The following is a 1,140,903-nucleotide window of genomic DNA, read 5'->3' as shown; positions in this document are numbered from 1 at the left end:
ATAGTTAATAAATGATTCCTCTTTCCTCCTCTGTTCTAAGATGCCATCTTTATTTTATGCCAAAATTCCCATGTAACATAGTACGAAAATTCTGATAGGTTTATTAAATTCTGATTGTATGTATTTATCTTTTGTCTTTTAACCTAGATTTATGGAAAGCCATGGGTGTGCTGATTGCTAGGACTGAAGTAGTGGACAAGGTGGATATGAATTTTCTCTTCCTAGAACAGACAGTCAAGTGGAGGAACCATAATTAGCAGGATGCTGTGATAGCAGCTAACGTGTGTGTGTGTGTGTGTGTGTGTGTGTGTGTGTGTGTGTGTGTGTGTATGATTTACTTTAAATAGAGGCAGTGCTCTTCAAGGAGCTAACATTTAAGCTGTTAGGATGAGAAGGAGCCCATCATTTGAAAAAGAGAAGTATTCTAGATCAAGCGCTCTTAGTTTGTACTAAGGCTCAGTAACAGGAAAGAGCTTTGCAAATGAGAAGAAATGAAAGATGGTCAAAGAGGTTGGCATCTGTGTGCCAGGCAGGATGATGGGGGCTAGAAATACGGTGGTAAACAAGACTAAACTCATCTCCAGGAATTGACAGTGGAGTGGGGAAGAAGACAAGAAGATGGAAGCTAGCACCTAATGCTTTGACCCTTAATTAGTCTTTTGTCTTTAGTGTTTAATTTGTGCTCTGTAGTTCACTGTCACCTTTTCACAGCCCTGGACTTCTCAGGGCGAAGTCCTTCCTGCCCCACCTTGGTGCTGGCTTTGGAGCCGACCTCTGCGTCATTAACCCCTCCTAGAACCCTCAATCAGTGATGTCTCCCTCCCTCCCTTCCTCTCCTACTCTAGGCTGTTGAAGCTCAAAGTTCAGGAGGAACTGAGCAATTTGATGTACTGTGTTCAATGCGGAGATAAGTCCTGTTCCAGGATGCTGAGTTACTGAGCACAGGAACTGTGTAACGAAGAGATATGTAGAGTTTAGGGCTCCAGGGAGGTGAAAGATACAAAGTGTAGAGGCCAAGTAAGAACCTGACACACGTTTTTATTTTTCTAGATCACCACCACTATAGCCAGCTCTTGATTATTTAAATTTGTCCATAGTCAAGTTTGGATTTGACTGAAACACAACTCTGTCTAGTGTCATCTCCTCCTTTTCTCCTTCCCCAGTTGGATGGGTATGTAGGAAGGTGGCTGGGATAATTCTAAGCAACAGCAGGGATAGGAAGGGGAATTCCTATTAGCCTAGGCCATTTCTGGTAGGATGTCATGGCTGGAGACCGAGAGGGGAGAAGAAGTACTGCCTGGGAAAGAAGAGTGAGAAGCTATGATGGGGGAAGAGAAGGCTTAAGAAGAGTGATGGGAGCGGTTTAGGGTTTTGTTTTGTTTTTTTATCATTGTAAATATTTATTGATTCTAAATTACACAGGTGCTGTGTAATACCTTCCTTTACTAGACTGGGCCTATTTATTTACACCTCTTGGGTTTTGGTGGTCCTCAACGTGGGGAGGCTAGCCAAAGTTCTCCTTTCCTTCTAACCTTACGAGTCTTGATAGCAAGTCATCAAAGCAATCTTGCCAAAGAGAGTCTTTCCTTCTGTACTGCCCACCAAGGTTAAGTTTTTAACACTTCTTAAAAATGTTACATATATATCTGTTAGGGTTTAAATTATATCCACCCCCTTAAAAGACACATTGAGGTCCTAGTCCTCGATACCCATGAATGTGGAAATAGGGTCTTTACAGACGCTATTATTAAATAGGGTGGACTTGATTTGGAAATAGGGTCCTTACAGATGTAACCAAGTTAAGAGGAGGTCATTAGGGTGGTCCTGAACCCATTAAAAGTGGTTTCTTTGTAAGAAGAAGAAAATGCCACATGAAGATACAGACACACAGGAGAAGGCCGTGTGATGACAAAGGCAGAGACCGGAATGATTCAGCTGCAAGTCAAGGAACGCCATCACACACCAGGAAGAGGCAGAGAAGGATCTTCCTCTACAGGTTTCAGAGGAAGAATTGTCCTGCCGACACGTTCTTCTTGGACTTCTGGCCTCCAGGAATGTGAGATGATACATTTTTGTTGTTTTCATCCACCCAATTTGTGGCACTTTGTTATAGCAGCCCGAGGAAACATCAAAACCAAACACACAGACAAAGAACTGAAAAACCCTCACCAGCTGGTATGATTCTCACAGCAAATACATTATGCTGTATACCTTGTATTTAATAAAACTTCTATTTAGAAATACGTTGGGAAAGTCTCATGTTATATAAGACCACAAGTATTTCAGATTATTTTGTTGCCGTACAGTATTCAAAATAACAAAAGTGCATAGATGCTAATTTTCTAAATAGAACAGTCAAGTCAGACACATGCCTAATCTTTCTGCAAGGAGAATTGATAGTATTTTATTTATTTAGTGTAACTTAGAATCGAAAAATTATAGTTGATTTTTGGATTGATATTTTCCTCTTGTATAAACAAAAGCAAACATGTTAATATTTTGTCATGTTTATCATTTTCCCCCTCCGCATTATTCAATAAATTCCCAAGAGCAGAGACAGGTCTATTGCTTGACAAATCCCCACAATGTTTATGCAATGGCTGCTTAACAAAAGTCATTGTTTGACTAAGACAAAATGACTGAAATCTGCAGGAAATTATCTTCGCTGAAAACAACTCTATTTCTATACTCCTATACTTTCCAGTGGTAAAAAGCTTGAAAGTAACACATTTCATCTTGTAAGCCTAAAAACAAAAATCTCATTTGGTTAGAGCATGAGCTCTCAACAACAAGGTTGCCGGTTCAATTCCCACATGGGATGGTGGGCTGCGCCCCCTGCAACTAAGATTGAAAACTGCGACTGGATTTGGAGCTGACCTGCGCCTTCCACAACTGAGCCACCCAGCCGCCCCTCCGGCAGCTCAGCGACAGCTCAGTGGCAGCTTGTTGTCTTCAATCTAGTTGTGGAGGGCACAGCTCACTGGCCCATGTGGGAATAGAACTGGCAACCCTGTTGTTCAGAGCTTGTGCTCTAACCAACTGAGCCATCCAGCCACTCTTAAAATGTACTTGTGGGGGATAAGATACTAAAAAGTACATTGGAAGCCAGGGTAGCACTGAGATGCTAAACGGCATTGAAGAGAAGGCATGTTTCGGAAGCAATGCTGGCATGAGGGAGGCATGAGGAAAACTGTGTGGCGATGTGAGCCTTCCTCTGGGAGTCGTGGGGTGGCAAGAATTTGAAAGGGCTGTGGGAAGGGCATCGCGTTAGAGGAGATGGCATTGGAAGTGGTGAACACCACTCAGGGGATGATCAGGAGGCAACCACGAGTGGGGTGTGTTGAGGGCTGAGGGAGAGTTGGGGAGACTTGGGAAGCTCATCTAGGTGCGAATGCCTGCACTTGAATGTGGTGACGGGGAAATCAACCAGGAAGCCGGGGTTTCAAACGGGAGTGACTTTAGCCACGGGGCAATCAAGACAGGAGCTGCTCTAGGAGGGGACAGTGGACGCTGAGGTGCCAGAAGGTCTGCAAAGGGAAGAGCTCAGAGGGCAGGAGGAGGAAGGGAACTGGGATTGATTGGCTGGGAAGTCAGAAGTAGAGCCAGATCAGGGAGCCATCCACGCAGCGGGTGTTTGAGGCTTGAGGTGTGCAGAGTGCACAGAAGGAGAATGGAAGGCAAAGAATGGAGCTGGGAAAGCCTCTTTGGAGGGTGGTAAGAAGAAAGAGTCTGTCCAAAAAGTCGGAAGGTTCATTAGAGAAAGTAATGAATCAAAAGCAAGAGAAAACCAATGAATATGTAGCATTGTGGATGCAGGCTTCCTCCCCCAGGTCAGCCCTTACCCACTGTATTCTTTTTATTGTTTCCCTGTTTACATGTTCTGACCATGGAATAGGACATCCCAGGGCAGTGAATCTCTCTCCTCTTCACCTTTCTATAGCCAGAGGCTTGTACGGCACTTGTCACAGGGAAATAAATAGCATCACCTGACTTACTACAGGTATTTTTTGAGTAACTGAGAGCAATGAATTCTTCAGAAAACCCTCTGTCATTGGCCAGATTTTGTTATGATGAACTCCAAGGGATATAAACATTTCTTGAGCAGGAATTTAACTCATGCATATATTCCTTAAATAAATGGGTAATTTGGCTGGGAAAAGTGTGTGTGTATGTGTGTGTACACAGGTTTTCCTCACTTTAAACAAATGCAGGTTAGGAAGACTAGAATTCTCACCTATACACCCAAGAATTAATGAGTATGTGTATGTGAGTGATCCTGTAATTCTTAAATTGTTTTCCATTAAAGGAGATTCATGAGTGCATTCTAGTCCACTGCTTACTTAATGAATTAGATGAATTAAACAGTTAATTTAGTGAGTGTCTACTGTAGGCCAGGTGCTCTGCTAGACACTGGGGATTAGCAGTGACAGGACAAAGTCGGGCCCTGGTGGAACTTACATTCTGTTGGGGGAAACATAAAGAAGCAAACAAAGACACAAAAACATAGGTACAGATTGGGATAGGTGTGAGGCCGTGATGGAAATAAACAGGGTGATATGAAGGTGAGCAATTGGGGGGCCAACCGTAAGAGGGGCAGGAAGAAGAGGCCGGTCTGAGGGGTGGGCTGGGGGCCGAGACCTGAAGCACAGACTCAGCATTGGAAGAGCTAGGTAGGGTGATTTCTGGCTGGAAAAAGGAGACCTTGAGGTCACAAGGCTTTGGTACATTTGCATAATAGAAAAGTTGTCACAGTGGCAGCCTGAGGTGGGGAGAGGGGGATGAAAGAGGAGACGAGAGGGCAGATCAGCAAGGCATTGCAGGCAACTGGTGAGGAATTTGGATTTTACCTGTAGAGAATTGCGAAATCACCTAAGAATTTCAGATAAGAGAGCTGCACATTCTGATTTAGTTTTTAGGAGATTGCCCTAGGTGTGTGTGTACGTGATGGGTCAGACGGTGTCAGGGCAGGAGAAAAGAGGCTTCTGCATTGGAGCAGGTGAGAGATGCAGGTGACCTGGATGCAGAGGTGGGGTTTAGTGATACACATAGATTTGAAAGTGGAGCCAAGAGGACTTGCAGTTGGGACCGGATGTGGGGACAGAGGACAGAGGAAAATTAAGGGTATCTCTCCCAGATGTGATGCTCAAGACTCCTGGTCAGGAGGTCGTACCACTAATGAGGTGAGGAAGACAGGGGTGTAGGGAAGAAGTCTCGGAGCCGAGGGATCAAGATTTTTGGCTTTGAGCATATTACCTGTGAGATATTTATTAGACGTCTAAGTGGTAATATCACAGTGGCAGTTGGTTTTGAAAGAGGCCTGGGTTGTATATACCTTTGGGAGTCATCGGCGTATATGTAAGTCGTAAAGTGGGTGGAGATCACCGATGGAGAGAGTTAGGATAGAGAAGAGCAGAGAAGAGAAGAGGGCCCAGGACTGAGGCTTAGGTGTGCCAACGCTTACCTGCTGGACCCAGGAAGAGGAGGAGCAGCGAATAACAGCAGAGGCAGATTGGAAGAATGCGGTGTCTAGAAAGGCAAGCGAGTATTTCAAGATGGAAGGTAGTTAAGTATTATATGCTGAATGTACTATATAAAGCAAGTGTCTGAAATATATTTTATTTTTACAAATTAAGCTTATAGGTTTTTAGGAATATACGTATCCCACGGATGAAGCAATTGTTTCTCAAAGAGCTTTAATTTTTAATTACTAATTAGTAACAAATGTTTGCTTAATGAAGTTTTTTAAAAATTAGAAAATTTCATTGAATTTGTGTAAAGAGATTTGATGACAGTCAGAATCCGCCTGCTTGGGATGAGGTAGAACTGCTCACAAAGTTACTCCAAGGCCAGGTCTCCCTGGCACCTCACTCACAAGCAGTCTGCACCTTCCTGCTGCTCTGTAATTAGCTGAGGACCATGAGCAGGTTCTGTTCTCTCTGTGGGCTTCCATTTTTATGACTCTAAAGCGAGGCGAGTCTGACCAGCGCCCAGTAAAGTATCTCCCATCTTAACACTATTTAAGATTCCAACTAGCACCATTTGTCCAGCCCTTTCTCATTAAAATATATTCACACCAATTAAACAAACAAACAAACAAACATTTCTTTGTTGTCGGTCCAACAATTTGCCTAAGGTTAACATTGCCTGTGCTAATTGTGCAAAAGAGTATGTTTATTTCTGACTTTTCATTTCATGATTCTGGGCTAAGCGGTAGCAAAATGCAAGAGGCCATTTTCAGACTCCTATTACTTTTACGGGATCTGAAAGCCTGTTTGTGTTACAAATAATTCAATTTTACTTTGCAAGGGTACACGATGCCTAAGATGCCTAAGATAAGAGTTCCTTGCCTTTTGATCTTCTCCATATTTTGGCTCTGTATTCCTGGCTGACTGCAAGACCTGAACTTTCTATAAAGAAGATCCATGTTGAAAGTGATTTGTTCTGAGGTCCTTGGCTCTTCCAAGGACCACAGCATGTGTGGGCTCCACTGAGGAGGCTGATAAGTTTTATTTGATGATCTACACATGGCAAGAGGTAGACTAAGGCATGCCGTTCCATGAAAATCTTTTTTCAGCCTGCATTTCAGATGTCACGACTATTCCCGAGCTACCTTTAAATAAAAGCTGTGGAAAATTATAATATAACTCATGCATAGTGATAACAGATAAACCATTAATAGAACAACAAGCTAATAAACCACCTGCTGACGAATACGCCATAGAAAATGCCAAAAGGTAAAGTGATGAAGGTTACACATCACTTTTTCAGAAATAACTAAGGCTTTCTAACCTTTCCTGATAGTCAAGACTTCTTTCAGAGATAGAATTCTTAAAGTAACAAATGGAATTAAGCGTTACTAGGAATTTAATTAGTAGTTGAGATCCACTTTTATGTTCCAAAATTTATTTTTTTAAATACTCACTTTTAATTCCACTCTTATATTTATCAGCCCCCTGAGAAGAACAAGTTGAAAGTTTTGGGGTGCATGTTAAGTAGCTAGAACAGCCTGAAGCCTCTTTTCTTATCTGGGTGTGAAGCTATCTAGCTGGGTGCTTTGTACCCGGAAGATGTTTAGTAGATGGCTGAGAAAACAAACAAACACAAAGACAAAAAGTAATTATTGCCAAGTGGATGCATAAAATGCACAGCAATAAGAATTACAAAAGCCACGTTTTTCCCTGTAGCAAATATAAAAATCCCATAGGGATGGGGAACTCCTTTTCTATATAAAAATATTCGTTTGTTGTTGATTCAGTGTCATCAGAGGAATTCTGGGGGTGAGGGGGTCCCTATGGGGGCAAGTGTTTAAAATTAATTAGTATACCAAAAGACCATTAAAAGGAACATGGTTGTTTGGTTGGAAGATACACAAAAACTGTCTTGTAGAAAAATCAATTGCATTGCCTAAGGCATGTGAACATCACTGAACAATAATAGTAAAATTCAAGATATTATAGACACTGTAGGATTTTTAATTTGGTAGAATTTTCTCTGGAGCAATCACCCAAAGGAGGATTGTCCTGTGGTCCCTGAAGAGAATCTAAGTGCCCGAGAGGCCAGAGGCGGGGTTGGAATGAAGAGGAAGGCCAGGAGTCAGTGTACCTCGAGTTGGTAAGTGTGCTAGTTACTTTTATGTGCCAGCGTCACTGGTCTTAGGGATGCCCAGAAGCTGGTAAAACATCATTTCTGGGTGTGTCTGTGAGGGTATTTCCAGAAGAGATTGGCATCTGATTCAAGTAGACTTGAGTAAAGAAGGTTCACTCTCATTGATGTGGGCGGGCATCATTCAAACTGTTGAACCAGAAAGAAGGAAGGGCTAATTCCTGTTCTGCTTTCCTGAGTCAGGACATCCATCTTCTCTTGCCCTTGGGCATTGGAGTTCCTGGTTCTCAGGCCTTCAGACTCAGACTGAATTATAACCACCATCTTTCCTGGTTCTCCAGCTTGCAGCGGCACCCTGTAGGACATCTGGGCCTCCATAACTGTGTGACCAAATTCATATAGTATGTATGTATTCGTCATATATGTATCTGTGTGTGTGTGTGTGTGTGTGTGTGTGTGTGTAAAAATATATCCTATTGGTTTTTTCTTTGGAGAACCCAGACTGTACAGAAAGGGTTGTTAAACCTGTGGTATTAAGTTGAAAGATGGTTTGGTATTTCAAGGTTATTATCACCCACCCCTGTGTTTCATTCCACTTGACAACGGCAGATGTTTCACAAATGTGTGCTGAGCTAAACCAAACTCACCTATCTCACTACTAGGTGCTGAGAACTCTGTAAATGCTAAAGAGATCAGTGATAAAGATGTTATTAGTGCCATTGATTGCAGAAGTGTTGAAAAGACATGTGCACCTCATTGCATACAATGTGGAAGGTTCTGTGATGGAGGCAGGCCTGCTGTTAGACCCGTGTGCATCAGGACACTCATTCCGGTATGGGGGCGTCATTACCCCGTTGCTCAGATACAGACCAATAGCAGGCTGGTCAAACACAGAAAAGAGCCAGCAGATTCCTCACTCCTCTTCCCCTAAATAATTGTTTTGAGGTGTAGTGGTTTCCTACTGTCTCTGGAGAGGTGTCACACAGGACCAACTGCGTTTTCTTGAGAAGCTGTGGCCTGCTTGGGAACAGAATATCCTTTATTTGCTTTCTGTTCTTTCTTGATTCATATTGTTTCCCCTTCACTTTTGCTGCCCTGGGATTATACCCCCTGGTAAGAATTGTTAGCACGTACGCTTTATCCATCTGCTTTCTAGAGAATTGGAGTTAAAACATTGTTTTTTTAAATGTTTGGAATATAATTCCTGGGTACTACGGAGTACTTAACCTAAGGTGGATGAGTAGGGAAGGACAGAGAGGAAATCATGGAAGTCTTTCAGAAGCAGGTGACCTTTGAATAGGGCTTAGAAGGAAAAGTAATTGGGCAAAGTGGGGTTGACAAAGATGAAACAACATGAGCATACGTACAAAGACATGGAACAACTATGTTATATTCAGGGACTAACACTAGCCTTCTACTTGGAAGCCTAGTAGAAAATGTGGAAGTCTTGAAATCTTGCTAAGATTTCAGTTACTTATTATTTTACTACTTAATAATATTAAGTAATGTTGTTGCTGAATAATATTAATATTATTACTAATGATATGAGTTACATGAAGACTTGTGAATACTACAAGGGTAGAGAGAGGCTACTTTAATTTTTCTCTCAACTAAACCTTCCACTGAGGAGCAGGTAAGAGGTGAGAGGACTAACGATACCCTAACAATACCTTGCACGTACGTGGCCTGAGGACTGAAGGCGTGTGTCCCTCAATATTGCCCCTCACAATAGGTTTTTGTTTGTTTGGTTGATTTGGTGGCTCATCAGTTTCACATAAAACTGAGAATTCCTGTTTCTCTTGAAAAATCAGACCTGGTAGTTCAGGGCTTATGGCCCCACATGAAGACAGAAGATATGAACTGAGCAGTAGATGCCCACTTTAGATGACGTGCGACTGTTCACACTGCCCGAGGCCCCACTATCCCCTCAGCTGGATCATGTTACTCATTTACATAACTTGCCTAGTCCCTCTAGCATTTGAGTTTGTAGTTCTGGGAAGTCCCTCAATATTGGGTGATCTTGGACCAGTGAGAAAATCTCTGCCAGCTCAGCTTCTCAAGGGAGCCTACCTTGTTGAGATTGATACGATTGACGCAGCACCTGATTTGACTCAGGCACAAACATCACTGATTGGCGAAGCTGAGGTTACGTGTTCGTGCCTTAGCTGCAATGGCAGCTGGGAAAGCGAATATTTGGCATCTATAGTTTCTTTGACGGGAGATGGACTCTGCCTCCAGCAGGATTAATACAGTCTTTAGATGTTGAGCAGCCAAATGAATGACGAAAGTCCACCACAAAGGGGTTGGCTATCTAATTGTGGCATGTCTACCAATGGGGCACATAAGATGGTTTTATGTGGGACACACAGAAATTTTACTTTGATAGCATTGCATTATTTTGTGTGTATTAGGAAAATACAAATAAGATACTGAATCTGTGAAGGACACAAGTTTATAAAGAGTGTGAAGTGTGACAATTCAAAGAAAAATCTTGAGTAAATAGTAATTTAGATGATGCTTAGACATAAAATGATTCAAATAACTGAACTTTTAGAAATTGGTCTAGATAAATGAAAATCTTTAAATTTCACTTTGTGCCCAGTAATAATAATAATAATAGTAATACCAAGGTTGACATTTATTTAGTGCTATGGGCCAGACAGACCCTATTCTAAGGACTTTGCATTTGTTTGTTTGCTTCAACATCACATCAACTTTATGAAATGGTCACTGTTATTTTCCCAATTGCACAGATGGGGAACCTAAGATACAAAGTGGTTCAGCAACCAGAAGTCCCTCAGGAAATAGTCAAATGAGGATTGCATTCAGGCCACTGCTCTCTTACCTGACAACTGCGTAATTAGGGTGGATGTGGAATCTTGGACAAGATTGTACCTAAAATCTTCAGAACTGATTTGGGACTTGAAGTCAGAAATTTGGAGGTGAATGCATGCTTTTAGCATACTTTGTCATGCCACTTGGTTTGTAGTCTAGAGGAGAGTTCTCAACCTCGGCACTACGGATATGTTGGGCCAGATAATTCTTTGTGTATGTGGTGGGGGTGGGGGGCTGTCCTATGTGTTTTAGGAGAGCTTTCCTGGCCTCTACCTACTAGATGCTGGTTATACCTTCTCCAGTTGTGATAATCAAAGCTGTCCCCACACATTGCCAAATGTCCCTTGGGGACAAAATTGCTCCCTGTTGAGAAATCCTGATCTAGAGAATTTTGAATTATCTCAGTGAGGAGCCCAGAAATAATTACCAGCGTGATGAAATGATATGACTAGGCATTTCTGGTATGTTTTCCCGGGTGGTATGACTAAGCATCTCGGGTATGTTTTCCAGGGTGTTCTTTCACAGTATCATGTCATTATTTGCTAATAGCAGGTGTGTCTAGTTTCTCATATCAGAAATAAATACACGGTACTGGCTTGTACCAGCTATTGGTTTTTAATGCAATATGTGGTGAATGTTTAACTTTGTGGTTTACTTATAAAATGAGCAACCAGCTTCTCATTTTTCTAGAATCCAGTGGCCGTACACTTGGCAAGAGACTACAAATTACCTCAATCTCTTTGAATATTTAAGCCAGTCCACATGTTTTTCCTTGACTTGGTGTTTGGTCATATCCGGAATTTTTTTGAGGGGGGGAAAGGGTCTATGTAAAATAAACTTGGTCCATTCTCTCTATTCAAATATGTTTGTTAGGATTTTAATAACAAAGATAAATATTACGATCATGATATATTAATGTATCACAGAACATTGAAGAGCTGCAAAAGGACAAGTCATCTCTCAGGTGGGGCTTTGTGGTCATGAAATTGCTGACATCTGACTCTAGCAAGAGGGTTAGCGAACACTTTTTATTTTAGTATGCCCTGGCCTCCGTGGGCACCCATACACCATTCTCTGCTCGTCAAAACACCTTCCTCTCCAATCCCTTTGGATATATCCAATGTTAAAGCCCCGCAAAAAGCCACCTCCTCCATGATTGCTTCCAGAATCCTTAATCAGAAGAGCCACTTCCTTCCACTGGACCCATGTGTCATCTTGTATCTATCATTGTATTCTACTTTATGCTCCATTGAATTTAGTACCTCAACCCTACTAGACTGTAAATTAGTTAAGGGTAAGGATCATGCTTTCTTCGACTCTGTATCCCCAAATTCTTAGTACCTTGCACTTAGAAATCACTTAGCACATTCTTGTTGAAAGGATGTATCCTTTTGTTAAATTAATCCTTCTCTAGAATCAGAAATCAATATTTGGCAGCAAGACAAAATCAGTTGCTATCTCTGTCTTTGTTGTTGGACTGCAAGATCCCCTGTCCTGACAGTGGATCCAGGTATTGAGTCTTTCCATCCTCTTCCCCTATTTACAGAGAGATTTTCCTCTGGGACTGTCCTTAATCCCAAATGTTACCTGCTTTGTGTTTCTTACAGTTTTGGGAGTTAATTGCAATCTTTTGTGTTAATTCCATTGATGGCGTCCATGAACCAATCTTGCCCACTATACTCTTTGTAGCCCAGGTCAGGGTTATTGGACTAAAAGAATCCCATAGGAATGTTAGTCCTTTGAAGGACTCAGTTTCCTTTCCACACAGGCCCTTGGTAAATCGCAGTTTGGGTCCTCTTAGTTATTCCTCTTTCTCAGTGGCCCATGGAATCTGCTTTGCTTCCCCTCTTAATAGGCCCTGTTATCGTTTGCTATGCAAGGATCCTACCGTGTGCGTACTAATGCTGTCTTAGAAGGCACCACCCTCCATGTCATTCTTGCTCCTGAGCTCCTATGTGCAGAATATGTCTTAGCTCAGATTAAAGCTGGCTGTTGTTTGGGGGTTGAAGATGTTCACACATGACTATTCACATAGACAAAGAAACTTGCAGCTGCTTTATATTTAAAGGTGGACCTTTTTTCTTTTTTTTTTAAAAAAAGGTGGACCAATTATTTTGAAGGTGGACACTCTTCCCCCTGCTGGGTAGTCTCTGTGTGTGTGTGTGGGGGGGCAGTGGGGCCTTAAATCTAACAATTAAGATACTCTTAATTTAGTCCCTTCCTATTTAAATACAGTCATCTCATCAGGTCAATGGTTTCTATTTAGCAAATGCTCCACCTTGAAGACTCTTTCTTCTTCTTCCCCCTTTTCTTCCCAAGATATGCCAATGGGAGCTAAAATAACTCAGAAAACCCTTTGTCAATAAAGCCTGCCTTTCAAGACTACTGTTTTGCTCAGACAGACTATGAAAATCCTACTTTTTATTCCAAAAGATAAACCTTGACTTTCTCTTTGCCTTTCTTTTTAATGATTGTTATCTTCTCAAAGGCATAATGGATGATGGTGGCTTTTAATTAATTTTTTTCATGACTTTGGCTTTTCTGGGCCTACCTTTTACCAGATACACAGTTCAGTTGGCTACACAATTCAGTTGCCTTTCTATATTCTTTAAAAAAGAAAAAAGAAAGAAAGAAAAAATTTACTATGCATTAAGGCTATACAAATTCTAAAAAGATATGGTTACTAATGACATTTAACTAAATCTTCACAAATTCTAAAAGAAAGAGGATTTCACATTTCTATAAAGCAAGGGAATAAATGCTTATACAGACTTGAGCAAAGAAATAGCTGAATTACACTTTCCTGGGATCAGTGGTAGTTAAAGCCAAGAAAGTATCCACTCTCTTACTTATCTCATTTATAGAGGTCATGAAACAGTCCTACTATACATGACTTTAATCTTGGATCACATTTACACTAGTAGACAAACTCGTATTTCTTGTTAGACACTTAAGAGATTACGTGTTGTGAAAGGTATAAAGTTTGAATGACGTGATGTAGAAAGAAACAAAAATATTTCCTTTCAGCCAAGTTCTAAGCCACTATGATAATGCACCCAAATAAGTAAAAAAGATCTGCGACGGAGCAATGCCATATTTGTAACACAAACTCAGATAATTTCCATATTAGTCCAATAATGTGTAATTATTTATCTCATGGATCTCCCAATGGTTATCAAGTGGTAGAAAAATTATTTCCGTGGTCTACAGGAATGTTGAACAGATGCCTGCTTTATTCTCGAATGGAAAAGCCTAGAGTGGGGGAATTATTTTGCATATGCAAAAAAGTGTTACAATAGGTCATGGAATTACTGAGTTGTGGCGTTAGTATGGACATTAGAAATCATCTTTGTTCAATCTCCTCATTTTACAAATTCATTTCAACAAATGCGTACTGAGTACCTCAGGCCCAAAGACGCCTGAATAAGTGGTGGTCAACCAGTTGGTGTACGTTGAATGACCTAGGAATATTTTAAAAATAGGCCTCTCTGGGTCCCAACTGAAGAATTCTGTCTGATATAATTGCTCTGGTGTGAAGCCTGGACATTGGTAGTTTAAACTTCTCAGGTGGTTCTCATGCTCCAAGCACTACCCTCTCCCTCAATTTTTTTAAAAAAAATACTGACCTGACAAATTTTTATTCTGTATCTATCCACTCATTAAATTAACTAATTTGATGAAATAATGGGGGGGGGGGGGGATTTAGAGGAACCCTCCAGATGCCTCCTCCCTTCTATAGGCTTTCCTTTTTCCTCTTTATTTTTCCAGCTAGTCCCACCTCTTTTTAAAAATAGAATTGACTATCTACTGTGGAATTCACAAACCCCACTCAAATATAATTGTGTTCCTCCTCATAGATACTGTTAAAATATTTTCAATTAAGTGGAAATCATGCTTTGTAGCTGGCTGACTTACCTTACCTGCCTGGGCTACCAAGGGGCACAAAACTTCAGGCTCAATGGTGACTCTGAGGTTATACAAGCTTCAGCTGGACACACTGCCCACCAGCCCTGAATGCATCAATATCCAAGGAAGAATCAACAGTATTTGGGGCTATCAGATACTGGAGAAAAAGTAGAGAAAGAATTTCAAAGACTTCAAGGCCTGAGAGAATGGTTTGGATAAAAGTCCAAATAGTCAGAAATGAGGAAATAAAGAGCTTGCGAGTTTTAGGTATAGAAATGTTGAGTGAGATCAACCCCTAGTGGGCACGTGAACTATTACAGTTGTTCAGCGTTTGTGTGGGGGTGACGTGGCTTGATATCGGAGAAGCTCATTTCCACATCGGGCCACAAATGTTCTCTACACACTGACTTCAAACGGCGGAAGTATAACATGCTCCATGTTGTACATAAATGTACAACATTAATATTTCCCAGGCTCTATGGCAGAGGATCTCTCTGCCTCTCTCTGAAACATACTTGGAACTCTTCGCTTGTTTTCCATCCTTTGCAGAAGACAATCCTAGAAACTCCATTATGTAGGAAAAAAACGGTCCCAGGTGATCTGGCCCCTTCTCATGTCTCCATCCTCACCTCCTGATTCTTTAGAGTTGCATTCACCCTGTCAGGATGAGAAGTTTTCCAGGTAGAAAAGGAGGGGAAAGCATTCCAGAGAGGGGTATTCTACATGCAAAGACCTGAAGGGATTACACAGTATGGCATATTTAGGGAATTGCCAATGGTGTAGTATTTCAGGCAGAGACAAGGATACAGAAACATTTCTTTCCTTCCAAATAAACGAAGTGTGAGAGGGTTGATTTTCACAACCAACATCCTCCGTGACAGAGGCAGTGGAGGTAGTGGAGAACATGGCCTGTGAGAGAGCGTGTGTTCTGTCTGAGCCAGGCAGCCTGTCCTCAGCTTCCCTGACTGGCGTGGGGAAGGGGATCTAATGCTATGGGATTGTTCGTATTTTCAAGAGAATCCTCAAATCTGGATTTTTATGAGAATTTTGCTCCCTGCAACATCTATTCATTTATTATTTATCAAGTGCCAACGATGTGTTGTTCTAGGCCTGAGGACACAGCAGAGGACAAAACAGACAAAAGCCCTTACTTCTGGGGCACTTCCAGTCTAATGGGAGAAATTAATAATTTTTAAAACTATGTTAAATATATTAGATGGCAATAAGTGCTCCGGAGAAAAATAATCCAGGGGAGGCAGCTGAGGAGGACCGGAGATGTGTTACAATTTTGAATAAGGTGGTCAGAGAAGACTTTAACTGAGGAGGTGACATTTGAGAGCTCAGGTGTCACATAACTAGTTAACTCCTTCAAGACGTTCAGTGATAGTTATTGAGTACTTATGGGCAAGGCGTGATTCTATACGCTGGAGTTAGACTGATGAACAAGATTCTTGCTGAGAAGACAGACAATGAACCAAATAGGATAATGTCAGACCGTGATTTCTTGCAACCCAAGAAATAAACCAAGGTAATGTGTTAGAGAGAGGAGGGGGAGAAGTGGCTAGGTTGGACAAAGCAGTTGGAGAACGCCACTCTAAGTGCAAGTGGGTAGAATGAAGGAAGCCTGCTATGGAAAGTTCTGAGGAAAAGCATACATGTAAGGCCCAGGGAACAGCAAGGGCCAAAGCCATTATGTGGGGACAAGGTAGACCGTGGTGTCAAGCATCACGGGTTGATGAATTGCTATTATGGAGCAGAGCAAAGAAATATGACAGGGAAACCCATGGCCAAGGTCAGGCCCAAGCAGTATTGCGAAATAGAAAATGTTTCCAATGGCTCTGTCCCCTTTCTTTTATCTACACACATTTTCCTCCTCTATAGGTACTTTTATAGTGTCATTTAATCCCTGCGCTCTTCCTCTTTCAAACTTGTCCTCAGAAAAGGATGTCATAGTTCATGTATACTTAAAAAAAAAAGAAAAGAAAAATGAGGCTAAAAAACTCTTATTCCTCCTAAGGGTATTTACATTTAAATTACAATGATTTAATTATGAAATTTAATGCATCAGCTGTTTGGATTTTGGAGTACTGTTGGGGGAGCATATTATTTTCCTGCGGCTGCTGTAACAAATGACTGTAAATTTAGTGGTTTAAAACAATGCAGACTTATTATCTTAGAGTTCTGGAGATCACAAGTCCAAAATGAGTTGGCAGGGCTGTGATCCTTTTGGAGGCTCTGGGGAAGAATCTGTTTCCTTCTCCAGTTCCGAGAAGCTGCCCACATTCCTTGCCCTGTGGTCCTAAGTCACTGTGACCTCTGCTTCATTGTCATATCTCTCTCTGGCTCTCACTCTCCTGCCTCCCTTTTATGAAGAGCCTGTGAGTATATCAAGCCCACTTGGATAATCCAGGATAATCTCCCCATCTCAAGATCCTTAAATTAATCACATCTGCAAAGTCTCCTTTTCCGTGTGAGGTACCATATTCTCAGGTTCCAGGAATTGAAACATGGACATCTTTGGGGCCATTATTACATACCACACATAGAATAATATTCTGGAGTCTGAAATTAGATCACCAGACATCTCCTTACTTTCATGTTGTTTCTGCTCATTATTTTTGTTGGAATTTCAGGAATGAAATAGTTCTGTAGTACTTCTGAAGGGCAGCTTGCCCAAGCCAACTGGGTAATTTTCCTTAGTCTGAGTTGGTAAAGCCAGGTAAGATTGAATCTCATTGCACTTGTATTTTTGAACACATTGTTTACCCACAAGGATAATTTGGATGGCAGCTTCTGAGACGCGGATTCTAACACTGCAGTTTCTGACCTCTCTGGAATTTGAAAAGCAAAGGTCTACTGAAGCAGCAATAACAGGGGTCTGAGTCAAGGACCTAAAAGGATGGAATTATCGTTTACCAAAAAGGCGCGATGATGTAATGAGTGCTATATGCAGAGCCCAGTGAGCAGTTGTTCCTGGTGTTTGAGGGGGCAGTCCTGTTCCTGAACTGCCCACTGGAGGAAGACTTTGAGCCCTGTGGGTTAACCTATGGTCTCTGAACTACTTTGTTTCCAGTCTGTCAAAGACTGGCGGTCATCTTGGGGGAAATGAGGCATATCTGCACTTGAATTAGCACCTATATTTCATAAGCCAAACTCTGTCACCAGTTTCTACTCTGAAGGGCTTGTCGTTTGGATTCTTCCCATACATAGCTTTGACACATTGCCATTTCCTCCCTTAAACTTCTGCCTTTCTCAGCTACCTACTGAATTAGAATCTTTTCTTTTCATGGTCAAATTTTCAAAGATCTGTGTCTTATTGATTCAGTGGGTGTCCATCTCCACCATCCCATCTACTTTCGTAGTTTTTGATGTGTCCACACTATATCCAATATTTTTTGATAAACAAAAAAGATGAATTCAGCAGGTGTTCGCCCGTTTAACTTATAATTAGCTAAAATAATTGTTTACAGGGATTTAAAAATGATGTTGAATTTAATTTTCATTGTTACATTGCATTACATCAGAGTTAGACTTTGGAAGAATGTGAGTTCTTCTACTCTCAGAAATATTAAAAATTATTTTTGAGGGAGATTTATGTTGTTGACTTTAAGTGAACATGATCTGAATTGGAAGAGGAGACAGAACAACAGTTCAGTGAGTGAGAGTCTGAATCGAGGAATTGAAAAGATGCCTCTGGCATAAGAGCTTTGGGCTTCAGTCTGGCTCTGTCACTACCACCTGTGTGAATTTGTGAGCTAGTCAGGCAGCCCTGCCAAGTCTGTTTCCTCTATTAAATCGGGATAGTCATAGTCTTTCATAAGGTTGTGAGGAATAAGAACCTATTGCAAGTAAAGGGCTTACTATATAGTGGGCAGGTAATCAATATTTGTTGAATAAATGTCTCATGGTCAGAGTTCTGTTAAATTTAGTTATGATGACGAAGATCTGTAAACACAGGATCCAAAGCACTTAGTTATGGGCTCTTACAATTGGATAACCTGAGATTAATACATCTATGCTAGGGCAATGTGGACCGCATTTATTTCAAATCATCAGACATAGTGGGGTTCCTGCTATGCCTAGACTGCCAGTTGCTAAGGTGTGGTCTGGGCGCTTATAAACATTTCTACATATATTAAAGTGTCAGTGTATAAAAACCAGTGTTTAAAACTGAGAAGTAGTTGCAAAAATACTGAACTTGTCTCTGGTTGCTTGCCAGTAACAATGGTCATGGATTTGCTAGTAAGCCAGTGTAACAAATTCTGGAAGGAATTGTTTCCAAAGATCCTCTCACTAGAACTGAAATTAAGGTAGGCTGATTTCTGCCTCTGAAAAGTGACTCTGGAGGCATTTGTATGGCGCAGAGGAAAACAGTAACCAGAAGTTGCATGCAAGGGTCTTTCTGTCTCCTGGATTCCCTTTGGGTCTCCCCCCACTTGTCAGCACCAGCTATTTAAAATTTCAGCTCCCTGAATCTCTGCATTTTAAGAATTTGGACCTTCCAAGGAGAGCCCAAGGTTTCTTTTCCACAAGATGCAGCAACTACCTACAAGGGATGAAGGAACACCACTCCCTCGGCTTCTCGCTCAATTGAGAAAGCTCTGACTTAGAAACTCTTTCATGAGCCTGGACCCCATCCACCTGGCCCGGGTTCAGGGTTGGCCATGGAGAGATCCCAGGGGACTCACTGCTCTTGAACTATTAAGCCAGCTATGGGCTCCTTCTCAAGTCGTTCTTTCTCACACAACTGACCCTAGAGCCTGTCATCGCCTGCTCTTGGGACCACCTGGGTTCACATTTTGGGGAAAGTGGATCATCCAACAATGGCCATGCAGACCCAAGCTCCTATCTTAATTCATCCAGAGACTGACAGCGGGAGGCGAGGAGAGTGGGGGTGGGGGGGGAGCGGTTACCTGGGTACCTCCGGGCACCACCTGGTTGCCCCGCCCCTCAGTGTAAAGGGCAGGGCAGGAGGCCAGCCTGACGCCCCGCCCCCCAGCCTCGCTTCAGTGCGCGGAAGTGACGCAAATCCAAAGCCATTTCCGGCGGGCCGAAACTAGGAAGAAACTTGGAGCTCCCCGGGCCCCCCTACCACCTCTCTCCGCTGCTCCTGTGCCCCGTGGCCCGGGCGGCGCCGAGCTGTCGGAAGCCCTGGCCATGGGGCAGCCTGGGCCTTGCGCTGTGTGAGGCGCGGGGCCTCCCGCGAGCTCCCCCGACAGGCCGAGGGCGGGCAGGCGGGAGGCGGCGTTCCTGCAGCGGTCGGGGCCGCAGCCGCCGGCCTGACCTCCGGGCATCATGAACATAGACGTGGAGTTCCACATTCGGCACAACTACCCTTGGAGCAAGTTGCCGGCCAACGTGAAACAGGTACGGCCGCAGCCTGGGGCCGAGGCCCCGCCCCGCCGTCACCTGCTCGCTTCGCCCACCGGGCTCGGGGCTGATTCCCGCCGGGTGACTCCCGCCCTTCCCCCCAGCAGGGTCTCGGGAAAACCGACCCGCAGCCCGGGGGTGAGGAGGTGGCGGCTCTGGGGCCACAGAAGCAGGATGGGGCCGTTGCTAAAAAGGATGGAATGGTATCCACTGGACTCGCCTGGCGCCTTTGCCCGAAGCCTCCATTCAACCAGGCACTGGGCTGGGCGCCTGCGAAACATTTGAAATAGCCCCAGAACTTCAGGATGGTGGGAAACAGGAATGCTTACAGGTGACGGCAGCTCATACGTACCTGTGTTACAGTATATGTGGGCACACAGAGGAGGGACGAAGACATCGTCCAGGGAGTGTTGGGAGGACGTGTGGAGGAGACATTTAAATTGGGCCTTACAGGTCGAATAAGAGATAAGAGGGGATAACGATTTTCCAGGGAGAGGGTCATCTTAAAAAGCTTGGAAGAGCAATGTTTCGACAGTAGCAAGCGACTTAATGTCACCCGAGTTTGGAGGTGTAGATGTATTGATCTGTTTGGAGGTGCGATTTTCTGAGCGTGTCCGGTGGTAGCAGAGGAGGCTGGAAAAACAGGGCCAGATTTTGAAGAAACTTTGTACTTTATTTTGTTTGACCTTATCCTCTAGACAAGATGGGTTTGTGAAAGATGTTTCATTAAGAGAGTGACTTCAGGTTTTTGTCTGAGAGTTAATTCTCAAATGCTTGAGTTTAATTTATACAAAGCTGTTTAACAAATATTTATTGAACACCTACTGCGTTCTATGCCTTGTTCTAGGTGTAATTTGCAGCCGTCAACAAGACAAAGACCCTGCCTTCATGGAGCTTACATTTTAGGAAAGAAAGATAGTAAATGAATTACTACGTAACATGGCAGGTGGTGTAAAAATCTTATGAAGGTAGTGATGCGTTTGCTACATATGAGGCAGTGTTTCGCTCATCATAGATTGACCTTAAAGTTCCTCCCATTCTGCGTGGCTGAGAGTGAACTTCTCTTTTCCATTGGTGCTGGGCAGTTATATTTGGAAAATTTGGCCTGGTGGTGGTGATGGTGTAAGGTTATTACTTTGCCACCTCTCTCAGCTTGGGGGCTTAGTTCTGGGAAATGAATAAGGTTTGGCAGTGCATCAAATTGCAGAGAAAATGCTTTTGCTTTAAGATATCAAGGAGACAGGGAAGTAGAAAGATACATTTAAGGGACTCAGAAATCTTGGCTGCCCATGTAGCATTTAGCTTGACCCGGAAGAACAAAACTCTAAACCTGAAGGAGTAAGTTTCTCTTGTTAAGCTTCAGCGAAGGCTTTGGTGGACACTTTTGTTCTTTAGGGTTTTGTTGGCATATCCAAAGACGACTGGAAAAACCAACAGTTGTTCTTTTCTTTGTTTCCATCTTTTGTCCACTCTTCCTTTCACAAAAATAAATGTAGCATAAGGGAAGAAAGATGGATGGTTCAATTATGTCCAACATGAATAATTGACCTTAATTAGTATTGGCAAAAATTTTTTTAAACCTTAGTCATGATTATTAAAAATAATCACAGAACCGTGTTCAAATTAGATGTAAACGTGACATCAAATTGAAATTTTTTGGGGGGTAAGATCTCTTAAAAGAATAGCTGTTTTAGCTGAGGATAAGTTTCCACTTGTAGAAGGTGTTGCCAAGCCCATCTGTATAAGTTACTTACTTCTTTAGTCTTTCTCTAGCCTTGCCACTGTTTCCCTAAGTTACTGGGTCAGCTTTTATCTCTGGTCTCTTGCCCTTAGAATAGGACCCTCCCACCCATTCTTCACACTACACTGGGATCAGGTTTCTAAAATGCAAACCCAGTCCTGTCACTACCCATCTCCTATAGATTACTTGCAGCTTCTTTTTGAATCTCAGATATTAACTCCTCCAGGAAAGTTTCCCTGACCTAAATCTGGATCAGTTGTCTCGGATATATTACCACTGCGCTGTATTTCTCATCTGTAGCACTTATCCCACTATGTTGCATTTTCCAGTTACATTACTTGTTTCGCTTTCGTATTATAAGCACCTATCACATTTAGCTTAGTAAATATTTTTGGAGTGAATGAGTGATGGCATCAGTAAGAGATTTTTTTCCAGGTGATAAGTTAAAGCTCAGGTATTTTATAAGTGGGGAATATTCCTTGTATGGAAAGAACTGCTTTTTGGCATTAGAGATCCTAAGTACTTTGATTGAGTTTACATTAACTTTTTTGTTTTCAAATCTTCAAAACAGTCTTTCTACATTTTTAGTATAAAAAAATCCACAAGTGCACCACAGTATAGAGACATATGACACTGAACTTTCATAACAGCCAATGGTACAGTCAAACATCACATGTACAGAACACAAAATTTAGATGAACTGAAATTATAGGATAAAATAAAATAAAACCCAGTTGCCGAAACACAAAAATCAAAATATTAAGGATCCCTGAAATACTCTTAACCCTAATGAGATTTCACTGGACTCAAGTCATTTTGTAGTGAGACATTCATAATATGACATCATTAACCCAGCGTAGGAATTCTGGGGAGCCATGAGTGGCTGCATCAGACACTCGGACAGTAAATGGTAACCAATTTTTTATCTGAAAATTTCCCTTAATTTGTCTCTAAAGTCATCAGGCTTATGAAATGCATCCTCCTCCTTGCCTCCCCCCCACATTTTAAAAAAACACCTGCTGTTTACAATAGACTTTGTTCAAACAAGATCAGTATTTCTGGCACCAAAACAAATTGGGGTTTGATTCATGTATGAAAAGACAACCTTTGGGGTGGACGGGTGGCTCAGTTGGTTAGATCGCGAGCTCTGGGCAACAGGACTGCTGGTTCGATTCCCGCATGGGCCAGCGAGCTGCACCCTCCGCAACTAGAGTGAAGTCAGTGAGCTGCCCCTGAGCTCCTGGGTGGCCAGACGGCTCAGTTGGTTGGAGCGTGGGCTCTCAACCACAAGGTTGCCGGTTCAACTCCCTCAAGGGATGGTGGGCTGCGCCCCCTGCGACTAACGACCACTGGACCTGGAGCTGAGCTGCGCCCTCCGTAACCAAGACTGAAAGGACAACAACTTGACTTGGATGGAGCTCGATGAGTCCTGGGAAAAAACACACTACTGTTCCCAATAAAATGTCCTGGAAATACACACTGTTCCCCAATAAAGTCCTGTTCCTCTTCCCCAATAAAAAAAAAAAAAAAATTAAAAATCTTAAAAAAAAAAGAAAAGAAAAGACAACCTTTGAGAAGAGTCCAAAAGGCACCCTCCACTTTTGGCTGAGGAGATGCAAAAGCAGAAGTCCTGGGTTGTTTAGGGCAGAGGGGGGGTTCAGAGGATCCTTGTGAAAGACGAGATAAAAGATGATAAGGGGGGAGGAGTGTAAGGTTCTGACTGTCTTTTGTCCTGCACCATTGATTCAGTGGAGATGGGAGGGAAAGGCTAGGGTTGAGGGTGGGATGTGGAACAAAGGAAACGAAAAGGCAGACAAGTAATATAAAGCAGAGACTTAAAGGAGACTAAAGACCAATCAGAATATGTAATTTGGCCACTTTAATTCTTAGGAAGATCAAAGTTCCCTCCAAACTTAATTTGATGTGTATCACGAAAAGCAAAGGCCAGTATGGTACAGTATTACGCCAGACGGATTAAAGGAGGATCCTTAGGGCTGCTTCACCCACATTCATTCTATGAATGAATACCTCCCCTTCCTCACAAAGCTTTAGGGAGGTACAGCTACCATTACGTGGTTCCTTATTAAGTTTGAAAAGTGCCTGAAAGTTTGGGCACCAGAAAAACACCCCAACATGTGTCTAAGCTGCACCTTCAGGCTAATAGGACTAAAGCAGTGACGTTGTGAGAAGTGCTGAAGGTTGCAGTGTCTTTCCCGGCACCGAGGTGGCCTTGGTGCTTTACCAGATGTAGCCACCATCTGTGCCACCCATGAAGACGTTTCCCTTCCTTTGAGTGACGAGGACCTTGGCTCCCTGAGTGACTGCAAGCTGAGCAGCATTGGAGGGCATCCAGGGGGTGAAGAGGAGCCAGGAGTAGCCCCAGCTCCCAATCTGGCACCTGCGTCATACCCTCCTTCCACCAGCACTGTGGTACCAGGTGGGTGGATGGGGCCAACTGGATAATAAGCCACAGAAATGGTGGAACCTAAAGGTCCAACAGCCACAGACTGGGCCATGGGAAGCTACAGTGAGGTTCCAGGAAATGCAGCTGACATGTGGCGACTGTGACAGCCCCTGGGTGCACAAAGCTCTGAGGAGAGAGCTCTGAGTAGGCAGGTGGTGCATCAGCATAGGGTGGAGGCCCAGGAAGATGCAAGGTCTGAGGGTCACGGGATCCCAGGAGCCTGCACAGCGCAGGTGGGCGTTAGATGCTGACCTTTGCTATTCATGGTGGCTGCGGGTCCGGTTTGGCTCCGCGTCATGGACGGGTTTTGTGTGTGTTTTTTTTGTCCTCTTCCTGTTTGAAGTCACATCCCAGTAACTTTTGATGAGTTTTTAATTTGGAAGTTAGTTGTATTTCCTAGTTCTCAAAATTGGGGGAAGGTGATTCAGATTTTCTTTTAAAAATGTATTTGAAACTAGTGTTCAAAACTATTGCTTTTCTATGGGTGAGATGAAATATTTTTATGTGATACGGGCTGTACTGGACTTTAAAAAATTAAGAAGTTGTGCTTTGGGCCATTAGTTCAGTATTTTTTTTTCTTTTTTTTATAGTTTGCCAGTATCTTGTATTCATTGTTCAAAGCAATTTATAGTTTTATTTTAAATCTTATGGTGAGGTTCTTACCTTAAAACAGAAGAGCAAATCCTCAAGTTTGGAAGTTGCAAAGATTTTAGCAGATTGCTTTGTGTGTGTGTGTGTGTGTGTGTGTGTGTGTTTTGTGTTCCTGAGAAAGAGACTTTTTTTTGGCATTAGAGCTAGAGGAAACCCTTTGAAAGTTTTACAGAAAGCCTAATATTTTGAGTCCCCTAAATGTCTTCATTACTGAGCCTGGCTTTGGTGCTACACAGAGGATGGTAGAATAGTTTCTCTACAAATAAACTTTATTCCTAACTATTTGTAATGTTAAAATGGATGAAAATAATATAAGCATATGCATTCCAGCATAGTGTGAGTTATGGTTTAACCTGTGATAAAACTAATTAATCTAGTTGCAGGAAGAAAGATTTTAATTTTTCTCACATCATGTCCCTTTTTTCTTAAATTACTTCGCCCCAGTGGTTCCAGTTACATGACAGTTTATTTAGTTGTGAGTTCCATCTGTTTTGTGAAGATTGCCTTAAGTGAAAGTATGTGTATGGACATTTACCTGGGCTTTCAAAAACCTACGAGTAAGAAGTATAACTGGACCCTCTGATCTTTCTGTCTTTAGTCCCCTGAGATGTCTAATTTTATTTTATAGCATACTGGAAAGATCTTACCTAGTAATTAGAAGGAGGATAGCAGTCACATATTAAATTAAGTTTATGGTTGCACATTGAATATAATGTTGACTATAATTAGGCAAACATATTCTTTGCTTTCTTGAGAACCCAACTTTGAGCTTAAAACACTTAAGTGCACAGCTAGAAAGTGTTTTGATCATTTAAAATCTATATTGGAATTCTAAAATTGTGTGAATGTTTGCTAATGAGACGATAAGGAGGTGATGTTTTTAAGAAACAGTCTTATTTAGAGGTGCATTTGAAATGTGCATTCTCTAGAAATCTTAATTTTTAATAAGCATAGCCCTAAGCTCCAAATAATTATCAGACAGGGATCTGTCCTTAGTTGCCATTCTTAAGTTTAAATGAATGTAGGTGCAGGAAACCATCTATCCAGTCATCCATCCAACACACACGAATTGGAGACAGTCAGGAAGGATACCTATAAGTTATGCTCTCAAACTGATCTTTTATGTGATATTAAATACTTGAGATGCTTTCATGAAATCCTTTTAGAATGACAGACTGAAAATTAACATTGAATTTTTGCTCTAAATCTGTAGCAGAAACTTAGTACTATAATATTTAAGAAAGTCTTGTTTTATTCAGTTCTGGAAATAGGAGATTCTGGGATGAAATTAGGGGCCATGGTTTTGAAATTTTATGGGAAGAATGTACTGTTGTTTAGTTTAGAAGCTATTTTACATCCATTTGAATGTTTTTTTTAGAGTCTTGGGAATTCACAGCGAGAATATGAAAAGCAGGTTGTCCTGTACAGCATCCGCAATCAGTTACGATACAGAAATAACTTAGGTAAGTAGACATTTTTATGCTGAGGTGGAAGTGACTGTTGCTGAATTATCATTCCCATGTATCTGTCCTATCCTTTCAGTACATATTTCACTTGACTGAAATGATTACGTGTACGGACCTTAAGATAAACTCTACACCGACCCATCCCACCTAACCACAGTTTGCATTAATTAGCAAATAGATCTTTCTAGTTCTGATTAAAATTACTTTTTAGAGTGTTGTTGAAAGGTTTACTTTACCTATACAGTATTAATCTTGAGTCGAATGTCCTCTTTTTACTTTAGATGATAAAATATGCCAGAAAAGAAGTACATTAGTTCTTAATAATTTTAGACTTTGAGTTTTGTTTTTGTCTCCATAAATTTTCCAAATAATATAACTTTAATAAAAACTCTTTTTATAATAATTGGAACAAATTCTAAACAGTTACTTCCTTCTATGTTTTTTTAAACTCCTTTTATTTTAAATGTTTTTATTTGTCCGATTACTTTGGTCAGTCTATTCTCTTGCCCTGCTATTTTTCCCTCCCAAGTGCTACGCTTATTTTAAGCATAGTATTTCAGAGATAGATTTTCTATGTATTCTAAGAAAGTCAGGGGTATTTGTACATTTAAAAAACAAAAAACAGTTTTTAAAAATTGGCTTGATTTTATAGAAAAACTACCATTTAGGTTGGCTATCTTACAAAGTGATATAGTAAGAAATTATATAATATATATATATATATATATATATATATATATATATATATATATATACATACACACACACACACACACCATATATATATGGTAAGGGATGAATTATAGCCTATATTTTGTACCTTTTGGAGTGACAGTCCATGCTTGCTTTCTTTGCTTTTTGATTTGGTAAGAATTGTTTCCCTACTTAACTGTCCTATTACACACTTATATATTCTTAAGTGTTTCTTGTGGTATAATTCTTTGTTCCAACTTCGAGTAGATGCATTCTCTTCCAGTTTACATACTCTTCTTGTTAATTAGTATTGGTTTGTAAAGTAGTTCTCGTTGGATTTATACTTCGATGTAAGTATAAGACACCTGATAAAAACTGGAGAATTTCCTTCTTTCTCCAGTTAAACATGTCAAGAAAGATGAACGTAAATACTATGAGGAACTACTGAAATACAGTCGAGATCACCTCATGCTGTACCCTTACCACTTGTCGGACATTATGGTAAAGGGCCTGAGGATAACACCATTTTCATATTATACTGGGATTATGGAGGTGAGTTTCCAGTGTATATGAACCATTAGGAATGGGTGGGACTATGTGGCAGAGATACTTTGCACGTGATGGCCAGCTCTGCAGGTCTCAGCTACAGTGGACATTGTTTCTGAGAGTAGAATATAAGAAAGTCTGATGGATATAAGGTAACTGTTTTAGCCACATTTATGTTATCAGTGTTTTCATAGTGGAAAAATATCTGTGTTTATTCTGTGTTCTTGAAAGCCTTGCCAGCTCTGCTATTGTAACATTAATCAGTCTTTTATGTTAATAGAGTTTGTATAAAATTTATTGCTTTTGATACATGATTAAGGTTGAAAAATGTGAGTGACAGGATTGAACATTAAGCTCAGAGAAACTTAATGTGTTTAGCTATTTACTAACTGTAGCAAGAATAATGGTGATATAGACCTAGTGTTATACACGTGTCAGAGAAAGAGAAATATATTAGTAGCCCTGGCTGTTAATCTTTCTATAATTAACTTTGAGATGTTAGTCTTTTTCCAAGGGCAGTTTTAAGGCCTGTGTTGAATAACTTTAAATACCAGTTAGTTATATGCTGTGTTTAAGTGAGCTTTATGTAAAGATCGGCAATATTTGCTACTTAATTACATTTGAATGCTACTGTTTTGTGCTCACTAGCTCTCTAAGAGCAGAGAGAAGCCTAGAACTAGAGGAGTTGGGAACCGGTAGTAACAGTGAGGCTAGCTCCTGTATGATGTGGCTTCCTTTACAAGCGCTCCCGCTGCTTAGATCTTTACCCTCCTCTTCATGGGCACTTCTGTAGTCCCCCGGCTCCTGTGTCCCTTTTGGAGGAAATGTACAGTACAGCGTGGGGCCTGACAGCCTAGGTTTCTGTCAGGCCCTTTCCTGAGAACCAGAGTAGCATAACGAAGGTGGCCCGTAATCAGTGAGTAGAATAGTTGGTTGTTGCTGTCTCTTTGATTATTTTTCTGGTGTTGTCACACATTTGGGGGAGATCACAGTGGGAGGTTTTGTCCCATTGACCAGGTTTGAGTTGTGTCCACGTGCTTACTGCTGTCCGGTTTCTGTTCTTACACCATTGGGTATAGCTTCTGGGTTGAAAGTCGGCCTTATCTGCACAGCGAACATTTGGTTTATTATTGGAAAAACGCATGGGGGTTGGAAGAAGCTGGATACTGAGGGTAACTCTGCTGCCGATTGGCACTCCTAGGAGCAAAGATGACTAAGGTTAAAAGCTTTGTTGGTAGTGCGTGTCTTAGGTGTGTGTTGATGGAGCTGGGACACGTTGTTTGGCCTTTTCTCAGGGTGGGAGTCTAGGATTAGGTATGATGTGTGAAGAGACTGGACCTCTGAGCTCTAGCAGGTAGGTATTCCTTGCATAACTTCCACAGGGCACAAGTTACAGGGCAACTGTCTGGGATTCTAGCGTGCTATGAGAAACCCAGACCTGAAAGTCTGATCTGTAGTTACTAGGTTGAGACAGGGTGGTAAGTGCCACAATGTGGCATACGCGCCTGAGGTTGCCGAACTCTAATCTCAGTGTTTCATGTAATAATTGTTGTTACTCTGATTGGCTATGGAAATATATATTTATATATGTTGTTTTCTTTAATTTTTTTCTTTTCAAAAGGACATTATGAACAGTGAGAAAAGTTACGATTCTTTGCCCAATTTTACTGCTGCTGACTGTGAGTATCTAATCACGCTGAAGGAGGTAATGTTTAGAGTGTGTCTTTGTGCATGCATGCTATCGTCGCAGTGTCGTAATGTGTGTTTTAAACTGGAAATACTTGAAGGATGAGACCAGCAAGCAACACGATTGATGGGAGTTTTATCAGGATACAAATCAAGTGTAAGATTTAGTCTGAATATCTGAGAAGAGTATTTTGGAGAGGTAGAATAAAAAAAAATGGCACTAGTCTATATATTTCTAGAGAATGAAGTTCTTTTTGATGTTTGGGTTGTGTTGTGTACCAAATGAGGGAAGAAAACTTGTATACAGTATTTTTACAGCGTGATTCACAGTTGTTAGTAACATAACTTGCTGATGTTCTGTTATGCTTATTTTAATGAAGTGTATATTTGGAATGTAACATAGTTCTGTTGTGTAAGACGAGACTTCTGCTGAGAAGTGCATTTTGACGCTCGAAATTGGGAGGACTTCTGCTTTTAAAAAATGTTCTCATTTAACATTGTCAAAAACCTTTATTCAGCTTGAATTCATCTCCTTCAGTTTCGTTTTATGTTTCGTTTGAAGAATTCCTTTTAATTTGATACTGATTGTCAACCAATGATCAAAAGACGAACAAAAGCCAAAGGTTTTTTCCTAAAAGACTTGTGAGTGTACTGACATTTCAAGATGTAGTAAATGTTTTTAATGTCTTCCTTTCAGGTCTAAGGCTTCTTGGCATAGGAAGAAACCAGTACATCGATCTGATGAATCAGTGTAGATCATCAAAAGTAAGTTAATCATTTCCCTTTCTCTCTCATTTTTTTGTCCTTCTTATCACAGTCTGATTAATTTCTTTAAGTGGTAGAAAAAATGAATTGTAATTTCTCTGATCAAATAAAATATGCTTGATACAGAAACAATACAAAAACAGCTCCTCAGTATTCTCTAGGTTATATAGCTTAAGTGATTATTGAATTAAAACTATTGAAGACATAAAACAGTTTATTTTTAAAAATTAATTTTGCTCTGCTGGTCTTTTTACTTGGTCATTCCACTCCCACGTTTCACTTAATGGATGAGATGAGGACACACTTTCCAAATGCATTTTCATATCCTGGTTTTCATTTTAATTTCTGGATTTACATCCAGATCTAATGACTAGTGTTTTGAAGTAATTTATTTTGAAATAATTTGAGTATGACTTTCTCCATTCACTGTATCTAGAATAACAGATTTTAAAACATGAGAATTTAAAAAGCTGTTTATTTAGCCTGTTAGAAACAGTCTTATTATATGATTTATAAGAACAAAAGTAGTAATTTTAGATTGATTGCAGATTGTACTGTTGCAGAAATTTTTCAGAAGGAAAACGGCCCGTGATCTTCTGCCAATAAAGCCGGTGGAAATTGCCATAGAGGCATGGTGGGTGGTCCAGGCTGCGTATATCACAGAAGATGACATAAAGGTAGTTATCTTGAAAAGCTAAACGTAGGATTTTTATTTTAAAAATTATTTTTATTTATTTTTTTAAATAACACGCTTTGGTTTTCCTGAAGAAAAGGAAACAAATTAAAAAGTTTTAGTGATCTTAGGCTAGAAGATTGGTGGGTTCCCAAGATACTCTTTAATAATGAGGGATACTTGGCTTGGCTCATGTATAATAATCTAGAGATTTTAACTAGATAGAGATAGCAGTTTTATGTAAATTGATGGGATACTGCAGCTATCAATAATACTGGCTAATGCTTTTTGAGCACTTGCTGTGTGCTAGATGTGCCAGCTATTCCAAGTGCTTTTTATGTTTTCTCATTTAATTCTCATAACCCCAGAGGTATGGATTATTTGTACCCCATTTCACATTTGAGGAGAGTTGAGCACAGAGAAATGAAGTGATGGCTCAAGGTCCAGGATTTTAACCGATAGTTTGCTATGGAACCTGCAGTCTCAATTACTGTGCTGAATTGCTCAGGGGTAGGTGCTTTGGCAGGGCGAGAGTGTCAAGGTTAAGGGAAACGATGCTCCCAGTGGTCAGACCACATTTGATACAAGCCTTATACATCTTAGAAGAGCTGCTGACTTACAGGAAAGGGGTGGGGTAACGGACAGGGGCCTGAGAGACCAGATCGTATCTCTGGTGATTACAGAAATGTAAGTGAGCATGTGGGCTTTGTTTGTTTGTTTGCGTTCTATTTTACCCCAGAGGACAGATTAATTCCAATGAGTGAAAAGCTCAGAAGTTTTGCTTTAACGTAAGCACTTCCCAGCAGAGCTGTCAAACTGAGTCATAAAATGGTGAACTTCTTGTTACTGATAATAATGTGGAGTTTGAATAAACTTCATTTTTGAGAGGTTCAGAATCACAAATGGATCAGCTACCAATTCAAAGAAGCTGAGTAAATATTGGTGCTTATTAGTGAAGACTTGCAGCTTACCAGCAAGTATTGATATTTGTAGTTACTTTGTTCTCTGAATTTTGTTGCTATAGTAGCATCTTGTGGCACCTTACTTGATGGTTCTGGGCATAGCTTTGATGTTCAAAATGTAGAGCGATAAATGGAAAAAATCTATAGCTCATTCAACAAATGACATAATCATTGGTTTAAACATGAGTAGATTTGAGGAGTCATAAATGGGTTAATTTGGACAAACCTTAATTGAAAATATGTTGCTTTTCTTAGATATGCACTTTGCCTGAGAGATGCGCTGTTGATAAGATCATCGATGCAGGCCCTCAGCTGGCTGGATCACTAGATTACAATGTAGTACATAGTAAGTGGTTAGTAGAAATGGTCTTTTGTCAACGTAAAAGCTTGTTTTAAGCCATGGACAATAAACAGCAATTATTTATCAATTAGGTAAAAGTAGCAATATTTCCTAAAGTATGTTATTGTTTGAAATGTGACCTTAGTCCACTGTTTTCCAGTGTGACTATAATTAGTCACATGCACTAGAAATTAATACAAATGAATCATAAGAAAAACTTTATTGTTTTGAGCATATCAGGGAAACCTCGATTTATAAACTTTGATATAATTCTTTTCTAATTCTGTTTTACTTTTTTCTTTTTCTCATAGCCTTCAGTTATAAGAATCTTTACAGAAAATCAGAAATCTTTTTTTTTAATTACTAATGTTTAATGTTCTGTCTAAAACCAGGTACTTTTGCTTCTGTAGGTTTATATAACAAAGGATTCATTTATCTGGATGTACCAATATCTGATGACAGTTGTATAGCAGGTAAGTATGTGCTAATGTCTTTCAAGGTTCTTAGAATGACTACTAGTTTCTCGGCACTGCATATCACCCTTCTAAAGTTAGACACAAATGATTCTAGGATCTTCGATGTTAGAAGTTTTTATTAAAGAAAAACATTTCTTCTCTTTACATTGTAACACATTATGGTGGTTTTACTTAAATTTCTTATTTTCATTTTTATGTTATTTTGACATATACACTATATTAAAATAATAGAATCTGAGGTAAAGGTCTCACTATCCTAAATCAAATTATTGTTTTTCTAAATGCATGTACCTTTTAGTCCTTGTTCAGTGCATCAGTTTTTATAGATAGTCAGTAATATAGAATTGTATATTCTCCATTTTCACTTATTTGTACCTTATATTTTCATATCACTACCATCTTTTTTGTCTTTGTCTCCTCCTTCCTTCCTACTTCATCTGCCCTCCCTAAGTAAAATCAATATTAAGGCCCTTGTATATTTCCTTCTACACTTAAGGATGTATCGATTTATTAAACAATTCCTCTATTGCTGGTCATTTAGATTATGTCCATTTTTTTTTTTTTTTCTATAATAGTGATATGATTGACATCCTTGAACACAAGTGGAACTTTTTTTCTATTTACATTGCTTACCAATTTATAGAAGTACTCATTATATTTCGGTTGTGTGTCACAAATATGTTTTCCAGCATATATTTTAACTATTGTTTCTGTTTGTGGTATCTTTTACTATACTAAGATAATTTAGTATTTGTGTAGTCAAATATAAAGTGTCAGAAAACTCCAGGGAATAACCCTACTATTAACAAGTGATGAGAGGGCGTATTAAAAAAATGCTCCCTCATCAGTTTTGAATCTTGACAGGTTATCATGTTCTAGTGTGTCCTGACCTTTATTTTTATTACATGTGTTTATAATTCTTTAATAACACATTTTGAACCATGTACAGATATGAATTCTGTTTTAAACATGGAGGACAGCTGAAAAAGTAAATGCCATAACAAATGAAATACTAGTTTTAAAGTTTCAAAGGTTTTGGCGAAGAGGTTTCTGAAAGACAATCTCTTGTCTTTCAGGTGGTAGTGGTTTTCTGTCACCACTGGAAAATATGAAAGTATTACTCAAGTTTCTACTCTCATCTGATAAACTAATGTTGACTCATTTGAGATCCACCTAAAAAAGATTGGTCTTTGATTAGTTTATTTCATGGAGATTAAATCACTCTTAGGATTTATTTATGCTCAACCATCAGAGTCCTCTCTGTGTAGACAGGGTTTATATGGCCTTAACTTTGGGAGTTTTAGAAAACTTACTGTGGAGTAGATAAAATAAATCAAAAGTTGATTTTAGTTTTTTCAAGTTAGAGGTTTCTCTTTTTAAGTAGATACTTGAATTATACTTTCTTGTTTTATAAAATTGTATCACTGAGAAAGTCTATTTTGTTTATTTTAGTTCCTCCTCTTGAAGGTTTTGTAATGAATCGAGTGCAAGGTGATTATTTTGAAACTCTACTCTATAAGATATTTGTTTCAATAGACGAGCATACTAATGTTGCAGAGGTAAGTGTGCCAAATGTCTTGTGAAAGAATTTAACCTCAAGATTGTAACGTAAGTTTATGTTAAAGTAGGCCAAATGTTTAGTGATATGGTTAAAAAGTTTTAAAAATCTATACATGGGTAGATCACAGAATTTCAGTACACTTTAATATAATTTAATGTGCAAAATTTTAATTTTAATAAGTAACTGTTCTTCAGTTACTTTCTTTCTGAATATGTATTTTAAATTTGGTAAACAACTTTTTATCTGACTTTAGTCTTGTGCCGCATCACCACCTGAGGGACCACATATCCATGACAGTGGTCACATGAGAGATAATGGAGCTGAAAAATTCCTATGACCTAGTGGCACGGTAGCCTTCCTAAGGTCATAGCACACTTGATGACTGCTTTCTGTCAGTTTCAGTCTAGAGATACTAATGCCATCAGCGTGGGTGCACTCACCTTCCCCCTGGTGAGCCTCTCACTTCTCCTCTTTCTAAACCAGTTTTACTATTGGACCTACCTTTGTGGTTCTTACTGGGATTGCAAGATGCCATTTGGCAATAACCATTAGGAAACAGGTTTCCTAATGAAAGAAAACAGGTTTCTTACCGTGTTTCCCCGAAAATAAGAGCTAGCCAGACCATCAGTTCTAAGGCGTGTTTTGGAGCAAAAATTAATACAAGACCCGGTCTTATTTTACTATAATATAAGACTGGGTATAATATAATGTAATGTATAATAAATTAATATAATATCTAATAAATTAATGTAATATAATATAAAAGACTAGGTATAATATAATATAATATGATATAATATAAGACCGGGTCTTATATTAATTTTTGCTCAAAAGGACACATTAGAGCTGATGGTCAGGCTAGGTCTTATTTTTGGGGAAACACGGTACTTATAGGCCCTGGAACATACAAGGCACACAGCGAGGTCCAGGAAAAAACAAGTAGGCCAAATGATCAGTTCCAGAAATCAAGATCTCTGAAACAAAGGAACCTCAGTGGGGGAGGCAGCCTGGCTCTTTAGCTGGTCCTGTAGCTAGAGAGAGCCTTCCTTGAGGTGGGTGCCTCTTTAAAATGGACGCCTAACTCAGGCACTTGCATTACAAAAAGAGAAACCAACTGTCGGGCTTACACAACAGTTACTCATATGTTTGCCGTGATGCAGGTGTAAACAAACCTCCTGTGCTGCCCTGTGTATACAAGCGTAGCACCTCCAGTTACAGAAGTAGGCCCGACCTTGGAGGGTTTTGCAAGTGCATTCACTCAGTGCATTCACACAAAGACCAAACCGCCTAGTGTTGCATTTCTTAGGGTGTATCCCTGCCTTTAAGTGTCACATGACTATTGTAAAAGGACTGTGGACTATTGATTGCTCTAGGAATTTTCTTATTTTAAATGAGACAAAGTTAAAGAGTAAGGAGTCTTCACTTGTTAAGGTCACTACCTGGATTTATACTACTCTGAGTGTCTTCGAGATATGGCAAGAGCAAAGTTCTGATTTCAACATTTATTCAGTCTTTCAGTTATTCATAATTTAAAATTTTGTTGATTATGGTTGACATGTCTACTGTACCCATAATATGCTAATAATTATAAGAATGTAAAACAATTTTCTATTTTATTTTCCAGCTTGCAAATGTCCTTGAGATAGACTTATCCCTGGTTAAGGTATGTAATTTTTATAGTCTTTTTACTTACAGTGTAATCACTGAGTGGATTTTATTACAGGTTTTGGTCTGGATAAGGTACTGAGAAACGGAGGCAGTGAGGTTCTCTTTCGCTCTCAGAGGAGGTGTGCACAGTGCAGGGGGTGCTCACAAGATAGAAAAGCACAGGACACGGGCCCTCCGTCAGTATTGCATCCCACGGAGTGACAGGGTCACTCACGTCCGTGGAGAGCTGCAAGCAGGCTGATGGGTGTCTTGTAATGAGGTCAGTTAGAGCAACAACTCCTGCTTCGCCGGGGGCCGATCTCGGGAGGGCCGGGCAGAGAAGCAGGAGCATTCCCTGTCCTACACGTATGAGACCTCAGAGGAAGACTAGGCCCACTGAAAATTCTTTTGTCTCCTTAAGGGATGACAATGTTTGAGGATCACTGCAGGCAGAGTCTGTGATAATGTTTTATCTCTACAAGGATTCTGACGTCTAGTTTATTTTATTTTAAACACTCATTTCCTTTATATTCCTTTCAGAATGCTGTTTCAATGTATTGCCGATTGGGCTTTGCCCATAAGAAAGGACAAGTAATAAATTTGGATCAACTTCATTCATCGTGGAGAAATGTTCCATCGATAAACAGATTAAAGTAACTCATTTATTTAGTATGAGATATTAGAGTTTCTTTTTGAAAAAACGTAGTTTTACATACAACACATGTACTTATTCACTCTGTCATTTGAGCTGAACCCGATATATTGGTTTTTAAGCTTGTGTGTGATGAATCTTTTTTAGAATCTGATGAAAGCTAAGAACCCTCTCCCCAGAAAACAGCATATACAATATTTCACATATAATTGTAAAAGTTTCTCGAATTCCCTGAAGCCCATAGGTCTTGGTTAAGGACCTTGCTGTATGTGGGCAGAGCATTTCTGGGCTGCATCTCAATTTCAGGCTTGAGTATGCCGGGATTTCATCATCTTCCAGTCGTATTCATGACTGGATGTTCATAATTTAAGTGCTGACTTCAGTAGCTACTTTTATATAAGATCATGTATACGATTTTTAAGAAGTGAATGATTTCTTCATTAATAGGAGCACTTTAGATCCACAAAAGATGCTCCTATCATGGGATGGCGGGGAGAGTAGGAGTCCTGTACAAGAAGCTTCTTCGGCCACTGACACTGACACAAACAGTCAAGAAGACCCAGGTTAGCAGTTACTCAGTTAAATTTGGAGTTTCTTTATAGATACGGCATGTGTCTGCACATAGACTCAGAGTGAACTCTCTCCACTTAGTTACTTTATAGTTCTCTTCTAGATTTCATTCATTCAACATGCAGGCTTTGAGTACTTACCAGGATGTTGGGCACCACGCTCGGTCGTAAGGGTGGAAAATTGATAAGAATGTGTACTTTCCTTTGAAGAATTAAGTCTAGGGTGAGAAAAGGCGGTATGACCACAAAAACCACAGCAATGTGAAAAGTTCACAAGTGCTTGTGGAGAGCAAAGAGGAAAAACCCCCTAACTGCCTAGGGAGGTTCGAGGACCCTTGATGGAGAAGATGCTGTTTGGGCTAAGAGTGAGTAAGAGCTGGCTAGCTGGTGACTGAGGGAAGTCCGCAGCACCGGCTAAGCACAGCAGGAGGCAAAGCACAGAGGACGACGTAGTGGCCTGTGGTTTTGTGTTGGGGGAGGAGAGGGGTACAATGGCGGCTCCCATTCCTACCCCAGGTTACCTGAGCCAGGTGACTTGTCTGAAGAGGGTAGGCTAGTTAGTCTTATTGACCTGACAGTTATCAAGTCTTGATTTATTACTAGTTTTCAAGAAATTTACTATAAAGTGAGTGCCTTAAAATTTTTTTTTCAACTTTCTCTGTGTTGGAGCTAGATAGGACTTGGAACCTCTTCTAATGTCACTATTGCTTATATTTAATTATGTACTTTCTGGTTATTAAATAAAGCCAAAATGAAATAGTTTCTCATTCCAAATGATAGACGAAGACTAATTTTCATTCACTTGACTTAAAGTATGATTTTTCTTTCCAGCTGATACAGCCAGTGTAAGCAGTTTGAGTTTGTCTACAGGGTATACAAAGCGTATCGCGTTCCTGTTTGACTCAACTCTCACTGCCTTTTTAATGATGGGAAATCTTTCACCAGTAAGTCACATCCTTGTTTAAATATCCAAATGTTTAAATAAAGCTTAGCTAGAAAATAATTCACTGCTCTTCTGTCCTTTTAAGTCCTTGATTTATCCCTGAAAACTCAGCTGCTTTTGTTTTATATTCCTTAGAGGCATGTAGTCACTTTTTAGTGAGGGCTGCTTTTGCAGTTAGAAGAATCAGCCCCTCACCCCACTCACCCTTCAGTTTAAATATATTAGAAAGAATAACATAAGATGCCGTGCTCAGTGTAAAGACGGAAAACTAGAATTGTAATGACTTGTATCAGTATTAAGATACATTTCAGTTTTTTTGTTTTTCTTTATTGCAGAACTTGAAAAGCCATGCAGTCACAATGTTCGAAGTTGGCAAACTCTCAGATGAGTCCCTGGACAGCTTTCTTATAGAACTGGAAAAGGTAAATCTAGATTACTGTTAATATTATTTGGTATCAGGGCATTTGAAACCTTTTCTTGCTTGATAAAACATCAGTTACTGATTATGTAGATTAGTGGTATATTCTTGCTCATTCCTCCATTATTCCCCATCTGAATACTGTTGCAGTCATTTAGACTTAAACATATTGAGTGGATGAGTGAATTCTGTGATTTTAAAAATGACTTGTATATCTCATCTAACTCAGCATAACTTGATAGGATGAAGAAATTGGGTATAGAAATCTTAGTCTAGTGTAATTTTTTAAATTGCTTTTTCTGAAATAGCCTTTAATTTTTATTTTATTTTATACTTTTTGGTCTGACTCTAAGATCTCCTCTTAAACAGTTTTATTAGAAGTTTTTGTTCCATCTTTCTTACATCTGGAACAATGTTCCAGGTACCATGTTTACGTCCACTCTTCACTATCCCTTTTAGTGTCGTGAAGACTTGAACCATATTTTTGCTCTTAACCACATTTCCCCCTGTGGGTACAAAAGCAGTTTCCCTTAGCTCTACATCTTGGTATGTTTCATTCCCTAGCTAGTCTGTTCTCTGCTCTTCTTTATGCAAACAGTTTGTGTGCCTAATATGTCCCTTGACTAATAGTTTTGGTACCTTTTATACTTAAGTGGTGAGCTCTGTATATTAAATGTGCTATTTAGAGACCTTTTGATGATTTTTGTAATTTCTTTATATCTAAAAAAAACTCCCATGACATTTTTTTCATTGGTCCTTCTCCATGGGAGTTTTACTTTTTTAGGGTGGAAATATATTTGAGGTAATCCTTGTTATTAATTGGTCTCTTTTACTTTTAAATTTCCATTCCCTCAATACTTTTAATACCTTGTTAACCCCATTTCTTACTGTGTGTCATCCATTGCCGGTAATTTTTTTATTATGTTCTAGTACACTTTTTTCTTTTCTAGCACATTTAAGTTGTTTTCCTGATTTTTATTTTTCTCACCCCAACAAGGCTTTTATCAAATACAGCAAGTGGGACGATCACTTCTACTGTTTATATAGCTGTACTCTTTTTTTTTTTTTTTTTTTTTTTACCACATAGTTGTTCTGGGGAAGCCTCTGAGTCTGAAGTGTAGTTTTTAAAAACAATTTCTTAGCTACTTTTTAAGAAGCTTCATGTTGATTAAACTTAGTTGGTTGATCTTATTAATTTAATGCAAATCTGATTTAGTTATTTCCCCCCTGTAGACCTCTCCTTCCATTCTCTGTGTTGTTTTTGGGATGGATGTATGTGTGTTTATATATTAAACAGGTGACTGACAGGGTCAGAAGAGCATGTGTTAAAATATAAGATCAAGGAAGGCAGGGGTTTTGTTCCAGTACTTTATCCTCACATCCTAGACAGATTATAGCGTAATAGGGATTCAGTGAATCCTTGTTGAGTGAATTCAAGCTGTATGTTTAGCAGTGGTGAATAGCTTGATGAGAATTAGAGGCATAAAGGTAACCATGGATTGAAGTACTTTTCTGGATGAAGCGGACTATGTAGATCTTAGAGTATTTTAAGCATCCTATTTAAATCATACATGGGACATGTAACTTAGATAATGGTGTGATTTAGCATTATTTGGTTGCTAAAATTGTTAGTTTTCTTTGTCAGGGTAATTTCTATTATCTTTAAAGATGTAGTCAAGTGGAAACTCAACCGAGATTGAGGTTAATAATTTATTTCAGTATTGCCTGGGCAAATTTTTGACTTACTGATTTTATTTTTTTATATCTTAATAAATCTACTGTATGGTTATATATTAGGATAAATGTCATGATGACAATATTTGTTGCAAAGTTTATTTTCTTTTGGTTTAGGTTCAGAGCACTGGTGAAGGAGAAGCACAGAGATATTTTGACCACGCACTTACTCTGAGAAACACGATCCTGTTTCTTCGTCATAATAAAGATCTGGTTGCACAAACCGCACAGCCAGACCAACCCAATTACGGTATGAGAAATATACTTGATTCTGAAGACATGATCCTATGGAACTTTTTTCTAGGAAATTAAACAGGTCATGCTCACTTATTTAATCCTCACGTATTTAATACCTTTTGTATAGACAGCATATTGAATTTTTAACTAGAGCTTCTTTTGTGAATTTCTTTGCTCATCAACTGTTTCTTACCTTATTTTACTTCTCCTCTCTTAGATGTTACTGACATTTATAGTATTTAAATCTGATTAGTACCTCTAAAAAGGGTTGGCGTGTTAATTTGTTTAAATAGCTGGGTGGAATTGAGAATATGTATCAGTTCAGAGGGGTGAACGAATGCCAAAATTTAGGTAATTTAGGAAGCATAAAATTTCAAGAATGAAGTATTCCATTGTATAAACATAATAAATAGCTTCCTATTCAAATGCCGCTGGAATATTTACTGAAGTATTTTACTTTATAAAGTAAAACGAGTAAAAGAAAGTAGTAGCCATTTTAATCTGTCGGTGTACTCCAACGTGGCTGTGCCTTAGTATGCATTCTCAGTTTGGGGATAGCTAGGGAGTTTCCAAACATTAGTTGAACTGATGGTATCATTAACGTTTCAGGTTCTGACTCAGCAGGTTCTCAGTTGTGGGATGGCACCCAGGACTGTGTGTTTTTAAAAAGGTGCAGTGTCTTGGGCACCAGTGTAAGAGCATTTGGCTCAAGTCCTTGGACATTCACAAGAGCTGCGTCTTGGGATGTCATGAATTTTTAGCACCACTATAACATTAATTCCACTCATTCTTTTCATTTACCAGAACGTTCTATTTTCTAGCCCAAAATCATCAGTGTCTTAGTCATAACCATTTTTATTCCACTTCTTTCACCAGCATCTGGCTTTCTTCTCAGCTCAATTAAAAAAAAAGAAAAAAGAAGGACAGAGTCAAATGTCACTTTATAAGAATTGTATAGGTGAGAATGAAGATGCTGGGTAGTTTAGCAAATTGAGGCAGGACACACTCAATATCTAATGACTCACTTTTGCAGCCTGAACATGTCTGGTTCAGAATTGTAAATCACTATATGCTGGGGCTCTTTCTGAGAGTATTCATAAATAGTTAAAACTGAGAACATTCTATTACCAAATTCCAAGCAAGAGCCTGAAGCATTTATTAATCAGCATTTGTTGATAGTAACCACTTTTTGGCCACCAAGTATTATTAGATCAAGTTACCTAACAGCAAGTGGCACAGTCTTGAAGATGTCTTTGGATGATTTTTACATCCAAAGACATTGTCAAGGCTGTGCCACTTGGGGCACGGTTTCTGGGACTTTTAGTGACTTATGGAGATAATAAGTTAGAATATTTGAAATACTCTGTTATAGCCATCTTGAAATATATTGTCCTTTTGTGCCCATCATAACTCTGAAAATGTCAGAGCGTGCTAGTGAGCAGCCAAGTGTAATTTGTTTACAGGTAAGGAAATTGGAGCTTATCTTGGTTAAATTTCCTTCCCATGTAGTCATTAAAGCCTACATGATTAGTAAATGGAAGGGCTGGGACTTCAATCCATGTCTCTTGAGTTTTTTCCTTTCTTGTGTCCCATATATTATCTTCTCTGGAACACTAAGCTTTTTACTGATTTATTCATAAACAATCTGTTACTTAATAGTCTGGACTAAACTTTGTTTTTTTAATCACAAATCGTCTAAATAACTTAACTGACCATCACATACGTTAAATGGAAAACCTAAACCTATTGTATATGAATGTAATTAAATAAAATGCTAACCTTTCAGGTAGGTTTAAATAGTTGACTGTTTCTGGCACTAGTTGGAGCTTTCATTGTTTAGAATAATTGGTGACGCTCTGAAGTTAAAATGTGATTGACTCCTCCCCGTAAGACCAAATCTGCAAATATTTGTGAAGTTTCATTCTTTTAACCAGCCTTTCTTAACTGGGGTGCCTCGTTAGAACCACAGAACCTCATTAGAAACACAGAAAATGATTTGGCTATTTCTCAATTGTTCTAATGGTGGTGTATAACTAGTACAATTCTAGATGCTTAGAAAAGAAGGCTATTCATTCCAGGCAGAGAATAACAGGGCATTGGGGGTTAATACTCTCCATGATGAGAAAGGTTTCTTTCTCTAGGTGCTGGATGTGATAACTTAATCTTACTCTTTTTAAAAAATAAATTCTGGAGTATTGGTGTTTTTAGCATCTTTTTTGAGTAGAAAGGATTTTCTTTTAAAATCACTAATTGTAGTGTGTTTCATGTAGTACTTGTTATTCACGGTAAAGCAAAAGCCTTAAGATACAGAAGCAAGCCTCTGATATATGTGGAAAGGACCGGTTTCATAGTAATCATTTGGTTTTAGAAAGCGTGAGGTACTGCTTCAAAATAAAAACAATGTGTAGTCTAACTTTTTTCATTTAATAAGCATAATTTTTTTCAGATATCTTTGATTTTAAAAAGACGTCTTTCTGCTAGGATCAATACAAGTCAGACACAAAAGCCACTCTTTGTAATTTGGGCATCTAGTGCTGTGGAGCATTTAGAAATTAAACCGCATTTGTAGAAAAGCAGTCACGGTTGTAAAATCTTGTTCTAACCACCACCAGCTCTTTAGACCTCCTTGCTTATCCTTGTATTCATTAAATATTTTCTATACTTGATATTGACAATGTTGACTTTTACCTGAAGGTTAAAAAATCCCCTCACCCTTTTGTGTTTTGGAAAAGGGCTTACTGCAAGGACGCACGCTTTCCCCATATAACTTAGATCTAAGTCTCCATGTGCTCCCCTTCCTTCCCTATGACGGGGCCAGACAACTGTCCAGATTCCCTCTGCCTCATAAACAATGAGCTGGACTGCTGGGCTCCGCTGATCAAGCAGAACAAAATGCTTGGTGAAGGTCAACTTTGGTTAAGTTTCTCTGCTTGTTTCAGGCCACTGAACTAGGACCCTATCCTCAGCCTGAGCCAGCACACAGCCCTTCCTGTAAAATAGGCTGACTTAATAGCATAAAACTTTCTCGTATCTTTTATTCTGTACCCAGTCCTTCCATCCTGCTTCCCTGCACCTGATTCTTTCTAGCTCCTGAAGACGTTATAAGCATGATGTTCTTTTTCTATTGCAGTCGTCCCTTCTAATAATAGTTCCTTAAAATGATCGTTGAATAAAGTCTCTCCTCACTAAGGTTTTTTTATCTGACAACATTTTTCCACTCATGACTGTTTTATCATTTCTGTTTCATTCTTAAAGTAAATGTGTTTGTACTGGATTTCTTTGTACTTAATCAAACATGGATTTCTCTAATGTTTATGGAATTTGTTCCCTTCTCTCCTTTTCCTAAGCTCCATGCTGATCTCTCATTTTACTCCAGGCTACACCCTCTGCTCCAACCAGACTTGTCTTTCAACCATTTCTCACTGTCCTGTCTCCACATTGTTTTCCAGGTGTGGGCCAGGTGCTCTGCCTGACGTCTGCACGACTCTTTCCTCTATTAAATCACAGACTCTGGATTTTTTTTAAACATGTTATTTGGAAATATTTTAAATTTATAGAACATTTGTAAGAATAAGAACAGTGTAATTACTTGTACTCCCAAAATTTTGGAGTGATTTGCATATAATTTAATTCAGGGTATATTTCTTAATAATGGGGCTAGTCCTTTCCATCAACTCCAGGAGATTTAATATTGATACAGTAATCTACCATTTGTATTCCAGTATATCATTCGACCCAGTAATGTCCTTTATAACATTTCCCCCCTCAGGTACAGGATGTAGTTTAAGATCAGATAACTGCATTTCACTGTCATCACTCCTTTATCTCCTTTATTCTGGAACAAATCCATAACCATTTTTTTGTCTTTTATGATATTCTTATTTTTTAAGAATATGGTCCCTTTTTGTTGGTTTTATAGAAAGTTTCTCACCTTGGGTGTGTGTGATGTTTCCTCATGATTAGATTCAGGTTAAGTCACGTCCAGAACATTACATAAGTAATGCTGGGTCCTAAGGGCATGGCACCTGCAGGCATGTGATTCCCACTGCTTCCCACTGGTGATGTTAATTTTGATCACCCAGGCAATGCGTTTTTTGATTTCTTTAGTGTGTAGTAAACTATTTTCCCCCCACAACTAATAAGCAATACTTTAAGATGATGCAAATGTCCTACTCCTCATCAATGTTTCCTCCTAGATTTATATAGCTTCCATTGATGATTCTTGCCTGAAGCATTCTTTACTGTGATGGTTGCAAATTGATCATTTTTTCCAATTCTAGCACTTTTTCCATATTGTTGACAGTTGGGACTAGGCATTCTTTTATAGTCTCCGTGTGGATTTATGAATTCCTATTTTTTTTGTGATTTATACTTATTCCTGCCTTTTATTTTAGTGCTCCAGTTACCCCAGATTTTGCCAGTGAGATTTCCTTCAAGCTGGCTCTTGTCTCCTTGTGCCATGTCTCCATCTTTAAAAAAAAAAAGAAAACTTTTTTAGAGCAATTTTTTTTACTTTCTGGCAAAATGGTCTGACCTTGTACTTCTGCCCCAGCCCTGGACAGGCTCTTCTGCTAGGAGCCTGGTTTCTTTTACTGGAGTCAGGTATTAAAGACCAAGATTTTGGCACTAGCTATGCTCAAGGCTTCTAGGCCCTTTCAGCAGACCACATATTTTTTTAGATTCATTCTTGCTTGATATGGGAGGTGGGCTAACTTGATCTTCTGAAGTTTCTCTCAACTTTAAATATCTCTTTTTAGAGAGTAAGTAGGATTGGTATTTTCCAAAAGGATTAAGAATGGGAAAGTTGGGGTTAAAATCCGTTGTATGCTGAGTGAATTCATGGTTTATGGACCAGCAGTCTAGAGCACATATTTCTAAAGGAGGAACTCTTGTTCCTATGATACATTCAGAATAGGGCTGTGGTGCTCTTTGTAAGGACTGATAATTGGGGGAGGGAAGGACACAGCTTTCCTGTGGCACTTTAGACTTTCATAATTTGCCATTGCCCTGGTGTGGCTGGGATTGGAGAGGAAGGAAGATAAAGCCAGCACTCTTAGTACTAGGAGGCAGCCTAAAGAAACACCAGTAGACAGTTATCTTTTTTAGACCAGGGAATAAAGACCAATAGTTTTAAATCTTTAAAGTGTTTTCTTAGTAGTGCCTTAGGAAATTTGGCACTTGTAGTAGAGATATTCTAAAGTTTTTTTTGTGTGTGGTTTTTTTAATCTAAAGGCAGTTGGTTATCAAGATTTCATCTTAGATGTTTTTGTTTCACATTGTCAGTCTTTCATTTTATGTGTGTGCTTGATCATAATTCAGGTTTTCCTCTGGATCTCTTACGCTGTGAAAGCCTTCTTGGTTTGGACCCTGCAACTTGCAGCAGAGTTCTAAACAAAAATTACACACTACTTGTTTCCATGGCTCCTCTCACCAATGAAATTCGGCCTGTCAGCAGCTGCACGCCTCAGGTAAAGACCCACTTGGAAGATGGCTGCTGCTGTCGTTGCATTCTCCCTCGTGGTGGCTTGAGGAAGAGGTTTAACAGTCTTATTCTGTTGATTCTTAATTTGTAGATACCAAATAATAAAACCACTAACTCAGATGGCAGTTATGTATTTTATGCTGTTATGTTCAATTTGTGAGGTATAATTGGTACATTTTATTTATCTAGTAATTTGTGACATAGTAGATTAAAATTTGCTTCATGAATGCAGTATTTTAAAGAAAATGTTTTTGGATGCTCTAAGAAGGAAGTCTGGATTGCCTTGAGGGTTAAGGTAAATTTAATTTGGAAAAATGAAATGTTTTAGAAATGGGGTTCTGATGCTAAATAAACTGAAAAGACAAGACTGTACTGGAAAGCTAGAACTCCGATTATCTTTAAAATTTACTTGGGAAAATGACTTCCAGTTTTTTACTTTTTAAAAATAAATCAGTTGTGTTGATTTGTGTACTTGGAAAGGACATTGTGGCGTGTACCATTTTCAAAGAGTTGGGGTTATGTTGCTCGTTTTCAGTGTTATCTCCTGCCTGGTTTCCTAGATGTGCAAGGTTTAATGGTGTAGAAGAAAGGAAGGGATTCTTGTACAAGGTTGATTTTGTTGCCTGTGCTGATCTAGCTGCCTCAGTGAGCACCCCCTTGCCCCCAAATTTGTCCCGTGTTCAACAAGAGTGGTTGTATGTTTGCATTTACCAACCTTTTTTAAAAAAATAATTCTTTGTGTGCCCCTTCCAAACCTACCCCACTACACACTTCTTTCTGTTACTCTTTAACACAACCTCTAGGCGTAGTAGGAATTCAGGAACTGCAAATGAATGGAAAGAATCCCTTTTGTGAGAAATTGGATGTGATTAATAGTAATAAAGAACATTTTGATATGGGGCTTACTTTATGCCAGGTACGATTTTAAACTTTTTTGAGCAACCTTACAATGTCCCTGTGCGGTAGAGATTTTATTGCCCACTGTATTACAAAAGAGCAAAACGAGGCATAGAGAGCCTAAGTAACCTTAAAGCTGAGGGAATGAAGCCAAGTTCAAACCTTGGTTGTGTACTTCAGAGGCCATTCTCCTAATTGCCATGATAAGACGTGCTTTCTCGGTTCTAATATAAAATTTATTTTCATAAGGCTAATAGCAACATTTATATGAGGCATTAGCTGCTTGTAGGACTATACTTGGTCACTTGAGAAATTTGGCTTTCTTAAGTAAGTATTGCAACTTTACCTTATCTGTTTTATGATTATAGCATATTGGACCAGCTATCCCAGAAGTCAGTTCTGTCTGGTTTAAACTGTACATTTACCATATCACTGGGCAGGGACCACCATCTCTTCTACTGTCCAAAGGTACAAGACTTCGAAAACTGCCAGAGATATTCCAGGTATGTTATGTCAGGTTTTTATTGTTTGTTTAATTATTTTTGAGGAGGGTAGAAATTGGTAAGCAGTATTAGAGATAACTTTATTCTTTTCTTTTTTCTAAATGCCGTTTAATATTTTATTCATTTCTTTCCCATAGGGTTATGATCGACTGCTAATAACATCTTGGGGTCATGACCCTGGGGTTGTTCCTACATCAAATGTGCTCACGATGTTGAATGATGCTTTAACACATTCGGCAGTTTTGATTCAGGTACAGATACTTTATTTCAAATGGTCAATTTTGGATTTTTATTTTAAAGATCATAATTTGTCTAGCTTTCTGCTAAATTCCAATCAGATGTCTAGCTTTCTGCTAAGTTTCAATCAATTTGAAATGTGTAAAGCTGAAAGCAAGGAGTCAGATATGGGTTTTAGTCCTGGCCTTTGTTTGCAGTATTGAGTGGGGAGATACAATTCACAAAGCATACAATTCAACAATTTAAATTATACAATTTGGTGATTTTTAGTATAGTCACAGATATCTACAGTCATCACCGTATTCCATTTTAGATCATTTTCATCATCTCAAAAAGAAATCCTGCAGTGTTAGGTCTCGGTCCCCTAAGCCCCCCAACCCCAAACAATACTAATCTACTTGCCATCTCTCTAGAATGCCTGTTCTGGGAATTTCATACACATAGAATAATATAATATGTGGTCTTTTGTGTCTGGCCTCTTTTACATAGCAGAACGTTTTCAAGATTCATCATGTTATAGCTTATATCAGTACTGCATTCCTTTTTATGGCAAAATGGTCCCTTGTATGAATACACTACCTTGTATTTATCGAGTCATCATCGATGCACATTTTGAGCAGTTTCCACCTTTGGCTATTATGAATAATAGTAATTGCAGTTATAAACATTCATATACTGGTTTTGTGTGGACGTGTTATCAGTAATCTTGGATATGTGGCTAGGAGTGGAAATGCTGGGTCATGTGATAACGCTGTGTTTAACTCTTTAAGGAACTTCCAGGCTGTTTGCAAAGTGCCTGCACCATTTACAGTCCCATCAGCATTTGGTATTGGCTGGCTTTTTTATTAGAGCCGCCCTAGAGGGTGTGGAGTGGTATCTCCCTGTGGTTTTGATTTGTATATTCCTAAGGACTAATGATGTTGAGCCTCTTTTCATGTGCTTGTTGAGCTGTGAGACATTTTGGAGATACTCCTCTTCTGTTTAGTTTCCCATCTGTTAAGTGGAGTTGGCAACATCTGCTGTGTAATAGAAAATAATAGTAACAATAGCTGATGGTGAGGTAAGAAACTTGCAGGATTATTGAGGGAATGAAGTGAGAATGCACGTGTGAAGTGTGCAGCATACTTTCTGGTACATAGTAGGTGCTCAGTAAAGGTTTCATTCATTCATTTAACTAACATCATATGTGCCATATTCTATGCTAATTAACGTGGATATACAAATGAGACATGTTCCTTGCATTCAAGGAACTTAAGTCTGGTGGGAAAAGTTGCATAAGTAGTCAGTTTCAGGTTTTTTTGCTGAGTGCTGAATAGAATTGTATCCAGTGGAAGCACTAAAGAGAAGTACTCAGGGGAAAGGCTTAGGGGCAGCTCCTTAGAGAACACAAGACCCGGCTGAGTTATAATGATTTAGAAGAGAGCCAGGCCAGGCAGAGGGGTCAGCATGAATAAATCTCTGGACAGAGGTTTTTTTTCCTTTTTCTTCATGGCTGTTTCCCTGGTGCCTAGAGCAGAGCCTGGCCTACAGTACTTGCCTGTTGGCCCTGGAGTGTGGTGCCCTGAACCATCTAGCCATAGAGCTTAGATGTTACCCTACAGATTGATGGCAGCCAGTAACCAGTGCCGAGCAGGGCATTACTGTGGTCAGTTGTGTTTTGGGAAGATCACCCTGGAGACTTCATTGAGAACGGTTGGGTGAGGGAAGATGCCTGAAGCAAGAGGACCGATCAGGTTCCGTGCAGGACTCCAGATAAGGGATGAGGGCAGCCTCGGTCTGCGAAGTGGTCATAAGAATTGAAGGGAGGAAATGGATTTAAGAGTGACTACAAATATAAAATTAATAGAATTGATCAGATGTCTAAGAAGGATATGGGAAGAGGAAGAGAATGATACCTGGGGTATTTGGCTCGTGAAGGTGGGAGAATGGTGATATCACCACTTGAGAGAATACAGGAGGAAGAGCCAGTTCATGGCGGCTGGTGGAGTGTTGTGCTGTGGGCATGTTGGGTGTGAAGGTTCCTGTGGTACATTTAGGTGGTAGAGAAACCCAGTAGGTAATTGAAAATATTCTGAAATTCAAGTGAGACGTTGCAGAGGAGACACGGACTTGAGTTTCAGCCTATAATGGTAGTTGAAACCATGAGAGAGGATACGTTAGCCCCCAGGGACAGCATGGAGGAGGGGCAGTGGTGGGAGACACTGTCATAGAATGGGTTAGACGCGGACTTAAGTCACACTTCTTAGTAATCTTGGGCAAGTTAAATAACCATCTTGAACTTCAACGACCTCACCTGCAAACCGGAGACAATAAAAGTTCCTATCTTTTATAAGGTTGCTGAAAAGCATGACTGAGATGGATAATCTACACACAATACTTAGTCCTGTGTTTAGTACATAGGATCTCAAAAATTGTTAACTCTGATGGTAGTGGTAGTAGAAACAGGGAGTAGAGGAGAGAGAGGGAGAGAGAATTTTAAAGTGTTCGTTAAGGAGTTTTGCTTTTGCTAAGAAAGAGTGCCTCCTTTATTAAATTCTATGGAAAAAATTCACCCTCCTGGAACTTAAAATATAACAGAATTAAGATTTTGATGCAAACCATGCTTTTATTATAACCATCTTGTTTAGGGTTTAAATCATAAATGTGTCAGTGGAATAGAAGCAGGTGTCAGAAATATACAAGTTGTTATATGAATGAACTATTAATAAATGAGTGATTTTTCTCTGAAATTATTATTTTTTCTTTTATATAACAGTATCTTGACTTTGAATGATGTGTGAGTCTCTTTTAAAAGGAAAAAAATGTATAGGTTCCCAATGTTAACTTAAATTTCTATCATAATGAAACTACATATAAATATAAAATTAAATTGTGTATGTTTATTATTCTTACACAACCATAAAACCAAAACAAATTTAGGGATTGAATACAAAAAAAACTTTAAAACTAACAAAATTCAGATGAACAACATGAATTGAATGTAATGGATGAAACTAAATTATTTGTAGCATAGGAGTGGGGTGGTTATACTCAGATTTTTTTAATTTAATTTTTGAATTGATGTGTATTCATATAATTAAAAAATAAATCGCTAATAAATGATGCACAGAGAAACACTGCCCTCTAACACAGTCTACCCAGTTCCCTCACCCCATCTCTCTCCAAATCAGATAACCAGTTATTAGTTCCCACTGTGCCTTTCTAGAGTTTCTTTATGCATGTGCAGGCAATTACACACTGACATGCCCTGTGCTTTTTTCAATTAGCAATGGGAGATCTTTCCATCTCCGTTCAAAGGAGCTTCTTTCTTATTTGCAGCTGCATTGAAAATACATACATTAATTTTTTTAACCAGTTCCCCTAGTGACAGGCACTTTGGTTGCCTGCGATTATATATAATGTTGCAGCAAGTAATTTTGAATGTATGTCATTCACTACAGATTTTTGAGTTTCACGCCCCTAGTCCATGGTATGCCAGGTGTCTATGGGACTCTGCCAGCACTTTCCCCTCCGAACTACAGCTACCCCTGTGCCCGTTCACTTGATCTCATTCAGTGGCCACTTGACTAACTCCTGATTTGCCTGCTAAATCAGCCTCCTTATTTTTCATTAGCCCAGACACTCAATTTGAGACAGATTGCCTCATAGTTTAATATGCACTTAAGATTGTCTTTGTGTGCGGGAGAAAAATAGAAAATTGTTGAAAGCATTTTGATGGAGTATTAATGCGGGATATGCCATCATGTGGCACAATCTTTTTTATTGTTTGAATATCTGTTATTAGAAATGTAGGTTCTCATGTACCTCTCAACTTGTGTTTCTTCATGTTTAGGGACATGGTTTGCATGGGACAGGAGAAACTGTCCACATACCGTTTCCATTTGATGAGACAGAACTACAAGGAGGTACCTCACTTCTGATTTGTTCTATCAGTTTGACCTCTTTATCATTAATCTTTGTCAACAATTTGGGGAAAAACATAGCAAGAAGTAGATGCTTAAAATTTTGAAGTTGTAGGGTCTTACCATTCTGCTTTTAAAGAGTATTGGCAAAAGGCAGTTTCCTGTCACGTGCCTTTTCCCCCAAAGAACTAAGAGCTAAGACTCCCTTAGGGCCTGTGAAGGAATACTTGTGTGTCTCGGAGATGAGGAGAATAAGTCGGTATCTGTCTAGGTGGAAAACTAGGTTTTCATTTCCTTTTATTTACTTATTTGGAGGTTGGAGGAGAAGACAAGTCATGGGGAAGGTTTTATGCTTAGAAAGTTGATTTTTTTTTACCCCCCAGTGTTACATAGTGGTTTTCTTTCAGAGGCTTTTAAAAGTAATTTAGAAATGGATGCTAATGAAAGTTTGTATACTACTTCACAGTTTACAGAGCACTTGCATGTGTTTCCTGTTTCAGCATTTATTTTTGCTGTTGGGATTTGAGTGGACTGCAGAGTCTGAGCTAAATTAAGCAGGTTAGAATCAAGGGGGGAAAGCGCTACAGTGTTCGATGAAAGATGCTCAGAGAATTTCTGTAAAAGCGAATTCATCCTTCCTTTTGTCTGATATGGAAGATATCTTTCCTCTGTTGAATATTAAGAAAGTGTATATATTCAGAAGAAAAATACTATCTGATTAAAACTTAACATATATTTATATAGCACTTGTATTTCCTGTTCTATGCAAAACTGCTGTTCTGTGATCTGTTTCTCTGGTGTTTAGAGCCATATTGCTTAGATTTCAAGAGAGCAGTGAATGGTTCAAGAAATTGAACTTGTGTTAACTCATATAAGAATTTACTGCTCTTTCAAAATGTTGGTCACCACTGCCCTGCCCCCAAAGTAGGGAAAAGGAAGATTTTCATAAGTGTCTTTTTCCTTTTCACATGGCTAGACTGCAGAAGAAACCCATTTGAAATTAAGTGTTCTGCTTTGGCTGTTGTGCGTACATATGTACAATATTTGGAGAAGAGAGTTTTCTCAACCAAAAAATAGCCACATTTCAGAAATAAGTATTTCTCTGCAACTGAACGTTGCTGTTTAATCGTCTGATAACTTTATATATTCTGTGGAAAAAATAATTGTTCACCTGAAGATACAATGTAGTGACAACAGGATCTTAGACATCTCAAGAACTGATTGACAGATCTCTTGCCTTAAGAGATTATTTTTTGAATTATAAAACAGAAATCTTCATACTTGGGTATAGAGCATCTTTCCCTTTTTTAATAAGTTCACATATTTTTGAGAATTTGAGCTAGTAATACTGAAATAATTTATTAGAAATATAATTTCAGGTATATTGTTAGCTTCAGTTTCAATAAGAGTAAATTTACTTTTCTTAAATTAAAAAATACATAATGTGTATATAATACATTTCCTGGTAGAAGCCCACCAGGTAGGTATTTGAAGCAGAATAGAACCACAAAGAGAAGCACAGAGAATCTGCTTCTAACTGGCTATGTTTGCTTACTTAGCAGGTAATTTGTTCTGATACAACAAATACCTCCTGAAGGCTAAACATACGTTGTATGTGTACAGCTTCCTTTTACATTGACAGATATTTGGTCATTGGAATCAGTCTTGATAGAGTAAAGGTAGTTCTAGGAATTGTTTAATAAAAGTAAGTATATTTCAGTTTTTCATGTCGTGTTATTTTATAAAACTGTTCGCTCATAATTTGATGTCAATTCTTTGTTCGTAGAGTTTACTCGTGTCAATATGGGTGTTCATAAAGCATTGCAAACATTAAGGAACAAAGTGGACTTGCAGCATTTTTGTGGATATATCACCATGTTGAATGCCTCGAGCCAACTTGCAAACAGAAAACTCAGTGATGCTTCTGATGAGAGAGGTTAGCCAATAGTTGGGTTCTTTGAATGAAGATAATTGGTATTGAGTTTATCACAATCTTAATATTTAAAAAGCAGGGAAACCTTTGTAGGGCTGTTGAATTATTTAATACTTAATGTTTTTTCACTGAAGAATGAGAAAATATTCTGTGACATCATTTGGACAAATACCAGTTGTTCAGTGGAGGAAATACTAAGTGCATAACTAAAGAAGTGATGACCTGGGGTTGGAATACGTAATGCTTATTAGGTTTTAGCCCTTTGTTGTCTTATCTATGTGTATAGACTTTATATTAAGTTCCTTTATGGGGTGATGGTTTCACAGTTTTAGTTTCTTTGTAAAAATGTTTCCAAAATAGAATAAACAGTTTTTCCCTTTTATCCTTTTTCTTTCTGTCAAAGATGCCATTGTCTCAGTTACCAGGCTTACAGTTGTATCTTTGTCTCATCCTCCCTTTTCCACGCTGTCTAGCGAGTTTCCAAGTTCTGTGAAACAGTCTTTAGAAATGTTTCTCATATCAATTTCTTCTCTCTTTCTCTCTCTCTTTTTCTTTCTCTCTTTTTTAGTTCTCTGTAACTGCCATTCTAGTTAGAATGTCGGTTCTTTAAACATGTATTATTGTAGTCATTTCCTGCTTAGCCTTCTGGCTTCATTCTTCTTCTTTCTGTCTCTAATCTGTCCTGCATGTTGATAACAGCTAATTTTCCTTAGATATATTTTTCTTTCTTTTGAATTAAATTTTTGTTTTTTTCAAATCACTGTTTCATGCTTACTAATTGTTTCTGCTCTGACATAATTTTGGCTTGAATGTGGCTTTGGTTGCCGTGGTGCCAGCTCTGGTCCATAACTCTAAGAAACCTTTCAGTTTCAAGTGTTGATTAACTGTATTCCCTGAGCCTCTTAGTTTGAAATCCTGAGAAAATACTGATTGCTAGCCATCCACTGATTGAATTGGCTCTCTTTGAGTTAGGTGTCCACTGCTGGTCCATTTACCTTTGGCCAGAGAATTTGTGTAACTTTTAACAGTTGAGTGCCAAGTATAACAGGGGCATTTTCCAGAGAAGAGGGCTATGGGTTGGGCAGTCATTTCAAAGCATGTGTGCCACAGCTGTCATTTTATTTCATTCATTCCACAAACCTTTATGGAATATCTGCTTAGGTGCTGGAGATATTTAAAATTTTAAGACCTAAGGAATAAATACCCTGGTCAGGGAGATAAGTTTAAGTGAATCAGCCTACTGTGCAGTGTTAAAAGACTGAGATAGGGTCTGCTTCAGCTTAAAGGGCTGAAGTAGGACAGAGAAGGCATATCTCAGCCCAACTGAGCTATGAGAGAAAGCCTGTTAGAGACGGTAAGGTTTGAACTGAATTTTGAGATGAGGCGTTACCTACACAAAAGGTGACTGTTGTTTATTTGGAGGTACAGGGAATAGAGTAGTTTGTGTTGGCCAAAAGAAAGGATTTATTGGGCGGTAGTAGCAGACGAGAGTAGAGAAATAGGTAAGATCTAAGAGGCTCTAATGTGCTGAAAGATACAGGAAGTCAGTAAAGAATTTTGAAGAGGAATGATATAATCAGATTGCATATTTCCATGGTGATAGAAATGACTTTAGTAATCATCTAACTGAAAGTCTATATTTGTGTTCTGCCTTTAGAATACTTATTTCTTAGGCCAGGGTTTTACCAGCCCAGCACTATATTTGAGCTGGATAGTTCTTTGTCCTGTGCCTTGCGGCATGGTTACCATCCCTGTTCATCAGTAGCACCCCTGTCCCTGTTCATGACAGCCAGACCTGTCTCCAGACATTGCCTAATGTCCCTTGGGGGACAAAATTGTCCCCCAGTTGAGAACCACTGCTTTAGGCTAAAGGCTATTCATTGTTTTCCATTGTAATTTCTGTTGTATAAAGTCCTCTTTCATGTTAGAACTGATTTATTGACAATTTATACCAACTACTAGAATCCTGATAATGTGTATGTCCTTTAATTATAAGGAGAACCTGATTTGGCTTCTGGCTCAGATGTAAATGGGAGTACAGAGTCATTTGAAATGGTCATTGAGGAAGCAACTATAGATTCAGCAACTAAGCAAAACTCGGGTATGGTTTTAAAAATTATTTGCAATTTTAGACAATTTCTGAGGTTTCACTCTTTTGTTAATCCATTTGGATGTCATTTGTCTGCTCTTACTATCCATAATGGACCTTTTGATAAGTATTTTCTAGGAAACATTTTTATGTATTTAGAATAATAATTAAAGTATACAAATAGGACCTGAGAATAAGACTTAAGTTTCATTTTCCTGTTTTAAATATTTTGGTTAATTCCCTCATCTTATAGACATCTTGCAATTTTGGTAAAAGACCACTTTGAGCACCTGATGAAAACTACTGCTTTCTCCTCAGAAGCATGGACATGCTAAAACACATTCTTTCCTATTTCAGAGATTCACTGACACCCGCCCCCCCCCCCCCCCCCCCCCCCACACACACACCCGAGTCCTCTCCCCTGCTAAGCCCATTGGTGGAGGAATCTGTGAAAATCTCTGGACCTCAGTTAAGAAACCCTGATCAGTCATTGTATATATAAATATATATACATGTGATTAATAAGCTTATATATTCTTTTGTAGTTCCCACAGCAGAAGCAGATTGGGTTCCTCTCGAGCTGTGCTTTGGAATTCCACTGTTTAGTTCTGAATTAAACCAGAAAGTTTGTAGAAAAATTGCTACACATGGCCTTTGCAGGAAAGAGAGGTGAGGGTTTATATTCATTGTCATCTTTGCATCTATGAGACTTTTAATCTCTCAGTAATAGTTGCTGTATCTTACTTTTATTCCACATGTGAACATAGTAATTGCCTGTGTATATTTGTTTGCTGAATAAAGGTTGCTAGTTTAAGGGTTTTGCTGTTTCAAAATTAAATTCCAATACCTCAGAAATCAGGCACATGCAAACATTTTGGGCACATATTTTGGTTAATTATGGTTATATTAGTTACCCAGGTTTGATGAAGGTGTGGTAAAATAGGAATGCTTATATGAGAGCCTGAACCTAGTTTTTTGTTTGTTTGTTTTTTTGTATAGAGAATTTCTCGTGTGGACTTCTCTTACTCTTAACATACATACACCCGAGTTAAGTTATGTTAATAGTGGTTTATCTTGTGGTGGAATTATGGCTGCCTTTCTCAATTTTCCTCAGTTTCCACATTTTCTAAAATGAGCATGTTTTACTTATCAGAGATGATGTAGGTTTTATCTCATATGCCAACTCTGATCCCTTGGTAGTGGCTGACGAGAGGCAGTATTGTAAAAGTACTGAGACTATCTGGGTTAAAAAAGAATATCATTGAATCTGATTGTTATAGTGGGTGGCTTGGAGAAGTGATATCTGCAGATCTCCCTAACTTATTTATTTAGGAATAAAGAGTTGGATAATAAATAATTCATTTAATTGGCTTAATGTAGCTTATATCAGAAGATTAAAAGTACTCAATTGACAAGTAATTTTAACAACTATCCTCTGAAAATAAAATAACAGACATGAATAAAAATACTGTACAGCTTTAAAGATTGCTCCCATAATTGTTAACAATTTACATATTTGAAAAATATTTAATTTGGTGGGTTGATATATGTTAAATCTGTCAGATTTTTTTATTGGAATGTATTTTAAAATTAATTTGAGTATTTGAAGTGTCTATTATAATTGCCATCCCTCAAAGTGAATACATTTTCATTTAAAAAGTTTTCTTTTTTTTTAAGCTTGACATTTATATTCACTAATAGTGTAAACTTTTTTTTAACAATAATTTTTCTATTTGGTTGTACATGATGTTTTATTTCAGAATGGTCTTTTTATGCACTATTACTTCCTATCATTAGAAGAGGCAGAAATTTCATTGATGAGAACAATTTAAATTGTCTTTAAAAAATTTTTATGTGTTTATTTAGGATGTATATGCATATATAAATGCATTTAAATTGGTAAAATTAAACTATTGTGAGATATTAGTTTATGTCATATTTGTCTTAAACTCCCTGTCTTTTTTTTCAGCCTTCAAAACCTCTTACATTCCAGTAGAAAACTCTCTCTACAAGTCCTTAACTTTGTTCACTCATTCCAGGTAACAAAAACCAAAAGATCAAAATGGTATTTGTATAGAGCTTTACAGTGTGACAAACACTCACATGTTTGTTTTGAGTCCCCACGGCAGTAAAACATGAAATAAGCATTAATTTAAATGTATAAAGGCAGACGCTGAGATTCAGGCGGTTAATGGACTTGCACATGGTTTCACCGGCAGGTGTTCAGGGTCTAAAGCTTGGACTCTTTGTTCTTTGCCAGTGCTTCATCCAGCAGTAACGTGCTGAGTATCTCATGCATCATACTTGGTGCTGCTTCTCGGGCCTGGTCCACTGCAATTGTAACTGCAGTGAGTCTCCACTGCTGAGAGCGATTGTCTGTGGTGGTCATGGAAGCCAGTGCTCTAGACCTTTTGTCCCCCCATCTGTCTGTTTGTCTTCCCACCCCCCAACCCCACCAAGCAAAGAAAGGATACCCTTGATTTATAGATAAACTTTTAGAATGGAATGTTTCTGTTCAGAATATCTGATCCAACATTATGAAATCAATATTTTGGAGTTTTGTTTCATTCATTCTTTCAATAAATACTCATGTCTACTCTATGCCAAACCCTGTAGCAGGTGCTGGGGAAACAGTGATGTCTGAGACACTAATGGAGCTTATAGTGTCGTGTGAGACACTAGGCAAGTTAACGCTGAAACACATAAGTAAATACAGATTTCAGTAAGTACTTCGCAGGAACCAGAGTCCTCCAAATCTGATAGAATCCAAAGGTAGACCTACTTTAAATAGGTAGAGATGATATATAAGCTGAAACCGAAAGGATGGAAAAGAGTATTCCAGGCAGAGCTTAGTAGGTAAAAAGGTCCTGTGACAGGAAAGCACTTGGTGTGCAAGAAAACAGAAGTTCGGTGTGGCAGAAGCCTCGTGGAAAGGGTAGTGGCAGAGGGGAGGGCCTTCTCTAGTATATTAAAGAATTTGTATTTTGTGCTAATTGCAAAAAGAAACTATTAACGGCTTTCAAAGAGGGAATGACATTATTTCTGGTTAACTGTTTTGAAAGATTAGTTACTGTTTAGAGACTAGATTAAAAACGGTCAAGCCTAGAAGCAAGATTGTTTTGGAGACTATTGTAAATAACCCAAGTGAAAGATGTTGGTAACTGAGCACCCTTTTTCATTTAAAAACACACAAATTTTGCTTGTATCTATAATAAAAGGTTTGTTTATTACACATGCATGCTATTATACCAATAAATTATGTATATTATAAAATACACAAAAATAGAAATTTTAAAAGGATGCACTAAATAGAGGATTTCTGAAATTTTTGTAGTACCATACCCCGCTTTGGAGTGAGTGCCCCACTTTGGAGACCATGGCTTAGACTATGGTGGTGGCTGTGGTGAACGAGTGCGTTAAACTAATCTGGGATCCACGTGGGCAGTAGATTGACACAACTGGGTGATTATTTCAATGTGAGGAAAAGATTGTGGGTGTGGCACGGAAGGGAAGAATCCAGAATGATTCTTGCATTTCTGACCAGCTGGATGCGGGGAGTAGGGACGGCTGGGGAAGAACAGGTGTGGGAAAGGACAAGAGTTTCGTTGCGGACGTGGTACATGGGGAACGAATGGTGCGGCATCCAAGAGCAGATGGCAGGTGGATGTTTGCGCCCGGGGTTCTGGGGAGAGGTCTGTGCTGAACATGAGTCTGAGAGCCCTGGGGGCGGACAGATTGTTCTGGTGCTTCGTGTTGGGTGAGGGTTTTTAGAGATTGTCTAAGAGTTAACTTTTTCTTATCCCATAGGCTCATGGCCTATTATTTCTATTTATTCCACAGCACTCATAATACAAGTCTGACTTGTGTTAGTTGTTTTGCATATATTGATACCTGTCATTCCTTATTTTGGGTTTTTTGAGGTGGGTCTTTGCGTGTCCTGTAGTGCTTTGCATTCCACAAACATTTCTCAGGTAGTCAAAGCCTATATTTCAGTTGTATTAAGTGGTTTGGTACAGTGTGGGCTATAGAATGTTTCTCTTGTTTCTTCATCTTCTAGGAAGGTGCTTCAACACTGGATATTCACACAGAGGCCAGTTTTTCAAGTTTGCTTTCACAATCGTCCTGTGCCGATTTGGGAGTGCCACTTCCCGCCAAGAACTTAATATTTAAAGATGGCATCTTGTCAGAGTGGAGTGGACGGTCACCTTCCTCACTTCTTATTGCTAACCTCCATTTGCAATAATTTGGTTACACCGTTTGTTGCTCACACTTTCTGCCTTTTTTTCTTCCTTAAAGTTAGCTTTACATAGAGCCAGCCACTCAAAAGCATTCTGCTGCTTCCGTGCAAGTAATGCTTAACTGGTGTTAAAAGTTTGGGGAGTATGTTCATGGTTGTGAAGTTTTCCTCATCATTGCACCTCCTAATGCAACAAAGAGCTTTTTAGCAGTCTGCGCTGTATTTTTTACCTTGAGACAATCTGCATTTCTTTTATAAAACCGACGATATACTTTATAGGCTTTATGATGACTGTTATGTTTATAAGCAGTCCCTATGAATATTGCAATGGTAATTTTATATGTTAGTTTATCAAACATAAATCTTGTTTAATTTTATATTTTGTTACCTACTCTTTAGGGGATCATGGGAAGAGGTGGAGCTCTTCCTCTGCAAAGGCTCCTGGGTACTTAACGTAGCAAAACGATAAAATAGTGAACATCCACAGATGATGTGATGGGCATTAGGAATTCCTGTGGATGTCTGTAAATTATGTATATCAGTGAACATTGTTGAAGGAATGTAAATCAGCACACTTATGTATAAACTTAACCTTGATTTATAAGGTCTTAACTCAGACTCTGACATCTCACGAGAAGCTTTGGAAAACATTCTATTTTTAAACAACATTTCTATGTGGACTTCTGTTGTCACTCACTTTGGGCTTTATATTTTCATAGAGTCTTTATAGAAAAATAGAATTTATTTTCCACTCTCGTAGCTGTGGCTGCTGCACGTTTTCACCACGATTTGATTTTTGTTTAGTGGCTTTACCAATGAATTGTTAGAAAATTGAATTTGATGTGTTCAAACCAAGGATTGTGATTTTAGGTGACAATGATGTAATAGAAGCATTAGGCTATGTTTTGATCAAAATACTTGAGCGAAAAATCTACTTTGAAGACATATTCTTAGGCAATTTGGATCTTAAATTTATGTGAATAATTTTGGAGAAAATGATAAAAATTGAGTAATTTCAAAATGTTTCTTGAGTCATTGATTCTTTTAGTGTCTCAAATGTTAATTAGAATAACTGGAATCACTTTTTACATTTTTCAAGTTACCTTGGGAAGTTTGTGCAGTGTTATAGTTTAGTTTAGCTCTACTGATAGGATAATGGTTTGCTAGTTTAAAACTATTAACCAAACTAACTGTTCAAGCAACATATATCTAAAACACTTAAAGCATTAGAAAATTTGGGAATGTTATAACCTAAACATTTTTGCTGATAATTTTTGTTATTTATAGAACTGATATTTGTGGATTTAACATACTTCTGGACTGTATGCCTTTTTAAAAAATACTGTTCACATAACCATGCATCCAATCCCATGGCCTGCCTATAGAATTGGATATTTTGAAGCAGGTTACCCGTGCCACAGCCAGTGGCTGTGTTTGGGGCAAGTGCAGTAATGTTTAGTTTTTTACTTTCTCTCATATGGGGTAGAAACCAGTGTATGTTATGTTTGTCTACAAAAAGAAAAATACATACTAATACTAAAATAATTTCTTATGACTGTGAACCACTCATTTATTTTTCCAATAACTGATACTGTACATTCCTAGTGCTATTAGGTACGTATGTAATTTTGACAGGTTTTCAACTGGAAGTTGTAAGTATTTCATTTGATCAGGACTCTTTAATCTCATTTTCATTTGCTTTGTTTGAATTGACTGTAGTTATTTTATTTATTCCTGTATTAATGTCAGTCTACATTAATGTAAGCCTACTAATGTAGTGACGTGTACACTAATAAAGAATCAAATACTTGTAGTTGTTGGCAGTGAACTTGGTGGTGAATTTAAAACTTAAAATATGGGAGTGATTTGCTGCTCCGTTTCCTTGAAGAGATAGTAGAGGGAGAAACAGAACCTAATAATGATCATGAATTTTAGGGAAAATCCTGAAAAAACATGTGGCCAGCTCTGGTTTATCCTGTGCGTGAGGAAAGATTCTTATTCCCAGCAGAAGACCTCATACTTTCAAGGAGGGATAACCTGCGTTTTTAGAGCTGTTAGCAAAATGTGAAGGCTGCCTTTTGCTTCGCTTTATGAATTTGATTGTTTCATTCATACATTAACTCGTGTAAAAATGCATCAACAAAAAGGTAAATTTAAAATACAGACTTTATTATTTGCCAAAGAAGACTTGTGAAAGAATTTTTATCCCGTTATTTGAAGTAATTTCATTGGCTTTTGTTTGAAGTAATTTCGATGGCTTTTGCTACCTCCCTTTCTTCCCCCCCTTATTGCGTAACTTAAACCATGGCAAACATTCCTTAGAAACCAAGAGAAAAAAGAAATATCAAAAAGGACACAGAACTGAGTATCATACAATTTCACCTCTTAAGTGGGTCTAAATAAATGTAACTTGATGTTATTAAAAAACATGATCATCTGATTTCCTGGATTTCTTTCTTTTTAAATATGTAATCAGATGATTTTGTGGTGGTTTTTTTTTTTTGAATATCAGTTTCTTTTATTTGATGTTTTTAGTGTTCTCTGCCTTTCATCTTTTTCTTTTATGTTCAGTGTTTCAAAGACCGTTTGTATTTAAAGATTTTAAAGTACCAAAACTGTTAAGTACAGTGGATTGTTTTCTGGTATGTTGTTAATATTATACAATGAAATGTATAAAGTGTTGTCAATTTGATTATTGACACATATAATATGTTTACAAATAAACTGTGGTGTTGATCAAATGACTGAGAAAATGTGTATAATCTTCTGTAAGTCTCTTTCTTAATTTTAAATCAAGCCATGCTGCTGCAGCTTTCATATACATTTTTTTAAACAACTTTTTTATTTTATAATAATTTCACATTTACAGAAAAGTTACAATTATAGTACAGGGATGTTACGTTCCCTATACCCTTTCCAAGCTTCCCCTACTGTTAACACTTTAGGTAAACTATGGCACATCTGTCAAAATTCAGAGATTAACATTGATACAATACTGTTTACTAAACAACAGACTTTCTTTGGTGTTCGCTGGTTTTCCATTAAGGATGCAGCTCAGGATATCACATGGCATCTGTTTACTCATTAATGCTTCTTAGTCGTCTCCAACCTGCCAGTTACTCAGTCTCTCATGACCTTGACACTAGGAAGGGTACTGCTTGGTTATTTTGTAGGCTGTCCCTCAAGGTGGGTTTGTCTGACATTCTCTCGTGATTAGATTTGAGGCGATGGAAGGACAGCACAGAGGTGACAGTGCCCTTCCACGTTGGGGGGTACATGATGTCAGGAAGCATTACTGGTGATGTTCTTTCATTGGTTTAAGGAGGTGGCTACTAGGTTTTCCCACTGTAAAGTTACCATTTTCCAATTTATATACTCTTTTTTTCTTTGGATTTGAATCGTTAAGTCTAACCCACACTCCAGAGGAGGGGTATATTTATAAGTGTAGTTGAGAATTTTTCTTACAGATTTGTTCCTTTCTCCTATTTATTAATTCGATCATTTATTTACATTAGTATCTGATCCTGGCTATCTGTTTTATACTTTGGGTTCAAATCCAATACAGTTGTTATTTTGTGCATGTTGTTTCAGCTTTGGCTATTGGGAGCGCTTCGAGGTTGGCTCCTAAATCCTTTTGACATGCCGTCATCTTTTCCTGTTTTTCTTTTTTTCCTTTAAGACTTTGTAGCACTACAGGAGGCAGGCCCAGGAATGATCTATTTCTCCCAGGAGCCCTGGTTCCTTTTACTGGAGAATGGTATGTAGAAAACAAGACCTGGGGGTTGAGGGCGCTTGTAGCTACTGCTTCTACGTCTTTCCAGTGGAACGAGCTAAGGGACATAATTATGTATATTAACCAGGATAGGTGCACGTCTCTATAATTTCAGGTCTATCTGAGAAATTAAACGTTAAGTTAAACTGACTCATCCAGTATAACAAGGTTCATTCCAGTTTTGCCTCTGCGTATTTGTAACTTCTTTCTCTGAGAGTGAGAAACCTGGCTTTTTTTTATCTACAATTTGTTTGCTTATTTGTTCAGCCCTAGAATATTTTATAAAGTGGTTTCAGAGTAGTTAAGTTATACCCCTGTGAAAAACAACTTGACCAGTGGGAGTATAGTGTTTAAGTATTTTGTCTTTAACCTTATAGTATCTACTCAAAATACCCTTTTCCAAAGTAACTTATTAGTTCAGCTCCATTTATTCCCTACTCCCTTCATTGCGGTTACGTCCTACATTTGTAAAACAGATTTGTTTGTCACACTCTACGTTCCATCCGCGATCTCTTGACAGCGCAGCTGATTTTTTTCATACAGTGAAATTCACTCTGTATGGATGTTGACTAATGCGTAGTCATGTGTTCACCATCTCAGTGCTCTACACAACAGTTCCATCACCCCGAAAATTCCCCTTTGTACTCAGCCCCCTACCCTACACCTGGCAACCACTTACCTGTTTTTCATTCCTATAATTTTGCTTTTTCCTAGACTGTCATGTAAAGGGTGGAATTGTACAATTTGTAGCCTTTTGAGTCTGGCCTCTTTTTTGATTCCAAAATTCATGTTGTGTGAATCGATAGTTTGTTCCTTTCCATTGCTGAATACTTCATTGTATGGATGTATTAAGGTTTGGCTATCATTTAACATTCATATACAGGTTTTTAATGTAAACATCATCAGTTTTGCTTGGGTAAATAGCTAGGAGTGGGATGGCTGAGTAATTTGGTCAGGATATATTTTATAAGACACTCCCAAACGGTCTTCCAAAGTGACTGTGCCATTTTTTCACTCCCACCAGCCATGAAGGAGCGTTCCTATTACAGTGCTATTGCATAATGGTTGGAATATTCATTTCCCTAATGAAAAATGATGTTGGCCATCTTTTCATCTGCTTGTTTGCCATCCATTTGTCAACAAATCTGTTCACATTTGTTGCCCATATTTTACAAATTAGGTTTTATTGTTTGGTTTCAAGAGTTCCGTATACTGAATACAAGTCCTTTATCAGATAAGTGGTTTGCAAATATTTTCTCCCATTCTAGCTTTCTTTTCATTCTCTTAATACTGTCTTTTAAAGATCAAACGTTTTTAATTTTGGTCAAGTCTACTTTATTAGGTTTTTGTTTAATGGATTGTACTTTTGATGCTGTTATCTAAAAACTCATCACCAAACCCAAGGTCATGCAGAGTTTTCCTATTTTCTTCCGAAAAGTGTTATAGTTTTATGTTTAAGTCTTTGACCTATTTTGAGCTAACTTTAATATATGGTGTGAGATATGTATTGGGGTTTATTTTTGCATATGAGCATCCAGTTTGCTAAAGCACCATTTCTTTCTTGAAAAGCCTATCCTATCTTCATTGAGTTGTCATTACACTTTTGTCAAAAGTCAGTTGATGACAGAGAAGATTGGTGGTTGGCTGGGGTGTAAGTGAGGAGTGACTGCAAGTGGGCATAAAGCATCTTTTTGGAGTGCTGGAAATGTTCTAAAATTGGATACAACTCTTGAGTTTACAAAAAAAAATAGCATTGGGTTGTATACTTAAACCAAACGAATTTAATCACATGTAAATTTTACTTCAATAAGGCTGTTTGTAAAAAACTCAGTTGACATTTGTATAGGTCTATTTCTGGCTTTGTTCTGTTCCATCGATTAATGTGTCTGTCCTTTTAATGGTACACTGAAATTAGATAGTGTGAGTTCTCCAACTTTTGTGTTTTTTTAGAATTTATTTTGACTCTGAGTTCCTTTGTCTTTTCATACATATTTTAGAATAAGCTTGTCAATATCTGCAGACAGGCTTTTGCAGGGATTTTAATCAAAGCATATTGAATCTAGAGATCAGACGGAGGAGAATTGACATCCTAACAAATACCCCTCCATTGGTTCATCACCTCTTGTGACTTGTGCTGTAGGTGTTTTCTCTGGGTCTGAACAATGTTAAATGTCAGTAATGGTACAGTGACGATACTTGGGTGCAAGGAGAGGACCCAGAGAAGGAACCTTCAATTTCTTGCTCAGGCATAACCAGTGGTACTGGATTCTGGGCACTGGGAAGGGAGGTGGCATCAAGCTGTCACTTAACCACTCTCTTTCAGTCCTGTGCCTCACTCCACCTCAGCCTTTCTGACTCACTTTCTCCTTAGTGTCCTCGCTGAATGAGGAAGAGGTGACTTTGGGGGATTTAATACTCTTTCTTTTCCTCTTCCATCTATCCCCCTGCCCCCTACCCCAGTCCCTTTTGGCAACCATTAGCTTGTATTCTGTATCCGTGAGTGTGTTTCCATTTTGTTTATTCATTTGTTTTGTCATTCTTTTTTATGGCTGAGTAATATTCCATTGTATATATGGACCACTTCTTTATCCATTTATCTATTGACGGACACTTAGGTTGCTTCTTATCTTGGCTATTGTAAATAACGTTGCAGTGACCATAGAGGGGCATGTATCTTTTCCAATTGGTGTTTTGGTTTTCTTCAGGTAAATACCCAGAAGTGGTATTGGTGGGTCATGAGGTAGTTCTAGTTTTAATTTTTTGAAGCATCTCCATACTGTTTTCCATAAAGGCTGCACCAGTTTATAGCCCCACCAACAGTGTACGAGGGTTCCCTTTTCTTCACATCCTTGTCAACACTTGTTTGTTGATTTTTTGATGATAACCATTCTGACAGGTGTGAGGTGACATCTTGTGGTTTTAATTTGCATTTTCATGATGATTAGTGATGTTGAGCAACTTTTCATGTCTATTGGCCTATTGGTCATCTGTATGTTTTCTTTGGAGAAATGTCTGTTTAGGTCCTCTGCCCGTTTTTCAATTGGATTTTTTGGGGGGTGTTAAGTTATATGAATTTACATACTTTGGATATTTACTCCTTATTGGGGATGTCATTTGAGACTATCTCCCGTTTAGTAGGTTGTCTTTTGATTTTATTGATGATTTCCTTTGTCGTGCAAAAACTTTTTAGTTTGATGTAGTCCCATTTTTTTAATTTTTGCTTTTCCTTTTGTTTCCCTTGCCCGAGGAGACAGATCCAAAAAGATATTGCTAAGACTGACGTCAAAGAGTTTACTGCCTCTGTTTTCTTGTAGAAGTTGTGTGGTTTCAGGTCTTACATCTTTTACTGTCTTGAATTCATTCTGGGTTTATTTCTGTATGTGGTGTACGAAAGTGGTTCAATTTCATGTTCAGTGCTCTATGATGAACCCGATTTGCTGCTGATTTCCCTTTCGTCTGCTCTGCAGGGCCTTCTTCCTCTTCTGCCTCTCCGCTTTCCATCTTCAGGTACTGCGGTTTGGTGACGAATCTCTTAGTTTTATCGATTGTTCTGTTTCTCATTCTTGTGGTTTTAATGGGTGGTTACCAAGTGGAGAAAGATGGAGCTTAACTGGGGACCAGGAGCCCCACCCTCAAAGGAAGCCACGATGTGGTAGGTAGAGTAATGGAGCTGTTGCAGTTTAGAAGGTCAGCATGAAGGGGGTCACGTCCGTGTCTGTTTCTTCCTTCCTCTCGACTGGAGTGACCAGATATTCTTTCTTGCTCAGTGTTGGCTGGGGACTGCCCTGAGAAGACTGTGGCCAAAGCTGGAGAGTGGAGGCTGACCCTGCAGAAACTAACAGCTGGAGGCTGCAGATAACCACCCTCTGCAAGCTAGACTGCAAGTCCTTTCTTCCAGCAGAATCTGTGGGCTTCATCTGTGTGCCTGCCACATTTACTATACAAAAACCTCTTATGTGAAGAAAAGACAAGCCAGTGTTTTTACTGCTAGTGTTTGAAAGGTCACCATCCGGGTCCCTGGAGTGTTGGCATTAGGACGCAGGCAAAGCGCTCATGTTTCATGTTTAAAGTCCAGTGTCCGGGCTGCTGAGGGCCTGAGCCGCTTGAGGAGCTTCAGTCTCCTTTGCTGGCTCTTCTCTTCCAGTGGGTGGCAGTATTTCACTTTTTAATCCTCCTTTCTCAGAGAATTCTCCCCTTGCTTGAGGACAGCACAGATTTCCATTTCAAAAGAGTAAACACGTCCCCCCTCTCTTCACCTACCACCCCTAGTTCTGTTAACGGTTGGTCAAGTTCACTTGGAAAACTACTTTGAGAATATCGGGACTCACTACTATAGGTTGATTATGAATGGAGAGAAGGGCCATAGGGAGTGGAGAGAGGAGAGGGAGATAGATATTGAGCGTCCTGACATCGGTTTTATTACTGGTTCCTGTCCCCAAGGTCCCTGGACTTGCCCTCCTGGTTCCTACAGCGCTTCTTCAGTTTTCTGAGCTACTCCAGTGTCTATCCCATGCAGCCCCGTGGTGGCGTACCCTTCTGAATTGGGTCCACCTCTCTTGTGACTGAGACGATTCTCCTTAATGCCCTCCAGGTATCAAAGGGAAAAGGAAAAGAGGAAACGGAGACTCCTCGGCCACAGCTCCTGTCCCTGCACCACCCTAATTCAGCATGCTTTCCTTGAACCTAGTGTAGGGTCATCAGAATCCTTCGTAACACGGTGCTCCAGACAACTGGGGTTCGCAGTGACTGAAATGTGTTTGTCATCCCGGATGGGGACGATACTTTGGGACTAACCTTAGGTTTTCAGATGTGTTCCTTGCAACCGCCCTGTTGTGGTGGCATCCTAACACCACAAAGGAGGTGAGTGAGTCCCCTCAGGTCACACAGCTGGTACATGCCCAGCTGATCTGTGTGATCATCAAACCCAGGCCCCTCCCACCATGCCCCACTGTTGCCATGTGGAATGTCACAGAACCACGGCTCCAAGCCAGGGCTTCAGACTAGGGTGGGACTCCATTTCCCTCTCAGGGAAAGAGGTTATTCCGAGGGAAGTAGCTCTGGAAAGTCAACTGTCACAAAGTCCCAGTTTGAAGAAGGCCGAGAAAGGCAATTTGGTGACTGGTCCATAGGAAGCTGCACAGTGGGCAAATGCAGGGTTGGTACCAGTCACAAATGCAGTCTGTCTGCAAATATCTGTCTAGAATTCTCAATTCCATGTAGGCACAGTGAGATGTATATTCCTGTGGATGTTGATCTGTTACACAGCTTTAATGCCGTTTGGGTATTTTTGTGGTTAAAATTAAGGTGTTCTCTTCCCTCCCTCCCCCACTAAAAAAAATGTAAAGGAGTTAAACCGATGATTTCATTTTGCTTGGGAACAAATGTGCCAAATATACTCTGAGTAGTCATTGTTTCTTTTTTAAATCCAAGTGAAAATCCAAGCTAATGAATATCTGCAAAGCAAAAATGACTTTACATATTTTTGCAGATTTGGGGGATTATTTTATAAAGACAGGCAACATATCCCATAGGGGTTGGTTTTGGAAAACAGGCTGCATTAGAACCAGAGTTTGAGTGACAGATCTTTGGAGCAATGTATTAGTGATCCTCATAGCAGCCTACGACCAAATTTGTAAGTCATGTCGTGGGGCTAATTTGCATGTAGTCTGGATGGGAGGACCCAAGTAATAGAATCTTTCTTGGTCTCTATTTCTTTTGTCTCCAAACTGGTTTAACTGACAAAGAGGAGAGAGGAAGAGCAGAGAGTGTGGATGCAGGAGTCCTGGCTTCAGATGGTGGACCCACCGAAGTGGAGGGTGGCCTCCAATGTCCCATTTCTCTTCTGGCCCATGGCCAACTGTACTTCCCACCAGCTTCAAGTCAGACCCAGCCCATGACTTGCTTTGGCCAGTGAGATGTGAGCAGAAGGGATGCATGTCGTTACCGGGGAGAAGTCTCTAAGAGCCAGGACCCAGTTTGCTCATGCCTTTCCCTCTGTCACTGTCACAAAAGAGGTTGCATGGGCAGAGGACCTGTCAGCATGGGTCCCCAGGTGAGGGCACTATGGAGCAGAGCCCCCTGCCAAGTTGTGATGCAGGGACGGTAGCATGAGTGAGGAACCTTTGTTTTACCCACAGATTTGGGAAATGCTTGTCACCAGTGCATATCCTAGTCTACCTGACTGATTCACCATGGGACCCTGGGCCAAGTTCTTAACCTCTCATTTGTCAGTTTCTCCTGCATCTGGCGCCATCCTCCGCAATGGAGTCCATGCGGTCCCCGTTCTCTCCCTTCACAAGTTTCTATAGAGAAAGGGGCTCCACCTCATAGGGTGGGCGTTGCCTCCTTCCTTCCCCCTTTTATCCTTTCCTTCCCCCCTCCTCCCCTCCTTCCCTCCCTCCCTCCTTCCTTCCTTCCAAACTCCCTAATCCGAGGCGCCTACCTTGCCAGGAGCCAGATCTAGCCCTTGTAGTCCCCCGCCTGTGAATTCCTGCATCGTGTCTTGCAGTCGGGATACACTGCAGGTACCTGTGCACTGTGATCACCTGTTGCTGTGCCTTTGCACGTGCGGTCTGAAGCCTCGTTCCTCCCATCACCTGCTTACGCATCCAGCTTGCCCAGTCAGGGGCAGGAACTCTACCTGTGGGCTCCTAACACCACCTGCCGTGCATTCGCCTGTGTCCCTGTCCAGGCTCCTCACCAGCCCATGAGTCCTTGGAAATAGGCTTGTCTGGTTCACCCCGTGTGTCCCACGTCCTGGCTTAGTTCCTGGTGCATCGCGAGGCTCACTCGAGAGATGGTGAAGGAAATAGAGAGGATGCAGGCTGGCTGCTTACTTTATGCTCTTGGAGAAAGCTCAGCTTTGCTTCTGGCAGGAACACAGTGGGACAGTTTGAGGGTGAGCAGCTTCCTTTGTCCGTGATGCCCCTCTCATAGGTCTGGGCCCCCCTCTCATCTCAGAGCCTTTCCTTGCATCATTAGCTTGGGGTGTGTGATGATTCTTGACATAATACGAGATCTTCCTAGAAACTATGGTTTCAGCCCAAATTGCCTCTTAGAGTAACGCGGTCCTTGTATGAGTTTCCTGGGGCTGCTGTAACGAATGAGCACAGTTTGGGAGGCGGGAAGGTGTCAGGAGGGCCATGCTCCCCGCAAAATCTCAGGGAGGGTCCTTCCTGCCTCTGGTAGATGCTGGTGACTGGGCACTCCTGCGGCTGTATCACTCCAGGCTCGGCTTCCATCTTCTCATCACCTTCTCCTCTCCTCCCTTTCTCTTCTCTTCTAAGGAAACTTATTATTGGATTTAGGGCCCATCCTAACTTGGGATAATCCCATCTCGAGATTTTCAACTACCGTATTCACTGTTATTCGCAGTTTCTCTTGCCGCAGTTTTAGTTACTGAGGTCCACTGAGGTCTGAAAATATTACATGGAAAATTCCAGAAATAAACAATTCATAAGTTTTTAAATTGCGTGCTGTTCTGAGTAGTGGGATGAAATCTCGCGTGGCCCGGCATGTGAATCAGCCCTTTGTCCAGTATCTCCATGCTGTAGACGCTCCCCTGACCCGTTAGTCACTTAGTAGCCATCTTGGTTATGAGGTTGACTATCTTGTGTTCAAGTCCCCCTGATTTTACTTAATAATGGCCCCAAAACACAAGAGTCTTGATGCTGGCACTTCGGTTATGCCACAGAGAAGCCAGAAAGTGCTTGTTATGTATCGTCAGAAGGTTAACAACCTAACTACAGTCACAACACCTGCCACTCACCTCCATCCCATCACGTGGGCATTTCATCACCTCACATTACAAGAAGGGTGAGTACATTTTGGCAGCAAGAGAAAGAAACCACATTCATATAACTTACAGTATATTGTTATAATTGTTCTATTATTATTGTTAATCTCTTACTATGCCTAGTTTATAAAGTAAACTTTATCAGAGGTATGTATGTATAGAAAAAAACATAGCATATATAGCGTCCAGCTCTATCTGCTTTCTGGCATCCACTGGGGCTCTTGGAGTGCATCCCCCACGATTAAGGGGACGACTGTACATCTGTAAAGACGTTTTTTCCAAATAAGGTCACATTCCCAGGTTCTGAGGGGACATGTGTTTTGGGGACTACTGTTCAACCCCCTACGTCCTCACAGTCACTCTGACGGGTCACATAGAAAGGGTGACCTAGAAAGGCCCAGGATGTGTATGGAAGTTTCCTCTCAAGCCATGTGGGAGGAAGGTCCACCGAGCAAGCTCGTCTTCCCTCTCTGTGCCCTTGTGGATTTGCGGGGTCCTGCGCACCCCGCCTCCATCCTCTTGTGCAGCTCCATCACCCCTGCAGACTGCCGCCCGGGATTTCCCTAGTCCAAGGCAACTCTGCAGCCTCTCGGGCCTGTCACAGATCTGGTGACCAGGCCTCCATACAGTATTCCTGGACCAGACCCTTGGATGAAACTGACACCCTCGGAGAGGCAGACCCTGTCCAGAGCCTGCGGTCTCCTCTTTGACAACAGAATGCCAATTTGTTTGTGGTGGCACTTGGGGAAGGGATCTCAGCATGAGCTGGCCTCTACTGCAGCCCCAGGGAGTGGGTCGTGACTGATGGAATTTGGTTTGGTAATCTTGTCCTTTAACTGGTCTAAGAGTAGCCATGTGATCCAGTGCTGGCTGATGAGATAGAAAGGGGAGTCTGCTGGGGTGGGCTTTCCTTACCAAAGGAAAAGACAAAGCCTTGAGAGGAGAGAGTTTTTTTACATCTCCGTGACAAATTTGCTGGTCTGTATCCTTAGCTAGAGAGGAAGCTCCATGAAGATAGGAACTGTTTTGTTCATCAGAGCTTGCCCAGTGCCCACTATGTAGTAAACGTTTGTGGAATGAGTGTGAAAGCTCCACTCGCCATGACTCTTCTCATACACAGTTCTTTCTCTAGAGAACTCGGAATATCCCAACACACAGAGCCACCGCTCTCTTCCCTGTGAATGGGCACCTTTGTATAAGCCCATGAGTTCAGTTTTTCTATATCATGTTTCCCCGAAAATAAGACCTAGCCGGACCATCAGCTCTAATGCGTCTTTTGGAGCAGAAATTAATATAAGAACCAGTATTGTTTTTGTATTTGTACTGTACTGTGCTGTATATATTGCATTCCCAGTCTTATATTATAGTAAAATAAGACCAGGTCTTATATTAATTTTTGCTCCAAAAGATGCATTCGAGCTGATGATCTGGCTAGGTCTTATTTTCAGGGAAACACGGTGGTTACATTAAAGCTCCTCAGACATTTGGGAGAGGCTGGGTAAAGGCTCCCCAAACCCACTTCTTTCCAGGAAAGTCACTGGACTAAATTTCTCAGCCCCTTTGCACCTGGGTGAGGCCATCTTGCTGATGAAATGTGAGCAGAAGAGATGGGTGGTGCCTCCAGGCCAAGGAGGTTAAGGGCAGGGGAGCCTTCTCCATGTTCTGTCTCCCTCCCCTCACCTACCAGCCAGATGTGGCAAGAACCCCAAGACTGCAGGGACCAGTAGAGCCACTAAGTGTAAGGAGTTTGAGTCACCCAATGACTGGGGCAGGGTCTTCTCATCACCTGCACTGGGCTGTCACTGTGCCACTGAGATTCTGGGGTTGTTTGTCACAGCAGTGACATATCCTGACAAAACAGATCCTGGTTCCCTTCCCAAGAGTAACCTGCTTTGAGTCACTCTCACTCTTTTTTACTTATTATTTACGGCTGGAGGAAATGCATGTCTATAGTCACTTGATTTATACTTCATTTTGGGGACACTGGAGAACTGTAGATGGTTCTGCATGGACCTGTGTGGTTCTTAGGATTAAATTATTGGCTCCAATCTGGATAGTTACATAAAAAAGAGAAAGGAAAAAAAAAAAGCTTTCTGTGTGATTTAAGCCACTGTTATTTTGGGTTTTTGTTTACAGCAGCTGAACCGGCTCTAGCTGATATACTCATCCAAACATGGTGCTGGGCAGAGAGGGGCTTGAAGACGAGGTAAAAGGTGGGATTCAGTGAGGGTCAAATGTGTCTGTTGAAAACTTTACTTGGCAATAAAAAGCCATCACCCCATCTTCTGGGGCAGTATTGTCATGATTGCTTCTCTTTTGGAAACAGCAGTTCTGCTGCAGGGCCCATCTGCAGACAAGTTTATGAAGGTCATTGGAGAGAAAAATTGTCTTAACAGAAAGGTTCTAAAAGTTCTCTGCATGAATGATCGACACGTCAGCCTCCTGCTGGCCTGGATGTGAAACCCAAGAAATCCGGGGCAGTCATGTCAATCAACCCACTGAAATTTCTCCTTCCCTTTTCCAAATGAATCATTCTTTCAGTTCTTGCTGCAGGAAATGATGATGATAGCAACATCAGCAGTAGAAACAACCAGAGCCTAAAGACAGTAATAGCTACAGTCTGGTGAGACATACAAGGTGCATTTCTTTAACTAAAGCTTCATAACAGTTTTATGATGTATTATCTCCATGTTAGAGTAGATTCACAGAGGTTAAGTGACTTGGCGAAGTATTTGTTACTCTTTCCTCAGGTTGCCTTTATATGAGACAAAGGGGAAAATGGAAAATTCATGTAGTGTATTTCCTAGTCTTGTGCAGTATGCCCCACCGTTTTTGACTCACAAACTGCTTTCACAATAATATATAATCTCACGATATACCTTATGAATTTAAAAAGCATTGCACTTCTCTGTATGCAATGTATGGAGTCTAGATAGGCTTTATTCCCAGTAAATGAAGAGCCACGTTAGATAAAATGACCATGAGGTTTCCTCTTTTTCAACAGTGGTTCTTGAGAGCCCAGAGACAGTTCAACGTACCAAATGAAATGCTGATGAGATGATTGTGAGTACAGCTTTTGTGCCAAGATTTTGAGGGTAGCAATTGAAATTATGATCTTCTGCTTCTTGTTAACTTCTTATATTTCAACATCAGAGTTCCTCATGCTTCCTGTCTGTAATTACTAATCCTTTAGAGTAGAAATGAAACAATACTTGACTCAAAAAAAAAAAATTAAAACTGCGATGATCAAAACCAAATGGTAACCAGCAGTGTTGAGTACATTGAGTCCTCGGCACATTCGTCTCCTCTTCTTATTGTGGTGTTTGCTCACATGATTCACTTACAAAAGAACTCCAATATTTTCTGTATTAAGGGAAAAGCTTTTTGATAATTATTTTATTGATTAACATTAGAAACAAAAAGGTGGTGGTATTGTTGCCTTCAACAATCCCTTGGAGAAGCTTCATGAATCTTTGGGAATCCTCAAACGGACCATGGTATAATGGGCAGAAAAAAACACTTGGACAGTGGATGCAAACAGACCTGTGATCAAATTCTGGCTCCACTACTTCCTGGATGTGCAAACTAAGTTACCTAATTATCTGAGCTTTGGTTTTGTTTTGTTTTTTCATTTTAAAAATGAGTTGATGAGAATAGGGAGGATAAGAGTTAAGTCATTGGTCTTCCCTTAGGGCCTGGTGTGGGTTTCATACTTTGCAGTGGGTGGGACCAGGGCCAAATGTCAAGGTTATAAAAATGTTATCATCTTTGATGTGACTCCTTGATGATAGAGAGAAGGATCAAGGTTTACGTAGGACATTTGTGCTTCTAGACATGGGTGTTTCTGTTAAGTTCCATGCTAGCATGAGGCACCTCATGTTTCCATAGAAACATAGACTTCACTGGTATTTCCTGCTTCATCTGAGCTGGGAAAACTTCTAGTCAGGTGGACATCAGAATGATCTGGAGCAACACCCCTTGGAGGTGTTTTTCTCCAAGGTATTAAGGAGGTATTATGCCTACTTTATGCCCTGGTCCATTAAAACTTAGGAAATTTTAGGGATGGGAAAAAAAACCAAACTCTTATTATACTCCATTATAGAGTAGATTCAAAGAGGTTAAGTGACTTGGCTAAGGTCGTACAGAAATTTAGCAGGACTGGAATTTGAATCCTGGATGATCTGACTTCAAAGCTTAATTTCTTTCCACAGTGTTGTGTTGCTTTGGAAATTTTAGGGATGGAAAAACTTAGGAAATTTTAGGGATGGAAAAAATAAACTTTTATTTTGCATTTATTCAGTCAACAAATATTGTGTACCTTGTCTATAGGAACTGTGTCAAGCATTGGATAGAGACACAGCCTCTTCCCTCCATGGGCATACAGTCTAGTGGAGGAAACATAGTAATCAGTGATTACACAAATAAAAGTAAAATTAAAATTGTGTAAAGCTATGAACAGGAAGTATACAAATAATGTGAGCTCATGATGGGAGCCAGCTGACTTAAAGATGAGGCAACTGAGGCCTAGAAAGTGGAAATGATTAGCTAAGGCCATGCAGTAACTCCACATCCATTAGCCAAATACTAACTGAATTTATGTTTACTACCAAAATCTTCTAAAACAAACCAACAAATCCAAGCCTCAACAAATAGCTAGAAAAATGGAATCAAATGAGATAGTTTATCTGGGAATAAATCTAAAAAAAGATGTAATGAAAAAAGCTACAAAATAATTACAATATAATTATTATTGGGTAAAATTAAAGAAAATTCTATATAAATAGAGGGATATACCATGTTTATGGATTGGAAGGTTTAATGTTGTAGTTTAAGTCTCCTTAAATTGTTCTGTTTATGTAATTCTAATCAGAGTCCCAGAAGGTTTTTTGTTTTGTTTTGTTTTAAGGGGTTGGTAGTGGAAACTTCCAAACTGACTCTAAAAATTTATATGGAAAAGGAAAAGACCAAACATAAGAAAGATGATCTTTAAGAAAAACAAAGTTAAGTGAGTTTCCTAATTTTCAAACCAGACCTGTCTGGTTCCAAAGTCCATGCTGTAATTTTAAAAAATCTTTTTTTGAATACAAATCTGATGAGAACTATCTTAGTTTTCATTGATCTGAAAAGGTTATTTTTTCCCCTTCATCCTTGCAGGGTATTTTTGCTAAATATAGAATTCTGGATTGACAGATTTTTCTTTCTTAAAAGTATTGCCCTTGTGGTCAAATTGTTTTTCCCTTGTGTGTATGTAAATTTTATCTCTGGCGGCTTTTAAAGTTTTGTCCTTATCTTCAGCTTTCAGCAGTTTGACTACAATGTAAGTGGTGGAATTTTCTTTGCATTTATCCTGTATGTTATTTGCTGAGCTTCTTGAATCTCTAAATATATGTCTTTTACCAAATGTGGAAAAATTTCAGCCATTATTTCTTCAAATATTTTTTTCTACCTCATTGTTTTCTCTCTCCTCATCGGATTCCAACAACATGTGTGCTATGTGCCTTTTGATATTGTCTATAAGTCCCTGGGACTGTGTTCTTTTTTAAAACTTTATTCTCTCTCTTTTTCAGATTAGATCATTTCTGTTGCTCTTTCTTCAAGTTCCTGACTTTTCCTGTTATTGCCAATTTGTGATTAAGCCCAGTTAGTGAATTTTTATTTCAGATATTATACATTTCAGTTCTACAATGTTGTTATTTTTCTATAGTTTTCATTTCCTATATTGTTCATTCATATTTATACCAGGCATATTTTCCTTTTGTCTTGTTTAAGATCTTTATCTGGGTATTCTCAGGGTTGGTCTTTTCTGTTAATTGTCTTTTCTGTTAATATGGGTGATCTTTTCCTGTTTCTTCATATGTTGACTAACTTTGAATTATACCCCGGGCATTGTTAATGATAAGTCGTAGAGACTCTGGATTCTGTTATTGTTGTCTGGAGAGTATTGGTTTGTTTTGTTTTAACAGTCAACTTGCCAAACTCGAACTGCAGATTCCCTGTGGTGGGACAGCTGAAATTTCAGTTTGGATTGTTTAGCTTTGGCTGGACTGGTTGGAGTCTGTCCCCACATATATTGTTCAGGTGGTTGGCAGGGATTTGGGCAGCATTTATGCACAGATTTTAGGGCAATTCCTCTCTTGCTTTCTTCCTTTTGGGAATTCCTCCCCCACTTTCTAGCAGTGGTTGTTGTTCTGAAGCCTGTCCTCCAGCTCTTCAAGCCAGTAAAACTGTGGATTTTCGGTCTGACTTGTAGCTCCCTTTTGCAGAGCATGATGGGGACATGTCCTCAGGTAAAAAGCCCTGAAAATTCACCCAGTGCTTTTCCTTCTCCTGAGTTTCAACTCCTCTCCACTTTCTGCCTGTTATTTGTCACTTATCAGTGATCCAACTTATTTTTTAAAACATTTTGTCTGGGAGTGACACATGGGATAGGTGTTAGGAACTACTGCACAATTAACAGAAGTGGAACCTGATCCTGTCTTATTGCTTCTAAAATTTAGTTGTGGAGTTATGGTGGCATGTATACATCTTAGAGATAGGTTAGTTTGGTAGATAAAAGTGAGGCTTCATAAGCGTTTCAGAAGAAGGGAGCAAAGTGATGGGAAGAACTCAGTGAAGCTTGGGAGAGAATGTGGGAGAAATCACTTAGCTCGGAGCAGAAGAGGAAAGAATGAAGCAGCTGCAGAAAAGCCCATGGTCCTGGAAGGATGGAATAAGTAGGGAAGATGAAAACAAGCTGTTAGCTTCTAATAGGCAAATATGAGCAGATTAGATTGGAGCCAGGGGACATCTGACACGGAGGACTGTGAACAAGTGGGAACAAGGCTAATTATGGTCTTCTCAGGTGTCGGGAATAGCAGTTATTACTCCTATTGTGCATGAGTGGTTTCCAATTTTTTTTTTTTGTATCCTCTTAGACACTGTGAAAGCACTCAAAGAATTCTTGTTAAATGAATTATCCTCTTATTAGCCCTGTTAAACCAGGACTTTTCTGAAGACAGATAAAAATACAGGTATAATATTTCCAGAAATTGAGCAATGATCCTCCAATTTGGTGTCCAATATTGTACAAGACCCAGTTCTTAAATGTCAAGAGATATATAGAGTTACATAAATTCAACATCACCAACAAAAACTAGTGTTTGTGTGTGGCATGAGCTGAGGACACTAAGATGAAGGGGCTTCTTTGATCTCAAAGATATTCAGCCAAGCTGGCAAAGCAGACGCAGAAATGGCCGTCATGCAGCGAGAAGGGTAGTATAACAGATACTTACAAAGAGCTCTGGAATACAGGCGAGGGAGTTGTGCTGGAAGGAAGAGAGAAGAGAGTCAGGAAAGGGCTTATGATAGTTGGGCTGGTGTTAAAAATAAATAGGAATCTACCAGATGGGGAGTACAAGAGTGTGTATGATGCTGAGAGAGATTAGCATGAACACACACGGCAGCGGCCGTGTGCAGCATTTTAAGGAAATGACAAGTTATCTGGATTTGGAGAGCATAATCATGGCTGATGCTATAACAAAAAGAAAGAGACATTGCTTTCTGCAGTTAGGATGCTGAATGCCTCTGGTCTTATATCTGAAAAATAAGAGTCACTTACATATTCTGAATGTCTCTAGAATTTTTTTTGCTGTTATGTTCACGTCATTTATACAAGTAGGTGGAAACTTTAAGGGTAGAACTCATGCCTTATACATCTTGGCATACCATAGGATAGCCAGAAATAGAGTGGGCACATACAGTAGTAGTTCAAACGTCTCTGTTGACGAACATTTCGGTTTATGAACGCCGGAAACCCGGAAGTAAATGCTTTGGTTTTCAAACACTCCTAGGAAGTCAAACATGTTATGCGGCTTCCACTGAGTGCAAGATCCTGAGGCCTAGCTGTCAGCTGTTTTCCAACATTGCAGAACTCAAACAGTCTTCCAGAATGGATTACGTTCGAAAACCAAGCTACCACTGTCCTTCTCTGAGCTCTTGGAGGGTAAGTATGAGTCTTACTCGTTGTAAGGTTGCACAGTTTTGCTGAGGGTCTGACTCACTGTTGGTGGTCCAAATAATATACGTGTTGAGTTGATGTGAGCACTACAGCGTGTTATGAAAGCAAAAGAGACTATAAGCCCCACCTTTGAAAAGGGAAAATATGAAATGAGAGGTCTGAGTCTTTTGGAGAAGGGAATTGCCTTTAATTACAGGGAAAACACTTTGATCTAAAAGTACTTTGTTTCTTGATGTTCTATGTGGTATATCCTTTCTCTGCCTTTCAAAACCACTGAAGGGACCCAGGGAGCTACACAAAGAACTTACTTGATAAATAAATCAAGTTGAGACAAAATTCTTGGAATTAAACTCAACCAGGGTCTGTTTTTCATTTTCTCTTTTATGTTTTCTGACATATTATGTAAAGAGATAAGGATTCTCTTGGGAAATTGTTTCCGTCAGAGACCATCTCTTATTCCTCTGAAGTATAAACGTCTATGCGTGCTGGATGTCTGGGTTTGTGGAGGATAATTCAGATGTTAACCATCATAAAGCATGTCTAGTGTGAGATGATGACAGCAGATATTTTCTACTTATTGTTAATCACTTCAGCTGTATCTAAACAATAAATTTTCTGTTTTGCATGTTTTTTTTCCTGTTTAGAGAGTCAAGTGATTTTTTTTGTTCGTTTGCTTAATACAACCTGTGGTGTTTAACAGGAATTTATAATTGCTGTCTCATGCTGTGGAGGTTTTCAACAAATTTAAATTATATAAAAGTATTTTGCGAAGTTTCAAAGTTTAAACATATTGCCAAGTGTCATTCATCTACAGTACTCAAAAAATTCTTCTGACTTTTTATTGGTCTGGATTCTCTCAGAAGAGCTATGAGAAAGAACATGAAAAGCCTGATGCTTGTGGTTCGACCATAGCTGACCAGAATGATACAAAGTAGCCAACGAAAAAGAAAGTCAGGCATTCTTTTCCTAAGACTGGGTTTTTCTCACAAAGAAAACAAAGCGGCAATACCAGTGCAGCCTCTGGTTGTCATGGTGATGATCTGGCCAATCTTTTCAAATCTGAAACAGAGGCATATAAGACATACTTCATTAGACACATGATCCAAGGACTCCACACTCTCTGCAGCAGTAAAGTCGTGTTTAGAAATTTTGGTTCAAGCGGGACAAGTCCTGTTTCTATGCATCACTCTTCCCAAATCTCCCACCAGAAAGAGCCCATCCTTTTTGGTTTTTATGGAGGCTTCATTACACAGGCATGACTGATTAAATCATTGGTCATTGGTGATTGATTCACTCTCCAGCTCCTCTCTTCTCCCTGGAGGTGGTGGTGGGACTGAAAGTTCCAGCCCTCCAATCACATGGTTGCTTCTTGTGGCCACCAGCCCACATCCTTAGGTGACCTGGGGGCTTTCCCAGTCACCTCAATAACGTAACAGAAGACATTTTTATTGTTCTCATGGGAAATTCCAAGGATTTTAGGAGCTTTGTGCCAGGAACAGAATGAAAACCAAATATATATTTCTTATTATAAATCACAATATCACAAGCCTAAACTGATATTTAAACATATCGGGATATGTTTGATGAGCTGGGAGAGCAGGTACAGGTGAGTTGAAATGCATACAGGGGAAAGGGATTTTTTTTTTTTTGGCATAAAGAGGACAGAGTGGGTTTTTAGGCTGGCACTAGTGGGTGAAGATGTGGAGTGGAGACTGGCAGCTTGCATGCTCTGGTAGAACAAAACCCTTCATATGGACATTCTCAGGATCAATGCAGGAGAATTAATGATGAGATATTCTTGGGCTGAGTTCATTGATGAGGGCTGCTGGAGACAAAGGGAGACTTTGAGAGGTGGGATGTGTATGTCTTAGTTTGGGTTGTTAATAACAAAGTACCATAGACTGGGTGGCTTATCAACAACAGAAATTTATGTTTCACAGTTCTGGAGGCTGGAAATTCTGAGATCAGGGTGCCAGTGTTGGCAGGGTTCTAGGGAGAACCCTCTTCGGAATCGCAGATGGTTGTCTTGTATCTTCGCATGGCACTCTAGGTTACAAGGGTACTAATCCCATTCATGAGGGCACCACCCTCATGACCATCATCCCCCCAAAGGCCCCACCTCCTAATACCATCACATTGAGGGTTAGGATTTCAACATAAGAATTCAAACATTCAAACCACCGCAATGTATTTGACAGATGGATTCAAGAGCACAATGCAAGATGCCTCTAGGATATAACTTTGCTTGAGAAAATTACTGTACATTTCACCACCTTGTAAGAATTATAACACATGTAATATTTTGATTTGTTTTCCTCTGCTTGCCTCAGGCTTAAATTGCTCTTATTTCTTTCGTTTCCTGAAGTATAATCTTCGGTTATCGATTTTAAATCTTTCTTCTTTTATAATATAGCACTCTGTGCTATAAATCAACCTCTTACTGTATCCAAATTTGGTAAGTTGTATTTTCATTTCATTTAGTTCAAAATATTTTAGAAATTTATCTTGAGACTTATTCTTTGATCCACTGTTATTTAAAAGTATTAATATTTGGGATTTTCCAGCTATCTTTCTGTTACTGATTTCAAGCTCAACTCCATTGCAATCTGAGAACATACTCTGTATAATTTCTGTTAACATGTTTTCTTAAAGATGTGGTCAATCTTAGTGAATGTTCCACTTGAGCTTGAGAAGAATGTGTAGTTTGCTGTTGTTTGATGAGATAGTTTGTAAATGTCAATTTGACCAAATTGATTGATAGAGCTGTTCAGGTCATCTGTGTCCTTACTGATTTTCTGACTGCTTGATCTATCAGTTACTGAAAGATGGGTGTTGAAGTCTCCATCTGTAATAGTGGATTTGTTTATTTCTCCTTCAGTTCTATTAGTTTTGCCTCATGTATTTTGATGCTCTTTTGTTAGGTACATACATATTTACAAGTACTATTGTTATGTCTTCTTGGAGGATTAACTTTTATCATTATGTAATGGCACTCGTTTTGTCCCTGATAATTTCCATTGTTCCAAAGTTTCCTTTATCTGAAATAATATAGTTACTCCAGTTTCCTTTTGATTAGTGTTGTTCGCATGGTATGTCTTTGTCCATCTCTTTACTTCTAACCTATCTGAGTCTTTACGTTTAAAATGGATTTCCTGTAGACATCATATAGTTAGGTCTTTTTTTTTTTTCCCCACTCTGACAATCTCTGTCTTTTAATTAGTTTTAGTTAGACTATTCACATTTAAAGTGATTATTGTTGTAGTTGGGTTGATATGTATCATGTTTGAAACTACTTTCTATTCATTACATTTTTTTGTTTCTTTTTTCTGCCATTTTATTTAGTTTTCTCTGAAGCATTTTATACGATTCTGTTTAGTCTCCTCTCTCAACACATCAATTATACTTATGTAAAAAATTTTGGTGGTTGCACTAGAGTTGGCAATTTTTAACTAATAGAAATATGTTTTCAAATAAAACTAGACCACTTCCTGTGTAGTTCAGGTACCTTATAACAGAGCATCCCAATTCCTCCCTCACCCTTGATGTCATTGCTGGCATTTATTTCACATATCCATATGGTATAATCACCCAATACATTGTTTCTCTGATTTCTTTTAGACAGTTATCTTTTTGATCAATTAACAAGAAAACTGAAAGATTTTATTTTACACATATTATTTTCAAAACCTCAATATTGTTCTTGAAAATGATTTATTTCAAGAGAAATAGCTAAACTCATTTCAAAGAAAACCTATTATTGTTGGTGAAATAAAGATTATCTTGGGATTGAGATCAGAATGAAGAAAGAACAGAGATAATCTACAAAAGACTCTAGTTGTACATCCGTCCTCCTCCACACCCCCACATTTTAACTTTGTGTTTTTATAAAAGCCCTGCCATCCTTTTCACCATCTTACAGAAGATGGAATTTTACTCCCCATCCATTTTTCTCCTCTTTAATCTTCTTGAAAACTCTAGAAGTAGGTTTATCAGATTTAGCAAATAAAATACAAGGTGTCCAGTTAAATTTGAATTTTAGATAAATAAAATGTTTTTTATATAAAATATGTTCCGTTTACCTGAAACTCAAATATATCTGAAACTCACAAATTTAAGTGTGTGTCCTGGCACCTATTTTACCTGGCACCTTTATCTAGAAGACACTCATGTTACGCTACCCAATAGGCTTCTTTTTTGATTGACCTGACCTTGTTTGGGAATCTACCACTCCCTATGTGGATTCACTTCAGGAGTAAACCCTGATTGGTTAAGTGAACCATAGTAGTCTTCTTCTCTTCAACAGTGATTGGTTTACACACGGGTATGTGACTCAATTTTTTACAATGGGATATGAGAACAATCCCTATTGGCATAAGGATTCTGGGAAAGGCTTCTTTGCTAATTGAAAGAAACACGTAAGATGAATTGGCCACTCCTATTCCTCGGAGTATTTTCCTGTCTGAATGTGACACCTGGAATTATGGCAGCCATCTTGGGACCATGAGGGCAGCTAGACTGTGGGCCAAACCTGACATTCTGAGGTTGGCAGAGCAGAGCATTGGGAAGAACCTGGCTCTCTAATGATGTCATTGATCCACTGAATTAATTAAGCCTGAAGATACCTGACCTTGGAACTTCTTACTTGGTGAGATAGTAACCTTTCCTTATTGTTTAAACCATTTTGAGTTGAGTTTTCTATTACATGTAACCCAACACATCCTAAATAATAAATTATTTATTAGACCAGAAAACTAAAGCTCAGATCATTAAGAAGTTATCCAATGTCACTGGACAAGGAATTACTGAGGTTGATTTGCTCTCCAGGCTGTCTGACTTCAATGCTCTGTTATACAAATTCAATCATTTCCTTACAGTATAGTATCATTCTACCACTTCTCTGAACTCTGACTTCCTTCTCTGTAAAGTAGGGATATACCTCTTCCCTCACCGTCATATACTAAAAAGATTTTAGGAAACAGTGTGAATAGAAAAGTCAGCATGAAGATGCCTAGTCAGTTTACTCCTTTCTTGGTCTCTTTGTGCTTCTGTTGTTAGGAATTTTCATTGACTCTTTGCTGGGAAAGGAAATGAGTAGTCCTCTCATTTTAAAAGGGCTGGCATATTATAAGGAAACAAGTAGAGTTTCTTGTTCCATGGTATTACTTATACCCTTGAATGTTTCAGTGTTTATCTGACTGACTGAAGCTCGTCAATTTAATGAGTTCTTCAGACTGTGGGGCTCACTCACAATTATATCTACATGCTGGAGCATTTCCTTCCGTCTTGTTACTGTTCTTCAGTCCAGCCATCACCCATCTCTAGTTTTCACTCCATGGATAACAATCACATTGGGGAATTGCCCCCACTAGTAGCCAAGGTGTCATGGTTCTCTGAGCTATGCTTTCTAAAAACTGCGACAGGGACATCCGTTGTGAGAATACTGGCTAAATGACCTTGGACAAGTAGTTTAATCATTCTGACCTTCATTTTTCTTATCAGGAAAATGGACATAATAAAATTTACCTCACAGATTGATGCAGATTAAATAAGGTCAAGTGAGAACATCAGATGCATAGAAGGTGAACAGAACAGTGTCACCTGTAGTTAAGTCCTGCCAAATACAGCTCAACATCCTGTTACTATCATCTCTGCAGTTGCTGAGTCACCTACCAAAATGTTCCCTTTTATAAAAAAAGAAACAAACAGAGGGTGCCAGAAAAATGTATACATATTTTAAGAAAGGAAAAAACCATTAAAATTATAATACTCAATATATACCGATAACAAAAGATGAGTACAAGTCACGTTTGACTTCTGCAATTACAAGAGGTGCTCCAAGTGGTTACCATCAGCATCCAGACACTTCTGATGACGGCAAACTACTGCTTGAGCAACGCTGACCAAAGTGTCCACTTGTATCACTGCACATGTCCTTTCAATTTCTTCCTGAAGTACCACCCGTGTAGCCAGTTTTCTGCGGTACACCACATCCTTTAAGGTCCCCCAAGTCAGGAGGTGTGAAGTTGGAGGTTCTGTTGCACACTCACACCTCCATTGTCATCGTACTTCCACAATGTTCTTGAATTTCAAATACCACTTCAAAATGGTCTTGTGCTTCTGGAACGACAACCTTGCTTCCGCCATTTTCTTTGACGGCCCTGCCTGTCGCATGGTGATGCTAGCATTCATTTGGTTAATGCCATCTTTTGAGCAAACGTCATACTACACATTGCTACCATAATTTAATTCAACTTCAAAAAGTAATACATAGATAATATCTCCTAAAATGTGCATACATTTTTTTGGCACCCCTGATAATAGATTCATGAAAAAGTGCGTCAGCCTTTCAGTCATGCATTATTTCTCTTTAGAGAGTGAGCAACAATCAAATGTCCAGAGCTAGTGGGTCCTGCAGGGGGCGTGAATTGGTCACAGCTCAGTCAGAAGTCCTCCTCCCCACCGTCTCTGAATACAAACAGGAAAACCTGTGAGACTCTCAGAAGGCTCATGTTTGGGGTTCGAGCAACTTGAAACCTGGGCAGATAATTACATTCCCTCCAATATAGCTCTCTAAATTAACTTGTACCAAATGAGATCACACAATCCACTTCAAATGTTAAGAAAAATGATGAAATAAATTAAGTTTTTCTTAGAATCAAAATAAAATGGGTTTCTAATGAGAAGTTACAGAGAAGATAGACTAAAAGGACCCTGGCTCTTCACTCAGGCTGTACTCTTTCACCCTCAAATCATTGATCCAGCTGGGCTGTATTTATGGAACAACCCCTCTCAACCCTTTCCTCTCTCTGACCTCTTCGTGAAATTGGAAGACTCAAATGCTGTGTGTGTGTGTGTGTGTGTGTGTGTGTGTGTGTGTGTGCACGCGTGTGCACTTACAGATATCTGAGATGAACATTTCCAACACTCCAGGAAGCTCTCGTGCTCCTTCCTGATTAATGCTCCCCTCCAGAGGTAACTACTGCTGACCTTTATCACCTTACTCTTATGTATCTTTGAATTTCACATACGTGGAGTCATATAGTTTGTGCTCTGTTGTATCTGGCTTCTTTTGCTCATCAATATGTTAGACTGCTCCATATTGCTGCTTGTAGTCATGGTTTCTTTTTAGTAGAATTTATTTTTTTAGAGCAGTTTTAGGCTCACAGAAATACTGAGTAGATGGTACGGAGATTTCCCGTATAACCACTGTCCCCCACATATGCACCGCCTCTCCCATTATCAACATCCCCACCAGCGTGGGACATTTGTTATACTTGATGAACCCACATGGGCCCATCTTTAATCACGGAAAGTCCAGAGTTTACATTAGGGTTCACTCTTGGTGTTGAACATTCTATGGGTTTGGACAGATGTATAATAATATGTATCCATCATTATGGTATTATCCAGAATATTTTCATTGCCTTAAAGATCCTCCGTGCGCCTCCTATTTATCCTTTTCTCGCCCCAACCCCTGGGAATCACTGTGGCTGTCGCCATAGTCTTGCCTTTCCAGAATGTCTTATTGTTAGAATCATACAGTGTGTAGCCTTTTTAGATTGGCTTCTTTCCATTAATAATGTGTATTTAAGTTTCCCACATGTCTCTTTTTAGTGCTGAATAAAATTCCATTGTCTGGATATACCGCATTTTATGTATCCATTCACCTACAGAAGGACATCCTGGTGGCTTCCAAGTTTTAGCCGTTAATAAAGCTTCCATCGACATCTATATGCAGGTTCTTATGTGATATCAATGTTCAGCTTCTTTGAGTAAATACCAAACAGCACAATTGCATAATTTGCTTTTTATTTCTGTTTGGTCTTCTATTGTGTGACTATACCACAATTCTGGTATCCGTTCTATTGCTGATGGTTATTTAGGTTGTCTCCAATTTTTACATATGATGAATATAGCTGCTATGAACATTCTTGTATTAACAGCTGGCCCTAGAATTTCTCTCTGCTTCTTTGCTAAGGTACTGTTTCTTTGCTGCTGCTGGTGTGCTGTACACTGCATATCCATTTGGTGGAATGCCAGCCAAACCTGTGAATTTCTTGAGTCATGAAAAGCTCCATGTGAGGTTTTCAGTTTTTTCACCTGTAAAACAGAGACCTGCCAAGTGCTCAGAGCAGGGCCTAGTACATGGGGAGCACTCCTTAAATGTTGTGTGTTATTATTTCCCTCTATATTTGCATCTGCTTGTTTTCATGAAGAGGGATGGTATTTTTTCCTTATTTTTTAAAGTTTTGTTTTTTTTAATTTTTTTTTTTAATTTTTATTGGGGAATATTGGGGAACAGTGTGTTTTTCTAGGACCCATCAGCTCCAAGTCAAGTCATTGTTTTTGGTTGTTTTTTTTTCAATCTAGTTGTGGAGGGTGCAGCTCACTGGCCCACATGGGAATCGAACTGGCGACCTTGGTGTTATGAGCACTGCACTCTAACCAACTGAGACAACCAGCCACCCGTTTTTTAAAGTTTTAGTGAAGTGTAATGTACTTATAGGAAAGTCCACATGTAAGTGTGCAGATTAGAGAATTTCTGCCAACTGGATGGACCCTCCTAACCAGTATCCAGATCAATGTATGAACCATCACCGATACCCACGAAGCCCTCTCGTGCTCCTTAGCAGTCACTGTCCCCCCCAAAGAGTAAACCGTTATTCTAAATTCTAACAGCGTAGACTCTTTTATATCCATTTTTGTACTTTATATACATGGAACCATATAATATGCACTTTTTTGTGTGTCTGGCTACTTTCACTCAAGATGACATTTGTGAGTTCTCTCTCTCTCATCTCATCCTCCCTGCTCCCCCTTGTTTACTGGAAGGGAATAACGTGCCAGTACAGAGGGAAAATATACGAGTGGATGATTTAATGGGAACTTTTAAAAAGGAAAATTTATCATTTAGATTAATTAAAAGGATTTGTTGAACTTTTGCTGTCTGATTCAAATCCTGACACTTAAGAATCCCGAGTATGGTAAGAAGGTTTGAATTAGTCATTTGGGCTTTGAGAAAGGGATCAAAGAAAGAGAGTAGTAATAAAACAAAGCAAAACAAAAAAAAAAAACATACTTGAGTCTTTTCTAGGCCAACAACTCAAAGCAAGCCTGTGTCTGGATGAGATAAACGGAGCTCTTTCATCTGTCTCGGCAGTTTTTGTCCTGATAATTTTATTTATCATAACCGAGGTTCATTTCTTTATATAATGAAAACATACTCTAAGTACAAAATGTTCTCCGTTCCAGAAAAATTATCTCTGCTGCCTACACACATTTTGTGATGTGGCCCCAAGCAACCCCGCTGCGTTTTTCCCCAAGCACACCTTCCTGTGGACCTGTTGGTATGTTTGTGCAAAAAACAAAAAAAGGTCTGTTGATTGATATTCATCTTTTTTCTTTTCTTTTCTTTTTTTTTTTTTTTTTTTTGAGTAATTTACCTTTTTATTTTTTTTCATTTTTTTTTAAGGGGAACAGGACTTTATTGGGGAACAACAGTGTATACTTCCAGGACTTTTTTCCAAGTCAAGTCGCCGTCCTTTCAGTCTTAGTTGTGGAGGGCGCAGCTCAGCTCCAGGTCCAGTTGCCGTTGCTAGTTGCAGGGGGCACAGCCCACCATCCCCTGTGGGAGTTGAGGAATTGAACTGGCAACCTTGTGGTTGAGAGCCCACGCTCCAACCAACTGAGCCATCCGGGAGGCAGCTCAGCTCAAGGTGCCATGTCCAATCTTAGTTGCAGGGGGCGAGCCCACCATCCTTGGCAGGACTTGAGGAATTGAACTGGCAGCCTTGTGGTTGAGAGCTCACTGGCCCATGTGGGAATCGAACCAGCAGCCTTCGGAGTTAGGATCATGGAGCTCCAACAGCCTGAGCCACCAGGCCGGCCCTCATCTGTATTTTTATACTTCAGTAGGAGTCACTGCTTAATTTCAGGACATAGAGGTAATACTTTTTCTTTGTTTTTCACCCTAGCTGCAAAACAAATTCTGAGCTAATGGTTCAACAAAGCAGAAAGTGACCAAAGAGTTGCCAGACATTTCAAGAGAGGTATAATATAAAGAAAACACAGAGCACAGCTCTACAGAGAGATTCATAAATGATCTAATCAACAATTCAGACATGGAGGGAGAGTTATGGGCTGTGTACTTGTCAAGTTAGTCCAAGTTCTGCAGCTATAACTGGATCCAATTTGTGGCTGAGTGTGGGATTGCTGTTAGGCGAGACTGAATGGTTATTCAAGGGGACCAAGATAAAATACTAGGCAGGAGTATTTTTCCTAAAAAAACAATGAAGGAAGTTGCTGTAGGATCAGGTCTGAAAGTAGAAAAAAAGCGAAGGATTGGAGTAGTTTCTTTTTCACTTTTACAAGAATTAACTTTTTACTGCCATATCTCATTGTAGAGTTAGACATTTTTAGAATTCTTAATAATTGCTTATATAGTGTCTCCCTTGTTTCCTTGTCCACATTCATGGCTTCAACCGTCACCTTGCATAGGTGACTCTCAAATCTGTATCTCCAGCACATCTCGCCCCCTGTGCTCTGTATCTGTATTTCCAAATGCTGGTTGGGAATCTCCATCTGGATGTCCTGTCGTATTCTCATAGGTAATATGTCCAAAGGTGCAATTTCTACCCCTTTCCTATCAAATCCATTTTTTTCTGTATTATCTGATTTGATAAATTGTAGTACATACTTGCTTAAGCTCAAGATGCAAACCTAGAACTCAACTTGCTCTCCTCTTTCTCTTCCCACATATTCCATTATTGCCAAATCTTGCCAATTCTACTTTCTAAATACTTCTTAAGTCCAACCCTTAATCCTTTCCATTCTCATCACCGCAAGAGAAATTTGATTCCTTTCTATTTCTTAGCCAGATTACTGCGGTCGTCTTCCTACTAGTCATCTCGTCTCTGATTTCCCATTTGTCTATCTCCCCTGAACACTGATGCCGTAACGATGAACAGCAAAAGCATATCAGAATCTAACAAACGGTAAAGAGGATTATACGCAATGACCAGGTGGCATTTATTCCAGGTATGTAAAACTAATTCATAAATCAAACATCCATCAGTATAACCCATCATATTAATAGGCTAAAGAAGAAAAATCGTATCATCATATCAAATTGAAAAATCCTATCATATCAAATTGAGAAAAAGAATTTGACGAAATCCAAGATGGGAATAGGGTTAAATAGATGAAACACAGGAGAATTTTTTAGGGTGGTGAAACTTTTCTGTATATTGCTGTAATGGTGAATACATGACTCTACACATTTGTCAAACCCATGGCATTTTACAGCAGAAAAAGTAGACCTTAATATACGCAAATTTGAAAAAGTCATTTAAGAGACTGGAGGATCCCAGATAGAATGTAGAACCTGATAAAATAAATAGTTGTTTTCAAAGTATCAAACAACTTCACTGAAGGCTGGGGAGGAAAGGTGCTGGGGTAAGTTACTTTGGAAATGAGTGGGGTCTCTAAGACTGAAGGCAAAAGAAACTGTACACAGACAGTGTACTTTAGTTGATAATGTTTCACCGGGGGATGCGTTAGCAATTTTGAAACCACTATACATGTATATGGGAATTAAACAGTTTAAGTAAAGGGATGACTGATGGTAGGAACCATTTTCTCACATTTGGAGTAAGTCTTGGTCACTGGGATCTCTTTCGGTGGATCTTTTGTCCTATTGACAAACCCTTAAATATTGTGGGGTTTTTTGGATGTGTGTGTAATTTTCTGGCATTACAAAGTGTTCCAGGCTCATCTTGTATATTTTCTGCACCCAGCCTGAAACCGGTCATTTTCCAAAGCTCTGGTCCCTTTTATTGGAGAATGGTTTTAGAAACTAAGATCTGAATGCTAGATGTGCTCGTTACTACTGCGGTGTTACTGTTTCTAGGTTCTTTCGGCAGACAGAGCAAGGAAATATATTTATGTATAGTAACCCACGTGTATACACATATTTATAGATATTTTTGTATGTAATCTTTTGTATCTACATTAAGTTTACATGTGAGTTCATTCTGATATCTCCAACTTTAATTCATAGCACATGACAAGCTCTTACAGCTAAAAGGAGCCTAAGGCGACATGACAACTAAATGTAATATGATATCCTCCTGGGTAGGATTCTGGAGCAAAAACAAACAAACAAAAGGATATTAGAAAAGATCTAAGGAAATCTTAGTAAAGTATGGATTTTAATTATGAATAATATATCAACATTGGTTCCTTAATTGTGATAAATGTAATATACTAACGTAAGATATTAATAGAGGAGTCTGGGTATGGGGAATATGGAAACACGCTATACTAACTTGGCAATTTTTCTGTAAGTCTAAAACTATCCTAAAATTAAAAAAATATATTTCCAAAAAGCGTATCTGATAGGGTCATCCTCTTGCTTAGTATACTTCAATGGTTCCCCTTGTCTACTGGAAATCTTCCAGTTTTGAAACTTATGTCATCAGATTAAAGTACCTGCAGGCATTCTTTGTTGAAATCACCTCCCCCAACCCAGGTCACTCTGCTTCATTCATTGAAGATTTAGGTGCTGGCTCACCATTTCTCTCTCCAACCCTACTTCTCATAAGGCCTGGTCATTTCAATGTCCACATGGATGATTCTGCAACATCCTGACCTCTCAGTTCCTTGCTCGCTTCTCCTCCAATGATCTTGTCCTCTGCTCTGCCTCAGCTTCCATCCCCAAGGTCATATCCTGATCTTGTCAGTATCCATAACTGCATCCCTTCTGAATCTCGTTCCATTCAGACCACACTCTCTGATCCGTCTACTTTTGTCTTTGAATGCCCAGAATCCAACAATCACTGGGACCTATAATATCTTGGTCTGGGCATCTTTTCACTGCTCATATTGTCAGCTTCTTTTTAAATCATTTTTTATTCTGTAGATCATCTTATAATTGCTACCTTGCACATACCCTTGGTTCTTTTGCTCCTGTTATTGTATTCATCTGGCCAAATTCCAACCATGGTTCATCACAACTTTCCATCTACCCTTTGCTTGCTCCCAGACAGCTAAATGAGGCTAGAGAAGAGCATCCAAACATATTGATTGGTTTTCCTTTATCTCTAGGACTACTAATCTCAAGTGAGCCCTTACTGGTTTATTTTCCTAATCCACTCTTTCTCCCACTCTCCTAGAAGTTTATTTTCTACTTCCTTTTCTCCCAGCTTAGAATCTAGAATCAGACTGCCTCAGAGGACATCCAGGCTTTGCCACATACTAGCTGTGGCATGTCCCTTACCCTCTTCATGCCTCAGATTCCTCATCTGCAAGATGGGAACACAAGTAACTACTTCACACAGTTCTGATTAAGTGAGCCATGCATTGCACTGCTAAGAACAGGCCTGGCTGATAGTAAGTGCTAAAGAAATGGTGGCTTCCTATTTCATGGCGAGAAAAGCACTTTCCCCTGCTTCTGCCACCTCACATACCCACACATCCGTAATGACGCCACACACACTCCCTTTTCTCCTCTGTGTTTGAACAAATTAAATGACTGGTACGTGTTCTCTTCTAAATGCATCCCTCCCACTTGTGTATTGGTTGCTATGCTCTCTCCCCTACCTCAGGTCATCCCGCTTGCAGTTTTATCTCCTCTCACCTGCATCATCAAACATTCCCTTGCCAGTGGCTCGTCCCCAAGGATATACAAACATGTAGTAGTATCTTCCATCTTCAAGGACCTTTTTAAAAAATACTTTATGCTCCCCCCCAGCTACTGTCCCATTGCTCTGCTTTCCTTTAAACAAATCTCAAATATTCCCTAGACTCACTATCATCGCTTTCTATTTTCCAATTCTCTCTTGAATCCGCTCTGCTGAAACAGGTTCCCAGTGACCTCCACATTACCAAATTCACAGCAATTCTCATTTCACTCTTCACTTGGCTTCTGGGACACCGCTGGACGCGTTTCCCTAGCGCAGCGTCATTTTTTCTCATTCTCCTTTGTGCATTTCTTCCTTTTGTTTTCCACCTCGAAATGTTGGACCACCCAGGACTTCAGTCACATTCCTTCCTCTTCTTTCTCTCTCCTACTTCTTCTAAATTAACATTTATCCTTTAAGGACCTGGCCTGGGTTCATGACTTTAAATACCACCTTCCAATTGGTCACACCTGCAGCCTGGATCTCGCTCCTGCCTCCCAACTGCCTCCACAAAATCTCCTTGTCGTTGCCTAAAAGTCATCTCAAACTTTAACATCTTCACAACAGCCTCCAGCTTCCCACCTATTTCACTCACATCTGCTCTTGTAAATGTCTTCCCCATATTCGTAAATGGCAGCTCCATTTCTTAAATTTCTCAGGCCAGAAAGCTTGGGGTCATCCTCGACTCCCCTCTTTCTTGCATACCTCATCCAATCTGCAAATCCTGCAGGCTGTACCTTCAGAATATATCCAGAAGCTACTCACGTTCACCACCTCTGTTTCTACCGTTCTGGCCCAAGCCACTTGTCTTTTTAACAGGTGTCACTGCTGTCCCCACACTTTCTCTTCTATAGTCTATTCTCCATTCAGAATCCAGATGATCTTTAACAAATGTTGGTCAAAACATGTCATTCTGCTTCTCAGAGAGCACCCCTCACCCCCGAAATAGACTGGTTCTCTGTTTTACCCAGTGTAAAAACCAAACTCTGCTCAGCGTTCTACAAGGCTGTCCATAGTCTGGCCCCTGTCAGCCCTTGGACTCCCTGGCCTGCCACCCTTCCCTGTCTCGACATTCTAGCCACACTTCCCTCCTTGCTCTTTATCAAACATACCGAGCTAGCCCCCACCTCAGGGCCTTTGCACTCGCTGATTCCTCTTCCTGGCATAGCTTCCTCTCTATTTCCTAGATGTCTGTATATGGCTTGCTTCCTTCCTTCCTCAGGTTTATTCCAACATCATTTTTTCAGACAGTCTTTCCTTAACCAGCTTATAGAAACTACTAATCCCTTGTATACTTTCTCTCCATCACTCTCTTCCCTTTATCCTGATTTTTTCCCCATAGTGCTTAGCGGCACCTGACGTATGATATATGTATGTGTTTACAACAACTCTTCCCTCTAACTACATAGAAGCTGCATGAGAGCAGGGACTTTGTTTTGTTTACTGATACAGCCTTAGAATCTAGAATAGTTCTTGTCCGTATTTGTATGGACAAAAGTTCTGTGTATCTTTCAAGACTCGGATTCCATGTCACTTCCTGAGGGAAGACTGTTAGGTCCCTAGGATGGGTGGGCCATTCCCTTCTCTCTGTCCCCCTGTGCTCATAACTTTGTAACTGCATGGAATCCGTCTGTCTGTCCCAGCGCCTCTCGACTCCCACCCCACACAGGTCTGTAAGACTTTCTAGGCATGGACCAGGCCTCCCTCCCCTCACCCTGGTACCCACCCACCACAGCAGTTGCCACATGGCAATGCTTACTGATGAGACAAAATGATGTAATTTATGTGAAAGCACTTGGCATATATCCACCCAAGAGTTATTCTTTCATTTATTTTCTAATTATAGTTGATTGATTGGACATGTCTGGAATTGCTAGCCTTCTTTTTGTTCACTGCCATGGTTTTATCCAACCCCTGTCCTTTTGGCATAGTTTTTTCCATATCCCATTTCCTCTGTGCTCCCAAAATAGCAATTTAATTTTCTCTGATTGATGCTGTTTCTCTGTATAAGATGGCAGAAGTCTTGCTCTCGCACACCTGAGTTCTCTGGGCTCAGGTGGGGTTTAAAGGCTACTTGGGGGGTCAGCCACCAGCAGCTGGATGGACTTGGCATCAAGTGACTTGAAGTGGGGGAAATGGCAAAGCACTTTACAACTATCTGCATAATAAGGGCTTCACCTCTATGGGCATTTCCTCTTCTCCCACCAGCTCCCAGTTCCTAACTTGGCCTTGCTCTCCTTAGCTTGTCTCCTCATCAAACCAACTAACCAACCCACCCATCCTTTTTCTGACTTCCACTGTATGAGATTCCTCCCTCTTTTCATGACATTTAACTGGCTGTCTCTGTAGGGGTTGGTTTTATCCCAGGCCCTGTTGATGTCCTCTGCCCACAACAGCCATTTTTTTTCAAGTCTGTTATTTAGTTGCGGTTACCATCTTTGGGGGCTCCCATAGGACACTCGGTGATAGAATTTGATCTCCAGGTTCTGTAGATCAGGAGACTTGGCTGCTCTAATTCCCACAGAGTGGTGCCAACCCCCAGTGCCCACTGAATGTTGGGGCAAGGAAAGATAAATCAGAGAAGCTGACCCAGGGGCTTTATGGCCGGACAACCTGAAAGTGGCTTCCATCACCTCAACCCACATTCTACTGGCCAGCAATCGGTCACAAAGCTCATGTGCTTTTGGAATGCCATGGAGCAGCCTCTGCCTGGGTACTCCATGATGTCACTCACCCAGAATACAGTGTCTGTGCTGTCCTAGAGGTGAGCAGTGGTGTGTCCTGGGTGAGTGTGTCAGGGAAGACAAAACATACTATCCCTTTAAGTGGTCCTTCAGTCTTGAGGTGGAGGCGTGATTGTCTGCACTGTATGGGTTAGCACCGATGATATGCTAGGTGAATACAGCTATTGAACAAGGTAGGCAAAGTGTCTTCATGATGTAGGGCATCCCGACATCAAATCTTGTTGCTCCTGACAACAAATCTAATCACAAGGAAAGGTCAGAGCAACCAAAATTAAGTGACTACAGCATAAGTGACTTATACTCTTCAAAAGTGTACTGAGATCATGAAAATCAAGGCAAGACTGGGGAACTGTTCCTGACCGAAGGCGAACTGAGAGTCTTGATGACAAAAAAGCAGTACATGACCCTTTGGTTATCAAGGACAACACAGTTGGTGAAACTTGAATGGCGTCTAAGGAGTAGGTTGTGGTGATTCCCTTTCTATGTGTCCTTTATATATGTTTTACACATGTTAACTCATTCAGTCTTCACAAAAACTCCATGAGGTAGGAACTGTTGATATACTGAGGAGGCGGCTGTGGCTCAGAGAGGTTAAGTAACTTGTCTAAGATCACACAGCCAGTAGGTAGCACAGCTGGGATTGTCTAGGTTCTAGAGTTTGGGATTTTACCACTGCAGTATACTGCCTCTCAATAAACAAACAGATGAGCTAAATACATTGTGAGTTAGAGGGTGACTTATAATAATGGGAAAGACTAAAGCAGGGAGTGCAGGGGGCTGGGTTTCAATTGATGACCTTACTGAGCAAGTGAGGATTTGAGCAGAGGCCTAAAGGGGCTGAGGGTTGAGCTTTGAAAAATCATTCATCCCGCTCATGAAATCAACCTTAGAAAAATTAGAGGATGTGTTAGCTGTGTTCTTGCCCATTGCTCAGCTCCATGTAATAAGATACGCAGTCAAATTTACCAAGAACATTATTGATATAAGAATGAGAGGCTCAGGACAAACAGATGGAGAATTCAGGATGGATTCTTAGCCTCCTTGATGTCTGGTTCAAAGTGAGGGCAGGATTAGACCACACACAGCCCAGGCTGCCAGCGAGGGCAGTTCAGAGAGTCAGGCTTCCTGGGGCCAAAGAAAAAGAGAACTTATTTGCTCTGGAGGCAGCAACTCTAGAAAGAGGAAGTAAGTGCTGTCCTGGGAGGGAGAAAGCCAGGTGGGTCCCAAGGCATTGTCCCAGGAGGTGGGGAAATGAGTGAAGCCGAGCAAGGGTACAGCTGAGAGCTGTGTGGGCTTGTGGGTAATGAGCATGCTCAGTCCAAAGCCTTCCAGACTCCAGCTCTAACAACACACTCACCTCTATGTGTTAGTTATTCCAAGTAGAATTTTAAGTCCTTTTTGGAGGAAAGGTGTTGTATTTGCTGCCTATTTGTACAACTGAGAAAGCCTGGCTTCTTCCTTGTTTCTGCTCTGCAGCACGATAGAATCAGGCAGAGCATGTGGAATTTTTTTTTCTTTTTTCTCATTACGGTGTTTGCATGGTGTGCTGTTCAGGAGAACTCTGAAACTGTTCTCATTGGACTGTTTTGCAAGGAGTCCTCTTTTCTGCTTCGAATCTGGAAAGATTTTTTTTGGAAGGATGTGTCTTGGCAGTTACTTGTAACTTTTCTTTTTGCCTGAAAGGCCGTGAGTCTCCCATTTGGAAATTTCTATTTTTTCCCCCTTTGATCTTGATATTTTCCCTTTCATCTTGTTTGTTTTCTTTCTTAAAGACATACAAGCCACGTTCATGGTTATCACTGTGTAAAAATAGTATCTGAACTAGGTAGAAAACAATGATTTTAAACACCAGCTCTAGGCTGATGCACACACTTCCTCTTCTAAAACCCCCACATCTCTTCTCTGTTCAGACGGTTTGAGTTTTCCTCTCTGAAAAATGGGGTCAGTCTTTTCTACCTCATGGTTCTGTTAGTGAAGTGAGGCAACATGTGGAAAGTACTAGACCTGCCAGTAATATCTCTGGGGTTTGGGGTCAGTTGACAAATGAAGACTGGCATCCCACATGGCTAAAGGTTTAAAGGTTATAAATCAAGCTACATACCGCTCAGTAAAATATGTTCTATCTTCATACCTGGAGACACTTGCCTTCATCACGACAGCAGCGAAGTATCTGGGTGAAGCCATTGTTGTTACAGGACTGAAAGTTGGCGCAGTATCAATACAGCTGAATTTAATGCTGACTTTACATGTCCAGCTATTTTGTTGACAGACCAGCCATGTTTGCATGAATAATTAGTGTAAGAATATGTAACGCACAGCAAGCTAGTCATTTCCTCAATTACATTGAGCTTTCTTGGCTTCCTGTCAGCAAACTCACTAGCTATTGTTATAATCAAGAGTTTCACATAATTTGTGTTCTGGTGACAGTAAAAGAGGACTTGGCAAACTTTCTGTGAAGGGTCAGATAATAAATATTTTAGGCTGTATGAGCCAATTGTCTTACCTTCTCTGCTGTTGGAGCAGGAAAGGAACCGTAGACACACATAAACCAAGGGCCGACTCTGTTCCAGTGAAACTTTCTTTACAAAAGCGGGTAGAGGGCTGGATTCAGCCTGCAGGTCATTATTTGTAGATGCCTGAGCTAAAAGATAAAAAAGAAATAACTTGCATTTGTGTTCAAAATATACAGATTTGAATATATTTTAATGAAAATACCATTTCAAGTAGGCATAAAAATAAAAACCAATGTTTTCATAGTAATTTTTCTTATAGAATATCCAAAACTATTTTAAAAAGCAGAATACAAGTACAATGAATGATTATCCAAATTTGAAGTCAAAATTAGTCAAGTAAAGCTGAAAATGTTAGTGTTTTGAAAATGTAATTATATCTTATTATTAAATATTTCTACAGAAAAGGAAACTGTTGGCAATGTTTCAATGTCCATCTAGTTGCCAATGAAAGGAATCAGCATAATACGTCAAGTATATTGAGTCTACGCTCAGATTTATACAAATGTAAGGGCATTGTGGATCATTTCCCATTGAGGAATGTTCCCTAGTTCCCTAGGAGCTACGTGCTGCTGTTGGTAATATTGCACTCATCAGCGAGCATCCCTGAAAATTGTAGCCCAAAGAGCAAGACAAGCGATACTGGGCACTACTGGGAAATGATACATTGTTATGGATAGAGCTGGATCTCCCCAGACCTGAACACTGCACACTCTGAAGGAGTTCAGACCTTACTGTGTGGGCAGTGAGGAACCTGTGATCGTGGAGATGATTTGTTGAAAACTCTGATTCAGAAAGAATTCTCCGGCTGCATACGGAGGAAGGAACAGAAACGGTTGTTGAGTGAGGGTAGGGAGGTGAGTTAGGAGGGTGCTGTAGCGAGCCAGGGTGAGAGCTGATGAGGGACTGAACTAAGGCTGAACGAGTTTGGTGAGGTATAACAACAGTCAGAAAAAATCCGTGGTTGACTAAAAGTAAGGGCTGCTTTTTATTTCTTGATTTAGGAGATGTTGATTTAGGAGACTGAAGTCTAAGGCTCAGACTGACCACTAACTAGTTTTGCAGCCTAGGGCAAATGATTTCTCTTAAACTGTAGCTTTTCTTCTGTCAAATAGTGACAATGATAAATGTCCTGTCAACTGGGGATGCAGTAGCAATCAAGAAAAGCAGAGGGCATGGAAGAGCAGCCACCACTATCAAGGAATGTATCTATGCAAGTGATTTTTATTTGTGTTACTATAGCCAGCTCGGGGATTTCACATCAATTAGGACTTTAGAAACATATGGAGACATGAAAAATTATTTATAAAAAAATGACATATTTTTTTTTTAGACTTATATGAGTCAATAACAGCATCTGGAAAGGAAAAATTTACTCTGGTGATGTTAACAGTGACACTCATGGCACATGCTGTGCCTCAGAGCCCCTCCTAATAAAATGGATCCACCTACTACACTCGCTGAGGGCTCAACCCAAGGCAGCCATGTTTGATGCCTCAAGCCACGTCTGACCCAGTTACCTGAGGAGTCATTTGCTGATCAGTGGTCTAGAATGTGCCTTGGTATCAAAACGACTCTTCCAAATGGGAATAACGGTAACTTGCTGAGTCAGAATGTAACTTGTACGGAGAATTTGAGTGAGGAACTAAAGAGTAAGGCATCCGGTCAACGGCACAAGGGACAAATGAGTAGCATGGCAGACCACAAGGCCAATGGTAGATGGTAAAAGAAAGATGGTAAGATGGTAGACCACTAGATCCAGGACGTTTTGCATCCAGCATTGCTGGGGTTACTTTAGGTCAAGAACCGGCTTTCAGACCTGTTCTCTATGAGGCCATGACAACTTTTGTTATTTTGTTCAATATCATTCCCTTAAGTGGGAATCCTTAAAATAATCTTTACCACTCACTTGAGTTGGCTCTTTCTGATCACCAAAAGACTACTAAAACACTGCTTCTATTCACCTGAAATAAGAATACATTTGTGTGAAGTGTTAGCATTTAAAACGGAGGCCATCTAAAATTCCCTTAAATGTCTTCTAGTGGGGAAAAAAGGGGGTTGAGTTAGCTGGCACACAATTGGATAGACTCAGGCGTTTCGATTAAATATGTTTAAAATGCTGTGTTTTTCAATTTCCACGTACATAGAAGGGCCATGGCTTTAAAAAAAGGAAGATGTTATATGACTAGTCGAGTCGATGACAGTGAGAAAACAGTTGAATTCATTCATGAAGTTGATGATGAAGTGGAATAATCGTGGGCTTCAGAGGCAGAAGCTTTAACCTGAAGTGGAGACCCTGTGACTTCCCGGTTGGATGGGCAATGAGGTCTCAGGTGAGACACTCGGCCCTGCAGAGCCCCAGGTATTGAAAGATGGAGATGTGATGGTGACGATGGCAATGATGAAAAGAGTTCCATGAGGTAATAATATATGTGAAGTTCCTCAGACTAAACTACTCTATACTGTTTGTTGTTAAATAATTAAAATGTTAGAAATGAAAAGTTTAAGGTGACCGCGTTGCAAAGCAATAGCAATCATACGTAGGAGAAGGAAATTGACTAGTTCTAGACAAATCACTAGTGAAAAGTTGGTATTCCTGTTGGACTGCCTATGATAGTTATGCAATAAAGTGGTTTGGGGCCTTAACTTCTTAAAAGAAACATAACACTATTAATAATTATCATGATGGCAGTGATAACGACAGTAATAATAGTCACAGCTGCCACCGCTCACTGTACTCTCCAGTGGTCCAGGTGCAGTGTTGTAGTTGGTATTCACAATCTCATATCTTCCAACAGCCGTGTTTTTATCCCCATTTTACTCATGAGAAAACCAAGGTTCAGAGAGATTAAGAAGCGTGATCAAAGTCAAACAGCTAGGGATTCAAACCCAGGCCTTTCTGGCTCTACATTCTGTGCCCATCTTCCCGTTGGCCTAATTAGCTCATCCTAGGACGCTGAAACAGGGACGGCAATGATCCGCGGACATTGTTTAGTCTAGGCCCTTTTCTGTTGAGAGGAAAGGAAACTGAGGCCCAGAGCAGTCGCGTGGCCTGCCCACGGGCACACAGCTAGTCAGGTGAGATCAAATTCTCAAACTCAGTGCTCTGACTCTCAGAGCCGTGGCTTGTGTCTCCACTAGGCTGCGTCTCTGGCGTGTAGCTGTTTTCATTCCCATGCACTCCTGCAAATAGGCAGGAGTTCGTTCTAGAGAATTACAGGACAAATTTACCCTTCTTGAGGGAACAGCTGGCATGTGTGCTGTGACATCTGCTTTGCAGCACACCCTGATTTTATGGTGGTTTGCCTCTGGCTTCTATTGACAGTGGGGAAGCTGTTTGGCATGAGGTGGACAAATAAGGGAGTTCACTGAAAATCAATCCCCAGAGTCGAGTTTATCAGCCACTTCTAGCATGAATGTTACACGGTACGTCACCTAGGTGGGAGCTGGGATGACACATTAATATGCTCACAACATCCAGCCTTTATGGAGTGCTTATCATATAGGTCCAGTTCCTTAATTTGCACAAACTACAAGTTAATGGAATAAACCCATTTAACAGATGAGGAAATGGAGACCCAAGGACATCAAGAAATGTGTTAATTAAAAAAAAAGAAGCTTAATAAATACTGGAGCCAGGTGATAACCTTCCTCTCTGGTATGTTTGATGTCAAAGCTGACATTTGTAACCACCACACACACCTGTGCAGCACCTATAGAGCTTTGCACCTATGGGGTATGAGGTGGTTGTGCAACAAAGGCAAAATCTTTGCCCTCACAAAGTTTATAGTCTACCATAAGACACACACATGTACAAGGATGATTAATTGCAATACTCTCTATCTCAGAGATAGCATTGACTTTTTTCTACCAGCTCTCTTCTAAAAGATTTATGAGAATCATTTTTAATTTCTCAATGTGGCTATGCAGTGAATTTTTATCCCCATTTTACAGGTGAGGGAACTGGGACTGAGAGAAGTGAAGCAAATTGCCAAGCTTTCTGTACTTATTAATTATTAGCGTCTTGATTTAGTCCAGGGTTGCAGTTTCTGTGGTCAAGTTTAAAAAAAAAAAAAAAAGCTATGGCGATCCAAAGGGAGAAAGAAGCCTGTAAAGTTGAGAGCTTGATTACACTAAATCCTTAGAACTAACTACAGTAAATTTTCCTGCCAACCCCAGTGATCTAGAAGAGCCAGGCATGCACGATATTGGAGGCAGGGTGGCATAATCAAAATAGGAAGAAAATGGGAGTCAGAGCCCCAGGTTGGAGACCCCGCTCTTCCTCCAGGTGAACCTGGTGGCCGTTGTAACTGAAGAGAACACCTTCGTTCTTCTGTATCCTGCTCGCTGTCACTGAAAGTCGCTCATGCACCTGGTTTATTTTTTAATTTTTAATTTTTATTTTTTTCTATTAAGTTGGATATTATATATATTTGTAAAAATTTAAAAACACTGTAATGCACCTCACTAATTATTATTTTCGTTTGTTTGTTTGTTTCAGGTGTACTACACAATATAATAGTTAGGCATTTACACCCCTCACAAAGTGATAACCCCTTTCCCCAACCTCCTACCCCTCTGACATCGTATATACCTGTTACAATTCCATTGACTCTATTCCCTATGCTGTGCTCCACATCCTGTGACTATATATATTAAATTATAGTTGACATTCATTGTTATTCAGCTTCAGCTTCAGGTGTAGACTGCAGTGGTCAGACATCTACATCATCCCTGAGCTGGTCTCCCTAATGGGACACGTGTCCGTTGGATACCCTACAAAATCTTTACAACATTATTGATTATATTCCCCAAACTGTCTTTCATATCCTGTGGCAATATTGTGGGTACCAATTTGTGCTTGCTAATCCCCTCACCTTCTCCCTCATCCCTACCGCCCTCCCGCCTAGCACCCATCAGTTTTTTCTCTATATCCCTGGTTTATTTTTAAGAGATGCTTTTTTGTTCTTTTGCTTGTCTCTAGAAGGATATCCACAGATATTAACAAACCCCATAAAGATTAGGGAAGTTATGAAAGCTTCAGAGAAATCTCAAAATTATTGACTTTCAGTGAAATACGAATAGAGCTAGTTCTATTTTTCTCTTACCCCCATCATAGGCATAGTTATGTAATTATTTATTCATCAGTAAATTTATTTATTTTAAACTGAAAAAAATTTTCAGTTACAGTTGACATACAATATTATATTAATTTCAGATATATAACATAGTGGTTAGACATTTATATAACTTACAAAGTGAATTAATTTTGATATTACGAAAGTCTACTCCTTTTATTCCTCAAAGTCCCCAAGAGAGGGAAAAGCAGAGACATATTGTAAATTTAGCCCGCTGTGTCTCCCTTGTGAGTTTCCAGTTCTGTGTCTTTTCTTCCAGGCTTCGTGGCAGAGTGAAACGAACACTGGTCTGGCTGCCAGGCCGACTCCACTGTTTATCACCTATGTGATTTGGGTAGGTCTCCTTTTCTGGACTCCATTTTTCTCTCTCTCAAACCAGAAGTTGGACTAAGCTGTTGGTTTCCACACTGAGCTGTGCACTCGTTGAAATGGCGATGGGAGATATGAAGTGATTGGAAAGGACGTGGGATTCCATATGTCAGACAAGTCTGCAGACTGACAGAAATCTTACCTCACACACGTCTAGTATATATGTGTACGAGGATGCTGTTGTAAGTCATAAAACACAATTTAAAGTGTTATTGGATTTTTACTAATTTTAATTATCATGATTTTCTTAATTAAAATGTTATTGATTTTTTGCTAATTTTCGTCATTATGATATTCTTAACCAACAGATACTAAACATGCTGTTAATATGAGAAAGGTCTGAATACATCTTTGATGTTAACAATGGATTTCACAATTGCAAAGGTTGAAAATCACAAGTTCAGATGATTTATTGGGTCCTCTCTAGGTTAACATTTTGGGATTCTAAACTGCAGTGTTCAAAATATCAGCCATTAGCCACATGTGGCCATTTAGATTTAAATTAGTTTTTAATAATTCATTCAGTTGCATTTGTTACATTTCAAATATGTTCAATAGTCACATGAGTTAGTAGCTACCGTATTGATTATGTGTAGATCATAGAACATTTTCATCATCTATTGACAGGCCTGTTCTAGAACCGAATGATCTTATTAGTGTGTTTTCCTTTTGATGAAATGGCCCTTATCACTTAATTCTCAGAAGACTATGAGTTTGAGGCTTGAAGGCATTTAGCCTTTAATTCTGTGGTTGAAGGGAGTAAAGGTACATACTTCTGGGTGGGAGCGGTTAAGAAGCCTGACAGATTAATCCACTCTTCGCCGGACAGTTTGCTTTTGCATGTTTGATTGCTCTGGGAAATATGATGCTTGTGAATAACCATGCACACCAATGAGTGTTGTTTCAGCCACTCCCCCGAATAGCCTCACCCACCAGATTACACTGGCACCCAGAAGCCGGTGCCCAGGATCTGGATAAAGCCAGACACCAGGATTTTGCTGGTTCCTAATCCAGAGGAGCCACTAAGAAGAGGAAGAATGGAGAACCCATCCAAAGCCAAGTAACATATTTCCTTCTCCTAACAGGAGGCTGGGAGCTGGGGGGAGGGTCTCCCTGCAAAATCCTTAAGGGTTAACTGAGACCTAAAGCTTAGGAGATTAAGGACATGTGCCAGGAGGAATAATTGGGCCTGATCAGGCACTTCAAAGACCCTTCTGATAAAAAAAACATAAGTCAGTAACATGCATTGTAGAAAATTTGGAAACTGAAGAAGCTATGAGGATTTTAAAAATCACTCATGATATCACTAGATATAACCATTGTTAATATTTTGAACACCTTAAAAGGTTTTTTTTCTTTTAATTCCTTGAACTGGCCTATAAAGAGTTAATATTAAATGTGTTTATTCTATGAAACCAGGGCCTTTCCTTATTTAAATGCACTAACCTGTACAGCCGACGTAAGCTTGTGGTTTCTTTTTTCCTTCTGGTCATCTCCTACCTCAATGTCTCTGTCCTCAGTTTGTAAAGATAGGTGAGGTCTTTCCAGTCCTTTGGCAAGAGGGATGTCCACTGGCCTCGTTCACAGGCTTGCTAAGGGAGCTCTGCTGGGGCTCAGTCGGGACCTTTGTAGCCATAATGGCCTTGGATAGGTTAGTCGTATGGTTCAGAGCAGGCGTTGGCTTTTCATTTTGTTTGGGCCTGAATAAAAGGGGTCTGGGCATATTTGTATCTTTCGTCTGCAAGGTGACTTGGTGGAATTACGTGGGTACATCATCAGCCCAAACTGGGGACAGGATTGGGGTTCTGGTACAGAATTGGGGTGCTGAATCATTTTTTTAAATTATAATTATATTAAATATATTAAATATATTTGTTATGAGTACAGCATGTTACCAGGCACTGGGTCCACAAAAAATAAATCAGACCAGATGTTTCTCTCAGAGTGTTTATGGATAAGTGGTATTGATCAGTAGTAACAAAATAGATGATTATGATTTGGGTGTTGTAAGCTCACTCGGGGGACTGTGGGAGCCTGGCTCAGGAGAGATACAAGTATTTCATCCATTCTGGAAGGTGAGAAAACATGCTGTATTTGGGAATGTCAAGTTCAGTAGAGTACATACGATGTCCATTTTGCATATTTTGCTGGTATACACCTTGAACGGTAATGTTTGCTTCGACACTGGCCTGTGTTGATCTCTGATGGCACGTTTCCTTTCCTCCCCAAGTATAAATGCCACTGTTTCTAGAAGACCCTCCTGGTTAAGGCCACCTTTGTCAGGCAGCCTTCCTAGATTTCCTCTCCTGGAAATAAACTCTCCATCCTGTGAATCTGCATAGCGCTCCTGTCCTCTCTGAACTTTACGCTTTAGACAGCATCATTTATGAATGTCTCTCCTTCTGCTTTCCTGGACTGTGGGCACGCTGAGGTCAGGGACAGTCTTACTGCCAGAACCTTACCTGGTGCCCAGGAGAAAGATGCATTTTGCAAGCGTGTGTTCAGAGAATAGCAGGTTCATGACAAGAACTGGTCTTTTGTGCTGCTGTCTCGTATTTTTGCTATTTCAGTGCATTCTTTCTCTCTCATGGCGGGTATGTTTTTCTCCAGGTGCCTGCCCTGATTCCCTGCCACAATCAGGCTCAGGATAATTAGGAGAAGAGGATAATGCATTTGATTTTATTCATTCATGCAGATTAAATTCATTAGGATGAAGATTTAAGTGGCATGATAGATAATTCCTGGAGTAAGGGCTCCGCTATGAGTGGAGAGAGCAGAACTTCCCATGTGGGTAGCAATGTTTTCAGTGTTGTGAAGGGGTTTTAGCTGGGCTTATAGCTAGCCATTATGTACTTGTACGGCTCTATTAGTTGAGAAAATAATGAAACAGCTCCATACCAGGGGGAGAGTAGGCCCTGTCTTGAGCCTACTGTGTGCCCTTCTGACAACCAGGACCCACTTACATCTAGCAATTAATGGGTTAATGCCTGGCATAGCAGGAGGTCTCCAGGATGCACTCCTGCCATTGCTGGTGGCATTTTGATAGGTTAATATCCATGCCATTGATGTTGTGACTGTCACCTCTGATTAGCAAGTATATGTCTGTCAGTGATATTGAACTATGTCTTCTTAAAGAAAACAGATTTGGGGGTGCATTTTGGATAAACTAGAGCTGACTAAGGAACCATGTACAGCCATGATTCCCACCATTGATTTTATCGTTTACTAACTCACCTCAGGCATGTTGCTGCACCTTTGCTTCTCAGTTTTATTGTCTATAAAAGAGGGAAAAGAATTCATGCATGCATGCATGCATCCATCCATCCATCCATCCACTCCTCCATCTACCTACCCATCCATTTATCCATCCAACAAACAACTATGCCAACATCAATCTGGAAATGTCGCCTACTGGTGACCAAAAAAGCATTTAGGGAATTCAGTTTGGAGAATTAGTCATGAATCTGGTTTTGAAGGTCAAATGAGACGTTGAAAGCCATAGCCTTTCAAAACCGTAAAGGACTTCACCATGTTGGGGTCGTCACCACGTCAAAAGCAGCATCAGCTTCTTGGGAACAGGCTGGACATTTTTGTGCAATATGACATTCAGCTCTTCTTTTATTCATGACTTGCGCAAATCCTGCATAATTCCAAAAGGACTATGAGTCAATTTTCATTTCACTACTATTTGATGAGAGCCTCCTTGTTCCAGATGCCTTTTTTCCCCCAAACAAGAAGAGCTTTAAGCTTTTGCTGAATGTGAAAATAATGCACAACCTTTATAAAAATGTAAAACAATACGGAAAAAGGCATAAAGACAAAAGTAAAATTAATCCCAAATCCCACCTTTCAGAGATTATTGCTCATCTTTTTGATGAAAAATCCCTTCAGGACTCTTTTAATGCATTTAGACATTTTTCACAAAACTGCATCATATTATACATGCTGTTCTGTAACCTACTTTTCCTCTGAACATTATCAACATACACTGAAAGTTCTATTATGAGCTGGGTGATGGAAAAGAAGTATTTAACATTAAAAAGGGGCTGTGATCACTATAGTTTCTTTCATCGCAGTATTTTATGATTCTGTGAGTTGAATCCTTTTCTAGCATTTCCCCCTTAAACTAATCAAGTTTGTTTTTAAGTCTGGTATGGTGGCACATTTTAAATTTAATAAATACATACCTGTACTGCTATTGTTAATGATTATGTGGTATTCCATTGTATATAAACATTTTTTTATTTAATTAGTCTCCAGTTGCTGGATATTTGGGGTATTTCCCATTTTTGGCTAATGTAATAATTCCATAATAAACATCCTTGTATATTCAACTTTGCCCATTTGCAAAGTTGTGTAATTACATCCTCAGGAGAAATTCCTAGAAATGAAAAGGCTGAGATCAAAGGTTTTTAAAATCTGATTCATGTTTCTATCAGAGGCTATTAAGGCACAAAAGAAGTTGTGGAAGCTGGAGGTATAGCTGGGGTTCCAGGACTTAAATCTCATGGCACACTGGTAGGACAGTGCAGAACGTGTTTAGTGGAGAGCTGAAACGTGACTATTGTTAGGTGACAGGGTCACTGAGTATTGGGAGAAGTTTCAGAGAACATGGGTGAAGTGACCTTGCTTTGGAGTCCTGACAAGTAGCCTGGACCCTCATCCATGAGGGTGTCTCTTAGAGAGCCCTGCCTCAATGCAGAGGGAAGGACTAGATTCTTTTCAGCTCAACAGATATTTCGTGAGTCCTCCTTCAGTGCAAGGCCGGGCCATCAATGGGCTCTCAGTCCAGGTGGAACACACAGGGGTCAACAGGAGTGGCAGTTCAGAGGGGACGTGCTCCAGGGGAACCCTGCTCAAAGAGCCGACAGCTCGATGACTCTGGGTGGATGGACGGGGTGAGCAGGTGGAGAGAACACTTCTCACTTGAGATGGGGGTTAGAGGATGAGCAGGAACTCCTCAGGCAGCTGGGGAGGGGTCCTGAAAGTCTCAGTAGTGCAGAGGCTGGAGGCTGGAGAGTGTGTCATGTGCTGTGGTCCAGCATGGCTGGAGCAACAAGCAGAGAAAGGGAGGTTGGTCCTCAGAGACCATCCGCCTGGGCTCACTCTCTGGACTTCCTCTTTCCTTTACTAGTCCAGGCTGGGCTTTTCTGGAGGAGAGAACTTGCTCTGCCTCCACTCTTCACGTAAAGTAGAAATGTCCAGGAGGCATCTGATGAAGGTCCATTGTAGAACCTGGCCTCTGCTTCAAGGGCAGTTGAGCAGAATCTCCACCTGACGTGTCCATTTGTCTTGCCTTTTAAAATGTATAAACCTGCCCTACAAGGAGATGCATCTCTGGGAAACTGCACTACCATTATGCAGTTTAGCCTTCATGTACATAAAATATGCCATTAATCGTATTGGGGGAGAAATTCCTTCCAAAATTGTTGCCTACAGCTCTAAGTTAAGAGTGTCTGTACAGTGTGTATTTATTTTCTAAAATCACAGAGAGGGTGTGTATATGAACTTAAAATATATAAATAACAATTTTGTATAAACAGTTTTGTAGTTGATGGCAAAATCTGGCTCTGTGGTTGACTAATAAGTACACTCCTTGTGAAGGAATGTTTGTGGCTCATGTCAGTGTGTGAATGCATAGGCAATTTGAAGTTTTTCGTGTATTCGTGATATTTATCTTGAGCACTGAGCGTTCACTCCGCAAGGGAATGCAATGGGGATGTTTATCGTGACTTTGTCCTCTGCTGCATTTTAAAGACTTTATTTCCTATAATTTATTTTTAGTACATAATTTAAAATCATATATATATATGATTAAAATCATAATTAAAAATCATAAATATGATTAAAAACCATAATTAAAAATCATATCTCTCTCTCCATATATCTATCTATCTATCTATCTATCTATCTATCTATCTATCTATCTATCTATCTATCTATCTATCTTCCTGCGGGTATAGCCAATACCCCACAGCTGCCATGCAGATACTTACTTTCAAGGGGGCCTGCCATAGCAAGGTGATGGCTGGGGGAGCCATCTGAGCTCGGGGTCCAGAAACTAGGGAACACTCTACCCCATGTCCTTGGGCAGGACCAGCTGCATAATTTGCAGGGCCCAGGGCAAGATGAAAATGTAGGTCTTCTTGTTCAAAAAGCAGGAAGCAAGTTCTTCCTGTCTTCTGTGGTCTCTCTCTGGACCTGCCATGGTGGTTTTTTATTTGTTATTCAGTATCATGCTCTCTCGACATAGGGGTCATCGTAGACCCTCACAGGCTGCTGGGGCTTCGTCTGTCCCCTGGAGGGGGAGCAGGTGACCAAAAGTCTGTTGTGGGGAGGCAGGGATGAGACAGTGGGAGGGACACATGTGAGTGGAAGCGCTAAGCCCCTGGCACGTGTCATGTTGTCCCATTGGACACTTACAAAGCACAAACTTAAAGACAAAATTAGGACGACTATCAAGATAGTGACCACAGAGTATTAAACCCCACATGCAGGTCCCTTTCTGAGCCTGGGTCCCTGCGTGACTGCACTGGTTGCAGGTCCCGTTCTTGGGGTCCACAGATATCATTTTCACTTACTACCAGCCCCGAGGCCCCCCCAATTCCACTTGAGTAAGGACCCTTTGGGACTCTTGCAAGGCAGCATAGTGGGGGACAGAGCAGGCAACCGGGGGGTTGGTGCTGGTACCGACTGGTGTGAGACTGCCAGGCAGTCCTTGGATCCTCCTGTGACTCTTCTGCTTCCTGTAAATCGATGGCCGCACCGTCTAGCCCCCTGGGGTTGTAGTCCAGATTAAATGAGAAATTGAGTTTCCTGAGAGTTGTTCGGGATTGTCATGAAGAACCGAGATTACACTGGTTCTGGGCCCCAAGAGTCAGAACTGGGCCGGGAGCATCCATGGTGAGCCTGGGTGACCCCTTAGCAGGGTTCCTGCTGTGTCAGTGAAGAGAATATTCAGCTTTGTATAGGTAGATACACTGATTGACCTTGGGGGTCTTTCCTTGCTGTGGGACTGTGATTTCATGACAAAGTTTTAGGCAAGGTAATCTTCATTCATGTATTCATTCAGCAAACTCAAAAGCCAGCTGCTCTTCCAGGTACTGGGCACAAAAGACAGATTGGGTGAGGTGTCTGCTGTCAAGAGCTTGTACTCTTTCTTCAAATTAATTGTGGCAGAAAACGCATAACATAAAATTCATGATCTTAACGATGTTTAAGTGTCCCGTTCAGTCATGCAGATGCACATTGTTGTGCAACAGAGCTCCAGAACCTTTTCCTCTTGTGAGATGAAACTCTGTACCCATGAAACAAGTCCCCATGTCCTGCTCCCTCCAGCAGCTGGCAACTCCCCTTCTACTTTCTGTTTCTATGAGTTTGATTACTACAGATACCTTGTATGCGTGGAATTATTTAGTATTTGCTTTTTGTGTGACTGGATAATTTCTTGTAGCGTAAGTTCTCAATGTTCATCTATGTTGTAGTGTGTAACAGGATTGCCTTCTTTTGTAAGGCTGCATAATATTCCATTGTGTGTCTAGACCACATTTTATTCATCCATGTTTCTATTAATGGGCATGTGGGTTGCTTCCACCTCTTGGCTATTGTGAGTAAGGCTGCTATGAACATGCGTGTGCAAATATCTCTTAGAGATTCTGCTTTACTTTTTTGGATCTATACCCCGAAGTGGGATGGCTGGATCATATGCTAATTCTGTTTTTAAATATTTAAGGAAGTTCCATACTGTTTTCTGTAGCAGCTGCACCATGTTACAATCCTACCAAGAGTGCACAAGCGTTCCAATTTCTTCATATGTTCGCCACACTTGTTATTTTCTGTTTTGCTTTGTTTTTAGTAGTGGCCATCCTCATGGATTATACTCTTTTAGGGGGCAGGCATGTCATCACATGCAAGCAGTGGGGTGAATTTGGGGTGGGTAGACGGCATGAGATGGCCCTGTGGGACACACAGGGGCAGGGGTCAGATCTAACTGATGATGCTGCTGCCAGGAAAGGCTTCATTCACCATGGAGCTGAGACCTGAAAGACGAATGCACTCAGGTCTCTTGCAGCATGTTGCTGATCTGCTGAGAGGGCCTGGGCAAGTCAATTCATCTGTTAGGGATTTGTTTCTTCATTTCTAGCAAGATGGGCTGGGCCAGGCAGCAGAATGAGGAAGGCATGGAATCGTGAAATGGTCTAGCCAGTTTATGTATCTCCCTGTGCCTCCGGTATCATGACTTCTTGGTAAAGTTGGGGTGTTTCCAAAGTAAATCCCTCAGAACTGGTGCCTCCAGGTTGCTTGCATGGAGGCTTTTTCACGGCTGACATGGAATAGCCACCCGCTTCCTGCCACCTCCCTGGCCTTTGCTCCCAGAAGTTGTCACCTGCATGCAATGGCTGGTGACTCATATTACATCCCCACAGGTGTGGGAAGCTACGGGATCTATTGCTCTCAGGGCTGGCTGTCCAATGGGGGCAGGGCCCTTGTTCCACATGACAGAAGGTGGCATCGGTGACTGCAGGGAATAGCAGGGATTCTGTCCGAGTCACTGGAGGGCAGATGGGCTTGAAGGAAACAGGAAAAAGAGGAAAACCTCTGACTAAGAAAAGCATCTCTGGTTTCAGTGAGTGCTGGTGTGCTGTGTTTCCGGCGTGAACCTGTTGGAAACAGCTTAGGGTCTCTGAATATTGATGGCACACCTTCCTGTTTCCTACTTGATCACGCTGACTCTCACAGCTCCCGGTGAAGTAGGTATTCATGGATGTTGGTGAAGATTCTGTAGCTAGTAAGTGATGGAGCCAGAATTTGAACCCAGACTGACTGCTCCCCTTTTCCCCTTCCTACTAAGTCCCATTGCCTGGGCGTGGTTTCCAAAAACACAATAGCTGAGATTTCCATGGAGTCCAACATTCTGTCTTGCCCTCGCTGCTCTCCACCTGGCCACATCTTATCCTGTCCCATGGAGGGGTTGTTGCTTTGCGTGTTTCTGCCCTCTAAGTGAAGAATGATGATGGAGGAAAAGTTATCTGAGCCAGAGGCCCAAGCAAATGTTTTTTGCCAGGGTTCCATAGCTGGACCCCTGTTTTTAAGGATGAAGCTGGAAGTTACAACAATACATTCACTAACATCCTATTGGCTAAAAGTTAGTACATAGCCGTATCCAACTGCAAATCATCAGCCTGCAAGAAATGCTGGGAAATGCAATTTTGTAATGTTTGTGCCTATGTGCCCAGCTGAAAACTGGCGATTCTGTTACTATGAGCTAGAAGAAAAAAATGAAAAGCAAGGGACAGCAATCAAAAATAGAGGTGAACAATGATGAAATAAAAATATATAACAGAAGCTTTAGTATTTCCTTTCGGTACTGCAATGGATGGTCTTTCCCAGGCTGCAAAGCGTATCTACCTTTCTTTAGAGACAGTTTCCGGATAGGGTTGTCTGGTCTTTCCCAGACACATTTGAATGGCCCCTCTGAAAATAGTAGAGTCCTTTGCTTAGAAACATTAGCTCCAGGAACAGCTACATTGTTTGTGGAGCCCAGTGCAAAAGGAAATGTGAGACCCCTTGTTCAGCAATTGCTAGGACTTTCAAGATGGCAACAGCAGAGCAATAAGGCAAGCGTGGGGCTTGTCTGAGCACCTAGGTCATGTGTCCATGCTGACGCTGACCCTGCTCAGGTCTCACTGCGGGATGACAGGAAAGGCATTAAAGTTCCCAGCGACTTCTCATGGTCGCCCCATAAGTTATAGCAGTCAGCACTTATAAAACAATACAGTGTAAATCTACACCCAGAGTAGAACTTCAATAGCTAAGCATGACAGTTTGGCGGAGAGGTGGGGGTGATCCACAGGTAGATGCTTCAGGAATGTTTCTCAGACTTGGGATGCTCGTCATACATTCCTGGACGTTAGAGAGAATCTGTGTTGTGACTTCATTACTCATTCTTTGCATGACTACCCTGGGAGGGTAGGTTAGGACTATGTTTAGTAATCCAGATGGTTTGCTTTCCTCTGGATTCTGGGACAAAGGTTATGTCCATATGCCCTGAAAATAGTTGGCCCATTCAGTTTTCCAAGCCAAAGTGTCTGGTTCAGTGCATGGTGACCAGAGTGTACACCGGGGGAATGGTGAGTGGGCTCAGCTCTGGAAGGTCCTCAGAGGGAGGGCTAGACTGGGCAGGATGTAAGGTCAGGTTATAGTAGCGGAGGGGACTCTTATCAAAGTTAAGGTCAAGGCTGTAAAAAGGCAACACAGTGCTAGGTCAGCAACCCGGGAGATGTGAAAGACTGCAAGGAACAGACAAGATATGCAATGAGGAAATGGTACAGAATACAATCTGTGAATAGCCACACTTGGACCACAAGCCCCTACTCATAATTCCTAAATCCATAAACCCTGAAAACTGGATGTTTTCTCTAATTTTGGTTCATGTGCTTTTGTTGTTGAACGTGACATGAGGCTACTTATTGTCTTTTTCCCAGTTAATGTGAATATTCACATATTTTATAGAAATATTAATATATTTGATTATGGAATGCTGGCTCAGACTCTAATGGGAGATTATTTAATACTCTCTTTCTAAAATCAGAAAGATTTTGAATTTTCATAACACATTGGGCTCCAAAGATTTGGGGCTTGTCATATACAACATTTGTTGAATGTTTATTCTGTGCCAGGTGCTATTCTAAGCACTTTATGCATATGAAATGATTTAATACTCATGATACTCTAGGGGATATGTTCCAATATTGGCCCCATTTGACTGGTAAGAAAACAGGAGCTCAGAGAAGTTTTATAATTTGCTTAGGGTCACAGAAAATCAGTAAGTGTCAGGAGCCTAGTTTTCCTCGTATACATGGAGGGGAATCAGCTCAAGAGGTATGTACAACCAATCTCATTTGAGGGCAAAACAATTATTCAAACCCATGACTTGTCTGAAACGATTGGACAAGTCAGTCATAGTGAATCGAGTTGTTGAGTGAGGAAGGAGGCTTCATGAAAAAACATTTTTGTTCTACATTCTACATCTCTAGTGAAACTGTTTAGCAGTGGTAGAATCTGTACTAATCTTTTGGGAAAACCAAGTGACCTTTGAGTTGTAAGGATTCATGGATAGAAGGCACATTTCTTTACTTATGTATCCAAGGGCAGACTAATTTTGATTTATTAATTTGACTTTTGGGGCTTTGATTGTAATACATATACTATATTTTGAGACTCTTCGCAGTGGCTTTTGGGGAAGCACATTTATCTTAGTAGAAATCTTACTTAGATGCTTTTCTCAAAAGTTATACTTCGGGTTAATAGCGGGTGGGCTGGCTGATGTTATCTTACTTTATTGATGCCCGCATTATTCAAGGTAGAATTCCAAACTCTAATGAAAGAAAAATAGATCACATTTATTGCTTCTTCTCTGTGTTCTTTGCTTGCCTTGTTAGAGAGCTGAATTAGATTAGTTTGACAGGCTCTGTTCTTTATGGGGCTTTCCTGATTGCCACCTTGCATGTCTCTATATCACTATATATTTTAAACTTGTTGTCTGATGACTTCTTTTCACTGTTCTTTTTTTCTTTCTTGAAATGGATGCAATGTGTGAATCATGAATAATGGATGATGTTATTTATATACTTGTTACAAATGATGATAAAGGTTATACAGGAATATTAATTTCTCTGTTAATACTTGACTTTGAATCAAGGATTTTGTTGATTTATAAATTACCCATTAATGAAATTTGGAAAACAGTTTCCTCATCATATCTTCTCTACAAATTTTTGGTAAATGCTTACCTTTGCATACATATTTGCCATAGATGAATATCCTATGCATCCAACTTTTTGGAGCAAAAAGTGTTACTTAGATTAACTAATACCACAGCAGGCTGGTGGTGAGTTAGTTGTTGAAGTTGTTTATTGCTGGTAGAATGGACCTTTGTTTTCTTTTTTGACTGCTCTCTACCTTTAAACTTCCTTTACCATTTGTAAGTTCTTCCCAAGGTAAAAGCCATGAACTTGCATTCACAGCTTCCCTTGCAGCTAGGATGTAGGTATGTGACCCAAGCTGCACCAATCAGATGCTTGCATTTGAGATTTTTAAATTGACAGCTAGTGAAACAAAAAGCAGGTGCAGCATAGAACCATTCTAGTGAGGAGAAGGGCAAATAGGTCTTTTTTCTGAGAGAGGGAAATATGAGTGGCTCTGGCAGTACCCTCTGATTTTCAGTGTGGTGATTGAGCTGAACTATCTGTATCCAGAGGTGGGGTTTACTCAGGGGCCATCTGTGGTGTGAGATGGGCATTGTGCCTGGCTTTGTTATCCTCAAGCCTGGTTTTCTGGGCCTCCTGAATACAATCTGATATTCTTTGATGTATTCCTTTTCCATTTAATCTATCCAGAAAGGTTTTCTGTAGTTTGCAACTAAGAAGTCCAATTGCTACAACTGGAATATGAGGATAATGACAAAGAAACAGGATCATTTTATATGTTTATCCTTTCAGCTGTTAAAAGATATCAGTAGAACAAGACTATTTGCCAGGTTACTCTTAAAGCAGTCATCATTTACTTAAGCTGATTCACTATTGAGAACAGCAATCTAGAAAGAGTAATACACACCCAGGGAAGGTGTTCCTAAGGAAAGTGAAGGGTGACTTAATACAGACACAATGATTAATTATGAGGTTGGAATTTACCAGTGGCCTTAGGAAAGGGGGTTCAAAGATGAGCCCTGAAGAAGTCCTGGATAGAGATCTTCTGGAAGATTCCACATTCTTGGCTTGAGAGGTATTAAGAGCTGATTGGAACAAAGAATACAGTTTCACTAGAGGCTCACGATTTAATTCTTCCACTCACTCTTCAGCACATGTATGAAGTACCTACTCTGCGCCATGCACAGGCAGTGGTGAACTGTGCAGGGCTATAGAGATCTTCATTTGGGGTTTCAAAGAGTTTCCACGTACATGAGAGGGAAGCGTAATGAGTTTCATAGCTGTTTGTACATTGGAGAGATTGGAGAGATGAAGTGATTTATCCACTGAACGTTGGAGAAATTAAGTGATTTATCCACAGTCACATAACCAGTAAGTAGCAGCTTTGAGAATCCAACTCAATTCTTCTGGTTCCAGTGTCTTATATTCTTTCCAGGACACCAGCTCTTTTTACCTGCCAGAGCTCATATCAACCCTGAAGTAGGTGTCAAAGTATTACTAGTTCTTCTCTTTTCTGGGAAGGAAGCCAGAGTCAAGGAAAAATTAAATTGGTAAATAGAGAGGCAGATCTCCACTTTCTAGGGCTTGTGGTCTTCTACTACCCTGCAATTCTACTACCCCAGGCGGCCTCTGTCATTTATAACGTGACAGAAAACATGATGTTGGGAGCTGCCCTTGATGGATAATATGCAGGGAAGAGAAAACACGCTAGTGGTGCATTAGACAACTTTGGATGGTCAGTACCATGGAATACAGTCAAGTGGGGGAACTGGAAAGAGGGAGAACAAGAAAGGGAACTCTACCTGCTTAGTCATTTTCTCCCTAGGGTAGTGGCATTATAAGAGACACGGCCCCCGCCCTTACTGATACCACAGTCAGGTAGGCCAGATACGCAGGTAAACACCTGAGTCAGTCCTCCCCCTGGGGCTGTGCCTCCCATGTTACATTTATTTTACTAGATGGCATCGGTTTCTTTCTTTTTCTTTTCATTGAAATTTGTATGGAGATAATTGCAGATTATTGAGATATGTACATCACACACAGTTGTAAGAAATACTACAGAGAGGTCTCATGTATCCTTTACCAAGTTTCTTGCAAAACTCTACTGTAAGATCACACCGGGATATAGGCATGGGTTGAACCCACTGATCTTCCGATTTCCCAAATTTGACTTGTAGTCATTTGTGTCTGTGCGTATATGTGTGTATATTCAGTTCTACGCAGTTTTATCACCCGTGTTCGTTTGTGAATCCAACACCACAGTTAAGATACACAGCAGTTCTATCACCACAAGGATCCCTTGTGTTGACCTTTTATATTTTTATAACTACATCTCCCTCCCTCCCTGATTTCATCTTTTTTGTCTCATATGTCATTGATGTCTATAAAGATACTTAATAAATTGTGGTATATGAATACATCAACTAACAATGCCATAAGAGCTTATTGGTGTTTATAGTCATATTTACAGCTCTATTCATACCTATACCTACATCAATAGTTACATAAATGCCCTCTGGAGGGCAGAGGAAGGAGCCATTCATTTGCTCTTGGCCTTAAAGATAGAGAATGAGAAGCAGAGCCTAACCGTGAGTAAGTGGTCCTAAGCAAGTGGTCCTCAGTTTTCTCATCTTTAAATAGGGCCGACGCTAGCACCCACTTCAGGGCCTGCCTTGAGATGAGATGCGATGGTTCATGCACAACACCTGGCAGAGAGCCTGGCACATGGTGGCACTTAGCTCAATAAGTACATGCTGCTCTGACTAGTCTTGGTTTTAGCTATTTGAGAAAGGCCTCGTCAGAAGTCGTTTACAAGAGTCCCTTCCTTTTCCTCCTCTTCCTGTTCACGGGATTGGGGGAGGGGTGGCTACTGAGAATATGACCTAGGATTTGTGTGTCTGGACCTCTCTTGATTTCACTGAAATTCCCTCACTGTGCACATGCCTGTTGTGAGAAAATAAATCTCCTTGGGTCACAAAGACAAAAGTAGTGAGTAGAGCAGGATCCGGGTTAAGAACCCCTTACAAATCCCCCTACCGACGGTCAAACCTGCTGGTAGGGAGTTGCAGAGACAATTTGTTTCTTTTTCAAGATTGAGGTTGAACAGGGGGAAACCTGTCCTCTCTGCCCCACATCGCTGCTGTGACACATAGCTGCCCGTGGAAGTTCTTTGTAATCCATGAAGCGTTCTAGAAATAGAGATTATTATTATGAGTTGGCTGAAGCCTTTCCGAGTGTCTTAGCGGCCAGAATGCCATTGTGTTCTTTGACTACAGGGCACTGTCATTTCTGTCCCTGCCTTGGATATCCCACAGGCCCTTCCACAGTACGGGGCATCCAGTAGGTGCTCAGGAGATGTTTGTTGCATTATGATAGCAACTGTTGTGACTTCTCCAAGGAAACACTCCATGGCTAAGGCTGTACATGGGGTAAAGATTGTAGACACATAAAATGAAGTTACAAATTATGTGGCAGGAGGCAAAGCAAGGGGAGGTGGAGAGGATTTCTGGGGCTATGATCTGTCCTTGTATCTGGAACCAATGCCGCGGCTTCATGGTAAAAGGTATTATTCTTCCCAGAGTGGGGAGGGCTGGGGAAAGTTTCACAACCTTCTTGTTTGCAATATTCTCTCTTTTGCATTCCTAAAATAATTGTAAAGCTAATCGAATTGTAAAGACAATTCCCAAACTTCATTCTAGATAACTGTACAGCATCACACCCTGAGGTATATTTTCCAGAGTTATTTACCGGATACATTGTTGATGACCTTGAGTTTTACCGAATCATCCTCTCCCCACTTTGGGGAAGTCCTAGTCAGGGGACAAGCGCAGCAAGAGGGTCAGTGAAGTCGTAAAGGTGATGTGTAGCTGGGTCACTTCTTGAAGGATCAACTGTAGCTCCTTTATTTGGTGGTTCTGTCTATTCCTTCTTCCTACATTTCTTTGCACCAGCTCATCATTTTGCTCACAAATGTTTGTGGAATGAACCAACAAATGAATTACTCGTGTCTACCATGTGCTAGGTGCTGGGAGACGATGGTGAATCAGCTCGACAGACTTCCCACCCCACTGGAACTTTTTGTCTAAGGATGGAAGTGAACACTGATGAAAGTGAACATTAATGAAAAATGTCACATAAAATGAAGTTACAAATTATGATAAATGATGAAAGGGAAAAGTACTGGGCACCTGGGGTGCTGCTGAGCCCGAGGGTGAGGGTCAAGGAAGGTCTTTCTGAAAATGAGATGTTCAATGACCCCTAAAGGATGGGGCAGTGTTACCTGGGCAAGGAGGCGCGTGAGGGCATGTGGATTCCAGGTCCACAGAAGAGCAGAGACCCAGAGGGAGGGGCGTATTCGGTCAAGTGGTGTGTGGTCAGAGCAGAGAGAGTGAGCAGCGTGAGATGAAGCAGGGAAATGAGGCTGGGAGGTTGTCTGTTCAGTATTTCCACGGAATGAATAACCAACAAACGTGTATTATTGAACGTCTACTGCGTAGCCAGGTGAGTTCTGTTAGATGTGTGCTGCATCTGAATCGGACAGGACAACCTCATGGTAAGGGCACCATTCTGCAAATGGAGAAATTAACTTAGATTGAATTAATTTAGATTAAACTGAAATTCTAAGAGGATGGATTTATACTCTAGCTAGAGCACACTTTGGGTCCCCTGGGTCCCCTGGGTCCCCTGGGGCTGACATCTTTGAAATAGCACAGAACGCAAGTCTCACAGGATCTTCTTTTTTAAAGAACAGATTAAACAAGGGGAGGAGCTTTGGTTCCCTTGAAAGGGCACTAGGTTAGGGGACAGGAGCTAAGGGTCCAGCGCTGACAGTGCCATGACTCGCTGTGCGACCTCAGATCGCTTCACGACCGTAGTAATCACTTTGCCCATTTGTCGCGTTGGGACTCAGTGGTCTCTGGCGATCTTTGCTCTGATTGGGATCAAATCTACCATGACCAAACATGGGAGGAGCGATGCACTCTGAGACCTGCTCTCCATCTGTGAACCCCTGAGCCGAGGCCCATTTCTTTGGGGATAATGAGGGCTCCGTTGGGGGTCTTGAAGGAGGCTACCTCATGAACTACTGTCTAACCTGCTCAGTCCTCACCTGTAAAACCTTCTCCCCTACCCCCTGCCCCACACTGGGGATCAGCCTTCCTCCCTCGGTGTTTTGCACACCTCGGCCTGGCCTGCAGGTGTTAATGTCCCAGCCTTCCCCAGGAAGCAGTCTCGTCTCAGGCCTCCTTTCGCGCCCAGCATCTTGTCTGAAATACAAAGGTGCTTAGTAGAGTAAACCGAACCTTCTTTCCTTTCCTGTGGTGCCATCAAGAAGTGCAAAAGGAAGGGACCAAGGGCAGTATGTCAGTTTCCTAGGGCAGCCATAACAAATTACTGCAAACTTGGCAGCATAAAACAATAGAAACGTACCCTCTCATCGTCTTGGAGGCCAGAAATCTGAAATCAAAGTGCTGACAAGACCACGCTCCCTCCGGAGGCTCTAGGGGAAAAGCCTTCCTGCCTCGTCCTGCTTATGGTGGCCCCGGGCGTTCCTGGGCTGTGGCCACATCACTCCAGTCTCTGCCTCTGTCTCCACATGGCCCCTCTGTGTGTCTTATCCTTTTATTTTTCTTATTAGGGCACTTGTCATTGGATTTATGGCCCACTTGGGTAATCCAAAATGATCTCATCTTGAGATCTTTAACTTAATTACATCTGCAAAGACTCTCTGTTTTTTTGTTTTGTTTTGTTTTGTTTTGTTTTGCAAATAAGGGCACATTCAGTTTCCAGAACATGGGTATGTCTTTTTGGGGGGGCCACCATTCAACCCCCTATGGGCAGTGATTTCGGAGGCAAAATGCCTTCTTGTAATTTTATTCATCTTTCTTCTTTATCAACTTGATATCTTTGAAGCAGCATCAGAACACAAGTTCCAGTGAAATGTCACAGAGTGGAGGCAGCAGGCTAGATGGCCTGAGAGTACAGGCTCTGAGGTAACATGGCCTTGATTCAAATCCCAGCACGTACCAGCCCCTCTGTGGCTCAGTTTTGCCATCCGTACATTGGGCACAATAACAGTGCCTACCTCTGAGAGCTGTTGTTGGACTTAAATAGAATTCTTGTGAGAGCATCTAGAACTGGCCCCAAGTAAAATACTTAATGCATGTTTATTATTATTATTATTGGTATAGGTATTAGTATTAGTGAACAATGAACACTCAGTACAAATGGGCTGGGGATGGTGAAAATGAGTGGATGGCTGGATGATGGCTAGAAAGCTCCCCAGGCTTTGGCACTGTCTGGAGCTGGGGCTCTTTTGCCTCTTGCCCTACCTGTGGCCACCTGACATGGAATAAAACACATTGGTGGCCCCTCCTCTCAGGACCTATTCTGAACTGCTGTGTTTACTGATTAGAGTCTTGGGCTCTGGTGGCCACGCCAAGCTGAGGGCGCAGAATTTCAGAGACAGGGAGCTGCCGGGTAGACACACGCAGAAAGGGCATTTCCTAAGAGGCACCGCCCCTCGGGATGGGGCAGCCTGCCACCCGCTTCACGGGGCCACTGCACTCTAGACAGGAGCCTTTCTCCTCCCAAGACTTGTGCCGGATTCTGCGCCTCCTGCCCTGCTGACCTGCCTCGGGTCCAAGAAATTAGTGAGTACCTGTGCTTCTGGGCACAAGCCGGAGCCCTTGCTGGTTAAGGTGAGGCCCATGCTCTGTTTCTTGGTGCTGAGCTCCACCCGCGCCTTCTGTTGCAGTCTGAGCCCTTGGAAGCCCTTGTCGATGCTCTCCTCTGCTTGTTTTTAGAGACCTGGGCCATCAGGGGGGAGGTCCCAAACAGAGCACAACGACACTGGATTTCAGCAACAGATTGCTGTGTGGCTGTAGGCAAGTTTCTTAGCCTCTCTGAGCTGCGGTGTTCAGCATCTGGGAAGTGAGGCTTGCACAGTACTTGACTCTTATTAGGTGCTTGAAAAAGTGTGACTCTGATGGACATTTGCAAAGTAGCATAGAGTGGAGGTCTGACAGGCCCGAGTCTGATTGCACCTTACGGCTATGGAACCTTAGTCAGGTGACTTAACCTTTTAGACTTCTATTTCCACGTCTGTAAAAGAGGTCGAACACTTCAGTGGTTGTCGGGATGATTAAATGAAAAACATGTATTAAAATCTTTAGCCCAACGCCTGGCTCATCCTACATGCATAATGAACAATAGCTGTTATGACTTTGAATACTGATACTAAATCATACAATGAATAAATACATTGAATAAGTTATACATTGACCCATGGATAACTATACAGGCTCAGTCCCACGTGGTCTAGGAGGGAAAGCACTCAGCTAGTGGTAAGGAGACCTGGCTCTGTCCTCAGCTTGGCCAATTTGTAGCTGAGTGGCTTTGAGCAAATTGCTTAATCTCTCTGAGCCTCAATTTTCTTGTCTTAAATAAGAATAATAGGAGCTATTTTCTTTCACTTGCCAGGAGCTCTTCTAAGTGCTTTACATATATAAACTCACTTAATCCTTGTCACTCTATGAGTTACCTATTATTTGGTGCCCAATCTACAGATGAAGAAATGGAGGCACAGAGAGGTTATGTAGTTTGCGGCAGTTCACACAGATTACAAGCCATAGAGGCCAAAGTTAGGCCTGAGCCTTTGTCTTAGCCAGTGTTATGGAAATACCACCAGTCTGCGTTCCTTCAAAGAGCTTCTGTGCTCATGTATGGCTAAGTGCTTGGGGGAGGGTAAAATATGTTACAGATAGAACATGCAGTCACTATGTATCTCCTTGGGCTTTGTCTCCATCCCTCTCTGTTTAATGTATGTGTCATTTGTCACTGTATAAATTGGGTTTTTAAGCAGGTTTTTATGATGTTTATACGTCAGTTCAATATATAGACTTCCCCAGTTCTGATTTTGCTGCTCTAGTAGACTGGGGATCAGTGAGAACGTCCTCACTGTTTGTGTGGAACCATCTTTACTGAGAGTCTCCTGAGTTTGGGGCCCAGGATTAGGTGTGACTTTAGACCCCTTCTCTTTGGCGTTTCCAAATTGAGACTGAGAGGGACAGACCTGGGACAGCTCTGCATGTTTGGGACTCCACACATTTGAACCCTAAAGGTCCAAGGACAGTTGCTCCCGGACCGAGAGTGCTTCCCATCTGAGAGCCCCAAACTCCAGCTTTTGCAAAAGTAATTTCACAGGAAACTGAGTAGAGCCCTCAAGAATATCCTGGTTGAGTGAGGGAGAGACAGTTTGATGGGATTCTGTTGTTTCTGACATCCTGGAAGTCTCACACAGAAGCTTCCCTTGAGACAAGCTGTTCTCTGAAGCCTCTCCAAAATGCCTTCAGAATGGTTTGATTGCAAGTGTCGGTAGATGAGCCTTCAGATTTCGTTTCCTTCTATGCAGGTCATCAGTGAAAACTAAAGCAATGAATTTCTGCTGGGAATTTTCTTTTATTTTTTCTTTCTTTTTTCTTTCTTTTTTTTTTTTTTTTTATATCATGTCTGCGGTATGGCTGACTGGAAGCTATTTGTGATTGAATTGAGTTGCCTCATTCTATTTCAAGTTTTGACTGATTCGAGGGCTTCGTTCGACTGCACTAATTAAAGTTTGTGCTCTTAGAACTCATCAGCTCGAGTGAAGTAGATTTTCCCTCCTCTTGGTTGCAGAAGCCATTAAGGAACTCAACCAAAGGATAAAATCCTTTGCAGGTCGTATTTAAAATATCGTAGTCTTTCACTTTAAGCTTCTAACAGATGTGAATTTCATTTTTCCTTTCTAAGTATGCAGAGAAAAGTAGTTAGGCGATCATATTTAACCCCTTGGAGCATTTTACGTAATGTGCAGGAGTTCTGAAGGAAAGCCCCGTGGAAGGAGAAAGTTCGTTTCGGGATGAATGGATGCAGGGTATATCTGTTATCAGAGTGAGCCTGGCCAGGGTTTGGACGGGAGGTGTGTAGGAGTCCATGTTTGCTGAGGTCTTAGCGTTCCTGGAGGGTAAACAATGGACAAATGGACACCTGGAAGTCACAGCAATTTCAATAAACAGATACATGACATTGATCTGGTTCCTACATTTTTCTGGGTCTCAGTTTCCCTCTCTGTTGAATGAGTAAGTTGATCTTAATTAGTGATTTTCAAACGTGAAAAATTCATTCATTAATTACATGAATTCCTCAATATATAAACAGATAAAAATGGATGCCCTCAGGTTGAAGGGGTCGGGCAGGGTGGTGCAGGCAGATGGGGCCATCTTGTCACCTACTTCCTCCCACCCCTGAACCCACGGGCAGACACCTGGACTTGAAATCGTTGATAATCCCTCCTGTCAAGTTTCTAGAATTTTTTTTCCAACCCCTACTGTCGCTCAAAGTCTTTTCCCTAGTTGTTCTGCCCAAGTATAGATATGGAAATGGTTTCATATTTATTATTTCACCTCTTCCTAACCAAAATTACATTGGTTCTATCATGATTCACTTGGAACTGTTTTGTCTTGGAGGAACTAATATAAATTCTCGTTTCCCCTTGTTGCATGTTTTGGGAATGTTTGTGGTCACCAGTCTACTGAGTGGTAAGGTAGTGAGCTGGCTTGTCAGTTGACAGTGTTTTATTTATTTTATTAAACAAACACCTCTTGAGTACCTGCTATGTGCAAAACACTAAAGATATGCCACACCTTGCCTAATGGGAGGAGAGACAGACACAGAAGCAATATATGAGACAACGGGCTTCACTGGCTTAGGTTACAAATAAGTCACATTGTCTTTTACCATTCAAAGTAATTACTGGAGCAAGTTAGAAGAACGTTCAGCTTGTCTTTCGTGACAGTATGCCTTCCTATTCTTAAGTTTCTCTGGAAGCACACAAAGCAGTTTTGCTTTCAAATATTAGACAAAGAGACAAGATCGGGCCATTTGTAATCACAGGTTTTGCTCCTGTCACTCAAAACTATATTTTTATTGAAAAGGAATCCTTCTTTGGTAAAGAATGGTCCTAGGGGTTCCTCAGGCGATAACACCCTGGTTTGTACTTGGATGCTCAGCCATTTCAGTACCAAGACCATCGAGCTGGGAGGGGCTTCCAGACTCATTCACACCCTGGACTGGCACTAGCTTTCCCCAAGACCACCTAGTCTTGGTATTGGGCACTGGTCACCAATCCAGACTCATTTATCCTCATGGTGAATCTCCCTCCCTGTCCCCCATCCTGGGGTTCTTTGTGTTTTTTTTCCTGCCAGTGAACCTTAGTCAGTGACAAACATAGTCCATCAGAATATTTCTAATAACATTGGACTTCAAAAGAGTCTCCGTCCCTTTCCTCCAGGTAACTCCCAGGCGCGAGGTTTCACCTGACTAAATACCCAGCCCCAACTACAAGGGAGTGGTCCAAGGTGTGGGGAGAGGAGAAGATCAGATCCCTAGGCAGGGAGAGCATGAAGTACCCCTGTTGAACCCTTCAATGTCTTCCTATTGCTTTTAGGACAAAATCTAAGTCACTTCCCCAGGGCTCGAGTTCCTGCTTGCTCTGCCTCCTGCCCACCTCTCTGGCCTCGTTGCTCTCCTCTCTTTCCATCCATTCTTTGCTCCAGGCATGCAGAGAGGGGTATTTTTTAATACTGCATTCACTTTTGCCTTCAGGCTTTCACCCTTGCTGTTCCTTCTTTCTAGAACTCTGACAGAATGGAGAGGGATATTTTTAAATGCCATCTCTGGGGTTGGGCAGTAGAAGCGTGTTTTCCACCACCTGTGGAGAGAACAGAATGGTGAAGTCCCCTGTGGACCTCCTGTCTCAGCATGGTGCCACAAAGCAGACACCTTCCAGAACACAGCCAGGTGCCATTTGGAATGCTGCCAACCCTGAGTTTCACCACGCCCCTGCCAAGCCTGTCACCCACTGCTGCTCCAAGGCTTCGTGTCCCTCTACTTCCCACTGTCAGCGCTTTGCTGAAAGAATATCCTCTATCCTCTTGCAACTTCAGGTAGCTGTTAAAGCATTCAAGTTTTCTTTTGGTTGAGTGTCAAACACCCAACCAAAGTTACACCTGAACCTCTATATACTTTGAAAAAAATTGTGACTGAAATAGTTGGGTAGTTAGGAAACTGGTGAATTCCTCATCCCCAGAGATATTCAAGTGATATAGTAGGTTAAAGTTAATGGAGATGGGTGTCAAGGAATTCATGCATCAGACGGAGCGATGGATGATTTTTAAGAAACTTTATAGCTTTGAGATGTTATGGATTTCCAGAAGATTAGGCAGAGTGTATAGATTTTTCATCATTCTTTCCTGTTTTGGAAGCTCAGAGAAACCTGACAGATATGGGAAAAAACAAAACAAAAACCACTCCTTAGAATAAGGCAGTAGGGTGTCTACTGTAGCCTGAGGGGTTATTTTCTCATCTGATTTTGTATCTCTCGATAGGAGGTTTGTTGGGATTTTTCATTCTTGGAAAGACCCTTAATACCTCTAGGTATTCAGAGGGAGGTTTCATGAGTATCTGTGTACATACTAGTCCCTTTGTCAGCTTATCCAGTCTGAACTCTGTCTATATCCCCAAGTGACCTGTCTTAGTCAATTTGGGCTGCTGTGATAAAAATACCATAGGCTAGGTGGCTCAGACAATAAACATTTATTTCTCACAGTTCTGGAAGCTGGGAAGTCCAGTGTCTAATGAGAACACTGTCTGATGAGTGTCTGAGAGCACATGGCAGAGAGAGAGAGAGAGAACCAGTCCTTTATTTCCCTTATCAAGGCACCAATCTCATCCCGAGGGCTCCACCTCCATGACCTCGTCCAAACCCAGTTACCTCCCAAAGCCAAACACCATCACACCTGTAATTAGGACGTCAACATATAGATGCTGGGGGGACCCAAACGTTTAGTCCGTATCACTGCCTAATCTCTCCAAGTCGGTTTCTCCTCTTTAAACTGAGACTAATATCATCTCCTCTCAAGTTTGTTGTGGTCAGTCAATGAATTGTCACATGTAAAGAAATCTGACACATAGTAGGTACTGAATACACATTCATCATTTCCACTTATCTCTTCTCCACCGCCCGGGATCTTACTCCTCTTTTAAGACCAAATTAGAGTGTCACCTCCTCTGGATGCCTTCCTTGAGTCTCCTCGGCCCGTGTCAGTCATTCTTTCCTCCATGTCAGTCATTCTTTCCTCCATGTCAGTCATTCTTTCCTCCATTCTCTTCCAAGAGCACCTGGTACTAACCCATGGAAGTATTGCTCATTTGTGCTTATCTCAGTGCACCCACATTGTAAGTGTCTCTAAGACTAAGGACGCTGTTGGCTTTATTTCTGTTTACCAGGCCTAGCACAGTGCTGGGGACAAAATCCTTAGGCTCCATATCCTTTTGTTGAATTGGCACCTAAGGGACGGGTGGTAGAGAAAAAAAACCAAACAATAAAAGCTATTTAGACATGATGAGGAAAAAAAAAAGGGATACATTAGAAAAGGAAGTGATTTTAAGAAATGGATGGAGACCAAGGCTGGGTGACAGCCAGAGATGAAGCACCATTCGATAGAATCCAAATGGTTTATCAAGCCTCAGAAAATAATTTCCTCTCTCTCCACCGCTCTAAGGCAAGTATTAGGGCAAGGCTTGGCAACTGACATTTTATTCTCTCTCTAATTATGCTCTCAGTCTTGAAATTGCCTAAACTGTTGTTTCTCTGCTATGATGCATTTTTGAAGAGAGCCCAAGAACTTCCAGTGAATTCTTGTGCAGCTTTATATATGCATGCTCTACCTGTCCATCTATCTACTCGCGTGTCCGATAGTCACTGAGCGCTGCTACGTACCAGGCGTTATGCTAGATACTGAAGTTGTAGATGTAAATAGGCATCATTACTGCCATCAAAAGCTCAGCATCTAATAAAGGAGAATGATCTTTTAAATGTAACTGTTCTGATCCATGTGATAAATGCTATAATAGAGATAAGAACAAAGTGCTGATGGAATCCAGAAGAATGTTCCTCCTTGCAAAACTGGAGAAACCATCACATAAAAGGACATAGTTTAACTGGGCCTAGAAGATAGATTTGGGTGTTGACAGATGGAGATGGGAGAGCTTGGCGTGAGAAGGATTGAGGAGGAGCTGTCCATTGGGCTGGAGTACGGAGTTTGGGGGTGTCAAGTGCTTGCCTGGTGAGCTGAGGCTGTATTGTGGAGAGCCCTAAGGGGCGTTCATGGAAGGTTGATCCTGATTTTTCATTTAATTAACATGTACAAGATGTAGGACTTTAGTGTTTTCAAACAGAATGTTGCATCTTTTATCTCATTTGATCTTCACAACAGCCCTCTAATAGAGGCATAACTTAGCCTTCCTTTTAGAGGTGAAGAAACCGAGGCACAGAAAAGTTAAGGACTTGCTCAAGGTTATGTAATTAGCAGGTAGCTGAGCTGATACTCAAAGCCAGGACTTTGGATCCCAAAATCTATACTTTTAAAAAATTAAACATTTTGTTGAATCATGGCATATACACAGAAATCATAAACGTATAACTTGAAAATTTTTCACAAAGTGGATATAACAAATAATAATCTCTAAATCAAGTTGGGGAAGTTCAACTTCTTCCCAATATTACATATTCTCATTCATGAGCATGGAATATCACTCCATTTATTTTATTTTGTAATTTCCAATGTAGCGGTCTTGCTCATACTTCTTAGATTGATTCCTAAGTTTTTGAATTTTTGATGCTGTTATAATACCTTTTATTTATAATCTCAGTTTATAATTCTTTGTGTTTGGTACATAAAGGTACAATTGATTTTTGTATATTGACCTTGTTTCTAGATGTCCTGCTACATTTACTTATTAATTCAGATAGTCAAACTTTATTGAACTAGTACAGTGTTGAATAGAAGAGGTGATAGTGAACATTTTGTCTCATTTTTTTTTTATCTTAAGGGGCAGTCTTTCAATATTTACTATTGTTATGATAGTAACTCTAGGATTTTCATAGATATTCTTTATCATATTAAGGAAGTGCCCTGCTCTTCTAGTTTGCAAAGATGGCTGCAGATTGGAGAATAGCTTGCAGGAAGGAGCGAGGATGGAAGCAGAAAGACCAGTTAGATGTGACGTAGGACAGGAGCAGTGTGGATACAGAGATGGAATGCATGGGAGTCATGTCCTAGGTTCTCTGTATCCTGAGTGGTTCTTACTTGATCACAGCTCACCTCACAAAAGTTTTAAAAAAGAAAAGGACATGAAAAGTTGCCAGGGTTCTCTTTCTTTCGGTATCCCACAAAGTGTTCTTTTAGATGTTACTTGAAGTTTGTGATAAAGGTGTGGTCCAATTCATTTGGGAAAATCTGAGCACTGCATTACCCTCTTAGAGAATCACAATGAACATCAACATATTAAAGACTCTGAGAATCCTATAGCAAAGGTAGTTATTTAATTGAATACAGGAGCTGTTGTTCAATGTCCATGACACCAAAATGTGAGGTTTAGAAGGAACTTCATAGACCTTCTCTTTTCCCATTATAGAATTTAATGATTCTCGCTTGTGACAAAATCTGTTGTATGTCATTGTATTGGTGTCCTTCAGGCGATAACCATACCCTTCTCTTTCTCCCTTATGTTCAAAACTCATTGAGAAACAGACCTAGGCATCAAACAGAGGTCGAAACATCCCCTTTATTGCTGGCAAAGCTAGATTGGAGTCCATATTGGTTTTTAAATACTTCACTGTGGAGCTGATGGACTCACCCACCCAGTTGTATGGTGGAGAAGCCCTGCCTCAGTAACTTACTTCCATTTGGCAGTGGGAGCAGAAAGTAGAATATAAATGTTCTATGGAAAAGTAGGCTCCATCAAGGGAAGATGGCGTGGGAATAGGAACCTTAGACTTTAATCCTGCCCAGGAGGAATGTCAACCAATGAATGCCATACTCTTATCATTGTGCCAAAAGATAATCCATGAATATATGGGAAGAGGAAGGTTTGAGGGGTAAAGAAAAGCAGAATACCTAAAAGGGTGGGAGTTTGAGGCTTGCTTATGCTGGGATATAGGGGGAGAGCTGCTTGTTTCAATGCTGGGAAGCTGCCTATAGTCTATTTTTGGCTTAGAGGTTGATTTTTCTGTCTTTAGGAGATCAGAGGTCAGGGTTCTAATCAGCTTGGATATAAAGAGGGTGGAATAGGAAAAATGAACATTTTCTTAGGGGCTCAGGCAAGAGAAAGTTTGGGTTTGGGGAGGATCCAGCATTCCTAATGGTCCTGAGTCATTGGCACCACCTGCCAATATTTGTTTCTCTATTTTTCTTGCACTCTAACCAACCTAGTCATGTGCTGGTCTTAGCTACAGAGGAGGAGGAATAAGAGAGGATGGAGGCCAGTGGCCAGAGGTTGAAAAAGGCTTTCTCAACCCTTGGAAGATGGCATCAGTGGTAGGCGCTTTCGGGGTGCTGCAGGGTGGGCAAGATGCGTGGGAGTAGAATGTCTCCATTTCCCCGGGGCAGTCCTAGAGCAGCACCTTCCTACTCTCTTGCCCTTGAACATTTGGCAAGCATCTCGGAAGGGCTGTGCCTTAACCTGGGCTGGCTCTACACGATGTGGCTCTGAATTGTTCCTGAGACTTGCTTGATTCAGAGAAACCACAGGAGCATGGATTCTTTAGCAGCCTTGGAGGTACGTTTCCTAGACTCAGCTGACTCTCTCAGGTGAAATATCAAGGTGCTCAATGACAGTCTGTTGAGTTGGTGACATTTGAATCTCATTATGATGGCCAGTGGGGCTGGAATGTAGAAAATGAGGACCTAATAGAGAAACATCCACTTACCTCAATGAGGTAAGAGCTTCCGAATTGCACTGGGCAAGTGCGAACTGGATGCCCATGCGATCGGGAGTCAATGCCCCATCTACTCAGGCCATTGCTTGGGACACTTTGGACTGAGTTCAGCCAATATTTGGCTGATCCTATGAATAAGTCAAGTAATTCTGTGGGCTCTTTGCCAGGATGGGGATTGAATGGAAGAGGAGTTGGGGTTGGACGATAAAATTCATTCAGCTGACTGAAATATGTCCACCAAGTATTCTGAATTTCCTGTTTCATTGTTCCTTTTGGTTAAAAACTTATCTTTAGAACTTTCTTTAAAAAATAAAACCTTCTCTTTGAGAAGACAGCTCGTTGGCACTAATTACTTAACCACCAGTGTCTGCAACCCTGCCGCACATTGGAATCACTTCGGTAACTTTGAAAACTACTGGTCCTTGGCCCCACTGCTGACCAATGAAATCAGATTCTTGAGATGGGATCTGATCATAGCGTGAGGGATGGTTTTAGAAAGATCTCCCATATGAGTCTACTGTGCAGCCAAAGTTGAGCATCATTGCCCTAAAGAAATAGGATATTAAACAGGTAAGTTGTGATCATGGGGAGAGAGGAAAAAGAATTTCAGAGTCTTGACAAGGTAGGATGTCACATAGATTGATATTTGAACAATTTTCCGGCAAAACCCAAGTTATAGCTGTTTCTGTTTGGTGGTTTGCTTTTCATGAATATATCCCAGTCTTATAAAGAAGATGAGTACACAGATGGAATAGTCCCAAAAAGGTATTTCCCAGAAGGCAACTGGGAATTTATCCAAGGCTCTTTAGATAACCCCAGATAAAACTGGTGATATCCCAGATAAGAATGGTGATAAAACCCCAGATAAGAATGGTGATAAAACTTGGTTTTGCTTAGTTTTTAAAATAGACCTGATTATATGCAAATTTATTTTTTGGCTAAAGAGATTTTATTAAATATATAAACAATTTATCTTTTTAGTTCATAGGAGTTTTCACATAAAGAAATTCACATATCAGCCAAATTTTGAAAAGGTACTGGGTATTAAGACTCTGGGTGTGGAGGGAGAGGTGCACAGGTAACCTATATCCTGTGTCTTCTTAGGTGGGGAGGAGGGCAGCGGGGGCCAGGACTGGTCATGCCCATCAACGCAGTTAACTTAGTGTTTGTCTGCCTGGCCTGAGCGGCTTCTAATCTACACTGAAGGTAGAAAAGGTGTTTCAGCAGGGGAATCTGGTGACACATGGAGACCCCGACTGAGAGCCATTTCCTAATCCTGGCTCCACTGAGCCGTGGACGTGACATTGTATGAGCTATTTGCAGGTCCTACCAGTTCAGCATGAGGGCTCAATGAGGTCGTATATACGAGGTCTGACAACTAAGACTGTGAACTTGTTGCCATGAGGTCATATACACGAGGTCTGACAACTAAGACTGTGAACTTGTTGCCATGGGGTCGCTCACCTTTTTTGATGTCAGAGGGATTATTCATTATGAATTTGCACCAACTGGACAAACACTTAACCAAGTTTACTATTTGGAAGTGCTGAAAAGGCTGCATGAAAAAGTTAGATGACCTGAACTTTTCACCAACAATTCATGGTTCTTGCATCACGACAATGCACCAGCTCCCACGGCACTGCCTGTGAGGGAGTTTTTAGCCAGTAAACAAATAACTGTATTGGAACACCCTCCTTACTCACCTGATCTGGCCCCCAATGACTTCTTTCTTTATCCGAAGATAAATAAAATATTGAAAGGAAGATATTTTGATGATATTCAGGACATCAAGGGTAATACAATGACAACTCTCATGGTCGTTCCAGAAAAAGAGTTCCAAAATTGCTTTGAAGGGTGGACTAGGTGCTGGCATCAGTGCATAGCTTCCCAAGGGGAATCCTTCAAAGGTGACCATAGTGACATTCAGCAATGAGGTATGTAGCACTTTTTCTAGGATGAGTTTGCGAACTTAATTGTCTGACCTCCTATAACACCCCGGGGTGAAAAGCAGAGTTAACTTTATTGCCAATTTCCACAGAAGAGGAACCAGGAGCTCAGAGAAGTCCCATGGCCAGCCCCAGTGACACAATTAGAAAGTATATAGATGAAACCCAAACTCCACTGCCAGGCGGCTGTGTCCCGGTGGTGCGGGCCCTGGGGTTCCACGTGGACTGAGGCCACCTCAGACAGATGTGCTGCAGCAAGTCTGACACATGCCCTGTTTAATACTCTTGTTGTTTGGATACAGATATCGGAGTCATGGTAGCTTTCAGCCTGAGGAGACCAGGTTGGTATGGGGGTTTCTGTGTTTCTCAATGTATCTTGGGGTGGCCCTGGGAGGAGATTCAGTAGATTCTAAATCTGACAACCCCATCCATTTCATGGAGTGGGAGGATTCCCATGCTGGAATCCTGGGCAAATGGAGAGAGGGGGGTGTGATGACAATTGCCCTGGAGACTTACCAGGTAAGGCTTCCTGATTTACTGGCTGATCCAATCTATTGGCCTAACAACCTCTCGTTTGTAAAAATGGATCATGAAACATGTACCTGGTGGTATTTTGTGGAATCCTACAAGATAATGTGTGTAAAATGGTGTTCCTGGCACACAGTGAATGTCAATACATGTGTAAAAATTTTAAGCTCACTCAGGGAAATATTACAGGACGTTCCCTTGTCACCAATGTTGCAGTCATTTGTAGCATGTTTCGCAATTCACAAGCATTGTTTCCTATTTTAACGTCACCTGTGAATTAGGTTAGAAGTGTCCTTGTGGCCCATGTGACTGAAGCATCCTGATCTGGGTGAAGCGTCCAGCCCCAAATGCTAGCGCTAACGAGTTGATTTAAACTGGCCCCTGAGCTGAGTCTCGTGTCACCCATTACTCTCTACTGCCCAACCTATCAGTGGCATGATGGTTCTGGCTGGCGAGTTGTGTATCCTCTCTACTGCAGATGTCATGGGGCTGAGGAGGAGAAATCAATTTTCATCAGGAAGGCTTTTCATGCTCAGAGTCAGGCTGGGAGTGCCCTTGATGACTGACTCAGGGTTTCGGGCAAACAACCTTGTGTGTTTGTGAAACAAACATCAACCCACCCCAGAGAGCTGAACTGGTTGTAAATCCTTCAGGCAATTCCTCTGCAGGGGATCTGAGCTGTGCCTGCACAGGCTTTCTCAGCACTGGTTCTTCTCCAAAGCAATGAAAACTCTCTGACAGTGACTCTAGGTATCAGACTCGTTTACATTTTCTTAGTTGCCTCTAGGGGACGGCAGGGCCAAGAGCTCTTGGTTTCAGAGGGCCAAGGGTGCCCATCTGTAAGAGGGCATATCCCAGTGCCCTCAGTGGGAGATCCGGAATGCTAAGGCCACTGGTGATGAGTCTGTTCCTAAAGGAACCTCATGTCTCCCTCTGGTAGGTACTGTCATTTATTAGCAGCGACTTCCTATTTGCAGAAGGAAGACACTCAGCCTTTTCAAGTAGTCTGCAGAGCCCACTGGCCAGGTTCCCGGGAACGTCAGATTCTGCCTCTGAAATGAGCACAGCAGTGAGGCGTTGGCGTCCCCGTGGCAATTCAGAGTTTGGACTGTACTGGTCTTGGGCTCTCTGCTCGGTAACTCCCCGTTGAACGCAGGATAGCAAGAACTGATACTGGAAGTTTCCTTTAAGACATTTCAGACAAAGGCAATCTCCCTTGTGCATGTTTTCCTGAGATTCCTGGGAGACTTGGAATGATGTTCTTATCACAGGATGATGGCAAATCAAAGAGGAAACTATGCTACCTCTGAAGAGGGTATTTTTTTTTTTTTCTTTTGCAGCCCTTTTTATATACTAGGCACTGTCCTGGGCACTTTGCTTACTTTGCCTCATTTTATTCTGACAACAGTCCTATAAAGCAATCACTTTATTATTACCTCCCTTGTACTCATGGGGAAACTGAGGCTCAGAGAGGTATGGCGACTTGGCCAATCCATCCATGTCTGGGTGGTTCAAGAACCCATTTTTTTCCCTTCTACTGTATCTCAGGGCCTCAAAGGGCCCCTCAGGTTGCTCCCCCCGCCCTTTCTGATGTTTGTCCATCCTTGATCAGTGGTCCTCAGACCTTTTCCTTGTATATCTCTAGGGACAGGGAACTCACCCCTGCTTAGTGCAGTCCATTCCACGGTCAGTCAGCATTAATATGGAGGGGTTCTTAATTGTTCATCTGGCTCAAAGCAGGACATAAACAGAACAAACAGATGAATGAATGAGTGGAAATGTGTCTCCTAGTAGCTTCTGCTCATTGGTCTGATCCAATCCCCTAGAATAATAAGAAAAACAAACGTTTATTGAGCAACCAGTATGTTCCAGGGACCATGCTAAATGCTTTACATTTGCTATCTCATTTTACCCATGAAGACCCGGAAGTGTAGAAAGGTTAAGTGACCTCTGCCAGGTTGCCAGTTTAGAATCCAGGCAAGTGTGGAGTCCCTGATTTTAGCCAGTGCACTCCACCCCTGCATAAGTCATAACTATGTGAGCAAAATGGAACCCTTTGATGGCCCTGCCACTTTTGTTGCATTGCTGTGGAACTGCAAACACTCATCGAGAGGGTTTGAGTCTTTGTTACTCTCTCTTCCCTCCTCCTCCAGTCTTTTCTTGTTCCTCATCCCGTTTCCTCTACCGGCTGCCCCACCAGACTTCCAGCCTGAAGGCCAGGACTCTCCTCCGCCCTTTGGTCTTCCATTTTTCCACACACAGACAACTGTTCTTCAGTCCTTTAACTCCAGAAGGGGATTCTCTCGGGACGGTGGTAAAGTGTCGGGATACTCCTGTTGTCTGTTAGAGACAGCAGACTCGGGAAGAGAAGGAGGCCCCTAGATGGCTTCCCGCTCACGGCCAATAATAACAATAATAACAGTAGCTGACATTTGGGTCACATACCACGTATCAGCTTAGCTGTGCCCTTGTGGTGTGACCTCAGTAAGTCCCAGGGCTTCTTGACCTTAGAAATGGTCTGACAGCCTGTTTCTGGATAGGTGTTCACTCTACCCAGGGGAACCGGGAGGCTCAGGGCCAAGATGTGGTTAGGGCCTGGGCTCTGACATCACACAGACCTGGGTTCCTGGTCGCTGGGACACTTAGGAGATGTGTGACCTTCGAAACATTACCTACCCTCTCTGGGCCTTGGCCACTCATCTGTAAGACGGATAGGAGAGGGTTGCTATATTGACATTATGATTGAATGATGTCATTTGTTTTGCATGCCTGGCACAGGTGAGTGAGGAGAATTGGAGAAATGCCAGCTAGTGCTGTAGGTATTAGGATTATGCCTCATGTAAGTGCACTTGCAGGTGGACCTCATGAGCTCTTTTATTTTCCCACATGATTTTTGTTCAGGTGGGGTTTTCATGCTTTCTGCCTAAGGAGAGCTGTCTGGATCACTCGTTGGGTCCTCCTGACCCTTGTCTTTTGATTCCCATCCTAAGTGGATGAGGAGGCTGCTTGGTTTCCAGAGCTGTGTGTGTGTGTGTGTGTGTGTGTGTGTGTGTGTGTTCCTAACATGTCTGAAGGACGCAAAATTACTATTACTGTGTTGTTTAATGTTTTCTTCTTTTTTTCAGAAAGGGGATGTTTGGGCTGAAGCTGAAGAAGAAGAAGAAGAAAGCAGAGAAGGGGTTAATCCTAGCCAACAAGGGTGCCGAAGGTGAGGCTTTTGGGTGGGGGAGGAGCTGACCGCTACCATGGGGCTCTGGGGTCAGTTGGCCTCCCAGAGTGGACCCCTCCTTGGCTGAGAACGGGGTTCACTCTCCATAGGAGTGAGGTGGGAAACGTGCTGCCTGCTGGGTCTTCCAGACCCTGCTGATTACAGGTGTGGCCCAAGGCCACCTGCCCAGAGTGGCTGATCCATCTAATCATTGGAGCAAACAGAGGCGGGTGGGCACCAGCTGGGCTGTGGAAGGGGAAGAAGCAGAGACTGGCCTCGGGTTCCCATTTCTGTTCTAATTTGTCTGTGGCCCAAAATAAGTCACTCAGCGACTCTGAATCTCAATTTCTCCCTTTATCAAATGGACATGACATGGGTTGCAGGGCTGACCTGACATGGCTGTTGCAAGCATCAAGTGAGACTTTGAAAATAGTGAGCATAGCAGCTGCTATGGGGGAGGCTTTGCATATATTGTCTCATTTAACCCCTCCATCATCTGCCCAGAAGGTGTTGTCCTACTTTTATAAATGAGGTTACAGAGATGCAGAGATGGTGTAGTGAGGGAAAGACCAGATGCCCGAATTTGCAGGGCCCAGTGAAAAATGAAAATGCAAAGCCATTGTTAAGAAATTATAAAGATTTTCTAGATGGTGATAAGAGAACATTAAGTCACGTGTGCCAAGTTCCTTTTTATCACAGGAGCCCGTGTGGCTGCTCAGACCCTTGAAGCCTGACCTCCGTGGCAGGCACAGAGCCAGGAAGCAAACACTTTGGGAGGTAAATCCAGGCTGTCTGACTTTCTGCCCTCAGAATGAGCTACTTCCTTTACCAAAAGAACAAAGCCCGAGTGTCAGCATGAACCGTGCCCTCAGAGGCCAGGCTGGCATCCAGTAGACATTTACGTGTGTTGAATCAGATGGGATCAGCTGCTTCCCATGGACGGGTCTGGCATGGTCCCCCAGGGACTTCTGCTGGGTGGCCCTGACAACAGCCAGTTCTAGGCTAGCTTTCTGGACATTTCTAACTCCAAATGGTGGAGTGTATATTTATTTTTACCCCTCCTCTCTCCTTGTGTGGGGCTCCTTCGCCTTTCACTGCTGTCCGCTGCAGGCGTCCTGTAGCCTTGTGCCCCACTTAACTCCACTCCTTGCCCTCAGGTAAAACCTAATTTTACAATAGTAAACTGTGGAAACCCAATCATATTAAAGTGTTGACAATAAAAGTGTTGATTCAGAGTCATCTGGGATGCAATGGGAGAGACATTACATTTTAAATGGGAACAAGGCTTAAAGCTAAATAGAAGTACTTGTCTATTTAGTCAAATTGAAGGTATCAGGGAGTGGGTGGAAAAGGCTTGGGGTCTTTCCTGATGTCCTCGAAATTATGACACTGGGGACACACACTTGAATAAGGCACAGTCCTTTCCTTCAAGGACCTTATGAAAAATGAAAAATAATAATATCTATGACACATTTTATAAGCCCTGGCTGCTTTCTACTTGACAGACATCATTTGTTACTCTACAATGCAGATTCCTTTGTCCCTGTCTTACAACAGAGGTTCAGAGAGGGTGAGGGGCTTGCCCACTGTTACACAGCTTGTAAGTGGAGAAGCTGGCTCCTGATCCTCAGTCCGTCTCACACCAGAACCTGGGCTTTACTACTGCATGGGTTGGCCTTCAGTTAGGAGCTTGTACTCACAGCACAGGGGAGGAAAGAACAAGCTGGCAGAGGTGCAGGGCAGCTAACCACAGGCATTTCAGAGGGGCTGGCTCCTGGGTCTCCTTCTAATTAGTCTTCAACCCACAAAGCAAACAGGGCGGAGGGAATCAGGCCCCTCCTAGAAAGTAAATAGCTCCCATCCTGCTGGCCAGGGGCTGACAAAACAAAGTCCATAGAACGGAATACATGGTTGGTCTTTCTAGGCCTGGCCTGAAAGTTAGGACTTTTCTGGGTGAAATGTGTCAAGATTCTCAAAGTCGGTGTATATTTTGAGGCATACTGGCTGTGCCTTAATTTTCTAAAACTCCAGTTATCTTAACTCCTCCATTAATTTAGTTACCCAACAAATAGTTATCGGATACCTCCCGTGATTATCTAGTCATTTATCTACTCAACAAATAGTAATAAAAATGTTTGGATGTGTAATGATGAACACTGGATAGTCTAAAACGGGGCAGCTCTGTGCAGAACTCTTCCGTTTGCGCCTCCAGACCTATTATTCTGTACCCTTCTCCATCTGTTCTCTGTGCCAGGAGGCTGACTTCTATGGACGCATGCCCCAGGTCCCTTCCCCAATGGGGTGCCCCAGCAGGAGGTCTGAGAGAAGGAGGAGAGTGAGGTCTGGATCTGTGGTTTGATGTGTCCTTCGATGGAAGGATGGCTGCTGCTGCTGCTTGTAGGGACCGGATTTCTTCTAGGCTCTGGTAACGGCTCTTTCTCCTCATTTTGGGGGACTCCAAATACTATCAGATTGGCTGCTGTGAGCCCCAGACAGCTGCACAAACTTTTGTGGTTTTCCTAAACCCATGCCTTTGTAAAAAAAAGAAAATGGTCCTGTTCTGGATGGTCCATCTGTTATCTGTTGGGGCCCTGATGAGGTAACTGCATTACAAGTTGAGAAAATTGGCATAACGAAAATAGACAGCATGCAGAAATGGAGACTACCGGGAAATCTGTTTCAGTGCAGTCAGAGAGGGGTACTCTGGGGAGGTACCAGTTAAGCTGGAACTTCAAGGAAGTGAAGGAGCCCACCAGGAGGTGGGCAGGGAGAGCAGCTGAGGCAGAGGCATGTGAAGACAGATTCCAAGCAGGAGAGCCTGTTAGGGTAAAAGAAACTGAAATAGGCTTGTATGACAAGAAAACAGCGGCAGCAGGGACAGAGGGACAGGTGAGCCAGGAGGAGGAGACGGAAGCCAGGTAAAGCAGCACATCAAAGTCATGAGTGGACTAAGTACAGTGGCAAGCCAAGAAGGGGTTTTAAGAAGAGAAGCAAGAGGATGTGAGTTGTTTTTAGGAGGTCACTCTGGATGCTCCATGGTGAATGGAATGGACAGAACTCAATGAATGAATGAATGAATGAATGAATGAATGAATGAATGAATGATGAATGAATGAATAAATGAAAGAAAACTATAGAAGAAGCTTTAGTTGACTGCCTTTCTACCTCCGGGCCTGTCTCACCCTGGAGAATGCAATGTAGAGGGAGGGGCCCATGTTTGTTATTTTCTCCTTCCATCGTTGGCGTCTAACCTAGCAGTTTCTGGCATATGGAAGGTACCTAAGAATGTTCACTGGAAACTTGAATCTATACCATTTGGTCCTCATCCTCGAGGTTTTTTAGTCAAGTAGGGGAAAGGCCTAATTTTATCCGGGTGCTTCAAGGAGCGCCATCAGGTCCTGGCATTCCTTCTGATGTCTCGGCGGCTGTCTTTGTTTTGGTTTCCAGAGTGAGAGAAGAGTCAGAGGTGACTGCATGCATTCAATCATCCTTTCTCTAACTACCGAACACCTACAAGGCCTGGGTCCACCAGCTCCTGTGACTCTGGGATGCATTATGCCATCTGTCTTCTGACTCGGCCCTGTTTTGCTTGGTTGCTGATTAAAATCAGAGAACGAAAATACATTAAAGCTAGAAGGTGTTTAGAGATTATTAAGTTGACAAATTTACCAGTTGGGTCCCCTGGAGCCTGGAGTTCTGAGAAATGGCTTCAGGGTTGCCTGAAGAGGGTGGTGCCCATGCCCTATGGGAGGGTCCCTGCCTGGAATTCTACCCCATGGCATGTAGAATAGCGTGGTATAAATGGACTTGTGTTATATAAACTTAGCATAACATTACATTTATGAAAGGGTTATGTTGCTTTTAAAAGCGTTAAAACCATTTTTTTTTTTTTTTTTTTTTTGGTCCAGTTCTTTCATTTGATAAGCAAGGGGAAAAAATGCCAAGATATTCTGAGTAACTTGCCGAAGTCACCCAACTTGGAATCCACACAGCTGAACACCCACCGTGTACCAAGCAGGCACTGTGCTAGGGGCTATCCATGTTTTGTTTGCTTTTCCTATCAGCCCTGCGGGGTAGATAACACTAGCCTTGCCTTGCTTTCTAGATGATGTAACCAGGGCTGAAAGAAGCTAAGTAACTTGCCCCAAATCTTAGAGCAAGAAAGTGGCAGAGCTGGGATTCGAACCCAAACTTTTTGGATTCAGGTCTTTGAACGACACCATGTGGTCTATTTGTATAGGAGAGGGTTCTATCCACTCTTTAGGTTTTACCAAAAACCTGGTTGAGAAGTGGTCCTCAGGATTTGCTACATAACAGAGTCACCTGGGGAATTTAAAAAATCTTTACATCCAGGCAACATTCCAGATAGATTAAATCAGAATCCTTCCAGTGGGGAAGGAGGAGGTGAAAGGAGTATGTTTGGTAGCTAGCTATTCATGGAAATTTTCTAAATAATTGTGTATCAGTTTCCTATGGCTGGTGTAACAATCACGTTTTCCTGAAAATAAGACCTAGCTGGACAATCAGCTCTAATGCGTCTTTTGGAACAAAAATTAATATAAGACCCGGTATATATTATATTATGTTATGTTATGTTATGTTATGTTATGTTATGTTATAGTATATTACATTATATATTATAATATTATACCTGGTATTATATTATATTATATTATATTATATTATATTATATTATATTATATTATATTATATTATATTATATTATATTATATTATATTATAATATTACACCCGGTCTTATATAAAAGTAAAATAAGACCGGGTCTTATACTAATTTTTGCTCCGAAAGACGCATTAGAGCTGATTGTCCGGCTAGGTCTTATTTTCAGGGAAACACGGAAGTACCACAGACTGGATGGCTTAAAACAACCCGCATTTATTTTCTCACAGTAAGAGAGCCCAGAAGTCCACCATCAGTATCCCTGGGCCGATATCAAGATATCGGCAGGGCCCCAGTCTTTCAGGGGAATCTGTTTCTTGCTCACCTAGCCTCTGGTGGCTGCAGCATTCCTTGGTTTGTGACAGCATCTGTCCAATCTCTGCCTCACGGTCACGTTGTAGTCTTCTTTCCTCCCTCTTTCTCACCCTTGAGGGAAAAGGTGACTGCAGTTAGGACCCCACTTTACAATCCAGGATAATCTCCTCACCTCAAAAGCTTAATTTTATCACATCTGCAAAGACCTTTTTCCAAATAAGGTCACATTTACAGGTTCCAGGGACTAAGACCCTATATCTTCGGGGAACATTATTTAACCTGCCTCACCGGGCTACTCGAAATTGACCCTCAGACACGGGAATGGCCTTACCTGTGACCTTGCTCTTAGAAACCCCAGACCTATTAAATTGGAATCCATTTTAACAGCTTCCCAGGTGATTCTTATGGACTTTAATGTTGGTAATGAGGTTCAGGAGGAATAAATTACAAGGTTATGACTTGAAAACATGCCTTTCAATTCACAAACAAGTTTTCTTTCCACAATATATGCACATCAATATGCTCTTCTTTGGAAACAGAATATGCCTATTTTTAAAAAGTAAGATATGTGTCTGGTTTTTCTGCCAATCACATGTTAAATTTGACACTGGCAAGGACTGTCTTATGGTCTCCTGGTACCCCTGGCATAGTGCTGGATACAGACTGGGGGCTCAGGTGGCTCCTGTGTGTCCTATTGAACAGGGTTTTCTTTCTTTTATCTTCTCTAGATGGTCAAGGTGATGCAGAAGCACCACAGGAGGGGACTTCTCACCAGGAAGGACCAGGAGGAGATTTGATTTACGATGATGCTTCTATCACTCCCGTCCCCTCAGCTCCTCCAAAGAGAAGGTACAATGCAGATGCAGACAGTGAGCACACATTTGCTGATCACCTCTCGTGCCAGGTTCCCCCGCAGGCTCTGGGAGAACAGAGAATAGCACCCAGTCACGTCTACGAAGAAGCACAGGTCTAAGGCAGAGAGCTGTGTCTTCATGTCCAGCTTTCTCTACAGCAGTGCTAGACTCTTGAAACTGGTCAGCCTTCAGCAGGCCAGGGTCCTGGCTCTACCAGCTTTTAGCCTTAAATACCCTGAGGTAAGGTGCTCATGTCCCTCTTAGTTCAGGAATGACAGCAGCAACAGGAGAGAGATTCAAGAGCTGTCCCTGACCTACTCTTTAATTCATCAAAGTGCTAGACGTCTTAGCTTTGTATTTGTCCCGAATGAAAAGGTGGTTCTTATACTACCCAACAAAAAGTCAGAACAAACTGGTCTTCTGCCTGTGATTTGTGGTATCAGTTAGCTATTGACGTGTAACAAATAACCCCCAAATTCCGAGGCTTAATATAATATTCATTATTGCTCATGAGTCTACAGGTTAGTTGGGTACTTTTACTGATTCCAAATAGTCCCAGATACATCACTCATGTGTCTGGGGTCATGTGGCAGTTCTGCTGATTTCAGTCTGAGGGTTAACTGGGGGTGCAATAGTCTAGGATTACTTCAGCTGGTACCACTGGGCTCGCCTCCATATGGTATCAGGGCCTCCACTTTCAGGGGAGGAAATTAAGGCTAGCATCACAAAATTGGGGAGAACAAATTTTCTAATTCTGATCAGTCCAACTCCAAAGCCTTGACATTTCTGCTAGTTTCCTCTGTTCTCTACTGGATTCAATTATTGTCAGCAGAAATGGAATGAGGCCAGAGGCAAGATGGTATTGTTAGAAGGCAAGAGAATAAAACTCAGTAGGAACTCAAGCGCAGCTCATTTCCCACCCGTTGCTGCTTCTATGATTATAAGACTCTTTCTACTATTATCCAATGTCTAAATTCCAGGTGTTGCACAGCTGTTTTCAATTATTTATGACTGTCCAGATGAATGAAATCTTCTGGAATGTGAAAGCTCACTGAAATGGCATCTTGGTTGTTCCTAATGTTCTCTTTTACCAATTCTCTCAGAAGCAATCACGACACCCAGAATGGTTATAGCTCCCAAAAATGGCAAAGTGGTCCCATAGAAGGGTCAGACTGGAGGCAAGGGAAGTCCTATTCATGCTCAGTTCTGCCACTGACTTGCTAAAGAATCTCAGTTTTTCATTCTATAAAACCTAAATAACACTGGTCATCACATTCACAAGAAGAGTACAAATTTATCCTCGTCAGGCCCTGGGTTAAACCTTTACATGCATTATATTATTGAATTGTAGCAATCACCTCACGTGGGAAGTGCTGTTATTAGCTCCGTTTTTAGGATGGGGAAACTGAGTCATAGAGAGGTTGAGTCCCTGGTTCATTTGTACTTACCTCCCCCAGAGATATAAAGAGATTATGCAATAGGATAGAAATAAAAGCACTTAGAAGTACCTGGGAAAATATTACCATGGCTTCTGGATCTAATGTACATTCTTATTTGATGAAATAAATGCATTAAACTTTCTTTTCATAGATCAAAACTGGTGACGAAGATCCATGACGGCGAGGTCAGGTCCCTAAATTATCAAGTAAGTGATGGACTCTTCCTACACAGCCTCCCCCACTGCTTGTGTGAAGGAACGGCCAGGGCCAGAGTGCGTCTGTGCTGCTTTATGTTGTAGATTGCCATAACCGTCACCGAGGCCCGCCAGCTGGTGGGGGAGAACATCGACCCGATTGTGATCATTGAAGTTGGCGATGAGAAGAGGCAAAGCACAGTGAAGGAGGGAACCAACAGCCCATTTTACAATGAGGTAAGTCGTGGAGTGGAAGTCACCTCCATTCTCTCACCAACACTCTCTTCACTGCCGCTCTTGTTGTATTCTTCAGCCGAATAGAAAACCGGTGCCCTTCACTCATCTTAAATGATTGCTTCCCATCACTCATTTCTCTGAGCCTCCTTACAAACAGCCCTATACATGTTAACAAAAAGATAATGGAAAGGAGAGGTAAGGAAGTCCTCCTAATTTTAAATACATTCCTATGTTTTCAGTAAGACCCGTTTTCTTGTTTCTTATGAGCTCATCTTCAGCCATGATAAGCTCTGGGTTGATAGTCAAAAAATGTGTTGCATCTTGGTTAGTGAGAAGATATACATTCTTCCGCATGGCAGAAACATTGGGAATGGAATTAATTAATACTTTTGGAACAGGCATGCTGCATTGGGAAGTGAAAAAAGTTGTACTTTTTTAATCAGCGTAAAAATTGTAAAGGAAAACATTAAAGAGAGACACGAAGCTTCTAAATATTAAACACACCGAATTCTTTTTTTTTTTTAAGGGGAACAGGACTTTATTGGGGAAGAGTGTGTACTTCAAGGGCTTTTTTTCCAAGTCAAGTTGTTGTCCCTTCAATCTTAGTTGTGGAGGACGCAGCTCAGCTCCAGGTCCAGTTGCTGTTTTCTAGTTGCAGGGGGCACAGCCCACCATTTCTTGCGGGAGTCGAACCAGCAACCTTGTGGTTGAGAGGACGCGCTCCAACCAACTGAGCCATCTGGGAGCTCAGCGGCAGCTCAGCTCAAGGTGCCATGTTCAATCTTAGTTGCAGGGGGCGCTGCCCACCATCCCTTGCGGGAGTTGAGGAATTGAACTGGCAACCCGGTTGAGAGCCCACTGGCCCATGTGGGAATCGAACGGGCAGCCTTCGGAGTTAGGAGCATGGAGCTCCAACTGCCTGAGCCACTGGGCCAGCCCCCAAATTTTCTTTTTAAAATAAAAAGATTATACAGTAAAACAATGGTAAAAGATGCAAAGAGTATAAAATGATATGTGGTGAAAAATATGTGCCCCACTGATCTTTGATCCCTAATCTCTTAGTTCCCCTCCTTAGAGGCATCCATTCTCACCAAGTGTTTTTAAATCCTTCCAGAGATATTCCAGGCGCGTACAAGACTACAAATAAACATTGCAACCAAATGGTAGCATTTATACACACTGTCCTGGACCTTGCTCTTTTCACAAACCAATGTGTCTTGGAGATTAGTCTATACCAGGACACAGTTCAGTCTCATTTTCGCTACTTGCTGTAGCATTTCCCATTGCAGCGACACACTGTAATTTACTAAACCAATCAATTTCTCATCGATGGATATTAAAATTATTTCCAGTCTTTGGGTACTTCTTAAATAATATTTATGTGGCATAACTAGAGCAGAGTATATGCATTTAAAAATTTGATATCACCCAACTGCCCTCCAAAGAGGTAACAATTTATACTCTAACGATATACAAGAGTGCTTGTTCTCTCTTACATACTTCGACACCAGGAGTTATCAAAAAATGCAGTAAACCCTTAATTATTTTCCTAATGAGAGTGGTAATTGAAAAGGAAGGCAGGGAGAGCATGGATAATGAAACCAGTAGAAAATACCCAAATCCCATTTCAGCCGTTAACGCTGTTCCTCTTTGTCACTCTTGCCTTTGATCCTTTTACCATGAGTTAAAGTGGCAGTTGTTTCCTTCCTGTTCCACTCCCCACATCCATAACACCTTTTGGCATGGATGTGATATGAAATAATGTGCATGAAAATGCTTTAGTGCAAAGCTCTACAAATTTAGTATAATTAGTATTTGCTTTATGCATAACAATCCTGGAACTAAATGACATTAAATTCTACCCAGCTGTAATCAGTAACACAAATTGAAGTAAAAGCCTTTGTTACAATTGAATTAAAAACCTTTGTTACAGCTTTTGACTTTAATTTTCAAGTCCAAAGTTCATCAAATATTGCAGGAACTGGTTAGTAGTGGCTTGGGACTATTTCCCAGCTAGAAAAATGTGTGTGAGCTCAGAGGTCTAGGGAACCGGTGTCAGGCAATTGAGTCTGAAATATGAAACTGAGCAGAAGGCAATAAACATTAGAACTAATTTATTGGTCCAGAGGAACCCACGGCATCTCGTATATCAGAGAGAGAACATTTTCATGTAAGTGAATTTCACACATAAAAGAAATTCTGTGCACCAAACTCTTAAAAAGTTTGAACATATATGTGAAAAACTTCCTGAAATGTTACACGTTTTCCTGTTTTCTTAAACAGAATACCCTGGATATACTCTAACGTTTCATTGCTACCTAAGGACTGACGTTCTGAAGGTCTCATTATAATATATGATGACGTCTTTCAGTTGCCACATTTTGATTTTTCTGTTTTGCCCATAAAAACAGGCTCACAGCAGTCACTTCACCCTTTGCTACTGCTGCCATGTGCAGCTCCATCCTGCAGCCCAAAAACAAAATAAATGATGCACAAAGCAACTTCCCAGTTCCATCTCCCCCAATCCCCATCAGTCCCCAAAACACACAACCCACAGCAAAGCACCATTCCAGTTTTCTGCACCTTAGGATCGTATGTACAAGCTCACATGTGGGAGGGACTTGATAAAGTTCACATGATGAAACATCTAGTACCGAGACCCTTGAGCAATATCTTCAGGAGAACCCAGCTTTGGTCCCAGGCCCCGCACTAACTAGCTAGGACTCTGGGCATGTCTCTTAAATTCTTTGGTCTTCAGTCCTCTTAGCTGTAGAATAGGTAGACCAGTCTAGATAAACTTCTTCAACTCTAAAATACAATCACCTTCTTAAAATCAGAAATCTCCCTTGTCCGTAATTTCTTTTCATTCTCTCACTGGTGCATGTCAGCAATTTCACAGGGATGTTGGAAACTGAAAACTCCTGAGAAAATCAAGTTTACATCAGCTCACTACAAATTAAAACCACACGGAGATACTATTTTCACCCATCATTGTATATAGGATAAAATAAAAGTAAAGTAAAGTAAAGTAAAGTAAAGTAAAGTAAAGTAAAGTAAAGTAAAGTAAAGTAAAAGATTTGACAGTATCAAGGATTGGCAAGGGTGTGGAGAAATGACTATTTTTCATACGCTGTCATTCCTCCATCCTGTCGGTATGGAAAATGCTTAGCTCGCTTGGAAAGAAATCTCATGTTAGCTACTAAAAATTTACATGCACAGAAACCATGACCCAACAATTCCACGTTTCATGTCTATTTTAGAGGAAAACTCACATGGATCCTGTGCAAAGATGCTGTTGGTAACGTTCTTTTTTATTTTTTGTATTTGAAAAAAACAAAAAAACTTAAAACAATTTTAATGACCTTCAATAAGGGATGGCCAGTCGATTGATGATATAAATTTTCATGCCCTTAAGGACCACGCCACAATCAGTTAGACCAATACAAATGTAAATCTACTCCAGGAACAGAGTTCTTCAATGCAAGCCTGGGATTCACAGTCAGAATGAACTTTATGTTTTACAGCACTTTGTCTTCGACTTCACTGGGCCCCAAGTTCATCTATTTGACAAGATCATCAAATTCTCAGTAAGTACATCATTGCTGGTGGGAGTGGGGGCAGGTGGGAGAGATTGGCATCGGGAACTCTCTAGGACAGCTCAGCCGGTTTAGGGCAGAATAGGATTCAGGACTGTGAGTGTGAGCTGGTGAGTTTGAAACCAACAGGCTAGGGCTTGAAATAACCAAGGTAGAGGAGTTTGGGAATGAAAACCTTCTCAAGAAAATGTTTGCTTTTTGGAAGCAAGTTGCAATCTTCTATCAAGCCATCACAAATTGAATTGTGTAGCTTGCTAATGTGGGAATGTGAAAAATATGCTTCAAATGACGTCTTAATGGATTGGCATTTTTGAGCTGGTTTCTTTCTATGAAACAAATGTGTTTCCCTCTTGGAGTGATAGCCACACTAATGATAATTAATCACACCTTTTCCCCTCCTCATTAGTAATAAACAGAAATTAACAACAACAAAAAAGAATCAGGAAGGTACCAAATATGTCAGGAATGCTGAATCAGAGAATGTGATTTGGAGCACAAGTTGTTACCATTTGGCTTCTTCATAGTTAGTTGCCTTTGAGTGTAGACATCCAGAACTGCCAGTGGTAGTGGTGGGGTGTTGGTTCTGCTGTATAGACCCTTCCTTAGCCCTATTGGGTGAATTCCTACTGCCACAGATCAAGACTGAAGAGTAGAGACAGAGAGCTTCCTGGTCTACCCAGGTGACTTATCCAGGTTGGCCCGCCACATGGTACACAGGAATGGGGAGGGAAAGGGCCACATGGAAGCAGTAAGAGTCCACATGAGAAGACAAATGGGGTCATTACCATCTTCACAAGGAAAGGACAGAGGCCAGTGGATGACAGACTGCATCGAACTCACCAGTTTGAGAGACCGCTGCTTCTCCCATGGAGAGGGTAACAAGGGGGTACATGCCTGAAAGTGGCGGGGTGGGGTGGGGGGTGGAAGGGTAAGTGCTGTCTTCCAATAGTTCTCAAAGGACTTTATGTGCCAACATAAGAGGTGTGGAAAATGAGGAAATGTTTTCTTAACAGTGACACCAATTCTAATGAGAGCTGTGAAGATGATAAAACTTGATTTGGAGACTTCCTTGCCTGTCTTTACCATCCACTCATCTCTATTTTAGTATTTTGTTCATATACATAGTAATACATATAACATTATATAGACGTCCTGCATGAGGCTTAGGCAATAATGAAAGTAGGATATTGACTTTCCAAGGGGCACTTGAAGAATGTGACTCTTGAAGAATGAAAAGTCATCACAAGCCAAACATCCTTCATGTTTGAATTTCAGGCATGGTGACAAGAAGATATTTCAGGACCTGGAGGATTTCCCAGGACTTTGTTATATTGCATAGCTCAGGAAACGACCTGTTTGTGAGATCGGCGTTATAGCAGCTCCTAAAGGACTGTCTAGATTGCAGATAACAGTTAATGGCTAGACTTTTATACTGTATTATAGACAAGGTTCATGATTCTCTGTGGGCAAGTGGATTTTTAGACAGAGGATCAAAGCTGGTACTACCTATTTCTGTTCCTCTAACTTGGAAGAAGAGAACACTTTGTTCTCCCCAAATGACCCTTAGGAACAGAGGCCAAAGAGTTTTAAAGGGGAAATTCCCCTTGAGAGGGACGTGTTGAATGCGAGTTTCCTGCCAGTCCCTGAACTACAAGTTAGCACGCCCAGAATAAATTCAACATGGCAGAAGAAGGGGGGGGAGTGCTGTAAGCAGCTGCTATAGGGGCAGCCCGGCTGTGGCAGACTCTGGTGGTAACAAAGACCATCTCCCCTTGACAATGGCCCCAGGCACGCAGGGTCCCCAACCCTCTGTGTGGGAGATGCCCCAGAGTTCTGGTGTTCTAATGCTTGATTGATCATGCCAGGGTTTCCTGGCATTCACACTGGGTGGATGATTTGAGAGGCCTCTTGTGTTATTTAAAGATCCGTTCGGGGCTCTGGCCTCCCGTTGTGCCCACAGGGACCCAGATGCCTTTGACCTAAGAAGAGTGGAGTCAAGCTCGTGTTCTTGCTTGGACCTTGGGGAAGCCACATTAACAGCTGTGAGCTTTGTGTGCATGGACTTAAGTAACTCTTCCGTTCAAGCCAAGCTGTCCTTGCTTCCCCCCAGTTCTCTAACACCCTTGCAAGGGTTGGGCAAGGGAGAAAGAGTGGAAAGGAAGACGGGAAGGGCTGTTGTGTCTTCTTTCTTGAAGTCAATTGAATTTCTTATTTCTTATGGCCTCTACCAAAAGGACCTGTTAAGAAGCTACAAAATTCTCCCATTCATCCACCATTCTATCAGACCTTGATTCATTAATTCATTCAATGTTTATTGAATACCTATTATGAACAAGGACATGTGGTGGGTAGAAGAGAGTAGGAAGCGATCCTTGATTCAAGGGACTCATAAGATATTATAATTAGAAGAAAATTTAGAGGTGATCTAGTTTAACTTTCAGTTGGTGCAAGAATCTTTCTCCACCACCTCCCTGACATAGGGTTCTTGGGCCTTACTTGGTTATATTCAGTGATGGGGAGGTCACCACTTCTAGGAAAGCCCATTCCATTGCTGGGAAGCTCTGTTATAAAAATTGTCCTTATGGTGAACTGAAATCTCTCTTCCTGTGTTACTTGGGAACCACACGGAGAACATAGCCCCTCTTTCAGGTGGCAATGTCGCCAAGATTTGAAGACTCTTAAGTCACCATTACCCTTCCCCCACATCTCCAGTTTTGTCTTTTCTGGGTTAAAGGTTAAAGTTTAAGCTCCTTCTGATTCTTCAGCTGTTTCTCATACAATGTTGTTTCTGGACCCAGGCCCAGTTCTGCCACCTTCCTTTAAAACGTCCTTATTGTGAAAGCATCAGCATTAAAATGTGCTGCTGTAATCAACCAGGCACTCTGCTGGCTTCTGACTAGACAAAATATTGAGGATGACTATTTCCCCTGTTCTGACTATTGCATGTGTTCAAAACTTCTCAAGGCAGTATGTGACGAGTTCTCTGAGAACATGTTGTGGGGGTTTAAGGAAGGCAGGGAACACTTTAAGCTGTGGGGCATCAGGGAGGGCTGCTTGGAGGAAGTGACGTTTGCTCTAAGCACTGAAGGATGGGTGTTGGAGGGTGGGCTGCACAGAAGTTCATTTTGATTTAAAAAAAAGAACAAAAAACAAAAAAACCAAAACCAAAAAACCCTTTCAGACAGGCTGTTAGGCATCCTTCAATAGACAATGAGCTGAAAACCTGCTGTGAAGAAGAGGTTCTTCTGGATGTCCTTTACAGCTTGCTTTGGGGTTTGGTGAACAAATGTCACTCTGCTCCAGATGAGAAGGCCAGACAAGGGTCAAGGCCTAGAATCCTCTTTGAGGTGTCAGGATCTTACTTCACAGATTTACGATCAAAGAGAAATTTCATTCTGGCGGACTCACTCCTCCATCTCTCCTCAGGTCTTTCACCACAAGCTGATAGGAAGCATACTGATTGGCTCCTTCAAAGTGGACCTGGGCACAGTGTACAACCAACCTGGTAAGAAAGCATCTCTTCCCAATATCTCTCTTGACCTGGAGATCAACTCATTTATTCATTCATCCATTTAACCATTCATTCAATAGCACTGAGCTCCAATTATAGAAAGTTGAGCAAGACATGGCTCTTTTCCTCAAAGTGTACAATCTAATGGTAATATTATCTTATATGTCCATACTTCTGAGCAAGTTTTTTTATTATTATTATTATTCTCACAAATTCTGTCTAATTTAATGCTGTGAGACACAAGCAGGAAAGGCAGGAGAGTATAGAAGTTAAGAATATGGAAGCTGGGGGCCGGCCTGGTGGCTCAGGTGGTTGGAGCGCTGTGCTCCTAATGCCGATGTCGCGGGTTCAATTCCCACATGGGCCAGTGAGTTGCGCCCTCTATAGCTAAGATTGTGAACAATGACTCTCCCTGGAGCTGGGCTGCTGTGGGCTACTATGTGCTGCCCTGAGCAGCCGTGTGCCGCCGGCAGCCGGCAGCCTCAGCTGGAGGGGCGGGGGGAACGCAAGGCTCGTAACACCAGCATGGGCCAGGGAGCTGTGTCCTACACAATTAGACTGAGAAACAACGGCTTGAACCGGAGTGTGTGGGGGGGAGGCAGAAGAAGAGGAGGGGGGGAAGAATATGGACTCTGAATCCAGATTACCTGGGTTCAAATTCCACTCTGCTCTTTCCTCATTGCATAACCTTTGGCAAATGAGCTGACTTCTCCATGCTTCAGTTTCCATGTTTAAAAATGGGGATAAAATACTACCCCCTTCATAGAGTCGTTGGAGGATTAAGTTAATAAATATACATCAGGTGCTTAGCTTGGAACCCAGCACAGAATAATGACTGCAGCATGCCATATACGGGTTTGCTATAATAAGAATTATTATCTCTGATTTATAAGAAAATGAAACTTAGAGTAGCTAGGTAATTTTCCAAGGTCAAGAGCTAATAAGTAACAGAGTCAACAACAAAGATCTTCTCATGAAAGAGAATCACAGTGATTGCAGCTCACGTGACTGGTGGGGGACAGTCAGTGAGCACCAGTGAGTGCAGTGGGCTGGGTTTAATGCATTAAGGCGTAATGGAAGCTGTCGGTGCTGGGAAGGCTCATGACCTGTAGGGAAGAAGTAGCATCTGCTTAGCTCCTTGACCACTTGCTGTCATGTAGAAATGTGTACTCTGTATTGCCAGATTTAATGATTTTTTTTAGAAAAGATAAGGCAATAGTCTAGATATTTTAAGAGATTTTGAAGTTTGGACTTACAGTGGAGGCCAAACAAAAAGATCCATGGAGCCGTAGTCACAGCCTGTGAAACAATGGGTGACTCTATACTCCATTGATGTCCTAATATGCCGCCAAAGCTAGAATCCTGTCGAGGCAATTCCACGAGGGTGAGGGCTTCCGACATACCTGTGGCTGGCTGGAGACAAAGATGGAGAAGAGGGTGGGAAGCAAAGAATAGGAGGGGAGGGAGGAAAGGGAGGCAGCTACCCCCTTGGTAGAGTGTCCGAGGCCTTGGATGTGCGAGAGAATTGGGTGGAGCAGCTGGGTCCATCTGTGCAGTATATGTGAGCTATCGTATCAGGATGTTTTTTACAGGTCATCAATTCTGTGACAAGTGGGCCCTGCTCACAGACCCTGGCGACATCAGGACTGGCACGAAGGGGTACCTGAAGTGTGATATCAGCGTGACTGGAAAAGGCGATGTCTTAAAGACCAACCCCAAGATCTCTGATGCTGAGGAACAAATAGAAAAGTGAGATAGGTCCATCCAGGGCCATGCAATGGAAAATGATATGTCCCAATTTCCATGTCTCTTTCCTTCCTTCCCTTTCCTTATGGGTCCATGAGAACAAACGGCCAAGTTCATTGCTTGTCCACCTGGGATTCTGCATCAAGATGTGTCTTATCAAAGGTGTGACTATCCTTTGGGAGGTCAGCTTCTAGAATAAGAAAAAGCTGTCTTCCTATAATAACCCATAATAGACAAGCTATTGCTGAGGTCATCTGATTTATTTGAATTTAGTTGATTTTTCTGTGGATTATAATTTCAACGACTGATTTGTTAAATGGGAAGACTTAGTACACCTTTTTTAGGTGCAGAGTGGGAGACAGTGTTTATTCTGTAATTCCAGGACCTGAACGAGTTTGCAGTCACTCTTATCGTACCCTTAGCTGTCATTTACACCAGGAAGAAAGCTCATTTTAAGAACGAATCCTAATCTTTTCAGATTTATCTTATATATCAGGACCCTTCTTTCTGCTTCCAAATTGCTTCTAGCTTTTCTCTCTTCTTCAAGTCAGGGCGTTGTTTTTTATTTTTTGTTTTTGTCCCCCTCTAAGGAACCTTTTGATCCCCCAGGGGTTTCCATCAGAGAGACCCTGGGCCAGATTCTATGTGAGACTCTACAAAGCGGAAGGGTTGCCCAAAATGAACTCCAGCATCATGGCAAATGTCACCAAAGCATTTGTGGGTGACAGTAAGGACCTCGTGGATCCCTTCGTGGAGGTCTCCTTCGCCGGACAGATGGTGAGGAACCATTGTCACCAACAATGGCAGACCTGAGCCAGAACCCAGCTCTTTCCCCAACATATTTCTAGTTAAATGAAATTAAATTAAAATCAAAATTAGGTAGTGCCTTGAGAGAGAAAGCTTGCCACAAAGAGGCACTGCGGCACCTGGCAGGGAAAAAGGGGAGGGTTAGCCACTCACTGACCCCCCGGCAATCACAGAGAGAAGCCACGGGGAATCACAGGCAGACAGGACCCAGGCAGACAGGCCTCCTTCCTCATCTCTGGCTGCTTCTCAGAGCTGTTTCCCTGTAAAATTACCTCCCCCCTCCCAGGTAGTCCTTGTCTTGTGGAAGCCTACACATTCTTGTTCCTGCTCACGAACCATTGGACGTACCAGGGCTTGGGCACATGGTTGGAGCTTAACCCTGGGTGGCCGGACTTTGAAGCTTCCGCTGACATGCATGTTGTCTCTACCCTTAAAATATAGGTATATCCTATCCTCTCCACCTGGCAGGGTGAACCCTGAGTATTTTTGAGTTAGACCACGTTGGCGGTTAGATTAGGGCATCACCTACATTTTATGACAAGGAACCTGAGGTCCAGACTGGGGAAGTGATTTGCACGAAGTCTTACTTTTACAAAACATGAGCTCAGGGCCGAACTCTGTCTGCTGCTTTCTTGGAGATGCATGGAACAGCTGTTCATCGCACAGCTGTTAGTTTCACCCCAATCCCAGTATGACGAGGAGAACTTCCCGAGGCAGGACGATGACTCATTCACCTTTGTCCCCGATGCCTGGCGTGGTGTCTGGCGCAGAGTAGGCCATCAGTGATGCTCACTGGGTGTCCCTGATTCTCACAAGTGTGAGGTGGAAGCAGGTTCATGACTTTTAGCAATGAACTTTGTATTTCCAGCTCGTTTGAAGAGTTTTCTTGGGTCCAGTCAAGGGCCCCTTTCATTTCTTTCCATGACTCCCATCCTCCTGGCTTTGTTTTCAGGGGCGAACCACAGTGCAGAAGAACTGTGCCGATCCTGTGTGGCATGAGCAGGTGGTCTTCAAGGAAATGTTCCCTCCTTTGTGTCGGAGGGTGAAAATCCAGGTGTGGGATGAAGGCAGCATGAATGATGTAGCACTTGCCACCCACTTCATCGACCTGAAGAAAATCTCCAATGAGCAGGACGGAGATAAAGGTGAAGCCTATGTCTGACTTGGAATAGGGTCTCCAAAGGACTGATTTAGAGCCCTCATCTTTGAAAGGAGAGGCTTGGAGTGGGCGCTATGTCAGGTCCCTTCCATGCTCTGTGCATTCTGGGATTTGGCTGGGTTCAGGGCAGTGGACGGAGCTAGGCTCTGGGAGCCAGGAGGCTTGGTCCTGGTCCCATGTCTATCATGAATGTCACTGTGTGTCTTTGAGACAGGTATTCCTTCTCGTTGAGCCATAGGTTTCTGAATTGAAAAATGAAGCATTTAGATTTGACCGGAATTGGCAAACTCTAATCCATGGGCCACATCTGACCTGCCACATATTTGTGCGTGGCTCACAAGCTACGAATGGTGTTGACATGTTTAAATGATCCTCCAAAATTGTGCCCCCAACTCACGGATGGGAGCACGAGAGCATGAGTCACGCAGGGAGTGCAGCTGACTGTACTCGGAGAACCCGGGGCGGGGGGAGTGGAGCGTCTTAGCGGATCCACTGAGTCCGTCAAAGAGCTCCCACCCAGGAGAAAGCCCCCGATTTGCAAAATCTAAATTAGTGGGTGACAGCTCTCTAAATATCCCAACAAATCCTCCCTCCTTTAAATCCCAAGGCAATTTTTCTCTGCACTACAAATTTGTGCTAATTGATGTATATATTTGGGCATATATGTGTGTGAGGGTGTATAGATACACATGCGTATGTACTGAAAGTTTGGCGTTAACAGAGATTGAAATGTGTGCTTTTTTGTGTCCTTAACCGAGTGACACTATTGAAAGATCTTGATAACTATCTATCATTTAACCCTTCATACTATGGAAGTCTTTGCCACAGGATTGCTTTGTGCAGAAAGAGCACTCTGCCCACCCACAGGATTTCTCAACTAGATGGACTCGAGTTTTACCCACCGCTTTTCAGGAACCTCTTGATGGAGTTCAGGCAGATGTGTAACAGCATTTAAAAAGGAGACATCAGGGGCCATAACATCTTTCTATTCCTTGTAACACAATACTTCTGCTTCTTAAAATTTACTCAAAGGAAGGATACAACCTGGTTCACAGGGTGGGTGGGGGCAGGGAGAAGAAACATTATGCATAAAATTATTGGTAACAGTAAAACAGAGGGAAACAGCTACTTGTCAACAGTGGGGGAACTATTAAGCAAATTATGATAAATATATTAAGAGTAATGGCTAATAGTCTTGCGTGAAGAGCCTGTGTGAAGCACTTAATAGATATTATCTATTTTAATCCTGTGAAGTGAGAGAGGCACTATTAGCGTCTCCATTTCACAGATGAGGAAACTGAGGCACAGGGAAGTTATAAAACCTGCCCACGGTCACACAGCTTGAAAATGGCAGAGGTGAGATTGAGACCTGAACCCAGGCAATTAAGCATCAGGATGGCCATGTTTCACTTCCTGGCAAAACAGAACATTCTGTTGCCAAAGAGATGTTTACATAGATGCCGTGTATTTTCTCAGACGCTACGTATTGAGAAAGGAAAGTACTTATGCTAACAGTAAGTTAAAATCACCAGGTCTTCTCAGTTCTACATTTCGAACATATCTCAGAACATTGACTTTTCTCAGTCTCCATTATCATCACCTTAGAAGCCACCCGTGTCTTCAGTTTTGGTGGTGATGTGGTCCCCGTACCTGTTTGCCCACGTCCATTCTTACAACCATTGACACAGCAGCCAGAGCCGTCTTAAAACGCACTTCTGGCTATGTCATATCTTTACTAAAATCCCTCTAAAATCTTCCCATCTTTTCTAGGATAAAGACCAAAATCCTTGTCAAGGCTCCCAAGGCCTGCCCATCTTTGCAAACTCTTCTCACACAGTTTGTTCTCTGGACTCCAGCCACACTGGCTTTCTCTTTCCACTCCTCTATCTCCAAGCTCCTTTCCGACTGCCATGGGCTGTTCCCTCTGCCCAGAACTCTCTCTCCTCTGTCTCTCTCTCTCTGGCTAACTCCTCTCCACATCACATCAGCCTGTTATTTGTTCTTGCAGCACAGGTATATCTCCTTTATAGCATCTATAATATAAATATTTATTTGTTTAATGTTTGTATTTGTTTTATTCTCCACTGGGCTCAATGTATAGTGTCTAGTATGGTGCCTGATACATATTAGGAGTCAATAAACTTTTGACGAATGAATGAACAGACAAAGATGCACAGCGGCACATAGTACTATTACAACTATGAACAGATGTAAACATCTGCATGGAAGAAAGGCTAGAAATAAAATACAACAAAATGGTAATTATGGCTCTCTTTTGGTGATGGGATATCCTGCAAATATTTTCTCTTGGCTTTTCTGTATATTCGACATTTCTAAAGGAACGTGCACAACTTGCATAAAGCAAAAAATAATCAATTTGTAAGCATAACAAGGCAACTAAAGCTTGGGATCTTTCTAGGCTTTCTACCTACCTTCGGACCCGCCTGGATTAACTTGTATGGCTCACCTAGGAACCACAGTCTGATGGACGACTACCAGGAAATGAATGAAGGCTTTGGAGAAGGCGTGTCATTCAGGGGCAGAATCTTGGTAGAAATTGCTGTGGAAATCCTCTCGGGAGGGGCACAGGAGTCTAAATTTTCCAAGGCACTCAAGGACCTCAAGTTATCTTCGAAGGACAAAGACTCCAAATCTTCTAAAGGCTCAAGTAAAGACAAGGGTGATAAAACAGACGATGGAAAACCCCAGCAGGCTTCAGACAAAACCAACTCAACAGAAGTCGAGGTGGAACCGTTTGATGTACCCCCAGAGGTAGGTCTGAGCACTGCTCCACTGCACCTGTGAGGTGAGCCCGGAGCCGAGAGCGCACCTGCCACAGGCTCCCAAAGATTCACAAAGGCCTGCACAGGTCTCAATCTCCCTGCAAAAGGTGTGTTGGCTCAGCCCCATTTTCTGGGGCGGATCCTCTACCCCTTCCTGAGCACCTCACAGCCATCTGTCGATGATAAATTCCTTCAGCACCCCCCCACCCCCCGCCCCAACACGATTCCCATGGAAACCAAGGTAAAAGACAGATAAAAGTGCTCTAGGGAACCTGGTGGGAGTGTGTGGTGGGGCGATCAACGGAACTACATCTGTGGCCCCATTTTGTTTAGTTTTGTTATTAGCTTAGCATATGCTCTGGATGTGAGGTAATGTGGGACGAAGGACGAACAGGAGGAAGAGTGGATGACAAATGGGGGTATAAGACACTGAGAAACCTGCTCCCCGGCCCCAAGCCTGTGGGGAATCACAACAAGGGAATGCTTATCTTTGCTTATTACTCGATGGAAAGCATATTAGCATTTTCCAGCCTAGTTTTATTATGGGAAAGAGATCAAGTCTCCAAGATAAATACAAACTGTGAATATCCTCTCAACTGTTTAGCAATAGTACTTTGCATTTAAGCAAATGAAAAAAAAATCCTGTTTTGTTAGTAGCAGAGGTGGGTGGATTCCAGCTCTCACCTTGGACGATTCTGCCTCTGGGAGTGTGTTTCTATGGTCAGACAGACAATCATCTCAGGTGGGGAAGGAAGGTGATGGCTGGTCTCCCAGAGCTGTCCATTCCTAGGGGAGACTAGACAGACTGAAGGATTGTAGCGTGTGGGTCACCTTAGCCTTGGAATGGCCGTTTGTTTTTACTGCTGAGATCTAATAAATCTTAAGAAACAGAGTTGGGGAGAGGTTGGAGCACAGGGTTGGAAACGTTGGGGGTTGGTTCTATTCATGGCTCTGATACTAACACCATGTTTCAGTTTGCTCATCAATAAAATCGGGTAGTAATATTACTTCTGTCATAGGCATTTCTGGGGGATAAATGAGTGAATGCCTGTAAAATGGTCAGCAGAGCTGTCAGCACATACTTGGTAGGCAGGCAACACATTGCTGTTGTTATTACCGAAGTTACTGGGGTTTACTCCCATCACCAGTGGGCAGCTCTTCAGAGCACTTCCCCCAGTTGTTTGTGACTTACTTTGAGTATTTTAGCAACCACCCCAGCTCTCCACTCTGAACTTATATGTTGGGAAATATTCTCTGGAAATGTGTATGTTAGCTTGTTGTTAGAATTGCCATGGCCTTGGTGTGATTGTGTTTATGTGTGTTTCTTCGGTATATGTGCCAACTTGGGAAACTTGACTTTTTTTGGACTTTGCCTGCTTAATAGCCACCTAGACTGGTAGCCCTTTTATCTATCCTGTGGCCATCTTTCCTGCTGTCAAGACTGGCCATTCTTTTCTCAACAGGAATTGCCAAGTAGAATGGGGCTAGTAGAAGACTTTCTTAACTCAAGTCAATATCTTTAAGATATTTTGCTGAGGCCATCTGAAAATTAAATTCTAGCTGAAAACAAGGATGGCTGGGAACTTATGCAGAGTTAGTGTATATTTTTCTAGAAGGCCAGGGATCCATCTTAGCTATTATATAGAAAGTGGTAGGAAAGGGGGGAAATTCAGGTATCCTTCAAACCCTTATGTCTCCTCCCTCCTCTATTCATCCTGACTTTTTTGTTGTTGTTGTTGTAGTCAGTTTCTTGCTGAGTTTATTAGTTATTTATTGCTGTAAAACAAATTATCCCCAAATTTAGCAGCTTAAAACAACAAACATTTATTTTCTCGGTGGGTGAGGAATTTGGGAATATCTCGGTTTGGTGCTTCTGGCTCAGAATTTCTCATAAGTTTCAATGTAGGTGTTGGTAGTGGCTGCCGTCATCAGAAGGCTGGACTGGAGCTGCAGGACACACTTCCAACATGGCACACTCACTATTGGCAGGAAGGCTGGTTCTTTGTTGGCTGTTGGCAAGAGGCCTCAGTGCCTCACTGCATGGACCCCTCCATAAGCTGCGTGAATGTCCTCATGGCAGCTGGCTTCCCCTGGGGGGGTGATCCAAGAAAGAGCAAGGCAGAAACTGCAATGTCTTTTATGACGAAACCTGTAGAAGTCACATATTGACATTTATGCCACATTCTAATTGTTAGAAACCAGTCATGAAGTCCAGCCCACACTCAAAGGGAGGGGAATTAGGCTTCACCTTTTGAGGGGAAGATTTTCCAATAATTTGTAGACATTTTTAAACCACCACCGTGGGCTTCTACCTTCCTCAAAGCCTCAACAGCTCAGAGCTCATCCTCACCAACATGGTGATGTGTTTTCTGGCAGCATTTTGTTTTTTTCAGCTGTCCAGGGTCTTCAAGCTCCAGTCTGCCTTGCTGCAGCCATGCTTTCATTGCATATCTGGACAAACGAGATCCCATGAGGCTGGTTTTTCCCCACTTACCCTCATTGCCACCATCAAAGCTTATCCCCCCATGCCAAACTTTCACAGAACATAACTAATCTAATAGATGTGTATTTTTCAATTCTGTGGACATTTATTAAGTAGCCTCTTATTTACGCATCGTCTTCAACATTGGTAGAAATAAAAATAGTGACTCCATGGAAATTATGTCATAGAAGGATACGTACGACATGCAAAATAAATGTATAGGAAGTAGAAAGTGGTAAGTGTAATAAGGAGGTATAGATAACGTGCTCTTATTTCCTGGAATGAGTGAAGTATAATGATTAAAATGTTGGGCTCCCAAGTAAGACAGCTAGATTTAAGACGTGACAGTATGGTACAGTGGTTACTGCCCAGCCTCTGGAGAAAACCCTGCCTCTGTTTGAATCTTAGGGCAAGTGACTTAAGCTTCTTATGCTCATTTCTAATAATAACCTCTGCTTCATAGGCTCATAGTGAGAATTGGATGAATTAATATATGCAAAGTGCTTAGAACAGAGCCTGGTACATAGTAGGTGCTCAATAAATATTATACATGTTTAGTAGCTTTGGACAGATACCTTAATTTTTCCTGGGACAGCAGTGTCCTCATCTTTAAGTGGGTATAATAAATATATTTCTCCTAGGGTAGTTAAGAGAATTACACTAGATAATGTAGGTAAAATTCTTAATACTTCATCTGTCATATAATAGGAGCTCAGTAAACATTACTATTGTCACTTTTCCAGCTCAAGGAGTCAAGGTGTGCTTCCAGAAGGAAGAGGCATTTGAGTTGGACATTGAAGGATGGGTAGGATTAAGACGTGAATTCTAACCTGTTGAAATACTTACCGTGATTACCACCTGTGGCGTTTACATGGCTAGGCTTTAGAATAGGTACTCCACATGGATGATCTGATTTCTCTCCACCATAGGCCCTGTTGTGATGTTTATTTCATGGACAAGGAAAATGACCCCCAGAGAGTGGACATGACTTGCCCAAAGTCCACCAGCTAGGAAGTAGCAGCATCGGGATTTGAAGAAGCGTTTCTCTGGCTACGGAGCGTTCTGTCCCTCTTTAGGCTGCACGGCCTACATTCCCTCCAGGTCCCTGCGTAATTTTTAACCTCCTCCCAGAAAGTAAACTTGGCTTCAGGAAGGCAAGATAAGTGACTGGTTTACAGCCAGTGGATACAGTGGCAACAGGTGGGAGGGGTGTGTGCTCTGTGACTAAGGTCCAGCACCTGGCCCCCCACCCTGTCCAGTGTTTTCTGGTGAACAGAGACATTTCCTGCTGATTCTGAGAGCACAGGAGTCTCCTGTGTGAAGGAAGGGGTGACATTTCACCTAATGATGTGATAACTCTTTGGTTTAGGGTTCTTGATTGAATGGGGCTCTTAACCTCTGAGGCCACAACTGCTTTAATCCTTAAATGAACCATATTGCTTTTTCCATTGAGTTTAACAAATCCAACCACAAAACCAGGAAGCACAGACTGTATGATTCCAGTTCATTCAGCCTCTTTGCTCAGAAATGTGATGCTGTGTCACCGTGTTCCAGCTACATCTGTTCCCTGAAGCATCCATGCCTGTTCCTTGTCAATAAGCGTCATTGCAAATAGTTGTGTATTATCTTGATATGGCTCCTGTTTTGTGACCTGTGTGAAAAGGTGGTATAAGTGGAGCCATTTTTAAAATGTAGTCAGGGCAACCATTCCAAAGGAACTGACTCGTGCATCTTACTCTTTGGAATGTCTGAACTGGGAAAAATAACCTTTAGACTGGGCCAGAGAAGCATTGTCTTCCAAACATCTGTTTGTAGAGTTAACAGGAAAAGAGGTATCCAGACCACAGGGACTGAAAATTTTAAATGTTCTTTAGATCAGTAAATAGCCATGTATAGTTAAAGGATAACTTAGGTTATTAACACCAATAAAAATTCCTTCCTTCTATTCATGTTATTATTTTCCTTTTCTTTCTCTTAAAAAAACCCTCGCCTTCACCCATAATTGAAGCACTATTTTGGTTTCTGCCTGAATCTGTTATTCCCAGGATTGCAATTCTTTTGGATCTCAAATAAATGCATATTGCCTCTCACTTTGGCTTTTTATTTTAAGGTTAACACCTGTCACTGTCCCATCCTCCAGAAGGCAGACTCCTGGAGAAGGCAGTCTCAGTGGAGACCAGGCCTCAAATCTTGGCAGTTTCAACTTACTTTGTGACCTTTCTCTCTCTGAGCTTTAGTTAATTCAGGTAAAAGGTGGAGGTTGGAACAGATGAACTCTAAGGCCCTTTTCAATGTTGGGTTTCTGGTCAAGATGACAAAGTAGGTAAATGCTGTGCTTGCCTTCTCTCATGACCACATAAAAATTACAACTAAACTAGAGAACAACCATCATTGAGAATCACCTGAAGCCTAGCTGAACCAATGTCCCATAACTAAGGATACAAAGAAGAAGCCATGTTGAGACTGGTAGGAGGGGCAGATGTGAAACGGGCTGTTCCCACACTCATGTGTGGCAGTTAAAAATCAGGAGAGATGTCTCAGCTGTGGAGGTCCCCCCTGAGGAGTGAGGGGGCTCAGCCCCACACAGGCTCCCCAGCCCAGGGTTCTAGGGCTGGGATGAGAAGTTCTCATAACTTCTGACTATGAAAACCAAAGGAAATTGTGGCTGAGTGAGACTAGGGTGGCTGCAGTTCCAGGTGCTCCTCTTGAAGGGCCTACACATGGATTTACTCGCTGATGGACTCACTCGCTCTGAGCTCCAGAGCTGGGGCAGCAGCTTGAAAGGCACCAGGGACATGCAAGGAGGAACTGAATTATCTGGCTTCAGGGTGAGGGCTGGAGGGGCAGTTTTCTCCCAGACAGAAGCGCTGACAGAGGTCATTGTTCCTTTGTTGAGCTCTCCCCATCCCCCAGCATGCAGATGTAGGCGGCCACCATATCTGAGTCTACACCAAACTAACACAATTCACCTGTCCCTGGTGATTTCCTGACACCCCGCCCCACCCAACTTGTGGGCCCACCCAAGCCGCTTTGAGTGGCTTTTCTGTGGAAATGTCCTGTCTTGGCTCATGCTGTGGACTTTCCTAAAATCTCTCAAAGGTTCACAAACCCCAAACAAGCAGCACAAGCAGCATCTGTCTTCAGCTTGCCCCATCCCTCTTGCTAAGCAGCCCCAAGCCTGGCACTAGTGACAGCCAGCATCGGTTCTCAGCTTAGCCTCTCCCAGGAACCTCCAAGTCTAGCACGAGTGGCAACCATCTGCAGATCATTTTGTAGCCCATAACAAGTGGCTCAAGGCAGGGTACAAACAGTGGCTGAACTTGGCCTGCAACAGAGCCCCTCCCAAGAGGCCCTAGAACCAACACAGCCATTGCCCAGCTTCAGACCACACCAGCGCACCACCCAACCACCTCCACAAATGACACACCCAAAAGTCAGACTAGGCAGGCACCAGAGCCCTGCTAAAGTGAATCCTGCTCCGTAGGGTCAGTCCCTGCACAACAGCTCCTCCACCGTAGTCATGAGAGAACAATTTGATGGTTGTGAGATGGGAGGGATTTGGGGGGAATGGATGAAAAAGGGGACGGGATTAAGAAGTACAAATTTGTAGTTACAAAGTAGTCATGGGGATATAAATTACACCATAAAGAATATAGTCAATAATATAATAAATATGTGTGGTGTCAGATGGGTACTCAATTTATCAGGGTGATCACTCCATAACTTATATAAATACCTAATCACCATGTTGTACACCTGAAACTAATATAATATTATATGTCAACTATAATTGAAAAATTAAAAAAAATTATTTTAAAACAAAGCATTTACATTGTTACACTTCTGGGACCTGTGCACAGTACATATAACCCACCCTGGATGCACTTGACTGGCTGATGCTCATGCAGGTGCCTAACCCTCCACCCCTTTTATTTGGCCTTGTGTTATTTTTGGGAGCAAAGTCTGACTTTGAATTATTACCTAAGGCACTGGGTTAACACATGTTAGAGTTCAAAGAGCACTGGATCCGTGGTCAGAATACTTGGGAAAGTTATTAATTCTATCTCAAGTTTTAGTGTCCTCAGTTTCCTTATCTGTACAATGGGAATGATCCAAATTTTGACCTCTCAATATTGTCAAGAGGAACAATATAATGCAAGTGACCATGCTGAACGAGCCGTAAAACTATGCTGAAATGTAAGGGTTTCATCCTATGACTCTGAGTATCTCATCTTTGGTTTTATGCCTTCTAAATGCCTGTTCACCAGAAGGTAATACCATGCCTGTTTCACAACAGTGTCTCAGAAAGATATACATGCCACGTTTCTCCTTTAATACAAAAGGAGATTTTATTATAAGGTAGAAGCTCAGGAGGTTGAGACTACATTGTTCTGGGTAAATGGCTGAATTTGGATGTGCAATTTGCAGGTCCCGGTTCCTGCCTGTCTGATTAGTGGGGAAATAATGTGCCATTTCAGGCCAACACCAAGGCTCAAATGCCTATAAATTAACCTGGACCTGGTTACCGCCAGCTTCCTGGTGATCCCCCACCCCCCACCCCCCAAAAGCCAGGCCTGTCTAATATACATATTTTTTTCTTTTTTCTTTCTGTAGATCGTACCAGAAAAATATGAGGAATTTTTACTCTTTGGAGCATTTTTCGAAGCTACCATGATTGACCGGAAGATTGGCGATAAACCCATTAGCTTTGAAGTTTCTATTGGTAAGTGCAGACCAGTACCGTGCCTGGCACGTGGGGTGGACTTGGTACCCATTTCTTGAATAAGTAAATTAGAGCTTACATGCACATAATAGCACTCTGGTGGAGGTTCGCACCTCAGAAAACAATAAATAATTCTTTGTCCTCGTGTGTCACTATACAAGGGACAGATTTATTTTCATACCTCAAAAAATGGAGTAAGAGTATAGTTTGGATTCAACCAGATGTGGGTTACTAATTCTGATTCCATTATCCTAGGGTCCCTTAATTTCTCTGGGTCTCAATTTCTTCATTTATAAAATAAGAACACTGATAACTTCTCATAGAGCTGTTGCAGGGGCTTATTTATTGAGTTAGTGCAGGCAAGGTGCCGTGCGTATAGTAGGTGCTGTTATTGTCACTCCCAGGGATTTTCCTGGGTTGATGTACTTCTGGAAAAATCATTCCAAGAAAGGACATTCCTTCAGAGAAGGTCTTGATTCACATTCTAGAGGCTCTCCTTCAAAGAAAGAAATAGAGATGGAATCCAGTTAATTTGTAGCTTACGTAGTTTTTACCAAAGAGAACATAACGTGGTTGCAGACGATGGCTCATTGTTATTGCCAGTCTTATTTCTTTGGTCTGCCCGTTGCTCTTTCCACCTTCATACTGAGATCGTATTTCCCTGCCCTGAGAGGACGTCAACTTGGATCATTCATGCCAGGCAGCCTGATTCTGCTTGTGGACACCTGGCCTCTATCCTCTTGCTACTGTCTCTGCAGGTAATTTTGGAAACTTGATTGATGGAGGGTCCCATCACGGGAGTAAGAAGAAGTCAGCTGAATCAGCTGGAGAAGATACCGTCCCGCTGCTGCACGAAGGAGAAAGGGACGAGGTTGCCATCCCTATGGTCTCCACCACTCACCCAGAGAAGCCACTCGTGACAGAGGGGAACAGGTAGGAGACACAGCAGAAGCAACAGTTTCTGACAGTGGGAGTCTGACCAATATCTGGGACTGTTTGATTCAGTTCTTCCCTAAAACCAGAAACATCATTTGTTAAAATCTCAGTTATGGGAGCAAATGCAAACGGGCAACGTGGTAAGTGCCATGCTATTAAATCCTTTGGTGATGTATCGACAACCCTCCAAATGACACATGCAGGTAATTCATTTAAAGAGAGAGCAATGATGGTGGCTATTAGCCCTCTTTATTCTATAACTTTGAGGCATAATAAGGTAGGAAGGTCAGAATTTGAAATTTCAATCCAAACCCTACTAATAGTTGTTATATTCATCTGAGTTCTGTGCTAGTATGTAAACTCAATTTAGTGGAATTAATGAAGACATCATTTTTTATTATATTTTGCTACAGCCAAAATAAAGAACTCAAAAAACTATTGTCAGCCCCAGAAAAGACTTTCAGAAAATAGCTGGGGGACTCATGTGTACCCTCACTGATCTTTAATCCGTGTGAAATTTCAACGTGCGAAGAGAAGTAAAATGATAGAATTCTGTTTTAAGAAAGTGGCATCAAGCGCCAACCACGTGATTTAGGAGAAGGGCAAGCCATACCTAGTGAGAACACTCTGTGTTCTGAGCCCTGTGCTAAGCGTAGAATCTTTATGATCTCTATGGATTCTCACAACACAACAGTGTTCTCCCCATTTACATGCAAGGAGGTGGGAACCACGTAATCAGTGCTCTTCACTCTCTCTGCTCTTCATCAAGACTCTCTCTCTCTGGGCATGGACCCACGGCTTACTGGCCACTGTTAGGAAAACAACGACTCACAATCGATTTCCCCAGACAGCGCTCTTTCCTGCGCAGCAGATCCAAACCCCTCTACTCGGGAGTCTCATAAATGATTCACCAGGCTCATTGCACAGACAACTTTGCTCTCCTTCCTATCTCTCCTGTCTCATAGACTGGCCCTACCGTCTTCTGAGTCCTTCTAGCCATAAATCAGAAAGTTGTCAATTGTTCTCTTTTTTCCTGCCCATCCACTTCCATCCGTGATAAAGTCTGGTCATTTCTATTTCTTAAGTATTTCTAATATCTATTGCCATTCCTTTCATTCTGGAAGTCGGCATCTTCACCTGGATTATTTCAAAAACCTTCTACCTGGCTTGGATGTTCTTCAAGAAATTTACCAAATTATCTGAACCAGTTGCTCCCCTAATTAACCTCATCCCTTGGCTCCCTCAGGATTCAGTTCAGAGACCATGGTTTATTATTTACTCCCTACATACTTCTCTACCATCATCTCCAGAATGGCCCTGGCCGTTCCCCAAATGCATCCTGGTCTCAGCTGCTTCTGGGCCTTTTCAACATGCTCTTCCCTTTGCCAGGCAACTCGTGTCCTCAGACCCACTGGCTCTCATTACACTTTCAGGACGAAGCCCGAGGTCCCTTCCCTGAAACCCAAGTCTGATTTGGTCTCTATACTCACCTCCTTCAAGCGCTAATCACACTGCATTAAGATGTTTGTACTTGTCTGTCTCCCTGTTAGATGGTGAGCACTCTAAAGGCAGGGCCTGTGTGTCAGTCACCTGTGTGTCTGTGTATCACGTAGAGCAACTGGGTTGGGCACAGGGTGCAACGGGAGACAGGAGGTGAGTGACTTACTCTGCCTAGGGAGGAGGTAAAGATTCGGGAAAAGTCACAGCAAAAGTGACATCCTCAAGGACGAGAAGGGGCTTAAGGGCTGGAGAAAGAGTGTGTGGGACAAAGTAGGAAGGAGTCAGTAAAAACAATCTTAGCAGCGGTCCTCTCAGTTTTCACTGTGCCCTACGTTTGCTAAATCGTGTCCCTCGCTTGGACTACCTTCCACCTCCCCGGGACCACCTTCTTTGGGGTCTTTTTTGACTCCCTGACAGACATGTTTGGTTGTCTGTCCTTCTTTTGCACACGTCAAAAAGAACCCCAAATGTCCCAGTCTCTTAATGGCTTCTCCATCAGTTTTCCAAAATTGAGGACATCAAAGAGTGGGGGCTGTAACTGGATCTGCAGCTCTGGGGGCTTCTGAGACCACTCGGAAGGACTCTGTAGCCTTTCCCTGGGACGGGGCAGCGAGCACAATCCCTACCTTGTTGGACTAGCCTATTGTTAACTGCTGCTGAGAATGTCAGGGGATACAGTGTGGGAAAGGCCTGGGGAGAGAGGAGAGGTCTCAAGCACCCTCGGATGGATTTCATAGCAGTGCTGGCCAGCGGGCTCAAGGAGACCAAAATAAGTCATGCTGGTGTGTTTTGGACTTTCTGTATATTTCTCAGTCACTATATTGAGGCTCTGTCCACATAACGGCACGCATGCACACACGCACACATATACACGCACATGCACACACAGTGACCATACACATACACACATACACACACACACACACATTCTATTTGTTGCTTCCATTAAAATACCACCTTGTCAGGGGTGGTTTAGCATGCCACTTAAAATACCATCTTATGTTTGTTCTGGGCTTTCCAGTTTTACAAAGCGCATTCATTCACATACAATTTATGTATTGGGCTGGAGCTCAGGAATGAAATTAGAGCACAAGACATCTAGTGATGGGTCACCATTTGATTCTCAGGATTCCAGGCCTGTGCTTGCCCAAAGTCACAAGGCCAGTCGTGTGTCACTGAAGCCATTCACACTGGCAGTCTTGTCTTTTCACTGGCAACCCCGTGCCCTCCCATCTGCTGTCCTCCATCTGTACTGTAATTTGCCTGAGAAACCACAGCATCTTGGCCCAGCCAGACTCAGTAAGACCAGGAGGACCCTGGGAACCAAAGAGACAAAGGCCTTGAACATCATTAGCACAAAATAATTCAAACCAAAGAAACCTTGGGAGGGACTTTATTTAGATGTAGGATTCTGAGTGTAATAATTTTGAAAGGAGATGAAAGAAAGAGCAGTTTAGTTTCTAACCTTTTTTATATTCTTCTTTTGTTCTCCTGCTGTAATAACAACCTCAGTTTCTGCCAAGAATTTATTTGGCTTCTCTTCTGAATGGACACCTGCTGGTTTATTTTCTGCAGAACAGACCATGGGGCAGCTTTGCTAATTTTACAGTCTCCAAAAGAAGTCCGGGTTAGAGAGCTATAAAAAACAAGGACATATCTTTCAGGCTAAAGTTCTCTTTAGCTTTTCGGAATGCAAACAAAACTTTCTCTTTCTCTTTCTGTCTCTTTTATTCATGTTCTCTCTCTCTCTCTCTCTCTCTCTCTCTCTCTCTCTCTCTCTCTCTCTCCCTCTCTCCCTCTCTCCCTCTCTCCCTCTCTCCCTCTCTCCCTCTTTCCCCACCTTTCTACTCCTATACACGTGTGACTCTCAAAATACTGTCCACATTTATCAGGGCTACCTGTCCTACCATGCCCATTCCAAGAAATTTACTTTGGCCTTCCGGGTGTTTGTGGGAAAATGATGGGGGGTGGGCTGGGTGGGTGGGCATGGATGGGGGGAAATCTAGTTCAAAACATAGCTGTCGTGGGGCAGGGAACTTCAGCATTTTGCAGCCCTTCTCCCACGTTACCTGCCTTTGCACCCATCCCTTTCCTCCTTGGGAACTGAAATTTACAAATTAATTCCTTCTTTCCTGTTTTCAATCTCATCCTATTAGCCGTCTTTTTCTCATCAGCATGTAATCACATCCAACAATCACTCACAAAATTCTCTTTGGCTCCACATCTCCCCTTCTAGCTACTTTGCCATCCTTTTTGTCTCTCTTTAGCCAAGGGAGTCACTATATTATTATCACTAATGCCTGACAACAGTAAATATTGGATGAACGGATGGATGGATGGATGGATGGATGGATGGATGGATGGATGGATGGATGGGTGGATGGATGGAAGGACGGGTGGATGGGTAGATAGATAGATGGGTGGATGGTAAGCCATGGATTCCTGAAGTTTAGTGTGAGACACATGCCTTCATTCTTATTAATAATTTACTCTCTTAAATTACCTAGCAATTTCAGCTACAAATGCATTCACATCTATTATAGTTTATAGTCATTAAAGAAAAAAAAATGTTAGTTTTTCTCCCTTCTTTCCTGTCTCAGTTTAAAATCTTTCTCCTTGAAGAAGGCTTGCCTGATAAATCCTGCCCTCTGGTGATCATTTCTAAGCTTTGGGCCTGAGCTTGGTGGCTGTCAGTACCTCTCCACTGCAGCCTCATAACTGTTCATTGTTTATTGCTCATGAGTCCCCAGTTATCGACTAAGGATGAAGTCACTCGTTTGATAGTTTTATCATCATTCCTCCCCCACCCCACATAGAACGTACAAAACATAAATATATGGTTGGAATTGCCTGGAAAACACTGATTATCAACTAACTTCCAGACCTAACATGTTTTAACAGGAATTATAACTACTTGCCCTTTGAAGCCAAGAAGCCCTGTGTGTTTTTCATCAGTTCTTGGGGAGACCAGACGTTTAGGCTGCATTGGTCCAACATGCTGGAGAAAATGGCGGACCTGCTGGTAGGTGGTTCTCACAGGGGATAGATTTGAACATTGGGAGGCAAAAGGATTTTTTTTATCCTCCCAGTAGAGGGTCTTGACCTCAGTTTAAATACAAATAAGTTGAGGCTGATGTGTTCAGAGGACACAGGACTCCTACCATGTGGACCTCGGGGGATGAGAATACATTTTGCAAAATCCTTGGACTTTAAATCAAACCATCCACACTGAAATGCCTGCTCTGCTTCTTACTGGTAGAGGACCTAGGGCAGGTTGTTTTCCTAATCTCCGAAAGGCAGGGGATTGACAATTTCTCACAAAATCGATAAATCCTGGCTTTAACTAATTTAAAATCCTAAGTCCCCAACATGGAGGGCAGTTTCCTACAAGATCAGGCCCTGCCACCTCTCCCATCCAATGTCTCACACGTTCTTCCTCCTGTCTTTATTCCAAGCACAGTGGTGTCCTTTCAGCTTCTCGAAGAAACCAAGTGCCTTTACGTCTCATAGCATCCCCTCTCCCTGGGCTGCTTTCCCCTTGTCACTTCTCCTGTGTAATACAGGCAACCTCCATGGCTCAGGTTCAAGCATTTCCTCAGAGAAGGCTTCTGACCCCCTCCCTCTCAGGCTCTCCCATAATGCCCTGTTCTTATCCTTCACAGTTCTTACCACGATTTACAATTTATTGGTGTGTTTGTTTTTCATTTTCCATTGTTCTATGGCATCTAGCATAACACTTGCACCTGAGAGGGGCTAAAGAATTCTTTGAGGAATTGAATGTGTGAAACTATTTGAAACAGTGTCAAATATGCACTAAATGGTAGGTGGCTCCCCCCACCCCAGGGAGGAAACACAGCCTGGGAAACTCTGCCTCTTTGGTATCTCGCACCTTCCCTTTGTGACTCCTTTGCCCTGCTCTCACATTGCTCTTTCCACCTCACACATCTCATGGGTGTTGTCCTCTACTCTCCGTCCCATGATGCCTCACCAGATCACCAGATGATTCTTGTTTGATCCCTCTCATTTCATGAAAACCTACCCTAACAAAGAACAGATTTCGCTCCCCCATTTGTATTATAATCCTGTTTCTAATTGTGTAAAACAAATTATTGCCGCTGGCCATGGGGCGTCATGAAGGTAGAGTCTGAAAGCTGTTATGGGGCCCTGGTTTGGTGTCACCCCAGGCAGAGGCCACAGACTCACTTTGTAAGGCTGGTCTTGCTTCTCCTTCAGGCAAAATAGATAGCGTACTTCTAAAAGGCTTGACAGAACAAAACCAGAATTTAGTCCTCGTGGCTACAGTAGCCATTAGCACTTGTTTCTCATAACGTTCTCAGTGCCAGGATCCCTGCCATGCTTGGCATCTCATGGCTAACCTGGTTGAATGTTTACTAAGCACCAAGCACTGTTTGAAGAAATTCACACCTTCCTATGGTGCTATAGGTGGGTACTATTATTATCCAATTTTATAGATGAGGAAACTGGGTATTTTATAGATGAGGTTAGGTCACCCAATAGAGCCCAAATTTGAATAGAGGTAGTCTGACCCAAGCCTAAATCTTTAATCACTCCCTCATGTTACCTATTCCTATAGTGAAGGGGGAAAAAAGGAAACATATCCCCAGGCGTGTGATAGAGGACGTCACTTTTATAAATTCTAGCAAAACTCACAATGTGTATAATGTCCCTTGGGTGCAATTTCCCTCCAAGCCACTGAATGTAATCCTAGAATTTAGGCCCCAAAGGAAAAGTACAATTATTAAGTATACAAACAACACAGCCATTGCCATATACAACCTGTTCTCCGTTTCCCGAACCCCTCACCCCCAACAAAAACCCCTATCATCAGAAGAATCAATAGCCTTTTAAGTTCAGGGATTATTCAATATGATTATATTCCTATATGACAAACTCACATGAACATTGCTTTGGACATTTTTGATCATTATATTTAACTTACTCTGCCTTGTCAGATGTTTCCCATGACATTAGGTTTCCACATGGGGTACATTCTGAATAAATGGTACCCAGGTAGGGAATGGATCTGGGACAGAAACAATGAGTTTGAGCAACACAGGAGAAGACTTCAATATGAACCAATTCTAGTTAAAAAAAGGAAGGCTCTAAGTTAGCACGCAGTAACATTTCCCAGTTCAGGCACAAGACAATGAAGGCACTCTTCCTTCATTTCTAAAACAAAACAATAGCTGAGTATTATTTCTCGGATGTTACAATGAGTATCTCCAGTACAATGTCTCATTCCCACCTCTCATCCCTCCACCTCGGGGGTTTGTCTTCAGGAAGAAAGTATAGAAGAAGTGAAAGAATTGATCAAGATTTCCGAGGAAGCACCGGAAGAGAAAATGAAGGTGGCGCTTAATGACTTCATCAGTCAAAGCAGGTACCAGCTGGCATATGGGGCCTGAGCTTATACAGAATCAGCTTTTAATTATCTTAGAAAATTGTTTATTTGACGTGCATTCAGATGGGCATTTTGTAGTGTTATGCCTATCTTTTTTTTTTTTTCCGTAATTTAGCTGGCACCTGTGGGCTGACTCTTGCTTCCTGACACATAAACAACTAAAACACAAAGCAAAGGGAGAAAAGAAGAGAAACAAGGAAAAAAAAAAAGACTGCTGAGACTCTTTATGAAACAAGAAAAATGCTAGCAGTGTTAGTGGTTCTTTGCATTTGGTAGATAGATACTCAACAACTATTTGACAATGAGATGGATAAGTTATATCCAACACTATTTAATAGAATTTGTCATGTAACACATTAATAAGAACTAATTAATGACTCTTTTTCCAGGAGGTGGACAATGTAATAAAATATCCAAAAATAGGCTATTACCTACCTATTCCTAAGTAACAACCCTCAAATTTCATGGCTTAACACAATATTTATTATCTCACAGTTTTCATGGGTCGTGAGTCCAGGGGTGGCCCTGCTGGGTCCTTTGCTCAGAGCCTCTCACAGATGGCACTCAAGGCTTTGACTGAGGCTGCAGTTATCCCAAAACTCCACTGGGAAGGATTCGCGTCCAGGATCACTCGTGTAGCTACTTGCAGAATTCAGTTCTTCATGGACTGTTGGATTGAGGACTTCAGTTCCTGTGTAGTGGTTGGTTGGAAGTCAGCCTCCACTCCTTGCCACGTGGGCCTCTCCAAGCCACCTCTCACAGTATGACAGCTAACTTCCTCAGAGTGAGCAAGTGTGGAGAGTCAGAGAGAACATGCTAGCAAGATGGAAGTCACAGATCTTAGAAGTGACATCCCATCACTGTTGATGTTGTCTGTCATGAATAAGTGACTTGCTCAGTGCACATTCGAAGGGAGGAATTACACAATAACAAGAATAGCAGGAGGTGGGCGTCACTGTAGAGCCTGTCTACCACATCGCGAAACACTTGGACCAACTCTTGAAATTAACTAGGTCAAGAGTGGAACAAAACTGAGAATTTGTCATCATGGAGTTAATGCAAAAAGGGTGGAGATTCATTCAATGGAAGGCAATAACGAGTAGGTCAAGGATAGTGAAATTCTGGTGTTTTGTTTTATAAGTTCTGGCTTTCCTAATCTCTCAACCACCCAAGCATTTTCCCTTTAAAAAAAGTAGGAAAGCAAAGACATAAATATGTAGTTTTGTCTTTCCATCTTGATTTCTTTCTTGTTTTTCATTGTAGAAGCAATAGGTATCAGGGCTACTCCTGCTGTGAGCGAATTACCACCTGCAATTGCTTTTAACCATCTTTAAAAAGCTTCATGATCTCATATTTTTAGAAACTGTTTGTGGGTAAAATTAATAGCTCAATAACTTTTCTATATTTGAGGGTTACTTGCGGTGATAGTCATTCCCCTTTCAAGTTTACAATCAACTGAAAAAATATTCATGAGGTTCAGACAGAGATGCAAATGTTAGTTTTATATTTGGTAAATCTGGATTTGAGAAAGGTCATGGCGGGCTTCCTGGTCTCCCCGGCCCATGGCTGAGCATCTTGGATTTTGGGGACCCCCCTCAGAAGGAACAGACCATTTGTCACATGGAGGGAGGAGGCAGCCCACAGCCAGCAGAAGGTTTTCGAACCACTTATATTTCTTCTTCCATTCCGTTCATAACCTTTACCATAAACAATGCCTCAGTAAACATTACTGTATAAACAGTCATACAAAATTTCTAGTTGTTTTTGAAGGATAGGATTCTAGGTGAATTTTGCATCAAATTATGTAGACATTGACGTTTTGGCAGGCGCTGTCAAATTGCCTAAAATAAAAGAGGGGAGAGACCATTTCCCCACATCTTCACCAACCTTGACTATTATCACATTTTTTATCAGATGAAAACGGTATTGATTTTCATTTGCATTTACGTTATCCCTAATTAGGACACTATCTTATTTCTCCAAGTTTTCCAGTCATTTATATTTCTTCTTCCATTGCATTCATCACTTTCACCATTTTCCCATTGAACATATTTTAAACTTCATTCCTCAAAATGTAACTATTCATGTCCTTTGTGCAGTGTTAAAAATGGGAAGGCATATTCCAGTACTGAGTCTCAAATATTTGCTTCACAAATTTGGAGGAACCTTTTAGCATATGTTAAATTTGTAAGACGGAGGAAAACTGCGTTAATTAGTGTTTGTGGTTGTGAACTTGGACAGCACTCATGATCGACATGTACTGAAAGAAATGGGAAAAACACACCTCTATCCCCCATGTAGAATCTGGGCATCATTTTGCCCAGATGAGAACAAATTTCTCGTTTCGTCTCTTAGAAAAATTAGGGCATCATTGCTTAATCCTAAATGAAAAATCTTGGTCCTGTGGCTTCATCAACTTTTCCATTGTATTGCAGAAAGTACATTAGCAAATCTCTGGAATTATGTAAATGGATTTGTCACTAAGTAGGCTTCAAAATTGTTATTCTTCTCTCCTAGTGCCTTTATCTCGGAAGCAGGAAAAAAGCCCAAGATGTTGAACCAAACCACTTTAGATAAGAAACGACTTACCCTCTGTTGGCAAGAGTTGGTATGTGAAAATCTATTTATACTTTGAACAGAATTAAAACATGTGCTTCAAAAATAAACCTCATGGATGAGGCAAAGGTCATACACTACATGAGGGTCAGGTTCTCAAGGTTATACGTTTGTGTGATTCGAAGCAGGAATGAGAAGGAAGCAAATGGGTGAGTTGGGAAGGAACTAGCGTTTAACGAATGCTTACAAGAGTGAGTGAGAAGCCCACCCGTCCTACACCCTATTACGATGGATTTTGCCTTGTTCTTTTTCTTGATACTTGTATTTTGTCAAAGGCCGTAGACTCTTTCACTTGACCTTTTGCCTCACAAGCTGAAAGATAAAACAAAACAAACAAACAAAAAAAAACCGAACCCAAACAATTCTTCCTCTTCTTGGTTTCTTCCCATGAAGAACTGTGTGAAAAGTTGTGAACACTTCTTGAGAGCAGGGTAGGTGATACCTCTCTGTGTCCTGGAGACCCTGCACAGCTTTGGGTGCTTTATAGGTGCTCCGTCCTTCTTGAGTGAGTGATGACTGAAAAATGCCAGACCAAGTCAGACCCTGGATTATCTCACCTCAAAACCTCAATTCCAGCAACGGTACCAAGGGCATTTTATATGAGACCATGATAATTCTGCAAAGAAAAAATCACTGTGTGTAACTAGCCAGGGACATCTTAACGATGTGAGTGGGGTTCAGAGAAATTAAATAATTTTTACAAAGTCACAGCTCGTTAATTACAGTCTCGAGACTAAAACCCAAGTCTCCAAACTCCTGGTTCATCTTTCTTTCCAGAATAATAAATGAAGGTTTGCGTACTCATTTTCCATACTTCAAGGGAGGCCAATTTCCGCCACATATAAGATCTTCCTGCCCCAGTTCTTCAGCGCCTCTGACTGCCCTTGCTTTTTCTCTGCAACGTCCATTCACCTCCTCTTGCCAACAGAGCTCTGTTGGCTTCTCAGCGTTCAACTGTTCTTAGCCTGAACAAGACCATGATTTCAACATCTCCGTAGTGGCCCAGCTCTCCCTCCTCATCTCCAGACCTGTATTTCCAACCTCCCAGTAGACATGTCACCTGCCTGTCTCACAACACCTGAGACTTAATACATATATCCTGCCCCACCCATCACCTTCCCACCTAAACGTGCTCTGCATCCTGTATTGGCACCACCAGCTGCACTTGTTACTCCAATCAGAAGCCTAAGAATCAACTTGGGATCTTTATCCCTCACCCAAAACAGTCAGTTCCACCCCAGGCCCTGCTGAGTCTGCCCCTTAAAGACTCTGGAACGTCACTTCTTCATCCCCAAATCGCTGCCCACACCGAGTGCCTTAGTGTCCGTGGCCTAGACGATTGTAGTTATCTTTCCCCAAACATCTTCCCTACCACAACCAGAGAGGGCTTTCTAGAACGCAAACCTGACTAGGTCACTACTGTTTAAAAAAAAATCTCTCAAGTCCCTCAGCCACTCACAGGACAAAGTTCCAATTTCTTTCGTATGATGTGCAGGCTGTGCACCATCAGGCTCCTGCCTGGCACCCCAGCCTTAGCTCCCTTCCCATGTGTCTACGCTCCAGCAGTTTTGAACCACATAAATGTGGGCTGAGGGACTGAATCAAAATAAACACTTTTGGATGTTTCGATCACTCATACTAAGCTCCTTGGCAGCATTTCTCAAATGATGCCAACTTGATTTGGGAGCATCTACCAGGCCTCGAAGAAGAGGTGGTGAGAGAGGCGATTACGGACATGGACTCCAGACTCAGCTGGAGGTCAGCTCAGGCCTGCCTCGCAGTGTCTGCACAACTCTATTTCCCCAGCTGTGCAATGGGAATAATAAGTACCTACCCCAGTTGCTATGAGGAGTAATGAGCATTAACACAGCAGTTAGAACATTGCCTGGAACAGAGAAGGAACTCAATGCATTTTAGCTGCGATTATTAGAGTTGTTAAGTATCAGAAAGCCTAGATTCAGGTCTTATCTACCAGAGCTATGGGATTTTGACAAACTTCTGACTGTTCTGGGCCTCAGCTTCTCCTCTATCAAAGAAAAGTGAGATGATAGTCTCTGCCTCCATAGTCCTGTGAAATTTCTATTAAATGGGCAACGTGCATAGTGGCGGGTCTTGAAACAGCCCTTATGAGTGGCTCAGTGTGGAGCTTACAAATACCTTCAGAATTTTCCAGCAACAGGACAGTTCTTGTTGTCTAGGTTTCTGGAAAGATCTGACCCTGACTCTTGTCTTGTTTTAGGAGGCGATGGCCAAGAAGGCCCAGGGGATCATTCAGCCGCAGAATAAAAAGTTATCTCTCAACGAAATGATTACCGAAGCCCAAAATTTTGTGGAAAAAATCCGCTTTCTTGTGGATGAGGTAATCAACTCTAATGGCAAATTTCATTTGGAAGAGAGGACCGGATGGGATGTCTTCCCAATGAGGTCTGAATGTTTGATAAGGATGAAAGATGGAGCGATGTTTTCTCCCAAGCCCTGCTGAGCTAAGCCGGCATTATTAGTTTAGGGGTGAGAAAGCAGCTTTTAAAATTAAGCCAAACATCTACAGCTTTATTGATTTTTTAAATGAAACCTGAGTATTCAGCAGAAATAAAAAGCATATTCCTTAATGGACTCAAGAAAAGTCAAAATCAGCATGGAACCTTTGATAAGTTTTCAACTGTAAGAAAATTTAAATTCATGTCCAGTAAAAGTCAAATCAGCTTCTTATTTTTAAGTTTGTTGTAACCAGTATCTTCTGATGATCTCTAGAATGGTCTAAAAAGGCCCTTATATTTGCTTCTGCCAGATCCTGGGTTTTATGTTGGGAAGGTTGTAGAAGGATGTACAGATTTACTGCTTCTGTTCTCAAAAGTTGTATTTCTTGCTGTGAATCCATTATTCCCTGAAGGCATAATAACCAGTGAGACAGGCAGTCATTTTAGTAGATGTGGGGATTTTAATAAACACCCAGAAATTACAAACCAGGCCTCAGGGCCTCAGGTGTGTGACCTATGACCCCTGTGGTACGGAAAACCTCCACAAGGATGTCTCTGTTTCCATATCAACGGAGAAGGGTGCCCTCGAGGGTACCAATTACACTAGAGTGTTCTGGGTTTGAAATCCAGACTATCTGCTTCCAGCCCCGGATGGTGAAGCCAGTTTATGACAATATACTTACCCTTCGTTTTGGTAGCTTTGTGGGCTCTACAATGTGCACTTTAGACCCTCGCAACAGAATGGGCCTCTAGGCAGGGAATTCTGCAGTTCCTGTCTTGACTAGCTCAACTCTGAAGTCTCATTTTCTGTGCAATTTAGTCAAGTTTCTCCTGAATCAACACCTAAAACAGAGCTAAAATACTTGCAATCATATTTTAGGTAGAACATCCCTCTAGAATTGTTTTTACTTCCTTAAGAGCAGCTGGAAAGACATTCATGGATATTTGTTTTTGCTTTTTTATTTGACTGTTCTGGAAATGTTACCTGGTTCTTAGGCAGTCCAATGCTTGAAGTTATATCATTATTACAAGATTCTCACAACAACAACAACAATAAGAAACCCACGGGAAGGTGTAGGAAGATGTTTGTTCTACAGATGGAGAAATGTAGGCCACCAGAAATGAATGCCCCATCCTAGGTCCAGTTTGCATATCCTCAAAGCACAATGAGCAGCTTGGCAAGTGAGGCTACAGGCACTGCGAATTCATGACCTAAAACTTTTTCTCTTTTCAAAGAAGCTACCCTTAGCTTGCTTCATTGCATAGATATTTTAAGTACCTGGATGGTTTAAGCCACAGACTTTGTTTGGCAGAAAGGGGACTGTTTAAGGAAAGGAGAACTCTGGACGTGCACTTGTTAAACACCAGCCTATCCCACCTGCTCCCCTCTGTCCCTGCAGCCACAGCACACCATCCCTGACGTCTTTCTTTGGATGCTCAGCAACAACAAGAGAGTGGCATATGCCCGCATCGCCTCCAAAGACCTGCTCTACTCCCCCGTCAGGGAGCAGATGGGGAAACAATGCGGAACCATCAAAACACATTTCCTCAAAGTAAGTCTGCACTATTTTGACTTAAAGATGGGAAATCTCTGTTTTTCCGGGGTTGCCTAGCTTTCTTAGTGGGTGTCCCTATCTATGACTCTACCCAAAGCCTTTCAAAGTTCTGAGGATACCTGGCATACCTCGCCCTCTCCTGACTCAAATTGGGATTCCATAGACTGACTTGAGGCTGAACAGTTTCCAATTTTCCAATTACTATGTCACCAGACACACAGAAGTTTTTCTGTAATCTAGTGGGTGCACCAGGTTACTTTCATTTTTACTTCTTTGATTACTAGGGAGAGGGAACATTTTTCTATTAGTTTCCTCTCAACCTTTTCTCTTGTGTAATTTGTGGCATCTTTTCACATAAGCTCATCTCTATTTTAAAAATAGATTTCAGAGAAAATTACATGAGGAGTAGTTTACATACCACAGAACTGCTATTTCAGGATTGCTAGTGGCTTTGAATTGTAAAAACATGATAGTCTTTTCAACTTGGTTCCCTGCACCTTTCATAAAGCCAGGGTCCCCCGATGTCTCATAAGTAGACACTTATAGGTATAATCCCTGGATGGATTCTACTGTCTCTAACTCAAGATTTGGGCCTGTCTTGGAGACTCTGGGTATTTTCCCTTTACTACAAAGAAGTTTCTACCCCAGAAGTAGAATTGAGCAAATATGGAGAAAGAGTGGTCCAAAGGCTGAACACTCACCAATGACTGCCAATAAGAGTATATGGTTCGACTGATTAACTTTTCCCAGCCCATCGTAAGTAGACTGTTCTCCTGATTTCAGTTCAGATTTCTTGCTATAAAATAATTCTTCTTCTACTGCCTCAGAAGGAGGGTGAGAAGGCTCAACAACCATGCTATATGAAGGATGGATGAAGAGATAGCAATGCTTAACTGAGAAGATTTGACAGCCTGATTGAGACTTAAAGTGTTTGTAGGGCTACTACATGGATGATAGGCTGTGTGTGTGTGTGTGTGTGTGTGTGTGTGTGTGTGTGTGTCCAGAGGACAGAATGGGGATACAACCCCATGATAGCCATTATAGGGTAATTTTTCCCTAAATGGAGGTCCATAATGTGTTCTTCAGCCATCAAGGTGTCAACAGTGTCTGGACAACTGCTTGATGTAATATGGCAGTCAGCAGCTAGATTAGGTATCCTCTAAGTGCCATCCAGTTGCTAGAGTCTACTGAAGATGTGATGGTTAAATGTCGCAGACAGAAGAGGCAATGTGGGGTAATGGTTTCATGCATGGGCTTTGAAATCAGGTGAACCTGAGTTGGGATTTGTATTTGTTTGCTAGGGGTGTTGTAACAAAATACCACTGAGTGGCTTAAACAACAAAGATGTGTTACCTCACAGTTCTGAAGGCTGGAAGTCTGAGATTAAGATGTCGGCAGGGCCATGTTCCCTCTGAAAGTGACAGGGAAGGATCTGTTCCAGGCTTCTCTTCCAGCTTCAACGAGTTCCTTGGCTTGTGGCAGCATAACCCCAATCTTCACATAATGTTCTCCCTGTGTATCTCTACTCACATTATGTTCTTTTCATAAGAACCCTACTCCAGTTCAACTTTATTAAACTATATCTGCAAAGACCCTGTTTTCAAAAGGTCTCAGGTTTGGGGGTTCAAATAATGTTCTCAGGTATTGGGGTTAGGACTTCAGCATATGAATTTTGAAGAACTACAATTTAACCCATAAGAGAATTGCAGGGCTAATATTTATTAGCTGTGTGACCTTGGGTAAGTTACTAACCATCTCTGTGTCTCCTATTCTTCATGAGCCAAATGGAGGTGGTGTTGAGGATTAAGTCAATGAATGCATATAAAGAACACAGAGTATGTTCGGCCACCTTTTCACTTCCTGCCATGCAGAAAAAAACAAAACAAAACAAAAAACCCAGAGTGTGCATCACCCAGAGTAATCCCCCAGTAGACGCTGGCATTCAAACAAATGGGCATCCAACATCTAGAGGATGTTTCTGGAATTGTGTAACCCTTTTATGTCCAGTGAAGTGTTTGTGGCTCTGTATGTTATTTTCTGTCATGTGTGTAAATGATTTTTAAACCCACCCCTGTAGAACTGTAACTGAAAAAGGAAATTTTCACCCAAGTTATTCACCACCAGTATCAGGATTTTTCTTCAGCTTTCTCCATCCAAGGAATCCTGGGGTCACAGTAAATATTTGTCTTAGAAATAGCATATCATTTCAGAAGGCCCTGCGCCAAAAATACTATAATAAAAAAATATCAGTGGAGTGTTGCTCACTCCTAAATATTTTGATGTATCCTGGCATTATTTAAAATTAGAACAGAGGACAACTGTCAAATAAAGCCAGAGGGTAGACATAACTGAGAATCGAGAACCTTGGATTACTTCTCCATCTGTATTTTCCTTTTGCCGTTGGGATTACTTTGGGTGATGGCTTTTGAAATTTCATCGCATTCAATTGTACAGACTCGAAACATCTGGGTAAGATGATTCAGCAAAAAACTATTTTTACTCCTGTTTGGATTGTCACCCTTGCTTTTTAACTCCCTCCCTCCACCTCCCTTTATGCCCTTCTCCTCACTGAGTCGGTAAATCTGAAAAAAGCAGTAGCTGCCCCAGGTCCTCACACACCTGCCACTCAGTCTGGTATCTAAACTGGGAATTAGGAAGTTCAGTAAGGCAAAGAAGAGAACGTGAATCTCTAAAATCTCCAGGCCAGAGTTTCCTCAGAGCCCCGTCTATGGAACAGCTGTCCTTGGAGTGGCTCCACAAGTGCCCCATGTTCAAACACATGTGGAGGTTGCAGTTGAATCCCTCTCTTAGAGTGTCAGAGGGCTCATTAACCAATAGAAGGCTCTGAGAAGTCCTGCCGTCAGGAAGCATCTTTAACTTTTACAGCCCACGCTTGCCAGTCTTACTCATCTAGAATAGCTATTGATAAATCTTAGGAAACTACCATTCTTAGGGTCCCAGCTTGGGGAATATTAATCTAGAGGAAACTAAGGTGCTTCATCTGAAGTCACATGGCTAAGTAACGGGAAATCTGTGACAAACAGCAACCGGGGTTTCATGGTCCCGGGCTCCATGATCTTCCTTTTCCTCTACTTGAAATATATTCGCAATGCTGCTGAAAATACTGGAACAGAGTTTGTAGAGCTCAGCCCAATCCACCATCCAAAAAAGCAGTGTTCTCCCCCTTCAGTCCCATCTCCACTATGCCTCTAGTGGCGGAAGAGTGGAAAAGGTCATTCATTTATTACCGTAGGGAAACGCTTCCTATGGGAGCAGCTGGATGTACTTAGAGCCCGGCCAGCAGGTGGCGCTCAACCTTCCTTTTCTTTTCTCCTTGAGTCACCTTCTCCTCGCTAGGCCACCGCGTGTTAACTCTACAGAGCTCTTATTCTGGTCCCCATCGCTATCCTATCTTCTGCCCCAAACTGCTGGGAGCAGTCTCTTCTTTTCAGGACTTAGGCTTTCCATCCAGCTTTCCATAGGATGCAGCTGAAAGTGGTAGCTGACAGACATCCTTCTGGGTCCTGCCACAGAGTGAAACCTCTACAAGGCAAACAAACCTTTCTCTTACAAATACTGATGGGCTAACTTCGACGCAGTTCATGTGAATTGCCATCTTTCTCTCCTTTTTCTCACTTGCCAAGATTTCCCTCCCTTTTAAGCCAGCTAGCCTTCTCCAGGACCCTAGAGGGAGGTGGGTGGGTGGGGCCTGGGAGAGGTGAAGACTTTTAGCATTCTCTCTCATGCTATTTTTATGCTTTCGTGATCACAGCTTTTTAATGCACTTTTGTATTCTTTGTTTTTCTCTGTGTCTTTCCCCCCCTGCCTTTCCATGCTAATCTCAAAAGGAAAGAAATTGCTGTGGTTGGTCAGGCGACAGGGGCACAGGAGAGAGAAAGGAGAGTGGGGAGGAGGGGAGGCAGGGGAAGACACACGCAGGCTGGACGTGCCTGTTAACAATGGGACACTGTTTCTGACAGCACCTGGGACGATGCTCAATCATGCTGCATGTTCCACCTCGGATACTTCAGTGAGAGGCTGCATTGTCTTGCAAGCAATTTCAATTTGTGTATTTTTAAAAAGATGTATAAACTGCCAACTTAGGAGGGCAACAGTAGTCCTGGTGTAACCTTTTCATATGACATTAGCCGAGTGTTTGGTTCTAACCATGAATTCACACACACATTGTTTTCACAGCAGTGGAAATGAATGATCTCTTTTGTTGTTTTTGTTTTACTTTAAGAAGCACAGTATCTCAGACCCGCTGGAGGCAATGCAACATAGTAAGTTAAGAGTCTTACTACTTAAACACTTAAAACTATGGTCTGTAGACCAGCAGGATCCACACCAACAGGGAGAATCGCAGAATCTCAAATTCTACCCCAGACCCACTGAATCAGAATTCACATTTCAAACAGATGCCCAGGTACTTCTCATGCACGGATACACATCAGTGTGTGAGGAGCCCTGCCTCTGGAGCCAGGTGGAGTTTTGGCTCTACCCCTGCCTTGCTCTGTGACATTGGACAATTGTCTTAACCTCTCTGAACCTCTATTTAGTCATCTTTAAAACATACAAAATAAAAGTATCTACTGTGTAGTCAACATGCAGATGAATGATTGTCTATGACTTTTTAAAAGTATGAAGGACATAGGACATTCTGTTTATATGGAGCAATGTTAGAGCATCGTCCCAGGGCCTGGGACGATGTAAGTGTTCAATGCATGTAAAATATTATTATTATTATTAATATTAGAAAAATAAATAACTCAACAAATATTTATCCAGTGCTTCCTGGGTGCCAAGCCGTCTTTTCAGCATTAGGGGGATCACCGTGAACAGCTAGATAAAAACCCCTGTGCTATCTACAAATGGCAGAGGGATTGCTTTTATCACAACAAAATAACCTTAGGTTCTCAATAAGTAGTTGTTTTATTGAACTAGTGCTCAATACATTTTAGCTATTACTATTATTATAGAAGTGATGAATAGAAGCTTATTTGTCTTGTTACAAATTTTAGAATTATGAGTTGCAGAGTGGTTGTCTTTACCAGCAACAAAATGACCTATTTTGCTTTTTGCAAGCTGAATAAATAACACATCCCACTCGCTAAGGCATCCATTCCAAACTCCTCAGCATAACCGGCAGCATTCTTCAGCCTTATCTGTGTCATTCTCTGCCCCAGCTTTTTCCTTTCCGAAAGCTCTCAGCAAACCATTCCTGGCACAGAGTAAGCACTCACTAAACGTTAGCTCCTATTACCACTGTTGATTGCTGTCCCCTTATCTTGGTTCATGCACTTCCTTCTTCCTGGGGTTCCATCTCTACTGGTCCAACTTCAAAGTCCTGATTAAAGCCCAACGAAAAATTTGCATCTTCGAGAAAGGAAGGAAGTGCCTACTGCTACTTCTCTGTCCCCTTAGCTTTTCCTTTCTTACATTTAACTTTGCATTTGAGTAAGTGAATGCAACTTGGCCTCCTTGTCCAGACTGAGCTCTTGGAGGGTGCAGGGCTGCGTCTTGGTCACTGTGATGCCCTCCTGACCCCACTCCCTCAGCAATTCCTAGTGGCACCTGTAATAATTGTTGAATTGGGTTGCTCAGAATCCGTGTAGGGAGCTCACAGAGCACGACAAGAAGGTGAACCCAGGCTCAATTTGGGATTCAGGGGCTCTCCATGGGTGCCTTGGAAATAGTCAGTCAGATGTAGCCTCTCATAGTAAAATTGTATGATTCTCTATGGAAAAGAAGTGGTGCAGAAGAAAGAGGGAGATACTAAGAAGGGGCATTTAGAAGAGTCAACAAAATATGGAGATGTAGCTGCTCTCAGAATGAAGGCCTTGCCAGCAATTCTAAACGCAGCCAAGTCTGGGGCCTGGGACTCCTTAGATGGGGATAAGGGGTCCCCTAATTCTGGTGATGGAGAAGTAAAGGAGCCACAGTGCACTGAGCTGTGTCTTCACATCTTGGGAACATGCGTACACTCCTCCCCACACATTTGTACATGCACACACTCACACATATGTACATGCACACACACACCACCACACACATAAACACACAAATTCAAACAGGCATAAATGTAACTACAAATCCGAGTACATTCAAAGGAGAGAATGCACGGTAGTAAGGCAACTGGAAACCACCCTGCATGAGGAAAGAATGAGAGGTGTTTAGCCAGGAAGAAAGAAGATGGCAGAGCAGGTAGGTTCCTTCAAGCACATGGAGGCCTGACCTTCTGAATGAAACGAAGAGGTAGCGTCTGTGGCTGGAACTGCAGGCACTTGGAAGTCCTGGGAAGGGAGATTTCAGTGCAGGAAGAAGCAGCCAGTGGGTTTTCAGAGTCCAGAGCCTAGATCTGGAATCATCTTTCCTGGGTTCGAGTCCTGGCCTGTCATGTAAAAGCTGAGTGTTCTTTAGGACTTTATCTAACCTCTCAGAGTCTGAGTTTTCTCATCTGTAAAATGGGGGCAATAGCCATACCTATTTGTTAGATTGACATTACCCAGGGATCAGAAGTGCTGAATCCACAGTGCCTGTTTAAGCATCAGGCTCCACTACATCTGGATGGTCCCGTGCAATTGTGCATCGTGGCAAGTGAAGTCATTGGTCTCACTCTGGCATAAGATGAACTCCTGAGAACTGCTCTCTGAGCACCCCCTGTGTGTCCGCAGGGCCCCAGGACCTCTTTCCTCAAAGAGTGAGGCCCACAATGCCTCCTACTAACAAGGTGGTCTTCCTCATGCCCTTCCCCCAGCTTCCTGGGAAACGTCCGGCTGGCTGGTCGGTGCAAGCAAAGGTCGACGTGTACCTGTGGCTGGGCTCCACCAGACACTCCAGTGCCATTTTGGACAACTTGCCAGCAGGCTATGAAGCAGAAGTGTCATCCAAAGTGGCTGGTGCCATTCAGCCCCCAGCCAACCTGCTCTACCAAGGTACGGTGCCCACTGGGCAAAGAGGGTCATTCGGTGCCTGGCGGGCTTCTGAGAAAACAGTGATGAGGGTGGCGTGCGTGAGTTGTTTGTGCAGTATTTTAGGATCAACGTATTTTCCTTCTTTTACTACAGTTTCCACGTTTTCTTCCTTACCTTCCAATGTGCCATCTAAAAAGGATAAAGTGAAGTCGTTAAACACATCTGGAATAAAAATTTACATTTTTCTGTTAATGGAGAGAAAGCCATTTGAGTTTCTTTGTAGGCAAACTGTATCGCTTGCGTTTGTATTTTAAGTGAAACATATCTTTTATTTTTTTAATTTATTTTTTTAATTAGTTTCAGGTGCACAAAACAGTGTAATAGTTAGACATTTATCATTTATACCCCTCAAACGGTGACAACCCCCCTCCCCCCGTCCACTACCCCTCTGACATCGTACACAGCCATTACATTTCCACTGTCTCTATTCTTAATGCTGTACTCCACTTCTTGTAAATATATATATATATATATATATATATATATATATATATATATATATATATATATATATCAACTTGTAGTTGACATTCATTATTGTTCAACTTCAGCTTCAGGTGTACAGTGCAGTGATCAGGCATCTACACCATCCCTGAAGTGGTCTCCCTAATGAGACAAGCATCTATTGGATACCCTACAAAATCTTTACAACATTATTGATTACATTCCCCAAACTGACTTTCGTTTCCCCGTGGCAATCTTGTGGTTACCGACTGTGCTTTCTAATCCCCTCACCTTCCCCATACCCACCCACCCCCATCTAGCAACCCTCAGTTTTTCCTCTATGCCTCTGAGACTGTGAAACATATCTTTTAAATAAATATCAGTAAGTTCTTCTGTTGATATGACCTGTGGAATTCAAGCAGATGTTTTAGTTTTCCATGGCTTTGAGGGTTTGACCTCTAAGCAGCAAGCATTTCCGTTTCCCAACAAGTCCCCAATGGAAATTGGTACCCGTGCGGTCACTCATGTTTCTCTAGCTTGCTTCTGGACTTGGCTACTTTTAGAAATTAAGCATGCTTTATGTAATCCTGTCTCCTATGTAGCTATTTTCTATGAATGCCTTCATATTTACCTTTTCATATAATTTTAATTTTTGTTATAAATGTGAATGCCTTGCTACAGTTGCCTTTTGCTCTCTGTTTCCAATGTCTTCAATTTGCAGGACCTCTTGCTGCTGAATTCAGAGAGAGTAGACTGCAGATTGACCTTCACTTTGACTGAGGTTGGGTTTTGAACTGAGCCAGTATTGGAAACCCTGGAGAATTATCTGTACACCTGGGTTTCCTCCTCTAATGTTGGTTGACCTTGACCGCCAGTGGAATCTGAGAAGACGAGTTTCAGGAAATAGCGCCTACCATGTGCCAAGCATTGTGCTTTCTACTTATTATAGATTTATTTTATTTCTCGTATCAACCCTTGGTGGTTTCTTCATTTTACAGATGGACATAGAATGTATCAGAGATGCTTAGAAATTGTCCAAGGTCACACAGCTAGTAAATGATGGAGCAAGTGATCTCCAAACTCTGCTTTATTTCCATTGCTTTCCATCCTGTCTTTAGAGAGTTTGGTCTTTGGGTAAAAAACACCCACACTATCTCTAGAGACCCAAGTTACCTGGAAATATTTGCTGTCCCAGCTATTAACGATTCAGAGAAGAGGAAAAAGTTTTCCCAAAGTGTTTTGATCCTCTGCAGCATGTTCTCTTCATGGAATGACCTAATACACTTTCTTTGTTGTGAACTACTCAACTCTTACTTGGGGTTGCCCCACTGGACCCTGGTCTGCTCCCGCCTGTGGCCTTCTCTCTGCCACCCATCCTGTCAAACTGGTGTCCTCACTCCCGCCTTTAAGTTCCCATGTCCTCTGCCTGTATCTCCCCTGGCCTCCTGGCCTTTGTCCGTCTATGGAAACACCCACAGACACATCGCACCCTGACATCCGTGTGCACTTAATATCCCTAAAAGCCCACTAATGCCTGCCCCTTTCCATTGTGTATCCACAGACCGGCACGTCTTTCAGCTGAGAGCACACATGTATCAAGCCCGCGGCCTCATTGCGGCTGACAGCAACGGACTTTCAGACCCCTTTGCCAAGGTCACGTTCCTCTCCCACTGCCAGACCACCAAGGTAACCAAAGAAGCCCACCTGCCTCTCCCTGCAGCCCACAGCCAATCCGCAGCAGCTCCCCCCCACCCCCGGCCAGAAAAGAAAACACGGCACATTGCGAATTCTCATGTCTCTGGGTATGTAGGGGTTTCAGACTCATAGCACAGGTGCAAGGAAGAACGGACAGAGTCTGTTGTTGCATTGTGACCCATTGTCCTGAAGCCAAGAGAGCAAGTTCCAGAGGCAAAAGGAGGGCGGGAAGAAAAGAGGAGTGAGGAGGAAAAGCAGAATCTGGCCCCTAAGTGCCCGCTGACATGCCGGGAATCAGGCCTCGTTCGGTGGGGAATCGACAAACGAGAAAACAGCACACAGACAACCCGCACCAGGCCAGGGATCCTATCTTGGCTGACAGGTCGTGGTGGGGAAGAAGGTTTTCCAGCTTTGTGGTCAGGAAGCCTAAACTGGGCACTGGCGCTTTGTACTTAGCGGCTGGGGGACTTTGCACACTTTTAACACCTCTGCAGTTCAGTGTCTCTGTCCTCTGCAAAGTACGACTTCCTAAAGGATGCAGTGAGGACCAGTGGAGATGGATCTATCCCTGTTTCCTCTGCGCTTTCTCCCTTGTCTGTACACTGAACACTGAAATGGGGAAAGGTTTCCTAATCAGCGCAAGTCCACTAAGCTGCTTTTCTCATTCGATCGTTCATATTTGCTAAGGATGAATTCTGTTCTCTGAGGATTCACTGTTCTGAAAAAGGGAAGCTCCAGAAAGGATTTGCCCATCTCTGGGAGTTAAGACAGAGACCTGACGTTACAGTCTAGCTTATTTACTTTCTAGCTGCATTTACTCACTACACCTTGGTCTGTCGTCCTAAAATAGGGCTATTGTGAAAAAGCAAAGATGTAAGTGTATAAGTGATTGATGAATGGCAGCCATTACATGGGTGGATGTTAAGACGGCTGACAGTTCATTCCAAAGTGAGGGCTGTGAGCCGGGTAATGAATGAGATTGCATTTTGATGTATGACACACAGACCGAGATCATAATGTGAACCAGGGTTGCGTTTATTTCACCAGCACCTGTCAAGTGCTGGCTCCGTGCCAGGCCCCATGCTGGGCTCAGGGGAGACGGGGGGACCAGACCCTGCTCCTCGTCATATGTGATCTGGGTATGGAGATAGGCAGTCTGGACAGACGAGTCAGCTACACGGTGATAAATCCCACAGTTCTGGGCCTCCAGGAGCCACTGGAGAGAGGGCTGAGCTCTGAATGGGAGGGGACTCGAGCGAGACCCCAGAAGGAAGGTGACTCCACTCTCACTGAGTGAATGAGCATGAAAACGAGAAAACTGCAGCCTGCTTTCTCCTTTCTGATTTGAGAGTTCGTACAGCGGGCAGTGATGAAGAGTCTAGACTCTCTAGTCATATTGCCTGGGTTCAAATCCAAGCTCTTCCGTGAATTGGCGATGGGACCTTAGGCAAAACTGGCTTTGTCCTCCTTCTCTTTATCTGTAACATAGAGAGGATGACATCGCTTATGATTCTCAGAGGGCAAAACACCCAGGATAGTGCCTTGTTTCTCACAACTTTTATGTGACTGCTTGTCTTTATTGTCACTGAGGCTTTTCACTGGAAGCAAGAGGGATTCTCCAAGGGTGGTCCCCTGGGGCCATCGCCCACCTGCCACACTGTGTAATCCAGGCCCTCAGGGGTGATCTCAGGCCCAGAATGGGGCCCCCCGGATGGAGTGAGCTCTCTGGGCTGCCATGTGATTACCCTTCTATTTTGTATCTTCATACATTAGCTTCCTTGGATTTAGACCCATGTCTCAAAGCAACAGATAGCATTTGTTTATCAGATAATCATTTGAAACGGAAAATAGGTTCTGTGGAGCCCTGGACTTGGCTTCCACACTTTGAACCAATTACCTAATTCTTGTTACTAATAAAAGCCCCTATGTGCCAGCCATAATGCAAAGCATTTTATATGTATTATTTGCTACATCTCACTGCAGCCCAAAGGTGTTATCCGTGTTCCCATTCTGGTAATGAGGATGCTAAGGCTTAGAGATCACACAGGTAGAAGGTGCCTGAGCCAAGGTGGATACCCAGGTTGGTCCAATTCCGAAGTCAGTTTCCCTCTCCTGTGTCAGTGTTGTGCTGCCTTGGAGGGGACTGGTCTGTGTGTGACATGCCCGCCTCCCGCACTCTTTATGGCCGGGAAAGCTGAGCCTGGGGTCCCTGCAGGCATAGCTGAGCTCCACTGGTCACCTGGTAGCTCTTGTCTGAACTGACCACATGGAACTCAGGGAGAACAGTCTCTGAAGGGCTGGTACTGCAAACCCATCCTCTACAAAGTGACTTAATGATACAATCTATTTCAGAAGGCAATCCGATGATTCCAGATGTGCCTGAGGACATGGGACTTAGAAATCTTGTGTTGACAGAAGGACAAAGGGAAAGGGAGAGAGCTCTCAGAGAGAAAGCCTTTGGAGATAACAAGGGGGAGGGACTAAGTGGCTAAGAGGAAGAGTCTTAGAGGAGAGGGCAGCTTAGAGGGTGGAGGGTATGGAGGATTTCAGACAAGCAGATTAATGCCGAGTCCTGAGGACACGGATGGTATCTTGTTAGACACGAGTACCCCAGTGCCCCAAAACTGGCACATGGTAGGTGTTCAGTAATTGTTTACACAGTAAAAGAATGGGTGGGGTAGAGTGGGGTGGGCCACAGACACCTACTGAGAGCCTACTGTGTGCTAGGTACTTACCATGCTTTATCTCAGACAATGGACATAACAGCTCTATAAGGTAGGTTCTAATCTCATTTAAATGAGGAAAAGTGGGGTTCAGAGAGTTTATATCACCTGCCCAAGTTGAAAGGAAGGCACCCATGAAACTAGGGTTGCATTCCAGGGATACCAGATGCTAAAGCCATGCTCCATTCATGGTATCTCACTCTTCTTCCAAGTATTAGCTAAGTGGTACCATAATCTCCCAAATAATGGCATTGAACATGGCTATAATGCCTAACTGCTTAAGAAAGCTCTGAAGAAATGAAGCTCGTGGTGGGCACCGTGGCAGAGAAGTGGGAGAATGCATTTTTGGTTGGGTGAACCTTTCAGTACCTCTCAAAGGTAGCCATGTTCCTTTTACTCATGGGAACCACTCTGAGGCCAGGCTAATACCCACTCAGTCATTCATGTAAATAGCTGTGGAACACCTGCCACGCACAGGATACTGCGTTAGTACCTAATACTGTGCCTAGCACATCATAGGTCTTACCTAAATATGTATGCTGAATGAATGAATGAAGAATGAATGAATGAATACTGGCATATTCACCTGCAGTCTTATCAAGTAATATATATAGCCCAAAATGCCAAGGAAGACATAAAAATATTTCTGTAGGAAAGGCACTATAAGGGTCATAAATTGCTTTGGTATCATGTAATTGGGTGCATGCTTCAAAAGAGATCACATTGAAAAAAAAACCACATAAAAACACGTGGTTCTTTGTGATGTCAGTTACCAACACAGGCTAACTTTCCATTGCAACTCCCTAACTCCTATTTATAGATTTGTTGAGATCTTTCTTTTCCTCTCCACAAAGTTAAGATTTTCTCTAAAGTGTTATGTCAAAAACCTTACTATGTTTGATGTATGATATACTCTAAAAGCAAAGCAGCAAGAAAGGAAGAAAATTGTGGAATGCATGCTATTTTTATGACTCAAAGAAGAGCAATAAAAAATTATTTCGTGACTACAGTGACAATGATTTAATACTGTGACTAGAGATGACTCTTGGTGTGAAACTCGAAGATGACAGTTTTATCTGGGCTTTGGAGCCTGGCCAGTAAGCCCAGGCCAGATCACTCTCTGATCATCCTAGAGTGAACAAGTGAGGGTGCCGTTCAGAGGTGGTGTGGACATTTCCCCAGGACCCAGCAGCTGCTGTGCAGTGTCCATCTGCAGTGAAATCAAATGCAGTGAAATCACCCATTTGCCTGCATAGCCTGAAATAGAGGGAAATGTGGCTGTGGCCTCTTTCTAGGACCAGCCTCACGTATTCATGGGGCAGTTTCTGCCCAGGTGCAGAGTCTACCCTGCAAACAATATCAGCCCTTAGTTCTGGGAAACTGGCCTGTTTCCAAACATCCATGTAATCAGAGTAGAGGATACAAGCTCAACTACACCGTCCCTTCTGAAGGTACCGCTTGAGTGCCCTGGCAGGGGTGCTGGGAGCCACTTCTAGGTGAGACACTCATGGTTCTGAACCAATTATGCAGGTTGTGGCCCTTCTCTGTCCTTTGGTTTCTCCATCTGTATAATGTGTGTAGCCAACTCCCAAGATCAGTTTGTTGTGGTAGAAAGAACGATGTCATACAAAATGGTGAGGGTTATTTTGAAGACCCTGGTCAGTTCAATGTAGTCAAATAAATATCCGCAAAACAGTAGAACTCCATAGAAGGAATGTAAGATTTAAACCCCACTTTAGCATATCTGACGACAAAATTTTATTTGCTCCCAAGTGAAGACTCACCAGATCTCCCCCATCCTCAGTTTGCCCTTCCATAGAATGGGAATAATATTAGCATCTACTTGGTGAGGGTGAATAAGGTTCGCAGCCTGGTCTTTGGTGCCAAAGTTCCAGGTTGAATCCCAGTTCTGCCACTTGCTGGCTCTGGACAAGTGCGCCTCAGTTTTCTGGCCCATAAAATGTGAGTAGATAACTGTATCCACTTCCCAGAACTGTTGTGAAGTTTGACTGAGGCAGTGCATGTCCAGTACAGCAGCCGGCAGATAGTAAGTGCTCAATAAAAGGTAGTCTTACCACAGTACTACCGAGAGGACTGAGTTGAAATGATGTGTGTCCAGAGGGTGTTATTGTAGGGGCTTCATGAAACCTATGTCAGCTCCTCCAGGCCAGGGAATCTTTTTATCCCCAACAATTTAGTACTTAGCTGTACATCCATTTACTTTGTCACTTGACTGTTGCATGAGAGAGCTATGATGACGAGGACGTGTTCTCTTTGCCATCCGTAAGTGTCTGTCGAATGCACCTCAGAACCCCTACCCCCCCACACACTTGAATGACCTTTTGCTTTTCTTTCGGCCCCACCTTCCAGGTCATCTCCCAGACCCTCTCCCCCACATGGAACCAGATGCTGCTATTCAATGACTTGGTGTTGCACGGAGACCACAAGGAGCTGGCGGAGTCCCCGCCTTTGGTGGTGGTGGAGCTGTATGACAGCGACGCAGTGGTGAGTGTCCCAGGGAGGTGACGGCTGTGCCTTGCTGAAAAGGCTGTGTCCCACTGATTGACTTTATTTAACGAGCTTGTGATTGCACAGGACTCCAACTGTGTTTTCCTGACCTGGGAAAACAATGAATTACAGAACCAGGAAAATTGATGATGGTCATTTGCTTTATTAAAGGGTTTTTCACTTTGAGTTCCCTTTAGATTGCAATTAAAATAGCACCGGGTTCACAGAACTTCAGTAGACACACACTTCTTCAGGAATAGGATACTTGTATAAAGTAACCCTCACTTGTAGCCCGTGCCCAGCTAGTTTCATATCCTATTGTTGCCTAATACAATGTCCGTGCCTTGTGGAATCAGGAGATGGTTATTGATCTTGCCCGGCTAGAAGGCAATGGATGGGTATTGTCACCAATTCAGCCTTTGTGTAGTTGGGTCTTTCTTTTGTTTTTCATGCTTGTTACTTCCAAATCCTGCGACAGCACGTTCATCTCTATTCCATTTCTCTTAGGATGTTAACCAAACCTCTTCCTCTCCAAAGATGTGTGCATTGGTAGATTCAAAAGCTTACTGGAGGTTTTTTTTTGTTTTTGTTTTTCAAAAAATTACAGATCAAATCTTATTTTTTAAATTAAGTCTAAAATGAAAGGCAAAGGTTTATTTATTTTCTTTGCTGTCTCTACCTCCTCGGGAAGTTGCAGAAGCACAAGTGCATTGAGTACAACAGTTGTTCCTGGAAGCCTTCCTAAAGCCTCCTCACCTCCTTACCTCAGAGCATCCTGGAAGCTCTGACCTTGATGCAAGGTCAGGAGGAAATTAGAATAGGAGAATTGTAGAAGGTGAACAGGGACCTTGGATAGCATGAATTTTGCTTCCTAGAAAAGGGATCAGAGACCCAGAAAGGTCAAATGACTTGCTCAAGGTCACAGCTAGTAGGAGGAAGAGCTAGAACATGAACCTAGCCTCCTGTGTTCACTCTTTCCTGCACATGTGGGAGTGGCTGGTGTGTCTGTATCCCTTTAGAAACTCAACATCTATACTAAATGTCCAATAGTAAAGCTCATATTCCATAAATATATACATCTAGCTCCAACTTACAGCTGGGGGAATTGGGGAGAGAGAAAGAGGGTGGGGGGGCATAGAGAAGCAGAATGTGTGTTTGGGGAAGAGGCAGGAGATAGTGCCATCAAAAAGTTCTTAAACTGATGGCCCAGATCCATTCATACACAGACACGTATTTTAATACCCGCTTTTACTACCGAGAAAAATAGGCAGGCTGCTCTCTCACTCCTACCTACCGATTTTCATCATCAATCATCACCACCATCATCGTGTTACCAGGTACTGAGCCCTCACTGTCTACCGGGCACTGTGCAAAGCCTACACATCCTTATGTCAATCCTCACGCCCCCATTAACAGGCATTATTTTTAACCCCTTTTTAGGCATGAAGTTCGAAAAAGATTGTGTAAAGGGCCCAAGGCCATAGATCTGGAAAGGAGCAGATTTGGGAACCCAAACGAGGGTGCCTGGACTCCAGAGCTCATGTTCATGACCACAGTGACCCTGGGGAGTTTTCGGAATGTTTGGTGTCACCTTATTTCTCCTTTTTCCCTTCACGTCTACCTCAGACAATTACTTTAACTTTACTGAACTTGATATGCTGAGGACAGAGATAACCCCTAAGTGAACCTTGGGCCAGGAAGCCCCTAAGATGGACCTCGGAGAATTTATCCCAGGAGTCTGAATGGATTCCACTACTCCCCAAGCCTTGGAAAGGGATAAGAGGACAGTAGCAAGAGGGAGACCCTGAGGCTGACAGTTTTGTGACGATTAATTACAAAATTGCATCGATGCAAGTCGGAGCCAGGTGGGTGACCACCAAAGACAAAAATTCATTTCTTTTCTGCTTTAGGGGAAACCAGAATATTTGGGTGCCACAGTGGCTGGTCCTGTTGTGAAGCTGGCTGAGCAGGACTATGAGGCCCCCAGGCTGTGCTATCACCCCATCTTTTGTGGGAACCTCTCTGGAGGGGACCTCCTCGCGGTATTTGAGCTGCTGCAGGTAAGTGAACTAGAAATGTCATCTGTACTCGTCATCGTCTCTCTAGTACCTGGCCAGAGAGCGGCCTGACTTGACGTATGCTTCAGGGAAGCGGTGTCTGGTCCCTCCCTGCTGTCCACTCTTGGAAGACTTTTTCAGAAAGCAAAGGCAGGAGACGTGGAGAGGAAAGCTGAGACTCTTGAGTCTGGCTGTCCAGTAGAGGACCATACGGGACGTGGAGAGGACCTGAAAGGGAATTGACCAGGTGTGGCTCTCTCAGAGATATTTCTCTCCCTGACCATTCCATTCACCGCGGATAGGGGGCACTTTACCTGTGGGTCAGACCATTCCCTTTATAGAAAACCTTGTTTTTCAGAAAAAAATAGAAAAAACAAACAAACAAAAAAACAACAACAATAGCAGCAAAACACTCACTTGGTAGAGAAACTGGAAGATAAGCATTCCTAACACACAGAGAAATAGCTAAGAGTGAAGGGGCTAGAATGGATCCTATGGTTATAGATCTCATTTCCATCACTTATTAGAGTGAGATGTTGGGTAAGCTACTTAATCTCTGTATTTCACCTGCAAAGTAAATGATGGCCATCTACCTAAAGTGCCTGGCATGGAATACACACTCAATAAATACTACTTGTTTTATTAGTAGTAATATTATTAGGAGATGGAACATCAAAGCAAAATATAGTGAAAAAAGGAAGTCTAAGCAATGCTCCCCATCACATATTCCAACAGCATGTTTTGGTTTCATTTTTTAAGTTACGCTCCATTAATAGCAAGTGGTACTTGTTTTGTTTGACAACATGAAGTTTCTTTTTAAACACAAAACTATATCTAATGACAATGTTTATAGATGGTAAATATAGTAGAGGAATGGCTGACTCAGGGAAACCAGATCCAGTGCAAGGCTCCCATTTTACACATCAGAAAGCAGTCTCCTTTTGCTAGTTTGTTACCTTTTATTTTATGTTCCACATATGAGTGAAATCATATGGTTTTTTTTGTCCTTTTCCATCTGACTTACATCACTTAGCATAATGCTCTCAAGATCTATCCATATTGTCGCAAATGGCAACAGTTCATTGTTTTTATGACCGAGTAATATTCCATTGTATATATTCCATTGTGTGTGTGTATATGTATATGTATATATATATGTATATATTTATATATATGATATATACCACATCTTTATCCATTGAAGGACACTCAGGTTGTTTTCATCTCTTAGCTATTGTAAATAATGCTGCAGTGAAGCTGAAGCAAATAATACTGAATGTCAACTATAATTTAATATATATATAGTCACAGGATGTGGAGTACAGCACAGGGAATAGAGCCAATGGAATTGTAACGGCTGTATGTGATGTCAGATGGGCAGTAGATTGGGGGAGGGGGTTATCACTTTGTGAGGGGATAAATGTCTATTACATTGTTTTGTACACCTGAAACTAATAAAAAATAATGCTGCAGTGAACCCTAGGGGTACATATATCTTTATGGTGTTTTCATATTTTTTGAGTAAATACCCAGGAGAGGAATTGCTGGATTATATAGTAGTTCTATAAAATGTGTGGTTACAGAAAGAAACTAGACTTCAGGTGGGGAACGCTCCGTAGAGTACACAGATGTCAAATTACAATCTTGTACACCTGAAAATTATATAATGTTATTAACCAAGATTACCCCAATACATGTAATTAAAAAGAAAAATAAAGCTGAGGCTCAAGGTTAACTGAATTGGATTCGTTCCACTGCTCTTTTCACTACCCAAGGCTTCCTGAAGTGCTTTGAGCCTGACTCCTCCAATCCAATTATTTGTGGGCCTGGACTGACTGACCCCTGCAGGCCCTCAGGGCTCAGCTCTCCGTTCCAGGGTTCCACCTTGCATCCTTCCTCACTGGCTCCATGCTGAGCATGCGAGGGGAGACCCTGCTGCTCCCTGACAGCTAAGTTAATAGACGAAGCACTGTCAGAGGCAAGCAGCCTAAGAGATAGAATTCATTAGGGTTCCATTAGGACTTCTCATTTGATTACTTGTTCAAAAAGTAATTTGATCATCAGTGCAGCTGTCTTAGCATGTGGGTCTTGTACATGCTGAGAGACAGAGGCTGGAAAATGCCTGCATTTGTCCCCAGATGCTCTTCCGTTTCCTCTGCAGATGGTTTGTTCAGCCTCTCCATCTCCTTTACTGAAACTTCCCTGTCTCAGAAGAAGGATTTGGTTCTTCAGGCCCCAGACTGAATTATTATCTGCATCTCCTTCCCCTCCCCAAGTTAGTTACACACACACCCTCCCAGTCTCCCCAATCCTGGCTGTATAGCCCCTCTATTTTCCCAGACTCTTTGCCTTGAAAAGTCAGACAGCTTTAATTCTTCACTCTGTACCTAGAGCCATAGCCAGGCCAGGGCTCTTCCTTAACCAGTTTCCATCTTCCCTCTTTCCATAGACTCTATTTCTTATCAGGATTGTTGCATTGGCCTCTTTCCTGGTATTTTAGCTTCCTACCCTTTTCCTGTTCACTTTATCTTCCATGTTCTTTCCACAACACAAGTTGGACCATACCACTCTCCTCTTCAGAAACCATCAACAGCTTCTGCTTCTTACCTCCAGAAGTGTTTCCTAAAGTCTGTTGCTTTGGAACGCCAAACCTCTGAGAACTGATTCATATTATATCCTTCTCGGGGATTTGAAATGCCCATTACCACGGGGTGAAGACTCTGAGAAGATTTCATGTTTCCCCAATGTTTTTGACTACGAAACTTTTTTCTTTGCATGATAACTCTTTATAGCTCATAAAAAGAAAATCTGGCCCCTAAGCGAATGTCAAATTTCCATAGGTTGACATTTAAACTCTCCCAAAATTTGTCTTCAAACTTCTTTTTCATCCTCACATTTCATCATATTACTCCCCACACACTGTGGCCTCTGAGTGCCCTGTCCTCACCATACAAATGTGCTCCGCTGCTTTTAGTCACACTGTTAGCCCATCCGGAAGTGTCTCCTTACTCTGCCCACCCCAACCTCTGAGCTCCATTTACCCATTTAGGAAAAAGATCGTCATCAAAGTTCAGAACAGGAGATGCCTCCTCCAGGAAGCTTTGTCCACCCCCACCTCCGTCAAATTAAATATTCTCTCTTCTTCCATCTGACAGCAAGTCACCTCCTTTTCTAGTTAATTCAGGCTATGGTAAGGTCAGTTGTTCACAGCTTGTTATGCATGACTCTGAGAGTGGCATCTCCTTAAATTTTGCATCCTTTCCTGGCCCTGAAATTGGATGTCCTTTGAGGTCCTGATATTAGGTCTCCACTAGGACATTAGAGCAATGTGGCTTTTGACCCAGCTAATCCTGCCCACCCCTGATTCTTACCATGTTGCCTTCGTAACTAACAATTCTTCATCTTCCCCTGGCCCCACTGAGTATACACCACGTAGTTTTATAAGCCAGTGGCTGACCCATCTCACTGTGAAAACATTTATTCTCAGCTGGGAGCAAAGTCATTCAATCTCCACCATGTAGTGAAATCCTCCAGGCCTATTTGTGTTGAACTCTTAAGGGCATCTTTCAGGTATTTGTGGAACAAGCTTTGTAGGGGTATTTTCCAGGCCGACATTTTAGCAGCCCCAGGATGAGCAAACATGGGTACTTTTTAAAAATCACATCCAGAGGCATCTATGCACATCCTATGCCACTATCCGAGCTACTCTGCAGCTTTACTTTTGGAGCTAGAGGAGCATTTAGCTTTCTCAGTGAGGTGATGTTTTGCAGGCTAAATTGCTCACCTCTTCTCCGCCAGGCAGTATGGGGCACGCATTCTCATCATTTCCCAGCTCCTCTATCTGGTCTGGTTCACTTTGCATCTTTATTGTCTCAAGCCTGTTTGGCATTTGCAGTTTCCGCTGTCTGCTCTTTCTTCTGAGCTTTCCTATAATTAGATGAACCACATTTGCCACTGCCAATTACAATATGTCTGTGAAAAAGAAATGGTGATATGTTTGTGCTTTGCAGGTTTTGATGAGCAATTAGGCTTTTTCGAGCATATGGAGCTGATGTGTCAGTCAGCCAATAAACATTTATCAAGAACTCACTGTATATGGCACACTGCTTGAGGGGCTTGGAGAATGGAATGAAGTAAACAAACACTTCCTCTTGGCCAACTCAGACACACACCCCCAGTGAGGAGAACCTTCTGTTCCAAAGCAATGTTTAATAGCACATCTGACTCCCAAGGGGCTTGAAGGGTCATCTGGTCCAATCTCTGAGGCCCAGAGAGGGAAAGAGACTCATGCAGGGTCACACAGCAGAGCCTGGTTTCGGGCTCAGTCCATGCATTTCTGCACTAAGCTTCCACAGAGGACAAGCCTTTTTCCAAGGACTGAAGGGTAGGAGAATGGCCACAGCAGCCGGGATCAAATCAGGGACAGCTTCTTGAAAGATGTATGTGTTGAGCCAGGTCGTGAAGGCAGTGCAGGGTGGGCTACACAGTGAGCAAGACCCTTACCTTAGCAGACTTTCTAAGCCCTTTGTGTGAGATTTCAATAAAGCACAACTGTTCTCCTGCAGTTTTGTTAATTCCACATGCACAGGAAAGGACTGACACCTTTTCGTCTTGGACGTCTGCCTTCAAAATACTTCATTTTCTGTTCACTGATAAAGACATGGTGTCCATTTGATTAAATAGGAATCTGTCATTGTAGTCGTGCAAAACGGGGGATAATTACATCTCAGAGGGCCAGCATCTGATCAGAGCCTCTCCTCTATTCCACTGCTGTATTTCTGGTGTCATTTTATAAGGCTGTGAGGATCTATTTACCTGTCTTTCTGCATCCGCCCCTCTATATTGTGAGCTTACGGAAATCTTGTTAACCCGTTCACTTTGTGGCACATCGTAAACGCACACTAAATGTGGGTTATCCTTGTGAATGGATGGATGTGTCATTTAATAAATAATGAAGTGTGGTAAAGTGCATCATCTTGGTTGCATTGTAAGCTGGAAATGTTGCTTTTGTTAAAATAACGACTTTTTTATGGAGAAAAGGGTTTTAATCAGTTACGTAATTTGGCTGATGGTGATACTAGGTTGAATGAGGGAAAACATTCTTTTAAAAAAGCAACTCAGATTCACCACTGAGCCGCATGTATCTCACTGGGGTGGTTGAGGCCCAGGCATCTCCTCTCTTTCCCTCATTCCCCACTTTCCTTCAACTACCACGTCCAGCTATACATGAAACACGGTGCCCTCCCTTTGCATTCCCACTCTCACATCCTGGTTCAAGCATTCGTCATCTCCTGCCTAGACTGTTATCTAGTCTGTCGGTATTCCAACTGCTCCAAGGAATTAAGGTAGTTTAATTATGAGAATGTCTTTCTGCTGAAATGAAATCTGTCTGCCTAGACTTACCTTCTATTCGTGGGTCATTTTTTTTCCTTTTTCAATTGCAGCTGACATATAATATTATATTAGTTGTACAGCATCGTGGTTAGACATGTATATAATTTATGAAGTGATTCCCCCGATAAGTCTAGTACCCCCTGACATCATGCCTTGTTATTACAACAGCATTGACTATATTCCCTCTGCTGTACTTCACATCCCTGAATATATTTATAACTGCCAATTTATACTTCTTAAAATCCCTTCAGAGAAAGACAAACACCATATGATTTCATTATATGTGGAATATAAAAAAAAAAAAAAAATCAACGAACAAATCAGAAACAAACGGGGGGCAGCCGGATGGCTCAGTTAGTTGGAGCACAGGCTCTTGGCAACAAGATGGCCGGTTCGATTCCTGCATGGGATGGTGGGCTGTGCCCCCTGCAGCTAAGATTGAGAGCGGTGACTGGACCTGGAGCTGCACTGTGCTCTCCATAACTGGACTGAAGGACAATGACTTGGAGCTGATGGGCCCTGGAGAAACACACTGTTCCCCAATATTCCCCAATAAAAAAAAATTTTTTTTAATGAAAAAAAACACACAAAAGAAAAACAGAAACAAACTCAGATACAGAGAACAAATTGATGATGGCTGCTAGACAGGAGGGGTGTTGGGGGGATGGGTGAATAATGACTGTCTTACAGATGAGGTAATTGTGTGGCATTGTCAGTCTTCCTTGCCTCTCCTCCTCCTTCTAACCAGCACTTGTTCTGTGTGTGGTAGGTCCCTTCATCTGGGCTGCAAGGGCTCCCTCCCATTGACCCGCCGGATGTCACCCAGATCTACTCGGTTCCTGCCAGCATTCGGCCAGTGCTGAGTAAATACCGAGTGGAGGTATGGTGCCCGAAAGGATTGAATTAATCTTTGAGACTAAAGGGCAGTATGGTGCATTGTATGAGGGAATTGTGGGGTGGAAAGGAGATATAGGTGGTCAGACAGAGCCCTCACGTTACTGCCCAGTCCTTTCCTGGAAGGACAGACGGTGGTTCTGGGGCAGCATGTCTGGCTTTCCTGCTGGCTCCTCCCTTGGTCTTTGATGGCCCCTCTGCTGGTCCTCTCCACAGGTTCTCTTCTGGGGAGTCCGAGAGATGAAGAAGGTGCAGCTGCTGTCGGTGGATCGTCCTCAGGTTGTCATTGAGTGTGGGGGACGAGGCGTCAGGTCCTGTGTGATCCAGAGCTACAAGAACAACCCAAACTTCAACGTCCAGGCAGACGCTTTTGAAGTGGTGCGAGCCCCCCGTCCTCCCACGTGCTCACCCCTTCATTCTCACTCATGGGATCCGCTCCTTCATTAACTGGCTTCGGGAGATGTTTTCAAGTTCGGGGAGCCCACTACCTGCAAGGAAGAACAGTCTAATTTAGTGAAAAACCACAATTGCAGAATGGGATACAATAGATGTTTGTTGTTTTGTTTTGAAAGGTTCCAGCTTAGATCACACAGTTCAGTCAAATCAGGTTTACCATGGTTCCCCAAGCGTAGCCCCCATTCATCAGCACCAATGTTACCTGGGAATTTGTCAGACATGCAAATTCGCAGGCCCTACTGCAGACCTACTGAATCAGAAAGTGTAGGGGGCAGGGGCCCAGGCATCTCTGGTTTAACAAGCGCCCCCACGCTACCCTATGCAGGCTAAAGTTCGAGAACCCCTAGCTTAGAAGATACCCTCACAAAACATATTTTAATGGTTAAATGTTTTTTAAAAAATGATTTGTATAGACCCTGTTTCCCCAAAAATAAGACCTAGCTGGACAATCAGCTCTGATGTGTCTTTTGGAGCAAAAATTAATATAAGACCTGATAGTATATATTATATTACATTACATTACATTATAAGACCCGGTCTTATATTATAGTAAAATAACACCAGGTCTTATATTAATTTTTGCTCCAAAAGACACATTGGAGCTGATGGTCTGGCTAGGTCTTATTTTTGGGGAAACACGGTAGCTTGTCAGTAGTTTGTTTATATGTGAACTTACGCTTCTAAAGTGATGTGGGGGCTTTTTGGTTGTTTTTTTTTCTTTTTGGCATCTGTGCTTTTGTTTATTTCAATATTTCAACATACTTTTTTGTGTGCTCTGATTTGGAACTAACTGTGAAGAAAGTGTTTGCTTTATCCAACCCAGTCAGTCAGTGCCAATGGACACATTTGCTAACTCTGCAAAGAGTGGAATTCAAGAATGTGCACGGCGTTTGCAAACCTTTCACACCAAGCTTTGTTGAGCTTCGGGGGGCTTCCAGGGAAACAAGTGGGCAGGGCACTGGCCCCTCACCCTCAGCTGCATTTTAAATGGCTCACCTTTCCACTGATTGATTATCTTGGGCCTGTGCTCAAACATTCATTGGACATGAGAGTGCGCCTGGTAAATAATGACAAAATAAGAAGTTTGACAACTACCGCCATTTGGAAGTTTGTGATTTTTTGCAATTGAAACGTGGGATGAACTTTTAGTGCCACTCCTCATGTTTTGGGTGATTAGTCCCTGGCCGGGGAAGGCAATACTCCAGGTTTCTGGCAAGTGGCAGGGGTGGCCTGGGAGGACAGAATGACAAGGCGGGGACAGAGGGAGGATGGGTGCCCAGCTTGCTTTGGTCCTGCCCCTACGTAGGTCAGCAGGGCGTCAGCAGCCAGGCTGAGCCCAGGTGCCCTCCCCCCTCCCCCACTTCATTGCGGCCTCTCCTCCCAGGAGCTGCCTGAGAATGAGCTACTGCACCCACCCCTGAGCATCTGCGTGGTGGACTGGAGAGCTTTCGGGAGAAGCACGCTGGTGGGCACCTACACCATCAACTGCTTGAAGCAGTTTTTGTGTCAATCCAGGGAGCCCCTGGCCCTCACCTCCCAGGTGGATGGAACCCACGCTGAGCAAGGTAGGAAGCGCCTCCTAGATGCTGGAGCCGCGGACTGCAAGGCCGGCTGTGGTGCCTGCAGGTGGCCCCACACGAAAGTGCCCCACGGTCAAGTGGATCTTTCTGAAGAATTTGCTCCTTATGTCCCCTCTTCTTCTTTAGTGGCCAGATTCTGGCTTTAAGACTGACACCAGGGTCAACCGCTCCAAGAAGGCTTCCTTGTCTATTACGCATGTTCCCTCCTGCCTCCACTCCCTGACATTTGTCTTTGCTTGATGGGACTTCAGTTTGTTCTGCTTGGGATCTCAGGGGCACAGAGTTGAGTTCCTTGCGCTTCTCGGTTCGTGCTGAATGATTATCACTGGTCTGGTCAAAGCTTCCCCTATATCCACCCCATCCAGTGCCTCGCCCCACTGTGGGCTCCACAAGGCCAATCCTTACAAAATACAAATCTGTTTTATTTGCGTTTCTGAAACAGTGCTGTAACCTTCCTCTGGTTTCCTACTCTTTTCACTCCAAGCTGTTTTAAGATCTACCCATACAGCTGTGTTAGCTTGTTACCACCACTGCCTGCTGCATCTACCCCAGTTTGCTTTTCGTTTTCCTTTGTATTGGACCCCTAGGCTGCCCCCAACTCCCCACTTCCGCAAACAATGCTGTGATAAATGACCACAGCTCATTAACATTACCGTGAGGGATCAATAACAAACACGACCATTTATCGATTACCTATTATGCACCAGAAGCCTTACATCCTGATCTCGTTTATCTCTCCCCCACCCCCGTGAGATGGGTCTTTTCACTGGCATTTTATAAATAAGGAAAATGAGGTTCAGAGATGTTAGGAACTTGCCATATTTGCATGCAGATCTGTCTGATTCCCAGTATTGGGTCCCTGAAATGACCACCCTGGATTGTAGCCCAGTTGCCTGACCCGATGTGCTTCCATTTCAGCTATTTCAGACTCGCTAATAGTCACTGAGCCCTCTGGGACCCTCAGGTCCTCCCAGGAACCCCCAGCAGATCACGTCTATGTGGATATTGAACCGCCTACCACAGTGGTGCCTGACTCTGCACAGGGTCCACAGGCCAGTGTGACAGACATCCCAGATTCATCCCCTATGCTGGAGCCTGAACACAAACCAGCAGCCCAGGAGCCACCCACAGGGGGAAAAGCTAAGGTCAGAATATGATCCCTCTTTCCATTAATCGGCTCGTTAGAGTTTGTATTAGAGGTTCTACATACTAATCCTCCCACCTACTAGCTGTGGGACCATGGGCAAGTGACTTCACCTTTCTGAGCATCAGTTTCCTCATCTGTAAAATGGGGATATCGACACACACTTCACAGCACTGTTATAGAATTAAATAAGTCAATGTATATGAAATGATAGTGCCAGTCAAATGGGACAGTAATATTTATTTGAACAGAAACGCTTCTGAATTCATTAGCTTGAAATGACAATGGTTTCTTTATCTAGGCCTAATCCACAGATCTTTAGAACCTACCTTGTACAAGGTCATGTGGGATGAAAAGATGTATCTTCTGGATTCTAAAAAGATGTGAGACTTCTCATCCCCATCCAGCTGAGAGTCTGGCATGGGAGATGGACAAGTACACAAAGAACCATAACACAAGGATGTGATTCATTCATCTAAGTCATAAATCTGTGTGCAAAAATCCTGACGTATCAATTGACTTAGAGAAGAAAGCCGTTTTTAGAAAGTCCCGAGAAATTGCCTGCCCAGCAAATGGTAAAGGCTGAAATAGAAAGCAGAGGCGGATAGATGAATGGGTGTTTGCTCAGGCTGTTCCCATCTCACCCAGGTTCAGAGTGACCCCCTATGACACCCAAGGGGTCCTCTTCATCCCACCAGCGTTGCGCCTGCCACTATATGTTAGACTTCCCAGTTTAAGTGTTTGTGGCCACGATAGAACTGTGGGCCCCACCAAGCTAGAGATGGTTTTTGTTTTTTAAACATCTCTGTATTTCCTGTACTTGATAGACAGGCTGGCACATAATAGCTCTGTACTCAAGAGACGTCTGAGAGGGAATGGATGAAGGGTTCATGCTGTGTCTTGCATAGATATAGCCTCCTCCACGGGGAAACTGTCTCCCCCCACAAATGCCTCCTTTCCGCCATATACGTATCACTGCCTCTCCCATCCCATCACTTACGTTGTAGGTGTCATTTATTTGTACCACTTCGAATCAGAAATAATGCTAAAGGAGACCTGTCTATATTATGTCACTTAATCCTCACAACAGTGACGTGGGCAGGTGTTATTGTCACTCGTTGAGGAAACTGAGCCTCAGCAAGTCCATATTAATTGCTTAATGATTTATAACCCAGGTCTGTCTGAAGCTAATGTCCTTTCTACGATACCACGTTGTATCATATGCCTGTCTCCTCTCCTGAACACTAAGCCTCCCAATGCAGGGATTGTGTCTAATTGTCCTTATATCCCCTCTGTCCAGCACAGTATCTCACTTCTACTTAATAAGTGTTTGCTGAATAAACAAATGAATGGATGACCAAATTATTAAACATTCATTTACTGAAGTGGGACAGAGAACTGCAACCATAAAACCTGTCAATACCTCCATCCACCTTGCAGAGGGTACCAGGAAGCCAGTCAGCCACCAGCATGCAGATCCATGAGGCCTCACTAACCATCCATCTTCATACCTTGCCAGGATGCCAGGAAACCTTCCCAGAGGTCCAGCAAAAGGAGAAAGAGAACCATAGCAGATGAATCTGCTGAGAACGTCATTGACTGGTGGTCCAAATACTATGCTTCCCTGAAGAAAGCACAGACGGTAGAGTCTCCCCTGGCTGTGACAGTGACAGGACTCAATAGGAAAGCACAGCACCCTCTACTCTCCCCCCAAATCCCACATTATCCCCTCTTTTAAGTTCCACTATTGGTAAGCCTGACTCAGGTGTGATTCTGTTAACTGTAGAAGGTTCAAAATCTGAGAGGACAGGGATCCAGAATTGCTATATCCCCACCCTCTGGCTAGAGCGGGCCCTAGGACCACAGGTTCTGATGTAAATGCTGGAAGGACGTGCAGTCCAGCCTGACACCTGGAGAATCTGCCCAGCAGTCAGACCCGGAGAGGTCCAGCCAGGAGGAATGGGGTCTCTGGACAGGTGGGCATCAGCAATGGGGGCTTCAACTACACCTGGACATACCCAGGTAACAGGGCCCTAGGTCTTCGGCAGGACTCTAAATTCATATGGGGGACTATCAAGGTAAAGGCAGAGATCTTGGCTTTAGCAAATGGGAATAATCAGCAGCTTGCCAGAGCCGGGCCTCATGCACATGGAACAAGAAAGGGATCGAGTTATAAAGCTGGAGAACCAGTGGGGAGTGGGTCTGGGGATTCAGGCCAAAGCTCAGTGGCTGAATTAGGTAAGATGTCACTTCCCCGAGTAAGAAAAGAAAGGAATATTTATCAGGTATTATCATCGTACCTATGAATTGAATAGAAAGTTTTCTGATTCTTTAGTTTGGAAAGACCATAGTTGCTTCATCTAGGACCATCCATGAAGATTGATATATAGTTAAATAAATAAACCAAATGTGAGTCCCTGCCTCTAACCTCCTTCCTTTTTTTAAGCCCCTCCCCCTTTCTCTGCTAACCTCCTCAGTCTGTAGGATCAACCCAATGACCCAACAGGCCAATAGGTAAAACTCATAGCTCCAGACTCAGGTGATGCTGCAGGGAGATGAAAAAATACTGCGAGAGAGTTTGCTTTCCCACAGGCTGAGAGGAGGTTGTCCATGGAGGCCAAGGGCGTCTGCAGCCCAAAGCTCTTTTCTTGGTTGTGTGGGTCCCTCTTCTCTAGGGCACACATCTCACTGCACTAAGTTCTAGGTCTTAGCAGTGAGGCTTCATCTGGGGCTAGTTAGACACTGTTCGAATACTCTTTAATAATGGCGTCCCTGAGAGTGGAGAAGGCTACGATAATTGGAACTCTTAGCAGTCAGGATTAATGAAGGAGGAATGCCAGTGTCTGTAATCTTGTTTCTCTCTTTTCTCAAAGGAAAAAGAGAGAGATCTCAAAGAGAAAAAAGGCAATACAGGTAAGTATAAGTAGCTGTTCTGGGGACAGCTGATCAGAGAATAAAGCCATTCAGGTGAGAAAAATTATAAAATGGAATCCATGGGAGGTATATTAGAGCACTACCCCCTTATTTCCCAAGTGAGGAAACCATCTCAGGAAGACGACAACTCTTTAAAAAGTCATGTTGCTGATTTGAGCTGGACTGGAACCAGATTCCAGGCTCCTGAATCCAGTTCAGTGCTGAAATCAACCCTTTGGCTCACGTCCCTACATTGACAGTCTTAATATAGAAACAACAGAGTGAAAATAGAACTGAGCTGAGATAACAGGCCAAAACCAACATGAAAAACTTTACTAGAGGTGACCTGGATTTAGGTTCCCAAACTCAGTTTACAAGGGTTGCATGGATCTGGTTTGGCAGAAATTAAATGAAAGAAGCCTCTGGGATTAGAAATGACCGCAAACTGGATTCAAGCCAATGGTAGGTCTTGACCTAAAAATCAACAGGAACACACACTGGCCAGCACTGTTTCAGGTGACACTGGTGGAAGTAAGAAAATCAGAGTCAGGCTCAGTGCCTCAGCCCACTCCTAGTTAGCTTATTTCATTCTAAGGCCAATCTCATGACATAAGCAATATTATCTTCATTTTGCAAATGATGAAACCAAGGTATGAGGAGGTTGAACAGCTCAAGTTTCCATAGCTAGAAAATAGCAGAACTAGAAGTCTGTCTCAGATTTCTAGAGGCTGCTCCTAAAAAATTAACGAATAATCTCTCTAACTACATTTGTCACTTTGTGCAAGACCCTTAGCATATTTGAGCCTCAGTTTGATGAACTAAATGACTCCCAAATTTCTAAACAGATCTGAGAAGGGATGTAAAAGCTTTGGAGTGAGTCTGTTCTGGGTCTCTTCTCTGCTAGTTGGATGACTGGGCAAAGTACTTACCCCTCTTTGCGTAGTTTACAGAATTCTTACGTCTACCAGGACAGGCCAGCACATTGTGTGGCCCCAGGCAATCTGTTGACATTGCATTGCTGTGTGAGTAACACTTCTGGCTGTCCTGCAGTGCACAGACTGCATGGCTATATGTATCAATCCTACAGCAAAATAGTGCTATTTCTTTTTGCAAACAAGGGTCATGACCCATACCAGAGCAAAGGGGAAGAGGGAGCTTGACTTAGTTTCTTCTCATCTCAACAGCCATGAGAAGTCTAACAATTTCCACTAAATATCTACAGAGGTAACATCAGATGAGGTCGTGGTGAATATAGATGGCCCGAAGAAGAAGAAAGACAAAATACTCAAGAAGAAACTCAAAGAAGATGAAATCCCCAACCTGGCAGTCTTGAAGGTATGTGGACACAACCATGGCAGCCATGGATGGGGTGGGAAGCTCAGAAGGGGAATTCTGTTGGTACTTCAGTCAATCCTACTAATACCTTTGTCTGAACTTACTTTGTCTACATGATAATCATTGATGCAGAGAAACTTTAACAAGCATGCAAGCCAAGACAACGGAGCTTGCTAATTTTCCATTTCCTACATCCTCATATTGAGAAGGGGCATGACTTCCGTTGGTTAGCCTGAATCCAGGAAGGTGATTTAGAGTGTATGAGTTCTCCTGGGCTCACCTCTTGGAGCTTAATGTCATCATGCAGATGTGTACACAGTCAGAAGAGCAGGAGTTTCACCTCTAACTCAAGTCAGTTCTATCAGACCAATTTTAACATTAGCCAGAGGCTATTAGCTAGAGACATATTTATGGATATGAAAATTGGGAGAGCGAAAATTATGTATCTAGATAACAAATTTAGATAAGTCATTTTGATAGGCAATTTGAATAAATGATTTAATTATATTACCAAACCTAAAACTCAATTCAATTTTTCATTTCTAAAGTATGTATATAATTTCCTGCTTGGAAAATCCATGTTGATATGCATTACAATAAAAAAAAATATTCTACCACTTTATATGTGTTAAGAATTAGATGTTTAATGAACATGTATTGATTTGAATGTCCTCAAAATATCTGTAGTAGTCTATAATCTAACAACCAATGTCAGCACTTAACTGTAAAAAGGTTTGTCATATGTATACTTGTATTTAAAAACATTTTGGGTTTAGCTATACTTCTTGGAATTTCAAACGTTATCAAAAAGGTTTTTATAAATTTCAGCATGGCAGTTAGTTCCAGGAATGCTGAGTCAATCATATTCCTTATTTTGCTAAAGATCAATTAATGGTAGACTAGGTTTTTCCAACGGGTGTATATCAAGGCTGGCTTTGGAGAACCTTGACATTTCCCCTTAAATAAACCCTGGGCCTTCCTTTCTCTGAGCACTCTCTTTTCCCTTCTCCCTCAAGATATACGATGGTGACCTCGAGAGTGAATTTAACAATTTTGAAGACTGGGTGAAAACTTTTGAGCTCTTCAGAGGCAAATCTACGGAAGACGACCAAGGCCTTGATGGAGACCGAGTCATAGGAAAGTTTAAGGCAGGTTCTGAAGTTAACTCTTTTATTTGGCTCTCCGGTCCGTAAATGTCCAACATGACCGCATTATGTTAATGAGGGATTGTGGTGTGGGACGTATGTAAGGAAAATCCTTCATCTTGACACAAGACCCTCCCTAGAAGCCCACAAGACCTAGCCCAAGTCTTTTGAGATGTTTGGTTCACGGCCAGTGGCTGGAATTCAGTCCCATGGACTGTAAGGAGACAGAGTTGTTACCTAAAAAGATCAGGGAATTTTACTTTGCTTTTCCCACTCTTGACCTACCAAATGTATGAGTTATGCAAACGTACCAGTTGGATGATTAAACTAATCAAACAACGCAACTGCTTCATCTGGCAGACGTATGGTGTCAGCATCACAAAGTAGCAATCAATACGTGCTATGCTGGGCCCTTCATATGCAGTGTGGAGGTTGCAGTTTGCCCACGTGCATTTGGACCCTAGTTATCATACTAAGCAGCGTCATGACCTTGAACAGTACTTGACCTCCTTAAGCCTCGGTCACAGCACCTGAAAATGGGAATACTGTAGTCAGGATTGAATGAGATAGCGGAAAAAGGACAAGCTCAGCCACTCCATGGAAAAGGCACTCAGTATCCCATCTGACTCTTCATGTTCCTCACATAACAGCGTGGGGGGAGGGTGTTACTGTGCCAACACGGATTCACTGATGGAACATGAAGCTCAGATAAAGGAGGTTATGTGACTTTCCGAATGATACGCCGAGGGCCAGGGGAGTGCCAACCCCGGTCCTGTTGGATCTCAGGCTGTGCCCATTTCCCCAGTGCTATGCCCTCTTAAGTTTTTTGGTGGGCATATGACTATGTCATTTCAATGGGTTGCACTTTGTGGTTCCAGGGCTCCTTCTGCATTTACAAAATCCCTGAGGATTCCAGCACCGAGGACGGCGGGCAGCTGAGAATCCTGCAAGGGATTCCCCCCAACCACCCCGTGAAAGTCCTGATCAGGGTGTACATCGTGGCGGTGAGCTCTCTTGTTTACGCCGAGGGGCTGTCGCAATCTGCTCGGGCTGCCATGACAAAATGCCACAGCCTGGGTAACTTAAACAATAGATGTTTATTGTTTCACAGGTAGGAGGCTGGGAGTCCATGGTCAAAGTACCGTCAGGGCTGGTTTCTGGGGAAGCTTCTCTACCTGGCTTGGAGATGGCCACTTTCTTGCTGTGTCCTCACATGGCTTTTCCTCTGTGTGTGCATCCAGAGAGAGAGAGAGAGAGAGAGCAAGAGAAAAAGAGAGAGAGAGAGAGAGAGAGAGAGAGAGAGAGAGAGAGAGAGCAAGAGAAAAAGAGCGAGAGAGAGAGAGAGAGAGAGAGAGAGAGAGAGAGAATCTTGTGTCACTTCCTTTTCTTATGAGGCCACTAATCTTACCAGATTAGGACACCACCCTTATGACTTTCTTAACCTTAATTACCTCCCTAAATGCCCTATCTCCAAATCACATGGGGAGTCAGGGCTTCAACATATAAATTTTGAGAGGACATAGTCAGTCCGTAACAGGAGGTATGAAGGTTGGGTGGTAACATGGCCATTTACTGACTGGCCTTTCACTCAGAGAAAATACTTCCCAGGCATATAGGACTTCTCTGTGTAGTTTCAGTTCCTCCTTGGCTTTGCTGCTAACTGGGAAGGAAACCAAATATGCTGGAAATTGGCAGCTCACAGGCAAAACTGTTAGAACAGGGCAGCTGTTACTGTGAAATCTTCGCCCCACCCCACCCCCCTCCCCAACTATGGCTCTGTGGCAGAAAGAAATTTCATTTTGATGTATTTCTGAGAAAAAATATTATCTGCCCTTCTGTCTGAACATGAGAACACTAAACTTTAACTGTGAAACTTTTTGAACTGATTGCCAGCCAGGAAGCTCGGGACCAAATCTGATGCTCAATCAAAGAAATTGTCTGCCGAACCTTTATGGTTTATGCATTTGTTTTTATCTTCTGACCTTGGAGTTGATTTTCATAATCTTATTTGATTGCGGTAGTCTTATTTTATATTAACTGTTTGCCTAAATTGCCTGCATCCTTTTTTAAAAAAATAGAAATGAAGCATAAAACAAAGACAAATGATTCTTTAATGCAAAGGAGGAACTAAATGTTCCCTTTCCATCATGCAGTTCTCATGTTTCCTTCACCATCATCTCCATGACCACGGTCAGAGAGGTTGAGATTAGAAGTACTTGTAAAGAATCACTGGCACTGCTGAGTAGTCTATATTAAACACCCACCCACAGGATACTTTAGACTAACCTTTTCTAAATTTTGTCTTGGGAGTTTTCTTTGGAGAGAGAATTAATATACGTTTCTTGGAAACGGACCATGTGTACAAATACATTTGAGAAATGGTGCACATAATATTTCTTCCTTTCACCAACCCCTGAGATTCACAAAGTTCATTAGCACATTCAAGGCTCTGAGAATTCCAGAAGCAAAGAAACCTATTTAATGGTTGAAACTTTAACCGAATTTTTAAAATTTATTGCCCCACACCTTCCTCCCACCCCGCCCCACAGAAAATCCTGCAGAACTGTGGGTCTATGGGACACAGTTTAGGGAATCCAGAAATAGAAGTGATGAACAGTAGAAGAAGAGGGAGAAGTTTTTCGGACCACAGAGACTGGGGACGGATGATTGATTGATTGATTGATTGATTGATTGATTGATTGATTGATTCAGCAAATGTCCACAGCACATGTTCTATGTATCTGGTACCCCCTAGACAAAGGCCAGGAATGCAGACCAAGTTCTGGCTCAGGAAGCAGCGTGGAGGAGGAAGGGGCTTGGGCTGGAACCTGAGGACAAGCAAGACTTGAACAAATGAAGAGTCAGAGGGTGGTGGCCCTGGGTTGTAGGAAGTAGGATAAATGCACTGCGATTGTGGGCCGTCCATGCTTTTCACGGACATTCTAGGGATTGTGGTTGTGTGGTTTGCTCTCTCACACTAAGATTTAATCAATTAACTATGTAATACGTTAATTTAAAAATATTTTAATTTAATAAAACACCAAGTGAAAAATAATCCTACTTAAAAGTTGCATAAAGAAATAAAAATCTCCCCATTTCTGCAATTCTACCCCCCCACACCAGAAATAACTTACTATTTTATGTATATGCAACTACATCTATCTCTATTTCCACTTGTCTACAATTCCATCCAGGTTGAGATGGCAAATAGGATCCCTACATTGTGGTCAAGCTTGGCAAAACTAAATAGAGCTCTGCTTCATGCATAACATATTGAGTTTCCGTTCTCTTTTCTTACCTCGTAATGTAACTTGGGTGTTTTCCCAGATCAGTACATATTGGTCTTCCTCATTCTTCCTGGTGGCCACCTAGTATTTTCCTGAGTTAATGTTAGTGCCCGTTTATTCATTCATTTATCAAATATTAAGAAGACCTTGTTCGAGGTCCATATAATGAACAAGACCGACAGTACCCTTGCTTACGTGGAGATTACATACTAGTCGGGGGAGGCTGGGAGGGTTAAGAAGGTATAAAAATAAACAAAGAAACGGATAAATGAAATGAATGTCAGAGAAAACTGCTATGGAGAGAGTTAAAATTGGGGGATGTGACAACAGAAGTGACTATTTTGGATTGAGTTTCTCTCTAAGTAATTGACATATAAGTTGTTTACAAATGTGGCTATTAAACAATGTTCTAATGAACATCCTTGAAAATGTAGCTTTGTGTGCTTATGCCATTCTATCTGTGGGACAGAGTTCTGAAAATGGGATTGTTTCTCACTCAGTTCTCACCTCTGCAGAGTTGCTCCATCTTTTCAGTATCATTCCTCAGTAGTCCCTGCCACAGCCTTCTTTTACAAAGTGTTTGCTTGTGATGGTTTAATGCCCAGCTTGTCTGGAGTCAGACTTCACTCTGAGAAACAGATCATTACTCAACCAGTCAGTGCTAAGTGCAAGAGTGACAGGGTCATGAATTCAGAGCCCGTAACTTCTGGGAGGAGCCTTCAGGGGTCCACCCCATGATTTCACAGATAGCTCTCAGAGAGGTGACGTGACTTGCCCAAGATCCCACGACTGGTTAGAAATAGAAGTAGAGTTCCAATTCATGCCTTCGGCCTCCTGGTCCAACATATTCCTCATTACTTTGCACTAAGTGCTGCTTTCCACTGAGGAGATGACTCCAGAGAAAGTTGAACTTGGGCAAAACTCGTAACTTTTCTATTAACAGCAAAGCAGAGAGGCTAAAGAGTGGTTTTAGCCTTGGCTGCACACTCATTAGGGAGCGTCTAAAAATCCCAAAGCCCAAGGCCAGTTAAATCAGAATATCTGGGGATGGAACTCAGTCAATTTTTTTTTAAACCTCCCGAGTGATCTCAGGGTGTGCAGCCAGTGTTGAGAACCATCGGGCCAAAGGGATTTCCTTTCTCTTCCCCAGGCATTTAATCTTAGCCCAGCTGATCCAGATGGCAAATCAGATCCCTACATTGTGGTCAAGCTTGGCAAAACAGAAATCAAAGACCGGGACAAATACATTCCCAAGCAGCTGAACCCAGTGTTTGGAAGGTTAGTGGCCGCTGGACTCATGTTGCGCTGTCCTGTGCCTTTGCTCCTGCTGCATATCTGTCGGGGGCTGCTGTGTGTACATGTGCGCGTCTGAGTAAATGGTGGCAGGAGGTTAAATGCTGACTTCTGCTTGATCATAGCCAATCAATCCTAACCTTCACGGAGAAAGGCCAAATTCTTCATGTGGTCCCTTCAGGAATTAGGTGGTACATGGTGAGCTTCATGCCCAGGGTTTTCCAAAATTTCTTCAATGTTGATCTTTTCTACATTCAGCCTCCTGCATGTCGTCAGAGACGTTTCCGGTTTACAAACAAAGCAACCAAGGCCCAGAGAACCACTGGAGGCCCAGAGAGGTTTAGAAACTTTTTCAGGTTCACACAGCTCATGAGCGGAGGAGAAGGGACCAGACTTTTGTTCTTGTCTCCCACCACAGGGATTTTTTTCCGTCATATCATTTTGCAGCTCATTCTGGGTGCAGTCAAAAAGTTGAACTGCATCCCCCACTTGTGCTTTGCTTTTCTGCAAAGTGTTTTAAAACACATTGCGTTTGTGAGTGTTCGGGTGAACCATTCTCCAGTTCACGACCCTACCACCCCACTTGTCTTCTAACAGAGTGTGCCACACATTTGTGTTCCCCGCTCAAGTTTGTGCACCTGACGGCTGCTAACTTTGGAGTCAAGCAGACATGGGTTTTCATTCTGTCACATGCAGGCTGTGTAACTTTATGCAGGTGGCTTAACCTCTCTGATCCTAGTTTTCTTCATTTGCAAAGCAACAATAGTGACACTTGACTCTCAGGAACCTTTAGAAGATGAAATATATAGCACCTCACACATTGTCTACTCTAGCACATAGTAGATACTCAAAACACATTAGCTTCCTTTTTCTCTCCCTTGAGAGTCACTTTAGCAATGGGTGCGTTTTAAGTATAATCAGTCTCCATCGGCCTCATTTAAATTCATTTACATATTGTGATTACTTTGGACCTTTTGATATTTGATCAGCACGAGCCTCTTACACTTTATTGCTCCTGAGGAAATGAGAAAATAAATGATCTTGCCTGTTCAGGTTTATGAGAATAATTAAACAGATATCAGGGAAGCTTACCCTGATCCAGAGATGGCTTTATCATTACCTGCTGTTTATGTAACTAGCACTTCATTTTGCCAAGTAGTTTGTAGTCACTTTTTATTAGCTGCTTTCACCACAGTGCCATGAATTAGTTTTATTACCCCAGTTTATGGCTGTGGTAAACGGAAGAAGAGGATGATGGAATGTTCCCTTCTGCCTCTGGCATTACAGAGACTTTTCCAGTCGCCCTCCACGTGCGGATGCTTTGTTGGATGGGTATTTAATTGTTATTCAGGCTCCAACTTGCAGTGTTCCAGCAGGGAAAGCGGAGGGCTCCTGGGTCTGATTGGGGCCTGGGGGGCTCCCTCTTTGGGATCTTACCGTAGGAGGGTGGCACAGGCTCCACCCCCTGGCACCTTGTCTGCTTGACTTTTTTTTATGTCCTCTGACATGATTGATATGTTTGTGTTTATTGGTTGTCTCCCATCTCCCCACTGGATTGTAGGCTTCTCGTAGGCAGACACTTGGTCTAGCCTGTTCAATGCCACAACCCCAGCACCTAGGACAGGGTGTGGCACAGAGCAGATGCTTCATAAATATTTGTAGAGCGAATGAATGAATGATGAATGGATGAAGGAACAGATGGATGGACAAACCTCCAGTTGTCATTGGGATTGAATGGGATCTTATCAGTGCATCAGCCTGAGGTGGTACCTGTCTGCGGACAGCGGCGGTTCCTTGTTCTCTGAATAACCACAGTACCTGGCACATAGTGGATGTGTAATAAATGTCAAATGAGCAACTTAATAAACGAAAGAATAAATAACTGAACAAAGAAACAGTGGGACATCTTTACTCTGAAGCTTAGAGGTACCAAATATTTCAACAAGGCTGTTTTTACCCGATTCGCGGTACATTCTCTTTCTTCCAACCACCATTGTATCTAGAGATCGTATCTCATGGACGCACAAATTGGGATAAGCCTAGTTCTTCCCTGGGTGACTGAAAGTCCAACCAAGGTGGGCTGCTTTGAGTAGTTTTTAATGACAGCTCCCGTGAAAATTCATGAGAGGTTAATCTGTGAGCACACAGCTTGGGGAGATGGGACAGAGCAATTGAGTCCTCTGTCACGGTTGCCAGGGGCGGTTAAGCACTTAATAAGTCCTTCCTCAGTGGCAGCAGCCTGGTGACAGCTAAGCTCAGATAGGAGGCTGGAGACTTCCTGTGAGAGCCTCTAGAATATTAATGACTGTTTGGAATCCAAATCCTGGAGCCCCAGGGAGGCAATGCTCTGTCTTCAGGTGGAAGCCCCGCATTTCTTCCCCTGCACAGCCGTATCCCTGGCCTGCTAGAGATTCCTCAGTCGATTATAGCCACTGGAGCTGTCAAACACCTCTGGTTTTTTTCTCCCTGAGTTAATTGGCTCTGGGCTATACTCTGATTTCAGTCCCTTCCACCCTGGAGAGTGAGAGTCAGGGTTCAGGGGATGTGACCAGGCGAGCAGCAGCCCAGACAGGCCCGGGGACATGCAAGGAAACAACAGGCCCTCATTCTCCCTTCCTCCCCAACTCCTCTCTCTCCCTTGCTCCCCGACCAGCCCGCCCCGCCTTTTCTCAGTACACCAGAGTCCGGGAACAACTAGAGAAACACTTGTGCATCTTGATTTGATTTTCAGGGAGACATTTCCCTAAAATGTTGGGTTTCACTCAAAATTCAATTCTTCATTATCTTCTCTAATGTGCAGTAGCACAGATAGTGCGTCGTCACAGGAAGTCCAGCAGCGCCTGTGCTCCCTTCAACACCTTGCACTGGTGTGGTTGGTGGAAAGAGCCAGACCCGGGACTCAGCAAACTGGCACTTATGCCAGTTAGGCCCGATGTATGCTCCTGAGCAAGTCTCTTGTGTTCTCTGGATTTCTATTTCCTTATCGGTAAAATAAAGGGATTTGATATGGTCCCTGAGGTCCCGTACAGTTCAAGGAAACATATTACATGTCTACTCTCTGTAGGTGATTTGCCCGCTCCAACATGCAGAGGTGAAGAAGGCAGGTCTCTATCCTGAAGGGGCTCAGAATCTCGTAGAGGCAGCATTCCAGTCCTGCAATTCTGTTTTTATGATTTTTCCCATCTTCGATAGGGTCTTCATCTAAAATAAACTCAGCTGGCATTCCCTGATGAAGCAAAAATGGAGGGGGGAAAGGAAATGGCAATTTGTTGGGTGCCAGATGAATGCCTAGGAGTCAAATGTATGCTTTCTATAAGGCATATCACATTTAACCACCATGCTATAGTATAAAGAAGGTATTTATCCCCACTTACACATAAGGAGGCTGAGAGGGATGAAATAACGTTTCGCAGTTTTACAACCAGGAAGTTACTGATTCAAAAACCAGTATTGGAAATCAGTTATGTTTGAGACCAGTTTTGCTCTCACCCTAGTTGAAGACTGCAAGAGAGTCCATGAAAGAGAAGATTATTGTCTACTGGGAATTGACAACAGAATTGGAATTGACAACAGTTTGTATCTCAGTGAAAAATTAAACCAAATAAATATCCACTAAGTAGTAACTGAGTTTCTGAGTGTTTAGTGAGTTCATATGTAGGCTAGCTAAAAGCAAAGCGGGGGAAAGTTCACTGTGTGGCCAAATATTGTTGACCCTTAAAGCCTCTACTTGGACCACAGGTCATTTGAGCTTCAGGCAACGTTCCCAAAGGACTCCCTGCTCTCCGTCCTGATCTACGACCATGACATGATCGGGACAGATGACCTCATTGGCGAGACCAGAATTGACCTGGAGAACCGCTTCTACAGTAAACACCGAGCCATCTGTGGCTTGCAGAGCCAGTACGAGATGTAAGTTCTTTCTCCTGTGGAGACACCGCTGGCATTCCGAGGCTGTGGCCTCAGCTTGTCCACGCTCTGGGAAGGCCAGCCAAGGCTCAGCTTTAATATCTCAGCAGGGCTCCATGTCGGCAGGGCTGGTTTGGGGAAACTGTTCCCTGCACCAGAGGGTGGTGGGGTGGGGGAGGCAGCACTGATTTAGAACCCAAGGCAGGTTCTTCAAGAGTCAGGAGCTGAATTGTATGTGTTCATTCAATCAGCTGGGCCTGGTAGGCCTGGTGGGGAATGATGGTAGAAGGCGAATGATTAGTACAATACAAATGCCAACATCCCTGTTAATTATAACTAACATTTATGAGGGCTTATGATATACCAAGCACTTTACATGGAGTATCTCATTCAATTCTCTCGAACCCGATGAGGTGTTATCCCCATGTTAAAAACGAGGGAAGTGTGGGCCCAACTCTTACATTTTACAGAGATTTTGAATTCTGCTTCATTTGAAAATATAGACTACCAGTTTTATTTAAAAAAAAAAAAATGTTGTATCTGATATCTTAAAGAAAAAAAAATGAAATCTTACAATTACAAATTTCAGCTAGGAAAATATGAAAAACATTCATCAGATTTTCACGGTATACTTTTAGAAATATTTTTCCTGACTATAAAATAATATACATTCATTGTAGAAAATTTAGGAAATACACAAAGTACAAAACAATGCTCAAATTATTCTATGCAGAGATAGGTGAAAATTTTTAATGCATTTCCTTTTAGTATTTTTTTCTATGCTATTTTTTCCTCAAAGGTGGACTCATACTGTCTGTGCAATTTTGTAAACTACTTGTTGCTCTTACCCTTATAAGCATTCTATAATGTCATCAAATATCATTTGAAAACATTATTTTAATAGCTGCATGGTGTTCCATCATATGAATTTATTGTGAAATGACACAACCAATTTGCCTTCCTGAATTTTAGGGCATTTGTATTTTTCTTCTGCATTCTATTAGAAATATTGCTGCTATAAGCACTCACATATAAAAGCCATTGCACACCCCTCTGATAATTCACTCAGTAGGCATCCATAGACATGGATAATTCCATTGAAAGGAATGCACACTTTAAGTACTGTTAATATATATGTCCACATGGCTCTCCAGAAGGGTTGTGCCCATTTAGACTCACATTCACTGAGTCTGAAGGCCTGTTTCCTCCATGACATGATTTTCAGACAAGTCTCTACTGCTGACCCATCCTTCTCTGAGCCTAGAATGGCAGTTCAGTTTTGGAATTCTAGTGAATGCATAAGGCTCCTGAGGTATTTACGTCACTCTCAAGTACCTGAGAGGGTACTATTCAGAGGGTGATTAACTGTCTCTGAAATCAGAGAAGGAAGCCACAGGCCAACATGGGGCATCCTTTGTGCAGAGGAATTTCCTGACGGTGGAACTACCAGGGGGCAGAATAGTTTAGTCTGAGAAGTTATAACTTTTGTCCACTGAAGAGTTTTAAAAATAAGACATGAGCATCTATGTCTGGGGAAGCCTGTGTGTGGCGCTGGGCCTGGCCTGGATGGACTTTTCAGGATCCTCATATATCTCCAGCACAATGTAAGACAACTGCTTTCTAGCCATGTTTTGATTTATTGAAATGCTTAAACAACTTAAATTCTAATGAATCCTGTATGAAATATGCAACAAAATCCAAGCTTATCTTGGGCCTGGCTCTTATGAAGAATTTCATTGCCACTTAATGACTTTTAAACAAACAGCTAGTTTTTAAACGAAGAAGGGATGGAAAGACACTCAGCAGCAGGAAAATCACTGATTAGAAAAATAGCACATCAACGCTTTCTGCCTGTGTCTTGAGTCTACAATATGATTGGGGGAAGCTAAGGGGAGGAAAGAAGCAAAGGAGCTGAAAGAATGAACTAGGCTTTCCTCGTAGAATAGATAGCAGCCAAATGGCTATTCTGCCAGAAAGAAAATAAAAAATGAAGGAAAAACAACCTGCAAAGAAATCCATGGAGACAGAAAGCAAATGGGTGATTGCCAAGGGCCGGGCTAAGGAGGAATGAGGAGTAACTGCTGAATGGGTGAGGGTTTTCTTTTGGGGTGATGGAAAGTTTTTTGGAATTAGATAGAGGTGGTAGTCGTACAACATTGTGAATGTACAAAATGCCACTGAATTGGTCAACTTTAAAATGGGTAATTTTATGTTATGTGAATTTCAATTTTTTTAAGGTACAATTTTTTAAAAAAAAACAAAACTACTTGCAAAGGATTTTTATCTCAAGCTGCACAGAAGTCCTGCTTTTCATGAAAGCATGCATAGGCATAGGTAGTGACCAGAAAAGAGAGAAAACAAAACAAAACAACAAAAAACATTAGCCCCACGTGTGTAGATGGCAACTTGAATCTGAAGGAAACGACACAGATCATATTTCGGTGGCCATTTTAATGGGGACAATGAGTGTGTCTTTCCTGGGGAAGCTGGGCCTCACCATATCTGTCCTTCGTCCACTTTTCAGAGAAGGATACAATGCCTGGAGAGACACGTCCAAACCTACCGAAATCCTCACCAAACTTTGCAAAGACAACAGACTGGATGGACCCTACTTCCGTCCTGGGAAAATACAGATAGGAAACCAGGTTTTTTCTGGAAAAACAGTCTTCACTGAAGAGGACACTGGTAACTCCCCACAATGTATCCTCCTGATGTTGCTCTTCTTTCGAAAATCCTGCTTCTGGTGGTATTTGTGGCTAGGAACATGGTCATCTATTGTAAAAGTAATGCCTGCTAATGGTCGAAATACGGAAAATGGAGATAATGAAAATCACTCATACTCCCCCAAATCAGAGATAAGCACGCTGCATGCTGCTCTATTTCCTTACAGTGGTGGTGTGTGTGTGGGGTGCAATATGTCACCTTTTTACAAAATTGTTAAGTGTACCATATATAGTTTTGTTTTGTTTTATCCTGCCTTTGCTATTTTCAACAGACTATGACGATTCTCTTTTATTCTTTGAAACGATCATTGATAAGATACTATTTTATGGCTGTGCCATTACATTGTGTCCATTTTTTGTAGTGACACTTAATGCACCATGAACTTCTTTATACTTATTTTTGCACGTTTCTGATGTGTCTACAGTATTGATCGCATGAATAGAATTGTGTCAGAAGGTCGGCAATAGCCTTAAAAAAGAATGTTATACAAATTATAGGACGCAACCCAAATTACCCCCATAAATGTTACACTAACAACTCTCCTATTTCAACACTAAGAAGTAGATTTTCCGCAGGAGCGTGCCAGGAAGATCCCAGGGAGGCTTTCATAAACTTAGGAGGGGAAGAAAAGTCACCTTTATTTTATTGTCATGATACAGAGCATTCTTGTACTGTCATCATCCGTGTCCATTTGGTGCTTAAAAGTTGCCTCTACATGGTACAGTGTTTCTGATGCAGGAATCTAATTAAGGACACGTGATGGATGTTTGGTACTGTTATGTTGGTCCCAACACTTTGATGCCAAGATTTCCTTTTACCATGTCGTTTTGACCCCAAGAGCTTCTTGAAGGTTTTTCCATGCAGAGTTAATTGACATTTAGATAGGATATTAATGACATATTGATGAATTTCTGTTGAGAAAAATTCCTTTTTACAATACGATTTATCAAGCCAATGTAATTCCTTGGTCAATATCCTATATCTCATGACTAAATAATTTTTTGCCCACCAAAAATCTGAAATGATGTTCATCAGGATCAGTTCTTGATGGATTAAACTTCATGACAAAGATTTAGTTCATGACAAAGATTACTTGTTTGTCCCTGTCAACTTTTACTGCTTGTAATTATTGCTATTGGGAGATATTTTTGTGCGCCCCCCCCCCTTTTTTTAAACCAAATTCAACTTCCCTAGATTTGATTCTTTCTACAATGTTTGCCTTATTTTGCAAGTATTATATCTACTATTATTTTTATCATGAATTATCTTCTTTAGTAAAATGAGGGATGAAAGAATCTTTCCTGAGAGCAGGAGGTGGTAGGAGGGAGGTCCCAAGTAATAATGAGAAAAGACTTCCGTGAATAGATATTGTGTCCATTTCACCCCCTCGTCACTACTTGTCACCCCAATTCCTTAGGCCTTCTCACACTATTGTGTTAGCAAACGGTTTTATATCTCCAGGAAACATACCCTCTCCAGTATCTTGAAGTCAAGCTTGTGATTCATAGACTCTGGAGGGATCTGATTCAAGGGGTGAATGGAGCCCCATATTGCAAGATCCTGACTGCTTGCTGGGCCTTTTTGTCAACCACCTCATGTCTCCCTCTCTAAACCTTCAGTCTGTTTCCCCTTGCCACCAATCTACCCCCACCTCTTTCCATCCTCTTTGTCCTTTTCTTCTTTTGCGGTCTTTTCTCGTGCCTCAGTATATTTAAAGGAAACCTTTAAGGGAATGTTTAAAAATGCATCTGACAGCCCATCACTGCCCTCTCACAGGAACATGCATCTGACAAGTCTCTTTATTTTTCTCTCTTCCATGCAGATGAGACGGTGGAATCTTATGAGCACTTGGCCCTCAAAGTTTTACACTCTTGGAAGGATATCCCAGAGGTTGGATGTAGGCTGGTTCCTGAACACATAGAAACTCGCCCACTGTACCACAAGGATAAGCCAGGAATGGAGCAGGTAGTGGCCAAGCCAGTTCTGGCCCCACTAGGACTGTTCATCCCCAAGGAATATGACTTTTCCCCTAAAAGTCAATCTTCTGTGCCCTAGAAGAATGGTTCTCAAACAGGGACCATTTTGCCACACACACCGCCCCATCCTAGGACCTTTAGCAATGTCTGGAAACATTTTTGGTTGTCTCAAGTGGGTGGGGGTGCTACTAGCATCTAGTGGGTGGAGGTCGGGATGCTATTAAACATCCTGCACTGCACAAGAAAGCTCTTTACAAAGAAGAATTATTCAACCCCAAATGTCAGTAATGTCGAGGTTGAGAAACTATGCCCTAATCAGTGTCAGACTTACTGCTTTCTCCTTCTTAGGATTTGAGTTGGCAAACTCTTTTGGAAGAATCCTGACATTTCAAAAACTTCCAAACTCATCTAATATGCCCAAGGCCTTGTCCAAAATCTATCAGTAACCACATAGCCCACTAGTTTTCCCAGGGAAGTCATAGACGGTGGCTTGCTTTGAAGAACTGGCAAGAAGTTGTGTGGAATATGTAACTAGAAATCTGGGTTAGGAGTTGGAAGGGAAAAGAAGGTAAACTTTACTAAGAACCTTCTGTGTACTAGGTCCTTTACATAAATTATCTCACGTAATGAGGATGCTCATAGAATGGTTTACCCAAACCGTGGCCGTTTTGAGAGTGGAAAAGGGCACTATTAATAATTAAGCTGTACAGGGGGCCCACCCTGGGGTTTTCCTAGGCAAACGAGGCTGTGTGGGTCACTTTACTTTAATTCCTTAATACAGTCTCAGCATGTACTTAATATGATCCTTGTAAGATAAGAAAATTGAGGTTCAGAGAATTTAAGTAATTTGCTCAAAGTTTCTCAGCTGGCATTTCACCCAGACAGTTGGAGGCCCTTGTCTGGTCCCAGCACTGGACTCACTCACTGTGTAACGGGCAAGGCATATGAACTGGACTATCCTAGCACAGGAATACCCCACCTTACTATCCCAGCAGTACTGGAGTGTAAACCTAGTGATAGCACGTGTCAGGGAGTGCCTTGAAAGGGTAAACCTTACCAGATGGAAAAGCTTATTATTGCTTCTTGAAATTTACTACAATGTTTGAAATTACTTAGTTACTGGTATCCTTCCTGTCAGCTGTGGCTTTTTGATGAAAGGTGAATGTCAATGTATCTTTAGAGAATAAATCATCCACTTTTCCCTAGGACTGTTAATCCTCCATTGAATGGGTTCTTCTCTTCCCAAATGCTAAAGCTTTTCTTATATCTTCCCTTCCCCAGAACATCTTTTTGCCCCCTAGCCACGTCTCCCATCCACCTGTAACCTAAATAGCCACGTTAGTGGAAGCCCCACTTCCTTCTTATAAAATCCCCCCGACCCCTCCCCCCAGCCCTTGTCCATCTCTCACTGTCTTGCCGGAGCTGACAGAGGACTTAGAATGTACACAACAGATCTGACACGGAATCCACCAGACCTTTTCCCCACATGGGCTCCTAAGTATCTTGCAACAGGGTAAATGAAGTCTGATGTATGGAGTTCAATGCAATGGATGGTAGGCCCTATTCTGCCACCCACTAGCTGCAGGACTTCAGATCATTTCTTTGACTTCTCTGAGCCTTAGTTTCTTTATATGTAGCGCAGAAATGTAGCTGGGTGAGCATTAATGGGGATAATGGATGTTAAGTTATATTCAAAACAATGAAGCATGGTATTTCTGACAGACAGTGTTATCTTTTTCATCTGTAAGGGTTTGTAGAAAGAGCAGTCTCTGGAGTCAACATGCAAGGGTTGAATCCAGACTCTACTACATACTGTCTGTGTAAGCACGGGCAAGATGCTTGCTCATCTGCTAAGTAAGAATAATGACATCTACCCAGTGCAAAGATTGGGAGAGTTAATTGGATAATGCTTATCAAGGGCACAGTTTGTGTCTACACACAGTACATGTTCATTAAAGGTTTGCTTGCCCTTCTCCTGCTTTTAATATATGCTCTGGTTAATTATTACTCAAAATGTAAGTTCTGTCTTTGTCAGCAAATATTCTAAACATGTATGAAGCTACCAAGCTGTATCTAATATCCATTTCTAGTAAAGAGATCCGTTAAAACCGTGAATGATCAGTTGTTCACAAGCTCCTCCCTCAAAGCTCAAGGAGGTCTTTTTTTCTTAACTAGGGCCGCCTGCAGATGTGGGTGGACATGTTCCCCAAAGATATGCCTCAGCCTGGACCTCCTGTTGACATTTCACCAAGGCAACCCAAAGGGTAAGTCACTGCAGCCCCTGCCCACACCCCCTTTAGGGGGAGAGACCATGTTAGCAGACTAAAAGATCATGACATTTCATCTGGTGTCTAATATGTCACATTGATTAATTGGCACCTGATAATTGTACCTCACTTTTCACCTGGCCCATTACAGCAGGAGCTGAGTGGTGGTTGATGGGAGTAGGGTGGAGATTGGAATGGTGGCCCCTGTTTTATGGCAGGGGTTACTGAGCTTCAACATTCTGAAAAATGTTGATTCATAGAGAGAGGATCTGCTCAGAGAAATTCACAGCCTTGGTGATTCCAGGGGGGACACTTGCTATTGATGGAACTAGAACTTTAGTGTTGGTATTTTTGAACTTGGTAAAGCGGAGGTAGCAATACCAGAATCACATAGATACCAGCTGAATCAGCTTTCAAGGTTTTCCACCTAATCCTGCCTTCCCTCATTCCAGATATGAACTGAGAGTAACCATATGGAATACGGAAGATGTCATTTTAGAGGATGAGAATATCTTCACAGGACAAAAGTCAAGTGATATTTATGTGAAAGGGTAAAGTCATCAACAAACGCCATCTCGCTTTCCTTCCCCTCCTCACCTCTTTAACCTCTAACCAAACCTATGCCTCATGGAGATACTCCAACCACATTCCACAAAAGGAGTTCGTCTTATTCACCTTGTTACACAAAGTCACTTTCTTTGTCAAATATTTGTCTCATTTGGCCAATTTGCTAAGAATTATTATCTTATGAAAATATTTTTGTGAAGAAATCTTATTATATAAACATCTCTTTCAGTTAATTGTTGGAGACCTAAGTTTTTTGAGTGACATTTAAAATACCTTTATACCTGAAGGAAGTAAAGAGATGTAGTGCTATTGATGAAAGACTAAGTGTTAAGACGATTGTAAGACTAATACAAAAGCTAAAATTTAGACCTTTGCATTGGCTAGTTCTACTGATAAAAAAGATACCAACCTAGGACTCAGGAAACAAAGCATTGTATATCTCTCTTACATCTAGGCTATGACATAAATGCCTTAGTAGACTTCCTGTCAGTCAGGGAGGGAGATGAGGGGGTAAAAAAATCAGAAGCAAAAGGGACATAAACACGTACCCTCAGAAAAAACTTATCTCAGCCCCATCTTGGGATCTCTTTGTCTTCCCCAACCAAGAAATCTTCTTCATTGACTCTCCCACTTCTAGTAGGCCATTAAATCTTGTCCATTTTACCTCCCAAATAGCCACCAGCACTGTCTATTGTCTTCATCTTCACCACACCACCACCATCATCTTTTCCTCCATCATCCCTTGCTGAGCCACTGAAATACCAAAACCATCTGAATTGGTCCCTCCATATTCACTCTTGCTTCCAATAATTGGTTCTCTGTGTTGAAACTTGAGTTATCTTTTTAAAACACAATCTGATCATGTCAGTCCTATACTTAAAATCCTTTAATGGCATCCTATTTTCTCTGGACAAAGATTCAAATCCCTAATATGTCCTAAAATACTCCATATGACTGGCCCCTGACTATCTCTCCAGCCTCATCTCACTGGATCAAGACTCCGCCTTGCTTTCTGCTCTGTAATCCACTGAGCTCCTTTCCCTTCTTAGAATGTATACAATAGGGCCTTTGCACATCTCTCTCTGGTGATTTCTGCTGCCCTACCCTTATCCCTCCATCCCCTTCCTCCATGGCAATAGCTCCATGAGGGCAAGGACCATCTCTGTTTACTCTCCATCCCTCCTCTAGCATCTAACTCACTCCTTCCGTCATAACAGATACCACATATATATTGCTTGAGTGAGCACCATCTTTAGCTAAATAATTGTGTCCATACCACAAGTGGTACCACTTCTCTGGGAAGAGAATGGTCTTTACCCTCCCCTGCCCTGTGGGGGAGGGATGTCTGTTTTCAGAAAACACATGGTTTGGAATTATCAATTAGTTTGTATCAAAGTGTCTATCTGCTCAATAATTGATTCACCATGAATTAAGTACTAGGGGAAAATGTGAACTGTAGCTTATTTTATGCTGGGGATGGAGACGGAAACCAGATAATACTAAGAAGAAAGAACAGTGTAGATAATTTGGTGTACACAAAACACTTTATAGTTGTTACCTCATATAATTCCTCAGAACAGCCCTATGAGCTAGGTACTATCATTGTTTCTATTTTCCAGATGAAACAAAGGCACAGAGAGCTTAGATAACTTTCCTTTGGCTGCACAGTTAGTAAGTGGTTGAGCCAAGATAGAAACCCTGGTGGGTGCAGGCAACCCGCCACACGGATACAGGCCTGCTGGGTTTTTGAGACCCACAAACAGAGAGGAGGCGCCAGTTACAGGCCTGATATCCCAAGTCTAAAGAGGGCTCCCAGGGTGAGAGAAAACTGATTACACTTTCACTTCCTATTTCCTGAATTTTCCTTCATTATTGCTTGGGGCTTCAGGTCTTTCCAAGACCAACTGGAGACACTTCCCTAACCTGGCTTGGAATGAGAATCTTGTTTCTGTTTTAGACTCTTTGACCTCTATTTTCCCCTTTCAGATTCAAGGGAAACTTGCATCTAAATCCAACTATGTCATAATCTTAAAACTATGATCTACAACCACATTGAAACTACCGTGTTTCCCTGAAAGTAAGACCTAGCCGGACAATCGACTCTAATGCGTCTTTTGGAGCAAAAATTAATATGAGACCCAGTATTATATTGTATTATATTATATTATATTATATTATATTATATTATATTATATTATATTATATTATATTATATTATAAAGACCCAGTCTTATTTTACTATAAGACTATAATTTTTGCTCCAAAAGATGCATTACAGCTGATTGTCCGGCTAGGTCTTATTTTCAGGGAAACACAGTCGTTAATTCACTGTGGCTTATACTGATGCCTGAATAATGTGCTCTGAGGGTTCAACTCTTTTTCAATTTTTATTCAGGTGGCTAAAGGGTTTGGAAGATGACAAGCAAGAGACAGACGTGCATTACAACTCCCTGACCGGAGAGGGGAACTTCAACTGGCGCTTCCTGTTTCCGTTTCAGTATCTCCCAGCTGAGAAGCAAATGGTTATCACCAAGAGGGAGAACATCTTTTCCTTAGAGAAGATGGAGTGTAAGACGCCAGCTGTGTTGGTGCTTCAGGTTTGGGATTTTGAAAGGCTGTCCTCGGATGACTTTCTGGGTAAGCCAGTGGCTTCATCAAACTCATATTGATGCTGAGGGTTTTGTCCCACTTTGGGGGGAGCTTGGTCTGATTTAGCTATAAGGATAATAATTTCGTTGCTATTTATGATAGCAAAACATTGGAAGTGCTTCAAATAGCCATTGATAGGGTATTGGCTGAACAAGTTATGGTGGATCCATATGGTGGAAGAGACATATTCAGACATAAAGGGACCTTTGCTTTACCACTAAGAAGCTGTTAAATTTTGAGCTAATTATTGGTCCACTCTGCCTCAGTTTGCCTCAGTTGTAAAAATGGGGATAGTAGTATTACATATCTTAGAGGGTGTCGGGAGATGTAAATATGATAATACAATTTAAAAACTAAGCACAGTGCTTTCTATATAGTAAGCACTCATTAATGATAACCCTGCAGCCATTAAAATACTAGAATATTTCATGAGGTGGATAGTTGTGCAAGATGCAGTAAGTGAAAAAAAGTGTCAGAAAAAAGAAACCCTTTCTATAAAATATATGTTTATATGTACAGCAGAAAGTGAAGTTCACAGACAGGTAAGGAGAGAGAAAGCCTGACATAAGGACGAGAACTAATGCATAGAGCAGTGGTCAACTCTGGGGGAATGAATGATGGCACATTTTCCTATTATTTTTTGCATATGTGCATGCTCTAAATGTTCACAATGAACAAATATGCCTTTTGTAATAGGGAAAGGCTATTTTTAAAAAATACATGATGCTTTCATGGCATTACCTTACACTGCCTTATATTCGTTCACTCATTGAAAATACATGGGTGAGAGAGAGAAGCTACAAAGTTAATAAGATGAGTCCCCGACCTAGAGGGGTTTAGTGGACTCCAAGAGGGAGGTGAGGTACAGGAAGGGGGATCTCACAGGGTGACCTATGCTAAGGCAGGGGAAGGTTCAAAAGACGGGCATGTGAGGCAGACCGCACTCAGGGAAGATGCCAAGAGCAATGGCGCTGAAAACCGAGGTTTAAAAGTTATATATTGTGGCTGTGCTCTTGTCTTCTACCCGCTACCACATCATTAATGCTTTGAGGGCACCAATCATGGCTTGGTCAGATTTGTACCCCTAATACCTGGCACATGCTAGTGACCCAATATGCTGATTGAATGACTAGTGAGTGGATGGATGGATGGATGGATGGATGGATGGATGGATGGATGGATGGATAAATAAATAAATGAGGATGTTGATTGATTTTAAAAGCCCTTCCACAACTGTCACTGGTTTATCTTCACAGGCTCCCTGGAAATGAACCTCAATAGTTTCCCCCGAGCAGCCAAGTCTGCCAAAGCCTGCGATCTCACCAAATTTGAAAATGCAAGTGAGCAGAACAAGATCTCCATATTCCAGCAAAAGCGTGTGCGGGGCTGGTGGCCTTTTGCTAAAAGCAAAGAACTCACAGTAAGTGACAGCTGTAGGAGATGGGGTGGGGCTCAGACAGGGGACATGATGCTCTTTAATCGAGTCATTTGGTGAACTTCAAGTGAAGTACCTTGCAATGAATGACACAGAGCCCTTGAGGGCAAAGGTTCTGCTGAGAAGTAAGAATTTTGATAACTTTATAAATGCATTAAGCCTTCCATCTTTCAGCATACTTAATTTAATAGCTCTCTATGTCAAGGTGGTTTTCTATCCTCTTGGCTTGAACTTGTGCCCCTGGCAATAATTTTTTCCGACACTTCTTGAAATTATGCATAAAATCCTGACTAATGTACAGTTTTACATAACTACCTCATCCCTTCCCCCTCAAACGTGAGACTCAGTTTAAAAAGTGATCCATCCTTTTAAAGCTTCCTTGAGAGAGTGATGCAGGGAGAGCCATTTATCCCTTTTTCACACTGCTAACTTGGTCCACACTGTGTGGGCCATGCTGTGGGAATTCAGACCTTTCACAAATAGCAGGGAGAAAGTGTCTTCTGGCCTTCCTTTCACTGCTCCTCTGTAAGGGCAATTGCTCCTCATTGCTCCTCTGTAAGGGCAAAGGGATGCCTTAAGTGATGGGTGAAGTTGAGAAAAGGGACTGAAACTGCCTCATGGCCTCTTTTCTCTGCTCCTATCCTCTACTTGGGGCCAGTGTGATCTCCCCTCTGCTCCTCTGGCCAGTGGCAGCAGCGTACCCAGGTCAGGATGCTCCTGGTGGCAGATCTGGAGAGATACCTATTTCTGTGTGTGTGTGTGTGTGTGTGTGTGTGTGTGTGTGTGTGTGCATGCGCGCGCGCGCACGCGCGCGCTTTAGGGGCGCAGTAGGTGCAAGGCAAGGATTCCCTTTGCACCTGATGGGGTAAATGGCCGCTGCCGGCCTGACTTCATGGTGTCTAGAGTAATTATGTTTTCTGGGAGTTTTTCTTTCTTCCCTCCATTCATTCTCAGTGTAATCCCTTCTGGTTGGTGAGATTGGGAAAAGAAAATGAAGTTCCAGGCAGGCTCATTCTTCCCAGTTCTCCCAGGTACTTCCTGAGGGTTTGCTACATGGTAGCCTCTGTACTTAGTTCTAAGCTTCACAGCTTAGCACATAATAGATGCTCAGTCAACAAATTGATTGATTGATGAGTGGATGAATTCCGAAACGAAGTAAGCATGGCCTTTACCCTCAACCAGCTCAGAGTCCAGTGAGAAGAACAGATGTATCATCAGTGTAGTCACACATGAATGAGTCAAAGTGTAAATGACACAGAAGAAGAGAGAGGAAGGAAGGAGCTAATTCTCTCTGAGGGAGCGTAGGGTCAAGTAGGGCAGGACATGAATTTTCCAAGGACAAAGGATGATGAAAAGGTAAAGCCACCCAGTAGCAAAGAAGACTCCTAGTGCCCAGATCTTGGTTTCTAAATATCAGTTCCTGCTACAAAGATGCCACCGGGCATCTTGGTTCCTAAATATCAGTTCCTGCTACAAAGATGCCACCAGGCATCTCTGGAGAAATGGCTAACTCCAGGTCTAGGACACATAAAACACAAGATAAGTCTCATTGTGACAAACAGGACAGTTTGAACAACAAAGAATGGCTAAGCTTTGGGCAGAAAGCTTTTTCTGAGTTTTGAATTACTTCCTTAATTTAGTTACCCAGAAATGGAATTCCTAGTCTAGAGGATAACTATGTTAAATAATGCACACGCAATCACACCATAAAACGTATGTATATACATATGTATATATGTATAGGTGTGCATATGTGTGTGTGTATGTATGTTTGTGTGTATTCCTCTTCTTAAAGGATTTCGTCATCATACACCCCCACCACTAATGTATGAAAACGCCTCATGCCGTGCCAGTGATTTGTGTTTAATAAGCAATAATGATTGCGGAAGAAAGCATGTCTGACCAGAAGGCGGTCACTTCTCAGGCTGCCTGGCATCGCTCTCCAGGCTCGGGGAAGTTTGAAGCCCGTCATTAACATATGCAGTACAATCAATCTAGTCTTTCAGGACCTTTCCGTCCATCCATAGATGTCATTCAGTTAATAAACAGTCTCTTGAACAGTCCTTTTTTTTTTTCTAGCTCTGATTTAAAATTACATTTGGAGGATGTGATTAACTTAAGACCTCTCCTGGGTGCTTGGTTGAATACTGCCGACTGAAATAGGATGTGGAACCCTCTGGATGGAGAGATAAGGAATAAGGAGCAGCATTTATCAAAATATGTCTGTAAACACCTTCCCTCTGCTGCCTTTGTGATACCAAATACATGCTCTGGGACCACTCAGGCGGGACAGGGAAGAGGGGACAAAGCTCTTGATGATAATAATTGATGACTCCTCTGCCAAGGGCAGAATTCATTTTATATTCTCTGCCTCCCTGTCCTTTGCATTTTTTTCCTGTGGGAAGACGGGTCCTTGGGATATCTCTGGGTGTTTTCTGTATGGGCAGAATATGTTTCTCATTAAGTCATGTGTTTCTGTCGACGAAATAGTGTTGAAGGTAAGAACGATACATTTTTAAGAAGTTACTATTTACCAGGCACTAGGTTGAGCATTGTATTTGTGCTATTTAATTTATAACTAATTTCATTTCTTCAGATAGTAAATGATTATAAGCCAAATAGTACATGTGTGTCTGTGTATATGCGGGACTCTCTCTTTTCACAAAACTCGAAGTAACATCATTTCAGGGCTTTTATTGTTCATCATAAAAATGGCTTCTCCCAGGACCCGAAAGATAACCCTCACTCAAAATAAAGCAGCAGGACAGTCAGAATGCTTCCTGGCACTCTCCCACATGATAACACTTTTTCTGGAAGGTTGGTGATGCCCCAGCAGATCTTTGTGACGACAAACGGAAACTTTTGTCTTTGTGCAGGGCAAGGTTGAAGCTGAGTTCCATCTAGTTACCGCAGAAGAAGCTGAGAGAAATCCTGTGGGAAAAGCCAGAAAGGAGCCCGAACCTCTGGCCAAGCCCAAGTGAGTGGAATCGTGGGTGGGAGCCCCGGAAGTGCGAAAGGCCTTTGCGTCCCCACGTCAGAGGATGGGGCCATTTCTTTTGATAATCCCCTCTGGGAGGACTGAGAAACGAGGAGGCAGTCAATAGGTGCCATCCAATCCATGTAGCTGTTTGTTTCTTTCATTGAAAAATATTCTGGAAATAATCCAGAGCATTTGGCAAATGTAGAAGGTGCTTTTCTGTAATACTACCACATAGGCATGTCCTAATTTTGTGTATTTTTTTACTTACGTTTTTCATGTGAATATGAATTTCACATGAATTATTTTTCTACTTGTTCTCCAGTCATGCATACAAATCTGCCTTCATGTTTTATTTATCCTTTGCTGCAAAGTTTTGCTTTGTTTCCATAGTTGATGTAATTAGGATTTTATTTTAATGGCTGTGAAATATTCCATAGACGTGGTGCCCCTAATTGAATTGGTTGCCACTCCGTAATTAAATATTTAATTTATGTCTACCTTTTTTCAATTATCATAATATGATGAAAATGCTTCCCCTTTATAAATTATTACTTTAAATTCCCAGAAGTAGAATTACTAGAAGAAAGGGTTACCCTATTCAATTTAATCCATGGTTACAATGTCAATTAAAAAGTAAGTATATATAGATATGAAACATGTATACAAAATACTCTCAAATTGTATGTGTGCTATCCCTCCCCAGACCCCAAGTGTCTCAAGATGAACGAACCTACCTTCCATCTATCATAGTGTTAGGAGCATAGTGGATGCTTATTTATTGATTATTTCAAAATTATTTATTGAGGTCCTACAACGTGTACCTACTGAAAAAACACTTTGAAGAACACCGAAGAAATATGACATAAGCCCTGCCTTCTAGATGACCTCAATCTACTTAGGAAGAACACACAGACTCATAAAATAGTTCAGAGTGTAGAAGACAAATATGCTAGGTTTAAAAAGGGGCTCGGTCAAGTGATAGGTGAGATAGGAATTCAGAAAGATAGGGATAATTCATGGACGGGGGTGGTTAGGGTGGGCTTCATGGAAGACGTGGGGCTTGAGCTGGTCAGGTCGGACAGAAGGAAGGCACTCAGACGTCTGTCTGGGTTCTAACTAGATTCTTGCCCTCCTGTAATGATAAGGAATGATAAGACAAACCTGTAAATGATAAGGAATCATTATTGCCCCTGCTTTAAGGCAACATGGCCTTCTTTTCCCATCCTCAGTCCTCTCCTTGTGGGCCTCCAGGAAGTGGGAGTCAGAAATATGTCCTGGGGTCTACAGAATCCTGCATGTGGACAACACGGGCCCCTTCCCTGATTTTCTCTTGCTTCTCTCTTAGCCGCCCAGATACCTCCTTCTCCTGGTTCGTGAGCCCCTTCAAGTGCCTGTACCACCTTATCTGGAAGAATTACAAGAAGTACATCATCATCGCTTTCATTCTGATTATCCTCATCGTCTTCCTGGTCCTCTTCATCTACACCTTGCCGGGGGCCATCAGCCGAAAGATTGTCGTGGGCTCATAGAGGATGAGGGAGGACCCAGACCCATCCTTTCTACTAATCCTCTCTTCCTCGTCTGTAAATATCTGAGACTGTGCTCTGTGCATACACTGTGCTAGGTGCCAAGGGAATGAATCCAGAGACCCAAGAACCAGTCCCTCTATCTAGACCAGGAGTGTCCAAACTGCGGCCCGCGGGCCAACTGAGGCCCATGATCCGTTGTTAACTGGCCCGCAGCAAATTCCAAAAGTACATTTATTTTACTTAAATAAACCAGGTGAGGCAATACGTACTTCACCTCGAGTGAGTGGCCCGGCTGTTTGTGTATTTTACCGCATATGGCCCTTGGTGAAAGCGTTGAAAAACGTTTGGACACCCCTGGTCTAGGCAGATCAGCTCTTCTTGGAGAAGATGGAAAGGAGCAATCTCTCCCTATGCCAACCCGTCACCACTTTTCACACTTGGAAGCTTTAAGTCCTGTTTTCGACTACGGGCGGCATGAAATAACGACTCCTTCGCCTCCGAGTAATAAAGGTGACCTCAGATGGACTTAGGTGAATGTTTTCGTTACGTGATTGGTTTTATTCTGAGAGGTTTAATCCTGGGCCTGAGATTTAATTGGAAGGACTTCCTTTTCAATAAAAATTTTACATCAAATAAGCCGAACGCACTGTAGCAATTACTAGGCATTTAACCTGTCCCATCCCTCTTAACCTTGTTTAATGCTTACAGTTTATAAAACACATTCACTTATTCGGGCTGCAAAACTGGCGTGGAGAAAATTTCATATAAATCACCTGAAGCACACATTGTTGAAATTCTCATCTAGAGGTGAGATGTTCCTGGTTTTCTATTAAAGTTAACACTTGTGGAAATAGTGCTCAGTAGCTGTAGTGAGTTCTGGAGAAATCTATATGGATTTATGCTGTATGGAAATTTCCAAGAGGGAATTTTATAAATATGAATTATAATTTTGTGTCTGTGTGTAGCAAACAGGGTCGGAGCTCCATGTGCCAGGAGGAATTCTCTTCAGCCAGAAATATAGACCCCACTAAATATGGTGTGCCCATAGCCCATGATGCAAATGGCCATCCTTGGCACTCTTCAACATGTCTTACCACCATATGTGGTGGCTTCTATCATGACTCTCAAGCACAAATTAATTTCAAAAGCAGTCTTAGAAACAATATCCTATGTACTTGTCAGATACGGCCAGTTTTTCTTGAAAGTAAACCTTTGATCTTCAAAGTAACACAGTCTGGATCGGCCATTCCATCCAAAGCAGTGAGGGGTTGGTGTTATCAGTTAAAATAAGGAAACAAAGGAATTGGAAGGTTTGTCCTCAGACACGAATAAATATGGCAACCATGCCTTCTTCCTATCAGGAGTGGCCATTTGGTGGCATTGAAGAGGCTGGATTGGGGTTCCTTTTTTGACACCAGAAGTGCCATGGCTTCTGTTTTCTTTTAATAGCCTGACAATGTGTAACTCTCTTAAGATGAAGGATATTTGATTCCCCAGGGGAAGTCCTTGAAGAATGTTCCTGATTCACCAAAGAAAGAGTAAAGCATGTTTTGTGTGATTTTAGACTTAGTGTTCTTTACTGGATTGTGGCTCACACCATAGTAACCGTAATGCCCCATGTCCCTGAAGTGCTAAAAAATAGAGCATTTCTGACATTGGCAACGTTTCCTAGTGGGATTAGTTCTATACACTGGTTCATTCTTAACTGTGGAATAACACAGCCACCAGTAACTATGTAGTCAAAAATACTTGGTATAAAATATATACATTGAGCACATTATAAATTGAAAAAAAATAGGTTAGAAAACTGTATGTATAGCATGATGTAAAAAGAAAATTTAAATACATGCATAAGTAAACTGGCTGCCAAAACATCAACAGTGATTATCTTTAAGTAACAGTATCTTTTCCTTCTCGTCTTCTGTTTCTCCTAAAACTTCTAAAATAAAAATGTATTATTTTTAATGTAAAAAGTTTAGTAGATAAATAGCAATTTAAATGTGTTCATTTCAAAATATCTATTGGGTGTCTCCTAAGTGCCGGGCAGTGGGGCTGCAGCAGATGTCAGACAAATATAGCCCCTGTCGCCATGGATTTTGCATTCTAGTATTTCCTCAAGATCTTGTTTTACCTCCAAATTATGGGACATTCAAGAAGAGCACCTGGGAAGGCATGTGTTTCACGCATGAGGTTTAAGAAAAAGCACAACATACATCTGCGGTGTTGTTGAAAAGGAAAAGAACAGCATTATTTTTGGATAAAGAAGGAAGGCGTCAAACTTTCTGCTGGATTCTGGACAGTAAAATGACAAGTCAGCTGTGGATAAACAAGACACCTTGTTCAAATCCACACAAAAAATCAAGCTGGAAATGGAAAATCCTTTAAAGTTCGGTAGAGCTTATCAACTTTACTTTGATGTTCAAATACTGAAAAGCCTTAAGCAGAAGTATTTAAAAACACTTTTCCAGATCAGATGGCGTCATAATATGTGAGGAGAGGTGGTAAGCAAGGATAATTCGGGGCTCAGCTGTGTCTGGTGTTCTATATATAGGTTATTGCTTATGGCCCATCTTGCGTGTAAAAAAACAAAAATACAATAATGTTCTAGGCCTCATTTGCAGGCCTGGCCCTGAAGATAGTACAGTTTAAAAATAAAAAAAGCAATTAGAAACCAATTTCCCAAGAAGTTGTCATGAGTCCCTATTTGTGTTCTTAAATAAGATTAATTTAAATTTATTCATTTGGCAAATTAGAGTTTTTCTTACAGCTAAATCTGTTTCAGAGTGGTTTTGCCTATGTGTTTTACATTTGAATCCTTTCCCCCAAACCAAGCAAAATAAAATGAGTACCCACAACAATACCACCACCAAATAACCCACAGGATAAGCTATCGAACTCTGTGTCTCCATCAGATGAAACATTTGGTGCCTTTCTTGCTTTCTCCCTTAAAAGACACATAAATGGCAATTACAAGATTGACTTCATAGCTGGGGCCGGTGGCATTTATTTATTCAGCAGATAATTCCTGAGCTCCATCCTCATTCCAGGTGCTGTGATCAACACTGGGGACACCAAAGTATACAGTCAGATGAAGTAAGTCTCTGCTTTAATGGGGCATGGAGTTTGACAGAGAGAAGATGTGAATCAAATCATCACACAGAGAGATAATTATAGACTGAAGCATTGAACAAGGGCAAACTAGTGAGAGCAGGAAGACTGTCATGGAGGGCTCACACTAGTCTGGCAGTCAGGAAGGCTTCCTGGGCAGGTAATGGCTGAAGGGAAATGAACGATAAGAAAGAAAGATGGAGAGGAAGAAGAGCACTCGAAAAAGAGAAGATAGCATGTGCAAAGGCCCTGAGGTGGGAGGCAGTAAGGCACATGGAGGCGTCTAAAAAAGGGCAGGTATCAAGAGAGAGGCAGAGGGTCCTGAGATGGGGCTGGAAAGTCAGGTGAGGCCACATCCTCAAGGGTTTGGGTCTTTATTTTCAGAGCAATAGATAGCAAAGGATTTTTAAGCAGTAAAGAAGCATGATTAGATTTTCATTCCACGTGGAGAACAGATTGGAGGTACTAGTCCTCCCCACAGAGAGCATGGTTGTTTTCACTTAGTAATGGTGGCAGAGGAGGGAAGTGGAGGGAAAAGAGATGTATATCTCTTTAAGGCTGAAGGGTGGTCTCATGGGCAATTCGGGGTCTAGTATTGACTCTGTTTCGTAGAAGCTGTGTGACCCAAGGCAGCTAACTTCACATCTCCGAACTATACTTTCCTTGTCTGTCGTATACATGATGATGAAAAGTCCATAGCATATTCTGGTGCAAAGCTAACATGATGGGTCCATAGCATAAAGGGTTTGAAGGGATGGATTGAGCCCAGAGTCAGATTGTGAAGGCCTTTGAATGCCATGCTAAGAAGGTTGGCCTTGATACAGCAGAAAGTGGGGACACCTGGGAGGGTTTAAGCGTAGCAGGTGTGTACTGGAGAAGTTGCTCTGCCTACGGTGGCTGACGGATTGATGGGGATGAGATCCATAAGCAGGGGGCAGTCTTAGGAAGCAATGGCCAAACCCTAGTGCGAGATGAGAACTTGTGTTAGGGGGACGGAGAGAAAGAGCCAGATTCCTGAACGTTGGTGAGATTCTCCACCCCCCGGGATCCCCCCATCGCCAGCACCCGAGATGTCTGCCAGGAAAGACAGGGAAGTCTGAATCCTGGCGGCATCATTTCTATCTGGGTAGGTCACTTAGTCTCAATTTTCTCAGCTGCTATGAAGGAATTATTACCTACTTGGCAGGAGTTGTGAAGACTGAAGAAAAGGTATGTAAAGTGTCCAGCATGTGTCTGGCATGAGGCCAGTCCTCAAAGGATAGTCGCAGGCATCACAAGTATGGTTTCTATGAGTAGAAGGAACAGGATGAGGCGTTTTATTGGGCATGGGAAGTGAGGAAGGCACATCAGACCTGCGTTGGACCTTGGTTCATGGACCAAGAAAGTTTACAACCAGTAATGCTCCCAAGTGTATTTGTTTTCTAGAGATGCTGTAACAGGTTACAACAAACTCCGTGGATTAAAACAATGCAAATTTATCATACAGCTCTGTAGGCCAGAAGTCCAACATGGATCTTACTGAGCTAAAATGAAGGTGTCTACAGAGCTGCCTTCCCTCCAGGAGGCTCCGGGGGAGAATCTGTTTCCTGGCCTCTCCAGCTTCTGGAGACGGCCTGCATTCCTTAGTTCATGGCTCCTTCCTCCATCTTCAAAGCGAACCACATTACATTTCTGTCATGCAAGGTGTCAGGCAGGGTCTCTAGTCCTGCTCCCCACATAAGAACGCAGGACATGGAGAGGCCAAAAAGGAACACCCCCGGAGCCATAGATAGGGGAGTGATACCACTATATTCTCACTGGCGGCTGGGTTGGAGACACAGGAAGCAAACATCCGCCAGCACCCCAACAAGGGGTCTTCCTGCACCAGTCTCACTTGCTAGCTCAGCCACCATCTTCTTGCTAGCCCCCATTTTCTGCTAGCGTATCCAAAGCAGTTATATTAGTGGCCAATGGCTCACTGGTTACAGCTGACGGCCAACTAGCCACGGCTGATGGCCATCCAATCACAGTTGATGGCCATTTACTACCTGAGCCAGCGCTTTTCCACGTGAGGCCGAGAGCCTGGAAACTGCACTCCTGGCTCTGTCCCCACACTCTCTCTGTGCCTTTCTTCCACAGTCACATCTCGCTGTGACTATAGCCGGAAAAGTTCTTGCTTTTGAGGACCCCATGTGATCACATTGGACCCACTCAGATAATCCAGGATAATCTCCTCCCTTTCTCAAGGTTTTTAACTTAACGACACCCACAGACCTTTTGCCTTATAAAGCAATGTACTCACAGGTTCTGGGGGTTAGGGCATGGGCTTTTGGGGTCGGGGTAGAGGGAGGCATTATTCTGTCTACCACACTGAGTATCATCCCCTGAGCCTTGCAATTCAGCCCAATTTGGAAGCCATTTCAGGAGAGGTTTGGAAGTTGGTGGGATGATTACAGAGAACAAAAGAAGGAGGTTCCACGGACACTTTTCTCTCTGGAGCAAGATGTTTCCATGTTCAGCCTCTTGGGTGACGATTGTCTCAGGGAAAAAGGAAGGACCCATTCCATGTGTCCCTGACTCCTTAACTCCTCTCGACCACAGTGGGTGAATGAGGCACATTTGGAGCTGGTGGTGAAAAAGCTCTGCCATATCCTCCCACATCTCTGCCGCAGGAGTTTCCAAATAATCCTCTTAAATTCAGCTTTCCTTTAACTCAGGAAAGAACTCAATATTTCCCTCCAAATCACGAGAGAACATGTGTTTCTGCTTGTGGGGACAGAGTCCCAGAGAGCAGTTTCCAGGCTCTCGGCCTCATGTAGAAAGGTGCTGGCTCGATTATTAGATGGCCGTCAGCAGTAATCAGATGGTCATCTGCTGTGGCTGGGTGGCCATCAGCTGTTACTGGTTAGCCATTAGCCACTAATATAACTGCTGTGGCTACGCTGGGGGCGTTGGTTGGTGGGTTGGCAGAGAAGCAGATGGCGGGTTGCAGATTGTGTAGATCCTGCTTCCTGTGTCTCCAACCCAGCCACCAGTGAGACTATAGTGGTATGACTCCCCTACCTATGGCTCCGTGGGTGTTCCTTTTTGGCCTCACCATGTCCTGCGTTCCTATGTGGGGAGCAGGACAAGAGACCCTGCATGACACTGCTCTCTGTCATTTATAAAGGGCAATTTGAGAAAAGAACACTCTGTTTTTCTCTGAATCGTTGTACTAGTGGAAAGACTGACATAATGTCAGTGAAACTTGAGCAGAGACACTTGTTAGCTGTGTGACCTTGACTAAGTTACTCAACAACTCTGAATCTCATCTTTCTGATAAATAAAATGAAGATCATATCCATCTTATAGGATCATATGTGGGCATGTGTGGTGGTGGGTAGTGGTCCTCTACTGGGAATAGAGGTAGAGAAACATTCATAAAGTATCTAGTTTACTGTCTTCTACATCATAGTATCCAAATTAATGATCACTTACGATTTAAGTAACAAACAACTCATGTATGCTGAGTGCTGTTATAGATTACAAAGTAATACATATATTTTCTCACCAATTCTTCCAACTGTCCCATTTTGTAGATCAGGAAACAGCTTCAGGGATTTCCAAGATTATTCAGCTCATTTGTATGAGATCTAAGGTCCAAGCCCAGACCCCTCTCTCCTGCCCCTCTCCTCTGTCCTAAGAGAACAACTGATTTAAGGTGGGTAGGGCTGCCTCCTGTCAGAAAATTCCTTAACGATTTCTGAAGGTTTGTCCATGCCCTTGGGGTTCAGCCACAAACCCTGGAACATCTCACATGTGTTTTACATGTGGATGCATGTTTGAGTCTCCTTTTTACTCGAACCACTGCGTTTGATGGTAAGAAATGTAACGGGCATCTCCCATTCATGCCACCTCAGATGCTTCTGACATTCTTTTTTCGTATTGCCACTTCTTGTAGTGAGACTCTCTCCACCCCCAATGCAGACAACAACCTCTGGAGTGCAGACATTTAACCGAATTCTTTCTAAGTCAGATGTAGAATTTAGATTTGGAACTTAGCTATGTGAAGAAGCAGGCAGAGTAGAAGGCACTTGACCATCCCAGAACCTGCTAGCTGCATTCCGGCTGTCCATTTTCACCTTTCTTCTTGGTCACAGAGGCCCAGCTATACTGGGGCAGCAATGGGCTGAGAGCTAAGAGTACATCTTTCAGTCTCTTGCTCTTGGGAGGAGCTGGGGCTATGTGACTATTACGCACTGGTAGGGCTTACAGGAAATCGCACTACAGGGGATTCAGTCAGCTGACAGGCCCTTCAGGCTTTTTCCTCTTCCTCCTTCATCCCCCCTGAACTGTGGATGTGCTGATTGGGGCTCCATCAGTTACCTTGGATCATGAGACAACCTCGACTACGGAAGCCACCACAAAGAATAGGGGGGCAGGAAGATAGGGTTCAGGCTGCTTGGCTCGTATGGACCCTTCATATTAACACTAATTCCACAATTGCCAGGTCAGGAAAAATAGAGCAATGAGACTCCAACACGGACTATTGAATACTTCCACTTGGGAATAACACAGGACTCTTCCACTCACATTTCATGGGCCAAAGAAGTCATGTGGACATGCCCAACTTCAAGAGAGCAGGGAACTGCCATCCCCTCATGTGCTCAGAAGTAGAGGACAACCAGATGTTGGTGAATAATGGTAATGCTTTCCACACGTGGGTATGACTATACCCAATTCGCAGATCAAAAAATTAGGTGCCATAGCTAATTACTAGGAAGTTCTGTTTGGTGTTTAAACCATCTTGTCTCTTTATTCCCACCACAGTAGTTACTACATTATAATATACTGGATGCAGCCTATTTTCTCCCTAAAGAATTATCCGGTTTTCTGCCTGTACCAGCCTTTGTGATGTTTATGATGATTTAATGAAAGTGCTTGCTAACTGTAAGCCAACTGATTTTTAATAAAACAACAAAATTCAGAGTGTGGTGAATCATTTTTACGGCTTCCCTGAGCTCCTTTCCCAGAACCACTTACGGCTCTAAGAGTCCACCTGAGGCTCTTAGGAAATAGCCAAGTGGCCCTTTTCTTCCTGTAGCTTTCAGGAAGCACAGCTGCACTCTTAGCGTTAGGATCTGGGCATGGAGAGGCCTGAGTGATGGCCACTAAGTAGAAATAAATTTGCATTGATGTCAACTTACAATGCATTGATGTCCATTTTTGAAATGAGCCTTAGAAATACATGACATTCTGCTCATGTGGGTCCTCCCCACCAGAAGGGGGCTCTCTTGTCTCTGCCAAACCCCAGAGTACTACGTTCATACCTCGCCTATCATCCAGAGGCATTTTATCTGGTTCTAGAATCAAAATGTGCTTGTCATCATGCTTTATCAAGTTTGAATATTGAGTTTCCTCAGGTCCTAGGGACTGGTGGGTAGAATTGAGATTGTCGTAATAGTAATAACCCCCAAATTGGGACTTTCTTGACCCAATTCCTACTATAGGATCTCAGACACCTAAAAAGTCTTATTCCCTCACACAGCCACAGACGCTTTTACATAAAACCTTAAACCAGGCCTAGGACCATTTACCCACCATCATTTCACTTCCAGCTACAAGGGCAGGACCAGATACATGGACAGAAGCAAGACTGGCCATGTGACGTGTGTTGGCCAGTGAGAGGGATTGAGAAGTCGCTGGCTGGGGCTTTTGAAATGCTCTGGTTTGTTTACCTGACAAAAGGAGTGGCACAGCTTTTTTCCTTTATCCTATCCCCTGATTCCTTCCTGGAATGTGGATGTGATGCTTAGAGATGCAGCAGCCGTCTCTCCACATGGGACTGAAGCCAAAGCCAATAATAGTGCATCGAGAAGAGTGAATGAACCTTCGCTCTGCGTGGGTCCCCTTTGGACTTCCTGTTACATGATGGAAAGAAAAAAGAAAAAGAAGAAAAAAACAAACCCTAACCTGTTAGTCAGCTTTTCTGTGGCTTGCAGTCAGTAGCAATCCTACATGGTACAAAATGCCAAGGCACATGTCGCCAAAATTGAGGAAAAACACACCCAGTTGAGTCAAAATGGTAGAGGAAAGATAGGGCAAGAGACAGGGACTGACCAGATTTGGGAGCAGAGGCAAGACAGAAATTCACAAAAATATAGACTATGGTAACCCATGTTAAAGAACCTTCTCCCTGCTCCCCGCCTCCCCCCCGCCTCCCCCTCCCCCCGCCTGCCTCCATGTAACTGTCACTCACATATAAGCAGAGGGCAGGTGCAGGTGCAAGAGTGAAACTAAAATTTCAAAAAACTCTTCAATAATTCAGTGACTTGGTCATTTGGTGAGTTGGCTTTCAGTAAAATTAGCTTTCAGCGAATTGATTTTCACAAAGCCTGTGTGTTCAGCTGGAACCATTGCCATTTCCCAAGCCTGTAATACCTCCTACAATGGCTGCACACTCCTCTGTGCCAGAGCTGGGCTGTGGCCCAGCTGAGAGGGGACAGTGCCCCTGTCCAGCTCATTATATGCTCCAGGAGGTGCCCTGGCAGGGAGCTGCTTTGTCCCAGAGCCCTAAAGGATCTTGGCAGGGCAGCTCATTGACATTCCCACTCTCTCTGGAGGATTCAATCAGCTGCTTGAGTTGGGCACAGACACAAAGCCATGGGGAGGTCTGGGCTTTACTTAAACCTTGCCTTCCCTCTGAGGACCGGTGTTTTGATTCTGGCCATGCTCTTGGTACCTGCCCCTTCTCGTCCAGTGTCCCCAGTGGAAGGAAAGAGCTGGCAAACCTAGTACTCTGTCCCTCCATAGCTTCCTCCTTGGGACCTGGTAATGGTTGCCTTGGGAACCAAGTCAATGTCTTGCTCTCCCCTCTGAAGATAGACAGGCTGTAAAGGCTGCCAGAGCCTGGCTTCTGCTGGATTCTCTGGTGGCAGGAGCTGCTGGCCTTGGTGGTCCAGGACACTTGCTGTTTGGGCAGAAACCGGGAGGTGTGGGGTGGAAAAAAAGACTCATAGAAATTTGGATTGAGTCCCAAACCAAAGTCAGGAAGACTATCCAACTGAACCCTGAATCTGAAGGGTTCCCAGACAGGGAAGGAGACAAGAGAATAGGGTATGGCAAGACCAGAAACAGGAAGGAGGGTTCAAGTAGAGGGTGGGAGTCAGAATCCAGGGGAAATTCTTAGGGAGAGTCAGTGCGAGGCTCGTACAGGAGGGTGGCAACCTTGGGTGGAGGCAGAAGGAGCTGCCAAGACACTGACCCTACCCACACAGGCTGGTTCAATCCATCCTTGCCTGTTGTCTCACATCCTTGAAGAAAGGGACCTCAGGATGGGTCCGTTGTTTTTTTAATAGACTTTATTTTTAAGAGCAGTTTTGGGTCACAGTAAAATTGAGTGGAAAATATAGAGAGTTCCCATAAATCCCCTGACCAACCCACATGCACAGCCTCCCCCACTGTCGACATGCCCACCACATTTGTCACAACCGATCAACCTACGTGGACACGTCTTTATCACTCAAAGTCCATCGTTAACATTAGGGTTTATTCTTGGTGTTGTACCTTCTATGGATTTTGACAAATATATAATGACATAGATCCCTCATTATAGTATCATATAAAGAAGTTTCACTGTGCAGAAAATCCTCTGTGCTCTGCATTCACCCCTCCTTCCCCATTAGCCCCTGGCAGCTTCGGCAATTACTAATAAAGTTACTATAACCATCTGTCTACAGGTTTTCTGTGGACATAAGTTTTCGACGCCTTTGAGTAAATACCAAGGAACACAATTGCTGGCTAGGATGGTAAGAGTATGTTTAGTTACATAAGCAACTGCCAAGGATGAGTCCATTTGGATGGGAAGAGTTTTTGGGACATGAGAGAGCGTCTCAAAGATGGCGGTTGGCGTCTAGATAAAGAGTGGGGTGAAAGGAGGATGGTAGAGCCAAGACTCTAAAGAAAAGCAAGTAGAAGGTGGAGATAGTGAAGACTGACACAGTTGCTAAGGCGGGTGCTAGTTAGAGACTTCTTCGTTTGACCTTGATTCAGCCTTCACTGAGCCAGAGCTGTGAACTTGTCACACCCCCGCCCTCAGGAAATTCACCAACTGCCAATTCACTGATCTTCCAAGTAAGTTTCCCTTACAAAGAAAAATCTTTCTCATATTTCCCATTTCCCAATGGACGAAGCAGCCAATTTATGCTCAGGAATACCAGCTGTAGGTTATACAGTGAGTCAAATTATGCTAATGCCCATCTTAGCATCCACACCAAAAACCTTCGTCTTTTCATTCCTTTCAAGGGGTCTGGCATCAAGGCACTAGGTGGCATGTTGGAGACTGGGACTACAAATCACTCATTCCCCTTCCCCCTGGGATGTAAGCAGATGACAAAAAGCACAAAGATCCCAATGGGGACCAGAGAATTCGTTTTACCAATAGTATCGAGGTCCCCATAATTTGCTTAAGGTCATGGTTTTCCAGTAAACCATCCCCCTCCACTGTCCTGCATGGAAGGTAGATGGACCTTAACAGGGCGAACTCATTAACCAATCCACCAAACGGGTGAGTCCGTGCTTCTCCTTTTTGCGAATGGGGTGGGAGGGGGAGACAGAGATCAACCCCACCAGCCTGGTTTACCTGGGACTGAAGTGTTTCTCTGATGTGAGGCTTTCAATGCTGAAAATGGAAAGTCCCCAGCCAATTAGGACAAGTCGGTCACCTTATACCTTTCTCAAGCTTTAGCAAATGCGTCCTCTCTAAAGAAGGGGACAGTAATGTAGAGACAATAGCGTGGCACCCCTAGGCTGAGGAGAACTGGGGTAGTTAATGGGTTGGGTGTAAATGTGCGTGTAAAATTCGGGGTGTAAATACAATACCACCTTAATAGGACGGCTCTCTGTGCAGGAAGAGTCCTGGTGATTCTTCTGTTCTTTCTGCTTTTCTTTTTTTCTACACTAAACATCGGCAGCAAGGTAATCAGGAAAAAAAACTAAATTATATTTAAAAATTGAAGACCTGTAATTTAATCAAACCCATTTTTAAAACGCAAGGAAAATGAGAACTAGGTTCCAACTTTATCCTGGTGACCTTTAGATGATCCAGTGGTAACACTGCAATTTTTAAGACTTATCTGTTCCACTACTCTCCTCTTCCCGATCATAATCAACTGTAAGTTCTCACTTGGGTTCTCTCAAAACAAAGACTATATTATCCTATTCCTCCCTAAATACTGTCTCTGAATTGAAATTGTGATCTAATGTGATGCCCTGCATTTAAGTAGCGTTTCCCACCTTTTGAGCAAGTGCAGCTGATGATACAATTTGCTGATTGAGGGAAGAATCCTTAGAAACGGAGGTTTGGTCTCAATTCAGCTACTTCCTGAATGCGTGGCCTTACATGTCCCTAAGACTCTTCATCCAAAGAGTGGAGCTGGGTGGCACTTCCCTGCCCCTCAAGCTTCAGAGTGGCCCTGGAGGAGGGGTGATGGGGGGAGGGGGCGTCCATGAAAAACAGAGCGGGCGGAAGTGCCGTGTACATTGTAGGGTACTGTCCAAAGATTTGTAACAATGTATCAATGGACTGACATTTTTACCTTAGGTGCCAGAAAACATAGAAACCAATTCAACTAGAAGATTCATTCATTCATTCATTCATTCATTCATTCATTCATTCATTCGCCTAAAAGGCGTCTCCTGATCCCCTGCATCACCTCTGTGCTTGCAGCTGGAGACCCAAAGATGAAAAGGAAAGTCTAGCCTGGGAAAGTCTAAGAGGCACAGTATGCAGTGGTGCTGCAGAGGCCCAGACTACCTTCCACCCACTCCTTCCAGGTCTGGACGCTGGGACCATAATAACAAAAGTCTGATCACTGCTAGGATTGAAAAGCTTAGCTTCCAACCACTTCTCCACTGGTGACTGATGGAGACTCACATCTGTCTTTCTTTTTACCTTGAAGGGAAAAATAAACACTTTACAAATGACAACAGTCCTTCCGTCAGGAGACTGGATTCAGACCTAGGAAAGCCAGACAGTAAGCACTCAAAGTAGCAGGGAGTAAAGATCTTCTCTAAAGAGCATCTGCTGGAGAGGCTAAAAATAAACCGTTTGAAATACCAAGCAGGTGCGTCTTATCCCCTTCACATCCGTTTTATTGCAAATTCCTTTTCAAGCTCTGTCTTGGAGCAAAGAAACAAACACACATAGACACACACTCAGACAGAGGACCCTCCACTCCTAGAGGACTGAGGCCGAGAGAAAAAATAAGGATGACTCACTTTCCCATGGACCAGATCTGTTTCATATAATGTGGGCAATACTCTACGCATTTGGCTCCCCAAATACAATGTCTTGGCTCAGCCACTCCTTTCCACTCCAACCTGCCCTGTGGGTATCTGAAACTCCACACTATTATAATTCCGTTCTTTCCAGGTTATTGCAGGAAGAAAGGAGTCAACAGTGAGTTGTTCAGAATGGAGACGCCCTCTCCAGGATGTCTATCAAGGAAATGCTCCGGCCCGATTGTTCTCATCTTCAGTGTGCCCTAGAATCGCCTGGAAGGCTTGTTAAAACAGGTTGCTCCCCACCCCCACTTATACGTAGCTACATAAAAAATGTCAAGGTTCAATGGTACATACCCTTAACACTCTGAGGCTGGTCCTCCATTGTCCTGTCATCTGATGTGGCCACTGGGATTCCCAGCTCTTGGAGGTCATCTGCCTTTGTTCTGTGGTGGCTGTGAAAATTCTCTCTTCGATTAGTTATTATTCTGACACACTGCTACACTGCGTCTGGGTTTGGTTTTGTTTGTTTGTTTTTTATGCCAGTTGGTCGATTTTTTTCCATTTGAGAGCTCAGGCCAACTAGCAAACCAGCCCAGGGAGTACAACCCAAATGTTACCTCTCCAGCGCTGTATTTTTTCCTTTTTAATTCCTGTGAGAGGTATGTTGTAGATTCTTTTTCAGTTCTTTCGCTTTCTGATCCTTTCATCTCTTCTAATTCTTTATCACTTCGTATTTAAACATGCAATTCACTGGTGAACTCTTCAGCAACCTCTAGGACAATCAGCTGCCTATTCTTGCTTCATAATCACTGTTCTTGTTCAATGATCAATGGATTTTATTCATTCCTTTATCTTTTAGAGATTATCTTTTAGAGATTACCACCCCAACACACACACACACACACACACACACACACACACACACACACCTGATGGTTTATGGGTTTTTTTCCAGATTTGTCCCTGTTTCTGGTTGATAGAGAGATCCCTATGTTACTTTAGTATGCTGCTACATTTTTTTATTGAACAAATAATTTTATTCTTTTTTTGGGGGGGGGGAAGTAAACTGGAAATTTTTAATAACAGAACAGATTTTCATCAACATTAACATCCATTTACATAATTAAGGTGTGATCCATCCTAAATATATTTTTTTATTAGTTTCAGGTACACAAAACAATGTAATAGTTAGACATTTATCGTTTCTATCCCTCACTCAGTGACAACCTTCCTTCCCCCATTCACTACCCCTCTGACATCGCACACAGCCATTACATTTCCACTGTCTCTATTCCTAATGCTGTGCTCCGCTTCTTGTAAGTACATACATCATTTTTATATTTTTATTATTTCTGTGTGCTTTTGAAATAAGCGCACTTGCCCCATGTTCAGACTATCACCTAGAGTGAGAAGTCTCAGGGCGCACTCTTAATCTTCTTCCATTCCCAGCAGCCTCCAGGAAGCCAGTCTCAGAACATAACATCTCTAAAAACTCAGAGATCAATTTGCAAAATGCACATGGCTCCCCTTTAGAGAAATCCCACAGTTACCACTTCTGCTGTGTCTCTGTATTCAGAAAGCATAGCAGGCATATGGTTTGTCTAGATACTTCTTAATTGGCTCGGCTTAATTTAATTTAATATAAAGAAGAAAAGGAGGCGATATAAAGGTATTTGTTCAGGTTCCCATCCGAGGTGAATAATAGTATACGCTTCCCACTTGTTAACCCCACTGTAGCATATTTAGCCCAGCAAAATCAAATCCATAGCTTACCAACTCGTCCATGGGAGCAGGACGGTGCAGGGCTGTGTGTGATCTATGTGTCAACTGAATGAATAATTCTGAAAAATAAGCAGGATGTGTTCTACTAAAGCTATTTCTTGGTTGAGGAGACCAAGGTCAGAATCAGAGCCAGGTACCAGAGGCAGGGCTGGAACCCAGAATTTCTGACACCGACCCAATTCTACACATCCTATGACAACACAACTTTTGTTGATGATTTGCTAACTACACATTTTTCAGAAATGTGCTTATTTATTACATGCTCATGTGAACACATAGAATCTATTCAGTAAGATGTTTGCTAGATTACTATGTTTCAATAAATTACTATGACTAAATAATTATCCTTTTTTTCTTAATATTTTTGCACTTATGGAACATCCTAGAATCAAATAACAACATTAAGAACCCTCTCCCTAGAAAAATGCACATCTACGGACAAACACAAAATTTTGTATCAATTTCAAAGGGTTCGCAGAGCTCCTAAAGTTGAGTTAAACATTAAAAATTTCCTTTCAAAATCTTGATATTTTCAGGCTCAGAAGGGGCCTAAAAAATGATTGATTTCAATTTCGCAAATATGAAACTGAAGTCTTGAGATAGAAAGTTACTGGTAGATTGATCTTAGAGTAGCTGCAAAGAAAGCATGGGATGTCTACCGTTTGGACGTCCCCTCGAAGTTAACTGGAAAAAGAGGTCCTCCACCTCCCTTGGACATGGATCTTGCTCAGAGCTATTCTCCTCCCCACTCTTACCTTCCTGAGCTTCCTATTGGCAGAAGGGACCTACATAGCCAGTTGGGAGAAGCCCTAATTCTAGAAACCAGGTCTCCTAACTCCCATCCCATTGTGCTTCTCATGAGAAATTTTGGACCCCAAAGTCTCTTCAGACCTCAGTCTCTAGCCCCCCAGCCAACTTCTCTCCTCTTATCCTTCCTTCTGAGTCCTATTTTCATTGGCTGCTTTATATGTTACATTCATTTTTTTTAATTAAAAGAGAATCAAAATTTCAGTCCATACAGTGATAGATTAGCATGACTGACAACAAAAATCAATTGTATATTTCCAGTGTAACCAAACTCTTTAAAAGTAAATAAATACATCATGGCATATCACTGCTTCCATCCCTGAGAAAGCAACAGTATAAATATAACAGGCCAACAAGACAAGATAACCAACTGACACTTAAAGTCATGTCCTGAAAATGTCATTGGAGGCTTGGGTAAATCTTTATTATGGTAAAATGAATTAAAATAAAAATAAATGATATTTGTGGAGAGAGATGGGTCCAGAGCAAAATTACATTTTACTGTTGATAACACACTGTGATTAAACCAAATGAATTACACTTCCTGACAATAAAAATTGTTAACTGTCCCAGCAACTCAATTACATAATGACTGCTGAAGCAGGTTCATTCCATAGAATTGAAAGACATATCAGGCAAACAACAGCAACAATAAAACCCCTTTCAGGCTTAACCCCTGCGAGGTCCCCCAAAACATATGAAGGACGAGATATTTCTCAGTGTTTGGCTTTTGGTGAAACCCAGGTCCCAGGGCCTGGCAATGACTTATCCGTATTACACAAGCTAGATTCCCACATGAGGCCACAACATTCCTGAATTGGTTTTTCTATAAATAAGAATACTGAGATTTGCTTTCAGCAATGACTGACAAGGTTACGTTGGACCATCTCACTGAGGACCATAAGAAGACCTAGACAAAATATAAAGAATGACTATCTGAAGGCATCAGGGAGCTACCAAAGCAAAGAGAATTTACTGGGCCGCGGTCTGGCAAAGCCAGGGCAAGTGAGGTCAGAAAGGAACATCTTTATTTCTCAGACTATTGATTCCAAAAACGAAAGAGCATAAAAGAGGCTGAGTACAGCTTTTAGGATTCCCATAGGACTAAAGGGAAATAAAATGGGGTTCACAGTCCTCCAAAAAGGAGGGGCTTTGAAAAATACGCAAGGCTTTTAGTTGGACAATAGGAAAGGCTACCACCTAGGAGTAACAGTGAGTGAGAAATAGACTGTCACTCCCCGGGACTGAGTCTTCTAATAATTTCAATCGCTGATCTAATGAGGTGATCTTCCCTTTGCTTAGTTTAGGAAAGTTCCAATAGAGGAACAAAAAATAAATGTGACGTATAGAAAATAAATAGCAAAATGTCAGACTTAAATCCAGCCATATAAATAATCACATTAAATACAAATGGACAGAGCACTCCAATTAAAAGGCAGGGATTATCAAAATGGATTTAAAAAGCAAGATCCAACTACATGCTGTCTATAAAAGATGTCTTTTAAATACAAAGGCACAGATGGGTTTAAAGCAAAAGGATAGGAAAAGATACACCAAGAAAAAATTAAGCATAAGATTGCTGGTGCGGTTCTAGTAATATGAAAAGCAATGTCAAGATAAAAAGTATTGCCAGAGATATATACGGAATCTAAAGAACTGAATAAATGAGCAAAGTAAACATAAATAGTCTCAGAGATATACAGGTAAAACTGATGGTTGCTAGAAGGGAGGGGGGTGGGGATGAGGGAGAAGGGGACGGGATAGACAGCATACATTGGTAACTACAATATTGCCATGGGGATATGAAAGACAGTTTAGGGAATATAACCAATAATGTAAAAGTTTTGTAGGATGTCAGATGGACACATGTCTTATTAGGGAGACAACTTCATAGACAGTGTAGATGCCTGACCACTGCACTGTACACCTGAAGCTGAAGCTGAATAATATTGTATGTCAAATATATATATATAATTTAATATATATATGGTCACAGAATATGGAGTGCAGCATAGGGAATAGAGTCAATGGAATTGTAATAGATATATGACATCAGAGAGGCAATAGATTGTGAGGGGTGAAATGTCTAACTATTGCATTGTTTTGTACACCTGAAACTAATTTTTAAAAAAAGGACACTTTTTTTAAATTTTATTTTTTTTCAATTGTAGTTGACCTTCAATATTTTTTATATTAGTTTCAGATGTACAGCGTAGTGGTTAGACATTTCTGAAATAAGCCCCCAAATAAGTCTAGTACCCACCTGGCACCGTACATAGTTATTACAATATTATTGACTATATTCCCTGTGCTGTATATTACATCCCGTGACTATTTTGTAACTGCCAATTTGTACTTAATCCTTTCACAAATAAGGACCCTTCTAAATAATGAAAGTATCAACTCATTAAGACATAATAATCCTAAATGCGTATGTGCCTCATCACAAAAGTTCAAAACTCTTGAAGCAAGTGTGAGGTGGTGTCAGCTCATTGTGGTTTTGATTTGCATTTCCCTAAAAGCTAGTGAAATTGAGCATCTTTTCATATATCTATTGGCTGTTTGTTTGTCTTCTTGGGAGAAGTGTCTGTTCAGGTCCTCTGCAGATTTTCAATTGGATTGATTGGTTTTTTTGTTGAGTTGTATGAGTTCTTTATATGTTTTGAATATTAGTCCCTTATCAGAGGTATTATTTGCAAATATCTTCTTCCATTTGGTTGGTTGCCTCTTGTTTTTGTTGATGGTTTTTGTTGTGCAGAAGATTTTAGTTTGATATAGTCCCACTCATTTATTTTTGCTTTTATTTCCCTTTCCTTTGAGGTCAAAGTCATAAAATCCTCTTTAAGACCAAGGTCCATTAGCTTATTACCGACGTTTTCTTCTATGCAATTTATTGCTTCAGGTCTTATATTAGGTTTTTTATCCATTTTGAGTTAATTTTGGTATATGGTGACAGATAACATTGTAGTGTTATTCTTTTTCATGCGACTTTCCAATTTCCCCCGTACCATTTATTAAAAGGGCTTTCTTTTCTTCATTGTATGTTTTGGCTCCTTTGTTGAAAATTATCTGCACATATATATGTGGGTTTATTTTGGGGTTTTCAATTCTATTCCTTTGGTCTGTGTCTGTTTTTCTGCTAGTACCATGCTGTTTTGATTGTTGCACTTTGTAGTATGAATTGAAGTCAGACAGTGTGATACCTCCAGCCTTGTTCTTTTTTCTCAGGATTGCTTTGGCTATTGGGGATCTTTTGTGATTCCATACAAATCTGATGTTTTGTTTTGTTTTTCTATTTCTTTAAAAAGTGCCATTGGGATTTTGATGGGGATTGCATTAAATCTCTATGTTGCTTTGGGTAATATGGCCATTCAAACGATGTTGATTCTTCCAATTCTTGAACATGGAATATCTTTCCATTTCTTTGTGTCTTCTTCAATTTCTTTTAATAATGTCATAGTTTTCAGTGTATATGTCCTTCACATCCTTTGTTAAATTTATTCCTAGGTGTTCTATTCTTTTTGTTGCAATTGCAAAAGGAACTGTCTTTTTTATTTCTTTTTCTGAAATTTCATTGTTAGTATATAGGAAGGCAATTGATTTTGTATCCTGTAACTTTATTTTTTACTGTTTCTAAATTTTTTTCATGGAGTGTTTAGGGTTTTCTATATAAAGAATCATGTCATCTGCAAAAAGTGACAGCTTGACTTCTTCATTCCCAGTTTGGGTGCCTTTTATTTCTTTCTCTTTCCTGATTGTTCTGGCTAGGACTTCCAGTACTATATTGAACAACAGTGATGAAATGGGGTATCCCTGTCTTCTTCTTAATTGTAGAGGGAAAGCTGTCAGTTTTTCACCATTGAGTATGATATTAGCTGAGGGTTTGTCGTATATGGCCTTTATTATGTTGTGGTGTTTTCTTTCTATACCCATTTTACTAAGTGTTTTAATCATAAATGGATCCTGTCAAATGCTTTCTCTGTATCTATTGATATGATCGCATGGTTTTTATCCTTTATTTTGCTTATGTGATGTATCACATTGATCAATTTTGGTATGTTGAACCATCCTTATACCCCTGGAATGAACCACACCTCATCATGAGGTATAAGCTTTTTAATTTAGTGTTGTATTCGATTTGCTAGTTTTGTTTTTGTTTTTGTTTTTAAGATTTTTACATCTGTATTCATTAGAGATATTGGTCTGTATTTTCTTTTTTGTGTGTTATCCTCACCAGGTTTTAGTATCAGGTGATGTTGGCTTCATAAAATGAATTAGGAAGTATTGCCTCTTCGTCAGTTTTTTGGAAGAGTTTGAGGAGAACAGGTGTTAAATCATCTTTGAATGTTTGGTAGAATTTATTAGTGAAGCCATCTGGTCCTGGACTTTTGCTTTTGGGGTGGTTTTGGATGACTGTTTCAATTTCCTTACTGTTGATTTGTCTGTTTAGATTTTCCAGTTCTTTGTGATTCAGTCTAGGAAAGTTATATATTTCTAAGAACTTGTCCATTTCTTCTAGGTTATTGAATTTGGTGGCATATAGTCCTTCATCGTATTCTTGGATGATCCTTTGTATTTCTGCGGTGTCCGTTGTAATTTCTTGTCTTTCATTTCTGATTGTGTTTATTTGTGCCTTTTCTCTTTTTTCCTTAGTAAGTGTAGCCAGAGGTTTGTCAGTTTTATTAATCTTTCAAAGAACCAGCTCTTGGTTGCATTAATTTTTTTCTATTATCTTTTTATTCTCTATTCCATTTAATTCTGCTCTAATTTTGTGTTATTTCCTTCCTTCTGCTGACTTTGGGTTACATTTGTTCTACTTTTTCTAGTTCTTTAAGATGTAATGTTAGATTGTTTATTTGGGATTTTTCTTGTTTTTTGAGACAGGCCTGTAATGATGTAAATCTTCCTCTTTACTTCTTTCGCAGCATCCCAGCAATTCTGACAAGATGTGTCTTTATTCTCATTTGTTCTTAGGTATTTTTTGATCTTTCCTTTTATTTCTTCTTTGCCCCAGTTGTTCTTTAGTAGCATGTTGTTTAATCTCCACATAGTTATGGTTTCTCCTGCTTTCTTTTAGCAGTGCAATTTCAAAGCCTTGTGGTAGAAGAATATCGTTGGTATGATTTCAATTTTCTTCAGTTTTTTGAGGCTAGTTTTGTGTCCCAACATATTGTCTGTCCTTGAGAATGTGCCATGTGCACTAGAAAAGAATGTATAGTCTGATGTTCTGGGATGAAAAGCTCTGTAAATGTCAGTTATGTCCCTTTGGTCTAATGTGTCACTTAAGGCTGATATTTTCTTATTGATTTTCTGTTTGGAATAAAAGGGGACAGAACTAAATACCTTATAGACCTTAGGAGAATAAGGTGATGTTATAAATAACTTTATGCCAATAACTTCAGCAACTGGACTGATCCTTTGGGCCAAATACTGCGTGTATGAAAGAAATTGAATTCATGATTTTTAAAAATGTCCCTGCAAAGCCAGATAGTGTCACTGGTAAAGTCCATCAAACGTTTAAAGGAGGAATAACCTCCTCCCTTAACACAGTGTGTGACACGGTTGAAGGGACTCAGCAGCAGATCCCTGGCCACCGTGCCCGTGAATCCCAATCTCTGCCCCTTTAATCCAGGGAAGAAATTTCACTAGCACAACATGTGTCAGGTAGACACTTCCAGGAAAACCAAATCGTCCATGTCCAGCAAGGGTGAGAAACACAGGCAGTTACACAGTACTGACCAGGGCATAGGGACCGAGCCTGAGCATGAGCCTAGAGAAAAGGGGGATCACCCCAGGTAGTCACCCCCAGAGCACCTACCACACCTACTAGAGCCGAGCCTGAGAAACATTCGACTCCTGCAATTGGACATACATAGTCTAGGAAAGAAAATCTATAATCCAACTCCCTACAAACACACAGAAGACCAATCCCAGTCACCATGAGGTTTCAGGTACAATAGAGGAGAAGATGTTGATCTAGTAACACACTGAGAAGGTCAACTAGCAAACCAGCCCAGGGAGTACAACCCAAAATAAGATAGCCTGTCCTTGCATCCACCACCACATTTTCTGAACCAGTCCCCAAGCGCATGCAATCCTAAAACAAACAACCTCTCTCCCCACAAAAAAAAAAAAAAAAAAAAACCCAACAACTACAACAACAACAAAAATACTTCGAGATCACTACAGCGCATTATGTATTATAATCCCTATTTTCCAGATGGGAAAGACCGTAGTTAGAAAGGGACACAGGGACCTGGCCCACCGGACTATAGATCCAGGGTATCTTACGTTGTATGCTTCCGGCCTGCATAGCTTTATCATTTTAAAAGATAATTTGGGGCCCTCTTTAATTTCAGTTGGTCTAAATACAAATTTAGTTGGTGCAACTACATTGGGAAGCAGTGGGGTACGGCCAAGGAAGAAGGTTCTATTGTTTTTCTTGTGCCAGTTCCCCTGATCTTTCCTGCTTTGGCTGCTTCCCCATTTTGTTGAGATTTGTTGTGTCTGCCAATGTGGAAACAAGAACATAGACCACAGTGAAGATATGCTATTCAGTTTGCAAAAGGTGACGGAAGAGGGCAAAAAATAAATATTTAAAGAGGCTCATTTTTTAAAAAAGGGCTGAGTGATTATTTCCTCTCAGAATAAAATTATGTAAATCCATTCTCTGCAAGGAGGGGGAAAGAAGGCCTTTGGAGAATAAAGCTAAACTAATTTTAGCTCAATTTGCATTTCTAGTACATTAACAACTTCAATTCAGAGTGTGGAGGAGAAGGGAGGCTGGCCTAATTACACATCCTAAAAGGGGCAGGTCAGAGCTATGCTGGAGAATGCTTACGTTGGGCCTGACCGCTATGCTTTGGTCACACAGCTTTCAAGCACATGCCATCCCCCCACCCACCCACCCCAGATAGACCTTCCTTCTTTTCATCTCCCCCTTTCTTGGGCCAAACAACCTTTGACTTCAATGCCAGGAGGACTCACAAGAGGCAGCATGATTCGATGGACAGAGTGATGTTATTCCTGGGCATGTTAGTGGGGAGAGAGTGGGGGAGAGACGGTAGTCTCCCCATGCCTGTGAGTGACAAGTCCCACAGGCCCACAGCTATTCTGCTCACACTGAGACAGTTGATAGTCTAAAGGCTACAAATACAACCTCAATTCAGCAATTACAAAATCCCGTCCTTTTGAACGATCTCAGACTCTGCCTGTGACTTAGCTTCAAATCTTCCCCCTTCCAGACTCAGGCCTCTTCCCTGCACAGGGAGGAAGGAGAGGCTATCTTTTTGCTTTTTGCTCCCTCACCGTTCACCTTCTTCTGCCAGAACTGCTCTTTCAGCTCTGCCACCAGGATGAGACAAGGGGAGGTGGAACCAAGTTAAGAGGAGAAGACAATCCTCGCTTAGCAGGTGACTTTGCACTCCCTTACCCTGGAGAGGGTTAAGAGGTCAGGGAGAACATTCCAAAGTTCTGATACTCCCCAGAGGCCCTCCTCACTAGGCTTGAGGCTAGAAGGTGACACCCCCACTCTGTTTCTCAATCTTCTCCCAATCTTTCATAATTTCAAACCAGGTAAGGAGGTCAGTGAACGCGGAACAGGTTTTTGTGTGTTTCCAATGTAAATCCCGCATGGGGTGAGGTTTCTCTCACAGTCCCCATCCTCATAACCAGCGTACTGATGATACCTTTGTGAAAACTGGGTCAGAAGAATCTCCTTTGAACATCCTGTCACATAAAGATTAGAAGAAATACATCTGACATCTCAAGCAATTGGCTTATAGTAGGTGCTCAATAAATTATCGACATGGTGTGTAACCCTTAATAATGTTTTTCTTCCATCTGTCAGATGAGAGGGGACTATATGGGAAACCCCAACAGGTGCTTGCTTACAAGCATCAAAATCCTTTTCTAAAAACGCTTTGTAGTCAACAAGTTCAGATTTCCGAAAGCCAAATGCTTGTTAATTATTCAGCATTTTAAGACATGCCACAAGTAAAACCACATGCTTGAGAATTGAAAGCTCTACTCAAAAACATCCTGGGGATGGCACATCCAAGTGCTTTTTGGTGATGTTCCAGAATCAGAATGAAAACAAAAGACTCCACTGTGGGTTTGAGTTTCCTTTCAGGAAAAACAGTGTCACTTTCTCAGGAGTGAACGTTTTCTATTCCGCAGATCCACGGGAAAGTCTAAAATGCAAATTTAAATAATGGTACAGAAATCTCACTGAAAATCGGCTCCCATCAGATCTTTGGAAAATACAGATAACGTACTAATTCTGGATCTACCACCTCTGAGCTTGGCCAGGAAAGATTTGGGCTACTTTCCAGCCAACCAACTCAATCAGAAAACACGAACCTGAGACTACCAAGCACTCGGGTCCCACGTCTGCACATACAGCATGTGTGTGGTGTGTCTGCGTCCTGCCCCTCTGGGGGGCTGTGGGCGTTGTGGTTGCCCTGCTGAGAAGGCCGAATGTTTTGTTCTCTCCTGATGCCATCCTAGAGGCACAGCTGCTCTCAACCCACTGTAATCTGGCTGACTCCCACAGAAACCAGCCCCTCTTCCAAAGCGGGAGGTAGCTTGGGTAGCCAAAGGGAGCTGAGGTGCCAGTGCTTTCTCTTTGTCTGAGCGGGACCATTTTGTATATCCACTGAGGACTTGGGTAATTCCTTGAAGTTATGTGGTTGCGAAACCCAGCTTCCTTTGTTAGTTAAACTTCAGTTTTCCCCACCCCGACCCCCATGCTGCTCGCTGCCCCTTGTCCTGACAGCTGGCAGTCTTCTGGGCCTCTGCCCGTCCTCACTCTTCTGTCCAGCACCACCCGCCCACCACCAACACTCAGGTCTAGTGATGGACCTCTTTCTGAAGCCCTCACTTTCCCCTCACTGCCCATCGTTTGATTCTTTCTTACGATTTCCATCTCTTTGATTACATTTCCCATCTGTGTTTGTATGTTGTCCATTTTTTCCACTAGAGCCCTTACCATAGGTATCATAGCTGTTTTAAATCACAGTTATTTTAAATCGCTGGTCTGATCATTCCAACATCTGTGATGTATCTGAGTCTGGTTCTGAGGCTAACTTTGTCTCCTTGGAGTGTGTTTTTTCCTCGACTTTTGGCATGCCGTGTACATTTTTGTTGAAAATGTATTGAGTAATAGGGACAGAAGTAAATAGGCCTTTGGTAGGATGTTTTATGTTAACCTGTCTGGTCATTGGCTTGTGTTTAATATTTGCTGCAGCTGAAGGTGCCAGAACCTTCAAGCTCCTCTAGGGTCCCTGTGTTTGTCTTTAGGTGTCCTTAAGAACTGCTCCTTCCATAGAGTCTGCACATGGCCTCTCTTTGAGCATACTCTACTGTTATTAAACTGGAGCCCTGCTGATGTGGTGGTAGGATGTGGTAAGGAGGGGAAGCATCCTATAATCTTATAAAATCTCAGTCATTTCGTGGGCCCATGTCACTGCACTGTGACTGTCAGAAGTGTTTCTTAATCTCTGCCCACCCCCTCAACACTTTCAGCAAAACAGGAAGCCTACAGGAGTCTGGAGTCTAAGAAATGCCCTCCCTCCAGGTGAAATAAGGGTTGTAAAGTCTTATCCCTTTCTGGGTAGGCCTTTGTTATGGAGAATGCTCTGGCATATTTCCAAATGGTTATTTTTCTCCTCCCCCAGCCAGGGCCACAAGGAGATAATTCTTGGAATTTCACTGAGAAGCAGCTAGAATTACAGGAGGTAAAAACCCATGAAAATGTGACACACACACCCCCCCCACCCACCCACCCAAACCTGTGGTTCTCAGGAGCTTCTCACTCAAACTAGTCCACACTCAGCCTTCAGAAAGTCACTCAGTTATCTGTGGGTGGATATCCAGGGCTTTTTTGCTCTTCCAACAAATTTCTTCTATTTGAATATCACTGAAGTGAACATCCAAGTAGCTCAATAGTTGTCATATTCTTCATTCTTTCCTTTGGCGAAATTTATGGATGCAGTACTGCTAACGTAAAGGGTAGATACATGTTAAAGCTTCTATAAAGCTCAGCTGATTGCTCTCCAGAGGGCAGGAAGATTGCAGCAAGTTAGGAAACCATCAGCAGCCCTCTTTACCTTCCATATCACTGAGTATTATTTTTTTCATTGACAAGCCAGTAAGCTTAAAACCGTATGTCACTTTTCAAAAATTACCTTTACCTAGTTACTTGTGAAACTCATCATTTAGAGAACAATTACAGGTGTCTATTAGCATTAAATGTCTAGGCAGTAAGAGGGCGGATGGGAAGAACTATGATTAGATGCTTACAAGGGCCCCCCACATAGACTAGAGACATAGCAGGTGGTAGCACCCCATAGTAATACAGCAGCCAGTGAGCAGGACCTGTGGGTACCAGGCCAGACAGAGAGGCAGGGGATGGGGATGGGGGAGGCAGCTCTCATCTTATCTGACACCAGATTTCCTCTGTCCTTCAAGAGGTCATTTAATATCTCTAAATTCTTGAGCCTGTTCCCTACAGAAGCACCTGCCATCCATCAGAAATGTGCTGTTGTCAGAGTGAATGGATAGAAAGCATGATTTAATTACTGTTCTATAACTACTAGCCTTCTGTGTTCATGGATCTAAGAGCACACACACACACACACACACACACACACACACACACACACCCCGCCCTGGCCTGGGCTCGTCCTGGTCTTCTGTTCCATGCCACAGTTAGTCTATAGTTGGACTATAATTAACTTATGCTATAGTCGGGCTATAATCACAGTCACATAGGATGACTACAAGGTGATAGAAGTTGAACCAGGTAGAGAGAGAGGGTTTTCTTCACAGCTTTTCTCAGCTCCCCTTACATTTCATCACGGACCTTGTTGCTGCTCAGCAAATTAACAATAATGACAGTGACTTGCATTGGTTCCCCAAGTGTTTTTAATGCCACGTCCTTGGAGGCAAGGACTGTCCAGGTGCCCCACTCCCCACATCTGAATTAGTGACCTCCTCATATCACTGCTTCGTTTCAGTTTGCTGGATTGGAGTACATTGAATTATATTTCAGTAAGTTGAGCTGTCTAGACTCTGGCAAAAAGGGGACGGCGGGCATCCCAGGATAACTAGCATCCAGGGCCTTAAAAATACACTTGCTTCTTCAGGCTGTTTCATGTGGAGCCATTAGCATTTGTCAGAACTAGTGTCAGGTGCGCTGAGGGACGATCTTATACTTGGACGTATATAAACGTGAGACCTCACATAAAGACCCACTCACTCCTCGAAGTGCTGATGTAGATTTAGATCCTACAAACACAAAAATGTTCATAGATTCCATTTGGGTCAATTCCCATCCATAAAAGGGAAAAGTGTGGTGCATTTATAATTGTATGTATTGTACTACGTAATTTATTCCTGACAAGAGAGTACTTCCTCGATTAGGCATTAATGAAAACAGAATACACCAGGTACAATTTTACAAATTTGATGACATTTGACACATTTGATGACTGAATACCGAGTAGCTGCTAGTAGCTTCTGGCTCTGTTCCAAGCCTTGTTTCTCTTTCACCACTCACCCCCAGTGCCAGGCACTAGCTCTGCTTCTCTGTGTCGCTGTGGCTGAGCTGACACAGTGGATGGATGAAAGTTCCTGATGGCATTACGAACTACTGTGCAAACCTGTGCCTGGGTGCGGTGGCAGTTCACATTTCCTGATTCCTGTCCCAACACCGGTGACTGATGTATCCTGAGGTACCACAACCCTGGGACCCAGCATACCCATTTCTGCAACGATGGTATACCGTACACTGAGGTATGCCTAGTCAGAGGTATGCTGCTCCACCACATTCTCGAACCTCGAAGCCACAGGGACTCCTTTGCACTTGGGGTTATTGATCACCGGTCAGCTGTCATTTCCAAAGTTGGCACTGGGTCCCTATCTGGCTCCTCGAACCGCATTTTCATGGTTAGAACCCAGATGGGTCTGGCATGGCCCAGGATTCTATATTCTAACTAGCATCTCCCAGTGACTCCGTTGCTGATATTTGGAGGGCCATGTTTTAATACAGACTGTCCTGTACTATGTTGCCTTATGTATCTGTTTACTAGGGCTGCCGTGACAAGGTACCACAGATTGGGCGGCTTAAGCATAGAGGTGTGTCTCCCAGTTCTGGAGCCTGGGGGTCCAAGATAGAGGAGTCGGCAGGTTCGGTTCCTTTGGCAGCCTCTCTCCTTGGCTTCTAGCTGGCCACCTTTTCCTTGTGTTCTCACAGGGCCTTTTCTCTGTGCATGTCCCTCCCTGGTGTCTCTGTGTCCAAATTTCCTCTTCTTATAGGGACACCAGACCTATGAAAGACCCACCCGAATGCTCTCATTTTAACTTCACCACCCCTTTAAATCCCTGTCTCCAAATACAGGCACATTCTGAGGTACAGGGAGTTAGGACTTCACCATACCAATCTGGGGGACATACAATGCAGCCCATAACACCTGACAAGGTACAGAAAGTGGTAATAGAGGGAAATTATAAAGTCCTCTTTTCTGAGGGTCTTTAGAGCAAAGTCTTACCTGTTGGAAACAGTGTAGGCCTGAGCCAGGTACAAGGTGACACCTTGTTAGTGACATCATTGCCACTGGTTTGGAGCTGCCTCAGAGGCAGTGTACGTACCTCGACTCACTAATGTGAGCTCCCCCTGTACCACTCCCAGCTGGGTAAGCAGAGCACCAAGAAGCTTCTAGAAGGCATGGTGAGTCAGGTGCAAAGAGGGAATAACTAGCAGGGTAGGCAGTGCTACTTACGTATCGCAAACACTTCCACTCCTGCTCTGCCAGACACCAGTTCCCTTTCCTCTTTCCACCCCCCAGACCTCAGGTATCCTGCCTCCCGGTACCTGAGCATCAGAAGTGTCTCTTCCAGTCCCCAGACAAGGACACCTGGCATCATGGTCTTTCTGGAAAAGTCAGTTTGGGAGGTGGGCAAAAAGGATCTTTCTTAGTCGAGAACACCCAGCTCGCATGGGCTCACCGCATCCAAATTCTTTCCCTCAACGGTCTCTCCTTACCTTCAGTCGCTTGAGTTCCTTCTTCATAAGTTTTGCCATATTTGTACGCCACCCATATTATCATGCAGGCAGTGGGTTTGGTTCCATCTAGTCACCTTTAACTGCAGTTAATTTTAAAAGGAAGCTTTGCCCGACTCCCATAAACAGAAAACTAAAGCTGGGAAGACGTTTCCCCATTATTGTCATCCTGCAAGGACCTGAGGGGACCTGAAAAGGATTATGATGAACACTGAGCAACATTATGAGATGCTAACTAGATTGTGTTGCTTGTGAGGTCTGCTTTCTCTCGGTATGATTGGAAAGACGGAAAGGAAGCTGGGAAGGGAATTGTTCCCACCCTCTGATTCAGGGCTGTGTTCACGCCTTGCCTATGGATGATCTGAAATCACGAGGAGTAGAACCAGGAGTGTGTGTCCTATGCCTTGGGAACCCTGGTTGGTCCTTCTACTCTCCAGAGAGATTGGCTACAGCTACGGGAGGGCCCTCCGGGACCAGCCCCTGTCCCTGTCCTTCTCCCCCTGCCAATTTCTCACTCCTACCCTTTGATCAGAATGTGAAAGATCTTTCAAACAACTATATCCGGGATTGCTGCTTTGCAAGGTCTCTGAGATTCTTCAAGGGAACAGTTCTAAGGGCCACGGGCCAACAGTGGCCATTCCACCCTCAGTCAGATGAATAACCCAAGAAAACGATGATGCTGTTGGATGGCGTGATCCCACTTTGGTCCACACGTGTGTTCTCACTCTTGGGTTCAGTTGTGGGGTCAGGGGGTCTCTGTGTTCCTCCAGGTTGCTACTGTAACAAGAGCAAGGGACATGCCTTTCCGGGAGATGTCTCTTCTCTAGAGAGGCCTGGAAGATGAGATTCACCCTACTCTGGTCTGGGTCTTCTGCACATGCTCTCTTGCTGTCTTTGACACCTTTTCCTCACCCTTGAAGTAATAAGACACCAAACATTCAGGTGTGGTTGTGGCACAGGGATGGGCCATGGTGTCTTCCCAGACTACCTTCTCTTGTGTCCGCCACTTGGGGCGCATGTAACCTCCACGTGCCCAGGCCAGGTCCCCAGAACACCACAGGACTTGGGGCAAAAGTCTCAGCGTCATGAAGTCTTGTGCTATCTGACCTTGCCCTCTGTGCATGTACTTTCTCGTGACAGCAGGACTCAGGAGTTGGGGATCATGGGTTTCTGCCAACTACTCATCCCATCTGGGCAACACCAATACATATAGAGATGAAAATACCTGCAAAGAAATATACAAAATGTTACTTGTGTGGATGTCTGTGGGATGGCAGGTGATTTCAGTTTTTACATTTCAATGAAGTATTTGATTAATATTTCTATTCCTTCTGTGGCTTTAATTTTCCTTTTCACTGATCTGTATTTTCTTATTTTAATATAAAAACGTTACAAAATAATCTGTGGTTGAAAAACTTAAAAAACCAAACAAACATACAAAACACAACTCACTCCAGCCACAATGTAATGTAGAATCAGTTCTTCCTTGGAAAATAAAAATACATTCCTCATCCAAAAACGTCAAACTCTGGTTGAACTCTGCAATAACAATTCCATTTTTCTTGTTTTATATTGTACATTATTATCTCATAGGTCCATTTAAAAACCCATGTTAGTTTTTCAAATCTGTTTGGTTTTTTACCTTGGAAACCTTTTTCCACGTAAGACCTAATCGTAGCCTATAGAATTAAGTGTTCCAGCACACATACTTTTGGAAAAATTGATCTGATCCATTTTCCCTTTCCCATTTTGTAGCCAAGAGCACTAAGGCCCAGAGAGACAAAAGGACTCATTCAGAGACTCTCACAACCATGAAGAAGCCAGGTTGGAACTTGAACTGTGGTTCTCTCGTGCAAGACCAGTGTGTAATCCTGTGGGTTATGCACACACAGCTCCAGGGAACACCAGGTACCTTGTTGCCCCTGTGAACCACGCCCCCTGGAGTTGTGCAGGGCACCCCTGCATGGCTGTATGGGGGTACCCCATCCACATCATTACCAGGAAGAGATACGGCCTTTCACACTGTGACTGAGGCCATGATAGAGAAGGCTCTGGGTTGAACAGATGAGTGAAGGCAGTAACTAATCTCATAGCTCATGGATTAAACGGTCTGACATAGCTTTCAAAAGGTCTTGAGAAAGGAGACATAGCGGCTTTGCTCTTCTACAAACTGTGGAGTTGTTGGTGTAGGATGCTGACTGACTGAGGTATAGTTTTGAGAATCAGAATCTCTCTCTCTTTCTCTCTCTCTCCCTTTCTCTCCCTTCCTTCTTTCATCCCTCTTTTAAAAAGGCACCAAGTGCCAAAGATGTAGGCAAAGCATTGTGCTCTAAGACAAGCACCCTGGGAGTTGCTATTGGAACAGGGTTATCCAACACTCTAAGACATTCCATTTTCAGAGCAAATTTCACTGCATTTATTTTCGGTTTTCTTCCCCACGGCACCAATGTAGACCCCCCACCCCCCGCCCCAGTAGAGATCAAAATGCCACGTATATTTTCATATTTCTTTCCTCCTTCTATCCCACCCTTCTCACAGGCTGCAGCACCACTGGCACGGGTGCCCTTTGTGGTCGCACTATAGCAGCCCAAGCGTGGAGCTGTCTCTCTCTTTACTTCTCTGAACGTCAGGGACGTCAGCCTTGATTTCTCTTCCCCACCATGTCTACGCAGGACAAAAGTCCTATGTCCAGCACTGGCACTTCCATCAAATCCTTCTGTTGCTCAGGGTCCAAGTCCGTGCCAGCCATTGCCATCACCAGCTTTGTCCCCCTAACTGATCTCCCTGGTCTTAACCAACACACCATTCTTTCCACCTGTTACCAGCATCCCTCTGCCCTCTACCGACGGCTCCTTCTCCTATTTAGCCTTCAGTGTGAGTCGGTACTTTTCTCTACCCCTTCCCCTTTCTTTTCAAAACTCTTCCCGTAATGTATAAATATGCATTTGTGATTGTCTGCTTAATCCCGTGAGCTCCTTGAGTGCAAGGGGAGGATTTTCCTTGATTACTTCCACACCCCCTGTTCCCTGCTTAGGTTTCAGTCATTAGCACTGTGACTTCAAGCGACCTATTTAAACTGTCTCTCTTTGACTGTAAAATGGGGTTACTGAGCCCTACCTCACACGTCACTTTGAGAATTGAGATCATTTGCAAAGTGTCTAGAATAATGCTTGGCCCATCATAGGTGTGGCATGCCAGTTCCGTTCCTTTACTACCTGGTAAGTCAAGACCCTGGATTGTAAGTGACACACACTGAATTGAGCTAGCCGAGACAACAAAGGGACGCTATTAATGAGCTGGTTGGTGTTTCTAAACCAGTGAAGAAGCAGGGCAGAAAGTGAAAGCAGGGACTCAGAGGCCCTCAGCTGACCACCTCTTTTTCTCTTATTCTCTCTCTCTCTCTTGCTCTGTGTGTGTGTGTGGGGGGGGGGGGGGGGGGGGTTGCCATCTCATCCCTGCTTCTTCCTATCTGTCACTTTTATTCTCTTATCTGCCTGCTTTTCTGAAGCAGAAAACTTGTCTTTGCAGCTTTTGGCCTCCCATCATCGCTTCACTTCCAGAGAGAATTGGTAGCTCTTTTTCTGAGTTCCAGCTAGAGAAACGCCAGGGAAGAACTCTGATTGCCCTGCGTGAGTCACATGCCCATTCCCCTGAGTATCACTAGGTCCAGGGAGGTGGCTCTTACTCAGCCTAGGCCAGGCCGGGGGACAGTAGCCCCAAAAGAAAGGGGCTGCACTGCCAAAGAGGAGTGGAACAGCTCCGGGCAGAAATCACAGTGGATGTCTGCCAGAAAAACTCCAACATAATATGACACAGTGCGTGCCATGGCATAGTGACAATAACGACAGCCTCCCTCAGCTATTTATGTGTCTTTCTCGCTGGTTAATTTCTGGCATCCTGGAAACAGAGACAGTGTCTTGGTTTTGCTTCTTTCCCTTCCCCCTAGCACAGTCAGGTGTACGTGAGACAATGAATACGCGTTTGTTGCCTGGATAAATGAATAGACAACGTAAGCACCAAAGCTTTCTTTTATTCTTATCGGTGTTTTTTGGCTGCAAATTGCTTCTGTGATCCTGGTCTGGGGAAACAGTTACATAATGGCCTTCAGAGTCCCCAAGACATTTGCCTTCTTGCTCATGAGTTATTTACATCTTCGTACGGTGTCGCTGACACTTGCCCATTTTCCCTTGCCTCGTTTGGCTCCTTCCATGAGTTCCTACGTTCCTATTTATACATCTCACTTGAGCCCAGCTCTTTGGGCCTGATTCTCTCCCAACTCCCTTCCTCCCTCCCTCCCTTCCTCCTAAGTGCAGAGCTTTGGTTAACCTGAAACGGCTTTCAGGGGAGGTACAGCTGTTGATACCAAGGTGTTACGGCTCCATCCAGCTCCCTGTCAAAGAGGCGGCAGCCTTTCTGATTGCCCGTGTAACCCCTGCTTCAAAGACAGAAGGGTCACTTAGCAGCTTCCCCATTTAATGCATGGAGAAGTCAAGAGGCCACGGGAGGAAGGGACTGGACCCAAGGTCCAGAATTCCAGACTAGCCCAGTTCTAGGCCTTGCAAGTTGCAAGTCCTTAGCCATGACTAAGCCTCAGACACCTTTCCTCAACCCCTAGAGATGAAGCCAACCACCATGGGCTGAGTACCTGGGCCCTGTGTCGACACGTGGACGCTGCAATGATTCAGAGCAGTTCCTGTCGTTACAAGGTCATGTGCACGGCAGGCAGCTGAGAAGAACGCCATCCCTCCAATGGTGTGTGCCGTACCAAGGTCTCAGACCAGAAGCTGCACGACGCTAAAGACATTAGAATGCTACAAATGGCTTTTGCCCCTGCTAAGACCTTGGTTTGGCTCCAAAAAATCCTCCAGGTCTCAGAGAAACACCTAATGAAAAATCCTTTAAAGTTATTTCTTTATAGTCAGCAGTTTTAAAGCTGGGGGAAATTTGAAGATAATCTGGTTCCCTAACCCTTAGTTCACAAGGAAATAAGCCAGATCTACCATGATACAATTAAATCATTGCTGTGGCATACACACTGCTCCTGAGGAGGTCACCTTGATAATGTGTATTATTTTCTGTAAAAAAGAAAAAAATTAAACATTTATGTGTGAGACCCTGAGTTACACATCCCATTGTCACGTTTAATTCTCCCAATAATGACAGGGGTGTTTTTATTCCAATTACAAAGGAGGAAACTGAAGCACAGAGAAGTTAAGTGACATGTTCAAGGTCACACAGCTGGTAAATTATGGGTTGGGAATTTGAACTCAGGCTTCTTTCCAACGCCTCTATTCCAATGAGAATAGAAATGAACTGATGTGAAAAACCTGGGTCCTCTTCTTAAATATAATACTAACAAGCTATGTGAACTGGGAAAGTTGCTTTCCTTTCATTGAGACTTAGTTTCCTGTTCCATAAATGGAGAGAATTGAGCTGGGTCAGCGAAGGCACTAGGAGGCTCACGAATGGCCACCCTCCCATCCTATGCCCAAGACATATATGAGTATCAGAGCACATTTCCTCTGAGCTCAGAGTCTCATGCAGCCAGTTGCAATTGGCATGAAATAAAACATTTGCTACCCTGTGGTCCAACGAGCTCTCAGATCTTTTCCAACTCTATTTAATCTATGCAAACTCTGGCCCTGAGTTTTGTCATTTCTCTGCAGTGCTGGAAGAAAAATGGAAACAGCTTATCTGTGATTCTGCAAAACAGAATCCTGCCGGATACAGAACCCTACTGTTCTCCTGGCTGATGACAGGCAGGGTTGTGCCCAGGTCTCCAGGGGCTTCTGCCACAAATATGAGGGGACCACATCTCTCCCCCATGCAACGGAAATCTTTCCTCATATCTGATATTTGCTAGGACATCTCCTAGTTCTCGCGTGAAATGAAGCTCTTTTGCTGAAATGGCTTCATATCAACAATAAGGCAGCCAAAGAAGTATATGGAAAAACACCACAGTTCTCACACATTCATTGGCATACGGGCCAGAGGGACGGGAGGGGGTGATGGGGGACAGTTAGAGTTATCTATGGAAGATGTGCAGAAGTGCCAAGCGAGGTCAGGTGGTTGAGCCTGGGGCAGGAGATGGCAGAGGAATGGAAAATCAAAACAACATTGACATCTGACACGGAGCTGATGAATGCCATCAAATGCCATGCACAGGGGACAGAAGGCAGTGTGCAGATCCGAGGGAGCTGAGAATCTGGCCAAATCACCAGGCTGCCCCTCTCCCTTCATGTAACAGGTATAGGTCATCCCGTCCTGCCAAAAACCACCATGGAAACAAAAGTGGTCCACTGGTCAAGGTGTCTGTTTGAGTCCAGTGTCAAATTACCCAAGATTGTCAGCGGGTGCCCATGGCCCTGGCTCTGCTCTAGAAGGTGAGTCCACCCAACTCTGAAGGAAGCCCTGCCTGGCCCCGGGAGGGCAACACGCCATAGGCGACGCAAACGGGCAGGGACAGCCTACAGCTGTGTGGACAAGGAACACACTTCCTGTGTGGGCCCTGTGTCCCCTGCCCTGCCGGACGGGGATCTGCTTCAGAGGCTGTCTCATGTCCAGTTTTCAACCCAGGCTACTCAACAGTGATTTTCAGTAGCAGATACTATGGAGATTCATTAAGTGACTCCAAGAAAAAAAAGAACACTTTCTCCAAGAAAAGGGAAATTCACCAGAGGCATCCAGACGTGCTCTCCATCTGCATTTCTCCAGCTCAGAGATTCTCCATGTGCGGTCCTGAGACGAGCAACATTTTTGGCTTTTCGTGGTCACACCACTCCAGTAATGCTCATTGAAACGACTCCCATTCTTGTAAGAGTCATCACAGCTTAGTGAGAGAGGAAAAGCTCTGGGACTTGTTAGAAATGCATATTCTCTGGGGGTGGGGCTCGGCAATCTGTGCCCTAACCAGCCTTCCAGGCGTTTCCATGCCTGCTGAAGTTTGAGAACCACTTCTCTAGCTGAACAAACTGACCTTTGGGAACAGAGGGAATTCCCCCTTCCCTCCCCTCCCCCCAGGGCCATTTTGTTTTGGAAACTTCTGTCTGGTCCTGTGCCCTGTGGCCACATAAAAGGGTATAGCCTCAGGACTCTGTCATCCCTGGTATTGTGATGACAGCTCATTGCAGCCTGGGGCATACTCCTGGGCTTAAAATGATACGTAAAACTAGCGTTTGGGAGGAGGGGTGAGAGGGACTGAGGGGAAAGAAAAAACAAGCCTCTCCCTCATCCCCTTAAGTTCACATATAATTACAGCTAATAATGGCTGCCATTTATCTAGAAGTCATTATGAGCCAAGCGCTGTGGGATGCACATTACCCACAGCATTTCTCAGCAAATTTTGAGATGTGAGTCTATTTTACAAAAGAAGAAACGGAGGCTCAGGGAGGTTAGACATCTTATTGGAGGGTGTTCAGCATTTCCTAAGTGTCAGAGTTGGGACCTGGCCCCAATTCTGTCTGACTCGAAGTCTTGGCCATAAACTGCCTCGATCCAATAACCATTGTGCTTCACTACCTCCCAACACTCTTCGTCATGGTGGATGTGGGACCAGAGCAAGACCAGGAGTGAGAATGTCCTTGCACATAGTAGTTGCTTCATTGGTGGTAGTGAATCCCACAGCCTTTTAGACACTCATCCTCTGCTGCCCGGTTCTATCCAGGGAGTCAATTTCCCCATCTCTAAGCAAAGGGGAAACCTAAGGTTTTGCCCCAAACTGGCTTAGTTGCAAGTCCTATTGTGACAACATCCCAGGGGGAAGCTCTAGCTAACAGACAGTGGGGCACTGAGGCCCGTCACTTCACCACCTTGCCACGATCATTGTAACATCTCTGGACTCTTACCTCCTCCTTCTCTTGTGGGAAACTGAGGCCCTGCATGGTTGCATGAACTACCTGTGTTTACCCAGGGAACAGAACAAGGACCAGATCTCAGCTTTCCTCATTCCCAGTTGCTCCCTCACACAGCACTCTCTCTCTGGGAAGACAGCCTGGGAATCCTGCCCCTGCCTGGTAGAGGGCATGGCTAAAGGTCAGAACCATCTCTTTGTCAGCCAGGATGCTCGCGAGCTGCTAAGTATTGTTCTAGCTGCTTCCTAACAAAAAGCAGCTAATGGTGGTGGTGTCTGAACACACTGAACCTAGAGCCAGACAGCCTTGGCTCAAACCCCAGCTCTCTTACTTACTAGCAGTATATCTTTGGCCAAATTACTTAACCTTTTGGGGCCTCAGTTTTTCCATCTATAAAATGGGGGCAGTAACCTTTATGAGGTTGTTACGAACATCATACGTGTTATACTTGGCCCTTTACATAGGTTTGGATCTTACAAAAATGCTTCGAAGTAAGTATTATTATCCCACTTTGCATGTGAAGAAATAGGCACCAGAGCCAAGAAATATCCTGCCCAAGGTTCTGCAGATAACATTTAACATTTAGTAGACTCTTTAGATGTGTCAGGCAAACAAAACAGGGTGCCGTTGCCCTACTTTACAAACAGTAAAAGCTGAGGCACAGCGAGTGCTAACTACCCTGCCAGGATCACAAAACTAGTGAATGGCAGAGCCACAATATTGATGCAGGTGGTGTGGCTTCAGAACCTGTGTTGTCAAGCACTGTTGTCAGTTCTGAGTCCCTAGCCCTTGCTCTGTCTACACCACCTTGCTGCCCACTAATGACCTGTGGAATTGTCCATTTCATGACCAAAAAAAATAAAGTAAAAAGTTCTTCTTTACCTTGACCAGCTTTCCTCAGCCTAGGGAGGGTTACAAGACAAGCCACAGGGCCATCGCAGAGGTCGTTCTCATTTCACAAAGGCTGATTATCCAATCAGAGCTGTGTTTGTCAGTGGGGGTGGGGGGGTGCTATTGGCACTAGGATGAGGTAGTTCCTCAGAGTCATGCGGTGTGTGAGCTACTCTGCACACCGCAGGACGATCAGTCTTCCCACTTGGGGGGTGCCAGGGGCTCCCCAAGCCACGGTCACTACCTAAATTCCCCACGTGAATTTCCCAAGGTTTTTATGGTGGAGGGGAAGTCTCTGATCTAGGTGAGAACCACTGAAAGAGAGGATTGCCTACTTCTTGTTCCTCTTTTCACTTCAACCCAAGGAATTGGGAGAGATCAGAATCAAACACGGGACAGCCAATGGTACGTGACTGGGTATAAGGACAGGCCAGATGGAGTGGTGGCAACACCAGTAAGTGTTTGGTGAAGGAGGAAGAGACCCTACCCAGGTGTGAGGTCAGGAACTGCCCTGCGGCAACTTGGGACAGGAGGAGGAGGAGGAAGAGGAGGAGGGAAACCAGAGGAAACTTAAATGAGGCCACTCCCCTTTCACCATTCTGTTGGCTGAGAAAAGGCGAAGGCAAGGGCCTGGGGTCGGGGTGAGACTCGGGGTGTGAAAGAGTACCAGGCCCTGATAAACGGTGTCCCCGGGGCCAGGTCATTCACCCTCTGTCCCTCACTTTCCCCAGTGGCTTGGTAGTGGAGGCTTCCCTCCCCGCTTCCCAGAGTGGTGAGGCTCAAACAACATCAGGAATGTGAAGGCAGCCGGGGCAATAAGGATCAAAGCTATTTTCGTTTGTGTCCAAAGCAAATCTCTGGTCCTTGTGTGCCGTTTCTTTCTGGATATCTGTCACCATTCGTAGAAGAATGGACCTTATGCCAGGCCCCACACTCAGTGATAGACTAACTCCCTGGACACGAGGAGAGCACTTGCTTCCTGGGACAATAACTGCCATGAGCCACCCCTGCAAGGCTGCTCCCAGCGATGGCCACGTCCATTGCCTCCCGTGGCTGAGGGCAACTATGCGGCTACTGCCACCAAATCCTCAAGTCCGTTCAACTGCCGTGCCTTCTATCATTATCTCTGGTCTTCACAAATAGCTGCTTGAATATTTATCAATGATACTCGCTCTTTCTTCATCAGTGTATTATATTATCCAAGGCTGGTGAAGGAAGTTTCTTTTTCATTATCTCAGAAAATATGTTTAGGGAATAGTTAGGTAATTTTTTATGTAATAGTTGTACTTCAGCATTGTTCTAGGTCTGTGATTTTTAATTATTTCTCTAAATTATACCAAGAGATTTCTGGCATCTGAACCTCATTTTGTATGGGCCTCCTGAGAGACAGATCTCAGTGAACTAACTAAGCAACCAGTAAAAATCCATTCAAGATGCTCCAGCTAGCACCTGGAATCAAGGATTGTGTGGGCCGTGCTTCTTGCTGCCCCCGGTCAGAACAAGTGGGCTCTTATGGCGACTGATTCTTTCTTAAATGGAATGTGAGCACTGGGTTTCCATAGTTAAGCAGAGGAGCTGAGCTCAGAAATTAAATTCTCTGAATTTCTCAGCTCAGTGTTTCTGAATCATCCACTGCCATCTGCCCTCAGCGCCTCCAGGAAATAAGGAACAACAGAGTCCATGGGCTGGGGTTGCAACCTCAGCTCTGCCTCAGCTCTGCCTCTCTGTGTCTCTTTGGGTTTTAGTATCCTCAGCTGTGCAAGGAGGCGGCTGAATTAGATGGTGTGTGAGGTCCCCTGCCACCTTTACAGTATGGGCCCCTACTCTAATTTTCCTGGGTACCAAGCCCTGATACTTATCTGCTTTCCTTCTCCCCATTGTTTGTTTGGAATCTAATGATTCTTTCCCAGACCCAGCCACCACCCATCACATTGCATGGGAATATACGAGTCTAGTTATCTAGTATGTTTAAGCACAGGTGCTCACATCAGAACCTCTTCTTCCCTGGAGGGTCTAAGATACCACAGAATATGGTGACTTTTCATTAGAAAGACAAAAGAAATCACAGTAGAGCGATATACTCACTAAGACTCTATATGAATATTTTCTACTATTTGTTGAGCATCAACTAGGTGCTAGGTCATTAGATGCAATACTTCATCTCGTTTAATTCTTAGTAAGACTCTGGAGATCAGTATTAGTCTCCATTTCATGGATGGGCAAACTGAGGTTTGGAAAGATCAGGCTGACATGCCCAGGGGGAAAACACTGGTGGGTGGTGTAGGTAGGATTCCTAACTCAGTCTATTTGGCCTCAAAGTTAATGTTCTTTACACTACACTATATATAGCATACAAACAATTGGCTTCCTTCTTTGTTCCCAGAGCTCTTTGTTTATATCAATTATTCAAGGTTTGACCACATCCACCCCTGTATTATACCTATTTTCTCCAAATCTGCCTCCTCAATGGCTCATCAATTGATCAATGGACCTTTTGCAGGTCACTCACCACATCATACTCATCCAGCTATTCCCTCCCCATTCCATAGCCCCACCTCCCAGCAGGTATACAATGTATGCTCGCTAACTAGCATACACCAGTATTCCAAAAACATCTCTGCAATGAATGGCACGCTGATGAATTTTGATGAAAGATGCCTTTTTAAACCAGAATTTTAAGATAGAGAATCAACATTTGTTACCAGCATTGTCGGCTAAGCCTTTTTTCCTGTCCCGATTTAAAAAGTTAAGTCTGATATATTGGGGTGGCCCACATTTTTGAAGCTATTAGTATAGCTGGAGCTGTGATCAGATTTCTCCCTAGGCATTTTAATGAAAATTATATATATATTTACCAACAAAAAATACGTTAGTGAGAAAAGAGGCATTTTTTCGTACCTTTGCAAATTTCTTTAATGTCTGGCTTAATAGAAGACCTCTGGACTCTCATACGTGTGTCTGCTTTCAGTCTGGTGTGATATGTTGTTTTGGTTAAAGTTTGTGAAGAAAGCCTCGCCTCACTCAGAGATGTAGTTTGAAAAGGGGGCAGGGGACTGGGTTTTAGTGGTCTTCCCAGATAATCATGGATATTCTCCTTTAATACTGTACCAAACTTGGCAAGTGGCAATTTCTTAAAGATTAGTGACAGTGTGGAATCTGAAATATCAATGAACTTTTTGAACTCTGTTCCATTAAAGTCCATTATCGAGCTATCACAGACTTTAAATGAATCTTTCATCCACATATGGACTTTGTGCCATTACACATTGATCACTTGGAAAATATTGGTTCGTGGAGTTATGCACATGTTCCCAATGTTAACACAGCTTATTATCCAATCACAAAAAAGAATCACATTTATTAATATCATCATGAATCTCACATATGAACGTGTAACTACGGGGAGGCTGGCAAGGCTCACAGAGCCAGATGTAAGAGTTTCCAAAATTCTCATTTTCGCTTGAAAATGTGAATTTTATCACTGCAACAAATTCTGCCAGTAAATTCCCTTGAAGTGACAGATTGACTTCATTCATTTTTGAGAAATTATTTGCCAAATACCCAAGTCTGAATAACCATAAGCTTGCCAGTCATTTTTTTAAGCAAAAAATGGTGTTTCTTGAAAAAAACTGGCTAGTTTAGCTCATAACACAAACAATAGCACAATTCCCTCTAAATAACCATCGGACTCTAGTATGCCACAGCAGTGTTTTATACACTATCCATTTCATTGCACAGAATATTAAAAAGAGGTATGTTCAAAAGTCAAGATTTAATAAAATTAACACTTTTTACTACATCATGGCCATTCTTATGAGAGATAATTTCAATAACAACACAAAATGTGTAAGAAACTAAAATCACAGAATACACCCTCAGAATTAAAACGTTAGCACATTACTTTATAGTTTTATGTACATATTTAGAGATCTCATTGCAGTTTAAGCTAACTTAACAGATTCTTTGGTCTTCAAAGGAATACAATACGGAAAAAAATCTTGATGAAAGAGAATAATTGTCTCTGAATGGTTTATTAGTTTTTTTCCCAATTAGAAAAGGAAATAAGGTGATCAATGACTCAAATCAATATAACTTTTTTTTTGTTATGAAAATAATTCTGCAAGTTCCTTGGCAATTAAAATTTTAAATCTTTTCCTTGTAACTCCTACAGACCAGTACCTGAGGTTATATATACAGCTAAACCATTGTCGATATAGAGCTACTTAATAGAATCTTGCCAGTAGGATTATTCTGAGTTATACTCAAAAAAGGACATTCTTATGTGAAATAGGTATTATTTTTATGGCAAGTACGTGGCAGGGAAGAATACACCAACTACCAGAGCAGTTTGGACCCACTGCTTAGATTTGTACCGAGGTCCCAGCAGATTGACCCACATTTATCTTGCTTTCTCAGTGTGCATGACAACACTGTAAAAATAAATAAAAATGGCAGGGGGCAAATAACACCTTAGTGTTATTATGAAAATAGGTTTGACATCACATACTCCCTGAAAGGGGTTCAGACTCCCCACAGGTCCATGGACCACACTTAGAGTCTCAGTTCTAAGGTAACTTCTAAGATTCCCTGATCCTTCTTGCCCAATACCAAATTTCCTAGATGACTTTATCTAAACCTTTCCTCGTAACGGGTGCCACAAAAGAGACAGGAGTAGCCCCGACATTTCTGTTACCTCTCATTCCACTTAGATTCAGAATTAGGGGTGTATGGTATGGCTGGGAGTGGGCAGGGTGGTGTCATTCAAATATGAGCACCCAGTTGGTCTTCCCAACAGCATCCTGTATCAACACTGGGTGGTATAATAGAATACAGAGGAAGTGCCTGTTTCTGGGTCCCCATAGAATATCACAGGCCTTTCCAAGTCCTTTCTGGGCAGAGTTTGCAGAAAACATCCTCCTTTCTGCAGAGCTGTTTTTCTCTTTCCCCAATTAATTCCTCCCGACGTCTAACATTGGACACATAAACAGTGATTTCTGGTCTACATCAGCCATAACTATACTCCTGCAGGAAATCATCACTCTTTTCATTTCAAAATGACTGATTAAAAAAAAAAAACTAATTATGGCAGTTCACAGAAGCAGAATTTCAAAGGGTGGTTTGGGGACAGTGTGACCTGGTAAATAATTATTTTCTCTTGTACCTAGCTCTCTACCCACATGGAAGCCTTTATCACTGTCTCACTGATGAGTGGCTTTCAAGAATTAGCTGGGATTCAGAGAATTGGGGAAGCAGGAAGAGGGTGAGATTTGCATCAAGGGACAAGGTTTTTACGGTATTAATAAATCTAAATGTGTCCTAGGAGGACAATGTGTCTACAGAGTACTGAATGATATTTAGAAAAAAATCTGCAAAGAGTTAATGAAATGCCAAGGCAGAGACTATTGGGAGTTTGGTATCAGGTTGAAACTGATAAGATTTTACCACAGTAAAAATAGGTAAATACAATCAATCTCAGCCCTCCTCCTCTGGAACCATCAGGGGGCATTCTCTGCATCCTCCAGGATTTAGTCAAATGAGCATAAAAGAGGTAAAATTTCTCCCAAAGAGAGCCATATAGCAAGTCACTGTGCTGGCTGAGAATTTCTATATTCCCTTGCTCCCTGTCAGTTAGTCTCTTATCTAGTTAACAAATATTATTGTTTTAGCATCTACACTGTGTCTAACTCTGAGCTGGGCACTGGGAAAAATAGACAAATCTCAAGAAGTTTCCAATTTTTTGAGAAAAATAAGAATTAGATACAATTATAAAGACAATCATGCAGTAATTAAAAGCATAGGTCTTCTACTTCACTGTATGACCTTAGACAAGTTATTTAAATTTTCTGAGCTTCAGTTTTCTTGTCTGTAAAGTGGGGATAATTCTAGTACATTCTTCACAGGGTTGCTTTGGATATTAAATGAAATAACATGTGTAAAGAGCCTTGCATAAAGCCTGTACTCAGCATTTAAAACATCTGAGTTTGTTATAACAGCGATGATTTTGGGGTGCCTAAATGAGAACTTTCCCTCCTAGCAATAGCCAGGGAGCATTATTTCCAATTTCTAATTGTGCAATCTGAGGCCCCGAAATGTAAAATAACTCACTGTATGTAGTATGTTGCCCCTCAGAAAAAGAATCATTTGTAAAAGAGCCGAGAAAGGGACAGGAATTGAAAAGGTATGGGGCCCATTATCAGTTGGGACAGCCGTTTCCAAGATGGCCTCCCGTGTGCCATGGCACCTGTGCCTTTGTGTCGTCCCCTTACACCATGAACGGGGCTGGCCCTGCAATAAATGTGGCGGAAGCGATGCTGCATGATGTCAGAGGTAGGCTATGAAGCCTAGAAGCTTCCACCTAGGTCCTTTGGGATGCCTATTCTTTAGAAACCCTCAGCCACCAGGCTGTGAGAAGCCCAAGCCCACGAAATGGTAACTGCCCCAGCTGAGCTCCTAGCCAACAACCAGCACCAACCGATACTCTGCGCATGCCCTCTTGGACTCCTATCCAGTTCAAGCCTCAAGAGGACTTCAACCCAGCTGCCCTTCGATGACAACTGCTTTTGAGAAACCCATGAGAACTGCCCAGGTGAGGGGTGGCATTTCGCTTAGTATGTAGAAGGATGCAAGGGAATCCTTCTCTCTACAGTAAGAAATAACTAGACAATCTAAAACATCATAACTTTTCTGGATCCCGTCAGAGAGCTAAAGTCACAAAGCAATGAGGTGAACTTAATTCCAAAGGGCGACAAGCCCCTCCAAGAAGAGACAGGACACATGAACCTGTGGCAGAGCATGGAGTCAGCCTCCATGAAAGCAGGGAGCAGGGAGGGACCCTCAGAGTTCAGTTATGCTGACGCCATATTATTTCTTAGGTAGGATCACGTACATCGAGGTGTTCATCACTTGTCTTCGTATGCCTAAACTATTGTAGCATGTTAAAGGGGCCTGGACTGAGAAGCAGACGACCTATGTTACAGACGGCTGTTGATCACAGCTCTGTGACTTTGGGAATTTCCCCTCACTCTGGGCCCTGCCCCCTTTATCTGGTTGTAGCTGCCAGCTGCCTGCTGCAGAGCTCAAGATGACGACAGTGAGTGCGCTTTTCAGAACGTCACCCTGGATGGAGCCGGAAGGCACCTGAGATGGGGAGGCAAGGGCACTCAAGGACAGGCAGGGGCTTTGACACACCAGCAAAAGTTCCTAACACCTCCAGCCTCTCCTGTGCATTGATTATTATGCCAGCTTTAAGAAGTCACAGAGCTCTACCCTTGCCTTGGTACAGACACCCTCACTGCACACACACACACACACACACACATCCTCACAAATACCGTAGTAAGGAAGAGCCAAGCAAAGTGACTGAGAACCACTTTACCAGCAAAATAAACACTGAAGCCAAATGGCTTGACACATTAAATGAGGCAGGGACAATAAATTCTCTTAATGAATCTCTGAGAAACCAAACGGCACAAAAGCCCTGAGAGAGTGGAATCTTTTTGCAAAATACCATCTATAAAGGAGCTACTATATACCAGGTACTTTCAATACTTTTAGCACTGTTTATCTCCAATTCATACAAAACTAACAGTTAGATGTTACTGTCCCCTTTCACAGATGGGAAAGCTGAGGCCAAGTACAGGATCACGGTTATGACATGAGCTCTGAAGTCAGGCTTATTCGCCATGTGACGATGGGCAAGTCTTCTCTGTGCCTCAGTCATCTCTTCTAAAAGATTGGGAAAATAATGGCTTGTGCGTTTAATAAGTGTAAGAGTATATGTAAGACATTTGGCATCTCCAGCATAGAAGGGCCAATGGGAAAGAAATGGACCTGAAAACGCCTGACTTTGAAACAGAAGTCAGGTCAAGGACATACCTGCAGAGAAATCACTCAGAGCTACTGCAGCAGAAGGCTCTGCCAGCAACTTGTCCTTGGTTCCCAGGGTTTGTTCTTCACGCACCACACTGTTCCGTGTTTCTTCCACACACTTGTATAGCCTTCAAATCCCTGTCATGAACATAATTTCATTCCATCTCTGCAATGGCCCACTCAGGCAGGAAACACGGATATTAGTGTCTCCATCTTACAGTCAAGGATGGAACTCTCACAGAGGCTGAGCTGTCTGTGCTGACGTCTAGTCAAGGGCTGGTTTCATCCTGAACCATGGCCTGACCAATGTCACTAAGCAGAGATGCAAAGAAACACCACAGTGGCCATGAGAAACAGCTGCTTTTCCATTACAGCAAACTTATAGAGCATGCATCCTGGTCTCGTGTTAACAAGAAAAAGGCTACCAGAGGGGAGCCAGGGTTCTAATTCTGGGGCTGCGTTTATCAGCTGCCATGTGGCATGGAGAAGGGGAAATACACAGACTTCGCAACCAAACAGATCTGATTTTGAATCCCAACTCTGCCCGTATCTGTATAATGTTAGGCAAGTTACTTAGGCTCTGAGTCATATTTTTTTCAATCTACAAAACCGGTATAATATCCAAATTTGAAGCTGACTTGAGGTGACTTGGCAAAGTACTTGGAACCTAATAGAGGTTCAATCCATGATAACCCTCTACTCTCTCTTTGCTACCCATTTCCTCTGTAGTGGAATGAAGAGAAAGAAACATTATAGCATAACAGTTAAGAGCATGGAGCCAACCTGTCTGGGTTGAAATTCTAGCTCTGCCACTTAATGGCTGTGTGACCTTGAACAAATTACTTAACCTCTCTGTGCTTCAGCTTACTCTTCTATAAAATTTAGATAACAATAGCACTTACCTCACAGAGTTGTTAAGAAGATTAAACGAGTTAACATTTGTAAAGTGCTTACAAGACCTACAGGCATATAGTCGGCACTACATATGTTTTCTTTTTTTACATGAAAAATAACCAGTTTTGCAGAACTTTTGTGGAAAGAGCAGCTGTGAAAATATTTTTTGGAATTTAGAAGAATCAGACAAAGGGAGAGAAACACTAAAGCATCTCCCTGAAGCATCAAAACGCATTGAGCCCCTTACAATTTCATGGACACTAAGTAAAGCACAAAATGATTAATTCAGACATCATTCATTCAGTAAACATTTGTTGTATGCCTCCTGTGTGCGGGGCATTTTGCTCAATTCTGAAGGGCTGACCTCCGTCCAAAAGCCTGGGGAAGAGATGCTCAGAGGGGCAAAAAGTGATGATTCAGGGACCAGCCCAGCCTGTCTGATTCCGTGTGCACTGGGGTGCAAAGCGGGGTGAGGTGAGTGCGTTCTGAGAGAGAAATCAGTTTCCCACAGGCTGGATCACCTCGCTCTGCCCAAGCTCCACTACCCCACCCCACCCCCACATTCTACAGGTCGTCCAAACAAAGGACTGTGCGCTGTCTGGTTGGAAAGCCAGGGAGAAAGAGAAAAGAACAGCAACCTTTGTGATCATTCCAGCTACTCCATGTGAGACACCATTCTGCAGAATGTAAGCAACTCACCCTGCAGAATTTTGCAGGAGTGAGTCCAAGTGAGATGGAGAAAAGCTCAGGGTCTTAGCGAGTTTCATTGCCCTCGTTCCTTTAACTAAAGGAGTCGCACCCTGCAGTTACTGTGACATCAGCGTGTGTCTCAGTCCATTCAGGCAGCTATAGCAAAACACCACAGACTGGGTGGCTTATAAACAACATGTATTTATTTCTCACCATTTGGGAGGCTGGAAGTCTGAGATCAGGGTGCCAGCATGGTCAGGGGAGGGTCCTCTTCTGGGTGGCAGAGTTCTTGCTGTGTCCTCACCTGGTGAAAGAAGCTAGAGAGCTCTCTGAGGTCTCTTTTCTAAGGGCACTAATCCCAATTATGGGCGCTCTGCCTAATGACCTATTCACCTCCAAAAGGCCCCACCTCCTAACACCATCACATGGGGTGTTAAGATTCCAACGTGTGAATGTGGGGAGCCCACAAACATTCAGGCCATAGCGCCAGGTTTAGTTCCCTTGGCACTTATCATGATCTGAAATTATTTGTCTACTAGTTTAGGTCTGACTTCCCACATAAGACTGTAAGCTCCGTGAAAGCAGGAACTTTATCTGACTTCTTCCCGATTGTATCCCCTCCTTGAGAAGAGTACATAATAAGCACTTGATCGATTTTTGTTGAATGACTAAGTGATTGAGTGAATAAATATTTCAATATACCAGCTTGAGACAGCCGGTATATGGGAACAGCGCTGGGCGTCTCATCCACAGAGTCCATTACTAAACATAGCAAAACAAAATTAACCAACCCATTAGTCTAATACTTGTGAGTTTTCATAGCACTAAGTACGCATTTCCTGATTTAATCTTGACAGCAAATCTGTGCGATAACTATTACCATTTCCATTTTACAGGTGAGAAAACTGAGAGTCAGGAATATTCAGTGACATCAAGACCAAACAATTGATAAGTAACAGAACTAGAATGCAAATGCCCAAGTTCAAGTTCAGTGTTTATTCTATGGGTGAGGAACGCTTTAAAAATGAAAGGTACTTCTTTCTAGATCCTTTTCTAATTTATGTGTCCATATTCCCTGAGCTAGGGTCCAGAGTAATCTCTTTATTCTGGAAAAAAGTGTGGCCTGGTGGAAAAAGCTTGGGCTGGAGTCCAGACAGGCGCTGCAGGAAGCAGTTATGTAACCTTGGAGGAGTTTTGGCATCTCTCAGCCCGCCTCCATTTCTTCTTCTCTCAAGTGGGTGTAATAATACCTGACTTGTGTGCCTCACATCACGGTGTACCATGAGGCTTCAATAAAAAAGAAAGATAGAAAGTGCCACAACGATGTAAGCTCAACATTACAACAGAGTACCAGGGCTCTTGTGTCCTGGTTTCCCCGATTAGCAATTTGAGCATAAAGGGGTCCCAACGCCCCGACCCCCACCTTGTTTCCATCTTATTCCAATGACTTTACTTTTTCCTGTATCTGACCCTCCCTTCAGAGCCCAGATCTAGGATTAGATAGTGGTGGTAGAAACTCTGTGAGTATACCCACTGAACTTTAACCTTTAAATATGGTATGTGGAGTATATCTTGTTTTGTTTTGTTTTGTTTTAATAAAAAGAGGCAATTGCTAGTCCTAGTAAAAGGCACATAGACCTACCTAAGATTATAGCTGAGGTAATGTATGAAGGAGATCAATGAATTGTAGGCGATTTTAAGGAAGAAGAAGGAGCCAAATATGGTAACAGTTTTAGGCATGAAAATGAGAGCAAGTCTTGGAGAGACAATGATTAACTCAGTGTAGAGTTTTATTGAGATTGAGAGTTCAGCGGGACACACAGGAATCCGGAAATCAGGCCTGAATTTCTGGGAATGGCAAAGACTTGGGAACTATCTACATGAAAGCCAAGGTTAAAGATTAGAGATTCGGTGAGCTTCCTCAAGATGAGAGAGAGAGAGAGAGAGAGAGACTGAGAGAGGGAGGGAGGGAGGGAGGGAGGGAGGGAGGGAGGGAGGGAGAGAGAGAGAGAGAGAGAGAGAGAGAGGAAGAAAAGAAAAGAAAAGAAAAGAAAAGAAAAGAAAAGAAAAGAAAAGAAAAGAAAAGAAAAGAAAAGAAAAGAAAAGAAAAGAAAAAAAGGAGCTGGCAGAGATGTTATAACCTCCAATATCCCAAGTCTTCTCTAAATCAGTAGGCTCCAGTCCTAGTCGATTCATAAATTCTTTGTGTATATTTTATCTGCTTAGACCTGGAGTGTGGCCAATCCCAGTTTTCTTTAAAGGACTTCCATTGTTCATTCCAATTTGTAGAGTAAGAAGCTTATGAAATGTATGTCAGTGTACTTCTAAGTAAATTGCAAATATGGATTTCTGCATCTCATATTCTACATGAGAAGCAGAGGAACTTTTAGGTACAGATGTTGGCTACAGTTATATGATATATATTCTTGGGGAAATATTTGCTGGTGTGATTAAAAAAAAAAAAAATACAGCTATTTAAATGGCCCGTCTGATAATGCCAATACCTGAATCTCCTGTGTGTCTATTTATATAGTCTATTTTCCCTCTTGGGATTTGGACATTTAATCCTATTTTTGTTTGTTTGTTTGTTTGTTTGTTTGTTTGTTTGTTTTTAGCATGCCTTGTCATTTCTGATTGGATGACATAGTGGATCAGAACTTATAGAGGCTCTGGATACTGTTGTCTTTCTCCAAGTAGAGTTAAAGTTTTCTTCTTTTCTTCAAGCAGATAAAGGACCAGTAAATCACACTGATCCCATCCAGGTTTGGTTTTAGGTTTCGTTGCTGCTGATCTGTTTTAATTTTTCCCTTATTCCTAGGGCATAGTCTTGACTCTGAGGGATTACTTTTGAGTGTAACCCTTATTCCTATGACTCAAGCCTCCTGGGGTCTAAACTGAAATCCCAGTGTGTTGCTCAAGGCCCCTCTACTTTGGCAACATTTAAATTCCGTCTTCTATCTCCTCAGTTCTGTTCAGTGGCTGAAATCTCTACTCAGCACTTTCACCGCCCTGCTGCTATATCCTCTTGGGTATTTTGAAATGTCACTCCATGTTGTGCAATTTAGGAACCATCCAATGACTTCAGGGAATTTGTTTGTATATTTGGGGCTCACTTATCTGTGGCCCCCTCCTTCCTAACCCCCCACCCCCTTCAAATGCTGAGGAGACCTCTGTGTGCTCAGCACAGTGAGGTGATGCTTTCCGCTCAGGCTCTATTCCCTTTGATGAGAATGAGACGTAGCCTCAGGGAATAATCTGAGGTGAGTGGGGAGCTCGTCTGATGTGCTGCCCTACTTTCAAGGATCATGGCGCCTCCACTGCCTGACTGTGTCAGTTGCTCCCCGATGCTTACAAATACTCTTGAAATATTTTGCCCATATGGCATACTTGTTTTTAGTGATCAGGTTAACGTAGCCTGTTACTCCACCACAACTAGAAATCTTCAGTAAGAAAATACAAATATAAATAAGGACTTGGGAATCTATGTTTGGAGGGGGGGAGGGCAGAGAGGAAGTAATCACAGACAGAAGGAAATGAGAGAGAAGAGGAAAATCAGAATTTGACCATCTTGTGAAGGCCAGAGGAAAAGTGCCACGGAGCTGGCGGAAAAAGTAGTCATGAAAAGACGGCCAACGTAGGGACATTATCCTTGATGAGGAACAGAAGGTCATGGGTATAGCATGTACTGATTGTCCCATGTGATTGTCACCTAACGGCAAGCTCTTTTGGGGTGGGTGACGAGTTTTCCAACTGCGTGTATCTTCACAGAACAGTTCTGAACACTCAGCATATAGTTGCTCGTAAATTATGTGATAAGGAAAAGTTTCAAATATTGGAAAGGTACGCATTTGAGAGAGGCAGGTGTAAAACGGATAGAGAAGTCAGGTTCAGCGTGTCCTTAGCTGAAGGGTTGGGAGACGTTAATTTAGCAGAGCCCCTCCCCCCCCCGCCAGACTATTTATACCCATCAGCAAATGTGCCAGGTGCATAGCATTCAGTTCATAACTCAGGAAGACAGGAAAGCAATTGAATGTCAAGGATCCCAACTCTCACATGTGGAAAAAAGAAGTCTGGCATCTGTGTGTCTTTCCTGTAACCCTCTGGTACCCATGCAAGTGACAGCCATAAGTTAAACAGCTGCCTGTGAACACACAGCCCTATTAACCATGTTTTGAGTCTATCAGAAATACAGTTTCCTCTGCTTCATCTGTCAAAATATTTGTCCTTTGCATTTGGTGTAAAGAATATACATCAGTGTGTCCACCTCAACTTGTCTGACAGCTGGAAATTCCAAGTGTTGCGGGCAAACGTCCTCTTCGTTTCTCTACCAGAGAGGAAAGAGTTTGTCCTACCCCACCTCACCCCACTTACCCCCATTCCAGATGGAAAGATGCCCTTGTTTAAGGGCCAGCTCCCTTCCTGTAAGTATCCAGTCCGTTTCCAGTCTTTTTGGAAAAGTCTATACAGTAGTCTAATGCAAGGGAGCATTCCACAGACCAACAAACTCACAGACAAGGAGAGCTATTAGGTAGGTGCAAATGTAATTGCGGTTAAAAAGGTTAAAAAAAATTGCAAAAACCGCCAATTACTTTTGCACCAACCTAATGGAAGAATCCACTTGGAACCGCCTGACACAACAGAGAGTAGCTAGTGGTGTCAGTGGTTGTGTCGGCTACTGGAGCTGAACCGCGTGAGTTCAAATCCTAGCTTTGCCACTTTTTAGCATTGTGACCTTGAGTAAACCGTGTTGTCTCTCTGTGTTTCAGTTCCCTCTTAGGAAAAATCGGGATGACCAGAATACTATCCTGGCAGAACTGTTGTGAGGAAAATGCAGTGCTGGCTACCCCTCCGATGGCAGGAGAAGGCTCGTCATAAACCATAAAACACACCATAAATACGCAGGGTGATGACCTTTATTACTCTCACCGGCACATCCGTGTTTAGCCAGTCCTTGCCTGTGCAGATTTTGGGAGACAGAAGTGTTTGACTGTTCGGCATTGAGCGAGTCAGCGTTTGTGCTGTGCTGGGTCAAACGTCCCTCCACGCAGCATGGAGGACGCCCACTGGCCCAGGGACGAGGAGCAGCTCTGCTCAGAAGCAGCCAGGATGAGAGCAGGGCTCTTGCTGGGGTGCCAGGCAGTCAGAAATAGGGGAGGGATGGAGACAGACTCTCTGAGAAGGTCACTGCCACCCCACACTGCAGGAGAGAAGCAGTTGCCACCTCCATCTTCCCACCGTGTGTGTCGTGGATGATCAATGACTCATCGGAAGGGGAACATTTATTCATGAGGATATAATACATTAGGCTGATTAAACATTGTTTCTTGTCAGTGTAACAAGTGTGATACTAGAGAACCTGAGAAGCAAATGCAGAAAGGGATTTGGAGTCTGACGTACCTGTGTCCCAGCCCTGGCTCAGCCACTAACCAGCTCTATGATCCTGGGAAAGCTTAGCTTCTCTGGTTCTGTTACCTTGTCTATAAAATGGGAATAAGAATTTTCATCCCACAGGGTTACTGCTTGAGTGTCAAAGGGGATGGCATATGTGAAATGCTGTGCACATACTGCGACAGGCTCAGGGGGAGCAAATGAGACAGTGACCATATGTCTCCCTCCTCTCTTCCTAAGTGAATCATTAAGTCGAAGTGTAAATAGGTTGAGCTTTCAATTACTTGTCAACCTGTCCACCCCATGGTATCTCAGGTGTCTCCAGAATTCTGAGAATTGAACTGTAATTGCTCAGAATATAACAAAACTTCAGGGTGTCATGCTCTATAAGATTTACAGTTCTATTGCTTTCATTACCATAACTTCATAGTTTGAATTTACAGATTTAGCCATGAAAAGAATGTTCATTACTTTAAAAAAAAATATAGGCCTAGGTATGCTGTCACCAGATAGCAGCAGCTATTTTACCTAGAGCTATTTCAATAATTTCCTAAATTTAGAACCTCGTGTAAGGCTTTATTTATTTATTTATTTATTTATTTATTTATTTACCAGAGTTACCATGTTTTGTGTTTATTTTCATGTCAAAATTCCCTACTTAGCTGGGACCATGAACCACTGATATTTGTGTCATCACTGTTTAATTTAGTTATTTGACACATAGACAGTGCTCAGTAAATCTTTTTTACATGAGCTCTGAGCTTAGCTCTTCCTCCTACTTAACCCATCTAATTTTTAAAAAATCAAGTTCAGTACTACTCTCCACACAGTGGTTTACTATGACTCAGAATAAATAGTGTTATGGCTTTTACACACCAAAAAAAAAAAAAAAAAAAAAAGTATCTCTTCACATAAACAACTCATTAATAAAAATTTATCAGCAGAGAAATAAAAAAAACCCAGATATTTCTAAAATATATTCCATCTATTTTTCTTATATGTTTCAATATACCCTTTCATGGAATCTCACTGTCTAATAATTAAAAACAAAAATAACAACACTTCAGCTGTTACCATCTATTGAATGCTTACTATGTGGCTGTGTGAAGTTGTGGGGACAGAGTCCCAGAGAGCAGTTTCCAGGCTCTCGGCCTCACGTGGAAAGTTGCTGGCTCAGGTAGTAGATGGTCATCAGCTGTGACTAGCTGGCTATTAGCTGTTACCGGTTAGCCATTAGCCACTGATATAACTGCCGTGGCTACACTAGCAAGCGCGGATTGTGGATTGCGGATTGCAGAGCGGCTGGAAACTGCTCTCTGGGTTGCAGCTAGCAAGTGAGGTTGGTTGACAGAGAAGCAGATGGCAGACTGCGGATCGTGTGGCTCCTGCTTCCTGTGTCTCCAATCCAACCGCCAGCGAGAATATAGTGGTGGTATGACTCCCCTATCTATGGCACTGTGGGTGTTCCTTTTTGGCCTCACCATGTCCTGCGTTTTTATGTGGGGAGTGAGTGGGACCAGAGACCCTACATGACACCCTGCATGACAGAAGTGCTTCACGTGAATTATCTGAATTTTTTGCGGCAGCTTCACTACAGGGTCGAGGAGATGGCAAGTTGGATATGCTTTGATGCCCAATGGGGCATCTGCCCCAGGTCACCGTGCTGGCAAGCCAAATGTCAAACCGAGAAGCTTAGACTCCAAACCCAGCCTCCTCATAGCACCTAATACCTCCCAGTCTGCCATTTGGACTTCCCAGGATCTATTCCACAGACTTCGCGCCACATCTCCATCTTTCCCTTCTGTGCACTTTCTGCTTCAGCCGGGCAAGCTAATTATTTAACATACACTCTCTGCACTTTGACAGCCCTGCTAAGGAAACACCTGCTTCCTGAAATCTTGTCACCCTTCAAGACCCACGTCAAACACTATCTCTTCCAGAAAGCTTTCCCGATCCCCTCTGCCTACCATCATGATATACACACAACGGGGGTCCCCTCTGCCTTCTCTGATTTGACACAGCATTTTCTCAGCACTGTTTCTGTGCCACTTCACACCTCGTCCCTGGTATTTCAACTTTGTGTACAGAGGTCCCAATTCTATCAATACTGGATGCTGCTCACCTGGGAGGCAGAGTCCGTGTAGAATCCAGCCCTGGATCCACACAGGACCCAGCACTGTGGATGGTGGATGGAGGCCCCTCCCACTGCAGCCCCATGATTGGCATGGCTTTGTCTGACAAGCTAAGTCACACCGATCCGCCACCTTGCCTTCTGCCTTCTCTTACCCACCCCACCGCCACCTTAATTGATTTAAAGGGATTTGGCGGGACTCACCGATGAAGCATGAAATGGACCCATGTGCTGTTGGGAGCCACCCAATTAATCAAAGGGCTAGAGGAAAACAAAAATGCTGGGTAAGATCAAAATAAATAATTGCCAAATTAATCTCCATCTGTGTCATGTTAAATAACAGAGGCCAGTCTTCCTGCCTGCTCAGTTTGTACAAAGAGGTTTCAGCTGGAAGGCAAGAGTAAGGAACGGAGAGTGTTTCGGAGATACCAGGATGGGCCCTGAATTTACTTGGGGGGAATTCCATTGACTCAACCGGCATTTATTGGGCACCTACTACATTTCTGATGGTCTGCTGGGCACTGGAGATACAATGGTGACACAGCTGTTCTGTCCAGGAGCTCAACAAGTGAGTAGGTTGATAAAGAGATGGGGAAGAGAAAAGATGGGCAGCGTTGCTGTGGTCACACGGCCTGGGGAAATCCCATGACACTGATTTCAGTCCCGGTGTCTTCACCTGTGAGATGGGAGTGATAACCAAGCTAGTGAGGGGTGTCAACTATAATTGAAAATCAATCTTTTTTTTTCTAAATTTTAAACATAAAGCCTGGGTCACGCTATGTGCTTCACCATTGGCCACTCCCTTCCACCTCTGCCCCAGAGACCATTTTTATATGTAGAATACTGAAAAAAGCACTACAATACTGGAATCTGGGGTAGGATGAAGACATTTCTTTTCATATGTTTTTTGCTTGACAATTTAACTATATTCATGTATTACTTTTTAACTAATAATGGCTTATAAAATATTCACAAGTTTACTTTTCTGCCCACTCTTAAAAATTAATCTTAAGCAAAATTAATCATGATTTGTACCCTAAAATCTTGTCTTCAAATCTTTTACATCCAGTGATCTAATAAGAATTTCAAAAAGTTTACACCACTTGATATATTTTCAGATGAACATCTAAAATTCCTCATTGAAAACTGAAATAGCTGCAAAGAACCAAATTTCCAGCATATCTCCACCTTTATCTCTGTGAAATTTCAATAAGGTTATCTTTAATGGTTGAAATTTACATATTGCTTGAGCTTTTTTTTACAATCCCATACAGAATAAATGTCATAATTAATGTTTATTATAGGTTCCCTATCATACTTTGCAATGAAAATAAGTATAAAATTAATTTTAATTGGTTTCAAATTTCCTGTTATAATAAAGATTTGTGTCAAAAATTTTTATTACAAATTGAATGATCAGTATAGTTATTCATGGAATTGATCAAAATAATATTAGTGTTGTTACAATTTGATAAAAAACAACTTTAGTGTTTTTACAACTTATTAAACACAAAACAATGTTTTTTCCTCTGATGAATTCATGTGCTCATGAATTAATCATTGCTTCAAGGAGATAAGGTTTATCAATGGCAATTCTATTTTTCATTTTATAGATGCAACAGCAGGAAAACGTATTTACAGAAATAACAAAGGATGTAAAGGGTTGTGATGTGGTGGTGTCGCTTAATTCTTTGAAGTCTTGGCAAGATCGTGACAAACAAAAATAATTAGGTCAATCAGAATTTTCTTGAGGAGCCAGCCCAGTGGCTCAGGTGGTTGGAGCGCCGTGCTCCTAACGCCGAGGTCGCTGGTTCGATTCCCACATGGGCCAGTGAGCTGCACCCTCTACAGCTAAGATTGTGAACAACGGCTCTCCCTGGAGCTGGGCTGCCGAGAGCACGCAGAGGTTGGCGTGAGCTGCCGTGGGCTACCGTGTGCTGCCACAATTGGCTGGTGGCCAGCGTGAGTGGCCGGCAGCCGGTGTGAGCTGCTGTGAGCGGCCAACCGATGACTGGCGATCGGCTGCCTCATGGGGGAGGGGGGGGAGCACAAGGCTCATAATACCATCATGGGCCAGGGAGCTGTGTCCTACACAACTAGACTGACAAACAGTGGCTTGAACTGCATTGGAGAGGGAGGTGGAAGAAGGGGGGGAAAAGAATTTCCTTGAATTATTTTCAAAACAAAGGAATTGGAACTCGTGATTTTAAAGGATGTTTTCCCCAATCACAACAAATGATTCCCCAAATCTCAATGGCTTGCACGAAGCTTTATTTATCACTCATACTACATGTCACAGGCTTCTGCTCCATGCCATCTTCCCTCTGGACTCAGGCTGTCAGAGCATCTCTATCTGGAATATCGCCATTGTTGTGGAAGGAGGAAAAGAAAGGTGGTAAATGACGCACTCGTTCTTAAAGTGTGTGCTCACATTTCTTTCACTGTTCATCAGATCCCTTTGCCACTCCTGAGAGCAACAGGGCAGGGCTGTGTTCTTCCAAAGAGAGAAGGCACAACCAAGGGCACGGAAGGGGGGTGAATCGTAACCCAGCTCCATGGCACGCTTAAGATTTGGATGTTTACGCTAGGAGCGTAAACATCAATAAATGACTCTGGCCATAGTGAGGACAAAGGATTGGAAATGGGCAAGAGTGGATTTAGGGAGAAAAATTAGGAGGTTATTTCAGTTTTTTAAGCGCCCTCCCCCCCCCCGCCCAAAAAAAAAAGAGGTAGTGTTTTACTTTAGACTAGGGTCACGGCAGTGGAAATAGAGAGAAACCAGTAAATTTAAAATATGGGAGTTTCTAGTGAAGTGCACAGAGAAGCAGAGATGAGCGTCTCTGTGCCCCCCGGGGGTGGAGGGTGGAAGACATACAGACAACCTGGTTTCTCCTGTCTTACCAGTTGGTGGCTCCAGTCTTTGGAGAAGTCCTGCTGCTCTAGTCTCAGTTTGTACTTGGGTCCTCTGTGTTCTTCTAATATTCCTTCTTCTTCAAAGAAACAAGCATGAGGTAAGTGAAGGAGGGAACAAAAGACTGGATAAGGTGATGAGCTGTTGAGTGAACCGACAAATGAATGACAGAATAACCAGGGGAATTTATGTCCCCAAAATGTTCAAAGAGTGAAGAGAAACTCGGCTCAACCAGAAGAAAAAGAAAAGCCTCCCCGCTGGGCACGGCTCAGAGGGCTCCCTCTGTCCCCTATCAACACATCAGGGGTCTCTATTCTTCCAGGCACCCTGGACCAATTTCAGCTGCAACGTAGAAAGGAAGGGTGGGGAGGGGAGGGAGAGGGAGGCAGATGATGGATGGGCTCTGTGCAAGCTCTGCATCATCTTCTCTTTCCTGTGGCCTCCCACATAGACTTCTCTTTCAGAGTCTTAAACTTGACTTTCAGTGGTCAGAGGACTTGGGATTCACAAACAACCCCAAAAAAGATTTTCCATAGCAGTAGCAACAGCCTGGGGCAACCTCACAGAAACTAAGAGCCGGGCGTCCTCACAGACACACAAAGCTCCAGATTGTCCTCTTCCCTTGGCTGACTCAGCTGTAAAGACATGTTCTTAGACTGAACTGCAGTATGTCAGAGCTGAGGAGGTTCCAGGATCTCATTTACCCCAGTGTCTTATTTTGCAGATGAGAAAGCAGAAGCCCAGAGAGGGGAAGAAATTCCCTCAGGGTCACACAGCAAGTGGCAGAGTGGAACTGGAAGCTAGCCTCCACACACTTGCTCAGACAACACTCATTTCCTTTGGAAGATTCCTTAGTGATGCCCACCTCTCAGAATAATGAACAGTCCTGAAAACTCATAGTAGCACATAGTAGGTGCTCAGTGGATGTTCGTTGACTGAATAAATGCTTATAATGGTACACAATAAGCAGGCCTTGATGCTGGGAGACGACCCCAAATCCTGCTTTCAAAAAGGGGAAATCTCACTCCTTTTTGACATGGCTGAAATGGGGCTTGGGAAGGGAAGAGATGGTGCCATGTAGCCTTTTGTAAACATAAGACAATCAGGTGTGCGTAGAGAAGATGGGCAGGTACATCCCAGGTAATGAAGCACAGAGGGTCCCACAAGGTTCCTTGGAGAGGGTGGTCACATGATCTCGAGCTGGCGAAGCAGCATTTTCCATCTTCCCTGGACACAGGGCTGGGCATGTGACCAGTCAGGCCTCATGAGCCAGTCCTTACCGTTGGAATCGTGTGGGCGGAGTTCTATTTCCGTTGGACTTGGAATGCTGCGGGCGTATATCAGCCTGCGGCTGTTGGTAGCCATCATGCTTTCAAGACGGGAATGTTCAGCTGAGCACGACACCAGCACGGAGGGAAGTAAAGTAAGTAAAGTAACAAGTAAAGCCCAGGGGTCAGGAGCGCTGATTCTTGCTGATAATCACTGAGCACCCAAGTACAGCGCTGTCTGAAGCTATCTGCATTTAGACATCTTAGTTACATAAATTATTTCCTCTTGCGTTGATGGTTTGCTCGCTTAAGCCACTTTGGGTTTTCTGTTGCTGGAAAATTCTGACTGTCCCTTCCATCTGGCTACATGGGGCACCCTAGAACCACAACTGTGTGGATTTAAGTCAGCTTAGAGGTAGAACTTCCAGATGACACTGCAAGATTCCAGTCTAATCTGGAGATCCAAATGGGTGCAAGCAGTATCTGTTGAGAGCAGGCTATAGGCTAAGCCAAATTCGTGCTCATGGGACTGACCCTGTTAAGATAGCAACGGATGTCCCTATTTTAGAGGGCAAGACTGAGGCTCAGAGAAGGGAGTTCAGTGGGCCACAGTGAGGAGCTGCTTGCCCTCTGGGAAGCTGCATGATGTGGCTTGTCCACATGTCGGGGGCTAAGGTACCCAGCCCCACACCCAGTGTTCTGTGGGTGCCTGAGACTTGGTAACTGCCACGTGGCAGTTAGGAGATTCACAGAAGCAATTTACACTGAAGGGAGAACGGAGACCTGCCTTCAATGGTACCACCACACCCTCCCAGCTTCCCCACACCCAGCATCCCTTTCCCTTGCTTTGCTTGGCAATTACAAAGACATGCTCATGTGACCACACAGGCAGTCACCCATTCACAGGCTGGCCTGTGGAGCTGCTGCAGGGGATGGGAAGAGCCTTCGTCCCTCACCATATCTGGGGACATCTCCTCCGTTTGGGCATTGGGGTGCCCTGCTCCCCATTTGCACACCAGAAGTCTTTTCCAAAACATGCAAGAGAACCTCACCCAGTTTGGAACAGGATGTATCCATCACTGCCCTTTTCAGGTCTCCCTTGAAACTCAGATCTCTGCACCATGGCCTTCTGTGGCTGCCACAGGAAACTGAGCTGGCAATAAATCAACAGCTCAGCACTTGAAGACACTGGTGAGGCAACATCTGACTGTTGGGACCTCACTTCCAGCTGAAGAGGCCGCAAAAGCCTTGGGGTCTGGAAGTAATGCTTGGGCCAAAGTGACCCCACAGGTTTTTTGATGGTTGGAGGCTTCTGGCCAAGGAATGGTGTAGGTGACAAGGTCACTGAGCTGTCCTGAAGACCCACTGTGTGCAGGCTCAGAGTGTACAGAAAAGGCAGAGGCCTATCTCAAGGTGTGCAGAGACCAAATATGCATGAGCCAGCCAGCCAAACAGCACTATAGTTCATGAGCTGCTTTCATGGAAGAAGGGCAGGCATATAGGGGCAGAGATCCAAGTCTGCTGGGGAACTAGTTAAGGACAGAATTTTCAGCTGAGACTGGAAGGCTGTATTAGATATGTATGTGTTTGCCTGATGTAACGAAAAACCCTACTAAGAGTGGCTTAAGCTACAAAGGCATCTAACGTTTGGTGTTGAAAGATGGTGTGGGAGATGGGAGCTCCAGAGGTGGTCTGGTGGCCCAACAAGGTCATCAGTGACATCAGTGACTCTACTCCACCATTAACAAAATGTTGGGGACACTCCCTCATGGCCGCACTGTGGCTGCCTCCGTTCCAGCCATCACATCTGCATACTTAGCATTCAAGCCAGAAGCTTGGAAGCACCTTCCTCCCTACCCAGCTCTTTCTCTTCAGGAAGGACTCTCTCTCGTAGAAGCCCCTGTAGACTTTCTCTAGTATCTCATTGGCCAAAACTGGGTCATAAGTGCTTGTCCCAACCAATCTCTGGGGGAGGGGGGGAGGGTTGCTGTCACCAGCTTAGACCAACTGTGCTTCCTTCAAATTGAGCATCCACAGGAAGAAGGCAATTTGCTGTGCGAGCAATGAACACCATCCTGCCATAAAGGAGAGCTGGACACGGGGGCTGAGGGTTCAAAGCCAAGGGAACTGAAGACCAAGAGGCGCAGAACGTGCAAAGGTACAGAGATGTAGGAGAAGTCCCGATGCCCGGGAATACTGCTGCTTCATTACTGCAAGAAGAGGTGGGGGAAAGTAGGCAAGCTCTCATGTTTTATTCCTGGCCCAGGGCAGGCCGTAGGCAATGGGGGGTGGGGGGGTTACTGAGAGACACTGAACAACTGAGTGAGCACAGGAGCAGACGGAAAATCACAGGTGTGCAGAGGTCCCCTGTATTTTAGGAACTGAGCAGAGCCATTCTATGACAGGCAATAATATCACTAACAAACTCTGGAGGCTTCTGTTCATACAGATAATTACAAGAGAGTATACATGACCTTAATGAATGACCTTAAATAATGCATTTGTTAATGGCAGCTGCCTGTTTCTGGATATTAGAATGCATGCACACTCAGCCCAGTTCTTTAAACAGCTATGATGTCACATCTGTGACACCTGCACCTCACCTCTCCCACCTGCCCTGGGCTCAATCTTCCGGCCCACAACCCCACCCCCAGGGCATCCAAAACAAGCCAGCATTTTATGTTGTAATTTACACAGATTACTCTGAGGATGAGGACGACTGTGTCCCAGTTTACAGAGGAGAAAACAGGCTGGAAGTGGGTAAGGAGCTTGCTGGTGAGTTGTGGGGGTGAGATTTGAACATAGAGCCGCTCTTGCCCAATCCACCGTGCCACTTTATGGGAGGGGCACCCCTTCCAATTCCCAAACCAAGTTGTTTGCTGAAGCTGAGCTTCCTTCTGCTCTCACGCCTCTTCCCCACTTCCTGTGGTCAAATCGATCCATCGTGGCCCCTTCCCAAAGCGGAAAGGGGAAAGGCTCACTCCTGCGTTAGAGTCAGGAAACAATGCTACCCTTCGTTACCCTATTGTGGACCTGTTGGTCATAATTAACACAGGGCACAGGACCAAAAGTCCCCTTGGTCTTTCTGCGAATGTTAGGTAATGTGAGTGAAGGAGAGCAACCCAATGTCTGCCTTTCTGCTCTGCAGTACGGCTCACAGCCCTTTCCCTTCAGAACCGCATTTGTTGCTGTTGGGAGTTACTCTGATAATTTTTTCCCCTATTAGTTGTTCTGATAAAGTCCAAGTAGTACATCACTACACGCTTCTCAAACTGGAGGATGCACAGCCTCGATCCTGCAGGGAAGACGCGAAACAGAGTCTCCAATACATCTTTCTGACGCATCAAGTTTATCACAAGGTTTGGAAGAACCAAGTACTTAAATAAAAACAGTCCCCCAACTACAAACATGGAAGGAAAGAAGAGTAGGGGAGGGGAGAAGTTCCCTAGGAAAAACAGTCCAGTCCATGAAGATTCACCCAGGTGGGGTCTGAGTGGTGAACCTACAGCCAGGCGGCCTCTCCTCTTGTCCTCCAGGGGGCTCCAGTCCGTACTCCACGCGTACCAGGTATTTTGGGTACAGAGCTTCTGAAGGCGAAGGAGATGCCAGGTACCCTCCTGATGTGAGTCCCAGACACAGAATGCCATGGCAGTGCATATCTCCATCATCTTCTGGACCCCTGTTCTCTCACCCAGTGGACCTTGGATGCACAGTATATACTTCTAGGTCTGTTCCCACTGGCAGCGGTTTCCCTCCAGCCTCTGGCTCGTTTCCCCCCACCACCGGCCGGGCTCCCTGGAGCTCAGCATCTCTGAGTTCAGCATTTAAAAATGCTGAAGCTGAAACCCAGCTTGGCCTCCCCCAAAGTCTTTGGTTGTAGCCCTGGTTTGGCTGTTCACAATTTAAATGGGCTCTGTCTGCCCTGTTTCATTTATCATGCTGCCTCTTGGACGGCAGAGGCACAGCTTTCTCAAAATGAAGTCTAAGAACCTCTTAGCCACCCCTAGCCGACTCTCATTGGTACCCTCTAGGGTTCTACTGCTGTCGCTGCTGCTGCTGCTGCTGCTGCGTGTGAGGGGGGGGTCCCCAAGGCCACATGGGGGCTGGGCTGTGGGTGGCGGTCCTGACTCTGGGCTGGCTGGGGGCCCAGCAGGCTCTTGGGCTCTCCGCCCTGACTCCTGTCCACAGGCTGCTCATCTGCCGGACAGACCCTGGAGCATCTGGCTGAACCTCCTGGTTTGGGGAGGGGTCCATGGCTGTTGAGGTCATGGGAACGAAGGGCCTCACTATGATGGTGCGACACTCTACTTTGGGTTTCATGGTGCTCAGGATGAAGTATAGAGCCATGATAGTGTTGTATCTTTTGCTTGTTAATGAATCCTGGATGTGGTCTCACTCAAACCCCAGGTTCATCATCTCCTCTGTCACCCAGGGCTCCACGTCGTCTCAGGGCAGCTCATCGTAAGGCCTGAGTTCCTCCTGGCCCACGTTTAGCAATGAGTCCTGCATGATTTCTTTTAAACTTCCTCTCTTCTTGGGGTTAAAGAGCATCAATTTCTTCAGGAATCTTTCCAATTGAAAAGAAATGAAAACTGGCATGTGGTATTTCCTGCTCAGTACCTGCTGCCACAGCTCCCACAGGTCCTTTCCCACAAAAGGCAGGGTCCCAGTGACCATCTTGTATAAACCCCCCCTAGGCTCCATATATCTACTGCAGGGATACCGCAGTTGTATCTTAGGAAGAGCTCTGGGGCTACCGAACACGGGCTTCCACAGAACGTGCTCAGTTTGCTGCTAAACTGCGTGCTGAGTCCGATGTCCACAATTTGATGTTCATTTCAGCATCAAAAAGTGCATTTTATGGCTTCAGGTCCCTGTGCGTGATGCTGCTCTGGTGGCTGTGCTGCACAGTGGACTCCAGCTGCCGGAACGTGCCTTAGCCTCATTCTCGGTCATGAGGCCATGGTCTTCCTGCAGGTACTCAAACATGTCACGTTCACTGCGTGCTCCGTAACGAGGAAGAGTGTTCTCTTGGTGTCAGGCACCTCAAACAACTTGACCGTGTTTGGGTGATTTAAGGCCCTCGTACACTGGGGGAAGTCTGGAGGCTGGGGGAGCCCTACTGCTTGATGGCTTTGACAGCTCTCTCTGTCCTGGTTATAATCAGCTGGGTCAAACTCACCTTGGCACGTTCTTTACCACTAGACCTGCCCTGTGTGAAGGGCATCCTTCAGGTTGGAGTGAAAGCACTCTGCACGTGAGCTCAGCCTTATGAAAAAAAGCCCTCTATTAAAGTAAATACATGGACAATTATAAAACTGGTAGTGGTCACTAGTTACTAAAACTAGTAACTGGTTTGTGGCTCCATTTCTTGTTTTCTACTTGATTTAGGAGACTAATGTATTTAAAAACCCAATTTTTATCTGTGTTTGCACACACAAGACATGAATGTGTGAGTTTGTGACGCTAATACCTGAAAGGGGGTGAAGGCAGAGCTCTACAGAATTGAGCTTTTATGTATCTTGAAGTTAAGCTGGTATAAATTCACATAAGAGTGTTGGGTCGTTCCAATGATCGAAGTATATTTCTCATGTATATTTGGTCTTCATCCATGGTTCCTTGCTCATAGCACCTAAACCCTGGGCATCTCCTGAGAGCTCAGAGCTATGCCCTGCAAGGGTGACCTTTTGCTCTGCGTCCGCGTGCTCCTCTGGCCTCTGGCTTCTGGTTGAGTTGGATCAATAGTAATGCCGTGGTGTTTATTCCCTGACTGTCCTTGTTGGGTGGCTGTGGGTTGATGGTGTCCCAGTGGAGGCCACTTCTCCTGTCAGGGCATCTTCTCCACACACCTGCCTCTATCTGCGTTCCAGTAACGGCTCCCTCCCCTCACACTTGAGGCCTAGAAGTAATAACAGCTCCTGGCAAATACTCAGCCCAAGCTGCTGCACTATCCCTTCTTTGGTTTTCTTAAACCTTACCCTAAATTTCAAAAACAGCTAATTTATTAAATGCTCCTCAAAATATCCAGTAGGACCTTGCCATTAGTTCCCTTCCAGGATCCTGACTTATAGAGAATGTGACTAATAAATGTTTGTAGAATGAATGAATTGATAAATGGACTCAAGTAAAATGATCCCATGCACATGTCTATATACCGTTATAATCCAAACCAAGATTAAAAACCTGTCTGATGACTCAAATTGTCTGGAGAACTTTTTAAACAAACAGTGTCAGGCATATCTCCAAAAAATCTTGAGCTCGGGGCTGGGAAACGTCTGTGTAGCCTTTAAGCTCTCAAGGTGACTGATGACCAGGGTGGCATGAGAACCTCTGGTCTAGAGGCCCCCTCAGGCTCCCTGGCCATCCTGGCCTTAGAGACTCTCGCCACCCACTCTGCTCACGGTTGGTTCCCAGAATAACTACCTGGGTTCGGGGGGTGAGGGGAAGGAACTTGTCATTTCTTAAGACATTTCTCTTCGGTGGAGAAGTGAGGGAAGAGATAGGGAAGAACTTTCTCCCATTATAAGTAGCTATTGGCTGTTGAATGAAATGCCGGAAGGAAAGGATTACTTTAGCTATTAGGTGAACAAAGCTTCTAGAGAGCAACCATCCACAAGGAACAGTGTAGCATAATCACCAAGAGCATGGTCTTGGGAATCTGCTCACTCGTGGGGGCCGAGCTCCATCACAACTGCTTGACTGTAGCCTAGGAATACAACCTTTCAGATATTCCTCACCTGTAATATTCACCTGCCTGTTCATCTTCCAGTCTATCAGTCCACCCATCTGCCCACCTGTCCATCTACTCATCCATCCATCCATCCATCCATCCATCCATCCATCCATCTATATCATTGGTCTGTCAAATGGCACCATTAGAATGGATTATCTTTATGGTCCTTTACAATCTAAAATGTTGTGATTCCATAAAAAATGGATAGATGGGGGGTGGGGGGGAGGCTGATTATATACAAAAGGAACCACAATTTCAGCAAGGCTTCTAAGAGCTCACATCTAGTGGAACAGATCAAAAGATAAACACACATGTAAGGAGAACAGAAGGCAGAAAAATGAAAAGAGCCTAAGGGAGGTGTGAGCAGCAGAAGGAAGGGTGGGGCTGGTTGAGGGCAAAATGGCCTGATACACACAGGGACAGGTAGCCTTGTCTTTAAAATATGTGGGCTTGAGGGGCACCAAACGCCAAATCTTCCTCCCCCAGTAGTCTGTGTCATGCTTCAAATGCCCACCCTCTTTTGCACAAGGGCCTGTTTCTAGGTGGCCCCTACAAAAGTATAGATTTCCTGGGAAGCACATCGGTCGGTTTCCTATCTACAAGATAAGCAACCACAACTTCTGTCATTTCAGTGTCTTGTTTTCTGAACCTGAAATCAGAACATGGGACAAGCACACATGGAGACAAATCAAAGGTCTATTTGGAATCTGAGCTGCCTCGGAAAATCTGCCTCATATAGACGGCATGGATGTTCCTGCGAGATCAGGAATTCTGTGTGGGGAGCCCTGAGAAATCTGTTTCGTCTCCACCTTGATACATTGCTGGGCAAAGAGCATCCAGTAGAGAGCAAAGGACATCAAAACAGTAATAAGAAGGAACCAAAAGTCAAATAAGAGTAGCAAAAGAAAAGCAGAAACGGGGACTAGAAGGCAATCCTGAAAAAACAGATAGGAAGTACCCCCACCCGCACCCCCAATGAACTTAACTTCCTTCATAATTATTTTCTCACCTGGCTTTGCATGGAGGAAATCTGCCAGACCGCCCTGCACCAGAGGCAGGGTTCTGGGGCCCTGGGAAAGGCCTGAGACCCCTGGAGGCTTCCCCTTCACACCCTCCACTCTCCTTTAAAGAGCAGAGAGCTCCTGCCCCCTGGGCAGTGGAGACTCCAGGCTTCCAGGAGAAGCAGCTTGGGGATATAGGTTCCCACTGGTGTGGAAAGAGCAGTTCTGATATGCAGCTGTGTGAGGAAGAAACTTCTCTGCTTCTATGAGTTTTTTTAGATACTTTCCATTCTCTAAGGCCTATTTCCTGAGTCAGCTTCTCCATTCTTAAAAGTCAAGTGCTGCCATCCATTCCTCCAGGGGTCCTATAACACTTGATTTTTACCTCTTATTTGGCATTTGAGAAATCTGCCATGTGTTACTTTTCTTAGGTGTATGAATCTCCCCTTCTCCCGCCCCTAACGCTATTGCAAACAGGAAAAGGGTAGGATCCCATCTACGTAGTGCAAGCCACGTAATTTCTCAGTGTTTATTGAATAATTGTGGTTTGGGTTGTCAAAACATCGGTCTTTACGTAGCGACTGTATTAGATTATCGTCAACAAGCTCAAGGTTCACATGTCTGTCTAATGGACATGAGATGTAAGACTGAGTGGATTAGAAATACCTTGGTAAAATTTTAATTTCTTGTTCTCTTACAAACAATTCAACTAAACTAAGTCAAACTAAGTGTACCTCAGACATTGCCCAGTTTAGTGTCTCCATTTTACAGACAAGATCTTACAGTTTCAACCCAGTTACCCCTCCAGTTAGGACTGTTACCAGGTTACAAATACACGTGTGACAGCTCTGGCCTCTGACAAGGGTCAGTCAGTAGGCCCAGGGCATTTGAGTCATGGCAGCACACGGGGCTCACATCAAACCCAGGAGGTGCTGGCAGCCCCTCTTCTCTACGTGTGCTCCTCCAGGAAGAAGACTGAGGCAAATGCTTTTTAACTCCTACAGACTTGGATGTTTTCCCTTCTCTGTTCAAATTAGTCATTTTAAGAAAAGGGGAAAGGAAACCACTTGTCACTTCTGGGTTTATTCACACACACACACACACACACAAATTCAGTGTTAAACCAAATCATAGTCAACATCCAGCTTAAAACTTCTTTCTTCGCAAGACGGATGGGAAGGGGGAGTGCATGTGTGTCCATCCTAGCACTCAGCAGGCCAGCTATCAGGGAGAGAGGAGAACTCCCACCCAGCACGTCACCTTGAAGCACCAGCTGACTGTTATGAAAAGTTAAAACCAACGACAGACACTCTGGGTGGGGATGGGTGCAGGGGTGATGTGGGGAGAGCAGGATTGTTACTGCAGCAAATACAGCCAAAGTCACCTGGGAAACTCCAGTCCGGCCTTGGATACTAAGATGCACTGGTCTCAATTCCAGGAGCAAATATTTTCCATTCTGGCATCGTCACTGAGGGGTGAAAAAGCCAAGCTTCTATTCCGTTTGTTCATAGAATGAAACCCAGGATGTCTAATGAGAAAGCCTTGATTTTGCAAGTGTCTTAATTTGCAATGTCTTTGCTCACCTTCCACTGTGTCACTGGATTCCCACAACTGCGGGAGAGGACAGGGTTATGGTGCCCATTTAAGAGCTAGGACACTGAAGCACAGAAGGGTGTAGTGACTTTCCCAAGTATCGGCAGGTCAGGGACTCAAACCCAGGCCTTCTGTCTCCCTGGTTTTGGAATTTTCCTCAACCAGGTATGGCAAAGTCAGTGGGTCCTTCAGAAGACCAGAGGGACTGACCCCTAACAGTGTCCCCTATCACAGCAACAAAACCCTGCAAATACACACACACACACCCCCCCCACATGGTCTCAGCTGAGATGAGGTGCAGGGACCTCTCTCCTATTGGATAAGAGTCTCCCGTTGATGTCCCCTGGGTCTCACCTTTCTCCCACTCAGCTTCTTGGGGCCACCCCAATGTCATGCTCCAGAGTTATTCTCCTTTCCCTTAAAACTCTGGCCCAAGCTAGGGGACAATCCTTTTCTTCTTTCCCAAAAGCAGAACTGAGACAGCGAGACATTTCCACATAGGACAGTTATGAATAGGAACCAAAGAACTGTGACCATCAATAAAATAGCATCACACTTGCCACATTCCCAAAGGAGACGTTTCTGCTGCTGAGAGAAATCCAGACTCACCCCCCAGAAGGCTGGAGTCTCCTCCCTGGCACCCGGTTTCCCGGAAGCTTGTCTCCAGTTCAGTCACTGGTGCCCACCTGCTGCTGTGATCAGTTTCTGCACCTGTGATGTGAGACTACAACACCCTGCCCATCTCATGGGATCCCTGTGGAAGTCAAGGAAAAGTTACCAGATGAGACACGATTGAGACATCTTCGAACCTGATCAAATATAAGACTTTCTTTTTGTTGGTTTGTGTTGGTTTTTCGTCTTGATCCATTCCTCTTGGACACAATTCACCCTGTGGCTCAGGGGAGACATGTCAGAACCCCAGAAAAGAGACCTTAATGATGGTTTAAAGGAGAGACTGGCATGGGACCAAGACTTCTTTCTGCTGCACTTGTAGCCCTCCAACCAAGGCAAACCATTTAACGCACTCCAAATCTCAATTTATAAAAGAAAAGGTCCACATCCACTATCAGGTTTACCTGCCAGCAACAGATGGCAGCCTCAAGCCTGCTCCCCACTAACTTGGGGACATTAAGTCAATGGGGGTGGCCTGGCTGAAGGAGGACCTCCAGGAGGTGTGCCCTCAGTGGTTCATCTAAAAGGATCTTATCCCCTCTCCACATACGTGCTTAGTGGAGTCCCACCTTCATCTGCCTTCGTCAACTCCAGATTCTCTGCAATGGGACTCTTTTCCTTGGAGCCCTCCTAGGCCCCCAGAGGGGAACCCAGAATAGAGAAGAAGGTCAGTAAACATTTGTTGGCTCTTTGAAGGAACACATGTGAATCTAAAATGTCAGAGTCCAAGATTTTACTTGGTTTGTACCTGTTGTGTATTTAACAAGTACTCAGGAAAGAGTTAATCAGGCAATGTCTTCATTAAATCATAATCGTTACCAGTTAAAAGTATCTATTGTGTCCTATGTGCTTTACAGACATTACTTCTAGAGACAACCATGAGAGGCAGGTGTTCTTATCCCCGTTTCGCAGGTGATGAAACGGACACACAGGAGGTTAAGCTTCTGAACACTGACTGACTGGCTGATGGGGCTGCAACTTTGCCTCTAGCTTGATTCCAAATGTCCACAGCCCCCTTCCATCTTACCCATCTTCCCTCTAGCTTGTCATTAATGTAGCTGCCATTTACTTGCCTGCCCTGCCCCACCTATAACCACCATTCCAAAAAGAGTATTTGAGGCCACTGGATAAGCAATTGGTCCTACAGATTTGTCTGGAATTCTCTGTTGATAAATATCACCCACATGGGGGGCAGAAACCTATGACCAACAAGGACTAACTAAACTTCACCGGGCGCCAAGTACAGGGAAGATACTCCTAAGACACCTCAGACAGTTATTGTACAAAAGGGCTGAGTCGGACAGACAAAAATAACGCCCATAAGAACACATTGATATAATCAAAAATAGCATTTAAATTATTTGCCAACATAACAAATCCTGGGATGCCTTTCAGAGCCAGACCACATCCATTTGCATGTCCTCATTGCTGACAAAACATTCATTGACTGCAGATTTGTGTATCAGAAATGGCTAGACATTCTCCAGAGCCAAAGTAGGGAAATAAAGACATCAAAGAAATGTAATACATCCAATTTTGATCAAACAGCAAGATGATGATTAAATAAGTTCCCGAGTTGTTTTTTTCTTGTAATTACAGGCACGCATTGTCTTATTGCACTTCGCTTTACTGCACTTTACAGACGTTGCATTTTTAACAAATTGAAGGCAAGAGCCTCCACCAGCAAAAAGACGACAACTTGTCTGTACACCTGAAACTTATATCAAAATTAAATTAAATTAAAAAAAAGATTACGACTTGCGTTACTGCGATCCTCATTTTATTGTGGTACTCGTTTTATTGCAGTGGTCTGGGACCGACCCCACAATATCTCCGAGGTGTGTCTGTAGCAGATGAATAGTTCTGAGTCAATTTTAAAAGAATTCTCACCAAGTTTTCAGCAAAGACATTACTAAAACAGGGGCCTCCTTTCTCAAATAAATTAGAAGAGCGAAATACTCACTTGGATTTGTAAACTCTGGGGTGTTTGTTCAAAAACACTTAAGTCATCCCACTGTATTACTCAATCAGGGTAATTTTTCTCCTTCATACGTGAGAAGCTGTATAGAAAACACGCTGGATGTGTTCTGAAAGCATTATTTCTGTATTTGGACAAAAAGACTATTCGTACCCAAGAAGAGAGATGTAGGTAAGACACAGGTCTAACTGTACTTCTCAAAATGAGACAATTTTTTTCTGCACGTGGAAAAGATTTCTTCTGCATTCTGGCTTCTACCTGCATGGAAGTAGAAATGCCAGCTTCCATGCAGGTGGAGAGCTTTGGGGACTGGATGAGGTTTATTTTTGTGTTTGCTTGTTTATAGGCGATTGCATGCTGAAGGACATAAAAATCAAGGCCAACTCTCCATCGACAAAGGGCCGTCCCCCTGTGTACATGCCCACGGGCCTCACTGCCTTCAAAGCCTCACAAAGCCAGGCTATGGCAGAGTTTCTCACTTTGGGCTGTTCTTGGAATCCTTGCAAAGTTAGAGCTTTCGAAGCTCCCAGTGCCCAAGCCACACCCCAGTGCAACTACACCAGAATCTCTAGGGAAGGCCGTGGGCTTGAGTATTTGTTTAAAGCTCCCCAGGCAATATGCATGTGCAAGCCAGGATGAGACCAGCATAGCATCTGTTGATCCAATGCCCCAATGTCCCCTGTACCAGGACGTTGGGCCACCAAAATTCAACAGCAGCTAGCATCACACCATAGACTGCCTCCATTACAATTCTAGTTATGGGCCCAAAGCCATGGGCCAAATGATGAATATTCCAGGGCCTCCACTTTCTCATCTGAAAAATGGGGCTTAAAGCTTCTTTGGGGGGGGGGAGGTTCACTGTGAGGATGAAGTAAGGAACTGTGTATAAGGCACTTAGCCTACTGTTTGGTACATAGTGAGCGCTCCATGGTCATGACCTCTGAAATCTCAGTATTCCCTTCTGAGTTAAGAGGACAAGAGCTGTAGAATGAGCAGTGCTTGGTGATCACAGAGGAATTAGCTGTAGTATTTGTCTCTTTCTCTTCCCTCCAATAGCTTTCATGCCAATGTTTGGGGTGGGACACACAAAAAAGCTCATATACCTTGTTTTAGCTGCACATTGGCCTTAAGAGGCTGCCCCAGAGGGCAGAGGGCAGCGTCTCTGGCGGGTGGAGATGGAGCAGCTGCCCCTGGAAGATGTGCCCTGGGTCCTGGACTTCTTAGTAGCTTTGGTCAGTCTCCAGTGGGGACGGCATCTGATGCTGGACCCAGGAGGTCTTCTGCACCTACGGGGCTGTGAGGAAGAGGGAGGGTCTCTCCGTCTTCCCGCCCTTATGTGTCAACATGAGCAGAGCTCAGATGATAGGAAGGACAGATACTCATGACCCGGCTTCCTTGTTTCTGAGAAACATAGCTTCTGAATCACAGTAAAATCTCTGTAATTCAGATTTTATATTGAGATCAAAGAGGTCACTCTACAACAGGAATTGTTACGTTTTAATAGAATTTACTTCTTTTGGAACACATATTTCAACTCCAGCTGCCAGCTAACCAATAATCGTAGGCAACTGAGAAGCAGGTTTTATTGGGAGAGGATCACCTTGGCATCCCTGCCTTTTGCTGGAGGCTTGACGTGCGCTCTCATCAGGGAGGAGAAATTACCTGCCCAAGGTCACTCAGCTGGCCAGTGCTGGACTCCAGAGACTGGGCTTTCCCAAGCCTCTCAAACCTGAGCAGTCGTTATTGACTATATTCCCTGGGCTGTACTTTACATCCCTGCGACTACTTTTACAACCGGTCATTTGTACTTCTCAACCCCTTTCACCTATGATATTGTAATAACTATGTTTGGTGCCAGATGGGCACAAGACTCCTCAAGATGACCATTTCGAAAGGTCTATAAATGTCTAATCACCATACTGTACCTCTGAAACTAATATGATATTATATCTCAACTATAGTAGAAAATAATAATTTTTTAAAAAATTAAAGAAAAACATATTAAAAACAATAACCTGAACACTCATCAGAATTGCCTGGAGAGCTTGTTAAACAGATTGCAGGGCCCCACCTCCAGAGCTTCTGACCCGGGAAGTCTGAGCTACGGCCCAAGAATCTGCATTGCTAACAAGTTCCCTGGTGCCGCTCATGCTGCTGCTATAGGGACCCCCACTAGTGAACACCTGATATGTGGCAATAGTACTGATTACCTAAACCTCAGCCATGAAAAATAGGGGTGGGGGAGTCCTTAAGAATAACTGTTGGGGCAGCCAGGTGGCTCAGTTAGAGCGTGAGTTCTGAACAGGGTTGCCGGTTCAGTTCCCACATGGGCCAGTGAGCTGCGCCCTCCACAACTAGATTGAAGACAATGAGCTGCCGCTGAGCTCCCGGAGGGGTGGCCAGATGGCTCAGTTGCTTAGAGTGCGAGCTCTCAACAATAAGGTTGCTGGTTCAATTCCCACATGGGATGGTGGGTTGAACCGCTTGCAACTAAAGATTGAAAATGGTGACTAGACTTGGAGCTGAGCTGCGCCCTCCACAACTAGATTGAAGGACAACAACTTGGAGCTGATGGGCCCTGGAGAAACACACTGTTCCCCAATATTCCCCAATAAAATTAAAAAAAAAAAAAAAAGAACTCTTAAAGAGGTTGTTAAGTTCCCCCACACTCCCAGACAGCACGGACACAATTGTTTGTCAAGCCGATGTATTCTTCAGAGACAATAGAAAGCTTCTGCTCGGTCCAGATCCAATCACACCTTCCAGAGCAGCTGAAGACAGAGAATGGAGTCTTCACTACTCTCCCAGAGTTGGTGACTTGGTCCCTGGGGGCCTTTCCTTGGGCTAAGAAAGGGAACGTCCAGGAAAAGGAGTATCAGCCGCCCCACAATGCAGCCACAGCTCTCTAAATCGACCTCTTCAGGAGACCTTGGCAACCACTGAAGCGTGATTGCAATTTGTGGCCATTAACACAAGCTGGGCCTCAGGTGACCTCAGAAAAGCTCTTTCTCTGCTGTGTATCTGGTTTCCTAGCAACCTAAACATTAAGGAGCGAAGGTGAAAACAAAAGGTTCTAAGGGGTGATCCCCTGCTAGCTGCCCCCACCAGGTATTTCTGCAGAATTAGAAGAGTTTCCGCTGCCAGCATGAGTAAGTCTGTGGTACCAAGCCACAGGTTAAACATAAAACCACAGGCTAATTATTGCAGCACCTCATCGCAATTAAAGCCACACAAGCGCACAACTGTAAATGATACAGTGAAACGGTGAGCTGCTGGGAGAAAGATCTACTCGTGGGCCATAATCTGAAATAAAAGCTGTGCTGTAAGGCTTAAGGCTTTGAGAAATAATCATGGCATTTTTTAGAAGACAATATTGTGAAGTGATTGCCACCTACCCAATAGCAAAGACTAGACCAAAACGGCAACAAATGTTATCCCAGTGAGCATTCTAGCCCATCAGATGATGTTGGAAGGTGCAGATGTTTGGAAAGAAGAGGAGAGTGTGGGCTTTGGAGTCGACCCTGCGTTCAAGTTCCAGTTCTGCCATTTATCAGCAGAGTGACCTTGGGCAAATCGCCTAATGCCCACATCCAAACCATCAGCAAGCCCTTTTGGCTGCACCACAAAAAGATGTCCTAAATCTGTCACTACTGTCATCTGCATTGCTACCCACCACATGCAAGCCACCATAATCGCTAGTCTGAATTCCTGCAATCACCTGCTGACCAGTCTCCTTGCTTCCGTAGTTGCCACCCAGCAGTCCATTCTCCACTCAACAGCCAGAGTGATTGTTTCCCCTTTAATTATGATAAAACATGCATAATCTAAAATTTTCAATCTTAACCATTTTCAAGTAGTGTTTAGTATATTCACATTGTTGTGTAACCAATCTCTACAACTTTTCTTCTTGCAAAACTGTAACTGTGCCTGTTAAACAAGTCCCCATTTCCCACTCCCCCCCAGCCCTACCGACTACCATTCTACTTTCTGTGCCTGAGTTTGGCTACGCGAAGTCCTTCACGTAAGTGGAATTATACAGTATTTGTCTTCTCATGACTGGCTTATTTCCCTGAGCATAATTATTAGGGCCATCCATGTTGTAGCATGTGTCAGCATTTCTCTCCTTTTTAAGGCTGAATAGTATTTTATTGTGTGTACATACCACACTGTTTATCCATTCATCTTTCATAGGACATTTGGGTTGCTCCTACTTCTTGGCTATTATGAATAATGCTGCTATGAACGTGGGTGCATAATATTTCTTCAGACCCTGCTTTCAAATCTTTTGGATATATGCCCAGAAGTGGTATTTGCTGGGTTATATGGTAATAATATTTTTAATTTTTTGAGGAAACGCCATACTGTTTTCCATAGTGGTGGTACCATTTTACAGTCCCACCAAAAGTACAGAGTGATCTTTTAAAGAGCTCAGCACTGTTGACATTTTGGGCTGGGTAACTATTTGTTTTGTATGTGTGTGGAGCGGGGGAAGTTCTGTCTCGTGTGATGTAGGGTGTTTGGCAGCGTCCCTGGCCTCCAAGCACTAAATGCCACCAGCACCATCACCTCCTCCACCAAGTGAACAACCAAAAATGTCTCCAGACGTTGCCAAATGTTTCCTGGGGGACAAAGTCAATCCCTAGTTGCAGACCCCTGAGTTAGGTCATACATCTCCCCCAGCTTACATCTTCTTGAATCTTCCTGTTACACTTAGGATAAAATCCAAACCCTTCCATGGCCAACAAAGTCCTCGAGACCCACCTGCCCACTTTCTTGACCTTATTTCCTCCCATGTCCCCAGTGCTCCCTGGGCCTCACCAGGGACTCTCGTTGGTCCCTCAAACACAATAGAATGATTCCTGCCTCAGAGCCTTGCATTTACTGTTCCCGTAGTCTGGTTTTTCCAGATCTCTGCCATTCACCTCTCAACTCATTCTCTCCAACCACCCAATCTAAGCAGCCATTCTCCCAAATTACTCAACCACAGTGTTGTGAAACTTAAGACTTTGAGAAACGCATGTCTCTATGTCATGGCATTTTTCGGAGAACTGTGTTGGGGTTGTTTACTTCGTTGCCTTTATCACCATCTGAAACTGCATTTTGTGCATTTTTTTGGTGTGCGCCAAATTCAAAGCCAGGTTAAGGTCCTTGATAGATCATCACGCCCACCTGAAAGCCATCAGCACGGGCACTGAGATGGTCAGTCTCCATATTATCTGTGGAATAAAAATATAACCAATCGGCCAGATCGCAACATGTTGAAAGGGAAAGGGAAAGCTGAAGATCACGAACAGGTCTGCACGATCCACATGAACCAGGGACTGATGTTCGCCCTAATTACCTGTCTGCTGGATTAGGACATGAGCAACCTGGGGACAGAGACTTGGTCTGCTTTGTTCATCATGTGTCCCCAGCACCTACGACAGTACTTGACACGCAGTAGGTGCTCAGTAAACACTGCAGAATGAATGTGACTACTTTCTGACCTCAGTTCCTTCAATTACAAACATGGTTGTGATAACTATGATAGCCTGGAGACCGTTGTGAGGAACAAATGATACTTCAAAAAAGTGCTATCAGATCCTCAATACAACGCCTATTTTCTTCTGTCCTGTGTCCACAGAAAAGTAAAGCTTTAGAACGAAAGGGACCTTATGCCCCAGAAGTAAAATCCCAGACCGGGAGGTGATGGTCTAGTCCAGTGTTTCTCAATGCTGGCTCAACATGAGCATTCCAGGTGAAGAATCAGGTTCAGAAAGGAGACCTGCCCCCAGTGACACACTTTACATGGCAGAAACTACACTGGACCCCAGGTCTCCTGGCTCCTGGTTGGTCCTCTGTCCACTCTATCCAATAGCTGCCTACCAGCAGGCGTAGCTTGCTATCCTTGGAAAGGTCCTGAGGACGTACTATGAGAACACCTGGGCTTGCTAAGGAGCCTGTCTTCCAAGTTCAAAGCCAGGGAAAGGTCCTGAGCATCATGCCCACCTGCAAGCCATCAGCACGGGCACGGTGATGGGCTGTCTCCATTTGCCCCTCCAGATTCACTATCCACCCTCAACGCCTCAGCAAGGTGACCTTCAAGAGTTGAATCAGACAGGCTCCTCTAGCTCGTAATTTGCTTCAGCCAACGAGTGGCACCAGCAGGAGGTCAGATGATGAGAGGAGAGTCTGAAAATGAAGGTAACTCACTGGATTCTGTGAGCTGAATCCCACGCCTCCGACTATTTCATGTGGCCAGTACATAATAAATATCTTTCCTTCCTGACATACAGTAACATATGGACAAAAGTCTGTCCAGTGCTTGGGGGAGAAAATGGAGGTGAGACTATATTTATAGCAAAGGACCGACACAAAAGAATCATTTGATTAAACAGAACAACATACACATAAACAGTCAGCTCTGTTCTCGGTTCCCCGTGTTTGTTGTTCTCGTTAATTATACTTTTCTTCTCTGGTACAGGGCCAACTTCATTTTTCTTTTCCTAATCTGTTTATAAAAAACACTCAGAGCTTCTTACGGTCTCTTGTGGGGCTTTCAAAAGGGTCCCTGCACTTAGAGTAACAATTTTCCCATCACCCAGAAAGTGATTTTGTGAAGGTAATGAACTAGAGCTGGACGTCAAGGAAAAGTGATGTGTTTCCAGCTTCCCACGCTTGACCAACAACCTGGGTTAACCTTGAAAGTGCAGTCGCTTGGATCTACCTCAGACAACCTGATTGGGGTTTGGGGACCTACCGTCCACAGCAGCTACGTGCTACGAGTTTGAGCTGAGAGGAAGAATTTAACCAGGCCACAGCAGTCAGGGGCGTCAGAAGAGAACATGCTGGGATACTCCCAGGTCAACTCACCACTGAATGTGTCATGCCTCAGTTTACTCACATGTAAAACTGGAATAGCGACCATGTTTACTGCGAGGGCCAGGGGTGGATAGTGAACGCTGACTTGGGTTTTGGGCCCTAAGGGGACCCTGAGGAAGGGAGGGGTCTTGTGGAGAGTAACATAATGAATGTCAAGTTCTTGGCACACAGTAGGTAATCAATAAATAGTCATTTATTATTACTTCATAGGGTTTTGTGAGTGTTGAATGTCTTAAGTATAAAAATAACCAGTTGATGCCAGCTAGGCACATAGTAAAGGCTCAAAAAAAATGGTGTAATATATTGAAAAGCAGGTCTATGACTATCTGAGAAGAGAGATTAAAAGTAATGCCCTCTGCCCTGAGCTTGACTGGGATTATTCTCACACCTCTGCTGCCCTCGGCCAGTATCCCCTTCTCCTATTCAACTTGTATTCAAAAAGAACAGCCGGGCCCCTGAGAGACACAGCTCAAGAGTGACAGCAGTACGACCTGTCATGAAAGTTAAACTTTTTATTAGTTACAGAAAAGGTGAAACTCCAGACACATTTCAAACCTTATTTTAAATTCCAAATTAGTTGAAAGTTGGAGTGCAAATTTGAAAGCAAACTTTTGTAGCCTCGATTTGTAAACTGCTATAGTCTGCATTTTTTTCCTTGTAGGAGATGTTGCTTTCTGGAGCACTGGCCCAGGAGGCAAGAATCTGGGGGCCTCGTCCTGGCTTTACCATTAGCTAGCTGTGTGACCTTGGGGCCCTGGTTTCTCACCTTTCAACCAGGGGGGTGGGCCAGCCTTGTAAGTACGACTTTCAATTTTCCCAAAACTTTGACATGGCTGGATAAAGGGGTGTTATCACTGACAATGAAGTCCTTGAGTAAGTGAGGTGGGATGGGGATTAAGTCCCCCCACCATAGATCCAGGGAGGGGACCCTGTTGCCTGCTGAAAAGACCTCCCCACTAAAAATGGAGAAAACTGGAAAACTGAGGGTGGAACTGGTAGTGTGTGAGGTACAGGGGAGTATGAAGTAGTGGTGGCAGCAACTGGCTCCCAGGGAGTGACCAACTGGGGCAACTGCTGAAGAGAGAGGTCAAATAAGGTGAGCGGAGACTGGCAATTGTGATGTGGAGTCACTGTGACCTTGGTAAGAGCCTTCCCGGTGAAGGGCAGGGAATAAAAGCCTCCCTCAAAGGGGTTTGAAAGAGACTGAAACAAGAGGAATTAAAGACAATTAGACATACTTTGGAGAAGTTTGCTGTAGATCTAGAAAACCATTGTTCGAAGTAAAAAAAATGAGATCTCGCGATTGCTTAGAACAGTGCCTGCCGCACTGTAAGCCAATATTACTACGCCTTATGTTCCCATCTGATCTTCCTCACGTTCCTGAGAGGCCCGGAGGTCAAGCTTCATGAAAGTTTGAAATGAGCAAATCAAGGCAGATACAAGCGTTGACTTACTCGAGGTCTCACATCTAGTTCACTGGTGTATCCATTCATCCCACACGTCTGTTGAGTGCCTGCTGTGCACTGGGACAAATAGGTCACTAGAGAGTGGAGCTAAGAGCCAGGTCTCCTGGTCAACAAATCCATACCCTTTCCAAAATTTTAGGGGAAACTTCTTAAAATGTTTAAACTATCTTTGCTATTAAATGTGTGAGTTACAAATCATCAAGGCAACTCAACTCCCTGACTCCTCAAAGACTTGTCAGGCTAGTGACTGGATGCATTTATTTGATATTCTCCATCTCTTTAAACGTATGATTAGCATCTTCTACTAGGGTAGCCAGAAACTACCCTTCATTCTATATTCCCGAGCTTCTGTGACCCAGAAATCAAGCAGTCATAAGGACGGACCTCCTTCCTCATGAACAACTGCCATCAACATCTCTATACTACGCTTTCTGGGCTCTAGAAACCCATCGAAAGTTGGTCTCTTGGCAGAGACTCCAGAGAAAGGTTAATTAGTGATCATTTGTGGGTGCGTTTAGACAAAAGAAGAGCCATCCTTTGGAAATGGGGCAGTAATTCTCAGTTCCTCAGCCATCCATCACTGTCGAACAAGCAGGATTTGATCAATTGCTTAGCATGGAAAAGGTTGAACATTCCAGTGCAATCTCTTTGAATTTTATTACCAACGTTCCTTTTCTCAACCTCTTGAGTAACCCAATTTCTCTGACCAAGGAAACTGAATGTAGAATCAGAGGAAAGATGCTGTTTAATCCCCTACCCAACCCCTCACCACTATCACCATGACGCTGTCTGCAGGCAGAGATGCACTTAAACTGTTTCAAATGTGATCCCTGCTTACTGAGCCTAGGGAGTTTCATAGATTTCCTTGGGACCCATCTCCACTAGGGGCCTATTTCAACATGGAAGGGAATAGCCAGAGCCAAGGATGGCCTGCCTGGATACTGGCAAAGACAAGATTCCAGCCCCCAGGCCCTGCTTTCCAGAACTTTCTGTACTAGACCATAGCTCAGTGGTTATGCGTGGGCTATGGAGTGAGCCAGGCTAGAGTGTAAATTCTAGAGCTGACACCTACTTTTAGTTTGACCTTCGGTCCTGGCTTAAAGGGTTGTACAGATTCAAGAAGGTGACATGTGTGCATAACCCCTTAGCATAGTTCTAGCACTCAATAAATCAGTATAATAAGTATTCATTACTATCGTTGCTTTTACAGAGATGAGAAGGACCACAAAGAAGGGGGATTAATACAACAAACTCAGTTTAAACATAAATCACTGGTTAAACATGTCACTTCACCTTAACTCTCCACACCACTAGAGATGATGTGTCCTTGTGTTCAGACATTTCCATGTGTGGGTCCTCTGTGACTGGTGGCCTTGCAAATGTAATATGGACTCTCTTATGCAAGGAAACCATCTGTTCTGCCCTTTTCCAATTGCTGACCTTGGTTTGATGGTCTCAAGGTGGAGGTATTCTTCTACCTTGCTACCTTTGCCAATTCCTCAGACTCCTGTCCCACCACAATCCTGCAGACAGGTTTGGCTTAGACCCAAGTCATATTTCTTGGTGAGCCTCTGATGCATCTCTGGGTAGATTTCTGTCTGACGTGTCGCGGCCCACCTTCTGACAGCCTCTCACTCCCCCTTACAGTGCAATCTCCCTTTCCCCTACAGTATTTCAGGCGGCCATGTTATAGGCTGAATTGTGTCCCCTCCAGACTCTGTGTGTTCAAACCCTTATCTCCAGCACCTCCAAATACAACTGTATTTGGAGATAGGGCCTGTAAAGAGGTAATTAGGTTAAAATGAGGCCATTAGCGTGGGCTCTGATCCATTCTGACTGGTGTCCGTACAAGAGAAAATCTGTAGACAAGGGATGTGTGTATACAGAGAAAGGCCACATGAAGACACAAGACAGCCATTTGGAAGCCAAGGAGAGAGGCCTCGAAGACACCAACCCTACAGACACCTTGATCTTGGACTTCAAGCATCTAGCACTGCGAGAAAATACATTTCTGTTGTTTAAGGAACTTTGTTATGGCAGCCCATGCTGACTAATACAGTCTATTTGTATTTCCCACCACCAAACACTTCCATGACAGCAACTCACGAGTTAAGATAAATCATGCTGACTCATTCCTTTGGTGGCTTTGCGAAATTCTGTCTCCAGCCACTTATTTTTATGGTGTCACTCGACAGAAAGTGACAGAAAGGGAAGCCACAGCACTTAGCATACTTTTCTTCTGGTCTACCATTCTTTCAGAAGAGACACCATGGCTCCCAACGGTGAGGCTGGGACAGACAGTTACTTCTTGTTCACTTTCCAGCTCTTCCCGTGGCTTCTTCCATACATTCATTTTTAGACACATCCTGGAATGTTCCTTTCATGAATAAGCACCCAACCACTCACAAAAGGAACTCACAGTTTCCAGTCCCAGTTTCTACACTTAGTGAAATGTTTCTTTCACATTTGAGGCACTGTAGGGAGCTCCACAATGTAGCTATAAGCTTCCAATCCAATCGATATTATAAGGTCCCTGGATGTGCCAGAGTCCCCCACATACCACATATTGCATTGAACAACCTGGGAAGGGGGGTGGAATTGCATAGACTGCAGTGCTAATAGCACACTCTAGGGTTGTGCAGTGCACAACCTGCACAGCTGTACAAAGTGGCTCAGGCAGAAACCATGTCTCTTGCAATTTATTTTCCTCCCTGCCTCATGCTGAGTGACTAAAATGCCCTTTGTAAAAAAAAAAAAAAAAAAAAAAGTGCCCTTTGTAAGTATTATTGATTTGCTGACATTTTCAAGTGAAGTATTTTCCTCCAAAGGGAAAAATAGTAAAAGTCACCAAGGAAAGAAAAAGACTCTGGTGACTACTAGATAAGTATGGTACCTCCTTGGATCACATCGTGTCTACTCTGAACACTGGGAGTTACCCAGTAGAGAGGGGGGGGAAAATGGTCCTATTTACACCGGTGTCTCTGAGGAGGGAAGAGACGTGATACTACATGAGATTCTGATGTTTCTCCTTCAGTCCATGTGTTTGAGCATCACCTTGGAATCATTTTAACCCTTTCATATTTTACACTTAAGTACAACTCTGTTCTCCTTGATCACTAGCTTCATTAGGAACCACTAAGAACAACCACATTCATTTACTGATTTAGGAACAATTGTCTCATTCCTCAGAGTTGGTGTGGATGAGCCAGAGCAAGAATGTGCCACAGAGGGTGTGATCAGGTGGGGTCTCAGAGAGAAGCACCTGCCTCGGGGCTTCCAGAGCATGTACCACTTCTTAGAGACTGAGCCTCAAGTCGGAAGGCCTGTTTGTTAGCCTAAGATGAGAAGTTTTTGTGAATATCAACATACAAACCCGAGGCAGAAAGCAGCAGAAGCAGTGACAGGATTGTGGCTTGATGGGACCAAGTCTGAGACACCCACAGTATCAGCCGCGGGCCCCTGAATTTACTTTCACCTTTGCCAGTGGTTCTGTGATCACAGGCTAAGCTCTCAACCTGACTGGGCCTGGGGTTTTTGTTTTCAATTATACGGATAGGTGAGAACCAGATGACAATACATAAAAGCATATAAAAATCATGAAAGTGGTACACAAATGAATACAATTTAGGATCCACTCCTAAAATATAAATCTGTGACTACTTAAGCAAAACTCTTGGGGCCAGATGTCTTTCAGAATTCAGACTATCTCATGCATTATTTGATACCCCCAGAGGTAACCGGAATAGCACTCTCAAACCAAGCACATTATTATTTCTGCGGTAAAACATGAATATTCACCGTAAATGGAATAAAGAAAGCCTATAAATAGATTCACATCAATTCAGGTCAAATACTGTGACCAAATGAATTACCAAAAAAAACCCACCTGTTTTAAAGATGTTTTTGCATTTTGAAATTGTGGATAAGAGACTTTTAAATCTATAATCAAATAGGCCAAGAGAAAAAGAGGCAAATCCAAGAACCTCATACCTGAACAATGCTTTGTAGTTTACAAGACACTTTCTCTTCTCATTGTCTTATTTGTGAGGTAGACACCCATGGATTACACATGAGGAATCTGAGGTTCAGAGAAGCTAAGTCACTTAGTCCAGATCACACAGCTCAGCTGGTAACTGGCTGGGCCAGGACTGGAACCCAGATCCCTTGTCTCCAGGTTCTTGGCTCTTTCCAGACCAGAATCCACACATCATGCAGTGAGTCCTGAAGAATGACAGTTGCAGAGGTCGAATTCTTTTATTTTATTTTATTTTTTTAAAGATTTTATTGGGGAAAGGGAACGGGACTGTATTGGGGAACAGTGTGTACTTCCAGGCCTTTTGTCCAAGTCAAGTTGTTGTCCTTTCAGTCTTAGTTGTGGAGGGCGCAGCTCAGCTCCAGGTCCAGTTGCCCGTTGCTAGTTGCAGGGGACACAGCCCACCATCCCTTGCGGGAGTCGAACCGGCAACCTTGTGGTTGAGAGGACGTGCTCCAACCAACTGAGCCATCCGGGAGCTCAGCAGCAGCTCAGCTCAAGATGCCATGTTCAATCTTAGTTGCAGGGGGCGCTGCCCACCATCCCTTGCAGGACTCGAGGAATAGAACTGGCAACCTTGTGGTTGAGAGCCCACTGGCCCATGTGGGAATCGAACCGGCAGCCTTCGGAGTTAGGAGCATGGAGCTCTAACCGCCTGAGCCACTGGGCCGGCCCAGAGGTCGAATTCTTGAACGTGTTTTCTGGAGCACAGAGATGCTTCCATCCAGAGAAGTGATTTACCAGACTGTAAAGTAATTTCCACAGGGAGGCATCTAGAGGGGAAGGATGAGAACGGAGGACATAACCTTGACCTTTTAATGTTGAACTACAGATATACCCAACGTGGTTTGATCAGCCTCTTTAGGCAGTGTATAAAATCCAGCCCCAATGCTGTTGTGGTCCAGTGATTGCCTGCTGCTTCCAGAGATTTTAATAATGGTAAACACTTATTGAGCAGCTACTACATGCCAGGCACTCCTTCCCGTAACATTTTGAGGTGTTATTACCATTCCCCTACCTCAGAGGAAGAAATGTCCAAGGTCCCATATCTGGTAAGTGACAAGTAAGGGTTGGGCCAGGAATGTTTCTGCATCGGGGCCACACTCTTACCTGGACAGAGCAAATGACAGAGCCCTGAATTGTCAATTCACCTACAGGAGGGATGCCTTCTCTCCTGACCCCCGGCTGCTGACAGGCTGGCAGGCAGAACAGGTTGGTTTGGCGAGTGGGGACACAAGTACATCTTCCATGGTTATCTTGAGGGTGATTTCAGATGAACTCAGGGAGTACTGTATTTGCAAGACTCAAATGCAAAGACCCTCAAGGACCTTGGGCACGATTCTTAATGTGATCCAAGGGAAGAACCTTTCGAAGAGCCCTTTTACGACTGGACCCCACGTTTTGCAAGCCTCACATCCCAGAAATCCAAGTGCAGGTTGATTTAGCTGCCTGATTTTGATGGGACGGCTCCCAGCAGTTGGGAATATGTGGGAACTTATTGTAGTCAGGAAACCACGGTAGATGCATATGGTTGGAATGTCAAATGAAGGCAGAGTTTGGAGAAGGATTGAGGATAAAGGTTAAATCATGAAGGGCCTTGTTGTTCTCCCTGAAGAGATTAGGTTTTATTTTGAATAGGGGAACAACATGGTCACATTCCACCTGTGATGTTTTATTTCACTTTCGTAAAACCAGCCTGTTCTCAGCCTAAAATTTCCTGTCATGGCTCAGCTATTATCCTTGGAAAAGCCTCCGAAACGGTTCAACAGGTCGAACAAGGTTTTTAGAGGTTTGGAGGCTCTTCAGAACGGACTGAGAATTATTCATACGTGCCTGTCAGCATTTTCCACAAAGTTAGGGGAACAGCAATTTATGGAAATGGAGTAGGGCCCAGAAAATCGATTTTAAGGCCGCATATAACAACATAATTTAGCCTTGTGGTAAATATTTTTTTAAAACCACAACTTCTGGAAGAATCAAGCATTTCCCAAATTATCTAAACAAATAAAGGAAAATCAGAGGTCTCTCTCTTTTTGCTTTTCACCAGAATTAATCACTAATGTTCCCATAGTCCCTCTTTATTTTCTCACGTGTAATGGTCATGGAAAAGAAATTACGCCGGGGGTCAGGACGCTTGGATCCCAAGTCCTGCCCTGACGCTAGCCAGCCTCGTGCCCCAGGCACGAGCCCATCGTCTGCAGACTGCAGATGTGTGATCCAAGGAGCTGGCCTCAGTGTAACACGGAAATCTAGGTGCTGGGGTCAAGCAGACGTACGTTTGCATCCTCGCTCTGCCCCTTGGACAAGTTATTCAGATTTATCTGAGCCCCTCTTTCCTCACCTGTAAAACCTACCTTGTTTGAGTATGAATGAGGGTTAAAGAACAAAGTGGGTGTAAAACACTCAGCACAGCCCTGGTACAAAGTAAAAGGTAAATACGTGGTAGCTGTTTTTGTTACTGTTAATTTGGATAATCTGGGCCTCGGAATGGAACTAGTGAAACAAACACATATAATAAACAGCTCCTGCTTTCAGTGATTATGGATTTATTGCCCAGAACAGAATGACTGAGGACACATTATGCAGCAGACAGATAAACTCATCACAATTCAATTTCCAAATGTATGATTTTTTTCTAGCGTTGAGAAGCTATGCATAAAATGACTTAAAAAAAAAAAAAAAAAAAAAAAAAAAAAAAAAAAAACCCAACCAGCATAGATTTAAATAAGGCTAGTCATTGACTACCAGTGGAAAAGGAAATCAGAGAAAATGGAAATAAATAACATCAACAAATAATTAGCATTTTAATCTCTGATTTTCAGGACAGAACATTTTACCTAGGTGTGGCCCCCTAATTGAGTTTCACCAAATTACCATCTCGGTCTCCTCTTTTCCTGGAGGGAACTGGACAAGAGTTAAGGAGCAACAGGCCAGAGGAGGCCTGAGGAACACAGGCTAGTATTTTGTAAAATGGAATTGCCTGACCAACTGCGGCAGAGGGACCTAAATGTTGTTAAAATGCAGATTCCCCCCGACCCAAATGAATGAGACGATCTGGGGTTGGGGGCTGAACACATGCATCTTTAACAAGTACCCTTGATGCCACCAACGTTTTGAAAACCACTGATCTTAGGCCATGCTACCATCAAGCAATAAATGCCACATGTTACTCACACGTCGTCACTGTAGGATTTCTCCGTCTCCAGTAAAATTACCATGGCCCAGAAGGCGCAAAAGACAAGCATTAACACCAAAACCATCCTAGGAAGTGTACAGCCAAATAACAGAGGTGAAAACAAAGAATAGTGGTGGACCAAGGCTGGGGGGGTCGGCATGCCGCGGACACAGAGGGACAGTTGTCAAGAAGGTCTTCCCCACGTGGCAGCTTCACTTGCACATTTTCCAGTGGGTGCACATTTTCCAGTGGGTGGAGTGTAGATGGATGGGGCCCGGCACACAAGCAGAAGGAATAACACAAACAAAGCAGAGAGAGGCAGAGCCCCCGGCACATGTAAGGGGCTGCAATGGTTCTGTATGTGGCTGGAAGGCAGCGGCGAAATTTGGAGGGATCCCGGAAATATGTCTTCTCAGCTGTGCAAAATTACAAATTATACTTTCCTTCCTCAGAGAAGTAACGCCACCTCAAATTCCTGGCATTGAAAAGCATAAACAAATCTCTAGGCTTTTACTAAGACTTTTTTCCCCCTTTTCCTGATTTTAAAACACACTTGCATCCTACCTCAAATCCTAAGTAGATGCTAAATATAGTTGGCTCTTTGAGCCTGCCCCATTTACTCTGCTGCGTCAGTCTTTTCAGTGGTGACTTATGCTCAAATTGTGATTGAGTCAATTTAGTCAATTAACTTCAGTCAAAGCAAAGATTTCTTTTCCATAAAAATCTCTCTTCTTATTGAGGTATTGTTATAACGTCACTGTTTTAGTTATAGGCTCACGGATTGACTTTTTAAGTTGGGCCTATTTCACGTATCTATTGGTATGTGACATTATCATCCCCAAACGTTGTGGCTTAAAATAATAACCTTTGTATTTACTCACTGTTCTGGGATCCAGACTGGCCTTAGCTGGACAGGGCTTCTGATGATTTTGATGGTGGTCACTCATTGTCTGAATTCAGCTAGGGGCTGGTCTCAGCTAATACGTGGGGACGGCAGGGTTTTTCTCAGGCCTCTTCACATAGTCTCGCTAGCAGGGTAGTCAGACTTCTTATATGGCAGCTCAGGCCCCCATGAGCACCAAAGCAGAAGCTGCCAGCGCTTCTTAAGGGCCAGAACTGATACAATGACACTTGTGCTACATTCCGTTAGTTAAAGCAAATGATAAGCTCGGCCCACATTCATGGGAAAAGGTGTGACGACCAAGAGGGATTGTTGATTGAGGCGACCAATGAGACAGACTGCAATAGCTTGCTCTCTGGTCCCTAATGGCTCGTAACCCTCCCAAGACCCCTGTGTCTCATCCTATTACAGCATCAATCTCGGCTCAAGGTCCAAGTTCTCGTCATCTATATCAGGTCTAACTCCCTTTCAGAAAAGAGGAGAACAGAAGGCACGTAGTTGTGGTTGGTCCACAGCAGTTCTGAAATCCAGCGAGGCACACGCCACCCATCGTTCCTGCTCCCGGGGCGGTACGTCTGCGCTGCTCATTTTGTTTTCCAACGAATGAATGTACCTCCAGACAGTTGGAGAGCTTGTTTCTGAACTTAAATGTTGACACCTAATTAATAATTGAACACATACCAGGACAAGAAAAAAGGTGCAGTGTTGTACAAGTCACTTGCAGAATGGTGTTATGCTGTAGCACCATTGAGGCATGTGGCCTGGCGCTTAGGAAAACCAAGCAGACAGAGAAGCAGGTAGTATTAATGTGCAGGATGCATTGATCCTCCAGGCGCCTTCTTCTCCTTTTCTAAGCCCCTGGAGGGCAGGTCGCACAGCGGTCAGGAATGTGTACTCTGGGTGAGTCCACATGCCAGCACTGCTACTTAGGAGCTGTACGAACTGGGCTAACAGGATCTCTCTGAGCTCATTTTCTTCATGGATAAAACAGGATGTGACAGTGTCTACGCCCAAGGCTGTAGGAAGGATGAAGTGAGGCCATGCACACAGAGTGCTTAGAACAGTGCCGTGTGGGCACTCACGAGTCATTCGCTTCTATTATTTTCTATCCTTTGGAGTCGTTATGGCGCACACTCCACTATAAGTCATGTACTCTAGCGGGTATTAAAACACCCAGATGTGCCCGATCCCACCCTCTCCCGAGGACTCAGGAAAGGTTTTACTGAGCCCTTGTGAAGGCCTGAGGACGAGCAGAAGTTTGTCAGGTGGGCAAGGAAAGAAAGGCGGTTCTAGGCAGTGAGAACCTCGGTGAGGAAGCCCAGGGTGGAAGGCCATGGCGTCCTGTACTCATAAAACCTGAGTAGGAATGACAGAAGACAGGAGTCAGTCTATTCTGTTTTCTTCAGCTTTGATGTAGTTTTTAAAAATCTGCTGAAAAATAGACTCTGGAGAGCAGGGAGAGATGCGCTATTTTTATTTCAAGCAAAATCCATCACTGGAACTGCTATCTGAGATAAAGACTTTGGGGGAAAGGCATTCAACTATTCCTATAGCAACCAGGGAATCGGGCATTTCTGCGTAACCCAAGAGACGTGCACGGAACTACCAACTCACAGAAATGGGTTATAAGTCAAGGAGCACAGCACTGAGAGGCCGAGAACCTGTGTCACCTGTCAGTCACTGCACAACCCAGAGGTTCTCAGAAATCAAGCTCCTGGCCTGCGAAATGGAGGAAGGGATACCTGTGTCTTCAAGGTTGGAGTCATGGTCAAATGGGATCATCTGTATGAAATTTGTCAATTTAGGTAGGAGCTCTAGAAAAAATATGACTACCCTTCCTGAGCAGATAATGCTGAGGTTCAGAGGTGACCGCCACCAAAGATGAAAGAATAAGCAAGGCGCACACACACACACACACACACACACACACACACACAACCAGGCTTTCTGGAACATGTAAAGAAAGTGTGGGGGTAAATTCACAGAGACAAAAGCCCAGTAGGTGTGTGAGCCCATTTCCCATTGCATTTGAACACAACACAAAGATCTAGCAGAGCCCAACTTCAGGCTCTGGGAGAGAAGCCTCTGTCTTTGGACTGTGGGGCTTTTAAGTGGCATGACTGAAAGAGTTCAAGCCCTTTCCATGTTGTGACCAAGGACGATGGTGCAAACCTCATGGTCCCAGCAATACGATGTGGCAGGACTTTGGTTCCATCCTAATGCCACCACCTCAGCACTCATCTGTTGGCAAAATCAAGAGACGCGTCAAACCCGGGGGTTGCCGCTGCGTAGTGTGGCAGACGCTGAGTATATAGCCCAGGTCTGCCACCTCCTTGGTGTCCTCGGTTGGGGCAGCAGCACGCCCTCATCGGCCACTTCGGACTTCCACCCTAAGTTGGTTCATCTTAAACTCTCAGCTGTAGCTGGTTTCTCTGCAGTTTTTCAGAGGCCAGCCTATGAGGATGTTAGCCCTACTTTTCAGTGGAGTAATAAAGAATTCTTTTTTTCCCATTTGAGTTCTGAACTTTTTGAGAAACATAAGCCAGGCCGTTGAAGATAAAAATAGTGGCCGCATTGCTGATAAAGGCTAGTGTGGAAATAACGGGTTAGGCGTGCAGCAACCGTGAGTGTCCTAGTTCTGCACTTCAGAATGGGGCACACCAGCTAACAGGTCACAGGCATCTTTTATAAACCATGGGAGTTTCCGGGGGCAGCACATTGTTTTCTAATAAAATTTTCAAGTGGCCAATCTCTCTGCAGAGGTAGATCCCAAAGGGAACCCTGTTAAGTGACAAGTTCCCCTCAGTTCCACCATCATAAGCAAAATACGGTGGATACATTACAACCCAAGGAAGGGGAGCAGTCAAGTTAGTGACCAAGAAGCTGAAACTATGAAAATGGATAGCCTGTGAATAAATAAGTGCTGTGAGATTAACCATCTCCTCTCCAGCGATGCTGAAGCATCCAGCGAACTATAGTCGTGCTGCTGCACAGGAGAAAAGGGGCGTGTCTAAGGTTTTCCATTAAACGGAAGTCCCCATTTCATACCCATGGATGTTTAGTACTATTGTAATTTAAGATTAACAGCCAGCCTAATGGCAAAGCCATTTCTCCTTCAATGCCTCATTCAATTTTAAAACAAACCCGTGGGATCCTAATGATGGTGTCTAGTCCTCCGTGGGTGGATGAGCTTAATGACTGCCCAGGATCAAACAGCTACTAAAAAGACCTGAGACTTCGATTTGAATATTATTTCAGTGAAACTACAAGTTTCGCAGGGCCTGATCAGCTTTTCACAACACGCAAGAAAAATATTGGGAGGCTCCAAATCGTTGCATTTCAGTGAAGTGATTTTAGGGGAAGCGGTAGCACAAATAACTTCAAAACCATGTTTAATCTGGGATATCTTTTGGTTGCTTAACTTTCATCAAAGATGTGTCTGATGGATGGAGATTTCAATCCTTAACACAAAATACAGTCACCCCAGAAATGCCCAAAGAGAAAGTGGAATGTTTTCACTTTCCCATTATTCCTCAGCTCCAAAATATTCAACAGGTTTCATTCTTTTTCAAATATTGAACCACCAAACGGAAGACAGGAGAAAGTCCTAAAAACCACTCTCTTTACTACAACCATTTACTGAGTACCTTCTATACGCCCAGCATTTCGCCAGGCATGATAAATATATAATCTCAATTCTTACATCTCTGTAAGAGAGTTATTATTGTCTCAATTGTATAAAAGGGGACACCCAGGTTCAGAGAGGTTAGTCCTTTTGTGTAAGTTCCCATAGATAAAAATTGACTGGCTTAGAACTGTTGGATTACAAATGATAAATACTATTAACATGGCTTCAAAGAAAGCAAAGGACTTCAGCTGTGAAAGTAGATGTTTCTATATGACCTACTGCCAGAACTAGCAGCAGCAACCATTCCCCTCAGAGGCTCAGAGGCTGAAGGCTTAAGAAGAGCACTGAAAATGGGTGAGTAGTTTAAATCTATCCATGGACTTTTAACGAGCTCAGAACTCTTATCAAGCCTTCAGAAGTTCAAAATTGATACTGATGCTAATAAAACACCACATGGAAAGAAAGATAACCTGTAATATGGTATCATGATAAATACCAAGGACACAATAATAAATGAGATATAGTCTTTGCTCAGTGTTATCACACAAGAGACGTGGAACAACGTGCAAATGGTATCAAACAAGGAGTCATGGGATCATGGAGTATTTAACTCACCAACTGTCATTGAATTGATGTCTTGCCCTCGAAGATTGCTACATTTCATTTATGTTTTTCCTGAATTGAAATAATTTAATGTTTTTATGTAAAAGTTTACTTACATGAAGCCTTACTGCAGAGTAAAGATTAACTAATATGAACAGTGTCGAAATGACTTTATTGCCCAATATGTTGAATTATGTAAGAACAAAAATTATAATGTGTTACAAACCCTTAGCACCACTATGAAGCATGTGGGTCACCCAGAATCACAGAATTCTGTGGAGTTAGCAGAGTACTCAGATTGTCCAGCTCTGACAGCAGAATATCCTCAAGGGAAGGGATTGAATCTCATGATTCTGTGGACCCATCTCCCTCATAATCTGGTTCATTACTGGATACCAAACACATACAGTAGGAGTGAACGCAGAAAAAAAAATTCTTCTTCCTGAACTGCATTTTGAATTTCTAAATGTTGCAGAGAAAAAGAGAAAGGATGAATTTTACATTAGTTGAGCTATTTATTAGCTGTCTGAGTGGGAAGAATATTACAGGAAGCTATAATTATAAAACCTGAATAGAGCCGGGATCCAGCCTAGTTTTCAGCCCGTTTATAAAACATGCCAAATATCAGATTGCATGCCAAGGGTAATGTGCTAATAGCAGATAGGCAAAACATCGGCTGCATTTTTTAGGAAAGACTAAAGAATTCAACTAAGCTTTTGGCAGAGCTGCTCTACAACACTCTTTTTCTCTTAAAATCTGATTGCTTGAAAATAGAAAGGATTTGAAATAAACTAGGGAAGTATAACTACCTTAAGCATTGTTCTAATATCTTTCGTTTTCTACACAGGGAAATGTAAATATGGAAAGCATCGTACCAACCACCAGAATATTCACTCTATAAATTTAAAACCCCTAAGTCAGCCACCTCTCTTCTCCAATTGCCTGACATAACGCAATCCCGTAAAACTTGAAGAAAAAAAAGGAGCCTAGAATTTGGAATCAGAAGAGATTTAAATTAAATAAAGGTCTAGCTACTTACACAGCTTTGCAACTCTCTCACCTATAAAATTGGGAATTGTATTGCTCTTACCTAATTTGCTAATCATCAGGGAAATGCAAATCAAAACCACAATGAAATATCACTTCACACTTGTAAGAACGGCTGTCATCAAAAAGACAAGAAATAGTAAGTCTTGACAAGGAGATGGAAAAAAGAAACCATCATGAACTGTTGGTGGGAATGTAAATTGGTGCAGCCACTACAGGAAACAGTACAGCGGTTCCTCAAAAAATTAAAAATAGAACTACCACATGACCCAGCATTTCCACTTCTGAGTATGTACCCAAAGAAAATGAAAACACTAATTCGAAAAGATATATAAACCTCTTTGTTCATTGCAGCACTGTTTACAATAGCGAAGATATGAAAACAAACTGTGTCCATCGGGGGATGCCTGGATGAGGAGATGTGGTGTGTATGTACAATGGAGTACTACTCAGCCATAAAAAAGAATGCGATCTTGCCATTTGCGACAACACGGATGGAGCTTGAGGCTATTATACTAAGTTAAATAAGTCAGACTGAGAAAGACAAATACTGTATGATTTCACTTATATGTGGAATAAAAATTTTTAAAAAATCAACAAACGGAAAACAAAATCAATCTCATAGATACAGAAAACAGACTCGTGGTTGCCAGAGGGGAGGTGGATTGGAGGTGGGCAAAGTGAGTGAAGGGGATCAAGAAGTACAAACTTCCAGTTATAAAACAAATAAGTCATGGGGATATAATGTACAGCTCGGTCACTATAGTCAATATTGCATTGCAAATTTGAAAATTGATGAGAAAGTAAATCTTAAAAGTTCTCAACCCAAGAAAAATAAGGTGTAACTTGATGTTATAAAAACCAATACGAAATACTGTGTGCTTCATATTGCTGTGAGCCTAAGATTACTAGACCCTGAAAATCCTGACACTCCAAAATTAAAATTTCCCCCGATTTAATTACTACTCCATTTCTAAAACTTAGAGGAGAAAAAAAACTAACGTCAGTGTTAAAGCTCATACCCCAATCGCATTCATACCTTTGGCAAAAAGAAGCAATCTATTACTAAGGTTTCATTATGAGCACACAACGAACCTTTCATTATTCGCTGAGGGATTCTCAACTGACTTAATGAATTCCAGGGTAGCTTCTCCATGCTGCTGGGCCCTTCCCCTCTACTGCTGCTGGTAAATATGCAGGGGTATTAATCTTAGTATTTAAAAATTAATCTTAGGCTCAATCCACAAAACATTAATAATGAAAAAAAAATCCCAAGAAAACGTCTTATAATGCATTCCAAAGTGAAATATACTTCATATGTTGAAGATTTTCTTAACATCAACTTCCTGGAACCTAACAAGATACCTTCTCTTCGCAAGTATCTGTACGGTTTATGTTCACACTACTTTCTGGTCTTCCCTGACCACTGTGTATAAAAATAGCCCCCTACATCCGACCATCAGGACTTTCTATCCCCCTTATTTTGTTTCATTTATCTCTATAGAACTTATCACCATCTGGCATGAAATACATGTAAGTGTACCTTCACTTTTCTGTCTTCTCCCCAGTAATGTCCCCCATAGAATGAGCTTTGAGAACAGAGAGGTTCTGGCTGTTCACTCAGTGCTTTGAACAGTTCCCAGCACACCATATGCAAACCAAAATACAGGATTTGTGAACTGGACTTTGAAACTGGAAGTACAATTCCCTTCGGTTATAGGTGAAAAAATGATTCCACAGACACAGAAGTAAAAAGGAACCTAAGCAGAGAACAGATGTTACAAAGTCCATGCAACTGATGTCCCAATTGCATGGTGGCTAAGGACATAAGCTTTATACTAGGACAAAGCTACACTGCAGTCCACTTACTAGCAGTGACATCGTGGGCAAAGTAACCTCTCCATGTCTCAATTTACCCAACATGAAATAGGAGTAGTGACAGCACCAACTTAACGTTGTTATTACAGTGATTAAATGTGATAATGTGTGTAAAACATCACAGCTTATAGCAAAAAATTAGTGCTTAATAGAAGGGATCCAACATTATATTTATCATCATCATCTCTCAGGTCCCATAGCCAATTTATTAATATCTCCCAAATTTGTGGTAAAACTGACAATCTAGTTTCCACATCCATACAACCGAGAAGCAGCAAATTAGAGAGACAAAGCAGTTGCCAGAAATGAGAGCAGAATGGGAGGAAAATGAAAAACTACAATAACCAGATGCCCGAGGTACTGCATTACAGCACAATAATTATGTCCATGAAGATGATGTTTAGCCACCAAGAAAAAGATTCCATTACATTTAATATTCTTTTAAGATGGCAAGAAAATATAATTCTAAAATTAGATTTGCTGCAAAACGGTTTACACAAACTTTTGTTGTAAAAGATAAACTTCCATTACCTTCAAAGTTCCCCTTCCAGAGAGAGAGAGCAAAGTAAATGAGCTGATATTATACAGGCTTGGATGCCTCTGCTATAAATATGCATGAATGTAATTTATGCCAATCTCTCTATCAAAAGCTTTTTTTGACATCCTATTAAAGATCAAATCATCTCAATATGGGATCATTGCTCTCATAGTCTGTAATGTATCTCAAGTGTGGATTTCAGCGAGGTGGTAAATAGCTCCATTTTACTGTCTCAGGGACATTGCTACAAACCTGTAACAAATCTGCATCTATTAATCCTATTTCCTATAGCAACACAATATCCAGGGTGGTCTGAGATGAGGAAGAAAATCAAATTTCAAAATCAAAACCAGGCGAAGACAGGTCGGTCAATTGGTTAGAGCTCGAGCTCTGGGCAACGGAGCTGCCGGTTCGATTCCCACATGGGCCAGCGAGCCCTCCGCAGCTAGAATGAAGTCAATGAGCTGCCGCTCAGCTCCCAGGTAGCCAGAGGGCTCAGTTGGTTGGAGCGCGGGGCTCTCAACCACAAGGTCGCCGGTTCAACTCCTCAACTCCCACAAGGGATGGTGGGCAGCGCCCCCTGCAACTAACAACGGCAACTGGACCTGGAGCTGAGCTGCGCCTTCCACAACTAAGACTGAAAGGACAACAACTTGAAGCTGAACGGCACCCTCCACAACTAAGATTGAAAGGACAACAACTTGACTTGGAAAAAAGTCCTGGAAGTACACACTGTTCCCCAATAAAGTCCTTTCCCCTTCCCCAATAAAATAAAAATAATAAAAAAATCAAAACCACATTCCAAATTTCTTAAAAGATATTTTTTGTTGTTCAATTCTTTTGTAAAAACATTGGTCACCATTTAACATACAGTGGCAACAAAATGCACCCAATTTACATGCATCAACAAGTCAATAAATCATAATACATGGACAACATGAATTTCAAACAGTACTAAAAAAGCTCATGTTGCATTTAACCAGTTACAGTGCTTCTAATAAAGAAATAGCTAATACAAGAAATAAGAATTCCAGTTTCAATCCGAAATAAGGTTCTTCATGACAAGTTACATAAAACAATGATTACATGAAGTAATTATCTTAAAGGGAACTGTTTTTCAGAAATCACTTTGTGCAAAGCATCATCAAATGTAGAATATGGTCTTGAAAAAATGTTGTACCTTAGGTTAAGGACAAAAGGGCTCCAGTTTTTGAAAAGTAATTAACTGAATGATACAAATTTTTATTGTGTCCATAAGTTAAAGTATCTTTCAATATGAAGGTTATATGTTCCATGTTTTGACATCCTTAATAATTCTGTAGACGTCAGCTAAACTAAAAGATTCTGTAGGACTGGGTTATTTTTAACAGAAAAAAAAAAGCCAATAATCAAAAGCCCTTTCTAAACTCACAGGCAAGGTTTCTGGATATGGGACTTAATTAATAAGAAGAAAGTTTAAGCACCACAATAAAATGCTTTTTTAGAAAACAGAAAGGACTGGCAATATACAAGTTAGGGACAACAGCACGTAAACATTTATAAAAAAAAATTTAATAAGCACTCTAATCCTCTCATCTGAAATAATAAAAAAATTTTTTGGTGTGTGTATGGTAAATTACGTGGAAGATACATACAAACCACACTTTTGTTTAAGATATCAAGTTCTATAATTCTAATTTGATCAAATGAGACTGTCATATTACTTGTACATAACAAGAATGGTACATATTTATTTTTATACTGTATAATTTATGTTTTCCCTCAAAAATCTATGATTGAAGGTTAGCACTAAATTATTTTGAAGTGCACAGAAGAGATTTTATGACAAATCGCCTTGTGGGGAAAAAAACAGCTCTTCTGAAAAATAAGAGCTCAAAGTAAATGTATACAAATACAACTTTAAAATAAGATAGCTGTAAATGTGGCCATCTTATAAGTTTCCCTTCTTTTGCATCTATTTACCAACATAAGTAATTTCAGTCGCCCAAATAGTCATTTTAATTTCAGTTTTTCTCCTCTATGATGGGTTTAATTACTCCTACGAGTAAGAGTGATTTTCTAGCATGCGTAACAGGCCACATGCTAACAAACTTTAAGGGTTCACAAAATTTAAATTCATGATTCACACATGGTTATACTTAAGTCAGATATACAAGACTGGAAATGAGTAACTTCAACCTAGAATATGATTTAAACACCACAAAAGAAGAAAAATGACCAAAAAATGGAGAAAAAAATTCAACTCATGTAACTTTTGACTACTAGAATATATAGCAAAACGCAAAATACAAAATATTGTTTTCATCTCAAAAAAAGTTGTCCAGAAATAAAATTCACTAAACCAGATACAACACAACATCAGGATTATGAGTATGAAGTACTCAGGCTCATTCAATTAGAGGAAAGGACACTTTGAGGGAAAAAATCTTTCCCAAACAATATAATTCATATCTCATTAACCTTACAAACATCATGTCAACTTGACCACTTATCCATAAACCTTCTTGACAGTTCCCATTTTCTATTTCTCTAAGAAAAAATGTTTTTGAGCCTCTTAATTTCTAAGTGTCATGTCAAACCCCGTCTTAGTTCACCCTAATTCCACAATCCCCATTAAAAATATCCTAAAATAACCATATTTTTCCTCTCAGGAGTCAGAAACCATCATGTAGTTACTCAAAATTGAGAAATTAAAAGTAAAAAAATCAATTAGAAATAATACACTTAACATATATAGTTTTATGTAGTAGAGATACCACATAATTGTTCACTCTGATTAACCTCTGGTTCTTCAGACAGTAAGGTCAGAAAATTAAATGAGTAATAAATGTAAAACAGTTAAAGTCTGCATCTATTTTGAATAGATGTGAGAGTTAAAAAATGACAGAAATTATATAATTGTTAATGTTTACTGTGAAATAGTGTAAAACTGATGTTGCCAAAAAGAGGGTAAAAAAAATCTTCAACTGATATTAAACATCTTAATCTTAAGTAATTTGGAAAAATTGTCAGGTTAATTTGTAACTACAGGGAACAACAGAAAATGGTTTCGTGCATGTACATATGTTAAGAAACAAATAAGCAAACCCCAAGTCAGTACAGTACACCAATGATTAATACTTAAATAATATTTTGATATATAAAGAAAGAGAAGGAAAAGGTAAAATGTTGACTGCCACTGATGAAAAAAGCATTTCAACAATTTACACAAAATGATACTAAACAGTTTTTTAAAAAAGATGTCCTATGAAAACCAAGCCACAATAAGTTAGTGTTTTCCATAATACATGCTCAATTATTTGATCCCATATCTATACACTGTTACTTCTTAATTCCTAAATGTTGTGACAGAATATTTAATAATTGAGGTACATTAGTTTACATCTTTTTATAGGTACTCTAAGAGGGTTAATTTTTCTTTTCCAGTTTTTCATCTTCTTCACCTACTCCCAAGAAAATCAAAGGAAACATTCCTAGAATGCAGCCAATAGTCACCCCAACAGCTTTGCCCTAAGGAAACAAAAGAAAACATTTTTTTGAAAGTTATTTGATCAAGGTAAAAGGAATCCTTAAGTATCTATGATAAACAATTACTACATACTATAAAATTCAACTATGACTGCATTTTTTTTGTCATAGTAACTTAAACATAAAAATATGCTACAAAAAGGTTGTAGAACAAATGGTATTTAAAGTACAAAGCAACCGGAAAAAAATATTTTTATAAAATTGTTATGAAAATAACATCGAAGAAATATTCAAGTAGAAAAACTTTTTAAAATTATACGTATATTTTAATGTCAGAAGATAGGAAGACAGGAAAGAAAAACCTCACCCAGATTTTATTTTGACCTTCGATAACATTTGTATTTATTTATACAGAGGATACAAAAAAAAGTATACACATTTTAAGAAAAGAAAAAAACTATTAAAATTATAATAATATATACCGATAGCAAAAGTTGAATACAAATCACATTTGAGGTACTCAAAGGTGGTTACCGTCAGCATCCAGACACTTCTGATTACGGTGAACTACTGCTTGAGCATAGATAACATCTCTTAAAATGTGTATACTTTTTTTTGGCACCCCCAGTATAAGCTAGGGAGAGTATATTCTGCATTGGATTCCTGACTGCCCCTTCGATATGAAATGACAATTGCTAATAGACCCCTGTCCCCTTCCCACCCATTCTATTAGCAGGCCTGTTACTATCATCCATGAAAACCAAGGCCTTCTTCCCACGCGCTTTAGGAATGCCGGTCAATGAGTTCCGACCCAATTATCTCAAGGGCACATAAAGTCAGTAGAGCAGGCAGGTAGGAAAGAAGAGAGATACCCTTTTCTGGCTCCCTAACCCAGGACCTGAAACATTTTTCCATTGTAAAAACAATTACTTACACACTATCATCAGGTCGTCTGATCCTCCAGGCCCTATAGTTAACTACATTTGCCCAACTTGAAAACCTGAGTATATCTGTAACATTGTTCTACAGTGAAAGATTTTCAGAGTTTCAAACAATCAAATTACAAATGATGTTTTAACATACAACCTACATGAGTTAGAACCTGCAGGTGTATTGGCATATATTCTATTATGGGTGAATTTCAGAGTTAGCTTATGTCATAGCTAGATGGCTGATCACTAACTTCAACTACTTCAGGTTGTTTATAACCAAATGCTATGTTACATACAGAGTAGAAGATTTGCTCCTAACATAAAACAAGCAGAGTTAACAACTAAGGAATAGAATCCATATGCTTGTGGGGATTTCTACACACACACACACACACACACACACACACACACACACACACACACACACTCAAGTTAGTAATTGAGGGGCTTTTGTCAAAGAGGAGAAATGGACCTGCATATAATATAGAAAGAAAACAGAATTATCGATTATGTGAGAAAAGGAGACCTCAGGAAAATAATCTTCTCTTGATCCTAACTATAGCATTAAAATGTTAAGCCTAACTGTTAGAATGTTAGAATACCCTTATTCCTCAACAACTCTGGCTGATATTAGCTAGCTAGCCTCCCTTTAATTTATCTACACATTGCAGGATATGGACGCACACATATATAATTATTTATACAGCAACAGGTAGGTCCAAGGTGGAGCCTGAGAATGTGCATTTCTGGAGGTCCCCACGCAGTGCTGGCCCAGCTGGTCCTGGCATCACACTTTGAGAACCACTACCCTAGACCACCACCTTCGTCCGTGGTATGAACTATCGCCGACCTTTTCAGTGAGGCCTGCAGCGACCCTCTTACTTAATGCTGCAATCTGTCTCCATCCTCGTACTCCCAACCTTTTTCACCCTGCTTGGCTTCTTTTTTTCTTTAATTCCCATTATCACTTGCAAACTTCTAATATACTAAATATTTTATTTGTCATGTTTTTCAGTTGTCTTTCTGCCCCCTACTAGAAAGTAAAATCCACCAGAAAAAAGATCTTATTTTGTTAATGAACAGAGTAAAATCTCCTAGGTCTGTACCCTGAGTATAGTAGGTAAACAATAAATATCTGTTGAGTGAATGACTGATAATACCCATCACCTCTAATTCAGGCCTCTCTAACCCTTGACCTTGAATCCAAATATCTACTAGGTGTCACTACTTGAATATCCTACTAGCATCTCAAATTCAATGTGTCCAGAACAGAACTCATTCTCTTCCTTCACAAATATGTTCTTCCTCCTTTTCTTCTTAACTTAATTGGTGACATTGTGATCCATCCAGTCTCCTTCCTATTTAAGATCCACTAGTACCCCATCACCTAGGTACAAGGTTCAGCCTCTTTAGCACGGTTTATACATAAACAGGAAAATGCCTGTCCTGTCTTCCATCTTCAATGCTGTTTTCCAACGCTGCTTCTGTCCACAACTACTACATATTATACACAGCAATACCTAATTTCTTGTATTTTTCTGAACACACCGTTTTTTTTCATTTCTACTTACTAGTCAGTATACTTGGAATTCTCTTGTTCACCTAGTAAATGTCAGACCAATAATTTAAAAATTGGCTTAGATCTCAAAATTGCCAAGAAATCTCCCCACCAAAATAAATTTCTACCCAGTGTTAATTCTCTTACTTGTGCTACTGCTGTAATGCGTAGCACAGTGTACAATTCTTTTACTGCGTATGCCAGGCTAAATTATAATGTGTTTAACTGTCTTGTTCTCAACCTAAACAATCCTAAAAAGAACTATAGTTTATTATTCATTTTCTTTCTTGCACATAACTGATACTCCTCAAGATTAACTGAATCATATGAAAAATTTTTAAAAAATCAAGTACACCTACAAAAAATAAGTCAATAAAAAAATTATTCTTCCTCTGAAACTGCAAGGCTTTGACAATTTTTGTTAAAAACTGCACTCAAATCTATTTTAATCTCAAATTTCTCAAGGGACTGAACTATACGGTGTCGTGCTCTGGCCACCCGAAGTCACTATCATAAACCACATAAAGTACTTACCAAATGTGTACTAACACGTGTTTGCCACATGTCGACTTGCTTTGGCGTGAGATCGGGAATTGACAGGCCTAACCTGGAGGCCAAAGCTTCAACGTAGCCTGCAAGTCTTTAAAAATAAGTGAGGACAGAATATAAGTTTTTAAAGAGACATACAAATGTCCTCATTTCTATAAGTAAAAAACTAATTACTACAGAGAGAAACAAGGTAATCTTACACCTGTAATTGGCACTCCAGAAATGATATAAACATTTTTTCACAACGTTCATTTTTTATTGTGTATAATAAATATATCCAGCTTAAAACTATTTTCATATATATGTATTTAATACATAGGTAAATTAATTGCTTAAAAAAATTATGCTCTACTGTTACTTTAAAAAAACCAATTCAAGGTATATAAAACTTGTTTGCAACAATTATAACTTATACACTTATTTTAAATTCAAAGTAAAGCACTTTAACATATGATATAAATTAATAACTGCCATCAGAAAGCAAAAATTTCTAAAATTTATCAGATTGATATAATAAGAAAAACAGCCTAGAATTTGCAGGGCAATCTCAAGTATTTACCAATTCTGAGTCACCATCACCTATTGGATACAATCTTACTTTATGAATTATAAGAAAGAAAAAAATTGCCAACTATACTATGCATACCATCAATTATAAGATGGATCTCAATGTCAGACATGTTGTCTAAAAAAACTGTGCATCTAAGAATTGATAAAATGTGGTATTTGTTATTTAAAGACATTTTTTAAAAGGCAGAGAATAATTCTTAAATATAAACACTCCCAACAAAATCTCTATTTCTGATCCAACATAATCCTTTTATGATGCAATTTAAAACTAAATGGCCTTAAAATCTATTAGATCATTTGGTTCTATTAAATATATAGAAAGTTATCACAGTAGCTATATCATTATTAACCTTAATGTTGGAAACTGGGAAATGGAATGTTTAAGGGGTGATATCATTATAGATTTATGCCAGGAATTTCAGGAATACAAAATTCCTGCCTTGGCCCAGAAGCAAAGAAACTTTGTTTTTCATAGTAGCTTTGGCCCCAGCTCCAGTGCAGAAGTCGAATATAACGGCTAGATCACTTACAAAGTTGCCTTTGCCTAGATTAGAGGGCTAAATGGACTTCTATCAGACCCAAATCCAAATCTCAAAACTTACTGCTCCAATGAACAAAGGAAGGAACAGAACCAAAGACTGATCAAGAGAGAGTATTGTTTATTACAATAATTAATGCCAACTTAGTCTAATTTGTCCTTCCCAGGCTTCCCCAAACTCAGGAAGGAGCCCAGACTATCTCCCGCTTGGAAGAGAGATGTAAAAATAGAAAGAGAGACAACTGGCCTTTTCGAAGCAGGCATTCTGTTTGTTTCATCATTCCTGCCACATGGAGTAAAAAGAGCAAAAACGGGCCCAAACATGTGCTTAGCCATTATTCCCTGTGAAAGCCCCTCTATGTGGAAAACATGCCTATTCAGTCAGTATCTTCACATTTGAGCCGTATCTCTTCTCCTCTTTGGGCTTAGTGGGAGGTGACAGGGGTGGAACAATGACAGGGGTTCTTACTTTTAATCCTGCCTCACCCTTGGAAATGTCTAAAATATACACAAATACTTAACTCTGCTTATGTTCCAGTAGTTTTAGAAAAATGTGTGCATATATCAGAATCACTTGAAAGATTATTAAATATGACTGTCAGGGACCCATGCCCAGAAACACTAATGCTATATGACTGGGGTATGACCCAGGCATCTATATTTGATACACACGAAGATTGAGTGCTATTGATTTAGAAATATTCAATTTTAAAATTTAGTTCTAAAACACACAGAAAATAAATGTCTCTTTAGGCTTCTCAATCAGAGGAGAATGGAGAAGACAAAGAGAGCAAGTAAATACACACATACACAAACGAATAAATGAATGAACCTACCCAAGTCCTGCTAAATCTGACACAAGATTTCCCAAAGCAGCAGCTAAAAAAGTGAAAAACGGACAAGTGAATTGTTATGTGGAAGTCAGAAAAATCATTATACTATCTCAGTATGTAATCAATAAAGCACTGGTCTGGAACAGTTGTCACATTTCTCAAATTATAATTATATCCAAAGTAACTCATTGGGTAGCTCTGAATCTCAAGATTTCAAAATAGAACAATTCTTCTGAGATTATAGCATTCTACCTAGGAATAGGAAAAAGCAGCAGGTTTTTCCTACTGTGGCAGCCAGTTTCCATTTTGGCTCCAATATTAAAACACCTCTACAATATTTTACAGTTGTAACTTTCAGATAATATTTGTTTAAGGGAATTTGGATATTTGGAAGGTAAAGAGTAAAGCCATAAGTACAGCTCTGAAATTCAAGAAAATCAAGAAATGTCTTGTTCATTAACTCATCTATTTTCTGTGTTCCACACAATAAGTACAACACACAACCATTCCAAAATTTCACCATCATGAAGAACAGAACAGTGTTAACTGGCGGGGGGAGAAAGAGAGAGAACCAAATTAGGTTTTCCATCTTTTATTTCCTTCTTTAATTTCTCTATCCAACTTAAAAATAAATAATCTAATAGAGAAAAAGGGTAGAAAGTTGTTAGGGTAACAATGAATTAAGAAAAACCTTTAACATAGTAAATATAGGTTATTGTTACCCATTAACTAACATAAGGTACCTAACATTTCTCAGAAAAAAAAAGTGCTTCGTACACAAAATTAAGAATTAGAGGACTAGGATATAGGAGATAAAATATGAGACAGTTCAATGAGTAAACTCATTCAAATTATCCGTTTCTAAACCCAACCTACCTACTGACATGTTTTATACAAATACAGACAATGGAATAATTACATTACTATTATTAAATACCTGCCATAGTTGAAATTCCCAAAATAATTCCAATAGACATCTCAATATGGGTTCCCTGAAAAATAATTAAAAAGAAATTAATCTTAAAAATTAAAGCTGAAGTGACTATAAAAGAATAGCAAAACATTAATAAAAACAGGTAAAATAATAAACTCATGTTATTTTAGCAAAATCATATACACAGAATATGCAGAAATATGTACACATAATGCATTAACTCACTTAATTATTAAATATATGTATTCATGCAGAAATAGTACCAATATTTTATTCATTAAAATCAGGCTTTCATAAAAATAAAAAATATCAACACACATAGCAACACAATTAATCATTAAGAATCTGGAATTTGTATTTTCCTATCAAAGAGAAAGATGCTTTAAAGCTCTTTGAACACTGTCGACCAACTCACTTAAATTTTAAATTCTGAATGATACATCTATACTATTGCTATTTATTCTATAAAAGATTAAAAAGACAAACTAAACCAGCTTCTAGGAACTCAAATGCTCATAGATGTCGAAAATTATCCTCATAACACTTAGTTGTTTAACCATGAAATAGTGAGACTATGTGATTCATTTATAAGTAACAATAGCATTTAATACAATAGATCTACAATAAAAATGAGGCTTCATTGTAATATTTCCACTGAACTCATCTACTGAGAGAATTTAAGACTTTCTATCTCATTCCTCTGAAGAAAAGAGGGGCTCATACTTTTAGTTCTACTTCTAACTTTAAAGAGAAGGAACTCACATGAAGAAAATTAAACTATTCTAATGGGTTACTGCATAGAATAAAGAAGAAATTCTCGGATCTGTTGTGCTAGTTTAGTTCTAATCCTTGGGCAATGCGGCCATAAATGGACTTGATCTCCAAAAGCTTTCTTGAATACTGATGCTTAAAAATTTTTTAAATCTCAAAGATATTTGTGGAAGAAAAAAAAAAAGCCCTATCTGGTACGTAGAAATATTTTACTACTCAATCATTTACAAAACTGAAGAGAAGCTGAGTTAAGTTTTCCTCAGTTTTTTCCCCCTAGACCTCCTGGTTCCATCGCTTTAAAATACAGTTCTTATATAGTCCAAACAGCCAGATGCACAAAAGTCTCCCAAGCAGTTAAAATTACAAGGTTGTAAAGGTACCCAAAGAAAGAGATTTCTGAAGAATGAAAGAAAAGAACAGGCACAAAGAATAAAGATGTGTATCTTTATATATGGATTAAAAAAAAAAAAAAGTAAACCACTGAAACTTTAACACAGAAGAGAAGCACCTGACAGCTACAGTGTATAAGAAATAAATACAGCATCCTTAACAGCAATAAATCATTAAAAACGACCTAAGGAGATTCTGCAATACATGTACTTAAAAAGTATGTAAGTACTTAATCATTTTATTAAACTTAAGGAAACTGACGGTCCTTCTAACAGTATAAAAAGCCTCATATAAAGTCAAAGTTGGTTTGAAGGTCTGAAGGACAATCACTCCTTTATATTTTTCCATCAAATTTCATGTTAACAGGTGAGTTAGAAATTATAAACAAATTTAATAATGGTTGTCTTAAAGTTATATCTGGTTCCTTACCTTAATACAGTTAATCTAGCTTAGAATTCTAATAAATTTTATCTTAATTAAACTGTAAGAAAAATAATAATAAAAAACCCCACCACATTAAGTTACAAACAGCATCCCAATAACATTAAAAACATAATAAAAAAACTATGAAACCAAAAGCTTAGTATGAACAGCAGCTACCAATAAAGGTCAAATCTATTACAAGAAGTTATATACAAATTTGTTTTTATGACAACTAGGGAATCAGTAGCCCGGAGAGAACACCTAACAGGAAAGAGGAAAACATCAAATGTCAACAGCATGATAGAAAAGAAGAATCAAATACCTTCTTAATTTACTGTCTTAAAACAGACACTGTCCCACAATGTTAGGAGGCTATCAGTGTGTTTTTTTTAAAGTTAAAAAAATTCTTGTAATAATGACCACTTGTTTCCCTTTTCACAGATTCTATAGTTAATATTATGTATGTATTTTAGTCTCCACAGTCTATTACAAAGCCTATTTGGAAAATTTCACTGTCCCTAAATTAGTTTGCAATTATCACAGGACAGTATTTTTGTCACACCTATTACTCTTCATCGGATGTTGAAGTCAGTGGCTTAAACATTTATTTCAGTATTATATAAATAACAACCTGGTGATAAGTCCCTGAAACTAGATTTCAGAGTGAACTAGGAAAACAAATATTACTGAATTGAAGTCAGCCATCTGCGGCCTACAAACTCATTTATGCTACTGATGAGACACAGCCCTGAGTAACAACACAAAATAGTGAACAATATTACCGTCATTTGGCTCTAGAATGTGGGTGTTTTATTTTGTTTGGATTGGTAGCTCTAATTTAAACACAGATATCTGTTACTTTAGATATTTATTTCAAAGAAATGGTAAGACCATACTGGGAAGGTCTTATTCAGTATCTACAAGGCTACCCAGTTTCCCTATTCTGATCTCTGTTCAAAATCTACCTGAGCTCCTCTTTGGGCAAAATGTATCATCTCAACACTTTCCTGCAGCAGGATAGTTTTTCAGCATTATCTAAGGTCTACTGAGGTTAAAAAATAAGTGATTAGTAAGATAGTGTGGGAGGTACTGGCTGTCAATAGAGAATCTAAAATATTGAGTGAGTTGTGTAAAATTGGAAAAAAATATTTGCCACAGAAAGACTTTAATTCAGACAATCCAGTCAAGAAAACACCAAGTCTAACTACAACTTACAAATTCATCACAATGGGATTTTCATCACAATTAGATTTGATTTACGTTAACTCTTTAAATAATCTAATCAACTCAGATTTTAGTAATGTCAGAAAAGGTAGTGTAGTTCTAAATGGTTGAATAAGTTTCTCATATTCAGATATATAAACTGACCAATTTGATTCTTTTTTTAATCTAATTATTTTTACTTTTCAGTTACAGTTGACATTCAATATGACATCAATTTGATTCTTAAATACGTATTAGGAAAATGTTGAAATCAGTCAAAAACTAGCATTTTGAAATTATATTTTAGAGGCTTTTACCGGACTACTCTGCTAAGTATGGCATCATCTAATGGGTACTTAACGTCTCTAAGTTAAATGTGCATGCTGGAGTATCTTCTGTGACTATTTACCCTGTAAGTTTCCTCAAGCAGGGGAATGGCCAGACTTTTTAGATATGTGATCCTCATAATATGGACATAAAGTGAGACTATGTATAGCAAATAAAACCATTCTTAAATGAACCAATTTTAGATATTCTTTAAGCAAATTTTATAATTTATACAATGTAAATTATCCTGTTATCCCTACTTGAAACCAAATATTCTATTTATGTCCTTCTGTAGTACATGTGACCTCCAAAATACACACACACACACACACACACACACAGAGGCAAACAAACTTCCATCTCTCCTATGTATTTTCCTCACATTCAATAATCCTCAAATCATTCCATTTTTTTAAAGCAGTCTCTTCCACACTAGCTAAAATTTATTTAAAATATTTTTTAATTAGAGTCAATGAAGAAAAATGGATAGAGCACTGTGCAGTTTCAGAATGCTTGCATTTTAATCATGGGCTTATTTCTGACTTTAGAACTGAACCCAATATTGGTGTCCTTTAACAAAAGGTATCCCCTAACAGTAAGAAAGGTAAATCAGCCATCCTTGAGGCTACACAACCTTTTAAGGGACACCCTTACATTAAAATGACCACAGCAAATGAGAACTATTTGACACTACCGTGAAGCAAAGACAGAAGTGGTATATATTCACATTGCTCTGAACTGACACATTCGCGTTAAATGGATAGACTTATCAAACCATTTTTTAAAACATTTTTTCATTGGAAAATTGAACAGGGAACTAATCAAATAACATATATATAGATATGTGATGTGAACTGCCAATACAATTAAAGAACATCAGAAAATCTTATGTAATTTTTTCTTAAATAAGGATGTTGAAACTACAACAGGATAATACAGACCCAATAAATATGTTTATTATTGTCAATGCTATAATAAAAGTCTTAATGATTAATATATATGATGCCTTAAAATTGAGCTATGGTCTCATTGTCGTAAAAAATAGCTTCATTCATTATGATGTTAATTAAAACTTTATAGTTTACAATACGCAAATGTCAGGAAAATTCAGACCACATACATTTCTTTATCAACTCAAAACAGAAGGAGTGAGAGAAAGAACTTACTGCAACAATCATAATTGCATTATCCAAAAAGCCAAACCCTACGAAAGGTATCGCATTGTGGATGAATACTGAAAAACATCAAAAACAGAAAAACATATTTAAGATTTCTATAATTTAAAAATGACAAAAACAGACCACATGATCAAAGTCTCCTACATAGAACTGATAAGCTTTGGAATTTGCTTTCCATTCCCCACAGCCAAAAGATTCTGCTTCTGCTCTAAGTTTATCTACTTGGTAGAAACTATACTGAGGAAAAAACAAAATAAAAAACACATAACATGTAAAAATAATTGTGTTAAGTTTTTGTGTTTTCTTACTGGCAACAAACAACATACAATTAACTACATACAGTTAATGGCAGAACAACTAAGTAAATACGTGTTATGAAATTACCTGTTTAATTGCTATTGACATCAATCTGTTTCTCTTACACTTAAAGACTGGTATCATACAATTGATCTCCATATTAGAAATAATAACTTTCCTGAATCAAATTTAAGGAAGCTATCAGGTCACTTATACTCACTAAACAATTTTTTAAACAAGTGTTTAAAAAAATGTGATTCTCTCATCTATATCGGACACCTATGTGCAAGTTCTTTTTCCTCCCACAATGCATCAGTATCCGTGAATGCTTTCAGAAACCACAAACAGTATTTTATTTAAAGTAAAATGTAACTTGGCCTCTTCCTACCAAAGGCACACCTTACTTCATCTATCTAGCACATAATCTGAATAACCTGAGATAATAGAAGTGTAACTAGAAAGAATTACGCCTGTACATTTGTTACACATTTAGCCTCACTTTTGCGTCTTCAGCACACTGCAGAATGCCTAGTGCACAGTAGATGCTAAATAACCATTAGTTAATTAAGTTGACCACTAATGTGGAAAGGAAGAGACTTCCAAATTGAGAGAATTGAAGGCACCCTGTGAAGCATAAAAAGTCGGGGACAGTTAAAAGACATTATTCTAATTAATCTATAGATTCCAAGGTACTGTCAACATCAGTACAACTGAGGACGTGTTTTAGATAAACATCAAAATTCTGAATTTTATACCATATCCAAAAAATAGGCCCTTAAACCAATTGGTTATGTGTTCAGTTTCAGTAACTTTAGAATCTTTTTTTTTTTTTTAATGTAGTAAGGTCCACAGAAAGTATACTTAAAATATAATCCGGAAATTATTAAAGTTTGATATTACCATAAATGAGTTCTGCACCAATCAGGGAAGGTTAATAAACAGTCCAAAAATCCACAAACAAAAAACAAAAAAAACACTTCTACCCACAACTACTACTGAAGATTAAGATCAGGGAAAACAGTAAGTATATAACCTGGGTCATTTCAGATTTCTTCTTGTTATCAAGTGAGAATGTTTGACATAAAAAGCATCTTTTTAATTATAAAGGGTATTATTTTAAATGCTATTAAAGATGATAAAAATCAAATCAAGCATAATGAAATGGAATTTTTCCATTTAAAGAGCCTAGTCTTAGTTCTTTGACTTTTTGCCTAGGTCTAGTTGTTTAACTACTAAACATTCAAAATTTTATAATAAGCAAATTTCCAAAACATAATACACAATCCCAATTTCCAAAAACATAATACAAATTTGATAGGTCAAAAGAGTATAATGAAAAAATTTTTTAATTTACTAAATGAAACATTTACAGTGAAGAAAAAGCTACTTAAATATATCTTTGGAGAGAGGTCTCCCAAATCATCTTCTCTATCGTCTTTGAAATGCAAATATGGCAAAGTAACTATGAAACCTTTGGGATTATTTAACATTCTGGGGTTATTTTGATGGCATTTCTTAAAAAACTGGCCAGTTACAAATATCTTAAAATTCAGTGATAAGGCAATTAAACTAAGATTAGATGAACTGCTATCCTAGTAAAAACTTGGTCAGCAAAAACCAAGGCACGTTGCTAAAACAATCACTTTAAACTATAAAACATATCGTGTTTTTATGTTTAGACCTAAATAAATGTGTCCTATAAATAAAACTGTATTGTCAACCCACAGAAAAAAATACACTTTTTAAAAACTTAAATAAACATGTACTGGACACTCCACTGGCATTTCAGATACAAGGATAAAGCCCTCAAGAAGTTTGGGTATCAAAACACAATTCTATAAATGGTTAATTTCAATATGATCAAAAAAATGATAATAGTATTGTACAATGCTATGGATATAGATTATATGAATCTAGGAGAATCAGGAAAAGATTACCTGGAAAAGAGAAGTCTTAAAGAATTCTTAAACTGTTTTAGTATTTGGGAAAAGTTACTTATTTCTACATAAATTATATTCTACCTCTGAAAGAAAAAAGAACTATTAAATAGGTTTTTTAAAAATTATGTTTGCTTTCCAGTATGTAATGACCTCCTTGCACTTTGTAATTTCTTCAGTTTCCTTTGGGAAATACTATTCTATAACTCAGCAATCGTTAGCAAATCCATCTAATATTTAGCTTTAACAGACAACCTACTCAAATTCACTGCACTATTAAGTAATTCTCTTCTTCTACTGTCTTTATAATAAGATCTCAAACTGTTTTACATTACTTCAGTGTCAGCCTTTATTCCTATCATAACAGAGTAAAAAAAGCACACCAGCAGCATTGTAAGGTTCTTCTTCCTGGTGGTTTTAAATAAACTTGACTTTCTTCATTACTACAAACAGCAAGCCAGAGTATTTTCTCCACCAGAGAACAGTTCTACCTAGCCTTGAGCCTAGAAATTCTAGTTTGGCAATTTCCCAATTTAAATCTAAACTAAAGTAAACATATCCTTTTTCTAAGAATTAAGAAAAACTCTACCATAAGTATAACTCTACTTCTAGATGGTAAAATAATTAAACAATAATAGATATGGTTGACAATATTAGAAATTCCATATTACTGTGATATGTCTTAACCAACTTTATTATACCTTTGCTTTAGCATGATAAATAGGATAATCCACTTTATCTGGAAAGATTTAATTTACTGACCCCTTTGTACTATCAATGAATGATAGTTATTTCAAGTCCAAAAGATAGATGCACAATATTTAACAATTATAGAACTATTACCATATCTCAGCTGTCCTGGAGTAGGTGGTGCAGCTTCCAATTTTTCTAAAGGGGAAAAAAGAGTATGGGGCAATAATTAGTTACTATAGCATGATTTCTTTTTTATTACAATGAAGAAAACACCAGCAGATTTACAAAATGAGAAAATATCAATTTATTCATAAATTATCTTTAGGTTAATTAGGTTAGGACTAAAATTATCCATATAGGAAATATTACTTGGTATGGATTAAATTTCAAGGCTACAAAACAAAACTGAGCTTTAGTTACAAGCCTGCCATGGACTCTATAGCCATGAATAAATCACTTTTTTTTCTTTTTTAAGTCCTTGCATCTATATAATAAGGCTGTTTATATTAATTATAGTAAAAAAAATTTTCAAAAATGTAACTACCCTTCTTTAAGATGGCAACCTTAGATGACTTATGAAATATATATACAAATGAACATTGACAGCAGAAAAAATATTCAAATAAACCTAGATGTATTTTAAAAATAGGAAAACAATATTTTTAAAGCAGTGTATTACACCAATAACTTCACTGGATTTTGTTCTGTTCCTTAATTAATCTCCCTTGCTAATATACTATTTTGAGTTTTGAAAACTATACAACTGGATAATATAAAATATTCTACACAATCAAACGACCTAAAAAAGTAGGGTGTTATTCAACAAGCAACAATATACTATTTATAATAGATCATAATAAATGTGAAAAGTTTTCCCAAGTACATATATCAAAGTAGATATCTTCAGGTGCCATCATTAAATCTAAAGTTAACAATTATTACAAAAAAGCAATCTACCTAATCTCATCATTGTATAAGTACAAGAGTAAGCTATGGTGAAAGGGCAGAGAATTCTAACCTTCATCATCCTCACCCAATCCAACAGAATTAACTGATAACCTATAAAGAATCCACACCATGGATTGCTCTGTTCTAAAGATTTAGACAACTAGGTTTTCCAAGGAAACACATTACAAACTGGATAGACATTTTCTAAAATACTTATTCATAACCTATGACAACATAAGCACTGGAGAATTTAGTTTGAAAAAAGTAAAAAGCAAATAGATTTCTATTGATAAGCTATACGAAAAAGGAGTATGGGTCATATTTGTGGAATGTTATTTTACTAAAAAAAGCATATAGTACCATAATGGCTTTACCATAAGAATTACACTAATAACTACAGTTTGATCAATTATCATATATAATTCAGAAAGTTCAAATTCAAAAAGTGTTAAGAAATGAAGACATACCAATCTTGGCAGCATTTTACATCTTATTAAAACACAGCCTCCATCCTGTGACTAGCACTATTGCCTCAGAATTGACTTGGAAAGCATGCAAATGGTCTTCGACACTTTTAACAAGGAATATAGAATACCACTGTAGTCCACAGAGTTTTCTGGTGAAGTAAACATGCAGAAGCGGTTACATACCAGAACTACTTGCTAGTTGCATTACTCTCATCACCCCTACAGTTCTGACACTGTGAGAAGGCCTTGTCAGTTGACTGGAGCATCTTGAAATACCTAAAAATTCAACAAGCAGGACCTTCCCAATAGAATGAGAGTATACAGAGCCCTTGCTTTTATTTCTTCAAATCCCCTACATATTGAGCAAAATATTTAAAATATTTCACAACTGCTAAGGATAAGGGCTAAGGAAATGTATAATGTGTAGTGGTGAAGAGGAAAAAACCAAATACTGTATACGGTATCAATCTTTCCAACTACACACAGGATTAAAAAATTAATGGTGGTAAAAAATAACTTTTTTAAAGAAAGAGAAAGAAATACAAAGTAAAGGAGATAAACCACTGGCACAGAGAGGAAAGTAAAATCTATGCATAAATTCTGCCTCCTGCTTCACAAAGAACCTAAGGACTAACAAGAGGAAACATGAAAGGAACATTTCCTAGAAAGTATAAATTTTATTGGAAAGTATCCATCAAAAAATTTTTTTTCAACTATAAATTGATCATTTTGAGGACTCTGACACTGTAAGTTATCTTCTTTGCTATAGTAACTGAATCAAAACAAAATGTGTATCAAAAGTAAAAAACATTAAATGTATAGTATACAACAGAACTCAATCTTGGAAATAAGCCCAAGGCTTCAACAATATTTACAGGTTTTAAAATGTAATGGCTGCTAATATAACCTCCCTGAAAATAGTCACAATAAACCCTAGCAACTTTATTTCCCTATAAATATATCTTAACCTTAAGAATTTTCGTCTGACATATGTAAACTATCTACACTTACACTGGAAATGTATTCTAATCTAGTATTTTATTCAGCACACTTTGGAGTTAGAAAATCCAGTTCTTTCAGTTACTGTGTGTGTGTGTGTGTGTGTGTGTGTGTATGTATTATAAACATAATTTTTCTCTTCTTTTTCTGACTATTTTAAAATAATAAGATGGCCATTAGGAATGTAGTATTTCACAACACTGTATTTTTCCAACTATTTTTAGAATTAGAAAATTCTAGTAGTTCTACTTCCAACACTAGCTGAGTAACCTTCTATCAGCCCAATCCTCCTGCATAGAACTACAGACTAAAATACAATATAAATAAATAACCACCTGAAAGCACTGGAAAATGACCAAAACTAGGGTGATTCTGGAGAGGAATCAACACTCAGAAGGAACAAGGGTGCTAAATGAGTTACCTGTTTCAGCTTTTGGCCTGAGCACAGGCCTCAATCCACAACATGCAAGACAACTAATATGCTAATAAAATAGCTTCTGTCTTTCTGGCCTGAAGAAGCTGTGGAAAAGGTACAAGGTAACCAACGCCACTGGAAAGCAAGAGGGGAATCCTGGAAAGAGAGTCAGAAAGGAGGAACCCTAAATTCTGCATACATTCAGTTCAAACATATGGCTGACCTATGAACCACACATGTGCAGGGAAACCCCCAAGAAAATCCTAGCTAAAGGTAAAGTAACTGAAGATTTGAGCTGCGGCCCAAGACATAGTTTGTAGTTTAAGGGTAACAATTACTTGTCTGCCAAAACAAATAAAAATCAGTATTTTTCAGAATAAAGAGTCCAGAGTCTTTGTAACATAATAATTACAGCAATGACTAGGATACAATCCAAAATTACTTCACAGAAAAACAGGAAAACATGTCCCATTTTCAGGAGCAAAAAAGAATAGACAGAGACCAATCTGAAGTGATTCAAAGGTTAGAAATATCAGACAAGGACTTTAAAGTAGTAATTAAAAGTATATTCAAAGACAAATGAAAACGTGCTCAAATAGCAGCTATAGAAAAGAACCAAATCAAAGCTCTAGAACTGAAAAACACACTATCTGAAATTTTAAAATTAACTGAATAGGCTTAAAAGCAGAATGGAGGTGACAAAAAAAAGTTAGTGAAAATGATGGTATATCAGTAAAAATGACCAATCTGAAGAACAGAGAATCAGAGAATTGAAGAAAAATAAGGAACCAGAGTCTCAGAGACCTATGGCTAACTGCAGAAAAGCCAATTTATGTACAATTGGAGTTCCAGAAGATGAGGAGAAAGGAAAGAGGCCAAACTTATTTTGAATAAATAAAACCTAACCAAGAAATTATAAAAAAAGAGAAAATTACAGACCAATATCCCTTGTGAACACAGACATAAAAATCCTTAATTTAATAACTGCTCTGCTTTCCCAGTGTGTTAATTCATAATAGTGGCAAAAAATAACTAACATCCAGACGTCCTTTAATTTTTTCCTTTCTTAAACATTTCCAACTGCTTGAAGAAGCTGCTTTTAATAGGGTTTCATGTTTAGAAATACATAGGCTAGGAAAATTATCTACAAGCGTCTATGAGATATGGAATATTTTTCCTTTTGACTTCACATCTAAAAGTCTTTGCTGGAGGGAAAGTAAGTAAGACAGTTGTTGTAAATTGCTCATTTATACTGTATCAAATCAAATGAAAATTATTTGAAATGGGATCTCTCTCAGATCTCTCCTTGAGAATTTAAACATATTCAATTATTATCAAGTGTAGACAAATCTTTTCCTTATATAAAGGTACGCTAGATATTTATCCTGGAACTCCTGGATACATAAGAAAAACACTTTGTATGTTTAAATACAAGTCTTTCTAGAATATTTTTTGGGATAAGCTATGCCTGGTGTATTTCTCTTTTAAATAAATTACTAAGAGATACATCTTAAATTAAAAATCAATATATTTTGGTAGAAGAAATGTAAGTAGAACACCTATGGTTTCTACATTTTAGTTTTATGATAGAACAAAACGTGTTTAAAACGGTGGTGCTGGAAAACAGAATTAGGCCCCTTAGCAGAGAGACTGCATTATATTATTCAATAGTAACTATGATTTATCATTTTCATTGCTAAACATGTCATTAAATTTAACAATACTATACAAGGTATAAATCCAAACTTGAAACAAAAGAAAATCTGAAAAACAAAAAGTCTTATTTTCCATTACACTTTCAGGGCAATGGTAATTTTAAATGTGATAACTTGTTTCAGTTTGTTACCACGGATGTAGATATCAACATATATCACAAATCAAGGGAAAAATTCAAAATCATTTATGATGGACAGTACCACAGCAACTTCACCCTGAGATGACATAAAAGGAACAGTTTAATGCACACACTGTCCCTTTAATTACAAATAGCTCAATACTCTTTCTGCCCAGTTATCCAGTTTCTGGTCTTTTGACCACCTAGTGTTTGCTGCAGGCCCCATCACAGCATCTTCCCCAAGAAAGTCCAGTAAGTAGACTTGGCAACACAAATCACAATTTGGCCTAATAAGAGATTTATGAAAATAACAAAACAAAGATGAAACTACTATATTTAAGCAACAATTTGGGGACTACGGTTTTCAATTACCCATATTTCTGAACATTACATAAATAGCTGCTTAGACTTTTAATAGAACCAAAAGTTCCAATGGATAAGATAAAATTTACAATGAACATATAACACATTAAAAATTACAAACGTAAAATGCAAACCATGCTGTAAACAAAATAATTTAAGAAAATCATATTAAATGCCAAAAAATCAAACATGCACCAAAAGGGGTTTATAAAGCTACACAGCAATATTTTTTAAAAGAAACACATTAATATGGCTAAGAAATATACTTACTAAAACTGACATTCAAAATTGAAAGATGAAAATTCTAGAAATAGCAAGGAATTTAAACTTTGTGACTTAGTAAACTTCAATGAACAGGTCTTGTCTTTTAAAACAAAGACCATAATTATAAAAGGATTTCTTAATTATTTTTAAAACTATATGCTTTAACTAAAAAAGCATGTGAGTGTCATTCTGTAATTTTATTTAGTATTTAAAAGTTTATTGCAACAAGTACATTATGTAGCAAAGAAATTTCTCCTTAGATCACATATTACTGTCACCTCATCAACCTGGAGAATGCAATGATCTGGGGCTTCACTGCAGCGTCGACTAGTTTACTTAAGGGCAACTACCCAATTCCTGGGTTGAGGCCGGCCAGTGGCATAACAGCTGAGGACGGGAGTAAGGATGAGGAAGGGAACGGTGCCTAATGACTCATCATGTCTATTAACCTCATTAATACACTAATCTGTTCATTGTTTACCTCTAGCTTAAGAAATAGTAAATACTAGAGGCATAATAATTTACTTATCTTCTAGTTGTCATTTCATGGAGAGTTTTTGGATAATCAAACATATTATTGATTAGTGTTGCTTTTACATGTCTAACTTGTGTACTTGGGACAATTATATATATTACTTAACACAGAGACTATATTCTTTCCCACCCTTCATGCCAAAGGAAGACAGATGAAGAAAATAATTATATCTATAATGATATTCCTTTTAAAAAAAAAAAATTAAAACAACAGTACAACTTTTAAAAAATAGTCAGATCTTGTTACTTTTACATTAGGCATAGAGAGTACTATATAACTTTAAGTTTAGGAAATCACATAACTATGTATATTATACATGGATACATTATATTATAGATGGAAAGCTTAAAGTGAGCTAGGGAAAAAAATACTTCATCTTGGAACATCAGATTTATCTGTGGGTTTGGTTACATAGATTCCCCAGATATTCATTTTAAAATAAAATTGCTTAGTACTAGGAAGGAGCAGAGATTTTTCAGTCAATACGCTACCATTTTCCCCTCCAGTCATTCCCCAAATAAGAATTCTTTCATAGAATGTTAGCGCTGAAAGGATCCTTAGAAATCCCTGCCAGTGGCTCTCAACATGGGATGGTATGTCACCCTAGAAGATGCTTAGAAACACAGGGTTGTTTTTGGATGTGATAATGACTGGGAAATGCTACTAGCATTAGGGATTCTAGATTCCTACAGTGCACAAGAGAGTCCTTCATAATGAATTATCTAGCCCAAATGCCAATAGTATGCCCACTAAAAACTACTGACGTAATTCTCCACTTTGAACATGCAGCCACATAGGCCCAGAGATGTGAAGTGACTTACTCAAGGACACACAGCTGGGTCTAAAACCCAGAGTCTCATTCTCTTATTGTACCTCTCTTTCAATGAATAAATTCTCAATAGAAAAACATAAAAGAACCAAGACTCAGTCATATATGAATATATAAAATATTGTCAAAACACTGGTAATGCATTAATATTTGAAATTGAAATAAGACTGCAACTAAAATATTAATATGCCTTTTAAATTGCCATTTTTCTCTAGGAAACAATTCCCTTTCAGATATACAATTTTCAAAAATCCATCAAACTTAAAAGGAGGAGGAAATCAACTAACTTACAGTTACCAAATAAACATTTTCTGAATGGGAAAATTACATGGTTTCTGTTGGTTTCAGAACAACTAGATACCCTTTAGTGTAGCACTAATCTCCCCTGCTAACCCTGAAGCAATTTATTATAGTGAAAAAAGCACTGAACACTAAGTCCTGCTCTAATAATATATATATATATATATTAATATAATACATAAATATATATTACATATATAATATATATATATATATTTTTGATCCTACTGGTTATGCCATAAAGAAGAAATATAGAATCAGAATCAAGGGATTGCAGAGACCTAAACTCCTCATTTTATGTAACATGAAACTGAGATCTAGAGTTTACGATATATTCAAGATTTGCTGAAAAAAATATATAAATCTTGAATATATCATAAACCCTCTAGCTCTGTTTCATGTTACATAAAATGAGGAGTTAGGTCTCTGCAATCCCTTGATTCTGATTCTATATTTCTTCTTTATGGCATAACTAGTAGGATTAAAAAAACAGAGGGGTACCACCTAAACATTCATAAAGAAGCACACTACGGTGAGTAGAGATATAACTAAAGACTGAGTCCAAAAGGTGATCACTGACAGGTAAGCTCTATCAGTTTAGTTATTGTTCAGTGGCAGCTTACTTCCTAGTGATACCATTTGCCATCATCTGTAGAATAAGTATCATTCTTTTTCCCTACATTGTCCTAAAAATGATGGGTAATTAAACCATCTATAGAATAACTCAAAATTAAAACTTTATTCTTCAAAAGACATTTGCATTAAATGTTTAACTTCTACATACACACTGAGGTTAAAAATTTTAATTTTAGAATTACATTAAAATTGGCAAAGTAGCGTATACTGGGGCATTTTTGCAGACATGTACTAACATGTTAATATATACATATGTGTGTACACATACACTATGTGCCTCTACAGTTCTCTGAAGTTCTTACAATTTGTTTTTGCTCTTGATACTATATATATACAGCCTAAGAAAACTAAGTTGTATTTACCCTTTATCCTTTTAAAATTTCAATTAGTCCATAAAACATTTCTGATACCTTTTCATACGTTGTGTTATACTTCTTAGGCAATATATCTATATTAAATAGTAATCAAAAATAAATAGGGGGGGCGGGGGGTGGTAGATGAGGGTAAAGGGGATCAAATATATGGTGATGGAAGGAGAACTGACTCTGGGTAGTGAACACACAACGGGATTTATAGATGCTGGAATACAGAATTGTTCGCCTGAAATCTATGTAACTTTACTAACAATTGTCACCCCAATAAACTTTAATTAAAATAAATAAATACATAAATAGAATAGAATAGAATAGAATAGAATAGGGACAAACAGATATTTATTTTTATTTCTCCCTCCCTCTTCCTCCCTCCTTTCTCTCTCTCACACACACACACAAAACACAATTCCTCCACTTACCCACCATAGTGTCACAGCATATAATATTTAGTTAGATATCAAGCTGTATGGAGACTGAATCTAAAACAAAACTTTCTGAATGGCCTTAAAGTGAAATTAAATAAGGCTTTCAAACTATTCAAGAATATGGTTTTAAAATATATTTTCCTGAAAATCAGTTACTTAAATGCAGTTTCTCCTTACAATATTCTGACGATTTCCCTGTGTGGTCTTTTTTTCCTACCCATGCATCCTAAAGAAATCCATAATTTTTGTTGCTTCTTATGTCTCTCTTGCTGTGGTTATTTCAATAACTTTTAAAACACACCATTTTAAATATAATTAAATATAAGTGATTTTGTCTTTTGTTAAGGTCATAAATTTAATCCTGCAGTTAATTAAACATGCAATGATTATTCTATCAATTCCACAAAGTTTAGGATTAGATAATAAAAATAAATATTCTGTAGCCATCTAAAACACTGATTGAACAAAAAGATTATCATTATAACTAAAGCATGCCATTTCAAACCAGCAGGAGGTTCTGTCAGATAGATGCTTTGCTACTTGCAATACACAGCTAATGAACAGTCAGTTCAGCGTGGACTGTACTATACCAACGCTACCAGGGGTCTCTGCTGAGGGCACATCCTTCACTTTCGTCACAATGGCAATCTCAGGCTTGGGATATCTGCACGCTAAAAATATTTTAAAATCAAAATGAATGCGAGCAATGAAGTAAATAAAATATGTACAAATAAAAATCTATATGAAATTTTGAAGTGAAATATGCTAGAATATAGGCAGTCCTCACTTTGCACAGTAGTGTGGGGCTATAAAAATGACAGTGCAAGCTGAAAGCATACAAAGCAGTCTTAATAACCCATGGGGGGAATTACAATTTAATGTTTAAAAAATAAAAACATTAGAAACTCTCTCACAAGAAAAAAAAAATTCTGGAACTATGTATGGTGACGGATGTTAACTAGACTTATATCTTGCAATCTATATAAATATCGAATCACTATCTTATACATGTGATACTAATACAATGTTGCATGTCAATTATAGCTCAATAAAAAAATTTTTTAACTCTCTTACTAACAGTTTTAAATACAAATGATTTTAAAATATTAAAATTAATATTTAATATACCATAACTTAAAATACTAGAAACACTGAAAATTAAAGTGTTTTATTTGTAAACCAAAAAAAAATTATCAAAAGCAACTTCAACAGTGCTAGCACTCCTCAGATAACTTACACTATGGAGCAGGCATCTTTTCTATGCTGTGGGGAATTGGCACACTCCTTTCTAAGTCGGGATTAGCTTGCAACATTTATCCTTTGTATTTCCAATGTCGTGCAATACCTGCGAGTTCTTTTAAAGTGAAGTTTTTACCAGAAGCCCCTCCTTTGCAACTTCTTCATCCTTTTCATCACAACCTCCCCACTTGTGTCCATATAGTAAGTTCACTTCTCTAGGGTCCTCTGGAGGCATATCTGGCGTTTCTCAAATGGCAACAGTGTCAACATGCCTACATCTTGGGGGACAGCCTCAGCCAGGGCTCTGCACCCTGCCCAAGGAAGTCCACATCCAGCAGCTCCTTTCCACAGAGGGAGAGCCCCAGACCTCTCACCCAACTCAGGACAACACTCAAGGGTCATCCCATCTCTAAAACTCTCCACAGGGTCAGCCGAGGCTTCCATTGAGACTGTCACTTTACTCCTACCTCTGCCCCAAAGGGTTTCCTTCTCTTCCCTTCCTAAGGTAAGGATTCCAACAGCACTCCCCAATAAACTTCCTGGATGTGAATCTTTATCTCAGAGACTCCCAAGGAACCTAACCTGTGACATGGATGACAAAGCATGTCAGCAACTTATTCTCAAAAAAAAAAATAGTTTACTGTACTAGAAACTATTCTCTAAATTTGAGATTGTTTCAAAATTTAAAAAGTAATACAAAGCTAAGTGGCGAAAGCACAGGAAGAAGAACGGGATGAAGCAGAAGAAAAAAATAGTCTGACTCGGGACATGGTTCACTGAAAAAAATCAGATTAATCAACGGACAGTATATTCAAGGTAATAACGGAAAATAAAAAGAGATGAACAAAAAGGAATGCACAGCATTTATTCCTCAAAAGTGACTACCGTATAGATATAAAATCAGTGTTAACAATTCACATTTTTTTCTAATGTCTTTAAGAAGCCCCTTTGAGGAGAAAAAAATGGTAGGAGAATGTTTTTCAAACCATGATCTTTTTGAGAGACCTCATACACAAACACAAAATTCTGCCAGCTCACCAAATGTCCCACATGATCACTTTCACATCTGCTTGCCTGTTTCCTTTCACAATTCGAGCATGCCTGTGTTTGTCTATGTGACCTCAACTCTTTCCCACCTTAGAAACAAAAACAAAACCACCTTCTATAACCTTGCTACTCAAAATGTGGTCCCTGGACCTGAAGCATGGAAATCACTGGGAACGTGTTAGAAATGCAGAATCTCAGGCCCCACCTCAAACCTACTGAAACAGAATATGCATTTCAATAAGATTGCCAGGTGATTGTATATGTACATTGAGCTTTGATGTAGAGAGCTACAAAGAGCACTGCCAGCGAAACAAAGTCCCTTACAGTGAAACGAAGTCCAACTACATTCAAATTCATGATTTATTTAGAACCAAACCCATAAAAGGACTGAAATCACAGGGCAAACAGCTGGGCTTACATCAAAAGACAAGCGGGCACCCACAAGGACAGAGGGGACGTTAGCACTTGCTTACTTGGGATCGATGAAACCAGACACCGCAAGAAGGGTACAGCTAGAATAGTAAGGGAACAGGTGAAGGCAGACTGAGGGCTGGCGGGACAGTGTGAAGGCACTAGGGTGCACATAAAATCGGGGAGTCCTGCTTTCTTGAACATTCCTTCACCAGAAATCCCACCAGACACAAATAATGGTAAGAGAGGGAGCCTACAGAAAGTGTCCTCCTGGTGCAGACCTTCAGGAGGGAAAGCAGATGTGCAGAAGGGACATGACATTCTACCTGGATCCTTTCTGCAATCTCTCCTGTGAATCAAAAGCCTAATCTGTGAGAAGGGCAGAAGCACTGTCACTCTTAGGGCCAGTAGGGTGGCCAACCAGTTCGCCAAGGACTGCCGCAGTTTTAGCACTAAAGGTTTATACCCCAGGAAACAAATGTATTCCCTGCTCTTAGGTATTTGAATTTGAAAAATGGAGTTTCAAATCATCTCTGTTTCTATAAGCTTCAGGCCAAAGAATGAAAAGATCTTACCTGCTAAATGGCCTGTATATTTTCTACACAATGGTGCTAAAAAGGGGGGGATTTGCTTACCTGTCATATTTTATTTTTCTCTGATGCACTAGAATTCTACACAGGACTGTCTATTAAAAAAAAAAAATGAGTACCCTAGCAATAAATATTTAAAATACGTTCAGACTTCTAACCTATGAATAAAGAGATCTCCGTAGTACTCAGGCTACTCTAGTACTATCCAAAGGGAACTTTGGTTCCCTTTAAAGAGTTGAATCTGTGGCCGCCAGCCCTGTGGCCCAGGGGGCTGGAGCTCAGGTGGTTGGAGCCCCGTGCTCCTAACACTGAGGTTGCAGGTTCGATTCCCACCTGGGCCAGCAAGCTACGCCCTCTACAGCTAAGATTGCGAACAACAGCTCTCCCTGGAGCTGGGCTGCCGTGAGCCAGCTGAGAGCTGCTGCCAACTGCTGTGAGCAGCGGACCCACACTGGCGACCTGCCTCAGCCAGGGCAGCGCTCATAATACCAGCATGGGCCAGAGAGCTGTGTCCTACACAACTAGACTGAGAAACCACAGCTTGAACCGTAATGGGGGGGGGGGGGTGGAAGAAAGAGGAAAAACAATTTTAAAAAGAGTTGAATCTGTCTCAGTGAACTAAAATCTGGCTCCTTCCCACACAATTCTTGTAAAAGTGCTTCTGACACCAGTCTCTTCTGTTATTAAATCCTATGGGCCTTCTTTTTTCACCTCCCCAGTCTTCCCTTTTGACCTAAAGCATCAGATCATTCCCACTATCTTCTTCACTTCGCTTCTGGAATACACTATTTTCTTATTTTTCCTGTCTTTGTGGACACCCCTTCTCAGTCTCCTTCTAGTTTTGGTTCTTCTTCCTCTTCCCTTCCAATAAACATTGGTGTTTTTGAGTTCTCTCCTGAACCATCATCTTCATCTATATATAATTGCTAACACCCACACTTACATCTTCAGCCCCAACTTCCCCTGAGTTCCAGATTTGTTATAAACACACACACACACACACCCCTCTAATTACTTGACATTTCCATTCATATCCACAAAGGTATCTTAAACTAGACATGTCCAAAATTAACACTTTAATTTCCATCCCCCAAATCTATTTCCCCCCGTCTTTTCCCTCACTGTTAATAGCACCATCTTTTACTCAATCACTACAGTCAGAAAATTAAGTTCCCACTTTGTTTTCTTTCCCTTCATTATCTGCCCCTTTCTCACCCATCAGCACACTAGGCCCATCAGCTCACTGTCAAAAAAAATACCTTGAATCCATATCCTTTTCCTCGTCTCCATGGCCGCCTAGTCTAAGCCCCCATCATCCCAGGCAAAGACTATTGCAACAGCTTCCTAAGTGCGCCCAGCTTAAGCATTTGCACCCTTCTATTTCTTCTCCATTAGCAGTCAAAGGGCTCTTTAAATCCCATCATTTCACTCTGTTTAAACCCTCGAATGGCCTTCCTAGGTTTACCTAGAAAGGCCCTCACTAACCTGGCTTCTGCCTACCTGTCCATCTCATCTCATTCCACTTTCCCTTTGTGCACTGACTTCCACTTGTGTTTGCTACGTGCCAATGCCTGCGCTATGCCAAGTCCCTTCCTATCTCAGGGTCTTCACAGTCGCTGTTCCTTCTCAGAATGCTCTTCCTCCAGCTGTCTGAATAACTGGCTTCTTCTCAACCCTTTATTTTCAGGTTCAATATCACCTACACAAAGGCCTCCCCAGATCACCTTATCTAATAAGGTTTATCCTAATAGCACACACTATCTATAATTATTTTATTTATTTACTTAATTACTCATATATTTCCTCTCTCAAAAGTGTAAGCTTCCTGAGAGTATTGGGCCAAGTTAATTCACCGATGTAACCCCACCAACAGTGTCTATTATATGGCAGGGAAAGTAACAAATATTTGTAACTAAATAAATGTTCAAAGTTGGGGAAACTTCTATATGAATAGTATGTTAGATATTTTGTTAAAAACCCATTCAAAAATCTAAAGGAAAATTAAGGTAAAGGTTAAAGATTTATGACAGTTGGGAGTCACAAATACTAGTTTTCTGACAATTTATAAACTTTTTTTGCATAATGATTTCCCTTTGATTCTCCTTATTTTCAAAGTAACAATGCCATAGGTGCTTTTGTATTAAATGTGCAAACATACAGAAGGTAGACTAAGGTATGTGACCTTTATTAAGTAGTTAAGATATAACCTTTTTCCCCAGCATGTGTTAAAAATCCCAGGTGTAAGTATCCAGAAAAGTGTAATAATAAGAACAGGGGTTTTAGAGTCAAACAAAGCTAAGTTAAAAACTCTATTGATCTTGGGCAAGCTCCTCTTAGCCTCAGTTTCTTAATCTATAGAATAGAGGTAATTCCTTCTCTCTCCAACAGAAGTAAACAAAATACATGAAAACTCAGTTCCGTATATTTGACACACAGCATATAATTAATAATTGCTAAGTAATTGAGGTGAAGATGGTGCCAGCAGTAGCCATTGTGTTAGCTGTAGAATATCTTCTATAAAACATAAGAACCATTTTACAGTAGAAATTCAGAAGCTGTATTATAAAATACCAGGCTGCTTTTAAAAGTACAAGTGTTTTCAATAATACAGTGGACAAAATAACCTATCCTAAAGCTCAGAAAGAAAACAGAAAACCTAAACTAAACCAAGTAAAGAAAACCATTCTAATAGAAATTTCCCTGAAACTTTGAGGTCCAAAAAATAGTAACACCTCAGTTAATTTCCTTTTAGGTGCTTATAACAACAATCCTTGGAACAGCCATAATCCAGATGTTAGTGAAAATACTCACAAAATCTCCAATGTAAGATCTGAAGAGTCAAAGATCAATAACAATGTGATAGATGTAACTGGCTAGCTGGAAAGACAAAGGAGCGAGTGGTCTTTGACTGTGAAATATCTATCAGGATTAAATCCTATTAAGAAGCATAGGGGGATCCAAAAAAAGAGAGAGAGAATGAAAAAAATAAAAAACACTAGAGAGTGACAAAGAGCAGACACTACAAACAATAACAGAGATGCCAAGAAGGAGACCTCATTACCCAGCAGGCAAGTTGACCACAACAAGGGATGAATGAAGGCACTGGTGCTCGGGAGGGGCACTGCAAGCCCAGCAGATTTCACTACCGCGATGATGACAGGGTCTAAAAGCCTGCCGCCTGAAATGGCACAATATTCTAGAGGCACGTGGTGTGATGATGAGTATGTCTACAAACAGAAGTGGCCCCAAAGGAAATTCTCATATTAAAATACAGTAAATAAGGATTCTGACATCTAGGAGAAGCTAAGTTGTGCTCATTATACTTTTACTAAGACAGAGAAAAATGCAGTATGTTTAAATACGCTTCCAACAAAAGCCATCAAAGCAAATGTTTCAGAGTTTAAAGGGAATGACATCTTGTTACCTGCAAAGTCCTTTATCTAGAAGAGCTCTCATTTACCAGATAGTTTGAGGTAACTAAGTTATTATATTTTAACACATAGCTACTTGTTTTATGTGGCTGCATTCATTAAACGTAAAGTAGACATAAACCAAAGACAAGGCTAGAGTCCTATAAATCTACATACTAATTAATTCAGCTGACTTGAAAAAAATGCTAATAAAACCTGCACTCAGGGATTTAGTCTCTACTTGTTCCAGTTGGCTTTACACTGACGTGCCAGAGGAAAACAGACAAGAGTGTGATTACACAAACCATCACTATTTTTAGAAAAACTGAACTAATCTCCACTAATAATTGTTCAATATCAGGTCACCCCAACTTTCAAGATCATCTATTATTTTTAGCTCCACCTGATCTTCTGGACAACTGTGTAAGTTACACACTTTATAGTATGTCTATTTTCCTCTCCATAAATTTGTTTATAGAAACTTACTTGTCACAATTGCTGTACAAAGCAATAAGCGACTATTGAGATGGATAAATAACACCAAATTAATTACTGGTGAATTAAACTGTAGCAATGTTTAACACATCTGAAGCCATATTTTTCTGAATGTCTAATATGTAGAATTTAATCAAGAACTTAGAAGTGAAGAGACATCACAATCAAGGAAAACAGTTACCACAAAGCTCATTTATTTGATTGAGAAGTGAGGCATTGGATAGGGAGGTAAGGAGTTACTCTTCTATCCTCTTCTGTCCAGAGGTAAATAAATGTAAAATAAAGCAATGAGCTAAAAGCAAAAAGAATACACTGATCATAGCAAGTATCAATGAATGATGGACGCGAAGGAGAGATAAAGCAGAGGATTGAAGAAGAAACAGCCTATATAGCATTTCATATAAAAGCACTGGCTCTCAACCAGGGTAATTTGCTACCCTCCTCCTCTATCCCTCTCCACGTCTCTCAGAAACTGTGAGACAACATATTTGTTTTAAGCCACTATGTTTTGGGGTAATTTGTTATATAACAATGCGTAACTAATCCAATGAGCAATGTCATTGCCCATCCTTCAAAAACCAAATTGCCATACAGTTGGCCCTCCATGTCTGTGGGTTCCACATCCAGGGATTCAAACAGATCAAAAATATTAGGAAAAAAATGTCACGTTGTTGCTGATATGTACTATGTAGTTAAGTCTCAGATGGTTATGTCTGTACAGAACATGTACAAATGTTATTTTCTCATTCCCTAAACAACACAGTATAACAACTATTTATATTAACATTTACATTATATTAGGTATTATAAGTAATCTATAAATTATGTAAACTACATGGGGGGATGTGTATAGGTTATATGCAAATATCATACCATTTTATATAAGAGACTTTGGTATCCATGGATTTTCTCATATCTGCAAGGGGCCTGGAACAAATCGCCCCCAGCAGATACCAAGGAATGGCTGTATTTACAACTTTATAAAAATAATTGATAATAGAAATAGTCATTGCAAAGATTGGGAAACAAATTTGTTTTAAAAATCTTAGCTAAAACTGAAAGGCAACTGTAATGTCAGCTTCAGTGTCCTACTTGTAAAAACAATGAACCAACAATGCACTATCTGGAGAATATGGACTGTTTATGGAAGGAGATCAGATTGAGCAGGTAAGTTGAGAATGCAACGTCAACTTTTTTTTTAATTGGGGAGGAAATCAGTTTGTAATTTAAAAATCACAATATCTTATGTAGCTATGATAAGACATCCCACAAAGTCTGCCTTATCTACTATAAATTGATTCTAAAGCTTTATCTTGTCACAGACTCTATCACATGCCTAATGATAAAACACACAAGAAAGATAAGGGCAAAGGTACCAAATTTCAGCATTAGATTCACTGCCATATCAAAGCAGGGATGATTTCTTTTCGTGTAATGTTTCCACACCAAATCCTAATCGCTTCATTAAATCATACAAACACCCTTTCCAAGAACACATAAGATTTCCTATAAGAAAAAGCCCTTTTAACACAATTTATTTCATTAGAAAGTGCACTAAGTACATAAACATTTAGCACGAGTTGGGTATTTAAAAAACACTCAAAAAGGAACAGTAAAAGAAAAACAGGAATTTTTCATTTGTGTGAGGGAAAAATGTTGATTTCAGCAATGGAATGAGCTGTATGCATTCACCACATAATAAAATCCTCTTTACCTTAAATTATTAAAGAATAAGGTAATTTACTAGTGATGATTCCAGTTATCTCCACAATAACTATATGTATTGATATTGAAAACAATAAGGAACACTAAGACTACCAAAAATTAAAGCAGTAGTCATTTGAATCAAAGGGCAATAATTTAGACATCAACACTGGCAAAAAATGGTTGATTTAAACCCTCAAGTTCTTTAATTCCTAAATAGGAAATGAGCATGTGACTACATATTGTTTCCTGTATCCTTGCCTGGTTATCTTCAACAAAGAAGACAAATTACTAACTTCTTCCTCCTATAACTTACATACTTATTAAGTATAATTAATGCTAACTGATCTCCACGGACTGAAGTTTATAGGTCCTTTCCAGAATACTGAAAACCGTGTTAAATTATAAAATATTATCTTCACTGGAAATGTCAGCATCCCTACTGCAATACTGCTGGCATGTGCTACAAGGTAGGAGGTAACATTTACCCAGCTGTATTGCAGCCCATGCTCTTCAAGAATTGTCCTAAATTATACTAATAGCGTCCTCCTACAGTGTAACAATATTAATGCAGAATTTCCAAGAAACTACTTAAAAAAGGTCAAATGTGTGTTCAAAGAGTCTTGCCTATGGAGAGAGATTCCTAAAATTAATGCTTCAGCATATGAAGCATATATTGTTTGTCAAGGAGCTGATTTTCAGAGCTGAGTATTTTAAACCCTCACACTGCGTGTAAGCATATAGCTTACCAATATGCTAGTATTTAATCATGACTTCATATTAACACATAATGATTACACGGTTAGTAAGTGAATTGATAGTGATGTGACACTTTTCCTGTAAAAGCACTGTGGGTAGACAATGTCTTGAATCATCCAATACTAAAAACTGGTCCACAATTCCCTGAAATGAGGGGAGGGGTGGGGGGAAGCCGTTAAAAGGCACAACTAATACAAAGTTTCTGAAGAAGTAGTCTAAATAAACTCATGCTTACATGAGGGAGATAAATCCTCCCCCCATTCTTGTACATAGGCCAAACACCTTCAAGTGCCTTTGGCAAATCAAATGCCATGTTCCAAAGCAATGTGCTCTAACCCGAAGGAGTCTATGGAATGTTTATGTACCTACCAACTTAGGGACGGGAGAGTACACTTTTTAACTTTCAAATACATCAGAATGTAATATAAAATAGTCGCAATGCAGTTTGCCTGTATTACTGTATTTAAATGGTAAAAATATTTTAACACTAAATCATTTCATCTTTTGCTCCTTTCATCTTTTTGATTGTCTGCATTTTTAGCTTTTTCAATGGACTCCAATTCTGACCTACCAGCATTCTGCACTGGTTTTAAAAATACCACATTTTAACATGCTAGCTTAAAAATAACTTTGCTTTCACCCTTCCCAATTATTTCTGAGCAGAAGCCTGCTTTTCCTTGTAGAGCCACATAGTCCTGGAAAAAAGCCTTATTGACTTCATTCTTTTACCCTCCGGGGAAACAACAAACACTGGAGTTTGAGTAGTGCAGCAATAAACCTCCATGGGCTTGCAAGTATGCATCTGTAGTTGCTGGTTTGATCGATTCTTTCCGTTTCCCAGGAAAATGTTTCCTTAGGCTGCTCCAATTAATACAACTAGATGTGTGTGGAAACAAGCAGCTAAGCGCATCTCTTCTTTTGGACGCCAATTACATCTTTGTTTCATAACCATTCAAGAAAGTTTCTTCTTGCCTCTCGGGTTTGTAGCACTTTCGGAGGAGGCACGGCATGCCACCTTCTCCCCTGCGCATTCACGACAAAGCAGCAAGGGCTTAGGGACAGGAGGGGTGGGGACGGGAGGCACACAGCAAATCAAAACAAAATCAAAACAGTATCGGGTGCAATTTGGGCTGAAGCTCGGGCTTCCGAGGCTGGGGAGGAACCAGCCAAACGTTGGCCCTGGCTGCCTGTCCTACCTGCCCCGGGGACACTTAGGAGGCGGAAAGTTTCCCCCCCCCACCCCCCCTGCCCGCTCGGACGTCCCAGGCGCGAGGCCCGGAGGGTGAGGGGGGCGGGGGGGCCCAGCTGGAGGAGCGGCAGGGCTCCCGGGGCCAGGCGGGATAGGGCAGGGGACCGGGCCCCCCGGGATCTCCCCCAGCGACCCCCTTACCTTGGGCGATGGCGATGGACTCGAAGCGGTGCAGCTCCTTGAGCAGGCAGCTCCTCTCCGTGGAGTGCAGGCTGTAGATGAAGTCGCGCGCGCCCTGCGCCGTGTTCAGCGCCTCCATGGGCTCCTTCTTGGGGTGGGTGCCCAGCCCCCGGAGGCCGCCGGGGGCGCCCCCAGGGAACGCGAGCGCCAGCAGCCCCCGCCCGCAGCAGCACCAGGACGGCGGGCGCGGTGCGGCGGCGGCGGCCGGGCCCGGCCTCAGGCTGCGCGCGGTCCGGCTCCTCAGCAGCGGCAGAAGCCGGGACATGGTGGGCCGGGGCGCGGGGACCCCCGCGGCAGTCTGGGAGGGCGATTCCTGGAGAGGCGGAGGCTAGAAGGAGCCGGGCTCAGCCGACCCCACCCCGATGTCCTCCTGACTGGCAGCCGCGGCGCCGGGCACCATGCACTCTCCGGGCCCACACCGCTCTCGCCTCGTCTTGCGTCCCCGTTCCCAAAGGCCCGCCGCGGCTCCGGTCTCTCCGACGACAAAAACTTTGAGGCGGTCAGGCCGGGAGAGCTCCCGGAGAGGGCGGGCGAGAGGTGCGGGAGGGAGGGCGCCTCCCGGTTGAGGAGGAGCGGCGCGGGCGGGCGGGTTCGGCGAGGGTTTGTGTCTGTCAGTCGGCTCTTCCAAAGGGATGAGTCAGCCACGCGCCGCCCTCCGCCGGCGCCGCCCTTCTCCCCTGCCGGTCTTCCCACCCTCTTGCCTGCCCTCGTCGCCACTCCGCACCGCTTCCGCGCCCTCAAAGCCGCCGCGCTCTCAGGCCGCAGCCGCCGCCGCTACCCCTAGCGGCGGTACTAGTGCTGACAGGGCGGGGCAGAGAGAAAGGGGCGGGGCGGGGGCGGGCCCGCGCAGGCGCAGTGCGCAGGCTGGCGAGCCGTATTCCCTCCTGTGTAGGCAAAGTGTACACGCGTCTGCATCCCCTCCTGTGCATGGAAATGGAGGCAGAGAGGGTGCTCACCGGTTGTGCCGGCATCCGCCACCTTTCAGTCCAGCGGGAGGAATAGTGAGGAAGGGCTTTGAACCCCTCGCTCCGCGGGGTAGTGAACCTATCACCCCGCCTTAATGTCATGCCTAAATCTGCGGCTCCAACCGAACGGTGCCCCAGCGTGCAGGCTCCCTCCCCGGCACGGACCGAAGGGATGCCAGCCAGGCCGCTCCGGAGAGCCTCGCTACCGCTCCGAACCTCGCGGGGGTCACAGCTCCCTCCTCGGGCTTTTGGAGCTTGAAGCGTGCGAGCCGCGCTCTTTGCCAAGTCAGCATCCACCATGACCTGAGCCAGACATTCAAGTTTGAGGCACCCACTCGGGGAGCTCCAAAGATTGGGCGAGGCCGGCTCTATCTTTTCCCAAGAAGGGTTTGAGACTGAGACCTTGACCCCGAGAACGCCCTTCCTCGTCCTGATGCCAGCAGGTTGCAGACTGTTAATGCTGGAGGCAAGAATGTCACAGACCTTTTCCGGGTGTTTGTTAAGGCTGGTCCGCGAGTCTCCAATACTTCCACACGTCCAGGTCCTAAGCATCTTTCAAGACCCAACTCATACAGTCTCCTACTCCAAGCTTTCCTTTGTCTTTTCCTAAGGGAGAGATCTCTGCTTCATCTGAACCTGTCTAATGATACTTAGGCTTCCTGTCTTAGAGAATAATAGATCCACTTAGAGACTAAATCTACTCAAGTGTAATCAAGATCTTAATCTTATCCTTAATCCTATCCTTATTATATCTGCCGCTGCACCGGGCCCAAGACCTTTTATGTAGTAGATGTGCTACAAACACGTAAGTGCAGTATGTATAATATATGTGAGTCAAGGGAGGAATGTTATCGCTAAAGCCTCCTACTGATCTAACTCAGTGGCTCTCAAAGTGTGGTCCCCGGACAGCAGAGCTTGTTAGACATGCAAATTCATGTGCTCCACGCAGACCTCCTGAATCAGAAACTGGGAGTTGGGCCCAGTCGTCTGTGTTTTAACAAGCCCTCCAGTTAATACTGATGCACACAAAAGTTTGAGAACCACTGCTCTAACTTAAAGAAACATGGAAAACAATTATTTTTTTAATTTGAAAGTAATGCCTCTGGTGTTTAATGACAAGAATGCATTCTGTGGAAACTGCAAGTTCTTTGCGTGTAGAGGCTGTCTTTCTTGTCTTGGAAACCCTCCACACCCCCAGTGTGTGCTGGAATCCTCCGCAGAGTTATATCAGTCTCAGGCTCTTGGGATTACCACCACCTTCTCCCCCATATCTCTTACTCCCAAGAAATTCTGGCTCATTTGGGTTTGGGGTAGGGCCTGGGAAGTAAGGCTTGGAAAAGCTCCTCACTAAGAACCCATTCCCAACAGTCTCTAGGACACCAGTTTTGTGTGTGGGCTCCAGAAACAGATTGAGGAAAGTTTGATAACTAGGTCACCCATTTCCTAACTAGACGTTAGGAATAGATTATTATAGTACTGGTCCAGATGAATCATGCCTTATGGTATCCACTCCCTTGTGTAGACCTATCCGCATTGACTGTGGGCTGGGCCACGTGACTTGATTTAGCCAATTAGTTGGATGTCACAAACCTGCTCTGTTAAGTGCTTGCTTGTTAGGTTTGCTGTATGATTTATGAATATTCAAATTCTGCTGTAGAAAATAGAAGAAACTAAAATGTAGACACAATTTGCTTATGAGATATGTTATACATAAGATAAATGGATATGTGTTGAACATAGAGAAAAAGGATGGGACAAATGGAAGTGCTACTCTAGATAGAAAACAATTAGACAGAGACCAAGTGAACTTTATATATTAATAAGGCACGGATCATACTACTTCTAGACTGACAACTATATGATCCCTAATTGGCCACATATTGGTGACACCCTTACAGTCCCATTATGGCCTCGTGGAGTCTCTGCACAAGAAAAGCAGATAAACCCCTAGCTATTCAGCCAGCTAGTGGCCAGACACAGTTATAACACGACACATTTGTCCCTATGTCTTTGACAGAATGGATGTATGTTGGTTCCAGGCTCCTTCAAGCTGCCAACCCCCGTCACGTACTCTCCACTCTAGCCCTTAAAACTGCACCATCTGCAGAGAAGATTAGGATGTATGAATATTGCACAAAACAAAATTTAGGTGCTGTGGTCCTTCCACGCTGCTAACACCCTATCCTGCGCTTGTTTAGCTACCCCATCTCCTTTTCCTTGCTTCTCACTGTATTCTAAATTGATTGATACACTGGGTTACTTACTATTTCTGCTCTTGGAGTGAATATGTTATTCCAGACTTAGTGGCTTAAATATCTAGTTTATTTGACTCATAATTTTGAGGCTCAGAAACTTGGGAAGGGCTTGCATGGGCAGTTCTTTGTTGGAGTCTCTTATCAGATGCCAATTTCAGCTGCTGTCATTTGAAGGCTCATCCGGGCTGGACATCCAAGATGGCACACTCATGTGGCTGACAGTTGATGCTGGCTGTTGGCCATCTGGAAGCTTAGCTGGGGCTATGAACTAGAGAGCCTTCCTACAGCCCCTCCAGCATGGCCGAATTCTCACATGGCACCTGGCTGCCCTCAAAGCAAGTGTCTAAAAAGAACCAGGCTCATGGCCTTTTCTGACTTAGCCTAGGAAGTCATGCAGCATCACTTCCACTGTCTTGTATCAGCTACCAGCAAGCCATGAAGGCCAGCCCAGATTCAAAAGAAGGGGATATAGACCCCCAGCTTTCGATGGGAGCAATGCCGAAGAATTTGGAAATACGTTTTAAAGCTGCCACATAAACAATGTAATTCAAGCTTCTTAATTTGGTCTATAATCCTATGTGTTCCATGACCTAGGGTACAGCCTGTCTGGTGGTACACTTGGAAGCTGCCATTGCATCAAGGTAATTTTCCACATGACATTTGCCTGCTTGGAATTCAACTGCCATATAAAGAAGTCTGGAGTATCCTGCGAGAAAGGCCACATGAAGGAGGAGGCAACGGCCAATAGCCCCAGCTCAGTGTCAGGTACACGCATGAGGCCATCTTGGACCATCCAATCCTGATCAAGCCCCAGATGACAGTATTGCAAAGTGGTTGAGATCATTAGCTCTGGAGCCAGACTGCTTGGGTTTGAGTCCTCACTCTCCCTTTACTAGTTGTATAACCTTGGGCTAAACCTCAACCTTTCTGTGGCTGCTCATCTATTTAATGAAGATAAGGGCATCTGCTTGATAGGTTTTTGTCTTTGGAACCTAATTTGAGAAATATCTGTCATTCAATACACATTTAATATGTACTAACCAGATCCTCTATCCACCCCCTTTCTTTGAACATTTGAATACCCTAAATATGAATAAATGCAGGAGGAGGGGAGTGGGGAGGGTTTGGGGCCTGACTATGAAGCTATGGGGAAGTATAGGATAAGGCAGGGCTAGAGGTGGGTAGCAAGAGGAAGATTCTGAGGAAATATGGGGGGTGCTAAAGAGGTAGTGCCAGCGGGTTGGAGAAGGTTACAGAAATGGAAGAGGGAGGGAAGGAAAGCCCAGAGGCAAACTTAGCCTTGGTTCAGCCTAGCCTGCTGTTCACTTTTACAGATGAAAACATCATGCCTCAGTTAATGATCACCGGCTCCTTCTCATGAAAAATTACTGCTGAATCAACAGTCCACAATAGGCTACATCATGGAAACACTCTGTTGCTGGCAGGGCACAAGGCTGTTTGCTCTCTACATTTTATGACACCTTACACACCTAAAATATATGACACCATTTTATGACACCTGTCCTCTTTAAAATTCTTGAAATTGTTGCTTTACTTAGTTGGACCTTTAATCCTTTCTTCTACCCACATTTTCGCAGTTCCCTTGTTGCACTTCTCACCCATCAAGTACCTGCCTTAGTTTCTGGTCCCTAGATGCCCCCTGCCCCATCAGGGTTGTGGTGAATCAATTGCTGCTTCACAAGGAAAACCACAAAATTGTATTCAAAAAATTGAAGAAGTCTTAAATGAATGGAGGGAAATACCAATTCAAGTTTGGAAAATTCAGTAGTATAAGATAGTGAATCTCTGCAAATTACTCTATAAATTCAGTGCAATCTCAATGAAAATCCCAGCTGGGTTTGTGTCTCTGTAGGTGTGTGCATGAAATTGTCAAATTGGTACTAAAATTTATATTGAAATGCAAATGGAGGTGGTAGGGCATACCAGAAATCCTAACTTTAACACCTGCTGTATCAATTTGGACAAGTTAACATTCTAAGTCTTGGTTGTGGGGTTTCTTGTTATTTCATAAATACTACCCCACAGAACCATGAGGATAAAATGAGATAATGTATATAAAACACGTGGCACAATACCTACCATGTAGCAGGGACTCAGCAAGTGATAAGTAGTATTTAAAGGCTTTAAAAATGAGTGTTAACCATAAACAGTATATTTAGCGGTATCAGAGGCTCATATAACTTCAGAGCTGAAAGAAAGAGAATCCAGCTAGATCTCTATTTTCTCAACATTCCTTTCTCAGCATTTCTCAGCATGCCAGTTTCTTGCAGTCAAGCTGCTGTCCAGTTTCCAAGGACAAGGCTGGAGATATAAATTTGGGAGCCCTCAGCATCCAAGTATCATTTAAAACTATAGAACTGGCCAGGTTCCCACTGGGGGTAAAGATGTAGATGAGGGGAGGGTCTCGGGCTGACCTTGGGACGCTGACCTTGAGACTAGAAGAGGCAGAGGAGCCACTGACGTAGAAGGAAACCAGAGGACAGTGGTGTGTGTTGTCCTTCTTTCTGTTTGTATCTGCTGGGAGCAAGATAGAAAATATAAGAGAGGAGCTATCAGTTGGAACTCAAGCTCCTGTGCTCAATTTCATATTCCATGAGGCTCATATTTATCTGTCCATAAACGTACCTATAGGCAACAAGGCCATGACTGTCCCACAGCCAACATAAAAAGGGCACATGTACACCTAATACCCACACACCTACCTGATGCTTTCAGAGCAATGTTTTGTAACTTTTTTTTCCCTTCCAGGCTGCCCATCTTTGAGGTTGGGGAGGGATGTTGATCAAGGTGAATATAAATCATAGGGCTATTAAATGTCCTCTCTTCAAACTTTAAACTCAGATTCTTAGTAGGGCTTCCAAATGTTTATATGCCATAAGAACTATTTTTGAAAAATGACTCTATCTTTGAGCCCAGCAGGAAGGTCAGTGGAAGGATATTGACTGTTCCCGTTTGTTTTGGAAGGAAAATAAGGCATCATTTCAGACTTTTCTGAATACCTTTTCAATTAGATTTATCAAATCATCTCCTAACACGTACCTTAATTCAACATACATCGACACCTTCTCTTGTACCAGCCACCAAGCTATGTACTAGAAGCATAAAAATAAAAAGATAGTTTGTTTAAGGCGAAATTTTCTATTTAAGATTTAATATTTTCTTTTTTTTCTTTTTCTTTTATCCAAAATGCCTCTTTATAAATTAGATAACGCTACCTGTTGGTTTTACAATAAGTTTAAGCTTTCACTTGTGTTAACTTCAGGTGTGAATCCATTCCTGCTGGTGTCAGAAGTTTATGTGATGTCGGATATCATTAATTGGCTTTACCATTTGTCTTATATGTTCACCCTCCTCCTTCAGGATGGACTGAATGCACTTCTGCTGGTAGGCACCGAGAGTGATGGGGGGTTTTGAGAACGCAGAATCTTTTCCATCTCTTGCTGCTGATAGTCTTTTTTCAACCTCTTTGATGATATTGCCCCAATGTCGCAGTTGATCAGGTAGCTGTAATTCTTTCTTCATGTCCCTCTCACTATCAGAGAGAACTGGGAGCTGTTCATGATATCTTCTTGTTTTTCCTTGGCTTCCTTATATTTGTCAGCTAGGTGCTCGGCCATTTCCTGTAGACTTTTCCTTTTGACAACAATTGAGGTCTTCTAGTTGTTTCTTTTTTTTGGTCACATAGTAATTTGACCCTCCGCTGAATCGCCTCCTTTGCCAGGTTCTGTTTAAGAATGTACTGCTCTCTGAACACCTGGGTGACTCTGCTGATGAGCTGAAGACATCCCTCAGGAGGAGGGGCTGTAGCTTTTTCAGATGATTTCAAAAATGCTGGATTTGCAACACTACATTGCGAAATGCTTCTAATATGCTTCTCAAAAGAATCTGGCGATTCAGCCAGAATTTGGAGGGGAGACTCGGCCACGTCAACATCTTCTTGGGTACAAAGGAGGGGAGGAGACGATTCTCTGTGTGTTACTTCAGCATTTACTTAACCTCTTGAAAAACTAATACTTTCAATGCTAGAAAAACCACTGTTCAACAGTATCTGATTCTCAGAGCCAGAGAAGATTATTCTTCCCTATGCCCTTGAAGTTAGGGGTGGCTGTGCTTTGGCCAATGAATGGAAACCTGACATAGTTCACCTCTGGATACAGGTAGCTACTTACCTGTGCTCACCTGTGCAGTTCTCTCTTCTCCTAACACGGTGAGATTCACAACATGTGTTGAAATGGAAGTTCCATGAACTTGAAGAGGCCGCAAGTAGTGAGCCAATATAGGAGGAGAGTTGCCCCAACACAGAGCAGATTGCATGACTGAGAAATAAACATTTTTTTGTAATTTTTTGTATGTCATTATAATTTAGGGATTGCTTTTTACTGCAGCAACAGCTCCCATTTCATGACTAGCACAGCTCCTACGTGGCTTTGTTTCTCATTATTATAACACTGAATGCCTTCCTTCACTTCTGCTGTTTTATCTAAAGGGAGGACCTGTTTTAGCTCCAGCATGTTTGTTTCTCCTGATTAGAAGATAGGGAGATGGGGTCCTCTTTTCTTCTGTCTGGTTTCAGAGCTTTGCGTAAGTTTGGAACCACAGACATAGATTTGGGAGTCAACAGCATTAAGGAAGTGGTTAAATCTATGCGAGCGAATCATGCTGTCTACAGAAAAATGTGTAAATGAAAACGTAAGAGGACAGAGACCTGGGAAACCACCACATTTAAGGGATAAGCAGTGGAAGAAGAAAGAACCAAGGAAAGAAGGTGAGATGATATGGCAAAAGGAAAAAATACTGTGGCCACAGAAACCAAAGGATGATAAAGTTTCTACAGTGAGTGGTCTAGAGTTTCAAGTGCAGCAGCAAAGTAAAGCAAATTAAGGAGAAGAAAGTGCTCATTAGACATGGTGGGTTGAACACATATGATTATGACCACTTTGTAATAAAAGTGCACTAAAATGAATGTCAATGGGTTTTAAAAAGACGTAGTCTCACAAGTACAGAGTTAATGGGAGAATAGATGAGAGCAACACAGTAATACAAGATGGAAAGCAGATGATGGAGTGGTAACTAACCGGATCAGACAAAGGTGAAAACTAAGCTGAATGGAACAACCTAGAAGAAGGTAAATTTGAGCAACAGCCTCCAAACAGTACAGGCATTGGAGGTACCAGGCACCTTTGAAGGTAGAGATATAATTGAGCCTAAAACCAGAAGATCAAGGTGAAGAATTTTAAGAAAGCAGTTATAAGGCCAGATCCCCCTCCTACATCCAATGCAGCTGGGAGATTGCCACTTTCTTGCCCTATTAGAAGTCTAGAGGTTTACTGTTGGAGAGACGCTAGGCCTGGGGCCACCAGGCACATCTGAGGGTAAGGGAGGCATAGCAAAAACAAGGGGATTGAGTGAATGTTGCATTCTGACTCATGGATCCCTTGCCACTCTTCTGCTTTGCTTCACGAACACTGGTAACCATACTGTTGGGGGATTCCTCTCTGAGCACCCCTAAAAGAGCTCAGCCAGACCACTCTACAATGAAACCACCAATCAACTAGCTCTACCAATCATAGTTTCAAAACAGCTTTTTGTTGTCTCACTCTTCGATACAAAATATGAGCCAAGAGCCTAAAAATCACTAGTCAATGAAAAAAAGCCTTCAAGATGAAAAGACAGAACCAAAATAGCTATCATCAAAACAAACAAACAAACAAACAACAACAACAACAAAATTCTGAGGACAGGGGAAGAAAAATAAAACTTTTGAAAATGTGTCATATCAAAATCTTTGCAAAATAAGAAGAGATACTGCATCTATGGAAAAAAATAGGAGTCTATAGAAGTAGAAACATCCAGAAAACAAACAAACAAACAATGTTGCTTGAAAATTAAAAATATGAGTCAAAGTGAAAAAATGTAGCAAAAGAATTGGAAGATAAGCTTGAGAAAAATTTCTTTAAAAGTAGATCATAGAGAATATAATAAATATAAAATAGAAGATAAATGACAAAATTAAAGAATCAGGACAGGAGGTACAAGACAGTTGAAGAAGATGAAACAGTTTTTAAAATGTAAGGGAGAAAACTGTGAAAGAAATGTCTGAAGGGAAACTTTCCTAAATGGAGAAAGTTCACTGAGGGCCTAGAACACCAGATGAAAAAAGACCCACTCTAAAGCATGTCACGATGACATTTCAGATCACTAGGAACCAAGAAAAGATCATAAAAGTTCCCACCAGCAAAGTAAGTGGTTGTTAAGGGAAGTTCAGTGAAAAGAATTCCATTTCCGAATGGCTTCAGACAACTCGATAGTGACACTGGAAGTGTTGACAACAGCAACTCAATAGCAACACTGGAAGCCAGAGGACAATGGAGAAATAACCTAAAATTTCTGAGGAAACTTATTTCCAATCTAGAATTCTATATCCCGCAATCTAGGGTGAGTTTTCAGATATTATAAACTTTTCAGTTTATAAACTTTTCAGATATTGAAGTCTCAAAATATTTATGTCCCATACCTCATGTCAGGAAGAAACTAGAAGATGGGCTCCATCAAGTTGAAGGACTAAACCAGGAAATCCAGGAAATGGGAAGTTGCGGGACAACAGGTCTAGAAAGTGACCAGTCTACATGGGCGCAAGGTGATGGAAGGTTTTGGGAGGTGTGCCTCTAACAAAGACATGGATTTACTAGATGTTCCTGATGTATATGAAATGATGAAAGTAGAGTTACACTTCTGGGGGAGAGTTGAGGAAGGGACTAATGATAGGTACCTAGAAAATTAAGCCAACAAAAACTGAGGCAATTACTAATTCTAGTAAATATTAATTATATTAGGGAGAAATTATGATAAAGTAAAAGGTCATAGGTAAATAGCATTCACAGGATTATAATAACACAGATTATTGATTTAACCAAAAAATTATGATATATCCAAACTAGGTAGAGGAGGAGTGAAAGTCTTAGTTAGCCTGGGCTGCCATAACAAAATACCAGCGTCTGCATGGCTGAAACAACAGGAATTTATTTCTCACAGTTCTGGAGGCAGGCAGTCCAAGATAGATTTCAAGGTAGATTTCATTCTGAGGCCTCTACTTTTGGCTCCTACATAGCCACCATCTCACTGTGTGAACACATAACCTCTTCTTTACGCAAGTATGAAGAGAGAGAGAGAAAGCAAGCTCTCTGGTGTGTCTTATATGGGCACTAATCCCATCATGAGGGCCCCACCCCCATGACCTCATCTAACCCTAATTTCCTTCCCAAATCCCCATCTCCAAATACCAACATATTGGAGAATATAAATTGGTACAATCATTATGAAAAACGGTATAGAGGTTCTTCAAAAAATTAAGACTAGAACTACCATCTGATCTAGCAATCCCACTTCTGGGTATGTATTCAAAGGAAATGACATCAGTATCTCAAAGAAATACCTGCACTTCATGTTCAACCTAAGTGTCCATTGACAGATAAGTGGATAAAGAAAATGTGGTACATTGTTAAAGTAAAATAAAATGGAAGACAAAACGTTTAAGCCACGTAAACAAAATTTAATCTAACTTAGCTTCCGGATGTAAGCAAAACGTACGTTATTTCTCCCTCCATCACTTCCTAGTTGCTAGAAAGTTAAATGGTTAGGTCTGCTGGTCAGTTTCATAGTAATGGCTGATAATTTAGAATTCACCACAGGGAAGACATTCTGCTAAGTACTTTGTGTGCTTCATCTCCTTTAATCCTCTTAGCCGTGCAAAGCAGCTTTTGTTATCTCCAGTTCACGGATAATAGTGAGGATGATTCTAGTTCACTATTGCTGAGTGCTTCTATGGTCCAGGTACTGTGCTAAACCTTTAATATAGATTTCCCCTCTTTGTCTTCATTAATAACCCTATCAGGTAGGAACGATTTTTAATACTCAATTTTTAGATGAGAAACCAGTAGTACAGAACAGACAGGTTAAGTAAGTTGCCCAACTTTACACAGGATTCAAACCTCTGGTCTCTGTGACTCCAGAGTTGAAGCTTTTCCCCCTCAAAGGCCAAGTTCAGGCACAGACATATTGACCTTAGAGCTGAGAGACACGAGTCGCTGTGACCTTGTCTTTATATGAGTTTCAAGGTTACATAAAGAGTCTGCTTTTCCTCTTGATAGCTCCAGTGGCAACTTCCCTGGATAAATTATCTGTTGCCTGACTAGCTTCGTATTGAATGACTTCATTAACCTCCAGTTTGAATTTCCCCTGATCATTACCCTTTTTAACTCTCCCGAATGATTTCTTCATGTAATGTCCCTGAGGCATTGGAAAATATCATTTGAGGAAAATTATAGTAGATAATATACTAAATAGAGGGTCCATTACGGCCAACCAAAAACCAAAACATGATAAATGTTACGATTAATGTATTTCAATCTTTTGACTTGTGGCTTTTTATTGTCAGCCTTCTGTCTGCCTGGCACTGCACTAGGCATCCTGATCTCTCTCTCAGACTCATGACCTCTCCCTCCAATGCTCCCTTGCTTCCCCTCTCTTCAGCCATTTATCCCCCTGCTTATACCTGGCCTGGTCACCACAAATCATGTCAACATCTCAAAATTCAATTATAGTGCTCCCCTCTCTGATTTTCACTTCCCACCCTTCTAGATATTCCTCTTGTTCTTACTCCCCTCACTACAGCTGTTTGACCCTGTCAGGAACTCTAATCCATTGACTTCCACTTTTTCATTATCCATCAATTCTCTCATGTCCTCTCTAGTCTTTGAACATAGCTTAAATTCCATGGTCTTAATAGTGACTCCTTTTAAAACACTGTTAACTTGCTTGCCTCCCTCTCTCTCCATTCTACTTGTCTGGCAAAATGCCAATTCTGTCTATACTCAAGTATTTGCCAAATATCTACACCAGCTCCTGAGCTGCGAAACGTGGCTGGAGAACATCACAACCTTCTTTACCTGTACCCACTTTTGGGCCTACTTCCCCTTTACAATTGATGGGGGTCCCCGCTCTTATCAGAGGTCTGTTCTTTGGATCTTGCCTGCTCAGGAAGACAACTCCTAGAATTAACCCCCAGTCTCTTGCATCTTTAAGTTCTCCCCCTGGACATTTCCCACAAGCATGAAAGCATCTTCCATTATCTTCCATTTTTAAAAGAAAAACACAAATCTTCTCTCGAACATACATTCATCTACAGCTATAGCCTCATTTGTCTGTTTCACTTCAGGACAAAACTTCTGGAAGAGGTATTCACGATCAGCATCTCTACTTCCTCATTTTCCATTTACTCTTTAATCCGCTCAAATAGGCCTCCAGCTCTGCCACTCCACCAAAATGGCTTTTATCTGACGATTAATAATGTTTATGTTGCTAACCCCAGTTCAGCTGTACCTGTTCTGATTTTCCTCCAGATTTCAAAGGTGTGTGAAATAGGAAACTACTCCCTCATTCTAGAATGCTCTCTTTTTCTTTTTTTGACATCTGGGAAAATACTCTACTAGTTTTCCTACCCTCTCATTGGCTGTTTCTTCTTTCTTAAAATGTCCTCTGCATTATGTAGGGGTTCAGAACGAATCGCCCACAATGTGCCTCTGGTATGTGGATTGTTTTGAGATAAATGGACTCATGACCAAAATCCTGTAGGCTCAAGAGAAAGTTCTGTTCCCCCACCCCAAACTACCTAGAAGAATTTGAATTAGGGGCTTTGTGCGTAACTTTTTATGACCTATTTATAAAGCAGGGCTAACTTCTAATTACTAAACATCTGTCTCCTATATGTGGAGTTTCCATACATATGTATGTAATTAAACTTGGTCATTTTCTCTTGTTAATCTGTCTCATGTCATTTGATTTTTAGACCAGCTAAAAGAACCTTAAGGATGGAGGTACATTTCTTCCTCCCCCACAATTATCTTGCCATGTTCTAGGGATTGCTCTTCAACCTACGTCTCTTCCTACCTACACTTTCCCCCTAGGTGATCTCATCCAGTCTCAGGGCTATAAATGTATCTATATGCCAATAACTCCCAAATGTCCATCTCCAGGGTAACATGTCCTGATTCATACATCTAGCTGCTTACTTAACATCTCCACTTGGATGTCCAATAAGCATCTCAAATGTGACGTAGGCAAAGGACTCATGATTCCACACCATTTATCCCAGATCTAGCCCTAGGTAAGCACTACCATCCACCCAAATTCTTAAATCAAAATCCTAGAAGTGAAATATGTCTAATAGGCATCTCTATAAAGACAGAAATTAGATTAGAGATTGTCTAGGTATACCTAAAAAGATCTGGCCACATTCTGACATCAGGAATGAGACGTTATTTGGGTAAAGGGTCTTTGCAACTGTAATTAAGTTAAGGTACTTGAGATGAAATACTCCTGGATTCCCCAAGGGGACTCTTAATTCAATGATAAGTGTGCTTATAAGAGAAAAGAAGACATGGAAGAGAGGAGAAAGCGATGTGAAGATGGAGGCAGAGATTGGAGTAATGCAGCCATGAGACAGGAAACATCTGGAACCGTCAGAAGCCAGAAGAAGCAGGAAGTCTGCTCCACTAGAGCCTTCAGAGGGGACCCAGCCCTTCTGACAACTTCATTTTGGACTTGTGACTGTGAGAGAAGAACTTTCTGTTGTTTTGAACCACCAAGTTCTTGGTCATTTGTCACAGCGCCCTAGGAAGCCCGAATTCAGTAGGGGTGGGGTGGAGGGAGATGAGGAGAGACTGCTAAGGGGTGAGAGGTTTCTTTTCGGAGTGATGAAAATGTTCTACCATTATTTTATGGTAATGGTTGCCCAACTCTGTAAATATACTAAAATCCATTGAATTGAAGACTTTAAAGGGATGAATTTTGTGATATATAGATGATAGCCCAATAAAACTGCAAAAATAAAAGGCCTAGGAGTTACCTTTTAATCTTCTTTTCTTTATTCTCACACCTGAATCCACCAGCAGATCTTTGGGCTGATTTCCAAAGTACGTCTCCTCTCGAACCTCTTCTCTTCATCTCCACAGCCGCCACCCTAGTCCAGGCCCATCATCTCTGGTCTATCCAACCACAATCGCCGAAATGGTTTCCAAGTTTCTGCTCCAGCCTCATTCAAATCCATACCCCTTAAAGTAGACCAAATGGTTATCGTAGAACATGAATCAGATCGTGTCACTGTCTTGCTTAACCCCTTTCTCCCGCTCCTGTCCCCATGGTTTAGCATAGAATCCAAACTCCTCACTGCGTCCTACTGGCCCTTGCCGGACCTAGCTGGCCCCCATTCACATCTGAGACCTCATCTCCTGACCTGCTGCTGCCCTTTGTGCTCTACACTTCAGCCACATGAACCTCCCTTGTGATTTTGGGACACACCAATCCTGTCCCTGCCTCAGGGCCTTTGCCCTCGCTGTTCCTTCTGCAAGTAGTTCTCTGCTCCTCAACGTCCTCATGGCTGTCTCTTCCTGATTCCCCTATGCGATGTTACCTCTCTCCCATTTACTCTGTCTTGTCACTTTCCTTGTTTAATGATTTTTGTCCTCTAAAATGACCTTGTTCATTTAGTTGTGTGCTTGTGTATCGTCTATAAGTCATATAAGTTTCAACAACAATGTGAAACAGCATAAAAACTACCCATATGTAAATAGACTAGCCTTCGCCCAGAACAAATCTAATGGCCATCCCACAGTGAGAAACTCCTGGGAACACACTCTTTCCAAGTCTGATACTGGTTGGGCAGCGGGAATGACTGAAGGGAGAGAGAGGCCCATGAGTGTACAGTTGCTCACGACTTTTGATGACTTCTGCTAGGACGCAAAGCAAGTTCATAAAGCTGTGGCTGCTCTGGGCAGTATCCCTGGACCAATCGCCATCCCTTCACAACACGTGTTATTCCTTCTTGTTCTTCTTGGCTTCCAGCTCCTAGTCTCTGCCCTGCAAGTTAAGTGTGTCTGCCTCTGTCACAACAGCCTTGGCCTTTGGGGCACATTGAAATGTCCCTCTGACTTGGCCCAGCTCTCTGCACAACCCTGACTGGCCTCTGAATCCTGGAGTAAGAAATTCCCTCTCCCAGCTCTGGTCTCCCAGATGCCCCTCTGCCCACTGAAATCTTTTCCACCCCTCACAGAGGAATTCAGACAATTGACATCAAGGTTAGCTAAATCACGGTATAGTAGAAAAAAGCAAGGGACTGGGTGTCAAAAGAAAAGTTCAAATCACAGCCCCACCCACCACTTAACTTTTTGTGTGCCCTGAAGCAAGTTGCTTAATGTTTTGCTTTCTTTCTGTTAACCTAAAAATAAAAGGCCAGAGTGAAAGGCAACAAGCATTTACTAGAGATCCAAAAGAATAGCTATTCTCTGGAAGCACTGATTCTGGCAGAAACCCAAATAGTGTTCGATTAGGAGCCTAAGGCAAGGGGTATTTATGAGAAAGGGAAGGGGACAGGAAGGAATTTATATGGGTGTTAATAACCTCAGACAGGAAATTCTGTAGGTGCAAATAAGCTAACATAGTGATGCTAATTGTAAAGAATGTCTTTAATTTTTGGCCCTCTAGCCAAGATGTTTGCTTTCCTGTTATCTTTGTAAACAGTTGTTTGGAATATAATGCTGCTTTAAGCCCAGTCCAAAGGTTATTTTGCCCAGTTTCAACATTCCAAAGGTTTGAGGAACAAGACCTGCAAGGCAGTTCCTCTGGGGATAGCAACTCCGACTCCATTTTAAAGTGGCTACATATGTATATGTATGTGTGTGTATATATATATGTATACACATGTATGTATATATATATTTTATACTCCCTTTTAAAATCTGGAAAGCAGTACCTACCTACCTTAAAGAGATGATAAATAAGGAAAAGGCCTCTTTTTCCACCTCTTTCTTGTTTCCTCCTTCCATGTTTTCGAGTGAAGGGCATTATTACCATCACTCGGCCACTCAAGCCAGAAACCTGGAGGATCTTTACAATTTCTCCAGACTTACTACCTGCTGCCCCAAAGGCCACACAACCCTCCCTCAGGCCCACTTCCCTTTTCACTGCCATTTTTCTGGTCCAGACAATCATCTCCCACCTGGAATACAGCAGTCTCCTAACTGGTCTCTCAACACTGGATCCATTCTCCACAGCCACCATAATTATTAATAAAATGCACATTTTCGTATCTCATTGACTTCCTTGAAGCTCATCAATAGCTTCCCACTGCAATTGGGATAAGGCACACAATCCTTGCCAAACTCACAGGGCCCTGCGTGACCTGGCCCCAACTTCCTCTCTAAGCTCCAAGTACACTGGTCGCTTGTCCCTTCTGGTACCCTCCATGCTCCATCCTGCCTGAGACAACCTCATATAATAATCTCCATTCTGCCTGCAGCCCTTTCCTTCTCTGGCCACCTTCCAACTCCTTCCACCCAGTTTATTTCTACCCATCCTCCAGGTCTCCACTGAACTATCATCACTTTCTCAAAGATTTTGCTCAACCTCCCTTCCCTCAAAGCAGAGGAAATGCCCCACCAGGTGCCGCCATCAGACACACACACACACACACACACACACACACACACACACACTCCCCTCATTACTCTTTTAATTTCATGATCAGCATCTTATTCCCAGATGTACCTATTCTTCCTAAAGGCAAAAACTGTGGTCGTTTTGTTCAGCTTTGGGTCTCTGGTGCCTATCAGTACATAGTACGTGCACGATAAATGCTTGTTAAATTAGTAAAACATAAGAGTATATCTTAGCATGTTGTCAACTGAATATGGACAATAAAAACAGCAAAGTTTACTTTCTTATTACAGCCACATAGTTAGAACATTAGGAATCTAGCTTTGAGCTCAGAGTAATCATCCTGCTGCCTACAATTATGGCATATTTGGGTTCCTGGCAACTGGATGTTTATCCAAATGGCTGTGAAAACTTCCAATGCTTATAGTCCCCTTATCTTTATCCTCGCAGTTTCCTAACTGATAAAACTCAATAGAAAACAGCACAGGCTTTGTGATGGCAATGACATTCTCTGTTTTGTTTACTGCTGTATCCTTTAGGTTTAGACTGTAAGCACATATTACATGCTCATTAATTTTTTTTCCTAATGAATTAATCAGCCAGGTTTAATAACAGTTCAAACAAAGCACTCCAACCACCACCGACAAATATCCTGAGCATCTCAAACTCAGATTTGCAATGTAAATAATATATAAATAAGTGGATAGCATTTTGTATAAAAGAAAACACCACTGTAAAAGTCCTCGGAGAACACAGGTAAATTAATTTTCTTGTTGTTAAAAAGATTAGACTAAAGGAACCCAAAGATCCCGTATGTGAAAAAATTCTGATTCCAGGATTATATGTTAGGCATTTGGAATAGCAGGTGTACAATGCTTGTCGAGCTTACTGACAAGCATTTGGGTCCATGGAACACTGGTATAATTAACACCCCAATTTAGTATTGACTTTTGCCGGGGCATTAGCAGGGAAGGACTTTGCACTAATTGTTTTTAAAGCTTGATGACTACAGCATTCCTGTGAATAGATCGTCTTGTAACTCAGGAACACTTTTTCAAAGAGACTTAAAAGAAGGCTCTCCATTCTTCCCCATCCGTCCCAGCTTCAGATGGCAAGGCCCAGTATGGGGATAGAAAGAACACTGGTCTGGAGCCAGCACTGGGACCAATCCTGGCCCTACCTGCACTACCTGTATGGCCTTAGATACATCATCTATGTCCTGTGAGATTTCATTGTTTTTCGTATGTAAGTAAAACGGTTCTGGGTCATCTCTAAAATCCCTTCAAATTCTGAAGATTCATGATTCTAGGAAACTAGAAAAGCTTATCAACATGTACATGTTACTCCTGTGATTTAAAATTCCCAGTGCGTCCCATGGTGCTCCGTAGAAAATCCAGACTCCTTATGCTGGTCTAAATCTCTTACAGGATCCCCACCTGTAAGCTTTTGCACCTGCTCTCAACTCCTAGCCCTCTGTGGTCTTCGGCTGTGCCAGGCATGTTGCTGCACCAGGATGGAGCATGTTTTATTCCCACTCGCTGGTCTGCTCCCAGGTCTTTACATTGCTGGCTCTTTCTGAAAAAACCCTTATGATTATGGATTTCTTTATAAATTTCAAGACAAAAATCAGTATATGTCATTATGACATTTTCCATGATGTGTTGTTAAACCTTAGTTGTAGCTATTGCTAAAAATATCTAAGACCAGTTGCTTAACCTGACTTTGACCTTGAAATATTTTAATACCGACCGTGTGTTTGGAAAACCAGTTCCAGTTCTGACTCGTGTTTTCTGAATAGTTTTGGGTAAATAATTTATTGTTTCTGTTTATAACATTGCTCTCTTCCTTCTGAGTAACCTTCGGTGCATGAGTTCAAATGTATTATAATTTATAATTGAGATGGTGGTTAAGACAAGAATAAAGTGATAAGGTAATTTTCCAGAAAGCATGCAAAAAAATATTGTCTTAATGATTAAATGGTACTTCATTAACCCCATATCTTGCCAATGTCTGAAGTAGTCCCTTGTTAATTAGGCACCTTTGAAATCATTACCCTTTGGGTGTCTATAGGATATCAGGAATATGTGACATTGGATAGGTATATTATCCAGGCTTCAAAGGTCAGTGCATTGTAAATCAATAAGTAATTATCAAATTCCTACTTTTCTATTGATTCCTTGAGGGCAAGGGTCATGTATTTTGTACCCCTCCCATTTGTGGGTCACACATTATCTGGAGCATATTAAGCTTTGTGGTATGTCTTCAAAAATATCAAAGCAGTATAAGAAAACCCCAAATTACAAACAGGTTAGTTTCCTTTTTCTTCACATAGTTTTCTATAGAAATATGTGTATGTGTTTCTTTAGAAATGACTGCATAAATCAAAATGATAATAGAAATATATTAATAATCATATCATAATGTGTACATATAATAAATGCCATATTAAATATGTAATATATGAGTATTATTTCCAAGTCAGCCCATAAACTCTAATTGAGCCCATAAGAAATAAAGCAACTAGACTGCCACTTTATTTTGAACATCATTAGATGTATTTGAATACATGACAAGACTCTTAAGGACTGTCACTAGGCCAGGTTTCCTTCTGAAGCAAAACTTTGATTCACAGCCACTGTCTGAATCCCCAAGCAGGATGCTGAGACTGGATTGAGGGATAAAAGGAGAGAGATAGAAGGTGGGAATTCTTATGAGTGGCACTCTGGTGGCAGGAAAGGGGACTAACAGACTCTGGTTTGCACTTACCTGGCTCCCAGGAAATAATATAATACTAATATCAGTCTCTGCCAAAGTTAGTATTTGTGATTTATAATTTGTTCTCATGTACATCAGGTGTTTATAACCTGCAATGCAGGGGATGGTTAGTAGACCTATGGAAGGAGTTCTGGAGTTCAGGACAGACTCCTCTGAAATTGTAGGCAAAGTCTAGACTATGTACATTTTTCTAGAGAGGGTCATTTTCAAAGGATTCTGTGACTCAAACAAGGTGATAGCCCAAGAGACACAGTCTCATTTGCCCCCAGCCCCATAACCACCCAGTGAGGGGAATAAGGTAAGCAGTGTTACTTCAGGATCCTCCCCTAATCAGAAACCATAGGTCACAGGTAGTGGGCCCACAAGCTTCACCAACCAGCTGCCCAGGTAAGCGGGAATCAAAATGCATAGGAGCAGTGAGCAGACAGCCGGCTGACGAGAGGAGGCCTAGAGGACATGAGGAGTGAGGTGGAGGGAATTCCCACAGGGTCATACTGTGTGTGAGAGTATGAAGAGAGACGGGAGAGCAAGTGGAATTGAAGGAATGAGAGAAACCTGAACAATGGCAAGGCCATTTGTATCTAAAGGACACAAAGAAATGCCTGTAAAAGGCACATTCTCTCCCTCAAAGAGCTAAATCTTTGTTGAGGCATGAAGATATTGAGGTTGGGATAAACACAGAAAATTGTAAGTGGACTAGAGTCCAGTGCTAGTTCATGGATCTGGCATGTCCCCCAGTAACGATCTCAGTGTCCATAGTAGGAGCTCAGTAAACATTTTGTTTGTATATCATATCGCTGGAAGACACCATGAGGCTAGAAATAGAACTAGTGATCAGTGGATGGTAGTGTTCACTGCCACAGGTGGTTAGAAAGAGGATAGAATAATGGGGGGGAGGAGAAGCCAGAGAGGCGAGACAGCTTTGGCTGTACCAGAAAAGATGGACAATACTGTTATGAAGCAAAGATGCAGTCGAGTGAATGTTTCGACAAATATTGGGGACATAGTGATATTTGTCTAATTAAAAATCAGGGAGACAAAGCAGGAAGGAAGCGCTTTGAGTCTAGACTCCTCATGTGAAGGTCAGGGCTACACTCAGCTCTCTTGACTCCCACACTTAAGATTTTTCCACTACTCCATGCTGCAATGTGGGAGAGTAGTGAGAAGTGAGGCTGGATAGGTATGGTGGGGCCTGATTAGCAGGGCGTTATATCTGGGAATAGGGGTTTGCGTGTTGAAAATCCAAGGTATGTTTGGAAAAAAACCCAAGGTATTCCAGGTATGAATAGAAGAGCGCCACAGAAGAGGTACTAGCCAATGGAAGAAAGCTAATCCTGGGTTTACTTGGTGAAGAAAGAATTAGTTCCATTCTGCAATCAGTAAACATCTGATGGTTTGGCAAGTACCTAGCATCAGAATGAAAAGTTTGGCATCCGGACATTTAAAGTAAACACTAAAGAAAACCAGGGCACACGACAGTGTGGCCCAGACCTGTGACAGCAGCCACCTGCACCTAATGCATGATGGGTGTCAGCCAAACATTTGTGAGCACCAAAGACATATCCCAACCACAGCACATAAAGTACTGATGGACTGGATGTCCTTGGGCACACAGAGAAATTCACACGCTAGGTGCATCAGTGTAGGGAGAAATGATGACCCGTTAAAGAAAGTCTTTTCACTATGTAGTGTAACTCATGATTTTTTACCAGGCCCTACAAAGATGCTTTTGCCTGAAACACTAGGTTCATGATATCGCCTTCAACAGCTGCAGACAACATGCTTCCCACATCTAAGATTTGTTTGAGGGCAAACCTGTCACTTTAACCATTCCCAAAAGATGTTTAGAATGGCTGACAGCTTTTCCTTCAAAAAGGTCACAGTCACTGACTCATAGGTTTCTAGAACACACCTCAGTTGGCAGAAAAGGCCGGGGATCATTAGACTATCGATATATTTTTCTATTTTAAAGACAGTGTCATCAGGGCTCGGGAGGTTTTCAGGGATGACTTACATACAGTAAGTCATGCACTGTACCTTAGTTTGATGAGATTTCATGAAGGCATGCTACCCAAGTTTCCCAGGCCCCTGTAAAATAAAGAACATTTCTATCACTCCAGGAAGTTCCCCATGCCCTGCCCCATTCAGTTTCTACCCCACCTCAGGCAGTCGGCGTTCTGATTTTCCTCACCATCGATTAAGTTAGTTTGTTGTAGAGCTTCATGTAAGTGGAGTCATGAATACACACTCTCTTCTTGTCTGTTCGTTTATATTTGTCCATGTATTTCTGTGTGTGTGCGTGTGTGTGTGTGTGTGGGGGGAGTTCGTTCTTTTCATAGTTGAGCAGTATGCTGCTGTATGAATAAACCACAGTTTGTTTATCCATTTTCTTATTGATGGGCATTTGGATTGTTTCCAGATTTTGGAAATTATAAACAAAGCAACTATGAATATTCTTGTACTTAGGGTTTTTTTGTGGACATATGTTTTCATTTCTCTTGAGTAAACACATAAAAAGTGGCTTTGTGGGGCATAGGGTAGACATCTGTGTAACTTTATAAGAAAATGCTAAACGGTTTTCCAGATGGATTGTACCATTTTACATTTGCACCAACAATGTATGAGGGTTTCCATTGCTCCATATCCTTGCCAAAATTTGGTATTGTCGATATTTATCATTTTAGCTATTCTAGTAGGTATGTAGTAGTCTTATTATTTCAATTTGCTTTTACATGATAAAAGTTATATTGAGCACTTATTGCCCATTTATAAATTTTTTGTGTGTGTGTCTAATATGCCTATTTAGTTATTTTGCTTTTTTTTTTTTTTTTTTGGTGATAGGGTGTTTTGTCTTTTTGTTATTTGTTTGCTAGAGAACTTTATATAGCATTGTGAATATTTTCTCCCCATCTGTGACTTGTCTATTCATTATTTTTTTAAATAAGCAGTCAGTTTTAATTTTCATGAAGCACAATTTATCAGGGATTTTTTTTTTTTATGGTCAGTACTTTTTGTGTTCTAAGAAATCTTTGTCTACACCAAGTTACAAAGACAATCTACGTTTTCTTGTAGAAACTTTATAATTTTAGCTTTTATGTTTAGGTTATGATCAATCTTGAATTATTTTTTCTGTATCATGTGAGGTAGAGATGAAGGTTTATCTTTTTCCATATAAATAGATGTGATCATGTAGCCAGTATTAATTATGGTTGAAGCATCTTGGAAATGTGAAGGGCAGCCAAAAAAATAGAAAGAGGAAAATGCCCAATTTTTCATAAGAAGCTCCTAAACCTCTTGTCAGTTCCGGGTATATAAATGGCTGGGACCTATTTGGCTAGAGTTTCCCATTGAGTCCACACAAATGGACTCCTCCTCCCCAGGAGACACTCAGGGAAAGTCTAAGTGGTTAGAATGCCCCTTGAGGTCAGTAGCTTGCATAAGTTGTTTATTAAGGTTAGTAACAGTGTATCGCTTTGCATACAATGTTTCTCCGAAAATAAGACCTAACCTGACAATCAACTCTAATGTGTCTATTGGAGCAAAAATTAATATAAGACCCGGTATAATATAATATAATATAATATAAAATAATAAAATATAATAAAGACCAGGTCTCATATTACAGTAAAATAAGACTGGGACTTATATTAATTTTGCTCCAAAAGATGCATTAGAGCTGATCGCCTGGCTAGGTCTTATTTTCGGGGAAACACGGTATGCTAAGCAGATAGGGAATCTGAGAGAGGGCCCTTGGGGTTTTAATTAAAATAAACTGTTGAGTTTTAGCAGTTCCTTGCTGAAGGTTGATTGTTTTATTAATTGTTTAAATGATCACAGAAGCTTAAAGGGTTTGCAGGTTTCTCCCCCCAGCTTTATTGAGGTATAAAAAATTGACAAAACTGTAACATATTTAAAGTGTACAACATGGTGATTTGATATATGAGTATGTATTTATGTAGTTCATTACATGTATACAGATATATCAATTAAAGATATGAAATACAAAAAAAATGAGTCAAAAGAAGAAAAATTTAGTATTTCTCTTCCTCACCCATTGGGACCATCTTGCATACTCACGGGGTGCACTGTATCATTTTGGAGAACTCTGAAAACCAGCGTTGTCAAATTGTGCTTGAAAGTAGCATGGGTTAGTGGTTTAAAAGTAGACTTAAGTGTCACCTGGCCTGGATGTGAACCCTGGCTCCCCCAGTTCCTAGATGGATGATAACCTCAATATTCTTTTCTTTAAAACACAAATAATAATACACACCTCACAGAGTTCTAAGAAACATTAATTAATATAAAACATTGAAAATCAGTGCCTGGCACATGGTAAGCACTTGATAAATGTTAATTATTATTTTCCTCAGTTGCCACTATTAAAAATAATTTAAAACCTTTTTTTTACATTATAAAAACAAACAAACAAACAACCAAATACCCAGATGGGAGGAAAAGGAAAGAGAAGCCTGGAAGGACTTCCTGAAAAAGATGATCCCCAATCTGAGTTCGCATTTTCCAACAATACGTGACGAGTTTGCTGGGTGACAACAGAGTGAGTTCAGCCTTTTCTTAAATGACATTATTACAACTTCCTCATAGATGCTGTTCTTTGCTCTTATGTCTCCTTTCTATTCTTCCTCTAAACTCCTCTCAAGGGGCTTTTTTGCCTACTGCCTGGAGGAATGTCATTTGATGGCTGACGTTTGCATACTCTCCCTTAGGTCTTCAATTATCCCATATTAAAAATGTAAGACCAACCAAAAAATAAAATCAACCCACTTCCAGCCTCCCTAGCAGTCAAGGGTGGCCTTGGGACCCCTTTGTGTCCCAGAGGGGTCAGTGGGAGTCCTTGGGATGGGCACCTCTTGTTTCCTTTTGCCCTGTCTCAGTATGCTCACAGAGCCTAGGAGTGCAGTGGCCATCTTGAAACCATAAGGATAAAGGTGTCACACGAAGGCTGAGAAGGAGCCTGGTTTACCAAGGGTCTCCCTGGACAGCTATACCAGCCCTGGACTTTCAGGTTGAAAAATACATACTTGTCCTCCCATTGTAGAGCTGCTTTTTGTTGGGGTTTCCATTACTTGCTGCCAAACACACCCAGGCATCTGAATCCGCCATGTTAGAAAGGGCTGTCTAATAGAGATGAATGAAGAAAGGCCAGTGGGGAAGGGAAGGACCCTTGAGCAGCACTGGACATGCAAACAGAACTTGACTTGGAAGCGTCCACTACTTTGGTGCTTGTTATCGCTGCCATCTAGTGGCGGTATTTTAGAACTAAAACACTTTCTGGCCATGAACTGTTTTTTCCTACAGCTCTTTCCTTCCATCTCCTTCATTCATTCACTTGTGTGTTCATTCTACAAATACTTTATGAGGACCTACTATGTGTGGTGCGCCTCCATAAACACAATAAGGAAATACAATAATGAGGGGGAAATCCAGCTCCTTATCCCTTGAAACTTACACACTTTGCTATTAATCAAATTCAAAAATGAAAAATGATGACAGGAAAGGGCTATAAAAGAAGGACGTGGTGCTATAAGAATTGTTGATGAGGATTTGACTTATCGGGGAGATGAGTTAGGAGGTTAGAGGTTTTCCTGAAGATGTTCTGATTGGCCTGAGATCTCAGGAATAAAAGGAAAGGAGATTTCTGCGCAGGGAGAGCAGTTATGAAAATAAATTGCAAGGAGAGGCGGGAGTGTGTTGTGGGAATAAAAGAAGGCTATGTGTTTAGATTAGTACTTGATACCAGGCATTCTAGTTTCTGAACTGAGATTATGGTTGTGAATTATTGTGACCATAGAGTTATTTCACCTTGAGCATGACCTGCAAAGATATCAGCTAACAGTTATCTATAAGACACTCAACCCAACAACAGCAGAATACACATTTTTCTCAAGTGCCCATGAAACATTCTCGACAGACCATATGCTCGGCCATAATACAAGCCTTGATAAATTTAAAAGGATTGAAACCAAAGTATGTTCTCTGACCACAGTGGAAGGAAATTAAGAATCAATTACAAGGAAATTTGGTGAATTAAACAATGCACTCCTAAAATGGGTCATTTAGAAAAGCTACAGATGGCCTGTTTTCACGCATGAGCAGGGTGGTAATGGGACAAAATAAAGATTATTTCTGGATATAACCCATGAGTGTTCATTTTACTGTTTACATTTAAAACACTACAAATCAATAAGTAAAAATACAAGCATCACCATATAAAAATAAGTCATATTGGGATTTTACTGTAGAACATAAAAAAAGGTTCAATAAAACTACCTACTAATGAATTAAAGTGAGAACTTTTCATATAAGGTATTTTATTAAAGCTTGCTATTTTTAAGTTTTTATAAATGTAAATATTACAAAGTCTCAAGTTCTAAGTATCATAATATGAATTATTCAAAGCCAATAATATTTAATTATGGTATAATATGCTTTAATATGGCTTTTAGATAATCAAACAAAGCTGATAAAAATTGTTTAGTATCTTGATCATAATTCAAATGCATTCACGTAAAATAAAGGGAGTCAAATGATAGTATGTTATCCGTGAAATAAAAAAGGGCAGAAAGTCCACTCAGGAAGCTGTAAAAAAGTCAAAGACAAGGTCTAGGGACAGGCAAGGTCTAGGGACAAGGTCTAGTGACTTCTGTCACTGGGACAGGAAAAGGGATTCTCTGGGGAACAATGTAACAAGCAAAGTTCATTAAAAACGGAGATGTTCATTATTGACATTCATTATTGAATGTCAACTACAATTTTATATATATGTATATACAGTTACAAGAAGCGGAGTACAGCATTAGGAATAGACAGTGGAAATGTAATGGCTGTGTGCGATGTCAGAGGGGTAGCGGATGGGGGGAGGGAGGGTGTCACTGAGTGAGAGATATAAATGATGTCTAACTATTACATTGTTTTGTGCACCTGAACTAATTAAAAAAAATGTTCAAAAAAAAAGACAAAACGGACATGGCTTTGTTATGAGCACTGAGGACACGGGAGAGGCATAAGTAAAAGTCCCAGGTTTCCGACGTGAGCATCTAGGAGACTGGCAGGGGCATTTCACAAGCTAAAGAGTAGGGAGATCACAAGCGGAGTGCATTTGGGAAGTGTTGAATTTGTGGTGCCAGGGAAGAATCAATTATTGTTGCAAGGTTTTAGATTGACCTTGGAACAGAAGGTAACCTAGACAAACAAATATTTTGTGAGATATGACTTCTCCCCTCTCCCACTAAAAATGAAACTAAAGGGAGTTTCCATTTGTCTGGGACCCAGAAAACAATTTCTTTACTGGCCTCATAGCTTTTATAAAGATTTTCCTAACATAAAAATAACATTTGTTCATCACATGCAATTTGTAACTAGAGAAAATGTACGAAAGAAAATGGAATCACCTATAATTGTATCACATACAGGGAATAACTGTGAATCACTGTTCACACTTTAGAGCTTGCCCTAACAAACTTGTTTAAATACATAAATAAAAAATATGCCACCATCATGCCAGATGCACTTCTTTCTTTGGATTCGCGAGCAGCATTGAAGAGAGTGCATGAGGGTTCTGGAAGATACCGACTAATGTGAAGGTTTTACGCCCACACAATTCGTTTTCATTACTAATTTTCTGAATAAGCAACGGTCAACGACAATAAAGGTGGCGGCAGAAGCTTCACCATAGCAACGGCGACGCCATTCGCCGACCGTCCTGTCGCTATCGTTTAGTTCCGGGCTGCTGGTTTGACGTCACTTCCGTCGCCGGCTCAGCGGGGCGTTTGGGTCTCTCAGCGCTGCGGCCGTGGGTGCGCCCTGGGCGGTGAGTGGCCTCCGAGAAGAGGGAGTCGCGCACAGTGGATCCGAGAGCATGTGGGGCCAGCAAAATGGAAAGGGAAGGTGCGAAGCCCGCGGCTGTTGTCGCGGTTGTGACTGAGCCTCGGTTTGCCCAGCGATACAGGGAGTATCTCGAGAAGGAGAAACTCCTGAATAGACAGCACCGTGTGAAAACGATGCCGGATGGCACCGTGGCGCTCCCGGTGCTGGGAGAGGCCCTCCGCGAGCAGCACCTGCGGGAGCTGAGGAATCGTGTGGCTCCCGGCAGCACCTGTGCGCTCGCGCAGCTCCTGGATCCTGTTCCTTCAAAGAAGGCGCAGAGTTGTTCGCCGGCCCAAAGGCTGTGTCTGCAGGTGAGTCGCTGGGTAGAGAGCCAGGGAGTGACCTGGTCAGCTGCGCTGGAGGCTGATTTGCCCCGATCTTGGCAACGCCACGGTAACCTCTTGTTGCTGAGTGAGGACTGTTTCAAAGCCGAGCAGTGGAAAAATCTGGAACCAGAACTCTGGGAGACTGTTGCCTCCGCACTGGGAGTCCAGCGTTTGGCCAAACGCGGGCGGGTATCACCGGATGGCACTCGAACTCCAGCCGTGACTCTGCTGCTGGGTGACGATGGCTGGGTGGAACACGTGGATAACGGGATCCGATATAACTTTGACATAACCCAGTGTATGTTCTCTTTCGGAAACATCACTGAGAAACTTCGAGTGGCATCGTTGCCCTGCGTTGGACAAGTGCTGGTGGATCTCTACGCAGGAATTGGTTATTTTACATTGCCCTTTCTAGTGCATGCTGCCGCTGCCTTCGTGCACGCCTGTGAGTGGAACCCTCATGCTGTAGTTGCTCTGAGAAAGAACCTTGAGCTCAATGGAGTCCTAGATCGGTGCCAAATACACTTTGGGGATAACAGAAAACTGAAGCTCTCAAACATTGCGGACAGGGTGAACCTGGGGCTGATTCCCAGCTCCGAAGAAGGCTGGCCCATTGCTTGCCAAGTGCTACGAAAGGATGCTGGGGGCATTTTGCATATCCATCAAAATGTGGAATCTTCCCCAGGGAAGATTCTCCAGCCTCCCGGAAGCAGTGAAATGGAGGAGGAGCACTGGCCTCATCCTCAGCAAATTATCACCAACCATAGGGGAAATGGAGCTACCAGGGATTCTAGGAGAAAAGGGCTGTCAGTAGCCACCAAGCCAGAGTGGCACAGATGGGCGGAATCTGCAGAAACTCGCATTGCCGCTCTTCTTCAGCAGGTGCATGGGAAAGCGTGGAAGACACAAATCTTGCACATCCAACTAGTGAAATCCTATGCTCCCCACGTGGATCACATAGTCCTGGATCTGGAATGCCGCCCCTGTCCTCTGGTTGGCTAGAGAAGGTGGGTCCTGAGACATGAGGATCTGTGTGGGAGTGACCCGGAATGCATCAGCTCGGAAGCTGTGGCCCTGAAAGCAGGCTCTAGATCAGGGGTGTCCAAACTTTTCAACGTTTTTTACTAAGGGCCATATGTGGTAAAATACACAAACAGCCGGGCCACTCACTCGAGGTGAAGTACGTATTGCCTCACCTGGTTTATTTAAATATATTTTTGGAATTTGCTGTGGGCCAATTAACAATGGATCATGGGCTGCAGTTGGTCCGCGGGCCGCAATTTGGACACCCCTGCCCTAGATAAATCCAAATCATTTCATTTGTCTTCCATTAATCACCCTGACAATGAACTACATATCTGGGAGAAGCAGTATGGCTCACTGAGACCCACCTATGCAATCATGAATTCCAAATTCTGACTTCAGTTCTGTCTCACCTTGGGTACATGGTTTCAATATTCTTTTGGCCTTGGATTTCCTTATTTGCAAAATGAGGGTTTTTGAACTGTCTCATGTGGCTATTATCTAATAAGCAGTTGTACACAGGATATTGGTTTAGAGTGAAAGGCAGTGCTGTTTCCAAAATCACTCTGGCTCCAATATGGAAAATCGACTGGAGGGGTCCAGGATGGAAGCAGACCGGTGAGGAAGTTTCTGTGGTTGTCCAGACATGAGGTGATGGTGGCTTGCTAGGGTGGTGGCAGTGGGAGGTAGATGGATTTGAGAAATAAAATTGATGGAACTAAGCAATGGAGTCCAAATCAAGTCATTAAAATGGTGCTGCTTTGTTATTATGACTAAGTTTGGGAGGGAAAGAGGACAAAATTTACCCTAGTGTATTAACTCTATTCCCCTACTTTGGCATTCCTAAACAAGTGTTGGGGGGAATGTCTTAAATATTAGAAAAAGGGATAACAATGACGTCTTTAAATCATAGGGAAACTAGATTTTCAGTCTTAAGCTTGTGCAATAACTGCCAATTGCTAGCTATTTTAAAAGTTCTAATGAAAATTTTAGATTTTTAAAGGCCCCAGACTCCCTTTTCATCATCCTTCCCTGGCTGACAACATCAGGACCAACAAAATGAGCTAGAGGGAATGTGAGATATTCTGCAGAGTGTTTCAAGCCTCAGCTTATTTTAGGGCTGTCGGCCATCACCATTGTTTTACTCTTGGGATGACTAATTGTAGAGAGTCACTTCTCAGAGCTTTGTTTGGGTGTGTTTTGAAGCCCAGGGGGCTTGTTTGCCTGATAAAGGAAATACAGAAAAGTGTGGCTTTATCAGGATTATGATTGGACCTGGCATTTGTCTGACTGGGGTTGGGTTAGGCTGCTTGTCCTTTCGGCAATGGTGACAATAATAAGGACAGCACTAGTAACTTTGTGTTAGGCAGATATTAAGTGCCTATTGTATACATGAGCCGCAGGAAATATATTCATTAGATATAGTTGTCTCTGAGGAGCTCACAGCCTAGCAGCCGAAATAACACAAATACTCAACAAATTGGAATACAGCGAAATAAATGCCATATGAGTGACAGCATGTTGTAGGAGCACAGGTGGGGGAGAAAAGTTCTGAGAAGTGAATGGGGAAGTCTTCAGAGAAGCAGTGTTTGAATTGGTTCTTAAAAACTGGGTGAAAACTTGGTAAATGGAGTCAGGGTGCACACAGATACCACTTGAAAAGAATAACAGGAGAAGTTTGTGCTCAGAAAATGTTTGTAACATTGTCAATAGATCAATTTGGAAGAGGAATCAGTGAGAGATGTGTTGAAGATAAGGGCTGTTGTAAAGATTAAGAAGAACAAGTGTCTTGTCCACAGTAAGCCTCCAAAAATGTTAGGTCTCATGTGATCCCACCACAGACAGGACCTGCTTGTTTCCATTTCCATCCCCCCGAGTGGCCTGTATTAATCATCTCCTCTTTTACACTTTGGATTTGTTCTCACGTGTGTCTATGGCTTTCTTGCTGCCAACTAAAGATGCCAAGCTGGGGCTTGAGCCAATATGGGGAGGACAACAGGGGAGAAACAATGAGGAAGATGAATCCAAGAGCCACACATGTCCAGGGGCTGAGGGGTTACGATCCTGCCATAAGCTGCGGATAGGCAGCACATGAATGAATTCATTCAACCTAATCTCTCCTCTCTCTCTCTCTCTCTTTCTCTCTCTCTCTCTCTCCTATCTTTAATCTGCAATCTCTGTCTCTATCATGCCCTGAGTGTTCAGTGGTGAAAGAAGATTGACATGGGCACTGAAATTTTAAGGGTCCAAGTGGTCTGCTTGAATGCCAAGGTAATTCCTTCAGGGTAAAGAACAAATTTTTGCATCTCACCCACTCATTTGATCAATATTACTCGGCCACCAAGGAAGCACACCAAGATCTATAGGCTTCTTAGTGGGAATTCAGAACTTGGGAATATTGCTGTGATTCATATACTGGGTGACAGTTTTCAGTGGGATCCAGAGCATGTAAAGGCTCTGTAGCAGGTACAGGCTTTAGTGGACTTAGCCTCATTACGTGGGCTGTTCAATTGAGGAGATTCTATGGGACAATTGTATCTGTGATAAGCAGAGCAGCCGTGGGAGTTTATGGCAAGCTCCAATAGGAGAATCACAAGGTAGACTCTTAGGGTTCTGTAGCAAGGCCAGGCCATCGGCAGCAGAGAACCACATGACATTCAAAAATGAGTCCTTAGCATGCTAATGGGCCTTAGTAGGAACTGAGCATCTCGAGACAGCAAGTGACCCTGTAGCCAGAGTTGTCCATCACGAGCTGGCTTCTGTCAGGCACACCAAGTCAATGCATCATAAGGTGCAAGTGGTACATCTAGAATTGATGAGAAGCAGGGACAGAGGAAACAGGTGCACAGGCAGGTGGCCCAGACTCCCATGTCATACTTCTAAGTCCCTCCCTCAATTCATAATGATGGCCGCTTGAGAGGCCCTTATATCTAGCCGAAGGAGGACAAAAAAGCCAGAGCTAAGTTCACTGATGGGTTTTTGTGGAATATGGGTTCAAAACAAAAATACTCTGCCGCTGCCCTACAGCCCTACTTAGGAGTGGCCTTAAAACAGCATTGAATGGAATCCTCCCAAAAGGCAGAATTCTGGGCAATATTCCTGGTCATCCACTTTGTGGGGAAAGAGAAGTGGCCTGAAGTAAGAATATACCTTCATGGCAAGTGGCAGACACATTGGCTAGTTGATGGGAGGGTGGGGAGGAAGGGCTGTGGGGGGCGGGGAATTGGGAGATCAGGGACAAGCAAGCCTAAAGGAGCAGACAAGTCTATGGGATTGGGCATATGAGTAAAGAAGTTGGTATTGCATCACAGTGCCTACCAGAGACCATCTACCATGGAAGAGGAACTCAACAGCCAAGTAAACAAAAAGACTTGGCCAGCGAACTTCAGCATCTGTAATCATCAGCTACCCCAGTAATGGCATAATGGGCTCATGAACGAAGTAGTCAGCTGGCAGGGATGCCGGTCAGCAAGAGGCCAACAGCATGGCTCCACTCACCAAGTAGCCACTCCCTAATGTTCCACAGTGAGCCCTTGACACAGCATCACCCTCAAGGAAACCAAGCAGCTGCTTGGTAGCAAGTTGATTACTTTGCATTCCTTTGATCCTAGGACAGTGATTCACCTTGACTAGAATCTTCCCATCTCCAGGTATGAGTTTGCCTTTCCTGCCCTCAAGATGTTGGCCAGAACTACTATCCAAGGGTTTACAAGTGTTTGATCTATTAATATGTATCCCACATAATACTGCTTTTGACCTAGAGACCTACTTTATAGCCAGGGTGTTTCAGTGGGCACATGACTGTGGGATTCACTGGTCCTATCACATACTACACAACCTAGAAAATGCTGGCCTGATGGAGTGATGGAAAAACCTTTTGAAACTGAAGCAAAAGCTTGGAGAAAATACCCTGTGAAGGTGGGACATCATCCACCAAGATATAACATATACTCTAAATCAACACCCATTAAATAGTGCCATGTCCCATGTTGATAGAAAATGCAGGTCTGGGAATGAAAAGGTAGAAATAGGAGAATTCCCACTCTAGTGGGATAAATAATTTGTGATCTTGATAATTGAGCTAAGCCTCAATTTCCTCCTCTCTAAAACAGAGATAATAATACCCACCAAAATAAGGCTGATACAAAGATTTAAGTAAAATGTAAAACCCTTAGCACAGTGCCCTTTAAGGACACAATAAGCACGGATGGCGTCAAAATTAGTGGAGGATAATGATAGAAGGTTAAAAACATGAGACTGGAGTAAGGAGTTTGGGTTTGGGTTCAATCATTCTACCACGAATACCTCCACTCAGAAAAAGGGGTCTTGGAGGATTTTATAATCCTCCTCACCTCTGGAGGGTTCTTGACTGAGAGGGTAATGACCCATGATATAAAGCGGATTGCAAAGTGCAGTTTCGGCTCGGAGCCCAAGGGAGCCAGGTTCTTGCTTCCTGTTTTATCCCCCTTAAGCTGAGAGGGCTGGGTCTACAGTGCAGCCTCTGAGCTGACCCAGTTTACACTCTCATTTGCTGGTGAAGGAAGAGAAAGATAGGGATGGCCAGATTAATATATTGATTACATGGACAGGCAAGACAGTGTTGGAGGAGGGAAAAATAAACAAAAAACCTTTACCATCCTAGGTTCTGTGGCTGGGGCCCTGGTAATTACACTGACAAAACAGAGATTAACAACAGAAAAACAATTTATTAACTCTCGAGGTGCACAAGTGGAATAAATGAGGTGTGTGGGATAAACTCATTGGTGAATAACGTAAAGGGGTGGCTACAATTGAGGGCTTTTTACAAAATCCAGTAAATTTGTAGAGAAGTGACAAAGGAAAAGGGGTTTAGGCTTTTAGGAGTGGCAAACTGTGGGAAAGTAAATATATGGGGGAGACTGGAAAAATAAGGATTAGTTTAATAAGGTTTATGGGTGATTGGGAGTCAAAGAGTTGTATTCTTATCGGTGGAGAGGGAGACACCTTTCCAAGTGGAAATTTATGTCCTGCTTTTTAGGCAAATGTGTGGGGAGGCAGAGATCCTTTTTTGGGGGGAGGGGGTGCCTTTTCAATTGTCTTCAGCTCAAAATAATCCTATGTCAAAGTGGCATACTTTGGGGTGGCAGATTTCGATTCCCTACAAACATGCAAGTGTGGCCTCTTTTTCCCGCGAGCAAAAGAAGGGGCGGCCTGGATGTGCTTACCTCAGAGAAGACTAGACATCCAAGGCCGAGGCCTGGGTTCTGTCCTTAAGTCACAGTGGCTCTTGATATCAGTAAAATGTGGCCATGAGTGTCCTCAGTTCTGTCCAATTTGGGAGGAGGTAGGTAGGGTGATGCGAAGAGGGATGAGGGCTGTTCTCCTTGGGAGCGACTACCACACCTGGTCCAGTGCCACATAGGCGGCCGCTCCGTAAAACCCACGCAGCGACGCTCCCAGCAGGACCCCAGGCAGCCTCCTCCGAGGTATTTTCCCCGGAATGTCTGCCGTCTTTCAGACCTGGCCTCCCGGTGCGGTGGGGTAGGCCCGGCGGGTACATGGCTTTCCTCCTCCCGAGCAACTCTGTCTGAACCATGTTTACGGGACGTTTTACGGGCTCTAATAAAACAGCCAATAACGCCCGCCCGCGGGCGCAGGGAGTCCCTCCCGGAGCTCGCGCCGCCGCAGGTGAGGCGGTAACGCGGCTGCCGCAGGGCGCCTGCGCCACCGGGGGGCGCCAAAGCCTTCGGCGAACGCGATGTCGACGGCGAATGTGGGTGGAAACCATGGCAACGCGGGGAGACGTTTGCTACGCCGTGCGTGATGACAAACTGGGGAGCGTCCCTAGCGCCGGATTATGACGCGACAGCGGCGCGGTCTCCGCGGTCTCGCGTGACCGCGAGCGCAGCCTCGGCTTGGCAACAGCAGCGCCGGCTGAGGCAGGCGGGCGAGGTCAAGATGGTGGCTCTACGGGCGGGGCAGGCGAGGGAGGGAGGAGGAGCCAGACCATAGCCGGCCGGAAACCCGGGCACCCGGAGGCCTCCCGGGAGCTGCCGCCGCTGCCTCAGCCGCCGCCGCCGCCTGCTCCAGCTCGAGAGACGAGAGCGGGCGGCGGGGCGGGCCGTGCGACGGGACAGGAGGGAAGGGCGGAGTCGCCCGCATCAGCCCCCGCCCCTGGCCGTCGTCCCGGGCCCTGCCCCGCGCTGCCCGGCCCGGCCCGCCCAGCCCCGGTGTGGCAGCGGTTCATGGCGGCGGTGGGTCACCCGCAGCAGCAGCAGGTGCGGATGGCCCATCAGCAGGTCTGGGCGGCGCTCGAAGTGGCGCTCCGGGTGCCCTGCCTCTACATCATCGACGCCATCTTCAACTCCTACTACGATTCCAGCCAAAGCAGGCTCTGCATCGGGCTCCAGATCTTCCTCCGGCTTCTTGGTAAGGGGAACCCTGTAGCCTGCGTCCCGGGACGGCTGTGCGGACCGAGACGTGCCGCAGGGAGCGGGCAGCTGCGCGCAGGCCGTGGGGCGCGCGCGCGCGTGTGTGTGTGTGTACACGTCCGTGTGTGTACACCCCGTTCGTCCCCCACGGGGCGTCTTTGCGGGCTTGGAGTGGACAGGAGGTGACACTTGTCCCGGAGTTGACCGTAGAGCGGTGTTCCCGGCGAATCAGCCCCCTCTTCGTGTCTGCACCTGAGCGAGGGCGGGGGGCAAGCATGGGTGTGTGAGTGCTGCTCCTTTCTCTGCCGTTTCTCCTGCGGAATGAGTGCTGGCTTACCACGTCGTATGCGACAACCTTGGAAAAACAGCAGCCCAGCTTGTCCCTAGCTCGCCGTGTGTGACCTTGGACTTGTTGTGCTTAGGCCTGGGGCTCAGTTTCCTTCTTTCCAAAATGCAGAGTACTCGTCTGTTGTCACTTCTGTGTCCACGGGGTCCACATTATAATGGTGAAGTGTCTGCGGTAAATGACTTCCAAACGGGAGAGAGCGGGTTTCAAATGTCAGACCATGAAACCGTTAACCAAAAATCCGCATGAGGACCATATTTATAACGAGTCCTAAAAATTTTCGTGAGTAACGTAGAGGTGTTGAAAATGATTATCAAAACGTGGCTAGAAAGTGATGAGACTTTTCCAAGAGAGGCTTCTGAAAATCAGTTTTTGTTGCATATGCATGGAGTGTTGAAAAACGTCTTATGTTCCACTCTTCATCTTAACTTGCATCACCGGAGTGAGAAGTATGTGTAAAAAAATTTTTTTTAAGTAATTAGAACTTGACAAAAGTTGTCGATGAGGTAATTCTTGTGATCTTTGAAGTGCTGCTGAGGGCTGGCTTATGGTAAGATCTTTACCAAGCCTTTCTGACTTATGAACCATCTGTTGCTTTATTCCTACAAAAAAAAAGTGGTTATGTTTTGTTCTTAGCAATAAATAGCAATACTTTACACTTGTTTAGAACTTTACTTTTGCAAGGCATTTTCATTGGTATTATCTAACCTAATATCTAACTTTCAAACATCCCTCAAAGGTGGGTGGTCTTCTCATTTTACAAATAAGGAAGCAGGGTCATAGAGGTTGTGTTTTTTGATTCACAGCAGGTTAAGTGGTTGCCTGAGCCTAGGCTTAAAAGTCTTCTGACTTCAATGGTGGTTAACTTTCCTCCTCTGTACAGCTGCAGTCCAGATACAGAATGGTATAGTAATAATTATATGCTAGATCTTAAAACTAACACATGTGAACGTGCTGTTCTTCACCACCAGACTTACCAGGAATCCACCAGCTTCTTAATTTCAGCCATTCCTACTTACCACTGAAAAAGTGTAATGCCTTTATTATTTGTGGCAAAAATGGAGCTGTGTGATTTTGTAATGGACACAAATGTCCAACACGTGAAACTAATATAACGTTATATGTCAATTACACCTCAATTTAAAATAGCATTAGCTAGCTGTAATGTTTCATACTTAACACATCTTGTTTAATTTTGACAGTCATGGATAAAGTGAGGTTAGTGTTAAAATGAAATTAATAAGAATGGGGAGCTCTTGGGAAGGCGTTTTATTCCTGCCAATTGAAAGTCACTCATCCTGAGCATAAATTCACAGGCAGTTATTTATTTCAGTATAGAAAGATGGTCCCAGCTGAGCTTGACAGACTGCTCCCCCCTACACACACACACACACACACACACACACACACACACACACACACACACACACACACACACACGGCGGGTGGGGAGCGAGAGCGCAGACTTCTAGGACACTTGATCAGACTTGGGATAACCAGGTGCTGCTTGGGGGACTAAATAACCACAGCTAACATTGACTCCAGGATGGCTGGGGCGTTCTCCCCATTTCTGCTTTGAGAACAGTCCATGGTGGAGGAGGAAAAAAATGGAGCAGAGTTTGAGAGGATTCACGCGTTCATTCCCCAAATAGTGGAGCCGCAGCCTTGACCGTTCATATGGCAGGTCACTGCAGATCCTCTGAGAACCCCTTTGGGACTAGATGCTTGAATGCAATGCTCTCAGAATTGAGCTTCAGGCTAGAGAGCTTTAAGGAAAAGGAGTCTTTTTCTTAATTAAATCATTTGCGGTTTAAGAACCTTGAACAAAATGATGTGGTATTTTCCTTGTATTCTCTCCATGCTTTTTATTTTTGTAGTAAATCATGGAAGTTAGTATTTGACAAATTAAAGGAGAATGAGACCTCAGGCGAGTCACTTAACTGCCCTGTACCTCCGAGCTTTTCCTATCTACCTTTTTAAAGGTGGACAATAATGGTTCTCTCTCTCATAGGGTGTTAAGGAGAATAAATGTGATAGAATGTAAACTCTTAGAACAGTATCTGGGACCTAGTAAGAGCTATTTAAGTGTTTTTAGCAAGCTTGATAGCTTTTTAAAAAATATTTTAATACTTCAATTAAGACCGTACTGTGTCACAGATATTTTGATCTTTTGAAGGCATCAGTGAAATGTGGGTGTGTTCATTTGAAAATTTTGATATCAGAATAGTCTCTGGGTCAAACTTTATGAGAGATACAGAATATTTCCCAAGTTTATCACCTGCCTGCTCCTTACATTATGCCAATGTAATTATGCTAATTTTTAATATTTGTAAGTGATAACATTTCTTAAAAACTTGTTTTGGTACTTAAAAAGTCACCCTGAATAAAAACAAATGTTTTAAGTATTGGAAGCCCATTTAATGACGCATCTTATGTTATTGAAAGTGACAGGTTTATGTGTAAAAGATACCAAAGGATAATTGAAATTAGTTGTTCTACCTGGTTATTTTTTTGTATAATTGTAGACCTCTCAGTACACTATATAAATCAGAACTCAGTCTCACCTTTTTCTTTAAAATGCATTTATAAAAATGGAACTCTATTTTCTAAGTTAAAAGCATTACCAATTTTATATGTGGTGTCTGAAGAATTTACTCCCTTCCCCCTACAATAAAGTACTACGACTGTACTTTCATTTGGTATAAAACTAATAATGAGAATTTCAGCAGCTCAGAAAGCATCTCATTTTGGAAATCCAGATAAAAATCACATCAAATATATAGACTATTTAACAATATTAAGCTATTCTTAGGATGTGTTAAATGCTAAAGGAAATGCAGCCCAGTGCAGCATAATGCTGAATTAGCAAATCTAAATCTGAGGCAGAAAATGCAAGCATAGGAGTTTGTTTTAATAGTATTACTCATATAATGGTGCTTCATTGAAGTGGAAAGGCCTTTATGAACATAAAAAAAATCCAGGAATTACAAGGGAAATTTTGATAAATGAAAAACTTCTTTATGACAAAAGTTAAAAAAAAAATTCTTAAAAATGACACACGGAGGGGAAAATACTTGCATCATATGAGATTGAAGTCCTTGTAAAAGTTTTACTGTGTCAATAAGAAAAAATTATACTTCCAGAGAAAAATAGGACCAGGATAAGCAGTTCACAATAAATTAAATGCAGATGGTTAAAGAAATACAATCAAAACCAAATTTCACTTATCAGGTTAGTGAAGAGTTCAAAGTTTGAATTGAAACTAGTTTAGCAAAGCTGTGGAGAAATAGGTAAAAGTTACACAGTTCTGGTAGGTTGCTACTTCCATGTAAAAAACCATATGGTGCTATCAACTGAAATTCATCATATTTCTTTTGACTCACAATTCCAGTTCTAAGAATTTGACCTGAAGTATAGGTTGTACTTGTACTAAGACTGTGGGCAAGGATATTCATTGTTGGTAATAACAAACAACAAATTGTTAACCCAAGTGTCTATTAAAAGGGAATCTGTTCAGTGTATTCGGTTTAGCCATACAATAAAGTTGTTGAAAAGAATGAGATAGTTATTTTTGGTGCTGTAGAAAACTCAGAAAACCTGTGACATGAAAAAACAGTGAAGCAGCAGTAATTATGACTGCATTGGGATAGACTAGAGATTCTGAGCAGGGACACTCCTGGCATTTTGGAAAGGATAATTCTTTGTTGCAGGGGTGTGGCTGTTCTGTGAATTGTAGGATTTTTAGCAGCGTCTCTGTCCTCTACCCATTAGATACCAGTAGCTCCCCCTTCCCTCCGTTGACACTGCCAAAAAATGTCTCTAGATGTTGCCAGATAACTCCTTGGGGAGAGAGGGGTATAAGATCTTGGTTGAAAACCACTGAGGTAGACAAATAGACCAAAAGCACAGAACAGAAAACCCAGAAATAGGCCACCCATGTATATATAGAAACTCAGTGTGTTTCAGAGGTAGAATTGAGGTAGATATCGACTGTTCAATTAGTGGTCATTTAGTTATCCATATGGAAAAAATTATACTGGATCGTTACCTCACTTCAATATATAAACAGTTCTAAGAGGATTAATACCTAAATGTGAAAAGCAGAACTTTAACATTTTTAGAAGAAAATAATAGAACGTGTTTTTTTCCCCTAACCTTAGAGTAAGGAAAAATTTTTTTAAAATACATAAAAGCAAATATATAAAATATTGATAAATTCAGTGATATTAAAATTAAAAACCTGTTAAAAGGCACATAAAAAAGTGAAAAGACCAGCCGCACACCTGTCGAAGATGTTTGCACTCCAGATAACTGACAAAGAATTTGTAGTTATAATATTTTTTTAAATGTTGAGGTTGGTTCATTGAGGAAAAACAACTTCATAGATAAATGGACAAAAATAAATTGGCAATTCACAGAGAAAGAAACATGAATGGTCAATAAATCGGGAGATGCCCTCTTTGACAAGTAATCAGAAATGTAAATTTTTTACTAGGTAGAAAAGAAGAAAATCCCCTAATGGTAAGTAGGATCCCTTTTGAGTAAAAAGCAACAGAGTGTGTGTGTTTATGAATGTTTGTTTGTTGATGCAAAAACGAGGTTTATTTATTTAATACCCATACAGTATTAAACAATGACTTTTTTATATTATGTCCACATAGTTCTTTTTAATAAAAACATACTTATTTAAAATGTTAGTTTAAAAGCAAAATTTAATTTTTTTGAAAAACTTAAAATACCCTCCTTTAAATCTAAATTGAGAGTTTGATAGAAAAATTTTATTTATGCTATAGTTTATCAAGTACACCTACAGATTAACATTTCAAGATACTTTGTTTTCTTTGCCTTGCATTTCATTGGTTAGGGCCCCCCTTGAGAGAAGGTAGTTATAACATATGTTCCTGGGCTCAGTCTTCATTCTGTCCAGCACTGAAATGTTTTCCACAGCTTTTTAAAGATATTTAAGGTAACTGGAGAGTTGTAAATCTTGTCTTCTTTCCTTCTAATTTTTAGTTAAGTTTCCAGAAAAGGTTAAGAGTATGAATGGACTTTTCCCATAAAAGAGTTAAAAACAGTTTGTTGTATAACTTGTGGTGTTTTTTTGTGTGTGTTTTTGTTTTTGCTTATTTTTGGTAATTGTAAAGGCCCTGGACACTTTCGTGAATTGAGTTCATATATAGCTTAAAAGTTCCTGAATTGATTTTGATACCTGCCTCTTTTCTTACCTTGAGAACTGTAGTGAAACTCTAATTGCTGGAGAATTGGATACCTGAGTTGTGATTTCAGTTAATTCTATTTTTCAATGTCCCAAGGTGATTTTTCTTTATAAAGCAGCATTTATGCAAGCTTTGATTACTTACGGAGGTCACTCTGAAATGCTAATGAGAAACTATCCCTGGGCTTAATTTTCTTAGTCCTACAGAGTAAATACCAAGAGTTTTATGTCTGAAGTTGTGAAAATGCAACAAAACTTTGATATTATTGACAACACTCCCTAAAGTCCACAAGAGAGAATGTGGAGAGACTTGTCCTTGGAAAGTTGACTGTTTTTCTGTGAAATGAGAGCTGATTCTTCTACATTCCATACATAGGAACATGAGTATGAAAGAAAAATTTAAGAACCTCATGTACATGCAAACTTTGGGTAGGAATTAAGCAGTTTTATACTATTCTTGAAATGTTTGGTCATGGTTACATCTTAGGGTTATAATTTTAATCAAGAGAGTAGGATAGTGGTTACTTGTTAGGACACATCTGATCTTTCTGAGTGTAGCCTCACTACATTATTTGTGTACCATCCGCTTTCCCTTTTTTCTTTTGGTTCTTTTGCATAAAACAAAATGGCACTTTTTCTCCAAACATATTCTAAAACCCAAATTGTTTGTTCGTTCCTTTGTATGTAAAAGTAAGCTTCAGAGGAAAAAGGCTGTCAGAAGAAAAAGGACTGGTTATAAGTTACAGCAAAGTTCATGAATATTCACAAGTAAAGATTAATTTACCACTTTGTGAATAGCAAGTTGACAAAAATAATTTACAGTCCCTGCTTGACTTTCTCCCTTTTAAGTGGTATAAAATCAAATTGAAGTTATTTTGGTTTTGACTCGTTATGAGATTCGTTTAAATTTTGTCTCAGGAAAAATAACTGACTTTTGTTTTTCAGTGTAGAAAGTAAGATTACATATGGCATATAGTGGCTGAGTTCATTTCCTTTCCTGTTACCTTCCATGGAAAAGTTTCTAATCCTGCTCAGAAAAAGTCCATTTTGCATTGAAAGGGCCTATGCCTAGTTGTCAGCTCTTTGGGAGATGAGTAGTGACCCGCTTGCTCTGGGAATCAGTCAGGTGGCTTACGCAGGGGGTTTATGTATCTTCTAGGTGATTGTTCTTTTGTTCTCCTTTTTACAAAATGACTTGACACATTGGCACAGGATGAATTTTAATTCATGAGCAGTCATCATTTAGAGGAACTAGTCCTTTTACATGCAATGGATTATGAAATGCCTCCACTGTCATATGCAATGGTTTTCTTGATTACATGCTGAAATAAGGCAGATAAATGGACATGTAATTTGGAGTTGGTCACTTTTTCTGTATTCCAAGCTCGGGTTTCTCAGCTTCGCTTTGCTTCTTCATAAGTTTCAGTTTCCAAGTGGGCTGTGTTTTGTGCTTGATTTTAAAAACATAATCCAGAATTCAACAGAAACATTTAATTCTCCAATGAATACTAACTGTATTTATTTTCTACAAAACATTTTGGGAACCCATCGATGTACAAGGTAGGATCCTTGCTTGCTATCAAGCACGCGTTCTGTAACAGAGTAGATGATACCTACTCAGGTAACTACAAACTCCAGTGTCAGGTAGTATATGAGTATGAGGCGCCTATTTCACCAAGTTCTGTAGGTGTGTATGCCTAAGGGACAGTCACTGTCGGACAGGTGGGTCCTGTGACACTAGGATTTGAACAGTCAGGGATTTGGCAAGTTGGGGCCATCATCCAGAGCAGAGAAGAATGAACGCAGCTGCAGTTATGGCGGAGAAGGGGTGTGTTTGGAAAAGAAATCTGGAGCTTTGGTGTGTGCGTTGAGAGGAGTATCACTAAAGCAAATTGGATCCTTCAATGAGAAATGAAAGGCAGTTTGGTGATGTCTCCTACGTAGATTCTGGATTTGGACACATGAGTTTTTAGAGACAAAGCAATAGGTTGGTATCACTGAGAAAAGGGAGATAATAGGTGTTAGCAGAATTTGGCAACTGATTGTCAAGTTTGAGGGTGTGGGGCTGGAAGGTACCATTAAGAGAATAGTAATGGTACCTTTAAGTAAAATTGGAAATCGCAAGGAAAAGGCATTTGAGGGAGTTAGAATTTAGAAATGTTAAGTGTTGCCATTGTAACGCTGAAGTGGAACTAGGTGAATATTTGGATGTTTCCATAGTTGAAATTTTGGATAATGTTTATTGTAATCTCACTTAAAAATGTGTCAGAGTACAAAACAGAGGGTGCTGGGTACACATCAGACTATATGCTGGCTACATATGGAGTGGGGGAGGGGGAGGATTTATTACCATTTTTAAGATATTTTGCTTTTCTGAATGTTACTTTTGTAATTTGAAGAATAAAAAGGGTTGACTATTTGGAGAAAAAGACAGTACTGTATAGGAAAATGGGAACTTGGAGGACATTCCTGAAATTTGCAAGGAAGTATGTAGAGAAAAAGAAAAAACAAAAAACAAAAAATACTTGGAGCCAAGGGAGAATGCCCAAGTTTGAGGAGCAGGAAAAATAGGAGTCAGCAGGAGCTCACAGTTTGAGGAAAAGGAAGAATTAGGTGTTAAGTATAAAACTTAAATTCGATTTCTTAACATTTTTAAGGAAAAGAGTTATGAAATTTAATAGGAACAGATGTTTTCCATTTTGGTTATTTTAAATTCTAATGTTTTTGTAATAGTCTTTTTTTTTTTTTGGAGGGCACAGCTTACAGTGGCCCATGTGAGGATCGAACCAGCAACCTTGGTGTTACTAGCACCACACTCTAACCAACTGAGCCAACCGGCTACCCCCAGAATTATTTTAAATACTTTTAATGATTATGAAATTATAAAGGACATGTTCTTTAAAGATTTTTAAAACTTGTTAAAATGTATTATTGCAAACTCATCTTGAAGATGATTTAGTCATTTGGTGCCTGGGTGTGTAGTACTTACTACTAGAATTACTTTGGAAATTAGAAAATAAGGGATAAGGTTTTAAAAAATAATTTGGTCTGTCCTGTTGAACTCTGACTTGATGAAACCTTTTTTTTGCCATTGGGCTAAATTGTGTTGAGGCTTAGTGTTCGAATTTTGAAAATGTTGATATTTCCTAATTAAAGGAAGAATGTAACTATTAGTGGAAAAACGTGTCTTAAAAATGTTTCATTCAAATGACCTTTCCTTTTTTGTTTTTTCAGGTATATTTGTATCCAGTATTGTTCTGATATTGTCACAGCGCTCACTTTTCAAGTTTTACATGTACAGTTCAGCCATTGTATTAGCTGCAACTTCAGTGTTGGTCAATTATTATGCTGCTTTGCACATTGACTTCTATGGTGCCTACAACACGTCAGCGTTTGGAATTGAGCTGCTTCCTCGGAAAGGGCCCTCGCTATGGATGGCACTCATTGTTCTCCAGCTAACGTTCGGGATTGGATACATTACATTACTCCAAATTCATTCCATCTATTCACAACTAATTATTTTGGATCTCTTGATTCCTGTAATAGGCTTGATCACAGAGCTGCCGCTACACATCCGAGAGACGTTAGTTTTTACTTCTTCCTTGATTCTCACATTAAACACAGTGCTGGTCTTGGCAGTGAAATTGAAGTGGTGTTATTATTCCACACGCTATGTTTATCTTTTAGTGAGGCACATGTATCGGATTTATGGACTACAGTTATTACTGGAGGACACGTGGAAGAGGATTCGCTTCCCAGACATACTGCGAGTCTTCTGGCTCACAAGAATCACAGCTCAGGCTACAGTGTTAATGTACATTTTAAGGGTGGCAAACGAAACGGATTCCTTCTTTATTTCATGGGATGATTTCTGGGACCTCATTTGCAATCTTATAATTAGTGGCTGTGATTCTACACTAACTGTGCTGGGCATGAGTGCTGTCATTTCCTCAGTCGCCCATTATTTGGGCCTTGGAATATTGGCCTTTATTGGATCAACTGAAGAAGACGACAGGCGCCTTGGCTTCGTAGCACCTGTTTTATTTTTCATTTTGGCTCTTCAGACTGGTTTAAGTGGGCTGAGACCGGAAGAGAGACTTATTCGCTTAAGTAGAAACATGTGCCTTTTATTAACTGCAGTCCTGCATTTCATCCACGGAATGACAGACCCTGTATTAATGTCTCTCAGTGCCTCTCATGTGTCATCTTTTCGTAGACATTTCCCTGTGCTCTTTGTCTCCGCCTGCCTGTTTATTCTTCCTGTTTTACTCAGTTATGTTCTGTGGCATCACTATGCACTAAACACATGGTTGTTTGCCGTGACAGCCTTTTGTGTGGAACTCTGCTTAAAAGTAATTGTTTCCCTCACTGTTTATACACTATTCATGATTGATGGTTACTATAACGTCCTCTGGGAAAAGCTTGATGATTATGTCTACTATGTCCGTTCAACAGGCAATATTATTGAATTTATATTTGGAGTGGTAATGTTTGGAAATGGGGCTTATACTATGATGTTTGAGTCAGGCAGTAAAATTCGGGCTTGTATGATGTGTCTACATGCATATTTTAACATCTATTTACAAGCAAAAAATGGCTGGAAGACGTTCATGAATCGTAGGACTGCTGTTAAGAAAATTAATTCACTTCCTGAAATAAAAGGGAGCCGCTTACAAGAAATAGATGATGTCTGTGCAATCTGCTATCATGAGTTTACAACATCTGCTCGGATCACACCATGTAATCATTATTTCCATGCACTTTGTCTTCGGAAATGGCTGTACATTCAAGATACTTGTCCCATGTGCCATCAAAAGGTATACATCGAAGACGATATCAAGGATAATTCAAATATGTCTAACAACAATGGATTTCTTGCACCCAATGAAAATCCAGAGGAAGCTGTAAGAGAGGCTGCTGCTGAATCTGACAGGGAATTGAATGACGATGACAGCACAGATTGTGACGATGACGTTCAGAGAGAAAGAAACGGAGTGCTTCAGCACACAGCCACAGCAGCTGAAGAATTGATTAATGATGACACTGACTAAAATACCAGTTACTAATCATTGAAGTATTTAAAATTCAGTTCATCCAAAATGGAGTAATATGCTTCACTTCAGTGTAACCAAGCACAAAAACAGTATCAATGTTGAATCTGTGAATGGTTTTCCGTTTACTGTGATGTGCTACTGTAAATATACCTCTTTCATTACTTCTGGTCTCTTTGGTGACCTATTTAAATTTGTGTACATTATTGTACATAGAATAAAATGTTTTCATGTTTTTATGACAAAATTTGAACAAATAGCTTTTTAATAGATGTAATGATTATACGGTGCGTCAACTGTGCCAAAGATTCCTCAATGAAAGTATATAATGCATCTGACTCTGGACCCTAGTGTTTCTTTAAAATGGGTGGGAGAATGAAAATGCAAATCAGAGGAAACCACAAATGTCAAGGAAATAATTTGGACCAGAGGATAAAGGCTATATGGATTTTATAAACTAAGGAAAAAGTAGGCTTTCAGAAGTGATTGAGACACTTCCTGAAATTTGAGAGTAGCATTACAGTTGAGCTGAGTTTGAAAGTCCTGATTCAGAGACTGTGAGAGTTGAGAAATAGGCTTTTATCAACTAAACCTTGGTAAAAACCAGAACATGATGTTTAATTTTGATGTGAAAATCAGTATGTTAGCCATTCTATCCTTGTAGCATTGACATAAAATTGTCCTTTTGGACTTCTGAAGAGATTACAAAATGAAATACTCGGAGGTTTTTGTTTTAAGCTAAGATACGAAGTGACATTAAAATAAAATCCTGATGTCTTTATGGATAAAAATGAGAGGGATGGTGTATAGTTATATATAATACCTCTTAGACAACTTCCAGAGAATGCCTTTATTGAAACTTTCAGTAAGTTTTACCATGAAATAGTACATACGTGATGGAACATGGAAGATATACCCATTACATGCCAGGAAAAAATATTTTAATGGTGTTGTTATATAGTGTATTGGCTAATTCCAGTGGATCCTCACCTCTTACTGCTGACATTATCTCCAGAATTTGACTAAAACAAAACAAAGGCAGATGGTTAAATTTCCAATTTGTTTCAAAGGTATTTACCATTTTCCACGTAAAGATACTGTACTAGCACCTTTAATAAGCTTAAACAGGTATTATAGTTTTCAGCACTAGCAACACAAAAGTTTTAACTGCTAGGACATGTAAAACAGTAGAGACAGATTCCTGCATGTAACTAGAGCCAAGAACCAGGTTCAAATCTGTCACAAAACCACAATTAGGCAATTAACCCAGTAGAAATGAAGAGTCCTTTTAAACAGGGTCATCGTCACATATTCATCAATGGGTCATGAAGAGCTTAGGGAAGTACCGTTTCCATTTTTGTTTATTTTTATATGTACATGTAGTACTGCATCCGACTGTTGGTCATATTGTGGAGATAGCAAAGTCTGAAAGCCGCTGCTTAGAGAACCGAAAGGACAGCAAGAAATTGCGGCATTGTCACTAACGCAACGACAGCGAAGAAAGAAATTTACTTGGAACAAGATGTACTGGGGGTGGGGTGGGGGCGTTTTATCTCTTCCTGTACTTTTTTCCCTGCAAGAGAGACTATAGTCCAGGTGTCAATCTTTCACTTTCTCTGTCTAGAATAATGATAATTATCAGTAGTGTTTTATAGCAATATTATATATAGGTAGAATATTTTATACGTGAAATAGAAAGTTTTAAAGTCAAAATCAAACATTTAAATAGTTCTTGTCTTATGCTTTATGTTCCCTTCATCAGTTTCTCAAATATAAATACTTAAAAGAATTAGGGACAAAGATTAAAGATTAACTAAGTTTTTTACTCTGTTAAAGTTGACACAAAAGCCTTGCTTAATCTGTATACTAAATGAACTGACTACTAAGTTTTTGTTATCTGACAGTCAAAATATACTAAAAGCAAACCTGTCAACATTTAAATTGACACTAACAATCCACTTTTCTTAGTAAACTACAGAATTTTCCTCTGTTAACTACTTGGAATTGGAACGAACACGCATGTACTGTGAAATCAATGTGACTCCTGCCTCCCATCCCCCTTCCAGTCCTTTCTCCACACTGACACCAGTTATAGCTTTAAAAAAAGAAAGAAAAAAAAGTCACTTGCCTGCTTAAAATCCTTTGGGTCCTGATAAAATCTGAACTACGAAGGCTCCAGTACAAGAGCCCTCAGTCTGGCCTGTCACTCTGCCTTCCCCAACTTATCACTTACCCGTGCATCCTACTTTCTGCCTCACTGAACTCACTGTTCCCCTGGAGCAGGTGGCCTTTGCTCAAGGTGTTGGTCTCGGTCTGGCATAACTCCCTGTTAGTAAACAGCTTAAATGTCACCTCAGTTCTCTTCCTCTCAAGGCAGACAGCTGCTGTGTCCTATGGCCCCAGTCACATACTCATACCTCGGTACCGGGCACTGTCACCTGGGATTACTGTGCTTTTTATCTGCTTGTGTGGTCCAGAGGGCAGGGTGCCTCGTGGGACTCGATGCATGGCATGCCTTACCCAAAGTGCCTGGCACGTGTACCTACTCGTGGATGTGTGAGGGCAGGGACTGGCTCGATCCTTCTGTGGAGCCTCAGTCACCGGACATGGCAAGAGCTCCAAAATGTGTTTGAAGGAATTTAGAATCTAAAGGAAAGTTCTCTATACAATGAATTAAAACAAAACTTAACAGAATTTGATAAGAATGACTTTGTAAGTAGGAATTTTATAACTTGCTAATTAATAATTAGACTAAAGGCTGTGTATTTTTGAAATGTGGTTTAAAATTTTCAGTTTGCAAATGTTGATTTTCCCAAGCTCTGCCTACTCAGAACTGGTATTAATGATTGCAGTTTGTAATCAAGCCTTTTAGTTCTTAATTGTCTGCATTTAGAAACACCTTAAAATTCTGCTTTGCAAATGTATCTAAAGTCAACAGTTATACTTACCACTAAGGCGCGTATAGAAAAGTAAGCTGGATACACTGTTGGCACCTACTTCAAGGCTGGCTGCTGGAAAAGTACCAGTTTCTTATCTCTAGTGTCCTCTTAGATTTCCAAAGAATTACTCAGAAATATTGTCTCCTGACTCAATGTGCAAGTATCTACATTTCATAAAAATTACAAGTGATTCCTTACTAAGCAGAATTGATATATATATATTCCTCACCCTATGGGTTTTAAAGACTGGGTCTAAAAGTCTGCCAACACCAGCATATTAATAAAGGAAAAGAATCTAATACGTTTTTATAGAATAATTCACTTTTCTGCCTGCTGAATTTGGATCTGGGTTACCTAATACTCTTCTTACCTGTTAAAAAACGATTTAAAAAAAAATGGTGCATATGGAAGGAATTATTACAATCTAAAAGTAACAATCCAATATTAATTTTTATGAATGTGTTAATAAGCATGTCCAATTGCCTGAACTGGTAAACCGTACTAGATTGATAAAAGTCTAGATTTCAATTTATGTGCTTGTGTAAACAAAAGAAATTAGATGATGCCCCCATTAAAATGATTTTTCTGTAAATTATGCTCTCCAACTCCTTGACAGATGGTAAGACAGCCCTCTTTTCACATGAACTATACAATATAGTGGAAAAATGATTCTGAATTGCTTTTTAGGAAATAAAATTCTGTAAGTTTTGCCCCTTTTTGGAAAAAATAAATCCTGTCTATAACTTGTCCTTTTGTTCAGAGGCTTCCAGAAATGTGTTACTGCTTTGGTTTACTCAGGTTGTCAAATCATTTAAAATGCAGATACCATTGAAAAAGTCTCCTGCTAAGTGTTTTTATAACCATCAGCAGGGAAGCTGCAGAGCAGAACTTAAACCAGGTCTACGCATGGATAGCTTTAAGCTCTTCATCCTCTCGCCTACAAACTGACAGATGTTCTCACTGCTGCAAAACCACTGGGCAGAGAGATGAAAGGAGGGGCTTGAAACAGGACAATTCAGATGCAAATTCCTCCAAACCACTGCATTAAAACGTGGAGTTTGATTGAACTTCACCCAACTTTCATTCTGTCCCTTGAGTTCCTTTTGTAAGTGGCATTTGGTCATTGATTTTAATGTTTCTGAAGACAGAAAAAAATACTTACATTATGTGGCAGGGTTCATTTCTGTCTTTCAGACAGTGCCCATTTTCCCACTTCTTTTTGGTAGGAAATGAAGTTTTTATGAATTTTGAACCAGCATGTGTATTTTTGACTCCACACCAAGGTGCATCTAGAGTTAGCAAAGAGAAGTCTCTTAGGAGGTTTAACTTTCTAAAGTACTTTTTAATGAACGTTATCAAACTAATATATAACCTCTAAAATATAAGGCATGATTCAGCTTCAAACATGGCAAAAAGCAACAGAAAACTATTCTAAGAAAAAGCACAAGATAAAATCGAACTGTACAAATTCTTAAATGCTTTACAAGACTGACTTTTTTTTTCTTCCTACTAACATTGGTGTATGGCATGCTTTTAAAAAAGACCTAAAGCTAAAAGAAATTGTGTCATGAACACATTTGGGTTAAACTTCTATATTGCCTCTACTGAGTGTGAAATAGTGGCTTCCAATTCTGGGGTTATTCACTGACCTGTTTCCTTAATGAAGAATTCTGATAGCTTACATGTTTCACAAGCATTGTACTTTTAATGAGCTCATTCACTTTTCACCACTCCCCAAGGAAATAAACCTGTTTTCTTCAGAATGGTTCAGTCTTGACTTTTCTAAAAATGTCCACGTGTATAAGGAGACCATTGAGTTCCACAGGATAAAAATTACAGCTTTTAACTTTGTTTTAAGAGGCAAAAGATTTTCAAAATTTTTGTACTAAACCAATTTGATTTAAATTTCTGCGCTTTATTTAAAATGTGTTGTAGAAATAAGCCATTACAAAGAAGACACTAATGGCTTTAAAAAATCTGAATAGTTTTTGAAACCTGAGGTAAAATGCTTAGTTAAGACTCCTTGTTTATTCAATGAAATATTTAAAACTACAACTTTCTTAGTTACATCCCCTTATAGGCTTTGTCAAACTTCTAAAATTGAAAAAAGTGCATCAATTTTTTTTTCATCAATTGATGACCTCCAAAGGTTTTCTGCAAAGTATAATTGTTGAGGTTGAATATGCTATTTTAAAATATTTGTTCACTTTTCTCTAGCTCTTTTTTGGGATGGTTTAATATGAAAATTAAAGTTCTAAAAAACTTACCAGTCTCAATCATTAATTTTTCACTAGGTATTGATTTCAAAACTTCCAAATTAGCCTCAGTTTTCAGTGAGCTTAAAGAAAGATTCATATGTACATATATAATTAAAAGGTGCATTTAATGAAGGATAACATTTTTTCATATTATAAAGGTGTCTAAAACATCACAAAACTAATCCAAAATCACAAAACAAACTTTGGCCATAATGGTAGTATACCACTGTATTTGCACATTCCTAATAAACAAAAATTTTAACTTCCAAGGGCTGAAAGTCTTTTTAAAAGAAAGGATTTATTAGGTCATTGCTAGCAAGAAAAAGACCAGCTCCTGAGGCATGAAATCTAAACCAGCAGCACCTTCTTGGAATTGAGCCCTTCACACCTCAAGTAGGGGTTGTGGTGGTGCGGCAGAAAGACGTTAGTCGTGAAAGAATTTACATTGTCTATAGGCAAAGGGGTGGGAGAAGGTGAAACAGGGCCAGCTCTGGGACAGGCACAGAGCCTGCAAGGAACACGTGTCCACTCCTGTGGACTGGCTGTGGGCAACTGATTGGAAAGTTGAAGCAGCAGAGGCTCCTGGGGCTCGATGGCGCCTGGCTGTACTCTCTTAGATAATCGTGAAAACAGTCACCTGGAAGCTAATCCAAAATTCCAACAGACATACAGGAAGGTGAGCTGTCTTGTCAGCTGGCCCTGTAGGTGTTACCGATATAATCCCTCCTGTCCCGTCCTGCCACTCCTGGGCCTGCTGTTAACTAAATTTAGGACACCTCAGAATTTTCTCCCTGTCACCATCGTACAAAATCCAGATTAAGATCTAGTCCAACCAAATCCTGCCGCTGCGGGGGGGCGGGGGGGCTGCACACGACAATAATTTTCTCTGTAGAGCTTAGCTTTAAGAGAATTCATTTGTTTCTGAGTAATGTGCCTAACTTAGAGTGGTGTAGTCTAAGCGTTCTCTTTCAGTTAAAACTATCTTCCAGAAGTCTACAGAATATTTCTCCATTAGCAAAGCACCTTTTTTCTTTGCTTTTATAGGTTTTCCTTTTTGAATATCTATAGTATTAGTAGGATTTTAGGAGGGGTAGGAGTGAAATGTGTGTCTAGTATGCCAAAAGTACTAGCCTTTTATTTAAGTGTTCTGTAGAAGGAAAAAAAATTCGTATTTTCATCCATCTTAATATTTCGGTCAATATGAATAGTTTCTAAAATATGTTGATATGCTCAGTATTGAGGGGATGCAGAGTTTGCCACCCCAAAATAAGCCTCTTTGGGATACTGATTATTTTAAGCTGGTTCTTTTTTTAAAAGAGGAAAACCCTTTGGTCGTTCCTCTAACTGCCTAAGAGAATTGAGATGGAGGACCAGCTCCAGGAAGAGCGCTATTATCCTAGGTAACTACACTCTAAACTGAGTGGACAGGGAGGGGGCAGCCAGGCCCCCCTCATCAGTCTTGTCTGTGCCCACCGTTGGAGGTGGCCCAGCACACACACACACACACTGACAGACATTTGCTTTCCAGCTCCAAGGGAACTGCCTTCTGCCCTTTGTCGTCCCAAACCACAAACCCTCCGCACTTCTTAAAGATGCACATAAGCCTTAACTGCCTCATGTGTCCTCGGGCGCATACTCTTACGGAACCCCCATGTACACGTGTGTAGTAAATTTGAACATTTTCTCCTGTGAATGTTTCATGTTAATTTGATTATACAGCCCAGGCAGAACTTAGAAGGGGAGAAAGAAAATTAATCTTTCTGCCACCACAGTTTGGATACTAAATTTAAAACTTTTCACCATATTACCAAATTATTTGCATATTTTTGATCTCATGAAATATTATCTGATTGATTTAGTCCTTTCCTACATATATTCCATGTTTCTAAAAATTGATCTAAATACAGAAATATATACAAGAGTAAATATTTTTAAAGCCAGTATCTTTATTTAATAAAGTTTCTCACTTAAGGAAGAACAACTGTTTAATTCTGTAGTTAAATTTAAAACTTGCACATTTTCTTTGGGGGGGGAAGTTATAATTTAATCCTTAGAAAACAAAGACTATCAATAGTATAAAATAGATTGAATTACCATACATGGAGACTCCGATTAAGACTACAATAAATTGAATTTCAAAATAAGAATAGAAATACTGACTTTGATTAGATAAATGACTAACCCATTAATTCTAGGTTAATGTAGGAAGAAAAAAGTAAACTCAATTTAGAATATCTAAGACAAACTTATGGTTCAAGTAGATGGAATAAAGGCCTTCTACCCCCTTCTCTTGAAAATCACCCCAAAATAACAACGAAAAAAAGAAACAGCATTTTGATGAAACTAGGAGACATTTCTGACCCCTAATCAAAACATACAGCAGAAAGCCGATGGACAAATGATAAACAAATAACGTGTGTTTACATGCTAAGTGACTCAAGTGCTATGCGCCCGCAGAGAGAGATATAAAAGCAAACCGATACACCCAAGAAAATTCTAACTGCAAGAACTAGTACCTAGAAAGGCCAGGAAAGGCAGGGAACTGAATGGGGGATTGTTTGAAAAGTCCGGACAAGATGGGACTCCCAGATGACCTTCTGCTGAGTTGGTGCAGAGATGGTTACTTTGGCCCCACCCAGGGGAAGGAAGAAGAGGGGGAGGGCAGGAGGCGGGAAGTGTACAGTCTGGAGAACAAGCAGCACAGAGGAGGCATGGGATGCACGTGGAGGCCGACTGCTGAGCGAGCTGTGAGATCCTCTCCAACCCCACCCTGCTTCGGAACACAGGTATTTTGATGAACCCCACCCCCACTTTCCCAGCAGAGATCAGAGGAATCTGGAGAAACTGAACCAACCCAGAAGAATGTCTCCACAAGCTGACATTTAGGAACCCCTGGTGAAATGTCAGTTGGCCACCTGACTGGCCTGCCAGCTGATGGGCTATCTCACCACTGAGCTCCCAAATAGCTTGTTTTTTTCTCTTTTTAACTTCTTAAATATACAGGGAAGAATCGCCTGATATCTGAAGAAAGCTTTCATCATAATAGAGAACAAAACAAAAGAAAAAGGAGCTCAGAGGAAATAAAAGCATTTTCCGGCAAATAGAAAATAACTTAAAAACTATAATTCTATCTTTAGAAAGATGAGAAGATGCTACATCTGTCAAACAAGCTTATGGTAGAAATAAAAGGGAGAGCTTTCAGAGGCTGAAGTATCATAAAACAGGTTGAAAAAAATAAAGCACTTTTTTGAAAGTAGGCAAGGAAACAGAGAGAAATCGTAGAATAAAAAAATAAGATCAGAGTATTAATCTAGGAGGTCCAAAGAACAACAACAACAAAAAATTGAGAAAATTTTCCTGGACTGACAAAGATGGGCCTCTAGCTGGAAGGGGCTAGTAGAGAGCACATAACAAATGACACACACACACACAAAAATCAAAACATCTTTATGAAGTGTGACAATACCAGAGATAAAGAACCAAAATCTACAGGAAAAAAACTGTTACAGGGAAAGGACTGGGCATCAGAACAGCAACTGACCTTATCAACATTGGAACCTAGAAATGGAACATTGTAAATTCTCAGTGAAAATGATTTTTAATCTAGAATTTTACTCCCAGAAAAACTATCAAGTGAAAGATTTTTTTTTTTTTTTAATGCACTAACTTATCTAGGCAAACTTTCAAGAGGAAGAGTAGAATAAAACCATTTTCAAACATGTTCCATCAAAACAAACCAAAACAGAATACATGGGATCTAAACATAGGAATTCTATCACAGAAAAGACACTAGGCTCAATCTGAAGTAGAAAGATGGAAGGGTCTGGAACGAATGGAACTATCAGATAATCTAGGCAGATTTCCTTACGTGGAAAACTAGAGAAAGGCATTTTACAGAGCTATTGGAAAATATGAGAAGGCTTAAAGTTTTGAAGCAAGCCAAATAAATAAAAGTTTGAGGAGAGTTACTCCAGGAGAATCAAAACAGTGGTCCACCACACAGTTCAGTGTATGCAGACACAATAATAAAAACACCAAATATACATTTAACCAAAAATTCTGAAATAACTACACTGAGAGAACTCTGGAGGATAATGCAGGTTGGGGAACAGTATGGGACATGTGAACTTAAATGCTCGTAAGCCTTCATGAGAATAAAGGGAATGAATTTAAGAGTAGCAATGCATATTATGTGCAAATATGGTGACAAATTGCACTGTGGCTACCTCTGGGAAAGCTGACTTCGGGGTAGAGAGCATGCTGAGGAGACTGTTTGTTTATAAGCCTCTTAGTACTCCCAGACTTTTTAATCCACGTACATGTACTCCTCTGCATAGTCATTTATAAATTAATCAGATAAACTATGGAAGACACATCGAGGACATTTAAATAAGTCTGAACTCTATAGCAAATAATTTCATGATTCTCTTTTCCTAAGCTTTTAATTAAAAAAATAATATGAGAAAAGTGGTAATTTAAGGAAATGAAACACTAAAGAGGGAAAGCAATCTCATACTATTTTGTAATTTATTTAACAAGGTACGTTGACATCCTGTGGAAACACACTGACAGAGGCTCACCAAATTTGGAAGAAAATGAACCTGTACTGGGTGTATGTGGTTTTAGTGTGAATGGTCAGAAACGTCAGAGTGAGGAGCCAGAGAACACAGGATCTCACACATCGAGTTACTTTAAACCTGTTTCTTAGCTTCTCTACTCCTCAGTTACTTGACCTACAGAGACATATAAGATGATTATGTCACAGTATGACCTTTCCCCTGTGGTCAGATGTCACTCGTATACAATGCTGTGAACATGTATGTTTCAAAGGGATAAAATAACCGGAAAATAAACTGCCCTGCTAGAGAAAGCTGGCTGCCGAGCTCACCACAAAACTGTTTTCCATTATTAGAGCAAAGGGTAGTAGTTTTTAACATTCCAGCTTTAACTTGTAATATTTCTTAAATAATTACTGAAATTCTCAGGCCAAGATCAATGCAAAATACAAACTTTAATAAAAATACATTTAAATTGCAATTCGCTGTAAAACAATTTAAGGAATCTGCTTAATATAAAAACTAAAAGCACAAAAAAACAAAAGAAGAACCTACCAACCATTAAATCCTATATAGAGATCCAAGTCAATCAAAGCAGCTGCGGCCTCCTTGGTGCCATCAAATGAATGCACCTAAGGACGGACAGGGACAGTTTTATTATAATAACCCTTTCTTTAAAATTCTAAATAACATTAATAAGATTTTCTAAGCAAAAATGGATGCATTAGGGTTTCTGGAGCACAAGGTTTCAAATGCGGTAGCCCCTACAATTTTTATTTTCAAATCAATTTTCACAATTATAACCTGTCATCATCTCCAGTGACACGAGGAAAGAAGGAATTAGCTGGCTGCCTAAACTTCCTGTCTTTGTGGCTGTCTGCGTATGGGCATTACTGCACGTATACGTTATAGCGTGTACCTCCAGGAAGGGGGCTGGGGTAGGGAGCACATTCTTAGGCAAATGCATGACAGAAAGCTAGAAATGCTATAAAACTATTTAAAATATATTTTTTAATATTCCATTTTTCTGTTAGAGGATACTTTTTACTAGAACAGAAATGATGTTTAAGAGGGAAGTTATAAGGTGATTTATGAAGAGGTTGGGAGAACATTGTTTAAAATATGTAAATCGTTATATTGCCAACAATATCAACTCAGCAAGCCAAAAAAAAACAAAAACAAAAAACACTGAACTGGCGTTTCTCCTTCCAAGACATAGGGATTAAGGCATAGTTTTCACAGTCTGGATGTATTTATGTAATCAAAATCAGTGAGTAACAATGGTAACACTCCTTTAAACACATCTAACCAGTGATGTCACATTGAGTCCAGAGAGACTGAATACACCCAAGATAACATGTTTCTCAACAATAAAGAAAAATGCATTACACAACTGCCCCAAAGGGTTTATTTTCTCCCTCAGCATTTCCAACTGACTAGAAAACATGGTCTCCAAGAATATCAAGGTAAGTCTTAAATGTGAACTCCTCATAAACCATTTCAGAAAATTAGTTATTAATTCTTTATTTGGCAATCTTTTTAATAAAAGTCAAACATTTAAAGTGGATTTGCTGTTGCCATTGATTTTTTAAAACTTATCGAATCATCCAAGTAGATTCTTATTTAGAAATAGAGCAAGTGGGCTGGGAAGTAGAGCCTGAAGGTTATATATATCACTTATATATACATATAAGTGCCACCAGTACTTCCAAGGACACTAATGAAAGCCTCTCTCAATTCCCAAGTACTGTTCCTAAAGGATAAATTATAGACAGGGTCAGTAAACTACAGATAAAAATGTGCACAGTAATATTAACACATTAGCAATGCAGAAAACATGCATATCACTAGTACGTATGAAACATCAGGCAGAGGCTAAAAATTTAAGAGAATATATACGAAACTGTCAAAGCAATGCAATGTGGGTATATAATTAGTGCACAGTGCTATTTGCCCTTTCCTTAGTAGGCATAGTATAATGCTGTGGTTTTACACACCTAAATAACAGTTGTTTAGGGGGAGACCAGTGAGTCTCTCCTGAAATTATGTATGAAAATTTGTATATCTGACCATTTTTCTGAGGCAGATTGTCAAAAGAGTCCATGATCCAAAGATTAAAAATCACTGCTCTGGATACGTGAGTTAAGTGCTGGGCAGATAATACTTATAGGAAACGTCTTAAGACAAACCTGAATAACCAAAAGGCTGTTGTGCAGCATATGTTACAAACAACCCTTTTATACTTACTACTCCACCTACACACCGATCTCTATTTCTTTTCATTATGTCTGTGAATTAAAAACAGAGCAAACGTTTAGCAAATAGCTTCGTTTCTGCAAAACTTATATTCTAAATGATACTTTAGCTTAGACTCACCTAAAAATTCAGCATGTGAGTTTCGACAGTGAAGAAACATGGGTAATTTTGTTTGTTCTGACAGTTCAAACTGTTTTTCAAAATATCTACATAATGCAAAAAGATTTCCTTGTTAAAAATTTTATTTTAGCATGAGAAAAATAATTATGTCAAATGATTTTTTGTTAAAGGACTTTTATTCTCTAGAAATTTATAGGACATAAATAGTAAATTCAGACATTTAAAATACATCAGGCTTAGCCAGGGGCTTCTGTAACACACAACATCTGGAAAGGGATACATCATTTTCTAGGATCACAAAATTATCTCAGAAATGTTTGTTAGTTTCTCGATTATACCTACTGGGTAAATTAGGTAGTACTTTACTACTGATCCTAGAAGTAAAGAGCTACAGTTTAGCAGGATGGGATGTTCCTCAAAATAATTCCTTTTAACTAGCTTTCCAACCAAATCCCAGCAAACGAAGCAGACGCCCTCCATAAGCTGTGGGATCCCTCCTCTGCACGAGTTGGTGATGGAAATATTAGGTTGGTGCAAAATAATTGTGGTTTTTGCAATTTTTAACCTTGTAAACTGCAATTACTTTTGCACCAGCCTAATAACACGGCTGGCCCCTGGCCCTAAGAGCTGGCTGAGCGTCCCCAGGAGGAGTCAGCTCACCCAGTGAGAAGCCAGGCGGAGCTTTATACTCAGTGTTTTCTATGTTCTGTTCTATAAGAAATTACTACCACTGAGCAAAAGGATTCCATTAAAAACTAAAATACAAGGAGGATTCCCTTAAAAACTGAAAAACTGAAATACTCTTATTTTTCAGAAAAATGAAAATTACATGATAAAATGACAGCCCTGAATATTTTATTAAAAAGTTTTTCAGGTGCCATATACAATCATCTCATTTGATCCTCGAGCCCTAGCACAGGACAAGAGCTGGTGTCAGAAAGGGGTAGGACCTCGTAGGATCACAACACGTGGCAAACACGGAACCAGAATTTCAGTGCGCTAATTCCAAACACCGACAAAGCAACCAAAAGTTGTGGCATTTCAAAGAAGCCTCTTCCTCGAGCCACAGTATCATAACAATATCCAGAGGACCCCCTGGGGTGGAAGGGTTCTTTTGCTTTCCTTTTTTTAAGCACATTGCTCCCTCTCATTCTTATTAATGGTCAAGTAGTTGTTGTTTTTTTGAATTAAAGTTTATTGGGGTGACAATTGTTAGTAAAGTGACATAGATTTCAGGTGTACAATTCTGTAATACATTATCTATACATCACATTGTGTGTTCACCACCCAGAGTCCATTCTCTTTCCATCACCACATATTAGACCCCGTTTCCATTTCTTTCTGTCTTCTTCAATTTCTTTTAAAAATGTCTTAGTTTCCAGCATAAAGGTCTTTCATATCATTGGTTAAGTTTATTCATAGGTATTTTATTCTTTTTGCTGCAATTGCAAAAGAATTGTTTTTTTTAATTTCTTTTTCTGAGATTTCATTGTTAGTATATAGGAATGCAATGGACTTTTGTTATGCTGATTTTGTAGCCGGCAACTTTACTGTATTCGTTTATTGTTTCTAATAGGTGTAGTCTTTAGGGTTTCCTATATATAGCATCATGTCATCTGCAAAGAGTGACAATTTAACTTCTTCATTATGAATTTGGATGCCTTTTCTTTCTCTTGCCTGATTGCTCTGGCCATGACTTCCAACACTATGTTGAAAAGCAGAGGTGATAGGGAAAGCCCTGTCGTGTTCCTGAACGTACAGCAAAGGGCTTCAGTTTTTCACCGTTAATTGTATTAGCTGAGGGTCTGTCATATATGGCCTTTATTATGTTAAGGTATTTTCCTTCTATACCTATTTTATTAAGTGTTTTAATCATAAATGGATGTTGTATCTTGTCAAACGCTTTTTCTGCATCAATTGATATAATCATGATTTTTGTCCTTCATTTTCTTTATATGATGTATCACATTGATGGATTTGCATTATGTTGAACCATCCTTGTGCCCCTCGGATAAACCCCACTTGGTCATGATAAATAATCTTTTTAATGGGTTGTTGCGTTCGATTTGCTAGAATTTTGTTTAGGATTTCTGGATCTGTATTCATCAGAGATATTGGTCTGTAGTTTTCTTTTTTTGTGTTGTCCTTACCAGGTTTTGGTATCAGGCTAATGTTGGCCTCATAAAATGAGTTAGGGAGTTTTGTCTCTTCTTCAATTTTTTGGAAGAGTTTGAGTAGGACAGGTATTAAATTCTCTTTGAAGGTTTAGTAGAATTCACTGGTGAAGCCATCTGGTCCCAGACTTTTGCTTCAGGGAAGGTTTCAGATGATTGAATCAATTGCTTTACGGGTGATCGGTCTATTTAGATTTTCCAATTCTTCGTGATTCAGCCTAGGAAGGCTGTATGTTTCTAAGAACTTGTCCATTTCTTCTAGGTTATTGAATTTGGTGGCATATAGTCCTTCATAGTATTCTTGGATGATCCTTTGTATTTTTGTGGCATCCGTGATAACTTCCCCTTTCATTTCTGATTTTATTAGTATCTTTCTCTTTTTATCTTAGTGAGTCTAGCCAAGGCTTTGTCAATTTTATTAATCTTTTCAAAGAACCAGCTCTTTGTCACATTTTTTTCTATTGTCTTTTTGTTCTCTATTTCTTTTAGTTCTGCTCTGAATTTTATTATTTCCTTTCTTCTGCAGACCTTGGGTTTCATTTGTTCTTTTTGTAGTTCTTTAAGGTGTAACGTGAGGTTATTTATCTGGGAATTTTCTTGTTTCTTGACAGAATGATATAAATTTCCCTCTGTAATCATATAAATTTCCCTCTTAAAACTGCTTTCACTGCATCCCAAAAATTTTGGTAGGATGTATTTTCATTCTCATTTGTTTCTACGTATCTTTTGATCTCTCCTCTTATTTCTTCTTTGACCCGGTCATTCTTTAAAAGTATGTTGTTTAATCTCCACATATTCGTGGTTTTTCCTGCTTTCTTTTTGCAGTTGATATCCAATTTCAAAGCCTTGTGATCAGCGAATATGCTTGGTATGATTTCAATCTTCTTAAATTTGCTGAGGCTAGTTTTATGTCCCTATATATGGTCTATCCTTGAGAACGTTCCATGTACACTAGAAAAAAATGTATAGTCTGATGTTCTAGAATGAAGTGCTCTATAAATGTCAATTATGTCCATTTCATCTAATGTCATTTAGGGCTGCTATTTCTTTATTTTCTGTTTGCATGAGCTATCTATAGCTGTCAATGATGTATTTAGGTGCCCTACTGTAATTGTTTTCGTCAATTTTTCCCTTTAGTTCTGTTAGTAGTTGCTTGGTATATTTCGGTGCTCCCTGATTGGGGGCATAAATATTGATAACTGTTATGTCTTCTTCTTGTATAGTCCCCTTTATTATTATGAAATGTCCATCTTTGTCTCGTTACTTTTTTTTTTTTTTTATCCTGAAGTCTGATTCATCTGGTATCAGTACGGATACACATGATTTTCTCTGGATACCATTTGCTCAGAGTGTCAATTTCCACCCTTTCACTTTGAGTCTATGTTTGTCCTTATAGCTGAGATGTGCCTCTTGGAGGCAGCATTCGGTTGGGTTTAATTTTTTGATCCAATCTGCTACTCTGTGCCTTTTAATTGGTGAGTTCAGTCGATTTACATTCAGGGTGATTATTGATATGTGAGGATTTCCTATCATTCTATCTTTGGTTTTCTAGTAAGATTGTGTCTCCATTGTTCTTTGCCTTTTTGTTATTATTTCTGTGTAGTGGCATTTTATGATCTTTCCCTCTGTTTCTTCTTTTATTAAGTTGTATGTTTCAGTTCTGGATTTTTTTTTTTTTTTTTTTTTTGAGTGGTTACCATTAAGTTTATGTAAAAGAAAGTTTCATATTTAGAGTATTCCATTTTCTTCAGCATGCTTACTTTCTCCATTCCTATAGTCCGGTTCAGGCCTTTACTCTCCCCTCTTTTATGTTTCGGTTGTCACAAATTATCCCTATTTATGCTGGTCAAATAGCCTCCTTCAGTATTTCTTGTAGTGCAGGTCGTATGTTAGAAAATTCCCTCAGCTTCTGTATGTCTGGAAAGGTCTTTATTCCTCCTTCATATCTAAAGGATATCTTTGCTGGATATGTTCTTTTTGGCTCATAATTTTTCTTTCAATAGTTTGAATATTTGACTCCACTCCCTCCTGGCTTGTAGAGTTTCTGCTGAAAAATCTGATGATAATCTAATGGGCTTTCCTTTGTAGGTTACCGTCTTCTTTTCCCTGGCTGCCTTGAGGATTCTTTGTCATTAATTTTTGATGGATTCAATACAATGTGCCTTGGAGAAGACCTGTTGGGGTTGAGGTAACTAGGTGTTCTATTTGCTTCTTGGATTCGAGGATCCAGTTCTTTCCACAAGTTTGGGAAGTTCTTGTCAACTATTTGTTTGAGTATACTCTGTTCCCTTCTCTCTTTCTTCTCTTTCTGGTATGCCCATTATTCTTATATTGTTCTTTCTGATGGAGTCAGAAAGTTCTTGTAGAGTTCTTTCATTTCTTTTTAAGTCTCAAGTCTCTTTCTTTTTCCATCCGTGTCATTTCCAGATTTTTATCTTCAATGTCACTGATTCTTTCCTCCATCTGGTCAACGCTACTACCTAAGCTGGCTATTTCATTCTTCATTTCTTATATTGTGTTCTTAATCTCCAGAAATCCTATTTGGTTCTTTTTAAAAATTTCAATCTCTTTGGTAAAATGTTCACCTTGTTCTTTGGTTGTGCTTCTGAGTTCATTAAACTGCCTTTCTGTGTTTTCTTGCATCTTGTTGAGTTTTTTCAGAACTGCAATCTTGAATTCTCTGTCATTTAAGTCGCATATTTCCATATCTTTAAGTTCATTTTCTGGAGACTTTTCACTTTCTTTCTGAGCTGTCTTGTTGCCTTGGTTATTCATGGCAATTAATGATTTATTATTTCTCTTCCTAGACATCTACAGGAGTAGGTTCTGAAACAGGTTGATAGGAAGAGGTCTTTCTTTTGTTTTCCAGTATGTGTTGGTAGAATGTTTTATTTTCTCTCCGACTGCAGCCTTTTATTCTCTCTCACACCATAGTGCTGTGTTTTCTCTGCACTATTCCAGATTCTCACACAAGGGGGGATTCCCTGGAAGGTGGACTTCTCCTCTATGAACAGTTCGCCTGGATCATACGGTGCCACCTCCATGGGGGGATGTGGAGAGCTTCTGAAGTTCTAAAGCTCTTCCTGCACCAGATTCAGAGCCCGTATGTTTCAGGAGTTCTGTTTACTCCTGCAGAGATCTGTCCAGATAGGTGGGGACGGGGTGGGGTGGGTTATGAGAGGTGGCCCAGAGCAATGGCAACGACCACCACCACAGCCGGTCCTGCTTCCACGGCTCTCTCACCCCCTTTGCTGGAACTAGCTGGGCTGCGAGTCCATGTCTGCAGACCACAGTTCTCAGAACTGCAAATATTCTGTTCTTTTGATCTGACACTGCTACTGTTCTGCTTCTAGCACCAGGCAGGTGGGGGCGGGGCGAGCTCTGGGAGGGTAGGGAGGGGGCAGCTAGGCTCAGTGCCTAAGGCTTCTGTTCTCTACTCAGCAGTGAGGGCTTAAACCACCGTTTTCAGCCTTCTTCCCTCAGTCTTTGCTCCGACGTCTCTGCCGTCAGCGTTGGGTTCAGCCGTGTTATATGCTGTCCCCTCAGCCCTGTGGGCCATAAGCGGAGCCCTGGCAGTCCGAGTTCTTTCCTCTCCCACAGCTGCAGTAGTTCCGGGATGCAGCAAGCTCGGAGCACTGAGTTAGGTCTGTGTCCTGTGCCGCACAGCTCCGTCTCCACACTTCTCCCTTCCCTCCTCCCCCGCTTGGGCAATCTGCCCACCTTTAGGTGAATTCAGTAGTGGGCCGCTTCATCTTGCTGTCTGCTGTGCAGGGAGCCCTTTGTGGAGTTATAGTTATTCAATTTGTTATAAATTCCAAGGGAGACTTCAAGAGGGTCACCTCATGCCACCATTTTTATGACATCATGGTCAAGTAGTTTTAAGTGAAACCAGGAGTTACAAACAACAGGTGTCTTATTTTCTAAGGGATTTATGTCTTCTAGGCCCCTAAATTTTGGGGAAAAATTTCTGTGTTTAACTCAAATCTCTTTTGCAGTATTTTCCTACATCTTGTCTCCTGAAGTACAGCACTATTTTCCCGGAGTACCACTTTGCACTCTTGAAAAGGCTAAATTTAAAAATCAGAAATATACTTTGTAAAGAAATAGTCTTCCTAAAATTGGTGGTCTGTGTCTTTAGTACCCAATGTTTAGGTTTTTAAACCATCTTTTCAGATTCTGCCAGGCTAGAATAAGCAAAAGTATTTTTAGTTAAAGTAGGAATTTCATAGTGTAGGAAATATAAGCGAAACTTGGGAGAAAAAGATTTTAATCATTACTATTATTTCCATAACCTCTAAAGTAATTCAAATGTCAGCAATTAAGTATGCTCCAGCCATTATGTAAACTTTACTATGTATCTGGCTTCTGGCTTACTATGGTATCTGGTATCTGGCTTACTATGTATCTGGCTTCACAGCAGGCAGTACTCTCCACTTTTCGTGTTCTCCCCTGTAAACTGAGAATTTTTTTCATGCACAATTCTGTGTACAAAGCCACATGACCAAGTTGCAGATTTACAGAACCTAATGATCAGCCTGGAAATTAGCTTTCCTATCCAAGAGCAGGCAAAAGTACAATTTATGAAAATACCAGATGTTCAAGTAACGTGTGTACAGAATCTGTATAATTTTACAAAAGGTCCATGTGCTCAAGCTAGACAGGTAACATAAGGAAGCCATGTGGTAAAAAATGATCCCTAATGATACAAATTGAGGACAACTGGTATTTAACATCAAATGATTAGTCTTTAAAGGGAAAAGAAAAACCCACCATGGTAATTACAAATAACAATGTAAGTCAAAGGGCAGGGACTGGCACTTGTTAAGGGATTTCTCTGCTTTTATTTATGATTTTTTTTTTTTTAGTTCATAAATGAAAATCATTTGTGAAGTTAAAATTTGCTCATTTTAGCAAAGCTATAATTTGATTCTGATGGTATTATTGCTTCTTATAGTTTAGGGTCAACAATTAACTAAGGAAGGAGAAAGGCTTGAAAAGTTTAGCTTCAGAATGACAGCTTTTATTAATTAGAATTGAGGCGAATCAGAAAGAGCCACTGCGTCACACCAGTGTACCTTACCCCAGGGTGGTAATCCTGCCTCTAAACTGGTTGATGGCAAAGATGGCCTTAATCTCTCATATCTGAGGTCCCTTAAGTCCCCAAGCATTTACTTTGAAATTCTGTCTGATGTTTGATTTAAAAAACAAAAAAAGACCTGCACGGCATTAACATTTTAACATCCCAAGAACAATGCCCAAAGGAAATTCTTCCCATTCAAGTGAACGGAGCTCTAACTTGCAATCAGGAGAGTAGCACTGGGAGGAGAAACTGGAAATACAGGGTATGCTTAAAGGATAACCATACTGAGGAGGCACTTGGTAACCATTTACTGAATGGAGGTGGAACGCTGCATAACAGATTAGCACCTGTGTAATTGGCATGTGTGTTAAAGCATAAACTATAGCCTGCTATATATACTGTTTTAAGTTCTGATCTTAAGACGGCCAAGTATCCTCAAACAGTAAAACAGAACTGATGCTATCAATGTTTTAACACAAACGATCGAGTTTAAAGTTATTTACGTTGCATTTTGGAATTGGTATTAACGTATCTGGGTGGAAAGTCACACGGGCAAGGAAGGTATCTTGAGCGACTCTGCCACTGTCCATGATTGTCACACTGCAGTCTTTGCCTCACGTTGCTCCTCGTAGCCGAAACAAGCACTAAAGTGGAAGAATTATGATGTGTGAGCTTAACCTAAGAACCTATTCTGGACGAGTGTTCTTCTACTTAACTATGAATATGTGAACTGTTAAGGTTAAATGAACTGACCTACATGATATTCAGGAGAGGTATGGGATTTAGTGACCCTGTCGGTCATCCCAGGAACGTCCCTGCAAAACACAGCAGGTAAGCTGTCCTGACTGTACAGCTCTCAAAGGCTTATATAAATGAGAGGACTGAGACTGCACAGGACATTACTGTAGCCCATCCTATGGCACCTGGTTACGGACCTTCACACTCCAGGACTTCTGGAACTTGAAGTCTGGGGTATGACAGACAGACTCACTAGTCAATCTGTTCCTCACTACAGGCATTTTCACCTGGGATGGACATGGGATTGTGTAGGTGGCTGGGTCGGAGAAGGAGGGGAGCAAGTACGCTTTTGGCATGTATTATATAATTCGAAAGATTCCTTCAGACCATCAAGTCACTGGCTTAACCATGAGCGTATGACAAGATGGTTAATTATTAACTATTATGATAGAGCTACATGGTATTTAAGAGAGCACTTGATCCAGACTCTCCTTCATGTATAAGCAACTAAGCAGATGGAGGGTGGTTTATTCTGAAATAGCTCTAGGGACTAGATATTATACCTTATTCATATTTTTGTCTACTGAGTCCTAGCAGTTTCTGGCACATATTACTCTATAAATATGTTGAACGATTGAATAACTAAGTTAACACCCTTTAGAAGCTCATTCTAATGTATTATCATCTTGATAATTAAGACACTGTTTTTGAAATTCAAAATGCTCATGTCTTAAATTAAGCCTATGACCTAATTTTTCTTTTCAGCCTGTAGCACTACCCACCTGTATGTCAGGAGCTCCAACTAAAAACTACGGCACTAGTGTGGAGGAAGTCCCCAAGGCTTGTGAACTTTGGAGTTTTTTAAGAAGCCACCACTCTCAACATAGCTCCTATGAAAGGATTCTCCTGTTCCAAAGTGCCTAGCAAGAGTAAAATATGTTTTCCTAGCTTTGGTGATTGATACTATAATCTCTTTTTAATATCCCTTCCTCTTAAATCACACGCCCCACAAAACAATTTAATTAATTTCACCGGAATGGTTCACATGTGAATGCATTTATTAAGCAAACAAAAAAATAACAAAAAAATCTTTGTTCTGTGAAACTCATCCCTTATTTCTACCATTAAAATCAAACTAGATAGTTTATCAAGTGGGAACTATGTTTCCATCCCTTATGAATTACATGTAAGTACACATGGAATTTGTTTCACTTAACTTTTGATATACAAAGGGAAAAACAAAAAATCCTGAGGCTTAATCCAACTACATACTGAACTGATAAACAAACAAACACTATTTAAAAAACCACTCTTAAGATTTTACAATAAAGTCAACCAATGTCCTTACTTGAGCTGAGTATCTCTGGGACAAAACTGTAGTCGGTCAAAATCTTTAAAAGATAAAAAAGAATCAATTACCACTCGTGACTTGTACAGAACAAATCAATTATTTTCAAGGTCACTGTAATAGGGCAAGGGTGGCGCTTACCGAGTCCACATTCCCCTATTGCTACAACTTTCCCCTTGTTGTTTTCAGCAAGATTTAGCAACTCCATTAAGTAAAGATCAGGATCGTTCTTTTCAAATTCATCACATCTTGTAGGATGACATCCAACGGTACTGAAAAACATATCTAGCACAAAATAATGTTTTAGGATTATTTTCAAAATATTTTTTTCATATTTATATTTAATATACATACATGAGAGAACTGGTTGATTTTTAACAATAGCCATCAACTATTCAAACGGCCAGCACTGCATTAGGCTAATCACGTAAGAATTTTTGGAATACCGTAACAAAGTAGAACATGAAAACTGCCTTAATGCATTGGCAAAAATAATTAATGCAACTCTTTCCAAAGCTTGGTATTTACTGAGCCTTGTAAAATGGAAAATGAAACAGTTTCCTGGAGAATGAGATGTCATAACCTAATTTTAAATCTTTTATATTCACTGTTCATGTAGCTGTCCAATTCCATGTATTTATTGTAACAGTTAAAATGCACTCCTTCCCCTTACACAGGGTGACTTAAAGAGGTGGAAAGGGGATTAGTTTTCCTAATAGAAAAATGAAGCTCACGTATTTGGAGGCCATACTTTGACAGCTTTAGTCGTATGGAACACAAATGTGAAGTCCAACAGGGCTTTTGAATGGCTTAAGGTGCTCCTTGCATGTGGACCCAGGGGAGAAGTGTGGAGCCCCCCTAGGGCTCCCATGCAGAGGTTTACAGATAAAGGGAGGCAGAGTTTTTCAAGCAGAGAGGACACAGGTATGTGGAGAGGAGTGGAAGAGGGCTGACATCTGGGGTCCCAGAAGTTTTAAAAACATCTGTTTAGGGGTAAAAAGTATAGAAGACAATATTCTTATGCACTTCACAAGCTCTGGGAAGAGGACGACCTTTATGACCTTAATCACTGAAAAAAAGTATCAGTGGATCCTATCACAAAAAAGAGCTTTTATAATAAGTCAGTCGGTATTTTGGAAAAATAACATGGGATGCTTTGTTCTTCAGTGTCTAGCAGATGAAGTATGCCCCCCAGGCACCCACAAAGAGTTAAGTAAATGAATGCCAGATAAAGGAGGTGTTTTATATAATTAGGATTCCTTTAATTGCAAAACTTTAACAAGATTTCAAATAAATGCAGAATGTAGGAGCATAAAGCAAGCATCTGAGCCTTGTAGAACAAAAAATGTATCACATGGAATATATATCATATTATTACTTGCATTCCTGGGGCCTTGCACAGTATCTGGTGTGTGTAATAAATATTTAATAAATGATTTTTCACAGCTTAAGTTAAAAAAGAATAAAAAGCAACTCATCTTAAACACATTATAATATACATGCAAAAATTCCACATCAGGCATATTTGAGGTTTAATTGTATAACCTTATAATTCTCATTAACCTTAATTCTCATTAACCTGGTGACCTTAATTCCCATTAACTGAAATCTTAAAATAATCCTTATTAAGTACAATGAGAGGGTTTTATCAAGAATCTGATATACCAATGGGTACTTTGAATTTTTCCATCTTAATCATAGCCCATTGAAATTAGTCTCTTTTCCTGCTGTTTTAACAGTCATGATCCATTGTATTGTACCTGAAGCAGTTCAGGAAAGACTTCTTCAAAATAACTTAATTCATACTTTTTTTTGGTAAAAGTAATATGTGGGTACCATTTGTCTGTGCCAAATGCAGTGCATCTTTACTGTCTTGTAGATTTCCGCCTGTAATCATAAACTGAAATAGAAAGAAATAAAATAAGCCCACTTTAACAGGGTATCAGTAACACTTTCCCAAACATACCTTCCTGCTGCTTTTTTCCAGAATGCTCTTCTCTCTTAGAGTATCACACACCCACCCTTCCTTTAAAATCCACTGAAAGATCACGTCTGATGTAGTGTTCCATCTTCCCCACTCCATGTGCACCCACAGACACACAATACACAGAATTCGTCACTCTTTCCTATTAACATGTATTCACATGTTTGTCTTTCCTATTCTATTAGACCATGAGTTCTTGACAACAGAGATCCAGTGCTTCTGAAACGTTGCAAAAGACTGAATAAAAGGCTCTCTAAATTTAGAATTCTGTTCATCTAAATCAGTGACTCAGTAGCGTCGATTATTTCAACAGCTCTCCAAGTGTGGTGCCGGAACCCCCGGGATCAGATCAAAATGATTTTCGTAATACTAAGATGCTATCTGCTTTTTTCACTGTCACTCGGTCACGTGACACGTGTGCAATGAGGAATTCCAGAGGCTACATGGTGTGTAATATCACGACAGACTGACTGCAGAACCAGTATTCGACGTTCAGCAGTCTTCTATCAAGTCAGACATTAGAGATACGTAAAAAAATGTAGAACAATTCCACTCATGTCACTAAATTTTTTGGTTTGGAAAATAGTTATTTTTCATAAAAATATGCTCTTTATGTGATATGATGATTTATTGTTATTTTTAAACGAATTAATAGACATTTAAAATTTTTCAGCTTTCCTTTCTCATATGGTACATAGGAACAGATAAAACCGACATAAAACAAAAGCTCTTTGGGGCCGTCAATAATATTAAAAAGCATGAGGGGTTCTGAGGCCAAGAGCTTGAGAATCACTGGGTTCATAGTGTGTACTGATGACTTCTTTGTAGAGAAATACATGGCCCCTGGCAAAGACGCATACTTCTAGAGACACCCATTAGGGTCCACTGGCTGGCAGAATACCATGTTTGCAAATCTGTGAAAAGGAACATGCCACCCAAGTGCGATGTGTTGATGGTGATTACTGAGGCAGCGCTGCCTAAGTGCACATTCCTCTGCAAAAGGACTGAAGCACAAAGACGCACATTTTAAAAGCATACTTCAAGAGGGTCACTGAGCTAAACTGAAGAATTCATTCTAGGTACACACCTAAAGAGAAGACATACAAAGCAGAGGAGGAAGTCCAAATGATAAAGACATTTTCATATAGCAACTTAAACTTGTAACATGATACACACTGAGTATCTATTCAGGGAATGCACAGCCATAATTAAATCCTCAGCTGCCTATAAAACATAGGGTATAAGATATTAACAAAAATATTGGGAAAATTTTGTTTACTTATACTACTTAATTTTTTAATACAAGACTAGGTGCCCAAATCCAGAATTTCAATTATGTAAAATAGTTTCTAATCAAGTCTACCTTGTAGTTTATCTAACTTTTCCAAATAGATGAAAAAGTTAAGGGCAAGACTAGAGGACATAATTTCGTCTCCCACGTTGATAAGATGATGGCAGCTTCCACCATAAACATAACAGATTGTACACTTCATGCCTGATACAACAGATACAGTACCAAGTGCTTTGCATTCCATTTTTATTTAACCCTCACAACAATTCTATTAATTAGGTACTATTATCACTCTCCAAGTATGGATAAGAAAACTGAAGTCTGCAGAGGTGAAGCATGCCGGGTTACAAAGCTAGGAAGAATGAAGCTGGCGTTGGAAGTCAGGTTTGTGATGCCATAACTTAGCTTCCAACCACTACAATTAACTGCAAGATACTGAATTCAATTTCAATTTGGAACCATGTCCAAATAAATTTCACTTCAGTCCTTTCCTTCCTAAATCCGTGTGTGTGTGACTGGAAATGTTAAGCTTAAACTATTCATGGCTAACACATGAAAATTTAGGAGCTTGGTATTTCCAAGTTTGTAGAAAAGCATTTTATAAAATGATTTACCAAGCAGAGAATGACTACACAATGAGAAATTAATGTTGTAACTTTCATCCTTTTTTATTACAATAGCATACAATTTTAGAGTTGGAGACTGCAGAACTCATTTAGTCAGCAGTCTAACTTTTTAAAATGAAGTTATTCAACTTAGAAGCCAAGTGTACTGATACCACACAATGGAATTTAATCTTATTTCTTGTGTGCATGTATGTACTAATGTGCTACTTTTAAGAAATACTAATTTTTAAAAATATCTATTCAAAGAATTTGGCACTGAGCTAATATTCATTTGCTCAGAACTCTCTAAAAAGTAGTAGGAATTTTCCTGATAATGAAATTGTTACTGTAAAAATTAAAATGTCCTTCCAGTTGTTTGAAATGGTATACTCATACTATAAAAACTAGACTTGCTGACAGAGTCATGTCTTTTTGATAATTGCTTAACTCTAGTAAGTGCTAAAATATATTATAAAATGTAGTAAGAGTTGCCTCTGCAGAGAAGCCTGGTAATTCAGATAGGTTTAAAAACAACTGCAAAGAGACTTTGCCATTACCATGCTTCTGATCATATGGGAGGACTACCCACAAAGTCATTTAAACTGTTTGAACAGAATATGTGGATATATTTTATTTCATTAACTTGCTAACATTACATATTGCTATTATCAAAAAATGTCAATTGTTCCATTGGTTCTTTCCCTTCTATTTTGCAGTATTTTAACCAAAATTTAGTTTTTAAAAAAATCTCAAGAGTAACAAAAACTAGATGTTACCTTTTTAACACCAATCTGGACAGCCCTCTGTATTACATCCTGTAAATCATCTGTAAAAGATGAAGCTTTCAGTAAGGAAACTTGGTAAATAAAAATCCATTTACCTACAGAATCACATTTACTAAGTCAAAATCAAATTAATAATATTTGAGTACTTTCTTATAATAGAGCTAGTGATAACCTTAAAAAAAAGGAAAGAAATCTGTATAAGCAAACTAGATGAAGAGGTATCCTTTTAATTGTATTTTTATTCCGCTGATCAAAAGGAGAAAAAGTGACAAAAATCAGGAAGTTCAAAGAAAGATGAATTTGCTCCCTACAATTAAGTCACTTGCCTTGAATTTCAAACTTGTTGGTACTGTATTTTTTAAATAAAAATAAAGGACAATTATTAAGATTATTTTTACTAGGGCTTTTCAGAGCACACCTGCAATGACTCCCAAAACTCGATATAACATCTATTTGTAAATTTTAGTTAATGCTATATTTCTATAATTCCCATTCCCATTGAGAAAAGATAATTTCCCTGACATTTGTTTTTTGCTCTTTCCCAAAATTCACTGTTAAATAACAACAAACTTTTCTGGAGAGATCAACAGCAATTACTGAGCTCTGAGAGGCCTGAGGTAAATGGACAGCAAATAAAACAGTTATATCATAAAGACCTATTTCTTAATTTCATATTTAAGCATCACAGTAAATATACTGGAATTCAATTACTACTACTTCTAGAGTAGCTATAAAATTTTAGACAAAAAAAATCAACTTAGTGAACTTAAAACGAAGTAGGGCAATCAGCTTTGCTAGTTACTATAAATTAGAGTAATACTGATACTGTTCATTATAAAATTTATTTCATAAACACACATATACAAACATACATAGAGTTACAAAGCATGAAATCCATTAAATGCTATAAAGGCAAGAAAAGCAGAATGTAATTTTGTAGTTGAACTGTACTATGCAAGTAACACGAAGACTTCACCTAAACTTCTAAATAAAGTAGAAAAGTAAGTTTTGAGGGAAGGTTTACAAAAGCTAACATTTACCCTTGTTCATCTACAAAACATTCTCTGTATTTAGAGCTTCCACTTAGTATCACCTAGAGGCAGCGTAAGATTAGCTTCCGGCTAAGCGTGTTGAAATGTGCAATTCCACATCATCTGGAAACACAAAACCAAATTTCCTGTTTGCATTTACATAATCACAAGTATAGTAATTTTCTGAGGCAATATTCACAGGCTAGTTTATTAGAGAAATTCTTCTTTTAAAAGCCTGTCACCATCATTTCCTGCTTATTCACCTGACATAATAAACCTTTGAAATGAACTGGATATGATCAATATAAGCCATTTTGCTTTTGGCTACTCTTCCCACCTATATATACTACAGGTATCTAGGATCTAGTAGGTCTTGCTGGAAAGGGGGAAAGGCAGACAAGGAAGATGGACTGCAGTGCCCCACCTCCTGAATCACGTTGCCATTTAGTCACCCAGCTGAAAATGCTTTCAAAAAACTAGACATACTGATATTCAACTGTACACGATTTTTTAATTATGTGCCCTACTGTTCAATTGCTTAAGAGACTAAACATCAACTATGTTTGGCTTTTGTGCATATGGTTCATTTAAAGTTCTACATTCAAAATTATAAACTTCTCTGCACAAGAAGTGCATGATTAACACTTGGTTACAATAGGTGCTTTATAAATATTCATGATCACGGTTTACCAACAATAGCTTGTATGTGTTTCATGTTGTTTACAGTTTTATCCAAGATGTGTAAGTCCTTTAATATTTCTGTTTTAAGACTGGATTATGCTTTTCAAGATCTCCTTGAGACAAATGATTTACCTTCATAGAGAAACTGTTTACCTTAATAAAAGAAACATTTACCTTGATGCTTTTGAACCCCCCTATATATTCCTCTGAACATAGGATCTGTCAAGTTGATACCAATATCTGTGGGAAGCAAAAATAAAATGATAAATCATCAAGAGCCCATATTTGAAAGTTCTACTTTAAATAAAAGCTCCTGTTACTAAATTTCATTCACACGTTCATTCACTCAAAGAAAATCGGAGTGCCTACAGCTTGTCAGTTACTGTGCTAGACACCTGGTGATGAGTAAGAGATGAGTACAAGATGAGTACGGGAGAATTCCTGCTGGTAAGAGACTCATTGTAGAATCGGGAAGGCAGACCTATTAGAAGATAATTAAGAAATATTACAGTTAGACACTGACACTGTGGGACCCAGAAGAGGAAAACCCAACCTAGTCTGGTAACTTTCCCAGAAGAGGCTTCCAGAAAGAAGGGCCCCTAAACTAAACCTTAAAGGATGAGTTAGAGTTATCTAGTAGAAGAGGGGAAATTGCAGGCAGAGGAAGCAGTGGAAGCAAAGCCTCGATGGTGTGAAACAACACAATGATTGTGCAGAACTACAGGCCCTTCTAGCTGCTGGAGAAAAGTGTAGGGAAGGGAGTGGCCGGACTCAGCTATGTTACAGACACTTGTCTTTAAAATACCAGACGCAACAAGAAACAATGATGGCTTTTAAGCAGAGGAGTAAGACTTGTATTCTGGACATCTCATTCTACAGTCTTTGTGGAGGATAGGATTCGAAGAGAGCAACTAGAGTGAGGACACCTCATTTGGAAATAGGCAAAAGCTCATATTTGCAATGAAGAGAACCTGAATTAGGGTAATGCCAGTGAGGATGCAGAAAGGAGAATTGTTTCCTTTATTCATCAAATACTTATGAACACCAACTCTGTGCCAAGTACTATGTAAGGAGTTAGTGGCCAACACTTGGTCCCTGCCCTCCAGAAATTTGTAGTCTACATGGCAACTACAAATATAATTTGTGATTAATAAGCTAGACTGTAAGCAATACGAGGCAGGAAATGTTTATCTCCATTGCTGTAGCCCTAGAAACTAGCACAATGGTTGTGTGAAAAATAATATAAACGGAGCCATTTCAAAATGGAGTCAGAGCTACCAATCCAGAGGAACTGCCTTGCACATTTTATCCCTCAAACCTTTGGAATGTTTCAACTGCACAAAATAATCTGTGGGCTGGGCCAAATAATACTGTATTCCAAATAACTGTTTACAAGCTAACAGGAAAGCATACATCCTGACTACCGGACTGAAAATTAAACATTCTTTGGAATTAGCACCACTGTGTTTTGCTAAAGAATAACTTAGCTTATTTATACCTATAGAAATTCCTTTTTTGGCTTATTAACACCAATATAAATTCCTTCCTTCTATTCATGTAATGATTCCCTTTCCCTTTCTCATAAATGCCCTTTGTCTTCACCTCCTAATCAGAATAGTATTTGGGTTTCTGCCTGAATCAGTGCTTCCCAGAATTGCGATTCTTTTTGATCGCAAATAAATGTTGCCTCTTACCTTGCCTTTGTATTTTGAGGTTAACAGCACATAGTAAGAGTTCTATACACATCGAATCTGTCAATAATTATTATGTACATGGGCACACAAAGAAGGGGCAACAGCACTTTTGGCAATGTGATGAGAAAAGCCTCACAAAAGAGGTAACTCTGGAAAAGGCCTTCTGCATATGGATGTGTGCGGTATACACTCTACCTGGAAGACTGGAAGAAACGCACTGAGCCTGTAAAGCAGTGGTTCCCAATGGAGAGTCATTGTGCAGCACCTATCTTCTTCTAAACCCCTCCACCCCAAATGTAGTAATATCTATTTTCGTTTCTAGTTGTCACAATGAGAGGAGCGATACTAGCATCCAGGCTTTGAGGCCATGGATCTGCTAAATATCCTACAATGCACAGGACAGCCTTTCACAACAAAGAATTATCCAACCCAAAATATCAAATGCCACTCTCAGGAAGTGCTGCTGTAGAATACAAGGGCACAGGGGGCATAATAAGATGTGAAGGTAAACTGTGATGGCCACGGGCAACAAAATGTAGTCCTTATTTAAAATATACACCCGTTAGCTTTTAGAATTAGGAGAATCTCCAAGTTCATGGTGGTGGGGAGCTACTGCCTACCAAAAGACGCCCTACATTTTTCCTGCTGAGTTTTAGCCTCTTCTTAGTATATGCTTCCTTAGATTTCTGCCAACCTGGTCTTCGGTGAGCTCTGTTGCTTCAGCAGTAAGACAGACCGTGCAAGATAAATGGGCATTTGGATAAATTATAAGAGATGGTGGGAAGAGTGTTATAGACATTTGAAACAGCAAGAGAAAGGCATAATGCAGAAAACTTCAAAGATATTTGGCCAACAGCATATATGTCAATGGTGGATGGGAGATGAACTCACAACGGGTACCATTTAAAGGGCTGTGAACAAACATCGAAAACCAAAATATAGGGGTTTTTCAGTGGAATGGCCCAGACCACAAGACATCAGCATCTACTTTCCTTTTTATAAGGAAAGGAAATTAAATAGGGAAGGGGGTAGACTGAGAAAGGAAACCAAGGGAAGAGAGGAGAGGCCTTTCTGCCTAGAATAATCCTTGCCAGGGGTCAGTCTAGTCATCTGGCAAGGCCAATGACCATCAATGGATGGTCATTATTAGGAGCACAGAAACGGTCTGTACCTCTTCTGCCCATTTCCCAATTGTGCACAAAGATGAAAATTTTTCCAAAGCAATCTTTTCCTAGAAAAGGAAGTGAAAAACAAAACGAAAAAGCAAGCAAATTTAACAAGTAAACTATATGACAGTAATTTAAAAAGTGAATTGAAGATTAGCTTGGAGGTTCAATTTATGAAGCCTTTTCAAGTCTTTGTCTCAACCCTAACTGCAATGGTGCTAAAATGTTCTTCAGTGCTTACCCTGAAGCAGACACCAGCTGAGGTCAATTTCAGATGATACCACTTCCTCTTACCATGTTTCCCCAAAAATAAGACTTCGCCAGACAATCAGTTCTAATGCATCTTTTGAAGCAAAAATTAATATAAGATCGGGTATTATATCAGACCCGGTCTTACAGTAAAATATGATCAGGTCTTATATTAACTTTTGCTCCAAAAGATGCATTACAGCTGATTGTCTGGCTAACTCTTATTTTCGAGGAAACAAGGTAGAATCTACCTCTTCCCGATGTGGACCAGTCCTTCAGGCCCTAGGTCACACTTCAAGTACTCTAAAGATCTATATTCAGCTTTGGACCCAGGCGAGCCTTGGAATTTTGGATATCCTGCACTGGTTCGGACACCAGTTTCTTCCCGTTTCTGCAAGAATCTCTTGTGACTTACAGCCCTAAGTCCTTTTCGTAATGACATATAGTATGTCTGAAGTTTATTCCTCAGCCAGTTATTAGAGCTGTTTTCTATGTTTTGATGAGTCGCTGCTTCACCTTGGTCAGGTTTGGTGAAGGCGTTCAGAACATGCTACTCCAAAATATTCCTTGGCATACTGGTTATTTTGAGCTGAAGGCACTTGAGAATTAGCAGGTAGAGGAAAGGCTCTCTGATCTCCCCCTTCTACCTAAAAGCAGGTCATAAGATTTCCCATGAGAAAGGTACCCTCTCTGTACCAGGAAGAGAACGTTCTTATCACCACAGATTTAAAGCCAAAGCCAAAATGGATATATACAAACAAATTCCAAATAACTAGTACCTTCCATTAGTTTTCCCTTTTATTTCCTAGTCACTGTCCCACAATTTAAGCCCCTCCCTTTGCCTTACCACATTCCCACTTAAGCTTTTGGGCTTCTGAGGGTCTTCATTTTCCTTTCGAAGACTCCCATGTACACGAAAAAGTAAAATTCGTATGTTTTTCTCCTGTTAATCTGTGTCACGTTATTTAATTCTTAGGCCCAGCTATAGAATGTAAGAGGGTAGGAGGAAGTGGTTCCTCTCCCCCAGAAGCAAATGTCTTCTTTTTCTGTGATTCACTTGTTTCCTCTAAGAAGGTCTCTATCCTGGAGGCCTCTGTGCCTCCCACTCTCTACCTTACCCCTTACTCACCAGCACACCTACAGGGTGATTATTAACAATATAGAGTGGCCAAAGAAAGTTCAAAATGATCCTCTAAAAGTAGTCAATCTATGAGCAAGTTCCAAGAAATACAATACAATGGAGGAATTGCAGTTAAGGAAAGAGGATGGGCTTTGGAGTCCGAATTCCTGACATTATGATTAGCTGAATGATCTCGTGCAAATTAGTGGGCTTCTGAGTCTCTGTTTCCTCACTAGGCGAGTGTGCACAAAATTTTTCCTTCCAAGGATGAAATGTGGCTCAAATTGGAAAATAAATGTGAACGCACTGTGCAAATTAAAAGCCCTGTAAAATGTAATTATTATCACTGAGCACAGTATAAATCCTGTAACATGCCAATAACAAATGGAATTTTAGTCAACATTAGCTATACAGGCAAACTTCATTTTATTGAGCTTCACAGATGTGTGTTTTACCAACTGAAGGCAAAACCCTCTACCAGAAAAAGATTACGACTCCCTTTATTACGATGGTCTGGAAGCAAACCCACTAATCGCCGAGGACACCTGTACTGTCATACCTCTGTTAAGTGGTTAACGCGTCCAATCCAAGACTGCGGAATTAAGTAGCCAAATGTAAGTCAATCTGCTTATACTTAAAGACTCATGCTGCAACCATGAAAAAAAAGGCCAGTCAAAATCCTATTGAACTTGTTCAAAATGTTCTGATCTATAATAAGGAATGGTATCTTTTAAATTAAAAAGTCCCTATCAGAAGTATGTCTATCCGCAATATACTAAAAAAAGCAAACCAAAAAAAGTAAAGAAATACTACATGACAATTTCTATTCAGCTCCAACCAAAGACAAACAACTTGAGAAACTAAGAAAGTGAGAAGATGAGTGAGAGAGAATGACCAGAAGAAGGAAAAAGGCCAAGCGGAAAATGACCACTTTTGATTAGGGAGGAAAATTGAGGAATTCATATATTTCACGCCATGTCACCTCACAAGAAGTCAGTAATGCTTCTTTCCCATTCATTTTTTTCTTTAGCTGGCTTTACTATTAAAAACTAATTCCAGTACTAATGAGTTTTTAACATTAGTACTTTCAAAACAAAGTAAGCATGGAAAAAAATGTTTGCAACGAGAAGAAAACCGCATCTCCAAACTGATACCTCACTGTTCAGGTTTCGTGAATCACGTCACATCACTGTCACTCACCTATGATCTAGGGATACAAAGGGACAGCAACTAGGGCATTTAAAATTGTTTTAGACTTACTTAGCATTTAGATATAACTTCAAGTTTACCGGAAATACAGGAGATGAAAGAACAAGCTAGACACCACGACACAGCAAACAGACAAATCCCGAAAACAGGACTTCTGTGGGACAATTATCCAAGAAGCTCCCCTCTATACACAGTAAGACTAAGCTCAGCGCGACGTTCGCGTCCCAATCCCAGCTCTCACAATGTCCCCCCACGTTTTCCTAAGAGCTGGTAGTAAATAGTCTTACCCTTCGGTTCCTACGGCCAAACCCGTCCTCCTCTCCGCCACGGAGAAGGAAAAGGCGCGGGAGGTGCACGTGGGATGGAGAGTAATACAGGGACTAGCATTTTTGGGTTGGTTTTGCTCCCTTTTTCTTTTCACTGAATACAACACACACATGATAAGGAGCATAAATCATAACCACACCGCTCGCGAATTTCTAGAAACAAGCACACCCTTGAAGCCAGCACCTACATACACCAGGACATGACCGGCGGCCCCTGCCACTGAGAAGCCCTTTCAACCTTCAAAAAAGCCGGAGAGCTCATCCTGGGCCCTCTGGCCGCGGCGAGCGACGCCCCGAGGGAGTCAGAAACGCCCGAGGACCGGGAAAACATTCGACTCACCCACAAACTTGAAGCCACTCATGACTACGGTCCCGGTTCCTCACCGGCGGAAGCGGAAGTGGCCGCCCGTCGGCCCGCCCTTCCGGCCGCCCCGCCCCCTAGCCGTTTCCCAGGCGCCCTCGCGGCCGCTGAAGGTGAGCGGGCCGCCATGTCGGTTTTGGCGACGGCGGCCTACCTGACCCACCAGCAGAAGGTGTTGCGGCTTTATAAGCGTGCGCTGCGACACCTGGAGTCATGGTGCATCCACAGGTGGGAGACGGGGACCAGGGCGCGGGGAGGTGACCCTGGGAACCCCCACGGCGGCTGACAGCCCCGGGGGACCGGGCGTCTCAAGGACTTCGGGGACGGAGTGGGAAGGCGGCCCCTCACCCCGCAGAGCCCTCCCATAGACCCGGTTTCGAGTCCAGACTTCGTCGCCCATGGCAGCGAGACCTTGAAGAGTTGTTTCTCTGGCATCAGCCTGCGTTTTCTGTTAAAGCAACGGACGCTGGATCCGGTGCTCACTGAATAATAGCTTTCTTCATGACCACTTCCTAATAACATAATCAACAATCCGTGCGTTATTTTCTTTAGTCTTCACAACAACTGTAGGAATTAGGGGCTGTGCAGCCGTATTTTATGGATGAGGAAATACCGGTGTAGAGAGTCACTTGCTCAAGGCCCTCCAGCTGGTAAATGGTGGCGCCAGGATTAAAACGCAGGTGTCTTTTAAGTCCAAAATATCATCATTCTTCCACCTTTCCCATTAGCTTTCCGCTTTTTAGCTTCATCCCGTCCTTTTTACTACCTTCATCTCCCACACAATTTCTTCTTTGGTCTCTCTCTCCGAGGCTCGTCTTAGAACATAGTCTTAAAACATACAGGGTTTTTTCGTGACCTACATGCGATGCAAGGTGCGGTGACTACTCAAATGTGTGAATTCGCCAGGCCTCCACCCCCTTAGCAGAATCCCAAAAACCTCGTGCCAGGAGAAGAGCTCAGAAGGATGGAAAACTAAGTAGGCCTGGAAGAGTCGATTGTGATCATTCCTAATCTCCAAAATCCTTTTGGTTTCAGGGACAAGTACCGGTACTTTGCTTGTTTGTTGAGAGCCCGGTTTGAAGAACACAAGAATGAAAAGGATATGGTGAAGGCCACCCAGCTGCTGAGGGAGGCAGAGGAAGAATTCTGGCACAACCAGCATCCTCAGCCGTACATCTTCCCTGACTCGCCTGGAGGCACCTCCTATGAGAGATACGAGTGTTACAAGGTAGGAGAGGCTGCACGGGCGGCCACCTGCTGAGAGGTGGACTTTGTTTCTCCAATTCCCACCTTACCCTTCCAGGAGCAGCTAGGAGATTTCTTTCCTGACAGTTGTGGATCATTTTCTTCAGGTTTCCGTTTTCTCTCTCCCTGGTGACATTAAGACTTTTCTTTCTACATTCAGCTCCAAGGTCTTGCAGTATCTTTTTGGCAAAGCAAAGTGTTAAATTACTTGGTAGATAACCCACCTTTGGATCTGAAAGTAACCCGATTTGTATTGTGCTTAGTATTTCTGAGAAAGTCTAGGTAATACATCCAAACAACATACGCCCACTCGGGATACTTAGAGAACAGCGGTAGGGGAGGAATGGTGCGAGTTCTTTTTTGGACTGACCTTGCTGCTTTTCATCCTGAAGCTATTTTACTCTAAGGCATTCCCCTTTATGTTGGTCCCTGCTTGTCCTCTGTTAGTCATTGTTTAGTGTCAGAAACAGCCCGATACTTGCAATGATTATAAAAATGCACCTTGAGTTTTGTCTTCTGTCTCCTGAGCAGGCCCTGTCATTGGCCTGTAGATGTGTCCTGTGGAATGACGCCATGATTTCCTCTCTCGACAGGTCCCTGAGTGGTGCTTAGATAACTGGCATCCTTCTGAGAAGGCAATGTATCCGGATTACTTTGCCAAGAGAGAGCAGTGGAAGAAACTGCGGAGGGAAAGCTGGGAGCGAGAAGTGAGTCTTACCCGCATTTTGTCGTATAGCCTGGTCGTGTTGGCTGATACCTGGAAGGAGCTTAGGTTTTGTTCCCCACTCTGGACAGAGGTCCGGAGTCCAGTTTTAAGTTAGTCTGGCCCCTTGCCTCTGATATACTTTGTTTCTACATTTCCAGCCATCTTACAAATAGATCACAGTGTGTTTCCTAGTCTTTTGGGTTTTCTGGTCTCTAATCTTGCTTCTCCCCTTTCTCATTCCTTTGCCTGACCTTGCTATACCCTCCTATCCCTTCACCTTCATCTCTACCAGTACCTTGGACACTCTTCACGCATCTTTTGATGTCCGATTTACATTTTTAAAAGCTCAATCTTGCTGTAATGTGAGCATATATTAGAAAGGGTATGGTTAGGAGTGGAGAGACCAATTTGAAGTTACTGCAGTTTAGTCAAAAGATTATGGCAACCAGCACTAGGGTGGATGCAGTGAATATGGAGGGAAATAGATTCAGATCATGTGGACGGTATGAGGATTGATTGGATGTGGGGTGGGGGGTGAGGCACAGGGAGGACTCAAGAATAAGTTCCAGGTTATACGCATTAGTATCTGAAGTTTGGCGATAGAGGCAGGGCGGATGGGATAGACAGGTGTCAGAGGGACAATCACGTGTTTGGTTTTAAGGGTGTTAAATTTAAGAATGTTAAATTTGAGAGTCTTGTGAGACATCAAGTGCAGATGTCAGTAGGGACTTTGGATGTAGAAATCTGGACCTCAGAGGAGAGATTTGAGCCTAAAATAGAAATCTGTGAGTGAACGGTTGTTTTAACAGCCATGGAAATGAAATTGTCAAGAGAGAATAGAGAGAGAAGAACAGTCACAGGAGCTCCCATTTGTAGAGGTCAGGAAAAGGAGACCAAGGAGCGTCCAGCCCAGAGTCCAGCAGAAAGTATTTCAGGCCTGCCTAGGGCCAAGTCATCTCTGCTGAAAGTTGCTAAAAGGTAGACAGAGTGAGGACTGGAAGTAATGTCCAAATATTTGGGCTACAGGAAGGGCGCAGGGGGTCTTGACTAGAGCCTTTTCTGGAGGATTTAATCACACTGATAATAGTAGAAAGCGAGGAGGAGAAGACAGGAGGGGGAGATGAGTCTTGAGAAGTTTTGCTAAGGGATTGGAGGCAAAGGGATTATTTTCTTTTAAGAGGAGAAATAATGATGCATATATGCTGATGAGAAGATTTAGGGCGAGGGAGAACTTGATGTTGACAAGAGATGGACTAAGCAAGGAAGTTTTTGAGAAGAGGCATGGAGTCCTGACCATGCGTGGAGGCCTTTTGTCTCAGCATTTGGAAACTTGCGGTGTATTTATTTATTCGGGGAGAGCAATGGGTTCTTTCTGCAGTTGATCACTCTGATGACCTCTTCTCCACAAAAACCTTCCTCCTTTTCCTACTCACTCGTCCACATTATTAAACAGCACATGTGCTTATGGCTCAGGTAAGTCACGATCCAGAATTAATTTTTCTGGAGGAAACTTCGTAAAGTCATCGACCTGAAAAGTGGGCCTCTTAGGTTCCCTCCTCTGTTAGGACATTCATCGTCTTGGAGATCCCTGGAACCGGGGGTAGTCAGGCAATATCAGGCAGAACTGAGCACATTTGTCATGTGATTTCATGTTACTTCCTGTCCTGGTTGCTAGTGGGGGAGGGGGGAGGCTTTAAAATGAGCATCCCTAATATACATGAATGGAGGTTTCTTAGTGGTACTTTTAGAGAGCACTTAGCTGAGACACAAAAATGTTTTTTTGTGGGGGCAAGAGGTGGTGGGGGGGACCATAACAAGGGAAATTGGGATGGTTTTGGTTAATGAATAAGAAGAGGTGGGCTGGGAGGGGCTTTCTCAGCTTTATTTTAATGGGAAAAGCTTTAAGGAGAACATTTTTTTGTTTAAGTGTGGGTATAAAATTATCAATGTATCTAGAAAATGCATTCGGTAGTGAGGAGCAGACAGTGTGTGATGTGACACAGTTGGAACAAAGCTGACTCTTCACTGCAGCAGATCGTACAGGCAGGTCAGCTCCTTTTCTAATCATTCCTTCCTTGACCCCTTCCAGGTTAAGCAGCTGCAGGAGGAAACCCCGGTTGGTGGTCCCTACACTGAAGCTTTGCCCCCTGCCCGAAAGGAAGGTGATTTGCCCCCACTATGGTGGCATATTGTGACCAGGCCCCGGGAACGGCCCATGTAGAGAGGAAGAGACCTCCCTAGTCATGCTTGCAAGTGAAATGTTACAGAATATATACACACTTGCCCTAATAAAAGTAACTCAATGTAGTATGACTGATGTGTTCTGAGCATTAACATGATACCAAGTGACTGAGCCACTGTCTCACCAGTTTTCTTACCAGTTGTGCATATAAAGAAAAGTATGTGAAATGTAGTCAAATGTGTTTCCCCCCATTGAGTCACACTGAAGCACATGTTATGAAGGAGGGACATAGTGCAGCAGAATCAGACACAAGATTTACTCTGAAGGTCGCGGGGAACAAACTTTAGTTGAAGGTTAATTAGCTGTCACGCCTGGAAGGAATAGGAAACCCAGAGGTATGCTGATATTGAGGCCTTCAGATACCGTCCTTGTTTTCTAAAGATGCCACTGGTGGGATTTTAGTTTTCATTCAAGGACAACTTGCTTTAACAAGCACACGTTCATCAAATAAGCCTGGAGTTTATGGAGTTCTTTCAGGAGTGGAGGTTTGATGGGTGGGGTTAAAGGGTCCAATCTGGGATGAAACTTTTGTGACGCTTATTTTGGAGGCAGTTTTCCAGTATGCTTCCTCTACTGTAGCTGGGATTGTCCGCAGACTCAGAGGTCAGGGTACAGCAGGACTCTACACAACATGAGGAGTTTCTTTAAAAGGTAAAGCCATTTTAAAAGCTGTCAACCAAACCCAGTTACCTTTAGTTCTTGATAATTCAATGGAATTATTCAAACAATTAGTTAAGGCAACGAGTGTTCTTGGGGTTCAAATCGACGCAAAGATAATGTTTTGCCAGTTTTGTAAGTCAACTCAATCTGAGTCTCAGTCCGTCTAACATTTGATGAAGACCTCTACTGAATTTTAAGAAGACTTGAAATACAGGACTTTTTTTTTCCTAGTGGTTCTTTATTTATAATGTAGGCTGAAGCAATTGTTACAAGGTAGAAGGGACACACATTACACAATTGTTATTTATACAAGTTTAGAACAAAAAACTGCACAGGGAGAGGTCAACTCTCAGTACAAACTAGCAACTTAACCACAATAATTTACCTTTAGAAACGATTTCTTTATTTTTAGCTGTGACACTGCTTTTACAATATGCAAAAACACAAACAGAACTACCCAAGGTGTTTTGTCACATTCTTTCTACATTGAATTTGGCAACATTTTATATTAAATTTCTTCAGATTATACTAACGTTTAAAAACTAAACAAGTGATAAGCTGTACCAAGGTACAGTTACGTCCATTTATTTCAAAGATTTTAAAATACCACTTTTATCTATTGTAGTTACCTTGCAGTGATTTCTGCTTGTGCAAAAACCATCTCAAGCGTCATATGCACAATGCATCAGCTACTTTTAGTCATCAAGATTGGTGGGCTAAACCACAGGCACTACTGTTGCTTATATTCTGTGAAAGGAGCTTGTTTTTCAAAGAAAAAAAGCTTAAATAGTTTTCTAATCATGCCTTTGCTTTAAAGCCATAACATAAAATGTCCTTGAGCAATCACAGCAGTGTTAAATGTTAATATATAGAACAGTGACTATACAGGTACATTACTCTCACATCCAATGCAGTTATGTATTAAAGCATAAAATTATGTAATTGAAGATAAGAGCCAACAGAAATCTGCAGGGTCTGTGGGACCCACCAAGTTCCTACTCCTTGACAGGTTCGGTCACAAAGGAGCACTTTCAACGGACCAGACTGCTTATGGACTTGCATTCTTTTTAAAATACCACTGTATTCTCCAAACACGAGCCCTCGAAATCGACACATCTCTGTTGGCTTTAGGGGACGGGCATTATAACAAACTTAACTTGCACTCAAAGAAGAAAAGACATAAATCCATTCCAAGAAACATTACTAGAATACAAAAAGAAGGGACAGTCTAGTGGTCCGACTCCCAGTAACAATAAATAAATTCTCCTCTCTCCAATGTTTAGTATGAAGCCAATTAAGAAAAACAAGCCCCCGGATTGGTAAACACATTGGCAAGTTGCTAGACTCCAAGCTGGTTACCCTTGTTAAATCCACTTAAGTTTTTTCAAAATATTTGGGCTTTTCAACGTGCCCAGCCTGCTGGGCACAGTTAAGTAAAAGGCATTTGCTCTAAGAATTCCCTGCTATCATGTTGAAATGTTTTCACATTTTGAAACTGCCTTACCCTTTTGGATGTGTCTGGATTCAATGAAAGTGGGGATAACAGACAAGTAACTAAAGTGGGGGATTCTATGTCTGCCCAGTGGCAGCAGCATGCACGGGACTGGAGGCGGGTGCTGTGTGCAGTCAAGAGGAATCATGGGAGAAAAGAAGTCCTTAAAAACACCCTACAGAAACAAACACCGCAACCCAGGATGGCTTATTCGGATGCATTAACCATGGAGCTACTAGAAATTCAACCTACGAGGCTACTCTTAAATGTGACAGGATCGGCTATGTGGACAGTGTGCCCCTCCCATGGCCCCCCCCCCAATCCCAACACAGTCTACCATTTCCAGAATTACTTCACTCCGAATATTGCTCAACTGTTACTCCTGCTTTTGTCATTCAGAACGCAGTATGTGTAAATGAAGATTTTACCCCTTATCCATTTTGTTTGTACATTAAAATAACTTTAACTTGCTTCTAAGCCAGACTACTACAATGCATCTACAAAAGCTTGCAGGAAAAAAAAAAAAGAAAAGAAAAAGCTAAGTGTAGTTACCCTTTTTTTCTGAAATTAACTACTTCGTGGTTCCCCCACCCCCCACCCGACCCCCCTCCCCCCACTTATGCATTTAAAATTTTACAAAGACTTGTAAAAAAGTTAAATGGAATTTGGCACCTTCAGAAAAATCAAAAGGGAAACTAAGAGTAAAATGTGCAGAAAGAAAACTCAATATTTACAAATTAAAAGATCAAGATTATGTCAGTTACATATGTTGCTTTTAATTCTTATCTAAAGGTGTTGAGTACTTTCAAAAGAGCTGTATTCTGAGTTGCCTACAAAATCTTTTGTTTGATTATATATTGGAATGGATCGCGACAAATTAGGTTTTATTAATTCAACAGTTCATTGCCCACTGGCAGCATTTCTTGTGAGCCTAAGAGAAGCGAGGGGCTGAGCGGTCATTTGTCGTGGTCTTCTTCAGTTTCACGCCCCTTCGGATGGCATTCAGCATGTCTTCTCCTTGCGGGGTATCTCTCGGGCTCAGGTCTGCAGGGTCACTCTCTGGAATCTGACCCGGGGAGGCAGTGGCACTGGAGGGATCCCTTTCCTGCTCTTCAGCCTCGCTTTCTGGAATCGCCTGTCTGTGCTCCTCGGGGATACTTGGCTTCGGGCCTGGAAGAGGAGGGTTGACGGAGGCTTGGCCACTCCACATTGAGGAGGGCATGCTGGTGACACCCTGGGGGCCCTCACCCACAGAAGGCGACTCAAGGGTGTGCTCACCCCGCTCCTCTGGCCCATCCGGAGGGGCTGGCAGCACCCCAGGGAGGGGGAGGTCTGGGACGGTCGGGGTCTTGACAGGGATCACGGGTGTCTTGATGGGGATGGGACCGGCTCCAATGGTCCCCCGGCGAACAGAAGGCTTGGTGGAAGGGGTCCGTCGGATGGTTGCAACCCCGGGGGTGACCATAGCAGGTCCGAGGGTGGTGGGGAGACCAGCAGTTGAGGCTGGGCGCTTGGCTTGGAACATGCGGCGGTAGGACTGGCTGATGTCACTGTTTCTTGGAATGGTGGAGGATTTGTCAAACTCCTGTTGATCTGCCTCCTGGTCACCACTTACTGAGAAATAATCATAATCTGAAACTGATGATAGGATTTGATTAGAAATCTCCACAGCAGCAGCTTTGCTTTCCGACTCTTCAGCTGGGAGGACCAAAGTCTCACATGGCAAGGACCTACCCCTGCAATCTCATCCCCAGCTTCCCCCAGGCTTCTGTGCCATCCTTAGAAACCGTCCACGTCTAGAACTCCCTTCCCAGGCAGGCACCTTCGTTCTGTTCACTGATATGACCCTGGGCACTGAGAACAGTGCTGGACATAGCAGGCAAGCACTCATACGTTGTGGAGTGGTGACGCATGTAACACTGCCAATCTGAGGCAAAAACCTCCTTTATCTCTGGGCAGCGTAAAGGGGGTGGGAAAAGAAATTCCACAAACGCTCCAGTCCAGAATTCGACGTGAAAAACAAACTTCCAACACACTATCCCAGACCTTACTATTTCCCTCATAACTAACGAGTTAGATGAGGGCTAGGAAATGAATGGAGCTACTGGCAATGAGTCCCTGAAAAGAAGGTACAAAGCAGGTTCCATCAGTGAAGGTACAAAGTAGGTTCCACCCGTGAGGTGTGCTCACCTCCTCTAAAAAATAAATGGGGTCGTGTGGGAGGTGAAGCTTATAGAGAAAACATCTTCAGTTTCTGAATAGCATTACTACTGAAATTTGGGGCCAGATTCTTTGTTGTAGGTAAGTAAGGGGGGCTTGTGCTCTGTATTATAGGACGTTTAGCAGCATCCCTGGCCATCTGCTAGATGCTAGTAGCACCTTCTCCAGTTGTGACAACCAGAAATGTCTCCAGACATTGCCAAATGTCCCTTAGGCAGCAAAGTGGCCCTCCAGTAAGACCCGCCTTAAAGGCTTTGACTGATGGACTGCAAATAGGCTTGGTCAAGTATCACAGATCCACTGGTATTGTAGCTGTTAGCTTGCCATCTTATGGCTTGTGTGTGTAATGGGGATGGAGGTAATGGAGGCAGAGTTGACAGAAGGTTTGATTGGAATAGGTTAAGTAAGAGCTTGGGCTTCAGACTCTAATAGACCTTAGGTTCAAATTCCAGCTCTGCTTCTTATTAATCGTGTGAATGTGGATAAGTGACCGAGCCTCAGTCTCCACATATGTAAAATGGGGATAAAAATACCCACCAGTGATTGTGAAGATCAAATAGGAAAATAAATATAAAGTGCTACAACACAAACAATATTACCATTAACAGCATCTGTCTAAGTTCAAATTGGGAACTACCTTGTACCCTGATAAGGAAAAACAAGAGAAGTTGCCAGAGTCCAATCACTTCCTTAGATGGCAGCTACCTGACAACTACAGGTAAGCTCTCCCAAGCATTCCAAGGTGACAAAAATTGTTCCGAAGCCGGTCTGCTAGCCAGGGCTTCTACTGTGATTAAATGGACTCCCAACTCTGCTCCTCCCAGCAAGGAGGACCACCCCATTTCCTCACCTGGCACTGCTCAGGAAGCCCAGGTGGCAACCCCACTGCCTCGTACCTTGGGAGGGGATGGTGTCCTCAGAGCAGCACGGGGTGGTCGTCTGGGTGCTGTAGCCACTGGAGCACTGCAGCGAGTCCCGGCTGCTCCTCTGGGTGTCGAGCTGGAGGCCCCGTGACAGGGCCAGGGCCAGTTCCTCACAAGCCTCCATCTCCTCACCAGGCTGCAGGTTGGAGGCAAGAGACACAGACAAGCCACCAGGGCCATGAATCCCCAGGCTGACATCCCCAGGGCCTTTCCACACACCACGTGTCTGTGGGTCCAGAGGCTATCAACTTGCTTGGGTCCTACCCAGACTCTGGAAAGTTCCATGAGCCTGATTCCAATACAAGGCTTTTCCCTGGGGCCCTTCTAAATGCTGGAGATTAGGGAGTGGGGGGAAGGGGTTCAGGTCCCTTCAGCTGCAAGGCTGACTCGGCACCCAGTTGCTGGCCAGCATATGGCCACCGGCTAGGTCTAGAGGGGCCCACCCGGAGAGAGCAAGAGGAGAGAGCAAGAGGGTCACCCTGGTGGCAGCCGACACGGTCATGCTCCGTGGTCTCTGGGCATCCTCGGCAGCTGCAGGCGCGCCACCCGCGGCAGTGGGTCCTCCTCCGCTGGGGTCTGGCTCCCGCTTCTCCTTGCGGCGCTGTAGGGTATTCACCAGAGGCTGATCATAAGGTCCTGGCTTGGCCCAGTCCTAAGTAGAACAAGTGTGGTCAGGTGCCAGGGCCTCCATTTGGAGGGCTGCGCTGCGGACCCTCCAGACAGCTGTCCACAGAAGGCAGCTGGTCCCCTTAGGGGAAGCTCAGGCTGGGGCAGGCCAGGAGGCCCCTTCTATGCTCTCACCTGGTGCTAAAGGGACACCCCCTCCCCGAGCACCTCCCTTTTCCTTATATCTGCCCAAAGATTAAAAACCCTCAACAACCAGGCAGGTAGCCTGGGAGACTCTTAGTTAACAGCTGACCAACTGTCTAAGTTGTCTGAAGGCACCAGCCAGTGGAGATGGCATCCCTGGGGACGAGGCCCTCCCTTCTGATGTCTGAAGGAACCCTCTCTAGCAGCCCAAACGACTTCACTTGAGCGGCGTGGCCACTAGGGGGCACTAAAGGAACTGTAGCCACCCTCCCTGAAGCTGAACCTCTACTTCTGGGAAAACTGGGCCCTAAAGGGCACTTCAGGATGTGTCCTCTGATGTCTTCACACAGGAAGGGAAGGCCCCACGGGTCAGTACGAAGATTCTGAGGAGCCTGAGGGGTCCACACCACTTGTGAGGTATGAAGTCAAGACCTGCTCAAAATGCTGGCAGCCTAGGGGCCTACTACTCAAAGGAGGGACCTCTTCTCAAAATAAAGTAGAATACCCTCCTGCCATCCATTGGACTTGCTAGGAAATAGTTTAAAATTTTTTGTTTTTATATTAAAGCAACGTTTTAATATAAAACAACTGAGACTAAAAATAAAGTCTGTGTGTACTTTTAGGATAAAACATGATTAAGCCAAAAGATATTTGGGGTTATGGTGCTGTTACCATGGCCCAGTAAGGGCCTCAGGGCAAAAGTTTGGGGAACGTGGCCAAGGAAGACAGGCCCTCCCAGCCCCTGATAAGTGACACCCTCAGGTGGTACCCTCAGAACTGAGACTGAACTTGGGCGTGATGACCCCACAAGGCCACATCTGCGTCTCCTGTCTAACGGGTTAATGAATGTTCCCAGTCTCAGCTCCTGGTGGAAATGTCTATCTCAGCGCTGCCTGCCGCTTTTTCGGTTGTCCCCAGTGGGAATTTACTTAAGGAGAGGTGTTATGGGGAAGAAGGCAGAGTGTGAAAGGAAGGGGATGAGGGCGGAATCAGGGTGAGGATGGTGGGACAGAAGAGGGGTGAGCACAGAGGCAATGAGAGAGAGAGCAGAGGAGGGAGGAGAGACACAAACCTTCCAGCTAGGGATCTGAGATGACGGGAACATGCCGGGCCCAATGGTGTAATAATGAGCGTAGTCTGGAAGGTGGACAGAAGTGACGCGAGGGAGCAGGCGGGAGGCAGGCAGGCAATGAGGGAAAAGGCTTGCCCCCACGGGCCCCACATGGGACTCACTTGATAAATTATAGTGAGAAAACCCGTTAGACAACTGGAAACAAACAAAAAAGGGGGGGGGAGGAAAAAAAATTAATATAACAGGATGAGTGTGGAGATACAAGATGGCATTGACATTCAGGGAGGGGGAGACCTGAGTCTTTATAAATAAACATCGGAGCTCTGCTGCTCATGGACGAGCCATGATGCAAGAGGAAAGAGCCAGGGGGTGCAGGGAGGGCACGTTTACTTGACACCAAGGAAGTATCCCGTCAAGGAAATATTTCATTGACAATTTAGAATCACTTGGAAATTGATCAGTGTCCTTAATTTGGGGTGTTCTCAATGGTTTTTTCTTTTCTTTTCTTTTCTTTTTGAGTATTTAAAGCAGCATGATTTCTTGGTGGTAGTGTTTGCTCATTTCATTATGCAAATTTCAAAAGTCTAAAGCATCTTCAACTGAATCTGTTTGTTCCAGGTTTTCAAAATCATCACACAGTTCAGAAACAGATTCCAAATCGGGGTGAAGAGTGGGGGGCTGCAAACTAAAAGGCGGAAAAGCACACAGCCTCTGACGCAGTGAAATGTCACATCCAACGGTATGGTGACATGGCGGCCACGGGAGTTGGGGGGCCTGGGAGGGGAAGTGGGGAGATGGATGAGCACACAACACTAATCTGGGAAGAAGCCTTCACACTTCCGAGTTCCCCATAGCCCTTTCTCTCCCTCGGGACGACCTCACGGTCATTGCTCAGAAGCCAGACACCCACTCAAACAAAAAGCGCACAGCCTTGTCCCCCCCCACCCTGTTCTCAAGCTCTTGGTATAAATTTTGTTTCCAGGTTTCTGCGGCTGTGACACTGGCAGCAGGCAGGGGATGGGCGGGAGGTGGGGCCGCCATGGCTGGGATCCCAGCCGGTCACCTTCTCTGTGGAGGCCCAGGCGCCCATGGTGGAGCCTGAGCTGACTGAGGTGGGTGAGCTGCACTCGCTCACTGACTGGCAGGTTTCGGAGGCTTCCGAGGAGGCCGAGCTGGACGAGTTCTGCAGCAGGGGAGGACCACACAAGGGGACCGACAGAATCCAGACCACACACCACCAAAAAATAACCGGAAATAAAAAAATAAAAGATGGGGGTGGGGAAGAGCATGCACAGAGAGACAGAGACAGACAGACAGACATACACAGAAGAGGGAAGGATGAGAGAAGCAGAGCGTTAGGGTTATTTTTTCCCCAAAGCTGCACCCACACAGAGGCTTTCAAACCCTTGAAAAGAAGCGTGAGACCTAGCAAGGTCCCAGACCACCAGTCTACAAGCCCCCTGGGACCCCGATTTATGTATGTCTAGTCCTGTACTGGCATATGGCAGGTCCTCAAAATCACTGAATGGATGAGTGACAATGACCACCTCTTCCAAGTAAACTGGATCCCGCCAGGTGGTGCTTTGGGAACCACATAGGCATATGTTTTTTCTTTGTTCATTGCAATCTCTGGCTCACCTCATATGTTTACATACGCCCTGCCCTACTGGGGTCTACAATAATTTCCCCAGAAGAGTTTCTCTATTCACTGTCTAGCAGGCTGGATTCATGTGTCTGTCCCCGCCTTGCACCCGCCAAGGAAAGTAAGGTTCCTGCAAAGGGCCAGAGCTCTTTCTTGTCCTGCAAGAGCAAGGAACCCAGAAGACAGCCCACAGTGCAGGGCGCTCGGTGGAGCCAGAACAAGGACAGGCTCCATGGTGGGTGCCCCAGCTGCTCCCGGAGCTCAGTGTCTGCTTAGCCGTCCAGGATCCCAAGTTTGAAGGTTTGGATTTAAGTTACGTTTCTGCCTCTTTCAGTTGGGGAACCATGGGCTTCATCTCTCTAAACCTCACTTTTTTTCACCTCTAGAATGGGGATCAGTAACAGCTAACAGATGAAGATAAAATGAGATTTTACATAGTGTGTGTGTCTATGTACCTAGTGCTTAGTCAAGTGGGAAGCACAGTCAGTTATCACTGTAATTTACCAGGACTCTTTATTTTGGTTCCTCTAATTCAAGTATGTTGAACTTGAAAAAAGGACCGGTAAGCCACCCCAGGACTGCAGGTCCCCATTTCTTTTGACTTCTGCACATTTTTTCTAAAGAATGTCTTTTTTTGCTTTGATGGCGTCTCCTAGGATAAGACCCATACTGCTGACACGGTGCACTCCTGGGCGCTCATGGGTGAGGGCACAACTTGAAAAGAGCAGAGTAGAGGAAAATGGGAGAATTCGGAACACATCCTGTCATTTGGACTCATGTGACTGAGTGAAAAAATGAAAGGATGGTGCCCCTCGTACGTGTTCGTTCCTTTCCTCCCACCCAAAATAAAGATAACATTACTGCCATCGGGAGATTGTATCCCCTGGCTTATGACTTGTGCAGTTCCCTTAAACTTCCCCTCTACCTTATAATTATAAGCATCTGTAATGCCTTTTTATTTTTTTTAAAAACAATTTTTTTCTATGAAATTCTGCAGCATCCTGAGCTTATTAAAACTACCCTACTGTTGCCAGCCAAGCATATCTTGGGTACTTGCTCTGGGATTTAAGTAAATCCCAACACAGCACCTTCTACTTCCCTCAGCGTTACTGGAGGCAGAAATACTCGCTTCAGCCTGATACACACACAGTCTTTGATGGGGAGACTGAGGCCCATGGCCTGTCTTTTTTAGAAAGGGTGTCAGTGCACAAGCCTAGGTTAGTTTGTCAGTTGATTAAAAACACACACAGAATTATGCTGCACATTACAGTAGCCTTTGAGGAATCGCCAATTGTTGGTTTCCTTCTAATCATTCACACTCCGCTTGGGAGACACACAGGCGTGGTTTCGTGCTGCACATGGCGGGGATAGACAGGAACAGATGGGTGACACCTGAGAGACCAGGCCAAAGCACCCCAGCTGGGACAAGCACACTAGAACTTAAAGCTGTGGCTCTTGGCTCGGAGTGTTTCCGTTCGCAATGGAGTCTCTCTCCCAGGGGGACAGACAAAGGCCACAGTCCCCTGGGACGGCTGAAAAATGCCAAAGGGAGCAATGAGCCAAGAGGCTGTGGTTCACCAATGTCAGACATGTCTGGCAAGTAACCTCCTGGCCAAGGTTCCCAAACCTCAGCTGCTTCTTCTGAATGAAGTGCTCCCCAAAACACTCTCCCAAGGGCGCCTTATGGCTGAGGTGGAGCAGAAAGGGCTCCGGCCCAGGTGTCAGAGCCCTTGTTCCAGGCCCCTGACCTGCAAGTCACATAACTGCAACTCAGGCAAGTCACTTACATCTGCGAGCCTCCGTTTCTGCAACAGAATGGGGATAACTACACGTGATTGTTGGAAGGGCTGCACAGATAACACGCAGGAGGGCCTGGGATGGTGCATGGCACACAGTAGATTCAGGGACTGTTAGGCAAACTGGATAGTTGGATAAACAGAGGCAAGTACGGGACCTTCTGGGTCCACAGGATCTTGGACCAGAGGCTGTGGTCAGCCTCAAATTGATATACATGATGGAAGCCACCACGCTCACCAGCAGATGGCGCTATGAGGCACCCTGGAAGTTGTCCGTTTCCTGGTGTCTCTATATTGTGCTATTTACTAAGGGAGAGACCAAGCCACTGGTACCAGGAAAGGGAGGGCAGAGAGGAGAGCAGGTGGAGGGTGTTCAGATGCCCTGCCCAGATCCTGCCTTCTGCTCCAGCTGGACCCACTGGGTTGGGCTGGGCTGGGTCTAGCGCCACCTAAACCAATACCTTGTCTTCTCCCAAAAGCAAAGTGCCAACAGAATTAGCAGCAAGGGCTCTGATGATTCATTTCCATTCTCAACACAAACTGATCAAAGGAACCTGAGAGTGACAAGGCAGGGTTCTGAGGCGCTGTTTCATGACAGAATCTCCACCATACAGAGAGAACCAGAGATGGGGTGGGGGGGCTGTCACCATTGTACGAATGCCCATTATAGCATCAGGCTAAGCTGACGTTTGGCCAGGTTTGGCCAGAGAGAGGCCAAACCGCTATGAGTCAGTCTACTTCTGAGTGAGGACTCCCCAAACCAATGTGGTGACTCAACCATCACCCCCATAAACACAGGCTGCAACCCCAACTCACAGTTCTCTCTCCCCTTTGGGGAACAACACATCTAAAGATGAGAAACGAAACCAGAGGTTTCTCATGTCAGAAGACAGAGGTCTGCCCAAGCCAAGGTCCTTCTGTGGTTCCAGCCATTCACGGTGGTCTTGGCACCGGGCGTGACAGCTGCTCCTGGAGCCAAGGGCACTCTTACCTGGGTGGGGGCCTCTGGCGGCATGGGGGACGGTGACTTGGACTGGAAGGCATCCTGGGATATGAATCCCGAGTCGTGGGAGGACACGCTGGACAGCCGCACGGGCGCCTGCTGGGCCAGGTTGGAGCTGCGACAGCGGTAGTGTGAGCTGGGGGAATGCGAGTGGGAGCCGCTGGACCGCGAGTCGCTGCTGTTGACACTGTTCAGGCTGCTGCAGGGGGCGAGGAGGGTGGCGGGCACGGGGGTCAGAGGAAGGAAGGGGACAGAAAACAAGGGGGCAGAGGCGGGAAAACAATACCATGTAATCAGCTCTCGGCCTCGGAGAAGCAGGGCAAACAGGAAGATGTGTTTTAAAACACCAAATCAGTAAGCTAGGAAACAAGTTTGTTTTTCAATTTTTTTTTTTTTTTTTTTTGTGAGCAAAGGGGAAAAACAAACCAGCTGCCAGGACTCTGTTCTCTGATGGTGCAACGAGGCATCCCGAGGATGGAGGCCTGTGATTCTAAAGAGTCAAGTGCTGCCCAATTCTGCCATGTCATCGACCCCCAAAGCTAGAGGACCTGATGTCTGGCATGAAAAGAGGAAGGGCTGATCTTATCTGGGCAGAAACCATGGCCCTATAACAGAAACCACAAAGGCTTCAGTGTGACCCGGATGGAATGTGCAACTGTCACCTTTGGTTGGACCATCTGGATTCAAGGAGACCAAGGTCAACCCAGGCAACCATTGCTTTGGCGGTACAGGTGTCAATGGACGTCTCGAGGTAACTTCATCCTAGGTGAGCCCGGTTCACGGCCACCATAAGGAACATCAGCAAATCAACTCAGTGTGTTTGTGTCAGTGTGTTTTACCTTTTATTAACAAAGTTGATGCTTTAATAAATGGTTTTACCCTGATCATAGGTGTTTCTCTGTTAAAATACCCGTGGGCCTAGTATTAGCAGTACCCCTGGGGCAGGAGGCAGGCAGCTTTCAGTGACAAAAGGCAATCAAGGCTAAGCCATTTGCTTCCAAGAATAAATAGTGAAAAGAGTGTCGAAAGATGACACAGTCTCTGGGTGTTCCGTCTGCATTCTGTTTCCCGTCATAAGGAATATGCTCTATACTCTGTGTCGTCACTCAGACTATAAACACCAGAAAACTGAACAAAGTCCCTTGGTCCAAACAAGCAGAGCTGACATATAAAGGGCAGCTGTAGAAACATCTGAAGAGATGGAATGAACAACCCACCCTGGGATTAGAGCATTTGTGGTTTCTGCTCCTAACCCTGCAAGCGATTCCTGTTAAATTTTGCAGACTGACACCTAAGACGGTGGTCAAGGGCTGTGTGACTGATCTACACTAGAATTACTCGGTGCACATGTTCCGGCAGATACAGGGGAGTATGCTGGAGGAAATCACTACTTCTGGGGATACTTATGATTTTTGCTTTCCTCCCCAATCAGCTAGACAAGGGCATCGGGAGACTGACAGTGACACCACTACAACTCCACTCCAGCAAGCTCAGAGCTGATGTCAGAGCAACATCATTTTCTATCGAAACTAAAAGTCTAAGACAGAAAAGATACTCATGCAACTTAGCTTTATAGTAATGAGATAATGTTTTCTCAGTCACCAAAAACACAAACAAGAAACGATAGATTTGTCATACACACACATGCACAGACACAAAAGATGACATGAAACCATCCAACATTTTCAGGTTGCAGAACATCAGGATGTAGCATCTTAAGTCTGAACTTCCTGCTCAGTGCATACTACACAAGCTCATATATGAATTGAAACAAATGCACGCAAGTATGTAGAGAGACATAACCATTCACATATTCGGCAGAACCCTCCTGCTGTTTACTCTCAATGCTAATTCACAGGGAATGAAAATCCACTTGGCTTTGAACCATCAAAGAAAAAGATTAGTAGGACGAGGGTACCAAGAGAGGTGTAAGTGATGTGTGATGACATTTCCATCCTTCAAGGAGAATAGACTTTGCGGTCAGCAAGCCAGGCGTGGTCTTCTAACAGCAAACTGCTAGCAAACAGTTTTGCAGAAGGCAGAACTATTCCAATTGATTCTGCGTGTCAGTAACAGTACTAGCTAAGAGTGGTGGTGGTAATGGTGGGGAACAGAGCAAGGATTCCATTTACGTTATGAAACCCCAATGACAAAAGCTGGGGTGGGGGGAACTGAGGTCATAAGCCACTGGTACTTCCTCCATTTGTCCTGGCAATGGCAAGATCAGTCTGTACAAGAACAGGAAAATCAAATGCGAATTCGTAAAGTGGGACAATCCTTACAATGCACAACTGAGAGAGAGCAAGTTCCGTCCACTAGTCTAAGGCCTGATGGGGTTTTCCTGAGAACCCAAAGCCAATCCAGAGGCTAAAGAGTGAGACCGAAATCATATGGCATTCTTTCAGCGGCTCCTATCACCATTTCCTATTTAAAGTGAGCCATTCGGAGAGGTAAAGACTGATCACTCCCATTAGCATAAAGAATGGCTGGTCCTGAAAGCAGGGCAGAGCCCGGCTTCTCTTACCTGCAGACACTTGATTTGCGAGACATGGTGGTACTGGGGGAAGAGGGCGGCGTCTGGTAGGACCAACTGTAATCAGAACCTTTCAAGTCCAAAATCACCTAAAGAAGACAGAGCCAGGTGGGTGAGTGTGGCACTGAGACGGGAAATATCCATCAACTCTTAAAATTCTACCATTATCGAAGGGGGATGTTTAAAGAAAAAAATGTTGTTACGGGTTTTTATTTTTAAATTAAAGAGCCACACTACAAATCTATCAACGTCCTAATCCGTTTTCCTGAGACAAGCAAAATACAATTAATTGGGGCGGAGATGGGGGAGGCAGAGAGATCATGAATTATCAGTAAAAAACAAGAGAGACACATTTACAAGTGACAGATTAACGCTAATAGCCATTTATACCCCAGGCTAGAATTTACAGGGTCTTCACCTTATAGCACCACCAAAGACAATAACGGTTTCAGGATTTGTTGATCTTGCATTTTAGCCATTTGATCTTCAATGGTCACTTATGCCCTATTTGACCAGGATGCGGTATCTTAAAACCTGACCGAATCAAGAACAAACCAATTCTTCTCCACCCATCTCCCTTGCTTGACAAAGAACTACTTGCGTGTAAGGTGTACCTTTCATTCATGTAGTAGGTGCTCAGTAAATGTACATTTACTGAGTGAATGCACGCATGTGGTCTAATAATAGCAATTTCATAGAATGGGAACTAGAAGCTCTCAAATTTTTTCTCTGAGCTGGCTCTCCAAGGAGGCGACAAGAATTTTATACAAAGGGCAAAAGCCAGCACGTGATTCATCAGCTGTTTCCCCAAATAGGTCACTTCCCACTTGATATAGTGTTAATGTTCACATGAAGCAAGTGAATAAGCACAAAAAAGGTCATCTTTTTCGTAAGGTAAGAGAGATCTTCACACATAACTTAATCACAATGGTTCACAGTAATGACCAAGACATATGACTATCATGTTCCTACATAGGAGAGTATATTTCTAGAGGGTAGATGAACCAAGTGGTTAAAAGCACGGGCTCTGAAAACTGGCTGCTTGGTTCAAATTTCAGTTCTACCACTGACTAGCCAGGTGAACTTGGTTAAGTGATTTTACTCAGTGCCTCAGTCTCCTCTCCATACAATGGGGATAATAACGAAGAGAGATGAGGAAGTCTGTATGAAGAGCTGGGAACAATGCCTGGCACACAGCAGAGGCTCTCTAAATGACTAGCGATGATGATTCTTGTATATCACAATGTGAAACACAACTTTTCCATATTTTGAATGCGATGGTGCCTCAAGGAACCCTCAGGACCTTGAACCTCACCTCTTTGGTTTGCTCCCCTGAATGTTTAGCCCCTGACTCCTACCTGTTCACTGGAGGAGGGCAGTTTGTGAGGGTCCATGGTCAGGCTTTTCAGATCTTCCGATATGGTCTGAAGGTGAGTGATTTCCCCCAGCATTGAGATTTCTTCTTCCTGAAGGGCAGTCATTCACAACATGTTATCATCATGAGTGATTCACTTCATCGTCTTGGTCCAACTGTTCTTATTAGGGTCACTGTCTAACCCTTTCAACTTGTCAGAAGTTGACTGAGGTACTGGTACCTCGTTGCTGAAGGCACTAGTGGCCCTTTCTTTAGGGAAATGGAAAGGAAAAGGAAATCTGCCATAATCTGTCACAGAGTGACCTGTATGGCGCGGGCAGTGGTGAACCAAAGTCAAAGCAGACATGTGGCCCTTCCTTACAGTGTCTGGAGGCTGGCAGGTCAGCTCAGATGGTCTGCCCATGTATTCTCAGATCCTGCAGCACAGCCCTCCACAGACTAAGGCTCTCTGAAAACATTCAGGTTCAACAGATGACACGATCTAGAGATATTTTGGTCTAGATCTGATCGATCTTTTGACAGCATGTGTGTCAATAGAGCTTAACTGCCTCCCCTTCTTTGTTTTTTCCCACCGACTTAATGAATGTCAAGTGATGCAGGAACAGGGGACCATGGAAGGAACAGTTATTCACTTCACCAAAGTGCCAAGCGTGGGCTGTGGGCCTACGCAAGAATGACCCATGGAAAAGTTTTATGCTCAGGGGAACAACTCATATTTGGGCACTACGCTAAGACTGAGGGAGATGAGCTGGTATGGTCTTCCTGGCTTTAAGAACACCCAGCAGAAGTTCTCAATTACAGTATGCAAACAATTTACAGTAGAACCTCGGTTTTCTAACATAATCCGTTCCGGAAGACCATTCGAGTTCTGAAACATTCGAAAATAGCCGACAGCTAGGCCTCAGGATCTCGCACTCAGTGGAAGCCAGGTGACATGTTCGACTTCCAAGGCGTGTTCGAAAACGGAAGCATTTACTCCCGGGTTTATGGTGTTTGTAAACCGAAATGTTCGTCATTGGAGATGTTCGAAAACCGAGGTACTACTGTACTTAAAAACTAAGCCTGATTTGATGTATTCATTCTCTTCTCATATTAATTTCACAGTCACTCCTTGGTATTCAGCTGGGCCAGTGGGTCTCAAAATCACCAGGAGGGCTTATTTAAAACACAGGTGACTGGGTCCATAACCCCAGAATTTGGGGTTCAGTAGACCTCAGTTGGGCTCGAAAATGTGAATTTCTAACCAGTTCCCAGGTGATGCTGCTGGGCAGGGAAGCACACTTTGAGAACCACTCTGCTAAGTTTTTTTCATTTGGAGAGAAAAAGTGGGACAACCGATGCTAAGAACTGGGAACAAGCAGTGGGCCATGTGGTCATCACCAACTTGCAGAGAAGCAATGGTCTACAGAAGTGATTAATAAACCACAATTCCTGACACACAGCAGATTCCCCATGACTCAACGATGGATGGATAAATAAAGAAGGAAAGGCTCCTCTAATAGAACTGGCACTCTGGACCTTCTGGAACTTTCCACTGACTTACAATCACTGGCCGTAGCATCGAGATGAAGGTGCAGAACCGGCCGCGTTCTTCAATCAAAGCCTTCCGGACTGCCTGCTTCTCTGTTTCTTCCAACAGGAGATATTTATCGTTGACATCTTGGAGAGCGCTGTCCAGCTGAGGCTGAATGTCACCTCTCCCTGCAGAAAAAACAAAGCCCCAAGTGTGGCTTACTGAAACACCAGCTCCTGGGACAACGGCCCCTTTTCCCTGGGGTCCTTGCTGGAGTGGAAACCACAATTTTCCGAGACTTTAAAGAAGTTATTTATTTATACCCAGAAAGGATTCAAGGCAGCTGTTTTTCTAGGACCAATCCTTTCCAATTTCCAGTGCCCAAAGGGTACACTGATCCTGGCTTCTTCCTGATTTCCTGGGGTGACTCCTCTTGACTTGCCTTCTTCACAACCCCACAGAGCCTTCTGCCAACGAAACCCTGGGACGTGGCGGACAGACAGTATTCCTTCCTCTTAGAACATTCTAAAGAGGCTAAGGGATGAACAATGTCGGGGCCTGTGGATCTTTCTAAACATGGGCACCAGTCAGCTTTGCTGTGTCAACCTCAATCAAAGAGCCTCTGTTTAGACAGACGTTTCCGTCCTTGAAGACAAAGGTGGCAAGCATCAGCTCTCCTGGCTCTGGGGGGACCCTGGGACTCCTGGCAGTTAGTTTAACTCCCAGGGGAGAGGCCTGAATGCTCTTCCTGTAAAGCAAGCCCAGCAATAAAATAGACCTACAGTCAGGTCTCTGCTGGAGAAAAACTGAAGTTGGAGTCAATGCTGAGAGGGGCCCACGTCCGGTAATCATCCGGCCAGGTCCACAGACCCGTTACGTGGAGATAACCATTTCTAAAGTTGAAGACAGGGTGTTAACCCTTTAAACAACTCTAGAACTTGCTCAGCAGACTGTCATACAAATGAAGTTTTATTAGAACACAGCCACGCCCTCTCAATCTATGGACTATGCCTGCGCTCACGCCAACTGCAGAGCAGACTCACTCTGACAAAGACTGTCTGGCCCCTGGACTAAGAATATTTACCATCTGGCCCTTTAGGAAATAACCGTTTGCTGCTCTAGAAGATAAACACGGGCAAACAGCCCTGTGTCAGAGGGAATGGCTACTGCAAATCGGATCTGCAGGTGGGGACAACGGAGTGACCACCGTGGGCTCCCAGCAGGGGCTTCACCTCTCCTGAACCCAGAGAAAGGATTTCTAAACTCCTTCCAGGCAGCTACTTGGATTTTCCCAGCCCAGTCCCCAGTCCAGAGCCGTGTGTATACAGCAAGTGCTCAGTGAATGTTTAATCATTTTAAATACAGAGGATTAGAGATGGAGGAGGCCTTGAATGGATGAAACACAGTCGCAGGCCTCGGCCAAGGCCTACAGAAGGTGAGGGACAGGTCCAGGGTCACTCAGAGAAAGGCAGAGCCAGCACAGAGCCCCCACACTGGCTCACTGTCCTCTGTCCCACCTCCTCAAGCTGACAAGTGAGTTCCGCTCGCCTCCTAGGACGTCGCCTGACCAGTATTGACCCCTAAAAGAGTGACAGAGGACTTTAAGGGCAATGCATTATTGGGTCTGGGAAAGAAAAGGGTCAGGGGAAATCGCCTTGAATGCAGGACTATATTCTGTATTTTCTCTCATAAACAGGTGAGAAAGCTTAAGTTAGAGCAAGAGGTCAGGCTTCAAGGACATCCCAACAGAAGAGGCCACTGGGTTTTATTAAGAAAACATCACTTCTGAGGCAGGAATTAAGTTCTTAGTTTGCAAATAAAGGGAAACTCATAGGTAGTGAAAAGTTACCCTTGAAAATGCCTTAGATGGCTGATAAAGTCAGCAAACACTCTGTAGGTATAATTCTCACTAGTCCAGTGAGTACAAACGCAATACTGAATTCCATGGAGGAATTTTATTCAATAATAACATCATGTAAGAACTTGCTGTTTGAGAAGTTTCCATGTATTTTCAAGGTGACCCACTCATACACCCCTGCATTTGGTCACCACCTAGCCCTCAGGAGAATCCTATCGGTTTCCCTAGATTCTCCACCACTGCTTCAATTTCTTCCGTGAGGAATGATGCCCACACACTAACCTGGCCACCAGACCGCAGGTTCCACGAGGTTTTAGTGGACAGGAAGCCTTGTACAAGCATTCTCCCATTCTCTCTGCGGGTTTGCGGGGGTCTGGGGGTGGGGGGGAGCAAATGCTCCCTCTTGAAGACACCCAGCATCCCACAGACACAGGCTCCAGAAGGGAAGGCTGGGGTGTCACCAGCCCTACGAGAACTGTGGGTTTTTCCTTCCTCTTTTTCAAAATGCTGGCTTGTGCACTTGAATCCACATACACTGAGTGTGGATGTGATCCAGCCCGGAAGCTCTGGAATGCTGTCAAGGCTCCCTGTTCTGCAACCTGCAAAACTCTGTGGCCAACCTCGGGCTCTGCCAGGTGAGGCTGCGTGGTTCACGCGTGGTCTAGAGGCCTTCTGGAAGTCTCTCAACCTCTTCTATGACGTTCTAACTAACAGTATGGAGGGCTGCACACCAAGTCAGAACACTCTTAACTTCCGTGGAGGAGGGTGGAGAAGAGTTGGGAGAGACAGGAGATTAAAATGCATAACGCTTGACCAAAGTCATTCGGATGGGCTTTGATTGTGGTAGCAATTCATTTTATTACCAGCCTGTAACTATAAGAAATTGGAAAAACATGTATCTTTACTTCCTTTACAGGTTATAAGGCACATGTCTACCTGTAATGAATAACACTGACTTTTAAAAATACACCTACATAGGAAAGCATAGTGGCTAGAACCAAGTGTTATCTAACCTCGTAAATACAAATTTAAATTATTCTGTAATTATAGCAAAGTTATTTTAAATATGCATTATGTTATAATTAAAGGACTTTCAAACTGTAGTATTCTAAAATAAGTATAATCTGTAAAGACTGCTATAATTATAGTCGCAGTAAGTACATTTCCATTCAGTATATATCATAACCTAAAAACACAAGTTTATTGCTTAAATTCACTAACACAACCTATAATTATATTTGTAAAAAAAACAACTGTGGAAGAAATTATTCCACGTCCCAGTCTGATGCACTGGCTTTCAGATATAGTCATCTTTTTAGGTGCACAAATTCAGAGGTGTGGACCTCCCGTCAGCAACTGTGAAGAATCAATGCTGATTCCTCCAGCACAGGTCCAGCCATTCCAGCTTCCACATGGCGCTCATTCCATCCTCTTGCTTCACCTCTGCTATCACCACCCTTACCTGGGCCATCTTGATCTCTAATGGCCCCTAATAGGTCACCCCAATTGCATTTAGACCAGTAGGCCCAGAACTGCCTTGAATTACTTTCACAATGCAAGTCTTATCACTTCTTGCCAATAGCTCCTGTTTCTTTCAAAAAAAGTCCAATGTCCTTAACGTGGCCTGCCCTGCAAGGCATACATGGGTCGGCTCACGTCCCTGAAGCCTCGTGCTCCTTACAGCACTCTCTCCCCTCTTCCCTCCTCCTTCTCCAGGGTCTGGGCTCCATCCCACCCGCCTAGCCTGTTCATCCTACAGTTTCTCAGTCCTTCACGCAAGCCTCCCTTGAACTCTCTCAGATTAGGATTCTGTTACATGAGCTTGGAAGTTCCGTATACGTCTCCTTCACAACACTCCTCCCAGGACTAATTTCACCTTTATTTCTCTAGTTCTTTGAGTGATGTCAGTCTCCCCCAAGGATCAGGAAGCCCCAACAGTGTTTCTGCTCAGCACTGTATCTTCTCACCCAGCACACTTGCCTGGGAGACAGGTACTCACATATTTGCGAACACATGAGGCACAGCTAGAATAACTTGACCTGAGTTTGTTCAATGGCCTCAACCATCATGCCCTTAAACGGCCTAACACCATAAAACCAGCAAATTCCAGGATGGCCAAGCAGCCAAAAGAAGGAAGGGGGTGACTAAATGGGCTTTCCAGATAAAATTCCTGAGCAAAAAGCTGTTTGTGACCTTTTTTATAAAATCTAAGTCATCTCAGTCTTAAGAATTTTCTTTCCACCGCCCATTTCTAGGTCTTGGTTATATTCATACTGGAGAATTCTGATGAACAAAAGCCAGGAGCCCTTTACTGCCCCAGGGGAAATCATATGACTTTTCTTTTTTAGAGAAAATGCTCCCAGGGCCACACACCATTAATGGGCACCATGTCACAGGCCAAATTAGCACCCTTAAAAGAGAAAGGATTTGAGTTTTTTGCTTTTTCTTTTGTTTTCTTGTTTGGTGTTTTTTTTTTTGTTGTTTTTTTTTGGGTTTGTTTTTTTTAATTAAGTAGGGAGATTTTACAAAGCTTTCTGGAATAAAAGGAAGATCCCATGTCTTCCCAACATTTACACTCTATTTTCTTTAATCTTTACATAAATGTTCAAGGCAGCAATTAATACTGCCTTTGGACAGAGGGGAACACAGACTGAGGGAGCGCTAAGTGGCTCGCAAAGGGCCACCAGCTCGGCGTGGGGACCAGCCAGACTCCAGCCCTACGTCTTTCTTGTTCAGAAGTCCCACATTCTTTGTAGCGTCACGCATACAGCAAACATACACCCAGGGAACAAGCTGTCAGAAGCTAAACATTCCACGTGGTAATGGCCCGATTTAAAAAGCCAGTCAGGTGTGATCAGCATTCTCTGGGACCTGCCTGCCTCTCCATACACACACTGCATCCCACCCCTGAGCCTCATGGCTGAACCAAGCCCGACACCATTCTCAGGCTCAGTGAGGGCTTTCCAAAGGAGAACAAACCCAGAACACACTGGGCCAGGACCACTGTGTCAGAAAAACCACCACAGCCACTTCTTTTCCTGAGAGAGACATATGAGGAAGCTGTTCGAATCCGTCAAAATGACTTCCATCTGCCCCTGGCACACAAACACTGTATTTCACTCTGAAGAGGCTCACTTCTTCACATTTTTATACCTCACAAATCAAGATGTGTCCTGCAATCAATGGTATGTCATCATAGTTTAATCGGGATTTTTTTTTCCATTTTTCGTGGTCCAGAAAAATCACAATGCATCTTGCAATTGATGGCATCTTAGAGTCCATGAAATATGGGACATAAATAGTGGAATACAGGATATAAATACTGAGATGGACATGCAAGGTGAGGCTAGGGATTAGAATTTGGAATGAAAAACGTCCTTTTCTGACCAAAAGGCAGCTCTCCTTATTATCCCTACATAAGTCTTCTCCTGCCCTTCATCACTTGTGGCAGTTTTTGATCGGTTCCCCAAAGTGAAAACGAGCACAAATCAAAAGATAGATGTAATCAGGTAAAGGAGGCTTTTTGACTTAATAATTTTCCAAACAAACCCAATTTCTGTTATTCTTTCAACACACCGTGCCTTAGTTTCCACTCCTCTGTGAGACGTAAAGAATAGTTGGTCCCACTCACATGGTTGTTGTGACACCAAATGAACTCATTCGTTTGAAGCACTCAGCACAATACCCAGCACGCAACAAGGACCTGGAAGGTGTCAGGTGCCACCAGCGGCCGCGCAGGTCTCTGCAGCTGTCCTCCTAACACTGGGCACTTCAGCAGGGGACAGTATGCAGGTAGGGACAGTGGGTTTTTGAAGGATGAGCTTTCGGTTAGAGGTCCTCTTTGGTGGACAGAAATTTGAAAGATCCTTATAGTTCTTTCGCTACAGGTGGGAGTTTCATCAACAAGGTTTCCTGGTCCTGAGCAATCCGCTGTTTCTCCAAGCAAAGAATAGGACAAGACAGCTCGGAGAACAACCAGAAACTGTCCCAGGCTCGCCACGCGTGTCTCAGAGAATCCTCATGTCACTGAGATGAGTCCTGCTCTGTAGTTAAAGAAACACTCCCCCCTCCACCACCCGGCTGGCTGCCGGATCCAGACCCCGGCCCCTCCTGCAGCTTCCTCCTTTCCTTGCATTTCTGTGAAACAGCTCTCTAGCCCTGTGGCCATTTCCCTGAGACCTGGCCACTGTCATCTCTTGCCTGAACAGAAGACACTTGCTAACGTGGTGTCTAGTTGGGCCACCATCTAATCCAAATGTACACCGTCATGGTGGAATTCTCTAGAAGCCAAGAAATCTTCAAGGGCTTAAGAGAGTCCTGAAAGTCAAGTCTTTAATGTGATAAAAAGGCCATGATCGGGGTACCTGCTCACCTCGGCCTAATCCTGCACCTGAGGGAAGGTGGAAGAGGGAAGATGCACACCTGTGTAAGGTCTTGGACTGCAGCATGATGTCCCATGTTCCCTCAGCAATGGGGTTGGAGGGAGAGGAAAGGGGGCGGGGACTGCTTACCAGGCCGGGGGTGTCTTTTGGGTGTGACGCTAATGCTCTGAGATTAGATGGTGGAAATGACTGCACAATACTGACTGTGCTAAAAGCTACTGACATGTACACTTTAAAATGGTGAATTTTACACATTATAGGAATTTTACCACAAGAAGAAAATAAGTGGCTGTCTTACCTTCCTTCCAAAGGCACACTAAAAACTGTTCAAGCTGTTTCACAACCACAACACTGAGGACTAGAAAGGATCATTGTGTTTAAAGCTGGGGAACAACGGGCCCAAGGTCACCATGAGGGGAAGGTGAGGCAGAGCTGTGTCCCCCACGACAGCGGCCATCCTGGCCCCACCTGTCGGGCAGACCTGGGTGGCTTGGGTTTGCTGTAGACCCAGAATCCAATTCAAACACCACTTTGGAGCTGTTTGGCACAAACGCTCAGAGGACTCTCAAGCAAGGAAGCCACATGGACACCTCACAGACAGGCCTTCCTGAGACACAGGGCAGCCACGAGATGCCAAACGCGACTTGAAGGTGTACCAGCAAAATCACCCACAGAACGAGGTCCAACACTCAGTCAAGACGAATCACTTTGATTATTGAATTTGAAGATCCGGAACCTCTGAAATGAACCATTTCATAAACTCTGCTGAAATAAGAAATACTGTGGTTTTGATTTTTTTAAAATGGATTACTGGTTTTGAAAAGAACTCTCTGGTCCCAGGGGGAAGACAAAGTTAAAAGATAGTTTGCAAGCTTAATACAACCAAATCTGATTTGGGAATTATTTGGGGGCGTTAGTTACGGGAGCTGCACATGATTTGTTCATGATATAAATACATACATACATATATATCTGCACTTAGATATATATGTATTTTTTAATATGTTTATTTCCTGTCAAAAGCAGGGTTTAAATCACTGTGTATTTCTTCTTTCCATGAGTCTAATACTGAATTATGATGAATGCAAAGGCTCTTAAAATGTTGTGCTAACCCTGTAAAGGGCCACAAACATCCATGAAAGAAAATGATCGAAACACACGCACACACACTTTGCTTAGAGTTATGGGAAATTAAGTAGACACCATTGATTGTTCTGAGCTGGTAGGAGGGCTGGGGCCACTAGCAGAGGTCTGACAATCACAGAAAGCCCACAGCAAGGACCACACGGTGACCAGCCACCAGAGATCCGGACGGTACACTTACCGAGAGCATCCACTGGCAGGAGGGCACACGGTGACAAAGTGCAGGATATACACAATTGACACAAAAAGGAAAATCATAAAGTCAAACTGGTATTCGAGCAGCAGTCTTACCTTTCTTTCACGTGCCAACCAGTCCACATGGCTTGCCACCGGATTTTACAGGAGGGCGACTGAACCCACATCCACACTCCCTTCCCCGACTCGCTAATATGCTTTCCTTCTCAACTAAACAGAAACCTTCCTAGTTGGTCGTCATCACCCTGAGAGACTACAGCAAGGTTTTGAAAAAGAGAGATGAAGAATGCATTCCCATAAAAAGCCAGTTAAGAGCATTTAGAAGAAAACCTTGCAAGGGTAATGTATCCTAATGTAACCAGAAAAACCTAGGATACGAAGTTTAAGCTGTGATGGAAATGAAAATAAAAGATGAAAGAACTTAAAATTTTAGTAGGAAAGCAAATGATATGCTAGTCTGGAACTCTGTGAGTCTGTTTATTAGGTTTATAATAGTAGCTTTACACCCTGTGGTGAAAAATGATAGATTCAACTATTTGAATGTCAGGCTTAAGAGTTAACATGTTAAAACGTTCCAGGTCTCTCCCTCAAAGAAAGCCCCCTGATAAGCTTTTAGTAGTTACAAATTGAAACAGAAGGCTTTACCATAGTTAATTTTTTAATTTAAATTAATAATATGAGCATTAAGTGAGAAATAAGGGTGCTGATTTTGTATAGTAAGGTGGCCAAAGTAGGGAAACCAAGTTTTCCCCACATTCAGTCCTCTCTTACTTCCCCAGATGGGTTATGAACAACTCCAGGACCCCAAAGGCCATCAGCTGGTATCTAGCAGCAAGGGAGGGCTCAAGAGATGCTATTCAGAGACTGGGGTTATTGGGTCAGCTCCATACCACTTCCCCAACTTCCCGTCGCCTTTTTCTTGTCCCCTCACCTGTCAACAAGGTCGGCTCTGCTCTGTGTTCTAGCCCTGGGCACTGCTAGCCTGGTACTTTTCGGAGGGCGATGAGGGTCTCTCCAGCCCCCAACTCCCTGCCTACTGTTTACTGCTAGGAGGTGTTCAATAACCTGCCTTCCACAAAAAAAGGTATATTCACCCACAGCTGGAGCATATGCCAAGTAGTTTTAAAATGATTTTGAGATAAAATCTAACCACAAACAAACAAAAAAAATTTAAGCATTTTTGATGGTAATATTTAAATACCTATACATTAAAAATGATCACTCTTTATATTATAGAAAAAAGAGTCAAAGAAAGAATGTAACAGAAAATGATATGTGTAGAGTGAGAATTAAGGTAAATTAGTCACACACAAACATGACATCTGTGGGTGTCTGCCGATGTCCAGGGCAGTGCTAAAACCATGTTGAAAGGCACAAAGGCATTTGACATTTTGAAAAAAAAGACAAGAATTTTTAGATCAAAGATCGGTTTCTGAAAAAAGGCATGGCAGAAAGGTTCTCGATAGTCTTCTGAAAACATATTAAAAAGAAAGTGATTATTTGGATCTATAAATGAAATTCAGGTCCATCAGAACATAAAAAAAAAAAAAAAAAAGAAAAAAGTATCCAAAGCATTTGTCTATCCAGTACATTGTGGAAATCTCCAAGGAACTCCTATCACTTTATAAGCCAAGAGTACAGGAAGCTACCACTTGAAGGAGATGAAACAAATGGAGAGGCTTCTAGCAAAACAGGAAACCTCAGCTAACCAGACCCAAACTAACTGGAAGCCTCAAATAAGAAGATTTCTTCTGGCCCTTAACTTGCAGCATTTCTAGTCCATTCTCAGGCCATACAGCTTGTAGAAGCGCACGCCATCACAAACATTCACTCAGAATGATAACTCCGGTCCCTTCTAGAAGGCTTCATTCACCCCAGAAATACACAAATAGGAGCACTTGGTATTAAAAAAAAAAAATGCACTTACATATTTTAGGAAAAAGGTTTTTTGTTTTGTTTTATTTTTCTTTTTGTTTTTTAATAAATGAAAGAAATAAAAACTTTCCTGGAATAACTAGGAAATCATCCGGAATATTCCAAATTACTTATCTGATTTGGCTTGTAGATGTTAGAACATCATCATGACCACCGTGAAGGATATGGTGCCTGCGACTGCTAGATACGTGGCTGAGGCCGAAAAGATGGACATTTGAGAAACCCCTGATCACAGCCTCCACTGTCTCAGGCTTCAGGGCCAAGTGCCTGGAGAGAAACCTCACAACTAAATGCCGGTTATTCCCCAGTCTCAGGACCAGCAGCATCTCTTCACGTTACACAGTCCAGCACCCTCCGTGTCCTGAATCTTTCTATCTGGCGCCGTGATGGGGAGCTCATTATCCTCTCTGGGCAGCCTGAGCCAGTGCTGGGCAAGTCTAACTGCCAGAAACTTCCTTTCTGTGTTGCATGGCAATCAACCTACCAGGCTTCCCCTGCAGGTCCCAATTCTGCTAATTGGACAACGCTGGTGACTTTTGACAGACGGGGACTATTTCGGCCTCCGTGCAGAATTCAGATAAAAGGATTATCACTGCAGCCAAGAACTTAAGGCCTCTGAAAAGAGAGGTCTGGAGGAGTGAAGGGAATATAGCTACTTGTTCTCACCTCTTCCTTTTCACCAAACTCCCAAACATTTGCCAAGCTGTAAGCGTCTTCACTGGACCCTCTAAACCCATAATCTCTATTTCAAAGCTGCCAAGTTGAATTAGGTAGAACTCAGCTCCCAATGTTTACCAGCCTGTTCTTCCATGGGGCCTCAGATTCGATGGAATATGGTGGCAGTTTTATTTGCATTTACCACTAGACTCACTAAAATGTTACTGGTCACAAACCCTACTACTTGTCAAATGCTTGCCAGGGGTACCCTCGTTAGATAGAAGGTAATTTTGAACCACCAAGACCAGGAAAACACATCCAACAGAAAAAACTGGAGCTAATACTAACAGAAAATAGGATCATGGGTGAAAATTCTGCTGCCTTTATCTTGAAATGATCTTACGGTTTTTGTAAGAACTGGAGGGGAACATTTTCCAGACAGGCCAAGGTTTGAGAACTTTGTCCTATCCTCACCTTTCTCCCACCAAACCAAGCCATCTCTCCAAAGGTTTATCCTAAGTAAAAACTGCTTGTTTAGGAAAGAGGAAATTTGGTTTTGGGGATTTCTACCTAAAACGATCGTTGTCCCAAATAAATGCTAAACGTAACCCACAGAGAAACCCGATGGGAAAAAGACCATTTTATCGGCTGTGATGCAGCCAATTTTGAAAAATCTTGGTATCAAGAAGAATAGTATGGAAGGAATGTCACTTTCTCAAGTTCAAGAGAGGGTCCCTACATTTTACGTCTTCGGAAAATGTTACGAATGCTCGCCAAGTGGGTGTAGCTGGAGCTTTCTCTTCAAACTCCCCGTCCATGTGGGAAGAGCAAAGCCAGGCCACGCGTCTGACAGTGAACTGGTTCATGAGCCACAGTAAAGCCCGGAGGCGAGAGGAGGGGCATCTTGACTGGTCTGCTTTTCCTCATCAAGCTCCCGCCCTCGTGAACACATGAAACAGCTCCCCATTCGCAATGAGTCCTGGCTCCCACTGCAGCCATTTCTAACACTCTCATAAGACTTAATAAAGGGTTTCGAAGATTATAGCCTATGAAAGATGGAGGAGAAAATGACATAATTTCTGCAATAATTACAATAGACCATTTGCATAAAGGCTTTTGTGCATGATCCCAAGGCTTCCAAGAAATGTATAGGTGTCATTATAATGCACAATAAGCATGGCAACTGTCAAATTTTGGGGACAAAGGTGGGGGGAGGGAACAAGTCAAGTACAACTCTGCAAGGGCCTCAAATTAATACATAGTCGGCACCTGAACTTTAATTCAGATGGATTTTATTTGCTCCTGTCTGCTCTCCTGGGCTAAGGAAATCTGAACTGAATTCCCTGCTTCAAAGACAACTCAAGCACATGTTCATTTTCCTGAAGTAACACTATTAAAACCACAGAATTTGTTGAGTTACCTTTTTTTGCTTTCTTCTGCAGTTTCAGTGTATCTGAAGACTTCTTTTTTATCTCTTGGCGAGCTTTTTTATATTCTAAGAGAAAGCAGAATATTGAATCGTTTTACCACTATGCTCAACAGAAAATATTTTGGGAACAGCCATTACCTTCATCACAGAAAGCACACACTGTGACGTATAATAGATAGCTTTATCGGAATATCATGATAACAATCTTATGATGACATTTTAGAGCAGAGGTACGACGAATGTGAAAAACAATAAAATGGACTGTGGTCTTTCCCTACTCATTCATACCAGCATTGAGGAAAGGTATCATTTGGGAATATTTTACTAAAAATGAAAATTTTTCAATTCAAAAATCTCTGCTCAGATATCAGGAAATGTGTTCAATGTTATTTACTTCTCCAAGGCCCCCAAGGACTCATGTGGCAAGATGCTGCTGGCCAGATGTTACAATTTAGGAAAGAGGGCCTCAGACTACAGCACAGGGGAAAGACCCAGCTGCCTTACTTTCGCATTCACACTGAGGCCGGACGCTGTGACACCACAGAGGAGCAGCCCCAATCACCCACAGCCCCCGCCAACCACTTCTTCTTCCCCCACCAGTCCACGCCCACTCCTGGACTTTCTCCAAACATGGACATCCAAAATGACAGCCCCCTATGGCACTTGTCTCCTCTGCTGCCCTCATATTCAATTAATTGCCCTCTCGACCCATTCCCTTAGTTATTCCCGACGATTCCCTCCACCGCCTTCCACCTACAAGGCTCTCACTCATATGCTCTTGGGATCGCCTGTTTGCCAACCCTTTCTTTCCAGTTTTATCCCCTCAGATCAACCCACATGCTTTGCCTCTCCAGCACTTCCTGAAGCTCGTATGATCCTTGGAGCAATGTCTCCTGCCCCTTCCACACGGCTGGCACCCCCACCAGGAAAACTGACAGGGGTGGTGTCTGTCTGGGCCGTTTTGTCCCGAAAGCCTGGTATGTGAGGTACTAAGACACTGGCTGACGGCATATGCCAAGAAAGTGGCCATTTCTGGGCAAGGAGACCCAAGATTAGCTTCTCTCATTAAAGGTTTAGTTTTTAAAATATGCTGCAATGCCTTAAGTATGAATCTTTGGCAGTTAAGCCTGGTGTGACAATTCACTTCTAAATCAGTTGATCACAATTAATGCCACCAAGCCATCAGGTTATCAGCTGCTGAGTAATGTTTCACGTCAAAAAACCCAGCACTGAGTCCTGCCATGGGATCATTTTCGGCTCCTTTCCTCCAACACTGAAACGTCTGCAGGAGAAGCAGGAATGGGGGGGTGGGGGCCTTGGGTGACACCGATAAACCCAGCAGAGGCACCAGGCAGCATCCAGCACCATCCCACAGCTTTTCTCGGAGAGCCACTATGTGTTAGACGGCTTGTCCCTGTACCTTTCGCGTGGTCTTTATCCAGCTGGTTTGCTACTTTCTTCCATTCTTCCATCTGTTCTTGAAGTGGGTTTATCAGACAATCGATTAAAGCACTTTTACCAAAAGAGAAGGAAAAGGAGACGTTAAACAGATACTTTCTGTGGTCAAGATTTACACGTGGTTGTCAAAACATACCTGACTCATGGTCACCTGAAGCGAGACAAGACAGCATGCTAACCCCAAGTTCTCATCCAAATCCCCTGACAATCTTGTTTGCAGGACGCTTTTCAATGACAGTTAAGAAGCTAGAAATGTGACTGGCTGAAGTGCTCTCTCTTATTGCTCTATTTATATTCCAATGCTCGTATGAACAAGCAAGGCTGCAGACAAGTGGGGCCACCCTCTGGCTGAACAACAGATGTACCTTCAAAAAGGAGAACTTCAAAAAGGTCAAGACACCTGGGCCTCACCCCACAGCTCATAGAGACTTTGAGGGTGGGGCCCCCATCTTACTATATTTTTAGACCCACGATTCTGATGTGCGTTCGGGATTATAAGTCACAAATGTAGGCGAATCGTGGGCAGCCTGGAAAGAAGAGCTGGATGGCCAGCTCCTGGGTTGGAGGGGTGAAGGTATCTCCAGGTGCATACCTGCATTCTGTGCAGTCTCCCAGACAGACAACATTTAGACACCTGGAAAGGTGGCTCCCCACACAGACCAACCGTGTAAGTCATGGAACCCACGGTTTTTCGTCTGTGCAACGGAAGAATAATTGGCCCATTCCTACATGAGCTGTTGTAGAAAAATTAGAAAATGCCCATAAATTGCTTAAATTGCATTGGTGAGAACCACTAAGAAGGTGTCCTCAGACTGCTTTTGGGTACTGGGCCTCCTGAATACCTTTACAGTCTTGGTATGATTCCCTCTTTTTCCGATCAGGGTTCGTGTGCAGTTCCCTCCCGCACACATACTTCCTCAGCCATCAGCGCAGCTCACACCCTTACTTTGTCCAGGACACTATTCAAAGCTTTGTTCTGAAGAGAGTCACTCCCTAATTAAATACCCATCAGGCCAACCATCCCCTAATTCCGTGTGTTTCGCCTTGTGTTGTTTGTTGCTGCCTGATGTTACATCAGGTTAATTTAGTGTCTAGAGCGTAAGCGCCATGGAGCAGGGTGTGGTCCTATTCACCACTCTATCCCATATACCTAAGGCAGTGCCTGGCACATAGTAGGTGCTCAATAAACAGTGGCTATTGAATCGCTGTCTCCTCATAACTAAAATGGGGTGAGAGGTGCCATGGGACTGGCCTGAGGATAAAACAAGGTGGCGTGTGTGAGTCGGGAAGCATTGTCCAGGTGTGAGGAGGAGGGAAGGGAGCTAGATTTTATCACCTGCTGCACCAGCTGCTTTCTGCTGTAAACACATGGACATTTCATTAGTCTTTACAAGAATCCGTTAGAGATTATTATCCCATTTTACAGGGGGCTGAGACCCTAGTCAACGTTACAGCATGTAAATGGCCATCCCAGGATTTGAACCCAGGATTAGCTGTCTCCAAGACTAGGTGATTCCCTCTATGTTCTCTTGCCTCCCACTGTGTTCTGCTGCCTCCCGTGGTGGCTCTGCCAGGAGTGTCAGAGGCATTTCACTTTAGCAGCCACTCACACAACTTGGTATCCATAAAGCAGAGCAGTGCGAAACTGCTGAGTTATGCTGATCTGCTAGGAAGAACGTCCACTCTCATTTGAACACGGTGACTCTAAATCCCCTTGCTAGCCATTTCGACCCACTCTGGATGCTGGTAAAACAGACAAGAGGCTGGCAGTGTGGAAGGCGCTGTGAGCTACCACTGTCCTCCGCGGTGGGTTTAGAGGGAGCACACAGGTAACACGATGGCAGGGATGCCTCACTCTCCAACAGCAGCTCCCCTTCAAAGGCTCTTTTGGGGTGTGGGGAACCCAAGGGCCTCAGCAGAATGCACTGGCCCTGACACCAACAGAGCCGGAGGACAGACACACAGGAGCACAGAGACGATCCTAAAGGCAGGTATAGGCTCCACGAGAGCAGGGACCCAGCCATCTGCTCGTCCACTGTCTCCCCAGAGCCCAGACCAGTGCCTGGCACATAGCAGATGCTCAACAAATACCTGGTCATTGAGTGAGGAGAGTGATGGGCTGTGATGACAGGTGGGTTGTGGGGATTTAAATGCGATGGGGAAAGCAGTGCCACTTCAGGCGAGGTACGCCACACAGCCCCCTTCCTTAACCTGAGATCTGCAAGGCTGTTTGAGACCTGGGGGAAATGTGTTCCTTACCTCGAAAACTGCCTCAGCTTGGCCTCTATGCTTCTGTGCCTCATGCACATCCTGGTCAGGGCGGAGCCAATCTCCCTGGTACCACCTGAAAGGCAACAGAGGCAAAGCTAAAGACGGGAGACGAGCCACAATCATTGAAATGTTTGAAAGAGAATGAAAGAATTCAAAAACAAGCCAGATTTCACCACGTTATAAAACCTAAGCCACTGTCTTTCAGACTTCACACACACACACACACACACACACACACACACACGGTGACATATTTTTATATAATCACTAAAACAAAAGGTACTTTTACTATATACAATACCCTCCAATATTTCCTATTCTGACTTTTTTTTAAATGCTAATTGTGACCCACAATTTGATTTTACAATGCACTAATGGTCAATAACCCACAGTCTGAAAATTACTTCCCAAGGAAGATGATCAAAGTAGTATCTGATATTTAGGGAAAAGCTGTAGCTTTTTTTCCCCCCTTCCACTTCTGGAAAAATAATCCTCTTAGCATTATTTAGAACGTCTAATAAGGCCACTCCAGCTAATTGTTTCAAGACACATACAAGTATTTCCGAGAATAGAGAGACTAAAGCAAAATGAAGTAACAGAGCATTTTTTCGTGGCTTTGGGTAACACCGGTGAAAGAGGCCCACAAACCCAGCAGATGTTGAAGTAAATTGCAATTCAGTTTGATTTTCCCCAAATTCTTGTCATACTTTTCCCTTCAGGCACACCCTTTTCTAAGATTAGTTTTGAAATTCCCTTCCTTCCCCCTTAGAAACAGTGCTTGAATCAGCATTTACTTGGGCATGAGGGAGGGAGGAGCAAATTGTAACTACAGATGGTAATTCTGCACTGAGCCCTGGACAGCACAATTATAAATGTTACGAAAATACTGAGGATCATGAAATCAGGGGGGGAAAGTACCAAATAAAGCACTATTTTTTTTTAACAGACAAGGCCTTCAAGGGAAAGCCACAGGAATTTATGGCAGGTTTAACAAAGTCAACAGGAAAAAATTCCCTCCCTTATTAGTCCTCATGACATTATTACGGGTTGTATGTTCCCCTCAGCCTTCTCTTCCAGAAATGCCAGTGGGTTGTTTCAGTTCCACCTTTTCCCATTTTATTCTGCAAAACTCACAGGTTTCCAGAACTGAAAAAAAAATTAGTAATAATAGTGATGTATATTATATGTTCATATTTCTATATTTTTAGTCTGAAAAGAGAAGCCTTCTGAGAGGTATTCTCACATTCCTCTGAAACGGGGTTTCTTAATACTACTGACATATGAGCCAGGTTATTCTTTGTTGGGGGACTGTCCTGTGCAACGTAGCATGTTTAGCAGAATCCCTGGCTTCTATCTAACAGAAGTCAGTAGCAGCCCCCCCAATACATGACATCCAAAAATGTGTTCCCTGGGAAACCAAAGCACCCCAACCCCTCCCTGTTCCCGTTGAGAAGCACAGCTATGAAAGAACTTGAGCAAGAACTAAATGTCACTGAGACTGTTTAAATGGCTGGAAGTCTGAAAAATGTTGCCCTTTAGTTCCTGCACCTGCAGCTTCTCTCAGGAATTCGTTGACTATCTACCCCCACGCAGCTCACACCTCTCCGCCAGGGAAAACCAGTAGAGGGCGCTGTTCTCACACGAGCAGTTCACCTTGGGGGCTCCCTTCAGGTTCTCTTAAGCTTTTATTGCTTTACAAGAAGGACGAGGAACACATTATCCCCAGGGAAATAGCTCCTATTTTCCCTGGGCCTTCATTTGATTAAAAGTTAATAACCTGGCCATGCAAGGAAATTGGCACACTCATTCACTGCTGGAAGCAGTGGTAAAATAGTGCTTTTCTGGATGAAAACTTGGCGGTATCTATCAAAAAAAAAGCCTTAAAAACACGTTCCCTCTGACCCAGCAATTCTACTCCTAGAAATTTAACTTGAGGAAATAATCAAGGATGAGAGAGCAAATCCTTACCTATGAGGATAGTGATGGAAATGTTGTTCACAACAGTAAAAACTGGAAACAAAACTGCACTATAGGAAGCGGGTAAAATAAGCCACACAAGGCAGCCACACACAATGAAATAGCATGCAGTCATCTAAAATGCTGCAGAGGGATGTCTAAGGTCAAGGGAAGGCGAGTCGTTCGTATGCAGCAGGGCCCTGGGATAACTGCTTTGCCCATATGAATTCATTTAATCCTCACAACTCTCCAAGTTGTGCTGGAATTATTATCACTCCCATTTCAGAGATAGGGAAAGTTCCTTACGTAATTTGTTCAAGGTCATACTGCTAGTAAGTGGGATTCCGACGCAGGATGAACCTCCAGACCCTATGCATTTAACCATTCAGCATATGGTACTTGCTACAGACAAAGGGAGATTGGAAGGGGCACAGCCGAGAGCCTAGAACACGCTGCTAACCTAACTTACTTACACACTGTTATAGATGGGTGTTAGGGCTTTACAGCCCAGCTCCCTACTTTTGGTTCTCAAGCCTAGAACTGTCAAACTGGTACCAGGAGATTGAGCTCCGATCCTTGCTAAGCCACTGTGTGTCCCCAAAAACAAGACCTAGCCGGACAATCAGCTCTAATGCGTCTTTTGGAGCAAAAATTAATATAAGACCCGGTCTTATTTTACTATATTTTACTTATATAATATATAAAATTAATATAATACCGAGTCTTATATTAATTTTTGCTCCAAATGACGCATTAGAGCTGACTGTCCGGCTGGGTCTTATTTTGGGGGAAACCCGGTACTGCAGAGAACTAAGTGGTACACAGTTGTTTTACTGATGATCTAAGCCTCCGTCTCCTCAGAAGAGAAGTCTATGGTTGACAAAGATCACCTCCAAGCTCATTTACCTCATCCTATTTCTCTGGTCCATTAGTTCTGTCTCCTTCCCAGATATTTCCCATAGATGGCCATTTATCCCCACCCCCTAGCCCCCCAGGAGAGCCCATGGCTTTCCAGAAACAGCTGAACTATGTACAGTATGATAACAAGCAGTTTCTAAACATGCTGCGTGTGCTCTACCACTGGGCCTCTGCAGCACAGGAAACCCCGAGAGAGGAGGAAACAAAGAACCGCAAGGAAATCTTCCAAACAGCCGTGTCTCTGTCCAGCTGGGCACAAGGGCACGAGATAGGCAGATGACACGCTCCATGGACCCTGGGACCCATCCGTGAGAATTACTGCTGATCTGGGCAACATGGGGCACCCTAAAAATAGCACTCTCTGTGGATCTGCTTAACAACGCCTTATGCTCTTCCTGACCCTTGCTAAAGCTTAAAAAAAAAAAAATCAGCAGGTTTGAAAAAGCTTCAGAGGAAACTGGCTTTAGCTACAAAGACAGAGCAGACATCTGGAAGAGCTCCGATTTGACAGTGAGAGTATTTATGGAAATCAAATGTCCAGTTGAGACCCAGTCAGCAGCTTGTGAGTGTGGACAAGATCTTGCCTGATTTTGTGCGCCCTGCACGCAAGCACGAGTGATGAATGAAGGAATCAACATTTACCATTTTAAGAGCAAATCGTCAGGCTGGCTATACCTGGAGGCAGGCCTAGGAACGGCGTTTGTCTTTTGTTTAATCCATAAATATCTATGTATCTTCTATGGGCACACTATAGGAGATGCAAAATAAATAGAAATAAATATGAGATTCTTACTGCATTAGAAAAGGTCTATACTGATTCAAGGTCAGCCTCGAGAAACGATGGTGTATGAGTTTCCTATGTCTGCTGTAATAAATCACCATCACCTCAGTGGCGTAAAGAAACACACATTTATTATCTTACAGTTCTAGAAGTCAGAAGTCCAAAATCAGTTTCACCAGGCTAAAACCAAGGTGTCAGAAAGATTCTGTTCCTTTTGAAGACTCTAAGGGAGAAATCTGTTTCCAGGCCTTTTCCAGCTTCTTGAGGCAGCCTGCATGCCTTGGCTCAGGGCCCCTTCCTCCACCTTCAAAGCCAGTAATGCAGCATTTTTTCTCTTTCCTGACTTCTACTTCTGTCTTCACATCTTCTCTGACTTTGATCCTTCTTCCTAAAAGGACCCTTGTGACTGTACGGGACCCACCAGGATAATCCCCTCGTCTCAAGATCCTTAACTGAATCCCATCTGCAAAGTCCCCTTGTCACGTGAGGTACCACATTCATAGGTTCGCGGATGTGGCTATACAAGGTGTGATCAAACAATACGGTGAATGTTTAAAAATAAAATTCATTTCAGTATAAGACCATTAATCCCCCTCAAAATACTCCCCCTCGCTTGAAACAAACTCATCCCATCGTGCTTGCCACTTTCTGAAGCAGTTCTGGACGTCCTCTTTCGTGAGTGTCTTCAGTTGCGCTGTCATGGCTGCCTCTATGTCCTGACTCATTTTGAACTTGGGAAAGAGCCAAAAGTCACACAGTGCCAGATCCAGTGAATAAGGTGGGTGAGGCCACACGGTAATGCTTTTGACCGAAACTGCTGTATATCAGAAGCAATGTGTGACACGGAGCATGTGTTGGTGGAGGATGGTTTACAGCACACTTTAAAACACGCCTTCTCTCAACCGTTGCTCATACTCAACTGCACCGAACAAGTTAAAACTTGTCACACACCGTTACTAAGGTTTGACACGCCACTTCCCATATTGAAAACCCCTGCCTTTCCATTGGATGGCACCCGGCAGCAGCTTTCACTGTATTTTGTGATCGCAATGGAAAGGCTCCGTGTCACACATCGCTTCTGGTATGGCAATTCTGTCAAATAAGAACATTACAGTGTGTCTTCATCCACCTTATTCATTGGATCTGGCACCATGTGACTTCTGGATCTTCCCCAAAGTCAAAATGATTCAGGACATCGAGGCAGCCACAACAGCGCAACTAAAGACACTCATGAAAGAGGACTTTTCAGAACTGCTTCAGAAAGTGGCAAGAACGATGGGATGAGTGTGTTTGAAGAAGGGGGAGTATTCTGAAGGGGATTAATGGCAGTGTGTCTTATACTGTAATACATTTTTTATTTAAACATTCACCATAATTTTTGATCACACCACCTGTTATCTGGAGACCATCATTCTGCCCACCAAAGATGAGTAAGAATTGCTACTTTGGAGAGTGCAGAGGGGCACAGTGGTTGAAATGCCAATGTTCATTCGCCCTCAGATGGTTAGTCTGGGCCAATGACCTAATTCCATCCCCTTTGGCAGTGGCTCGGTCAGGGAAGCGACAAAGACGGAGAGAAGACTGCTGTGGACTCTGGGGAAAATGTCCCTGATCTTAAGAGAGACCCCACAGGACGTGAACAGGAAGCTGGCTGCCCAGTTGCTGTCGTCAGCCCTCTTTATGGCCATGAGGACACCTGCCTTAGGACAAAGCCTGTCCTATGAACAGAAGAAAGTGACTTTGCTGAGCTGCCAAATTAACACTCTCGGAGCCTGCTCTCCCCCCGGACCTGGGGCTCCTGTTCTGCAAGAGCATACGTTTGCTTATTTTTAAAGCCACTTTGATTTGGTTCTGTTTCTTGCCAGCTGAGAGGAGAAAAAAGAAGGATGCAATGAACTCTCATGCCTTTTCCGGGCACTGGGAATCACCTTGATGCTAAAGGAAATAGAGGTCCATCTCCTGCTACTGAGAGATGCACAAAACTGGACGGCAAAACTCTTGATTCTTTTCAGTGTGGTATATGTAAGGACTCTCTCCCATAACAAGCGAAGGTTTTTATAACAAAGTAGTACAAAATCAGTCGGCAATCTAAACTGGATGGTCTGCAAAGGAGACAAATGAGTGGAAAGAAAAAAGTAAAAAGTCCAGAGGCCAGACTATTAAAGTGTGACTGCTGGGGCAGGAAACTGTGTTTTACACACGAAGACACACGTTCCACAACGTTGACTGAGTATTATATTCGTTTCCTAGGGTTGCGAAACAAAGTACTCCAGACCGATTGGATTAAAACAACCACAATTTATCGCCTACAGCTCTGGAGGCTAGAAGTCTGAAATCAAGGTGGCAGCAGGGCCACACTCCCTCCGAAACCTATAGAGGAAGAATCCTTCCTGGCCTCTTCCCAGCTCTGGTGGTGACAGCTTTCCTTGACTTGTGGATGCATCACTCCAGGCTCTGACTCCACCTTCACGTGGCCATCTCCCTGTGCGTCTGTCTTCACATGAGACACGAGTCTGCGTCCAAATTTCTCTCTTATAAAGATGCTGGTCGTATTGGATCAGGGCCCACCCTCATTACATCATCTTCACTTGGTTACATTCGCAAAGATCTTATGTCCAAATGAGGTCACAGTCACAGATACCAGTGGTTAGGACTCCAACATATCTTTTTTGGGGGGACACAATGTACCCCATGGTAAGTATCTATCTACCATGCAGCGAGGATTAAAGTGATTCCGAAGCTGACGAGGACCAGGGCCTGGCCCCTGAGAGGTTCAGTCGGGTTGGGGAGATAATATGAGACGGTGCAGCAACCCTCTGAGCTAGTTATTTTTATCCCCATTTTATAAATAGAAAAACTGGAGCTCGGGAGGGTTAACTAACGTGCTGAGGGTCTCAGGGCTGGTACGTGATAGAGCTAAGATCCAAGCCCTGATTTTACTGACACCGAAAGGCTCTTTCCTGCTATGACAAGCTGGAGATGTTCCCAACAGAGGACAAAGAGGCACATTAAAGTCACAAACAGAATAGAAACTGTTTAATGCCTATTTGGGGGCAGATGGGGAGAAAAATAAGGAAAGTAGAGCCACTGATCCTTCCCCCCTGCCCCCCCTCCCCAAGTCCAACATGGTTATATCCTTCCGACTACCAGTTGCCACAGTGGCTTTGCAGAGAGAGGGGGTTAGCGGCATCCATCAAGTGGCATTGTCCCATCTCTCCACACTGCCTCATTTGTAGGCGGCTTCCATCTCCCCACACAGCAGGGGACTAATGGACAGGCCATTGCGGGGTCCACAGGGTGCAGGTGGCAAGTGGGGACTGAAAAACCATTCTGTCAGGCCCAGCTTCTGCGGCAGAGGGGGAAGGGCTGGAGGAAGCACGATTTAAGAAGTGCCTGGGTCCGAACGCACAGCCACAATACGTCACTGCTTGCTGGCAGCCCCTCTGGGGGCTAAGATTGTTGGAAGGCTCGTTAAGAGTCAGACGGGCCCGCTGGACAGGAGCTTGCTCCCTGAACCCGTGCAGGAGGGGCATCCAAAGGACCGGGGCAGGTCACCTACGGCAACGTCTCTCAGCCTCAGCATTGCTGACAATTTGGACCAAATCATTCTTTGTTGCAGGGGAGGGGGGGGCTTGCTGTGCATTGTAGGCTGTTTCACAGCATCTCTGCCTCTACCCTTCTGGAAACAAGCAGCACACCCCAAGTTATGATGACCAGAAATGTCCTCTGGGTGCAAAAGCAGCCCTGTTGAGAAGCACTGGCCTAGGGGAGCATGTGTCCTCCCATAAAGAGGGGTCGCTGATTCTGGCTCTGGACCTCGGGAAGCCACACCTGACACACAGCTGGAACAGCAGCAGCCCCCCCACACACGTGTCGCAGCAGCTATGAAAAGCTATTACGCTTGCTGCTTACCCCCAGCTTCATAAGCACAGAGGTAATAGGCAGCTCCTGTTCATGTAATGAAGAAACTATTCCACTTGCCATTAAAGAAACATTAATTTCAAAATACACAAGTGACATTCCCCACAAAGTCAACAGACACTAACTGCCTCCCCTACAGCCTCAGGGACACGTTACTACAACCAGACGCAGCTGATGTTCACGTCCAAATTTTCAGAAGTATTCAAACAACCAGGAAAGGGAGCCCGAGAGGCCCTCGTCAGGGCAGGATCTCAGGCACGGAGGACCCACCGTCTGTGCAGTGAGGAAGAAGTCCTTCGTGCGACCAAAAGGAGCTTGGGGGGACATGAGGCAGTGGAATAAGAAAGCGACGGGGGTGGGAGTGGGGGGCTGGATGGCTCAGTTGGTTAGAGCGCAAGGTCTGAACAACAGGGTTGCTGGTTCGATTCCCATATGGGCCAGCGAGCTGCACCCTCCACAACTAGATTGAAGGACAGTGACTTAGAGCTGATGGTCCCTGGAGAAACACACTGTCCCCCAACATTTCCCAATTAAAAAAAGAAAGTGACCTCGGACCTCTCAACAGCTCCTGACTTCTATCCCACACGGGCCAGTGATGTCCTGTCAGCCCCAAGTGTCTCTGAAGATCTGTGACACAGACAATACACAGATGCCACGCAAAGCTGACCCTGGCAAGTGCTCTTGTCTCGCTGCACGTGGATGCATGAAATTGCTTATTGTACCCACTTGGTTATAAATTTAAAAGATTTAAGTGAGGTGGCCCTGTGTGGTTCCCGGGCACATAACAACCAAACATCAAACATGACCATCGGTGGCGCCGGTGACATATTTTTATCAGGAATCTTTTTCCAAAGCATATCTATTTTATCCACACCGAATCTTACCTGTTGAGGTAAGTAACCCCGTTCCCTCCCCAGTCCTGAAAGAGTCCTGGGGGCTCCTTAGCAGCTGTATCCTATCCTCTCTCTCCTCCTCGACATATATGCTTGGGTGATACGCAGACTGCAAGCCATGGCTAATCTGGAGTCTTGGCACAAGCTCCTTGCCATCTCCACAACTAGCACGAGAATCAGGAGGAAAAGCAGGAGAGCCAAAGGGTGAAGAGCTTGGCTCTGAAGTCAGACAAGTGGATTCAAAGCTCCCAGCTCGCCCACTGGCCAGCTGTGTGACCTCGGCAAGGGCCTAACTTACTCAGGCTAAAAATGTTGATGATTGTACTCTTAAAAATGGTACGTTGACTGGTGTTTTGCATTATGTGTGTTGCATACATCAGACCCAAAATGCACCATCTATGATTTCCAGTTTGAGCTTCCTGGGAAACAATCTGAGCATCCGAGGTTATTTTCTGGTTTTTTTTAAATAATTTTTGTCCTCAATCTTTTACAATTCCCTCATCCATACTTAATTTGACGGTAATATATATTTTTTAAAGCAACTTGCTTCTAACTTATCTTTCTAAACATTCTATTTATTTTGTAGAAATAACTAATCTTCTCTTAAACACTCATATTCCAAAGATTTACGCACCTTATAATTAAATAACTTTCTGGTGGTCCATACAACTAGCAGGTAACAGATTTGGGAGCACATACAACTGACTCTTGGTTAGGCCTGCAACTCCGGCGGAAGAAGTGTGTGGACAAGCTACCAGCGGAGAGCTGACCGAAGGCAGGGGATGGTATGTTTTCGAGAGAAAATAAGGAGCACAGGTTACACCAATGGGCTAATTAAGTAGGGAATTGATGCAGCAAAACTCCGCCAAGTCCTACAGGAAGGCAGAGGTGGGAGTAATTACCTCAGGCCTGGCTGGAGCACCTGACCACGCGGATGTGCTCGTCATCACGCAGTAGCCCTCTCTTCTCCCACGTCTAACATCACCCTTCTCCAAGGAGCTCGCTAATGAGCACATGCAAAGAAAGTTAACCATACAAAGGGAGGCATCTGAGCAAGCCAGACTTGTTCCTTCTTCATAAACCCCTGAGATGCCCAAGGGCCGACAAGGAGTGGTACAAAAGGCCTGCCTGGGAAGGATCTGCAAATACTTAAACAGCTACGCGTCCACACAGGGAGAGGTCACCTGATGGAACTCAAGCTGTAGCATCGAGAGGTTCACGGTCAGCCTACTGCAGTGAGCCCTGATCTCTATGCCCCGTGCTTTCGAAACAGGCAGGCAGCTGCCCCTGGCTAACCAAATTTTAAAGGTGTCGCCACAATTCTAGATCTCTCTGTTGTATATTTTTATACCGCAAAGCTCAAAACACTTGTGTCCTCTGCTTCCTTCCAGCAAAGAATGAAAAGGAAAGCTGCTATGGAACCCGGCGTTCCAGCCCCTGGAGTGTCTCTCTCCTGCCTCTCAAGCCCCTGCTCTTAGAGAGCCCAGAAGTATTGAAACGTCAGGTGTCTTTTCACCTTGACAGCCGGCTGGAGGACGGCCGGGCGCTGCACCGCAGAAGTTGCCTCCGTGTGCACGAGCCGCAGGTCTGGCCGGCTGAGCAGGGCAGGCTGGGCACGCCATCTGCTGCCCTGGGGGGATGCCCGCAGCCAGCACTCAGCACAGCAAACACAGCTCCGGCACATGCGAGCGTCATGCCTGACGAGGAAGCAGGTGCCCTACTTCCGTGCTCTCGCTGGCGTGTTTCAGGATGCTTTTTACAACTTGAAGTAATGGCACATGGACTTCGGAAGGGAGAGGAAAAGTGTCTCCAAAGGGCACCTGAGTGTCAGCCTAAATTCTAATAAGCAAGGAGGCAGTTCAATCCTTATGCCCGGAAAAGCTCAACCATGACGCCCGAGCGAACAAATATTCGGTCCAAGGGGCCAAGTCCAGAGGCCACCAGATGGACCACGACAGCCAGGCCAACAAAAATAAAGGGTCAGAAAGGACTACATGGCACGCCGGGCAGGGCACCAGCTGGACCTCAGCTGGAGGTGGGCACACCTGCTTGAAGCTCTATACAGTGGATCTTCCAGGTGGCCTCCAGGCTGGATTAAATGACCCCCTTCTTCCTTTCAGAGAAATGATGCTATGGCAGCTGGGATCCTGGAGAAGAGACAGGACAGCATCCGGATACCCGATAAACATTGAAAAAATGTTACTACGTCTAATGAACGGGGTGCTAGGGGCGGAGGAGACAGCCCCTGCCCTCACAGAACATACGTCTCATCTGAACGTGGAAGCAATAGGCTTTTAGGATGACCTTAGAGCTGGAAGATGCCTTAGAAAACTCATGAGGCAACACGCAGCGATTCCTTGCTGCTCGGCGTCACAACTTTGCCTTTAATTAGCAGAGACGCTCCTGATGACCTTTCAGGAGTCCCGCACTCACGGCCATTTCTCTTGTTCAGGGAGACACATCCGTGTACTTCGCTGCATTTGTGAGGCAGCTGGTTCCCATCAGGGACCCTGTCATTTTCATTAAAGGTCAAAGAAGGCATTCAGGCTATTAAGAACATCAAATTAACAAACTATGTTTCTTCTGGCTTCATCAGCATTTTCTTTTTATCCTTGGGCATGGAGAGATGGAGAACTGGGAGAAGGGGGCATCATAGATGCCCTGCATTTGTTTAACTACAGGGGAGGGTGGGAAGAAGGGAGGGAGGGAGGGAGGGATGGAGTGGGAGAGAGAGACAGAGAGAGGGAGAGAGAGAGAGAGAGAGAGAGAGAGAGAGAGAGAGAGAGAGAGAGGTGGGGGAGGAGAGAGAGAGAGAGAGAGAGAGAGAGAGAGAGAGAGAGAGAGAGAGAGAGAGAGAGAGAGAACCAGTTGCTGGTATTACCAGGCTCTTATCTACCACTCACACCAGCCAAGTAACCTCGCTCCACTCAGTGGAGACACTGGTCACACTTAAATCACTAAACAGCAGCTAAATACCTTATGTGAGCCCTGAGAATGGTTTCAAACTGTCCAAACATTTTTTGCAGGTACTGTTTAGATCACCTAAATGTTCCTGGGACAAAGATGCAATCTGATTTCAAGGAAACTAACGGTGAGAAACCTGAGTAGTATTTTAAGCAGTGGAAGGCTCTGTCCTTTTGTCCTCATGGGGTTCCTTACAACAAAAGTGAAAAAATTTTAAAGATTTTCAAAAATAAACCCTTGACGCTTCCAACAAAGGAAGCATTAACTTCCCTTTTGCTACAATCGCAATCCCAACAACGCGCTGCAGTATTGTAGGAAGGGAGAAACACGTGGAGTTTCCTGTTCAGAAGACTGCATTATCAGCTACTGTATGTGCCTGAGATGTAATGGGCGGTCCAGCTGGTGTTTATGGGGGCAGCTAATACCGTGTGCTCAGCAAATGCTGGAGAAGGTTGGCAATACGATTTGGGAAGACACTCCTGTGCCTACATGTGAGGTGGAAGATACTGCAAACTGTTATCAGCTGACAATCTATCAGCCAATCTCACACTTTCCAGCCTCTCCCACTCCTACTTCACAACTTTTCAAAAAGCAGAGGAAACCAAAAAAAAAAAAAAAAACCACACACACTCCTACCACCATCTGGTGGCTTCAGACCAGCAAGCACGAGATTCTGGCATGCACGGTCCTGGCAGCCACAAAGACCAATATTCCTCTTTCTTTGTTGCTGTTTTAACAGCAAAGCGAGAAGGGTAATGTGGAAACACGAAACACAGACTCGCTCACACTCTGGGAAAACCACCGCAGGAGCAAGTGCATGGTGGGACAGCGACTCTTCCCCACCTTCGTTTCCGAGGGAATGGCCTGGCTGAAACGCACTGCAGGCGTGTCACCTGGGAAATGCCGCTGGCCCCCTGACATCTGCCACCGTGAACCCCCACTGCCAGAGTCTGCCTCTGCAGCACGACGGACGGACGCACAGAGGTGCCCCCGCTGGAGCCAGGCTTCGGCGACAAGAGGACGTCAACTCGTGCCAGCAAAGCAGATGTGGGCTGATGTGCAGAACCACACGTTTTCTCAGCTCAGGAAATTGAACTGTCGGGCAGATAAGATGCTCCCAGCCGCTGATCTGGGCATTATCGCCCAGGCAGCCTTCCGGGAGGGCCAGATAAATCATAAGGTGGCCTGATGAATATGGAAGCAGAACAGAGCATCTCGTGTTTTAGGGATCAGAGTAAGAGCCGGATGCATCCATCTCCCCCACGGATGAGACCCCACCCAGAGAACGAGTCCTCTGGCTCTGCTTCTGCTAAAGACCCAACCTCTTTGCGGCAAACAGTTTATCCTTAAAACCTCTAGTATCTAATTATGTTACCCTCATATGTTGCTGGCCTACAAACTACTCCATTCCTTCAAGGGGCTTTTGTGCATCCCTGAACTATGCCAGAGTGTGTTGACTTTATCATCTGTCAGGAAGCAACCTTGCTGCTTTCCAAGTTATTAAGAATAGTTACCATTTGCTGAGCACTTGCAATCTAACAGGCACTTGCAAGCACACTGTCCTCAAATCTTAAAAATCTCATGATACTCCTCATGTAGGTATCATTATAGCTTAGGTATTATTTTTCTCAGGTTACAGATGAGGACAGGGGCCTCAGACAAGTTAAATAACTTGCCCAAGGTCACACAGTAGAATCCAGGATTTGCATCCAGGGCCGAGGCCATAGTTAAAACTTCTAACCATTCTCGAGGACATCTCAATGTTGCGAATTATGTACCTAAATATTTGGACGAGAAGTTAGGTGTTCATCTCCTTCACCCCTATCCTGTAAGTGAAGGGAAATAAAAACCCTCCCACCCATCTGTTTCATCAGCCAAACTCAAACCACACGGTCGCCACTTCTTGCTGGACCGTGTACAGGCTGCCTGGTCTGCATGCATGGACCTGGGATCGGAGTGGACGTGTATTATCTCAGCACGCATCACCTCCTGCCAACTTCCTTTGGCATGGTGTGCTGCTTATTCATGCAGAGGACCCTGCCCTACTTGCTAAGATAATCTTTCCCCAAATCCCCCTTTCAGCTACTGACCCATCCCCATCCCAGGAGGGGCCCCTGCAGTAGTTTCCCAGGGAAGGTCATCCCGACAAGGCCAAATTCAGGATCTCTTTGTTTTCTAGACACACTGACGTCTCATGAAACAGCACATAATGGCATCTGCGTGCAATCTCTGAATGTAGTAGGTGTCCAACAAACCTGTGGGAACCGGCAGATACACCGAACTTTAAGTTCTAGGTTTATAACAGTCACTCTTCCCAATGCTGCGAGTACCTCTCCCTCCTCCCCACTCTTTTCTCCATCTCTAGTGCACACCCCACCTGCCACTGTCACAAGGAACTAATCAAGAGGAGCCACGAGTTCAGATTCTAAAGGAAACATGGCCACAATTAGGCCAAGATTCCATCGGGGGCACTTGGGATTGCCGCCAGAGTTCCATGTTTGTACCTAATTTCCTAGCCAAATTCATCTAAGATGACATACATGGGCTTACCCATGACCTTAGTCTTCGCTTCGCCTCAATTTCTATTTCAAGTCGAACCTTCGCAAACAGTGTCTGAATGAATGAATGAATGAATGAATGAATGAATGAATGAATGAATGGATAGTTTCTGGGGTAAAAGTAATTGAAACTCTAATCCTGGAAGAGCAAACAGGAGTCTTGCTCTTATGACCAGGTATAGGGCTCCGGTAGACAAGAAAGCAGCACCATGACACAACCACACCATCCTTAGGACCCTGCAAGCCAGGTCAGCCCTTCCTCCAGCTTCCATTTGTCTAATGCAGGGGCGTAAACTGGTTTTAGTTACTAGCACCCCAATTGAGTCTTAAGGTCAAGTAGTAGGAATGCGAATCCCAAAACCGTTTCTGAAAGCCTCTTTACTGCTCAGGTTAATTCAACCACCCACAGTCCTTTGCTTGGTGTTGGAATTGTATTAAATATGGTAAAAAAAATGATCCCAGGTTAACAGTTATTGTATTTCTCTAAAGACGAGGTGGAAGAAGGGACTTCCAAGTTATTTAAAAATGTAATTTGTTCAATAAATAAGACCTTTTAAAGCCTGAGAAAGGTCCATAGGGGTTGGAAAAATATGTGCAGTGCTCAGTGGACAGAAGTCGATGCTGCAAGAAGATAAAATGTGCATCCGCCAAACATTTTCCCAGTCCTGCCCACTTTACATTAAAACGGGGCACAATTCTAATACTATCCTGATGACCCTGGGAGGTTAAACTGGCCTATGTTAGATGTCCCCTGAGAGCCGGTCACATGATGTGATGTGAACTTTTTACACCACGATCAGAGCTACTCTAGTGCCTCTCCCTGCTCTCCTTTCCCTGGCATCCTTCTCTTCCCTGTATCTGCTTTAGCAACAGTGATCTGCTAACAGATTGCAAATCCCTTTTTCTAAGGAAAATAACCACCCATGGGTGGTTTAAACCTAACTGTTGCTCGGTCATCAAATAAACCCAACAGGAAGTTTGCCAGAAGGCAATGAGCCTGGGTGTGTGTGTGTGTGGAGCGGGGGGTCACACAGAGGATCTGGGCCTGTGTCCTAAGGAGCCAGGGTAACATAGTAGCAGCTTTCCCTGCTCTGTCAAGTTCACTGCCCAACGGCAGAGGACCGGCTGTGCTGTGTAGGTTCCAGTTGCCAACAGCTGTTCATTCAATGGATCCTCGTTCCTTCCTGCCCTAGGGAAGAACTAGGGGCATAATTCTCAACACTTAAGGTCTAGGCAATAAGCTGGTTTCTTTGTTTTTTTGGGGGATGAGTTCTTCATAGCCAAGGCAGGGATGACAAAGGTGTTTCATCTCCTGGGCTATTCGGATTAAGTGGTAAGAGATGCCTGGAGTATTGTGCTGAGAAGGATTCTGAGGCTGGATCTGGACTTGGTGGAAAACGGAGTGCCCGGGTCACTAGCAATGTCCCCCACGAATGGAGGGGCAGTGGAGGGGTGCATGCCTCGTACTGGCTACCCTGGCCCTGAGGTCTCAAAAGAACTAGAGCAGCAAACTTCAGGGGATTCTGCCGAAATGCAGATTCTGAAGGTCTGGAGTGGGCCCGAGACTCTGTATCTCTACCAAGCTGATGCTAGACCACTAGCCACGCTTTGAGTCGAAGGAGCTAGAGCATTTCAGCAGCCATCACCTTTCCCCGATTCCCTGAGATCTCCAGCACCACACAGAGACCCTGCCAGATGAAATCCAGGGGGACCAGATGTCCTGGACTTGGAGGAGACACATGGGGAATGTGACTGTTCGTTGTGTTGAACCCCAGAAAACATTGGGGTCTGCTGCCAGGATAAGCCCCTGCCAGTGAAGCTTTCCCACCCCTCCCCACATGCCCTCCTGCCGACGAGTGAAACCACAACTCTGGGTCTAGAAGAAACAAAGCTTGGGGGCATCAGACAATGTCTGGGGGCAAAGTGGCTCAGTGGAAGCTAAGTGCAAACTGGTCCTTGGTCCCCACTGGGCTCCGTCTCCCTCCCCCTGCCCCCACGCCTGGGACATTTAAGAAGCCTTCAGAGTGACTATAAAAAGGTGGGCATAGCGTAAGCTTTTCTCTTCTGCCTCTCGGAGGATTAGCAGCTCACAGTCCTCCAGCACTTGCAATTAAAGATGGGATAATGGAGAAAGGGAAGGAAGGAGAGATTAAGGGGCCCAACGTAGCAGGCTCACCCCCCCTTTTTCCCGTGCGTGTACATGCACCCACTCCTGCCGGCTTCCACATCTGTGACACTGGCCTGGGCTCATCACCTGCTGGGTCTTGGTCCTTCATTAGACCAACGGCGCCCATGTCCAAGCCGTCCCTGAACTCCCAGTGTCTGGCAAGATGCCTGACCCAGAATAAAGGCTCACTAGATATTTGCAGAAAAGGGAAATGGAAAAAGAAAAAGAAAAAAGTAAAAATCAGAAAATCACCTTTTCTGAAGAGCAGCTACTCCTGGTGTTTTAGCAGCTGAGATAAATCTGAGCTCCCGGAGGTGGGCAAAGAGAGGTTTTTATCAGTATTATACTCACCTGTGGATCCACTCCGCCCCATGGTGTGAAAATATAAAAGAAACCAGAGTTCCAGACCCTAAAGCTGGGAGCTCTTAGAGGCCCGCCTGGTTTGAGGTTCAAGATCATCTAGGGAAAGGGCACATCTAAATGCTAAGCTAATAAAAAATGTTTAGACGTGCTGGGCAGTTCTGCCAGCCTTTCAAATAAAATTCCCTATTTGAGCACCTACTACGTGAAAGACCTTATGCAACAATAGGATAGCAATTCTTCCGTGTAAGAACATCCACAAAAGAAAAAACAAAAATGAAGGCAAAACAAAGAATCGTCTTTTTATTTTAAGATATGGGGCTGACACTAACCTCAAAAGTCCCCATAAGGATGGAACAGGACCCATTAAAACGTTCGCAATATTCAGGACATATTTTTTTAGAAGATAATTCACTAACAATCTCAGGAAGCATCAGATCCCCTTATATGCTGTTAGAAAAGCCTTTGCAGGCACAGCCGTTGCCATGACAACACTCATCTGGCTGAGTTATAAAGAAGGACGCGGGACCTACCAGATGGTACTCCGAACAGTAGCCCTGAGATTTCCCAAAGCCACTTCAGCATCTACAAGTCACAGAATCTACCTCAGGGGTAACCTTGCTTTAGCCCGTCACCGGAACTTCTTTCTCATTCCTGCCAAACAGTCACCTAGACTCTGCGGAAACATCTGCAGAGCCAGAGAAGTTACTGTGCTCCACGCTGGGAGGAAGAGGGCAGGAAGCTTTCCTCGGTCATCCTTGGAGTGAAGTGAGCATAGGTTCAGGAAGGGTGGGAGTTCTTATTGGAAGGACCTTTCCCTTCCCAAGCAGAAGGTTTGGGTAAAGCATTCTGGCCTCCTTGGCAATGACTGCCGTGAGCTCTGAGGCTGAGTCAAACAAAAACAGCCTCGGGAGGCCGCTTCTCCCCGGTCTTCAGTACAGGGCTGGTTTCCGTGAATGGCTGGTAGCTGGAGAGTCATGACTGTCACCGTTTCACTGTTAGCCTAAACAGAAACGGGACCAAGGGCCCAGCAGTAGTCAGTCAACCACTTACTCGGGAGGCTGCATACGGCACAGATATAACCAACCACTCACCTTGCGTCCACATGCTGTATAAACAGCACATGTGTGCAGACAGACACACGGACCCTGCCCCCAGGAGCGAGACGCAGCAGGACATGTGTCCTTAATCAGTCTGTGGAACAGCACCAAACATGCTTCTCCCAGGGCCCTGGTCATCAGACGACTTGGAGACAAATGCATGTGGGTTCTTAGGTAACTTCCAGGGAGCACACCTGCATAGAGCAGGACTGGGAGGAGGGCACAGGTGTGAGCTGGGGGCACTGCTGCGTAATTTGTGTCATCAGAGTGGGTACTGCTGAAGGGAAACCTCACACCTCACCCACGTGGGCACAGCCTGCAGAGAAGCCTTCCAGACAAGCCCACCTGATCAGATGACCTCCCACTGTCTGTCTCCTGACGCCACCTCACTTGGGCAAGGTCCCAAGGCCACACGTGCTCAAGATGCTCTCCTGGGAGCATCCTGTTCATGACAGAACAGTCTAGAACCCTCGGCTCTCTTCAATTCACCATGCGCCTCAGCTCACCACTGCCCAGGTGGCCTTTGGACACCAGCTACAGCTTTCCATAATCACTCTGGGCCGATGCAGCGTTCATTACCTGGCACCTGGGACCGCCATCCTGGAGCAAGCTCAAGGGCTCATTTCATAGGAGAGAGACTCAGAAAATTTGAAAGGAAATCATGTTTTTAAAGCTCCAGTTTACTTAGTGCCTTATACTTTCTATCATCCCCAAAGCAGAATTTGAACAGATGAAAGTGATTTGCATGACCTACAGTATTCTCATTGGTATCAGACACCTAAGCGGGTTTAATTTTCACAGAAACAGATTTGATCGGAAGACGGTACCAACGAGCAGGCATCGTCCCAGACCACAGCGATGCAGCCCCCTGGGATTTCCACCACCGTTTCCCCATCAGGAACCCAGCACTCATTTGGGGAAGAACCAGCAAGCCATCTTAATAGTACTTCATCAGCAAACTTACTCAAGTTTGAGGTAGGAATTAGCTCCTGCAAGAATTAGTGTTCATTTGGTGAGCACCCTACAGCACAGACATTATACCACTCCAAACCGGCGGTGACAACTGCAGGCAGAATGAAGCAGAGGCAGAGGACCGACGGTGGAGGGACAGCTGTGCAGGAGTTGGCACGTTCCCGTTACACAAAAAGAAGCTGCCCTCCCCGACTGTGGCACTGTTAGGTGAGTTTTCAGACGACTGCACGTGGCCACAGGAAGTAGCACAGGCAGGCAGCCACTAGGCGAGAAGGCCTCTGGATCCAGATAACTAAGAAGACAATCTCACGATTTCACAGCCCCTAAGATGCAGGTTTATTTTAGGAGACAACTACCCCATTCTTACAAAGCTGAAACTGACCGTTCAGGTAGAAATCTTGGCATCTGGAATCATCTGGTCCCAAGTAAGAAAACAGGACAATGACTTCAAGTTTAAAGAATGTGTGTGTGTGTGTGTGTGTGTGTGTATGAGAGGGGAGGGAGAGAGAGAGACACACATGAGTGAACCCAAGGGCAGGGACAGACTGCCCAGCAATACCGGGCCACTAGATTAACACTAAATTATATTCAGCCCACAGACAAGCATTTAAAAGCAGACTAATAACCATTGGAAAATGTAAACCCAATTTTCTTATTTTTTTAAGTTCAAAAGACTGAAACCCATCCAGTAAAGTAAGTAAATCCATGACAGCAGCCATCTTGTCAGGAATACCCCACCGGACAAGCAGACAAGTCCCACATACAGGTTACTCCTTCGATTTCATTCCTCAGAAAGCAGGGCTGGGTGCTATTATACTATGGGAAGGGAGACCTGGGGGCTGCTTCTCTGGCCCTGGAAGGCCAGCCTGATTCCTGAACCCTGAAATGGACAGTAACAGGCCCCACTCACGCATCTACACCCAGGCCCCCCTCTACACCTCTCAGTCACCTCAGGGTGACCCAGCTGAGCAGCCATGGTCCATAGCGGTTCAGGCTGTGTTCTGGTTGGACATCCCTAGCCAGTGTTCCAGCTCTCCCACCAACCAAAGGCATAGCCTGGGGCAGCATCCACTCTGAACCTCAGGTTTCTCCTCCGACAGTTCCTCCTCCACTCTATCGAGGATTGAGTGAGATCATCCGAGTGGGATGCTGAACACCAGGCCCTGTGCAGACCAGAGCCAGTACTCAATAGACACTTGCTACTATCATGCTCTAAACAGTCACACGCGCAGCTGTCTGATTCCAGCCTTCTCCCTGCCTCTGTGTGCACCGCTTTACACGAGACTCTCTCAACTAAATCTGGTTTAGGATTTGCGTCCTACCTGATTCACAAATGCATTTCAGTTTTCTTTTAATACCTCAACTGCAGCAAAACTAGGTGTAATGACCAATTGGGAGGAGGAGGTCACTGCCTTCATAGCTACAGAAAGTCCCTTCAAGTATCTTGGGGCTGCTGTGTACAGCTGCACAGGTTGTGCACTGCACAACTCCAAGGGATACTATCCCCACAGGCAATGACTCGTGAGCATCCTAAAAGTCTGGTTTCTACCCCCGTCAAATCCAGAACGAGCTGTCAGTGGCATCTGAGTCATAGCACTGCCATCTTTGCTGCCCCCACCCTCTTCTTTCCTTTTGTTTTGTCTGTTGGCAAACTTTAAAGTAGACTAATTCACTCTCAGCAAAGGAACAGCTCCCACCCCAGACAGCTTGAGGAAAGAACAGGATGATTATCTGATACTGAAACCTTGTTTAAATGGAGGCCAGGTGCTAATACCAGTGGCCCGCCACATTTATTTTAAACTCATACATTGAATTCTCAGGTGGTTTTACTGAACCGAGAATTGGGTTGCAGCATCACTTTGCTCTCCTTTCTGCACTGATGGGTAGATTTTTTTTCCCTAATGTGGAGAGAACCCCTCACCTTTGTCCTCATGACAGGGATGGAAAATTGTCTCTGATGTCAAAACCAACGGCAGAGTCACCAGTAGACCTCAACTTACCACAGAGGTGTGTACGTTCCAGAAGACAGTATATACTGCAACTATTTTAGAAATGGACATCGTTTCCCCCCTCCGAAGATACACCATCATAAATAGTAGTTAAGTTCTCAGGCAGCCCACAAACTTTACTCATTATATGTCTGAGCCACGTACGACTGAACCTGACCATGTCCTACCACAGTGTTTCCAGTTGTAGAGTCCCTAACATTATACCCTGTGCAACTAATAAATATTTTTTTAACAGTAATGTCCATTCAAAAATATTCAATTGAATAGCAGCTGTGGCTTCCAGGCCAAAGGGAAGCACGGGTAAATCCTTCAACAAATATGACAGTTGTGCTTGGTTCATAAAAATCATAACACTCCTTAAAGGTAGAAAGTGGCCCATGGGACCTTAGGAAAAATGAACAATAGCACTTGGACAAATCAGAGGGCACGAAACTCCCCCAGGCACTGCAAACAGTACAAATAAATACTCAAAGGATGTCTACAATGGAACATTAGCAAACCTAAAGGAAGGAAATTCTGACACGTGCCACAGCATGGAAGAACCTTGGGGACCTTCTGCTAAGTGAAATAAGTCAGTCACAAAAAGACAAATACTGTATGATTCTACTCATAGGCGGTATCCAGGGTGGCACAATTCATAAGTGCAAGTGCAATGGGGGTAGCCAGGGGCTGGGGGAAGAGGAAAACAGGGAGCTTTTGTCTATTGGGTACAGTTTCAGTTTTGCAAGATGAGAAAGTTCTGGAGATGAGGTATTCAAGAATGCAGATATACCTAACACTACTGAAGTATATACTTAAAAATGGTCAAGATGGCATACGTGTATTTTACCACAATTTAAAAAACAAACAAAAAACAACCTCAGTGGATCTCAGCTTCTCCTGATCAGCGCCCCAGATGCCGGCAGCCCAGGCCCCAGGGCCTTTGACCCTCAGGGGTCCTTCTGTTCCTCCCCAACATCACTTTCCCTATTGCCACCCTCAGAGGTGACAGCACCACAGACCCTCCCGGCTCTGGGCCACATCTGCCTCCAACCGAACCAGGAGTGCGATTTCATGTATCCAAAGGCAGAGCACAGATAAACCAGACCAAATATGAAGACACTCAAGCGAACATGCAAAGCAACGTGCAAAAGCACGGCCATGACTACCTCAGGAGACCCTGCACTACCCCAGGCCTGACTATGCCAACAGGTAAGATTGCACCGCAATGAACTGCAAAACAGACCCATGCTCATTTGCACTGGGGTTGACTGGGAAACTGGTGGCGGCAAGAACCCTGGCTCAGTCACCTTTTCCTGCTGCAGGTGTGTTGGTTTCAGGCAGTAAAAACACCCCACTGGTGTTGCTTTGTTACCTGAGCTTGGCTTTGGCTCCCCAATATGCTTTAGTACGTTCTGACATCCCGCCTGCACCTCGGTGACATGACTCAACCCCCATATGCCAGACTGGGCACGAGAGAGACAACAAACCAGACCAGCCCTGCTGTCAAAGGGTCCTGGGCCTCATGAAGTAGTTGGCTACATAAGCAAATGGCCACCCTGCATGTCACAGGTATTATGGCAGAATAGGGGAACGGGAAAGGAAGAAGGAGGAAGAACAAATCCCATGAGTCCCCCACTCCCAAATCCTCTAACAAATTCCCTTTCTGAGTCTGAAGTGCTTTCTGCTGCTACAAAGCAGCAGACTGAGCGTATCAGTGAGTGATACTCATTTCACCCCTTCAGCAAGGAGGCATTTAGCCGTTGAAATCTTCTTTGCTTTTGCGTTTCAAATTTTGAGCTCTTATAGAAAAATAGGGATTGATTAATAAACAATCAGATTAACTAGTAGAAATGCACACCTAAGGATGAACATTTCATCTGTCCTCTGGCCTGCAACACATCCTAGTATGTTTTATTTTTGCCATCGGGAGTATGTAAGCAGGAAACCCACAGCTAGAAATGCTCTCCGCTGGGAGAGCGAGGGCAGGCTGTCTCCCTCTAGTACACGGAGTGGGTCCGACTTCAAGTTCGGGCCTAATGGTCTTCCCGGGATTCAGTCCCAGAACACTGGTGGAAAGATGATTTTCAGGCAGGCTGGGCATCTCTTCTGTGCCATCAAGTGAGGGTTTCCTCCCTGGTGCCTGAGGAGGTAATGTGGGTACCAGGCAGCCCGAAGTCATCAGGAAACCAGCAGCTGCCTTCACGAGGCAGGAGCTGCACTCCTTCCCTCCAATTCCAGAACAAGTACCCATCAAAGGGCAGGGGGGTCCCAAAGAGTTCCTCCCATTTGCGTTGGGAGCAGACGTTTGGGTCCGAAGGCCATTAACTCCTTTACCTTAATTTTCCAGGCCAATCAATTATGAACAACCTAAAATTCAGTTCTTCTGTTCCTTATGCATAAGAGAACCAGGGCAGTAGGCAGGGTCCTTGAAAAATCATCTGGTTTTTCATTCAGAAGAGACCTCACCTAAACCAGAGATTTGCAAAATAATAGCTTTTCAAGCAGCAAAACCATATTTTGACTTGAGATGTTTCACAGAGGAAAGAAGTCCAGCTCTGGCCAGAGGGGAGGGGGAAGGGTGCAGAGGCTCTGCACACACTGTCCTCCACCCCAAGCCCCTGAACACCACCCCAGAGCTCACCCATCTCACTCAAGACCAGAATGTACCCTAACTTTAGGGACCTCAGAGATCTGAAAGTCAGTTGGCAAAATTTCCCACCGCATTTTACACTCACTTGGGGAAGCAACCTTGTACTAGGCACTGAATATACTTTCTTTCTAACAGTTGTGACAGCTCTACACGGTAGGTATTAATATTTCCATCATGGATGAGGAAAACGAGGCACAGACTTGTATTTTGAAGAGGTGGCCTCGTGTTTTAGCCCCCATCCCGCCCTCACTCTTTCTGGAAGAAGGATTCTTTATATGGCCTATTCATGTTTTCTCAATCTCGTGTAGAGTAGTACATAAAAGTAGTCCTTCCAGAGTACTACCTAAATACTTCTTATAACAATATTCTCAAGCTGCCTATGAACAGAGAGGGTGAGTAACTTACCATAGGCCACACAGCTAACATGCAAGGGAGCTGGGCTTCAGATTGGGCTGCATGCCTCCAACGCCCATGCACCTTCCACCACCTGACCTCACTGGTTCTCTAACCTAAATCCTCAGGCTGCTGCCCAGGCCTCAGGCGAAGCTGAGGAGAACCAGTGGTGACTGCACCACCCTGCATGTACCAATTTTTCACAAGCGAATGGACAAGTGTCCGTAGCACAGTCCTATGGCCTTCATTCATGCAAACAGTAAGCAACCGCTGCATCATTCCACATTAGCACACGACCGTTTCCAAACATAATGTCAACAGGGCATAGTCTACGTGCCAATTTTTCCATCTTTGCTCCACCACTGACAAAACTAATATGTGGACAGCCGGCGGAGCAGACTTCATGACCCTGCTACTAAAAGCATGTTGCCTTTTTACACATTGTGACCAGGTTGAAGGACGGGAAAGAGGAGCAGGAACCTGAGGCCATGTCTTTCTACTGGGACACCAAGGAAGGGGTCTTCTGCACATGCCTTCCCCAAATCGGCTCTGCGATGACCCCAGCACCCAGCGGAGCTCTCCATCATGTGGGCGGGGCAAGAAGAGGAGCCTTTCCCAGACAGAGGGAAAAAGAAAGGAGAAGAAAACAAATACAAAAAGCATTGATTGATACGTGCGCCAAAACGCGGTTCTAAGGAACGAAGTGAAGGGGGACAGATGCAATAGTCTCAGGCTGAATGATGACTTTCGCACACCCTCAAAATCATTTGACGGTTACAGATTTATAACATCTGGGGGCATGATGGCTGGAAAAATGTTAAGGATGAAGTGCTTTGCTCCAAATGATTTGGGCAGATGTTTGCTAAGTTTATCTCAAATTTTCTTGTAACAGTTAACGCGAGGTAATTAGTATTTACGGCAGGAGGATTTTACCTGAATTTCATACAGTTGACATCTATTAAAGTTAACAGACAAAAAAGGCAGAGCTGTGAATGTTCTTTTAAACTGGCATCTGCGAGTCTTTGCGGAAAACAAAATTGACACAAACTGCCAACACATGTGTTCCAGATGACAGCTGTCCTGGCAGCTCCCAAATGTTCCGTCCTCCCTGCCACTTGTGTCCTGGCTTCTGTACATGCCGTTCCCTCTTCTGGGACGGTGCCCTTCCTGCTGGCTTCTATGTACCTTCATGACCCTGCCGAGGTGTCACTCAGGCACGGCAGCAGCCCCAGAGCCCCACCACCAAGGGACCTCCTCTGCGGAGCCAGACCCCTGAGCCCTGTCATGTCTGGACTGTCACACTGTCCTACCATTGTTTCTTTACTGTTTGTCTCCCCACTCAGGCTAAGGTTCTTACAGGTGGGGGTGCTGTCTGTCACACAGAGCCTGGCATGGGCAGCACTCCAAAAAATACTTGCCAAATGATGGGAAACGGGAAGGAAGAAATCCCTGGGAAATGGGGGGTGGGGGGGTGGGGTGTCATGAAAGCCAATGCAAATATAAAGGAACTCATACAAAAGAGACTTCATGTGTCTTTTCAGACTCGTGCGTGAAAGGAAGCTTCTGAAATCTCTAGCTGGTTACATATATAAGGACCACAGAATTGGGACTCATGAAACTGGACAGGATCCTTGGTCATGTGGCCCCACGTCTGTATAATGCAGGGAACGTGTCTGCTCTGCACCACGTCACACGCATTGCTGATGCTGTTATCCTGGCAGAAGTTTCTCCCTGAACAGCCATAAACTGCACGCCTGCTTTTCTGCCGGAGAACAACAGTACACAAATTACGGCAGATGTTTTTTCTTTCCACTGCTTCAACTTTCTCCCACCCATCAGCTCCAGCTGAGGCAAAGAAAACTTGGGAGGTAGATGTTCCTACCCAAAGCTGGGCCTTTTTGCCCTTGGGGAAACGGCATGTAGCAGTCTTCTGAAAGGCATAGCTTTTGTTCCCCCCTCCTCGATACGGCATTCGTGGAGGGCACGGGACTAACTCTGTAACTCCCAAGGGTGTCCACAAAGGTCTGGTATACCGTAGATGCTCAAAATATCCCATCGTTGTTCTTTTTCCAACATAAACCCAATGTCAGCCACGTGCCTTCACTTTCAAGGCCCTCGCCTCCTTCCCCCTAAAATTCCATTAAATGGAACAGGGCAAAATGCTCTTTAGGAGTCACCTGAAAAGCGAATTAAGTCAACCAATTGTATTACTAGAGTAATAAAGCTGGGGTCTGACCACTGTGTGAGGACAGACATTACAGGGGGCAGAAGCTGGCGCTTACCGCAATAACACAGTGAAGAAGGAAAAAGCCATGAGAATCTGCAAACACTGTTTCTTCCTGCATGAAAAATTAAGTGACCAGGCAGAGCCGTGGAATCTCAATGCCTCACCTACTGTGATAGCACAAACAAAATACTACCTTGAATGACTGGACAGGAAATACGGTTCCTTCTATTGAGCCCGGTTGTCTAGTTCAAAAGCCATCCTCACCCACATTCCAGCCCCTTCCCAGCAGCCCTCTGGAGAATCAAGACAAGGGAAGGCCAAAAAAAAAAACAAAAACAAAGGATAGCTGTCCTAATCACTTGGAATCCTTTTACCCATAAAGGAATCTTCCTTCAAACACGTCCCTTTCTTCCCACCCCGCACCCAAATCCACAAGGCAAGAAAACAATGACGCCACTGAAATCACCAAGACTCTGACCTTTAAATGTTTAACCAGGGATCTATTTTTTAAGGGCCAGATAAAAAGGCAGGTGATTAGTTTTCAACATGAGTCACAATATCCCCACAGTGAAATAATTCAATTAAATATTTAATGGCTTTAGGTTTTGTTTGAGGCAAGGTTTATGACGGCCTTGTTAGTGCAGGTCGTGATCTCACGAGTGAAGAAGGGACCAGCCCGCCAGGAGGCAGAGGAGCTTAGGGGAGGGCAGGCGGCCCTCAGTCCAGAGCTGGAAAACCAGGCCCAGGGGCAGGAAGGGGGACGGATGTCTGCCATCACAGCACTGTGGCATCGCCTTTCTGATCACATAGAAGCAGAGATCGTGACCTCTCCTAGCCTATTCCCTATCATTTCTCCCAGAGAAATGCCTATTAACCCTTCGCGAATCACAAAGATCCTCAAGTGGGTTCTCGGCACAAAAGTGTAGCTTTCAGATTTGGGCTGGGTTTTGTTTCTCTCAGGTGATGTGCTACCAGGAGCTGGCTTTACTCTCTCGGTTAAGAGGACCCTCCTCAGGCAAGGTCAGAGTACAGACTACCCCATCCCTGTGTAAGCCGAAAAACAATTCGACCTACTTGCTGTTATCAGTCCTTCCAGAAGCTAAAGTCACGGGGATTAGACGAAGCATTCAAGTGATATCTAATCGGTGCACTGTTTCATTTGAAGGATTCCTTCCAACAATAAGATTTCCCAAACTACTTGATGTAGCTGTTTCAGCGTAGGGTCACCCTACTGGAAATGTTTAAGTGCAACTTCATTTGTTGTCACCTGAACTCACACAAATGTGTATCCTTCTTACAAAGACCCCAGGGGACCAAACTACTTGCATTTGTGTTCACACGTACCCTTTACCTTGGTCCTATTTCCCCAGATATTTTCCACTCACGTATAGATCAATCACCTTTGTCGGTGGCAATAGTGAAAGGCTAAAAATATTGGAAAACATGGTTAGGCCCAATTTTGTAAACACATTTTCTTTGTTTTACCAAACATAAATAAATCTGGCATCCGAAATAGTTTGGTGCCCTGACCCTCTCCCAAAACAATTCACCAGCACAGTGAACTTTTGTTGAATTGACAAATTGGCCCAAAAGAGTAAAATTTACAAAATTAACTCCCCAATTTAAGCATCTGGCTTAAAAACAAAACAAAACAAAAACAAAGAGCACCTAAAACAAGGAAGCACCTTCTGAAATAAGCTGCCATCTTACTCTTCCCTGGGAAGGTAGGAAAATTGCTTCCTCTCTCCTTGTCAGTCATCAAAGCTATCAACCATGGTTTCCTCTGGGAGAATTGGTAAGTGCTGGTTAAACCGGCTTAAAACAAAGGGAGAGGGATTTACCTGCAACCCCCACTTAAACGTGCTAGTCAGCACTCACGCCCATATTCGAGAAGGCCTGTCACTGTGCAAAGACCTACACAGGACAAAAGGAGAACAAGTCGGGCCCTGCTCTCAAGGACTGGATCACAGAGGGGAGGAGAAAGGAATCTATGCACACTCTTTAATATGAGCTATAAAGGGCTCCAAACCACGCTGCATGCAGGTGGCGAGAGAAAGAAAAGCGCGAAATCTTTTTGAGCCGAGTGAGTCCGTTACTGGAAGATTCTCTGCCCAGGGTGTGAAAGGAGGAATGGTGAGAGGCACGGACCAACGTTCAGAGAGGTGACCCAAAGCAGTCTAAACTCAGGTGGTGATGCGACAGAGCAAAAGGACAGGAAGGGATGGGTACAGCAGAACTGCCGGGAGCCGCATCCATGCAGCTTGACAGCCTGAAAGTGATCAAAGAGGCAGGACTAGGAATCTGGTTAGTCTGACATTAGCGGTCCAGGGGACCTCAACCGAGAGCTCCATGAACAGACATGGCAATCAAGAGGAAGCAATTTGGTTTGGCTGAGACTCAGGTGCCATCCGGACAGCCAAATATCCCTGTACTGTGCCAGGATGTTGATGGTGCTAAAATAAATGTCTGTTCAGATGAATGGAGACCAACCAGCAGACGGCCGGAGGAGGAGACTGGAAGCTGACCCAAAGAGGTGGATCTGCCCAGAGCAGGGAGGTGTGGGCACGGGAATGAATGAGACTTACACACAAAGCTCTCTCCTGCCTTCCACGTTACAAATGGCAGATGTCTGGCAACTGCCTGGAAATTTCCTAACGCTCAGCTCCTTGTACCTGTTTCATAGATAAATGCTATAAACAACATGCCCACATTTCCTCAGCTACAGACCTCGGTGGCACGTGGCCCCCAATCTGTCAGCGCTCTGGTGCATGGAGTTCTGATCTAAATATGCAAATTATCCCCTTTTGGGGAAATGGTTTTCTGGGCAGGGATTGGGCTTGGGAGCCAGAAAGAAGAATGACTGAGAAGGTAAGGGGTGAATGCTGTCATCCATGTTGGGCAGAATCAGATTCACGTCCTGTCTCTGCCTCCCACTAGTTCTGTGTTTCATGAGCCTGGAAAGGATTTTTCTGGGCCTCAGTGGGCTCATCTGTAAAGTGGGGGCTCTCTTCCGGCCTCAGAAGATTCTAATTAAAAAACAAATGAGCTAGATCACAGGAGAATACACTATGCAATGTAAAGCCCTCCCCAAGAGCCAGGGTTTTTTGGCAAGCAGCAGAAGCCTTCGAATCTGTGCACTGAACCTTCTGGGCACTGAACCTCTCCCAATAATTGGACTCGTTCTTACAGGCAGAGTTCCAGTCCAGAGAAATGAGGGCATGGTTGAGAACCTGAGGATAACAAAAGCTGAAATGTCAGACAGACCAGCCCTTGCAGACACAGGCTTGCGTGGTGAGGTTCAGCTGGTGCAGACCACCTGCTGGAGAAGCAACTCTACCCCCGGAGGCAGCCCAGTCCTGACCGTGAGTGAGGAGGCCAGTTACAGCACCCCCCCATGTAAAACCTGCGGCGTTGGGAACCATGTGTAAGCGGCTTCAATGCTCCAGCTGCAAGTGCAGCAGTTACACTGCCTCCTTTAAGTGCGTCGTGTTCCTTTCGTGTCTTGATGAACAGATTCCAGGCACTGCAGCAGAACGGGAACCCTGCACATCCATTTTCATGAGCAAACCCTCCTGTGCAGCAGCAGTGTCTCCGTTCAGGAAATCCAGATGGCAGGACTACATGTGTGCAATGTCCCCGTTACCTCCCTGCACCTCCCACTTGGCTTCCAGGGTCAATTTTCCATAGTCTGTGACTCTAGCTTAAGCATAATGAGCACCTACTGTGTGCAGCCGAGTACAGGTGCATAGCCTGACAATGACGGGCAGGGAGAGGCTGAGGTTCAAACCTCAGTACGACTCCAGGGCCAGGTCTTTTAAGCACAGCACAGTGCTGACGAGGATGATGATATGACAACGAACGAAGGGACCACACAAAAGCAAGAGCGCAGCGACTCTGAAGGGCCACCGGAGAGGAAGTTGTGGGCGTGCGGGGCTTCCAGGAGTAGAATTATATGTCACTACACAACCGTTCTAGTGTTTCCACAGTTCTTTTCTTAGGAACATTCTACATGCACGATACTGGGCTGGGCTAGCCCGCTGACAGCTTTTCAGGTACCTTTTCTGCCAGTGTGCCTGAACTAAAAAAAGATCCCATAGTCAAGGTAGCCCCATCAAAAGGACCACGAGAAGCATTGAGCCCAGAAATTAGCAACCTCAGCCACAGAGCAAGGGGCTGGGGATCTCGTGAAAGTCCGTTCCATAAGGCACTTTGTTGGGAGGTGCTCCATTTGGCCTTGTGAAGGAGGCAATGTGGTTAGAAATGACCAAAGCTCAGCAAGGCCAGATCTGAGGCCCCCTGCAAATTCCGTCTGTCTGGGACACCTGGTTGCAAGTTTCTTCCCCTGGGAATGACCCCAGTCTCAATTTAAGCAGAGAGGAGAGAAAGAAAGCAAGAGCTGCGTCTCCATGGTAACAGCCACAAGGTCTAATGCACGCTGCCCTGGCACTAAGGTCTCCCAAGGCATCTCCCAGTCATGGATGCTCATGAGCTGGCAGTTTCCTCCCAGCCCCTGCCCAGCCTGCATCCACAGGCCGGAAGTGGCCTGTCACGGGATATTGCTTCACTCCTGGAGTCCTCTGCACATTCCTAATTACCAGGAAGCAGCTGCAGGGCCCCTGCCAATGTGTGCACAGAGAAAGCCTTCCAGGACCTCAAGAGGCTGCCACCCAGTTCTCAAAAGAGAAAGTGAGGCTGTGCTTATCCTCTCCCACTCCCTGGTACCTCTGACCTCTGACCTTGGTGTCTTCGGGGTGCCTTTGAGCCGTCTGAAGACTTGGACTCATCTTACACTATCTAAAACTGGTTCAAGTACGCTATTAGGTTGGTGCAAAAGTAACTGCAGTTTTTGCAATTATTTTTAACCTTTCAAACCACAATTACTTTTGTACCAACCTAATATTTAGTTGGCACTCGAAGGATGAGGGTTGGTTATCTGGGAGAAATTTGCGTGTAATCATTACATCAGGTAACACTTACTGAGCGCCACGGTGTTAGGCACTTGACACTTTCCCTTCTCCACAACCCCCTGAGGCAGATACCTCAACTTTATAAAGGAGGAGACTGAGGCTCATGGAGGTTAAGTCACTTATCCAAGGTCACAAAACGAGACTGGGTTGGAGGCAGGATTCCAACGAGGACTCTCCGATTCCAAACCCCCATTCTCAACTCTTCCTCCATAACACGGAGCGACAGCCAAGGGGAAGGATGACATGGGACCAGGAAGACAGAGGTGGACACAGGAAAAATTCATGGAGGGAAGGCTGGATCAGAGCCTGAGCAGCACCGTGGGTACCCCAGGGACCGCTGACTGGGGTGTGATGTAAGGAGAGGCAGGTCAGGTAGGAGGCACAAGGCCTCAGGTGCCAGCCTGAGGTGTCTGAACTTCCATAGGCAACAGGGAGCCAGGGAAAGAAGCACAGGGAAGCAACGTGAACTGCACGTTAGAAAGGAAACTGTGACACTGCCATTTACTATGGATAGAACATTAGCTATGATGCAAAGTACAGAAAAAGGGAGCAGGAGCTAAATGCTTGGCAGAGGGGAAGGGGGGAGTGTCCCGTCCGTCCGCAAGTCCGAACTTCAAGACATGTGTAGCCACTCCTGGTCTTCTGACTCTCAGATCCTGTTGCCCAGGAACACAGCCCCAATTATCTCTTCCAATTAAACCATCGCCACAGGATACCAACTCCGACGACACTCACCAGCAGCAGGAAGCTTACCCAGCCCCAGGCTGGCATTTATGACCCCGATTAGCAGGAAGGCTCCGTCTGCTGCTCCCCACAGCTCGCTGGCTTGCTGGAGGAACTCAAAGCTGCAGGTGAGGCCAGCGGGACCTTCTGCCCCCCCCCCTGGAGCCCCCACCACAGGGACTCTGGAAAAGGGCAGAAGACACTGATGGCAGAACCAGGAGAAGCCAGAGCTCACTCACTGTCAAGTCAATTGTCCTCTATGACAAGCCTTTGATGCCAAAATCAACAGCACCAACCCCAATTGATGAGAGCAATTTAGAGAACATTCAAGCTACAGGCATTTTATTAGCTGACTAATAGCTTCCATTGATTGAATGCCTATGACTGAGCAAGAAACAACAAGAAGCACCTTATGTAATTTTATTTAATTCTCATGGCAACCCTCCGAAACAAGTCTTATGTTACCCACCTCCCCATTTTAAAGATGGGGAGACTGAGGCTAAGGGAAATTTGCCATAGGTGGGTAAACCTAGGATTCTACCCCAAGGGGTATCTAGCTCCAAAGTCTGTACCTCAAGCATCAGTACACCACGGCACACTCGGAAAGGAACGTGCATAGGTTTTATGTAATCCTAGAACACCTATAGGAAACTTTAATTCACCACCCTGGAAGAATGAGGGGTCTCCCTAAGTGAAGTATCCGAACAACGGAAATGCCCCCTTCCTGAGCAGTCACAGTTTCCATCTTCATCGTTTTCACTGGAATCTTAAAACATATTACACGTTATGCCGTCTTACATAAAGCCTACGGCCCTGGGCTGTTAACTCACCCTTCGAAGGACTGACTGGGTGAGGAAAGCCATGGGAAGGCCCCCCCCACCCCCGCTCACTGCATCGGCTCCTGCATGCTGAGTCCTGTTTCTGAGGCTTCCTTGAAATACGTCATCTGCTCCAAGGAACACGATTCCTTTTTTAACGGCTTAAAACGTCCAGATCAAAGACATTTAGTAAACTTCCCAGGAATTCTGGCCAGGGAAAAGAAACCTTCCCCCACTTCCCCTGGGAGAGATCACCTTTGGAAGTGAGCTATTTACTTTCGGGGCCCAAAGAGGCTGTGGAACCAAAGACCCCACTCTAACTGCATCCAAAGCTGCTGGGTTAGATGAAAAGCCACCACTGCTCTTGGCAAACCAGCCAACAACAAAGCCGCCAACAGACACGCAGGCGCACGTTACACAGATGGCTGTCACCCACACAGGGATAAAGGTGACCTGGGCTTGGAGAAGGAGCAGAGGAAAAATATTGAAAGAAGAGGAGGAGAAAGGACTGGGAGGGGAAAGGGACAACAGAGGCCACTGATATTTTTCATTATTTTGATTTACAAAGATTTCAGACATATGATCTCAATTCTCACAGCAATTGTCCGGAAGAGGGGACAAACAATAATTGATCTCCTTGGTTTACAAACATTGAAAGTGAGATTCAGAGAAAGCAAGCCCCATACCAGGTGGTATGGACAACTTGCTGCACCGTAGGGCCCACAAACAGCAGTAAGACCTGGGAGCCTCACTCCAGAACTGCACGACACCCTCACAGCCGGCATTCCAACGTGACCCCAGGGGAGTCACCAGCACTTTCAAGTTTGAGAAGCACTGGTCTAATGCATAGTTTTTAGGGTCAGAAAAATCTGAGTTCCAGTTTCAGCCACAGTACTTACTTGCTACGTGACCTGGAACGAACTAGGAAGCCCAAAACGCCTGAACTCTCTCATCGGTAAAGCATTACTTATTTATAAGGTAGCTGTACGAAGTAAACAAAATACTGCACATAAAGCCTTGCGCATCAAATCTGGTACAAAATAAAAACAACCAGTTGTCTCTACTACTGTCAACATTTAAGGCTAGCGTCCAAGTCACAGGTGCTGCCTCTCGTTCCTTTCATCATTCTGGAAACCTCTGGCTGTGAACCTGCCTGGTCCAGAACCTGCCTGGTTATGTTGCAATGCTCGCCACCTACCAGCGTGGTCTTAAATACACAACGGAACAGAGCATCGTCACTGAGGTAAAGCCACCAACCGCACTCAGAGCCAACGAGACACATGAATGAGACAAAGAAAATAATGACTAATGGTGGCACTTAAACATTTCGCCAGCCAGCACCCCAAGGCCTCGCCCTTGAGCCTAAGGCACCTCACACACTGTCGGTACTAAGGTCAAAGCCAGGGAAGCCAGGGACGGGGACAGGCCAGTTCTTCTGGCCTCGGACCTCGGGCAAGCTGCCACTCCTGGAGGTCCCTGAGGCCAACCCACACCAGAGGTCACTGCACCTTGACCCAAGAATCTCCCCCGTGATACAAAATGTACTTTACTTCCAGAACCAGCAAACAGACACACTGATTTCACAACAAGTGAGCCCTTTCAGACACTCAAGGACACGTACACAAAGTAAAGGCAGGGTCTACACAACAGGGGTCCAACAGCTCTGCACAGGTCAGGTCTGCCCTGGCCAGCTTGCCGCTCTCCTCCTCGTAACCCTGCTTTCTTTCCCTCGGTGCCTCACCGTGTACCTGGCCCAGAGTCCTCGTCACCTCTTCCCTGCTCCTCTTTCATCCCAAGGCTCACTCCCTCTGTCCTAAGATGTCACTGGCCCCACACTGTCCACTTCGCTCCCAAAGGCACCCTTCAGGTTCTTATCATGAAAGCCCTCAGGTCTGCCAGCTGCTGTCTCTCCACAGCCGAAACATTTTCAGTGCCACTCCCTTAGTCAACCTCCTACAGATCCCACCCCACTGTGCCCGCTGGTGACTCTACTGCTAAGAGAATAAAAGCCACGGAGGCAACCAAGTTGAGGCCCCATCACTGCCCACACCCAGGCTTCTGTTGCAGCCCCTGGGAAAACAGAGATCTGCAGTTCGCTGGTGGTGGTTGTCTGTCTGGTTTGGTTTTAACAGAAAGCAAACACAGAGAACCACAAACCAAAGCCAGTCCAAATAAGACGGATCTGGCTACCAACTGGAAATTTCTCCAACCGAAAGGTGGTTGTCGTCTTAGGAGCCAAGGCTTTAATGAACCTCCTGCTATCAAATCCTTTTGGGAATTCATACGTAAGGACAGCGTTCGGAACTGGGTTTATAACCAACTGGAGAGAAGCAGTTTCTGTGACAACTTCAAGAACGCTCTTTCCGATCACAAATAGTACCAGTTAGCTTTGCTACCCATCCCAGTGTCTCAGGACTCGGCTCCAACTCCCATTTCTAAAAGGAAAAATAGGTCCACTCTCAGTGGGCAAAAATTAACCCCACAATAAATGGTTTTTAAAATAATGTTTGTTGATGCTAACTTGACATGGTGCAAAGTTCTGATGGTGCTTCTAGAAGAGGTTCCCCAAAGGACCTGAGCAGTGGCCACACTCCTGGAGCAAGTGGAATTAGCTTCCCAAGATGATTAATACAATTACTTCTCCCACACTTCAAGCTGCGATCCGGATCCAAATTTAGGTACGAAAAGGATAAAATAATCAATATGACAAAAAATGGCAATGACCTTTTCTCCAGGTAGTTTCCTTTGAGGCCAGTAAGCAGGATAACATCCAGCAGCCCCCTCTTCCCCCCAAGCCCTTTGCCCGCGGTTCTGCTTTCCACGGTTTCCGTTACCCATGGTCAACCACGGTCCAAAAATATTAAATGGAAAATTCCAGAAATAAACAATTTGTAAGTTTGAAATGATGCGCCCTTCTGAGTAGTGTAAGGAAATCTCAAGCTGTCCAGTCCATCCTGCCCAGGACGTGAATCATCCCTTTGTCCAGCATATCCCATTGTAGACGCTCCCCGCCCGTTAGTCACTGAGGGGCCATCTCAGTGATCAGGTGGATGGTGATGGCAGCGCAGAGCCTGTGTTCAGGTCACCCTTACAGTCGCCTGACGCTATGTTCCAATGCTTACGGCAGTCACCTCACTGCATCGCGTCACGCAGGCATTGGGTCATCGCCCATCGTCACAAGAAGGGTGAGTACAGTACAATGAGCTACTTGGAGAGAGACCACATTCATGTAATATTTATTACAGTATAGTGTCATAATTGTTCTGATATTAGTTACTGTTGTCAATCTCTTTCTGTGCCTAATTTATAAATTAAGCTTTATCATAGGTGTGTGTGTAGGAAAAAACACAGTATATGTATGTATATATATATATATATATATATATATATATATATATATATATAGGGTTTGGTGCTATCCATGGTTTCAAGCATCCACACAGGGTCTTGGAATGTGTCCCCCGAAGATAAGGGAGGGACACTGTATAGACAGGTCCTTATTTTAAAGGAGAGAATGAGAGACATAAAAAGTCCCAATTCCCCATTGCTTAATCCTTTCCTTCATCATCCGCTCAAACCACATTGTATAAATATTTACAAACATGAAGAGATTGCGATGTATCATCAAAGACACACCCCTTATATCAAAGGGGTTACGACAACTGGAAAACAAAAGTCACCAGCCTGATTTTTGTGATCAGCTGACTAGACCAGCAAACCTTCCAATTTCCTTGATCTAAATCCCTTTTCTCCCTGTTGCTAAAAACAACAAACAGCAGATGGACGGCCCATGCCCTTGGCATTCAAACATGGCCCCCGGATCAGCAGGAGCTGCATCCGGGCCCCACCTCAGACTTGCTGAATCAGAACCTGCCTTTTACAAGATCCCAGGTGATTTCTACGCACATGCAAACATTAGTTTGAAAAGCACTGCTCTGTGTGATAAGGAAAAGATAGCATGTGATGTTATAAAGCCCTAATGAATTTTTTGTTTTTACAAAATAATGAACCCTCCACTTTTTGTTTTTACAAAACAATGAACTCTCTCCACGAAGTCTGCTTCCCCATCTACTAAAAGGGGCCACTGTACACACTCTCCCCAGGGTTTTGTAAGTTCACACTGAATGTCTAGTGCTGAGCCTGGAACACAAAAGGCCGTTCAACCCCCCCTTATCCCCCCACCAACTCATTCACCCTCCAAACATCACATCCCTCCTTGCTCTTTCTTCCCTTAAATACACCTCACTTTTGGGATCAAAAAAAGATAAGACTAAGAAACAGCATTTGATTCTAACTATTACATTGTTTTGTGCACCTAAAACTAATAAAAAAAAAGGTTAAAAAAAAAAAGGTGGAAAAAAAAAAAAGAAACAGCATTTGAGAGAAAAGGAGGAAAGAGACTCATGCAGAGAACGAGTCACAGGACAGAGCTACTCTCGTTCTGCTCGGAAAATAAACTGGTAAGGTGAGAGGATGTGCCCAGAAAGGCTGCTGGCGGCGGTGAGATGAGGTAAGAGCAGGTCGACTACATCTAGTCTGAGGAACGTGGCTGCCGTCCTCCACGTATAAGATGACTCAGGACTTCTTTGCTTCAAAGCCCAGCCGTAAATTTACATGTAAACAGAGAAATGTGTCATCTTGACCTATCCCAGCCAAATGCCCGAACACCTCTTTTCCCATAAAATCCGCCATGCCACTGCCCCACCCCCATCCAGAGCACTGAAAATCCTCATCGCGGTCACCCATCTACTCTAATTAGCAGCTTTCAGGTTATCGCCCGTAGGCCAGAACTGTTGCGGAGGCTAAGGAGAGCACCCTGTTCAGCGTTACATGCCCCCCCACCCCCCAGCTCTGCCAAGGTCTAGGAGACCATGGGCGCTCAAACATCACTGTTGCATGGATGTCCTGAGCTTTTATTCTCTCTGATGCAACTGTCCTATTTCGAGGTGGACTCAACTTATTTATGGCTCCCCGATTTCTAGTTTATGAGATTGCTATCATGCTTTTTCACCTGGTTGCCACACAAAACAATGAGAAAGGTTACCTTGTCTCCTCAGCAGTCTCACTAGGCCAAATAAAATGCCCTATTACATATACCAAGTACCTGAATAAGTCTCTGAGGAAGGTCTTGAAAACTGAGCTAAGGTGAAAGCACAGAAGTTGGAAGATCTGTTTGCCAGACTCCTAGGACTGTAAGTCCAAAGCAGCCTCGATACAGATTCCTGGGTTTAATCACAACGATTGCCAGGCTTCCTTCTTTTTTATTAAATGTGTTTGGAGACTCCAAATTCTAGGAAAATGTAACAAAGGTTATTCACTCAGGGAGCTTACCTCCAAAGAGTTTCCCAAAGGGCAGCCAATGGGACAGGTCAAACCGACAGCTGTGACAAATTAAGCTGTATTTGCCCACGAGCCCTCCCGACCACTGAGGCGTCCTGGTCCTCAGCCAGGAGATGGACCCAGCTGTCCACTCGGAGCCTCAGAGCTTGCAGATCAAGAGTCTCCAAGCATTCTCAAACCACGAGCAGCAGCTCTCTGCTTTGTCATGACCTTGAACGACAGCCTTACATCTTCTTTAGAGGAGCCAACCGTCAACACTTGCTATGGGCAAGGAGCCAACAGCAACTCACTCCACCGACGTCATCCTCTTTCAGGCCCCACTCACATCATTTAAAATTCAAACTTACAAAACTTGGAACTATGGTGGGATTTTCCTCCAGTGTCCACAGAAATGGCTAAAGAAGGAAAGATTTTTGAATCGTCTGCTGTGTGCTCTGCCTCGTCCATGGTCTCCCCACTCTGGTATCACACCAACCCAGCGAGTCAGACATTGACCTCGAAAGGTCAGGAAACGGCGGTACTGCTAAAGCCACAGGCGTAAGCGCCCGGATCCTGAACTGTCTCCCCTGAAGCAAGAGCACTTGTTTGTGCTTTTCTAAAGAGCTGTCCTGTTCCCTCAAAACAGAATTCAGATTAAGATGGCTAGATTTTAAAACGCATTTATTTATTAATCTAGTTCCTCCCAACAATACATTCTGTGAAAGGAAACAGGGAAACGGGGATGGATCACAGGAGGTTTTAGGTGGTGACATTCTTCAAGAATGCGCACACTCGCTGCCAATCCCGAGTGAAGGACGTACTGGGCTGAGATGCCTGAGTGGGCTGGGGCAGGGGGTGCAACCCCAGGGGGACCCTTCTCCCACAGGAAGGGGGAAGCAGAGCCCAGGGCTGCGATGAGCATGAGCTGCTGGGGACCTTGGCACCGGAAGATGAGCACTAAACACTTGCAGAAATGCAGGAAGGTGGGGGTTAGCGCGTTTGCACACCCTTGGTTCATGCTGAGGCCTGCAGGAAACAGGTGGTCATCTCCATTCACATCCTGGCAGGAACGGAATTTCTGTGTCACATTTGGACCTCAGAATCTTCACCCAAAGCAAAACTCCTGCTGGGTCTTTTTTTTTTTTTTTTTTTTTTTTTGCTATTAAGATTTTTTTTTTAATATGCCATGAGATATCTTGATTGTATATTTTCCAAAGTATTTTCCCAGCCACATCTCCCAACCCTTCCAAAAGACTTCACCAGTCTTTCCAATGCAATAAAAGATGCTGCTGGGTCTTTTAAGTGAAGGGGTGATCTGCCCGTAACAGTTAAAGGGCTGGTGTCACAGCTACATTTTGGATATACGCACTTGCTCATTCATTGATTTTATGCAGACATTTATTGAACCCAGGTACCTAGGGGCGAATGCTGCTATGAGAACAGAAAAACACATCAATCTGAAACTGCCCTCAACGTCCACTCTCATAGAAGACTTATACACAAGTTAGATAAATTAAGGAGGTGAAACTGGTTTGGTAGTTTACGGAAGGCAGATTAATTCCAGACAGTGCATCCCAAATTTTACTGCCCATGGTCAGGATCATCGGAGAATCTTTCCCGGCGAGGTCTCCTCCTTCTCATAAAATTCTATGACTCCTCTATCTTTTCAGAACAGAAGACACTGACGTCTCTTATGGTAATTATCCTTTGCGTCCGAAGAATGTTTAGCCTCTGACAATAAACCGAATAAAGATGTTAATCATAATTCTTTTGATTATGATTAACAAGATCCAAAGACATTTCAAATTTCGTGACTATCACAGGTTTGAAGCTTGAACACTGACATCAAATTTTAAGTCCTTCTTTTCAATCAGGGGAGACCGTATATTTAAGAAGGGACACACAACTGTCTGTCTGATCAAATCCACTACCCAAAATTGGCCCCGCCTTAGAATTTAGTAATGCTGCTGAACGGAGCTTCAAAGGAAGCCCAAATCATCCAAAAATAAGCTTGGAATGAGAAGAGTCCCATCTAAAACAGGAAAGGGGACCTCACTGGGACATTCCAGTTCCAGTTCCTTCCCCAGCGGGGATCCATGCCCTTTGCAACACTGCAGGGTCTGTGATGGGGTAAGCGACCCCTGCTCTCCTTACAGTCTCAGAGCAGTTGTGTGTCCTCAGAGCTCTGAGAGCAAAGAAAGGGCCACACAGCTCATTAGCACCACTCAAGCATGACGCTCAAATACCCCCCCAAACACTTTCCTTTTAATAACCTCAGAGTTTTAAAATTAACACCCATCACAGACATAGGTATTTCCTATCACTTCAGTCAGGCCCCAGGGGGGTGACAAGGACCCTGAGGCCAAAAAAATGGGTAGCAGAGGGGGATGGTTTTCTTAATCACTACTAATTACTATTAGAACATTACAAGCAAACAAATGATAAAGATCATTTTGGAAACACAGAAACAGTCCCCATGAGGTAAAGAATTTTCATTAACTGGGGAGGCCAGTTTGAATTCATCAAAAGGCTGAACTGACAAGTATTAAATATGCATTGCAACAACAATAAAAAGGGCCTCTATTTTTCAAATGCATAACTAGTAATGAGCTACGTTAAGAAGGTGTTGGTAAGCAGAAGTCCTGGAACACGTGCTTTAATAAAGATGTAAAATTCTCACAACGGAAGTATGTAAACAGCTCCTCAAAATTGCTGTGGGAGCACGTACGTACTATTAGACACAATCTTCCTGATAGCACTAACTTGCTGAGATTTCTCTTCTAAATAATGTTAAGACCATTGTTGTCCAAATGTTCATAAACTTGGGATCTAGAAAGCCTAATCTAATAGAGCTTTGCTAAACTTCTTGCCCCAATAACTAATCATCATAATAGTGAATGAGGTAAACGTCATAAAGAGAGACCAGTGTGATGAGCTTATCACATGCAGCTGACATTTAATAAGCACCTACTATGTGAAAGGTGCTTTCCCATATACTGTTCACTAGCTGGACTCCCCCAACTGTAGTGCTTGATAGGAGCTGTTCGTTCCATTTTACAGATGAGGAAACTGAATGGTTTCCCTTAGGGTCTCAGAGCCCATAGGTGGGTCAAGCTGAGCTAAGAAACCCCCGCCACCAGCCCACTCACTGTTCTATCACCTTCCCACCTATTTCGCACCAAGCAGCTGGAGGTGATGTTAAGAAATGCATTCACGCTGGTTCAGTAGAAAGACTATCCTGTCTGATGTGATCGTTGTTTGATTTTTTTCCAAAGTCAGAGCAGAAAAGGACTCAGAAATTATACATACACACCTTAAACAACTTACGTTTACATAAAACATTCATTTATCAATCTTGTGACGAAGGGCCAAGGCCTTTTCTTTTGAGTGTGGATCTGTGGATTGGAATTCCATGGTCTTTCTAGCAAAAACCACACACCTCAATCTCCAATTTCAGGGTCCTTCAAGGAGAGTTTCACTGTTTACAAAGAAAAGACTCCCCCTAGGTTTTAACTACCATCAAGCGCCTCTTTGTTTGTACTGATGCATCTCAACCACACCGAAAACAACAGGAATTCTTAAAAATAATTTGTTTTGCTAGTCTTTCCAAAACACCTAATGTAGTTTTTCAGAAAAACTTCTTTTCACACTCAAATTTCATCAGTTGATATATTTCATTCAGATTACATAATTACAAAAGCAACTACAAGTGGCAAAAACAAACTCTGGAGAAAAAACACAACAGACCAGTAAGCACAGCACTCATCTGGATGAAGCAGATGCTGCGGGGGACAGGGGACAGAGTGGTCACAATCCTCCACCCCAGACTGTGGGACGGAGAACAGCAGTGACTGGCCAGCAGGCCCACTAGAGGCCAGTTACGAGGGCTTCTGTCACACACACCTGTAAGCACGTTGGGGAAAACACTGAGCGTTTCCACTGGAAAGTGGAGAAGTGTTAATTAGAGTAGGAGAAAAGGTGAGACCCAACAAACATGGTTCAAATAACCATGACCTTGGCAAGTCCCGGGGATCTCTGAGCCTCAGTTCCTGCAATGAATGGTTAAAACAGTGTTCCTCATGCACCTGCTGCAAAAACTAAATAAGAATATATAGAAAGCACTCAGACCTGGTCTTGGAACATAGAACTGCTCAATAAACATGAGTTCTTTCCCTGCCTTATGTACCATTCTCCCACAATGCCTACCTAGCAACACACTTCAAAGTAGAAAGCTCTGAAGATGGATGGATGGATGGATGGATGGATGGATGGATGGATGGATGGATGGATGGATGGATGGATGGATGGCTGGATGGACAAATAGACAAAAAACTGGTCTGGTGGCAGAACTCTAAACACCCTTTAGTTTAGTAACTTCCTGAGCTCAAATGGCCCAAATAAATAAATGAAGAAGCTGCATCCTGAATTAGTGTTTTCCCACCCAAAGATGAATGAATTCTGATTTTACCAACGAGTATTGAGAGAACAGAGTAGGGATAAAAGGAAAAGAAACAAGCAGAAGAGAATTGAGAAAGTATGAGCCCTGAATGTTCGACAAAAGAACTGGCTTGCTCGCGGGTAAATCTCTTTTTCTTCCCTCTTCCTTCCAATTGTAGTTATTGAGAAGGAAGATACGTTAGCATGAATGTGAATTTTTTTTTTCAGTCGCAGCCAAATCCAGCAAAAAGAGTTATATTATTTAGCTTTTGGTTTCAATAAATAGCAAGTCTCAAAAAGTTAAACGGGAAGTAGTTCCAGAAGTACGACCATGTGTTTTGGTTTCAAGTACTGAGCGTTTCATAAAATGCACAGTTAACTGGAAAGATGTTTAAACTGAAATGAAGCAGGTGCAGAGTACATGCTTTCGATGGTGGAAGTGACAGGACTGGAAAGCAGGCAGGAGAGGAAAGCCCTGAGCTCAGCACAGCTTAAGTTTTTTGTTTTTTCTTTTTGTAATGAATCAATCACAATAGATAAAGCTATGACTCACGCTGCAGGTTTTTTAATATGCAAAAGCTCTAAGTGCTAAGAAGACACACCCAAAACCTTGGGAGGGGACCCTAAACTCTGGAAAGAAAAACCCGTCAATTTTAAACAGGAGCCCAAAGTTAACTTACCTTTCTCAAACAGTTTAAGCTAATTCCCATCTTCTTTGCAACAATTCATATTCAGTGGGCCCAGCTAAGCTTTAAAACTATTAAGTCTCTAGACACCTCCTCAGCTTGTACCATTCGCATTAACTCACCCAACTTGGAAATACAAGTCTCTTATGACAGCCTCACTTTTCATCTGTGTTCTTTAAAGACAATCTGAAAACAGTCAATGGCCAGTTTCTCTAAGCCTCAGTTTCCTCATCTGTGAAATGGGGAGACAGTGGAACCCATTTCAGTCGGCTGTTGTGAGATCTAAATATACGTAACAGACTTAGTGCATCTGTACAATAACTCCTCAACCCAAAAGAGCTGCTATCCACCTTCTGTTCTTATAACCACCAAAAAGAAAAGGGGAAATAAGGAAGGATCTTTGATCAGTAACATTGGCAGAGTGAAAAAAACATTGGTAATGCCCAGTGTTAACGAGACACTGCACCAACTGGTGGGATACTAACTAGCCAAATCCTTCCAAAAGGAGCATTTGGCAATAGAGAACAAAAGCCTTTAAAAGGCTCGTGCCCTTGATTCAGTGATTCCACCTTAGGACTCTAACCTAGAGAAATGAGACATGTAAAAAGATGTACAGGAGTGCCTGCAGCAGCACCACTGATAATACTGAAACAGTAGAAACAAAGGCATAGCCAACAGTGGGGAAATGGCTCTAAGTAAACAGTTATATGTTCCTATGAGTTCATGTTTCTACAGCCGAGAAAAAATGGTTACAATATGATCATTTAAAAATTAAAATCTGGGGGCGGCTGGATAGCTTAGTTGGTTAGAGTGTGAGCTCTAAACAAGGGGGTTGCCAGTTCCATTCCCACATGGGCCAGTGAGCTGCACCCTCCACAATTAGATTGAAGACAATGAGCTGCCACTGAGCTTCCGGAGGGGTGGCCGGATGGCTCAGTTGGTTAGAGCGTGAGCTCTCAACAAGGTTGCTGGTTCAATTCCCGCATGGATGTTGGGCTGCGCCCCCTGCAACTAAAGATTGAAAAATGGCGACTGGACTTGGAGCTGAGCTGTGCCTCCACAACTAGATTGAAGGACAGCGACTTGGAGCTGATGGGCCCTGGAGAAGCACACTTTTCCCCAATATTCCCCTCTGCCCCCAAAAAAAGTCTGTAAAAAAATTTTTGTAATCTGTACCCCAAATGTGGAGATTTTATATGTAACATATAAAATATTCTTAAACATTATGCATTCACATAGATTCTATACATATATGTGTATACATATATGTATATATGGGAAAATATCTCCAGAAGGTGAAGTTACAGGTAATTTTTACACACTGTAAGACGATCATTTTTCTATTTTTGAAATTCTGTACAAAGAATTTAAAAATCAGAAAAACGTTACTAAAGTTTGTGACGTGTGTATGTGTGTGTGAGAGAGAGAGAGAAAGAGAGAGAGAAAGAGAGAGAGAGAGAGAGAGAGAGAGAGAGAGAGAGAGAGAAAGCATACTGAAGAGATGACCCATGGCCCATTTCCACAATCCAATAACCCAAATGGAAGCACACTGTCATAACTGATGCTTCAATACACAGAAAGGAGGGACAGAATATGTCCCCCTCAAGCCCACAGTTTGAGCTACATTGAGCCCGGGGTCATTTCCTTTAAGACCTGGGCACGGGGGTATTGCTTTTTTTCACGTGCTATCATTTGTGTGTGTGTGGGGCGGGGGGGAGAGCTCCCAAAGCTCAAACCACATTTACATGCATGAGCACCACATGAGTCTGTAGCATTCTGGTTTCCTTGGCAACCTTATCTCTTCTTTGATCTCAGCTACAGATGAAATTATCTTGGTCCTCCAAAGTCCCGGAGATCAACTGCCAGCTACAGGGCTCTTGACCACAGCAGAATGCTCATTCACCAAGAAATTCATTCGTATTAACAAATTGTTCACACCTACTTCATAACACAATGGATTTTAAAGGACAGAATCTTGATACATTCACCATTCAAGTCCAGAACTGCCTGATTTTCATAGTACCAAAATTTAATTTTAGCATCCTATAAAAATAATTGATGTTTTTCACTGAAGGAAAGGAAAAAGGAAATTACATTTAAGTCTCTAACTTGGCTACATAGTACCAATGTCTAAATATTTAACCTGCTATTTCCACCTCCAGTCCCTTGAACAGACCTAATTTAATAGGTGAATGAATGTCAAACTGGAAAATGTTGCTGTGAGCAAGGCTTTGACATCTGAACCCCACAGGCCGGATATTAGGAAGAAACCAGGAGACAATTTCAAATGAGGATGAGGAAACTTGAGTCATCCATTTACGATTTAATAACTTTATAAAATGAGTTAAAATATTTTATGGAAGTGTGTCCACCCCTTGTCATTTTTCTAAGAAAATGTCTGGCTTACATAAACAGAATAAAGTCAAATAGGTCATGCAGAGTCATTCAGCCATAAACATGTATTAGGGGCCTACTATGAACTTGGCGTTGTGATAGGTCTTGGGGAACCAAAGGGGAAAAAAGATCACCTGCCCAGGGACCTTCTCAGGTTCATGAGTCAAAATACATGTTCCACACACTGGCTTCCACACACTGGGGTGGACAGTGAAATTGTTCTTCCCCCCAAGAACCCCAATGACACTGATCTAGGAGCAGCTATAATGTGTGTCCACCACCACCTCACAAGCTTAAAGCACTCAGGGTTACCAAGCTGGTTTTTTTCTTTTTTTTCAGTAACTCTTTTCCCCAAGTTTCGTTTTCTGTTAAAGCTCAGCATGATTTTCAATGTTAAGCCCTTGACTTAAACTCTTTATCATGAGTGCCCAGAAAGCAAAAATGACCATGTGCATTTTACTATTTGGAGCCTTTTAATTTGGTGATGGAAACAGTTGTCCATGTTCCCAGACAAAAGCCTCACCCAGCTTCCTCCACCCTCGGCCGGAGTGATAACACAAAGACCTTTGCTCTTTCAGTCCAGAAAGGTCCTTGACTCTCACCCTGTTTCAAAGGAGACTGTGGTTTCATCAGGAGCTACTAATGCAAATAAATTGCAACTGCTGCTGCTGTATTTCTCTCCTTATCTCTCCTCTAAGTATGTCCATTTAGGGGGGAAAAATGAACTATTTAAAATACACTTAATACATAGTGAGGTTTTAAAAAAGAAACCAACTATTTCACTTTCTTTTTAAAGGCAGTCCTGGACCAAGGTGCAACCTTAACTTGTTTAGAATCCTTCAGGAAACCAGGAATCAATTTTCTTCCTTTCTTCCCAATGTAACATTATGGAGGCTGAGCTCCCAAGCTTCAGCCCTTTAACTCAATAGCTGGACAAATCTCATCTTCTGTCAATTACACATTAAACAGTTTATGATCTGGAAACTGAGTAACAATGACTATAGCTGACATCTAATCAGCATTTCTTTGTAAATAAATGGAATAAATGATCAGAAAGTAGGACATTTTTCATAGTCTTCTAAAAATATTTTCCCGGGTCACCAAGAATAACTAAGTCCTGGAGTTTCTCAAAGGATCTTCAGATCAGGTATCTTTTACATTCCCACTGACTTTTAAAAGCAAGTTAAATGTACACTTTCCTAATTTAGAAAACCTGCATGAAATCCAATGGCCAGATTCCTTAAAACTTAAACCACTACTGAGAAAACAGTATGCCCTATTCGGATGTTGGAAACTGGGCTTCTCAAATGCTTTAAAAAACTGAATGTCCCCGAGTTTTAAGCCTTCCATACTGAACAGAGCCATTAGAAAGCTATTACCCAGTACCTTGAAGAAAAATTCGTATCACCTATTTTCACTAAATAAACATGTTTTATAACAGCTATTTTCCACATGGTTAAAAAAAATCTGCACCATTACACCTACCTTCTTTAAATAGAAGGAATTTATCTACATTTTCAAAAACTACCTCAGACTACATCTACATTTTTATATTACTTATGGTTTACATATGTGTTATGCAATTCATGTTGGAATACATCTAGATCTAGGGTCTTTCGTGTAACAGGATTTTTTTGTTTGGCCTTTATTAGATACCAGTTTTTATACTTAATTAAGCAGGTTCTAATACACAAAAAAAGTGTGTGTATGCATTGAACCATTACCATTCCTTCTATCCCCATTATCATGTATTAGCTAATTTCAAAAGTACTAAGAGATAAATACTTGTAATTTCTCACGTCTTCATATCGCCTACCTGGTCAGTTGTAAAACTGAGGCAAGTCCATGAGTTTTCTGAAATATAACTAAACAGACACATATTTGATAACAGAACACAGGATCATGGCTTAAGGTCATGTACATCGAAATCCATTGTAAATAAAGTTTTATTGAAACAGCCAAGTCCATCCATTTACCTGTATCCTATGGCTGCTTTCGCTCTACCACAGCAGAAGCTGCACTGCTGCGGCAAAAACACCATGGCTCTCAAAGTCTAGAATATTTACTCTGTGGCCTTTACAGAAAAAGTTTGCCCTAAAGCACTTAAACCTCTAAGAGGTACTAACATTATCAGCAGGAAGCAGCTATTACCTAAAGAATGCCCTCACTGGGGTAGAGTGGACAGAGGGAGCAGGGGCTGAGCCGGGCATGCTTCCTCCCTGCTTTCATGAGAACCACATGACCCTGGCAGGCCTCTGGCTATACAATTAGGGCATTGATACCTACTTCACAAGGCTGTCACGAGGATGGACATGAAGGCATATATAAAACCCCCCTAGAACAAAGCCTGGTATTTCTCAAGGTGCCCCATTCGTGCTAATGATCCACCACCCTTCACCAACTATCGGCACCTGAGTAAGAATTGAGTACTAAGTGGGAATCATTGAGACACTCACCTTCAGTCATGAAGGGCCTATCACCATGATCTCAAAAGGATCCCAGCACTATAATCCAAAGAAAGGATGCGATGCCCTCTCATTGTTGAGTCACAGAAAGTTAAGGGCTCAGGATTTTATGAGTTCTTGTGCTTGGGGGGAAAATACTGTGCACTGTCTCAGGATGGAATCTCTCAGTATCAAATTTAAGACCACATCCCAGATACGGAAAAGACCCAGAGCTTAGCCACCCAGTTTCACTTCGAACACTGTGTGATTAACCTTATTAACAGACAGCAAGTGGAACGGGGTCTCCCCACACCGTGACCAAACCGTGTCGCGCAGCAGCCGGAGCTGTGCAGACACTATGTGTAAAGGGCTGTGAAATCACCATCCTGTTGCTTCCTGCTGATGGCAGCAGTGACTCCAGCTAGAGCACACAGCAGTGACAAGGGACCAGATCCTGAGAATATGGTGCAGACTGGTGCCTGACGTGACTAAATCATGACCATGTCCTAGGCCAGGACAGGATGTCCCCTCACCCCCTATACTGTGCCCCCCATTTCCACCCCCTTTGCTGACATTTGCAAACCAAAGCCATGCACAGCCTTCCATCAGCCCACGCTTCCTCCCCACGTTAGTGCTACCTTTCCCTGCCTTAGGGTAACTGATCCTGAAAAACAAATCTCTTGCCAACGGTAGGCAGGGCAGGCTTTGGATGTCTGTTTTACAGCTGGGGAAACTAACGCTCAGAAAAGAGGTGTGGCCTGGCATCAAAGTCACACTATGTGACTTACCCACCACTCCACGTCCATCCCCAGGGCCCAGCAAGTAGTTGGTAGTTACTGCAGGTGCTCAGTTATCGATAGTTTAGGGCGTAGATTCCAATTCCAACTCTTCCAACTACTAGCCTTTGACCCTGGGGACAGACATCAGTCTACTTCTCTCTGCCTTAGTGCATTCATCTGTGAAATGGAAACAACAGTGACCTACCCCATGGGCTTGTGAGGTCTAAATGAGCTACCGTATTTTGCTGTGTATAATGCGCACTCACGTTTTTGGCCCACACTTTCAGGGGAAAAAATCTTTCGTTTTAATTCAAATTTTTATGTGTTTCCATTTAGGTACTTGTATTTTGTATTATAAAGGAATTTCAGCATTTATTTTTTAACATATTATGGTACAAGAAATTTTATGTAACAAATAATTACAAAACACAAGAACAGACACAAGGTGCAAAAAATGTTATGTACAAGTAACACGTATACAATATTTACGCATCATAGAAGGCCAAGAACTATTTATCATTGCAAGTTCGTCGTAAGTTCAACAAAACCGATTATCATATTCCAGGGTATTATTTTGCATACAGATATCATTATTGATTTCTAGAGTTACACTTTTAACTCATAAGCATAAATAAAAGAACTAAAAACATTGACATAGAGACGGTATTAGTACTACCTGTGTATAATGTGCATCCTTATTTTTCCCTCACAAATTAAAGAATTTGGGATTCTGAGTGGACCGGGAGATAAGTGCACAAAAAAAGTGCACATTATACATGACAAAATATGGTAAGACACGTAAAGTGCTTAGAACAGTGCTTGGCACAAAGTTAAGTGCTCATTAAATGTTGGCTTCAAATATTTGGTGAATCAAACCTACCTAACAAAGCCAAATCTTTAGACCACTTTCTGCCTTCTCAATTGCACAGTCATTCCCTAAACACGCACACAGCAATTTTTAAAATTATAACCTGAGAAAGGCCACCTCCTAGGATGTCAGTATGAAAGCACCAGGCAACAAGAGGCTTTTTCAAAAGGACATCTGGCTTAAGCTGATAACATGCCACAAAGTAAGCTGATAACACCAGCTGGTCACATGTGGGAGTCTAAAATGAGAACCTGAGTATGGCATGCCCCCTCAAGGAGCATTTCTTGAACACACACTGAGCACACTCACATACATTATACAGAACTGTTCTATCTGACTCTAGCTACTCAACACAATCGTCACGGCCATTTCGTGCCATAGATGACTACAGGTGGAAATGAGTTCCAGTAAAGACATTTCTCTAGAGCTCTACCTTCTAAATAAAGGCTGCTGACGATTCCTGACCACAGAAGAGCCCTTCCCTGAAACCACAGACCAGATAAGGAACAATGAGAAAGCTTTCACAAGAAAAGCAGTTATTTCAGCTATTCTGGGACATAAGTCTCCACTGGGTCACAGAGTTCCAGCTGACACCCAGCAGAAAAAAACCTTCGCGCAGGAAGAATTTGCTAAATCATCCTAGGGGTTCAGAGATAGGAAAATGCACAGAACCTGGGTCACCCTGATTCCCGGATTAGGGGACACAGTATCTTCCTGTTTCCTGGGTTTCACTCTTTCCTGTCTTAGAGCTGTCACACAGTCCGTCCTAGAGGGAGGCTTTGTGGTTCTCTCCCAGGCCCCCGTTCCTCTTAGGGGGCAGAGGTGCGCCACCACTTGACTGTCAGAGATTCAGACTCTGTCCCTTTTATTTTCCTTAAAAGAGTTTCACTCCGCAAGTTCAAAACTCAGTTCAAAAGTCTCCTCCCCCTAGAGCCCCTTCCTGACTAGTTCCACCCATTTCAACCACCTCAGGGGAACCCTTCTCCTTATCTTCCCTCCCGGTCCACTCAGAATCCCAACTTCTTTAATAATTAGATGGGGCCCAGAGAACATCTATTCCAATTTCCTCGCCAGAACAGAATTTCTTCTATGTATCAGCAGTGTCCAAGAGAAATATAATGCAAGCCACAATTTTCACGGGAAAATACATTTCAGTTCAGCTCAGTCACATTTTGAGTGGTTACACTATGAACAGCCACATGTGGCCAGCGGCTAACAGTATGGGACAGGGCAGTTCCATACCATCTTCTGTTGGAATTCCTACATGCAGGGAGTGCGTTCCTTCCACAATACACAGGAAAAACACAGTTCCTTCCTACAAAAACAGCACGTTAGAGTATCAGTTAGCAAAGGCTTCCATGGGTGAGCAGCACAGGGTGTAGGCAGGAGACCCAGCATTTCCCTGTTAATTCACTAAAGGAAGGGACATTCGAGATTTCACGGGCCAACTTGCCAGATGAGGAAACTGACAGCCAGAAAACTTATGAGAATAATCTAAAGTCACACAGGTAAGTAGTAGCAGAGAGACACCCAAAATCTAGATGTCTAGTTAAGGGCTCTTCAAATATTAAATCACACACACACACACACACACACACACACACACACGCACCCCTATTTGGTCACAGCTGCCTATAGTCTGTGCACAATTTAAGATGAAGGCTGTGTGAGAAGGCAGCACAACTCAGCTTCCTCTGAATAAGTTCCACATTTCTGAGATCTAAGAAATTCAACAGTCTCACCAATTCAGTCCAATGTTCCCTTTCCCATCCTTGACTGGGCTGTGAGGAATGGCACAAGGAAACAAAAAGAAGGACAATCACAGGCACACCAAAGCATGCCCCTCAACAGAGAGGGAAGTATTTCTTTACTCTAGAGGCCTTTCTCACATACCCATCTCCTCCTCCCACCTCCAGGGGATACATTAAAACTGTAAACCCGTGTATCTTTCAGAAATGGAGAGTTGACCTGTAATAATTGCTATCGGTAGTGCTTCTAGGTATTGATTGCGATGAATACTCTGCCTCACCTAGATCACCTGTATTCTGAGTTATCTGTCCATTTTCGGGTAACTTTCAAAAGGATTTGATTAACTGAAACCCAAAACATACTCAGTTCTGTGCCCAGACACATGGAATGCATGGATGGGGCACACGCACTCAGCAGATGGGAGAGGAGTTGGGGTAGGAATTCAGAAAGGTGGATCTGATGGGGAAGCCTAGCTCAATTCCTGTGCCAACAAGGAGTTCTCTGTGCGAGGAGAGCTGGTCGGGGACTGTACAGAGAGGCACCAGCTCGCAATGATGCCTAGTGCAGTGTGTGGCTCCGTCTAACATCTTGAAGTAAGATGGCTGGCTAATAACGTTCCATGTGTTATGTCTTTTATAAGTTTTATTCATTACAATTATGTTGGTACAACATCAAGGAAAAGAATACATGTGCTATCCTTACAAAAACAACAACAACAACAACAACAAAACAGGCCTTCATAACATTTACTTTGCATCAAAATACCTCTTTTCCTCTTAGGAGAGACACGTGTGACTTTCTGTGCGGATGCTGAGGAGAGTCTACAGAACCACTGGAAGTAACATGCACTCAACGAATGCTGAAAACTTCCATCATTTTAACTCACTGATCCCCCAAGTACCCATTAGGAGGCGGCTGAATGACTTGGCTGCAGGAAACTATCACAGACTCTCAGGCAGAGCAGCAAGGTTTGGGGTTATTTACATTTTAGAGCTCCCACGGCTGGGCAGATGCTTCTGGAAATATCTTCCTGCTACCCCACACGAGGGTAATGCGTGTATTGTCACCGCTGACCTCGCTGCTCATAGAGGAGCCTTCGCTCCAAAGAAAGGAAGGAAAGGCCTGAAGCATTCCTGCCGACAGCTGCCAATAAAATCCGGAGGATGAGAATCTGTGCCAAATGAATGATTAACTTATTTGTAAATGTTTGACCCTCTTCTCCCATACAGTTTTCATTTTAAAGAAACGCGTCATTAGCAAAGAAAAAAGTCGCTGTTTAGAGAAGCACGGCAAGCAAATGTTCCCGTCTGCTCCCTCTCAGTCTCTGCTGCTTTTCATGGTGGTAATAACAGCATCTGTAAATGTAAGGTGCATTCGTGATTTGTATAGCAGAACAGGGAGGGATCTCAACACAGGTGACAGCAGTCAGAGTCCATGAAACTCCACAAATATTCATCTTACACCATGAGCTGGGGCATAGACTTGCTTTGCAAAAGACAGAGGTGAAGAATGAAGATTTCTGCCTTCATAGAATTTACCACTGAATTGTCTATGAGTGTGTGTGTGTGTGTGTGTGTGTGTGTGTGTCCGAGAGAGAGAGAGAGAGAGAGAGAGAGAGAGAGAGAGAGAGAGAGAGAGAGAGAGAGAGAGAGACCTACCACCACCCATCATACAATTTGGAGAGTGACATGTGCTATAATAGTGACATAAAGCACCATGGGACCAATGAAACCCAAGCAATAGACTATTGATTGGGGAGGGAGAGACAGGAGGACTTTGGAGAAAGATAAGCATCTCAGCTGGGCCTTGAAGCATCAGAAGGAAATCGGAGGCAACAGCATTCCAGAGGGAAAATGTGGGCGGAGGCAGCCAGCGAAGAAAGCAGTGAGTTCTTCAACAAGTAATGGCATTTAAACAAAGGAGAAGGGGCTGTTATAGGTTAATTACAGTAAAAGAGACTTAAGTACGTATCAACCAAAAATACAGCGATAGGATTTTGTATTCTGATTCAAACCAACTAATGTAAAAGACATTTGAGTCAATTGGGGAAAACTGAATGCAGACTAATGAAGTTAAGAAGTGATTGTTAACTTTGTTAGAAGTGATAGCGGTATTGTGGTTATGGGTTGTTTTCTGTATTTGTTGTTGTTGTTTTTTTAAGGCCGAAGCTATTAGTGGTGCCTGCGTAAGTTAAGATGGGTAAAATAATATAGTGCCTGCATTTTGCTTGAAGATACTGACGCACACAAAGTAGGAAGGGTATGCAGGTCTGAAAATAAGAATAGCAGAAAGTTGAGTGTTGTTGACCCAGGAAATGGGTAAATGGGGGTTTATTATATTATTCCGTCTCCTTTGGCATGTGTGTTTAAAAGTTTTCGTCCTAAAAAGTCTTAAAAATAAAGTCACAAAAAAGAGAACAGAAAGATGTTTTTCCTTCTTCTCGACACATGTGCCATTAAAGGCAGAGTCAGCTAAAAAAACAAAACAAAAAAACAACAACAAAAAAAAACAAAGAACACAGTCACAGACAGACTGGGTATGAACAGAGCCTATCTCCCTGTGCACTGAGCAAAAACTAAATTCAAAGACACGAGGGCTCAGCAGCAACTCTGCCAAAGAGGGCTCTGGGGTCAGCTCCGAGCCCAGACTAGGCAGGTACCGTGGCCCTCTCCCAGTCCAAATTTCACCAGGAGACGAGGGCTCCCAGGTACCTACCTCCCTATATGAAGCATGAGACCCTCGGCTCATACACCCATCCCATAGGTGTGCTGGAACACACCTGACTGCCAAATGACAAGCATGAAAGAAAGCTGCTCTCCATCTGCAATAGACTGGAATGTTGGTGTCCTCCCCAATTCGTATATGGAAGCCCTATCCTCAATGTGAGGGTCTTAGCAGGTGGGGCCCTTGGGAGGTAACTGGGTCATGAGGTAACTGGGCCCTCATGAATGGGATTAGTGCCCTCATAAGAAGAGGCATGACAGATATGATCTCTCTCTGCCATGTGAGGACACAGCAAGAAGGCGGCCATCTGCAAATCAGGAAGAGAGCCCTCACCTTGATCTTGGACCTCTCCGCCTCCAGAACTGTGAGAAATACAGATTTCCACTGTGGAAGCCAAGCAGTCTATGGTGGTCCTCCTGCCGCAGCCCGAATTGACTAAGGCATCATCTTCGCATTGTTTCTGAACAAACCCCAGGCATTTTGAACTTTGTTGTATGTGATGCTAATAACATACCAGCGTAACTCTGATAAGTAATTCCTCTACAAGAACTTAACGCTAGTTAAGAACCTGATATAACTAGAATCATGGATGACCAGAGATGAAACGGACAATTTGCTATGACAATTACCTTTCTGCCCTATTCAGAACAGTTATTGCTGACACTCAGGTAACTTTAAATAAAAAAAGAGGCGAATGGTATCAATTACCACACCTATTTAAGAGCTCAAATTCTGTGTCTCCGAGAGCTGTAAGTTTTCCCCATGGCTCTTACTCCATTTCAACGACTCACATCTCAGGAATGATCATACACATGGGGTGCCTTTATCTGATAATATCAGGAAAGTTTCTCTTTCAATAATGCAAAGCACTTGGATCACAACACATGGACCACCACTCTGGGCTTATTCCGGAAAAGCTTCCTAAAAATCGTACAGTGCTGCTCAGCTCACTCCTCAGGAGATCAAGGCTAAGAATTATGATTTGACTCCAGAAGCCAAGAGCCAACACACTTAAACCATATTGTTCCCACTGGCTAAATTGTAAAGTCCACAGAAATTCTTGGGAGGAAACAGACAAGGCACAGTTGTCACAGCATCAAAGCGGACCATGCAAAAGCATCTGGTCACCTTATGGATCCCCTCCCTAAACATGCTAATGGGACAACACCTGGGCCACTCCACTCCCACCTGTGCGTCCTCCCTACCCTCTTTACAGCCCCTAGATCACATTTCCCCTGGGACGGGTTTCGCAGAGGTCTGTCCATCTAGACTAAGTCCCTGAAGGAAAGGACTGTGGCCCACACATCTTCAAATGTGTGGGCAGCATCTAGCACGGTACCTGGAGCATGGCTAGCACGCAAATGCCTGCTGAGTGAGCAGAGATGGATGGATGGATGGCTTAGTGGGAAACTCATAATCCTGAGGAATTAATGAAACATACAGAGGAAACAGAATGTACTGAAGTGCCGTGAAGACATTAAAGAAAGAAATGGACGTTTAGATAAGGAACAATTAAATCAACTTCAGGCCGTGAGAGCTATCCGTGACACGGAATTAAATGAGAGTTCATATAAAATAACTAAATAGAATTAAGTAAGCACATGGATACACCATTATAAAGAATTGCTCCCTCCTGACTCAGTCCCTTACTGTTAAAACCAGACGTTGTGATACATTTCCCATGGAACTAGAATAACGAAAGCCACAGAGGATTAGAAACAGTCTCTATTTTCAAAGACTCAAAGGCACCACCCCTCAAAATAATGTAGCAGGTGGGATAGCCATTCTAACCAGGTAGATCACAAAACCACACAACTGTCCCAATAACAGTCTACACATGTACATTTCAGAAAAGAACTTTGAAAAGCCCTGCTCTAGGTCTGGGCTCAATTGTGGGATATGAAACGGCACCCGGCAGCTTAGAGTTAGGTTTCAAAACAGCACAAACAATCACTTGAGTGATTTGGCATAGGTTGTGCCACAGAAACACAAGACCTAGAACAGAGCAGCATTTTTAACCAAAAGAAAGTCAGCACAAACCAGAAAGGGACCCACAGATACAGAGAACAAACTGATGGTCGCCAGAGGGAAGGGGCGTTGAGGGGCTGGGTGAAAAAGGTGACGGGATTAAGGAGTACAAATTGATAGTTACAGAAGAGTCACAGGGATGTAAACTACAGTATAGGGAAGAGAGCCCATAAATTACAATAACTAGGTATGGTACCACGTGGGTACGAGACTTATGGGGGAGTCACTTTGTAAATGAATAAATGTTTAACCACTATGCTGTACACTTGAAACCAACATAATATTGAGTGTCAAATGTAATTGAAAAATAATTAATAAATAAAAAATAAAGTCAAAAGGGCAGGGAGGGGGGCAAGGAACCAATGACAAGTTTATAATTAGGAGGTATATTTTGGTTTTTGGGAAGTACACACACACACACACATCCTTAAATGGGGGGGAGCAAGATCAAGGCAATAAATCAGCAAGGCCTCCCCCATAGCATAGATCACTACTCTGTTCCTGCAGCAGAAAAGGAACTTCCTGGGTTATAACTTAACCCACCTCCCACTTCCTGGGCTAAGATGCCTCCCATTGTGCACTGAAAATGAGGCTCTGGCTCAGTAAGGAGCCCAAGCAGTCACAAAGGTTCTATGAAGCAGGTTCTGAGCACCCAAGACATGAATGGTTCTGAAATTCTGAACGTGGGGCAGCTAACTCAGTACAGGAAGCCCCCAAACTCTTCCATTTCTCTCCTCCCCTAGGTCGCCCCCACAGTGATACTCTGGTTCTCCCCCCTGTTAAGGAGCTTGTTTCAGGGTCCTCTCTGCCAGGGCAAAAGGACCAGGGACAAGCTCCTTAACAGGGGAGAACCAGAGGGGAGGGATTCTCCCCCCTTAAAGACATGGTCCAACTCTCTCTGTCTCTGTCTTTCTTCCTCTCTCTGTCTCTCTCTCTGTCTCTCTCTCTCTGTCTCTCTCTCACACACACACCACACACACACACAATTAATTTGGATCACACTCTATCCTCTGAAAGTACTCACCTCTGAGCCCTGAGGCTCTTTTCAATCTAGAGACCAAGGGGGCCAGTGAGACCACAAGGGCTGAGCATTAAAACCAGAGCCAGCATCTGAGCTGAGATGCCAGAGGGCGGGATGATGAGTTTGGTCATCAGAAAATTTATCACTCAGAACATTCATCCTTTGAGGAAAAAGTTGTAGTAAGAAAAATTCACTAACGCATCTAAGTTCTGAAAATTAAAGTCGAACAGCTTTTTCTAAAATGAGAGGGTAATACTAAAAAGTAAAAAGCCTGGGAAAACATCACCCATAAAACCCACCAGCCCAAAACAACTCCAAAATTATAGTTGTCGGTTTCTTTCCTTCCTTCCTTTTTTTTCTGTCCTGTGAACAGATGGATACTGGCAAACAGTTCATGCTTGCCTAAGGTGACCATTACAGCATCTAGACACCTTTTCCCCTCATGATCCCCAGTTCCCACCAAAGCACTCAATCTTAGAAACAAGCTACGACGGTCTCAGGCTACATCAGAAGGAACCCTGCCGCTGGAAATACACATGTGATCACCACGCATGAAAATCGGACCGGCCAAATGGTCAGGTAGTGGGGTCCCTGCAAAGCCACAAATACAGACACCACTGGGACAGAACCCAAACCAGAGCCTTCCCAGCCCGTGTGGGGGGCGCACGGCTTCCTTCTGGACCAATGTTCGACAAATATTTCTGAATGAATGATAAAAGGTATCACGCGACAGGTGCAGCAGGGACCACCACGACACACAGACTCAGTCTCTGCCAACCAAGAAGCTCTTCCATCTAATGCAGTGGTTCTCAATCGAGAGCACTCATCACCAATACCTGGACATGGGGGCAGCCTTTCCCAAAATACTCGGGCCAAGCTCTGTCCCAGGCCTCCTAAATCACCTCTGAATACAGGGCCCGGCACACGTACTTTTCAAATGCACCTAAAGGATCCTGGCAGGCACTTGAGAAGCTCTGCTCCACAGCAGCAAAGCTGCTGTTATATTTACAAATATTGGGGGCAGGCATGGGGAGAGGAGCAAAGCAGGTGATTTGTATTTTATTTTATTTTATTTGTAAGCATCAATACTTCCCTCCCCACAGTCAGCTTTCCTCAACCTGACAGCACTTCGCAGTAAGACAAAGCAAGTAGAGATCGTGGGACACTCCCTAAAGCGTCCAAGTGACAGAGAGATGTCACCCTGAGCCATTTCTGATTCAAGGGGCAGCTGCTCTCCTTTAGCCAGATGATGATCCGGATGTCTGGGCCCGCGCCCCCACCCTGACACCCCCACTCAGGCCCGTTGTGTTAGGAGCTGCCTGGATAGCCTCCGGCACAGAAGCTGCCGGCCTAAGCTGACCTGCAAACACGCCTCTTCAGAAGAGAAGGAGCACGTGAGGCATGGCCAGAAACTCCCTTCTGGGAATCAGCATTGAACTGTGAGCTGTTCTTTAGGCCACTTGCTGAAAACTCACACTAAGAAAACACACGTCTGCGGAGAAAGTCGTAGCCTCAGGTGCCCTCTGGTCAAGGAGGCGTCCCACTGAGGCCTCAGCAAAGAGCTCCAAGGGAAGCCAAGGACACATCCCCTGGAGGGGCGGAAAACCCCCTGGCGTCCGGTGCTGGCCCGTCTACAGTCCCCTCTTCCAAAAAGCCCCCGAGAACAGGGCAGGGATTCAGGCGGTGAGCAGGAAACCCGGGCTCGCATGAGCACAGTCAGCCCCACATCATCCACTGGCCAATCCATGCACCCATCGAGGTCGGGTAGGACTGTCCCCACCTCCCATTTCCCCCACACTCCTTAATATGGTGGATTTGGGTGAATTCTTTTCCCTTTCTTGGCTCCCTTGCCTATGTGGTCCATTACTCGTCTACATACAAAGGCTGTCTTCCTCTTCCTCCTCCTCAAAGGATCCTCAGAGAATGACCTTTTGCTATTTTGCCTTCGTCCATTCCAGTGCCCGTTTGTGAATGGCCTACTATGTGCAACGCACAGTAGGTACAAAGATAAATGAGATGCAGTCCCATTCTTCAAGAAGGGCAAAGACATGCCACACAGAAAATTATGATAGAAGACACAATGAAAGCGGTAAGCCAGGACATCACGGGAACACGGGATGAGCAGGGACCATGGGAGGCCTTCTCAGGAACCAAGGATGAGTCAGTGATGGCCAAGTGGTGTTTGAAAACAAGAGTCCATGAGCAAAGCACAGCAGTAAGCCCATGCCTGGGTCAGTAGGAAGAAACTACAGACACCTGCAGGTGACAGGCGGGTGAGAAACTGATGGGCAGAGGCCACTCCTACAGGGCCACCCCCTCCCGAGTCCTTGAGGTGCCACCCACAGATTTGCTAGGCTTTTCCCAGGAGTGGTTTTATGACTTAGAACCACAGGCCGTATTTTCAACCCATCATCATGGGGCAACCAAGTCAACGGCCCTAATTAAAACTGCCTGAGACAGAGGTGTGGCCATCTCCTTCCAGCAAAGCCCATCTCTAGATAAAAAGCTCTTCTACCACAAGCGCCAGAGGCCGGGTTCTCCAAGCAGCTTCCCCCGGCCTTTAATTTGGTAGCAGCCAGGCATTGTAGTCTGAACCTGACCATTTATGGTGACAAAATGGCTCTCTAATGGTTGGGAGTGTGTAGATGAGAGTTTAGCAGCACACAAGATTAGAGGCCGTGCTCTAAAATGGAGCCCTCTGTTTCCCAGGGGGTTGGAAAAGGCGGATGACCACTGGGTTGCATCATGCCTAAAAGCATACATGCTCACGGCCTGTCGTAACATGGAATTATCTAGGTAACAAGGGGTCTCGCTTGTCCAGAGAGCTGGCAGACTGAAATCTGCAAAATCTGCAGAGAGTATCTTCTTGATGGCTTTTGCTTACATCAAGCCATTAGTCACGTCAGCCTCTGGGCCTGTTTCCTTCTCTATAGAAACACTGCCACCATCATCAACACATCCTGAGTAATTACTGCACATCCAGCGCGGTCCACAATAACGCTATGAAGTAGACGACCATATTTCATGGATTCGAGGACCAATCCTAGACTCCGTTCTACAGACAATCTTTTTTCTCCCTACATTTGAACATCTCTGAAAAGCATGTCATAGTTTCACTGGCAGGATTTTTTTTTTCCAGTGGAATAAAAAAATAAAAGTTGCAACTTAACCGACAGTATCTTAGGTTTAAGGGAAATATCTATTTTTATCCCTCTCTCACTGAGCATGGAGAGGGTAGATAACTGGCCCTAATGCAAATATGTGTACCAGGTATCTGCTGGGTTCCTTTTAGCAGCACTTACATTGTTCGAACATGAAAACAAAAATTAGTCCTGCTGTGCCAAAGACATTTCTCTCTAGGATTCTTCAAAGATTCCTTTGCGTATTAATTCAACATTGTGTGCAGTGGCCGATTCTCCTTTTCTTCTCATTCTAGTCAATGAACACTGCCTTCCTCCCTTTTCCTATCGCTACAGGCCTCAGTTCATACACACATGTTCCCACAAAGCCGCTGAGTGGGCTGAAGGAGGGCAGTACCGTGTTTCCCCGAAAATAAGACCTAGCCGGACGGACAATCAGCTCTAATGTGTCTTTTGGAGCAAAACTTAATATAAGACCTGGACTTATTTTACTATAATATAAGACGAGGTTTTATAGAATAGAATAGAATAGAATAGAATAGAATAGAATAGAATAGAATAGAATAGAATAGAATAGAATAGAATAGAATAGAATAGAATAGAATAGAATAGAATAGAATACCGGGTCTTATGTTAATTTTTGCTCCAAAAGACGCATTAGAGCTGATTGTCCGGCTAGGTCTTATTTTCAGGGAAACAGGGTACTTCTATTCTCCATTTTTGTTTTCTTACACCACAATAAGTTTCACATGCCACATCTTGTTAAGCATGTTTTACTCTGGCCTTAAACCTACAAATGTCTTCATGGAGAATGACGCTGTAGCCAGGAGGTGTCACCAAATCTTGATCCAAAAGACACAAAGCTGGGTTGCCACACCTCAGTTAACAACATTCATCCGTCTCTTTTCCATTCTCAACCCTTTCTCTTTCCTACCCCTAGTGAGTCTGCAAATGGATTCCTTTCTCCATGCAATCATGGCCAGCTAAAAACTTCTCATCAGACATTTTGTTTCAGGATAGCAAACAGACCTATAAGGTCAACTTAACACATATCCCGACATTCTTCATTAGCATGCCAGATTCAGTTATAAGGTGAAAAACAAAAAAATCAATACCTCTGAATGTGACCAGAAAACAAAAACGTAAATATGCCTAAAGGAGTTAAGTTGAAATCAAGATCTCAGTGTATTTGGTCAACCGTTCAAAACTGACCACCATTTTGAAAATAACTCCTGTATCCAAAACCCAAACTCCATTCTGAGCTTTATCTATAGCATCTCACCCAACACAAGCTTTTATCTAGCAAATTCTACCAAGCTTATTACGGTTTGACCCTTTTTGTTCCCATGATGTAAAAGAAACACTCTGTGGTTCCCATAGATCCTTTCCCATACAGCTATGTGACTTGAATGATGTCTCGAGTGTATCAGGCTCCCAATCACAGCTGCTGAAGGAACATACGCATCATGGTTTAGACAGACACTCTGATTGTATCTGGTGTTTCAACTCTTGTTGCAAAGAGGGTTTACGGTCACTGGATTTCATTTTGCTCCACTTGAAATGTTGAGCAAAACACGAATCTCTCAGGAAACACCAGCAGCAAAATAAGACCCCACCACCACCACCTCCGCACTCCAGAAGTGCAATCCCTTGGAGATCGTGATAACATGGTGCTATCAGAGAAGGTTTTATCCTCACAGTTTTAGGTTCTATTTTATCTATAAATACTTACTCATTTTCTAATTAAACAAACAATTAGTAGAAAGCACAGCCTGAGAAACTGCGTAGGTGTCACCCTCTTACTATACGGAGATATTGTTGACGAATGACGCAAACCCAAGGGTGAATAAAATGCGTTTGGCTCCCAACGTCTGCACAAGCTAAGAAAACCACACCGCCCAGCTTTCACTATACAGCTTGCTCCAAACATGAAATACACACTTTTAACGATAGACATCCTAAACGGAAAAACAGTTCCTTTAGATAAAGCCCAGATTTCTTGGACTGAGGAAAAAAAGAGCTGGCTGGGGAACACGTCCAAGGCAGTTCTATTTATTTTTTGTTTGTTTTATAGGATGCTACAGTACTGCAAAAGGTCCCAGTCAGAAATGAGTCACAGGCAATCAGCCACATATTTTTGGTTGATTTTACTAATGCTCCATGTTTCTGTCTATATATACTCAGGGACGAAGGCAATGACCCTTATACCTCATGTGCTAATATCTGCTGGTTCCACTTGACTAAGCCAAGTTAACATTTGCTCTCCTTGGTTTAGTCCTGATAAAAGAAAATGGGTAATTATAACACTAGCAACTCCCTGCATTACATAAAGGCAGATGGTACAAGCACATCGCTCCTGCTCTACTAATAGTATCCAAATATCATCGCCACAGAAGGCTGTGTCTACAGCACAGGCTATTTTTAAATTCATTCATTCAAAATTCTTATTCGTTCATTCAATAAATCTTTACTGAGTGCCAGGTACTGTAGATACAAAGGTACATAAAGTTCTGCCCTCATGGAGATTACATGTTAGAGGAAAGGAAACAGACAAAAGAAGCGATGCAAACAAGAATTTAATATAATTGCAAGTGTCATAAAACAAGGCAATGGAAGCAAGAGTGAATGGGGGATACACAGGAAGGAAGATGAGGGTATTTGATCTGGGGTGGGCAGTCAGACGAGGCCTTTCCAAGGTTACACCTGAGCTGACACCATACAAAAGTCTGGAGAAGAACATTCCAGGCAGAGGGAACTGCAAGGACAGTGATCCTGGGATCCTAGTGTGTTATACTGCTGAGCATAACACACTAAAGGGACAAGTGGAGGTGGAGGGGGTTAGAGGTCAGGCAGGGTCATCCATGCAGCCTCGCAGCCCGCAGTTAGAACTTCTGATTATGTCCTACCTGAAAAAGGAGCCTGCGAAACCAACAAGGAGCTACTACTTTAAGTATAACGGTACAGATGAGCTCGGCAACCATAATACACTTAGAATTGATCATGTGAAAGGATAAAAATAAGGAAGTGGGCTTATGATAAACAGCATTTGTACAGCACCCTAGGGCCCATGGAGAGTGTTCACCACACCATCCATTTGGATGGCTATATCGGAGCCGTGAGCATCAGAGGTTAAGGGCAAGCAGTAAAAAGAACTCCTAGCTCTTAATTACTAAGAAACCAATTCATCTCCTCTCTAAAGTGGTTAAAGAAGAAAACTCCAGAGACTGCAGGTGAAAGGAGGTGGCTTTAGGGTTCTTCTCCCTCCGAAGACATCAAATCGTCTCTTTACTACGGTTGGCATATGAATCCATGAGTGCCAAGAGGCCTGGTCACCAAAAGGAAATACACAGCTGCCATATTAAATACAAGACACAGGCGTCGCTAATTGTCCCTCGTGACCAGTACAGGTGAGACCTCCTGGAACACTTGCCTTTTCGGTGTTTTCTGTTTGTTTCTTTTCTGAAGTGCTTCCGCAGCCTTACTGCTGATGAGCTAACCAGGTCTGGATGGCTCCAACCACTGTCCTTCTAGCCTGGTCTCCCTTCCGGTCCATCGTGTCAGGCTGGTCCTCCTAGACCTCCTTAGATACCTCTCTCCCCATGGCCTTCTGAAGTCAACAACCCTCCAGAATCAAATCCTCACTTAAACTCTCTGACCTGTGCCAACCTCTTTTCTCTTATTGCGTTTGACCCCCCGATTCGCCTCTCCAGAGACGCACCTCCACACGTCTCTCACTTGTGACAGGTTGGAGAGCACCCCTCAGAGGTCGGTGTTCTTCCTCTGAGGCTGTCCTCCCTCTTCCTACCCAAACTCACTCAGTAGCCCAGGACCAGAAAAGTCACATCTCTTTCGGGAAGTCTTCCTTCACTGTTCTTGCCCTCACTGGCTGCCTTCGCTTGTGAAACTCCACCCAGAGTTTCCATAAAGGAAAGATAACTTTGCAGAAGATGACCAAAGTAGAGACAGAACATTCTAAGACATTCCCATTTTCACTGGGTGGCTCAAACGGGAGAAGGATTCATGGCAGTAGAAAGTCAGTTCGAGATGTCCCAGGTACAAGTTTCAGATGTCATGGCCATGGACGCCTGACTTCATCTAGACAGCAGCGTCTGTAATCACCACCTCATTAAAAACACAGCGTCTCCTCCAAGAAATAGCTGCCATGATCAACATCCATTTCCTTTGTCAACATAACTTAGGAAGAAGAGGTGGAGAGCCTCCATTCAGGAACACGTCGTGATCAATACTATCTGGGCAGCACAACGAGGCAAATAAAAGCTCAGTTTTTGCTCCACTCAGTGACTTTACAGGAACACACACTATGGCACATGTCTCCACACATAGTAGGTACTAACTAGTCTGTAGAAATTTTAAGGAAATCAGGCAGCCACATCCATACGCTATCTTAAAGGATATCAACTGGAATACGTGCTTCATAATTATCTCAAGGAATGCTAATTAAGGATGTACTTTTTTTTTTAGCAGGTGGGGAGTGAAATAATAAGACGTACTCAGACTCTAAGGGGCACAAAGATAGTATTAGTCCATTAATATTATTTTTGTCCACTAAAAAATATGGAGAAGGAAGAAGGGCATTGTGGAGAAGTGTGGCCTTTCATCTACTATCCAGGACAGAGAATCAAGCTGACTTCTATCTTCCTTTCCTCTTGCATTAAACCTCAAGAACCAAAAATCCAGGCACTTGGCTGTGGGCTAAGCAGTCAGGGTTTCCTTCAGGGTCTCCCCAAGCTAGAAAATGAAGCTCCTATGTGTTCTATGCTGAACTGGTGTGTTATATTAAGGTGAGCTGGGTTTTAAAGTGGTACCGAAACACGTAACGACAGCACAGTAGAGATGAGGAGGGAAAGCCACATAAAGCGAAATACTAAGCCAAAGAGGAGACCACATACATTTTCATAGTCTCTGCTCCTCTTGAAGAAAATCACTCTTAAGAGTGCTACACGTAAAGCTGGTCACCCAGATGCGGGCAGGCCACATGAACCCAACGCAAGGCCAAGAGCCCAAAACCCTGTGTGAAAATCCCCGAGAAAGATAGAGTAAGAGAGCTGCTCTCAGCCATCCGCCCCCACCCCCTGTGCTATTTTAAGCACTGTGATTTCATTCTTGTTTGTTCTGAAGCAGCACAGATGGGCTGCATCAATTTATGCTACTACGGGAAGATTCGGGGACCCAGATTCAAAGCGGCGTATTTCTCTCGCCTCTGGGGAGGGCAACCCAAAGCTGGAACTGTGATGTGTGAAGCAGCTGAAAGTGTTGTTTCTTTTCTTTTTTGAAGCCTCAGAGCATTTCGCAAACATTGCCACGTTTCACGGAACCAAACTGGTTCCTGAAAAACGGCACATGGTGAACTGCTGGTAAAATAGTTAAGCCTTCTTGGTTTTCAGTGCCAACCACAGTGAGAGCAGTTCCAGCCACTCCAGACACGGAAGACTCATCCTCATTGAGAGAGCAGAAGAAGAGAGAATCCCAACGATTCACGCTGGAACATGGCTTAAGCTAGACTGAGGCTCCCACATAACATCTCATGAGGCAAATATACCTTCGAAGGCACAGGCTTTTCCTTGCACCTTTCCAAAAAACTTAATGAACCAGATTGTATAAGGCGCAGGCAGAGAATGAAATTATGTTTATTAAAGTTCTCCTAGGCATGGCACATCTTATTAAAAATGCCTAACGATCCTCTTATAATTCTTATTATTTCTATTTTAAAAGACCAAAACCAGCTCAAGGAGGTGGAGAAATAACCAGGCCAAAACTACACTGCTAGTAAGAATCAGAGCGAAGACCAACCTCTTGATGAGTAATGTCAAGAAAACTGCCTTTTACTTAGAGAGGCAGACTTGAAGTTTTTAGAGGAATACTGATCCTTCACTCATCTATCCAATTTGTCAGCTTCTCCTGTCACCCTGCCAGCAAAACAGCATATGGAAATAATGAAGATGTATGAAAAATAGAAAACCCAGGAGCCAATCCTACACTTCCTCGTGGCATGACCTTGAGCAAGTTCCATCGGCCCTGAGCCTCGGGCGCCCCACCTGTAAAGGTGTGTGTAGTTCTCCCTCCATTACAGGTTGGAGACCAAGCAAATCAAGGACTGACAGCGGCAATTCGACAAGCATACCATTTGTGGTACCACTGATGCAGGTTATGTGTGCGTGTGTGTATTTTTTAATAGAAGTGAAATTGACATAACATACAATCAACCATTTTCAAGTGAATAATTCAAGTGGCATTTAGTACATTTACAATGCTGTGCAATGACCACATCTGTCTCGTTCTAAAATATTCTCATCGCCCCCCAAATAAACTGCCATGCCCATTCAGCAGTCAGTAGTCCTTATTCCCCGCTCCAAGCAGCCCCAGGAACCACAAATCCACTTTCTGTCTCTGTGGATTTACCTATTCTGAATGTTTCACGTAAATGATTTTACAGTATATGTCACCCTTTTTGTCTGACTTTCACGTAGTATAATGTTTTCAAGATTCATCCAAGCAGTACCACATTCCTTTTTTTGCTTGAATAATATTCCATTGTGTGTCTATACCACAATTTGTTTATCCTTTCAGCCCATGATGGACAGGTAGGCTGTTTCCACTTTTTGGCTACTGTGAATAGCGATGCTACGAACATTCGCGTGCAGGTTAGAGCTCTTCAAGGACTTTTATATTTGAGTCTAACAAGTGCGTGTGTTATACCCTGTTCATAGGAATACTATTCGGGGTGTGATGCCTTCCTCATTAATTCATCACACTCAAATCCCTTTCTTTTTTTAGATCAAAAAAACTAGCAAAGAACTTCCAAGGCCAAGTCTGACACATGAAGACTTGGTGAAGAAAGGAATGAGGAGGTGTTTGTTCCTGATGTCATTTTTTAAAATTAATCATAACGGAGAATGTTATGTTATCAGGACTTTCACGTTGGTCCCTTAACGTGCGTGGACTACGTAAAGGCCGTAAGAAAGATTAAGTTCTTTCAAAAGCAAAGATACCGCAGGGATGTGCAGAGAGCAATGAGGCAGATAAAGGCGTGAGCAGAAGTAACACGGCTCGTGTCTGGTTCAGTCCTTCCACATCTAATTCAGATTTCAGGACACCTGACCTTCCACTGCCATCAAGTCGACACTTTCACTGCTGTCCAGAGACTTCCAGCTCAGAACCTCAAGCAAGGCAGGCAGGCAAGCAGCGGGCAACCTCGCACACCCTCCGTCACACCGTGCAGGTCGGGTCCAAGGGAAGAACATACTCAAACCTAAACTTTGGCAACGGAAAGGCTAATATTGTCACCCTTAATGTGGTCACTGTTTGACTTCCCAGGCCACTCCCCACCAAAACAAAGAGACCCAGCTCCCTCCCTGTAGGTGCTATGAGTCTTAAGTTGTCAGGAAAAAAATCTCAGTTCCTTGACTTCTTTTTTCATCTCAGGTGCTGGGCTTCGGATCCAGCCTAACGTGACCCCAATCACCACAGGCTCCTGGAAAGGGCAAAATGCAACCTCACCTTAGGCAAGAGGCCTGCCAGCGCCATCCCTGTGAGGCAGCCAACCCCAGGCACCCAGCACACGCTGAGCAAAAGAACCTGGCACTACTGATTGTGTCATGTCAGGTATTCTTCACTGGAGACATAATAAAGTCGGTCAGATGAACATTCTCCTACTGTGCTCACCACATACTGTGCAAACAGAAAAACTGACTATTCCGAATTTTAAAGGGACAAAGGGCAGAACACAGAAAGGAAAGAAGGGAGAACCATCCTTCTAGCTGGCTATCTCTCAGTTGTTAATTTTTTTCTTTTGTCTTCTCCAATCAAAACTCTCAATTCAGAGAGATATAAATCAGGAAGGAGGGGGCAAAACCTTTTAAAAGAGAGATTCATTTGAAACATTTACATTTTGCCCGAGGCAGGGAGAAGGTGAGGGAAAACATTTTTCACCTCTATCTCCAATCCCACTCTTTCCTCCCCCAAGCTACTCCGCTTAAATCAGGGCTTGGCAAACTTTTTCTGTAAAGGGTTATTTAGTAAATATTCTAGGCTTCGTGGGTCATTCAGTCTCTGTTACAGCTACTCAACTCAGCCTTTGCAACACAAAACTAGCCATAGACCAAACCCTAATGACAGGCTGGCTGTGTTCCAACAAAACTTTATGGATGGACTCTGAAGTTTGAATTTCACATTAACTTTTACATGTCATGAAATATGGCTCTTCATTTTTTTCAACTCTTTAAAAAACTATTCTGAGCTCATGGGCCAGGAGCGGGCAGGATTTGGCACACAGACTGCAGTTGACAACCCTGCTTTAAATTATTAATGTTAACTTTTGGGGGATGCAGTATACCTGGGTTTTTTTCCTTTCTTTCTTTCTTTATGGGGGAAGGAGGTTTAGAGGTTGTATAAACGTGAAGGGAACCAGCAAGGGCAATGTTACAACAGTATATTTCAGAAAGAAAGCCCCTACCGTTGTTATATGAATCCCAAGGAAGTTTGAAAACTCCTTTAATCATTTCTTGGCAGACGACTACACATTTTAAAAGGTGCCCGCTTACCTCTAAAAGTTAAATGTTCCACTCCCTTCTCTTCGAAGGAGAAATACAAGAATAGTTATTTATATTTTCTGAATCAGATCAGTAGGTACTCACTAGACGCCTCTTGTGTGTTCAGCACTGGTCACGCTGCTGGATAGAAAGCAGATCAAATATATCATTTCCCCTAAAGGTCTTTGATCCCCAGGAGCTTTCTGGGGGATAGCCTTGGTATGGCGGGCTGGTCCCTCCTCACATGATCCCCGTTTGATGCATTGCATGCCTTTTACGGATGATTTTAGCTAGGGGTTAGTATCCATATTTATGGCAAGAAAGCTAGTAGCATGGTCTCCTAGGAACAATCTGGACTTTGAAATCCTAATTCTGCCATTAGTTCTCTGACCCTGGGAAAACTAATTAACCTTTCCAAATCCTCTACAAGAACAAGCATAAAAACATCTTTCTCAAATAAACCTGATACTTTAGTGCAGGGCCTGGTGGGCACTAATTCATCCTCTCATTCAAAAAAGGTTTAATGAGTCCCTGCAACTTCCTGGGCCCCCAGAAACATAACGAACAAGGCAGACCTGGTCTCCGCCATCATGGCACGTACACACCAATGGCAGGTGTTGACTTTTCTCATGAAAAACACACATGCTATCCTACGACATTCCTTAAACTACAAAACGCCCATCGTCCTTCACTTTCTCTGCTCTTAATTCCACTTCAACCTGTCAATCTGGGGGCGGCACCAGCTTTGGAATCTTAGAGACCCAGATCAACAGTGTCTGTCACGTGGCTGCCATTTCTGCTCTAATGTGACTTCAGGAGACCCTGGGCGTTCGAAGAGTTAAACACACCACACCTAACTGAGACTATTAAGAAATTCTACAGTCCGTGGCAAATGTTAATTTACGGTTTTGCCAAGGGCAAGGTTTGAATCCCATATGCAGTGAAGGGGATCAGGACATGCCACTGTAACACAGGCAATATTTCAAACTGAAGGCATTTGAGAAACAGCAGGTAGAGGAAGGATTCTCTGACCTCTCTTTTCTCCCTAAGACTCTGATATGAGAAGTACGCTCCCTATCCCAGCAGGAGAGGGGCCCCTTATCTCCGAAGACAGAGAGACTCTGAGGGAAGGATCCGACTGAACAGACCTTGCTACCTTTCTCCCCCAGTAACTATCCTGAGCTCCGACCAGTCTGTCATAGCCCATTTCCCAAGACTTCCCACTCTTCATCAAACCTTGTTAAAAAAAAAAAAAAAAAAAAAAAAAAAAAAAGTTCAAGTTTAACTTTTTTTAACTTAGGGTCTCCATTTCCTTATGAAGGTTCCCATGTCATGTAAAACCTGTATTACATACATGTGTATGCTTTTCTCTTGTGAATCTGTCTTTTGTCAGGTCAAATTTACGGGGCCCCGTCCGAACCTAGGAGACTAGGAGGAGGAAATTTTTCCTCCCAGACAGAAGCAAGATTGGCTCGTGCAGGCAAGTCCTTTAGTAAGTCAAGCCGACTGCCTGAACCTCAACTCAAGTTTGTTCTTTGCACCTAACAAAAGTTTTTATTGAATCCTTGCAACTACTCTAAGAGGTAGAGATAGCCATCGCCATCCTCACGGAACACGTGTAGGCTCTAAAAGTAACTGCACACTCTGTGTAGTGGCTTTTTAGCATCTGAAAATCCACAGGGATCTTCGACTGTTGCCCTCCAAGGTTCGGGGTGGTTCCTGATCCTAGCTGCACTCAGAATCAACTGGGCAGCTTTAGAAAACACGTAATCCCAAGCCCCACTTCAGATGAGTTAACTTAGACCATCAGGGAGCGAGGCTCAAGTATTAGGACTGTTGAAAGGCCCCTCAGAAGCTTTGTCTGGATAAAGGCGATAAAGTAACAGACCATAAGCAAATTTAACCTGCAAACTCACTATATCAGAAGGTTTCACGTGATGGCCAGACTCTGCCTGCATCGACAACTGTGCCAAGAGTCACAGGGGTCTATTTAAATTTAAAGTCATTCAATTGAAATAAAATGAATAATTCCGTCCTCAGTCAGACTAGCCACATGTCAAGTGCTCAATAGCTGTGGCGGCCTTTCTGGATGACACATATGTGGAAAGTTATCATCATCACAGAGCATGTATCGGACAGCGTTGTTCTTAAAAATCAAAAAATCTAAGCCCCATTTCAACAAGACAACACTGGCCGGAGGGTCATCCGTCTGCTTTAGACAGGGCACAAGCTTTTCCGCTCCCATCCTGACTCCATTCGTTCTTTCATGTGACCTGCCCGGTCCTTTAGATGCCATATCCAAACCCTGCCTCGTCACTACATGTGCTAAAAAACTGGTGAAGCAGGGGCCTGATTAGACGGATTCAACTTCTTTACCTCTGAAGCCAAACCGCATGGTTTGTGTGTTCCCTCGCTCCCTCCCTCCAGCTCCCTCGTCTCTGTTTTTGCTGCAGTGAGAAGGTTAGCCAGTGTGACAATAGATTCTACCTGACAAATGACCTATTGGCTTTTAGAGTCGGTCTCGGCATGACGAATGTGTACTTGTCCTACATGGTTCCCTGTGCTTTGAAAGGTCAGGTTCTTCCTTTGTCCACTGATGAAGATTCAAGCCTACTTCAATTTTCATGGGAATGGTCCCTTTCTCCTTTGAGAGATAGGTATTAAGGTACATGCATTCTCTCCCATTCTGGACAGTTTGCCCTTACTGGGCCCAAATCCTTGCCTGATCTGCCTCAGAAGCTATTTCCAAAAGCTGGCCCTGCCCTCTCACTGTGGGACATGCTCAGAGTATGTTAGCTGAACCAAGGAACCGTCATTTGGTCAGAGTAGAAAACCTGGATGTGGTGTAGAAACCCATAATATCAATCGATTCATACATTTTCCATGTCCAGGCTCAAAATGTCCTTCAGAGAATGCCAACAGAAGGTTTATAGATTGTGAGAACCCCAAAATTTCCCACGCATTTGCAACAAGGTCTAGGAGAAAGAGCTTGGAAAGCTGCCTGATGCCTCAATGGGAGAAAGTTCACACAACACTTTGTACAGGATTTAACCAGGACTAAAGCCAACAGTCACCCTCAAAAGGGGAATTAATCTCACGTACCCATTAGTTTGGGATTTAATCAAAATCTCCTCCAACAACTGCCAAGACAGTCTTTGAACTTAGTTTTCATTGTCCTCTCCAGAACGTTTCTTTTTCAGTATCTGGGGTTGGCAAAACAGTAAGTCAGGGGCTCCTGGTCATTGTTTATGTATTAAGCCCTCGGAGACAGACACGCAGGGAAAACAAAGAGTCACATCAGAGCTTCAGTTTTCAGTACACAATGTGCAAAAGACGGGCGGTTCCTAGGAAGATATTTTCAAATGGCAACTTCTTTGCCACTGGATGAGACTGCCACATCTGGAGCAGAGGGCTTCTCCCAAGCAGGACAGCAACTTAAGCCCTGGCTCAGGAATCAGGTGTTGAGACGGAGGACCAGGCAAGGCCAAGAGTCAGGCAGGTAGCCCAGGCAGGGACGGGGATGAGTCACCTGAAGAAGTCCCTCACTACCTCAGACATCAAACCTCTGGGAGCCACTGCCAGCCCACTGCCTCCCCTCTCAGCTAAAAGTATGAAGAAGGAAGCCTCTGGAAACTGAGCGACTGGGAGAGCAGGCTGGGGGGAGGGGGAGAGCATTACTCCAAGGTAAAGGTGGGGAGGATGATTATAAGGAAAAACAAAGATTATTTATAGTCAGTTCACAACTGGGGCACTTAGCTTCCAGAATCCAATACAACGTTTCTATTGTATTAATAGTATATAATATACCTATTACACTAATAGTATATTATTACAATACTTCTATTATAGCCATCGCTTTGAAAGAACACCCTAGAACGGACCACCAATGTACTCTTAATAGAGAAGCTCAACAGCCCATTCCATGTGTTGGAGAGCATTCTTTGGTGCCAGGCACAGTGTTTCTATAGAATGGATGCAGGGCACACCCCCTCAGCAAACCAGGTGAGGCTGCAAGGAGCTCTCAAATCCACCCAGCTGCAAGAGGGCATGGCTGCTCTGCATTTATTTTCCCCCATCTTCTTCATTCCCAGGGGAGGAAGGCTGAGCCAGGCCACAAAGACCCTCCCAGCCACAGTGGTGGTTTCTTTAGACCACAGGAAAGGAGCTCCTTAATCACATTTCAGCAAGTTAATAACCTATTCAAGGCCACCTGGGGCTAAGTGGCAGCGCGCAGAGTAGAAGGTTTCCCCGCATGGAGCAGGTCCCAGCAGTGGGCATTAGAAACAAAAAGGAGGATTACTGGTCTCAGCTTCCTCCCAGGTGGGAAGCTGGACTCTAGAAACCTTCCACAAACATGTCTTCATTGAGTCCAAAACAACACAGGGAAGCAACTAGTCTTCCACTCGGCATCACGGCCGCCTCTCAGCAGAGAAATACCAACCACAGGACTCCTGTGTGTGGTTCTGTCGGAGGGGCTATGCCAAGCATGAAAGGTGCCGCTTTTACACCAGTCTCAGTTCGGGTTGTTGTTGGAATGTGTGCATGTGTGTGCGTGCGTGCGTCTTGTAAATCTTTAAAATATCCACAGTGAAAATGTACCCAGCCCGAATATATTTTAAACAGTTTCAGTGATAGAGGGAACCTGACCACTGTTTCCCTTAAATCACCAGCACCTCTCTCAGAACTACTTTCTATACAGATTAATTCATATAATCTCCACCAAGGACACAGCGTAGCACCTGTCACATTCACACACGGACTGATACGGAGTAGCTTTCCTTATTCACAGTGACAGCTAACATGAGAAGGCGACTGATCAGACACAGAACTATACCCTTAACACACGTTCTCAAAGACTCTTCCCCACAGTCCTACACAGGTGCTAGTATTAAGTCCAATTTACAGATGAGAAAACTGAGGCACACAGAGCTTACAGCATCTTGCCAAAGGCCACGCTGTAAAAAAAAACTGCAGGCCAGAATTCAATCCAAATCAACGGCTCTTAACCAGCACGCTATGCAATTTCTTTAACAACAAGGTAGTTCGCACAGGATCCTTTTCCCTCATTCACATGTCACACTGAAATGATTTCTGCGGTCACTGTCACCTGCAGTGAGACCAGGGTGGGAAGCTGTTTATCAACCTGTGTGCCCACCATTGTCTTCAGTGGTCTCCCTCATATTGGCTTCAGCCCTATTGGCTGCAGGTCCCCGGGGGTGACACAGGCACCAGTGCCACAGCAGCTAGAATCCAGAATTAACAGGGTGACCCTTCAATGCTGCCTCTTCACGCAAGGCAAATAATCCTTAAATACGTCTGAGGAGCAGCACAGAGACAGGGGTGAGAGGCCCCATTCCAGGACAAGAAGTGCTTGGATTTGAGGCTCAGAAAACAGGAAGGCTCTTGCCTCAATTCCTGTGAGGTGAGAATTTGCAGGGAGGAGGCTGGAACAGCCAGTCTGGCCCTTGTGAGGCAGAAGGAAACCTGGAGTCAGGAAGACCGGATGGAGTGCGAAGAGTGAAGGCCCGCCTGGGCCAGAGGCGAGCTGCAAGGCCAGCTCAGGGCAGCTGAACACATAGCAGTCCCAGCTTAAAGAAGGGGAACAAAGCAGGGAGGGGCGGTGACATAGTAGGGGCACTTTCCTTATGGTGTGCGTGCACACAGGCAGCCCGTGATGAGAGACAGGAATGGGAAACGGCATTTCAAGCCAAATCTATACTAAACACAATCAAAGAAAACAAGGGGGCTTCTGAAGGGGGTTCAGATCATAACCCGAACTATATTCTTGAAGAAAACAAAAATGAATGGGCTTTGAAATATGGATAAATGTTTTGTCTTGCCTATTTAACACTGACAAATGGTCATTCCAGCCCTTCTTTCCCCAACCTATGACCTTTTCACCATCTTGGCCCCTCTCCTGATGTTTTCAAAGTAGTAAATCAACAGTACATCGAACTGTCTGGCTCCACTTTATTTCCACGTGGCTTAAGCCTGATATGCTTGTGTTTAATGTTACAGGACTTCCATTTAAAATAAGCAAAATAATAATAATAATGAAGTTTCTTGCACCCAAATGCCTTTGGTTAAAAAGGAAGAGGCCCAAACTTCAAAAAAAATTTTTTAAATTTAAAAATAAAAGGGGAATAGTGACATTAAACATCCCCACCCAAGGAACTGGGAGCAGAAACCAAGTCTTTCAACATACGTATATATTACCAAATACCAGCACGTACACACACACACACACACACACACACACACACACACACACACTGTGGTGTGGGCCTTGGCCTCTAAACTTAGGAGGGAATTCCCAAGAAGGCTGGCTTCTCTGACAGCCTGGAAAGGAATACAACAACACAGGCCAATCTCCAGACTAGAGAACCCCAGCTGGAGGCCAGAGGCGGGACAACCTCTTCCCAGGGTTCCAGCACAAAGGAACCAAATGCCATATCTGGGCCAACTTCTCCGGCAGCAAATACCACAGAATCCAGGGCAAGTGAGAACATCAGAAACTATCTTACTGAGACGGGCAACCGATGGCTGAGCAGACACACGCTCAAGAGCAAGGCAACAGAATATGGTGGCTGAAAGCCTCAAGGCTCTGGAACCAGACCCCAGCGGTAGTAACAGAAGCTACCCCATGTTTGCAGTGAGGCCGAATTGGATCAGTGACTGTACCCAGTGAGGGCTCAGCTCTCGGTGGCTACGGACACCACTCCCATTGCCACCATCAAACCAAGAGGGAGCTTTAGTTCCTTAGAAAACAAAAAGGTGACCTAAACCTTAGGATTTTCAAGGACTGATCATCTATCTGAACAAATGGAATTTTGTTTCTGTCAACAGCAGACACAACACTTTCAAGAGAAGAATTGATCTTTGGTTTGCAGCCACGGCCAAAACTTTGAGACCACAAATGCATCACAAGAGTAGAAACAGCCACAGTTCCACAAAAGCCTTTCATTATGTTTTTTTTTCTAGACAAACGAACTGTAAGCTACTTTGCATTCTTTTTAGCTTTTTTTAAAGTCTCTGATACCATGGCCATTAAAAACAATCTCTAAAAAGTCTTTGTTGAGCATCAGAATGAGACAGCTGGGATGCTGGCATGAGGAAATGTTCAATCTTGTCATTCGGCAAAAGGAATTCATATTCATAATTAATGATGCTTTTGTCCACACCAGAAGGAAAATATAAAGGCTCAACTATGCTTAAGTAAATTCTACCCAAGCCAACTAGAATACGATTTTATAAATTATAGAGTAATAGGGAAGAACAAGATTTTGTGAGTTGTGAGCATAGAGAAAAGGACGAACAAGGCCTTTTCAAGGAAGAAGTCAGGTTAAAAATGTTAATTTCTGAAAAGATGGTTACATTTCTTTCTCCTCCATACACAGCAAGTAATCAAAAATTTTAAAATCCTAAGAAAAGGTATATATTTGACCATCACAACATGTATTTGAAAGATTCAATAACTCTTTGATCTTGAATGTATCTGGCAGACACGACCAGGTACAGACCAGGGACCACCACTATCGTCCAACACGTCAACTGAAAATAACCAAGATGGGCAGGCAAACTACAAATGCAGCTTTTGGACAGAGGCATTTTTAATGCAGTTATCAGCAGAGAAGTAGAAACCCTAAAATAAATACTAGTATAACATTTCAAAGAAAGTTCCTTAAAGAGAACGTTTCTCATTATATAGCTATTGAAGAGATACACAAAGACAAATCAGTGTTCAAGTATAAAAGCTCATTTCATTCATTCAACCACATTTTATTTAGCAACTACTATGTTAGGGGCTAGGCCTACAATGATGAACAAAACCTGCCAGGCTGTTGCCAAAGGTTGGGGGAGGAGAGCATGGGGAGTAACTGCTTAGCGGGTCTGGGTTTTTGGTTTTCATGGTAAAATATACCTAGCATAAAATTTACCACTATAACCGCTTTTTTAAATTAGATTTTGTTTTTAGAGCAGTTTAAGGTTCACAGCAGAATTTAGGGGAAGATACAGAGAGTTCCTGTATACATACCACCCCCACACATGCACTGCCTCCCCCATTATCAACATCCCCACCGGAGTGACACACTTGTTATAACTGATGAATTTGCACTGACACGTCATTATCACTCAGAATCCACAGTTTACATTAGGGTTCACTCTTGGTGTTGTTCTTTCTATGGATTTGGATAAATGTATAATGATATGTATCCATCATTATGGTGTCGTACAGAGTATTTTCACTGCGTTAAAAATCCTCTGTGCATTATAACCATTTTTAAGTGTACAGTTCAGTGGCATTAAATGCATTCACACTGTTGTACAAAAACTACAACTATCCCCCTCCAAAACTTTTTCATCATCCCGGAGCCAGGGTTTAATTTGGGGTGATGAAAACGCTTTGCAACGAGACAGGGGTGGGTGGTGGTTGCACAACACTGTCAATGTACTAAATGTCACTTGAACTGTTCGCTGTCAAACGGTGAATTTTATGTTATGTGAATTTCAACGCAATTTTTTTTACAAAGAAAGCATTGGGCACAGCATAGTCCTCACTCTTTGTTAATAAATGAACTCGTCTTCCCCTTGAGGGAGCTCACAGGTTGGTAAGGGAACAGTGACAGAACAGGAGGAGCCCGGGTTCTGGGGATGGAGCCAACTGGGGCTCAGACACCTTGCGGCTGCAGAAGGGGTTCCCAGAGGAGGGGCTCCTGAGGGAAACCTTAGCGGATCAGCCAGGGTCTGCAGGTGAGGGAAGAGAGAACATTCTGCGTCCATGCCACACCTGGGGAGATGACTAAAACACTCAAAATTTACTTGAAAAATGTAACTATGTCAGGTGATGGACTTGTGAATTACCTTGACTGTGGGAATCATTTCACAATGTATATTAAAGCATCACATTGTATACCTTTAAAAAAATCATACTGTACCACCTAAATATACACAATTTTTATTTGTCAGTCATACTTCAACAAAGCTAGAAAAAATTAAAAGACATTAAAGTAAAAAACAATAAAAATTCATTCATGTTACCATTAGAAAACCCCGAATCTAATAGGCAATATAATAAACTAATAATTGTACTTAATATTTATGATACATAAATGTTTATTTATAATTATAAACAAAATAAACTGTCAGAGTAATAAACGAAATAATAATAAAGCCCACAGAATCAAGGGGAATCTTAAAAATGTCAAAAGACGTCTTTCAGGGGGAAAAGCAGTGATGTAAATGGGTCTAGACAGAGCATGGGCAGGAGATGGAGACAGAGAGGTGGGAGGAGACAGGTAAGCAAAGGTGGAATCAGAAGTGCGTGCTGGTGGCTAGAGGTGACCGAGGAGCCACCTGGTCTGACGTGAGCAGGGCACCCAGAAGTCACGTGATACAGGAGCACGTGATCTTGTGTCATAGCTGTTTGGGGCTTTCCCAGCCACGATGTCATGTGAGCTCCACGGTCACCGTGACAAGCAGGTATGGCAGACCCAACTGACGTCTCATCGATGGCAACACTGAGGTGGACGGACCCACCAAGGCCACACAGCTGTGACCGGGCAGCGTGGGCCTGGCGCCAGCTTCCTGACCCAGGCTCAGCCTCTCCACGAAGGAGGCCAGCTCATGTGTAATGAAAACTCCGACATTCTGTTCAACTCCATCACTGTTCTTACTTGACTTCATCTCTTGGAAAAAAAAAAGCGGTGCGTCCTTTTACACTGGGAAATGACCTGCTAGTAGAAAGGAAGTGGACGTCTTGGTAAGACGTGGGCTCTCCACAAAGCTTCACACACACAAGGAGCACAGCCATCCCTTCTCACATGAAACAATGCACGGCCTGTCAAATTTCTAAAATCATAACTTAGCCATGAATAATTTAGAACCTAGCTAGCATGAACCAAGCTCTGCATAACTGCCTCCAAAGAGGCACAGCCACAGTTCCATTAAACTGCCACATAAAAACACCTACAAGGCCTAGCTCAGTGGTTCTCAACCAGAGCCATTTTGCCCCCAGGGGACCTCTGGCAAAATCTTAAAGACATTTTTGGTTTTCACAACTGGGGGGCAGGGGGGTAGTAACCAGGGATGTTGCTAAACATCCTACAATGCACAGGACAGCCCCTCACGACAAAGAATTATTTGGATACAAATATATGGTGATGGAAGGAGAACTGACTGGGTGGTGAACACACAATGGGATTTATAGATGATGTAATACAGAATTGTACACCTGAAATCTATGTAATTTCACTAACAATTGTCACCCCAATAAATTTTTTTAAAAAAATTAAAAAAATTTTAAAACAAAGAATTATCTGGGCCAAAATGTCAATAGTATCGAGATTGAGAAATCGTGGTCTAAATTCCTAGGTGGTTCTACATATACAACTGGTCTCTAACATGGAAAAACTGTGAGATTGAAGGACACAGAGGGAATGCACACTCCAGACTCTGCTGCTCTGAAGTCGTAGGACAGTTTACCTGAGTCACTTCAAGTCACCAAGCTGGTTTCTCTGGTTTGCAAAATGGAGTTTCCTAACACCATTCTCAACGAGACAAAGTACCTAGCTGAGGGGCTAGCCGGACGTAGAGGGGCTCTCAGTAAACCCTCAAGGCCAAGGCTGGGCTAAGATCCCCACCACCTATGAGCGGCAAAGGCTCCAGGGTACCTCACTGTCCCAGCATTGGCTTGATGCAAACACATTTGGAAAAACAAACCCCAGAGCACAGACATGATATAAGCCCACCTGTGGCCAGTGCCCCACCGGGCCACCCACACCACTGGGAGATCAGAGGGGCGTTTACATGGCTCATTATTTCCTCCGGTTCCAGGATCAGCAACGCAGCTTGCACTTGGCTTTAAATCGTATTATCCAAATGGGGTATCGCTGTCATAATCAGCATCTGCCTTTCAACAAGCACAGATGACAACCACGTGCTTCCACGGGCCATTGGGGGCTAATATCCGGGCAAGATCTCCAGGCTCGCAGATCCCGGTCTCTGGGTGGGTTCTGAGAGAGAGGAGTCAGGAAATGCAGGATGGCAGGCACAGGGGGGAGCGGAAGGAAGGTCTTTTATGGGCCATCAGGCCCTTCTGACAAACCAAACTGACTGAATCACAGTCAGTGCAATAAAGCCTGGGTCGGCCCTACGTGCCTGTTATCCTCAGAGAGAAGCCCACAGGTCAGCAGCACGGGAAGAAGGCTCCGTTTTCACTACGTCTTCCACAATTCTTTGTATTTTATCAGGTACCGCTGGCCATCTTTGGGGAAATGTATTGCCCTACTGACAATCACATTAAAAGGGTGCATGTTAAAGGTCTCTTTCTGCCTTAGCAGAAACAGTATTTTTCTTTCCTAATCACTCAGCTTTCCTTATTTTAAAGAGGGAAGGAAGAAGCAGCATTATATTGAACTGTGAAATGTGGGCAAATGCAGCTCTAAAGGAAAGTACCACCCAGCGTCTGGATATTAGTTTCCATGGTAACCAGGGTCCCTGGGCCCTGGCACACACAGCAGGAAATGCTGCAGATTTCCACAGCAGTATCTTTTACTCAAAATAAGAGTCCCGTGGCAATTTTAAACATTTGGGAATCAAGAAACACTGTGTGTCTGTGTGTGTGTGTGTGTCTGTGTGTGTGTGTGTGTGTGTGTGTATGCAGATATAGATTCGTAAAATTAAGACAATATAGAACGAAAGCAGCCTAGTTATTCTTACAGATCAATATACTTATTTCAAATGATTAAAATATAAACAAAACAGCGAGTGAGAGAAAGAGAGAGAGAGAGAAAAAAACGCGCTACAAGAAAATGAAAACATCTTCCACAGAAAAAGGAATGACTGGAATGGAAGTGGAAAACTGCTCTGGAAAACCACATGACCATGGATCCCATATAAACAAACGAGCAAATACAAATCTTTATGAACATTAATCGACTGAGAACATAGAACATAGAATTTGAGAACATAGAACACAGAACTTGAAGTCCACGTTCTTTCCTACTTGAGTACCCTCACCATTAAACCAAGAGGTTCACCACGCTTTCAGGGGAAACCGTGGAACTGAAAGCCCTGGGCTAAAATAAGCATGTCCACTGGTCCCCTTACTAGCCCTAGGCAAGTGACTTTACCCCACTGAGACTACGTTTGCCCTGTAAAAATGGAAAGGCTGCACTAGATACCAGACGGTCTATAAGAAAAACCCTGTACTTCCCTAAAAATAAAAGACTAGAGAGTTGTGTTTAAAAAAAGACAAAACAAAACAAAAAACTTCAGGTAATTGTCACTTTAGGCAACATATATGTTTCTAAACGTAGTGTATAAAAATAAAAGTTCTTTAAAAACGTATCAGGCGAATTCACTGCCAGATTCTTGGTGATGGAAAACCACGTGAATATTCTTTATCTATTCTCTGAGTTACTTCTCAATTTCACATTTTTCCCACAGCAGAGTACACGTGTGTAGTTAAAACGAAAATGCTACTGCAAAGTTGTTTTCACATTTCATGCATGTTTTCCAGCTGGGGCTTTATTAGAGGGAGTAATAGATAGAGGCAGCTACGTGATGAGGCATAGACTCATCCTAGAAAAACACAAGCTTAACAACTTCAAGTGTCTTCAAGTTCACATTTACATTCCAATCAACATACACGGTGACCCGAGGTGGGCAGACCAAACCAAGTTCACGATTCCATGGCAAATGGTCTCTCACAAGAAAGTGTTGTTTAAAAAAAAACATTGCCTCACTTGTAAGAACTCGAATAATTGCATTCTTTCATGAAAGCTAATCAACATTTTACCAAAAGTGACACGTTTGTGAGTGGCAGCAGGATGGGGAGGAAGAGTGTTAGTTATTAAGCCAAAACAAAAAGTAAAGGGAGAGAAAGGAAAGGGCTAGGACGGAGAGGGAGGGAGGGAGCCGGGAGAAACCTCACCACTTGTGTACACAATGCAGGAAAGGCCTGCAAGCTGGAAGGATGGAAGAGCTGAGTATACCACTTCATTACGGAAACTGCCTCACGACACAAACAGCCACGCTGCACCCATATGAACACATGCTCTCCACGCCTGGACCTTCCTCCCGCTGCCGCCGCTACCCCCGGCACCATGTAATTCACCAGCATTTATTAAGACTCCTGAGATTAGACAGAAAACAGCACACATCCTAATTCGAGCATCATCCAGGAAACTGCTCTATGGCAAAATGGGGCAACACCGTTGAACTGAACAGGAGCAAATGCTCCTCTCTGGTTAGTGGTGGGACAGGCCTTCACAGGATACACGCACTTGGGTGTGGAATTTGGATATTCCTAGCTCTCCCTGGTCTAGGAATTTACCATTCTGGTGACATCCTGCTCTGGACACCCTTCTGTAAAAGTGGGACTCGGGTTAGGGCCTTTCAGGCGAACCCACAGTAACCTCTCTTTCAAGTGTCATTTTAGAAAGACACAGTGAAAAGCCAGACATGACACTGGCTGACCACAGTGGACTGCCGCATCTGTGGCAGCTGTTGCTGCCCAACCAAAGATCAATAAGAAAAGGCCACTTGTAGAATAGGGACGGTGCTGCCAGTCATTAGCTTTGACTGCAAGAAAAGATCAGAGGGATTGGAAAGGAGAGATTTCATTTCATCATCAGTAATGTGTGGTTCATGATTCCAAATCTCCTGGAATACATGCGCCTGCCCATCAAAATAATCAAATATATAAACACCCACCTCCTAGCGCCTTCAACCAAAAAAGAAAAAGGGGTGGGGGGAGAAAAATTAATTAATTTTTAAAAATCTATAAAATAGAAATACTCAATGAACATACGACTTCCTTTGTTGTTTCCAGTTCTTCCCTATAGTGCAATTTGTAAAATATGTTAACAATACATGTGCCACCCCAGTGTCCTGGATTCAACACCAAGTCTGAGTTTCATATAAAGCAAACCAAAAAATAACAGCTTACACAATGGAAAAAGCTAAAACAAACTTGATCTTCATCGGGCCATTTTTAAAAAGTTGTTTTATCCTAAGCAGAATGTGAAGAATGGTGCCAATGCATGAAAATGACTCAAGGTCTAGCAGCATGGAAAACCATCAAAATAATGAAACCTAAAAGCAGAATGCGCATATATGATCCCATTTGAAAAGGCATTATATGTTTTATGTCACCCCTTCTTAGGCCCATGACAGCCGCAAAATCTCTGTAGAAGAGACGGAAAATGTGTATCTTTAAGCTGCACTTACATAATAGGCACGCAGCTTTTAGCTAGGTGACCTATTATTATAAATAACAACTTACAAAAGTTTTTTTTTTTAGTTTGCGTGTCATATAAGACTGAGACTATAATAGGTATTCAACACAGAAACAGACACATAAATACACACACAGGCATATTTAAGTATGGAGTGGCTTGAGAGGCTGATGGAAATTAATGGGGCTACATTGAGTTATGCCAAGCAGTGGTTACCTTCGCAGCCCTCAGCAAGGCTGTGAGCTCTGCATAGAAACTGGTCATCTGGGAGGGAGGATCTGTTTCTTTGTTGTTTTAGGCAAGAATCTGCTAAGACCAAGTCCAGTGATTTCCCTCTTTCACACCTAACAACAAGCTGTGTTTCCCCGAAAATAAGATCTAGATGGACCATCAGCTCTACTGCGTCTTTTGGAGCAAAAATTAATATAAGACCCGGTATTATATTATATTATATTATGTTATATTATATTATACTATACCGAGTATTACATTATATTATATTATATTATATTATATTATATTATATTATACCCGGTCTTATTTTACTATATGACCGGGTCTTATAGTAAAATAAGACTGGGTCTTATATTAATTTTTGCTCCAAAAGACGCATTAGAGCTGATGGTCCGGTTAGGTCTTATTTTCGGGAAATGTTACTACACACACATACAGGTTATAACAGATACCAGTAGTGTATTTGTATGCGTGTGTACACACACACACTCATATCCTCATTAAAAACATTACAGCTGTAAAGTCCAATTAATAAAGGGCTACTTGTCACAACCCAGCGTTAACGTCATTCTTTGCGTTCACGTGTGGTTAAAGAATATTTACAAATAGTAAACACATACCAAGGAGGAGGGAAGCCGCTCTTGGGTGTCTCTTAACCCACTTATCGTTGACCTGGGCGTCTTGTCGATAAGTCTACAGAGCTCAGTAATACGAATTCACTCTGCCGATTTCGTTCATTCAAATAAGTATCTAACAGCAATTGCCCTCCTCAGGTTCATGAAAACTCCTTAAATGCATCTTGAAGAGGGCCAACGGCAAAAGGCTGACCTGTCTTAAAAGCTAAACCTTCATCACAAAACAATTTTCTGAGGCTTTTCTCCATGACTGTTCCCATAAGGAGCCTGTTTGGACTTTTTCCCCCTAATCACCCCTCTCCTCATAAAACTTGAATTCCACAGACATATGTATGTATGCATATCTGTACCTGCTGTATAAGAAGAGTAAGTTTACTGCCCCCTCCTCCAGAATCAGTGTTCACTCTCTTTGGAATAATATCTTGCCCACTGATGGAAAAAAAAAATATGGGAGGAAGGTAACTTCATCTTGGTCCAGCCAATTTCCCGATTTCCCACTTGAACTGACTACAAATGTTCTTATTTTTCAGAGCTTTGTTCTTACTCCCCACACCCACCTACAACATAAGAATGTTCAAAATGCAACTTATCAGCAAGGCAAAATTCACTTAAGGGCTTCCTCAGCATACCTCATGTGAATCAAAACCAAGAGGTCAAGTTTAAAACCCTGAAAACGAAAGGCAAGCACGCGTTTTTAGGTAATTGTCAAAACAGCATGCCTAGATTCATGTTTAAAAATATCAGAGAATACAGCTCCTGGTGCATCTACTCTGCGAGAAAGCTATGAAGTGCTTCACTGCATATAGGTTGGTGCAAAAGTAATCGCAGTTTTTGCAATTATTTTTAACCTTTTAAACTGCGATTACTTTTGCACCAACCTAATACATTTTTTCACAAATCAGCAACTGTTTCCTGGGCATTGAAGATGTGCCAGCCTCCAGGAAATCAGAGGTTTTACAGCCCCTATGACAGCTATGTACCCACAAGCTCTAAGTAAAATTACCCTCAGCCAGTTTTCTATAAAACTACTTCTCCAGGCTCCAGAAAATGCTTTATGCTAGATTCCTTCTTTCGTCTATTACCTATAAAAGCCTCAGATGGAATAAGATCATCAGAAAAATTCATACGCTATCCTTGAATCTTTTGAAAACAACAAGCTCAATTCTTAAAGAAAAATTACAACTGAGCTTGTTTCTCAAACACTCCTAAGCTCTCTTTTCCTGTAAGAATTCTAAGGACAATAACCAAAAATAACTGAGGAACCTGAATTGGCTGGTAAGAGTACAAAACCAGTAGCCACATCAATAGATTGGTAGATTGCGGTTTTATGCCTTTTTATTTTTTTTAGTATATGTGCTGCCGAAGCGAGCACATGCCTTTTTATTTTTAATCAAATGAATGTGTCCACGTTCCTTTAAGGTCATATATTCTAAGAATATTCAGTTCCAGGCCTGCGAAAGGGACCTTTTTTATGACGTTTTGTTAAATAATTAATTTTTTTTTCTCAGTTGTGGCTAAGTAGCTTCCTCGGTTCAAATAACAAGGCTCTAATTCCATGAAAGAGAGTTCAGGACTTGGACACCAGTCAATGCAGAAGTGAAGGGCCAGTGAAATCTCAATTAAACAACCTGGTTAAAGTAAAACTTGTGGGCAAACAAAACCACTCTGGCTGCCTCTTGGAAACCATTTCCCAGCACCTCCTCCCCTAGAAGATTCTCTCTTTCTCTCCCCCCCCCCCCCCCCCCCCGCACCTGCACCCCAGCCAAAGCAGAGCAGCTGCCTTTCACCACCTGCCCAGGGCTTCATCATGGAATCGCTGAACCCTCTTCAGCTACTATGAAATATGAAGTCACACATTCCACTAGAGATTCGACCCTGAGGGAGGGGTCACCAAAATTTGAATTCTGAACTCCCAAAGATTACATCGTACCAGCCTCCTGCCCTTAGAGATGACTGCCTTCCTCACCCAGATCCAATGTAGGGCTGTGTGCAAAAGATGTCTGCATCCTGCGAAATGCCAGATCCTTAGCATTTGGGTGTGTGGGTTCCTCAGAGAGGAGCAGGACGGAGGTCCGGTGCGGGAGGTGTTTGTAGTTTAGTGGGGAAGACGGTGAGAACACAGCAAGGGGAGCGCGGTAGCAGAAGCATGTGCCACAGAGGCCCTGAGGTGTAAAACCTGCTTTTCCTTGGGGAAGAGGAGGCAAACATTTCACAGGTGATGTGGGATTCTTTAACTGGCTCTGGGAAGACAAGCAGCAGACCCTCCAACATGGAAAGGGGGCGGAAAGGGGGGCGGACTGACAAGGGCATTCCAGCTCCGGAATGTACACATGCGAGCAGAAAAGGATTAAAGGTTTGAAGGATTTCAGGCAACAGTGAGCATTTCTTTGTGGGTGGAACTGCTGGCAGGAAATGGGCGGAGATGTCACTGGACAGGTGGGTTATGGTAAGATGGCAAGAGGCCTGACTTTCCTGGGTAGCTTTTATAAATCTGAGATTCCTGGGTCCCACCCAGTTATTCTGATTCCAGTGTTACTGAGGCAGGGTCCTGACATCTGCACTTTAAAATAAACTTCCTGGGTGATTAAGAGCCACACAGCCAGGTCTGGAGACCATGGCATTTAATAAAATCTATACTGAACATAGGTCACATAGACTAAAAATGTGTATGTTTATGTGTCTAAGGACCAAGTCTCCTTTTTCCAGTGTAAGCCTGATAGTTTTTCACCAACGCAGAGAACCTTGGCGATCCAGGCTCACTGATCAAAGCACACATCTGACCTCTAGACCTTGACAGCTGTCTTAAAAGTTCCAGCTTCCACCCACCCTTCTCATCCACACGCTCTATGTCTGAGAGGGGGCCTGCTTTATAACTCAAATCGACCCAAATGCCCACCTGTAGTTTCCATTTTTCTCTTCTAACCTTCTCCCTTCCATTATTTTCTGCTTAACTTTGCTTCTTCCACTCCCTTTGTCTCCAGAGCAAAAACTGGAAACTCTAAAGATAACATAGAAAAGAACATGTAGACTGCCTAACTTCATTCCCATTTGATGGATTTCATAGAGCCAGATCAAGATTTAAAGTCGTAGAATATTAGAGCCAGGAAAGCCTACTTGTGGCCACCTAGGGCCCTACATCCTGGGAAAACCCGTTACAGGTGGGGAAATGAGAGCTCTGAGAAGTGAAATGAAATTACTTGGGGTCACACACCTGGCACAGCAGGACACACAGTCACCCGAGCTCCCAATCTAGTTGTTACTCTAGCTGCTCCATAGATTGTGGTTGTTGTTTAACACATTCAGAAGAAAGTAACTTTAAAAGTAAATATAAGCTTATACTAAATCCAGAAGCTCCTTACACAAGGAATCATAATTTAATGGTGAAAGTCTAGGCTCTGGGCCAGACTCCAGTTTTACCACTTACGAGCCACATGACCTTGGTCAGGGTAGGTCAATTCTCTTCGTCCTGATTTCATCACCTAAAATAAAGATCATGAACACCTACCTCATGGGGCTGCTGGGAAAATAAAAAAGACTCAATATATGTAAAACACATAGGACAGAGCCCAGCCCACGTTACGTATTCAATAAAGATTAGCTATCATTCTCAGTATTAAAACCATGCCCATTTTTAAAAGTGGTGTAAAGGGTTTTGAACATTAAAGACGATCTAGTCGGCTGGGGATCCATTTTCCTCCTTCTTAGACTCTTAAACTCCTTACTATGGGTTTGGTGTATTATCATCTAAACATCCCTGAGATGGCTTTTTCAAAGCTACAAAGTAATTATAGAGGCACACAGAGGCAGCCAAAAATGAAAGTCACACAGCATTATGCTCTTCAAAGGCCCTTGCTGACACAAGCAATGATGGCCAGTGCTGAGTAAGATGGAGCATTTCATCAGCTCAATACTCCTGCCTTCCCCTGAAATGGAGAGCCAGGCCTGGTATGTGAGAGTGCGTGCTTCCAGGTGTGGGAATGCCGTTCCCCAAAACCGCCTCTGCTGGAGAGGGTTGAGAACCTCCCTCCACCTTTGTTTCTTTTTCATTTTTTTTAAAGCCACCCAGATAACTTCATGCCAGTGAGATCAAACATTTCTCAACTCCCATAACAGCCCACACACTGGTCCACCATGGACATGAAGAACATGGGAACCTGCTCCACAAAGTCTGGCATTCTATGCATTCTGAATGCCTTGACACCACCGTGTGTCCCCGAAAATAAGACCAAGCCGGACAAGCAGCTCTATGCGTCATTTGGAGCAAAAATTAATATAAGACCCAGCCTTATTTTACTAGACTATAAGACCGGGTCTTTATAATATAATATAGTATAATATAATATAATATAATATAATATAATATAATATAATATAATATAATATATATAATACCGGGTCTTATATCAATTTTTGCTCCAAAAGACGCATTAGAGCTGATTGTCCAACTAGGTCTTATTTTCGGAGAAACATGGTAATTCTTTGTGGCTGGTAATACAGAAAAACAGTTTACTTTCATATTAAATATAAAAGTCATTCCAGAGTGCAAAATTGACAAAATTTGGAACTGTACCATGTATTATGGTGCTAATAGACTCCTAAGTTCCATTAAAATTTAATTATTAACCTAAATACACACATGATAAGAGCGACTTGTACTCTTTCATTTAAAAAAAATAAACAAAATAGAGTTCTAACATTTTCCACATTCTATTTAACAATAGTTATAAAATGACTAGATTGACTTTGCTCATAGAGTGACTTAACTTTAAAATTTGTTCCTAAATAAACTGTATTAAGAGCTAGTGTAAAGTATTTGCTAAAAAGGACAAAGCCCTTTCAGAAGTGTTTCTTTTGAGAAACAATATGGAATGCTAATACTTTGGAAACCAGAGATCTGATAGCTTGAAATTCTGAACACTTGCCCAAAAGAGATAGACCTAAGAATAACTGCTATTCCTTTCTATCATTTCCAGCAAAAAGGACTAGAAAAACACATCTACAGGCTCTAAGCAAGACACTGGACTTTCTGTTGCTGCGGAGGGTAGATACCAAACTGCAAACAGTATTAGAGTTACAGCCTGTCGTGATCTTAAGGCCAAATATTTTTGCTGCTGACCAAAACAGCTTGAAGCACTTTCTACAGATTCATCGTTTCCTTGGTGACGTGTACACCATTAAAATAGAGTACGCACAGATCTCCAAAAGGATGTACACATGGGCGTGAACTGCAGCTTAGCTTGTACTAGCAAGTAAGTGGAGATAATCGAAACATCCCTGCGTAGGAGAAGGATTAAATTGTGCTACGTCCAGACAGTGAAATTCTATTTGGCCACTAGAAAGAATGAGGTAGATCTATAGGAAATGAATCATAATACAGAAAGGCAAATATAATACACTGTGGTAATTATAGTATAGACAGGTAATTATGATATAATGTGGAGTAAAAGTCCAGGAACGATGTTTCTGATGGACTACCTTTTGAAAAAGATCATATGGATATACTTTATTACATATAGCATTCTACATATGATTCTGTAACTAGCTTTTTTGCTCCCAGATGTGTTTGTTTACATGCACAAAAAAGTCTGTAAATGACATTAAACCCAAAAACGTACTTGGAGGGTAGATTTAATTTGATATATTTTGTTACATACATTTTTTAAACTCAAGAGGATGTTCTCTATTTTCCAATTTTTAAGTAAAATTTAACTTAATAAAAATCACTTCTGATGCTTACTGAACATAGAAGAAGTACGTTCAAGTTTCTTTCTTATCATCTCCATAAAATAGACCTCCTTTCCAACTAGCATATGCTTTTTAGGTCGTGTGAGAGTCCTCACCACCCCACACGCAATAAAAAGATATATTCCCCCAGTGCCTATGGATTCTAGACTTGGTGAGATGTAAAGTTTTCTGGCATCACTAAAAAAGACCTGAAATCAAATGGTTTAAAAACATATCAAAGCTGAGGTCTGTCCACTGTGATATTATTTGTCTTCTGTCAAATATATCACCACCACAAAGAGGCTATTCTGGTTTCTTTTCCCACAAATAATTGCTCCGTTTTTCCTCCCTTCAACCACGAGAATTACAGGATCTCCAGTTTCCTACCAAAAACCACCCTGGGGCACAGCCTCCGCAAAAACTAGGTTCCCACTGCAGGAAATTATGGACAATCAGGGAGTGTCTTTCTATCCTATCCTTTAGGACCTATCCAATAATTAAACATTAAAACGTAAAAACTTATAAATCACAGAGCCTCAAAAATGCAACACCAAATATCTACGTTCTTTAAAATAACAGAGCAACTTTGAAGAAAGACACACTCTGATGGCTATTCTAGAAAGACATCAATATAACTGACAAGTTCAATTCCAGGTACTGGTATAGTTTAAGAAAATATTATAAAACAGATCCAGTAACATGAACCGTGGTGAACACAGGCTTGAATGTTATAGTCTTCTTTATATTTTCTCAAGTTTCGATAATGGACACATCTAAGCTATGTAATGATTTTTTTTAAAGGACTTAAAACATACACTGGTTAAGACCTGCGTCAAGCTGACGAACCAGATGAAGACACCACAGCTCTGAAAGCTCCGTCGTATTCTCCCAGGGAGCCTTTTGAAACATGGTTGGCATCTTGGAAATGAGGAGAAATATTACCTCCCCTGGGAGAACTTGCTCAACTGACTCCCTGAGCTGACTCAACTGCTCACTTTTCTACATTCCCCCAGCACTCTGCTCTACCACTACCACCGTACCAACCAGACCATTTCTACACTGAAATTCTCGATTTGCACATCGCTTTGTCCCCCACTCAGCTGCAAGCTCCTCCAGGACAAGGCGAGTAACGTATTATTGTTGTGGCCCCATGCCAGCGGCCTGACATAGTAGCAGTTTTCAAGTTTCTTGAATGAATCAGAAGTGTGCTCACTGCAAACTCACTTGAATATTTAACTAAGCACCTATGGTAAGTATCCACTACTGGAACTCACTGGAGGTCCCCCTGTGCTTCAGAGAAGCTAAACTCTCGGGTGGCTGGGAACAACCCCCCAACACCCACATTTTCCAATGTCATCATGGCTATGAGGAGAACGCGCATGTAGTTGTCAGTGGTCAAGCGGACACTAAGAGATAAGGCAATAAGAGGCAGGAGGAATTCTGTGCCTGGAAATGAAGAGGAAAGCACCCCCTCTTTGAACACGGGTCTCTACGTTATGGGTAATGTCGTAGCGCTAATCGTGGGGGAGAGGGGCTCAAAGGTATTCATTTTCTTCTGTATACCGTTCACATGGTATTATTGGTCCCCTGTATGATTCAGGAGTCACTGAAACCATTACAATTTTTCCAAAGATTTCTCTTTGCTCACTGATTGAATAAACAAACTGAACATTTACTCTATTGAAGGTACTAGGTTTGGCGGGATTGAGACATAAGTAAGTCATTGTCTGTACGTCAAGGGCTGTGCAGTGCAGTGTGGGAAACACATAAACAGATACAACACACGAGGACACTACAAGGTTCCTTGTTTTACAGAGCCCAGAAAGTGGTCTAGCCAGTCCTTCTCACTGCTCCCCATTCCACCAGGGAACAAGGAAAATCTCAGGACAACCCCTGTGAGGAGGGAAAAATAAATTGCAACCAAACGCACAGCTCAAGGCTTTCCACCCAGCACATCATTCAAGTGGCCAGAAAACACATCAAGCCGCCTCATGCATACACAGTGGTTCTTTTCCTTTATTTTTCATTCTTCTTCTCTTGGGCATTATTATTGGAGAACTATTTGCAACTTCTAACATGTGGCATCTCACCAAGTCAAGAGAAAAAAAGTTAAAATGTGAGTCAGCTAAGCTCTGATAATGTAGGCTGTTATCTTCTCCTGACGCCACCCCCAAGGGAAAGAGCCCACACGCTGAATTCCCTGCCGGCTGGAAGCCAGGCCTCCATCTGCTTACCACGTGTGCTGGTCGCCATGTCAGCCACTTTCTGAAAGGCATCCAAGAAGGCAGCTGCTGCTACTACCGTTGTCCTAAAATGCAAACAGATAACACAAGCATGAGGAATGTCTCACACTTACAAATTCATTACAGCTGAAGGGCTAAAACCTCTGCTGAGGACTGGCTGTTCCCTTCCAGGAGACACAACTCAACTGGATGTGGACAACCACTGGTTTTGTGGGAGCGCTTTCTTCTTAGGAAGCATTTCTCCTTCTCGTATTGTTAACACTCTGCCCCAATAATGTCCAGCTCATTTGGTGCTAGTGGATAAATGCTAGCAGTTCTTCCCATCCCATTTCACCTGACAGTATAAAATCATTACCAGGTAAAATTTCACAAAGGAGAAGATAGGTGTTTCTATCCCCCACCCCCAAAAAAAACATTAAAAAATGTAAATTGTACCGGTAAAATTAATTTTGAAGTAGGAAAACACACACACACACACACACACACACACACACACACACACTGGGAGAAGAATCTTAAAGAAAGATCTAGTCCAAACAATTCATTTTAGAGATGGAAAAATAGACGGAACTACAAAGTGACTTTCAAAATCACTGGTTCATATCAGTGTTGGGACCAGCAGCCTCGTACGACTCACAGTCCTGCGTTCACCTCTTAGAAGACCGGATCCTAGCTGTGTGACTTCCCCCCTAAGTCACAATTACAACAAAACTGAGATACTATGGGGAGAAGACACTATACTCATTTGCCGGCCTAGAAATTATTTTCAATCTTTCGCATGCTTTTGAGTACCCTAAGATGCCGAGTTCTCTGTGTTCTACTGGTTCCTGGAGTCCTGATCCAAGATGTTATTCACTGAAGAGTAAGCACTGCTCCAGCCAGGGCCGTGGAGACCCCAAACAGCAAGCCAGCCCCGGGGTTCACACGCAAGGCCTTCACAATTGACCTTATAGCCTGATGCTAATTTCCGAGTATTCCACGTAGGAATCCAGTCTTTACTGAGCATTCCTAAGAAGGCAAAGTTGCTGAAGGAAGAAGATGAGAACAAGGATGAGTAAGGAAGGCGTTCAAAACGGATAAAAGGAGGGGAAATGGCCTTTAAACATGAGCAACAGTGGCCATGAAATAAAAGGTTCCGGAAGGTGCAGGGAGTGGTCCCTGGAAACACCTGGGCAAGAGTCCCTTAGAGCCAAACTTCAAAATGAGGCCTGGTATGTTCCAGCAGAGCAAGAAAATTTCTACTCAAATTAAAAAAAAAGAAAAGAAAAATAAGATATACACACAAGACAAAAAAAAAACTCCACTCTGAAGCACATTTTTTAAAAGAACTGACACCAAATGCAAACCCTGGAAGTTAGTTTTATCAAACATCCTGGGATTTATAAATAGCTCACACTGATTTACAGTATCTGACACAATGGCTTAATGGCTGGGTTTATTCACATTCAAGTCAATGCTGATCAACGAAATTTAATGAGCTGGCTGTAGAGGTGCCTTTTGCATTAAGCGGTCACCCGGGTTCCACTGAAAACCAGGACGGTGGTCCAGTGTGAGGAATTACGGGATTTTAAACACTGCCTTCCAATGAGTCATCTGTCACTGCCTGCTGTCGTCACAAGACATCTCTCCGATGGGACAGCACACAACATGCAACCCTGGGCAGCAGGAAGGAGTGATCAGCTTAAATACTCCCAGGCTTATTTGCCTCTTCTACAGTTTTATCTTCATCCTTTCTCTAATGCCAAAAACTACACGATGCGTGGGACCCCTACCGTGCCCTCAGCCAGTTTCTAGTAGTAGTTTGACAAAATAAAGAAATGGTCCCTGTTCTCAGGAGGCCTAAATGTTCAAAAATATAAAACGTACTTTGTACCAGTGGGGATAAGATGGAGCTAAGACTTACTCTGTATGTTTAGCACAGCTATTCAGTATTCAGTTCACTACTTTAACCTTCTGCTCCTTCTTTGGTAAAAGGGGAAGAGAATCTTTTCCTTGGTCAACCCTGAAAGCTTACCAGATAATTAAGTGAGACCAGATAAGAGAAAGTGTGTGTGTGGGGGGAGGGGGTTGCTTAAATGTCTTATTGTTTTACCACAGAACTCCTACAGGATGGCGGCTAAGCTATTTGAAATAAATGGTTAACAGTGGCTGAGATAGTGGGGGAGCGTAGGTGTAACTTATAATAAATAAGGATAAGGTGACGGCCTCGATGAAGGGGCTTGCAAGCTGAGCAGAGGAGGCTGGATCTGATTTGGCATCAAGTAATCACAAGCTCTTAAGCAAAGACATAGTAAAGGGCTTGACAAGTGGAGCAGGAGCCATATTCCAGAGCCCACTGTCCATCTGGAGGCCTACTCACAGTTCTAGAAACGCCAGGTTCATGGGTGGAAATCCCAGACCCCATGAAGCTGAAGGAATGAAAGGGAAAAGATCCACCTCTCCCAAGCTCTTCTCTCCTAATCTCCAGTGGAGCCACACAACGGCCAGTCCTATGGCTAAAGCTCTGGGCAATCACCCCTGGCGTCCACGGGCGAGGGCCAAAGAGCATCACGTCATCACTGTCCTCTGTCATCCACATGGCTTTTGATCCTAAAAAATACCTACCTGCTTTGTTCTCTGGTACAAAGAACCTCGTACATCCAAACCAACCTACATCATCCTCCACATGCCGTCAACAGGGCCGTGAAAATGACTGCTTTTTCAAACGTCCCTTCCCTCACGGAACACCCACCATGTGCAATGACACCCCTCCTCCCCCCTGACTTAAAGCACATGGCTTTAACAAGATGTTGACATATTTTCTATTTCTTACCAAATGATATATGAACAAGTACAAGACGAAGCAATAATAACAGCCCCTTGAGCAGATCAGCATTAAATCTTACTGTTTTTTAAGCAGTTTTATTGAGGCATAATTTGTATACCATAAAATTCACCCTTTATAGGTATATGAGTCAATAATTTTAGTAAAGTTAGAGTTATATAATCCAAAAAGATCCCTCCTGCCCATCTGCAGTCAGTCTCCTTTTCCACCCCTGACCCGAAGCAAACAACAATCTACATCTCTCTCTACAGATTTGCTTTTTTATACAATAGTCAATGCTGAATTTTAAACTCTTCGTAAGAATAGGCAGTAAGCAGAATGGGCTCTGGAGCCAGACTGTGTTAAGTTCAAATCCCTGCTCTGCTGTTTTCTAACTGTGTGACTTTGGGTAAGTAATTTAGCTTATCTGTGCCTCAGTTTCTCATCAGTATTAGATTGGTACAAAAGTAATTGTGGTTTTGCAATTTTCAACCATTTAAATCGCAATGACTTTTGCACCAACCTATAAAATGGGGATACTAACTGTACTTACCTCTTGGGGTTGTAAGATTCAATTAACATATGCCTAATATATAGTGAGTGCCACATTAATGCTGCCCATTATTACTTTACATATAATACCCGGTTTAATTCTCAAAAACTCTTGTGGAAGGAGGCAGAGCAGATGGGTTCAGTTTTATATACAGGAACCAGAGGTCAGAACATACAACCATGATGTGGCAATGCTCAAATCAAAACCCATTACATGCTTTTCTATATGTGCAACGCCTCCAAAATTAATCCCAGTCTGCGTCTTGGGTCCATCCTCTAATTCCACTCTGTGTCCAAGGACACTGCCGTTGTCCTGCAGACGATAAGCTTCTACTCACCGGAGCTGGGACTGTAGCTTCCCCGCTTTGTTTATGAAGTCTTCCCAAACTGGATAGCTCCCCTACAACAAAGCAAAGCCATCAATCAGTAAGTCACGCGGTGATAAGACATCTCATCAAGACAATAACAGAACACCCACTTCCAATTAGACGGGGAACATTTGTGCATGCTCTCTTCCTCTGCAATCTGCGATATGTTACCCAGATTATATATGAACGTATTGGCTCGGGAATGGGTTTAGAATGTGCTCAGTCCCTGTAACCTTGTAAACACTACAGACACCAAGCAGGGAACAAGTTGGACAGAATCAAACACATACATTGATGCATCACTTTTTGAGTCAATAGATGGTGGGTCCAAATTCAAAATGTGCAGAGTATTTAAGGCTCTATCCTGAGCCCTCCAACCATTGCCTTGGCTGTTGGCGCTCTCATCCCAAAGTGCAGGGAGGAGAGAACTAGAGTAACTGGGGCTCCTCCCCAGGAGAGGTGGCTATTAGACTATTAGAAACTCAACGTTAGGAAGTTACCTAAGTGTAGCTGATGGCTCAAACCCAGCATCTCCGTACAACACGGCAACAGGTGGTTCCCGGCACATTCCAGCTAACAGTGAACTCATCGCTCTTGCTCGGCAGCCTGTACCTGGCACCTGTCCTATGTATCCATGCGGCCCTAGTTCTAACCTCCTGGGGACCTTCCGAGTGAAGACCAATCCTCCTTCCACATGGAAGTCTTTCAAAGAACTGAGGACAACCAGCATATTTATCCACAGCTGTCCTTCTTTCAGCTCCCCAAGTGCAATTCCATTTCAACCTGGGACCCCATTTCTCAGCAGCCTCGCAGCATCCTGGGACCGCCCCATCGTGTACCCCTAACTATTCTTCTAAGCATGGTGTTCAGATACAAACTCAAACCTGCAGGTACAATTATGCCTGAGCCAAACCACAGTGGGGTTCTGATACCCCCTGGCACATACGCACTCCATTTCTATTAAGATCAAGCAGCCAACCAGCCAAGAGGTGATGCAAAACAAACCCAGAAAAGGGGAAACCATGGTTACAGAAGTGGTGTTTGGCACTGAATCATTTAAATATAGAACTAAGACTAAACACCCCTGGGGGTGGGGGGGCGGGTTATAGTTTCAAGATAGACTGTAAAGGTTATGAACCTTGACATGGTAAAAACAACATATGCCACCTCTTGATTCTGTTGTTAAGGCGAGGAGGGAGAAACTATATGATGAAGTTAATCACCTCGTCTTTCATTACAGAAGCCAATCAAAATAGTCTAAAACTGCAACTGGGCTAACACTTGAGTTCACCTTCCTAATGGTTTTAGCAATATTTTTTTCTCGCCCTTAACTGTGCCTTAAGAGCACAGTTTCTCAACCTTGCCACGACTGACATTTTAGGCCAAGTAATTCTCTTTTGTGGGAGGTGTCCTGTGCATTGCAGGGTATTTAGCAGCATCCTGACCTCTAGTCACTGGATGCCAGTAACATTCACAGATGCCGCTGGTTGTGACAACCAAAAAATGTCTCCAGACATTACCAGATGTCCCCTTAGGGGCAAAATCCTCCCTGGTTAAGAACCACTGCTTGAGAGGAATGTCTGAGCAACTTATTTCTTTTGGTGAAGAAACAGTTGCCTGAAGTTCAGCAATTTCTTCGATTTTTACTCCACTTTAGTTTCAATGCTTCTGTTACATCAAAGTAAAATTAAATACGTTTTTATTTTGAAAATATGTAGAGCGTGAACTCCTTGTTATAAAAGTGCCTATGTACACATTTCTCCAGTTATCGAGTCTGTCTGAAAGTGTGCAGAAATGTATCTGGAAAACTGTCTACCAAATATCAAAACGGGCCATTTCTGGAAGCTAAGATTTGGACCAATGTGTCGCTTTCTTGTTTGTACTTTCCTCTGTCCTCCTCGTTTATTTTTTAGTAAGGTCATGTATCATTTTTATGGAAACAATAAGTCATAACATTTAAAAAAAAAAAAAGTAAGATCAAATTAGAGGTTCTGGCAACAAGAGCACCGTGAATTTACAATCCACCCAAACTATAAAGTCTGTCACACAGCAGCTGCTAGATCACATCCACCAGCTCTGCATCTGTGCATTTGAGACCTGCCTGGCCCAACTGCAGGCCTCGGGATTTACTCCTCCAAGCAAGCAGCAACTGCTCACATGGGACGCTGAGGTTCCCCAGGTCAGGGGTCCTGGCAGAGGCCCCTGGCCACCTGCTGACACCAATACCCACGCACGTGTCGTCACCTTACTGCTAAGCCACACACAGCTCCATCCAGTCTTTGTGCCCTGGGCTGGGGGTCTTCAACCCAAGAACATAACTTCATTTTCACGTGTTAGTGAAACCTTGTGAGAGCTCAGGCTACCACCATGCCAAGCGCATCGAGACACTGTGGGGAATTCCAATCACAACACCTAATAAATTGGCCATTTTCCTATCGAGTCCAGGGATGAACAGCCTTTCTCCAGCTACACACAGATAACGAAACAGGTAAGGGCCGAGTCAGGCTTACAGGCTGGCCACTGGAGAGCTCTGTCCAGGCAGACATCCTTAGCATCATGAAGAGCACGAGAGTTCAACCAACCAGTGACGGCCCTATCTGGCCATTCTTGCTTTTTGGTGATCCACAAGACAGTATGAGAAGCTTTTGGAAAAGAATGAGGATGTTTAGACATACTGACTACCTACTTCCAGCCGAAAGTACCATCCTCTCTCATCTACACAGAGGAGGAGGAGATGAGGGCCAGGTTTCCTCTCCCCAGAACCAAGCACCCCCACCCAAGAGCCCCCGGAGAAGGTCACTGAGATGACCCATAATGTTTCTTAAGATAAAGGTCAGGTACCTTCACTGAGAACGTGCCACAATGGCAAGAGGCTGCACAGGGAGCATCAAGCCCTGAGTTCTAGCCATGCCCCTGCCCGTGAATGACTGGGAGAAGTCACTTTACCTCTCACGGCCTGTTCCTCATAATAATAAATAAGAAAACAAGTAATTCCATCACTGTTATTGAACATTGACATCACTCCGCATTGAAAGAATGTAGGGGAGAAACAAGGAACACGCATTCGGGATTCCAACCTCCTGGATTGAACCTTAGCGCTCCTATTTGACACTGGGCAAGTCACTCGACCTCTGCATGGGGACCGGTCACGACCTTGCAGGGTTAGTCTGAGGAAAAATGAGGTCAGACATAAAACGTGCTCAGTGCAGGGCTGGGCACTCGGTTAATAGTCACTACACACTTGGCAGGATTGATTCAAGCTTTTCTCAGGCTGTTGGGAGAGAAGTTAATTCTCTCTTGGGCAGCCGGATAGCTCCATGGTTAGAGCGCGAGCTCTGCACAACAGGATTGCCAGTTCGATTCCCACATGGGCCAGTGAGCTGCACACGACACAACTAGACTGAAGACAACACGCTGCCGCTGAGCGTCCTGAGGGGTGGCCGGATGGCTCAGTTGGTTAGATCGCGAGCTCTTAACAACAAGGTTGCTGGTTCAGTTCCTGCATGGGATGGTGGGCTGTGCCCCCTGCAACTAAGATTGAAAACAGTGACTGGACTTGGAGCTGAGCTGCGCCCTCCACAACTAGACTGAAGGACAGCGACTTGGAGCTGATGGGCCCACACTGTACCCCATCACACTGTACCCCAATATTCCCCAGTAAAAATAAAAAAAACACACAAAAAAACAACTCTAAGTCAGACCGTCCATCCGGGCTGGAATTGCTGGAATGCCTCATTCTTGGCCCTAAGTGGAGAACCAACTGTGTCCAGATGCAGCGTGCATCTCGCTGTTAGTTAACCACAGTTGCAGCAGAAATAGACCAAGGCAAGCTGGGTGCACAGACAACGTCTCTGCCACCACTAAGTAAACGGTAGTGGGTGGAGTACTCCAACCGAGATGAGTGTGGAGATGAGTGTGCCTGAAAACGACGACTGCTCAAACCACTTCAAAAACTACTTACCTGCCCCGACTCGGAGCTTCATTTTCAGTCTTTACCAAATTAGCAACAAAAGGAGGGCCCCCTCTCCAGTCAAGGGGTACAGCACACAGCTCTCCGCCTACGAACACCCCACTCAGCCAGGAGAAAGCTGCCAAAAGCAGCTCTCTCCTGACTTAATGATATTTGACAGTCTATCAAAGTGTCAGGCCCACCTGTTTCAGGCAGTCTATAATTTAATGGATCCAAAAAAAAAAAAAAAAGAACTTCTAAGAACAGAAGACAAAAACCTCCTTGTTGAAGAAAAAAAAAATTTTAAGAGTGTAAATGTTATTAAAATTTAAAGGCAAGGTGATTTGGGTTGCTCCATTTTTTTTCTTTTTTTTAAGTTTCTTTCAAGGAAAAAAAAAAGTTTCTACCCACCTAAAAGTAGTGTTACTACAAAAATCTAAAAGCTTAGAGGAAGTGAGAAAGGAGGGAGAAGGAATGTGGGAAGGGATTTGTAGAGAAAGAGGTAAAAGGTAGCAGAGAAAAAGCTCTGGGTTTTTCCAGACTATAAGACTTAGTAAAGGAGAGCATACTCAAATTTCAAAAGAAATTTGCCAGTCAAGTAACCGTATATACCCGGAGGAGTCTTTCAGAAAGCAATTCTAATGTAGTCTGCACCGCTGTCCACCAGTAAGTCCCAGAAAGTTCTCTCCTGAGGCCACGGTTCTGACTGGGCTCACATGTGAGGAAGTCCCTCGGAAGGCTTTCCCAGGGCTGTGAAAAGGTCTCAACACGGACCCCACTGTGGGGCTCACCACAGAACATATCCAGGTTTCACAACTCTCAAGACAGACCCAAGTCAAAGAAAATGAGACTCCCCCCGCCCCAGCACTCAGGTTCTGCCACGTCCAAAGTCTAGACAAAGGGAAAAAAAGACTCTCCTTTCCCTGTAACCACTTGAATTTCTTTGGAGAGGAGGGTAGACAGGTTTTGAGCCCTCGGGCAGTTTGTTGAAAATGGAACTCAGATCACAGTGGGTTCTGAGAGAAAGGAAACGCCCATTACAGAAACAGGAAGAGAAAGTAGGTGTGTTTACAAGCTTCTAGAAGACTCCCTTGATGGAGCTGCATGACAGTCCCCACGTCCTACAGGGAGAGATGGGCTTCCCTGAAGACAAGTTCTAACTCAGGCCCCGGCAGCCACCAGGCACATGTGCTCCCCGCAACACACATGCCACCACCGATGGCTGTCCTCTCTTCTAACCTCTCGGGAGATTCAATGGTCTTAGAAACTTCTACTCAGCCATCACCACCCAGTGCAAACGTCACCTCTTCCAGAGCATTCTCGGATGCCCCTGCTTCCCTCGCATCATACAATTCGCTGTCTATGAGCCTGGTCTCCCCCACTCAACTCCGGGCTCCAGGACTGAGAAACGGAGGGAGGAAAAGCATTTTCAGTAAGAACAACGGCAGGGAGGCAGAGGGACGCAAGAGGGCTCTCTCCAAAGGACTGGAGCGGTGCGTTTATGCTGGGGAGAAGCAGGAGGTGGCAGGGCGGACAAGGTGACCGTGAACAGCCGTCAGGGCAAGGTCCACAGCTTAACCACAAATGGGACATTAGAGGAAGACTGGACAGCCCTCACTCAGATGCCAAGTGACATAAATCCCAAACCAGCCAGGTGACAAGAGGACCTGGCTAACAGGTCCCATACCTGACAGCAACCTGGTCCCTTGGGTAGTAGGGAGGGGAATTAAGTCACTTTCTTACTTCTGAAGGAAAAGGCCCACCTCATCCTGAATTCCTCAAGAGTTTGGTGGCCAACGAACCAAACGTGTGTTGGCTTCCCCACCCCCACCTTCAAGGCTGAGCTCTGGGCACACCCCTGGGTCCTTCTCCTCTTCTCCCTCCTCTTCCTCCACAGCCAGGCCAGGCAGGCCCCTTGCCAAACGCACGGCACAGGACTCAGCCAGTGGCCATTCCGGCTTGGGGTTCTGTTTTGCTTTGTTTTGTATTGTATTAAACAGAAGCCCAGGATGGCATCCCACACACGGAGCAGAAGAATAAACAGTGTGTAACTCATCGGCACGGCTGGTTAACGGTGTCCCATAAATAATGTAGCAACTGCCTCTCCCAGCCCAGCCCGCGGTGACAGCGGAAGCTCAGAGGACAGCTGAGGGAATCAGACACCCATACTGCCACACAGGGACCACGGAGGGGCGAGGAGCCATGGCCAGAGAAGGAGCGATTTCAGAGGAGCCAAAGAGCTGGAGGAGACTCTCAGAAGGAGGAGAAATTCAGCTTAGCTGAGAAGGAAATACAAACCGGCGGGGGGGTGGGGACAGGCTGTAGGGAGTCGGGTTCCAGCCCCAAGGCCTCTGTCCTGCCCACAGGTTCCAGACAGACGCTGGCTCACCCATGGTTATGGCTGATGAGACCGCAAGTCTTGGGCCTGCAACTGGACAGGTAACCTGCCAATCTCCTCTCCTCACCTTGACAAGCATGACTGTCACCACCGTCATCAACATCATCATTTTCTAAGCAGTTGCCAGGTGCCAGGTACTTGTATCAGCATTTCTCAAACGTTAGCATCCACTGGGGCTCTTGCCAAATCGCACGTTCTGATTCTCCTGGTCTGAGGTGGGGCCTGGACGTTGCATGTTTAATCGGCGTGATGCTACGGTCCCCAGACCACACTCAGGAACACAGCTTGATACACACTCTTGTGACACGCTCCAAAAAACCCCATGAGGCAGATAGTGCGATTATTTCAGTCCTCGAGGAAACGGAGGACCAGAGAGCTTGTATGTAGTGGTCTAGGCTGAAATTTGACCCCAGATCAGCCCAACTGTGGCCGAAGTGTTACCCTGACTCTGGGAAGCACAAGCAGCAAAATGAACAGCCCCGGCCTCCCAGCCGGGCCCCAGGGCGACAGAAAGCCACTCAGCAGGGAGGCAAGGTCCTGCTTTATACTGGGGTCCTATAGGTGCCCAGACAGAGCGGGAGAAGCGGGGGGCAAAGGCTCCCCAAACACACAACCCCCACTGCAACTGCAAATGCCCTGGGGGAATTGTAATGTCACCCTAGAAATGGTCAGGATCTTCAACCACGTGAAAAAGAAAACACAAAACAAAGAAAAGCCCTTTGTGCTGAAAAAGGTCTGATAGGAATGCATCGGAAAGGTTCCCAGTTGCTGTCCTTAGTGCTATAATTATGGGTAATTTTATCACAGCGTCAGGTTTGCTGTGGACACTGGACCCAATCTGCTTCTCCCAGGAGACAGGAAAGCCTGTCTGGAGCATCTCTACATGCTGCTGCTGCTGCCACAACCCCTGCCACCAGGTCCCTCTCCACGTCTGGGGGAACCTCAGCAGGCTGAGCCTAAGGAGCACAGCCCACGGCCTCGCTCCCTTTCTTCTTCTGGGTACGTCCCTTAGTGAGCTCAGACTCCAGGACAATGAAAAGCAAAGATTCAGGAGGCAGCTTCTGACCTACGCAGGAGCGCCTCTGAACTCCTTGCTTCTTTAAGTGCAAGGCAGGAATCTGTGGCTCCTAGAAGTGGGTGTGCAGGATGAAGGACAGTGCCCGAGAACGCCTGTCACAGCTCTGTCCCCAAAACCACCCGTTCCCCACCCCATCCTGCAAGATGAAGGGCTCCCAAGATCCTCTGATGAAAGGCCGTGTGTAAGCTCATCCATCATAAAAACCATTCCTGAGCTTTTATTCTGTGATTGGAGCTTGCCTAATCCACTAATTATCCCTGTCCATCAAGTGGATGACAGCCTTCAGAAAATCAATGGTTGCTTCCTTGCACGCCCACCCATACCCACTTGCCTAAGCTCACCAGCAATAAATATGCCTATAAAAAGGAAGATTTAACCACAAAAGGTGCTCCCTCCATCCATCCTCCCTTCACAAGCTGCTCCATTTGTAACTATAACACCCTAATTAAGTCAAGGACATCAAGCTTTTCCTTCCTCCTGTGTTACAAGGTGCCAGGCCCAGAATGTCTGTTTTGTGACACATGAGTAGGGCTCCACTTGAAATAAAAAAAGAACCGAACAAATATGTCAACCATTTCATCAAAGTAGTATTGTGGGTTTTTTTAAGTTTTCTACCAAGAAGCATTCCTTTTGTCTACCCTGAGCCTTCCGACAGAAGAGCCACTAGCCACATGGGCTTACATAAATTTAAATGAACCACAATTAAATAAAATGAAACATTTGGTTCCTCAGTCAAGTGCTCCATAGCCCCATGTGGCTGGGGGCTCTGATACTGGACAGTCCAATACAGGACATTTCCATCATTGCAGAAAAGTCTACTGGACAGCACTGGCCCTACCCCTGGGCTGTTCTACAACTGCAGGGAGGTTTCCGGGTCTATTTTACAACTTTTACAAAACTGATGTGTGTGCCATGCTCTATGCTTCTTTGAAAATGAAATCTCTCTCGTCTCCTTCTCCATTCCCCAAACCCATCTCCGTCCCCAACCCCCCATTTTTACTGCCATGATAGGTCCTTTACTAGTTCAGTCAAGAGTCCAAATTTATTTCCTGATTATCTTGGTACAGGAGAGGGTGTAAAGAGCTTACAAAACAACCCTGCGAGGGCACGAGGGTGGTTGTTAGCACAACAGGCATTTAACACGCCCCTTTTTCCCCTGAGCAAGGCACAGAAAGGTAGGTAAGTAGCTTAAGGTTAAGGAAGAGTTTACGTACCCTCACACCTAATTTATTACATTAATTTCTCCCTACGTTTGGTCAGTTTTTTTTCGTTGTTTTTTTTTATTGGGGAATATTGGGGAACAGGGTGTTTTTCCAGGGCCTATCAGCTCCAAGTCAAGTCGCTGTCCTTCAATCTAGTTGTGGAGGGCGCAGCTCAGCTCCAAGTCCAGTCGCTGTTTTCAATCTTAGTTGCAGGGGGCGCAGCCCACCATCCCATGCAGGAATCGAACCGGCAATCCTGTTGTTCAGAGCTCGCGCTCTAACCAACTGAGCCATCCGGCCGCCCCTGGCCAGTTCTTTCGAAAATGAATTTGTTCCATGGGTCCACCTACAACTTACTGCTTTTCCACGACTAGAAACTTGGGAATTCAATATCTAAACACCAAATACAGGGCTGGCTGCTATTACCCAAGTTCTAGTAAAAAACATCTGTGTACAGTTCAGCCTCCCCAGAATGAAAAATATATACCTACCCCTCTAACCTTTGTCCCCCTATACAGAGTCCAAACCTTGGGCTCTATTTGTTTATTCCTGCGTATAAACATCCACATGAGGTCATGAACTTAAGCAAAATACTTGGTGAGCTGCACACCCCATAAAAATGTTACGTGTTGTTACCATGATTTTATGTTTGCACGCCCGCACTCACCTACTTCTCCTCCCTGGAAGTGCCTTCTCTGACTTGCCTCCACCCAGCTCCACCCAACTCCAAAACTGCTTCTGCCTTGCGGGGATCAGTTGCTCCTGGGGACCATCTCACCAACACCCTGAGCAGACAGACACACTGCGCCAGTGACCCTAGAGCGGATCCGAGTATGTTTGGGGTTCTCCTCTCCTCAGGGAGCACCTGTGTTCAGCTTCTCCTCACTTTGAAATTGTCGGCTCTCCCAAGGAAGGGGCAGTGTGATCGACCTGTCAAACCCACCCTGGGAGCAACGGCCTTAGCATGCTGTGCACACTTGGAGTGCCCTGCCACCTTCCATGAAACAGATTTCCCATGCCACTTAGCAGGGCCTCCTCCACACCCCCACGCGACCCCTGAGCTGCTGGGAAGGGCACCCAGGTGGGCATCAGCAAAAAGGATGTTGACTGTGTGTGTTACTTCCACTGTCATTGCCCTGTCGTCAGTGTCTTCCCACTGAATGTCCTTCTACTTGCCTGGAGACAGTGACCTGACAGGCAGCCATATTCCAGAGTCGCAAAGGACCAGTGGGGTCTAGGGGTTAAGAGCTCTAGAGTCAGACAGGCCAGCTTCAGATCTACCCACTGGATGACGGAAGTTACTTAGTCACCCGGTGCCACCCTGTCTTCATGTGTAAATGATGCCCATGGTAGTCCCCACCCCAAAGGATGGTGCTGAGAGTGAGGGAAATAATACAAGTACTCAGAAGGGTGACGAGGACTCAATAAATGCCGGCCATGGCTATTTCAATGAGTCAAAGTACAAGGCCAGCCACCCTGACTTGGACATTTAATGAGTACCAGCTATGCCCAGGCACCAAGAGGGGTACAGGCCACACAGAGATAAGGCAATGCTGACGTGTAAGCCCCCAATACCAAGGCCTTCGAGGGCGCCACGCTCCAAATATAAAGTAATGGAAGGTGGGGTTGGTGTGAGCCTCTGGGGGGGAGGGGTGGTGACGCCTTTCTTAGGTCTTAAAGAATAAAAGGGAATTTTCCTGGCAAAGAAGAAAGAAAGAAGGGAGGGAGGGAGCATTCTCCGAAAAAGAAACAGAGCCAGCCAAGGAAAGGAAGTATAGAGGTGACGCTGTATTTAGCACAGGGGTCATTTTCTTCATCTGGAACACATTCCAGGTAGATGTAATTTGGGGGTGGGGAAGGACAGCAGGCAGATCCCTCCCACTCACACGACCTGCAGAGGCAGCTCTTGGTGGCTCAGGGTGGCCCAAGAGCCACCCTACTCCCACTTACTCATGGTATAATCCCAGCACAACCTACCTGGGGAATGTCTGTCAAAACTACAGATAACCTGAGCCCCACGCCAGAACTACACAATCAAAAGCTCTGGGGATGGGCCCAGGGATCTGCATTTAGCACACTCCCCAGGGGACACTCCTGCTCTGCTCACTAAAACCACGTACAGCACGATGTGAGAATCCCCGCACTAGATACGATGCCACGTCCCTCTGGGACCTCAGAAGCTGTGGCCTCAGCAATCTCTCGGTCCTCATGCTTCTTTAGAAGTAAGTCCTGGTGATGGGCACGCACACATGGGAACGTGCACTGATACCGTGATTTCGGAAAAGCATCTGGCAATGGGTTCCAAAAGCCTTGAAAAGTACACACCTTCAACCCAGGGTAAGTCCTTCAGGAGAAACCTGACTGCAGAAGGCAATCGAGGGCCATGACTGTAGAAGTAACACACACAGTTATTGCCCTTTTGGTGATGCCCAACGGGGTGTCATTCCCAGCAGCCCAGGGAGGGATCTGGGGTCGTGAAGGAGGCCCTGGTTAGTGGAGGGTGGCAGAGCACGCCAGCTGTGCCCCGTACAATAAGGCCTTCCCCAGGGAGGATTTGACAAGTTGATCACACTGCCCCTGCCTTAGGAGAGCTTACACTTTCAAAGTGAGTACAGGTGCTCACTTGGGAGAGCAAAACCCTAATGTGATGTAAATCAACGTCTAGCTGCAAGGATATATCCATTGCAGGGTTGCTTATAACCCATGAAAACCTGGACACAGCCTGACCACGAATCAGCACAGAACTGGCTCCCACCCCAGGGCCTTTGCACACGCTCTGAGAGCTATGTACTTCATACGCTATTGTTCCAATGTCACCTGCTCTGTGAGGCCTTCCCTAACTACCCTATTTAAAAATAACACTGTCCTTGCTTTATTTTTCCCCACTGCACATAATTCGTCTTATCTACAAAATAACTAACTTATTCAGTTTGTCTGTCCCTACCCCACGAGAATGTAAGTTCTAGGAGCGCAGGGATTTGTCCATTTTATTTACTGCTGTATCCCCAGCACTTCACAGAGGACACAGTAGGTTCTCCACGGGACATACAAAACAATGGAACACCACGCAGCCATCAAAACCGACATGGCTTATAATTACACATATGGAAAGGCAGTGTAGTGAAAAGCCAAGTGAAAAAAGAAATTTCTGGCACAGCAGAGACTACATGAACCTTCATCTAAAATGGGTGTACATAACCCACTTTGAGATCAGGTGGTTAAGGGTGACTTATTTTTTACTTAACTGGGGTTTCTTAGTTTGTCGTCCATTAACTTTATAGTACGTGCATAATCTTCCAGCAGTAATCCCTCATGAAATGCTCTCAAAACATCTGCTAATTTATTTTTAGGAAAAAGCTTCCTCCTTGGTGACTTAATTAGGGTGTCCCTAATTAAGGCCAGCACGACATCAAAGGGGACAGTTTCCAGGGGACCCTCGCTCCAGGTCTACTGATTGCAAGACGACCTCAGTCCCTCCAGAGCGGCTCCGCCTCCCAGCGCTCAGATGCCAAAGGTTTGGCCATCAGCTGGTGACTCCTGGCTCTGCTCCCCGCTACTTGCTTCCTATTGGGGTGCCTCATCCAATTATTCAGGCCCAGATCACATCCTGCTGGAGAGCTGGCTTTGAAGGTTCAGTAAACAATCACTTCAAAACAAAGAGCCAGCAACCATTAAACCAAACTCAAAGACTTCCTTAATGGCTGCTGCTCAGCTGCAGAAGACGGGCTCAAAGCAAGATTCAGGATGAACCAGATAAAGCAGGTCCAGCGTCCTACTGCAAATATTTCCCTTCCTGTTTTGCACGCAATCATGTGGGTGCACAACTGTTACTGGGGTAACCCCGATGGAGGGGATTTCTCTAGCAAAACAAACATGTGTTGTGTGGTTGTCACCTTGGACAACAGTGGCAGACCCTTAGGTTTCACACCCCAGCCGCTCCCCACATACTTCCTTCTGCTGACAAATCAGAGGCATCCCCAGGGTGAGTCAATTGCCCAACAATTTCATGTCATTGGTTGGGTCAAACTCCGCTTCAAACACAGTGAGGGCCCTTGAGCTTCTTGAAGCAGCTCAGAGAAGAGCCTAGATTTTTATGCTTTATCTGGTTCATCCTGAGTCCTAAAGGTATAGACAGAATAGTCATCAAAGAGATCAACGAAATACACCCATTACAGAATCTAAAAAGGAAATCTCAAAATGCCCGCTGTGAAAGAGAGCCCAGCATGGTGGATTAAGAGGCGAGGCCCTGCAACAAGACTACCCGGGTTCAAATCCCAGCTGTGCCACGCACTAGCTGTATAATTTGGGCAAACGGCTTAACCTCCATGCACCGCAGTTTCCCTATCTGTGAAATGGGGATTACGGCAGTAACTACCTAACTGCATTGTTGCAAGGGTTAAGGCTTTTTATTTATAAAGTACTAAAATAGTAGCTGTTTGTGCCATGCAAATGCTTGTGAAATAAGTAAAACAAAACTCAGCTCTCGGCTTGTGTGTCGTCTGTACCAAAAGCCTCCCCTGACTCAGGACCCCCACAAAACCTTACAGGACATGTATCTTGACGCTGACCACAGTGAATTCTAATTCCTTGTCTGTTTCTCTTCTCGACTGAACACCTTCGCAAGGGCTGTGTCTGTCCTGTTTACAGGTGTATCTCCACCACCCAGCCGTGCCTGGCACACAGCAGGCACGTCTTCGTATCTGCTGCAAAAGTGTACCATTTCTCTCAAATTATTTACATGCTAAAAGCTGAAAAGCATTTCTCTCTTGTCTCTACGACATTATCAAAGTGAAGGTGTAGGTTTCTTGGATTTTCTGAAACATGTCTGCCACGATCCACGGGGAACTCCGCTAGCAATTGTCGGGTAGCTCAGACAGATACGCAGAGCATTTTATTTACCATGCAGTTCATGCGAAGCCCTTTACAAAAACTTCCTCATTTATGCCTCAATAGCTTTAAGAGGGAAGTTATTATCTCCCCACCATTTTTACAAAGAGGAAAATCAATGCTCAGGGAGGTTGAGTAACTTGTCCAGAGTCACACAGTTAGGAAGTGGCAAAAGTCAGACTTCAAAGGCCAAGGGCAACTACTAAAGGTAGAACGAAATGAAAATACCAGGTAGAACAGACACAGAATGTGAAAAGTGCCTACAGGTATCTGGCTTGGTGGCAAAAGGGATGAGAAATTAAGTAACTTTCTGGTGGTACCTTGAAAGATGAGAAAGATTTTATGGCAGAGAGGGTCCTCTAGGCTGGACGAACAGCCAAGAATGTAGCGCACAGGATGTGATCAAAGAGGCCTGGGAATCCAGGTTGGGGGGCACTGGGCGCAGAGCAGGTCACTCAGCTAGGGCCAAATCCCAGGGGTCCTTGAATGCCAGGCTAAGGTGGGTGGGCCACATTCAGCAGGTAGGAAGAACCCAAATACAGCCAAGAGTTGGGGAGGGATGGAAGCTGCTGCGAAGGGCAGGCTAGAGGCAAATGAGGCCACTTATCCTGGTGGTCACTCCAGAAAAAGAAGGAAGATTCCAATAACGTAGACAGAAAAAGCTGGTCCTTATAAGCAACTTCTCTCTGCCCCCCCCCCTTACCCAGGTGTCAACATCTCTTTTTTAAGCATGAAATTAAATATCCTGAGGACCTGAGCCAGACACCCAGTCCTCTCCCCACCTTTTGTACTGACAGTGGGTTTGCAAACACAGAATTGCAAATAGGAGGGCTTGCTGAGCCAGATGAGGTTATAATGAACTCAGCAGTAATTTACTTAGCAAGATAAAAAAACTCCATTTCCTGCAACTTCACTGCAAGCTGGAAATACAGCTGGGTGAGGGGTGGGGTCGTGTTTCCCTAAGAAGTGGTGGAAACAATTACCACACGGATTTCAAGACTTCAGAATTCTTCATTCTCAAATCTACAAGATAGAATAACAGCAGCTAACATTGGAGTGCCTGTACACCAGGCACCGTATGAAACCCTTCACAAGCATTACCCCATTTCAGAATCCTCACAACAACCCTGTAAGCTGGGTACTTTATTAGACCCATTTTACAGGAGAGGAAAGTGAGGCTCAGAGAGACTAAGTAACTTGCCCACAGGATTTAAAACCAGATCTCTTTGCCTCTAAGGTCAGCAGTAGCTCTAGAATTTCTACAGGAGTAGGTTTTAGGGGCAGTGATGTGGCCAGAAGGAAGTAGAAAGCAAGGACAATATTTTTACTTAGTATGTTATAGATACATCTACACTGTATAATATGCTAACCATTAGCTACATATGGCTATTTAAATTTAAACAAAAGTGAATAAAATGTAAAAATCAGTTCCTTGGTCGCACTAGGCACATTTCAATTCACATGTGACTAGTGGTTTCTGTATTTGACAACTTTCATTATTGCAGAATATCATACTAGACAGGACTACTACAGCTCAGTTAAAAACAGCCAATTATTCTAAAGATGGTTCTTATCCTTACAGGTCACTTTATTTATCTTAATGTCATTTCACTACAAACTTATTTTTATTTTTAATTGTGGTAAAATACACCTACCCTGGGAAGCCAGAGAGATAAACAAGTGGGTCCTAGACCAAATGAAGCCAGAAACATCGCTGGAGGCAAAAAATGACAAAACAGAAGTTGTCCTACTCCAGGCACAGCACAGAAGGCAGGATTCTTTGGAAAAGACAATAATGCTGGGGAAAAGAGATGGCAGCAGGAAAAGGGAAAGACCAAAGATGAGATGGACTGACTCCACAGAAGACGCCACAGACCCGCGTCTGGTCTATTGGCGCTGAGCAGGGCTGTGAGGACAGGGCAGGGTACATGTCACTCATTCAGAGTCGCCAGGAGGCGGGACTGACTCAATGACATCACACACACACACACACACACACACACACACACACACACAACATAAAACTACCATCTTGACCATTTTTCCGTGTACGGTTCGTTCGTGTTAAGCATATTCACATTGTTGTCCAACCGTCTAAAGATGCCTTTACTCCGATTTAGGTAAGGTGGAAAAAACCCTTTGAGGGTGCTGAAACGCTGTACAGCTCAATGGTTCTCAAGCCTGCCTACACACTAGCATTACCTGGGGGTGCTTTTAAAAGTCTTAATGCCCAAGACGCACCCGAGGAGCACTGACTCAGAACCTCTGGGGAATAGGCTCCCGGGAGCCCAGTGAAGTGGATCCTGCAACCACACCCACTGTACCAAAAGGGGTACACCTGCCCAGACCCTGCTCCTCTGGCCAGACCCAGTCCTCCGGGTCCCTGAGACCCCGGTCATGTGGGAGGTGACCGGGAAGGGAGTCCAGGCAAAAGCTACCATCCGCCTCCAACAGGCTGGCTGCTGAGCAAGCTAATACTTCTACTGCTGGCCAAATTCTTTGAGGGAAAGAAAGCAAATAGAAAGACACACAGCTCAAAAGGCACTCAATTGATTTTTTTTTTCACCCACTTAAACTAGACAGGAAAAGAAAAACCACTTAGAAACTATGACCAAGGCCGTATGTGCCAAGAATCAGCACAGGAAGAAGTTTATTTGGCGATTCCATCAACTTCTCCAAACACAGCCTCGTAATGGCTCTGCCGACTCAACCCAAACTGGAGGGCTACTGGGACATAATTAAATACAGAAAGCTCTTTTACAAGAGAGTTCCAGGGCTGGACACAAAATGAGTCCAAGGTAAGGAGTTCTCTTTGAGGACTCATTTGAACTTTGGGTGAACTTATTCGATTCATGTAATTTGGAGGGGCTGTCAAGCTTGTATAGTTGCCCAGCCTGAGGGACTGAAGTATAAATGTGGCCCATTGGCCTGTCATGGACGCACTTTGGGGACCAGGACAGGAGCCAGGGGTGACTACCAGAAGACTGGCTTAAAGATGTCTTTCCACCCAGGGAAAGAAGAGGAAAGGAGAAGGCCGGGTTATCTGTTAGGAAACACTGGTAAGGGGGAGAAGGAAGGAAGGCACAATTGGTCAATATATCATAAATTAAACGATTTCCACAAGAGAGACAGCCAGATGGGAGCCGCCCACCCCACAAGCTCACACCTGCAGGCTGGCTTTAGGCTAGAAGCACAGAGATCAGACCCAGTTCCTTCCTTGAGCCTCCTGTAGGACTTAGGCAAGTGAAATGCTGTCTTTTAGAAATAAGTCCACACCCTCCTCTCTACCTTAGGCATGTTCTAAAGAGTTCCAGCTTTAGGATCAAATAGACCGAGGTCCAAATACCAGCCTACCTCACCATGGCCTTGGACAAATTACTGACTCTGTCCAAGCCCCTGTTTTCTCATCTGTAAAGTGGGACTGATGTGAGGATGACATGAAACCATGCACACCAAGCACTTAGCACAATGCCCGGCACATAGTAGGTTCTCACCAAGCTCCTTTCTGCCCCCATTCACCACATGCAATAAATACTGAGCACCTACTATGTACAGGTGGCATGCCAGAGCACCTTAAACCGGGCAGCAACAAAGGCAACACAGCCCCATGCAAGGCCTTCCCTGGACTAAGAGATGGGAAACGTTGGTAATGGGTTGGCTGCTCAAGAATCTAACTAGGTGGGTTTTGCTTTCGCTTTTGGGGGTGCTGAGGGCCGGGAGCCCTACTCTGATGAAACCTTCCACAATCTCCAGATAATTCAAGGGAAAACCTCAGCAGTCAAATACAACGGGCTTCCTCAGTGCTCAGCCAATTAATTTACTCCATTTGTCTCTCTGGTTTGCTACTTAATAAGGCCATATCAGCAATGCAATCTGTAAATCTGAGTTAAACTGCTCAAGGCATCCTTTAAGGAGCCCCAAATACCTCCTGTCTGATGTCCTAGGCAGCTGAATCTGTCCTCTGGCTTTTGTTTGGCTCAGTAAGAGGTATTTCTTTGTTTTTGCAGAGGTGTGGGATTTAGGGGAAAGTGTCCTGAAGGCACTTCCGAGAAGTAATGGTAAACTTGAAATGATCTCATTTTTCCATACACAATTTGAACATCTAAATGGTCTGGCTACAGAAGGAATCTTGCCAGCTCTCACCCATCCCTGGGAAGATGAAAAAAGCCTAGATGAAAATTATAGATAAAGCATCTAATGGATCAATAGTTTCAACCTCTTCACCCTCTAAGCATTTTAGCAACCTCAAAGGAGAGCTAGACAAGTTGACAGTATCATTCTAGCTTTTTCCTTTTGCCTACCTCCAAGATGCAAGAGAAGAGTTCAAAGACTAAGAGGTCAACAGCTGAGAGGACAGCATGCACATGACATATACTAAAAAACTGTTGTTCACTGTTCATCCGAAATTCAAATTTAACTGGGAATTCTGTACCTTGCAATCAGGGCATGGAACTTGGTGCTTGCAACTTTGCTGATGCTCAATAAATGCTACAGAATTATGGGTATTCACGTAAGAACTAAGCGATAGCTAAACCAGGCAAAATTCACTCAGCTTACCTTCCGTGCAAACCATGATCTAGGAATGACCTTCTCTCTGCACTTGGGGCACTACTAACTGTGGAATTTCAGAACGTAAAGGTTCACAGCATCAAGCAACAAGTTCTAAACGATTTGGTTAAATATGATGTATTAGGGATTTTTTCCCACTGAGACACTCAAGCCAAGACCAAAAAAACAAAAAAACAAAACAAAAAACAATAATTTTTTTCCAAACCTGGACAGCAGCAAGATTTGCACCTAAAAAAATAAAAAGATTACTCTACATAGAATAGGCCCTGAATTTCTGAACGGGCACCCATTCCAGGCAGTTCCCTGCTGCTGATTTTATGACATCTTGACTTCAACTTCTCCCACAGGCCCAAACTGAGGAAGCTGTAAAACCCTGGGCAAACACAGCCATTTGCTAAGAGAAAAGCCAACATGGGGCCCATCTGTACTTTACAAGAGCTTTGCTTGTCCTGCCTTTGTGTCACCATTTACAGGAGGCCCACCTTGCTCAGAGCATCTGGCCTTGGCGGGGTTTTCAATATCTTCCTAAAGAAAACATTTTTTTTTTTTTTGAAGAGTCATAGGAAGTCCTGCATGGAGTGACTAACGCCCTATCCCAGGCTGGACTGCCAGCCCTTACTTCACGGCCGCCATATTGTATTTCATGTTGGCTACTTATGGCCCACAGGACAAGCAACCTCCCCCTAACCCTGTGGATCTTCGGCTCCTGGAGGCCTTCCACATAGCAGACCCTCGATAAACACGGATAGTAAACCTCTCTTCTGACAGGAACCCCTAAGCCAAAGCAGCAGTAGGGAGAAAACAAAAACAACAACCCTGAAATCATTATCCAGTGCTGGACCCACCACCCACATTCTTGATCTCATGATAAGTGAGGGAAAATATCATGACGTGCCTTCAAACCACAAAAGATTTCCATGGAATTCACGAGGTCCCTTTAGCAGTTCTAATTTTAGGCAGAACTGAGGAGAGAGGATACGGGTGGCACACAGAGGTGGGGGGCAGTGGAGAGGAACTGAACAAGGCCCCTATTCTGCTCAGCACAGGTGCTGGTAACAGGACACCCCTGTCTAAAGTGAGACGTGGGGTGGGGAATTCAAGGTGTGGTTGGGTGTTTTTTTCACTCCTGGTCACATTATGTAACCCCCAAACACACTCTCCGACCTCGTACAAAGTCCTCCCAACGTCAGGCCCAATTCAGCTCCGGACATGCTGATTCTTGAGCAACAAGGCTGACGAAAATATTTGATTTTAGCATCCAACTTTTTTTTTTTTTAACTAAGTTAATTATTAAAAGAAGAAAGACATCCACAGGATGAGCTGCCCCCAAGATTGGCCAGAGTCTCCTGGTCTTGAAAGCTCCCCAAACATCACCAAATTCGATGCGGCCTCAATTACTTAAGTTAAAAAAAATAAAAATAATCAATTAAAAAATACAAATATCAAATCACTACGTTGTATATCTGAAACTAATATAATGTTCTCTGTCAATTACATCTCCGAAAAAAAAAGTAATCTGCTGTTTGCAGCAGTTAGCCTGTATTTTCCCAGAACTTGAATAGAAAACTCCGAAAAGATTCCAGGACCTGTGTAAACATCAGAAGTCAGTCAACTGGCTTTCCACACACAGTAACCTCCAACTTATTATTCCTCCAGACAAACAGGTGATGGGGTGCTTGCCTCCAGCCACATGAATCTCTTGTCTCCCCTTTCCTTTGGGACCAGCTCACACCAGATGACTTGATTTATGTGAGTGGGCGGAAAGGCAGCCAGTAAGCGATTTTGCACACCACCATTCATTAGCGACGACCACCATCACCACCGCAGGGTGGAAGAAAGGGGGGAAAAACACAAGGTTTCCTCTTGTCAAGGAATCAATAAGTTATTTAACAGCTGGATTCCAATGGGAGATAAGTGAGTTTCTTCTATACACTTCCACCTGAAAAGTATAAAACACACAGCCTGACGGGCAAGGACTTAACCAGATGAAGGATCGTTAGAAGAGGGCAGAAAGAAGCCTCCTTAGTTTTTCGATATCTGGAGGGTCTTTGATTTTGGAAGATGGATGGTGCTAGGCCTTGAAATTACTTCATTTTTTGCTTTTGTTTTTTTTTTTGGTCCTAAGAGGAAATGGACTCCCTTCCTGTGCTGCTGTTCATTTTGGGGAATCAAATGCTACTAAAAAAGCCATTTTCCTTACCCTCACCCCAGTCCAACATCACTTCTCAGAAGATAACCTAAAAATTTTCTCAAGGTGGCATTCCAAATGAGTTTCCAACATTTACACTTGTGCTTCAAAGCAAATAGAAAGGGGGCCAAAGGCATTATAAACCCATCATGAAAGTTCAAAGAAGAGAAAAAGAGGATAAAGCAGATCATCAGAAAGTCAGCTGATTTCAGATATTAAAAACTGACTTTTATTGCTGGCAGCTTCATACATATGCATACTATACACTGCTTAACCTAAATGCCCAAATGTTAAAAGTTCCTTTTAAAATGTCACTGTCATCTAATCCACAAAGGAGTTTTTTAAGAAGAAAACTCCAAGAAAATATTCAGCAACTGTCTCACGCATAAACCATCCCTTTACTTTTTCCTTCTCTCACTACTCCCCAAAAGTCTGAAATTCTGCAGACCCCAAGGTCATAAGTTTTAGTTTTCTACTCCACCTTGCTTTTAAAAATCTTTCAAAACAAAACTTCCAAAACAAAACAAAAACCTTTAAAATAAATGCCTTCCCACAAGCTGTTGAACAAATCCTACTACACTCAAAGGGAAAGAACTCAGGAACCACAAACTGTGGCTCCAGCGCTGAAAGGGGCATTGAATAAGTCTTTAATTTTACCTGGAATCTTGTGGAGGGAAAAGGCACACCAAACTTAGCACCCACAAATCCCCAGGACCAGAGTGCTGCAGGGCAGCCATGGGATGGCAGGTGGAAAGGAGAAGGCTCACCCTGTGGTGGGATACCTTCTGAAGGGTTTTGGGTTTAAACCAGTAAGTGGGAAGAACCGAGCCTGGTTTCTGGATTAAGGAACAAAGAAAGAAAAACCTCCAGATGTGAACGCTCTGGGACTGCAGTGGGCAGACCTATTAGATCACTGGGTCCTTCTTACTACTGAGGAACTGGAAACATCCATTTCTCTCCTCCAAAAAACATAAGGAGCTTCACCAACCCATATCAAATTCTTCCCCTAGTGATCAAAATACACGTGTGCTTCAAACCAAATTGTGTTTGATTATAAAATGTGTAGAATTTAAGTTAACCAGAAATACCCCCAGAGTCCAAGGAGGTGACACCAATCTTTGTCTTTAAAGAGTTCAATGTGGATTGAGGGCAAAGGAATGCAAGGGGCTGTCTTGAAACAGGGAATAATCCACCTAATTCCAAGTGGCTGAATTAGAGGCATTCCTAGGCAAACAGGGATATCTTTGAAGATAATGCTACATGAATGTCAATTTCTGACAAAAGGCACAGGCTCTGTAGAAGGTTTTCAAAACGGGCAAGACCTTGAAAAAGTTCACCCTGGGCGAGGTGGCAATTGGTTCTAAAAGGGGGAAGCTGGGCATGACAGCTGAGCATTCCTTCCCAAAGTCCACCTCCGAGGCCAAATCCTCTCCAAACCATACACTTCATCAGACAAAAGCTCCTCCGGGTGCCCAGGCCCCAGCTGAAGAGGGGCTGTCCACACCCACTCGATGCACAGCTTCCAAACCTGCCCACTCGTTTTGGAAGCCGAGCTTTTAATTAAACACCACCTCCCCGGATCTGTTGAGGCAAACTGGGGCTGGGCTAAAGCCAAAGAGAAGCTCCCTAAATACACATTAAAAAAAAATAAAAAATATCCCGCCCACCGCCCCCAATCCCCACCTCCAGCCAGCTCCCGAGGCTGGTTGTATTTCCTTTGGATGAGTAACACACGGCCCTGGTCTATCTCTATGCACCAGAAAATCCACATCCAAGGATCAGGTTATCCCCAGTCCCACCCTTCCCAGGAAAAAACCAGGGTGTTGTTCCCTGCCCCCAACACACGCGTGTGCGCGCACGCGCGCACAGTTTTCACAATCCTCCCAAGAGGAAAAGCTGGAGTCTGTGTGCTGGGGGGCGGGAGAGCATACAGTTGTTTGGGGGCCCCCAATCTTGCCGGCATGCTGGAAGCCTCAGCTGGGGGAAGGAGGGCCCCCTGCAAGGCTGCTCTGGGAACTTCTGCTCCGCGCCCCCAAGAGAGGGCCGAGGGAAGAAGGCATACACACCCTCACCAGTTTTGGAAGAATCTAATCCCTAATTTACTCAGATCCCTCCCCTCCCCAGGTGGATCTGAAAGCCAAGGAGGGTGAGGGACGCTTCCCGCGGCCGGGCAGAGCCCCTAATCCCTCCCCACCACCACGACAGGCACCCCCTCCCTGTACCCGGGGGAAATCAGGTGTTCCCCCCCACCCCCAGGCATCCCGCCTCCGTGGGTCGCAAACACTCTGTCCAACGACAGACAATGGAAAACTTGGATCCGGGGCCCTGAGACCTCAGGGAAATGAGATGGGGCCGCCCCCTGGGACAATGAGCGCGGAGAGAGCAGGGGGCATCAGACACCCCTAGGGAAGCCGTCCGCCGGGTGACCCAGCTGAGACCAGAGAGGCGCCCCGGGTGAGCAGGTGACACCCGGGTCGGAGCGCTCCCGCAGGTGGCTGGCGGCCACCGCGAAGACAAGGGCCGGGTGGCTGGCCCGGGGCGAAGGCGAAGCACGGCGGCCAGGTCAGTGAGCGGCGGCCGGCGCCGCAGCCGCACCCCCGGCGACCTACCTTCATGTCGCTGATGATGGTCTGGAAGAGGCCTCCGAGCGCGCTGCATTCCTTCTCAATCACAGCCTCCATTTTCCCGGCGCCGGCAGGGACAGAACACACACTCGGGGCCGCCTGGACTGTGCGCGGGACCGGGACTCGCTCACCCCGGGAGGAATTTCACCCTGCGAGCGACCCACCTCCGACTCGCAGCCTCTCCTGCAAAGAGGACGAACTGCCCGAGATCGACTGCTCTCTGCCCAAAATAGTAATAATTTTAAAAGCCAAACCGCTCTATAGGGTGATTCGCCTACAGGCAGTGCTCGGCTTCTGGCCTTAAAAATGCCCGGAGAAGACTGACAATCAGGCCACCAGTGGTGACCACGACGGAAACGGCAAAGCCCATCTTGAAGCAGAGAAAACCGCCCGCTGACCCGGGGCCAGCGCCATTTAAAAATGTAAGGTCTCCTAAATTAATAAATTTTTTGGGGAAAAAAAAATCGCCCAACAGCAGTGCGAGTCTGCCCGCAACCCCCGGATCTGTTGCTCGCAGCCGCGGCCGCCGCCTCCTTTTCACTCCTGCGCGCCGGGCTCCGGCGCTCGCTCTGGCTGGGCTCCCGGGGACGTTCGGAGGGGCGCACGCGCGCTCGTGGCCGTGCGTCTGCCGCGGGGGCGCGGGGAGGGCGCGCGCTCGCGGCTGTTCGTCCGCCGCGCGCTGGCGGGGCTGGGTGCGCGTGCCCGGGAGGCGTTTGGGGCGCGGGACGCAGAGAGGAGCCGGCGGGCGGTGCGCGAGGTTACCAGCCCCTAGGGAGCCTCCTCCTCCGAGCACGTACCGGGCACCTTCTCCTCCCCTGGCCGCCCGTCGCAGCTCGGAGAAGGCGTGTCAGCACGCGGCTAGGCGAGCGCCCACCCCACAATGGCTGCGAGCGCCGGGAACGAAGGGTGCACCCGCCGCGTCCCGGGGACTGACGGTGGCCGGTTTAGCGCAGTGCCCAGCATATAGTGAGCTCTCAGTAGGGAGGGCAAACTGCTGCAGCTGCTGCTACTGCAGCCTTCTCAGAAGAGGCCCAGGCTATGATATCAGGACTGCAACGTCAAGTCAGGACTGCAGAGCCAAGTCAGGACTGCAAACAGCCAAATATGTCATTTAAGGAGAGTTCGGGGCGTGTCCTGCAGCGGGAGGCCGAGTTCAATAAAGTTACAGGATGCTGGGAAAGTAGATTGATTGGCCATTGCAAAATAAATGGCATTACAGCATTATTGCTGACTGCCCGCAGCATGGACCGCTGTTTTTCGGGTCCACTGAGGGCACTAGTGTTGGTATAACCGCAGAGAGCCCTGTTGGGAGGTTTAACCTGAAAAGAGCAAATGTGCCCAAGTTGACTTGACTGGAGGTTTATTTTCGCAGTTCCGCTGCCTAACTGCACAGCCAGGATCCCTCATTTAAGATTAACATCAAATAGACAAGGAGGAGCTTTTAAAGGACCTTAAAACATAGACACCTAACTCTGGGCTGTTCCCTTGACCTTTGAGCTGACCATTTGAAGCCCAAAATACAACAAAGGAGAAATACTGGGGTGGGGGTGGGAGGGACTAAAGAAAGAAAGCATATGCGAAATGCTATAGACTTGTGTCCGATTCAGTGATAGGAAAAGTTCTACCTTTGAAAACCTGCGTGAATCAAAGAGACGCATACAGCTGCATATCACAGCTCCGAGATCATTTTCCCCTGGCCCACACTGCACAACTCAACAACAACACCTGTTCTCCACCCTTCTCCCCAAAATCATAAGAAAGAGTGTCGCTCCTGAAATGAGCTGACCACTTGAGCAACCCAAGTTCATTTGGATGCACAGGTCTTATCGTCACCTTGCCAATAACAGTGTCTGACACACAGTTTTCTCTCAATCATAATCATTATTATGATTGTAATACTATAGGTTATTGTAGTGATCAATATCACTGCTTTTAGAGCCAGATTGCCTGGGTTCAAACTCCATTTTACAACCTAACTGCATGGCCTTGGGCCACACTAACTGGGCCTCAGTTTCCTCGTCTGTAAGAAGGGATAAAGACCACATCTACTTCCTAGGGCTGTTCTGAGTTTTACCTGCACTGACATATGTAAAACACTTAATGCAGTTACTGGCATATAACATATAAGCACTCAAATCTTATCAACAGAGATTGATCGCAGCATTATTCACAACAGCCAAGATGTGGGAACAACCTAAATGTTCATGACAGATGAATGATAAAGCAAATGTGGTATATACATACAATGGACTATTATTAGCCTTAAAAAGGAAGGAAATCCTGCAATTCAGACAACATGGATGAACCTTGAGCACATTATGCTAAGTGAAATAAGGTCATAGGACAAATATTGCATAATTCCACTCATATGAGGTATCTAAAATCGTCAAACTCATGTTGCAAGCCTATAATGTTGGTGTGCTGTCCCACTGACATTGCCAAGGGTCTACTTGTGTTCAAAGTAGGTTTTTCACAGGTGTTATATCCAACCCTCACACAACCTTGAGAAGTAGGTTTCATGCTAGCCCTCACTTTACTATTGGAAAGTGGCAGACAGGGCTTCAACCCTGGTTTTCTGACTCATATCCCCGAGGTCTCCCTTCGACCCAGCCTTCAGTCCTCCTAGCATAGGGGGCTCCTGCTTTAGCCCAAAGGACACTGTGTTCCGCTTTTCTGCCACACGCCTGAGTTTAAATGCCCTGAACCGAAGCTTAGCTGTGTTTGCAGGGCACACCTCCCTTGTCCCCTTTTCCCTTGGGCCGCTCCTGGCCTGGGGACTGAGAACCAGGCCCTTGTCTTTCCTGAGAAAGTGAAGCATCCAAAACCACCTTGAAAGGGAACCTGGGAAAGTTCCTCAAGGCAGGAAAGGCCTGGAGTGAGGCTGGTGAATGGAGGGATTTTTAAGCAGGAAAATGACAAGATCAGAGTTACACCTCTTGTACATTTCACTTGTTCCCATGTTGAGAATGCCTCTTTTTTTTTTTTTTTTTTAATTTATTGGGGTGACAATTGTTAGTAAAATTACATAGATTTCAGGTGCACAATTCTGTATTACATCATCTATAAATCCCATTGTGTGTTCACCACCCAGTCAGTTCTCCTTCCATCACCATATATTTGATCCCCCTTACCCTCATCTCCCACCCCCCACCCCCCTTACCCTCTGGTAACCACTAAACTATTGTCTGTGTCTATGAGTTTTTGTTTCTCATTTGTTTGTCTTGTTCTTTTGTTGTTTTCGGTTTATACACCACATATCAGTGAAATCATATGGTTCTCTGCTTTTTCTGTCTGACTTATTTCACTTAGCATTATTACTCTCAAGATCCATCCATGTTGTCACAAATGTTCCTATATCATCTTTTCTTACCACTGAATAGTATTGCATTGTGTATATATACCACAACTTCTTTATCCATTCATTTATTGAAGGATATTTTGGTTGTTTCCATGTCTCGACCACCGTAAACAAAGCTGCAATGAATGTTGGAGCACACGTGTCTTTATGGATAAATGTTTTCAGATTTTTTGGGTAGGTACCCAGGAGAGGGATTGCTGGGTCATATGGTAATTCTATTCATAAGTTTTTGAGGAACCTCCACACTGCCTTCCATAATGGCTTCACCAGTCTGCATTCCTACCAACAGTGTATGAGGGTTCCTTTTTCTCCACAGCCTCTCCAACACTTGTTACTATTTGTCTTGTTGATGATAGCCATTCTTACTGGGGTGAGGTGATAGCTCATTGTGGTTTTTATTTGCGTTTCTCTGATGATTAGTGATGTTGAGCATTTTTTCGTATGTCTATTTGCCATTGGTATGTCCTCTTTGAGAATTCTTCTTTCTTCTTGCTTTATTTAGAACACCCAGCACTCACTGGGAAGATGTCAAATCTGATTGACATGTCATTCCTCTCAAAAGTTTTTGCTGTTTTGTTTTGTTTTGTTTTGTTTTTAATAGCTCCTAGAAGGAGGAAACCAAAGAACGAACCTCTACCAGAGGAATTTCAGCTCCTGTGATCCCGGGAAGGAGAGATTGGAGGCAATGACACCTTCCCAAAGCAGCTCCCATTTCCCTCCTCCACCCGGTGGATGGTGGGTCAGGATGTCCACCACCACCTCCTGGCTCTGTGACTTCCGGCAGGCTATTTGATCTCTGCAGCTAACCTCTATTTCCACTGGGGTTCCTAACTCATGGAATGGTCCCAGGATTGACATGGATATCAAATGCCTGTCACGTAGTAGTACCACACAAATGTTTCCTTCCTGGAAGTGATTCTCAGCCCTGGCTGCATCGAGGGCCCTGCCTGGTCTTCAAACTTGGCAGCAGTTGGTATGCCCTGGGGGAATTATAAAACACCCATACCTGGGCTCCACTCCCAGGGAGGCTGATTTAGTTTGTTCTGCGCTGTGGCCTGGGTATCAAAACTTTTAAAGCTTTCCAGGTGATACCAATGTGCAGCAAATTTAAGAACTCTTATCTAAGGAAATTTAAAAGAAGATATCTGGGCCCAGGTACTACCCCTAAACAAGAATATGGAGAGTGTTTGTGTGTGTGTGTGTGTGTGTCTGTGTGTGTGTGTGTGTGTGTGCGTGTGCGTGCATGTGTGTGTGTGTAATTTGTCATTATTTGTTTTACAAAAATGGGATTACATCACACACACACTTTCTTGGATCTTACTATTAACATTTCCTGTTAATACTTCTTGCTATCAACAATTGCTATAAAAATCTCTCCAGGTCAACTAATATTCTAATACATTTTAAAAAAATTTTTTTTATTTTGACATAATTTCAGATGTACCGAAACACTGCAAGAACAGTGCAGAGGTTTTACATTTACCCTTCACTAGATTCCCCAAATGTTAACCCATTATGGCATTTGCTTCATGCTTGGGGATGCTTTCAGAGCTCCTCAGGTGACTTTAACATGAGGCCCCAAGGTTGCTTTCAGACTTCAGACACTGTTTGTGAAACTCCTGGCCCTTGTGAAGGGTCTCTGTATTAGAGCAGCTGTGTGAGGTGGGTAAGAGGGCAGGCTGAGTCTGGCTGCCTAGGTTTGTATTCTGGCTCCTTTGCTTCCCAGCTTTCTGTGACTCAGTTTCTTCATCTGGAAAATAGAAAATGGAGGTGCTAACTCCAAAGGCTGTGCGAGGACTGAATACAATGACTTAGTCTAGTACTTGGCACACAGTAATTACTCAACAAAGTTAGCTATTAATATCTGTTGATCTTTACCACGGCTCATCTATGAAATATAATTGTTTTCAGTTCACCCTCATGACTTATAAGCAAAATTCTTTGTGAGCCCAGAACCACTAAAATCTCTTAGAAAAACAGGGGTGTTGTCATTATATAATCACAAATTTAGAAACAGAAGCCCCTTTTGAAAATGAAACCAGCAAGAATCAATAAATAATATCTGTTGCAATGACTCACTGTAAGAGATGTTTTGCATGTATTTGTGGATGGTGTCCTAGGATACACCCACGTATAACCTCAGTGTGCAGAATGTGTCACTGGGGCAGGAAAGTAATGAAAGAAGGTCTATCCTCATGGTAGCCCAGCCAAAGTAGTGCCGGAACAGCAGGGTCACAAGCATTTGCCTGTGGGAGTCAGACGGCATACCTGTGTGAAGCAGGCCAAGTGTAAGTTCACAGGGGCAGGGAGACCACGGTGACCTGGAGAGCTAGTTCTCCACCCAGGGGCCCGCCAGCTGCTCCCTAGTTCAAGGCCAAATGGGAGTGTGGGCCCTTAATTGCCACACGTTCCAACCTTTCCAAAGGGGCTGAAACTTTAGATCTTGACGTGAAGTTTCCCCAAACCAAAATGTTTTTAAATTTCTCAATTCCACAAAACTCCTCTGCAAGCGAGCAGCAAGCAACTTCTCATCATGCAGGCTGAGTATATAGGGTTGGGTTCACAGGGAAGATATGAAACAGAGAAAGAAGGTGTAAGAATCCATGTTTCTCTGGGACTCTTCAAGGAAGAGGGACCTATCTGATGGATCTAGGTCCCCAGGAAAGTGTATCTTCTCTGTAGTGGAGTACGGATGGTTCAGTTCACTTCCTGAGATGTTTCTTGAGCACCTACTCTGTGCCAAATCATTTTTGTTCTCCCAGGAGCATTGAATTCCCTTCTCTTTGTTTATATTCTCCCAAGCTGTCTACTGACTACTAACTTAGCTTCTGAGTTACCTTGATATTGAGAAGGGGCTTTTAAGGGGAGCCGCTATCCCCACTGCAAACTATAGAACAAGACTGTCCAAGACCTGAACTCTTCTTCTCCTGGAACTTAGCTTTTTCTGTGCCATACAAGCACGATGAGAAAAAAGGAACATTTTGTACGTAAGATATGAATTCTGGTTAGAGTCGCAATAAAAGAGCATGAAAAGCATATTACTTTAGTAACCCTTACCTTTAACATACCCTGCAAAGCAATTGAAAAACATCTAATTGTTTCTAATCAATCAAAGCCATCTGAGTTCACCTAAAAATGGAAAATGTTACACAAAACCCAACATTTTGTGATGTAAACAATGAAAAAGGGACTTCCAGTTTTCATAAAGAGGTAGATTTTATAGCCTGAAACCCCCTCGTGCTATTGCCATGTACACAGGCTAGGTAAAATGTAATCAGAATCCTTTTAACTACATGGCAGAGCCAGCAAAAAAGAAGGGGAATCCTCAGGGACCAGAAACAAAGAGGAAGGTGACAGCCAGAAGAGAATGTGTGAAAGCTGATGCCTGGATTAATTGCCCTAGGAGGAGTCCTTGGTTTCAGTAATCCAGGGGCCTGGGTGTTTACCCCCAAAGAGTGACCAGAAAAAGAAACCCTGGGCCCATGTCAGGAGGGAAGTGCCTCTGAGAGACCCCTGCATGATCAGGACAGATGAACCAGGAAGCAATGTGCCCACCAGGACAGGAGAAAGAAGTGTGATAGTCTTGGTCTGGGCTCTGGTGGGTCTAAAGCATCCACTGAGAATTTGAAACCAGAGGCCCGCACCACAGTTGCATTTGGAGTTTGAATTTGCCTTACCTTGAATAGATCCCAAATGCCCAAGACAAGCATTAATGTGAAAACTTGTCACTGGCCTAAAATAATCCTGGGTAACCCAGCAGGCGCAAATGAGAAAGGACTCTGAGGGGACCCATCCTCAGTCACGTCCTCGTAAGATCTCCACAGATAAAGGCCCCTGGAATGAGCTCACAATTCAAAACGACAACGTGTGCAAGGAAGAGTCTACCCATCGTGCTCAAGAGTCAGCAGACACAACAACATCAGGATTTAACCCACAAGAGCTAAAGATAATCTAACAGCCTGATAGGGATAAATTATTTTAAATAATTAGAATATAAAAGAAGGGGCAGCCGGATGGCTTGGTTGGTTGGAGCGCGAGCTCTTGACGGCAGGGTTGCCAGTTTGATTCCCACATAAGCCCGTGAGTTGCACTCTCCACAACTAGATTGAAGACAACAAGCTGCCTCTGAGCTTCCAGAGGAGTGGCCGGATGGCTCAGTTGGTTAGAGTATGGGCTCTCAACAACAAGGTTACCGGTTCAATTCCTGCATGGGATGGTGGGCTGCGCCCCCTGCAACTAAAGATTGAAAACGGCAACTGGACTTGTGGCTGAGCTGAGCTGCGCCCTCCACAACTAGACTGAAGGACAGCAACTTGACTTGGAGCTGATGGGCCCTGGAGAGACACACTGTTCCCCAACATTCCCCCAGAAAAAATTTAAAAAATATATATATGTATATATATGTATAAAAGAAGGATACAAAAACACAAAACACTATGAAAGGAGGAAAAGCACTCTGAAAAAGGTGGAGAATTTTCCAGAGTTGATGAAAGACATAAATCCTCAGACTGAGATAGCACAGCACATTCTGAATAAGATAAACCCAGTGAATATATGTTCTCGTACTGAATTCTCAGACTGAAAACCGTAATTTGTACAATACACTCATTTCCTTCAAAGTGGCAAAAAAAAAAAAAAAAAAAAAAGAACCATTGTAATAATAAAAAGAAAATTTGTGTTTACTGGTACATCGTTGTTGCTGGGGCGGGGGGTGCAGTAAAGTCACTTATTCTTAGGAGTTACTATCAGGATGAATGGACATCTACAGACACTGAAGGAGGGTGGGAGCAATGGCCCCTAGCAAGAGATCTGGCAGTGTCACTGCGTTGACCACAGTTTTCCTTTTCAAATTTCTGCTCAGGCTGTTTATCTGGAGTTTTGTGTCTGTAGGGTACTGGCAGGAAACAGATGGCCCACTGCAACTGAAATGCAGTTTAAGAAAGAGGCTGTTTACAAGGACATGGGTAGGAGTTAGGGAAGCCAGAGGGACAGTGCAGTTCAGGGGGCCAAGGTAGGAAGCTATGACAACTCCTGGGCCTGAAGGACAAGGACCAGGGGTGGAGCCTGCACCCCAAGAGGCAGCTGCACGGAGAGGGCTTCCTGGCAGGAGCTGTAGCCCTCGATGCTGGTGCTGCACTGCAGGGGCCAAATCCCAACAGAATCAGGACCCCTGGTTTGTCCAGCAGAGTTTGTGTATCTCCATTGTTCTTTCTCAGAAGTGTCCCAGTTTGGACAATAAGTAATTTGATCACTCACACAAGGGAGCCTGTGGGGACAGTCCATAGGATCAGCTTCCTGGGGAGTGAAACAAAGCAGAGAAGGATGGAGAATGTATTGGGGGTGGGGAGGGCAATGGAAGATATTCAGGATGAGCATCTCTGCTCAGTTGTAAATCGGGTTTTTGTTAAACAGCTTTATTGAGATATAATTCACATACCCTAAAGTGTACCCTTTTAAAGTATACAATTCTGTGACTTTCAGTATATTCACAGTTGTGCGAACATCACAACTGATTTTAGAACATTTTCAGCAGCTCTCTAAGCCACTCCTGACCCATTAGCAGTCATTGCCCATTTCTCCCCCAACCTCTCTGTCCCCAGACCTAGGCAACCACTAGTTTACTTTTTATCTCTGTAGATTTGCCTATTCTGGACATTTCATATCAAGGGAATCACACTCTATGTGGACATTTTTGCCTGACTTTTTTCACTTACTATGTTTTCAAGGTTCATCCACGTTGTAGCATGTATCACTTTTCCATTCCTTTTTATGGCTGAATAATATCCCATTGTATGAATACAGCATATTTTGTTTGTCTATTCATCAGTTTGTGGACATTGGAGTTGTTTCCACTTTTTGGCTATTATGAAGAAAGGTGCTGTGAACATGTATGTACGAGCTTTTGTGTGGTCATATGTTTTCAATTCTCTTGGATATATACCTATAGTGGAATTGCTGGGTCATATGGAAAATCTGTTTGTAAACTTTTAAGGACCTGTCAAACTGTTTTCCAGTAAATGCTTTTTTAAAATTATTATTCCATATAATTCATAAGGTGTTTCACAATATGGAGTAGCTTTGGTGGACTCTTTGTTGATCTATTCATAACAGGGATACCATCCATTTGCATCAATAAATTTGGCTTCTGTGTCATCCCCAACTAGTCATTGGTAGTGTGGTACACCTTTCTGATACCTAGCATAGCACCCGTAGCAAATTATTTGATTCTAACAGTAACATGATTTTAGACATTTAAAATGTCATTTTAGCACAATCCCCCTGTTTCGATATTTCTAGCACCAAAACTCCCAAATAAACAAAATTCTATTGTTGCCAATTAACATGCTGTCTATACATCTGTCTCTTATAAGTGTGGCTAGCAGGAGCCTGTCAGTCAGGGTCAGTTAACCCTAGATTCACTGGCAAGACTCTGGACCTGCAAAGCTGCATCCTGGTTTGTTAGAAAGCAGAGTATATGATGTGGCTCAAGAATTAGGTAGACATTGGGGCAAGATGCTGAGCACCAGCAATTTAGCATCTATAGTCTTTGCTCTGCCAATTTTATACATTTAAGGAACGTAGGTGCCTTGGGGCTTCCTCACAAGCGTGCCTGCAGTTTCAGAAGGTTTTGACAGGGCAGATGCAAGCTTCCTTCTCCTATGTCTTGAGCTTCTCTTTGAAGTCAACACTAAAACAGGGGTATGGGAGAGCCATCTTTAACGAGGGGCAATGCGTTTGGGTGGAATGGATATGAGTTTGGGAATCATAGAAATTCAAGTTCAACTCCTAATATTTCTATATTTCCTCTGTGTCCATGAGCAAATGACTTGACCTGCCCATGCCATCTCTGGTAAAAGGCCAACTACAAAGCCCACTTATGAATCTTGGGGAGTGGTGATAATATGGTCAGGCAGCCTAACTTGCAACAAGCACTCAGAAGGGGGATGTTCTCAACAGGATACTGCTGGCATTCCCTTTTTAGATTCAATAAGGGAGGCTATGTTTGGGGTAATAGGGGTGAATTTAGGCCTCTGAGCCAGGAGACATTTCAGCAATTGTTTCAAAGCAATTCTGCCCTGTTTACTTTTAATAATGGGTTTGTTTGCCTTTAATAATAAGAACCGGACCCAGCCCTCCTAGTTTCTGAAGCTTGTGAGCAAACGATGCTTGTGGGCCAGAGCTCAGTAGTAATCTTTATAGCCACAAGTGGCCAGCGGCCACGGGCGACAAGTGAAAACAGGTTGTGTTCAGGAAGACATTTCTTTTGCAGAGGTTAATGATATTTACCTGCGATCCTATCCCCCAGCTTCAAAGGTGGTGGCAAGCATTACCCAACTAATAAGCACAACACGCCCTAGCTCCGTGTCCCCAAGGCAGGACTGAGGTTGCCCAGTAATCTCCCCAACCGATGCCCATCAGGAGATAGAGGGAGAAGAAAGGACTTGCCCACCTGAGCTTACCTAGCCTTATGATCTCAGAGGAGTCACAGTTCCTCCCAGGTCCGTCCTTTCCTCATCCGTGAAATGAGAGGGTTGGTCCCTTCCCCGTGATATTAAAGGTGTCCGTTTCCATGGGGCTCTGGCTGACCTCCAGGCTTGGTTTTAGATATGTAGGTGCATGTGTCTGTCTCTGCCGGTATGGGTGTGCTTATGCTTTGGAAATATCTGGAAAAAGAGATGAGGGAAGGGATGGGTTTTTGCTTCAGGAGGTAACTCAAGGAGGCATGCACAGTGAAAGTAGAAAGTCACTTCTCAGACAACGATTAATGCTTTCCCTCTACCCATTACTTGGGTAGTTGATTACAGTTGACCCTTAAACAACACTGGAGATAGGGTGCTGACTCTCTGTGCACTCAAAAATCCATGTATAACTTTTGACTCCCCCAAAACTTAGCTAGTTATAGGCCCACTGTTACTAGAAGCCTCCCCCAAACCATAAACAGTCAATTGACACACGTTTTCTTTATTGTATGTATTATATACCATGTTATTATAAGAAAGTAAGCTAAAGAAAAGAAAATGTTATTAAGAAAACTATAAGACAGAGAAAATACATCTCCAGTATTGTACTGTATTTATCGATACCATAAGTTTTAAAAAATCAGCATGGAGGTGGATCCCTGCAGTTCAAACCTGTGCTGGTCAACTGTACATATGAATACAAACAGCTGGAATTCCCCCCATCACTAGACAAAACAGGGCAAACACTACCCAGTAGTTTGATCCAGCCGCAACTGGGATACTTCCTTTCCCCCAAAACTTGTTATTTATATTTACCTTACCCATGAGCTATTTTAACCTAAACACGCTGAAGTAGAAGAGGCCTATCCATCTCACACCTCCTATAGACCTGTATTTTCTAGAAAAATTTAAGCTCGATCATGAAATGAAACCAGATTTCCACAAAGCACTTCCCCATAATCTAGATGTTTCTGACAGGGAGCTTAATATTTCAAATGACCATCCATTTCCTTATTGGTCATAACTATTTATTTGAAATCTTTTCTTGATCCTGAGTTGAAATCTTTTCCCCTTGTTGAACTAAATTTTCTTAAGGATCTGTAATCGAAGTCCCACGTTTCTTTAAACATTATCTCTCAGAGGAGAAATGTAAACAACCATACAATTCATGTACTTTTTAGCCACTGGGTCTCCGTAAGTATCATAATTATAGAAATTATATTCTCTATATATTTACATATGCTAGTCTATAATATAATTTATGTTTATAGTTTAATTTGTATTATAATATATAAATAATAGTTTGAAAACTAGATTATAAAAATTCAAATTTAGAAAGAGCAGTTTTATCAGGGGACGTATTCATGAAAATGGAAAGATCCTTTATCAAGTAATTTCCCTCGAGGGCCTTTAAATAGCAATCTCCCCCATTTTGATTCCATCTGTAGCAATCCCATCTAGCTATATTACTGGACCAGCGCATTGTGTAAAAGGAGTAAACTGTGTTGGTAACCATTTGGCTCTCTCTTTTTTTCCACCTTGCTCCTAATTTATTTGGCCATTAATCGGGCTTTTCCCCGGAGGCCATTTGATCTGTTGGCAGGATGAGCAGGGAGTTAGGGCTGCTCTTCCAGCTGCCATGGCTTTCCAGAAGCAGATACTCCAAAGGGACAACGTAGTTATGACAGAAATGATTAATTGAATAACTCACTTGAAAATTGTGCGCTGCTTCAAAGACCTACTAGCTGATCAAGGAAGACTGCAAGCTGTAGCCTGGCTGAGAACAATGTGGGGTGGGGAGGGATTGTTTTCAAGAGAATCCCATCAGTGGATTCCTGAAAACGCTGGAAGCATGATTCCAGGCAGTATCATTTCTATAATCCTGATCATATTCATTTACGTTTGCATAACTCTACACCGTTTATGGAACATTTTCACAAATATTGTCGCAACTCTCACATCAATCCAGAGAGCTGGATATGAAAGGGCTAAGCCGTACTTGCATTCCAGAAGCAGAAGCAGCAGTGGAGTTTCTTGACTTCCCAAAGGCACACGGCTAGGAAATGGCAGAGTGGCATCAGAACCCAGAATTTCTAATTCAAAATCTATTTTAACAGCACTCCACACTGTTTCACCAGAGTATCACAGCTAAAACTACCTTGTTGAACTCCTCTTGCCTAGGAGAGAAGAGTGTACCCACCGAATACTCAACTCCATGCCTGGCAATAATCTGGCCGTTGGGGGTACGGAACCAAGCAAGATTTCTACCACAGAACGCATGTAAGTCCCAGAATACATGCCAGCATCCGTCTCTATGTTAAAGCAATGGATTTCTTTATGTGGGCTGTGAAGAGAGAGACCTTCATGGAATTTATCGCAAGGGGTCCATACAGCCTTATGAACCATCAAACCTTGTGTATGGCGAGACTGAAAATACAAATGGATGATGGCCAGATCATATTTAAAAAAAAAAAAAAGAACTTTGACCTGCAACCTACCCAGGAAACCAACCCCTTATCTGCAATAAACCCAGGTAGCCTGCTGTCAGTCAGACTTGCAGGAAGCCAGCTTGCTATCTCTAGTGACAATTCAGGAAGCTAAACAATAATTCAGTAAAAATTGGCCCCAAATGGCCCGGACTTGATTAATAACTGGCAGCTTCCCTGATTTGTGCCCTTGCTTCCAACTTAGGACCAATCAGAGAAAGCCAAACTTGCACTCCTAGCCAATAGGGTAACCCGCTTCTGGTTAGCCCGCCTCCAGCTTCCTCATGCCAACAACTTCCCATCAGGGTGGACCTGAAGCCCTCCATTCCTTCCACTATAAAGCTCTCCCACTCCTCTGCCTGCCTTTGAGTCTCTGCCAAAATTCAAGTGATGGTGGCTGACTCCCTTGCCATTGCAAGCTCAGAAAAGCCTTTGCTTTTCTCATTTGGTGGGTCTTCGTTTATTTCCTAGTATAATCAGAGGTATAATAATGGCTTACTCATACATATATCACTCCCTTCAGATATGTGTATGTAGCTGCTGTTTTGACATTCGGAACACAAATTCATTTAGAATGCACAATGCCTATTATATGGTGTCTCTGGAATTTTGTTACATGAAAGAGAATAAGATGCATCTATAAATCCTGACTTGGAAAAATGCTAAGTGTAAAAGCAAGTTGCAGCACGGTATATATATTATGACCCTGATTTGCAGACATAATAACAAAGAACTGAATGATTAATAAATGCCCACAGTATTGGGTATGAGATTAAACAATAATAGCAACAACCATATTCTTTGAACATCCAGTCTTCACAATAACCCTACAACGTGGGTTCTATCATTAACCTGACTTAACAAGGAAAGGAACTGAGGTCAGGAGAAATAATTTGCTCAAGTTCACGACACTAGTAGGTGGCAGAGTTAGGGTGTAAGGCCCGGTCCATTGGACTCTGGAGCTTGACTTTTAATTCTGGTTGCCATTTGCTTCTGTAAACTGTTGCTCCACGTGGTCCTGCCACAGGTGATACTGTTTGTGTTACAATGGCGCCCTGGCTTTTATATTTCAGTTTGAGGACCCGAGTCCCATTTTGTTGTGTTTTGAGTACATTTCCATCAGGCTGAAGAAAGAAGCTAGATCAGAACCCAAGAGCTTGCCCTAGTCCGGAGCCTGCCCCCAGCTACCCATCTAGCTCTTAGGTTCGTTCCTTGTGCTAAGTGTTTCCAATATGTGCCCCTTCTCCTTCCTAGTTCTCAGGGTACTTGTGATTACTCGCTTAAGGCTGGCCTTCTCAGCCCTTGTGATCTGTAGTAATAATGACAACAGCAGCCGGTGTCACAAACTAAAACACACTGAATGGCAATCTCTGTTCTGAACGCTTCAAGAGTATTGTCTCATGGAAGCCTCACCCTTCCTCCACAAGGTGGATGCCAGTGGCATCTCCTTTTTGCAGATGGGGAAACTGAGGCATGGCAGCACTAAATAAGCTGGTGTGATGGAGCCAGGAGTCTACATAGGCAATTTGACTCCCAAACCTGTACTGCTCACTGCTACCTCTCCACCCCCTGCAATGTCAATTGTATGTGGGCAGAGGCCATGGCTGCCTATTCCCCAGTGAATCTCCAGCACCTACCTCAATGCTTAGTACAAAGTATATGCCTCACAGGTATTTATGGAGTGAACGAATTAATGGCTTCTATCTGTCTTCACAGAATCTAACATAATATCCCATACACATTGGAAATTAACACTACTCAGTATTCCTGACTGAGTTTATCCCATTTTCTCTCTAGTTATTGTTAACAACCAAAGAGAAAGGCTTCACTCTACACAAACAGTCATTTGTTTACCCAGCCTCCATCAGACTTTTGTTCGTATTTACCTGACGTCTAATCATGTCTTTTGTTAGAGTTGGACACCCTGTTGGACGACAAGGACCATTTGTTTCCACAGGTGCTAGAAGAAAAGATCATTTGCTTCGTTCCCAGCCAGATCTATGTCCATAATTAGCTCCTCTTTCCCTCTGGGTGGTTGTTTTTATTCCCCAGTAAGTGGCTCTGCCATGAACGCTTCCAAAGAGCCATCACCTGTGGGTCCCGTTCCCTTCCCTCTCTCTGGAGCTCACGCACTTCTCCTTGACACCATTTAGAGGGAGTGCTGCTAAGTTTACAGTGAACTCAGTTCGCACACACTGAATGCTACGGATCCTGTTCGCTGCTGGCAGCTTTTTTTGGGTTGTTCATTTCCCAGGCATGGCATTAATAGCTTTTTCAGCTGTCTCTAGGGATGTGGACTATTTTGCATTTGTAAGCCACCTTTATGGAAAGGGCCTCCAGGTTTAAAGTGTCCTGTGACCACTTATTCAGCGGGAGACGGGTCAAGGCCACGTTCATCAGAAAATGGAGACGTGCGGCCAGTAAGTGTGACATTATGAACGTCCTTGGTGCTGGGTATTCACGCAGGACTCCAGCGTGGCAGAAATAATGTCAGGAAAAAAAGGGTTTTTTTCATTGATTCTAAGAATTGTTCTGCTGTCGCTTTAAAGTAGGGTGGGGGAATACAAAGGAAGTGCAATTGTGTGGGGATAGGCTCAGAAAAGAGGAAAGGAAGGAAGTATTCAGTTTGAAGGTTGGAAGATTTTGCTCCTCCAAAGCAGGGGCAGGATCCACCCAAGTCCCAAGTTATCATCTGGTCACTCCTGATCCTCAGTATAGCAGGCAGACAAGAGTTTCCAAACTGGAGTTTGGACCCCTTCTCAGTGCCAGGCATCCTTTCACTACTTGATTCTCACAAGATGGCTATGAGAAAGTTACTACTGACTTATTTTTCAGTTGGGGAAACTTTTTAGTCGAGGAAATTACACGACTTAGCTGATATCACACCACTAGGTGACTGAGTCACCATTCACATTCAAGGTTGCCTGACGTCAAGGACAGGGTTTCCCTCTATCCCACCCATGTGCACCACCCAGGTTTCGATAATGAAAGGCCAACAAATCAGGAACCGTGATGATAAGGATCTGTTACATTTCCTCAGTCTATCAGACGTTGCACTTTTTTGTTATTTCGGGGATTCTGGCTGTGTCCCCTTGGTGTCTAGTGGTAAAACCCCTTTCAAACAACAAGGAAAAGAGTCTTCTGTTGTAAGAAACTGAATTCTCCATGACAATCTTTGGGGGAAGGATGCCCCAGAGGATAAAGTGGTTGACGGTGGTCCCTCTAAAAGGAAAGTCCCCATGGGGAGGAAGAAAGGCAGCAGGAAGAACTGGCCAGACCCTTGAGTCATCCTGGATGCTAAACCACAAAAAAGCCTGAGGAGGCCCTGGTGTTTGTTTGTTTCCATGACTCCCCCCACACCCCTAGCAAAATTAATTTCCTCCAGGGTGCTACCTTATGCTCTGGGCATTCCTTTCACTAGTCAAATATTTGTTGACTGTTTCCACAGACTGGCATAGAATTACGATTAGGTTCTACCACCTATCACAACACAAACAGACATGGTGGCTTAAACAAGACAGAAGCTTATTTTTCTCTCATGTAAAAGTCTACACGTTGGTCATGCAGGACAGGTATGAGAGCTCCTTGATGCCATTAGGGACTCGGCTTCCTATCTTTTCGCTCTTCCCTCCTCGCTTGTGGCTTCTTCCTCAAAACCACTTCACGGCGTAACATGGCTGCTGGAGGCTTTCATGGGATGGAAGGAGGAGGAAAAGCAGAGGGGCAGGAAGAGGCCCTTCCCAAATGAATCAGCTCCTTTTAAACAGTCTTCCAAGGAATCCCAAATAATGCTTCCACCTACTTCTCATTGGCTGGAATCTATTCACCTGGCCACATTTGGCTGCAGGGTGGCTGGGAAATATAGACGTATTTTGGGGATTGCTGAGTGGCAATATGCACAGTTTAAAATGAGGACTAACTAATAGAAGAATGGCTATTATAATAGACTGGGGGTCAGCAAACGATGGCCTGTAGCCAAATCTGGCCCATCGCCTGGTTTTGTAAATAAAGTTTTATTGGAACACAGCCAAGTTCATTCATTTACATAATTCCTATGGATATTTTTGTGCTCAACGTCAGCTTTAAGTAGTTGTGGTGGGATATAGCCTGTGAAGCCTAAAATATTTACTATCTGATACTTTACTGAAAAAGCTTGCTGACTCCTGAAATAGACAAATAGCAAATAGTAATTTGTAGACAAATAGCCTACTGGCCTCTGCACCAGGGGTATATAGATGTAGGCGGTATCCTCAGGCAGCTTACAGCCTAGTGAATGAGACAGCTAAGTAAATTACTATGTAAAATATGGTGTAAGGAGTCAAATAGCAGAATTCTCTTTAGGATTCTATGGGACCAGAGAAGTAGCCCATCTAACACAGACCGTGGAGGTGGAGGGCGGGCAAACTTCTAGATGAGCTTGAAGCATGAGAGGCTTCAAAGGAGAGAGAGAGAGAAGTGACTTCTAAGCAGAGGGGAAGGTATGTGCAATGATTGGACAAGTGAAACGCCCATCATTATGCATTCACACCACTGTATGTCATAGCTGTCCATGAGTCTGGCTGCTCTTTGCCTCCCCAGTGCCCAGCACTGGGCAATGCATCAGTGTGTATGGTGCCTGGGGCTTGCAGGGACGTCCAAATGCTTGCTTAGCTGCTTACATTAGCATCCTCTGTGATCCTGTTATACTGATTCCTGGGGACCCCGGCCCACGAAACCAGAATTCAGAATGGGTGTGGGTGGGGTGGAGGGACACTGAGTTCCAATTCCAAGTTTGGCAATCCCTAGATAAAAACAAGCTCTTTTATCCAGTCCCAGCCCCACCACTTCCTACCCTGTGTAAGCCTGGACAAGTTGTTTAACTTTTCTAAGCTTTATTCTTCGTCATCCATAACAATGGGGATAGATAGCATCATGAGTGGTACGGTACAGGGGTCCTCAACCTTGGTGCTCTTGATATTTTGGACTGGATACTTCTTTGCTATGAGGGATTGTCCTGTGAATCCTAGAGTGTTTAGTAGCATCCATGACCTCGACACACAAAATGCCATAGTGGCCCTCAAGTTGTGACAACCAAAACTGTCTCCCGACATTGGCAAGTGTCCCCCGAGAAGGCAAAATTATCCCTGTTTGAGAACCAGTGAGCTAGTGTAAGGATTACATGAGATAATGTATATGTTATATGTATAAGCAGGTAGTAAGTGTGAGAACTGTTACCATTGTTGTCATTAGTGCTCACAAAATATTAGTTAAAAAGTTGTTGTCTAAGGTAAAAAAAAAAACAAACAAAAAAAAAACAGACAGAAAAGAAAATATTAGTTGAAAGAACAAATGTATGTCATGGAAGAAAAACAAAAATCTCACAGAAACTATTTCTGATTTTAGGTTGGCAAATGTAGGAAAGGACTTCTTAGCCATGACTCACACCATTTGCTGTTAAACCCACCTGTCGTGAATTCGTGTTATGTTAGGAATGCTGACTGAGAGGCATTTTCAAGTGTGCTGTCAGAGACACCTGTTGTTTTGTGGCTTATTTTTGTATTACCTGATTTTACTTTGGGGGGGAATACCCACCTCCACTTTCGGCCATGAGCTTTGTACGAAGCTGACCTCTGCATTGGTTCCAGTGGTGAATCATGGGACCAAGGCCCAAGTCTCCTGGGACATCTCATTTCCTGGCCACAGTGCTTAGTCCAGGAGTGGGAACAGGACTCAAGCCAGGCACAGTCAGAAAACCCCAGGGGTTTGCTTGGAGAACCCTGAAGGTGGGATTCCCATTCCCCATTAGACTTGAACGTGAGAAGTCATAAGATCTAGAATGCAACTGGGAGGGAGGTTGTGTCTGGGAGTAAGGTCCACACATGAAGGAGGGCAGAACTGAGCAGAGGGTTGGAGAGAAACTGAGTTCTGTGATTGTGCCTGAATTCCTGCGTTCAGCTATGCCTGAAGCCCAGTGTATCCACTAACTGTTCGTGTTCTTGAGCTAATAAATTCCATCTTTGCTTGTTAGTTTGGGTTAGTTTTTCTATCCTTGAAACCAGAAAGTCCCTCTACCAACTGATACTTGATCTTGATTATATTAAGAGTAAAACCCTTTATGAGTATCTTTGGAATGCTTTGGGTGACAAATAATAGAAAACTCAACTCTAAGTGGCTAAAGCAATAGGCAGTTCATTGGGTCATTCTTGAAAATGCATGTGGGCGTTAGACCTGGGCTCCAGCTCCATTTCTCTGTAGCTCTCTTGGCCTAGCTCTTCTCATTGTGTTGGCTTTGCCTTTAGGCTGACTTCCCTGGTACAAAATGTGGCACTGGTTCCAGGCCTCATGGATATGTGCCACCAGGGAAGAGAAAGAAAGAAGAATCTTCTCAGCTCAAAACCAGCAAACAGAAGTCCTGGGATTCACCGTGGTTAGACCAGCTCAGATCATGTGCTTAGAGTTAAACCGAGGTGCTGGAGTGGATTCCCCTGGTTTGTAACCAGGGGCCTGAAGCTAGACTCAGGGGTTAAGTCAGTGCCGTCCAGAGCTGAGACCTGCTGTCCAGTGGGGAAAGAACCTGGGTGCTGGGAGGCCTGCTTACTACTCACTTTAAAACAAGAAAATAATATTCAATGTCAACTAAAACATCACCTTTCAGTTTCTTCCACTGGATATCAGCTTTCCTTTTTCTGGGCTCTTTCAGCCCAGCTTATTGATATATTAGCAATCATACCACTGCTGTAAGAGTTGCTTGTCTAACATCGATTTTTCTTATTAGACAATTTGGGCGGAGACCAAATTCTATATCTTCTCTTTTCCTCAATATAACCCCATAGTCAGTTCCAACTGCCATCGTAAATAGTGGCCTGTGACCTAGAAAAGAACAAGCTCTTAAGGTAACTGGAAGCATACGAAGGAAAAAACAGAACCTACAAAAATCCAAACAGTCTATTCTGTCTGTTTTTCTTTTCTTTTTTTTTTTTTTCTGCCATATACATTGACTTTATTTTACTTGAAACTTCCATGAAGAATATGCCAGTCATGATCTTCATGGCACTAAGGTACTCTCTTCTGAATCAGAGACATGGCTGATCATTGGACCAGGAATGGAAGCCTGTCATTTGTGAGAAAGAATTATCTGATTTGCAACACAACTAGCCTATCTGCAATAAATTGCCCATGAACTTCCGGTCAGATCTTGAAAGACAAGACCTAAAATGAGGGAGAACTGTATTGACTAAGTACACCGATTGCTTTCCTTCAACAGGAGGTGTTTTGTTGTTGTTTCTACTTTTGTAATCCAATTAAATTTGTTCCCCCACAAAGCACAGACAAAGGGTTCCAAGCGCAGCTTGCAAAAGAGTCTAGAATCTTTGAATGATAGCTCCATGACTGAAGTTCAAATTCCTCTTCCAAACTTACCGGCTGTATGACCCTGGACAAGTTACTTAATCTGTCTAAACCTTAGGTCTTTCATCTGTAAAATGGGGCTAATAGTATGACCCACCTTGTAGAGTTAATCAGAAAAATAAATGAAATAATGTCTGTAAAAGTACTTAGCATAGGCTTACCTCATGGGAAGTGCTCTGCAGTGACGGCTCGTTAGTGGGATTGTGAGTCTGGACAACTGAGACAAATGTGAAATAAGAGCAGTTTTTTCATTTGTGATTCCAGGACGAGACCCTCATTTGTAAAGATGCTGTGCAGAGCACACAGTCAGTGTTCACGAAATATTAGCTCCGGGGAGCAAACATATGGTTATGGGAAGAGAATTAATTCTGGGTGGTGAACACACGATGTGATATATAGATGATGTATTACAGAATTGTACGCCTGTAACCTATGTAACTGGGCTAACAATTGTCACTCCAATACACTTTAATTAAAAAAAAAAGTTAGCTCCAAATCACTTCCCCCCATGCTCATCCCAACGTGGAACAGGAGGGAGGGTGCTCTTCCTTCTCCCAGCCCTGCCCACCAGTGGAAGAGGCATTTGAGAACCTAAAGGTTTGTTGTACAAATAAGTAGGAATCTAGGGCAAAGAAACACTGCCTAGGCTTAGAGCGACATTATGGTTGAGATCTGATAGTCACTCACAAGCAACCGAGCCTACGTGGTTTCAACCACTTTTGACCACACCGGGCTCTCAGACAACTGTAGTGGCGAGGCGGAAGCTTCCATTGGAATAGGAGAGGGAAATGTACACGGGCAGCTGCAAAATGTTCTGAGTCACGTCTGTGAAACACAATGCCAGCCAAGGCAGGGAAACCCCGCTGCATTTTCATAAGTTACTGAGGTTTCCCCCCACTTTGGTTGCTTACAGTTAAGTGGGCTTGTTTCTTTTCTAGGTTGCAGGCCACGGATGGCAGTTGATGCATTTGGAAGCTACTAGCCAAAAAAAGATTCATGGCCTGAAATAGCCCTTGGTTTCCAGATAGTGGTTTATGTATTCGTGGGTGTGTTTGGGGATGGGGGGGGTCTATTCTCTCTTCCATTATTCATGTCTATAACCCAAGCCCCTAACACTGTGCCTGACATACAGGCGGGGCTTAGTGGACGTTTGAAGTTGAGTGAGGGGAGGAGGAATCACTCACTAAATAGGTCAATGCACATAGAGCAAATTCTGACCAATAGTGTTGATAGCCTATTGATAACGGAGAATTTCCAGGCTGTCCAGAGGCTTGCTTTGTCATTTACTGATTTATACTTTGACACTTACTGACTTACCAAGGGGGAACCTGTTAGGGCCTCTTGATCCTATTTTACAGTTAGGATAGTGGGTGGTGTTTGCCCACGCAGAACGGCCATATCCCTGCACGCTTGTCTTGTGTGTGTAACTGGTGAGTGTTCAGGGCTAGCCTGTTCAGCTTGGGGACAGGAGCACAAAGCCACTGCTGCCGAGTCCTTCTGTAAGGTCATAGCATTCAGGTTAGGGATCATGACATTATTCCCTGACTCCCCTGTCACCTCACATTCAGCAGAACTTCTATCTGCTGGAACACAGTGGAACACAGGCTCAGAGAAGGTTGCATCTGGAAGGGGCAAGTGGAAGTTTATCCACTGGGCCTTCTGACCATGAGCATCCAAATTATCTGGGATGTTGATTCATTTTACACATGAGGAAAATGGACCCAGATAAGTTAAGTGACTTCCCCAAGGTCACACAGCTAGTTTGCAACAGAAGGTGGTACACTGTGGTATCATTAGACCTGTAGTCTGTTTTATATGCTGTCACAGAGGGTTTTCATCGCTGTGCTCCCGTTTGGTCTTGTGAGCTACTCTCAATGTGAGAAAATAGAAGTATTTGTTTTCATGTTAGGAGGAAAAGCAGTTTTTATTTATATGTCTGTGTTGGTAGCCAGACATGGCCTTCTCAAGAAAGGTACCAATAGCCTATATATTACTTTTGTGCAAATTAGTAGAAGGTGCCCTTTCTTCCAGAAGGATGTTGGCCTGTCTTATGTGACCAGAGCACAGGCTGGATTTCAGCCCAGACTTTCTCTCTTGGTCAAATGGCCTTAGGCAGTTTCCAACTTGCACAACTGCGCAGGGCAGCCCTGCTCGCAAGGATGAGGAACTTATCTGGTACTTTGGTTTGTGTCTGGCACAGAGCTGGGCTCATAAGTGTTAAAAAATAAAGGGACTGAATTGCATGAGGCTTCCTGGTTAATCAGTAGTAGAGCTAGAACCTCTGATTCGAAGCGTGGCTTCAGGCTAGAGACCACAAACTTTAACCTGGTATGCTGTTCCTACTCCAGCTCTTGGGGAACTGACCAGTATAACTTAGTTCTCCAGAAGTAAAGCATTTTGGGGTGACCCCTGAAAACCAACATTCAAGGTCAAGGCTGGATTTGTAGTGCCCCCTCCCCAGATATGAGCACTGGGTAGTGTAGTTGGAAATGGTGTGATACCCCCAACTTCTTCAAGAATTCAAATTCCAGCCTCTGTGTTTGGTGTTTGGCAGAAGTTACCTGAGAGCTTTCAGACACAGAGCAAAGCCTCCACCGTCACTCCATTCCTGCCTCCACCACCTTGAAAGGTGTAAAAGTTCCTGAGCGGCCTCACCTGGCCCATAATCATGGTAGTGACACTTTGGCCTCGTAATAAATGTCTGATTCTTAGCCTTTTTAGTACACTGCTCAATACAGAGACGTGCAACACTGTTATCACAGAGAGGAGGCCTGTTGCCCCTCAGGCTGCCCCTGAAGCAGACCTTTCCATTACCCAGGGATGAGGCAATCTCAGCTTCAGCTATAATAATAGCAGCAGCCAACGCTTAGTGAGCTCAGGGGCCAGGCCTTGAGCTTGGGGCTTTGCTGGGTCATCCCATTTCATCCCCACAGTCACCCTGTGAGTAGGTGGCATTATACCCATTTCACAGATGAGGAAACAGAGTCAGAGGAGTTAAGAAACTTGCTCAAGCTCACACAGCTAGTAAGCGGTGAAGCCAGGGCTAAAACTCACACCCCAGGCTGTTTCACTGCCAAGCCCGTGTTACCAACTGTTACATTTACCAACAGTCACAACTGTTACCAACTGCTACATTTCCCTTAGTCTTGCTGAATGGCACGCCGTGGTACTAGATGCTGGGCACAAAGACATGGGCACAACCCTGTCTTCTCTGTGCTTGTGTTTGCTTTGCTCTATTTATTGAGTGCTAAGCAGCTTTTGTGGATTCACATGCATTCTCTTGTATAATTCTCAAAGCAAACCAGTAAGTACCATTGGCACACTTCCCATGTGAGAAGGTCAAGTCACTCACTCAAGAAGAAAGTGGGATTCCAAGTCCAGGCCTACATGACTCCAAAGCTTATTCTCACCCAAAAGCACAGTATTTCTCAAAGTATGGTCCATGGACCTGTCGCATCGGAATCCGGTGGTACACGTAGAAATGCAGATTCCTGGGCCACAGGGTGCTGAAGCAGAACCTCTGACACTGGGGCCAGGAAATTCGTTTTCCTGCCAAGACCCCAAATGAACATTTTCGTTTAAAATGCACTTCCATATCTAGTAAGTGCTGGTCGCATGGGCACGTTCACTTTCAAAAATTCATGAAGTGGTACATTTCTGATTTATCACTCTTCTATATGTCTGTTATAATTTGATAAAAAGTTTACTCAAAAAAATCCCTTTGCATATAGGACATAGTGTCTTTACTATGAGCCCTTGGCTTCCTTTGCTAGTCTGTCTCACACACCCTATCTCACACACCGTCACGCTGTTAAATTTCCAACATTAATTCGCATGGGACCCCACAGTGCACTGGGCCTGAAAAATCAGGCTATGAGGATGTCCCAGAATCACCCCTTCCCTGCCTGACGCTGTCGCGTAAAGGTGAACTACCGGCAGTTCTCATTTTCTTCTCTCCAGATAATTCCTCCAAAATAGATCACCCAAGTGCCTCACTCTGTAAACTTCCATCATGTTCTTTCAACCCTGAAACCCAAATCTGTACAAAACGGTCCCTTGGGGTGCTGCTCTTGGCTAATTATCCAAGTTTCCACCACCAGGTCATGGGGTGGTCCCGGGGACTTCGTTTTTTGGGCTTATTCCATCAATGAATCACTTTTTGACTAACTCTGTCCACCGTTGGTTTTTTTTTCCCCTTTAACACTTGGTGAGGGTTTTTCTCCTCTTCTGCCTTCCTTTTCTTCTGCAACCTCCATAACGCCCCACATTAGAAATATCCTTACTCTTCAACCTCCATTATGGTTTCATTTTTTCTTTCACTTATTTATAGATATGTATCAAGCGCCCATATGCACCAGGAACTCCACTAGGGATAAGAATTTAGAAAATAAATAGGATGTGACCCCTTTCTTCCTGGAGTGTAGAGTAGATTTCAAAGTCAATTTTGGCAAATATGTGGCAAAATTCTGGAGCTACTTCCTTTACTAGTCATGTTGGTGGTGGTGAGGATACTAAGAAGAAGAGGAGACGGTGTTTTGGGGCCTTTCTCCATGGCAAGCCCTCTACTGATCATTTTCGATGTCTTACTTAATTCCCTCAACAACCCCAGGAGGTAGGTACTACTATTATCTTCATTTTACAGATGAGGAAATACAGGCCCAGAGAAGTTGAGTAATTTTCTCAAGGTCACACAGTTTATAAAGACTGAATCCTAGAGGTGCTCTGAAGGCTGACTCCAGAGACAGGTCTCTTTAATATTCTCTTTGAGTCCTCAAAACTGTCACATGAGAAGCATCAGAAGTGCAAGGAAAATGGACTGAAAGAGACAAGACGAAAGAGAAATGAGCTACAAGGGCCTGCTGAGGACAGAATTTGACTCTGGTTGGCTCCGGAATAAGAGAATCTGAGATGTACGTTGGCTGTCGAAGTGAGGTCCTAGCTTTCCCCCCAAATAATAGAAACACAGAATCTCAGATTTGAGAGGGATACTGAGGTGGTATAACCCACACCTCATTAGATGCCAAATTCTTTGACAACTTTGTCACCAAGTGCTCGTCCAGTCTGTCTGGAATACGTCCAGGGATGGAGACCTCACTACCTTTTGAGATAGCTTATTCCGTTTATTATAAACTGATGTAATGGATATATTGGTTTTGCCTGCCCAGCATCCCTTCCTCTTTCTTTTGGTAATAGCATCTCAAATTTCCTTTGGGCAACTGCCTACACCCATTTCAAGTGATTCTATGAGAGGCTGTCAGTCAGCAAGAGCGTGGGTATATGACCCCAAGTTAGGCCAATCAAACTGTCCTCTCATGGGAATCTGAGTCTGACACAGGACAGGGAACGGATGGAACCAAGTCACAGCAAACAGAGACCACGCATGAAGGCCCCAAGCATCTCTGGATGCCTGGCCCCCTCTGCCTTCCCTTCAATTATGTGTGCAATCCTTCTGCTAAATCCTTTTTCTTTGTGTGTTATGTTTATTAGCCTGAGTTAGATTTTGATGCTTGCAACCAAAATACCTTAGCTGATAAACTCCCCATGTTTTCTTTCTGTTCTGTTGCATTATTAAGTGTATTTCTTCATCATAAATGTCATTCTCACACACGGTGGTTTAAAAACATTTTCAAACGGTATACAAGGGTAATTTCAAGTGGTGCGTCTCCCTGGTTCCACTCCCTGGAGGTAACCTCTGCTGATCGTTTCTTGTGTTCCCTCCCGAAAGCTCTGTTTAATTTATTAACAACGCTGACTGTTAGACATTTCTCCCTTAGACAGAACAGAAATCTGTCAGCCTGTGGCTTTCACTCACTTGTGCAAATTCTGGGTTTTGAGAAACACCAAACAGATTGTACTGACAGCTTATCGAGTAGTCGACAATCCTCATGCCACATGCTCTGAGTCGCCTCTCCTAGAACCAGACACTCTTAGTTTCTTTAGCCACATCCCCCATCGGGCACAGTCAGGAGGCCCCTCACCATTCTGGCCCCTTTCCTTTGATGACACACTAATTTGCTATACTTTTCCAGAATTGGGGCGCCCAGAATTGAGTACGCTATTCCACAGTGATTTGATTCAGTAGAGCAGAACTCTTGGTGTTATTCTCGGCCTTCTGGCTCTCCTGTTAAATGCAGCCCCAGTAACTTCTGTCAGCAGCCTTATTATCCCATTGGCCTTATTGTCCACTAATGCACACGTGCGTGCGCGCACACGCACGCGCACACACACACACACACACACCCCATATGCACACGAGTGAAATCACATCTCCTTGTTTCTGAATTTCTACTATTTGTTCTTTGAACCCAAGTGCTGGAACCAATACATCTCCATACTAAGTCTCTCTAGTGTGTAGATGCATGTTAAAATTTTAGGCCGTTACTCAATGAAGTATTATCAGGAAGCTCGTGTCCCTGAGAGTGTCTCTTCTGAAAGGACATCTCACTTGTGTAAGCTGACCCTCTGCACATGGAAATACAGCACCAATATCAGTCTCGGGCTCAAAAGCCTGAGGTTTTTGCATGCCTTGTGGCTCACCAATTCTACTTCTAGAATATGTTTTGAAACGTTGTTCAGAAAATAACCCCAAATTGCAAAGGGCCTAAATATCCCACAAGTAAGGACTTGGTTAAATAAATCAAAGTATAATCATACGATGGAATATCACGTGGTTATGAACAACCAGGCTAGAGAGGAATCATTAATAACGTGAGAAGCCATGACGTCGTATTAAGTTTATAAAAAGATGACAAAACACACGTAATACAATCCCACTTTTCTATGTATCTAAATGCATAGTACGAAGATTGATAAAATGTACACAAAATCGTTACAGAGGTTATCTCTGGATAAAGGGGTTCTGACTGATTTTTATTTTCCACTTTTTTGTCTTACCTGTATTTTTAGGGATCTTTCTATTATGAGCATTACTTTTATAGCAAATGATTTTTAAAAGTAAGGAAGAAATAGGGCATTGACACCTAAAAGAATGATCAGAGTTCAAAATTGGAATAAAAAAAAATTAGGTTTAAAAATATTGTGTTATCTGGAAGCTCTTGTGGTTTTTTAATCTGTTTGTCCATACCCGAGTCAAATTCATGTGAGTAGCAGTTAATTCACAAAATAGGACATGCCATGGACTTCCTGGGTCCTTCAGAAACACTGGAGGTGGCAGATGCTTAGATACATATACCAAGGGTGGTCTGCCTCAGAGATCTCAAATGCAAATGCCTCCAGGTTCAGTCAAGTTCCATAAATGAGCAAAGCAGGCAGAGGGTAAGAACTGCAGTGAATGAAACAAGACATGCTACTGAGCTCTGGCCAATTAGTGCCATGTGGGAATGCACGTCGCATGTTGCCAGATATTCTAATTTTTCAAGAAAAGTATATATATATATACACACTTTTTGGTCTTTTTTAAGTGAAGTTTTTTTTAATTTTTAAAGGTTGAGAACCAATTCAAATTTTAGAACCATGGTGTAGGCCAACCACCATGCTGTGAGCTATATTGGATTCTTGGCTGTTTGGACCAGTTTGTGACCTTGGATCCATGGTATTTGAAGGTTGTTTGGCGGGAAGCCTTGAAAAGGAGGAAAATATGCAGAACTGGACGTGCCTTTGAAGTGGTGAGCAAGAAGCAGAATCGGGATTGACAATTAGGGAATGATCCTGGAAGAAGGAAAGCCAGAGAGAAGGAGGGAGTTGCAAAAGAACCGTGAGTTACGCAGAATGGCTACATGGAGTTGTTCAGTGACTCTGAATTGTGTTCCAAGTTCCCAGAAGAAGACGACGACCACCAAGAAGGACTTTAGATTTCCCCTTTGGATGCCTCTGACAACGTAGCTCATTTGCTGAATACATATACACAGGCATATATGTATATATTCAATGTATAATAATATATCATCACATATATTGTCTATTCAAGTTTATAATGATTAAATACATTTTAAAGCACTATAAAAGGAATGAATAAAGGAATTTTATAGTGGAAAAATAAGTCTTACACTGTTGCGTCCAGCGCAACACGGGCAATGAGAGAACGAGAAGGGGTGGCGAAGGGTTAAGAAAGAAACAGAAATCAAGAAAGTTTTGAAACAGGGGCCAAGGGTCTCCCAGCCTCAAAGGACTGAGAGCCCTGAATTGGGCCACCTTGTGGCTTTTATTGATACACATACAAGGAAGTAGCATTGTTTTTTCTAGGGTCTGTGAGTCTCATACATCATACCAGAAAACTGGTTCAAACCAATCACCCTTGCTTGTCAAAAGTCCCATGATATATAAATAATTGTTTATACCTCCCCAGGGGACAAAACCTTTATGTTGAAAACTTACTGAGATGAAGAACTGATGTTATCACATCAAGAATCACTTCCCAAGCAGGTTGTGGGAAGGAGTACAGCCACAGAGGCAGAAACTCTCCTTAGATGGGGGAAGGCGGAGGGCTGTGCCCACCTCTATCAACCCCGTGAATTCTCCTGGTGGTCCCCACATGACTGTGCCTGTCTTAGGACGTTCCTTTCTTGAGGAATCTTACCCGTCATTGGCTAGCCAGCCATCCTTTGGGGCCAAACAAGGAGATAGCATAAAGGTGAAGCAATGTCCCTGAAAGGAATAGTCTCACAGACTCTTCTTTCTTTTTAGGGGTAGGTATGAGGGGACAGACCAGCATGTTGCTGTGTAACAACATTACACTGCAATTGTTTTCTTTGTATACCCCATCTATAATTTTAATCTAAGCGATGGTCTTATTGTATATGCCTTTGTCAATATACATTTACCGATGTTGTTGAAAGGCTGGAGTCTGTTGTCAGCACGCATACGTTAATATACTCTGCTTTTTCAAGCTGTGTGACCTTGAGAAGGTACTTAACCTTCACGGATCTCTCTTAGTATCTCTCATTTGTAAAATGAGAGCATCTTGAAGATTCTATCAGGAATGAGCAGAGAAAGATCTTGTTAAACCCAAGGCTTTACTACACTCGGGGCTGCAGATGAGGCTGTGGTATACAGTCCAAAGCAATTGTTCTGGTCCCAGCATTTAAGGGCCTGTCCAACAGTTACTCTTACGGATTGGATAATGGCGTTAACATGCTCTAAGAAGGAAGAACACGAGGTAAAGGTGTTGGTTTCCCTCCGAACTTGGTTTTCCTTAGATGGGATTTAGAGACCTGACTTGTCAAACCTTTCTCAGAAATGTCTCTCAAATGCTGCCTCTTCACCTCTTTCACCACAACCTCAGCCTTCTCACTAAGCCTTCTTGCTGGTCTCCCGGCCTTTAGTCTGTGCGCTGTCGGCAGAGCTGTCTCCCTAAAATAACACTGAACATCCCATTGCCCTGATGAAAACCAGTGGACTGCCCGGTGCCCGCAGGGTCAAGGCAAACTCCTTGGCCTGACACTCGCCTGTCCTCTTTCCTTGGACTCTTGCCCCCGACAGACTCTGTGTCCCAGCCATAGGGAACTTCTCACCACTGGGCCGGCATACCACGCCCTTTCATGACATCACACATTTTCAAATGCTGCTACCTCTGCAGAAATGGTTTATTCTCATTTTGGAAACTCCCTAATCCACTGTTTAAGTACTGAGGATTCAATAGTATACATACGAGAGAAGTTTTTTTTTTTTTTTTTTTCTGTCCACACACAGCCTTCATATGCTATGGTGCCTGACATATGGTAGCAAGAAGGTACTCAGTGAAAAGTGATGGGTGAATGAATAAATGACTGGATAGATGGAATAAGTGAATGAACCAATGAGTGAATAAATGAGTGGATCAATAAATAGATGGTTGGAAGGATGAATGAAGGAGTGCATGAAGAAGTGAATAGATGCATAAATGAATAGATATATGAATGTAGGCCTTTAACGCATAGAGGTTTAACAAAGCCAGATTCAGGGAGCAGAGAAGAAAACAGGAGCAGAAGATGAGCGGCAAGTAAAGTTAGGGGCGTATTGCTGCCACTCCCTCTGCGGCCCTGCGGCTGCTCTGAGAGGGCTAGTGTCGCCCTCTACTCTTTCTGCCCCCCCTCAACTTTCCTTTTACCCCCAGCTGCCTTTGGCCTTGGCGGTTCTGGGGAGAAGCGGACTACGCCTGGACACATCCTGCTCTCCCCTCCACCATGTTCTCAGCACAGGCACAGCGGGGAGCAAGGAGGATGCTGGGAAGATGAGTTCTGGGGTCTCACACTGACAAAAAGAAAGGCAATGCATTGGTTTTTTATTTCTGTTCCTATTTTGAAAATCTTGTAACAGTCCCAAGGGAGCAAAGGAAGCTTGGGATGTTATCCAGCTGGGTCCCTGGAAGTGTTTTCTTCCCTGATGGCCAAGTCCTCACCACGGGAGGCTCCAGGCCCGTGTGCATTTCCACACCTCCCTGCGTTTGCTGTTTAAACTTGTCCCCATTCCCTATCGGGCAGTCATATATTATAGTATCTCGTTTCATATTTACAACCTATGCAATAAGGACTCTTCTCATTATATAGGTGGAGCAGCGGTGGTTCAAAGAGGTTAAGGAAGTAGCCAAAGATCTTACAGTGATCTGTACAAAGTGAAGCTGGGATTCACATTCAGTTTTGTTTGGTTCCAAAGTTCATATTCTTAAGCAGTATATTACAGCTATTAAGATTTCTTCAAAGGTGTATCCTAGGATCCCAGCAGGAAACAGATGGCACACTCGATAGCAGTTATTGTGGTGCGTTTGATAAGGGATCAATTCAAGTGTGTGGGCGGAGCTAAGGGAAAACCAAGGAAGCTAGAGAAGCTCTGGAGCCACCAGGGGCAGGGAACTGTTGCCACCTTTGGGTCAGAAGGGCTCAGGGGAAGGAAACTTTCCTGAACTGGAGAGAAGGAGTCACCTGAGTGGGATGGTGCCCCTTGTTAGAGGAACCTAGACTAGGCCAACCCAAGGCCTGAAAGGCTGGGAGCTGGGGAATGAATACCTGAACCTCTGTCTTCTGACCCTTCACCCTTCTCTTGCTGAAGCCTCCCATTGTCCAAATCCCACCTTAGTCCTAGGGCCCGAAGACCTCTTGATGTGACCCAGAAAAGTCAGCCTCCTGGAGCACAGAGCAGAATGGAGAGGGGTGGAGACAAGGTCTTGACGGGAAAATGAGTAATAGCTAGCACAGCAATGAATCCTAATTCCCTGTCTTTAGGAAGCCTTTTTGGATCCTACCCAAGTCAGAATAAAACACTTTGAACTCCCAGAAGAGCTGGTCCTTGCCCCTCTATTCCTTACCAAGTTCCTCGTTTTCTCTTTGAAGTGGCTGTGTGGATGTGTGATGCCTGTCTAGCTCCCTACTAGACCGAGTGCTTTGAAGGCATCGTCACCCTATGTCATCGTCACGCCACACTTCTCCCTCTCCCCATGCTTAACACAGAGCTTGGCACGCTGCAGACCTCCAGAATTATCAGCTGAATTTGTTTGAATGCCAGTATCGCACGGAGGATTTTCTCTGGAGAGCAGAGATTGTTCAGGTCATGTTTGTTGTGCTGTGGTAATAGGTTTGCATTGCATGCTTCCTGCTTTTGCAAATTTTTATAGCATCGCCAGTCAGAGCTTAGAGTCACAAGTACTTAACTAGAAGTTAAATACCAACCCCTTGTAGAATGCTGCGGGGCCTCTATCTCTAAGCTTCCATACTCTTTGTTTACTTACTAAAGTCAGAGAGTTTGGACTGCTTTTCTACTTGGTACCTTGACGCTCCTTCAATAAAACTAGAAACATCAGGGAATAGATTGTGTATAAAGTGATAACGATGGGTGGAGCACTAGACCAGGTACCAGAACATTCTTCCGCTGCCTACTGTTTGGCAAGTGACCAAACCTCTTTGAAGCTCAGTTTTCTCATCTACAAAATGGATGCAATATAGTAATAATTAAATAAGAATATGTATGCAGGAGTTCTAAAGTGAATGAAAGGGATTATGATCGTTAAAACAGAGCAACATGGTGGATTTCCAGTGACCCTTAAATAATCTTCTAGTGTGATTTTTGGAGATATCACAAGTAAAAAACTATAAAGAAAGGAAGAAGGCTTAGAGACAGGATATCAGATAGCAAGTGTAGCTCGTAATTTTCGTCTAGTGAACATCTAAATAATCCCACTATTTTTTGTTATAAGTAGATTTATCTAATGCCAAACAAATGGAATTTGTATTTGTAAAAGTATTAATAACAAAAAGTTGGCATATCTCAAAAATAAATACTAGACTGGGGTTTTAGAAGTAAAATTCAATCATTGTGTTCTATATCAGGATGGGCAAGTTTTTTCTATAAAGGGCCAGACAGTGAATATTTTACTCTTTATGGACTATACAGTTTCTACTCTATTACTGTATGAAAGTAGCTATACACAATCCATCAGTAAATGGGTATAGCTGTGTTCCAACACAATTTTATTTCCCAAAACAGGTGGCAGTCTAGATTTGACCTGTGGCTGTAGTTTACCAATCCCTGTTCTAGATGAACCCAGTTTTCCTATGCCAATGTGAGCAAGAGAAATACCTACTGTCTCCTCTAGCGTTATGCTAGATTATAAGAGAAGGAATTAATATTTATTAAATACTTACTAGATACCAGGCCCTATAGTAAGCGTATGCACAGATAATCTCATTTAACCCTATGAAGGAAGTACTAGTGTTATCTGCATTTCACGTTTGAGGGAATGTAAGTGATTGAGCTGGGCTCCAAACACAGGCCTGGCTCATTCCAAAACTCTAACTCTGTCCACCTCGTGTTACATTTCAGGGAGGTTGAGCCTTTTAGCATTATGTTTATTCCGTTAATATTTAATGTAATTATTGATATGTTTGGAGTGAATTCTACTGGTTAATTCCTGTTTTCCTTAGCCAGACCCAGGGTGATAAAGCTGTATTTCTCCCTTCTAAGCTGGAAGTGTGCTATGTCTGAGTCACCAGAGGCAAGATAGAACATAAACTTCTGCCATTTTTCACCTGAAGTTCTAGTATTTTCTCAAGAATAAACACTACTCAATTTTTCTGCCTTTGGTCAACTTCCAGTGTCCTGAAATGGTTGTTTTTGATAATTTTTAATTTTTAATTTATAAATGCATATTTTTGTAGAGGGGCCTTGCTCTCCTCTTCATTTTGAGATCATTGGAAGTCCTTTCCCTCTTTATCTTCAATAACGCTTTTGCACCTAAGATCTACTTTACACAGCTCCAGATTTCTTTTGGTTAGTGTTCACGCGGTCTGTTTTCTCCAATCCATTTCCTTTTCATCTTTCGGTGTTCTTATATACCTCTCACAGCAGCCTGAAGTAGGGTTTTGTTTTTCTTTTTATCCAATCTGACAATTTTTCAGTTTTGATTGGCATATTTCATCCATTGTCACTTAAAATAGTTACTGAGGTGTTCATGGTTAAATCTACATGCTATCATTTGTTTTCTGTTTGTCAGATCTGTTTTTAGTTTTTTTTCCTCTCCTTGCTTTTTGTATGACTTTATGTTTTTCTCTCTATACTAGCTTGTTAGTCATCTATGTCTTTACCATTCTTTTAGTGGTTATCCTTGATATTTCATTGTGCATTCTTGACTTATTACTATCAATGTAAAGTACACTTTCGTATAGAGTATTCTTACCACCTCCCTGAAAATGCTAGGACCTGGGAGCCCTTGAAATCCACTTCCCTCTTCTGTCTTTGTGTTCATGACACATAAGGTTATTACCTCTGGCTGGCAATTGGGGGGATATATTTTTTTATCTGTATATTTGCTGTTTCAACAAGAAGCATATTGTTTTGTCACAACTTTTTTTCCAAGAAGACAAAAGGAAGAAGGACATTTGCCGTGGAGATCCGTTAGGCCAAAGCACTTCCTTCCTCCCTGTTCAGCGTCTCTGCACAGACAGACTCATGACTGCCCACTGGCCAACAGGGTGAATCAGAATGTGGGCTGGGCTGTGAGTGAACGGGAAGCTCCTGGGGCCTGTGAGGACTGTGCAGTTAGGCAGGTGAGGAGACAACGCAGCCCAGCTGGGGCTTGCTTATTCGCGTGTCTGTTCCAAGCGTTCATCACTATGGGTCACTTTACTCAGGACAATCAGTAATCTGGTTGTGGACGTGACAGGACATTGTGCAATGATTAGGCAAATCCAGAGCCTTCCTTTCTCAAAGCCATTGGCTGCTGCCAGCAAGGCGAGGCACATATGAAAGAGGGAATGAGGCACAAATCCACAGTGACCTCCTCCACGCTGCCGTCTGAGCCCTTGCGTTGGTCCAAGTCACGGGTTAGTCCAAGCTCAGTGCTCCAGACATTCCCTCCTGGCCCCTGCAGTCCTGAGTCCCGCCCCAACAAAACCCAACTGTCCTGGGGTCTCATTCATGCAAATCTCCACTCCAAACTAGGTGATAAGGTTTGAATAAGTGAAAACATTGCTTTCTATGGCTCTAATGCTTTTGAAGTACTTCCATCCAGACTATCTTTTTTTTTTTTTTTTTTTTTTTTAAGATTATCTTTTTTGAGTTCCACAAGAGACTATAGAAATTACCAGAAGGGAACACTCTTTTTTTCCTACTATCAACCTTATTAAAGCAACTGCATTTGAACCAATTCTCTATTTTCCTTCTGTTATCATAGAGGAAGAATTATTTCTCTTTTATGAGGCACCTTCTTTCACACGAGCTATGGATTCTCTCTTTGCTTACCTTCTCAAGGAAGGTAAGGCTTACCTTGTCTACTGCATTAATACTCATTCTTCTCTCCTACATCTCCCACCTCCCCTTCCGCTGGGTCCTTTTTCTCAGTGTTCAGATATAGTATAATATCTCTAATGTCTAAAAAACAAGCCTCAGCAAGCCCATCAAAAGTCAGAGATTGTCAGATTGGACTAAAGAAACAAACTAACAAGATGCTACTATATACTGTCCATAAGAGACAAACTTTAAGTTCAAAGACAAAAATAAGTTGAAGGTAAAAGGATGGAAAAGATGGATCATGCAAATATAACCATAAAAGGGCTGAAATGGTGGTCCTAATATCAGACGAAATAGACTTTAAAATGAAAAAGGTTTCTAAAACTAAAGAGGGACACTTCATAATGATAAAAGGATTGGTGCTCAGAAAATATTTATTGAATAAATGAATAGAAGTGATAGGACAGATTTTATAATGCTCCTTTCACAGGCGAGAAAATGGAGGCCCACAGACACATGACAGGTATTGAGGCTCGAATGGGTCCTTGTTTGATCCAGGTCTTGGACTTGGGTTTTCTATCTTTTCCCTCTCCACCAGGGCTGCCTCTTCAGCAACTTCTTAGTGACAGTGGCAATCATTACTGTGCACTACGCATTATGTGCTTTTCATATATTAACCCACTTAATCTTCATAGTGCCTGTGACTGTGGACTCTAGAAAGGGACTGAGGATGGTATAAAAATGACAGACATGACTTAAATGCAAGGCAGAATAAACTAAGGTAGAAACTAACATTTCCTGAACCTTCTGCTATGTGCCAGGAACGGTGGACACTTTACAAGATCTCATTTAATTTTCTTATTTTTATGGAGAGGAATCAGAGACTCAGCTTTCTTAATAATTTGCCCAAGACGCACATGTAGCAAGTAGGCAAACCAACAGACCAGAGTTTGAATGACTCTTGGCCCTAACTGCTGCCTCCAAAACATAAAGAAGTCCAAAAGAATGAAAAGTCACTAGAGTTTTAGGGGATATGCAAAAGCATGGTTGAAAAAGAGGTGGCCTTGGGAACCGCGATGGAAGGAAGGGACGATGCACAAGGGGGCCAAGCAGAGAGGGCCTTATATTGGAGGGAACACCCAATGTCAGCAGAGGAAAGAGGCGGGACTTGGGTGGTATGTTTCAAGAATGGCACATAGTCCATTGAATGGAGGATGTGATATGTTCACATGAGGGAAACATGCTTGAGAAGATGGGTTGGGTTCTACCGAGGAGGACTTTTTCTTGTTGGGTGATGGGGAGATGAAGGTGTGGGTAGGTCCGTGATGTAACCAGAGCTGCATTTGGGAAGATGAACTTTCTGAGCTTCAGGCTGACTCATAGCTGATGTCTCTCCTGTTGTTCTGGCCCCCAAGCTGCTTTTTCTCAGCTTCTCCTTCTCCCAAGCAGTGAAAGGAAGAAACCTCCAAGGAGGAAAACCAACACTATTGAATGTGTATCCCCACTGCTCCCTCCATTAAGAGTCTCTGCCTTGCATCTTCCCTTAAAGTCAACAAAGAAACATCCTTCCCCAGGGGAAATGGCAAATGATGGTATACAGTTTTTGTTTAGATCCACGAGTAATAGAGAAAACTAAGTAAAATTAAACAAGTCAGCACCAATTCATAATGATTTCAAAAACTGATAATCCTCAGGGCTTGTGAGGATGGGCTGAGGTGGACACGAACACGCAGTGCTTGGAACAGTGTGAATTTATGAATACCGTCCACGACTTCTACTTGTAGGAATTCATGCCAAGGAAATCGTCTAAGATTTATGCCTAGAGAAGCTCACTACAAAATTATTGAGAAGAGTTAAAAATTTGAAACAATTCTGATGTCCGATCTTTGAAGAAAGGTTAAGTAAAGTTAGGGGCAGCCATATGATATAATATTAAACAATATAATAATGACCATAATAAAACTTAACTCAAAAATAGTTTCGATTATATACGTAATACTTGAAAACCGGAATCTCTTTCTCTTTTCAAATTGAGCATTGCAGGTAAAGCTAACATCCTCTTTTCCTGCATTAGTCTCTGTCTTCTCCCTCTGTCTCTCTCCAGAGATAACCACTATTTTTGAGTTTGAACTGTGTCCATTCAGAGCTTTACAAACGTACTTTCCACACGTGTGTGGAATATACACCTTATTTTGGATTGTGTTTTTTTCTGGTATCAGACTATATGTGTTATTCTGCAACTTGCTTTCCTCCTTTCTGATGTGTTTTTTAATTATGTGGGAAAATATTTGTGGCATACCAAGTGAGAAAAGCAAGAGATGGGATTATACAAACAGCATGATCTCAATATCTCAAATACAAACAACTGATCTCATGCTTAGAAAAGAGACTAAAAGACAATATGCCAAAAATATTGGCAATCAAGCCTTGGGGGGATTTAGAGAGATTGTGCTTTTCTCCTTTATATTTTTCTGTTTATTTGTGGGTTTTTTTGTTTTTTGTTTTTTTTTGGATTTAGCACATATTAATTTTATAATCAGAATAAAGTTATGTAAATGTGTATAATGGATCAAAAATATCCCTTTACTGGTGAAATACCAGCCTTCCCCTTTCCTCCACCCCCACAGGAGTATTTTTCCACTTTATTTTCAAGAAGAGGAGGGACTCTCTTTTTACCCCCATTTCTCTCCATGTGTCTCAGAAGTGGTGATAGAGATTTGTCAGTATTTTATCTAAAACAGCTTTAGCATCTTTGCTGCAAGAATTTCAAATAACCATGCTCTTCCACACCAGATAGAACATTCCAAACTACAAATCACCACACTGGATGCTACTGTGTCAATAGTGCGTAGAATTGAACCAACCTCCTAAGTAGTTTCCCAAAACAGTTGTCTGGTCTCAAGTCCAGGCAAACAGTCTTGTATTCTGAAGCCCACAGATGCACATGTCTAAATGTCTCCCACCTTCTTTCTGACATTCCTCCATTGGTGATCTCCTCAGGGTCCTAGACCCAGCCGTACTTGCATTCCTCGTGTCCAGGACAGTGTGCAGCTCACAGTAGGCACTCAGGGAATGTTTGTAGACAGCATAAAAAGAGGGAGACAATGAGGAAAGCTGAGAGAAGACAAAGGATGTCACTGCCATTCCCAAGAGGCTCCTAGGAAGAGGTGCATTTTCAGTTTGACGTGCCATTTGTTAAGATGGGCAAAAGCAAGGTGTTGAGGGCACTACCCAGGCCTTCAAAAGGAACAGGGATTCATCCATTCACTCACTCACTCATCACTCAGCAAATATAATAGCTATAAAGTGCCTACTACAGTAGTTCCGCCTTGTTCATGGGGGTACGTTCCAACACCCGCAGTGGATGACTGAAACTGCCGATAGTACCAAATCCTATATAGATTGTGTGTTTTTTCTATACATACATACCTAAGATAAAGTTTAATTTATAAATTAGGCAGAGCAAGAGATTAACAATAACTAAGAGTGAACCAGAACTGCTATATATACTGGAATAAAAGTTATATGAACGTGATCTCTCTCTCTCAAAATATCTTACTGGACTGAACTCACCCTTACTCTTCTTGTAAATGAGACAACGTCTTCATGAGGAGATGAAGTGACGGGAGTGAGACACTATTAAGTAAAATAATGGTGACTTGCAAACAAGTACTGTGATATTGAGACAGTTGATCTGATACCTGAGACAGCTACTCAGTGACTAATGGGCGGGCGGGCAGTGTACAAAGTGTGGAGACGTGGGACAAGGGATGATTCACGTCCCGGGCGAGATGGCGCAAGAGTTCATCGCACGACTCTGAACAGCCCACAACTTAAAACTTACAAGTTGTTTATTTCTTGAATTTTTCATTTAATATTTTTGGACTGCAGTGGACCCGGTTAACTGAAACCGTGGAATATGAAACCGTGGATACAGGGGGAGACTACTGTACGTGTCCCTTGCTGTGCCAGGGCTGGGGTAGAGCTGAGAGGAAGAAGGCAGGCTCCTCTGGGCAGTGGAGGGAAGGGGCAAGTTTGGGGAGACAGAAAAGAAGAAAGGAAACAGTAAATGACATAGTAGATAGAAAGATGTGGAGAAAAACCAAACCAGGGGATGTGAGAGAGCCTGGGGGTGGGGAGCCAGGAGGGCGGTATAGACGGGGCGGTCCGCCACTCAGCTTTGTTTTAGAACAAATTAGGAATCCCAATATCCCATTCTGCCTCCATCTGCCTTAGTCAACCTCGATTGTATTGTGTCAGCTTTATTCATTTCTATATTCATTCAGTCACTCCAGAGTTAATTGAATTCTGTCTGTTGCCAGACACTGTGCTTGGCACTGAGGCTACAAGAATGAAAAGGGCTCCTGGGCTCACAGAGAGGCAAGGTGACTCCCTGTGACACAGCAGTATGATCAGAACGATGAAGAACTCAGGCAAAGTGTGACGGACGATGGGGGTGCAGGGTTGGGAGGTGGGAGTAAGTCTGCAGCGAAGGTTTTCATGGGAGGAGATGTGGGCCTTAAAGCATAAGCATTCACAGTATAACAGGGTGAAAGAAAGAGAGGTCCAGGAATTGCATTCCTTCCTGAAGGAATTAGAAAGAGGTGCAGGGCCCAGAGAGGGGGCAGCCTCCCCTTCATGACTGCCCCCTAGGCTGAGGATGGCTGCCCCTAGGGGCTACTGTCACCCATGAATCTTTCATGATCTCAGACAAGGATCACAGCAAAGTGGAGTGATCACTCGGAACCGCAGCTGGGCCTCAGGCCAAGGGGTCACTACGGGTCAAGCAGGGCTTCTTTGGGAGGGGGTAGAAAGGGTCCTACCCAGTTGCTTTTGGCAAAAGGCAGGGGTCGGTCATGTTGGCGGCATATCAAAAATTAATTAAAATAGTTAAACAGACATGAACATTGACAGCCTTTGGGCAACAAGCCCTTCTTTCTTCCAGCTCTGCTTGGTTCCCAGAACTGGGATGGGTGTCTGTGTGGAGTGGGTTAGGAGGTAGGAGAGGTATATACGCCAGCCCGCCAGCCTGGTTTCTGTAGAAAGTGAGGGATTGGTGGAGGAGCATGGCTTCTTCTCCTGTGGGTTTGGATGGATTCTTGTTCTGCTCGCTGCCTGGGGCATCACTCCCAGTCCCCAGGTTGGTCCTTCAGCTCTTCCCTACAGAAGACTGCTTGGTGTCTCCCTGCACTTTGAAGTGACTTCCTGGGCCTGACTCTGCTTTGGAGCAATTTCCTTTGGCATTTGATAAACTCAGCAGAGGAAAATTGTTCTCATGTGTTCAAGGAATTTGGGCTCCCAAGAGGACTTATAACAACCTACTGTCTTTTGGTTGCTTTGTCTTCTCTTTAAACATGCTGTAAAATCATTGCAGTTTTGTTTTTTTATTATAAGGGAGTATATGTTTATTTGTATTTTAAAATAGAAGAGATAGATAACTGAAATGAAAAAAAAGGAAACACCTGTACAGATAACTAAAATGAAGAAAAAGGAAACACTCAGATCTTGGGTTCTAAATGCCATTATCCACTAAAAGCAAGCAGTTCCCCTCCTTGGAGCAATGGCCGATTTCCAGACAGGGGCAGAGAAGGTACAAGATAAGCCTGGAACATCTTGCTTTGTCAGAAAAGAAGGCCAGAAGGAAGTGCTTAAACAAACAAAAAGATTATGGAACATGTCAAAAAGGCACAAGAGCCAGCTTTAATGGGCTCTTACTGGTGAAACCTAGGATAATTTTGAGCATCAAGATAAATATGGGCAAGAATGAATAGTAACCCATTCAATAATATGAGATTCTCTAGTCCATTTTGATAATAAGTCAATAAGTAAGGGAGAAGCTCTTTCTTACAATTAATAAATGTAGAAGGAATGATTACATTACAAAAAATCACTATTTTATAATTATATAGCAAAAACTGATTCAGGCAAGATTCATCAATGGATTCTAAATGGGAGTTGGGAAGATGTCAGATAAGGAATAGGAAATTTACATAGTCTGGAAGTATCTTTTCACAAATTATTTATTAGTAACAAAAGAAGAAGTAGAATCCATACTATGGAAAAGGCACGAATGATAACTCAGTGATAAAAGTTAATATCACCACACACAGACAAACAGACATCATCTGTCTCTAAATATGTCTTGTAAAGGACACAACATCACTTAGGCAATATTCCAGACCAAACTGTATAAACCTGAATCAAATTATGACGAAACATCAAACAACCTAAAATGAGGGGCAATCTTTAAAATAACAGGCCTGTATTGTTAAAAACTGTCAATGTCAATGTCATGAAAGACAAAGAAAGGCTGATGAACTGTTCCAGATAAAGAAGACAAAAATAAAAAATAAAATAAAAAATGTGACAACCAAATGCAATGCACGGCCCTGAACTGGATTCTGGACAAGGAGAAAATAAATTCCTATAATAGACATAATGAGAACAATTGATGAAGTTGACATACGGACAGTGGCTTAGATAAAAGTATTGTATCAATATTACATTTCTGGAATTTGTAATAGTTCTCTGGCTACGGAAGAAGATATCCTTGTTCTTAAATGCATATCGAAATACTAAGGGGTAAGGGACATGATGTATGTAACCTATTTTCAAAGGTTTTATAAAAGATAATTATGTGAACACAAATATAGGTGGATAATGAGCGAGAGAACAAGAGAGAGAGAAATACATATGAAGGGTAGATGAGAGTTCTTCATTCTATTTTTGCAACTTTTCTGTAAGTTAGAAATCATTTCAAAACAGTAGTTTAAAAAAAAACTGATACCATTGGAATTAACTATTTCAAAGGTAATGAATACGCAGCTGTGAAAAAAGAATACCTGTATTCTTATCAATGTCAGGCGATCCTCGCGTATACCATGGCTGCTATCAATCCAGAATTGTTTTTCAAACAGAAATCAGACTGAAGCCAAGTTTTGTTAGGAAAGCAAACGTGTCACAACGTGGCTTCTCTCCATACACACACATGCACATACTTTATAATTAATCATAATTATTAACAGCATTTATCATTATTTTGTATTATTCTATTGCATAAAAGTGCCTTCATTTATTTAATCAGTAGCTACCAAAGGTAGGTTGCTTTCAGCTTTTCCAATTATGACTACTAACATATCTCATCAAATCAAAAGACACATTGCTTATAAGATACCTCACCATTACTTTATGTACCATAAAAAAAAAGAAAAATGCCTCCCAATTTCTGAGAGGTTGGGAAACGTGCACGTAGGATTTGTGAAATACATACATTTTCTTTAGTGCCTAGGAAAGCTGTGGTCTGACAGCTCAGATTCCGGTCAGAAATGGAGGCTGCCCCCAGGCCCTGTGTGATTGGGCAAGTTGTTTAATCTTCCAAGATGATTCATAAAGTTCTTTGGGATTTTTCAGAATCTAAGAGTCATTATTAAAATGAAGATAATAATACCTTTCCTGCCCAACTTGTTTTTCACTTTTACTCACGTTTGCTAAACCCCAATGTTCTGTGTCAGTGTGTGAGGAGTTTGCAGTTTAATGGGAAGAACAAATAATTGTTCTGCCTGTGGAAATCAGGCACGGCTAAGGGGAGAACCGGGATTGGGGGAGAGGGGAGAGAGGGAGAGGGAGAGAAACTTGATCTTGTGGGATTTATTCATTGGGCAAATACTTATTCATCTTCTACTATGCCTGAGACTGTGCCAGGTGCTGGGGGTGAGTAGGGATTTTTAAGGTGTGCTCGAGGAAGGGGCACACCAGGTAGAGAGAACAGTGGGATGGGTGGGTGATGCAAAAGGATGGAAGCATAAGTGTTTGGTGTATTTGGGAAACAGGGAGTGATCTACAGAATGTGGGGAGTTGTTGAAGATGAGATATTATTGGGATAATATTATGGGATATTATTAACCCCATTTAGTTGATGAGGAAACTGAGGCTCAGAGAGGCTATGCAAAGTTCTAGGGTCGCTCAGCTAAAGTGCTGTGTTGGCTTCCTCTGTGTGAGGATCTGGCTCTCCACTCTCTCCTCAGAGATAAGTACTTTAAGAGAAGGAGGCACCATCTTTTATCCTAAGTGCCAAGCACAATGAGTTCCCATCGTGGATTTTCTATAGTGTTTGTTGAGTGAATAAATGAGTGAACCACCCAGAATGAATGACAGATCCTTTCTTGTAGCCCACAGGGATGGGTGAGTCTAGCCTCTCAGAACTGGTCACATCATTTCTGTCCAGAACTAGATGTTTCCTACAGGCCTACACTCCCCAGTCCCTGGTCCTGCCTTGCCTGGGATTATGCAAGGAGGGGCATCACTGGTCTGACCACTCGGAATTAGAACGCCTGCCAGGCTCCTGAAAAGGAAGTCTGAATTGGAAAGATAGGCGGTGCCTCCTAGGACTTCAGGGAAAGCACAGACAGGCCTGTTCTGGGAACCACCCCCTCCTGCTGAGATTTCCCTGGAGCTGTGGCTCTGGGAGCTGGTCTAACCACGTAGGCAAATCTTATTGCCAAGGCAATCTGCTTAATGGGAAGGATGAGGAAGGGCTTTATGAGCCATAATTGGCTGCAAATGCAAAAGGGACTACCATTTGGTATTACTAGTAACCTCGCAGAAAGAGAGTTCTAACAGGGGATTCAGTAATCACATCATCTGTGCCCTGCGTCCATCTCACAGATGAGGACAATGAAGCCCAGAGATGGGAAGTGACTGGCCAAAGTCACCCAGGGTGAGGAGACACAGGAGGAATAGTACACTGGTAAAAAAAGCTTGGGTGCCAGGACAGCCAAAATTGGGGAAAACTCAGCTTCACCAATTACTAGCTGGGAGGAGCTTGGACAATTGAACTAACTTCTCTAAGCTTTCGATTCTTCATCTCTAACATGGGGATAAGGATCATTGTTTTAAGGGTTGTTGTCAGGAAAGAGCCCTACATGTACCTGGAATGCAGAAGATGATGAATACATGTTAGCTCGTATTATGGCATCGTCGTTATTATCATTATAATTATTATTACTGCATATTGGTTGAGCAAGGACTAGGACACAGGATCCCCCAACTCCCATTTTATCTTTTACAATCACTGGATTCCTCGAGTTCAGCAAGATATCAGACCATCTAAGCTTACCCTTGTTTCATTCATTCATCACCTATTGAATGAACGCCTTTTATATGTTAGTCAAAATGCTAGTTCCAGAGTGGGATAAGCAGGAGGCATAACAATGAACCAAACATAGTCTCTCAGTTACAGTGAGTATGGCCTGGGCGGCTTAGAGGTGGGGGGCCAGGGGAGAACAGAGAGGAACTATTCGTGTATACAAGAAGCAAATAATCTTAGAAGGTGGAATTAATTCTGTAAGTCATTTTTGGAGATCGATGAACTATTTAGAAACCTGGATCTATCTGAGCCAGTCCAGGATCTCCAGGGACCACAAAACGTCTCAACAAGGACAAAACCTTCATACACACTCGTGCACGGACACACACACACACACACACACCAGCTCTAATGGCTAGAAGTCTTGGCCAGCCTGCTTCATCCTCCAACCCAAGGACTGACAGACCCAAATGATCCTATGTGGGGAATTCAGAGAACCCAAGACCATGCTCTTCCTGGGACTCAGCTCCACACCATCACCAATTCTCCTTTTCCAAACAGAAACATGCTTCATGCTTTACTGTACAGAGTAGCACATGTCCATGGAAGAATCAGATCAAGACAACATCTTGTCTCTGCCCTTGTAAGAAGTGAGATAATGTGTGTGCAAGGACTGGAGGTAAGGTTTTAAACGAGGGCTCTGGGCAGGTGGCCAGCAGCGGCCAGCATCAAAATCAGGCAGTACCAAAGTCAGGGAGATCTCTAAAAATAAACGTGCAGTGTGTTTTCCAACAGCAGCCATGAAAAACGACTTAAAAATCAAGAGAGATGGAGAGAAAAGAGTCGTGGGTGGCTGTCACCCAAGCACGTCCATAGATTCCACGTAATTTCGTCTTTACCACAATCATATTTTACAGCTGAAGACACCTAAACTCAGAAAGGGTAAGAAAACTGCCCCAGATAATTGATGATGGAAGCAACACTTAAATCAATACCTAGAAATCAACGCATGTGAGAAAAGTGAAATGGGTGCCTGGGCGGATTCTTAAGACCCAACAAACCAGAATAATTAGAAGCCAAAAACGAACTGTCCACAGGAATCCTATTTATTTTTCAGAGTCCAGCTTAGCTAGACCTTCCATCTGCTTGATCCCAACAACCAGAACACCTCTCTATTCCAAACCTTTAACCAAGTTTTTTTTTTTAAATGTTAATTTTACTATGCTTATGGTCCCTACATCCTGAGGAACTGCATGCCTTGTTAACAGTGTTCTCAGAGAGGAGAGGGGCTGCTGCTCAGAAATGGACAGTGTTCCCAAAGGAAAGCAGAAGTGCAGGGCACCGGGTGGAAAAAGCATGGGACCCCAACTCAGAAAAAACTGGATTCCAATCCCAGCTCTACTACCTGCCAGCTGTATGACATTGTGCTTTTACTTAACTCCTGTTGGTTTCCTCATCTTACAACGGAGATATTAATATCCTCCTTACAGGTTTGTTCAGAACAAAAATACATAATTAAAGCCCCTAGCACAGTGCCTCTTACGTGGAACTTCCTTTCCCCTCGCTTTATGTTTCCATATGGAGGGACATGAATGCATGTAACACTGCTGGCCTCTTTAGGGCCACTCACGCAAGTCTCTCCTGAGCAGCAGGAGAAGTGAATTACCTGGTTGACAAATTAGGGAGTAGTGAATGGGCATGTGTACCTCTGCCCCCTGTTCACTTTTCCTTTGGGACCCAGTTGCCCCTGGAAGCACACATTCTGCCTGGTTCTTCCACACCTTACATTTTTGGGGGGAAGCTCACTACAAGGGGAGGCCAGTGCTTTTTCACCACTAGCCAGGGCCAGGTGTTAAGTCGGCAAAGGGAAGCCTATTGTTGCCATGAAACCTAAGCCAGACTGTCTAATACTGGTTCTGTCATTTGATCTCCACCTGTCAGATCCCTCCATGATTTCAAATGGTTCAAAACTAGGTGGGGAAAAGATGAGGGTGGTGGTGGGTGTCATTCAGAAGACTATTCTAGTCTCAACATGTTCTACATTAGGTGTTCAGTAAATGGAAGCTGTTAATGTGTACCCCCAAAACCAACTTCTCGCACTTCTAGTGCTGACGCTGCCCCCTCTGTTTCCTCTCTTGGGCAGCTCCCATTTACCGCAGACTTTTCCTAGTGAATTGGCCTGGGCACAGCCCTCAAGGGCCTTACCTTGCTGGGGCACTTCCTGAAGCCCTGCCCCACATGAGTGTATTTCCATTGCCAAGAGGCAAGACCTATGTCTCCTTGGCTTGAGGCTGCTTATAGTAAATCCTCAGCTTCCTGTTCTTGACTGTAGGCTCTCTGCTGCATCCATGCAACACTCTGCTTCCTTTCCTGCCAATGTGAAAACGTGGAGGGATAGAAGGGTTAATTTTTCAGAAATCAAGAGGCTCCCCTGCTCCCCACAATCCTGTCTAAAGCAAGACAGGGAGGAAATCCATCCCAACAGCACTGAAAAAACTTACCTGAGAGCCCTTCCTGCGTCTACAAGCTACTCGTGAAGACAGGATATAAAACATGGAACGTGGACCATAACAAATGCAACTCTGAGTGCCGGGAAGGAGCTATTGTTTTTGCTGGCGAGGAGAGAAGAGGAAGGCTGACACGTAGAGGAGGAGGAGGACCTCACTGCCAGGCAGAAGGGTTTGGAGTTCATTTTGTAAAGCGACGTGGAAGAATGAAGTCTCTTCCCACACTGGCACAACTTCCAATTGAGCAAGAACAGCGAGGAAGGTGAAGGAAGGCACTTGAGGAAGCTCAGGCTGGGAATCCTGTGTGTCTATCTGCCTGTGTCCCTTTCTGCATCCCTGGTGTTGGCCACAGGCAGGGGGAGCCTTCCTGAAAGAACATGTTTAGGGGATTCTTGAAGGGTCGACAGAGGTCACCGGGTGAACCAGAAAAGAGAATGCAACAACCTGGTCCTGAGCAGATCTAGGCCTCGGTTTCCTCATCTGTACAATGGGGAGCTGCTTCCAATTCATGATGCTGACAAGACACAGCTGGCACCGGAAGCCACTTGTTCTCCAGCACCCTCTCCCACACGGCAAAGCCTTCCTGTGCTCTGTAGCCCTGCTGCCTTCGCGCCAGACTCCTCTCTGAGACCTGCTTCCGCTGCACCTGAATCCTGCCTCCCCAGCTGTCCTTCGTTAGCAGTGCAAGATTTCCCCGCCCTCTCTCCGGATGCCTCAAAGCCCTCACTGAAGAAAATCTAGCCTCGACTATTGGTCCAAATAAAAGCTTTATTGCTTCTCCTAAGTTACATGTTTAAGGTTTACTGGAGTCCTCCCGCAGACATGGCTTAAGGCTAAGGGGTGACTCTCCTGGTGGGAATGGTGGAGACGAGCCAGGTAGGGCAGGCTGACCCATAAAGTGCCCCAAATCTGCTTTTGTATCACTGCCTTGAGTCCAGCATAAAGGACAACACAGAAACAGAGAGGGGACTCATTTTTATAGAGCTTAGAAGGCTCTCCAAGGCATTATTATCTAATTTGATTCTCCCAACTGCTCTGCCAGGTAGGTCTGGCGGATCTGAGCGGTTAGGTGCAGGCATTGTGATGTAGCAGATAAGAGTGCGGGCACTGAAGACAGACAGCTGGGCTGGAATCTTGGCCTTACTCCTCACCAACTATCACTCTTGGGCCAGTTTCTCAAACTCTCTGTGCCTCAGTTATCTCATCTGTAAAATGAGAGTGATGATAATAATAGCATATGCTTCATAGGTTGTTGTATTAAATGAGTCAGAACATGTGAAGTGCATTCTAAGAACTAGAAGAGTGAATAATATTATCACTATTATTCTACTTGCCCGAGTGAGCTTCCCAATGGTCCCACTGGCTGGTTCCAGTGAGAAGACTGGAGATACCCTGTGAGGGTCTGCTCAGCCCACCCCCTCTCAGCATTGCTTCCCTTTCTGGGGGGTAGGTGAACCCCCAGGAGCCCAGCTGGACTCGTGGATGGAACCAGAGGCAGCTATGTGGCTCAGGCTGGGCCAATCAGATCCTGTCCCGGGAACCTGCTGTTTTCTGGAACAGTCATTACAGTCAGCCTGGGCAGGGAACTCTGAGGCAGAAATGGGTGCACAAAAGCAGAGAGAGGAAAATAAAGCAAGCAGAGAGAGAAACACCAGGAGGACATCATGTGACAAGAGAGGAGAGACAGAAAGGGAGGCACAGAGATGATGGAAATGGCGGCCGCGGTCCTACCCGTTCCGGTGCCTAAGAGGATCTGAGGGTGGTGGGTAAGGGGGTGGGCTCTAGGGCCATGGGCATGTAATGTAACCCCTCTGTGCCTAGTTTCCTTGCCTTTTGGTTACCATGCCTACCCTCTATGCCTGACACCTGGGGTGGGTGTGGCCGCAGTTCCATGTTTTATCTTTGCAAACGTGACTCCACCTTTCACTAACTTTAGGATTTGGGATAGTTATTTTTCAACTTTAAACCTCACCTTTTCATCTATAAAAGGGGAAAAAACAAACAACAGTCTCGTAGGGCTGTTGTCAGGATCAAGCTCGGTGGTATGCTGGTCAATGCTTAACAACCAGCTCTGGGATGGGGCATTGCTGATGGGTAATGTTTGCTAATGCCCGTGACACAAACATTCCCACCACAGCTGATGTCAAGATACCAATGTATCACCTTTGAACATGGAATTAGAAAGATGTGCACCATTATACAATGTTTCCACCGTACAAGTACTAGAGACATCATTTGAAACTGGATAATAGCTCAGCGTAGTAAAATAATTAGAAACTGACGAGTGTTGAGGTTTTATTACCTTTTTTTCTAATGTAGTTTATTAACTGTGAGTTTACATAATTCAATTTTTAATAATTGCTGTGTTTAGGGACCGACTTGCCAAATTCTTGAAAATTTGACAGTTGGCGCTGGAGAGCCCGTCTGAGCTGGCTGCACATGCTGTTGGTGAAGTGACGCCCATCCTGGGCTTAGGCGAGAGCCCAGCACATATGAAGCGCTCAGTAAATGTGGTAGTTGATGCGACTCCTGTCATTTATGTCATTACACAATTTAAGATTGTAGTGGAAAAATCAGGAAAAACACACATTTAAGGCACCTGTTATGAATTTAGGTTCACTTTGTTTGACTGAGAAAACACAGACATGAGGTTTACACAGTGTGATTTGCTCATAAAATTGCTGTGCTTGCCATAAATTCAAAGCTGAGACCAGGAAAAGAACTGAAAAACGTTGGGTGAAAAAGTTCATAAAAATTTGGATTTATTGTGGCGCTGCAGAAAGTTGGAGGTAGTGCCTCACTAGGGAATGAAGGAGTAAAGGGAGGGATGTGGGGGAGGGGGGGCAAGGCTGTGCTACCGTTACATACGCAAAAACCTGGCATATTTACTGTAATGGAGACCCTAGAAACAGCGTTCCGTGAAACAAAAAAGAAATGGGATGAGATCTGGAGGACCGTAATAGTCTCTTCATTAAACACACACATATACACATGCGTGCACACAAAGGAACATTCCTCGTTTTACAAAGATACGTATATATTTGTGTCTGTCATGCTGTAGGCAGGAAAAGGATGGGCATACACACATCGCATAGTTGGAGAATTAATAAACGGACTATTCACAAAGGTGTGGGCAGGGTTAGGAAAAGCAGCTCGTGATGGTGAAGTCCCCTTGGAACAGCCATGGGACGTAACAGTGCCCTAGACGTGAAGGGCCAAGTCAGTTGGGAGAATTGCCTGGAGAGGGGCATCTCACAGGAGCTGTTGGGATGCAGCCAACACCTGCCCCCAGCAGAGGACCTCACTCCCTGGCAGTGAGGTAGAAAGGAGGATCCTTCTGTATCTCCTGAGGGTGCTTCCCATTGGTCAAACCCAATCAGAAGCCGTAGGGCAAGCAAGCTGTTTCCTGTTCACCCTACAGAGATGAGCCTCAGGGCACCCAGAGCCGGGTAGAGAGAAATGGAGAGTGGATCTGAAGGTGTGAATGGATGTAGGACATAAATCAAACACATTAGGATGGATGTTAATTGGAGGGCCTGGGGGCAAGGAAGTGGGGCCTTGAAGTGTAAAGGAACAGACTAACACAGAAGGTCTTTGCCTGGATGTTGAGAATAACCCTGTCTTGAGTGGAGGAGTGTAGCTAATTCTCAGCACCTGAGGTCTGAAAGAGAAAGTAAATCTGATGTTTGCTGGAAAAGCAGCAACCACACCAAAGACGTCTTTGGAAACACCCCTTTCGCCTGGTACTGTTTGAATTGTAACCCAGGCCTTCCCTTGTGAATTTAGGGCTGGAGAGAGAATTGACTCCTTGTGTGAAAGCACGGGTTGGTCACAGGAAAGGGCCAGGGCGAGGACGATGCGATGAAAAACAAAAGCAGAGATGTGTGTGGGGGCGGTAGAATGGGTCTCAGGAGTATTTTTTAAAATCTGTGTTTATCCAGAAAGAGGAAGAGAAGACATGTACGCATACAAAAGAAAAATAAAATGAAAAAAACTCTCTGGCAGGCAATACACCAACATGCGAACAGTGGTTGCCTTTGGGTGTGGATTATGAGTAGTTTTTATTTATTGTATTTGTTTTCCTATATTGTCTATGTTGTATAAAGTAATCCTGGAATATTACATAACGGGAAAGGAGTTAAGTAAAAAAGGTATTAATGGCTTTGCCTAATAGTCACAGCTGAGAACCGGGATTGATATGTGAGGTTTGTGCCACATTTCTTCCCTCTGGTCACCTTTCCCCCGTCCTCTGCCTCCAGGTTCTGTACACAACTAACCCGCCTACAGGAGCTGATTGAGTCAGTCATTTGCAGTGGAAAGTCAGGGAGATGATATGGGCGTGGCTGAAAACAAGAGGGTCATCGAAAAATGATGAACTGTAACCACCCCTTGGTAACATTGTTTACATTCTCTACCAACAAGCTGAGTGGAGATCAAAAAGTAACCCTTCTTGGAATTTGGTACTTACATTAATTTCCTAATGCTGCCATAACAAATTGCCATAAACAAGAAGGCTTAAAACAACAAACACGTATTGTCTCACAGTTTGGGAGGGAAGAAGTCAGAAATCAAGGTGTTGGCGGGGTGGGTTTCTTGTTGAGGCTTTGAAGGAGAGTCTGTTCCAGGCTTTTCTCCCAGCTTCCGGTGGTGGCAGGCCGTCCATGGCACCCTTTGGCTTGTAGCTGCATCACTCTAATTCTCTGCATCCATGTCACACGGTGCTTTTCCTTGTGCATCTGTGTGTCTCCTCCTCCCTCTGCTTATAAGGACACCAGTCATTGGATCTAGGGTCCACCCTAATGCAGTGTGACCTCATTTAACTGGGGACACCAGGAAAGACCATATTTTCAAATGAGGCCACATCTAAAGCACCCAGGGTGAGGACTTCAACATATTTTTTAGGGGGGCACAATTCAGCAATAACACAATTTGCCAAAAGCTGATAATTTGCCTTACCAGAGAAAATGCATACTTAGGAATTTTCCTGATAAAATCATCATGAATATTTTTAAAACTTCGTATTGAAGTATAACATAATACAGGGAAGTACAAACATTTTGTGTTCGGCTCCATGAATTGTCACAAAGTGACACACCCATATAACTAGTACCTAGGCCAAGAAGCAGAACGTGACTGACTTTCCCTGAGTTGAGAACTGAAAGAATGATAAGAATCCAGTCCTGCAAAGATGCGTGGGAGATTATTTGAAGCAGAAGGAGAAAGCAAAGGCCCTGGGGCAGTTTGGCTGGAGGGCACTGAGGGAGCCAGGATGATAAGGTCAAAGAAGAAGGAGGGAGTGAGTTCATGAAAAGCCTGGTAGTCCGTGCTGAGAAGTTTGGATTTCATTGTAAAAGCGATGGTAGCCAGTGGAGGGTTTTAATCAGTACAGTGACATGATCTCGTTTACATCTTTTAAAAGCTCTATCTGGCTGCTACATGAGTTATTACTAGGGGATAAAAATAGAGGCATGAGCTAGGAGGCTAGTTCATTGATCTCAGAGAGATAATGATGGCTGAGACCAGGGTGTAGATGTGGGGGTGGAGAAAAGTGAGTGGATTCAAGACGTAATTTGGAGGTGGATGTGGTTTATGAGGACAGAGGACTCAAGCATGACTGACTTCTTATGACCTGAGTTACTGGGTGAATTAGGGTGCCACTCACCTCGATGGGCAAGAATGGAAGAAGAAGTTTAAGGGAGAAAACCAGGACTTTGTTTTAAGTACGCTAACTTTATGATGCACTTTAACATGGCAATTACACAGCCAAGTGGGGAAATCAACAAGCTAAAGGGATATGTGGGCCTTGAACTTGGAGGAGGGATCGGGGCCGGAGATAAGCACTTGGGAGTTATCGGCATACGGATAGCATTTGTAACTGTGGGACCACAAGGGAACCTAGGGGGAGACCACGCACATACACGGCCCGGAGAAAGGAGCCCAACCCAGCCCAGGGTCCTTCCCCATTTACAAATAGATCAAAGGAAAACCAAAGGGAGTGAGGAGGAGCTTGGCTTCCTGAGAAAGAAAAACACATAGGGTTTGTGTTATGAAAACCCAAGAAGAAACTGTTAGAAGAAGAGAGGAGTCAACCGTATCAATTGCTTTTGAGAACTTGAATTCAATGAGAATGAAGACTTGACCCTTGGATTTCACCACCTGCGGTTGTTGATACCTCGATAAGGGTAGGTTTTTTTTGGGGGGTTAAGGGGTGGGGGGAAGGATGTCTTAGGGGACTGGAAGCCTCTTGAATGTGTGTTGAAGAGAGACTGGGAGTAAGGAGTGAGCGATTGACCTCTTGAACGTGTGTATAATGTATGTCACAGTATGGTTTCCACACCTGTCTTCTCTCCGACCCAGGCTGCTCACGGTGCCGCTTTATCTCTGTATCCCCAGTGCTTAGCACAGTATATCTGACACATACCATGTTTCCCCGAAAATTAGACCGGGTCTTACATTAATTTTTGCTCCAAAAGACACATTAGGGCTTATGTTCAGGGGATGTCATCCTGAAAAATCATGCAACGGCTTATTTTCCGGTTAGGTCTTATTTTGGGGGAAAACACGGTAGTAGGTACTAAATTATTCAGATAATGTTTTTAAATAAAATCCTAGGTCCAACTTCCAGACCAGCCAGGTGCTGTATATATAGCCTGGGCACGTCACTTGATCTCTTATTGTTTCATCTGGTAAATGGAAAAACTGCAAAATGGGAAGAACAGTATCAGCCTCCCTCACAGGCTTATTGTGAAGATGGAATCAAATACCGAATGTGAAAATATGGTGCTTGGGAAGCTGTGGCTCATCATACAAATGTGAGTTAGGGTTATTATGAGCAGATGTCAGAGAATCCACCAGATTCCAGCTCTCTGAGGCACCTGGCACATTGTCCCCTGAAATTTTACTTGCAAAATCAATTCAAATTGGCTTGAGTACAGACACTTCCTCATGAACTGAAAGTCAGCCAAAAGACACAGAATAAAGAGTTATAGTCATCGTTGCACCTCACACAACAGGGCCGTGTTTACCGAGACGCTAGTTTTAGGATCAACCTTCTCAAAGGAGGTCTTTATGCATCGATGGGGAAGGTCTACCAGGCAGGATTTTAATAGCATTTCCCAGGGCAATGAAATGGAAGGGATTTGCCAATACCCCCTAGAACCAGGAATTTTCAAATGGACTTAAAGGGCTCAAATCTGTTCATTTGATTTCCCTTCCAGGGTCTGGGGAGGCTGCATGGTCTGGAGGCTGCCCAGGCATTAGTGGTTGCGAGGAAGGCAGCAGCCTCTCCCATTTCACCCTCTGAGCGGCGGTCACCTTCATGTTCATCAATGTCATTATCGGAGCAATGTCAATTTGTTGAATCCAGGTACTTCTGGGCTTGATGTTTTAGAGACATTGTCTTGTTTGCTCTTCACCACTACCCCATGACCTTGGTCAATGATCACTCCCATCTTACAAAAGAAGAAAATGGGGGCTCAGAAAAGTTAAGTCTTACCCGGTTCTCAAGCTAGGAGGTGGCAGAGTAGGGATTTGTGTTCCAAAGCCTGAGCTCCTTGTCTGTACCAACTCTTAGAGGGAAGTTGCTTGGCCCCTTCAAGGTGGTAATGGGTGGATATGTGCAGGCAGGCTTCATTCACGGAAGTTGTTGCAAAGATGGCCATGAACCTGATCTCTTGGCTGACTCTGTTCAGGGAGGTGGTGATTTGGAGTTCTCTCAACACACACACACACACACACACACACACACACACACACACACCCCTCATGGTCCAAGACCCAGATGAAGAGCTGGCTTCACATGGCTCAGCCTCATCTGGGCTACAGCTTGAACCTGAGCATCCATTCCTCTCAAGCACCTAACAGTCCCATTTCCCAAAGAAAGCTTCCAACTGGAGACGTTGTCGCCATCTAGTTTGGAGCATTTGATTGGGCAGAGAATCCCCTTCAAGTTAGAGAATCATGTGCACAAACTCTTGGGGCCACTTGCTGAGAGGAAGTCTGTGGATGAAGCTGGCACTCACAGCTTTATGGCTCTTTCTCCAGTCCAGAGTCATGGAACCAAAACATTCAGTGGAACCAGACAGACCTAGGTTCAAATGTTGCCTCTGTCACTCACAACCACCTGATCTTGGGCACTGGTGACAGGACTAAGATAATTAGGTATTTACTACGTGCCAGACCCTGTTTGAGTGTTTCCCGTGAATGTACTTATGAAATCGCAAATTCTCAGAGATAGATTTTATTGTTATCAACCTCATTTTACAAATGAGGCAACCAAGGCACAAAGAGGTTAAGAGACTTGCCTAAGGTCATATGGCCAATTATGAAGTGGAGGAACCCGAATCCGGGCACAGCCTGTGAGGCCAGAGCCCGCACCCTCAGCGACTGGCCCGTTTGCTTACGCCTGGTTGAGCGCTGGTTTGGGCATCTAGCAATGGAGGTAAGAGCACGTTCTTTGTAGCAGGTGAGTTGCAGAGCTGGTCTGTGAACTCCACGTGAGGGGATCGCTGGTCCTGCTTCAGCCGCCTCACGCTTAATGGAAGCCATCTTTTAAAATGCAAATCTGATGGATTTGTGGGCCCCAGATCATTACACGTGTGTGTAAATGAGTGTGTCTTTATAGTTGTGTTCTTCCTTCACAAAGGGATGGTGGAGAACACCAGGCGAAGAGGGCATATCAGTTTCCTGTAGCTGTCATAACAAAATACCACAAACTGAGCAGCTTCAAACAACAGAAAACGATTCTCTCACAGTTCTGGAGGCTAGAAGTTCAAAATCAAGGTGTTGGCAGGACCGTGCTCTCTCCGAAGGCTCAGAGGAAGAATCCTTCCTGCCTCTTCCAGCTTCTGATGATTGCCATCAATGCCTGGCATGCCTTGGCTTTTGGCACCTAACTGTGCTCTCTGCCTCTGTCTTCACGTGGCTGTCTTCCCTCTGTGCGTTTGTATTTAAAGTTCCCCTTTCTTATAAGGACACCAGTCATTGGATTAGAGCCCACTCGAATCCAGTTTAACTTCTTCTTAAGTTAAGTACATCTGCAAAGATTCTATTTCCAAATAAGGTCACATGAGGTTCTGACATTCCAGGTGAACGTGAATTTGGGGGGGGAAGGCGGGGGACGGGTACATTATTCAATCCAGTACAGAAGGAAAAGGTGACAGCAGAGTGAGGAAGTCGGTCTTGGCAGGAGGGGGAAGGCCCTTCTGTGTCTCTGTGCCTGGTTAACATTCCAGCTCTGTACTCAGTTCACCCCTCGGAGTGTCCATCTTTTTATCCATAAAATGACAGGACTGATCTTTAAGGCCACATCCACCTCGAATGTCTCTCATTTCCTAGGGGAGGAAACAAGCAGGGTTGGGGGCCATGAAAGGCCACGGGGGTGTCTGGAAGACAATGTCCCAACGAAGTCCCATAATAACAGGTCTCCCATTCTCGATGAGTCTGAAATCAACAAACAGCTCCTCATACGCCATGCCAGGACTTTCAGTAACCACATCTGATGGGCAGCGGGTGGGACCTGTTGTTCTTGGTCCAGATGAGACCACAGCTGATGGCCTCCCAGAAACAACCCAGAAAAAATCTTCAAAGGGAATAGTTAGAATCACAAAGAGATTGAGACTTGACCTGAAGTGGAAGGGCAAGAACGAGCCCTGCAAGTGAGCTTGCTTAAGGGGGGGCATGTGGGTACATCTGGAAGATTCCATAGAGGTTGAATGCTGTCCCCACCCAACAAGAGGCTTCAGATGTGTGATGGGCTAGGGTGGCCTTAAAAGGTCGGCTTGCTGAGAAAGTGCTAGCCATTGTACTAGGACATTCTATTATCTCATTTAATCTTCAAAGCAAGTTACAAAGTAAGTACTATTCTCCGTACGTATGTATGTATTGAATGTGAATTCTCTGAGGACCAAACAAAACACATTGAGGGGCTATAAGTATGTGATTTCCAACATTCACACGTATGTGCATGAATGCAAAAAGCTCTGGAAAGAAATATACCAAAATTACATAATTATTAGCATCATTTCAACCATTCTATTTTCTTTACACCCTTTTTATTTTCTCGGTTCTCTCCATCTGTTTCTTTCTATAGTCAGAAAACTATGACCTTCTCTCGTATTATTTCTATCTATTTAGTAATGCTTCTAGCTCCCCATTTAGAAGTCGTGAAAACTGAGGTTCCAGAAGGACTTGCTGAAGGGTGCACTTAGTAAATAGCAGAGCCAAGAGTTCACACCCAGGCCAGTCTCACTCCCAGACCTGGTCAGAGTCAGGGTTGGGTGTGATGGTTTGTTTGTCTTTGTTTTGGGCACTGGGCTCCCTTCCCACCCCCAGTGCAGATGTGTCTGTGGGCCTCCAGGCCTCAGGTCTCTGGCCAGTGGGGGCGTCTCATCTTCCTTCCCTCCTCAGTGAGAGGACAGTCAGCTATTTGTCCCAGAGCCAAGGACTGACTGTCAAGGGCTCAGACTCAATTTACTTCTTGAGCAGAGAAGTGGCCTTGGTCTGTGGAAACCATCAAATTGAGCGGGATGAATTTAGCTGCGCTCCCTAGTTGGCAGCAGGGAGGCAGGCAGAGTCCTGTCAGCCTGAGGATGCAGGTCGAGCTCCAAAAGGGCTTTTGTCTGAGGCCGGGCCCCAGGCCAGAGTGACATTCTTCCATGGAGGCTGCCAGGCCACTGCTGCGTGGGGCACCTGCGGGGCTGGGAGGGAGAGCCAGCCAGAGGCCCATCTTTCTTCCAGAGAAGAGAGAAGCGGGAGGGCAGGACCTGCTGTTTGGGGCCCTCGGGTGCCGAGGCCATGCCAGAGGGACTTGGGGCTTGAGAAGAGAAGCCGAGGCCCAGACTCCCGCACTGCCCAGAGATGCGGACTCTTACTTTCCCAGTTTTGTTATGTTTGGTTTAAAGCCCAATAAGAGAAGAAGTCCATTCCTTCTCTGACTGGTTTCCTACAGAAATCCTGAGCTCACAGGCCTCTCTGGTGGGAAGAGGGGTCCTGTCTGAGGAGTCTCCCATGGTAACAACTCCCTACTCGGGCATGCATCCCCCATTGGTAGAGGTGCTGTTGGTGCCCCGTCCTGATCCCTTTCGCAGGGTCGGTGCATCCAGCCCCCAGCTGCTGTGAGTGTCGGCTGCTCATGCTCACAGCTGCCCCCTTTTATGGAGAACTGCCTTCAGCCATGGGAACCATCTTATCTGGGGGAGATCCTTCCCACCCGCTTCCCAGCCCCTTGTCACCCAGGAGGCACCAACAATCAAACCAACTGGTTCTCTTGGGCGCTCACACTCACTCCACTGGCTTCACGTAGTGATATTTATTATGCCATCCCCCTGACGTGGCAACTGCCTCAGATGGAAGCTCAACATAGTTGTCAGGCTTGGAAAATTACGTGTGTCCGAGAGTTGGCTTCAACAGGGACCCAGGAAGCAAATTTCCATGTTGTGTCATTATCGGTCATCCTGCAATTACTCACCAGGACCGTTTTACTTCTCCACCTCCTCTGGATCCACATAGCACATGAAGAGAAAAATGGATGGTGACTTGGGCAGCGAACAGCATTCACCTGTCCCCAGGTTCCCCAGGCGGCCTGGGGAATGGGAGTTAGCTGCCACCCAGTTTGCGAACCTGGATATTCTGTGACGTGTAGCCCATTATCCTCCTCCTGGTTATTACCCTTTCAGGTCATTCTTTTGTTTTTTCATTCATCTATTCATTCAACATTTACTCCCTTTGTACCAATCTAGTGCTAAGGCTACACAGGTATGACGCCAGGTTCTCCCAATGACCATGAGCTAGGTGCTCTTACTGGCACGACGGTCACAGCTGAGTGATTAAGGGTGCAAGTCACTTCACAGTTCTCTTGTCTGCTGTCTAAGCAGTCTGGATTCAAAGCCACATGTCTGACTCCCAGACCCGTGTTTTGCACCACGCACAGTGCCGTACTATTCTTGTGATCCTAGAAAAGATCCTGCCAGACATCCCGTAATGCACAGCACAGGGCATAAGAGAAAGAACATTGAATGTGGAGTTAGAAGCCGGGTTGCTGGCTTGCTCTGCCACTAATCAGCATTCTCAGTTTGGGTTCGAGTCTGGTGGTTTCCTTGACACCTACCGTCCATGCTTCAGGCCCCTGGTTCAAGGCTTGTTTTCTTCCCTTGGCATGAGTGTTCGACTGACCTCCAAATAATCAGATTCTTCAGTTTGACCCCAGAATCTTCATCCTTCTCTGGGCAGCCCTCTGAGGTGTGGCTCAGTCCCCTTCTCTGACTCCGGCCCTACAGAGAGAATTTTTGAAAAATGGGAAGATATTTTAAAACCCTAAGGTCTTATTGGTGCCCTGAAGTTAAACCATGACTTCTTGGTTTGGTTGTGTGGCCCAGGCCCATCTGGGTGGACCTGCACAGACCACATTTCTCTCACGGTCTTGTGGGTAAAAGAAAATGTCTCAGGCCATTTCTCCCCAGAAGCAGACCCTCACCCAAGGATTTGAGAGTAACTGATTCATCCAGGAAGAGCTCCCAGGAGAAGCCAGGAAGGGAGTGGAGGAAGCAGATCAGGGAAGGGGGAGAAGGCAGGTAAGGGAGCAGATTCAACTAAAGTCCCAGATTCACCCTGATACCCTGGGAAATTCTGGACCATAAATTACACTTCAGAATTTCTCCCAGCTCAAGTCAAAGGGACTGTCCCCTTGTCCCCTTCACACCTGCCTGTTACTTGAGGGCAGCGCTGTGAGGAAAGTCACAGGTGTGCTCAGTCAACAGATGTGGGCGACAGACAGAGACAGCCGACTGGTCCAAGGAACATGGGAGCTCTGGAGGGGACCCCAACAGCGTTCACCACATCTCAACTCCACGAATCTTCCCTTTTTCCCAGAAGTGATTGCCAAGAAGGCTACAAAAAGTAGGAAAGGAGATAATTTAGTTCAGCAATGTTTCTTTGGTCAAATTCAAATTGTTGACCTTCTGTCTTCCTTCTGAATTTCAGGATCGCACCAACTCAGAGGGCTTCCTGTTTTATTTCAATATCGGCCTAAACAAAACCCAGTGACATTGATCTGTAGCAAAAACAAACCAACACAAAAACACAGCATGCTTCCCCAAGCCAAATAGAAATGATTTTTGCATAATCTGTTTTTTCTTTCTGGATATTGACACATCTGCTTCCCCTGCAAACGTTGGTAAGCAAGTGTTGATTGGCAGGCCCACCAGTGAGGCTTTGTGGGATACTCTGAGAGGTCGTCCTTATTTCCTCCTCAAAAAGATGGCCTCTGTCCACTTACTGTCATCTGATGATGTAGGATGCTACGTGTTTGGATAATAAAGAAGGCACAGTAGTTTCAGCACAGACAATTTTTAGGTTAAAATTTTTAAAATGCCATATAAGTAGCCCACCAGAATTTAATTTAAACGTGGGCGTACAATCTATAATTTGCTCATCAAACATAAAATAACCTAAGAAGTGTCACATTTTATACCCGTGGTTTTCCACTTGGGCAATTTTGCCCCCCAGGGGACATTTGGCAACCCCGGGAGACATTTTTTGTTGCCATAAAGGAGTGGGTAGAGGTCATCTCATAGTACACAGAACAGCCCACACAACAAAGAATTGCCCTGTCCCAAATGTCACCAGTGCTGAGGCTGACGAACCCTGTTCTAGGCTGTTGGATTTTGGGTGAGTTTTGCATAACTCTCTATATCTAGCTCTATTCTCAATAGTTTTGAACTTTCCAACTCCCAGTGTCTAAATATTTTTCCACACCAGTTAAAGGTAAGATGCTATTCCAGGTGCTCTGCTATTGACTTTACTGAATTAGCAAAACAATCATTCACTTAGCAATGTTGGATTCCCTCCATGAGAGTTTTCTGAGTGCCAGCATCAGGGCAGGTGACCAGTGTAGTCACATGGGGACCCTGCACGCAGTAGGAGGTCCCAGGCTTAATGCTCTGCAGTGGCCATCTTTAAATTCTTAATAATTTTATCTTTGAACTTGTGTTTTGATAGCAAAGTCTGATGGGACCGTTATCTGAATGCACGCCCCAGGGCTTAGAGCCTCGCCTCCTGTTACTGCCCACCTGCCTGGGATGGGTTCTGAATGCCCATTCCTCTGACCCCACTCAGTGACCACTGCTGCCCTTTGGCCCTGGCAGGGCAGAGAGAGGGTGTTGGGTTGGGTGAGGTATATGTGCTTCGTGCACCAAGTCAGGGGGTATGGCTCCAGGCACCCGGGTGGGTCTGCCATGCCCAGAAGTATCCTGAGCCCGAGAGAGTGTGACATTAAACAGCAAAGAAAAACACCATGTGTTATGGACTGAAAGCTCTGTCTCCCCCAAATTCATATGTTGAAGCCCTAATTCCTCAAGGTGATGGTATTTGAGGTGGGGCCTTTGGGAGGTAATTAGGCTTAGATGAGGTCATGAGGGTGGGCCCCCCCGGGATTAGTGTCCTAAGAAGATGAACAGAGAGCAGAGCTCACATTTTCTCTCCACATGTGAAGGAGCAGTAAGAGGGTGGCTGTCTGCAAGCCAGGAAGAGGCCTCTTACCAGGAACTGAATCCGCCAGCCTCCAAAACTGTGAGGAATTGATCTTGGATTTGCCATCCTCCAAAATTGTGAGGAAATAAATTTCTGTCATTTAAGCCACCCAGTCTACAGTATTTTGTTGCAGCATCCCAAGCTAAGACACTATGACAGGTTGAGAGAGAGTGACAGTGGGAGAAAGGCAAAAGCTTTTCTTCTTGCTTTCTGGACAAGAGGCCTCACGTTGTCATTTTTGCACTGGGCCCCACAAATTACATAGCGGGTCCTGTCTAGGATTGCTGCTTTCATCACTACTTTCTTGCTAAGCAAAACCTTCCTGGCAGAGTTTGAGGCTTCCCTTTCATTCTGGAAACAGGAAGTCTTTCCACAGCAGTGCACAACCAAACCTTTTTTGGAGGAAGCTTCAGACCCGATCATCCAAACATCTAACCTACCATTGAACTACTTAACACCAAAATTATTAAAGAAAAATGAAAAGGTTATATAGTGACAGTTTGGATTTTCTTTCACATAATTGTGTATAAGTAGGTGGGATGTTTACAGTCTACTAGGTTTCTGGCTCTTTCTTTGGTTGCCTTTGGCATCTCTGGACCAGGCTTTACATGCCTTGGAGAGAACTGTCTTGCATGGTGCTTGTGGGAATGTCTAAGGATAGACAACTGGGACGTCACCTAGCTTACAGAAGCAGCTGTATTTTGTGCCTATCTGCTACTTGCGTGTGTCTATGGCAGAATATCGTCTCCTATTTGCTTTTATTATAACATCCCTCCTGGTGGTGAGGTTGTGGGGGAAAAGACACAGAGTGCTCACCCTCCTGTAGTCACTGGGGACTCCTCATGTTCCCCCAACGTTCCTGACAGTTGTTGAATGGCTACCTTGACTTTGATCGTGTCTCACTCGTGGGCAATGGTGCCATTCTGTTTTGTGCACTAAGTTCCTGAGCTGTAGGAAGAAGAGAGGAAATTTATTCTTGGTCATGTGACCAAGTGACTAGTAGAGCGAAACCTTGAGCTCAGTCCTGACTGATCCCAGAACATGGATTCTAGCCTCTGCTCCTCCAGTCCTGTCAGTGTTTCCTAGTAGCCTCCAGCGCTCCTGTGCCTGCTACCTGTCCGGGACTACCAGGGCCAAGGGCCAACCAGCCCTGTTGTCTCAGGTACTCTGAGGCCGCCCAGCCAAGAAAACAAGTGGGGACTAAATCCCGCCCTATCACTGTTCCTCAAGCCTTGGTCTGCCTTCCCCATCCAGAAGAATGGGCTCCTCTGCCCACAAAGGGCATCTTTACTGAATTCACACAAAGGCACGGAATAGACAAGCAGCTGTCCAGGGTGTAGAAGGGTTGTTGGTTGGTTTGTTCTGCCTGTCTTTGACTTCCTACTGGTTATTGTCAACCCCTGGCTGCCCAGACCACTCACACCCAGCAGGATACTCCTATCAAGAGGCCACACCTCTGACCCTTGGGGCAAAAATAGACCCCCCTGCTTTCCCACAATGTGGCACAAGGACCCACTACATCAGAATCATCTGGGTGGTTGTTAAAACGCAGATTTCTGGATCCCTTCCAGATTGTCTTACTCAGACTCTCTGAGGGTGGGGCCTGGTAATCTGCATTTTATCAAGTACCCCAGAGTGTTCCTCTGCCCTCTAAGGTTTTTTGCAAGTCTCCTCAGCATGTCCTTCTGACTGCTCTTTCCTGGCTCTGAACCCATCACTGCCCAGTTAGCTCTGTGAGTGACCCTTCTGTGGCCCATCAGTCTTCCACATTTGGTGGACGCCAGTGTCAGAAGCCTGGCTTTCCCTCTGGGACTCTCTAGTCAGCTGGCGTCTTCGCAGCTCTGTTCTGCCTCAAATGGCACCTCGTTGTAGTGAGGCCACACCCCAGGCCTTATCCAGCTGCTCTGAGCCCTCGCTCTTGCCTTTCCTGCTAACTCCTCTGGATCTTCATTTCCAAGTCCCCTCCGGCCTGGCCAACGCCCTGGTCACAGAGAGACTCAGTCTTACAGTCCCCATCACTGGAATACCTCAGTGTGCACTTTGGTTCTGAGTGTGGAGCCCAGGGGACGACAGCCAGGGCAGAGAATGCCACACCGTCCGGAGCTCACTGCCTCTTTCTCAGACGTTTCCTTTGCTGTGTCTGGCCCAGTCTGCCCGCAGCCTGTGGTTGGGGAAACATGTAATGCTCTGGGTTTCTGGTTTATAGATTTTAGGAAATATAGGGAAATAACCTCAATTCTCATATGTGAGTCATTCAGAGTAAATGTTAGGGCTGAAAATGTCTTTTTTTTTTTCTTTTTTTTTTAAAGCATGTTAAAGAAGCCAACAGTAAAAGATTGAATGTTCATATTTAGTTAAATACGCTGTTTGGTAGCACCCACTAAAGCCTCAGGTTTAAGCTGCTGTTTTCCAGGGAAAATGACTTAATTATAATAATACTAAGTTATCGTGGTAACAACCAACATTGTGTTTTATAGGTTATGTATATTGTATTTTATTTGGCAGTCATAGAACACTAATGGGTAATTGTTACTCTGTGCCAGGCACTGCTCTATGAGTTTTATGTATGTTAATTCCTTACCAACACAGAGAGGTTAAGTAGTTTGTCCAAAGCCACACAGCTTGTGAGTAGCTTAGCCAGGATTGGCACCCATGCAATCCAGCTTCCAAGTCTGTGTTTAAAGATAAAGCTATAACTGACTCATATTAAACCAGGAAGGTAGATTTTAATATTCCTATTTTACATGTGAGGTACCCAAAGATGAAAAAAATGAAGTGGCTTGTCTGGGTGAATCACTACCTCCTTTTCAAGGTAGTGGCTCAGGAGGTATAGTTTTGGTGGCCATGTTCTGAAGGTCTGTGGGGGAAACACCTAAGAGGGCCATGGGAGTGAGTCTGGAAATCCTGATGGTAACTTCTAGGGTCAAGAACATCCCATTATTGGCAAATTTGGCTGGCATTAAATCAGGTAATTATAAGCAATGGCTTACATGCTGTGCGGGAACCATGCCAGGGTGCGATGGGATTACAGATGAGGGGGCCTGAGGGGTCAAGAAAGAAGGGTGGAGTTGGGTGAGTCATATTAAGGTGAGATTTTCTAGTGAAATGGTATCTAAGACTAAAAGGATGAGTTTGCCAGTCAAAAGCGGGTGGAGGCACATCTGCTTTTGTGCACTAGATAGTTATTTATGGTGCACCAATTCTCCCATCAAGAATAACTGGAAAGGCTAGATTACAAATCAAACAGTTGATCAAGCAGAAACCGAAACAGCTGTGTGAAAGGATTGAGAACTACCAAGGCAACTAGGGCTTGAGAGAACGTTGTCACTACAAGGGAGCAATAGAGAAGTGAGTGATATTTTACACCACTTTCCTCCTTAAAGCGTTTGCAGTTTGTCAGGAAAGTCCTTTAGAAGGTGATAGCGAGAAGTCTAAAAAGCTAAGCAAGAGTCTTGTCAGTCTCAAGGTACTGAGGGAATTCAAGTTCTGCCAGAAAGGAAAGGCCCTGGTACAAAGACTGGACTTTTAATGAGACCACTGGAAGTCTGTGTCTTAAGAGTAAGGGCAACTGGGAATAGATTAGGCCTTACAAAAATAATCTTACACTCAAACCATCTCCATTTCTGATTGGGTTAAGGGGAATGGTTCCTATACTAACTGCATTCAAGAAGAAAAGTAAAGCCTCTCTGGAGAAATATAACATCATTTGGATTCTCTATAATTTTTCAAGAAAGTGTCCAGCCTTTAATTTAAAAATTGCCACATATTCCAATAAAAGAGAATCAAAAGATCATAACTCAAAGGAAAAAAAAATCAGACAATAGAAAAAGACCCACAGATGATACAGACTTTGGTTAACAAACCCAGTCTTTAAAATAACTGTAATTAATTTTTTCAAGAGAGTGATGACAAGGTGGCAAATTGGATCTACAGATAAAAATCAAATAGAAAATCTAGAATTGAGCAGTCCAATATGGAAATTAAGAACTTAATAGATAGATTTAACAGCAAATTTGATATGATGGAAAAGAGGATTAGTAAACTTGAAGAGGGGATTGTAGTAAATATCAAGACTTAAGCACAGAGGAAAAAAATATGTAAACTACATAAAAGAGAAAGAGATATATAAAACATGATGAAAAGGTCTAAAATGCAAGCAATTGAAGTCCCTTAAGAAAAAGGGAGAAAAATAGGGCAAAGAAATATTTGAAAATACACAGGCTGAATTATTTTTCAGGATATTAAACTACTTCCAGTAGTCCATTGTTCCATTTGATCTTCACAGCAATTTTGTCAAAAGGTATTATTATATCCATTTACAGATGAAGAAATGGAGTCTTGAAGAGGGTAAGGGTCTTCATTCATTTCTTTAAAATGCAATCATTCATTTATTCAGCAAACATTTGTCAAGTGGCATCATTTCTAAACTTGTTATGCAAAGCAATCAAGAGCTTTAGAAATGATAAATATGTGAGTAAATATAAACAAATTTTTCTTATTTTTAATTTAAAAAGATTACTAGCTGTTTAAGCTAAAAATGTTGACTTTATATTATATATGGAATCATCAGTATGACAAATAAAAGCAGATTTAATAGCAAATTTGATATGATGCAAGAGAGGATTAGTAAACTTGAAGAGAGGATTGTAGTAAATATCAAGACTTAAGCACAGAGGAAAAAATACGTAAACTACAAAAAAGAAAGAAATAAATATATAAAACATTTCACACACACACAAAACAGAAGGGAGAGAAATTAAAGTATACTCTATTAAGTTCCTTACATTATACATGAAGTTTTATAACACTATTTAAAGATAGAATGTTTTGAGTCAAAGATGCATAATACAAAACCTAGAGCAAACATTAAAATATACTCAATAATCCAAAAGAAGGCAAAAAGAAAGGAGAAAAGAAACAAAAAACAGATGGGATAAATGGAATACAAATAACAAGATGGTTGACTTAAACCCAAATATATTGGTAATTACATTAAGTATAAATTGTCTCAATACTCCAATTCAAAGACCAATATTGTCAGCCGTAGTTTTAAAAATTCAGCAAAATGGGTAAAATTTTAAAAACTGATGATCCCGAGTATAGACAAACATTTGGAACAACTAGAACTCTCAGATATTGCTAGTGGGAGTGTAAAGTAGTACAACCACTTTGGAAAACTGGTTGGCAATATCTATTAATGTCAAATATATGTATATCATACAATCCAGCAATTCTACCCAGCAGAAATGTGTATATACGTTCACCAAAAAAATGTAAAAGAATGTATACAGCAGTACTTTTGTAATAGCTGGAACCTAGAAACCACTCATATTCCCATCAACATTAAATTGAATGAGTAAATTGTGGTATGTTTACACAATGGAATATTATAAGGCAATAAAAAAGAACATACTACTGCCATATGCAGCAACATGGGAGAATCTCACAAAATAATATTAAATGAAAGGAACCAGATTTTTTAAAAAGCATATACTGTATGATTCCGTTTAACTAAAGTTCAAAATCAGGCAAAATGAATCAATTTGGAATGAAGTCAGAATACTGGCTACCTTTCAGGGGGTGGTGTCTGGGAGAGCACTGGAGGGAGGCTTCTAGAGTGCTGATGATATGCTAGTCCTTGATTTGTATAATCGTTGGGTGTGTCACGTCTGTAAAAATGCATCCAGCTCTAAATTTAGAACTTGTCCACTTTGCTATATTCATGTAATACGTCAATAAAATATTACCTACTCAAGAATAGGGACGAAATGACATTCTAGGCAAGGAAGATGGAATAAACAAAGGTATGGGGGGAATAAATAACATAATGTATGGAAAACTACAGGTAGCTCAATGTTGCTAGAGCGTCAAGCGTGAGGTAGATTATGCAGGGCTGAGGGAAGACGTTACTGTGCTCATGAAGGGCCTGTGTGCCCCACAAAAGAATGTGGAGTGTATTCTGAGGTCAGTTAAACACTGTAAGATTCTGAGCAAGAGGTGACATCATGAGATTCGAAATAAAAATAAATCCTAATGTCCACTGGTGAAGAGGGACAAAAATAGTGTCAGAGAAACTGGTTAAGATGCTCTTGCAGAACTCCAGGATGAGAGATGATGAAGGAGTGAATCAGGGCAGTGATTGTGGGGATATGACGAGAGTAGAATTTCCATACTCTTTAGAAGACAGTATTAGTAAGACTTTATTGGACGTAGGAGAGGACGAAAACCAGAGTTGGAGATGATTCCTAAATTTGTAACACAGCTGACTGCATGGCTGGTGGTTCCATCAAACGAGGCAGAAAACATTGAGGAGTAAGGGGCAGAAGCCAGCTTTAGACAGTTTGGACAGGTTTACCAGATAAGACAGCACTCCAGTGGAGGGGGATTCTTTGGGAGTTATTTTGGGGCCCCCTGCTTCCTAGAATTGATGACCAGTTTAAATGTCAGGTCTCTGATGCTCTCTACAATTACTGTTTGGATTTCTTGCCTTTTCTGGTCATAGTGCACATTCAAGACACAAAGCCCTGGTTGTCAGCAGCAGAGCTAGCAGCAAGGGTGCCCTGGGGTCTGAAAGACTTCATCTCGCTTTCCTCCGCTGCTCCAGACAAAAGCTGTCTTATGCACCATCTATTTCAGTCATTTTTATGAGTGCCGTGGAATATCTTCAAGCTATCCCTTTTAAGCATTATCTCTTGGCAGTTAAGAAAATAGATCCATTGCAAGCACTGAAGTTTCTGAAAGGGGGTTTAAAAATAGCTCAGGGCGCTAGACAGCTGCAGCTACTGGGAAATTGAGCCCTTCGCTTGCGCTTTTGCCGGTTTCCATTTTAACTCTGCAGCTGGAAATCAGTAGCTCTTCCTCCGCTAGGAACAGATGCAAAAGGAGGAAGGAACGAGCCAGGGCCCTCTCTTGACTTGGGGTCACACTTGGCAATCTGTGAACGCTCAGAGGCACTGGAATAATGGAGAATGGGCATATTAAACTCGTGGGTTTGAAAAAGCCTATTCAATATTATGATATACGCTTATCTTTATATTTGGAAATGAAAAATATAAGCCTATTGGTATTGTCATGCAAATTATAGGAAGCAAATAGGATAAATTTCTCTTGGCTAATAGGGATAGGCAGAAAACACATTAAGTGATAAGAGTGCTGTACTGCCATTCTCTCATGGAACATTTATGATAGAGCTAACGGAGGCTCTTGTCCCATCTTCAGGTGTGAAAACTAGGCTGCGAGGATATCCCTCAAGGGGGCGAATTTGGCATGATGACAAGAGCTGGGCTCCAGATTTAGTTAATAAATCCTGACTTCCACCTTATTTTGTAAAATAGGGGCTATCCTTTGTTCTCACAGCACTACTGTCATGATTCTAGGTGAAGTTTTATGGCTGTCGAAGGCCCTCAAAGGGTTCAGGAGCGAAAGCTCTGGAAAACATTAAGGTGACTCATTACCACTTAACGTGAGCCTTTCTCTAGACGAATGATCTCCCGTTTTTCACTTCTACATATCTCTTCTGTAGAAACATTGGCTCATGGCCCAGAGATCTACGTACAAGGAAGTTCAGCTGTGACGGCAAGAGAAAAAGATGGGAAACAACCTAAATGTCCAAAGACAGAGAAACGGCTAAATATATATTGAGATCGTTCATACAATGGAATACTATGGAGCCGTTGACAAAACGCCAAGGTTCTCGACGGACCAACATAGAAAGAGACCCAAGATGCAGGGGTAAGTGAACAGGGGAAGTCTCAAAACAGTATACTTTGGTCTTATATTTATCAATGAAGTGCAATACAAAATTGTTTTTTAAGATATACGCCCATAGGTACAATATGTTATATAAGTATATATTTAAAAACCCGATCACATATTGGCAATGTATTCCTCTCTGTATTGAAAAGGCCTGGGAGGATTTCACACCCATTAGTTAACATTGGACACCCCTGGGGAATGGACCACCATTGGAGAAAGGGCAAGGAGGTGCAAAAGATAACTTCATAAATATAGCTGGTCTTTAAAAATTTTTTTACAACAAAAATTGATTCATTTACTACTGGTATCCATAAATAAGACTATCCAATAGGATAAAAAATGAATAAATTCCTAATGGTGAAATTTCAGGCTTGTGAATACGTTGTGTCTGTTTTCAGCAGGACCCTCTGGGTTCCGTTGGCTCTATTGCTGCCTCTGACACCCGCTGTGTGGTTTTGGACAAGTCACTTTGTCTCTTTAGGCCTCAGTTTCCTTTTGCAATGAGGAGGCTGAACTAGGGTACCAATTGATGAGCATTTTCATTATTAACTTTCAAATACCTGACCTCTCTTTACAAATGCATTTATGTGTGTGGAAGCTCAATACATGAAGTAGAAGAAAGTGTGTCAACGATGCAGCCATGTGTGCCCTGGATCCATTTCAGTGCTAACGTTTTCTGACTTTAGTTGAATGCAATGAACCCCATCCATCAGTCAGAGCCGCACTGCCTCTCAAATGAGTGGAAAATAACTAGGTGATTATAAGTGACCCACAAAAGCTCACGTATATTGCTCTTGCAAAGTGTTTCCCTGAGCATTAAGCTCAGATGCTAACAGCTGTCTGATAGCTCAGGGACTATTTGGGCTCCAAGGAGACTATTGCTATTTCTAGAGAGTTCTGTGAGGACCCCAGGTCTTTGGAAGAACATCCATGGGTGGTTTTCAAGGGAATCAGGTTCCAGGAACTGCGCCCAGACTCCTCTAGCCCTACCTCCAGTCCCTGACCGAGAGCTGCGACTCTGGGATAACAGTAGAAAGGCAAGGCCACCTGGGGAAAGGGTGGGGGCAAGAGGAGAGGTCAGGTGCAACGCACAACACACGGTGAAATGTGAGGAAGGCTCATCAGTGTCTGTTCCCTGCTCTGCAAAGCACCATCGGGCATTCTGTGGAATTCGCCCCAGCTTCCTCTGGCTATAACGAAGTGATTAGGTTGGTGCAACGGTAATTGCGGTTTTGCAATTATTTTGAGCCTTTTAAACTGCAATTGTTTTTGCACCACCCTAATATTTAGGATCATTTTGTCTCTTTAGGGACAGGGTTAGCTGCCCCATGAGTCTCTGCCTCATCAGAGCCCATGTACTTTAATGTCCCTGTCTCGAGTTTTAATGAGCAGCACATCACCCAGAATAAAGCCTGGTTCTGGGCCATTTGCATCTGGCCCAGACCGGCAAGATTCTACCTCAGAGGAAGGGAGAACACAGAGGAAATGTAGTCCCCGAGGAGAGAAGGACAGATATGCAGGGCCGTTCAGAAGGATTCCTTCCTGGCCCAAGTCTTCTCCATGGGCAGAAACAGAAGGTTGGCAGCCAACATTTCACACCTCCCTGACTTTTCCTGTGGATGGAGAGCTAGAGACCTGGGTGAATGACCAGTTGCAGCCCAAGTCTCCACTCCCACCACGGCACACCAGTCTAGGGTCAGGAGACCAGGGTTCAAGCCGCCCAGTTGAGCCACTTTGTCATTGCAAGGCTAGTCACATGCCTTCCCTGTTTCAGTTTCGTTTATGAAAGGATATTGGATTAGATTCTTTGCAAGGTCCCTGCCAGGCCTACCAATAAGTCTAGAACTAGATTCTAAGAGCCTAAGACAGGGTCCCACCTCCTAGTAAGTGGAAGGGAGTGAGCTCTCCTGGTTAAGTGTATGGAGCCTGGGATCAAACTTCTGGGTTTAAATTCCGACTGTCCTTTCCTTGCTGGGACTTTGGAGCAAGGTTTTTGATCTCTCTGAGCCTGTTTCTAAATTGGCAAAATGAAGATAAGAGTTGCAGTGACTCTGTAACGTCAAGAGGAATGCAAGAGATAATCTTGCATGAAGCTCAGGACCTGACACAATAAGTGTTCAATAACCCTGAGCTTATTATTTTGCGTTTTTCCAGTTCATTATGGTGCTGAGATCACAGCAAGTACTGGCTGAAATTGTTCCTTGATGAAACATCACACCTTACCATAGATTCAATTATACTACAGGCCAAATCATGTGCCCTATAAAGCTCATTCATTCATTCACTCATTCATTCATTCATTCATTCAATACTAATCAATCAATATTCATTGACTGCCTTAGGTGTGGCCTCCAGGACTGAGGACGCAAAGACGCTCAGACCTACTCTAGAACTTCTAACACAGTTCTGACATCGAGCGCACCTCGTTCAGTAAGACGTGTTTGTGAAGCGTTTATGGAATTCAGAGAACTGCTCTGATGTCATTGGGAGTCGATATGATGACCCATTTCCTGCCCACAAAGAGTTTAGAATGTCAAAGGGGAGGAAAACGACACACTTGTGAAGCAAAATGGGATCTTTGTACGTGATCAAGTTACGTTAAAGTGACTGTCAGGGCCCTCTGCGATGACCCCCCCCCCCCGGGGTGACTTTGTGACATCTGCTGAGCACTTATGTGTCAGGGACCAGGTCTAGAGGTGTCCACGTGGGATCCACTCAACTTCATGAGGTAGTCACTAGTGTTAACCCCATTTCACAGATAAAGGAAATAGTCTCAGTGAGAGTAAGTAACTATCAAGGGTCACTTAGCTGGCAAAAGACAGAGGTCTGCCCTCTCTCATCTCACTGTACCCCATGGTATCAGTTTGCTAGGGCTGCCGTAACAAAGTGTCACAAAAGGGTAACTGAAAACAGAAATTTGTTGTCTCCCAGTTCTGGAGGCTGGAAGTCCAAGACCCAGGTGTCAGCAGGGCTGGTTCCTTCTGAGGACTAGAAGGGAGTCTGTTCTGTGCCTCTCTCCCAGTTTGGTGGTTGCCGGCACTCCTTGGCTTGCAGATGCCTCACCCCGATCTCTGCCTCCATCTTCACATGACGTTCTGCCTGTGTGTGTCTGCCTCTGCGTCTAACTTTCCCCTTTTTATAAGGACACTAGTCATATTGGAGTAGAGCCCACCCTAATGACTTCATCTTAACTTGATCACATACAAAGATCCTATTTGCAAATAAGGTCATGTTCACAAGTCCTGGGGTTAGGACTCAACATCTTTTGGGGGACACAGTTCAACCCAGAACGCTTACCTTCGAGGCTTTGGCATCCTGCACGCTCAGCTGTCCTTCTACTTCCTTTCAGAGACAGGCTCGGTTAGCCTGGAGTTTGAGCTCCTCCGTGACGTCCTAAGTAGCCCGTGCCCATCTGGACTGTCAAGGGTCCTTGGCTTGTTGAGGCAGGGCCCATGGTGCCAGCCACTCTCCCCACTGGAATGGGCCAGCTGGCATGATGAGAGGCCAAGTAGAGGAGGCAGGTCACCTTCTGCATATCAAAGTGTCACTACAACAAGAACAGGATGACAATGACGGCTTAGTGATCACTTATTATCCACCAGGCACTGAGTTAAGTATTTTCCATGCATAATCTATTTATTCTGCACAGCAACCCTAAGAGTTAGGCATTGCCGTACCATTTCATAAATGAAAAAAAAGAAAAGGTTAATAGAGGTTAGGTTCTTTTCCAAAACTACTGACTGCAAGACAACCAACACAGTGTCTGGCCTACAACAATTATGAAACATTAGCAAATATTTTTTACTATGTTGCCTCCTTTCCCGTGGAGCTTTTGGGTTACAAGACACTCTTTTCCCTCCTCTCTCTTCTGGTTCACTGGGAACCCTGCCTAAGCCTTATTAGTTCATACCCTGGGGCTGTGGATGAAGCCAGTGAGTTACAAGGGCAGTAGCCACAGGCAGTGTGACCTTGTAACAAAGCTGGGCAAGGACTGAAGCCTGTCCCCAAGGGTCCACCCTGTATAGTTTTCCTAGAGCTCTGGGAACTTCCCATAGCCTGCTCCCTCATGCAGGGCGTGAAGTAAGCCCAGCGCTTATTCTGGGAGTTGCTCTTGATGTTGCTGTATAAAACCCCATTATTTTAATTGTTCCAGAAGGTGCACTGGGGTGCTTTCCCAGGGCCTGAGTTCTTGGGTGGAGACGGAGCAGAGGTCAGGAGCAGCAGAAGCAGGGCCAGGGTGCAGGGATCCTGGCCAGCTGCCTCCTGCGACCTCTTGAGCTCTCCAAATGCTTTTCTGATTATAAAAGTGATCAGTGATTACTTTTCAAAAACGATGAAAGTGAGTGAAGTTAAAAGCAACAGTCCTTCTCACAATCCTAGCCTTTGGTGTATAGGCTTCCATAATTAATTCTTCTGTTTACAAATAAATATATGCACACACATGTCAATAAAACGATACCATTATTCATCTGCTTTTGCCGCTTTATGATATAGGAGCATCATGTCTGTCTATACAGAATGATATTCTATTTAATGATTGCACAAGGTTTGATTGTTTTGTTCTGTAAATGAAGCATAATTTATTTAACTAGACTGTTAGAGTTTTATATTGTTTCCTATTTTTGTTCTTACGAACAATAGTGAAATAAAAATTCCCATGCATAAGATTTAGTCTTCTTTGCCCAATTATTTCTTTAGAATTAACTCTTAAAGGTGAGTTGCTGGGTCAAAGGGTAAACCTATTTAAAAGGTAAAAATAAATTTTTATGTGCATTTCCAGATTGCCCCCCCATCAATGTTAGATATGGTAACATTCTCACCAACAGTATTTGAGACTGTTTTCTCTTCTCTGCCCACTGAGCATTACACATTTAACAGGAAAAAATTCTCTCATTTTAAATTACGTTTGTTTTTTTTTTTAATCATGAGTGAAGTTGACCACATTTTCATATTTTTTTGGCTATTTGCATTTCCTTCTGCAGTTGCTATTGCTGCTGTTTCTCTGCTGGGGTGTACTCATGGGATGCCAAGGAAATTATATCCGTAGCTTGTATCTGGACTTTCATTACCAAGATGGGGATCTTTGCTTTGTTGGCTTTCAAGTGTCTGGGGAAAAGGGGGCCAGTGACCATGAGACTCAGAGGTCAGTTATAATCTTTCGTGAATTCAGGGCAATTCATTCATTTACTCTTTCATCCACTTGGAAATTATTCTTGTAGTAATCCTTTGCTCTGATTTACTCATTAATCATTTTTTCAAGTAGTTATTGAGCATCTGCTGCCTATGAAATGCCAAGTCCCCTGGGGGACTTGGAGGGAAATCTACCATGTTCGTGACTACTCTCCTTGCCTAAGAGGAACATCAGTCCCATAAATGGTGCCCCAGGATTTCTGAGCCAGCCCAGTGGGTGGGAGGAACGATGACGGGAGAGGCTGTGATCTGGGAAGTCTTTCCTGAGGTGGTGTTAGAGGATCGGTGCAATTTGGGTAGGAGGATGTGGACAAAGGGTCCCAGTGGGGAAGCAGAGAGAGAGAACAGACACTTGATAGTTGGAGAAAAAGTATAAACAAACGCACTAGGAGACTCAGGCTGGTGTGAGGGTGGCTGGAGCAAAGGCTCTTCTTAAAGGTAATTCGTGCGATTGGGACAGTGGCGTGTGCCTGCCGTGCTAATGCACGTGGACCTACCTCTAACCACCAGGAAGCTAGAGTAAGGCAGAGCCGTGTTTGAGGAACATTATTCTGGCAGCAGCGTGAACAGATGGGAGAGGAGGAGACCGAAGCAGAGACTTCAGTTAAGGCAGCTGCAATAGCAAAGCAAAGGTGAGGGACGAGGAAAGCCTGAGTTATGAAGGAGAGGGCTGGGCTAGCAGTCGGGAGACCTGGGTTCCACTCCTCCCTCTGTCTCTAGCTTGTCGATAAAGGAAGCTGCTGTCAGAAAGGTCAGAGGACTGTCTCTCAAACGGCACGGACCCAGCTCTGTGTCATTCCACGAATCACCAGCCCTTTGCGGAACATCCATTGGTTTTGGAGTGCTCTCTAGGTGTGCCGGCAAATAGAGTGAAAACCATGATCAAAGGCTATGAGAAAGGCAGCCAGGGGTGAAGGCGGGACTGCCCATGAAACTCGTGGAGGAAAAGAAATGTGCTGTTGAGATGTTCTTTTTCTCCCCTTCATTCTTTTCGACAGCTGCCAAGCAATTCCATCTTATGGAGGCTCCATAATTTCCCTATTTCTTGATGGAGGAAAATCTTCAAAATTTTTGTTATGAACACTATTGCCATGGAACCCTTTATGCAGTGAGTTCTGAGCACAGGTGAGGATTTCTGTAGGGCAGTTTCCTGGTAGTGGGAGAGTGTGTGTCCTTTACATTTTGATGGCTTTTGCTGAATTGCCCTCCCCAAAGGATCCTCTTTATTATTCCGGTGACTAAATGAAGGTTCAGGGAAGCTGTGTCACTTGCCTCGAGCCATATCAATGATATGATTTATCAGAATTTGAGGCCAGGTGGGTCTGTCTTCAACCCTCTATTCTCTTCATTGCTCTATGCTATGAATGCTTGTAACTCTTCCCACAGTAACTCTCCAATGTTTATTTTTTTCTCCCTCCAGCACAGCAACCAGCAAGAAAAACCACACAATGAAAGGGCCTTGGGTAACTATTTGGGAGACAGCAAAGAAATGGGGGAGAAGGGTTAGAGATCCACTCCAGGGTTGGCCCTAGGAGGGGGACAGGGCACTCCCCAAGACTGGACTCTATGGTGGCATCTCAAAAGTGGTGAAGAAAGCAGGCTGAGTCTCTGGGAAGTGAGGAAGACAGCCCAGCCTAAGAGGGTGCCCTGGGGGCTTCCTGGGAGAAAAAACTGGAAAGAGCCCAAACAGCTTGCAGCTTAATCCAGAAAAATATTTGATAAAGAGCAGTCAGCTCCACATTCTTCCTATAAGCTAAATTCCTTGGGTCCTTGTGACATTTCTGCCCCAAAAGGTGGCAATGAGAAAATGTGTGTGCTGGTGTCAAAAGCATTTTTTTTTGTGTGGGGGGGGGCTCCCTAGGATTCAGTTACAATTCCTGGCTTCTGTCTCCTTCTGCTCTGCTCTTCCCCTCAGCTTCCACACACCATCCTAATGAAAACTTGAAGTGACAATTCATGAAGTTGGGAGTTTCCCACAGTGCAATTGAGCCTCTGTTGTTGCCTGCTTCACACTGTGCAGTGTCAGACAGTGGTTGGAGTCAGACAGCCAGGGCTCAAATCCTGGACCTTTGTCTTTGGAACCTGAGGTAAGTGATTCAACGTCTCATCATCCGTAAAATTAAGATACTAATATGCCTAGTCATAGAGTTGTTGGGTTAAGTGAAATCATCATGTTTTTTTTTTTTTTTTCACTTTCCAGACTCCTCAGTTTACTGAGGTAATGGCTTCTGACATTTGGCACAGAGGTGAATGAGGATAAAAACAATGACAGCATAGAAGGAGTGCTGACCACATGCTAGGCAAGTGTTCTCAGTCTTTATACATATTGTATTAGTGATCTGTCGCTCCATAATAAATTCCCCCCAAATGTAAGCAACAAATATTAAACATTATTTTATATCTCTCACAGTTTTTGTGGATCAGATGTCTGGGAGCAGCGTCGCTGGCTGGTTCTGGCTCAGGGTCTCTCATGAGGACACAGCCAAGATGTCAGCTGGGCTGTGCTACCTGAAGGCTTGATCGGAGCTGGAGGATCCGTTTCTAAGATGGCTCCCTCACATGCCTGGATGTTTGTGCTGGTTGTTGGCAGGAGGCTTCAGTTCTTCTCCATGTAGACCTCTCCAGAGTGCTGCTGAAGCACCGTGGCAGCTGGCTTCTCCTAGAGCGAATGCTCCAAGATAGCTGGAAGTGACAATGTCTTCTATGACCCGGTCTTGAACGTCATGCTCCATCATTTCTGCAGGTTGCACAGGACAGGCCTATCCAGCATGAGAGGGGACTACGAAAGGACCAGAATGCCAGGAGGTGAGGTTCCCTGGAGCCCTCTGGGAGGCTGGCTAGGCATGTGTTCACTCCTTTAACCCTCGAGATGTGCCCGGGAGGCTCAGTTAGAAGAGACTGGGGTGAAGAAGGAGGTTCCGAGTGTAGGCGGTCCAGATTTCAGAGGTTCTAGAGACAGCGCTCCATGTCAGCGTCTGCTGTGTGAGTGTGGAGCTGCTGGTTCAGTGGAAGCAATGTCGCCGGAGGAAGAGCTTGGTCAGGGGTGATTAGTGACTTGTTCTTGGCTGTGTCCCTTCTGAGCAGGATTCTTCAGCCCTGCTGGAGATTCTGTGAGCTACCAAATATAATATGCTTGACTGCTTAAACGAGTTGAAAATGGTCTTATTGTCTGCCGTGAAGACCTGCAATGACTGTTACAAACAGTTCGGGGCACAGGGACATTATGAGGGACCCACCACATACTGTTATGGCCCAAGGGCTACATCCTCTTGGGTCTTATTAGCATAAACGTGGCTCCTACAAGAAAGGAGGTGAGAGTACATGCCTATTCTGCACAGGAATATTGGGCCTGGAGGTTATTTTTGTTTTCAAGAGGGATAAGTGACAAGTAGGAACATGCCCAGAGGGGAGAGGCCATGATGGTAGGGGAACACAAAACCATATCCCTTGAGGCCGAGGGGTTGTTTTCCTGGGAAAGAGAAGACTCTGAGGGAACCATGCGAGCTTTTGTCGCATGTGTGAAGCATTCTCTGTGGTATCACAGCACAGAGTGTGGGACACACTCAGGTTCACCTCCTGGTCACTCTTCTGTGTGGCCCTGGACAAGACCCCTGGTCTCTCTGAGTCATTTATGGTAACACCTGGCATGTAGTAAATGCTCAATAAACACAGGCCCCTTTCTTCTTTACCCGCAACATCAATGAGGGTGTAAGAGGCAAATCTGCCCTTGGTTTGACTATAAAACACAAGCAGTTGATTGCCTTGTCCTTGAAGGAATCCAAGTACAGACTGGAAGATCCACTGGACTATCTGTCCTCACTGAGCCCATCTGGACGACTGTGTTCCAAGCTAAGCATGTAACGTGCATTTTCTCACGTATTCTTACTGGCAATCTTACAAAGTGGGCATTATTATGTCCTTTTTACAGATGGGAAAACTGAGGCTTAGAGGTGTGAAATAGCTTGCCATTCTAAGTGGCAACGTCAGAATTTGAACCCAGCTTTCTCTGGCCCCGGAGATGTTCTTGTAACCATTATAGTTTGCTGAATGTGGAGGAATGGGGGTGGAGGGTAAGAGCAGGGGAGGGCAAGTGTTAAGAGGTGCTGGCAGAGAGGCCCTCCAAGACGTTTTCTCATTTAGAGCTTCAGATCCTTTGGTTTCCTTGGGGCTGTGCATCAAAGTCCCCGGTTCAGGCTGGACCCCACCCTGACTCCCAGCCCCTGCACAATGTCTGGCATTCCCACTCCAGCTTCCCGCTTCTGCACGCCTGGAAGGAAGCAGGCTGTGAAGGGCACTGACGCTGCCTGAATGCCATGGCAGGCCCTCACAGTGGGGCCCCGGGCAGCCGGCATTGTGCAAAGAGGAGAAGCAGGCCCTGGAATCCTTTCTTTTCTGGAGAATTTATGTGCAGGACAAAAGGAACCATTATTCCCAGGGCTGCCACGGCTGCTGCCCAGGCCTGTGGCCCAGGTGTCACATGCTGTCTCCATCTCTCAGCCGGCTTTCTCCCTTTGTCTGCGGGAACAGAGACTCTTGGTCCCTGATCCCTTCTCTGACACCTTCCCAACCCCCTTTGGCTTTGGTCCCTGGCCACCGCTTTTCTGAAATAAACTCAAATCCTCAGTAGACTTGAAGTGTCAGCTGGGCAGGAGATGGAGCGGGCTGGCCTTTGGGATGTGGCTGCCGCTGGTTCTCCAGTTCAGCACTGTGCCCACATCTGGACCTCAGCCCTGTGGGCAGGGCCCTGGCACACTGCGGAGCCATCACCAGGCTCCTTTGGGGATTCCACTAACCGGCAAAATTCATCCTGAGCATCCTGGCTGAGACTGCCAGGCTTTCTTGCACTGAACTCTGTTTCCCTCGCTTTCATGTCTCTCCCCACTCACTCCACGTTCCCGTGCTATAGAAACAGGAAACCGGCTTTGGGTAGCTTCTCATCAGCCAGCATGCATTTCTCACCTTGGTGCCTTCACTCATGCTTTCCTCTTTGCTTGGAATTCCCTTCCCACCTTTTTTGGCTGATTTTCTAAGACTTCCTCATCCTTCAAAGCCAAGCTCAGGTGTCAATTCCAAGAAAGGCTCGGTCCCACTCCACTGTGTTCCTTTAGCATTGAGTTGACTCATCTCAGGTGTTTTACCCCATAGGTGATGTGGTGGGATGGGTGCAAGAGGGGCCTCTGGGGTCAGACTGCCAGGGTTCAAGTCCCAATTGTGCCATTTACCAGCCATGTGAATTTGTGCAAGTCGTTTAATCTCCCTGGGCCTCACCTTACTTGCCTAGGAAATGGGGGTGGTTGGGCTGCTGTCAGGATTATGTGAAATCACACCTGTGGTCCGTGCAGCCCCTGACATATAGTGAGCACTCATTGAGGTGGCCTATTACCATCACTCAGCAAAACATTTATTAAATGCCCTCTGTGCACTGGTATCTAGACTAGGCTGCGGAGACTCAAAAAAGAAGATAGATGCAGTCTGGCTGCTCAGGGAAACATGCAAACAAAAACCCAAGAGACCTCACATCCCCTAGAATACAGGTGTGGAAAGGATGAGTTGAGGTACTACAGAATCAAACCTGGAGAGGGAAGTGGCCCGAGACGCGTCTCGTGTGTCCACGTTGGTGGGAGAGCTCCTACGTTCCATGAAAGCTTGGGCTGGGGTGTCAATCTTCCATTGTCCTTCACTTCAGCTCCTGGCTGCAGAGCTCAGGGGTGGACGGGGCACAAAACTTCTGGTGTGAATCCAGTTTCTTCTGCCTTCATCGCATTTTTGTTTCTCTCTGGGATCATTCTTATCAGCGTGCAAGCATGTGGTAATATCTCCCATCTTCAAAAACAAGAACAGAAACTCTCCCTTGAGGCCACGTTCATTTCTACCCCATTTCTCATTTTCCTTTCCTAGATTATTTCCTCCAAAGATTGGCCTGTCCCCAGACTTTACTCCTCCCCTCCCACATTGTCCTCGGTCCTCTTAAATCTCCTTTCCTCCCCACTGAGCTAATCTGATCAAGGTCCCGTGACTGCCATGTGCCCACACCACCGGAAAATGTTCATCCTTATTTTACTAAAGCTTGGTCTGGGATTTGACCAGCTGATCACGTCCGTGTCGTGTTAGTTTTCTGTAACTGCTGTAGCAAATCACCACGCATTTAGTGGCTTAAGGCAGATTTACTATTCGCCAGCTCTGTAGGTTAGAAGTCAGGGGTGAGGGGGTCTCACTAGGCTAAAATGCAGGTAGGGCTGCACTCCTTTCTGGAAGCTCTAGGAGAGAATCTGTTTCCTTGCCTTTTTCAGATTCTAGAGGCTTCTAGAGGCCGCTCACATTCCTTGGTTCAGGGCCCCCTTCTTCCATCTCCCAAACTAGAAACACTAAATGTGTCTGATCATTCTTCTGGAGTCATGGCTCCCTCTGACCTCGGCCAAGAAAGGGTCTCTGCTTTTAAGGCCCACCTGGATAATACACGACAATCTCCCCTCCTGGAGGTGCATGACCTTAATCACATATGTGATATCTCTTTGCCAGGTTAGGTAACGTATTCCAGGTTAGGGGGCATTATCCTGCCTGCTATAATGATTCTTTCAAAATGTTCTTCACTTAGCTTCCGGAACTCCACTCTTCCCTTGTTTTCCTCCTATGGAGCTTAGTTTCAGCCTCTTTACTGGATCTTCCTCTTCATCTCAACGTTTAAATGCCAGAGAGACCTACAGCTCAGTCCTTGGACCGCTATGCTCACTCTCTAGAAATCTCATTCAGGCCATTGGCCTTGTACACGACCAAAGTTTCTTGTCTCCAGGCTCAATCTCTCTCCCGAGTTCCAGATTCAAAGACTACCAACACCTGCTCGACGCCTCCTCTTTCCTGGATGACAGACACCTCCAACTGAACATGTCCCAAGCTGAACTCGGAATTTAAGCTAAACATCTCCCTCTTTAACTTTGTCATCTCAGGAAAAGGCACCTCCATTTAGCTCTGGTCCAAAGTCTAGTTGTCATGCTTGGGACAGTTTACTTTCTTACACGCCTCTATTTAGCAGCAAACCCTGATGGCTATTCCTTCAAAATGTGTCTGGGGTCCACCCATTTGTCATGACTGACGCCACCATCACGCTGGTCCAAGCCAACTCGTGTCACCTGGGTCACTGCAGCAAACTTCTAAGAGCTGGTGTCCCCCGCCCCACCCCCACCACCAAGTCTCCGCACGGCGGCACCCAGAGTGAAACTTTCAAAATGGAGTCAGAGCGTTCCCTTCTCCTGCTCGAATCTCCCAGGGACAACAGCTTCCCATCCTTTCAAATAAAATGCAATGTCTTTGCCATGTCCTCCTAGGCTCTATGGTATGTGACCCCTGATATCAATCCAATTCTTTCACCCATGGCCCCCTCATTTCCTGCTGCCCAACCCTCCTGCTGCCTTGCTTTTCCTCAATTACACTATCTCGTGTGTTATTGGTGCAAGGTCTTCACACGGGCTGTTCCTTTGGTTAGAAGCCTCTGCCCAGGGACCCAAGGCTGCTCCCGCATTACAGTCAGGCCTCTGCTTAAACATCACCTCCTACCAGAGGCCAGTTCTGCATTACTTTCTTTGTATCATATATATTTATTTGTTTATTATGTCTCTTCCCCACTAGCACATAATTTCCATGTGAGCAGGGACTCTCTCCATTGCTTTGTTCAATTCCATGTTTGCAGCGCCTACAACAGGACCTGGCATGTATGTCGTAGGCATCTGTTTGTTATCTGAATAAACAAATAAGTGAATGAAGAATGAAAAGGGAGGCTTCCTTTGGGGAGGAGTCGGTCAGCCTGGGGCAAGGGCTCCCTGTTAAGGGAGTCAGAGATGGGAGGCAAGGCCTCTGAGGCAGGCCGTGTCCATGGCAACAGTGGCCGGAGGCCCAGTGGCTTCTTTGGGGGGAAGTTCAGAGGGGGCAGGCGAGCTGATGGAGCCTGGGAGACCAGGGGGAGCAGAAAGTCAGTGCCCAGGATGGCATCCAGTTCAGACCGGGACTTCTTCCCGGTTTCCACCTCATTGCTCTGGCCTTGGCAGACCCAGCAGATGGGCTCCCAGCAGGTACCTGGGTCTCAGCAGGCACAGGCTCTGCTCATTCAGGACAACTGCCCAGCGTCCCACTCTCTAGCTGACAGAGGCACCCAGAACCATGAAATCTGGATCATAAAGCTCAAAGGAACCCCACCAGGTAACAGGGTGGGGCGCAATGACCGTGCTGCCTAGAGGGGTAGTAAGAATAGTAAAATCAGAGCGGCCAGCCTGCTTCTCACTGGCTGTGGGGAGCATCACTCAGCTCACCCCACCAATCCTCACAGCATCTCTGTGAGAAGGAGGCTACTTATCCTCATTTTAAGAAATGTTCCCTGAAGGCCGGAGAGATGAAGGGGCTTGTCCACAGTCCCCGAGTCCAGAAATGCTGCACCGGGGACTCAAGAGCCCCTTCTCCTTCTGTTCTGCTTTTGCATCCAGGACAAGACTCCCTTCTGGGTAATCAGGCATGGGCCCCACCTGCACCTCCTCCTGAGGTGGCCTAGCCTAGAAACCTTTATTCCCCATGCAGGGCGTTACAATGCGTGTCTTGTCCTTTGTGTGGCGTTGATTCCAGGCCATTTTGGAATCATATTTTATCCTGCTATTTTGGAAATTAATACACATCATTAATTCTTTTGACAACTGTCCACTGAGGCCCTGCTCTGTGCCAGGTGGACAGAGATGAATGATGACCAGTCTAATGGTTACTGAGGAGCATGGCCTCCGTGCCAGGCTCTGCTCTGTGTGTTCTGCATGTATAGACCCTTTCAGCCCTCATAGCTAGGAAGGTAATGTGCCCATTTTTCAGATGGGGAGATTGAGATACACCAGGTTAGTGAGTGGCAGAGCTAATGCAGAAACGAAACCCATCTGACTCCAATTCTTAATCCCAGGTCTATATCACGCGATAAGGGGGGGGGGGTGGACACGGTGCTATGACATGCAGAGGAGTGACACATTTGGTTGGCTTCCCATGCGAGTGGACAATGAAGGATGTAAGGATGTAAGGTAGAGGAGCCAAGGACAGTCAAGACAGAGAGACAGAGGTGCAGACAAAAGCACGGAGGTCTTAAAGTACTGAGTGAGTTCACACACACGATGGTTTCTATGCTCCTTGAAGGCAAGAAGTAAATCTTATTTACTTTTGAGTTTGTCTACTCAATAAATGTTTGTTGAATTTAAGCACTTAAATAAAGGTTTCATGTGTCTTGGCTCCCAGCTTTTGGACAAGAATGGAAGAAATGTGCATTTGCCGAATGTCTACGAAGCGCCAGGCCCTGTCTGGTATGTACGTCAAGAGATTCTCAGGACAAGCCTGTGTGACAGCATCGTTGCCACTTTGCAGACTAGGAGGCGAAGGTGCAAGGAAGTGCAGCCTCCCACTTACTTCCGTCCACTTCGGAGTCCATTTCCTCCTCCCTTTCCCACAGTAAGGCCACTGTTTCCAACTTTTGAGGTAACAACTGTGAAGCCAGTGAAAGGGTGTCCTGTGACATCATTTCCTCTCTGCCCTGTGCATTTCCTCTCTGTCTCCCTCCCGTTGTCTCCTATCACCCACCCGCTACTCTTCTCCTGGGACCTAACAGTTTCCTCCCTTTCAGGGTCATGTCAGTGATAGGACGTTCAAGGAAATGAGCATTCTTTTTGTTTTCCAAAACTAAAAATGTACTTTATTATTCCTTTTTCTATTATAGAGCACTCTGTGTTCATTGTTGACAAAAAAGATTCAGAAAAGCCACATGCCCACTGTGTGACAGGGGGCAAACTTCACAGGCAGTGGGCCTAAGTTTCTAAAAAATGGCAAAGGGGAATCAACATTATGTATCCTGAGTGCATACAGAGCTTTATATAGAGATCTATCTGCTCATCGCAGCATTGTCTACGCCCTTGAGAAACTAGAAACTAACCACAAGTCCATTGATAGGGGATTGGTCAAATAAATTTGGTATATCCATGCCAAGTCCACTAAAAAGTATGACGTCAATCTATAATCACTGAGTTAGAAACTTCTTGGCTTACCATGGAATGATAAGAGCAGTAGTGTAGTGGATGTAATGGATATTTGCTGCCTGCCTCTCCTATTTACCCTGTCCTTCTCCACCCTTCTCTGTCCCCTGTGGTATTGGCCTTTTATGGACTGCTGTCCGTGGGCTTCTATGCCTTCTAATTCTGGCTGGGTTGGCCAATGGGAAGCACCAGCAGCTGGCGGGTGCGAGGAGAATGAGGTCAGTGTACTTTTTCCTCTGGCTTCATCTCTGTCGGTTTTCTGGGGTTGGCTGTGTCTCTATTGAAGGCTACAGTTCCTGACAGGCAGCCCTCTCCATACAGCTTCGGTTTGCAGTAACCACTCCCTCCCGTTGGCCTCTAGACCTAGGGGTGATATTGGTTCTCCCCTGTCGCTAGCCCTGGTGTATTGCATTTTTCCTTGCTGGTGTTCCTAACTGCTGCTCAGACTAATGTAAATGGTCCCTTTATTAAACTCTCTTCAATTACTCACTTGAGTGTTACATCTATTTCTACCAACAGCTCAACACAGTAATATAGTCCCATCTAGGTAAAATCATATCCATCTATAATCCAGGAAGGGAGGTCTGGAAGAATGTCCATCAAAACATTGTTGCCTCGGTGGGGTGGGATTCGGGTGAGAGCCTTTCTTCTTTATACTTTTCTGAAATTTTAAAACTTTTCTACGACAAGCAGGCATTAGCTTTGATTCCAGAAAAACAAATAAGCAAATAAAACTGTTGTAAAGGTCAGACGGGAGCAGAACCTAGAAAGTGCTTCGTATATTGGGAGCTGCTGTTCGACTTAAGGTCCTGGTGAGTGAGCCACATGCTGCAAGGATTTCTAGGATATTTGCACTGAGACCTGATTTCCTCAAGATAGTGACTGATATCCCTCTGGAGAGAAGGCCTCAGATGTAAATAGACCAGCCCTGCATCCCTAGCGTTTTCCTTCTGGAGCATCTCAGCAAGCGGTCAAATTCAGAGCCTCTTCTCTGCTCCTCTGCCCTCATGTCAGGCAGCAACCCACCAGCCTCTCCCCAGCCCCCACTGCACGCAAGAGCAGAGAACCAGATGAAACCCAGGGTAATGAACTCACAGCAAAACTGCCCCTCTGGTCTCATGGGTCAGCCTATCTCTGCCAAAATGAATGAGGACTTCCAAACGAATGCCTCCTTTTTTTCATAGAACTTGGCAATGAATTAATCATTGTTTATCGGGGCTGTGTGACCCTTGGTCCCAGTGATGGTGCTAAGACATAAATCACAGCTCTTTGCGGGTGGGGTTTAGGAGGGGGCCCAGGATAGCTGTGAAGAGCTGTTCTTCTAACACAGGAAAAAAATATCCTTGTTTTCAAGGGGCTGGGAGTGCATTCTGGGCTATTTATAATCTGCTGCCGAGCTAAGGCATTTCTGCAGCTGGGCCTGGGAGATAATCAGCACAGTTTTCTTCTCAAGCCAGGTCTGCAAAAAAGACCCTTCTCCTCTGTAGCCCACCCCTTCAACCACCCCATCTGCCCCAGGGCTCCCAAGCCAGTCTTCCTTACTTGGTTTCAGCTTCCAAAAAAGCAAAGGGTGCATTTAAAAGCAGAAAGGCCAAAATACCTCAGCGCAGAGATGAAGGCAAGGATTGTGACCCGCTGGCAGATGGATTTGTCTACAACAGGCCTGTGGAATGTCCATGAACTTGGCACAAAGGGCCTTTCAGAGCTATGGGGAAGGGGCACATGCCACAGGCTCTGTTTCGTTCTCCCAGAAGTTACTCCAGATAGAAACACAGGGTCCCAAGGAGGGCAGATTCCAAAATACGTCTTGGCAGGAGAGCAAATATCCAGGCAAAACTTCTGGAACGGGGCTCTAAAGACCTGCCTCTGCCATGACTGCCTGGTGACCAGGGCAAATCCCTTGATGTCTCTGGACCTCGGTTTCTTCACCTATAAAGTGGGGAGCTAGGCTCAGTGTTGTTCTCACTTTTAAAACTCAATTAAAGCTCTTTTATTAAAACCATACTGCATAGAAGCAGAGTTCGTAAAACAGAGCCAAGCAGGGAACTGGTTGAAGTGGAGGGGTTGAGACTGGACGCCTACCCATTTGGCCTCTTTCTCAGCCTGACCTGATGGCTGAAGGCTGTCCAGGAGCCCAGGGCTCCGTGACAGCTTGATCACTGCATTCTTAATGGTCTCTGATATTCATTCCCCCATTTATCCTCCACAAATATTTACTGAGCTCCTACCGTGTATCAGGCTGGACCTGGTTTGGGGGATAAAAAGACAAATAAGAAATCTATTGTCCTTCCTCATGAAGCTTGTAATCTAGCTGGGAAGACAGATATTGATTAAATAAACTATTTAATATAGATATTGATTAAATATATTTTTTAAATTATACACGTAAAATAAATATACATTTGGGTTGAGTAGAGTTCTCTCCTGAAAATTCCTATCCCTCCCAGAACCTCCGAATGTGATCTTATTTGCAACTAGAGTCTTTGCAGATGGAATTAGTTAAGATAAAGTCATATTGAAGTAGGCTGAGTCTTAGATCCCATATGACTGGTGACTTTACAAGAAGAGAAGAGACACAGAGACTGAGACACATGGGAGCACCCGTTTGATGACTTAGGCAGAGATGATGCTGGCAACCAGGAAAGCCAAGGATTGTCAGCAAACCACCAAAACTAGGAAGAGGCAAAGGAAGGATTCTTCCCAAGAGCCTTTGGAGGAAGTGTGGACCTGCTGACACCTAGATTTTGGACTTCTAGAACTGAAAGAGAACAAAAATCTGTTGTTTTAAGCTACCCAGTTTGTGGGATTTGTTACGGCAGCCCTAAGAAACTAGTAAAAATTCAGTTGATTCTTATTATTGATGGTAGTTATGCTTTATGAAGTCACCACAAGCACTGAGCGAGTGAATACTGAGTCATTGCTTCTAGGGAAAATACTGGGTTGGGTTCCTATAAGGCTCCGGTCACAACATTTTCATCAGCCAACCCATACATAATCTGTTTTATGAGTGCTTCTGTTTAAAGACATCTTATTTAGCATATATTGTTGAGTCATTAACACTGAACTCATGGCCAACAGCAATTCAACTCATGCCTGAATGAATCTTGTCTAACACACACCTTTTCACCGTAAGGCACATCCCAGCTTTCTTAAGCCTGGGAACACATGGCAGCACTTCAGCGCTATGTTTGGGGACCATTTCAAACAGCAAAACCACCAACCCAAAGCCCCAAGCCGTGAAAAACCTGGCACAAAACTTGACTGAAAAGGACGCTTATGTAGAGTTTGAGAGCTGAAACAAGAAGCAGAGTGTCACCTTCTTGGAGTTCAGTTGGGAACATTCGCGTTGGTGACTCTGCTCTGTGCATGACCACAGATGACCTCGAAAGCACTACGAGTATTGATTTGTGGGTTACAAATAAATTTTAGGGAGTAGGCAAATTCACAAACACAGAATCTGCAAATAACGAGGGTTGACTGTACACACACACACACACACTCACACACACATACACATTCGAATTGTAAGAAAGGCTATGACGGAAAAGAACAGCGTTTGAAAGACAAGAGGGAACGTTTAGCTACCACAGTCGGGGGACACTTAGGTGGTATCCTTTCAAGCCAAGGCCTGAAGAATAGAGTGGAGGAGTGGAGGGGAAGGGTCTGCCAGCAGCAGAGACGGCTTATAGGAATTCTGAGAGCAGGGGAAAACTCGGTGCATTTGCCTGAGGTGGGAGTCCAATCAGCCAGATGATGAATGGCATGGGTGAGGGTTCTATTTAAAGTACAGTGAGAAGCTGTTGGAACATTCTGAGCAGAAAAATGAAATGTCCAAGGCAGAGAGCTCACGTTCTCGCTAGCTACTCCACAGATTTGCCGGAACAAGATCGGGTTGCCTCAGCTGGCTGATCTGAGAAATACATCTGTGATGCTCTCACATTCTTCCTTGGATTTATGCGGGGATATAAATAAATGCCAAGCAAAGTGACATGGCATGGTCATAGCTCAGTTTGTTCTGCACAGAACGCTACTTAATTTTTCAGCCCGATCTACCAGGAATAGAATCCCTCAAGCCAAGGGAGTCAGTCTTCCGTGTGACTATCTCAGATTCCACAGCAGGAAAGGGGGGGCGAGGGAGATATTTTTAGCAGGGAGACCTCTCAGTGCCCCTAAGCCAGGCTGGAGGTGCTGCCCTGTCCCAGCCCTCGGCCGGCCTTGCCTGTCAGCTTTCATCCTAGACAAGACGTGGGAAGGCCCAGGTGCCCCATGCTGCCAGGAATGCCTGCTCTTGGGTGTGTTCCGGAGCTGCCTCCCCTTCACTTGACCCGAGCATGGCTGGCTTCCTGGCCTTGTGAAATCTTCCAGAAGCAGGAAGGGGCCTGAGCTCGGTGTGAGCTTGACTTTCATGGCTTTGCCACACACTCTCCAACAAAGCGCCAAACCTCAGTTCATCCATCTCACGTTGACAACCATCCCGCCTCGACCACCACCAAACCCTACCAAGAAGAAACAGCATGAAGGGACAGAAACACTTTGAACTCGTTGGCAAATTGTGCGCTGTCAGGAGAATCACAGCGGCAGACATTTTCCCTCCTTCCCTGAGGAGAAAGTCCCTTGTTAATCATGGAGACAGTCTGCACGAACTTGTTCCTTGGCATTTGATGAGTAAGGAAGCCCCTCGTGCTACCTCATCATATTTTCTTCCTCTTCTCCGTGGCTTTCCAACACTCCCTTCTGTAGGACACGCTGAGGAGTTACTATGAGTCAAAAGGAAGAATGACGAATCAGTGATTTTTCTGGTCTGGTATTTAGAGGGCAAATTCAGTCCAAAAGTTAGGTTTTCCAACTCTTGTCAAAGGTGTGGAGGTTCCTGGGCAAACACACTTGGTATTTTAATATGAAAGCTGCCTGCCTGCCCCCCAGAGAACCTGCCTTTGTTCCTTGATTTACTGTAACAACTCAGTCTTTTCAGTCAGCAGAGGGTTGTGGATCGGCCCTGGCCAAAAATTGTGTGCTTTTGTCCTGGTTCTGACACTTTCCACTGGGACCTTGGGGCCTCCCTGTCTGCAAAGGGTGTGTACAGACAGCCAAGGCAGCCTGCTAAGCTGCCGCCGGCTCCACTTCCACGGAGCAGGTATTTTATTGCATTCTTTTGTGCTTAAGGACTCCAGAATTACATCCCCAATATGCCTGAAACATTTACTCCACAGGAGTTCAAACCAAGTAATGAAAACCATCAAAAACAACTAGGCAGCCCTTGTCCTGAAGTCACCTCTTTCTGGGAGGTCCAGGAGCCTTCCCTCTACTTACCCTGAGTTTGACTTCCCTTCCCTCCCCACAGGGCAATGCCCGCTGGTCAACAGAGCTAGTGTTTGCTTGGGGGTAGGGTGGATAGTACACACTGAACTGTGTGAAACTGCACCCAGGAGAGCGTTGCACTTTATAAGCAGGACTGTACGTCTTGCCGCTGTCCTCAGAAGGAGGTCTTCTGGCTAAAATTATAGGAAGGGTTGATTCAAGTCTCCCAAACTCAGCTGAGGTCAGCAATCATTGACGAAGCTACCTCTGGATGCAAGGGCTGGGCTGGGTGCTGGAATGTGGACATAAGGAAGCCAGAGTCTCTGCCTGAGGAATCCAGTCAGGGGAGGGAGAGAGGGGCCTGAAGAAGTTACCCAGCCCCGGGAGACAAGTGTTGTGATGGAATAAACATGAAGTGCTAAGAGAAGACAGACTTAACGCTCAGCTCCCTAAGAAATATGCCAACAACACCTTGATCAATCATTTCTCGACTCTTTTTTTAAGTGGTTTATGAAGCATTTTCACACACACAAGAGCCCAAGAGCTCATTCGTTCCTCACACGCACTCAGTGAAGAAGAGAACAGTGACTTCCCCCCACCCCATAGCCCACGAGACTAAAGGCCCAAAGGCCTAAGTACAGCAGTTACCAACAATAAGAACAGTAAGCGTCACCTCCGTTGATTAAGAACTTCCTCTGTGCCAGACCTGTGCTGAGCCCTTGACAAGCATGCCCTCTAATCTCCCAACTCTTCAAAGCAGGCATTATCATTTTTTCTTTTTTTAAAAAAACATTGCGTTGAAATAGACATAATGTACAATTCACCATTTTAACCGTTTGTGAGTGAGTGTCCAGTTCAGTGGTATTCAGTACACTCACATTGTTGTGCTACCATCACCACATCCATCCACAGAACTCTTTTTATCTTCTTTTTATCTTTTTATCGTGTTGTGAAAGGTTTGAGTTGCGCAGTCAGACTGTCTGGGTCCAAACCCTGGGACTGCTGCCTCCACGCCGTGTAACCTTGAGCCCAGGGCTTGTTACCTCTCCAGCCTTTGGTTTTCTCGTTACTGAGATAATCACAGCTTGAGTCATGAGGCTGCTGTGAGGATTAGGTGAGATAACATGCCTGGCATAATTAAGTGCTCAATAAATATAGGCTGTTCGTATTTCTCTGATTATCGGAATGAATATTTGTTGACTTCTTGACCTCTAGATGAGAGACCAAGAGCAGTGAAAAGGGGTTTGGTGGAGCCAAGGGTTACTCAGGGGTGAATCTCGGGTGCCTCTCTGACCATAGGAATTGACATGAAGCTGCAGGAAAAGGTTGTGGTGGGGACGACACGAGATCACGAATAGTATAATGTGCCTGCATAGTGCTTGGCACAGAGTGAGGGCTTAATACATGGATATTAGTAGTAGAATTATTCCTATTTTAAAGTTTTAGAACTCTGTTGCTTCTCCTCCATTGTTGAACAGAGTGTAAATTGGTATAACTCGTATGATGGACAATTTGGCAACAGCTGTTAAACCAAGTCCATCTGCCCCCGACGCAACTGCACTCCAATTACAGACAGCAGTTGGGAAATGAGTTACGTCCAAGGTTATCTGTTGAAACGTTGGTTATAAATGTCCACCAGTTTGGAGCGGATTAAAATAAGTTACGGATTAGAAACCTATGCAACTGACTATGAAGGAAATGATAGACGAAGCCCTTCATGTTCTGATATGGAACCATCCCCAAGACACATTAATTGAGAAAATTACGGAGCAGAACGCTATGTATTACCACGTAAGGTTTATCATTTGTATAAAGAGGAGTGGGGTATACAATCATATTAGCATGCTAAATGCTCGTGTATGCATTTGAAAAAAATCTCTGGATGGAAACACAGCAGGCACTGAGTTCCTAAGAGGTGAAGGGAGGGAGACTGTTTACTGTATCTTTTTATAATAATTTTTCATAATGTCTAGAACGTATTACCTATTCAAAAATTAACGAGAGTAAAATGTTATTAAGGGGAGAAGAGAGGAAGGCAGGAAAGCAGGAAGGAAGAGAGGCAGGGAAGGAAGGAAAGGGTGGGGGAAGGGAGCGATCTGTTCCCAGCGTTCCTGGGTGGAGTCAGGGCCATCAGGTAGGGCTGGAGAAGAGCAGGTCTGTCCGAGCTGAAGAGCAGAGGACGTGCAGAGCATCACTGCACCTGGGGCTGGCGGAGCTTGACTGTGATAAGGAAGAGGCGCTGGGTTCCCAGGGAGAAGCTGACACGAAGAGCAGTCGGTGGTTCTGCCGGCAGGCTGGGTGTGGCAGCCAGCTTGGAGCTTTGGCTCTTCCTTATTTTTCAGCAGCTGCTCCCACACTCGTGACCCCCTCCTGGGGTGCCTCCCGACACCCAGAAAGGAGGACATGGGTTTAGCCGGTTGGCACTCTCTCTGTCCCCCGAGAAAAGAGCATCAATATAAAAGGAAGGGCCTAGTGCATTTTTTCCCTTCCACTGTCTGGTTTCTTAAACTAATTTCATGGCAAATGTAAGAGCCGAGGGTATAAAATCTTCTGGAAACCAGAAAGCCTTAGACACAGAAAGGGCAGAGGTGGTGATATCCAAACTTCTGGTGAACACCCCTCTGCCTTCTTGGACAAATAATTTAGAGTTGACTGTGATTTGCAGCCTAGCAGTTAAAATCATTTCTTGTCATTGAGGGTATGAACGTAGGGAGGAATACACAGCTTTGTACACACGTGAATATTTCTGATGGCTTTCTCAACATCGGACTTTATGCAAATCTCTTTGCCCAGGCTTTGGCACACATTACTATTATAATAATATTATTAATACATATATTACATACGTAATACAATACAAAATAATGCAATAGAACATGTCAGTTTGTATATAATGCAGAAATATAGTCCCAGAAATTATTATTGTAATAGTAATTATTATTGTAATAGTAATTTACAGTTCGTTTTCATCTCCATTATTTCATTTGATCTTCAAACACCTCTATAAGGGGGGTATTTATTCAACAAACATTTACTGAGCACCCATCATGTCCAAGATGCCGTGTGAGGTCCTGGTGTTTCAGAGACAAAACACCACCACAATGATGTATATAAGGATATAAGGTCGAGTCTAATCACTGACACCAAAGCACAAACAGATATGAAATTATAGAGCTATCAATATATACAAGGTGATGTGGGAGCCCCAAGAAAGGGCACTCAACCCAACCAAGTGAGGGGGAAAAGATCAGAAAAGATTTCCAGAAAAGATGTGGCTTTGAAATTGAGCCTTAAAAAATGAACAGGACCGGGCCAGCCCGGTGGCTCAGGCGGTTAGAGCTCCATGCTCCTAACCCCGAAGGCTGCCGGTTCGATTCCCACATGGGCCAGTGGGCTCTCAACCACAAGGTTGCCAGTTCTATTCCTCGAGTCCCGCAAGGGATGGTGGGCAGCGCCCCCTGCAACTAGGATTGAACATGGCACCTTGAGCTGAGCTCCTAGATGGTTCAGTTGGTTGGAGCGCATCCTCTCAACCACAAGGTTGCCGGTTCGACTCCCGCAAGGGATGGTGGGTTGCGCCCCCTGCAACTAGCAACGGCAACTGGACCTGGAGCTGAGCTGTGCCCTCCACAACTAAGACTGAAAGGACAACAACTTGAAGCTGAACAGCACCCTCCACAACTAAGATTGAAAGGACAACAACTTGAAGCTGAACAGCACCCTCCACAACTAAGATTGAAAGGACAACAACTTGACTTGGAAAAAAAAGGCCTGGAAGTACACACTGTTCTCCAATAAAGTCCTGTTCCCCTTCCCCAATAAAGTCTTTAAAAAAACAAAAAAAAATGAACAGGACATAACCAAGCAAAATCAGGCAGCGAGCTGACCTTGGACAGTAAAAAAATGAGTCTTTATGTCTTGGGAGGAGGGGGTGGGAGAAGAGTAAGGAAACAGTGGGGGGAAAATGGATGGAAACATAAAGTGTTTGAGGGAGAGCATTGCGAGAAAGAGACCCATTTTATAGATGAGAAAACTGAGATTCACAGAGATGGATCCTGACCACTCTTCAGTTCCCAGGTCAAGTTGTGCTTACCATACCCTTCCCTTTTGAGTTAAAACTGACCAGTTAGGAAATCAAACATGGCAGTTGCAAACAGTGGCCTGTTAAGTAACATAAGTCTTGAATCTTCATTCCACATGGACCGAGATAGGGGAAACAATGAGCCAGCCGTCTTAAGGGGACCCCTGGGGTTTCCTAGTATCTTTTTCCTGTGAGTTGCAGCCGAATGATGGGAGAAATTTGAATCAATCTTAGGTGTCTCTGCCTAACTCCATGTTACACATTCTTCAGGAAACTTGTCAGTCCAAGACCTATTCTTTCGTGCTGGACCTTTATTTATCGGTTTGGCTTGGGTCCCTGAGGAGTGGTCTGTCTGGTTCTCCCGCTCCAGACACACCGGGGCTGATCCCTCACACATCTGGCTCAGCACCACCCACGAGTCTGAACAGGGCCCTGAAAACCACCTCTGACTTTACAGCCCATTGTCCCACGCCCTGGGAGGTGGGCTGTGCCTGGGCTTGCTCAAATCTGGGAGCTGCAAAATCCGGCCAGAGCCTGCTCAGCCAAAACCCTGCTCGGAGGTGGGCACAAGTCTCAGATGTTGGGCTCTGGCTGGGAGGGGGCCCCAGAGATTTGTAGAGGGGAAGCCCTGTGGAGCATACAGACAGTGGGAGAGGGGTGGAGGAGGGAAGTTTGTCTCTGCTCTGAGGGGGGGTGGTGAGCAAAAACGTGGTACTTGGAGGGTGGTTAAGAGGCTCAGGGATGTCCTGTAAAGGGGTCCCCTGAAACAGACCCTGAGAAGAAAGTTCAAGGACAGGTGACTCATTAAGGAAGTGCTCTCAGGAGAGAACAGGACAGACCTGGGAGAGGTGGGACAGGGAAGAGGGAGAAGCCAAACAAGGGAGAGGGTTGACCTTGAAACCAAAGGACCTTCATCCTTTGGACAGATGAAGTGATTTCTTGCCAAGTCCCAGCCTCAGCCTGATGTTGCAGTGGAGCTCTGGAGTGTGAGTTATACCTTAGGGTTTGTCCCACCTGGAGAAGAAGGGCCCCTCACACCCCCACACTTAGATATTGGCTAAGAGCTGCCGGAGGACATCAACTCCCGAGCACTTCCTCCTCTCTGCAGGCAAAGCAGCCCCAGCACTCCAGGGCAGGCCTCCACGGGGCCTTGGGAGCAGGCTGTTAGCAACGAAATGGGAGAAAAGCTGAGTCAATGCTCAGAAATAATAAAAGGGAGTCAAATGGATCTGCGCAGGTAGCCTTGGACCAAGCCACGTTCATGTCTCAGCTCAGTTTCTACCTTTGTGACCAAGGGCAAATTATTTAACTGATTGGCAGTTTTCTCAGCTGTGAAGTGGGGACAACCTTCTCTCTTTCACAGGGTTGTCACACAGAGTAAACGAGAAAGTACGAACAAAGTGTTTAGCATAGTGCCCGGCGGCACGTGTTGAGAATTACTGATGATGTCTGAACCCGGTAGGTGCCTGTCTGGGCAGATTTCACCGCTGGGATTCTGACACAGTGAAGCTGAGTTCCAATGGCTCTGCTACTGCTCTTGGCGTTTCTCTCCCACTGCTGGGAACTTTCTCCTCTCCTTTCTCAGAAAGCCAGCCCACTGGCTCCTCTGCCACCCCAAGCCCAGTCTGGTGAAATTCAGGACCTCCTGCTCTATCCCACCCACCGGTGAAATTCAGGACCTCCTGCTCTATCCCACCCACCGTCCCACTTGCTTTCACACCTTAGCCTTGCTCTCCGGAAGCATCACAGGGTGGAGTGTTTAAGAGTTCTGGAGCCAGAAGATCTGAGTTCAAAAACTTGCCCTAATACAGTGTGTGCAACCTTGGCAAAGTGCTTAATCTTTCTATGCCTCAGTTTCCTCATGTGCCTCATGGAAATAACCACCTCTTAGAGCTATTGTGAGGTGTTAGCGAATGAATGCATGCAAAGTGCTCAGAGAGTCATGTTCAGTATGCCTTGGCTAGTATGCTCGTAGTACAAAAAGTGTTCCTTGGTCAGATCCCGACGTTGCTTACTGCCCTGATTCTTGGGTTTATAATTTCCTGATCAGGCCCTGCTCTTTTCATCCTCCAGCTCTGGGCTGGGCTCCCACGCTTGTTCCTGGGGCATCAAGGCCACTTCCTGTTGGCGCCCCAGATGGTGAGCATGAGACCAGCTACGCGCATTGCATAGCACTTTCCAGTTTTCTGTGTAGCACAGGTCTGATTTAATCTGTGCCTCCTTTTATAAATGAGGAAACTGAGGCCCAAAAAGATTAAGCAACTTGCCCAAGTTCACCCAGCTCCCAAGAAAAGGAGCCTGGATTACAACCTGCCAGGAAGAACCAGGCAAAAGAAAAATTTAGGGAAACCACCCAGGCTGCCTTCAATACATAAAGAGCTGTCATGAGGAAGGGGGAGCAGACTTACTGTGTGGCCCCAAGAGGCAGGGCTAGGACCAGTGGGGGCCCTGGTGGATAAATCCTTCAGGCTCAGGCAATGAGGTAGTGCATTGTCTGTGGAGAATTTTAAAATGACAAAAAACGCATGTAAAATTGATGTTTTTATTAGCATTGCACAGAAGTTCTAAATAACTTAGTGATAAAATACTTGCTCTTGCTGAGACAGACAGCTCTCAATGCCCCTCTACCACTTGATATATTGTTGCCCATAAGGAGAAAGTATAGGGAGTTAAGTTTCAACTTTGGTAAAGAAAGATCTTTCCAACAGGCCATAATGGAATGTTCTACCTTAGGGTTGATGAATTATCCATCACTGGCAGTGCACAAATAGAGGCTGGAAAACCACTCTTCTGGGAGACTACTCAAGAGACTGAGGAATTCAACGGGGATTACCTTAAATGACCTTGAAGACACCATCTAACTCCATGAGTCTCTATAAGGAATGTCAAGTGAAGGGTTGAAACAACCCTGTTCAAGTTGGAAAAAAATCTTTGAGTTAAAGGGGGACATTTGGGGTCTTCCCCAAGAGGATGTAAGCATCAATAAGATAAAAATACTCCAGGGTCCTCTAAGCACAAATGCTCTCATGCACATTGGAAATAAAACCACATTGAGGGTCTGGAAAGTAAGAGGTGAAGTCTGGTTACTAGCGGTTAGAATCATGCAAAGTCTGGGAGCCAGGGCAGTTGCTAAGGAAGGAAAAGGTCCCAAACCCAAAGGTCATGGAGAAGATCCAAGTACTAGCAACAAGACCCCTCAGTGAGCACGATCCCATCACACTAACTTTGGGTAGGTAATCTTCTGCGTAGGTTCCATTTCCTTGGATTATAAAGATTCAATGAATGAATACATATAAAGCCCTTAACACAGTGCTTGGAACAATGTAAGTGCTACATAGATGTTAGCTATTACCGTCTTTCGTTAAAGGGCTTCCTCGAGTGAGCTGTAGGTCTCTGTCTACTCGACGTATTGCCACACACTCTCTCCCAGAAGGTCAGGATGAAGTTATTTATCCCATCCAGAGCCCATTCCAACTCGGCGATAGCTGCTAATTGATTTCGTGGGAGCTAAAAGTTTTTATTGTGGGTTTTTTTTTCAGTGTCATTAGAATATGTTTAATATTTCATATTGTTTTTAATGTTTATTATGTATTTATTCATTCATTCATTCATTTATTCATTCATTTATTTTGAGGATAGTTTATTGAATGCAAAGGATCAGAGCTCCCGAGCAGGAGGGGGTCCCGAATGGGGGTGCCCCTAACATTTCATATTATTTACTTATTCATTTGTTTTTCATTCATCCAAATCTTTACTGGGTGCCTATTTAGAAATTGAGGTCTAAGGGATAGAATGAACGGTCAGTAACAATAGGCCAGATCCTTGTTCTCACGGAGCTGACAGTCTGGTTGAGATGGGTTGTGGGAGAGAGTGTGAGACAGACATCAGGTAACAAGAATCACCTGGATGTAAGGTGACATCACAGCTGGGGCGATGCTATCAAGAAGGGTAGTTGGTGCCCTGAGCCTGTGAAATTAGGCACCACCCTGGCCTGGGGCAGGGCTTCCCCGAACAAGTGATGCTTGAGCCAGGATCTGAAATGCATGTGTGTTAACTAGGGAGTTAGGAAAGTTCCAAACAAACGCAGCATGTGCTCAAAGGTTCTACTATCCAACTATCATTTGCAAAGCGCTGACCTTGCGTCCGGTGCTCTGATATTAACCTGATGTTCATTATTTCATCTAGACATCACATCACCCCTTTGAAACAGGAATTATCGTTTGGCCCATTTTACAGGTAAGGAAAGTAGGACTCCGTGGGGTCCAGTTACTGACACAAGGTGACACATCTGTCCTCTAAGCAGGACTAAAATTCAGCTTTACCCCTAGTGCCTGGGCTTTTGGCCCTGAGGGCAGCCTGTCCTTTTAGTCTCTGTACCCAAAGCCTAGAACAGTGCCTGGCATGTAGCAGGTGTCAGTAAATGTTAAATAAACTCTAAACTGAATAAAATTGCATTCAGGGGGAAGAAAGTCTCCCATGTGTAGGGGAGAAGCGTGACTAGATTGCATAGTGGCAGAGGGTAGAGAGGGAAGGGTTTCAGGAAGAAGGCACCTGATGGCAAAGCCTGCAGGAGGAAATACACACAGGCTACATGGGGATACTGCTTCAATGAACACTTTTTTGGTAGGTAGTGTGCTTTTTGGTCATTAGAAGTTTTTATGTGCCGATGGGGTGAACCGTTTGGCCAGCCCCTGAAAATACCGTCGGTTTAAACGATCCCTTACATGTCTTCCATTCTGGGGCTGATCTAACACAAAATGTCCTTGCAAACAAGCACCCAAAATTTACCAGCTCCCAGAGTCCTCCTAAGTGGAGATGTAAGTAGAATGAGGGTGGATGGAGTGAGCTCACAATCACTGAAAGAAGCCAGACAGCGTGACAGACATTGGAGAAAAGAGCCACCACCTGAATATCAGATGAGTTTCAAACCACAGCTTTAGACAAAAGAGATGGGTGTGAGTGCCTGGATATAACATTCGAGAGGTGGTAGTGTTTCTGATTATTAGGTACTCAATTTTTTTAAAAATTGTTTTTTACCAGGTCACTGCCTTTATTTCATAAAACAAGGCTTTTGCTCAAACTGGTATCCAAGGGATTGAGGAAGAGCAGATGATTTTCCCTTCCTGCCAAGAGACTGTCCTTCGGTGCTTGCAGGGGTAGATCTTGGCAAGCACTGTCCTCACTGTGATTTCGTTCCATCTTCATCACGCAGGTGAAGTGAGTGTTGCCAGAGGCCCAGGTCCTAGGCCTTCTGTGGATTGCAGAGTCTGGAGATGTGTGGTTTCTGGGAATGGCTTCCTGAATTCCCATTTTCATTTTCTGGGGTTCAAAAGGTAAAATTGAATATTCAAGCCACATTTGCAAATACCAGGTCTTCAAAGCACAGAGCTATAAACCTTTGTACTTGTGGACCATATATGATCCTATCCTCACAATATTGCCTGAAGGGATATTATCATTACCCCATTTTACAGGTGAGTAAACTAGGGGTTAACTGTGCCCTAGGTCATATAGCTGGAAAGCGGTAGAACCTGTAATTCCCTTTCTCTAGGAAGGAAGCATAATGAAGCAATTACGAACACAGCTCTTCAGTCATTAAGAAGTGAACTTAAATTCTAGTTCTACCACTTTTTGTTTGTGTGGCTGTGGGCAAGTCTTGAATCTTTCTAAGGTTCTCCCTTTGGAAAAAGTCTCCATCTTAGTTTCTAGGATACTGTGGTTCCTACCATCTGTCTTCTGGGTATTTCACTATTCTTTTCTTTTTTGTCAGCTGTTTCTTCTTGTCTCGTGCATTAGATGTTACCAAACAGTGCTTTCTCCTTCCTCTTGTTCTTCCCCTTTTCTCCACACTCTCTTCTCCTTGGCAATCTTGGTCACTGTGGCACGGGAGTACATGGAGAATTCCATACAGTCTTTTTCATTTTCTCCTTGGAAATGTGATACACCTCTTCTCATCACATTTCACTGGACAGAGCAAATCACAGGTCCACATCTGACTTCAAGATAGAGTTGCTCTTGAATGAGAGAGGCTCCAGGTGAGGAGGGCATCAGGGGTCTCTTCCGGAGCTGTCTTATGCACACCAAAGTTCTCAACTCTCCCTCTATCCTAAAGGTTCACAAATATGGATTTATCTTCATTAAAAATCTGACAACTAATCATGCCTCTTTTCTTTGCTTTGGCTGCTGGGAAGTTCAAAGTCAAATGTGCTGTCCACCTCAGGCAATTTTACAGGCCATTATGGCATGAAGATTATGTGTTATCCTTATGGCTTAAATCTAATTTTATTTCACATCCTTATATTTTCTCTTGTCTAATTTTTTTAAAAATCATTAAAAAAAATTCTGATGTGCATATTTGTGTATGCCACTCAAATCATTTTTGAATGAGGCGGGGTATAAACAAATGCCTGCATTTATACATACCACACATTCATACAACATTTCAGCCCTCATTTCTCATAAGAGATACAGATGGTAATTTATCACCACCCACCGGGTATATCCTCCACTGGCATGTCCTACAGTTACCTCAAATGCAATATGTTCCAAACAAAACTTATCTTCCCCTAAATGGTCTCGTTTACTGAAATTCCTCTTTCCACTAATAGCTTAGCCATGTGTGGAAGATTGCAAAAAAACTAACAATCTTTCACCATTCCCAGTATGCTCATCCTATCAGTTTTTCTTCCACAACTTCTTAACATTCAGTCAAATGAGTCATACCATGCTCTCCAGATATGCCATGAGCCACCCCCAGAATTCATCATTGCATGTAAGCATTGTAAGCATCTCTCTCTCTTCTTGACTAGACTGTAAGCTCCATGAGTGCAAGAACTGTATTTATTTTGTTCTCCACTGTATTTCCAGCACCTAAATTCACAGTTATTGATTAACTGAAGAGTAGGTCTGTGGGGTAGAAGAGTATTATGACCTTCCAGATGGGTTTCCAGAGGCCCATCCAACTGGACTTTGCATGAACAAATATAAGAGTCAGTAGTAAAATTGCCTCAACCCCCTCTGGTGTCTGGTAGACACTGATGAGCTAGATTTTCTTTCTGGTAATGGTCTGCAACTTTGTACTTCCATCTATAATGGGCAGCCATTATTTTTAAAAGGTAGTTTTTGAGGGGAGGAATCTCACATTATTTATGAGACCTGAGTTTAGTTCCTCAGATAGCCTTCCTCTCCAGATAGACACAAAGTTCTTAAGGGTAGGTATATACCCAAGAGAATTGGAAGCATACGGCCACACAAAAACCTGTACACCAATGTTCAGAGTACCTGTATTCATAATAGCCAAAAACTGGGAAAAAACCCAAATGTCCATCAACTGATGAGTGGATAAACAAAATGTGGTAAATCTATACAATGGAATATTATTTAGCCATAAAAGGACTGAAGCCTGAACATATCCTTTATATCCTATAGAAAGTCTCATGTCATGTCCTCTTTTGACCAACGCTTGATTCTAGGGTTTTGATTTTTTGATCAAGACTCTCTAATGCAGTCTTGCCAAAGTGAGAATGTGTTTGGGGGAGATAACCAGAATGGGGAGTTATTTATTAATCCATAAATACAAAAAAGTTCAGACACCTTCATTGGAAGGAGTGAAAAAGGGACCCCAAGCTCTCATCCTTCCCTTCCTGGGAGCACTCACAGCTTCAGCCCCACTATCTTGGGATCATCAAGAGTCACCCATCATGCTGTTTATCTCTATCTCTGACGGGCCCTACACAAAGGTCCAAATTCCCAGGTCATCAGCCAGACTCTGTAAATTCCCAGATTTTGCCCCACCTTTTATATTCCTGCTTCCCAGCGCATTTTCTGGAATCCACTGATCATTATCAGCAAAATCTTTTATGTTGTCAAAACCTTTCTCTCTGTTGCCTTCACCCTCTTGCTCTGACCATGACCTGGTGCTCCCCTGAGAACCAACAACTCTGAATGTCACGTGAAGGTGTACCACTCGCCACCTCTCCTCGTTGCAGTCCTTGCCAGACCACATGACTTCCCCTCATTTCCTGATGATTCTAGTTCCTGGCCTGCTGTCATTCCATCACTGCTCCTAACTTCACTTTTGGTGATTTCAAGGTCTATGTAGAGAATCCTTCTAATGCCCTGCCCTCTCAGTTGCTTGGTCTCCTCTCCTAGAAGGATGTTATATGTCAGCTCCCCACTGCCATGGTCGTCCTCTAGACCTTGTCATTATCAGTATCTACAAGCTTGTCTATCATCTCATTTTATCCATTCCCCTCTCTGATCACCACCCCTCATCTTTCCAGCTCACTGTCTCTGGTAGCCAATGTCAACAATTCTTCAGCTTTATCAGGATGAAGACTGGTCCAACAAGCCATGGTCTGCCCAGAAAAGTACAGCATTTTCAAGGATTGACTCTGAAGAAAGATAACCTGGGATTCTTGCCCTACTCCTGCTCCCTATTAGCTCTGTGACCTTGGGCAGACATTTAACCTTGCTAAGCTTCAGGTTCCTATAAAACAGTGGTGATAAAATTTCTGGTCAAGATGGCGGAGTAGATAAACACTGTGCTCAGCCCCTCTCAGGACCACATCCATTACAATAACCACCACCGAGAATCGTCTGAAGTCTAGTGGAACTGAAGCCCTCCAAATATGGACATACAGAAGTCATCACCTCGAGAACGGTAGGAGGAGCAGAGACACAGAACAAGTTGGTCCCACACCTGCATGTGACCATTGAAAACTGGGAAGGAATATCTCAGCTGCGGAGGTCCCTCCCGAAGGGTGAGGAGCCCTAGACCCTCCCCAGCCCAGGGTTTCAGTGCTGGGGAGAGAAGTCCCCGTAACTTCTGGCTGTGAAAACCAGAAGACATTGTGGCTCAGTGAGACAGAGGGCGGCTGGAGTCCCAGGTGCTCCTCTTAAATGGTCACACACAGACTTACTTGCTGATGGAGTCACTCGCTCTGAGCTCCAGTGCTGGGGCAGCAGCTTGAAAGGTGCCAGGGACATTTGGGGAAGGACTGAGTTGTCTACTTCAGGCTGAGGGCTGGAGGGGCAGCTTTCTCCTGGGCGGAGCAGCTGGCGGAAGCCATTGTTCCTCTGTTGAGCCCACCCCCTCCCTGCGAGCAGACGCACGCACGCAGATGCCATATTTGACTCTTCATCAAACTGGCTACCACCTTTGTCTGCCCCACCCTAGTAGTTCCCAGAGATCACGCTCCACCCAAATTTGGGGTACACCCAAGCCGCTTCCAGTGGCTTTTCCATATAAATGGCCTGCCTTGGCTCATGCTACGGACTTTCCTAAAATCTCTCAAAGGTTCACAAAATCTAAACAAGCAGCATCTGGCTTTGGTGTGTCCCATATCTCTAGCTGAGCAGCCCTAAGCCCAGCACTAGCAGCAGCTGGCCTTGGTTCTCAGCTTGACCTCTCAAAGCACCTCCAAGCACAGCGTGGGCAGTGGCCATCTCTGGATTACTCTGTGGCTCATGCCAGGTGGCCCCAGGCAGGGCACAGACTGTGGCTGGACTTGGCCTGCAGTGGGTCCTTTCCCAAGACTTCCCAGAGCTAGTAATTATGGGGATGTAGGGTATAGCATAAGGAATATAGTCAATAATATTGTAAAACTCTGTATGGTGTCAGATGGATACTAGATTTATTGGGGTGATAGATGGGAGGGAGTTGGGGCACAGGATGGAAAAGGTGAAGGGATTAAGAAGTACAAATTGGTAGTTACAAAATAGTCATGGGGATGTAAGGTAAACACAGGGAATATAGTCAATAATATGGTAATAATTATGTATAGTGCCAGGTGGGTATTAGACTAGTCAGGGGGATCACTTCTTAAATTATATAAATGTCTATGCTGTGCACGTGAAATGAATATAAATAATACTGAATGTCAACTGTAATTGAAAAATTACAAAAGAGGGGGGAAAGGGGAAGGGGAATAAGAGGTCCAAATTTCCAGATATAAAACAAATAAGTCATGTGGGTGTAATGTACAGCATAGGGAATATAGTCAATAATATTGCAACAGCGTGGTACAGTGTCAGATAGTTGCTGGACTTATCATGGTAAGCACTTCTTTAGGTATATAAATGTTGAATAACAATTATGTACACCTGAAACTAATATAATATTGTATGTTGGCTATATTGTAATCAGAATCTTTTTTAAAAAACAACAAACAGTGATTATAACAATAGCCCCATCTCCTAGGATTATACAAAATACTGTAAAGTGACTAGCACAATGCCAGACCGGTATGGAACTCTCAGTAAAGGAGAATGATCATTGTATGTGGTAAACACGTGTTTTGGTCAGCTTAACAATTGGCCAACTTCACTTAATAAACAGTTCTTTTCCTGGTCCTGGGAGGGGCTAAGCCCTAACCCAACTCCACAGACACATGAACCCAGGCCTGGCCAGTGGTGGCTTCCCAACCCCTAACAAGAGTGAATAGTGACTGATTCAGGGATGGGAGCACAACTAAGCTGGACCAATGGGAGTCTCCTCAGGGGCTTTTTGTTGGAACAATTGGGCCAGAGAGGTTCTCTGCTGGGTTTGGGGATGGTAGAGCCCACATATGCAGCAAAGAGAGCTCAACTGAGAGGAGACGACATAAAGGAACAAGGAGGGGAGAGACTGAGGGACCCCGAGATCTGCGTCCTTGTACCAGCCATGGTTAAGTCTGCCTCTGCACTTTCCGTTACATGGGCCGATAAATTCCCTCCATGATGCTTAAGCCAGTTTGCGCTGGGCTTCCGTTTCCCTCCGAGTTCTGTTACATTACAATACAGGGAACTACTAGTCTGCAATTAAAAGTGGTGACATAAAGCAACACAGATCACGGAGAGGTGCTTATTGTATATTTTTAATGGAAAAAAACAACTTAGAGAATAATATCAACAAAAATGAGAATCCGTAAAATGCCATTTTGTAAAATATACGAGGTTTGACAAATTTGCAAACTCATTGCAACAATGTTGCTAAACTTTTTTTTTATATCAGAGGGCTTATTCATTATGAATTTGTACCAACTGGACAAACAGTTAACCAAGTTTACTATTTGGAAGTGTTGAAAACGCTGTGTGAAAAAGTTAGATGACCTGAACTTTTCACCAACAATTCATGGCTCTTGCATCACGAAAATGCACCAGCTCACACGGCACTGTCTGTGAGGGAGTTTAAAGCTAATAAACAAATAACTGTATTGGAACACCCTCCCTATTCACCTGATCTGGCCCCCAATGACTTCTTTCTTTGCCCAAAAATAAAGGAAATATTGAAAAGAAGACATTTTTATGACATTCAGGACATCAAGGGTAATATGACGACTGCTCTGATGGCCATTCCAGAAAAACAGTTCCAAAATTGCTTTGAAAGGTGGACTAGGCACTGGCGTTGGTGCATAGCTTCCCAAGGGGAGTACTTCAGAGGTGACCGTAGTGCTATTCTGCAATGAGGTATGTAGCAATTTTTTTGGATGAGTTCACGAACTTAATTGTCCAACCTCATATATATAAAGAAGTCTGGAAGGCTATATGACAATAGATTAGCAAAAGATATGTATGTTAACGGTTATAGATGCTACAGAGGTTGATTCTGGATTTCTATGGGTGGTGAGACTGTAGTAATTTGTATTGTCTCCTATTTTTTGGCTATATTACCTAATGTTTTTACAACACATGTTGATTATTTATTCAATTGTTTTCAAGGAGTTTCCCTAAATGAGAAAAGGGTGCCCTTCTTGCCACACCCATGACCAGAGTATTAAATTCCACCTGTCCTAGGCGGCCCTCTCACAATCCTTCAGGGTGTCTGGGGCTGGGTGAACCTGTTCTGTGGGTCTGTGCCTCCTGGGTGTGCTAGGCCTTGCAACCTTGAACCAGTTAGACTCACAGAATCACCATTTACTAGTTTAAATGATCTTAGGGCTGTCGAGAAATTTAAAATTAATCAACTGTGCCCTCTTGGGAGAGGGGCAGGCAGAGTAATTATGTATGCAGAGCTTTCCAAAGTGTTCAATCACGGTCTTGGGAATTGCATGTGGTGGTGGGAGGGGATATGGGGGTATTTACATGTGGTGTTATTATCCAGCAGGCACACAGCACCCTCTTCATTGCTAAGTGTTTTAAATCATGAATTTCCCAGCATTGGGGGTGGTGCTAGAGGTTTAGCTCATCTCCATCCTAGGTGTCCTCTTCCATCTCACCTCAGCCCACTGCTGCCACCCGTCCCCTCCTGTGTGCACGTGGTGCTCCAGCCCCTGGTCATGCACTGTCCCATTTGCCATGCACACCTCCTAACTTGGAGCAGTGGTTCCATGGCTAGAACCCCTTTCCGCTCCTTTCTCTACCTGTCCATCATACACTTTAGGGTACCAGTCACTTACAGAGGGCTTACTCGGTGTCAGGTTGCTGTTTAAGACTTTACAAATGCTAACTCATTTAATCCTCACCAGAACCTAAGGATGTAGGTACACTTACTATTATCCCATTTGACAGATGAAGAAATGGAGGCACAGAAACTTGCTCAAGGTCCCAGAGCTGGCAGGGGCTGGAGGCAAGATTTGAATCCAGGCAGCTGGCTTCAGCGTTCACCCTCTTAACCACCCTGCTCTGCTCTTCTCCTACGCATCCTGTCAGTCTCCTGCTCTTTGAAATCACACCTGATACGTATTTTGGGAATTGCCCTCATCCAGAGCCCTGGTGGATCCAGAGCCCTTTGCTGATCCCTCTAGAACGTCTTTGTCTTTGGGCGGGATTATTATTAGCCTTGGTCCCTTGTCAGCAGGGAGCTTTTATGTATCTACGGCATACTCGCTTCCAGATCCTTCCTAGGTGTCTTAAACACTGGAGATGTGACATACATGTGGGCTAAAACAAACCCAAATTTAATAAAGTGGAAGGTCTCATAATGAATAAACCCTTGAACACAGTCTTGATAGGATGCTTCCATAAATGGTTTAACTCAAGTACAAAAATTGCAGATAACTCTCATCCATCCAAGGGCTGGTTATTTTCTTTTGAGGATTATTCAGCCTCCTGCTTTTCCTTCCATTCCCTCTGACCTTTTAGAAATTTAATGACTACAGGAAATCACTGTAAGAGTGATGAAAAGCACATTGGGTCATAGCAGCTCCATCTCTTAGCAGTTCTGACTTTGGGAAAGTCAGAAAGTCACTTGAGCTTCTGGAATCTTAGTTTCCTTTATGTATTTTGGATATTAGCCCCTTACTGGAGGTGTGGTTTGCAAATATCTTCTCCCATTTGATTGCTTGCCTCTTTGTTTTGTTGATGGTTTCTTAGATTTTCTTAGTTTTGTCAGCCATAAAATGGGATAATAATCATATTTAGTGACCTGATCCTGCACGGAAAACAGCTGGCCTGGGGCTTAGCTGGTAGTAAAAGCTGATAAATGTAATTGTTGTCATTTCCATGGCCTGGCTGGCAGGAGCAGAAGAAAGGAAAGGGACATAAAATCTCAGCATGCTTGTTAACACTCGGGGAGAAGGGGGAAAGAGCATAAAGTGAGCATGGTTTGTCAAAATGAGAGCTAAAATAATAATGATGTTCTTTTCCCCTCAGTCTTCAGTTTCTTCTTAAATAAACAGAAATGGGAGAGAAATATCTGCAGCAGTGCAGTGTCCTGAAAGAAACAATTGCTTAAATTCAGCTAAATCTATATTTACTCATTCATTACACAATTATGAAGTACCTACTATGTGCCAGGCACTCATCTTAGCTTTGGTGTTGCAAAGCCACTTAAAATAATCCCTGTCCTCAATGAGCTCGCAGTCTGGTGTGGGAGACAGACATGTAAGTGAATAACAAAATCAGTGCTGATTTCAAGGATTTACTTTTCTATTAGAGAATTTATGGGAATGTGGAAGAGGGGGTGGCTTAAAGAAAATCTTTGTGTGAAAATTAAGATCTAAGCTGGGCCTTAAAGGGGGGTATGTTAGTCAGAGTTCTTGGTTGCAAGCAACAGAAAGCTTCTCTGGCTAGCTTAAACCAAAATGGGGGGGGGGGGGGTTGGGAAGGAGATTAGGAGGCTGAAATGACCAGATTTGGAAAATGGGCAGAACCAAGGGAGCCGGGGAAAATGAAGAATACAAACCCTAGCAGAGATCACACAGAAAATAAGCTGGTTCCGCCTTGTTGCTGCTGAGAACGTCCTTTTATTACCTGTCAAAATCCAAGTCCCAGGACAGAATGTATGACAGGCTAAGCAAAGTCACACAATCAGCCATTGGCCAAGTCAGGGAGAGGAGCAGAAGGATCTAGCACTTTCGGCTTCTCTAGTGGGAGGTGGCCATTCCTTTCCATTGTTGACCTTAAAAATAAGGCAGTCAATTATTTTACCACCAAAAAAAATGGACTTATTCGGGAATAGCAAAGAATTGCAATTCAGGACATGAAAGCTATGGCAAAAACCAAGGGCAAGTGTAAAGAACAAAGGAGAGGGGCTTTTCTTTTATGGAAGAAAGGAGGCAGTTGGGAGGGGCCAATACAAACAAAGAGCCCATTGGAACTCCCAGTCCAAAGGAAACCGGGACTGTGAAGCATGGTGGCTTTTCACTGGCTAGGTTGTGACAGTCTCTCATTGGCTGAGCTGTTTCTGGGAGAGGAGAAAATCTTCCTTTTTCCTGTGGTGGTAGTAAAGAGGAAAACACCTTCCTATTGGAGATGCAAGATCTCTCTCTTCCTGTTTGGGGTAACGGATGATGAGCAGTGGGGTGTGAGAGGTCCCCTTACAAGCCCTCCTGACTCCAATTTTAGTTGAGGTTTCTTTTATTAACTTTCACACCATAAAGACCATAGACATGGAGAATTCCCTTGGGATGATCAACTTTTTAATAGGAAGGAAGGGATGTTGGGTACCAGCCAACAAAATGAAAACCCAAAGGTCCTCCATGATAGGTAGGATTCCTATAGTAGGCAGCTAGGAAGGAAAGACATGCCAGGAACAGAATGTAATCTGCAAAGGTAAGAGAGGAGAAAAATTCAGGGTTGTGGGGGGAATGGCAGACAATTCAGTGCCATCAGACTGGTGTGAAGCAGCAAGAGTTATATTGAAACACAAAGGTAGATAGGTTGAACCCAAATTACAGAAGGTCTTATGAATGCCACAATTAAAAGTCTAGACCTTATGCTGTAGCCAACTTCAGCCACAGAAGTCTTTTGAGAAAGTAAGTAGTTAGGCCTGGGAGAGAATATTAGGTTGAGTCTGTGTTTTTAACCTGTTTTTAACATGCTTGCACAGGTGCTAGCTGCATTGTCACAACAGCAATAAAAACTACAGAAGCACTTTTGAGGGGAAAAAAATGAGGCAGCGCAGCCAGTGGAAGGCAGAACTGTATCCCTGTGATATCAGATTCAGCTTCACAGCCCAAGTCTGATGGCCCTACAGGAACCCAGTGGTAGAGCCAGAACTCAGGGCAGGAATTGAGCTAATTAGAGATTGGCTTCAGGGGGACGAAAAGCTTTTAAGTTGCTTCATTTACCACTGGATTTCTTTTCCCTTATTAGTCAAATGCGAGGAAACTGGGTAACTGTCCAGGTCTCCCTGGAAATCTGGGGTAATATTTTACTTGCCTGATATCCATTTCCACTTCCTGTGATGACAGCCCCTCAATTTTTTATTTTGGAGCCCCCCAACCCATCAAACCCTAAGTCCATGGATTTTTCGGAGGGGTTGGCCTTATAGTCTGGCTTCTGGGGAAGGGAGCTGGTGACATGTAACCCAGGTTTAGCCGATCAGAGTTCCATCCCCCACCCCACCACACTGATTAGTTTAGGAATGGACACATGACCCAAATCCAGAATGTCAGCTTCAGTAATTGTGTTGGAGCCACTGGGAAAGAGGGGTCCTCTTTCTGCAGAGTTGCTAAGTGGGTACAAGTTACACCTGAGCTGCTGCTGGCCACCTTGCCCACCTCATCAGCACACCCTGCCAAATAATGAAACCCACCAGAGGAACATGGAGCGAGGTGATGGAGAGGTTTGCTGGAGTTCTGGATCTAGCCATACCTAACCTAGATTCCCCAGAGAGCAGTTTCCAATATATTTTCCTCTCCTCTCCTCTCCTCTCCTCTCCTCTCCTCTCCTCTCCTCTCCTCTCCTCTCCTCTCCTCTCCTCTCCTCTCCTCTCCCCTCCCCTCCCCTCCCCTCCCCTCCCCTCCCCTCCCCTCCCCTCCCCTCCCCTCCCCTCCCCTCCCCTCCCCTCCCCTCCCCTCCCCTCCCCTCCCCTCCCCTCCCCTCCCCTCCCCTCCCCTCCCCTCCTCTCTCCTCTACTTACCTCCCCTTCCCATCCCTTCCCTCCCCTCTTCTCTCCTCTCCTCTCTCTCTTTTGCTTAGGCTACATTGAGTTGTTTCTGTCACTTGCAACTAAAAAAGAAAATCTTAATTCATAAAATCATCTTTCACCAAAAAAGGGGTGGAGTCAGGTGGAGTGAAGGAGAGAGGACTACAGACTAGATGGCCCAAGAGAGGTCTCTGCCAAGGAAAGTCTGAGGCACCAGAGCCAAAGGCAGAATCTGGTTCAATTGGGTCCCTCAGTCCAACCCATTTAGATAGTTTTTAAAATGAACTATGTCTCTTTCTAGCAGGAGGGCTTGAATTATCTGATTGCTTTTTTCACAGTGTGGTGATGCATTTTAGCAGGTTGTCTTTCCCTGCCATATTTTTTTAAGGAACATAGAGAACTCAACTTTAACTTGGAGGATAAATCAATAATAGTGGAAATTCAGGCCAAACTGGGGGAGATATTTAGGGGAATGAGATCACCACTCAATGTTTCTCAATTCAAAGCACTTGGGAGACCACCCTCTTAATTTTCATTCAGGTCAGAAGTTACAAAATGGCAACCCATGAAGTTACAAAATGGCTGGCCTATAGATGGATTCTGTTTGGCTTGCAAAATACTGCCATTAAAAACAAAATTCACTATTGTTTAAAAATCAGGAGAGTTTATCTATATCTCTGGATTCTCTTGAAAAAATGGGAAGTTCTCTCTACACTGGATCATTCTCCTACTAGCAACTCCAGAATGGAGCCAAAGAGCAGCTGCCCCATTTAGACAGGTGTGATCACCCCAGTTTGCCACAATCTCCCCCCAGCTGCTCCATTCACATAGGTCACCTGCCTGACACCTGTAGGCATACGATTCACTGGAAATATCTCGAATTCCCCCAGACACTTAGATTTGGCTGAACACCTGCTTATGGGTTTATCTATTGTTGATAAAATAATTCCCTGGGACTATGAATAGACAAGTGCAAAATCTCTGGGATGGGGGCAGGGGGGAGGTTCACCCTGTAACATACACACACTAATGAACCCTTATGCATTCGAAGCAAAGTTAAGGATAAAAGGAAAAAAAGAACTAGGAGAGCAATGCCCTTGCTCACCTTTGGTTGATTTACACCACACCAAAAACATAGAGACTGCTGGAGCCAGAGTGCCAGAGTCTAAAACCCAGCTTCACCAGTTATTGTCCATATGCTTTGGCCAACTTCATTAACTTTACTTTGCCTCAGTTTCCTCATTTGTACAAAGCACTACATTTCCCTCATCTGTAAAATATAACCAAATTCTTGTCTCATAGGGTTGGTTGTGAGGATTAAATGAGTTAACACACTTTGGAACAGTGCCTTGACCAGAGCAAACTCTCAGTAAGTGTTAAAGTATATGAATATATTATATAATATTTATACATTTCTATGTAAATTACATAGCAATTTTTTAAGGCCATATTTATAGTAATATTTATCATGAAAAAAATTTATATATGTTCCACATATATTTGTTGAAAGCACATTTCTATAAAGCAAATCATTTTGCATCCTCTTCCATTTATAAAAAACAGTGTGTTTCTAGTTAGTACAACTTTTGCTTAGAAAGCAATCAGACAGTGACAAATCTTATGAGGCCCTGGGCTCTGCTATTCTCTATATCATATGTCTTTTTCCTTCACTAATTGTAATTCCCATAAACACATGCTTCTGATGAGGGTGTAAATTGCTACAAGATTTTTGAAAAATGTAAGAAAACATTTTCTTTCAAATGTCAATTTTAAGCCAATAGCTCCTGAGGATCAGACCTGCACCAGATGGACAATTGAGTGGGATACTGTTAAAGCCCAACGTGGCTGTCACCTCCTTACCAGTCCAGAGTTTGAGCAGTTGAACCAGTTTATAGAAATGTCCTTTATTATATATACAGAATTGACATGTTCCAGTAAACGTGAGCACAAAGTAAATGCCTATAAAGCAAATTCTCGTCTCCCATTAATAGTGTCTAAAATAAGGTATGTGTTCTCAGCATATGAATAATTTGGGTAGAAGAGTTTTACTTGGAAAGGAATTAGACAATGCGATGCTTGGTGTCCAGGTGTCCTGGTGTTTCCTGTAAGGAGACAGGAGGGCCTCGGGGAGCCCTCAGTCTCGTGAGGCGTCTCGGGTTCAAACCCAGCTCCACTATTGACTGACTGTGGACCTTGTACAAATGGCTTCACCTCGATAAGCCTTAGTTTCCTCATGGCAGTGATCACCTCCTTACCCACCTCCAAGGATAATTGCAAACATTAAGTGAGATAATGTGGGAAAGGACTTTGTTCAGGGCGTTGCACTTACTAGAGCCCATGTTGCTGTTATTTTCTTTGAAAGCGCTTTCATGATTCTAGGATCCTATCAGCTATGCGTTACCTTCCCTGTTTTCATGGATAACAGGCATTTCTCCAATGCCTGGCAACATCCTGGCATGATACAGCTTCCTGCACTTCCCTCCCCCTCCCCGTTCTCCTGTAGTCTATATGTGTCAATAATGGTGTGTTGTGTTACCACATCATGGCGTTGAAGGCTTCTCTTTCATATGTGATGTTTGGGGTTTTGAAAAAATATTTCTTTTCTTAAAAAAAAAAATCAGTGTGCAAAGTTACTGCGTGTTGGAGGTTGGGTTACATGGGAAGCAAACTGAGATGGAGATTTGCATGTGGGGTGCACTGTGGGAGAATGAAGGGAGTAGAACTGGGCTCAGGGAGAAGTTGGGCTGCGATACAGTCACAACAAAGACCTCAGCCCGTCCAGGAAGACTGCAGCTGGATGGTGCGAAAGAGTTGTTCCCAACTGGGGCCCAGGGGCCAGGCATTTATAGCCCTGTGTTAATTAGCCATAGATGGCATGGAGGCTGCTCAGGGAAGGAGGTATGACCCCAGGTGAGCAACTTTCTTCAGCTAAGGATAGTTGTGGCTGGGGGCGTGGGGAGTGGGGAGCCCAGCTGAGCTGTCAGTTATTGAAAAACAAGGAGCAGGAGGCGGCTTCGGTCCAAAGAGAGGATCTGGAGGGTGTACCTCAGGGTCCCCCACTACCTGCCCTTGTGCCACTTAGATTCTTTCGCTTTGTTGCAGAGGCAAAGGGAACGGGGTGAACGCCAGCCCCTGCCTCTTAGCCTGTCCTGAGGTAGCAACCTGTACTCATGGTCTCCTCCCTCCCTCCTAGAGCACCCTCACCCTCAGCTAACACCTCTGCTGATGCAGGTGGCTTTGCTGCTGGTGTGACCAGAGCCTCCAAGGGGTCTGAGCCCTTAGCACCCCGCTCGTCTCAGGCCGTGACTGTTGTAGGCCATTTCTCCACTTGCCTTCGAAACTGGGCACACGTCACTGAGGTGGTTGGCCCCTAAATCTTTCCTTACTTTCCACCCTCTTGAGCACACGTGACTTACCAAGACCTCCCACATCCTTGCCATTTCTTGTTCATCTGATCTGATTAACATGATGACATCCGTGCAGCAAACCAGTGTGATGTACCTTGAAATGTCTGAACAGTCCTGGTCACTCTGGCAGGTATGACCTAGGTCCTGATGCCCAGGTGGCCTATAGTTTCATTCTATGGGGCAAGACTATAATATGTCTACTGGTGTCCCTTTCAAGTAAATTCAAACTGCTTCTTATTCTCCTTTCTAACAGGGATCAAAAAGAACACATTCACCGATCAATGGCAGCTGCCATGTGCCTGAGACCATGTTAGTCTAATGTAAGTACAATCCTCCTTCTGACACAGCAGTTACAATGGAGGCTGCTAATTTGCAGGGGTCCACTGCCGTCCTCCAGGCTGGATCTAGCCTTTGGAGGAGCCATGGTAGGACTCGGGTCTTTAACGGAGGCCCTCATCTCTGTCGTCCCCCCAGGGAGACAATATTGTTTTGGACTGACCGTGTTGACTGTGGGGAAGAGGCAGTTTCCAAAGCTTCCACGTGATCTTCCCCATGACAATAGCTCTCACCCCGCAAACCAAGGAATCAGTGTGGGTGCTCGGTGAACTGCCAAGTATATCCATCAAAATGACACATTTGGGGACTGGACAAATGACCGCTAGTCTTGTCCATGGACCAGTGGACACAGTGAGCCAGACTCAATTTATTAACTGACGGCCATAAGCCCCTAATCTCCTGAGGAACCATATTGACACCTCATGTCTCAGATGCCAGTGGTAACTGTGTCCAACAATCCTTGAAATATTTGGATATCTGCCTTTCCCTATGGTAGGATTACTTGAGTTAATGATCACAGATCTCTTTGGGAAAGGACTAGGGAAATCATTGCCGTTTGTTTGTCATAGTGCCGCAGGATCTTCTTGCTAAGGACTTATCCTCTCCCTCAGTGTTTGAAAATGGGCTCAGGTCTGGAAACTGAGCAAGGGGTCACTAATTTGTACCGGAGCAGATGCCCTCCGCCTCCTGATCGATCACCCATCTTTGGTTTCTTTTGTTTATAGAACATTGTCCTAATTGGCTGTCCATGAAAACAGATGAAAAGAATTAAAACAAGAATGTGGAGATTCCTCATTGCAATTGAGGAAAACCCAGTTATTGGCTTAGATTTTCTATTTGAGTTTTCATCATTGATTCAGTTTTGATTCCCATTAGATTTATTTGAAGTTGTTTTCTATCATTTTACTCAAAGCTGGAACATTCAACTGGACTAGTAGATGAAGAGGGTTCAGTCTGTTATGATTTTCAAAATTTGTTTCATTCTGACTAAAATTTAGGGAGTATAATTCTCGCTGGGAGGGGTGCAGGAAAATCACCTCTGGTTAGGACGACTGGCCAGAAGCTTCTCTACTTCCCTCTTAGTCACCTGCTCATCACGAGAGCAGGCGTTTTCCTGGTAATCTTGGCTGCTGTCTTGGGGAGGTGAGATCATTAACAGTGGGGGTGTGAGAGAGTTAGGTGCTGTGGGCAATAACAGCTTTGGAGAATATTCTGGATTGAGGTCGCCGGGGGCGGGGGGGGAAACGTCGGAAAAACACCTGCAGGCAAACGCTCTTACATGTGTGTGCTGGCAGCATCTCAAACAGTCTGGGTGGTCAGATGGAGCCTTGGAAAGCCTCAGCAAGAAAAGCAGGAGGCCAATGGGATAACATGACGTTGATCTCACCAACCTCTGCTGAGGTTTGCTTTGGTGTGAATCATCTCAATGCCTGCAACAAGCAAGCAAGGCCAAGTTCGCCAGCTAATTGCCCGGTCCTCATCTGCATTTTGCCAGCGTGGACAGAACCATTGCTTTGCACCCAAAATATTCAGACTCCTACCGTAATCAATCAACAGGCCTGAAATCCCACATGCGACTGTCCCCCTTTCTTCAAGCTGCTGATTTCTTCAGTCCTATCTTTCCTTCATCCCCACAAATCCCTGCCACTTCCTCGGGTCTCACCAACATTTTAATAGAGTGATAAGACCCTGAGAGCAAATGCTTCCCGTTAGGCTTTATTTTCTGCTTACACTTTTTTATGGTTCAAAATCTCTATGTTTACTATATATGTATATGATTTACTATGTAGTTAAATATGTTTATTTATTATATAATATATTAGGTCATAATTATAAATATATAAATTAATTTTATATTATAAGTTATAATAAATATAAATGTGTTGTATTTATATAATATATACTATACATTTATTTGGGACCCAGTGCCAGCACTCAGCCAAATTCACCCATTAAGTCCCATCTAAAATGTCACTTCCTCCCTCCTCTACCAAGATACTTCCTCAGACTGAGGCACCCTTTCCTCTGGGTGCTCAGTGCACCTTGTGTGAACCTTCATTGAACTCTTACCACGATGTGGGAATTCTTTTCCTATTTTCCTGTCTATTTTTCATTGGACTGAACTCTTTCCAATTACAATTGGATCTATTCATCAGAGTGTCCTGAGTACCAACTGAGTGTTCAGTCCTTGGCACTCTAATGAGCATAAATATTTGTTGAATGAGATTGAAATTAGTACAATGTCTGGCTCATGGAAAATGTTCAGTAAATGTGTGTTGAATGACCGAAGGAGGAACAAATGAATAGATGAGCATAGTCTGGGGCCCAGAGAGGGTCAGTCCCTCATGAATATTCGCAGAGCCTGGGCAAGAAGACAAATCGAGGCCCACTTAGCAGATGTCTAAATAATTCAAGTTACCAAACAAGCTGACTAACAAACTGTTAAGTAACATGTTCTCCTCGCCTCCCTTACAAAATACATCTTTATAACAACAAGTGTAGAGACACATGAAAAGTTATATATTTTGTGGTGGCAAAGTATCAAAGACGTCCAAGTCTAATCAATATCGCAAATGTTTAGGGATTGTGTTGAGAGGCTGATGTTGGGATAAATAATAAAGACATACATACTTCATAAATTATTATACAGCTAGTCTATACCATTTATTTTTCTCGCCTTCATTTCAGCAAAAGCACTGGGGTTTTCTGTTGTTGTTGTAACTGAGTCTTTCACATAATTTATGCTCTAGTCACAGTAAAGCCAAATGGTATAACCTTTCTTGGATAGCGCAAGTGTTTAGATTTCTTTATGTGGAGATTAATTTCAACTTGGATAAGGACAAATCCATAAGCTCATCCATACAAGAATATTAAGTGCAGCAGTTTATTTTAGTGCGAGGTTTATAGTGACTAAAATAGAAACACATGGGCCCATCACTGTGGGAATGGTTAAGTAGATTGTAGCAGAGCTGCACCATGTTATGTAGCCACTTAAGTAGGTGACGTGTCAGTTGACTTGGAGGGAATTCCATGAGATATTCCTGAGACAAGCTATTTGTAAAGAAATGTGTATAATTCAGCTCATTTCTGTAAAATAGACACTAACAAAAACCTATGCGTATATATGTTTTTTTTTACATACTTATATATGATTTGTTTAAAAATGGAGAAAAGTATGGAAGGAATTGCGTTGATTGTTAACCTGGATTGTCTGTATGTTGGTGTGGACAAGGTAGCGACGTTGGTGTAACAGGGAGGCAGATATTAAAAGAAAAGGTAAAATCTGGCTAAAAAGAATACTCCATGCTTGATTTGATCTCAATTATTCAATAGTCTATACGTGTTTGTATGGCAGACAGGAAACTGGGAGAAAGTTTATATTCATATTTAGGTATGATAATAGGTATGTAGTTGTCCAGAAAAATACTGTGACATCATTCTATTTCATTCACAGTGAATAACAGACTAAAAACCCTCCCAATGTATGTCTGTGCTTTTAGATGGATAAGCAAAGAGAAAGCTATGGAAAGACATGTACCGGGCTATTAACACTAGTTCCCTCAAGGGACTGGAATAGAGGGCAAAGTAGAGGAAAGATAGTTTTTTTCTTTGTACGTTTCTATTTTACTGGTTACAAAAAGCACGTATACTTTAATATATTGCCTTTATAATTTAAGAAATAACAAATTAGACTTTTCTAAAACACGGAAATTCTTGGAGACCATCTTTCTTAAGATATGAGGTCAAGATGGCAGGGCCATCGGACTTGAACATGAGTAAGATTTGCTCCAGGGGGGCCTTTGTCCAGTGGTCAAATCTTGAAGGCGGAGAACTCTGAACCCAACTACCAACACTTGTAAGAGGCTCAGGCTGACAGAGCGACCTGGGTTTGAATCCTTGCTCTATGACTTCAGAGCTAGGGGAGTTTGGGCAAGTCATTTAACTTTCCCACTGCTTAGTTCCCTCACCTGTAAAATGAGAGAATAATAATAATACCTGCTTCACACAGGGCGGATAGAGGAAGGAACAAAAGGAATCGCCTGGCACAGACTAGCTACCATAAATGGTAGCCTTGAATACCAATTTCTGTGAGCATTAGTGGGTAGACACTGTGAAATTTATTTTGGCAAACTCTGCTGTGGTTTGGAATGTTTCCTGATTCTTAGCTCTAGTTGGTATAGATGGGATTGCTGGACAAAGCAGCCTCAGCTTAGTGAGCTATGACTGTTTTGTCAGTTGGAGCTCTGTTAAGGGTTTTGCAGATTCTCAGGCTCTGTTCCCTGATTCTCAATGCTCTCCCTTGAGGAAGGTTTGTTGAGGGACCGTCCCTGCCATGCTTGGATGGAGGGAGGGAGTGGCTGGCATGGAATGACCCCGACTTTAGGTTCTTCCTCAGCAGCTTCCTGTGGCCGGAGTCTTTTTGAGGATTCTCTGGAGGTGGGTGAAGTCAGTGCCCTTTCAGGCTCCCTTCCCCAACTCTGAACTTCCGTGTAGAATCCCACAGCTAGCGGCACCACCGGACCGGCTGGAGAGAAGAGCTGGGTCGCAGCTTAGCCACCTGATTATTCTGCCATCTGCCTCTGCCTCCCAAAGGCTCAGTTGCCTGCGTCCTCCACTGATTCTCTGAACTTCCTCTTGCACTGCCTACAGACTGCTTCTGGCTGAACATCCCAAGACAAAGCAGGAACTCACATTCAGCCATGTCTCCTCCCATCCAATCCTGCTGCGTATTTACTAGGGTTGTTTAGTTCGGGGCACATGATCATTTGGTCTATCTAGTTCATTTCATCAGCTCATTGGACAGGCGTTGCCCCCAGAAAATTCGGAATAAGTCTAGGTGCAACCCATAAACACAGTTCCTACTATTCATGGCATATACTTGGAGTGACCATGATTTCAAATTTAGAGTGTTTTACTTATGGGTTTTCCATTGGCGGTGTGATGACAGAGTAAATAAAGGTTGAAATATCAGTGTTGCCATGTATTTCCCACCCTCTGCTAATTAATGAGGATTCTGAATTGAACTACTTAGGGTCTCATCCTCCTCTACCCTCCAAGAAGGACCTTGTCTTGCTAGACCAGTTCTTGTGCCTTTGTGATGGGTAATTATAAGACAACGGAGAAGGAAAACAAGAAGATGCGTAGGGGAGGGAGGACTAGGGAACCTTTTGCAGGGGATTATTAAGGACATTTGCAGCTGCAATATGTGAAGACAGTGGGTGTTAGGGGACGAAAGGGTGCATAGTGTTTGATAAATGCAAGTTATTTTGACATTACTTCATTTGCATGGACGATGTTTCTTTCACCTTAACTGCTTCACAACTGGACCACCTGGATCATGACTTGATAAATGATACATCTGCAATGACCTTGACGCCCAAATTTCTCAGAAAAGTTGGGAGGGGATTTTTAAGGATACAGAAGGGCTGGAATTGGAACTGGGGCATATGTGAAACAGAAAGAGCTCCAGGGATGAACTTCTCACGGGCCCCAGGCGCTCTGCCATATGGGACCTCTGCTTTCTCCATTGCTCTGTTTTCCTCACGCCGTTGGATGGTCTCCTCTCATTACACACGGTGTGTGGGGCCATGTAGCCTCTGTTCACCCATGCTTGACATGACCTTCCTGTTCTGCTACTGAATCAATGCTTCATGATTCCCGAAAGAGGGAATCTGATGAGCCCGGCTCGTCTTTTTGAGGTGGCCCACATCGTAAGTCATTCCTGAGACGACAGACTGGCTGCCCTGCTAATCCACTCAGCTTCCGCCAGAGATGGTCTCTGTGGCTTTCTGTTGAGCAGGGTTGTTGGTGGCACTTTTTTCTTGTGGGGCTGTTAGATGTTGGCAGAATGAAGTCTGATGGTCTGGGCTGTTCTGTAGTGGGCAGGGTGAACCTCGATTCTAGTCTGGGCTCCGCATAGTGCTATTACCTTCAGTAATCCATGTACTTCTCTGTACCCCAGCTTTTTTATTATGATACCTTCCCTTTCAACTACCAGAATTGTTGGGAGGACTAAGTAAAATTACATGTGAAAAGGTCTGGAAGATTTCTAGGTGCTTCACAAACGTAAGAATGCTAATATGCTTCTTTAACACCAAGATACACATTTTTCATTTGATTTTTTTAAAAAAATCAGAATGTCTTATAATTTATGTCTTGTCACTGAAATCAATATTTAATGCTGTAGTTTTTATTGTTTCCCCACATGGTATGAAGTCAATGGTACCTCGTACAATCAATGGCATGTCTTACAGTAAATAAAATCTGTATTCTTTTGCTATCACTGCGTACCACCATGTAGCCATTTAAAACAATACCCACTTATCTCCCAGTGCCTGTGAGCTCACCTGAGTTGCTCAGCTCAGAATCTCACAAAACCGAAATCTAAGTGTCAGTGGCCAGGGCTGCTAGTTCAACGGCTTGTCAACGTCCTCGTCTAAGCTTACCAGTTGTTGGCAGAATTCAGTTCCTTTGCAGATGTAGGGCTGAGGCCCTCAGTGCCTAGAGCTGCCCACAGTTCTTTGCAATGTGACTCTCTTCTCTGACGTCTAAACCCTCATTTAAAGTATTTACCTGATTAGGTCAGGCCCACCAAGAAAAATCTCCCTTTTGATTAACTCAGACTCAGCTAATTAGGGTCATCTGCAAAATCCTTTCACCTTTGCCACACAACATATTAACCTAACCGCCAGAGAGAAATCCCATCATACCCTCAAGTCCTGTCCACCTGCTAGGGGAAGGGACGCTGCCTAGAGGCAGGCATCTTGGAAAACATCTTAGAATTCTGCCTACCACCACAGCTCAAAATTTAGGGAATACTCTATTGGTTTTGGATATCCCTGGTGATTCACACAAAGTGAAGGGATTCACGAGACTCAGAAAAGTAGGAAAATAAGAAACGGGTTATTGAGAGCCAGACAGTGAGGATGGCCGTGGCAGTGTCTAGAGAAGATGGCTGCCCTGTGAAGCGTGCTGGGGTTTTATATTTTTCTGGGCAGGCTGTAGGGTGCTTGCCAGTTTGCAGGGGGTTGCTGTTGCAGTTGGCCACCCCTGGGAACTGTTCTGTTCCCATCTACGATGGGTGTAAGGTGCTTGTCAACTTGCAAGTGCAGTGCTAGTCGGGGGATTCAGAGCCAAGTGGTTAATGTTTAAGTTCGTTCCTGCTAACTCACAAGCTCATTCCTGTTACCTCTTTGCCTGTCTCATCAAATATGACAGCATTATAAAGAAAATTCATGTTGATTCCTAGTTCCTTCGTGTGTCTTCTTGTTCCACCTGAGGGCTGTACCCAAAGTGACTCTCCAGATACCCTTAGTAGAAAACTGATTTTTTTCACTCTTCTTCTGGCCTTTCTTCCATTTCCTCTCAGGTTGCCAAGTGGTCCAGGGCAGCAATACACTTCAGCTTGCTCACTAACCTGGTAGGATAGGCAGTTGCTGCCTAGTATTATCCATTGAGACGGATTGTTGGATTGCATTTGGAGCTCCTCAGAAAATTGAGCCCCAGTGCCTAAGGCACTGATTGTAATGGGTTACCTTCTCTCTTGCGCTTCTATGGTTTGGACTAGTTATGTAACCTTCTTAGGAGAAGTGAGAAAACAGCCATTCCTGTCTCTGAATCAGACGTCCTCGTCCACTGATGAAATCAGGGGGTCTGACCAGCTGCTGATGTCGGCCACGGGTGCTGGTCATGAAGCGATCGTGTGGATGTCGTGAAGTTTGCCAGCCCCGAGTCCCTGCCTTCGGGATTCGGTGCATCACCATCGCAGACCAGCCCTCTCCTTGAATATCTCCAAGTAGGAGATTCCAAGGCCTCCACTGTAGTATGCCCCAAGAACACAATAAGAGACAGGGTCCTTCTAATAGCTAAGAAGTTTCTCCCCTTACACTCATTTTCTAACTCTACTCTGCTGTTTTTTGTTTTTTTTAATTCCTCTCCCTTCCTCCTAGTATTAATAAAATGAGTTGCACGCCTAGAGCTAAAACTGAAGACACTGATGATCTTTGGGCAAATCTTGATCATCCATCGCAAGCCTTGCTTTGCCTGTAGGGAGTCCTTAATACTGTTAATTAGAAATAACAGGCCCAAAATGGAGTCACTCATGCTAAGGCCCACCAAGACTTAATACCTCACCTGACTGCAGTTCCAGCTCCTCCCAGGAGTGAAATTTTAAACCAATCCGTCTGGCATTTCCTGATCGACACTAGTGAGATAATCTACCTGATAAGACCCCTGCTGTCCTCCCCACAAAGAAAGGTGACCCTGCCTGAAACAATCATTTCTCTTCTTTTGCTAATGACTTTCTTGACCCACCCAGTTTCTGCCTGTGAAAACCTTCCAGTTTGTACTTCTCAGAGCACTCTCTCCTTGTTACATGGGTGCTGCCAATTTCATGAATCATTCAATAAAGCCAAATAGGTCTTTAAATTTACTCTGTTGAATTTTTGTTCTTTAACAATACATTAGCGTTAATGATGAGAATACCTTGGCAATTTCAATCAGATCAAATCAACAGAAATCATCCTTTCCTTTTTCTGTGGCCTAAAACCTGAAAATGCACTTTGCAAAATAACAGTTAAGCTTATTCACACTGCCGTTGCTTGTAAATACCTGGGGTGTTTCTTTTGTCTACATGTCCCACTAGACTGTGAGTTTCTGAGGGAACGGGACCGTATCTTGTTCTCCATTCCTACTACCTGACGTAGGTACACAGCAGCCTTAGTCAATTCTTGATAGAATGCAAAAAATCAATGAGCAAATTTACTACACTTCTTCCCTGCACTCAGGACCAAACAGCCTTCTTTTGTTTGTTTGTTTGTTTGTTTGTTTGTTTGTTTATAAAGTCCAAACGTGCAACCTCTTTCCTACCTTCATCTCTATAAGACAGTCTGATTTGATGGCAATGGGGGAAAAGCCATGGGAAGAAAGGAAGTAAATTATACCAGGATCTGGAAGGAAACAGATAATGCTCGTGATTGTTCTTGCCAGCTTGTAACAGGCAGGATATAAATATACGTTAGAGAAGAGGAAATTCAAAATAGACACAGGGAAGCAGGTGGGAGATTTTGAAGAATAGCAGTTCACAACTTGCTTACTCAGAGGCAATTGGACCGTGACCCTAGGCAAGTCAGATTTCACTTTGCTGTTATTGTTTGAATGAAACGAAATTTGAAATTTCGTAAGGCTGGGAGCCCCACCCCTTCCTGCCTGTTAAGCCACATTTAGGCCAGGAGCAGAAACCTTATCTTAAAAGCCATCTTGTCTTGATCCTGTCTTGTTTTCTCTCCTAGGGCCCTGGGCAGGCCTGAGCGGTCCAGACAGGGACCTGGGGCCAGGGTGTGGAGCTGGAGGGCTTGGTCATGCCCTGAAAACCTTTGTCAACAAAAACCCCCTGAAGCATTGAAGGGGGAATAGCCTACTTTACCCCCTCCTATAAAAAACTCCATACCCCTCTTTGCTCAGGGAGGTTAGGATCTTTTCTCTCTGCTCTAGCCTGACCTCCCGCAGCTCAAACAGGCCAAATAAATCCTAATAGACCAATCTAGGTCTCCAGCGACTCATTCTTCCGGCCGTGCCTAGCACTGCCTATTTCATTGGAGAATTAATTATTTTTCAAGGGGTGAGGTTTAGGTGAAGCATGAGTGCTTTCCTCTTCATTGTCAGCCCAAGTTAACACAGGAGGGTGCTGTCTTTCTTCTCCGTGATCCCGCCCCCTCTTCCCCAAATTCCATCCTTTTTGCTAAACTTTGTCAAGGCATTCGTGGAACATAAAACTTTGAATTATAGCTTTTCACTAGAGATACATACCACGGACAACTTAAAATTATCTTTGTTTTAGTGTAGTTGCTTTCATCTAAAATAAATAAATAAATACAAGTAGTTAACAGAGATGGCTATTTTGAGTTCAGAAAAATGACTTCCTTTGCCCATGGCAACTTGCAACCAAAGGAACTCAAAGTCATTTAACTGTCACATGAACTAAAATTGTTGCCACTCTAAATGACAAGATGGGGTCTGCGAATTGTGCTTCCAACACTCCAGGGATTCAGAAGCCAACGCTTTGCAAAGGAAACTCTGGGCCTGATGGTTGTGTCTGGTTAAACTCCAGACCAGACAGATGGGTATACAATGGGAAACTGGAGGGTAAAAATCATATGCTCAGCTACCACGGAGCTAGCAAGCTTTGACAAAATGGCAGAAGAAGACAGAGAGGAATTCTCAAAACAGCCGACTCACTCAAATTTTGTGTCTCAACGTGTCCCAGCTGTTCACCTGCTGTGTCCCAGCTCTGGAATATGCAACTGCTTCCTATTCCTAGAGAACTCCAGGAAAGGACTCAGCCAGCTCAGTCTTTCTTTTACTTGCTTGCAGTGTGCAAGTTAGAGCATAATGGCTAGTTCACAAAGCAGGGGCCTCACCTCCATGTGTTGTTGCAGAAAAATGGCAAGGACCGAGAAACTCAAGCAGCACGCAGAGATCAGGGAGAACACAGCTTTATTACGCCAGAGGGCTCAGCGGGATCCTTCCCAAAAGACTGAGTCCCTAGCAAGGTTTTGAGCAGGTTTTTATGGGTTGGGGACTTCCTTGAGTCGGGGAAGGGGTAGGTGTCCTCTGGTGATTGGCTCGGGGTGTGGCTTGGAGGGGGTTATGCGGAAGTGGGCTGGGGCTTAGGCTGGGGACTTCTGTCTCCGCTGAGGCCACCATTTTAGCTCAGTTCCACGTGGCAGGGAACCATTTTAAGGTCAGTTTTCCCATCAGTATTACCCTCCTTGATAGGAGAAAGATTGTATTGTAGATGTATTAGATGCTAGTTATCTAAGATGTTAGATTAGCACGCAGGCTCCAAGTCTCTGATGGATTCCCAGTGACTGGAAGAGGGGCTCAGGAAAGCTTCCTTGACTGGCTTCTGGTGCTAAAGAAAATTTTTTTCCAGAACGGAGGCCACATGAACACTCAAATGGCTTCGGAGCCAAGTAGGGAATAAATGAGAGAATAAGTGAAAGAGATTATGACAAATGATAAAGTCCATTCTCTGTCTACAAGCATTCAAATTCAGATGTTTGTTTGTTTGTTTGTTTCTTTGCTTAAACCATTGACCAGCCAAGCCAAACACAGCTATGGGCCATCTTTGGTTACTAGGCCAAGAGTTTGCAGCACCGTGCTCAAATGGTCTTCTGGACAGGTGGAATGTATTGCATGCCCCCACATGACCCTGCGGGGAGGTCTGCAAGCCCTGGATCTACCCCCAAGCCCAAGCCAACACTACCCACTTGATGACTTTGGACAATTATCTTCCTCTCTGAGCCTCAGTCTCCTCATCTGTAAAATGGAGATACCGCTTACCTCAAAAACTCAGTGTGAGAGGTTTAGGTGAGATTCTGTATTGAGAGCATGTGCTACTGCGTGTCTGGCACCATTTAAAAATGGCAGTGAACCCACCAGCCATGCTCACACATCAAGACTTCAACACAAGGCAGTTCTGTGCATCTAGCAGGGTCATGTCCTCAGAACCTCAGCTTGATCTGTTCCTGGTTCTCTCCCACTCTGACCCCCAGCTTCCTCTCCCTCCCAAGCCCCCATTCACTCCTGGGCCCCATCTGCAGATTCAGCTTCTCTGGCTTGATTTTGGGGCTTCTTCCTGAAAGAAGGTTTGCATCTGTCCTCCAGGTCTCTCTAGAGGTACCTGAGACATCCCTTCAACAGGTATCTGGGCTGGAACTAGTTGTGCCAACTCAAGTCTAGGTTCTGAGGTGCCCAGGCTACATCACCTATAAAGGTAAAATTTGGTAAATCAATAAGGTAATTAGACTTAGCTAGGTTGCCGTTTGATCCACCCTGATATTCAGCTATTTTTGCTTTGTTTCTCCCCTCACTGTCTAACTTAAGAACTCTGTTTTGTTCCCTTGCCTAAGGCTACACATACCTCATTAATCCATTTAATCAACAGAATCCTAATGTGAAAAGGACAATTTCTTCATCCTCAGGTGCCTGAATCCAATTTGCAATTCCTTGCAGTTTTTACTGGTGACACTAAAGCCCCCGGTGGCCAGTCTGAGTTGGAGTCTGGAGATAACATTATCTTAAAACAGACCAGACCCCAGGAAGCGATGTCAGCCCTTGGACCGGCCTGCCTAACTCCCCCTTTCCTTTGTTCTTGTTCTTCTGTACCTATAAAACCAGACCATTATAGGAACAGGGAGATGGCCTTTGGACGAGTCCGCCATCTTCCCAGAATGCCTGCATTCAGAGTAAACCTGATTTTCTTTTCACCAACCATGTCTGTCGATTTTTAACTTTTTCAACTGGGCAGGCAGCCAGACCTTAGCACAGTATCAATGGGATGAGACGGACTGATGTACGTAAATGCTTAGCACAGTGCTGGATGTGTAGTGAGAACCCAATAAATCGATTGTGGCTGTCATACTGCTGTGTAGCCCCTTACCCGTCCTAGAACTTAGCACTGTTTGTTGGTGGATAGGTACATAAATCAGGCAATCTGCATGCTCTGAAAAAAATCACCCATTTTCTAGAGAAGACCTGGTGGGTCTGCTGGACTTCCACCTAACTTGTGGTTTAGAGTGGTGCCTTCTCCATGTGCTCCTCTTTCCCAGTAAACAGCCTCTCTCTTATTCCTGGACTGGACAGGGGGAGTCTGTGGCAACGACAGATTTTCAGAGGCCCAGCAACCACACCCAGTTCAAATGTCACCTCCTCTGTGAAGCCTTCCCTGACCCTCTTCCTCCCATTCGCTTCCTGCCCGGGAAGGCCTGGAAGCATGAGTCACTTCCTCTGTACTCTGATGTGTCCCTGCTCATTCCTCTTTGAGCTTTTATCCCACTGATAAGGGGGGATCTCAGGCTGGTTCCATTTGGTATCCCCCAAGCTCAAGCCTACGAAGCTTTTCCTTCTACCCCTTAACTGCTCAGAGACTTAGGCCATTAAAAAGAAGGTTGTCTGTACAAGATTAAGGAAAGTCTTCAGGGCACACCTGGGCACCACTTTTGCTGATTAGCTGAGGACAACATGCTGATTGTTGATGAGAAGGTCAAATGCCAAGAAGGACACATTGCCTAGTCCACCAGCACAATCTGTGCTGCTTGGAGGTATAGAAAGGGCACAGGCTACAGAGGCCAACCAGGTAGGAACGCTTGCAGTTCTGATGTTGGATGATGTTGGCTGCAATGGAGACCAGGTGGTTCTATGAATACTGATTCTGCATGGCTCTTCTCTACGTGGTTCCCCGAGGTTAGGACCTTTCATCTTGGGCCCACGAGCCCCATTGATATCTGCCCACAAAGACTCTTCTAGTCTTGGGAGGAGGAGGGAGAAATTTTACCCTGCCTCACTTTGTAATTTCTAAACCTTTAGTCTCCTCAAATTCAGGCTTTTGACAAAACACTCAAAACCTTTTACTCTTAATTCCTCTAGCATTCCTTTGTTGAGGCACAGATGCAGCACCATCCGGTTATCTGGGGTAAAAAGTAGGTCACAAGGCAGCAAGAAGCATGAGTGGGTGCTTGGGGGAAACAGCAGTTAAGATTTCAGAGATCTTCTACCATATAACACTATCTTGTAATTGTTTATTCTCATCTCCCTCATTAGACTGAGAGCTCCTTCCAGGCTTGAACTGTGCAGTATTGCTTTTGCGTTCAAGGCCTGCATTGGGCCACATTTTTGATAAATATTTGTTTTTAAAAATCGCCATAACTGTGTATGAGAATTTGTTGGAAAATGATCATGACTTAACATTTGTGAGCACTTTACAGATTTGTCTCCATTACTTTGCTTAATCCTCAAAACACTCTCCGTGTGGAAGGACAGGCAACCTTCTTTTACTTTACAGAGACCAGAGAAGCAGGGGACTTGCTGGCTAAAAACAGCACTGTGACTGAGACCCAGCTCTGCTGGCTTCAAGCCTCAGGTTCTTTCCATTAGCAGGGAGAGCAGGAAAGGAACAGAGAAAGTATGCCATCATCAGGAGCCTGGGTCCCCTGTCAGCCTACTTAGCTGTCCTTTGAAGTAAGGTTCCTTATTTCAGGGACTTTCATAGTGAAGCCTGGAGTTGGAGAATAATCTGGAAAAGGATGCTAATGCTGGATAATGTATGATCTGGTCACAGTGTCTAATAGACGCCTTCACTACTTTAGCATAAAGCAGTAGTTCTCCAACTTTTGGGTCCCATTTACATTCTTAAAAATTATTGAGGACCTAAAAGAGCTTTTGTTTATATGGGTTGTATGGGGACAGAGCCCCAGAGAGCAGTTTCCAGGCTCTCGGCCTCACATAGACAGGTGCTGGCTCAGCTAATAAATAGCCATCAACTGTGGATGGCCATCAGCTGTGGCTAGTTGGCCGTCAGCTGTAACCAGTGAGCCACTAATATAACTGCTGTGGCTACGCTAGCAGAAAATGGGGGCTAGCAAGAAGATGGTGGTTCAGCTAGCAAGCGCGATTGCAGTTAGGATGGCGGATTGCAGCTAGCGAGGGGAGTCGGTCAGTTGGCAGAAAAGCGGGCAGCAGGTCGCACGTCATGTGAATCCAGCCTCCAGTGAAACTATAGTGGTGTGACTCCTCTACCTATGGCTCCGTGGGTGTTCCTTTTCGGCCTCACCATGTCCTGCGTTCTTATGTGGGGACCGGGAGCTGAGACCCTTCAGGCTGCCCCGCATGTCAGGTTGTGTCTATCAATCTTTGCAATGATCAAGACTAAAACAGGAATTTAAAAAAATGTTTACTAATTAAAAAATAAAGATGTAATGTAAAGATTATTTTACATTTTTACATCTTGACAGTAAAAGATGTTTGTTGTTCGTTGGTTTTTTATTTTTAATTCGTCTCCAATAAAGCAACATCATCTCCCCATCCCCACATGGGAATTGGGTCCCAAGTGAAAGGGACCAGTACCCATTTTGGGAGCTGAAGGCAGGGGTGGGGGGGTGTCTTTAAGCTCAGACCCCCCCCACACACACACACACACACACACTGAGTGTGAGCTATATTTGGAGGGCCCACACTCCCATCCAGGGTAGTTTTCATCTAGCCCCTGAGAGAACTAGAGGGGGGGGGCAGAGGGGGTGGTGTCCTGGGACATTGTTTGGGGACAGTTTGAAGTTTGGAGACACCCCTGGCCCTCTGGGAGCAGTTAGATATTAGGGGAGGTTAATCCCTGCGGATAGGAGATGTTATTGATTTGCCAGGGTCAGGGGGCTAAGAGCCTTGTTTGGGAAGGGAGTGGTGAAGAGATTGAAGAAACTTTCTGAGCTCCCCAGACAAGAGCTGCAACCCAGAGCTGGTTGGGGCTCAGCTATCCATTAAAGTTGTCGGGCTTAATGGAAGACAGCTGGTTTCCCTCATCTGGCTCTGCATCCAGTTTCCCCACAACACGTTTTTTCTCTTTTAGTTGAAATCTATATAGAATATCCAGCCTCTCACAGTTAGGTAGTATTTCAATAGCGTCTTCAGGTAATTGTGGATATTCTTCTTTGATACTCCACAAAACTCAACAAGTGGAATTTCCTCTAGACTAGTTCCGTTATGGGAGTAGAGGGCCACGTGCGCGTCTGGGGCTATCCCTGAAGCTGGGGGCGGGGAGGCCACTGGAGCCCTGGAGGCAGCTGGAGACACTGCCCCGCCCCCAGCTAAGCCTCTCTACGAGTGGCCCCTGGCGCCCTGCACACCCGGGAGAGGGAGGGGCGCAGTGCGGGAATCGGCGGGTCCTGGGTGGCAGGGCACCCTCCACAATGGTTAGCCCTCCCGCGCGCCTCAAAGTTTGGGTGGCCCCTGGGGGAGGGGGAGGGGCAGGGGAAGGGGTGCCCCCGGCCCTGCCCTGTTGCTCACTGGAAACTGGGGACTTTCTAGCGGTGGTGGCGGAGGCGACCTGGGCCAGAGCCGGGAGCCAGGAGGCCTGGGGCGGTGACGGCGCTCCAGAGTTGAACACCGTGTGGGGCCCCCAGTTACCGCACCTCTGGGGCAATGTCGTGAGGACACCACAGGCCACAGGAGTGAGGTTGAAGAAGCACAAAACCAATCACATGGAAGTAACAGCAAACATAATGCTGCTGCTGATGATGACAGCAATGGGTTAATTCAACAAAGAATGGAAAAACTCATGGCCAGCAATTTCCCATTATGGGAACTGAAAATCCTCATAGTCTCAGGATGAAAAGGGAAAATTGAAGAAATATATTGAATTAAAGGAGTCTTTGCAATATATTTTGGATGAATAAAAGAAGAAAACTGGTGAATTAGAAAAAGAGATTACCAGATTTAAGTAACTTAAAAATTACAAGAAGGAAGTTACATTAATATGAAAATGGAGAGCTTAGTCTCCCTGGAGATTTAAAGCCTCATCAAATTGAAATGGACATTCAGATAAACAGGTTAAAACAGAAGATGGATGATCTTACAGCAAAACTGAAAACTGCATCTTCAGAACCCCTACAACTGTTTGAAAAAATCAATGTCCTCAACAGGAGTTATCATCTATGAAAGGAATGCAAGAGAAATGCGAAACACTGGAGAATTAAAAAAAAGAAGTGGAAACAAGAATTAATAAGCCTCAAGTCATATGCAAATGAATATGGTAGACGACAGTGAAGTAGAGCACTATAAACCGGAGACTGAAGAAAGAGCGTGACAGGGTATGTCACAGGAGAACCCCCGGGATGTCCAAGAGAGGACACAACCTGGAGCAGCCATGACTGGGTTCTTGTCTCTGCGCAAGAAAGAATTCAAGAGCGAGACAGATGTAGGAAAGCGAAGGTGATTTATCGAAAATGAAAGTACACCCTTGAAAGTCCAGGTGAACTCAGAGAACGAGTGGCCCTGAGGAAACCACAATCAGGGGTGTTTATCCCTCTGGGGCAGGAATTGGTGGCATCCCACTGACATGGTTCATTCATCTCCTCCCGCTGGGCAGGACCCTCCGTTTCCCGATTTTCCTTCCTTGTTTGGTTCTCCCGGAACTGTCATGGCATCAGATGCATGATGGGAGTCGTAGTAACCACAATGCAAATGAGGTTATCATGACATAACAATTAGCTAAAGGTCAGGCCCTGGTCATAGGAATTAACCTCACTGGATGAAACTGGTTCTTATTTTTCTCCAGCGGCAGGTACTGGCCACAGTCACTTGTTAACTTGTGTAACCAGTGAGGTACCTCACATTGTACTCTAGAGGGGGTTGTCAATGTCCTAGGCTATCTATTTTGCCTCAGATAGAGTAGGAAAATTAAAAGAAGTCAATCTATTTGTAGAGGTACAAGCAGCATCTCAAAAAATCTTGAGTGCTAAGAGAGAAGAATAATGCTTCAATAAGAAGCCAAATGGAACTCAGAATTAAGCATCTGACAGCTGTAGTGTCCAAAACGCATACTTCTGCCCAAGGCAAATAAAAGGCTAGCAGAAATCAGTACCAAACTGTATTGGCATAGAATTAACTCCTGGTCATTCGCAGACCGTGAAAAGAATTCACGAGACTCTAGAAAGTGAGAGAGCTTTCTCAAGAAAGCCTTATTGAATGTCAGGCAGAGAGAGAGAGAGCAAGTTCTGTTCGGAACTGGCAGAAGGAGTTTTACCAGGGTAGTCAGAGAGCGAGCTGCAGTTTTATACTTTTCTAAGCAGGCTGTAGGGTGCTTGTCAGCTAGCAGGGGGGCTGCCATTACAATTGTCTTCTCCTGGGAACTGTCCTGTTCCCATCTACGAGGGATGTCAGCTTGCAGGGGGCCGGTGTTGCGATTGGGAACTGCTCTGTTCTCACCTACGATAGATGTAAGGTGCTTGTCAGCTTGCAAGGGTAGTGCTAGCCAGGGGAGTCAGAGTCAAGCACCTAACGTTTTTAAGCTCGTTCTGGCCTGCTCACAAGGCCGCTCCTGTTAACTCTTCGTCTCATCACAAACTTCTTGTGATGGAAGAGCACTGCTCAGTACTCCTGTTATAAGGCCAGTCCTGGAGCCACCGTGTATCGCAAGTCTTAATAATAGTTTACTACTCAATGAAAATGTTGCTGCCAGAAAAAGCTTGGTGATTCAGACCTCAACCCATGGACTTCAAATAGTAATGTGGAGACTTACTTGATCAAGGACTGCCCTATATTTGCCCCGTGCCAGTGGCCAGCCAGGAGTGGTGACTCTTCTAACAGACAGAAATGCCAACTAAAGCTCTGTGACAAAACAGGACAGCTCTGATGAAGGCCATCCAGTGCCAGGAAGAGGAGGGTGCCACTATTCTGTTAGAACATGGTGCTGATCCAAATATAATGGACACTGAGGTCTGTGTCCACTACGCAGCCATTGCTCAGAATACAACCATAGCAGTGAAGCTGCTGTTACACAAAGCACATATGGAAGCAAGGTGCAAGGATGATCTCACACCACTTTTACTAGCTGTATATGAAAACAGTCAGCAATTGGTGGCGTTTCTAGTACAGAGAAATGCAAACGAATGTGCAGTGGATAAGGTGAAAAGGACAACCCTCATGCTTGATGAATCCTCAGACACAGTCAGGCTATTTCTTCAGCAAGTTGTTGGTATCTTTTCTCAGGATACCCCCTGGATGGACTGCAAAAGAATATGCTTTAGAGGTTTCAAGTTCCACCTCAAACTACTTTCTGACTACAAACAAGAAAGGAAATATAAAAAGTCTTCTGAAAATAGCAATCTAGATACAGATCTACAGGAATCTCTAAGGCAAGTATCAAGAAAAACAAATTCAATGACAAGTCATCTGCAAAATCACCGTCTGACTGTCATCATGTATAAAAAACATCAATCCAAAAAAATAAAATTTCATATAATGCAAAAAAAGATTACTTGCAATATGAAATCTGAAAACATATCAATGAAATGTTCATACTCTGTCATGAAAACCCATTCTTACACTTTGAATGGCCCTTCGACCCATGCTGATTTGTACCATCTCACATTGGTCCCTTGAAAACTACTAGTTTGCTGAGTTATGCAGCTCTTCTAAGTTCATGTAAATGCATTTCTTAGAAAACTGTCAAGCTCAGAAGGGAAAATGAATTTTTCCCCAAAATTCTAATTAATTTTCACTTCAAAGCTCCAATTTTATCATTTGTAGTAAATATTGTCAGTTGCTTTCTTTAAGTGACAAGCTCACTTTGTTCATTTGTTAGGAAAATGTCTGCCAGATACCTAGGTCTGAATAACTAGTTTGTTAGTCACTCTCTCAAGTAAAAATTGTATTCCATGGTGGGAAGGATAGTTCAGCTTGCAACTCAAATAACTGCAGAACTGCTTTTCCTCAAGACAACCACCTTATTTTGGTTTGCAGAAGAAAAGCTTTTTGTGTTCCCATGTAATTACACGTTAGTGTGAAACTGGCTATTTTTTCCCCTGTGAGTGCTTGAGGGTGAAGCGTTCAATGACAACCCGTACAAGTTGATACCACGGCCTTAATTCATGCTATCAGCAGTTGACATTAGTTAAAATGTCAACACAGCAAAAAGGTAACTACTGTCTTAGTATTATTAGGAAGACAGCTTTGACCTTGAAGACCTTCTGAAAAGGTCATAAGGATCTCTGGGGGGTGTGGGGTGTGGTCCATGGACCATCCTTTGAGAACCACTCATCTCAAGAAATAAATATAATGGTGAAAACTCAAGGTAGCTGGCAGAAGAGAATAATCATTCCTCTGGGTATCAGGAGATTTGTGTTTAGTCCCAGCCCTTCTCTGGGCCTCAGCTGTATCTTCTATAAAAGGGAATAATAACAACATATCTTTGCAGAGTTGTTATACGTAAGTCATGATGACACAGTGAAAGCACACTGTTGTGGGTAAAAGCTCTGGTTGAACAGAAAGAAGTAGAGACTTCTTTCCAGGTCTGTGAGTCCTCTTGGGGAAGGGAAGCCTCGGCCTCTGGTCGGTCTGCTAAGATGACCATCTGCTATGCCCATGTAACTTGAGCCAGAAAGAAAAGAGGTTTCTATCCCCATAGTGTCCCTTCCAGTGGTTAGAAAGTGCCTTGCCGCTTCCCTCACACATCCTTGAATTTCAAGTGGGCCCTCAGTTCTGCCCAGCATCCCTACATTTCTTTAGTCAGTTTACTCTTCAACTTTCCAAGACAACCACTGTGGGCTCTAGGACAAAGCAAAGAGTTCTTAGACTTAACATCAAAAGCAAAATCCATAAAAGAAAAAACTGATAAATTGGATCTCATCAAAATTAAAAGCCTTTGCTCTGTGGAAGACCTTGTTAGAATGAAAAGAAAAGCTGTACATCAGGAGAAAAATATTTGCAAGTCACATATCTGACAAAAGACTTGTGTCTAGAGTATATAAAGGACTCTCAAAAGTGAACAACAAAAATACTTAAAAAATAGAAAATAAGCAAAAGACACAGACATTTCATAGAGAGGATATATAGATGGTAAATGAGAATGTGAAAAAATATTCAACATCTTAACCACAAGGAAAATGCAAATTAAAACCATAATGAGATATCTTGGTTGTAATATTGTACTGTAGTTTAGCAAGATGTGACAATTGGGGAGAAATGGGGAAAGGATACACACAGGATCTCTCTGTCTTATTTCTTATAACTACATGTGAATCTACAATTATCTTGAAGAAAAAAAAAACCCACATAGTTTAAAAATAGATGGTGCCACAGCCCTTCTCCAAATCCCCAAGATTGTCCCATCATGCTTAGAATAAATCCAAACTACGGGTCACGTCTGACAAATCCTCCAGGGTCTCACCCCTGCCTCCAGTTTCACCTCCTACCACTGTCTTCCTCACTCACTCTCCTCATAACACTGGTTTTTGTGATTCCTTGAATATCCAAGCTTGTTCCTATATCAGGGCCTTTGCATTTGAAGTTTTCTCCACTGGGAACGCTTTTTCCTCAGATCTTTGAATGATTTTTCCCTCATCACTCTGGTCTTGATCAAATACCATGTTGTACAAAGACCTTTCTTGACCACTCTATCCAAAATAGCACCCACACTCTCTTGCGCCCCCACCCTCTCTCTCTCTCTCTCACTTGATTCTGACAGTGTATTATATATGTATTTGCTTATTTGTATATTTCCTGTCTCTCTCACTGGACTGTAGGCTCCATGTGGGAAGGGTCCTTGTCTGTAATATTCATCATTGCATCCCTAGATGCAAGGCACATGGCAGGTGCTCAGTAAAGCTTGTTGAATGAATGAATGAATGAATGAATATAAAAATGGCAAGTTGACATAGGTACATATTTGCTCTGCCACACATTACTCTGTACTAAGAAGCTCTCTTTACGTTCCTTACAAAGCAAAGCTGCTTGGGCGTGGGAAAATAATTCCATAAATAGGAAGACGTAGGTTTGAGTCCCATCCCTGACACTAGACTGGCCGTGTGAATTTGAGCAGATCATATTTTTTCTGAGTCACTATTTCATCATATAAAATAAGGATTGCCCTAAGGAGCGTGGAGATAATACGATATCAATGTCTCCCCCACCAAACTGGTTCCCCCTGATTCCCACCTCAGCACATCCACCCACGCACCCCAGCCAGGAACCTGCATGAATCAGTCGGTGCCTTCCTTCTTCACTGCCCCCACAACCAGGCAGCTGCCAAGTCTTAACTAGTCTACTTGTAAATAATTCCCATGCATTTCTTCCTCCTCTCCTCTCCTCAGCATCTCGTCTAAACCATTGCAATACCCTCCTTCATTGGTCTTTCTCCTTCATCCTCCGTACCACAGAATAACTTTTCTACTATGCAAATCGGATACGTCAGTACCTTACTTAAAACCTGAAATTGTTCCTCGTTGCTTTCCAGATAAAGAGTAAATTCCTTACCTTGACACTGATCTGGCCCCTGCTTGTCTCTTAATCCCATTGCACATCCCTCCCCAACAACTTCTGTAAGCTTCTGCCATACGCTGACACAAACGGTTCTCAGCAATCTCTCCCTGACTAGGCACGTGTTGTTCCACCTGTCTGCATGGCTTCTATGCTGCCTGATAACCTGCACGATTGTCAGGGGTCAGCTTACCATCATCTAGTGACATCCCCGACTTAGCAGTCTGTGCAGCGCTCCTCTCTCTACCTTCATGATAACCCACGCCTAACTACCGCAGCACAGGTTTCAGCACCTAGTAGGCACTTAATAAACGTTTATTGAATGAATGATTTGTGTTCAACATTAATAAGAATGTCAAACCTGCAAATCCTTGTACAAGCTGTAATGAGTGTTAAGGGATTTTTTTTTTTCTTTTCTCTAGCACTAATTTAAAATAGTTATTTGTAATATTCTAGAGATAATCTGGGCTTTGGCCTTGCCCAAGGGGTAAAGGAGTGGACAAGATAACCTCAGAAATCACCCATCTTCGAAGTTCTGCCAGCTCAGTGTGTGATCTTGGTTAAAGAATGATGGATTCAGAGAGACATGGGTTCAAATTCCAGCTCTGCCACCTGGTGGCTGACTGACCTTGAGCCTTAACCTCAACAAGGAAAACAACAAGACTTCTGCAAAGGGTTGTGGTGAGGATTCAATGAAATCATGTAGGAAAAAGCCCATAGAATGGTGCTTGGCACATAGTAAACATCCAGTAAGTATTAGTATATCTCCATCTAGTGGTCTTGGCACAAGAAAAGAAGGCAAAAAAAAAAAAAAAAAAGGAACGAGGTGCAAGAGGAGTGACAATGAATGAGGAGGAGCAGACAGTGTGAGCTTGTCCAGAAGAACTTTAGCTCCTCTAGTGCAAAAGCAAATGAAATGATGAAATGACATAGAAAGACAGAGAGGGAAGTGGGCTGGAAGGAGCTTGTGGGAGTGGACGACACTGTGTACAAACAACTACCATGGCAGCCAAGGATGCGGGGACTGGGAGGGTACTCCCAGCCTGCAGGTAGATCTGTAGACACCGAGGTCTTCTCTAAGTTTGAGAAAGTAGAGGTTTTTTCATCTGTAAAATGGGGATAAACTTCAAAATATTTGGGGATATTGAGATAAAGATGAAAAGTGTTTAGTACAAAATAGACAATCTAAATTGCAATTCCCCCCTTATTATCCAGCTTGCTCAGTTTTCTTTTATTATTAGTGCTGATGACCTAATATTTTGTAGAATTTTTGAGACCTGGGGCTTCCTCTACTGTCTTAGTTGCCACCGTAATCTCAGTACCCAGCAATATCTCGCGGTATTGAATACCTGAACAAATAAATTCTATTCATTTAATCTCTTTCATCAGAATGTAAACTCAAGAATTGTGGCATCTGTGGACCAGGAATTTGGGAGCGGCTCAGCAGTTCTGGATCAGGGTCTCTCAAGGTTGTACCTCAGTTGTCAGTGGCTATAGTCACCTGAAGCTTTAACAGAGGCTGGAGGATCCATTTCCAAGGTAGCTTGCTCACATGGCTGTCAGGTGCTGCCAAGTTGGTTCCTCTCCCCATGGACATTTGTTGGGGCTGCACTGACTGTCTGTCTTCCTGACATGGCAACTGGCTTCCCCTACAGCAAGCAATCCAAGACACCATGAAGAAAGCTCAAAATGTGTTTATGATCAACTCTCACGCTACAGGGCATCAGCATTACAGATCATCATTTCCGCCATATTCTATCAGTCACACAGGCCAATCCTGACTCAGGTACGAGGAAACCCTATAAGGGCATGAATGTCAGGAGCTGAGTGGGAGCCATCTTGGAGGTTGGCTAGCACAGGATACTTTATTTATTGATGTAACATCAGGGCCTGGCACGTGATCGGCATTCAAAAAGCGTTCATTGAATCCATGGATGAACACCTATGTTACTCTGCTGGGCATGGAAAGGAGCTCAGGCCCCGCCTTCAAGAGGCTGTCACTCTAGTGGAAGCGGCAGACACATAAGGAGACATTTATAAATCTATGTTCTATAGCAGAAGTTGGTCCAAAAATTCCAGAGAGGTGCGTTCTGTCTGCTGGAGGGGAGATGTCGGGGGAGAGCTTCTAAAGTGGGTGATGGGTGTGCTGAGTTCTGAAGGGCGAGTTGAAGTAGCCAGAGGAGGAATGAAAGCAAGGAAGTCCCAAGGGTTAAAGAGAAACCAAAATGGTATCACTTGTGCTAACGTCCATGATACAAAACCTAGACTTAAAACCTAACCTAACTGCACTGTTCCGGAAAGCATATAAAATTCCTGGCAGTCTGATATGTCCTAGCATAAAATGTTGTCTGTCCTCAAAATTGAGGCTCACACTGAAAAGACTGAGCCTGAGGGTCAGGGAAACCCCTGAGCTGACTTTCATGCAAAGGCAGCGGCAACAGAATCTGTAACCATCTGGCACATCGGTAACGACAGGATGGAGTCCATTCTGCTTCCACAAAAATGACCCTCCTTTGGCACATATCTGCCCTCCTGGTATCCTTGTAACATCGTGACAGTCTGCTCTTAGATCAGAGAAATTAAGAAGTGTAGACAATGGCTGTAAATTAAATAACTGGGGCTATGGGAAATCCAAGATGGCTGGTTGGTTCTTACAGGCTCCCTGGCAAGCCCCACTTTTTTTGTTTTGTTTTTGCATTCCTTCATCCACCATGGGGCATCACAACAGTTTTTGTCTCCAGAGGCCTCAGACCTCCTCCCTGGAACCCTTCATGCACCTGCTACTTGACTTCATTCAATTGCCACTTAGTATGTAGGGATTATCAAAATCTTCTTGTTGTGTGTAAGTTTTCCGGATGGGTGGAAATGTTCCCTGGTCACAAGGCTGATGCCCTCACAGTGGCAAAGAAACTGTTAGAAAACGTGTTTTCACTCCATACCACTTAGTCACAGGTGGACAAATGTCTGTGGGTATATAACCTCTGCTGCTCCCTAGTTGTCTCAGGCTGGTAAGATCAGCTACTGTAAATCATTAATGTCTTATGATCGAGCCTAAGAAAGCAGGTTGAGGAAGCTTTCCCAGATCCCCATTCAAGGGATCCTGTTGGTCCCAGTCTGGACACTGGTAGCTGGGTATTCTGGAAACATCCTCAGAAGATGACAGTCCTCGAGCTGTGTTGAAAGGGACCTCACCATATACTCCCAAGCCACTGACACTGCTGCAAAACTAGACGGTACCAAGCTTTGGATGCACGTCTCATAGCTAAAGAAGGCTCCACCTGACATCTGGCTCTACACAACGGTTCTAGAAGGGACCTATGGGAGGCATTCATGATTCAGGAATTGCTTCCTCTGGCAGGGCCATGTTTTCCTGGATAGGAATAGACACCGATGGGAATAAATGTGAGCAGAAACTCCTCAACTCTTAGAGACATTTCTGTTGCTTAGACATTAGCTGCCCAGAAAAGATCCTTTGACTCTCCAGCCAAAGTGGTTCTTAGGAATAGAATAGCCCTTGGTTATCTTGAGCTGAGCAAGGTGTCTGTGCTGTGGCCAATACCACCTGCGGTTCCTGAATCAACATTTCTGGAGAAGTGAAGCTCAATTATACAAGATTATTGAGCAAGGCATTGGGCTGAAAAGGGTGACTCCTTCAGTGGGATCTTGCTTTGACTGACTTGGGTCTTGAGGACTCTACACTTCAAACCCTGGGCATTAATTATCCTGCATATAGTTATCCTAATAACCTCCCTGGAGTTGTAACTCTCAAAAGGTTTAAATGAATGTTTATAGCTGCTAACTGCCAAGCAAATGATCTCCCTAAGACTGCAATGTCAAAAAGGGAATGAAGAGAATGACGTATTGAGGGTTATTAATCTGGAACTGTGACCTGTGACTGGCACGGAGATGAAACAAAAACGTCCTGCCACACCAAGAATCAACAGAGCTGCAGAGTTGATACCAAACCTAGACTTAATACCTGACCTATTGCAGTTTTGACCTGCCCCAGAAATGTAATCATAATCAACCAGTCTGGAATTTTCTGGTCAACACCAATGAGATAATCTATCCCTGTGGACCCCCCCCCCACACACACACACAGGAAGGGGAGGCAATCTGCATGATAAAAACCCTTGCCATTCCCTCCCCATTCCCCAAAAGATGTTCTGGTCTAAAAATCATCCTTTCTTTGCTAATAACTCCCCTGTTACACCCTTCTTCCTATGAAAACTTTCCATTCTGTCAACCCCTTGGAGAGCCCTCTAGTTGCTAGGTGGGATATTGCCCGATTCATGGAATCACCAAATAAATTTGAAGACCAATTTGAACTTCAAATTTATTCAGCTGAGTTTTGTTCTTTAACACAAGGAAAGGGGAATAGCGTATGCCAAGGTCCAAAGAGAGAAAGGGAGATATGAGCAGAGAGAGAGATGTATCATCAGATTCATGTGTATTTTCCTTTTTCATACATTAGACTGCCATTAATGTCTTTGCCTATAGTAATCATATCATATATTATAATAACATATCATACATAGTGATAATATAACAGTATAATGTTAATGATAAAATGAGGGAAGTATTGAAAACAAATGCCAAGATGATATGGTGCTGAAGTGTATTACTTTTATTACCTGTTAAATAGTTTCTATTTAACATGTGTGGAGCACCTCCCAGGATCCAGGTTCTATGCTAAGTGCTGGGAATACAGAAATTGATAACAATTTGGCCTTTGTTTGTAAACTAAGGGTATGAGGGGGTGGGGCGAAGGCGCTGACACACGTTACTAGGATGGGAATCCAGGTAATGTGGTTCCTTGAGACGCACATAGCGAGTGCTCAGAGGGCCAGCGGAGGGCGCTCTTGTGGCCATTTGGAAGAAGAACCAGCTATACGCACTGGAGCCTAAAAAAATCTAAGAGACCCATTTGACCCCTTGTCAACAAAGACGCAGTGCTTTGCACAGACCGATTCAGTCTCTTTTCAACACCCTTCCTGCCTGCCTTCATGAGCCGGCATCCAGAGTTCTGCCCTGATCATCTGGGAGCTCAGGGAAGACGTGCCCTGAGGGGGGTGGGGTGGCAGGGGGAGTTAATGTGGGGGGTCTGGACACCCCTCCAGCCTGTTGGTGTCCTTCAGCGGTGTGAAGCGTCTGCTGGAGAACTAGAGAAGTGCAGGCAGCCACAATCCCCAAGCCCTAGCTCCCGGAGACCTTGAGCTTAAATTACTCCTTGATATTAGTTCTTCTCCGTGGGGCTTCTTCTATATCCTGAGTCCTAAGGAAATGAAAATCCTTCTTTAATTCTCCCCTGGAACCCATTGCCAAGTGCACGGAGTGGAGGAGCAAGTAATTGCTCCATTTTAAAACGAAAGGTGCTGAAGCTGGGAGGCAGTAACAGACGTGCCCAAGCGGTGACTTAGGGAGCGAGGCAGGGCTTCTGACCACCAAAGGCGGGGTAAGGAAAGTTCTTCAGAGATGGCCTGGGCACAGAGTCCCAAAGGAAGAGCCTGAGAAGGGACCTGGATGGACTTCTGTCTCACCAGGCAGGGTCTGCCTAGGCCCCAGAGTATTAGAGGGGAGTCACACCAGAGCCCAGCCCCCCCATCTTGTACGTTCTGCACAGCATCATGTATTGGCTAAGCCTCAGAAGACCCTGTGGGGAATATGAGGAATTTAGAATCCCAAAGGACAGCAGCCAGCCCTTCCACCTTTCCTCAAATCTCTGCTGTCCCAATGAAGCTGCTCCTCAGGCTGAGGGCCTGCCTGCTCTCCAGGCCATGCCACCTCCCAAGGGCAGCCGTCAGCCACCCATGTACTTCTTCTGCACACTAAGGGACGTGAACTTCACACCCGTCATTCTTTTCCACACCACTGAGACAGTGAGAAACAGTTTCTCCAGCTGGCATGAAGTAGGCCACCGTGGTAATATGCATAGTAATAATACCCATAGAGCACAACCACATCAAAGGAAATCAGATTCCTGCCCTCCCCCATGGTGACAAACAAGATCATAACAGGTAGGTCCGTGCACAGCAAGAGAGAAAAAAGCCCAAGGAAAGAAGAGGTCAGCTCTCCAAGGGGCTGAAGCAGGACGCAGTCTGGGAAGGCTTGGAGAAACAGGCATCCTTTACATTGAACCTTTGGAAATGTGTCTGCCAGACAGACTGGGTGGGGAAGACATCCTGGGGAAAGAAACAATGTGAACAAAGACAGAGCAGCATGATGCAGGAGCACCTCTGAGCATCTGTAGGTGGCTCCCTGAGGCTGGGGCCTCAGGTGGCAGGGTGGAGCACAGTGAGTGATAAATGGACAGGAAGGCAGAGCCTGGGTCACAATGGACCTTGTGACCAAGCTGAAAGTGTGCATTTTGCCCTGAAAGTCAAGATTTGGGGAATCATCAAAAGGAGTAAGCATTGGAAGAGGCTTTCCCTTTTAGTAGCTGTGTGATCCCAGGCAAGATACTTAACTTAACCCCTCTGCGCCTCAGTTTCCACATCTGTGAAATGGGGATAATGAGAGCATCTTTCATAGGGTTTTTCAGGGAGATTTTAAAAGAGATTAAAATGTCAAGAGCTTTAGGGAATGACATGGGGGTGGTTGACAGGATGAGTCTGAGAAGGTCGACAACCCAGGAGGAAGCAGTGAGGTGGACATGGTATATTTCGGCTGGAGAAGGGTCATTCAGACAATGCATCTGCAAGTCAGAAGCACCAAGCTGGTAGTTGAGGCCATCAGAGAAGACAAGATGGCTCAGAGACTCTGTGTAGCCTCGGAGAGACCAATTGCCAAAATATTTGACCGGGTGTACGGAGGCCTCCCCTCACCCACGGCTGGAACAGGAAATAAAGACCCTCGAAGTTCTTGGCTGTATTGGTGATTATGAATACGGGGTCTTCTGTAAATTAAACTATTTCCCATGCCCTAGAAGTGCTTGAAAATAGAAGTGAATAATGAACTCTTAATTTGGTCTATTTTCTAAGAACAGATCTTCATATCTTGGGTAACTGGACCCCTTTAACATTTGACACTTGCCCCATTTCCTGGTTTTAACCCCATGCTTTCCATGACACAAGGTCATCAGAGACGTGCTTCTTCCCCCCTCTGCTGAGCCACAGCCCACCTGCCTTTCTAGACCTGACACAAATGCCACCTCCTCTATCTGCTTTTCCTCTCCCGCCCAAGGCAGTAGTGTGGAAATAGTTCTGAAACACCTTCTACAGCAATAGCAGTAAGATGTGATTTTTTTTTTTTTTGTAAAACAAATCTCTCAACTCTGCCTGCACATTAGAAGCACCTGTGGAATTTTTTAAATCTATATATCCCGCCTGTATCCTTCCCTGGAGCTATCGGAATCCTTGGGGGGATTCGCTTCAAGACCAGGATTGAGAACCACCACTTACCAGTAGCCTGGTCAATGGTCACTGGTGGGACGACAGCACCACAGACCTGGGTGGAAAAGGGCAGCTGCCAGCTGCACAACCCCTGTCCCCACGGAGAAAGCCGTGCCCTGGCCCCAGACCTCACTGACAGCGACCTGCTCTAGTTCAGTTTGCAAGGCTAGTATGAGCTCGCTGCATCTTTTCTGGAAAACAGAGGTCTGAATTTGAGTGGAAAGGGCGATGAGCTATGTCTCGGCTCCTTATCCCAGGTCCTCCCTCTGTGATGAAAAACTTCTGGGATTTTTCCTTCTGGGTAGAAAGTTTTCCCTTTGTTGGATGAGCCTCTAGCACAATTGTCTCTTCACTTTCTTCTGCCTTGCATGACAGTTTTCCCATCCAATCCTCTTCACTATTGACATTTTGAGCAGGATCATTCTTTGCTGGGGTGGGATAGATGAGGGGGTGGGGGGCCGGGTTCGGTGTCTTGTGCACTGGAGGGCATTTAGCAGCAAATCTGGTCTCTACCCACTAGATGTCAGTAGTACCGCCCAAGCAATGGGACAACCAAAAATGTCTCCAGACATTGCCAAGTGTCCCCTGGGGGCCGGAATTGCCCAGGCTTGAGAGTCAGTGCTCAAGAAAAACTCTGAGGGCGGGGTTCGTACTGAGCTCAGCTCTTTTTCTTTCCATGCTTGGCACAGTGCCTAGCCCTTAGTAGGTGTTCACTTGGTGACCGTGAGATAAACTACCTTCTGTGTAAGGGCTCATGTTTCTAGATGTGGGGGGTAGAGAGCTTTGGGAGATGGTGATAATATGATGTTTCTCTCTTTTCCTCCTCCCAGTCAAGGCTTTGTGCTTCTCTGTCCCTGGAGATACTTGTGCCAGACTTGTTTCCCAAAATCCACTGAGGTGAACAAGTTTAGAGAACAAAAGGATTTTCTTAGGGATTAAGAAGAGAGTTCCAGAGACTTGGACAAGATGTAGGAGAAAGGTCAGTGGATCCCAGGAGTCTTCCAAGGCTGTGGCTGGAAATGATACTCTAGGAGTTGGTCCTGGGTGGAGGCCTGCAGGCTTGGCCATGACATTGTGTCCCAAGTGTGGCAGAGACGTGCTAGATTGAGACACGTGAAGGACATCTGAGTGGATGCAAGACTGATGAGTAACAGGACCATCTGGAAACCCGGTCATTATGTTAGATTTCAGATCTCTAGCACAAACTCTGGAGGACTTGAGGAAAAGAAAGCAAGAATGACTGAGGCAGTATGAAGTTGGAGATGAAATCAAGTTGATTTACCGAAAATAAAGAGATGCCAGTATTTCTGACACACCTGCCTTTCTGACTTAGGATTCGTACCCTGGTAAATACAAAGTGTAAAATTAATAATAGCTAATATTTATTGAGTGCTTATTATGTACCAGACGCTGTTCTTTCAGCTTTTGGTCAATTGTCTCTTTTAATCTCATACTATTCCTTTTAGTGGGTTCCATTGCAATCCCCAAGTTAGAGATAAGATATTGGAGATATATTCTGACTGGATGACTTGCTCAAGGTCTTATATCATCGATGTGGTAAATGCACAATAATAACAATAGCAAACACATATAACACTGTCAGGCTTTGATGTGTTAATTCATTTAATCCTCACAACAACCTAATGAGGTAGGTATTACCACCATTACCATTTTATGGAGAAACAGAGATTAAACGATTTGCCCAAGTCTCCTAGCTCACAGTTGGCAGACCTGGAACTTGAACTTGGAAAGCCTGGTTGCAGGCTAAGCCATGCTTCTGACACTCCAGGACCCATGCCCGTATCCATACTCTGCTGGATGGGCACATGGATATTTGCAAATGACCGTGAGGTAAAACAGGTTTTTAGTAGGAACTGAAGGATGGGTAGGACCCAAGTGGCTTATGGGTAATCCAGAAAGGAGAACCAGGAAAAGCTATGAGTTGTTGGCCTCGCTCAGGAAGTTACAGCTAATACTGAGCTCAAGACCATGACACCCACCCATGAAGTTATACGCTTTCTTTATGTCTAAAATAGGGACATCAAATCTGATCTGAGGCTTGATAATTGAGCACAGTGGCCCCTTGTGATATGTCTACTAGAGAAACTAACCAATGAGCATGCTAAGAGAAGAATGAGGAGGGAAGAAACCATGCCACAGAGAAACCATGCGAAGAACTGAGAATGTTCAGAGAATGTTCAACTTGGAGAAGTCTAGGAGTGGGGGAACACAGGTGTTTTTGCCAACCCTATGGATTTGGGGTCAAACCAACCAAGAGCTAGAATCGCTTGTTGCTTGACAGTTTATTTTCAGCCACCCAGAGTGCTTTGCGCTCAACATTTTATCAGTTCATGTCCCATAGCAAGCTCCCCAAATAAAGGAGTGGATTTTGTTTAGAACCTGATTTGATTTGATCTAACGGTAAAGACAGTTGGGTTTTTGTTTTTATTTTAGATAATCAGATAAATCTAAATTTGGACTCAGTATTGGGTGATATTAACAAATTAATGTTACTTTTAATAGGTGTGATACTGACATGGTAGTTATCTCAGAAAATGTCCTGCTCCACCCACACCACCTACTTTTTTTTAAAAAAGATGCACGTAAGACTGATTATGTGGAATTTGCTTTGAAATACTTCAGAAAAAAATAGGTTAAGCTAGATGAAACAGGTGTGGCAAAATGTTGATGGTTGTTGAAACTGGGTGTGGATACATAGCTCATTGTATTCTCTATTTCTGTTTATATTTGGAGATTTTTATAATAATAATAAACATATTTGCATGTAATTTTTACCCATAGACATTTTGACAATTGTGAAATACAGAGGTTAGGTGGCTAAATTTGACTCAGATTTCTTGATGACTCGACTCATTTAATGGAATCCAGTAGCGGATACCAGTGGTAAAGGCAGGGGTCCTGGTTTCGGTCACCACCCTCATTTTCTGCACTTGTTTAAGCCTCTCTTGAGGCTTTGTCATGAACAGTCAGGGAACCTTCTCTAACAGAACTTTCCTTGTCCCAAGCAAACTGCCTCACCCAAGTCATTTCTTTAATCAAGACCAGGTTACATGAAGGCTTCTCAGCCAACACATTTATCCCCGAGACAAGTGCTTCATCATTGGTCAGGATGGCCCCCAGTCACACGGGAGACATCCGCTATGGGATTTGAAACCTTGAAATTTTGGTATTGTGTGTAATGGAACTATCTCCTGTATCAGTCTATCTTCCCATTGAAGGCAAGATTCTTAGTGCCCAGCACAGAGCTGTGCATGGAGTAGCCACCTGGGTATTTCAGTTAACGGAAGATGGATGGAAATCCTGGCCTTTAGGCACACGTGACAGAGTTTATAGTGTGCTGACTTTTGTATAAGAAAGGAGGTAATACATGTAGGTAAATATGCAATAACTATATATAATACATAGTTACTTATATTTTTAAGAACAATGGGAGGATAACTCCAAAAGTAATGAAAATGGTTATCATGGAGGGAGGGAGGGAGCAGGACGGAGACTTGGAATAGAAATGTCTTTGATTGTAATGGTTATTCGATACTATGTTTTACATGATTGAAACAATTAAATGAAAAAAACTACCTGGGCTACATATTTTGATTTGGGAATGATGTAAATGTTCCACATAAATTGAAGAAAAAAAAATGGACGTGTAAAAAGCAATCTCTAACACCCGAAAACCACCAAAACAAGCGAACCCAACTATACATCAAGTTGTTGGCACAATCCTAATAGAAACAAGAGGAATCGCACAGGATTTTAAATTCAGTATTTTGGCTGTGTATTCCTAAAGCAGTTGTCTTGAACCTGAGGCAATTTTGCTCCCCAGGCAGCATTTGGCAGTGCCTGGGGACAGTTTTGGTTGTCACAGCTGGAGGGTGGCGCTAGGCCTCCAAGGGGGGAGAGCATAGAGGCTACAATGCACAGAGGTGTTCCCACAATAAAGCATTAGCCACCCCCAGATGGAGTGTCCAGGGTGAAAAATCCTGCCCTAAAGGAATATTGTGTCAAGTCAAAAAGAACAAAAAGTTATCTTTGCAAGATGACGATTTCAATATTCTGCTACCAATGTTGGCATGGCTCTTGTTATTGGAAACGTTTATACTGTAAGATAAAGTGAATAAGTGAAGATGTCAATGCCATTAGGATGCAAGTTTGTGAGCGTGAGAGAGACACAGTATAAAATCAGAGAGACATTAGGTTAAAATTTCATAATCTTAAATGTTTCTATGTCTGGGGATTCCTGATCCTTTCCCTCCTCCACGAGGCATTTCATCCCCCAGGGCCTCTGAGTGGGCTTTTAAGCTGCCCATAGCTCCGGTTACAGAATGACTATTCCTGCCTCTGGTCTCAGGGTATGGAAGAACTGCTTATATACTGGCTGGCTTCCCAGCAGCAGAAAGCAAATCCCCAGGCCCGTCAAGGGCTGTGCCCGTAAGTGACACAGCACTGCTTCCACTGTCTTCTAGTAGCCAAAGCAGTCCCATGGCTTCCTGGCTTCACGGGGGTAGAGGAAGCAGACTTCATCTCTTAATGAAGGGGCGGCAAGGTTGCAGGACAGAAGAGGATGCAGGATGGGAGGTACTGTGTGGCCGACTTTGGAAAACACAGTCAACCACAGTGAGGTGGTGCATGGCGACGAGCTGGGCCCTGACTTCCCACCCGTGGTTGCAAACAGGGCTTCCAACTCCAGGCACCTCAAGGAATAGTAAATGCCCAAGCAACTTGACAAAATCCCAATCCATCCGATGTTAGCTTACCACTGTTTTTATATTCATCGAGTCTTTCCAGAACCCTCTGAGTTACTTATACAACTCCATTTGCCCCCAGGGCAGTGTGGCTGAGTGGGCAGTACTGGGGACCTGAGAGAGGAAAGCCAGGGCGACCTCTGCCTTGAGGGACACTGAGCTTGGAAACGCCCGCTCAGAGGAGGACTGGGATTTCCTCCTGACCTCAGTCCTGGTGGTGAGTGCTGCCTGCAGGCTGCTGATGAGGGAGGAGCGGCAGGGCCAGGAAGCCACACAGCCACTGCACGGCTCCCTGCTTTCTGGCCCACATCTGCCTCTCAATCATCCTGCCGGCGGGAGTGGGAAGATGAGACACAACGTTGGAAAGCTGGAGCCAGATGAGTGGAAGGACTCGGGGAAGGTGGGTGCAGGAAGGATGGTGGGTGGGGAGGGGCACAACTTCAAAGGAAGAGATGTTGACCGAGCGCTTTATCATCCTGACAGTTTCTCAAACATGTGGAGACCATCTCCTTGGTTGGTGCAGTGCTCATGCTCAGAAAGTTCTAGGCATGGATATGTGGGTGAAGGGAAGAGCCAGTTGGAGAATGTAGGATCCTGTGGGGAGTTGGAGGGACTGTGGACAGAGAGGAGTGGGGTGCAGGCCAGCACATGCCCTCGCTGGCCTCTGCCCTCTCCTGCCTCCCCCTCCGGGGGTAACCCTGTTTGTTTTCCGCCAAGCCCAGCACCTCTCTTTTAGCTCAGAGTCTCACCCCACACTCAGAGACTCCCCACTGCCGTGGATCAGGGGAAGGACGCCAGCATGAGAGAGGTTCTTTTGGAGAAAAAAAGCAAAGAGAAAGAGGAGAGGAAGGAGAAAGGAGCTTCCTTCTGAGTTTCCTCCAGCTGCTGACAGGACCAGGCTCAAGGCCACGGGCAGGAACACATCGCACTCAGTGGGACAAGCGTCAGTTTTGAAGAAGAAATGGCACTTCTTTGTCTTCTGTGGTTCCCACCCTGGCCTGCCCTGGCTGTCTGAAGTAACAATGACCTCTGGGTAAGGTGCAGTTGAAGAGAGATAAGGCCTAGGTTTAAACAAGTCTTACTGAATAAAATTAAAAGCAAGTGTTATTTAGCAGGGGCACCCATCTTTCCTAAGCCTTCCGGGCATTGAGCACTGTTGCCCCAGCTGGTGGCCAGATGTCCTGGGTAGCTTTCATTTTTTGCTTGCCAACCATGCCTTCCCCGTTGGTCTGATAGTATCCCCTCAATTTCTTCTAGGCAGCCAACTCTTCTGCTCTTGTTGTGGTCCTGGCCAGGTCCCCTCCCTATTGTGATGGTCCACAACATGGCAGCCAAGTGACTCAGGTTAACCAAAGAACGCCATCTCCTGGGCATAATTGAAGCAGGGCCCAGCTGGGCCCCCTGTACTCAGAATGCCTCCAGGATGCCCTGTCCCCATCCCCCCATCCAGGTGGGTGTCACACCCCTGTGGCTGAGCTCAGAATGCCTCTGGGATGCCCTGTCCCGGTTCTGGCTCCTTATCTTAGAAGATCACCTTGTAGATGCTTGCTAATTACAAACCCTATTGCTTAGCATTTTCCCAGGTTACGCCCCCATAGATGACAGAGGGGGGCATCATGAAAGGAGAACAGACCTGCAGACCTCTGGATGTCACACAGCCTCTGGAGGAACGCCCTGATTTTCCCTTAAATACCCCCAGCTGGTCTGAGAATGTTAAGGCATTTTTTGGAGGTGTTAACCTGCTGCCTTCTCAGACCAGCAGTGCTCTGAGAATAAACGCTTAATCTATGACCCAACTCCTGTGTTGGTCTAATTGGCTGAGCTGTGCACGCAGCACAAGCCCGGGACTCACTCGTTTGGTCTCCGGTTACAAAATGACTATTCCAGGAGGGCCAAGCAAGATTGCCCTAAGATTTTATGTATGGATGCCGGAAAAGATCAGGTGTGTCCTCCTTTACATTCAGGACTCTGGACGTTTAGAAATGTTGGTGGAGCTTTCCTGAGTGAGAATAAACCCTCCCGGACAGCACAGAAGAGAGATGAGAGATGAGAGCGATCTGACGACACCATTGGAGTCTTTAGAGGGGGCTCTACGGAGCTTTAGCAAAAACTAAGACTTTGTCCCCAAAGTGCTTTCCCAAGCACTGCTAGTCTGTGTTCTCTGCTAGATGGCACAGCAAAAATGGTTCTAAGGATGTTGCTCTCCCACTCAAGCCTGTCTCCTCGGATGGACGCAGGACAACCCCACTTAGCCTGAGACCTAGGGGACAGGCAGAGCAAGGGGTTGTCAGTCAGTAAAGTCTTTAGGTTACATCTATGTCAAATCAGACTTTGGCTGTCATTTATTTGCACATGAACTATATTGAAAGCACGTAGGCTTACAGCTTACTGGGGGAAATTTTATTGCCTGGGAAACTACAAGTCTGACTTAACAAAACTTTTGACCCAGAAGCAAGATCTTGGCTCCAACGCCACATCTGCAGGAGGAGACTGTGAAAGCACTGCCCCCGCCCCCACCAGGGGCGTCATCTTGACATGCTATGTCAGATGGACAAGGCAGAACCTCCCAAATGGAAAAGTCAAAGGCCACAGAGTGTATCAGCCAAGGGAGGTTCCTGGGGGAGGTGGAGAGGGCACAACCAGGGTTGTCAGGTGGGCTGAACAAGCAACTCACTCACTGGCAGAGAAGAAAGTTTTTTCACTTCCTGCCCAGTAGGATTTGATCATTGCCATGGGCCGGTAATTTACGTGTGTTCTCTTTTCCTCCCTCTTCTGAATGGGGACTTTTTGTTGCACTTTTCCTGTTTCTGTGTAGCCATTGTATATTGGGTGTGAAAGAGTTGGGGGCGGGGGGAGTCACCTGTTACAATTGTACCACCAAGACCTACGCCCAGCCCTGACTGCTTAGCACTCAGGTCTTTGAGCTGAATCAAAGCACTTGGGTTTAGGGCCTGTGTCCCTTGGAGACAGTGTAGGTGTGTCTGTGTGTGAAGCGTGCCCACAAACACTTGGTGGCCAAAAGCATGGACAGTGGCGGACACTGTTAGACGTCACCCAGTACTGGTTCTTTTAAACTGAAAAACATTCGATTTTCCTCCAGGCACGTGGACAGGGTATTTCCAGCCCTTCTTGCTGCTTGGCGTGGCCAAATGCTCAAACGAAAATGAGCAGAAGTGAGATAAACTCTGGGTTATACTCCCCACCCCTTCTTTTCACCTTTTCCCGCTGGAATTTCCCACTCCCTGCTTGGGAACCATCCGGGGCCATACGGTCAAGTGTGATCCTAGCAATGACAAATTCTGAGTCAAAAATCCTGAACCTAGAAACTTAGCCGGCCAGAGATTGTCTTCTTATCCTTTTGGAGGCTTCTATAAACTCAGCAACTCTGTCTGAGAAGCTATAGAAACCATATCCTATATGCAATACTGGACAGGTTGAAAACTAGTAACCTTGGGAAGCTATACAATTAAGACTAAAGGTTAGACTGAAGAGAAGAAATTTATATTCATGGCATGTACATGTACCTTCATTAGCACTTGTATTACTGGCGCTTAGTAGTGCAATTGTATGCAGCTTTTCAGGTGGGCTACATTTTAGTGAAAAGGGACCTTTCTCATTCTTACGCTTGGTCTCCCTCTTCCTGTCAAGTTCCTGATAGAATTAGCCAAGGATACGGACTATTATCAAAAGTCTGGGGCCGGAAAGAGCTGGAGTAGCTCAACACATCCATATTGCAGCCCTTGGCCCCCCAGAACTCCCCAAAGAAATGTGCCCCTCTGGAAGTGCTGTCCTCAGGGTGGGGACCTGACAGAGTTAAGGAGTTCATTTCCAGTACACCACAGTCAGTGCTATGGGTTTGCTACGGGACCATCTCATCATTTCAGGAGAACTTATACCAACAATCCATGCCCTTAATTGAAAATACGCTCATAGACCACCCCCTACTTTTTGAGTCACATGTCATCAGCCAGACCCCTCCCTCCTATAAAAGAACAGACTAGGTTCCCCTGGCCTCCATGAGCAATAATATTTTCCTTCTGGCTTTCCTGTGTCTCAGGAGCCATTTCCCCATAGAACAATTATTTCTGTAATCAAAGTGATGTTCTGTTTATGCGTTGTCTGTTTCTTAAAGTGTTTAGACCACGTAAAGGCATCTGATTTATTAGGTTTGTAGTTTTAATTATTTGTTTACATAAGAGCTTGATTAAAAATTTGTAATGAATATTTAAATGTCCGGGGAAATTTACTGTTAAGTTTTTATGCTTTGGTTGATTATGTGTCAATAGTGAAAAATATTTAGAAATGTGAATGCTAAATATTAAAACAAATGTTGTTTTAGAGATTAATGCGTTAGCACATTCATTAAATAAAAGGTGAGTTTTTCCCCTCTGTGTTAATAGCCACTCAGACATTAACGCTATGCTTAGCCATAAATAAATGATATGAAAGCTAGTTTGTTAACTTCTGTGGGTCTCAGTTTCCCTATCTATTCAGAGAAAAGATTGGGCTCAATCACTGCTAAGGTTTCATCCATCTCTAAGACACTGGATTATTATTAAAATTCAGGGACTCTTTGGCTCATGTTTATCCCAGATTTTTACCATCCCGGAGCAATCAACCACAGACAAACGGAAGTCGCATCCTCCATAACAACTTAGACCTCCAGCAGGCTTTGCATTCTTTTATACTATCACAGCTGCCTCTGTATAAATAGACTGTCAGCATTTCATCAAGGCACATGTCTCATTGATAGGTTTGCCTGGCACACTTACAATCAAACCTCAGCCCATCACTGAGGTAATTACCAGCTTCAGCACATCTCAGCTACTGTCAGCATACTTGCTTATTCTGTGCACCAGCTTCCCACAGCAATGGAAAAAATCAGAACTGTCCACCTCTTAGGACATTTTCCATGGAGATTTTTATAAAAGCTGAACATCTGAATAGTGATTCACTGTTTACAGACCAATTTCCCTTTCTCCCAACCACCCTCAGTTTACAGATGAAGGATTAAAAACCGGAGACGCCAACTGACTTCTCAAAATCACACAGCTAGTAAGTGGCAGGCCAGGACAGCTCCCCAGGTGTGTGACTTCAATCCCAGTGGATTTTTGTAAAAAAACCAAGTCACAGCAATATCTGTGTGCCACAGAGGTTTGTCATGAAAGCTACTTCTCAGTTGGCTAAAATTTTTATGCAGATCTCCATTGTTACAGAGTAACACCAATTCCAATATCTGGTCTGCTCTGGCAAAAGTCTCTAAAGACTAAACAGAAACAGATATCAATCAATCACGAAAACTAGGAGCTTCAAAATGTTCATGCCTTTTTGCTGGCTCTCTATGCCTAGAGCTGACTCTTATATAGCACGATGGTGGAGTGGGTTTTTCCCTCCCAACTGTTAACTGCCAACTGCCAACTGTTAACTGCCCAAGGTTGCCTTGCTGATGTCAGGCCTGGTCACGTGACTGCTTTGGCCAATGAAATGTAAGCAGAAGCTTTCAAAACTTCAGAGCTATTGCAGATTTCCACTCTCTGTTTTCCCTCTGTCATGAGATTAGCATATTCTAAGTAAAGGCTGCTCCCACTACTGTGTTTCCCCCAAAATAAGACCTAGCTGAATGATCAGCTCTACTGCGTCTTTTGGAGTAAAAATTAATATAAAACTTGGTCTTATTTTACTATAATATAAGACCGGGTCTTATACTAATTTTTGCTCCAAAAGATGCATTAGAACTGATTGTCCGGCTAGGTCTTATTTTGGGGGAAATACGGTAGTTTGGTCCCATGATGAAGATACGGAGCAGAGCTCTAGCCAAGCTATAAAGATCAAGTAATGTGAGGAAGAAATAAACCTTCATTGTTGTAAGCCACTGAAATTTGGGGGATCATTTGTTATTACAGAATAATTTATCCTAAGCCACCAGATTCAAGCGATTATGCCAGTGTATTAGAAATATTTGTCAGCTCTGTAGGCCATAAGGCTCCTTGCAAGCAAGTACTAGCCTTTATCTTTCAATCTCAAAACCTAACCGAGTTCCTGGCATATAAGAGACACCGAATGACTCTTGGAGGACTTGCTGGATGGACACAAGAAGGCATGGATGACCAGTAGGATCTTAGAATGATACTATAAGTTCCAAATGGGGCAGATTCCTCAGGATAGAACCAGAGAAGCATGCACTACTAAAGCTCACGTGGATACCACTCTGTGTTCTGATTTCAGCAATGCCATTGCTTTTCACATAATCGTGTAGGACATGGCTGGTTACCTCATATCTTAATATTCCATCTCCTACCATCCAAATCTGTGCTTCCCAAAACATCACCTCTCGATCCTGCTATTTGTGTCTCCATGAGTCAGCAACTTGTGTTGACTAACCAGTGAAACCCAATGGGAAACGTGGTACAATAGCTACCTGCCCTGTCCCCAGTCACGTCAATATGGCTGACTCTCCTCCTCGCACTGTGCCCCTCTGAGCAGAGAAAGGCAGGTTGAGGCAATAGCTCTTGGCCTGCTGTTCACTAAGAAGAAGACACTATGATGGTTCTTTCTTCTTCCACTCCTACTATTTTCTGTATGCTTTCACTCTGGCACAACAGCATTGTTGTTGAGAGGACAGTCTCCAGAGTCGGAAAGATCTTGACCATATCTTGATTACACCATCGATGCCATGAGGAATTCTAGAACTAGAATGGCCCCTTGGGACTGTCTCAAGCTCAGACGAGCAGGCCTACGTCTCCCCCACAATAGTCCGTCACTGGAGGCAGGCTAGTGCAGAGAGATCCATTTTCTTGAACCTTTCCCTCTCTCTCAGCCCCTAGTCACATTTTCAGCTTTTCTGTGGAGTGCCCTCTTTGTTGCAACCCTGAGCTCGGTAAAACTGCCTGGACCGTGGGGTAGAAGCTAAAATCTACAAACGGAAAGAACCTATATTATGCGACTTCTCTTTTTGCGAGTCCTCCAGCTCTGACAATAAAATAGACCGATGCATTTCTCCAGAATCTACCATGAAAAACCTAACCTGAAGCTGTTGGGACATGTCACCTGTCACTCTCTAGCTATGTCCTGACTTCCTCTCACAGGACACCTCCCCTGTGGAAGTTTGCCTCTGACTTGAAGCTGGTTAAGGGGCTCAGTGCCTTTCCAGTGGACATTACACCCCCGGCCCCGCCTTAGAAGCTGTGAGATTGGGTGGTGGCAAGGGGGCACGCGACAGTGAAGCGTGAGAAAGCACAAAAGGTATGGCCGCTGGCCTAATACAAGCCGGTTCTTATAAAGCTTATTTAATTTAAATGTCCAGTGACTTCATTGGCAATTTTTCTGAGAAAACAAACATAAATGCAAAAGACAGTTCTAAGAAAGGGAATTCCATGGCTTGTTTCTACCTGAACATTTTCAGTGATTTAGTTCTTAGAAACGTGAAATCCCAACATGTGTGCTAAAGTGTGCCTGGCACTCTGGGGACAGAAGGAAGAAAACCTAATGCATTTGCTGTGTGCCAGCCCCTGTTCTCAGCACTTTCCGTATATTAACTCTTCTAATCCTCCCACCCACCCCTCCTAAGCGCTAGTATGATCAGCCTCATCTTGCTGAGGAGGAAGCTGACGCACACAGGTGTCTAATAGCTTCTCCAAGAGGCAAGTTTGGTAGGTGTTGCAAAGTGGCAAAGCTGGGTGTCATAGGACATCACCATTTTGCTAGGTGGAAAGTATTATTAATTGAGTATCTAGGTACGCAGTTGTCTAACTGAACTCTCAAAAACCCTAGGTGAGTATTATCACCTCCTAGTTTACAGGTGAGAAAACTGGCACTCAAAGAAAAAAAAAATTAAGCGCTGTACCAATGTCCCAGAGCTGGTAAGCCGGGATTTGAGGGCTGGGATGGAATTTCTCCTTTTAAAGTGGCTAAACAAGAGGAAGATGTTCCTTTCTCAAGCTGATAAGAAGCAGTGGCTATTTTCAGCACAGTGGTACTAGCACAGGCTCATGGCAGGAAGTGGAAATGAACCCGTACAGTGAGGCTGGGCATTGCCTGTGTCTCAGCAGATGGCCGCCTTCGGCTCCGGCCTTGTGTTCACGCCATGGCCTATTTTTGCTCACCCAGTTAGCTCTTGTGGCCTATTTCTTTCCCGAAGAATTATTTCATAAGCTTCACCGAGTTACCTATCACCTGCTGAGTACAGCATTCGTGAACTTGGAGATGAAAAAACAATGTCTCTTCAAATTGTGCAGAGCACTATTTGTGATCCAGGTAGAAAGACCGGAAAGAAAATGAGGAAGCGTCTCAGACCTGCCCTTTTCCCTTGCCTTCAGGTTGGTTTCCTTTTTAAAACAACTGCCCTCAATCACCAGCAATTGGGGACCAGATTGCTGCACCGACTTTCTAGCTGGCCCATCTGCCTCCAGAAATGTCTACAACCTAATAGGATAAACATCTTTCTCCATTCTGCTTTTCATCATCACATCTTAAGTACCTGAAGTTGGTTTCCTATTGCCAATAAAATCCACTTTCCATGTAGGGTCCTGCGGCCGAAATCAAGGAAAGAGTGAATTATGCCAGTAAGTGACGTAGGTGTTAATTATGTGATGTAATTAGATGCTGCCGAAAGAGCTGAGCTATCGAATGCTATGTGATAAAGGGGCCGCCTATACAGTAGTACCTCGGTTTTCGAACGTCTCTGTTGATGAACATTTTGGTTTATGAATGCCATAAACCCGGAAGTAAATGCTTTGGTTTTCGAGCACAACTCAGAAGTCACACATGTCACACGGCTTCTGTAAGATCCTGAGGCCTAGCTGTCGGCTGTTTTCGAACGTTTCAGAGCTCGTGGATTACGTTAGAAAACCAAGGTACCACTATATAACTAAATGATAGAACTAGATGCAAAAGCTCCCTTTCTCTCTCTCTTTCTGCTTCTCAAGCCCAAACCTGCTGGTTTTGGCATTTCCTCCCAATTTTCGCTTCAGATCTTGGGGACTTGGCTGTCTTTCTTGTCCTTGGCCACCTGACCCCTGCTAGTCTACCCCCCTTGGGGTTCCTTATCCTCGGCTCCACCTTATTACCCCATCCTCCACAAATAAGTCCATGAGGTGTAAGGCCTTTACAGAACATAAGGTTACACAAACAGCAAACATAAGGAAGTTAAAAAGCCTTCAGATTTCCTACAGACATGGCCACTTGTCTTTATACCCCCTGGCTCCCTCTCAAATGTGGACTGGAAGCCCCACTGGGTACAGCGCTGAAGGTGGGGGTCACCCTCTGCTCACTCTCCTCACCTGACTCCCACCTTGGACGATCTTTTCAACATACAAATGGGAGCACATCACCTCTCCTGCCCCAAACACTTCCCGGCTTCCCTTTGTGCCTCAATTAACCTCCGGGCTCCTTGTGTGGGCCTCCAGGTCCTCCAGGATCTGGTCCCTTCTCCTCTCGCCTCATCTCCGCCACTGTCCTCTTCATCCTGTGATCCAGCCCAGTCTGGTTCCCTTGCTGTGCTTTGTACACCCCCAAGTCTCTCCAGTCGAGGAGCTTTGCACTGGCTACAACTTCACCTACAATACCCCCATCTATCGGCTGGCTCCTTCTCATCTTGTGGGGGCTCAGCTAAAATGTCACCTCCTCAGAGAGGCCTTCCTCGATCACTGTATGTGAAGGGACTCCCTCACCACAGCAATTCTCTACCACGTTTCCCTTTTTCATTTTCTTCAAAGCACTTAACCACTATCAGAAATGACCTTATTCATGTGTTTGTCCCTTGTCTACCTTTGCTGCTGAACTGTAAGCTCCACATGAGGGCAGAGAGCATATGTGTCATATTGGCTGTTTTCTCTGCAGAAGCCCATGGTGCATACAGACACCCTCAAATATTTGTGAAATAGAGGAACATGTTGTATATTTCACCTGCCACTAATGGTTAACTGGACTCATCTTTCATTTCATGTCAATTGCATCCTGCTCCAACAAGCCATCACTGACACTGACCTTCACATCACATACGGGGTTACCTGGGTGGCAGTCATTTATCCCCTAAGCACCCATTAGGGGGCCATGTGCCAGATGCTGTGTTAGACAACAGTTTCATAAGTCAAATGAGGCATGATCTCTGCCTTGAGAAAATTTCTAATCTAATGGGAGAACAGCAAGTAAGTTAGTGAGGGTTATCCCTGCCAAGATGCTGTGATAGAGGCATACCCCAAATGCCAAGGGATAGATACGGAGGGCATCTCAATCAGACGAGAGTGTTCTGGCCAGCCTTCCGAGAAATGACTCTTGAGCTAAGTTGCTACAGATTAGAGTCCAGTAGAAGAAGAAAAAAGCAGCATGTGTGGGAGTGAAGAAGGTGGGGCCATTTAGCCCCATGAGCTAGAAAACGATGATGTGGACACCAGGGGCGCTCTGCTGACCTCAGCAGGCGATGAGAGATGGGGAAAGTATACCGGGCAGGGAGCTGGGAGAACTGGTTTCTGCCCAGTCTGTCTCTAACGAGCTGTGTGATCTCCAGCGGGTCACGTCCCCTCTGAGTTTCACATTGTCTCTCTGGTTGGCCTTTAGTAAAACCTGAATTTGTTTTAATATTCCAGACTCCCTCACTTATTACATAAGTATTTAGTCTTTATACTCACTGTCCCCTAACACCAATTTACTTTACGGCCGCAGAGCACTAAGTGTTCTAAAAGATACAATTAGTGGGAAATGTGAGCTTTGCTGTGGATGCAATTATAATTTGGAGAGGGAGAAAATAAGCCATTATAAAATTTGAAAACTAAAGCAGTTTAACACAACATATTAATTCATTTGCTACTTGTTTCATACGTGTTGTCTTGTCACAATCACATGCCAAGCTTATGGTCAAAGACCCTGTATTTCATTTCTGTTTAACCCAGTCTCCCACTTTCTATCTATAAGACAGCGGTCCAGTTATTACATTTCCATTTTATCACCTGTAAAATGAGGAAAGTACCAAATTTATGGGGTCGCTGTGGGGAGTAGATGAGCGATGACATGGGAAGAACTAGCATAGGGCCTGATACGTGGTTTGCCCTTAGTAATAATTGCGTCCCTCTCCTCCACGCTGCCAGCCACAGAGGGATTGGAATGCACAACAATAGAAGCAAAACATTAACAACAGGATGAAGACTGACCAATGAAGACTGACTGTACTCACCTTCCAGAAGTCCCTTGGTTGAGTTTCCTAAGGAAGTGAATGAACTGAATTGCTGGTGAAGAATCAGCAGGAACAAAGGTAGGAGGTCGTTGTAACGGTCCAAGTAGAAGGTGGAGTCAGCACTGGGAGGCAGGCAAAGAAGGACACACTGTGGAGGGTCAAGAGAATACTGATGAGGCTCCGAGTCAAGGGCTTTGGTATCTTCTCTGAAGAGGCAGCCCTCTGGCAATTTTTTTTATCCCTCCCAGCTACCTGATGCAAAGGCTAAATTCTAGGTGAGTTCAAGAGAGGGCCGGGGCTCCCTGTTTCCAGCTCGCCACAGTCATCAGCTACAGGACGCTGACACCACTGGGTTCACAATCACCCTCACCCCAGCTTGCTCGTAGAGCAGAGATGCTACACCAGCAGAGGCAAGCCATTAAGAATAGAGGCTATCACCTGGTCCACCCAGCCTCTAAAGCACAGGGGTCACTGAGAGAGAAGTGCACCTTTGTCCCCACCCCCAAATCTGTGGCACAGAGCTGGTCCTCAGATGGGAAGGTAGGCTGTCAAACAGAGAGCTGTGAAGCTCTCTTGTAAGGACCTACTTTTATGTGAAACAGTGTGAGGAAGTTCTAGCCGAAAGGCACTCTCAGTCTGTTGGAGTGTGTCCTCTCAAGCACAAGGTTGCCGGTTCGACTCCCACAAGGGATGGTGGGCTACACCCCCTGCAACTAACAACAGCAACTGGACCAGGAGCTGAGCTGCGCCCTCCACAACTAAGACTGAACAACTAAGATTGAAAGGACAACAACTTGACTTGGAAAAAGTCCTGGAAGTACACACTGTTCCCCGATAAAGTCCTGTTCCCTTTCCCCCAAAAAAATCTTAAAAACAAAAGAAAACAATGGAGGTTTGGGTGGAAAGCAATTACATAAGAGGCGGCTGATAGCTCCTTGAGAGATAGAATCTAAACCATAGGCCAGCTAGTTTACCCAAGAGAACCTGGGAAAGAAATAGCTAAGAAGAGCTTACCTGAGATCAGAACAAACCTCAAACACTGACCTCGAAACTTCCCCCACAAAGGAACCCGAGTTTAACTGGATAATTGGATAATTGTGGAGCAATTTATACCCTGGGGTAGTGTAAAAAAAAAAAATAGAGTATTCAACTGGCAATTTGTGGAGACTAAAAGCTGGGTATAATCAGGGAAAAAGTCAAAGAGACCCCCCCAAAAAAACAAAAACAACAACAAAAATACCTGTCATCCCAGGATGACAGTGTATACGCCCAAGGTTGAGTTCTCTAAGGAAACTTCACTCTGTGGGGGAAATAGACTTCACGAAAACAGTCCAACAAGTCACTCAACAAATAAGCAAACAACAACAGCAAGCTCAAGAGAGGGGCAAATCCAGAATGGCTCCCATACATTATCTGAAATGTCCAGTTACCAACAAAGGATTATGAGACATGGAAAGAAATAAAGTGTGCCCCTTACGTACACAGGGGGAAAAGCAAGCAGCAGAAATTGTCTGTGAGAGGGACCAGATGTCGGATTTAAAAAAGACTTCAAAGCAGACCTTATAAATATGTTCAAAGAACTAAAGGAAACTATGATTAAAGAAATAAAGAAAGGTATGATATCAATGTCATATCAAATAGGAACTATCAGTAAAGAGCAACTATTGAGAACCAAGTGGAAATTCTGGAGTTGAAAAATAGAACTGACATTTCAAATTTATTAGAGGAGCTCAACAGTAGATTTGAACTGACAGAAGAGCACAGCAGCATCTCTGCGATATTTCCACCCAAGCAAAAAACCTGGATAAAATCAGGGGGAGCCAACATAGAAAACTCAAATGGAGGGACATTCTATGTACTGACTGGCATGTACTCTTCAAGGGTGTCAAGGTCATGAAAAAGTCAAGGGAAGACTGAAGAATTGTTCCAAGTTGAAAGACACCAAAAGAGTTTTGACAACTGAATGCAGTGTGTGATTCTGAACTGGATTCTTTTGTTGGAATTACTGACAAAACTTGAATGAGTTCTGGGGATTATATAGTAGTTATTATCAATGTTAATCTTCTGATGTTAATGGTTATATTTTGGTTATATGTAAAAAAGTTATTGAAAAGTCATATTGACAAAATAAGCAATTGTAGTAGCTTGTCTCCAAGATGGCTGGACACTACATTTTCCTTCTTTCCTTTACACAAAAGCCAGAGTTGCCGTCTATTCCTCTGCTCTCTTGAATGTGGCCGGATGTAGGAAGGCTTTTGATCAACAGATTACTACCAACGTCATGCTGTGTGCCTTCGGAGGCTAGGTCCTAAGAGGCCTTGCAACTTCTACCTATGAACATGAACTCTGAGGGAACCCCACTGCTACGTAAGAAGCCTGAGTACCCTGGAACCACCATGCTGTGAGGAAGCCCAAGCTAGCCAGGTGGAGAGGTTGGGGAGAATAAGACGCTCTCTGACGGTCACCCAGTAAGAACTGCTCCACTGAGCCCATCAAGCCCACAACTCTGAAAGATAATGATAAATTATTATTTTAACCGCTGTTTTGCGGTTGTTTGTTATACATTTATAGATAGCAAGAACAACAGTTATATTTGAGTGGTAAGAGAATTATAGGTGTGTGTAAACTTCTTGATATTTATTTATTTTGCATTAAGCATATATTAAGTTTGCAATGAAAGAAATCACTTATTTTCCCCCAGCACTTGGGGTTAAGAGTAGCACTGCCTACAGTATACCTCTCAAGATATGACTATAGTCTCCAGACAGAATCAATTATTCACCATGATATCCATAGCATGCAACACAATGACTGAATGTAGTGGGTGCTTAGTATTTGAATAATTGATGTATGGGAGAGCACTGGATAAATTTTCCTAGGATGAAAGCTATTTATTTATTCATTCATTCATTCATTCATTTACTTAGAGAGACTTCCGTGTATGCTATTTTTCCAATGACTTATTGCCCTTTTCCTCCTATACATTTGTTCTGCCATGTGATTTTCTCCTCTGCTTCCTTCTGTGACTTCCCCACTCCAGCTATGTGCACATTTTCTCATCCCCTGCTCCCTTTGTACATGCCCAGACAGAGGTAGCACAAAACATAAAATTATAAACCAAACTGTTTTGCAAATAAAACGTAGATGAAATCCTAACACCTCAAATCAATCAATATAAAAAGGATAATAGTTACGATCAAGAATAAAAAGATAATACAACATTAAGAAGTTGATTAATATTAATAAACTTTTTCACAGATCAAAGAAGAAAATATGATCATATTAGTTTAAAAAAATTCTTAGTAAACTGTATTTTGAGGAATACATTCTTAACATAATTTATGTTAAATGCACATTTATTGAAATAAAGAGTTATTAAGACACTGTATTAGGTTTTAGGGATTAAAACATTAAATAAGGCCAAATTCTGCTGTTAAGAACCTAAAGCATGAACTATGACTTACAAAACATTACCAGTCTCCTTTTCTGCTGTGGACCTTTAGTCTCACAACTGGGAATTAATCCTAAAGGAGTGTTTCAAAATTTTAAAAAGTTGTACAATGTTTCTTGCAGTGCTATTTTCAGTAGCAAAATCTCTTAACCTTAATGTCCAACAATAGGGGGATAGTTATGGAAATGTCTTTATGTTAAGTCAATGGAACATCTCATTCAGTACCCAGGATGTGCCAACAATGGAACAGCTACGCTAAATTAGTTCACAGACAATGAATATTGAACACCGTAGATGAAATCAAATTAGTTCTAAAAAGTATAAGTTTCACAACCTCTAAATTACAGACGGTTTGGATCAGATCATTCTTTTTCTTTTTTTTTTTTTTTTTGGATCAGATCATTCTTTGTGTGGAGGAGGGGGTTGGTCCTATTCATTGCAGGATGTTTAGCAGCATCCCTGGCCTCTACCACTGGACCAGTAGCATGCCCCCAGCAAGTCTTGACAAAAAAATGTCTCTCTCTCTCTCTCTCTCTCTCTCTCTCTCTCTCTCTCTCTCTCTCTCTCTCTCTCTCTCTCTCTATATATATATATATATATATATATATATATATCCTATATATATATATATATATATATATATCCTCTCTCTATATATATATATATATATCCTATTGGTTCTGTTTCTCTGGAGAATCCTGACCAATATACCAGCAAAGTTTCACCTCCGAGATGGGTTTTCGCAGAGAAGTCCATAGCAAGGTATCAGTAACCTTGCAAATTCAACGGAATCAAACACAAGCACCCACCAACACTCTGGTTTCCACATCTTATTCTCAAATGGCTTTGACCTTGAACTGACCCACTATGTTGATTATCTTTACTCAGATCTGACCTTTTTCAGATGTGACCAGGGGTAAACCCACAGTGACCTTTCCCTTTGATTCTTCTTTTACTCTAAGGGCACAGTTTTGGCAAACTGTCTACATACAGCCTGGAAATCACTTCAACTTGCTTTTGTATTGATTTCACTTCTCCCCTTTCAGTGCTGAAAGCTGATAGAGATCAGCAATGCCTTGCTTTGTGACTGAGGACAATTCTTTCCTAGCCTTTCGAGTTATGAGCATTTTTTGAAATGCAGCAAAAAATGTTTTCTGACAGATTGCCTTTGGGTCCCTTGGTGCCTTTGCAAACACAGCTATACAGAGTGAGCTCAGTAAGGTCGTGCCTGCGATGGGACTGGCTTTACAGCGCTGGTGACGGAGAATGAGTTAGACAGGGCACGGCACACACTGACACATCCTGCAACGAATAGGACCAACTCCCACCCCCACACAAAGAATGATCGGATCCAAACCGTCAGTAATGCTGAGGTTGTGAAACCCTGTTACACTTTTTTATTCTATTTTATTTATTTTTATTTTTTTAACTTTTATTTATTTTAGTGTGTTTTTCCAGGACCATCAGCTCCAAGTCAAGTAGTTTTTTTCAATCTAGTTGCGGAGGGCACAGTTCACAGCGGCCCATGTGGGGATCGAACCAGCAACCTTGCTGTTAAGAGCTCTGAGCTCTAACCAACTGAGTCAACTGGCCGCCCCTGTTATACTTTTTAGAACTAATTTGATTTCATCTACAGTGTTCAATATTCATTGTCTGTGGACTAATTTAGCGTAGCTGTTCCATTGTTGGCACATCTTGGGTACTGAATGAGATGTTCCATTGACTTAACATAAAGACATTTCCATAACTATCCCCCTATTGTTGGACATTAAGGTTAAGAGATTTTGCTACTGAAAATAGCACTGCAAGGAACATGGTACAACTTTTTAAAAATTTGAAACACTCCTTTTGCATTAATTCCCAGCTGTGAGAGCAGAAAAGGAGACTGGTAATGACCGAGTCACATTTTAGCCTTAGTATGCCAATGAGCTTTGGGGGGCAAGTTTCCAAATATCCAAGTGTATCTGGAGTATCAGTTACCCTGTGATACGGACCAGGAGGGAGTCTGAACTCACATGCTGAAATCAGGGGATTATAAGATTGAAGATATTGTTCTTAGTGGAACCCAGACTTCTGACCAGGGGCCTGCGATTGAAATAGGCTGGGTGACAATGCAAAATAAACTCAGACAATCTGTGCTCAGTTTTTTTCTCTGTCATTTCTGTTCAACCTATTTTGTAGGGTGCTTGTGAGACTCAAATGAAATAATAACAATAATAGTAGAAACTACATTGCCCTTATTATGAGCCAGGCACTGTGTTAAGCACTTTACATGTATGAACTTATAACAGTGGTAAAAACATTAAAAATTATAAAAGCATTCTGCAAAGATTATGTGCTATTATTAGAATTAAATTTACTAATCACTGCTGTCATGCACTTCTGCCGGAGGGACTATATCCAGAAGTAAGTTCTTGCTATAATAGATATTGTAGTTGTCATTGCCATTCCTAGAATGGTGACCAGGAAACTAATGACCGAGCCAGCAGAGTGGGACAGTCTATACCCATTCTAGGAAGTCTTATGGCCTTATGCATACGGTAGAACTTGCCTTTTCCAGCAGACACACACGGACACTGATAATAACCCCTACACTGCTTGCTGTCCAGCTGTCAGGCTATAAGGTGCCTTCGTTGTCCTTTCTGACTATTCTCACCAGCCTCTTACTCTCTGCCCTGCAGAAGCCACATCATCTTTTCTTCCTTTATTCTTGAGTACATCTTCCGGCCATCTTTCTGGAGCTTTGTGGTCCAACTTGGTCAGACAGCATGGCACAAAACAGAGAACTCGTTCTTTATTATGTGGCCCAACAGAGTCTGTTTGTTAAACTATATTGCTCAGGTCTGAAAAGTCACTCACGTTCAAGAAATGAGATGAAGATTTCTCTCTCCTGTCAGAGCCAAGAGATGAGCTGGGCAGTGTGCAGGGTACCTGTCCTCTTTTTGCTTCTGTCCCATGATTATGGTGACCATTCATGCAAATGTTCCTGAGATAGTCCTGGTTTCCAGTTGTCTCAAAATAATTATTCACAGAGCCCCTTTCACTCTCCAAAGTATGATATGGGTGACATGTCACATGGTCACTCTATGCCTGACCCACCGTCGAGTGGTGCATCCAGGTGTCATGCAAGTCACACATTACAATGGGGACTGAAAGACCGTGGCGCTAGACCAACTCCAACACTGACTTCATGGGCTTAGGCAACTCACTTCCCTTCTTGGATCCTCACTTTTCCTGTCTGTAAAATGGACATGCTCTGTTCTTTTCACAGACTTGTGAGGAATAAGGGTATTGGTGCACATCAGAGTTGCACCACTAAACAGACGGAAGTTATTTTTGTGACGACAGTATAGACCAAGAGCCTGTTATTTCATCCTCTTATCCAATAGCTTACTAGGAGTTTTGTCCTTTATGCAGGTGAAGAGAATCCATTTTATAACCGGTGCTGTCAAAGGAACTTGACATTGTGCACATGTCACATTGCAACGTGCCAGCCCTTTTGTAGATTCCTCCTTCCTCATTCTCTTTCCCACCCTAACAATGAGTCACCATGTAATTCATCGCAAAGGAACATGGTTGAGCTTTCTGGAAACTAATCAACAAAGAATTTGATGATCCCAACCCTTTGTGAAGATGCACATTCTTGGGCACTGGGCCTGATGTTTCCTTGGACATTTACTCTTTTGTAACAAAGAAAAGTCCCAATGCTGATTGCCAAAACTCAGTGATCCGATTGCACAGGATTTCCTGATTGAATTGTTTTCTAATGCAAAATCCTGTCTCCACTTTTGTACCCATATGTGCTTCCCACAGAGATGATGGACCAGAAGGCATGATGTCCTTCAGTGACATGACACGCTTCTCTGGGCAGCTTCATTAAGACCTGATACCCGTTAGGTTCCAGTGCTGAGAAGGGGGTCCCCATTCATGGAAACCATCCCCAGGTTTGCTTGCCAGGAGCAGGCAAGTGCCCAGGGCTTCAGCTCTATTTTATCTGTGCACTTTCTGAACAATTAGTGGCCCAGTGCCATTGAAGAAGTCATTTGTCACACTATAAACTTTGCAAAGGAATTCAAAGGAAGCAAACGCGGAATGCAGAACAATGAGCACTAAATCAGAAATGCACCTGTTCTTAGATCTTTCAGGATGCGATTTTATGAAGCCAGTTCTTAGGATTTCCTCTGCAAATGGAGGATATCTGGTGAATGACTTCAAAGTCTTGAAAGATACCTTCTCAAATGAAATTATTTCTTCTCGCCTTCCTTGTTTTTAGAGGTGGAAGGGAGATAAAGAGAAAAGAAAACTCATGTCTTCATTCAATAAATATTTATTGAGCGGCTGGGTACTGATTTAGATGCTGGAAACACAGCAACAGTCAAATGGACAAAAAGCTGACTTATGGAATTGATATTCTAATCAAAGAGAAAGACAATAAACAAAGAAACAAACAGACATAAAACACAATGTGAAGTAATCATAAGTGACGGGTGCCATTTTTAGACAGGGTGGTCAGAGAAGGGAGGAGGGGATAATAGCTTTCCTCTCCCAGGATTTTTTTTTTTTTATTTCATTAGGGAACAATGCGCCTCTCCAGGGCCCATCAGCTCCAAGTAGCCATCCCTCAATCTAGCTGTGGAGGGCGCAACTCAGCTCTCAGTGCAGTCGTCCTCAATCTTTAGTTGCGTGGGGCACAGCCTACCATCCCATGCGGAAATTGAACCGGCAACCTTGCTGCTGAGAGCCCAGTGCTCCAACCAACTGTGCTGGAAGCCCAATGGTAGCTCGCTGTCCTCAATCCAGCTGTGGAGGGAGCAGCTCACTAGCCCATGCGGGAATCGAACTGGCAACCCTGTTGTTCAGAGCTTGCGCTCTAACCTACTGAGTCATCCGGCCGCCTTCCCAGGATTATTTTTTTTACATCTAAAGCTCCTCTTCAGCAAAAGGGCTTCCCTGTCCCAGACCCACTCACTTCATCTTCTTTCTGCAATTCTCTTAGGAAGAATTTTTGACTGAGCCTCAAAACAAGGCCTTTGATATGCTAAAGGACTCTAACCAACTCTTCCTCAAGACAAGAGCTTGGGAAAGAATGCCACAATTGTCTTGCAGCAAAATCTAATTTTGGAATGTCAAAAGGTAAATATTACCCCAGCCTCTTTGCTGTCTCTCAGTAACAAGTCACGCTATGCACCCAAGCAGATGGTTGGCTCAGGTGAACAGAGACAAAAGGTGAGATACACAATAAGCACGTGAACAGTTTTAAACATATCATACCCTCACAATTGCTAAGCTTCTATGGAGGGCCAGACACTCTGCTAGCTCCTGGCAGAACCAAGGTAAACACGACATGGTGACTTCACGCAAAGACAAGTCTAACAGGGTCAACTGTAAGATGAGCTGAGACCGGACTTGTTTCTCAAGAGAATGTTATTTGCATCTGGGACAGAACAATTTTTCAGTGTGCAGAATTTGACATCCTGTACTTTGTAGGACAGTTAGCATTTTTATTCCTTACTGTCTTACTTTGCTAGGGCTGCTGTAACAAAATACCACAGGCTGGGTGGCTTAAAATACAGAAATTTATTTCTCACAGTTTTGGAGGTTGCAAGTCCAAGATCAAGGTGCCATCAGGCTTGGTTTCTCCTGAGGCCTCTCTCCTTGGCTTGTAGATGGCCACCTTGTTGGCTTGCACAGGACATTTTCTCTGTGCGTGCATATCTCTGCTGTCTCTTCCTGTTCTCATAAGGGGTAATACTGAATTAGGGCCTTACCCTTATAACCTCATTTAATCTTAATTACCTCCTTAAAATCCCTGCCTCTAAATAGAGTGACATTGGGGGTTAGGACTTCAACATACGAATTTGGGGGTGACACAACTCAGTTCATAACACTTGCCCACTAACTGCTCTGGTGGCACCAACAAAGGATAACCCAAAATACATCCCCATTTTAAAATGGTTGCTAGAATTCTAAGAGGAGTTCCCGTTCTGATATCTTGTAACGTTGAGAATTTCCATAGCTACTTTAAACAGTTAAATATGCCTATTTGTCTGCCAATTTTAGCTATCATTTTCTGATGACAGGTGAGATGATTCTTTGAGAAAAGTGCTTTCTTAACTGCCTTATGGAAATCCAATGCATTAGTTATAGCATTAGATAGAGTTGATAATGTCATCTCTCTTTCAGAGTTGGCTAGTCCTAACACAATAGACTATCAAGCACAGGCAGATAGACTTAAAGTTATTATTTACAGATTGCCTCTCTAGATTGAATCCATTTCATTGTCATAAAAATCAATAACACTCTGTTCTGAGTTCTAAAGGTAAAAGGATTTAATGGGGAATTTAGAAGAAGAGTCTCAGGTGGAACTCAAAGATGATTTCTAGATAGAAGACAAAGCATGACCCACCAGCTGAGCTGCAGTTGAGATACTAAACATATTAACCAGGAAGTCTTTTGCATGTGATTTCCATATGAATGCTCAACCCCTGTATCGAGTAGCAATAGTAACAAGCACTGTACTATGAACATTCCATCTATGCTATCATTTGATTTAATATAGTTAAAGGCAATTAAAATATAAGGATATTGCTGCAGCTCTTCACTCTTTCTGAACCTCCCCACTACCGCAGATACACACTTATTGACCCAACCTGGAAACAGACACATGTAAGTGAGAAATGATGGCGGACCGACAAGAAAGTGACAGTGGGAGAGAGCTGAATAGCGGCCATGTTTGAGAGTTATTTAGGAGGTGGGATCAACCGAATGTGGTGAGTGGTTGGTTATGCAGGAACAGCAAAGGCGTAGCCAAAGATCATGGCAATGGGATGGTGTGGACAACTTGTTCCCCGGGCATAGCACTCACTGTGGTAGAAAACACAGGAGAAAGAATGGGCTCATGAATTCAGTAGAGATCTGTAGGGCCATTGTCGGCAGGGACATTTTTTATCAAAGGCTTTCCCTCCTTCTACCTCCTGGAGGCTTTATGATTACCCTTGAGCTCTTCCTGTCATTTTCCTCAAAATGTGAAAAATCGGAACACTGATTTCTGTACCATATAGGATGGTTGTGAGGATGAGATGAGAGAACATATGTGACAGCGTCTGGGTCATGAAAGACACTGACCAAATACTATTCTTCTTTACCTTCTTTCCTCCTTCCCACTCTTGGTCTGTGATTCCACAGACCACGTTGCTGATATTCCCAAGGGTCACATTGAACTACTGTTAAACTACTGTTCAACGTGACCCCTGGGAATATCAGCAACTACAAGAATGGGCTAAGAGACAAAGGATACGATGCAGGGGCCAAAAGAGGTAACAACTTGTAGATGCTCACTCGTGGTAAATCAAACTGAAATTGGAGGGCAGGTGCAGACTTGGAGGTAGGGAGTTGGTATCGGAAAGACCAAGTAGAAAGATGTCCTGGGGAAATTTTGCTATTTTCACTTTGGGCTGGTAACCACTCTTCTTTCAGCATTTGGTGTATTTACAAATGAATCAAATGCCCTTAGCCCTAGGCCATGCTTCATAACGTTGCTCAAACCTCACATTTCCAAATGGTGTTCTCCTCTCCTTAGTTCATGCATAATCTGAGACCAGTTTTGTAGGTTTCTATAGTTCTGAGGCTCCAAGAACTGGCATTCTCTTATAGTATAGCCGGGGGTGAACGCCTACCAATTCTTGATCTTTTGTCTTCTGGAGGAAGATTGGCTTGTAGGTAGGTGGATGCCACGAGAACATTTGCGGACAACTAACCTTAGAGAAAAATCTGTGGCCAAGGAGGAGAAGTGAACTTTAACATTTTGGAGAGTGGAGTGGCACCCAGGACAATAGTCTCTGTTTCTCTCTTTTGAGTAATTAATTCCAAACAATTCACATCAGAAAGTATCCATGCTTGTAATCCGCTACAACACCCAGGCTTAGGCTTGTTAAATCGAATTGGTACAATATCACTTTATGTTTGCATCAAGATTCTTTTGGATTCGTATACAGGGTTTGGTTTCTCTGTGGCATAATTTACCTTTTGCTGCAGTCTCACCAAACAGCTGCCTCTGGAGCCACCTGCTGACACAGTTTGGAATACTGAGCATTTACTATGAATAAGGGCAGTGCCGTCCTGAGCTAACATGAGAGAAGCACAATCTAGGCTGCTCTATTGATCCCTTTGATTTGCTGTTAACACCAGAATCAAATCATCCTGGACATTTCCTTTCCCTCCCAAACCCCACACCCACCCTCCTACCCACTTTCAAAAAAGATGTTGCGATCTCCTTTAGTGTCTAGTTTGATACAGGCATTCCTCTACATTGGGGAACTATGGTTTGGGCTTCCAATCTTTGGTGCTCTGTGCCAGCCCATACTCTCTCCCTAAGCCAACTCTCGACTGTTTTACTCCACCCTGGAGATGCTGAGTAAGCAGAATGTACTTGCAACAATGATTGTTTCAGTAGCAATTCTCTGTATATACTCCCAGGCCAAATAATGCAGGGAGCAGTGGGAGGGAGGATGATGGAGAAAATAAAAGGAACCGGAGATCACTGAAAGCACCAGCAACCCCACCACTACAAGGAATCAGCACAAACCTCATAGCTCATCAGGAACATGGATATTACTGGACCCAAGTTACTGAGGCTTAGGAAAGTTCAATTCTTGGTAAAAGGTCACACGTATTGTGAGGCAAAGAATTGACCGATTATGTCATCACGCTGCCCCTCACCAGATGGCTCTGCCAGTTAGTGAGTCCATCATTTTAACCACTTTCTCTTTTAAAATGTAAATATTTCTGCAAAGGATAAAACCTGACAACTGACAATTTAGTGCCAGCTGCTCTATCATATAATCAGATCAGTACTATATCGGTCAGCTCAAGCTGCCATAACAAAATACCACAGACTAAGCAATACCACAGACTAAATACCACAGACCCAAATACCAAGAGCAAAACACCACAGACTAAACAATAGAAATCAATTTTCTCTCAGTTCTGGAGGTTGGAAGTCTGAGCTCAGGACCCCAGCATGGTCGGGTTCCTGGCTTGCAGGTGGCTGCCTCCCGACTGTGTCCTTGGTGTTGGAGAAAGAGCAAGATTTTGGGGATTTGACATCAAAAGCAGAAATAAACAAGTGGGACTACATAAAACTAAATTGCTTCTGCACAGCAAAGGAAACCATTGACAAAATGGAAAAGCAACCTATGAAATGGACGAAAATATTTGGAAACCACATATCTAATAAGGGGTTAAATTCCAAAATATACAAGGAACTCATACAACGCAATAGAAAAAAATAACCTAATTTAAAAATGGGCAAAGAATATGAATAGACATTTTCCCAAAGAAGATAAACAAATGGCCAATTCAGAAAAAGGTACTGGGTATCATTAATCATTAGGAAAATGCAAATCCAGACCACAACGAGCTATTACCTCACAACCAGTTATAATGTCTATAGTCAAAAGACAAGAGATAAACAAATGCTGGCAAGGATATGGAGAAAAGGGAAACCTTGTACCCTGTTGGTGGGAATGTAAACTGGTATAGCCCCTATAGAAAGTAGTATACAGGTTTCCTTAAGTAATTAAAAATTGAACTACCATATGATCCAGCAATCCCACTGCTGGGTGTATATCCAAAGGAGATAAAATCACTATCTTGAAGAGATCTCTGTACTTCCATGTTCATTGCAGCATTGTGCAAAACAGCCAAGGAATGGAAACAAGTGAGGATCAATGGATGGGGTCATGGGTGAAAGAATGGAGTTATACAAATAATGGAGTCATTTTGAACCCATGTCCTTAAAAAAGCCTGTGGATACTGCTGCCCAGAAGTTTCTCCTTTTGTTTCTGTTCATGTTTTTTGTTCATATCCGTCTTTCCCTTTTTACTGATCTGGATTGGGCAGGACCATGTTCAGTTCCACAGGATGAATCATGTTGGCCTCAGCCAATCACAGCAATCCCATTACCCCTTGGCAATGATTGGTCTAGTCAGAGGACATGTGATCAAGTTCTGGCCAATGAGACAGAAGGGTAAGTCTACCGAAGGTTTTTGAAAATACAGTTTTCCTTGGTAAAAGAGACACGTGTGAAAATACAGCCCTTTTGGTCCCCTTTCTTCTTACTTTGGGTACTATGGTATTACGATGTGATGGGAAGAGTTGATGGCGCCCTCTTGTAGCCATGAAGTGAGAAACCTGAGGGGAGATGTCATCAAAACGCTGAGGATAATGGAGAGGAAGGAAGGAAACGGCTGAGTCCTTGAAGAAATCACTGAAGTCCTCATTCCATCCCAGGACGGCCTGCCTTAGACATTTCTCAAGTGAACAATAATATCCTTATGGCTTCACCCACTGTAAGTCAGGTAGTCTGTAACTTGAAGCTGAAAACTCTCCCAGAGGATCCATATGAAGACAGTTTCAACTGTTTTCTTACTGACACAGATGCTTGAAAATAGTTATGGCTGGGGAAGGGCAGAAGCTCACTCGTTGGTAGGGTTAAAAAGAGCCACTTATTTCATAGGTGAGATGGGGCAGAAAAGACTGAACTTGTGTGTGTGGCTCAGGCCTCCTTGGGCTCTCTAAGATCTTCCTGCCCATGGAAAATTTACCACCTGCTCTCTGCTTTTTGTGCATGTTGTCAACAACATTTCTGGGGCAGAATTTCTCTGCCCTGCGGCTGGGAGACAAAGTCAGTCTAAAGCATGGGAGGCATAGGAAGCCTTGGACCCAAGGCCAACTCTCCAGTCCAGCTTGACCTGTCACAAGGCTGTTGATTTTGATCCTTACCTGATACCTGTGTCTATTTATCAATTGGTTCAGAACCTATGGGGATACAAAACACGATTTTATGAACAGAATATAATTTGGAGAGGAAAAGATGTCAAGTCTTCCTGGGAGAGTCAAAGGAGGCTGAACTCGGGAGATGATACTTGAGCTAAAAGGAAGCACGGACATTTTCTATACAGCCAGGAGGTAGGAAGAAAGATAAGGGTAGGGGTGCCAGAGGCAGTGACACTGTGACAGAGCGTAAGGCACAGTGGTACGAAAGAACAAGCTGTGCTCTGAAAACCACAAGCAGTTTGGCATCCAGTGGTAGGAACACAGTAGCCAGAATGAGGCTCAACAGAAATGTCCTGAAATTTAAATATTATCTTATTGCTAGTGTAGAAGAGGAAAAAAAAATCCTTTTCCGTCTACCTTCTAAGTCCTCAGCTGGGGCATCCGTAACAAAAAGAAGATTAACAAAAGAAAAACAACCAGAAGCTTATTAACATGTATATCTCATATATACATGGGAGAGACTCAGAAAGAGTAACTCAAAGATACAGCTTAGAACTCTGGCTTATATAAAACCTTCAACAAAGAACAACAAGTCTATAGGGAAATGACAAGACAAAATAAAGCAGTTTTAGGCTTCCAAGGGAGGCAAACCTTGGGAAGTAAGTATATAGAGAAAAACTAATGGAGTAATGTTTGTAGATTCCTCTGGTGCTAAGAGTCTAGAGTCATCTCCAGTGAAGGAGAATTTATATCCCTCCTTCACACAGAAAGAGGAGGGTAGAGAGAGCTTTTCCTGCATTTGTTGTTTCTTAATAGTCTTCAGCTCAAAATAATTTTTATGTCAAAGAGGTATATTTAGAGTCACACAATCTGGTTTTCTTCAACAGTAACTCATGTTTTGAAGGTTTTTATAAGCCTTCATCCTGCTGGTAAAATTTGAGGGATCCAAACACCTCTTATCATGTTGTACTGTTTCCGTGCCTTTCCGTTTCAGCTGACATGATACTTTCAGAAATTTTGAGGCTTTTGGCATGTCGATATGTAATTCGCTCTATCAGACCAAAGATGCACCCACAGTTCTTCATGAGATAAGCCCTTTTCTGCCATGGCTTCTTTGTGTGATTACTGTGGGACAAGACCCTTACGACTTTTGGTGTCCCATTATTCAACAAAGAAGTTCTTCAAGACATACCCTGAAGACCAGCAAAAGGCCTTTTGTAATTTGCTGACCCTTATTCAGATCATGTTTTTCGAGCAGTGCCTGATATTGGATCTTTTCTCAGAAGCCATTTCTTAATTTTAACATTGTTTGCCATCTGGAGAGGCTGGAATGAGGAAAAAAACGTTTTTTCAAATGCAGCGTGTTTTAGCTCCTGTATATTCAAGACGTGGTTCTTTAGTTTATCTCTTTCCTTACGTCTTATGCTAGGCAATGAGAAGGAACTAGGTGACACTTTAAATATTCTACCTTGATCTCCTTGCCTAGAACAGGGGTTGGCAAACTACTGCTGGTGGGCAGGTGGCCCAGTTTTTGTAAGGGAAGTTTTGCGGGAACCACTCATGCCTATTTGCTAGTTTTGAAAGTGCCTGCTTTAATGCAATTATGACAGGGTTGAGTAATTACAACAAGATGGTATGGTCCAAAAGCATAAACTATGTACTATTTGTCCCTTTCCAGAACGAGTTGAACAACTCTGAACAAGATTCTTGAGTTCATTAGGTACATTTTTTATTTTCCATGTTAGCTCAGGTGACAACGTTGCCAAATTTCTGCCACTAAATAACAAGGACCCCTTTACTTCATCTTCCACTTTTCCTCGCTTTCCTTGAATCCCTCATTGACAATTTCCTCAAGATCCTTAGGCACCCACTAACTCTCTACTTCAGGACTTCCCTTTTTCTGCCTGCCACCTGTTCCCATAGGCAAAGCCACACATTTTGTTGAGGTTACACTACACTTCAGTGTACTAAATATTTTCTGCTTGTCTATGATTGTATAACAAATTCATTCCAAAATTTAGTAGCTTAGGACCAAAGGATCATTTTAGTATTTCCTCTCATAGTTATGGGGGTAGAATGAACTCTGCTACGTAGGTGGGTCCCACTTGGGACTTCATGTGGTTGCAGTCTGATGTTGGTTGGAGCCAAAGTCATTTGAAGGCTTTCTCACTCAAGCCAGAATAGCTTCACGTGGCTTCTCTAAGTGACCTGGGATTCCTTGCAGCATGGTGGCTGGGTTCCAAGAGCAAACATCTCAACAAGAGAATAAAAAGAAGTGCATGTCATTTTTATGACCTACTCTCGGAAGTCACATATCATCACTTCCACCATACTCTATTATTTGAGGCAATTACAGAAGGTCACTCAGGTTCACGGTGAAGAGACATAGAAGCCATCACTGGGTGGAAGGAGTGTCAATATGACACTGCAAGAATAACACGTAGCAGGGACAGCCTGGTGGCTCAGGCGGTTGGAGCTCGGTGCTCCTAATGCCAAAGGCTGCCGGTCCCATTCCCACCTGGGCCAGTGGGCTCTCAACCACAAGGTTGCTGGTTCGACTCCTAGAATCCCGCAAGAGATGGTGGGCTGTGCCCCCTGCAACTAACGATGGGCAACTGGACCTGGAGCTGACCTGCGCCCTCCACAACTAAGATTGAAAGGACAACAACTTGACTTGGCAAAAGTCCTGGAAGTACACACTGTTCCCCAATAAAGTCCTGTTCCCCTCCCCCAATAAAATCTTAAAAAAAAGAAAGAATAACATGCAGTATGGGAGACACTGTGCTACACACACTGCCTCACAGCCACAAGAAATGTCATATTTCTCTATTCTCTACTTTTCCAAATCAAAATAAGTTTGTCTTGGCAAATAAGGCAAACCTTGGTGCACCCCACTGACAAGCATGTTGGAAAGTCCACATCCACTCATATTTTTGCCCTCCCTTGGAGTTAAACTGAAACTTTACACATACCAGAAATTTTGAGTAAAGGTAAGGGAAAGGCAGGTGACAAAAAGGACTCTGGGCTTCTGTATAACCTGATGGGTGGCTGAGAGAGAAAATACCGGAGGAGGAACAGGTATGTTTTATTTTATGTTTGTATGTGTGAGAAGAAAGACGATTTTGATTTTGATTTTTGACATTTTGGTTTCGAGGTGTTATCGAGACCTCTAACATGAGATGTCAAGTAGACCATTGGTTATAAGAGTGAAGAGCTCAGAAATGTTGCCTGGGCTGGAGATACACAGTGGTGAGTCGTCGGTGTAGGTGGTATTTTAAAATGTGGGAGTGAATGAGATTGCCAGAGAGGGAACATCTTGGGATAAGAGGAGAGGGTCTCGATGGCCTTGAGGAACCTCAATAATTAGTGAAGACCGGGCTTTAAAAGAGACTATAACAGGACTGACTAGAGAATGTGGAGGAGCAGGACGGCAGTATGATAACACCTAAAAAGAGAGTTTCTAGAAGGAGCTCTCAGCAGTGTCAAAACTCCTGAAAAAAGACTAGGGAACTAAAAAATACCAGTTGCACTAACATGGGTGTCATTTGTAATCTTAGTGATTTATAGTTTTTGCTGCAGGAGAAATGGGTTAAAAGGTGAGTAGGAGGTTGTAAAACAGAAACAGGGAGAGGAAATAAAATTTAAAGCTAAAGGAGTATTTTGCGTTGGGGCTGGCAGAATTGAGAGGTTAGTTGATAGTGTAAGGAGAGCACCAGTGAAGGGCTTGCTTTAAATGTGAAGGACCAGTTCTCTGTTGTAACAGGCGGGAAGAAAGAGAGTGTCAGGGGTGCAGACTCAAGTAGATTTGTGTGTTTGGTGTGAAGGGCCCAGCTTCCATTTTCTCTGTAACCAAAGAGGGGTGATTATATCTCCCAATGTTAGTAATAATGGTGGCTTGTAAACTATTTGTTTTATATGTGGATGGATACCTTAGCTCTCCAGTTGTTTCACAGATTGGAGAGCTAAAGCATAGGTGGGAACAGAAACAACAGGTGCTTAATAAGTACTCGATTTATTTTGATGCTAGTGATTCTGATGATGATAATAATAAATCTGATGATGCCCTGATGTCAAGGGAAAATATAAGCTCTAATTAGGCCCCTGTTACAAGGCGCCTGACAAATGTGAGGGATGAGAATTATGGTTGGCGAATGGCAGCACCAGGGAAGGAAATCCAGCATGCGCCGTCTTGTCCGGGACCCTAAGGGTTAAGATCAACGAGAAGTGGCCATCGGTGTTTTCTAGAGAGGCTCGGGGAAACCCAGTCTGAGAAGACAGGGCAACTTCCGGTTTCTGGCTGGCTGGTTTGAGAGTTTAGGACCCTGGGTTGGTGGGGTCCGAAGGGGCTTTCTCCCGGACAGCTGGGCCTGCTGGGGGTTCAGGGCGCCTTGGGTGTATCCCCCAGAACAGTGAGTTCTCTCTCGGGGGTGGGGGGCGGGGGAGGGAGCAGAGGGCTGCGGGCAGAACTGGAAACTGCACCGCCCGGGGTGCAATGCACCTCCCGGAGGGGGATCCCTCGCTGCAAGGGGAGAGGGCCCTGCCTCTCCAGCCGCCCAAGCCTCCGCCCCTCCCGCGCTTGTGGAGTCCTTTAAAGGATGTTGTCAGCTGGAGCCGATCTGGTCTCCTGGAACTTCACCCTGCAGGGCACCCCAACCTGTGCTCCCTGCCAACGGTTCTTAATCAGTGCATTCAGGCTCCATCCTCATCCCGTTTGCGCTCTGACATTGAACACTGACCTTCTCGGTGGAGTGACAGCCTTATAATACCATCTATGGCCTTGAGTTTGCTGCCGTTTGACTGAGCTAAGGGCTCCACTCCGACCAAAATTAATAGTTTCTTAGCAGGCAAAATGGTTATCTGTTACCCAGGCTCTCGCTTCCTTTGTAAGGAGTTTGACAGAAATACGCAAGTCAGAAAGCAAAACATATTACTCCGTTTGAACAATTTTCCTCTTTTTTTCTTTCTTTCTATTCAGGTGTCTGTTTTTTTCCCACTCGGACAAGGGATGTTTATAATTGAGTCTAGTTTCACCTTTTCTTAACAGACCCCTAATTGCTGAGGGTGCTTAGGGAGTGTCAGCCAGATCCCTTTGGTATAAGGTATAAGGCTGTAATCTTTAGAAGACCTTAAGCCTTCTAAAAATCCAGTCAATATATTGCAAAATAAAGGCCTTTTTGGAGGATCATTTGCAGTTTGGGGTCATGCCCAGCTCTGCTTCCTGCTCTAGTTTTACTGTAATAGATAACTGTGACAGTCAGGGTACAGAGTTGAGACTGAATCCTGCTCTACCACTTTCAGATTATGTTGCCCTGGGAAAGTTTCTTAATGTCTTTTTATCTCATCTGTAAAGTGCTGGTAGTGTTAATATACCTCAGAGGGCTAGTGTGATAATTAAATGAGAAATAGTGTGTGTGAATTATTTAGTTCACTGCCTGGCACGTAATAGGCAATAAGAGGGTCAAAATTAGAACTATACCATTTTCTTTTTCATGTGCATACCTTTGTAAGTCATTCTTTTAGGCTCTCGTTTTTCTCAGGTTATGTAGTCTTTATATCCTGCAATGGATGCCAAGTGCATATGTGACTGCCTTCTAGTGATAGATCACATTTTCTAGTCCCTTAAAGTAGGTCAGGGATTGTATTTGGCTCCGGAAGATAAGGTTTAGTTTCAAATGGATATCGTGATTATAACAGACTTAGAGGCAAGGAAGAGGTCCCTTGTTAGGGGGTTATTGTTTATAATTATTTAGGGGTTATTGCTTATAATTATTCTAGCCCTGCTTTGTCCTAATTTCTTGTTACTGGTTATATAAATCCTAATTTTCTTTTGAAATTGACTTCAAAGATTTCATCCTTCTGTCAAGGACCAAGTTATTCTTTCTAAACTAAACAGGGTGCTTTTTCTTTAGCTGCTTCTCATACCTGCATATTGATTCCTTGAAGTCTTATTACTGGTAATTTCCAAAAAACTAGTTTGCTTTTCAATTAAAAGTGTCTCTAAGCTCTGAGTGGAAAATGACTATTGACATTCATTTTATTTTTGAAGATTGAGCCTCAGACTTTAATGTGAAGATTTAATTTTTTAAATTATTTCCTTGGAAAAGGTAAATCCGATTAAATCTTAATTCTAAACACTTGTATCTGAGCAAAGATTTTCCTAAAAGACTTCTAAAGACCATCTTTCTTATTTTCAGTATTATTAACAGAACATTCTGTGCCTACAATTGTTACAATGGGTGGGAAGGAAGAAAGAATACATTTTACCAAATGCCTCCAAACATGACCTATTTCCTCCCACAGGATTTCTGATCCTTAACCTGGCTGTGCGCATTGTGATGGAGCAAGAGAAAACACTGTTGGTGTCAGATTCCAATGGTTTCGCAGAGAAGGAGAGTGTGAAAAGCCCTTTTACAGGTGAGGGATCAAGAAGATGATCTGAATATTTTGGAAATCCATTATAAGATGTGCTATAGAGTATGTAGAAAGAATGGGGCATTAGAATGAAACAAAGTTTAATTTGATTCCCTGCTCTCTAACTTACAAGCTTTATTAACTCTTACAGCCTCAGTCTTTTCATCCTTAATAATAATAAAGGGAATGACAGTATCTGTCTCATTTTTAAAAATGAATAAGATATCATATGCCAAGCTACTATTCTTAATAAATAGTGGCTATCATTAGTTCTATATATGCTCAGATTTGAATGGAGATATTGTCTAGTTTTCACCGCAGATGGCGTGCTATTCAATGTCTCCCTCCTCAGATCCCTTTTTTTCTTTTATGTCTTCTACGACAAAGTTAGTGAACTTGTTTTTAGATTGATATCCTCCTTGGCAGTTGCTGACAACTATTCAAATACAGTTGCCCCTTAAACAACACAACGTGTGTTTGAACTGTGCGGGTCCCCTTATACACAAGTTTTTTCAATAAATACTATAACTGTTTTCCTTATGATTTCCTTAATAGCATTTTCTTTTCTCTAGCTTACTTTATTATAAGAATACAATATATAATACGTATAACATACAAAATTTGTGTTAATTGTTTATGTATGTTTGGTGAGGCTTCTGGTCAACAGTAGGCTACTAGTTAAGTTTTTGGGGGAATCAAAGTGATATGTGGAGTTTTGACTGTGCAGGGGCGTTGGCACCCCTAACCCGTGTTGTTCAAGGTCAACTGTGCTTGATTAGTGTTGTCGCTTAAGTACAGAAAATTCCCCTGCTTCTGGTGAACACAGAGTAAAAGAAGTAAAACCAGCTTTAAACACCATTTTTATACATAATTTATGAGGTTTTACTTTGTTATTCCCTCTCTTCCACTGCAATTCAGAATTTCCTTCCCAGGGCAAAGATTAGGGAGTATGTTTAGAATACTTGTTTATTCTTGCAGGAAATGAAAGGAATGATTTGGAAGCTGTTCAACACAATAGCCCTAAGGCAAATCAACTTAAAGAGAGCGCCTCATCTGAATGGTTTAAAAGAGATGGCCCACAATATTGTAAACACGAGGATGCAAAAGAAATGCCACTGACGTGGTCCCAAGGAGATGAGATTTGGTGTGATGATTTCTGTGAGGATGATGCCAAGTCAGAGAATCAGGGAAATTCTACAGAAAACGAGGAAGCAAAACCCAGTCACTGGGGATGCGTCCCAGGAGAACACACCAGTGCCCCTGTCCAGCAGAATTCATCTTGCAGAAACAAGCCCTACAAGTGTTCCGAATGTTGGAAAAGCTTCAGTAATAGTTCTCATTTGCGTACTCACCAGAGGACGCACTCAGGAGAGAAACCTTATAAATGCTCTGAGTGTGGGAAATGCTTTAGTAACAGCTCTCACTTGATTCAGCATCTGAGAACACACACAGGAGAGAAGCCCTACCAGTGTAGTGAATGTGAGAAAAGTTTCAGCAATACTTCCCATCTTATTATCCACGAGAGGACTCACACGGGAGAGAAACCCTATAAATGTCCTGAATGTGGGAAGAGTTTCAGCAGCAGCTCTCACCTTATTCAGCATCACAGGTCACACACAGGTGAGAAACCATATGAATGTCCTGTTTGTGGGAAATGCTTCAGCCACAGTTACGTCCTAATAGAACATCAGAGGACTCACACTGGAGAAAAGCCTTATAAATGCCCTGATTGTGGGAAGGGCTTTAGTCAGAGTTCCAGCCTGATTCGCCATCAGCGGACACACACCGGTGAGAAGCCCTACAAATGTCTTGAGTGTGGGAAAGGCTTTGGTTGTAATTCTACTCTGATAAAGCATCAGAGAATACATACAGGAGAAAAACCCTACCAGTGTGCAGAATGTGGGAAGCTTTTCAGTCGAAGTTCAAACCTCATTACACACCGGAAAATGCACACAGGAGAAAAACCTTATGAAAGCTCTGAATATGAAGAAAGTTTGAGTCAGAACTGCAATGTGATAGAAGGATGCAGAATCCAGCCTGGAGAGAAACCATATAAATGTTGTGAGTGTGGAAAGAGTTTTGGCCTCAGCTCCCATCTCATTAGACATCAGAGGACACATACGGGAGAAAAACCTTACAGATGTCCTGAGTGCTGGAAAACTTTTAGTCAGAGTTCCACCCTGGTGATTCACCAAAGGACGCACACCGGAGAGAAACCTTATCAATGTCCTGACTGTGGTGAGTGCTTCAGTCAGAGCTTCAACCTCATCAGGCACCGGAGGACCCACATAGGAGAGAAACCTTACAAATGTACCGACTGTGAGAAATGCTTCAGCCGAAGTGCCTACCTCAGTCAGCATCGGAAAATTCACAGAGAAAAGTCTTTGAAGCCTCCTGAAGTTGAAGGGTTTCCTCATGAATGGACTTGGAAAAAGTGTTCAGGGAAAATGGCCCTCATTTCTTCATTTTCAGTTCCAAATTCATCTTCTTCTTGAGTTCCAAAGCCTGTTGTTACTGTTTTTTTCTTTCTCTTTTGTTATTGGACTGTTATATTAAGGTATTCTCTGATCAGTGTGCTACTAAGTTTCTTTGGTTTTGTTGTCAAAATACCAGAAAACGTCAACCTCTCAATGTAGAGGATGGAAAGATCCAGATGACCAGGTCATTGAGTCTACCCAGTGAGAGAGACTACCAAGGATGGAGAAAAAGAAGTTGGTTTTGGTTTACAGTAAGGTAGGAAGAGCTTCAAAGGAAAACGTAAAGAACAACCCTGAGAGTAAATAAAAGGACACCTGAGAGCTTGAAGCTGAGAGTGACATTAAATTGCATTATTTTCTCTTGCCTGATTGGGTGGCAATAAATCATTACTGGCCTCAGGGAATGAATCAGAAAAAGATTCTTTTTGAACAAATAATTGTGACTTCCTGGCCTTTTTGCGGGATCATAAGGAAGATTCTTTTTTTTTTTTTTTCCAAATGCATTTTTAATTGCTGGACATTAACTTTTATAGTATTTAGAAATGCAGTGTCCATTACAATTGCTACTAGCCACATGTGGCTATTTAAACTTAAATTTATATTGAGATTAAATGAAATTTAAAATCGAGTACCTTAGTCACACTCGCCCCTTGCTACGTGTGCAGTACCAGTCCCACGTGACTGGTGGCTGCTGTACTGGATATCACAAAAAGTTCTTTATTTCAAGGTCATCATTCTTAACAGACTCATAGATATTTCCTACGAGACTCGTATTTCCTATAAACATACTCTGGGATTTCTGTTCTCCAAGAGGAATTGCAGTATAGAATAGAAATGTGTTAGAGTTTTAAAGGCACTGGGTCTAGAGATTGGCCATTCTCTTGACTATGTTTTAATTTATGTTTGACCATCTCAGTTATCTAGTGGTCTGGTCCCATTGTCTTGGCCAAAGCCAGATTAGGAAGAAGGATACTTGAATTTTTTTGTTTTAAAATTTTTGACAAAAAGTCTTTACCCTTCAGTTTTCCCATTTCATAATCCCTGGTCAGATCAGAAACTGGGTTCTTTTTAAATAATTAACCCACTGAGTCTGAGCCAGTGTCTAGGGATAGTCTGCCATTGGAGACCAAGACTCCTTACTTGCGGTCTCGGCAGTTTTCTTTTGCTTCTTGACTTATGTAGCACACGGATCTGATAACCGAGACCCCAACCTCCCTGCCCATCTGTGCAATGGGAGTGATGCTTTGTAAAGTATCAAGACAGTTCCTATTCCCCTAACCACACTTTTTTCCTGCTAGTTCAGAAAGCAGACATGTAGGAAAGTAAAGACTCCTGAGTTGTCCAGGATTTAATCTCATTTTTGGATTAAAAATACATTTTATGAAGTATATAGAGAGACACAGATTAGGAATATGGGGCCAGGAGGGTGCAATCACAGCTGCTGTAAGGGCTACACCTGGTGGGTAACTGAATTGCATAGCGATTATTCTGTCATGATTGTGGTGTACCTGGTACTGGCAAGGCAATTGTGTCTTTTTGTATGGTTACAGGATTAAAAAATAAAAGAGTAAAAGATAACAAATAATGGTATTTAAGAAATATTGGGTGATTTTCTGCTTTCTGAAATGGGGAGAACATTATTGGGCATTATTGGCTTTAAAAAAATTTTTTTTTTCTTTTAATTGGGGAATATTGGGGAACTGTGTTTCTCCAGGGCCCATCAGCTCCAAATCATTGTCCTTTAATCTAGTTGTGGCGGGTGCAGCTCAGCCCCAAGTTCAGTTGCTGTTCTCAATCTTTAGTTACAGGGAGTGCAGCCCATCATCCCTTGTGGGAATTGAACTAGCAACCTTGTTGTTAAGAGCTCGCGCTCTAACCAACAGAGCCATCCAGCCGCCCCACATTACTGGCTTTTACGTGAACCTCTCCTAAGCATCTTTTTACCTTTGTATGTTATATAGGATTGCCCAAATTGTCTTAAACTATAATATCTGAGAAGTTTTTACACTATTTTTTTTACCCACTAAGAGTTTGATTAATGTTTGATAATTAAATTTGGGCATTTGCTATTGAGGCTGAAATTCAATTGCAAGGCAGTGGCTGTACAAAATCATTGATCACATGATGGGTGGCAAGTAATTGCTCTGAACCTGTTTTGTCATCTGTAAGGTGGAGATAATATCTACTTTTCAGGGTAGCTGTAAGGACTAAATAATTGTTTGCAAAGCATCTAGCACAGTGCTCAAAATAAAACAGGGTCTAAATAAGTGGTAGTTGGTTATTATTGATTGAAACATTTCAAAAAGTGTTCTTTACACATTTTTAAAGTAGTAAGACAACCCCAAATTTATCCAACTTGTGGATTCTTTATGACCAACCTCAGGAACCCTAAGGGAGAAGGTATTATAAAAGCACAAGATTATCTTGTTTCAGGTTTGTAGACTGTTAAAAGCATTTTTGCTTGGTTCAGTTTTTTTGTTGTTCAAAGGATTGAGTTTAAGTAAGAACAAAATAGCAAGTTCAATTTAAATTAATTTGCATCTGAAGAGATTAACAACAGGTCCGATTTATGTCCTGTCACCTACACTGTTTTATGATGTCCCACAATTATATAAAACCTAATTCAGGGGCCGGCCCGGTGGCCCAGGCGGTTGGAGCTCCGTGCTCCTAACTCCGAAGGCTGCCAGTTCGATTCCCACATGGGCCAGTGGGCTCTCAACTACACAAGGTTGCCGGTTCAACTCCTCGAGTCCCGCAAGGCAGCGCCCCCTGCAACTAAGATTAAACACAGCACCTTGAGCTGAGCTGCTGCTGAGCTTCCAGATGGCTCAGTTGGTTGGAGCGCGTCCTCTCAACCACAACGTTGCTGGTTCAACTCCCTACAACTAGCAATGGCAACTGGACCTGGAGCTGAGCTGTGCCCTCCACAACTAAGACTGAAAGGACAACAACTTGAAGCTGAACAGCACCCTTCACAACTAAGATTGAAAGGACAACAACTTGACTTGGAAAAAAGGCCTGGAAGTACACACTGTTCCCCAATAAAGTCCTGTGCTCCTTCCCCTATAAAATCTTAAAAAAAAAAAAAATCCCAAAAAACTAATTTACAAACCTTGCCATCTACAGGAATATAAATATTCACATCTTAAATGGGTTAAAATAAAACAATTTGGCAAGAATCCTTGTCTCTTTGAATTAAAAATTAGGAAAACGAGAGATTTGTCATTTATGGTAGAGAACATAATACCTTTGCCTCAATTTCATTAATCAGCAAATAGGTTCTTTCTTTAGTTCCCCAAAAAGTAAAATTTCTGTATTCTCTATTTTTCTTGCCAGCATAAAGGACTTAGCACCTGAAATAAAGCATTCTTATTTGTAAGTGACTTGTTTCATAGTTTCTTTTAAATTAAAGGGAAGATTCCTATATTCTTTTCTTCCTACTCAAAGAAGGGGCTTATTATTTTTCCCCTACAATGAAATGAGAAAATCCATGTGAATGCATATACTCAGAAATGTAGCAGGGAACTCACTCCCTAACTATAACGCACCGTAAGTCTGTGTAATAGTACTTGAGGTAAAGGTTTACGCCCATCATTCCAAGTCATCCCAGTTGGATGTACCAAGTGGGCCTTCTCCTTAGTGCTGTGGAGTTTCCTCACTGATGGTGAGAGGTGGTGGCGTGTGGTACTGTGACTGTCGCCCCTTATACATTCTTCCAACATACTCATCTTCGCCAGTCTCTCCCTTTCTGAAATCATGGTAATGACAAAACTTGTCTTTGCTTCCTTATTCTAGACTTGAGTTTATGTAATTCCTTTCACCCAGCATAATCATCCATTCAGCCCAACCTGAGCCTACTATGTGTTTAACAGAGGTCACACGACAGAGGGAGGGACCAATGTAAGGACGGGCTAGGAGGAAAATGCAGCTTTTCAGATGACTGCTTTTCTCTCTGCTAACTCTTGAACTATACCTTCTATGCTAAACCCTCCATCTTCAAATTTAGTAATTTGATACTCCAATGAGCTACAGATAACTGTAAAGTGGGTTAGGTTTGCTCTATGCAAATGCAAGCTTGGTGAAGTTTGACACAGTGCTTTGCTCCATAGTTACTGAGTGGAGTCCAGATGTTTCGTTATCTGTTTTACGCTAGTGTCCAAAAGCATTCCCTTCCAGGATGTGCATTCCTACTAGACTGTCAGCTCCCTGAGTGTAGAGAATGGATTCTATTTTTGTAATCCCAAACCTGACACAAAGCCCAGTATACGCAGTCTTTATTTGTTTTGTTGAGGGGTATTCACCAGTGGATGAAGTCTACTGGATTAGGCTGCATAGTCTCAGCGTCCCCCCAGGTCCCTTTAATACCATTACTGTCCAGTCCACAGAGGGTGGGTTGGCTTGGAAATAAAAGTGACTGTCCTAGGAGGCTGGGTCCATCCTCACACTAACCCTAGAAGACCTTTAATATGCCCCCTCTCACCCCCATTCAAATCTTATGGAGGTAAGTATTTTTGGATGAGGCGAGCAAGAAAGTACTGAGGGTTTTGATCTAATACATTTCTAATGTGTTACAAATAAAAAATATTAGTGAAAAGGGAATTGCTCAATTTGGTACAAAAAAAAAGTGGGAGGATAAAATGAGGAAAGGACAGATTGTATTCCATACATTGAAAAATGCTTACCATATATATATATATATATACCAAGTGTTGGGTATACAACTATGAATAAGACATGGTCCTTGCCTTAAGGAGTTGAATCTCTTGAAAAAGGCATATGTAAGTTGATAATTACAACGGAAATTGGTGACCGCTTTGGCAAAGAGGTGGAGTTACAAAAATTTCAAGAGAAAGAAATAATCTGGGTCTTAAAATGAATTGGATAGTTGAAGAAAGGAGGGCAAGGCTTTTTCCTGCATTGAGAATGGCACTCGAAAAGGCACAAGTCGAGGCCTGGCCTGCCCAATGAAGCTACCAGAGACAACAGAGGTGTTTAAGTAACAAAATGAAAAGATCAAATGTGCTTTTTGTTTCAGGGAACTAGATCTTTGGGGAGAAAAACGAATGCATGCCTAGATTCCTGAGCCAGATTTCCTGGGTTTGGATTCAGGCTTTGCTACTTAGCAGCTGTGTGACCACTTCTCTGTATGTTAGCTTCCTTGTCTGTTTATAAAATGGGGCTAAAAATAGTACCTGCCTGATTGTGTGGTTGTGAGGACAAAATGAGCTAATACAGGAAGAAAACATTTGGAATGTTGCCTATAATGCATGTTAACTCTTGTCATGATTAGAATGTATTTCTCCTGGACATACTCTATAGCTTATTAGTTTCTACAAGTAAGTGGCTGTTTTTGTGTCCTATTTCATTACTTTTGCTTCAGGACTGAGTGATGACAGACTTTTGTTTTTGAATAAGTGGAGCTATGCCAAGATTCAAACATACTGAAGTGATGGTTATGCAGGCATTCAGTCTGTGTCCTATGCCAGGTATCACAAATGCTCTTTTTGCCCCCAATTTAGAAGATCTCAGACTACAGACAACTATAGACCAGTGAAGAAAGTGGTTTTTGAAAGATTAAAAAATTACCTACTTAAATAAGGAAAAATCCTCTTAATGATAACCGAATTACAGGGTAACCAAGTACCAATCATCTTGGTGATATTGTATTCTCATCTGTAAGTGTCACCTGCTCAAGCCTTCTACCATGTTAGCAATATAGGAACTCACAGATAAAAACAAGCAGTTTATTGAAGAGTTACCTTCAGGAAAATGATTTTCCACACTTGAAACTGATATTCTTTTCTTGAGTCCTATTAAATTTGACATATATTTCAAGCAGCCAAATTTGTTAATACCAGTGAGGAATGTTATTGGGGAAAGAATCAAAGTCTTGGTTTTATGATGATGGAGGAAAGCTAAAGCAGGTATTGATAATTAAGAATATTGGGGGTTAGCTATATTTTTAAATAAAAATTTAAAAAAATGAATATTGGGGAACACAAAATTTGGAGACTAGGAGTTTAACTTTGGGTTTCATCACTTATAAGCTGTGATTTGGCAGAGCCACTTAACCTCTTTTAAGTTCCAGTTTTGTTATTTTTAAAATCAGTGTTTGGGGATCATATGATACCTGTGAAAGTGTTTTGACACGTCATTATTTTATTAGTAGATAAAACATATAATATTTTGGGTGAAAAATGATGACAGGTGCCATGCTTCCTAAAACTCAGCAAAGTGTCTGGTACAAGGAACTTTAGATTTCATGAAGCCATGGCCCTCTCCCCGCAGAGGGTGACTGACTTTTGACTTGTTCAAGGTCACAAAGCTGGTAGTGGCAGCCAGAATTTAGGTCGTCTGATTCCAGTCCCCTGGTCTTCCTACTACACTATTGTCACTCATTCATTTATTTATTCATTAAATACATTTTTATGGAAGATAAATTAAGGGCAAAGCATTGTGGTAGGTGCTGTGGGTGACTCTGATTTATCAGACACAGATTTCCCTAAGGAACACAGGGACTAGTGGGATGATGAGACGCCACCATAAGTGTGTAGTCAGAGATTGGGACAAAAGGTATGAATAAACTATTATGTGACTTAGTGAGGGTCATGGAAGAGGTGACAATTCAGCTGTGCTCCAAAAGGCAGAAAGGATGTGTACATAAGTCATAGGATTTAAAGTAGGCACTCCAGGGGTAAGAAGTAGGGTGACCAAAGGCACTGATCTTAGATTTCAATAAAATCTAGCCAAATTTCATCATTTTGTAACAAAGGCTATCTTTCATCCTGACTTTTGCACACTTTTAATCTTTGTAGAATGCTTGCCTTGGACACAATTCATGTTCTTCTCCTCTGATGGCCTTGCCTGTCATTCCTGCCCACTCTGTCTCAGGACACCCTTGACATACTTCTTTGTTTTACTTCTTTGCCCCTTTTGTGTATTGCTTTCTTATGATTTCAAATGAACTTGTTTATGACTTAAGTGAAATTGCTTTGACCTGAGGGTGAATTTTGTTTAAATTAACAAAGTTGTGATCAACATTAGGGAAACGATACAAGATGGCAGAGTAGATACACACTGTGTTTGCCTCGTCCCGTGAACACATCAGAGTTACAACTAAATTATGGAACAATCAACCTGGAGAACCATCTGAAGTCTAGCGCAACAGAAGTTTTATAACTAAGGATATAAAGAAGCCGCATTGAGACTGGTAGAGGAGGGGCAGAGATATGAAACGGGCTGGCCCGGAACATCTGTGTGGCAGATGAAAATTGGGAAGGATATCTCAGCCACAGCAGAGTAAGGGACTCTAGCCTCACACCAGGCTCCCCATCCAGGAGGGCTGGTGCTGGGAAAGGATCCTCCACAACACCTGGCTGTGAAAAACAGTGGGGTTTCTGACTGTCTGGTAGGACGGAAGGCGGCGGGAAAACCAGGTATCCTTTTAAAAGGTCCGCGCACAGAATCACTTGTAGGTACTCACCCTGGGCTCCGGCGGAGGCACGGTGTTTTGGGAGGCGTCAGAGGCATATGGGCAGACTGAGATGTGTGACCTCAGCGGGGTAGCGTGGAGGACAGTCGGCAACTTCCCTGTATGCAGTCCTCCTCCGTGCAGCTGGCAGGCAGACGCCATCTTTTCCTGTGTTGAGCCCACCCCCTATGCTTATGGCCAACTCTGAATCTCATTAGCCTAGTGAGCTCCACAGCTCCGCCCTGCTGACTCACTGAGACCCCGCCACACTCAACTCCGTACCACAGGAAGCTTTATCAGCTGAACCTTAAAGGAACCAGCAACTGGCAGCAGGTGGCAGCAGGCCTTAGTGTGTCCTGGCTTTTTGCGAAGCTACCCCAGACCTGGTACTGGTGAAAGCTGTCCTCAGTTCACAGCATGGCCTCTCCCACATGCCTTCAGGTCCAGCAGAGGCAGCGACCAACCATGTACCGCATTGTAGCTCCTACCAGGTAGTCCCCAACTGATCACAGGCAGTGGCTGACCTGGGTCTGCACCAGAACCCCTGCCAAGAAGCCCCAGAACCAACATACTTGGAGGTTGGCTTCAGACCACAGCAGAGTACTGCCCAGTGAGCCTCACAAGTGACACACCCAAAGGGCAGTCTCAACAGGCACCAGAGCCCACTGGGGCAAACCCTGTTCTGTGTGGTAAGCCCCGAAGCACAGTAGCCCATCAGCTGTGGATGTGGCCAAACCCCATAGCCGGTCACCCTGAGGACCAATCCCACCCACTGATATGCCAATAGCAATCAAGGCTCAACTATAACAGGAAGGCACACACATTGAACACAAGGGACATTCCTGGAGCACCCGGCTCAGGTGACCAGGGAGACTGTGCCAGGGCCGCACAGGGCACCTACTACATAAGGCCACCCAGAAAGAGACATAGCAGACCTACCTAACATACAGGAAAAAACAGAGAGGCAGCCAAACTGAAGAAACAAAGAAATACGGCGCAAATGAAAGAACAGGAGAAAACGCCAGAAAAAGAACTAAACAAAATGGAGGCAAACAACTTACCAGAGACAAAACACTGGTTCTAAGGATGCTCAAGGAACTTAGTGAGAACTTCAACAAAGAGAGAGCAAGCATAAAAAAAGACATAGAAACCATTAAAAAAAGAACTAGTCAGAAGTGAAGAATACAATAACTGAATTGAAGAATACACTTCCAGGAATTACCAGTAGACAAGAAGAAGCAGAGGCTCAAATCAACAATTTGGAAGACAAGATAGCAGAAAACACCCAAACTGGAACAGCAAGAGAAAAAAAGAATAATAATAATAATAATAATAAAAATGATGATAGTTTAAGAGGCTTCTGGGACAACATGAAGCGTAAAAACATTCACATCATAGGGGTACCAGGAGGAGAAGCAAGAAAACAAGGGATTGAGAACCTATTTGAAGAAATAATGACGGAAAAATTTCTTAACCTGGCAAAGGAAAGAGACATACAAGGTCAGGGAGCTCAGAGTCCCAAACAAGATGAACCCAAACAGGCCCACACCAAGACACATTATAATTAAAATGAAAAATGTTAAAAACAAAGAGAGAATCCTAAAAGCAGCAAGAGAAAGGCAATTAGTAAATTATAAGGGAGCTCCCATATGACTGTCAGCTGATTTTTCAACAGAAACTCTGCAGGCCAGGAGGGATTGGCACAAAATATTCAATGTGATGAAAAGCAAGGATCTACAACCAAGACTATTCTATCCAGCAAGACTATCATTTAAAGTCAAAGGACAGATAAACAGCTTCTCAGACAACAAAAAGCTAAAGGAGATCATCACAGTATTATAAGGAGTATTACAAGGAGTGTTACAAGGAATGTTAGAGGGACTTCTTTAATATGAAAAAAAAGATCAAGAATATGAATAATAAAATGGCAATAGTTAAATATCAACAATTACTTTCAATGTAAATGGATTAAACACTTTGATCAAAAACACAGGGTGGCTGAATGCATAAGAAAACACAACCCTTACAAATGCTGAGTACAAGACACTCACTTCAGATTGAAGGCACACATAGCTTGAAAGTAAAGGGATGAAAAAAGATATTTAATGAAAATGGAAATGGAAAAAACACAAAAAAGCTGGGGTAGCAATACTTATACCAGACAAAATAGACTTGAAAACAAAGCCTATAACAAGAGACAAAGAAGGACCCAGTAATTCCATTTCTGAGTATTTATCTGAAGAAACCCAAAATGCTACTTTGAGGGAACATGTGCATCCATATGTTCATTGTTCATTGCAGCATTATTTACAATAGCCAAGATGTGGAGGCAGCCTGGGTGTTCGTTGATGGAAGAATGGATAAAGAGGAGGTGGTACATGTGTACAGTGAAATATTGCTTGGCTATGGAAGGGAATGGGTTCTTGCCATCTGTGGAGGCATGAATGGACCTGGAGGGTATTGTGCTGAGTGGAGTATGTCAGAGAAAGACAGATGCAATGTGATTTCTCTTATATGTGGAATCTAAAGAAATAAACCAACAAACAACACAGAAATACACGCGCGCGCATGTGTGAAGCTGTGCTAGGATGTTGTCATTAATACCTGTTGTTGATAAGCACTGTTGATTGGCACTGCTGGGGACTTATTGATAAGAATATGTGGAGGAGAGACAATTGTGATACTTTAAAAAATGGTTTAAAATAATATAAATTTATTATCTTACAGTTCTAGATGTTAGAAGTCCAAAAGGGGCCTCATTGGGTTAACATCAAGGTGTCAACAGAGCAGATTCCTCTGCAGACTCTATGTGGGAGGTTTTTCCAGCTTGTATAGACTGCCTACATTCCTTGCCTCCTGACAGGCTTCCTCTAATTTCACAACCAGCAATGTCAGGATGAACTTTTCTCATGGGGCCATATCTCTCTGGTTCTCACTCTTCTGACTCCTTCCACTAATCAAGGACCCTTTTGACTACAATGGACAGCTCAGATACTCCAAATGTGACGGATGTTTAAACTTTAAAGTCCAAGAATTTATAAGGATTTCCTGAGAGTGTTTGGTCTGGGTAAAGTTCCCCTTTGCTAATCTAACTAAATAGCTCTCCAAAGATCTTGAGACACTTACTCCAGCCATAATAAGGCTCCCCTTGGTTAGTAGTGGCAGTGGTGGTAAACTGTGTGGCAACTTCAGGAAGAGAAGGGATTCTCTGTTCCTGTCTTGGTGAGGTTACTTCGTGTAGGCAGTGGTGCCCAGCACGTACAGGTCCCTGGAATGATAAACTTAGAAGCAGCCCGCCTTGTCTGCCAACACTGGTGCCATCGCTTGCTGTGTGCTCCAGGATTGAGGGACCTAAGCTGGCAGCTGATACCCAGCTTTTAGTTGAAACAACTGACTTTACCTAGAACAAACTTGCAGAAAGGTATACGCACTAAATTTGGACTTTATTTCTTTCACCTTCCCTTTGCTTGGAACAATAGTGTAATTAATCTATCATTGGTTTCTAGAGTTATTTATCAGCTTATTAAGAGACATTATCCTACATGCTATTGGCTTGTGAAATATTACTATTAAAAATTGTAATTCCCGCAGTGAACCTGTGTTAAATATGTGGAAAAGACAATCTCAATCCGTGCATAATTTGCCCCAAACGAAACCCCCCCATACCTTCCTCCCCACGTTTTTTCTCGAGAGAATAGAGGCTAGGCGCATCAGTGCATCTTCAGTGCAGTTGCCTATTTTGGGAATGCCTGGCATATCCCCTCCTCCTTTCTTCTTCTGGCAAACGCCTGCCTAATCGTGCTAATAGATTCAGCTTGAAAGTCACGTTCTCCGTGCACCCGTAGATGTTTCTACCGCCCACACACACCAGGCACAGGAAAGAAAGGGTGTATCTGAGTCATCTCTACGATCCCCAGGCCGGCATGCGCTCAAGCACATGAACGCTGAATGAATGGGAACATCCCGACACTAGGCGGGGGATCTGCCCGCAGGGATTTCCTCGGAACCAACTCCACCTCCCCCCACGCAGGACCTCAGCGGCTGGGGCTGCGGTGCGTATACTGACCGGGGAACCCAGGGCACAACCCCCGCCAGCCCCACCTCCTCGGGACACACCTGGAGTCTTCCCAAACGCCCACCAAGCCTCGGTCCCCATCCCCACAGCCCCACCCCACATCACGCAACATCGTCCTAGCGCCTATCCCGGCGTCACCGCGAGGGCCCCGTCGCTCGCGATTGGCCAAACGTGGCATAGCGCCATCTCGGCCTACCGCGCGTGCGCGCCCTCATTGGCTGGCGGCGACGATGGGCGGGGCCTGCGCGTAGGGCGCGCAGGGCGGGGCGAGCTCGCTCTCTGGAGCCCCGCCCCCTGGCCTCTAACTGGTACCGAGCGATCTCCAGAGGCTGAAGCGCGCGGGTCCAGGCGACAGGCGGAGGGCGCGCGGCGGTTACTCTGGTTACTGCTGAAGCGCTGGTGAGGGATGCTGGTGAGGAAGCCGTAGGGAGCCGCCGCCGTCGCCCTCGGAGAGAAGCTCTCTGGACGCCTCTGTTTACCTGCGGGGACACGAAGTCGCGGACTGGGAGGTTCGGGGGCAGGTGAATCGCGAGCTGCTGCCGAGGAGAAAGTCTCGAGGTAGGGGCTGCGCTTCCCCGTCTTGGAGCCGCAGCCTTGAAACCAGATCCATCTTTGGTGGGGGAGAAGGCAGCCCGGCCATTTCCCGCTTGACCGTGGGCCGCGTAGCTGGCGGTCCCCGGGTAGAGGAATCCGACTCCACGCTGGCCCTGGCATCGCTGTCGGAAGAGGCGAGGCCGCATTTTTCTCAGCGCCAAGATCATTGATTTTTCGTTGTTGTTTCCCCATCCTCTTCTGAAAGAACACCTGCTGCTGGTGAGAGAGAACAGTTTTACCGTACGATGAGCCTACATCAGAATTGAAAACATCACCCGCAACAACCCCCAGGAAAAAACTCTCTAAAGAAAAATAAATGGATTGCCTGAAAGAGGAGAGAGTCTAATCCGGAGCTGTTGGAGCGGGCGATTTTTAAATACTGCGTTCTAAGTCCTGTAGACCTTCCCCCCTTCAGATACTTTTATACTAACTTTATACGATTTTCTAAGTTAGTCTGATTCGAACTGTCATTCTGTGACGGTGTTTCCTGGCATTGGGCCGGTTCCCCGTGCTCCTTTTGGGAACACACTTTGGGGAGAACTTCTGATCACCAAAACCCTACCAGGCAAAAAAGGATCTTACCATCGCCGGGTGCCACCAAAGGAGCCTTTGAACCATGTGGACTTTTCTTGGCCTTGCCACTTTCACCTATTTTTATAAGAAATGTGGGGACATCATCACTTTGGCCAACAAGGAGCTCTTGTTGTGCGTGCTGGTGTTCCTGTCGCTGGGCCTGGTGCTCTCCTACCGCTGTCGCTACCGAAGCGGGGCCCTCGTGGGGCGCCAGCAGAGTGGGTCCCAGCTGGCGGTTTTCTCCGATATATTGTCAGCCTTGCCTTTCATTGGCTTCTTCTGGGCCAAATCACCCCCTGGAACAAAAAATAAGGAGCAGCTCAGGTCTAAGAGGGTAGGTTGAATTCAAAGTGGGCAAATGATGAGTGTCTTGTTGTAAAATTGGGAGTGGGGTCACTCAAATGTAAATTTTCTCCTTTAAAGGGCAAAAGGCGGCAGCTTCCTTACTCTGATATGAATTCTCATTTAGTTGGTGTTTTTTTTTTTTAAAGCTTTTGACTGTGCTTGACTACATCTTTGACACTCTTCAGAATGATTTGAAAATCTTTGTCTCATTTAGTACTGGTTGAGCCAAGGCTAAATGAAATTGACTTGATTATGAATGTCGATTTGATTATGAAAGGTGAAATGTTAGAATTTCATTTTGAAGGAGGACAGAATCACTTTCTGGGATGGGGGAAAAATGTTTTATTTAAATCCTTGGGTAAGGGTGGTATTTGTACCTGGGAAGAAAGAAACCTGCTGCAGGTAAGTCCACTCACTGTCCAGAAGTGACAGCTGGCTGGGGAAAGTGACAGAGCCATTAGAAGAACTGGCAGAGTAAAAATGCTCAGCATTTTGAAGTCCTGGGCAAAACGCCCTCCTCTTCCCATATCCGTGGAACCTTCAGTAGTGTCCTCATCAGGGGAATAACTGAGTGATGTCCACAGTGCAGTCATGTTTCCAAATCAAAGGCTGGGTCTTCCAATACGTGTGAAGTTGTGTTCCTTGCGAAGGCAGCAGAGGACAGTGGTGTGAGGTGAGGGCAGGACGGGTCCTTGAGGCCAGAGCACTTAGGGCCTGTTGGCCATGGGCGTTTGGACTTTTTCCCAAGAGCACTGGAGGATTCTAAGCATGGAGTAACAATACTTGATTTTCACTTTTTAAAAAGAACATTCCAGTTGCTGTGTGGTGAGTGGATTTTAGGGGGAGAAGAATGGAAGCAAGAGTCGGGGAGAGACTTGGGGATTAGGGTGAGTGGCCTGCAAAGTGATGTACTCTCTCAGGGGTCTGGCTCTTCATTAGGTTACTGTATACACAGTGCAGATCAGCACGGCTCACAGAAGAGAGGGACTTGATTTAGAATTTTCACTTGGCCACTTCCTTCCTGGCTGTGGGACCTTTGGCAAATTGCTTAGTTTTCTGTAAGAATCAGTTGTCTCTTCCGTTAGATGGGGACAGCAGCAGCCTTGATAGTGGTTAGGGAATTAAATGATGTAATGTTTGCAAAATGCCTGGCCCATAACTGTGTGATAAAGGGAGCTATTCATGTTAGTCTAAAGGAAGGATACATCAGTTAGGAGTCTTTTGAGTTGTACTAAGGTCTGTGGTATGGTGGGTGTGGGCTGGAGGAATGGGAAAGGAGGGACAGGGAAACGAATTCTCAGTTTGAAATCCTTGATATGGTTGTCTGGGATAACTTCCCTCGGGGTCACTGAGCACTAACTAATCCAGGGGCTGGAATGCTGTTACATCATTCTGTGCAGACAAATCGTGGGGTAGGAACATGCAGTTGTCAATAGTCAATATTGGTTCCACTTTGTAAATGCTTCAAGCTTTCTGCTCATTTGTTAGAAACTGGGCAGTTGTTAGACTGCATTAGAGCACCAAGTTCCCATGAGTGGTTCCTCTTCTGACCTGGCTCTGAAAAACTTGACTTCCTCGAGTTCCTCTTTCAGGATTGTGTGTGTGTGTGTGTGTGTGTCTGTATGAGTAACAGGGAAAACCTCAGAATAAAAGCTCATACAAAATGGCTAAGATGACACATGACAAAAGCTCATCTTGCTCTTGGAACAGTAATTTAAATATAGTCAGTTGTTCTGGCCATTAAGAAATGCTGTACTGATGGGAAGAGTAGTCTTCGCCTCTTGGTAAAGGACAAAAGGGTAATTTCGCTAAGAAATTATTAAAAATGGAATGTCAAGGCTCCAGTCCATTATGGAAATAAAGGAAGGCTGGGTGAGTATTACAACACAGGGAATTAAAATTCTAAAGGATTTTAGGGTTGAGCTCCTTCCTTTTTGCCTGAGGTCTTTTCATTAAAAGCATTTCAAAATGGCATTTAACCTTAATCATGAAGGTCAGAGAACTCAAAGATGGGTCCTTACAATCAATTCTGTACCTGAAATGTTGTCATATTTGAGAATACACATACCCCCCCAAAAAATACTCATTACAACATTGAATTGTTCATTTCCAAAAAACCCAGTAACAGTCAGTGTTATTCTCAGTGGGCATAAATCTTTCAAAGCAGGATTTTTTCATTTTATGATCAAAGTTAAAGTTTTTACTCTCAGCCCAATTACTGATAGGTTAATGTAAATTGGGACCAACTTGATGTCATTGACTAGGCTCTCTTAGAGTACCAGAAAGGGGAAAAAGGAAGGGGCAAATCAAATATGTTATTCTATGTTAGGGACTAAAGTTGTGAACAGATCAAGTCCCAAGGGACAGAATGAGTTATTTTGTTCTTTTGCAATTTTGTTGAATTAAATAGTCCTCAACTAGTAGATGAGTAGCCAGAGTTTGACAGTCTGATATAAAAGTGATTTTAGGTTGTATATATATATATATAATGTGCTGAATAATTTGCACTATGAAGTCAAATCAGAAGTTGTACGTGATTTGCACCCGGTAGATGTTTAGTATGTATTTGAAGAACTGAGTAATTAATGATAGAATTTTCCCTATAATAAGTCTTTGAAGCCCCGTATGAACATTTTTTTATATTTAGCCTGGTGTGGATTTCTAAATATGTCTGTATCATAGCATCTTCTAAATACCATATTTGGAAAAGGAATATACATTTAATTTTCTTGGGACATTATACATTTTTATTTATCCAACATTTTGATATCCTTGGTTTTCATATATGATCTGGATTTTAAGATGTAATGGTTCATTTGGTTTGTTAATGTTTAGTGTGTAGCTTTTGCCCAAGATGCAAAAGTCCAGTGTGTCTGTAGTATTAGTAGTATGCTTTAAGGATAGCAAACGTGGATACATAACTCACTTTTTTTTTTTTTTTTTAAAACAGTGCAGAAAAGGAACCAGTATTTCAGAAACCACCTTAATAGGAGCAGCTGCCTCTACCTCGGTATTTTCTCAAAATGATCCAGAAGTTATCATCGTGGGATCTGGTGTACTTGGCTCTGCTTTGGCAGCAGTGCTCTCCAGAGATGGAAGAAAGGTGACAGTAATTGAGAGAGATTTACAAGAGCCTGATAGGATAGTTGGGGAATTCCTGCAGCCAGGTGGTTATCATGTCCTGAAAGACCTTGGTCTTGGAGGTAGGTCCATATTGATTGTTAGGAAATACATGATATAAACAAACACTGTTCACTTTAGACTCTCCTATCACTGGTAAAAACGTATTCAACTAATTTTCACTTATAAAAGTTACTTTACTTACTTGAAGTGGGATTAAAAAACATTATCAGAAAACTACTTTGATTTTAGCATAGACATGTGATAAGTTTTTCTTTTATCAGAAATGAAATTATTTTAATGTACTGTATCTTAATACATTGTATTTTAATGTATTTAAACAGATAGTATGCGACAGTTTTAATACACTGGCCAAAGTCCACTTTTTCACTTAACATAAACGTATTTCTACTACTGTTAACTGTTTTTTCCTTATAATTGTAACCTATGCATAGCATTTTCTCAATTGATACTTCACAATGTAATTTACCTTTCTAATTTAGATTAATATATAGGTTATTTTCAGTTATTTATTAGAGATAACAGTGTAGTGAACCTATTCTTGCACATGACTAAACATTGTTAAAAATTCTATGTTTAGGGTGAATTTCTTAGAGGAATTTCTAAGACTAAGGTTATTATGTCAGAGGATGCTAACTTCTTCATGGTTCTTGATAATTACTGCTTTAGTTATTTTCTAAAATGTTATTAGTTTATAGCATGACCAATAATATATAAATTTATCAGTTTTATTTACTCTCACCAGTACTTTTGATAGATCTGGTGTCTTATTGTTTCAATTTTATTTCATTGATTTTTTAAAAAATCAAATTTTTAACATTTTCCCTGATTTGTTCAGTTTCTCTAATGTTTAATGTGAATCATCAGTATACCTTCTGCCCATTATTGGGGTCTTAATATTGTTCCTATGGATTTTAATGACTAAGTTTTATATATAAATATTAATCTTTTGTGATACTACAAATTTGCTAGAATTGTCTTCCAGAAGCATTAAAATTTCTGAAATAATTACGTTAATATCTAGTTCTCTAAATGGTATCATAGCTTTTTTCAAAAAAAATATTTCTTTCAGTTATAGTTGACATTCAGTGTTTCAGGAGCATAGCACATAGACATTTATATAATTATGCAGTGACCCCTAATTAGTCTAGTACCCATCTGGCAGTATCCATAATTGTTGTGACATTACTGACTGTATTCTCTGTGCTGTATTTTACATCCCAGTGACTAGTTTGTAACTACCAATTTGTATTTCTTAATCCCTTCACCTTTTCACCCAGCTGAAGATGGAGTCTCTTTCATGCCTCCGTGACTTCTTGGTGCCTAGTATAACTCTGGGCATATTAACAAAATTGATTTTTTTGGATTGAATTGTTTTGCAGATACAGTGGAAGGTATTGATGCCCAGGTTGTACATGGCTACGTAATTCATGATCGGGACAGCAAATCAGAGGTTCAGATTCCTTACCCGGTGTTAGAAAACAATCAAGTGCAGAGTGGAAGAGCTTTTCATCATGGAAGATTGATCATGAGTCTCCGGAAAGCAGCTATGGCAGAGCCCAAGTAAGACTGCGTCAAATATATAATGTTAAAGACTTAATTAACACATTTAAACTTGGCCTTTGCACAGATACTATTTTATAAATTTTCCTAAGTGTTGTTTGGGTAGGGGCTAGGCCATAGGTCTTACACTAAAATAAACCATGAGTTAGAAGAGTGTTAGATCTTTTCAGAGCCTTTTTTAAGACTGTCATATAGAGAATTTTTTGGGGGATGACATGGAACTATTGAGAATTTTTCTTTGATTAAATAAATTGTGTGATTTTTATATGGCTGGAATTGAGAGGACATAGTTGTAACTAAGGTGTATAAGTCCACGTGTGCCCATTTGGGAGTTGGGGTTTGTGGCTATGATGCTTCCTATTAAAAGACAGGACAGAGGCATCAAGGGGAAATAAATCCATGTTCCATTCTTACGAAGGACCTAGTCTGACAGGACTAGCTTCTTCTCTTGTTAACTTGTATTTGCCTCTAGGCTTTAAACACTATAATTAAGGAAGTTTTAACCCTCCTGTCATTGGCATCAGTGTTGACAAAGCAAATGAAGAAGTAGATTTATCCTTAGGACTGAAAGGATTTGGTATCTGGAAGTAGAATGTATTTATTGTAGAAAAATGGGAAAATACCCAAAATATAAAGAAGATTCTAAAAATTATCCATGATCCTTCTGACTAGAAGTAACTACTATGAATAATTTGGTGGATAAACTTCAATTCTGTTTTCGTATCTATGTATGAATTGGTGTGGGTATGTAAAGTTTTCTGTATGTACGTATTTTATTTTTTTAATGAATTGAGATAAAAATGTTACTTTTTAAAATCATTACATTAGTAATATATATTCAATTTTAAGAAATTAGAATCAGAATTGTACACCTGAAATCTATGTAATTTCACTAACAATTGTCACCCCAATAAAAAAAAAAATTAGTAAATGAAAACCACATATAATTCTAAAACCCATTAATGATGTTTTTGCTTTTTGTCCTTCCAGACCTTCTTCTGTGCATGTGTGTGCACACGCGTGCATGTTCAGTTTACGTGGTAAACTGGAGATTGGGGATAAGGAATTTAGGATTCCTTATTTAAATTGCTCACGTGTGCCACGATAGAATTTATTTGTTTCTTTACCTTTCAGTGCACAGTTTATTGAGGGCGTTGTGCTGCAGTTACTAGAAGAAGATGATGCCGTGGTTGGAGTTCAGTACAGGGATAAAGAAACCGGAGACATCAAGGTGAGATATATCAAACGTTAGCTTTTCCCGAGAGATGTTTTTCCCTTTCTTTTTCTCCTATTCCTTTAAAAAAGGCTCACCAAATTATTATTCAACAAATGGACTGAGTTCTTTCTAAGCCCTGTGCAACAGGATGGATTTCAGATTGTAACACATTGGTCTTTAGAGCACCTCAGCATGCTATACGAATAACTCTGTAAACAAACACCACTGGATTAACAGTATGCAAAACAGTATGAAATAAGAAATACACACTAGCGGAGAAACAGAGGGGAACTAGAAGGCGAAAAAGGAAGGATTCAACATAAAAGAAATAATTAGGATAAAATAAACCATTGTTTAAATCAGAAAAGCAAGAATAAGAGAATCTCTGGGGAAATAGCAGAATAAAATAGTATGCAGAATATGCTCATGTGGGTCAAAGGCTAATCTGTTAATTCTTCTGGGAGGCTCTGGGGTCACAACCCCCTAGAAATTGTACTCTGGTGAGGATGATTGCAAGGTATAATATAAGTATGTACATACATCCATGTGGACAAAAATTCTTCTAAGCCCTAGCCACTGATTGAAAGCACTATATGAAGTTAGAAAAATTCTAGTATAAAAAGAATCTGGCTAGTCCTTCAAAATCGTAATGAGATTCAGTCTTCTATGGGCCATACTTGCTTTGTAGTTGTTTTCCCTATTATTTATCAAAGTGTAGCTTAATCCCTGAAGGTTTGGATGGTAGAGCTTTGAAGGAAGGTGATCAGAGGAAGGAAGGTGACCAGGAACTCAGAGGAAGTGTCTCTAAAAATTGGTTGTGCATGAACTTTTAAGCCCACGTAACAGCTTCTTTAACAGCATTATCTTCAAATACCTGCTATAATGTTATCTGATAATATATTTAAATCCATTTATGCACATTTTACAAGAATAATCCTCATACTGTGTATTTCTAACCATTTTGCTGAGCAGTCTTTATCTTTGTTGTAGGAACTCCATGCTCCATTGACTGTTGTTGCAGATGGACTTTTTTCCAAGTTCAGGAAAAACCTGATCTCCAACAAAGTTTCTGTTTCATCTCATTTTGTTGGCTTTCTTATGAAGGTACGGTAGGACTGTAGTTGTAGAAAAAGAAAAGCAACTTGAAATTTGCAAATTATTAAAATATTTTATATTTTTCTAGGATGCCCCGCAGTTTAAAGCAAATCATGCTGAACTTGTTTTAGTGAATCCAAGTCCAGTTCTCATCTACCAGATAGCATCGAATGAAACTCGAGTACTTGTTGACGTTCGAGGAGAATTGCCAAGGAATTTAAGAGAATACATGACTGAAAATATTTACCCACAATTACCTGGTAAGAAATAGAATTTCACTCCCATTGTAATCTACACTTTGAAAGTAAATCTCACAAACGGCTCACCGTCTCATTCTCTCTAAAGCTGTGTGTAAAATAGGCCAGAGATAAGGGTGGCAGGTGAAAAATGCATCCAGTCAATCAGATATACTACTGGCGCTGAACAATTTATTTAAACTAGCACATAAGAAAATCTCCAAAATAAAATGGTAGTTTCAATATATTTTTTCATATCAATAATTAAAGCAGAGTTTTCAGAATAATTATTGACAAAATTTTCATATTTTTTGAAGTAGTCTAGATAGTAATCTAAGGTCTGTGAATTCTTGAAATATCTCATACTTTTTTATGCTTGGTTTTGTGGTAGCTACCGTTTATTGAATGTCTACTATATAAGAGATGTTTTACAATCAGAATCTCATTTAATCTACACAACCACCCTATGACATAGACATTATCTTATCCTCACTTTACAGATGAGGGAACCATGATTCAGAGAGGTTACTTAGCTTCTCCAAGTATAAACTATTAGTGGCAGAGCCAGGGCTGAAACCAGGCCTGCCAGGCTCATACACTTCTGCCCTCAGAATGTGACAGCTACAAGGAATCGGGGAGATTTAGTTTTGAGTTGGATACAAAAAGGCTTCATGAGATTACAGGCATCTTTATAAAAACATAAAAATTACTTTTTGTTTGTTTTTTTTGAATAGGAAGATATACATAAGAAAGAAACGTAAATTTATTAAGACTATAGATAAAATGGAAACCCTGCTTGCCAATGATTATAGTAATAGGAAACTATGCTTGGTCTGAGTACATTTTGTAAAAATACTGTTTTTTTCAAGTTATTTTTTTATAAAAAGGAAATACACTGTGTTTAATAATTAACAGAATATTAGCAGAAATGAAGTGAAATGAAGGTATACATGGACCAACTTGGATTTTTAATAATGACATTTTCAACATTTTAGTACATTTTCACTCAGTTAAGCCATTTTTGAAGCTTTCAGATGAAAAATGAGCTATGCATATTTAGGAAAAGGACCTCATTTTTTTAAAGCATTTTTTTATTTTACTATGGATTGATTTTTCCAATTGAAAGGTTAGTTGGAGTAGATGACCCTGAGATCATGAAGGGATTTGCAGGTTTATATTAATATTAGGTTATTGAAATACTGTAGGAATAGAATGGTTTCAAAATAGGAATTCCGCTCTTGCACCCCCAGATTACACTGGGAACTGTATGAAAAGAAAGTTCATTTTCTATGAGTAGAAGCACAAAACTTGAAACTGGGAAGTACCTTAGAATAAGCTAATGGCAGTCGTTTCATATTATAGATGGAATAAAATGAAGCTGAGAAAGGGAGCGCTCTCTGCATCCTGTCCTTTTTCTAGTGTATATATTCTCCTGCTGTTTGTGAATTGAGAGTATTTGTCATCTGACAATATCAGAATATGGTGGTGACAATAAATTGTTAAATATGACAGCTGTCAGTTAACATTTGGGAGAGGGGGGTGGTTTTCTCCCTGTCGTGTCATCTGAATTTGCTTCACTTCCTCTAGTTTTTCATTCATTCAGCTGTATTTCCTTATATTAATTTTCTTAGATTCCTTTCTTAGCATGAATGACTAGGTGCTTAATAATTTTATAAATTCAATAATTAGTTCTTGATTTATTACAAGGCTGTAACAGATGTATAGTAGGTATTTGTTTATACTTGATAGATAAGAAAATGTGGTAACTGGGAATTGAAATGTTATAAACCATCTGTTTGGTGGGGTGGGATTTATTGCAGATCATTTGAAAGAACCATTCCTAGAAGCCATCCAGAATTCTCGTTTGAGGTCGATGCCTTCAAGCTTCCTTCCTCCTTCACCAGTAAACAAACAAGGTATTATTTTATTGGACTTATTTTATAAAGGGTATTCAAAATATTCAAATTCAATATTCCTAATGACATGTACATGAGTAAATTTATACTGCTGGGAATAACATGTGCAGCAGAGAATTGGTGACTGTGGATTAACACATTAATACCAAAATTAGTTTTATGATATCATCTTTAGTTATTGTTTGAGTGTATATAAGTCACTGTGTTAGTCACTGGGGATACAACAGTCAAATACAGTCCTTGAGCTAGAGAAGGCAATTTTCTAGACAGATAATGATAGAGACAGATAATTTCAGAACACTGTTGATAAATGCTGTTAATAAAAACACACTCATGGTACCACAGATTAACTGTGAAGGGGGTGTGCACAGCAGGGAGTGGGGGCTTGGGAACTGGGAAGGATGTTAGGGGACACATTACTCAGGAAATAAAGCTGGAGTTGGGGCATGGAGAATGGGTGGATGTTCATAGCTGGCCAGTGAGAGGAGGGGCTTCTAAGTAGATGGAGTGACAGCTGCAGTCGTCTGTAAGGCTGAGAAATGGTGGCACTTTGCATGAGCTCAGGTGGTTTCCTATGGCTGGAGCAGAGGAGAGGTGTCAAAGTGGAAGAAAGGTTAAGATATTTAAAGTTGATTTAGTTTTAATCCTGTAGACAGTGGAATTCATTGAAAAGGTTTTTTTTCATAATAGCTTTAATTGAGATATAATTCACAAATCATACAGTTCACCTTTTTAAAGTGTACAATTCATTAGTTTTTAGTATAGTCATAGATATATGCAGACATCACTACAATCAATTTTAGAACATTTTTATCACCCCAAGTAGAAACCCTGTTCCCATAAGCCGTCACTCCTCATTTCTTCCCAACCTCCAGCCCCAGGCAACCAGTAATCCACTTTTTTGTATAGATTTGCCTCTTCTGGAGACTTATTCTAAGTAGAATCATCAATATGTGATCCTTTGTAACTGGCTTCTTTGAGGCTCATCCATGTTGCAGCATGTATCAGCCCTTCATTTGCTATTATGGCCAAGTAATGTTCCATGTGTGAATATATGACCTGTTCATCAGCTGATAGACATTTAAGTTATTTCCATTTTTGGCTATTCTGAACAATGCTGCTGTGAACATCTGTACGAGACTGTGTGTGGACATCTGTTTTCATTTTCTGTGGGTATACACCTACAGGTTGCACTGCTGGGTTATATGGTAACCCATTGCTGTGTTTAATCCTTTGAGGAACTGCCACACTATTCCAAAGCGGCTGCCCCCTTTTACATTCCTATTAGCAATGTGTGAGGGTTATAAATTCTGCACTCCTTGACAACATTTGTTATTATCTGTCTTTTTGCTCATAGCCATCCTAGTAGTAGGTGTGAACTGATACTTCATTGTTGTTTTGATTTGTAGTTCTCTGATGGATAATGATCTTGAATATGTTTTCTGGTGCTTATTTGGCTATTTGTTTATCTTTGGAAAAATGTCTATTCAGACTTTGCACATTTTTTAGTAGGGCAAATTAGAAAACATTGATTACTAGGTTTAAGAGTTCCTTATATATTCTGTATGACTTGCAAAAATTTTCATTCTGTGGGTTGTCCTGTCTCTTCTATGGTGTTCACTGAAATTTTTAATTTTCATGAAGTTCAGTTTATCTGTTTTTTCTTTTGTCGCATATTTGAAAAGGCTTTGTCCAGTCCAAGGTCATGAAGATTTACTCCTACATTTTCCCCTCGTTTTCTAGTTTTAGCTATTACATTTCAGTGTTTGATCTGTTTTGAGTAAAATTTTGCCTATGAAAAAAAAATTTGTGTATGGTGTGAGGAAGGGGTCCAACTTCCAAACGAATATTGCTGTGAAGTGTCAAAGACCTCTTGATTTTTTTCTCTTGTAGAAGACTTGCTTTCTATGCCTGGATGCCTGTAGATTTTTAAATATTTTCATAAAGGAAGCCTTATAAATATTTTGACATTGTTTGACTTAACCTTAGATTCGCATGTTGACTTTCACGAGGGCAGGGACCATATTCTTTTTCTCACTGTATTCCAAGTATCTGGCACATATTAAGTGCCCAATATATATTGATTGAATCAAATCTTGAATTTTTGCCTCAACAAATTTTAGTCATGATCTATTCCTTTGTATTTTCACAGTTACTTACTCACCTATGATATTTATAAATTAATATAGTAGTTACTTTTTTTTGGTCTCAAGGGATGCTCCAGGACAATACCATAATCTAAATGATCTCTTTATAGGTGTTCTTCTTTTGGGAGATGCATATAATATGAGGCATCCTCTTACTGGAGGAGGAATGACTGTTGTTTTTAATGATATAAAACTATGGAGAAAATTGCTAAAGGGCATCCCTGACCTTTATGATGATGAAGCTGTTCTCCAGGTAAGATAATAAATTATTCTTTGACAAAAAAATCTCAAAATAGATTTCTTTGTGGGGCCTAAGAGGAATGGGGCTTTGATGGGGAGATCTGGGAGCCGATGCTTAGCAGTGGCTCCTCGGCAGTCTCACTCAGGCTTGAAGCAGCTGACTTGCAACCCGTGAATCTTACAGAATTTTAAGTTTGAATATTAGGTCACACTGAATCGCATGGACCATTGTGCTCATAGTGATTGTAAATTTAGCTTCAGAGTCACAGAACTCAGTGGTCAGATTTTTTTTTTTTTTTTTAAATAATAAATATAAGGTATAAGTACTGGTACGTGGTCCTCAGGATAAATATCAGTTTGAGGGGATTATAAACATTTCAGTTGGTACTTTCTTTTCCTCCTTTCCTTTTAGGCCAAACAGTCATTCTACTGGACAAGAAAAAGGTCTCATTCCTTTGTTGTGAATGTCCTTGCTCAGGCTCTTTATGAATTATTTTCTGCAACAGACGGTAAGTGTAGATATTTTAAAATAAATATCGAACTGCAGATTTTTAACACAGGAGAACAGAACAGGACTTCATTACCAAAAAAGTTAGTTGTTAGGCCAGAAATAGAAATGTTTCCTGACTTTCAAGTCGGTAGTCCTTTTTAACTTCATCCTTGAGCAAGATTTTTAGCTTCTAATTATTGTGTAGGTATGTCAGACCAGGCTGTTGTCTTCTCTTAGATGAGCTTAAAAGCAATACCTCAATAACATATCATTAGTTTTAAGTCTTCTGGTCCACATCACATCATGCATATCCCCAAATGCATGACTGTGATGGAGGATCTTTCTGGCCATGGATTAAAAGGCAACATAGTTCATCTGTTTCTTCCTGAACACTACTGTCAATTTCTTCTCAAAGTAGTATTTTGTAAAATGAGTATGAGCTTCAGATCACGTTTAGATTTTGTCCCGTTAAAGTGCACAAGAAGCAGAAAGCATCCACCTTTTGCTCATTTGAAATATTCCCATGCTTTTGTTTTCATTTCCATATTCATTGTAGAGAGGTGGTGGTCAACCTCTATATTAAGGAAAACATGACTTAGCAGAAGCCAGTGTTAGAAATAGAAGGAAAGGCAACTGTGCCATCTCCCAACCAGGGCAGTGTACAGTTAATAGTAGCTTAACGAAACTAGACCTTTAGGTTTTCAAGAGGAACTATAACTCAAATCCCATTACTTCAGATGCTTACAAAAAAACCCCAACAACACAAAAACCAATACGATTTATTTGACCTGGCCAAGGTCCTAGTTATTTGTGGTTTGGTGATCTGATTACAAAGGATAACACGGTACAAATGCCTTCTGTAGCCTCTATAACCATTGTTCTTGCTAAAAGAAAAAAACAACTTATTGTGACTCACAAAGCAAATCTCTTTTGCTAACTGGCAAGGTTGGGCAAGTAAAAAGAAAGAACCAAGTTTTGAGTTTTTCTAAGCTCTTCTTTCTAAGCTTATCTAAGCTCTTGAGTTTCTTAAATTATGAATTGGAATCTGGCAACCAAACAAAAAAAGTTATGAAGGTAACTTTTGGAGGCAGAAAGAGCTTTACTGGAATATAAGTTTATCTATCGCATCCTTTTTTATCTGTTGTAAAGAAAAATCTAGGCATTCCTGAAAAGAACATTGATTCTAAATTAAAATAGGTTACTGATTGATAATACTATGTTGTAAGGGTTTAACGAGTTATTTTGAGAAGTGTAAAAAACTATACAGATATAAGGCGTTATTGTTTTTCACTATTCAGAGATATTCCTTTTACTTGATAATTGACTGCTCAAAGGTATGGGCTGGGCATCTCAGGGAATTTGGTTTCCACCATTGTGACTTTATTACAAAAAGAATTTATAAACTGTTTTGCATCATTTAATGCATTTACAACATAATCAAGGAAGTAGTTTAAACAACTCTTAACTTCTGGGACCTACATTTTTGGTATAGTCATCATTTGATAACACAAAAGTTTATTCATGCTTATATTACTATCCATAATGTTGACTGGAGAATTTAAAAGAAATCTTGGGTTGTTGAAATTCCAGGACAAGATTTTTAAAAAAATCATCTATAAAGGTTTGATATTTGTTACATCTTCATTTTTTTCTGATATATCATTAGCACCCTAACATAACTGTGAAAATATTTTAATTGAGACTAACTTTTAAATTTCATTTTAGATACCCTACTTCAACTCAGAAAAGCCTGTTTTTTTTATTTCAAACTTGGTGGAGAATGTCTTATGGGACCTGTTGGGCTAATTTCTGTGTAAGTTGCTTTGATGACACAAAGAAAACAGATTATTCCAGAGTTTTTAGAATTGTTCAATTTATGAATTACTACAAATCTTTCTTCCTTATATAGTTTGTCATTTGATTATCCATTAGTATGCAAATCAGACAGTAGCCCAGAGAAATGAAGAAAGGTGACATTCACTTCTGTGTTTTATGTCTGGGAAACAGCACCGATTAGAAATTGGTGGTAGATGAGGCTAAAACCCTTGATTAAAATAGAAGCTTATTTTTTGCTTATGAGTTTATCCACATGATCTATACCTATGGAAGCTGTGGATGACTGAGAAATTTATATTTAAAAATTAGTTCGATGTACGTTCAGGGACTCTAGAAATTCAGTAATAATTTTGATGGTACAGATGTGAAGTCTTTTCTCATTCACGTCTAATCTGAATCTCAGTACTGTCATCTGTGGAAAAACCTAGACTCCAGTAGGCCAGGCCGTTCCGGTAATTCACTCTGGGATCTCGAGATGAGTGAAAGAAAACAGCTCAAAACATACGACTGATGTCAACTAGACTAAGAGGAGTTACTGGCTTCTCTGATGGGTATATTCTAAGTAGTTTCTAGTAAAAATGTTTACAAATAATTTGACCCTGCCATCAAACTGAGCAGGCAGATACAAGCTTATGAAGTCCTAGAATGTAAACGTGTTTAGCTTTATAGTGATACATAATTGAACCTTTTTAATAGTAAATTTGAATTCCTGGGTCTCACCTCACTATGTATTTATTTTTATTTTTTTTCTATTACAGACTGTCACCAAACCCTCTAACTTTAATCGGACACTTCTTTGCTGTCGCAGTCTATGCCACGTATTTTTGCTTTAAATCGGAGCCTTGGATTACGAAACCCCGAGCCATTTTCAGTAGTGGTGCTATATTTTACAAAGCGTGTTCCGTGATATTTCCTCTAATTTACTCAGAAATGAAGTACTTGGTTCATTAAGCTTAAAGGGGAACCATTTATGAATGAATTTTTGGAACTCATGAAGTCCTAAGAGACTTTCGGAAGAGGATTTATGCAGCATAGTACTATATACCACTTTTAAAATGGAAACTCTTGGACCAAGAATACGATTCATTTGTTTTTGAAGTTATTTGTATATAAACATGTAAATACATACTTTAATTTGCAATTTAAGATGAAGGTCAAATAAGATAGACGTGAAAGAAATGATTGTTACCATAAAATAGTGATAATCCTGAGAAGTTTTTCTTTTGAATTTGATATTCAGGATGAGTCATTGTTGGGACATACAAATAAAATGAAGAATTAACCTTAACATCTTTTTTGTTGTGGACTTTATGTAGCTCCATGATAATGGAAAAGAAAACTACAGTGGGATGCAAAATGCAGGGGAAAGCTGTTCCGTTAAACGCCTGACTCTGGGGAAGTTGCCTCAGTATCTCTGGACCTAATTTTCCTCTTCTATCTAGTAAGGCATTTTGATAAGTTTTTTTCTGAGTTCTTTGGAAATATCACATTCAGACAGGAAGCAATCAAGGGCTTGGTAAATTCCACTGTATAGCATTAACAAGCCAGGCTAGATTAGATAATGATTTCAAGAAACAGAGAATGAACAAATCAGCACTTGTAACACCTGGCATAAATAATGCCTTAAAATCCATTAGCTCTTACTGAGTTTACAGTGTATTTATTTGAAGAGATTATAGACACTCAGAAAGGGTTTCCTGAGACTTCAGTAAACCCCCAAATACCACAAAAGTAAATTGCTCCCCCTGAAATCAGAGCAGTACAGTGTAACCTGGGCTATGAAGGAACGACTTCAGAGTCTAATGGCCAGGGCCAAAATGACTTGTAAAGCCTTTATAATACAAATCTCTCTTTCTAAACTTATAAGTTCTCTTTCAGTTGAGAACATTTTTCACAGGCCAGATCACCAGTTGCATATACCACTTTGCCTTGTTCTAGTGGCACGTCTGGTGGACTCACTCTCTTGGTTCAGGAGATTCCCTCACATTTATCTCAAATCTCTATTTTCTGTTTAAAAACTCCCTTTCTTAGATCTGGCCTGTTTAGCAGCTGGCTTTTGTTGGGGTCCATTTTCACAAAGTACTCATTTCGTGCAGTTACCGTTATCCGACGACAAATGGAAAACCAACATACTTTTGAGGTGTGGAAGTAGGATGGCTGTGGGCTTACTAGCTATTTCCTACATGTCAGCCTCTCAGTGGGTGAGACTTCAAGCTCCTTACATGCCAGGTAACCACTGGCTTTTAAAATTCTGCCCTCGGGCCTCAACCAGGCTGGGCTGTGAGGTGCCGGCTCTCCTCTGCTGACAAGATGCCTTTTAAAATCCTTTTCTACTATGATGGTGAAATAATCAAAAGCTGTAAAGTCATTTATTTTTCTGTCAGTATTTTAGGATTCGAGGCCTTCTGACAAAAGGAATAACTTGTCATAAAATCAGAAAACTAAAAGGAACGGAAGAAATCATTTAGCCCTGATTTTCCAGATGAAGACAACAGGCTGGCTTGGGACAAAGTTCAGCTCGTGGGGGAACCAGGACTCAAAACTTTGCCTCTTGATGACAAATCAGTGCTTCTTCCCCTGCACCTTCCCCTGCTGAATGACTGTCAAGCACTTTCAATTTTATTTGACTTGTCCCTGTCTTCTTCAGAGGGGGACATAGTTAGCTCTAAGGTCAGGGTGAAAACATCTTTAGTGCTCTTCTCCAGTTGCCACAATAGGATGGTAGTGCCCTTTTCAGAGGAATTTTGATGCAGAAGTGATTTAGGATTTGGAGGGGGGGGAGTTAAAAGCTAATGGTTAATCTCTTACCAAAAAAGGGGGTGAAGGGGTTAGGAGGAGGGAGGGCTTGGGTTGCTAAGGAAGGAAAGGAAGGGTGGCAAGAGCAGCTGAAGTTAGGGAGCCCCACAGAAAGGATGCAGGGAACCCCTGAGGGTGTTGGGATTGGAAGAGGAGGGTGAGCCTCAGACCTCAAGAAAATTCCACGGTCCGTGGTCCATAGATTGTGTGGTCACTACGTTTGCTGCTAGTCTGGCTGTCACCACATGCCTGTCAGCATGTCATGAATGTCCATAGGACCTACCAGATTCATCTCTTACCTTCCAGACAAGGTGTTTTGCACCGTGAATATACAATTTTTGAATCATAAGCAGAAGCACAACTTTGAGTACTGGCAATACTATTTTACTGAAAATTGGGAGCTGCACAAATAGTTCTTTGAAACATAAAACTAAATGGATTTATACTTAATTACATTCAGCATTTATAAGAGGCAGTACAAAAATGGGTTCTGCTTTCACATGATGTAAATTGCATATTATACCATGATTTAAATAATATGAATTCTATTACCTACTTCCCATGAGATACACCTTACTCAGAATGTCTGATGCTTCCCACGATAGATGGAAAACATGCAGTGATGTGAGCAGTTGAGTTTCAGCTCTCAATTCATTTTAGCGATGGTGGCAAGACTGAAGGACAATCCTTCCGTTGAAGAAGCAGAAGAGAAAGTTACAGGACTGTTCTGAACTCATCAAAAATGAAATTAGGCACGTGTGCTTCAGCAACCTAAAAAAACAAAGGAGTTAAATTATTCTTAGTGTTATCATTCAGAATAAACCTCAGATTTTCCACATGAAAAACTGAAGGAATGAAGAGGTCCTTCGGGGCCAGGGAACCCGGGAACCGCAGGGAAGCACTGGATCCACATGGGTGGGCCACTCGGAGGCCAGTGCCTCCGTGTCTTCCTGGGTTCTCTGACCTGGCATCTTAACTTCTTGGCACTGCTAACACCTGAGAGGGTGCTGCCCAGCTTACCCTCCCCCCACCCCCACCCCCAAATATGAGCTCCTTGACTCTTAAAGGGACTTTGATCTGCTGGGAAGTACTAAGAGGTAATCTCTTGGCAGACCAGGATGTTCTGGCAAATGAATGACCAGAGGGGAAGAGGAAGGCCAGCGGGGCAACCCCATTCCTTAGCTGTTCTTAGGGGCGGCCCTGAGGGCTGGAATTGGGGTGGTGTGGAAACCAGGTACTCTCCAAGTGCTGGAGACTGGTATTTTTAAAAAAGTAGTGTATAATTTTTTTCTGGTTATCACCTGCTAATTTGGGGAAATTTAGCAAATGCAAGAGTTTAAAAAGAATCTCTAATCTCAATCCCTTAGAGAAAACTAAAACTGGTAATTATTTCGTATTGAATTCTTCCGGGTTATACACACAAAAACTCTCTCTCAAAATTAGGATCACATAATCTTGTGTACTTTACTAAATCTTATATTGTGAATATCCCTGCACACATATCTTGGTGAACTTTTGTACATATATCCAGCAGGTAAATTCCTACTAGTGGAATTGCTGGGATAAGGTAAGTAAATTATAGAATCCTTTTTTTGATAAAATCAATTTCCCTCCCCAAAAGCTAAGCCAGTTGACACTCTCACCAGCAGGACTGAGAAGTAGTATTTCTCCAATCCCTTCCAAACACTAGGGACCCAATACATGACCACCAATTTGATGGGTGGAAACAGTACTTTTACTGTTGTTTTGATTTGTGTCCCTAGAATAGAAATAAGGTTGAGCTTCTTTACAAATGTCTATTACCCATTTATATTTCCTTTTCTGAAAACTGCTTGTTAATATCCTTTGCCCATTTTCTTTTCCTATTAGGATTGGGTTGGTTATCTTTTTCTTATTGGTGTTAAGAGTACACTATAAATCAAGGAAACGGGTCTTCTGTTAATACTTTCTTTAACTTTTAAGAGACATTTGACAGAATTGTTGAATCACATTCAGCATTTATAAGAGAGCAAATTTCTAAATCTTTGCTTTTATGCTGTCCTCCCTTGGTGTTTTACATAGGAAGTTCTGAGAGCTAATATATTAATTTTAGTCAAATATCTGATAATTGTTTCATTTTTCAAATTAACTCTCTGTATTTTGATACATGGGAGATGTGAAGAGACTACCTTGCTGTTTTCTTTAACTACATAATGAATCAAATGACCCAGCATTACTGACTAATATACCCTTCCTCCCCTAATTTGAGATGCTATTTTTCCTCATGTGGAATTGTATGTGCTAGGATTTATTTCTAGGCTACATATTCTAGTTTATTGATCCATCTATTGCGTCTCATAGCAGTACCACGCACTATTTTGATTTTTTGTTGTTTTACAATGTATTTTAATATGTGGTATGTTTTAATATCTTCTTTTAACGAAAAATCCTATTTTAGCCCATTTCCTATGAAAGTTTTACAAATCTTTTCCAAGTTAAAAAATTATCTGGGATTTTAATCATAACTACAGTAAACCTATAAACTAGAAAGAACTGACGTCTCTCAAATATTTGAGTCTCCTCATTCAGAAACATGGATTTGAAATTGTATATTTTAAAATTTTATAGTTTTTTCTAAATTGTTCTTTCATATTTCTTGAAGAGGTTATTCTCAACTGTATTATTTCCTTGTTAATTATGTGAATAGGATCTTTTTTACATTTTACTAGAATATTTACACATTTATTCTGTAACCAGCTTTTCTGAACTCTTAATAGTTTTTCACATGATTCTATTGGATATTCAATGGAGACAATTACATCCTCAATAAATACAAATTTGTTTTCTTTCCATTATGCATATTTTTTGTTTCATTTCTTACTGTCTCGCACCTGTACAACAAAAGCAGCAGCGAGTCCTATCACCGGTATAGTCCTGGCTTTAATGAGAACGCCACTCGTGTTTCACTATTAAGTATGACGTTGCTAGTTAATTTCTAAAACACCTTTGGCTTTTGTTATAAAAAAGTATCTTGATTCCTGAACTACTCATTTTTAAAAATCATATTGGCTTTTCAGCATCTATGAAAGTCTTACATTTTAACATCCATGTCTCCACCTTGAGCTAACACCAAAGTGGAATTAGTAGCAAGAAAGGAAGAGGAAAGCATTTCTGTTTCTTAAAAGGTGACGAGTTGTCTCATTTTTTGAAACCAGGCTCATCTCTAACTTTAGCCGTGGCACAAACTTAACCAGACTTACTGTGGGAACCAGATTACTGGGGAGAGAGAACAAACCACACCTGATTATTTCTCTGCTGTGGCCATTTAAGGAATTCTCTCTGGACTGTCCATCTAAACTCCTGAACTGGGCGAGTTGCTCACAGTAGGACAGCATGGCACAGGGTGAGAAAGAGAGGGAAGCTGTATTAAACTCTGTCTTCTTGCAAAGCCACTGAAAATGATGGGGAGGTGGGGAATTTTCAGAGCTGTGGGCCAGAGCAGTCGCGAGGGGAGAGGCACCACTGGGAATGGGTCCAGGGTCAGTCTTCATACTATCTTTTAACAAAAAGGGCATCAACATGGTTCCTTATCACTTACCCTCCTGGGTAGCTTTGTGTACCGAACATAATCCTCCAGGAACAGAAGGGCACCCACAACATCCGCAGGCATCTCAGGTATCTTCTGGCTGATAAGAGGAACAGTCTGCATCAATTAACTGTTTTGCACGTAGTAGGCCCTCAGTTAAGCTACTGAAAGACTAAAATGGCAGACTACTAAATGAAGTGAAAGAAACAAATCTATAGAACATCCTCGGTTCATATCAAGTCATTATCCTGCTCACATATCTTCAAAACATAACCTAGAGGATAAAATCTAAACTTCTCTGTGGTTTGCATGGCCCTTCATAATATGGTCCCTGCTACCTGTCTAGACTCATCTCTCTCTGTATCCCTCAGCACTTCCCGATTCAGACTGGCACGTCCCTGAACAGGCTACACTTGCCCATGCCCTTCAGTCTCTGCAGCTACATTTGCTCTGCATGTGTATTTAACAGTAAACTTCTGGACAGCTTTCTAGTCTCAGCTTGGGTGCTTCCTCCTCTGGGAAGTCCTCCCTGACTCCTATGGGCAGATGGCCTTTTCTTAGGCTCTGGATAGACTTAGTATCTTCCTCCAAGCCTCTTCAGTTTTCAGTTGTTTGGATGGTGGTTGCCTTGAGGGCCTGGGTCATGTCTTCATCGATCTGTCTCTAGCACCTGGGGTGGTGCGTGGACCACACTGTATATTGGAGGGTGTCAAATAAATATGGTATCTTACAGTTTTCCATATGGATTCTACTCACGTAGTCACTCATACAACTATACTGCCAACTACTCTCTAGAGCTGAGGATGCAGCAAAGCACACAAAGTCTTCCTATGGGGCTTACATTCTTGCTTTCATCAGAAGGAGTTTTTAGGTGTTAAAACTATTTCTTCTTCACACTGTTAATGTCAGCTGTTGCCTTCTTTCTTCTCTGCCTTTGGGTAAGCCCCTTCCACCCGATGTGCCATGGTCCAGACGCTGCTCCCCACACGGTGACTTCTAGGTGTTTCCATTTGTTACTGGCCATCTTAAAATGGGATTTCCCCATCAGGCCAGTCCTTCCCCATCTTAGCTAACAGACTGAACAACACACACACACTGGATGTTTTTCTAGGACATATGGTCAGCCTTGCTTCAAAGAGCAGATTTTTTTAACAACTGAAAAATGGAAGAGAGCTCAGAAGGATGGGCAAGTCTCAAAAATGAAATTTTAACAATCATAAAATGGGGTCAATTGCAAAGGAAGGCAGTAGGTCTGAGCCCAGCACCATAGCTGACACAGGAACAGGCCTACACTTTCTCCCCCACGCTGGTTGCTACTCATGGTCATGACTCATCCACGGAAAAATCACTGTGCACCCAGCAGACTCCCCGGCAGGGTGACTAAGCAGGGGCACACCTTGAATTCCTTGTGACAAGTAGATGTGCCCTCACTTTATAGAGCAGGGTAAGCAGACAACCCCCATCTCTACCAGGGAGATAACACCATGTTTCCCCGAAAATAAGACCTAGCCGGACAATCAGCTCTAGAGCGTCTTTTGGAGCAAAAATTAATATAAGACCTCATATTATATTAATTATATTATATATAATATGTAATTATATTATACCCGGTCTTATAGTAAAATAAGACCAAGTCTTATATAAAATAATACAAAATAATATGATAATATAATATAAATACAATATAATAATATAATGTTTTATATTAATTTTTGCTCCAAAAGACGCATTAGAGCTAATTGTGAGGCTAGGTCTTATTTTCGGGGAAACATGGTAAGAGGAATTGGGCATTGAAGGTTCCTGGCCTGCTCTGTAAAATGACTCCACGTACGAGTGGCCATCTATACCTTGTACACTGCTCCACTGTGGAGCGGATAAACTGGCCGATCAGCGCCAGGAACTGCTCCGTGTACCGGGAATGAAACTGCTTCAGCAGGGTGAGCAGTCCCAGGACGAGTGGCGGCCAGTCCACAGGGTCGGCAGGTTTTCGGCAGACCATCCCTGCAAGGAAGGACAAATTACCAATGACACCACCAAGTGAAGTGCTCGCCTCTGGCAGCGTTCACTCAGTGCGAATGTTCATGGATGTGCACATGATCGGGTCCCATCACCTCTGGCAGGTGATCATCTGGAGGGAATGACAACTCTGGACTACATTTTGAATTAGGCCCGGGATGGATGGAAGCTTCTAGTGGTCTGAAGGATGCAGTGCAATATAGTGGTTACTAGTTTTTATAATTGCCATCACTGTTTCTTTTGGGTTATACAATTAAGGCATGCTATTATTAAAAAATTGAAAGGTATAGATAAATGTAAATGAGAAAATAAAAATGACAGAAAATTGACGTCTATTAGTGGTAATATGGCATATTAGATGCCCCGAACTATTCTCTTCAAGGAAAATAATTAAAATGCTGGACAAAAATATAATGTTGAGCGTTGTATCAGAAAAGAATCTGCAGCAGTCACGACAGTGGAGGAAGGAAATTTGTAAAGTGGGTGAGTGCCAAAGCTGGGTTTCTGAGGATTTCTGCCCAAATCTGGACACCCTGACCTTCTGCCTACATGGCTGCGTGGGGAGCAGGAGACAGAGCTTGGGTTTCCAGGGGGAAACACCGTGATGAAAAAGAACAAAGTTGGAAGACTTTGCCTGATTTCAAGAATTATTAAAAAGTTACAGTGATTCAGACAGCACTGTCAGAAGGATAAACAGATCGATGAACAGAAAAGAAAATCCAGAAACTGTCCCACCCTTATAGGATCAACTGAATTCCCACAAATATCCAAACAATTTAATGGAGAGAAATCTTTCCAACACTGAACTTGTGCTGAACTTGGATCTTTTATGGGGAAGACATGAACCTTGATCCATACTTCACACTGTGGATAGAAAGGAATTTGAGTGGACCACAGACCTCAGTGTAAAAGCTACAACTACAAAGCTTCTAGAAAAAAAACATAGGAGACTATCTTTGTGACCTTGGGGTAGGCACATATCTCTTAGGACACAGAAAGGACTAATTATAAAGAAAAAAAGAGATAAATTGGACATCATCAGCATTAAACACTTATGCTCGTTAGAGTTACCAGTTAAAAAAATGAATACATAAACCACAGTATGTGAGAAAAAAATCCAAATACATATATCTAACAAAGGACTTGTATTCATAATGTATACATAACTGTTATACCTCAGTGATAAGAAAGCAATCAACCCAAATTAAAAACAGGCAAAAGACTTGAACTGACACTTAACAAAGAAAGATATAAAGAATGGCCAAAAAGCACAAGAAAAATTGCTCAACATCATTAATCATCAGGGAAAGGCAAATTAAAACGACAATGAAATATCATACACACCCACTAAAATGGTTAAAATTAAGAAGACCAACATTGCCAAGTGCTGGTGGGGTATAAAATGGTACAACTTTATTATAAAGTTAAACTGGTAAGACAGATCCCCAGATCCCATATTTGGGTTCTTAGGAGGGCGGAAATCTTAAACCAGTAATCCTGCTTTACCTGACCGAAGCCTTCCCACTTCTGAGTTCCTCAATGCCCACTGCATAAGACACTAACATTACTCAGAACACGTAGAAATCATCCTTTCCAGGGGGAAAGCAAATGTGGTATTTACAACAAAAGCTTCCTCTGTGCTGGGAGCCCCACAGAGACTTAACAGACAGACCAAGTAGGCACACGTTCTTAGCTCAGTCTTGAGAACAATGCTCACAAGGTTAAGTAAATTTCGGGGATATATACACACGCTGACGTTCCTTCTTCTGTCCTATTTTTTAAAAATTTGATTCCCAAGTTGACACATTAGTCTAACTCATGAAAAGAACTGTAGTCAGGTACAGACACATTTCTAGGACATGTAAAGGTTTTGTTTAACGATCTGAGAATTCCATGAACAGTGAGGTGCTTCCCATAGGCAGTTGTATAATGAAGGTACCTGACCTCAACCACAGGTACAAGGATGGAATTATCATCTCAACGGGATCCGTGAATGAATTCTTTAATGAAAACATGATATCTTTGAGCACTGACAGTTCAGCATTATAAAGGATCGTAGATTCTTAATTTGTAACCCAGGGACAACAGAGGGGGGACATGAATCTCTGAATCTTGAGACGAACCCTTAAATCCATCTTGGGATGGTTCTTGACATTGATTTTGACCAATATCAGGAGTTAGCATCAGTGGAGCACTTGCTCTGTGCTAGGTAATGTTTTAAGTATTTTAAAAATCTGATTGGCCTAAGAGGTGAACTAACTTGGCCACAGTCACGAGGTGATAAGTGCTGAAGCCAGAATCCAGACATATGTTTGTCTCCTCCCTCCTACAGCAAGTTTATTTATTGGGCGCCACCACCAAGCTCTGTGATCTGTGGCAGTGACAAGGATTGTTGTGGGAGGTGCGTCTGGGATCAAGAAACATTTTTGAATGAGAGAATAAAATCCTTAAAGAGACTCCACATCTTTACCCTAAAAAAGCGTATGAAATAGGCATGGAAATACTTCAATCACTGGTTAAAAAATAATAAATAACATTTACTAAAAAGCTCTCATAATACTTTTCAAGTAAATTTATAGTGGATTTTAAAATACTACCTAGAAACAAAGTTTGGAGACAGAGGAAGTACTTGGGAATCTATTAGAATTGTGATTATAAAAATGTTCAAGATAAAGTGATCAATGACTGAAAAAAAAAAAAAATTAGGGTTATGTCCCTGGACAGAACAAATCTACTGGAAGCCTTTGGTATCTATTGCTTGTACCAAATATTTTTACATGTTAATCATACATATCTTAAAGTATTAAATATTCCTGTATTAGTCTTCTCTCCCAACTATACTGTTATTCTTCATACCGCAGTTCTAGAAACACAGTAGGCACATACATTTGTTGAAAGGATAGGACATTAACCAAAAGCATTTTCTTTCACATGATACCAGCTGCTAAACATTAACGAAATGAGAGGGGCCAAGGTCCCCACACAATTTACTGGACGGTTGACCACTGGAAATTAAAGGTGGACTTTAGTTGGTTGATATCAAATCCACCGTCTACATTTCATGAAGGTGCATCATATTTCAGAGGCCCAAAGACATGGATGCTATAAATATGCATTTAACTGAGAAAAGATCTCATATGTGACATGACATTCTAGACACAGAGCTGTTTGGTTAGAGATTAAGCTACTGTTACTCTTACTTATTGCAGAGAATAAATGTGATACAGTACCTAGGTTTTTGTTGTACTGAAGTTTTGGCAACTGGGCGATCAAAAATAGAAAGTTGACAATTGGGAAGTAGGGTAAGCGCTTGGTTGTTATGTATATCTGGAAAAGAGAAAGGGAAGACAAATGAATGTTTTCTGCACGTTGCTCAATACTGCAGAACACATTTTCAGATGGAAAGCTTCCATTTTCTTTTAATGTGCTCTTCAGACTACCTAAAACTAGGATGGTCCCGTTAATTTGCTACCTGCAGAGTTTTATTTACCACCACTGACGCCCCTCCCCGCAAGCCCATAAATACCTGTATATCAATCAGCCCTTCCGGGAAGGGAACAGTTTGGCTTAGGGACTAGTAGTTACTTGCCCTCCTCCCCACAATCCTTTGAATGTCATTAACAAAGGGAGGGGACAAAAAGTGATGAGCAAGAATGGGACGGAAAGCAAAATACAGCAGTCAAGGCAAAGCTGGAGGGAAGGGCAGAGAAAGGGAAGGTGGGAAGGAGGGAAAGAGAAAGAGGCAGAAAGAGAGCTCCATATAGCAGCAAGTGGCAGTCCATAGTAGAAAGCCAGCAGGGGGTCCCCTTGCTTTTTCATTTGCTTTCCCCTGGCCTATGTCCCAGAGCCGTCTCCCTCCGGGTTCACCTGGCAGAAAGCTGGGCATATCCTGCTACCCTGCTCCTCCTGGCTGGCCTGGGAGGCAGGGTGGCATTCTGGCAGGAGCTGGCTCTGCTTAGATTCTGCTTAGACTGCCCAGCTCCATGGCTTGTTAGAGCCCCGGGGAAGTTACCCACCTCTAAGCCTCAGGATCCTCACGCAAGAACGGCACATTTCACAGAGTTGCTGTGAGATTAAGTAAGATGACCCATGGCTGGGTTAACACAGTACTGGCTTGACATGTAGTAAGTACTCAAAAAATGTGAGCTGCTATTTAGGTTCATAATCTTTTATCTAAAAACCTAGGGGATCATACAGATTTCAGAATTTCACATTTTACAGATTTTAGAAAGCTGATAACACTGTCTAGATCAACACCCTGTAATCAAAGTCATCAGTATCTGCCTCAAAACACAAATATTCACAGGAGTATCAACAGCCAGGAACAGGTTTGGCCACCAAATGAAATTTGGCAACAATTTGTGAAAAAACAACAACCCAGTTCTCAGAGATTTTTGGAGATCAGAATTGCAGAGAAGAGTCTGTAGCCCCAGATTACACTTGTGATTACTGTCACCCAGAGGGAAGCATCTTTGGGGAAAGAAGGACAAATGCAACCATTTAGTTGTAGTCAAGCAGCAAACCTCAGAGAAACCTAAAACTTCTCTCTTACAGACAGAGCACTTTTCACTGTTTAAGGAGCTCTGACAAACACTGTATCGTTTGGTTCCACACCGGAGTCAGGCAGGGATGGTGTGAGCGCAGCCTTACGTAACGTGCAGTGAGAGGAGCTCAGAAAGGGCAGGGACTTGAGGGAACGGAAGCCCTGGGATCTGCACCCGGGCTCTCCCAGTATTTTAGCACAGCAACTTGCCAGCTGGGCCATGTCACCGTTTGTACCCCACCGTGCCCCACCACACCATCACATCTTTTAACTATGAACCTTATTCAGCGGATTGTGAATGCCAGCTGCCTCCAGATAGGCTGTGATTTCATATAAGAGTGTGTTATCTTCTTTGGGGTAAGGAAGAGAAGGGTCCTGATAGTGGGCTTCGATATCCGCTAGGAGAGCTCTAAACGGAGGGAAAATAAAAACCAGTGATAAACGTTAGAGATGAACGGAATTTATACAACAGTTAGTATAGGCTATGATGTCATCTTTCACAGCCCCAGTTTTCTTATCTGTAAAAGAAGAAACAGAGGAAGAAGGACCTGCCAACTCTTGAATCTTCTAATTCTCAATTTCCAATTGATCGTAAGTGGAAAATTTAACCTATTTTATATTTTGGAGTCAACCCAAATCAAACGCTTTCGTCATTCAATTTTTATAAATTGACTAAACTCTTTTCACACCGACTTTGTCAAAAGTACTAATGCTGTGACCGAGAAGCATGGATTATTTGTTGTTAAGTCAAAGGCCTGAAATGAGAGCAAGCTGGTGGTGAGGTGGAGGGTATGACTACACTCCGGGGTGTGTGCCCAGAGCCACTCCCAGTCATCAGCGTGCCTCTAACTGCCCTCGGGGTGCTTAGTGACTCAGTTCTGTGGAAAGTCAGGTGTGCATTTGGGAAGTTAGTGGTGTCGACACCCTGTGCAATCGAAAATCCATGTATAACCTTTGACTCCCCCAAAACTTAACTACTAACAGCCTACTGTTGACCAGAAGCCTTACTGATAACATAAACAGTTGATTAACATATATTTTGAGGGGTGGCCAGTTAGCTCAGTTGGTTAGAGCACGGTGCTAATAACACCAAAGTTGCCAGTTCAATCCCCACATGGGCCACTGTGAGCTGTGCCCTCCTTAAAAAACAAACAAACAAACAAAAACATATATTTTATATGTTATATGTATTAGCTATTGTACTCTTACAATAAAGTAAGATAGAGAAAATAAAGTATTGAGAAAATCATAGGGGCAGCCGGATGGCTCAGTTGGTTGGAGTGCGAGCTCTGAACAACAGGGTTGCTGGTTTGATTCCCACATGGGCCAGTGAGCTGTGCCCTCCATAACTAGATTGAAGGACAATGACTTGGAGCTGATGGGTCCTGGAGAAACACACTGTTCCCCAATATTTCCTAATAAAATTTATTTTTTAAAAAAAAGAAAATCATAAGGAAGAGAAAATATATTTATAGTATTTATTGAAAAAATCTGCATATTAGTGCTTGCACAATTCAAATCTGTGTTGTTCAAGGGTCACCTACAATTGCTTTCTCAATCTGCGCAAGCACCTACCTAGCACAGTGTCTGGTGGGTATTAAGTGATTGATATATGTTGGTTGAATAAATGACTCCATCACACACACACCTACCTACCCACCCACCTAAGGTACAATACTGAGGGAAGAGGCTTCTGAAGACAGTTGACTATCCAGGGTAAGGAAGCCTATAAATGAACAGAACCTTCTCACCCAAAGAGAACTTAAAAGAGTAGGTGCTGAAGAGGCTGGGATGCCAACTGATGATGAACAATGCAGGCCCGATGGCTCTTTTAGGCGCAGGCACTTACTTGTTGAGATTCTCCAGGGCAGCTGCCAGGTGTTTGGAGTCAAACCGACAAGAATAGTTTAATTCATTGGCAATCTGTTGTCTCAGAATCTGCATCTGCCCAACCTGTGATGAAGCAAGAGAAAGAACAGGTAGAACAGGTAAATATTTCAAAGTGATGGCAGGAGGCAAACACCAAGATGACACCTTTTCAGGGGAGGATCACCACACTCTACAGAACATTGAAGGCTGGCGAGGGCTGGTCCATGGCTCAGGAGACCCTTCAGGGGACATCTGGGTAGACTCCTGGACGCCACCCTCAAAATGTTCCCAAGGTCTAACATCTTACAAAGTAATTCATTCATGTTCAGTTGTTCATGTATTAAAGGAGTCACTTTTGAAGCTCTATTTTTGCTCTTTTGGAGTAAGATCTCCAAAGTTATTAGCTGCGATGAGAAGCCCTACTTCCTGCATTTGTCCTAAACAGAACTCTCTCAAGTCCTGAGGATGCTATGTCACTCTGATAGTCTAAAATGTGGTGAATATTAGTCTCCCACACCACTCGTCAATATAGATCATATAATAATCTGGGTGAAAAAATAATCTACATAATAAAACCCACCAAGAAGGCCCCTCTAACAATGTTAACTCCTAATCCAGGGGTTCTCAACCTTGTTTTTGTACCTTGAACCTCTTTGGGAATCTGGTGAAGCACAGGGACACTCTTCTAGAATAATTCTGTTGTATGTACAAAATAAAACACATAGGGTAACAATGGAAGCCGAGTGTAATGAAATATAATTATCAGACTATTAAAAGAACAGGTTGTGATAGGAGTTATGTCAACATGGTGGATCAACTGCTGTAACTTCCAAATGGTGACGAGCATATGACGACTGTCAGGTGATGGTGAACTTTGGGGTCCGGTATGGGACAGATGTCAGCTTGCTCCCATAGACTTGTCAGCATCCTAAGCCAACAATCCACTCTGACTTTTAGTGCCAGTAAACTTCTTATTTTCTATTCTAGAAAAAGCATTCCTAAAAGGTTAGTGCTGGGGCAAGGAGGAACAAGAGTGAAGGCTGCTTTATAATTCCAGCAGCAATAAGGTGGAAATGAACACATTTCCTTTGACTTGCTGGGGACAGAGAAAAATCAAGAAAAAGAGTGGCCTTCTCTAAGAGCAAAGCTATTGTTTAGATAAACGAAGCTTGTAACAGCTAAAAAAGTGTTAAATGACCTCAAATGTATTCCTTTCGACAACTGTTCTTACTATTCTACTTATGTGAAGAAAATAAAAGTCAATGCAAAAAAAATTGCTACGTATAAGTAAGAAACTTTTTGTGAATAGATATATATCATTTACAAACCAGAATAGAACAAGTGCAAGAAAATAGTGGGTTCTCTCAGGCCACGCAAAAATGTCTCTCCAACCTTGTATCTGGCCCATTTAATTTCTGGCTTAATTCTAGATACGCTATGTCAAGGGTTCCCTTGAAAGGAGCAATCTAGAAATGGGAACAGAAATCAAGTCAGTTTAATATAACTTGTTCTTATTTAAAGCGTGAATCTTGGTGATCAACACTTTTTCTTTTTGGTGCTCACTTACTTTAATACAATACTGGAGAGGCCAAGGAGCCTGGGAGCATGATAAACTCATTCCATCTATTTATTTGCTTGTTTAGAGCTATCTGGATTATCCCCTTGTCTCCACAGTTTCTCTAGAGTTGCACTGACAAATACAGTAGCCACTAGCCATATGTGGCAATTTAAATTTAAACTGGTTAAAATGAAATAAAATAAGAAATTCAGTTCGTCAGTCTCATAGGTCATGTGTCAAGTGTACAATGTGTGCATGTGGCTAGGGGCTGCCATCACTACTGACCAGCACAGACTGTTTCCGTCGCTGTTCCAGATCATTAGCACAGCTTAGTGGATGCAAGCTCCCCAATTCAGGAGGAAACGACAACAAAAGTCCTTGGGAGCCTATGTAAAGATCACTGACTTAGACACGGGCTACTACTGAATTACCAGCAATTACAACTAACAGCAGTCTGGAAGAGCCACTGGGCTGCAAACCATCTGGCAGCCAAGAGGAAAACCTCCAAGCCTCTCCCCAGAACGCCTACAACCACCCCTGGCTTCCTACAGAGGTAAGACCTCACCTCCTAGAAGGTTTTCCAGCAATCAGAAACTAGGCCGGCGTGGTATTTCACATAGTTTCAGTATCTGAAAATCACCTGGCTAAGGGAGCAGCAGACCTATATAGCAAGAGGACATCTAGCAGACTCAAAGGCTCCTTGTGTTACCTACCATGTTTAAGTTTCCAAATTACACACACACACACACTCACACACAGAAAACATAAACAATTCTCTCAAATTATGGGCAATACATTGTGAATTTGGCCGAGACACAATGAGTACTGTCTCCATGAGCAATTTATTTAGCTGGGAACAAGAGAATGGAACTTTTCTAAATTCCTATAGCATTCTAGACTCTTCCTGGGGTACGTGGTACTTTTAACCATGAATCAGTTTTCCGTCAGGAGACCTACTAGACTGTTAGCAGGCTTTCTGAGGAGACAGGTAGTGTTTCCTTTAACAGTATCACCCAACAACTGACAAAGTTTTGTACTTGACAAGTATTCAATAAAGGGTTGTTGAATATCTTGGGCCATCAAATGATGAAAGAAGGACACACAGAGGATCCCTGGGATCCACTGTCAGTGTCAAGGCAGGATAACAGAGGAGAGCACATTTTACACTAAGTTGATTTCCATCCAGTAGATCAATCTCCTCATTTCACGTTCTTATTCATGTCCAAAGACTCAGTATTCTATTCATGGTGTAAGGATGATTCATGCCCCAAAGAACCTGGCTTTCTCACATCTATGCAGACACGAGAGGGGAGAGACAAATGGTCCATAAACTGACAGAGCGGTTCATTACAGGAACTTATTTTGAGAGGATACAGTGTTATTGAGGGAGGAAAACTTCCATTTCCTGTGTGAAAGCACCTCTTGCCAAAAGGCATTTCAAAAAGAAACAGATTCCTTGAGCAAAAGGAAAACAAAAAGCCAATGAAAAGCATACTTAAGAACAGTTCCAGAAAGGGAGATAAAGAAACAAATGAATTTAGAATAATGGATAGAAGTGTTGTATTTTTGTTCTAATGACAAAAGAAAGAAGAATGGCTTTCTTTGGGCAACAAAATTACAATAAATTAATAATTAAAAAAACATAGCATTGATTATCACCCTCTCCTTCACAACATACCTTCATTATAGCCTCGAGATAAGCTGTCCAAATCTTCTGTGTTTTGGCAATGGCGGAAAAATAAATTTTATTCGAATTTGCTGAAAGGTTAAAATACAATTTTCTATTTAGTGAATTTGGAAAGGCTACAGTACAATCTCCACCTCAGGCTCGTTTCAGAACACTCACCTACAATACTTTTGAGGGGGCTGACAGCATTCATGAGGGTTTTTAAAGTATCCTGAACAGTTCTGTCTCTCAGGATAATTTTCTGAAACATACTGAGGAAATTCTAGAAAAGAAGGCAAAAATCAAAGAACCAAACGTAATGAATAAAGGAGTAAGTACTCCAGTTAAGTGAAATGTCAGGTAGAACACAGACTAGCTTAAATCACACCACACTGTAAATAGGACAACAGGGGGAAGCAGTTAACTTCCGCTTCCTATTAGAAACATCCCTTGTTTCCAGGAAGAGTGGCTGGCTTCAAAGAGAAAAAGTCTTATCTTCCCAACATGAAACCCACAAATCCCATCTACCTATAAAAATACTATACTGGCCAAGAAATTCTAGTTTATTCTCGTTCTTACATACCTAATGGGAATCTCATTTATAATACCTGATGTCAGTAGGGGAAGCATGGAAGACGAGCTAACGATCAGCTCTCATCTCCCCCAGGGGAGCACGAGACATGCATGGGCACCAACAGGCTCACCTGTAGCTCCTTTACAATCATGAAGCACAGAAGCCTGTCTAACCCGTTCAGGCCGAAAGTCCCCAGCGTGGTCTGGATTTCTGAGAAGAGGCGGCTGCTAGTCACTTCTTGATGAGTTTTCATATCATACCAAGTGTTCAGCTGGTCAATGTGACACGTCATTCTAAAAGAAAAACAAAACACACCCCAAACCCAAAAGCAGCTGAGAATTCTTCATCAAGAGATGTGGGGTTCAACAGGATTTGGGGTATCAGACATCAAGAACAGTCACGATTTGTGCTGAATGACCTCTGTACCTAGGCACCCAAAATATCTCTGGGGTGACACTGGATGGACCAGGCAGGTAAAACTGAGCCAAACCACCTTTTCCTGCCCGATGCTGTGTCACTACTTCATTTCCACTGAGTTAGGCTGTTTGGAGTCATGTTAACAGGACAAGGTTAGGTTCATTGTCAGGCTGGAGGACTTCAGAGCCCAGTGGTCTCTCCACAGGGTCTTGAAATTTCTAGACTGTGGACCAAACAGCCTTGTGTCATTTCCATTTTAGTAAGAAAGAAACTGAGTCTTGGCGCCCTATCTAGCCGTTAGAGTATGATGACAAGGCCATTTCCTCTTTCCTCCCAATTCTGGTCATCAACCACCTTCTAGACTCAGGAGTGAGAGGACGATGATGATAACCCACAATATTCACTGAGCACTTCCTACCCGCCAGGTGCTAGGACCGTTCCACATGCTTGCTTTTTCCTCCTCATAATAGCTTTGTAATATATAAGCCATTTGAAACTTGTGAGATGACTGAAGCGTAGAGAGGCCGGATTCCAACACCATGCCCTTAGCCACCATTTTAAAGGTCCTCAAATGTTGGGGTAGGGACCTTAAGTCACTGGTAGAGTGTGTTGAAAAACAGATGGCCAGATTCGGTAGTCCTGGCACGGAGCCTCAGACACGGCAATTCCATGAACTCGAGAGACAATATGCCCCCAACTGTGAGAAGCAGCACATATCTTTACCGCAACGGGGTTTTGGAGGCAGTTAAGAGAGCTTCAGGAGCTAAGGAGATTTAAATTCAGAAGTAAATGAGAAGAACAAGACGCTCTCCGGAACTGCACAGGACCGCTCCTTTCCAGCTTCCAAGTGTCCTTCCTCCATTGCAGTGCTGGTGGCACTTTCAGTGTGTCACTTAAGAGGCTTCCAACACTGATGATGAAATCAGTATGTGACATGCAAGTCCCATTTATGTTTAATCCTTTCTGCAAGTATTACCATGGCATTAGGTGGGTTTTCTAGAAGGGAAAACCCATTTTCTAGAAGGGATGGGTGCCCAGAAAGGAGGAGTTACAAAACGTTTTGGCTCTCTTAGTCTTCTTGGCCCATGAGTCACAGACAAAAGTCATTTCTACTGGAAGTTTTGGTCAAGTTTCCTAAGTTTGAAGAGACAAAAATAAGCCTGAAGTAGAGGGCGGTACCAAGGAGACAGGTCCAAGAACATCTAACTTACACACATTCAACTATGCACAGCTGGACAGAGAAAGAAGAGAAATCACCTTTTCCTGGGTAATCCCACCAATCGCCGCACTCAGTGAGCACGTGTGTGTGTGTGTGTGTGTGTGTGCGTGTGTGTGCGTGAACACGAGACACAAGATGTGAATCTGCCTTCACTCAGGCGGTCTCAGTACCTACTCACTGCTTCGTCAGAGGTCAGCCAGAAAGAGGAGAAAGACCGGCTCAGGATTCACCGAGAGAAGCAGCTTGCCAAGTCTCGACCATGGTGCCCACCCAACATATTCTCAATGGCACTTTTGAGGATGTGAGATTTTCGCTCATGTGACTTACTGCATGCAAAGCTATGCAGTCTGTCCTCGAATGAGAGACACAGTGCTTGAGTTGGGCTCCAGAGTTGGAGGGTCTGGTGTGTATTCTGGGTGCACCATTTATTAACTCTGTGATCTTGGGCAAGTGACTTAGCTTTTCTGTGCCTCGGTTACTTCATCTTTAAAATGGGAAGAAAAACAATGCCCACCTCGTAAGAGTAAATGAAGGGAGGTGTATAACGTCCTGGGAGGAGTGCACAAAGTAAGTGCTTGATAAATGTTGGTTCTTACTATCAAAAGTACTTGGGTGTTGGGCCAAGAAACCAGGAGGTCATCTTAAAAGGTCAGGAACTGAGTCGACAAGTGCAAGAGCCAGTAACTGGAATGGAGGCGTGTACCAGGGTTACATAGGTACAGATGAGCAATTTGTAACTTTAAAATGTTTTAATATACCGGAGAGTCCACAGGCCTAAGTGAGAAGAATGTTAACTGACTGGAAAGCATGAGGAGCATAGACAAACGGTGGCCAAACTGACTCAAGGGTTGTCTTAATCTCTATATCTTTGGACTGAGGTCACCTCAGTCACACTGAGGAAAATATGCAAAAAAAGTGAATTTGAATAAACCCATTAGAAGGGATTCAACTGCAGCAGGGACCAGGGTGTGACCTGAGTATACGCAATATGTGAGTGTGTTGAGAGACTTCGATTGTCCACGGCGCTCAAGGCCCAGGGGAATGTCGATGCACCTACTTGGGGTCTGTGATCCGCAAGATTTCTCTGCAGAGTCGACCAATGAACGTTACGGACTCGTCCACAGGAGTAAACTTTGGTATTGGAATATGGGTGGACTGGTACATACTTTGCCAGTCTTGAATCTAGAAAGAACACAAAAATATTTAGAACATCTTTGACAAGTTACCCTAGTTATGCTTTTCTCACAGTTTTACAATGACAAGGTTGCATCTAGAGTGACAATAAATGTTCCTTGGTTTCAGAGGAAACTTTCAAACGGTATTAGTAGCCTCCCCGAAATGCCACATATAATGTTTATATGTAAAAAAAAATGTTTGTGAAAAAGTGAAGTGATGGAGAAGTGAGAAATAAGAAAGGACACAGGAAGTCTGGCTTTTTGTCTTACAAGTGAACATGCATCAGTGCAATAATAAAAATCCAAAATATTATAAGGCTGGAAGATACTTAATCTTTTCATACCTGAATCATATCAATTCTCTAATTAAAAGCTTACAGAGTGGCTCCTGGTTAACTACTGACTAAAATCTAACTTCTCAGCCATGACACTTAAGAATTTGTTGCTCAGGGGCAGCCAGATGGCTGTTGGTTAGAGCGCAAGCTCTTAATAGGGTCACTGGTTGGATTCCCACATGGGCCAGTGAGCTGCGCCCTCCACAACTAGATTGATACAACAACAACTTGACTTGGAGCTGATGGGCCCTAGAAAAACACACTGTTCCCCAATATTCCCCAATAAAAAATTTAAAAAAAAAAGAAAAAAAAAAAGAAAAAAAGAATTTGCTGCTCAAACAACCCAATTAAAAACTAGGCAAAGGACCACAGTAGACATTTCTCCACAGAAGATATACAGATGGCCAAGAGCACAGGAAAAGATGCTTCACATTATTAGTCACTAGGGGGATGCAAACCAAAACTACAGTAAGATACCACTCCATACCCAGTAGGGTGGCTATAATTAAAAAGAAAAAAAAAAGGCAAATAACAAGAGTTGGTGAGGATGTGGAGAAATTAGAACCCTCAGACATTGCTGGTGGAAATGAAAAATGGTGCAGATACTGTGGGAAACAGTTTCGTGGTTCAGTAATAATTTAAACATAGAATTACCATTTGACCCAGCAATTCCACTTAGGAATGTATTCTGATCAAAGTCTCAGAAGAACTGTCAGTCAATCACTTGTGTTATAACAGTGACAACAAACAGCTTCATTCTGTACCCATTTAATTATGTCTGCTTTCTCCTTAGGATAGTAAAGTCCCAGAGGCCAGGTGTCATACCGTGTTTCCCCGAAAATAAGACCTAGACGGACAATCAGCTCTAATGTGTCTTTTGGAGCAAAAATTAATATGTATCAGACCCAGTATATTATATTATATATTATATTATACCCGGTATCATATCATATCATATCATGTCATATTATATCATAAGACCCAGTCTGATATAGTAAAATAAGACCGGGTCTTATATCAATTTTTGCCCCAAAAGATGCATTAGAGCTGATTGCCTGTCTGGGTCTTATTTTCGGGGAAACACGGTATAAAGTTTTCTGCAACTCTCACAGCCCCAAAGATATTCGTGACTATCTAGTGCTAACTGATTTTTAGAAACTGTTTAAATGAACTTTGTTGTTGGCATTTCTGAGGTTTAGGGTATGTATTTTAAATGTCAGAAATAATAAATACAGTCAAGAATTTAAAATGTATTTAGACACCTTTGTTCTTAAGAAGTTATTACACTCTTGCTCCACATTATAATTTATAATACGAGATACTTCTTCCTGCCAGATCTTCAGAGCATAAATGTTGACGTAGTCCTGTATGTATTCAAAAGAACGATGGAATCCATCCATGGTGGCCCCCAACTCTTTCAGCTTCGGCATCAATTCACTTGGCTGTGCAAACGGGAAACATAAATTCTATTATTTTGGAGTAGACTGTCAACCACTATAGTCTATCTTTCTCTTATTTGCGTATCTATCTTAAAACAAACTATTTTGAATTGAGTTTACTAAGATGAAAATTACCCATATGTAAATTTCAGACCTACGTTTTCTGAGGAAAATGACCATATTACTCAACAGATTAGGCAAAATAAAAAATTAGCCTTTATAGTTCCTATCTGCTTTAGGGTTAACCAATTTCTTTCAACTATAGGAAGTAACTCAGAATCACAAACAGTTCAATTCTTAAACTTGGGGATCAACAGGTGAAGGAAAGAAGTACTGGTTTTAAACAGGATTTTCTTTAATACGACTGGATTACAGTAAAGGATCAAAAAGCACATCCGCTAATTGTACTGAAAATCATATATTAGATCTATGTTAGAAGGAAAGGTCTTGTTCACAATTGTTAAAAATGGTGCTGTAGCCCATTTTGCAAGCTGAGAAAGAGAAAGAGAAAGGACAGACTCATTTTGGTCATGTGGTACCTTGGCTCGAGGGTTGAAGATCAATCCCCTATGAAGAGCAAAAGCAACACGTTTTACTAGCTCCTTTCTTATTCCGTCTTCCAGCAACTGTTTCGGATCCACCTATGTGCAAATTGAAGAGTAATAAATGGCAGTGAGGAAAAGCTCGGTCCTGAAGAAATCCACAGGAAAAACGGTTTCCAGAATCCACCGTGGAACACTCTTCTACCTCTTTTCTAAAGGATCAGGACTGTTTTCCTTTCCTCTTCCTCTGTGAGCTTGTGTAGCTAAGACAGCATTAGACTCACTTCTTTAGGACTTGGTTTATCTCGGTAAATTCATGATGATAATTTTACAATATGACATTTCAAAGATGGTGGGTATGGAAAGTCTTAAGTTGCCTCACATTTTAATAATTTCATTAAAAGTAAAAAGTGCCTCTTTTTTTATCACTTGAAGGAGGGAGTGGAGTGAAGGGCCTGCATTTGAATTCACTGTCTTTTCAGGGCATCGACAGCCAGATGGACAAACTCAAGTTTTGAGTTGGACCACGCTGCAAATTTAATGATTCTCTTTTTTTTTTGAGCATTCTTGGAATGGTTCTGTATTTAATTTGGGGGATAAAATGAAAAAGCAAATCTGCTATCTAACTCTTTAAGTTTATTTTGCTGGTTCATTTTTTCTGTAATGAGAAAGCTTTTGTTATTTCCCCACAGACAGTCTCCTATCAGAGCCATAAAACATCAAATCATTTTAAAGCACACTGCTTTGAATTCCGACTTGTTTCTTTTTTAAATTTGTAAAGAACCATTATTTTAAAAAGTCATAAAGGCAACTGGTGGGGTCCATCTGGGTTTGATTATATTTAAACTTTCACGAAGACAAATGCAGTGCAAGTTGCAGAACTGACAAAAGCCAGAAACACACGTTGAATTACATCATGACTATGCAGCTGGCCACATCCAGACTGGGGAGAGACTGTAGGTCAAAGGCTTTGGGTTCTTCAACAGATAAATTGTACGATAAAAAAGAACAGAGAAACCTGGAGATTAAAAGACTTAAAAGACATATTTTAAAAATGGGCAAGTATAAATTATAATGTAGAGAGATTTACTTTTGGATAATGAAACTCTAAACAGAGACGGATTGGGTCAGGGCACATAAGGAGGGCCCTAGGGTGGGAGCTGGCTCCATTACATTTCTCGCCTGGAGTGGTGGTGAAAAGAAATGGTATTTCCCTTAGAATAACTCATGAAGCTACATAATTGTTTCTGTAGCTTTCAGTATCTATGTTCTATTTTATGATAAAAAGGTAAATTATAAATACATATAATTGATGAGAAAAAATCAAAGTAACATGAAGTTTTGAAAGATATATTCCTTATAAGGACAGATTTAATGAAAAAGAATGAAATCTTTTCATGAATCGAAAGGTCTCAAATGGACCTTCCAATGCTTCCTAGACTTTTACTAACCTACGGAGTGCTCAGAGCTAAGAGAAAGCCCCTTCACAGTCCCTTCCTCACATTTCTAGCCATTCCACTGAAGTTAGCAACAGTTAACAGGTTTCATATGCATCTTCCAGACCTATCTTTATCCAATTGCATACACATTTGTCCTTAAATACATATTTAATTTCAAAAGTCTACATGGGATGATATATACATACAAACACCTCGTTCTGCAATTGGCTTTTTTCACTTCAAGTCTTGGAAATCTCCCCGTGGCAATTTCTTTTCCAATGGCAGCAATCCCTAGCACGAGTGCACCATGATATTCAGCCATTCTCTTCCTGATAAACACTTAGATTATTTCTTTTTTTTTTTTTGGGGGGGGCTACCTCTAACAATGAACACTTACATCTCGGTGTATATCTCACTTGTTTTAAGTCATACTGACTAAAGTGAACTTATACTTTTTATAAGTGTTTGAAATAGATCCTTAACCTTGGGAGGTTAAAGGTTAGCAAGGGCCCTGAGTTGTTGGACTGGCAAAGACAGTCCGTTAGATATTCCCTCTGCTCTTATTATCTGAAAGCTTGTGGCTGAAGACTTACACTTTTCTTAAAGGTCTTTCCTGTGATAGTTATTGCTAATTGTTATGTTTTATTAAATCCTTTTTATACTGGTCACTTTGCATATGCAACGCTTCATCTGGCCCAAGGATTCATCACTACTTTATGGATTAATAAGAAGTGATAACCTGAACGTATACTCTCTGCATAGAAACTGGCATCAGACCTAAAGCATGTTTAATGGATTCTATTAGTATTCTATTAGTATATATAATAGAATTTCTTTTAACACACTTCCAGAAAATACACACTAAAGTTCCATATCTATTTTAGGGTCATTTCCTATATTTTCTTGGATTTTATCAATACAAATGTTAATCTGGCAATTTGATAAATATAAATTTGTTTAAAAATCAGAAATGTTCAGATTCTACAGACGTCAGAGAAACGGAAAATAACAGCACCATGAACTATGTGAACGGGCACATCACTAGGCATCACAGGGCTGTAAGTTAAAACAGCAATGAGACACCACTTTATACCCCTCGGCAGAGCAGAAGGTAGAAAGCGCACAATAACAGTACAGGCAAAAGTGTAGGTAGATACACAGCAAACAGTCATTTCAGAAGATCATCTGGCAGTATTGAGACAAACTAAGTATCAACATGCCCTATGAGCCAGCGACACATTCTTGGGTCCATACGAGTAGATTTCAGAGATGCTCATCTCGACAGTGTTTATGATGATGAGGAACGTAGGTGTGCTGCTGGGCAACACAGATGTCTGTCCCTGGGGCAATGGCTAAGTAAAAGGTGACATTCTCTGCAATAGTGAGAAGTAACCACCTACCAGACCCAGAGCAACATGAATTTATTTCAAAAGCAGTAACTAGTGAGAAAAGTTGGAGAAAGAATGAAGAGACAGAGCACAATGATTTAGATAACTCAAGAACACGTGCTTACATCAAATTACACCACATGCGAATACCAAGGATGCCTGCACATATATCACACGTACAGAGTGGGTGCTGTGGGGATGGGAACAGGCATGCGCATCAGGAGATGAGAAAGGAAAAAAGAAGAGAGGAGCTTCCATGCATCAGTGATGACAATGACCTCAAAATGACAATGGGGTATGATTATCTCAGTGCTTTGCACCTGAGGTGCAACATACAAATATTAAAAAGAAAGAAGGGTGGAAGAGAGAAAGAGAGAACGAGAGAGAGAGAGGGAGAGAGAGAGAGAGAGAGAGAGAGAGAGAGAGAGAGAGAGAGCGCTCGCTATTCCAAGGGAACTGAATCATTTTGTTTTCCTTATTATTATAGAGTCAATAAAATGGATTTGCCTTAGATTTAAATAACTCTTGGGTATTATGAAAAATAAAGACTGTAATGCTCTCTGCCCCTCTATCAATCCATGAGTGAAGTGAATGTGAAACAGCAAGGGATGCAAGATGCTAAGGTCTTTCCCTGTTCCCCATGGGATAAATACCACAGTAATCCAAACCCAGGGTCTTACTACAAGGCCACGCAGACCAGCATCAGAGCCGTTACCTTGATAATACCGACTAAAGTGGTTTTCATCATTAAGATGCCTTCAGTAAAAATGGAAATCGCATGAGTCAGCTTGGCAACCTTTAAGAAAGAAAAAGAGATAAAAGACCCATCATTTCTAAGGGAAGCTAAAACAATCGGCTAATGGTCCCAGAAAGGAGAAAGACAATAGGAACGAGTATGCAGCTTTAGGACGCTTGTGTGTCCCTGTCCCAATCAGAAATGAGGCTTTGTGGTGTCACTGAGACCACTGCTAGACATTTTCAGAAACCGAGTCAGAAGACATAAAATAGTTCTTTAAGCTTTGACCAATCATTTCTCCTTCTTTGGGCCTCAGTTTCTCACGCATAAAATGAGGGCAGGACTTAATGACATGGATGGTCCCTTCCAAGTAGAAATAGCTCTTCGAGACTCTACGAAGATAATCTCCCCTTTCCTGCCTTCTATGTTTGTTTCAAGCAACAGAGACATTGATAAGGTAGACAGGTGCTACATTTTTCAGTTAGAATAAATGTGGAAATTCCAAGCTTGAAACTCTAAATTCATGATGTAATTTTTGGAGCTCTGTCTGAGTGTGAAATTGATACAGGAATAAAATGTGCTAACAACAGACATCGTATTTTCAATTTTCACTTGATTTTACTTTTCACATCTTTAAGTTCAGGGAGAAAGAAAAGCGGAGGTGTTTGGGAAAAATGACCTCTGAGGTGCTTAACTCTTGAGTGGGCTTAAAAGTCTGGCTGTAGGAAATGGTTAATGGAATACAGATTTTTTGAGCCATGGTTTGACATACCAAGCAGGAACCTGAATGTGAAAAGTCTAGGCAATCAGGCCCAAGAAGAATAAGGGCTGATTCATCAAGGCTATGCAAGGACAGAGTGATTAGCTGAGGTCCGTCCACTTCCTCTGAGAACACTCAGGCAGGTAAGGCCCTCAATGACACCAGGACAGCGGAACAAATAAAGGTGTGATTGTACTGACGCGGCAAACGTAGTTATCATTGAGTGACGGAAAAAAAATCAGAATTGATCTGGTGGTCCTGGGAATACGGCAGATGACAGACCTATGGTATTTCATGGTGTGGGTTTTAAATATCAAAAGGCACGAGTCAAAGGGACACGCCACCTCATATCGTGGGCCAAGCTGAGCGTAGTCTCTCAGCTTTTCTTTGTCCAGGCGGGTCGGCACTTCAATAATATCGTGGGTCTGAAGCTTTATGATCTTAAGCAGAGAAGTAAACATGCTTTCTGGAATGATCTGCAAAACCTTTAAGGAAAGGGAAAAGCAGAAAAACAATTGAAAATCTCTTTCATTTTCTTAGCTGATAAATGCGAGGGTGACAGTAAGGGTCCAGTGAGTACAAAGCCATTTGTCTACTGGAGGGGGTGCTCTTTTAATAACTGCTCTCAGGCACAGGGTATGTTCCTGCTCATAGATATACAGCTAATCCTCATACAAATGCTGCAAAAACATCTGTCTTTTCCACATGGCAAACTTGTAAAAGATTGAGGTCAGAAACATGAAGTAACATGGCCGTAGAACACTCGGCTAGGAGGTGACACAGGTAAATTTTGAATCCAGGCCTGTCTGGCTCCTCACTACAGCATAAGTTCTTGAAACAAGGACCAAATTTCCCCTGAAAACTTCAAATTCCAACCAGGTTATGTTGGCTCTTTATCTGGTACTTCTTACCTACCAGCTCTGTGACTTTACAGAAGCCATTATAATCTCTGTTCTTCAGTTCCTAAACCTATAAAATAGGGTTAAAACCACCAGCACTTAAAAAACAGGTGTAAACAGCACTTAAAAAAAAGTTCTTTGAAAGTAAAACCACATCTGTACATCCACAGTACCTGTAAGAATACGTTTATTTTCAGGTATTGCAAATTTCTGGGATAAAATTAAGAGGGGAAAGAAACACGGGTGTACTTTTTATAGGGCTCCCAACCATACCTTATGTAGTTAAAGTAGCAGTTATTTTGCCAATAAAATAAACGTCGCCTTGATGCATCTCTTACCTTTCTCACGTAGGACACCAATTCACCAGAATAATACTGAGACACACTGAGAAGATCAGGGCTATTTGCTTGATTAATACGAAGAAGGGGCAAGTCAAGGGCAGAAGCAAGCTGGAAGAAAAATAAGATGTATCTGTTCCTCTTTTTCGAGTCCTAGCAACCTCTGTATTTCCAGAAATAGTAACATATCACAAAGCTCTTGGGCTTTACCCAAGGAAGCAACAACCACTGAACTTCATCAATGTCATTAATAGTTTCTGACACAATATAAGTTTTAAATGATAGTCTTCGGCGACAGCGGTGGTTCTCAAGCTGTGGTCCCTGGACCAGAGCCTCGGCCTCACCTGGGGACTTACTAGAGATGCCAGTTCTTGAGCTCCAGCCCAGACGTACTTAATCGGACATTCTGGGGCCAGAACCCAGCCATCTGTGTTGTGACAAGACCCCCGGGGATTCTCGCATACCCGCAAGTTTGAAAGGCACTGTGCTATAGAAGACAGCTTGCCCTCTGTGGAAATCAAACATTTTGACTGTATTGACTTCGATCAAAGATGCTGTGGCCTGGAAGACGTGCCATCACTTTATGTACCACTCAGAGAGAAAAAGACATGCTGACAACTAAACTACACTGCGCCATCAATGATAAAACCCATCCTCAATCACAGAGTTGTTAGCATATGAAAGAAAGTGCACTTCAGAATTGATATATGGGGTAATGCCATCGGAAGACACTGAGTAAATTATCTGTCCATTTATCATGATCTGAAATTATCTTGGAATCAAGGGCCATGCAGGATTTTAAAAATGAGTACGTAATAGGATTTATAGTTCCCTCTAGGAAATCAAGTACCCACAGGATTCACATTTTTAGTATACTGGTAAAACCTTAAAAAAATTTACTTCTCTCATTTAAAAACAATTTTCTGTACGATACTCCAACTTACTAATTCAAACTTCAAATACTTCTGGCACCCTTTGAAGCTATGCTCTCAGAGAAGAATCGCTAACAATTTTCAGTTTATAAAAAAATCCTTAAGTTATCCAAATGTCTAAAAGGACGAAATCTTGGGCCGAATGAACAAATCAGGTCAACTCTTTCCCAGTAGCTGAGAATGAGGTCTCACTGTTCTTTGCTTACCTTCAGGAATGTAGCTCTGAGTTTAGTTACCATGGATGGGTTTACCCTTATGCTCTCTTGCATGATAGAAGTGAAACTGTAAAAAAGGAGTAGATGGTTAGAAGACTTTCCCGGTGGCGGGCATCCAGCGCAAACGTCAGGCTGTCCACATTACCTGTCAATTAACTGCCAAGCAAAAGAAAGGTCCCCTACAATCTGCATCGTGATCAGGACCTCCTCTTTAATATTAATGGTTCGGATCATTTGGTGGAGAAACTTGCGAGTGTCAGCAAGAAACTGACATACTTGCAGATTGGATTCCAACTGGTGAAATTCTTGAACCTGTGTTACATAAATACAATTAATTGAAAAATCTTGAATGGCTTCTGTAGTGTTCATTTCTTTCCACCCTACGTACTAAGAACTTCTTGGCAAAATTTTTAGTTCAAATTACAATTTCTGAAATGTGTAAGCCAAGTCATAAAACAATGCACTAGGATTAGAAAATGTTGCCCTATTTCTTATCCTGTAAATATATGACATAATAAGTGAATACTCCCAATTTCCATTTCAGTGTCAATAAACATGTATTGGATAATCCTCTTAATTCTGAACATTTGCAGGACGGCTAAAAAACAAAACAAGTTACATCACAACAAGGTGGTGGCATTTGTACACTATTAAGTTCTTTGGATGTACTCTTTAAAAACAAAATAATGAGTCTACAGTGTCTGACATTTTAATGCACCCAATTCACGGGGCCTGGGCTATATATCAAAATAAATAATGCAAAAGATAAAAAGACATCTGAGATTTACAAAGTTGTTTATCGTTCTACCATAGACTAGAAAATCCAAAAACAACCAAAATAGAAATAGTACAAGTGAGCAATTGTTCTGGAATGGTTAGGGAACCTGGTACACTAACAATGGACTATTATACTGAGTGGCCATTTAACAGTGACCATCCTAAAAACCTTGCAAAAATAAGAAAAAGCTCACAAGAAAGTATGCCAAATAAAAAAGAGCATTAATTAATCTCTAAAAATGTACAACAATACCAATTAAACAGGGTTTCAGATGAATATCAGTAATGTTTTCAAAATAACAGAGTGTATGGTTATTGTTCTGATGCTTTTGTTTATTTTCCATTTTAAATCTAGTTAAACATATAAGTAAAAATTTAAGAGTATGGAGGCATAATAATTCTTTTTTGGTGCAATCACTTTTTGAGTAGATAAAAAACAATAAACAATTTTTTTCAGAAAAGAAAATGTATCATTTATAAGCATATGATTATCATTCAACTATTTTTATTTTTTGTGTATTCTTTTCTAGTTTTTCCCCCCAACGTACATACTTTTTACAAACCTAAAAATGGTGCATATAATGCAATTTTATTTTTTCTTTTACTTCTTTACCACACTTTTCTTAATGTTTCTATATTGGTTTCATAATTATTTTGCTGAGACTTCATATTTCCACAAGTGGAAATATCATAATTTTTGCTACCATTCTCTTCATGCTGGTCATTTAATTATTTTCCCCATTTTAGGACACTGTATATGCCATAACAGTGGGCACATTAATTCATACTGCTTTTGCTTCTGACAAAATATTCTCTTAGATATATTTCCAGGAGCAGATTGCTAGATGCATCTAAAGGTATGATTCATTTAGAAAGACTTTTCTTACCTCCTCCAATGCTTGTATTAGTTGCACAGTTTTTCTGCCTGCAGCAGTAGAATCATCATAGTTTAAAGACAATATTTGTTTTGAGATCTCTCTGAACCAAGCTTGAAGATTTTCTATTAATACAGAAACAAGGAAAGACTAGTGAAATCCCAGAAGTCCTGTCACTGTGGCTTTGAATTTAATTAAATAATCCTTTACAAACCTAGTTCTTAATCACAGAGCTTTTATTCTCCTTACAATAACAACAAAAATGCCTGGGGCATGCAACCTGGTAGAAAAGATGAAACTTTCGATGTGAGTAGCTTAGTCTATGACACCTAGCAGAGAAGGGTTAAAGGCCCAAGGACAGGGTGTAAACCAACGTGAGCCGAGGGGGCAGTGGCGGAGGAGGAGTTGGGAAGGAACTGAAGGATGGGAGTGGAGTAATTGGGGAGAGTTTTCTGGAGAAGTGAGGATGGGTACAGATCTGGACAGGCAGAGAGAGAAAGAGGGATAGTTTATCCCTGGATGAAGGGACCCACCTGGCAGAGGCTTTGGAGCAAAAATGACAATGGCATGTCTTGGGGGAAAGTAGAGACCAATGCGCCAGGACTATGACCTACGAGTGGTGAGTTGTGGAGAAGTCTGAACTGATTAGGTGATGCCATCTGCATTCACACACCAGCTGGCATTTCTCATGGCAGACAAAGGGCAAGGGGTTAATATACTTCTCGTACCATCAGAACGTGAAGCTCTAAGCTTTGCCTCATTCAATCTTCACAACAATCTATGGAGGTAGGAATTTGTACCTATTTCTCAGATAAGAAAGCTGACGCTCAGAGATATTAAGAATCCTATGCTGGGCTACAGTTACTAAATTCTGGTAGAACCAGGATTTTCACAACTGTCTGTCCCGATTCAAAGGCTTTACTCTTTTCACCTCACCAAGTTGATTCTCTAAATTACAGTTTGTTTTTTTTTATCCATGGGATGATTTCACTTTAATAAAAGCACTTCAGGGCTTATAAGCTAAGTTATCATAATTGACATGAGGAACACCAGTTGTGGTTTTGAAGGTTTTTTTGTAGGACTGAGGGGCATGGAGCAGTAGAAAGAGCAGGAGATGGAGATTCTGATGTGATGAGTGACACCCAGGCTCTAGACCTTTGTTACCTTAGGCAAGTGGTTACATTTTTAAGCTTCATTTTCCTTACATATAAGATAAGGATAAAGATGTTTATCTTACAAGGTTGTAAGGATCAAATGAGAAATATTTGTGAAAGTCCTTCCAAAGTACATATGCTATGTAGCCAGAAAAAGTATAAGATGCTGTTTTGAATGACCTCTGAAACAATGCTGGTATTTGTAAGAACTAAAAGAGACTAAAACAGAGATCAATGTGCCTGATTCTACACAACTAATCTAGTCAGAATGTTATAGGTGGTTCTTTGGTTTTTAGTTACAATAATAGCAACCTACAAAACAAGTTGCCAATTTATATCGCATCATTAAAAACTCGCTGACTTTTTCCAATAAGAACAATAATGTAATTTGGAACTGTATTTTAGACAACCATTCAGCATCAAACAAATCAACAAAAGCCAAATACGGTAATCACAAGCTCATACTGATTACAAATAGAAAAGTTTTCTTTATAAAAAGCTATACTGTATAATTAACTTCATGGAAATGAATTTGACAGTTAAAACAAACATTCAACATTAACAAAATAGTATAATTTGTCACCTTAAAATTCAGAACGGTCTTTCAAGGGCAATTTGAAAGGTTCCTATCTAGAGAAAGATCTGAAGTGATACCACAATTTTTCCATAGATGAAATTTCCTAAAAGAACCAGGATCAAAACCGTTAAAACTTAAGCTATGTTTAGTTTCAAAACAGTCTGCAGCAGGTCCCCTCTTCCGCCACTAGGTGGCAGGTGCCTCAGTGACAAAGCACCACACAAGATTAGAAAACAATCTTAGATATCATCTACTTTGACAGTTATTAATATTGAGTGAACTAGCCTTATGAGCAGATCATGACAATTACAGGTCCTTTTCCCCTTGCCCCAAATGCACACATGCTGACACACTGGTTTTGCAGACAGTGGTGGGGGTGGGAGGATGGACTATGCTTCTCTAAGGATTATGTGAACCAGAGAGGAAGAACCCTTGATTTAGCCTAAACTCAGATTTCAAAGATAAGAAACCTGAAGTCCAGAGAGGATAAGGAGAACGCCCAAGGGATCTTCACCAGCAATGTCCTAGCACACAATGATGACAACCTAAGGACTTCTGACTCTGCCCATGCCCAATAACCTGTGTACACATTTCTACCACACCAGTATTTCCCCTTCAGCAATTACCATTTTTCTCCACTCTGGTTAGGGGTTTCACTCCTGAGAAGACATCAGCAAGCTCTGTCATCCGCTCTGAGCCCTCTTTCTTGTAATGCTCCCATTTCGCTTGCTTTTCTGAAAGCATTTGCTTGAACATCTGTTGAAGGGACACGAGATTTATTTACTTAAGAGGAAATCCAGATCGGGCAGTTTACTAAGAAAGCATGAGTGACACCGAATTTATTATAAAAAAAGATGCCCAACATTAACATTACCCTGATGCCGTCCCTTAAGCCTCACTTCTTTATACAAATGGAGGGCAAAGCTCGATCGTCGCTAAGACAGTGGTTTTCAGAGCAACTGTACCAGAGCACCGCCTGGATGGCTTTCGTTTTCAGATTCCCAAGCCTCACCCCTGATGATTCTGGTTCAGGTGACCTTGGGTAGGCCAGGAATCAGCATTTTTAATGTGAAATTCAATTTGGTGACTACTGTTCTAAGTCCCTTCGAGGCAACAATTTCTGTGATTCTAATTTAATAGCCAGAGAAGGCTGAGTATCATTTTGTCTGATGATTGGGGAATGAACTAAAGTACCTACAAAAATTTTCTTCTTTGATTACAGATGGTTTTTGCTGAACAGTAATTCTGTTTATTAATTCATTCCTTCATAAAATTCAAATTCTATAAAGACTTGGGCAGAGGAGGAAATGGTATAATTCAGGGTTGTTGTTTTTGAAACAAACTTTAAAAACACATTTAAGGTATGTCACAAAGGTACAGGGCTCTTAGGAGTAAAAAATGCATGAATACTGATTTTTCTCATAAGAAATTCTTCATTTCTCAGCATCATAATGAATATTGAAAAGACAGGCAATGGGGTAGGGAGACTCCACCTGCAGATGAAAGGATAAAGGCTGGGTGGAATTTTGTGGGGCCAGTGGCAGAGAAATCTTAGTGATCAGGCAGGATGATTAATCAATGAAATAATAGGATGAGGAACAGTGAGAATTATTCATAGAGCTCACCCTATCTTATTGAGTGCCTGGGATCCATCAATGCCATTTGACCAGCAATAGCAACACAAATATCACTCTGAGGCCTTCATTACACACCAAATGGCTGCGAGCCCTTCAAACACTCACAGGTTGAACCTGTGAGTTCAACCTGTGTCACCGGTTGCGTATCGTGTAAGACGGGATTTGAGATAGGGGATGGTCCTTAAATTAGATGCCCCATCATATAAAGATTAGAAGAAACATAGTTTCAATTAGTATGTTTATTAAGCGAATCAGAAAGTGAGTCTAGAAAAAGGGTTGGAATGGGAGGTAGGAGAGATGAAAATATAGGTTAAAGAGTGACGCTGAAATGTCAGAAATTCAAACATGTCATTGTTTTGGGCAGTTGTTTTGTTTTTGCTCCTTTCTACCAGATCTTTCTCTTCTTTGGAGACCTTTAAGAATGAACTGGTGCTCCCTTAGGCTGTCTTCTGTTTCCCCTCTACCTGAATACACTATTCTAGTCCAATACACTCCAGAGAACAGATCTGATGGGAAATGCAGGCTTGGTCAGATGGCTGACCCACACCGGTCCTGATTTCTACTGACAACTCTGAGCGACAGAATTTTGGGTTGCTGGTGCTCTGGCGGCTGATCCTAACTGGACCGAAGGCATGTCTTCCTTGTGGGCAATTCTCACTTGCCTCTGAAAGGCCAGTTTTGCTTTCACCTACTAATAAGATTCCTAGTTCCCGTTCCTGGGTCTTTCCTGGTTTCTCATCTTGGCTTAATTTTCCTCTTTCCCACTATACTGAGCTCCTTGATTATAGGAACATACATGCCTTGTTCGTTTTTCAATTCCTACGACCTAGCTGGGAACAGGGAAGGTATTCAATAGTGATTTGCTATTCAGAGGGAAAACACTGACCTTATTAAAGAGATCAAAAAGGGGTAGCACTTCGCTGATCTCATAAAGTTATACCAAGAGAAGTCACTGAAAACACTTAGCACCTGCTTTAACATTAGGTTAATAATCAACGTCTGCTTTTACTGAGCTACTTAATAGAAGAACAGAGTATCCAGAAGATAAAGAAACATCTAGTATACCACTGCCCAGACTGAGGCGAGGGTGAGTGCTGGTTCTGAATGGGCACTCAAGTCCAGGATGAGTTCTTGGGCCCACCTGATGCAAACCCCCAGGGCTACCGTTTACAAAACCTGAGCATTCCCAGGTACCTGCCATTTTTGTTAAGCCTGGAGAAACTTCTCTAGGGATATAACTAACCCCAGCATTTTCTTCATTAAAATCAAATTCCTTAAAGTCCTTAAGAGGCCTTGCTTAAATGCAAATCGTGCATCCTATGTAAGCCCTTTCCAATAGGTATTCATGGCTTTTAAGATGAAGGCTGAAATGCTGCAAGACCCAGCACGGGTTGGCTCCTGCTGACCTTTCAACTTCATTTCAAACCACCTTTCTCTTGTATTCTCTCCCTTCCAACCAACTGGTCTTTCAGTCCTTGGACTGGTCATGCTGTTCCCCACCCTAGAGGACTTAGTCATATCCTGTCCTCTCTCTGGAATGTTCTCCATCATGGTCCCTATCTTTTCTTAGCTAACTCTGACAAGTCCGTTCTTCCGGTCCCTACAGATGCTCTTGCTTCTCTGCTCAGGGAAGCTGTCCAAGCTAGGACAGGATCCTTCATTTCAGGTCCCCAGAGGACTATTTTCCTTTAGAGCACGTATCTCAGTCTGTATTTATATTTTCATTGGTGTGATTCTCTGACTCATGTCTGTATCCCTCCACAATCACTGTATCTCTAATGACACTCGGCACTAAATGCTTGTTCAGTGTTTCATCCCGTCCTTTTCCTATAAGACTTATCTCAGACAGCTGGAATCTGTAGCTTGGATCAGAGATACCGTTATAAAATCCCAATCTTGAAAAGAAAAAATTTAAGCATAACATAACTACGACGTTGGTGATTATTCACTGGCTATTTTTACCTCTTTGAGTATAAACTCAAATTGTGCGGCGTCCAACAGCAACTGAAAGAGGATCTTGGGATTGTACCTGGAGTCTGTCAGGATCTGGTCCTTGATTTGACGAAGGCGTTTGTTGTTTGGGTCACAGGCTAGAAATAGGAAGAAAAGAGTTTCCATTTACTAACTGTGCAGAGAATATCTATGAGACATGAGTTCTTAAATACTTTCCTTCATTTTAAGTCTTTAAAAATAAGCAAAATGAATATCGAAAACAGATGGTGAAATTAATTATAGCATATCTATGCTATGGAGTAAGTACAATTGAACTATGAAATACGACAGTTAGATTTGACGTGGAATGTCACCTGGGATAAAAGCAAGCTGCAGAATAGTGTCTCAAAATTTTGTAAGCATTTTGGGGTTGATTTATTACTGACTGTCCAATATCGACGGGGAGACCCTTCTGACACTGTTTCCTAAGTGGGTGGCCTCCTTATGTCCTGTGTTTGGAGTTGCCTTTGTTTAGGCATTGAACGCTGCCATTCACTTGTGGACAGGTATATGGAAAAGAGTTAACATAGTAGGCCCGAGACTGCCAGCTTCAGAAAGGCCTCTTTGCAAGGTTGGCCCTTGGCCGGCACCTGGGAACGTGGAGTTTCCACCACTTTGAAAGCTGATAACCATGGCCCACTATGCCTTAACGGCTTGTACGATGGTTGTCATGCACACTTGTTTTCCTTCTGGGATCTGGAATTTTGGTATGTGCCAAACTGAGGCTGCCTGGGACCAGCCCCCGATAAAGACCCCAAACACTGAGTTTCTAGTATGCTTCCCTGGTTGGCAACGTTTCACACACGCTGTCACAACTCATTGCTGGGGGAATTAAACACACCCCGTAAGACTCCACTGGGAGAGGATTCTTGGAAGCTTGGGCCTGATTTCCTCCAGACTTTGCCCCTTGTGCCTTTTCCCTTTGCTGATATTGCTTTCTATCCTGTTGCTGTAATAAATCATAGCCATGAGTAAGTACTATTGTATGCTAAGTCTTTCTAATACACAACTGAACCTGGGGTGGTTTTGGAGACTCCTGACACAACAGGGAAATAGGGTTACCCATACAAAGATGTGGCCTCTCCAAAGAGAAAGAACCAGACCTGGAACCATTTTGTTCCTTGTAAAGACCCAAGGGCAAAGCTGGCACTCAGAGCTTTTGGGACTACCCAATATCTAGGCCCAGAGAGTATGGCAACTACTAGGCCAAGGTCACAAAATTAGGCAGAGATTGACCCAGGGATAAAACACCAGAGATGCTGATTCCCTGTGCAGCCTATTAGCTGCCAAGCTAAACTGTTTTAAATAAAACAAACAATATATTTTTAAAAAGTATATAGAATAAAAATTATTGGTATTTGCTGGAATTGGTTTATGGGACCAATTATTATCTAAGAAAGAATCAATGTTTACAAGTCAAAGCTACCAGGACTGCAAATGAAGTCAAAATAGAAACTTGAAGGTAAGGAACACTGTCACAAAGTTCACAGCGGCTCAGGTACAGGGCCCTGGTGGTCCGAGCAGCCCATGTGCACCTTCCTGCCTCCTGCAGTATCTCAGGAGGCCGGGCAGGCATGGAATGACCCTGTTGCATGAGCAAATGTCAGGGCTGTTCTAGTGCCTCCGTCACGCGAGGATGGTGGAGGCCATTTTGTACAATATTGATGTCCAAGTTATTCCATCAAGAGGAGACGAGTGATAACCTGGAGGAGGGCTCAGTTTTCATGGGAAATGACAGAGCTCTGATTTATCATGCATTTTCCAGAACTGCCTTGGATTTGGTGACATTGATCATACAGAGACAATTTTTTTCAGCTTCAAATTTGCCTAAACAAAACAAAAACAGCCACAGCAAATGTATAAGGATCTCCATGTGTCTTTCCATTCATTCTAATTCAGTAAGAAAACTTCTGATACTAATTTGCTTTCATTTTTTGGATAGGGGACATGGTGCATTACAATGAACTTCTCGCTAGGAACCAGGTTTGGCTTCCAGTGTTCTCAGGGTCTAATCCTCTCTCTAAGACCTGACCCTCAGGAATTCAGACTCAGAGAACAGAGGGACCAGATCTTAGGACCGTGATAACCTCGGGGTCAGGCTTCAGTACCTGCCAGCCTTCTCTGCCCAATGCTGGCTCAGAGTGGGTTTGCTCAACAGCTGCAAGGCAGTGCAGAAGCATCCTAAGCCTGGGTGAGATGCTGGCAGGGGGTTAACCGGGGGGAATGTGAAGAACATGTGTCCGTCTCTGATGGAAATATCATACAAACAAAATAAGCAGTTACGTTTCCCACATATGACTCACGACCAGATAGGCACATTCGTTTGTTTCTAGTAAATCATGACCTTGTGCAATCAGGCCAGACAATTGCCAGGCACAGAAATGGAAAATAGATGTGGCTGAAGAGGAAAGCACAGAACTTTGGCCAGCCGAGGCTGTCCCCGGCAGGGTGCAAATCCAGGACGCTGACCACTGGCTCCCAGAACCCAGGCACAGCTGTCAGGCTCAGTCGTCGGGAAGATGGAGATGAGACTGAGTCACTAGAAAACCACAGTTGGTGTCATGATAGAATAAAGTGAAGGCTGGAGTTGTTTATAGACTTGAGAAGGTAAGACTTTTGGTAAAGATTATAGGCTGAGTCAACGTAGTAAAATCCTCCCATTTGAACTGGAGTTTATGTATGACATAAACTCAACTAATTGAAAACATATCCATGAGATGATTAAAAACTTTAGCCATGTATTCATGCTGTGAGTAAACTGTAAACTGAAGAGAGATGTAGGCCAAGAAGCAAAATGATGAAAAGAAAAATTGGAAAGATTTAAGAAGCTGGAGATTTCTAGTGTGAAGACAAAAGGCTGAGGAGAAATTCCACACATTTTCAAAGATACAAAGGATGGGGAACTTCAACTGTTGTTCCCACTGCTGGCTACTCATAGGAAGTGGAAACAGATGGTAGATAGAGGAAGGCTGCAGAATAATCTGGTGTGAATTTTTTTTTTCTTTTTAAGGAGGGTGCAGTTCACAGTGGCCCATGCAGTGATCGAACTGGCAACCTTGGTGTTATTAGCACCACGCTCTCACCAACCGAGCTAACTGGCCACCCCCGTAGAATTTTTTTAGAGCCACAACCTCATCTGAAATAACAAGGTGTTGAAAGTGGTACCTGTCTCAGGGTAAGTTCTCAAGAAAAGTTTGATGATTAAACAACCAAAAGCAGAAGGCTTTACAGGGCAGCTAAATGACACCACTCTCAGCGGGAGGGGCATGTAGCTCTGGAGGAGTGAAGTCATTAGTTAATTAATGTCATCGAGCATTTACTAAGTATAGCAGGTCCTCAAATAACATTATAATGTTGATGCGATACCATAGGAACTTAACTCTTGTTTATATCAGTTAGCCTGTGGTAAGATTGATTTCCTTATACCTCTTTTCATTTATCGTCACAGGACTTATTGTTGATGTTAAGTAAGGACTTACTGTGTAAGGAATTGTGTCAGCTCTGAACAAGCTCAGCTGTTAGTCCAAACTACTCGTTTTTCTACCATTATACCAGGGGTGTTAAAGTCACAGGCTCAGGACCCTGTGCAGGTACTTCACACAATCTGTGAAGCTCCTGACCCTGACAGCCAATAGGGTCTCAAAGAAGACCATGACACAGAAAAGGTGAAGACCCAATCTCCCTTAATTAAGCACTCTGATCCAGCCAGTTTTTCAACTCAGTGGGTCCATCTTTTTCTGTAATTCCAAAATTCCTCTTCTTCCATTATGTCTCCAGTCTAGAATTTCTTGTGCTTTTTATTTCACGAACCATCAAGGGCCAGTCAGCGCCTACCTCTGTGTGGAGCTTTCCCCGACCACCTCTGTCCCCCAACCCGAAGTGATGTGTCTCTGCTGCTCTGAACTCAGATCCCACCAACTGTTTCACACATCTGGCTTTAGTCACTGGCTCAGACCTTGTTATTAGTTTCCTATTGCTGGTATAACAAATTGCCACAAACTTAGTGACTTAATATGACATAAATTTATTCTCTTACTGCTCCAGAGGTGAGAAGTCTGAAATGGGTCTCACTGGGCTAAATCCAAGGTGTTAGCAAGGCTGTGCTCCTTCTGGAATCTCCAGGGAAAAATCAGTTTTCTTGTGTTTTTTAGCTTCTAGAGGCGACCTGTATTCCTTGGCCTGTGGCCCCTTCCATTGTTAAAGCCAGCAATGGCTTGTCCAGTCTTTTTCAGGATGCCACCTCTCTAGTTCTGTCTCTTCTGCTCCCCTCTTCCAGATATAAGGACCCCTGTGATTCCACTGGGATAATCTCCTTACTTATGGTCAAGTGTTTAGCAACATTAATTCCATCTTCCACTTAATCCCCCTTTGCCATATAACATGCCCACAGGTTCCAGGGATTAGGCCATAAATATCTTTGGGAGGGTGGGCTGAGGAATTATTCTGCCCACCACAGATCTGTACTTGTACTTTCTCATACGGATACACCCCATCTCCCCAGTTTGACCAGTGACAAGCTCCTTGAACATGGGAGGTGAATTTCCTCAGATTTCCCGGCACCTCGTAGTACCTGACAAAGGATCCGTTAGCTGGGCCGCTAACTTATCCAAGCAGACACAAAAATGACTCATTTAGAAAAGCAACTTGATGCTCATTCAAGGGCTAACGCACTTTGCATCATGAAGTAGATCTTAATTCTGAAAGCCTTTATAGGAGTGACGCAGACGGCCACACCTTTTGCACTTACCCGAGTCCGCTGTGTGCAGCATGAGCCATCGGATGGCTACATTGCAGTCTCTCAGACAGTTCAGGAGCTTTGGGATGTTGTCCAAAACCATCTCCTCCCTTAAATAACCTTCTTTCAGGAACTGTAGCACTTGGGCGTGCACTCTTTCACTGACAGTAGCGTATCTGCTTGCCTTTGAAAATGAAAAACTTGAATTACATAAAAATATAAAGAGAATTCTCTTGAAAGTGAATCAGATTCAAATAAATCCCTGCACAGATGATACCATTTCTGTATGAGATGAATAACATATGCACTAGGCTAAATCCAAGGTGTCGGCAAGGCTGTGCGCCTTTAACAATGGAAGGGGCCACAGGCCAAGGAATACAGATAGCCTCTAGAAGCTAAAATACACAAGAAAACTGATTTTTCCCTGGAGCTTCCAGTCGATAAGGCTCAAAGGCAAGTGCTTTACTGGACATTTTTGAAAAGAATATTGGAGTAAGAATTAAGAGCCTAAAATCTAGCTCTGGCTGTGATATAATATTGTCTGACTTTGGGTTTAACCTTTGCGTATTGGTTTCTTTAAATGTAAACTGGGGACCTGGGTCAAGTGGTTCCTACGATCCCTTGTCTCAACTTGGGTGGAAAAGAAACATAAAGCAGAAGCTAAACTATCTGTTCTTTCTATTATTACCAACAACGGAGGCAGAGCAGAGCAAAAACACTAAAAGATGAGGCTTCTACGAATACATGACAGTTTAACAAAAAACACACCTCAGTGTATCAAAAGTGAATTTTCAAACCAGCCTTTTGGATATTTGGTCATTCTGCTTTACCTAAACCAAGAGTTAAATGTTAAACACCATTAACCAAGTCAGGTTAGTTTAAAATTATCCCTAGGTGCTTCATCAGGAGACTCTGAAGAACTTCTTACAATATCACAAATGAGAAGATGCACTTTTGGAAAGGAACTTTAGTAATGAAAAATTAATGCTCTGATGCCGGTTTAGCACAGAAGCATCACTTCCCTAATATCTTTCTAGGAGACATTCCAAAATTGAAATTATTTTGTGCATTACTAATGGAATTCAATTTATTTGAATAAAACATTCTTTGAATCAATATTATTCTATCCACACTGGAAACTCAAAAACTCAGGCAGCCAGGCTGAGGAAGAGAACTGTTTAGAAATACCAAGGATGCTAGAATTTAACTTTAGTTTTCATTCTTCTGTTTATTCAGGTTATTTCCTTTTGTTCTGTGCTCTAATCAAAGAGACACAATGTAGCCATTTAAACTACAACGACGAATATCTTTAGTCTTGTTAGTTATTTTACACATCAGAAATGATGAATTTAAATTACAGGGCATATTGCCTACGTTCAGTTACCATCTTCGATACTCATGCTACTAATGCAAACATTCAAATTATAGCTACTGGTGAAAGTAGCTCCATCTATAAGGACAGTCTTTAATAAGAGTACATGAAGTCAATGGGACCCTGTTACTCTGATTCATCTTAGTTTGTTGAATCTTCCTTAGGACCCAAGTCTCCCATCTACATATATCACATAAGGTAAAAATCCATAGTCATCTATCTTATTCTGACGTACAAAATTCACTTTTCATTAATCATTGCATTCATATTTTCGTGGACATCTTCCAAATGACTTGGGAAACCTACTTAGCTCATTTCCTACCCTATTCACATAGGATAGCAGTTGTTTGAGGATCCTCTCTGAGCAGCCAGAACCTACCTGTTCTCTGACATTTGAAGGGTCCAGGGTATTGTTTAAAGCCGTTTTTGCAGCTTTGTAAGGCTCCCAAGCATCTGCTAGATTAACGGTGATCCCCATGTAAATACTAATTACCTGAAAGAGGACACAGTCAGTCAGTAGTCATTCAAGGCAAGGGGCTGGGAAAATGCAAAGTTAGAGAAGACATCGTCCACTCCTTCAAGTTTAAATGTTATGCCAATGAAAATCAATGAAAAAACCAAGATTTTCCAGATATATAGGTAAGTGTTCTTCCTTCTGAGCACTCTGGAACAAGAGTGACAATGTTGTTATTCATGGAAAAGTAACTAAAATAAACTGCTTTCAAACTTTCAAACTGCTGTGGGTTAGATCCTAGATGAAGAAAAATGAAAGGGGACAGAAAAGCAGACTTTGACATTGACTAGAGAACATACTTAAAAATTTTCATCTCAGCCTTTATACTCTTAAAAGTTACTAAAGACCCCAAAGAACATTTTCATTTTAATGTGGGTTATATCTATTGCTGTTAATTGTATTACACATGAAAACTGAAAAATTTAAAAATATTAATTCATTTAAAATAACAATAAACTAATTATATGCTAACATAAATTTTTTCATAAAGAAAAGCAAACCAAAGTTTTCCCAAAAATATCTGTGCGAAAGAAATTGTTTTCCATTTATTTAAAAAAATATTTTATACAGTCCCTCATCATCCCTATTAATGTTTTTCTTTAAAATTCTCTTGGTGCAATACCAGTATTTTCTCACTAGCTTTTTATTGGTTGGCATTTGCCTAGCATTTACATTTATTTTTATTCCATTCCTTTCACTGTGCCAGGGTGCTTTCATAGGAGCATATATTGTAAGCATCATGTAACTGGATTTTGACCTTCCCTAATATTAAGTGTTTCTGAGGACACGGCATTATGGTCAATGCTTCTTTATTAAGTGTAGGCAAATGAAGCCAGACTAGCACAGTTCTCTTCTTGGCCCCTCAACTCCTAGCTCATGAGGATGATTTATTCATGGACGGGAAACATCATCTCTGAACTGTAGTTTATTCTTCTCATCAGTAAATTTCCTCATTCACAACCCTCATCACAGAGAGTTTGTGATTCAAGCTGGTAAGAAATGATGAAATAAAGTCTGCCCTCTGAGAACATCATCCAATTCCCTGTACTTTGTTAAAATCTCTGTGTGCAAAGGAAACATTTCATGTATATTAACTATGTCATGTCAGTTTTATTCTTTGAAGAATTAATATTTTTAACTGAAACATTTAAAAAATTACAAGCATATCCCGCAGCAATGTAAATCTTTATAGCCCCATCAATATTAGCTTATAGATAAAACTTACTATAAAAGTGAAATTCCTATTCATAAAATGACAAGTCAGATGAATTCTGCTAGCTAGGATTCATAAAAGAGAAAAGGATACAGAAATCCTTCTGTAACTTAGTTGTAATTTCTGTAGCGAAAGGAAGATACATTTTAATACATGGTTTTACCTTGAGAGTATCTATTTAAGAAACAAAACTAATAGGTTCACCAGGAAATTTCACTGGCTAGTTTATTCCTTCATGTTATGATTTATACAATTCTCAACACACTTAAAGTAATTTTACCTAAGTGATTTTACGTCTCACTATTTATAACATTATGAACTCTGGGTTATAGGCCAAAAGAATGGAAAACCCAGTTTTCTGAGAAGCTTGTTACAGAGAAAAAAAGACTAATAATACTTGCCCAGTTATCTGGAAAGTACTTATCCACTATCTCTCTCATTTTTGCTTGATGGGTGTGAAGAATGGAAGGATCGAAGTAGAGGATGACATACAGCATCGCAGCCTGGTTGGCCAGGGCTGTACTGCGATGCTCCGGCAAAGGATACGCTGACACCTGCAACACAGGGACGAGACCCGGAAGAGGCAGCGTTGGTAACGTATGCCAAATAAAGGATCTAGTTCTAGAATAGATCAGTCTCTAAAAGTCTGTCTCCTTGGAGGATCCTGGACACTGGAAGCAACTGTCAGATTGTGGCACTGCTCACCACAGCCTTCCTTCTTATTCCTAACCACACGATATTATTCTCCTCCTTCCAGCCCTTGACTCTGCTGCAATTCTAAGTCTTTTCCTTAAAAAAAAAAAAGTTTTAACCCTACATCTCCCAGGAGTTGTCCATTTCTCTACCTTCCCCACCACAGACAATCTCTTAGAACTGACAGAGTCCATACAAACTTTTGCTATTTAATCACTTCCTGTTTATTCTTTAACTCACTGAAATTTGACTTTCACAATCACCCAATTCAGTGGCCTTTTTTTAGTGCTCTCACTTAAAGTCTTTCAGGAATGAAACTCTCTCCTCTGGTTTCCCAGACACCACTCTTCTACTCAGTCTGCTTTGCTGGCCGTTGTCCTTCTGCCTGTCTTTTAAATGCCTGTGAGCCCCAGGGCTCCATCGCCTCATGCAAAAGGCATCTTTGGCTGCAGAGCCTGTGTCACCTCAAGGACCATAAGCAGAAATAGAGGGAACTGTCACAAAGACAGACAGAGCAATGTCACATGGACTCTGCAAACAGGAAACAGGTCAGGTCTCTGGAAGCTCCTGAGGCTACAAACCAGAAAGTCTTCATGTTTCTCCCATTTGCCCAACTTTTCTCTCTCTCCAGACTGTTCTCTATAACATGGCAGGATGAGGCTGCCCCAAACTCCAAATTTTGCATGTCGAGTCCAGAAACTGTGTCTCAGGCTAAAGTACCTGGAGAAGGGAATCTGATCCATCTTGGGTCAAGTGACTGCCCTGGTCCAATCGGCCAGGGATGGGAGAGGTGCAGGGCAGAGCTCGGGGTGGACACACAACACAACCACAGCTTAACCCATGTTAATAAAGGTCACAGTGCCAGGAGAAAAGTGAAACACACTGCCCTGAGACGTGGACAAAAGGGACCATGTAAGAGGCAGGAGGGGTAACGATCTTACTGGAGTAAAGAAACAGCATGGGCTTTGAAATCATACAGACCTGAATTCAATTTTGGTTCTGCTGTCTCGTTGGGTGACCTTGTGTAAATTATTGAAGTGCTCTAAGCCTTATTTTTCTCAATGGCAACATGAGGATAATGTTGCCTACTTTGCAAGATTACTGTGACGAATACAGAAAATGATATATGAAAAAAACCCTCCTGATTCTGGTTCACATCGAATTCTCAAGAAATGGCAATAAATATGGAGACCTGGTATCTATAGGTAGCTCCTGATGTTGAGGTGTCTTTAAAAAACTCTTTTATTTACCCTTAACATATCCATACAGAAAATTAACAGGTTACCTAAAGAACTGTACAGAGCAGGTGTGCTCTGTGACACATGATACCCAGTTATCACAGGCCCAACCCTTTACTCTCTCTGGTAAGAAAAATATAAACAATACCTAAAATTATGTATTCTTCAGAAAAAGGTCAAATGGTAATTTTCTTTTGTATCCTTGTAAGTAAGTGAATGAAACACAACCCAGGGAGGAAAGTGAGAAACTCATATGCTGCAGGATCTTTACTCCTGCTCCTACTGCCCTCTTTGCCTGGCCTCCCCTTGTGTCCCCTTTGTCACCTGTCGCAATCTAGCTGCCCCCGTTATAGCACCACAGCACCTGGTGTGTCCCCTAAGCTAACACTCATCTTGCTTTACTGTGATTGCTTTAGTTGTCGGTCTTCTTTCCTTAGCTACAAGCTCAGTATGTGTAGGGGCCGTGGCTTCCCTTCAGCGGCGATGGGTCCCCAGTACGAGCGCATGGACAGGCACATAACACACCCTCAAAGACTATTCCTTAAATGAGTGACTAAACGAATGCATCTTCTTTCCAAATACAGCTCAAATCCCATTGCTTCCCTGAAATCTCGATTTCTGCCCAAATTATTATACCCCTTTCCTCTCCCATCCCAGAGCACAGCTTAAAAGGTTTTAAATAGTTTTTGGCTGCTTTTACTCATTGAAGGAAGGAGTAATTGAGGAGGAAAGTGAAATCAGTCTTTAGAACTCCTAAGACTTTAACAGACTTAATCCCCACCTGGTTGTAAATATCATCAGATCTTAGTCGACCGATGACCATACTGATGAAGGATTCGTTGATAGGCACTCTCCGGAAATAGCCCTCAGGATAGTTGGGTGGCCTTTTGGCTCCTGGTTGGCTGGAATAACCTGTACTTCGAAGCAGCTTACAAATATCGTCCATGTTTGAATCAGCAGAAGATCGAGCGGCACTGAGCCATGGTTACAAGGGAAATAAAGTGTCACACACACACACACACACACATTAAAAACTCAGAAGTCCAACAAAGCAGAATTTCACTATAATTTGAATTTATATAGTGTTAGATATGACCATGGGTCAATTTATATCCTTAAGATTCTAAATTATATTTTCAAAAAGCCTGTTATAGCAAACTTATTAAGATGGGTTCTTATATGTAAATGTGGTTCTAGTAAAAGGTCCATGATCCCTTTTGCAAAATCCATGGGGCTGGATTTGTTTCAGAATATAGCATTTTTCAAATATAAGAAAGTAATATGGTACGTAGATTATGTACGATATAATACTCCACTAGAGTCTCAGCTGGCATGCCGTGATCAACACACATTAACATTTCTGCAGTAAAATTTATGAATACTCACAAGTGAGATAAATAAAACTACCTATGGCCTCATATCTACTCTGGTCAGATTTTGATGCCATATGATTTCAGGTTAGATCACGTTTTGCTATTTTAGGAGTTACTCTGTGTGCAACTGTGTGTGTGAGCACGTGTGTGTATGTATATATTTCCGAGCTCTTTAGATTTCAGGATTGTGCATGAGGAATGTGAACCTGTACCAATGTTTCATAAATTACAAAATAACTTTAAAACGTATGTTAATTTAAGGTGGAATATACACTAACTAGTTTTTCTTGCCAAGGTGCACTGTCTATAGAGACTTAACCAAAACCTCTGTGATTTTCTCTATCGACTGGAGTAGTAATTCCTCAGAGACTGAAAGAATCTTAGACTTGAAGATGACCTCCCACTGGAGGTCATCACAGAGCAGGTGTGCTCTGTGATACATTGGATATCCTATCATATCCTATTAGATAGAAGAATCTCCTTTACCACAACTCTGACTTGCAATTTTTCAGTGTCACTGCAATAATGGATCCTTGCATCCTAATGAATTAGCTGCTGTGCCCAAAGGGACAAAGCCCCATTGTGAAAGCTGGGTTTGAGAAGCAAACTTTTTTTCTTCTTTACATTGTTTATTGTTGTTGTTCTTCCCAGGAACTTTCAGAAATATTGGTGAGGCCATTCAAAGTTCATTTTTAAAAACATGGATGTTACAGCTCATGGTCAAACCTATGTGAATGAATTATGCATGCTGGTGGATACTCTCCGCTCATATAATAAAGCTGAAAGGAAGCAGGCTAGTCAAGTAGCTAAAGATTAATTTACTGCTGAGGAGGCAGCAGTACCAGGTGTCTCTGAAAATATGTCCCCAACAATCTCTCTCTTGAGGATCTGCCTCCTTGTCCTATTTATTTTGTCCTAATTTTCAAGTTTAAAAATGTTAATTCTAGTCAGCACATCTTTAGCCCAAGTTCCTGATTCCTGCTTATTGACAGTTTTTGACATTGACCTTGTCTCCAGATTTTGACTCATGAATTAAACAAATTGAAATCTGTGTGCGAAGTACCAGAATTACAGTTGGTTAAGGTGACTTCTATTGTTTTAAGCCTCTACTTCTTGAAGTCACAGCTCTGTATAGACATACGTAGCATGATCGTGATTGTGCTGGTGCTTGTTTTGTTTTTGTTTCACACATAGATATAGGTGAGAATACACTTTCAACCTGACCCCTAGTGATAACTTTTCAAAGTCCTGAAAAATAGAAAACTCAATTCATTTCCTTACATCTGCCAAGGAGTAGTATTTGAAAACTTAAAATAAATCCAAAAAGAACACTCATTAGACTTCCAAAATTCCCAAATATAAGATGAAAAAAATTCAGATTCCTGAGGTACCATCATGGGCATAATAATCTATATATCGCTAATAATCTCTAATATATAGATTATTTTGTATATAACACTGTCATTAATTTATACATAATATTTTACATATAATGCTATCAATACTATATATGATAGCTAATCTATTATGATGATACTAGGTTGGTCCAAAATTAATTGCGGTTTAAAAGGTTAAAACTAATTGTAAAAACCGTAATTACTTTTCAACCAATCTAATATTATAGCGTAATTGCTGTATTTGTACATTATGTTCAAAAGAGATAAGAATCCTTTGCATCCTAGATCATATTGCTGCAGTTCACAATAAAAGTAGTATGGAAACCTATACTGCATTTTACCAACAGCTGTGCTTTTGGTAGTCCCAGCCCAGGAATACCTGTATCGGTAGTAAGAAACCAGCATTCTCTCTCTGACTTCTCCTTCAATCTTTTGATCAATGACCAGCAGCATAACTCCATATAAGTACAATGCTTCACACTATGAAGAGAAAAAGACAATGGTCAGACTCACCAGAGTGATGTTGATAATGGTTAAAAAGATCACTTTGCTCCCATTCCTCCTAAAAGCTTTATATGACAAAGAGAATGCAGGTTTCCCCCAAAGGGCTCTCAATTGTACAGATGGGCTTTGAAGAGTTCATGCAAAATAAATTTTAAGAAGGGGAAGGGGAATATAGTCAATAATATTGTGATAAATTTACACAGTGACAGATGATTACTAGAATTAATGGGGTGATAACACTGTAAGGTATAAAAATGTCGAATTGCTATATTGTACTAGCATGTACTGAAACTAATTTGAAAAAAGAAAACGAAAAATGCTCCCCAGTCTGGTTCTGTCTTTAAACTGAAACTAATAAAAATGATCTTTAAAACTAAATAAAGAAATTTTAACTCACAATAATTATTTTTCAGTTGGACTGCTTTTGATATTTTGCTCAGGATAACAAAATGGAATCCCAATGTAATGACTAACTCTAAGTCATTCACTTAACAAACATTTCTTAAGTGATCACTATGTACGAAGCACCAGGACAGATGTCTGGGATGCATAAGGCAAAGAAGATAAGACTGTTACACTGAGGAAGCTCAGAACCTCCACAAAATATTTATTCACTTGTATTCTGTCCAATGTCTACTATGTTTTAAATCCAGATATAGACCTGTCAGAAGATAATCATCAGTTTATTTTGCTTTGCTTTAAAGGGTATTGTGTACGTCTCTGTGACTTACAGGGGAAAAAAAGTGATGCTAAGCTTGACATTCTTTTTTTTTCATTAGTTTCAGGTGCACAAAAGAATGTAATAGTTAGACATTTATCATTTATATCCCTTACACAGTGACAACCCCTCTCCCCCATCCACTACCTCTGACATTGCACACTAAGCTTGACATTCTTGAATTTCTATTTTACATGGTCACTATTACTTACTAGAAGTTGTTTTCCATCTTCATTGAGAAGCACGCTTTCTAAGGTTTGCTGGATATAAATACCTTCATTGAGATCATCTAGATATCTAGAAGTGAAACCCCAGAGCAAGTTATTCATTGATAATGAAAACTTTAACAACATCTTTGAAGAAGGAAAGCAAAGATTTTCAAAAGATAAGGTAAGATACCAGGCATCCTGGCCTTCAAATAGTTCTTCATGATCTTAAGAACAAACTTGTGAGCTGAAACTCATTGTGATTAGGGCCACAGGTTGATATTTATGTCTATTGCAAGTAAAAGAAATACTCCCTAGTCCTGATTTTATGAATTACAAATATTTTAGGAGTAATGGCATAAGAACATAGAATAGTTTAAAAGCTAATGAGTAATGAATTGTTAAGGGTGGGAAGAAAGAGAATATTGTGTGGTTAGGGATAAGAAGGAAGGCTATGGTTACCAATGCTACAAAAATACATTCCTTTTTTTTTTCACTTTTCATGTGTAATATACTAGAATATCATCATAAACTATAGGATTGAAAGCCATATAACTTAGTATAAACCAAGATTATTATAATACTTTACAAGAGCAGGAAATTATAATAAAACTCTAAATATTTAAAATGACTAGTGCCACAGAAAGCAAAAGACAATTATGTATGGTAGAAGCTATAAATTTTGTAGTAATTGAGAAAGATGTACACATTCTAATACGTCCCCTTTCCTTCTCCATTAATTTACTATTAGAATAAGCTATTACTAAATTAATCAATACCTGTTTAAGTCTACAATATATTTATGCACACTTTGAAATGCTAAATAAAATCTGGTCACAATTTCTATGTTGTTTTCACGAAATTCTTCATCTAAATCCTGTAGCTCTGGCTTAGCTTCCAGTTTGCTTTCCCATAATTCTGGACCCTAAGAAGAAAAACACATTTATGTGAAACGTCAATAAAAATAATACTTGTTGGTAGAAATTTCTAAATAGTGTTTTTAAAGTTTGTTCTTGTGCCTTAGAAAGGATGTGAAAAATTGAAAGCAGAGCAACAGAAAGTAATGAAGATAAAAGAAGCCTAGATACAAAATCCTTTTGAAAGAAATGAATTTGAATTGCAACCATTGATTAGCATGCTTTCAAGTGTGGGGTGCTTCAATGTGAAATATATTACACCAAAGTTATCTCCTTAAAATTTAATTACATTGTGTTAGGGCTTCCTTTATATTATTTTCGAGTTAGTTAGCTGATACTAAATTTGGTTTAAAAGCTTTCCTCTTTAACTCTTTCTCCATAATGACGTAACCTCTCAGAGTCTCAGGGTTCCTAGAGAAAGCATGCTTTTGTAGAAAAGACAGTGATAAAAATGCTATAGGGGAAGATTACCTTAAAATAGCTGAAATCAAATATGATATCTCCATATTTCTGTTGATCTGCTCGGTCTTTTAACCTGAAGACAGCAGGAATAAACTCAGACAGTCTCAGAAGTTCAGCAATGATGGCATTGCCACAGGAAACGATCCTTAGGATGGCCTGGCCACAGAGGTTGTTTTCAGCTAGAAAGTCCAACATCGTGAGGATCATCCACTACTCAGTGCCCGGTTGGAATGTTTCACTGGCTTCAGAGCTGGGGTCTGTCAATCATTTGATGAACCCAGGTTTGCGGACAGACTGACTGCTCCATTAAAGAAACTGTATCCAAAAAAAAGGATGAAAATGTCCATTTAAGGAAGCATGTGAAACATAATCTTTTTCTCCCGAACTACCTCTCCCCCCAAATGACTTCTGATATAGGAGGGAGGGCATTTATCCTCTGCTCTTTATGATTTCCATGTGGAGGGACTCTGCTAAATTAACACTCAACCCTTTATTCACTTCTCCCCATTGAGGAAAGACATGATGTAGCTGATTTCTGAGCTTGGGAGAAGGAACCCCTGGGCATGTGTGGTTCAAATGTGTCCTAAATTGGGCACTGATTATGAAATTTTCCTTACAGGAACCATGTCACTTGTTTTATCTTTGGGAAAAAAATACCTGTGTCCTAAACTCCACTAGAATTTGGTGAGGGAACAACCTTTAAAAATGTTTTTCTCACATGTCAAGTATAAGACGTCCTTGTTATCAAGGCTAATACATGCCGGAGAAAGGCTATACATTGACTCTCAACTAAGGACAAATATTTCATAATAAGCAGTGGAAAAGTTTCATTAGGAATGTACCTTGAAATGATATAATTAAAACTGATGAAAGTGAATTTTATACTTAACAAAATTTAGAGTAAAAAATGCAACAACTCTGTACTGATTCAACAGACAAGCCAAGAATGAATCAAAAGTTTATTTCACCAGATTGTAATTTTGATAATAGTGTCTTGTACTTCATAGTGGACTTGCGTAGAATTTTGTTTAAAAAGGTAATTTTTGCAAAAAACATTTCAAGGCATCATTCATTTTCCCAAAGTCCTCTCCCAATTCTTTTTCAAATTATTATCTTTTGAAGTGTTAATTTGTGTCATCACCTTTGTTGCATTTCTCTCCTCTCATTGTTAATTTAGCTAGGTCATCATTTGTCAGCTGCATGGAAGCCTGAATTATTTTTCAACTTCATGAACAACTGTGTCTTTCCCAACATTTGCACTTTTACTTTCCCACCTCCCTGAAGCTAGATTAGACACGTGACTCAGCTTTGACCAATGAGATACGAGGAAGTCTCTGTAGCACTTCCAGGAAATGTCTTTCTCTCCTGCTACAAGGAGAGGTATTTAAAAAGAAATTCCCCTCTCTCTGCCCTGGCTATCCCCCTTATTCTTGCCTTTGAATCTGGTCCAATGAACATTTGATGCCCAAAGCCACAGTAGCCACCTTGAGACCATGAGGTGACAAGCTTAAGAGAAAAAGCCATGAACCTGAGGATTGTGGGTGGAAGGACAGAATCTAAATTCTTGTTGATATTACTGACTTGTTGGTTCCTTGATTCATTTTAATCCTCATTAAATGAACTTGAACTGTTTACAGTATATTGACTGTTAATTGGGTTTTGGATTAGTTACAGGTCAGAGTGTTCCTACTGATACAGATTCATTCCTTCAACAAATATTTAAACCGTGCCTACTATGTGCCAAGCACTGTTTTAAGACCTGAGGATAATGTAGTGAACAAAACTAAGCTTTTGCTCTCATGAGGCCTATATAGTATTGGGAGCAGGGAAGAGATGAACAGAAAAGTACATTATGTGTCAGGCTCTAATAATTGCTATGAAGAAAAGGCAGGATAAATGGATAGGGCATGTGCTATTTTAAATAGAGTGGTTTGTGAAAGTCTCCCTGATAAGGTGATATTTGAGCAGGTACCAGAAGGAAGCGAGGGAGCGAGCAGTAGGGTATGTAAGTGTGGTCAGCAGCCTCCTAGATGGTCCCCAGTGACATCCACCTCTTTATTCATGCCCCGTGTAGGACCTGTCATGCAGGGTCTCAGCTCCCGCTTCCTGCACAAGAACGCAGGATATGGTGAGGCCAAAAAGGAATAACAATGGAGCCACAGATAGGGGAGTCATACCACTATATTCTCACTGGCGGCTGATCGAGACACAAAAGGAAACATCTCCCAGTACCCCAACAAGAGGTCTTCCTGCACCCCAGTCTTGCTGGCAGCCGAGCGAGACACAGGAAGTAGGAGCCACACAATCCGCAATCCACAATCCGCTTGCTAACCACACTTGTTAGCCGCAATCCGCGCTTGCTAGCGTAGCCACGGCAGTTATATTAATGACTAATGGCTAACTGGTCACAGCTGATGGCCAACTAGTCACACCTGACGGCCATCTACTACTCAAGCCAGCACCTTTCCACATGAAGTCAAGAGCCTGGGAACTGCTCTCTGGGACTCCGTCCCTACAGGACCCTTCCCTTGAGTGTGACTTATGGACTCCCTTCTATAGACCAGAAGATGCCAGATGCGGAAGATATCACTTCCAAAATTAGATTGCAAAAAGACTGTGACTTCTAGCTTAGGCACCCTCTCTAAGGTGCCTAAGGGAAGCAAGTTGTCATGTTGTAAGGGCCCTGTGGAGGAGCCCATGTGACAAGGGACTGAAAAGCTACCGGCAACCACTCTAGTGAGCTTAGAAATGGATCCCAACTCCCGGTGAGTCTTCACAAAAGCCAACAGCTCCTGTTCACAGCTTGACTGAGCCAAAGGCACCCAGCTGACCCATAGCCCTGATTCCTGACCACAGGAACTACTATAAGATAATATTTACTGTCTTAAGTCACTGGGTTTTGGGGTAGTTTGTTATTTTACAATAGATCATGATGTGGGAGAAAGGTATTCCAGGCAGAGGTTACAAGTAAGTAGAAAGGCCCCAGGGCAGGAATGTGCTGGATGAATTTAAGGAATAGCAAATTGGCCAGCTGGCTACTGCAGAGTGAGCAAGGGGTAGACGCAGAGATCAGAGGAGGTAGACAGGGGTGGGTCAGATAGTGGCTGAGAAGCTACTACAGTTGTCCAGAATGGTCTCTCAAGAGGGCACCCTATACTACACATTAAGGCATGAATTAGTAACAAGTCCTTTCTGTTTTCTCTGTGATGCGTGCTTATTAAGCCACATCGATCTCTAACAGGCTGAATTTCGGCCTGAATTTCAGGCTGTAGTTTCATTCCTTTTTTTTTTTTTTTCCCCACAGATATGCTCTGGCTTGGAAAATGAGAGATGAAAAGTGTTAAAATAATAAACAATGGGTAAAAAGCCACCTACGGAGGTCCTCTGGAGACCACCAAACTAACCCAGGTCTCAGCAGCATGAAACTTGAGTTAATTGAGGGAAGGGTAAGCTATGATGAACAAGTTTAAATGCTATCAGATTTTGGATAACAGGTAGGACAGACAATGGGGCCATGGAGAAAACAGCTTGAAGCAAAACAACATTACCTCACTTCTCCCTCCCCCGCCCCCCCAAAAAATGCACAGATACACTCAGCACCTCCATGCACATGGTCAGGTTGGTTTAGATCTGGGATAATGACATAAGTCAAGACTTGTGTGTGTGCATTTCTTATTTTAATGCTTAAATCCTTACCCAAGAGTTACACTGCAGGCAACTTTCAAAATGTTACTTGGCTAGAGTATTTGGTAAATACCGCATTACTGGCTGAAAAACTGGCTAATAAAGAATAGAATCTAAGACCATAATTAAAGATGCCTAACCATGTTGCAGCATTCTCAGAGGTAGGTGGCTTTACAGAAGGTGTTAAGACTTGGTTGAGTTTTGAAAAAAATCACTATAGAATGAGGTGCAAACATTGTAGAAGAAGCTATTTTAAACCTTCCATTTGGTCCTCTTGATGTTAAGAATGAAGAAAATTCCAATATAGGTTGTATTACTATTTAGCCTGAAATGAAATCAGAGATCCCACTCAATTTCCCAATTGTCTTTTGCAAGGAACCCAAATAAGTGATTGTAATTTATCTTTAAGAATTTGGTATGATGGAGGGTGGGGGGTGGCAGCTGGTTAGCTCATTTGGTTAGGGCAGGGGTGTCCAAACTGCGGCCCGCTGGCCAACTGTGGCCCGCGATCCAATTTTTATTGGCCCGCAGCAAATTCCAAAAATACATTTAGTTTACTTAAATAAACTAGGTGAGGCAATACGTACTTCACCTGGAGTGAGTGACCCGGCTGTTTGTGTATTTTACCGCATATGGCCCTTGGTGAAAAACGTTGAAAAAACTTTGGACACCCCTGGGTTAGAGCGTGGCACCAAGATCGCCAGATTGGATCCCTGCATGAGCCACTGTGAGCTGTGCCCTCCCTAAAAAGAATTTGGTATGAAACTGTTTTTCAGTTTGAAGTGTGGCATCACCCTACCAATTACCCAACGAGTACAGAACTGAATTCTGGAGTACATTAAATTGTCCTGGGACAAACCACTGTTTACCCTACTCAGATGACAAAAGAAGATAGGTCTATTTTTATCCTTTCATAAAACCTCAGTTCCATAAAGAAGAAGTTATGGTTTCCACCAACCTAGTATCAAGAAAAATGATTGTTGATCAAGATAAAAGTGACTGGCATCTCTCTTCCAGAAAAATTCTGAAATGAGTCTGATCATTTCTAGCCTGATTCCTGCATCCTGGAAAAGACAGAAGGAAAACCGGAAGGTGTTGCTAGTTGCGGGCAGAAGCCCCCGCCCTCGCCGCCCGCCCCGCATCACCAACGTTGGAGCGAGCTCTATGCACTAGGAAATCAGGAGACCCCATTCCATTATGGGCTCTGTAAGGTTTTGATTTTGTTTTTTCTCTGTAAGAGCACGGGCAAAACAGGCTCCTAGGAACAAACGTTCGAAATGCAGAAGTCTTTGGCACCAGCATGTCACAGGGGAGGGAATTAAGGTGCAGAGAGGGGCACTGACTTGCCCAAACTCACCGCCCATGGCAGAACTAGAAGTCAAACCTGAGTCCGTCAGATGGCAAAAGCGCTCACTAACCGTTCAGTTTTCTCGCGAGTAAATGAAGGAATAACGACGTCCACAAAACACTGCTCCCGGAAACTTGGGAGGACCAGATGCGGGCCAAGCAGCTGAGCATCGCTTCCTAAAGCGCCAAAGCGGCGTGGACAATGATTTCCATCTAAGTGGAGATGAAGAGCCTGGACTGCAGCCCCTGCCCTGGAAAGCCCCTCAGTCCTCCACGCCGGGCTCCTCCACCAGCCTCACCCCATGCCACTGGTGTCCCCTCGGCCAGCGCGGCCCACCCTCCGGGGCGGGGGAGGGGCAGGGGACCGCGTAAAAGGGGGTAGCGAGCACTCTGACTCCACGCACCTGTTATCTGGGCCGCACCAGGGCGCAGGCACGCGCGGGGCCGACGATGCGCGCGGAGTCGGCACTAGGGGCCCCACTTTGCCTCTCCGCAAGGGTCCCCCTTCTAATCCCCAGCCACGGATCCTCAGCCGGCTAGGACCCCGGCTTCCGCCGGGCGGCCCTGGCAGTCACGTGACCAAAGGGGCGGACCGCAGGGTGGGGCGTCATGTGACCACCCGCCGGCGCCGGCTGATGACGTCTGAGCCCGCGCTCTCAGTGTCAGCTTCAGGGGAAGGGAGTTAAAGAAAGAGCTGGGCTCTGGGTGTGGGAATTCAGGGTGCAGCCGGACGGCTCTGGGTCGCGCATCCAGGTAAGGCAGACGCGGGAGACGGTGATGGGGGGCGTGGCGGGCGTGTCGCCTCCCTCTCGGGCTCTCCGCGCGTCTCCTGAGCTGCGGTGTGTCGCCCTGGGCTATGGTCCTGGTTTTTATCTAACGCCTCGGCAATGAGGGACAGTGTACTTCCCTCTCCAAGACCCCATCTTTCCATCCTTCAGCCCTAAGTGTATGGGGAAAAGATCACAGATTCTTGATCGCCGTAAATAAGGGTGGAACCGCCTTTGAAAGCAGGGCCTTGGGCAGGTCGTTTAAATAAACTCTCTGGGCCCTCAGGTTCCTTTTTTTCTCCTGTCAGTGGTTGTGAGGAGAAGAGGTAATGAGAATGGAGCGCCAGGGCACCAGTGTAGGGCCCTGTCGGGGACCTAGAGATGGTGGTTGCTGTTGTGACTGGCGGCAAATCTGTATTGATCGCCTGTTTTGTGTGAGGAGCTGTTTTAGATGCTGTAGAATGTGGCAGAGGGTTAACTTACGTCGTTCCCAGGTGAAGGAATGGCGGGCTTGTGGGCAAATAGTTGTGCTGAGATTTATTGTGTTGTATAATAGAAGGTGTGTGTGTGTGTGTGTGTGTGTGTGAGAGAGAGAGAGAGAGAGAGATGCAACATGAGAAAGGGAACAAACAATTGCTTGTATAGATAAGAGGAGGCTTCAAAAAGAAAGATGTATCCTTGCATCTTGAACAAGGAGATGCCGCTCTGGCTGAACTTGTATAGGCTCCATGGATTTAAAGGAGCAGCACACTGTGTAAATGACTTGCTTTGTGCCTGCCACTGTACTGTACGAAAGGCAAGAGGATGCAACAGTAGAGAAGTAGTTTTCCATGAGCTGGTAATTGGTTCTGCCGACAGCGAATGTTACAGATCTGATAGGGTCTGAGTGTTTGTGTCGCCCCCCCCCCCCCCCAGTCCTATATTGGAATCCTGATGCCAGTGGGATGCTATTAGAAGGTGGGGCCTTTGGGGGGTGCTTAGGTGAGGAGGGTGGAGCTCTCATGAATGGGGTTAGTGCCTTTATAAAGAGGCTCCAGAGAGCTCCCTTGCCCTTTATGGAAGGTGGTGGCTGTGAGCCAGGAAGAGGGCCTTCACCAGAACGTCACCATGCTGGTGCTTTCTTTGATCTTGGACTTCGCAGCCTCCAGAACTGTGAGAAATACATGTCTGTTGTTTATAAGCTACACAGTCCATGGTATTTTGTTACAGCAGCCCAAATTGCCTAAGACGAGGTCTGTTAGGGGAGGCAAAACAACGTGCTAGGGAAAAACTCAGGAAATGCGTAATCATGTTTTCAATATTTTTGGAGACCATAGGTACAGAGAACACAAAGATCATTGTGACCTAGGAAGGCTCTAAGAGGAGGTTGATTTAAACCGGTGTTTCTCAACGACTACACTACTGGCATTTTGGGCCAGGAAATTCTTTGTTTGCGGGGTTGTCCTGTGACTTACGTACTTCGCTGTACTTCATGGGAGGAATAGGGAAAAGTGTGTCTATTCCATCTTTCTGCCATGTCCATTCCTTTTGCTTCCCACTCTGAATATTTTCCCCTGAAATACTCCAGAATTACAGAAGGCAGTTTGCCCTGGCTCTTTGTAAGTGCACAGCTTCACTGGAGTATTGTGACTTTGCATTCACATAGTAAGGAGAGTTACCACGTGTTAGACACTTCCCATTTTTCCTGGATTGTATTAATACTTGTATACATTGTGTCTTAGCTCCAGCTGCTGTTTGAAAAAATAACATAGACTGGTGGCTTAAACAACAGAAAATTATTACTTACAGTGTAATAATTTTGGAGACAGAGTGCTGGCATGGTTGGATACTGGGGAGGGCTCTCTTTCTGGCTTGCAGACGGCCACCTTCCCCCCTACTTGCAGTGTCCTTACATGGTAGTGGGGGTGAGGGGAAAGAGAACGCACACTCTGGTGTCTCTTCCTCTTCTAATAAAGACACTAATCCCATCATGAGGGTTTTACCCTCATGACTTCACCTAAACCTAATTATCTCCCAAAGGCCTCATCTTCTGACACCATTACATTGAGTGTTAGGGGCTCAGTATATGAATTTTCTCAGTGTTGTCCATACTTGTTTGATCCTAAGAATCATCTGGCGGGCTTCATAAATGTATAGTTTCCTCAGAGTGTCCACTGGAGATTATGGTGCAATACGTCTGAGATAGTATCCATAATCTGTAGTTTTTGTATTCCTACTAATTCTTAAGCTCAGATAAGTTTGAGAAAACTACAACATTTAATTTATCCTTAATAACACTGTGAAATAGATATGATCTGCTTTTCACATGGCAGCAAACTGCAGGTAGAGAAGTTAAGCGGCATAACCAGCCCATGCAATCAATTTTCAGTGGCATGGACATGATGGAATTTTCAGACACCTGTGTCCATTGTCCATTCTCTTAAGCATTACTCTATTGTTGCTCATCGTATTTTAATGATAACATTGATAGCAATATTTGCTCCCATTTTAAAAGATGTATGTGCTGGGGATTATTCTGAGTGTTTTATTATCTATATTAACTCATTCAGTACTGGCCGTAATCTTTGAGGTAGGCACTGGATCAGGTAGGCACTGGATCATCCCTGTTTTGCAGAAAGGGAAAGTGAAGCACTGAGAGGTTAAATCATTTGCCTAAAGTCATTCAGCTACTTATGTAGAAAATCAGGCTTTGAATTTAGGTAGTCGGGCTCCCCAAGATGCATGCTTAACCCCTACTCTATATTGCTTCCATCTTCTACTCCGTAATGCAACTCATGTTTATGTTAATATGACATGTTTCATGTTTATCTGTAAGTAAAATTGATATTCCAAGAATATGTGCCATTTATGCTGTGGCTTTGCCCCCTCTTGTTTACCCACTCTGGTTTATATATAGTACGCTTTGATAATGGTGTCTCTGGAACCGTGGTGTTTCATGCAGCAACCACTAGGCACATGTGGTTGTTTAAATCGATTAAAACTAAGTGAAATTAAAAACGTAATTCCTTAGTCACACTAACCACTTTTCAGGTAACCACTAACCACCTATGCCTAGTGGCTTCCGTATTGGACAGTAGATTGTAGAACATTTTTGTCATGGTTAAAAGTTCCATTGGACAGCAGTGTTCAAGATAATTTAGACTTACGTTTTCATGACGACAGACTAGAAAAATGAATACGCAAACCATACCTATCTTTTGATCCTTGCAAGATTGTGTTTTTTGAGTAACAGTTGGTATTATAATAGGTAAACCCCAAACTCTAAATGGCTGTGCACAATTGAAGTGTTTATTTCTTTCACACATGGAGCCTGATTGGGGGGCAGTTTTCCTCTAAGCAGTGATAAAGCTCCTTCCATACAGTGATTCTCCATCTTCAGTATATCGCTTCTATGGTCACTGCCTGCCTGTTCCAAGCTATCAAATGGGAAAGAGTATGGGGAAAATGTGTGGATTTTATGGACTGGGCCTGGAAGTGGCTCATGTTTCATGACCTTGAATTCAATCATATGGTCACACCTCACTGCAAAGATAGCTGCAAACTGGTCCAGCTGTATAACCAGGTTGAAGCGGTATGGATTTGGTGGGCACTGAGCTGGTATCTGCCACAGTGTCCTGTCCTTAGCTTACCCTGAGGAATAATCTAGAAGCAGTCCAGAGAAGCTTACTGTTGCATTTATTGTAAGGATATTGTCGAGGATGTTTTTCACTATGACTAACATAATCTCATTATGATGACCCATGCTGCTTTGATTGCCAGGGGCATCCTTATTTTTCCTGAATTTCCTGTGTGCTTTATGGAGAAAGAGAACCCTGTAATTCACTTTTCGTTTTGATTGTCAAGACGCTCACAGCATTACAAGTATAATACTGTGTGGAATACTAAAGAATACGAAACGCTGCATGATTACTTTCTAATGTCATGTACTTGGTTTTCCTTTTAATCTGTTTTTTTGATTCTGATTTAAAATTTTTCCATCTTATTGCATGTATGTATATTGTATAATCTGTTGCAACTTGTTTATTGTAATACCGTGTTTCCCTGATAAGACCTAGCTGGACAATCAGCTCTAATGCGTCTTTTGGAGCAAAAATTAATATAAGACCCAGTCTTATTTTACTGTAATATAAGACTGGGTCTTAATACTATAATATAATATGATATAATATAATATAACGTAATATATACCGAGTCTTATATTAATTTTTGCTCCAAAAGACGCATTAGAGCTGATTGTCTGGCTAGGTCTTATTTTCAGGGAAACAGGGTAAAGTGAGATTGGAAATAAACACTCTTTCATCCAAACACAAATGTTCAAAAATCATCATTGGTTATTCATCGTCATATTTTTTTTCTTGGTGTGAAATTTTAACAGCACAGAAAGTCCTAGAAAATAAAATAACAAGAACCCTTGTTCCACCATTTGACTTTTACCATCTGTAACATTTTGCCGTATTTGCTTCAGGTCTTGATTGTTAAGATAAATTTTCAAAAATAAAGCTAAAAATCCTATTTGACCAACCCTGACCCGATTGGATTCTTTATCCTGCACTTAAGACCCTGTCAACTGATGGTCGTTAGTGCCAATTCAGTGCCAATGGGAACCCCAATTTGGAGTGCAGTGAAGAAGGAAACTTTATTAGTGCATCCAGCTCAATTGTGATCCAGCCTAGCTGTGAGAACAGCATGACTATGGAACAACTCAATAGTGTTACAGCTCAATTCTGAAATAGCACGGCCCTGAGGCTGCCCTGGGGTGAGTGGTCCTGGCATGAGGCCTCTCTGGCTAGACAGCTCTGTTCTGCTCTGGCCTGGTCCGGTCCAGTCCTGTCTGGTGCACTTCACCCGTCCTGCTCTGCTCTGGGTGTTTCCGCTTCAGCCTAGGAGATGCAGCCTTCAGTCTGGTGGAAAGGGATATTGCGCTCTCTGAGCCAGAAGGGAGCAGACTTATATAGAGAAAAAGACCCTGCTGCCCAGTCCCTGATTGGTCCATTTTCATGCAAATATGGACTCCAAATGCTCACAGTTTGGTCCCAAAAGCACTGCCCTGATTGGTGATAATGGAGCTTCTCCTTTTGGATGGTGAAAATGCTAATGAGGATGTAGCTGCATGGCTCTGATTGGATGGGGAAGGTCTCAGTCCTATTGGTTGAAATACAATTCCAGGAACCCCTTTATAAAGGTGGCTCAGATGGCAGGAACGCGGTGCAAGGAGGCAGGAAGCTTCTCCCATTCTTCTCTCTGAAGCGTGGTTTGTGTGAGAGGCCCCAGTTTGGAAATGACTGCTAGGCTCTGTTTTAAATTTGAGCCCAGTTAGCCATCAGGAAATCTTCTTTCTTGGGGTCGACAACCCTCTACCCTATGCCCCAAAATATACTAAATATTTGTTAACTGAATGATTTAAATTGATGAGTTATATTATGGATATTGTCTGTGGTAGACTAACACCTCAAAAATAGAAATCAGCGGCGTAGGCGTCATCTCTGTGCCCTTCCCTTTATACCCTGTGTCTTTTTTAATGAGTCTTTTAACGTGTCTTTTTTAAATGATTGACACAGTAAGGCACTCAATGTCTATTGTTGAATGAATGAATGAATCTAATTACAAGGACCAATAATGACGAAACTACTGTGGTCAGCTGTGAGATAACGGTGGTGGCGATGGAGAGGACGGCAATGCCATCGATAATAGACAGTTCCCCAGGTCCTATTGCTAATTAATAGTGTACTGTGTGCTAGACCACACTGTGTTATTCCTTCCCATTTTAAAGATGGTAAACTTAGGTTCAGAGAAGTTTAAGCAAACTGCCCTGGTCACTCAGTAAGTAGTGAAGTAGCAGAGCCTGCATTCATGCCATGTTTAGATCACTTAAAGCAAACATCCTGTTTTTCCTGCTACCATACGGCCTTCCCATCCCTCTAAGCCTGTGTGAATTTTCTCTCTGTTTTTCTAGTTGGTTTCAGTGGATTGAATGTCAGGTGGTTTCTGAATTAAGCAAAGATGTCTTTATGTAGGTAGCTTTACATAAGTGTTCCAAAGCTTCAAGTGTTGGTGGTTGAAGGTATAGATTAGGGAGTGTTTAATATGAAGGTAATAATTGAAACTGATACAGTGGATGAACTATCAGAAGACAAGAGTTTATAGAGAAATTCTGCTTTTACTGAAACAGAATATGCGATCTCACCAAATCTGTAAATCTGTTAGAACCTAGTGGAGCTGTCAGGAATATATATTTTTTTAGTTTTCAGAATTTAATAGGCATAGATGTCAGGGAAGTTAAAAATTACAGGTTTTCAAACTATTTTGTTATTTTCACTTTTTAGAAAAATACATCAAATAAGCAGTGTACTTTTTCTAACCCATTTATATTTTAAGTTTGTAAGAACTGTGCTCTTGTTCAGTTCTTCAGAGAATCAAGGAATCTTTTGAAAGAGAGTATTCTCCCTCTTTTAAAAAGGGAAGACCGTTACCTTCCCCATATATTGAGTGAATCTATATTTGGTGGCCCAGGTGATGGCACAGATGGCACAATGCTTGCGTATCCTTTCAAGGAATAGAGAATGTACATAATAGTGTGGCACTTATGGGAGCTTGGATACATTCATATGGATGTTAATAGCAGTTGTATTTTCCTATGCAGTTATTCTAACTCATAAATTTTGTTTTATTGTGTTTGAAAACTTAGGTAATAATTTCAAGATGCCAGGACGTTCTAGTTCAAACACAGGTTCAACTGGTTTTATATCCTTCAGCGGTGTAGAATCTGCTCTCTCTTCCTTAAAAAGCTTCCAGTCCTGCATCAGCTCTGGAATGGACACAGCTTCTAGTGTTGCTTTGGATCTTGTGGAAACTCAGAGTAAGTAATAATTAAAATATATTTCTTTTGTGTTTACTTTGAGGTAACTGGTGTGCTAGCCTTATTCTAGGGATGCGAGGTATTGTTCACCTTATGTGTATCTTTGGGACGATCATTTAATCCCTCTGGGCATCTGTTTTCTCATCTCGTTCCATACACCACATAATGATGTACTCAGGCTGAAATGAGATTGGCTCATTCGTGCGTGTTCCAACAGTTACGTGCCGCCAGAAATTGCACTAGAAATTTAGAGGCTAAAACATGAAAGTTCTTGACCTCAAGGAGCTTACAGTCAAAAGTATGAGACATTTGTGACTTTTACAGTATACAAATGCACTTGATAAATTCTTTTCCAGTAATGTAAACTATATTTTGTTCATGCTTGATTACCTTCTAGAAAGATTAACCTTATGCTTGGGGACTTGCCGAAGGGCCTCTACAAAGTAAGAGAAATTCAGCATTGATGAACTTGACCAACATTTTTTGATCAGAACATCTAGAAAGATGTTATATGCTCTCTTTGGGCTAGAGTTGTTTATTTTGTACTACATGGAAACGGGAGCAACATAATCTTTTTTGTTTTCTTTTTGATATCATTGGTTTTCAGCAACATGATTATGATGGGCCTTGGTGTGATTTTCTTTGTTTATTCTGTCTGGTGTTTTTTGTACTTTATAGATTTGTGGGCTTACAGTTTTGTTCACATTTGGAAAACTTTCTGCTACTATTTCTTCAAATACTTTTTCTGTTCCTCCCCCCTTTCCTTCTGGGACTCCAATTACATGTTTGTTAGACTGCTTGATTATGTCCCATAAGCCAGTAAGGCTCAGTTGATTTTCTTCCCATTTTATTTCCCCCTCTGGCTTCAGTTTGAATAGTTTCTATTATTATGTCCTCAAGTTCATTACTCTTATCTTCTGCAGTATCTAATCTGCTGTTAAGTCTATTCAGTAAATTTTTAATTTCAGGTATTAGATTTTTTAGCTCTAGAAAACATAAGTAGAATCTTATTTCCATCTTCCATTTCTCTCTTTATTATGTTCACAATTTCCTCTGTACTCTTGAGTATGTGGAGTTATAATCGCTGTTTAATGTCCTTGTCTGCAAATTCTGTCATCTCTCTCTGTTCCTGCTTCTTGACATGGATACTATGCATTATGTTGTTGAGTGTTTGGATTTTGTTATCTTACTTTAAAGAGTTTTGACATTTGTTTTGGCGGGCAGCTAAGTAATTTGTGGATTGGGCTGGTCCTTTCCAGGCTTTTTGTTAAACTTTATTAAGTGGGTCTAGTGTAGCTTTACTTTAGGGCTAATTTAGCCTTGTTACAAAGCTTGGCCTTTCTGGAGTCTCTGTTGATTGCCTAGAGGGTTCTGTGAGAGGGCTCTACTCTGCTAGATGGAACTTGAATGTCCTCTGGTCCTGTTGAATTCTGGGGATGGTTCACCTCACAGCTCCCAGCAATGTTCCTCAGCAGCTTAGGTTTCAGCCATCAGGCTCAAGGGGGGTCCCTGTGCGGGTTCCTAGAGCTTGTTCTCTGCACACGAAGTTCCCTCTCCGGGCTCTGTCTCTGCATACATAGCTCCCTCCCCGGGCTCTGTCTCTGCATACGTAGCTCCCTCCCACGGCTCTGTCTCGCAAACCCCTGCTGCCTCAGGCTCCCTGGACCCCACTCTCAGGCTCCTGGGTCCTTCAAGACATCTGTGCTCTGCTTGGCTTCCTCCTCCCTGGTGCAGAGAGGAGGGCACTCACAGGACTTAGCTCACTTGATTCCCTTTTTGCAGGAATCATAGTTCTGCTCTGCCTATTGTTCCACTGTCTGAAAGCAGTTGTTTCATATGTTTCTGTCCCGCTTCCTAATCATTCATGGCAGGAGGGCTAATTCCATACCAGTTATTCATTCGTGGCTGGCAGCAGAAGTCACACATGATCTTTAGTGGATAGGCTCTAAAAGTCCTACCCCTGCCCAGCCTGACTTGCAGTCTATTTTTGGATATTTGGCTTTGGTAAGTAGCTTGGATAAAAGCCATAATAAAATCTTAAATCATGAGAGGGAAGAGCTGGAACATAAACGTTCTGGAGAATTGTATCTGTTTATTTTCAGGATTTGCTTTGAAGGACTCAGAGTGTTTTCGCTACCAAGTTCCTTTTAAAAAATATTAAAAGTGTATTTTGGTGCAAAATACAACCTATTCTATGTAATTTAAAAAGAAATGTAAGCATTGTGTTTTGAAACGTTCAGGCTCTAGAGTAGAAGTCGGCAAAGTTTTTTTAATAAGGGATCAGATAGCAAATATTTTCACCTTTGGGGGCCATGCAAATACTCTGTTGCAGCTCTTACAATTATGCTGAAAATAGTTTTGACGCTGTGGACCTCATGTAAGGTTCTCAGGGACCACATCCCAAGAACCACTGGTTATGAAGGTGAGTTGGGTGCCGTGAGCAGAGGTAGATGACATGAGTAATTCCCTGCAGAGAGAATGCCTGCGATGACCCCCGCTGGAACAATTCAGCAAGTCCTTGTTCGGAGAGCAGTTTTAATGTCACACCAGACTGGGGTGTTGTCCAAACACACAGAGAGGAGAAAAACACTTGGTATTTTAGGAAATTTGAAGGTAACTCAGTCTGTAACAGTAGATGAAAGACTCGTAGAAGACAGCCAGTATCACCACTCAACTGTAAGGACTTGCAATCAGCCTGATATGGGCTCCAGTCCCAGCTGCATCCTTAGTTCTGTAACTTGATCAAAGTTAGGTCACTTCTCTGAACTTCTAATACCTCACCTGTGAAATAGGGATAAAAGTGGCCACTTCATAAGGTCATTGGGATTAAATAAGATAATATATGCACAGTGCTCTCAGCATAGTGTTTATTCAGTAGCTATCATTAAACAATAGCCCAGCAATTAGTACGTTTTAGGGTCAGAGCTTAGAAGGAGAAGGGCCTGTGTGTGAAGAGGGGAACAAAGGTGGATGAGTTTGGAGTCTGCTAAAAGCTTTAGGTTTGAGCTTAGCTAAATCAGTTACTCATCAGACACATTACCTAAACCTACAAAGACTAATAAAGGTTTTGTCCAAGTTGTTTAGAGCCTACCTGGGGAGTAAGACACGTAGATGTTACTCGATCATTAAGTGAACACTGAGTGCCTGAAAGGTGATGCTTTGCCAGGGAGTTGGCACTTTATCACCAGAGGGTTTAAAGCAGAGGAGGAGCAGGTAAGACCCAGGTGTAGAGCGAGAACCCGCATGGCGGTCCAGAGGACATGATGGAGGAAGGAGACACCTCAAGGGGCCCATACGATAATTTCAGTAGCTCGAGTGAAAAAGAAAATAAGTTCAACGTGGAGAGTATATTGTCGTTGAGATGAGGAGGATTTGCTTTGTGTGCTTTGTGTCTTACACCCACGTTCTCATGTAGACAGGAGAGGGTCATGCAAGAGTGCAGGGCTTTGCATACGCAATGCCCGGGTTCTTATCCCAGCTCCATCACTTACCCCTTTTGTGACCTGGGACAAGCTCTGTAACCTCTGTTTGGCTTAGATTTCTCATTTGTAAAAGGCATTACGTGGGGATTCAGTGAGATAATACCTGTAAGTGACATAGAACAGCCCTTGACACTTAACAAGTGCTCACCAGACTATTATTTTAGTCATTTTGTTTGCATTTCAGTTGACTATGTGGTTGGACAACAGTGAATGGATTGGGAGAAAATTAAAGTGCAGAAGAACGCGAGGGAAAGTTCGTGAACTATCTTCAGAGCAGAAATAGTACCTTTTCCGCTTAGCCTTCCAAGCTTAAGCACACTTTCTGTTGACCTTTGGGGTTGGCCGACTTCATTACAGAGTAGGGTGAATGAGCTTTGTTAAGACGGTGGGAGTGATCGCTTAGGTGTCATTTTGTCACTTTGCACTGCAGTGCCCTTGTCACTGTATTATTAAGTTATTGGGGAAGGGGATTCTGCTCCCAGGAACTCAAGGGGTGGGGATGTGCTCTGCTCTGTTTCCTGTTGGTTGCATATTCCTATGCCAGGTGATTGTCCCGATTCCACTTTCTAGCGCGTTTGAAATGGTCGCCTGCCTGTGTTCTGTCACAGCATGTGGTGTCTGGGCAATTAGACTTACGGCCACCATGTCTAATGAGTTTTTCTTCAAACTTGTTGATATTCTAGTAATAGCTTCTTTAATTGACCTGATTGGGAAGTGAACTTTGTTACCTTAGGAGATTTTTCAGATAACTGGCGCTTATTTTTCAGATTTTAAAATGTATTATGTACTGTTCTGCTTTCTTAAACAGAATGTACTGACCTAAGTCACCAGAATTGCTGTTATTAGCATCATTCTTAAGCGGGTAAAGTTTTGTAAGCCCTTTAAGTTTAGTTCTGTGAATTTGGGGACTGGTCCTTCCCTAAAATGTTAATGACCCTCAGGGTTGTGTTCTGTCTCCTTGAGCCTCTGCCAGGGCATGTCCCTGGATGGACTTCAAAAGTTTGCTCAATGCTCTGCAATTCTATGGAAAATGTATATACCCTTGAGGATTGAAGGGGTTTCCCGTTTCCCCGAAAATAAGACCTAGCCGGGCCATCAGCTCTAATGTGTCTTGGAGCAAAAAATAATATAAGACCTGGCCTTATATTATGTATTATGTTATATTATATTATAGTATATTATACCCGGTCTTATAGTAAAATAAGACTGGGTCTTATATTGATTTTTGCTCCGAAAGACGCATGAAAGCTGGTTGTCCGGCTAGATCCTATTTTCGGGGAAACACGGTATCAGATTCTTGCTAAATATTTGTGAGGGACATTTGGAAGACAAGGATACATTTTATATAGCTCAAGGGTCCAGTAGATGAGAAAACCTTGTTGGAGGCTTCTTGATTTTTCTCTGTGTATTGCTCTTCTTCCTATGACTTGGAGGCACAGGGCAGAAAGACTTCAGTTACGACCAGGCAGGGCTTTGGGTGTTTGCTGAACTGTGCACAAGGTATGGTGATGATGATGACAGTTGTCATGATAAAGACAATCGTAGCTGAATTGGTTACACGCTTCAAATGTGTAGGCTCTGCGCTTTCTTGCACGTGGGATCTCATTGGGCCCTAACAGTAATCCTGTGAATAGGGACTGTTGTTATCCCCACTGTATCCACTGGCAGACTGAGGCTTAGCGAAGTTAGGAACATTCTCCTAAGGTCACAGTTGGTAAGCGGAGGAGTTGAGATTTGAGCATAAGTGATCTTACTTCATAGTTTCTGCCCTTCCCTCTTACACTTTATTGATAATTGATTGTGTCCGTCTAATGACATTTGCAGCAGTCAGATAACATTGAAATAACATTTAGCAATATTTAACTCAGAAAATTTTAGTTATTTTGTTAAGGGTGACATTATCTGATCGCCTCCCCTCCTGCCTCCCCTCTTCTTCCCCCTCTTCTTCCCCTCCCCTTAATACCACAATGAGGTGGCATGTTTTTTTCTGAAACATCAGCTTTTGTCTGTTCTGCCCGTGAAGTTCTCAGCGTCCCTTGGACAGTCTCATGCTCTGTAGCCAGAGATTGCCTTCCCTTGGCTTCAGCCTCTTCTGTTTGTAAAGGCAGACCATAGTCTGGTCATGGAGGGAAAAAGCTGGGTCCTTTTGGGGCCCTTGTGCCAATCCTAGTCTGTTTCTGGCCTCGTAATGGTAGGAAAAAATAAGTTCTTTTTGGTTAAGTGATGGCTGTCAGGTTTTCTCTTTCATGCAGCCAATTATAGTCCTGACTGATAGAAGTGATGGAATAAATTGATTGAGTCTGTTCTTTCATGTATTTTTATATTCTGGCTAAGAATCATCCCTTTAAACACGATTCCTTTTTTTCTCACCTTAGTGCCACCTAGGCATTTAACAGTTTTCACTTGGTGACAGTTATTTCAGCGTTAATGATAAATAAAGAATGGTCATCAGAGTTAAAAATTACATGTCTGTGGTCATTTGTGGTCCTCATGAATAACTGCACTTTCAAGTTTGCAGATGTTAAGCATTCGTTGAGTGAAAGGTTCTGAGTCTGGGAGCTTTGGGGGTAATATTCTAGTTTTACTCCCGATACGACATTCTAAAAAGTTAATGAATATAGACAAAAATAAAAAAATTATGATCACCCATGTCACCCTATCACCCATCACCTTACTTTATGAAAAAGAAGTCCTCCTTATACTTAAATCTCTTATGTTAAAATTGTTTTGACAATTAATGATTTGATAGCTCAGCATACTACAGCCTGGCGTCCTCAAGACTTACTTTTTCAGGACGATCCACTTTCTGGATTTTCATTATGTTGCAATATATTTCTCCATCTAGAGAGCTGTTTCTTGTAGCCGGGGCTCTACTTAATTGGGAAGGTTATTTCTGGCCTTGCTCCTGTTCTTTATTCCATAATGACGTTATTGACTAGAAGCACTAATTAGAAGTCGGTGATTATAGCGGCGGTGGTGGGGGGGGTCACAATGACAGTAAAAATTACAATAACCTTAATGAGCCAATGTTTGTATTTCTTATATAGCTTTTATAACTGGAGTCAATCATAAAAGCAAAATATTATTGTAACTTAAATGAAGACAATTGAAAATATGTACTTAATTACGGTACCTGTCATGCTAAACATATAAAGGCATTGCCTACAGGGTATAAAAAAATGCAGCTCTCTAGAAAAAGCAACTTATTTAGCTGATATCGTGACATTTCCCAGGATCAGAAAAAACTCCACTCTTTCTCCTGTACTGCGCATGCTTCTGCCAATTCTGAGCAACTTCCCTAAGACCTACATAGAAAATAAACAATTTCCCAAGGCTTCATCAGACCTGCTTTTCTCTTGGTTACTTTATAACACAGTTGCATGGAGCAGATGTATCCAGTGGACTTTTTCAGTGGTCCCCTCCGTCTTATGATGCAGTAACGTGCCATTCCTGATATCCTGATACCAGTTAATGTTTTTTCTCTGTTTCACAGCGCTTTTTGCATTTATAGCACATTTTGTTTTCTTCCTGTGTCTGGTCTTCCCTTTGAACTGGGTTCGTCCAGGGCAAAGACCAGGATGCTCCTCTGATATTTCAGAGGCTGGGACTCATTTGATGCTCACCAGGTATTGAATGTACACGAATGCGTTAATAAGTGGCTTCTAATACTGTTCTCTAAATACAGATATTTGGATCCAGAATGTAGAAAAACAAGTTGCTTCCCCAAATTAGAAATTGAGCGCTTTTGTTCATTTATGAACCTAATTAAGACTTTCCACTTAATTTTTGTGTAAGGACTGTTAATCCAGTGATTCTCAAACTTGAGGGTGAGTCAGAATCACTTAGAAGGCTTGTTACAACACGGGTCGCTGGGCCCCACCTCTGGAGTTTCCGTAGGCCTGGGATGACCCCAAGAATTTTCATGTCTAACAAAACTCCCGAGTGATGCTGACGCTGACGCCCCTTTGAAAGGAAACGTTCGCCACTAGGTGGCACCAGAACACTTCTTATGAGGTAGCTGCCCCTCTACTGACCAGTTTGTTGATTGCATGCAGGGTTCAGGAGTGTGTAAAAGGTACAATCACCAAATGGTTGGAACGTAGTAGCCTGGAGTCTGAATTATTATTCCATATAGCTTAAACCAAAAACTGTATTGACCATATCAGACCACAGAAACTACAGGCTATTTTAAGACGAACTCTTCCAAGAATAAGGAATAAACCATTCCCGTTGCTTTCTTCTCAGTTATCCAGGTTACTCGTCTATCCAATCCAGTGATAGATGGGCCCCACCACTGGAGTTTCTGTTCCAAAATAGAAACATACATCTCATACTTATTATTTATTATGCTGAGTTAATGAATCTTGATTTTGTTGCTGATGACATTGAAAAACCACCTGAAAAGGGTTTACACCGGCTGGTCACCTAAGTACCATGTCATTTTGTCTTTCCACCAGTGCGTCAGTTGTGTTTGGGACAGTTTCCTTTCTGTTGGCTTCCTTAGCCAGCAAGTTGGCTAAGGAACTTTCCTGTTTTAAGAGCTCTGGAGAAGAAAATTTTGGCCGCTATTTACCTCCCCTCCCCTCAGGTTTCTGTGCAGTCTCACTCCATAAATTTCCAACCGTTCCATCACCTCCAGATGGTCTTCCTTCCACTGACGTACTCACCTGGGAGTTGGCATGGTTTCTGCACATGCGGGAATGTGTGCAAATACTTGCTCGCTGTGCTCTCCTGCCAGCTAAGCTCTTCCATTCACATTGGGATGTCACTTTTTGAAATAATAACTGAGTCATATGTTAGGTTTTAAGACAGAACATGCCTGGCTTTTTCTAGACGCTTGAGAATAATCTTCTCATTGATTCTACTTTTTTATCTCTGGAGCAGAGACGTGGGTTAGGTTTCAGTGACCTAATTGAGTACGAAAATGACTACAACAGAAGAAATTGAATTGGAGTCACTCCGCCAGATTTTAAAATTAGACAAGCACTTGATCATATATCTTTGATCACTGGAAAGAATTAAGACGAGGGTAATGCTTGCGGCGGGTGTGGAGCAGACGTTAGGATCAGTTTTGCAACACCAGGGTCCTTCTTAAAAGACATAAAGTTTTGTCTTGTGACAGGCAGAAGGGAGCTTTAATTAGGTTGGTGATTAACAGTTGAAACCAATCGGATTATTCTAGAGAGAGTTTTTTATTATCCAGACCTACTTCTCCCTCTTTTGTGCTTTACAACTGAAATCATATATTTGTGTCCTATATAAATGTGAGGTGTTATTTACATCTAGCAGCGCTGTCCAATAAAAATGTGGTGTGTGCGATTAAAAATTTTCTACCATCCTCAGTGCAAAGATCCAAGAAAGAGGCGAAATTAATTTGTCATGTTTGATTTAATCCAGTACATCTAAACTATTTTCAACATGTCATCAATATACAAATTATTAATGAGCTATTTTTACTTTTTGTGTGTGCTAAGCTCAGAATCTTCCAATGCACCTCTGTCTGGACCAGCCACATTTCATATGCTTAATGGTCACATGTGGCAACGGCCCCTGCAATGCTGGCAGCGAGTACAGAGGATGTTTCACTTTTCAGTAACTATCAGGGGAGGCCAAGGAATTGTACAGATGGTTCACTCAGTTAGTTCTGCATCTTTGCAGCGGTTTTGGTGAGTCTTTGGATCAAACCAGTTGGTTAAACAAGACAGATAATACTACCTATTGATTCTTTTATTGAGGGTGGGGGGTGCTTATCACTTATCTGCCACTGGTATGATTGATATTTTAGGTTTTTCCCCAAGTTGTTTAACCAGCTTCAAGTTACTCACATCTGGGGATCTCATTACTGTTTGCTTCCGTTGGAAATGTCATGCTCATTTGAATCCTCACCTATAGGACTTTCATATTTTGTCGCTGCTGTGGTAAATTAATTTCTTATGGTATCATCAGCCAAGGCAGAGAGGTTTGGCCTCTTCAGCAGCCAGAATAGACGCTGCTTGCTGTAAACAATTAGGCCTGTGAGCAGTTGACCTTGGAAATGTTCTAATCTGCTTGTCCCTGGGTGCAGCTTCAGGCTCTGGATTTCTCCGTGGGTGGGAGTTATGAACCCAGTTTGGAGAAGCACTTGAGGCAAGCTCCACACAGATGTGCTTCTTGCTTCATTTTTGCATGTGACCCAAGTTGCAAGAGGCATGTTCCTCACATGAATTTCTTTGAATGCCTTGTAGAATCAGACACTTATGCCCGGACCGAAGTTAGAGGAAGCTGCACTTACCTTTAGATCTACCCTTCCCCTTCACTCCAGCACCATCTGCCCTAATGATGGTGGATTAAAAATTATTTCATTATATTTCTTCAATTCATGGAAAGAGGACATAGAAGGCATCTTTTATCAGCCCCTTTGGTTTTGTATTTACTGTCGTAGTGTTAGATCCAGAAGAAGGTAGCTGAGTAAGTGAAGAGAAAGAAATGTTAGTGGGAAAAGTTACACGCAGTGAGAAGTTATAGGTCATACTCAGTAGGTGGGAGGAGAGAGAATATTTATAAAATGTAGTTACTGTCTCCCAACTGGTGGTGGCAGCAATGGTGGCTTTTACTCCAAGGCAAAGATTTAGGTTTTCTTTTCTTTGGGGCAGTGCTTGGGCAAGTAATTTTCTCCCTTTACTGTACAATACTGGTTGAAAACATTTATTTGACTTTGGTTGGTTTTCACCGTTCTTAGATAATTGTTAGCACTATATGTTGATCCGTTCCTAGTTATTGATTGGCCCATGCCCTCAAAAAGCTAATAATTCAGTTCGCATATAAGACAGACATATGCAAAAATAAGGAGCCCTTACACAGTAGTAAATGATGTTTCAAATGAGGACACTGCAGGTCTGTCTGTCTCATCACGACTTCTTACATTATGACCTTAGCAGCCCGATTTGATATCCGGCTGGCATGTACCTTTTGTAGACTATATTTACAAGGCAACCCAATAATAGCAAGTACACAGTGCTTTTTGTGTACGTGCCTGTCATGTTCTAAATACCTTATGGGTGGTCATTCATTCGGTCCTTACCACAATGTTGTAGGGTAGGCAGGTAACATAGTTAATGGCCGTTTTACACGCGGATACCCTGAGTGCTGAGGTTGACGGAGGACTATGTGCCATATCTCTGAAGGGGCGATTTTATCTTGGAAACACACATTTTAATTATTCGCTTCTTGTGTGTTCTCAACCCTTTGTCCTTGTAAGTGTGAGTTTCTCCTTCTCAGTTGCAGTAAGCTCTGAGATCAGTCCCCTCGTGAACTTAATACTGACTCTGCCTGTAGAGCGAGCCCTTTCGCTGAGCCTGTCACCATTGTATCTGAAGAGGGGAGTTCCTCGATGAAAGAATTTGGCGAGTGCATTCTATGCTAATTCTCCTTATGGACTTATAAGGGTCCCTGGCTGGGCTTAAAAAAAGTTTGACTAGGACTGTATTTATACATCTTGGGTACCATAAATTGTTTCCAGTATATAGATCATTCTTGTTTGATCACGTCTCTGGCCATGACCAAAGCATCTGGCATTTACTCTCTGAAAAATGGTAGCTATTAATTTCTAGACCCATTTTAAACCGTTGAGCTTAGTTTACAAGAATGTTCATGATGTCACCTGGCTACACCCCTCGTTACACTCTGCAAACTCCGGGCCTAGGGACTGGGTCTAGCTCCACCAGTCTGGGATCTGTCAGGCCTCCTCACCTGTGTTCACATGACTTCCTCTCCCTAGAATGCCGTCTCCCTGCTGGCTGCTTGGAGGGCACTCAGTCATCTTTCAAGGCTAAGCTTGAGGATCATCGTTTTTTCTGCAGACGTGCTTCTCCCCGCCAGACCGAACTGCTCTTTTTGGTTCCTCTGTTTTGGCTGTGCATTCATCCATCACAACAATGGAACACTTCTTTGCATGTAATTGTTTGTAAGTCCATGTTCCTACCGCCAGATACAACTTTGAAAAGGCCAGATCATAATATCCTGTTTTTCAACCAAGTTCTGTATCTGTTGTAACTACCCAACTCTGCCATAACTGGTATATAAACAGATGGGTCTGATTTGACCAGTGGTGAGCTGCACTTTACTGACTCCTATCTAGGTAAAAGTCATTCCGTGATCGTCTCTTTTCATATGTAAAAGGCTAAGAATGGGTTAAATTTTATAAAATCAAAATATAACGTAATACCTGAAGAGGAATTATGGAGAAAATAGCAGAAATGGTCTTGCAAATAACCTTTTTTTGTGTGTGTGCCAATTCATTAAGTTACTGGTATAAAATAATTTTTAATTTCACATAAAAGGGCAAAATGCGAACCTTGACAACCTCTATATCATGGATTTGTGATAAATCTTAGTTTCAAGTTCTTCTAGGGTCAGGCATGTCCAAATTGAAGTTCATGTACTTAACTGTGCTTTAATTTTCTTTCTAAAGCCCTGTACATTTTCTGAAGTTAGTTCCACACATATTTGCTTAGTGCCTATTATCTGACAAACACTATGCTAGAAATATAAAGATATGAAGATGCCCTCAAGGAGTTTATAGAACTTGTTACAGAATTTTTGCTCTTAATCCTATAAAAGTGAAGTAGGCATTTGACAGATGAGAGAGCTTAAGCTTGGAGGGGCTAAATGACTCGCCTCAAGTCACGAAATTTAGTGTGATTCCAGAACAGCTTCTGCTATGCTAAGCTACGCGCACACACACACACACACACACACACACACACACACACACATTCTTGTGTATATCAGCATGTCCTCTGCCAGCTCTAATTGCTGTAGCTATTAAGTGGGGTGCACTGAGTAAGGAATCCCTCATTATGGGATGCAGTTTTGCTTTGTTGAAGTTTATTTCAGCAACTTAGTGTTTATCACCTTAAATTTACCTTAATGGGATTTTACTTATGGTAACCCAGTTTTCTTTTTACTTCCTCCCGGTTAATCACTTCCTCTGAATTCCATGGGCTCTTTTATTCTTTTATTTGGTGCCTTTTTAAAAATAAGAGCTTTATTGAGATATAATTCACATACCATATAATTCAAGTATTTAAAGTACAACTTTGTGGTTTTTTCATATATCCACAGATATGTGCAACCATCATTCCATTTTCATTACCTCAAAACAAGGAATCCTGTACCTTTAGCTATCACTTTCCTAGCTTTCCCCATATTCTCAGCCTAAGGAGGCATTAATCTACTTTATACATAGATTTGCCTATTGTGGACATTTACTGTAAATGGAATCATTTAACATGTGGTCTTTCGAGACTGGCTGCTGTCACTACGCATGACATTTTCAAGGTTCATCCATGTTGTAACCTGTGTCAGTGGTGTTCCATTCTTCCTTACATAAAGGCTGAGTAATACCCGCTATATGGATGGACCACACTTGGTGTGTGCATTCCTCAGTTGATGACCATTGGATTGTTATTATTAATAAATTATTATTTGGATATTAAGAAATGCTGCTGTGAACTCTTGTGTACAAGTTGGTGTCTCATTGTGGTTTAATTTCCATCTCCCTGATGACTAATGATGTGAAGCACTTTTTCATGTGCTTTTGGCCATTTGTATATCTTTGGAAAAATGTCTGTTCAGATCTTTTGCCCCTTTTCCAGTTGAGTTGCTTCTGTTTACATTTTTGAGTTGTAAATGCTCTTTATATATTCTAGATACAAATCCTTTATCAAACACATGATTTGCAATTACTTTTTCCTGTTCTGTGCATTGTGGTTTTACTTCCTTCGTAGGGTTTTTTGGAGCATAGAAATTTTTAATTTTGATGAAGTCCAGTTATCTATTTTTTTCTTTTGTTGCTTCTGCTTTTGGCGTCATAACTAGGAATCCATTGCCAAATCTAAGATCATGAAAATGTATCCCTATTTCTTTCTTTGAGTTTTATAGCTTTAGCTGGTACATTTTGAGTTAATTTTTGTATATGTTTGAGTTAAGGGTCCAATTTCATTCCTGTGTATGTGGCTATCCACTTATGCCAGCACTGTTTTTCCCCACTGAATGGTCTCAGTACCTTGTTGACCACAGACATACATATTTTTTGACTCTCAGGTCTATTCCTCTCATGGAATTCTGTCTGTTTGTCCTTATTGCCTGTGCCACAGTCTTGCTGCTGCTGCTTTGTGGTAAGTTTTGAAAATGGGAAGTGTCGTGCTCCAACTTTGTTCTTCTTTTTCAAGATAATTTTGGGTATTCAGGGTCCCTTGTAATTCTGTATGAATTTTTGGAACAATATATCCATTTCTACAAAAAAACCAGCTGGGATTCTGATGCATGAATCTGTAGATCAAGTTGGGAAGTCTTGCCATCTTAACAATATTAAGTCTTCAATTGCATGACCGTAGCATTTTTATTTTTTTACATTTATTTAGATCTTTTAACATTTCTTTCAACAATGTTTTCAGAGTATTAGTTTTATATATTTTTAATTTATTCCGAGCATTTTACCCTTTGTGATGCTATTGTAAATGGAAGTTTTTAAACTTGCTTTTCATATTCATTGCACATGTATAAAAACACAATTGATGCTTATATTTTCATCTGTTATCCTGCAACCTTTCTGAACTTGTTTATTAGTTCTAATACACAGAGGGTGCCAAAAAAATGTGTAAGTATTTTAAGAAAGGAAACAACTGTATTAAAATTACACTGATCGCAACCACTTTGAACACCTCTTGAAATTGCAGAAGTCATATGTGGCTTATATTCATCTTTTGTTATCGGTGTATATTGAGTATTACAATTTTAATACAGTTTTTTCCTTTCTTAAAATGTGTATACTTTTTTTTGGCTATATGTATATTTTTAGTGGGTTCCTTAGGATTTTCTGTATATAAGATCATGTCATCTATAAATAGAGATAATTTTATTTTCTCCTTTCCAATCTGGTAGCATTTTATTTATTTTTCTTGCCTAATTGCCCTGGCTAGAATGTGGAGTAAAGTATTGACTAGAAGTAGTGAGAACTCACATCCTTGTCTCGTTCCTGATCTTAGGGCAAAAGCATCCAGTCTTTCATTATTAGGTACTATGTAATGTTCGCTTTCCCCCTGCAACGTCCTTCCAGAACCTTCTACTGAGAACGATTAACATTATGCTCACTGTAAGAAGAGATGCTGAAAGCAATTTCATTATCACAGAGTGTGTATTAAAAGATAACTTTTGAGCTGAGAGGCAATAAATTGGTTAACTAGCACAGCACACAAATAAGCAAGTGGCATAAAGTTTTAAAGGTGTGAGACAGAGACCCACGTTCAGGAAGCAGTTTCCTGTTCAGGAAACAGTTGGCAATTGTAGCTAAGGACCTTTAGGAGAAATTTCATACAGGAGGTGATGACAAAAGGATGAGTCGGTGTTCCTTATAGAGTGGGGGAGGGTATTTCTGAGGGAAGCAAAGGTGAGAAGAGGTGTGAAGAGCTTGGTGTCAAGTTCTGTGAAGGGTCTAAGGTTTTACCCTACTTGGAAGCTAACAAGTTAGACTGCCACAGTTTCATGGATGCTGGCAGAAGGCAGGAGATTTCAGGATCAGAGACAAAGGCCTTTGTTACTTGTTGCACATCAGGCAGTTTGCGTATCATGTTCCTGTGGATCTGCCTTGTGCTCTACCCCAAATCCTCACGGGGTGATATGGAAGGGTCCAGGGTGATAACTTGAGTGGTTTGTGTCACAGGTGAGAAACCGTGAGTTTAGGAAACCCAGATTTCTGTAGTGGACAGCAAACCTGTCCGAATTTTGCCCTGGAGGAAGGCATTCTTATGATACTGTCCTCTGCTTTGGAGGGAAACACTGTGTCAGTCTTCCAAAGCTTTGTTCATTATTCAAATATCCTTGAAAAGACCGTCGGGAACAAAAGGGCCCTTAAGGCCTCTGCTTGCAAAATGTGCAGAGATGTGTGAGACCCATTAAGAATTGTGTCCCAACACCTGGCAGATTCAGGGAAGTGCGAAACTTCAGATTGAAGACTAACTTCCGTTTGGGCCTTTCTGAGATTTTTACCACCACGTGTTATAGCTTTAGCACTAGCTACATGTAGGAGATGTCGTACACCTCTCAGTGTAGGAAGGTCATGGTTGCTTCAGGTTGCTTGCTTCTTTCCCTTTGTACCAAATGGGCAGCACAATACTTGGGTTGGCTAGGTAGGTAGAGTAACTTAGGACTTTAAGAAGCCGTTCTGGAATCAAGTAACCTGGTTTTAAACTCAGCTCTGCCAGTGAATAGAATTGTGACTTTAAGGAAGTTTAGGTTTCCTCATCTGTAAAATGGGGATAATATTGTAAAATAGCACCGAATATCTAATGAGTCTTTAACTGTGTGTCCACCAACACCTCCCTACTCCCCCTTTATTTAAAGTTGATAGGAGAATTAACCTGTGTAAATGTTCCCCACTGGGCTTGACACATGTATTGGTCAATTATTTTGTTTTTGTTAATAATTATTTGGGTCCTTTGTGGGTGAGAGAGATGGATCCTTTGGAGTTCTTGGCTTAGAATTACTGTTGTACAAATTTAGTGTTATACAAATAGCCATGAGTTAAAATGCAAGCTCTGCTAGCTACTAGCTGTGAGAATTTGAACCAGTTAACTTGACTTCTTTGCACTTCCTTTTCTTTGCATGTAAAATATGGACAGCATCTTTCTTTCATGGTTGTTCCTAGTTCGAAACAGCTTATATGTATGCTTCACTGTGCAGGATTTACTTCTCGTTGGCTGGTCAGACTGTAATCACTTGCTTTGGCTAGAAGAATTAGGGGGAAAACAACTTAAAGTATATACCTTACTGGTGAGCTGTAGAATGGCACGGAGATGTATGCTGAGTGAGGGCCAAGTGTGTTTGTGTGGGGGGAAAGGGGGTGGGAGGGCATTATCTTCTCAATAGGAAAAAAGAGACATTTATGATAAGGTCTAAGAAGCAGAAATGTGTTCTAGTTTCAGAAAAAAATTAGTATGGGATTTAATTTCAAGCAAAAAGGATCAGAGCTCCCTTGGGACAGACTAAAATAGACGTTTAAACCAGTTAACAATGAAAGGTTATGTAACGTGTTACATAGAAGATGCAGTGTTTGCTAGTGCTCTCTAGTCTCTTGAAATGGAACCTTCCAGACTTCTTAGGTAATTTTGGAATTTGTTGCGTTTGAAGGAATTACCCTGTATCGGCCTTATCTTTGTTCTCTCAATGCTAATTTTATGAGGGAGGGCATTTGGATCTTGGCTGAAACATAATATTGAAATGAGTAGTGTTGTTATCTGCAACTTGTTTCTGTTTTGTAATTTCCAAACTGCACCATGCACCTGTGTTTAGGTACTTAGTAATTAGGAAGCAAAACACAAATCGCAGTTCCTGTAATGAACCCTACCAGATTCATATATCAAATCCCTGTAATACCCAGAAACCTTCTCTTAGACCCAACTAGATGGCAGAGATGACCTAGCAAGGTCTAAGAGCTATTTCAAATGCTCAACGATGAAGCAGCTTCTTTCCTTTCCCCTTATTTTTTGGTTAACTGACTTTACGTTCCAGTAATTTACTTTTCACCCTTGTATTTAACAAATACCGTATTTTGCCTTGTATAATGCACTCCCGTGTGTAACGTGCACCCACATTTTTGACCCAAACTTCCAGGGAAACGGAATTAGTACCACCTATGTATAATGCGCATCCTTATTTTTCCCTCACAGATTTGGACAAAAAAGTACGCATTGTACATGGCAAAATACGGTATTTGCGTCTTCACTACAATGACACCATTTTTGTTTCTTATCTTTAGCACTCATGGCCATATCACCAAAGGGGGAACCTCTCAAAATATAAGCAAAATCCTGTACGTAATCTTCCCCTAACATTTTAATGTAGTTATAGCACAAGCAGAGCGTATGAACCGGGATTTTAATATACTTTTGTCCTATATTTATTTAGTGGTTTTGGTTGGTCCCAGTTGAGTGCCATGGGAATAGAGTTCTCAAAAGAACCTTGGAAAAATACATTTTCCAAAACTTGATTTTATTTGTTAGAGTTTAACAGGTGACTGATTTAACTTCTCTTTTTCATTAAGAACACATTTTAAATCTAGATCTAGGAAAGAAGTGAGGTTTAAAAATAAGACAGGTACTCATACATGTATTAGAGGTTCTGAGTATTTATCATGCGCTATTGTAACTACTCTTCAGTGATGGTCCCCAGCCAGTTCTCCCATCACTGTTCTTGTATTCTGTTCCTAATGTCAAGAGATGGAGCTTATTGGGGTAACTTGTTACCCCAATATACCAATAGTAGCAATAGATGAAATTGGTACCAGGAGTGGGGTTTGAACCCATGTTGGCATATGCCCATATTGCTGTGAAACAAATTACCTTAAAACTTAAAGACCACAGTCTGTTTTTTTGTTTTGTTTTTCTTTAAATGTCTCATGATTCAGTGTATTACCTAATCTGGGCTGGGAGGTTATTCCACGCCGTGTGATGTCAGTTAAGATGGCGGCCATTTGGGGGCTTCACTGGGTTGGAACTTGCAAGGCTGGCAGTTGGTGCTGACTGTTGACTGGTTGCTCAATTGGAATCGTTGACCAAAGCCTAAGGATTCTCCTTCATATGGCCTTTCCATGTGGTTTGGGTTTTTCCCAGCATGGTTTCTGTTCCAAGAAAAAGGAAGCAGAAGCTGCCAGGCCTGTGAAGACTTGGGCTCACAAGTTACAGAATATCACTTTCACTGCATCTGATTATTCAGTTAGTCACGAGGCCAGCCTCAATTCATGGAAGATGAAAATAAACTCTACCTCTCAATGAAGAGGTAGCATTCATACAGGAACTAAAAGAATTAAGGTGTATAGGTTTGGAAACGGATTACTAACTGTGCCAGATATTGGAACGATAGCAGTGACTGAAATAGACATGGCCATTGTCTACTGAGCAGAGGTTGGAGAGAATAGGACAGGGCCAGACGAGAGATGGGAGGCTCTCGTAAGTCAGATTAAAGAGTTTGGACTTTATCTTTAGGGCAGTGAGAAGCTATGAAAAAGTTTTTAAAGAGGAATACGATAATTTGTGTTTTTCATTAATTCTCGGGCTATAATGTGGGAAATGACTTCGGAGGAATGAGCCTGGAGGGAGGCCATCCAGTTGGGAAGCTGTGGTAGGTAGCGGTCCCCAGGTGTTAGACAATAGTGAGTTGGCCTCAGAAGGTGGTATGTGGTTGGTGAGAAGTGGACAGATTCCTAAGAGACGCAGGAGGAATAGCAGCTGAAACTGGATGATTTATTGCATATGGAAGTTGAGGGAACGGAAGAAGTCAGTGGTGACACTCGCATTTTTGACTTAAGCACCCACATTCGGTCCCATCTTCTAATACGGTGCATTACTTTGCTATTGCTGTGGGAATAAATCGCCACACGTTTAGTGGCTTCAAACAACACAAATCTTTTCTGTTCTAGAGCTTGAGGTTAGAAGTCTGAAGTGGGTCTCACTCGACTAAAATCAAGGTCTCGGCAGTGCTGTATGATCCTCTCTGGAGACTCTAGGGGAGACTCATTCTCGCCTTTTCCAGCTTCTGGAGGCGGCTCACCTTCCTTCCATCTTCAGAGCTATCAATGGCTGGTCGAGTCTTCGTCACTATGCATCACTGTGACATCGGCTCTCCTGCTTTTCTTTCACTAACATGAACCCTTGTGATTATAGTATCTGCACCCAGATAACCCAGGATAATTTATCTCCGCATCTCAAGGCCAGCTGATTACAACCTTATTTCCATCTGCAGCCTTAATACGCTCTTTCCACGTAACGTCACCCGCTCACAAGTTCTGGGGATTAGGTCGTGGGCATCTTTGGGTGGTCATTCTTCTGCCTACCACAGTTGGGAACCCGAGGACTGGAATAAGATTTTGGGGGAAAACGAATTCAGGTTGAGGCATGTCGCCACGTGGGATGACCAAGAAGTAGTTGGTCTTTGAGCTCAGGATAAAGGCATAGATTTGGAAATAGCCTGGACATGGGAGTGGAAGCCACGGAATGAGTGGTATTTCTTAGGGAGAGTATGTAAAGCAAAAAGAGGGCCTGGGCCAGCGTCCTGAGGGGTTGGGTAAAGTTGCAGGCAGAAGAGACTGAGAAGGAGCTGCTGGAGGGCAGGAGGAAATCTAGAAGAATTTGGTTTCAAGGAGGTTGGTAATCACCTGTGTAGACTATTGTGTCTTTGCCCTGAAAGGATCCTTGGACAGCTTTTTAATCCTACTTCTGTTCCAGATCAGGAAATTGAGGCCTGGGGAGATGAAGTGACTCAGTCTGAGACTCTATAAGTAGCTAATCGATGTGCTGCTTGATTCCTACTTCAGTGTATTTGCCACCATCCAACCTGAGTCCATTTAATCTTTTCATTTTGAAGATGGTATTGGGGAAAGAGTTTTGGCTCTGTGTGTGTGTGTTGTGTGTGTGTGTGTGTGTTGTGTGTATGTGTGTGTGTGAGTGTGTGTGAGTGTGTGTGTGAGTGTGAGTGTGTGTGTGGTGTGTGTGTGAGTGTGAGTGTGTGTGTTTCATTGCGATTCTGAGAGAGAAAGTTGCTGGAATGACATTGTCCAACTAGTGCCTTAGTTTGCATGCAAGTAAAATTCTTTATACCAAATAGCAGAGTTAAGATTTATTTTTTTAGTAGTGTAGACTTGTCTAAACGCAGCGTCGCTTCCTTTTGCAGTCTCTCTTTCTCTTCATTTTTTAAGTTGTATTTTAAATGTCTGCTTTGGGAATAATTTGAGATCGGCAAAAAGCTGTGGCTAGTGCTGAGAGTTCCCATACACCCTCATCCAGTTCTGCAACTTGTTGAGATCTTACGTTACCGTGGCACATTTGTGAAAGCTAAGAAACAACGTTGGTACTTTACCGTGGACTGAACTAAATGGTAAACTCCAGACTTAATTCGCAACGTGATAACGTCTTTTCTTACGGCATCGTCTAGGATCCAGTCCAGGATGCCACCCTGCGTTTAGTCATCATTGCGTTCGTCACTTCTTAGTCTGTTGCTGTTTTGTTTTTGTTTTTTTTCCTAATTATAAAAGTTTTTATGTAACCTTGACAGCTTTGAGGAATCCTGGTTAGGTAGTCTGTAGAATATCCCTTAATTTCGGTTGGTCGTGGTTTGACTGGGGTTATGTATTTTTGGAAAGAGGATCATAGAGGGCAAGTGCCCTTCCCATCACATCATGCCAGGACACACATGTCATCAACATGACTTATGTGATGTTCACCTTGATCGCCTGGCCCCAGGAGTGGTGGTCAGGTTTCTTTACCATAAAGGTACTTTTCTTATTCCCTCTGCATTGTATTTTTGGAAGCAAGTACCTCACTCCACGCACACTCAAGGGGAAAGAATTAAGCTCCACCTCCCAGAGGAATAAATATCTACGTACGTTTTGTTTTGAATTCTTCTGTAAAGAATTGTATTTTCCCTTCTCCGTCCCCAGCATCAGCCATTTCTCCAAAGAGCTCTTGTTCCTTTTATTGGAAAATGCTGTTTAGAAACCAAGATCCGAGCTCTATGTGTGCTTGTTGTTACCAGAATATCACTGCTTCTTGGCCCTTTCTGCAGACAGAGCTGGAAAGCACATGCATGTGTACTCACACATGTACACACACAGTATATTTCATTGTTTTTGTATCTATCCATCTAAGGTAAACATGTTCATGCCCATGTCTTCAACTCTAATCTACTACCACATGGTCAAATTCTAATCTTCTTCCCTCGCTTATCTATGACTTCCTGACTCCCACAATCCATCATCCATTTATTTATTTGTTTGACCCCCAGTATGCATGTAAAGCAGTTTCAGAATCATCAACTCATCCATCCATGACAAATAGTGTCATCAGCTAGAATACAGTGTATATATGTACAGTTGATTTTGTCTTTAGTCTTACAGTTTTCAGTCCAAAGGTACTTAGGTCAGCCACTCCCCCGACCTTCAGTGAGGTCATGTCCAATATTTGTAATGCAGTTAACTTCCTTTGTTGTAGTCTGCGTTCCATCCCAGGATCTCCTAATCCATGATTGTTGCTTTATTGTTGTTCTTTTTTGTAGATATTAAAAGTTTTGTAAGTTAAATTTATATGGGTTTGGACACATTGCCATCTCTTTTTGAGAATATATACTATACTGAAGATGTACTAGGATGTTTACTGGCAGCAGTGTTAGAGGTGATTGTTCTGAGACCAGGACAATGAATGAGGCCATGGTCAGGTTTATAGGTCAGGAATCAGGGTTAATGAACCTTCTGTGTTCAGAGGTCAGGAATAGCTCATGTATCAGGAACCTTCAGTAGTCATGGTTCTGGAGGTGTTGGGGTTTAGAGGATTAGGCAGATCTCAGTATAAGGTAAAGAGCTGAGTTATATCACTGCGTCAGGATGTAGATATTGGAACTTAAGGTGATGGCAGATGGAACATAAGCAAAAGGACTGTATTAGGTGTACGTGGTGCCCAGCTAGCGGGTGCAACACTGCGGTAGCTGCAGTGAGTTCTGAAATGGAAAAGAGGCTTGGAGAGTGCAAGTACTTGAAGAGAGAGATTCTGTCTCTTTCAAACCCCTCCAGAAAATTTTCTCAGATTGCAGCCCTCAACAGCCTGCCTTAGAAACATCTGTGATGCTTTTTTAAAAACCGTAGAGTTGGAGCTTCTGGAGGCAGAGCCCAGGAATCTGCATTTGAAACAAGCATCCCAAATAATTCTGATACACCCTAAAGCTGGAGAACCCCTTCCCCTACAGTGAATGGCGTGCCTGGCACAAAGTAGGGTTAGTTGACCCTGTGTGCTTACTAAATTGAATTGCATATCAGTTCTGAAACCTTCTGATGAGAGAGTAGTATTAGTGAAAACACCTAATGCTTATTGAAGGTTTAGAAAGTTTAAATAACCTGCCCAGGATCACACAAAGTTTCTAAGTGGTAGATCCAGAATTCAAAGCCAGGCAGTCTGTCTCCAGAGCCCACGTTGTTTACGACTTTGTGAAAGCTTTGCTCTGGGGAGTTCATGTCCAGAGCACCCCCAGGACTTCAGAGATAACTCCACCAATCCAAGAAAGAATAAATGAGAGGCTGTTAAAAAGCACACGGCCATTTTGGTCCCTTCAGCAACCAAATGTTGCCACGTGTTCATAGTTTGTTGTATTCCTCTCCATAGGAAGCAGTGTTTTTGTGATGGTCTTGCATCCCAGGAAGAGGCATGTATCTTAAAATAACTTGGCAATGTCCTATTAATGTAAAACTAGTATCATGCAGCCTCAGAGTAAGCTTACAGATTTATAGACTCTTAGATCTGAAACGAACGTCGCAGGTCACCTACTTCAATTCCCTCTTACAAATGAGGGGACTGAGCCCCAGAAAGATTAAGTGATGAACTCTAGGTCTCTGAGTAAATTAGTGACAGCCCCAGATGTCCGGATTCAGTACAATATCATTTCCACTTTCGTTCTGCTTCTATCTTAAGTATCCTTATGAAACAATTAAAAAATTTATAACTAGAATTATTTTTAAAATCCATTCCACTTAGATGAGCCTAATTGAAAGTTGCACAGACGTTCTCTGGAGGATGACAGTTTGTAGCCGAGATTAGAAGCAAAGCTGGTAAATTGGGAAGGAATGTTGGGTGCAGTTGCAAAAACGAATGTAAGTAGGATATTTAAGTCAAAAAATGGGTTTTCAAACAATGGCTTTCGTAGAATGCATTATTTATGGGACCTTACGTGCAGTTTTAGTTTTCTAGCTTGAATAAAAGGCCTAAAATAATTCAGGAGTGTAAAAATGGGGAGACAGCTGGTGGAGGTCTAGATTTGTTGAAAACGTGGATTTGAAGTAACAGTTCCTTTTTGTTTTAAAATTCTGTGAATTTAGAAAGAATCCCAGAGGAAAGGTAATTTGTGATTTTAACTTTAAAACTTAACATTAGAACAGTGGGTCTCCAATTTTACCAGACCTCAGAATCACCCGGAGGACTTGTTAAATATTCAGATTGCTGGTCCCCACCCCTGAGTTTCAGAATCATTTGTCCCGTGTGTAAGGCCTGAGAGTTTGTATTTCTACCAAGTTCCCAGGCAATGCTGCTGCAGCTGGTCTGGCGAGCACGCTTTGAGAACCACTGGAGAAAACAAATTATAATAAAACACAATCATCCTCTTGTGAGGTAATTAGAGACTATGAGCTGGTGTCTCTGATATCTGTTACATAAAAAATTTCTGTTGACTCATGCTTTCATACTTGATTGGTAAAACCATAATGATGACACAGAGACGTAATATTTGAAGTCCCTTCTGAGCTATTGTGATTAGATTAAATTATGTGAAGTGTAGTAAAATTAAATGGTAAAGTGTGCTTTTGTAGTAATATAGTTGTCTCAAAATTAGGCATCTGCGTGTAGAATACGTTAAAGGAACTCTAGTCACTCCATAGCCCCATCAGCACTTGCTGTGGACATTCTTCTTAATTCCAGCCATTCTAATAAATATACAGTGGTATCTGAGAGTGTTTTAATTGCATTTCCTAATGACCAATAATCTTAGATACCTTTCCATGTGATTATTTGGTATTCACCAATTTGGTGAAGTGTCTACCCAAATCTTGTTCCCCTTTGTTACTGGGCTATATTTTTAAAAATTGTATTGAATTTGGAGAGTTGTTTATATAGTCTGAATACAGTTCTTTATCAGGTATATGATTTGTGAGTATTTTCACCCAATCTGTGCTCTTAACAGATTGTTTTGAAGAGCAGAGGTTTTTACTGATTTCTAATTTATCAATTTGTTTTCTTATAGGTGTGCTTTTGGTGTTATATCTAAAAAGTCTTTGCTTAGCCTAAGTTCCCAAAGATTTTCCTTATAATTTTCTCTAAAGGTTTTATAGTTTTATGTCTGTGATCTATTCTCACTAAATTTTTGAACATGCTTCAAGATAGGGTACGCATAGATCAAAGTTTATTGTTTTGGGGTGTGTTTTTTTTGTTTTTTGTTTTTGCATGTGATAGCCAATTGTCCAGCTCTGTTTATTGAAAAGACTATCCTTTCTTCACTGAATTGCCTTTGCTCTTTTGTCACCTCAGGTGTCCATATATGTATGTCTGTATTTCTAGACTTTTTATCCTGTTTGTTGATCTGTTTGTCTGTCTTTACCTCAGTACCACAATGAGATACCACCTCAGACCTATTAGAAGGGCTATCATCAACGTGACAAGTAATAACAAGTGTTGGACAGGCTGTGGAGAAAAGGAACCCTCATACACTGTTGGTCGGATTGTAATTACACTGGTATAGCCACTATGGAAAAAAGTATGGAGTTTCCTTGAAACATTAAGATGGAATTCCCATATGACCCAGCAATCCCTCTCCTGGGTATCTACCCCAAAAATCTGAAAACATTTATCCATAAAGATATATATATCCCTATGTTCATTACGACATTATTCACGGTGGCCAAGACATGAAAACAGCTGAAGTGTCCTTCAACAGATGATTGGATAAAGAAGATGTGATGTATATACAGAGGGTGCCACAAAAATGTAGGTACATTTTAAGAAAGGAAAAAACTATTAAAATTGTAATATCAATATAAACCAATAACAAAAGATGAATACAAGTCATGTGTATACATTTTTTTGGTACTCCTGGTATATGTGTGTGTGTGTGTGTGTGTGTCTCCCTCCAATGGAATATTACTCAGCCATAAGAAAAGATGAAATATTGCCGTTTGGGACAACATGGATGGACTTGAGATTGTCATGATAAGCAAAATAAGTCAGACAGAAAAAGTCAAGAACCATATAAAACTGAAAGGGACAAATGAACAACACAAAACAATCATAGACACAGACAACAGATTAGTGGTTACCAGAGGGTAAGGTGGGAGGCGGATGGTAGAAAAGGGTAAAGGGGGTCAAATATGTGGTGATGGAAGAAGAATTGATTTTGGGTGGTGAACACACAATGCAATATATAGATGATGTATTATGGAATTGTATACTTGAAACCTGTATAATTTTACTAACCAGTGTCACTTCAATAAAGGTAAATAAAAAATGTGGATGAAATGATTCCATGATTCAAAACTAGCTTACGTGAAATGGAAGATTTGTTTTGGGGAATGTTGCAAAGTACACTTAGTTAACAGCAAAATAAGCTCCATTTATTGAGTTTATTAACACATAATGTTGGGTGCTTTCCCTACATTTTCACTTAACTTTCTCAATAATCACATGACGTTTAAACCTCACTTTGTTTTGTCTTTGTTGCCTCGAATTCATGCTGGCACTTTGGCGTCAAAGCCTGGCTCTGTTCCTTACGCCTCCTGGGCCATCAAGCCTCATACTTTAGCTAGAACTTGGTCACAGCGGAGAACTTGAAGACCAGAGAGAAATGGCCAGAGGCATTGAAATTATGTTGGCTGGGAAATGCAGCTGTGAAGATTGCTTGCTGCCTTGAATTCACCATTTCTTTCCAGTCTACCAGGGATTAGATAGGAAGAAATGGGCGAGAAGGTATAGAAAAAGAATTTCAGTCAAATAAAAGACAGATTTGACCTTAAAGATTCAGGGACCTTATACTAGGTAGCCAAAGGAGGTCTGTAGATATAAAATGATAGATGTCTATAGCCTAGGATTCATAGTGCTTTTGATGACTGGTAGAGACTTGATTGTATCCAGAGATATAGTTCTATGATTTTATGATTTACTTGAAGCAGTATTTTGAGTTATACCTTTACCATGGAAATGTATGGAATATTAACTACTCTCTGTAAGGAAATAACCTGCCTATATAATGACAGATGGTCTCCATTATTCCGAAGTAGAGCTGTTTAAGTCAGTCTTTTCTTTTTCGCTTTCTCTCTCTCGAAAGAAGTTACCCGTAATGTTTAAGAGAATTCCTTTAGCTAGAGGACCAATCATTCATTACTCCATGACTTTTGCGTGAAGTCTGTCTTATTTATTTCTGGGTAGCACGTGTCTTCCTGTTAACTGTAAGTCACACATGAGGTCATTCCAAACCCTACCATTTATTAACTGCGACCTGGGGCAAATGATTTAGCCTCTTTGAGCATCAGTTTTCTAATCTCCAACTTATGTTGAATGATACCTCATTCATATTGGTGTAACAAAGGCTCGGATGAGTAGTGTGTTCCAAGTGCCTGGCATGGAGTCGGTGCTCAGTGAAGATTTAATCTACGTCTATAGTTCATGCCCAGTGTTTTCGTCTGACCAGTCAACCTCTGGAGAGGCCTGAGGGCATTTGTTTAGCCTCTGTCCCAGTCTGGTGAACGTCTGGCACACATTTACTCATCCTTGAAGACACCGTTCACATTTGCCCTGTCCTGTTAAACCTTTCCTACCTTCTGTGGGCAGTGTTACCTGCTCCTTTTTGCTTCAAAGTATTTTTTGCCATCTGCCTGGCAATGTATTAAGTAGTCAGTAAACACTTTCTAGGTAAATGAGCTTCTGGATATTCATGTGGAGGGGAGTGTTTAGAAAGCTTCTCTTTGAGCCTTGCAGCCTTTTGAGTTCAGCTTAGTGCTTTAGGCTCACGTTAGTAAAATTAACAGAATTAAGGAGGTGATGTTCACGTGATCTTTTTGGTCCTAAGGGAAAAATGCTTTCAGCATTTAGACTCAATTACATTTGCAGACTAGTTATCCATTCTGTAATAATTATGATGACTGATAATATTTTGTTAGTACTTACTGTGGGCCAAGCCTGCTGCTGATCATTTTACCTACATTTTTTCATTTAATATTTGTATCAGCTTTATGATTTAGATACTGTTATCATACCCATTATACAGGAGAGGAAACTGAGACTCTAGTAAAGTGACTTGCCAAAGACTGCATAACTAGCAAGTAATATAGCCTAGATTTGAATGTAATCTGACTCCAGTGCTAGCTTTTTGAGTTACTATGTTACACAACTTCCCCTTTTCTGTGTTACAATAAGAAACTGTATCGGTGGGTAAAGATGATTATAAAGGTCAATATTGCTTGAAGATTTTCCCTATATTCACTGTTTATAAAAGGACCACTTGCTTATTTGTTTGTGCCATTTCTGGTGAAATAATAAAATGTGGATTCAGTTTTAATTTTACCATACTAATATCTGTGTGGAGGAATAATTATGACTAAAATACAGTGTAGTGAGAAGAAACCAAGTTTCTATTAAATGTTGCTCAAGCAGTGAGTAAGTCATTAAACTTGACTCCAGATGAATATATAACGATTGCTTAATACAAGGCTGCCGGGAAAAACACACACACCCACTCACAGAGGTAGGTGTGTGTGTGTAGATATATGTTGTTAGAGATAGTTGGTGCTATATTTTCACAGAGGAAGGGGTTTTGTGTGTGTGTGTGTGTGTGTGTGTGTGTGTGTGTGTAGGGAGGAATGGTACGGTTTACACTGCCATTTATTTGAGTTTATCCAAAAGGAAGAAATTTCTTGCTTACAAAATATAAAAGAATTGACTCTTTAATTTGAAGAGATGAGGAAGTACTTAGTCTCTGTTTCAGAAAATATTTCTGCTATATATCCCATCTATCCTAGGAAACTTATAATACAGTCAGGCGATTCCCTGCTTCCTTTCTGTCCTTCCACCTTGCCAGAATGGACATATGCACTTTATGGCACTGAATATTTATCAGATCCTTCTGAGTGTATGATTCATGTTGAATTACAGTCAGCAATCCCATGAGAACACTAAATGGCTGCTTTGTCTTAGTCTGGTATTTTACTAATAAAATGTATGGCGTTGAATTTAATCAACTATACATAATTGGTATTGGTCCTGTTCAGACACGCTTGTCCATGGCTTTGTAGAATAATGATTAAAAAGAAAAACCCTGATTCTGCGAGTTTTGTTTGTTTGGGACAAAATTTCAGGAAACAACTTGGCCTTGGGCAAAACTGTGCAATTGAATCAGGGACAGAACGTTGGAAAAGATAAGTAGGTAAAATTTGTCTTGAGGGTGGGCCACATAGGCACACGTGTCCGAGTTGTAAAAGTGAAGGAGTTTTATGGGTTTATAAGGCATGCAGCATTGGGTCGTGTTCTGGAGATTAGGGAGGGTTTTGGAAAAGGACCTGTGGCTGAGATCATAGGAACAGCAGAGCAAAGCAAAGAGACATCTGGTGGAATAGAGAGGTAGCATAGAGATGTATACGGACAGGCCGGGGACAGAGGCGGGAAAGTGTAATTTTCATGTCTGTTTCACTGAAGACCTGAGGGATGATGAGGAAACTTACTTGGCTCTGGGTCCTGTGTGCTCTGGGACCTATTTCAGCTGTGTTTCCCAAGCCTCGGAGCTGGGCCTCAGGGAAGCGTTGATTTCTCTCTAGTGCATGCCTTAGACTGCAGTTATAGGCCAGCTGTGGCTAGGGAGGGGCCTTATTTAGAATAGTTGGTCATAAAGCTACGTCTTAGCTTTATCACTTAACCTTCTGTTCTTGCTGAACTGGCCGCTGATCTGGAACGCAAGCTGGACTGTTGTGTTGACCATGCCCACCGGGGCTTGGGGAAGCCAAGATAAAGAACCTTCTGCTCCCCCATTTTCTAGGCCCCTGTGGCCTAGAAAAGGGCAGTATATTGAACAAATAAGATGTGAATAGATGCTAGACAGTTTTAGAAATCACCCTGGATAAACTCGCATGTGTCCCTGCTGTGCTATGTGAGAATTGCCATATTGCTACAGGCTCCATCGTTTAGTCGGGCCTGGGATTTGTATTACTCGAGTCTACCTCTGTTAAACTAAGTTTGTCTCCTCTCTTCCTTTCTTTTTTCAGACCTATCCCTTCTCCCTGATTTTGCCCCAGTCTTTCATATTCAAGACAACAAGCATCGATAGTTACTGCTTTGCTCTCATACTTATGCCTGCCTCAGCCATCATCTTCCTCTCATTGAATTCTCATGAATTTTGTTTTACGTTAAATTTGATTGCAACACTAAATCACCCATTTCTGCTTAATGTTCTGCTGATCATATAATTTGAAAGACTGTTCAACACTTCAAAAAGAGTAGTGATAGTTAGAATAGTGCTGTTAGTGCAGTCTGATGTTGAGCAACAGATGACACGTCTAATGAATAGCATGGCTGCTTAGATTGCATGATTGTAGGTTTGTTTGAGTTCAGAAAAATTATATGCAGGTCAACTTCATCCATTCAGATACGTTTCACATTATATAAATATCAGAGCACTTCATCTAAAAAGCCTTCCTTTAGTGATTATCATTCTTTGTTTTTCTAGAGTTTGCTCCTGAACAGGAAAAAAAAAAAAAAAAGTAAACCCAAAAACCAAACAGAAACCATCTTTAAAGAGTGAGTTTAATGCTATGGCTTCCTGGTCTACATAAGACTTCTGAAGCTCTTCAGCTGCTGGTAGCAGTTCCGAGTGTTTGGGGACAGTGCTGAGCTGGGTCACTGGGCATAGACACAGATGTGTAGCAGGACAGCCTGGTACTGGTATACTAAGAGAAACAGTTATAATTTTAGAATGTAAATCAAGCTTTATCTGTGCCCTCTGGACTTGATTTGCTGGGGCAGGGGCAGGGTCAGGGGGACGTATCTCAGTTAGTTATTATACGAACTTCTTAACAGTTTCTTAATTAGTGTGCCAGATACGAGTATGTTCTGCAGCTCTCCCCGTCACCACGCTCTGTCCGTGAGCCTTGCCTGTGTGTTTATTGGCTTGTAAATGAATGTTCCGGTGTATCACTTAGGCTCACTTGATTGACACAAGGGTTGACTGTAATAAATGCATGCTTCTAGAATGGCACATGCAAGAAGTAGGAGTCTCCCGGGGCCCCCCAGACCCTGCCTGGCGGGGAAAGGCAGTCAGAGGCAGGAGTGTAATAAACGGTTTTGACACTGGGCTCCACTCAGTGCATCTCCGCAACGTGAAGCGTTCCAGGACTCTTCCTGTTGAATGTTTCCCTCCTGCTGCCCTTCTTCACGTGCTGCCTGGTCATCGGTCTGTGGCTGCTACTTCCATCTCTGCTGTTGCCGTGCCCTTGGCCTCAGACATGTCTGACTTCTGAGCAGCTAGAGTTGGCTTAGTTATCCTCCTAGCATGCAGTGGTGACTTGGCTGCTTTTGTAGCGCCTCTAGTGAGCCTTGCTGATGGAAAAGGTCATTCTCTTCACCACTGTCAAAAATTAGCACAGTCGACCCTTGAATAACATGGGGTGAGGGGTGCCGATCCACTGCGGCAGCCGAAAATCCGCATATAACCTTTGATGTTATCCTGCTGTTAACTACTGTTATCCTACTGTTGACCAACCGCTTGCCGATTACAGAAACAGTTGATGAACACACATTTTGTATGTTTTATGTATTATATGCTGTATTCTTACAATAGAGTAAGCTAGAGAAAGGAAAATGCTGAGAAAATCATCAGGAAGAGAAAGTACATTTACTGTATGTACTGAAAACCACCTGTGTATGAGTGGACCCCGTGCAGTTCAAACTCGTGTTGGTCAAGGGTCAACTGTAATCTTCCAAAAGGAGCAAATCATTTTCTTTTTATCAGGTTCCTCTGCTTAAGGAGTTTGGGAAAGCTTCCCAAGGACCAGGTCTGCCAGCGTTTGAGTGGCATTGCCTAGTGTGGACTCTCGGACTGGATCACCGGGCAGCCGAGCCGAAGCTCAGGGCCGCGGCCTTCCTCCTCCTGTGCTTTGTTGCTTGGACATTCGTGAAGGGGGTGGAGCTGCTTGTGCTTCTCCTCGTGGTTAAGCACCTTTTCGCACAGGTGGGCAGGTGGACAAACCTTGCAGTTAGAGAGCGTAAGTTGGAGGCCTGCTCTGACTTGTGCAAGTTGTTTCAGCTGCTTAGTGCTTGGTTTTTCTCGTACATAAAGTGGAGATAAAGCTCCCTATCTCTTAGTGTTGCTGTGAGGTTTAGTGTAAGTGTAGTGTACTCAGTGCCGTCTTGGTACATAATAAAGTGTTTACTAATACTTAGCTACAGCTGCTGTCATTATGCACGATTTTCATGGCTTGCCACGCTTTATCACCTACACCAATTTTCTCTTCATGCCAGGCAAGCAGAGGTGTGACAGTGACACTTTCCTCTCTGAGACTGTCATTCCGTGGATTTTAATATTTTTTGTGTGATCCTCTTTCTCCGTGCTCCACCCCCACACCACCCATCTTACTGATGCCAGCTTGTTTCTTATGGAAAAATCACAATGAAAATATAATAGGCAAGTGAATTTTTATCATGTCGTCTTTATATTTTAATTCAATTGAATATCTGAGGCAGGACAATTTATAGTTTGATGAAAGTTTGATTTACAAATTTATTAAATAGTGGCCATATAAGAATATTGAAGGAAGAGTTGCTGTAATTCTTTGTGGGATCCCAAGAACATTAAAGCATCATTCTTGCCACAAATGGATCAAAATCTGTTTGCAGAAATGAAACAAGTGCATATAAGATGACAAGATTATTTATGGTTAAAAGCGCCAAAGTATTAAGTATAATCATTGATAAATTAAGTGACATCCTTCTAGGCTGGTATGTACAGTTTAAAAGCGGTTGTTATTACAGTAATAAGAGAGGTAAGGGTTAAAAAGAACAAAGAATTTCCAAAGTTATCTTCAATAGCTGGGGTAGGTTGTAACTTGGTATGATGTTCTCGTGGCCCCTCGTCCATTGTGGAGTCTCTGCTAGTTCTCGTCGTCCGTCTCTGGTCTCGCCAACCCTTCTCCACGACAGAACACGCCATTGACCTCTAGCCTGAAGCTATCTGACTGGGCATCACTTCCAGGTGTGGTGTGCCTGTTCGTTCTTTTCAGGACTCGCCTCTTGAACTCTCGTGGTGTTTTCCCTTTGTTGCCTCAGGGCCGCACTGTTCATTGTGGAGGTTCCTCAGCTTGTCCCAACGTTTCTCCGGCCTCGGAACTTTAGCTGAGGCCACCTGCAGGCCACAGTTGGCCTCCAAAGAGTCTTCCCTGCGGCTTCACGCCATCAGACATTGACCCAGCCATCGTTCACTTTCTCCTTTGCAGGGAAGGTCTCCTTGGCCTTGCGTTTGAAATTGCCGTCTGATTCAAGCCTTCCTATTATCCATGGGATCTTGACAGTGAGAACTATCATCCTATTTATTTTATTTTGCAAACCCTTTCATAGCATTTTGCATGCTGAAGGCACATTTCCAAGTGCTTTCAAAATTTCAAAAATTTATTTATTTAGTCCCAGAGGGAAGTTGCCAACATTCTATCAATTCCCACTGATTTAAGATCCTAACAAACTTTTATTTCTGCACTTCAAAGACTTTTGCCAATAGATCCTTTAGTGGGTTCCTCTTCAGTTTGAAGACACCTCTCCTTACCGGATTGTTGATCTAACAGTTTATGCTATTGGTCCTTACGCAGGTTACCTGCTTGACTTGCCTTGTGACTGGTGCAAGTGTCAGAATCCAATATCCATAAAATACACTGATTCCACTAAGTAAAGAAAAAATATACCATAATTTCATTTTCCCCTAGATTCTGCCCTGGCTGTTTCTTACTATCTCTTGATTCTTTTGTTTTTAAGAAGATTTCTTTTTTCCCCGGTTGTTTTGGTTGTCCTCAGTGGGAAGATGGGTCTACAGGCTACTGTTAACTAGAAGTGGAAATCTTCCTCATTTGCTCTTTAGCTGTCCAAGGAGGTTCACGTGCAGATAGATAGATGGCTGGGCCACTTGAGCAGATGAGGGTACCGTGCTGGGCAAAGTGCAATGATTGATTTAAGACCATACAAGCAAGTGGCAGAGCCTGGGATTTGTGCTCTGAGTCTACTTTTCTGCCTTTTTCAACTGGGCATAGTCTCAGAATTTTGAATGAAGCTGGGCATATGTTGAGGGAGTTTTAAAAAATATGTAATGCCTTTACAAAATCATGTAGGCCACTGACTGATGTAGGTTATTGCTGCTGCAACTTTTTCCAGATAGGCATTTTCAATGGGAAATAATCACTGCTTTCTTTTTCTTTTAGCTGAAGTGAGTAGTGAATATAGTATGGACAAGGCAATGGTGGAATTTGCTATGATGGATCGGGAACTGAACCATTATGTAAAGGCTGTGCAGTCTGCGATGAATCATGTAAGTGTCCACATTCCCCTACTTACATATGGTTACAAGTCTCTGACCTGGAAATAAAAACACATCAAAATTCTTCTCTAACCTTTAATATTTCCTTGCCCTTACTTTAGCAGCTAGTAACTTCTCCTTAATCAGGAAGTTCATAAAACAGGAATCTTAAATATTTTCCCAAGTTGGCCACCTAGGTTTAATGCGGATACTACAGCTATTTTAGACTTTCCTCCATTTTTTAGTCTTGACATTTTTAGTCTAAGCCTTCCTTCGAATGTGAGAAGGTTTTTTTTTAATAAAATGCCAAAAATTGGCATTGAACTTGTCTTTATTGTTCTGTTTGCCTAAGCATACAATTTAGACCAGGTTTAGTTACTCATTCTCCAGCTTTGACTAATATGCAGCTATTGCAGAATTCATAGACTCAGGTAATATGGAAGAGTTTCAGAGCACGTTTAAAAATAAAGAAGGTTGGCATTTTGGTTTTTCCAGGAGCCAAACTTACCTTTGTTGACTCCAGCTACCACAGGAACAGAAGATAGGCAGTTAAGGTGGAAACATAACAACATCCTTTTCAGTGGTACCGTGTTGAGTAAGAAATGAGCAATACGATTGCCGTAATGTTTCTGAGAAGTCCTTTGTCCTCTAAGCAGTGGAAACTCCCCTTTGAACTCATTTCATATACCTGTGTAATAGGATGTCATGTACTTCTGGTTTCTTTATTTGCCTTTTCTTACTTAGATCTATGGGAAAATTCCAAAAATCAAATATTTTACAAGATTGGCTGCTATTAAGTGGAAGATACATTTTTAAGTGTGGTTTAATACTTATGCCATGCTTACATGAGCATTATATAGTTATAGGAAGTTTTTTAAAAATTGTTTTAATGGGTGTTTTTTTTTTCTGGTTTAAAAACTTTTTTTTCTGAAAAAAAAAATTTTTTTTCTGGGTATTTTTTTTTTTTTTTTTGGGGTTTATTAAGTGTTTCATTTGTGACTAACCTATCTGCTTATATCCAAGTAATAAACTCATTCTAAAATTCTGATGTTTCTAACCACTATGGCTATTAGTTCTGGTACTGAGAATATTTCTTCTATAGGAAAATATGCAAATAACATCATGTTAGGGCATTTGAAACTGAATAACAAAGCACTTAGACCAGAGGTTTTCAATTCCAGCTGACCCCTAGAACCAGCTAGTCTCTAAAGAGATTCTGATTTCATTGGCATCGAGCAGGATTAGGGCACCAGTATTTTAACAACCTCATTCTGATATGTACCCAAGGTTGAAAACAACTGACTGAAAGAACAAGGCTGACTTTATAGAATAAAGTGTATGTGCTACCACAGGTCAGAGTTGGGCCTGTTATATAGTTCAGTCCTGCTATATGACCTTGCATTCTGTGGAGGTTATTTGATAGCCCTTTCTATCTTTAACTTTGAAGTTGGGCAAATGTAGCAGCACAGTGTATATTATAAATTTAAAAAAACTAGATTTGGGAAGTTAAAGAACTTAGTGTGGATTTTGTTTTCCTACTAAACTCTAGGATTCACAGATACTTACGGTATTTTTTTTCATAAAGAATTGAACTCTTCCCCCCTTCAAAAACTAAGCCACTCATGAAAAAGTCAAAGACAAAGAAACCCTTACCCACATTCAGTAGTTAACAGCATTTCTTTCATCTTGAGGCCTCATCCGTTACCCCCACCCTACTAAAGAGGAAAGGTGATGTTTTTGAGTTGTATCCCACTTTTCAGCCCTAACCTCACACTAGACTACAGAGCAACTGGATTTAGTGATTCTTGAGCTTGTCAGGAAGGTCCCTGGTCTTTCATAAGAAGAGAAAACATATTTATTGTCCTTTTCTGATGCAAAGTTGTGTTCTCTAGATAAGTTTGATACAAGACCAAGAATAGTAAACCATAAGGTTTCTAGGACCTGAAACCATATGGGGACATAGTGAGGATATGATCATTATTTTGAGGAAGCTATTTTAGACCTCATAATATACTACGTATTCTTCATATACTTGAAGTTACGGATATCTTATCTTACTGCGTGTTTTGGTGAGGGCTAAAGAACGAACAGTGGCTTGAGGGGGGCCAGAATGGTATAGTTCTTTGGAAATAGCAATTGTCTAGGGATCAGAAACCCTTCCAGCCCTGGTTCTTCCATTTTCTGAGTTATGATCCTGGGTCAAGAAACGAAACCTCTGGCACCTCATGTTTTTCATCTGTAAAATCCTTGGCCTGCCTATTTCACAAGATGAGTATGTGAGTCAGATTAGAATACTGTGTATCAAACACTTTGACATTCCTAAAACTTGAGATGTAAGACACTATGTTACTGCAAACCCAGATTTCCAAACCTATTCCTTCGAAAGATGGAACAAAATCTTCCTTCAAAACAAGTACTTTGCTCCCTTTATTTCAAGGCTCTGAAATAAAACTTGTGTTGGCTTTGACGGGTCCTAGGCTAGAATTCAGGAATCCTAGGATTAGACATGAGTAGTTGCGTTCCAATAGGAGGTGTTCATGATCTCTAGAACAAAGACATTGTTTTAAGTCAGATTGCTAAGAAAGAACCCAGGTAATAGGAGCCTGTTTGAGTCCCTGTGTAACTTCTCTGCCGCAGACTGTTTAGAGCTACCGTACTCCCATGACAGTACCATTTGCCTGGATTCGGATCCAGCCTGTGCTCTTTCTGTTCATGAATTTTCATACCGTCACAGTCCATTTGAAATAATTTTTTGAATCATCAAAAAGCTTTTAGAGTTTATTATTTAAATAAATGTCTCTCACCTTCACAGAATTCTGAAGGTTGTGCACCTCTGGAAAGGTTTTAGTTTAACTTCAGAGCCATAGAGGTGTAGGTCAGTTTACCAACAATCCTTGGGAAAGTCCCTTTCAGCAGAAGCTCTCAGATTGACATTCTTGGTCCTTTGAGAAAATAGAGCCACTATATTCTACAATGCCTGATGATTTTATTTGGAATCAGTATTTATGTAAGTGCTCTGAAAGTAGGACTTTGTCCCACGTCGTTTGTGGAGGGACTATTATGCATGCAGTGAGCACTAAGAAAAAGAAAAGTTCCAGATAGTTTATAAGTCATTTATAAAAACTTGCAGGATAAATGGGTATATACCTGTCACAACTCTTTAAAACATTTATTTCGAACCACAAAGAGTTCTGTATGAATCCTTTGGAGACTCTCAGTCATGAGAGTACACACATGTGATGAAAGTGTTTTGAAAGCTGTGAAATGACACACAGATTAACTATGCTACAGTTACTTCTTTTATCACTGTTACTGCCAGGGAGTAGCTTTTTTCAGTTTCATGTTGAGAACAGAGTGAAATTCTGACCATTGGCCTTGAAGACCGAATGCTCCTTCACTTGATTTCTAGACTTTTATTATTTGAGTATATTGAAGGGACACCAGTTGGCTGGTTTTTTTGTGCTCAAATGTTCACTGAATAAATATTTACTAAACACCTCCATGTGCCAGGCACTTCTAGATGCAAGACATGGAAGGTTGGTCAGCCAGGCCCACGTGACCCCTACCTTCAGATTGTCCGCAGCTTAGAGAGGGAGACAAATGTTTAACAGACTGCTGTGGTGTGTGCCACAAGGGAGAACAGTGTTCAAGGAGAGTTAGTAACTCGGGGAATAATATTGTCCGGGGTTGGGGGACTCCTTCCTGAGGAAGTGATATTTAATCTAAGAGGAAAGTCACAGGAGCCTCAGCATCGGGATCGTGACATGTAACTTCTCTATGTGCCTTTTGCATGAAATGGAAGCATCTCTTTTCTGATTGTCTCGGTATCAGAATTTCAGAGTACCTTGATCAATCCACGGACTTAATTTGAGAAAATTAGGGCAGAGAAACCCTACTTTTATACATAGAAAGTGTAACGTGTATAGAGTAGTTGGGTAACCTCCCTAAGCTTGGTCAGTGATTCATTCATTCATAGCTACGAGTGCCTACTGTGTGCCAGGAGCTGGGCTTCATCATGCCCGTCCATGGCAGCAGTTGGTTTAAGAATAATTTCATTACTGACATTCTGCTTCTCAAACCTCTTCGTTAGTCAAACGGGTATATCCCTCTTGAAATGAGACTTTTTTTCAGGTATTGAATGTTACAGTGATACTACCATGTATTTCTGTTTCTGTGTTTATGTGTTTGTGTAAAACTAAACCTATACATAGTTCTACCCTGTGGGCTTCAGATTCCAGACGGTGGGCATGAGGTTAGTTCAAGTAATCCTCAAAACCATTTTCAGCTGTGCAGTTTTTCATATAAGAGATGGTATGGTACAGTAACCACCAGACCACTGTGGGGGTGGTCCTTGCAACTTTTTTATAGTCTTCGTTCTCATAGTGAAAAGGGATGGGTGCCAGGAAGCTAAATGAGAAATGGCGTGACAGGCTCAGATTAGTTTCACATATTATTAGCAGTCAGTGATAAAATACACATCTTCTGTGCTTTTTGATGAGCGGCCTAGTCTTAGAATTTAGCAAAAGTAACTAAAGCTTGAGATTCACATTATACTTGGGTGTGTATTTATTTTATCATGATACTTGATTGTGTAATTTAACTTGAACAAACTTTAGCAGAATTGTCAAGATTTTACCTACTTATGGTTTCTTAGTATGTGCTGCTTCAACATGTTAATTTACTAGAAAATCCAGAACATTTGTACTTTCTTCACTTTCTTACTCTCTTTGGTGCTACGTGCATTTTATAGATTCTGTAAGATTTCAACGCATTTAAATTGAATTGTTGCCACTTATTTGTTTTTTGTTTTTTTTAAGTCAGTGGTTTATAACAATTTCTACCAAAAGCCTGGGGAGGGAGAGTGTTTTTCTTCTTGACCTACAGAAGCAATTAGGGCTAGATTAGTCTACTTGTGTTGTTTTTTATAAATCTGTTCGTGAGTGTGCCCTGTGTGCTGTGGTTTTTACTTGATAAGCTAACCCGGACATTTAATCTGCCTCTTAAAATGAATAGGTTGAGAGTTAAAAGAGTGGAAATATACCTGTACGTCACATAAGCTGTTGAAACTAACACAATCTTAGATATAATAAAAGAATGAGGTGGGTCAAAGGTATAGCTTACCTCAGCCTTGTTATTATGCAAATAGTTTAGAATGTTTTTGACATATCACTTCTATAACGACGGGGGTGGGGAGAAAGGGGAGGGACATACTCTAGAGTGGGGCTAATTAATTAATTTATTTAATATCTAATTACTTTATTTAGCAATATGTAACAGCAAAAGACAAAGGCAATTAATAGAATATGCTAATGTCAGAAAGTAAAGGTGGTTAAGACTTAACTATGTACATTGATACCAGTGTCATGTCAGAGTATACATACATGTAAGTTTAAGAGATCCCAACACATGTTTACTATTGATCAAAAATCACTTGGCTAAATACATAAATAACATCACTAAGGAGTATCCAAAAGCAGTAATAAGCTCTATAGGATAATAACTATTACAGTAGATGTCAAAAGCTCACCAAACTGGGGGAGAACAACGCTGGAAGAGTCATAAATCAAAACCTTGCCAGGTCTGCAGCTGACAGAAACTCAGGCATCTCCCACACTGCTGCTTGTTAGTTCCCAAGAATGTCGTTGCTCTTGTTGTTGTTAGAAGTTAGGACGTCTTCTGATATTGTAAGCTGCAAGCTGCGTACAAGTTTTTCTAGATGCTCACAAGATCTCGAGAAGCCTAACTGTGGGGAACAACAGTGGAGAGGCCTGGAACCAGCCAGCCCTCCCCAGGTTCGCGGCTGGAAGTCAGGACGTCCCCTGCTGTTGAAAGTTGCATGTTGCTGGGAGTCTTCAAAATGTTAGAATGATGAGAAATCACCAATGACAAATGACCAAATGATGAAACAATAATTATTTAATAACACTGCCACCTGAGGTCTGTCTTACATATTTTCTCAGATGTACCTTAGAGCCAAGTTTCTTGTTCCTGCCTCCCCCTCCGGGAATGGCCAGTTCCGGGAGGGTCTGGCAGTTACTGATATGAACGCTGCCCATCCGGCCGAAGGGCCAATTCATGCAGATAAGCAACAAGGCCTGGCAACGTGCCTGTCACGTTGTCCTGATATAACTTAGCTACTTCTCCGCTTCATCTGCTGATGTGGGCGAAACAGACAGAGAGCAACATCATCTCGTGTCTCCCCTGCCCGGGAGAATGAGACCAAGGGCGGAATTTACTCAACCCCTGATCACAGCACACAAATCACCTCACATACAGGAACAGATAAAAGCTAATAGAGAAAAGCTCACATCAAACAATGAAGGCAAATTTTCCTCAACATCTTCCCTACAACGTCCCCATACATCCTCTTCCTTCACCCACCATCAAGTGGTAAACTTTGCCTTTTGTGCATCTTGCGTTAAAGTTACCTTAATATCCACTGCTTTAACATGAAATCTATGACTAGCAGTTACCATTTAGTTAGGCCAGATTTGGGGAGTATTCCTCACTTAGAAAGCTAATAATTGATAGTATCTGAAGGAAGATCCAAGCCAGAGAATATGATTTGTTAGCTGTGGTCATCTCTTGACTGAGTGTGACAATGCATCTCACATGGTGAATCGTCAACCAAAGAGGAAGGGGGGAAATTACTTAGTGAGCTATAACATTTTAGGAGAGAAGACGCCTGAGCGTGAGAGAAATTACTGTTGTCAGCAGAATAGCAAGAAGGTGGGAGGTGACAGTGGAATTAGTGAAAATCTCTTGGAGCCAAGTAGGAAAGTACTAGAGAACCCCCTCCTCTCCCTTTCCTGCCCCCCACACTTGACACTCCACACTAATGTTTGGTCTCTTAACACCTTTCTTGTCAAAAGTTCCCAAGTGCTCTATATGGGAGCCTTTTCATCTATAGGAATATTGCCCACCTGTGGAAACTAACCAGACTTTCGGTATTCACTCTTCAGGTACTTGGCCCCAGGATGTGTCTGTTTCAGTAATCACTGGTGATTAATTTCTATTCCAGTGCTTTAGAACTTCCTCTGCAGTTATTTCCAAATGAAGGTTGGGTTTGGTAGCGTTTTGTCTGATCTACGGAGAGTTAGGTCTGGATCTAGTATGTCACTAATTGAGTTGCCCCTGTAGGAAAGAATCTAGGGCCCCATCTCTTAGGTTGCCAAGTAATGTAGCTGCTAACAGGTGGAAATTCTGGTGTCCGCTATATTGAGATGGGTTTTCATGGGTAGTTACTAGAAATCCATCTTCGTGGTATTAAGTGTTGGATTTTGTTCAGAATTTTGAAACATTCACACGCTGCTGGGCCTTAGTGCGCCCCTAGTGCAGCATTTTCAGACGTTTGCTCCGTAATGCTCAGTAATCAGGATGTGAAGAAGTATATTAGGAAAGAAGAGTTTTGAGGTCAAACAAGTTTGGAGAATGCTTGATTAAAAGAATTTCCTTAAAAGACTCTAAAACCTTTAATATTTTTCTAAGCACTTTGATTCTCCAAAGGAAGGCTATTTGGTAATTTCCTAAACGTATTTAACTAGAAAACCTCTCTAAGGGAAGAACGGATACTCTGCAGGACCCACTTTGGGAAATGCTTCAACCTCCTTTATGTTTCAAAGGAGGCTAAGAGATAGGTCCAGCTGTTTGTGTAGAGTTTTTGTGGCATCCAGGGAACAGGGGAGTGCATCAGATGCCCTACCTGAAATGTTACCTAGGAGATGTTTCTGTGTAGGAAAGGACCAGGCCACTGAAAAGACTGTGCATTATTCCAACGGTGAAAAAGAGGGAGGAAAAAATTTCAAAAGCATGCAGTCGTTGCTTGGCTATCAGAATCTATGTTTGAAGCAAACAAGACCTCTGTGTGGAGTGTTCATTCAGAAGAGCAGAGAGAAGGAAAGGAAAGAGAGAAGGGTCTAGAGGGTACAGGCAGAGGGACACGGCAGCTGTGTGGGCAGGCAAAGCATGCAGGCCTTTGAGAGGCCTGGGTCACCCCAACACTCTAGTTAGGTGCTGGGGGCCCTAATACTATTGAAATCCTTGGCCTCTGTGGCAGCAGGCGATTCTGGCAGCTAATCACTTGAATTGTTTAAATGACGTGACTGTTCTCTAATCTAGCCAACCCCTGCTTATTTCTGAGATTGGGCATAGTCCATGTACAGCATCAAACTCTTATTTTAGACATAGTCACTTTCACCTCCTTCCATATCCCACTTTTCAGCATAACTGATAAGTGTTCAGGGCCTTGAGATTTAGGCCTTTCCCCACTGTCTAGCCATAGAAGGAGATGAGGAAAAAAATTGAACAGGGGAATGGATCACCAAATGCTAAGGTTCACTGTAAAATGAATGCATTTTTCGTGTTGAAGTGAAAAACAGTTTATTAATTAAAGCCTGTTTATTATTATTAAAGTGTATTATTAAAGCCTGTGTATTAATCTCGTCATTAAGGTGTTCACGTAATACCAGTAGTATGCTTAGTCTAATGAAGATACAAAAGCCTCTTGACATGTGTACACAAAATCACTACAAAATAATCCTAACAGTGAACTAGATGGACAGAGACAGTAAGCATGTGCTCAGGAAATTCCTAGTGCGGGAAGAGAGTCTTGGTGTGAATGCCGGCTTTTCTGCCCTCTGACTCTGAGCCTCCGTTTCTTCTTAACGTGAGGATCGTAGTGTAATGACGAGAAGTGATAAAGTTGCCTGGACAGTTCTGTAAAGGAGACGTCATTTCCTATGATCACATTTAAATAGTATCTGAAAGGGAATTTTGAATTAAAATGTGGAGAGTAGAGTAAGCGGCCGGAAACCATTGGGAAAGGCCCAGGTTATGTTCCTTGAGAGGGAGAAGGAAGGGCCTCTTTCCTTAGAGGGAATCTTCTGGTAATGTGGGGCGAGAGGGTGTTGGGGTGGAATCAGTGCCTTAGTGTTGTCACCAGAAAGGATTGGGCAGAATCTGGGGGTCCGGGCCAGGGAGCAGCGTGGCATTTGGCCACTTGGGTTCGAAGTGCCCCGATCAGTAAGTCTGCTTGTGTCTGTAGTGTTGAGAAAGCGGTTGTGTGCTCTTTAACGTATGTGAGTTTGCACTTGTCCTGGGAGGAGGGGCTCCTTTATTCCGAAGTGGAGCCAACGTCCAGTGAACCGTCACTGAGAAAACGAAGAGATTTCTGTTTATTCTGTTTCTCTCAAAGCATCAAGCTTCTGGTAATAGTGACAGTTTAGGTTTCATTGTTTTGTGTCATGGCCAGTCTGATATTTTAACCACTTAAAGAGTTTTTGAAATATCATTGCCCTCTGGGCGTCTTCTTTTTCTTCAAGGAAAATTTGTGTCACATAATACAGCGTTCTTTAAAATGGTGAAAATCCTTATGTTTGTTTCTCATGGGCTAGAGTAATACAATCTGCTAATTATGAACAGTTTTTAATTTTAATTATTCCTTCTGTCCTTTATTTCATCTTAAAATAATCATTTAATTATCCTCTAATAGGAAGTGGTATTTAGAAAGACCAAGTCAGTGTTACTAAAAATTGGAAACGAGAACCAGAATTCATTTAATATGATTGCATCACGTGACTGACTTCCAGCCATCCTGACGTCTTTGCTTTTTACCCTCCCCTTGACTGATACGCAGGGGTCTCACCTGTTTCAGGGCCTGCCTCAGCTCTTTGTGGTTCTTGCAATGTTACTGGTACCAACGGGAAAACCCTCTCTGCACACCAGGTTACTCTCGTCACCCTGAAGTTTATTTTAGCCCCAACAGGAAACAGAAGCCCAAAATGCCACTTGAAATACTGAATAGGAACTCTGAGTGGACTAAATCCCAGTGTGCTTAGAGCATTCCTCTGGCGAAATCAGACATTAAATTTGGCGCATAAAGTTGCACCATGTTTTTAAAAGTCTCAGCATAAACACCGTATGCTTAGTTTTTTCTTAGAAGAAATTCTTAAGATATGACTTAAAACACCTATAAATAATGTCAATGAAATTAGAACATGTCATACAAGCTTTTCGGTACTAGTAATGGAGTTAACTCTGCCAGAATATAGAATCAAACTGCTTTGCAATGTAAAGCGTGTATGATCTCGTTACAGTAGTAAATTTTCTGGTGTTGATATTCAGTTTAATTACTGAGTTTTCTTCCTTGCCTATCTACTGAATGGCTGTGTGACCTTAAGCAAGTTTGCAAAATGAACTGGCTAGTAATATCTGCCCCTGTCTCTCTCAGAGTGATTTCTTGATGAAAAAAAATGAGATAACGTATGTGAAAGCGCTTGAGAGGTAAAAGTGCTGTATAAAAGGTAAGGTCTTAGTAGTGTGTGCTGTTAATTTTTAACTTCTTGCTCTTACCACAAAAATGTCTACCACATGCTGATTTACGTTGGTGAACTTTTCTACACTGCCGAAACTCAGAATAAATGATAATAGGTGACTTGTGTCTTATTTTCTCTATTTTCCCATCCCACAGCTTAAACCAGAAGGAAACAAAATGTGTAAGTTTTACATTCACTTTTTGTCCTTAATTTAGTCATCTTTTTGGTAAATGTTTATTTCTGTCTCCCGCCCACCTCCCAAGATTTTTACATGAATCTCATGTAACAACAGTTTAGCAAGTGGCGAATGTAGATTGGGCTTAGTCCCTGAGTCACTTTATTATGAAACACTCAAAAGTTGAACATCTATATATAACAAGGAGGAAATCATTGAAAACAATTTATTCTTTCTGATCTGATGGTTTTAGTGACTAACTCAACACGCAACAATGAAGAAGGAAATTAATGAAATTGCACAAAGCCAGACAACATTAGTTTAAAAATAAGGTCTACATAAATCACATTCACCTTTACTTCCTTCTCCCCCAGTTGTTGTTTGATTGGTAAGAGCCCTGGGCAGGGAAATAAAGATCTAGCTTCTGATCCTCATTTTGCCAGGCTCTGACCTTGGACAAGTCACGTAACTTTTGTACTTCAGTTTCCTCGTTTCTGACATGGGAGTAATAATAGTATTTGTCCTACATACCTCACTGTGCAGTGGTAGATAGCATGAGATTATAAATAGGAATGTATTGTGACTCCCCCCCCCCCCACTAAAAAAAAGGTAAAGGGTGGTTGTATAGTTATTATATCCAGACAATCCTCATCTGATGCCTCATGTCAGAATGGCCGCAGGACTGAAGAGTAAGAGACGTCTCGAATCTGCCAAAGAGGAACAGAAGGGAGTCTGTGAGCTCATGGACCTGGAAAGAGGAAAGATACATTCCTAGTGTTTGGATTTCTGAAGGGAACCATGGATTACAGTTTCTCATAGAAATCACACTCAGTGGCTAAGTTTCCAGACTAACTTTTAAAAAATACATTTGAAAATGATTTAATCATGAAGAGTTCCTTGTAATCCAACTTCTATAAAACTAGCAAAGCCCATTTGTAGTGTAGGTATCAACCTGGTGTATGCCATATGCTGGAGGACTTAGCCTAGACCTGGACGATAGTGAATTCCCTTCTCTTCTCTGGTGATTTGAGGTTTGTCTAGGGCCATTGATTTTCTGCTTCAGCCAGATTTGGAAATGTCATCAGTTTCTACTCCAGCCCCCTGGCCCTTTAACTAAGAGTCTGAAACCAGCTTTCTTAGTGCCAGGTAAGGGGCGAGGAGCCCTCTTGGATCCCTGACCTCTTTACCGATCCCAGTGAACTTCTAAGTTAGGTAAGGCAGATGTGGTGGACCCAGGAAGGTTAAGGGATATGCTTGGTGACACGAGGTGGGACTTGAGCCTTGGTTTTTTGACATGTAATTCAAGGCTCTTTTCATGACATTTCCGTGCCTCAAAACAGATGTAGTTTGTTGACTTTATTTTCCGTTGGGAGTACGAATGCCTTTGTCTAGTCTCGGGTATAAAGTATGCTTATGATCTTTTACGTAGCTTCCTGTCATGTTCCTAGAGGTAAAGGTTTGGGACAGTTAGTCTAAACGAAAAGTGACTCCACACTTATTTAACATACATAAGGGAGGGACTCTATGAGTATTAAAGAACTGCTTGAAGAGAAGATTGTTGTTATGTGGAACTAGTATATTACAAAGAACTTTAGAGGAGCCGGAATGATTGACTCTTTGAGAACCTTTTGTTTGTGGTATATTTTAAAAGTGGCAGTGGTCTAAATATGAAGGAATTTTAGGGAATGAAGTAAAAAAAAAAAAAAAAAAAAGATTTTTTTTTTCTAGTTTTTGTGTGCTGCTTAATGTTTATATTTATTAAAATATTTAGCCCTTTTCATAATAATAGCAAGCCTAACTAACATTTCTCTAGTGTTTGCTCTGTGCCAGGAAACTTCTAAGTTGTATTTAGTTAACTCAGGTTGAGCAACTTTTTTCATCTTGCCAGGTTAGCCTACAGATTTGTTCGTGATCGTTTTAGAAGCAGTGAGGAGAAGTCTCTCCACGGAAGAAGGGAGTGACATGGTCAGTGTGTGGCATTTTATGGAACGTGTAAAGAATGATTCACTGAAGTAGTAGAAAGAATACTGCCATTGGAATCAGGAGACCTAGCCTGAACTGTGTGACGTTGGGCTAGTGACTTGTCATCCCAAAATCTTCAGTTTCCTTATCTATAAAAAGAGAATAATACTGCCTAGAGCTGTTGCCAGGATTAAATGAGATGATGTAGGTAAAGTTATTCACACCTTCGCAGGAAGTAAGGCCTCACCTGGTAGGGATTGAGAAAAGATTAATTGCCCCTTTTAATCTCCATGCACAAGGTGGTTGTGAAATGAAATTGGAGAACAGAATATGAACGCTGGTTTATAAATGTTTAAATATCATTCCAGTTTAAGATGCCTTCTTTAACACTTCAGAGTAAAGTGCGTGGGGGAATCAAGAAAAATAGGTAAGGCTAGAAGATCTGGATTTTTCAGGGTGGCCACCAAGTCTGGAAATGGAGGTGAATACACAATAGATGGCTTAATGATATAATATTACAGTGTGTTATAAAAGAGTATTATCTGTGCTTTCAGGCTTGGTGGCCCACCTCGTAGCTCTGTCACCTATTCAGTGTTTGGTTCAAGGAAGTTATTTAATCTCTCTGGGCCACGAGAATCAAATGATATAAATTATTCTAAAAAGTGTGAAACACCTAACTGGTTTTTGTTTTGTGTACTGTTTTAATTTTCCTGTGGCACATGGCTTTTTGATGGGATTAATGGTGGGTAGAATTCAGTTTCATTTAGTTGGGAACCCTTTCTCATAGGAGATGAATTGGAAGGCGAAAAGGCAATTTGATAGCTTTAGTTGTGGGAAGTAATTTCAAATATGAGGAAGCCATATTAATTATAGAGAAGGCAACATCAGAGAAACTGATAGGCTGCCGGACAGGAGGGGTGGAGCCGGGAAAGGATAAGGTATTAGTAAACTGCTGCAGTGTCAGTAATCCTGTAGTCTTTGTTGTGTTAGGTGAGATGCGATAACTGAGGGAAACTTCCAGCCTCCTATCCTTAGATTGCCCTCATTCTGCGCTGTAGGTATGTGTATGGGAGAAAGACAAGGGATTTGACTTCCTGTTTGTCAGAATCCTCAGGGCACTGTGACCATTAGGAGTTAACTTACAGATTTAGAGAAAAAGATAGTGTCCCCGGAGTAGATACTATGCTTCTTTATTTTCAGTTTCTATAGTCTTATTAAATAGGTTTTCTGATGGATACTTAAGCAAGGACAGAAGGAAGAAAACAATGAGCATTGCCTTTCTGTTTGGCGACAACAGAAATGGCGAATTTGTTCATTTGGTTATTAGGATCCTCTCTTTCATGGAGGATGTGGAATGTGGGAAGGAAGCTCTTCCAGCCGCGTGGTGGCTGGGTTCCTTCCCAGTGGCTCCACGTACAGAGGCTGGTCTTCCTGGCCCAGACCGCTCAGAAGGAAAGGGCTTCCATGAAGCTTAGCGCTGCTGCATTCTCCTCCCAAATCCTTTGCCTTCTTCAGGATAGGTAGCAGCATGTGCGGCTATCCCTCCTCTTCCATGCTACTCACCCAAAGACCGGAGCAAGAAATAACTTCTTTTGTTGTTTAGATTCTAAAGCAAGTGCGTCTTGACCACAAGATAAGCTCCAGTATCACCAATCACTTCTGAGCTGTATGGAAGAGATCCTCAGCTAGGACTTTTCTTGGAACCTTGACTTTGATGGACGTAACGCAGAATAAGCAAGCAGGAAGCGACTATAACAGGGGTTTTGTGTGTTGACAGTCTCATTGAAAGAATTGCAAAGCCAACGCTAAAGCAAAGAGGCTATGAAAGAATTATGCTAGGAAGGAAATAGTTTAGGTTAGATATGAAAGAAAAAAACAACCCCCAGAATCAGTGGAATTCTTTTGTAAAAGCGCAATGTTTCTTACATTAGAAAGGCAAGCATTGGAGACAGTTTTCCCAGTTTCACCTGACCTCATGTCTTTGAGGAGGTGAGAGCAAGAAAGGGTGGAACATTTAATAATCCTTGATAGGAAAGTATATGCCATCTGGGAAACTTCTCTGTGACTGTCATTTTGCCAGTGTCGAAACTAACCTGAAAGCCAATTTGGTTGTTCAAAGGTCTCCTTAATCGTGTTGTTAGAATATTTCATTTGATAAGCCTTACCTGGCTTATCATTTCAAAAACTGTTGGAAGAATTTTTGAAACCACTAATCGACAGATTAACGTCTACCGAACATTTGTTTATTTGTTTGTGGGCTGCTCATGAGTCTAAGCTGCCCTTTTTAAGAGCGTAACACGTGCATCACAAATACATGATGATTGGAGTAAATGTGTGCACCGAGTTCTTTGTGTAAATGCTAACATATGCTTTGGAGGGAGAAAGGAAACATTGGGAAAGAGGTGGAAGAACGGGGAAAAGATTATAGTTCTTTTCTCCCAATTGCTCTTTTTCAAAACTCAATGGCCATTGGTTCCATGTAGCCTCATACTCTCAACCCCTGTTCTCCTTGTTACTTGGATCTGCCTGTCCGACATGCATAAACTATGTGGTAATAAAAATAGGGCATTTTTTGTGCCTCTGTGACTGACACACGCTAGGTCCTTTACGCACCTCACCACGTATCCTCACAACAGCTAGGTGCAGTAGCTAATACAACATTCTTGTGTAGATGAGGAGGTAGGGCAGACAGAGTTAATGGAAATCGCCCAAGGTTACACACCTAGTAAAAAACCCAGTGGATAATGTTCAGCCGAATTTCCTGTGGCACAGTGACTTTTTGATTAGGTTAATGGTGGATAGAAGTCATGTTCATTTGATTTCTTATTTAGCTTCGCTGCTATTAATAACTCCCTCCTTTCTGAATTGTTTTGTTCCTTTGACTGTCAATGGTAACACACGTCTGTTTGTTTGTTTTTTCCTAGCTTCTGGCTACTTCTCCATCATCTTGGTGGACCCCACTTCATCTCCACCCATTAAATCTACCTGTTCTGTGATTCTTTTCTCACACTGCACTCTCTTCCTGAGAGATAGCATCTAGGCTTATAACTTGAGTTACTGTCTTGATGTTGCTGAGTCTCAAATCCTTACTTCCATTCCAGATCGCTCATCTGAGAACCACACTCATGAATTCAGTCATCTATTTGACAGCTCTACTTACGGGTGCTCTGTAGATTCAGCATGTCCCAGAGAGAAGTTTTCCCCTCGAACCATCCACCCGGTTTCTCACATCAGAAACGTGGTAATCATCCTTACTTCCCCTCGCTCCTCGTAGCTCGCATCCATCACCAAAGTTTATTGGTCGTCAAATTAATTCACCTGCCTCATCTCCATCTTAAGTCTCCTGTGTCAAGTTTGCTATACAAGGTTTTGTTCTCTTCTAATAGGTTTTCCGTCTAGTAGCCCTAGAGATATTTCTAAATCAGAAATGTGATTATTTTCCCTGTCTTTTTCACAGCTTCAGTTATTCCTATTACTTGGGATTAAATTCAGAGTTCTTAACCTGGCACATATCCCTGTTTAACTCTGTAGTCTCATTTTTTACAATTCTTTTGTGCTAGTTCTTGGAATGTTCTCTTGCCTCTGGCCTTAGCTCACATTATTTCTTCTACTGGGAGTGCCCTCCTTTCACTTTCAAATACCTAACTCTTTCTTACCCTTCACAAACTTAGTGTAGCCTCTTTTTAAATAACGCTCCCCAATACCACCCAGTCCACCAAGCATGTTACTCCACGTGCTCTTATAATAATGCCACATACTTAATATATTTCGTAGCATTTGTTGCTATAACCATGTCTTCTCTCCAAGCCTCAGACATTCAACTCTCTTTATTTCTTCTTCATTTCATTCCCGTAGGCATTTCACATTTAACCTTCCAAAACTAGATGCTTGATTTTTTTTTTCTTCTTCCAAACTGGCTGTTCCTCCAGACTCCCCAGCCTCAGACAACAGCAGCTGTACTGCTTCATTGACTCAGGCCCAACCAAGGTTGTCCTGAATTCCTTACTTGTTTCACAACCCATATCCAGTGCATCAGTAAACCCTGTTGTTTCTACCTTCAAAATGTATTTTAAAATCTAACCACCTCTTGCCCCTTCTGCTATGACCTTAATTCATGCCATCATCACTTTTTGCCTAGATGACTGCAGTCGCCTATTAGCCGGCTTCCTGCTTCTAACTGGTTTCCTTCCTCCCTTAAAATCTATTCTCATCATAGCAGCCAAAGTGATCCTTCAAGAAAGAAAATCAGATCTTCTGACTCCTCTGCTCAAAACCTCCCCATCAATCTTCGAGTAGAGGCTAAAGGTTACACGTTGGCTTCCACGGTCTGTCCCAGCCTCACTCTCTCTTCACCTCTGACCTCATCTCCTTCCACTCTCCAGCCCTTTCTAACATTTTTTAGGTCTCTGTTCACATGTCGTCTTTTCAGTGAAGGCTTCCTGGCTGTCCATCAGAGAAGAGCTCACCTCCCTTCCCCCTTTAATTGTTGTCTGCAGCACTTATTACCATCTGGCGAATTATATGTTTTCTTATTATTCTTCTCCACTGGAATATAAGCCCCGTGAGGGCAGGGGCTTGGTCCCTTTTGTGTCCTACTGTGTTCCCAGCGTGTAGAGCAGTGCACGGTTCTGAGTGAGCACTCGGGAAGTACCTGTCGTCTAAGTAGTAGGTCAGTCGTGGACTTAGTGCTGTTACAGACCTGCCAGTGCAAGTCCCAGCGCTTGGCCTCGATTTCCTAATCTGTAATATGGGGATTTCTCAGCTCTTACTGCTTAGCTTGTTTGCTCGTTTGTTTGGGGAAGATTAAATAAAACAATCCCTGTGAAGCGCTCAGCTCAGTGACTTACTTGCCCATACTAAGCTATGCACTGAGAGCAGCTATTGCTATGACCCCATTGAATTGCTTTTTACTTGTCCATCTCCAGCAGATCTTTACATTCAGCTGTATCTTAAACTTGCGGTTGTAATACTTATGATGATAATAAGGTGGTTGCCAGACGTAAGGGGAGGTGATGGGGGTGGGGAAGAATTAGGTGAAGGTGGTCAAAAGTACGAACTTTAGACGTAAGATAAATTAATTCTGAGGGTGGAATGTAAAATACTAGTGATAACAATGCTGGTCAGAATAATAGCAGCAGTTACCATCTGAGTGCTTCCTGAGGGTCAGGAAATGTCCTGGAAGGCAGCACTTTCCAGTAGAACTCTCTACAGTAGAAGAAATATTCTGTGTCTACACTGTGGGAAGCTCTGTGGCTGTTGAGCACTTAAAATGGGAGGAGCTACATTTTTAATTTTATTCGTTAAGTTAAAGAACCACATGTGGCTAGTGGCTGCTGGGTTTGGAATTTAAAGCTCTAAATTCTTGAACTACACTGATTCCTTCAATATTCATGACAACCTGTGGTTTGGGTCAAGTTATAAATGAGGAAATCAAGTTTTTAGAGGATAAGTATTAATAACTTGCCCAAGAATGCACAGCTAGTATGAGGGAGAATCGGAATTGAAAGGTGAGCCCCCTTGGTAATCTGGTTGTATGCGCTCTGCGGACAGTCCCACAAAGGACCACCGTGATATGCCTGTGCTCTTGCTGCACAAGAAGCACAAGAAGCTGAGAAAGTGACTATCTGGTCCTATCCCAGTGAGGTATCACTCAGAAGGTGGGAAAGTTCCCTAGACATTGATTGGAAAGATGTTCAAATGATTCTCGGCCAGTCAGCGGGGCCGCTCAACCTCTGGCGCGTACACTTTTCGTCCAGACTTCAACTTGCAAACAGTGGCAACAACAACAAAATGCTCCCTTCTGACTGCAGTTATCTCTCAGAAAAGCAAAAAACATGCTTTCTGTTTCCCCAATATAACATCTTATCAGTTACTGTTTCCAAGTCTAGGAAATTTGGGCCGTGCTTACTACTTTTGTTACTGTCCCGTTAGGGCGTTTTGTAACTAATGAGCCACCAGCTCACTTTTTATAAAATATTAGCAGAAAGGGAAAGGGAGACATTAGTTCAAAACGTAAGTAAGTACGTACGTGTCAAAGCAAGGAAGAAATATGAGTGGCTGCTTCAGTCTTCACTTTTGCTATGGGGCCTGAACACGTAGTTGGTATTTTTCACTCCCTTTCTCCACTACCCATTTCATGTTCTCTTTGCTCTCAGCCAACTCTGGGTTGTAGGTTTTTATCTGATTGTCACACCTATCCTTTCATTCCTGGGGTATCTGTGTTCTTGATGGTCCTTCCTTACAGAGTTGTTTCTGACTTCCCTTATCTTTTACCAGTAGACATGGCAAAACCAGGAGGCATTCCTGGTTCTAGATACACACCTCCCCTTCCTCACTCTGTCGCAGCAATCCTATTTACCCTCGATAATCAAGATTCATTGTCCCAACCAGTTCCGTAACCTCACTTTTTGTCTGTCTGTTCAGTGTCATGAGGAGCTCAAAACTGCTAGGCTGCAGTTTAAGCTTTCTAATCAGTGGAAGCCTTGTTGAGTCCTCTCGTGAAATCACTTTTCTCTTGGGTACGGAGACTGTTAAACCAGCAGAACTAGAGTTGTAGCCATGAGGGGGATGGTGTGCAACTTGGTCATTAGGTGTGATGAGAGGAAGCGAAGATGTGTAGCTAATTCTCCTTTTGTCCCTTGGTTCTTAGGCTCCTGAGTTCTGGCTGTTGGAGCAATAATGTCATATGTTATTCAGTGGTTGCCAGCATCCTGTGGGACATCACGGTAACCTCATGGGGTGGTGTCTCGCAGGTAGCACTGGAACTGAATCTGCAGTAGATAGTATAGCATTCTGAAAGGTCATCTTTCTGGCTGATGGGGTCCTTGGTAAGGCCAGTAAATCCCGCAAGCATCAACCCGTTGCTGTACTTTCTTCACTGCAAAATCTTGAGTGAGATACTATAATGATAAATGTGGCGTTTAGTAAATCTGTGGCTAGCAGAGGCATGCTGGACAAGAAAGGCAATTTCAAATTCGGAATAAGTGCCTTTTCATGTAAGAACCAACAAATGACCGCCAAAGGTTGAGGATATGTGCCTGAAATTAAGTACGCTTTCATAAAATTAAGATGGGTATGAAAGTTCATTCTGAAGTGTTATTTGGAGGCACATGCAAAGCAAAGTTAAGTTGAAAGAGGGGTTAAATGAGTTGAAACCATCTGTCACTGACTCAGTGTAACCTTGGGCAAGACGCTGAACTACTGGGAGCTGCCATTCCTCACATCTGTAAAATCGGGATAATGATTCTTGTGTACGTAAGGCTTTGAACTCAGATGAAAGGTGCTGTAACAAGTGTAAACTGTTAATAACAGCAATCGTAATCCTCATCTCACCCTCCACTCAGTTGGACCCGAGTTGAAATTGAACAGTGCTTAACAAGATTGCCAGAAAAAAAAGAAAAAAAAAAGATTGCCTATGAAATGGTGTCCTCAGTATTTATGTTGTGACATGCTCTCCTAGCATCTGATCTGTTTCCTTCCCAGCCCTCATCACAGTTGGTGGCAGTGTATTTGTTTGACTCTTTGAGTAATATTTGTTTCCTCCACCAGATCCCAAACCCCCGAGAGCAAGAGGGACCAGGTTAGTCTGTTTACTATCACGTCTCCAAGCCTAGCGCAGTGCCTGTGTGTGGTAGGCGTTCAGTAAATATTTATTGAATTGAATAAGTGAATAATGTACATGTCTTTGAATTCTGCCAAAGAAGGAAGAAAACCTGGAGAAGCAAAATCAGCAGTTTGTCACCCCCCCAACCCCAACACCCCCCCAAGATGGAAATCCTAATGCTCTATTCTGGGTAAATAAGTGATTCCTGTTGATCATAATCTATAGTGGGAATGGTGCCATGAGAAATTTATTGGAATAATTTTCAACAGCATAATTGTTTAGTAACAGATGCACGTAGATGGCAGATTGCCCCGTCTAACTGCCATCTGTTCGACAACTGCCTATTCTAACAGGACCGGTCCATTAGAACTAAACCAATAGCACTCTCACCCATGTTTAGTCTATTCATTTTCAAAAATTTTCTGAAAGGCTTGAAGAAGGAAAGATGTTTCCATATCTGGTTGGCCACTGCCCAGTAATGGTGTATTACAACACCTTGGTAAACTATGAACTCCATTTGAAGGAAGTATTCTCTCTTAAGTGTTTTGTCAGAAGTCGTACTAAATAATGGCACTGGGAAACTCACTCGACGACGAATAATTGGGTCCAACAGAGTTCAGTGTGGATTGTGCAATGGACAACAGAAACTGGCAAGGGATGAAGGGTGTAATCCACGCTGGTCATCATTAGTGTGTGTGATATATATATATATATATATTTTTTTTAAAGAACAGGGCAAAGGCAGTATCGTAAACTCTATAGAAAATGTAATGTGTCTCCCTATGTACATGCAATTAGGTGATAGCCAGTGAAAGCATAACGATTCTCAGCCTGGACATGCCTTTCAATAAAAACTTTACCCAGCTTCTCTGCTATAGAAAGGTGGAGACGACGTTGGCCTATATAAATTCACCCTGTGTGTGACTACTTGGGTTGGTGGTGTGTCCTAAGTCCCGGCCAGCTTCCAGGTCTCAGTGCTTCACGTAATGCCTGCCGCCCAGTTGGGACTCAGTTAATATTTGCTGAATGAGTGTTCTAGGACCAACTGAGGCAATTCCTTCTGTATTCCCTGCATGAAAGCAGGTCCCCATAGCCTTCCATCAAGCTCACGGTGACTTAGAACTGGGAATACTTAATGTACTGAGCAGAACACAAAGCAAATTGCTTCTCACTATTACGTATACCCATAATACATTTCTAAAGGCTGTGTGATTTCCAAAATATAAATCACTGGGTGTATGTTATTTTGGTAGCCAAACATCGACCAGTGGCTGTTTCGGGGAGAGTAAATGCATCCGCGTCTTGGTTCAGTTACAAGAATGACTAACTTTATACTAGACCTCACATGATTCAACAGCGTGTGAGTAACCGAGCCCATTAATAACCTTAGCGCCTGTGATCTCCCCTCCCAGTGAGACGATGGCTGTACGGCAATAGGATAATTGGAGGAGGAGACCTTGACTTTGCTCTATGGCAATAAAATGACACGCTTTGAGTAATTGTATATGTGTACAATCTTGTTTGAAAGAAATGAGATATATTATCATCATAGAAATATTTAAAATGTTCACTCAAAGCACATTGAAAGTAGTACGTCGTTTCACTGTGGGTAAGGACCGAGGTCTGCCTTTCGCTTCCACCATTCTCTTTTTGCCTGGAACAGCCAGGCTCTGTTGATAAAAACAGGCCTCACTTAGTTGGTGACAGTCGGCTCACTGGTTACATTCCCCTTGCTGACATAAGAGAAACAGTGTGGTCACAGGCGTGTTGGGTTCCAGTTAAATGCAGCTGAACACTTATGAGTGACTGAGCTGCAACTGAGCAGTTGGAGAGTCCGTGGAACTTCTGGGGATCTGTGTGTTTTTTTCCAATCACGCCTCCATCTTTTTGAAACAATTCATTAAACAAAGCTCTGGGTATTTTGGAGTCAGCAGTTAGTGCATATCTCTGCTCTTGCTAAAGTCCCCAGGGCCCCAATCACCGAGTCCAACGGACACTTCTCAGTGCTTATTAGTTTGACTTCTCTGCAGCATTTGACAGATCTTGAAATTTCTTTCTAGACTGTGGGATACTTTCTTTTGGCTGTCTTCTTCACTCCTGTATATTTTTTTTTTTTTTAGACTCTTCTAGCTGCTCCATAAATTGGTATTCTCCTGAGTTCTATCCTTTTTTAATTTCTGTGTATTCGGTCCCCTTGGTAATCCCATCCATTTCCACGTTCTTCATTAAAATCAATAGATCCACTGATTTCCTCCATGTGGGAGTTTCCATATTAGTCTGTGGAGCTGCAGACCCATATATCCAGGCACCCTGGAGACCTGTATATAATGATAACAGTAAAGCAGCTCCTCATTATTGAATATTCTCTATGACACACAGCCCAGGGCTTTATTGCTTCATTTCATCTCTTTCTCTCAGCAACATTGTGAGGTAAATACTTATTATTTTCTATTTACAAGGGACGAAACTAAGGGTAGATGCATTTATTAGGTTGGTGCAAAAGTAATTGCGGTTTAAAAGATTAAAAATAATTGCAAAAACCGCAATTACTTTTGCACCTACCTAATACCGTGTTTCCCTGAAAGTAAGACCTAGCCGGACAATCAGCTCTAATGCATCTTTTGGAGCAAAAATTAATATGAGACCCGGTCTTATTTTACTATAGTATAAGACCGGGTCTTTATAATATGATATAATATAATATAATATAATATAATATAATATAATATAATATAATATAATATAATATAATATAATATAATATAATAAAATAAATATACAATACAATATAATATAATATCGGGTTTTTCTTACATTAATTTTTGCTCCAAAAGATGCATTAGAGCTGATTGTCCGGCTAGGTCTTATTTTCGGGGAACCACGCTAATAACTTTTCTAAGGTCATTCACTTAATAGCAGAGCCTTAGTTTAATCTCAAGCGTAGAGCCCAACTTTTCAATCATAAATACTTTGGATTAGCATGTCAAATGGAATCCTTTACTTTCTCCTCTCTCCCCTACACCCATCTTTTTCCATGATTCTGTCTTGTGTGCAAGGACCACATTTCATCCCTAGAGTAGCAGTCTGGGAATTGCACTAGGCCACCCAAATACTGTGGATCACAGAAGTACTTTTATTTTTATGTCCCAAATACGTTGTTTGCATTAAACAGAGTTTTCAAATTCATGGCTTTTAGTCTGATGTATTGTGTAGACTATACATTGTTTTAAAAGCCAGAAAACGTCTCACAGAAGTCTAGCTCTCTAAAACAGAACTTTCAAAACAGGGCTTGCTCTCTCCCGAGGCAGCAGCCAGCTGGAGCTGTGTAGTAGCTTCCTCTCACCTGGGGCTTGTACATCTGCTCCGCACAGCCCTCACCACTTCCTGTTGTCCTCTGCTGCTTGAGGGTTTCTCTGGTCCTTGCCTGCCTGGCCCTGTGGCACTCCTGATGACACCTGCGCGAGACTCCGTTGTGCTTTCCCAGCTGGCGTCTTCTTCCTTCTGGAGTTTTTGCCCTAGTACTTGAATGATTTTCTCAAATGGAATCCGTTACTTGCTTTCTCTTAGTGTTTTTGATTTATGTCTCCCCACTGGCTCTTTCTCAGTCCACAACCATGTTAAAGGTTTTGTGCGAAAGTTGGGAGGAGAAGAATAAAATTTTTTTAGCGTCCACTATGTGCCAAAGTTAAACACAAACATGATTTAATGGAGTTATCACAGCATTGAGCTGGGCGTTCCCGATTCCTGACGAAGAGGTGAGCGAAATCCAGGGCCTAGAAGGGCTGTCCTAAGTTCCATGCATAGGGTAGACTGGGATCTGCCTGATCCCAAGGGCCAGGTTCTTTTTCCTCCATCATATCAACTTCACTTCAAGCCACTGTTACCCTCTATGCAAATAAACAAGTCTCTTTAGCTCTTTCCCATGATCTCCGTCCTGTCTTCTTTGCCACCAAACTTTATTCACTTGTTCCCACAGAACTCCCTTAGTCTTTTTTCTCGTCTCAATGCAGCATAAATTGGCCTCCCTGTGATTCACTCGTTCATCAGCATCATTTGAGCACCTACTGTATAACAAGCAGCACACTAGACACCAGTGGAATAACCCTTGCCTGAGAGCAGCTTCACAGGCTCATAGGTCGAGACTGATGAATAGGTCCCAGTGCCTAAGAATTGAATTTAGACCTTATCTTGCTGGAGCTCTCTTGTAGCATTTTTCCCAAAGGACAAGCATTCTCTCTTAAGGAAATTTTTCTTTTCCTGTCTTCTGTGGCATGCCTCACTCCTGGTTTTCTTCTTGGCTTGTTTTAGAGCTCCTTTTTCCTCTCTTCTTTTTCTTCCCATGTTCTCATTTTAAATGTCTTTCCAGCTGCTTGCCTAGATCTCTCCACTTAGATGTTGTATAGACATTCAGGACTGCCCCATTCTTTCCTAAGAAAACATTGTTTAGCTTGTTGCCCATATTAAAGATTGAATATCTTGGAGTCATCATCCATCCTGGTCTTCCTCTCACAAAAAGACTCAAGCCATTCTGCTTCAAAAATACTATATTGTGACCAAATTATCAGCCCTTCTGCCATTAGTTAACATACAGCAATAACTTCCTTCTTTCTGTCTGTAGTGCATCTGATGTGCGTTAACTATAGTAACCATTAAAAAAAAAGTTCTCATGGTATTATTACGTTACTCCTTAAAATCTTTCAGTGTCTTTTCTGCTGCCTGTCACAGGTCTCACTTCCATAACCTGGCTCTCAAAGCTATTTGCCATCTGCTCCCCAATCGACTTCTCTGGTCCTCTCTCCTTTTAGCTTAGCACATAGGGGGCACTCGTGGATGGGTAAGTGGAGTGGTGCATAAAAACCTGACTTTTTCCTCTCTCAAGGGCAGTGTTAAATCCCCATTATGTACGTATGGCGTCTGCTAATTTTACTTGTTAGTCATTTCTATCATTTAAAAATGATAATGGTCTAAAGATTAATCATCTATAACCTGTTGTAAAAATCCATTAACTCAGTGTATACACTAAATTGTGTTGCCCCAACATTCATTTGTTGAAGTCCTTAACCCCAGTACTTCAGAATGTGACAGTCTTTGGAGACAGCGTTTTTAAAGAGGTAATTAAGTTGAAATGAAGTCATTGGGATGAGCCCTAATCCAATGTAACTGGTGTCCTTCTAAGAAGAGGGAATGTAGACACAGACACGTAAAGAAGGAAGACCATGTGACCATACAGGGAGAAGACAACCATCTTCAAGCCAGAGAGAAATGCCTCAGAAGAAACTAGCCCTGCTGTCACCTTAGTCTCACTTCCAGCCTCTAGATCTGTGAGAAAATCATTTCTGTTGTTTAAGCCACCCAGTCTGTGGTCCTTTGTGATGACAGCCTTAGCAAGCTAATACACAGTGCCTTTTAATTCACTGAGATTTTAAGTCCTTTATCTAGAGACTTTAATAAAGGGATGGATCTAATAGATCCTCTCCACCCATCTCAGAATTCTTTGAGATATTTTAAATTTGTCCTAGGAAGAGATGGCCATCCTTCCCTTTTTCAGACTAGATAATACATATGGTCAGCTACCCAACGAATGGCTATTTTCCTTTCCTTTTTGGGATTATGTATCTGTTTCTCTTGAAGATACAAACCAAGCAAGAAACCATTAAAAATATTGTTAATCCCCATTTACTGCATTGACTCAAACAGATAATGAGTCTGATATTTTCCAGGCTCTCGTTTTGATAAGAGTACAGTAAGTTTTCTTTGCAGTAGATAGCTATGCTGACTGCAGCATCCAATTTCCAGAAGCCATGAAATTATGTGCTTTACAGCAATTCTCTTGAGGTTCTGGCTGTGGGGAACAAAAGTACTCTGAATCACCAAATTTGGTTTATTCAGGTTTTCCTGTTTCAGGGTCGTGTTTCAGGTTGCCATGTTGCTAACCTCAAAATGCCTATTCCATCCATTTCTTCCTGCCCACCCCATTCTTCTAACTCCTTAGCAGTGGTTGTATTTGAACTAGGGAAATTACGTGTGTTGAGTGGGTTAGAGACTTTGTTGGAAAAGAACGTTTGTATTTACTGACCTTCTGTTCAGATTGGATCTTTTCTGATCACCCCAGATTAAATAATAACTTCCGACTCATTAAAGACCTCCGGAAGGTTCATTGGTATGCCAGCCTGTAATGTTGCCATTAGCATCTCGTGTGAATGTGAGTCAATTTTGTTTTATAAATCCAGAAAGAGAGACTATAATTCTTTTCTAAGAACTCATAATTTATTTTCTGTATCTACTCTGAACTTTTCATGCCATGATCTGAACTTGTCGCATCTTGTTCTATCCAGTGGAGAAGTCGAGGATAGCTAGTCACCGTGTCTAATAGCTCTTATTCTTGAGACACAAGGCATTATTAAAAGTGCTTTTCTACTTTCTCTTTTCCAAACCAAGCTTTATTGGTTCTTTAGCCTTACAGCACTTATTTTAAATTTTAATTACGTATGGGACTTGTGTTTAAAGCTTCTCTGTGTTTTTCACAACTCTCTTTGATGGTAGATCCCAGCTCTGGTGGAGTTCCACCAGTACAGTGAGAACACTTCACTCTGTACTAGAAATACAAATTCAGGCATTTTGGTTTTATGCTTAATTTTCGTTTTGGATTTAGCTAATTAAAATGCATAGCAATTAAGCAAAAGAAGATTATATAATTCTTTTCTCCATGACGAAGGGTAATCTTAGCAGATAAATTGCACATAATTTTTTGACTTCACATACATAGGTTCTCAGATTCATAGAGATCAGAAATATATCCCACTGACCAGAACTAAACCTGAGTTTTTTCTTATAGTCTTAGCATTGCCCCTAACTGGAAGCTAGTAGGTAAGTCATTTAACTTCTTTTTATATCATTTTATTTATTTATAAAGTTGGAGAAGGTGGATAGATATCAAGATTAGATGATCTCTAAGTTGTCTTCCAGCTCAGAAATTCTGTTGTGTACTCAGCCAATACTAATAACAGTTGATAAATTATGGGTTTTAGTGGGTAAGTATATTTGGAGCAAATAAGATTAATTTGTTTGAAATATATCAAGTACATATATATTGAGTACTACCTACTATGTGCCAGGTGCTGGCAACACAGTGATAAATCAGACATCTTTCAAAGAGTTTACATTTCATTAGGAGAAAGAAACACATAAAAATAAGTGCAACTGGGGACAGCTGGTTAGCTCAGTTGGTTAGAGCGTGGTGCTCGTAACAACAAGGTTGCTGGTTCGATCCCCACATGGGCCACTGTGAGCTGCGCCCTCCACAACTAGATTGAAACAACTACTTGACTTGGAGCTGATGAGTCCTGGAAAAACACACTTAAATAAATAAAAGTTTATCAATTAAATAACTAAATAAATAAATGCAACTGAATATCACTGGGGCTGTGGAAGAAATCTAAGGCTTATTGGGGCACAAGGAGAGTTCGGTGAATTTTATTTGGTGGCAGAAGCATCAGGAAAAGGCCAGTGATTGAAGGGACCAATTAGAGGCCTGAAGAAGTGGAATTGACATGAGGTGGTGGGACCAGCAGCTCGATTATAGTGGCTGAAGTTTGAGGAGGATGAAGTAGAAACAGTGGGTATCGGTGATTTTCCCCCCGCAGGTTGCTGGACTCTAAAGAGAAAATAGCTGGGAGGAGTGGGACGGGATTAAAGAGCTTGGTTGTTTTAAAATATGGGAGTAAAGAGCCAATTTATAGGTTTTGGAGGGAAGAGCTTAGAGAGAGGGCAAGTTCTGCAGGAGATGAAGAAGTTGGAATTCAGAACGAACTTAAAAACAAGGTTGAGGATGGCAAGAGGGACAGATAGATGAATATATTACGTGACAAAGCAAACGTAGAAAGTAGGTGAAGGGTAAAATACAATTCTTTCAACTTGTCCGCGTGTTCAAACATTTCATAATAAAATATTGGGAGGAAAACTAAGAACATAGATTGAGAGTTTAGCTTTGACCCAAATAGGGGGCACCTATTCCTTGTTGTTGCCGCAGGTGGTGAAGTTCAAGGTTCAAGTCGCAACTGCTTTGGTGAAACAGGAGCCATTCTCACCTAGGGAGGCAGACGGTTAGAGCAGAGGAGAACGAAGGATGGAATCACCACATGGGGAGGGGGAAACGGGTGGGGCAGACCTGCATTAAAGGAGGAAGTGGGGGTGCTCAGGGTCTGCAAGTGGAAGACACAAGAGTTGGGCTGCTGTGACGTTTTCCTCCAGTAGTGTCAGGAGATGGCAAGTTAGGGCATGGAAGGGGTACTTGAAGAAAGCCGTGAGGGGATGGGATGAATGATCCTCCATTGCTTACCAGCAGTCAATTCTGAAATGAGTCCCGACCTCTTTGCTTCTCTGTTGGGGGAGATTCTGTTTTCTACCTCATATTTTTATTTGAATGAAATGAGATAAAAATAATGGTACTGTGTTATTGTTAACATTTAACTAAGACGATGTCATGGTCTTCCTCAGGTAAAAGAAGAGCGTCCAGAGAAAATACCAGATCTCAAGCTATTAGTGGAGAAGAGATTTTTGGCTTTACAGAATAAGAATTCTGATGCAGATTTTCAAAATAATGAAAAATTTGTACAGTTTAAACAACAGCTGAAAGAACTAAAGAAGCAATGTAAGTCAGCACGCTTTGCTTTGCTTTGGCTTTTTGAAATTAGGGAACTGACTTGATGAACAGTCCCAGAAAGTTGATTGTATAAAGTTTGCTTATCTGCTTGGCTTGATCCTCTTTCGAAATGGCTTTTTATTGTTGCTGCAATTCTGTGTTTTGTCTAACTTTGGTTCAAATCAGCCTGTCTGTTTCTGAAAGCCAACAGTTTCCACAAAGTGCTAAGAAAATTCCCCACCAGCTACAGAAAATTACACTGTGTTGTCCCACTCTTGGGGAGGGGAATTGGGAAACTAGAATAAAACGGAAAACTATTTTATTAAAATAACAAGGGTGTTTTTCAAATTTTAAACTGCTGTGCCAAGCTTTGAAATAACCATACTTTAATTCTAGTTTTGTTGCTTTGGAATACAGTAGGAACGATGTTTTCTCAGACTATTTTTTCTTCTTAAGTGTGACCCAGAATTCTCTTGATCCCATCTATCTTTTAAAAAAAAAAATATTTTTCAATTGCAGTTGACATTCAAACTAATTATTTTATATTAGTTTTAGGTGTACACAGTGGTTAGTATTTACGTAATTTACGAATCTCTTCTATCTTTGTGCTAGTATAAATTCCATGTGATTTTGAAATTTGTTGCCTTCCTAATCAACTTTATTATAGTCAGGTTTTTTAATTGGCATAATTTTAACTTAAAAATGAGAGTGGGGAACATGATTTATTGTACAAAAAAATTTTTGTAGACAGTATTTGCCAGAAATGATGTACCTTTTCTACACAGTGAAGTACTCATATCCTTTTTTTATTTATCTTTGTTTTTCCCCTTCTTTTTCCATGTAACTCACATAACAATTTTATGTAATTTGATTGTTTTTACCTTAGCATCAATTGTTATTCTTTCTTTTCAGCTTGAGTTTCTTTTATTGCCTAAAGAATTGAATAGTGAAGGAAATAACTTTGTTTTTTTTCCACTTAAGTTTCACATCACTTTCATTTACACAGACATGGAACAGGAGGAATGTTGTATGATACGAGATACAAATTTATTTTGTGTCCTTATTTGTACTTAGTATAGGGTTTCATATTTTGAAATAGGCTTTCTTTTAAATATAAGCACTTTCTTTAAATTGATGCTGAGATCTCAAAAAATAACTGAGGAAGCTACTTTATTTTTGTCTGTTTTACAAATTATGTTTCACAATTTGGAATGTTTTGCAATTATGGTGAGACTTTTGCTTTTACTGTGTAGATTTAAACAGTAAGCATTTTCCCCACATTTTAAGTCTGTTTTCTGTTCTTCATTGAACATCACAGCTACCAAAGTCTTTCTAATATAATTTGCAGTTTCCCCAAATGGGTAATAATCCCCAAACAGGTAATAATTTGCTAATGGCTTTCTGATCTTCAAGATGCTAGTGCATTTCGGTTTTGGTGTTGGTCAAAATAGCCAAATGTGTTTTATTTTACTTCTTGGAGCCTATAATCACAAATTATGGCAAATTTAACTTCTGATCATAATTCCTGATAGTTTAGGTATTTTATAATACAGATTGAAAGATAAATATCTGAAAATATAAATTTCTTAGTCCTTCGTTATTGATTATAAAATTCTTAGTCCATAAGAGAAAACTATAAAGAGTTTTAAAATCGTATACTTATGCAGAAACACTTTCTAGTTAATAGTATGTAATTCAACAAAATGATAAATGTTGGAAATCATAGTTATTGTTTAATTCTCCCTAAAATTGGGGGAGGGGTGGTGGCAAGAGTCCCCAAGCTAGCAGTACACACCATTTGGATAGAAAGTTTAAACCTTATGACAAAGTAAATTTATAGTGAAAGAAATGCGTCCTTATATAAGGTTTCCCTATATATGGTAACACTGGAATTAAGACAATTTTCGCTTTTGTTTCTCCTAAAATATTCTTTTGAATCTCAAATAACTGAACAAGCAAAATATTAATACTCTCTTAAAGAGGTGTATCCTTTACTTGCAAAATGTAATTTTTAGTGCATTATTATTAGCACTGTCAATTAAGCTTCCACCACGTCTAGTGTATTTTATTTCTTTAGATTTAATGCTGCTGTGAGGAAGCTGACAAGCATTGGGCCCCCACAGTTTTTGTGGAGGCAAGTCAAAGGGACGATGATTTATAAAGGAGACAGTGAAATCTGTTTGTTTCGAGGTGTGTTCTCATGGAGGCAAGGAATTACAGTCATTCTTTTTTTTTTTTAAAGATTGGAAAATACAAGCCAAGGAGAAATACTTGCTTCAAGTTGCCTAGTTTGGCAAAGTAAAGACTGAAGCTTTTTTATGGTGTGCACATATCTGAAGCGTTCTTTCATGAAATAACCACCATGTGTTCACCAACTTTATTGTGCAAGAACACAAATTGAGTGGGATTAAATTTTAACCAATCAGGATCTAATCAAAGACATACCAGGAAGCTCTCAGGTGGGGGGAAGTCAGGACAGAGATTGACATCCGGTGGTCTGTCTGGTGGGTGGATCTGAACGAGCTTGGCTGGGCACACTCTGCCGGCGGGGATGAGTCAGCCCAGCTGTCCTCAGCAGCTCGTCTCAAACTGTCTGGTCTCAAGATCCCTTTACGTTCTTAAAATTTACTGAGGGCCCCCAGAGAACTTTTGTTTATATGGGTTATAGCTCCTGACATTTATCATATTAGAAATCAACACGAGGGAATTTAAAAAATACTAATCCATTTAAAAATCAATAATAAATCCATTACATGTTAACATAAGTAGCATTATATAATATATGAAATATAACATAAAGAAAAATTAGTGAGAAGAGTGGCATTATTTTACATTATTGCAAATCTCCTCGTTTTCTGCCTTAATAGAAGGCAGCTGGATCGTCATATTTGCTTCTGTATGCAGTCTCTCGTAATACATTGTTTTGGTTGAAGTGTACGCAGAAAATCTGGCCTCACACATGGGTAGTTGGACTTGCTGAAGGGATCTTGCAGACCACCAGAAATTGTCACTTTGAGAACCGCACTAAGCCAGAGTGCCAAATTCAGTCAGTCTCCTCTTTTTCTATGGCCTGCGAGCTAAGAATGGCTGTTATGATTTTTAATTGTTGGGGGAAAAATCAAGAGAAGAATAATTTTCTGTGATGTGAGAAAATTATATAAAGTTCAGATTTCAGTGTCCATAAAGTGTTATTGGGTTTTAGACACACTCATTCATTTACATATTTTCTATAGATGCTTTACACTATAATGGCCCAGCTGAGTGGTGCATCAGAGACCACCTGACCCACAAGGCTTATAATACTTATTATATGACTCTTTACAGAAAAAAATTTACTGACCTCCTGCTCTAAACCGTAATCAGAAGCAAGGGCAGTTTCTGCTTTTGGGTTTCCTTTTATAACTTGAGATGTTTTTCATAAATACCATCCATTTGTCTCAAGTACGTTCAGAACACTTTGAGCGTCTATTGTGTATGAATCATTGCTGTTGGTGATCTGAGATAAATAAAAGACGGAGGGAGTCCCGGTACTTGGAGAAGACAATACATACAAACATGAAATAATTAGAGAAACACGAATAAAAATATCAAATCAAAAGCAAAGAAAGAAAGTTAGAAACAAATGTTACATAATGCAGTAAATGAAGAGAGTAAGAATAAGAATGCAGATTTTATCTGGATGGCTAATATTGCCAGTCAATTGATAGGGGCTGCCTCTGTTCCAGAAGATTCTGAGGCTGGGTTCAGGCCCAGCAGGAAAGAGTGTGATGAAAGATGATGGCAGGAAAGAGGCAGTGTAGTAGCTAGCTGGTACTTACCATCCCTAGAATACGAACATAACAGATGCACTACAGTAGATATTTGTGTCTTGTGGATATCACCAGGCATTAGATTCAATTTCTTTGGACAAATCATTTTATCCCTGGGTACCCAGTGTCCTATATATTAGAGGTATAATGTCTGCCCCAGTTTACCTGTCAGGGTTATTACCAAGATCAAGCTTGCAAACCCTGAAAGCTTACTTTAGGTTTATGTCATTATTGAGAAAGAGCTAGTACCACACAGTGGAAAGAATATGAGCTTAGCAGCCAGAAGACCTTAGTTTGAGTCACTTAATATGTAGGCTGGTCTCCCTACCTATGCCACCCTTTTTTTTTAGTTCTTATTCTTGGAGTTATACAAATCAAAATTGATTGAAGATAATTTTTATGTTTCTACAGAAGATGACAGTGGTGGCAGTGTGATAATAACTGAGTTAGGGAACAATTTCACAGAAAAAAATTCCACTTTCCTAAATGGTAATCGTGTTCTTACTAACCCAAGTTGTGAAGTAAACCGTATGATTTGGTTTAAGGCAGACGTAACCAGATTTTTTTGGGTGAAATTAATTTTTCTAAATAATATGCTCATGTAATTTCTTCTCTTTTTTGCCTTTTACTTAAACTGTCTCCACTATCACAACGTATGATTTCCTGCAATTTTAACATCAGTAGAACTTTTTTCGAATGTGCCGGCACCTTTGTATAGACACTTTCTCAAGTCATCAAGCAGTCTTTCTGGTGCCTTTTATGCATTTGCCTATTATATGAATAGCAGGCCTCAGGCATTTTAGTGCAGAAATTGAGCGCTTTAGACAAGAATTGGTACTTAGAAACCTTCAAAATATAAGAGCTTCACTTTGTGGTCAAAAATAGAATTGGCTGTGAATCTGAGATCTTTAGTATTAAAATAATCTAATATAACATACAATTTTGTTGGTACATTTCAGTGTTAAGAGTAAAAGAGAGCATGTCATTTTAAGTGCAGATTTGCTAATCTGAAGATGTTCACCACAGATTTAACATGATTTTAGGTCAGAGGTGAGCTGTACAGAAAATAAGATATGGAGCTATTTGAATCCACGAGTGAAACTTAGAAATCAGTTTCAGTGACAGTGACATTTATATTCAAGGTGTGTGTGTGTGTGTGAATTTACACTGTAATCTTATAATTATATGGATTCACAAATTCACTGTGTACCTTTCCTTTAAACATGCTCAATCTAGATCTCCAAACTGAAAATAGGGAATGGCCATTCACGTCAGTCAAGGGTCCCATTACATGGGAGTTCCCCGGAGCATTAAATACTTTCACTTTATTGTTCCTGGTGGGTTGCTTTTCCTCTACCTTCAGCATCTATTCAGAACCGCAGTTGAGTTCCATGAGGGCAGGGACTTGGATGTTACGTGTATTCCTTCTGTAGACAGTTTTATCGTCTCTGTGGCCCTCAATTGCGCTTCATTTTTCCCTTCATGAGGTTAATGAAGCCATCGCCATTCACTTGCTGGATGACCATTAATTGTTGGGAAATGCTAAAAATCTTAAGTTTCACAACAGAGACTGGCTTTTTGCAGGCTGGATTACATCCCTGGTGTGAGGATTTATGCTCATTGAGGGAAATTTCTGCCCTATGCAAATTTTTTATTCTTTGTGTTTGCCTCTCTCTTTCTCTTGTGTGAGTCAGTATCTGTCTGACTCTTTTCTGTGTTTTCCTTTCCGCTTTCTTCGTGTTTCGCACCCCATACAATTTCTCTTTCCCTCATGTCTTTATTTTACAGCAGTGAAGCTAAATGGTACCATTCCCATCTTAATGATGAAACTGCTTCAGAGAAGTTAAGTGACACTTTCACGGTTCCAACGTTAGTAAACAGTGGAACCAGAAGACAGGAGATGTCTGAAAACTGGAAAATAATTATCTTGCCAAGTTAATAATTTCTGAGCTTGGAAGGATTTAAGTTTTATAACTGATAGAGAGAGGACATTGGGAGAGTTGTAATTATCCTCCCTCTTCTCTTTTATAAAGTTGTTACTTTCCAGAAATTTTTTTACATTTTAAAGCAGATTGGGGTACCAAATAAATAATTGAATAAGTGAAGAAAAAAGATTACTTCAAATTAGATTGACTCTGTGTCATGTTAGAATTTTAGTCAAGCCCTTAGGCTTATCAGGGAATGCTTTGGCAGTGAGGAATTAGCTTTTCTACATGCCCTTTATATGAGCAATAATGACGTCCATCTATTCTGCCTTCGCCTTAGGTTTGCCCTAGTCCTTCTGGAAAGCAGTGATAATAAAGTAACAGCCAGTCTTTGTATAGTGTACAGTGTGGTACTTAATGAATGCCTGTTGAATTAATGAGTCACTGCAGGCATTGTTTGTTTGAGTGCCTACCTATGCACAGGTTCTGGTACTTACATCCTTTATATATGCGATTGGTGATTTCTCACAACTCTACAGGATACCTGTACCCATTTTCTAGTTTAGAAAACATACGGACAGAGGTAATATAACTTCCCGAAGTGCTGAAATTCACAGCCTGGTTTGGGTAACACCGAAGCTCATGTTGTTTCCCCTGTATCGTACACCATCTCTTGAAATCACTCCCACGTGGACTTCTTTTCTCTCAGTTCAAGTATTTCATTCCTGTCTTGAAAAATTGATTTGTCGGTTCTTGAGTAGTGAACAATTTGTGTGGGTCTCCCATAGATTTGCGTGGATGGGCTCCTGTGGCACTGAGGGGAGCCTGCTTCACCTCGGTCACTTCCATTCAGAGATCAGAGAGTAGGAATTGTATCCGACATTATTTAGTCATTTATGTGTGCTTCGTCTTGTCTTCAAAGTAGCGTCTAAAAAAACCTGTAGTTGTCGTCCCGTTTTGTAGATAAAGAAGTGAGACTCATGAAAGGTCAGTGGTTTGCTCAAGGTCACAAAGTAAGTTACAGAGGGAGACTTAAAACCAGGTCCTACGTGTCCAGATCCTGTGGTTCTGGCAATACCAAAACATTCCGTCAATAATGCCTGAGAATGCCGTTTCCGGTGTGAACAGTTGCTACGTTATGGGAGAGAGCAGTAGGATATTTATTGTACTCCAAGATTGGAACAGATTCCATGAAATTTATTTCAAGCATAACAATAATAATCCAGTGCGCAGACACCATTTCTCGTAACGTCCGCGGCGTCCACGTGCAGGAAAGGAATGCATGAAAAATGCAGCTTCTGTTTTTAGCACACTGAATCTTGGAGGTGACATATTTACCCAGTGTCTCACAGTCAGGAGGTCACAAGGATAACAAATATGTTCCCAAGGAAAGGGGAAGCTTTGGAACGAGAGATGGCTATAATTAAAGTCATTAGGGGAAAAAAGGTTCAGTTATCAAGGGAGAAATGAGTCAGCAGCAAGTTTAAACACAAACTGGGATCTATGGGTGTTTCTCTCATGGTGGCTTATTTTGAGAGAATGTGATGCCATTTGTACTCAGAAAGCAGCCTGAAACTAGAATAGGAAGACCAAATAATAAGTGTCCTGGGGACGATGCACATCATACTTAAGAAAATAATTATCTTGCCAAGTTATTAATTTCTGAGGTTAGAATGATTTAAGTTTTATAATTGTTAGATGGATATAATAGGCGCCCCTTTGTAGTTGACACCTCCCCCCATTTCCAGTCCCTGGCAACCACTGTTTTGTTTTCTCCATAGTTTTAACTTTTCCAGAATGTTGCACACTTGGAATCATACAGTATGTGGCCTTTTAAGTAGCTTCTTTCACTGAGCAGAATGCATCTGAGATGCATCCACAGCGTTGCTAATGTCATCGGCTTGTCGTGTCGTGTTGCTGTCTTATTCACCAGCTGAAGGACATTTCAGCAGTTTCCAGCTTGGGGCCATTATGAATAAAGCTGTTAGAAACAATCATGCACAGGTTGTGACGTGAATGTAAGTTTTAGTTTCTCTTGGATAAATATCCAGGCCTGGGATTGCTGGCTCACGTGGTAAGGACATGTTAAACGTGTAAGAAACTGACAGCCTGTTTTTCAATATGGCGCACCGTTCTGCATTTCCATCAGCAGTGCATGATGGTCATAGGTGCTTGGGTATCTTTTGTTTGTTTGCTTTAATTTTATCCATTCTAATAAGTATGCAGTGATGTCTCATTCATGTTTTCCTGATGACCACCGCTGTTGAGCACGGCGTTCCTTTATGGTATTTAAATTTTTCATGCAATGTTCATGTGTTTGTATTCGGGTGTCTCCTCCATGTATCGTGTAATTCACTCAAGAAACATTGCGGAAGGTCCTCAAAGCGCGGCTCCCACACGAGCAGCAGCAGCATCACCTGGAAACTCAGTGAAAGTGCTGATTGTCAGGTGCCACCCAAACCCTCTGAAGCTGAAACTCTGGGCGTGGGGCTGGATTTAAAAGCCCTCCAGGTGATTCTCTTGTACAGCAGATTTTGAGAACCGTTGCTTCACAGTAGTGATGTTCACCCATCACTGAATATCGGTACCAACCGTGAGCCCATCCCCATCCCCAGAGTTGCAGATTTCACTGGTGTCTAGAGTGAGTCTAGGCATTGTTTTTAAGTTCCTCAGGTCATGCTAATGTATAATCAGGGTTGAAAATAACTAATCTAGTAAAGGTTGTTTAGCTAGGCGCTCTAGAGGATAAAATCTGACATCTGACTTCTCATTCCGGATCTCACGGGCCAGGGAAGCTCCATACATACACAGCATAGTTGCTGGCACACATGTTACTCAGTAATGACAGAGTTAAATGGTACGTATAGGTTTTAAAGAGTTGTTCATATAGGTTTCAATATAAACTAACTTTATTCTCCGATGTCTGAGAACCTCTTTTTTTATATTCCATGTTGTAATTAACATTCATTCATTCATTCATTCAGCAAATGTTTACTGAGTGTGCTGCACATACAGGAGTGAACAAAACAGACACATCCCTCTGCCCATGGAGCTTGCGTTCTGATCTTTGGCACCTGGTTAGCATCTGCTCACTTTACCTTACTTAGGGGGAAATGAGGTACGGTTCTTACTAGCGCTGAAGTGAAGGCTTCCATATGCACAACTGGTAGCCTTGAGAATCTATTTGTGTATATGTTATACTCAAGTACGTCCTGTCCTTCAGACTTGTTTGCCTTGCATTTGTTAAAATTTATATTAGTCATGAAATCCTATTTTCGTTATAACATTTTAAACTCCTTCATTTAATCACCTAGGTATGTTGATAATAGTGTGAAGGATAGAGACTGCCAAAGCCATGGAAAGAGCCTGGAATTTGGAACCAGAATATATAAGTTCAGATTCTGGCTCAACCACCTAATAGTTTGTGAGGTTTTTTTTTTTTTTTAATCAAATTAACGGAATTTTACTTTTATGTAAATTATGGGTAATACAATAATAATAATACTAATAATAATGCTACCTAACCCACAGTTATGTAAGGATTAAATCAGATAGCTAAAAACGAAACGTGAAAGTGTTTTATGAACTGTAGTATACTCTCCAAATATTCATTACCTAATCTTTTTAGCTGGCTTAAAGGCATTTACTTTAATCATTTTTACTTGAAAGAACATATACTTTATAAATTATTAGCAGTTGGCATAAGTTCTCAAGTGCAAAGAAACAAGCCCAGAGCATTTTAGTTGTTTTTTTAAAGCATTAAGAGATTTTAGTGCAGGATAAAATATTACTAGGACTGTCAAGAAGGTAAGAAATGTTCTGTCATGCACGGGGTGTGAACAAAAAAAATGTTTCTAAGGTAGCTAATCATTTTTCATTATAATATTGGTTTTGGTAACCTTTTCCTGATAGGGAAGCAAAAAGTAAAGTGTCAGGAACAGCATTTATTCCCATAATGAACCATCGTGTGTCTGGTGAAATATATTTATTGTGAGCAGACGTGATGGAACTGTATTTATCACTATGTGCTGTGTGGGCCCTTTACTATATTAGGGATTCTCTTAGCTACACACTAGATTTAATTGGAGAGAATCAGCTGTGCTGTTTCAGTCCGGCGATTTAGTTAGATTTTTTTGCCGATCACCTGCTGACATCTCAAATAATATTTTTGTAGTGAACAGGCACCTCCTATGTGCAGACTACTGTGCTAGACACAGGAAGATAGGCAAGTAATTAATGTCTTGGGAATGAGAGCAAAAGGAAGCAGGGTCTTAGAACTTGCCGTGCAAAATTTGGCGAAGAAATGAGAGTGTGAGCTGGGGGTTGACGAAAGGTGTTGAGTAGAGTTTTCCACCACAAATGTAAGGAGTTTATTTTAAACAACAAAATAATACAGTTTTCAGAGTCGGACAAATGAATCCGTTTTCTTTACTGTGGGATTCCTTAGTCTTCATTACGTGGTTTGCCTTTGGTTAGGATGTCAGTTCAGTGAGAGCAGGTACTTGTCTGCCTTGGTTGAGACTGTCCGCCATGCCTAAGAGGGCACCTGGCATGGAACCGGTGCCTCATATATATTTGAGGCATGAATGAAAGACTACCAAAAGGGGTTGAAAACAGTGTTCATAGAACCTTTTTCTCCCGTGGGGCAAATACTCCATGGCAGATACTTTGGCACATACTAGTCCTGAGAATGAGAGGGTTGGGTAAGGCATTGTGTCCTCACTTGGGCAGACCTGGGCAGCAACCATGCTCTAAGTACGAGCGTGGCTGCCAATTGGCGGGAAGTGTTCCCAGACTTTCTGGCAGCCTTCCTTGTCCAGTTTGACCATTGGGTGCCTACTGGTGGCAAGTACTTCCTTTCTCTTTCCCCAGGGGCACACTGTGCTTTGACTTCATTTCATAAAGCAGGACACTTAACAAGTCACACTCAAGAACTTTTAATTGCTTCCCCTCAACCATAAGTCTTAACAACACCCATCTCCTGTTATGTGGTACCGTTGATTCCCCACACCCTCGAACTATTAAGCTGACAGTACTTCTTACACTTGATAGTATTACAGTCAAGAAAATGTAGTAGTAGCTTATTTACTGTGTTTCCCCAAAAATAAGACCTAAGCGGAAAATAAGCCCCAGCATGATTTTTCAGGATGAAATCCCCTGAACATAAGCCCTAATGTGTCTTTTGGAGCAAAAATTAGTATAAGACCCCATCTTATTTTCAGGGCAGCACGATGGTATGTTTTCCTCTGCCTCAGAGCATAGTGACTTTATTTGACAGTTACCAAAAGCAAAACATTTATTCCTCCAAAGAGACGAGTAAAAATCTTCAGCCCGTTAAGAAGATATGCTATCTAGTCTCATCCCTAGAAACCTCTACCAATCCCTTCTCAGTCTCCTTCTGCTCCCAGCGCTACTACTGCTCTGTATGCGATTTTATCCTCAGCCTCCTACATGCTTCCTGCTCCAGCCTTGCCTCCCACCAGTTTCTGCCAGGCTGACGGGTCACTCCAGAGTACAGGTCTGGCCATGCTTGTCCTCCAGTGATCTTTCAGAGGCTTCCTCAGCCCTCCTACAATAAAAGCCATTCTGGCACTAGGCTGCTTTTTCACTCTCTCGCCACTCTCCTCTCTGGCCCGTTGATTCAGACACTTAAAATCCCCCAAAAGTATTGTGTTTTCTTTCACTTCCAGACTTTCACACTTGCTGATCTCTTCGTGTACTCTTCACCTTCACCTCCTCGTCCACTCTCTTCACTTGGTTAGGCATTTCCATCCTTCTGCCTTTGCACAGATGACGCTAACTCCAGGGAGTCTTCCCTCAGGTAGAGTAAGTGCACATCTGTGATGCGGGACCTTTAAAGAGCTTTGACTCTGGAGAGTCATATCCACTCGCAAAGATTAGGAAGATGAACGTGTCAGATGGTTTGGCAGGAAGAGGAATTTGAGGCAGAATTTATGGTAGTTTTGAAATAATGCTAATTATTCTGTTTCATTAGCATGCAAAACGGAAACCAATGCTGACATATCTAATTTATAATCTAATAGTTGAACATGTGTTAATACTGTTCTTTAAAATAAAATATTCTCTGTCCACGGCTTTTGGCGATGGTGCATGCCAGCATGGACAAACCATCTGAAATATATTAACTTTCTCATCCCGACTGACTCATTTGACTCAAATAGCAAGTTCCCCCATGACCCCACCTCTAAAAATAGAAAGTATATTATTTTGTTTTCAGAATTCCAAGCTTTGAGAAGCCAAGCTGTTCTTTGTTTTTGCTCTGATGGCCATTGGCCTGCAGCTGAGTTCTGGTAATTGCATAGGCTGGAGACTGGAGGTCATCGTGGGAGGAAGGCAAGAGGAGGCCGTGGAGCAGCAGAGTGTCGGGAGAAGCAGTTAGAATTATAGGCTATAAATCCCAGCACGGTCGTTAATACAAGGCACCAACTCTGTCTGAGGATCAAGCTGAGGCTTCGATAATACAGTGATAATTTCAGATAACTGTCATCGACTGAATATTACGGGCACAGACTGTGTACCCAAACTCCCTAAACTGTTTTCCTGCTAATTGTACTTTTGGGAATCAGTTCTAACAGAATAATCCAAAATGCAAATACAAAGATATTTCTCAATGATAGTCAATAGGAAAATTTGGAAACAATAAAGAGATTTATGAAAATCATTTATCAAAAAAATGAAATGTTTAGAAATTGCTTTATCACATAATGTTAAATTTTAAAGCAGTGCAAATCTTGTATATGAATTCTGATCACTATTGTTGAGTAAGAAAATACTATGAGCCATGAATAGAAGTAAAAAAAAAAAGGCACAGGACACGAGACCAGCATGTAATCTAATTATATTGTGGTACATCGCAGATAAGATTATAAGGGTAGGTCGGGACTGATTTATGGAGTTATTTGTTGCCTCGAATAGGACAGTTTAATTAGTAGGTTATGGGAGAAGTAAGTTTTTCATTAGATGAGCCATCTGATTAGATTCTAACTTAAAGAGGGTAAATCTGGTTGTGGTGTGTAGGATAAATTGGGACGGGAAGAGGTCTTGTTGCAGTGGCGCAGTCAAGTACCGATGATGTCCTGAATTATGAGAGCGGAATCGCAAAAGAGAATGAACGCAAGGGGGGTTGTGCAGGTCCAATCTGTAGGGCTCGTCAATTCAGTTAAAACAAGAATAGACATAGAACAAGGAGTTGAAGATGGCACTGAGGTTTCTAGTTTGAGTCGCGGGGATAAGGTGATACCATTAAAAGTAGTAAGATGTCTCATGGAAGAGCTGGTCTCTAGGTGAGGAGGACGACTGTAATGTCAAGTGTATTGAATTTAAGGTGCTGGATTTGGCACAGATCTTCAACAAATGGTTAGAGATGAGGAAAGCTTTGGTGTAGGAATGTGCGTAAAGGGAGGGAGAAAGGCTCTTCACGTGCTCCCAGGTGGTGGTTGGAGCTGCAGGGGCAGAAAGCCATGCAAGGGGAAGAGTCCGAGAGAGTCTTGAGGAAAGGAAGAAAAGAAGGAGCCGGCAAGGAATGCTCACGAGCCTGCAAGGAAGACCAACAACCCTAAGGGGAGACTGAGTTTGTCTTAGCGTCATTTTCTTATTTTACTTGAATTTCCTACTACCAGAGATGCACATACTTTTCAGTCCTAAGTTGATCATTCATATTTTTCATATTTCAAAATTCATAAACTAAATTACAAAACTAATGAGATTGAAGGGGTAGAATTAGCAACAGATTTTTGATTTACTGTGTTTCTACTCCTTATTGGCAGTATTGATTGAGAGTTTGCTTCACATATGGTTCAACTACACAATGGAATACTACGTGGCCATAAGAAAAGATGAAATACTGCCATTTGTGACAACATGGATGGATCTTGAGATTATCATGCTAAGCAAAATAAGTCAGACAGAAAAAGTCAAGGATCATAAGAGTTCACTCATGTAGGATATAAAACTGAAAGCAACAAACGAACAAGGCAAACAAACAAACAAGCAAAAACTCATAGACACAGGCAACAGTTTAGTGGTTACCAGAGGGTAAGAGGGGAGAGGGAGCAAAAGAGGGGATTATATAGTATATGGTGACGGAAGGAGATTTGACTCTGGGTAGTGAACACACAATACCATATACAGATGATGTATTACAGAACTGTACACTTGACACCTATATAATTTTGTTAGCCATTGTCACCCCAATACACTTAATTTTAAAAAAAGGGTTTCATTCACTGCTTATTTTGACCCTCCCAGATATGAGTATTTGAAGCAAAGAGTAGAGGTTACACCTGACTTCAAGCAAGAAACATGTTGTGTAGTTAAAAAAAAATTCTTGTGGAGCAGAAGGGATAGAGATGAGGTGTCCTCATTTATTAGGTAATAGGGTTTTAACTAAATCAATCAAAAAGCTAGCAATTACTTTTTACTTAGAAATTGTGTTTTAATTATCATTAGACTATTTCATCATGGTTAAAATTTTAAGATTATTTAAAAATAAACATTAAGCATTGAGCAATGATTTTCATTGGCTGTAAAGTTCAAAAACTGCTGTGGAATAGAAATGACTATTGTGACACCATGTAAGTGTTCTGTTTTAAATTTAAATGGTGGTGAGTTTCCAGCTCTCCCAGTTAGCTTTTGTGGTGGCACAAACCACCCCAAAACTTAGTGGCTTGAAACAACAACCATTCATGTGGCTCGTGCTTCCATGGATTGGCCCTTTGGCCTGGGTGGAGCGGGGTGATTGTCTGCTGGTCCGGCAAGGCTCACTCACCCATGGTCTGATTGGCTTGGGGCTTCTTGGTCTGGGGCACCGTCAGCTGGGACAGCTTTTCCCGGCTCCCTGTGGTCTCATCCTCCAGCGGACTAGTTCAGGTTTGTTCACCTCGTGGCCCAAGGGAGATGAGGGCCTCAAGAGCAGAAGCAGGTCTCTTGAGGCCTCAGCTTAGTAATTGCACGGGGTAACTTTTGCCAGACTTTATCAGTCAGAACCATCAAAAGGCAGCTCAGATTCAAGGGGTGGGAGATTAGACTCTGCCTCTTGATGGAAGGAGCTAGAAAGTATTGTGGCCAGGTTTTCAGTCTACCACAATTATCAATTTTTAACTACTGAAACAGCACTGGCTGTGCGTGTGTGTGCATGTGTGTGTGTGTGTGTGAGAGAGAGAGAGAGAGAGAAAGAGAGAGAGAGATTAACCCTTTCTTTTAAAAAAATATACAACCCTCAAAAGCAAGGGGTATGTGACGTCATCTCACGTTTTTGAGTCATCCGTTTGACCAGGGACATGTTTGTTCAGATACCAAAGCAACTGAAGAGGTAATTTAACATATATAAAACTAAACTATAGCTGATTTACTTAAACAGTATTTGTTGACTATCTTTCAGCAGCTCTTTTGTGTCTGGCACTGGGCTAGGTATTAGGGATAGAGAAAAAGTCTGGCATATTCTTCAAGAAGTTTGTATTCCAGGATGGGCAAAATTTGTCAGGTATTATAACTGTGTCAAGGATTGGGCTTGAATCGAAAATAGTACACAGATGGATATGACTTCGTTCTTTGAGTAGAGCACAGAAACAGATGTTTAAAAATAACTGTAATTCAAATCAAAATAATAAGTGCCATGAGAGAAATATAAACTGAATGCTATTGAATTAGAAAAAGAATAGGAGGCAGCAAATAGTCAACGGCCAGAATGTATGATTCATGTAATTAACACCTGAGCAGGGAGAGATCTTTGAAACCAAAGAGTGATGGCTTCATAGAGAAAGTGAGTTTTGAATAAGACTTTGAAGAAGAGGTAGAATTTGAGTCAATGGAGAGATGACAGTCCTACTAAATTTAGGAGTGAGTTGTGTTTTCCCAAGAAGGTAATTGTTTAATTGAAGAGAGACTTTTAAAGTGGCAAATATTAAAGAGCATGAGATAATACTGTAGAAAGACTCATGCTGGGAAAATGGATGGCAGTTTTTTTTCCCTTCCAGTGGTGCCAAGGCTTTATTTTCTGTCATCAGATATTTGTGAACTTTGTTTGGAAAATAGAATGGAGAATATTTATTTTACTTTCTAAGGGAAGTGCACGTTTTACTCTCATTTAATAGTGCTCTCTTTAGTCATATATTGATTAAAAAAATAGATACAAGGAAATCCAAAATTAACAAAAGTAAGGAAACCCCCAATGAGTGATGTCAACTGGTACTTTCTACAAGTATATCCGGATCTATTTAAGAGCTAAGCTGGTAGAAATAAATTGGGGAATTTCCTTTCCAAAATTTGACAGGTAACTTTGCTTTTCAAACTTTCTAGTTTGTTTTGTTTAAACAATTTAAAACATTTTGGGAAGGATTGATTAAGGTGCATTTTATTTAACGCTAATTGAATAGTACAGTATTTAAACATATACCAATTGCCAAAGTGCTCAACATAGCTATATAATTAATAATAGAATATAAGAATCACCATTTTTGTTTTAGTAAATCAAAGGCAGTATCTCACTGTTTAAATGGCATTTGTAATACGGGAATCCCATTATCTAGTTTATCTCAATGCCCTTCCAATGAAAAGAGTGATGCTTGACTAATACTGTCTGACTTGAATGTTACCACGTGATGAATTTCTGTACAATTATTTGAGGGAAACTTTTCTATTACTTCAGTTATTTTCAGTAATGGGAATACTGAGAATTTATAATCGCTTTGATCATTTCATGTATGTTAGTAGTTCAGATGGTGTTCATTTCAAAGAGAATGGATCACAAGCCTATTATAAATTGAAAATGAGGTAACACATGAAAATATTTTGTGAACTGCAAAGTCCTATGCAAATAAATGGAAAGTGGTAATTATTATTCTGAGACTGGCACTGGTGCTGTCAAGGTCACTAGTAGTAGTTCATAGCTTAGTTCTAGGACCACACTTTTTTAATTCAAGCCTGGGTCTAGCCCCTTACTAGCTGTGTAACTATGGATATGTTTTTTGTTTTTGTTTGTTTGTTTAAAAAAAGAAACCTCTCCGTGCCTCAGTTTCTCCATCTATTAAAATGGTATGATAGTAGTACACCTACTTAATAGGGTTGTTGTGAAGATTAAATTAATTACCATATGAAAGTGACTTAGAACAGTGTCTTGTCACACTGTAAGTGTTATCTAAGTGTTAGCTCTCAGTCTCTGCCACTTTCATGTCCCAAACAAGCTACTCTTGTTCTGTTTTGTACTGTTTGTTATCCTTTAGAATATTTCCATCTGTCTCCCTTACATTTTCAGCATTTTGCCATTTTGGATAGTCTGATATTTTCATTAACCTTACATTCCTTAACTTTAAATAAGACTTGTAGATTCTGATGTTCTGTCCCATTGGCATGTACTTGTCACACCATGTAGCCCAAATTTTGATGTGAACGTAGTCATTCTATGATGCATTTTTGCGTTGTTTTCTCCCGCTTGCTTACATGCTATAGTTCTCTGCATGTTTGGATTGGCTATGCTAAGTGGGCAGGATCAATCTATTTATGTAATTTTGAAGAAGAGGGGGCTATCAGTTTCTAAATATCTTATACTAGTTCCTGCCTTTGCGTTAAATATTTTAATTAACTTATATGAATCGTTCTCAGTGCCTCAATCAAATCAGTCTGTTTGCTACTGACTTTTACCTTGATAGAGATGCTAACACAAATTCACCTGAAGATACCAAGAAGACTTTGTGACTTATTTCCTTACAGCCCTGGTGAGAGCCTTTCTGGGCCTACTCTATAGCGCAGGGTGAGTCAGGTGGGAAGAATCTTATCGAAGCTGTCATTCTCGAGTCATGAAGCAGCTCCGGGACTCGGTGGAGCTGACAGGGGGCCTTCACAGAGCTGAGGCCGTGAAAGCCAGGCAGCTGTGCTGGGAGGCCAAGTTCATAACCAGGTTGTTAGAACCAGGTGCACGTCTCCGGGCAGGAAGGGGAGAAGAGTAGAGTGGGTGGTGAAGTTGTTAACCACACCGAAGTCTGAGGGGAGGGAAGATTCAGATGAGTGACTGAACCATTGAAAGCCCCTGCCAGAGTGTGAATGATTTTGACATCTTAGGTAGTTTGTAAACTCGGGGTGGTTGGTCAGTCGAAGAGACTTGATAGGCTAGAAAGTACTGACTCCCAGAATCTAAATAATCCCTTTATTAAAACAACTTCTTCCAGCCATGGGCTAGGAGAGCCCACTGTATACAGCTGTGCACTGCACAGAAGCACCGGGCTGAGGAGACAAGGGAGGCCAAAGGCCGGCCACTCCATGTCCTCATCACCAAGGCATGTCCCCAGTGTGGCTGGAGGAAAGTGTGCCTTCTAATTCATCTCATAATTCAGTTGCTCAGGACAGGTGAGCAGAGACTTTGCCCCATTTACCTCATGCCATAGACTTAATGTGAAGAACATTCTGTAATCTGTTAAAAAAAAAAATCTTAAGATCAGTGTGTTACAGTATTTTCTGATCCAAAAATTGCATTTAGCAGTAAATGATAGCGACTGATCCTCGTTCAATTCCCTTTTATAAAATAAGAATGGGAAAGGCAAAAACTTATTTGGCTCCGAAAGAATAGACCCCCTTGATAGAAGAGAAATCTTGAAGATTTGTGTTCATTTTTCTTTTTAAGCTTTTAATCTCTGCCATGCGATTTTCCCTTTGAGGACACTGAAAGCAAAACGAATCAGGCCCGAGAGAAATGCCTTTTAGGCGTCACAGAGTTATCTGCATCTCAACAGCGTGCAGGAAGCCAGTCGTGTTGTGAATTGCATTCTCATTTGGCCAAAGGGTTCGCCATTCTGTAATGTGATCTGAATGTCCATATCCTTCACAGGACCGAGCTTCTCTTTGATATTTTAATAAATAAACATGTTTATGCAGTGATTTAACTCAAATTTAGTGTCATAAATTGGAGAATCTACACAAGACACTCATCCTTCCCCTCCCCTTCTTCCTCTCTCTCTCTCTCTCTCTCTCTCTCTCTCTCTCTCTCTCTCTCTCTCTCTCTCTCTCTCTCTCTCTCCCTCTCTGTCTCTCTTTCCCCTTTTTCTCCCCCCTCTCTCTTCCAAATCACAGAGGCTTGGAGGTCTGCAGGCCACATTAGCCTGAAATGTGAGTTCTGTTTGGCTCGCACAGTGTTGGGATTTGTTTTTAAATGCATTTAAAAGTTGTACTTCTCAGTCAGTTACTCTGCTGACCATTCTTTTTTTGTCTTATATCTGGTACACTTGGACTGTCTTTCCCTGGTAGGCATTCAAGTTTGCAGTTCTCATATTTTACATTTACTGCACCCTGTGAACATAGAATTAAGGCAGGAAGTTAGAAGGTAGAATAAAATCCTGCTCCTAAGAACCTTATGAAGAAGCATTTTACATTGAATAATGGACTCTTTTATTTCTAGTTTTAAAAAAATGTTTTTGAATATTATCATTTCGTGCCAATATTATTCCCCCAAGCACTCATCATATTTAATTACTGTTAGGCGGGGCTGGGCCTTACAGTAAGATAAATACAAGGTTGGTAGATGGAATTAGGGAACTGTATCAAGGGTTAGAGTATCAAGGGTGAGTAGTAAGCCGGTCCCTTCCAGGGCAATCATACACAAGCAGTGAGGTCAAAGCAAGTCGAAAGTCAGAGCAAGGCAGACAGACTGGACAATGGTATAGCTTCCAGGGCCTTCAGAACAAGAGAATCCAGGATCCGGACCTCGAGAATTAGGACATACATGAACGTTAAAGAGATGAGATCAGAATCAAAAGGAAAGGAAAGGAAGCTGAGTGGTGGGGGCTCAGGGTCCAGACAAGGGATTCAAGGAACCAGATAGGGAAAGTGTCCACTGGGTGGCCAGTACAGGGCCTGACATGAAAGGAAGGAGTTTACTGTAGAACAACCTCATTGGCTTAGATTTTTCTTTTTCATTAATAGACTTTATTTTGTAGAGCCATTTTAGGTTTACAGAAAAATTGAGCACATGCAGTAGTACAGAGATTTCCAATACCCTCCCTGCCCCTAGTTCCCCTATTGTTAACAACTTGCATATTTGTGTAGTGTATTTGTTACAGTTGACAAACCAACACTAATACAATTTTAACTAAAGTCCATCATTTAGATCAGAGGTCACTCTTTGTATTACACTGTTTTATGGGGTTTGTTTTTGGTAAAATATATATATCACGAAATTTACCATTTCAATGCACATAGTTCAGAGGCATTAAGTCTATTCACACTGTTGTGCGGCCATCACCACAGTTCATCTCTAGCCCCTTGTCATTATCCCATACCGAACTCCAACTGCTCACCTCTCTGCCCTGCCCCCCAGGTAACCACTGTTCTACTTTCCGTCTCTATGTATTTGACTACTTTAGATACTCCATATAAGTGGGATTTTATTATATTTGCCCTATTATGACTGTCCCATTTCACGTAACGCAATTTCTTTAAGGTTCACCCATAGGTAGCATGTATCAGAATTTCCTACCTTCATAAGACTGAATAATATCCTACTGTATGTATTTACCACATTTTGTTTATCCATTTACTTGTCAATAGACACCTGGATTGTTCTCACCTCATGACTGTCACGCTGCTAAGGAACATTTGTATACAAATATCTAATCAACTCCCTGCTTTCAGGTCTTTATACCCAAAAGTGGAATTACTGGATCAAATGGTCTGTGGGTTTTTAAAAAAGCATAATGTCATATATCTACCGTGATAGCATATAGAATAGTGTCAGTGTCCTAAAAGAAATCCCATGCTTCAACTATCCATCCTTCCCCAAATCTAAACATGCTTAGATTTTAGTATGTTCCTTCAGTAAAGATTTAACTACTGTTTATACTCCTCTGATCTGAAACTCTCAGGTCAAGATGAGTAGGATACCTGAACTATTGGTAGAATTAGTGAAATCAGTGGTCAAGGGAATCCGAAAGCAAGAAATGCTGATAAATTATTTATTGTCCCTTAGGCTTTCGGATTCTGAAAGTTACCTATATAGTAAACATGTTTGTCTAGATAACCAATACAGAGTTTACTCTACTTCAGATAAGATGTTTGATGGGTATACAGTTATATATTCCATCCATTTACTCCACAAAGATTTATTAAGCACCTACTATATGCCAAGTCCCGTGCTAGATGCTTTCCGTGGAATTAAAGATTCCGTACAACCAAGTTGGAGACTATTTTAGGAGCTTCCATCTTTTGCACCACCGTGGTACCCCTTTCACAGTTGTTCCCCAGGAGCCACGAGTTTTGAAAGATGTCTATTCTGTAACTACACTTGTGCTAGGCTTTCCCAGTTCTTTGAAAATAGCTTTTAAACCTCCTTTATAGTTTTCAGGGAGCCCTGATGGTCTAGGGATCTTGAGAAGAGATACGGTCAGTTTTTGTGTTCAGAGCATGGACCTTCGATTGGGCTGGTCTGTGTGGCTGTTGGCGTGCCAGCCACTACAGCTTGTGCTGAGGTGCGCGGTGGCTCTTTTCCAGCCTTGCCTTGCTCACATTACCATTTCTCTATCTTCTCCAGTTGCTTGCTGACCTAGCCTTTTTCACTCTACTTCCTTTGTGCCAGTGACTATTTCAATGTGAAAAAACACATAGTACTGGGCTGGAACCTGAAGAGAAGGTTCCTGTCCTTCAGGAGGCCATGTTCAGTGAAGCAAGGAGTGGTCTTCTTCCCATCTGGGGGAGCAGATGCCTCCCAATATTGTGTTTAATGTGTATCCATGTTCTGCATGCTCTCATTATGTACATTATTAGTGAAACCCAATTTTTCTGGATAAAAGTTAATTCTCAGTAGGAGTTTTAAGATTTTGCATGCACTCTGAGGTGCATGCACCCTACTTGGAAAACCTGTGCTGGGCTATCTAGCTTTAAATGTTCTGCTGAGCAAAATACAGAACCACTGTTACGTGACGGTAACATCGGTTCTATAGCTAATGCTGAGGATTCTAACAGCTATAAACAGACAGGTGGATTTAATGAAGGAAAAGGCCTAGCATCTATTTCTAATGCACTGTGTTCCCTCAAGCATGAGAACTCCTTGTGCATTTGGAATAGAAAACGTATTCTGAAAAATTGAGAATTTTTTCTCCGTCAGTCCAATTCTCGCCATTCATCTCCTTAGGTTTGAACACCTAAGCATTCACATTTCCACATTACCAGACTCTGACCAGGCACTGTACATGACACTGTAAAAGGATTCCATTTGGTAACTGGAGTCCACATTTTCTACTGTTTTTACTAGACACGTTAAAAAAAAAACCACAAAAAACATTTTAGTCCGCTAGGGCTGCGCTATCAGAGAAATGTGAGTGGTGGTGACTCTTAATACAGAGCCAAATAAAACTCATGAACAACAACTCACTAGCGGTACTTTCATGGTACAGACTTTTAAATGGATCAGTAATACTATACTCTCCACCTATTTGCTGTTTGGGGTCTGCAGGGGCGCGTAGACAAAAGGAGATGGAAAAAATAGCCTCATTTGCATGTAGTGTTTCCAGTCTTCCAAAGCCTGGATATAAATGAAAGATGAGCATTTCTACTTAATTTATCTGGCTGGGTTCCTGTGCCTAATGGCTACATATATATCATAAACACTGTGAAGAAGCAACCATGGAAACACTTGTTTTCTTGTTGGGCTAAATTTACTCTGGGTTGAATATTAACACAGTGCCTGGCAGTAGTTTAAAAGCAAAAATAGCTTAAGCGTGACTCACTCTGAGTCACTTACTGCTATACTGCCTAGAGCTTGACACTGAACAAGCTGGCAGCCTGTATTGCTACATTTTTTCTAGGAACTCTGAACACATTTCATTCTTGTGAATTCGCTTGTGCAATGATATTAAATAGAGTAATATGTTTATTTTGTTTCAAAGTCAAACGAATTTGAGAATGGTGAAACTGAACTATTTTTCTTGGGCTTTCTGGAAAAGCTAGATTCTCAGAATTCTCCTGCGGTTAAGACTTACTTTATTTTATAAAGAATTAATAAAATGTCACAGAAGTTTTGTTTCAGAGGCTTGGGCTTTTCTGATCGAAAACATCATTCTGCTTGAAAATCGTTGCGAAAAGGAGCCTAGTCATAGGTTCAGCTAGGATTCATTAATTAATTTCCTCACAACCTGACAGGATGGATCATGCCATTCAGAAATCTTTTTCTTTCTGCTTCTTTTTTTAAATACGGTGAAACATGCAAGGTAGTCTGCCTTGTAGTTAAGTTGGGTGTATGACTTGTAAACTTCTCTCTTGTTATTAAAGGTTATATAATGAGAAGTTCATTGGTTTTGAAAGGCAGGCCAAACCTTCCCACTGGGTTTCTTATTGGCCCTTTAAATGTATTGCATGCCTTTCCCTGACTAACCCGTGTGGTGAGGAGGGAGTGAGTAGCTTGTTGGCTGACTGTAGGAAAATCTCTGAAGGAACCGTTGATCTCATCTGGGCCGGGGTCAGGAATGGCTGAGAGTCTAAAACTGTATATATGAGGATGGTTTTCCCTTGATGTTGCAATCTTTATTTCAGCATGTTTTTGTGTTTAGTTTGTAGAGTTGCCTAACAATATAATTTCAGTTGAAGCTTAGTTTCTGCTCTTTTATTATAAACTGTAGGGAACATGATTAAAAAAAAAAAAAAATATATATATATATATATATATATATATATATATATATATATGTATATATATATATATATATATAAGCACTGGCATGTTGCCTGAGGATTTCAATGATTTGTACAGAAAGAGTTTTCCTGTGACAGCCTAAAACCCAAATGAGCCTAACCCAATGCTTGATATTATTTTGAAATTGTTTTACCATAAAATTCTTTCATTAGAAGATGTAACTCTGGCAGAGAATTTCAACATAGTTGCATAAATTGTGTTTCATATTACAACTTGTTCTCTACTTGACTTCATTGAAATTAATAAAAGGACTCTTTCAGAAGGATCTGGTGAGTTAGCATCATTATTTAAAAAAAAAAAGTGAAGAACTTACTCATAATGTATCCTGTGTTGCTAAGTTTTCAAAGTTAGCTATCTCAACCACACCCAAAAGCCCTTTCAGGAGACTGAAATCCACTTATTCATTAACGCTGGCTCAGAATTTGCTTCCCAATAAAGTAAAAAGTAAAAGAGCTGAGATCGATATATATTTTTCCTGACATATATGATGATTTCATGAAAAACTAACATTTGGAAATTGAATTGCTGCCAAGTCTTGAACATAATATGTGGTTCCTTATTCTGTGGTTAAAGAGATCCTTTAAAGCAGAACTTTCTGACTTGGGCCCTGTGGGTGCTAAAAACATCCCAAGGTGCTTTTTATATCTCAACGGGACACCATACCATCCATCACCCTGCCCTAGATTTGGAGGAGAGAATGCCAGTCCTGCGATGGTGTTCCCCTGTGCTGTTGTCATGCAGACCCTTGCTGCTATGTGTAGGAGGCACATGAATGAATTACTTGTATGGCCTGAAAAATAACTCCACAAGATTGAGTTAATCAACCCTTTTCAGGTTGTAAACAGAAGCTAGCCTAAATAAAGGTAGCATAGCCCAGTAGCCATTCTATTATTACAGTTAAGTAAATGTTCCTTGTTTATAGAAATGTATAAAGGTAACATAGAGTCTTCACGAAGCAGGGCCCAGCATAGAGTAGGCACGCAATAAGAGCTCAGGAAATCTGCGTTTATTTATATGACAAATACCACAGCTGCTCACCGGATTTGGTTTGCAAAGCTTTGTTCTTTTCCTTTCGTTTTTTGCTTTCAAACACTTATTGAGCTCTTATTGTATGCCTGAAACTGTGAGATATTTGAGACAAAAAATGAATAAGCCTTCAAGAGTACATTCTTAACTCGGAGAAGCAGGTGTGCAAATTATTAAATACATTAATCGGATGCTTTTCTGGAAAAGTCTGGGTACAAGGCTCGTGCCCTGGCAGTAGTGACGTTTGTTTTTTTTCCAAAGCAATAACAACTGTTGACTTTCTTTGAGCACTTACTGTATATCAGCTCTGTTCAAGGTGGTGTGAGGTGGGTGGCGGAGTCTTACCCATGTTACAAAGCAGGATATGGAGGCCCACGGATTGAGGTTGAGCAACTTGCCCAACCTCCCAGTCATGATTCAGACCCAGGAAATCTGGCTGCAGAATCCATGCCCTTCACCATTACGTAAACTGCCTCTTGTTGACTGGCTTTGTTGAGGAAAAAGAAAGAACTCTTAGAAGTTGGAGAAAATGGGAAGTCAGTACACCAGTGATAATGTGATCTCTTTTGTGGAACATTAGATTAAAAAAAAAAAAGTGATTATTTTGGAGTACTTTTGCTAAAATCTGTTGCTAAAACAAAGTGGCTTCATAAATGGGCTAATTCTGAAGGTGATTTGCCACATACCCAGCACATCTTTCTCAGGCTGTGTGTGCTAATCCCTCAGATGAGCTGAGTCTGAGAACTTAGTGTTCTTACACATTACCTCAGAGACTAAAATCAGCTCTTACACCAGTGCTGGGCTCTGCCATTCCTAGCGGCACAGTGGGGCAGGGCCTGGAAACAACGGAGCTGAAAGGAAAGCTTTCCTTCAGTTGAAGGCAGGCCTTCTTCTTTCATCTTGTGATGCTTTCAAGCTTTCTAACAACCTCTTTCTGTCCTGTCGACTCCATTCACCTCAACCCCAACAATTCTTTTTTATAGTCAAACCTACTAAACCATGATTCACAGCCCTGCAGCTCTAGTTTCTTTCTTGGCTTTGTCCAAGTTCCTGAGGGCTCCAAGTAGGAGAAGTGAAAATCATCAGCTCTCCCTGTTCCCATATCCTGTCTTTTGCCAGCACCCTCCTGAGAAAGCGGAGGCTAAAGGAGCAGTGAGCAGATAGGCTTCCTGGGGGGGTGGGGGGTGTCCCGGGGGGGGGGGGGGATCCCCAGTAGTTCATACTGCGCTTTGGGAGACGTTTATTTTTACTTAGGAAGGTACTCCCTATTTATTTCTTGGTATATTTTACAAGAAAGTATTTTCTCTTAACACAGGAGCAAATTATTTGCTGGACAAAGTTGTCTGCAAGGACCTTTTATAAAGTTTTCATTTCAGGCAGCGCAGCTTTTGGCAACTGTAGACAAATGTTCATTCTGTTTGGTGAGGTATAAAATAACACACTTTAACTAGAGAATGAATGCGTCTCCAGGTACACTGTTAGCATTTTCAAGTAATGATTTCCAAAAGATGACTTTTTAGATGACTTGTTACAGCTTAATCGAAGTGTATCGTTTATTCTCTGAAATTGCCCTCACTTAGCACTCACATATCTAACACTTACCAATTATTTACACTTTTGATTCAATATAACCATTATGTTTATTTGTAAAAAGGAAGGCATACATTTTCTTGGAGAAAACCAGAAGCAAGCATTTAGTTTTGATCTTTTTCTTGGCACGGTAAACTGACATATTGGGATGCACTGTGGAAATAAATGCATTCCCACCCTGCGGATATTATGACTTGACTAAATAGTCTCATGGACCCGTCTTTGTGTGGACTTTCTCTTAGACATGTCCAATCCTGACCTTTAAAAATAACATTTTATAAATTCGCCAGAAAGGGAAGGTGACCATACAATTATCAGATGGTAAATTCTAATCATGGGACATTCGCGTGGGTTGTTTGTAATTGAAGACAGTGCATCCTTTGTAATTGAAGACAGTGCAAATGAGGACATCGGATGGCTGGGACCAGAAAAGTAGAGAGGTGAACAGCTGCTCTCTCTGCTCTGTGACCCCTCCTATCTGGAGCCAGGATCGGTTCTAGATCTTCTCCTTGATGTTTGGGGGCCTTGGGGGTTGGCCAGCCAGTTACTGCATTGCAGGCCATTCTGGATTAGTGTTTTCCTAGGTTTTTACTTCCTAACTACTGGAGGAAGGAACACCACTTGTCGGAGGGGGAGTGGGAGTGACTCTTGAGCATAGAAATGTGGTTTTGGAAATGAAGACGTCAGTGGGGTGGAGAGGTGGGTAGAAAACTGGGAGAAGAAGGGGAGTAAGCACCAATTGGGGAGAAAATTTGGCGAGGAGGTCAAAGGAGAGGAAGAGACAACTTTCCCTGTCCCCTTTATTTCTCCCTATGTGACAGTCTGGTTATTTCTGCTTTCGTCCTTAGCTTCCTCTTTTTTCTGTCCCTTCGATGGCACTGCCCTTCAAAACTTGTTCTCTCCTCCCTCTCCCTCATCTTTTTGTCTCATTTCCAACCTCTCACCCCCCATCATTTCCTTTAGTGACCCCTTCCACTTTGCAGAGGGGTCCACCAGGGAGGGCAACATTCACAGCCATGGCTGGCGCAGTCCAAAATCCCCGTGGTCACGCAGAGTCTGTTTTAGAATCAGCCTTTGCTACCCAAGGGCTTGACCAGACTTTTCCAGGTTCCCTTCCAGCTGAATGAACCCCTGCATTCATCCTTGTCCGTCTTCCGATTGGGTGGGCCATCTCCAGACCCGTGACATATAGGACAGGAGAAGATCTGCCGTGTCCTAGACCTGGTGAGAGGGATTTCATAAACAGTATCCCCATCAGTTCTGGAGCTTAGCAGTGAGAAAGTGGAGAGATTTCTCCCTGATGTGTGGACAGGGTCACTGGCTCAGAGAGAACAAGTCACACAACTGACTGGTGGTTGGGCTGAAATGCCAACCCAGTGTTTCCCCCTCCAGAGCTGGTGCTCTGCTGCCTCCCAAATGACAAGTCAAGTGTTTACTTAACTCCGCTTTCTGTTTAGAATTCAGGAAAACAGGTATTCATATTTTTTTCTAAACTACAGCATTAACTCTCAGTTTTTAATGATGTCTACATGCATATATTGTGATTAATATTAAAAATCAGGAATTTTTTTACTGGCATAATAAAACCTTTTTGAGTAGTTGTAAATACGAGTAAACTTTAATTTAGAGTTTTCTTATATTCAGTCTCTTTGAATTTCTTTTTACTATATAAATGTTTATATCGTAGAAAATTTAGATAATATAAAGGACAAAAAATAAACGTCATTTGCAAGCCCATCACTGAGAGATAACCATATATTAACATCTTCTGTATTTTTTTTTTTTTTTAAGATTTTATTGGGGAAGGGGAACAGGACTTTATTAGGGAACAGTGTGTACTTCCAGGGCTTTTTTCCAAGTCAAGTTGTTGTCCTTTCAATCTTAGTTGTGGAGGGCGCAGCTCAGCTCCAGGTCCAGTTGCCGTTGCTAGTTGCAGGGGGCACAGCCCACCATCCCTTGTGGGAGTCGAGGAATTGAACCAGCATCCTGTGGTTGAGAGCCCATTGGCCCATGTGGGAATCGAACCGGCAGCCTTCGGAGTTAGGAGCATGGAGCTCTAACCGCCTGAGCCAGCGGGCTGGCCCTCTTCTGTATTTTCTTAATCTTTTTTCCTATTAAGTGCATACTTAATACAGTATTGTGTGAGCTCATTAAGTATTTGAACACATGATTTTAAATTGATGCCTAATATTCCATTTTATGTATGTACCACGATTTTCCTTTTTGATTAATGCCCCTGTGTTAATATTCACCCCTAGTAGTCTATCAGTGGATAAGAATTTTAAATTATAAATTAAATAGACAAAAATAATAATTTGTTTTATGAACTAAGTCTGAAGTATCAAAAATGCACCATTTTAGTTCATTTCTTTGTTATTTTAAATTTATATGTTATAAAGATTAAGTAATGGTGTATTTTTCAGGTAGAATTTGTTTTCTAAAAATTACTTCAAAAGTTGAAACAAGCGGTTGGTGTTTTGTTTGGTAAAAAATTATTCCTTTTGAAAATGTTTGGATACCTTCATTTATTAAATCAGCAGACATTTATTAAATCCTTTCCAGTACAAGGTGTTAATTGCTGAGAATAAAAAAAAGAAAAGCATGCTTTCTACCTTCATGAAGCTTATTCATGCAGGTAACATATGCGTAAACATAATTTTATATTTAATATAAATATAATAGTATAACACAAAGAAATAAAGAAATTCTAAAGTAAAGCTACAAGCAGTACAGGGAAAACACAGGAAAAGTGTGTCATGCTCATCAGTGGAAAAAAGGGAGGACTTCCCAGAAGAGGTGACATTTGAGCTGGGCCGTGAGGCATGGGTAGAGTATCACTTGGAGAAGGCAGGACAGGGCACATGAGACTGAGGGTGTGGTATGATCAGATCCATAGAGGGCTGAGAGTGCATGTTATGTAGGAGGAAAGCACATGTTCCAGAGGAATTGGTGTGTAATGTGCGAGGATCACGAGCGCAGGTGTAACAGGAGCGAGGCAGAGAGGGCAGTAGGAACAGGTCAACCTAGAGCAAGAAGGGCTCAAATAATTGACAGTCAGCCCGTGTGCGCCGGGCTCTGTGCTGAGTTGCTTCTCGTGTAATCTCATTTGATTGACATAACAGTTTTGTGAGCTATTAATATCACCACTCAAAGATGGAAATCAAAGCTCAGGAAGCTTAAATAATTTCCTCCAAGGTCACAAAGCTGGTAAAACTCAAACGTAGGCCTGATGTTCATACTTTTCCCCCATTACTTTCTAGACTGAGCTAAGAGTATAGAAAGCCCTGGAAACTGCATTAAGACGTATGGCTTATTTTGTAGGTAGTGCTGGTTTTTGATGAGACAGCTGACTAGCGAAGCTACTTCTAGTGGCAGAGTGAAGGATGAGGTGGAAAAGATAATACAAGAAACAAGACAAGATAGAAGACTGCCACGGAAATGCAGCGAGACATGGATAATCTGAACTACTGCAGTGGGGGGTGGACATGGGAAGGAAAAGAGGTGGAAGCACTTAGACAGCGAGCAAGCCTAGATTAGGTTCATAGTCTCGATGTTTTAAAAAATCACACGCCCTTAGTAGTTAAATACTTTTGAGCGTGTGTCCAGTACAAAATCTTTTGACGCCCTTTCCAATGGATTTTCTTGTGCATACCCATTTTAGAGCTCACTGGCATTAAGAAGAATGGGTGTGCCAGGAGGTTAGCAGAAGGAAAGTCCAGAAATGACTGAGAGTTTGGCGTAGGACTGATTTCCAGATGCCTAAACGAAGGCAGCCATTTGAAGATGCTTCCTACAGAGTTGGAAGTGAGTGTGAAAGATTATAGAAGGGAAATGACACCAAGCTTATATTCCAGTGGAATTCAGTTTTAGCCTCAAGATAGAGTTATTATTTTTTTCACAGTCCTGCTTTCTATATAAGAATAATTACTCATTAAAAAGGAGTCTGCTTGATATTATTTTTAGCGTCAGTTGGTTGCTTTAGTGTTTTATCATTTGATTCTCAACTAAATATTTAGATTTTTGAAACTGTTATCCTTGGTGGTCTAAAGAGTGAGTATTCTTAAAATAGATCTTTTTTTGCAGTCCAGAGCATGGCAATCTCTCTGAAGACCTTGTAGGTTGTAGTTCATTGACCTACTCAGACTTCGTTAGAATAGTCAAAAGCATCAAGCCTAAACTTGTCTTCCAAGCAAAGAGACTCATCCAAAGATCAGCATGTCTTTATAAATGGCTTATGCTTTTCAGTAATTTTTTCCAAAGTATAATTCTCATTTTCTTCTGGCCAATCCTTTGTTACTGCGTTAATATCTATAAAGCCTAGTCCAGAATACTTTCAATTTAGTAAGACCCTATAATTTTATGATTAAAGGCGCAAGTACTGATTGGTTTTTGTTTGTTTGTTTTCTGGGGTTTTTTTGGTTTGGTTCAGTTTGGTTTGGTTTGAATTAAGAATACTATTTTTTCAACCTTCAGCCAACAAAATCTTTCATCGTTGATGTTCAGAGCATGTTTCCCTTTGGGGAAGTAAGGATGAAAAATAGCTGTAGTTCCTCCAAATCTCATGAAGTCTAGTTAACTTTCTTCCTTTTGTCTATTTTCTATTCTGTGTCAGTATCAGTGCCCTTGATGAATATTTCTTGAATTCCCAATGAACGGTAGTACTATTATAAGCTGATCACATGCTGATGTGGGAAAGCACCTATTCTTTTTTACTGTTTCATGGATGAAAGGCATAACGAACTTACCAGACTAGGTCAAGTTCACAAAATGAGTGTTTGGTGCAGTTGGGCAAAATGGGTTCTCAAAACAGGTACCTAAACATGGAAACCTTCCTATTAGAGAAAATGGCAAAGCAAAATGAAGTCCACGGGTCTCCCTGATCTTGCCCCGGTCTTTTGTAGACAGCAGGGGGCAGCAGCATGAGATGTTAATACTGGGTGGAGCCATCAGCTTTTGGCCGCTCTTCCCTTTACAGAGTCTGTACATTGCAGCAGGTTCCGCTGCCCTGGATGGAGAGCAAATTGTGGAAATGGGATTAAGGCATTGAACAAAATCCCAGTATGGGATGGTGGTTGATAAAATGTCCACTATCTTATTTTACATCTAACACATATACACCTGTTCTCTTGCTTCTTAAGCCTTTATTCTGGAGAACAAATATTTAGGACTGGGAGTCATAAGTCTTAGCACATTTACAGTTGTTTTACAAGTTGCAGCGGGATGGCCCAATAGACAGGAAGTGCTGTGCCACATATTGCGGATTTAGTACATGTGAATGAATGATTGCTGCTATCCTTTCAAGAAAGCCACTTGTTTTCATAGCTTATCAGTGAGTTCACAGTCTGTTGCTGCCAGAGCAAAGGGATTAAAGCATCACAAGACCTTTGTTCTAGTTCTGCCACCTTGATATTGTTAAGTGCTCGGAGACCAAGCTCTTTAAAGCCTGTCTCGTTCCCAGAGTTTCTGTTTCCTTTTGTGTTGCTACAGAGCTCTGATCATACTGATCAGAGCGGTTTTGCACAATGTAGGTTGCCAGTGACTAGTGAATAATGAAATTATTGTAAAAGGTTGTGACCAGCATTTTATTCAAAAGGAAAAGATTACTGAATAGAGCAGATTAGAAAATAACCACAATGTGTATCACACATAGGAAGAGTGTTGTTTCATAAAACTTTGTTTTACTTGAACGTAGATTTGCATGTATTGGGTGGTAATGTAGAATATATTTCTTACTGTGGGTCATGGTAAAAAAATGTTTGAAAATCACTTCACTGTAGCATGAATCACATCACCATGTAATTATCAGTTTATACATCCGTTCCCTCTACTAGACTACACACCTCTAGAAAGAAGGAATCACATTTTGTCTCTTAATTCCTAATTCCTAGGTCAGATCTAACTGACACATACCGGGTGTTCAGTAAATGTTTGTGGCATGAATGAATGAATGAATGAATGAATGAATGTCATTTAACTTTTTTGAACTTCATATTTTTCATAAATCCGCATGTTACCCACAGTATCTGATAGTGTTCTGAAGATCAGTTGAGATAATAATGGATGTGAAAGTGCTTTATGTAAGCTGTCTACGCATAATAAGGATTATTGTCTGGCATAATTTTTGTTATTGTTGTTAGGTACATAAACCTCAGGAACTCTTGAAATCTTAACTACATGTTCTAAAGATGACATATTTATGGCAGTACTATTAATAGTACTGAGATGTCCCCTTTTAGGGATTGAGGTAGGAGACAATCTTGAAAAATTAGGTAAGTGCCTTTTTTTAACTTTTTTTATTATGGAACATTTCAACATACAAAGTAGGCACAGTAAAAGACGAACTTCTGTGTGCTTATCCCCACCTTCAACAAACAGCGACTCATAGGCAATTCTGTTTCACCTACATCATCTGCTGCCTCCCCCTTCCCGTATTACTGTGAAGCAAAGGTAGATTTCTTTTCCTTCCCCTCTTCCTCCCCCTTTCCTTGTCCCCTCCTCCCCCTCTTTCTTTTTACTTTTTCAAGTATGTATAAATGTTCTTAGCATTCTTTTAAAATACAGTCATAAGTACAAAGAAAGGTAGCTTGGTAGTTTAGACTCAAGTAGTGTTGTACTGTTGTGTGAATGAGTTATTCTCATAGGGACTAGCAGGTAAACAAGATATTTTATTTCCCAAGATTTTCTTATGATGGTGACCAAACCACATTGCAAAACAGTGGTCACATTCCAGAGTTGTAACTAGTTCTGGAGACTCAGTTACACAATTGCCAGCTCTGTCATCTTCTACAGGGATGTGACCTTACAGAAAAGGTCTGAAGCACGACAGATCGCTTTTAAGCTTTTTGAATTGTTGTGTTTTTTATCATAATAGCCCTGAAGCTTTTGAGCTCTAGCTGGGCAGCATTGAGTATCCAACTGAGACTTTTGGAATACTGTAAAGCTGTAATAAATGCTGCTTTAAGACTATAGCCCAGGGTTGTCACATGTAACTCAGAAGTCAGAATCCACTCAGAAGAATTTTAAAAGCACAGTAAATAAGAATCATTTATGTGATTACTTTTTAGTGATCTTTCTTGGTTTGATTCATCATTTTGTGATCAGACCTTAATATAATACAAATACAAATAATTTTAAACCAAAGCATGTTTAATTCTGTCAGATATTTTATTTATGTAGAATTTTTTTCTTTAAAGTCAAATGTGGAATTTATTTTGATTTTTAACAAGGTATTGCTCCGTTTTGCCCATTGCAATAATTGAATAGTCAGTAACTTTGCATATTTCAATTGTTTTAAGGTTTTTATGCATTCCTGAACATCTTTGTCCAAAATAAAATTATTATAAATGCAGTTTTATTTTGCAATATTTGAAGCCGTATTTGTAATACAAGATTGCCCCATACCCAAGTGGGGAGAGGGCTGTGGCTCCAGAGAGAGACGGAGGAGGTGAAATTCACACGGCCTGAGTGTCATGACTCCGAAACGTTACAGGTCACAGATCTAGGTCAGTTTCTAGATGTCGGGACATCATCATTCCTCCAGCCTCCCCTGCTGGAAACCTAGAAATCTCCATCTTTTCCTCTTTCATTCCCTGTAGTTAATAAATAGGTCCTTATTGATTATTTATTTAGAAAAATCTCTGGGTTTTAGCATTTCCACTTCTGTGACCAGGGCGTTAGTCCTGATTTTTATCAGCATACCTCTGGACTAGCAAAGCAGTTGAGAAGAAATGAACTAATGCATTTTGACCATGACATTTTCTGTACCTTTAATCCCTGAAGCAATCGTGAGAGGTAGGAAATCATCTGTGTTTTCCCAATTGTGACAAAAACTGGTCAATTTATTGCTAAGGAAGCGCCTTGCTCTGGGTCTGTCTTCCCTTGTAATGCATTCTGTGCAAGAATACCAAGATAATCCCCCTTAAAAAATTGTAATTTTTAATATATAACTTTCTTGAAATCTATAATTATTGATCTAGCACTTTGCAGATTACCAGAGATTTTTTTACATTTGACCTCATTCTGCGCAAACTACTCCATGAGGTTAATATTATCTCATATTACTATCTCGTACAGTGGCCTGGAATGACTTCTGCTTCCCATCAAACCAATTATTAACTCTTACTATTGATGGCATTCCACACTTTAGGCTGTGGCTCTGTTTTGTCTGTTTAATCATCTCTTTCAGTGTCAGCTGGAGTTAGCTTTAGATGAACTTCCTATGGGCCTCTTCTCATTTCTTCCCTAATGTGTGCTCAGAACAAAACTCATCCACCTCACCCACCTTTCCCCACCCCCGTTCTCTCGCTTAAATCCTTCCAGCGCTACAGCGCCCTTTCAAGTCATACCTTTTCGAAGAAGCCTTCCCTAATAATTTCTGTCTTCCTGTCTATTTTTTCTTCTTGATTTCCTTTGTCAGGTATGTTTGCCCTTGAATATAATTAAAAAATGTCCCCCTAACTGTAAAAGTAATATATGCATCATGTAAATATTACATAGGATATTTGAAAGTGAAAAGGTAACTAACTTCTGGCTTCCCAATTCCTAGTAGAGGTAACTAACCACTGTTGTGTGTCTTTATCGTTCCATTTCTGTGCATAAACAAGCATATGCATGGGCACAGATCTGCATACACACACCTGACACACATGAGAGTTAAATGTAAATATGTGTTTTATACACAGACATCATCCTACAGCTTCCTTTTTTCACTTGACAATATAGCTTGGAAATTTTCCCGTGTCGATAAATAGAAGTGATTTTATTTAAACATATCTCAATATTGCTTCGAATTGTTTCATGTGAAATTATTTGATGCATATACATCTTATCTTCCTGCACCAAAAGAAAATGGAAAAGCAGGGGTACTTACACATTCTTTCTCTTTTCCATCCCTTTATTCTTTCCTCTTTCCATTTACTGCTTATTTCACTATTTGTGCTGTGGAAAATCGAAGAGGTTTGCCTCTCATACGCCCTAAAGCGTTAGGATCTAGTGGATAAGAGCCTACATTCATACATATAACTAACACAAGGAAGAAATTGAGAAGTGACACAGTGTTCTGTTATCGAAAATATGGCTGGTCAGGTTATTTGAACAATCCTCTTGCTGAAAATAATTGAAACTGTTGAATATGTATAAGAAGATATCCTCAGAGTAGTGAAGGGCTGAAAAGATAAGGAATTAAAGGCCAAAACCTAAGAGAAAGTGAGAGTTCAGAGAGGCTTAGAGCTGGAAGCTCCTTGGGCCCCGAGGGCATTTGCAGACCCAGGCAAATTTGAACTTTGCTGTGTCATGCGTAGTAAAACTATACAGAAAGCTAGGAAATGATTAACAACATTCAGAATAATGATTTTGGAGGCGGTGGGTGGATACAAGGAGGTTCTGGGGTATTCAGAATTTTCTGTTTATTGTCCTGGCGGTAGCTATACAGGAAAATAAAATAATTTCTTTTCTAAACCGAGCATATTTATTTTCTGCATTTTTCTATATACAAGTTATAATTTACAACAAAGAATTTAATGTAAAAGAACAAGTTATAAGACAATATATGTAGTATGATCCCACATGGGTATGTTACATAAATGGTGTGTGAATTACATAAATGAGATGTATAATGTATAAATTTTACACATTGATATAATATATAAATTTGTGTGTGTGTGTGTGTGTGTGTGTGTGTGTTTCATATACAGAGAAAAAGGTCTGGAAGAGTATTCACCAAGCTACCTGAAGGCAACCTTGAGAGCTAGAACAAGGATAGGAAGTAGCAAGGAAGGAACTTACAGTTTGTGCTTCATATCATGGTCATTAATTTTTTTAAATAATCATCACATCATCACTGTTATTTGGTATATTTTAAAAATCAAATTTAAAAAAAAAAAGATGGCTTCCGTCTCTGCCCCTAGATATGAAAACATTCCCTCCACCGTGCTCCATACCACTTGGCATAGTACCTATTATTACTTTTTTTTTTTTTAACAGCTCGTCTTGTTCCTTTGCTAGATTGTAAGCGCTTATAGGGAACAAGACAGTGTCATGTGTATTTTTATATTTCTTGTATCTGGTAAATCCTGGTACATAGTAGCGGGTCTGTAAATACTAGTGAAAATGAAGGAACAAATGTACCTTAAGAATGTGCCTAGGACTATAGGCGTCCAGTAGATACAACATGTCCTGAGAGGCACATGGTATGCTTTTGAATATTGTTTTGTACCTGGCACAGCAGTGGGCACAGTGACGCAGGCTGATTTGCACTTGACCAACACTTTGTGGAATCTGTGAGCAAGCATGGAGTCTACCATGTGGTGCCCCCTCTGGAGCCCAGAAAGCAGGAATGGGGAAAGTACTCTCCGAAAATTAAACTCAGAAATGAACACCTGACAGATGAAAGCTGAGAGAGGTGATGTGATCTTAAGCGACGCGAAGACTCTTTGGGCAGTTAGATTTGACCATAATCTAACTGAGGGTTTTGACATCTTAAAAACACAACCAACATAAGCTCTGCCTCAGAGGAGGATTTTCTCTGTCTCCAAAACAGAGCAAAAGAAAAGCGGTTGCTGTAATTGTCATGAGCCCTCACGAAGCGCTGTCTGACCAGTAGTACCTGCCAGGTCGCGGCCGGCATCCCATCCGGCCTGGCAGGTGGTAGCCCCGTGGCAGAGAGCTGCTGAGCCAGCCTCGTGCCGTTTTGCACTGGAATCCTGTGTAATGCGCTCCACTTGCTCTGCTTTCGTACTCACCACGCTGCCCTCTGGTAATTTGCTTTCCCACGGAGGGAATTCACTGTCAGACTGACGCAGACCGATACATTCAGTGTGCCTGATTCTTCTGTTGTTCACTGTAAATAATAAAGTCGCTTTCTTTTTTTTTTATACATCGGTGTTTTGTGAGTTTTGTTAGCATGAGTCTGCATTCCTGGGTCCCGTCTATGAGGTCGGGTATCAGAGTCCGCAAGGCTCAGCAAGGTAAATGCTGCTGCCTTGTGGGCGTCTGTTGGAGGGGACTGCTGGATTTTCCAGGTGATGCCCGTCAGTGTCGTCATGCTCCATATTTCCTTTCCATTCCACACGTCACTAGAATAATTCTTCCTGGAAGTCCTATGTCAAGAACATCTAGATAATGGGCACATTTCAGTTAGAAAGTACCAAATAATGTTATCTCCGTGACAATAGATGCTTTTCCTCTGGCTGAGTATTATTTGACTGGATTTACAAATACCATCCACCTGTGTGGATGAGTGGACTACATATAAAGGTAGAGACCCCACGACAAGGACCTCCAAAAACTCATTTCCAGTTCTGCCTCTCATGTCATTGTCTACATCGGGGTCACGCTCAGTCACTTCCTAACGTGGGTCTCTCTTGCAGCAGGGAACCCTAAAGAAGATGGAAGACAAAGGGAGGTCGACACGATTAAGAATAAGGATGCAAGTAGAGCAGGCAATGAACGAGGTTATAGGATTTTTTTCTTCCTTTCTCATCTTTCTCTCTTTCCCCCAAACAGTCCCCGTTGCATTTGAAAGGGTTTCAGATCCCACACACTGAATAAAGCACAGGTTTCTCAGTGATATGGTCAGCTTATCCCTGAATATAACGGGACTTAAACCAGATTTCAATAAATCATTAACGGCAACTTCTTGCCAAAAAGGGTATCAGAGTAGATAACAGGGGAAAACCCAACACAGCTCTTAAGTGAATCCTGGAATTTTCAAAAAACTTACCAGTTGCATCAAATAAAAGTAGACTGTGAGGAGAGGCTTTTTTAATTAGCAGCTTTTTACCTCTTCTTCTCTCCGATTCCTCCCCCTTCACTCCGACTTCCAGCCAGAATAACTGATCACTGAATTTCACCTTAAATGTATCAGAAATTTACCCAGAGCCATTCTCAGTTGTCACTATGATTTAAAATAATGTATCTTTCATTTGTAGATTAGGACCTCAAAAATTGCAGATGAGATAAGTAAATATAGAATCTCAAAAAGACATTTTTTTTTAGACACTTGGTTCCTAAAAGGTATTGTTTTGACAACTGCAATTTTGTTCATTTATACAATTGGAATTCTGCAGCAAAATAAGACACTGTTGGCTTGTACGTGTGTATAACACGTTCACGAGGCTGCTATCCCGGTCCATGACTGCAGAGCTGTTCTGTGTATTGACGTTCAGTCGCACGGGGCTGAATTGCTATAGAGGTAGCTGTGGACCTTTCTTGATTATTTAGATAATCGAGTGACTCCTTCAGGCCTTTTGACCAAATTCACCATGCTCTCTGGCTTTCATTTTCTTTGGGGGAAAGATGATGCTACGGAGAACAGGGACCATTTCTCATCCCTGTGTGAGCAAGGTTTGTTTCACAGCCCAGAGACATCTTAGAAGTGAGATCAGTAGCTACAGGGTGGACCCTGCTGCGGAAGTTAGGTTAGGCGGCATCGCAACACTCCCCATCCAGGCCTATCGCGACTTAGTGGATTAGTAACAGCCTCTTACGATACGAAAGTTAGCGGTTCCTAAAGCAAACCAGGCAGTATCGTATGTTATATGCTGATCTGAGGAATTACCAAAAAAGGGAAAAAAGTCTTCTCTTCCTTTATTAAACGATTAATTAATGGGAGGGGATGAACATGGTCAACATTTATTTTTAAAAACCCACAAGCCTACCACTTTCAAAACTCCTTGGATTTTTCTTACATACATTTTTCTCATTTTACCAAAGTGCATGATATATTGTCAAGGTTCCGGCAGACAGGGAAGTCCGTAGGCTGTACTCCAAATAAAGACAAGGTGTAGAGTGAGCTGGAGAAAACGCTCCCCTGAGAAGTAACAAGTGTGTGGCCTACTCCTCTCCCTGCACCTGCCTTCTCGTAAACCCAGGCCACTGCCTTCCTGTTTTCTTCTTCTCTTTCCTTCTGTTGAAGGTCGGAGTCTAGACAGGGATTCACTGGCCAGAATGGAAAAGACACTGATAGAACCCTGTGTAGAACGTCAGAGTAGACCAAAGTTCCCTTTCTCTTTCTGTTCTGCCTTCCTAAATTCTTTTTCTGGCCTCTGCTGTTTTTCTTTAGTCTTCTTGCAGCCCTCTTAACTCTTCTGAATCTTGTCCCTTTTCAGTAAAAAAGGCTTACTTACCATAAGGCTTGATATTATTAAGTCAGTCCCCGTGTGTGTCTGTGTTTTGTGTGTGTATATATCTACAATTTGATTTTGTTAGTTTGTAATGCCGCTTAGAATATTCCTTTCTAACCAAATAAACTCCAACAGTAATAGTTCTTAAAGTTTTAGGATTATAAACTCTAGATACTCTGAAAATTACCCTCAAAAATGTCTATACACATAAAATGTTGGGTACAATTTCATGGTGTTCATGTACTTTTAATACCTCTTTATTAATTAATCCGGACTGGCTTCAGAATCCCTGTCCCATGATGGAGTTCCAAAGGTGTCTACTTTCGTGGTCACTGGTGAAATCTGAAAATATATTCATGTACCAGATACTCACTGAAGGCCTCCTCGGTGCCAGGAATTGTGCAGGGCACTGAGTGAGAAGGGCAGTGGCCCCACCCATCCATATTTACAACGTAGTCGAGGAGTCAGACAAGTAAATGGACAATTACAAAACAGAATAGATGCAGTAGTAGAGGAAGTACAGGATATTTTGGAGAGCACGTAAGATGAGCGTTTAATTCAGCTTTGGGGCATCAAGAAATTCTCCTTAGAATGATACCTGAATTGTCCTCCCAGGTAGAAGGAATGCTATGTCCAAAGTCAAGTGCGTTATAGACTTGTGTGTTATGTTGAGAAATTCGGGCCTTAAGTTGAGGGATGATAAGGACTGATCTGTAACTGAAAGAGATAACTGACTGTAGCGTGGAGAATGGGTTGGAGGAAGCAGGACTGCAGGCTCGGAGACTTTGGTAGTAAGCCTCTGAGGTAATACAAGTAAATTACAGTGATTTTAAACTGAAGTAGTGATGGTGTGGATGAAAAGAGGAAGAGTTGAAAGGATACGAGTATGTGTTGGAAACCACAAAATTTAGTGTTTAACTGAATTCATTCCTCCAACAACTATTTATTGTGCTGCTGTGTTTGACGTTCCGTTAGATCTGGTGGTGAACTAGAGAGACGCCATCTTTGTCCTCAGGTGTAGTGATGATGAGTTCCAGGCATCTGGCGTGGACAGCTCAGTGGGTGGTGGTGCCATCACCAGAGATGAAATAGGCTTGTGTCTCAGACCAAAGGTCCCTGGGCAGGAGAAGTGCTTCTTCAAGGTAGAAATACCCCTCCTGAGATTTCAGGATTTCCTTGTTGTCATGAATCGTGAATCGTGGTGTCCAATGAATGAGAGATGTTACTGATGGGAGAGTGTTTCTGTGTAAACAACATTCAGGGAGGGGCTTAAGACCCACTGATACAGATAAGAGTTGGAGCCAGGAAGTAGATGCGATTATGTGGGAAGAGTATGTGGAAGGAGAGGTGAGGATTAGACATGGCAAAACCGTGGAGAATCAAGAGGAACCTGATGAGAAGGCCAGGAGTATGTAAAGAATGCAAAGCGTGTTCCGAGATGGAGCCAGTGGAACGGATGGGAGCATTAGCAGCATGGCAGCAACAGTCAACTTCAGGATGTGTTGCGTAGGCTCTGGCAAGGCGCTAACCTGAGCTTACGTAGTACACGTCACACGCTCACCACCACCTTCACTAAAAGGAGTCCTGAATATTCACATCAAAGGGCTCAGGGGTGGCCAGCAAAATGTAATGAAGAAATTTAATGCTATGTGAATTATATCTCAATAAAGCTGTTATTAAATCAAGAGAATAATAATTACGAGACATTCACTCTTAAACATATTCTAACAAAACTATTATATTTCAAAAATGTATAAACTCTAAGTATCCAGATGTGGGGATGGGGTGGCGTGGAGTGAGGGAGAAGATGTTACCTAGAAAAGGAGAATAAATTTGCATCCAGGCACCTCCTAGCACTCTCTATGGGAACAGCAGTGATGCATCACCTAAGACATTAGAGGGGAAAGGGTTGTTATTCAAATTTCACAGCTAGCCGAGGCATCTTTTCTTGAAAGGGCAACAGAAAGGTCATCTTGACATTGAATGACTCTCAAAATATCCCCCTCTTCTACTTGTCCTGGAAAAAAAAAAAAAATTCAATGACATACTAGAGCCAAACAAGTAATTAGTAAGAATAAATAACCCAATGAGGGGAAGAAATTATAATAGAGTATTTTTTTAAGTGGTATGGAATTAATTGTGACTGCCTGTTGTTAATATAGTAGTAAGTCATAGAAGTAAGTCGTAATGCTAATGATAAATGATTCCTCAAAAAACAATAATATAACAGGCTAATAATAACAGGGATTTGCAATTGTAAAGTATTGCAATAATTTGACGGAAGGAAGGAAGATGGCAGAAGCAAGATGGAAGAGTGCAAGGAGACTCAAAAAAGGCCGTTTTATTGACATCAATAAAGAAAATACAGGATAAAGAAAATTTAAAGTTAAGCAGTGCTGGTGTCGAAAGGATGAATAACTACTTAATCAATATGGCTAAGGGCAGGAAAGAGAAAACATTTGGGATGCATAAAAACAGTGCTGTATAGTTTAAAATGAAAACTGGACATATTTATTACCACACAGTGACTATCTTACTCATTTAAAAGACAAGGATTCAAATTGATTTTTTTTTTTAAATCAACCATAATATGATCCAGAGGCATACCTTTAAAAAATAAAAGGTATATAACCATAGATACAGAGGGAGTTTCCAAAAAAATATATCTGAAAAGAGTAATTTTTAACTCTGTGACAATAAATTCAATCTATAAAATGAATGACCAAAAATAAAAATTTTAAAAAATAACAAATATTGACTCAAAATGGCTAAAATTGTGAATAATGCTGACAAAAATAGGATTAAAAGAACAATTTCTACCTCCTAAAAAGTGCAAATTCTAGACATATTTATTGCTGAATTCTGTCAAATCTTAAAGGAACAGAAATTTCTTGTGCTGTTGAATCTATTTCAAAGCATGACAATATATGGAAAATCTCCCAGTTTATTTTATGAAGCTAGGATGATGACTGTGACCAAATTCTCCATGTTTTTTCTTAAACGTTAAGAACACTTGCACTTAAAATTACATACACAAAATCTTAATTCAAATATTAGCAAATGAAATCTGGCAGCCTATTGAAAGAATCGTAAATATGATCGGTTCACATTTGTTTCAATAATGTAGCATTTGTTTATCATTAGAAAACTAATAGTATGGTAATCACATCGAGAGATTAAAAGAGGAAAGCCCTCTTCAGCCACTTATTTCCATGAGTCAAGCGTCTCTCTGGTGATCCAGCATGGAACCCAAGCCACCAAGGCCCTTTCTTTGTGAAACTTAAGTTCCAATGGGAGCACAGCAAGAAATAGACAACTATTATAATAAGCACATATAAGATTTTGGCATATGATAGTTTTTCAAGTCAGTGGGGGAAAGTTGGCTTATTCAGTTTGGAACCATTGCCTAAAGTTTTAATGATATTTTAAAATCCAAAGGTATACTTTATATTAATCTACATTCCAGATGAATCGAAGATTTTAATGTGAAAAATTGAAACCAAATATGAGAAGAAATAATCAGTGAATATGTATATTACCTCATGTTCTGTTGAACCTTTTCAATCGTATCAGAAGGAAACGTGCTTGGAAAGATTTATAAGCTAAAGGATAATGTTGCCCGTTTCTGAGACACTAAGGACAAAAGCAACTGCTTCAAACTTGCAAACGATCAGCAAAGCATAGTATTTGGAAGATGTATTGGAAAGTTTTATCTACAAAGGACTGAAACTTTCAGAGTCAACGTTAGTTGATACATTAAGTTTTTGCAGCGAAAGTCCAGATGTACTAATAAGACTCATGACCATTTTACATATTTTACAGGTAGGGATACAGAGGCACAGAAAGATCTCAGTGGGGCACCAGGGCTCCCAGCTAATAATTGGCAGAGCCAGGATTCAAACCCACTAGGACTAGGTGCCAAGTCCGCTTCCCTAACCATTATGCTGTACCAAACATGTCTCCTCATTTCTCGACATAACGAAAGTTCTCAAAAAACAGGTTCCTGAAGGTGACTTCAAGGAGGGGGAAATTTTAACTTAATCTGTCTGGAGAAGAAATTTGAATGGCAGCTTCTCAATTCACAGCTGGAAAAATCCGTTTGGAGTTTGTGAGGCATCCTTTTCTCACTTGCATCAGTTTTTGCCAGAAGATCTTCCTGGGGAGTGTTTGGGGCAAGTGTCATTCAGTTGCCAAAATAACATCTGGAAAAATCACTTTGAAGAGTTTTTGAGTAAAATACTTCCCTGTTTACTCCAAAACAAATGAGTGGACTTTGAATGTCACCCGTGTCATCAATATACCTTTGCACGGATGGCTTTCCTTCATTTGTGACAAAGAAGGCCCAGCAGTTTGATCAGCATAGGCCACGCTGAGCTCTCTTTTCCTCACCACCCAGGTCAGGAGGCAAAAGAGTCTGTCAGGCAAGAATCCTCAGGACTCATGGTGATGAAAGGTTTTAAGCAAAATTTATTTTCCCCAAATCTGCCATTGTTTTACTGTTTGAAATTTGGGGTATTTTTTTTTTAAATTTCAAACATAAGAGGCAGGCTTGAGATTTTTTAAGTTTATTTAAAGGTGACATGGACTATTAAAAACATCAAGGAACACTTTTATATGTGTGCTTACTGATATATATGCAGCTATTAAAAGTGGTTATCTTTGATGGTGGAACTATCAGTGGTTTTAATTTTTATTTATATGTGTGTTCCAAGTTTTTATAGTAAAAATGTATTAATTTCCATAATAAAAAAGTGTAAGTAATTAATAGGGGAGTAAGATAATCAGCTATAAGACTAACTAGACAAGTATCAATAGCTACCTTACATACCAGCCATATCCCTTACAAATGTAATGGGGGAAGGGACAAAACAAACAAGCGAACAATGCCATTCTCAATAATAGCATAGTACCTAAAATGCCCAGAATGAAACTTAAGAAATATGTAGATCTTTTCAAAAGGCAAACACACTTTTCTGAGGTACTTGAAATAATGGAATGTTATATCATGGGCCTCAATAGAAAGACACGGTGATTTTTTTTTTTTAAATGGGAGAGACTTGAATATGTTTAAATACTATTACAAAAAAGAGGAAAGTTAAGATTTTCACATAATGTCCAAACTTCTGGTTTTTATTGAGTAATAATTATTTGCTCAGTTATATAAGCCATGTCATTAAAAGTATTTAGCCAAGACCAAAAAAAAAAGATTTTCACATAATGGAAGGAATGATATTTCTTTAAGTAGAATCAGTAGCATTTGGTGCCTGAGTAGATATGGAGCTTGAGTAAGAACTGGGAGATAGTAATATTTCCAAATTTCCAAAGTAATATTTCCAAAATTCTTGGGCCGAAGAGGATCTCATTAACTAATAATAGCACTACCAGCAACCATTTATTGCGGGCCTATTATGAATTACATGGTGTGATAGTTATTTTCATAAATTAGCTGATTTCATCTTATCACCCATGGAAAAAGTTATCACTATTAATCCCACTTTTTTGGTAAAGAAACTGATTCTTTTTAAGCAATGTTAAATCAGTTGCCCAAAGTCTGACAGAGGCTGAGTATCAGAGCTGAGATTTGAGCTTGCACCTATATATGGTCTGAAGACTTTGCCCTCTACAGTATGTATACTACACAAGACACAAGGCACGGACCCCAGAAGGGGAAGCAGCCTTCCTGTGCTTCTTAGAGTTGGGACAGTGAGTCTGGCTTTTTAACATTTGAGTTGAAGAGATTTTATACAATACCGGTTTGGAGGGAAATAATTGGAAGTATGGTCTGGAGTCTGGGGAAAGAGTCAGCTAAAAACATCCTGAAGGGGCCAGCACGAGGTGGTTGTAGCCTTGGAAATAGATGAGATTGATGAAGGAGGGGGGGGAATCGTCAGCAAAAGGACAGAACTAATTCTGGGAACAACCAACCTTGAGGAAGCAAGTAAAGAGAAGCAAATGTATAAGACCTGGAAAAAAGATGGTAAATAGAAGAAAAAGGAGCAGGCAGGTGAAATAAACCTGTTCTGTATTTCATCTCTTTTAGGACATTTTCTCCTGTTTTCCTGTCTCTAAAATTGGCATCAATGAGGTCTTAGAATTGGTAACACCTTTTTTTGCTTAGTAACATGTAAAATAATGGGGCATTTTATCACAGAAGGAATATCTTAATCTGGTAATTAATGGTTTAAAAGTCTATTTATATTTATCCATTTCTACATTATTTCATAGCATACATTTAACTTGCGTCGTCTATTTAAGCAGTGCATAGATTAGGTTAAGTGCATAGTCACGTGTTGAGTGGGCAGCTCAGAATCTCGAAGCTTATATTGCAGAGCAGGGCCATTCAAAGTGTCCCCGGCTACCAGCCGTGTCCCGTGGGTGAATGAATATCTTTACCCCGTTAAGCAAGGGTGAACAAACAGTACCTTTTTCTTAAGATTGTTGTGAGGTTTAAATGAAACAGTGTGTACAAAGTACTTAACATCATGCCTGGCAAATCGTAACCTCTCGGCTATGATTGCTTTCTATATTACTTTCAGGTTGGAAAGAAATAACTGTCCTCCCTGTCCCCATCCAGGGAACCGCCATGTTTCTATAAGTAGAGCTAGGTGACATCTACAATTGGGAAATACACAGGGAGCTTATCTACGCTCTGTGAACTCCATGTGACCTTGTCTTGAAGAGAGTGAAACCGTGTCATCTGCTACAGCATTTGAATTAGCAGGTGTGTACACATAGTCTGAATTTTTTGTGTGTGTGCCCAGCGCAAACCCTTGCTTATAGTAGATACATAACGAAGTACTGATTGATGACAACCCCGAAGAAAGATGCAGTTTCTGTGATGGGTGTTTGGGGAATTCCTATACTATGTCTCAGATGGATCACATGAGGTTGTTTGTTTGTTTGCTTTACTTTCCACTTTATCTCTGATCAGTACCAGGGGGTTTTGTAGTTTCTCAGCTGTTGTGCTGGGTAAGTAGTAGCTGCATACACATTGCGTAGGGAGCACAGATAGTGTTATTAATATACCCGTCAGTTTGTCTTATAAAACCAGCATCCCATGCGTCTTATCTTTGTTATGGATTTACTAAATTAATATTGTGCTTTTCCTCCGGAAAGCTTATGATGAACTCATATAAGCAGCCTGGTTTACAAGGTAAATTCTGAAAAATGATTTCATTCCTCTGGGCAAAAGTGATTTTACTTACTTAGTAAAAGTTCATCTCATATTCAGTTAATTGTCAGTTCCCGCTGATTTTTTTTTTTTTTTATTGTCAGTTATAATTTCTACTATAAGATTACATCACATTTTGGAATCGCCTCAGAAAATCTAGAAGAGATGAAATATTTTCAGGCTTAAGTATTTTTTTCTAAAGCTATAAGTATCTCTCGGCAAATTAGCAAACTATTTTTTTTTTTTAATTGGGGAAGGGGAGCAGGACTTTATTGGGGAACAGTGTGTACTTCGAGGCCTTTTTTCCAAGTCAAGGTGCTGTCCTTTCAATCTTAGTTGTGGAGGGTGCCATTCAGCTTCAATTGTTGTCCTTTCAGTCTTAGTTGTGGAGGGCGCAGCTCAGCTCCAGGTCCAGTTGCTGTTTTCTAGTTGCAGGGGGCACAGCCCACCATCCCTTGCGGGAGTCGAACCGGCAACCTTGTGGTTGAGAGCCCACTGGCCCATGTGAGAATCGAACTGGCAGCCTTCGGAGTTAGGAGCATGGAGCTCTAACCGCCTGAGCCACTGGGCCGGCCCAGCAAACTATTTTTTATATAGTCAAAATTCACATTTTAGAGTTTGGCTTGTAACTTGATCCTTAATGATATCAAATTATTTCATTTTCTTTGACTTTAATAATTCAAACTTAAATACCTCTGTGTTTGCATTTGTGTTTCAGTCAGTCATGTTTAAAGATATCTAATAACTAAGGTCTCATGCATTCTTTCATATTCTATTTAGTGGCTAGATGCATGCCAGTGCATAGTATTTGAGTCATAAGTGTGCCACAAAACGTTATGCCAAGATGTGGAGTGCATCATCAAATAACCAAATTACAATGATACCTGTACATGGGACCCAATTTGCAAAAGCAAATAGTGTCCCCCACTATGTAAAAGAAAGAAAAGTAACAATACTCATCATTCAGATTCTGAGGTTTAATCAGCCCCGGCTTGCTGAAAGAAGCTGAGCAAATAAGTAGTATGTACTTCCCATATATAGCAAATTCCAGCAAATTTGGAATCATTGCTATTTTTTTTATATAACTGACCCACATAGAGTCTTGGCTGTGTTCTTTTATCTGTGCACCTCAGGGTTTTTTGTGTTGTTTTTTTGTAAAGAGAAGGGCTATCATTTGATTACCTCATAAATCCCTTCCATTTCTAAAATGCTGGGAGACGTTCAGCCTGATTTCCTTGGAGCCTTAATGCTCTTGCCCGGTGATATGGCCGAGTTGTCTGGAGTGAACCTTCTTGATGCAAGTGACTGATTGGCACTGTGAAGTTCTGTGTGTGCAGCAGTGGGTCCATTCAGTGACATACGCCACGTTTGTAAGTCCTGAAAGAGCTCTGAGTCCAGGAGAGATGGGGTGGCTTTAAAACACGCCCCCCCTCCCCCAATTCTTTGACACTTTCCCATCAAAAGGCGGGGCTGTGCCCCTCCTCTTGAATCTGGGCTCTCTGCCTGCCTGACACAGACTACGGCAGAATTCTGTTCAGCTTCTCTTCAGAAATTGTACCAGTTTCTGGGCCCAGGCCTTAAGAAACGAGCAGTTTCCACATCCTGTCTCTTGGGACACTCACTCTTAGAATCCAGCTACCGTGCTGTGAAGAAGCCTAAATGGCCCTGTGGAAAGACCCAGGCACAGGAACGGTCCGCCAGCACCCCCTCCATAGCTCTATGAATGAGCCATCCTGGAAGGAGAGTCTCCAGCTCCGGGACAGCTGCCCCAGCTGACTCTGCTCTGTGTGGAGCAGACACAGCCATTCTCATGGAGCCCTGCCCAAATGGCAGCTTCGTGAGCAAAATAAATGACTGTTGTGTTAAGCCACCAAGTTTTGTTGCCAGGACAAGGAGGGGGACGTAAACAAGCAATTTTGAAGCTGTGTAGAATTATGATATGTAGTGGGTATCACAGCAACACTGAGAGACACCTAATCCATTTCCTTCAGTATCAAGGAAGACTTCCTCAATGAGATGACAAGTGAGCTGAGTCCTGAGTGAGTAAGGGTTAGCCAGGTGTGGGGAGAGAGGGTGGGGTGTTCTGGGCAGAAGGCACAGCAGTGTGATGAGAAGTATAGGCAGGGTAGATAAATGTCGTTCCAGTTCGCAGACTAGAAAGCGTGACTCCCTGGGGTTAGGTCATGTTTCTAGCAAGTGGCTGAGACAAAAATGGAAATCAGATCTTCTAAGGTTTTCCAGGTATGCTGAAACTAGATTGGGCTCATCTAATCCAACCTCCCCTTTTATAAATGAAAGCCACTGAAGCAGCAGCCCGGTGAAGTGAAAGAATGCAGGTAGCCCAGGTGGGGTCATCTGGGAAGCCAACTGAGGTGGAGATGAGGTGCAGACATTTGTTAGGGAGTGTTCTCGGCATCCACACCTTCTTGGGAAGGAAGGGGGAGGCAGAGAGGGTCGGGATCGCACAGAGGCAGAAGTCGAGCTGCCATGATACAGTTTCTACAGAAGCTTCAGCCAACTCTGCAGGGAGTTCCAAAGACGGGTGACCCTTCAGAGCTGTCCTGAGCAGGGGAAATGAGGCCTCACTGACCAGCATTGGATGCTGGTCCCCACAGGAAGGGCCATGATCTTGGGCAAGGAGACTCTCTTTAGCTAAACGGCTACCCAAAGAGGGACCCAGAGGTGACAGAGAGCCGAGGACTTTCCACCAGCTGTACTCCCAGCTGTTTGGAAGCTGGGGAGCGTCTGGGAGGCCGTCACAGTGGACACCTTGGTGGGCTTGGGAGTTATTTAGACATGGGTTTAAACCCTGGCTCTGCCACTTCCTAGCCACTCAGTAAGCTAGTTATGTGAGGCAGGTTCTGGGTAGATTCTTCTTTAATCCTCAGGATCCTCTACTATAAAATAGGGAAAATAACATGAAAACTAAGCTTTGATTTTCTTATTTGTGAAATATGAAGAATAATGGTACCATCCTTGGGGAAGGTTGTTAAAAAGATCCAGTGAGATCGTAAAGTTCCCAAAGTATCTGTTACTTTTAGAAAATTTGTTATTTGTCATTATACCATCTGTAAAGTGCCTAGTTCAGTGCCAGATATATAATGTTTGCCATGAACGTTGCTTGATAAACATTTCGTTAAAAAATGTTCCAGAAATATGCGCTGACTTTCTAGAGGCCAAAGTCTGTGTCAAAGCCAGAGCGGGAAAGCATTTTACTTACACTACTCTTGAGTTTGGGTTTCAAATCAAGGAATAAGGGAGGCGATGTCTCTGTGGTGAGTCAGCGTGTGGTGGAAGGGAGCGGGTCCCTGAACGCGACTTTAACTGGGAGAGTCTGGTTCCTTAGACGAACTCACTGGTGTTGGCCCAGTGTGAACATGTGTTTTGCCAGAATAGAACCAAGGGGCTAAAATTAAAGATGAAGTCAGCTGTGTAGCAGTGTTCCACCAAAACAGCACTGTAGCAAAAGGATGATTATAGTTTGGGATAGGCCACTCTGATTCATTGGGAATATATATATAATATATATAAACGTGTGTGTGTGTCTGTGTGTGTGTGTGTGTGTGTGTGTGTGTGTGTGTGTGTGTGTGTATCCGTACTTTTATGCGTCTTCACCAGGTCTGATTATTTTCCCCAGCAGATCGAGAGTCTAGTCCTGCTGGCTCCCTCACTTATTGGATGTTGAACCAGAACTAGGTAAATTCACTCTCCCTCTCTGGGCTTCAGTTTCATCTCTAAAATGAGAATTTGGGCCTACGTGCAATCCTTCCTGTTCTATCATGGTTTCGTTCTTTAATTCCCAATCTACCCTACAGCACAGATATTTGAAGACAGAACATGGCTATATCATCCCACGGATAAATGATCTTACTCCACACATACAAAGGAGTGCAACGTGTTGCACGGAGCTTACAGAGGAAAGTGGTCAGTAGCTCTTGCTAAAAAAAAAACACCAAAAAACAAAAAAACAAAAACGATATTTACCTCGCAGTGAAAGGCAAAATCATTGTTTTGTGAGTCAAGCAGAGTACTCCATAGTCATCACAGAATCATGTCCTTACCTGCAATTTTTTTCTGGAATCACCCAAATTTGTTGTTTAACAATTACAGACAAGCACTGTTGTGCTGGATACTGTGCAGGGCAAGTTTATGCACGGTGAACCGCCGGCATCATTCATTCAGGGAGACAATGGAAAAGTGGTCAAGTTCACAAGTCGGAAATGCGGAACTGCCTGTTTTCTATCAGAAAACCCTGAGGTGTCCAAATTTAGCCTAGATCCAATATCATAAAGCCTGGATTGTTTATGGAAGCATCTGTTCTTTTACTGTTTCAATCAACTAAACTTTCACTGGCGATTCATCACATTTAAGGTATTTTAATATAACTCTTATGAGTATCTGAAATTCTGAGAATTTAATCAGTATACTTACACTTTAAAATTTTTTTCTTGCCTGAACCATTATACATTTTCACAGAGCAAAGATTTAATCCTTATGATTTTGTAACCAAGGGATTTAAAGATTAACTTTGAAAATAGGTCAGGGAAAATCATCTACTTTGGTTTATAGCTAATCATGCAAAGGAGTTAAAAAAAAAGAAAAAGCAATTTAGCAGGAAAGCATTTGTGAAATCAGTTTTATGTAATTTCAGGAAAGCTGCTATCTGTATAGCTCAAGTATGAGTCAAAGCTTCCTTTAGTTTTGCCACGCCTTCATTCATCCATTCATTATTATTCATCCGTTCATTGTTCACCCATCCATTCACCAAATATTGCTCTAGACACTGGGGTAACAGATAAATAAATAGAACAGCCAGAGTTTACTGTGTGCCATTTCGGTGCCAGGCACTTTGAAACTTGGGAAATCAGTGTTCACCGCTCCACAGTCTGGTGTAATGGGGTGAGTATTTCAGTGGGAGACCAGTTGTTTTCCAAAACTCACTGGTAGAGCTGCGTGACTTTAGGTGAGACCCATTCTGTGTCCATTTCCTCATCTCTGAAACAGTATTGCTCACCCTATTTACTTCATAGCTTTCATGTAAAAATCAAATGAAATAGTAATTTTGAAAGAGCTTTGAGAAGTAGCGGGCATTATACAAAGACAAGTAGTCATCTTGTGCCTGTGGTAAGTGGTTTTTGACCATTTTCTTGCCTCTGTGAAAAGGGTTGAGGATGAGTACATTTTTATTATTCTCTTGAACTAGATCTGTATGTTTATGATGGTCAGCCTTACCATTTCTCCCACATGTACAAATGCCCTACTTCCCATCCATGGGCAGAGACTTCATAATGAGGTAGCTGGCTGTCTTATTTATCGCTCTTAGCCCAGTGTCTAGAGCAGTATTTGGTGAATGGATGGGTGAACAATGAACGGATGAATAATAATGAATGGATGAATGAAGGCGTGGCAAAACTAAAGGAAGCTTTGACTCATACTTGAGCTATACAGATAGCAGCTTTCCTGAAATTACATAAAATTGATTTTACAAATGCTTTCCAAATGCTGCTAAATTGCTTTTTTTTAACTCCCTTGCCAGATTAGCTGTAAATCAAAGTAGATGTTTTTCCTTGACCTATTTTCAAAGTTGATAAAGCTTACTTAGAAAATATTATTCAATCCATATGCTACATTAAACCAACAAATAGTAAGTGCCCAGGCTAAGTGGGCAGAGAGAGGGAGAAGGGATGAGATGGCATCTGTCTTTGAGAAGCCTCGTCTTGAATTTGAAAATTCAGACTAGCCAAACAGAAATCCTGACCTTATTCATTGTAGTTTCTCAAGGACCTGTGAGGAGCTGTCCATTTTGGCCCTGTAGTGTTTCCAGGGGCCCTCTCCTAGACATTGGGTTTATCCCTATTGGATCATGGAACAGATTCTCTTATGAGGAAACTGAAAAATTACTTCTAGCTTCATGTTTGATTTACTGCTAGGTCTTAGGGCTACCATAATGGTGTTCTAGAATGAGATGAAAGGTCTGATCTTAGAGCAAACCCAATCCTGGACTAACGAGAATCCCTCTCAAATATCCGCTCTCGAGTACAGAGATTTTTCTGTTTTCCTCACTGCTGTCTCCCCAGTGCCTAGATCAGTGCTAACAGCCAACAGTCACTTAAAGAGTTTTGAATGAATAAAAGTCTCAGTCTATTATACAGAGTTCATCCGATACTCTGATACCCCCAGATAGGCGGCCTCTTGAAAACGGAGGCTCTACTTTATCGGTCTCCAGATTTCCAGTGTCTGGCTAGTAATTGGTGTTCTGGATGCCTGTCAAATGAACACGTGGGCAGACACAGCCCTAAAAGCAAGCGAAGGACTTACTCCCGGGAAGCCTGAGGCATGGTCCAGCGTGGCCTACACATGTGAAATCTCACTGAAGTTTCTTTTTTATCTTAGCTTTTCTGTTTATTTTAGATTTCGACTCCATCCATGTTCCTTTCAAAACAATGATCCTCAGCAGGGGGGATAAAATTGGTGTTCCAAGAAGATACCTCGTGTATGTCCTCTGCTGAGCCCCGTCCAGCTCTACTGTACCCAGTGGCACTTACCCGTGCAGCCTGGCCCAGGACTGGGCAGCCTGTTTTTTTTTTTGTTGTTGTTCGTTTCAGGTGTACAAAACAATGTAATAGTTAGACATTTACACCCCTCACAGTGATAACACCTCTTCCCCAATCTACTACCCCAAGGCAGCCTATTCTTGAAGCCACTTCAGAATCATGTAAAGAGATGAAAGGGCCGGGAGACAATTGGCACAAGACAGGAAAGAGAAGTAGGACAACTGGCCAGAGTTACTTTCTGGGAGTCTTAGTATGTCGTCTTGCAGCCTCACTGACTCTTCTAACTCTTCCTGAAACAATAATAATACTGCAAACTTTCTCACCTCTTCCAATACCTTGACACGTGCAAATATCTCATTTGATCTTCACAACGCTTCTGAGAAAGCGGTGTTTCTTTGTGTTCAACATTACTATTTATACAAATGAGAAATCTCAGGCCAGGCTCAGGGCTGAAACAGGTGAGGCACTCGCCACAGGCACAGAATTTAAAGGAGTGCCAAAGAATTCAAGGATCAAGATAAATAATATTTTACGCAATACTTTACAAAAATTAAAATTTATGCAGAATCTGACGGAGCCACGATTAAGGTGAGGCAAGTGAGGCTGAGCTGTTCAAGTAAGTTCAGGGTCGAATCCTGGTCTTCATTGAAAATTTTCGTTTCTTCATCATGGATCTTTTTTGGCATTTTGATTTCAATTTTTAGACTACTTTGATTTTTAGACTATTGCATTAAAGTAGTAATTATCTTGCTCGGTGAGTTTCTTTGTGCCCTCTTAAATTTTACCCCTGAGGCCAGTGTCTCACTCACCTCACCCGGGTTCCAGCCCCGTCTTAAGGATTAAATGCCCCAGGTCATACTGCTTGTAAGTAGCAGAACCTGCGTTTGAACCAAGGCTTCCCGACTACATCACGTTCTCTTTCTCTCATATCACACAGCCATGTACAATGCCTCCGATTCTTTGTCCCTGAATATCTATTGGCCTCTGCTGTTGTTCTTTAAATTTTTATCAGCCCCATTATTTGAGACCGTCTTTAATACTCCCCGGTGGTGTTTCCATGTATTTTTTTAAAATCAATGGATGTTGTGAACCCTCGATTGTTTTAAATTCTTTGATTTCTAAGTATTTTCTGGATGAATCTTATCTCAATGGCACCCTACAAAAGTATCGCCTTGCTTTGAACTAAATTCTGGAACTCAGATTAAGAACATATGAATATAGCTAATTCTGCATGAGCTGGGGTGGATTGGAGGAGGTCTGTTTTTTAAGCACCCTCAAATGATAGAATGAAACAGTGATTCGAATAGCAACCAGGAATTCAGCAGCGTGTCTTATAAAATCAAAATACCTACAGATATTTCTCTTTAGTGAAGGTCCTTGAATAATAAAAATAGTCCATGGTTTAGATAAGGACAGACGCCACCATCCATGTTCACCGTCTGTGGTAGGAGGGTGCACATGACCTTTTCCTGTGAAGATCTTCTAACGTTTTTCTACGATCTACCACGTTTTTCTAACGTGTGTATCCATTGGTCCTGCTGTGTAGTTGGGAAGAACAAAAAACTGTCCAACTGATCACTTCCTTCCACTTGGCCTTACTTCTGAATAATTTACAGGCATCCTTGTGAATTAATTTCAGGTCCTGTTGGGAAGGAACAAAACAAGAAAGGACTGGGAGTTTGAGATTAGACATAGCAGGCAAAATAAAAGAGAGCAGTAGTTGACTTTTGTTTTCCTTTGCAATTAAGTCTTAGTCAAGGTGAAGGGAGTTGAGGACAAAGAAACAGACCTTGGAATTATACTCCAGTGCTTATTAAGAAGGACGAGGAGAGATGTTAGGAATTACGGCATCCCTGGGCACCTCATAGGATAAAAAAAGTCTGATTTATATTATGTTTAATTGAACATTTGGTTTGAGGACCAGACAGAGAAGTGGAAAAGGGTCCCCTTCCTAAGCATCTGTTCTTTTATTGCTTTACTTAGTGAGGACAGGTATGTACAGGGGCTTTTGTTCCTATCGTATTTTTATTTTTATAGGAGATGGTGAGAAGTGAGACTAGAAAGTTAGGACCAAACTGCTGAGGGAGTTGAATGTTAGCCTAAGAAGTGAATACTTTATCTTATAGGTGACATTGAACTACAGAAGACTTTTGAGTGGGGGTGGACCTAATCAAACTAATATTTGTAAAAAGTTGATACAAAAAACAAGTGTATGCCCCCCCCAAAAAAAATTTACATACACAGAAAGTTTAATCTCATGGCCTTATGAAGGAAAGAAGAAACTAGAGAAAGAGAGAAGACTAATATGTGTATTAAAAAAATAATATTTTGAGCAGTGTTTTTGCTTGGTTAAATTAGAACTATAAGGAAAGCGTGACTGTGAGATATGTGGCAGAGGAAATTGCCATTACTTACTGGGACTTATATGGGTTGTTAGAGAAAGGTTTAAAAAAAAGGACCCCAAGATTTTATCATGAGTGCCCTAGAGAATGGGCAATGCATTACCAAAAAAAAAAAGGAAAAGGAACAGTTTGGGGAACGCAGGAAGAAAAGATGGTCTATTCAATTTCACACATGTTTTCTTTGAAGCAATGGTGTGATGAGCAAAATTCAAATGTCCCTTAAGTTATTGAGGATGCAGAACTGGAACTGGGAGAAAGATCAGGGCTAAAAATGAATTATTTAGAAGTCACATATTCAGATAGAATGTTGAAGTTTTAGCAGGAACTACACAAAGGTCTGAGATGAACACGTGTCCATTGGCTAGAAAGAGGAAGAAACGTCATAGGAGGAATGGTCTGAGATGGAGGAGGTGCAAGAGCCTATGGAAGGGCGGGAGCCAAGGGAGGAAGTAATTTCAGGAAGAATGGTACGGCCAGCACTGCCAGAGGCTGCAGGTCAAAACTAATGAGTAATCACAGGAGTAATATTGAGCTTAGAAAATAAAAATTGAGGTCCAGGAGGAGGAAGAGTGTCAAAAAACAAAACAAAAACAGGAAGCTAAAATAAGAGGTGATTCTATTGGATGACCATTGTGTGAACTTCAAATGAAGTTAACGTGATGGATGATATTTTTCCTGGATGACTAGTGGACATTTAAATCTCTCATGTTTGATCCATTTCAAAGGTGTTTTTTTTTTAATTGGCAGATTTCGGGGAAATGGTCATGTCTTATTTTTATTGTGTCTTTAAGTTTCATAATTCTCTTTTTTATTTTCACAAACTATGAGCTTCTTGGACACGGCTGTCTTTGCTCAGTCCCCAAAATGGATTAAGATAGATTTGGCTCTTTTACTTGGAGTAATAGAAGCTGCTTCACATATGGCTGATTTGGTTTTGTGTGTCCAGTGGCATTCCAGAGCAAGGAAGTAAGATGCTGTTTATCTTTCACTTTTTTCTTATATCTATGGAGAAAAAAAAACACAAAAAAAAACCCATACCACTTCAAAATGACACGCCTCTGTGTTGCACTCACTGCTTGATTAATTTGTTTCCTGTCCCTGTCATGACTTTGAGGAAGAGATGTTTTTACAGCAGGGGTTCTCACAGATGTGTGCATTCCACATCACAACTTTGTACAAAATCATTAAGACATTTTGCTTTATGCTTTAAGTGTTTGCTTCTTGGCAACAGTTCATGGAATATGACTAAATCTAAAAATGTAAAAGGCAAACATTGTTTAGGTCTGTATTGCAAAGGATAACTACTTGGTTCTCTTGAGTCTTAATTACAAGGCATCCTGAATCCGTTATCGTCATCATCTATAGTTAAAAACATCATATTAATTTCATAAGAGCCTTTTGCCAAGCTGAAAGTATAACAAAATAAGTTACCACTAGCTATTTAACATGTCTTCTGGAAGCCTTTGTTCATTCATTCAGTCATTTAATTAACATTTATTGAGTACATTCGTACTTTATGCCAGGCTGGAGTAAAAAGCAGCCCCTGGGGTTCTTTACAGCTATGGAGAATTCCAACACAGTGCGGTGTATGTTGCAGTAGCAGAAAGCCTGGGGAACTAGAAGAAGAGGGAGACTGGAGTGTGATAAAGAGGGACGTGAAAAATGAAATTGGAGACAGTTTATGCAAATCCTTATGTCACTTGCTAAAGAATCTCAATTTTATCCTGAAAGCAGTGGGTGCATTGAATTGTTTGAAAGAGAACCTCGTCCAGATCAGCATGATGTTACATCCTGTGTAGGTTGACAAATAGATTTAAGGTGGGGGTAAAACTGGAGGCAGGAAGTCAGTTATAAGACGACTCTAGTACTTGTGGGGAGGAAGGTGTGACTTACGGTAGATCACGGTGGGCGTGGAGGGGAGGAACTGAATGGGAGAGCTACTTGGGAAGTAGCAGTAACCGGTGGAATGGAAGAGATAGGAGGGAGTTAAGAGACAGAGTCAAGGACATGTTTGTGGCTTAAATGCCCAGGCTGTGGGGGACAAACGACAGAGGTGTCAGCTTTTGCCTATCTCTAACATGAGAGAAATTACAGCAGCTGAGTCATCCAAGGTTGATTCAATCCCTGACATGAATCCTACCTGTTCGTCTTTGAAGCCAAGGATGAAATGGCTTTTGGTCTCTTAAAACCTTTGGAACAGTGCTGAATAGGTATGAATCAGGTTTCATAGGTAGGAGCGCTCGGGTTTCTACATCAGGGTTCTGGAGGATGCATGCTTGCTTTTATTGCAGCAGGATACCCTTTTGATAGTGGCTTTCGGTCTTGCTTTTTAATAACTCTGTAATCATATGTATGTTTCACCTTGATGATTATTATGCTTAGCACTTTGTATCTTCAAAGAAGTCGACAACATTATATAATTAATCTGCATGATATCCCTATGAGTTAGTAGGTGGGGCTATTTCCCCATTTTCCAGATGGGAAAACCAGAGAGAGACTGTGTGACTTGCCCAAGGCTATGCAGCTTCACACCGACAGAACTGAATTTTGAATCTGCAGTTTCCTTTATCTTGTCACACTCGCCCTACAAGTTGATGGTCAGTCTCAACTTATTAGACCATGTTTGCCATGTCACTTATTCAAAAATCTCAGCATTTAGATCTAGAAAAAAGGCAAACGGGATACAGGAAAGAGTGAAAGTGACCAGATGACTAAGCCCTGAATATGTGGAGAGGGTGGGAGGGCAGGGCTGGGACTAGTAACGTAACCAAATCCAACTCCAGGAGATCCAGGAAAAGAGTGTCCATTTTCCAGTGGCTCTAGGACATCATTTCAGCTAACAGAGCAGTCAGCCATGTATCAGGGAGTCTTGTATAGCACATTGGTGTAAAATTAACACTACACGGCAGCAAGAGAACGGTTATAGACATTGTTCTTTAAATAAATAAATAAAGGCGATGCGGTAAAGAAAGAGAACTGACTTAGGAGCTCCACAGGCCTGGGTGGAAATCTCTCCCAAGAGGGAACTGGATGACCTTGGGCTGGAGAAGGATTCGATGGTGATGTATGTCAGGTGCCTCACCTGGAACCTGACAATTATTGCTTCGTACATGGTTGCTGTTATTTTTATTCTCATTCAAAGACAGGATGTCATGCTGAAAGGGCCCTTTGATTTTTTACTGTTGACAAGACCAGGGAAATTCAACTTTTGAGGAATTAACAGCCCATTAAGGAAGGCAATGAAACATTTTGACATCGAGTCAACCAGATAGGGTATCATCCCCTTGTTCACTGACAAATATGGGAAGGTAATTTCAGTAGGTCCGTCATCCGTGTGGGCCTTCCAAAACATAATAGTCATGTTAACAGTAAACTTTTTATATTTGTTGCGTCACAAAGATTTATTGAAGTGATAAAAGTTATTATGGAAAACAGTGTGCAGTAACTATGGTAACAGTTATTTGATCTCACAGTAATTAGCTAAGCATTTAGTTGCACAATACTTTCACAATGCCTTCCTGGTTAGTCCATTAAACAAAATTAGCTTTTGTTTGAACTGCCTTCCTATAGTGTCCTAAATTTGATTTTAGTTCAAAAGAATTGGAAAGTGTATTTTAAAACTACCTTTCCAACTTAACAGTTTATGGACCTACTTGAGGCGGCAAGTGGTTTTTGGGTAATTCTTTTTTTTATACCACAGTATGATCGTGATTCATCAGGTTATCCTCTAAAGTGTGTCTTTTCAGTTTAGTAGAGAGGGCTAAGAAACCAATGCTAAATTGGGGCCCAATTTCTTAATTCTAGCCCCATTCCTGGCTCAGATTGTAGAGTGGGGTCAGCTGGTGTCCTTCCCATGACTTAGATTCTACACCTGTGACATTGGATTGATGTATTTATAAGTGTTAGAATCCTGAGATCTCGTGCGTGTGGTCATTTCTTGATAATCCGCGTGTCTCCTGGAGGAACCCGGAGCATGTAGGTGCCCAGGTTTTCTGAAGCACCCCCACCAGGTGCCTCTTCTGACCTGTCCCGCATAGCGCATGCTGTGTTCAGGTGCCTCCCCTTTTGCAAGGTGAGTATATTGCAGATGACTCACCTCCATGATGATGCCGTTCTCAGAGGACTTCTAGAGTTCTTCAGACAAGGCCTCTCCGACCATGTTTAAGGCAGGCATATCTGTTCTGCGCCACCATCCCCACTCACCCCCAATGCACAGGTGAAGGTTAACCCATACTGTTTGGCAAAGTGGACATCCTAAGCGCAACAGAAAGCTTCAAGCATTCATGAGTTTAAAACAAAGTTAATGCAAATGAAGCAAAAACGTGTTTGACTTACTGACTGAAAATGGGGGGATTCCAAAGTAAATGAGCAAAACAGCATTTTAAAAAATTCAACAAAAGCTTCTTGTATTAGTTTTATTTTGATTCCTGTCAGCTTAGCGATTTCATTTTTAGTTCACTCAATTTTTTTTTAAGGACAGTACTAGCTTTTAAAAACTAGGTGCTTTCTGGGTTGTATGTCAAGCTCTTCTCTCAATGAACTGGATGTCACCTACCAGGTTTCAGTTGGACAAGTATTATATTTTGGGACCATAACATTTCTGGTTCTGTGCTATTTATTTGCCTATTCTTTTCTATGTAGGATAAATGTATCTTTAGTTTCATTGATTAGGGTTAGAATTCTAATGATAAGGATCTATTCGTTCTTGATTGATCTTAACATGTTTTGGGCCAATCTGAAGATAATCGAAACAATAATAATAGAATAAGTGATCCCAGGTGGCTTCAGCGCCTGACTCATTCTTTCTTCCCATCTTCCCCATTCCTTCTTTTATCCTTTATGATTTTGACACCTCAGCTGAAAAGGCCCAGGAAATTCTTCATACCTCTCTTCTCTTCCGTGTACTCTCGCTTCTTCATAGAATGTCTTTCTTTCAATCCACTTGGGGAAAAAATTTGATGTATTTTGATGCAACTCTCATTGCAGCTTCTGTGAAACTTGACCCACTTTCTTTTCCACCCTGTCACCTGTTCCCTACCTCTCCCATGTCATTTTGTACCTAAGTTGGGCACACACTTTTCATCACACATTATAACTTTTGAGTAAAACTGATCTTTCCCCATGAGCGATGGCCTCCACCAGCGAGCACCACCCATCCCTCCCTGAATCCTCCCACGGTGCCCAGCATCTAAGACCATATCTGGGGAGAGCCCCTCAGCCAATGACATATCCTTATCTCAACCATTGCCTGATTCCTAAACTCTTGTCATTTGTAGTTTCTCTTTTGCTGCCCAGCCCAGCCACACTGGATATTTACCATTCCACTCTGCAAAGTTTGTACTGGATTCCCTTGCTCTAGACCTACACAATTTTCTAGGTATAGACCTCCAGTCACCTCAGGAAAAGAGGAAGGGCAATACTATTTACTGAGCACCCGTTGCGTTTTAGGCCCTGGACGGTGTTTCTAGTCGTTCCCTCAACTCTGTGAGGTAAATGTTAATATCCACATTTTTGATTAAGAAAAACGAAGGTCCAGAAAGATTAAGTGTCGTAAGAAGCTAATAATTGAAAAAGCTGGAATTTGAACACAGGACTGTCTGTCCCCCAAATCCAGCATCTTTCACTTTTTCCAATTCGGTGGCTTCATCTTGGTGACTCAGCCCAACATGAATTGTGAACTAAACCACTTCATTAGAGCAGTCACGGCCAGCCTATATCCCTTTGATCTCCCGGCCGCCTGCTGTGCACCAGTCAGCCAGAGGTCCGCCTCCCCCTTTGGGTCTTCTGTTCTGCTCTAATGCTCTAGTTCTGTGCTAAAGAAATGACACAGCTTCTTCCAGACATGGCATTTTACAAAGACAGGCTGATCAATTTCATTTAGACAAAGAATGCCCACTGCATTACTCACGCGTCGCCCCCAGCCCCTCCAGTGCCCATGACCGACACTGACAATCACAAGTACATTCTCAGTACAACCTTTCAGAAAGCCACTACCAATTGCTGAGTACTGAGGTAGTAGATGAAAGCTATGTGCCACTCTGCTGAGCCCCCAACTGTTCTCTGTTAGTCTTACCACTAACTGAGTAACTAACACCCTAAAACCCTCATCCTTACTCGTGAAAAAGTTGGACGGCTATTTTCTGGACGCTGCTTTGCTTTTTCCCACACTGATTTTTTTCCTTGGCCTGCCTTCCTCCTATCACTGTCTGGAATAGTCTCATTTTACAGTTTCACAAATATAGTCTCATTTTACAGTTTCACAATTCAAGTGTATTGTCCCTTACTGTATGTACAGGCCTGGTAGAGAATCTGACACACGGTAGATGCTCAATGAACACTTGACCCAAGGAAGAAGGATGGTAAAATTGAAGGAAGGCTAGACTTGGCGGTACTGAATATGTATCTTTTTGTTTCCTCCTGGTAACCCAGTGAAGTCACTGTTCTTATCCCTATTAGAGGTAAGCAAATGGAAGCTCATAGAGGTTACTCTGCTCAGACATGACAGAACCGACCCGTCCTTCACAGACCTGTTCAAATGCCATCTCTCCTAGAGAGCCTGTAATGATCCCTTCAGCCATGACCAGGGCACTGCACAATTGTGGGGGCACCATTCACACAAATGGCAGTGTGAATGATGCCTCCCAGACTGGTACAATTTGATGGCTCTGGTAATAGCTCTGTGTGTTGACAGTACTTGGAGTCTTTCTTATAACAGCTTTCACACTCTGCCTTACATCCTACATGAAGTCCTGTTTCCTGTACTAGGTTATGAATTCCTTGAGGGGAGCGAAATTGCTTTCTTCATCCATGTTCCCACTGGACAAACACAAAGTGGTTGTTGAATGCTCAGATATCCTGTCTGCTGTTTTACTGAGCTTGAGTCTCTGTGACATGGGTTCTGTCATCCATCCTCTCCCTCAGCTAGGTGTCCCTCCCTCTGAGCTCACCCTGGATCCTTCCCTCCAGTTCTGAGGAAGGCGTCGTCTTCTCATGTTGCTTCTCTCTCTAGCTGTTACAGTCAAGGCCATCTTAGTATTCAGGCTCTAGGGGCACGAGGACTAAATGATATAATACTTTTCAAGAACCTCAAAAATGTTGATCTCGAAAGAAAAATGATTACCTCTAAGCACACACACACACACACACACACACAAGCACAAGAAAAAGAACAGGATCAAAAATGTTAAGCAAACAAATATATAACCGAACAGTTTGTCATCTTCATTAAATGTTAAATTTAGCAATGATTACTAAGAAATCATAGCAAACCACAAATTAAATGAGTAACTGGTAGCCAACTCATTTCAAAATACAAAAATTCTTTTAAAAATGTTTTGGCCATAGCATTGTTTTCAATGTGGGTTATGAATACGACTTTTAGCAAATTGCCTGGATTTGCAATGCTGTGCACATGGCCCGAGAAACATTTGCCGGATTTTAATTGATTGTAGTTAAATGATGGAGGTCTTTGTTGTAACGGAGGGACGGAAGCTTGCAGATGTTGGTATCTTTTTTAAACTTTGATTGATAAAAATAAAAAAAGTGTGAAGGGAAGTCTCCCTTCATGCAGAATGAGTGCCATCCCTGCAGATATTGAGGGCTGTTTGGGTCTCTTAAGTGGTACCAGGAAGAGCCTCCTAAACTCTGGCCTGGCCCTACTCTTAGGTGCTTGCCACCTGCGGGGGTCCTTCTGAGAACAGGAAGTGGGGGGCAGCAGAGCAGCCCCGAGAGCAGAATGCTGGAGCAAATGAAGCCCAGGGAAGCCCCAGCCGGGACCTGGGTACAGTGCGGGAGCAAAAGCACGTGCAGTGTTCACTGTTGACTTTCACGAGGCCTGCGGGAACTGACCTTTCCACTTGCCCTTCACATTTGGGGTGACTCAAAAGTGCCGAGCCATTGTTTTGGGGTTGTGATTGCTCAGTGACCATGTGGACAGTATGGTAGAGGTATTTCCTCAGCTGTGAGCAGTCAGTATTTACAAGGTAGAGTTTTGGGGATTCATTTGCTTCCGTCAGGGATTTTTTTTTTTCCCTTTCTGTCATTTTTCTTTCTGTAACATAAATTGCAGTCCCAGAAGCTGACACTCATTTTAACCTGTTCTGAAACCGCTATAGACCTTCATAGCTTTCACTAGCGATGTGTGATATTGGTGTTCCGTTGTGACTGATGGTTCAGACCCAATATTGACCCCCTGCTAATGATCTAGCAGGGCTTCGACTCAATTGCAGTGAGCACTGGAATTGAGGCACACTCAGCCGGGGTTCAGAGCCATGGTCAAAGGTGGAAATGTAAAGCGTGTTCAATACAGTGCGTGTGTGTGTGTGTGTGTGTGTGTGTGTGTGTGTGTGTAGAGTGATTAGAGCACATCTACTACAACCACCATGAAGGGAGCTTCGAGGGTTTTATTTTGTTTTAATAAATGGATTCATGTGCTCTACCATCTCCAAAGTGTAGAATTGCCAGTTAAATGCATATGTGTTTTTCAAAGGAAATCATCAAAAAGGACATTCCACTCTTATTACAAAGCTATTTTCGGGGTAAATATTTTGATAGATGTGGTTCAGTGCACCTGGGAGCCGAGAGAGACGCAGCTCCGCCTGCGGCAGTCAGAGCAGATGGAGCATTGAGATATATCAAGGGCTGGCTCCCCCCATCCCCCGTCTGTATTGCAAGTGGTCCGTTGTGACAACAGGAACGTTAACATTTTCCATGCCACTGTCAGCAGAGTAGCTTCCTTGTGAAAAAATGGCCTTGTTATTTAAGGGGACCATGCTGAAACTTCTCACAAATAAATTTATAATGGAGTATGTATGATACAAGCATTTTGTTACGTAAGAGTACTAATTAGATCAAGTCAGTAGACTTGAGTAAGTAACATCTGCTTAAACTTGTACCAGATACAACGCGTTTAGGGTTAGGGCATTTACTGGTCAGAAGGCATCTTTTCGATGCATTAAGCTGGGAAGATTGCTGCTTTAATTTTTCTCTTTTTTTTGAAGCTAAGAGTTGAAACACTAAGCAGCCTTAAATCACAAGTTGTAATTTATTACAAGACTCAAGTACATCATCCTAACAACTTTATTGTGAGGAAATAAACACGCACATTTGAAATGTTGGCTTCTTTGCTTGCTTGCCTGTCTTTCTTGATAGATAGGTTGTGTTAAATGACAGTTTGAAATCGTAACCCCCTTTTTTCCTTTAAGCTAATATCCTGTCTTTCATCAGCCTTACAAAGTTTGTCCTTATGAAGGTAGCATTGTTCATTAGAGAAATGGCACAGTAAACCCAGCACAGTCTTTTACACGCTCCATAAATTAGTATGAAATGGCTTGAACTATGTAACAATGAGCATGCATTTTATTTGTCATTTATTGTTTTCCTGCTGGAGTGTAAGTTCCTTATCTAGTGGTTGTTGAATAAACATTGAAGGATTCATTGCTAAGAAACTGACAATTTAACACCCCAAAAGCTGTCAGCAAACAAATGGTACAGGTGAATTTTTGAAGAACCCATCGAGGTGTCTTAATTAGCAACCGGAGCAGGAACATGGGGTAACGAAAGCGAGTAAGAATTACACTCCCTCAGGCCCACCTTTGCTGGAAGTTGGTTCATTGTAAGCTTAGTCTTGTGTTTCTACTAGAGAAAAATAGCCCCAATTATCCCCCCGAGAGCCTGCATAAATTCAGCAACTGAATTTGATGTTCTCAGAGTGTTTCTAGACTGGTGAAATGTCCTTTTAAAACCCATTTACCTAAAATGTTCTATGATTGCAACATCTGCTAAGCCTATTATGTTCTTCCATTAAACAGTTTTATTGTTCTGTGTGCAAACTGCTTATTTGGAGCAATAAAACTGAGTTGACTGCAGACTTTCTAACAAGCAGGATTTTTTTTTTTTAACAGTGAAAGAAACTGCATATTCTCTATTGTCGTGCATAGTATTAAAACAAAAAGAATCCTGTTCAGAAATGATGCTATTAACTTCATTTAAAAAAGAAAGTCTCTGCTTGAAGTCTCGCTGCAATAATATAAAGTGATACCGAATGTGTAATTCTAGCATGCTTTTGCCCCTCTTACATGTTTTTTTTTTTTGGTTTTTTGTCTGGGACCCAGACATGAGAAAGCAGTTAAATGTGTATAGATTCTTTATTTAAGGAAGAGCACTCAGTAGCAATCACTGACTAACCGAGGAAATATTTTTATTACACTATAAAATCCAGAATTTAGTAAGGGAAATCTCGTTTTATACTGGTGTGGTTCATCTAGAACTATATTTGGATTGAATAAACCTGTTTAATTTAGTAATTTAAGACTTTCTCAAATGCATACTTCCCTCCCTTGGCTGCGGCCATGCAGACCTCCACTCTTCCTGAGTAGAAGCACAGTTGCAGAGACCACAGAATTTTTCAGGAAAGGAAAACACTGCCCACCTACCCAGAAGGGCTCAATGAATGCAAATGTCAACTTTTTGCCTACAACCCTCGTGACAGTTATAAGCAGATTAAAATGGCTTTTAAAAAGATTCAGAGTTTTTGCCAGTGACAGCCTTTCTTCCTTAAAACACATGGGTGAGAAAGAGTTCTTTGCCCAAAGGGAGCAGAGCACTGCAAAACAACAGCTTGGGTTATTTGACCTGGAGCCAATGAAAGGACACTGGCCCAACTGGTCATTTCTGTACCGGTGCTTTAATGCCGGAGACATTCTATTAGGTTGGTGCAAAAGTAATTGCGATTTTAACAGGTAAAAAATAATTGCAAAAGCCACCATGACTTTTACACCAACCTAATAGTTTCAGAGGCAGCTAACCCAAGTTGAGAATGAGCAGCCCGTTTATTTTGTCTTCCGAGGCAAAGACGCAAGCTCAGTCACTAAATGACTAAAATTTCGATGTGCTGAACAGCAAGACTGGCAGAGTACGCTGGTGGCTTTGTTGAAACAGTGATTTCAGAATCTGAGGAGGCTCTTTCAGAACTTCCTCCGCTGTCTAGCTCATAGATTGCAAACCCAAACTCCTGTAGGGGGGCCGAGGAGGGAAGTGAATGGGTAATACTCGTCCAACTGACATTGGTGAGCTAGGGAGCAGATGCCTGTCTAGTATCACATCGCCCAGTTTTTTTGTTGAGACATTGGGATTCTTTAATGAAATGTGTTGACTTTGAAATACTGGCAATGGATTGAAAAGTTACATGCGATGTGGAGCTAAGCAAAACCTGCCTGCGGTCTCCGGCTGGGTTGGGGGGGGGGGGTGCATATGTATGTCTGTTCCTCTCATGCCCGTGATTTAAGAACCAGAACTTATTCTTTTGATTTCAGGCTTTTATCGCTTCATTTTAAAACACAGTTAGAACCCCAAGGAAGTCAGTATTTCAGGTGGTGACCGTGAAGACTCAGTAATTTCCACTTTGTTCCATCCAGCACAGTTACTATGCTCTGGCTGTATATGTAATACATTGTGTTTGGGCACCAGGAAAAATGCCATACAGCTGTACCCCCCCCCGTCCCCCTCCCGTGTATACGTTGGCTGTTCAAGAACAGCAGCCCTGACCCCAGTGACCTGTGTCATACAGGGCTTGGAGCTCCAGTGTGGCACCATATTAGGCAGCCCTGGACTCTTCTCCTCACAAATATTTCCACCTAAATTATGGATGGAAACTGTGATGAGGGCAGCTGTGCTATTATTAAGAAGGCAATCTAGCATAATTGTTGGCAGAGCAAGTCATAAAGTAAACTGCCTGAATTAGAATCTTGATTGTGCTTCTTAATAGCTGTGTGACCTTGGGCATATTACGTAACCTCTCTGGTCTCACTTTCCACATCTGTAAGTGGGAATAGTACTGTCTACATCACTGAGTTATTATGATGATGAAATAAAGATAACCTCCTGTGTAGAGCTGTTAGCCCAATGCCTGACACGTAGTAAACGCATAGTAATTATTAACCACTGCTGCTATTATTGTATTTAATTAAGAAAGCACTGTACTTAGAATCAAGAACACTGGGTTTAGGCACCCATTCTGCCTCTCTTAGTAACTGTGACCAACCAGAAACCACCTAATTAACCTCTGTGAATATCAGTAAGATAGGATAACATGAAGCGTAAATGTAACTATGTATTATAACACATAAAGGGGCACAGAGAAGTACGGCTTGATGGTGGGGGAGGGCTGTCAACATAACGGCCGGGAACGGGGCTCCACCCAGGGCAGTCAGCCTGCAGACCACAGGGAGCCCAAGGCCCATTCTGCCTACCTCTGTTTCTACTCAGACACCCTGATCTACAACACTGCATTGGAATATTATTGGCTTTAGAATGACGAAAATAAAAATTCAGAGGGTAAACATTTTACTTTTGGATACCCCTACTTTGTTTAAAAAAAGTAATACCCCCCAAAGATGGGATATTTCCTTGATTCTCACAACTCCTTTATTCAACTTGCGTTCAAAGAGTTGCAAACTAGCTAAGACTTAAGAGTGACACGCGGATGGAGCTATGAGAGAGGCTAGTAACGGGACCTGGGATCTTGGAACCAACCAATCCATTGGTCCTTGTTTCAGAAATGAGTAAACAGGACTGGAGAGAGTCTACTTTTATCTGGGACACTTGAGCAGGGATCTTCTCACCACCCTGAGGTCCTTAGATTCAGTTTTCAGGATTTTCAGCTGTCTCTCTGACTTCCCACGGTTTTGAAACGTATCTGCTGAGGTTTGCTGTGGTACCTTTGGATCTCCTGGGGGGAAAATGGCACAGTGGACATGGAAGCACTTTCAGAGTGTCTGCACCATTCTCAGTCAATGGTGCTTGAATCTGAATCTAAAAAAAGAACTTAAATGGCATCACTTTATTCTGTGATAATATTAGAATAACTATTAACAACAAGCAGTACCACCGTCCAGGGAGAACTTTATTGTTTGTTTTGTGAAAAAATAGCTTAATAACAACCAAATGAAAATAGATTTATGAAAGCAAGTGAAAACCTGTTTCCATCTTAGAGCTTGTGGAAAGAGCATGATTTGTCTTTTTATAGCGAATGCACTAATTGACTCAGAGATAACACCTGTGTGATTTATTTTTAAAACTCTTACCAAAATCTTCATCTCAGAAAGATTCTAGGAAAGAATAGCAACAGCTGTCCCCACATCTGTTTGAATGATGCAGCATGAAAAGATTTCTAAAAATAGTTGGATTTGAGTCAAAAGTACTTCCCAGCTGTACTACAAAGTGTCAAATGGAACTGGATCTGAAGGAGCTTATCATTAAATAACCTAAAACTAAAATGGCATGCTTTGCTCTAGAAAGCAACAAATATTTACGTTAGGCAATCTTTGTTAGGAAACTTGAAATCTAACTGGTCCATCCTCACTTGCCAGATGGAGAGAAAGGTTATGTCAGAGTGTAGAGGAGTCAAAATAATTCACATCCTCACAAGAAAGTGGTTTTTACAAAAAGTCTTCATCACATTGAATAGCTCAGGGCCACCTTGTTTCTGTTTTTCTCAGTTCTTGAATTTCATATCATCTGCGTTAGCTTTCAACATCCATCCCTCCTTCCCTCCATTTTCCCCTCCCTCCCTTTCTTCCTTCCTTCAACAAATATTTTTTAAATACCACTCTTTGCCGGGTACTTTATTATACCCTGAGATCCAGAGAAAAATAGGATAGACACAGTTTTTACTGACAGAGTTTTAAAGGTTAAGTGACATCATAGATTTTATACTTTCAATATGTATGTTTAGATAACACCGTACCTATAAAGCTCTTAGTAAGTGTCAATAAATAACAGTTAATGTACGAAAGCAATGCACGGATTTTGAGGCCTGTCACAGCAGACCCACTGTAAGAACTACCTTTGTGAAACACCGCAGTGTGCCAGGAATTTCTCTCCCGCACACGCACTTACATCGATAAATCCACATTGTTGTATTTCATCGTGACAACGTTCTAAGGGTAGAAGTCATTATCCCAATTTACAGATGAGGAAACAAGCTCAGTGAGGTTTGGATTGTCCAAGGCGACAAGGCTAATAAGTGACCGAGTCAGGATTTGAACTCAGGTTTGTCTTGGCTGAACCTGAGGCCGAGAGCAAAGTAATTGCCCAAAGGCAAGAGTACATTTCTATCAAAGTGGAGACTCCAGCTCAGATCTGACTCGTTCGTCTCCTAAGAAAATAGGTGTGTGTGTAGTGAATGTAATGCCCTGGGTGGAGGGGTAGTTTTCACTGCTTCTCCTAGAGCTGCAGGAGCGAAGGGTGAGCTTTTATCTAATGCCTCCCCTGCAGGGTTTTACCGAGCATGGAGGAAGCCTTTGGATTAGTAAAATCCAGAATTTGTCTTGCGCTCACTCTAGTGTTACTCCAAGATCCTTGTTACTGGCTGCTGCTGCTTCCCAGTAGGTGCTTGACCATGGGACCCTTCCTGCTCGACAGCTCACCTGGCTAGAGACAATTAGAAGCTAACATTTGTTAGCACAGCGCATGTAGTAAGGGCGTTTTCTCCTTCAGGACCGTTTCCTTCCGTTGTATCTTCTCCCCAACATCATCAGTCTCTTCATTGTTGCCAGCTTTCCTCTCAGCCTCAAAACCCATTTAAGTCTTTCCGTCTTTCCCTTTCAAGTTATTGGCAGATACATAATCGAGAGCGAGAGACTGAGATTGTCCTGCATCTGGCAGATGTCCCTTCTCTCGCTTCCCCTTCTCAAGCAGCCTCCTCAAAAGAGTGGTCTCGATACCCAGGGACCACTTCCTCTCTTCCATTATCTCCTCCCCCGGGCAACCTGATCTCTTCCAACTCTCCAGTGAAACCTCTCTGGAAATTACCTCCAGCGACCCGCAGATTGCAAAAGCTTTCAGTCCATAAGTTCATAGCTCACTGAGTCTCTTTGCTTCATTTACAATGTTTGACGACACCATTCTAGAAACTCATTGCTCCCTACACCGTCTCCTCTGTGAGTTTCTTCTTGGTCCTCTGCCCAAACCTGAAATACTATTTCTGAGGATTCTGCTCGGGCCAGTTGTCCCCCTTTATACTGACTTCCTTGCGTCCTTTCAGTTGTTTTCACGGCTCCAGCTCCCACTCCTTGTTTATGCCGCTGAGCGAGATCCTGTAATCTTGTTCTTATTCCTCATCTTTCCATTGGATGTGGCAGCACCGCCGCGTCCACGTGACCTTTCTTCTTCCCAATCAGCTGTTCCTCCTGGAGGCAATCCCTGCCTCAATCGATGGATCATCCACTCCGGCAAAAAGCCTGCAGTCATAAGAGACGGACTCCCCTGCTTCTCTCCCAGTAATCACAGTTGAGTTATTTTGCCTCCTCGATATTTCCCAAGTCCATTCTGTCCCCAGGCTCTGGTCCCTTTTCCTGGCAGTTGTCCTTGTTTATGTTCTTCCTTGTGTCTGAAATGCGTCTCCCATTTGTGGTTGTTGTTCACCTGGCCAGTGCGTTCTTCTTCATCCTTAAAGACTCACTTCAGGCTTTCTTGCCCCTGTACTTCTGCGCATGGATTTTTCCTCACATTCTCCGGACACGTGTCTGTCTTCCCGGGGGCAGAGCTGCTGTAGGACAAGTGCTGTTCCCTAGTCTTACTCATCTTTGTGCCCCCAGGGCCCACATCAGTGCTTCCAACTTCCTAAGTCCTCAGTAAATACTTGTCAAACTGAATCAAACTTTTGAGAACATTCAGAACCCATGAAAAGCATTGCGATGGGACCTTTGGAGGAAACTACACGCAATTACCCAAAGCATCTTGTTCATGCGGCCATTTCAGGGTTGCTGGATGTTTACAGCCTGTTCTCTCACGTCTTTGCTTCGATCACGTGCTGCTTTCTCCTCCCAAAGCTGTCGGCCTCCACTCGTCGTCATCCTAACTCCTGCCTATTTTGGACGCAGCTCAAAGGCCTGGCTCAGGGTGGATTAAATGCCTCTCATCCATGCTGGCATCTCTAGTATGGCGCTTATCAGAGGGCATTATGGTTTCCTGTTTCCTCGTCTGTCTTTCCCAGTAAACTGTGAGCTCATTTCGGACGGAGACCAGGTCTTACTCCCCTTACATGCACCGTGTCTGATATATCAGTGATGAATAATGAAAGAATATACTTTAAAAGTAGCAAATGTTTGCAGGGATGCTGTTATTGAAATCTCCAGAGTATATCCTTCCTCCTCCTCCTCCCCTCCCCCCCCAAAAAAAAATAAAGCTTAAGTTTCTTTTCTTGATAGGACCTTAAAACCATGTATTTTAGGTGTGTTCAAATTCTGGTGTCTCCAGTTGAGTTGTGAATCAAACTAGCTGATCAACTACTGGGCTTAAATCAAAGCAATCATTATCAAAGGCTTTTTGTTTATGAGTACAAATACACCATTGATGTTTATAAGAAGAATTACTCTCTCCCCTGAATGTTAAGTAGCCACAAAAGCTGGTGTACACATGTGATAGTGTTTTTCACGGAGTTTAAAGAATGTTGGCCTTTGATATTCCGCCCTTGAATGGAAATGAGTCTGCATTATAAAATCACCAGTGAGGAAAATGGGAAACTTCTAGGCCAGCACCTGAGAAGCATTGTTACAGTTCTGAAATATTAAAATCCAACAGACGCATTGTTTATAGCAGGAAAAATACCTACTTTTTTTCAGTAGTAGCCCATAGGTCGTATGGTATGAAAATCAGTGAGATTAAGTAGAATCTGTGAATATGTCATATCAAGTAGAAATGTTTCAAGTTAAGACGTGGTTGAAAGCAAAAAGACTCAAACACACGATAGCTGTAGCAGCAGCAACAACAACAAAAAGCTATAAAGAAGGAGGGGTGTCTCATGGGAAGAGGGACTAGAACATAAAATGGGCTGTTTAGGTCTTTCTCAGACAGTAAACTCTCATCGCTGCTTCGTTCTATGACTTGCTTCTTTTTTTCTCTCTCTCGACTCGCTTTCTCAGTAGCCTTGCCACCTGGCAGAAGATGACCACACATAGCACTCTAGGTTATATATCCTCTTTCAATTCAGCTAGAGAGCACAGACTGAATTAGAATCTCTCACTTCCAATTCCACCCTCTCAGAAGAGAGAAGTTGGTTGATATAGCAGAGGTCAGAAGTCTACTGTGATTCAAGCAACTCGATCAAGTGGACAGAGCCATGTGATGCAAATATGGTTACTTTGGCGCACTCATATGAATACAAAAGCGACAGTTTTCAGACAGGATGGGCCCTCAGAAGCTATACAGACAACCCCTAGTACCACCAAAAACCAAAGAAGCGTGAAGTGAAAAGTAAAACATAGTAGCACTCATCCCAGTATGTATTATTTTATAGGCTTTTTGCCTGTTTTCTCCACCAAACTCTGTGCACCTTGAGGCCAGGTGTGATATCTTCATTAGGTGTAATTCTCTAATACCCGGAGCGTGCCTGACAATAGCCATCAATGAATATTTAGTTGGTGAACAAAACCAGATATGAGCTCTGCCTTCGTGGGAATTATAGTCTGATAATGAAACCAGGCAATGAACAAACAAGCAAATCAAAAGCTATAATTGTAGTAAGCACTAAGACCATTAAAGAAAGAGAGGAGAGAGAAAGGGAGTTACCAAGAAAGACTAGAAAGTTTCAGAACGTTGTTGATGGGTTTTAAATGCATGGTGACTACAGTGACTTTGCTTATTCATCCCAGGAGTCTGGAGGCAGTAATCATAAAAGATTCCATTTACACTTCATTTCATCTAAAATTTTAATACAAAAAAATTGTGATTTACATTAAGTACATGTTCCACTAAAAGATTGCTATATAAAGAACTATATAAAAACTATAAATGTAATGAGTGTTTGCTCATAGCTTTTTTGCATTTAATATTTTTTAATTTTCTTATTACAGTTGACATACAATATTATGTTAGTTTCAGGTGAACAACATAGTGATTGATTGGACATTTATATACATAACTTATGACGTGATCACCCCAATAAATCTAATACCCATCCGACACCATGCATAGTTATATTATTGACTATATTCCCTATGCTGTACTTTACATCCTCATGACTATTTTGTAACTGTCAATTTGTAATTCTTAATCCCTTCCCCCTTTTCACCCACCCTCCCAACTCCCCTCCCATCTGGCAACCATCAAAATGTACTTCATAACTATGAGTTTTGTTTCTTCATTTATTTTGTTTTTTTAGATTCCACATATAAGTGAATCATGTAGTATTTGTCTTTCTCTGTCTCACTTATTTCACTTGGCATAATACCTTCTAGGTCTGTCCATGTTGTTGGCAGATAGCAAGATTTCTTCTCTTTTTTTCAATGGCTGAGTAGTATTTCACTCTATATATGTACCACCTCTTCTTTATCCATGCATATGTTGATAGACACTTAGGTTGCTTCCATAGCTTGGCTATTGTAAATAATGCTAAAATAAACCTATGGATGCATATGTCTTTTCTAGTTAGTGTTTTGGATTTCTTTAGATAAATACCGAGAAGTGGAATTGCTAGGTCCTTCTTTGTCTTTTGTTATAGCCTTTATTTTAAAGTCGATTTTGTCTGGTGTAAGTATTGCTACCCCAGCCTTTTTTTTCATTTCCATTTTCATGAAATATCTTTTTCCATCTCTTTACTTTCAGTATATGTGTGTCTTTCAATCAGAAGTGAATCTCTCGTAGGCAGCATATGTAAGGGTCTTATTTTCTTGTCTGTTCAGCCACCCTGTGTCTTTTGATTGGAGCACTTAATCCATTTATATGTAAAGTAGTTATCAATAGATATGTAGTTATTGCCATTTTATTCAAGTTTTTCTTCTTTTTTCTCTTTTTCTTAAAGAAGTCCCTTTAATATTTCTTGTAATACTGGTTTGGTGGTGATGAACTCCTTTAGCTTTTTCTTGTCTGGGAAGCTCTTTGTCTGTCCTTCGATTCTAAATGACAGCTTTGCTGGGTAGAGTAGTCTTGGTTGTAGGTCCTTACTTCTCCTCACTGTGAATATTTCATGCCAATTCCTTCTGGCCTGCAGAGTTTCTGTTGAGAAATCAGCTGACAGTCTCATGGAAGCTCCCTTTTAGGTAAGTGCCTGCTTTTCTCTTGTTGCTTTTAAGATTCTCTCTTTGTCTTCAACCTTTGGCATTATAATTATGATGTCTTGGTGTGGGCCTGTTTGGGTTCATCTTATTTGGGTACTCTCTGTGCTTTCTGGGCTTGTATGTCTTTTTCCTTCACCAGGTTAGGGAAGTTTTTCATCATTATCTCTTCAAATAGGTTTTGAACTTATTGCTCTCTCTCTCGCTTCTCCTTCTGGTACCCCTGTGATGCAAATGTTGGTATGCTTGAGTTGTCCCAAAGGCCCCTTAAACTATCCTCATTTTTAAAAAGTTTTGTTTGTTTCTTTGTGCTGTTCTAGTAGGGTATGTTCTGCTGCCTTATCTTCCAAATCACTGGTTCGGTCCTCTCCTTCATCTAATCTACTGTTGATTCCCTCTAATGTATTCTTCATTTCAGTTCTTGTATTTTTCATTTCTGACTGGTTCTTTTTATGTTTTCTATCTCCATTTTTATGTTTCCTATCTCTTTGTTGAAGTTCTCCCTGAGATCACTGAACATTCATATAACCAGTGTTTTTAACTCTGCATCTGGTAGGTTGCTTGTCTCCATTTTGTTCAGTTCTTTTTCTGAAGTTCTGTTCTGTTCTTTTATTTGGGACATGTCTCTTTATCTCCTCATTTTGGCTGCCCTGTGTTTGTTTATATGTATTAAGTAGGGCTGCTATATCTCCCAGTCTTAGTAGAGTGGCCTTACATAGTAGGTGTGCTGTGGGTCCCAGTGGTACAGTCTCCCTGGTCACCTGAGCTAGGTGATCCCGGTGTGTCTGTTTGGTTTGTGTGTCCCTTCCTGTTGTAGCTGAGCCTTGATTGCTGTTGGCATGTCAGTAGAAGGGATTGATGCTCAGGCTGATTGGTTGTGAACACTGCCCAGGACTACGGTGGAGGAGCTGCTGTGCAGGGACTGACCCTACGGAGCAGGATTCACTTTAGCAGGGCTCTGGTGCCTGCCTAGTCTGACTTTTGGGTGTGTCATTTGTGGAGGTGGTTGGTTGGTGCGCTGGTGTGATCTGAAGCTGGCCACCAAGTGTGCTGTTTCTGGGGTGTCTTGGGAGGGACTCTGGTGCAGGCCAAGGTCAGCTGCTGCCTGTGCCTTGCCCAGGGTCATTTGGTATGAGCTGCAAAGTGATCTGCAGATGGCTGCCACTTGTCCTGGGCTTGGAGACACCTGGGAGAGGCTAAGCGGTACACTGAGGCCTTTTACCACTTGTGCTGGGCTTGGGGCTGCTTAGAAAGAGATATGGGGCACACCAAGGCCAGAAGCCTCTTGTTTAGGGTTTGTGGACCTTTGAGAGATTTTAGGAGCCAAACAGGCTGTTTGTATGGGAAAGCCGCTAGAAGCAGCTTGTGTGGACCAGCAAGTTGAGTAGGGCTGTTTCTCAGGGAACCACCAGGGCAGCCTGAACCGTGTTAGCCAGGTTTATGGAGACTCAGATAAGGGGGCTGTCTGTGTCTGCATACTGGGGGAGGGAAGGCTTAACAAAGGAACAATGGCTTCTGCCAGCACTTCTGTGTGGGAAAAAGCCTCTCCCTCTTCACCCTAAAGCCAGACAATTCAGTTCCTCCCCATATGTACTGGACACCTTCAAAATGCTGCCCCACTGCTGAAGCTCAAAGCAAGTGAGTCCGTTAGCAAGTCCATTTGCATGTCCTTTAAGAGGAACCCGAGCTGGCCCATTTTCTCAGGTGGTTGGAGCGCTGTGCTTCTAACGCCGAGGTCACCAATTGGATTACCACATGGGCCAGTGAGCTACGCCCTCTACAGCTAAGATTGAGCAACGGCTCTCCCTGGAGCTGGTTGGTGTGAGCTGCTGTAGGCTGCCATGGGCTGCTATGTGCTGCCATGGGCTGCTGTGCGGCTATGAGTGACCATGTGCTGCCATGAGCGGCCGGCAGCCATCGTGAGTGGCCGGCAGCCATCGTGAGTGGCCAGCAGCCTGCAAGAGCTGCCAGGAGCTGCTGTGAACAGCCGACCAATGACTGGCGACTGCCTCAGCCGGGGAGGAGCGCAAGGCTCATAATACCAGCACAGGCCAGGGAGCTGTGTCCTACAACTAGGCTGAGAAACAACGGCTTGAACTGGAGTTGGGGGGTTGGGGGAAGTGGAAGAAGAGGAAGAAAAAAAGAAGATGGTGGGACTGCAGCCGCCCTGACCTCATCAATCCACAATCTCCACTAGTTTTCACAGCCAGAAGTTATAGGGACTTCTCTCCCTGGCACTGGAATCTTGGGCCGAGATATGTCTCCTGGTTTATAACTGCCACAAATGGGTGCGAGACCAGCTTGTCTCTGCCCCTCTTACCAGTCTCGACATGACTTTTTCTGTGTGTCCTTAGTTATAGGATTATGTTCAGCTAGGTTTCAGGTGGGTCTCAGTGATGGTTATTCTGTAGTTCAGTTGTAATTTTGATGTTGTCATGGGAGGAGTCGAGCACAGATTTACCTACTCCCCCATCTTGACCGGAAGCCTACTGACTGATAGCTTTTAATTTTTATCTGACAGTTTTAAATTAGCCAAGTCCTAACTCAGAGCTTCTTGTAATTATAAAATAATTCTCTGAGATGGTGAATGATTAATTAAGCACACAATAAAAGATATACTTTGGCCAGCTCTTCAAAGAGATCTGGATTAAGATTATAAGTAACACAATGCAGAAGACCTGTTTTCTAAAAAGGAATCCAGCAGGATTAGATGATACACCAGGATGTATTTTATGGATATGATTGAAAGATTGTATCCAGTGATCTTTGTGATGGTAAAAGAGACCAAAGGAGAAGAAACCAAGAAAATGTGTTTTATTAGTATACTTGTTGCCAGTATCTAACAGAGAAGGAACTGTTCTGGAAGCAAACCGTATCACTAAACAATAACAAAGTTTTTACCTAGCTATGTTAATTAGAGTAACTAACAGATGCTTCCATATAAACAACTCCAAAGCCCAGGTTGCTTACTACTATGTATTTTTCCCTGTGTAAAGTTCAGTGCAGATTAGGGATGGCGGGGGTCTGCTCCATAAAGTTATTCAAGGACCCAGGCTCCTTCCATCTTGTGGCTCCCTCCTCCTCAGTCCTCTCCATTCAAGGTGGTCCATGGGGAAAGAGTGAGGTTGGGCCAGGTCTAGACCAGGAAGTGCACCTCACTTCCACTCACATTTAATTGGTCAGGACTGAGTCCTGTGTACCACACCTACCTAAAGGGAAGGCTAGGAAAATGTATAGTTAGGGAATCAAGAGGAAGAGGAGAATGTGGACATTGGTGAGTAGTTTCAGGGTCTACCACACTAGCAATATGTACATTCAAGAAGTTGTGGAAAACCTGTGGGAAAGAAAGTATTGTGACAAAACCCTTTGTATCTTCAAAATAATTTTGTTGAGAAAATTTGAAATTGTTTTAAACAAGTTACCGTTTCCAAAAAAAAAAAAAAATTTAGGAAATGTCAGTCTTACCACTGGTAGTATTGTTGGCTTCTCCAGACCACCGGTGATTCCCTGTCGGGGATGGAAAATCCAAAAGAAAGTTAAAAGCATGCAGATTCTGAAAAGTACCGGTGTCTCCTCACAGGGGTAGTAGTTCTTGTTTTCCCTGCCAAAGCACAACTATGATAGTGATATCTTACTCAAAGAATATCATCCTATCCTCCAGGAGGGTTCTACAACAGGAAAAACAAAATTTTAATGTTGGCAGGTCATACTTATTGATCACCTCCTTTAGTCTGCAGTAGCATTTCCCAACCAGGAATTTAGGAAAGAGGACAATTCTGTAGTTTGACCTGTCCCAGTGGATCTGGTTTATATCCAATACCATATGTGTCTCACTATGATAATGGTAGCTATGCCTGAGTTCTGTTTCAGGGATTCTGCAGATTTAAATTCTACAACAATAATAGTTTACACTGTTGAGCACTTACTATATTCTAGGGACTTTACATCTTCACAGAAATCCCTGTGGCATGTATTATTGTTATTCTTATTTTACAAATGGTGAAACTGATGAACCAAGGTTACACAGCTAGTTAATAAGTAGCAGAGCTCAAATTTAAACCCAGGCAGACTAGCTCCAAGCTATGTATAGCTTCTTGAACTTCAAACTGTAGTGTAGGAAACAAGCAAAGCAAACAATAACAACCACAATAGGCTACTTGGGGCTTTCCTTACATTAAATATCATAGAGTTAGGGAAGTCTTAGCCACAGCAATCAGACATGAAAAAGAAATAAAAGGCATCCAAATAGGAAAGAAGTAAAACTGTCATTATTTGCAGATAGCATGATTCTATACATAGAGAATCCCAAAGATTCCACCAAAAAACTATTAGAACTAATAAATGAATTTAGTAAAGTAGCAGGATACAAAATTAATATTCAGAAATCGGTTGCATTCTTATACAACAATAAAGAAAGATAAATTAAGAAAACAATCCCATTTACAGTTGCATAAAAGCAAACAAACAAAAAAACAGGAATAAATTTGACCAAGGAGATAGAAGACCTGTACTTGGAAAATTATGACATTGAAGAAAGAAATTGAAGAAGACATAAATAAATAGAAACATATACTGTGCTCATGGATAGGAAGAATTAACATCCTTAAAATGTCCATACTACCCAAAGCCATCTAGATTCCATGCAATCCCATATCAAAATACCAATGGCATGTTTCACAGGACTAGAACAAATAATCCTAAAATTTATATGGAACCATAAAAGACTCGAATAGCCACAATGACGTTGAGAAAGAAGAACGAAGTTGGAGGTATTCACCTGACTATACTACAAGGCCATCAAAACAGCAAGGTAATCAAAACAGCATGGTACTAGCATAAAAACAAACATATAGATCAATGGAACAAAATAGAGAGCCCAGAAATAAACCCACACCCATATGGTCATTTAATCTATGACAAAGGAGGCAAGAATATACAATAGGATAAAGACAGTCTCTTCAATAAATGATGTTGGGAAAACTGGACAGATCCATGCAAAAAAAAAAAAAAAAAGAGGGGAAAAAAAAGACACTGGACCACCTTCTTACTCCATATACAAGTAAAACCTCAAACTGGATTAAAGACTTACATGTAAGACCGAAACCATAAAACTGCTAGAAGAAAACATAAGCAGTAAATTCTCTGACAATGCTCTTAGTAATACATTTTCTCTGATATAGCGCCTCGGGCAAGGGAAACAAAAGAAAAAATAAATGGGACGACGTTGAACTAAACAGTTTCTGCACACCAATATGTAGCATAGTTTGATATTGGGTAGCATAGTACCTACAACCTAAGTACCCATCAATAGATGATTCGATAAAGAAGATGTGGTACATATATGCAATGGAATATTACTCAGCCGTAAAAGAGAATGAAATGTTACCATATGGTCTTACTTGTATGTGGAATCTAAAGAACAAAATAAACAAAAATATAAAACAGAAACAGACTTATAGATACAGAGAACAAACTGATATTTACCAGATGGGAGGGGAATCGGGGGCCTGGGTGAAAAAGGTGGAGGGATTGTGAAGTACACATTGGTGGTTGTGAGGTGGTCATGGCGATATAGCATACAGCATAGGGAGTATAGTCAATAATATTATAATTATGTATAGTGCCAGGTGGGTACTAGACTATTAGGGGATCACTTCATAAATTATATAAATGTCTAATATATAAATGTACTATATAAATGTACTATGCTGTACACCTATAACTAATATAATACTGAATGTCAAACAAATCCTTTATACCTCTAAAAATATATGTGATTTAAAAAAATAATAATAATAAAATAAATATATATATGTATGTATATATATGTATATACATAAATAAATATATGTATATATATATATAATAGAAATATTAGGCTGTTGCAAAAATAATTGCGGTTTTTGCAATTTTTAACCTGTTAAACTGCAATTACTCTTGCACCAACCTAATAGAATGCCACTCCACCTGGTCCTCTCAGGGAGCTTGTATTTTATTAATAATTCGCATTGGAACGTACAGATTTTATCAAGGGAGCTACAAACCGGGCAATAGGAGAACATGAATCTTACTGTTATAACCAGGACTCACTAATATTTGAAGGACATGCTTGCACTTCAGATGCCCGAAATTTCATTTAGCAAATAGCTGTCGTGTTGCCGATCGGCTTTCCTCAAACAAGGCAAAATATTCTTGGTTTGACTTTTATTTACTGCCTCTAATTGTTTTTGTTTCTTTTTTGAAACGTATTTGAATTCAATTCATCAAATGATAACTGAGCATCTACTATATAGAAAGTTCCATGGGCATTAATGGAGGGAATACAAACAGGATGCAGCTCAATCCTCAAGGATGCTGAATAAGAGAAGTAGCAGGATTACGTTAAATAGCAGTGAGCTCGCTGAAGCCTCTGAAAGCCATTCTTTAGGTCTTCAGCCTTTAGCTGATAGGTGAGTCAGTGAATGTTGTAAAAGAGGATGGCATTAGGTCCCTACAGAAGCGATCCTTGCTGTAGTTGGATTTTCATATTTCCTCCTATCTGGTACGTTACTATTCCTTTTTATAACAGTTTTATTGAGATATAATTTACATACCATAAAACTGACCCATTTAAAGTGCACAATGCAGTGATTTTTAGTATGTTCCCAGAGTTGTGTAACTATCACCACAATCAGTTTCAGGACATTTTCAGAAAGAAACCTTGTATCCATTAGCATTCACTTTCTATTTTCCTCCAAGCCCCCCAGGTCTAGGTAACCATGAATCTACTTTCTGTCTCTGTGTATTTGCCTATTCTGGATATTTCTCATAAATATGCATATGTGGCCTTTTGTGACTGGCTTCTTTTACTTAGCATCGTGTTTTCAAGGTTCATCCATGTTGTGGCATGTATCAGAACTTCATTCTTTTTAGTGCTGAATAGCATTCCGTGGTGTGGTTGTACCACATTTTATTGATCCATTCATCAGTTGATCATCATTTGAGTTGTATCTGTCTTTTGGCTGTTATGAATAATGCTGCTGTGAACATTCGTGGGCAAAGATTTTCATTTTCATTTCTCATTGGTATTTGTCTGGGAGTGCAATTGCTGAGTCATATGGTAACTCTATGTTTATCCTTTTTAGGAACTGCCAGACTGTTTCCCAAAGCGACTGCGCCATTTTACATTCCCACCAGCAGTGTGTGAGGGTTCCAATTGCTCCACGTCCTCGCCAACACTTGTTATTATCTGTCTCTTTGATTATAGCCTATAGGCATCCTAGTGGGTGTGAAGTGGTATCTCATTGTTTTGATATGCATTTCCCTGATGGATTGATATTGTGATATTTATTTTACCTACCTAAGTCAAAAGCTTCAATCTGATACTTTCTTCTGTGCACAATGGAAACTGCCTTACATTACTGAGTTGACTTTCTAAAACAAAACCATAGTTCTGTACAAGACAAATGTCATTTATGGGGTTGGAGTCATACCTGAAAGAATATGAAGGAAATGGCATGGAATTAGGATTAGGGACTCCATCTGGGTAGTTTGTTTTGCAGTCTGTGTTCATTCCCAGTGTTCCCAGGCCTTTATCGAAGGTACTCAAGTACTATTACGTGACATTTACCAGAGACAGCACTTTGATGAAATCCACAGTGTGATGTCATCCAGTAAACACTTGAAAGTGGAAATGCATGTCTCTTCTGGTTTTATCTGTCAAGATTAGCAGTGGTTCACAGCACAGCGAACTTTTTCTCCTCCGTTATCCATCAGTCAGTGTCTCATCGTGCACGGATGATCTGACACCTGAAACTACTTAAAATAGGTTGGACTTTCTTAAATGTCATGTTGCTGTGATGACATCGGGTTTGGCTGCAGAAGAAGGGAAGCACCTTTGTATGACTTTGGTTTGCCTCCATCTCCCTTGTTTTCAGTAAAAGCACTGTGATTTTTTAGCCCTTTGCTTACCTACCTAGACTTGATTCCGGACCACTTGTACCTTCCATTTCTGCTTTGTGGACGCTCCTAGGATGGTTATGGGGTTTCTGTCCAAGAAAGAAGAAGAGGTGGTGCTTAGAAGCTGTCAGAGTTTCACCATCTTGATCTCACCAGCTAGCAGATGTGTAAAAAGAGCTTCCACAAAAGCCATTTAGTGGGAAAAGAAAACAATTGAAAGTTGGTTAGAATTCAGAGGGTGCTTTCTTCAGAGAAGGTCTCGGGATGTCTCAGAAAGTATTAATACCTCCAAAAAAAGAGACCCTAACGGTTGACTGGTCCTCCTCCCTGCCCCATGGAGAGAACGACCTCATAGATCTAGATTGGCCTGTTAGGTTCTGCCTGCCTGCCTGCCTGCCTGCACTTGGCTCTGAAAGGTCTGGGGGGACAAAGGAGGAAAAGAGAAAGAGCTAAGAGTGGATAATCCCTTCATAATGAATTTAGTCAAGTAGCAGGATACAAAATCAACATGTGCTCTGCCTTATTTGTTCCTCAACTTTTAGTATAAATGTAGCTTAGAGTGGAGGTAGGGTGGGAAGTATCAGCAAGTTTGTAGTCAAAGAGCTTGAATTTTTGTCTCCCCCAAAGCAAAGGGAAGCAATAACTTTCTATATTTAAAGAGCTGGGTTTGTTTGTTGTTGTTGTTGTTGTGGTTGTTGTTTTACTTTAGCTTTAGTAAATTCTGTTTTGAGCCTTCTATTAACTAAAATATTATTTGGGCTGAAATTGAAGCATATTGTGGCCCAATGATAAGGTCCTAAACTACTGTGTAACCCTGACTCCTGTGCCTTTAGAACTATAGAGAAGAACTAAATGGTATTTGCTGAAGAATTAGTAGGAATTAGTTTAGATTCTTACTTTTGCAATGATTAGCCCTTGAGTGATAATAAAAAATCATAACTAGTTTATCGAGCAGTGACTCAGTGCTAAGCACTGTAGAAATAGCTTTGCATTGGTGATCTCATTTAATTCTCGCCTCTGAAAGAGGTATTGTTAGGTATTAGCCCCATTTTGCACACTGGGGTTTAATGAAATTTAGTGCTTGCCTTATCCAGAGATCCCCAGCAAACAACTTCCCTTGTGTACGGAGCCTATTTAATAGACGCTATTGCCCACCCCCCCTTTCCTCTACAACAGCACATAATAGAAATGGGGGGGGCGGTCTGTGAGAAAGAGAATATGAATCAGTAAATCAGAGATAGTATGCCTCGAATACCAAAACAAATGGATGAGTTTTGCTGTAATAGAGTCTTTTTTTTTTTTTTTTTGTCATGGTCGTTTTTATCAAAACTTTTAATATTTCCCTCCCCTTCTTCATATATTCTTGCACACACACATGAGGTGATAACAACTAAGCAGAGGCCAACTCAAGGCTGGTTATTTCTGTAGGAAAATGGCCAAGATGTATCTTTCATGGAACAATAATAGACCAGTGATGTCACTTGTTATTTTCTCTTAAGAAATTAGAATAAAAAAAGAACATTACTTATACCAGGTTTCCTTCTTTTCTGAAGGAAAAGCGAATGGATGAGTTTTGCTGTAGTAGAACCAAGAACCTCTGATTACTTTTTCTGCAGAGAAAAAGCAGAGTATGTTTAGAAATTCAGGAAGTGTTTACTCTCATTGTAAGCATGAAGTTATCCATAAGTCATGTTGTTCAATTAAATTACTATAATCACTTCTCTGGGCCATTTTACTGTAAGATATCCTAAAATCAATGAATTAATTAACATCTCTCACATTTGCACACACACACACACACACACACACACACACACACATTTTTAACAGCCTTTATTTCATACCTTTCAAGCTTTTTAGTCAAGGTGAGTGTCTAAGTATAATGTAACTAAAGTTGCCTTCCTATAAAAATGCCTGGCCAAAAAACGGCTCTTTAAGTCAGTAATCTTCTCCAAAGTACAGTGTGGAATCGTGGTTTAAACCTGGAGCTTATTTTACCCAGTTCTTCCCACAAGGTAGCAGTTCTGATCTGCACTATGCAGCCTCCACTACGTCGTCACCTTTGGGGCACATCCTGAGACAGGCGGCTCACTCCATTTTCAGGTAGTTACAAATGGTGGAAATGCTAGCCTTTGTTGAGCCAAATTTTGTGTTCTTTGATGGCTGCTTCTCAACACTAACTCTTCCTTCTGGAATGAAATGCATTGAGAACTGGAGTGGAATATTTTAACTCACATGTAGTAACTTACAATAACAAAGCAATGATGAGATGTTTCAGAGTATGAATCTGTATGCTTTGTGACAGTCACCCTTGATGTGGAAAGGAAAGCATGGGCTTTGAAGTCAGATAAGAGCTAAAAGAATGCTGACTGTATACCAAGCACTGGAGCAAGCACTTTATATAAAAGTTAACTCATTAATCCTGACCACAGCCCTCTGAAGTGTCTACTGCTAATATCTCCATTTTACAGATGAGAAGGTTGAGGCACAAAGTTAAGAACCTTGCTCAAAATCACCCAGCCAGTGTAAGAGCCAGCATTTGAAATCTGGCCTCAGAGACCCTCCTCCTGATCCCTTGGCTATGCTGACCTTCCAGCCAGCGCTTCAAATCCTGTGGCTAAATCTTATTGGTTAGGTGATACAGGGAATTTCTTTAAACTGCCTTCACTTTAGTTTCCTTAGCTGTAAAAATGGGCAAGGTGGTTATAAGAATTCAATGGAATATCCTTGAACGTGACCAGGGGTTCTTAACATCTATAGGTTTGGGTTTTTGTTTGTTTGTTTGGTTGGTTGGTTGGTTGGTAGGTTGGTTGGTTGGTTTTTTTAAATGTTTAGTGCACCCCGCCCCCCAAAGTTCGGATTCATTTAAATACTTTGTGGTATGTGGTTTGTTGTCACCAATTTGAGATTTATATCAACATTGCTTCAGAATAAGCAGGGTTTGTTTTTTTAAAATTAATCTTCTCGATAACTTCACAGTTCAGTACAGAGTTAGTCAGCATTGGTAGGATTAAGTTTTGGGTGACATTGAAGAGTCTGACTTCCTAACCCTACAGGGGTGGTCCCTCAGATAATTAAAATGCTCTGCCTTGTCCCATGTATCGCTGCAGTATCAATCTGTATGCATCCTCAAGGCAGCACATTTCATGAATAGCCTGATGCCAGTGAAAAGGAATGTATTGTTATTTTTCTCTGCATCTGATAGCTCCTTTACAGTCACCCAATGAACTATTTGAAAGTAAACCCTCAAACATATTATTAGCAGCACCTACAAATATTTTGTATTTTAAAATCTGTACACAGTGAAACCCTAGAGGTTGTAAATATTCTAGTTGATCCAGGTTTCACTTTAGCAAATGTGTTGGCTGAATCAAGAGGAAGTAATTTATTTTGTGATGCCTTTTGAAAGAGAGGGAAGAACCCCCCCCTAAAGAAAATGTAAGGACTCCTTTAATACGTTTTATGGAATGAGAATTGGGGTAATGACTTTCATTACCCCAAAGACTAGCTGGAGAACTTTTGAGTACATGGCAAGAACATGCCGTGTAGTTTGAAGACTGTTCCTCTGACCACATAATTTTGGCTTTCTTGACCTGGAACTGGGTCCCATCAAAGGCTGTGCCATTCAGATCTGAGTCTGAGCTAGATTTAAGAGGACAAGCAGGTTCCAAGATCTAAGAGGTTGTGGTATCTCCATAGGGTGATACTGTTCCGTTCAACAGTCATTTACTGAACAGCTCTGATTCATGAGGCACTGAGGATACAAACATGAGACATTGTCCCTGGACTCAAGTGGACAGTCCCTGGGGGAGGGAAGACCAGGTGGTTGCGTACAGTTCAGCAGGTGTTATGGTGGAGGGAGGCACAGGGTGCTTTGAGAGAAGAGAGGTCACATAACTTAGCCTGGAGAGGGTGGCAGGAGGGCAGGGAAGGAGCGGATCTGAGAAGGCTTCGTGGGGACCGAGTGCTGAGATGAGTCTTAAAAGATTGGCACTAGAAGGTGAAGGAGGGATGGAAAGCTTTCCCGCTGGCCCCTGTGTCCTCTGTGAGCAGTTCTTACTCATCCTGCCTGGCCAGGAGCGTCAGCTCCAAATGGCGCCCCCTGGGACCCACCGACTTCCAATCCTGTTGCTATTTGACTGTTAAAGAAAAAAATCTATTTCTGTGTCTCAGTGATTAGTTGGTTTTGTAAAGTATAAGTTGTAAGAAAAACAAAACAGAACCTGTGGGCCTTTTTGTCCCTGAAATGAACAGTCTGCCTCCCCCATTGGGCCTGTGCGGCTCCATCATAACCTGAGCAGGATTCCCTAAGGAGCATGCTAGCACCCCAGGAACGTGAGCTGGTGGGAAAGGAGGCCCCGAGGAAAAGCGCCTGCCTGTATGGCTGTCCTTCGAGGGGACATTCAACGTAGTCATCAGCCCTGAAGGGACTAGCAACAATGGCTCCTGACACCCAGCCTACATCACTTACTAGCTTTGTGACCTTCATCAAATTACTTAACCTCTCAGTGCTTGGTTTTCCCTAAAATAAACACTGATAATCATACCTCACTGGGGTGAGGGTTAAATGAGCTAATTCGTGGAAACACTTGGAACAGTTTCCTATTAGCTCTTAGGGGACAGAGTCCCAATTCCCTCGGAAGGGGACCCAAACATACCGAGACCATTAGTGAGGTATTTAGGCCAGAGCTCCAAATCTCCACGAGACTATTAGTTGACCGTACAAGGCAATTTATTCCTTCATCATTCATTTAACCCAGATGTGTTGGAGGTCGCCTAGGTGCCAGCACTGTTCTAAGCACAGGGCAGAAATTAGGGGAATCAGGCCATGCAAAGGTCCTGATGTAGGAATAGACGTGGCCCGTGGCAGGAATGCCGGGACATTCACGTGGAATGAGTCAGGAGAAGAAAAGCAGGAAATGAGATCAGAGGGGTAAAAAGGGGCAGGTCCTGAAGGACCCCAAAGCCATTTGAAGGACTCAGCTTTTACGCTGAGGTCAATATGGGCTAAGAATTGGGATAGGAATTCTAGCAACTACTACTGATGATGGAGCTTGTAGAATGCAGCAGGCACTGTGCTAAACGCTTGACCTGTGTCATCTGATTTGATCAGATAGAAAAAGCAGATGAGAACAACGATTTAAGGCAAATGACATTGTACCCAGGGAGGAAACAGACCAGAGGGGTTAGGGAGCTGGCTTGGGCCCGTATTCCAGTCCAGGTCTGTGTGACGTCATGATGTCACACTGTGATTGGTGGGTATAGACAGGAGCGTGCGGCCCCCCAGGTCGGGTGTAGTGAGACTAACTTTGGATTCCACTTGACTACTGCACAAACCCTCTGCTGAGGAGCTGGGTAGGACCTCGCTGCCTGTGCTTCCAAAAGACCCTGGAAGCAAGGACAGAGAATCTGAGAGCACCGCTCATCACACACATTCTTCCCTGGACCCCAAGCAGGCGGGCAGTGTGGAAGCTCCAGCCTCACGCTTCCGACGTCTTGTTTTTCCAACAGACGCTTTGAACGTGCTCACTCTCGCCACATGCAAGGACCCCAGTGTTGCTGAGTGCTTTTTAAGGGCAGGGTAGAATCAAAGCCCGAAATACCATGGGTTCAGTTTCCTGTTCCTGACCACACTAGGCCAGAAAGGGAGGCGGCTTTCAGAGCAGCGGCCTCCATCCGTGAACCTGCAGTTCAGCTTTGACTCAGAAGAACCTGCGGGAACTGTCAGACTTCTTACTTTGCAAAATGTTGTTCTCAACTGAGTGGACACCCACAGTGTCAGGCTGAGTGTTCAACACCAAACTGCAGTGCAGAACCTGAAGGACGGACAGACGTCTTGCGGGAAATACGGTCATTTGTTCTGCGGGACCAAACAAGGGCCTACCTGATCATCTTCTTAGGTCACACTCAGCTAACTTAGCATCTGTGATGGCTGTTGAAGGAGCTGAACCGTAAGATAAAGAAGACAGACTATTAATTTCTTTCAACAAGTATATACATGAGCTGCCTATTATGTCAAAATACAATGCTAGCTGTTTTGTGGGGGAACAGGTACCTTATAAACACTCGCTGTAACTGCTCTGTTGTCCATAGAGTCCCATTGCTCTGCACAAATTCAGCTGTACATACTCAGCACAAATGGAGAGAAGACTGCAAGTGAAAAGTATAAGTGATGAGCGTTAGCTATTTTATCTGTGTCAGCCAAAGAAATAGCATTCTTCTCCGTGCTAACAGAAAGACTGGCTGTCTTTCTGTCAACCTTGCTAAGAGATTGTCAGGTCGGCTTTGATGTATACGAGATTTGCATTTTGTGCTTTGACTTCTAGATTTATTCTATAGATAAGATGTGAATTCATTGTACTGAGAGCTGTACAGGCCGGAGTCAATCCCGATTGTGAACGGACAAATTATTTGATTTCCATCAGTGAATAACGATTAGCCTTATTTTTTTTAACCTGCAAGACAAAAGTAATTACATGTATTTCATTGGCGTTGGTGTGACGATTAAGTGAAAACTACATGTAAAGATTCTGACGCGTTATTAGCATAATGAGTGATAGTTCCCACAGTGAGAGTTTTTAGACATAGGAGTGACATGATCCAGGAAGGTTTTACCAAAGGTGACTGGTGTTTGCTGTGATGTGTGGGCTTAAGTACAGAGAGAACTGAAGCAAGGAAACGAACTAGAAAGTGGTGACAGTGGCTTAGCTGGAGACGAGGGCCCGAGCGACGGCAATAGCAGTGACAGGAGGAGACCAGAGTCGGGAGTTTTAAGAGTAGAACTGACAGAACTTGAGGTCTGTTTGAATTAGGAGGGAGTGGAAGGTTCATCAGGAGTGAAACAAACAGCTTTGAATTTTCCAGCTTAGGAGGCTGAATGAACTGGTTTGGAGGATAATAAAAGGAACTGTTTTACTGCAGACGGAAGCGCTATACCTGGCGCTGAACTAAAGAATTTAACGTGTTATTTGATGTAGCCTTCACGACAACTCCATGGAGTAAGAAACCGTAGCCATTTTACAGTTGCAGAAATCTAAACCTAGAGAAGCCCAATGTTAGCTAACAGCTAGTTTGTGTCGCCCAGGAATCTGAACACGGATTTGTCTGACTCCAGAGCCTCACTTTAAGCCCTCTGGAGAAGGGTTGGGAAGGTGAAGATACAACTTAGTTCAGGAAACGTTAACCTCGAGTTGCTTATATAAGGCAGCGATGTCTTGAGGGCAGTTGGAAAATCAGTCCTGGAGCTCAAGAAAGGAGTTGAGCAGAGATAAAAATGTGGGGCATTGTTGGCGTATGGTTGATGGAGGGGGAGTGAAAGATGTATAGTTAGAGAACAGACTCCAAGTAAATGGACGTTAAAAGGGGGACTGTTTGCCTAGTTTAGGAGTTTAGAAACACATACCTACATGCAAAGTAATTTCTCTGACCAAAGTATAGCATTGTGCTTTGGAATATAAATCTGCATGGCAATTATTTTTCATGGGCTAGGTATTGAGTGCTTCACTGTGTGTCCGCCATTGTTAGAGGTTGGTTCCTGTCTTCACAGAGCTTAGAGTCTAGTCTAGTGGAGAGCCATCCAATAAAAAAGCAATTAAACAACATTAACAAGCCACCATCAATTGCAGTACAGGCTTCAGTGTTATTATTGGGTGATCTTTTAGGGTCCTGTGTAAGACTGGCTCCAAAGCCAGACTCAGGAGTTAATCTCCAGGGAATTAAGATCACCCGTCCTAATCAGGAATAAGATTATAAATAAATATATATATATATATATATATATATATAAATTGATTGCTGGGCTGAAAAATAACCATAGATTATATCTGTAGAGAAATGCTTGAGAATGATTATGAGAAAAATTGAGATACTATAGACTGGAATTAATTTGGTGACAGTTTATGCAGGAAGCTAGGATTTTTAAACATGTAAGGCAAAAATTCAATATACTGAAGATGATTTCTGCCAGTTCTTAGGGAGGCTGAGGGACTGTCTCTAAGTCAATTCCACACAGACACTTTTTTTCTCAAGTGTTGTAACTTTTCAGTTGAGCACCAGGTAAAGTAGTTGGCTTGCCTTGAGGAGCCATGTGGTACAAAAAAACACTTTTAATCACATACTTGCACTTCACACAAGACCTGCACAGTAAGGCAGGTATACAGGGAGCTAGGGCCACTAAGAAACAGCTGTTTCCCGCCTCCCACCCATTCCCCTCTGGGACCCCACTGCCAAATTTAAGTTCTCTCTCCTCTCTCCTCTCTCTCTCCTCTCTCTCATCTCTCTCCTCTTTTTCTTCTCCCTCTTTCTGTCTCTCTGTCTCTGTCTCTCTCTCTCCCTCTCTCCCCACTCTCCTTTCTTCTCTCTCTCCCTCTCTGTCTCTCTCCCCTCCTCACAATGAATACGCTTCAATATACATGTGTACGTGTGTAAAATGGTATGTTTCAGCTCCACTGTACAAATATTTAAATGTGCATATTGAAATTTCTTAGATTTTCCCCCCCTGATTGCATAATTGCTCTGAGACCTGCATAAAATGTGAAAGTAGCAAATTTCTTTTCCATCAGAACAGAAAACTCCCAAGCCTTCATATTGTACAGTCAGTAGCCTCGTCTCAAACTATGGCTGTTCCCCTGATATCCAGTCTTCATTTTGGGAGGTTATCTAGCTTAATGGTTCAGAGCACGGCACTGGAGCCAGGCTGTCGAGGTGTGAATTCCTGTTCCCCAACCACTAACTGTGTGACCTTAGGCAAAATACTTAGTCTCTGGTCTTCGGTTTCCACATCTGTGCAATGTGGGTGATGATAGAACCTACATCCTTAGGGTTGTGTGAAGAATAAATAGTTAATGCAGGTAAAGCATTTAGAATTGTACCTGGCATATATATAGTAAGCAATCTATAAAGGTTAGGTATTCGTGTTATGACTGTATTATACGAGTGGATAAAACAGCGTGTTAAAATGGTAGCCAGGCCAGTTAGGACAGATTTCCCCAATCCATTGTAAATCAGTCACAGGTCAGCTCTTTCTTCACGTAGCACAGAGGGAAGAGTCCGGCGTTTGCCCCCCTTCCTCTCTTTTCACACTGAGAGTCACTGGTCCATGGGAGAACTGAGTGGGTTGTCAATTTCAAGCCCCATAGCCAGAAACAAGGAACTTTCTCTTCTTTAAAATAGAAACCCCCTTCCTTCCAAACACATGTGCAATGGCTATGTTTAGAAATCCTCCGCGAGCACTATGGGAAGATAGCCGAAAGCGTGGTGGAGGGCGTGATGCCTTGCGTGTGATAAGGAAGATAGGCAGCCAGCCAGCCAGCCATCCTGTTGTCTCCATTCTGTGATGTGTTGTCAGAGCAGAAGGGGATTAGCATTCTTCTCTCTGTAGCTGAACTTTCCCATCAGCCCTGTTGAGCTGCCAACTGGAAGGCTGTCACTGACACATCCCTTGGGCTCCTCTGTCTCTGGCCGCAGCAAAGAACAAACCCTAGATTTTTAAATAGGCCTCTGAGCCCCAGCTTGGAGTCAGTTGTTCAGACCTCACATTGTGATGCCACCGAACATGTCCCTCCCTAAGCACCTTCCCTAACTTGCCCTACAGATCTCTTGACATCGAGACCTCCCTCCAACAGGAAGCTGCAAAGTTGTAAACTTGAAAGCGTTAGTGGAATAAACTCATCAGCTTCTTGGACTTATTTCTAAAACCCCACACAGTAGAGTTCTAAAGGCCCTTTTGACCAAGCAACAGTTTAATTTACTCCCTGGAGGATGTGTCAGATCTTGTTTCCTTTTAACTGCTGAAGAGTTAAAAACCATTACTGTGGTCACAGGGGTCAGAAAGCAGTCCGTGTGCAGGATCCAACCTACAGATGTGCTGGTTTGGCCCACATACTTGTACACACACATCTATCAGTTAGTTGCAACATACAAAAATTGAGAGATTTCACATAACAGTCTGCATTTCCAACTTCTTACTTTAAAGTGAGCAAATCTGACAGCACTGGGTCTCCCCTCACCCCCAGTGTGAAATAGCCTGCCTGACGGCGGAAGCAGCAGCCGTCAGCCCCTCCACTTTGCCCCAGCCCCTCCTAGCATACTTCCTTTCCGCGGGCAACTTTCCTAGCCCCAGAGTCTTCGGAGTTTATAAATCTCTTAGAGCCTGGTACCACTTTCTTTGCGATATAATCCCAAATGAAAAGTGAACGTTCTTCTCCCTGTTCTCCATGACCTGAATGGAACAGGATGCTACATATGGAGACTCAGGCCTTTGCCCTCTGATTCAAGATGAACAATCCCAAGTCAAACATTCACTGTATCATTTATTTAAAAATTCTCCTTCCCTGATGTTTACCCTGAGTCAGAGAACCGTCCTTTTCCTCTGACCTTTTTCATGGTAGCCGTTTATGCTGTTCTGGTTGTTACCAGTCATACAGGCTAAACGACAACCCACAATTACACCCTCTGTCCTTGTCATCTGCTTTTGGCTGCTGCTGAGAGAGTTGAGGTTACAGGCTCTATCTGGGGAAGGGAGTGTGGAGCTCTAGGGGGGAAATGTTTCACTTCCACAGAGCTGAAAACTGAGTCACGGGGCCACATAATACAAAGGTAATGTGTGCAGAAGTGTGTCTAAAAGGCTTTCATTGGGAAGCCATTTGCTTCTCTTGCTTTCTGAGTAGCATGCCCAGCCCCCGACCCCAGGTTTCTTGAGGCCCCCTCATTCAGGCAAGCATGCCTCAGTTGCTGAAATCTGCCCCCGCTCAAATTCTCCCTTTGTACCATTTCTGTATTGTGTGGCTAGAAGGAGAAGTACGTTTCTTGTACCACCTGCCAGCCACCTGAGGACAATTTGAGCATGGTGACATGAGGCCAGGCCAGCAGTCCGTGACAGAATTGTGTCATGCAAGTACAAAGTGTAGTCATTACTGTGTAGAAGTTTCATCGGTTTGCAAAAATTCATTAACCACTTTGGGGGCTTTGCATAAAAAGTCATATGTGAATATTAGTCATTCATTCCATTGTCATTATTTCAGTTTGCCATCGAGATGTTTTATTAGTTTGTTCAAATTCCCACGACTCCAATTTCACATAAGGTCACGGACTCTTCAATCGAAACGTTTTAGTAGCTTCAGTAGGTCTGAAATTTCAGAGTATTGAGCAAGGCCTATGTGATCTAATAAGATTGGACTCTCAAAACAAGAAGCACCAGTCTGTGGTTACAAGGTTTTTCAGAAGGAAATGTTAGAGCTCTGCTGTGAGAACGTCAGGAAGATAATAAGATATGTTAGATTGCAAGCCGATTTCTTTTTAATTTCTACTGTGATACTATAGTAAGCAGAAACACCAAAGCGGAATGGAGTGTGATTACACAGACACAAAAGGTGGTAGCTTTCTACTGGGAAACTCTAATCGTGTGTATAATTCGTAGGATGAAACATCAGAAAATACTGGAAGCGTTTTGCTAGGACTCTGAAAGGTACTCAGGGTGACTCGCTCCAAAATGCCCAAATAGAGAAGATACATCACAGTTAATAACACAGACTGGAGTGGGACAGAAGTGAGTTCCATTCCCAGCCCTCCAGCTGTGAGACGTGGGGCCAGTTATTTAACCTTTGTGCTCCTCAATTTCTTTATCCCTAAAATGGGAATTAGAACATGATAGAATTGTCATGGGGATTAGAAGACTTAACGTGTGGAGAACTCTTGGAGCAGTACTCAGTGTATGATGCGTGCCCAATAAGTGATAGCAATTGCGTTAGGTTAAATGGAAACTCGTAATTGCTTTTCATTTTGGATAGTTAGTAACGGTTTTCAAAATAACAACCAATATCATAGTTTTTATTTCTATGTTTTCCATAATTTACGTTGAAATCCCCAGTCACTTTAAATCCCTTTCTTTGGTTTTCTATATGCCTACTAGTATCTTTCATTCTCCAGTAATTTTTCCCTCCCGCTGTCAATCTAGTGACCAATCGAATAACTAGATCAGCCCATCTAATAAATAAATGCTCAGGACCCCATCTGGACAGAGGGTTAGGCTGCCTTTGACATTGAGTCCCTGATCTATTTCAGCTTTTCTTTTTTTGGTTCCTGAAGACTATACATTTTGCATCATTCCTCCTGCTGAATTACAATGTCATGATTAACAAAATATGTTTATGAAATGCCCTGTGTGTGTTTGTAGTCACTTAAAATAATAAAGCGTTAATAAAGAACGTAGTTCATTGATGAATTCCTGTAGATAGACTACAAGGGGAAAACCCAGTGCTGGGTGGTGATCTCATTTTTAATATGTTACATAATTGCTACAACTGAAACCTAGTTGATGTTGCCAGATTAATTGAGGGTCAAAGTGACACCCCGGTAGATACCACCTTGGAACTCTCTTCTCTTTGTAACTTGGGGGAGGACTTAGTTCTGCGGACCTGACTGCACTTGCCCTGGCCGCTCAGCCGCAGAGAACTTGGATCTGTGTGCCCACAGCTAGAGGCAGAAGCAGGCCATTCCTTTTCTCTACCAAATAATAGAAACTGTGAAGAAAAGTACTGCCCTCAGTTCTGGATGGAATTAGACACCAAATAAGAATTCCCTTCAGCTCAGTTCTTCGCTTCATTTAAAACCAAATAATCTTTGTAGAAGTCGGGGGGGTGGGGAGGGCGTCCATAGATGGTTTGATGTTTCATTTACTCATAAAATCTCCAAAGAAGGGAATCTTCTTTTCACCTTGGACTCTCAGAATCGCGGACAATGGAAACAGTTCATTTGCTCTAACACAGTTTATAATGTCATTAGAAATTCTTGATCAAATTGTCAGCCATGAGTATGCCACTCAGTTACTAAACCATGCTTTCTTCGTGACATGTTGTGTAATATGTCAACATTTCCCCTTTCTTTCCTGTAAATTGTAACTTTTCTGGTGATTAGTATTTAAAATCTTTTCCTGATTAAGGAATTGTCAGCTGAAATCATCTGGGATTTCCCCTCAGCTGTTTTAAAAGAAATCTGAAGAATTTAATGTGTTGCTTGGAAATTAAGAAATTCGGAATAATTGTGTGACTCCAAGTGATGAAATAGAATCAAGAGATGGCTGTATTTTCTTGAAAATAAGATAATGATAGACTCAGGGACGGAATCATAAAGACTTTAGAAATAATAAAGCCTTTAAAACATTTAATAAACTTTAATGTCTCAGTGCTACGCTTTTCAAAAGAGGTACCTATGATAGTTTAGGAGCTAAACTGAACTAGAAACATTAAAATAAAATTTCAGGTGCTTGGAAAGTGGTTTCTTAATTTAATTTCCTGATTTACTCCGAGTTAACAGAAACCTTCGTTGTTTGCAAGCATTGTTAGAAAACCTTCTGAAGTATCAATCAGGTTGCCTCAGATGCCGCCAGAACAAGAGGGCAGGCTAGGGTAGCAGAAGGCATACTGGACAGGGCCAAAAGCAAGGGATCTATTTTAAGTGCAACGGTGATGGAATGAGCTTTCTGCCCAGTGACAGGATGGAGTGGGGTGAGCAGGAGACAGCTGGTTGGTGTGATAAAGAATGGGAGGCCTGTTTGAGAAGAGTGGCCAGAGAAAGCCTCTCAGAGGAAGTGACCTTTGAGCAGAACCAGAAGGAACCAACCAGGATAGAGCACGGGGAAGAACTTAACAGGTTACAAAGGAAAGGAAACAGCACGTGCAAAGGCCCTGGGGCTGGAATGCATTGGTGTTCAAGAGCAATGGGGAGGCAGATGTATGATGAGAAGGAGTATAATGCGAGAGTGGCGGGATAAGACCTGACAGGTAGGAAGGGGCAGCTCTGATAAAAATCTAATGCAGGGAGAGAAAAAAACCAATTAGATTCATTTTATGCACGCTTCTTACTGAAGTCTTTCAGAATCATCCCAATTCTGAAAATGACATGTGGAAAATACTTGAAAGGAATAGGAAGGGCCTGTATGCCAAGTCTGAACCAGCTGCAAACTCGAAATCTGTATTTGGTGGCAGATAGGCTGTACTCATAACGGTAAAAAGCAGGACCTCCCACCTGCCAGCTACTCCTCTCTTGTTGTCAACTTCCACATAAACTTAGGAGACTGAAACAAATCCTCCAAGTCGGTCGTCTTGTGACTGCTCCTCTCCACCCACCCTCAGACCCAGCACTTGTGTTATATTCCTTGCCCCACAGTTTCCTAAGGCCCCTGCTCAGTCTGGTGACAAAGAAGGGGAAAAAGAAAAAAACCCACCACTATACTTTCCTTCTCTGAACAAGTTAAGACAAATGGGTTTTACAGGATGAAATGACAAATCGAAGGGGGCCAAATGATAGAGCCTTGATTCAGTCTACCAGCTGTTATAACCAGATGGGGGCAGAAAGCTACTGGTGCTTTCTTACTTGAATCTTCCAACCAACTAAGGCCACCTGGACAGCCCTGTGTGACCAACGTCAGGCAATCCAGCCTTTCCAGAATAGGTATTTAGAATCATGAAAAGTGAACAAGGCTGGCATGAGGCGTCCCAAGAACAGTAATCAAGTAGGGTAGCAGCGATTTGAGTTGCATGGATATAGGAGATGATTCGTTCAAAATAATTTAGCCCCTAGAAGCAAAGTCTTTACTGCCTAACCACTGCCTAAGTGGTTATTGAAGCAGCAGGCCAGTTCCTTCTGCCATTAAAAGCTTATACAGATCCCGTAAGTCAGTAATGTGCTGTTCTGGGTTTGCAGTTTCTTTTCAAGAAGGCTTGCATTTTAAACACTCAATCCCTCCCTGAAAATAACCAACCTCAGGGGTGGTGGTCTGCCAATTATATTTTTTACACCCCTGGCAGTGGGGCTGTGATCCTGGCAGCAGCTTTTGTTTCTCAGTAGTAAGTGTTGTACAGCAAAATCCGATAGGTTCTTGGAAATTTCAGCAAAATGGCAGCATAGCGAAACTTGACCACAGGCTAACTGGCATAAAGAGAGTTAAGTTTCTACGGCACCTCATCAATGTGCTAATGAAACGATATTGAGCAAAATTACATTATTTAAGGACCATCTACATAGGGACTTAGACACTTTCATTCAAGCTGTTGAGTTCATTCATTGTGCACCATCCAGCTGCTGGTGATACCACAATTAAATAAGATGCTAGATGGGGAAACAGGCAGTGTGCGAGGTACTGTAATAGCAAAGGTGTAAACGCGGTGGTATGTAAGGCAGAGTGTCAGCAGCTGATTCCAGAGAGGGAGGAGGGAACCAAGGAGAGCCTCAGCCGGGTCAGTGGACTCACCACGCTGATGGGGTTTAAAGGAAGAAGATACAATCAGGCACAGAATCACATGCCCCATGACACACAGCTTGACCTTGCTGAACATAGCGTGTTTCTTCTGCATTGACTTCTCTCATGCGACTAGACCTTTTTCCTTTTTCCCTTTCGCGCGTGTGCGCGTGTGTGTGGTGGAAGGCGAGTTACAGGGATACAGAACAGGGACAAGTGCAGTAGAGGACTAGGGACTGTGAGGCTCCGTGTAGCAAAACAGTATAACATGAGCTTTAGAGTCAGACCCAGATGGGCCGTAGGTGGTTCCTTCACCTCAGAACTCCAGCTTCCACATCAGCAAAGTGGGGAAGCTTCTGTCTGGGGCTCTGAGGATAAGCTGAGGTGCAGTATGGCACAGTCCAGGGCCGGCTGGGAGTGAGATAGACCTGTGTTCAAACCACATTGCCTTTTTGTATTACCTAAGTAATTTGGCATGTCTCTGAATGTCAGTTTTCTCACCTGTAAAATGGGACTAGTGGTATCTCCCTCATGTACTTGTGAAGATTCAATTAGCTAATCATGCGAAGTGCTGAGTATATGATATGCAATCAATGTTAGCTAGCCTCCTTCATCATCACCCATCGTAGACCTTTGCTGAAGGCTTATTCCTCTCCCCTAAGGAAATATGATCACTGTAAGTCCCTTGGTAATGTACTCACTATAACTGTGCTAAGAGAAGAAACCTCACCTTCTTAGCAGCTATATTTTCCATGGAAGCATCTTCCATCCAGGCCTCACTGCATCCGTTTTCTTTTGTTGGGCAGTAGCCTTAGTCTCATCAAATGCCTGATGATGACGAGCAAATGAGCAGCATACACTCTTCTTAAATTGAGTCACCTAATTGGAGGTGGTGCCTGCAGTTTTCCTACGTTCCACAGCACACACTTAAGCTCAGTACAACTGCACTTGTCTAAACTCAATCATGTGGGAAGTAGATGGGCGAAGGCCCTGATCTTAAATGGCTAACTGTCTTGTTAGGAAAATAGAACTTACAGAAAACAATTAGGCAATTAGGCAACAATAATGAAGAAAGTTTACGACAGGGAGCAAAGTCTACTCTCAGCATGTTTATGACACTGGCAATAAATACATTGATCATTCAGGAGAGGGAGAAGTTGCTGGAATTGTCAGGGAAGGGTCCAGGCTTTCAGAGCTAATGAATGACCAGCTGACAGGTCTTAGAATAATCATCGCTTTGGATTTCATATCATTCCTCCACCTTCCCAGCAAACCCTAAAGATGAGTCCATCCTGGGAAAAATGAGACATTGATATAAAGCCAGTGACTCCCTTTTTATATACCTCTATTCTGCTCCATACTTTGAAATTCTTCCTTACCAAACTCCCTTACCAAGTCATTCATAAATAATTTATACCTTCCATGTTTTATTAATCAAAGATAGTTGCCCATCAGAGGTCTTGATCAGCATAAGTTATTTGAAACTCAGTGTAGTACTACTGTAATCTAACTTCAGTTTATAGAAAAAAAAGAGAAAAAAACTACATGTTACACTTACTAATTATGCATTTAGGTTATAAACTCCTGTTACTATCACTTACATATGTGCATCCAGAAAATATGTGAACTTTCATAAGCCTAACGGGAAAGGACGGATAATGTGCACTACATAAAAAAAATTTTTTTAGATTATTCATGGCACAAAAACACCCTGAGGAAAGTCAAAAGACAAACCATTAACTGAGGGGGTCAGTGTAATTCATATGATAGAGAGTTAATTTCCTGCACAAATTCTCACAAATCAATATGAAAATGACAAGCCATTTTCTAAAAATTCAAAGGACAAAAGTAGTTCCAGAAAAAGAAATATCAGTCTTACCTACCCAAGTGGTAAAAATGTACACATTTGGTAATATTCAGTGTTGTAGAGTACATGGGGAAATAGGCATTCTCAAAAATGTTAGTAGCAGTATTAATTGGTAAAGCCCTTTTAGAACGCAATTTGGCAAAATCATTTGTGTTTAAAATGCATCAACCCTTTGACAATGACACCTTAAGTAATTTATTCAACAGATAGAGCCACACATTTTCCAAAGGTATGTATGCAGTGCTATTTATTGCGGCATCTATTATATGAGCCAAAAACTAGAAGTAAGACTTCAGCTTTCGATTAAGATGAAGTAACACGGACTGCATTTAACCTCTACTTGAAACTTTTTTTTAGAAGGGGAAAAAAATGGACAAAATATATGAAACAGTAGCACTGAAGATATTGGATACCACACATTGGAAGGCAATGATCTTTGAACAAAGGAAACAAAATGAGCCCCATGACTGCTTCAGCTTGCTGCTGGGAGAGAATCTCCAGGCCACAGTACAGGGAGGTGGAATGTAAGCAGATTCTGTGTGGTCTCCTTGATTGGACAAGATGTAATTAGGAGTCCGGGGAAGCCAAAATGGCTAGACTAGAATAGAGAGCTGCACAAAGAAATCCGGAGAGCTGAGGAGGTCTCCCTTGAATATTGAGTTGAGTAAAGATGAGTGCATACATGTGAGGAAATTACCCAAGGCCAGAGAAAGAACAATCTAAAGGATTAGAGAGAACAGTGCCTGGAACTCACAGAGGGATGGGAATCATGTCTATTCTCAACAACCAGAAAGGAAAAACTTTCATAATGCAGGGCTATTAAAGTCTTGCCTCAATACTGGAGAAAAATTAACCGTAGATTAAACACAGCTCTGATCACCCTGAACAATCTTAAAAGAAAGACCCAAAAGGATCAAACTGTTTCTAATTAATTTTAACTGTGTCCCAGAACAAAACTCAAGAACGTTTCTAAGAAGACAAAAATAAACTCACCCTACAATGCCTGGCATCCAATCAAAAATTACCAGGCAAGCATAGTAGCAGGAAAATACAACCCATAATGAGAGGAGAAAAATTATTCCAATTGTTATGACTGCATTCCATATGTTCAGAAAGCTAGGGGTAAGATTGCCCATGTTAAGTAGAAACTTGGAAGATACACACACATATGCACATGCACACGCACACACACACACACACACACACACACACACACGAGGTCTGACAATTAAGTTCGTGAACACATCCTACATCCCTCACTGCTGAATATCACTACGGTCACCTTTGAAGTACTCCCCTTGGGAAGCAATATACTGACGCCAGCACCTAGTCCACCCTTCAAAGCAATTTTGGAATTCTTTTTCTGGAATGACCATCAGAGCTATTGTCGTATTACCCTTGATGTCCTGAATGTCATCAAAATGTTTTCCTTTCAATATTTCCTTTACCTTCGGGTAAAGAAATAAGTCATTGGGGACCAGATCAGGTGGGTAGGGAGAGTGTTCCAATACAGTTATTTGTTTACTGGCTAGAAACTCCCTCACAGACAGTGCCATGTGAGCTGGTGCATTGTCGTGATGCAAGAGCCATGAATTGTTGGTGAAAAGTTAAGGTCGTCTAACTTTTTCATGCAGCTTTTTCAGCACTTCTAAATAGTAAACTTGGTTAACTGTTTGTGCAGTTGCTACAAATTCATAATGAATAATCCCTCTGATATCAAAAAGTTAGCAACATCGTCGCAACAAGTTCGCGAACTTAATTGTCAGACTATATATCTATGTATCTATATCTATATCTATATATATACACACACACACACATATACATGCATATATATATATATTGAAGTTCCCAAGGAAGACGAGAGAAAGAGAGAGACTGAAAATACATTGAGAAATAATGGCTGAAAATTTTCCAAATTTGATGAAAACTCTGAACCCACAGATCCAAATTCAACAAACACCAAGTACAAGAAACATTAAGAAAATGACATCAAGGCATATTGTAACTAAATTGCTTAAAACAAGTGATAAAGAGAAAAAAATTTAAGGCAACCAGGGAGAACACACATTATGTACAAAATAATAAATATAAAGATGACAGAACATTTCTCATAAATAATAATGCAAACTAGAAAACAATGGAATAAAATCTTTAAAGTGCTACAAGGAAAATATTTATCAATCTAGAAATATATACCCAGAAGAAATACCTTTCACAAAAGAAGATGAGATAAAGATTCTTTCAGACATACAAAATGTAAAAGAATTCATCACCAGCAAACCTGCATTACAAGAAATATTAAAGAAAATTCTTCAAGGAGAAAGAAAATGATATCAAATGTGAAGCTGGATCTACACAAAGAAACAAAGAGCACTGTAAATGATAACTGTATAGGTATACGATAGAATCATAAGAAATACTCCAAAAGTTACCAGTCCAAAAAGAAAGGGGGTGGGGGGGAGGAAGACAGATGGAACAAAGAGAAAACAAATAAGGTGATAGGTTTGAATCCAACCATATCAATACTCATTAAATGTAAATGGTTTAAGCACAGCAGTTAAAAGACAGAGATTATCAGACGATATAAAAGCAAGGTCCAGTTATATGCTACCTATAAGAAACCCACTTTCAATGTAAAGACACAAATAGACTGAAAGTAAAGAATGAAAACGTATGTGACACTAATCAAAGAAAGATGAAGTGACTGTTAATCAGACAAAGCACATTTCAGAGCAAAGAATATCACTAGGGATAAAGAGTGTCATTTCATAATGATAAGGAGTCAGGTCATCAAGAGGACATACATTGATACACCTAATAACAAAGCTTCAAAACGTATGAAACGAAAACTGGTAGAACTGCAAGGAAAAATAGACAAAGCCACAATTATGGTCAGAGATTTCAACACTTGATAGACAAACATTTAGAAAATTAGGAAGGATAATAGAACACTTGAACAACACCATCAGCCAACTTCACCTAATTGATATTTATAGAACTTTCCACCTAACAAAGCAGAATACAGTTTTTTTTTTTCTTTTCAAGTGCAAATGAAGCATTTACTAAAAGAGACCACATTGTGGGCAATAAAATATCTCAATAAATTTAAAAGGATTTAAGTCATATAAAGTATGTACTCTGACCAGAATGGAATTAAATCCGAAATCAGTAACAGAAAGCTATCTAAAAATTTTCCAAATATTTGGAAACTAAATACACACTTCTAAATAACCTGTGCTCAAAGAGAAATCAAGATGCAAATTAAAAAGTATTTTGAAGTAAGTGAAAATGAAAAAGCAACATATCAAATTGTATGGAGTGCAACTAAAGCAATACTGAAAAAGTATAGAATTAAACATCTGCCCATATTAGAAAAGAAGGAAGGTCTCAACTCAAGCACCTCAGCTTCCAGTCGATAAACTGGATAAAGAAGAGCAAATGAAATCCAAAGTAAGCTGATGAAAGGAAAATAAAGATTAGAGTGGAAATTAGTCAAATAGAAATCAGTAGCAAAACTCAGTGAAACTAAAAGCAGGTTGTTTGAGACGATCAGTACAATTGATAAACCTCTATCCAGACCAAGGAGGGGAAAAAAAAAAGTGTACTAATTGCTAGTATCTGGAATGAGAAAAGTCACATCAGCACAGGTACTACACATATTAAAAGGATAATAAGTTAATATTATGAATAACTTTATGCCAATTAATCCAACAACATATATGAAATGGACAAATTCCTTTAAAGCCTCAAACTACCAAAGCTCACTTAAGAAATAGATAAAATACATAACAGCTGTATGTATTAAAGAAATTAAATTGTAGTTAAAAAACATTTCCACAAGGAAAACTCCAGGCTCACATGTCTTCATGAGGAATTCTACCATATACGTAAGGAAGAAATAATACCAATTCTACAGAAACTATTACATAAAATTGAAGAGGAGAAAATACAACTGAATACATTCTACGAGGCCAGTATTACCCTGACACCAAAACCAGACAAAGTTATAACAAGAAAACTGCAGGCTGATATTCCTCATAAACATAGATTCAAAAATTTTTAACAATTTTTAGCAAATGGAATCCAAATATTTATAAAAAAGATAATACATCATGACGAAGTGGGGTTTATTTTAGGAATGCAAGGTTGGTTTAACATTTGAAAATTGATCAGTGTAATTTACCATATTAACAGGTTTAAAAAAAGAGAGACCATATGATTATTTCAGTAGATACAGAAAAAGCATTTGACGGAATCCAATGTTGATTCTTGATTAAAAACAAACAAACAAACAAAAATCCAGCAAACTAAGAATAGAAGGGATCGTCTTAAACCTAGTAATGGATGTATATGAAAAATCTATAATTAATCTCATACTTCATGATGAAAAACTGAAAGCTTGTCCTCTAAGGAAACAAGCAAGAATGTCTATTCTCACCACTTCTACTTAGCATTGTATTAGGAATTCTAACAAGTGCAATAAGGCAAGAAAAAGTGTTAAAAGCATCCAGATTGGAGAGAAAGTAGTAAAACTATCTTTATTTGAAGATGACATGATCATCTGTGCGGAAGATCCAATGGACTCTACAAAAAAAATTTGTAATAAATGAGTTTAGCAAATTTTGAAGGATACAAGATCAATAAACAAAAAGCAATAATATTTCTATATACTAACAACAAACCATAAATTCAAAATTATTAAGTCATTTATAATATCAAAAATATTAAATACCTATGGTTATATCTGACAAAAGATTTGCAAGCACTGTGCACTGAACACTACAAAATATTGCTGAGAGAAATCAAAGACTTAAATAAGTGGAGAGATACACCATGTTGATAAGCTGGAAGACTCAATATACTTAAGATGTTGCCTCTCCCCAAATTGATATATTCGAGCAACCTCAATCAAAACCCCAACAGATTGCGTTTTTTTATTTGTTTGTGGATAGTGACAAGCTTATTCTAAAATTCATGTGGAAATGCAAAGGACCTAGAGCAGGCAAAATAACTTGAAAAAGAAAGACAAAGTTAGAGAACATACTCTACCTGACTTCGAGACTTATAAAGTTATAATATCAAGATAGTGTAGTAAGATAGACACAGTTAAACAGATTAATGGAACAGAATAGGGTCCAGAAATAGACCCATACATTGGCAGCCAATTAATTTTCCACAAATGCATGTTTGTACTTTTCCCACAAACACACAAAAACAATTCAGTGGAGAAAGTCCAGTTTGTCCTGTAGCCATGGGCTACCCAGATATTTTAACAAATGGTCCCATAGCAATTGGTCCTGTAGCAATTGGCCACCCTTACATTCTAAAAATAAATTTTATTCTATATCTCTCTCCATATATAAAAGTTAACTGTAAATGGTCATAGATCTAAATGTAAAACCATAGAAATCCTAGAAGAAAACGTAGGAGAAACTGTGTCATTGGTTTAGGCAACGACTTCTTAGATGCAACACAAAAGAACAATCCATTTTTCAAAATTATAAGTTCAACTTCATCAACATCACAAATTTCTGCTCTTCAAATATACTCTTGCAGATTGAGTAGAGACAAAAAGCAAGGTACAAAACAACACATATTAACATATCCCTGTTTGAGTGAAAATAGCCATCATATCTGTGTGTATGTGTATGTATGTATGTGTCTATATATATAGTATGTACATACAAATACATTTTGTGTGTGTGTGCAAGGGATTTCTTGAAGTACACCCAAAAACCTAACAGTAGTTATTTCTGAGGATTGGGATTGTGGGTTTGTGGACAAGGAAGGGAAGCTTCTACTTCTCATTTTAGTCACTTGTGTTGAAATTTTGTAACCATACGCATGCACAGTTCTCTCATAAGTGTAAAAAGAAAGCTCTAGTTTAAAAAGAGAGAGAAAGTAAAGGAAAAACAAAAACAAAAGTTGGGAATTGTCCGTTGAAATATAACTGATGATTGAATATAATTGGCAGTTGAAAGATACAGTGTAATATGATTGAAATCAATCCAGTTTGTGTTTTTGTTTTTTGAATCATTATAGAATGTCACCTGTATAGGAAACTTAAAAATGAATTATTCTGTTAAGAAATTGATTTTATGGGTTTGTCCCAAACAACTAAAACACTTCATGCCTCATTTCTTGATCAGATTGAAGTAAGAGAGTATTATTTTTCCAAAGGCTTTTTAAATTGAGCTAAAAAAAAAAAAAAAAAAAATTCCTTTTTAGTAGTATGTGAGAGTAGCAGCTTTATTGTAGAACAAGTACAGAACTAACGAGGGAAGAAATATTTTCCATACAAGTAATGGGTGGATTAAAGGTGTTGAAAGTAAGATCTCTTTAGAAATATCATAGACGTGATCATTTGACCTGAAGGGCCCATTTCTGTAATATGGCACACGTAGCCACGAAATAGATGTACATAGTTGTTGAAGGATTTAAAGGCAAAACCTTATTAAGTAATCAGTTATAGGGGTTATTACCCTGAATGGGTTTACAAAGATTCTGACTCTGTATGGGTCTGAACGGATTAATAAATAGATAAGCTGGGAACGCCCTTTCAATCCTTTGAGATTAGTATGAGTTAAAGAGCTCCTCCTCAATAAAAAATTGCCATATTCCAGAAGTGTCGTAATTATGTCGTAACAAGGAAATACATTTTTGAAAACTGTTTGCTTTAGTGAGACTAACTTTTGAGGAAATAGCCCTGACCAGTTTTCCAAGTTGGATAGTCCCTTTTAAGAGGCAGACATCACCCAAAGACTGGCCCTTTTCTACAGAATCTTTTGATCATTTTTTTTTCAGTTATCATGTTGAAATTAACTGTTAGAATCATGCCCACAAGTAGCGTATTCGAAACCCAACTGTAGGAACCTTTGTGATGCGTCAGTCTGTTTTTAGCAGGGATTCCTAAGTTATTTATAAGATCGCGCATTAGTGCAAGGTGAGGTCGCGGTAAGTATAAGAATTACGTATATTGAAGGATCAACTTCCATGCCTGTTGCATCAGCTTCTAGTGAGAATAAAATAAGTATGTATAAAAACACGGGGCGAGCTATGAACTGAGTGTCTTGAGGACCGGGACTGGGTTTGTGACAGGCACAAGGAGTGTTTCAAATCCACATTTTCATTGGAGAAAACCTGGATGCTGAGCCCTGCTGCTTTGGGAACCTGGTTAGCTGCCAAGCCAGAGGCGGGTGATGAGTCGCTCTCTCGTGAGGGCCCAGCTCAGGGATTTTTAAAATGTGGTCTTAAGGATTCTCCACATGATTCAGAGGCAAGTGCACTATATCTCATCCTTACTGTTTGGTTTCTGGCATGATTCAGTGACAGGATAGCCATCATCAGTGTTTCATCAGAAACACTGTCAGCCTTTCCATGGATCCCAGTGGGCTGGGTGTCCATTTTCTGGTGTTTTTCTTTTTAGTGGCAGGGATGTTATAATTTTAAATTGTTATAGTTAAAAATAATACCCCAGGTCACTTAGTCCCAACCCGCTCATAGATGAGGAAATGTCTGCTGACTGCTTCAGTGGGACCTACATTCAGATCTCCTGACCCCAGCTCAGTGCCTTCTCTGGTACCTGTGTCCCAACGGTCCCCTCAGTCTGCACACCAAAGAAATATGAGGGGCGTTATCCAGACTCACCCAAGATTGAGCTGTGAGTTTAGACCCAGAGAAAACCACTCTTAAATCATGTTGCAGCAACATCAAGGTAGACTTCACATCTCAGGAACGTCTTCACCTAGAAAGCCAAGGTGCAGGTATCGCAAGACCAGCCTAACCTCAGTCCTCAGCACGTCATCCTTTCTTAATAGTTACCGTGGTGAGCCAGTAATGAAGATGGTCTTGGAAGTGTTGAAAAGCCTGATGCAGCCTGGCTGTTGCACCCCAGGTTCATTCGGTCAGGGGGGACAGCAGCCCCCCACCAACGCAGGAGCCTTCGGCTGTGAGCAGAGCTGGCTGTGTCAGCCTGGCTCTTCCTTCAAAGCTGCCACCAAACCTTTGAATTGCCATTGTGTTTTGATATCCTGTTTCCTTTCTTTTTAATTAGCAAGAACATTTCCTTTCGAACAAGTGTCGTGCTTTGTGCTTTGTTTACATTCGGTGTTTGGTGTTAACGTTGATTTCTACAACCTCATTGCCAGAGGGTCTTATTCACCTGTCCCCATGGACAAACTTTGAGTTTCTAGAGGCCCTTCTTTATCTTGTGGCCCCATCACAGAGAGTGCTAATGAGTGTGGCCTCTGGGACCAGACTTATTCGTGGTGGGATGTTGGGCAAATTTAACTCTCAGTCCCTCAGTTTCCTTACCTGTAAAATGGGTGTGATATTTTGTAAGCTGCAGAAGTGTAGTGAGACATTATGAATTGGGTTAATTCACACAGAGTGCTCACTTAGCCTAGGGCCTGGGACACAGTGAGTACTCAATAAAATGATCAGGTGGTGATATTAATAGTAAGAGAGGTTGATATTTCCACTTCTGTCCAGGCCTCACCAAAAGAACCACCACTACCGAGAACTGTTGACCAGTGAGGTTGGGCGTCAGAACCCAAAGTGGGTTAGCTGAAGGGGGAGGTAAGGGGTGATGGGTAGCTTTATGTGGCTTTCAGAGAGATGGAAATTTAAGCTGCTCTGTCGCCAGAGAAAAACAGAACTCGTTTTTTTCACCCACCATGCAGAAGTGTGGAAATCTAGTCCACTGTCCTTGTGATTCTCCCAAACCTCAGGGAGGAAGGCTAGTCTCAGAGAAACACGGATCAACTCTAAAGCTTTGAGGAATTCATGGACCTCAAGGAGGACTCTAGATTTCATTCCACATCTAACAGCATTCATTTTTGGAGCTGTGAGTGTATACTTGGTGCTCAAGAAAACAGAATTTAAATCTAGCCCCTAGGGTTTGTCCTCCCAACGGGAAGGGACAGGTGACATGGGAAATCTGCGGGGGTGTCATGTTGAGATGAGCAGCGGTCATCCTGACAGTGGACGCCCTGAGCGCTCGGTGCCGTGTGCAAGGTGCAGGCTTTGGGCTAGAGGGCCATGGGCTCCTTTCAGTTTGAATGTTATAGTGAGTCCACTAAAAGAGAAACCCAAACCTTGTTCCCTATATTCAGCAGGCTTTTGTGTGTGTGCACACACTGTGAAAGCGGTGGTAAATGTCATGCATTAAGGAAGAAAGTTTCTCATAATTTTGAACGAGTCATTACATTTCTATGGCTGTTTCCTCACCTTTAAAATGGTTATCTGGGCCCAGGGCCCTCCCTCCTAGGGCGCCTGTGAACATTTAGATAATAAAAAGATTGTAAAACACTGTGTAAATGTCAAGTGCTGTGTAATGGGAAAGCGTAACCTCCAATAGGGTAGGAAAACTCAGCCTGCACAAGATGAAAACTGTAAATGTTCTTCTTCCTGAAAGTTTAAAAAATATGTATTTTCTTCTTTACTTTGTTACAGAAAACAACCACCGAGTTCTTTGTGTCCACTTTTCTATGAATGCTTTATAGTAGTACAGTTTGGGGACTCCCTTCAAAATCAGACCGTGGTGTAAGAAGGTCCTTCACTGTTTCAGAACCCAAATTCCCTTGCAAGGAATTTAAGACATGCTCTCTGTTATTTCAAATTCTAATCAACAGCAAAGTTGCAGTGTAAAGCAAAAGCATGGTCCACTTCTTGCAACTGCAAATTTATTCACAGGAGTAAAATTGAGAAAGTTGAAGGAACAAGGGAGGAAGTCTGCTCTGCAGGGTGCTTCTCAGAAACTTCAGTCAGCTTACAGCCTTTGCAAGGACAAATAATAGCACCATATTTCATTTGCTTGGCAGCTTTCCCTAAGGAGATCAAAGCTGCTTTGTGGACTTAATCTATTTAATTCTCACAAGACCCTTGCCATGTAACAGGTAAGTAGCTGTATGTATCATGCTCCGTCAGCCAATATGGAACCCACAGCCAGATAGGAGAACTAGATTTTCAAGGGCAAAAGCAAGCCAACATGAAGAAAGAGAATTGGACTCCAGTGTTCTAAATTATATTTATTATCCTCTTCTCATTTGTCCAAATTCCCCTAAATAAAGCAAATTGGAGAATTCCATCAAGGGCATACTTCTGTCTCCAATACACAGATTCTTAGAAAATGGGCAGCTTTGCTGGTCCTACTGTTCAGTGTTAGATAGTCTAGAAATTTTGACCTAAGGTGCTTTCAATCCTAAGGTCATGTTTGTAGGATTGCATAATTTATGGAGTCAAATATATCTGGGTTTGGCTAGCTCTGTGAACTTCAGTTTTCAATAAAATGTGATAATAATACTTGCATCAGAGTTGTGTCAATGAGATGGGGCAATGTGTGTAAAATGCTTACATAGGGCCTGGCACACATGGTCAGATTTCAGTAGATAAGAGCGTTCATGATACAAAGCAAACAGGTTCTTGGGTTAGTTAGTCCCTTGTTGTAAGACCTGCACAGAATCTTTAAGCCTTAGTCAAACAAATCCAGAAAAATTACAGTTTCTCTTTTAAGAGAAGTTTCGTATATTGCTTTAGCGAGCTGCCTTTCTCCTTCGGTGTTTCACGTTGGTTACGAGAAGCTTGCTCAGGGAGGAGTTCCTGTATTTCAGCTTGGAATTCTGTCAAAACAAGATTACCTCTTTACTTGCCCTGTGACTCTTATGAACCAACTGTAGATTTCAACATTTTGGGGGTTCTCATGAATGTGGTAAGCTACCATGCAATATGCTGGAAAATAGGCTAATTTGGATTCTCGGTTGAGAGTGAGAGAAGGGTAAGATGATCTAATGGGTTTTGGAACTTGGAAGAGACAGGGTTGTCTGAAGGGGACAGGAAACTGTGACTCCAATGTCATGGGCATTTATTGCTGCCGGCCACCTTTTGTTGCCATTTGGGCGACACATACAGAAATACGGTGTCCTGGGCCTCATTCAGGCTCACAGAATGAGCATCTCCAAGAGTGGACTTGGATTTCTTTCGAATATTTTTTCCTTGTGGTTTTGCTCCCCGGCCAGGCTTGGGAACCACTGCTGAAGGCCATTTTCCAGATGAGGCAAATAAGGCCTGAAAAGTGCCTCCCCTGAGATCACACACAGGTAATGGCAGAGGCCTGCCTGGAACTCAGCTCTCCCTCCCAGGGAGCTCGGGGTTCTTTCCACTGCTCCCCCAGGCTCCCGGGTCCACTGTTGACTGAGGAGAAGGGATGACTGTCTGTGTCTGCACTTTCTCATCTGTGTTACAGAGATAAAAACTCCCGATCCCAAAGAGCCGCTGGGAGGTTAAATTAGTTAAAGGGTGTGCAGTTCACTTCGTCCTGTACTTTAGACAACGGAAAGGGTGCTAAATTAAGCCATTTTGCCGAGATGTCTGAGTCATCCAGTGGCAGCTGTCTGCGCCTCGCAGAAGGTGCTTTGATCATTGTCATCTAAACGCGAGTGTTAAGTCCAGATCTGCAGTTCTGCACTGCAGGTTGTGCTGACTTCCCCAGATAATGGTCTCTGCCTTGAAAACAGCCGCTGACGCTAAGGGACCTAAAGGGTATTCGCACAGTGACAGAGCAGCCCTGATAGGCAGAGAAGACAGGGGATCAAATATATTGAATCCATAGACTCTAATCTTGCAGCCTAGAAGGAGCTCGGAGACACCCAGTCTGCCTCCCTGGCCTGGAGACGGGAAGTGCTTTAGCCCGGGCCGCAGAACAAGTTGCACTGGCATTTTTCCTCCACCTCCCCACGCTGGAACGGAATTGTTTTTCTCAAGGGTTGGAAGGTAACAGTGTCCCTTACATTTAATCAGGAAAGGCTTTAGCTGGGAGTTGGCATTTCAAGGACATCTTGAGATGAGGTCTTCAGAGCTCAGGATATGGTATAGGGATGGTGGGCAGAGTGTGTGTGAGGAGGATGTCTCCAAAAAGGGTTGTGGGATATCTTGAAGCAGCCTAGAAAGAAGTCTTAAGGCAGTGGATGAGGCTCTTGGAGGTGTTTTGTCCTGAAGAGGGAAGCCAAACCCTCAAACTGACAGCCAATGAAAGGACTGGGGTGGTGCGTGGTGGGGTGGTGGGGTGGTGGGGAGCCGCTCTGGAGGGTTAAGAAAGATCTTTGCCCCCATTTCTTGACAGCTATCGTGTGCCAAGCCCCGTGTCTAGCATTTTACCTAAAATGTCTTTATCCTCCGAGCAACCCCACCACACTCAGGAAGAGTGGGCAGCTTGCTCAGAGGGACTAAGGGAGCCGTATTTAAGCCCAGGTTTTCTCCTTCCATGAAGCCTCCCTGAGAACATTGGGAGCAAACTTATAGATAGCCAGCCAGAAGGTAACTAAAAATTCCCATTTTTGTGTATAAAAGACAGGGGCAAAATGAGGGCTATTTCACAGGATTGAGGGGGGCACTGTACAAGCTCTTATGGTGTTCTGAATTATGCTTAGGAAAGGTCAGGTGGAAGGTGCCGAGAAGTCACTCACTTGGCATATCATTGACATGCTGACGTGACCCAGTGAGACAAGAGGAAGGGTCACAGAAGAAAGATAAGCATATGTCATATATAATAAAGTTACTGATGATTTAGGGCGTTTGAGATCGAAACTGAAGCATTGCTCAACCAAAGGGGAAAGTTCAAAGTGGATAGGTAGTTTGATGTGTCATCTAAACAGATAATAGAGTGGCACTGGGGGAGACAGAGCCCTGGAAAACATCACATATGGCCCTGTGTGCATATGGCGTTAGACTGAGGCACTATAGCAAGGAAGTGAATAGACAGGACTAGGAAAATGACACACTAGGAGAAGCCATATGTTAGCACACAGCACCTTGTTACAGAGGGAAAAGAATAGGGAAAATTAAGTCTTGAGGGACCCCACGGTAGGAATGGATCAGTGAAGTGGTTTTGAAGAGGATATGAACGACAGAGACGAAGCAGAAAGCAAAAGCAAACACATCCAGTATCCTGGAGTCCAGGGGAAGGGAAAGGAAAGGAAGAAAAGACCTGCTGGGCGCCTTATTGTGTGCTGAGTACATCAAATAATCAATTACTTCATTAAATTAAATTAGATACTCGTCAAATACTCAATCCTCACAACAGTCCTGCCAGTTCAGTGTCGCCCCGTTTTACAGGTGAGCAAACTCTGGCTCTGAGATCTGGTGACTTGCCTGAGATCAGACAGCCGGGGGAGGCAGGATTGACTGTAAAGGGACTTCCTTGTTTGAAAATTCGTTGCAAGCCACGCTTTAGTGTACATGAGAACAGGTTCGGCTTCCAGGTTTGCTGCGTCTTTAAATAACAGTTCCAAGAAATGTACCGGCTCCCGTGTGTGGTTTTCCCTATTTTTAAACTGATGGTCTTGTTGGCAACGTCGATGTTCACACCAGCAAGACCTCTGGAAGTTGTCGGAATCCTTTCCCCCAACTAATATGGAGATTGGGCCATCTATGTTCAGTAATGTCCCCAGGTCTGATGTTCCAGCCCTTGTCAACAACTGATGGGCTACTCAATGTTTGTGAAATTATGGATTTATAAGAATTGGAAATAATCATAGAAGTCTGCAAAAAAGTAATTGCAATGTGAAAAAATGGGGTTAGTCCATGTGAGGTTTCTGTAATAGTGAAGTATGAAAAGAAGACTGGGCAAATGTTTTGCTTTAAAAGTAGGTAAGTGTCCCTGGCACAGTATGACTGTTTCTTCTGGGAAAACGTATCCCAGCCACTGATTTAAGTTCTGTGAGCGTTGCTGGCTTACACCCTTACACCCTCTGAAGTATATGACAGGTCTGAACTTAATTCTTCTTTGTAGTCCATTGACCCTTGTAAAATAATGCTGTGATTATAAGGTTTCCTAAATACAATTTTCAAAATGTTGGTAATAGCCACATTGCACCTACCTGCTCTGCTTGGGTAACCATCTCTATTGCTCAATTTATACTTGATATTGGTCATAGTGAAACATGTTTTCATCACTTGAAATTCAAATTTTATTTGCTAAGTTACTAATGGCCATTTATTTCTGTAACATAAACTCGGATGTTATGCAAGTTTGATTTGCAAATAGGTGGACTCTTGAAGGCAAAATGTTTGCCATGAGATCAGTATAAGGAGTCATTTGAGTTGACTCCCGAAATATTCATAAACACCTTTGTTTGTTTTAAGGTAGTCTGATTCCTCTCAGGGTAAAATTTTGACAATAATTGGAAGGATAGAGGATTTAAAACTGGAATGGGTTTTTGAAACTATAGTATCTACCCTCCTTCCTATTCTCATTCCTTTATTTTTCATGTTGGAGGCAGAACAAGGTCAAGAGCAATAGCAGCTGTGTGACTTCCCAGGTCACATATGTCATCCCAGTGCACGTTCCACCAAAGAACTGTTTTCTTACAATTGGCAAAAGGTTGACTTGAAGACATTGCGTTTTTGTGCTCCAGATGTTGGTTGGGGGGAAAAAAAATGCCTCTTGTATAGACGATTTGAAAAGATTTCTTATACAATCAGATCAACAGAATGCAAAAGTGTCTTCAGGCCGATTGCCAAAACGGCCCTTTACTTGAATTTCCTTCTCACTTCTCTTTTGAAAAGCCACGTTCCTTTTGCACTTAGGAATAATGAATCTTATTTGTTCTGACAGAGTGTGCAAACATCTATTGCATCAAAATTCCCAAGCGGAGTTAAAAACCAATGGTCCTTTTCTGAATTTCATTAGTAGGGGCAGCAAACATTTCATCACAACCTCAGAAGCAATACAGAGAAGAAAAGAAAATTCAAGTTAGCAATTACATGGTTAATATTGTATGAGATGAAATTCTGAGTGCTGTAAACTCTGCTCTTGAATCTGCCTGCAGGCTGTCTGTCCTTCCAAACTATAGTACCTGTCATCAATAGCAAGATTTTAAGTGAAATTTATTACTGGACTAATATAGTGTGTATAAAGAAATTGGACGTTTATGGAAAAGATTTCTTGATAAACACTGCATCAGGCCATCAAGGTGCTTAAGATATCATAGGATCTGAAATCAGACCAGAGGTTTTTAAAGGATTCTCTGAAAACTTATAATGTTTATAGCTCTAGCCCTGAATTTACAGCTGACAGAAAGGGCGAGGAAAAGCAGACAAGCTGGGGAAAGCTGAGTACCTCTTTGTAAGATAGGACTTCACCCTGAGAAATCTAGTCAAAAATGTGTCACGTTTGTAAGTCACATACAGAATACATTTTTAAGTGCCCTGTCACCTTGCTGCTGTGGAAGGATCACGACTTCCTGAGCCAAACACTCAAAGGAGTTCTCTAGATGCACCTGGATCTCTCTTCCCTGTGGGCTGAGCAGGAGCTCCCCGCTCCCCTTCTTGGACCAGCCTTTCTCCTCTGGAACCCACTGCTGACACTTGTAAAATTTCTCCACTGTATTTTAATGGCACTTTCTGTCCCAACACTAGACAATGAATCCTTTGGCTCAGAAGTTCTATCTCACCCGGGGACCCCCCCATCCATGATAGGCCCTCAGGGAATGGTGGAGGGTGGGTAGGCAGAAGAGGAAGCCAGCCGGTAAGCTCCTGTGTAGCTAACATTTTAGGAGGCATTTAAGTAATATAATAATAATAATAATAATAATAATAATGGGAAAATATCAAGTAATATCAGAAAGCCTGACTTTAAAACCGCTTTCATCGCCTAATTTATTACGTAATATGCATAATAAGGTATTTGTACGTGTTCTTGGAGTGTCTGATCTTAAACCCCTCTGCTGAGAATGATGGTGTGCCGAGCATGCTTTTTCTTTCGTTTTTGCCTTTGCTCATCTTACCTTCTTTCCTTCAAATTTCCTCCCAGCATGGCTATCCCTCCTGCAGTCACGTTTAGAAGCCTCCCTGCAAGCTCCCAGGGTCCCCTAAGCCCACGGCTATCTTGGCCCTCAGCACGCCAGGCTATGGTCATGGGTTTACTTATCTATTTCAACCCCCGGCCTTTGCAGCCTCTGTGCCTAGGAAATAGTGGCGGTCAGCAGGCATTTACTAGATGAAAGTTGCATGAATCATACCTTGAGCTCCTGAATGAAGAAGAGAAAATAAATTTTCTTGAAATTTTACTCCTGACCCAGGAAACCAGAAGCCTCCAACATTGAAGTGTTTTAACACAACGTGAAGTGTAACCCTAGTTAGGGCGGTAAGTGTCAGTTTTCCAGCAGCTGTGGGAATGCTACTGGACTGTTATTATGAAAGCAGGTTAAAATTTGAGAGCTAATGCTCTATACCACGTACTGACACTGATTAATTACGTTCACTTGCCATCTTTGTATTCTGAAAAATACAGTAACTGAATTCATTTTGAAAAACAAGAGAAACAAGTCCTATTTTTCGTATTCCTTTCTAGTTAGTTCTCATCTATAAGTCTGTTGTAAATTCAAGCCCATTTCACTGTGTTCCTGTTTTTTTTTTTTTTAACTTGTTCTCACTTTGCCACTCTTAATCTCCTTAGATGTTGAATCATATTTTGGGAATGAAATAGTCATGGGCTTTTTTATCATTAGCTACTTTGCGATTTAATTTAGAATAGAGAACAGAAGGATAAAATTAGATAGAAGAGGCCTCTGTGTGTCATCAAGTAACCTAGTCTACTTTGGGTAGCAAAAATAAAATTCCCTTTAAATAATTTCTAGCTCCTTTTGAGCCAGCTTTGTTAGGAGGAACGGGCTCCCTCTGTGTATGCGAAACCCATCTCTTCCCTCACAGAGAGCCCAACAGTGTTTCCTGACGATTGGAATTTTCCTTTTCCTAATTTCCTTCCATCGCTCCTAATTACGACCCCTATAATTAGTGTGCTGATGACCTTTCCTACACAATTTCTGTATCTCCTGGGTGCTCACTCTTCCTGTATTGGTAGCCTCCTTTTGGCTCCTGAGCGCCCTGCTACCTTTTCCCTGGGGAGGGGGGAGGAGTGGTTTCAGGGACTAAGAGCTTGAGACAGGCCTCCCCAGTTGCCTCTCCTTACTGTTTTGTTGTTGTTTGTCTTAACCCTTTCACTGCGTTCATTGATTTCAAGGTTTTTTTCCCCCCCAAATGTGTCAAAAAGCCACAAAAACTAAAAAGTGGATATTTTGACTATTTTATACACTTAGTAGCAACATTTTGAGCTGCTCTGTACATAAATGACCTTATTTTTATTTTCAACCTTTGTTACATGGTAATAAATTGACCATTATTCTGTATTTCAGCAAAAAAGCACTCAAACCATACTAAGTGGCATCAGTCAGATGTAAGTATTAGATCAGTTAGACTCTAATGGCATTGATGACATAAAACATTTAGTACAAAATCTTACACAATAGGACATACAACACATCTTTGTGGTGGATAGTGCAAGCCACAGGAAAACATCCGAACGTCGCAGCAAAAGTGCTAAGAGAATGTTTAGCTAAGGAGATCTGCAGTCAGAAAACTTGCGGAGCCCCCGATAGCCTCGGCCTGAGATGTTGGGGGATGTGTGCTCCTGGTTCTGCCCGCTCAGTACTCACCACCTCCTCTAGATTAGATCCCCCTGAGGCTGGAGACTGTGGCTCCAAGCCTGCCGCATCCTCATTGTGTGCTGAGAATGATAGTTATTTGGGACCTTTTAACGTTCCTATAGTGTTTGTAAAGCACGTTCTGAGAGCCTTTTTTCTTTCCTCTGTATCTCTTCCTTCCTTCCTTCCTTTTGTCCCTGCTTACTAGTCTGTTCTTTCCTTTACTTACTGCTGTTTTCTGGAGATTACGAATGCCTGTCGACTATGTATTAGAGGGCAAGGACCCGCCCCACAGGGTGTGAAAATGGAAAATAAGATCCACCCGTCACCTGCTTTGCCCTGCTAGAAACTGTCTCCAGAGTTCTCTTTACCCATGATGTTTTTATTACTGCCTTGATGTATTTATTAGGTTGTTTTCCTTGAATGGGGACAAAACATTTATCTCATCTCACAGTATCCTAATCAAAGAGAAAGTAAGAAAGTGATTGCCAGCAGGTAATTGAACCCCCCAATTTATGGGAGAGTGTGGGATACCTAGTAGACTTCACCCGCCCTCCTGAAGTCCGTGCCTTACAAGACGCCTCTCCGGGTCTTACACAGAACCCCTTTTCTGTAGAAGAGCTAGGGAGTGAAGAGAACCATTTTTCAGCCACCAAGGACCCCTTAGGATAGGATGCCCTGTTCTGACACTGAGCCCCTCGCATGAGCCATGCACTAGCAATATAGAGGCGAGCAAAACTTGTCTCTGTCCTTGAGCTGTTTACAGATTAGTGGGGGAGACAGTGGCATAAGCATAATTACTGATGATGTGTTACGTGCCCGGGGTGGGGGCGGGGGACCCCTGAGTGGGAAGGTTTCCCAGAGGAAGACAGTGACTTTGGTGAACTGCTCTCGGGACTGCTCCTCCGTCCGCTGCATTTCTGCGGCCCACCCTGGGCGTGGGCCCGTCACTCCTGCTTCTGCCTCCCTGTCAAGCTCCATCTTCTCACCTGCGCTGGAATAGGCAAGCGGTCCATGAGAAAGAAAAGCGGCCCCTGTTAACATCTTAGGGTGTGGATAAGGAAAAGAGTAAATGTTCCGTGCTAAGCATATTGTCAAGTGCTATGAATATCACGACGGAGGAAGTTTTAAGTGATTTCTTCATGTTTACAAAATGAACGAATGACTCAGATCTATTGTACACATTCACAAGAGCTGTGTCCTAAGCTGATCCCGATTTTGAAGTCATGTGTCTTCCTTTGCATGTGGGGAGGTTTTAAAGAGGGTGGAAAGTGGAGGAGGAGAGAGGTGGGGAGAGGAAGGAAGGCTTCGAGGCCATGGCTTGGTTCTAGGGTTTGTAAGCGGTGAAGACTTTCCTTGGGCTGCGGCATTGAAGACGTCCCACATCCTCCAGTTCCTTCCTTCCTTTCTTCTTTCTCTCATGCCCTTCCTTCCGCCCCCTTTCTTTCTTTCTCTCTCTCTCTCTCTCTCTCTCTCTCTCTCTCTCTCTCTCTTCCTCCCTCCCTCCCTCCCTCCCTCCCTCTCTCTTGCTCTCATTTTACTTCTTCCTTCCAGTTGGCAGGGGGGTTTTTTGGTTATGTTTTCTGTTATGCTAACTTTAGACAAGACCCTGAAAACTGAAAACAGATGTCAAGGCTGACCAGAGCGTCCATGGATTCATTGCTCTTGGAGGTTTGGGCAGCCCTGCCCCGACTGGCTCTGAGCGCTCCGCAGGCTGGGAGCTGAGCTGCATGTGGGCCAGCTCCACTGACGTGCTGCTGACAAGATTGTTAAGCCTCACTAGATTTGTACCCTCAGGTTTTGACCTTTTTTAATTTCTTCCATATTGAAGGCACTTTGGGGCTTGTTCTACTTTCTTTCTGTCTTTTTTTTAACATGACTAAAACTGTGCCACCATAAAGAAGAATTCGTAAATGGATCAAAAATAAATCTTGATACTCTATCAAATGCATGGCAAAATAAGCCTGTGTAATGAGTCCCTAGTGTCTGGGGCACTTTGTAATTACCATGCTGAGTAAATCCTATGGAGCAACCTGTTTGCTTAAACTTGGGGTCCGTGGGAGGGAGTATGTGTCAGTCATTACAGTCTCGGGACACCAGTGAGAGCTGACAAATGTGAACAGCTCTGCCACCGACACCCTCACTTATTAACACAAGTACTTCCCCTCCTCACCACACTTTATCCCAAAATGGGTGTCTTCAGGGGCTCTTTATCCTTTGAGGATTACATTTATCATGCATTTTTGAGAAGCTTTAAAAAACAAAGTGTGATTAGGGCTAGCTTTAATTTTATTATTAAAGTCTTGCGTTCTCTACAGGTGTTTCATTATAGTTTTGTCTAGAGCTTGGAAATCAGAGGAGATAGAGAAGCTATTACATAAATTGTGATGTCTTACCTTGTAGGGGAGCAGATAAGCTTGAAATATTGCAACTGGCGTTAGGATAATACGGCTAGAAAACATCAGGGACTGAAATGGTGTCATAGCCCCCCCGTCTTACCCAAAATTGAAATGTTGCAGTTTTGCAGTTGGAGCAACTATAACTTTTAAAGTTCCTTTTTTCATGTGATGGTCTCTGGACTTGATTTCATAATTTGTTTCAGTTTGACAAAACATACCCATCCGTCCTCATTGCCATCCTGCTTACCTCATAAATGTTACTCGGTCTCAGTGAGGAGTATTAGATGTAAAATGTGCAAACTAAATAATCATTTTCCAAAAACCTTAGAAATTTTCCTTTATTCCTCTACCGCCAATTCACATACGCAGTAATTATGTCATCTGGACACAAGACACTGCAGTATTTCATCAGCTTGCCCTTCAGTCTTTTTTCTATATCATATTTTTAAGATTAATTAGTCATACCACACGTACAGTTATAATTGCATGTTTTCCACCTCATAACATAAGCATTTTCCAATGTTAAAGATGACCCTTTTTTTTTTTTTTCTTCAAGATTTTTATTGGGGAAGGGGAACAGGACTTTATTGGGGAACAGTGTGTACTTCCAGGCCTTTTTTCCAAGTCAAGTTGTTGTCCTTTCAATCTTAGTTGTGGAGGGTGCCGTTCAGCTTCAAGTTGTTGTCCTTTCAGTCTTAGTTGTGGAGGGCGCAGCTCAGCTCCAGGTCCAGTTGCCGTTGCTAGTTGCAGGGGGCACAGCCCACCATCCCTTGCGGGAGTCGAACCGGCAACCTTGTGGTTGAGAGGACGCGCTCCTACCAACTGAGCCACCCTGGAGCTCAGCGGCAGCTCAGCTCAAGGTGCCCTGTTCAATTTTAGTTGCAGGGAGCGCTGCCCACCATCCCTTGCAGAACTCGAGGAATTGAACTAGCAAAACCTTGTGGTTGAGAGCCCACTGGCCCACGTGGGAATCGAACCGCCAGCCTTCGGAGTTAGGAGCATGGAGCTCTAACTGCCTGAGCCACCGGGCCAGCCCCCTAAAGATGACTCTTAATAACTAGGAGGTGTTGTGAGTGGTGATGCCACAGTTCCCTTAAATGTCAGTCTATCAGATATCTAGATTTCCCCAGAGTTTCTCTATTTATAAAACCTGCTGTTCTTGAATATTACTACATGTACAGTCTGCCATCCCTGGGTACACGCAACCAACTTAAAATAATTTATACACTTCTGATCACTGTTATACTTTCCTATGGACATCGATGGTTTGGGGCAAGAGAATAGAATTAGAAATGATCTAAAGACATAATGTGGTGTGGTTTGTTTCTTGGAATATGACCTCTGTCATCTTGCATTTTGGTGATTTGCCTTTGCACAGAAGTGGAACAGAGAATGTAGAGTGGAATGACCTAGATGGTGTAATATGGCTCCCTTTCTGGAAAATTAGTAATTAGATCAAGGACCAAGTTGTCTTATTCTAAAATATTTGCCTTCAAAACAGTCTTCTTCACTGTGTTCATCTTGTTAATCAAAGTCCATTTATGTATAGCAGCATTCAAAACATTCTCTTGTTTCAGCAACTACGCAGTGAACATTTATTAAGTTCCTGCAGCTTGCCTGCCTCACCAAGAATCTGAAGATGAAGACAGAGTTCCTTCCCTTAAAGAAAGCACAGTCTTATAGGGAGGATAGAGAAATTAACACATGGTTACAGCATGTGCAAAAGATACTCTGGAGGCTGAAGGAGGAATCGCCTGTTTTGGGACTTTGTAGAGGAAATTCTTGAGTCTTGAAGGGTGGTCAGAGATACTAGGTGAAAGGTTAGCAGAGGTGCAGATGAGCATGGCAAGTGTGGGCGAACTGACATTAGTTTGGGGTGGATATGGCGGATGGGATTGAGGTGGGCAGCAGTAGGAAGGAAGATGCTTTGGGCCAGCTAATAAGAAGTCTTGTCATGCTTCAGAAAGATTGTGTTAGAAAGATGACTAGCTGGAGTGAAAAAAAATCGACTGGGAAGAGACTCAGCCAGAGACGTGCATCAAGAACTTTTTGCAATATTCTAAATAGGAAATTCTGGGGACTTGAATTAGGATGGCAGCAGTGAGAATGAAAAGGAAGAGACGGAGTCAAGAGCGTTTCAAGACAGAGCTTGGACAGGTATAGGACTCAGTCTCACATACTGTCTTAGGTACCTGGATGGGTGGTATTTACAACCCTCATAAATAAGAAAACATAAGATGAACTCAAACGGGACTGCTCGCCTTCTGAACTTCAAGGTCTACTGTGGACATAAACAATGGCAAGTTTTAGACCTTCTCAGGGCTGGCTCTTCAGTTTTCCTATCACGTGGTTTTCTAGTTAATTGCTTAGAACCAAGAAATAGAATGTGTGCATTAGATTTCCTGCTTCTCCTTCGTAACCCAGAGATGGTCATTAAACCTTCTCTTATAAGGCGTATTAAATGCAGATACTGAGTTTGGGGATATTGTCAGTACTTACTGGCTTGAAATAGATATCGTATGACCATCAAAAACGGATCGGTTTTTGTCCCACCAGTAGAATGCGCTGGGTTTTGATTATTTGAAAACCCTCATGTTTTGACAGTATTTAAGTAAGTGGAAGCAAATTTCTACGTGATGTCAGCTGAGGACAAAGCTCATGTCTAAAACAACATTAGATTAATTAACGAGTACATGGTAATGTGAAACGGTGCATCATCAAAATGTCAGCTCATTTGGAGGAAATAATTGGAAACTCTTCATTCCATTTACTTTTGAGATCTTTCATGGAGCATGTCGAAAGACCCATGGAAGTGAAAGCGGACAGAAATTGAAGGTGTTCATAGTTCCGTGTCAGCTACATACAACGGGGCTAACTCAGGCCTCACTCTGCCCTGGGGCCTGGAACGGCTCCTCCCACTTAGCATCGGGGTCGGAGTATCTTGTGGTTTCTTTGTGGGTGATTCCATTGCGTGTCATTTTTATTTAATTGATCACATATGTTAAAGGTGCCCACTCTAGGGGTACTCCGAGTAATAATATTAACAAGCATAACAGTATTTATTGATCGCTTGCTATTTGCCAGGCACTATTCTAGGAACTTGTCATCCATTAACTCATTTAATCCTCATACATGTCTGTGAAGTAGGTACGATTATTAGCTCCATGTTACAGCTAAGAAGATGGAGACGAAGAAAGGTAAAGTACCTTGCCCAAAGAGCACCCAGCTAAAAACATGACGGATTTCAACCCAGGCAGGCTGTGTCCTGAATACTGTCACCCTCACTGCCTGAAAGCCCTTCCCTCTTCTTATCACACCTCCTGGAGCGCCTGGCTTAGTCATCACTTTCTCCAGTAGGTTCACCTGGATTCCTCACCGCGCCTTCAGAGATCCTCTAGATTACTTTTGTACTTTGTACAAAACACATATATTACTTCATTCATAGCACAGAATGTGAGTATTTGTATTTGTCGCTCCTACCCTGCCCAATCCTAGTCCTCTTTGTATCTATGCCCGGCACTTGTGTCATGTTTGGCACAGAGCTGATGTTCAATAAATGCAACTTGAGTTGCGTTGGCTTGACTTGGACACACAAGTGCTTATCCTCAAGGAACTTTCAGTCTATCTAGTAAAGAAGTTCCATCCACATGAAAAAAATTGAATAATGAGGAAGTTTAAGCTAAAAGAGTATAGTATAGACAGCAGGTATTAAAGGATTTCAAAGAAGGGAGATTGGCTGTCGGGGTTGGGTGGGGCTGAGCTGGGCTGGATGGGATTGGATGGGATTGGATTGCATTGGGTTGGATTGCATTGGATTGGGTAGAGCTAGCTTCTCCAAATACACAGAGTAGAATCTGGGATGAGTATAGACTATAGCTAAGAGAATAAGGAAGAACATTGATCACAATGTTGCCCTGAGGTGGCTATGAATGAAATGCTCACATTTAAGGGGGTAACTGGGTTGCATCAGAAAATGTAGGTTGAAAGAGCCTCCTGTTTTACACAGCTCAGGTAATCAGCTCCTCAAAGAAGCCAACAGCGTTCTTTTCTAGGAGCTTCTTTTCTATAGTATCTTGTATATGTGAAGCCCTCAGAAGACTGCTTTGCATTCTATGACTAAGCCAGCGTCTCCGGGGCGATATGGTAAGAAGAGGGACGGACATTCAGGCAGCGAGGGTGACAGTATTCAGGAACATAGGCTCTGGACACAGCCTGCTTCTCTCTCCCATGTGACTGAGCTCCCTGAGGGCAAGGCCTGTTTTTGGCCAATACCAAGGGGAGTGCCGGGGATACTTGGACACGTAATGGTAAAAATAATAATAATAGCAGTAACAACTTTATAAATAGGTAACATTGATTCTAATAAAATATATATGATAAATGATTTATTGGATCTTTATCTTCTAGCCAGTGTTCTGATTGTGGAAAATTAATTTCTTGGGGCGGCCAGCTAGCTCAGTTGGTTAGAATGCGGTGCTCTTAACAACAAGGTTGCAGGTTTGCTCCCCACATGGGCCACTGTGAGCTGCGCCCTCCACAACTAGATTGAAACAACTACTTGACTTGGAGCTGATGAGTCCTGGAAAAACACACTTAAAATTAAAAAGAAAAATTAAAAATTAGAAAAACAACAACAACAAAAACACAACACTGGATTTTTAAAAAAAATTCATTTCTTAAAGTTTGCCATCTGTGAAGGTTGTGTCATCCAGGAAATCTTTGATTCTGCAGGCCCTCTCTGGACCTGATCTGCATCTTAATTCTGCAAAAACCATTCACACACAGCAGAGTCTTAAGTGTACTAGAGATTTCTAGAAACTAGGATTTTGTTCCCTCAGTGGCAATTTGGCCCATCCAGACAGCTAACATTCAGGACAAGCCACCAGGCCCAAGAAGAAACAGATACAAAGCTGGACACCCAACAGGACCACAGAGTGGACCTCAAAGGCGTGTGCGCGCGCGCACACACACACGGCTCTCAATTCTGTTTCCACTTAAGAGTCTGAGATCCGTCCAAGTTCACAGGCAGAGCCACTTGCAGCCTCAGCTGTAGGTTACTGGGTAGGAGAAACAGCTCAGAAATTGGCGCAGACACTGTAACTATAGAGTTTCAAACTTGGAATCAGTGTTCTTTTGCTCATTAGGGAGGCCCCCAAATCTTCCGTGTACCAGCTCAGCCTCTCCAAATGTGCCACCCTAGAACAGGGTAAACAAAATAATCTGGACAGCCCAATAAGCATTTCAAGCAGGCAGCAAATATGTGTCAAGTATTTTCTTTATATGCTGCTAACTCTCGAGAGAAAGGTGCTTTTAGAAAAATGTCCAGGCTTAATTGAAAAAGCACCACAGCAATCAACTTTTATTCCCAGCTGGCATAAAACTGTCTAACTGGTGGCCAGATTTGGGATGCCTGAAGACAGACAAGTGACTAATCCTAGGGCTGTGTGTGGCCAGGACCAAATGTATTTTCTGACCACAGGCCATGTCTGGAGTCTCCTTTGTAATTATCACACAGCCTACTGTAATTGTAAAACTTATATTTACTTCCTGCCTTTGACATGTAATTCGGGGTCCAAGGCTGCACCCCCAACTAGAGTGAAGCCCTGTCTGTTATTTGCTTGAAACCTATAAAATCATTGCACGAGGGTGTGTGTGGCCATGGCTGTCAAATATGTTAAGTACATCAATGTGAAAAATATACCTGCACCTGCCTTGTTGGATGACGCCCTTTACTAATCAGATGTTTATTGAACACCTATTCTTACATGCCAAGTGCATTCTAGACGTTAGAAAACATCAATGAACCAGACAACAGAGACGCTGCTTTCCTGGAAGAGAACGAGGCTGGAGGAGCGGGGAGGGAGGGAGACAGACAGGAAAAGTGTGCTCACAGATGGGTTCTTTGCAGAGAGAGTCACAACGGAATAATGTGAATGTCTAGGTGGCTTCTTTAGCTTGGGACATCAGAGAAGGTCTCTCCGAAGAGATGACATTTAAACTGACATTTACAATGACAAGAAGTAGGACAAGCAAGGATCAGGAGGAAGAACATTCCAGGCAGGTTAGCGTAAAGGCCCAAATATAGGGAAGAGTTTGGCATGTTCCAGAAGCAGAAAAGACCAATGTGAGGCGAGGACGGTGGGTGAGAGAGGCCGGCTGCGTAGACGACGTAAACAGTGAGCATGGGAGGGCTGTGCCCTCTTTGGCAGGGGCTCCAGCTGGGAGGCTACTGCAGCCGTCTGGGCAGGGAGCCTCCGTGGTCTGGACTAAGATGTAATGGAGACCGAGAGAAGGAGCTAGATTTAGATTCAGGGAATGTAGCTTAGCACCAGTCAACAGTTTGCCGATGGATGTGAAGAATGAAGGAAAGGAATAACCGGGAATGGTTCCCAAGGTTTTGGCCTGGGCAACCAGGAAGATGGTGACAGGTGAGGAAGGCAGAAGGCAGAGCTATTTAGCTCTTCATCAGTGGTAACTGACTCGTGATGAACCATCATCTTGGGGTCCAAAAATGCCCTCTCTACCCCACTCCCATTACCTCACTGGGGAATACTCATGGACTTTTAGAATCCTTCACTGTCCACTTCATACTTCTCCAAGAATTTCCATGGTTTCTCTTTTTTCTTTTTCTTTTCTTTTTTTTTTTTTTGTGTGTTCATTTTTATGACATCAAAAAAGGCACATTCAAGATATTAACACCCCTCGTCGGTTCTCTGTAAATCTTAGTTCCCGTCCAGGCCTCCCTTCTCAGTCCTTCACCTGGGTGCCCTGGGCCCAGGCAGGGATCTAGGGTGTGGGTGGGTCTGAGGTCTGACCATCTGGTTGGAAGCTGACAGCTGGCACATCCTTCTAACAACATACCTTGTATATAGAAAGTAACATGACTCATTTTCTTATTTTTCTCTTTATAATCAGGAAAATGTTATGATGTCCTTAGTAACAATGAAACGGACTGGAATCCACTCATTTCTTTATGATAATGCTGATACTTTGCCTTAAAAATATTGTGGGGGCTTAAGTTTTCCTACAATGGTGGATAACAATAGAGCTTTTCTTCATGGGTATTTTGTCAGGATCAAATGAAATAATGTATGTAATGTGCTTAGCACAGTAGCTGCTATGCAGCATTCAGTAAACTTGAGCTATTATCATCATAATAAAATAATAACTTGGGGGAGGCAGGGATGGCTCCCAGAACGAAGACACTGGTCTTAGTATTCAGGTTAACCAGGCCAAGAAAATGGAGCCACACACCAGTTTAGTAAATCCCAACGTGCTTTGATCTGTATTTTTTTTCTCCAATCTTCCTTTTACCAGGCTTATCAACACGTTTTGTCTTTGGGTCAGCTAAATTCATGTAAGTGACATTTATTGCCAGATGTGACCTTTGGTTATTAGCACATCGTAGAATCCCAATGTTATTATCACTTTCTATAAATAACGGATTTCGGGTGAGGACTGTCTGAAGAGAAGTTTAGGTATTAAGACTCCTTCTCTTTTTAGAGTCTTGGTCTGTGGGCTATTACTCACTCTTGGCATTCTTCCTCGGTCTTACTTTTGTTAAACCTTCTTTCGTGATCACTGATGTTGATAGCCACCTACAGTTTTGAAGTTCCCCACTCGCCTTCCCTGGTGGTTGGCATTGCATTTGAGTTGTGCTTTCTTGCTTCCTCTCCCTTTTGAAATTTAAAAATAGAAAATAAAAAACAAACCCACAGTCTTTCACGTTGGCTGAACTCTGTTATTCATCTGACAGATTTTCCAGTGAATTCCACACTCGAACGTATGCAATCAGAAATCTGCCATTGGTTCAGAATAAGCCCTATAAAAAGTGGACAAAAAGGTACTTTATTTTGACCGTCATACACAGAGTCAGAAATAGGCAGCAGCCTTCAGGAGGAAGCTCTGGAAAGTACATCAGAGACAGAACTCTCCCAGCTCTGCTCTTCGACGTTTCTCTTTACCTGTCCACCTTTCCTGAGCCCTTGTGAGGAATCATGGGTTGGTAAAGAACGCTCAGGAGTCTGACTCTTATGTTGTGAGTACCAAAGACAGGTCCTGGGAAGCACAAAAACCCTTCATAAGTCTGAAGAATATTATTTCAGAGCCCCCACCCCACAACATACCAAGCATACTAAAATATGGCCACCTCCACAGTAAGTATAATTTTATTACTGACAGAGTTTTTTGAAAATATTTTTACGATTTTGCTTTGGAAGTTGGTTGGCTACAAGCAACTGGTGTAACTCATAATTGCCCATTACCAGAAATTATCTGAGCATACTTGGAATTACTAAATTAAAACCTAAATTCCACGTACATATTGAGATACATACAAGTGAAATATTTGTGATTACTAAATCAACAATTAACAATGTTAACCTAATATTACATTTTGTAGATCTTTAACATTTATTAACTCAATTTTGTTGTTACCCTGTTTGAAGCCAATAAATGGTTTTCAAGGCCTCAGATGGTTTTATAGGCCTTGAAAAGCTGGAAGGCCCCAGGCACTCTACTTTTTTAGCACCCAGTGGTTACAAATGCTGTGCCCCGGAAGTCCTAAGCTCGGGGGTCCTCACTTTTACCCTCTTCAAGGAGTGAGAGCTGCTTTAAGGGACATTTCTCTAAGAAAATACAAGAAGGCACACAAATACCACTAGTCTGATTAAACAAGGCGAAACCCCTACAAACATCAGAGTAATTGGGGGCAGAATTCCTGGGTTCCAGCCATGAGTTCACTGGGTGACCCTGAACAAGTGCTCTGTGGCCCTTTTCCTGCCCCTAATTGTACTTTTCTAGGCAGAAAACTCCGTCTAGCCAACATGGAAGGCCAGGGCCATCAGTTCTAGGAACCGAAAGATGCACGGAACCCTGTGACCCTGAGACACAGGTTTCCCTCCCACATTAAATGCAAAGCAATTTTGAATGTCTGTCTTCTTTTGCCAAAATGAAAGAAAGTAGGGAGTAAACCAAGGAAAGGGTGATGGCGAAGGGAATGGTACCATCAACAGTTGTGTCTATTGATCTTTGATATCTGTGCAAAAATGACAAGTCTGCCTTTCTATGAGATACTCTCATTGTCCCCTTCAAAAGTCACCTATCATGTTTTCCCTCAGTGAGAGGCAAGTGTCATGTAATGAAAAAAATACTGATTTCAGAATTTCAGACTCACATAAGCTAGTTTCGAAGCCAGCCCCACCCCTCATTCGCTCAGCAGTTCTCAGAGTGTGAGCCAGGAAACCCTAGGGTTCTCTGATAGCCTTTCAGGGAACCCGTGAGGACAAAACTAGCTTCATAATAATACTAAGGTGTCATTTGCCTTTTTCTCTCTCTTTCTTTTCACAAATGAATTTGTCCAGAGGCTACATGACGTAATATTACAACAGATTGGATGTATGCACAGCTATCAAAATCCACTGTCTTCTATTAAGCCAAACATTAAAAATATTTTCAAAAAATGTAGACCATTGCCGCTCTTATCATTGACATTTTTCTGTTCTGGAAAATGTAATTATTTTTAATTTGTAAAACATCATTTCTGTTAGCTTATAATGAGGTTGTTATTTTTAAATGAATTAATACATACTTTTTTTAATTCCTCAGTTTTAACGTCTAATATGGCAAAGATATAACCCACATTTAAAAAGTGCATTGTGGTCCTCAATTATATCTAAACGAATAAAAGCGTTCTAAGACCAAAAAGTTTGAGAAGCCGTGCACTACTTAACTGTCATGACCATTTATTGAATGTTTCCTCGTGCCTGGGGCTGTGCAAAGCACACGATGTTCTTAATCTCTTTATTTTTGCAACAAAGCTATAAAGTAGAGGTTTTGGAAAAAGGCCTTGGTAGCCCAAGGTCTCACAGCTGGAAGTGAAAAGAGATAACTAGGTCCTTCTGACACCAAAGCAACACTCTTGATTACTGGACAGCACTCCTCACCAATTAAATATCTGTAACTTTGAAAGCGTGATTGTACTGCTCTGAGTCTCAGTTTCCCATCAAAAGTAGGCAGAATCCTACCTACCCTGCAAGATTCTTTCAAGAGCAGAGGAGTTCATGTGCATCCAAGTGCCTGCCTAGCACAGGGGCTAAGACCAAATAGACCCCGAGAAACTGTTAACATCCTTCCTTTCATTTCTTCCTGTCCTTGGCATAATAGAACAAGGAGACTGAGTGACTTCCCTTTTTTCCTCTAGATGGTCTTCAAGAGGACAGAGAGGTTGATGGAACAGAAGGAGTTGATGAAGATATGATTGTGACCCAAAGTCAGACTAACTTCATCTGCCCAATTACGCTGGTACTGTTTCCTTGCTCCTCTTCCCCTAAAAGAAAAAGCAATTCACTTCACAGAGACAAAGGGTTCCTATTTGATTTCACATCCAGAGTTAAGGAGGGAGGAAAGAAAAGTGATGAGGGTTGAAGAGTATACATGGAAGCTTCTCGGGCTGGAAAGAGTTTTCAGTCAATCATATCCTTAAGTAATAAATTCCTGGCCCACAGGCCAAGTGACATTGGTGCCACTGGCCTCCCTGCATTTTCTTCTGTGGTCATTTGCCCTAATAATTATCTAAAGCCATGCGATTGGGAGGTTAAACATAGAAAGCCCGGGGCTGGGACTAGGAAAAAACAGCACCAAATAATTGGTGACTTGGAGAAGTTACTGGAAGTTGATCATGATCATTCCTGCCAGCCTAATGTCTCCTTGATTGCAGGTGGAAATGAAGACGCCCGTGAGAAATAAAGTGTGTGGCCACACCTACGAAGAAGAGGCCATTGTTCGCATGATTGAGTCCAAACACAAGCGGAAGAAAAAGGCCTGGTGAGTGGATACAGGAAAGGAAATGGAGCCTTCCTAGTGGTGGTCAGTCGGAGGGGCTGTGCTCCTGCTAGAGGAAAAGACACTTCACTTGTCCCTGAAGTCACTCACCTCCCAACTCGCGTAAACATGGCAGCTGGCTTTCTGGGAAAACAATACATGACGGAAAAATGAGTAATCTCCTTGGGAAGAAACTGAAAGAACTTCAACCACACCTTTTTTAAAACAGGATAAAAAGGAATTGGATTAAATTTTAATCATTTGGTCATAGGAATTTTTATGAATACATGCTATAGCCCGAAACATAGGACAACTGTGATATTAAGAGAAAGGGAAAATCTTTCTTATCTCTAATTATTTCAATAACTTCTTAAAAGGTTTATGTAAATTCCCCCCCTCTCTCTCTCTTTCACACACACACACACACACACACACACACACACACACACAAACACACACACACACCCCGCCCTGCCCCCCATGACCACAGAAAACTATGGCTGTTCCTGTAGTAACATAGAATCCTGGGTTGGCTAGACTGACTTTTTTTTTTAAGTATTGTGCTCTTATCACAGATTTGGAATTATCACAAGGAATGGAATTAGAGGTGTGACCAGTTTTCAATGGACTTCTGATAACAGGCTGCTTGATGGGTAGTTTGCTTCTCCATGGCCGGAAATTTGCTGGTGCAGACCTAGAATTGGAATTCCCCACCACTCCTCATGTTTGAGACTGTAGATCTCTTGATAGTCATTCAGTCCAGTAATTTACCCTATTTATTCTAGAAGATCGGCCTGGTGGTTGCAAAATGGAGATAGTCTGAGTACATTTTTATCCGATTTGAGTTACCAACTTACAGGTGAGATGTCGTATTTCCCTAGTTGAGCCTTCCATTTCCCCCCACGAATGTAATTTTCTTTGTTTCTGAACTTCTCAGTCTTTCCTTTCTACTTTTTCTTTCTGTGTTCATTCTCTGAAAAATACGTTAGTTTTTTTAACATAATTGCAAAGAATATGTATTCCCAGATAGCTCTTCTTTCTTAAAGTTTGTGATCTTCTACGAGAGTCCTATTGGAAAACGGCAAGCACTGATACAAAGCATCTCTCTGTCCGGCCCCAGGGCAGGTGCGGGCCACTCCCAGGACAGGTGTCACATCTACATGGATCTTCCTAATTGCACATGTCGACTTGCCCATGTCCTTTGCCTTTTTTGAATTGGACATGATATGTGGAAGCACTCCAGTAACACCTGACATTCAGAAAACGTTTTATTTTGTTTTTTTTCTGTCATACTTCTATAACTTGGGTGTAGATTCTGCAAACTTCAGGTTCTCCTAGCTTAATAATAACAGTTCAGTCCAAGTGGAAGAAGTCTGGGAGGTTTACAAAGAAGGTTTTATTTTTCCTGGGCCTTGAAAAGTGAGAAGGATTTGAGAAGAATCCTTCTGGCCCAGAGGCTCACCCCACTCCCAGCCTGATCTGCTTAATGGATAGTAGGTGCAGTTTCAGTTACTGTACGAGTGCGTGAGAGGGAGAACAGAAGGAGGATGGGCAATAACCATAGGAGAGTGGGGTGTTCCATGTCACGATCTCATTCGTTTTCCTCATCTATAAATTGGTGCTAACAGTTGAAATCTGAGTAAGATATGTATGGTATTTAAAGTACCTGGTACATGGTAAGACTCAGTACGCCTTATCCCGTCATCATCATCATCATCGCCATCCTTGCCACCATTATTCTGTAGGCACAAGAGGGCATTATCTTGAGGGAGTAAGGTGAGCCAACCTAGAGTTTAGGAAGTTACTCCAATAGCAATTCACGGGATGGATTAAAAAGGCATGAAGTGAAAATGTCGACTAGGATGCTTTTGCCGTATATTAAGTTAGAAATAATGAGAGCTTGGATTGAGGCGAGAGTCATAGGGACTGAGAAAGGAATGAGAATGAGAGTGATTATGGAGGCAAAACTGTCAGAATCTGGTAACTGAAAGTTGTAGCAGAGGAACTGAAGGATGACTGACATTTATAAATGGTGTCTAGAAGGATGGTGGTGTCATCAGCCAACAGAGAGGGCATCAGAGAGGAACACAGTTAGGGCCATGTTAAGTTTGGCCATTTGGAAGTATCCAGGAGGCGCAGAAAATGGGGGTGTTTTGAACTCAGGAGAGAGCTCTGGGCTCAGGATAGCGACTGTGAGGTGATCGGCACAGAGGAGTCAAACCCACTTACCTGACCGCACAGATGCAGCTGTGGTGTGGATGTGACTGCCACCTGAGAGCCAGCAAGGACAGGACGTGCGCGTAGCTCCAAACAACACGAGGCCGGGGTCCAGCTCGGCTCTGCTCACTACGCTGCCCTCAGCACCTGACACAGGCCCTGATGTAGACCCTCAGTAACACATTTTGCCCATTAATGAAGAGCAGCCAGAGGAAGAAGACCCCGGTGAAGTAGTCTAAGACGTAGCCAGGGCAGAGGGGGAAGGGAGACGAGAGCTGAGCATCATGGGAGCCGGTGGGCTGGGTCAAGTAGACAAGGTGCATTTGGCAGCAGATTAAAACTCAGGGCCTCTTCACAGGTTCCTGAGGAAACGTGAAGTGGTGTCATCTCCCATGATGCACAGCAGGGTGATGAACAGTTCTGAGTTCCCTTTGTTTAAAAATATCTATGACACATCCAGTTTGAGAAATCTCCATTCTTCCTCCTAGATTGTTCTCATTATGGTTGTTAGACTGCAGTTCCAGATACACTGTGTCACTGAGCACTGACTAAAGTTTATTGCCCATGCTTCAGTCTCCAGGAAGACCTCTCTCTCGCCCTGGGTTTGAGTCAGAAGACAATTGTTGAGACATTAGCCCTAACTAAATGCCGTAGTTAGAGTAATTTCCTAAAATATATCTCTTAATACTCAGGCTATGTATTCTCTTACTAGTAAAGCTGCCTGATGATTTTCACATGAATAAGATATTTCTAGTTTTCCATAGTCATTTCTTCTTTGTGTAAGAACCTGCACAACGTTTAACAAACTGGCATTTAAGTGCAGGTGGGGTAAAATTAAGTTGACTAGAAATGTGTCGCTGAACAGCAGATCTCCAGCATTGCACTTGGAGTCCCTTTTTTACCACTTATCAGCAAGTCATTTGACCTCTCCGAGCCTCAGTTTCTTCACCTGTAAAATGGAAGTAACATCTCACAGAATTCAGGATTAAAGAAATGGTGGGGAATTCCAACAGAGATCTGGACCAGCATATTTCTTGGCAGCGTAGGAGCAAACCACTTAGGAGAAAGCTCTTTTTGGACGACAGAGAGCTAAACAAATAGTGGTAAGGCTATTAAGGTCGGGACTGCTGGTGTTGTTATTACTTACCTCCCTACTTAGGGACACCTGATTTTAAACTCAGAGAATGTAGGGTTACAGTTACTCTCTGTGTTTCGGTATGATAGGAATCCATCCCACTCAGATTTCCAGAGGTTATCTATTAATATAGACCTTCTTTCTAGAACTTTCTAGAGCTGCATTGGACCCTGGAATTCTTGATACCCAGATCCAAGAACTCATACGACTCAGAGTCTTGTACTTTGGGGTTGATGCTGACCAAGGTTCCCACAGCTTTCTGGGACCCCTAAGACCCGGGTTCCCTTTGTGCAGCCAACACTGTCATGCTTGCCTGCTGCTGAGATGGACTGTTCTGCCCTGTCAGTCACCCAAGTGCAGGACCCCGCCTCTCCTTCCAGGCCTGTAGGTCTGACTCCTGCAGGGCAATGACGCCAGTGCTTAAGGTTGGGTATTGCCACACCTATCTTGCTCACCAGGATGTTGTGGGGATTAACATGAAATCACTAATGCTTTTATAGAGTGCTGTTATCTTAGAGGGGGAGTGCCCTGATTCAGTAGCATGTCACAGATGGCCTGCTCTTACTCTTAAACACTTGTGTTTGCGTATCTGAGATCAGGTGAGAAACGAGGTTCTCCCCCCAGCTCCTGCATCAACCGCTTCTCCAACAAGCCTTCCCTGAACCCTCATTGAAGCTAGGCAAAATGCTCCCCCGGGCTCCATGCCGGGTCCCACCAGCATTGTCTGTGGGGCTCGCTCTTCTCCACAAGCATCTTGGGAGGAGAAGCACGCATTGTAGCACCCGAGTGAGCTGCTTGGCCCTTGTCACATGTCCTACCTATTTCTCACAAAACCCTGTGCTCTCCCTTCATCTCTACAGAGAAAGAAACTGAGGCACAGGAATTAAGTCACTTGCCCCGAGTGTCACAACCAGGAGGCATGAGCTCAGGTCTTTTTCACTCTTGAGCCTGTATTTGTGTCATCAGACCGTCCGGCTCCCCTCAGAAGGGCTTTTGGGTCAATGCCTCCGTCCCCAGAATTTATCCCCTAAGTGAGCTCGGACATCTTTGTTTGACACAGGTCACGCTGGGCTGCGTCCCTTTGCGATGAATGTGCCTGCAGATGAGCGGTGTGGTCAGACCAGGCAGACGTTCTCAGAATGCTCTCATTTACTGACTAAACCCACTGATGTCATCAGGAAGTCCTCCCCACCTCGCTCTCCACTTCCCCATCCACTGCTTATTCACTGTCTGGCCATCAGTGCTAAGGCCTTTGTTCTGTGGAGCGGGGAGAGACCAAGGCCCCGCTGGCCGGCAGGCAACGTACATGTCAGTGGGTTGAAAAATCTGCAGTGAGGTTCATCCTCAAAGTAGCCACCTCCTTCGAGTTGTATTTCCACAGACGTTAGAATGATGAAAAATGCCTTTTCTGAAGGCATGGACGCCTCCATATCCTTTTCATATTCTCAGCAATTTACTTTCGTACTTAAAGAAATAATTCACCTGGAGACATCAGGGTGTTTGAAACTAGTGTAGGAGGGACATTTCTCAAATACTTGAATCCTCACCCTAACCCAAAGCCACGTCATCAGAATGGTGCACACCTGGCCCAGGTCACCCGGATCGTCTCGTATGGTTACCTTTTTAGAATCACATTGTAACACATGCACCTGACCATCTCGGGCACATTTTAGCATTTTAAAAATAAATACTGTTAGCAAGCATATTATTCATTACAGTGATTGATGTCCCTCTAATATAAAGTCTCCTTGACCCAGAGATCAGGGCTGAGAGAGTTTCTCTCGCATGTTGAACTGTTGGGCTTCCTACTACTGAACAAATGAGAGCTCCCATGATGCACTTTCTGCCCCTTCCGGTTGATATATTTTGTCTCGTGTTTGTTATTTTTGATCTTGTTTTGTATGTGTTATTTTTGATCTTATTATACATGTGCTTTTGGTGAGTTTTCTCGGGTCACAGGGCCTGAGCTCTGTGCGCACAGGAACCTATATTTGTATTTCACAGTTGAGTGCCCAGAACCTAGCACAGAACCACTCACACAAAAGGGTCAAATGCACGTGTGAATGTGCACTTGTACGTGATGGAGCTATGCAAAATATAGAGAGAGCATCCACTTTAAAATGTATTAGAAGGACAGTGATCGGGGAACAGGTGACTCCCAAAGGGAACCAACAATACTGCGGAGTGTATTGTTGCCCGTAGCCCTGTGACGTGGGCATTCTCCCCCATTTTAAATGGGGGAGAACAGGGCCTCAGAAAGGTAGTGAGTTGTCCGTGGTCTCCTAACTAGCAAGGAGGCGGCAGAGACAATTCAGACCTAGGTCAGTTTGACTCCAAACATTGCCTGTTCTACGCTGCCTAAATCTGGTTCATGTTGAGAAGAAATCAGGTGACTTCATCCAACCCCCTGCTTTCAGGGAGACCACATCTTCACAGCTGTGGCTGTAAGTCCCTTCCCTCCCCCCCCACCCCATGTGGATGACAATACCCTCAGCCACAGCTGAGGTCCCCATCAGCCCAGTCAGACTCCACTGGGAGGGCTGGTGGGTATTTCAGAGAAAACACAGACTGATTGGGACTCCTGATTCCTTCCCCAGACTGGTTTTCTGGGTGTTCCCCTTAGAGATAAGAGGACCACCAGTCGCCCATCAGCTCAGACCAAACTCTGAATGAAGCTCTTCTCTTTCCTTTACACTCCACATCTGATCCGTCAACAAGTCCAGGTCGTTCTGCTTTCGGTTCTGTCCTGAAGCGCGGAACGCTGCTCCCACCCTCATGCAGGCTGCCGTCTCTCTCCTGGACTGAGGCAGGATGCCCCTATTTTCCCCGGCTGCCATGCTGCCTGTTCTCCACTAAGTAGCCAGAACCTGGTTTCCTAAATGTGAACCAAATCACGTCCCTCCCCTAACTCAAACCCTCCAGGGTTTTCTCTTCATTGTATTTAAAAGAAAACTCAAAGTCCCACTCACCCTCCGACCTTGTCTCCAAGTGCCCTGGGCGTTTCAGCCACTGTGACCTTGCTCTTCCTACAGGCCACCTGCAGGCCACCCAGCCACACACAACACTCACTCTGCAAGGCGTGCCCCAACCCCAGCTAGAAAAGCCTCAGCGACACTCGTCCCCCTTGACGTGACCCTGCTTTCTTGCCTTCATAGTACTTAACGCAAAACAAACTTAACTTACCGTGTGCGTCTGTCTGGTGACTTAGAGATTATCTGTCCCCCCTTGGAAAGCGGGCGCTGCTTGAGCATCACCTGTGCCCCCAGCACTGGACAGGACCTGGCTCAGGTGGCACACTGCGAATAAATGAAGGAGTGTACATCAGTCCTGATGTTTTCAATGGGTTTCTTTGTTGGTAAAGCGTCCTAAAGCGTCCTCATTTACATATATGTATGTGAGAGAAGCTTACGTGGAAGGCATTCAAGTTCAATGGCCTGACTTGCCTTTCTTATTCCTCACAGCTGCCCGAAAATTGGCTGTAGCCACACCAACATGAGAATATCCGATCTTGTCCGGGACGAACCACTCAGAAGGGCGATTGAGAGCCACAACAAGAAAAAACTCCACTCCTCCGAGTAGGACAAAGCCCCTGCCTGCAAGGGGACTGCCAGCCTACCTCCCGCCCAGCCTCCTATAGAGAGTGGTACTTCTCAGAGCACGGACTGGCTGCCTCACTTGCTTTGCATGGGGTAAAACCTGACGGTTTTAAGTGTAACTGAAAGCATTTTTTCTATGTTGCAATAAAAATTCAAGGAAATTATATTGTTTATTTTTAAGTATTCTGTAATTTTAAATAAAACTTTGATTATCTACAGCGTGTTTAGTCTGTGCCCCTCCCAAGGTGTAAACTCTTCCAATGGTACAGGTTAGGTGGTGCCAGGCCTTTCTGTCTCTAATACTTCAGACAGGTTGTGTTTTTTTTATTACTATAGTTTTAACTAAATATGATGCCTTTCAAGGGATATTTGAAATGGAAACACACAGAAGCACCAAATTGAAGGATTTCCTATCAGTATAGTAAGCAAGAGCATGAGGTCATAAAGCAAGCTAGTTTATTAACCTATATTTACTTTGTATATTGGCAGTGCCAAATATATAAATGCTTTTCTTTGTCATTCTGATGGGCGCAGAATTCCCCCGCAGCAGGCTTCTCGGTACCACGATAATTGAGGCCCATCGTAGACACTTTGCTGCAGCCTCCAGAGCCCAAGTATCATCCATGGGAAGCCACTGCACCCTGCTCTCCACCTGGCCTGGTGGCTCTCTGCAAGTGGCCTCATTCCCCTTGGCCTTGGGTCTTCAGCCCTGAAATAAAGGGGTTGACCCTGATGTTCTCAAATGCCCCTTTAGCCCCGAAAGTCTGTGGTCTTAAGACCATCAGGGTCTTTAAATTGAATATCGTTGATTATATTCTAATTGTGTAAAGAGTGCTAATCTGTTAATAGTCTCTATAGCAACCTTTTATCAGCCAGAATATTTAATGAAACCAGATGAAGCATATCCTGACTACTCTAGGAAACCAAGAATAGCTAATAATGGCTAACATTTATTGAGCATTTACTGTGTACCTGGTGTTACTCCAAATGCTTTACATATATATTAACTCCTGTAATCATCACAGTCTGGTAAGAGAGTTACCGTTATTCCCATTTTACAGATAAGTAAAACGAGGCACAGACGTGAAGGAACCCATGGAAATTAATAGATCTAGTAAGTGGCTGAGCTGGGATGGGAAGTTAGGTTGTCTGTTGTCAGAGTCTGGATTCTTAATCCCATGCTGTCTTCCTCCCTGTTGATTTCTCTAGAATCAAAGAATATATTTAAAGTCCACAATTAAAAACTGAACCTTTTGTAAATACATGTATAAGTGTGTGTGCAAAAAAAGTTCATTAAAATGCAGGGAACTGGATTTGACATCTCAGAGGCAGTGAAGCCCGTGAGATAATAACATTAATTTGGTTTTCAAAGCATTGTTTTAAAACAGCAGAATTAAATTTGAAAACATTTTCATGGAATTCAGGAAGTAGTATACCATTCAGCTGTTACAAACTAAGTGATTTTGAATTTCTTAAGATGCTTTATCTGGATCAGACTTCCTGAGGAAATGATTATGTTTAAGCCAGAACAAACATACTTTTCATGGAATGTGGTTCTTTTGTGAAATACTTTGTTTCCTAAACAGATAGAGATGAGCATGAAATGTTTGCCCAAGGTTTGGAGTTGCATTTTTCCCAACTCTTTCCCAAGGGAATTCCAAGATATTAGTGTAGATACTGTGTTTCCCCGAAAATAAGACCACGTCATATTAATTTTTGCTCCAAAAGATGCATTAGGGCTTATGTTCAGGGGATGTCATCCTGAAAAAGTCATGCTAGGGCTTATTTTCCAGTTAGGTCTTATTTTCGGGGAAACACGGTACTAATATCAGTTAGAAAAATGCAAAATGACACCATCCCACTGTGGGAAAGGGATCGTATGTGTGTCCTGTGGAGCTTTTTCCTTCTTTAGTCTTCAGAAACTATGTTTTGAATAGTTGTATAGCCGATGAAAGAATTTGAAGTTTTATATAAAAATTATTTGCATCTTTGAAGATTCACCATTGGGTTGTGGTGCTCAATCTTGGCATATGTGTTAAATTTTTATTGCGTGAGTTTTTCCCAAAAAGTGAACCCTTTTCTTCAAATGAAATTATATCTATCGTCCTGAGTAACATAAGACAACTGAAAGGGAGGGCAGTTCTAGTCCAGAGGAGGGAAGCGTTGCATTCCCTCCTTCCCAGGGCAGCCCCAGAGTCCTATCGGAGATTACCCATGGCCCCATGAGTGACATTTGCAAACCACACTAGACATCGTAGCTACATCATTGTTTTTTTTTTAGATATGACTGATTTAAGGCCTAGACAATTGTATGAACATGGCTTTTTTTTTTTCAATGCTAGTTCCTTTAAGAAACTTCCAGTTAAGTAAGTTTAAAACATTACCACAAACTCCAAAAGATGAGATAATTTATTTCTCACCTTATGCAGAGCTTCAAGCATGGAGTGTCCAGCCTGAGGCAGCTCCTGCAGCGAGCGCAGCTTCCTGCCCAATGGAAGTTGAATGCGAGGAGAGAGAGAAATTACAGGACTGAGGAACGAGGCCACCATGAGCTGACGTCTGGCTACACACCGGGCTCAGGTCTAAGTGTCTTAAATGTGTCCCTGAAGTGAATACTCCACATAATCCTAGACCGTAGTGGTGGTTACTGCCGTTTTACAGATGAGGAAACCTGAACTCAGGGTCGTCACGTCATTTGCCCAGGTCACTCCCTGGTGGGGGGTAGGGCCCACACTGACAAGGAACAGTGAGTGCGGAGAACACACTGCAGCCCTAGGCCCTTTGCCCCAGGACCACAGAGGACACAAATGACCCGCATACCTGTACTTCTAGTCCCCCTTCCTTATGTCTGTTACTGAGCACCGTTTCCCAGGCGTGTACACCCCAGTCATCCATGCATTTAGCATAGCCCAGTACGTCGCCCTTCCCTTGTTCCCTCTGCCAACACCCCACCAAGTCCAGGTCGCCTGGCATCCAGGTTTCAACCACAAACCGTTTCTACCACAGACTGCCATCTCCCCAACACTCCCCTGTGTCTCCCTCACTCCAGTTCGCCTCCTGTCTGTGTGGCAGGGTTTCTCCTCTCGCAAGAGCTAAACCTCAATCCGCCTGATTAGCACGAACAGATGACCTTGGGCAAGTCCCTTCACTGCTCCAGGCCTCAGATTTTTCATAGAAACGAAAAGATTTGGATGTCTCCCCAAGGTTTCTTTAAACCTTAAAATTTCATCTCATGTTTTCAATGAATAGGACCTGTGGGAAGCATATGGCCCTTTCAAAGGAAAACAGACTGACATGGGAATTAGTATATGTTTGAGCCAAATGTGTACATTGCATCTTCAACTATTTATTCAACAAATACTTTTTAAGGCCCACTTGAAGCCATGTTTTGTGCTAGTTTCTTTGGATACAAAAACCTCCCCTCTGGAGGCCTCCCTGTGCACTTGGGGCAGACAGATAATGTGAAAAAATTAATTCCACAGAAGGTTGTATGAGTGCCATGTCTAGGGGACGGTAACACAAAAGAAATACAGAAAAATGATCCAGAAAACAAAAATTGTGTTTTAGTAAATCTGCTAACAAGATTCAAAACAAGCTAATAACAAGACCACAAAACCTTCTGATTGAGAGAGGGGGCTAAATCACGTGGGTGGATTGCCCAGCTGTGTTGGCAATTCATTATGTTTTGGAAATCTGCCTTCTGGCTTGTTTCAAACTTGGTGGAAGGGGGTAACTATACTGAAAAGAAGGCAGTTGAGATGGAGGTGGGACAGGAACTCTCAGACATTGCTTGTGGAAATGCAAATTGATGCAGCCATTTGGAAAAGTTTGGCTTTAAAAAAAAAAAAGTTAAACATAAATTTACCACACAACCTAGCAATTCCACTCCCAGGTATCTGCCCCAGAGAAGTGAAGATATATGTTCACACAAAGACTTATGTATGAATGTCATAAGTAGCATGATTTTTAATAGCAAAGAAGTGGAAGCGATCCAAACGTCCACCTGGTGAATGGATACACCGAAGCAGTGGACCCATACATACCATGGAACACTATTTGGCCATAAAAAGGAATGAGGTACTTCTTAACACTTGCTTAACACATGTTCGACCATGACGCACTTATATGAAATGTCCAGAAAAGACAAATCCGTAGGCTAGAAAGTAGATTAGTGTGGCCTGGGGCTAGAGGTGAGAATGGCGAGTCACTTACACCAAGGAATCACTCTGGAGTGAAGGAAACGTCTTAAAACCAGATTGTGGAGGAGGTTACACAACTCTGAACTAACCAAAAATCGTTGAATCCAACACTTAACGCAGGTGAATTGGATGGTCTATGAGCGATATGCACAAATAAGCTGAGTGGGGAATGCTTTAGAGGACGAGGAGGGCAGTGCTTTCCACTTGGTCGTTTGAGGAGCTCTTGGTACCCAAAATTCAGCTGGCGACCAAGTCTCTATGAGTCTTCTAACAAGAGTTTTTGAACCTTAATAATAAGGATTGGAGTGAAATAATTTTATTCAAGCCTCAAGAAATCCAGGATTAAAAGAAGCCATTACTGAAAAAAATAAATAAATAAATAAAACAAAAACTGTTAAGAGTTCATGAGAGGATAAGATTAGATGGTGATTGATCACAATAAGAAAATTTGACCTATTTCTATTTTTCAGTCTCCCGATTATATTCACATTCTATGCAGGAATCCATAGTTCTGATTGGCAATTTGTGTTTTTTAAAAGTATAATGGGGTGAAAACACTGGCCAGTTCTCTTCTCTGTTCATCTGCCTCTGGGAAGGATGGAATTCAGTCTAAAGATGACCCAGTGACCATTCGGTGGATGGCAGAATGACCCAAACTTACAACAAGACTGTAAACATTGGTGACCACAGAGAGAAACATGTAGTGGAGATTTTTTTCTTTTTTAATGAACAAATACAGAATTGGTTTTCAAACAAAAACAGAAAGAAAAAGCAAGATACAATTATGAAAGGAAGCAACCCAAAGGCCGTCCTTTGTCATAAACAGAATACAAACCAGAGTGCACTGCTGTTAAGAAAGAAGTCAGTATGTTGCTGGAACTTACGGGAAGGGTTGTCCTTCACTCAGGGAACACGGGCCATCGGGCTCTGTGTGGGGCGCCGGGCTGAGTTTTCAGCTGGTTGTGGTCACCACAGTTCACAAAGAACATGGAGACACTGATTAGTACAGAGGACAGTAAAAACAAAAACTGTTAAGAATTCATGAGAGGATAAGATTAGATGGTGATTGATCACAATAAGATGATCAAACGTGAATACTGCTGAAAGGAATTGGGATGTTTTGGCCCACAGACAAACTGAGGCTTCTGTTTTATACAAAACATGGCACTATGGGACGAATATGTATTAAATCAATTAACAAGTGCCACGAGAGGACCAAGTGAAGGTTCTTTGATACTCAGAAGAAAAAAATTACTGTTAGCATCTTATCCGGGAAACCATGGACCCCCCAGGGGACTGTCGATAAAATTCAGAAGGTTTATGAATTACTAATATGGGGGGGGAAATTGCATCTTTACTTTTACTAACCTCTCATTGGAACTTAGCATTTCCTACCATTATGAACCTAGGCAACGAATTACAGTAGAATTAGTAGTACCTGTGACTTCATCACCAAGGAAGAATGATAAATATTTTCATATTGCAATCCTGTTCCTGTAAAGATAAGTTTACACTCCCCTCGTCTTTTAAAATACAGTACTTAGCTTCTGGCAATTATGGACGAACAGCAATGGGATTTACCCTCTCACCTTTCACAACTGAAAACCCAGACAACATATATGAAACAGTAATGTTCAGACATTGGACCACAGGACAGTGAACATGGCCCTTGCTTACTGCCTGGAGAGTTCCCAGGTCGCCATAGGGAGATGGGGGACATAGGTCTGTCAGCATTGAGGTAAAGATGCAGGGATGCCAAGCAGCTGGAATTTGCAAAGCAGAGGCCTGGCAGGGGACAGCGGCTCAGGCAGTGAGTCCTAGAGATGTGCAGAGGGTCCCCCTAGAGTCTTCTGCTGAGTCATCATCAGCCATGCCTGAGGAAACTACCTGAGGCCCGGAAAGAACCTTCCAGAGGATCAGAGGGAACAAAAACTGGAGCTCACACTGGCCCCAGAATGTTCCTTCTCCCATCAGCCATAGTGGAGCAAGTCAGCCCTGGAATAAAGGATGCACTCATCCTACCTAACAATGCTTAAAAGCAAGCCTCAAAAAGCAGGGGTAGGCAGATTTTCGTGTGAAGGGCCAGACAGTAAATATTCTCAGCTTTACAGGACATATGGTCTCTGTCGCAATGACTCAACTCTGCCATGGTAACATGAAAGCAGCCACGGACAATATGGAAATGATTGATAGTGGCTGTGTGCCAATAAAACTTTATTTACAGGCACTGAAATTTTTATTTAATATAATTTCACATGCCACAAAATATTATTCTTGTGACTTTTTTAACTGTTTAAAAATATAAAAACTACTCTTAGCTCATGAGCCATACAAAAACAGATAAGGAGCCAGATTTGGCCTCTGGGCTGTGGTTTGTTCACCTATGACCAAAAAGATTGTACTGTCTCTTGTACGTGTCCCAGAACAAGGTCCAAAATATTTAAAAGAATACCAGAAATAAAGAAATAAGAAAGAAAGGGAGAGAGGAAGGGAAGGAGGGAAAGAGATTAAGAAAAAAGAAACCTAGCACCTTACAATGTCAAATTTACAATGTCTGCTATCCAATCAGAAAGCTCCAAGCATGCAAAAACGTGGGAAAATATGATCCATGATGAGGGGAAGACATTATTCAATAGAAATAGATTCACAAATGATGCTGGTGATAGAATTAGTAGAGAAGAACATTAAAACAGCTATTGAAAATATACTCCATATGTTCAAAAAGATAGAGGAAAGCACGGGATGTTATAGAGAGACATGGAAGATATAAAAACGACTCAAATCAAATTCCTAGAAGTAAAATGTAGATCTGCAATGAAAAATACACTAGATGGGGTTAACAGCAGATTAGACACTGCTATAGAAAAGATAGTGAAGTTGAAGATACAGACACAGAAACTATCCAAATTGAAACACAGGAAGAAAAAAGGCACAGAAAAAAATAAAACACACACATACAGAAAACAGTAGACAGCGTCAGTGAACTGTGGGAAGCATTAAACAGCCTAACACATGTATTTGGAATCCCCAAATGAAGAAGACAGAAGGGGGACAAAAATATATATGTGTAAATAAATAAAATACAGTCCTTATTAAACCTGCTGTTAGATCTTATTTACGGTGTTAAAGAAGTATAGCCACTAGATCACAATTTTTCAAAATGTTTCAATAACTGTATTTTCAATATAATTGGTTTCCTTTGTAATCTTAGCTTTTAAGATTCCGAAAAGGGATGCGCCATGCTTTCTTTGCTAGACCACCCAAGGATCCAGGGCACAATGGAGGTCAAGAGCCCTGGTGGCACTTGTACCCCCTCAGTTGTGGGCCTCTGCCATGGTTCAAAGGCATTGTCTGGCAGGGTCTGCTGTGACTCATATGTCTCCAGCACCTAGCACAGAGCCTGGCACTGATTGTTTGATAAAGAATGCATGGGGGGATAAATGCTCTCTATGTCTTTGGAAGATTAAACAAGAAGAAATAGGAATAAATTAACTCAGGAAGTCCCTCCCTGGCCAACAGCAGCTGCCATCTGTCAGAGTTCATCTGCCATACTTCACATACATTTCTCCATTAGTCCTCTCTCCAACCCTGGATGCGGATGGGGAAACCGGGACCCAAAAATGAGATCATTACCAACATCTCCCAGCTCATGAATGATGGGGCTAGGACTGAAACCAGAACCCCCCAAAGCACGTCCTCCTTTGCCAAGGCTGTGGCTTGACAAGAAAGAACTGCTTGGTGAAGGCTGATCAAGTCCTGGCTGTGGGGCCTGTGGAGCCAGTGTGTGAAGTCCTTGAGGAAACCCCAGCCTCAGCAATTCGGTCCCTCAGAGGGAGTCCCCAGGTTCTCTTAACCCTAACTCCCTTTCATTAAGGGAGAGGCAGTGGAGGATCAAAGCCTGTGAGCGGACAGCAAAGCTCTGGGCTCTGCCTTGTCACTCACCACCTGTCATCTCTCACTTCCTTCAAAGGCTCCCTCGGGGCCTCTTGATTCTGTTGATAAGCAGTGGAGGGCGGGGCTTAGAAGGCAGTGTTTGCTTTAGGGAACACCTCAGAGCCACACGTCTGAAGATCCCCAGTTCTTGCTACTCACATCTGATTTCCAGTATCCAACATGAGTCCTCCCCACTCCCGCCCTTCACCAGAATGAAAGATAAGATTCTCTATCAGTGAAATGACTCTTCTGCTAGATACAGGAGTAATTTACTATGAATAAATAATTCACACTTGGTTGGAATACCACACAGCCAAAGTATGGAAACGTCAGCACCAGCGGGTCAAGCTTCAGACCCCCGGGTTGGGTAAAGGTGGTGAGACCTCCCTCGCACTTTATGTCCTGCTCACTGGGCACTTTCTACCTGGTAACTGATTATGGGTTTCTGTGCTTCCTCCCTTGGCTGTGTTCTGTGGGTGAAATCCACAACTGAATCACATGTTCCCTATGCTTCAAGGTTTCTCAAAGTGAGGCTCTGGAACACCTTTATCAGAAGATCTGAAGAGCTTGTTAAAATACAGAAACCCAGGCCTTGCTCCAGAAGGGCCAAGTCAGAATCCTGGGAGGCAGGCCCAGGAATCTGCATGTTAACAAGTTTTCCAGGGGATTGTGATTCACCCTCCATCTGAGGTCTGTATGTGCCTGGCATATAGGGAAAAGGCCAAATGAATTAATGTTGGGTTAAGAAAGCCAAACAGAGCAACATATACACACACACTGGAAGTGCAGCTGTTGAAACACCACATTCTTACGTCAGAAAACGACTGTAGGTAAATACAGTTGTACAAAGGTTGTACATCTTTTTTCTTTCTCTTTTTCAAAAACTCTTCTGATGAGTTGAAAGCCTGATAATCCACTTCATACCAATTCCATTCATCACTCCCTCCCATTTCAGATTTCACTACACGCGGGTGGGTTTTTTTTTAAGGTTTTTATTAAAATATAGCTAACATACAATATTACATTAGTCTGAGGTGTGTATCACAGTTATTCAACTGTACCCACCTGGCACTATACAGAGTTATTACCACATTCTTGATTATGTTCCTTATGCTCTACTTTACATCCCCGTGACTATTTTATAACTACCAATTTGTACTTCTTAATCCCTTCCACTTTTCACCCACCCCAACCCCCCTCGCATCTGGCAACCATCAAAATGTTCTCTGTATCTATGAGTTTGTTTCTGTTTCATTTGTTTGTTTATTTTGTTTTTTTATATTCCACTTAGAAGTGAAACCATATGACATTTGTCTTTCTCTGTCTGACTTACTTCACTCAGCACAATACCCTCGAGGTCCATCCATGTTGTTGAAGATTGGCAAGGTTTCATTCTTTTTTATGGCTGAGTAATATTCCATTGTATATATGTAGCACCTCTTCTTTATCCATTCATCCATCGATGGACACCAGGCTGCCTTCATATCTTGACTGTTGTAAATAATGCTGCAATGAACATACAGATGAGCATTTTCCTCCAAGTACCATTTTGGGTTTCTTCAGATAAATACCCAGAAGTGGGATTACTGGGTCCTTCCTTGTCTCTTGTGATAGTCTTTGTTTTAAAGTCTATTTTGTCTGGTGTAAGTATTGCTTCCTCAAATTTGTTTGTTTGTTTGTTTCTGTTTTCATGAAATATCTTTTTTCCATCCTTTTACTTTCAATCTGTGTGTGTCTTTTAAGCTGAAGTAAGTCTCTTGTAGGCAGCATATGTAAGGGTCTTGTTTTCTTATCCATTCAGCACCCCTCCCCCATCTTTTGATTGGAACATTTATTCCATTTACATTAAAAATAATTGTTGATAGGTATGCTGTTATTGCCATTTTATTATTCATAGTTTTTTTGTGTGGGTTTTTTTTTTTTTTTTTTTTTTTTTTTTTTTTTTTTATGTGTGTGTCTTAAAGAAATCCCTCTAAGATTCCTTGTTATACTGGTTTGGTGGTGATGAATTCCTTTAGCTTTTCCTTGTCTGGGAAGCTCTTTACCTGTCCTTCAATTCTAAATGATAGCTTTCTAAATGAGAGCAATCTTGATTGTAGATCCTGGTTTTCAATCACTTTGAATATTTCCTGCCAATCCCTTCTGGCCTGCAAAGTTTCTGTTGAGAAATCAGCTGACAAATGTATGGGAGCTCCTTTGTAGGTAACTAACTGCTTTTCTCTTGCTGCTTTTAGATTCTCTCTTTGTCTTTAACATTTGGCATTTTAATTCTGATGTGTCTTGGTGTGGGCCTATTTGGGTTCATCTTGTTTGGGACTCTGCGCTTCCTGGGTTTGTATATCTATTTCTTTCACCAGGTTAGGGAAGTTTTCTGTCATTATTTCTTCAGATAGGTTTTCAATTCCTTGCTCTCTCTCTTCTCCTGGTACCCCTATGATGAGAATGTTTGTACGCTTGATGTTGTCCCAGAGGCCCCTTAAACTCTCTTCAGTTTTTTTTAATTCTTTTTTTCTGTTCTGATTGGGTGTATTCTGCTACCTTCTAAATTACTGATTCAATCCTTTGTTTCATCTAATCTACTGTTGATTCCCTGTAATGTATTCTTCATTTTCATTTCCATTATTATATTCTTTATTTCTGACTGGTTCTTTTTTATGTTTTCTATCTCCATTTTTATCTTTCTTATCTCTTTGTTGAAGTTCTCCCTGAGATAATTGAGCATCTTTATAACAAGTGTTTGGAACTCTGCATCTGGTAGATTGCTTGTCTCCATTTTGTTTAGTTCTTTTTCTGGAGCTTCATTCTGTTTTTTTATTTGGGACATGTTTCTTTCTCTCCCCATTTTGACTGCCTCCCTGTGTTTGTTTCTATGTATTAGGTAGGGCTGCTATGTCTCCCAGTGTGTCTTATGTAGTAGGCGTGCTGTGGGGCTCAGTGGTGCAGTCTTTCTGGCCACTTCAGACGTGCACTCCAGGTGTGTCCCTTGTGTGGGTTGTGTGTGCCCCCCTCTTGTAGTTGAGCCTTGGTTGCTGTTTACACATCAATGAGAAGGATTGACCCTTGGGATCATTGGCTGTAATGACTGGCTGTGACTCCAGTGGAAGAGTTGTTGTGCAAGGGCTGATTCTACAGAGCAGGATCTGCCTCAGCAGGACTCTGGTGCCTGCCCAATCCGCCCCTTGAGTGTGTCGTCCTTGGAGGCAGCTGGGAGGCAGCTCCTTCTCATTTGGAAGCTGACCACTGGGTGCACCAACCCCAGGGCCATCTGGGAGGGGACCAGCTGCAGGTCAAGTTCAGCCACAGCCTGTGCCCCACCCAGAGCTACTCAGCAGGTGCCACAAAGCAATCTGCAGATGGCTGCTGCCAGCGCCATGCTTTAAGGCCAAGACGTGAACAAAGACTGGGTGCCACTAGTGCCAGGCTTAGGGCTGCTCAGCCAGAGGTATGGGACACAGTCAAGCCGGATGCTGCTTGTCTGGGTCCCATGAGCCTTTGAGAGACTCTAGGAAATTCTGCAGCATAAGCCAAGGCAGACAGTTCGTATAGCAAAAGTAACTTAAAGCGGCTTGGGTGTGCCCAAAAGTTGGGTGGGGTGGGGTCTCAGAATCACCAGGGAATAGCGAACGAATGGCATCAGTCAATTTGATAGAAACTCAGATATGGTGGCCACCTGAGTCTGCACGCCGGGAAGTGGGAGGGCTCAACAAAGAAACAATGGCTTCCACCAGTTCCTTCATCTGGGAAAAGGCAGTCCCTCTGTCTGGGAGAAAGCTGCCCCTCCAGCCTTCATCTTGCAGCCAGACAACTCAGTTCCCTGCTATATGTCCCTGTTACCTCCCCGGCTGCTGTCCCAGTGCTGGAGCTAAGAGCCAGTGATTCCATTGGTGAGTAAGTCCGTGTGCAGTCCCTTTAAGAGGAGCTCCTGGGATTCCGGCTGCCCTCCGTCTCACTCAGGTACAATTTCTGCTGGTTTTCACAACCAGAAATTATGGGGACTTCTCTCCCTGACACTGGAACCCTGGGCTGGGGAGCCTGTTGTGGTGCTGGGACTCCTTTCACTTTCAGGGGCACCTCCACAGCTGAGATATCCCACCTGAATTTTTTTCCCCTTTCTCCTGCCTCCCCCGCCCCACTCTAGTTCAAGCCGTTGTTTCTCAGTCTAGTTGTGTAGGACACAGCTCCCTGGCCCATGCTGGTATTATGAGCTTTGCACTCCCCCCGGCTGAGGTGGTCGGTCACCAGTCATTGGTCGGCCGCTCACAGCAGCTCACGGCAGCTCTTGCCGGCTGCCGGCCACTCACACTGGCTGCTGGCTGCTCCTGGCAGCACCCAGCAGCCCACGGCAGCACATAGCAGCCCACGGTTACTCATGCTGGCTGCCGGCCACTCACGCTGGCTACTGGCCACTTCTGGCAGCACACAGTAGCCCACGGCAGCACTCAGCAGCCCAGAGCAGCTCATGGCAGCTCAGGCTAACCTCCGGCTGCTCACGGCAGCCCAGCTCCAGGGAGAGCCATTGTTCACGATCTTAGCTGTAGAGGGTGCAGCTTGCTGACCCACGTGGGAATCAAACTGGCCACCTTGGTGGTAGGAGCATGGCGCTCCAACCACCTGAGCCACCGGGCCAGCCCACCCCTCCTGATTTTTGATGGTCGCATGCCAGTGTGGGACCAGTGCATTTGCGTCTCTGCCCCTCCTACCAGTCTTGAGTTGGCTTCTTCTGTACGTCCTTAATTGTAGGGCTTTGGTTCAGCAAGACTTCAGGCGATTCTCAGTGTTGGTTGTTCTGTAGTTTAGTTGTAACTGTGATGTGGTCATGAGAAATGGGGAGCACAGAGTTTCCCTATTCCGCCATCTTGACTGGAACTCACACAGATAGTTTTTAATTGCCCCACTTGGTGGCATCTGTTCATTTCTATCCCCCAGGGCCCCATATATGGTAAAGTCTCAATTAAAACAAAACAAAACCAAAAAAGTCCCTCACTCTGCTTTTCCTTATCGATCTAAGTTTCATACATGTTGAAAGTTTGAAAATGGACCGACATGATTCCAGAGAGAAAGATGTCTGACCATCCCCGTAGCTGGATCTAGGCTCAGTCAATAGTTTTGGCATGAATAGTGGATTCTCCAAGAAGGTAGTGTTTCCCAAACTCCAGTCCTCCAACAGAGTTTTGCTATATCTGCTTATAGCCTTGTATTATTACTTGCTGACTTTTTCACTTGAATCAATTCACTTTAAAAACTGTTTGGCCTTCTCCTGAGTAATAATATACATGAAATTACTGGTTTGATGTGCTAAGTATATTTTAAAACATATTAAAGTAAATATGTTATTCTGAACAGAAAGAGGCATCTTGAAGCACCTACAATCATCCTGGGTGGCCCTTTGGAAAACTCTTGCAAAGAGCGGAGTTAGGGGCCCAGACCAGCGCCCAAAGCCTCCCCACACTCACCAAGGTTCTAAGAACCTTGTTCCTCCCACTGCCAGTGTTGAAATAAAGAAGTCCCTGAAGAGTAGTCTGACACCAGCATGAAGCGTTGGCTATTACTCATCAAGGTATCCCCGCCCACCCACTGTGGTTGGGAATTCAGCATGGACTGGCAGAAAGGACAGGCCCAGGAGTGGGGGTTGTGCTGACCAACAAATCTGAGTTTCACATGAGAAGTGTGAGCTGGGGATCATGGCTTTCTGGGCCTCTGGGGCTGCCGTGCTGGTTCACACCCACGGAGCTCAGCCAGGCCATTCCTGTGTCTCCCCAAGTCAGTACCCGTGAGCTCACCAGCATGTGCCATCTGTTCCCTCGAGGCAGGTAACATGCCTGCCAACAGTGGGAGCTTCACAGGGAGAAGCCAGCTCCCGGCACCACGGAGCACTCGTATTCTACCGCTCGATTTTTCCTGTGGGCCTGTGTTTGCCTTAGAGGTAATGCCCTGCCTCTAACCACATGTCAGAGGTGACTGTTTAAGGCCAGCTTCACACTGCACCAAGCTAAAGGTGAGGCAACAGCTGGCTGATTGCTGATGATTCACCCAAGTGGACGCTGAACCCCAGGCGTGAAAGGGACTGCCACTTGAGGGCACATATCAAGTCACCGATGAGAACCTGGGTTTGGCTGCCCGGCCAGCCATGTGGGATTGCAACATGTTTTTCGCTAACCTCAGCTCTGCAGAGCTGGGCACTCAGGGAGTAAGGGTTAGGGAACTCGAGTGTCCTTCAGCGTTTTTCCCAGAACAGCTGGGTATGTGAGAAGACACAAGTTCCAATTTCACTCTCTTTCTTACTAGCTCTGTGACCCGAGGTGACTCCATTAACTCATCTGCGCCTCGGTGACTTCACCTGTGAGAAAGAGCTATTCCCCCCGCCCCGCCTCCACGCGCCTTATGGCGCTGTCTAGATCCAGAGGGACATGATATGGAGAAGGAATTGGACACAACGGGCAGAAGCCTGGCTAGACACTCGGTGAGTCTGGGACACCTTAGGCCCTGTTCCTGCTTTTAAGGCAGTTGCAGTGTATTTGAATGCACATGAATGCATGAAAATTAAATGATGCAAAGTGCCAGCCAAACTCATAATGGGGTACCTTGAACGTAGGCAGGGGATGGGGAAGGAACAGATTTGAAGGTAGGGTTGTTAATTTTTCTAAAATATATATTCATGTCTTTACATAAGTTTAATCTTTTTCAAACGTAATTAAAGAGAGTTGGATCGTGCAGTCAGACCAATGAGGCAGACATAGTTCTTCTTCAGGAGAGAGGAGAGTGAGGGAGCCCGACAGGCCAGAGTGGTCAAAAAAGACTTGGGCAATGAAGACGGGACCAATTTGGATAGGAGGGCGCAAAGGCATCCTCCCAGGGGACCAGCGTGAGTAAACACCAGCGGTCGGACCGCAGAGTGGCAGGAGTGAAGGAGGGGGGAGGCCAGGCAGATGAGAACCCAGGCTCATACTGGGGAGTCAAGCACATAGAGGGACCTGCCAAGTCAGTATGTATTTACTGTCTGAGCATGCAAGGTCTGTAGCAAATGCTAGGAATGTTAGCACTTGGTTCTTTTAAGAGACAACAAAGAAAGAAATCTCTCAGTTTTAAGGGGAGGGAGGAGCCAAAACCGTAAGCAAAAAGACCCAGGGAGAGTTAAACCACAGAAAATGTAGAAAGAAGCTGGGCTGAGGGATTTAGTAAAATTTCCACATCTTAAAAGTGTACTGGGTGGGGTCTGGGAAGTGAAAGATAGAGTCATTTGTATCATCCTTTTCTCCCCCAAAGAAACCAGCCAAGAGCCACTCAAAACTTGGGCTTGGCTGATGGAGGAAACAGTGGTGGAGCCGCACCTACAGCTTGTGATAAAATCTGAGCTCTCCCCACTCAGACTAATGAGTTTTGCAGGAGATGCACTTGGAGCTCAAGGCAGACGCCAGCCTGACCAATAGCTTCTCCCCTTTTCCTGATACTGGTCTCCCCCAAACTTACAGGGTACAGGTGTCCTGGGCTGGAGTCCCCCTGGAGATCAGAGACTGGCTATGGGACTTGGCGTGAGTCCATGAACTCTCTCAGCCTCAGGCTCCCCATCTGTGAGATGAAAGAACAGGGACCCTGTGCACCTTGAGCGGGACCTCCATCACAGTACTGCTCCCGTCCATGTTGTTTATTCAGAGCAGGAAGAAGAAAGTTGGACATGGCAGTGGCTGTGAGAGTGGGTTCCTAGGGAGGAAAACCGCTTTCTCTGTGTCTTCCCCCTGCAAGCAGCCTTCTGCTTCTGGAGTCTTGGCCCGGAAGCAGAGTATGCAAGTCAGGGAGGGATGCAGGCGGTAACCGGCTTCCCAGGCTAGCCTGGAACCACCCCGTACAGGCTGGGGAGAAGGGCATCCCCACTTCCAGCGGTTCTACCACGGGCTTTCCCAACAAACTTGTGACCCCCATCGGTGAGTTGGAGGTTTGTGCCAATAACTTAGCCAACGCCATCACTTTGCATTTGCAAATCTGTCCTCTGAATTTGAACATGCCGTTGTTGGGATTTGTTTTTTGAAATATGTGCACATGGTGGGGAGAGATGTAAAAATATATACCCTTCTTAGCTATCATCTACGCTTGCAAATGCTAAAGCAGTTTTTCAGAGGGAATTCAGCAGCAGTAACTGCAGATACCAAACCTAAGGGTTTGAACCCCAGCTCTGCCATGGGCTAGAGGTGTATTTGTCGCAAGTTTCTTTATGTCCCTCGGACTCAGTTGGTTCATCTGTAAAATGGGAGACATTGTGAAGCTAAATAAGAGGGTGTATGTGAAATGTGAAGGCAGAACCTGGCACATTATAAGTGCCCAGTATTTAGTGAGTATCTACTATGTGCCCAGCATCTAGGTTCTAGGGATACAGCAGCGAACAAAACAGACAAGAAGTGAGGGGAGAGTGACACCGAGGCAGATGAGCCAAACGCTTCGGGTGTGGACGGTGACAAGGGCCAAGGAGAGAAATAAAACCGGGCAGGAGGAAAGCGTGGAAGTTACAAATAGGGTCATTCGGAGAGACCACCTGTGACAAAGACCAAAAAGGGGTTAGGAAGCCCCCCACCATGAGGACATGGGGGAAGCCTCCCTGCAATGCCTCTGCTGCTGGCGCTGAGCCTCCATTCCCACTGGGGTTGGGGCTGGCTGGGCACAGCTCTGGACTTGTCCCAAAGGGACTTTGTCTCAGCCCATGCTTTACTCCCCTCACTCCCAGGATCCCCGAGTCTTCCTGGGGACACCCCTGGTCTTGGCCTAGCACTGGCTATTCCCTTCTCGGGCTCTGCTTGTTGTGTACGCTGTCCCATCAGCCCCTCACTTTCCCCTGCACTCTGATTTGGGCCAGATGAAATGTTCCACCTTCCCCAGAGCTCAGAGGCCCTTGCCTGTCTAGGGCGTTTGCAGGGGCTGTGGTCTTGGTCTGGACTCTTCCTCGCACCCCCACTCGTCTCCTTGTCACCTGGCCAGCTCCTCCTTCTTCAGGTCTCCGCTTAGCCGTCCTTTCCTCCAATGCCCCCCTCCATCCTTGCTGACCCTCCATCCTTGCCTGATGCAGGCAGCCAGCACTAGGCACTCTGTCCCTGGGTTCCCACCACAGCCTGTACCTCCCCCATCACAGCATAAAACACAGGGGTTCTTTTAGAGCAGGGACTAGTGCTTCACTGTCACACAGGCGGTGTGCCGTGGGTGTCTGATGGAGCAACACACGAAAGCAGGAAAATGTCTCCGTCCCTGGCATTCCCCCTCACACCTCTCTTGGGCTCTCTATCATGACCACCCACCTCCAGGTCCCAGGTAAAACTGAGCCCTTCAGGTGTACACTGTGGGGTCATTTCCTCTTTCCTCCAGAAGTTCGCTGATAGTTTGGGTGAAGGAAGAAGAACCTTCCTTATGGCGGTGGGGGGCGGGGGGACGTAGGGAAGAGGGGATCCTTCCTGGGGAGTCCCTGAGTCACCCAAGGGGTTCTCGCAATCAAATGTCATGTGGGTAACATGAAGGAAATCACAAAGTTCTAGGATGATCTTGTCTTTCATTAAGATCAAGAGGAACCCTGAGAGGAGTAAAAACGGAAGCAAAAGCTCAGGGGGAAAAAAATCTAGTGAGAAAAAATGAAAGAGAAAAGAAACTAAGCCGTTGGGAGCAGCTGTGGGAGCTCAGAGCTGATGTCTTTCTTCATCTTTTCATCTGAAATGTGCTGGGGACTTGCCTTATGCCAGCACCCATCCAGGCATCGGGCGTGGAGAGGTGGAAAGGTCCCTGTCCCAGCCGGGGGTTGAAGCATGGCTCCGTGAAGATGGATGGTGGTTGCGGACGAATCTTGTGAAGGCCCCAGAAAGAGAGTTTCTAGACGGTGACATTTTTGCAGTGATATAATGTTCCCCATGTCATGCCTGGGAAGCTAATAACGGACTTGTGGCCTTGGTGGAGGCTTCTGGGGATGCATTCCCAGTGTTTTAAGCTGGAACATCTGAGCTCTTATTCTGTGGAACAGTGAAGAACGGAGAGAGAATGATCTTAGATCAATCTGAGACCCTGTAGTGGCTGTGTCGTGTATGGCCTGCATGCTGCTTTCAGGACCAAACACTCGTGCACCCAGCTGCCAGGCACGTTGGCTGCTGACAGATAGCTCACAGCTGCGTCCCTTTGCCTTCCCCAGGGGCAGCTCACAGCTAAGGACTGATTGATTGGGGAGTAGAAAGGGACCAATCTTTAGGGCCACCTCAGCTCCAGAGCTGAAATGAGCTGAGGCCCCTGTTGCCCAATCAGCTTCCTTCACCCCCCGCCCCCCCCCCCGCCCCACACACAAATATTGTTCCCAAGAGCGCTCCCGACACACCTACATGCAAATCTCCATCTCAGAAATTGATTCCAGGGAGCCCAACCCAAAACAAAGCCTGTATTTCAGACATTGCACATCAACTCCATTATGGGTCCCATGGGCAGTGAGGGTTGGACTGGGAACCCTGGGACTGGCATCGTGCGCCTGGGAGAACGCACTCAGAGGGCCACACCACTGACGCTAATGGCCTTTGAGGACAGAGAGTATCAAGACCATCACTGTTCCTTGGGGAGATGCGGACCTCGGGGTTTCCAGGCTGGAAATGTTCTCATTCTTTTTGGCATTTCCATCCAATGTCTGGCAGCCATCACCATCTGGAAGTTCTTCCTTGCTTCAAACCAGAACCCCCGCCCCCCTTCTGTGATGTATCTCCGTTTCCTCTCTCTTTTCCTCCATGGAGCTGTGTTCTTGCCAAAAAAGAAAGTTAAAAGGGAACATATGGTTTTCTCATTAAGACTGAAGCCCACATTTTAGGAGAGTCAGAAAAAAGCATTCAAATAAGGACAGCGGAAGTGCACTGGACTGGCACCAGCATGAAATTGATTTTTGTTTTTTTAAAGGTAACCAAAACAAGGAGTCCTTCTTTTTGTCCAGTTTTGTAAACTTTAGAGTAATAAGAATATACTGAAGACCCCTCCCTCCTCAGAGGCAGCGTCGTGCAGAGAGTGTGGATTTGGAGTCTGACATCTCGCATTCAAAGCCCGTTCCTGCCACTCACTAGCGCTGTGACTGTGGGGAAGACTCTTCACCTTGGAGCCTCAATTTCCCTTATTGTAAAACAGGGGACACCAGCTACCTGCCTATGTCACAGGGTTTTGAGAGAGTTAGGTTGAGGACACGAAAACATTCATTAAACCATGAAACCCTGTCGTAGTGGGGATATGCAAGTCTGAAGTCCAGAATAATTTTCTGAGCAGCTGCTAAGTAGAGTCACACCATACATTTGGGTTCTGTTTTTTTTTTGTGTGTGTTTTTTTTTTGAGAAATTGACAGACTGACATAAAAATTCATATGGAAATGCAAAGGACGTAGAATACTCAAACAATTTGAAAAAGAACAAAGTTTTAGGACTAACAGACCTATACATATGTGAATAACTGATTTATTTATTTATTGTTTTGCCAAGGGTGCAAAAAGCAGTTCCATGGAGAAAAAAATAGTCTTTTCAACAAATGGTGCTGGGACATTTGGATATCCATATGCTAAACAATGAACACGCAACATACACAAAAATGAACTGGTGCCATGCACAAAATTTAACGCAAAATGGATCATAGGTGTAAATGCAAAACCAAAAACTATAAAATTCCTAGAAAAAAATATAAGCGAAAACCTTTGTGACCTTGGGCTAGGCAAAGATTTCTTAGATGTGCCTTCAAAAGTATAACTCATCAAATAAATGGATAAATTGAACTTCATCAAAAAAATTTTTTAAACGCTTCTGCTGTGTAAAAGATACTGTTAAAGAGAATGACGAGCTAAGCCACAGACTTGGAGATAATATTTGCAAGTCATGTATCTGGTAAAGGACTTGTATCCAGAATGTATAAAGAACTCTCAAAACTCACTAATAACAAAACAAACAACACAAGTATAAAAAATGGGCAAAAGCCTTGAACAGACACTTTACCGAAGAGGTTAAATAGGTATCCAATGAGCACATTGAAAGATGGGCAATGTCATTAATTATTCGAGAAATGCAAATGAAAACCACAGTGAGATACCATGACAGATATATTGGCATGGCTATTAGGGACTGAATGGTTGGGTCCCCCACAAATTCACGAGTTGAAGACCTAATACCCAGTGTGATGGTATTGGGAGGTGTGGGGCCTTTGGGAAGTAATTAAGGTTAGATGAGGTCATGAGGACGAACCCCTCGCGATGGCATTGGTGACTTTATAAGGCGGATGAAGAGACCACATTGCCCCAGGATGGAGGCCCGGAGGTCGCTGTCCAATGATGTTCAGGCAGGCTGACTCTTGAGCTGGTCCAATCCTGCACACCTGGACCCGCAGGGACCGCCCGTGTCCTGGAGCAGAGGTGGCAGCAGGTGGGGGGTTGGATGCCTGGGTCTGAGCACTAATTTGGCCACTACTTGCCCTCTGACCTTGAGCTGATCCCTGAATCTTTCTGGCACAGCAGACATAGGATTCCGTATTTCTGTGGAGCAGAGTGGGTGTGTAGGGCTGGTGGCTAGCTGGTGACCTCAAGTTCACCCAAGTGGTTCATGTGTGGGGTGTGCCACCTGTGAGCCTGGTTGGGTTTCTTGTAGGTTCCCACGGACATCACCCTTTTCTGGGAGGTATCTGATGCTGCCTTTCCTTGCTGACCAGGCGACAATTCCATTCATCCTTCCGGAGGCCTCAGCCGTCAGCCTGATGAATTACTCAGGGAAGTCAGAGCTCATAATTATTTGACTAATCCTCATGTGGCAACACACTGGAGAGTGTTTTTTTAAGCACAAGTCAGGGCCCGAGTGAGAGCTTTACTCCCTGCAGCCTTGCCCTGTCTGAGTCTGCAGGCTGGGAGCAGGGCACCTCTTTCCTGGGAGCCCAGAGACGGGAAATCTGGATAGGAAAGTGCAGAGCTGGGTCTCTGAACCCCTGAGAGCCTGTGTAATGCCATGGATGTTTCCTAGGGCTGCTGTAATAGATTACTAAACTCGGTGGCTTACAAACAACGCAAATTTATTCTCTCACTGTTCGGGAGACCAGAAGTCTGAAATCAAGGTGTTGGCAGGTCTTCAGGTGTTGGCAATCCTTCCTTGGCTCTTCCAGCGTCTGGCTCTCCTTGACTTATGGCGACGTCACTCCAACTTCTACTTCCATCTTGAGGCCTTTTTCTCTGTGTCTCTTGTAAAGACACTCATCATCGGATTTAGGGCCTGTTGGGATAATCCAGAATGATCTCATCTCAAGATCCTGAACTTAATAACATCTGCAAAGACCCTTTTTTCAAATAAGGCCACATTCACAGGTTCCCAGTAGGCAAGTCTTTGGGGGGGAGGGGGACGCTGTTCAACCCACTACATCCTAGAAATTGCCTCTGTCAGAGCCAATTAACCCCCCCAGACACTTCCCTCCTTGATAGATGCTTCTCTCATTTGTCCTTTCCTCTCCATCCCAACAACCGCTGTCCTGTTCAGGCTCTCTCTTCTCTTGCTGGGACGGGTGCAGTGGGTCTTCCCACCTGCCCCAGTCTCCTGCTCCCATTTTCATCTTCTCCTCTCATTCTCTTCACGCCTCCAGAGGGATGTTTCTAACCCTCCAAAGACACTGCCTCATTCCTGCTTCAGACACTTCAAAAGAGCAAGTCCAGTCTCTTTGGTGTGGTGTTTGACGCCCTGCTCAGCTTCCTGTCGGGGTCTCTGACCACACCTTTCGCTCTGACTCACCAACACTATAAGGCCTTTGAACAGACTGTCCTCTTGAAATGCCTTTTGCAACAACAACAATGCTCGTGGTTCAGTTCCCACCTCAGCAGCCAGAACTTCTGGGAGGTCCCCAGCCCTGTCATGTGGCCCAAGCACTGCCACGCATCAGCATTATCCACTCACATGCCTAAGGCTTTCTTCAATAGAGTTAGCGCTCCTTGGGGGCCAGGATGGCACATCATTTACCTTTGTGGCCACCATCATGGCCAGCACAAAGCTTAGCATGTAGTAGGTGCTGGATAAAGTTTGAGTGAGCGGCCTAGTACTGGTAAGTCAGTCAGAGGCAGAGAACCTGCTTGATCATTGGTTTAATTCTAACAGCATCATTTTTTTTTTCTCGTCACGTCTTAAAGTTGTGGGAATCTTGCTCCTATAAGGCACAGTGAAGTAGGCTGAAGGAGCTTGGCTTTTGTCGCAGACCTAGCTGTAGGCAAAGTCTTCCTCGTCCACTTAGTCTCTGTACAACTTGGGCAGGTCCCGGGGCTTTTTTTGGAGTCTCTATTTCCTCATCTGAAAACTGGGACTGATTTCACCTCCCTCACAGTGGTGGCAATGTAAACAGTTACCATTTGACCCTGCAATGTTCCTCCTAGGTATACGCCCAAGAGGAATATGACCACAAAAAACATGTACATGAATATTCATAGCAGCATTATTCAGAGTAGGCAAAAGGTGGAAACAACCTAAATGCCCTCAATGGAGAAGCGGATAAACAGAATGTGATGTATCCGTACAATAGGATAATACTTGGCAGTGAGAAGGAATGTAGTACTGATAATGTTACAACACGTACAGAACTTGAAAACAATACGCTTAGTAAAAGGCACCAGACATGAAATACCACATATTATATGATTTTCTTCACATGAAATGTCCGGAATAGGCAAATCTATAGAGACAGAAAGTACATTAGGGATTGTTAGGGTGGGGAGGAGATGGAGGGGAGTGGTTGAGGGGGAGCAGCTAAAAGGTATAGAGTTTCTTTTTGGGGTGATGAAAATGTTCTAAAATTGACTGTAATGATGGTTGTACCACTCTGTGAACCCTTGAATTATACACTTTCATGGGTGAACGAACGGTACGGTCTGTGAGTTATAGCTCAACAAGGCTGTTAGAAAAACAAAACAAGAAGTAATACAGCAGCAGAATGGTTATGTGCCTAGCTTCCAGCATCTAACACCTGAGTTTAAAGTCTGGCTCTACTACTAACCAGCTGTGTGAGCTTGGAGAAAATTAATGAATTGTCCAGCCCTTCAGTGTTTCATCTGTAAAATGGGAACAATCCACATACCTGCCTCCCAAGGCTGTTTTAGGATAAATTAGAAGAGACTCGTAAAGCCCTTGGCACAGAGCGACTATGACCACACTGTGTGTTGTCATTTGACAGCATGTGGACAAAGGAACGCTCGGTTTGTGTTGGATGCAGTGTGTTGGCAGTGATGGAAGCGCCTCACTCAGTTCTGGGCGCTGGGCTGCACCTTCTCAGGAAGCAGAGGAATGGGTTATAATCCAGGTTCTCCGCCCCGTCTCTGCTCCCCAGACCCTAGGGATGGCTGCCCCGGCATGTGAGGACACTTAGGAGGCAGTGAGCTGGCTGCCTTCTCACTGGGTAACCCCTCCCAATGCTTGTCCACAGTACCTCTGAACAAGACCAGGAGCTCTGGGCATGGAGGGGTGTTCTAAAAAGCTGGGAGACAAGGTCTGCTCTTCTGCAGCTTCCTTCCTCCAAGGTGTTATTCAAGCTGCCTAAGGAGCTCAAGGTCGGGCTATGGATGCTGTAATGGAGAAGCTCTGTAACCTTGGGCGGGTCACCTCCTTCTTCTGCCGTCCACTTTCTCATTTGTAAAATGGGAGTGATTGTCACTGTCCCACCTCTTGGGGAGATGGTGACAAGTGGATAGGATCACAGAGTGAAACAGATTAGGGCCTGTAATTACCATCTTCAATATGACCCCACTTTCTGGGGAAGCACCCAGGAAGACAACCAAGTGGAAAAGTGACAGCGCCACCTCCCTGCCTGTTTACTTGTTTCTCCATCCCCACACGTGGGCTGCAGACTCCATGAGGGGAGGATTGGGCCTTTCTTATTCGCAGTATTTGGCACACAGGTGGTGCTCCCAAAATATGTGTGACAGAAAGAAAGAATAAATGAATATGGGAAAGAGGATCGCAAGAAGGAACGCAGATAGTTTACTATGTCCAACAGGTGTCTCAGCCGTGCCCCACTGAGACCCCTGCTGCCTGTGGCTGGGTCCCAGTGTCTCGTCTCCCCTCCCCCATCAGAGCCTGCCCACCCACCACCCACCTCTGACGTTCCTGCTGTGCCCCATGAATGGCAGTGTCCTCTCCCTCTTCCTTCCGTCCCCAGCTCTTCGCTGAGCACCTTCCACATGTTGAATGCTGGGCTTGATGGCCGTACGTGCTGCCAAATGGTTTCTCCTCCCACCAGCAAAGGACGAAGCGTCCCCAGTGTCCCACTTCCTCATCACCACCCGATGGTGTTAACCCACCCTTTTCACTGTACTTAAAAAATTCGAAAAGGCAACCTTTAAAAGGCGTGGTGTTCTCTCTCTGTTTTTCTAATTCTCGTGAAAACAAATGCATGCACCTTAAAATGGAAGCGATTCGTTCATGCACCACCTTGAATCAGGTGGGGCAGCCCCAGCTGGACACCCGTGCCCCCAGGGGAGACCTGCTCGTCCCCAGGCTGTCCCTTCTCCTCTCATTCCTCAGGGTCTCTCAGGGTCTCCCTGAGCTCTCATCCACTCACTGTGGCTGTGAGCACCTACTGTGTGCCAGGCATCCTGTGGGCTCCTCACAACCCCCATGGCCCTGCCTTCCGCCCAGGCTCTCTTGTGAGCTCTGATCTTAACAAAAGACACCCAGGAGCTGCTGGCACTGCCCTTCACAAGTACCACCTCATGACAGACTTTAAAATGTGCTTGCCCTCGCATTAGGGGTCTAGTGTACCAGCCAAGCTGGGGGGGGGGTCACCCTCCCCTGGACTTCCTGTGACCTTTCTCTCATCCCCGCCCCCCAATTGGTTTCTCTTTGGCACTCTTATGAACTTTTTAGGTGGGTCCTCTCCTCCCCATTCACCCCTTGCCATTGCCATTGCCTTCATGGCACCTTCCCCTCTCCTGCTGGCTGGTTGGCTGGCCTCTCGATAAAGCTCCTAAGGGAACTCACTGCCTCTGTGAATCCTGCCTCCTTCCTGTCTGCTCTCACGAAGCAGCCAGTTACTCCTAGAATCACAGAGCTCGCCATGCACACCTTCCTGCCTGTCCCCCAGGGCCTCTGGGACAAAGCCTGTACACCTTATTCTGACACTTAAGCCCCTCTAAATGTGGCCCTATCCTTCTCTCCTATATCCCTCCCCACACCAAACTACTCAGCATCTGGAACATAAGGTACCTCCTCTGAGTCTCTGTTCCACCTGAGCCCTTTGCCTGGAATACCTTGCCAGTCTCCATTTAGCACCCAGAATATACCTCGGCTCTCACCTCTTCCAGGAAGCCTTCCCTGACCTCACCCCACCGATGCCTATCTCAGTTAGGTGTATTAGGTGGCCCTGCTCTGTTCCTCCATGGTCCCCTGCTCCTCTCCACACTCTGCTGAGCTCATCTGCAAATGACTCCAAGGGGCCTGATGGTGTCCAGGTGGTCTCTATACCCCAGAGTCTGGCTTGTCAGCTGCACTTAGTAACTGTTTTAGTTGAGCTGAACCCCTCTCCTCCCCTGGGGATCTGACTTTAAGGAAGATCCTAAGGCTGCTGTGGCAGGAAACAGGTCATCACGTGGCCGAGGTACACTGGGGCCCGCTGGGAGGAGAATGGTTTCCAGGGCAGAGTGGGGGTGGGAGTGGGGGGAGAACCTTCTTATATCCTTGGCAGTGAGTGGAAATGGCTTTGGGCACATGTGGGAAAAATGATTGGTATGTAGGCTCCAGGCCGGCTCCCTCACCCCCACCTTTTGTCTCAGCTTACACAGGCCCAGCTCTGGGGGGCAGGGCTGGACCCCACATTCCCCAACAGGCGCCCTGAGAGACAAGAATCCTGATGGTTCATGTTGTCACAGAAAAATGCCCATGATGCTTAGAATCAGTTCTGCCTTGATCCAAAGGGACGAACCCCATATTTTATCCACAGAGGCCACATGTGGATGTCTGGCAACAGGGCAGAGGGAAAGGGGTTTTGAGGTTGGCTCCCTGAGGGGTCAGCTCGACCCCCACGATGCTCAAAGGGGCCTTGGGCAAGTTAAACATTAGGAAGAGGGGTCCCTACAAGGAGCACCTCCAGGCCCAGAGCATGCCTTTGAGTGATGGGCTAAGAACTCATCACATTGTTCCTCAGTTAATCCCCACGAATGACCCCTAGGAGGGCGGTGACCCCAGACTCATTTCAGATTCAGGAAACTAAGTCACAGAGCTGTTCAATCAGCTGCCTTGTTAGAAGGTAGCAGAAGAGACAGGGCTATTTGGCTTTGAAGCTGTGTTCTTTCTCAGATGCTCTCCAAATAAAGAGAGATAACATAAGGTTGCTAAAAACAACAGACCAGTGTACATATATGGGAAGAAACAAAAAGCAGGCTCTGATTTTGAAGAGCTGCAGAAGTTATTCCCCTAGGAATCTGAAAGAACCACCCAGCCCTCCCCTGCCCCAAATTCACATGGCCTATGCCCATGGCCCCTCAGGGGACCTTCTCTCACAAGTCACTCAGTAAAGGCCTGTCCTCTGAGGCCGGCCCTCTTTCAGGTGCCACAGGAAGTGTCGGTTACTAAGGCTGTGGGCCACACTCATCCCCACCAGGGTGGTGTCATTTGGGATTCATGCGATGCCAGCCACCCAGCCCCGCGGGCTCTATCAGGGAAACTGGGCCCCAGTGGACCTCACTAGACGGACAAGTCATTTTACATCTTGGAGACTCCAATTCTGCATCTGTGAAAAGGTGGGTAGAACCACCTACTACACCTGCCTCAGAGTGGATGTGGGGTTCAAAGGCAGGGAAGCATGGGAAAGCCCTCTGTCACCTGTCACCTGATCTACGAAAGGCGAGGGTCACTGATGTAATTATCCCCATTATCAGCCCTGAATGCACTTCCTGGTTTCCTCCAGCGTCTGCCAGTTTCCATGGGAGCAGAGCAATGGCTCATCACTGAACATAAGGAAGGACAAAGTACCAATGTCCTTATAGGGTATTCGAAACACAGTTAATTGGAGAAATATGTAACTCATTCAGAGGACGCCTGCCCCACCCTCTGTCACCCTGAATGACTCCCAAATGCCTGAGCCATTGCTAGGGCTCTGAGCCACTGGGACCTGGGGGTGCCCTGCGCCTGCTCAGCCACAAAGAGCGAGACCGACTTCTTTGTTGGTACATGAGGCGCAGTGCCCGGTACTCATCACACTGACAGGGACCCACGAAAATGGTTCCGTTTTCATGTCTTTTAAAATCGGAAGAAAAATAATGAATATGATAGTAAATGAACATGTAATAATCAATGCCGGCCAGATTACGTTCATTATACCAATGTAGTCATAAAACATATTTTTTCTTTTATTTATGTATTTATTTTATGGAGGAAGGGGCCCACGGAGGCAAAACTGCTCAGGGCCCATGAAGGTCACAGTGGGGCCTGACAAAGAGCTGGACTCAGGGACCCAGGCATATCCTTCCCTTGTTTGGGGCCACTCAGCTGGTACAAGTAGATTGCAAAAATGCCACAATTCTTTGCAGCACTTCTCCGTAAAGAGGCAGAGTCTGTTTACCCAGCCCTTGAAGGTCACTTGCGTTGGACAATCAACGTGACAGAAGGTGACAGGGGGTGTGTTCTGAGCCTAGGCCTCCAGAAGTCTTGCCGCTTCCATTCTCTTGCTTTTAGAACCTTGGGGCTGCCCTGGGAATAATCCTGGGTTAGCCGAATGGATGAGGAGGGGCGCTGGCCCAGTTCCTGTCACCCTGGCAACAGCCAGCCAATCCTATGACTCAGAGATGCCTAGCTAACCATGGTCACTGAGCATGAGCAGCAGAGATCGGAAGAAGAACAGCCCAGCTGAGCCTGGTTCAAATGGCTGAATCCAGAATTGTCAGCTAAAGAAATACTTGTTTTAAGTCATGATGTTTTGGGGATGGTCTGCCCTGAGGATGGACTTTTGAATGAGGAGCCAGGCTATCTGTCATCTCATCTTCTACTCCAAGCCTGAGTAATTGAACTTGGTCAGTGTTGCCCAATGGATATCTGCAAGCCACGGATACTAGCACACGTGTGATTTTAAATGGTCTAGGAACCATACTGCTAACAAGTACAAAGAAACAGGGGAGATTCATTTTATTATTTCTTTTTATTTTCTTTCCATTTTTAGGTCTTGTAGATCTAGATGTACTCAAATGGAAAGATGGCCACAAAACAGTGGAAGAGGCAGGTTATAAAACAAAAGGGAGGTTAATTTTCATAATATATCTTATTCAACCCAATATATCCAAAATAGCAACATTTCAACACCTAATCAATATAAAAATTACTGACGAGATATTTCACATTCTTTCGTTCATACTGAGTCTTTGAAATCCAGGACGTATTTTATAATTCAGTGAACTCGATTCAGACCAGCCACATTTCAAGTGCTCTAAAGCATTTTGGTAAATGCTGGGAAGTAGCATGTGGCATCTTACCCCCCTCCATGAGCCACCCTCTACCACCCTCGGGCTTTACTCAGAGCCGGTGGCCATTGGGGTCCAGCCAGGTGCGCTGCCCTTCATGATTGTTTTCCGAGCCCACAGAGGGTGCACTGACTCCTAGCAGGTGGCAGCACCCTGCATTGGAACCCAGGGCAACTTGTTCAATCCCCCAGACCATTCACACGTGTCCTGTCTTGTGGGAGCAGACCGGCAGAGCATCTGTGAGCATCTGTAAATCTGGAATCATTCATTCCTTCCCCAAATGCAGCCGCATCCTTCACCACACAGGTACTCCTTTCCTCACAGATCTGTGGTCTCCAACTCACCTTTTCCTCAATCCTGCCCGGCAACCTCCTTGGTCTCCCAAATGCCCTCTCTTCTGCCCGCAAAGCTGTTTCAAACTTCTCCCAGGGGCCTCAGGCTATGGAATCGCCTGCAACCCGAATCCCTCTCTGGCACTGTCTCCTTTGCATCTGGCACCTGGTAGGGCATTCTTAAGTGCCGAGCAGGGGACCTTCTGGCTCTGGAAAGGGAAACCTCATGTTCCCAAGAGCCCCCTCCCCTTCTCTGGGCCCCACCCCAGGAACTGCCCCCTCTAACAGCCTTTCTGTTCCCATGTTACTCACACTTATTCATGGGCAGGGAGAGCAACAAAGGACCACAATCGACCTAGCGTGTTTCCTGAGAGCCATGGCAAAGAGAGGGCTCTGAGTCATCCTCAGGGCAGTTCCAGAGAAGACACGGCCTCCCTAGAAGCCCCTCCCAGGAAGTGCATTCAGACCCCACATCCTGGCTCTAGGCAATGGGGCGCGGGCACTCTCAGGGCGAAAAGTCAGTCAGATGGGCACTGATACCATAGGCAAGTTCTAACTCTGTCACTCACCAGCTGTGCGACCCTGGCCATTTAGTTTAACCCTCTGAGACTGCTCAGGAGGGAGAGAGAGCAGTGAGCCCACCCTCAGGGCTCTGCGAGGTCTGTGTGCCCCCATGCCCACAAAAGGCCTGCCATGCCAGGAAGGCTATGCTAACGATGGGAAGATGATGACCATGGCAATGAGTGGCATTCTGCAGATGTGGGAGGTCACCCCATGGCCCAAGGTCCTCTGGGAATGTTCTTACTGCCTTCTCCCAAGCTACTGCCCAAGTTCAGGGAACAATGCCTGCTCTGGGTGAGGGACTTAAGTCTCCTGGGCACTGACCTTGTGAGTGATGGAACCCCCCCCCAGGAGATGTGAAATGGCCGGGCAAACGGACTCATGGGCTGGTCAGAAGGTCAAGTGAAAGGGGTCTCTTCCCCAGGGAAATTGATGCTCTAGCCCCAAAGATAAAGTGCAGGAGCACCCCTTCACCATATACCCAGGCTGTTTTCAATCTCCCTCAAATCCTGCTGAAGCACCCACCATCCGCTGGTCCTGCTGGTGTCGCTTATTGTTCTGCGGACACCCTCCCTGGGCAATGATAGTTGAGCCTCACCTCAGAGGGTGTACTTTGGGTGAAAATGGGAGATGTCCACCTCCTGCCTCTCTTCTTCTAACAGTAGATTCAGGGCGCTGAGAAGGAAAGAGGTTGGCAAAAAGGCAGGCAGGGTACCTTTTTGAACAGTTCAATTAAAAATGTTTATTGATAACTTATGTCCATTTCTCATTTCCTTATTTGGACTACTCTGCCACAAGCCCATTGTACAGAAGAGGAAACTGAGGCCTAGAATTAAGGCTCTGCACCAGTAGCAGGACATGGGCTGACTTCTGGCTCTTCTTATTCTAATGTTGATGGCAAAATTGAGCTCTAGCTGAAATGTCCAAGAAATGACAGGGGAAAACTAAAACCCAAAACCTCTTGTAATTCTTGGAGCTGTCTCTTTGGAGTCCTGGTAAATTTTAAGCTATCTCCCCTCTGGGCTTTATCCATACTCTCTCCTTTACCTGGAATTCCCTCCCAAGCCTGGCAAGTCCTATTAGCCTTCAAGATTGTCCTTAAGTGTCCCTCACTCCCCAAAGAAGCCTCTGGAAGAAGCAACAAACTGAAACATCTGAACTTGGAAATTCTCCTTCCCGTCATACAGTTGGGAAGGTGGTGGAAGTTCTTGGAGTGCTTGCGCTCCACAGCTGTCCCCTCACCCCCCATACTGAGTGTTCCTTGAAGGCTGAGACTGTTGGCATTTTCGTCTTCCAAGCCCACATTGTCCATAGATGCTGTCAAAATAACACCAGTTCTTGTGCAGTTTTGAGTTTCTTTTTATGTGAGAAAATAAGTCCTTATTTATTATAGTATTATTATTTCAATTACTTGCAAACTAAAGCACGAACTAATATACCTGGTAAGTTGCCAGGCCTCTGCAGCAGCTGGGAAAGGAGAGATAGCCAAGAAACAAGAAGACAGAAATGATGTTTGATGGGGGTCCCTGTCGTGGTCCGTTGCCTCTTCTGAACCTTGAAGTGCCATCAGCACAAACATCCAGAGAACATCTTTCCAGCGGAGAAAGCTTGGGAACACCCGGATGAGGAATGCCTGAAAAGGCACTTGGGTCCAGCCTCTCTGATAAGACCCGAGCTCTTGTCCTTTGCTGTGTTTTCTATGCAGACAGAGAAGTGACTCATGGCAGTTATGAAACTCTGAGGCCCGTGTGTATTTACATTTTTGCCCTTTCACTACTCTGGCCAGAAAGATTTCCAGCTTGAGGTAGTTCTCCCAAGGGAATTGTTGCTGGGATTAAGGAGTGGCTGAAAGGAAGTGGCTTGACTCATAGGGAAGAGTCCATAGAGCGCATAGGTGAAGGCCAGGTAGTTGCTTCGGGCCAGCCATGGTCCCCTTCTGCTTTTTCTTCTTTTCTAGAAGGTTCCAGTTCAATCTGTGGAGAAGTCCCCTGCACTTCTTTCCAAACACACACACACACACACACACACACACACACACACACACACCCATACACACCCCAGGAATGTGCTATTTTTTTCAATCTCCAAAAGCTCATTTTGCAGATAAGAATGACTAATATTTATTGACTGCTTACCGAGGTTTGTGCTAACAGCCTTACTTTCATTAGCTGAGAAAATTCTCACAGCAAGCCTGCAGGTGGGTTTTAAAAATACTAATTTGACAGACAAGGAAACTGAGCGCAGAGAGGTGAAGTGACTTGTTCAAAGCTACACAGGCTCTTAAGTACCGCAGGCAGGATTAAAATCCAGGCATTCTGACTCCAGAGCTCAAACTGGTAACCACAACCCTACCTCACTGCAGAGGAGGAAAGTAAGGCTCAGAGAGGTTAAGCGACCTGCCTGATATTGCAGAGCACTTGGATGATTTGCCCTTGGATCAATCTAGCTACAGGGACCTCATTCTTTGTTCTCTTCCTGACAACTCTGCTTGCCTCTGAACCCTCCCCGCAGCGCAGGCCCCCAACTGGAGAAATGAGCATCGGGCCAGGAGTGTGAAAGTCAGATTTCAGTCTCATTTCTGCCATTTACTCATTTGGTGACTTTGGACAAATCATTGCTCTCATCTGTCAATTGAGACTTAGCTTTGCTCCTCCCACCTGAGAGGACTTTGTTGATCAAATGTGAGTAGGGGTGTGGCAGAGTTGGACCGGCTGTGGGGTTGTTGTTGGTTGTTGCTCTTGTTTTTCTAACGCCCCAGCCTGGAGGTAACTGCTCCTCTGGACTAGCATTTGACCTGCAGGGCCTTGTTCTGGCAGTGGGTAGTTTGGGGTTTCCTGCTGCTGTTCAAAATCACCACCCTCCATAAAATGCTCAGGGATGTAAGGGTTTTGCAATCAGTTATTGCATCAGGAAAGCTCTCTGAATAGCCCCATTCTACCCTCTTCCCCGCCCAGGTGCTGGCTCAGCCAAAAGGAGGTTGGGCACCGAGGGGGAAGGATACAGAGGGGGAAGAATACAGAGGGGGAAGGATACAGATATTTCCTTTCCCATCGGCCAGACAGCGCCTGTGGCAGGCACAGTGGGACGTGGATCTACCCCAAACACCCCCAGGAAAGTGCTAGTCCTCTGGGGGGAAATGAAGAGAACCAGGAAGCCAGACTGGAGTGGGGTGGGGGGCATGAGTGGGCAGCAGCCCCCCACCCCTAGTTGCTTGCAGCCCTGCCCTGCCACAAATCAGCCATAACACGGGGCAAGCTGCACCCTCTCTCTTTGAGCCTCATTCCACATCTACAGAGCAGGAATCATAGCTTATCCCCCGTCTCACAGGGAGGTCAGTGTGCACACATTCCCTCCCGCTTAAAATCAACCCCTCTGTAATCACTTGCTGCACTCATCTGTATTATCACCCTGGGACTGTCTGGCCTGCTCGACCTCAAAAGCATCGCAGGAAAATCCAGTTTCAGTCACCCCGGCCCTGCCACGATAACCTTGAGACTGTTCCTCTGACCTCTGTGAACCTCATCTTTGGGATGGGACTGTGCCCACCACGTCCGTGGAGCAGTGGTGTGAATTCGGTGAGAAAATAGGTCTGGAGCACTCAGTCCAGTGCCTGGCGCAGAGGAAATGCTCATCAATGGTGGCCTTTATCATGCCTCTTACTTGGATGGGGACCCTGAGGGAAGCAGAGCTCCGGGAACAGAGGAAGTAATTGTACAGAGGTGAATGGGGGAGGGAACCTCCCCGGGGGAAAGGCAGCGAGAGTCCTCAGCCCCCTGGTTCTGGCTGAGCCCTGTGTCCACTTTATTCTCTAGGGCGGCATTCATCGTCACAGCCTGGGAACAGTGGGGGAGGGGGGCCTTCAGAATGCAGCACCCTTGGGATTTTCCCATGCCCTCTGTTTGCTGGCAGGTTCCCACCCAGGGGCTCGTAAGACATGTTTAACCTCTCTTACCCCACGAACCATTTTCTCACAAACGTCTTTTGGGACGTGGCCTCACAGATGACAGGAGGACCACCACTGTCACCTTTGAAGGTAACAGGAGGCCCTGCGGGCATCATTTCCTGACTCCGCGCTCAGTGACCTCATGTGGGTACGTTAGATGGGCCATGGTAGGAACATTTGTACCACGGAAATTGGCAAATACTACAACCCTGAACGATTGTTAAACATTTACCAGCACCCCCACTGTCCCTCAAGAACTTGCAAATGAGGTTGTTGTTAAAGTAGGATTGGCCTTCAGGGGCGGAACCTGGGGGGAGGGAGTGCTGACTATATAGGTGTGAGAGAAGAGCTGGGGGAGTCCCCCCCTAAATTCCAAGCAAGGTGAACTGGAGTAACTTCTGGAGTGAGAACTGGACAGCGATAGTAATTTGGGAAGCAGAAATCTAATGCAGCAGTTGTCCTGATGTCTGTTTGGATAAAGATAGCAAGGGGCTGAGTATAAACCAAGGGAGTTGGTCCAGCAACACCAAGGGATCACTGTCACTGCTGCCTCCCTGCCCAGCAACTATCCTGCCAACTTCCTTCATCCAGAACCTGGACTTCCCTCTCCCATTGGCTGAACCCCAGGAGTGGTCCCGATTGACCCATTCCAAGTGCCAGTTGTATCAGTTAGCTCGGTGTACCTAACAAACGCTGCGGAATGGGTGGCTTAAACAATAGAAACTTATTTTCTCGTAGTCTGGTGGACAATGTGTGCATCTGTTCCCAATTCCATGCTTGGTGACCTCATGTGGGTACTTTAGATCAAATTCAAGGTCAAAGTGTTGGTAGATTTGGTTTCTTCTGAGACCTCTGTCCTTGGCCTGTAGATGGCCCCCATGTCTTCACATAGTCATCCCTTGGAATGTGTGTTATCTATGTTCTAATCTCCTCTTATAAAGACACCAATCAGCTTGGATTAGGGCCCACCCACATGACCTCATTTAACTTAATTACCTCTGTAAAGGCGCAATCGCCAAACACAGTTTAGGCAAAGTGAATGTTTCCATTGATCTGCTGATGGGTTCATCCTGGTCTGCCAGGTGACTGTCTTTATCATCCTAATTCTCATATATACCAAGTCCCGGAACCAGTGCAGATGAGTTTGCTGCGGACATGTACCCACACTCCACAAGGACAAGTTCACGTTCCAGAGCCTGGTCCACGAGGGGCCTCCTGACAGACTGACCCCTCCTTCTTGTGTGTCCTCATATTTATTTAATTGTGCTCATGCTACAGGCTCTGTGGTACCAGCTTCCTCCCCTTTCTTCTGGGAGCTCACTGAAGACCGGGCTGCTCTCTGCTTGTGGTATTGACGTGATGCTGAGTACACAGAAGGAGCTCAATAAATATGGGCTGAATGACGAAGGACTCCAGCTAAGGACAAAGATTCCTTCCAGAGGCCCAATCCAGGTTCATGCCTGTATACAAAACTGGAATATAACCCAAAGTTCTAAAAACAAATTTCGATACATTGAATCATGTTTTACATGAGCAAGGTAAGCCCACCCTCAAGCCCACAGGTGAGTCGTATGTAGTCTCACCTCACAGGTTAAACAGAGACCCTTACACTACAGTTTCCTAAAGAGAAGAAATGGAGAGAGAGAGACAGACAGACAGAGAGACAGAGAGAGAGAGAGAGAGAGAGAAAGATGAGAGAAATGACTTGAGGTAGGCCAAACTTGGGTTTGAATTCTGGCTCCTAGTCTTTCTAGCTGTGCGACTTTGGGCAAGTTACTTAGTTTCTCTGGGCCTCTCTTTCCTTAGCTGGCAAACGGAGATGAAAATATCTGATAAAAGTGAACTGGCATCTTAAGATGCTTAACCATAGAGCTGGGAGGACTCTGGGTGGAACTGGGCCACTTGTTAACTCTCTAGTCTTGACTTCCTGTTGAACTCTGTGTTAACTTCCAGGGAAGGGATGCTAATAAAGGGGAAGTCATGTTGGACTCTGGACCCTTCTTTTCATATGGACGGGTGAGTGTGCTCGCACTCCTTGGTGGTTCTGTTTTCTTTTTTCCTTTTCCCGAATAAACCGTTTTCTATCGGTGGATTACCTGGAAAATTATTTGGCCAGTCGACATATCAATTTATAGGACTGTTATGAGGATAAAAGAGATAATACATGCAAAGCACATTGAGTGAGTGACATACAGTGGGTATTCAGCAGAAGGGGGTCCCCTTCCCCAGCAAAGGCAAATCATCTTTGACCAGATGTTCTCCCTAAGAAGGAGGTTGCCTGAACCCACAGGCTATGTGAACATCTACCCTCTGCAAACCTTCACAGAAAGCCAGATTTTTGTCTACCAGGTTTGTGTAAAGTGAGTTCCGTATAAAGTCCGCAAACCCCTTCACTGCTGCCCGGGCTGAGCTTGCAGCTGTCAGTTACCCAGACCAGAGGAGAAAAGACCTCCACATTGAGGACCCGGAGGTCAGGGCCACCTGGGGGAGCTGCCAGCCTCTCTGCCACATGGCGCACATGGCCTTCCTACCCCCTCTGCAATTCCCATGAAGGGGTCGTGGAGGCACGCCACAAACAATTGGTGACCTGACGTGATTTGTCCCAGCCCGCTTTACCCTTCAGTTCACCGTCTAGAGCCTTCCTCAGGAATACTGCAGAACAGCCACAGGCCTAGAAGATTTTGTTGTTGTTGTTGTTGTTGTTTTTTAATGGAAATTCCAGAAACCAGATAGTCTCGTGCATGGGGCCAGGCTTCTTTTGACAACGAAGGGAGATGGGCTTGGCTGGCTGCCACCACGGCCTCGTTCAAGCTGAGTGAGGTAAAATGGTATGTTTGAAGAGGCAAGATGAATTAATTCAAAATAGCCTGAAGACCTCAGCTCAGATCATGGTAGGGCGCGGACATTTTTTTTTTTAATAAGAAAAGGGAAAAAGTAGGATGTGTGTGTGTGTCTGTGTATATTTTTATGAATGCTTTATGGGTTGAGATGTCTCACTGATGAGGCAGAACTAGTAAGGGCTGACTGAGCACAGGGGCCTCCCCGAATCCTGAGAGATGCTCAAGGGAATTATGGGGCAATTATATGAGTGTATAAAATATGCCTTTCTTGCGATAGGCTCAGCTCACACTGATCCCAGATGAACAGAAGAAGGTGTCACTTGTCAGCAGGGCCCCTTTGCACTGGGTTGTAGAACCCAGTGTACTTGGCTGACCAAGCCCTCTGCCCCGGTGTGGGGTGGTACCCTTCTTCATCTAAAGACATCCTATGGGCTGGCAAGGTCCTGCCTGTCAGAACTCCTAATTTATCCAGACTAGTTCCAGAATGTTGTTTCAGTCACTTATTTTGGTGTAACAAATCACTCCAAAACATAGGGGGTAAAGAATCCCATAGATCAGGAATTCAGAAAGGGCACAGTGGGAATGGCTCTTGTCTGCACCCTGATATCTGGGGCCTCAGCTGGGTAGATGTCGATGGCTGAGGCTGAAAGATTCAATCCCAAGATGGCTTCCTCACTCGCTTGTCTGGGGTCTGAGACAGGCTCAGCTGGGTCTGTGTCTGGAAGGCCTACCTGTGGCCTCTCCACCATAGTGTTCCCAGGGTAGACGGAATTCTTCCCTGGCTGCAAAGGGCTCCAATTGCAAGTGTTCCAGTGAATAAGGCAGAAGCTGCGTGGCCTTTTATGACCCAGCCTTGAAAGTCTCAGAGCAGCATTTTTATTGTACCTGATTGGTCAAAGCCGTCGCGAGCCTTTGCAGCCAATTCAAAAGATTCTGCCTCTCAATGGGAAAAGTGGCAAAGAAGTTGCAGTTATAGTTTTTAAAACTGCCACAATGGTCTTCTGGATGGGGCAGGCAGAGTTAATGAGAGGCAGCTCTTACACCTAGACCACCCATTCCCTCTGGGTAGGGGGACATCTGTTTCCAAGCTCTGGATCCCTCTCTTTTCTGCTATCCAGAGGGTAGAGAGGAATGCAGGGGAGCACTTCTGAGGAGGCTAAGTCTAGGAGCGAGGCTGCTAATGCAAATGTGAGGTGGCAGGTGTTAAGACAATAAGTGACAGTGGGGACCGTGAACGACACAGTTCATGCCTCACACCCCCAAGGAGCCATCCTCACTGCGATGGCCTAACAGAACACAGCTGCAGATTGGATTTGGCCTGTTTTGTGACTCCTGACATTGAAGAATCGTCTCCGAGATGGATCACCAAAACCAGTAGTTTTCAAACTTTTTTCTCTAAAGCAGTAGAAGCCTTTTGTCAAACAAGCTCTTGCAGAACTTTTGAGGGCAAGTGGAATGGGTAGTCCAGAACCACACACTGACTTTCTGCTCTCTTCTGAAGTTGCCACTCTGAAGCCTCAGGGTTCCAAGGAACCCAGTTTGAAAACCACCAGGGTAACGTCTTCATGCAAAACAGGAAAAAAGTGAGGCCCAAAAAGGGGAAGTCACCTACCTAAATTTACACTGTGAACTAATGGTAGAAGCAGGCATCGAACCCAGGTCTTTTCTGATACAAAAAACTGTGCCCTTTCCACTGGTGATAGAAGGAATGAATACCTCACATGTGTATAAAGCTTTATACACATGACAAAGTGTTTTTCATACATATGGCTTTTTTTTTTTTTTTTTAAGGCAAGAGGCAGCAATAGACATGTGATGAGGTGGGAGAGAGATTGTGGTGAAGCTTCCAGGAATCCTTCATGGGGACCAGTACTTCCCCTGGACCTGGGCAGTCCCTCCCGGCTCTGGCCCTCCTCCGGCCACATCCCTCGCCACATAGCCAGGGGAGTGCCTACACAGACCCTGCACGTGTCCATCTAGACCAAATTCCAGGTATTCGGGTACCCAATGCTCAGAACCGGCTTCTCTTTCCTGGATCCATTGTCCCAAGGCCACCTGCTGTCCCTGCTGTATGTACTTCTAGGCCTGTGCGTGGTCAAGGAGGGACCTAGAGTAGCCCTGTGCATGCGGATGGAGTTTGGATATGTCGGCTGGGATGTTGTGTCCTGGAGGCCCTACAAGGCGAGGGCTGAAACTGGGGCGGGAGAGAAGTGGAACCAGGTCACAGGCTCCTTTGTACACTCGTCCAGGCCCCCACAGAAGTCCCGCGAGGAGCTAAGGCTTCCTGAATGTGCACCTAAAATAAGAGAAGAGAAATGTTTGGCTAGAATTTCCCTTCATTGAGAGACGGGGTGGTATATAAAGTAGAAAGAGCAAGGTTTGGGGCAGGTGGACCAGGATTCCAATTCTAACTTTGCCACCTTCTAGCTGTGTGATCTTAGACAAGCTAATCAAGTTCTCTGAGCCTTTTGGTGAATCTGTAAAAGGGTGGTATTAACTATTTTGTGAGATTATTTTGAACATTAAATGAGAGAATAGGCAAGGGTCTAGCATAGGGGAGGAAGTTAGTAAATTTTCATTTCTGCCCCAGTTTCTGGAACCTGTCCTAAACACTAATCTTGTCTTTCTTAGATATATCCCAATTTTGTTGTTGTTGTTCATTTGTTTAGAATTTAGGGTCAGGGAGCATAAAGCACGCTGTGTGTGGCCTCGTGTACCATGATGTAGGGAAATGGAAACTGGGAGCCCTGGTTGCTCCCTGGTTGAGAATTCCCCAGCATTTTAGAATGGGTGGAACTCTCCTAATCTTCTTAATGGTGCCGCCAGCCACCTTCCTGGGCGTGAATGACAATGAATCAAGCTCATCAGTAGCCCAACCTTATCCAGAAAAATCAATACAGGTTTCCCCACATTACGCAATATGTAATTTCCTGAAAAGTTGGAGAGAAATCAATTTTTCCCCAGTTCAACATGTATCAAGCATCCGGTGTCAGTGTAGCATTATGCTGAGGCTACAAAGGACACACACACGTACTCTCGCTCTCACACACAACACACACACGTACACATGCACAATTAGCTGTGATTCTTGCTTTCAAGGCTCCTACTTTTTTTACAAAGGGACTTCATAAATGAACCAAAGGAGCTTGATATGGCGTCACAGAAGTAGACCCTTTATAAAGCAGAGTCCTATTAACATGGGAAGGATTACTTCCTGATTAACGCCCTATTTACTTATATATTGTTATATTTGTCAATTTGGATTTTCATAGTAAAGGCCATTTTCAGTTCGGGCATATGACAAGCCTGTCATGAATATTTCTTGACTAAATGACTATAGTTCAAAATCAAGACATATCCATATCTGATCATCACATTTGTATAGCGGTAGGTAACTGAAAAGTACTTTGCACATATTTGTGCCTATTTGCTTCCATAAGCACTTTGTGGGGGAAGAAAAGCAGGCCTTCATTATTCCCATTTCACAGGTAACACAACTGAGGCCCATAAAGAGCAATTGGCCCATAAAGAGCAATATCTGAACAATGTGATGCAAGTTTAGTCCAGAATTTGTCAACAGGGAAAGGCCCAGCAATGAAATCAGGACAATTTTCGCTCACTTGTCCCCTTGGCTAAACTGATCTCAGGTCCTGCCAAAAGTACCTGTCCATCCTCCCTGGAAGACAGCCCCCCAAAGCTTAAGCGCCTTGTTTCTCCAACATTCCACATCCTATTACCTTGTATAGCTGGACATTCAACTCTGAAACCTTTGCCCTACTCTCCAGCCTCTGTCTGTGCCCAAATGTCTGTATACCCTCTCGTCTCTCTTCTTAAGATCTTCTTCCCTGTGGGTGACCCCTTCCCTTGACTACATTTATTTGGTTGACACTTACCAAGCCCCTTGTTTATAACGAACACTGGGCTGGGGACTGAAGATACACAGCTGAAGAAGATATGGCCCCTGCCTTCTGTGAATACAGTTGAGTGGACAGTACCAGACAGAAACGGGATTCAACAGCACCTGGGAGGACATTTAAATCTGACTGCAGTGCTGGGGAAGTCTGGGTGGTGTTTTGAAGGATGAATAGTTCATCAGATTGGCGGGGGGTGGGGGGTGGGGAGAGAATTCCAGTAGGAGGAAACAGCACAGGCAAATGTGCAGAGGTGTGAACTGGCATGATGATTTAGAGCCCTACCAGAAGCTGCCATGGGTAAGGTAGAGATGAGAATACAAGAAAAGTGAGGCTGGTTAGGGAAGTGGGGCCAGGAAAAAGGGCCTACTTTTCCACACGGTGGTAGTTAGATTTTATCTGAAAGTCCCTGCAAGGGTTTAGGCCAGGGCCTGATGTGGTAAAGTTCAAATTTTAGAAAAAGTGCTCTGATGTGTGTGTGGGGAATGGATTAAGGACACATTTTGTTTTGTGCACCATTATATCTTCAGCACCTAGTAGGTGCACTGGCAGATGAGGTGCTCAGTGTATGCTGAAATGATAAATGAGTGGCCCAGTTAGAAGATTACTGCAGAAATCCAGAACGTCCTAAACTAAGATTATGAGAGTGGAGAGGCATGGGTGAACATAGAAAAGGTACAAGGTTTGTATCAGTCAGGAAAACAGAACTCAGGCCAGGAAGTGCAATGGAAAGAATCTAAAGTGGGGAACTAGTCACAAAGGTATTGGAAGAGCAGAAACAAAATAGAACAAAACAACATGGTCCAGGGGGCAAGCAGAGATTAGCAACATCAAGAAGTCCCTGCCATCCTAAGGCTGGAGGGACAACAGTGGTGTCACTTGATTCCAGGAGCCAGAGTGTCTAGAATGAGCCAGGACTATGAAGAGGGAAGGGGTTGCATGGTTGGGTTCCCCAGGGAGCAGACTCAGTGATGCAGCTTAGCATGCAGGGGTTTATCCTGGAATGTCCTGGGAAGGATGGAACAGATTGAGCAGAGAGAAAACCTGGGCTGGAGGCAATCTCAAGGAAGGCCTCATTGCCCCTATATGGGAGCTATGAAGCTGGCATGCCCTTCAGAGTCCACTCAAGTTAGGGCAAGGGGCCAGACCTTTATAATTTCACAGATACCAGTCACTAGATATGGACCTCCTGGGAAGTCAAGTGTGACTATGGACAGGGTAACCCTTCTCAGCCAAGGCAATTTCCAACCAAAGCTCCCAAAAGACACCCCAGCAGTTGGGGAGGGGAAGGGATTAAATCCTTCAGTTGTGCAGGAGTATCTGGCTGTACACGCAACAGCCATACAAAGGGGCTGTCTGGGGTGGGGAAAGGAGGGCTGGAGCCACAGAGGAAGTACAGCCAGTGCCCAAAGCAGACAGAGTAAGGAAGGAAGTAGCTGCTACCCTCCACTTCCTCCCACCTTCCCATCTCTCTCCAGGGCCTCCCACTGGGCAAACTAGGCTGGAAGCCAGTGGGCAAGAGAGCATGGGAAACAGAATTTGCAAGGGGCAGCCCCAGGGAGCTGAGCAGGAGAGGGCTCAGAGAGCAAACATGTCTAGTATGGACCCAGAGACACATTGGTTGTGGGGGACAGGAAAAACGGCGCGTTCAAGGAGAAATGACTGCCAAGGATTCCTGCCCAGCGGTCGCTGGTGGTGACACCTCTCTCAGAGGAGGTGAAGGAGGTGCATACCTGGGAGGAAGATGCTGATGGACCATGCTGAATTTGCCGTCCAAGTCCAGATGCGAAGGCACATCTTTGGAGACTTTTACATTTTTCCCAAAGGCCCTATGCAGGCCCAGCTCCTTGCCATCCCTGCAGCCACCCTGGTCTGTTTGAACCAACCCTGCCCTTCTGGCTTGGCCTCGCCCCATTCATAACTTCCCCCTGAGCAACAATCTCACCATCCCACACATCCCCCAGGTCAAATGCCTTCTAGATGGAGCCCTTCCTAACTCTTTTTTCCCTACAAACTGCAATCTCTCCTTTGAGTCACCACAGTGCTTAAGAGCTTGAATATGCCACCACTTACTAGTGACCTGACCACAGCAACTAAATCTTTGCAGGCTTCTCCCGCTGCGCGCCTGTAAAACTGAAGTGCAGTCATCTGTGAGAAGTGCTAAAAACAGTGCCTGACACATTGTAGACCTCCATGTTAGCTATTGGTATTATTTTAAATTTCATCTCCTAATCTCCGGCATCTAGTCGTTAGAAGATGCTCAATGAGTGTTTGTTGAATGAATGCAGACAATATGGAAAAGGATATATCTTTGGGTCTCGACCTAATTTTAGAAAAGTTAGTATTTAGCAGCCACGCAGGAACTCTCTGATAATCATCTACGTTGGGTGTCCAGGGACTCCAAATTGACCTGGTTCTCATGAAATAAAACGATAGATTATTATTATTTTTTTTTTCATGGAGATTTAGGGAGGGTCTGGCACACATTTCGTGCTCACCAAAATCACACTGAAATCACACGGTACGAATGCAAGCACGCGACCCGGCAGGATTGCTACGGTGTACACCGTATCACTGTCGGTGGCCAGAAAGACTCCCACTCCCCTAACTGCCCCTCACGGAACCGGGGCTGGCATCGGGGCCCCAGACCCTGCTGTGGAAGCCGGGGAGGAGGCAAGAATCCGGCGGCGGCCACGTGGGCCCCTTCCGCCCGCTCCCCACATCCTTTGTTTCCCACCGGCCCCGGCTCAGGAAGCGCTTTCCGCGAGTCACCGCGAAGGGGCGGCCGGAGACTGGGGAAGCTATTTCCGTGCAATCCCGGCGGGCGGCAAGCGCGCGGGAGGGGCGTGGAGGTGGAGGCAGCGCAGAAGGCCCAGTGTTTGCTTTTATTTCATCCAACAGAAGGTTCTATTTGTGGAAGCGAACAGACGCTGGGGATTAGAGCTGGAGGGGACAGGAAAAGGAAAAAAAAAAAGCCACATCCACTACCACACTCAGGTCTCCCCCGGAACTACCGCGTGGGGGTGAATGACTGATTCTGGAATTCATCACCCTCCGTATCCTCCTTTCCTCCGGCTGCAGCTGCGCCTCGGCGGCGCCCAAGGCTCCAACCTCAGGTCCCTAGGCGCAGGGCGGTGGAGGGATCCCTTGGGCGAGAGGCATAACGGCTAGGCTACCGCCAGAGGAGGGTGCAGAGAACCGTGGTGCGCGCTCCCGCAGCCCATTGTGCTCTGTGTGAATGGGGAGCGCGCACCAATCAGCGGTCGCTGCTCCCCCGCGGTCCCGCCCCTCCCGCCTATTTCCTCGGGACCCTGACGTCACGGGAACTTTTCCTCCGCCCCCTCCTCGGGCTTCTCTAGCTGAGCCTCAGGGCTGCTGGAGGGCGCCCCGCCTCCTGCCCAGCCCAGTCCGAGGGGCGGGTGCGCGAGCCCCAGCCGGCTGCGGACACACCACCTGCGCCAGAGCGCGCGCTGCCCCGAGCATCCCCAAGCGCTCGGGCCACCCCCAACGCCCCCGCCAACCCAGCTCCACCTCTGCTCCCCCCTTCTGCTCCGGTGACTGCTCGCTGGTCGGCCGGGCCTGAGTCGTCGCAGCCACCTCATTGCACAACCCGGCTTCCCAACTGTTTACACAGCCCGGCCTGTGAGTGTGTGTGTGTATACTGCGTGAGTCACCGGGAGGCGGAGGAGGTGGAGGAAAAGGAGAAGGAGGAGTGCACTGGCCGGGATCGGTGCGGCGCACTCACTCACTCACTCACTCACTCACACTCAGTCACTCTCTCCGAGCGCGTCTCGCTCGTGCACACACACACACGCTGGGAGCCCCGGAGCGCGCAGGATCCCGAGCGCCGCCGAAAAGTTGCTCCGGCTTTCGCTCCGAGACTTCTTGTGTTGGGAAGTGCATTTGCTCGGTGGCTCCTCCGAGTCTGCAGAATCCTGTCCTCGCGGCGGCTCGGGACCTCGGGAACGCCGGCTGCCGCCGCCTCTGCTTCTGGAACTGTCGGCAGCCTCGAAAACAATAGCGGCGGCTGTCCCCAGCGAGGCGCCCAGTGCCCGCAGGGGTCCGGGGACCCAAGCAGGCCTTCGACCCCAGGACGCGCTGCCAGCGTGGTCCCCGCGTGCAACGCGAGCGCCGGGGAGCGGCCCCTGTTTTGCCCCCGTGGGGGCCGAGCCCAGCTACGCCTGCAAACTATCCCGCGGGCTGGAATAAGTCGCGGCGCCGGCGCCGAGCCCGCAGCGCCTTCCCGCGCGGATCCCGGGACGTACAAAGCCGGGGCGGTCCCGGCGTGGGACGGGATGCGGGTCGGTCCCGTGCGCTCTGCGATGAGCGGCGCCTCGCAGCCCCGCGGCCCGGCCTTGTTGCTCCCAGCCGCCCGGGGCGCTCCGGCCAAACGTCTACTGGACGCGGACGACGCGGCGGCCGTGGCGGCCAAGTGTCCTCGCCTCTCTGAGTGCTCCAGCCCCCCGGACTACCTCAGCCCCCCTGGCTCTCCCTGCAGTCCTCAGCCTCCGCCTGCCGCGCCGGCTTCTGGCGGCGGCTCCGGGAACGCGCCGGGGCCCAGCCGCATAGCCGACTACCTGCTGCTGCCCCTGGCCGAGCGCGAGAATGTGTCCCGGGTACTGTGCATCCACACGGGCCGCGAACTGCGCTGCAAGGTAGGCGTTCGGGGACCGGGATCCAGTGGGGGTCGGGGGGTGAGGGCGACTCAGTGTCAGACAAAGGTGCTTGGAGTCTTGCCCGCCGGCTCCCGGGGGCCGAAGGTGCCACCAACGCTTGAATTTGGAACAGGGCGGATGTTTTGAGCCTGATAAGGCAGCATTTGACCAGGTTCACCCTTTTGGGGATTGAGGGGTTTCGGGTGAACCGATCTAATTAGGGGGCTCGGCGGTCAAGAGGAAGTGCAGTGCTCAATTCCTTTATCTCTATAGTATTTCCTTAGCGCCCAGTGCAGCGCGTGGCGTTCCATATAAGTTATGGAATTGAAATGGATTCCAGAGCCATGCCATTCCCCTTCTCTCATTCCCCTCGTCCCCCCACCCCCCCGCCTCTTGTCCTGGAAGGACGCCCTGCAGTGGGTGCCTCCTTGGAGCTTGGAGCTGCGGGCAGCTCCCTTGCCGGGTTTTCAAGGCACCTGGGCTCTGCTGTCGGTGTCCCGCTCGGTTCTTGGGGATTTCGTCTTGAACCTGCGCTGGGACGAGAACCCTACAGAGCAGTCTGAGGGTGTCTTCCAGCCAGGGCGGGGGAATTTGCCTGGAGTAGAAATGTTGGAAAGACAACACCGGCGAGGAATCCTCGCTTCCATTCATGTCTTTATTTTCCAGCCAGCTATTTTTTTTTTTTTTTTTTTTAACAGAAGGGCTTTCATCCCCAACTCCTGGGATCCTCCGCCTGCCCCTCCCGCACCCATAGACGCAGGCCATTCCTATAGCCCACCCTTTGCGAGCCTGACACCCTCGTCACAGACTTTCCTGAGAACCCTCTGGGCTGCTCCTTTGCACCCGAAGGGTAGGGTCACCCTTCAGTTAAAATCGTCCTTGGGTTTTCGGTCACTCACCTGATCCCCCCAACTCCCGGGCTTGCTGCTGCCACCTACTGTCCGACCTGAATGAAATTTAAATCGCATGATCAAGCCCAGTTTAAAGAGGGAAAAATCTTTTCTTCTCAGTGTCTGGGGGGCTAAGAGCTGTTTGGGGAAAGTATGTGTGTGCGGTGGGGTGGGGTGGAGTCAGAGGAAGGGGGCAGCAGAGAGATTTTTCTAGCTGGTGCCAGAGCAGCCAGGCCTCAGAGGTGGGGTGGGTCTAGCCATTGTGCAACCCCTTCCAGTTCCTCTGAACAGATAATAGCTGAATCCAGATGGTGACAGCCCGTGTGTCACCGTTTCCAGTTGAGTCCTAGGATATGAGTAACTGGACTAAACAAAAGGCTCTTAAAGAGACCAGCCAACTTCTTAGAGGCAATACTACCCATTTCCTGGGTGAAGGTGGGGATGGGAGTTGGGAGGGGAGGAGATAAACAAGTGAAAAACAAACAAACAAACAAACAAAAAAATGGTGGAGGGGATCCCATATCCGGCCCGTGAGAATTTTCACTCAAGGCTGCTTATACCTGAGCCAGACTGTAGGCAGGTTGCTTAAGGCTGCGTTGTCAGTCTCTCCGACTCATCTGTTCCTCTGACTCATGACTGATCTGCTTGTCCTCCAGTCCCGCTTCCACTTGGAGACTGCAGTCACCATAGCCCCAGCTCTCTCTGTGCTGAGCACCTTGGGTTTGCAGGAAGCCATGCATTTTCAGGGCCTGCTTTTCAGCCACTTCCAGCAGCATTGCCTGCCAAAAAGGAAGGGCTACAGAGGATGGGGACTTTGGGACTAAGTGTTCTAGAGCCGATGGTTTCACGGAAGGCAGGAACATATACAGAAGACAGTTCTTTCAAACCTTCCATATGGTAACCCATTGGATGTTTGCTAGCCCAGAGCCCTAGAGGGTGCTGGTTTGGGGTGGTAAGTGCAGCCAGGATTGCATATGGTGGGGTGGCACAGATAAGGGGAGTAAACGAATGGAGCCTATTGTCAACCCAAGCTCGAAGATTGAGAACTGCAGCCCAGCCTGGGATTTTGGAGGTGCCTTCTGCTTTTCTTGCCTAAGTTGGTCACCTTCTCTCTGCAGGTGTTTCCCCTTAAACACTACCAGGACAAAATCAGGCCTTACATCCAGCTGCCATCACACAACAACATCACTGGCATTGTGGAGGTGATCCTTGGGGAAACCAAGGCCTACGTGTTTTTTGAGAAGGACTTTGGGGACATGCACTCCTATGTGCGAAGCCGGAAGAGGCTGCGGGAAGAGGAAGCTTCCCGGCTCTTCAAGCAGATTGTCTCTGCGGTTGCCCACTGTCACCAGTCGGCCATCGTGCTGGGGGACCTGAAGCTTAGGAAGTTTGTCTTCTCCACGGAGGAGAGGTGAGCAGTCTCCACAGCCCTTCCGGTGGCCCTTTTGGAACCAAAATGAAGGTGCAGGTTGAGGAGTTAGGTCCAGTGTGTTGGTTCAAAACCACACCAAGGGCTCTGTTGTCCCAAGTTAGTTTTTAGAAGTCCGCTCCTGAGGGGCCATGGCCAAGGGTGGCTTATCCTGCACTCTTGTGGATGTGGCTTGGGGACACGTTGGTGCTTCTGCGGGATGTCATGTGGTAGCAGGAAGCCCTCCCCAGTTCCACCCCAGGATTAAGTTTATTCTCCATTGTTGTCAGAAAGGTCAGTTCTACTGGGGTGCAAATGTCAACCTGCCCTTCACAGCCTTGACTCCTAGAGGAAGTTTTCAAATCCTGGCTTACACCAAGTGGGATTCTTTTGTACCCAGAAGGTATCGCAGAGGTAGTTAGAATGTTGTATTTGCAGAATTCTGCCCTCCTCCACATCATATTCCTGTTCTGTCTCAGGCTTGGCCCCCCCCCCCCCAATGTTTTCACAGTCTCCAGAGACTTTTTAGACACCTCGTTTGGCTATGTCTTCAAAAAAATAGCCATATTGAATGCTAAATGGAAGTTGGCTGGGATTGCTTGCTAAATATAGATCGTGGCTTACCTCATAAAGGACAAGATGCTCTTGATAAGAGAATAATGATACCTTAAGATTCAGAATGGAGGTTTCAGACAAGACAATTCAGGAAGCCACAGGAGATAAACCGTACCTGATTTTAAGAGGTAGGCCACATCCCTTGTGGAAAGATTAAAAGCAGTAGTGTAGAATTCTAGAGGTGGATGTGTGTTACTTGGTTGTAGCTATTTATGCAGGGCTGACCCCACCTGTGCTTTTTTATACCCTTCACGCCAAATCCTATGAAAAAGTACCCGGTCGAATTACCAGAAAGCACGGCTTTGTATCTGACCTTGCAATAATTATTGAAACATACCGATTAGCAAAGAAAAGCAAAGTGTTTGCAATAGAGAAGTTTCCAATTCCTGGCACATGCTTCTTTGATATGGTGATGTATTTTCTGAAACATGCCTTCCACACCTCCCTACTAGCTTTTGAAATCTGCATTGCACAGGCAAATGTCATGTGCATGGAGTTTGGCAACCCGAGGGTTAAGTAATGGCAGGCTGACGCTAGCCGTGTAACCAGCACAGGTGCAGGGTTTTAGTGCTACAGCAGCCAATCGGGGGTAGACAGTGTGGGTTGAGTCATATTTTCCGTTTACAGAACCAATGGGTATTTTACATAACGATGGGAGGTCAGGCTGAGGACACACTGAAGTTAGCACATGCATGCTACACTCCAGGGAACAGGAAGGCAGGAAGATAAAAAAAAAAAAAAAAAAAAAAAAAAAAGGCAACCAGCCCTTTGAGAGGAAAAGGAATTGACCCATTAGCTAGTACCAAATGTTTGCGCTTAACTTCATAAGTGACTTACTGAAACAGGGCTATTTCAGAGAAGCAGGGAGGGGCACAAGATGTCACCGCATATTAGAGGTTCCCCACGTGGATCTCCAAGACTTGGGAAGCTGGATTTCAATAAGAAAGTCCCTGCAGCTTCATAAGGGAGCCTTTGACTAAAGATGATTCAGACTTTAGTTGTTACCCGAACAGATAAACCCTCATGTAGAGTATATATGCTCAGGCATTCGTGTACCATCCTAGGGCGTGTGTGTGCCCCGTGCACGTATGTAGGTGTTTTCAGGCCCCTGCATCCTTCTAATCCACCAGCTGCTTCTGTTTGCTCATATAACCTCTCTGTCTAAGCTAAGCAGTCTTTGCAATTAAACACCCCGATAAATGTAATGGACATTCTTTGCACCTTTCCCATCAGTTATCACAGCCTGGCCCCAGGTGGACAGATTGCTCTCTGTGTGTGTATTTCAATGTGAGCAGGAGTGCTGATGACCTGTGCGTAATAACTGACGTTGGGCTCCGTGTTCTGTAATGCAAAGCGTGGGTCCAGGTAGCCTTGGCCTTCAGTGGCATGATACGGGCAAGATCCACTTGTAGGATGCCCAGGCCCTCCCTGAAGAATCGGATACAGCGCTCTTCCCTGATAGCTTTTGTAGAAAAGGGCAGCCTTCCTCAGAGACCAGCTCCCACTTCTGCAATGTGCACTGGGTCAGTTGTGTAACCCCTATTAGGAGATTTCTTCTTAAGCTCTAGCATAATGAATAGTGTTTGGGGCTTTGCATCATGTGCTCCACCCCAGGCGCTCTCTTGATACTTCGCAAATGTTTATTGCAGTTCGTATGTATTGGTTTGTGAAATCCTAGGTCCTGGGTGGTTGCAGGGAACTGCTTACTGGATGAAGGGGTAAATGGCATTCCTTGGGCCTTGGCTATGAGTGCCCAGGGGCGCGGGTATTGGGAAGGCCTTGTTTTTCACAGCAGTTGATCTGGAAGTAATGGCTTGTTTTCCCCTCTCCTGCAGAACCCAGCTCAGACTGGAAAGTCTGGAAGATACACACATAATTAAGGGGGAAGATGATGCTTTGTCAGACAAACATGGCTGCCCAGCCTACGTGAGCCCCGAGATTCTGAACACCACCGGGACGTACTCCGGAAAGGCGGCAGATGTTTGGAGCCTCGGGGTGATGCTCTACACCCTCTTGGTGGGGCGATACCCCTTCCATGACTCAGACCCCAGCGCGCTTTTCTCCAAAATCCGCCGTGGACAGTTCTGCATTCCCGACCACATTTCCCCCAAAGCCCGGTGCCTCATTCGCAGCCTCCTGCGACGCGAGCCTTCTGAGAGACTCACCGCTCCTGAGATCCTACTCCACCCCTGGTTTGAGTCAGTCTTGGAACCTGGGTACATCGACTCAGAAATGGGAACTGCAGACCAGATTGTTCCAGAGTACCAGGAGGGCAGCGATGTGAGTTCCTTCTTCTGCTAATCCCAGAAACCTCAGAAACCTCATAATTCTCACACATGGCATTTCCACTTCTCAAGATGGACAGGCCTTTCGACGTGGTGCCAACCAGATATGTGATGGCATAAAGATTGTAGCTGCTCAACTGAACATGGAGCCCCTCTGACTTTGCTGAGCGACTTTATTGATCTGAGTAGTGTACATGCAGTCTGATTGGCTGCCCTTCAAAAGCTCTTTCCCTTCGTAACAAACCCTTGCCAACTATCCCGTTGTCAGATTCGGGGGTGCACATCTTGTATAGGTGGCCAATCGTATGCGTATCCTACAGCATATAAACTTGAACGTTCTAAAGGGAGAGGAAGTGAATCGCACAATGGCATTTGGGGCAATAACCTATTTTAAAAGGGTGACAAATAATTTGGGCCAATAAACCTGCCATCTTCAAACTTGTCTTTGGTAGCTAGACTGTCGCTACCCCAGCTTCTCTGATTGGAGAATTCTGGTTTGTTTGTTTTTTTTGGTTTGGTTTAACACTCACCCTTTCTTTATACACATTTACCAACGACTGCTCCGTTTTTGGAGCAGACTGTTTTAGGAGCATAGGAGTCTGCCTGACCCATGAACCCAGACTTTCTCTTCCATTTCCTGTCCAGACCTCATTTGCACTAATGCCTTCTTTCTGACTTTGAAATGTCACCTTCCCACCCTCGCTATAAAGACACTGACCAGCTAACCGTGGAAAAGTATCTCAAAAGATTTGAACTGGCTATTTCAGAACTCTGAGCTCAGACAGAGAGACTGTAGATTTTTAAAAATAATTTGAGCGCTTGGAAACTGTTAGCTTTTTTGGTTCCCCTCAAATACGTTAGCATTTATTCTTTACTTTTTTCCCCCAAGACCATCTCAGGGTGGAGCATTTTGTCTAGGAGGAGAAAGACAGGGAGACTCTACACTCCTCTCTCCCAAAGAGCAAATGTTAAATTTCAGAGAAAGTGAATTTTGGATAGTTCTTAGACCAACTTCCAGAATTATACTTTATACTTTAAGGCCCCCTCTCCCCCCCAGATATGGTCTGCCCTTGGCATTGTGTGTGTGTGCCTGCAGTTTTGCATGATGGGTTGTTAATATTTCAAATGTGGTGTGGTTTATGAATACACCTGTGTAATCAGCACCGAGTGAAATATGAAATAGCGAGCTCCGATTTTAAGTCTGGAGGGACTTTAAAAGTTGCCTAGTCCAACTTCTTTTCTCTTTCTGCCACCTCCCAATGCAGAAATCCCCCCTTCAGCTTCTTTTACAGCTGGGAATCCAGCCTCTGTTCGAATACTTCCAGAGATGGGAACTCACTCCCTACAAAAGATAGAGCTTAATGGAAAACCTGCAACTTGCATTAAAAAAACAAGTACAGATGAAAAATCAGTCAATGTCTCGGACAGGACTGAAATCTGGTGGTGAAACGGGTAAACCAAACATACTGTATTTTGAGAAATGGCACAAAAACAGGCAGTCATCTTTAAGGGCTATGCCTAGGCAAACTACTAACATGCATCGTTAAGAATGCCGTGTATACCTCATGTACTGTGTACTTTGTACATACATTTTTACCTTTTATACATATGTCTGATTTTTTTGTTGTCTTGGCTCTGAGGCTTGTTTTGTTGTCTGTGTCTGTCTGAAATAACCTGCGTGTCTAAAACCACGTGAAATGTGAATGACTATTGGCAATATTACCTTGACAGAATCATGGGACTTGGAGGAGAGGGAGGACAGAGGCTTCTGTCGCACTAAACGCTCTCGTGGTTGTTCGATTGTTGTATCTGTGATACATTACCCGGCTAAGGACTCTGGGCTGGCTGGAGCTTCTGCCGGGAAAGCTAGAAACACTAGATCCTTTCTGTACATGTGTATATATGTGAACAGTGAGATAGCTGTTTTTGACTTGTAGAGAAATTTTAATAAATCTGGTTTCGTAAATAGGCGCGGTGAATTTCTTTGGGCCTTGTGCTGTATCACGCTGGGGGATGCAAAGGTCTCTGGTCTCGGGGCTTGGAATCTCATGGAGGAAACAGGAATACACAGATGATAATTACTATATATTTGACAGAACCCATTCACTTTTTCCATTGAAGTGGGTGAATTCATTTTGATGGGTGAAGCCAATTTTGATGAAAGTGGGTTAGCAGGGCTATGGGTTCAATTTAGAGCTGAGGAACATTTGAAGAGGGACATACATAAATAAGCCTTGAGTTGTAAGAATCCCTCTGGCTTTGGTCTTTTTTTAGGTCAGGGACCCTTGAGAATTTGATGAAAGCTATGGACACTTCTCAGAAAAATATACGTGTGTATCCCACAGAATTTGCTATAATTTCAGAGGTCCCAGGCTTCCTGTTGAGAACAGTCCCCCCACCCTCACCATTTAGACTTCATTAAAATGGCTAATTGAAGCATTTCCTTTTTCCCCCCCTGTAGGTGTAAAAAATGGAAATAAAAGAAAAACAAGACGTTTTGAATCGCAGAGGTAGAAAAAGATTTCATTAGTTTATAGCTTCACTATTACATTAGAATCTATTTTAAATGAAGTCAATTAACATCCAAAGTGATTTAAAAAAACACACAAAACAAGTACATTTCAAAGTGTAACAAACATACAGAAAAAAATGCACATGGAAGTGTAGAGCTCTGAATTTCCACTCACTGAACACAATGGTGTAACCAACAGCCAGATCAAGAAAACAAAACAGTGCCAGGCCCCTAAGAGACCCCTTCTGCCCCTTTTAGTCCCTGCCTGACACCCCCTCCAAGGGTTACCACCATGGGACAGAATTTTAATGCTTAAGTTTTAGAATTAGAATTGTAACTCTTAAGTGTAAGAATTAGAATAAAGACTAAGTCATCAACTCGGCTAAAAGGAAGAGGCATGCAGAAGTTACAGATGACACAACTGCCCTTTTCTGGGACTCAGGCTGACATCACTCAGGATAGCAGACCTATGACACCGAATTAAGTGCAACTCAGGCCTCATGACTCAGGAACTTAAGGAAAGAAATGGAAAAGACACATCAGAAGCCACATGAGAAATGGCCAAATGTTTGGGTAGCTTAGAAACTAGAAAGCTGGGGATTGGTTCGGGCCCTTCCATGAGTAAAACCCTTAAACTCCAAAGTGCCTGGGGCAGACCTCAGCCTCAGAACAGACATAATGGCTCCCTGATTCAAGGAGCCTAGATGAGACTCAGTATAACTCCTTGGGCATACAGACAGCGAATACTTTGGACTTCCCTGAGCTTTTTAGTCTAAGGATTTCAAAACACTTTGCAAGCAATTAAGGTTACAACACCTCTTTGTACTGTTGTCACATGCACCAAATGGAGAGAAATATGGGTCAGGATTGGCTGGAATGACATGTGATGCCACAAATCCATAAATTTAATCTCTTTGAACGTTGGAACAAATCTGGGGCAATCACAACTACTTACATTATAAAAGGTTAGAATGAAAGTGTGTTGAGCACAGGCTAAAAAGCTGATACTTTTATTTTTCCTTATGTCCTCAATATACCGTGTTTCCCAGAAAATAAGACCTACCCTGAAAATAAGCCCCGGATTAAGATTGTCAGCCAGACAGACACATTTAGTACATTATGACGTTGTTTCAGAAGAAGATGACATCACTGTATTTGAATAAATGTAGATTGTTGTTCATGAAAAAATAAGACATCCCCTGAAAATATGCCGTAATGCATCTTTTGGAGCAAAAATTGATATGAGACCTGGTCTTATTTTCGGAGAAATAAGGTATAAGACTCGGTCTTATTTTCGCGGAAACACGGTACTTGTCATTATAGTAAAACATGCAAGTAACATCTCAACGGTTGATTAATATCTTACTTTCTAGAATTTTCCCTCAGCTCCCTTCCCCAACTCTTACAACAGTCGAGTGAAACAGGCAAGGCAAATATCATTTGCTCCATTTTATAGATGAGAAAACAGAGGCTTCAGTGTCTTTCACTAGCCACTCAGCAATAAGCAGCTGAAAGCTGGGACATGAACTTGGGATTTTGGACTCCTTGCCCAATGTTGTTGCTATGTTTGCACACCACCACACAGAGTCTTCTGGTAAGAATGATGATTGGAGAAGGTGGTTCAGGACAAATACAAATACTGAGTTTTAGCCCTATTAACATCTTCAAAACAACCCAGTGCATCAGTCATAAAGGTGGGAGCATTACTGAAGATGACAGGTCTGTTATTCAATAAACATTTACTGTGTACCTACCATGTGCTGGGCACTGTGGACACAGATGACCAAGACTAAGTCCTAGCCCACCGAATGGAAATCTCCATGAGGTCAGGGACTGTGATAGTTGGTTCACCCCTGGCTCCCCAGCACCCAGCTCTGTGCCTACCAGAGGCAGGTGTCCAATGCCAACATGGATGAGTGGATGGATGGATGTATGGATGGATGGATGGATGGATGGATGGATGGATAGATGGATGGATGGATAGGTGGATGGATCGATGGATAGGTGGATGGATGGATGGATGGATAGGTGGGTGGATGGATGGATGGATCGGTGGATGGATGGATGGATGGATGGATGGATGGATGGATGGATGGGTGGGTGGGTGGATGGATGGATAGGTGGATGGATGGATGGATGGATGGATGGATGGATAGGTGGATGGATGGATAGGTGGATGGATGGATGGATGGATGGATGGATGGATGGATGGATGGATGGATGGATAGGTGGATGGATGGATAGGTGGATGGATGGATGGATGGATGGATGGATGGATGGATGGATGGATGGATAGACGGATAGATGGATGGTTGGATGTCCTCCAGCCACTCAGAGCCCAATGGGTCTCCTAGTCAGATAGCCAAGAGCACAGAAGTGGAAATATTGTGACTGGGGTCTCATTCTATTTCTGAATGTATGACCTTCTGCTGTATGACCTTGAAAGAGCAGACCTGCCAGGTTCTCATTTGTTCATCTTTAAACAGGAATGATACTCTGATTTCTTTGGTTCCTTCAGCTGCCATTCTGTGAAAACAGAAGGATTCTGTGAAAACAGGCCCTATAAGGCTCTTCACCAGAGTGACCTTGGAAATAGCTCTGTGCTTCCTTTTAAAACCAGGCACAAGCAGCATTATTGGGTTCCCTGTCCAATTTCATTCTGGATAAGAAATGGCAATGTAGCAATGAAGATTATGGGATTCTCCTTGTAACTTGCCTTTCGCTAGGTAAAGGAGGGCAAGTGTTTAGTTAATCATCCACTTCCCCCCCTTAAAAAAAGAGAAAAAAAGGGGTGGGGGAGCAGGATCTTTTCACCAATCGCCCACATCAGATTTCAGTGGATTCTTTAATGACCCCAAACACAGTCAATGACTTAATGGATCCCAGAAGAGATAACAAGAAAGAGGGAGCCAAATATTTCACCTCAGTCCTGATGGATGTTTTACAGTACAGGTCTCTTTATATTTTCTCAGCAACCCTGTAAGGTGGGTGATTTGTTCTCATTTAACAGTTGTGGAGACTGAGACCCAGGGGCTGAAGAGTTTGCTCAAGGTCATGCAGCTAGTGAGTGGGTGGGTGGGACTCCAAGCCAAGCCTGCATGGCTCTACATCTTTGCACTTCCCATCCTGTGCTTTCCACATTAGGTCTGCCATGCTAACCCAGCGACACAATATCTTCTTTTTGGAGCAGACTTTTTGCTGGGAGATTTTGTGCCAGGGTCTTTCAGTCTATGATTTCTACCATCTGAGATTGATCTAAGAACCACACTAAGTACTTCATTTGAATTAGCAAATGATTACCTCACAGCATCCTTATAAAGCAGTACTGGTATCATCCCACTTTTATAGATGAAGAGAGTGAGCTTCAGAGAGGGTAAGGGATTTGCCCAAAGTCACACAGCACAGCATTCATTTGCTAAGTAACACACCCAGAGCCCTTAACCATGAAGGCTTACTGACCCTTTGTTTTTTTAGAATTGAGAAGAGACTTTATAAATGATTTAGCCCTAAATGTAATGTGGTATCCTGGGATAGGAAAAAGGACATTACTGGGAAACAATGAGTGAAATCCAACTAAAGCCTGGAGTTTAATTAATAGTAATGTGCCCTTGTTGGTTTCTTAGTTGTGACAAATGTACCACGGAAATGTAAAATGGTAACATTGGAAGAAACTGGGAACTGTCTGTACTATCTTTGCAACTTTTATGTAAGTCTGAAAGTCCAAAAATAAAACGTTTATTTTAAAAAAAGACAGTCCACACTTGCCTCATTTTCAGCCAAGGGAAACCAAGGCTGAGACTGTGGCAGTCACAGACGAACAGTGGCCAGCCCACTCCTGATCCAGCACCCCAAGCCTGCCCCCCACAGCTCCAGCTTCCTGGATTCTGGTTTGTCTGTGTGGGTGACATTCTGGAATGTGTCTAGAGCTGAATGTGAGGCACTTCCACGGAATGTGTCAGAACCTTTTCTTGATACAGGACATGGCATTTTGCAAAATGAGTTCATAGATCTGACCTTTAGATCAGTGATTACATGAGTGACTCCATCAATTTCCCCTTCTGGTCATAGCTCTTGGTCACCCATCGCCCGGTGAGCCAGTCTGAATGCTGGGCCATTCAGTCTTCAGTTTGAACTGCATGCCTCATTAGCTAGAAGACAGCGGGAGTAAGTTGAGGAAATGTCCATGTGAAGGGGAAGGGATGTCGGACTCAGGGCTCAAGTATATGCACACAGATTTCTCCTCCAAGCTCCGAGTCAAGAGGTTGTCTTGTCTCCTGGAGGTGAAGAGTGGCTGCAGCTGCTTCCTGTGGTCTGCAGGGGGGCACCTCGTCTTTGTGGTGTGGCTGCTGCCTCAGTGGCCAGAAAACAGGTAAGAACACACTCCCCCCCATGTTACAGATGAGGAAGCCACACCTGAAAGGGGTGAGAACAGCTGACTCATAGCTGGTGCTCATTTTGTATTTGCAATTTTCTTTCTCACGCGCTGAAGTTAGAGCTGCTTTTCTGAGTGCCTGCTAATTAGCATCTTTCTCACTTCTTCACTGGGGATATGGCCTTGTGATGATGTTGCACTGTCGAAGTTTCACCCTGAACACACAATATGCCTTAGACACACTGCTGAGCAGCCGGTGCCTATTATAAGCCCAAAAAGGAATAATTAGAGTAACAGTCATGATGGGAACCCACAAGTATCGAGTATTTAGTATTTGCCCAACACTGCATTCGTACTTTATAAGCATGGTCTCATTTCATTTTTATGACAACTCTGTGGAAGACGTTCTTACTTATCCCATTTTACAGGTGAGTACATGAAAGCCCAGAGGTGCTAAGTAACTTGCTCAAGGTCACACAGCTAATCAATGAGATCTGAACATGAGGAGTTCTCCAAAGAATATGCTCTTAACACATGAGTGATCTGCCCCCCCCCCCCCCATTTTGACATGCATTCACCTTTTGTGTTTTATTACCATAACTAAAGTCCTACCATGTGAGTGTTTTTCCCCTGACCGCTCTTGGGGAAAAACACTTTATACTTGACACTTTGTGGGGCTGGCAGTAAAGAGGAAAGAGCTTAAACTTCAAGGTTAGCTAGACCGGGTAGCTAATTAGCTGTAGGCCCCAGACAAGTCACCTGACCGCCCTTTGCCTCAGTTGCAATAATAACTGAAATGGCAGTAATAACATCTACCCCGAAGGCTGCAGCTGTGAGGATTACATGAGGTAATGCATGCCCAGGGCCTAGCCCAAGGTACCGTGTAGCCAGTTCAAAATGCAGGCACATCTCTTTGAGTGGAAAGAACCCATCCTAGAAAGTCAGATAGACCTGGGGGTTTGGATCCCAGTCTAGCTCCTTATTTGCTCTGCAACCTTTGGCAAGTTGCGAATCTGACCCTTAATATCCTCATCCATGAAATGGGTACATAATATTAATAACTGCTTTGTAGGGCTGCCGACTTGTAGGACTGCAGCAGGACTAGTGAGAAAACACACCAGGAAAACACACAGGTCTGGGGCTGTAGTTTGGATTAGTTTCTATTGTCATTATCATGAATTTCCCCCTCCCTCCTTTCTCTACCCTGTGTTTTTTCCTTCTTGCTTGCAACCTTCCTGAGGTCAGAGTGTTGATTGTTCTGGAGGATAGCTTGGAGTGCTGGGTCGGTGGCAGGGAGCAGGGCAGTGCCCAGCGGGTCAGCCTTCCCACCACCTGCTGTCTGGAGTCTGCTGACCTTGACCTCAGTCAGTTCAAATGAGCAGTGAGCAGTCTGGCTTCTCTGACCTTGTCCAGCTGGCTACCTCCTCCAGTGTGTCTCAGAAACTCACCTTAGGGAGTGGAAGACTTGAAATTGCCGTGTAACTGATAGTACCTTGATTCCCAAAGCAGAGGCCTCCTGGGATTAAAAAAAAAATTAACATATGGCCAGTTTCTTCTAAGGCAGGGGTAGCTTGGTTCCAGCCAGTAGGGTGGTCAAGTAAGGAGCCTGGAGTCACAAAGGCCCAGGGTTTGAAGTGTGGCACTAGGACTTACTGCTGAGGGAAATAGCCCACCTTAGCCTCAGTTGCCTTATCTGTGAAATGGGGTTAGTAAGGATTCTCAGCTCCTGAGATTGTACCGGTTAAAGAAAATCAGGCCTATAAAGCAGTTCCCACATGCCTACCATATGCAAAACGCTCAACAGACATTGGCTGCCAATACACGGGGTCAAAAGATGGTCAAAAGCAATAAGCCAGTCCATGAAAAAGAATGCTAAACAGTGCTTCTCATGAGTGGGGGTGGGGGATCTTGTTAAGATGCAGATTTTAGGCGGCAGGGCGGGGCCTGAGAGCCTGCATTTCCAACCAGTTCAGGGTGAAGTCGAGGCTGCTGGCCTGACAATCACAATTAGAGCCACATGGGATTATCACCTGTTAAGTCTCAGTTAAGATGAACTAATTCCTGAAAATGGGTATGTTCTGTGTTAAATTCAGTATTATCGAGTAGCTGTTTGGCATAGGGTGTCTTGAATGGATTATCTCTTGGCATCCTCACAGCATCTCTGAGGGATGTTATCAACTCCTTTGTACAGATGGGGAACCAAAACTCAGATTTTAAGCGCTCAAGGTCACAAAACTTAGTCAAGGGCGGGGCTGGGATACGGACTTGGGTCTACCTGCCTCCAATCCCAGCGCCTTCCTCTGTACCTCAGAGGCAATGGCAGAAACCTGAACATTGCCACGACAATCCCAACAAGCCACCTCTCTGGGGACCTTGGTTTCCCTGTTGGTAAAATGTGCGGCCTGAGTACAAATGACTTGTGTGCACGCTCACCGCTCTCCTGCTGGAAGAGTGCATGAGTCGGGTGCTCTCGCCTCTTACTCAGTGCTCACTTGGCTGTGTCCCCACTCTGCTTCCTAATTTGGTGCTGACATGCTGGTGGCAGACATATCAATGTCACCCTGTCAAGTTAGGAATACCAGCAGAACTGTGGGACAGAGTCATCTTCCCAAAAGCGGACCGAGCAGTGTAGTGGTGACCAGAATAAACTCGGCACCTGGGCCAGAGAGAACATTCTTCCACTCCCCAGAGAGGAGCCTTTCAGCGTCCCTGCAGGTAGAGAAGGCCACTTGCGTCAACTTGAAGTCATGTGGGATCCAGTTTCACCTGAAGCCCAGTCTTGGAGTCTTAACGTGAGTGCTAGGACTGATTTGAACCCACACGTGGAGCGGCAGGAGATGGGCTTACATTGTTAGGTGGGCTCACATGTACCTCCTGGGCTCATAGGCCAGAGGTTCTGAGAAATGGGCGGGATTTCTGAAGAGTGAGTTGGCCAGGGCTGAAATCTCAGTGTTGAAAGCTCAGCTCTGCTTCTTCCTAGTGCACGACCTTGGACAAGTTATTTGATCTCCCCAGACCTCAGTTTTTCTTCTGTAAAATGGGCCTCGTGACAGTAGCTGTCTGGTAGGGTTGTGATGAGAATTAAATGAGATAATACATGGAAAGCTCTTAGAACACTGCCTGGCACATGGTAAGTACTCAGTGCATGTAAGCCATCCCCAGAAATGTGAAATCTATGAGAACAGGGACTTCCCTGATTTGTTCATTCTTGGATACCCAGCACCTAGAATAGAGCACATGGTAATGGCTCACCAATATATGTGCAATGATTGAATCAGGGAGCCTCCAGAGCGGTGGTTTTCAAACTTTGTTATAAGAAACCCTAGGGTACCTGGGGTCACTATATGGTAGGATAGAGAGAGTGTGAGGAGAAACACTCGCGGAGGAGGCAGCATTCTGCTCCCTTTCCCTGCCCAGAGCCTCGCTGATTAGAGGCTGTATATGTGGTTTTCTGGGTAAAATGATACCTGGAGAGATTTTTGCAGCTTGAAAATAGTTTGAAAATGATCGGTCTCCAAAATTGGGTCCCTAGACCACTGACATGATGGATGGCCCTGCGTGAGGGCTAAGCAAGCTCAGTGTCTGATCCCATTTGTTATCCTCTGATCAGATATTCTGGGGAAGGGGCATGCATTTCAATCAGTTTCGTAGGGGATTTCTATTCATGCAAACATTTGAAAAACACGCATCTGATCATTTTACAAGTGGGGAAGTTAAGGGCTTGTTAGGTGAGGTGTCTTAACTCCCGGGCCCATGCTCCTATCTATGCCGTGACTTCTGTGACTCTTAAACAGGCGAGCCCCTTGCAGAGACCCCTACCAGGTTATAAGATACGGGGTGCTGGGAGGGAGACAGGGGCCTCATCAACACTATCTCAGCCTTGTGGCAAAATTCGTGGTTCTTGGAGTTTTGGTTTTTCCCACCCGTGCCTCAGGAGCAGCACTCAGTGGGTGTTGGTTGAATGGAAGAAGGAATGATTGCAACAACCCCTTTCTTACGGAGAGATACCAACAAACAACATACAATAGAACGGCAGGGGGTACGAAGCTCTGTGAGGAAAAGAAAAGTAGGTAAGGGATAGAGAGCCTACATTTATTTTCTTCTAGAAGTTTTGTAGTTTTAGATTTTCCACTTGGGTCCGTGATCCATTTGGAGATTTTTGAGTTAACATTTATGTATGACGTGAAGTGCAGGTCGAGTTTTGTTTTTTTTTTTTTTTTTTTTTTTTTTTTTTTAATGTTGCTTGTCCGATTGTTCTAGCACCTTTTGTTGAAAGATCTGTTTTACAGATAGCAAGACAGAAAGATGTTGACGTCTTTGCCCCCCCACTCTGTGTGCAGAATAGAATTGATAGTCCAGCGTGAGTGATGACCGAGAAAGGGAGAAGGTGCAGACTGGGGAAAGCCTTCTGTGCGAAATGGGGCTCCTAGTGACCCACCAACGGCTCGCGAGGTAAAGAACACCAAGGACCTCCATGATGCAACCAGCAGCCCGAAAGCAGGGTGCAGGCTGGCCCCGGGAGGTGCCCGGTGGGGTGTTTCTCTTGGTGTTCTCAGAGATTTGTACTGGTCTTGCGTAAACTGCAGATTAGGAAAGCATTAGGTAACGAGGGTGGCCGGAGTATATTACACACCAGCCTGGCATGGGGCCCGGAATGCAGCCTGCGGGGACGGCCTTGCCTAGCCAGTCAAATATTGCTGGAACCCAGACAGGGATGGCTTCCTCTTTCCCTCCTGCAGCCAGAAGGGAGATCCTGCTGGGTCCGGCTGGTCTCTGGAGCCTCCTGAGTGTCTCCCAGCCTATGGAGGTGGAAGTGGGAGGGGAAGCGTGGAGCCCCTGGGAGCTGCATAATTTAATACATTGTAAGAAGGAGGCAGGTTGCAGAGCTTTCGCCCAGAGGAAAGTTAGCAGCAAATACAAATTAATTCCAGTCCTCCTGCCTCCTCCAGGCCCCCACATTGCCAGCCCTCCCCAAGGACCACTTAGATGTTTGACCCCCACCAGGGACCAACGTGTTTGACCCCCACCGAGGACCAAGGAGGGACCTCACAGAAAGCTGCTTCTTTCAAGAGTGAGTACTGTGGTGACTCAAGTATTTGGTGAGCATCTACTATGAGCTCACAGATTCTCTCATTCATAGGCCCTTTTGGTGCTTACACTCAAACCGTGAAAGAAGTGAATTCACATGTGTTAAAGGTGAAAAGGAAACTAACCTTTGCTGAGGGCCTCCTCAGTGCCGGACACCATGTCAGGGGTCTCCAGACATCAACAGATTTATTCCCACGGCAACTCTGCCAGAGTGGGATGGCCTTCTTCATTCCTAATGTGGAAATTGGAGCTCAGAGAGGTTAAGTAACTTACACAAGGTTGCACAGCTAGGAATAGCAAATGTCAGAGCCAGGGTGTGAACTCTAGACTGTCAGACTCTGGAGCCTATGACCTTTCACTAATTATGTTGCCATACTATGCACCAAGAGCCCTGCTGGGGGCTGCGGGGGATACAGAGGGGAATGAGCCACAGTGTTTAATAGCAGGCCCTGGCTGCCTGGTGAGGGGCAAGCAGAAATAACTGTGATACTGAGATAACGCAGACAGTGCCATGGGCCTCCAGGGTGTCTGGTTAGCATTTGTAGAGGAGGAGGCATGTAAGAGTGGTCTTAAAGGACAGAAGCCCATGTCCTGTGAATACGGGGGCTGGGGAAGGAGACCCTGGAGGGAGAGAACAGTGGTGGGAATAATAATAGCAAACCCAGCATTACTATGTGCCAAGCCCAGATGTGCTTTGCAATATTAACTCATTTCATCCCTGAACTGCCTACTATTATTATCTTTATTTCACTGAGGCCCAGAAAGGTTAGATAACTTGCTTATAGAGACACGGCTTGGAGAGAGGAGAGCCAGGTGTTAAACCCAGGCACTGCAGGGGGGCGGCATAAGGTCAGCCAGGAGTGATATGTTTGTGGGGGCAGCAGAGTGGAGGGTCAGATGGAAAAGGGAGGGGCTAGCTCAAAGACAGCCTGCATGCCTGGAGGCCTTGGTAAGCTCTGGGAGGCTTCGGGGAAGGGGAGAGGTATCAGTACCCCTGTATTTAGGCAGATGACTCTGGTGGGAAGACTGTGGGTGAGGAAGGCAGCATGGGAAGGTGGGTACAGAGATGGAGCCAGTAATAGTGAGAAGCCACGTGGTATCAGAAATCAAGCACTGGACTCTGATCCCCAGGCCATGGCTCTTCCTGCCTGAGTGCCCTTGGGCAAGTCACTTCACTTTGTGTGCGTGTGTGTGTGACAATATACAGAACATAAAATTTACCATCTTAAGCTTTTTCAAGTGTACAGTTCAGTGGCATTACGTACATTCGCCTTGTTGTACAACCATCACCACCATCCTTCTGCAGAACTGTTTTCATCTTCCCAAACTAAAGCTGAAACACTAACTTTCCATCCCCCTTCCCCCAGCCTCTGGCAACCACCATTCTACTTTTCTGTCTCTATGAGCTTGACTGTTCTAGGGACCTCATGTAAGTGGAATCACATGTTATTTGTCCTTTAGTTTTGAGCTTATTTCACTTAGCGTAATGTCTTCAAGGCTTATCCATGTTATAGCATGTGTCAGAATTGCCTTCCTTTTTAAAGCTGAATAAATATCTAGTTGTATGTGTACACCGCATTTTGTTTATCCATTCATCCACGGATGGACACTTGGGTTGCTTCTACCTTTTGGCCAACGTGAATGATGCTGTAAGTACTAGTTTAAGTTCCAGCTTTCATCTCTTTTGGATACATACCCGGAAGTGGAATTGCTGGATCAGATGGGAGTTCTATGTTTAAGTTTTTGAGGAATCGTCTATTTTCCACAGTGGCTCTGCCATTTTATATTCCCACCAGAAACACACAAAGGTTTCTACTGTTTTGTTGGCCTCATCCTCCCACTGAGGTTACTAACTGTCTGCATCACGGGGTTTACAGGCGTGTTTTGAAGGCCAAATGAAACAATGCTTGTAAAGCACTCGGGGAATTATTATTCTTGTGCCCACATAGAAAAGGGGCTTGGTCTCCTGGGGAGCAGCTGGCCCCTGTGGGAGTGTCCTCACCTGCCAGCAGATACACCACCTTATGGTAATCTGAAGGGAGACTGCTTTGCCCTCTGATGTCAGCAGGCTCCCTCATTGGAGGAGGAGGGTTTCCCACCTTGGGGCAGAGTAAACCTAGATGCTCCAGGCCAAATCAAAGGACTCACAGTCTAGTTTAATTCACCAAGCCTCAAGGGTCCAATGCCTGGAACGGGGGTGTGGCTTTGACGAGTGTCCAGCCCCTGCCTTCTAGAAGCTCTCAGTTTAGTGGCAGATACAGCCCAGTTGTGATAGAGTATTACTCTCCTCCTTTTAGAGGGATTGTATAATACATCGCCGCCATGTTCAACATTCTTGTGGTCATTTAATTTGCTTTGAACAATGAAATGTGAGAAGAACGAATGCGTGTTACTTCTGGGTGGGAGCCTTAAAAGCCAATACCTTATTTAACATATTTTTCTTTTCCCTCTCTTATGACAACCAACAATGTTCTCAAAACAGGTTGAGCTGTCCAGCTGGGTTCCAGAGTGAAGATGTTGTTGAACAGAGGGGCCACCAATCTGTGCTAGACATGTAGGGTGAGTAAGAAACGTTTGCTGTTGTAAGACATTGAGAATTGGGGGCTGTTTGTTACGCAGCATAAATTAGCCCATACTGACCAATACACCAGTAAATAATTCACCATAGTGGTGAGGAAAGTGTTGGTAAAGAAATGAATAGTGTTCCATGGGAACACAGTGGATGGGAGGAGAGAAAAAGATTAACCCTGTGGGGAGAGGTCTCTGATGGTTTCTATTTTTAAATCTTCTACTCATTTACTCCTTTCAATAATTTGTAAGGTAGGAATTATTACCCTCATTTTTCAGGTAAGGAACTTTCAGCTCAGAGATGTTAAATTTCCTGGTGTCATTTAGCTTGTCATGAATAGAGCTGGCATTCAAATTTAGATCTCCCTGATACCTACATCCCGGATTTTTAAGATTATTAATAACAGCTAATACTGTGTTTCCCCGAAAATAAGACCTAGCCGGACCATCAGTTCTAACGCATCTTTTGGAGCAAAAATTAATATAAGACCCGGTATTATTTTACTATAATATAAGACCGGGTCCATAATATAATATAATATAATATAATATAATATAATATAATATAATACCGGGTCTTATATTAATTTTTGCTCCAAAAGACGCATTAGAGCTGATTGTCCAGCTAGCTCTTATTTTCGGGGAAACAAGGTATGTAGCACTTCTTATATGCAAGTGCTTGATGATGTTCTAAGAGCGAGGCACGAATGAACTCAGTTAACCCTTGTATCAACCCTATGAGGTAGGTATGTTATAACCCCCATGTCATAGATAAGGAAACTGAGACCAAGTGACTTGCCCATGTCACACAGCCAGTATTTGAAGCCCAGAAGTCTGGCTCCAGAGTCCGTGTTCTGAACCAGTGCACTATACTGCACTCAGCCTGGTTCTTCCATGCTCGTGGGGGAGACAGAGGAGCACCCAAATAACACCTCACTCTGGGCTTTGCCTGGGTAATCTCACCAACACCCATGGCTTCAGCCATCACATAACAACTCCTACATATTCAGTGCAGACCTTCTTTCCCTTCCATTCACACCCCCTTCCTGGATGTCCGGGGCTATCGCAACCAGTTCCAGCCCTCAGCGGATCACCGTCCGACTCTAATCTGCAAACTGTACCAAGAGATCCTCCTGCTGAAATCCTTCCACGTCTTCTCATTAGTGCCCTTGCTGTTGCTTCTGTCTCTTTCTCCAGCCTCAACGTCCCCTTCCTCCCTTTGCTGATTTCCCTTTCTAGAACATTCTTCTCTGACTGACTAACCCCAACTGTCCTTTAAGCCTGAGGTCAATAATAGCTTTACTCAGGATAGCCCCAAGTGTCCATCAACTGGTGAATGGATAAATTAACCGTGGTACATCCCTACAATGGAATACAGCCCAGCAACGAGAAGGAATGCACTGACACACACAACATGGATCAATCTCAAAAGCATTAGGTTAAACAAAAGAAGCCAGAAACAGAAGACTACATACTGTAGGATTCCAGGAAATCCTACAAAAGACAAAACTATAATAACAAAAAAACAGATCTGTGGTTTCCAAGGGGTGGGGGTGGGGACCAGGATTGAGTGCAAAGATGCACAAAGGAAATTAAAAAAATTTTTTTTCTATTGGGGAATATTGGGGAACAGGGTGTTCAGTCTAGTTGTGGAGGGTGCAGTTCACTGGACCATGTGGGAATCGAACCGACAACCCTGTTG

The 1,140,903-nt window shown here is 42.7% G+C and overlaps 14 protein-coding genes, 2 long non-coding RNA genes and 1 pseudogene across 60 annotated transcripts; 10 read left to right on the top strand and 7 right to left on the bottom strand.

The window, feature by feature from the left end:
* The first annotated feature begins 19,369 nt into the window (after positions 1–19,369).
* Positions 19,370–61,970, top strand: FAM91A1 (family with sequence similarity 91 member A1). 3 transcript variants are annotated; one of them, XM_019720159.3, is made up of 24 exons: positions 19,370–19,710; positions 25,948–26,032; positions 27,129–27,280; positions 28,896–28,953; positions 29,658–29,725; positions 30,289–30,402; positions 31,616–31,706; positions 32,111–32,173; positions 33,629–33,735; positions 35,362–35,400; positions 35,925–36,037; positions 36,484–36,599; positions 37,437–37,549; positions 37,884–37,970; positions 39,818–39,950; positions 45,257–45,405; positions 46,685–46,819; positions 46,957–47,070; positions 50,889–50,961; positions 52,745–52,894; positions 54,888–54,992; positions 55,526–55,649; positions 56,950–57,019; positions 59,038–61,970. In XM_019720159.3, the coding sequence occupies exons 1-24, from the start codon at positions 19,639–19,641 to the stop codon at positions 59,221–59,223; spliced, it is 2,517 nt and encodes an 838-aa protein (XP_019575718.2). In that variant the 5' UTR covers positions 19,370–19,638; the 3' UTR covers positions 59,224–61,970. The 3 variants fall into 3 exon arrangements, with proteins under 3 accessions (XP_019575718.2, XP_019575667.2, XP_019575779.2); XM_019720108.3 differs by having other exon boundaries at positions 19,490–19,710; positions 30,274–30,402; XM_019720220.3 differs by lacking the exon at positions 54,888–54,992 and having other exon boundaries at positions 19,490–19,710; positions 30,274–30,402.
* Positions 23,565–24,183, bottom strand: LOC109440130 (DAZ-associated protein 2 pseudogene; annotated as a pseudogene).
* A 70,835-nt stretch (positions 61,971–132,805) lies between the features above and the next one.
* On the top strand, positions 132,806–235,971 carry FER1L6 (fer-1 like family member 6). Its single transcript, XM_019720433.3, has 41 exons — positions 132,806–133,032; positions 136,345–136,427; positions 142,151–142,271; positions 143,867–143,921; positions 144,015–144,146; positions 147,671–147,733; positions 151,169–151,247; positions 152,846–153,002; positions 153,590–153,776; positions 154,759–154,951; positions 157,385–157,737; positions 164,845–164,953; positions 165,712–165,886; positions 170,291–170,411; positions 172,690–172,790; positions 175,329–175,419; positions 177,667–177,786; positions 179,305–179,457; positions 186,218–186,395; positions 188,440–188,564; positions 193,667–193,801; positions 195,715–195,864; positions 202,025–202,135; positions 202,366–202,527; positions 203,990–204,170; positions 205,104–205,330; positions 206,849–206,971; positions 208,203–208,242; positions 209,465–209,577; positions 210,594–210,725; positions 211,601–211,726; positions 215,160–215,287; positions 219,041–219,211; positions 221,733–221,893; positions 223,755–223,897; positions 226,084–226,172; positions 226,628–226,726; positions 229,138–229,379; positions 230,648–230,811; positions 233,703–233,803; positions 235,152–235,971. The coding sequence occupies exons 1-41, from the start codon at positions 132,959–132,961 to the stop codon at positions 235,333–235,335; spliced, it is 5,652 nt and encodes a 1,883-aa protein (XP_019575992.3). The 5' UTR covers positions 132,806–132,958; the 3' UTR covers positions 235,336–235,971.
* Positions 235,972–331,142: 95,171 nt separating this feature from the next.
* On the bottom strand, positions 331,143–367,202 carry TMEM65 (transmembrane protein 65). 3 transcript variants are annotated; one of them, XM_019720544.3, is made up of 8 exons: positions 366,372–367,202; positions 355,917–355,997; positions 347,088–347,132; positions 343,999–344,066; positions 339,722–339,776; positions 338,788–338,830; positions 336,829–336,934; positions 331,143–333,846 (listed from the first exon to the last, which is right to left on the bottom strand). In XM_019720544.3, the coding sequence occupies exons 1-8, from the start codon at positions 366,673–366,675 to the stop codon at positions 333,745–333,747; spliced, it is 804 nt and encodes a 267-aa protein (XP_019576103.1). In that variant the 5' UTR covers positions 366,676–367,202; the 3' UTR covers positions 331,143–333,744. The 3 variants fall into 3 exon arrangements, with proteins under 3 accessions (XP_019576103.1, XP_019576177.1, XP_019576252.1); XM_019720618.3 differs by having other exon boundaries at positions 355,926–355,997; XM_019720693.3 differs by lacking the exon at positions 355,917–355,997 and having other exon boundaries at positions 366,372–367,199.
* A 26,478-nt stretch (positions 367,203–393,680) lies between these two features.
* On the top strand, positions 393,681–410,489 carry TYW2 (tRNA wybutosine-synthesizing protein 2). The gene is made up of 2 exons (XM_019720800.3): positions 393,681–395,131; positions 410,353–410,489. Exon 1 carries the CDS (start codon positions 393,807–393,809, stop codon positions 395,124–395,126), a length of 1,320 nt encoding a protein of 439 aa, XP_019576359.3. The 5' UTR covers positions 393,681–393,806; the 3' UTR covers positions 395,127–395,131; positions 410,353–410,489.
* Positions 401,015–417,635, top strand: RNF139 (ring finger protein 139). Its single transcript, XM_019721683.3, has 2 exons — positions 401,015–401,555; positions 410,353–417,635. Exons 1-2 carry the CDS (start codon positions 401,372–401,374, stop codon positions 412,167–412,169), a joined length of 2,001 nt encoding a protein of 666 aa, XP_019577242.1. The 5' UTR covers positions 401,015–401,371; the 3' UTR covers positions 412,170–417,635.
* On the bottom strand, positions 413,005–446,231 carry TATDN1 (TatD DNase domain containing 1). 7 transcript variants are annotated; one of them, XM_074316257.2, is made up of 13 exons: positions 446,120–446,139; positions 440,190–440,255; positions 439,344–439,457; positions 438,295–438,344; positions 435,475–435,538; positions 433,780–433,923; positions 433,639–433,681; positions 424,299–424,384; positions 424,170–424,210; positions 422,478–422,554; positions 417,376–417,446; positions 416,271–416,397; positions 413,005–413,191 (listed from the first exon to the last, which is right to left on the bottom strand). In XM_074316257.2, exons 3-13 carry the CDS (start codon positions 439,351–439,353, stop codon positions 413,089–413,091), a joined length of 816 nt encoding a protein of 271 aa, XP_074172358.1. In that variant the 5' UTR covers positions 439,354–439,457; positions 440,190–440,255; positions 446,120–446,139; the 3' UTR covers positions 413,005–413,088. The 7 variants fall into 7 exon arrangements, with proteins under 7 accessions (XP_074172358.1, XP_019577495.1, XP_019577644.1 ...); XM_019721936.3 differs by lacking the exon at positions 439,344–439,457 and having other exon boundaries at positions 446,120–446,231; XM_019722085.3 differs by lacking the exons at positions 439,344–439,457; positions 446,120–446,139 and adding an exon at positions 445,741–445,992.
* A 2-nt stretch (positions 446,232–446,233) lies between these two features.
* On the top strand, positions 446,234–450,404 carry NDUFB9 (NADH:ubiquinone oxidoreductase subunit B9). Its single transcript, XM_019722702.3, has 4 exons — positions 446,234–446,368; positions 447,176–447,368; positions 447,979–448,092; positions 450,181–450,404. The coding sequence occupies exons 1-4, from the start codon at positions 446,268–446,270 to the stop codon at positions 450,310–450,312; spliced, it is 540 nt and encodes a 179-aa protein (XP_019578261.1). The 5' UTR covers positions 446,234–446,267; the 3' UTR covers positions 450,313–450,404.
* An 806-nt stretch (positions 450,405–451,210) lies between these two features.
* MTSS1 (MTSS I-BAR domain containing 1) lies at positions 451,211–601,974 on the bottom strand. 16 transcript variants are annotated; one of them, XM_019721123.3, is made up of 17 exons: positions 600,877–601,974; positions 577,967–578,028; positions 574,265–574,338; positions 482,689–482,773; positions 480,392–480,483; positions 478,963–479,037; positions 474,937–474,948; positions 467,403–467,560; positions 465,843–465,950; positions 464,476–464,573; positions 461,940–462,150; positions 458,574–458,693; positions 457,511–457,705; positions 456,107–456,280; positions 455,602–455,764; positions 453,764–454,123; positions 451,211–453,655 (listed from the first exon to the last, which is right to left on the bottom strand). In XM_019721123.3, exons 1-17 carry the CDS (start codon positions 600,946–600,948, stop codon positions 453,417–453,419), a joined length of 2,298 nt encoding a protein of 765 aa, XP_019576682.1. In that variant the 5' UTR covers positions 600,949–601,974; the 3' UTR covers positions 451,211–453,416. The 16 variants fall into 16 exon arrangements, with proteins under 16 accessions (XP_019576682.1, XP_019576472.1, XP_019576608.1 ...); XM_019720913.3 differs by having other exon boundaries at positions 451,211–454,123; XM_019721049.3 differs by having other exon boundaries at positions 451,211–454,123; positions 456,107–456,229.
* On the top strand, positions 601,208–686,824 carry LOC109442505 (uncharacterized). Of its 2 annotated transcripts, XR_016021502.1 has the most exons (6): positions 601,208–601,313; positions 669,877–670,085; positions 676,298–676,424; positions 677,215–677,386; positions 677,500–678,104; positions 684,552–686,822. It is a non-coding gene; the product is annotated as an uncharacterized LOC109442505 (long non-coding RNA). The 2 variants fall into 2 exon arrangements; XR_016021501.1 differs by having other exon boundaries at positions 676,298–677,386; positions 684,552–686,824.
* On the bottom strand, positions 656,052–791,743 carry LOC148757832 (uncharacterized). Of its 7 annotated transcripts, none has more exons than XR_016021496.1 (6): positions 703,640–703,765; positions 697,127–697,212; positions 680,872–681,122; positions 673,407–673,656; positions 660,526–660,713; positions 656,052–660,097 (listed from the first exon to the last, which is right to left on the bottom strand). XR_016021496.1 is itself a non-coding variant. In XM_088798959.1 (6 exons), the coding sequence occupies exons 1-4, from the start codon at positions 790,626–790,628 to the stop codon at positions 673,654–673,656; spliced, it is 387 nt and encodes a 128-aa protein (XP_088655085.1). In that variant the 5' UTR covers positions 790,629–791,743; the 3' UTR covers positions 656,052–660,097; positions 660,526–660,713; positions 673,407–673,653. The 7 variants fall into 7 exon arrangements, 2 of the variants coding, with proteins under 2 accessions (XP_088655085.1, XP_088655086.1); XM_088798959.1 differs by lacking the exons at positions 680,872–681,122; positions 703,640–703,765 and adding exons at positions 759,881–760,028; positions 790,479–791,743; XR_016021498.1 differs by lacking the exon at positions 680,872–681,122 and having other exon boundaries at positions 703,640–703,767.
* ZNF572 (zinc finger protein 572) lies at positions 778,384–786,378 on the top strand. 4 transcript variants are annotated; one of them, XM_074316415.2, is made up of 4 exons: positions 778,868–780,061; positions 780,154–780,211; positions 780,408–780,521; positions 781,497–786,378. In XM_074316415.2, exons 3-4 carry the CDS (start codon positions 780,443–780,445, stop codon positions 783,011–783,013), a joined length of 1,596 nt encoding a protein of 531 aa, XP_074172516.2. In that variant the 5' UTR covers positions 778,868–780,061; positions 780,154–780,211; positions 780,408–780,442; the 3' UTR covers positions 783,014–786,378. The 4 variants fall into 4 exon arrangements, with proteins under 4 accessions (XP_019578438.3, XP_088655081.1, XP_074172516.2 ...); XM_088798954.1 differs by having other exon boundaries at positions 780,302–780,521; XM_019722879.3 differs by lacking the exons at positions 778,868–780,061; positions 780,154–780,211 and adding an exon at positions 778,384–778,516.
* A 3,702-nt stretch (positions 791,744–795,445) lies between the features above and the next one.
* On the top strand, positions 795,446–811,221 carry SQLE (squalene epoxidase). Its single transcript, XM_019723232.3, has 11 exons — positions 795,446–796,042; positions 799,004–799,256; positions 800,577–800,757; positions 801,892–801,988; positions 802,964–803,077; positions 803,157–803,328; positions 805,125–805,220; positions 807,478–807,620; positions 808,020–808,116; positions 809,823–809,910; positions 810,692–811,221. The coding sequence occupies exons 1-11, from the start codon at positions 795,752–795,754 to the stop codon at positions 810,882–810,884; spliced, it is 1,725 nt and encodes a 574-aa protein (XP_019578791.2). The 5' UTR covers positions 795,446–795,751; the 3' UTR covers positions 810,885–811,221.
* A 1,876-nt stretch (positions 811,222–813,097) lies between these two features.
* On the bottom strand, positions 813,098–868,327 carry WASHC5 (WASH complex subunit 5). Of its 6 annotated transcripts, XM_074316722.2 has the most exons (31): positions 868,144–868,327; positions 867,811–867,952; positions 867,351–867,456; positions 862,718–863,023; positions 862,109–862,254; positions 861,336–861,420; positions 860,281–860,381; positions 857,913–858,105; positions 855,602–855,754; positions 853,853–853,966; positions 852,114–852,285; positions 847,337–847,464; positions 844,364–844,493; positions 842,019–842,131; positions 840,500–840,666; positions 840,346–840,421; positions 839,208–839,318; positions 838,315–838,455; positions 837,190–837,270; positions 833,645–833,746; positions 832,929–833,108; positions 831,214–831,338; positions 828,651–828,813; positions 828,127–828,229; positions 827,959–828,038; positions 824,703–824,806; positions 823,133–823,262; positions 821,541–821,637; positions 818,142–818,295; positions 816,307–816,394; positions 813,098–813,500 (listed from the first exon to the last, which is right to left on the bottom strand). In XM_074316722.2, the coding sequence occupies exons 4-31, from the start codon at positions 862,913–862,915 to the stop codon at positions 813,444–813,446; spliced, it is 3,492 nt and encodes a 1,163-aa protein (XP_074172823.1). In that variant the 5' UTR covers positions 862,916–863,023; positions 867,351–867,456; positions 867,811–867,952; positions 868,144–868,327; the 3' UTR covers positions 813,098–813,443. The 6 variants fall into 6 exon arrangements, with proteins under 6 accessions (XP_074172823.1, XP_019578612.1, XP_019578683.1 ...); XM_019723053.3 differs by lacking the exon at positions 867,351–867,456; XM_019723124.3 differs by lacking the exon at positions 867,351–867,456 and having other exon boundaries at positions 867,811–867,916.
* A 39-nt stretch (positions 868,328–868,366) lies between these two features.
* NSMCE2 (NSE2 SUMO ligase component of SMC5/6 complex) lies at positions 868,367–1,081,957 on the top strand. Of its 5 annotated transcripts, none has more exons than XR_012490922.2 (9): positions 868,367–868,492; positions 875,192–875,362; positions 908,843–908,949; positions 937,487–937,640; positions 975,037–975,120; positions 1,067,091–1,067,191; positions 1,067,607–1,067,713; positions 1,074,524–1,074,751; positions 1,077,088–1,081,957. XR_012490922.2 is itself a non-coding variant. In XM_074317043.2 (8 exons), exons 2-8 carry the CDS (start codon positions 875,206–875,208, stop codon positions 1,074,639–1,074,641), a joined length of 825 nt encoding a protein of 274 aa, XP_074173144.2. In that variant the 5' UTR covers positions 868,367–868,492; positions 875,192–875,205; the 3' UTR covers positions 1,074,642–1,074,876. The 5 variants fall into 5 exon arrangements, 3 of the variants coding, with proteins under 3 accessions (XP_074173144.2, XP_074173143.2, XP_074173145.1); XR_016021495.1 differs by lacking the exon at positions 1,077,088–1,081,957 and adding an exon at positions 1,075,720–1,075,739; XM_074317043.2 differs by lacking the exon at positions 1,077,088–1,081,957 and having other exon boundaries at positions 975,040–975,120; positions 1,074,524–1,074,876.
* Positions 1,081,958–1,094,212: 12,255 nt separating this feature from the next.
* LOC141567844 (uncharacterized) lies at positions 1,094,213–1,099,098 on the bottom strand. The gene is made up of 2 exons (XR_012490732.2): positions 1,098,868–1,099,098; positions 1,094,213–1,096,013 (listed from the first exon to the last, which is right to left on the bottom strand). It is a non-coding gene; the product is annotated as an uncharacterized LOC141567844 (long non-coding RNA).
* A 19,081-nt stretch (positions 1,099,099–1,118,179) lies between these two features.
* Positions 1,118,180–1,126,627, top strand: TRIB1 (tribbles pseudokinase 1). The gene is made up of 3 exons (XM_019723608.3): positions 1,118,180–1,119,463; positions 1,121,472–1,121,764; positions 1,124,212–1,126,627. Exons 1-3 carry the CDS (start codon positions 1,119,104–1,119,106, stop codon positions 1,124,675–1,124,677), a joined length of 1,119 nt encoding a protein of 372 aa, XP_019579167.2. The 5' UTR covers positions 1,118,180–1,119,103; the 3' UTR covers positions 1,124,678–1,126,627.
* The last annotated feature ends 14,276 nt before the right edge of the window (positions 1,126,628–1,140,903 follow it).

The sequence above is a fragment of the Rhinolophus sinicus genome, chromosome 6 (genome assembly GCF_057876585.1).
Source record: "Rhinolophus sinicus isolate RSI-liver-muscle chromosome 6, RSI-T2T, whole genome shotgun sequence".
Taxonomy (NCBI): Eukaryota; Metazoa; Chordata; class Mammalia; order Chiroptera; family Rhinolophidae; genus Rhinolophus; species Rhinolophus sinicus.
Note: the sequence above shows the minus strand (reverse complement) of the source record. Positions and strands in the feature narration are given on the sequence as shown.

Excerpts from the sequence above, each read along its gene's own strand:
- FAM91A1 (XM_019720108.3), top strand. The coding sequence starts at position 19,639 with ATGAACATAGACGTGGAGTTCCACATTCGGCACAACTACCCTTGGAGC. Across the intron at positions 37,550-37,883 it reads TGATGGGAAATCTTTCACCA|AACTTGAAAAGCCATGCAGT; the intron begins GTAAGTCACATC and ends TCTTTATTGCAG. Across the intron at positions 55,650-56,949 it reads GGCCTTTGCAGGAAAGAGAG|CCTTCAAAACCTCTTACATT; the intron begins GTGAGGGTTTAT and ends CTTTTTTTTCAG.
- FER1L6 (XM_019720433.3), top strand. The coding sequence starts at position 132,959 with ATGCCCTGTTTAATACTCTTGTTGTTTGGATACAGATATCGGAGTCAT. Across the intron at positions 204,171-205,103 it reads TGGAACCCACGCTGAGCAAG|CTATTTCAGACTCGCTAATA; the intron begins GTAGGAAGCGCC and ends CTTCCATTTCAG. Across the intron at positions 205,331-206,848 it reads CCACAGGGGGAAAAGCTAAG|GATGCCAGGAAACCTTCCCA; the intron begins GTCAGAATATGA and ends ATACCTTGCCAG.
- TMEM65 (XM_019720544.3), bottom strand. The coding sequence starts at position 366,675 with ATGTCCCGGCTTCTGCCGCTGCTGAGGAGCCGGACCGCGCGCAGCCTG. Across the intron at positions 355,998-366,371 it reads GTCCATCGCCATCGCCCAAG|CGTGCAGATATCCCAAGCCT; the intron begins GTAAGGGGGTCG and ends AAATATTTTTAG. Across the intron at positions 344,067-347,087 it reads TCCAGGACAGCTGAGATATG|TATTCATCCACAATGCGATA; the intron begins GTAATAGTTCTA and ends GATGTTTTTCAG.
- TYW2 (XM_019720800.3), top strand. The coding sequence starts at position 393,807 with ATGGAAAGGGAAGGTGCGAAGCCCGCGGCTGTTGTCGCGGTTGTGACT.
- RNF139 (XM_019721683.3), top strand. The coding sequence starts at position 401,372 with ATGGCGGCGGTGGGTCACCCGCAGCAGCAGCAGGTGCGGATGGCCCAT. Across the intron at positions 401,556-410,352 it reads GATCTTCCTCCGGCTTCTTG|GTATATTTGTATCCAGTATT; the intron begins GTAAGGGGAACC and ends TTGTTTTTTCAG.
- TATDN1 (XM_019721936.3), bottom strand. The coding sequence starts at position 446,141 with ATGAGTGGCTTCAAGTTTGTGG. Across the intron at positions 435,539-438,294 it reads TCCAGATTGGTGTTAAAAAG|TTTATGATTACAGGCGGAAA; the intron begins GTAACATCTAGT and ends TTTCTATTTCAG. Across the intron at positions 424,211-424,298 it reads CTCACATGCTGAATTTTTAG|ACATAATGAAAAGAAATAGA; the intron begins GTGAGTCTAAGC and ends TTTAATTCACAG.
- NDUFB9 (XM_019722702.3), top strand. The coding sequence starts at position 446,268 with ATGTCGGTTTTGGCGACGGCGGCCTACCTGACCCACCAGCAGAAGGTG. Across the intron at positions 446,369-447,175 it reads GAGTCATGGTGCATCCACAG|GGACAAGTACCGGTACTTTG; the intron begins GTGGGAGACGGG and ends TTTTGGTTTCAG. Across the intron at positions 448,093-450,180 it reads GGGAAAGCTGGGAGCGAGAA|GTTAAGCAGCTGCAGGAGGA; the intron begins GTGAGTCTTACC and ends GACCCCTTCCAG.
- MTSS1 (XM_019720913.3), bottom strand. The coding sequence starts at position 600,948 with ATGGAGGCTGTGATTGAGAAGGAATGCAGCGCGCTCGGAGGCCTCTTC. Across the intron at positions 578,029-600,876 it reads CCATCATCAGCGACATGAAG|GGGAGCTATCCAGTTTGGGA; the intron begins GTAGGTCGCCGG and ends GCTTTGTTGTAG. Across the intron at positions 462,151-464,475 it reads CGCAAATCAAGTGTCTGCAG|CAGCCTGAACAGTGTCAACA; the intron begins GTAAGAGAAGCC and ends CGCCCCCTGCAG.
- ZNF572 (XM_088798955.1), top strand. The coding sequence starts at position 778,703 with ATGTTGTCAGCTGGAGCCGATCTGGTCTCCTGGAACTTCACCCTGCAG. Across the intron at positions 778,791-780,407 it reads CTGCCAACGGTTCTTAATCA|GATTTCTGATCCTTAACCTG; the intron begins GTGCATTCAGGC and ends TTCCTCCCACAG. Across the intron at positions 780,522-781,496 it reads TGTGAAAAGCCCTTTTACAG|GAAATGAAAGGAATGATTTG; the intron begins GTGAGGGATCAA and ends TTATTCTTGCAG.
- LOC148757832 (XM_088798959.1), bottom strand. The coding sequence starts at position 790,628 with ATGGCGTCTGCCTGCCAGCTGCACGGAGGAGGACTGCATACAGGGAAG. Across the intron at positions 760,029-790,478 it reads TGCCTCCGCCGGAGCCCAGG|TGTGTCCTTCTTTGCCTGCC; the intron begins GTGAGTACCTAC and ends GACCCTCCACAG. Across the intron at positions 697,213-759,880 it reads AACCAAGGGACTTCTGGAAG|ACAATGCACTACCTCATTGC; the intron begins GTGAGTACAGTC and ends AATTCTCCACAG.
- SQLE (XM_019723232.3), top strand. The coding sequence starts at position 795,752 with ATGTGGACTTTTCTTGGCCTTGCCACTTTCACCTATTTTTATAAGAAA. Across the intron at positions 800,758-801,891 it reads GCAGCTATGGCAGAGCCCAA|TGCACAGTTTATTGAGGGCG; the intron begins GTAAGACTGCGT and ends TTTACCTTTCAG. Across the intron at positions 801,989-802,963 it reads AAGAAACCGGAGACATCAAG|GAACTCCATGCTCCATTGAC; the intron begins GTGAGATATATC and ends TCTTTGTTGTAG.
- WASHC5 (XM_074316722.2), bottom strand. The coding sequence starts at position 862,915 with ATGATCCTCACGATGTTGGACTTTCTAGCTGAAAACAACCTCTGTGGC. Across the intron at positions 840,422-840,499 it reads GCTTGGCAGTTAATTGACAG|TTTCACTTCTATCATGCAAG; the intron begins GTAATGTGGACA and ends CCTTTTTTACAG. Across the intron at positions 831,339-832,928 it reads ATAACTTCTTAAGAACAAAG|ATTCAAGACTGGCAAAGTAT; the intron begins GTGTCTAAATAC and ends TGTTCTTTCTAG.
- NSMCE2 (XM_074317042.2), top strand. The coding sequence starts at position 875,206 with ATGCCAGGACGTTCTAGTTCAAACACAGGTTCAACTGGTTTTATATCC. Across the intron at positions 937,641-975,036 it reads GAAAGAACTAAAGAAGCAAT|CAGGGAACCCTAAAGAAGAT; the intron begins GTAAGTCAGCAC and ends TCTCTCTTGCAG. Across the intron at positions 975,121-1,067,090 it reads TAGAGCAGGCAATGAACGAG|ATGGTCTTCAAGAGGACAGA; the intron begins GTTATAGGATTT and ends TTTTTCCTCTAG.
- TRIB1 (XM_019723608.3), top strand. The coding sequence starts at position 1,119,104 with ATGCGGGTCGGTCCCGTGCGCTCTGCGATGAGCGGCGCCTCGCAGCCC. Across the intron at positions 1,119,464-1,121,471 it reads GCCGCGAACTGCGCTGCAAG|GTGTTTCCCCTTAAACACTA; the intron begins GTAGGCGTTCGG and ends TTCTCTCTGCAG. Across the intron at positions 1,121,765-1,124,211 it reads GTCTTCTCCACGGAGGAGAG|AACCCAGCTCAGACTGGAAA; the intron begins GTGAGCAGTCTC and ends CCTCTCCTGCAG.